Source organism: Ambystoma mexicanum, chromosome 10, assembly GCF_040938575.1.
Source record: "Ambystoma mexicanum isolate Mex_15411 chromosome 10, UKY_AmexF1_1, whole genome shotgun sequence".
Classification (NCBI taxonomy): domain Eukaryota; kingdom Metazoa; phylum Chordata; class Amphibia; order Caudata; family Ambystomatidae; genus Ambystoma; species Ambystoma mexicanum.
This window is the reverse complement of record NC_090932.1, coordinates 1,284,416,653-1,285,570,085: the sequence shown is the minus strand read 5'-3', so window position 1 is coordinate 1,285,570,085 and position 1,153,433 is coordinate 1,284,416,653. Positions and strand designations below refer to the sequence as shown.

At 45.6% G+C, this 1,153,433-nt stretch overlaps 1 protein-coding gene across 1 annotated transcript; it reads right to left on the bottom strand.

Moving 5' to 3' along the window:
• Positions 1-192,519: 192,519 nt before the first annotated feature.
• CABP7 (calcium binding protein 7) lies at positions 192,520-1,128,479 on the bottom strand. The gene is made up of 5 exons (XM_069619281.1): positions 1,126,847-1,128,479; positions 510,264-510,407; positions 226,178-226,290; positions 201,767-201,920; positions 192,520-193,066 (listed from the first exon to the last, which is right to left on the bottom strand). The coding sequence occupies exons 1-5, from the start codon at positions 1,126,953-1,126,955 to the stop codon at positions 192,939-192,941; spliced, it is 648 nt and encodes a 215-aa protein (XP_069475382.1). The 5' UTR covers positions 1,126,956-1,128,479; the 3' UTR covers positions 192,520-192,938.
• Positions 1,128,480-1,153,433: the final 24,954 nt, after the last annotated feature.

Below are 1,153,433 nucleotides of genomic sequence, written 5' to 3'. Positions count from 1 at the left end.
CCTGTGTACTGTTTTAAGGAGGGAAAACCCCTTTTTAATCAGACAGCCTTGTTAAATGATCAGGTAACAGCAAGATCTGTTCAACTATCACCTCAAGTAACCGCCTGATTGCAGGGCCATTTTTAGGATCTTTCAGAAAAACACATATATTAGTACTACACCCAACAAGAGCAGGATAAGCTTGAAGTATGTATAAAAAGACAATGAGAAGTAGTCTATGGGCATTTGCATCTGATAGGACCATGGGGTTGGCCAAAGAGAAACTCAGTGAGGAATGAATCTGGAAACTGCTCACGTTTCCAGTCGTCAAACTCAAACTCCATATTTGGCATATTTATTGCATCAACACTTTCTAAAGTCCAATTAAAAGATTCTTGTGACTCGCGAAATTTGTTTTGCACTCCTGCTATAATATCTATAAAGAGTGTCCGAGGTGAGCCATAGTCCAAATACACACTTGCATTTATTTAATCAGCAATCTTATCATCCTTCTTCCTCATCATCGATCAAGTCTGCATGTGCTGAACGTCCTCTTCTTGTCTTGCTTCCGAATCAACGGGTGGTGGCGACTCGCTCTCACTAGCGTAAGTATTTACATCACCTATGTGGATCCATGCACGTCTCTCTTGGACTTTTACTGCTGAGGGAGTAACGTTCTCAACAATATAGAGACCACTAAAATGGGGCACGTGCCACTTCCTTGTAAAGTTAGGCACTAGAACTGAATCTCACAAAAGCAATTTAGGTACAGCAAATAGTTCTTGAAGTCTGGTTGCAGAATGGTCTTCATCTGTGTCCTGAGACCGACCCCCCTTGCACTTGAGTTGATTTGAAATGACAGAAATACTAGCGATCATACATGTCAAATAAGCATGTAACTCATTTCCTAACATTTCTGCAGTCTTCTGGGCATCACTTCTGCTCCTTGATGGAGAATACAAAGGCGTTCTCATCTGCCTCCCTGTTACTAACTTGTGGGGTGTGAGGTGATGGTCCGACCCATGCTGATTCCTTAATGCATACAATGCAAGGGGCAGGCAATACAGCCATCCCTTCTTCAACGTTAATTTTAATTTTGCAATTCTCTCTTTAAGGAGACAGTTGAGTCTCTCACATATATTGTTAGCTTGCAGGTGATAAGCAGAAGAAACCTTGTGTTTTATACTAAGCAATAAGGTAATCTGTTCAAATACTTCATTAACAAAACGCGGCCCATTGTCAGATCTCACATACTCACCATCTGGGAAAGGCTTTTTCAAACTAAAAACTTCACCGTGCAAGTGGCATCAAGGTGTGTACAAGGGACACAACACCACTATTATATACCTGTATCCACTACATACGTGCAGCATATCAACATAGTCAATATGTAAATGCTGAAAAGGACCGTTCAGTCGAGGACTCCCTCCTCTGATCATTTGTAGTGTATGCTCAGCGGTAAATTTTTGACATATGAGGCAATTTACTACATAAAGTGCAATGTGTTGTAACAGGTTTGGTACGAATCAGTCCTCCGCAATAGCTGCTGCGAGGCTTTCCCGTTACATGTGCAGGGTAATGCAGCTGCTCAAGCACTACCCTTAACAAGGCTACAGCCATCAATGACTTTCCAGTGCTGTCCTGTCTCCATACTGCTTCAGAGGGGGCTAAGTAACACCCCCTTCATTTCCACAATTCCTGCTCCTCCTGGGGTGCACTGCCTTGAACCTCCATCAACTGTGTTCTTGATAATGATTAAACCCTTCATTTACAATCATAATTGTGACTACTTTCTCTAGATATTTCATGTTTTGATGCTCCAGAAATAATTCCGGAGCATCAAAACTTGAAATATCTAGTGAATATGCAACCCTTCTGGCTTCTTTGTCTGCGGCTTCGTTCCCGTGAGAGATAAAGTCAGTTTGCTTAGTATGTGCTGTGCATTTAACTATTGCAATGGCTACTGGGAGTTGTAGTGCCTTTATAAGCTTGTCTAATAATGCTGCGTGTTGCACTGAAGTGCCGTCTGCTCTGTGGTAGCCCCTCCTTTTCCAATGTGCTAACCAACAAGGCACAACCTGTACCCATTGTAACTAAGTCTCTTTACAAGTAACAGCGCCACAATGCCCCTGTGCTGTCTGCGCGCTATACAAATGTAATGAATAAATAAAATAAATAAATGGTAGACATCACATATGCAGAGTCACTGTGCACCGTCACTTCCTTCACTGCATTTTTCTCTAGCGCGACAATAAGCGCCACCAATTCTGCTGCTTGTGCTGAAAAGTGAGATGGTAGTCTTGCACTTGCTATAACCTCAAATTCACCATTGGCTCTGTGTCTTACCACAGTTGAATCAGAATGCCTTTCCCCATCAGTTTGATACATTTTTGAAGACCCATCAATAAAGAGTACCTCTCACCCCGCTAGCGCATTTTCCTTTACTCGTGGGATGTCATCATAGAATTCCTCATAGTTAGCACAATCAAGCACATGCTCACCCTCTGCCACAGACTCAGCTACAAACGTGGCAGGGTTCACTATTTTACACCTGACTATTTTGATTGCTGGATTCAATATAACTACCTCATATGCGGAAGCCCTCTGAGATGTCAATGTATCCTTAGGTTTCTCCAAAATGGAAAACAAAGCATGCTCAACAAACAATGTCATAGAACACCCCATCACAATACTATTAGACTTCTCTATTGCGAATGCGGCTGCTGCCAGCGATTGTTTGCAAGGAAAGTGCTCTCTCATAACTGGATCTAAAATCTCACTGTAATACGCCAGGGGTTTGTACCCCAATGTAGTCCTCTGTGTAAGCACTGCTGTCAAGACTGTCCCATTCATATGTGAAAACAAAAATAATTCCTTGTCATAGTTGGGAATTCCTAAAACTGGACCTGTACAAATTGCTTTCTTCAATTCTTCAAACCCTTCCCTCAGTCCATTCTTTTCTTTCCTTATTCACTTGTGCTTTCTTCAGAGCCTGCAAAAGGGGTCTTGTGTATGAACTATAATCAAATACCCACGCTTTAACATAGTTGCATAATCCCAAAAACTGCTCTATTTGTTTTATCGTGTGCAGTTTTCCTGTTTTCATCGTCGCCTCTGCTCTTTCAGGTGTGACTGTCTTACCTTCATGTGAGTGAACCAGGGGAACGGGTCCTTTAAGATGAGGTAACAGTATCTGAGATGGAAGGGGGTGCAGATCTTACTCATACATCAATAATCAGACTGACTCAGGGAATACAACGGACATCAACCGACGGCGCACAGAATTATCTCACAGTATTTCATAAAAAATAATTCCTCTATACTAGATAATCATTATTAGTGACATCATACTATGTGGCAAATAAGAAAACCTACTAGGGGTTGTGGTTGGTCAACAGGGAACATCTACATATACTATCTATGGGATACACCTTATTATTGAAGTTGGGCTATGGGCCTAAAGGTACGCTTCTAGTTCCAGTTTCCTCACTGGTGGTTGTGACCTAGGCCTGCTGCTGCACACAGGACTCTGTATTAGAGATGAGTGCGCTTGAAAGGGTCCTTGTTAAGCAGAAAGTCTTGCTGTTATAGATATCCTTCCTGGTTATATCTCTGTGGTTTAAATGTCCTTCTTTAATGTCATAGAGTGTCTTAAATATAACTTTCCGTATTGTCTTAGAGCGCAATAAATGTATCTCTCAATATTGTGCCAGTGCAAGAGTTTTCGGGAGCAATGCTGCGTTGTTTATTGACTTTTCTTATTCCTTTTCAGGTGCGGTGTAACAGAATTTTCAAGATGTTGCTGTGTCCTGACTTGCCGATGCCCCGGGTGTCCTTTGAAGGCCCTTGGACGCGTGGAGCGAGTGCTGCAGGAGAGCAGCTTAAAAAAGGGGCTGCAGTTATGTTTGCAGTAATATGCTGGCATCTACGTGATAATGCTCACTGTGTCTCTTGTCTCCTTTCCAGGTGCTGACACACCGTGCGATGAAAAGAACTCCACCCGGGCCGCGGTAAGTATGAAATTATTGCAGAAGCTCCAGAGGACTGCAGGATCCAAAAACAGGTAAGCAGATGATCCGGCAGCACATGGTTCTCCTGGAGGGATAAGCGTAACACTGCCTGCTCAGCAGCCGAAGAGAACGCAAAGCACCGGGTGTGGCCCAGGGCAGGGTTATATAGCCCTGGGCTACACCCAGCACCACTAGACCACTAGACCACCAAGGATTCTTAGGACACAGATATTTGGGGGCCATCTTGGTTTCTTTATGGCATCCTGCTCTGGGGGCCATCTTGGTGGAGGCGGTTGTATCAGAAAACGGCTGCCTTCGCCATCCAGTAACCCATAGTGTCCAGGCCCAGCCCACAGTATGTGCCTGTGTTCTGTTAGGAATTGTGACAATGACTGAGAATAAAAGGGAGTGTGGCATGGCCTTATCTTTTGGTCTCGGTGTAGCTCGCCCACAGTCTATTTTCATCTGACCATGTGACTGGAGACCAAGGTTTTGAAATCTTCGTTGCATTTAATACTATTAAATGAAGAAATCTTGGCACCCTTAGTGACTTTTATTCCAGCTCAAACAGGAACTCAGCTCACTTCTCAAGTTATTATATCTTCTTGAGTACATGGCAAGCCTCTCGGCGGCCCCAACAATCTTCTGAAGATTGGGCCCAGGCAAGCCTTTGTCCAATCTTCCTTCACCGTCAGCTATTCTATTCTGCTGCGCCACACCTCCATTTACGGGTTCCAAGTTTGCTAAAGTGCATCGTGGAACATCCAGATTCTATACATTCCTATATATATGCATCACCGCAATATATTCACTATGTAGCCAGCCTTATGATTACTTCTTCTACTTGCGCTACTGTGTCTGTGCAATTGTAAAATGGTTTTGCATTTTCTTCAGTGCTTCTCCGCACGTGTAATCTTCATTTTGCTCCTGAAATGTTGTTCATTTTACTATTTCATCATCAGATTCTATAAGGTCTATATTCTTTCTTTATTAGCATCTGTTTTAGGTGAGTCACGTCTTCTTCATGTGATGTCACCAGTCCTCTTTTTTTCATTCATTTTCACACTTCTTTCAGAATTTCCTTCAGAAGATCGGCATTTCTTCATGGATACATATAGGGTTTTCTCAATGGATACCTTGTTTCAAGCACTTTTCATGATATAGGCACCATTATTGGCTTTGCGCATGTTGCAATTTCCAGTTGCCAACATATAGGCAGAATAGGGGCGGAACTTCCAATAGAGGTACTTGGCTCCTACACTCCCTCCTATGGGCGATTCCTCGTCCACACTTCCATCAGTCTTCACATCCAGACATCCTCTTCTGAAGATGTGCTTTGTTGGAGTCCATATCTTTATTACTCCCTTCAGTCATCCTGCTGATTTCACTTGTTTATAAAAACTCCAGGTCATTAGACTGCACTGTCCATTTGGGCTACAGCAGTGGTGGAAATGGAAAAAATCTGGTGGGGGATCCCACAAGGCCTGGGGCGGGGGCGGAGTTTTGGGGTGGGAAGTGTCCGAGGAGGCGCGATTTAGAGGGGGAAGAGCTGGCAGGTGACCTCCAATCAAAGGTAAGGTCCAAAATAAGTTTAAAGCAGCGCAATGTCTTCAATCAGTGGTCAAGGTGAAGTAGTGGAACTATGTTCCCTACTGGCCTGCACCGCTCCCCACAAACCCCACCAAGATCCCCCTTAAAGGGGCAAGTCCAGGGCAGCCACAGAGACTGCCTGGAGAAGTGAAGTGAAGCCTCTGCCACCACAAAGACCAGCCTTCACAGACGGCAGGTGGACAGAGACCTCAGAGGAGCCATTGTGTGGAAGACCTGGGAGGCCATGTGCCGTTCTGAAAGTAAGGGCCTTTGAACCATGTCTCAAACATGTAACCGTAATGGCAAACTGCTGACAAATTACTAATTTGGCCAACATGAGCCCCTAAATGTTAATTGAAAAGCTATTAAATCGCTTTTTGACATCAAGATGCTAATGTACACAAACATTGTGAAAAGGAAACAAGGTGATAAGATTGTTACTGGATATAGCAAGACCAGCCAATAAAGTGTGTAGTAGATGTGCCCCATGGCCAATTATATAAAAAGCCTGGGGAGATATTGTGCACACAAAATGTAATTTGTGCATTAATGAGGAAGTTCAGTAACTAATTGATTGGTATACAGAACTATACAAAATAGACAATTAAATGGAATCTTTTAGAGTATCAGTTTACAGTAGACAGAACCAAGTGGGATTCCTTCTTTAGCACTAATGGATCACAAATGATATATGGATTGCCCCCATGTTCAGTAGTGATATCTATGATACACAATAGTAATGAGTTATTCATTACTGTGTTACACTTGCATTACATAGACTTTCATTCATGAATTGTCAATGCACTTCCTATACAATTATACCACAAAAGGGTATTTCATACATATCCATTTTCATTAAGAACATACATAATTGTTTTTTTTTTTAAAAAAGGCTATTTGTTTGCACTTTCCAGTTAAACCAGGAAACGGTGCTCACTATCTTTAACACAAAGCTGTTAACTAATGCAGCCATTATAAGCAGTATTCATCCACATCCATCTGACGTGTATTTATTTTCAACAATGCTTTAATTGTCATCATTTTTTATAGCGGGAGTGAATCTCTTCCGGTGTGGTGCAGGTCACTTAAGCCAGCGTTAGTTATTTTAGATTGCCCTGTGCGAGCACACTGCACACAGAGCAGATTACCTTTGCTTTGTGCATAGTGCTCGCATAGGGCAGAGAACGTGTAAACATTGCTTTTAATGCAACATTCAGGGTAGTTTTAAGATATTGAAGTTTACCTTAGTGCCATGAGAGTACTGAGGTAAACTTGAATATCTTATACTATCTTTCAAATACCCCGAATGTTGCATTAAAAGCAATGTTTACATGGTCTCTGCCATGTGCGAGCACTGTGCCCAAAGCAAAGGTAATCTGCTCTGTGTGCTTGCAGAGGGCAGATTGGATCTGCCGGGCCCACGAACGTGGGACTGAGCTGCCCGGAGCTCCAGCCGCCACCTTCGAGGGCCGGGCATTGTAGTATGCAATGCGTGCTTGGATGAGGTCGGCGACGACGTGGAACTTCGGCTCCTCAAGATGGTGCATGGTAAGTGCAGGCCAGGCAGGCCCAGCCATCCTTAAGAAGGCCTGTCCTGGTGTCCTGCTGTTGTGTACAGGTAGGGGGGCGGAGCCAGAAGAGCGCTCTTGGCGGCAATGAGCTGCTCCGCCCCCTACACCATGCCATTGAGGGTGTTTTTTTTTTTCGAGCTGTTTTAAAAAAAATAAAACATTTCAACCCAGCTACAGAGCATGGGTTTGGTGTTTGGGGCACCCGACTCTGGCCGGATCCTGAGATCCGGCTTCACATCTGGTGCCAGATCTCGGATCCGGCGAGAGCCGGCCCCATGACCAGCACTGGGCTGCAGTAGATCCATCTTCCCACATACATCATGTGATTTCTCACATACAGGAATTTCATTCCCTCAGGTGCATGAATACTGGTCTTGACATAGTCTCTAATTTCTTCATCTGTCAGCTCTTTGGGTGTGAACCCAGACTCAACATCAATCCTGATGTTCATTCCTGTCGCTTTCTTTGCAGTCTTTTTGCACTATGAAATTATTATTCTGACCACACAGAATCCAAACATGATCATTACTAACAGGGTTCCAAGAAACTTGAAGATATTCGCCATCGATTGTGGAACCCATGAGAAGATTGACGCAAACCAGCTGTCATCAGCAATGTCTTCCACTTCATCTTCCATCTTGACGTGCAAGTTTGTCAACATCGTTATGGCCTCTGTCAAGGTGCCATTCTCATCATCACGAGAAGGTATGAATGTGCAACATGATTCTCCAATTTTGGCATAAACACCTCCATCCATAACTGTAATAATGTTCAAGACATATCTATTCTGGAATGCCATCAGTTTTATGGGTCTCAGCTCTTCCTTGATAGCATTGAATCCCTTTATGGTAGTGTTGATTAGCTGTAAAAGCTCCAATCTTGTTATCTGTAACTAATTGGCATTTGCCATTGTTTGATTCCCAGGCATAAAGATAACTGTAAAAATGGAGGCAGTTTTGCTGAACAGTCTGTGCTCATATGGAATAGCACCAAAAGCTTCTATAGATTTAGCTGAGAAGTAATTCTCCCTCTTTATTCGATCGAGGAGCCCAACAGATCTCTTCTTTCTCATGTGAGCATCTGCCTTTGGAAACTAACCAATTTTCAGGTCACTCTTCGGAATCACTAGTGCTGGAATGTGAACAATCAGTATAGAACATAGTCCTCCCAGTCTCCTGGCAGCTTCATGTATGCTCTGGATCTGCAGGCCCAGTAGTGGTCCATTATCACTACTGTCCCAGCATTCATTCTTGGTACATCGAAGATTCGCCCACACTGTTGATTTACTCCAACTTTTTTAGTGCCATGGATTCTGAAGCACAGTTCTGCACTAGCCAGAGGCACTATCTGCAACAGGCCTCTTTTATCTTCAACCCATGTCGGCAGTTTTGAAACCCTTGGCCATAGAGGTTTACATTCCTTTTCCACACAATATAGAACTGGTTTATGATGTCCAGTTACTGCCACAGCTCTGCATACAACTAGGCCTTTTTCCCAGCCACCTGGAGAAAGCACTGTTCCCCAGATCTGCATCTGACCTCTTTTCTTGCATCTTTGTATTTCCTCGTCAGTCTTTCTTTGGCAATTTAGTTTTTTTAATTTATTTCCTATCAGATTCCTGCTCCCTTCATGCCAGGCTGTTTGTATTTTATCACATGATCTCTGGTGTGTGGTCTCTCTCTTGTCTTTAAATCTTGCACATAATCGTCCCCTTTTGGAGCTGTCCATTCAGTTGCCCATACAATAGATGCTGTTCGACCCTGAAATTGACCTCTTGTATGGCAGAGTGCAAGGTGAGTCAGGCAATGAGCCGTTCGGATATCTATCTCTATAGCTATGAATACTTTCCCATAGCACAAGGTAGCAGAGCACAAACATAACAATAATCCTCAGAGGTTCTCTTTCCTACCTCCTTCATGTTTTGATACCACATATTGTTCCCCAAATGTGCTGTACTGTCTAGATAATCATTTAACTCATAATCATCTTCCCTCACACTTCTCTTGGGTCTCGTTCTTTCAAAAAAGAATACATGCAAAATGCCCATGCAGTACATCACACATCATCCTTCCTACAGGAGGAATCATAGGAACACTTATCAGAGAAATGGGTGACTTCACATGTGTCACTGGTGTAGGAACAATCACATATGGCCTTGGCCTCCTTACAACCTCTAACTGCATAGGTCACTGGAGTGGAGAGAATCAAAGGAATTTCCGCCTTTCTCGAACCAGCAAAGTAAGCAGCATGAATTAATAAAAACAGGAAAATAATGATAGATGCGGTGCACACCTAAATTATGCACCAATACATAAAACCCCACCATTGGTGTCTTTCTACACGTCTTTGAGTCTGCTCACTTTCTGGAACTGCAATATGCTCAATAGACCACATTATGCCTGTGTATTAGTTTTAAGGAAGGAAAAAACATTTTTAATCAGGCAGATTTGTCAAGTGCTCCGGTAGCTGCAAAATTTGCTCAATGATTGCTGAGTGCAATCTCCTTATAACTGGACAATTTTTAGGATCGTGCAAGAAAACAGGAATGTCAGTACTTCTCCCCACAAGTGCAGGATATGCCCGAAGAATAAAAATAAAAACAATAAGCAAGAGCTGGTGAATGTCGACATGAGATAGAACCATTTGGGTGTCCAAAGAGAAACTCAGTGAAAAATGAATCAGACAACTGTTCTCTTTTCCAATAGTCAACAAGGAAATCAAGAGCATGCATTTATCATTTATATTATCACTTTCTAAAGTCCAATTTCAATGAGTTCCTGTTGCTCAAGAACAGTTACTTTCTCACTCCTGCTAAAATATCTATTGAGAGTGTCCGGGGAAGCCACAGTCACAATGCACACTTGCATTTATTTAAACAATAATCTGTGTGTTCTTCTTCCTCGTCATCGATCGAGTCTGCACATGCTGAACTGCTTCTTCTTGACTTGCTTCCAAATTGGTCTCACCAGCATATGGCCTGACGTCACTGAGGTGAATCCATGCGCATCGTTCTTGGGCTTTTATTGCAGATGGAGTAACATTCTCCACGATAAAAGGACCACTAAATCGGGGCTCATGCCAATTCCTAGTGAAGTTGCAAATTAACAGAGGATCACCAATAAAAAGTTTTGGTACTGATAAAGGTTTTTTATGTCTGTTTTCTTAATGCTCTTCATCTGTGTCCTGAGACCGACACCCCTTTACCTGAGGTGATCTGAAATGACAGAGATATTAGCGGTCATACATGTTAAATACACATGTAGCTCATTTGCTAACAATTCTGCAGTTGTCTGGGCATCACTTCTACTCCTTGTTGGAAGTGACAGGGGTGTTCTCATTTGCCTTCCTGTAACTAGCTCATGGGGTGTGAGGTGATGGTCCGGCCCGGGCTGGTTCCTTAATGCACCTAATGCAAGGGACAGACAGTACAGCCACCCTTTCTTTAATGACAATTTCAGTTGAGCAATTAAGTCTCTCACATATCTCATTCACTTGTGGGTGATAAGCAGAAGAAAATGTATGTTTAATACAAGCAATAGACTGATTTGTTCAAATACTTCATTTTCAAAATGGGGCCCATTGTCGGATCTTAGCACCTCACATACTCCCCATCTAGGAAATAGTTCTCGAACAAAAAACTTTGCAGTGCAAGTGGCATCAGGGTGTGTACATGGACCTGCTTCAATACATCTCGAAAAGGGACACACCACCACTATAATATACCTGTATCACTACATACTTGCAGCATGTCAACATAATCAATATGTAAATGCTGAATAGGACCATTCGATCGAGGAATCATTCCTCTAATCATTCACAATGTGTGTCCAGCAGTAAATCTTTGACATACAATGCAATTTACTACATAAAAAGCAACGTGTTCTAACAGGTTTGGTACAAATGAATCCCCCTCATTAGCTGCTGAAAGGCTTTCCTAGTTACATGCGCAGGGTAGTGTAGCTGTTCTAACGCTACCCACAATAAGGCTACAGGAATCACCGGTTTACCAGTGCTGTCCTGCTGCCACAATGCTTCAGAGGGGGATAAAGAACACCCCCTCTCTGTCCATAGCACCTTTTCTTCCTGCGCAGCACTGCCTTGAACTTCCATCAATTGCTTTCTAGACAAATAATTAAATCCTTAATTTACAATCATAATCATGACAATTATTTTCCTTTACATTAGGATTATCAAAACTACAAATATCAGGTGAATATGCAACCATTTTGGCCTCTTCATCCGCGGCTTTGTTCCCACGTGAGATAAAGTCAGTTCTCTTAGTATGTTCTGCGCGATTAACTATTGCAATGACTACTGGGAGTTGTAGTGCCTTAATAAGCCTGTCCAATAATGCAGCATGTTGAACTGGCTTGTCATCCGCTCGGTGGTAGACCCTCCTTTTCCAACATGCTAATCCTGAATGCACGGTTGACGTCACATAGGCAGAGTCACTGTACACCATCACTTGCTGTCCTGCATGTTTCTTGAGCGCGACAAAAAGCATGACCAATTCCGCAGCCTGTGCCAAAAAGTGAGGCGGTAGTCTTGCACTTGCTACTACTTCAAATTGCCCACTAGCTCTGTGCATTACCAAAGCTGTACCTGAATGCCTTTCTCCTTCAGTTTGATACATTTTTTGATTACCCATCAATAAAGAGAGCCTCCCCCTGCTAGAGCCTTCTACTTTACCCTTGGGATCTCATCATAGACCTCATTGTAATTCAAGCAATCATCCCCTGCCACAAGTTCAGCTATAAATGTGGCAGGGTTTACTGTTTTACACATGACTATTTTGATTGCTGGATTTAATGTAACTACCTCATATGTAGAAGCCCTCTGAGATGCCAGTGAAACCCTGAGGTTTCTCTAAAACAGCAAACAAAGCATGCTCAACAAATAAAGTCATGGAACACCCCATCTCTATACTTGTAGACTTCTCAATGGCGAACGCGACTGCTGCCAGCGATTGTTCGCAAGGAAAGTGTCCTCTCATAATGGGGTCTAGAACCCCATTATAATATGGCAAAGGTTTATAACCAAATGTGGTTCTCTGTGTAAGCACTGCTGTCATAACTGTTCCATTGGTGTGTGAAAACAGGTAGAATGCCTCAGAATAATTGGGAATACCTAAAACTGGAGCTGTACAGATTGCTTTCTTCAACTCCTCAAACCTTTCCTCCATTTCCTCAGTCCATTCTGTTTTCTCATTATTTACTTTGGCTTTCTTTAAAGCCTGCAAAAGAGGTCTCGTGTATGTTCTATAATCAAATACCCATGCTCTAACATAGTTACACAATGCCAAAAACTGCATTCGCTTTATTGTATGCAGTTTTGGTGTTTTCATGATCGCCTTAGCCCTTTCATGTGTAACTTTCTTTCCCTCATGCGAGATTAACTGACCTATATACAACACCTCTTCCTGGCAATATTGTAATTTCTCCTTGTCTACCTTGTATCCTTTGTCTGCTAGGATAGTAATTAGCTGAATCGCATCTTGTGTACACTTATCCTCTGTCATGGTACAAACTAAAATATCATCTATGTACTGCAGCACAATGCTTGGCAAATCAATATTGCTTAGGTATTGCATATTGCTTAGGTCCATTTGCAGGACCCTATTAAAGATTGATGGAGACTCACAATACCCTTGAGGTATCCGAATGCTTTTCAGCTTAGTCTGGCAGAACGTGAGTGAATGACGCAAATCTTGAAAATCCTATGCAACGGGTTTGAGAAAAACACATTTTTCAAGTCAATCACTGTGAAATATCTAGGAATACTACATAAAATCATTGCAGAATTTGGAACTAGACGAAACTCTGCCTCTACAATCTGGTTAATTGGTCTCATGTCCTGAATTAAATGCCATAACCCCCACCTTCAATTTTTTCACAGGGTACACAGCAGTATTACACAGTGGCTCTGACATCACCAAGATGCCCTGTTCCATCATAGCTGATATAGTCTTAAAAATACCCTCATCTGCCTCTCGAAACATTGGGTACTGTCTTGCTCGAGGTAAAATTGCTCCTGGTTTCAGCTCAATCTTAACTTCGCCCACCCTCCTCAATAGGCCTACGTTATAAGGGCCTGTAGTCCATAAAGAGGTTGGCACTTTTTCCATGTCTTCATCGAAAAATGCAGGGCGCTGCCACGCTATCACCATTCGCTGTGGGATTTCTCTTCTCTCTATTCTGATCCAATATGTAATACTCATCTCGAATATTAATTCATCGTCTGGTGGATTGTCTTTAAACATATATTCATCTGTGACGTAAGTCAATCTATACCCTTCCCCAATGGCAATTACCATTCTCCATGACCTGCCCTTGTCATCAAATCCTTGAAGCATGGCCAATTCCCCTCACACTATGGCTGCATGTAGCTGTAAGGGAAAAATCTGTCCCCCCTCTTCGACCATGGGTATCTGGGCCCTGAGCAAAAATTCATAAGGTATCCTCATAATCTTACCAACTAAGCTGGGTAGCCATGCTAACAAAATGCACACCCTGTAAAGGAAAACTTCTGGTTCTAATGGCATTCCTCGTAGAGCTATCTGCCCTGTAAACGCCATGATAAATTCACCCATGTTTAAATAATGCATCCCTGGCATGGAACACAATATGCCTACATCAGTTAAAGAAATTGTCATAAATTAGCTTCATTATTAAGTCTCGCCCCAGAATTTTAATTGGTATCTGCCTTGAATACATAAAGGTACAGACATATCACAGTCTCCCATAGAGACTGGTAGTTCATCAGTAAAAGGAACTCTATTTGTAGCTCCAGAGAAGCCTTGCGTATTCATGGCATTGCCCGATAATGGAAACTTTCCCTCCCGTACACATGAGCGAGTTGCCCCAGTGTCTACTAAAAAAGAAAATAATTTGCCTATTACGGTAACTTCAATCCTTGGTTCCTCTTGAGGATTTGGTGTCACCGAGAGTACTGAACACATCAAGTCACCCTGTGAGCTGGCCTACTTATTCCTGTGCCTGTAAAAGGACTTCCTGCCACACTAGTGACACCCCCTACTTTAGGCATCTACAACTGTCCTTTGTTTGCACTCTGCTGTATCTGCATGGGTGCGTGCTGGAATTGCGGATTCAATGGTGCTTGCTCTGGTTCAAACCCTGTTGTGTTTGCGGCACTTGTGCTTGATATGCTGTCGGATCTTTGCAAACCCATTCCTATTTCGTGAGCTATATGCTGGAGGATAAGCGGTGCTCCCTTTTGAGAATTGCCCATTCTGTACATATCCTTGGCTCCCACATTTTTGCACGATGTGCCTGTCATACCACATGTCCAACATATAGGAGGGAATCTTCTCAATTGCCCTCCTTGCATACTTTGATTGTCATTCTGCACATTCTGAAACCTGCCTTGATTATTTTGAAAGCCACCTCTTCCTCTGAAATCTGTACCTCTGCCTCTCAGCACAAACCCATACCTTCCTTGATCTGATTGGTGTTGATTACTCGCCTGTGACATACCCATTGCTTGCTGCGTTCCCAGCCCTTCTCTGCTTGTTAGTACTGCACCTTCTATGGCATACTTTCATAATTTCTTCTGGACTAACCTAGCTTCCTCAAGTTTCCTAGCATCCTCTTTCCTCTTATTTTTCTCTTGCAGCAGTCGGCAATGATGTGCAATAATCAACTGTATTTCTGCACAAGGCTTCGCTTCCATTCCCACTAGTTTGTTGAGCTGGCTCTGTACCTGCTCTGGCAACCCCTGACACAAAATGTGGTAAAATACTGGCACTGATTTCCCCCAAGGCTCTCGAGTTTCCCAGATCCACCGTTCCTGAACATTTTGAATGTAAGCAAGCAGATCCTTGTCATCTTTCATTTTATGTGCCATAATTGCACCCATATCTGATGTATCAGGATACTGTACACTAAGCACTTTCCAGACAGCCGCCCTGCAATTATTGAATGGTGCTCTATCATGAGCTGTGTTCCGTGCCATAACACTCGAATCACTTGCTCTTGTCCAAATGTCATCAGCTTTTTCCCCGAGAATGGCTGCTAGTAGACCCTTCATGTCCGCTATGGCTAACGTATTTCCTCAAGTCATTTTTTCTAGCTCATAAATCCATTTTCCCACACCAGCCGTTAAACTAGGGAGTTTACATCTCAAATTATCCTTGTCCATTTGGGGCCAAGGGATATACTGTGGTCTGGCCCCTCCTTTCTCCAATAAGGGGAATTGTGTAAACCCAAATCCGCAATCCGCTCCCATCATTTGCCTACTCAAAGTGGGGACAATGGTTCCCGATTGCCTTCTACCTGGCAATGACCTCAACCTGTTCACATATGGTGGTGATTCCCCCCTCTCATAGTGCGATCATCCTTTAGGTCGCTCTGGGTATGCCATGGGGTCGGGCGTACTATCTTTAGGTTGGTCTAAATCCAACCATCTCACTTCCTTGTCCATCTGCAGACATCCTTCTGGACTGCATGCACTTTCTCCCTCTTCCTCACGGAAGGTTTCTCTGTCTTCATCTGGCATTTCTAGTCCCCAATTAGTGTGGCTTTTGTCGACAATGATCTATGCCTAAGACTAAACAGGCTTCTTTGCCTCGTGACTGGATCAACCTTCTTTTTTCTTGCCTCTCGATTCACTTTTAGTCCTCATCTCCTGATAAGCTTTATCGATCCTATCTCCCATGCTTCCTATCTCGAAATTCTCATCTCGGTTTACCCTAGATGGTCCTGGCATTACTTCTTGCGACGGGAGGGACTCCTCTATATCGCCCCATGATATTACTGGACTCGGTTCCATCAGCTCTTTCTGAATGCGATCAATGTCGCGTGCCCACTGTCTTCTTTTTCGTTCCATTTCTTCATCTAATTCCCTTTGCTTCTTCGATTTCCATCTAACTCTGTCCTTCTCCTGTATTTTCTCTTTCCTTCTTTCGTTTGCTCTACGCACTTCTTCATCTCTTTGTCTTTGCATTCTTTTGTCTCATAATTTTTGTTCTTCTTCCTCTTCTCTCTTCTTTTCTTGCCTGTCTTGTTCTTCAATTACTCTCTGTCTGTTGTCATACTTTCTCTGCTCTTCTGCCCTTTCTTCCTTTCTGAGTTGCTCCTCCTGATACATCTGCTCTTGCATTTGTCTACTCTTCCTTTTATGCTCCTCCTCTTTCAATCGTTTCTCTTGTTTACAGTTTTTTCGATCTTGTTCGTCTTGATCTTCCCCTTGCCTTACTTCCTCAATGCTTTTCCCATCAAGCTTGAGCAATATCTGTCCACCCATCCATTTGTTCTGTATGAGCGGGACCTCATCAGCTTTATTCCTTTCTCCTTTCTATCTCTTAATCTCTCGTTCTATATCTACGGATACATTCGGTCATTCACTCTTCTCCTCTTTATCTTGAAGGACCTTAAAGGTCTCCTCCTTTCCCTTGCCCTTTCTCTTTCTGGACATTCTTCACTGCTATAAGCAGGTGGTTCAGATATCAGATTACTATAACCTATTGTCGCTTTTAATTCCTTTAACAGATACAATCCTTCATCATTTGTACTATCACCATTTACTTCAGGCAGGGTAGGAGGAGCAGAAAGCTCAACACCTTCCTCCCTGCACTGATTAAGCATCCAATCTTCAGGAGGCAAATCTTCGCGTTCCACCTTGTACATTTTCCAAAGCTTCCATTAATACAGATTTATCAGTCGCATCTCGCCTAGCTAGATCACTAAGGCGAGATTGCCAAATTTGAGTTAGTTCAGCTTCTTTGTTTGTTCTTTCATTTAAGCTCTGCAGGGCCGAGGTCATATTAACATGATTCTCTTTTATTTGAGTGTTGCTGATGGTTACCTCTTGAACAGAATCTTTAATTGCCTCATAGAGCTTAAGAAAAATGGCTAATGTTATAGTTAGCAAGGACATAACCACTTTTTCAATATGGTTCAAGTCTTTTTCTCTTTCAGTTTTACAGGCCTCAGTTATTATCCTTAGAATTTGTTTATTCCATATGTCTCCTGTAGGCCTGTTTTCCTCTTCCAAGTTTAAACGGCTGGCTAGATTGCTTCCCGTGTGATCCTTCCTTACTTCTGCATTTTCCATACCTTCATTCACCCTAACCACTGGCAAAGTTTTATTTCTCCCGTCCCAAAGTGGCAAATGAGTTCCTTTCAGGGCTGTCATATTTTCCCGATGGCCAAAAGGAGGTATGGCGGTATTCTCAAGCTGTTCTTTATCCAAGGCAGCCATTTTTTCATTGATCAAGCAGAAACTCCTTCTTTTTTCTCTTCCTATTTTATCCGTCAGTGTAGTGATGTCTTGCATAATTTTATCTGCCAGGCATAGATTACTCAAGCTTGCCGGTGCAGTGTCTGCTGCATTGTTGTTATTCAATCTTTCTAACGGCCTCTGCCCTCCCAGGCGGGAATTAATGGATCCTGTGTCGTAGTCATCTGTAAGAACTCCTTTATTTACTTCATTTGGGGGATTTGCAGATCGATTCCCCTTCTCCTTTGTGGGGCTAGCTGCTATGGTGTATTTCCTCAACGTGGGACTAATCCTTTCTTCCCTATATGGTTGAAAAATGTCTATAGGGTCTTGCACTATCATTGATGGCCTTCTGAGGTCAGTATTTTTATTCTGATTGATCGAGTCCTGCAAAGCGTCTTCGATATGTCCCAAATCCAGCACGTCCCATTTGTCAACTTGATCCCATGATGTTTTTACAGTTTGCTGGCTATTTACAATACTAGTCACGCCAGAGCTAAATTGTGCCGCTGATGGCCTTGTAGGGTTTTCTAGACTCATGTCCACAGTTTCTTGAATTATTGATTCACTGAGGTCCACCCCTATCCCATCTTTAGGAACTGTTCCGAGGGCCTCATCCTCTGTTTGTAGCATCTTCTGATTACCTACCATGTCTTCAAGTGGATTAGTTGACAATAGGTTTGACTTTGTTGTCTCCTTTTCCTGTGTGGAGATAGAGTCCTTACCTGCTGGCACTTCATCAGGTGGAGCTACTTTCTCCTCGCAAATATCCTCAATTGCTATTTCAGCTACTTCATTGGATTCTAAAATGCTTTGTCCAGCTACTTTCCTCTCACAAATCCCCTCAGATACCGCCTCTACCTGGCCTGGAAATGTTGATGGGGAAAACATTTTTATGATTTCTCTTTCCGTGGGGATGGTACATGCCATGGGTAGTTCTGGAGAATTACGTGCCAACCACAGCTTATCACCTTTTTCCGCCAACTGTGAGAGTGATTTTTCCATATTTGATTGATTGTCTCCCACTGATAAGCTTTTCCTTTTATCAGTACCAAATGGAAGTCGGCTTTGTTTTAGCATCGTAGTTCTCAGGGTTTGCTCCGGGCTCCCATTTACTTCTGGGAGTGAAGCGAATCTCTCTCTTACCTGCAGGCGTGTTCTTAATCCTGTTCCTTGCGTACCCTTTGAGACCGGGATTGACTTCATTGTCTCGAAGGGGTCTTCGTTATCTCTCGCCTCAGTAGCTTCCCGCAGCTGGTAGCCAGGCAGTACCTGTACCGCCACCGCAAGCAGCCAAACAGCCTAACAGCTCCTTCAATCCACAACAAACAATGCCCTTTGCGCGCCGGGCTTAGTGCCGCAAGGGTGTCCGGGGGCAGGTCTTATTGCACTTCCTGATGTCGTCACAGAGGGCGGGCAGGGGGCGGAGCCAACTAGCGCAACAGCGCTCGAGCCTGCACGGCCCTCTCCTCGCAGGCAGGCACCTCAAATCCTCCAACGGCTGTCAGAGGGCAGGTGAGGGGGTGAAGAGGGGTCGCAGCCACAGCCTAACAGCTCCTTCAATCCACAACAAACGATGCCCTTTTCGCGCCGGGCTTAGCGCCGCAAGGGTGTCCGGGGGCAGGTCTTATTGCACTTCCTGATGTCGTCACAGAGGGCGGGCAGGGGGCGGAGCCAACTAGCGCAACAGCGCTCGAGCCTGCACGGCCCTCTCCTCGCAGGCAGGCACCTCAAATCCTCCAACGGCTGTCAGAGGGCAGGTGAGGGGGGTGAAGAGGGGTCGCAGCCACAGCCTAACAGCTCCTTCAATCCACAACAAACGATGCCCTTTGCGCGCCGGGCTTAGTGCCGCAAGGGTGTCCGGGGGCAGGTCTTATTGCACTTCCTGATGTCGTCACAGAGGGTGGGCAGGGGGCGGAGCCAACTAGCGCAACAGCGCTCGAGCCTGCACGGCCCTCTCCTCGCAGGCAGGCACCTCAAATCCTCCAACGGCTATCAGAGGGCAGGTGAGGGGGGTGAAGAGGGGTCGCAGCCACAGCCTAACAGCTCCTTCAATCCACAACAAACGATGCCCTTTGTGCGCCGGGCTTAGCGCCGCAAGGGTGTCTGGGGGCAGGTCTTATTGCACTTCCTGATGTCGTCACAGAGGGCGGGCAGGGGGCGGAGCCAACTAGCGCAACAGCGCTCGAGCCTGCACAGCCCTCTCCTCGCAGGCAGGCACCTCAAATCCTCCAACGGCTGTCAGAGGGCAGGTGAGGGGGGTGAAGAGGGGTCGCAGCCACAGCCTAACAGCTCCTTCAATCCACAACAAATGATGCCCTTTGCGCCCCGAGCTTAGCGCCGCAAGGGTGTCCGGGGGCAGGTCTTATTGCACTTCCTGATGTCGTCACAGAGGGCGGGCAGGGGGCGGAGCCAACTAGCGCAACAGCGCTCGAGCCTGCACGGCCCTTTCCTCGCAGGCAGGCACCTCAAATCCTCCAACGGCTGTCAGAGGGCAGGTGAGGGGGTAAAGCGGGGTCGCAGCCACAGCCTAATAGCTCCTTCAATCCACAACAAACAATGCCCTTTGCGTGCCGGGCTTAGCGCCGCAAGGGTGTCCGGGGGCAGGTCTTATTGCACTTCCTGATGTCGTCACAGAGGGCGGGCAGGGGGCGGAGCCAACTAGAGCAACAGCGCTCGAGCCTGCACGGCCCTCTCCTCGCAGGCAGGCACCTCAAATCCTCCAACGGCTGTCAGAGGGCAGGTGAGGGGGGTGAAGAGGGGTCGCAGCCACAGCCTAAAAGCTCCTTCAATCCACAACAAACGATGCCCTTTGCGCACCGGGCTTAGCGCCGCAAGGGTGTCCGGGGGCAGGTCTTATTGCACTTCCTGATGTCGTCACAGAGGGCGGGCAGCGGGCGGAGCCAACTAGCGCAACAGCGCTCGAGCCTGCACGGCCCTCTCCTCGCAGGCAGGCACCTCAAATCCTCCAAAGGCTGTCAGAGGGCAGGTGAGGGGGGTGAAGAGGGGTCGCAGCCACAGCCTAACAGCTCCTTCAATCCACAACAAACGATGCCCTTTGCGCGCCGGGCTTAGCGCCGCAAGGGTGTCCGGGGGCAGGTCTTATTGCACTTCCTGATGTCGTCACAGAGGGCGGGCAGGGGGCGGAGCCAACTAGTGCAACAGCGCTCCAGCCTGCATGGCCCTCTCCTCGCAGGCAGGCACCTCAAATCCTCCAACGGCTGTCAGAGGGCAGGTGAGGGGGGTGAAGAGGGGTCGCAGCCACAGCCTAACAGCTCCTTCAATCCACAACAAACGATGCCCTTTGCGCGCCGGGCTTAGCGCCGCAAGGGTGTCCGGGGGCAGGTCTTATTGCACTTCCTGATGTCGTCACAGAGGGCGGGCAGGGGGCGGAGCCAACTAGCGCAACAGCGCTCGAGCCTGCACGGCCCTCTCCTCGCAGGCAGGCACCTCAAATCCTCCAACGGCTGTCAGAGGGCAGGTGAGGGGGGTGAAGAGGGGTCGCAGCCACAGCCTAACAGCTCCTTCAATCCACAACAAATGATGCCCTTTGCGCGCCGGGCTTAGCGCCGCAAGGGTGTCCGGGGGCAGGTTTTATTGCACTTCCTGATGTCGTCACAGAGGGCGGGCAGGGGGCGGAGCCAACTAGCGCAACAGCGCTCGAGCCTGCACGGCCCTCTCCTCGCAGGCAGGCACCTCAAATCCTCCAACGGCTGTAAGAGGGCAGGTGAGGGGGGTGAAGAGGGGTGCAGCCACAGCCTAACAGCTCCTTTAATCCACAACAAGCGATGCCCTTTACTGTTTAAGCTTGGGTGCATGTTTTGGCAGTTGCTTTGTAAAGATGCATTAGTAGAGTAACATCTGTTAAGGGACTTCAATTCAGCACTCCAACTAAGTCAATTCCTGGTCTGGGATGCCCAAGGGAAGCCCTTATTTATATATTTTTATGACAAGTTATAATCTGGATGATAAACCCTTGTATAATGCCCCTCTCTTTGAATCCCCCTGACCTCACTGAGCCAAGAAGTAGGTCTGTTTTGCAAATTAAAGATTTATTGGAAAAATTAAACAATATATATATATATCACACGTGTATAATAAATTATTATTTGATATCACACTAAAGAATATGACAGTGATCAACAATGGATAATATTACAATTGTACGCTTATTTAATTACTTAGGAGTTGGTATAGAGAGGATAAGGTAGCTGAGAATGCTTTTATGGATTTAAGGAAATGCAATGGTGGAAAAGAATGCAGCACAGAAATAAACTGATATGGTTTCAACAAGAGATAATATAATCACTTTTCCCCTTTGTGGCAATTCACTCCCCCCTATGCAATATAAAGAGCTGGAAGAAAAGCACACAGTTTTCAGGAATACAATCATAATACAATACGAATTTCAGTTCGCCCCTAGCAAGCTTAGAACACAGGGATGATTTTAAAACACAGGCAAAATACTTAAATGTGATTTGCAAAGAAGTGAAAATATGCTAAAAATGATTTTAATTCCCTATAGGCGATTCAGGGTAGGTGGCAGCTACTTTGAATTAGTTCAGGTCAACACTATCAGTGATTCATGAGGGATTATTAGGTTGAAAACGGATTTCAGCAATGCAAAGCAAAAGACAGCGATTTTTGACAGGTGGTGAAATGAGCTAATTGCAATTCGCGGCACTTTTTCCGAGTGCGTCGAGCGTGATTACGGAAAAAGTATAAGGAATAGAAAGTCGTTGGAAAGCCTATGTTCTTAGCTTTAAAAGGAAAGTTAAATCTCACTTCTAGCACATACAGTTCAAGAGATACGGACGATTTTAGAAGAAGGTAGTTTCTCGAAATTAAAGTAAACTTCAGAATGACAAAATGACACTTTTACAGGTTTAATCAGAGAATTGACACACGATTTCTATGATGCAGTTCTGGACAGGTTAAAATGGTTTGAATCAGATTATTTTAGACTAAGAGATTGGTTCTGGCACAGTTTTCAGGATACTCACTCCTAGTCTTGGAAGGAATGGGCCTCCGTCACAGATCTGGTCAACAGGTTTAGCTGCGGTTCTCTCGCCACGGACGGTCTCTGGTACCAGTTCTGCTCACAGCGATCTGGGTCAGCTCTGCTCTGCTGGTCTGGATCTCTGGTTCTGGCAAAAGTTCTTGGCACTGCACAGCGGTCTGGTCTGGATACAGCACTGCTTTCTGGGTTCTGGCATAGGGTTCTAGCCAGAATCAAACAGCACAGCCTGGCTGTTGAAGAGTCAGGTTGCAAAAGATTTTGAGGCCTGCTGAAAAAGGATTCAGCTGGTGGTTCAGGCCCCTGTGCTACAAGTTCTGGAGTCTGGATTCTAAGTTCTGGATGGTACTTCTTGATATTGTCTGGTCCGGCAGAGTGCTTCGCAAGAATTCAGGCGAAGTGGAAAAATGAGTGTCCCTACCTGGGTCCCAGTAGCTCCTTTTATGTCTTTAGAAAATGGGTGTGTGCGTGGGCATAACTAAGCCTGCCCCTCACAACTTATCATTGGCCAAGCTCTCCTCTCTCCCTTGATTGGGGGAAGGAAATGGAGTGTCATCGTGATGAGGTAAGTTTATGGGTCAGAGGATCCTCCCCTGGTCAATTTGCACACAAATCTATTTTTGATCCAAATACATATTTGTCTATGTACAATTCTTCTAATATTATATGTCCAGTTAACCTATTTTCTGTAGCACCAAATCATCCCATCCCTGTCTTTGTAAGATGTCGTGTCCACTTCTGACAGAATTCTGCCCTTTTCATCAAGAACACAACCTCTAAACTTTTCCAGAATTTACACAAACATGCGCAAGGAATATGGCCATCAGATGATAAAGTGTCAGATTTTTAACATACAGACATTTGGAGTAATACCTTATTTTCCGCTACTACCCCCCAGAACGTACCACAGAGTCCTAACACCTCTTAAAATGTGCACAGAAAAATCACAAGAATAAATTATATTATTATATAATTTTGACAATTTCGTACTATGAATTATCCATCTTTTTAAAATTATGCTCTCTCCCAGATGGGTGTGGTTTAGGTTCCAAAGCACATGGGGGGATTTCTGTCTGTCCCCATCTCCAGCTCAGGTGGCTCCCAGAAGCACTGCTCCTCCCATTTTCTTCCAAGAGGAAACCATTTACGACTCCCCCTAATTTAACATTTGCCTGAGCCAAGCAAAGCTCATTGTTCTGTTTCTGCAGCCCCAGGTACCCCACCCCTAATTCAATCAGAGAGGTGTGATCTCCTTTTGGTGGTACAGCAGAAGGGAGGCCAGGCCTGGGAATGCAGTTGCTGGGCAAGTTTCCACTCCTGTCGGGGGTAGTTGTCAGGCAGAATTCAATCTCTTTAAGCTAGGCTTCAGCTAATTGTCACTTTTGTTCCCAGTTTTTCTTCATTCAAATCAAACTTACAATTTTTCCACATGCAGCTAGAACGCTGATTCTAAGTTCAAAACTATGACATTTAAATAGTTGCAACGTATGTGACACTCAAAAGTAGGTCACTCATTTATTTTAAACATTTCGATTTTAGTGGTTTTAAATCCAATTTCACTTAAGCTGCTGACATCCACGGCTCAGCCAGTTTTGTTATAAACATTGCTTTAGGCTCTTCATCTTTCCAGATTTTGTATGCACACAAGACTACATTCTGTCAAATGTCTGCTGGTGTTCAGTGAGATTTTTGAACGTCTTGCAATGTTTAAAATAGGCATTTTTAGCTTGCATTTCAGAGAAACAAATGTGATTTCAAAGCGCTTTTTGAGCTAACAGGCACTGCTGTTTTTCCTTTGGCACCACGTTTCACTCATGGCGCTTATGGCCCATCATGCTCGCACTGGTGGGTGGCAGGTTAGGCGACCATTTTGGTGTCACCATCTTGGATTTTCTAAGCCCACAGCGCCAAATGTTGTAGCATAATAATTCAAACGTGGGTCAAGACACCGGACACATCCCCCATTGTGACTAGTCTTAATTGACTGTCGATACTTACTGTTACTTTACACAAAATACGTTTTCAGAAAAATAACAAAAATGAGCGCGCACCAACAGCCACCGATCAAAGCCTCTAGTTTACAATGTTACTCCAATCTACTTATTTCGGTCGGCGTGGGCAATGACTAAAACAAATAGATAATAGCTTTTCCATCTCTACTCAACACAACCTATCTATCCTTGTCGCACTTCAACACTTCACTTTCTCTAATACATAAAATACATAAACAGACAAACTAGTTGACCTTTCAACACATACTTCCTCAGCGCTCTTTGCTGCTATTACTTGCCCCTAACTACTCCAATAGGAGTTTGAATCGTCTCCTCTCACAGATCTATCTGTGCGCAGCCTAGTTTACCCACTTGGGTTTTGAGACGACTCCATCTAGACGCTCCTTGAGCGTAGGACACTGGACTTATCTAGACACTCCTCATCATAAATTTACTCAACCAACCCCCCATCACTCTTTAATATTACCACAATCCCCTGTTCACACTTCATTTGCCATTCTCCTCAATACCCTCACCATTCGTCTTTTGTCTCTTGAAACTCGGGATCGCCTCTTCCTCCAACCGGCCACTTTCGCCTTCGCTTCACAGAGCGCCTGTGGAAACCAGGAGGGATTTTGTGAAAGAGGGGCCCGTCCCACCTGTATCTTCTTTACTTGCAAGTTTTCTATATCGGCCGCTCACCACAGGAAACCTCACGTTCTTTCAGCTAAATGGCAGAGGACGTCCGATGTTCCGCAATCTCAGAGAGCTTACTGGTCGATGGACCTTGATAACCATCATCTCTCTGCTACCAAGTGAACCCAGGGAACGGGCCCTTTAAGATGAGGTAACAGTATCTGAGATGGATGGGGATGAAGATCATACTCATACATCAATAATCAGACTGACACAGGAAGCTGGCAAATTCAAAGCTTTTTTAATAACAAGTCTTTAAAACAGGGAGTACAACGGACATCAACGGATGCTGCACAGAATTATCTCACAGTATTTAATTAAAAACGATTCCTTTATACTAAATATTCATCATAGGTTTCGTCATACTACATGGCAAACAAGAAAACCTACTTGGGGTTGTGATTGGTCAACAGGGGACATCTACATATACTTTCTATGGGATACAGGGACGTGATTGGGTCTCTAAGATCAGCTGGACAGTTAAGCCGATCCCAAGTGCTAGTCATCTTCCGTGTCAAACTAATACACAACATACAACTGGCTTCTCAAACTATAGGGCTCCTTAATACGTGGCCCTCAATAATTGATTGGCACACTTGTACCCTTCTGGAATATTCCACTTGCTAGCAGCATGCAAGCTGGTACCCCAGGTGCCGGGGGTTTGGCCTAGTCATGACTCCCCACCCAATTAGCCCAACATCCATCATCACTCCTGCGGTCTGCCATTCAATTAGCTCCTTTGAACTCGGCCTTGCAGAGGCTCACTATGCCTGAGAATAAAAGGGATTGTGGCATGGCCATATCTTCTGGTCTCGATGTAGCTCGCCCAAAGTCTATTTTCATCTGACCATGTGACTGCAGACCACGGTTTTGAGCTCTTCATTGTATTTAATACTATTAAATGAAGAAATGTTGGCACCCTTAGTGACCTTCGTTCCACCTGAAACAGGAACTCAGCTTGCTTCTCATGTTATTGTCTCTTCTGGAGTACATGACAAGGCCCAACTCTTGTCACTGGGCCAGGCAAGCCTTTCTCAAATTTTTCTTCACCGTCAGCTATTCTACTCTGCTGTGCCACACTTCCATTCACGGGTATCAGGTATTAATATCGTCACATATATGGTCGCCGTAAATAATATCGCCGGGAAAATGTTGTGGTGATATTATTTGGGTGACCATATACGTGGCGATAGGGGCAAATAAATAAATAAATAAATAAATAAATAAATAAATAATAATTTGGGAGTTGCGGGGGTGTCCCCCGCATGGCCCATGCAATAATGTTGCCACAAAAAACGGGAAGAAAAGGTGTAACACACAAAAGCTATATCATTAAGAAAAATATTTTTATTATAGAAAAAAGATATCATTCTCATTAAAACTGTGTTAAATAATACACAGATTAAGGAACAACCCTAAAACCAAGTTATCAAAAAAACAGGACGATTACATACACAACATCAATGTAAAAATAAAAAAAACAACCATACCACATTAACTAAAAAAACAACATTTACCATACAAATATCAGTGAAAAATGCATTTGTTGCAATCTATTGAATTTTTGAATTTTTCAAATGAATTTTTCACTGATATTTGTATGGTAAATGTTGTTTTATGTCTTTTTTCTATAATAAAAATATTTTTCTTAATGATATAGCTTTTGTCTGTTACACCTTTCCTTCCCATTAAAATGTGAATTTGAATTTTTTTCTTCTATACTATAAAATATTGTCTTGGGGTCCCCAGACAGTGAAAACAGTAGGTTTATGTAACGGACCTTGCTGTGGGGATTGTTTTTGTTTTGATTTGACCTCATTTGTACTGTTTGCCACAAAAAACGACCATTTTTCGGCGATATTTTTGTATGGCGATATTTTTGTGGCAACATTATTACATGGAACCCATTCACGGTGTCCAAGTTTGCTAAAGTATATCATGGAACATCTAGATTCTATACATTCCTATATACATATACATTGGTGCATCGCCGCAATCTATTCACTACATAGTGTATGGGAGTGAGGGGTCCCCAGGCTCCCTCGCGCCGTACACTCCTCAGTACAAGGCTTGGACCACGTGCCTCCGGTAGTGGGATTGCCCCTTGCCCTTATGTAAAGTTAACCACAATTGACTGCTACATAGATGGGACTACTGAGCAGGACACGGGGCATCCATCTTTTGTGCCCCCTTTCGACTCCATCTTGGGTAAACAGGCCTCACTGTGATAGTACAGCAATGCTCAGCTCCCCTTCCACCGCAGCAGCCAAGAACAGAGACACACACACACAACGCGCGCAGGCAGTTGGCTGGCCCCCACCCTTGCACTCCCCCTGCGAAGGAAAGCTCTGCGCTCCCATTCTCATGCTGAAGCCGGAGAAAGTTGCAACAACCAATATGATACAGTTTTCTTCCTCTGAGATCACTGCTAGCATGAGAACCAGCATGTGAACCAGGATGAGCTAAGCACTTTCTGCTCGTTCGTCCCCATAAACGTGCAAGCCACACACCCCCATTTAGAGCAATTTATTGCCATCCTGACCCTAAGCTCCCTGTAAGGTATTTCTTTCAAGTGCCAGACCCTCGCCTGTGCTGCGAAATCCACCCAACGCACCCACTACTAACCTTAAGTATCTTACCATAATATATGTTTTTACTTATACTAATAGGTCTAAAGACTTAGGAGATATGTGAAACACAGCTTGATTCTTTTTATATGCACAATAAAGGTCAAGGCCTCCAATTAAAACCACGAATGACCCAATTGTACTGACAATAATTATTATGTGTGACTTGTGTAGAAATATGAAAAGTAACATAAAATGTTTACATAATTTGTTATTTAGTGTTTTACGAATGCAACATATTAGCTTAGGTAGTGAGCACAGTGACCGGACCCTGACCTGCGTGGAGCACAAGATATTTGACGTCCGTCATCTCATCAGCCACTCAACCAACCAGAAGGAAGAGATGCCACCAACACCTACAGCACCACACCGCCTGGCCAATCGGGTCCATTTAGCATTTTTTGTTAGAGTTACTTTACTTGATATATATACAAATATGATGTAAATGTTTGGGAGGGGTTTTTTGGGTTATTTCCTAGCTGGAGAAATAAACCATCCTTTGAACTCTTGCAGCCGGGTCTCGGTGCCTCTTTCCCTGACAGGGGTAGTGTTGGTTATTTTATTTTCTCTCACACGTAGTAAGCCGGGGAAATGCACCTACATTTTTGGTGACCCCCGCAACGTGATTTAGAGAGGTGCCTCGAGGCCTGCACTGCCCGGCACCGAGATCCAGGGCGCCCCCAGCAAAACCATCGCCTCTGCGGTTGACCAGACTGTGCACACCAAGAAGAAAGGGTCAAGGGTTCCCGGTTGACGAATACCCGATCGAAAAGGCTGCTCGCCAAGGCAGGCCACGGCTTGGTTGGGGGACGGACCTGAGCGAGGTCTGGCCATGAGCGGCGACCCTCGGAGTACCTGACTGAACACGTGGAGTCCCGGTTGCAAAGACCCCAAAGGAAGGTACGGGGAAATAAGGGAAGAAGGGAATTAGCAAACAAAAGGAAGGTAGTGAAGAATAGGGTATGTGTGAGTGACGGTGAGGCTTTTCTGATCTATCCTTTATATGGCCTTTAGGTGTTGTAAGAAGTGAGAAGAAGAAAAGTGGTATCCTAGCCCGTACGGGGTAGAAGGCGGCGCCGCGTAGCATTTGTCCCGACCAAGTGCAGAATAGAGATAAAGAGAAAACAGTAGGGGTCTCGTATATTGAGTAGACTCGGAGTAGTTTTAGAATATTCTTTTTCCGTGGAGGTAAGAAATCTTGAGACATAATAAAGGTGAAAGGGGTGGGGAGTGAATGAGTAATAGTACGTAGAATAGGGAAGAAGAAAAGCCAGGGAGAGTAACGGGAATAGGGAAAGAACAAACGCGCGCAGGCAGTGCATGTGTATGTTGCATGATTATATGTTTGTCGGTCTGCTTTGTGTATATGTCTTGTTGAACACGCTGAAGTATTTCAGTACAAGTAAATTGTTGATTAATAAATAATAGGCAAAGAAATAAATTGTGCGAGGTGAACAGGTAACACCTCTCAGAAAGAACAGCTAATGTGACATACCATAATTGCGAGCATTGATAAAGAACGCATTTTCACATATTGTAACTGACATATCAAGTGAGAGGTGGGAGAGGACTCAAGGGTACCAGAACACACAAGAAAGGAAAAGAAGCATTGCCATGGGGGGAGTAATGCCACTGGCACATATTTGCAGCACCTTCCACTATATAGCGACAGGATACAGAAGTATCACGATCAGTGGATCACTGAGATAAAAGGAGATGGGGTTATACCAATTTAGCCAGAAGGAGGGTCATTCGACAAAAGTGTGTTGGACCTAGTATCAACACATTTGCTAGCACGATACAAAGGGAAACAGTTACAGAACCGGAGAGAAGTATTAGATTTATGGCGAATGTTCGAGGAAGTTACCCCCACGGCAGAGGTAGGTACAAGCCGAATGTTAGAAAAGCAGAAAATACCTGAAGAAGTAAGCGGGACACCAAAAGGGGAGTGCTCAACAACTACAACTGAGAATGAAGTAACAAAAATCTATCCCTTAATGACCAGGCCAGAAGTAGGGTTTAGTGAGCCCCTGTATATACCACCCACCCCCACTGCTCAGTGCGGGGCAACAGCCCCTGAACCTCCACCATATGACAAAGGAGGCCTGTACGGCCCCACGAGTGCACCTCCTGTGGACATAGCACGTTTAACAGGCGATTTAAATCGCCAGCTAGCACACGCACAAATGGAAATAACACGGTTAAGAGCTCTATGTGACAAAGGGCAAATGCTGCCAGGGGGAGGGAAGGTACCCCCACTGTCACTGGCAGATCTCACACCCCCGATAGGGGCAGTAAGCAATGCAACCCCAGCAGTCTCCCCTGCTGAACAGCTAATATTCTTCTCTGAAACTGCACTGATTCTGCAACTGGACCACTCTTAACGGCCTCGGTCCTGGGCCCAGCCACTCTCCACTTGCACTGATGCCCTGGAACCCCTCTGCACTGCGGGACTGTCTCTGTATCCCTACAGCCCCCCCCCCTTTCCCAGCACTTGTTCTGCACTTACCTTGCACTTGCCACCAGCTGGCCCTATTTATTTATTACTTTACGCCACTTACCTTGTACTGCACTCCCCCCCCTCCCCTTCCCCTTGCACTTTTCCCCCTCCCCCACCCCTGCACTTGCGCGATCTGAATGACACCTGGCCTAGTAGGATCGTTGTCTGTCTCCCCTTGTTCCTCCCCTCCCCGCCTCGTCGCGCCTTGAAACACCTGTGTATAGGCGCGTTACAAATGCCATATCATATCATATCATATCAGGGCAATCCATAGCATCACAAGGGCCGTCGTCACAGCAAAGCCAAGAACAAGAGTGGCAGTCAGGACAGTTCCTGTTCCAATTGAATAACAAGCCAGTGAGAATTATATGCCCAAACACACCGGAGAGTCAACAAAGTGGAGATCTGGGTGAAAGACAAGGAAGTGAACCCAAGGAAGACTGGGAGGATAATAACGAGCTAGAGTCAGAAATAGAAGAAGTATGGGATGATTTAGATGAATACGAAGAGGCAGCTGCCGCAGAGGGTTCCCCACTGCCAAACTGCCGTTACCCAGACACACTATCACCACCATTATGGCAAGGTAGATTAAGACAACGAACAGGGAGGACAGGGAATATACTGGTAAGTAAAACGAAAAAAGGGAGAACGAGCAAAACAGGAAAGAAACAGAAACTACAAATGCCGCTGATACATAAAGGAGCAGGTAGGCCAAACTATATTCCGTGGGCCCAAATGGACAAAAACAACCTGTTAAAACTCCTCCCCCCACTGACGGGAGGAGCAGGTAAGTGGATACATGTATTTGAGAAGAACTCGGCAGGCGTGCCGTTAGCTATAGGTGATGTGAAAAGCTTATTAGTATCAGCAATCGGGGACCAAGCAGACACAATCTGGGAAAGGGCAGAGTTCCCGGGAGTAACAATGAGCTGTGATCGCCACGATGGATCACCATTCAACAATGTTTGAGCACAAGTGTGGGATGCATTGCGGCGTGTATTTCCAGACGTTCCAGACTTACATGCAGTGATGCAGTGCACGATGGAGGAGAGCGAGGCTCCTGCGCAATTCATTTTGCGAGTGCAAGACTTATGGAGAAGTGAAACTGGTACGGCATGGAATCAATCAACAGCCTTATTTTATTTTATCATTAAAAAGGGGTTGCCGAAAGAGGTGCAGAAGGCCTTGGACAAAATAGCTGGGATCGAAGCCAAAGGGCGGCCTGAAATTCAGAGCATAATTATACACCATTGGAGGAGGATCAAAGAGAAAGAAAAGGAGGTCACACAAAAGAGGCTGGCCGATGAAGCAAAATTAGTGCAGACAAAATTAGTGAAGGTCGCTGCCATTACTGCCAGTGTAACCGCAGGCAGAGGAAACGAAGGAGAGGAAAACGCGGGAGGAAGACCCATTGGGATAGCAGTGCAGTGGGTTGGAGAGGACCAAGGACAGTGGAACGGAGAGGAACAGCCATGCCAAGGATCACAGTGGCAGAACAGGCCGGCCCAAGGAAGAGGTGGGTACCGCGGGCAGAGGGGAGGATACGGAGGAATGGGAAACAGAGGGTATGGTGGGCAAGGACCAAGAGGAGGACAACAGGGGTCATGTTGGAATTGTGGAAGGTGGGGACATTATTCACGAGATTGTAGAATGCGACCATCAGGTTATTTTCAGGGGCAGCAGCAGCCCATGAACAATGAACAGGGGTGGGGCTGCTCACGCCCAGGTAGTCCTTGTGGAACTCCAATGGGGAGGGGGGGGCAACAAGATCAGTACTGCTATGACCCCCAAATGCAACAAAGACAGGCAGCCCCACAACAGCAGCAACAGCAGCAGCCACAACAGCAAAACGCACCACAGCCCATGGCAAGACAAAACTCAGTAGGGGACATAAATAATAACCCTTTTGCAGCGGCCGCAAATGGTGCCCCTGCACCATTCTGTGACATAACGGTCGTAGGTGACAACGTTTTTTCAGTGCCAGGTCAGCAAAGATACCAAGACTAGGACAGCCCACAGGGAGTACTTGCGTGTCCAGTCCTATCCACCACACAAAGTGCAAATGAGGAACCACTAGTGGCAGCAGAGATAGGAAACAAGCAGTTTATCTTTATGGTAGACTCTGGAGCAGAAAAATCATGTCTCACAGAAGGGCGGTTTCAGCTCTCGGGAAGAAATTTGGAGACGCAGGGGTTCTCTGGGGCTATTTTAAAAGTTCCTTACACAAAAGATCTTGATGTAACAGTAGGGGGAAAAACAGTGCGCGCACCATTATTGCATTACGAAGACGCGCAAATCAGTTTGATGGGACGAGACTTGCTCAGTAAGTTAAACATGACCATAGCCTTTACTGAAAGAGGGATAGTGTGCTCAACGCCAGGGGTATGCCCCGTACGAGCACTCCTGATAATAAGCATCATTACAAAGGAAGTTGCAGTAAGAGGGATCCCCATTGACATGGACATGTTCGTCTATGGAATACAGGTATTAGCCCGAGTAGTGCCTGAAATAACACAAAAAGAGTGGAGAATGCCATTAGACTTCATATTCCGCCCAATCACACCAACAGATGTAGTGCCAGGCACAATTATATCTATAGACATTGAGGCAGTTCAAGTTTCCAACAAACGCATTGTGGTCATAGGCCTGGACGCGCAGGGACGCGAGTGGAGAAGTGTGCTATGCATAGAGCCGAACATAATGCTAAAAGATATAATTGATGAAGAATTGTTTACCGATTACGAGGGGGATGGAGAAATAATAATGGAAATAAGCATACCATGTGACATTATGATCCAATACAGAGAAATACACAACCCACTCATGGCTAACATAAAGGCCCCACTGACAATGTTTGAGGAAGACATGGCCAGGGTTGCACCTGAAATTTGGACTACAGGGCCACACGATGTGAGATTGTTGCATGAGGTGACTCCTATAAAGATAAAACTGAAACCAGGTGCCCTCCCACCCAGAATGAAACAATACCCAATATCCAAAGAAGCAGAGGAAGGTATTAGAGAAACAGTGAATGCACTCCTAAACCAGGGTATCTTAGTGCCATACAACACAGCGATTTTTCCGATTAAAAAAGCGAAAGGAGGGGCGTGGAGAATGGTCCAGGACCTCCACCCACTCAATGGCGTCATCCAAAAAGAGTTCCCATTAGTGCCTAACCCGGCATCAATATTGTGCAGTATAGCAAAAGAGGCAACTTGCTTCACTGTCATTGATTTGAAAAATGCCTTTTTCTCTGTGCCACTTGCACCAGAATCACAGTACTTCACAGCCTTTACATTAGGAAACAGCAGATATGAACACCGCAGACTCCCACAGGTGTATTGCGAGAGCCCAAGCATTTTTAACAGAGTACTACGAGAAGACATCGGCAACATAGATGTAGGGAGCACCATTACACAGTACGTAGACGATTTACTCGTCTGTAGCAAAACAGAAGAAGAGTGTAGAGAAGACTCGATAACACTGCTTAACGTATTGGCTGCCAACGGATACAAGGTGGACAAAGAAAAGTTACAATACTGCCTTGCAGACGTTGTATATCTTGGCCAGCAAATATCTAAAGATGGAAAAAGAATACTACCAGACACAGCAGCGGCCATTCGACACATTATCATACCAAAAACATTGAAGGACATGCAGAAATTTCTTGGCATATGTAACTATTGCCATGGATCCTCGATTATGCAACATACACACGGCCAATGCTACAAGCACTGAAGGAAGCACAGAAGAACAGGGCCCCAATAAAATGGACACAAGAGACAATTGCCCAATTCTCTCGATTAAAAGACCTTATTGCAGACGCCGCATTCCTTGCAAATCCAGATTATGAAAGGGAATTTTTCCTGTTTTCACACAGCAATGGAACATTGATGACAGCAGTATTGACACAAAAGACATCGCTAGGCCACAAACCATTAGCGTACTACAGTGGAATATTACACCCAGTAATGCAGGGACATTTCGCTTGCGAACAGGCCCTCGCTGCAGCGGCCTTCGCCATTGAGAAAAGTGCCACGATCGTAATGCGATGTTCAGTGACGCTATATGCGGAACACTCATTATTTGCTATCGTAGAAAGATCAAAATCTACTCTCACAACACATAGAGCCTATGAAATAATAATATCAAGTCCAAATGTGCACGTGGTCAGATGCAAGACAGTGAACCCAGCCACATTCATTGCAGAGCCATGCACAACTGAAGATTTACAGGAACACGATTGTAGCACGTACGAGGGAGAGGGCGATGACATTCCCAAAGCAAGAGAAAATGCCCTTACAGAAAGAGAAATCTATTTCATAGACGGGACAGCATCCATAAACTCAGAGACAGGAGAGAAACATGTGGGGATGGCAGTAGTGCGCATGGAAGAAGACACATACGAAGTGATTGTTCAAAAGCGCCTCCCCTCACATTACTCTGCACAAGCAGCCGAACTGACTGCACTAATCAGCGCGTTACATACAGCCAAAGATTGTGCCGTAACAATATATTCAGACTCAGTTTACGTCACCACCACAGTTCACTCAGGGCTATCACGCTGGCGAAGGAGAGGGTTCAGAAGAGCAGACGGGTCCCCTGTACAACATGCCACGTTACTAAATGAACTAATAGAAGCTTTAGCAGAGCCATCGGTAGTGGCAGTGGTTAAATGCCAAGCCCATACCAATAACACAGACGCTGTCTCATTGGGGAACATGGCAACCGACACAGCAGCGAAGGAAGCCTCGTACTTCAATAAGACACCAACATCAGAGTACGTTGTAAAAACAGCCACAGCAGAACAACCAGCAGAAGTATACAGTAACATGCCCATAGCACAATTGATAGAACTCCAGAGAAGGGCTGCACCGGAAGAGCAGGAGTTGTGGGGCAAACGAGGATGTAAACAATCAGCCACCGATCTCATTTGGAGACAGGAAACGACAGGCAAGGTAGTGATGCCTGTAGAATTATTAGAAGTAGCGTTCCAACAACTGCATTTCCCAGCTCATGTTGCAAAACAACACATCGCCTCAGACATTCAGGAGGATTGGTTTGTTCCCAATCTGCACGAATACTTGTCTAAATTTGTGATTGAATGTACTACATGCCAAACTTACAATTCAGGAATGACATTACGAACTCTGCGTGGCACTTTGCCACGCCCTACAGGTCCATTCAGAGAACTACATATCGACTACGCCGATATGGGAGAAAGATGTAATGGAGCAAGATACTTGATTGTGGTGGTATGCCCTTTTTCACGGAGGGTGGAAGCGGGCTCCTGCCCCCATCCTGATGCAAAATGTGCTGCCAAGTTCCTTGTGCGAGAAGTATTCTCGCGGTGGGGAATCTGTGACGTGATTCGTTCAGACAACGGCACGAACTTTGTGAATGATCTTTTCAAAGAAGTAACCTCCCTTCTGGGGGTGAAACATAAACTATGTTCGATTTATCATCCAATGGCCAATGGAGTTGTGGAGAGGACCAACGGGCTGCTCAAAAGCAATTTATCAAAATTATGCAGCACGTTGAAAAGAAATTGGGTATATTGCCTGCACCTAGCACTGTTCCAACTCAGAAATCAACCATGCAAGGATCACCATTTGAGCCCGCACGAAATCGTGACGGGGAGAAGAATGCACACGCCGCTCTCTCCTGTTAGGAGGGTGTCTGATGCACACAGGGCTGCCACAGTGCTGGGGGAAGAGTTTAAGGAATACCTAGCACAGCTAACGCGTGCAGTACGCAGCATAGCAAAACAAATTGCTCCGCCATTCACTGAATATGTAGCAACAGGCACCTCCATGCCGGCAGCAGATAGCCCGGAGGGGCCTTTAATGCCAGGGGAACACATCTATGTTAGAAGTTTTGTAAGAAGGTGGAATTCACCAAGATTTCATGGTCCATACACAGTGGTGTACAGCACCCCAACTGCAGTTAAAGTGAAGGGACTGAAATACTGGGTGCACCTATCAGACGTGAGAAGGGCACACAGTGTCGCACTACCCCAAAATGAAACAGACTGTGTGGATGGCATCGCTAACATGGTCTGAAACGATGCAAACTGCAACTAAGACAGGGAAAGAATAGTGAAAAAGCAAAATGTTTTTTATATATTCTGTCTTTCTCTCTCTCTCTTTTTTCTTTTTTCTTTTTAAATCTCATATGAATCGTGTTATTTTTTCTATTTTTCTTCATTGTTTTTATGATAAATGGAAAGAAATTGTTAAATGCCTAATTGAGCAAAAAGATGAAAAAGAATGAACAATTGCAAATATATTTCTTTTCATGATGACTTAACGAATTTGTCTCGCCCACATAGGTTCAACATGAGCCAATGCGATAAAACGGCTGAGCAGGCTGAAATGTTAGATAGAAATAGGGAGGCCACTAGGGCCAGTAGATTGAGCAATGTAGAATGCATTATAAAATATGCTGCCATATTATTTGCAATAATGATGTTTTATTTTATTTGGTATAACGTTGTTTTATTTGTGGCAAATGAAATGAACAAAGGGGGGAGCGGGGCTAATATGACAAAACCAGGGTCTAAACTAATATGGACTGGAGTAACAACCATTTTGAAGGACACTTATAATGTTGAATCGAATAGTATAAATACAACGTCACCCTATGAACAATTGCATGTAAACAAAACTGCTATTCCATTGTTGAGTAATACTATGGCCAAGGAAATAGAGCTTGGATGGAATGTAAATGACGATTACTATTGGTTGACTAACTCCAGAAATACAAGCATGCACACACACACGGCACCAGAAACCACTACTGAATACACACATGTCACCATGAACAACATTGATGATGCATGGTCCAGAATATTCCCGCTGCAATATCAACGAGTTGGTACCCAATTAAAAAACAAAAGAAGGAGGAGAAAAAGGGGGGCGGGAAAAAACAGATATGATATTTATCACAATCTGGGGTTAGATGAAATAGAGGACCCCCGACACCCTGACCAATCAAATTAATGGTATGCAGACATGAGCGCCGCAGCAATGCAAGCAAGTAATGAAAGTTGCTACGTGTGCTCACTTATTCCTCATGCAACTGGAACCCCAAAAATGTTAGTTCCCCAGAAAGTACCCTTGTCTGAGGCCCAATGTTTGATTCATCTGATGCTGTGTAGAATAAAAAAGACATTTCAGGCACACACAGTCGCCATGGAAAAATTGGAAAACGAACAAACATGCACCAGCAGACGACAAGGAGTAATCTGCCTCCAAGAGCCATTTTTCATCATAAAAGGGACAAGGAATGCAGACGACAAGTGGCATGATGAAACGATTAAATGCAAAGCTGAGGGGCTTCGAGGGCTGCCAGACGAAACATACGAGTGGGCAAAAGACACGTGTATCCCCATCTGGTCACAGCATATCACCAAGCTGACATGGGTCACACCCCTGGAGAGACCCATAAAGATTCAAAGGGAAATACCGCACGAACTTTGCTTCCATGGAGAAGGGAAGGTGAATATGGGAACCGCACAGCAGTGCAATAAGACTTTAATAATACCAGATATGAAAAAAAGGCACTGCTGCATTAATGGACATATACTGGATCTGTGGAAAATGAGCTTACCTACATCTCCCAGCATCCTGGAGGGGCACTTGTGCCCTAGCCACACTTCACTCAGCACTAATGGTAATACCAGAGAGCCACGTACAGTTTACAGCAAGGCCTTCGGCTGACAGTTCGACAGCAGGCCAATCGGCTGACATATCGGCAGCAGGGCAATCGGCTGAAACATCGACAGTGCCCGATGAGACAATCACAGAGCCCCAAGCATACGAACTATTGTCACAAGAAACATTGAGAACCAAGTTGTCACGCAGCAAAAGATCCAATTATATTTTGTCCAAATCGTCAGAACTCCTTGCTGAAATCCTGCAGCAGTACAAGCTTTTCTCATCTGCAGAGACATTTTTTGCATCATTTCTAGCACCAGGCGTTCAAGCAAGGACAAACGCGAAATGGCTGCAGATAACACGCTGGGAGCTCATCCAGCTGGCTAACGACACTGAAGAAGGATTCAACATCATAAAAATAGAGCTCCGTGCACTGCGCCTGATGACGATGCAAAACAGATATGTCTTAGATCTTATCACGGCGATGGACGGCGGTGTTTGCAAAAAAATTGGGGGGGCGTGTTGCACGTTCGTAACAACTTCAGATGCTGATAACGGGACATTGTCACACGTGATAACAGCAGTGCATAATTTAGGAGAAAGAATGAGAACAGAAGGTGGAGCAGACAACAACACGTGGTTCGACAATCTGTTCAGCTGGATACCATCATGGGTGAACATAACAGCGAAGATACTCATTCCCATTATTGTCTTTCTTCTCCTAATATTCTGTGTGTGCCAACTGGGACTAAGATGCTGTGAAAATAATATGCCTAGTTCAGCGATGATGATGGTAACAGTGGGCCGACAGACAACGGTGGCTACCATGATAGATGCCCAAGTACAAACTGGAGAATACACCACACCGCAGTATAGAATGACTGCCATCTATAGGCAGTATGGGGACGTGGTCGATAGTCTACATCACACTAGCATTAAAGAACCAAAGAACTTGCTGTGGTATAACGAGGTTTGGATAGATTTAGATGGGGATGGTGGGATATACTTAATGGTCACCCCAGAAGAATACGCAAGAAGAAGTAACAGCTTAAGAAGTGTGTGCAAAGCATGGATGCCAATAAAGGGTACACCCGCTTGGGATGAGGCTGTGGCTGAAGCTGAGCGCTACCGAAGGGAGAACGGAAAGAACGAGATAAGTAGTTTGTTACTTTAGATGTAACAAAAGGGGGGAATGTATGGGCGTGAGGGGTCCCCAGGCCCCCTCGCGCTGTACACTCCTCAGTACAAGGCTTGGACCACGTGCCTCTGGTAGTGGGATTGCCCCTTGCCCTTATGTAAAGTTAACCACGGTTGACTGCTACATAGATGGGACTACTGAGCAGGATACGGGGCATCCATCTTTTGTGCCCGCTTTTGACTCCATGTTGGGTAAACAGGCCTCACTGCGATAGTACAGCAATGCTCAGCTCCCCTTACACCGCAGCAGCCAAGAACAGAGACACACACACACAAGGCGCGCAGGCAGCTGGCTGGCCCCCACCCTTGCACTCCCCCTGCGAAGGAAAGCTCTGCACTCCCATTCTCACGCTGAAGCCGGAGAAAGTTGCAACAACCAATATGATACAGTTTTCTTCCTCTGAGATCACTGCTAGCATGAGAACCAGCATGTGAACCAGGATGAGCTAAGCACTTTCTGCTCGTTCGTCCCCATAAACGTGCAAGCCACCCACCCCCATTTAGAGCAATTTATTGCCATCCTGACCCTGCGCTCCCTGTAAGATATTTCTTTCAAGTGCCAGACCCTCGCCTGTGCTGCGAAACCCACCCAACGCACCCACTACTAACCTTAAGCATCTTACCATAATATATGTTTTTACTTATACTAATAGGTCTAAAGACTTATGAGATATGGGAAACACAGCTTGATTCTTTTTACATGCACAATAAAGGTCAAGGCCTCCAATTAAAACCACGAATGACCCAATTGTACTGACAATAATTATTATGTGTGACCTGTGTAGAAATATGAAAAGTAACATAAAATGTTTACATAATTTGTTATTTAGTGTTTTATGAATGCAACATATTAGCTTAGGTAGTGACCACAGTGACCGGACCCTGACCTGCGTGGAGCACAAGATATTTGACGTCCGTCATCTCGTCAGCCACTCAACCAACCAGAAGGAAGAGATGCCACTCACACCTACAGCACCACACCGCCTGGCCAATCGGGTCCATTTAGCATTTTTTGTTAGAGTTACTTTAATTGATATATATAAAAGTATGATGTAAATGTTTGGGAGGGTTTTTTTGGGTTATTTCCTAGCTGGAGAAATAAACCATCCTTTGAACTCTTGCAGCCGGGTCTCGGTGCCTCCTTCCCCGACAGGGGTAGTGTTGGTTATTTTATTTTCTCACACACGTAGTAAGCCGGGGAAAGTCACCTACAGTAGCCAGCCTTATGAATACTTTGTCTACTTGCGTTACAGCATCTGTACAATTGTAAAATGGTTTTGCATTTTCTTCAATGCTTCTCCGCACGTGTAATCTTCATTTTGCTTCCAAAATGTTGCTCATTTCGCTATTTCATCATCCGATTCTATCAGGTCTATATTCTTTATTTATTAGAGTCTCTTCTGGGTGCGTCATGTCTTCTTCATGCGATGTCGCCAGTCCTCTTTTTTATACATTTTTACACTTCCAAAATTTCCTTCAGAGGATCGCCATTTCTTCGTGGATACATATAGGGTTTTCACAATGGATACTTTGTTTCAAGGACTCTTCGCAATATAGGCACCATTATTGGCTTTGCACATGTCGCAATTTCCAGTTGCCAACATATAGGCAGAATAGGGGTGGAAATCCCGGCAGCGGTGCTTGGCTCCTCCTCTACTTCAGAAAAACTGACATAAGTACAACGCCTCTTCTTGACAATATTGCAACTTCTCCTTGTCGCCTTTATATCCCTTGTCTGCTAGAACAGTCATTAACTGAATCGAATCTTGCCTGCACTCATCTTCTGTCATGCTACAAACCAAAATGCCATCTACGTACTGCAGCACAACACTTTCAAATGAATATGTCCATCTACAGGACCCTGTTAAAGATCGATGGAGACTCACAGTTACCCTGGGGCAAACAAATGTTCTTCAGCTTAGTTTGGCAAAATGTCAATGATGTAAGGTCTTGGGAGTCCTTATGAAACAGGATTGAGAAAAACACATTTTTCAAGTCAATCACTGTGAAATATCGTGCCTGTGCTGGGATACTACATAGTATCGTTGCCGGATTCGGAAATAAAGGAATCTCTGCCTCCACAATCTGGTTAATTGATCTCATATCTTGAATAAATCTCCATGAACATCCCTTTGATTTTTTAATCGGATACACTGCAGTATTACAAAGTGGCTGTGACGTCACTAAAATACCTTGTTGCATCAGTGCTGATGTAATCTTAAAAATACCCTCATCTGCCTCTCGAGACATTGGGTACTGTCTTGCTCGAGGTAAAATTGCTCCTGGCTTCAGCTTAATCTTAACCTCCCCTATCCTCTTCAATAGGCCCATGCCATAGGGGCCTGTAGTCCATAAAGAGTTTGGCCCTTTTTCCAAATCTTCATCACAAAATGCTGGGCGCTTCCGCACTATAACCATTCGCTGTGGGATTTCTATTTTCTCTATTCTGATCCAATATGTAATACTCATCTCGAATATTACTTCATCATCTGATGGATCATCTCTAAACATATCCTCGTCAGTGACGTCAGTCAATCTATACCTTTCTCTATGGCCTGCCCTCATCTGTTCCTTCGAGCATGACCTATTCCCCTCGCACTATGGCTGCATTTAAATCTAGGGGAATAATCTGTCCACCCTCTTCATCCATAGGTATCTGTGGCCTGAACAAAAACTCATCAGGTATTCTCATACTCTTTCCCACTAGGATGGGTAGCCAAGTCAGCAAAATGCATGCCCCATAAAGAAAAACCTCTGGCTCAAATGGCATTCCTCGCAGACCATTTACCATGTAAACACCAATATAAATTCATCCATATTCATATAATGTATCGCTGGAATAGAACACACTATGCCTTCACCGGTAAAATAAATCGTCATATTAAGCTTTGTCTTTAAATCTTGTCCTAGAATGTTAACTGGTGTCTGTCTTCAATATAATAATGGAACAGACATGGAGACTGGTAATTCATCAGTAAAAGGAACTCTACCTGTAGCTCCAGATTAACATTGCACATTCATTCCATTTCCTGACATTGGATATTTTCCCTCTCGTATACATGAACGAGTAGTCCAAGTATCTACTAAAAAAGAAAAAGATTTGCCTCCTATCGTCACATCAACCCTTGGTTCATTTTGGGGATTTGGTGTCACCGATAGTACTGAACACATCAAGTTGCCCTGTGAGCTGCCTTATTGTGGTACATACTCTACTTGTAGCTCCAGATTAACCTTGCGCATTCATTGCATTTCCTGACATTGGATATTTTCCCTCTCGTATACATGAAAGAGTAGTCCAAGTATCTACTAAAAAAGAAAAAGATTTGCCTCATATCGTCACATCAACCCTTGATTCATTTTGGGGATCTGGTGTCACCGATAGTACTGAACACATCAAGTTGCCCTGTGAGCTGTCCTATTGTGGTACATAATTATCTGTGTACTTGTGAAAGGACTTCCTCCTACCACAGTGACACCCCCTAATCTAGGTAACTGTCCTGTGTTTGTATTCTGCTGTATCTGCATGGGTGCGTGCTGTGACTGCACTTGCAGAGGATTCAATGGTGCTTGCTTTGGTTGCAATGCCTGCTGCATTTGCGGCGCTTGTGCTTGATACACTTTCTGATCTTGGCCAAACCCATCCCTAGCCTGTGAGCTATATGCTGGAGGATAAGCTGTCCCCCCACTTCAGAATTTCCCATTCTGTACATAACCTTGGCTTCCACATGTGCGCGCAATGTGCCCTGTCATTCCACATGTCCAAAATATAGGAGGAGCCCTTTTGACTAGCCCTCCTTGGTTGAATCCTCCTTGCACATTCTGATTATCATTCTGCATATTCTGCAAATTGCCTTGATTGTTCCGAAAACCACCCCTTCCTCTGTAGCCCAGTCCTCTGCCTCGTGGCATAAACCTATTCCCTCCTTAATCCATTTGGCATTAATTATTCACCTGCGATGCACCCACTGCTTGCTGCATTCCCAATCCTTCTCTGCTTGTCAACATCGCCCCTTTTTTGGCATACTTGGACAATTTCTTCTGAACTACTAACTTGGCTTACTCAAGTTTTCTAGCATCCTCCTTCTTCTTTTTCTCTTGTTACAGCCGGCAGTGATACACTATAGTCATCTGTATTTCTGCCCATGGCTTTGCTTTCCTTCCCACTAATTTCTTGAGCTGTCTCTGTACCTGTTCTGGCAATCCCTGAAATAAAATGTGGTAGAATACTGCCACTGATTTTCCCCACGTTTCCCACATTTCAAGAGTCCACTGTTCCTGATCTTTGTCATCTTTCATCTTATGTGCCATAATTGCACCCATAGCTGTCACAACCCTCAGCCCTGATCCCCACTGGCAAGCCCATTGGCCAGGTGGAATCAGGGCTCGGATCACTAATAAGGCCTGGCATCCACTTCTCAGGCCCACTTGGGGCCAGTCCTGGCACCTTTGGCGCCAGGCTCATCAGTAAGGAAAGACATCTGATTGAGGAACTACTTTATTTAGGCTTTCAGCCAACATGGAGGCATCCACAAAGCTTGATTCCTAGAACCAAGCTATGCGGTCTAGTGTTTTGGGTGTGGTGGCCTAGGGACTACTTTACAGTGGCTATTTAAACCACACCCGAACAAGACAACACGCTTCGCATTACTTTGCTTCTAGCAACGTGACGCTCACCGTGTCCAGCTTTCTCACGAGCCTGGTGAATTCCGGACCTGCAGAAAAACCAAGAACATCGTTAGCAGCAGAATCTTACCTGCATTCATCATCCTTCACTGCTCGCAGCCCCTGAGCAGCTCTGTTGGTGGAGTTCACCGCCAGGATCGAAGGACCTGAGAAAAGGAGGAAGACATCATTAAAGGAGGTAGTGGAGACATTACAACCACAAAGCGCTTAAAGACTTACCTGGTTGGTTGCTTTTTGGCCAGCATAGCTCCGGAACTCCATCTGCGCTGGGAACTCACCGCGACCTATGAAAAGAGAAAAGCACAGGTCAATGAGGACAAGACATCGCTGCACTGCGCAAAGCGCCTCCTTACCGCAACATCATCTCCCGGTGAGAACCAGCATATCCAGTTCTCCAAGCGGACACTCCGCGTTCCTAGGGAGATAAAAAAAGAGACATTTAGAACAGAGAAAAGGCATGCAAGAATTACAATGCCATCAATCGCAATAAGACCTACCTGAAAGACACTACAAGGGCAGCAGTCAGTGAAGTAACTGGACCGCCCGCACCCACAAAAGACAACGCGCCCCTGCCCAGAGAGCAGGACGGAGAGCCCACTGATTCCGACAACCAGGTGAGAAGAGTACCTGGAGGAGCTGGAAATACAAGGGAGGTGGGGGAAAACTTACATTGGTCGCACAGTCCTCATATAGTCTTCATTTCCAGGCGGAATCCATTCGACACCGAGACCACACCAGGGAATCATTGGGAAGAGCACCAACGACCAACTGGCTGGGTGGCGTCCCCGCGGATACCAGGTGAGCGTAACAATATCTGACGTATCAGGATGCTGTACCCGGCGTGCCCTCCAGACATCTGCTCTACAATTGTTAAATGGCGCTCCATTGTGCACTGTGTTCTGTGCCGTGACACTTGAGTATCCTGATCTCATCTAAATGTCATTAGCCCTTTCCCCAAGAAGGGCTGCTAGGAGAACCTTAATGTCCCCTATTGCCAGAGTATTTCCCCTTGTCATCTTTTCTAGCTCATAAATCTCTTTCCCTGCACCAGCCGTTAAACTGGGAAGTTTGTATCTTAAGTTATCCTTATCCATTTGTGGCCAGGGAATATACTGCAGTCTGGCCCTTCCTTTCTCCAATAAAGGGAATTGCGTGAACCCAAATTGGCTCCCATCGTCTGCCTATCCATAGTGGGGACAATGGTTCGTGATTGACTTCTGCCTGGCAATGGCCTCATCCTGCTCGCATATGGTGGTGACTCTCCCTTCTCACTATGCTATCCTCCTTTAGGTCGCTCTGGATATGCCATAGGATCTGGCGTCCTATCATTAGGCTGCTCTAGGTCAGACCATCTTACTTCCTTGTCTGTCTGCAGACATCCCTCAGTGTTAGGCAGAATCATATGCAGTACCCTTTGGGAACACCACACACAATTAAGACTACAAGTGACAGTACAAATTCACCTTTGGTACAAGCCTGTACTACACAGTAAAGTGGTAGTGATGACTCAGCAACCAGACTTATCTCAAGAGAAAAGTGAGCAGTATCAAAAGTTACACAAAGAACAGCAATTTACTATGGTTCAAGAAAACACTGACTCAAGGTTTCTGAGTAAAAGAAAATATATTTATTTACATATCATTTATAAAACAATTCACTAAAGTAAAGCAGTAGAAAAATCACACTCTTAATACACTACACCACAGTCAAAAGATTATGGACAAGTTAAGCTCAAAATGAGGTGAGAGCAAAATGGCACTCCAGCTATTTAAAAGGGATGGAAGGACAAGGTTAGACAAAAATTAAGCAGCACCAACAAGTAAGTAAGCAGGGCAATCTAGAAAAGGCAACTACGGTGAGGAAATCAAATCAAGAGGCCGGAGCCAAAGTTAATGGACCAGAGCATTTGCAGAGGATCACACAGTTCAGAGTAGTTCGTGGTTAAGTCTTTGCCAAGAGTTCGGAACGAAGTTGGTCCGAAGAAAAGTTACTTTAAAGAATAGAGAAGGACAAGCCCTCATATTGGCAAAAGATTTCAAAAACTTTCACAGCGGTTGGACGGAACAAACAACCGGGTTAGCACAGTACCTTTAGAGCAGAAGAATGCTGTAGCTGAGGCAGACGTTCCTGCCATATCCTGCAGGCTCATGCTTCCTGAAGTGACTGTCTGACTGACAAGAATGAGGGAGACTGGAGGGTCCTGCACTGCTCAGGGAAGAAACCAGCAGCGGAGCAAAACGACGAATAAAAAGGTACCTTCCTTAAAACCCAAGAGGGTCTGACTCTCCTGGCTATCCGGTTCACTGTAGCTGTGCACAGCAAATTCGACCAGAGGAGGGAGGCCTGGCTTGCAGTTTGGTGAACTGGTTGGTCCCACCAGCTCAAGGGGAGTAGATTCCTTGCAGATCTTCCCTGTCGTCGAAGTTTGAAGATTCAGACTCGCAGCAGAGCTTCACCGGGAGGTTCAGTCATGGTAAAGGTCGTCTTCTGTCAGCTTCTCTTCGGTTCTCTCGATTCAGTGGCGACTCTGCCTTTCAAGCCCCAGAGACCTGATTTTTATGCATTTTCCCCCATTCACACAGCCTGGCTGTCAATCACACAGCAGGGTGGCTGTCCCGGCGGGACAGTCACCACAGCCAATCATACAGAGTGCGACATGGGTCTCCAAAGAGACCCTGTGCAGGGAGTCTCAAACCCCTCCTTCACATCCTGTCCCCCTCAGACATTCAGGTGCCTAAGGAGGGCTTCTGTGCAAAAGCCCGCCAAAGTACAGCGAACAAAGGAACTAAACCTGGTTTGGCGCGCAGAGTAAAACACGAGAAAGACCTTTACGAAAAGAAATGGTGATTAAACCCAGCCGGAACCAAAATAAAATAAAAGGGGTAAGTGGGTTTAAGTTTGAGGCTACTAACTTAGCCTAAAACAATACCAAGGCTATTTTCATAGGGAAAAAATGATAGATACCACTGCCACCAGCCAAATCTTAACAAAAGGGGAACTAAATAATGTTCCATGAGAGCAGACAAAAAGGGATAACTATTAACCCTTTCCAGTACTCTATGTAAGATAGTTTGTACTGGGTCTGTGAATTTGAAAAGACTAAATAAAGTTAATAGTAACTTTACATGTTCTGGGAGACAGTTGTCAGTCCCGGAAAATGGAATCTGAGTTGGGAAGTCTAAAAAGACAACCCTGTGTCACTGCACTAAAGGTGCTGTGTGACACACAGTAAAAAGATGATGCCTATGGAGTAGGTGAGGCTCCACAGTCTATGAACACATTACAATGTACAACACACAGGCAAAAACATATGTAAGAGTGGGAAAAAAGTCTCACACTCTTACCAGGTGAAAAAAATTAATCCTAGAAATCCAGCAAAGCTGCCGAGGGACTCAGTAGGTAAGGGAAATAAGCCATTCTGGAGAATTCTCCCTAACACTTGGGACCGCATACATTTCCTCCCTCGTCCCCATGGAAAGTTTCTCTCTTTTCGTCTGACATATCTAGTCCCCAACTGGGGCTCTGGTCCCCATCACCCTTATTTAAAGTCAGCCTGTCTAAGGACAAGGCTCTGTGTGCGAGACTAAACGGGTCTCTTTCCTCGCTCCGTGATTGGTTGACCAGTAATTGCTCTCCCTTCCCTCGGCTTCCCAATTTGCTGCTTTCTCTTAAGTCTTGATAGGCTTTATCGATTCTCTACCTGATGCTCTCTATGTCAAAATTCTCCTCTAGGGTTACCCTAGATGGTCCTGATGTTTTTCCTTGTGATGGGAGGAACTCCTCTATATTGCCCCATGATATTACTGGACTCGGTTCGATCAACTCTTTCTGAATGCAATCAATATTGTGTTCTCTTTGTCTTGTTTTCGCTCCATTTCTTCGTCTAATACTCTTCGCTTTCTCGCTTCCCAACTAACCCTTTCCTCTTCTTGTCTTTTCTCTTCCCTTCTTTCATTCGCTCTATGCTCTTCTTCTTTTTCATTCTTTTAGCCCTTAATGTATGTGCTTCCTCCTCTTCTCACTTTTGTTCTTGCCTATCTTGTTCTTCGATTGATCTCTGTCTGTTCTCATACTTCCTTTGCTCCTCTGCCCTTTTTCCCTTTCTTTGCTGTTCTTCCTGATACATCTGTTCTTATTTTTGTCTATTCTTTCTCTTATGCTCATCTTCATTCAATCTTTTCTCTCGTTCCCTGCCTTTTCTATCCTGTTCGTCGTGAACTTCCTCAATATTTTTCCCATCGAGCTTGAGCAATATCTGTCCACCCATCCATTCATTTCGCAAGAGCTTTACCTTGTCAGCTTTATCTTTTTCTCCTTTTCATCTCTTAATTTCTCGTTCTATGTCTGTTGATATATTTGGTCATTCACTTTTCTCTGCCTTGTTTTGTAAGATCTTAAAGATCTCCTCCTTTCTATTAGTCTCTTCTGAACTTTCGTCACTGCTATGGGCAGGTGGTTCATATATCGGATTACTATATCCTGTTGCCACTTTTAGTTCCTTTAACTGATACAATCCTACATCTTCTGTACTATCGCCATTTACTTCGGGTGAGGTAAGGGGAGCAGAAGGCTCAACACCTTCCTCCCTACACTGATTAAGCATTGGATCCTCCCACTCCACCTGGTACATTTTCCAGAGCTCTAAAATAGCTAACCTCTTTTCTGATTTCTTCCCTGTGTATGCAGCGTGCAAGTATGTGGTCATGTGTTGCAAAACCACCTGACAGCGATTTCCCTTTAGGCCATGACATGAAAATGTTGTCTGCTGTGCCCTTTACCCACTCCGCACTATACTGTCTGAGTTTAGGCGCATGTTTAGGCAGCATCTTGCACAGATGCATCTGTGGAGTAACATCCCTCATTGTGACAAGTCTCAATTGACTGTCAATACTTACCTTTAGTTACACAGATACGTTTCAGAAAAATAACAAATATGAGCGAGCTCCAACCCTCGCCGCTCAAAGCCTCTTCTTCTCAATTATCTCGATCTATCTGTTCAGTCGGCGCCGACAATGACCTAAAGTAGATAACAACTTTTGATCTCTTCTTTAACCTCACAGTTTGCTCTCGTTGCTCTTCTACACCTTTTTTCAATTACAAAATACACAGACTAGTCGACTTTTCAAATATTCACCATGGTACTCCTTTTCTCCTAGCCCCTAAAATACCCTGATTGAAGTTTGAGTCATTCCCTATCATAAACCTGTTTATGTGCCACCTATTTACCCCCTTGGGGTTTTGAAATGATTCCTTCTAGACCTGCCTTGAGGTAGGAAACTGGGCTCTACAAAACGCTCCTCGTTGAAGACGCGCTGCTGAAAGAGTACATCGACAAGTCGTTAAAATCAAGTTTCATCCGTCACTCTCGTTCACCCACAGCATCAAACATATTTTTTGTACCGAAGAAAGAGGGGGATTTAAGGCCATGTATCGACTACTGTGAACTTAACGCAGTTACGGTTCATATTCAGTACCCGTTACCTCTCATCTCCGTACTTCTTGATCAACTTGGTTCTTCCAAAAGTTTTACCAAACTAGATTTGACGGGGGCCTATAATCTTGTTAGGATCCACCAGGGAGATGAGTGTAAAACTGCCTTCAAGACGCGGTATGGCTTGTATGAATATTGCGTAATGCCCTTTGACCTTTGTAACGCACCTGCCACTTTCCAACATTTCATCAATGATGTCTTTAGTGAAATGCTGGACACCTTTGTGGTGATATATCTTGACGATATCCTTGTCTATTCACCTTCTTTTGAGCAACATATCCAACATGTATCTTCAGTACTGCAACGTTTGTGGGACAACCAGTTGTACGCAAAACTGGAGAAGTGTGTATTCCATGTATCTAGTGTCAAGTTCTTGGGTTATGTTATTACCGACAAGGGTATTCACATGAGCAGCTCCAAAGTAAAAGCCATTTTGGATTGGCTGATTCCGGAGAATTTGAAGGCTTTACAATTGTTTTTGGGTTTCTCAAACTTTTACAGAAGCTTTATACATTCCTTTTCCACCATTCTTGCCCCACTAACGGCCTTGACTAGTTGTAAGAAACCCTATGCCTGTAATGACGCTGCTCAAGAAGCATTCAATACTCTAAAAAAGGCCTTCACAACTGCTCCGGTTCTCCAGCATCCTGATTCCAGTTTACCGTTTGTGGTAGAGGCAGATGCCTCTGATGTAGCGGTAGGAGCCATTCTGTCTCAAGAATGCCGTGACTCAGGGGCTCTTCACCCAGTTGCATTTCACTCTCGCAAGCTCACTCCATACGAGAGGAACTATTCCGTCACGGAAAAGGAACTGCTTGCAGTTAGGGATGCTTTCCTTGTTTGGCTGCATCATCTGTTGGGTAACCTTGCACCAGTTCAGGTATATACGGATCACAGAAATCTTGTAGCGTTGCGATCCGTAAAGTGCAGCATGGCTAGGCATGCACGTTGGCACACTTTTTTTTCCGCATACCATTTTGTGATCAATTATCGCCCTGGTCTGCAACATTCCAAGGCAGATGCTCTGTCTCATGTCCATGACTCTAAGCCCATGGATATTGCAGACTGCACCTTTGTACTTCCCCATCAAGTTGCATGTGGTTGTGTGTTACAATTTTCCTTGAAAACAGCACTACAGAATTGGGTACAATTGGAACCCCCAGAAGTCACTGAGTACAACATGGATGTGGTCCACGGTCTGCCCTTTGTTTAAGGTCTCCTGTACATCCCTAACAGTCAGGCCGGTACCACAGCCCTCCAATGGTGCCATGATTCCAAAGTAGCGGCACACCCAGGCCAACGAAAAACCTTGGATCTACTCAAGCAGTGGTGCTGCTGGCCATCCATGAACAGGGATGTAAAACTTTATCTTGCTTCTTGTGCGGTATGTGCCCAGGGTAAGGGGACACATGCTAAACCAATGGGTCTTCTTCGACCACTGCCTATCCCTGAATTGCCATGGTCAATGATATCTATGGACTTCATTGTTGAACTCCCTTCCATTCGAGGTTATGATACTCTGTGGGTGGTAGTTGACTACTTCACTAAGATGGCTCGTTTCATACCTTGCAGGGGTCTGCCTACAGCTCCTGCATTAGCCAAACTGCTCCTTCAGAACATCTTTAGGTTCTTTGGTTTACCTAGTGTAATTGTGTCTAATAGGGGGACGCAATTTACTTTCCCGGTTCTGGAGGGTTGTGACAACCGCGTTGGGAATTGATGACAGGTTTTCCTCTGCTTACCACCCCCAGACGGATGGCCAAACAGAATGCCTTAACGCAACATTGGAACAGTATCTACGTTGTCTTATGTTACAGTATCAAGAGGATTGGTTGTCGGTCCTAAGTATGGCCGAATTTGCCTGCAACAATTCCCTCCACGTCTCCACAAAAGCCTCACCGTTTCACGCCCTTTATGGTTTTCATCCACGCTCACTTCCTGTCTTGTTATCTACCCCGGATTCTACTCCTGCTGCAGCTGCATGTGTCCATGACATGGCGTTGCTTCGCGATAGGGTCAAACAACATTTATTACACGCCCAATCCTTGGCCAAGGCAGCAGCTGATCAGCACCGCTGACCTGCACCTAGTTACAAAGTGGGTTCTCGGGTTTGGTTATCTATGAAACATCTCAGAATACCAGGCAGGAGAGCCCTGTTGCCCAGTTTATAGTACCATATTCAGTCACAGAGGTCATTAATCCAGTATTGGTGCGATTGCAACTACCGGATCGCTGGAATGTCCATCCAGTGTTTCATGTCTCTTTACTAAAGCCCTTGCTTGCCTCCACGCGCCTTCCACTCCGGTCAACTCCTGTGAAGGTGCAGGGGTCAAATGAATACAAGGTTAGGAAGGTTCTCGACACTAAGGTCCGCCGAGGTGTCTGCCTCTACCTTATAGATTGGAAGGGTTATTGCCCTGAGGACAGGACTTGGGAACCTGTTACTAATGTTCATGTCCCTCATTTGATTTCTCAATTCTGGCCTGCAAGGAGAGAGGGGTCCTCTTTGGGGAAGGGAACTGTTGATAAGCGAGGCAACAGTTGTATTGGCAAGGGTGCTAGTAACATCTTACCTGCTGTAGGAGCACCGCGCTGTCGGGATTCGTCCCTCATGGCTTCCCCCAGGGTCCTCCGGCAATGGCGTTTGCCAGCTTCATCCCAGCATTGCGCTACAGCATGTCTCCTAATGCGGACTCAATGGCAGTTGCCATGGAGACGCTGGCGGCCTGTCAATACGCTTGTTCACATGACGCGGTATCAGTGTCACGTGAGTTTGGCTTCATAAGCCGCTCCAACTTGTTAAACGCTGCTTCTGATTAAGCTCTTGACCTCGTTTCCTTCTTTTTGCAGTCTTTGTTTCCCTGACCTTTGCCTGTCTCCTGGATTGATTGTCTTGTCCCTTTGGTTATGTCTTTCTCTCCATGCTGAATTTTGACCTTCTGCTTTGTTCTATGGACTGATTCTGCCTACTCCTTGGTACTTCACTTGCCAGCATACTGACCTGACATCGGCTCCTGCTTTACGGATTTCTTTGCCTTCCCCCTGGTACTACGCTGCCCGTCTGGATACTGAACACAGACTGTTTCAACAGATTCCTGATTTGCTCCTGTTTTCGCGTTTCCCTCTTGGATAGGGTGCTCTACGTCTGGTTCCACTTCCTCCTGCTTAGTGGTGATTTTCCAGGTATTGAGTTCTGGATGGCTTGGACCTTGCTTAGGCGTCTGCGTGCGGTCGGGTCCGGTGGCTACTTTGGGACTAGAGACTGGCCACCTCAGTCATTAGGCATCCTCGTGCTGGCAGAATAGGGACTCCTGATACCTGGACATTTACCACACCTGATCCACGTTCATTAACCCGCACTGCTATATTTGGTAAGCCTCTGGTAACTTTGGGTGAATTCTGTATTTTTATTTTATTTTATTTTTTTTCCTACCTTTTCCTTCCCTTGCTTCTCTGCTCTCTTGCAGGGGACACCATCCTTCCTCCGTATACAGCTCCCCTTTCACACAAACCTTTCAGTCTGCATGATCATACAGGTCAGTTTCAGTTTCCTCTGGGGAAGTGTTCAGATTATTTTGTTCATTACGCCTGAATATTTTGCGTTTCTCCTTTTCAGGAAGACGCTTGCTAGTACTTGTGCTTTTGGGGTCCTCCATACGAAGTCGCATTTCCACAAAGGTGTCATCTGGTGTCTCTCTTCTAGTGAATTGCTCTCAGTGGCTGTACATTTTTTATTAGTCACAGAGACATTGCCTTGAAGAATTCTTCGGCTACCCTACGAGTCCAAGAGCTGACGGATTCTAACATGGTGGAACATCCGCGAGAGGTCTGTCCAAAATAGTCTTTACTGTAGCCTTAATCAGTTTCTGAAGGTCCAGAGAAAAAAGCAATAACAAGCCCAGCCTGGCAGGTGCAATCGCATGTGCAGGAGGATGTGATGAGCGTGCCCAGGAAATGAGCACATCAAGGGAAGGATTACCACCTGACTACCATTGCTCCTTCTTTTCAGTTCTCGAGTTCTGTACCAATAAGGAGAGTGTCTCCTTTGTCTGCCTCCTGTGTTTCCAATTCCATTGACAGCTGCAGGCTCCAAAGAGTTTTCAGGCGTGGGGCAATCACTCATTCACCGTTGATAGAAAGGAAAGACAGCCTACCTCCATCATTCTCCCTCTCCGTTGGCCTGTGGTTCATTAAAACAAGCCTGCACCACTTGTAGCCCTGCTGTCACCACTCTTTTCAACTGAGCGCCACTTTGGTTGCCGCCGCTGCTTCCACAAAATGTCTGCTGTCTTTGACGTTCATGCTGCTGAAAGTGGAGAAGGACTTCCTGGATACTGAATCAGTTGTCTGTCTCTGGCAAAGTGAGGGTCTTCTGTGAACCCGTGGAGCAGACTTCACCATTCCGGGAGTGGACCTTGCCAGTTCCTCTCAAAGGGCACAGCGTGGTAAAGGGATCCGAGGCAGAGCTCATGATGGAACCTGGAAGGGGAATTCAATTGCTGTGCTGCGTGGGTGTGGCGTTTCAAAGTTAGCACACCCTATATAATGAACTTTATTTGGCGACTTCCCCCAATAGACAAGGGATGGTGGTGCACAACTCCAAGACATGTGCCAGACAGAATTAAAACAGCAAGTATCGAGGGATTCGGGGGTGCTTATAGCCCCTCCGCAACGGCCAGTACATATATTAAATACAAAAAGGTGTTTTTGCAGCTCTCATGTTGAGGACTGGAACGAGGAAGAGGGGAGAAATGGTACTAACGGTCCTCTGCAATCAAACTGCTAGTATAACTTGAACATTTCAATAAATGTTGTTTGCTGTTTTATTTTTTTATATAGGCCTTTGCACCAAAGTGCTTTACCAAAAATAATGAATTGCTACAAAAACTGATCTGATGAGAAAAATACAAAAACAGAACATAAATTAAAAGAAAAGAAAGAAGAGAGAGAACACCATAATAGCAAGAAAATGATTTGAAGCATAAACACAGAGCATAATGAAAGACAAGCAATAACATAAATATTGCAGTAAAAAAAAAAATCAGACCAGCCCAACCGATAAAGTTAGATTAACAAAAACATGGATGGGTGGCCAAGCCTAAAAATAGAAACGTTCAGAATGCTAAAATGATCTAGTTCTAGATAGAGGTCAATTTCTTTCAGGGATCGCCGAACCAGGCCTTGAGCGTGCCCGTGCTCTCCCTGAAAACATTTTGAAGTCTGAAGAGGTGATGGAGGACAAAGGTTGCATACTGGACTCTGGAGGCCACCCGTAGCGTTAACACTGGGCGCCAAACTTTCGGGGAAGCAGGACGGCTCCATAGCCCACTCAGGACGATGGCAGATGAAGAACACATCAAAGGATGGAAGAGACGGCAAAGGACGAGGCTGGAAAAAGTCCTGACCCGGATCAAATCTGATCTGTGGAGTCCCACCTTAGGCGGGCGCTCCAAGACCAGGCTAAGTGGCGAAATGCACCCTCGGTCCAACTGCGGGAGTAACATGTCCAAGTAAGTAGAGTGTACAGCAGCGAGAGCCTGGGGCGCCTGAATTCCAACACCTCTGCCCAGGGGAGTTGCTAGGTCTGGAAAAGTCCCAGGGCAAAGCTGATGTCGGAATTGTTGGGACTGAGGGCTAGCAAGTCTTTTGGCTGTAGCTCCTGAGATTCTATGCGGGGCTACAACCAATATATCCCCCTTAGCCCCCCCCCTAGCAACGCCCATGCCTCTGCCACACCGCACCCCCATACAAGCGCTAAAATTCCAAATGTCATTCTGGAGTTTCTCATCGAGTCCTGGTGTCTTGATTTGCATTCTGGGATTTGTAGTCATAGATTAATAAGAGGAAAGAAAGATTACAATTCCCAGAGTGCTAGGAAAGAAAAACAGCACTCCCTCAGCATTTTCTGAATTCAACAGGGCATGTTAAAATGTATTCAAACATAACGTGTACTTGGGTGCATTTGACTAACAAGGAGAGCTTTAACATAAACCTCAGTACATAAGCAATTATAGTGGCACGCGCAGTCCCAATGAAAGATGACTAATATTCGTACAAAGTCGCAATGGGAAATATAATGATCTGATTGTATATGGAGGTAATGGGAGAGCACTGACAGGACAGCATTAGGGTGTACATAGAAAATGATTGACAGTATGCATTATTTACCTCTAGTACAGGACTAGCATAAGCAGTTTACACATCAGTGGGAAAGAGAGGAGTAAGTCCACGTGAGGGCATGGGGTATATTTAACTAACTAACAGTTAGGGTGCCCCATTCAGTGTGAGAGGTGTAGATTTAAGAGCAGTTTTGCACAGTACATTTTGCCAAGTATGTCACAAAAACCATGGTTTTAGGGTAACCTCAGACGATTGTTTCAGGAATTATCTTCTCAAACAATGGGCCTCATTACAACTCAGGCGGTAAGGGGTTTACGGCAGCGTTAACAGCGCCGACCCTTACCGCCTGATTACGAGGTCCCCTAGCGCCATGGTGCTTTTAACACCTGCTTTTAGCAGGTGTTAAAATCCATGGCGCTAAGGGACCATGGAGTTAATTACGCCACCGTAATTTACGGTGGCGTAATTAACGCCTTCCCCACTCCCATTATGCCCTATGGGGCAAAAATGGGAATGGGGAAGGGTAAATGGGGATTGGGGACTTACCGCCCCGCCTAGGTCGGAATGGGGCGGTAAGTCCGCCAACCACCATGGCGTAAACGTAGTTTACGCCATGGTGGTAAAGTCACGGCCCAGGCGGTAACTTACCGCCTGGGTCGTAATGAGGCCCAATATGATTTGACCAGGATAACACAATGGGCCTCATTACACGGATGGCGGTAAGGATTTACCGGTACCGGTATTTTACCGGTAAATCCTTACCGCCTTACTACGAGGTCCCTTTGCGGGTTGGGGAATTTAACGCCTGCTTTTTGCAGGCGTTAAAAACCAACCCGCAAAGGGACCCAGGGAGCTAATTACGGTACCGCAATTTGCGGTGCCGTAATTAGCGCCTTCCTCATTCCCATTATGCCCTATGGGGCAAAAATGGGAATGGGGAAGGGCAATGGTGGAAGGGGGAATTACCGCCCCGCCAACCTTGGAATGGGGCGGTAATTCCGCTTTCCGCCAAGGCGGTGCCGGTATTTTACCGGCATGAGCCATGGCGCTAGTAGCGCCATGGTTCTCCACCATCCGTGTAATGAGGCCCAATGTGTTCAAGTAATTCAAGTAGAATTTGAACTCCTCTGGTTCTACAGCAGACAGCTTAGCCACTAGACTTAATCGGGATTTTTATGGTTTAAGCCACTTAGTAGGAATAAACAAACATCATACAATTAAAAAACAGTACAACAAAATAACTCATCTATTTTTGGTGGGTGTATTGTGAACAGAGGGGTTGCTGCCAGAGAAAGGCAACCCCCGCCCCCCCAGAAAATCAAACATCGACCATGGCACCTCTGCACTTATACCCTGGGCGGTCACTTCACCTCTATGTAGAGACTTACTTTCTTTGGCCTGTGGGGTCACATGAGTTTTAAGAAAGCAATTTGTATGGGTCCTCTGTGCAGACTTTGCATACTTTGATGTAGAGGCGTAGGAGACAGTACAATTCTGGTGGGGAAAAGGCACAGCCTAGGGACATTACTACTGAAACAAGCCACTCCAAAAAAAAACTAAAGAAGCGTCAGGTCGAGTGTCACATTCCTAGAGCGCCTATAAACATGTTTATTGTAAACATCTGCAAAATATGGCAGTTTTGTAAACACAGTTGAACTCTAATTTAAAGTTTGTTCACCAACTGAAAAATCTGATAACTTTTTTTAATGCATTTTGAGTGGCTTGTAGGGGCCCAGTGCATGGGCGACGTTCATGGCCCAGGCACATTGGCCAATGACCATCACTGCAAGACATAGTCTGTGACCACTTTAGGTAGCTTCCAGGGGTCAAGGGGCAAAGTGACCACTGGCCTTGCCCATTGGGCACTCTGACTGGCTTGACGATGGCAGGGGCATGAGAGTAAGCCATTCCAGTGGCCAGTACAGAAGCACTGTGGGCTGGGAAGATGAACAGGACAATCCCCAATTACATAGGCCATGACCTACTAGTGGACCTGGAACTTGATTTCTTGGCCATTAACCGAGCCATGGTTTACCAACTGTGACACAGCCTTTGTTGACACTCTTCTTCCTGATGGCTTCAAGATCCAGGTTTTCAATATGTCCAGAAAATTGGCAGGCGTGTCGCTCTGATCTTCCCATTCCCCATCCATACCACCCTGATCAGTACTACTCCAACCATCTACTTTGATTACAAATGTCTTGTTGACCCCAAAACTTGGATCACCTTTGTCACAAAATACAGCTGGGATGGCATGCCACCTGCGAGACTGTGAAAGTCTTATCCTTTCTTATTTTTACTTATAGAATGATGCAGGTAATTCCGTTTTTGAAAAGGAGATGTGCTAATCAGAACCCATCCCCCCTTTCATCATGCTCCATGTTGTAGTGCACTCATGTGCCTTTGATGAGATCATTTGTATTTGTATTTAATTTATTTGTGTAGCGTGCCTGGCCCAAAGGCATCTGGGTGCATATCTCTTGATTCCCGCATCACCCGCCCTGCAGTGGCAGCAGGGAATGTTCAAAGGTCACATGTGCATTCCTGACAAATGCTGGAATAAAAACTTACATTAGGCAGAAGTGGCTTTTCAATCATCTGCACCTCTTAATCAAACTGTACTAATTGTGTATTCTAGTCACCCTAGTGGCAGGTTAAACTTTACAAAATAATCCATGCCAATTTATTGCATGGTGGCTAACCTAGGTTTGCAACATTATACGGACACATCATCTGATATCATATCAGTGTCAGTATGGTGAGCAGTGCTTCGCTCTGACAGGGTGTATTAGCTGCCTGGATGTCTGAACAGCAGTCACGTGGGGCACTGCCCATTAAACTGCTTCTTTGATGCCAATCTTCCACACAGGGCACTGGAACCCTCCCCGGGAAGGCCCCAAAGTAATGGGTGCTTCAAAGGATGTCCTGACAAAACAAAGCCAGACTCACACCGGGTGATAATCAATTGAGTTCTTTTGAAGTCAGCAGACATGGGAAGGGGCAGAGTTAGAGCAGCAAGAGGAGAAAGAAAAGCTAAAAAAGGGGTTCCATCATCTTGGTTTCTGTTGTTGCTCTCAGCAGCCTACTGTCCGATCCCACATCCTGCTGACAAAACACTCTGGGTGGTATGTGAGTAGTCAAAGCACACTTGCTACAGCAACCTGGATTAGACCCCTGACAACAGGCTTTCTTTGGACCAATCCCCAGTAACATTTAGCCTTTATAATGAGTGGAAGCCCTCTTGTTGGTTGATTCATGATTGGATTTCAAAACAAGACGGATTAACTGGGAATTCTGTTGAGGATACAATCTATTCCAAAGTCCTTTGCCATAGAGGCGAAGAAAGAAGGCTCCATAGAAGAGTAAAGTTCTTCTCTCTAGCCATCCCAAGGCAGAGGCACATTTAGGGTGAAACTGCTGTGTTGACAAGGCCTACTGAAACATGAGCATGGGTACCCTGGACCCTGACAGTAAATGTGACATAAAATCTATACGTGTCCTCCATAAAATGTCCTGGCTGGGAATGCCAAGGAATGGACTCACCTTGCCAATAAAGACCCCGAACTTGGACTCAAAGCAACCCAGAATTCAAGGAACAGCCCTGGACCCTAGTTTCCACCCCCCAGACTTCACCTGCCTGTCCCAAGCATCTTCCAGCCACTTGCTATTGCTTTTTGAACCACACCATGTGTTGGACCTAGTCAACCATATCACCAACCTGATGCCAAAGCATCACATCTGAAAGCACCTATAAGCCTGGCTTGATGCTGTTGAGCCATAAAGGCAAGAAACCAAAGGTATTTGAAGAGGCCCTTTCCCCCTGGTCTGCCTTAAAGGGCCTGAGTGATTTTTAAGCCTCCCGCCCCTCTTTTCCTTTAACAAGACATATCCTTGAACATTGGCATTTGCTTCGTAAATCATTTGCCTATACCCCTGCCTTCATTCAGAGTGCCCCTTTAATTTCAACATCTGAAATATCTGTGTTTCCTGTAGAGGGCTGGGTCATTAATGTTTTTAATTAGCTGAGTGCCATGTCAGTTATTATTAAAGTTCACCTTTATTTATACAATCCTGGTTGGACATTCTTTTATTTTGGTACCAACATACCATTGTTGTTTGTGTTGCAACTGTATCAGCTCACACCGCTCATGAAGATATAGCCTGCCCTCAGCTTATGTTACTAAAAGAGGCAAGAGAAGTATACCTGTTGGGCTGTGCCTTTTTCACATTCATGAATGGAAACACTGCATGTTTAGTAGTAGTTTGGGGCTGTGTAGGCAGTTTAGCCGCTACTCATCACTGTACTCCTGCAGATCAGTAGTCATTTAAACACAACCATCCTCTAGGTAATCCTACTCTTCTCCTTAATGACTTACTAATGGCTTATTAAAGAATTACTTAATGGCTGACGTTATCAGCAATCTGCAGTCCACCTTAAATAGATCTTTTTCCTAGGTTACTTTAATACTGGTTTGTCCCTGAAACAAACATTCTGCCACCTTCTTCAACCTTCATGACACTATGGGGGTCATTATGACCCTGGAGGTAGCCATGCCGCTATTTGCGGCTTGGCTGCCCCCATTCCGGGTACCGGGTCCGGGTTCCTGGAATGGGGAAATACAGGGCCATTATGAACTTGGAGGGCCCGTTATTTCCCCATTCCAGGAACCCATCACCATTCCCATTGAGCCCCTACAGGGCTCAATGGGAATGGGGAGCATGTTAACAACGGGCCCGTTAATGACGGGCCCGTTGTTAGCATGCTGGTCTGCTTACGGGACCCGCTAAGGATGCCTGGTAAAACCTAGGGAGACAAGGGACAATATATGGTTACGGACAATAATCATTGGGGAAAATTATCACAAAGGATACGGACAATAATCATAGCAATAAACCTACCTTCAAGATGGATTGGTCGCAGCCGGTCTGGACCTCCACACTCAGGACCAGCGACGCAACTAGGTCCATCCACAGCGCCCCTGCTGAAGGAAAGCAGGACGGAGAGCCCATCTTAACATCAATACAGGTGAGCTTGCATGGGCAAACTCTTGCGCACTACCTTTTGGCACAAAAGGGTCAAGGGGAATCACAGCACCACCACGTTATTCTCATCGCCTCTCATCTTCTCTCAGGAACAGTACCAGCACCCTGGGCCCTCGATAACGCTGCAGTTGGGGGAGAGAAGCGATCCAAGGGAGTCAACTCCTGGGAGGGCTCCAACCATGCCCCAACGTCCCCTCAGAGACCAGGTGAGCATAAAACATGGCTGTGTAAAACATGCTGTCTTTTGTAAATGACTATCTAGGAAAGGAATAGAAAAGAAAGGTTTGTGAGACAATTGTGGTGTGGGTAAGAAGTGCGTGAATGAGTGGAGGGACATTTTAAGAAATTGGGAGGAAAGAATTGGCTGGGGTTTTGATTTGATTTTTGTGATGCAATTTCAGCTGTTAAGCTTTGGTAGAAATAGATTGTGTGTCCAGATTAATTTAAGTATGGCGACTCTGCTCGATCACTTGTGTCAGGTGTGTTCCAGGGCATAAAGTAAACATTTGAAAGTACAACAGGGAATGGGTATGAGAAACTAAGGGGAATTTTTTTAAATCATGGTCAGAGGAAGGGACATTTGATAAAGGGATGTTAGAAAATATGCATACCTTTTAAGCTACACAGTATGAGGGTTCTAAATTAGAAAAGTGATGTAATATTTTAGCGTTATGGAATATATATGATGAGAAAAAGAGAACCCACATGGATATGGAAATTAGGTCACACATGATAGGCAGAGAGGGTCCCTCTGCGTCACCGCCATATGGGTGCTATCCCGTGGCACCCATCGAAGGATACTCCAATCCAGAATATGAGCCACCAGCAACTACTCCAGTGGCTGTGAATAAACAAAGGCAAGAGCCAACGCCTTCAGAAAGGGGCTATGGAAGATTGAGAATGGGGGAAGAGAGGTTACAACTAAAAGGAAAGGAGAGGATTATGCCCCAAAGTGGGATGCTTCCAGATAAGTCTGATTGGAGAGAATGGCGAGGGGACATGCTGCCGACCGAAAGGTTAGTCGAAAGACTAAGAGCGGAAGATGATAGAAGGTCAACGTTCTTGAGGGGTAGGACCAATGGAAGAGGACTGGTAGAGTCTTCGATGGCCAGAATGGAAGATAGGTTGAGAATGGTACTTGAAAAGCAGAGGCAAAGAGATTGGGACAAAACAGAGTCAACAAGAGAAGAGGAAGTATTGGGACTGCAACAGTAAGGCAGGGAAGAAGGGAATAGACAGGAAGAAGAGGTTGTATTGGAATTATTGAGGTACAGACAAGTACTTTTAATACTTGCTAAATCTTCCATCAAAGATGTTCAGGTAGACCTTGATGAGAATAGTGCTGCTTTAGGACTAAGATTTGAACAAGAAGGAAGAGAGATGGATGCAGCAATAGAGGAGGAAGATGAGGATTGCGAAGAAGTGACTGGAGATTGAGCTCAGGGGCACAGCAGCCCTGGCATTCCCTGCAGCAATGGTTACATAATCACACCATGAGGTCTTAGGACAAAACGTCGTCCCTGCATGGCAGTTGTATGCAAAAGTGGAAGAACGGGAAAAATAAGAGCAATTCAATTTCTGTTGTTTCAGAAAAGACAAGAACACACTTATTATGTCCCCTGATCACACATGGAACGGAATAATTTCATGAAGGAACTGCCCATGCTCACTGCAGGATCAGGGAAGTGGATTAATGCTTTGGAAAAACATTCTGGGGTCATGTTAGCTATTGGGGACATAAAACATTTATTTTCAGCTCTAATTGGGAAGCAATCAGAAGATCTGTGGAGGAAAGCAGGGTACCCCAAAGTTAAACTAGAATCAAATGAATATGATGGATGAGCTTTTAATATTGTAGGGTGGGTGTGTGGAAGGCACTACGGGTGATGTACCCCGATACGCCAGACATTAAGTACATTTTAGTTAAAACAATGAAATTGGATGATGATCCTACTATACATAGTCTGAAAATTCAGGAAATGCAGAGCGCAGAAACAGGAGAAGCATGGGATAAGAACATAGGGATTCTTTAATCACATGTTGAAAAGGGGGTTTCCTAAAGAGGTTCGAGCATACAAGGTTGCCTTAGGGGTACTGTGAATCTCTAAGCATTTTTAATGGGGTGGTTCAAATGGATTCGAGAAATGTACACGTGTCCTGTACAGTAATTCAGTAGGTGGATGACCTATTGGTTTGCAGCACTTCAGAGAAGCAGCTTCGAGGAGATTCAATAACACTCCTCACCCTGCTTGCAGAAAAAGGATATAAGGCGGACAAAGAGAAATTGTAGTACTGGCAGACAATATCATCAGCAGGAAGGAAAATATTGTCTGAGAGAGCAGTAGCTATTCATAACACCCCCAGCCAGTTAAAGTGAAACAAATGAAGCAGTTCCTAGGACTCGTAACTACTGTAGATCATGAAAGAGTGTGAGGGTACGCCAAGAATAAATATCCAGGTTGTCAGAGTGTTTGGAGAAATGAAGAGATAGTGCTCAATCATATGAGCCTTTTGTTAGCTCTCTATAGCTTGATAAAGTGAAGTGCCCATACATAAACCATGCATGACAGATTTAGCATTGCAGGTCTGTGACTAAGTGGAATCAGTACTAAAACTATATTGTAGGCCCATGTTAGGGGTGTGTTTCCTTCAGGAAGGAACCCAAGAAGAGGGATGGGCTTGTATTTGCAGTGCCATGAAATTGTATGTCTTGGAGGATGGTGCCACAGCGAAGTAGTCAATGAGATTGTGGATTACTAGATTTCCTTGCAAAGGGCTAAACCATTTGTATTTTGGGTGATGACTTTGTAAGGGAACATGAGGGAAATGTGGGAGTGTGTTAACTCTTCTGGCAATGTATGTATACTGTATCTGTTTTGTGGTTTAGGGAGACTCGGGTTAGTTCAATCTCAAAAGAGTTGTCTTGCCCTCCCCAGCAGCCGCTGTGAAATACATTTGGTTTAATGACAATGCTCATTCTCTTCTGGACAGGTGGGCTATATTAGAGTGCACAGATCCGATGTCAGCCCTGACAATGGTTCCACCAAAGCCATCCTTGCTGTCTTATTAACAGACACCAGGGCCTTGATTCCATTGTCCCAGTCATACAAAAGTAGATCAAGCCACCCTCTAAATCCAACCCTTGGCCTGACTTGGAACTTGCCACTCTAAAAATAAAAGTTCATGATATGAGTTGGTGCAAGAACAAAGAACAACAAAACAAAAAAGCCTTCCTATAATTTCAGAGATTATAATGACCTGTCGTTTTGTGAACGAAAAAAACTTTCCTTCATGGCTGCATTGCTGTGGCCTCAAAACCAACTTCTGAATTTATTACAATTTAGGTTGAGCTCATTTCCCCCATTGACTGATCCTCCACACTAGTCACCTCTGAGGCACTTTGCAGACTCTTTCCTCTGTGTTTTATTCTTATCTTGATATATAGTGCCACCCTGCCGTCCTGATTATATGTTATATGTGAATTCATAATGTGAAGGACCAAAGTGCTTAATAAGGAAAGGCACTACACTGTAGATATTACACACATGTGGAACATAAAGATTAATACCTTGTTATCTGCTGTATTCGTAATGTACTACACACTATATCACTTTATTATATCCAGGACCACCATAGTGTCTAGAGGTGTGCATTCATCCATTCACGACACTGGGTTTAGAACAGAGGTCTTGCAAATCAAGTCTCTAGAGGATAGCTCAGGGGTAACGCGCTTGCCTTGGAAGCAAGTCGACGCAGCTCAACAGGGGTTGGATCCCCGGGTCCGCACTTAGAAACCTCTGGGTATTAAACACAATATAAATAACCAATTTCAATTACAACAATTCTGCCCCAACTGTATTGCTTACACTTACATAGAGATTGCCTTTAAATTCCAAAAGAGCACAAGAGTAAACAAAAGCAGCAGTTTTGAATCACACCTATCGTCAACTGAAAAACAGTTTATATTTAGGTTCATAGGCAGTGCACATGATTAAATCACACAATTATGCAAAATGTAGCAGAAAGGACCACTTTCATTAAGCTAAACAAAATATGGTTTCCCTTATAGCAGAGCATGTTACATAAACAAATGTGTTGAAAGATGGATAACTAAAGGTGGCGCAATTTTCTAAACAAAGGTCATTGTTTAAAAGAAACAATTTAGGGCCTGATTCATGGAACGTTTTGCTATGGGATTGCGCCATTATAAAACACTTACATGTTTAGTCTGTTTTCGTTAAAATGGACGGTAACTCAAAATACCTAATTTTGCCTCCCACCTGCACCTCCCGAAGAGCTGAAATATAAACAAAATCAACAGTAGGTCGGGGATTCTGAATACGGAAAATAAAAACTCGTACACTCGCCACACAGCCAGACAAACCTAACGTCTCATAGAGACACACAAATGCAGGGTTGCTGCCAGTTTTCACAAGCAAGGAGACAAGGAGAATGAAGCAGAAATTCATGATCTAGGGTCCGGCACACAAGCATTCCGACAAACACAACGGGAAGGTTAGAGTTGTTTCACTAGTGTGCATTAAAGCTGAACCAGGGCAAGCCACACAAGTACTGAATATTGCACATTTTAAAAACCATGCAGAAATGTATACACATGACAGTAAACTGCAGTGAGATGTGATTTTATAGCATACTTGCAATAAAAAGCGGTAATCAGCTGAACTATGCATTTGATCAGGCAATAGCATTTAATAAGTCATCAAGTTTATTCCGCCATCATGCTTCACGTGTTTGATAAAATGTTATTTCAAGAATGCATAAGAATTTGCAAAGAATTTGATTTGTTTTGAAGGTGCACAATCCTCAAAACAATGGACTTGTCTTAGCTATTCATAAATGGATGCAAGCAAATTACCTAAAAAGTTAGAGACCTGGCACCTAGCCATTTGATCCCTGGCCTTCTCAGCTGGGCACATGTCCTCAGCCATCCACGACAGTCACAAACCTACCTGGAAGTTCTTCTGGATGCAGAATTAACAGTGGAATCACCGGTCAACTCAGGTGCAAAAATGACTGTCTTTCTCTTCAAAACCTTGAGAAGAATCTTTCCTTTTTTTGGGTGCCTCTAAAAGAGTTTAAGCTGCTGTCTCATCTTCCCTGTTCTTCCTGAACAATGCAAAAGTGTGTAAGGCAAGTGCCAAGTTCAACAATAAAAATCAACCCAAAGAGCCACAAAATAATGCACGAGTTGTGAGAAAAACGAAAGGTTTATTACAACACGACCTAGTCCGGGGAATTATCAAAAAGACATTCAACATGGTGACAGAAAGTGGCTGAATTTATAGTAAATAACAGAGGAGAAATGGCAACTAATGTTACAAGTTATTCACACTTTCCCGGCCTCTGAATGGGCATCGTCATTCGCTCTATAGTTGAATCTATACAATACTTGGCCGTATTGGGTTATAAACACATTATTAATATTTCTGCGATTGTTCATTTTTACTTACTCAATATTACCTGCTGTACTAGTTCTGATATGCTTTAAAGCTTTCATTTGCCTACTCAACTTTTGGCTGCTGTTTCTTGCTCAGGTCGCAATGTCTGCTGAGATTCAGTGCTGTGGTGCTGTGCTTGTATCCTTGCATAAGTCTGTTAAGTGTTCCCAGGCACAGTGATTCCAGAACCACATATGTTGTCTGGCGTAGGCTCTGTTGCCAGGTTGTAGCTGAAGAGGCTCTTCTGTCACCATGTTTTGTTGGTGGGTTGGGGCCCCATGGTGCACTTTGATGTTTAACTGAGAAGATATAAGATTAACACAGGTTGACATATTCTTGGTATATACATAAAATTCTTCCCCCAACAAATCTGCACTTCTGTGTGTGGCAGACACTGTTCATGTGGGTGCAGTCAGGGTATGCATCCTCCTTACTGTCACCACTTCATGGCTTTACAGATGGTGGTCCTTGCTTGCCTGGTTGCGCAGAGCTTGGCTAACTTAAGTTTCTACAAACAATGTAGTCATTCGACCACCCCATTTGCTTGTGGGTGGTACGCTGTGCAAAGTCTATGCCCAATACCTAATAAACTGGTGATTTCATTAATAAAATGTGTTAAAAAATGGGGGGGCAGTATCCGACCTTAGTACTTCACAAATGCCCCATTTGGGGAACACTTCTCTTATGCAGAATCTTGCTGCAGATTTGGCATCTGCATTCAGACAGTGTCCTGCCTCAAACCAACGGGAATATGGGCACACTACTACTAGTACATACCTGTATGTGCTGTACCTGTTCACTATGTTAATATAGTCAACATGGAGCTCTTTGAAGGGCCCTGTGGGGCGGGACAATGTTGCCTTTAGTGTCTTGAGTGTGTGTCCAGGATAAAACTTGTTGCATGTGGTACAGTTTGCTGCAAATTTGTCGACTTGTTCCGCTAAATTAGGCACAAGCCAGTCCTCACTAATGTCAGCCGCAATGTGCTGCTTAGGTGCATGCGTAAGAATGTGAAGTTGTTCCAAGACAATGTTTAATAGCTCTATTGTCATCACTACTTTACCTGTGCTTTTCTGTCTGCAAAAGATATCAGTGGGTGATAGGGCACATCCCCTTTTTATCCATAATGCCTTTTCTACTGGTGGGCCTCTTTCCTGAAACTCAATGATGCACCGGTTTGATAATGCACTGTAGTCCCCTGCAGTCACTCTTATTGTATGGCTGTGACAAGCATTTGACTTTTCTCTGGAAAAGAAAGAGCATTTAAGCTGCCTGTTTGGTGGCTTCATCTGCATCAGTGTTGCCGTGCAAAATCACGCCTTTCCCCTTGGAGTGTGCTGCGCACTTCACAATAGCTACATGAAGGGGGCCTTTCAATGCATCTATTAGTACAGCTAATAAGATTGCATGTTGGACTGGTGACCCATCTGCTCTTTTGTTATCTCTTCTCTTCCATCTTGGTAATCCTGAATGTACTGTAGAGGTACTGTAGGTTGAGTCTGTATAAGTGGTGACATCATCTCTTGATCTATACTCGATTGCCCATCTACATAGAGCACTTCTCCGGTGTCAAGGGGGTCCTCACTCACCCTGCAGGCTCCCCTTCATATATTGCACAGTCATGAACCTTATCTTGCGGCCCCACTGGTTTCACAATGAATGTTGCTGGGTTGATTGTGTGGCCTCTCACTAAGGTGATGGCTGAGTTAGTCAGGATTACCTTATAACCACTTGCTCTCTGGGTGGTGAGTGTTGATATTTGTCTCTCTAAGATGGAAAAGAGTGTGTGCTCAATGTATAAAGTGAGTGGGCATCCCATAACTATGGATGCAGATTATTGTATAGCAAATGCTACTGCAGCCACTGCTTGCTTGCAATTTGAGGTGGGCCTGCATTACTGAGTCTAAAAGACCACTGTAGTATGCCAATGGCTTGTGTCTCTGTGATGATCGCTGTGTGAGTACTGTTGTCATGACCTGTCCATTTGAGGGTGAGCGTAGGAAAATCTGTTTATTGTATTCTGTGGTTGCTAGTACTGGTGCACTGATGATAGCTATTTTGAGATCCTCAAAGCATTCTGCCATCTCTTCTGTCCATTCCAGTGTACCTTAGATCTTCTGTGCTTCCTTGAGTCCCTGTATTAGTGGTCTGACATGTGTTGAATAATCAAATACCCATGTTCTGCAATAATCACACAGGCCTAGGAATTGCTGCATCTCTCTGACTGCTTTAGGGTGCGATGTGTTTCTCACTGCTGTGACTCTGTCTGGGCTTATCCTTTTTCCTGCTGAGGATATGATCTGTCCACAATATACCACCTCCTTTTGACAGTACTGCAATTTGTTTTGGTCCACCTTGCACCCATTGTCTGGAAGGATTGTCAGGAGCTGTATTGTGTCTTTTCTACACTGTTCCTCTGTGGTGCTACAAACGAATAGGTCATATACGTATTTTAGCACTGCACTGGCCATGTGGATGTTTCCTATGTCCACATGAAGGACCCTTTTGAAAACACTAGGGGATTCACAGTACCCTTGGGGAAAACGGGAATGCTGGAATCTCTTTCCGAGATATGAAAACACAGTCAAGTATTGAGAGTCTGGATGTAGTCGCATTGTGAAGAATGCATTCGTAGGGTCAGTTACAGAAAAGTAGACTGCATCAGCGGTTATGTTACACAATATTGATGCAGGGTTTGGCACTAGTGGATATTCTAGTTCCACTATGTCGTTGAGAGGGTGGGAATCCTGAATTAATCTCCAAGATAACCCTTTTGGTTTTTTTCAGGGGATATATGGCTGTGTTGCATTGTGAGTCTGAGGGCACTATAATGCCTTTGTCAAGTAGTGTTTTGATTGTGTCGCAAATTCCTTCATCTGCTTCCAAATAATGGGTGTTGTTTTACTCTAGGGAGTGTGGTCCCTGGTTTGAGTTTGATTTTTACTTCCCCTATGCAGGTTAGTCGCCCTACATCATGTGGATTGCTAATCTAGAGTCAACTAGGCACGTGTGGTAGGTTCTCTCCTAGCTGTGAGGGTGCTGCTGTGGCTGTCAGTATTGTCTGTGGTACTTCTTTGTGCTGCACTAGCATGTGGCAAGGTATGCTGATTTCAAATATGACGGTGTAGGGTCTATGCACTGTGCTGTTTTCCACTCCATCCCTTCCTCATCTGTGCCTCTTATTATGAGTGTGTCTTTTCTCATGATCACTGCCTCAATGTGTAATGTAAAAACTGTTCCTGGGGCTGCATAGCATGGTGCTGCTGGTCTGAATAGAAAGTTTTCTTGTAGGCAAAATATTGCACCTTGTACACCTGGTAATTAGCCAATCAAAATGTAACTGCATATGTAAATAGAGTCACATGCAATGGTAATGCTCAAATTGTGTTGGTGCTGCAAAGTGCTTTTATTACCATGGCTATTCTGTCGTAATGCCTGCCTGGTGTGGAACACACAATTCCTTTGTCAGTGAATTAAATGGTCATGCTTAACTTCTGAAGGAGATCCATGCTCAGTAAGTTCACTGGTGTCTCTGTGCTGTAAAGTAATGGTGTGTCTATCTCTTAAGTCCCTACATTGCGGGGTAGTTCTTCTGTAAAATGAACCTTTACAATAGCCCCAGAGAATCCCTGTGTGTACATACTGTGATTGGTCAAGGGAAACTGCCCTTCCCTTATGCATGATGGGGTGACTACGGTGCATACCATAAAGGTGAACATTCTGTCTCCTATCCTCACTCCCACTTTGGGTTCCTTTTCTGCGTCTGGAGTGATTGAGAGAACTGAGCATGTCCGGGCTCGCTGTGGGCTGTCCTATTGTGTATATGTGTTGGACCCTGGAAGTGGGAAAGCATTGCTTCCTAGAACACTATCTCCAGAATTGTGTGTCACTGTTCCTCATGGAAGAACATTTTGCTCCCATGGTACTGTAGTTGCTTGTGCTGGAGCTTGTTGTGGGACATTCAGCATGAGATTTGTGGTTGGGTACTCTATGGGCTGTGTCTGTGTGGGTATGATAATTTGTACTGGGCATAAGTTCTGGGGTTGTCCAGATACTGGGACATGTATCGGGTCTGAGCCTGTGGCTTGTCTTGGAACATAAATCCCTGTGTTAGCCCTCATGCATAGTATGGAGCTGAGGTGCTCCTGGGTGGTATTGCATGGGGGTTTGATGTGACAATCCTTAGAAATGTGTCCCATCTTTCCACATGCCCAAAATGCCCCTCCAAATCGTGGTTGTAAACCCACAAATCCTCCCCATCTGCCTTATTGTTAATTTCCTCTTGTCCCTTGGTCCCTCCACTGTCTCATTGATTGCTATCTGGATTATTTGTCCACTCTTGTGAAGATCCTGACTGCTGTTGGGCATTTGTGGAGTTGGTTACTGCTTCTCCCTGCATGCAAACATTTGCCAATTTCTTTTGCAGTAGCTTTGCTTCTGCACACTGCACCTTTTCTTCCACTGCACTTTCATCCATGTGCTTGCTTTTATAAAAATGTACTATGTGTGCCTGTGTCTCGCCTCATCTTTTTGCTTCCATACTTAGTATTTTGTGTAGTTCTACTTGCACCTCTGTGCTAAGACCTTTTCATAATACATGGTAGAAGAACGGTATGTTATTTTCCCATGTCTCACCTGTCTCTTCTGGCTACATCTCTTGGATGGACTGGATATAAAATGGAGGGTCCTCATTCTGTTTCATTGTGTGTGCCAAAATGGCACCCACATCAGATCTATCAGGGTATGTCCTTCTCAATGCATCTCACACACTGGCTCAACAGTTATTGAACAGAGCTCCATCATGTGCATCACTCTTTAACCCGACCCAGGAGTACCCTGCTCTTTCCGAAATAGTGTTTGTCTGATCTTCCATTATGTTGGCTGATATAATTTTCATGTTCCATACTGCCAGAGTAGCCCCTGCTGTGTGTTTTTCTAATGCGTTGATCCACTTGCCCACACCTGCAGTAAGAGGCGGTAGGGTATTTATCAATTATTCTTGTCCATATGGGGCCATGTTATTATTGTTATCTGCCTACTACCATTTGTGTAAGTGGGAAATGCCTCCCCCTTTTTGGGCTATGATGTGTTCTAGCCTTATTCTCCCCTATAACCACTGTCATTGTTCTAGGCCGAGGTCTTAATCTTCTCTCCCATGCAGTCCTCTCTTCATGATCCTCTTCAGATTCCCAAATCTCCTAACTCTCTCCCTGCTCGTCTTCAATTTCAGACACCTCAGATTCGTGTTCTACATCCTTTTGCTCTGGCTCTTCAGTTTCTATCTTCACACCTTATATCACTGCCTTACACAATTTCAACAATATGATATGATATAAGTCATTTATAACATGCAAGATCACAGTATGTCTCTGCGCACAAACAAAATTTCTAAAACCATGCCCGTTCCCAAATAGATCTCCACCCCAATCTTTTCCTCACACTCAGATCTTACCAACATTTGCCTCTGATCATTTGTTACCACTTATGTATATATATTGTACAATGCAGTTTAAAGTCACACTTGTAAACACAATGTTTTATGTTCCCTGCCTCTCATCCCTTACTGTGGATGAAGGGTACAGTCCTTGCTAGTGCGGGAATTCCCACTCTTATTTCTAAAGCAGTGCTGCCCTCCCTCCGTTATCGAGGGATGTGTACACTTACCAAGTTTACAATGAATGTGATGTCACTGCTTCTCGCTACAGGAGCCCTCTTCAGTTTCTACAAAAAATTAAAACAAGGCAAAACAGACCACGTGGCTCATACCGTCACTCACTCCTCTTCCGCATTCATATTCACTCTCCCATTGTAGTTCTCGGATCAGGTGCACTGGCTCGCTACTGTCTTCTGAAGTCTTCCAGGACTGCCTTTCCACACAATGGCCTGCATTCAAGGGGGCTTGCCAGTGCCTGAAGCGATTAGGCAAGCCATATGGGTAACCTTGCCGCTTGCTGCCTCCTGTGGTCTGCGCAGTCTTCTGTTATCTGCAGGCGGACATCGCTAGCCCCGGAGTGTGGCTGAGGAACTAACAGCTGTCCAGAAGAGACTTCACTTCCCGTATGGGCCAACAAAATATGTAAGGCAAGTCCCAAGTTCAATAATAAAAATCAACCCAAAGAGCCAAACAATAAAGCACTAGTTCTGACATGCTTGAAAGTTTTCATTTGCCTACTCAACTTTTGGCTGCTGTTTCTTGCTCAGGTCGCAATGTCTGCTGAGATTCAGTGCTGTGGTGCTCTGCTTGTATCCTTGCATAAGTCTGTTAAGTGTTCCCAGGCACAGTGATTCCAGAACCACATATGTTGTCTGGCGTAGGCTCTGTTGCCAGGTTGTAGCTGAAGAGGCTCTTCTGTCACAGTGTTTTGTTGGTGGGTTGGGGCCCCATGGTGCACTTTGATGTTTAACTGAGAAGATATAAGCTTAACACAGGTTGACATATTCTTGGTATATACATAAAATTCTTCCCCCAACAAATCTGCACTTCTGTGTGTGGCAGACACTGTTCATGTGGGTGCAGTCAGGGTATGCATCCTCCTTACTGTCACCACTTCATGGCTTTACAGGTGGTGGTCCTTGCTTGCCTGGTTGCGCAGAGCTTGGCTAACTTAAGTTTCTACAAACAATGTAGTCATTCGACCACCCCATTTGCTTCTGGCTGGTACGCTGTGCAAAGTCTATGTCCAATACCTAATAAACTGGTGATTTCATTAAAAAATGTGTTAAAAAAATGGGGGGCAGTATCCGACCTTAGTACTTCACAAATGCCCCATTTGGGGAACACTTCCCTTACGCAGAATCTTGCTGCAGATTTGGCATCTGCATTCAGACAGTGTCCTGCCTCAAACCAACGGGCATATGGGCACACTACTACTAGTACATACCTGTATGTGCTGTACCTGTTCACTATGTTAATATAGTCAACATGGAGCTCTTGGAAGGACCCTGCGGGGCGGGACAATGTTGCCTTTAGTGTCTTGAGCGTGTGTCCAGGATAAAACTTGTTGCATGTGGTACAGTTTGCTGCAAATTTGTCGACTTGTTCCGCTAAATTAGGCACAAGCCAGTCCTCACTAATGTCAGCCGCAATGTGCTGCTTAGGTGCATGCCTAAGAATGTGAAGTTGTTCCAAGACAATGTTTAATAGCTCTATTGTCATCACTACTTTACCTGTGCTTTTCTGTCTGCAAATGATATCAGTGGGTGATAGGGCACATCCCCTTTTTATCCATAATGCCTTTTCTACTGGTGGGCCTCTTTCCTGAAACTCAATGATGCACCCGTTTGATAATGCACTGTAGACCCCTGCAGTCCCTCTTATTGTATGGCTGTGACAAGCATTTGACTTTTCTCTGGAAAAGAAAGAGCATATAAGCTGCCTGTTTGGTGGCTTCATCTGCATCAGTGTTGCCGTGCAAAATCACGCCTTTCCCCTTGGAGTGTGCTGCGCACTTCACAATAGCTACATGAAGGGGGTCTTTCAATGCGTCTATTAGTACAGCTAATAAGATTGCATGTTGGACTGGTGACCCATCTGCTCTTTTGTTATCTCTTCTCTTCCATCTTGGTAATCCTGAATGTACTGTAGAAGTACTGTAGGTTGAGTCTGTATAAGGGGTGACATCATCTCTTGATCTATACTTGATTGCCCATTTACATAGAGCACTTCTTCGGTGTCAAGGGGGTCCTCACTCACCCTGCGGAATTCTCCAGGCTCCCCTTCATATATTGCACAGTCATAAACCTTATCTTGCGGCCCCACTGGTTTCACAATGAATGTTGCTGGGTTGATTGTGTGGCCTCTCACTAAGGTGAAGGCTGAGTTAGTCAGGATTACCTTATAACCACTTGCTCTCTGGGTGGTGAGTGTTGATATTTGTCTCTCTAAGATGGAAAAGAGTGTGTGCTCAATGTATAACGTGAGTGGGCATCCCATAACTATGGATGCAGATTATTGTATAGCAAATGTTGCTGCAGCCACTGCTTGCTTGCAATTTGAAGTGGGCCTGCATTCCTGAGTCTAAAAGACCACTGTAGTATGCCAATGGCTTGTGTCTCTGCGATGATCGCTGTGTGAGTACTGTTGTCATGACCTGTCCATTTGAGTGTGAGCGTAGGAAAATCTGTTTATTGTAGTCTGTGGTTGCTAGTACTGGTGCACTGATGATAGCTATTTTGAGATCCTCAAAGCATTCTGCCATCTCTTCTGTCCATTCCAGTGTACCTTAGATCTTCTGTGCTTCCTTGAGTCCCTGTATTAGTGGTCTGATATGTGTCGAATAATCAAATACCCATGTTCTGCAATAATCACACAGGCCTAGGAATTGCTGCATCTCTCTGATTGCTTTAGGGTGCGGTGTGTGTCTCACTGCTGTGACTCTGTCTGGGCTTATCCTTTTTCCTGCTGAGGATATGATCTGTCCACAATATACCACCTCCTTTTGACAGTACTGCAATTTGTTTTGGTCCACCTTGTACCCTTTGTCTGTAAGGATTGTCAGGAGCTGTATTGTGTCTTTTCTACACTGTTCCTCTGTGGTGCTACAAACAAATAGGTCATATACGTATTCTAGCACTGCACTGGCCATGTGGATGTTTCCTATGTCCACATGAAGGACCCTTTTGAAAACACTAGGGGATTCACAGTACCCTTGGGGAAAACGGGAATGCTGGAATCTCTTTCAGAGATATGAAAACACAGTCAAGTATTGAGAGTCTGGATGTAATCGCATTGTGAAGAATGCATTCGTAGGGTCAGTTACAGAAAAGTAGACTGCATCAGCGGTTATGTTACACAATATTGATGCAGGGTTTGGCACTAGTGGATATTCTAGTTCCACTATGTCGTTGAGAGGGCGGGAATCCTGAATTAATCTCCAAGATAACCCTTTTGGTTTTTTTCAGGGGATATATGGCTGTGTTGCATTGTGAGTCTGAGGGCACTATAATGCCTTTGTCAAGTAGTGTTTTGATTGTGTCGCAAATTCCTTCATCTGCTTCCAAATAATGGGTGTTGTTTTACTCTAGGGAGTGTGGTCCCTGGTTTGAGTTTGATTTTTACTTCCACTCTGCAGGTTAGTCGCCCTACATCATGTGGATTGCTAATCTAGAGTCAACTAGGCACGTGTGGTAGGTTCTCTCTTAGCTGTGAGGGTGCTGCTGTGGCTGTCAGTATTGTCTGTGGTACTTCTTTGTGCTGCACTAGCATATGGCAAGGTATGCTGATTTCAAATATGACGGTGTAGGGTCTATTCACTGTGCTGTTTTCCACTCCATCCCTTCCTCATCTGTGCCTCTTATTATGAGTGTGTCTTTTCTCATGATCACTGCCTCAATGTGTAATGTAAAAACTGTTCCTGGGGCTGCATAGCATGGTGCTGCTGGTCTGAATAGAAAGTTTTCTTGTAGGCAAAATATTGCATCTTGTACACCTGGTAATTAGCCAATCAAAATGTAACTGCATATGTAAATAGAGTCACATGCAATGGTAATGCTCAAATTGTGTTGGTGCTGCAAAGTGCTTGTATTACCATGGCTATTCTGTCGTAATGCCTGCCTGGTGTGGAACACACAATTCCTTTGTCACTGAATTAAATGGTCATGCTTAACTTCTGAAGGAGATCCATGCTCAGTAAGTTCACTGGTGTCTCTGTGCTGTAAAGTAATGGTGTGTCTATCTCTTGAGTCCCTACATTGCGGGGTAGTTCTTCTGTAAAATGAACCTTTACAATAGCCCCAGAGAATCCCTGTGTGTACATACTGTGATTGGTCAAGGGAAACTATCCTTCCCTTATGCATGATGGGGTGACTCCGGTGCATACCATAAAGGTGAACAATCTGTCTCCTATCCTCACTCCCACTTTGGGTTCCTTTTCTGCGTCTGGAGTGATTGAGAGAACTGAGCATGTCCGGGCTCGCTGTGGGCTGTCCTATTGTGTATATGTGTTGGACCCTTGAAGTGGGAAAGCATTGCTTCCTAGCACACTATCTCCAGAATTGTGTGTCACTGTTCCTAATGGAAGAACATTTTGCTCCCATGGTACTGTAGTTGCTTGTGCTGGAGCTTGTTGTGGGACATTCAGCATGAGATTTGGGGTTGGGTACTCTATGGGCTGTGTCTGTGTGGGTATGATAATGTGTACTGGGCTTAAGTTCTGGGGTTGTCCAGATACTGGGACATGTATCGGGCCTGAGCCTGTGGCTTGACTTGGGACATAAATCCCTGTGTTAGCCCTCATGCATGGTATGGAGCTGAGGTGTTCCTGGGTGGTATTGCATGGGGGTTTGATCTGACAATCCTTAGAAATGTGTCCCATCTTTCCACATGCCCAAAATGCCCCTCCAAATCGTGGTTGTAAACCCACAAATCCTCCCCATCTGCCTTATTGTTAATTTCCTCTTGTCCCTTGGTCCCTCCACTGTCTCATTGATTGCTATCTGGATTATTTGTCCACTCTTGTGAAGATCCTGACTGCTGTTGGGCATTTGTGGAGTTGGTTACTGCTTCTCCCTGCATGCAAACATTTGCCAATTTCTTTTGCAGTAGCTTTGCTTCTGCACACTGCACCTTTCTTCCACTGCACTTTCATCCATGTGCTTGCTTTTTAAAAATGTACTATGTGTGCCTGTGTCTCGCCTCATCTTTTTGCTTCCATACTTAGTATTTTGTCTAGTTCTACTTGCACCTCTGTGCTAAGACCTTTTCATAATACATGGTAGAAGAACGGTATGTTATTTTCCCATGTCTCACCTGTCTCTTCTGGCTACATCTCTTGGATGGACTGGATATAAAATGGAGGGTCCTCATTCTGTTTCATTGTGTGTGCCAAAATGGCACCCACATCAGATCTATCAGGGTATGTCCTTCTCAATGCATCTCACACACTGGCTCAACAGTTATTGAACAGAGCTCCATCATGTGCATCACTCTTTAACCCGACCCAGGAGTACCCTGCTCTTTCCGAAATAGTGTTTGTCTGATCTTCCATTATGTTGGCTGATATAATTTTCATGTTCCATACTGCCAGAGTAGCCCCTGCTGTGTGTTTTTCTAATGCGTTGATCCACTTGCCCACACCTGCAGTAAGAGGTGGTAGGGTATTTATCAATTATTCTTGTCCATATGGGGCCATGTTATTATTGTTATCTGCCTACTACCATTTGTGTAAGTGGGAAATGCCTCCCCCTTTTTGGGCTATGATGTGTTCTAGCCTTATTCTTCCCTATAACCACTGTCATTGTTCTAGGCCGAGGTCTTAATCTTCTCTCCCATGCAGTCCTCTCTTCCTGATCCTCTTCAGTTTCCCAAATCTCCTAACTCTCTCCCTGCTCGTCTTCAATTTCAGACACCTCAGATTCGTGTTCTACATTCTTTTGCTCTGGCTCTTCAGTTTCTATCTTCACACCTTATATCACTGCCTTACACAATTTCAACAATATGATATGATACAAGTCATTTATAACATGCAAGATCACAGTATGTCTCTGCGCACAAACAAAATTTCTAAAACCATGCCTGTTCCCAAATAGATCTCCACCCCAATCTTTTCCTCACACTCAAATCTTACCAACATTTGCCTCTGATCATTTGTTACCACTTATGTATATATATTGTACAATGCAGTTTAAAGTCACACTTGTAAACACAATGTTTTATGTTCTCTGCCTCTCATCCCTTACTGTGGATGAAGGGTACAGTCCTTGCTAGTGCGGGAATTCCCACTCTTATTTCTAAAGCAGCGCTGCCCTCCCTCCGTTATCGAGGGATGTGTACACTTACCAAGTTTACAATGAATGTGATGTCACTGCTTTTCGCTACAGGAGCCCTCTTCAGTTTCTACAAAAAATTAAAACAAGGCAAAACAGACCACGTGGCTCATACCGTCACTCACTCCACTTCCGCATTCATATTCACTCTCCCATTGTAGTTCTCGGATCAGGTGCACTGGCTCGCTATTGTCTTCCGAAGTCTTCCAGGACTGCCTTTCCACACAATGGCCTGCATTCAAGGGGGCTTGCCAGTGCCTGAAGCGATTAGGCAAGCCATATGGGTAACCTTGCCGCTTGCTGCCTCCTTGTGGTCTGCACAGTCTTCTGTTGTCTGCAGGCGGACATCGCTAGCCCCGGAGTGTGGCTGAGGAACTAACAGCTGTCCAGAAGAGACTTGACTTCCCGTATGGGCCAACAAAATATGTAAGGCAAGTCCCAAGTTCAATAATAAAAATCAACCCAAAGAGCCAAACAATAAAGCACGAGATATGAGAAAAACAAAACGTTTATTACAACACAGCCTAGGACAGGGAATTATTAAAAAGATGTTGAATATGGTGACAGAAAATGGCTGAAATTATAGCAAATAACAGAGAAATTACAACAAATGTTACCAGTTGTTCACACTTTCCTGGCCTCTGATTGGGCATCGTCTTTCACACTATAAGTGAATATAAACAATACATGACCCTATTTGCTTATTCTATCCTTGTGACCAAACCAAGACCGAAGCAAGACATCAGTTTATTAATTAATTAGCATTGATATCATCTCCTTTCCCATGGTGCTGATTGGATGCTACTCTTTTCATTTTGTATCCTCTAGACTTGGTAGTTGATTGGCTGTTCCAGCAGGGGTATGTATGGAGTGAGCGACTGAGTATATTTCAACCAATCTCTGGATAAGATGTGACAGTGTGACAACAAAATTATAACTTCTACATCATCTTCCCAAAGAACTCATCGGTTGGCACTGTTTTACCGTTCTCATCATTGTGAACTACCCCTAGTGCTTATCCTCCTTCATTAGCTTCCAGTCTTCGCTCGCTTTATTTTTAAAGTTCATTGATTTATTTACAGGGCTTTTTAGAACAAAGGCCTAGCTTTTCTTAATTCCACGGTTAAGGGACATCTGCCAGCTACATCCTTGAGATTGGCTAACTCTTTGATAAGAGTGACTGCAGCTTGCGAGAAAAAGAAGTAGGGTGGCATTATACTTGCTGGCTCATCTAGAACAATGTCCTCTCCTCCACCAAATCTGAAGAAAACCACCTTTGGCTGTGGAAAAAACTGAAAAGATTGCTTCATCAGCACACCTGAGATCTTGGTAAAAGCTCCTGCCTCACTGATGGGACTTATTGTGCCTTGAGTGCTCCTTTACGTTTTTACCACATGCAGTTCGAATAGTATCTGTTGCTTGAACCTGACTGGCCACAGGTAATAATTAGTGCACCTATCTATTTTGCCTTGTTCCTTTGCACTCGGAATGTTTCTAAAGCCTGTGAATGAACAAGCCTTCCTACCCCCTCCCTTTTCTTCAGATATGAGCTCACAGTTGGCGCCTAATAAAGCTTCAAAAAATAAAGAGATGATTAAATAAGTATCACGGGTACTGCTTCGGCTAAGTTAGTGTCAAAATAGTTATCATCAATGAATGTTTTCAAGAATGGGGTTTATCCTGCCTAGCTGATCCACAGATGCCAATGGGCCTCATTAGGACCCAGGCGGTAAGGGGTTTACGGCGGCGTAAACAGCGCCGACCCTTACCGCCTGATTCCGAGGTCCCTTAGCGCCATGGCGGATTTAACACCTGCTTTTAGCAGGTGTTAAAATCCATGGCGCTAAGGGACTATGTTGTTAATTACGCCACCGTAATTTACGGTGGCGTAATTAACGCCTTCCCCACTCCCATTATGCCCTATGGGGCAAAAATGGGAATGGGGAAGGGTAAATGGGGATTGGGGACTTACCGCCCCGCCAACCTCGGAATGGGGCGGTAAGTCCGCCAACCACCATGGCGTAAACATAGTTTACGCCATGGTGGTAAAGGTATGACCCAGGCGGTAGCTTACCGCCTGGGTCGTAATGAGGCCCAATGTCTGCCATGTTGAACCTCTGCTCCCCAACGTAATGCTCTCTGACAGCTGCAATGTGTGAATGAAGAGTTACTGCAGACCATCTTCTGGCCCCGACGCAAGAGTGGTTCCAGGGAGGTAAAAGAAGAAAGGGACGGTTGGGGATCAGTGTGGTACCACTGGAACTTGTAGTGGGGAGTGGAACGCTAACCAAAAACCTTGGGATAGGTAATGTGCTGGGGATGGAGTCAGGAGGAGGGCTGCGGTGCAGAAGCAGAGGGGACGGTCGATGGTGGCTGAATGAAAGTAGGGGTGACACCTCCATTTGAACATGGGGAAAAGGGCATGGTGGGCGGGGGGTGAGGTCGGTGTGACAGAGAAACTGGAGCATGTGGGTAAACTCAACGGCTGATGGGGTGGTGAAAGAGAGAGATCGGAGATACTGATCTGGTGAAAGCACCCAGTGAAGGGAAGCTCGGCAGGCGCGAACATCGGCGAGCAGCATGCAGGGAAACATAAATCCCCAGGAATTAATACTTGAAGCGGATCGCCTGATCCCCTGTGAGATCTATATATTGTGCTATGCAGGGCGGTGGACAGCAAATCCAGCATATCCCTTCATAACAACACTACACTTCATTGTATCCCGATGATATATTTTTAAAATCAGAATTTAAGGGACCACATCTGGAGGCTCCTGACTTGGGATTCTCTCTTCTGCAATCATGAGAGTGTATAATACATCGCTTGCAAACATTTGCAGTGTATAACCCACTCAGCCATGTGCCTTTGAACATTACCCCTTACATTTTGTGCATGTCTGTTTGCATACTGCATCTGCAGTTTCCACGCTCAGGTCTTAATCCTACTGTGTTCTCGGACTGTTTCTGATTTATGTCCTGTCGTCTTAAATTTGCTCATACGTCCTGTACGTTTATACTGTCTTTGGACAGAACCACCATTAATAGATCCGGGGTGGGATGTGGGGGCCCTGGAAAGACATTACAACTTTTCTGGAGCCAGTCTTGAATTCTGTAATATGGAATTGTGTTGTGACTATTTTTAAAAGTAGCTCATTAGTCAAGAATCTACAGCCTGGAAATTGGTCACAACATCTCTGGATTTCCACAATCACCCATTTTATCTGAACGGCTCTGTTTAATATAATGGCTGTCCACTGACTTTCCATAAGCCAAATGCAAGGGAGAATGGATGGGAGTGTTTTGAATATCTGACGTCATTTTGTCCAGACCATCATCCCTCTTTTCTTCATGCTCTGATGTGTAATGCATCATCCAGTCACAAGGCCACATTTTAAAAGCCAACATGGTAAAAACACAGCTAGATACATTCCCATAAACCACCCTAGCGAGGGGGTACTAGGGTACCTAGTGGGCACTAGGGCATAGGGTCCATATAGGGTCCATGTAGTTGCTTCTCACCCGATCCATGGTGGCCATCTGTTTTCTTTTTCTTTTTCAGTTTCGAAACACACAATTGACAATAGAGACTATTAGTTCCTGAACTAACGGGCCAGGTACTAATAGCAATAAGCCCCTCGTTGGGGGCGGGCATTACCACTTCAAGTAATGCCCCAGGGCCTGTGTTAAGGTCCTCTCTTTGCTTGGACCTATAACTATGGGCCCTGGGCATTACCTGAAGTGGTAATGCCCCCCTCAACCCCCCGCATCTCCGGGTTTATTGCTTAACTAGTGATGGGCATGTTGTACCTTCGCGGCCCGATAGCTAATCACCCATTTTATCCCAGCCTGTTTTAATCTGCTCTACAGTTTGAGCATCAGAGATAATTCAGGCTGCTAAAGAATTCCTCAGACAGGAGGAATGCAAGAGGTGCAGCCGTTCAGGCAACACCTCTTCTTTCAAATTGTGCCACTGCCAGCAAGAGATGGAGGGAATTTGATCAAGCGTTCCACTCATCCCTTTAATTAATCCGGAGTATTTAGCATGTTTATGCGATATATATATGTTACCGTTTTCATCATAGCCTAATCCAGGGGTCTACAATATGCCGCTCTCCAGATGTTTTGGACTTTGACTCCCATGATCCCTAACCATTGACTATGCTGGTTAGGGATGATGGGAGTTGTAGTACAAAACATCTGAAGAGCCAAAGGTTGCAGACCCCTGCCCTAATCCAAAGGAAGGTAACCTAGTTTGTGTACTTTGTAGCTATAATTCAACCCCTCTGTGTCTCATTTAGGTGGCATGAATAAGAGTGACGATTTCTGAGTTGTCTCATGGTAACTTTAAGCAACCGTGCAGACCAAACCCTGACATTTCTGCAGTTATTGGGGGCAAGCTGGTGTTTTGTTTTTGGACATACAGAAGAATGCCATATGTGCAAAATGACAGAATAGGCTAACAGTGTTGGAAGTGTAGGGCTGGGTGTAAGTGTCAAGCTCATAGAATGGCAGCACAGTATTTTAGAGCTTATTTACCTAAGAATGCCCACTTTACAAATAGGTGAGGTTATATTATGTTTTCATTGTGCAAATGTGTGTGCCTTGGTCCAGTAATTGCGAGGTTGCACCCGCCCCATTCCGGAGCAATTGGTCGAAAGTCCCCTCTGTTTACTTTAGAGCCTTATGTGTTGAGGTTCATTCGGAGGTCCCTGGCGCGCTCCATTTTGTGTATGGTGGGGGGTACTGCTTGGCTGCCAATGCATTGGGGCTTACTATAAGTTGGCTGGTGCAGTAATAACATGCCGGTATTCACATATACCGGCACGTTACCACACCAGCCAACTACAAGTTTGCTGGTGGGGCACCTGAATTACCTCCACCCAGAAGCTGGGGGTAAGTCAGATGCCTTATCGGAAAAAATTGCTGATATTACTGCCACATGTATTATGGGGTACAATGGGACTCCATGGAATGGGGATTTACAACCGTTGCTGGCACTCGTAATCTGGCGGTAACACCGCCAGACCAAGTGCTGGTAACGGTAATACAGTTTTCTAGTATCCTGGCAGATTTACCGCCAGGATACCGGCAAACTTGTAATAAGGCCCATTGCATGTACCTAATGCAACCAACATGTCATCCAGTTGCTGTCATGACAGTCTGGGGTGCACTCCGCTTCGAGTATGTGCCCAGCACCACCCACGTCTCCTCCCTCACAGGCTTCTATTCTTGTCACCCATCTGCCAGGCATTGACAGCTAGGGCTGTCGGGAGTGGGGCAAAAGCCTTTTCGGGCCCACCCTGATCACTGACAATCTCCAGATGCTGGATCCACTCCACAGCTATGGTGGCTATGTTGCCTACCTTAGAAGCCAGTACCTACCATCTTATCTTCTGGTACCCTAGTGGGGTTGCAGCTTCTGAGGTTAGCATCTATTAGGATCCTGAGTTCTCAGTTGGAACAACATGAAGAACTCAAAGATTGCTGAATGGTTTTTGGGATTGCTTACTCTTATGGGATCCGTGATGTATAGAAGTAAATTTAGCATGCAATGGTTTCGATTTAACTTTTTTCTGATCGCCAAGAGCGAGCTGTGGTTCCTGCTGCCTGTTTAGCGGCTCCACAACACCTTACCGAAAACCACGTAAAAAGTTTGTAAACTTGCACATACTTACACAATACTGGGTCTCCTCTCTTGCTACATTACTCATTTATTTTATTTTTATTCATTTTATTTTATTGTTTAAGTTGTGGAACTAGCTCAAGAGCAGCCGAGTGCTGTACAGGGTTTGGGTAGCCAGCGTTTGGGCTCGTATCTTTTAACAGTAGCACAGTACCGTAAGTTGTTGTCTGTGCATCTATTGGGACTAGTCCTTAGTCAGGTGTTGAAAAAGCATGCTTTGAGAGAATTGCAAAACTGGAGAATTGTGGGGTCATTCCAAGTTGATACCAGGATCCAATTCCAGAGCGTGTGTGCGTGAAAAGAGAACGATTGTGCGTCCTCTTTTTGCAGACGAGTTGTCCTTCGTGCTGGTTGGTCGATTTGCTGCACGAGGATCGCAGAAATTGTCATCTACCTAAACTAATGACAGAAGCTCACATACGATGAAAAATGCTGCTTTGTCATAGACCCTACATCCTACGGACCTATAAGGAGCATTGATTACTGGCACACCTCCTGTGATTTACACAAACAACAATGTGTGTGGAGAGGTTTTTCCTTTGGTATCAAAGTGAGGGAAGTGAGCAATGTGATGAAGGAGACCCAATGAAACTATTGCCTCAGAGTCACCGCTCTTGCAAACTTCCTCATTAATTGTGGATGCACCTGATGTAAGAAATACCAGTAAACTTGTAACTTTGCAAGGAATAAGCACATGCAAGATTGGAATTGCTGCTCACCTGTGTTTAGCAGAAAACAAACGTAAGCAAAGATCACTGCCTGCAGGATCATGGACCACTCCAAGGGTTTGCTCCCAATACCCTCTTGCAAGCACCCGATAATAAGACAAAAGCATAGACAAGCCAGCCCAAGTGGTTGCCCTGCAAAGGTCCATCAATTAGACCCCAAGACCTCTGCCCAAGAGGCCATAACCCTGCTTTTGGAGTGATCCTGTGTGACAGGGCAAAGAGAAGCATTTGAACTATGTCCCCTATAAGAGCAGAAGTAGATCCTCCATAACATGAAGAGCGACTCGAACCATCTTTTCAGAGGAGACCGGAGAAGGGCAGAAGGAAGTCACAAGCACCTTGTTCCTGATGAAATGAAGAACACACCTTTTAGAAGAAATATGGACGAGACTGAAGAACTAGTGAGCCTATAACTGCCTGAAATAAGGGTGATTACACACCAGCGACCCGAGGTCCACTAACCTGCAAACAATCGAAATTGCCACAAGGGAAAGAGTTTTATAAGACTCATTACGACCTTGGCGCTAAGCGAAAAACAATGGCGGTAAATGATTACCGCCATCGTTTTCCGCTAAATCCGATTATGACCCTTGACCGTTAACTACGATGCCATTAGCGGCATCGTAGTCAACGCTGCCGCTATCTGTGCCAAGGACACGCGCACGCGACCTCCCACACCGTACTTAGCGCCATGGCGGAAAGGTACGCGAATGCCGACCCAAGCGGACATGCACCTAACGCCATCACCCAGCCCGTTAAGTACCTTACCGCCATGACGCTAAGTACGCCATCGTGAACCAACCGTAAATGGCCATGTAAAGTGAATCCAGCTGCAACAGGTGCACAGAAACAGCACAGGTGGAGGCAATACAGACTCAGGAAGTACAAAAAGAGCACACCCCACCCCTTCCCACACCCAGTCACACTCCACAATGATACCAATACGACTTGCAATGTTGGGGCTGGAGGACCTGATAGCAATGCAAGTGCTACTACAACAACAACAACAACAACAACAAGCAGCACAGAGGAGACGCAGGAGGAGAAGGAGGGCAAGGCAGGGCCAGCAAGCCCCACCAGCACAGCCAGTGCCACCACGCAGGCAGCCCCCAATCCCACGCATCAGAGCCAGTCCATTCAACCTCACTGCTGAGCAGATCCACACCCTGTACCGTTTGGACGGGGACACCATCAACGCCATCGTAGACATGACACACAACGACATCGTCAGCATGATAGAAAGTCCAACCGCCATCCCACCCCTACTGAAGGTAGTGACTGTACTCCACTTCCTGGCCACAGGCACCTACCAGCACACAGTGGGGCACTTGCATGGCATTTCACAACCATTATTCTCACGTACACTTATCCAAGTGCTCAATGCCCTCCTCAAGTACACAGACGACCACATCTCATTACCACGGACTGGCCCGGAGATTGCAAACACCAAAGTGGGTTTCCATGCACTAGCCGGCATACCTGGTTGCATTGGTGCCATCGACTGCACCCATGTGGAATTGGTGGTTCCATGTGCCATGGAGGTACCGTACCGCAACCGGAAACAATTCCACTCAATCAACGTGCAAATGGTCTGTGACTCCAACAAGATCATCACACATTGTTGTGCCCGATTCCCCGGATCAACCCATGATTCAATGGTCCTGAGGAACTCCACAATACCACGCTACATGGAGCGACATGCAGGCCCAAGATCCTGGCTACTCGGTGAGTGTAATGTCATGACCATGGAAATGTGAAGTGGGTAGGTGAACGACGTACCAATGCATACTCCACCTGGCTGAAAGGGGGGGGGGATGATGCATACTCCACCTGGCTGTGAGTAGCAGAGAGAACGGAGACAGATGATACCCTACAGCAACCCAAACTCCACCCAACACCAGTAAAGCCAATACCCAATGTATGCAGCCCTACCATGTGAATGAGGTTGTGTCCCAACCATGACACAACCATCTGCAAGTGCATTCTACCAATTCAGACCACATTGTCAACAATTAAATGCACCTACATGCACGTCACCAAACACCATCAACCAAACGGCCTGTCCCCCATAACTGCCCACGAAGGAGGCACATGACGGACAGAAACATCAACACACCATTACACAGACAGCAGGGCCCCCAAAATGTCCCTATCAACATCAGCATTGCTCACTGGGGTCATGATGAGGCCCACAGCAATGTTGCAATGATGTGCGCATTGACATCACAGGACACGTGCCAGGCCAACAAAACAAACGGCATGAACGGACACAGTGGATGGGCACTCACAATGCACTCCACCCCTCTGCATACATTGGGTGATGGCATGCAAAACAGGCCATGAGAGCCATGAGCATATACTGGTTGCCTTGTGTGAATCAATTAGTGCATTTAGAAGTGGTCCAAAGTAACAGTTGGATGCAAGCCATGGTGGCACATCATGTTCTTGATCAGACGTCATGACTGACACATACATTCTCGCCTACATACAGGTGATGCAGGCTATCCCCTGAAGAGGTGGCTCCTCACACCAGTCCGGAACCCGCAGAACCAGCACGAGGAGGACTTCAACCGTGCACATACATGTACCCGTGTGGTCATTGAGCAGACATTTGGCCTATTGAAGGCACGGTTCCGATGCCTCAGCAGGTCTGGTGGGGCACTCCTGTACCGCCATGAGAAGGTGGCAAAGATCGTCATGGCATGTGTCATGCTACACAATATGTGCGTCAGATGAAATGTGCCCCTGCCCCCTGACGCAGAACTGCAACCATCTGACGATGAGGATGAGGAGGGTGCAGATGGGGCCGCACCTCATGGAGGAGGCGATGCACAGGAGGGGCGTGTAATGCGTCAAAATATCATCGACCAATGCTTCTAGCACACACGGCTGGTGTGTATCACATGGAGACGGCACTTGGGGCACTGTCTGTCTCTGGGACATGCACACTGTGGACTGTACACCAATAAAGCACACATATGCAATGAAAATGTCCACACATTTCATTTCGGAAAACGGAAAAAGTGTATTTTAATCATAAATTGTCGTGACACACACCCTCCCCCCTGCACACCCCAACACACCCCCTCCCCCTTCCCCCTGCACACCCCAACAGAACCCCTCCCCCCTGCACACCCCAACACACCCCCTCCCCCCCCCACCCCTCCCCCCTGCACACCCCAACACACCCCCTGTGAGTGTCTACAGGTGCCTGTAACAGTGGGCACAGGCTATTACAAGCCCCCTCTCCTGGCCCCTGGGGCACCCCTGCCTGTGGAGCGCAGGTTCTGTCCTGAACGTCAGACGGGGCTGCTCTGGACGGAACTGGCAGCGGAGGATGTCCCTGCCTGCTCCCGTGCATGCATGTCCTGTAGGGTGTGGGAGAGCTCTGTGAGCACACAGCGCACCCCGGCAAGTTCGCCACAAATGTCCCTTGACATGGACAGCATTGCATCCCTCAGGGTGTCAGTGCTGCGCGCAATTTCGGCCCTTAGGGTCTCCGTAGCCTGTTTGATGGCTGCCCTGGCCCCCACACATTCCACATCATGCTCGGTGAGTAGTGTGGACAGCTGTTGCTGCCGTTGAATGATATCCTCAAGGGACTGTTGCCCCTGCTGGGCCATGCCCATTGCCGGTGGTGTGATGGAGGGGCTGCTCCCCTCCTGTGGACTTAGTGCTGGGCATGGGGTAGATGGCCACTCCTCTTCCTCTGTGTGCCCCTGTGTGGGATCCTCATGGGGGCTGGCATGGGACAAACAGGGGGAATGTGGAAGGTCAGTGGGGCGTCTGACGTCGTGCTCCTCAATGTCGGAGTCTGAGCATGCTGCAATGGCAGCTGATTCTCCAATGGTGCTGCTGGCCGCAGAACCGGTGCCTTCTGTGGCAGGCAATGTTGGAACAGGTGGTGCTGCTGCTGCTGGCCTGCTGCCTACTGGGGTGCTTGCCGTTGGGCCGTCCTGTTTGCTGGCAGTGGATTGTGCTTGCTGTGGGGTCTGGCTCACTGCAGCTGAGGTTGAGGGTGCGTGAATGGATGTCTTGGCCTTCTTGGCTCTTTTTGTCGCAGGGTTGTCCTCGTCCTCGGGGTGTGATTCTGAGCCTGTGGTGGAGCAAAGGAGGGAGAGCGTTATTGATGGGTCTGCGGACATTGGAATGACAATGATTGGCTTGATTTTGGTCAGTAGATGAGGCATATTTGTGGCAGGGGCACGCAGGTTGTCTCCTTTTTGTGTGGAATGAGCATGGAGGTATGTGGGTGCCGGCAGATAGGGTGTGCATGCTACATGTATACAGGGTGGTGCTCGCATGTGGCTGTGGGCAGTGTCCAGCTAATGTGTTGTATTTACACTCTAGGGCAACATTGTGCTACACATGAATGGACTTCAGTGACTATTGCATGTCTTGATTTTTTGAGGCACCTACCTTCATCGCCTGATGTCGGTACTCCTCTTTCCATCCCTCCGACGCCTTCAATGCCTTCCATGCCAATCGTGCTGGCACATATTTCCTCCCACGGTTGGAGTTTCAGTGGGGATTCAGAACCTCCACCGGTAGCCAGGGCAAGGTTGCGGTTGGCAGAGATGATGCTTCTTACACGTAGCCTAAGGTCATCCCACCGCTTCCTGTACTGCTGCAGCGTGCGGGGTACGGTCCCCACCGCGCTGACGCGCTCTGTCACCAGGGCCCATATGGCCTTCTTTTTGGCTATCGCCGGCCTATTCATTTGCGGCAAAAAAACAACGGCTGCATTGTCTTGTAGGGTCTCCGCGAGCATGCTCAGTTCCTCCCGGGAGAATCTGTCCTGGCGCTGGCGGTCGCATGCCTTCTTGACAACTTTGGGCATTTTTGGGTGTTTAAGTGGGTGGGTGATGGGTTGGGACAGGTGTCAGGGTTGGATCTGGTGTTGTTGGGAAGGATGGCGATGGATTGTGTTTTTAAAGATGGCCGCCGTGCTGTTTCCTGTTCCGTCGCGATGACGCTATTTCCGGTTCCGCTTTTTACGGTGACCGCTAATTGCGGCCACCGCTGATTACGGTGGCCGCTAATTACGGTGGCCTCTGAGATGGGTGGCGGTAGTGCACCTTGCGCGGCCTACGATGCCGGTAGGGGCCCTTTCCGCCATGGCGTTATTTACATTAGCACCATGGCGTAATGCTCGTGCGCGATGGGTCGGAATGTGGCGCTCTTTCCGCCATCGGTCCACGGCGTAAACGTTCATTACGCCATGGCGGTAATGTCAGCTACTTACCGCCAGGGTCGTAATGAGGCCCAACAAATCTATTTCAGCCTCCTGAAAGGACTTGAAGGCAAAAACATGCAAAGCCTTTAGAACCACAGGGGGACCCCAGGTGGAAGATGAAACGTACCAGGGATTCCTACAAAATGACACCCTTCAAATGTCTGTGGTCTAGAGAATCCAGTATTTCCAGCATGCTATCTGGGAAAGGAAAGGTCATAAATGGTGGCCATGGGACCCTCGTGGTAGCCCATGCAACACCCTTTCGAAAACCCTCCAGAAGGAATTGAAGGATTAACGCAACATCACACTGTAAGGAGAGAAGGGCCTTCCCCCAAACACTATGAAATTGAACCTAACAGTAAGTCTTTATTTGCAATTTGGGTGCTCCCCATATTGAAGTCTGGGGATTAATGGCACTAACCTGTTTGGTGTCCAGGTGAGAGGCACGCCAAAGAAACTTGAGTGTACACATGCAGCATGTTTGAAGGGAAATAAGCATAGTGCACTCTAGCAATGGTACAATGAAGGTCTATTGAAGATGAAATTGTGATAAAATGCCTGCACTGGCAATTACTACATATGACTCAAGGGGGCAGGTAAGTAATCCATGTCGATTTCCCCCAAAAATTTATAGTGACAAAACTCTCAAAAGAAATTCACCACAAGCGAATATATAATAAATTCATGTATTAATAACAGCAGGGCATAAATACATTAGAAGTGTTCACAATACATTAGATACATGGTCCCTTTGAGCTTATTTACAAAAGAAAACAGACTTCAGAAGTTAATTGGTGATAAGTAATTAATGGGGCCCTTTTCTACATCAAGTACATTTTGATAGGTGGACACGTCCCCTGCTTCCGGCTTGAGTGCAGCCTTCCTTTTGATAGGTTTTTAATATAAATGTTATATACATTTTATATAAAAAAGATATCCCATATTTGTTATATGGATTTGATATAAAAATGTACATTTGACATCAAGTGGGTATAATTTATATCAGTTTGATATAAAGTGAATATACATTTGATATACAAAAATGATGTAAACATTGGCACAGCAAGTTGTGGTGCTGCTTGGTTGACTAGGTTGGGTGAAATTAGCTCTGAAGACAGGGACTGTGAATTTAGGGGTTTGCACAGTGACACATTGACGCTGGAGTGGGTTTGGCCTTCAACATTATAGGAAGAGCATATAAACTTTATAGAGAGTATTGATGATGTCATGATTTGAAAATTTGAATGACACAGGCTAGAGAGAATAGATGGATATAGATTTGAGATAAAATGATCGAGCTATAAATAGGTTTGGGATGGTTCTAGTATTTTAATGTGAATACAATTGAATACAAATGTGTGTGTTAAATGTTAACAAAATATTGTTGTTCATAATATATGTTTTTTTTTTTTATGTTAAGCGGTTATGGGGCGAACATCCCTGGGCATGAAGCTGTTAGAAATATATTATGACAAAGTGTGTTAAGAGCTTGTAGCACCAAATACGAAAATAAACATTTCAACATTTGGAACAACATCAGAGTTCTAATTTTGTGTTTTAACTTACACAGTGTGATTAAAAATATAGAAATGGCTTTTATAGCCCCTAGTGAATTGTTGATTTCTTATAAGTGAAGTGTAGTTTATGGTGGTAATATAAAAGACTCAAAACTATTGGCTTTGTCAATGCTTGATTTCTTTTTAAATGAAGAATCTTGAACCAAGTTGATAGTGTCACCACTCCCCATTAAACTTTGACTTTATCATAACTATACAAAAACACCAACTATTGACCTTTTGGCAATGCTTGTTTCACTCTAAATGAAGACAATGTACAAGCCTGAAACTTGAAATATTACTATTGGTTGCTGGCAAGGCTTGCTCCAATCTAAATTAAGACCATGCCCACGCCTGGATATTTTACCTAAAAACCATTGTCTGTTGGCAATACGCATTTGTCTTTTTTAAATGAAGAGTAAAACTTTCACTTAAAACGATTGGCTCTGGACAATATGTGTTTCTCAGAGCCTATACAAAAACACCAAATACTGACTTTGTCAATGCTGTTCAAAAGACCTGCTGGCTTCACAGAGCTTCTGAGACTCATGACACTGAAGCAGAGAGAAATAAAGAAGCTGATGGTTATGCAGCCAGTACTGCAGCGGGTGGGATTATTTACGTGGTTCACAGCTGATGTAGGGTCCCAGGACAGTGGGTCTTGCGTCAGCTTGGGATTGCCAAGGATTTGCTGAATCACAGCCAGCCTGTTAGCTGTGTTTTCTTCTGAGCGCAGCAGAACATACACAACAGGTCTGCCATGTGGGTTTGTTGCCCAGCTAGGCAGAAAAACTCTGTAGAGGAGGTCCCAGACATGGCCTGCACCCCTTTCCCTCAATTCGAGGTACCAGGAGCATACTCGCCAAGGTATGTGACGTATGAGGAGCAAATGAACCAACAAAGAGCTGCACTGGGACTCTTCCCAGTATACATCAGAAGATCCATACCTGTTGAAGCGCCCATAATCAGACAACCCTGGGCAGCACGGTACCCTATCAGACAGCCATACCAGCCGCTGATACGAAACGAAGAGTACCTACAGACGGTCCATGAAGAGACCCAAAGAGCCCTAATGGAAGGCCAGTGGAAATGACTCAAGGGCCTGAACAGACTCGTGAATGAACAAAAGCAGCTGTCGAAGATAGCACGCCAGTGGGAGTAACTTCGAAAATAAATGTAATGGACACAGAGAAGAGATGATGTTAAAACGTGAGGAAAAGTTGCTATGAGACAAGATGGAAGCAACCGACCTGTTAAACGTGTGTAAATAGGCTTGGAACGCAAGAAGCTAAAGATATCAATACTGCTTGCAATGCTTAGTAGAAGATAGAGCGGCAAGCGCCAACCATATATCTACCTCAGTAAGGCACATTATACAAGTGTGACTCCATTTTGTAAAAGCAGAAATGTACCCAGGCTGCCAGAGGCCTGACGGGCCAAGTTTCGTAACCCAGCCAAAGGCCAGAGAAGGAGCAGAATCGAAACTCAACAAAGAGCGGCTCATGCCTAGGAAATCGAGGTCAACCACAGAAAGGGAGGAGAGCGTCAGCTAACAAGACTCAAACTTCAGAGCATACCAGCCTGCCCCATGAAGGTCAAGATAAGGGGGGCCCATGCAGGTGGCGAGGCTGAAACAGAATTAAATGCACTTAAAGCTGGAAACTGAAGCAGATTCATGGTGAACTAACACGTGACCAGCCAGACGCGAAGAAGTACCGCTGCCTGATGTCATCCAGGACCCGAGGATGCCATAACTTTTCCTGATAAGAGACTACAGTTTCGAGGCCATACCCAGCCAACTAATTGACACATAGCCCTAAGATACTGATTGATGGAAGGGAGGCAGGGTGAAACTTGGGACACCAGGCACATGGGTGTCCATTCTGCATGCCGCTAATTAAAATGGGGATTTATGTCTAGGGGTGTAACCTGCCCAATCACAATGGACCAAGTTATCTGGAGGCCTATATATAGTAGAACCAATAAGACGATGTACTTGTAGTGACATCAATCATGTGTGGTGTAGTGGGATGGGTGTGGACATCCACCCAATAAGAGTTATCCAATCTGCATGCCCTATTATCATATACAGATATAGCACCTATACTTAAGTTACCTTTCCTAACCAGTTATATTGCATGTCGAGTTTTGTAGAGTTAGACGTCAATGATGCCGAATATTGCCTATGAGACTTGCGGTTCAACTGAAGTTCGAGGAAGTCGGAGCGAGACAGGTGATCGCAATGCTGCTGATTTCCATTTGTTTCTCTGTTTGATGTACTTGTCATTAAACTGACTTCCCTTTGCCAACTTACTGAGTCCACAATATTGAGTTGTGTTGGAGTAAGTGAATCCTGCACCCCCAGTCCTCACATGGTGTAGCTATCTTGTCTTACAAGTTCTAGAGGGTGAGCGCTGACCTATGGGCCCTTCAGTGAATTCCTCTCCTCCTGAACAACTCCCAGTAGACCTGTCCTGTGTGCACATGATAGCCTATCTATTAGTAACAGAAGCTCATGAACGAGTGAGGATTGTCAAATAGATTTGGAACAGCTCATTTTATTTTGCAAGGTAAGCACAAAGATATTTTTGTGCTCCTGGATAAGGATTTTGTACAAGGAGGGGTCCTCACTTTTGCAAAAATACATCAAGCTATGAGGTATTGATAAGAAAACAGCATGCAAGGGAGTTTAGGGCTTTAGTGTTTAAAAACAGACTTTGGACGCCAGCTGAAATATCGATTTGGAGTTTTGGGAGAACCCCCGGCCTGCTGCTTCCCTGTGGTGTGGATATTTGATTGGAACTGCCAGCAGCTTTGCCTCGAAGCCTGTTATCTGAGAGTTAACTCGGGGCTCTGGGATAGAGGAGCCCCCACCTGCAAGGCATTTGATTGGAAACCGGAACGGGTCTCTTTAATGCAGATTATTTCCAGAAAGAAAATGGTAGCTGTTTATTTTTATTTTCAAATTAATTGTGTGCATTTAATGAAAAAACTGCAGTTTAAAAAATATGTGTAGAATTCTGTGATAATGTATTTAGGCCTTTTGTGAGGCAGGCCGATTAAATATGTTTTTAGGGTTGGACTCTGTATCAACATGGTTCAAGATTCCCATGCTAAAATGTCTGTGCAGTTTATTAAGAAACAGGCATTGGCAAAGTCGATAGCTCTGTGATTTGTATAGGTTATGCAACTGTACCTTTTGATGCAAAGGGTTGATTAAAGTGAGCACACCTTTACAGGGTGCTGCTACATCTCTATTTATACTCTTATATCTGGGAATCATCAGGCTTAAAATGTTATAATTCCGTGGAGTTGATACCAAAATGTGTCTAAAGAAGTAATTTGTTGGTAAAGGCCTCTCCCACAACACAAGTATATTCACAGACAGTGCCCGTCAAGAATACATAATGATTTTTATAATCACAAAGTGTGCTGTACAAAGTATCAATATGTTTACTAAATAAATCACAGGTCATACACTTAAATTATGAATGTATCCATGCCTCACCGCCATAAAGTCTACAACTCCCCTATACACCAGAAACTGCATAAAATCACATTCTTTCCACCAACAATGAATTGCATGTTGCACATTTCAACCATCTCATTTGCTCTATCTCACAAGTGTCAGCACCAGAAATGTTATTTCACAAATGAAAAGGACCCTTAGCACAAGGCATCATTTTTCTTGTCGCCCTATAGTCAGTGCTAAAAGAGTTGTATACTATAACACTCTAGGTTAGTGTTAATTTCATTTTTTGCACAACACGCACCCTAACTTTATAACATTTGTAACCATGACCATAACCACCTGTCCTCATTTGAACAGCCCCAGGTTTTTGATCTAAGATTAAGATGCTATGATATATTTTAGTGTGTTTGCTATCTATGGCTGTAAAGATTTAGAATACAAATTCCTGGTTCTCAATGTGAGCATGCCGAATACCCATAGCTCATACATCCTGAGAGAATTATACATATACACTGTAAATGTATAATTACTATGCATTAATTCATTTAACCCTAAGCTGTCTGCCCAAAATGTGTTACCGTGCCACAATGTCACCATGAGAAACATTTAAATATAAAGGCCATGGCATGTTTCCCTCTAGTTACAAGTATAGGAGGCTGTGTATGCATGCACAATTATCTCTCAGCAACAGTTTACAAAGAAAAAGCACCCAGTTTTACGTGAACATACTTGCAAATGTTTAGAGTTTCCAACTTAGTTTGCAGCCTAGTGAGATGAACAAGGCCTTAAAATGCCCAGAAAGTTTGCCTTTCAAAAGTTAAAGTGCAGAAGGAAAATGCCATATGTTGGTTGCACTGCATACATTTTGTGAGGTTGCTGGCACTGTGAAAATGAAAGAACTGTGAGAAACCTGAGGGTATTCTCACTCCTGCTCCCCTTGCCACCGCTGAACAGGTGGCCAGTGAAAGGCCATCACTCTTGGATCCTGACCCTGGGGGTGGAGAAGCAAGGGAGGATCACCTGGGTGGAGGGTCCTTGAGGATCAGGAGTGGGGTGCCCTCAGGCTAGACATGGTATCCCCCCTTTCCTATTGAAAAGCAACATAACCATCCCCCCAACTTTTAGGGGCTTTGAAAGGCTAGCTTTGTTCATTTTCCCTCATATAACACATGGCAGTACGGAGACGAGGAAGAGGGGACTGAGAGTAATGAACACCACACACTCTCACCACTCTAGTAGTGGGACAAAGAAGAGGAAACTGAGAGCAATGAACACTACACTCTTTCACCGCTCTGTGAGGGTCAGGCATGTAAATGTTATTGTGGTCAGGCAGGGTTAATTAAACATCCACACATGCAACCTGTCACAGGGCTGCAAGTGTATTAAAGGAGACCAGCCCAGCAGGGAAGAGAGAGACAGGGAGAGCATTAAGGAGACCTGTGTGTGGGGGAGCAGCAGGAGACACTTATGAGAAGGCATCCGTGGTGGGACCAGAGACAGAGCCAGGATGCCAGAAATTATCCTGGAGGACTTGTGGGACCTGACACGATAGGGCTGTGTATTTTCGCCAGGTCTGGGCATCTGCATTTACAAGTGCCAGCAGCAGGAGCTGCTGAGGAGATTCCCGGTGCAGAGAGGATGCGCCCACATCCAGGAAGAAGCCTTGGAGCCGGCATGCAGAGAGAAGCACATGGCAGGTGAGCGGGACTCGCGCTGTTGGGTTATCCAACTACAGGAGTCAACAGGAAGCAGCGGGAACCGCAGCAAGATGTACAAAGACCAGTGAGTGTCGGGAGGGCATGTAAGCACTGGGGCACTCCTGTGGGATCGCAAGAGGGAGCCATACAGTGAACTTTGATGAGTGATTGCAGTGTGGCCAAGAGGTGTGTGATATGTGGTGGCAGAGCCACAAGGGTTACAAAGTGAAGCCAACGGAGTGTAAGACTACACATAAAGCCAAGAGGCTGACAAAAGGAACTAAGTGAAGGTGACTTTGGTGCATAGGAACAAGTGCCAAGGAACCTTTGTGGACTGAGCAGTCCAGGGATGTGGCCTGTGATGGGTGGACCGTACGGTCTAACAACTGCGCCTAGCCCAGTGAGACCTGAATGGTGGAAAGATGGACACTGTGAAGCAGCTCAATGAGACCACTGCAGATGAACCACACTTGTTGTCTTGAAAACAGAGTCTCAAGACCTCTTTTGTTTTGAACTGTGTTACTTGAAACCTGGGGAAAAGAACCCCAAGGAATGATTTTGAACTGCAACATCTTTAACTGGAAAAAGGTATTCGTGAGACTTTTTCATTGAACGTTCTTGTGCTTGGGGAAGTGGGAGCTGAAAGAAAGCTGTGAGCTGGAGGGATCTCAAAACTTTAAGTTGAACACAATTTCTTTTGACTTTGATATCCCTACACATTGGGCCTCATTACGACCCAGGCGCTAATGGGTTAACGGCGCCGTAAAAGGCTGCAGCGCCGTTAACCTATTAGCGCCTAATTACGCGGTCCCTTTGCGGGATCCAACCTTAACGGCTGGTGTAGACCAGCCGTTAAAGTAGGGACCCGCAAAGGGACCTTGGTGCTAATTGCGGCACCGTACTTAGCGCCTTCCCCATTCCCATTGAGGCCTATGGGGCAAAAATGGGAATGGGGGAGGGCCATGGAGGAAGGGGGAATTACCGCCCCGCCAACCTTGTAATGGGGTGGTAATTCCCCCTTTCTCCATGACGGAGTCGGTAACTTACCGGCATGGACCATGGTGCTAATAGCACCATGGTCTTCCGCCAGGGTCGTAATGAGGCCCATTGTTTAGCTGAAGTTGTGAGGGCAAGCATAGGTTTTGGTGCAGACAGACTTTTAAGTTAACTCAGACTTTCCTTAGTTTCATTCAGGTAGGGAAATCCCATTTTAGTATAGGGCAAGTTAGGCCTTTAACCATCCTGACATTTAAGTTAATATATATCTTTTGTATGAACTTTAAGTCTGTTGTCTGTGTCTTACTTTGTGATGCCTTCACAGGACATGAACCCTTTAACATATTTATACTGTGTAATCACGGGTGGCTTGTAGAAACTTACTGGGTACAACGCCTCTAAACTAGCACATTAGCTCTTGGGCTTAACTTTTCTGTCACTGGCATATATCTATGTTTAGTACTAGCTCCTCTAATTGAATGCTATCAAGCATACATTGTTTTTTACAGTGAAGTCTAGATATGGTCATTTATTTTTGCCATTGTTTTATATAGCCATCATGCTATCTGAATGTCACTCTTGGTTACTTTAGTGAAATACGTTTCAAAACAATCCAACAAGTTTTGCTGTTGTGTTAATAGCGAGCAAGTCCCTATCAAGCGTTAGAATCTTGTGCAGTCATTGACAGCAGGTAACCAGAGTTTGACCTGGAAACACAAACATACGTAAACATCATAAACATGTTTTCAAGCAGCTTAGCAGTAGCTAGATATAGCTATCCCACCCATGAACCTGCAAGGCAATGCTTCACACTTAAAAACTGTCATGACCATGGTCACATCCTGTAGCGCTGGCTGGGGGACAAATACCAAATGAATACAAATACAAATACTGCTACCTACAGCATTCCATGATTGAGCCTTGATAGCGATGGTGCCCCAAGTGTATACCCCCTTATGACAACAAAACAGTGAATTCCATCGCAGATCAACGGTCATACATCCATAATCTGGTGCATTCCCAAGATGCTGATTACCAAAGGCCATTGAGAAATCAAAAAAGCCAAATCTCCATAGTTGAACTGCCCCATCTGTTCACCCATGTTAAAGTGCCACAATAGGCCATTCTGAAACTGTGGCAGACCCCCCATCATCCTTGGGTCTTTCTGGCGCCGGAAGCAGATGTGGCATGTTGCGTCAGATTAATCAATTGCCATTAATCTAACAGCTGCCAGTTGTCGGCTGACACCTTCAGCATCCAGAGAGTCTGCCCGCTGTGCCATTCATCTGTTGGATGTCACTAAAATACAAGAAAATATATAGATTCAAAATAAAGCATCTTTTACAGAACAAGCATCAGAGCCTAACAAAATTCACCAACAATATCCCAACTGTTGCAACACTTGGCATATTACAATGTCAGTGTCAACACCTTAACTCCGCTGTAACAACCAAGTATGGGGCCCCTAAAAAATTGAAATTTTGCTCAGTTTATGTAAAAGAATCTTGACTACACCATTTCAGCAAATGTGTGATCTCTGACACATACTCAAACCTTGCCGAGCTCAACTGAGCAAACTATAAATTCACATTGTCAGCATTGTCAATATTCTATAAAACACAGCAAAAGATACAACTGTAATTTAAATAGCTAGTGCCCAATTTTTGTACTTCAATATTTTACTACAATTACAATTAAACAATCTGTCATGCTGGCAGTTTATACAAAATAAATAGCAGCACCAGTGTTTCAACCACCTGTGTGATCTTTGACAAAAACAAGCATTTGTCAAATACTGACTTCATATTGTCAGTATTGTCAATATTGTAGGAAAGACAGCGCTGAAGTTATAACTGTATTTTCAAAAAGCTATTACACGCTATCACACTGTTTCAGAAAATAACCCCCTGGGAAAAAATACTTTATTGCCATCTACGACATGTGAATTGTGCCACTTTGCACACACATACCAAATCATATAAGTTGTGCTGCATAGTCAAAAATACAAAATGAGTCCAGTAGATCAAATTACATCTTTTTGCCTAGTGCCTCCTTAAAATAATCAAAACAATTCCCATCAATACATGACATGTACATTCCCCACAATCATTTGGCTGGATCCACACTTTATAAATATTCTTAATAAATTATGAAAAAATATGTGGTGCATCAAGAATAGAATTCCTAATGTTTTTTTTTAAAAAGGCCTGTATATGTTACCTGTTAATATGTAAATGGCTCTTGCTTAAAAATACATTTGCTATAACATGAATAAGAACCCCAGATATAAGGGTATTAACAGAGATGTAGTAGCCCCCTATAAATGTTTGCTTGCTTTAATCAACCCTTACCATCAAATATTACCTTTACTGTGCCTATACAAACGCCAGAGCTATCGACTTTGTCAATGCCTGTTTCTTAATAAACTGCACAGACATTTTAACATGGGAATATTGAGCCATGTTAATACAGGGTCCAGCCCTAAAATCATATTTAATCGGTCTGCCTCAAAAAAGGCCTAACAATGCACACAGTTTTTTTTTTAATTTGAAAATAAAAATAAACATCTTACCTTTTCTTTCTGGAAATAATCAACAGAAAAGAGACCAGGTCTGGTTTCCAATCAAACGCCTTCCAGGTGAGGGCTCCTCTGTCCCAGAGCCACCTGTTAACTCTCAGATAACAGGCTTCCATGAAAAGCTGCTGGCAGTTTCAATCAATTATCCACACCACAGGTAAGCAGCAGTCTTGGGGGTTCTCCCAAAACTCCAAATTGATATTTTAGCTGGCATCCAAAGTCTGCTTTTAAACACTAGAGGTCTACACGTGCTTGCATGCTGTTTTCTTATCAATACCGCTCATCTTGATGTATTTTTGCAAAGGTTTGGACCCCTCCCTGTGGGTAATCCTTATCCAGGAGCACAAAAATATATTTGTGCTTACTTTACAAAATAAAATGATTTGTTCAAAATCAATTTTACAATCATCACACCTTCATAAACTTCTGTTACTAATAGATAGACTATCATGTGCACACAGGACAGGTCTACTGTGTGTTTTCTGCTGAGCTGTTTAAAAACACATATGGCAGGCCTGTTGTGTATTTTCTGCTGCACTCTGCAGAAAACACAGCTAACAGTCTGGATGTGAGTCAGCAAATTCTTGGCAATCCCCAGCTGATGCAAGACCCACTGTCCCAGGACTCTACGTCAGCTGTTAGCTTTATAGATAAACCCATCCCATTGCAGTGCTGGTTTCATATTTATTAGTTCCTTTATTTCTCTCTGCTACAGCGTCATGAGTCTCAACTGTTCGGTGGACCCAGCAAGTCTTTTCAACAGTATTGACAAAGTCAGCATTTGGTGTTTTTGTAAAGGCTCTGAGAAACACACATTGCCCAGAGCCAATAGTTTTATGTCAAAGTTTTACTCTTCAATTAAAAAAGGAAAACACATATTGCCAACAGCCAATCGTTTTATATATTTTTATTTTTTTATTTTTTTATTTTGTGTTTATCAAATTTCTTTGATTTTACAAAAAGCTGCTCGGTCTGTGCAGGAAAGATCTTTGCCTTTTGTGTTGGGAGTGAGTTACTCTGCGAGTAAAAACGTTTGATTTACAGATGCTTGGAGGTTATCTTCTTTGAGGCATTTTGCCAAGGATAAGTCTATGATCTTTGCTGCTGCAATCGTCCAAGATGTTTTGTTACCACTTATGAGTCGGTTTCACCAGACTTCTTCTTCTCGTAAAACAGAGGGCTTTAGTAGCGGGAGTAAAAAGGCTTGCCTTAGGTCAATTGTTTTTGTGCAGGATATTAAAAGATGGCGTATTGTTTCGGTTTGTGTGGGATCTTTGCACAGTCTGCAAGTACTCACGTTGGACAGACCTCTCAATGCTCTAATTTCGTTTGTTGGTAAGAGGTTTAGTTGTGCCCTTAAAAACAGATGTCTTGTTGTTTTGTCAGGAAATCTTCTCACGATTAGTGGGTGATCGTTTAGTTTTTTTGTGTGTTGCGGCAAATGGGCGAGAAGTTTATTTGTTGTTGCTTTTTTTTGCGTGAGTATCCAGTATTGTAGATCCATTTTCTTTTTGATTTTGTTGGGGGTGAGGAAAAGTTCTTCTTTGGTGAAACCGAGTTCTATCAGAGTATTTTCCTTTTTTTTCGCCCAGGCGGATAACGATTTGCAGTTTCATCTTTGGATTTCTTGATTGATTAGTTTGTACTGACTTGGAGCGTCTGGCATGATTATTTTCCTGTATAGCAACATTTCATTTGCATCCACTGTCGCTTTCAATGAAGTTAGTCCTAGTTCTCTTCGGATTGCCGCTATCGCTGTTGATTTTGAGAATTGCATTACTTCTCGCCAAAAGTAGCCCTCCAACTTGTCCCAGATAGTTTTTGGGATTGTCAGGAAGGCTTCCCCACCATATGTCAGCGCTGGAACCACTTTGCCCTTGAAAAGCTTTATGATTGGTAGCAAAGAGAAGCACCAAATTTCCTGTCCATTGCTCGACCCTGAGCTGTTAGTTTTCTGGTCTTTTTCCAAAGATTGTGTTGCATTCTTACTTCGTTGCCTGAGCTGTCAATTAGTACTCCAAGATATTTGAACTCTTTTACCACTTCAATTTTTGTGTTCTCGATTGACCAGTGGAATGTTTTTTTTCTAACAGTTGATTTCTCGAGGATCCGAATTTTTGTTTTCTCCTTGTTTATTTCGAGGTTGTTTTCTGAAATATAGTTTGCTAAGTTGTTTAGTTGGCGTTGCAGCCCAACAGGGGTTTGATCAAGGAGTATAATATCATCTGCTTAGAGAAGCCTTGGAGTTAGGATATCACCCAGTTTTGGTGCGAAGGTTCTGAGATCTTTACCGGAGTCTTTGTAATCCCCAGTGAAAGCCGTAAAAAGTGCTGGAGCCAACGGGCATCCTTGCTTTACGCCTCTGCTGATTGTGATTTCTTTTGATAGAGTTCCAGCGTGGTTTAGTTTTACCCTCATTGATGTGTCTTGATGCAGTGCCTTTATAGGCTCTAGTAATTGGGGTGGGCATTTCCATTGTTCCAGTTTGGCCCATAGCCTGCTTCGGTCGATTTTGTCAAAGGCCTGGGTTAAGTCCACAAAGGCTATGAAGACCTTACGTTGCTGTGCTTGAGTTTTGTTCTTTATGATATTGAGTATCATGATGTTTACTTGTGTGCCAGTGTTCTACGTAAAGCCTGATTGGAGGGGATCCCAGCTGGGTGAGGTTGAAGCCCACCTTTGGAAGCCTTTTAGCAACAGTGAGCCAAAGATTTTCCCGATGGTATCTAATAGTGCTATTGGGCGGTAGTTAGTGGGATCAGTTCTGTCGCCCTTTTTGAAGATCGGGACTACCGTGGCCTTTGTCCATGAGCGGGGTATCAATTTTGTGGTTGTTACCGTTTCGAAAACAAGGCTTATAAACTCGGCCCATTTTTTTGGGTTGTTTTTTAAGTCTACATTTGTTATTCCATCTGGTCCGGGCGCACGACTAGGCTTTAGTTTGCGGATTGCATCTTCTATATCTTCAATGTCGGAGATGTCTTCCCAATTTGAATTGTCGTTAGCGGTGTTTAGGGTTTGTAGTCCGTTGGGGATTTGGAATAGAGTGGAAAAGTGGGTCGTCCATCTTTCTTCACTCACTGTGTTGGCTAGTTTGTTGGCCTGGTTGCTGTCTATCTTTTTTATGAGTGACCAGAAATCTCTGGAGTTTCTTCCCATTACCTTTTTGAGCATTTCTTCTGAGTCTTGTTGGTATAGTAGAATGCAGTAAGATTTTAATCAAGCTTTATATTTTGCTGATTCTTCTCTTAGTTTTTTTTCCATAAGTATCGATCTTGATTTTGCTGCAAGGCGTTTTAGTTTCCTTAGCGCACGGCGCTTGAGTACCAATAGTTTATCGTACTTATGATGTCTTTGGGGGTTGTCTTTTTTCTGACCCGTTGTGGAGTTTGTCTGGTATTGAATTAACAGGGGTTGGTAGTCTGGTTCAGTTTTACACCAATTAGGCTCTTTGGCAAGTTTCTTTTTGTAGTTTTGTGCCAGATCTTTTATCCTTTCAGCGTTCAGTCTTAGGCGATTGCCTTGGGTTGTTACTTCCACTTCTTCCGACATTACGTGTTTGACTGGGCGTTGTGTGGTCCATGATATTAGAAGGATGTTATGATCGCTTTCCTCTGTGCGTAGGACCTCAAATGAGGTTAAGAGTTCTAACATACCTTCTGAAGCGAATATATAGTCGATTGTTCCCGCTTGAGATGCTCTTTCCCAAGTTGGAATTAGGGGTTTTGTTGTTGACAGCAATGCCGTGTTGTGGAGGTTTCTGGAGCCATTCATTTTAGCCATTTTTTGCCTCTTCAGTCTCCTCTTGTCTCGCTGTTGGGTGCTGTTGGGTAAGAGCTTTTATGGGGACATTTAGTGTTCAGGTCTCCGCAGATAATTAATTCGGTGGTTTCGGAGTTTATTTGGGTCTCGTCTATTTCTGTTTGAATTATACGAAGAAAATCATCATCTGAGATTTTGTCTGGGTTCCAGTACGTTGTTATTATTACGATCGGGGTTTCCCAGCTTTTGTTCGTGATCGTGTTTTGTCGGGTCCACTTCACCTTAATTGATAGATGGTTCTGTGAGGAAGATAGCTCTTTGTCTATTTCCAGACCGCTTCCTGTTCAAACTGCGATCAGGAGGCCTCCAGATGGACGGCCCGTTTTTCCTCTTACGGCTTTTGAGGTTGTCAGTTCGTAGCCGTCTAAAGCTGGCGAGGTTGTAAGCCAAGTTTCTTGTAGTGCTAGAATGTTGAAGTCTCCTAGATTAGTTTTTCCTGTTTTCATCAGGTGTTTGAATCCTCAGGTGTTCCACGATGCCATTTTCAAAGTTGTTGGAGTTGAGAGCAGGTTTGTTGTTTTTCCTAGGGGTGAATCTTTCTTTGCTCTCGTTGGTCGTTGCTATTTAGTAGGCCTGTTTGGGGTTGTTTTAGGAAACCAGGACCATAGCTGTTTTATTGGTCCAAGGGAGAGTCAGGTTGTCCTTTTCTTTTCTTTGTCTTTAAGGTTGATTCTTGGTTTTGGGAGCTTTTCTGCTGTCATTTCGTTGCCAGCGTCGTTGTTTATCTTTCTGGGTTCTCTCTGTTTCAGTTGATGGGGTATTTCTTTCTCGCCTTCTCGACTGGTTTTCAGCGTTAGATGACAGGTTTTTTGCGGGGGGTTTCCGGTGGTGTTATCACCTTTTCTGTTAGCTCCGAGGCGGTGCGACTGGAAGTTGTCCGGGCTGGACTGGATCTGCTGGTTGGGGGTTTGGTTGTCGGTCCAGTATTCTGTCAGGAGATAGCCTATTTGTCGTAGATCTGTGTCGGTTTCTTTAGGCTGGGTGATTCTTGCATTCTTTTTTATGTGTATATATGCTTTTGCTTTGCAGGCTTTGTGGTATGGTTCTACTAGAGGGATGTCTTCTGGTTTCAGGTGTCTAAGGGACTTGATGTTTCTGAAAATTTTCATTATCGTTCCTCTATTTAGAGTTACTGCTTCAGAGTTGTGATCTGTTTGTTCCATTTTGAGGATTATTGTCTGGCGGTTTTCATCATTCTTTTTCTTTAATGCGCGGGAGGTCCATTCTTTTTTGTGCTTATTCCAAGGGGCCTTTTTTCCTGATCGGGATCGGCTTATTGGTCTGCGTCGAGGGGTTCTTTCCTTTGACCTCCTGGTTTTATTTCTTTCAATGTTGGGGGTGTCTTTGTTGTGACGTTGCATCTTTCATCCAAGAATAGGGCTTGACTTTTTTGGGATACTGGCAGGGTTGGCTTTGGTTGGGAGGAGAGGTTCGGTCCTTTTGGATATCTTAAGTTCACTCTGGGGGTGTTGCGATGTGGTATTGCGCTTTTTCGTCTTCTTTTTGTTTGTTGCTTTGATTTTGGTGGGGTCGAGTCGATGCTGATTGTTGAGACCTCTTCAGCATCTTGATCTGGCGTTAAGTGTATGGACAGGTTCATTAAGTTTGTATCCACCAAGAAGTCTTCCTTTGTTCTTGGCGATTTTTGAATAGATTGTTGTCCCAGTTGATGAGTGGGGGGTGATTTTGGTTGCTGGTTAGTAAAAGTAGTTTGTTTTGGAAGAAGTATTTTTTCTGGTCTGCCACGATCGATAGTTGAATCTTTGGCCATTGTGCCATTTTCTGCCAGTGTATTTTTTTCTGAGAATTGGGTCGGTAGATCTGTTGTTGTGTTGAGTTGGTTGGGTGACTGATTCTTCTTGCGTGTTTCTTTTCCTTTGGTTCCCAGGATTTTCTTTATTTTGGGCTCTTCTGGTAGTCTGCTTCGGAAACTGAAGATCTGGGCGCATAGTGGTTGTTCTGTTTGCGCTTCTGCAGTCGAGTACTGTTTTTTTTCTCCCTTTTCAGCTCTCGAAGTATGGTATTTAGTTTTTATTTCTTGTTCCTTGGCCGTGATGAAGCCTTCTAGAAAGATTAGTTTCGTATGCATGAGAGCAATTAGGGTTGTGTTGTCTTTTAGCGTGTCATTCAGGGTCTCGTAAAGTTTGCCGAAAGGAGCTAGAGCTATGGTTATCGCTGACATTATGGTCATCATGTCTGGTTTCCTTGACAGGGTTTCTGTTGTTTGAGGGAGGCTTGTTCTGCCGGGTCTAGCCGGTGATGTTTGGGGTTGTTCAGATCTTGATCTTTCTTGTGTCTGATTGTGTGGCAGGTAACTTCCTCTTTGGTCCCTTGTTAGGGTGCTTGTTCTCTTGGGTCTGGGCGTTAGCAAAATTTCCCAGTCTGCTCCGACTGCTGGAGCTGGTGGGTCTTGTCTTTGATCAATGATTTTATTTGTTGCTGTTTTGGGAGTTTGGGATTCCGGCGGCTTGGTTTGGGATCCAATGTTTGTTTCTGCTTCTGAGTGGGTTCCATTGGCTTGGGAGGGTGCATCTTTGTCCAGCTGTGACTTGGTTTCCTTTTGAGGCAGAGGGTCGATAGAGTGCTGTGGGTGTTCGTCTATGATTGCCGCTTTTGGTGGTGGTTTGTCCATGAGTTTGCCAATTGGCGTTGTCGGGTCCTGTGTTATGCTGTTGAAGTTTTGACTAGGCTGGTCACCCTGTTTGGCGATGTCTAACATTTTTTCCTCTAAGTCTGGGGTCTTGGATGTCGTTTTTCGAGCTTTAGTTGTCGGCACTGGGTCAGTTAGGGCCTCCATTATCTCGTCGTCGGTTAATTCGTTGAGAATATCGTGTTTACGTTTCCCCTGTCTGGAGAAAAAGTCTTTCAGGGAATTGCAGAAGGTGGTTTTTAGTAGTGCTTCATTTGTGGGGTCCTGTTTCCCTTTTATCGTTTTTTGCTGATTACGGTTTTTGTTTGTTTTTCTTTTTGTCTGGCAGTCATTAGCCTGCTTGGTTTTCTGTGTTTTTTGAGCAGGCTGTGTCAGACATTTTTTTTTCTTGTTAGTTTCTGTGCCGGGTGCTGAGTCTGTTTCAGGTGTGACTTTTTTGCCTGGAGCAAACTCTTCCCAAACACTGTTTGGTTGAGTTCCGTCAATCGCCTCTAGGGGCGCTCTTCCAGAATGCGGGGGTGTTGGAGCGAGGGGCTGGGGAGGTGTGCTGTGATTCTCCTAGCCCTCAGCTCCTGCTGCTTCCTCCGCGGTCTCCGACACGTGAACCATAGCTGCGACAGTGCTGCGAGCCGGTCTCTCCGCGGGAGCTGGAGCTGCCGGCGACCTGGTCGAAAGCCTCGGCATTCGTCCTTCGCAGGTGGTGCTGGGAGCCGGTGAGGTTTCCCGGTTTCCTGCGGCGCTTGTGTTATTGTTGTGAGCGGGCTCATCCGCGGTTGCTCCCCCCGCTGGGGCGAAGCCCCTCGCAGCCTGTCCTCCGAGCTGCTGCAATGGGCTGCTCTCGGCGGGGGGGAGTTGGCGCGAGGTCGGGTCTTCGTTCGGCTCCGCATTTCATTCTTTTGTGATTTGCAGCTGAGAGGCCGAATTATGGTGCGTTGTCACGCCGGCTTCGGTCGCAGGCAACGACTGAATGCTTTGAAAGTCTTTAGCCAATGACATGGCTTTTTTTGGTGCTGCAGGGTTAAAGATGCAGTTTGAGCGTCCGCTGGGAGTCCCGCTTGGGGTGGTTGAGAGTAGGGGGGGGTTTAGGGCCAGGATTTGCTTGAACTGGTAAGCGTGCTTTAGGTGCTTGTTTTGTGGCTGGTTGGTTTGTTGATTGTGAGGTTTGAAGTATTGGTGGAGCCGGGCCCGTACTCCTCAGATATCTTTTTTCCGGTTCTTCGACCTCTGTTGTTGGTCTCCCCTGCGAAGATTGCGCGGGTTACGCGGGTTCTGGGTTCATTTCTTTTGCAGCCTGACAGCCTTTCAGTCCTGACAAGGACTGCAAAGACTGCTCAACTCTGCTCGAACTCCGCGACCGCTCCGCGGTGCTGGGTAAGCTTTTGTAGGTCCTCCCACAAAATGGTGTTTGTAGAATGGAGCACAGAGAGAGAGGCAGCCTGGGTGTCTACTGCAAAGACTGCTCAACTCTGCTCGAACTCCGCGACCGCTCCGCGGTGCTGGGTAAGTTTTTGTAGGTCCTCCCACAAAATGGTGTTTGTAGAATGGAGCACAGAGAGAGAGGCAGCCTGGGTGTCTCCTGCAAAGACTGCTCAACTCTGCTCGAACTCCGCGACCGCTCCGCGGTGCTGGGTAAGTTTTTGTAGGTCCTCCCACAAAATGGTGGCTGTAGAATGGAGCACAGAGAGAGAGGCAGCCTGGGTGTCTCCTGCAAAGACTGCTCAACTCTGCTCGAACTCCGACAGCCAATCGTTTTTAGGTAAAAGTTCCAGGCTTGTGAATTGTCTTCTTTAGAGTGAACTAAGCATTGTCCAAAAGCCAGTAGTTAGTGTTTTTGTATAGGTATGATAAAGTCAAATGTGAATGCTGAGTGGTGACGCTATAGGACCTTGGTTCAAGACTCTTCATTTAAAAGAGAAAACACGCATTAACAAAGCCAATAGTTTTGAATCTTTTAAAGTAGCACTATAAATAATTTTACTAATAAATAAACAATTTGCTACGGGCTACAAAAGCAATTCCTATATTTTTCATCACAATGTGTAAGTTAAAACACAAAAGTAGAACTCTGTTCTTGTTCCAGATGTTGACTTTTTTATTTTTGTAGATGATGCTACAAGCTCTAAACACCTTTTGTCATAATACATTTCCGACAGCTTCATGCCCGGGCATTTTTGCTCAACATAAAAACACAACCAGCAACAATTTTATATTAACATTTAAAACATACATTTGCATTCAATTTTATTCACATTAAAATATTAGATCATCCCAGACCTATTATTAGCTCGATCATTTTATATCCAATCTATATCCATCTATACTCTCTAGCCCATGCCATTCAAAATATAAAATCATAACGTCACCTACACTCTCTATAAAGTTTATATCTGCTACCTATAACATTAAAGGCCAAACCCACTCCGGCGTCATCACCGCGTCACTCTGCAAAACACTATGTTCACAGTCACTTTCTTCAGCGCTCACTTCGCCCTCCATAGTCGACCAAGCATCACCACAACCCACTGCTCCAATGTTTACATTATTTTTATATCAAATTTATCTTCACCTTGTATCAAACTTATATATATTACCCACTTCATATTAAATATACGTTTTTATGTCAAACATTTTGCTATCTTTCTTTTATATAAAATGTATATAAAGTTCATATTAAAAACCATTAACTACTGTGATAGGCTTTTTATAGAACCAAAAGCCCAGAGTGGTAACCTAGGCAGACTGATTCATATGAAAATTGACTGAGAACTGGGGCAATACTGGACAAGATAGATTAGACCTATGGACCCCATCCAAGTTCGACCACAAGGAAAGCACCCTCGCCAGAAACTGTGAGGCATTGCAGATAAAATAACATGTTTGAAACAACCCTCTAGACTCCTGGTGGAAGAGGGCCTTGAGCGAGTACTTCCACAATAGCAAGGCATTGAAACCTTCTCAGCACAGCCACTTTACCTCACATCTGAATGGCCTTTCAAATATGCACTATTAAATGCGGCTGCAGCTAACACCCTCTGCCCGAGAACTCAGGGCCCGGGTATTTGCCGGGAACACAAATCTTTGGTGTGCAAGGTAACAATGTTAATACACTTTTGAGGCAACTGTCCTATAAACTGGCAACCCTAGGAAATGTATAACTTGTCTTCCCTGTGAGGCACTAATTTAGGGACTGTACCAATTTTCCGTCACTCCACAACTAAGCATCAGGACGCCTTTAAAAGTGGTTAAGTAGAAACTAGAGACCAGAGTGCTAACATCTACCATTAGCTTCTCATCACTCAGGGCACCTGTGAGGCACTCAGAAAACTGTGCTAAGGTAGCACTAAAGGGAACACAATCATTCATCCTGGAGCACCCGTGAGGTGCTCTTATGTGGTGTTAAATAGATCTTAAGGAAAAATCGACAATAATGGGGAGCCCTTCCAAAGCCTATTTTAATATGACCCCAAAAAGTGACTTGAACGTAGCATATGAGGCAGTAATGGGCAACCTGCCAAGACACCTTAGGTTTAGGTACTAACAATCAGGGATGTGCAGCAAAACAACTAGACTCCCATCTTGATAGTATCAATCCAGCCATGATTGCAATGAGGTTGTGGTCTCCAAAGACTCACATGCTCATGGCAGAGCCGACCATTTAGGTGCACCAGGTTGGCTGTGGCACACCAGGCTATTACTGTTTGCTTACATGTATTGTCAGCCAAAGCACTAATAAATGAAGTGCTTTGGGTGACAGTACATTTAAGGCAAACACCACCCAGTCAGTACATAGTACTGTGCATAGTAATTGGCTTAAATATACTGTCACCCAAAGCACTGCATTTATTAGTAATTTGGGTGATATTACATTTAAACAAACAGTAATATCCGCCGTGGATGGGTCTCTGCACCGGTATGTTACTGTTAACAGTGCTATCCCAGTGCAGACAGCTCCCTGCACCCTGTTGGCAGTTGCCAACAGGGCGATCCTGAATGGGAGGTGCGCCGAAGGTGCCGTACCAAAACGGCCAGCACCAGATTGGCTGCGCGAAAACATGACGTACTGTCCTTATGGCTATAGAATACCCTGTAGGTGTTTCCAGGGCTGCAAATTGGCGATGCAAGCTTGTCATTACCTCCTTCACAGTAACACACAGTGGTGGCCACTGTGCTGACAAAACCTCTGAGACCTGACGAGGGGTGTTCTGCCTCTGAAAGTAGTCTTGCTGTTCATGTGTTCTCTTTAAGGGTTGGGGCTCTCTTTCTCTTGAAACTGTTGCAAAGCCCCTTCCACTACCATTGTAATGAGTTTAACGGTCTTGTAAAATTAGTCTATGCGGTAACTGTTGCCCCATCTGCTGCAGCTCCTTGAATTGTCGCTGTCACATCCATAGAGTCTTAAAGTCGACCTTCTCTTTGTGCAGTGGATAGCAATAGATGATGCCGTCTCCCTTTCCACCATCGGCCATGAACATTTCCCTGAGTAGTTCATGATAAAATGGCAGATTTTAAAGTCTTTCCTTCAATCTCAGGTAGATCATCAACATTAAGTGGGCAGTCTTTGCTCCTCGCAGCACTTGTCCAGGGACAGCTCTCATTTGCTTTTCAGTTTCTTCCCCTTCCTGCTGATAGAAAAATGCATACTGCAGATATTCTAAGTGCAAATCTCTCTTGAGAAAATATATCCCTCCAATGCCAATGCTCCCTAGCTAGTGGCTAGAATTGTTTAACCTTTCAACTGAGGATTTCCTAAATTTAAGACTGAGTTTGGGATGTCTCCCTCACTTAGATTTCTCCCTACTCTTAACCTAACACTTGCATCCTCAAGAGATCTCAACCACTGAGATCCCTCCAGGTTGTATCCCTGAATTGGCCCCTGGCATCGACAGTTATTATTTGGACTGCTGCTGTGTTGAGGGGAAATCCTGAACTCGTTTGTGACAAGGATTATTTACTGCAGTGTCTTTAGAAACATGATCATAATTCAGTGCAATGTATCTGACTAGTGGTTTCCATGAGCTTTGCCCCATGGATCAACAATAATTTCCCTCTGGCACTCTCTGTAGCCAGGGAACCGCCTCTAACCTGGGTCTTGGCTTCAGTAATCATGCCACGGAAGGGCACTGGACCTATGATCATTTCAAAATGGGCCCCTCAAAATTCCAAAAACTGTAACAGCTGAAGTTGAAGGTTTCTAGACAATGATCTGGAACACCAGTATGTGCAGAGATAGACAGAACCTATCGGTATCCATCTTGGACTTTGAAGCTGCATGAATTAGCCAATCATTGAGGCATGGAGGTAAGTTGATGACTTCTTGATTAAGTCATACCACCACTGTGACATGCAATTTGGTTTAGATCCGGGCTCCTGGTTTGCATCTGAATGCTAACACTTTGAACTGGAAATGTAGTCCCAGAGCTGTAAATTGTACTTCATATGGTGTGCTTGACACCTGTGTAAATCGAGGGAGGCACTACACTCTGAATTGGAGAATCACATGTTAGTGATTCCATCCTGAAATGAATAGTCGGAATACATTGCTTCAGTCTTTTGAAATCTACTACTCAGCAATAACCTTCTGTGCTACACAAGGAAGATAAATCAAATCAATAACACCATTTTCCACTTTCTTCTGTAGCAATGTAAACAACCACCCTCTTTACTAGTGGATCCTCAACACCGGGAGGGTTTGAGGGATACGACTGTCCCCCACTTTACCAAACTGCACTTTCCTAACTGCAGATGAACATTTCTTTCTTTTCCCTCCTTTCCCCCTACACTTGGCAGCCCTCCATGGCTCCCTTCCCTCACTCTTGTGTTAGGCAAAATTGACTCCTCTCTCTCATTCTCTCCTCACATCATGGACCTTGCCAAGAAGACTCACTTTCAGCTTCACCTCCTCAGAGGCATTCTTCCTTTCCTCCCCTTCCCCCAGAAACGTAATGTCTCCAGAGCTCTGGTCTTCTCCAGGTTGCACTACTGGATCTTCCTCAACTAACAGAACTCCTCCCTTTGCCCCATTCAACTAATCCAGAATAGGTGCAAGACGTATCCTTGGCCTCAAGCCCAGGGACCGCATCTCTCCAGCCCTAAATTCACTCCACTGGCTCCAGGTTGCTACAAGGATCAAGTTCAAAACCCTCTGCATCATCCACAAGGCTTTCTGGGGCCTGGGGCCTTGCTACATCCAACTCTCCCACCCTAAATATCTCCCTACTAGAGCCCTTCAGTCTTCTAGCTCCAACTCTCTACAGATCAGGCGCTTCTCCAAGCAGAGAAAGAGGGGTAGATATCTCTCCTCCGCTGGTGCCTTCTTCTGGAATAGCCTTTGTGCCCTTCTCAGACTTTAGCCAGATCTTCTTAAGTTCTGCTAGCTTCTCAAGACTCTCCTTTTCTCTTCCTCCTTCCCTCTTCCCCTGCTCTGCTAATTGCCCCCCCTCTGCCTCTTGACTGGCTGCCTGGTTGCTTCAGATTCCTACAGGGCACCACGCTCTCCTCTACCAGTCTACCCCTACACTTGATCTCCTCTGACAACCTGCACTTGAGCTTCTGGGCTCCCTCTCGCTGCGCTAACCTGGCTGGCCTGCACCCCCTTAGCCCATCCAGCCTATCCCTTGCACTTAATACGTGGACCTTTCTGTCCCTTCACTCACTTCTCCCTGAGCTCTGCCCACCTCGCCACCCCGGGCACTCACTTAACCCTTTGGCACTTCATCCCCCCCACCTCTCCATTGCACTCTATTACTTCACTTGCACAATCCGAATGCCACAAGGCCTAGTAGGACCATTTTTGTTTTGTCATCCCTGTTCCCCCCAGACCTCAGCCTTGTTACGCCTTGAAACACATTGTTTATAGGTACACTATAAAACCCAATAAATAAATAAACAAGTTTTCCCTGTCCAGACTAGATCATCAATATTCCCCCAAATCCCACTATTTTCCGCAATCCATAGTCCCTTCCCCTTCTTCACCAGGCCCTTAAAATCAATCTGCTTTTTTCCCCATAATCCTTTAGTTTTAACAAATTGCAATTGTCAGGAATATGTTCCCTGGAAATTCGAATCATTAACATTACATCGGTATAATGTCCACCTACCAATCTGAGTTCCCCCAATTCCTGAGTCTGGAGGATGAGAGGAACATTCAGTGATATATCTGCTTTCACCATAGTGCAAGCTCAATTATTGGGAATCATTCTTCTCGCAAGATCTCCGAAAGCCTTAAGGTGGTATCCCACTGTCAAGTCCTGGATAACGCCTGCATCATAGTCATAGTTATTGATATTTTGGTCCAGACTGGGACTGGAGATGACACAGTCTGTAGAAGGTTGAAGAAATCAGAGGAAAACTCTGCAGCCTGAACCCCCCCAAAGTGTCTCTTCACTACCCTTTTCAACGCTCTTCGATCTTACGGTCTTCCAGAAATAGTGTAAATCTTGCCCTGTATAGAAGAAAAGACTATGGGCCTCTTTACAACTATGTTGGTCCGTATAAAATGGTGCCGGTAAGCTTACCAGCACTGTTGTTTCTGGACTGGCATATTACAACTCTGCTGGCAGGTGCTGGACTCTTTGGAAATGGGGACTTACCATTTGCTAGCGCCTGACTTCCCAGACCGCCAGGGTTGTGATCCCCGCTGTTATTGGGAAGACAGGCACTGGAAATCATTACGGGTCCGGCGGCAACCTGCCGGTAGCACTGACACGGTTACCGCAGACCCCTAATGAGGCCCTATATCATCGAGCGCTTTTTTGAAGATACCGCTTTGTTTTGTGCCAAACAGCTTGCCCCAAAGGAAAGGCATTCTACAGTCGTGCAGAAGCGACATTTCTCTGACTGATAATATCACCTCCTTCATGACTTGTTCGCAGCTGTTGGCTTTGGCCTGGCTCTTGGGATGGAAATGAACCCCTTTCGGCGCTTTAAGGTGAGGGGAATACCTTCTGAAATCGTGTAGTGCAAAAGGGGGAAGAGAACTTTGCTATGAACCTAGGCACAGAAATAGTATAGCGCGAAGGCTAGAGATATAAACATAGTGTGTGTGCATGGAAAGGAATGCCATTTTTTAGTTATGGTAGATGTACTGTTCTGCATGGCCACACAGCATAACTTTAGCTCCATGGAACATCTCACCTAGGGACAGATAATTCTGACGAGATGAGCCCGCACAGACAGTTCTCACGGAAGGTTCCTCCTGTCCCTCCATTGCTGCAATTACTTTGCATCGCTGGGAGGAATGCGCCCTGCAAGGCCGTGAGACAGCATCAGGCTCCTCACAGTGCCCATTCATCACAGCCAAGCAGCCAGCAGGCCCCTAGACCCCACCCAGCCTACCCAGAGCCATGGCCCACACCACTGACCTAATCTCCACACCCCTGAATTCGGAGATAGTGAACAACCCCAGCCCAAATCGGAAACCTACTGGCCATAAAAGATATGAGCGGCTGTTTCACCTCATCACAAAAATACATCCTTTGTAATGCAAGGTACAGGGAAGGATCAACAAAGCACAGAATGTGTGGGTCAGTGTGACTGTATTTCTTCCTCCCTTCCACCTGGCACCAGTTCCCGAGCCTCCCAGGTGCATGCCATATTGATGTAGTAGTAAGCTTAGTGTGGTAGAGCAGCTTGTGATAAATGTAACTTATGAGAGACCTGACCTTCACTCCGCAGAGAGATTAGCCTAGTTAAACCATGTGGTAACTGACAGACAGCGGAGAAGGAAACCAATTGTAGCCTGGCATCTGCTATGGAGCAGACCCATGTATATAGTACCACCAAGTAATGTTGCCAGTTCTTACTGTATATCTGTGACACGTCTGCCCATTTTAAACCATTGATTGTATTAACTGGAGTCAGAAGGTTTCTCGAGCAGAAGAGTCCTTTGCTGATATTTTGAACTCTGTACAATTAATCCTTGTTATTCTTGCAAACTATTTCTTGGCCTATTTCCCTAGAGGGTTACATTCATTCTGTAGTGAGCATGAACAGGGACTTGCCTTCATTTGGTGACCCTGGCAACGTGATTCCATCACCCCCGTACCTGCAGAGGTATCCAGGCGCCCTCTCCGGAAGTGTTGTGCCCTTGTGCAGTGACCAGCTCCAAAACGCATACCCCGAGTGGCCTTGTGGGATCCATCTTTGCAGAATTCTGCCTGCTCATTGGAGCAGGTTGAGGCCCCAAGGAGAGGTGCAGGCCAGTTGCAGAACCTTGTGAACAGAGGTCTTCAGGAGAACACGCGCACGTGAGTATGGCCTGCAAGGGATAACAAAGTAGGGGTGAATGTACGGAGCAGTGTGCATAGTGTGAACATGTGGTGACTGAAACGAAGACTGTGGGGTGTGCTGATTTTTTGGTTCTTTATTATTATTGATGTTTTAAGGAGTTAAGGAAAAGAAAAACAGAATAGCGGGTGTCCCCCCTGAGTGAGGGCGGAAGGTGGCACCACGTACACTGGGCCTCATTATGAGTTTGGAGGTAGCCATGCCATTTTTACCACCATGGCCACCCACAAACTTGTGTCCGGGTCCCGAAAAATGGGAATTACCGGGCCATCCCGACATTTGCGGGTCCGGTAATTCCCATTTGCGGGACCCAGACCCAGTACATCCCCATTCCCATTTGAGCCCCCATAGGAATGGGGAGGATTGTAACAACGTTCCCGTTGATAACGGGACTATTGGTACCATCGTGGTCTACTTGTGGGTGCCAGTCGGCACGCCTGGTAGACCACACGTGCAGTCCGGCACCCGCAAGCAGAGCCCGTAATGAGGCAGGGAGGCAACAATGGCGCTGGTAGCACTACCGGTGCCATTGTTTCCTTACCGCCAGGATCGTAATGAGGCCCACTGTCTCGACCAGTGTGGGAAAAATATAAGTATACATATAGGAGATCCGTATAATTAGAGAGCTCAGGAATAGTAGTGGTTGTTGTATTATCTTGTTATTTTAGTTAATTTTGTTGGTGTATATTAAAGTGTGCGGAGGAGGCCCAGGAGAGGCGTGTATGTGATGTGTGTGTGTGGACAAATCAGGAAAGCGTGAGGTGCATGTGTGAAAAGCTCAAATGGGGGATAAGGGATGGGGAAATTGAACTGATGATTTTTTGGGTGGGTTTACTCATGATAAGTAAGTTGCATTTTTGATAAAAATTGAACTCCATATCCTTTCAACAAAGTATTGTATAACTGTGGTGCAGGAGAATAGGCGTAGCACCACCACCAGACACAAGGGAGACACGACTTTGCAGGTAGAAACACCCCTAGACCACATATGCAAGGCCATGCCCCTGTATGTACTGTGATAAGATTAAGAAGTATCACAACCAGTAAGTGACTGAAACTAAAGGGGGGGAAATGCCCCAGTCCTGGCCAGATCAGGGCTCTTTTGACAGAAGCACACTGGAATATATGTCCACCCTTCCTAACAGAAAAATATAAAGGGAGACCATTGCAGAATAGAAGGGAAGTATTGAACCTCTGGAAAATGTTTGAGGAGAGAGAGGATCCTAAAGGGAAATAGGTGACATGCAATAGTAGTAAAGAGACAGGCACTGGGGAAAATGGGAAGAATACGGAGGGGAAAAGAGGAATATATCTGCTAGCAGCTCCTCCAGTCGAAGGGTTTATTAATCCAACATATGTATCGGCAGGCAAGATGGCAGCCGCACCAGCCACGGCCCCACCTCCCCCTTATGCCTTGCCTTCAGAGGTTACCGCCCACACCGGGGTAAGCATGAGAGACTTAGAAGTAGCACTGGCATCAAAGCAGATGGAAGTAGCCAGGCTAAGGTGTTAGGGATTTTGTCAGAGGGCTATCACATAATCTAGTGGTATTTTCTTATGGTAGTATAGTGGTATAGCGTTATTCTGATGATACCCTCTATGATGTGACAAGACTTCCCTCTATCACCTGTATTCTATTTGGGTTTAACTCTAAATACAGATTTCTGGGCTTAACACACTTGAAATGTTGACAGTGCTAACTCTCTCTCCAGCAACTTATTTTACGAGGCTGGACTACTATCTTTGACAGATCAGCTCAACTGTAAGCATGCTCATCCAAAAACCACACTCACACTCTCTGTCTAACTACTGCCTACAAAGCATCACTTTAATGAACGCCTTTCCCCTGTTGCTGTTATTAGCAGTTTCAACACAGTGAATCAAATGTAACAAAAATATTTCAGAAACAACATGTTTTTTCAAAGTGTGTTTATCCTGGTGGATAACTGATCACTGGTACACAGCAATCATTACATGGCAATATTCGGTAGTGTGAATGTGAAAAAACAGTTACAGAAAAAAAAGAGTTTCAGAAATAAACACCATTCAACGATAATGAATTGTAACCAGTTCCCCCTGAACTTTTACCGTGAGACTTGGGATAAGCTACACTAAACCAACTCTGGTGCATTTTATAAATATATTTGCATGTAACATTGAGAAAATGCACATTGAAACTTCTGGCTAAGGAAAAATGTATTCATTCATTCCCTCACATTTTACTGGCATGCTCACCTAGTACAAAGAAGATTCTCCCTCTGTGTCAGCTTGGCAGCAAATGCAGTTGAGCTCCAGCCCCCATGGAAGATGCAAATTCTATGCCAGAATAACCGCTCCCCTGTCTATTGCCTGGAAAGAACCTGTGCTCCTCTCCACTGTCTGGATGTCTCCCGTTCTTCTTTGAACAGCATCTGCCCACACTCCTTCTTTCTCCTGAATTGATATGCTATCCCTGTTAATCTCACTAAAAACCTGCTTCTAACACGATGTGCATCATCACCCGATCTGGGTTCTCTGGAAGCATGGCTGTATGAAAAGAATTGTAACAATAATTTCCTCTGTTACAATGGCACTTTCTCCAGAGTGCATATCTTTCTCGCAGTTTGTGCAATAAAAACACAGCCAGCAAACTTGTGCTTGCACGTTTTAACTCCACTGCAAAAAGCACCTTACTTTTGACATGTCATCTGAAGCATTTTGCACTGCATTGATAAAGGTAAATTATCAATTTATGGGAAAGTGTTTGTTGGTTAGTTTTGGTTAATATGTAAAAGTGCAAACTGGGCAGATGACATGTTCACCCTGTGGATCATTTTAAAACATGCTTACTACAAGAAAGTGCATTTCTGTTTTTAATGTAGGCCAACTATTTGATGTCTGTATTCTGTTTACTGCCTCCTCTGCATATAATGTCATGGCTCACTTACTGCCCCTCATATACAGTATCCCTACCTCTAGCACATCTCTCCTATGCTCTCCTATATCTCCCTCCTTTTCTACTGCTGGGATCTCCTGGGACATCATTGCAGGAGAAACAACACAATCTTTCAAAAGTAAAAAAATAATACAATATGTGTACTCCCAATTGAAGTGTCCATATTTGAAATAAACACCCACCATATACATTAATCCACAGGCGTCATTAATTATGTACATACTCCAGCTTCATGGAACAAGCAACCTTTTATGAAGTCTGTCTGTTTCCTGACAAAGGTTAGAATTCTCATCGCTAATCTTATTAATCACGGCTTGCATTTCATTTATTTGCATTTGGCACTTATTAAACTCTCTGTCCTTCTTGTCATTTTCTTCAAAAAGTTTGCCCATTTCCTGCTCTATAGCATGAAATGTGTTTTCTCTCTCCAGGTTATTCTTTTGCATCATTTGCATCTCCAAAATTGTATCATCCGTGTCTTGCCTGATTGCGTCTATGACCCCTTTTAATTGCATCAGTTCCTGTTCACTCTCCTCAAACTCTTTTTTTCTGAGACAGCTGTTTTTCCATTTCACTGCATTTAGACAGCATCCTTGTGTTAGATGACTCTAATTCCAATGTTAAACACTTTACTTGCTCACTTGCCTCCTCCAAACTAGTCTGTAATTTACTAATTACTTCAGAATCATTCTCCTGCAGTCATAAAGACCGATTTAAAAGAAACCAAAGCTTCACACATAACCTTAGCATGGCATCTTTTTCTGCCTTTTCTCAGAAGCCCTCAAAAGTCTTAATATGCAGACCTATACGATGCTGCCCTCTTTAAAGAAGTCATGCAATTACTCTTTTTGCCCCTCCCCACTTATGTGATCTTGCCATAAAATGACATTTTCTGATGACCACACCCCATGGGCAAATAGCTGCGCCACCAGATAATTTACCAGCTCAGAAAAATGTGCTTTAATTTGGGACATAATGACACTGCGTGCAGCACCACACTACCACCTCACAGCATTAGTTCCCTTTTTATGTGCACCAAATGGCTGTGCTGAATACGCTTGGCATGCCCAGTAACTGCTTTAAAATTCCTCCCACAGGCCAACACACCAAATTATGTTAGGGATTTTGTCAGAGGGCTATTACATAATCTTGTGGTATTTTCTTATGGTAGTATAGTGGTGTAGCATTATTCTGATGATACCTCTATGATGTGACAAGACTTCCCTCTATCACCTGTATTCTGTTTGGGTTCAACTCCAAATACAGATTTCAGGGCCTAACCCACTTGAAATGTTGACAGTGCTAACTGTCTCTCCAGCAACGTATTTATGAGGCTGGACTACTGTCTTTGACAGATCTGCTCAGCTGTAAGCATGCTCAGTCGAAAACCGCACTCACACTCTCTGTCTAACTACTGCCTACAAAGCATCACTTTAATGAAAGCCTTTCCCCTATTGCCGTTATAAGCTGTTTAAACATAGTGACTCAAATGTCACAAAAATGTTTCAGACACAAAATGTTTTTTCAAAGTGTGTTTATCTTGGTGGATAATTTACCACTGGTACGCAGCAATCATTACATGACTGTTACGCTCACCTGGCTCCCACAGGGGCGTCGGTTGGACCCGGACAGCTGCGGTCTCCACCCACATGATGCGTAGTGCAGCGATGACTGACTGGATCTGCCCTCCTAATCTTGTCTGCTTAACCCATATAAATATTCTCCTGCAAGTGGAGAGATGGATTTAGCCACTTGTGGATTCAAGTGATGGCACCCCCACAGTCCTCCCCAACTAATCACCTCCGAAATGCCCTCACAGCAATCTCACCTTATATTCTTGAAAGATGAGCTCTCCATCCTGCGTGGATTTGCAGAGGCGCGTCGATTCCAGATACTTCACTGGTTTGAAGGCTCGGGAGAGTTCCGGAGAGTATTGACTCTGAGGTTCCTGGTGAGGACCAGTAAGTATTAAGTTCATAGAGTTCAATATGTCTGATGTTCACTCTTGTTCCCCACTTCCTTTCTTGTCTTGCAGCTGGCTCGTGAAAAGATGCTCTTGTGGCAGCTGTTGGCGCTCAGGTAAGAGTCTGTATTACCTGGCGCTGTCCGGCAAATGTTGCACGTGAAAAACGTGTTGTTTTGTCTCTCTTTACAGATGCGGCACGTGAAAATATGGAGAGTCACAAAAGGATGCCTCCGGTGGTAAATCAGGTAAGTCTATGGTGGTAAGAATTATATTTGTTGGTTCCCTCGGCTCGCCTTTTGGTTTTCTTTTGTCTCCTAGGTGCCGAAGTTCGGCGAAGAAATGATGGAGGCAGCACCGACCCGAAGGATGCTGTGTAGACTGGTGAGTATGGCGCGGCGCTGCAGCTGGAGGTGCGGCGTGTGCAGAAATGATGTTCTTTACAGGTCCGGAGACGAGATGGATCCAGAATCAGGTGTGGAATAGAAATAAGTTCATTTTCTAACCTTGTCCCTTTCTTTCCTCTTTGTTTAAGGAGCTCCGGATTCAAGGCAGGCGTGGCAGAAGACTGGATGCAGGCTGCAGGCACGGTGAGCGTTACGCTGCTGGATGCAGAATAACGCAAAGCGTGTGTTGCTGGTCGGGCGTGTTTAAATAGCCTCAAAAGTAGTCCCAGGTAAGAAGTCCCTAGAACCACACCCGTGTAAAAAATAGTCCCTGTAGAAAAATAGTCCCTTTCAGGCTTCATGTTGGATTGGAGTCATTTGCAGCATGGTCTGCCTGAGGTAAGTAATGACCATGAGCCTGGCGCCTTAGGCGCCAGGGCTGATTTCTACTATGAGCCTGGCGCCTAAGGCGCCAGGACTGAACCCAGATAGCCCCTATTTTTTACCTCAAATTCAGGTTCTCCATCTATCAAGATGGGGTCAGGTGGTTTGGTTAAACTTGTTCCTGGTTGAACTGGTTTTAAAAGTGAAACATGAAAGACAGGATGAATGCGCATATTAGAGGGTAATTCCAATTTGACGGCTACTGGGTTGATAATGGCCTTAATAGTGTAAGGTCCCAAATATCTAGGGTTAAAAGTCCGAGTTCCCTGCAGAGGTATGTGTTTTGTAGCCAGCCAAACTTGATCCCCAATCTGGTATTGTGGAGTTTCACTTCTATGTTGATCAGCATTTTTCTTATATTTCTCTTTTGCTTGTTTCAAATGTTCTGTTGCCTCTTTAAAGGCTTGTGTAATAGTAGAATGCAAATGACTAACTGCAGGCATTTCTAAATGCTGAGGCAAATCTAGTTCTGAGGTTCGAGGGTGATGTCCAAATATGGTACAAAAGGGGCTTTGTCCGGTTCCTGAATGTACAGAGTTATTGTATGCATACTCGGAAATCCATAAAATATCTTTCCAATTACTTTCGGTCTGGTGTAGCATGCAATGTAGGTACTGTTCAAGGGTCTGGTTGGTCCTCTCCGTCTGACCATCGGTCTGGGGATGGTGACTGGTTGATAACCTCACGTTGATTTGCGCCAGTTGACAACATTTCTTCCAAAAATGTGAAATTAATTGACTACCTCGGTCAGAGACCAATACGGTAGGAAATCCGTGTATTCGAACAATGTTTTTGAGGAACTCCTTGGCCAGAATTGAAGCAGAAGGTAATCCCTTTAGAGGAATAAAGTGGGCCAACTTGGAAAAAAGATCCACAATAACTAGAATGGTGTTAAATCCATTACATGGAGGTAGATCTGTAATAAAGTCTAACGATAAGGTGTGCCATGGTGTAGGTGGAATATCCAAAGGTTGTAAGAGGCCAGCTGGTTTTTTCTTCTGACTTTTGTTTTGGGCGCAAATGCCGCAAGACATTACAAATTACTTTATGTCTTTTTGCCAGGTGGGCTACCAGAATTGTCTCTTAATTTTAGCTTCAGTTTTTGTGATACCTGGGTGTCCTTCCATCAGGGTGTCATGGTCATTGGAGATGACTAGTTCTTGTAGTTCCTTGAGTGGTAGAAATAGTCGCCCTTGATAATAAGGTAGGTCATTGATGACTGAGTAGTCCGAGCCTTTCTTCACCCAGTCCTGCAGGGCTGTTGGATCGAAGAGTTGTTGGATCTTTACTTGAATATCCTCTAGTGTCTGTAGAGTGGTTATGCCAAGAATTCTTTGTTCTGAAATTATAGGCACCGGTTCCGGGTTCGCATATGCTTCTCCCATCCCTATTCGGGATAAGGCATCTGCCTTGCCATTTTTACAACCTGGTCGATAAGTGATCACAAAATCGAACTTAGCAAAGAACAATGCCCATCGAAGTTGACGTGACGATTGGGCCTTGGCTGTTTTTAAATACTGCAAGTTCGGGTGATCGGTGACTACCGTAATGGTATGCTTGGCACTGAGAAGATAATGCCGCCAAGCCTTGAAGGCGGATTTGATGGCTAATAATTCTTTATGCGTAACCGCATAGTTTAACTCGGGTACCGAGAACTTTCTGGACCAAAATGCTACTGGGTGAAGTTGACCAGTTTCAGGATCCTTCTGGGACAGGACAGCTCCCATGGCTAAACTGGATGCATCAGTTTCAACTATGTATGGAAGTTCGGGCGTGGATTCTTTAAGACAGGTGAAGACGTGAATTTCGCTTTCAGCTCTTGGAAGGCCTTTTCAGCTTCTTCGGTCCACAAGAAGCATTTGTTTTTCGCAAAAGTGCTGTGATAGGGTTTACAACATGTGAGAAATCCGGAATGAATCTGCGGTAGAAATTAGCAAATCCGAGCATGCTTTGTACCCCTTTAACTGAACTGGGTGATGGCCACTTGAGGATTGCATCCACCTTTCGAGAGTCCATTCGGACTCCTTTTGGAGTCAGGATAAATCCAAGGAATTCAACTTCCGTAGCATGAAAAAGACATTTTTCCAATTTTGTATATAACTTGTGCTGGCATAGTTTCTCAAGGACTGCATGAACGTGCTTCACATGGTCTGATTCTGAAGAGGAGTACACTAGAATATCGTCTATGTATACAACAACACAGACGTCAATGAGTTCACGAAGGACATCGTTCATAAAATACTGGAAGGCTGCTGGTGCATTGCACAACCCGAAGGGCATCACCTGGTATTCGAATAACCCGTACTTAGTGTGAAAAGCAGTCTTCCATTTGTCGCCTTTCTTTACACGTACCAGATGATATGCCCCTCGGAGATCTAATTTAGTGTAGATGCAATCGTCCTTTACTTGGTCTAGTAATTCAGGGATCAGAGGCAATGGGTATCGGTTCTTAACCGTGATCTGATTTAATGCGCGGTAGTCTATGCACGTTCTGAGGTCACCTTCCTTTTTAGGCACGAAGAACAAAGCTGAAGATGCAGGGGACTTGATGGTCGAATGAAGCCATTAGCAAGGTAATGGTCCAAGTATTGTCGTAGGTGAAGGTTTTCGGGTTCCGTAAGGGCTTAGATCCTACTACATGGAGGTTGTGCACCGGGTATGAGATCGATTTGACAATCGTATGATCTGTGAGGTGGTAGGGTGTTTGCCTTTTCCTTTTGGAAAACATCCTGGAATTCTTGATATTCCTGAGGTAACTGCATGACTGGAGTAGCGACTGTGGTCAGGCCTTGGTTCAAGGGTTTTTTCGGGTAACAAGTATGTGCACAATCCGGGAAGGTTATTCTCTTCTCTCGCCAATCAATACAAGGATTATGTGTTTCCAACCAAGGTATTCCCAGTATTATTTGGAACTGCGGGGCTTTGATTAAATCAAACACAATAGTCTCTCGATGCCCATCCTGACCCAATAGTGTAATCTCAGTGGTGGAATGAGTTACAGGCCCAGAGGCAATGTCAGTTCCATCGACTGTGGTGATGACATCCGAAGTGGTCTTTTTGCAGAGAGATAGATTCATCCTAGAAGCCAACTCGTGGTCCACATAGTTTCCTATGGCCCGCTATCAATGTATGCCCTCACTGTGTGCATACATGATGGCTGCCTTGGATCTATAAGGACCATTGGTATGATGAAGTGCAAGGTCTGAGTATCCTTCTTCAAGCTCGGCAAGCGGACCTCTACGCTTGTCGGGGGTGGTCGTTTCCCGAATCAGGCTCTGTTTGATTTTTATCAGCAACTACGACTACTCTTTTAGATGTTTTTATAGGGCAATCCCGTAGACAATGTCCTGAGGCCCCAGAGTACAGACACAATTTCATCTGCTGTCTTCTTTCTCTTTCCTTTTGAGTTAAGGGTCCCTTGACCCCCCGATCTGCATCGGTTCTGATACATCTGTCCCTTTGAGGGTAACATTGGGTTTAACCAATACCCGATTCTCGAACTTAGCTCGATCAGCATTTCTATTCTGAAGTCGGTGGTCTAACTGGACCACTAAGTCTATATATTCTGCACAATATTCTATATATTCTGCACAATCCTGAGGTGGGTTCACAACTTTGGCCAAAACGTCTTTGAGTTCACCCTGAAGTCCACGATGAAATAATGTAATTCGTTGGCCATCCGGTTTCCACCACTAACTTATTGAAAGTGGTGATATAGGTTAGTAGATCCTGGTTACCTTGTCGTAATGATAAAAGTTTGTTATCCAGGGCCTGTCCCTGTGAATGTCTGGCAAATAGTCTGTCCATGCTCAATTGAAAACCTTGAAAATCCCGAAGAAGAGGGTCATCCTGGTTAACTAATGGAATTGACCAATCCGCTGCACTGCCACTAAGATATGATAGTACAAAGGCTACTTTGGTTTGGTCGTTCGGAAAAGCTCCAGGTCTGCATAAAAAGTGCAAGCGGCATTGGTTCATAAACACTTTTTTGGGTCCCCAGCAAAACATTCCGGTGGAGCTAAAGGAATGCTCCCTGGTAGAACCACTTGCACAGGATTGCTCGATGAAACAGGAGTTGGATTCCCCCCGAATCCAGGTAATGGTGTTTGCCCAGCTTGGTTTTGCAGTAATTGTCTAGCAAGATCATCAGTGCGCTCCTTTGACACAATCAGTTCTCTCCTGAGGGCATTAGTCTCTTGGCACGCGGAGTGCACTTCTGCCCTAAATTCCCCTAACAATAGGGCTAGTTGGTCGGTTTCTGAGGTTTCCATAACGCCCGGGTGGGGATTTGTAGATGGGCTTCGCGTTCTGTTATGCTCACCTGGCTCCACAGGGGCGTCGGTCGGACCCGGACAGCTGCGGTCTCCACCCACGTGATGCGTAGTGCAGCGATGACTGACTGGATCTGCCCTCCTAATCTTGCCTGCTTAACCCGTAGAAATATGCTCCTGCAAGTGGAGAGATGGATTTAGCCACTTGTGGATTCAAGTGATTGCACCCCCACAGTCCTCCCCAACTAATCACCTCCGAAATGCCCTCACAGCAATCTCACCTTATATTCTTGAAAGATGAGCTCTCCATCCTGCGTGGATTTGCAGGTGCGCGTCGATTCCAGTTACTTCACTGGTTTGAAGGCTCGGGAGAGTTCCGGAGAGTATTGACTCTGAGGTTCCTGGTGAGGACCAGTAAGTATTAAGTTCATAGAGTTCAATATGTCCGATGTTCACTCTTGTTCCCCCCTTCCTTTCTTGTCTTGCAGCTGGCTCATGAAAAGATGCTCTTTTGGCAGCTGGTGGCGCTCAGGTAAGAGTCTGTATTACCCGGCGCTGTCCGGTAAATGTTGCACGTGGAAAACGTATTGTTTTGTCTCTCTTTACAGATGCGGCACGTGAAAATATGGAGAGTCACAAAAGGATGCCTCCGGTGGTAAATCAGGTAAGTCTATGGTGGTAAGAATGATATTTGTTGGTTCCCTCGGCTCACCTTGTGGTTTTCTTTTGTCTCCTAGGTGCCGAAGTTCGGCGAAGAAATGATGGAGGCAGCACCGACCCAAAGGATGCTGTGAAGACTGGTGAGTATGGCGCGGCGCTGCAGCTGGAAGTGCGGCACGTGCACAAATGATGTTCTTTACAGGTCCGGAGACAAGATGGATCCAGAATCAGGTGTGGAATAGAAATAAGTTTGTTTTCTAACCTTGTCCCTTTCTTACCTCTTTGTTTTAGGAGCTCCGGATTCGAGGCGGGCGTGGCAGAAGACTGGATGCAGGCTTTTGAGGTTTTATTAAATGTCTAGATGCCTGCTCTTGGGGCTGATGGGCTTGGTCCGGATGCCTGGGGGTAGGCATCATGACAATGACAATATTTGGTAGTGCAAATGTAAAAAAGCTGTTACAGAAGAAAAAAAGTTTCAGAAATAAACACCATTCAGTGGTAATGAATTGGAACCAGTTTCCCCCGACCGTGGACCGTGAGACTTGGGATAAGCCACACTAACTCATCTCTGGTGCCTTTTATAAATATATTTGCATGTAACATTGAGCAAATGCACATTGAAACTTCTGGCTGACTAAGGAAAAATGCATTAATTAATTCCCTCACATTTTACTGGCATGCTCACCTAGTACACGGTAGATTCTCCCTCAGTGTCAGCTTGGCAGCAAACAAAGTCGACCTCCAGCCCCAAGGGAAGATGCAAATTCTATGCTAGAATAACTGCTCCACCGTCTATTGCCTGAAAAGAACCTTTGCTCCTCTCCACTGCCCGTCTGCCTGGATGTTTCCTGTTCTTCTCTAAACAGCATCTGCCCACACCCCTTCTGTCTCCTGAATTTAAATGCTATTCCTGTCAATCTCACTTAAAACCTGCCTCTAACATGATGTGCATCATCACCCAATTGGGTGTCTCCAGAAGCATAGCTTCATGAAAAGATGTGAAACAATCATTTCCTCTGGTACAATGGCACTTTCACCATAGTGTATAACTTTCGCGCAGTTTGTGCAATGAAAACACAGCCAGCAAACTTGTGCCTGCATGTTTTTACTCCACTACAAAAAGAACCTTACTTTTGACATGTCACCGGAAGCATTTTGCACTGCTTTGTTAAAGGTAAATGATCAATTAATGGGAAAGTGTTAGTTGGTTAGTTTTGGTTAATATGTACATAGTGCAAACTGGACAAAGGACATATTCACCCATACGTGGATCATTTTAAAGCATGCTTACTACAAGAAAGTGCATATCTGGTTGTAATGTAGGCCAACTATTTTATGTCTGTATTCTGTTTAATGCCTCCTCTGCATATAATGTCATGGCTCACTTACTGCCCCTCATATACAGTATCCCTACCTCTACAACATCTCTACTACAAAGGGCAGCATGCAATGAGACCAAGGCAGATACAGCAGTGCCACCTGGGAGGACACCGGCACTGCCAGCAGGGGATGAGTGAAATTCGGGGGACTTCTTATTCAGAATAGAGAGCGCACCCATAAGAACCGTCCATGTACAGTGTGACGGGGAGACAGACAGAATGGGATATGAGAATGTAGGGTTCAGAAGAGAGGATGAGGAATATTGGAGTGATTTTGATGAGACCATCGAGGATAGGGAGGGAGACGCAGAACAAGCACCTCAGCCTACCCCAAGGTTAGAAAGTATGTGCGATGGAAGACTGAGGGAGAGGTTTGGCAGGATAGTTTTGCAAGGAAAAAGGGAAGTGTGACTACAGGAAGGAAAGGCAAGATGAAAATGCAAATGCCACTGATACACAAGGCAGCGGGAAGGCCTCACTATGTCCCCTGGGCAGAGATGGACAAGAATAACCTCCTTAAGTCTCTCAAACCACTCACAGTGGGTGCAGGGAAGTGGATCTATGCCTTTGAGAAGAACAGAGCAGGGTGGCAGCAGTTGGGAACCAAGCTGAAAATGTGTGGGTGAACGCAGGATACCAGGGTGTACCAGGGCGTAACACTGAGTAACGACGCCCATGATGGAGCGCCATTCAACAAGATTAAAGCCAGAGTATGGGATGCATTGCAGCGAATATTCCCAGATACCCCAGATTTACAATCGATCATGCAATGTACAATGGGGGGTGATGATGATGCAGCTCATTACATTCTTAGGGTCCAAAAGATGTGGGGAGCAGAAACGGGCAAAGCTTGGGTCCAATAAACATCACTGTTCGATTTTATAGTAAAAAAGGGACTACTCAAAGAAGTGCAGAAAGAGCTTGACAAAATAGCAGGGGTAGAAGCCAAAGGATGGCCCGAAATTAAAAGTATTATAGTTCACCATTGTGTAAGAATAAAAGAGCGTGAGAAGGAAAGATTCAGAGGAGACAGGCTGAGGAATCGAAACTGCTCCAAAATAAATTAGTGAAAGTAGCTGTGGTGGCAACAGGGGCCGCGCCGGCACCGGCAGAAGAGTAGGGGTACACCCCTAACGCAGCAAGTGTGAGAATAGCAGCAGTGTGGGCTGAAGGAAGATAAGAACATTAGGGTGGCAATCCACAATTTTCAGGGCCCCAGTGGCAAGGTGGACAACAGCGAGGATGAGGTGGATTCCAGGTGTTGGGGGGGATTTGGGGTGCTAGGGCCAAGAGGAGGTGGTCCAGGATAGTGTTGGACATGCAGGAGATGGGGCATTTTTTAAGGGAGTGCCGGAGTAGGTGGGATGGGCTTACAACTATAATCAGCAGTACTATGGTCCACACCAAGGAAATCCCCAAGGCCTACCTCCTAAAATGACTGATACCCTATGAGATTCACCAGGCGTAGACACAACTACCCCCACAGATCCCCAGCCCCTGGCACCCACAGCCCCAACAGCAGACAGTGCAACAGTACCAACCCCGCCCTAACCCTCAGCAAACGGACTATAGGAACGCTTTCATAACTGCACCTAATGGCACGGTGGCCCCCCTTTCAAGGCGCTAAAGTGATGGGGGAAACCCTTTTTCATTCCCTGCGACAGACACATACCCTGACTAGGACAGCCCACAGAGAGCACTTGCATGTCCAGTCCTGTCAATGATCTATCCTGAAAAACAACTCCCACTAACACTGTGCTGCCACTATAATTTGTGACAAATCATGAAATTTCATTGCTAAAAACAGATGTCAAAGTGCAATTCAAACTTGGTGTAAAGCAACTGGAATCAGTACATCCTTTAGTGAACACAGAAGAGCACAGGGATTTCTCTGAACCTGTTGCCCCAATGCAATCCAAGCTTGCACTCCCTAGAAAGAATAACAAGAAATGTCACACCTTCAAATTGGTAACATTAAAACCTGCTCCTAGAAGATCTGAAAGAACATGGAGGAGAAATCCAAACCTTGATAATACTACAAAATGTAGAATTGATTGCAACAAGTACACAAGTGCGGTAATGGATACTAAGCACACCTACTATTCCTTTCAAATAAATTCAGCTTCAAACTCTACCAAAAACATTCTGAATTCTCTATACAAACCCACTTGTGTTATTGTCTCACACAAGCCTTCAGAAAATTGGTGCAACACCATCCAATCTTACTTTAAGAATAAAATCACTAATATCCAATCCAAATTGACAAAGCCATTAGTAGCTTCAATTGATGCTGCTCTACCAGTCACACATTCTCTTCCACCAGCAACGTGACACAAACAATGTTTTTTCTTGCCTATTAGAGCCTAGCTTCAGCTTTATAAAAGTCTCTTGTCATGAGACAATTTTTAATTTTAACTAGACTAAAACCAACTAGTTTTCATAGATGATGCATGAACCTCGGCCCTCATAAAAGAGAGTGCAAACATTCTGAGTCTAGTCTTGACAACATTTATACATTCTTAGTTTCTGTGAGAAACCAGAAGGAGTGTCACCCACTAGTCCCCAGGTATTTGTCATTCAGGTGGCCAGGACACGGCCATCGCTTTTGGATCCAGTTCTCGGGGGTGGACCAGTGTGGGAGGATCACCTGGGTGAGGGGTCTTTGGGGAGTGGGAGTGGAACACTGGATGGTGAGATGAGGTATCCTCTTCCCTGTAACACCTTTGCCCCATCCTACCAGGTAGAATATTTAGGAACTCTACCCTCACCCCTTTTACAACACAAACACTTTCACATGGACAGCCCACTATAAGAGAAAACAGAATAACACCCAAGCAGTATACCTGATATGTCCAAATACAATGGTCAGGCGAGGTCAGGAAATTACTAACCCTCACACACACCTGACTTCTATTAAGCTTCCCCACATGGATGAAAGGCAGAGCAGGAGAGCACACTCTGAGCAAGGCAAAGCACATGATGAAACCATAGTTTTGAGATAGCAGCTGAACAAGAGAAAAAAGACGGCAAAACAGAAGGGGATCACCAGTAGGGAAGTTCCCTTGCCCTTTTCGACAAGGAACCGTTACTTTCCAGAAACCTTCAAGAATAGAAAGCGTAAGACCAGGAAACTAGGCTGAAGAATCCTGTATTGTGTGTCAGAGATACCTGGAGCCCTCCCGCGTCAATAATCAAGGCAGAAAGAAGCAGCAGCCTCTGTGCTACCATCCTTGGCTCCAAGAGCTAAGGAGATTCAGTGAAATCAACACAGCCAGTGAGTTGGGGAAACTGATGCAAGACCGGTCTGTGTTGAAGCCAAAGTTGCAAGCAGCAACACTGTATGGTGAGCGCTGGAACAAATATTGTTAAAACGTGTTTTATAAGAGATGCAAGTAAAATTGAACTGCTGATTGATTAAACTTTAGAAACAAGATACATTACCTTTGACAGAGGTGTCCGGCACTGCATGGGTGCTCAACTGAAGGTCTCTGTGAGGTATCGAGCTAAAAAGTGGTCAAAATGAAAATGAGAAAAGGTTATATCTAGAAGAGAACGAATGCTTGTGAATCAAAGTGGTTCTGTGATGGGTCAAGCAACATCCTGCGCGCAGTCGAAGGTCTTCGATTTTGATGAAGTAGATAAAGTTTGGAAAAGTAGATCAATTTGGTCTGAGTCTAGAGGAGGGAGACAAATTGAAGGTTTTGTGTTAAATTGGGTCTGTGCCCGGCGGATGGGGACCCGGGGTGAACAATAAATCACCCGAGAAGTTTTATATGTTAAATGTGAAATCCGAAGAGAAAGGAAGTTTAATGTTTGTCATGTTGCATCAGGCCCTCTGAAATTAGAGACTTTGAATGGCAAAGAGACTTTGGCACAGAAGACCCTGATGTTGAGGTTTTGAACTGCATCCTCATGCTAGAAAAGCCAGAGAGTGTGCTAAGCTTGAGTTTGCCGTCTTGTCCCGTGCTGAAAACGTGGGGGAGCGAAGCAAACGGCTTGAATATCCTGACATATCATTTTTTATTTCTTCAACACTTTTCTTTTGCAAAACATTTGTTTCCCACACTATTTGTATTTAGAAGTAAGAATTAGCAATAGGTTTATTGGTATATGCCCTTTTATTTTGACAGACTCGAATAGGACTGCGTTATTATTATTTGATGCTCGTAGCTTGCTCCCATCTTTAGATTTAGGATTAGATAGACGTTTTTCAAACCCAATTGAAGTTCAATAAACACCCTTGAACTGTGACCACTTGTGTCTGTCCTACTGTTTGATACTATGCCTTCCTTACATTTCTCAAAGCAGTAGTTTCCTGTGCCTTAATGAAATCATGAGCTGTGCCTCTAATGAAGAAACACAATCCTGATCCTAAAGCTTGCTCTCACTATTGTCTAATTACAAATTTGCCTTCCCCATTAAAGGTCTTAGACAAGGAGTCTACCATCAAATTAAGAAACTTGGTAGAACAACACAACCTGTTCAGTGATTGCAAATCGAGATTTAGACCAGCTAGAAGCACTGAATCAGCACTCATGGATATTAAAGACTACCTCTTAACATAATTGACAATAGGGAGTTGAGTTTGTGTATGCTGTTGGACTTGTCTGCAGCTTATGACATCTTGGAGCACAATATCTTAATATGTCACATCAAAGACGTAGCATACATATCTGAGAATTCTGCAAAGTGGCTTACTTCATTTAAAACACACAGATCTTCCAGAGTCAAAATAGAACCCCTTCAGTACCAAGATAAAATTGTTGAGTGGGGTGTTCCTCAAGGATCATGTCTAATTCCACTAATATTTAAGATATACTTAAAACCACTTCATGATCTCTTAATTGAATTTAATATTACCTTCAGAAAGTTTGCTGACAATTCCCACCTTGTCTTCAGACTTGGAAAGAATCAGCCATCTAGCAATGCAAGAATCTAGGGGATCTTCAATATCATAGAAAGATGGATCTACAATCATTGTTTAGGGCTTACCCACAAACACAACATAACCTGTACTTGTGGCCCAAGCAAACAAATAGCTGCTGCTCTAACTGGGCATTCAAACATCCTGTGAGGTTTCCTTATATCTATATATCAAAAAGATAAAACATTGGGCGTCACATTTGACTTTTTCTATGGTTCCCCATATTAATTATGTGGTTAGTTCCTTCACCTACCACTTAATGCTGTTGAGACAGCTACGCACATTGCTATCAAAACACCCATGTGCTGTGCTTGCAAGAGCAGTAATGGGATCTAAGCTAGATAACTGCAATGGTCTGTATGCAGGGTCTCCAAAGTATGCCAATCTCTTCAGGTGCTACAGAACACTGCTGCTGGCATAATCACCAATTCCCTCCGATATTTACTTATAACCACCAACTGGAGAAAGTAACATTGGCTTCCAAACAATGGCAGGATTACACTCAAACTCTTTAATGTAGTATACAAAGTATACTATCAAAATTGTCCATGGTATTTAAAGAGCTGTATACAGAGGTATAGCCCCATTTGCTCACTTAGATCAGGTACATCATTATTATTATAAATCATCCGGCAGAAACCTGGCTTGTCTCGTATATGCCAGGAAGTACTAGAATTCGGTGTCTCTTGATGTTCTTGGCATGGCAGATCTGTCAGTATTTCGGAAAAAGATGAAATCCTCCTGTTTTTGTTCTTGGTCCTAGGACTCTTGATAAGCTGGATAGAGTGCCTAGATGCCTATGGACTGTAGCACCTCAAACGTTAATAAAATACAAAATATAAAAATATAGGAGAGGGATTTTTTCCACGGGCCAGCTTTGCTATCAATGATAGTTTTTGCAGTGCCCGAGGTGGTCCCAATTACAGTAGTGAATTTGCATGTGGAGAAAGTTGCTTATCCTCTTAAGTCAGAATTCCTCTGGAATTAAATGGTTTCTTTCAACATTGTCAGAGCATCTGCCTATATTGATTACATTTTTCTACAGATCGCTGTAAGGAAAATTACCAGCCAATTAATATTTATCAACATCATTTAATATGAGTAGAGGCACAAGGCAAGGATCCTGGTCATTTCTATGATTGTTTCTATTATTTAATGACCTGCTTGCTCAGCAATTTGAAGACATACACCTTAAGGCCTTCGACAACCAAATGATTGATTGCATTTTTCACATGAATGTCGAAATGTCTGGTAAACCTTCTAAGACATGATAATGCTATGTTTATTTGGGGAAATATATTAAATCTTCCTGTGATAATAGTAATGGCTTGTAGAAACAGAATTTTGTTATATCTGTTGTAAATAGTTGCACAATGGTCACATGATGAGGGCATAGAAATAACAATGTGAAATAGTTGCTCAGCAGAATTCTGAAGAAAAATTTGGCAGATGGTGGAAACTCGAGCAGTGGCTGGTTTGGCGTCCCCTCTTTAGTCATTACGCCTTTGTACTCAGAAAAGCAGAGTTAATGCAGAGCTGCTGTGAGAAGATAAAATAGGAAGGCCATCTAGCTTGCAGCAATTTTGTGCTTGCTACAAAGAATCTAAACTTTACAACTTTCAAATGTGCTTCAAAGGTTCTAAGATTTTGACAACATTTGGGAAGTGTACGGGAACATACAGTCTAATTGAGGATCTGGCCACTGTAACTTCTTTGGTTACTAAGGGATTCAGCCTAATTTTAAAGAACTTATTTCTATGTTGACTATTTGGGAAATTACTAAGGTACCTTGGGACTTCTCCGAGTGCTCTGGTCTCCTGCCTAAGATGATAAAACAGTTTGTAACTATTAGCTTCTTTCAAAGTAATAATCCAATTGTGTCTCGAGAGCTTCAACTTTAGCCACCCTACTCCATTCAAATTTTGAATATCTCCACGATTTTCAATGTGGGATCTAAAATACATTTTCCATAGAGGGCTAACTTTTTCCAGACAACCAGTACTTTTAATGATTTGAGACCTAGTTATTTTCCCAACACCTGTAATGGTGTAGATCTCGGAACTTAAAATATCCCTTCCAGGAGAGGCCAGAATGTTTCCGGGACTCTTAATAATGATTCTGCACCATAGGACAATATTGGCGTATACTTTTGGCTTATAGAAGTCTAAAACCAGCATTATTGAAAATCCTCCAAATTTCCTATTTATGGCAGTTGCTAGGCACGTTAACATCCTGGCCTTACTTCGTAGCGATTTCAGCATGGGAGTTTCACTCCTAGTGTTATTTATCAGAATGCCTTGGCATTGAAAATATCTTACTTGTTCCACTCCCCCCTTCTCTAGTTATCAGACAAAATTAGATGACTTTCTCTTTTTTGATTTTTCCATCACCAAAATCTTAGATTTTTCCATATTTATTATCAACTTGCTTTCATCCACGTACACTTCCATCATGTCTAATTGCAGTTGCAAACCTATTGTTGCTTGATCAATTAAAACAAGATTATCAGCTTATAGGAGACGGCTTAGTGGAGACCCACTTATATGTGGGGGAAACATTCTTGCTTTATTTATTATAGTTTCCGCATCTGGTAAGAAAAGGTTGAAAAGGACAGGCGCAAGTGGACACCCTTGTTTATATCCCTGGAAGGTTTTTATTTCCCTTGACAGCAACCCACCTTTATTTAATCTTATTCTTAGCCTAGTGTCTGAGTGGAGGGCTATCAAGGGTGCTAGAAGGGACTCTGGGCATTTCCAATGTAAGACCTTTCTCCACAATCGCGGTCTCCTTGCTTGATCAAAGGCATGAACAAGGTCGACAAAAGCCAAATAGATCTTAGATTTATCTTGCAAGGCTCTATCTTTCAGAATACCCAGCAACATGTTATTCATACTAGTTCCTATGTCCTTCACAAAGCCAGTTTGATAAATGTCATTTATACCCTGTTTTGTTGACCATTCATTTAACTCTGTCAGTAACAAGGAGCCAAATATTTTGCCAATCACATCCAAGAGAGCAATGGGGTGATCATTTTTAGGGTCATCCCTATGAGCTCTCTTGAATATCGGCACTATATTGGCTTTTTTCCAAGAACCTGGAATTACTCCTGTGTCAATTATTCTTATATATATGTAACCTGTAGAAAATTGTCCCAAGCTTCTGGATCTTGCTTTATTGTGGTGTTCGTTACACCATCAGGTCCTATTGCTCGTGGACCACTTAGTCGGGATATTTTCTGCATAGTATCTTCTATACTATGTGCGATATTCCATTTTGGGCCCTCTTCTTCTCGCGGATTAGCTATTACATTACTCTCATCTGCATATAGGCTTCCAAAGTGATTCACCCATTGAGTTTCACTGACATTATTTACCTGAATCAAAGGGTGGTACTTGTCAGTGCATCTAATTAAATCCCATAGATCTCTAGTGTTTTCCCTGCAAATTACTTTCGACATATTATCAGTCACGTACGTACATCATTTTCTTGTGCCATTTCAACCAGCTCTTATAGAGTTTCCATGCCCTAGTGGCAACTTCCATTGCTTCCGGACACACAGGGTCTTAGCTCTCTTTATTATTTATCTCATTTCCCTCCATTTCTCCACCAACTCTTCATCATAACTGTGTGGGTGACATCTCCCGTTTGTCTTGTTCTCCTTAGTGTTATCTATATAGCATGGTAACAAGAGAGTATAATCAGAGATCTTAAGACTTCCCTCCCTATAGTTTGATGCCATTTTTTCTACATATCGACTTTTTAGACATTCTGAGTCTGGTTCCGCTATTTGAAACCTCTATCGTTGCATTCATTTTGTCGTTGAAGTCTCATTTCTCATAGCCCAGCTAGTTCTCAACAAATTGTGATTGCTAGAGACAATGTTTATCACTCTAAACTCTGAATTAAGAGCAAACAAGGCTTTTGAAACGAAAACATAGTCAATTAAGTCCGTTTGGCACTCTCAAGACCATGTTGGCTGACTCGGTATGTCTCCAGCGACTTTCCCATTTAACATGTGCATATTTCAAACTTTCATAATGGAAAACCTCTACGGTCTGTACGGAAATGAGTGACAGGAACACATTCTGAATGTAAAATAAAGAAGATCAGTTTCACTTCTCATATCCTGGTGAATCTATTTAGTTTTTTTGAAGGATTGAACAATGGTTTTTACATAAACACCTTATGGGAGTAAGGGCAGTCCAACCAGTGAATTATACGGTGGTCTCCTTTGAGTACCTAGGTAAGTCTATAAATATAAGGAAGTTAAGTCAGATCCCATGAAGGATTTCAAAATAAGGTGTTCAAGTATTATGGTTATGTTATAATAATGCTTACCTTCAATATAGACACAAAGGTATGACTGAAGATATAGTATATGTCTCAAATGTTCTGTAGATTTAGAGAGAAAGGGTAAGTTAAGCTTTTGTTAGGAGTCCCAAATGGTCTCAAAGTTGTGGTCTCACATAAATTACAGTAAGGTCTTCCCTCTCAATAAAGTTGTGACTGTGTGGTTATAGGATCCCCAACAGAGGTTCAGATAAAGAATGCCATAAAGGTGTGTTAAGGAAATGGCTGCTTCTTATTGCTTATTTCACACAGCGCATAGCGTGGTGATGTCACGTCATAGTATGACGTTATAGCGTGATGACATCAGACTCATGTAATGTATTGGCATGGGCAGTCAAAATAAAGATATAGTAACAATCAAGAATCTCTCATGGCTATGATACATCATGTCAATGACTCCATATATGAGAAATTCTATTGATATTATGTGTCAATTATTTAAAAAATCAATGAGGCACTCTGAAAGTGTCACAATGAGGACATGCTGAAAGCAAAAAGCTCAGTACTAAACAACGAGCACCCACTGAAAGATAATGATTATGGAATTATCATTGCGCTGCTTTTTTGAGCTTCTTAACTACCAGAAGCTGCCTTGCTACTTTGAATGCACGAGTTTGCCTACTGTTGCCTGCTTATGTGAAGATCTTTCAGCATTTCAAAGATGGACGCCATTGTTTCTTTGCTGTAAAGGCAGTCTGGCTGAGCTACCTTTCCCTGTACTGCACTGTACTGCGGCAGTCTCCACCCCTTCTCTTGCCTCTCAGGCTCTCTGCAATGCACTTGCCTCGCACTTTATCTCAAAAACCCAGGACATCCTATCCACCCTCTCCTCCCTTCCCCGTCCTATTCCCTCCTCAGTCTGTGCTTGCAGACCCCACTTTAATTCCCCCACCGTCCTTCTCTTCCTTTCCTATTTTCTCCCCTGACAAGGTCGCTAGACAGGTCTGATCTATGAAAGCCTCATCAAAATAGGTTCATCCCTGTTCCTCTAAAACCATCAAGGACCACATTGACACCCCCGCTCCGGGCCTTGCTGATTTATACAACCACTGCTTTGCCTCAGGATCCTTCCCCTCCACTCTGAAGCACTCCCTTGTGCATCCTCTTCTCAAGAAACCTACAGCTGATCCTTCCTGTTCGGCTAACTATCGCCCAATTTCCATTACCCCCTTTCTGGACAAACTACTGGAAAAGCTGGCCATCTCTCAGCTTAACCTTTATTCAGATTCTGTTGGCTGTCTCCATGACCACGAGTCTGGCTTCAGAGCGGGCATAAGCACGGAAACTGCTCTCCTGGACCTCCGTGAAGATCTGCTCTCCAACCTGGACTCTAAAATTCCCTCTGTCCTCATCCTTCTTGATCTCTCTTCTGCCTTCGACACGGTCAACCACACCATCCTGCTCAACTGTCTCCCTGATAACCTGGGTATCACTGATCAGGCTCTGGCCTGGTTGACCTCTTTCCTCTCTGATCGACCCTTTGAGGTCCAACTGGGGTCCTTCCTATCATCTATCTTCCTCTCTACCTGTGGGGTTCCCCAGGGGTCTAACATCTCGCCCTCAACCAATACCTGGCAACTCTCGCCCACTGCATTGCCATTTTCTGCTTAAATTTCCAGTGCTACGCTGATGACACTCAACTCATTTTCCGGCTGCCCTCGGCCGCCTCCTCTCCCTTTCTCATCTCTGACTGCTTAACTGCCATTCAAGATTGGTGTGCCGCCAATGATCTTTGTCTGAATGTCAGCAAGACTGAGATCCTCCTCATCGGCACACCATCCCCATCCTTTTCCCTCACTCTCTGGCTGGCCTCCCTTGTCCCTCCTTCTACCCCTACCTGCGAGGCTAAGAACCTCGGTGTCATCTTTGACTCCACACTTTCCTTCCCTGCCCATATCTCTGAGGTCTCTAAAAAGTCAAACTTCCTACTGCACCTCCTCAGAGGTACTCTGCCTTCCCTCTCCCAAGTTCTGGTTCTCTCTAGGTTGGACTATTATAACAGCCTCTTTCTAAATCTATCTGCCTCTACTCTCCGCACTCTGCAACTTATCTAGAACAGGACTGCAAGACTTGGCCTCAAGCCCTGGGATCGTATCTCTCGAGCTCTGAAATCTCTCCATTGGCTCCCAGTGAATGCAAGGATTAAATTCAAAACCCTCTGCATTGTCCACAAGGCTTTCTGTGTCCTGGGTCCAAAATACCTTCAGCTATCCCTCTGCAAATACCTCCCCTCTCGAGCTCTTTCTCCTCTACTTCTAACTCCCTCCGGGTCAATCGTTTTTCAAAGAAACGAGCTGGGGGTAGATCTCTATCTTCGGCTTGGGCCTCCCTCTGGAACAGCTGTCCTGCCACTCTAAAACTTGAGGAGAACCATCTCCGGTTCCGGAAGCACCTCAAGACCTTCCTCTTTGATTCTGCCTTCGCTCCCACTCTCCCCTGCTGATCTGCTCTCTCTTGGCACTGTGAACCTGGCCATCCTCTGTTCCCTGGGACCAGGTACCTGCTCACCCTGCAACCCTCCTGACCACCCCTTGCACTGGGGACTGTATCTGTACCCATTCATCCCCCCCCATTTTTTTTCTGCACTTATCAGACGTACCCAATCTGCTGCCTTAATCACAGCACTTGCCACTTGCTGGCTGCACTACTACTGTTTATTGCCTCCATTTTCTATTTATTTGTATGTATTATTTATCTGCTCTCCTCTGCTCCGCACTTTCCACTCTCCCCCTTCCATTCACTTTTTCCCTTTTCCCTTTCCCATGCACTTGCACGTTCCCAATGTCACTGGGCCTAGTAAGATCGCTGTTGTGTTGTGTTCTCCCCTGTTCCCATCCCTTGCATTGTCGCACTCTGAAACACTTGTGTACGAGTGCGATACAAATAAAATATCATGTCATATCATATCACTCCCATTGGCTACTGAGTGCCTTCTTCTATCCAACTGGGGACCTGCAAGCTTTATTTGTATTTTGCTAACTTGCTCTGCACTTTGCTTGTAATTGTTGCTTCTCTGTAACCTATTGGCCCAGTGACTTCACCAGTCTCTTTGTTCCACTCGTACCTGCCTTCCCCCACCCACCCCTGCTTCTCCCTCCTTTTCTCGCTACTGCTCCCATGGCGCTCTCTGTTTCTCCTATCTTTTCCAACTGCTTCTGCATTGACTATCCTTCCCTTCTCACTAAGTCTGGTAGGAAGAAGTTCAAAAAGGATATCTTGGCCTCCAACCCTGGTCTCCCTATCTCTGACACCTATTCCAGTGGTTCCTCCAGACAGACACTCACCAGCATCCCCTTTGTCGTTCCTTCGCCAGATCTATGGACTCCTCATATGATCTCTGTGCTCTGTCCTGTCACCTCCTCTCCCATTAATGGTGGCACCCACTGGGAAGTTCTCATGGCTCCCATCGACTCCTCTAAAGCCATCATTAATGTTGACCTTAATGGCACCGTCATGGTCCTAGGCCCTCAGGAACAATCTCCTCCTCTTTGATAGGTTCTTCCCTCTCCTCATCAATTTCCTTTCATCTCCTGCTTTCCTCTCCTCTCCCCTCTTGGCTACCTTGCCCTCTCTTTCCTCCGACTGTGCCCCACCTCAGGCTCCTTCTCCTCCACATGGCATCCCTCTGATTTGTACCCCTTCCTGGAAGGTCTTTAAGGCTGGCAACCTTCTTCATCTTGCCACTCTCAACTTTCGCTCTGCTCTCAAACACTCCTCTGACATCGGCTACCTCCTGGAAGAACTTGACCTCAATGTCCTTGGCCTTACTGAGACATAGTTCATGGCCAGCTCTATCATGTGCTTTGATACTCTCCTCTCTGATGGCTACAAGATCCTCTCAGAACCCAGATCTACCCGGTCCAGAGGGAGTGTAGCCCTGATCTTTCCTGTGTGGATTCCTGCCTCTATCATTCCCACGCAGACATACTCTTTTGAATGCCTTGTCTGCAGGCTTTCTCTCTCTCTTAGCCACTCTCTTACCGTGACTACTATCTACCGGCCTCCTGGTCAGATCACCTAATTTACCTCGGAGTGGTGGACCTCTCCTCCTCTCTCAAGGCCTCAACCTCTCAACTCCTCCTTCCTGGTGAGCTCAATATCCATCTAGACACTCCTTGTTCCTCCTCTGTACTCTGCTGTGACCTCTGTGACTCCCTCTCCCTTTCCTCCTCCCCTCTGGCTCAACTCACTCTGCAGGACACACACTTGATGTCTTGATCTCCTCTGACCTCCCCTCTCCAACCCTCTGGCCAGTCCTCTCTCCTGGAGCGATCATTCCCTCCTCTTGTCTCATCTCTCCCTCTCTTCCCTCCCGCCAAGCCTACCCCAACACTGCCACCTACCTTCTCGGACATCCAGCCCATGAAGCGTGTGTCACTGGAGGCTTTCGCTGCCACCTCCCCCACCACCTCTGGCTGACACAGATCCTGACACAGCCCTGTCTATGCTCTACTCTTCTGTTTTTGATACTCTTGATGCTCTTGCCCCTGTCATGAGGATCCGTTTGAAGCCCAAAGCCAAGTGCAATTCTTGGTATGACTCTGACCTTTCTACACTCAAACGTAAGTGTAGGGCGGCTGAGAGGAAATGGAGGGCTTCTTGTTCATCCTCTGACAAACTGGCCTGTTGCCTACTCCAAAAGCAATACCGACTCTCTGTCCACACCAAGAAGAGAGTCCATATCCAAGCCTGTGTCTCTGCTGCATCCAACAACTCTGCCAAACTCTTTAAAATCTGCAAGGAGCTGGCCAACCCTGCTGCAGTCTCTACCCTTCCTGTCACCTCCTAGGCCCTTTGCACGGTCCTTGTGTTTCACTTCATCTAAAAAACCCAGGACATCCTGTCCACCCTCTCCATCCTCTTCTCAAGAAACCCTCAGCTGATCCTTCTTGCCCGGCCAACTATTGCCCAATTTCCATTGCTCCTTTTCTTGGCAAACTTCTGGAAAAGCTGTCCATCTTGCAGCTTAACCTTCACTCTGGTTCTGTTGGCTGTCTCCACGACCATCAGTCTGGCTTTAGAGCTGCCAGAAGCACGGAAACTGCTCTCCTAAACATCCGTGAAGATCTGCTCTCCAACATTGACTCTAAGGTTCCTTCAGTCCTCATCCTACTCAATCTCTCTTCTGCCCTCGACACGGTCAACCATACCATCCTGCTCAACCATCTCTGTGACAACCTGAGTATCAACAATCAGGCTCTGGCCTGGCTGACCTCTTCCATCACTGATCAACCCTCCCAGGTCCAACTTGGGTCCTTCCTTTCTTCTATCTCCCATTCTACCTGCGGTGTTCCCCAGGGGTCCAACCTCTCACCCTGGCTCTTTAACCAATACCTGACAACTCTGGCCCACAGCATTGCCATTTCCTGCTCAGATTTTCAGTGCTATGCTAATGACACTCAACTGGTTTTCAGGCTTTCCTCAGCCACCTCTTCTCCTTCTCTCATCTCCGCCTGCCTTTCTTCCATTCAGGACTGGTGTACCGCCAACGATTTCTGCCTGAACGCCAGCAAGACAGAGATCCTCCTCATCGGCACACCTTCACCCTCCTTTTCTGTCACTCTCTGGCCGGCCTCCGTTGGCCCTCCTCCTACCCCAACCTGCAAGGCTAAGAACCTCTGGCTAATCTTTGACTCCACGCTTACCTTCTCTGCCCTGTTGTCTCTAAACAATCAAACTTTCTACTACACCTCCTCAGAAGTATTCTGCCTTTCCTCTCCTTCACCCAGAAGCTCACTGTCTCTCGAGCCTTGGTTCTCTCTAGGTTAGATTATTGCAACAGCCTCTTTCTAAATCTACCTGCTTCTACTCTCTGCACTTTGCAACTTATCCAGATCAGGACGGCGGGACTTGTTCTTGGCCTCGAGCCCTGGGATTGTATCGCTCCAGCCCTGAAATCTATTCACTGGCACCCAGTGGCTGCAAGGATTAAATTCAAGACCCTTTGCATCGTCCACAAGGCTTTCTGGGGTCTGGGTCCAAAATACCTTCAGCTGTCCCTCTGTAAATACCTTCCCTCCTGAGCTCTTTGTTCCTCCACATCTAACTCCCTCCCAGTCAGTCGTTTTACAAAGAAACAAGCTGGGGGTAGATCTATGTCTTTGGCTGGGGCCTCCCCCTGGAACCGCCCCCCTTGCTACTCTGAAACATGAGGAGAACCATCTCTAGTTCCGGAAGCACCTCAAGACCTTTCTCTTTGCTTCTGCCTTCGCTCCTCCTCTCCCCTGCTGACCTGTTCTGTCTCGGCATCTTGCACCTGACTTTCAGGCCCAGGGTGGGTAGCTCACCCTGCTACCCACCCGCACTGCCTCTGGCAATCCCCTGCACTGGGGTCTGTATCTGTAACCCTAGAGCGCCCTCCCCTTTTTTCTGCACTTATCCAACACACCCTGTCTATTGCCTTAACCTTAGCGCTTGCTGCCTGCTCTGCCACTGTTTTCTGCTTTTATTATTTATTTATTTTTATTCCTTTTGCTCAGCACTTTCCACTTCTCCTCACACCCCATGCACTTTCACCTTTTTCCCTCTCCCATGCACTTGAGCGGTCTCAATATCACTGGGCCTAGTAAGATTGTTGTTTTTTTCTTTCTCCCCTGTTCCCCTCCCTTGCCTCGTTGCACTCTGAAACACTTGTGCACGAGTGCGATACAAATAAAATATCAATATCATATTCACCAGAGCTTGCTTGGTGGTGGGAGAAAATAAAGACTTCAGCCACTATGTGGAGATCAATTTCCACATTTAATGGACATACAGACTTGACATGGTATGGTATACACTCTTTAGTTACTTACATAGTACAATTCAAATGTGCAGCTGTAAGGCGGGTATTTAAAAATATATATGTTGGTTAATGGATGACAAATGTTATCCCTGCTCTAATGTTGCATCGAAAAATGAAAACACAAGTATTTCATGTGCATGTACAGTGAACAATAAACATGTTTATTTGATGATGTGACATTGGTAGGTTTTCCTTGTTCAGTTCCCCAAATGCATAGGAGGATGGATTTTGTGTCACTGATCCAATAATTGGGACTTGCATGGAATTTGCTGACTTGGGGCTATGTGTGCTTTATGCCAAAACATCTGGCGTGCCAAAGGTTGCAGACTCCTGATTTAAATCTTTCGATGGCGTGCTATACATAAAAATGCATTCTATGAATAACTTTAAATACATTGTTTTTTTTAAAGAAACTGAATGTTGCAATTTCCAGTGCTATTGAAATGCTCCCATTCCTCTTTCAGAATCCCCCCCCCCTTATTGGTTACTAGCTAAAAAATCTGAGCAGCTGAAGAAGGAGGAGAAGAAGTATGTAACAGCTGGCTCCCCTCTCTTTCGTGTGCTGGCCGAGTGCTCTTTCCTACCTATGCCAGATGTATGGGAGGCTAGGAAGAGCTGGCCAACCAGAGGAACCAATGGGAGAATACAACCGGCCACTCAGCTTGGCATCCTACACCTTTCCCATCAGTAGCCAATCTCGGGCTCCCTCTTGACAGTATCCCATAGGAATGGATAGTCCTTTGTCCACCTGCGTAGCAAACATGGGCACCATTACACGGTGGCTCTTGCTTCCAACTAAAGAAGCCTTCCTTGTGGTGGGACAAGGCAGATGGGCGGAATGCCAGCATCCGGATCAATGTTGTCCAGCAATGGAGAAGGCAGATAGGCAGAATGGCAGCATTCCGATCCATTTTGTCCAGCAAGGATTGCACAGAAACCCCAAAGGGACTATTAACATTTAATCAACATGGTTAATTGAGCTCTGTGGATGGATAGACATTGCAGCAATATTATAGAGTGATTGCTGCAGTTTTTAAATAGATGTGCAAATCTGGCATGCAAAGGTGGGTCGCACACACAAGCAAGCATGGACCCTCTCTTGTGAAGGCTTTCCAAGCAGGGACGAGAATCTCCGATGCAGACCCAGGGACACAGCAGTGCAGAAACGAAGGTCAGATTCTGTAAAACCAACAGGAATATACATTGAATGCGACCACAGCTGCAGGTTCAGCGACAGATTAATCAGGACTGCTTTTGCCATTTCCTCCATAGGCTGTATCTCTGCCTGTAGCCCTCTGTAGCCCAGGTAGCTATGTCCTTGCAAGTGGGCCTTCTGTCTTTCTAATGGTGACCACATTGTTCTAGCCAGTGCTTAATTTATGAAAAAATAAGTGCCAGGGCCCACCATTTTTCTGAGGAAGCGGTCAGCGCTGTCGCCCATGTGCCCCTGTCTATCAGTCAATAGTAGGAAGGATTGGCTTCTTTTTGCTTGGAACGCGTCCTCGATGTACAGCGCTCCCAACTAAGTTGGGGCTTTATTAATCCCAGGCATAAGTGACGTTTAAAGAGGAAACGGCCTATGAAAGTAAGCGTGTGGCCTAACAAATGTAGCCAATAATCACATTTTAGTATGATACATGTTTAAATAGAGCATTCCTTTCCATGTACTAAATCAATCTGGGCATGAATACTTTTGCCTTGGCACAAGCAGAATTATGCTAGCTTCCCTCAACTAGCACAAACATCAGAATATACTGAGGTGATATACCCTGAGGTGGCGGTCCCACAAAGTGGGTAACAGCCTGCCGGCCCGAGCAAAGCATGCTATGTGGGTGCTAATGGTTTAAAAAAAAATGTTTAGAAAAGGAATGTATTTTCTTTCCGTGCACCGGATGGCTCGTGGCATCCCGTTGATGGAGAGAAGATACTGTACCAACATGGCTGCCATGGAAAACGAAGGTGGGGCTCCATATGGAGCCCCTCTTCCATTTCCACGACAGCCAGAGCAGGGATGGGAGCAGCAGCAGCTGCAGAGGTGAGTCCCCGCCGCTACCAACAGGTAAATTAAATTGGGGGCAGGTTTTAGTTTTAAAAAGTGGGGTCAGGTGAGGGGAAGATGGTGGGTCAGGGAGCCGGCCATCAGGCGACATAGAAAGTGGGCTTTCACTGGTAGTGTCAGCCCGCATTCCGAGCCACCTGATTGGCTGCCCCCCTCCACCTCCCCCCGCTCAGGGTGCTAATGTTAAATATAGATGTAAAGACTGCATTTTGATGAACCTTCCATGCCCTAGTGCCCGTTGTATTCCTACCTATGAAAGAAATAGAGTTGAGTGTATGAAATGTCAAAGATCACAAGGTTAAACTACAATAAATCCTACCTGCACTGTGAAGCATTTGCACCACAATTTGTGCATGTTTATAAAACCTCAAAATAAATTCTTCCTGATGTAGATTATTTTTATGTTCATGACGCAGAGGAGCTCAGGATAAACTGGTTTCCCCTAATAAGAAGATTGCACAGCCTTCAAAATGGAGGCCCACAAATAGCTGAAGAGAAAAAAAAATAAAAGGAAACATATTTCTCGTGCAATATGCTAAGTAATGTAACAGAGTACCTACCATTTAGGGAAGCATTAGGTTGTGAGCCAAGGGGCGGGTGTCAGTGTGATATTTGGGAAACAAATTAAGCTTGTGATCGGCCACTAGCCTAGTGTTTAGTACTGCCTGCGTCAGAGCTGGACTGGCATATAGGGAACTCTGGAGATTTCCCGATAGGCCTCAGCACCCTGGGACTTTTTTGCATGGTAACCTATTCTATTTCCAAATGTTCTCATAAGAAAAGGGATGGGCTGAAAATGTGGTACTGCTCAGCCTGACCTTCAAAATAAGTGCCAGGGCTCTGCACTGGCAAACTAGGCACTGATTACGCACTGATTCGAGCCTACTACTGTATCCTCTTTGTTGTACATCACTCCTATGTTTCTCATCTAGGTGTGCACTCCATAAAGCCCAACAAACACACATCCATGAATAGTTACTATTAGCCAGCAGAGTGAGAGAAGTAGTCTTACACTTAGCACGGTCATGTAAGCCCCCCTGAGCCCAATCCTGGGGCGATGTAAAAACAATTCAATTGGAAATACAATTTTTTTTAAAATGTAACAAGATAATTCCCCTACTGGGGGTATATTCTTGTATTCTTGTACACAAATACATATATATTTGAAACTTCGAAAGAGATATTTTGTAATCCATATTTCTATGCATCTAGTCATTTATGCACATCAAAAGATGCATTGTTACCGTAAAGTTATTTTCCAGATCAGGTAAGTAGTGTTAGTGTTCCCTCCTGTAGCCCTGTTATGCTGCTACTACTGATCCAAACACATCCATGGAGCTGTGTGAGTGGGTGCAGAGGGCAGGGTCCGGTGTGAGTTTATTTCTCTCTCTCTTGCTGCCTCTCTCTCCTACCCCTACCCAAATACATTTGTTCCACTACTGCAGTGAGAAGCCTACCCTCTAAAATGGAGTGCCAACCACTGGCAAAGGCTGCAGTGGGGCAATGGCAGTGGGGCTTTGGCCTCCAGCCTGGCCAGTTAACTGACAAGTGGGACAGGTCCGGCAGTGGGACTGCACTTCTACTCCCATCCAGGGCCAGTAGAAATGTGCAGGGAGCCTTTGCTTAGTCTTCCTGGTCTCAAGATGACCAGCTAAGTGTACCTCATGCGCCAACTGCAACAGGAAGGGTCTGTAAACCCTGGGTACAACCAACCTCTTGAGGGCACCAGGTTCAGGCTTAGTGGGCTCCCTACAAAGGAGCTCACCATCCCAATAAATCTTAAATGGCCTAGGCACTTTACCTTGTGCCTGGGCCTGTTTTCTTGGTCCCTTGAGACATTGGCACTATCTTCGACCCTTGCAGAAGTTTCCCTAGAGGGCCCCCCTTCAGCCAGCAGGCATTGAAGATCAGGGTGATCCTGTGGGTTGAGTACCTCTCCTCGGGTTACCACTGGCCCCAGCCCATCCAGAGCCTGAATCCCAGTGGATGCTGCTGAAACAGCAGGAAGAGAAGGATCCCCTTTCACAGAGGTAGTCCTCTTGCTCTTCCTTCTTGCCTTGGGTCTCCCCTTTGGCTTGGGTACCTGACTAGCAGTCAGACCAGGTGTGACCTGAGACCTAGTGACCGCAGCAGCAGTCAGTGATAGTCCATCAGAGATCAACCCAAACTCTACTAGATCATTCCCCAACAAGATGTGGGAAGGTACATTGTCCTGAACCAGGACAGGAAGCTTTGCTGTCTTGTCCGCAATCTTGATGGTGACTAGGGCTACAGGAAATAATTTGGGTGGCCCACCAGCTAACATGGTAGTTCTCAGAGGAGCACCTACGTAGTGCTCTGTCATGAGCAGGGCCCTGTCCAACACTGTCATACTTGCCTCAGTGTCTCTCAAACCAGCTGAAGGCTGGACATTCAGGAGGACACTTCTCAAAAATCTGCGACTGGGATAGTAGCCAGTACTTCTCTATACTGATCCCAGGCCCCAGGGGATACTAGGGAAATCTCTGAAGGAGCACCAAATGTGATTCCTGTAGAGGAGGGGAGGACAGTGGTGTAGAGGAGCAGCAGAATGCCACTTCAGGAAGTCCCACACCATTCTTCCTATATGTTGGAAGCCAGAAATCACGACATACACAACACCAGCGATCATGCCTATCCCACAAAGAGTCTTTAAGGAAAAGGTATCCATTGAGAAAACCCTATCTGACGTATCCCCGTAGAGATGACAATCTCTTGGAGGAGATCCCAAAGGAATATGAGGATGAGAGAAGGAGAAATTGGTGACATGACAAGAAGCAAGCGTGGCGCACTGAGAAGAGTGGCTGAAGAAGAGAATGTATAGACCTTATAGAATTTGATGACGAAGTAGAGGAATTGATTATTTTTCATGTGCAAAGTGAAGATTACACGTGTGAAAAGGACTGTAGAAAATTAAAGCCATTTTATAACTGTACAGATGCAGCAACGCAAGTAGAATAAGTAATCTTAAAGGCTGGCTATATGTAGTGAATAGACTGCAGGCGGTGCTGCCATTATATAGAAGCTGGACATTCAATGTCACAATTTTAGTGAGCTCAGACCTACAGAGAAAGAAGGATCGGAAAGCTGCGTCGCAGCAACATGAAGCTAAGAGCATGCAAAGGCCTGGAAGAGCTGTCTGGTCTAGTGTTCAAAGCTGGAGCGGCCAAGAACCGATTATCTACCCAAAAAGAACAGAAACTGTGAGAAGTTGAATAGTCTCATGTTACGATGCAAAGGAAGAACACCATGGGCCTCATTATGACCCAGGCGTTAAGGGGTTAACGGCGCCGTAAAAGGTTGCGGCGCCTTTAACCCCTTAACGCCTTACTACGAGGTCCATATGCGCCTCCCGACCTTAACGGCTGGTCTATGGGGCAAAAATGGGAATGGGGAAGGTCCAATGGTAAATGGGGAATTACCGCCCCATTAACCTTGGAATGGGGTGGTAATTCCCCATTTCACCATGGCAGATTCGGTAAGTTACCGGCGTTAACCATGGCGCTAATAGCGCCATTGGTTAACGCCAGGGTCGTAATGCGGCCCCATGAGTGCCAAGGTTTTTGATTAAAGACAATGAAATGCTCCAAAACTATCAAGGACCACATCGACTCCCTGGCTCCTGCCCTGGCTGACTTTTGCAACCACTCCTTCGCCTCTGGAGTCTTCCCTTCCCCCCTCAAGCACTCCCTTGTGCACCCTCTTCTCAAGAAACCCTCTTCCGACCCCTCCTGCCCGGCTAACTATCGCCCTATCACCATCACTCCCTTCCTGGGCAAGCTCCTGGAGAAACTGGCCATCTCCCAGCTAAACCTCCATGCTGAATCTGTTGGTAGTCTTCATGACCATCACTCTGGCTTCAGAGCTGCCAGAAGCATGGAAACTGCTCTTCTGAACATCCGTGAAGACCTGCTCCTGAACCTCGATTCCAACACTCCGTGTGTTCTCATTCTGCTCGATCTCTCCTCTGCCTTTGACACTGTCAACCATGCCATCCTGCTCAACCGTCTCCGGGAAAACCTGGGTATCACTGGTCAGGCTCTGGCGTGGCTGACCTCTTTCCTTTCAAATCGACCCTCCCAGGTCCAACTGGGGTCCTTCCTCTCCGACATCTTTTTCTCCACCTGTGGTGTTCCCCAGGGATCTAATCTCTCTCCCTGGCTGTTCAACCAGTATCTGGCACTCCTTGTCCACCGCATCGCCGCTCTCTGCCCTAATTTCCAGTGCGATGCGGACGATACCCAGCTCATTTTCAGGCTACCCTCAGCCTCTCCCTCTCCTTCCCTCATCTCTGACTGTCTGTCTGCTATCCAAGAATGGTGTACCGCCAATGACCTCTGCCTTAATGCCAGTAAGACTGAGATTCTACTCATCGGTACTCCCACTCCCTCCTTCCCTGCAGCTCTCTGGCCTGCCTCCCTTGGCCCCCTCCCTGCTCCTACCTGCAAGGCAAAAAACCTTGGGGTCATCTTCGACTCCACACTCTCCTTCTCTCCTCATATTTCTGACGTCGCCAAGAGGTCACACTACCAGCTGCACCTCCTCAGAGGTATTCTTCCCTTCCTCTCCTTCCCCCAGAAGCTCACTGTCTCCCGAGCCCTGGTTCTCTCGAAGCTGGATTACTGTAACAGCCTCTATCTTAATCTGCCTGCCTCCACTCTCCGCCCTCTGCAACTCATCCAGAACAGAACTGCGAGACTTGTCCTTGGCCTCAAGCCCAGGGACCGTATCTCTCCAGGACTGAAATCTCTACACTAGCTCCCAGTTGCTGCGAGGATAAAGTTCAAAACCCTCTGCATTGTCCACCAGGCCTTCTGGGGCCTGGGTCCTAAATACCTTCAACTCTCTCTTCCCAAATATCTTCCTCCCCGAGCCCTTCGCTCATCCGCCTCCAACTCCCTCATGGTCAGCCGCTTCTTGAAGCAACAAGCTGGGGGTAGATCTCTCTCCGCGGCAGGGGCCTCCCTCTGGAACAGCCTTCCTGCCTCCCTGAAACTTGAGGAGAACCACCTCCGGTTCCGGAAGCACCTCAAAACCTTCCTCTTTGCTTCTGCTTTCTCTCTCCCTCTCCCCTGCTGAACAGCTAATTAATTCTTCACTAAACTGCACTGATCCTGCAACTGGACCACTCTAAACTGCCTTCGGTCCTGGGCCCAGTCACTGATCCCCTGGAACCCCTCTGCACTACGGGACTGTCTCTGTATCCCTACAGCCCCCCCCCTTCCCCAGCACTTGTTCTGCACTTACCTTGCACTTGCCACTAGCTGGCCCTTTTTTATTTATTACTTTATGCCACTTACCTTTACTGCACTCCCCCCCCTCCCCTTCCCCTTGCACTTTTCCCCCTCCCCCACCCCTGCACTTGCGCGATCTGAATGACACCTGGCCTAGTAGGATCGTTTGTTTTGTCTCCCCTTGTTCCTCCCCTCCCTGCCTCGTCGCGCCTTGAAACACCTGTGTATAGGCGCGTTACAAATACCATATCATATCATATCATATCAAAACAGGCCAAAATACGGTCTCCTGTCACGTGAGCCAAGGATGAAAATAGAAGGTGAACATGCAGAGCTAGACTTGACGTAAGCACATGCTCACACTCCCATATATTCCCAGGAGCAAGGATACTTTGCAAGGCCAAGTTCAAAGACAATCCCCATGGCAGACGGCATGTGCGATGAGAGACGTTGGGCTAATTGGGTGGGGAGACACGGTTAAGTCCACCCACTGGCACCTGGGGTGCTAGCTTACATGCTGTTAGTGAGTCAAATGTTCCAGAAGGTCACAAGCATGGCAACCAATTGTAGGAGGCCATATAACAAAGGGCCTTATAGTTTGGTAGACAATGATATACCGTGTATCTAATAACTGATGAAGATGACTTGCACTAGGGGTGGGCATACGTTGTCCATCTGACTGTAGAGACCCAATCACAACACGATCCCTTATAGAAAGTATACTTAGATGTTCGCCTTAAGCCTATTACAACCCCCCGTAGGTTTTTCCTATCTGCCACGTAGTATGACATCACACCTGACATGTTTTCTGCATATAAGGATGTTTTTTATGTTAAATGTTTGAGAGAACTTGAGTGAACGTCCGTTGTAACTCCCTGTTTTAGACAATTGATAATAAAACAGTCAGATGAGACTTTCCCAACTTCCTGAGTCGGTCTGATTATTTGGTGTAAGAGTTATTCTGCATCACATCCATGCATGACATGTTACTGATTAAGGATCCCTGGGTTCAGTGGCCTCCACCTCAGGTATGAAGGGAGGGTAGGTCAGGCTGACAGTTTGGACTCCGAGTGCCTTACCTTTACACTTGGGGACACCCTTCTTGTGGCCTCACAGTCTCAACAAGTGCCAGGAATGTGAGGTACGGTACTGGGTCCACTGGGGCCCTGCTTTACAGCAGGAGAACTGCTACTTTTGTTCCCACCCCCATAAGACTTATCCCCACTAGATGTTTGGTTCTTAGGAGAGGGAAGTTTAGCTTTATTCGACTGTGATTGCTTTTGGGACTCCTCAGACTTCCTAGAGGTCCCTTTGTCTTTGTCCTTGTCCTTTCCACTGGATTCCTCAGGGGACACCCTGTGGGAGACCACTTGCCAGCTTAAAGGGATCCAAAATGTTCTGGTCAGCAACATACTGACGCAGCTCTGGTGAACACGCTTCCTCAAAATGCTCAAAAAACTAAAGGTGGGACAATTCAACCTAAGTTTTCACCTTGTATCCATCAGTCCACCCCATCATGTTCATATGTGCAGCACTCACCCAGTGAACCCAAGACACATTCTCTCTCTTTTTATAATACCTGACCCTTTTAAGAAATTGGTGGGTGTCTTGCCAAACTTGGCAATCAAAGCAGCTTTCATGCTCTTATACTGACCCCTTTCTTCCACACTCAGTTTCAGAATACAGTCAGAATCGGCCCGAGGCACTCTACTTAACACTTAGCCCAATCTCATTTATGAACATCATGGATTCCACAAGCCATTTCAAATGCTTCTGTCCATTGGAGGATATCAGAACCCTCCACATACACACCAACCAAATCTTTCAAAAACTTGGTTGCATGGTTTTGCTGAAGTCTCCACTCTAGCTTTCTCTAGCTGGATTCTCTGACATTCAGTGTCCTTGGTTTTAAGTTCAAGGTCCCTATCTTTGAGTATCACTTGTTGTGCCAATTCCTCTTTCTTCAATTCAGCTTCAGTTTCCAACTTTTGATATTCAAATCCTTAAAAAATCAGGTTCCAGGGTATTCCCTGAACAAACAATGCTGGGTTTTGGAATAGACGGAACAGGAGAGGTGGCAATCCCAGAAACAGATTCAGTAATAAACCCAGGGGTAGGGTCCTCAGTGGTTTCACCCCCCCAACCCCCTTCACCAAGAGCATCACAATCAGCCTGGTAGCCCACCAGCGCAGCTATCAGCTCACCCCTAGACTTATCTTCAAAGTTTAACTCCCTGGCTTCACAAGCACTCTGCAGAGCCTCTAGTTTCATCTGGGTCAATTTACCATTTGCAATATATTCCTTTGCTTGTAATGTAGTTATTCTCATACACAACTAACAACCTCAAATTAACAAAGTGTGAACATTTTGTAGGTGGCAAGTTACACACTGATTCTTAAAACCATTAGCATCCCACTGCTGCCACCAGTGTAAAGGCTGGAGGGGGGTACCTCTATATGTCACATTAGAAGCACAGAGCACCCAAGCCAAGATTCTCTATATGGTAGAATGTATGAGCAAACAAGGTTTAAGCTCTCAGGAGGTGATGCGGGTTGGTTCTTAAGTACAGTGTAGTCCCTAGGGCCCCCATAAATGAATGTCCACACACTATGTTATGTGCTAACACAGTTCTTTATATATAAACAAGGTTCAAGATATATACATCAATTAATAACACACTTTGTACTGTGACAATTCTAATATGGCAAATATATACAATGTCTATGTGGTACCACACTTAGCTATTGACTCCTTTAAAATACATCCACTGCTGACAGTTATAATGACATACAAATCATACAGCAATACATATCAGCATAGAGCATAGGAAGGACGACAAGTTGGGTTAAACAATGGCAGAATGCTGACCCCCTGCTACCTAAATGCAGTTCTGTGTGAGGATCCCCCCACCTGGGCAACCTGTAATAAAGAGTATTAACAAACACAGTCCATTAATGTTTAAATAGTCTTGTTTCCTGGTTAAAATGTTCAACTACCCCAATGTACCTGATTTCAAAGAGTTTCTTCGACAGTTCGTCGACGGATACCTTGAGAGCAGCAGCCAACAGGGTGTTGAGATTCCTCAAAGAAATGTGAACACTGGCGTTGAGACTGCAGCTTCGATCTTCGCGGTGCTAGTCGACGATCGTTCAAGGACGTCCTTGGAAGATGAGGCCTGCGGTTCACCACAATGTAAAGTTTTTGGTGCTGCAAAGAAGACTCAGTGAAGAAAGTAGACCTGTTAGTGGGCGTCAGATACCGACGTCAGCGATCGGTACTCGACCACGGCTGGATTTCGGATCTTCACTTGTTGTCGTCTTTGTGGACTTCGGGTGGCAGGAAACCCACTGACAGATTCTCCTGGGTCATCGATGACCTCAACTTTCTCCAGCGGGACAAAGCGATCGACGGTCATGTCAAGGGAGTCCTTCATTCAAAATGTTCTTAGGCAAAAGGTGGAGCGTTGCGGCTCCAGTCGTTGAGCAGCACAGCGTCACGCTGCCCCCGCTTCTGGGCAACACGACTCGACGGGCTTCCAGCGGTCATGGAAATCCTCTGAACCCCAGTCGATGACAATGGACTTCGATGGCCTCAATGTCCGGGTGCTTTACTTCGAGATTCTCGGTAAACCCTTTCTCCGGTCAACAGCCTTCGGGACTGGCTTCCAGGGTACCTTGATGAAGATCAGCTTCTGCACGATGTTCCCTCGTAGCTCGGGGAGAGATCTCCTAGCCAGGTCCTCTCTAGGATCAGTCCTCAATAGACTCAACAGCTTTTAGATTGGGTCAAAGGAAAGCAGCAGCAATTCTTCTTTTTCCAGCTGGGCTTCAAGGATAAGCAGCTTCAAGTTTCAACTTCAGCTTCTGAACAAATTGGGAAGTGAGAGGTCCCCAGATATACACATCTGACCCTCAGTCACTCTGCTGAGCCAAGCTCAATCAGTCGAGTCAGGCAGCCATACAGGCTTACAGGCATTCAGGCTATTCACTTCCACCCATAACAAGGAATGTGGATTGGGGCAAGCAGCCAGCTTTTCAGCAAAACCAACTGCATTGCTGTCAATTTCAGGCAGAGCTGTCTCATTCATTGTGTCACACACACAGAAACCAGACACCCATGACATGGAATGCATATTGGTCACACACTCCATTCACCCAGGTCCCACCCAAAGGGTGTACCCACAACATACAGCCACTGGGAAGGCTCCAGCCAGTCTGGACTTCCCCACAATACCATATATGGTTCTTCCACCCAACAGCCAGTCAGGGGAAGGGACAGAGGCAGGGCTTCCCAGGACTTTGGGAATTGAAAGCAAGAGGCCACAGGGGCCATCTTGCCTCCTATCAGGAATCCACTGATTCCTATGGCAGGCCTGGGAATCCCAAAATGGAGGATACTGAGAGCACCTGTAAAATTCAGCATGAGGCTGCCACCAGCCCATACCCTGCTCTGTGGGCCACACACAGGTGCCCAAAAACATACACCAGGGATACAGTTTTGTACCCCCACCCATGGGTGCCATAAGGGTATCCCAAGGGTATCTGTTCACCATGAACAAAAAGAGGAAGAGCTGCACTGCCAGGAGTCCCAACTGGACTCCTGTGCAGAAAGAAAGACACAACACACATGATATGGGAGTACATGACAAGGACATGGAGGCCCTGTCCCTCCAATGCATTTCCAGCATCACAGAGGTTTTTCCCACTAACGGCTAAAACAGGCAAAAACACTATATATGTTTTACACCATGCCAACCATTTCCTATGGGGTATTGAATCTAAAAGGTTTCTGGGGTCTAAACACCTCTGTAGGCATTGTCATCACATTTCCAAAAACAAACATAGACACAGGCGCCAATACCACTGTCGCTTGTGTCTAGGAGAAGAATGTCCAACGCTCAAGGAAAAAGCTGAAAAATGCCTTCTGTGTCACGCGTTTGTAAGGTCTTAAGCATGTCTAGACACACACACATTCAAAAAGCAGCATTGGGGGCGGATGTGTGCAAGCCGCGCATTGATTGTCCAGTGTGCCAAAAATGTCTTCCCGAGAGTCACAACTGTGTCATGATGATTTGCAGCATGTGCAAATTTTCCATTGTCAACAAGGCTGAACACCTGTGCTACATGAAAGCCGACAGACTGCAAAATAAAACTACATTATATTTGACACAGAGGCCTACCAAGAAAATATAACACTCCAACCGAAATATACCTATTCCAGACATCTAACAGGGGATAGTTATTGGGAATTTACAGAGGACACCTCTGTGGCTACCCTTAAAAGCACCTTTGTAATGTGCAAATTCACAGGGTATACCTTTCTAGCCCATAATTCCAAAGATATGATTCATACTTTGTGTGGAAACAGTTAGTTCAGGAAACAATTTAAATAAAACGTATCACCCAAGGTGCTAATCTAATGGCCATCTTTGTGGTGCCTCCAAAAATATGCTTTATTGATTCCTTGAAATGTTTGCCCATGAAACTCAGCAAGCTTCCAAAAGCTTTTAGCTTTCCCCGTTCAAAGGGTTTCTTTACCCATATTTTTAACACACTCGCTAACCAAAAGTACCTAGGCCAATTCCCACCCCCGGATCAATATGGGGTTCAATACATGATGCCTAGCGAGAAACACCTGTTTATGGCCTGGAACAAGGCAAATAAACACAGTGGCCCTCATTACGACCCTGGCGGAAAGGGTTTTACGCCAGCGTAATGCATGGCGTACCTTTCCGCCTTACTAGGAGTTCCCGTAGCGCCATGGTGGTTTTTTCGCCTGGTTTTTCCGGGCGGAAAAATCCATGGCGCTATGGGATCTGTTGTTAATTACGCCACCGTAATTTACGGTGGCGTAATTAATGCCTTCCCCACTCCCATTATACCCTATGGGGCAAAAATGGGAATGGGGAAGGGTAAATGGGGATTGGGGACTTACCGCCCCGCCAAGGTCGGAATGGGGCGGTAAGTCCGCCAACCCCCATGGCGGAGATGGCAGCTCTGCGCCATGGACCATGGTGCAAATTGCACCATGGTCCTCCGCCAGGGTCGTAATGAGGGCCAGTGTATTTGACTTTCGCCGAGAGTTAAGGGCCTACTGTCAAGAAGATGTGAACATTTAAAGACAAGCTTGTAATTTGTTTAGGGACGGCATCATTCAAATGACTCATCGTGAAACACAGTGATGTCATTTAGGGGTCGCCAGAGGTCACACTTGCGACCCCTGGGGTCTCCCTTGCTACCCCTAAAAACAAATGTAAAAAGAAAATACACTTATTTTTAACAAATTGAAGCTCCTGGACTGTGGCCAATGCCATGTGGCTATTTGAGCTATTTGTCTTTCTGGAATTCCATACAATAATTGCTAGACTCATTAAAGGTTCGTTTCAGGCACACTTCAGGAGTGAGTCACTGATTTAGTCTGTTCTCAAACACCTGAAATTCACAATGCAGAAAAAATCCTCCAAAAAGCATTTAGAGTAGAATAAGCATCCATTTCGGACTATGTATTTTCCTTTTTGCAAGTTGCAGTTATATCATGTTTTTTTCTGCCGATACATATGGTGATCCATTCTTGCATGAAATGTATATCATGTTACAGTAATATTGTAACCATATTTTTCATAGTGTACTTAGAAACAATGCAATGTGATGCCACTTCCTGTTTTGTCAAGGGGTAAACGGTTGTGTTCCATCGCTTCCTGTAATGTAACTACAGGGTGGTGTCAAATGACATCACTTCCTGTGATGTCATAAGAGGTCAAGGATCATGTGATGTCACTTCCGCTACCCCTGGTATTTTTGTGAAATGACATCCCTGGTGAAACACATATAAAGGGTGGAATACATGTGGCATACATAGAAACCTTTCAAAATATCATGCTGGCTAGTTGTACGCAGATCTACAGGCAACTATACCTAAATCCCAAAACAATCGCACTGTTGCCCCATGATTCGTATCACAGGCGGCAAAAACATTATTCCACACTGGCTATTCAGTGGCTCTTATAAACAGAGAACATCTCTATACAGCACGATCTAACTTGCGCTGATGAAAAACACTACAGACAGTATTGGTTGGACGTTTATGCGGTCATTCAAGGAGTGGAAACAGCCTATCAATTTAACGGCTGCTTTTATCATAGCTGTCTCGATTGCTACCCCGCCGGGGTTTTTAACACTTTAACGGGCACTACTTGCGAACAGCTGTATAGGCTCACCCTGTTGAAACAAACTTTTATAGCCAATGATGGGCGTTCGCGTCATCAGTATCTGGGAACACGGATGGCGCGCGCTTGTACAAAACAATCCTGTTGTGTGCAGTTTTCTTCAAGAAATGAATCTACCAAAACCATTAAACCCCTGCGATTCGCTATACGGTGGCTGCACAAATGCTTTGAAGCTACATCACAGTCTCAGAAGGTGAGCAAATACACCATCTAAATTTTACCCATCTATACCATCTATAAATAATGACAAACCCTACCCTATGGGACACCCTAAGATCATTTGTAACAATTTTGGCGACATCAACCAATATTTTGGTCTAATCAGATGTGCTATCTATCCACCTCAACATACCTGTGTAACGCTATAGATGCAACGGTAAACTAATGTTTCTGCTTTGCCGTACATGCATCAAGACAAAGCAGGCCTGTTGTAAACACACGGATGAGGAGCGAGGCTTGACCAGGACTTGGTGTACGAACGAGATATATGCGGATCGGAATCAGGGATATCGCATGGGGCTCATACATGAAATACGGTATTTTAAAACAGTCACCCTTGAGCTCTTCTGTGAATATGTTTGCATGTTCCTACAGCAGAAATAAGAAGCCTCTGGCTTTCCTGCTGAGTGTATGGACGATGCCGCTAAACAGGCCTACATTGATGATTATTATAAACATCATGGCATACACTTGCGTATGGAACACATTGAGACAACCCTGCTTGTCGGCTGTTGGCACAATTATGTCTTAATTCATTGTGGGGTAAGTTTGCACAAAGAGTTAATTTGCCAAATACAACCATCATTACAGACCCCGATGTGCTTCATGCCTATCTATTTGATATTTCTTGTGACGTGAGCAGCTGCGTGTTCATATACAATGAAACTGCTTGTCTGTGTTGGCGCTATGCGGTAGAATACCCAACAACTTCAGACAACACAAATATATTCATAGCATCGTTCACAACCACTCACGCCCACTTAAAACTGTTTGCTGTAATGGAGCAATCACAAGCATGTGTTCTGTATCACAATACCGATAGCATTATTTTTGTCAGCCGCCCCAGGGATGTCAACCCGGACACTGGCATTTATCTGGGAAATCTGACTTCTGAGCTAGATCCTGAAGAATACATTGTGAAGTTCATATCTGCGGGACCCATAACATACGCCTATCGCAAATCCCTAGGAAACGTCAACATGAAAGTAAAAGGTATAACGTTAAATGTTAACAACACGGCCCAGATACATTTAGACAGTTTAAAAGATCTGGTGCAATCCTTTGTACAGGGAGATGCGTGTAACACCCCACAGTCTATCGTCCTTACACATCCGTGTATAGTGTGCAAAAAAAAACAGTGGGAAATTAACACTGTCACTCTACAAAAGATGCACAGGGTTGTTTTTGATAAAAGAACACTGGCACCAGACGGGTTGACCCGCCCCTATGGCGATTAAATATTTTAACAAGCACTTCTACCACGCCCTCTCTTTTTCACAGCGCTTCTCTAGTTGTAATTGTGCTGCAGCTCTTCAAGTTGTGTGTCTGAGTTTTTGACTATTTGCATCTGCATGTTTATTTTTTCTACTACATTAAAAAGTGTTTACACACATATTTTTCCTTTCTGTATTAAGTTTATCTTTTTTATAAATAAAATATTTTTCCAATTCACAAAGGAGTGTCTGGGATTTTGGATATTAGCAGCGGCATGTTTATTTTCTTTCGATCACTGTAAACATTTTTACACGTGTATTTTTCTTTTCTGTATTAAGTATATATTTTTTATAAATAAAATATTTTTACCATTCGGAAATCGGTCTTGTTCTTTATTACGTTGTCCTTTTTACCATATGTATAATAACACACATCACTTGTTAATAAGATACCATCAGCTTTTTTGTGCTTGGGGACATCAACTTTTAGAGAGTCTGGTGTTAAGTTCGGTATAGAATTCTGTTGTTTTCAAATGTTGACTTTTTTATTTTCCCAGGCTTTGTCATAAATCTCTTGACATAATTATGTCATCATATATTTCTATCAATTGTATACAGGGCATGTTTGCTCTCCGTACCTGTTCAACATAAAAACACACAACCAGGTTTTATAAAACACCATATTTGTATTCATATCTAAACAATCTTCTCGGATACAGAATTCGATGTATCATCAATGACTTCGTAAACAGCCTGTTTCTCACTGTGTCGATAAGCAGCTTTACATAATAGAGAGACGTTTGACAGAAATTCATAAAGTTTGCTGTCAAACAACCAATGTCCTTTAATACATCGAAAACCTTGTTGCAGGTTGGCCACATTTAATCGCAATGAGGATCCGACCCGTGCCCCTAAATCACTGTGACCTCCTTTGTGTGCTTTTGCCAGTAGTTGTCCATTATTTTATTTATTTTATTTTTATTAATTTTTTTTTTACTTTTTACATTTGTAAAGCACACTGCAGCCCGCGGGTATTGAGGCGTTGTAAGCGGTGCGTAGGAATGCTTGATTAAGGGTTACAAAAAAGCCACCCCCGAAGTGTTCTTAGACATAGATAGTGTTACATATACAGAGGTCCTAGGTAGCGGACAAAAAACAGGCACATTTATTTGAAGAGACTGGTCTTGATGGCCTTGCGAAAGGCAGTGTGAGAGTCCATTAGGCTGTTGTGCGGTGGAAGGGAATTCCAGAGGGTGGCTGCCATGGTGGGGAAGCTGGTGCCACCAGCACACACTCTGCGGGTTTTTGGCACAGTGATCAGGTTGGAGTAGGCCATTCTGGAGGGCCTGGATGCACAGGGTTTAGAGAATCTCGGGACGAGATATTTAGGGGCCTGATCGTGGAGACATTTGTGCGTGAGGGCAAGAGTTTTAAAAGAGATTCTTTCCTTGACCGGTAGCCAGTGCACCTGACGCCTAAGGTCAGAGACGTGGCCCCTGCGCGATAGTCCAGTTGCGGCCCTAAGGGCATTGTTTTGGACTAGTTGAAGTTTAGCTAGGTTTTTACCTGACATCCCTATTAGAAGGGCATTGCAATAATCCAATCTTGAGCCAATTATTACCCTGGCGATAGTGAGGCAATTCTGTTGGGAGAGGTATGGTCTGACTGTGTTGAGAAGTTTGGAGTAATAGGCTGAGGAGGATGCAATGGCATTGACCTGCCTATTCATGTTCAAGTTCGGGTCCAAGTAGACACCCAGGGTCTTGACCGTTTGGGAGACAGGGATCGGAATGTTATGTATGGTGAAGGAATTGCATTGCTTGTCCAACTTGCCCAAAGTGGACGGGGAGCCAATCAGTAAAAGCTTGGTTTTCTCGCTGTTGAGGCATAACCAGTTTTCTGCCATCCAAGATTGGATCGTAGAGTAGATGAAATTGAGCTTGTTCAGGTCGGACATGTAATCCCCCGAGAGGGGGATAAGCACCTGAGTGTCATCAGCATAGTTTGTGTATGAGATGCCCAAGGCATCAAGGATCTTGAACAGCGGCCTCGTGAAGAGGTTGTAGAGGGTTGGGGCGATGCACGCACTCTATGGGACGCCACATTGGATGATGCTCGGGTCAGCGCAGGAAGAGTCGGAGAAGACCTTCATTGCTCTATCCGGCAGGAAAGAAGTTATCCAATTGCAGGCAGTGGTGGAGAAGTTGGCTGCGGTGGCAAGATGGTGGCAGAGGGACTTGTGATCCACTAGATCGAAAGCAGCTGATAAGTCCAGAAGTAGAGCAGGGTGATTGCTGTTGACGCATATGTTTGTGAAGCATAAAAGATTGTTACATTTCCTTACGTATAACATTGTTGGTGCTTCCAGATAACACAGCAGCCTTGGACATATAGTAGCCAGCCGCTCTTTAAGTAGATCCAGCAATAAGTGCTGTACACATCCAATGGCTGGTTTCACATTAAATTGATAACTTTTCAGAAGATGTTCATTTTTTATTTCCTGCAAATAAGCGCAAATAGATATGAAGCCATCTACAGTCTCAGGCCTCATAGGTCAGTTTACCGGGTTCCATGCACATTGCTCTACCATACTGTCCTTGGTATACTTTATCTCCCCATTTGTAAACTGTTTTCTCAATAATGCTTCTAACACACATCAGGCAGCCCCGTCTAAATTGCTTCATTTTCAAATGGTGGTTATTTGCCGTTTGTGTCACCCATAATGTTTTAAATACACATTGCTCTGTCCCATACCCATCCCTTAGCTGTGTTAGCCCCGGTGTTAAGCGCATCATTTCTACAAGGCATTTAGAGCTCAGCATGTGACATATTATACGTAGTGAATTATCTGTGTAAGCTTTTTCCAAACATTCATGAGCATCCTATGAGCATCGATGTTGTGCCCTGAGCACCATCTGTGAAAGTGTTGTTTTAAACATGTTTTCACAACAAAGGCCGTAAAACCTTTAAAAGCGATGATATCGATCCAGGTCATAGTCGCTATAACTGTATCATTTTGTACGCTATCAGTTTCCATTAGCGAAACACAGGGTTTACACAAGACATTTTCAAAAGCCCCTGAGTTTTCAATTTGGTTTGAACAGCAAATGCAGCAAATATTGATGGGCCCTGCTACATCCTGGTTGTCCTCAAGGCTGGAAACAAAACAAATATGCACAGTTTTAACTTCGGCTACTTCTTACGCCCTAAAAAATACACACGATCATTTAAAAACATACTTACCGGATAGCACTTCGTCCGATACCCTGGGCACTTGGCCCCCTGTTTTTTCTGATTGGGCAGTTGGGCATAATTTGTCTCTTGCGTTGTTGCCGTGACAGCCTGCAAAACCATAGATTCATATCGACTGTCTTCAGCGCCCGCCTTCAACGCTGTTGGTTGTGCCATAATCCCGTCATCTACATTCCAGGCCGCCATCACCAGATTAGCCATTGTTATGGGCACATGCTACTTAATGTTTTGTATGCAATCTCCAACAGCCTCCCCCACAGCTGTAACAGTAAGTGCCGGCTTGCTGTCAACATAAACTGTAGTCATGTTTCACACAGCTCCCCGGTCTCAGCGAGTCCAGATCAATCTCCAGAACATCATTATCCATATAACAATATGGGATATTACTATCCTCAGAACTCCCAGGACTTCCTGGAGGTGTTTTCCCCTCATCGTAGCTATTGCTGATCATAGTCGCCATTATCTGAATAGCCCTTGGCTAACTCAAAAAGCGCTGTGCTTTCCACCCTGTTGCAAAAACATATATATCTGGGTTCTAAAGCACCCCCCGTGCCACCCTAGCCTTCAGCTGCCCCTTTCAATATAAAGTTTATATAAAATGTATTCAGGGCTTATCAAATGTATTACAGCTTTATATAAAAAATAATATAAAGTTTATATAAAATCTGTTATAAAATGATGACGTCACCCCGCTTTATATTACAGCTCTAATAAATCCATATAAAGTTTGTATAAAATTATTCAAAGGCTTATCAAATATGCTCCAAGTTTATATAAAATCTATGTACAATGATGACGTCATCCCCATCTGCCTAGCTTTATATTACAGATCTATAAAAATGATATAAATTTTATATAAAATTATTCAAAGACCTATCAAAATAATGTTGATATCATTTTTTAAATTTTGATATGCAAATTCTGATATAATTTTGATATCAATTTTTTTTATTTTGATATAAAAAAATCAGATATAATTGCGATACAAAAAATGTTGCTATAAAACATTGAGATATAATTTTGATATAAAAAAAAATCCAGTGTCAAAAATGTTTTATGTAAATAATAAATTATTTCAATTTTTGGGATTATTTGTATATACATTTTTTTATATCAAACTTTTTGATATAAAAACAAATTTTTTGACAGCTCATTTTTAGTTTTTTGTTTTGTTTTTATAAATAGAAATAATATAACGATTATATAAAATTATTTGAAGGCTTATCAAAGGCCAGCTTTATATAACATCATGACGTCATATCATACGGCCACAACCCACTCTTGCGTCATCGAAGCATCACCAACACCTCACACTCACCAGCTAACTCCTCATAACTCACTATGCCCTCAACCAAGCAACAACACACACGTGCTCTCCCATATTAAAAACATTTTAATATAAACTTCATATCAAACTGATATAAATGATACCCTTTTCTTATGAAAACATAAAAACACACTTCCTATAAAAATATACATTTGATATCATTTTGATATCTCTTTGATATCAAACATTTTCTATATTAAAATTCATATCAAAAGCCTATCAAAGGGGGTTGGGAATAAAGAAACAAAGGGGGCATTTCCAACTATCAAAATGTACTTGAAGAGGAAAGGGGACCCCATCTGCTACTTATGGATAAAAGATATTCGAGAAATACAGAGATATAGGTAAAGACAGCGGCTGGACGCAGAGGAAACCCCTCTGACTAGATGTAAGGCTTAGAAGCAGTGCCTAGAAGTCAGAATAAGAGCAGTGGTGAGGAGAAACACATAAAGCAGCAGCTAGATACAGAGCAAGCAACACACAAGGTATCTATGAACCGCAGCGATAAAGCATGCTTTGTCGCTACAATACCCTGTAATGTCTTTATGGGGAGGAATGCACTGACGTGGCATTCAGTCATCCATCCACTCATGCCAAATGAATATTTTTGTATTCACTTGTCTATTCACGCATTGACGACCTGTTCGCCTTTATTTCGACGCCCCCAATGTTTCTAAACTTCCTCCATGCCTAGATGCCAAGCAGGAACATTTCAGGAAAGCAAAGTGGTAGATGTGGTAGGATGGCAAACACCTACAGAGGCTGTTTGGGTCTACATTCTAATGCGGCTGTGCTAGTTGCTGTGTGGGAATGGAATGTGGCTGGTAATGGGGCAGCAGCTCAATAATTTCTGCCCCCCTTGGAGTTAAGAGTCCAACAGTTTGAAAAGATTAAAGTTTGGAAGTACAAAATACACTTCATTCGTTACAGCTAATTAATTATAAGGAAGCAGTCAGGCGGGTGCTTTGGGAACATTGGGGGAGTATCAACTCGTTTAAATATTTAAAGACCACTTTATTAATCTAGTGCTGAAGAAGACATAGTTTCTGGGACGGAAAGTTCCACCATTATAATATTAAAAAAGACATGAATTACACGTTTGTCTCGAGAGGATAGCTCAGGGGCAATGCACTCGCCTTGGAAGCAAGATGACGTTCGATCCCCGGCTCCGCACTTAGAAACCTCTGGGTATTAAGAGCGTTATAAATAACCTATCACATCACTGCATGGTGTGCATGGGGAGGGCTAGGGGTCTCAAGAGAGCAGAAGACGGGAAGACACTTTAAGCATAACATAAACACTTGAGGTAATCCAACAAAATAAATGCGTTCAACTTCCATTTTCGAACTTTAAGGCACAGCAATGTAAAGATTACAGAGAGGTACATTTTCGAAATTTCATTTGACAACTTGTGTGATCAACTTTACATTTTCAAAGCAAAGAGCTGTAATTGGCGTCGAGGAAGCATGGACTTTGTGGCCTAGGGCAGTCTGCTTTATCTGTATTCCAGGTTTGCGCCAGGGGTGCTTGTCCACGCACACATTTCACTTTTCTCAAGCAGTTTCCTCTTCGTGCATTTTTCATTAACGTTTACATCTTTTTATGAACACTTGCTTGTGGTACTTCTTTTGTTTAAAGCAGTAGCTCTGTGTTGAAGTTATAGACTGTTTATCTCAGATGATGCTGTTGAAGGCGGATGGGCACAACGTTTTCTTCGCCTGTTCTGTGGGAAAAAGGGCATACCTCTCTCAAAATGGCCCTGCATGAGGACTGAAAAATATGTGTTTCGCTCACAAATTATTTGCAAACTCGCTATAATTCTACTTGCAACATTGTTGACAAGTCACAAACAAATGCGCATGAAACAGGAATTGTGGGTGAGGTGAACTTTGCTGGAGTCATGTGAATTTCCACTGAATTCTGGCAAATGTTTTTGCTGAGTGTTTTCAGAGGAACTGGCTGGCTCACCCCTAGTGATGGGTAGTGGAAGGCCACGAGTGCAAAGTGGGTGAGAATGACCTACCCCTGAGAAGCAGGGCGACAGCCAAGATTCCTGGTGAATGAGAGGTGCCGGTGTGATGTAAAGTGGTCTTGTATAGTGCACCTCTGCCATTTTAAGGCGACACATCAAGGGACAGGCAGCTACGAGGACTGCCACACAAGCTAACAGAAACAAGGCTGTAAAGGAGCCTGGGCCATTGCGCAGGGAAAAAGAACCATGCACAGATCTAGTACTGAGTGCGTGTGGAGAAATCCTGAAGGTGTTTCACCTGTGTCTTTACATGGCATTGCACAATTTTGGTAATGAGGAGTCACAGAGCACAGTGTAGTCCAAGCAAACACAGGTGGGATCTAGGTGGACAGAGGCCCCACTTTCCTGTTCAGATTCCAGAAGTAGCAATGTTTACTCAATGCCTCCTCAGGCTGCAGCTTCTCAATTTCTTCTTCATCATCATCATGATCATCAAAGAAGCCACTGTATCTCCATCCGCATTCCATCTCCCTGAAAAATCAAACTGGAGGAAAAGGAAGGGATCAAGGACACAGACAGGATCAACTACTCCTACATGCATGTTTTGACCTCAGGCAGCCAGACGTGAGGCAGACATCAACCTGATACAGGTAGGTCAAACAACACACACCGATCCACTCCAACTAGTCCAAATACTACACACAAATCTGAGACAATCATTCCTAATGGGAAACACAAACCTGATACAAGCAAGGCCACATAACATACACACACCCGACACAAGCAGTTCAACTAGAACAAACAGACAGAGAGAGCCATTCGGAATACAACACACAAAACTGACACAGTCAGTAGAAATCGAACGAACAGACGTGGGATTACCGGTCTACTAAACACAAACCTGCTACAGCCATAGAAAGCAAAGCCCTGAGGCAGCCCATTTTATTAGAACACAAATACCTGATCCAGTCTGAATACTGCACACAGACCTGAGGCAACCAGTCATAACAAAACACATAGGGCCTCATTACGACCCTGGCGCTCCCGTAATGAAGGGTGCCGGTACAGGTCTGGCACCATTCATTACAGGATGCCCTATTACGAGGTCCCCTTGCGGGACCCGCTCAGAACGTCTGGTCAGACCAGATGTCCTTAGCGTGTCCCGCAAGGGGACCAGGGAGCTAATAACAGGCATGTTATTAATGGGCCCGTTATTAGCTCCCTCCCCAATCCCATTGAGCCCTATGGGGGCTCAAATGGGAATGGGGATGGGTTTTTTCAGTGAGAAATTACTGGGTCCACCAATGTTGGAATGGCCCGGTAATTCCTCATTGAAGGAACCCAGAGCTGGAACCAGGGGCCTCATTACGACCCTGGCAGTACGCCTCATTATGAGGTCCCTTCGCGGGACCCGGTAAGCATGCCTGGTTTGACCAGGCGTGCTTACCGGGTCCCGCGAGGGGAAGAGGGAGCAAACAATGGGCCAACTCGTAATGGCCCGTTGTTTGCTCCCTCTCCCATTTGCATTCAGCCCTATGGGGGCTGAAATGGGAATGGGGAAGGACCGGGTCCGGGTCCTTGGAGGGAGGAATTACCGCTCCTTCCGAACTCGGAATGGCCCGGTAATTGCTAATTCTATGGACCCGGACCCGGACGCGAATTCGGCAGCAGCCATGCCGCCAATAGTGGCATGGCTACCGCCGAGGTCGTAATGAGGGCCCAGGTATGGAGGTAGCCATGCCCTTATTACGGGCATGGCTGCCTCCATACTCGTAATAAGACCCATAGTCCTGAGACAATCAGCCAGACTCTTTTCTCAGAACAGGTTATCATGCCAAGTTCTTTCTGGAGAGGAGCGCCTGCTACCTTCTTTGAAATGTTTGCAAGGAACTTGGGGTTGGTCACCCTGAGTTACCTGGGGGCAACCAGACGTGGACTCCCTGCTCACTGTGCTCATAGAGACAAAGCTTCACCTCACTGATGAGGCCCAACAAGGCTGAAACACGTGTATGGGGTTGCTTTTGGTACTCTTGTTCAGAGAGGAATTGCCATAGCATTTCGGTGCTGGTCTGCCCATGTGGGTGGGACAAAGGCTGATATGCAAATGGATATTTCCGATCTGTGAAAGGTACAGTGAGCAAAAAGCGTGTGCTGCAAACTCTCATCGCAGAACAGGTTATCATGCCAGGTTCTTTCTGGAGAGGAGCGCCTGCTACCTTCTTTTAAACACAAACCTGCTACAGCCATAGAAAGCAAAGCCCTGAGGCAGCCCATTTTATTAGAACACAAATACCTGATCCAGTCTGAATACTGCACACAGACCTGAGGCAACCAGTCATAACAAAACACATAGGGCCTCATTACGACCCTGGCACTCCCGTAATGAAGGGTGCCGATACAGGACCGGCACCCTTCATTACAGGATGCCCTATTACGAGGTCCCCTTGCGGGACCCGCTCAGAACGTCTGTTCAGACCAGACGTCCTTAGCGGGTCCCTCAAGGGGACCAGGAGCTAATAACAAGCCTGTTATTAACGGGCCGTTATTAGCTCCCTCCCCAATCCCATTGAGCCCTATGGGGGCTCAAATGAGAATGGGGATGGGTTTTTTCAGTGAGGAATTACCGGGTCCGCCAAAGTTGGAATGGCCCGGTAATTCCTCATTGAAGGAACCCAGCGCTGGAACCAGGTAAGGGCATGGCTGCCTCCATACTCGTAATGAGACCCATACTCCTGAGACAATCAGCCAGACTCTTTTGTTCTTCAATCACAGCCGTACTTCCCTAGTAGTCCACTCTGCTAACAAGCATGCAGTCAACATACATGCCATATTGAAATCCAATGAGATTGACCTTCTGTCAATCTCTGAAGCCTTGGTTTAGTGGTAATTGTATGATACTGGTTGACACCCTACTTTTGAAAGGGTGCAAAATGCAAGTCTCCAAAAGGGAAAGCAAAATGGGGGCTTCTGGGGGAGTCATCCTGATCCCCCCATTCCTCCCAAATACTGTGATATTCACAATCCCCAACCCTTCGATTGCATTCCTGGCCTTAAATGCTTACTTGACCCTATTATAGGCATACTATTGTTACAATTTATCAGCCCTTTTGCAACTCCAATGGTCCTATGGTCAAACTTTATTGCCAACCTTCAAACAACATCAGATATGTTGCTGGTCTTGGGTGACTTTATGATCTTTATGGTTTGTCCATCTAGCAGAGAACCCCTTACCTTTCTCAATGCTTGTTATGTGGCGGCCTTAAAGACCAGGACCTAGCTACTCCAGGGCCACACCTTGAATGCTATTCTGTCTATCTGATCTTTATCTCCATTCAGCATCCTAACGATCCCTCTTCCATGGTCTGATCATCTGTTAGTCAAGACTTGAGAGAGCAGCCAAACCACACCATGTTGCACACCTAGATCATGGCTCTATCCTTTCACGACAAACGAAGAGTGGGCCACCTTTGTAGTTTGCGGATACCTTCAATAGCTCTTTGGACATTGGAACTACTGAATCCATCCTTGCTAGCATCTTCCTTGACCTTAGAAAAACTTTGGACACCTTCAAAACCATTGACCAAGAGCAACATAAACCTGTCCTGAGACCAACGTATGGTATGACTCATAAATTCCATCCACAAAAGAAAGAGCATGGCCTTGGAACATAGTTGCTGAAAAACGAAGGACCTTGATGACAAGAAAGTCTGCTTTCGTTACCAGGAAGGTTACTGTAATCCCTTTTTCATAAACACATAGCTCAGCCGTACAACTGTTGTGCGGAATTATTCCAAATATACAAGTTCAGAGTGTCTTCAGTATATTTTTCCAGGCCGATTGCCTCAAAAGCTCTGGGAGACTAAGTTCATATTTCTTCACTTAGAAAATCAATGCAATCACTCGATCTTCAGTTCGATGAAATCTTCTTCTCCGTCTATCCCAGATTCTCAGATGGATGCATCCTTCCCTGCCTTCACTCACATCATGGAATAAGACCTAGCCTTGTTGGTCAGTAAGATAGCCTTTTCTGAGCAGATTGATCACTGTCCTTCCCAAACTATCAAGGACAACATTATACCCCTCCCCTTAACGCCTCTGGGCAGCTGTTCTCCAGAATCAGGCATCTTCCCCATTCCCTGAAGAAATCCTGCATCACCCTGTTTCTCAAGAAAGCTAATATTATCAATAACTTGGTTATTTCTATAGTGCTGTTACGCTCACCTGGTTCCCACGGGGGCGTCGACCGGAACTGGACCGCTGTTGTTCCCACCAGCGTGACGTGTAGCGCCGAGATGACTGACTGGACTGGCCCGCTCAGCCTAGTTTGTCTGGCTCGCAAGAATATTCTTCTGCAAAGGAGAACAGGAATTAACCACCCGTGGAATTGAGTGTCAACCCACCTTCCCCACTCCCGTTGTCTTCCCACAGATCACTCTTGATGTCCCCTCCTTAGTCTCACCTGATGGAAGGATGAGCTCTCCATCCTGCGTCGACCGCAGGGGCGCGTTGATGACCAGTTACTTCACTGGCGTAGAGGAATTGGTGAGTTCCAGTATTGACTCTAAAGTCCAATTGTTCATAAGAGTTCAAATGTCTGATCTTCACTCTGTCCGATTCCTTGCAGGTTGCCGATTAATCCACTCGAAGATTTCCAAATGGCAATTGGTAAGATTCAGGTAAGTCTATTGTGGTTTTCCCCTTAGGGGCCGGGGTACGGCGATGAAGCAGAGTTGACTGCGCCGACCCGAGATGAGGTGAGTACCTCCCGTGGTAAATCAGGTAAGTCCTTGGGGGTAGCTTGTATAGCCTTAGAGAGTCCCCTTGCTCACCTTGCTGTCTTTGTCTCCTTAGGTGTCAGAGGGCGGCCGCGAGATGGAGAGAGCAAGATGGAATGCTGAAGTACCGCCAAGCAGGTGAGTTCAGCGCGGCGCCGTAGGAATGCGAAGCGATGCTTCAAAGACTTATGTCTTTCAGTTCAGTGGCGAAATGGATCAGGATTCAGGTAAGGATTAAAGTTAAAACTCCTGTTCTAACCTTTATCCTTCTTTTCTTCTTGTTTCAGGGGTCCAAGGACTGAAGCGGGCGTGGCTGAAGACTGGAGCTGCTGAAAACACGGTGAGCGTTACGCTGCAGCAAGCAGAATAACGCGAAGCACGTGTGGCTGTCCTGGCGTGGTTTAAATAGCCTTGGAAGAAGATCCAGGTAAGTATTCTTCCACAGCCCCACCCAAGTAACAAAATAGTTCCTTCAGTAAAATAGTCCCTCCTAAGCCTCATTTGGCTTGAGACTTCATGCAGCATGGTCTGCCTCAGGTGAGTATGCAGCATGGTCTGCTTCAGGTAAGTTATCAATAATGAGCCTGGCGCCCATGGCGCCAGGACTGACTTTATCTTTATGAGCCTGGCGCCATAGGCGCCAGGACTGCACCCAAACAGCCCCTAACTGGGGCTTTTGGGCATGCTCCAAGTGGCATGATGCCTGCTTCCGGGGCGGCTGGGCCTGGTCTGGTCTTCCGGGGGCAGGCATCATCACAAGTGCTTCATCCAGCTTACCTCATGCCTCTAAGCACTCTACTCATTTTTGTCACTATTAGTAATTTATGGTACTCTGTTGGTCTGACAGGGGTATTGAACCCATGACGTATGACATCATCCAATTCCCAAGGTGAGCACATTGAGCTTGAGCTATCTACCCAGCTTATGATGACCCTGTAGTTCAAGAAAACCATTGCTAATACATAATTTATTGGCTATTTATTTTATTCAAACTTTTATGCAGCACTGGCCCTACCCAGGGGATCTTGGAGCACCTTACAAAGTTCAAAAGGAAGGAGGTGAAAAAGAAGTCACAGTGTTTTCCAGACTGGATAGGAAGATTAGGATAGGCAACGGATAGCAGAGGGAGGGAAGGTCTGGCTGGGTAGGTGTGGAAAAGGAGGTATGCATTGAGGCTTTTGCAAAAGAGAATGATGGAAGGACGGCACAGATGTGGGGTGGAGGATGTTCCAGGGGTTGGGTGCCCATTGGACGAAGGCTTGTTTTTGTGAGCAGACTAGCTTGCCTAGTGATATTTGTGTGGATGATGATTTTCAGTTTGTTCTGAAGAGAAGATTGGGGGTTTGAGGTGCCTGACCTTGCATATGAAGTCCTTTGAAGGAAATTCTTTGGAAACTAGCCAATGGAGCTGGGAAAGAGCAGGGGTGACGTATGCGTGTTTGGTAAGTATAGAGTGAGTCATGTTGCTGCCTTCTGTATGGCTTGCAGGGGAGTAATAGTATAATAAAGCTTGTATTAAACTAGTGCCTTTACTGTTGTATGGAAGTTGGCAGGGCGAAGGATGTGTCCTATCTTGTGGAGGAAGTGCAACTGAAGGTTTCATATTTTGGTAACAACGGCTATGTGGTGTGTGAAGAATAGTTTGGGCATGATGGTTAAGCCTGGGGACTTGTTAGTGTGGGAGGGATATGTGTGGGTTGTCTGTGGTGAATTCTTTGGTGCAGGGGGTGAGGTCGGGTTTGTGCCTAGTGGGGCAGATGAGGCAGTATTTTGTTTTGGATGGGTTGAGTTTGAGGAAGTGGGTGGCCATCCGGGTGGTGATGGTAGAGAGACATTTTTTGACAGTGTGGATTTGCGAGTGGGAGGCAATGTAGAAATATATTTGCATGTTGTCGATTTATTTGTGCAAGTGGACAATGTGGTTGCTAAGAGTCTGTCCAAACGATTCAACATGTAGGTTGAAGAGGAGGGTAGATAGGAAGGATCCTTGCAGGATCCTGTATTTGACTAGGGTCAGACTTGATCGAAAATCGAAAGGGGGGCAAAGAACCAAAGTTTGTCTTGTCAGTGGAGCATAGTGCCTGAGAGTTTCATCCTGTGGGAGTGGATGTCTAGGAGGATGGCGTGGTTGATCGTGCCAAAAGCTGCAGGGTGGGCAAGCAGGACTTCAAGGGATGTGTGTCTTTTGTCAGTGATATTGTGCAGGTCATCTGGGATGTGAAATGTGGTGGTCTTGGTGCTGTGTCTTGGGCAGAAACTTTGTCTCAAGGGGCTTAGGAGCCTGGTTCCATTGATGTGTTCTTGGAGTTGGCTTCTGACAAAGTGTTCCATGATCCTGGAGAGGTATGGCATGATTGTGATGGGCAGTGGTTCTCAGGGTGTGTGGGTTCGTGGGATGGATTCTTGTGGAGAGGAGTGTTTTGACTTGTTTTGAGTGTGAAGGTGATTGCTCCGTGTTAGATGAAGGAGTACATTATGTGGACCCAGTTTGGAGCCAGGGTGGCAATGCACTTGCATGCAGCAGGAGATGGGCATGCATAATTCAGGAAGTGTGCTGGTTCAGTTTTATTTGTGAAGGTAATGAGGGTGTCTTGCTCAATGGGGTGCAATGCGAAGCATGTGTTGGAGGATTTGAGAGTGGGCAGTGGAAGAGTGACTATCGAATGGAGTGATTTTCTGATGTTTATTTTGGAGTTGAAGTAGTCCATGAGGGAGTTGCATACTGAGGTGGATGGAGGTGCAGTGGGTGGATTTTAGATTGACTGGATGATGTGAAAAAGATTATATGTGTGAATCCGGGTGGATTGGAGCACTTGGAGGTGGTGGGAAGAATTGGTGCTGTCTATGGTCATTTTAAATTTGGAGCAGCAGTCTTTGAGGGGAGTCCTGCTGGAGGATAAAGGGTTCTTTTGCTTGGCTCTAGGCATCTGGTTTCTTGGAAAAACATTGTGAAGGTGGCAAAGCAAACGTGTTGGTTCAGTGAAAAACACATCCACTTACACAATCACCAGTCCAGGCTCAGGCCAGCCAGAGAGGCAGAACCAGCCTTTTCTGAGGTATCTGGATGTCAATTCCCCGACCATTCCCATCCTCATGGCTTAATCCGCGACTTTTTACACTGTCAACCATGCCACACTCCTTAGCCACCTTCAGACCTCCGTTGGTATATCTGAGCCTGCCTCAGGTTGCTTCCTACTTCGCTGATAGGGAGATCCAAGTCAGGCAAGGACCATTTATCTCAAACCCATCTACCTTTTTCTGCAGAGTCCCCTAAAGCCCCATTCTTTCAGTGTGGCAATTTAACCCATATCTCATGGTGCCACACATCACCAGCTTTCAGACCTATGAGGATGATACAAAAGTCACATTTCAAACCTAGTAGATCTTCAGATTACCGTCACCACATTCTTGCCTGTTTAGTTAAAATCCAAGAATGGATGATTGACAAAGAACTCTGTTTAACACAATGATGACAGAAATCATCTACCTTAGTCACTCCATTATCCATCCCTCCCACTTGCCAAATCTCTCTCTCTTGGGTTCCCTCTGATCTGCATGCACTCAGCAAAAATATTGAGGATTGTGTTTAACAACCTGCTGAATATATCTAAAAGAATCAAAGTAACCTCTGCCATCATCCTCTTGTGCTTGGATTACTGTAATCTGCTTGACTTTCCTAAAAAAAACTCATCCAAAATCTTTAAACTACCCAAAACAAAGCATCCCAGCTAATCCTTGACCTTACGTCTTGGGACCACATTACACCTGCTTTTCGAGCCTTACAAATGCTCCCCAACAGTGTTTGCATCCGCTGCATCACCCACAGACCCTTTATGAACAATGGCCAGGTCCACCTATGAGAGAAGGTCAAAATACGCCTCCCATCCAGACTTCTGAGATCAGCTGGGTCGCGATCTACCATGCTGCCTGCTCTCAAGAAAGAAAAATGGGATGCCAGATGTCTGGATGCGGTTGGAGCCTGCCTCTGGAACCTACTACCAGGTCCCATCCGAGAAGCAGAGGACCATCTGCATTTCTGCAAGAGAAATAAAACCTTCCTCTTCAGGAAATTGTTTGGCTTGGACTCCTAGACTAAGATAGTTAATTAACTGTCCCTGGCCACCTGCCACAACTCCCTGTCCTTACCATTCGCTTTGCACTTACCTCATTACTCTTTACACTACACTGTATTTTGTTCACCGTGCCATTACATTGGGCCTCATTAGGACCCAGGCGGATTTCGCGGTGCTAAATGCACCGCGAAGCATGGCGGAAAGCCGCCGATAGCGCCATGGGGGTTGGCGGATTTACCGCCCCATTCCGACCTTGGCGGGGCGGTAAATCCCCAATCCCCATTCTGCCCTTCCCCATTCCCATTTTTGCCCCATAGGGTATAATGGGAGTGGGGAAGGAGTTAATTACGCCACCGTAAAATACGGTGGCGTAATTAACAACGAGGTCCCGTAGCGCCATGGTTTTCTCCGCCTGGTAAAACCAGGCGGAAAAGGCCGCCATGGCGCTACGGGAACTCGTAGTATGGCGGAGAGGTACGCCATGCACTACGCTGGCGTAAAACCCTCTCCGCCAGGGTCCTAATGAGGCCCATTGTGCTCTTCTCCTGACCCTTTCCCCTACACTTAACTGATCCACATGTTTCCAAAACCTGTGAAGAATAGATCCTATTTGCCATCCCTTTTCCCCTGGAGCTGCTACGAAGCAACTGCGCTCGTGGTCAGCGCATTATACAAACCAAATCCAAATAATTAAATAAATACATTAATACTCCAGATGTAATAGTTCACAAACTCCTGGGAGACCCAGTACAAATAATTCACACTAACCTGAGAGAGCCAATTGTAACAGAACACGCAGACCTGAGACATCCAGTCCAAATACTGCACAGCCATCATAACAGAACACACAGACTTGAGACACTCAGTCCGAATAGAACTCGGAGAGAGACCTGAGACACACAAACCTGAGACATTCAAGCTTAAACACAGAGACCTGAGACCACTTTTAATGGCACATACAGAGCTGTGGCAACCTCCAGGCAAAAGAGTACACTAAGATCTAGGACATCCAGTACAAACAGTACAAACACACCTTGTTAGGTGAACCATTAAAACATTCCCAACTGCTCTGTGACCACCAGTCCATGCAGCGCGCAGAGATCTTGACCACCTTGTCTGAAACAGCACACAGACCAGTGGCAACCAGTCCAAATAGCTCAGATATATCAGGAAAGACAAGTGTATATATGTGGCTCTTGAAGCAGAAGATTTAACTCAGATGTTCCCATTACATTAACAAATAGCCCCCTAGCCCCAATGTCTCCTGCTCTTGACTCTAATACACTTATATCCTAAGACTAGAACTTCTGCCCCATTTAGCCATTAACTGATAACTTCGAATTCACCTTCATCATTGCGAAAAGGTTATCTGGTTTATTCCTACACCCACTCATTTTATGTTTGTAGTAATATGAATAACCTGCAAGCATGAGTATTTCTGTACCTTAGCAAAAGCATCAAATACACTATGTAACGCTGACGACTCAACCTCCGCAGCACTAGTTGTCCAGAGATGAATATCGGTTTCTAAACTATCAATCAGCCTCACACCTCAAGTATACAGAAGGGATCCAAACAGATTGGAAACACAAGCAAATTATAAACCTCCTTGTACAATTTTGGTGAAGTGGATGGAATGGCAGGCTTATTTCCAGAACGTTGTGGATCGTTGTTTAGTTGCAACACAGTGAGAATACAATTATTACCCAATTATAAAAGGGACTGTCCAGTAAAGCTTTTATACAAATATCTACTTTATTATTATCACAACAGACAGTCCTAGCAGACTATGAAATAAATCCCACCCTGTAAAGGAATTCAGAGGACAGACAGTTTCAAAGTAGGAAAAGGGATGCACTCTGGATACTGACAGGAGGGTAGTCAGTATAGTAATTAATCGTAATAGTCAAGGATACTCGGTTTCAACACAAAGGGAGCAATGGGCCGCAAAATGTCACTAGTGGCCTTTCGGAGTAGGACTAAGGGGACCGAACCACAATGTACCTTGTGCTGTAAATTTTCTCTGTGCTTGACAGGGTCGAGTCTGTTTCAGGGCACCTTGCAGCTTCTGGGACAGAGTTCAAAATGGGAGACAGCTGTGGGTATCAGGCGGCAGGCAGTTCAGGGTGCAAGGCTGTGTCAATGGTTGCAGGTTGCCCTACATGGTGGTCCGGGTCAGGAATCACTGTCTCAGAGCTGGTTGGCAGACCTGAAGCACTGGTCAAGGCGTCTCAGATGGCTTTAGCGATTGCGGCATAAGAACAGTCAGCGGTGCAATCGGTTGCAGCTCGAGGGGATTGACGAGCTTGAAAATGTCCTTTAAGGCGATAGATGCTTTCCGATGCACTACTCCTAGCTCCTTCACTGGGCTTGTGTCATCCTTCAAGGTGGATAGCCCAAAACCGTGCAGACTGTTGCAGGCAGCTGCCTTCTCCTGACACTCTCTGGCCCTTTCCACCTAGGACGCCTGTTGTAGAGCATAGCAGGACATGCTGTGCGCTGGCTGGGTTCCAGTTCTGGAGCTGCTGGAGGGTCCTCTGGATTCAGTATCTCCCTCTGTTCCCTTGGAGATGTTTAGGCGAGGGATCTTGCTTCCCTCTTGGAGGGTCTGACCTTCCTTCACTGGTGGAAAGCGTAAGGCAGACTGTACCTTCAGCCAGGGTCCAATGCTGAGTTCTTCTTCTTACTCCTTGTGAAGTCTTCATATGATTTCCCAAATGAGAAGCACATCCCTCTTTTAAAGCCAAATGGACCAGAGGGATTGGTGGTGGGCTAAGCCTACCCTAATGAACTAATACTGGGTCACCATGAACAATCTCCTTTATGCATGAGGTCATAACCAGAGTGCTTTGCAATAGAACAGGTAAAGGGGTGAAAACATGTATTACTAAGTCCCACCCTTTTTCCTGTATGTTTTGGATCAAAGGGTTTCTCTGGTCAATGGAGCTCTCTGTGGTTACTGATTAAAGCAGTAGGTCTCCCTTGAAGCTGTGGTGAAACCAGACTTTCTGTCTCCGTCAATCTATATACTCATACCTTCTGAATGGGGTCCCGTTGCAGGCATCACTACTCTAATGCATACAGTCCGAGACATTACATTTCACTGTGCATTGGTACTAAGGGCGGAAGCTGGCTTCAGGTTGACACAGTGCATATCACAGGTTGTTGAGGCTTCCTGTCTCCTCTGTTAATCTATGCAGCCAGGCCCTATTATTATTATACATATTTTAATTATGTGAATTACTGCCACCATCTGTAGGGCTCACAAAAGGACAGGGTGGATCCATGGAGCCTTTGTTAGTTAATTAGGTTGGCTATTGCAGGGGGAAGGTTTTTGCCCTCCACCTTCTGAGATGCATTGTGTACTGTCAGATCCCAACTAAATATGACAGGGGGGACTGTGCCTGTAGTCTGTGCCCACCCAGAGTACATGGGTCTAAGTGTATGTCGTGCATTGAGCATAGTCAAATGTGTGCAGATTAGCCCCACACATTTTCCAGATGTTGATCTACCATCATTCAATTTCATATAACATTTCTAAAAAGCCTGGGTGAGTGCACATCCACCGTGCTGATGGCTGAATTCCTCACAGTAACCCAAGCGTCAGCTCAGATCTCTGATACTGAATATAACTAAGGAGACTACTTTGGTGTATAGCCTCATCCCATGCTTCCTATTTTTTGCATATATATCACACCTTTGTATTGTTCTCGAAGTCCTGCTTTGTTTTTCCAAGGTGCTTTGAAGTGGACCGCTGTGTGTTAGTGCATTATAAAACTAAAAAATACAAAACTATATATATGTATATGCAAACAGGTTTATATAACACAGACATGGGCCAACAAGTACAAACAACACACAAAGATCTGGGACAAGAAGTCCAAACAACATAATGTGGCAATGGAGATGAGAGTTGCACCCGTACTGGCTACACCCACAACAGTCCCACCCGTTCCCATACCATCTGCTCCAAATAATGAACGTAAGTACAAGGTCAGAAAGGTTCAGCAAGCCATCAGCAAACCACTACGTGTCACATAGTTACCATTAAGGGAAGAGTAGACTGTGCAACACAAGTTGGGTGCCAAGTAGTGCCAAACATGTCGTATAGAGATGGACAGGTACAGAGAGTTGTCACACGTAGACACGAAAACACTCACAGCAGACACGAAATACACACACTTCAAGACAAAGAATTCCTACATGCAGTCATGATGAACACTAACATGCAAGACACAAAGAAAACAGCATGGCAGAGAATGAATGAAGTACCACCATTATTCAGACCAAATTCAACTAGGCCTCCATTCTGAAATGTTGCACTGACAATTGCTTAAAACAAGTTCCAGGCCTCCCGATGCTCACACGTGCCCCAGACACCAAGGCCAGTGCGCCGAGGGGAGTTCTGCTTAAGCAAGCTTAAACCACACCAGATAACTTTTCCCAGGGCAAACAGTATGCAATTATTGGGTCAATTAGTTTCAATTGGTAGCAGTGAGAAATACACATATCTGTGAATGCCAGGTGCAAGTGGCTACATTGCAAAGTGATCCTATAATGAATGAATATACAGCATCACAAATGGTTGCCAAAGAAAAATACACACTTGTTATGATAGTATAAAATTCAATAAATAAATGGAATGGCGCTCCGACCAGTGCTCCTCTACCACGTGATTCACACAATGGTCCTTTATTCGAGGCCAAAATATATAGTGCACCTGCCACTTCCTTAGCAAATCCAGACACAGAGATGACAGCCAAGGCCCCGAAAAAAGGCAGACAGATAAGACCTTAGGCATGGGAACAGAGGAGAGTAACTTCTTTAAAACTGGATTATAGCGGTTCGCCCATCTAGCCCTATCCGCCATGTAACTTGGCATTGTGTAAAGTTCCGAGGTCAGATGAGCAAATGTCTGACCAATGAGATTAAGTTGTTCTTATCGACTAGTGTAGCAGAATGCGAACCAGTGGCACATTATATTCAAAATATATTATCTGTAGAGGGTTTGCCATAGGAGGGGTTTGGAGTTGTTGAAGGACCAATCATAAAGGCCTCACTTATAGATTATTATACATCATATACTCTACTAACAAATCATTTATGAAAATAGAAGGTTGTTGTGATTGTATTAACCAGGAGGTTAATAATCATGATTTTTTTCTGGTGAAAGTTTGTTGTTCTCTGCACCATTTTGAAGACTGTTTTTGTACACTCTTCCAGCTGACATTTATTTTGTCATAAAGCTGCGTTTTCCCGTGCACTTGAAGTTACTCTGTTATTGAGTATTTGTCTATTATTGGTACTTTTGGGCCTATCTTAACAAAACACAGAGCTGACCAGTCCAAATGGCACACACAAACTTGCAACAACAAATCTGCAACAACAAATCGTAGTGCAACACACATATCCGAGACGGCCAGTTTAACTCACACACCAAGAACAGCAGCAGTCAAACCTGAGAGAACACACAAACTGAATAGAGTACAACAGTGAAACAGGCACATAACGCTCCCCGCCCACAGGATTACCAAATGCCAACACCAAACACAAAGGCCTACTGTATCACAGCCAGTCTATATAGCAGCAAAAAGTCTGGATAGCACTCAGATTTCTGATACAAAGGTGCCAGCTGAACAGTGAATATAACAGACTTAAAGAGCAGAGGTAACCAGTCCATGTGCCATGCCTAGGACTGGGTTGAGCAGCCCTAATGACACATACAGAGCTGCATGGTCAGTCAAGTTAAAACTCAGTTTTTATTTCATTGAAAAAAGGTATGAACAGGTGAATGGTACACATGTGACTTAAACTGGCCCAGTACTGCAGTGTGCCCTCTCAGTATCTGAGGGCAACTAACCTAGTGTATTAGAATGTTGCTGACCTGCAGCACAGGGTTAGATTGTTGCTGGTTCTGCCATAGCTCTGAGGCCCTATGAGGTCAGACTGGCACTATCCTGCAGAAGGGGTTCAGATCGTCACCGACATGTGACACAGGGACCTAGCTTATTGATATCATGCAGCACTTGTGTTACAGACTGTTATGTCCCTGCAGAAAGGGTTTGTTGATCTGTTACTTGGGGGTCATAGATTTTCCGTTTCATGCAAACCTGGTGTCTGCTGTTGAGTCACATGCAGTCACTGCTCAGCAGCTCCAAGGGCAGTGTCCTTGTTGCACAGCCCTTGGGTTATTGACTGCAAAGCCCTGCAGCCCTACTGTTCTGTTCAGTTTTGTGGTCCAAAGTTCCTAGTGTCCCAGCCTCGTAACCCCTACTGCAAGTGCCTGTCACCTGTGGCTCTGCAAAGTTTTTGAACTCCCATGAACCTTCACCATTGACTATTCTGGGTAGGGCTGATTGGAGTTGTAGATCAAAACATCTGGCGGGCCAAAGGTTGCAGACCCATGCACTATAGTAAGGGACTTAATATTCTGTACCCTAGCCATCTCCTCAACTCTTGCAGTCTGGTGCTACTGCCTGCCACTGCCACCCGGACCTTTACCACAGACTGTTACTACCTTACAGCATAGAGCTATTTACCAGGTTAAGTACTGCACTACCTGCCTGCAGTGCCAGACTGTGATTGTAGAGCACTGCATTGCTGCCTGTGGCGTCTTAACACCAGGGCTACGGACTCTCACCTGTGTGTGCTCTGTTGGACACAGACTGCCTGGTTGGCTAAGCGTTTCTGAAGCTTGGGGCCACAGACTGACAGAATCCTGTGGTTTTAGCGCTGAACAATTGTTGTTTGAACTCAAGACTCAGTGATACACAAAATGTGGACGTCATGCTGTTGTCACACAATGATATTGACCCGTTTGGGATGATCATTGCTCCAGGACCCGGTGTGAGTTGTCAGGTAATTCATAATCTCTTACGATCATTATATAGGTTAATCAGGACCAAGTACCAGGCACCTCTTTTTTGTTAGTGAACAATGACCAGCCATCAGTATGGGCACACAGTCCATGGGTGTCTGAGTGGGTAAATGGGTTGCAGTGATGGGATATCCATTCACAAAGTCAATCAAATGTGGGAGAGGTTAGATGGGTTGCAGTACTGAAATGGACATTCCCTTTGCCAGTGTGCGAATGCTGAGATGATCTCACAGTGGGTGTACATGGGTTGCAGGCTGGGATGGCCACTCACTGTGTGAGAGTTTATACAGGGTACCCAGTTGGAATGTTCATTCGTTGTGTGTGTGTGGCTGCATGGTTTGCAGTACTGGGATGGTCACACACTGAGTGTGTGAGATTGTACATGGGGTGCAGTTTTGGGATGGCCACTCACAGTTTTTAGTTTATGGAAATGTGGATAGTTTACACTGTTATGAATAGCCAAGAGCTGTTTGAGTTCATGAGATTGTGTATACCCTTCTGTATTGGGGTGGTCACCCACTGTGGGAGTGCATGAGGTGGAGCACGGGTTGCAGTTGTGATGTGGTTAATCCCTGTGTGAGTGCATAAGATGCTGAACTGGTTGCACTGCTGGTTGTTAAGTCACAGTGTGAATGCTGTATGCGATGCTGCATGAGTTGCAGTCTTGGGGTGGTTATCCCCATGCAAGTGTATGCGATGCTGCATGAGTTGCAGTCTTGGGGTGGTTATCCCCATGCAAGTGTATGAGATGCTGCATGAGTTGCAGTCTTGGGGTGGTTATCCCCATGCAAGTGTATGAGATGCTGCATGAGTTGTAAACCACCCCCATGCAAGTGTATGCGATGCTGCATGAGTTGCAGTCTTGGGGTGGTTATCCCCATGCAAGTGTATGCGATGCTGCATGAGTTGCAGTCTTGGGCTGGTTATCCCCATGCAAGTGTATGCGATGCTGCATGAGTTGCAGTCTTGGGCTGGTTATCCCCATGCAAGTGTATGCGATGCTGCATGAGTTGCAGTCTTGGGGTGGTTATCCCCATGCAAGTGTATGCGATGCTGCATGAGTTGCAGTCTTGGGCTGGTTATCCCCATGCAAGTGTATGAGATGGTGCATGGGTTGCAGTGCTGGGAAGGTCAATCCAAATGAGGACGCTTGAGTGGGTGCATGGGTTATGACCTGGGTTGGCTTGGCCGATTCATGTGTGAGTGCATGAAACGGTGAATGGATTGCACTTCTGTGTTGGTTGATCCCTATAGGAGCATGTGAGAGGGTGCACGGGATGCACTGCTAGGATGGTCAGTTACATGAGAGGTTAAATAGGTTGCAGTCCTGGGATGGCTGATCCCTGTGCGAGGTTTTGAGACGATGCATTTGCTTTACTGTTAGGATTGTTAGTAACTATGTGCCTTAGAGGCATTGCAAGGATTTTCTAAATCTGTGTGAGTATTTGGGAGTGTGTAAGGGTTGCAGTTCTGGCATGGCTGATCCCTGTGTGAATGCATGAGACGCTGCATGGTTTGTAGTGTAGTGTTTGGTGATCCCTGAATGAGTAAATGCGATGGTGCGTGGGTTGCAGTCCTTGGTTAGTTAATCCAAGTGTGAGTGTATGAGATTGGTTGGGATTGGTGCATGGGGTGCTGTCCTAGGATGGTCACTTTCTGGATGAGTGTATGAGAGCATTTGCAGTGTGCAATGGTAGGACGGGAAATCACTGAACAGGTGCATGGCATAATGAACGGGTTGGTGTACTCGGATGTTCAATCCCTGTATGACTGCAGGAGTGAGCGCATGGGTTGTAGTCTTAGATTTGTCGATCCTAGTGTGAGTGCTAGAGATGTCTCACAGTTTGCATTGCTGTGCTATTCAATCCCTATTAAGGTAGATTAGATGGTGTGTGGGCTTCAGTCGTGGTATGTTCGATACCTCTGTGGGTCCATGAGGTGCATGGGTTGCTGTCCTGGCATGGTCGATGCCCTGTTAGTGTGTGTGAGATGATGCATTTGCTGTACTGTTAGCATGGCCAGTCACTGTATGCCTGTGTCGCATTGCAAAGATGTTCAATTACTGTGTGATTGTTCAAGAGAGTGTTTGGGCTACAGTCCTGGGATGGCCAATCCGTGTGTGAAGGCATGAGATGGTGCATGGTTTAGAGTGCTGTCATTGGCAATTCATGTGGTACTATACGAGATGATCCTTCTGATATAGTCCTGGGTTAATCAATTCCCATGTGAGTGTAGGAGATGGTGCATGTGTTGCTCTTCTGGGACGGTCGATTTCTGTATATGTGTTCAGGGTGTGCAATCCCTGGGTGTGCAATCTCTGGATGAGCGTATGAGATTATGCACAGGTTTCTGTCCTGGGGTTCGTCAGTTCCTGCAGGAGTGTATTATAGTGTTCATGGGGTTCACTGCTAGGCTGGTTAATCCCTGTATGAGTGCATGAGAGTGTGCATGGATTGCAGTTCTGTGTTAGACGATCCCAGTGTGTGTGCCTGAGAGGGCGCATGAATTGCAGTTTTGGGATGATCGATCCCTGTGTGAGTGTATAAGGTGGCTCATGGTTCACAGTCATGGGTTGGCCGATCCCTGTGTGAGTGCAATTGGGTGTGAATGGATTGCATTCCTGGGTTGGTTGATCCTTGCGTGAGCACATGTGAGGGTGCATGGATTGCAGTATTTAATCTCTGTGAGTATGTATAAGATGGCACATGGATTGCAGTCCCGGTTTAGTTGATCCCTTTTGTGAGTGCATGTGGTGGTGCATGGATTGAAGCCCTGGGTTGGTTGACCCTTGCGTGAGCACATGTGATGGTGTATGGATTGCAGTCTTTGATCTCTGTGAGTATGTATAAAATGGCACATGGATTGCAGTCCCGGTTTAGTTGATCCCTTTTGTGAGAGCCATTTCGGCGTGCATGGATTGCATTCCTGGGTTGGTAGATCCTTGCGTGAGCGCATGTGATGGTGTATGGATTGCAGTCTTTGATCTCTGTGAGTATGTATAAAATGGCACATGGATTGCAGTCCTGGTTTAGTTGATCCCTTTTGTGAGTGCAATTGGGTGTGCATGGATTGCATTCCTGGGTTGGTTGATCCTTGCATGAGCGCATTTGATGGTGCATGGATTGCAGTCTTTTATCTCTGTGAGTATGTATAAGATGGATCATGGATTGCAGTCCTGGTCTAGTTGATCCCTTTTGTGAGTGCATGTGGTGGTGCATGGATTGCATTCCTGGGTTGGTTGATCCTTGCATGAGCGCATGTGATGGTGCTTGGATTGCAGTCTTTGATCTCTGTGAGTATGTATAAGATGGCACATGGATTGCAGTCCTGATTTAGTTGATCCCTTTTGTGAGTGCATGTGGTGGTGCATGGATTGCAGCCCTGGGTTGGTCCAACATTTTGTGACTGCATGAGATGATGCAAGGGTTGACATCCTGGGATGATCAATCACAGAGTAAGTGTGCAGGAGTGTTCATGGGTTAAAGCAGATTCAACCATTTGAACAGCAGAGAAAATCTGTTGTCGAAGTCATACCTATCGTAACCCTCCTTGTATCTGTATTACTGTTCCCCGCTGTGATTTTTTTATGAATACACCATTTGCTAGCGGTTTTATTACTCTCCATCCTTCTCCAGTGTCATACTTCTTGTTTGTTTGTTGGCGCAGTACTCTTGTGCCATATGTATACTTGGACCGCTCTTAATGGAGCGCGTTGCTTAAACCATTCGTCATGTTGGTAGCGCTTTAGCACCAAGGGTGTCCTCCCTTGCCCCAGATGCAGCAAAGCTTCTAAAATTCCTCCAAGACGGGGCTCCGTCGGGTCCCAATTTCCAGGCAAGATTGGAGCTGGTAGTTGTAGTCCGAAGTGAGCTCCCTTCACTTCTCTGCTTCTCCCTGATGGGCTCCTGGTGTGTGTGCCCTTTGGTGCATGACTTTTGCTGCCAACGAGCAATGGAGCTCAGAGGAAGGGGTCCCCTTAACACACCTTACAGGAGAAGAACGACAATGCATGTGCTAATGTGAGACTTCGCCTGTCCCTGCAGTCAATGGAAGACCATTTGCATTGGAATTGGTTCACAGTCTTCTAATAGTGCTTTATTCAGGTAGGTTATTTTCTTTGTAAGCATATTTTCATTATAACGTGTTGATTTCTTCCCACCTGCAGTTCTAGGTTTGCCTTTGAGTACAACAAAGCTATTTCCGTTTTCATTACTTTGCCAAAAAATGGCCTCCTGAAATCTTTTAACCAGCATTATATTACATTTGCCAGCAATGGACATATCCTGAACCCCTCCAGCTCATGCTGCCCCCGTCAATCTCCTCTGCCCCTCTCACTCTGTCTGAATCCAGAAATGCTTTAGGAGAAGAGGTGCAATATGGGACCATGGGAGCAAACCTGGGATCCGCACAATGCCAAAATTGTGCAATATTGGAGCGTTGGCTTATCTCTCTGATAGTTTAATTGCCAACATGTCTGAAAGCACTCACCACTGGCCATTATAAGGGCAACAAGACCAACCCAGGATCTATATATGAAACAGACCACAGCTGCTGCCCGCTTTGGGGCAGATCTTTGGGGTACACTGATGCTAAGGCTTTTGCCACAGTAGAAAACACATTTTTAGAGAGTCTTCTTTTGCTATCAGAGGGTATGCCAAATGCCTTATTGCATTTAGAAATCAATGTGTGTCCCATAGATCATATTGCGGCAACAAAACCAATTGTATACTGACTACTACGCTTATGGCAGACTCCGGATCTCGAAGGCCTTCAGGAATGACTTTACACATGTGGTGAGTTTAGTTTTATGAACTTTCCATGGGTTGTTCATGTCAAAAAAGGCCTGCTTGATTTGAATGAGCATGACTTGTGGCTACGCCCTATGCAGATGAATAAAGTCACATCTACTAGAATCAAGAGTAAACTACATATAGATCACTATAGGGAGAACATGGTGGAAGCATGTAGCAACCTGAAGCTGGCCCCTAGTTACCGAAGGTTTCAATTTGATTTGGGCTTTAACATATCTTGATTTTATCAACCCTCTATTTGCCCACGCCCTGCTTACTAACTTCCGACTGGGCACTGAAACTGACAAACTTCACAATGTCATGCGGGGAAGGGACCACAGGCTTATGCCCCCTTTGTAGCATCTGTGGGGAGACAGTTAAACACATTTTGTTCTTCTGACCCAAGACACCGGGTTTTTGAGAGCTCTCTATCTTAAACCTCTTTTAAGATCAGCAGGAATATGTAGTATTTCTGATGCCTTGGATCAATGCAAAGGATCAGAAGATGTGGATATAGGATATAGAGAGGCCAAATGTGTTCATTGTGCTTGGGTATTGAGGCACAAAGTGTAAAACAGGATTTAATTGTTTAAAGGCATTGATGTTAAATACTCTGGGGAGCAATATGGTCTTATAATAGAAAGTTTAGTTGTGGGGGCTCCCTCCTTCTACCTGCTGCTTATTGAGACCATAATGTTTCTTAAAATGTAAATGTGAACTTGTGCTTTAATTAATTGATCTTAACCTTTATCTGTTTTTACAATCGTATGAATATGTATTATGAACTACAAGGTTTTAGGATGTCATTTTTCTGAAATTGGGCCTCATTACGAGGTTGGCGGTAACCCTGTAACACAGAATCCGGCCCCTGACTTCCTGGTGCCACTGGGACATTACAGTGCTGGTGGCGTGGGATGTCAGGCGCCAGATTTTGTAACTCCCCATAGGACTCTATGCGAGTGGGGAGACGGAAGCACCGGCACCGTTCAGAATGGTGCCGGTGCTTGCGTGAAAAGTCTGTCTACCGAGGCTGCTGTGACAGCCACGGCAGGCAAACACGTAGTGTGGTGGTCCGAAAACAAGGGTGGCTGTAATATTACCAGCATCCTTGTTTCCGGACCGCCACACTGTAATGGGGCCCATTGTCTTTTTTTTGTTGTTGTTTTTACTTTTATGGCTCTGTGTCGATTAAAAGATAAATTGATTGATTGATGAAGTGCTTTATGAAAGCTAAAAGAAACTTGACCCGTTCTGGTCCTCACTTACTTGTAGGCTTACTTATCCAAGGCAAGATCTGTGATCAGAAGTTTGGGAAGACTGAGCGCACAAAGGCAAGTGATCACAACCCCAAGTAGACTACACGGCTCTTAACACTCACGTCATGAAGCTTATAATGCTGAATATTTACTGAAAAGTGGAGATTTCTCGCTTTTTAGGCCACCCCCCCTTTCAAGACACTTTAGGGACTGTGACATCTATCATCCCGCTAAAGGCACGCTCTACGTCTCTGTATCAAAGTTGTCTTGTGCAACCCAGCCTTCTTCCTAAACCTCCCATGTCCCAGTAACACCCTTTGCCCACTTTGAGACCATCAGATATGATATATCACAGCTCCCTCCCTTGTCTGCTGACCTTTAAGACTTGACCGCTCACCAGACACAGCTGCTTGGCATCTAAAAGGCTTGAGAGCAGCGCCTCGAGGAGGTTAAATCCCCTCAGCAGGGCAAAGGAATTCTTTTCACTCACTCACTCACTCACTCACTCACTCTGAACTTGGCAGAATGTACTCTGACCTATCCACTTCAATGCCACTCTTTCATCTTTTCCCCATCACTCCTCCTTACTCCCGCTGCCTATGGAGTCTAGACCATCTCTTGTTCTGCTGCATTACCCTTCGTGCATGCGTTAGAGCGCGTTTGACTAATAACAGTCTCGTGGCACTCCTGAGATGTATTCCTTGAAGTTTCCAATCCAATGTGCCACCCTCAAGACGTTCATCCTCTCTACCAGGGGTGTTGCTAGGTCTGGAAAAGATCAGGGGCTGAGCTAATGTTGAGACTGGCGGGATTTGGGGCTAGCTAGCATTTTGATTGTAGCACCTGAGCTTCTGTCCGGGGCTACAACCAAAAGACCTGGGGCTATACCCCACCCCCATACCACCCTAGAAATGCCTCTGCTCGCTACACGTCTTTGGCTTGGCTCAGCAGAAGTCTAGGCAGATCGCATCGACCTTTGTGCTTTATACTAATTTCTGCCTATCTGGTGAAGGAACTGTACAATATTTATTTGGGTCAGCGTTTCTTTTTTTTTGTGCAATGCTGCTTTGGATCCTGTTGCCCGCTAACATTAAGGTATTGTAATTTTCTTTACGTTATAAGGACTTTCCATCACGCTTCCAACAGCTATGTCAGGGGGATAGGCCTGAAGTCACCCCCTTTATCCATGTGCCCTCTTTTATTTAACAGACCAACATCCAATCAGGAGCTGGGTCAGAGATTTGCCCTTCTCTCTCCAAGCTAAGCTGGAAATCCATCGGATTCTTTAGCAGCAGCTCTGGCAGGTTCAACCTTGATGTTCAGTAGGCATAGTGCCTTCTTTGGGCTTTGAATTGGCACGGTTTGAAGCCATGTGCTGAAATTACCGATGTTGTTTGCTAGTGGTGCCAGCGCCCCAAATGGCTTCCCAAAGCAATACTGAGTTGAGTTGAATAAGAAACAGTGTCGAAGACAGCATCTTAACTCTATTTTTTCCTTTATTTGTCCTAAGTACAACTCTGAGAGAGGAAAGACTGCATCCTTGTCTCCCAGCATCAAGGGAAGGAACTTCCCTGGGAATGGGCAGCTGTATTGTATTAGATGTTTAAAACATTGCAAAGCTCCCTTTGCAGGCTCTGCTGTGGATGACTCTTAGCAACCATTATTTGTTCCCTGACTTTCAGATCTCTTTTTATTTCCTGGTTTCACTCTAACTCTCTTCCCCCAGAACTCAATGAAGTGTCCTCTATTAGTGCCAGGGATGCTCAGTCCATTTAGGGTTCTTGGTTTCAGGCTAGTCTGCTGTGTCAGCCACTTACAGATCTGACCTATGGACACACTACCAGCTGCCGAAGTCTCCAAGCGTTTCATGCCCTTCTCTCTCCAGTACTGCTTGAATTCTCGACAGATGTCTTTCTTGTGCAGTCTCCCACCACAGACCTGTGGCAGCAGTGCTGTAAAGGAAGCCACGGAGGTGCCAAACTGGCTTACCTGCCCACTTCCTGGGCCAAGTAGCCCAACTGGTACACAACTGTTGCAAATATTGAACACGCAGATTGCTCCAGCAATTGAGATATTTCCTGTTCTTTTACATATTTGTATGAATTTTCCTTGAACTTAATCCTTCTACTCTGCATTATCGTATGTTATGTTTTCTTTATACTTTGCCAATCCGCCAATGTCGTAGCTGAGTTTGCGGAAGGCAAGAGAAGGGTAACGATAAAAAAGGATGTCTTCACTCAGACCTCATGCTTCGAACTGTTCTTGACACCTTATTCAACAGTTAGCAAATATCCATTCTGCATGTGGCCTTGGCCACATGGATGCTCGCCCTGCACCTCCAAGCTCTGAGAAAGTATTTTTCTGTATTCCTGCAGCTCTGAGCCACTCTATTCGCACTTTATTGGAGAATGCATGACTTTCACTTGAGTGCCATGATGTTGGCACACCCTCAAGGCTCACCCTTGCCAATGGAGCACAGTAGTCTTCTGAAGCATAGGAGTCCTGCAATGGCATGCACTGGCCATACTCTCTTTTTTCCTCGAAACATACTGTTGGATGGTCACTAGACCTCATTTATGCCTATACCACGACTCTGTGCCTGAAATGCTAGAGCCTCTCAATATAATAAAATGGCGTCTGTTATGATCTGATTAATAGGCACTCTTGTCGGCAGCAAAGTTGCATAAACAGCCAGGATACTCCCGCCATCATCGAGAAGGTGAAGTGGTAGTTCTGAGATGGCCACTTTGTGAGCTTGTGGGCGTGTTCATTGGTTGCACTGCTGGTTTGTGTGACAGTGCACATGAGTTCGGTTTGCAATTCTATCATGAAAGATGTGTATGAATGTCTGCAAGTGGTCATGCGTTGCAATGCTGGGATGGTCTCTTCCCATGAGTCTGTGAGTGGGTGTAGTGTTGCAATGCTCGGGTGGCTAATTTCTGTGCGCATGGGAGTGTACATGTGTTTCACTGCTAGGATGGTCAGCCACTGTGTGTATGCATGAGTGTGTGTATGGTTTGCAGTTTTAGCATGGAAACCTTTTATGAATGAGTTTTAGTGTTCATGGGTTGCAGTGCTGGGATGGTTCCTTCGCACGAGTCTGTGGGTTGCAGTGCCCTGTTGGCCGGAAATGCACATGTTTTTCCCTGCTAGGATGGCCACCCACTTTGTGAAGGTTTGTAAGTTTGTATGGGTGGCATCATCATTCATCATGAGCTATCAGAAGCTGCATTGGCTGCATTGGTAGGATGCCCACTTGACATGCGTGCAGGAGAGTGTACCTGGATCGCTGTGCTTGGCTGATCACCCATTGTGATAGAGCATGCATGTCCAGCAGTGCTTAGGTGGCCACTTTCTATGAGTGCGTGAGAATACACATGGGTTGCAGTGCTGGGATAGTTCCTTCCCATGAGTCTGTGGGTTCAGAGCCGGCCCTGGGGGGGGGGGGGGGGGGGCGAGCCGGGCGACTGCCCGGGGTACCACGCCCCCCAGGACACCATTATCCCCGACACGCCAACTCGGGGGAGTCTTTCAAAGGCTCCTCCGAGCTGGAGTTGTGGGAGAAGGCGTGGCAGGCTGCCTTTTACTGTAAAATGTGCCCGTGGCGGCGGATGCATTTAAATGCACCCCTCCGCCGCGGGCAGTTTTTATAAGAAAAGGCACCATTAGCCCCCCACGATGCCAGCTTGGGGGAGTCTTTCAAGGGGTCCCCAGAGCTGGCATAGTGGCAGGCACCTCATTGCAATTTAATGCACCCGCTGCGGCGGGCTCATTCAATGACAATGGGGTGCTACGCGAGGCGAGGAGGTTAAAAAAAAAATAAGTTGCCCATACTGGCCCGCCCCCTTCCGCCCCCTGTTAACCAGGGGTGCATGGTGGGCAAGGGGGAGCGCTATTTCGTCCAGGGCACTGCTGCCCTTAAGGCTGGCCCTGTGTGGGTTACAGCCCGGTTGCCCGGGAGTGCACATGTGTTTTCCTGCTAGGATGGCCACCCACTGTGTGAAGGTTTTGAAGTTTGTATGGGTGGCATTGCTGGCATCATCATTCATCATGAGTTATCAGAAGCTGCATTGACTGCATTGGAAGAATGCCCACTTGACACGCGTGCAGGAGAGTGTACCTGGATCACAGTGCTTGGCTGATCACCTATTGTGTGAGAGCATGCAGGTCCAGCAGTGCTTAGATGGCCACGTTCCATGAGTGCGTGAGAATACACATAGGTTACAGTGCTGGGATGGTCACTTACCATGAGTGTATGCAGCGGGCACGGGCTCCACTGTTGCAAGGGTCACTTAACTATGTCTGTATGAGACTACTCATGGCTTGCAGTTCTGCGATAGTCACATACCATGAGTGAATGCGGCTATGCATGGCTTGTTGCTTTGGGGTGGTCATTTACTGTGAGTGCATGAGGCTAGGCATGGCTTCCAGTGCTGGGATGGTCATTTGCCGTGAGTGCATGAGGCTAGGCATGGCTTGCAGTGCTGGGATGGTCATTTGCTGTGAGTGCATGAGGCTACGCATGGCTTGCAGTGCTGGGATGGTCATTTACCGTGAGTGCATGAGGCTACGCATGGCTTCCAGTGCTGGGATGGTCATTTACGGTGAGTGCATGAGTCTACGCATGGCTTGCAGTGCTGGGATGGGTTTCAGGCAGCGCTGGGGACCCTGAGGGAGGATGCAATTGAGGAGATGGAAATAGGTCGCGTGTATTCAAGTCCAGCCCTTTATGCGAGATCCATGCAGTAGGAAATCCTCACAAGTGTCTATTGCTTACTGATGAATAGTTTATCATAAATATAGATATATATCGCATTTAATATTATTATTACTATTATTAACGTTATATAACATTAGAAAAGCAGACAATATTGCACCCCAATAAAGGGATAAGGGGGTTCTCCATGCACGTTCATGCACCTGTCTCCATTCGGAGGCATGCGAGTCCCGGCTAGTCCCCTCCATCCGCTGCAGGAGTTGGGGTGGTCCTGCACACCCCATCCATTCTACAGAAGTCCTGCCACCTCTCCGCCAGGCCATCGTGGCAGCTTCCGTGCAATCCGCGTGAGGCAGAATTGGGGGCGGGGCGGAAGTGAATTTGGAGATCTGTGGGGGATCACAGGAGGCTGGCAATTTTGGAAGAAAAGTTTGATGTTCAGTTTGCCCCAGCTTCCTGCTGGAGAGTCTGTGCTTGTCTCCATCCGCTGCGCGCCTCTGCTACTTCATGCCACTACGCAGGACCTGGTTGGCGGCTATTAGCATGACGCTGATGATGAAGGCGATGGCGAATGCACAGATGAGGCTCTTCCGGACGCAGGTCTGTCGTATTTGCTGGTTTGGAGAGGCTAAGCGAGGAAAGAAGCAAGTGGGAGGGGGAAAGTGGTGTTGGGGGTAAGAGGGAGGAATAGGATGAGGAAGTGTTGGGTATAGACGGGACAAGAGCACAGTGCACATGCCAGAAAAAGGAGAAGGCAACAGAGGAAGAGTAGAAAGGAACCAACAGGGTTAAAATATTGTGAAAGCATAAGGTAGGATAAAGGAGAGTCAGAGAGACATAGATGAAGGAGAGAAAGAGAAAAGATAGACACCAATCAGAAGGGGCAAGGCAACAGAGATGATTATGCAGACATGTGGATAAAAACAGAGCAAGGAAGACGATGAAGGAAGGTGGTAATAAAAGGTGGGTGTGAAGCAGGGGCAGGTGGGAAGGAGACGACAATGTCCAGGAGGAAAGGTAGAATAGCCAGGAAGAAGGGAAAGAGGGTCAAGTGAAGAGGATGAGAAGACAGGAAGAAGGGGGGGATGTTGAGGTGGTGAAGCAGAGAAGAAGTAGGAATAATGGCGAGGAGAAAGTGAAAAGGATAACAAAAGAACAGAGATCCTGGTTAGCTGGAACACCACAACTGTTTTTATTGACATGCAATGGCCCTAGTTACGGCTTACTGCCCGATCCCTTAGAAGCCCCCAGCCGCCCTCCAGATCACTTACAATATACCAGAGAGCTGCCCTCTTCCCTCATGGCTAATGATATCTTTGAGCATAAGGCACCGTTCCACAGTGACAACAATGAATGCATACACACTTAATGCCTGGAAGTCCCAAACACCTAAGCAGATATGCCACTTGGTGATTAAGGTCTGATTGCTATTGGGGTGTTAGAAGCTAAGCAAACCACCTCCACTTCCTGTATTGAGGCCCTATGGTACCCCCAAGTCCAGTTCTGAAAATCGTGTGTGTGTGTGACCATTAGACATCTAATGGCACCCACAGCCAAGTTATGGGGGAAAGAAACTACGCCCACAAAGGAAGCGTACAATGAATGGACATTCCCAGCCAATGCAAATGCATTTATGCTCAGGAAAATCCATTTACAACCACTAACTTTGTAGACCAATGGTTGACAACCTGCGTGCCCTCCAGATTTTTAGGACTACGACTTCCATGATCTCTCCACTCTGACTTTGCTTGTTTAGACTGATAGGAGTTGTAGTCTAAAACATCTGGAGAACCAAAGGTTGTAGACCCCTGTTGTAGACCCATAAATGAGGAGGTATTCCCCTGCAAGAAATGGCAACAAATGACTAACTGCCTTTAAAATCAACGCAGAATAGCAGAAATCCCTCCCCTTCTTAGGTCAATGACAATCGGGGATGCCTCAAAAAACACCTTCAGATGGAGGTACATGTCTGCCATGCCAACAAAATGTCTAATGTGACTCAATGAAAATGACTAATAGTGGATCGATAACCAGACCTATGTTCAGTAAATTGAAAACTATTGGACCTCATTGATCAATGCTGGTTTGACATGATGTCCCAAATTAGTGATAGTTTTCTTTTTTAAATTGTGGAATAGACCTTTCTTTCATCGAGAGCAAGGGTAATTATATCAATACTCACAAAAATATTTGCTCTAAACTTACTTCCTCAATGTGAATAAAGCGTCACCCTAATTCATACTTACCAAAACATACACATTTATTCTGAAAAAGAAAAATAATGATTCATGTTTTGTTTTTTATGATAAATGTTCATGTTTTGTTCAATATGTATTGGGGTGACGATATATTCCCAGTGAGGAAAAAACTTTAGAGCAATCCTTTTTGTAAATATCAGATTAATGATAGAGCCCACCCATTGGCGCTGAAAGACCAATGGCAATCTGAGATCGAATGAAGAAGTAATGAAGTGAAAAACATATTTGTATTAAATGAGCGATAGCAACTTAATGATTAAGGCAGTGTAACGATACCCCGAAAACACAAGGGCCCTCATTACGACCCTGGCGGAAATCATGGCGCAAAATGCACCATGGAGCACGGCGGAAAGCTGCCGATAGCGCCATGGGGGTTGGCGGATTTACCGCCCCATTCCGACCTTGGCGGGGCGGTAAATCCCCATTCCCCATTTTACCCTTCCCCATTCCCATTTTTGCTTCATAGGGTATAATGGGAGTGGGGAAGGCGTTAATTACGCCACCGTAAAATACGGTGGCGTAATTAACAACAAGGTCCCGTAGCGCCATGGATTTCTCCGCCCGGAAAAACCAGGCGGAAAACGCTCCATGGCGCTACGGGAACTCGTAGTAGGGCGGACGGGTCCGCCGCGAATACCGCTGGCGTAAACCCACTCCGCCAGGGTCGTAATGAGGCCCAAGGTCACCAGATTTCCATTGCATTCCAAAGTCTATTTTATATGGAAATGTGCATGTCTGCAATCAATTATAATCGATGGCCCTTGACCGTCAATACTGTATTCCGGTAACACCCCTGCATATGCAGGAGCTGAAAAGGGGGTCTTCACTGTCTGCACTCTACACCAATTCTGTAATTAAGACTGTTGGCGTCAACTGGGAGTGAAAACCAAGACACTGTTAGAAAGTCACTAGTTTTTATATATATCATTTTAGTCAGGCGTCTGTCAATTGTGATATATCACAATACCATCTAGTAAAGAAAACCTGTTATATTTTCACAGGTTGTGAACCCAAAACAAGAATTAGGAACAAAAATGGGTGTCAACAAATAGCCGCCACTGTACACAAAATGTGATTCCAAAATGTAAGCAGCACAAGGAACAGTTGTGTTTTAGCACAATACCATCTCGCAATGAAAACCTGTTATAACTTTACAGGTTGTAAGCCAAAAAAAGAATTTGGAACAATAAAAGGGTGTCAACAAAAAGACGCCAACACGTGTTTCAACCCAAACCGGGCCGTCCTCAGGGCGTTTGAAATCTCAAATTACTGAGTGTTAGAGCAAAAGGCACGTGACTCTAAGATAGGGATGGCAATGCATCATTGCATTTATCATACACAGAAAAGATATGTCATATCTGTCTGTTTGTATAGTATAACTTGTCACGGACGGTTCAAAGGATTCTCTATGAAAAATATTTGTGAATGCCGTCTATTAATGAGGAATGTGCAGGTTTCCCACAGTCAACGTATATGCCGCCTAAATGCGTGAAAACGGTGAAGAAAAGCCGTGTGGCCGATCGCGTTCAGCTTCTTTGACCCATCCGTGACAAGTTATACTATACAAACAGACAGTGAAGACCCCCTTTTCAGCTTTTGATATTTTTCCAAGGGGTTTTGAGAAATTACCCCTGTGGCCTACCACTGCTGTTGCATGCCACGCAACACATTAACCAACTCTCTTATTTGGCAGAACTTTGTGAGTTATGCGCACAACCATCGTAGGATAATTTCTCATACTCACCCTGCATATGCAGTGCTCAGTGGCTGGACCTTTTTAAAGTTTTAATAGAATAGGGATCTGTTTGGATCTGTGAGGATGCCCTCTTTGATTCCCCAGAAATGCTGAATTTTGATATAGTTGCTTGTACTTTGATAGATTCCAATAGGAAGCTTGAGCCTCACGAGATTGTAGCAAAACAAAAGAGGTGATGGCTGCAAGGTTTAGAATTAATCTTAACCTCTGGCATTGCTCATCGTTCTTTGCCTGCCAAGTCATTACAAAAGGGGAAAGACCATGCGAAAATCAGCCTTGGCCTCACCCCAAAAGGAGCAGTCCAGCCTGAACTGTTTGGTCACATCACTTATGCACGAGACCACAAGCATCCCCAGACATGTTTTGGCCTTGTTGGGCCTCATCAGTGAGGAGAAGCTTGGGTCTCTAGGCCCAGAGCAAGCACTGGACCCACGTCTGGGCTTACCCGTCCCATTTGGGGTGACTATAGCAAAACAAAAGAGGTGATGGCTGGAAGGTTTAGAATTAATCTTCACCTCTGGCATTGCTTTGGGCAACCCTCCAGATCATCGTTCTTCGCCTGCCAAGCCATTACAAAGGGTAAAGACCATATGCAAACCAGGTTTGTTCCCACCTTAAAAGGGGCAGTCCAGCCCAAACTGTTTGGTCACTTCCCTTCTGCATGAATAAGTATGGTCCTAACACTCAGCCAAAGTAGATTCCTTCATATTGCGAATAAGAGAGTTGACTTGTGTGTACGGAAGCTGAAATACCCATTGATGTACCAGGCCTGACAGCTTGTCTGGAGGAGCTTTTCATCGGAGGGGACGTGGGGTGGTTCCAAAGAGGTCATTTGGGGATTTTATGATTGGTAGAACTGGAGTAGGTGCTGTGGTAAACAGGATGGCAAGGCTTGTCTCTCTTTGCGGAAGAATGACCTGAAAGTCCTTCCTCATGCTGTAACTTTGCCTTATCAGCTGTAGTCTCATGGATGGCTGGCCTGCATTTGCGGGTCCGCAGGAAGACCTTTGGCGCTGAAAAGGACTGTCGCTGTGCTTTCCGCAAACCTGAATACTGCGGCTGGGGCAGACTCCATACTAAAATATCCCTGGTCAAAGGGTATAATAAAGGACTGGTCTGGGAACTGCATGTCTTGCTGTTACAGCCAGGATATAGCGGAAGGTATAAACTACAGTGAGAACCACCTTGAAGACTCTGATCTAGTGGGCTGAAGCCAGTATCAACAAAGGGATACAGAAAGAGCTGTGAACATTTGCACAGCACTTTACCCACTTACAAGTGCTAGGCGTTGACCACAACAGAATCCATCCCAACAGCTGAAGGGATCGAGTGAATGACCAATGCCCCTGTACCTGTCCACTAAAGGCGCGCATTCACCGTGCACTGAAGTGGATTGGACCTTCTGTGATATTTTTCATCATGAAAGGAAGTGCTTGGTCGTTTTTCACATGTTTTGACCTTTTTCTGTGTGTTTCTGTAGGTGGTACGCTCTCTACAGACTGCCTGCTCAGCAATATTTTGCTTGACTTTGAGTTGATACTGGTGACCTCATGTTTACATATGGCTGCGCAGAGCCAAGATGGCGACGTCTTCCCTGAGTAAGAGAGTTCTGGTCCTCACGAAATATAGACAGCAGGTTCAGGCGAAGCTTGCAACTGAGGGGTCAATGCCAAACACCTCAGAGTCACCTTTTGCTAGAGTAGGGGGACTTAGCTGCTAAATGGGAGTCCAGCTTCTGGACTGCTGGTTTGCTGCCTGTACTGATACAATGAAGTCAGCAGGAGATTCTCAGGAGGATTCTTCCTGTCCGCTCTCTGTGAGGGCACCCATTAAGTCCTATTTTTCTGCAAGATTGTGATAGAGTGGATGTGGTGAGTTGGTCCAAAGCCACTGTTTGAGCCAAGTCTGAGGGTACAGACCCTAAGATTGGGAGACCAGTTCTCCATATTAAGGGTGTTAGGGCACAGATCTGTGCCTTAACTGAGCAACCAGTACCAGTTGTCTCAGAGATGCTATTTCCAACAGGGGAGCTGTCTGAGATGACACATGAGGGCCTAGCTCCAGAATGAGGGTGCATGACTGAATTGCGGTCAGGTGAGTAATTTTGCTAGACAGATCTCTGCCAGATGCAAACTGGATGTGTCACCCTTGAAGATTTAAGTTCACAGGTAGGGATCCCAGGCCAGCGTGACAACCCTGTGTTGGATGGGGTGTGCAGGGAACAGTGGTACCTAGACCACGTGGTTAGGGGTGTCCACCCAAAGGCCACCTGGAGGCCTTTGTTGCCACAAGTGGCCTCTTATGGTGCCAACCTGGGTGCAAGAGGGAGAGAGAAGAGAGATCTCAGTGTGTTGTCAGTCTCACAAGTTGGATGTAAACATGTGTTTTTGGCTGACTGCTTTTCTATGCCTGGTGCTGGATACTCTCAATGTTCCTTTCAAGAGGGCACCAAGAGGACCATAACAGTACCAGGTGGTGATAATGTGTGCATGCAGCGTTAACATACCTCAAATGAAAGATGCCTAGTGCAGAATGGTGGCATTGGGTTGACATTTCACAATCCTTACCAATCATGGAAGTAGAGAATGTTTGCGTAATACCAATGTATATCTAACAAGACTTGGCCAAAACGGAATATTGATAGTATTCTGACATATGCCATGTGGGTGCCCTACATGGCCGTCACACTGCTCAGTTGAGTTAAGGTATTTATCTAGTGTGGGCGCCCTACATGACCGTCACACTGCTCAGTTGAGTTGAGGTATTTATTGAGTTAAGGTATTTATCTAGTGTGGGCGCACTACATGAACGTCACACTGCTCAGTTGAGTTAAGGTATTTATCTAGTGTGGGCGCACTACATGAACGTCACACTGCTCAGTTGAGTTAAGGTATTTAGCTAGTGTGGGCGGCCTACATGGCCATCACACTGCTCAGTTGAGTTAAGGTATTTATCTAGTGTGGGCTCCCTACATGGCCGCCACACTGCTCAGTTGAATTAAGGTATTTATCTAGTGTGGGCGCACTACATGGCCATCACACTGCTCAGTTGAGTTAAGGTATTTATCTAGTGTGGGCTCCCTACATGGCCGCCACACTGCTCAGTTGAATTAAGGTATTTATCTAGTGTGGGCGCACTACATGGCCGTCACACTGCTCAGTTGAGTTAAGGTATTTATCTAGTGTGGGCGCACTACATGGCCGTCACACTGCTCAGTTGAGTTGAGGTATTTATCTAGTGTGGGCGCCCTACATGACCGTCACACTGCTCAGTTGAGTTGAGGTATTTATCTAGTGTGGGCGCCCTACATGACCGTCACACTGCTCAGTTGAGTTGAGGTATTTATCTAGTGTGGGCACCCTACATGGCCGTCACACTGCTCAGTTGAGTTAAGGTATTTATCTATTGTGGGCACCCTACATGGCCGTCACACTGCTCAATTGAGTTAAGGTATTTATCTAGTGTGGGCTCCCTACATGGCCGTCACACTGCTCAGTTGAGTTAAGGTATTTATCTAGTGTGGGCGCACTACATGGCCGTCACACTGCTCAGTTGAGTTAAGGTATTTATCTAGTGTGGGCGCACTACATGAACGTCACACTGCTCAGTTGAGTTAAGGTATTTATCTAGTGTGGGCGCACTACATGAACGTCACACTGCTCAGTTGAGTTAAGGTATTTATCTAGTGTGGGCGCCCTACATGGCCATCACACTGCTCAGTTGAGTTAAGGTATTTATCTAGTGTGGGCTCCCTACATGGCCGCCACACTGCTCAGTTGAATTAAGGTATTTATCTAGTGTGGGCGCACTACAAGGCCATCACACTGCTCAGTTGAGTTAAGGTATTTATCTAGTGTGGGCTCCCTACATGGCCGCCACACTGCTCAGTTGAATTAAGGTATTTATCTAGTGTGGGCGACCTACATGGCCGTCACACTGCTCAGTTGAGTTAAGGTATTTATCTAGTGTGGGCGCACTACATGAACGTCACACTGCTCAGTTGAGTTAAGGTATTTATCTAGTGTGGGCGCACTACATGAACGTCACACTGCTCAGTTGAGTTAAGATATTTATCTAGTGCGGGCGCCCTACATGGCCGTCACACTGCTCAGTTGAGTTAAGGTATTTATCTAGTGCGGGCGCACTACATGACCGTCACACTGCTCAGTTGAGTTAAGGTATTTATCTAGTGCGGGCGCCCTACATGACCGTCACACTGCTCAGTTGAGTTAAGGTATTTATCTAGTGACACTGCTCAGTTGAGTTAAGGTATTTATCTAGTGTGGGCGCCCTACATGACCGTCACACTGCTCAGTTGAGTTAAGGTATTTATCTAGTGACACTGCTCAGTTGAGTTAAGGTATTTATCTAGTGTGGGTGCCCTACATGGCCGTCACACTGCTCAGTTGAGTTAAGGTATTTATCTAGGTCTGTTGTATTACGGTGAATCCTGCTCAGATGATGAAGGTTTTTTGAAGATTATTGTAGCACCAATAGTTGGACGAGATCATCTACCCTTATTGCTTGTAAACCTACAGGAGATGAGCATGGGCATGGTTTATGAATGTATGTTATGTATTTGGGCATCTCCTTACTGCTTTTGTCATCTGGAGAACGTTTCAGAGCTGCAAGTAGCTATTCAAAGCTCTTTGGGTCTGCTGTCAGGACGTGGCCAAAATATCTGAACCTCCCGTGGCTTATTCATGGAGGTGTCTCTCAGTGCTGGGATGAAACTAACCATCAAATCACCCATTTTTCCTGTCTGCCAACTGGATATATGCCTTTTGGGTGGGTGTCTTTCCCCTCATAACCATTTAGTTACTAGTCATTATTCTAGTGATTTCATTATAGGGTGTAATGTATTGTCTACATGCACAGGATACATATGGGGGGTTGTGTGAAGAGGTGGGTTATTTATTTCCCACAAGCCTAAGGGAATGATAATGCTTGTATTGGGATGTCAGCGTTTTTTCTTTATCCTTTTTTAATTATTATTATTGTATTTACTGAGCACAGACCTAGCTCCGAGAAGCAACAAAACATTTTACATAGGTATACAACAATGCAGATTCATAACAGAGCGCTTTTTAGAGGTAGGAACAGTTAAACAGCATGGTGGTAGGATACAGAGGGGCACAGAGAAAGAAGGGGTACAGTTGAACCGGGTGGTGGGGACTGCTATCCTCTAGTTCACAATGGTGACTTAACCCATGCAGATATAAATTAGAGAGAAGCATCAGGGACATTCTTGAAGAGCCCTGTTGTAGGATTGGGGAGATTGAGGGGTGCAGGTCTTTTTTGGGGTAGTACTTACTTTCCATATCCACGGGGCATGACTCCGGGTTCTCAAGGTTGCTCTTCTCCTCCGTCTGGATGATATTTTCGATGTCCCTCATGGACAGATGTTCACAGAAAGTATCATAGAGCAAGCGCTTCAGTTCATCCACTGTCAGCTTCTGCATGTCACACTGAGGAGGAGAACAGCCGTTACACGCCTGTCACATGCGTGTCACGCTGAAGAGGAGAACAGCCCGTTACATGTCTATCCCATGCCTATGCAACACCTTACATGCTGCAATCACACACCCGCCACATGGGGAGGACTGACACCCCTGACTTTAGAACACAGCGGTCATGGGTACGACTGACGATAGCCATGCCCATCTCGTGACAGGACATGACATACACATGTATACGATACTTAGAACATTAGCCCAAACCATGCAACAATGCAGTCACACACCTGTGAAATTTAGAGCATCCTATCCTGTTCATCCACACATGTGATGCCGACAACAGACACGCCCACATATCTGTGACACCTAAATAGTCCTATCCCCTTTCTGTAACAGTCCGCACGTGCACGCAAATACTCACACCTAGACCACTGATGCTTAGAACAGCCTGTCCTATTCCATAATTGTTTATGCACAAGAGCTCGGGAGGATAGCCCAGAGGCAACATGCTCGCCTTGAAAGCAAGACGACACAGAGCAACACAGGTTCAATCCCTGGATCCTCACTTAGAAACCACTGGGTATTAAGCGTATTATAAATAACCTATCACATCACCTGCAAACCAAGACCAGCCTAACCAAAACTCTAGTACTATAGTCACATACCTGTGACCTAACAGTAATAGAAACTAATGAACAATTGAACCGAGAGAATCTTGAGATTTTAAAAGAAGTGATCTTATGCAATTATATGCAATCACAATATACAAAACTACAGATGATAGTAAGTAATAGTATATGCCTTTCAGCATCAACTTCTACTACGAGGGCAACATTATGATTCAAGCTGCCAATTGCTCCAGATTCAACACAATCAAAGGCATCAGGCAGAACTGATCCAAAAGATAAGCCAAGTCCTCTTTATCCCCGGTCCGACTCTACAAGGCATTGGCAAGGCCCCACTGCCCCTCAGGGGGCCAACAAGCCCTTTAGGGCCTGCATCACAGAAGCGTTTTATAATGGCGCACTTCCCTATGAAAAGGTCTCTGTGAATCAGGCCCTTAATGGTCAACAGTCACCTCATTTTGCTCCAGCTCACTTGTCTCAGCTACTCCCCAATGAGTATATTGAGGCATTTGAAATTGCACACTCCAACAAAGATACACCGCTTCCCAATAAGGCCAAATACTAATGGCTCCATTCCAGCTGTGAATTTCGTCACTTGTCTCTCTAAAGTGCTATATTCTCCTCACCTTAAGGATGACATGTCATACTCAAGAAAGCCAACAGCCAGACGATGAACCCCAACGTCTAATTGCTAGCTCAGCTCTCTCCTATGTAGTCCCAATCAGATATTTCTATCCTCTATGGAGCACTGCTAAGCACTTGCACTGATGTTAAAAAGACCAACCTTATCTAGGACATCCTCATCACATACTCCCAGATAATGGCAAGTTCTATTACCTATTTAACCCCATTTTCACAGATCTCCTCCCACCAAGCTACTCTATCTTTTGTAAAAACAGAACCTCTTCAACCAGTGCTGTTGCAAGAAAGGAGTGCCCAGGATCGAAATAGAACTCTTGTGAATATATCATGGCCACATCCACTGCTAGTTCTGCCAGCATGCCCGTGATCGAGCCAATCCACCGCCCGCCATAAGCACCATGCAGACTGTCCACAAGAGCTGAACGATATAGCCTCGCACATAAATTCAATGTCTAGATGCCTGTGTCTCTTAATAGAGGAATTTACACATTTGGCCCAATCACACATCTAATTTGCACGCAGAAGGTCTACTAAGAGACATGGATGTTATAATAATTCACGTATCGTGTGCAACAATCAACACTTGAAGTCGGGAGTAGTCCTGACCTCTTGTTTGCCCAGAACATTTCTAACCTCATTCCTCTTTCACGGTTGGGCTACTCCTTAATCTTCCTGGGAATGTCTATTGCGTTCTCTCTCCCTTCCATTGTGAATACATAATGCAAAGCACCATTGTGGTCTATGGACCTTGTTAGGGTCACTTGAACCATTTCCATGCAAGCATTCCCGCTCACCAACATTCCACTTTACAGTTCTCCAGATGGGATCCGCAAAGTCCTTGAAAGTTAAGTGACACTCACACACTCTAAAACTCATGCCCCCCCTAACAAGCCATGAAAAACACAGCCACTGCATGATGGAATGATGAAGCAGGACTCTGGAAAATCGGAGGATGGAAAGAAAGTCTGGTCCACAACACAGAGTACATGCGGCTCATGCATCAGACTAACATGCACTACTTCCACAACAGGATTGCAAATACAAAAAAAGTTCTGTTCGACCTCTTCATCTTAAGAGCAGCGTTTACTACAGTGAGATACAGAATTGTTCTGGGAGAATTAAAAAAATAGGATGTGAATAAAATAAAACAGGGATCTGAAGTGGATAACCTCCTCAAGCATCATCTCTAATATTGTTTAATATTTTAATGGCCCCTCTTAGCCAGATCTTTACCAATTGTGAAATTGGCCGCTCCAAAATACATCAAGATGCTAGGGGTAGTGTACAGGGGGACAACTTCCTCCTACACATCTAAGGATGGACGACTGCCTACCGTTCCTGCTTAAGAGCACCCAAAGCAGAGATTCGGCTAATGGGTGCAGTGACCCTTTGCCCACTTTGATTCCCATGATGGCACAATCACCTAAGGATCTGTGCAGCGACTTGGCCGTTACCTTTGATACAGACTAGTCCTCCTTGCACCAGTAAACATAGTCACAAATCCAGAAGCTCCTATGCAGAATACTTCCTCGTCTTCGGGTGGCCAAAGAACGGCATTCTTCATCAAAGTGGCCATGTCCTAACTACACTACTGCAACACAATCTAAGCTGGCAGCTAAAGCACTTCATTGTCTACAGAAGACCAAGAATCATGCTAACCGCCTAAACTTTGGCCTAAAGAAATATGACCACATTTTTCAGGCTATGAAAACATTGCACTGTCTTCCAACAAAACAACATACCGACTTCAAGATTTCGTGCTGGGCCCACAAAGCTATACATCACAAAAATACTAACCCTCAACCAGCCAACCAAACACTTACGGTCGACTTCTCAAATTTCCCAATCAATTGAAGTGTACACCTTAGGAGGTAGAAATATCCAACACCAAAGCAAGTGCTTCTCTTTGGAACACCGTCCCTCTGGGTCTTGGACTTGGACCAGATCATGTGACGTACCCGTGATTCTGGGGTGTGATACTTAACATCCTTTCCAAGCCTATAACACTGCAACTCACGCCGTAACATCGAGGAGTGCCTTTTCAAGTGTGTAACTACCACACGTGTGCTCCAAAGAAAGATTTGGCTGTGTTACATCATTACAATCACAAAGCTATGAAATAAAGAAAACCAGACCTGAAACACTACCACCACACCAATGTCATTCTAGGCACAGCCTAGTTCAACCTAGAGCCTGGCATTGAGATGATCGCCTTTCTCCTGCAATTGAGGACATCTTTGAAGGTTCTGCTATTTGCACCCTAGCTCAGTGTGTGCCCATCTACAGCGCGGTAACTTCTTAACAGCACCTCCAGGCCACCATGCCATGTTTTGATGTGATATAAAACAACTAGGCCTTTTCCATTACACCCACATATTTGGTACATAGAGCCACCATGATCACAAGATACAAGCTAAGCATACCAGCCTACCCAAAACCATTAGACTCGACCCATGTAGCTATGGTGCTGTGACCAGCTCAGCAGTGATTCCAGCACCACAAACATACAGTTATGGCACAAAGAATAACTTAGGGAGCAAAGTCTGCAATCCTCCAAATACACCACCGAACTCTGTTTCTGAGGATAGCAGAGGCACTCCCCCCGCCGTGCTCCGTCTATAACACGATCACGTGCCACTTATACTAGAACATCCGCAAATGTACATCTCCAACCGCAAATGTGTGATACTGACAACAACACAGCAAACCTGTAACACTAAAACCACACACCACTGCTGCTAAGAATCACCTATTCAAAACTGCAGTGTAGTCATGCCCCCATGATACAGAGAACAGGCACCCCATCTTGCAACAGTGCTCTCAGACACTTGCCATTCTAGAGCTGTGCAGTTAATTGTCAGTGACAGAGAGAAAATGACATCCGTACCTATTACAATAACACAATGCAATAAAACTTTAGCATGACGAGTAACATGTATTGACGAAACATACTAAGATCATGCACAATGCAGAGGTCACAACTATGGTATTTGTAGTTTGCAGGCTGTTTGCGGGCAGTGCTGCTTTATGTGGTATCTCTCATCTAGCAATGGGTAAATGCCTCTGTGTGATGTGTAAGAACTGCGTTTTCACCTGTCTGTTATGTTTGTGGTTGTTCCTCAAGGGAGGTGGGGGGAGAGGCCAAATGTCTTTTTCCGCTTTGCTTGTTTTACCTGTGAAATGTGAGCAAGTATGAATCTAGAAAGATTGCGAGTGTGTGTAGCAATCCCTCATCACACTGATGACAACTTCTAATATAGAGGTGGAGAAAGTAGTTTGTTAGGGAGTGGGGACCTCAAACTTTTCATTTGAGATGACTCTGTTTCCAGCCAGCAGTCTGCTCTCGCTGTCTCTTTCTGCCAGTGCTTAACTATGGTGTGCGTTTCTGACTACACCATCCATGGACGTATATGCCACTACTCTGTCACATGTCCTGCTGTCGCTGGTATAATTATGTTAATGTTAAAGGATATTTATACTGCGCACTATCACCACCGGAGTGGTCCCCTGGCACTCTGGCAGATCTGAAAAAAGGGGGTCGCTTTGGGTACGTTGCTAGGACAAAGTTTGGAGAAAGAGCAAGGGAGCTTTGATGTGTTGTTGGTAGTTTCAGTTTGGTTAACAGCGTTCGCTGAGCTTTTTGGTGCGATATCTGGTCGGTATCCGTGTGCTGTTGTGTAAGGCTATGTGTGGTTTGTCTATTGTTGCAGTGTAGTGAAGTGCGTGCGGGTTGCTGTGGTTTTAGAGGTATGGTTGTGTTTAGTTAGAGTTTGAGAGGTGTATGCAGAGAGGTGAGGATTAGTAGGGTTGGTTATTAGCATTGTTGTCTGAAAAGACGCACACTCGTTTTGTGTATCTTTCAAGGTTTAGATACTATCACAATCGGGGAAACTTCTGGCAAGAATGGTTGTTATAAGGAATGAAAAACGGAATGTAAAAAGGAATGAGTGAGGAATTACCTCACGCTTACAAGATAGCCATCTTCAAGTTTTAGATAAATGTCTTCCTTACAGTGATCTTGTTTCAGCATAACACAAGACTGTCCCTCACCTCTTTGTACATATTTTACGCTAGTTAGTTACTACAATTTTATCTCTGTTGTTACTAAGGCCAGCCATCCCATCCCAGTCTGTGCGTGATGCAAACTGGTCCCCATGGAACTATCTAGTTGTGACCCATGTCCATTCCAATAGCTCTATCTGGGTGCAATGCAGTTCAGTTCAGTCGTTACCACCATGTCCAGATTTGATGCAAGGTAGTCACCATACATGTGTCTCAGTTGATTTTGGTTGTGTGAGTTGGGTTAGTCGTTTCGGATGTAAGTCCATCTCCAGAGATTCTGCCTGGGTTTCGTGTATTTTAGTCTAGTGCATTCTATCTTCTACTTACTAGCTTAGGTGCAGGCTTCTTAGTGTAGCACTAGTGGTCTCGTTTTGGGTAGCGGGTTTGCTTATATGGTGGAGTTGGTTTTGAAGATGGCTATCTTGTAAGCGTGAGGTAATTCCTCACTCACTCCTTTTTACATTCTGTTTTACAATCCTTATAACAACCGTCCTTGCCAGAAGTTTCCCAGATTGTGATAGTCTGGTGACCCAGTGGTGTAGTAGCAGTGTGGCAGTGTGTGGCAGATCCCCTGTGAAGGGGCAGAAATGAGTTCACGTGTGGCTCCTCAGTGGATGTTTGGGTTGCTTTTCTCTATGAGACACCAGAATGTTTCAATGCCTTTTTCACACTATGCCCTAGAGAAAATCTCCAAATTCTGCCTCACACCCATTTGGCAATTGTTAGGAAATCATTTCAAAGAATTTGACAAAGAACTATCACCCATCATCCAGTAGTATTAAACAGGTATAAGCGTGTCAACCTATTGGAAATCACCATTAATACATTGTGAATAATACATGGTCAACCAGTCAGTATGCAAATTAAACTGATGATAACACAATATTCTTAGGAGCACACCATTATTCCCCTCCAATCAAAGGGTTGTTCCTTACTCTCGGTTTCTGAAATTATCCAGAATTCCTGGAAAGATTCTGGACTGCATTTAGCGAAGGTTGCTTGAGCACGGCTACCCATAGAGTATGGAAGTAGAAGCCAGGAAGGGAGCATGGTCTGTACACCCCTGGCACAACTGTGAATATAAAGCTTCAAGAGATGCTTGCAGTTACACTATTTGACACTGTTGCCAAATGTGCCAGAAAAGACATTTGAAAAAAGGTATTTAATTGAAACAGATCCTATCTTGCAAAAAATACTTCAAAGAACTGATCGTCCTTGCATATAAAAGGGGCAAACATTTGTGGGATCTATTGCTTCTTGGAAATCCTTTGAGACATATAATGAGACATATATAGCAACACTGACGTTCTTGAGGACACAGAAGAACAGCAACGATTGATGCCAGGGATGAAGGATGTGTACTCACATGATTGTTGGACATCTATTTGGAGGTCACGTCATGCTAAACGCATGATTGGTGACATATCTTCTATGATGCATGTGCATCTCTATGCATTTGCGTTTGTGTGTAAACATCGTGTTCTTCTTTTTCAGGGTCTAGAGGAGGAGCCAAGTACCCAACTGCCCCGTCTACATTACCTGAAAGTATGAACCAAAGTATGTGACATATACTGAATAAGTAAACCAGCAAAGAGAAGAGTGTGGACTCTGTGCAGTACCCATAAGAATACCTATACCTAAGAGAATATGGGAGGTAAAGTATCCATTGAGGAAACCATACCTACATCCAAGACAATATGATGGCCATTTGAACGAGATTTCTGAAGAATCAAAGAAACTAAATGACAAGGATCAATGGTGACATCATATAAAGTTGAATCGACATCCATATACAAGATAACCAGACCAGAGAGGCAGACGATTTATAAAGAACAAAGAAGTACCAAGGATGAGTGATATCTTGGGATCGAGATGACAAGACTTATGCCACAGACCTGATGAAGATACTTAGCTTAAACGTGTACAGATGCAATGAAAAACAAGCAGCAAAGCAATCATGAAGCTAGCCACATGTTTTTAAATAGATTAGACTGCGGCAAACGCCAACATATACATATGTACCTCTATAGATACATATGGACAAGTAAAGGATGAATGTTTCCCCTACGTATATAAGGAGTACTGAACAAAACAGAAGGCCTCATTTCAGTGTTGCAGTGTTGCAGTTAAGAAAAGCAATTGAATTAAGCAGAGTAAGAGCTCAGCTAAGGAGTTGACTGAGCCAAGAAAGCCTCTTATCAAAACTGGAATTAGCCGATATTGGATACAATTAACATGAAAGAACAGAAGCTCCTGTTCAGAAAGGTCAAGCAAAAACAAAGACGTCAGAGGACTATTGAAAATAAAATAAAATACACGAAAAAGCTTAATTTCATGGTGTCCAGTCATGTGATAGAGGGAAGTTAATCGAGTGAGATGATCACACCAAAGCACAGAAGCCGGCTAGTGCCCATACTCCTTAAAAATTCTCAGAGAACAGTACAAACTCAAGGCCAACTTCAAAGTACTAACTGACACTGGACCATTGAGGTGATGATGGATGATATTTTAATTGGTGGGAAGCTGGTGCAAAGACGAGCTCACCCGCACCTGGTTGTTCAGTCTGCGTGCTGCTAACATTGGTAGGAAAAGTAATGACAGGGGTTAGAAGCCAACCAATTGTAGGGGGCCACGCACTTGGGGGTCCTATAGTGTATGTAGCCAATGGGACGTCGTACATTTAGTGACGTTCACAGTGGCCATTTTGAAGGGCGGCTTAGTTGCCCCACCTGATTTTAACTATCCAATTACCTCTTTCCATTACTTCATACAGATATAGAACCTACGTTTAGTTATTCACTTGGAACCAATCCCACCTCCCGATAGGTTTTTGTAGTTTGCCACGTAGGATGACGTTGGTAGTGACACAGGTCAGCACGTCAGTGATGACCAATTTTGGGTACAAAAGTCCAGCTTTTTTATGAAGTAGTTAGAGTCAGAGTGTCGAGTGATTGCTGATGTTCGTTGTACTCCCTGTTTTAGATACTTGACATTAAAACAGACAAACATTTGCCAAACTATTTGTGTCGTCTTGATTATTGATGTATAAATAAAATATTCATCCCCATCTATCTCCAGGGTACCGCTACTCATTTTATAGGGCTGGGGAGCCTCCAGTTAAAGGGAACAAGCAAAACAGATGTAACTAACATAGGATAAGTGAATATAGAAAAAATAAAAAGGGAGGGGCAGCATTAAAAAAAAGAAAATACACAGATGGAACCATTTGACTGCAAATGTATTACTTGTATTACAGAATATGCAATGCATCGTGTTGCTGGGCCTACATGTGCAAAACATCCCATAAGCTCAACGTGTGCATGTAAGGTGGTAGGAACACCATGCTACAGCATCACTTTAAAGTGCTTAGCCACTCACAATGTCTACTTAGATTCCAAGGTAGTGAACAAACTGCCTTTCCTCCCCTTGCCCCAGAAGCACATTGTTTCCCAAGCACTGGTTCTCTCTAGGTTGGACTATTGTAACAGCCTCTTTCTAAATCTACCTGCCTCTACTCTCCGCCCTCTGCAACTAATCCAGAACAGGACTGCAAGGCTTGTCCTTGGCCTCAAGCCCTGCAATCGTATCTTTCCAGCTCTGAAATCTCTCCATTGGCTCCCAGTGGATGCAAGGATGAAATTCAAAACCCTCTGCATTGTCCACAAGGCTTTCTGGTGCCTGGGTACAAAATACCTTCAGATATCCGTCCGCAAATACGTCCCCTCTCGAGCTCTTCGCTCCTCTACCTCTAACTCCCTCAGGGTCAGTAGTTTCTAAAAGAAACAAGTTGGGGGTAGATCTCTGTCTTTGGCTGGGGTCTCCCTCTGGAACAGCCTCCCTGCCACTCTAAAACTTGAGGAGAACCATCTCCAATACTGGGAGCATCTCAAGACCTTCTTCTTTGCTTCTGCCTTGGCCCCCCCTCTCCTCTGATGATCTGTTCTCTCTCGGCACCGTGCACCTGGCCACTCTCTGTTCTCCGGGCCCAGGTACCTGCTCACCCTGCCACCCCCCTGCACTGCCTCCGGGCCACCCCTTGCACTGAGGTCTGTATCTGTGCCCATACAGCTCCCCCCTTTTCTTCCTTCCTGCACTTATCTGACATACCCTGTCTGCTGCCTTAAACCCAGCACTTGCCACTTGCTGGCTCTACTACCATTGTGTGTTGCCTTTATTATTTATTTATTATTATTGATCTGTTTCTCCTTTGTTCTGCACTTTCCACTTCTCCCCCATGTACTTTTCCCCTCCCCCTCTCCCATGCACTTGCGCGTTCTCAATGTCACTGGGCCTAGTAAGATCGCTGTTTTGTTCTCCCATGTTCCTCTCCCTTGCCTTTTCACACTCTGAAACACTTGTGTACGAGCGCGATATAAAATATCAATATCAATATCAAAAGGCTGGCAATGGAGGAGACAGGGAGTGGTCTCTCAAACTATTGACCATCAACCTGGTTGACCTTAAAGATTAAACTGAGATCTTGGGCAGGTTATAACCTTTCGTGAAATTAACCCACTATGTCCACCTGTTTGCTTTTTACCTCTGGTTCTTTTCCCCCTCCTTTTTGCTGACTCTACTGACTGCAGATTCTAAGACAGGCATTGGGGCAAGTCCACAGATGGTATGATTTTGCTGGACCAGTAAAAAGTAGGCTGTGTCCGTGGATTTGCATGAGAGAGGGAGAGGAGGATGGCACTGTTGGCCGCAATGTCAAACCTCTACGGTACGTTGGCTCACGGCATGACACAAGGCAGAGAGGTGGGACGATTCATTGCTTACGTGGTTCTTCTAACTGTCCCTGCATGCATGACGCGACTCCCCGTTTCCTCTCTGAGACATGAGGAACAGTGGCGTGTCCAGACTCTTTTGAATGGGGTGGCCCAAGTGGGGCAATGACTTATGCAGGGGTGGCATGAAGTACGAGCGCACACACAGATAATGATCATAGTTTAGGATAATGGGGTGGCACCTAGGGTTCCAATCAGATTCCAGGGGTAGCACGTGCCGCCCCAGGCCACGACTCTGATGAGACAAAAATAATAATAATAATAATAATAATAATAATACTAATTCATTTCTTATATAGTGCTACACACCCATTGATCTCAGAGCGCTAACACAGATTATTCTATGTTCGGAAAAATGAAAGGCTAAATTGACCCTGCCGGGCTGGACACAGATATCAGGGGCGAGCGCTCAACTCACTGTGCTATGTGACTGGCTTTCAGAGCTGCTGATCCTTAACTGAAATGCTGCTGTTAAATGTCAGTGACTTGGATGAGAGCAGCCTATCATACATTATGATGCACTAGTCATGCGTGGTAGACGGAAGGCTTTTTGAGGTTCATGATGCTTTAGTTTTGAGGGCTGCACTAGACTCCTAACGTCTAGGAGAACAGTGTGTGACAATCTATGGTGCTGCCACCACAACTGTAACCCTGCGGGGCTGCAGTCTATGACACTGCAGCCATAGAACATTGAGAAGAAACCCTGTGAAGAGTTATGAATTTGCAGTCACATACCTGTGACACTGATGAAACAGCCCTTCACAAGTCATGCCAAGGTGGACACCTACATAGGTAACACGTTGTCCTCTGACGTGAGAGCCTCCTGCACTCTGCAAACTTGAATACGGCAGTACGGGAACCTTAGCCCTTCATGCTTCGGAGAGTGATAAATCAAATACCATTAACAATGGGGTAATAATACCACCTGTTATCATAGTGTTTAGAAGCTGGAGGAGTCTGGCATGAAGCGTAATGTAAGAAGACAATATTAATATGAATGTTATGGTGCAGCGGTGAAAGCTTTGGCGGTCTATAATCACTCGCCAAACACCCTATTATATTTTATGATGCTGCAATCACAGGTCAGTAGCACTAGGGAAATACCCTGTCGCATTCTGTGATGTTGTCATCAGATTCCAGCGTGATTCATTTCAAGACCACCCGCATCACCTATAAAGGAGTCACAACCATAACACTACTGTACACTTGCCAAAAAACCCAAAACCACCATCTCCGTTGGCCAACACACCACCACAAGCCACGACATTTCCAGATTGGAAACACAGAACTGCAAGAAGGGAAACACCTAGTAAACATGCCTATGCATCCTGTCCTTGGTCCAAGTAACCAACGGAGATTAGACCTTTCCCCTACATCCTACACTTCAAGAAGGACATGAAGACCCTAGTGGGGTCAAAGAACATCTCACCCACCCTTACCACTTTGTAGTAATGATGCTGCAATGACACGCCAGTAGCACTGGGAGCGCATCTTATTGTGGTCTATGGTGCTTCCGTCACACCTGCTGCACATAGGAATGGTTATCATGATCTGAAATTCTTCTGCCGGCGGAGGGAGACTGGGCCGCCCCAAGAAAAAGTGTTTCTTTTCAGACGGAAGAAATATACTTATTTCTAATGAAGTGCCTTAGTGCTTTACACCATAAATGTATATTGTGTTAAGAACCTTGAGAAATTGAGGTGCATAGGAAGGAAGTTACAGATTCATAGCATTTGGCAGTTTCAGTAAAGTGGTGTTGAAGATGGGTTTCAGTCTCGCCTTTGTCCTTATGCATCCCGGATTATGTCCCAACCCCTTCTTAGACATCCTGGATGTTGCCTTCCAGTAGAGGGAGCCCCTAAGATCAGACCCTTAGTTAGAGTTAATGAGCCCCGAGTATTGCCGCCCATGGTAAACCCAGTAAATTACACCAGGGATAAGCATTGGTTTGAAGCCCTAACCACATACCATTCCTTTTGGTTGAAGTCATGCGAGGCAGCTTCCAGCACCTGTCCATTTAGAATCTTCCCCATCTCTCATCTGTCACAGGAGGGTCATGCTAACAACTAGTACACTCTAATTCTGGTGGTACATGCAGTTTTTCTTTTCACATTGTAAATTCAGGACTACTAGAGCCAGCATGAAATGAAATGACCAGGGCTGGCTAAACTGCTCATATCTGACCACGGACGACTTGAGATGTGAGTGCACTCAGTTCGTTGCGACCCACATCCCTAAATTAGCAACTCTCAATTGTCAATTTAATGTGATCTATCAAGTTCTGCTACTTCCGGGATAGGAGGCTCCGCAGTGGTGTCCAGAAGTGTGTTACAATTGCTAACTTTCTGACACAAACCACACTTGAAACATTTTCAGCCCAGCAACACTCATGCCTGGCGAGAGCTTTCCAAGAAAATTCTCATAGACAGCATTCTTGTTTTCTGGTCTGAGGACGGTGTGCCAAACATTATTGCAGCATGGCATGATTTTCTCGAGTCGGTCTGAAATATCAAGCCCTTTGTGAGCGTGATTAACCACAGACACTGATGCATGTGTAACCGTGGTGTGATGAACGTTGAATGTCTACATGCCCAACAACCAAAAAACTACAGATGTGTGCTCGTCAGCTTTGTTTGTGTTCACAAGTCAAAGATTACAATGTTTCTGTCAACTAAACAAAGAGCCTATTCCACTCTATGCAAGTATAGTGTTTAGGGTTAAATTATACACAAAGGCAGATATCAGCTTCCAGAAACCACCAATGGATTAGACGCCAATCACACAAATATTATCCTTGTAATGGTCAATTCAGAAACAACACATAAGTCAAGGGTTTCTTTTTTTAAAGTTGAATTTGATTGCATTTTTCAAATAACCAACCACACATCAATTCTTTATGATAGTGCACATGGTAATAATCCTAGACTTGTTTGGACTAAGTGAAACCACCCCTGCGCTCCGCTCCCCCTTCCTATTGAGGAGGGGGATTGAAATGTGGCCCTCGTTACACTTATCCCACTATCAGCCCAAAGACAGAGAACCACGAGATGTACATCGCTTCCAGGCCCTTCATCCCCATCATATCACAGGTGGGAGAAGCGCTACTCACTCAGACAACCGTTCAGACCATACCCGGATGACAGTATTGAAGAGATGCAGCTGTCATCAATTGAACAAGTCGACTGACTGCAATCTCAAAGAGTCCTGATGACGTTACAACTGACATCATGACATAGATACATTAGACATGAAGCACAGACATCCTTGCACGTAGTTACGAAGACATTTAGGGGCTGATTCATGGAATTTTTGTGCCAAAAAACAGGGATTTGTGCGCCATTCTGCCCGCAAATCCCCATTTGTCAAACAAGGATTTGCGGGCAGAATGGCGCAAAAATCCCCGTTATTCGATGCAAATAATTCCATGAATCAGCCCCTTAGCCTTATTGCTGATAGACACGAAGAATATGCTTATAATTCACATAGCTAGAGTACTGACACACGTATATTCTTTTGCTACACGGAAACCGCAAGACTCATTAGAATGCATATGAACTCCTTGCTGACACGTAACCGCAGCTAACATGTACAGCCATGCGACTAAAGATGGAAGCAATGGGAAAAGCAGGACGAATTCAAGAACACAGAGAAAGGCTGACAGGTTGATCCTGCTGAAGCACGCAGACCAGGCTTCCAGCACGGACACAGAAAACAGCCTCGCCAAGGCAACAGAGAGAAAGGTTTCAAGGTAACAGAAGAGATAGGACACCTGCAAGGGGCCCACACCGAATACTCCCATAATTGCAAGCAAGAGAAGTCCATTTTCTGGTCCCTACACATGTTATCTGAACCTGCTAAGACAGATCCTATTCATTTGAGCCAGACTGAGAAGCCTGTTCCCATCGAACCGAAGGCAGGAAGATACAAACGTAACACAGATGGTTCAAAGCCGAATGTTCTGTCTCAAGGCTTATGAGATCGGAGATGGTAACTTATTGGGAACATGCAGCACATTCGGGGTCGTTCCCACTACCTTGAATAGTTGCATTTGGCCTGGTAACAGTCTAAAGCTCCAAGACTGAGAAGACCCTATCTGCCCAATCCCTAATCACCTTCCACATAAGCTTACACTGTGTTGGATAGGCCATTCACCTTAAGCTAACTTGCAACTTTGTATTCATTGTACATAGAGGTGGTCTCAGGAGGAGCCACCCGATATGGCTTACTCGATTAGAGCACTAAACCATTATGGAATATATTGCTAGGATTGTACATGCCCTGTCCATCCATTGATCCACCATTGGGGACTCTGATCGTTTCCACATCCTCGGTATATATAGTTTGGCTGCGATCAGCAGTGATGACAGTACTTTAAAGTCTTTGCTTGTACATCACCCTTCAATCTGGCTCTGCAAGCCCAATATGCGCACTTCAGGGTAATTCTTCACATCTAGCCCCAGAATTACTTTTAGCCCGATCTGATTTCCAGCCATCATCCCTTTATTATAGGCACCACCATAGAATGTGCAATAGGGACCGACTTGCCCACATCTCTTAAAACAAGCCTTAGATGTCCTGGAATTGCAAGCATGTAATCAGGCTGGTGTCTTGTGCCATCTCATCAGAACCTTGGCCTGGGTTACCGCTACCTGCGTACTCAAAGAGAGTTGCTTCCGTATAGATCTCTTCCAATTTTCTAGCGATAGATGTTCACCCAATTTCCTGTCCCAGCCTTCACAATAGGATCTCCGTTGGAGTGTGGTGAGGTCGCTAATTGCAGTGTGCAGCTTAGAGATAAGACCTTTCGAGTCCAGTTCCAGTTGGAAATGAGTTTCCAAAGTCGTTAATTGTCCAGTTGCTGCAGCTGTATTCGCTGGGTGAAAGACCCAGTGGCTAGCCTGCAAGTAATTAAATCTATCACCTTCCTCAAGTTCAAAGACCTGTTTACACTCTTCGAATGAGCTCATCTTGGAGTTGGAAAACATGTCTCCCATCTTATGTACCCCCTTGGACATCCAACCAGTGAAACCCATATTTTTATTCCCCGGTGTGAAGTCTGCATTGTTTATGAATGGTGTGAAAGTGGAGGAGAATGTTGCGAAGGTGTACAGTTTTGTTAGTCCATCCCATATTTCCAGAGAAGCCTAGGTTTCAGGATTAATATAAAGGCTTTGGGCCCTCATGTGACATTGTAGTCATAGCTGTGTCCATAAATGGTGCCCGCCACCGCTTGCTCCAGCCCCACCCATGTTTTGTTTGAATCTTCTTGGACCCAGTTGATAAGTGGTTGTGTCTGAGTGGCTCTATAGTAGTTCCAGAGATTGTGAAATGCTAATTTGCTCGCTCCCTTGAGGCATATGGAGTGCGCCGATTAAACCTCAGCACCCACCAGCCCCCGAAAGGTTTATTAGCATTGATTCCCATTTTTCTATGACAGTTTTGGGATTGGGAATAAATACAGTCTGAAAAGAAATAGAGAAGTTTGAGTAGTATGTTTATTTTAATTGTGGCCATTTTACCAAACCGTGAGAGATGTAGTTGGTTCCATCTGTGTCAGTCTTTCGTAATCTCCTGAATAAGGGGCACAGGGGTAGTTAGAAACGATCAGGTCAGCTAGTCTAGGTGAATTTTTACTCCCAGATATTTTATTGGTTTGGTGGCCCAGCTATTTGGGTATTTTCATTCCAGCTCTTCTCTGAGTCGTGACGGAACATTAAGGCCAAGCATCTCAGATTTGTTTTCGTAGACCTTAATGCCTGATAGTTGTCCAAAGAATGCTAGCTCTCTTTCGATGCTGGGCAAGGATGTTTAGAGATCCGGCACTGATAATATTATATCGTCTGCAAAAAGGTTTATTTTATGGTACAAACCCCCAAAGGCAATGCCCGAGATATCAGTGTTATTACGTATGCGGGAGGCTAATGGCTCCACCGTAAGAGCAAAGAGCAGTGGGGCATCCCTGCCTAGTTCCCCTCTGCAATTGGATTGGATCCGTAAGGATTCCATTCACTGTTATTCATAATGTTGGCACCAGGTAGTTTGTCAGGGTCATGTGTTTCATTTTGGCCCCAAAATTGAATTAATTTGTCAAGGACAGTTTCTAGGAAAGGCCAACTCACCCTGTCAAAGGCCTTTTCTGCATCCATGGACCGTAATCAAGAATTAGCTGGATTCCTGCTTGATTTGTCCACAGGAAGCTGAATCCGTCGTACATGATCTATCATTCCACGTCTCCAAATACCCCTGACTGCTCCGAGTCCACCAACCGAGGCACCGATTTCTCCATTCTGTGTGTTAAAATGTTCGTGAAGATGCACTTGGTCTATAGCACATGCATAGTCTGTGATCTTTCCCAGGTTTACGAAAAAAGGATCACTCAGGCCTCACTAATTGAGAGTGGGAGATTACCCACTTCCCTGTTTGCATTGAAGACCCCTGCTAACAGTTTTGGCAGTAAATGGTCCAGTGCTTTATAAAAGTAACCTGTTTGGCCATCTGGGCCTGATTCCAATGCCCGATATGGATCTAGGAACCAGGGAGGAGTATTAATGCTCGCGGAGTGCAGCAAGCAGTGTGCGAGCATGGAAGGACAGAACCAAAGGCCCGGGAAAGAGAGGAAGGAGCGGACCGTCAGGCGGGAGCGCCAGGAGCAAGATAAGCACACCAGGAAGGAATTTGGGACCGATAACTATCGGAGGAGTAGCACGGAAGAAGAAGGGAAGTTAGGAACGCACTTTCTGGGTACTCGGAAGGTTAGCATTGAGACGCGCAGAGCTCCGGGGGCGTGCCTGTTTTCTAGGAAGCAACACGTCTTGCATAAACACTAGACAGAAGTGTTTTTCTGGTGTTAGCGATGTTGGTAGGATAGCAGGTACGACATAGCGGTGCATGATGGACCACGAAGTCCAAAAGGGGCGGAAACGGCGAATCATGACAGCATGCCCCTCTTAAACCTCGATCCAGTGGGTTTGCCTGGATGGGTTAGATGGAATCTACGTACCAAAAGGGGGGCATTCATGTTGGACACCGGTTCCCATGTTCGTTCGCTGGGGGGATAACCTTTCCATTCCACAAAATACTGTAGTTGACCTCTTCTATATCTGGAATCGCATATCCTGGAGACCTCGAATTCAATCTGATCATTGACGACCACAGGAGTAGGTCGATGAGCTGATCTGGTGGATTGGGAATAGGGTTTAAGCAAGGAAGTGTGAAAAACAGGATGTATCTTCTTCCAGGTTGCGGGTAACTGAAGTCGATATGTCACGGGGTTATTGATTTCCTTGATGGAAAAAGGCCCATAGAATCGAGGGGCCAATTTGTTGGGATGCAAGTGTTGAGGCAAGAGTTTAGAGGAAAGCCAGACCTTGTCGCCAATGGCATACACTGGACCGGGTCTCCTCCTGGTATCAGCATGTCTTTTAACATCCATTCTTGCCTTTTCCAAATGATTTTTAACATCCTTATGTACAGTGACCAGATGTCCAATCCAGGAATCAACTGAAGGAACCGGGGTGGAATGAGGTAGGAGTGTTGGCAGGACAGATGAATGGAATCCTTTATTGCAAAAGAAAGGGCTTGTCTTGATAGCAGAGTGGTCAGAGTTGTTGTATGCAAACTCAGCAACTGGAATTAAGACTGACCAATCATCCCTGACCTTGGCTGCAAAGCATCGTAAATATTGTTCTAGGGTCTGATTTACTCGATGGTTATCCCATTGGATTGAGGATGGTAGCCTGAAGATAATGCACGTTGAATACCTAACATCTGAAACAGGTACTTCCAAAACCGGGATATGTACTGAGGCCCACAGTCTGAAATGATCTTGGAAGGGAGACCATGCAGTCTAAAGATGTGGTTCAAAAATATCCCTGCCATTTCTTGTGCTGAAGGTAGCTTGTACAAGGGAGTGAAGTGGGCCTTATGGGAGAATAGATTGATGGTAACCATAATGGTAGGGAAACCCTTGGAGGGAGGTAATTCCACGATAAAAATAGTGGCAAATATTTCCCAAGGATGGTCTGGCAATGTGGGTTGATGGAGAAGACCAGCAGGTTTTCTATTGTTGCACTTGTTCTGACTGCAGACAGCGCAGGCTTGGATATTTGCTTTCACCCCATCGATCAATCTAGGCCACCAAAAATGTCTCTGGATGAGATGGAGAGTGGCTGTAATGCCTAGATGCTATGAAATGGAAGATGTCATGACAGAGGTTTATAATCTTGGTTCTCAGGGTCTGAGTAGGTATCACCAATCTCTTGTCCTTAAAAAGGTAACCATCTTTAGCAACTAGGGACCATTGGTTGGTCTTGGTATAATCCTTCCAGAGATCAGAAAGGGGTGTCTCAGCACGGACATTGTCCAACAAGGAGCTGGCCTGGGCCACGAAAATAGTGTCGGGGAAATATTTTAGGAAAGGCACGTGCCTCAACTGGTTCGTAATCAGGGCATCTGGTTAAGGCATCAGCGATTATATTGGTAGTTCCGGGTACATGATGAATGCGAAACTGATACTGGGCAAAAAAGAAAGCCCATCGAGCCTGATGACTGTTCCTACACTCCAGGGATTGCAGGACCTGTAAGTTCCTGTGATCAGTTCACACTTGAACCAGGAATTTGGCACCCAGAAGCAGATGATGCCACTCAGTAAAGGCCTGCCGGATGGCGAACAATTCCTTCTCCAAGACTGAATAATCGGTCTCACTGGGATTCAAAGTTCGAGATAGGTAAGCAATGGGATGTTCCTCTTTGGCCTAGGATTCTTGTTTTGACACTGCCCCAATAGCTTAATCTGAAGGTTCGGTTTCCACCAGGAAGGGTTTATTAATCTCAGGTTGAGCCAGGACGGGACCTTGAGTAAACCTTTGCTTTAGTTCCTGAAAGGCAGTCTCTTGAGCAACAGACCAGTTGAAAGGAATGTCTTTCTTTAACAACGCAACTTAAGGTTGTAGAATGGCAGAAAATATCGGAATGAATTTCTTATAAAAGTTTGCAAGGCCCAGGAAAGATTGAATCTGTTTTACTGTTGGAGGGGCCGGCCATGAAAGGATAGAGTCGACCTTGTCGGGGTCCATTTCTATTCCTTTGGAACTTAAAACAAATCCCAGGTAATAGACTGTTGGGGCATGAAAGATAAATTTTTTCTGGTTTGGACCGCAATTTATTCTCTCGCAGGCGTTTAGAACCAAGGTCACGTGTTCTTGATGTACTTTGGGGTCATTGGAATATATCAATATGTCATCCAGGTAAACAATTACAAAGAGGAAAAGCATATCTGAAAAGACTCTGTCCATGAAGCGCTGAAAAACCGCAGGAGTGTTGGCAAGGCCAAATGGCATAACCAGGTATTCAAAGTGACCAAAGGGCATCCTGAAGGCGGTCTTCCATTCATTGCCTTCCTTTATACAGATGAGATGGTAAGCGCCCCGTAAGTCAAGTTTGGTAACAATTACAGCACCACGTACTGCTTCCAATATGTCTGAAATGAGTGGTAAAGGATAGCGGTCCTTGAGAGTGCATTGGTTAAGGCCTCGATAGTCCAGGCATGGTCGGAGTTCCTGAGTGTCCTTTTTGGGCACAAAGAACAAAGAGGCCCCAGCAGGAGACTTAGAAGGACGGAGGCTTCCATTGGCAAGATTGGTGTCCAGGTATTCACGTAGTGCTCTTTTTCCGGCTCAGAAAGAATAAACATCCTTCCAAATGGTATAACTGCGGAGGCTTCATTATCGATGGCACAATCTTCTGGTCGATGGGGCGGTAGTGATTGAACAATGGCTGTCGAAAAAACATCTGAGCATTGTTGGTAAATCTCCGGATCTTGGGTAATGTTGGAAACACATATAGAAGGTTGTTCAGGTATCCGGGATTCCACGGATATGGTGTGTAAAACATTCTGGGATAAACAATGAGACAGACAGAAGTCGGAACCTAGAAATAAGGATCCGTCCTCCCAATTAATATATGGGTTGTGTTTCTTTTGAAGCCAGAGCATGCCCCGAACCATTGGGTAATGAGCTGCCTTTATGATATCAAAACTAAGCATCTCCTGATGGTTATTTACTGAGAGTAACAGTTCTGTTGTTTGCTGGGTTATGGGTCAAGAAGACAGTGGTTTCCCATTTATCCCTTCGACTGCCTGGATTGTTTCTTTGGATTCTCGAGCAATGTTGTGCTTTAAGGCCCATTTGTGGTCCAAGAATATTCCCATAGCACCACAATCAACTAGGGCCAGGATGGAATGCATCTTCTTATTGGCGTAAGACAAGAATGCTTGTAGAACCACCAAGGTGTTTTGATGAAGACAGTTCAAGGAAGGAGAAGAAGCAGAGCAAGTACCTTTCTCCCGAAGCTGGGCTCCATTGAAGATCAGGAGCTGGCGTTTCCCGAATGCCTAGGTGGAGCTATCGGACAATTTCATACAAGATGTTTATCAGAAGCACAATACATACAGAGTCCAGTGTTGATCCTACGAATACTTTCTTGAGGAGAGATTGGACCCCGCAAGGAGCCTAGTTGCATGTTATGATCAGACAGTGTCATTGGTTCTATTTTGGCTGACATGACCTGATTGATTTATTTGGAAGAGGCAAAATGGGAAGGGGAACCGTGAAAATGGGAGTTGCATGTAAAGCCTATAATAGTCGGATGCAGGGTATGCCAAGTATCCACCAAATAAGGGTCAGCCAGCCCTGTCTTCAGTTTACGTGAAGCCATCCCCACCCAAGAGTATGTGCTCCTTGCTGACCTATCTTTTCCTCTTGCCATGACTAAATTCATGTCTCCTATCAGTATCAAATCACCTTCAGCCCATGTTCCCAAAGTGCGAAGCAGGTTTAACATAAATGTGTCTTGAGATGTGTAAGGGGCATCGAAGGAGACGATCGCCATTTTCTTACCAGGTATCTCTCCTTTAAGAATAATGTACCTCCCGCAGTATCCCTTTTGCTAACAGCCTTGGTCAGTGCCTCATCTCTCCTGATCAGAAGTGCTATCACCGCCCTTGTGGCGGTTGCTGAAGAGAAGAACTGCGAGGGGAAACCTTAATTGCGTACCATTGATCCATGGTCAATAAATGTGTCTTTTGCACAGCCATTATGTGTATGTTTTATCGCTTGAGTTCTTTAAACAGTTGGCAGCGCTTCTTCAGGGTATTTAGACCTCGGGCATTCAGGGTCCCTAGTGTCAATATGATTTTAAATCTGGTCTAACTGTTCGAAGAAGTATTCTCTGCAAGCCCCCTCCTGTCTCCAGAGAATGGTGCTTTCCACCTGTGAAGAAGTGTGAGGAAATGTCTAACGTGTTCTGCCCTTTTTTACTTAGTTTTGGTCGCCCAGTGTGTTTACTATCCGGCCGTCCTGTGAGTCCTAAGTTTCCCTTACTGTGCCTTCCACGTGGCCTTATACCTTGGTCTGGAAGTGTTCCCACTCCTGACCACCTAGTGTTGAAAACTGTCGGGTGGTCTCCCTCTCTGTCATAACTGTGACTCGATACGGCTACCCCAACCTAAACAATCAACATTCTAACACAACCCTTCAACTCCCACAAACAGTATATAAAGTCCAATGCTGTTTCACTCATCTTAGTCTCATGGGTACAATGCTGGTAAGAGTGTCCCATTCAATGTCCTGGTTTTAACTTCTGTTCTTGTCAGCAGTCGTTTCTGTTCTTTCCTAAGGGGACCGTGTGCCATGGCTCTCTTCCCGGACTCTTCCGCTTGTAGTTGTTTCACCCGCCAGGTTGCCATTCTCAACTGGAATATTCAGTAGCTTGCTCCCAGCCTCGAGCGTACAGAGAGCGTGTAGCTTGCTCTCCATTTGAAACTACAGACCAAACGGATATGTCCATTTATATTTGGTCTTTCTTTTTCTCGGCTCTTCCACTACTGGTCTCATCGTTCGATGTCTCTCAACCCACGTCTCTTTAGTAGGGTGGGTTGAGAGACATCTTGGTGTATTTGGACCGTTGAGTTGTGAAGAAGGTTTGTCTTAATGCATAACTGTATCTTGATCCAGGCAACTTTGGAAATGGTAACACAAAGTCCTCTGGGAGCCAGCCAACGTGTATGTAGGTCATGAAGTGAGGAACAAGAGCATTAGCTCTCATCCTATTATGAGCCGTGGGCTTGAGACGTGACCTGAAAAAGGCGTCCGTGTCCGGTGTTCACACTGACAAATTCATCTCGCCGGCATTAGCTGCGCAGAGCCATGGTGATAACCACTCTGCGGATCAAGATCACATCAAGACATGCCACTTCTAGAGGTGAGAAGCTCTTGAGAGGGTGAAGTCGATTTCACTTCTTACGAAGCAATTACAGACCTTTTCAGGTAGTACTCGAGGCATAGTATCAAAAGTGGACGGAATATTGGGGCGATGTCGCCGAAATAAATATTTGCTCTAAAGGGGACTAGCCACCATTCTAGAGGGAAAGAGCAAACTAATTACATTACAAGCTGCGTTAGCTACATTATCAAAAGGCATTTAACTTTTAATTTACAGGCATGTCGAGTGTATTTCTAGAACAGCACAGACAGGTATTGTTACTAAGTATATTTATATGGGCTGCTTCTGTGCTTTGTGATATGGGGTGCTTGAATGTGATATGTAAAGGAGAGACACAAGTAAGGAACAATACTCAGAGGGAGGGAGCTTTGAGATTTTCAGTCATTTCACTTTTGGAGAAATGCCGAGATCAGCCCATGAGTCCGAAAGATGTCTAGGACAGGATAGACATACATACCACCCACTAGCTAGTGCCTAAGAACTAACTATATACGGTTCATTAACCTCCCACAGCACAGCCAGTCATGCTGAGGAAACACAGAGACAGTCTGAACTTCCCTGCTGGGCAGTCCATCTCTGGAAAGAGAAACAGAGGCCAGCAGGCCACTAGCCCGAGTTCAGTTCTGACATTTAAGTCTCAGTTCAGCCACAATGGACCCAGGAAGAAATGGCCCTTGGCCAGACACCTTTCAATGTGAGATGCCTTGGAGGAGGATGGGCGTGCCTCATCCAGAAAGTTACCCAAAGCGGTGGACAACAGGCAAAGAATCAGGACTCCTAAACAGAATGGAGCAGGCAACAGCACAGACACTAACTATCCTGTAAGGCTGTGAATTATTATTTCTAGCTTGGTTATACAAGGAGCAAAAGTGTTCAACGCCGTGATAGGTGGGGGGCACTATGACTCTCAGCCTAGGATTTGAAAAAGTTTTAAAAAAGCATTAGGTGCCCACCAGAGTTCCGACATTATTCTTGGATAACCCATCATGTGGACTTATATCTATAAAATAGGCAGCATGGAATTTACCGTAGGATAATGAGAATTATAGTGCACCTCATGAGTCTCAGGATATGGGACTGCGGTTTATGCGCAAGTGACCCCCAATGCACGCATGCAATTTATGTTTCAGGATTGTGTCTTTTGGATGCAAATTGTGAAAGTAGCTGAATCCTGCTCACCAGCCATGACTGTCACTCATCCTTGCGGACGTATGTTGGCAATATAACCGTACATCAGTGTAATTGATCCTCTGACTAGACAAGTGATGATAGAGTCGAAAGGTATGTTACATTGGATAATGGTTAGAATACTCCACCTGGGAAGCCACAGACATGCAATCAGATGCATACTTCCTGAGGTGGACAAGGATGGCGGGAGGTAAATATGGGCAATTCTATCACTCAAGGATCATAGTTGGGATTATATTTGCCTCAAACACAGCGATGCAACCTTAACATGATGTGTATTTGTTTCAATCACTGCACACATTTTAAGTGATCTGCATGCGAATATGTATTAATTGATAGGCTGCTGCTGACGCCACAGTCATTTAATAGGAATCAGCTTGTTAATTGCCCAGTTACATGGGGTTCTTCCATTTCTTTCAACTATTTACACTATTAGAAATGGTTACGCCACCAGATATAACATTGCATTGCACACGCCACACAACAACACAAAGTCCTTAAAATGCCATGTTGTGACATACTTATAAACAGCATCATGCACTACCACATGCACAGTAAACCGGTAGCAACCGGTGCTTTGCCTTTCGCCTCTTTCACCACTCTGCACACCCCACTTGATAGGTTGACAGCTGTTCCTTGTCAGAGAACAAACAGGTGGCATGGACGAAACAGTGACCTATGGTACCTTCCAAAACACTGTGTCAAAGTCTGTTCCGTGGAATTTATCTGGCACCCCGGAAGTTGTGATCTTGGGACCCAGCAACGTCACAAACTCTTCAAAGTCTACCTGCCCATCTCCTTCAAAGAAAGCAACATCAAAGTGTTAGACAGGGCAGGAAAAGGAAGACTCATTAACAGACTTAAAGCAGGAGTTTAATGCCAGTGGGAAACATAAAGATATTAGAGGAACTGATTGATTCCAGCTAGAGGAGTGAAATGATTGAACATGAAAATCGTAGGTGGAATGAGAATATAGTGAATGTTGGATTGATCTAGAAAAGGAAATTACATAAGTGGCTGAACCCTTGAACGGAAGTGATACTATTAGAAAGATAACATGTAAAGGAAGTGACACAATAGGCCCTTAGACGAATAGCCAAGGAAAGGAAGTGACATCACTGGTATTAACTGAGAAAACAAAGTCCAACAAATGAAGTGGCATTTTCAACATAAACAGGTAAATACATGGATAAATAATCTTGGAAAGGAAATGGCTAAATAGGTATGCAAAGAAAAATAAGTTAACATCAGCATTATAAACAAACAGGGTAAGCAATACAGTCTCTGAGATGGTGGTGTGCAGTGCATTACAAAAATCCGAAAGGGATATATTATCAAAACAAGGAAAGGAATTGACACCAGAGGCATACACAGGAAAAGGTTTCCCATCAAAATAACGAATAGAGAAAGGAAAACCATTGGAGACTATTAGTAAAAGGAAGTGACGTTTAGAGGGATATATTGGGGGAGGGATATACAGGGGGAGAACTTCAGTTAACTTTCTGGAAGATGAAGTCATGCAATTCCATGACTTGACATTTGGAAGTCATTCAATTTTTGGAAGTCAATGTACATCCATGCTTAACATGTTGGGAGGAATTGACTTATGTAACGACCTATGGCAATACATAGCTAGGTTAGGCAACAAGCAGAATTCTCCTGACTTCTGGTGTTCGGTTCTGGGTGGAACACAGTGAACAAAATAGCATTTTCGTTTGTAAAACTTCAAATATACAGGCAGTGGAGTGAGGAACTCTGGGGAAAGACTAGAAATACCACAAGCATGTTTAAGGATACCTCTGTGGTGCCCCAACTGGAGGTAGGTCATATTTTAAATAGATGGCATTCTACAGAAATCAATGACTTCCAGACTTTTGAATGGATTTAGGAGCATCCAAAAATGATTTATCTGAAGCATTGGATATGGGATGTCATTACATGAATATACAAGGACAGGTGGCACCGTCGGTGGATAACCAGTGAATGGGGAAGATATCATTGGGCCGGACGGGCAAAAGAAGGGACATCAGAAGTATGAACCAGGCCAGGGAGTGACATATGAGGGACAAACACAAATGAAATTGACATCAGATAGCTACATTTTGGGGATATCAAAACGACCTACGGTACTTATACATTTGTGTCACACACATATGCCTTTCATAGACCATGCGAAGTCAAAGGTCTAATAATATTAAGGAATGTGTTGTTTTCCATCGCAGGTGAAGAAAGAAAGAGGCATACGTGGTGGGGGGTACCTCACTTGGAAGGAGTAACTTCCCAGTGTGCCTGGGTGGCACAGTTGCTAATGTCACACCTCAGCAACTGAAGATCACTCATTAGGTTAATAGGTCAAAACGTAAATAGAAGTATAACTGTATTTTTGTTTGTATTTGTTAGAGACATGGTGTACAACAGGGCAGATAGGCAGAATTAGTAATCCCATTAAAAGGTGATTTTCAATAGCATCTATAAACATGTAAGAGATGATACACAAGCCTGCTGATGGATTGATAGGGTCTTGTAGCATAATGAGGGCAGAAGGGACTGAGAGTTATGCAAATATAATGTGAGACCTATAACAGAAATGGTGTTTACCATGTGTATGCATAGTTACAGTTGAGGAAGTCAATCCTGGCCGAGGGATGAAAACGCAGCAGGTGTGTGGGGCTGTTTCAAGAGTTGATGCCTCTTGAGGGTTATTTTAAAGCCTGCCACTGTAGGGATGCTCTTAATCTTTGAGGGAAGGGAGCTCCAGAGGTGGGGGGAGGATGGTCAGAAGCGAGAAGGAGCGAAACCTGGAGCCAGGCAGATGGGGGACAGAAGGTATGTTTGAAATGTGTTTGAGATCTGAGGCTGGGAGTGGGGGTTTAGTGGGAGCTAGGGGAGGCCAGGTAGACTGGGCAAGCCTGTGGATAGATTACAAAAGCAGAATAAGAAATCTGAAAAGTGAGCAGCTGTGCTTGGAGATCCATCTGGCATGGAGGAGGATGGGACAGGATCGAGCAGATGCAAAGCTAAAAACTGTGTTGAGAGTTTCACAGGAATAGCATTTGAGTCCCAGGAGGAGGTGGCTGCAGAATAGGATAGCATGCTCAGGTTTAAACTGGAGATCAGACCTTTAGTAACATGGAAAGTGAAATAGGCATGGAGTTTCCTGATGTACAGAAGGTGGGACATGGCTGCTCTTGTGTTAGAGGAAATTAATTGATGAAGTTTAAGATTGCTGCCAAAGAGAACTCATAGATTATGTCCCCTGGTGGGTGGGATTGCGAGGAATTCGACCATCCGCACGGTCGGTGTGCGCTCACCTGGGCTTTTTTGACATTTTAAATTAAATTGAATGATGGTAGATCAACCTCCAAAAAATGTGTGCGTCTAATCTGCACACATCTTGCTATGCTCACTGCATGAAATACACATAGACCTGTGTTCTCTGGGTGAACACAGCCTAGAGGCGCACTCCTCCCAGTCATATTTAGTTGGTATCTGACAGGTGGAGTACATGATGCATCTCATCTCAGAAAGGGGGGGCAACACCTTCCTCCTGCCATGGCCAGCCTAATCAACTATCAAAGGCTCCATGGATCTGCCCTGTCTGTTTGTTTACCCTCTGGAGATAGTGGCAACCATTAACATAGTTAACATACTAACAGACTATACTTCAAACAGGCCCACATGGGGCTTGGCTGCAGAGGTTAGCAAAGGAGACAGAAAACACCAAACAGTGTTCATATGCACTGTGCCAACCTGAAGCCAGCTCCCGCCTTTCAGTATCAAGGGCATTGACCTGTCATGTGTGGGACTGTGTATTTACAGTAGTCATCCACGCATGGGGACTCCCTTCAGAAGGTACGAGTATGTGGTTTGGCGGCAACGAAAAGTCTGGTCTTGCCACAACTTCAAGGGAGACCTGCTGCTTTAATCAGGAACCACAGATAGCTCAATTAAGCAGAGGGACCCTTTGATGTACAACAGACAGGAAGATGGGTGGGCCTTAGTATTACATGTTTTCATCCCTTTACCTTTTCTGTTGGAAAGCACTCTGATTATGACCTCAGGCATACAGGAGATTGTTGGTGGGCACCCAGGATTGGTTAATTAAGGTAGGTTTAGCCTACACCAACCACTGTCACCCATTTGGCTTTTAAAGAGGACTGAACCCCTTTTTTTTGGGCAGATAATCTGAAGACTTCACAAGGAGTAATAAGGAGTAACACGAATAACTCATTTGGACCCTGGCTGAAAGTACAGTTTATTTATAAATCGAACAATGATCAAGACTTGTAATACCAGACAGAGCTAAACCACACACTAATTGCAGTCGTACTCTTCTCAATTAAAAAAATATAACATCTTTTTATTCAATTATTTAAAAAACCTTTACAGGGTGGTTTGTATTTTGTGGTGTGCTAGAACTGTCTGTTGAATAATAGTAAAGTAGATACATTTAAACAACCTTGACTGGACAGTCCCTTTTATCATTCGATAATAATGGTATATTCGCAGTTTTGCAACTAACCAACGATCCATGACCTTGCAGAGATAAGCCTGTCGTTCCGTCCACGTTACCAAAAGTGGACAAGGAGGTTTATAATTTGTCTGTGTTTGAAGGCACACCCCTGTACACTCAAGCCAGAATAAATACAGCTCGCTATGGGAAAAGGCCAAGAGATTTCTTGCAAGGATAAGTTTTTATTCACACAGAAATAGGTAAACCAGCAAAGAACTCTGCTGTGTGAGAAAGTTCTGCTGAAAAATGGTAAAAACAGAAGGTATAAGGCAACACAGCATCAATACTAAGTCATACATACAGTAGAAACCTGCGTGGCTGGTTGGTGAGACACTATACAGGGGCCTGCTCCATATGGGATGCCAGACAGCAATTGGTCCCATCCCTGTCCATCCATCTTCCATCACGTGGGGTCAGCTGGGCTCATCTCTCCAGGGACTGAAGGTCACATTCTTCATTATTTACTATTGAAAGAAAATGCTGCTGTATCATTTTGGCGTGCACCTGGGAAACTCGGAGACTGGCACAGGGGAAGGCTCAAGATCATGCTGACTCACACATTCATCACTCAGTTCATATCGCACTCTCCATGCCCAAGGTTTCCACCCTCACTTTGGACTATAATTTATTAAACCCTGTACCTCGTATTACAAAGAGTGTCATTATGAAATAAGGTGAAATGGTTGTATTCTTTCAGATCTTTTATGGCCACTGGGTTTATGGTTGGTGGTCCGAGGCCACCTACTATCACCATATTCAGGGGTTTTTGACTGGGCAGTTGTGGGTGCCATAACTCCTCAGGGGTTGGGTGGGGGTTGGAGGTCTGTTTTTGGCCTGGCTGTGATGAATGTGCACAATGAGGCACTTGGTGCTGTCTAGCAGCCTTGCAGGGCACATTCCTTTTTGGGATAACAAGTATTCACAACAGTTAAGGATCAAAGAGGAGTATCTATGGGAATTAGCAGTGCAGGTCTTCCTACAATCAGCACTTGGGCCTGTTCAGGTTTCTTTGTCGGGCCTGTCCCAGCAAACAATAGCCCCTCCATGATGGCGGGAGATGCAAGTAGGTTTGTTGACCACAGACCTAGTTGTAGTCCATCACTGCCACTGTGCCCCTTTTCAAGTCTGGAATCAACAATGTCCTGTTGCATTGCTCATTGGAGCCGACAAAGACAGTTCCTTCGCTGTGGCAGCACAACTGGTAGTTATCCTCTCAGTGTACTTTCACTGGCTTCTCCATTGCCGCAATCCATGTCAGTTTTGTGACATGCTCTGTCCATATTTGTGCACATGTCTTTTCCACGAACACCATTACTTTCTCTTTGTATCCCATGAAGCCTCCAGCTAGGCAGCTGAATGTAGTTTCTTTCCACTTGCTGTTTACGTACTTCACCCTGTCGATAACTAAATATGGTTGTTGTAAGCAGTTGACGTTGTTTTCAGGTTGTTATTGCATTGCAGGTCATCTGGATCAACAAGCTCTATTTGCACGCTGTGTGCCTGGAAGATGCATTTTATACTACATAGACAAGATGAATCAGGCATTGTGCCTCTATAATTGGAACTTCCTATGGTACTAAAACCTTGGGTGCCCTCGATGCTTGCAGTATCATAACAGCTAGTATTTGTTGTTTGCCTTCCTTACACACTCATATCAGCATACTAGCTATTCGCATGGAGGGGATGTCTGATATCTTCAATAGCATCCAGGCCTAGGCCATGGTATGCCTCCTATTTGGGCATACACGCTTGCCTTTTCATTCTGTCATGGCGTGATACATATCTCCTTGTTGATACACTACTGCTAACATTGTTGCTATTACTAATATTTGTGTTACAAAAATATTTTTAATTGTGGGGAATAATATTTATATCAGTTTGCTCATGCACACACACGTTCGGTCAGGTATATTTGCTTGTGTATTGACAATATTCACACTGTTATTACTTATTTGGGAAGTATTATACATATGCACAATGTGTTGCTGATTTTGTTTGACAGTGCAGATGCGTTTAGCAGTGCCCTTCCATTCATTTCCTCCCTAACACCCTCTTTTAGATGGCTTGCCGAGATAAAAGATGTACCCCAATAAATTCCTAACAGAAACATTTATATGATAAATAGAATGGCAGTGAAGTCTAGACCACAAGTGTAAGAATATAACCATCTAGAATGAATAGTAGATCTATCTTTTGTCTGAATATACAATGAATTATTTGACTTTGAGCACTCCATGTCATACATTCCTGTAGGGGGATTGGGGGAGAAAGAGAGGGAGAGAGAGAGAGAGAACTTGAGAGAGAGAGAGAGAGAGAGAGAGAGAGAGAGAGAGAGAGAGAGAGAGAAAAATAGAGAGAGACAGAGCGAGAAAGTGCTTATGCTGTTAGCAGCAATGCATGTTTATTCTGTGTGACATGCAGTTACATTATTACTTTTGAGGCAGATATTGTGAGGCAAATTTATAGTTTATTTTTTAGGATACTGGTGAGGAATCTGGGGTGTCCTACGAACATCTGAGAGGTGAATCCAATATCGGAGCCCTTTCACTTTTACTGTGAGAGAGGTGGTAAACAACACTTGAAATCTATGGTTGTTCCATTGGCGCACAAAGCTCTTGACATATATCAGGTCACCTGGCACAGTGGTTGGGTGGGTGTGGTGTCTGTGGTAGGCTGCTCTGCAGTGCCCTGTGCCATCTCTGGGCATGGTGGCACACTTTGTCCGGAGACATTTTTGATCACACATGTTAAGTGTGTTACTTACCCTTTGAAGTCCTCACCCAGAACCACTCAGTTGTATGGGAATCTGATGCTCTCCTGTTTGGGGAAATGGGTGTGTGCATGCGCCTTCCAGTTACTATTTCATGTGGTGAAAGGTAATGGTCTTTACTCAGCTGAGTGCACAAACTGAACAAGGCAGGGGGCAAACAATGCACCCAGTTTTTCTTTAAGGTGGTGCAGAGCTTGGAGAGCTTACTTTTGAGAAGGCTGTTGATCCATTCTACAACGCCGTTTGCTTGGGGGTGGTAAATTGAGCACATCCGGTGTTCAATGCCAAGAAGTGCTGTGATCTCTTTGAAGAGCTCATTGAAAAAGTGGGTGCTGTTGACAGATTTTAATGTATCGCACACACCCATCGGGGAAAACCTTGCACACTAAATATTTGGCAGCACATTTAGCATCTTGATGTGCACAAGGACCAGCCTCAACCCATTGATATGATATGATAGGTTGTTTATAACTTAATACCCAGAGGTTTCTAAGCACAGACCCGGGGATCGAACCTGTGTTGCTCCTTGTCGTCTTGTTTCCAAGGTGAGCACGTTGCCCCCTGAGCTATCCGCCCGAGACTCATTGTGAGAAAGGGCACACTACAACTATTAGGTATTGTGAACCATTGCATTTTTTTTTCCCATTGCTGCATAATCCATGTGTAACTCACTGAACGGCCCAATGGGTCAAGGCATGGTGGCTAGTATTGTCCGGAGCATCATGCCAGCGCTGAATGTTTGACAGGTGGTGCAGTGTATAATCATATTTGTGAGGTGTTCCTGAAGGTTTGGTATAAACCAATCTTCCTGTATGTCTGCTGCAATATGCTGTTTGGAGCTGTGGGATGGGTGGTCTGACTGGTAGAATGCTATTGTTAGGAGCTCTACAGGCATCACTGCCTTGCCAGTGCATTCTTGTCTCCAGAGTAGGACCCTTGGGGACCATTTATACCCTCTCTTAGACCATAGTTCTTTTCCCTCATTTGGTGCTTTTCCCTGTAGCTCAATTAGTTGTATGATAGGCAGTGCTGTGTATGACGTTGGCAGTGGATCATGTGATGATGTAGCCATGACGTATTCTGAAATGACTGGGACAGGAAGATAGGCCACCATTTTGGATGCAGCATCCACCACAGCATTTCCTAAGGCTATTTTGTCAGTGTTACCAGTGTGTGCAGAGCACTTGACGACCGCTACTACAGAAGGTTGTGACAGTGTCGGAATTAGTGTGTCTAAAAGTGTGACGTGTTGTACTGGGGAACCGTTTGCTCTGCAGAACCCTCTCCTTTTCCATCGTGACAAACCCGGCATGCACTGTTGTAGTGACGTATGCCGAGTCTGAATAAATGGTCATGTGGCATCCTTGTGATGCGCGCTGAATAGTTTATGGGTAGCCTCTTCATTTCTAATGTATCATAGTCCCCTCCTTCGAGGCACTGTATGTCTTTGCCCTGTGTCCTGGTCAATTGTGGTTGACCTGTCATCAAAGAGTACTTCCCCCTCCTCTAGTGGACAGTCTTTTGCTTTGGGGATGTCATCCTCTTCGCCTTCATATGTGGCACAGTTGTGTTCTTGCAAGTCCTCGTCAGTACACACTTCTGCTAGGAACGTGGCAGGATTTACTGTTTTGCATCGTACTGCATGAATAATTGGGTTTGAGGTGATAATCTCGAATGTGTAATACAGCCAGACTGCTGTGTAGAGAGCCAGTATGTGCTGTGGTAAAACCGGCAGTTGAAAGCATATCTCTGCACTGCGTAGCTGCTTGGGCTGGAATGGTGATGTCAGGGTGTTGGTATGGGAGTTGGCGATCCAATGGAATGCTTTACACAGAGTTTGTTGGTGGATGCTGGAGATTTGCGGGCTGTGAGCAGCTTAGCAAGGTGTAGTTTAAAAGTCAAAGTAAAGGACCTTAGAACGTAGGTGTAACGTGGCCAGGAAGCAGCAACGTGGCCACGCAAAGACAGTCTGCGTGGCAGCAGAGTCACGTAATTTGCAGCCCATAAAGGAAGAGGTCGCCGGAAGATGAATTTGCCCATGTTTTCGCTTTAATGAGAGTCACTGCATTTTCGGTGCGCAGAGTGGAGGAAATAAGTACGGGTGAGGTGTGCTTCACGTGGTGTGTTGGTGCAGGGGTCTGTGCTGTAAGGTCGTGCTCTAACAGATGGCTCCGCAGACTAGGAGATTTAGAAAACTTTCCAACTGAGTTTTTGGACTGTATGGCTAGGTACATAAGGAAGGTGATTCCCGGTTCTGGATTGACATTCAAGTTGGACAGTTGGGCAGTTCTGGTCTGTGTGTGTGGGACCAGATCCAAAGTGAAGGGATGGTGAAAGAAGATTCACTCGTTCTGGAGCTGCGACACAGGAAATTTTTTTTTGCTGCCTCACGGAATATTTATTTTTGCAATGTAGGGTAAGGAGGCACTAGGCTACTGTGTTTTGTGTGGGAAAGGTTCAGATTTAATGTGATGTTTTCTAACATAATGTTAGGGTGTTGGAGTGGCATGTATGGGTAGTTATGGTGTGTGGTACGGTATGGATTCAAGTTTAATATTTTTGAGGATTTGCAGCTTGGGGTCGCGGGAAGCGACATGGGAGGTCATTACGACCCAGGCGTTAAGGGTTAACGCCGTCGTTAACCCTTAACGCCTGATTCCAATTTGAACGGCTGCTTTTAGCAGGCGTTAAAATCCATGGCGCTAAACAGCCTTGGTGCTAATTACGGCACCGTAATTTACGGTGCCGTAATTAGCGCCTTCCCCACTCCCATTATGCCCTATGGGGCAAAAATGGGAATGGGGAAGGGTAAATGGGAAATGGGGATTTACCGCCCCACTCACCTTGGAATGGGGCGGTAAATCCGCCATCCACCATGGTGTAAACATAGTTTACACCATGGTGGTAAAGTTGGTGTACTTACCGCCTGGGTCGTAATGACCTCCATGGACTCTTAGAAAATGAGTAATGTTTGATATGGTGAAAAGTTGGTGTGGCTGGCATGATTATATATGCATCTACACTTTTTTAAACTATTTTAAGGCTTTTCAGCATTTAGATTGTCTCATGCCAACATGGATTTTAGGATTAGATTTGGATAAGGGCTCACAACATCTATGGGTGTACAGACTAGATATAACCTCTTTGACGATTTTCAGCGTTTAGGTCACTAAGCTGCGACATGGACTTTTAGGATTGGACTTGGGGTGGGTTCATGACATCTAATGTCTTAGAGACTAGATTCAACATTTTGAAGATTTGCAGTGTTCAGGTTGCTTATCTGCGACATGGACATTTAGGGTTGGGTTGGATTGGATTTGCGCTTGACATCTGTTATGGTTAAATTGGTATAACTTTTGGTAAGTGGGTAGAGTATTGCAACATGAACTGTGTTCTGCGTGATTGTGACACATGGTGTATGATTTGGAACCCCTGCATGAGTGTGGGGGAGAGGTCATTGGGGTAGAGACTTTAATTTTGTGTCACGGGTGTGGATATGACCACCTGTTTATTGTGGGGGTAGCACCTCCTATGTGTTTGATGAGCTTCGGTGAAGCTTATACTAAAATTTGTAAGTGTGGTTTCGCTGATGGTGTGAGAGTACCAAGTCAGTATGGGCAGCCTTCTTAGGTTGACTTGCCAGATTTATTATATGCTTCTAAGGTATCTTTACAGACAGTTAATCAGGTTACTTTTAAGTTATATAAAGGACATTAAACACTGGTGGCCCATCACCCAGACAGAGGGCTAACCAACTGACCAGGCTAGAACTTTCCCTCACACATTCCACCACTCAGGCGTCAACACTCCACATGACATCACAACATTCCTACTTACCCAGGCAGTTTGGGCTTGAGATGATAATCCCGAATGCTGATGCTCTCTGGGTGTTCAGGGTGGACTTAGATTTTTCCAAGATTGCAGATACTGAATGCTCCACATACAAGGTCACTGAGTACCCCATTACAATTGTGGAGCTTTTATCAATGGCAAAGGCAGTGGCAGCGAGAGCTTGTTCGCATGCGAATTGCCCTTGCATAACTGAGTCCAGTGTATCGCTGTAATAGGGCAATGGATTGTGGCCCATAGTGCTCTTTTGTGGTAGCACAGCAGTCATAAGTGTGTAGTTTTAATGTGAGAATATATACAATTCTTGTGTCCAATCTGGGGTGGCGAGAACTGGGGATGTGGCAATTACTTCCTTTGAATCATTAACATTTTGTGCCATGTCTGCTGTCCATTGTATATATGCTCCAAAGTCCAGAATCCATGCCCTGCAGTAATTACACAACTCCAGGAATTTCTGCATGTCTTTCACTGTAACGGGTTTGGGCATGGCACGCACAGTTGCTGATCTTTCTAGTATTATTCTTTTGCCTTCTGCTGAGATCAGCTGTCCTAAGTAAAGCACCTCAAGCTGGCAGTATTGGAGATTCACCTTGTCAACCTTGTAGCCCTTGCGGACAAAGAGTTGTAGCAGGGTGATGGAATATTTACGACAGTTTTGCTCACTGTCACTGCAAACTAGTAAGTCGTCCACGTACAGGATGGCCGTGCTGGTTACATGGATTTGCCTAAGTTTTCATGTAATATCTTGTTGAATATGCTTGGGCTATTGCAGTACCCTTGGTGCAAAAGAGTGTGCTTGTAGCGCTTTCCGCCATGTGTGAATGCTGTAAGGTACTGTGAGTTAGGGTGCAAGCGTATTGAAAAGAAGGCATTCTTTAAATCAACCACTGTAAAGTGCGTTGCCTGTTTGGGGATACTGCACAAAATGGTGGCAGGGTTCGGAACTAGAGGAAATTCTTTCTGTACTACATCATTAAGTGGTACGGAGATCCCAGATCTTTCTCCAATTGCCCCACATCGCTTTTTTGACAGGGTAGATGACAGTGATGACAGTAGATTTGAAAAAGGCTCAGAGCGAGCCAAAACATGTTATCACTTATGGGCTTTAACTTACCATTTAATGTGTGACAATACAACACAATTAAATGACCGTATAACTGGTGGCGCTGAGTCCTGGAATTTTTTCCTATTCTACTAATTCATCCACAACTCATAAAAAAATTGAAACATTCAATTGGTTCAATATTTATGTAGTTAACAGAAAAGGTCATTCTATCCCTTAAACCATCAAACTGCCAAGGCGACCGCTGCCCTGCGCAAATCATCAAGGATGCAGCCAGAGATTTAGCACCCTTCATCTCAAAACTCATCAACGCTTCCGTCAACACAAGTACTGTACCTACAAACCTCAAAGAATCTTGGGTACTGCCCCTACTCAAAAAACAGACACTCGACCCAGCAATCCCCATGACTACAGTCCCATTTCTCCTAAAAATCATTGACAGAGTAGCCTACCTCCAAATCCAAAACTATTTGGAGTCACACCAACTATTAGGCTCACGGCAATCTGGCTTCAGACCACTGCACGGTACTGAAACGTCCCTTATCGACCTCAAGACACAAATCGACGAGTTGAAGGATAAAGGTAGTACAGCTATGCTCCTCCTCCTTGACCTATCAGCGGCCTTTGACCTGGTGGATCATGCAGTATTATGCAATCACTTAGCATCTGCCGCCCATTACTCAAGTGAAGCTATAGCATGGGTACAATCCTTCCTAGCTAACTGTACGATGAGAGTGTTCTCCCCCGTAGCTGCAGCGGACCCAATCCAGATCACTTGTGGTGTCCCACAAGGCTCATGTGTCTCCCCGACAATGTATAATATCTTTACTAAGCCTCTCTTCGACAAACTTGACAGGTTAGGGGTAACCTATACTAATTATGCGGACAATACGCAGATTCTCATACCACTTTCAGGCAACTTTGTCGAAGACACAGCCCTAGTAAACAAAATGTACCTCCTCATTCAGGAGTGGATGGCCTCCCACGGCCTCTGTCTAAATGACGATAAAACTGAGATACTGATCTTGGGTTCCGACTCCAACCTAAAAAAACTGAATCCCAACTCTCGCAATTTCAACATAGATGGTAACACAATCAAGGTGGCTACTGAGGTTAAAACTCTAGGCTTTTACCTCGATTCCACTCTATCTCTTAAAAAACAAGTCAACACCCTGGCATCCTCCACAGCGTACACCTGTAAATTAATCAGGATCTCTAGACCCTACCTCTCTAAAAGTAACTGCATCATGCTAGCCAACGCATTAGTAATGTCCAAATTGGACTATTGCAATGCCCTCTATGCCGGAGCCAATAAAACCATTATAAATAAAATGCAAATCCTTCAAAATAACGCTCTTAGAGCAGCCCTTGACATACCCCGCAGAGCACATATCTCCAACATCAGGAAAGACCACCACTGGCTTAAAATCAGTGACAGAGTCCTGCTCAAGACACTATCGCTCACCCACAAAGGGCTCAACAACACAGCCCCCCCCTACATCTCGGCCAGACTGACCAGAAAATCATCTAGCCACCACACCAGGGCCACTAACCACTTCTTGCTCGAAAATCCCAGATTTAGACGCTCCAAAGCGGGCGGTGCGAGCTTCCCTGTCAGAGCTGCCCAGGCCTGGAACGCATTGCCCATTACGCTCAGAGCTAACTTACCCTATTCTAACTTCAGAAGTAAGGTAAGAAACTGGCTCTGGTCCAACGACAAATAATTTTCATGGTACCTAACGGCAATGATACTTCTGCAACCCAGTCTAAGACGATCCTGCTCTCACCCTTTGTACCTTTGTACACATTCTCAATACTGTAACATGTTAGTTTCTCATTCCAACCTCCTGTATTGACATGTATGTATTGATTTGCTATGTCTTTTATACTCTGAATGCAACCTAAGCTTAAGTAACCTTGTACTTGCTGCACCCGGCTACCCCTGGGTTTTGTGCGCATTATCAAATAATAAACATAAACATAAACACTAGTTATCACAACATAATCTTGTTAATTCATCCACATACAATTGTGTGTGATCACAATAGTTATAATAAATGTGATCTATTAGCAGGGTGGATCCAGTCAACAGAGTAAAGCTGATCACATCCCCAGATGTTCTTCTCGACCGGTTTCAACATTTTAAAGAAATCGCAACAACGTCTTCATCAGATCAGGAGAAACCAATAGATACAATACATGGACTGACCAAATAGGTCATATGCTCTCAAGGCATCACTTCAATTGTGATCAAGATCAAAATTCTGGATCTCAAACAACAGGAAGAATTGTTCGTAAATGAGAAGGGCACTGAAGGCATTCCAGGAAAAGGCTGAATAATAGTAGACATATCGCCCCAAATTTTCAAATTATTTTTGCCGCATTAGTTGGCATTCCGGTTGTGGCTGACGCCATCCACTGTTGTCTGGCTCAACGGGTATGCCTCAAACCACTATGTCATGTGTCATGGCATGTATTATGAGCACATTCCTGGTGTGGCACAGACAATGTCATTATTGGTAAATTAGATCGTCATGTTCAACTTTCTAAGCAGATACCTGCCGAGCAGATTGACAGGAGAGCTCTCAGAGTACAGTAGGGGAGCGCAGACTATCCCTCATCCCACCTTTACATCCCAATCTTTTGTATATGCCACCGTAGAAATTGCCTTAGAGAATCCCTGCATGTTAAGAGTTTTGCCAGATAACGGGCAGTCACCTTCATTGATGCATGATTTCTCAGCGCCCAAATTCACCATAAAGATGAATTGCTTGTTTACTATCTCTGCTCCCACCAAGGGTTCCTCTCCTGGGTTGAGGGTCATTGACAGGACCGGACACGCAAGTGCTTTCTGTGGGCTGTCCTAATCAGAGTAGGTGTTTGTCCCTGGGAATGAGAAGGGATTTCCCCCATCACTGTAGCACCTTGCAACAGGGCCACTGTGCCACTGGGTGCACCGATAAAAGGGGTTTGTTTTTCCTGCCTGCCGGAAGTTGATGTGAGGTGGGTATTGTTGCATCATCTGCTGGGGGTATCACTATGGGGGAAGGGCTGGGTTCTGCAGGGGAAACTGGGGGTAAGCTTGGTGTATCTCATAGGATATGAGGTCATTCTGGGAGTCAGCCCTTGGGGGCCCCATGGGGTGGTGCGCTGTAGTTCTGATGGCTGCAACTGTATCCGATTCCTTGCCTGCTCCCGCACTCCCTTGAAAAATGTCCTCACCTCTCACAGCTCCAACATTGCCCCATTCCTCCTCCTTGGGGTATCATTCCTCCGAACCCCACTCCCATATATCTTCTGACCCCACCTCTTCTTCGCTGTTGTCCTCCTTGCTACTGTGGGCCAGGGTACTGTGTTTCCACCCCACTGGAATTGTTCTCCTTCAGCCCACACCGTGGCTATTGTGGCATTTGTGAAATTATGGGTGTATCCTGCAACTTCTGTCTGTGCTGGCATCGATACTGACGCCTCCACAGCTACTTTAGCTAATTTGTTTTGTACCAGTTTCGCTTCCTCTGCCTGTTGCCTCTGACTTGTTTCTTTCTCACGTTATTTTATTCTTCTACAATGGTGCACTATTGTGCTTTGAATTTTAGGTCACTTCTTTGCCTCGACCCCGCCAATTTTGTCTGGTGATTTTTACACTTCTTTGGCTCGCCTTGTTTGCCATTAAAATAAAAAAATGGCATTGACTGGTCCTATGTGTTACTCATTTCTGCCCTCCACCTCTCTTGGACCATAAGAATGAATTGCGTGGCATCCTCATCATCACCCATGGTGCACTGCATAATAGATTGCAAATTGTGTGTGTCCGGGAAAGCTGGCTGCAGCGCATCCCACACTTTCACCCTAATTTTATTGAAGGATGCTCCATCATGTGCATCGTTGCTCAGGGTTACTCCTAGGTACCCCGACTTAAACCAGACATCGGCAGCCTGATCTCTGATAGTGGCCACCAATAAGATTTTGATGTCTCCTATTGCTAGGGGTACCCCGCCATTTGTTTTTTGAATGCATACATCCATTTCCCTGCAACCGCCGTAAGGGCTGGAAGCGCCTTTATCGAGTTGTTTTTGTCCATCTGTGCCCATGACATAGTGCGGTCTCCCAGTACCCTTTTGTTTTAGGGGCGTTTGCATTTTTAGTTTACTTCTCTCGCCCTTTTTCACATTTCCCTTTTTACTTGCTACTGCCATCCGGCCGAACCTGTCTCTCAACCTGCTGTCCCATAAGCTCTCAAGTCTAGGGGTAGGTTGAGGTGCTTGCTCTGCCTCCTCATCCTCATCGTCCTCGACCTCATTGAACGTGTTCCACCCATCTTCCTCCCCCATACGGGAACCAACATCCCAAAACCCAAGCTATCCATATTGCTGTCAGGTTTTATGTGTACGGTTTGTATGGGCGCGTTGTCTATCCTAAATAAGAAGTCTCCTGTTTTCTGCTCATCCGCCCCTGCTGTGCTGGTGTGTCTGCCTTAGTCATGTCATGTGCAGCCCGCAGTCTGGCAAACTCAGAACGAATTTATACCAGTGCAATCTCTAGGTCTCTTGGGTTAATGTCTACATGTGCTGTAACATAGGGAGGGGAGGCATGTGGGGTGGCAGGGCTGTCGCTGGGTTTGACACATAAGTTGGATTTGTGTATCCCACAGCAGAATGAGCTGCTAGGGGATTTATTCTCTTGTGTCCTGCTGACGTCTTCCCATCTTCACTTAGGCTGGCACCTTTGCTCTCGCTGCATGCCCCTCCTTCTCCCTCGTGCTCCTCTGTATCCTCAAACATCTTCCAGAGGTTCAATATTTCCCTTCTGTTCCGTAATGTTATCCCTTTATATTTTGCTGTCAAAAAGATGGACATGCGTTCTAGAATACTTCTGTCATAGGAGCCTGGTCTGGCCACGAGTGGAGTATCCCCCATCCCCTCGTCTCAGTCTCCCACTGGTTGTGGTACTTTTTGATTCAGTCACAGTAGAATAGCAGGGCCTTGCACATGTATTCTATGGACATTTCCCCCCCCCCTGTAGCCACGTTGGTTGTACCCTTGCTGTTGCTACGGCTGTGCTAATATGCTACACAGTTTTATATATTTGTCAAAAATACATTAATTTTACTTTCAGTCTCCTTACACACAAAAACCACACTCTTCCCACACACCACAAATCACACAATGCCCCACCTGGGTATCCTCCCTACACAATAAAATACCCAAATAAAACAAACTAAAATAACAAGCTAAAGTAACCACCACTACTGTGTCCCGAGTCCTCTAATTATACGGGGGTCCTATTTATTTCCTCTTTTCTTCTTCATTAAACAATAAGAGTGGTGCCACCTTCTCCCCTCACTCAGGGAGGCACCCTACACTTCCATTTTCATTTCCTTATTACTCTCCTCAAAAAGTTATTAAAAAAAACAAAACAAGCCACATACATGCCACATTCCGAATTTGAATCTCTGCATGTTCACACTGTTCACACTTTCCCATGCACTTGTCCCCTACTTGTTATCCCTTGCAAGGCTATAGTCACGCGTGTGCGCTTACCCAAACTCCTCCATCACGGGGTTCGAATAATCCAGGCCTGCACTTCTCCTTGGAGCCACACCCTGCTCTAAAGAGCAGACAGGATCCTGCAAAGACGGCTCCTGCACGGCCACTGAGAAGTATGCGTTTTTGGGGCTGGTCGATGTAGGTGGGGTGAAGCCCTTCTGGAGAGGCTGCCTGGATACCTCTGCAGGTATGGGGGTGCTGGGATCATATCAGGGTCACCAAATGAAAACAACCCCTGTACGCTCACGCCAGAAAAAATACAACCCCCTAGGGAAAAAAGGGCAAGAGATTTCTTGCAAGCATAAAATGTTTCTAATCACACAAAAATAGGTTAGCCAGCAAAGAACTCTGCTGTGTGAGAGCATTCTGATGAAAAATAGTACAAGAAGGTTATAAGGCAACACATCATCATTACTACATCAGACATACAGTAGAAACATGTGTGGCTGGTTGGTGAGGCCCTAGACATGGGCCTGCTTCCATCATGTGGGGTCATCTGGGCTCATCTCTCCAGGGACTGAGGGTCACGTTCTTCATTAGTTACTATTGCAAGACAATGCTACTCTATCATTATGGCGTGCACCTGAGAAACTTAGGGACTGGCACAGGGGGAGGTTTAAGATCATGCTGACCCACACATTCTTCACTCAGTTCATATCTCACTCTCCTTACCCAAGGTTTCCACCCTCACTTTGGACTATAATTTATTCCTCCTTGTTCCTCGTATTAGAAAGAGTGTCATTATGAAATAAGGTGAAATGTTTGTGTTCTTTCAAATCCTTTATGGCCACTGGGTTTCAGGTTAGTGGTCTGAGATCATCTACTATAGCTGAATTCAGGGGTCTTGGACTGGGGCAATTGTGGGTGCATAACTCCTGGTGGGCTGGGTGGGAGTTTGGGGTCTGTTTTTGGCCTGGCTGTGATGAATGTGCACAGTGAGGCGCCTGGTGCTGTCTTGCGGTCTTGCAGGGCGCATTCCTTTTGGGATAGCAAGTATTCTCAACAGTTAAGGAACAAAGAGGAGTTTCTATAAGAATTAGGGTTCCATGTAATTTCATCACGGGATGTTTTTTCGCAGGGGGTTTTATCACAGATTTTGTTAACAAATGGACCTGATCGAATTTAATTTATTTTCATTTTTGGGGGGTTCCCCTCAAGCTCCTATCACCTTTAATTATTTTGCTATTCTTGAACACCCACACCGCATATATGTATTTTTCTAACCCCCCTAAATAGTCGCAGAGTTTTTTTCGTTAAAAAATCTGTAGTAAAAACTCCAGTGAAAAAACATCCCGTGATGAAAGGCTGTCGTACTGGGAATTAGCAGTGCAGGTCTTTCTACCGTCAGCGCTTGGGCCTGTTCAGGTTTCTTTGTCGGGCCTGTGTTTACTGCTCAGTCATGCAGTGACAAATGGATCAACCATAACTACAAAAATGGTGCCTCGTTATATGTGCACACTCAATCTATGCATATACATGTGATATTGTGTTCGTGCAGGGTTTCTTAGCATGACTCCCTCCCCCCTGGTATATCGCAAGTGTATCTATGGGACCCGCCTCACTCTAAAGCACCTAGGGTGTGGGAGAGGTTAACTTCCTTCCCAACATGTTCCCAATCTGTATGGATCCCTTCTGGTGTACTAGAGGTGTGGGGCTGATTGATGGTTTAGAAACTGATATTCATCCCTGGGCCACTGGTGCCCCGGAAGTTGATTTGTCACAAAGATGACGCAGTCAGGGGGTATGGTAAAGGAAAAATGGGAGAGGAGAATATTGGTGTTTTGGGAGAGAAAAGGGATCACTTCTGAGTTACGAATCAGGCAACTCAACGCTATCCAGTAACACATTTCAGAGACACAGCTAGTGGTACCCGGGGAAAAATACATGGTGAAGGAGGATATTATCAGAAGAAAGCTCAAATTAGACGTCAAAGGATCATATGAATAGTGTGAAGAGGATGGGCAGTGTATTGATCCTTGGGGAACTTCGATTCGGAAGTGGGAAGAGGTGCCAGTTTTCCAAAAACAGAGACCAAGTGGCTAGTTAAATAGTAGGAAATCCAATTGAGGACTCTGTGGTGGAAGCCAAGATGACAGAGAGTGAGCAGGAGAGAGGAATGAGAAGGGATGAGGTGCGCTAGTGATGGGCAGTGCAGAGGAAGTTGGCAAAATGAGTGAGTGGCAACATAAGATGTTTAGACCCATATGAGTGTGTAAATACATATTCTAATGAATTAATAATTGAATACATTCATTATTACATTCATTCATCCGCCCAGAGCACTTTCCATGGAGTTTATGCCCCAGAGTCCAATTTGGACAAGTTCTTTGAGGATGTTAGCCAACAGGTAGTTGGCAATGTGTTTGATTACCAACTATTGCAAAATGTTAAAGTAATAAGGAAGTAGAAAGGCCGGGTGAAAGATTGCTGGCTTGTAGCCACCATAATGCATGCTGAGGAGATACCAGAAGAGAAGCTATTGGTATAAGAGGGACGAACGAGGCATGTACTTCAAATGACTGTGGTGTAGAGCGGTTGGCTGATCTCAGAATGGGTTGGCTGATCAAACAATGGATGCCAGTTGAGCTGGGTTGGTGGGTGAAGGAATAGTAGAATGGGAAGAGATGGTAGGGTGAGGTTGGTGGAGGAGGGAAGGAGGGGAAGAAAGGAGCGTGGTGATCGTGTTAAATGTGTCAGAGATTTTAATAATCGGTCAAGTGGGACACGAAGAGAAAGCAGGTGTGATGAAGTGATTTCTGTGATGACCATTGAGGGCAATTTGGGTATTTTAGGGGCAGGTGAATCCATCAGCAACATGATCTAACTTTTGGAGATGTTGTATCAGGGATTCCCTAGAACGCCCCCATTCTCCCCTCAGCCATGACTCCACATGTCTATACAGTAAGAACCCCTAAAATAGCTTGAAAGCCATGTATTGTATGAGAAAGAAGGGCACTATTTTGAGGGGAAAAGTGTTGGTGAGTAGAAAGTCTGGAATACAAGCTTCAGAGAAGGTTTGGCAAGGTGAGTGCTTGTAGGGAGGCAGCTGCTAACCCTGGGATTAATCCACGAATCTGCTCACAGAGCAGAACTTTGCACCTACCAGAGTCTGATGGAAAGTAGGGTGAAAAGAGTGAAACTACCAGAACACACAAGCACAGAGGAAATTAGGCCTGAGCAAGCAAAGGCAGTCACTGAAAAGTTTGGCAGAAGGGAGGTGGGTCCTCCAGGCATCCATAAATGCTCGCCCCACACTCCAAGATGGTGGATAGGCAATTTGATCACTCAGGCTGTGAGGGGAAGGCAGGAACTGTCCAAACGGCTGACATTATCCACCTATAAAGTTCTCTGCAAGCTATTACTTAGTCACGTCTTAATTACTATTTCTCTTTCTGTCAGTTTTTGTAAATATGCTCCTCCCACGGCTCTCTGTCTTGCATTTAGATGTGAGGCTCATGTTAACGCTCATTTCTTTGTTCATTATCCTCCCGTACTTGATTGCATTAGCTTCCGATTTCCTCTAGATTTGAGTTTCTTTTTCTTTGCATTATCTTTGAAAGAGTTCACGTTGGTTATCTTTGTAATATGGTTTCCTGTCCATATGCTGCTTAACTTTGTTTCTTGTTTTTGCATCTTCTTGTTCTGGCTTTCTTCAACTTCGGGCTCCTAAATTATGGATATGCGTTCTTGTACAAATCTAATTCAGTTTAAAAAAATCTTAACTTTTATCTTTTGCAGATTACATTTCCTCATGATTTTGATTCCTATTCTAACATCCCTGAGTTATGTTATGGTTAATGACTGCCATTTATCTTTGTTTTTGTACCATTTAATTGTGTGCAGTGCATTGGTTACGGCATTATTTAATTAAACCAATCTATACATCATTTCAACTCAACACCACATGACGGCTACTGACCGAAAATGCACCAACGCTCAGTGACCGGTTTCTCTGAACTGAAGCTGCCAACAGCACATTAGAGCTTTCTTGCTCTTCTCCCGCTCAATCTGACTAACAAAAACTGCCACCCTCCTTGCATTGCAGATCCGCCAGAGTGCCAAGAGACCACGCAACAGTGCATGGTACAATAACCTTTAAGATAACATAACAAAAACTGGGTCTGGAAGATAGCTCAGGGGCAACACATTTTGTCTTGGAAGCAAGACAACGCAGAGAATCATAAGTGCGAACCCCAGTCGGCGCTTAGAGACTGGTCTCCGGTATTAAACGAGTTGTTAAAATTAATTAATTGATTACGATTTAGGTTTTTAATGAGAGTGGACCTGGTTTCGGGAACCAATCGAGTGCTTTACGAATTATGGGTTAAGTACACATTGAGGGAAGCAGAAATACACGGGTGGGGAGTTAACAACAGGGGATGGGGACAGTGGGCAATTTGGGAGCAAGGGATCTGGGAGGAAACAGGGGAGAGCAGATCGGCCCAGTCTGAAGTAGGTGGGGAGTTTTTATGGACCTAGGTTTCTAAATAATTAATAAATAGGGAACATACAACACTTGGGTATACATGGGGAAATAGGATGCAAACTTGGGGAATATGAGGAACTATTTAGTATATACCAATCAGACGGCTAAGGACTGATGGGGAACCAGAGCAACCATCAGCACTCTTAATTGAACAATTCTTGCCAAAATCCCAAATATACAATGTGGGAGCTGGAACAGCATTTCAGAGTGTTCTTGATGCAGTGATGGGAGGAGCAGATGAAGCAGAGGAAGAAATCAGGGGGTGACGAAGTAATAGGTTGTGTTGTAGGACTCATAGGAGATAGTACAGAAAGCAGCTGGTGGCCCTCGCCCAGAATATGGAACGAGCTAGAGGTTACAGAAGAAGTGAAGAGAGAATGGTCTCCTGTGGCTCTATCCTAGATGCTGGTGGGAGCTGCAATGCCACCAGAGCTAAAAGGAAAAGTTGCAACCTTAAGAACTTGAGAAGAGCCTCTGGCTCAAGCCTGGAAGGATGAACCATGGCTTGAGGGTTTTATTACTGCCACCTGAAAGGCACAGTAAGGAGGGGAGAACATTTTACAAAGGAGGCCCCCAGGATAAGAAGGGAAAGACATAATTGAGAAGAGATTAAAGAGACCCCTCGAGCGAGTATGGCATTCTGAATTGTCTTGCACCAGTAGGAGTATGTTAACCTGCTATGGAGCCGCAGAGCATGACTCATCTTCTGGATCATCATCTTAAGCCAAATACAAAAGTGTGATGGGGCATTAAAACCTGTTGAGACTTTAAGTGCATTAGAAGATGCTTCCCCGGTGTGGTGCTGGCAAGTGTGTGCATTAAAATATGAACTGGACATTGAACTATGGTCTGTGAGGACCTTTTACCTTAGGCCCTTTTCACCTGTATTAGTAACTTCTCCATCTTCACGCAATAATACTGGAATGTCCTAATCTTTTATATTTTTGCTACAGTGCCACTAGAACCAATGGGCAGGTCCAATATTATGACCCTCCCTGCCAATCCCTGTCTTCACCCCTTAAAATCAATGACAGGTATAGGCCGGTACCTCTCCCCGCTTCGAGACGTATGGAAGGGAGGGAGATTGCAGGTCCGATGGCTTAGGTGCTTAGATAAGGTTACCACTGTCCATCACAATAAGGCAAACACTTTATCAACAATGCAGGGCCAGTCCTGAGTGAGTCTCCAAACATTTCAGACGTATACCCTTCCTTAACCAATCCCTGGAAAGAGACTCGGGAGATCCCTGTTGATTATCCTGACTCAGACAGAGGTGGGGAAATCATAATCGTGAACTGAGAAGACGAAGCATTAGCCGTGACGTACCAGAATCTTAAGCCCTAATGAACAACAGAGTTTTAATCCACCATGGATTTCCCAAATCAATTAGTTGACAATGAGGTGAGTGTGCAGGAGTGTCTCTGTGTAGTGCATGGGGAGCTGAACACTGTCATGAGAACCCCAATAAGGGCCCCCCAGATCTCTCACATTATCCTACAATGCTATTATTATGTGGACGACCTCTATACATGTTTTGCATGGTGGGCAAACACATGACGCCACACATTACACCATTTTTAAGGGGCAACCTACCGGCTGCCAACCAGGTATAGAATCCAGATGGCACCACACTATATGGAGTTATGAAGAAAGGGATGGTAGAGGGTTTGGGTTCTGACTCCAAATGCTTTGGCCAACATCTTAAGGGATGTCAGTTGTTTTCCACAGAGGCACCTGCCAACTAAAAAGAAGTTTGGCAAACTTAAGAACCTGAAAAGAGCCTATGACTCAATTCTATGATGGCTACCCGATGGATGGGGGGAGGGGTTTATAATTGTGCAGCCTCAAACGGACCAATGGGGGGATTCTATGCAATGAGACCCCTAGGGCAAGAGAGGAAAACTGTATGGTCTTTCACTAGTAGGAGTTCAAGTAGAGTGCTCGAGTGAGAAGGGGGCGGGGGGCTGCATGGTTTAGTCCAAGAAGGATTTGAAGGAGGCACCAAAGGCAAGCGGCAGAATCTGAATGGTCTTGCCCCAGTAGGAGTGGGTCACTCAGCTATAGGGGCCTGGAGGATGGATCACCTTCTGGATCCTGTCCACAGCCAGTAAAGAAGTTTGCTGGAGCACTCCTTGAGACCGAGAGTGCATTACAGGACGAGTTCCTAGGTGGAGACGCTCAAGAAACCATGTTGATTAGAAGAGGAAGTGGACATTTGGCTCAGGATAGTGGTTTGTATGTATGGCATCTATAGGTGTGAAAAGAGCATTGTACGCTGGGGATGCTGTACTTATGGGACACATTCAGGGGCATTTGAATTGCACCTACATACCAATATTATATTGATAGAATGTTCCATTTTTATGTTCTAGTTAGCCTACCCCTAGAACCATTACGAATGTTTCCCCTGGCCCTACTACAGAAATCATTCGGGGTAGAGAAAGGCCACTGAACAAGAGGTCCGAACCAGGAGCAGCGGCCAAGAGAACGAGAAGGAGAACCAACAGGAAAAGGGGATTGCCCGGTGGTTCTAGTCTACCCTTTAGACCATTATTTGCTATACAACTACCACCCCAAGTAGCCTGCCTTTTGTTTAGGGAACACCAGTTTGCTTGTCTAATGAACAATATTTGTGGTTCACTTGAGTATAACGTGAGTGTGTCGCTTACTAGCACCTGTGCCTGGAGTATTCGGGCTGGGGTTAGCATAGACGGGAGGATCATGGACAGCTTGCTAGGAAGAGCGAAAAGGGAAGAGGTTTTCATACTGATCATTGGATCTGGTAAATGGTTGTTTCAAGTAAGTAAGCCCTTTGCAGGAGTACAGTAGCAGAATGTGTGCACGGTATAAACAGGTCCCACTTTTTATTATCTCTACATGTCATTAAAAGGTATATGATATGATATGATATTTTATTTGTATCGCGCTCGTACACAAGTGTTTCAGAGCGCGACAAGGCAAGGGAGGGGAACAGGGGAGAACAACACCAACGATCTTAATAGGCCCAGTGACATTGAGAACGCGCAAGTGCTTGGGAAAGGGAAAGGGGAAAAAGTGCATGGAAGGGGGAGAGTGGAAAGTGCAGAGCAGAGGAGAACAGATAAATAATAATAAAGAAAAAATAGATAGAAAATGGAGTCAATAAACTATGGTACTGCAGCCAGAAATTGGCAAGTGCTGTGTTTACGGCAACAGACTGGGTAAGTCTTATAAGCAAAGAAAGAGAAAAAAATAAAAAGAAATGGGGGGCTGGGGCACTATATGGGTATGGGTACAGATACAGTGGCCAGTAATGATTACTTGGTAAATTAATGGTCTCATTGACCTCAGAATGATGAAACAGCAGGTCCGCTCTACCAAAATGTGACTCTGGGACTTGGGGGTGGGAGATATCTCTCTCTCTCTCTCTCTCTCACACACACACACAGGTGCAGCTGCAGAAGGCCCTCAACCCAGCGCGCTATGGTGCAATCATGGTCATGCATGTTAAGCAACATGCTGTGTGTGTGTATCTCAACTCACACTAACACATCGTCAAATGGTATGAAGCAGTGTGTTGTTTTCAGATGCTTCTCAACTTGTTAAAAGCGTAATCGTGGTAAATCAGTGTAGCTCACTGATGTTGATATGTATACGCAGTTAATTCCGTGCGTTGCAGTGTGGAAAGCATCAGACTGCTTTCTAATGCATGCACTTTTTTGGATGGCACTTTCAGAGGGAAACATACCTTTTAACTGTCAAATGAATCAGCATAATTAACCATGTGAGTTGGCGTGTTTCACGTCAGCGGGTTGCACGCATAGCACTAGTGTGGCCTCTGAAAGACAACAATGCAGATCGCATGGCACGCTGATGTAAAACTAAAGATGGGGTGGGGGAGATGGGGCCCACTGCCTAAATTACAAACTCTAGAACTAGGACATTTACGCTAAAACCCCAGCTTACCCAATGGACCAAAGTATGTGAGTCTGGGCAAAACGTTTTACTTAACTGTGCCTTAGCTTCCAGCGCTGCTATGCCCTTGAAGTGGTTACTTCAGTGTGCACTGCATAAAGAGAGAAAGGTCTAACAGACTGCAGTGTTGCATTGTATATAATATTTACAATTTATGAGGTGTGTTCTACGGGCTGAATATTTCTCTTAGGTCACGAGTGGCTACATCAATTGTGAGCCATGGTTCTCTTCTCATAGATTTAGTGAAATAAATGGTTCACCAATGTCTGTTTGTAAGGTGATGGATGGTGAGGTGGGGAGGGGCTGGAATGCAAAAAACATGTTTTGTTTAGGAGTCATAAATGATCTGATTATGACTATGCCCCTGCTTAGAACAGCAAATACAAAAATGAAATTGCAAAAAGGGGAACCTGCAAACAGTACATCAACGGATACAGCTGCTGTACATAAAACATGGTATCAGGGAGGTGTGGCTATGACACAATAATATTCAGGCAGTAAAAGCCACCCTCCTGAAGAAGCTGTATATCATGCAGCGAAACACCTGTTGAGGAATCCAAGATATGTTATTAAGAGGAACTTGCAATGCGTTAACATTTGAGGAATGCATGTTATATACTTTTATTGTGAAGTAAAGTTTTGGATAAGGGTGTCCTTTCAAGCAGACATTACATTAAAAACATTTACACAGATGACTGAAACCTTAAACTGAAATAGAATCGTATAGCTATTTATTTGTGGTTGTGTTAAACACACTCTTCAACAATTAGTTGTAATATTACAGGCCACAGCAGAAGGGCTGTTAATATAGCATGTAGCAAAAATCACGTCAGAAAAATGTGTTAATATCAGCGCATACAATGCCCTTGGAACCTGTGAGCTCTAATTAGAGGGGACTGATCATATTGTCATGCCTTTTTCCAGTGGAATTAATAATGGCATCACTGACACCTAAACCCTCTGTGCACAGCTATGCATTTTGAAACCCTATCCTGGATTTATCAAAGAATGTGGCCGTGTCACCTCAGGACATTTCTCTGATGGAAAGCGGTGTGGAATCGGCTACAGCAAGGCTGCGTTCATTAATAGCTGGAATACGTTGACGTTACGTTTCTTGAAAGGAAAGAACTGCACGTTAGCGCCCAGCAAGACTCCATCAGTCAATTAGATCTATCAGAAAGCAGGCTCTATAGTCTGATAAAAGCCTATGTTTCGAGCTCACTGATGTCTCCTCTGTTCCCTGCACGTGCTTATCTGCCACCACAATCGCTCATGACCCCTCCCTCCTTGCTCCCCGGCTGCCCCTCCGCTCCCCGCTTCTCTCCACTAAAGAAACAGAAAGAGAGCTCTATCTTTTTTTTTTAAAGAGCTGTCTTTAATACATTGTCTGTTAGTGTTATTGATAATAACAGCAACAAAACAACAACCATTACTAGTGATATGGTTTACAGAAGACCCTCTGCTTATTAACATCATCATATTAGAGTGCACCACTTAAAAAATGCACACATTTACTTTTACCAAGCCCTGCAGTCTAACATCAAAGAAACCTGCCTGCCGTATATCAATAATTACCACAACTCATCAGTTTTAAGCATATTGGCATTGTGAGCTAAATAGCTAAACAATAATGTACATACATCATCCAACTGCACACAATTAACAGATGTTTCAAGGTGTCTATAGAAGAAGAATCACTACACACATGACACATACGCAAACAGCATGACATGTTCAAATGAGCATGTGACATGTCATTTGTCAACGGCAGACTACACCTCAAACACATATAAATTCTGTTTTAAAGGTGGGCTCCTGGTCTGGGTAAAGGCAGATCAGGATGCAAGAGCAGAAGTAATGCATACTAATAACACAAACATGCAATGGTTGGGCATCGAGTTGATGATAGGCCTAACATTGCTTGTCTTCAATGTGAAATGTTCACCCTCGCCAATGTCCATCCTCGAGGCCAGCTATTGTTTGTCTAGAAAAATTGATGAAAAGTATTAAGAACAAGCATTTAATTTGTGGGTGGTGTGTCAATATTATTGTTGGGGATTTTAATGCCCAAACTGAACCATCTCGTTTACTCAAAGAAGTCCATGAAGATGAGGGTGAATCATAGAGTATCCAGGAGTTTCCCACTAATCCAATGAAGCAATGACATAGGCACACTGTAGTTCTAGAGCGTGTGACTGCTGAATCAGGCATGAAAGCGTGCAAGGCCTGAATGCAAGGTGGTGATCTGGCTACTTTCGCGTATAAATGGGGAAATACGTCTCGTCAGCTGTGGACATATTGAACTGGGCATTGATCTGGCAGATCCGTGTGATTCAACATGCTGAAAGGCACCATGATCCATTGGTCTTAACCTTGAAAGTTGATAACTGTAAGTCAGCTGAAGGTTGTAGTGATTTTGTCAGCCCCAAAATATGTGGTAGCACTAATTTACAAATATATAAAGAGAGACAAAGCTATAGTGTAGATGCCAGAAATACAGAACACCAAGGATAGGTGTGCTCTGACAAAGGGACCAATCACAGTTAAAAAATAGGTATACAGTTTTAATAGTAAATAACAAGGGTAAAAACAACCAATTAAATATTGTGGTCCACAGTACAAAACTCAAGATATACAATAAAAGACGAACTAGAACAGGGGTTACGTGACAAGCTGGATAGCTAGTTAAAAACACTGTATAAACATGAACACAAATGGGTACATATAAGAAAAATAGTGTAGTACCCTACTTCAATTAGGATCAATGTGTCAAAAATGTGTAACTCTGGTTATCATACAGAGTGATATCTCGACATGTTTCTGTTCCTTAAGGTAAGTATGCAACATTCATCAGGAGGTACAGTTGTGACAACGTAACACAGTTACAATTGGAGGGCAACAATTAACAGTGAAAATTTCATAGCATCTCAATTGATGCCTGTGGGTGCTCTCTACTGAAAGATAGTAGGAGTTAGAAGACCACTGGGTCAATCCTTTTACAGTAGCTGCTGAGGTCTAAGGAGGTCGAGAGTCGCAGTCAGAGTCTCACTCTGTCTCCTTAAAACACACGCTGCTGTCAGTCAGTCACTGGAGCACACGTCGCTACCTGGTTTCTCCTTCGTTCTCGAAACACTGAAGGCTGAGGCTGCTTAGCACTAATTTACAAACTCTCAAATAGAGGGAGGATGAATTGGAGCTCAAAATACCTAGAATTTACAATGCAATATCATTCATGCTGTAAGATTATTTATTGGAGGGGAATTTGACAAATCTAGCAGGTTCAGAGTTTTATGGATTGTTGGTGAAAGCATGAGAACTATTTGTGACCTGCCTCTGCACTTTCATAAGGAAACAATGAAGTGGCTCTGTAGCTTGGTATGATGGAGACTGCAGAAGTAGTCAATCAGATCTACCTAAAGCATTACGTTATAAAGGTTAATTTGACAATTTTGCTATTGGACAACTCAGAAACGTTTACAAGGATATTATTAAATTCATGATATGGTAAACTGCCCTTTAGCATTGGGAAGAGCTTCGGGGATCATTACAAACATCGTAACCAGGCTGTCTTTTGGAAAATTGTTACTCAGTACTCCACAAACGCTTCAAATGAGCACCACACACACATTCAGGATGATAGGTGGTACTAGCACTTTAAAGGACTTTATAATGACGTCATTGTTAAGTTATATGACAATTGAATTACTGCCCAACCAATTATGTGCTACTGCTAATTTAGTTTTGTTTGTAGCTGAGTTAGAGGTTTCACTGTCTCAGAAAAAAACTGGGAAAGCTCCAGGTCCCGGATATCTTCCAATAGACCTTTCAAAAAGGATCCTGCTCAGTGGGTGCCAGTCTTGGTCAAAATGTTAAGTTCTGCGATTGTTCACATTTTTTAAAAAAGATGATCCCAATGAGCCATCAAACTACTTTACTAATTCTCTGTTAGATAGCCTTGGAGAGATATATGCTAAGGTCTTAGAGGCACGATTAACTAATTGGGCAGCAGAAAGCAACATATTGAGCTATCTACTGTCTGGATTCCGTAAGAAGAAATTGCCGGAATCTATCCAGACATTTAGGCTGGTCTTGATTATGTTTAAATACGTGGAACAGAGGGCTATGCCCCTCTATCTCATTTTCCTCAACCTTAAGGCAGCATTTGATAATGTCAATAGAGAACTGCTCTGGGGGACTTTGGTATCCCTAGGTGTCAATGACTGTTACTTACACGCCATGAGGTCTCGTTATAGAAAAAAGTGATAGGGACAGGGAGGCGAAAGAACAGGATTTATCCACGAACTAAGGGTGTACATCAAGGATGTGTTATAGGCCCAATACTGTTTTCTTTATTTATTAATAATATTGTAAACCATGTACTCTCTCATGCCACCGATGCTCTAACACTATAGCGTGAGAGATTAAATATACACCTGTTCGCAGATGATGCTGTCCTTTTATCTACTACACCTTTAGGTCTTAAACACGTTTTTAATGAATTTACCAATCTGTATACTGTGAAAAAACGTGTACTCATTGCATTTAAGACAACGAGTATGATGTGCAGCAAGAGGAAATGACCTAATGTTTATCTGGAATTGAATGGTGTTGCAATCGAAAATGTTGATTATTTTGACTATTTGGATGTCTTCATTTAAAAAAAAAAAAAAAGGAATAACTGGATCTCACAAATTTCCATGAGTGAGTTGATAATGAAGTAGGGTAGCCCAAACCACAGGGGTTTATACAGCTCAGACACAAAACGCTGTGTCATATGGTGCTGGAGCCTACTGATGTAACCAGATCAACCAGCTATTGGTGGTTGAAAACACATTTTATAAAAGCATGTCACACCTACCCCGGGGTTTACCAGTTATAGTAGTGAAATGGAGCTTGGGCGGAAAGGAATCGAATATGAAGCCCAACTCAAATTGGTTTAATTGTGGATTCAACTATGGGCTAACTCTGAGCAGAGCGATTTTAAAGGTGCAATGATCGATGAATGGGCAGTGGTGTAAAAATATAGCCGTGACTCACAAATGTCAAATGCACTTTGAATAAGATCTCAAAGGGCTACTTATGGAATAACCTAGATCTATTTTCTAGACGATCTATGAACCTGGTCAAAATACCTATTGGAACTGGGCCTTGATGGACGCTCTTACAAGGCAAAAGGTAACCGACTAACAGCCAAATGTTTTGGTGTAGAGCTGTTTCGGGGCTCTATCTTAATGTTTTCTCTTAGTGTCGTGTGTGTTTTGTGTCCCATGCCCTAATCCCAGCATGGTTTTCGGCATTTAATAAAACAATATAAAATAAAATAAATTCAAGTTATTTCAATTTGCTCGACTCTGTGTTGGCAAGGAATCTTTACACAAATTGGAGGTTGGGCATTTTACCCTTGAATGCATTTGCCCACTCTTGGGGACACCAAATCGTACAGCGTCATGCCCTATGTGAAGTCATTACAATAAGGATGAGTTCCATTTTCTCTTTTTGGTCCTCATTTGATGGACCTTAGTTGTAAATAGTTGATCCCTTCATTTAGATGCTACAAGATCGCTACCCTATTGGAAGCCTTTTAAATCAATGCTTGGTGTAGAAGAAGGACATGTTTAAAATAATGATTAAACTTTTGTTTTCTTTCATAAGCAATTGTTTACACAAATTTGCTAACAGGTGATTTTCATTAATGATTGCCCAGCGGCAGTTTATCAGAAATATTGACATATGTATTAAAGAGCTTTATGTCGAAAAATAATGTGAGAAAATGGTGGTTGTCTGTTCTTTTGATTAATTTTTGATGAATTTGTATCTGTGGAAATATGAAAACTATATTCCTCTATTGTTTGTGTAATTTATGGTGTGTTGCGAAATAAAGCTTATGAAGATATTGTTATGACATATAGATTTGAGTTGCCTGTGTATTTCGAAATTTCAAGATATACATTTGCACCATTCACCATAAGATCGTATATTTCACCAAGATATTAAGTTTACGTATGCCTGCATAATTATTTCCTCATTCCGTAGTAGTAGTATTTTTCTGACCATTTCCTTTTTTTGAATAAAGGACCATTCGAGTCAGCCTCTTTGAAACCATTCAAATGGATCGAATTCACAGAAGCTCCCAGAACATTGCTAGAACACATGGATCTGAATTTGTGGACACTCTAAGAACTACCTTTATGTTATATACTCCTCTGTATATTTACTCTTGGCATTCAATACATGCTGCTTCATCACAATGCAAGCATGAAGAGAGATTTTAAACCAAGTTCTGTTCTAAGTTTGTGGCAGACCAAAAAGGGGCCTCATAGTCACAATCCAGTTTCATTTTTATTCTAGCAATACTTGGCTGCATTTTACTAAATGCGACTTCCTCAATTAGTTTCACTGTCATGTTACTACAAATGTCAAAACCAAGCTAGGTCAATTCAACCATTTCCTGTTTACTTTTTTATTCAGGTGCAAAGCAACTTTCGCATTTTTTCCTGACTGATGGGCAAATTGTTTAATTCTCCTAAATAGAGTCCAAGTTAAACTGCAGACCAATTGGGGATTTCTGCAGTATGGATAAATCATTTGCATAAGCAAGCTACATGATGGGTAGCAGACCTAATATGGGGGGAAATTGCTAACCTTGTCTTAAGTATGTAGCATATCTGACATGTATAGATTAAAAACACAGGGAGCCAAAATACATCCATTCCATGTCGAGATACACACATCATATGTATGTCCTTTCATGAAGCCCCTTTTGTATCTATCCTAATTTGGACTACCATATCAGCAACACCATTAATAACAACAATAATGATAATAGTAAAAATAATAATAATACAATAATAATACATACATTCATCAATATTAAATAACAAAAAAAACAGCAGAGAACCCCAACAAGGCAAATGGAAAGTACTTAAAGAAAGTGACAGAAGGAAAAACGAGTGAAGAATTACATTCAAAGCAAAAGTCACTCTTTTTGTTTATTTTCTGAGGAACTATTTGTATTCTGAGCATGTTGTGCTCTGAGCTTAGTGGCTTTGAAAAGTGAAGGTCCTTCCTCACCATGAGCACCGATGCACAGTCGTATTAGCGACAATCGACAGTAGTAGACCATAGCGACTGGTATGACCCATATGTTGGGCCGTGCAGCCTCTATGAGGAGGAAACCTGTAAGGGACAGTCCTTGCCTTAACAACTGGTTTACTCAAGACTTGGAAGATCTTAAAAAGAATAGGAAGACAGGCCGAACGTGCCTGGCAGAAAACTAAAGTAGATGCAACTAAAGCTATATGGAAAACTCACCAAAAAAACTACAAGTCAGCAATCATTGAAACTGAGAAAAATGACTTTAACGATCAGATAAATAATGTTGAGGACAATACTAAAAAACTTTTTGACATTTTGAAAATGCTGGAAAAGCCTAAAGTTCTAGCACCACCCTTTCTCCCCTATGCTATGGATTTTATCAGGACACAACAAGCATTTGCCGATAAGATTTTGACTGCTCGGCGGAACATTAAGTAATATCTGCTTATTTGCTCACAGACAATTAAGAACGACTTGTCTGTCGACTTGCCAAACAATTCTTAGGTACCAAGAGAAATGCTGAGTCACCAAGATTTGACATTCCATCCCGTCACGGTGAGCGAAAAGGAAAAAGTACTGGGCAAACTGCACCACACTTCCTGTTTCGGAGATATCCTTCCATCTTAATTGACCCTAAAGAATAAAATAATATTTGCCCTTTTTTTGGCACGGTTTGTTATTTGATCTTTAGCACAAAATTGTGGTCATGATGTTATGAAGGAGGTGATAGTAACCCCTTTGATAAAGAAAGTGGGTCTTAATTCTAGAGAGACAGCCAATCACAGGCCTATTGCTAACTCACATTTTGTATTAAATGTGGTGGATAAAATAGCCACCACACAGTTGCAAGAATGCTTGGACTCTGCTTCTGTTCTGCACACAGAACAATATTGCTTCCATTGAAATCATGGCACTGAGAGTGCCTTGTTAGATCTACAGACCAACATGCTAGACATCTTGGACGGGGGTAAATCTGGGCTGCTGTCACTCTGCGACTAGCTCTCTAACATGGGAGCGCAGTTTCCAAACTATGCTGACGACACATAGCTGTTGTTTAAATTGGACGATACCTGTGAGATGGATGCTGAAGTCACATCTATACAACTATTAAGCATTGGATGTCTACATATTGGATGTGTCTTAACAGCTCTAAAGACAAGTTCCTGATTATTGGATCTCCTCAATCCAGGACTTAACTTGATCTTAGATATGCAAGTTTTGTTATAGAGGACTGTACCATTCCAGTCCTTATATAAAGTGAAGGCACTTGGTGTCTTTCTGGAATCTTCTCTGGGTGCAGATTCACATGTTAACTACATCATAAAAAATTCCCAATATCATTGAAGACTCCGCAGATGGATTAAACTATTTGTTTCAGAGAAAAACGGCGTAACCTTAGCTCGTGCTACAATACTATCTAGAACTGATTACTGTAATGCTCTTTTAGGGGGCGCTAACAAGTGCTGCATCCATAAGCTGCAGGTAGTACAGAATGACTCTATACGCATTACAAAAGGTCTATTGCGCAAAGCTCACATCTCAAAAACCAGGAAAGAGCTACATTGGTTGCCTGTGGCCGACAGAGTGCAGTTTAAGATACTCACCCTGGCACACAAATGTGTATACGGTAAGGCTCCCGCATACCTCAGGGATAGATTGATTAGAAAAGAGCCTAAAAGAGTCTTAAGGTCTCGCAATACTAGCTTCCTTTCTTGTCCTAGAGCAAGACAGGTTATTGGAAATGGACAATCTTTTCCGGTGCTGGCAACTTCTGCTTGGAATTCCTTTCCACTTAATCTAAGCCAGGAAAGCAATCTGCTTTCTTTTCGGAAGCTTCTGAAAACCTTTCTGTTCAAATATTTTTATTTCTCTCGACGAGCTGTTACTTCTGTCTGTGAAAACAAGGAAATAATATGAGGCAGGGTAACCAAAAAGGAAACACACCAAACACAGGTTACAAAGGAACATACAAAGCACTTTATTTTATACTGAATCCAGTTACAAAAGAACAGAACAAAATTCAGATAGCTATCGACCCTCAGTACAACACAGCGAACTCCGGCGTGGTTCGGTGTGCTCAGTGAGTGCAAATATTCATTGAAACAGTCAGGCTTTTATACATTTCAAGCCTGCTGTTCAGCCCTCCTTTGGGTTAACCATTCCATAAATAAGTTACTGCTCTAGGGTCCCTTGCCAGGTCAAATCTAGTTCATCTTATGTTTATACATTAACAAGAAGAAATGGTAATAATGTATGCTCTAGGCCTAACATTACAATGCGGGACTTAATTTATACAATATAGTTAAGCAGGTGTTCTCATTCAATTATAGATCCGTTTCGGTGATACAGGTAATCCATTGCAAACAGGTCAGCAGAAGGACAAGGTCTCAGCTCATGACCCTAACAAGTGGCCTGCAGGCAAGTTATACATTAGCTGTACAGAGGTCATGACAATCAAGTTCTGTTCTGAATAACATAGGCTACCATTTTAGCTCACATGGTGACTTTATAGAGCAAGAAAACCTAAAATGGCGGCTTGACCCAAAATTACATTTTACATGGTTTCTAAGGTCAGGACCTTGCAATGCGAGTTTATTCACATGTAGTTTATAAGCAGCTTGTTAGCAGCTTGGCGTAGGCCAATATACATATATTCATAGCAATAGGAGGCACAATATAATTTCTAGTTTGACAAACCCTCTTTTTGGCCTATGCCAAGTGCTAAACTACTTCTGATCTCCCTGCAAATAACTCCATGTGTCATCGTCCATACACCCTGAATAGCTGTCAGAAATATCTATCGCCATTAGCTCTTTTCCTAAGATCTCTTTCAGTACATACTCCTTAGAGGTTTTATCCGGGGCATACACTTTATGTCCTATTGTACCTATCGCCTGAGCGCAACATCCCCCTAGCATTGAACATATACTTGGTAGACATTGGATACAACAACAAAGAAATAACAGAATTCCCAAAATAATCAGCAAGACTGAAAGCACTTTCCAACCCCAAGACCGCAAGAAGTCCCAGAACCAAGCGCTAAGATCCCAATTTCCCTCGGGAACATGCACTTCTGAACTAAGAATGTGCAGATTCTGTATTGCCTTAAAAATAGTTGGGGAGGAATCCGGTACGAAAACACAGCAAGCGGACCCCACTAGTTTACATACTCCACCACGTTCAGCCAAAATGACATCTAATGCCATCCGGTTCTGAAGCGCTACCAATCTGATCGCTTTCTGCTCTAAAGTCATATTATAGAGTATATCTGTGGTCAGGATGATGGTTCTCTCCAGTACTCTTGCTAGTTTCCTGATATCCTCGGAATTCGCTATCTGCCCAAAGAATGGAAGGAATGATTTTGCTACATCTCCTAAACCCTGTGCTGGAGTGTCGCCATTCTCGTCCCGCCGTGGACGAGCCTTCGAAACCTCTACAGTACTTGCTATAAACACCCCAGGTAACAGGATTCCTAGATAACAAGTTCCCTGCCAATCCCTGGGCAACCATGGAAATGCTACCTTACCGCTAACAAAATAGATAGGTTCGCCTACATACAAAGGTCTGTCTTCCCCAGTCAAATTTGCAACGTTGGCACAACCTTTAAAATCTCCCATTGACCGGGTGCCATTCCTCTGTATGCAGAAAGAAACTGAATCGGGGCTATGGTTAACAGTATAAGAAGGAGGCACGGCATCCTTATTGCCTATCGGAGCCATTTTAAAGGAAATCAAAGATTGGAAAGGACGAGACAGTCTATCAGAAGGCCTAATAGAAGCAATATTGAGCTTACTCCTATTTGCGAAAAACGAGCATCCCAGGGGAGTCAGAACACGTTTCTCAAAACTATTCAAATTAGTGCCATCAAAATTCCCCGAGATGCTATCGTTCCATCGGCCAAAGAACAGTGCTCTAAGTGAAGCATAACAAGCAGTTGTCAAAGGTAAAGGGTGAATATACCAACCTAGCCCCTTATCCCCATGTTGCGGTAAATGCGAGCAGATCCAACAATTGGTTCTGTTAAAGATTGCATTCATAATTAGAAGTAGAGTGTTATTTTGATAATTCCGTCTATGCAAAAGATCTCTAGGTGACAAGGTATGTAGTTGCACAGAAGGAGTGGGAACAACAGTTATATTTTCAACAGGTAGGAAATCATTCAAAGGGTACATTCTCTCCAAATACCAAAACCCACAACCAACAGTTACTAAAAGTCCCGTGATTATCACCAGTAGACAACAAAACGTTTTCGGGGCCCCCATACATATCTGCTCATTGGGCCTCATTACGACCCAGGCGGTAAGTTACCGCCTGGGCCGTGACTTTACCACCATGGCGTAAACTACGTTTACGCCATGGTGGTTGGCGGACTTACCGCCCCATTCCGACCTAGGCGGGGCGGTAAGTCCCCAATCCCCATTTACCCTTCCCCATTCCCATTTTTGCCCCATAGGGCATAATGGGAGTGGGGAAGGCGTTAATTACGCCACCGTAAATTACGGTGGCGTAATTAACTCCATGGTCCCTTAGCGCCATGGATTTTAACACCTGCTAAAAGCAGGTGTTAAAAGCACCATGGCGCTAGGGGACCTCGTAATCAGGCGGTAAGGGTCGGCGCTGTTAACGCTGCCGTAAACCCCTTACCGCCTGAGTTGTAATGAGGCCCATTGTCTCTCCTAGTCACATTTTTGTCCAAAAGTTCAGTACGAATGGTAGCAGATGCGGGCATTGTCGTCTTCAATCGAGAAACACCAATTGTTTGTTTGCTGGCGACTCCGGTCACGCGTCTTCTTAATATCTTTTCCCACAACCCTTAGCCAGCAGAACCCTTTATGCAATTGGGCCAAAAAAAGGCAAGCCCTCAAATTCTTTCAATTGTACAGCAAGAGCCGTATTGCAAACCTATCTCCTTTGGCGGAGATTATACTTCACAGTTTCCGGTGCAAAAGAATCAGCAGACAGGATGTCGTCACTTCCCACAGGAGGTGGCGAGTGAACGGAAGTTGGATCAGAAGATGGATGATCCACAAACAATGCAGTGGGAGAGCAAGGAGGCAAGAGGGCCGTTTTGTCGGACCTTACAACTTCCAGAACGGCCTCCGATACTCTCTCTCCACCGTCTGCCGTTTCGGGTACGTTGGTTTCAATGTCGGAAAGGGGTTCTGCGTCTTCTGTATCGTATGGCACTGGGTGTGGGATCCGTTTGGTGTGGCTGCCGTGGATCCAGTGGCGACGTCCTCCTACCCGCACTGCAGTCTGAGTGACCAGGAGCACCTGGTAGGGGCCCCTCCAACGTGGTGCGAGACAAGACGCTCTATCGAAGGATTTAACAAGGATCCAATCCCCTGGTCGTAGACTGTAACCGGGGCCCTCGTACCTCACCGGCAATGCCTCTCGCACCTGGTGATAAATTGAAAACAGGTTTTTAGTCAATTGGTTACAATAGTCGGAGAGAAGTACATTTTCTACATCACGCAATGCGCAGCTTTTAGGCAAACCCCAAATATTAGCAGGTCTCCCCATTACCACCTCAAAGGGAGAGAGCCCAGTCTTAGTTTGAGGGGTTGTCCGCATTGAAAGTAACACGATCGGTAAGGCGTCCGGCCATTTTAGTTTGGTGCCGGCACACGTCTTAGCGAGCTTGTTTTTTATGATACCATTGTGTCTTTCCACTAATCCGGCGCTCTGAGCATGTCTGGCCGAATGGAATCGTTTGTCAATTTGCAATGCCGTACATATCTGTAGAATTACAGCAGCGATAAAATGCGGACCATTATCTGACCAGATAACTCTCGGCAAACCGAACCGTGGGAAGAATTCCTTTAACATGGTCTTTGCAGTGGTCATGGCTGTAGCGTCTTTAACAGGGAAAGCCTCGACCCACTTACTAAAGGCGCAAATGACCACAAGGACATATTTTAGATTGTTACATCGCTCCATTTCAATAAAGTCAAAGTGAATCACTTCAAACAGGACAGAAGGAGGCCCAAAGCTACCTCTTGGAGTTGCTGTCCCCTTTCCCACATTGTGTTGTAGGCAAAACATGCAATTTTGGACATAATGCTGGGCAATTTTTGAAATCTTATCATTTACCCAGACTTTCTCAAACATTCTCGTGATCTGTTGAGCGCACACATGTGTGGGACCGTGTGCCATGGTAACCATCATTACTATATAGGCATTAGGAAGCAACCATTTCCCTTCAACCATGTCCACCCAACACCCATCATCATCAAGTTTCCCCAAGCCCTCAGCCCACCTCTTGGATTCTTCTAATGTGGCATCGGCTTGGATATCCCATACAGACCCGACACCCTCATCCATTGCATAGGCATCTACAGTCTCCCTTGAAACATACATCTCCCTGAAGAGATCAGAGGCAGTTTGTCTAGCTATTTGATCAGCGAAAGCATTCCCTTTCCCTACATCATCTATAATCTTGCGATGTGCTGCGCACTTAATGATTGCTAACTGACTAGGGAGTGCAAGCGCTGAAAGCAATTGTACTATCAGGGAGCCATGTTGGATCTTGGTGCCATGCAAAGTTAAAAACCCTCTCTCTGACCAAAGTCTCCCAAAGTTGTGAGCCACCCCAAAGGCATACTGGCTATCAGTATATATGTTTACTGTTAGCCCTTCGGAAAGCTCACAAGCTCGAGTCAATGCTATAATCTCTGCGGCCTGCGCAGAGTTATGCGTAATTCTCTTGGTCTCCACAACCGTACTCAATGTAGTGACTGCATAAGCAGCTGTGGATGTACCATCCAGTAGTTTGAAGCAGGAGCCATCACAAAACAGCTCCTCTTGTGGGTTATCCAAAGGAGTGTCCCTCAAATCAACTCTGCCTTTTGTATCTTGTTCAGTAGTATACAGGCAGTCATGTGACTCTTCGTCACCGCAAACAGTATTTTGCGGGAAAGGTAGGAGTTCAGCTGGATTAAGAATGCAGCACCTCCTAATTTGAATGTGGGGAGCAAACAAGATTAATTCATATCTTGTCAGTCGTGCGGAAGTGAGGTGTTGCGTTTGGGTTTTGTTCAATAGAATATCTACAGAGTGAGGCACCATCTGGGTTAAATCATGGCCTAGGACCATTCCCTCACTCTGTTTTACAGACGCAGCAGCAGCAGCGACAGCGCGCAAACATCTTGGCAAAGCGCATGCAACAGGATCAAGGGCGGAAGAGTAGTAACCGCATGGCCTATTCTTCCCTCCATGTTCCTGCGTTAATACAGCCAAAGCACATCCATCACATTCATGCACAAACAACACAAAGGCCTTCTCATAGTTCGGTGTGCCCAAAACTGGCGCCAAACATAATGCAGTCTTGAGCAACTCGAATGAATGTTGATGCTCCGTATTCCATGGCAATGGCGAAGAAATACCCTTCTTCGTCAAGGCCAACATCGGTTTTATCACTAGTGAGAAGTTTGGGATCCATAACCTACAGTAAGAAGCCATACCTATCAAGGCTCTAACTTCCTTTTGTGTATTTGGGACAGACATGCCAGAAATGTGTTTTATTCTTTCAGGTGTCAATCTTCTTCCCTCCTTTGACAGGAGATAGCCTAAATAGGTGACCTCCTGGCAACAATATTGAAACTTTTTAGGCGAAGCTTTGTGACCATGCTTAGCTCGATGGATGAGCAACAACACAGTGCCCTCTTTACAAGACCTCTCAGAGTCAGCGGCTAAAAGCAAATCATCAACATATTGAAGCAACGTACAAGTAGGGGGCAATACAAGGGTATCAAGCTGCTCTTTCAGCGCGCTACTATAAATACTAGGACTCTCAGTATAACCTTGAGGTGCACGAGTAAATGTGAATGAGCGTCCCCCTAAGGTGAATGCGAAAAAGTATCTACTATCCTCATGTATAGGAATACTGAAGAAAGCATTCTTTAGGTCCACAACACTGAAGTGAGTAGCCGTAGCTGGAATCATGGTTAATATTGTCGTCACATCAGGCACAGTTGGAAATTGCGGCGCGACGACTTTATTAATGGCACGTAAAACAATTATAAAACGAAATGGAATTGCATTATCACCTTTTTTGTACACAGGTAAAATCGGACTATTGCACAAACTTCCTGCAATCTCCTCAATCACCCCACGATGCACAAAATCGGAAACAATGCTCTTCAAAGCTCGCTCGCCTTCAACTGAGATCTTATACTGTGGAATACGGGGCAGCTTAATTCCATGTTTCAAAACTATTTTAACAGGCTCAATCTGCAAAACACCGACATCATTGTCATCAACTGCCCACAAACACTCTGGTACATTACTGAATTCTGGCGGCAAAGATCTAGTCAAGAATTGCGAAACAGAACATTGCTGTGGTGAATTCGTCAAACGCACTCCATCAGAAGAACAATGAATTACCGCATTTAATTCCTTCAACAGATTCAACCCCAGCAAATTCTCTCCACAATTCGAAGTCAAGAGAAATGGACAGTGGTCCGTAAAGGGACCCAAAGAAATAGGTACCGGTGAAGAAACCGGACAAACAACTGGTGTGCCAGAAAACCCTACAGAAACATTGGTTTGCCCTGACAGTGGAATGTTTGGAACCCGAGAATGATCAATGAAGCACTTCTGTGCTCCAGTGTCTATCAAAAATTGATGTTTCCTACTTCCCACTACCATTTCAACGTAGGGACCTTTCTGATTAACGGGAATAGGTGTAGGTTCCAAACCCTGCTTCGGGCAATCCTAACGAAACAAAATATCATCAAAAGGAAGCTCTTCAGATAGATATGCAGCAGAAGGATGATCAAATATGTTTCTAGTATCCACACTCAAAGTCTGATTATCCTGTGAAAAAGGTTGTTGGGGATCCTGCGAAAACTGGCCTCTACCAGGGCCCCCTACACCCGGGCGACCTCTGGATCGTCTACCCATATTTCCAAATGTGTTATTCAACCTCTGTCGAAGGATGGGGCATTGTGCACGCCAATGACCCTCCTGGCGACAATAGGCACACTGGTTAACATTCACAGGACCCAAGGGCACATTCCCTTGTGGAACATACTGACTTCTAATCTGCGAACTACCCCCTCTGGGGCCTTTAACAATTTGCAGTAACAATACTTTAGTCTTCAAATCACCTTTTCTCTTCTCGACTCTATCTTTTTCATTATTGACACGGTTCTCGTAGCACTGAGCCATGTGCAGTACTTCTGATTGGGATTACGCCTGCCAAGCGCTCTCAGAAGACATAATTTGTGACTGGATGTCAGGCAGCAATCCACGTACAAATTTGTCCAAAAATAATCTTTTCCCAGACTCTGTGCCTAAGTCTTGTCCACTGAAATCCGAGAATACCTGTTCGAACCGATTAAAGAACTCGGTAGCACCCTTGGACACAGGCCGTAAGCTTGTCCCAAATAATTCTCTTTTCGGGGATTATAGTTTTCAGTTTTGCAATGATTCTGTCAGGCAAAGTTAGTATCACCTGAGGTGGTCTCTCACCAGCTGGCCTTTCCCCATCAAGCCTAACTATTTTAGCCCATGTATCTCCCAACCCTGGTTCATCGTCTATAGTTCTAACTTGTTTCCACAAATCTACAGGCAGGAGTACAGGGAATAGCAAATCAATGTCACCTAGGGTAAACACTGAGGACTGGAAAACGGACTCTATCTCTTTATAGAACCCTGTCGGATTTTTCCTAATGTCAGGAATAATTTGTCTAATAGTATTCACTTCCTGTCGTGAAAACGGGACGTGAACAAACTGCGATACATAATGTGCAGGAATGTCCACAGCAGGTGTACCTGCTGCAGCATTAGCAGGAATCTCAACCTTTGGGACAAATGTCGGAGGAACCTCTCTCATAGGCAACTGAGATGTAGGCAACTCCGAACGTTTACTAAGCAACAGAGCTAAGTCGAGCGCTAAAGCAGTTGAAGAAGTGTCAAGTGAAAAAGCTCTCTTATAAATGCTCAATAACTCTGTGGGACAACTAACCTTTCTCTTTAAACATTCATCCTGCAGGTAGTCTACCATTACCTGTATCACTTTCCTCTGCATTTCTAGCGTATATTGACTGTATGTGTCATATACCTCAACTGGAGATATCGATATGTCTGAAATCCATCTAATCGCATCTTTTGTACAAATTCGCGCCTCCTCAGATGTCGATTTACGACACGGAAGAAATCGTTTCTGTACATACATACTTTCTTCTTCGTCATCCTCATTCCGTAACCTTTCCAACTCCTTTCTATACTCAAATATCCTCTCAACATGCTCATGTACCTTCTTCACAGTGTCTCTTGAAAACGCTAAAGTATTCAGGTCCCTCAACCCTTTTGGGAGGTCTGCATTATTTAATTTACCCCACATTACACATAAATGAATCCCTAAACCTTCAATGAAAACATTTTTCTCAGGAAAAATTATCCATATTAGAAAGTGTGGCAAGAACATTAGCTCGATCATCTCTCTCCATACAATGCTTAGCCCATGCAAACAAATCCTGTTTCTTTTCTGTAGGAACAGTATTACGAGTAACAATCCTCGACCACGCACCCTGATCAACTACAAGCGGTACAGAACTACTTGGGAGTGAGGGTGCAGGCAAATTCAATGGAGGTACTATTACTGGTGCAATGGGAAGAGGCAGAGAAGCAGGTGGAGGAACAACAACCGGAGGAATAGAAGCAACAGGTTGAGCAGGAAGAGCAGGAATAACAGCAGGAAGAGGTACAGCAGGAGGAAGAGGAACATACGGAGGTGGTGCAGAGGCACCAGGCCGTCGTTCATTTAACAATTTGTCGATAAACTCATCAGAAACATGAAGATCTTTAGAAGGATAGATTTTCTGAATACTGAGTGAGAAAGCCCTGTCCATATTCCTAACCGACTCAGACTGTTTGTCCTGATCATATAACAACGCCTTTTCAGCATTTGTTTTATTACGGCGCACATGTTTTTCCCTACTTTTAAGCTGCTGCAACGCTTCTCTTTTCCAATTTTGCAAAACATCAAATGCTGCAGGTCTGGCCTTCTTTTTTAACAAGACTGACTCTAAATATTCAATACGAGGGATCTCAAAACTACCATTGACTGGCCACTGAAGTACGGAGGCATGTCTGGTTTGTCTGTGCCAAATTTTATTAAATACTACACTTCCAATGCCATGCTTACAGTACATAGTACATGCCGGTGACCCCTCCTGCGGTGCCGGACAGCTAAATTCCAAAGATTGTCTATCGCTGCGGAATAATGCCCTAAAGCAGCTAGACAATTTCCCAGGCATTTCTCAAATACTCTGTGTTACCTGGTCAATAATTGTGTCTGCAGATACAATGCGCCAAATTCAAATTGTCAGGGTTGAATTAAGAGTCGGGTAACGACTCACCTGACCAAACCTAAGGAGAACCGATCGGTTTACAAAAGCACTTACCTAACGAATTTTACCTTGTGTATGGTGATTTCGGCAAATCTGCCCGTCTCAAAAAATTGACCCTCGTCAAGATGCCATCTCAGACCACACGGCTATCGTCCAGGGAACGCATCGTGCAGTGCTGTTGAGGTGTCGCGTCTCGTTCAGTCAGGCCCGTTATGTCACACCGTCCGATCCCGGTCCGATATCGTGCGTCAACCTTCAATAATCCGGCATCAATCTTGAGGGTCCCTATTCCGGGCGCCAACTGTGAAAACAAGGAAATAATATGAGGCAGGGTAACCAAAAAGGAAACACACCAAACACAGGTTACAAAGGAACATACAAAGCACTTTATTTTATACTGAATCCAGTTACAAAAGAACAGAACAAAATTCAGATAGCTATCGACCCTCAGTACAACACAGCGAACTCCGTCGTGGTTCGGTGTGCTCAGTGAGTGCAAATATTCATTGAAACGGTCAGGCTTTTATACATTTCAAGCCTGCTGTTCAGCCCTCCTTTGGGTTAACCATTCCATAAATAAGTTACTGCTCTAGGGTCCCTTGCCAGGTCAAATCTAGTTCATCTTAGGTTTATACATTACCAAGAAGAAATGGTAATAATGTATGCTCTAGGCCTAACATTACAATGCAGGACTTAATTTATACAATATAGTTAAGCAGGTGTTCTCATTCAATTATAGATCAGTTTCGGTGATACAGGTAATCCATTGCACACAGGTCAGCAGAAGGACAAGGTCTCAGCTCATGACCCTAACAAGTGGCCTGCAGGCAAGTTATACATTAGCTGTACAGAGGTCATGACAATCAAGTTCTGTTTTGAATAACATAGGCTACCATTTTAGCTCACATGGTGACTTTATAGAGCAAGAAAACCTAAAATGGCGGCTTGACCCAAAATGACAGTTTACATGGTTTCTAAGGTCAGGACCTTGCAATGCGAGTTTATTCACATGTAGTTTAATAGCAGCTTGTTAGCAGCTTGGCGTAGGCCAATATACATATATTCATAGCAATAGGAGGCACGATATCATTTCTAGTTTGACATGTCCTGATTTTGATGGTTTTGTATTCAGTGTTTGTGTGAGCCCTGATCCTTATGGGCTGTGGCGTGTAACAAATAAATATATAAATACATGAATAAATAAATAAATATGCTGCAGCACTCTGCTCTGTAAAGGCCCTCCCTTCACTGGAGGCAGTTAAATTGATCTGGCAGCCTTTGCCAGCCAGCATGATCCACCCATGATGTTTTTGTCACCACATTAGAACCTTGGTGGAGAGGCTTTGCAAATGAGATTGCTCAGAAGACTGGTTGTTACTGATGATACACTACTGCGTTCCAAGCAACTTTAAGGCTTCCCTCACCCACATCTCCCATGGCCACCAATACCTTTCTTAAATTTGAAGTACAAACCTTCCAAAATATTCCTTTTGATTTTTTTCCTTCACCACTTCCAGCTGTGCCTCCTCTGCCACAGCATGGTTGCCAAGGGGAATTCTTTCTTTTCAGCTCCCTTTACATTTCCTGGGGAAGGGAGGATAGCTCAGGGGCAACACTTTTGGCTTGGAAGCAAGACAATGCAGCGCAACACAGGTTTGAATCCTGATGCCGCGCTTAGAAACTGCTGGTTGTTATTAAGCACATTATAAAATAACAGTTATATTTATAATCTGTGGCCATGTTTGACAAGCTTCCTCTCCATTTATGAAAACACATTTTTAAGCAAGTGCCTTTTCATAATTACAAGTGATCTGTTGGTCATGGCTCTGTCACTGCGCATTCCAATAACAATGACACCCTTGGATGCAGTCTGTACCAAATGCCAATGGCAGTGTAGCTCTCATTGAAGGCCCTTAAACTGCTCAGCATTCTTAACTCAGGCAGTGGATCATTACTATGTGGTACAGCCGGCAGCCGAGGGGTATTGTTGCCAAATTGTTTTATGAAGACAATGAACTCTGCACTTGTCAAACGGGGAGAAAGACCAAGGGATCTAGAGACAAATAGAACATTCTGAATACTTTGCCTATTTGAGGTCATCTCATTGGTTTCCTTCAACAGATTTGTGGGACTTTTGATGACCCAGCTATTTTGCCTCAAAATTTACCGTAAACGTTTTCGTGTTGTGAGGGGCTGAAATAGAATACTCAGTTTAGGCAATGCGATCAATTTTCCCAATAGCGGTAAAAGGAAACTTGCAGGTATTTACTTTACTTGCTATAGCAGTTGACTTGCTATGAACTGTGATTTTAGTTAAATATCAGGTAATTTGTAAATCTCAATAACTGATCTGATGCTTTGTTCAGAAACTGTTTTTCCCCATACTTTTTATTGGCATTTGAAAGATAATATCAACATTGCCCCCTCTTATCACCCCACCCCTCCCCCCTTCCTGCCCTTTCCCCTACACCCTCCCCCCTATCCCCAACACTAACATGGCAAAACCAGCGTTCATGTGAATTCTCCTCAGAACATGATAACTCTCTTAACCCTTTCCATTAAGCCATCCTCCCCCCTGAGCTTTCTACAGTCTTTAAACCCGGTCTTCTCATGTCCTCCCTTTGTCCACTTCATCGCCTCCGAATTTCCCAGGGCTTCCCCGAAATATACTGGTCGGGTCCTTACGGGCACTGAGTGGAGCCATCTCCCTGGCTTCGTACCATTGTTTACCCCAATCGAACAGTTGCAGTCTATTAGGGCTCTAAGCAGTTCTTGAGTCGCTTTGCAGAAATTGCAAAACTATATCCCAGTCCATCAAGAATTTTTGGTGTTCCACCTGGATTGTATAGGTTACCCATTCTAGAGCCACAAAGTTCCATATCTTGCCCACCCTTTTATGTTCCATTGGGGCGTCTTCCTGCTTCGATTTGCGTGCCACTAGCAACTAGCACTATTTTAAGTATTGTCCTTGACGCCTCTTTCTTTCTTATTTGGCGCGCCAGGAGTCCATCAGCCTTATTCGCCTTCACGTAGTGCCTTTGTTGGAGGTGTAAAAGAGCTGGTTCCACCTCTCTTTTCTGCAGCATGTCTAATTGACCCCTTACTAGTGGGTATTCCCTCTGCAGCTTCCTCCCTGCATTATCTGCCAGAATTGAATCTGAGAGAATTTAATCTGAATTGAATCTGAGAGAATTCCTCTATTTCGTCCGTTAGCTCGTCACTTATGACTTTGTCTCTCAGCAAATGGCTGGGAAATCTCCATTTCCACAACCCCAACTCCCTTTTCCCCCTTTGCAGAACTACCATTATAGGTGCATGATCAGATACCACTATTGCCCCCAGTTCCACCCCGACACATGCCCCAATAACGTGCTTGAGACTCAGGTGCAGTTTATGCATGAGAACGTTTTATGGACATGGAGTAGAATGTGTATCCTTTATCATCTCCTTTAAGTTCTGCTGTCCACCAACCCCATCTGGACCATGCGCTCCCAAAGCTCACTAGAGGGGGCCCCCTTGGTTATAGAAAATACGTGCACTCCTATCAGCCAGCGGGTCCTATGCAAGGTTGATGTCTCCCACTAATATTAGTTCCCCGTAGCAAATTTCTCTATTTTTTCCAGTGCTCCCCATATTTATGCCTCCTGCCCCATGTTAGGTACGTAGAGTGTCACAATGGTATATGTGGCCTGTTCCCAGTGAAAAGTAATCACCAAGTATCTACCTGTTCCATCATTCTCAGTAGCTTCAATACTAATACTCAGAAGGGCTTTGATTGCAATTAGCACCCCACCCGCCTTCCCCTTGGCATTAGACTGGAATAAATGTTTATATCCTTTGAGTTTTAGGTTGTGTTTATCCTGCTTCTGAATATGCTTTTTTTGTGGGCAACAAACTCTGGGCTCCTCGTCCCGAAAGACTGCTCCACCTTTTCACTTTTGACTGGGGAATTAAGCCCTCTAATGTTTAGTGTAGTGATATGGAGTGTCACCCCACTCCTCAAGTTGGGACTGTTTGTACATTTTAACTGTGGCCTGGTTTCCCCTCTTGGTGCCCCCACCTACCCCCTGCCCTCCACCCTTCTTTCCATCCTTGTCTCCTCCCTCTAACTTCCCCCCTCGTACTCCTGTCTCCCACCCCCTCCATCCCCTGTCTCCCCCCCATTTTGGATGGGCTCAACCAGCCTCTAGCCCCCCCGCCCCCAGCTTCGCATCCTGGGAGTTGAGCCCTTTCAAAAACACAGCTAACTTGTGCAGGTCTCCCACAACCCATTGACTACCCAAGATGGCATTGCCTACCCCTCCCCCATGGCACTGCTATGTCTCGCCCTCTCCTAGGCAATCAGTACCTAGTCAGCTTTCCTCCTCTCAGCCATCTCAGTCTGGTGGGCTTTCCTCCGTAGGCTTTTTTTTTCCTCAGAAGCCCCCTCCCTGTAAGGATGTCTGACTGGGCCACTTGTGACCCATTTCTTAAAACCCCTTGGTGGGACCTTTGACCATTCCCACCATTTCCGCTACGGTGCTTCAATCGGTAGTCTCTTTTCTTGTTGGGTGGGTTTTTTTTCTTCTATTTTCAGTATTCGCATGCTCTCCTCACAGGTCATTATCCGGTGTTGTCTCTTTTCCCACTCGAAAAGGAGACCAAATGGGATGGTGCAACTCTGCCTTGGCCAGTGCCCGCACCACTGGATCCATCATTCACTGTTTGGTCGAGGTGGTCTGGGCCAAGTCTTGGAATATCAGGATCCCTTATCCATTGTAGGTAATCTTTCTGGCTTTCCTAGCGGCTGGTAGTATCTGTTCTTTCTGGTCGAAGTGATGTAAGGCTGCTATCACATCCTTGGGCCTGGCCCCTGTCTCTCCTCTTCTTGGACCCACTCTCTGTCCCCCTCACGTCTGCAAACACCTGTTGTGCAGCCTCCCACAGATGCTTGTCGGCTACTGTTTCCGCCAGGCCCTTTATTCTGATGTTTGTCCTTCATTACCTTTTCTCAAGATCTTCGCTTTGGATTTCAAGATTTTGAGTGACCATTGCCAGTCATTTCACCAGCTCATCTATCTTGCGGGTATCCTCAGCAATTTCTTGTAACACGTTTTCTGCTGCGTCCGTCTATTCTTCCAAGCACGCTATGTCCCCCTTCACTTCTTGTAATGACTGTGAGAGCTCCATGCGAATCAGGCTCAGTTGCGATCAGATTGTTTATGAGATCTTGTCCCCAAAGTCCTGAAAGTACTGGCAGAGTATATCTTGGGTGACCACCTGCTCTTTCTCGAAGCCCCCAGCTGCTTCATGTTCTCTCTCAAGGGCAGGATCATGCTTGGCGTCTGTGGCCATTTCTCCCTCTCTTCGCCACAGTCTTTCTAAATTGCCCTCTTTAGTTTTCTTAGTGGTCTTGGAGGCTGTATGTATGTCCTTACTCTTGTTCTTGGACATTGATGCTGCCGTAGCCTGTGAGTGAGGGTCAGAACCCCCCTCCTCATGAGTGGTGTTGTCGCCCAAATGGGCGGCCCCCAGATATTTGCTGTGGGGCCTCTGCGCTTTGCCCACTCCTGGGCCCTTCTCCTCAAATCCATGGTTGACCACCAGTTAGCATGCTGTCCTCCTTTTGTGCATCAGTGGGCCTACAGGGGTCTGCCTCAGTCTGACCCCTCACCTAATGCCCTCCCGTGGCCCCCGGGTGCCCCAGCCAAGCCTCACAGGGGACTGCTGTGTATCCCACTGGAGCACTGCAAGAGCTCTGTGCGAATCAGGCTCAGTTGCGATCGGATTGATTCTGAGATCTTGCTCCCAAAGTCCTGAAAGTACTGGCGTAGTATATTCTCGAGGCCCCCAGCTGCTTCATGTTCTCTCTCAAGGGCCGGATCATGCTCGGCATCTGTGGCTATTTCTCCCTTTCTTCGCCACAGTCTTTCTAAATTGCCCTTTTTGGTCTTCGTAGTGGTCTTGGAGGCTGTGTGTATGTCCTTACTCTTGTTCTTGGACATTGATGCTGCCGTAGCCTGTCAGTGAGGGTCAGAGCCCTCGCTCCTCTTGAGTTGTGTTGTCGCCCAACCGGATGGCCCCCAGGTGTCTGCCATGGGGCCTCTGCGCTGCGCCCACTCATGGGCCCTTCTCCTCAAATCCATGGTTGACTACCAGTTAGCGTGCTGCCCTCCACTTGTGCATCATTGGGCCTGCAAGGGTCTACGCCAGTCTGACCCCCACCCATTGCCCCCCAAGTCCATCCCCACTTCTTGAAGGCCCTCTGTGTGCCAGCCCCCTCATGTGGCACTCGCGGAGTGCGGCAGGAGAAGCCAGGGACAAGATTCCCCTGCACTCCTGGTTGCCCAGTCTTTCCTGTGGGTGAGTCTTTAAGTTATTGTTGGGTCTGCTCCGAATTGTCCCAAGGGGAATACATCCAAGCCAGCCCCCTGTTCACAGCCCTCGCATGCCTCCTCTACCTTCCAGTTGGGCTTCCTGCCTTAATTGATGTTGGTGCCACTGCCTGCCTCCTCTCACTGCTTTTGATTGTCTGCTACTGGTGCGCGTCGCGATGACTCGCTTCTTCTCTCTTTCGTGATGTTCTGAGTGGTCTCAAACAGCCTCCTTCCCCCAGACTTCCAGTAAGCTGGTAGGGCCCTCCTTGGCCGTCCGTGCAACCTGCGGATTCACCCGGCTGCTCCTGTGCTGCGGAGCACGCCCGTGGCGGCCTCCCCGTTGCACTGTCCCTCACTGGAGCAGGTTTCCACTCAACCATTCCAGCTCCCAGCGGTCCACCTCGGCACCCTCTTTGCCAATCCAAGCTCGCCTCCAGCCCAACTCTGGCCCCATGTGGTTCCTGCCCTCAGGCTCATAGTCCTCCTGTGCTGGGGAGCGTGTGCGTGGCAGAATCCCTGTTGCGCTGTTCCTCACTATAGCAGACCTCCGCACACTCTTTCCTGCTCACAGCGGTCTGCCTAAGCACCTCCTCTACCATTCTGGGATTACCTCCAGCACTTCTCCGGCCCCCGATGGCTCCTGCCCTCAAGTTCTGGTCCACTTTTAGAGTGAATGCACGGGTGTATCCGCACCCCGCTCGCATCGTGCAGGTCCGGTAGAGTTCCCGTTCAATCTGTTCACTTTCCCCGCCAGGGAAAGGATTCTTTATTGCAAAGCTTTATTTTGTGACACCGGAGGGATGAGAGAGTTCACTTTTAGAGCTCCGATTTTACGCTGCTCTCCTCCTGGTGGCAATCTTGCAAGTCAAAATGTGTTGATTTTTAACATAATTGGTGAACTGTTTGGTAAATAAAAAAGTATATTTAACAATGCTATTTAATGTATAGGTATAAAGGTTTAATGTAAAAAAATAATGTTTAGAGCTTAGAAGTTTAATTGTAGAAAAAAGATTTAGTGTAACTGATGATGAGAACAGAATAGTGTTTTATTTTTTTATGAAGCAAATATTGCTTTAATTAAAAAATCACAATCCACATTTCATGACAAGATATTTGTATTGCTTTATCTTATATGCAGTTTCCTGTAAAAAATTAATTATACTAGTTACTGTGCATTGTTGCTGATAAATCGTTAGTAATAAATAATGCAGATTATTGTGTCAAGATCCCGCCTTACCTTACTGTCAGAGGCGGATCTCTTGGGATGATAGTGACGTCCAGCCCCTGGGCAGCCACCGTGAACTAGACAATGGAACTGGCTGTTGGCCCTGCCCATGGGAGCAGAGCCATAAATGCGGGAAAAAACCCTTTTCAGGGAAAACAACCCGCTGGTCTTCTGAAGCACAGACCCTCAATTCCAGCAAAGACACAATGGATCAATAAGGCAGCCGAAGCAGGTTCCAGATGGCTCAAGCAAAGAGGAGCAGGACTGAGGGTAGAAAGGAACTAGTCACAGGAAATGAGGAGGGCAGAAGCAAGGCATTGACATGGAACAAGAGCAGCGCAAGCAGACAAGAACAGGAAGGAAACAGGCAAAACACAACCGAGCAGTTGCAATGCGCCGAGCCGCAAAGCTGCAAGCGTATAAGAGCGCTACATCCTCACAGTTGTCCGAGTGTGTGACAACATCATGCTCTGATACGTGCGAGCCACACAAACTCCTCCATGTTGGAATGGGGAGAGAAACCACCATTGTTGCCATAGCGACTGGGAAAACAAACCCAGGCCTTGGCGATTAATTCTGACATAGTGTTAGAGCACACACCAGAAATTGAATTGTTTCTCAATACTTTAATAACTGGCATTTTTATTAATTAACTGTACTCATTTTTGTCAACCTCAGAAAGATGAAAGGCGTGTCATCTCTCTCAGAACTTCTACTTGTAGACTTGTGACAGGTTCTGAGACTTTTCATCTATCTTAATAGCAATCCTGATTTACTGTCTGAACAGCAGCCATTCATCCTTCCAGCAACCCCTAATACTTTACAATATTATTTCATTGGTTACTGTCAAAATGTCTTAGCATAAACATTCATAAATGCTAACGAGATGTTGTATTCATCTCAATGTACACGACACCTGCTAAAGCATGTGTTAAAGCCTTTTGGGTATCCATGCATTTTTCTATTGTTTGATAATATTCTAAAGTGAGTGTTCTCATCCCTACTGAGCAGAAATATGGGATGTGTTGCTTTTTAGGTAGATTTTATAGAATTGTTTCCTGGCTTATGAAGGATCGAGGAGTGATCAACTGCCCTGTTGCATGACTTGGGGTTCAGTGCATTAGTTAAAAGTCCTCATGCCTACACTGGTTCATGAACAGTAGCAAGTCCCCCAGTGTGGTCTCTGCACACTCCCACGTGGTTGAGCATATTGAACACTCTCGGGTTTAGAAATTCTCCAGAACCTTTACATAGTTCAATGCACAACTCAAGAGTCCCATTCCTGAGAGACGGGATCTCTGTTTCAACATGCGATGCCGTAATCTTGTATTATAAACACATACCTCCTCTTCTTAAAGTGTTTGTCCTTCTCCTATGTCTCTTGTGCCCAGCTAATCCACGGCTAACCCTCTGCCACTCAGCACCATCAGTTATGAATATGCCTGAATTACCAGTGGTCAGACCAATCAGCCGTCCTGCTGTAGCCAGCACCCAGAGGGGCCATGGAAAGGACCATCTGGGCAGCTATCAAACATTGTGCGCAGGATCCACACAACACTTGGCAGAGTGTCTCATGGGGCATGTAGGGGAGATGATGATGGTAATGAAGATGTTATTGATATCATCATCACCACAGCATGGGCCTATGCATAGCAGAGATGTTAGAGAACCTGATGGTGAACTGTGCGTTCTGATTGTTTGACTACACAAACATCACAAATTGCTTCTTTGCCAAAAATGCCTTTGCGGCAAATTATTATGTAGATAATTGGATAGATGAATTAAAGGAACAGGGAAGTGAAATAACAGAAGAAAGGGGTACGAGGGCTACGCATAGAGTGAAGGCTATACTTATGGATAGGGATAGAGGGGAGAAGAGAGAAATAGAATTAAGTGGCTCGAGGGTTGGGGAAAGCAGGATGGAAAAATCAGGATGGGTAAAGTGGAGCAGTAGAAGGAGCAAGATGGGGGTTCCCACTCATTATGAAAAAGAAGGCTAAGGCAATTGTCATTAGAAGAATCAGCAGCAAGTGATTCTTTTTACATAATTCAGTTAAAAATAAAGATGAGTTGTCAAAAAAAAACATGTGATCTGGTGAAATTACTCTTAACTAGTAATGAAATAATGATGCAAAACACAAGTACAAACATGCGTAAAAATACATCAAAACATTCATCAAGCCCAGGAACTGGATCCAATTGGACTAAGGACAAATAACCCTGCCAGAGGGGTGAAGGGCTTCACTGCATCACTTCATCACTTGCTCTTTTTATTAGCTTTGCCATCCCTCATGCTTTTGCACTCTCATCTTTCCTATCCTACTCTTCTTAGAATCAAAGCTAAATGCGCCAATAAATAATTGAAATTAGAATTGATTTGCCAAGCTTGGTCTGGATCTGCAGATATAAAGGCACACTATGAGATGTGTGCATGATCTTTCTGTGGACCTCAGGGTACTTCCTAAGGCTTCTGTGCGCTCCGGATCCTAACCTTGCCTGCCTGGGTTTTAGCCTATCATCTTCACTCCCAAATTCATCTAGAACGCTGTATTTTACATGTTCTGGGGTAAGTGACCTCAAGGTGAACATTCCAAATCTTGCTTTGTTGTGGCAGGTTGGGTCAACGCCATGGCTGTTATGAGAGGAAAGAGCAGCCTGGGTGAAATTGCTAATTGGGTCTTCTGAGCTAGGATTGGGAGAGTTGGCTGACAGGAACTGGCAGGCTGGCAAGTGTGGGTAGCGCAAATTCTTGAGTCTACCCCACTGGTAAGAAGAAAAGAACAGCTGTTACTCTTCAGGAAAGCCCTCACTTGAGTAATTCCCTTGCATAAACGTGGTCACATTCATTCACCCACACACCCGCACGCACACCCGCACAACGTTCATCCTCAATCCTGGACGTCAGTGAATTCAGAAACAGACATTGAATTCAGATTAATTTTATTGGGTGAAGGGGTGGGAGTCCCTATTTCTTATGATGCTGGTTGGTTACTGGCAGCAAAGGCAAGTTTCCCCAGGGGGAGACTCGTGGGCAGTCCTCACATAAGTCATAAACACTACAGTCTTGATGCACTGATTACATATGATATGTGTGCTACGTTATATTTCTCGATATTAGTAAAGCGCTGCACTGCCATGAAAGTGGCTTTGCAGTGCTGTGTACCGATGGATATTACATTCCCTTACAGACATTCATATTGATTTTCTTATAAGCACCTTATCAGAATCGTATAAGACTTTACAAAAATCCGACTTATAACACTTTACAAGCACTGAAACAGAAAATGGGTGTTATGTAAGTTCTAAAAGATTTGCTAGCATTGTTCCCAAAATCCCATTAGTTTTCACAGGGTCTTACTGGAACCTTATAAGGCCTATTTGTATGGATCTGTGTTTCTAGTCGGCTGTAGCCTGGCTTAGCAAACATTGCACACACGATAAAGAGGAAATCCAGTCTTCTTGCAATAAGCCACATGCAGAAGCTATGCATGAAGATGTAATGTGCAACGTGAGGCCACATCTGGGGCTGGTCTTGGTTGCCAGATGCCCAGTTCCATTTAGAGCTCGCGCGCCTCGTCTATTTCTCTGGGTCAGGTGTCACCAGACGTTCTTCCTTGGTGTAATTAGAGCGCCACATTTCACAATGACCTTGATTTGTTTTGCTTGGAAAAGCTTTCCATCTACCTTTCATTTAAGAAATGATCCACTCGCCCTTGGCTCTTAGTCCAGTCTTTCATCAGTTTAAATCTACGTGTATTTATATAGCAGGCCATGCCCCCAAGCATGTGCCACTTCACAAAGATGGCAAGGATACAATGAATCGCCATTAGCACAGGACAAGAACTTGGGACCAGACAAAGGGCATTGAAAAAGAAATAACATTAAACTGATCCAGCCATTCCACCACTAAGAATGACCCTGCAGACGCCCTCTACCGCTGTGAGATTTCACGCTAAACAAAAGGTTGAAATTAGAAACAATATTTGAACATTTTACTCAAATGTAAATGCGTTTTTTTGGGCCCAAATAGAACTTCGGAGCCCCGACTTCATACATTTTGCACTGGTATTAATTTCCCGGTTACAAATATGTACTGAATCAATGCATTTTTTGCACTGTGACAAGTTGTGTCTTTTGAGAATGCCATGCAAAATTGCAGTGAGCTCGTGCAAATCTCAATGAAGAAGGCCAAATGAAAATGCATTTTGCAACAAAAAGTAAAACATTGAAACCATCTGATTAAACCCAAATATGTACTCTTGGTTGCAATCTCTAGATGCCATTACTTTCAATACCTGCTGACAGCACTCCAGGGAGCATGTGCTGGTCAATTCCTAGAGAGGGTCTCCCACCATTGGGTGACCCTGCATACTGAGATAGTCTCTCACCGTAGGGTGACCCTGCATACTGAGATAGTCTCCCGCCATTGGGTGACCCTGCACACTGAGATAGTCTCCCACTATTGGGTGACCCTACACACTGAGATAGTCTCCTGCCAAAGGGTGACCCTGCACACTGAGATAGTCTCCCGCCATTGGGAGACCCTGCACACTGAGCTAGTATCCTGTCATAGGGTGACCCTGCACACTGAGCTAGTATCCTGTCATAGGGTGACCCTGCACACTGAGATAGTCTCCTGCCAAAGGGTGACCCTGCACACTGAGATAGTCTCCCGCCATTGGGAGACCCTGCACACTGAGCTAGTATCCTGCCATAGGGTGACCCTGCACACTGAGCTAGTCTCCTGCCATAGGGTGACCCTGCACACTGAGATAGTCTCCTGCCAAAGGGTGACCCTGCACACTGAGATAGTCTCCCGCCATTGGGAGACCCTGCACACTGAGATAGTCTCCTGCCATAGAGTGACCCTGCACACTGAGATAGTCTCCCACCATAGAGTGACCCTGCATACTGAGATAGTCTCCCGCCATTGGGTGACCCTGCACACTGAGATAGTCTCCTGCCAAAGGGTGACCCTGCACACTGAGATAGTCTCCCACCATAGGGTGACCCTGCAAACTGAGCTAGTCTCCTGCCATAGGGTGACCCTGCACACTGAGATAGTCTCCCGCTATTGGGAGACCCTGAACACTGAGATAGTCTCCTGCCATAGGGTGACCCTGCACACTGAGATAGTCTCCCGCTATTGGGAGACCCTGAACACTGAGATAGTCTCCTGCCATAGGGTGACCCTGCACACTGAAATAGTCTCCTGCCATAGGGTGACCCTGCACACTGAAATACTCTCCTGCCAAAGGGTGACCCTGCACACTGAGATAGTCTCCTGCCATTGGGTGACCCTGCACACTGAGATAGTCTCCTGCCAAAAGGTGACCCTGCACACTGGGATAGTCTCCTGCCATAGGGTGACCCTGCACACTGAGATAGTCTCCTGCCAAAGGGTGACCCTGCACATTGAGATAGTCTCCCGCCATTGGGAGACCCTGCACACTGAGATAGTCTCCTGCCATAGGGTGACCCTGCACACTGAGATAGTCTCCCGCCATTGGGTGACCCTGCACACTGAGATACTCTCCTGCCAAAGGGTGACCCTGCACACTGAGATAGTCTCCCGCCATAGGGTGACCCTGCACACTGAGATAGTCTCCTGCCAAAGGGTGACCCTGCACACTGAGATAGTCTCCCGCCATTGGGTGACCCTGCACACTGAGATAGTCTCCCGCCAAAGGGTGACCCTGCACACTGAGATAGTCTCCTGCCATAGGGTGACCCTGCACACTGAGATAGTCTCCCGACAAAGGGTGACCCTGCACACTGAGATAGTCTCCCGCCATTGGGAGACCCTGCACACTAAGATAGTCTCCTGCCATAGGGTGACCCTGCACACTGAAATACTCTCCTGCCAAAGGGTGACCCTGCACACTGAGATAGTCTCCTGCCATTGGGTGACCATGCACATTGAGATAGTCTCCTGCCAAAGGGTGACCCTGCACACTGAGATAGTCTCCTGCCAAAGGGTGACCCTGCACACTCAGATAGTATCCCACCATTGGGTGACCCTGCACACTGTGATTGTCTCCCGCCATAAGGTGACCCTGCACACTGAGATAGTATCCCGCCATAGGGTGCCCCTGCACACTGAGATAGTCTCCCACCATTGGGCGACCCTGCACACTGAGATAGTCTCCTGCCATAGAGTGACCCTGCACACAGAGATAGTCTCCCACCATAAGGTGACCCTGCACACTGAGAAAGTCTCCTGCCATAAGGTGACCCTGCACACAGAGATAGTCTCCCACCATAAGGTGACCCTGCACACTGAGATAGTTTCCTGCCATAGAGTGACCCTGCACACTGAGATAGTCTCCCGCCATAGGGTGACCCTGCACACAGATAGTGTCCCTGCATTGGGTGACCCTGCACACTGAGATAGTCTCCTGCCATAGAGCGACCCTGCACACTGAGATAGTCTCCCGCCATAGGGTGACCCTGCACACAGATAGCATCGCTGCATTGGGTGACCCTGCACACTGAGATAGTCTCCTGTCATAGCGTGACCCTGCACACAGATATTGGGCCTCATTACGAGGTTGGCAATATGGGTTTACTGGCACCGGTAATGGTGCCGGTGCTGGTAAACTCATTCCGCCCTATTACGAGGTTCCCTTGCGGGACCCACTCAGAACATCTGGCCAGACAAGACGTCCCTTGCGGGTCCCGCAAGGGGACCAGGGAGCCAATAATGGGCCCGTTATTAACAGGCCCATTATTAGCTCCATCCCCATTGAGCCCTAATGGGAATGGGGATCGTTTTTTTGAATGAGGAATTACCGGGTCCTCCAAGGTTGGAATGACCCGGTAATTCCTCATTCAAGGAACCCGGACCTGGACACGATTTTGGAGGCAGCCATGGCGCTAATAGCACCATGGCTGCCTCCAAACTCGTAAGGAGGCCCATAGTCTCCTGCCATAGGGTGACCCTGCACACTGAGCTAGTCTCCTGCCATAGGGTGACCCTGCACACTGAGATAGTCTCCCGCCATAGGGTGACCCTGCACAATGAGATAGTCTCATGCCATAGAGTGACCTTGCACACTGAGATAGTCTCATGCCATAGGGTGAGCCTGCACACTGAGATAGTATCCCACCATTGGGTGACCCTGCACACTGTGATAGTCTCCCACCATAGGGCGACCCTGCACACTGAGATAGTCTCATGCCATAGGGTGAGCCTGCACACTGAGATAGTATCCCAACATTGGGTGACCATGCACACTGTGATAGCCTCCTGCCATAGGGCGACCCTGCACACTGAGCTAGTATCCCACCATTGGGTGACCGTGCACACAGAGATAGTCTCCTGCCATAGGGTGACCCTGCACACTGAGATAGTCTCCCACCATATGATAACCCTGTACACTCAGATAGTCTCCCACCATTGGGTGACCCTGCACACTGTGATAGTCTCCCACCATTGGGTGACCCTGCACACTGAGATAGGCTCCTGCCATAGGGTGACCCTGCACACTGAGATACTCTCCTGCCAAAGGGTCAACCTGCACACTGAGATAGTCTCCTGCCATTGGGTGACCCTGCACACTGAGATAGTCTCCTGTCAAATGGTGACCCTGAACACTGAGATAGTATCCCACCATTGGGTGACCCTACACACTGAGATAGTCTCCTGCCAAAGGGTGACCCTGCACACTGAGATAGTCTCCTGCCAAAGGGTGACCCCGCACACTGAGATACTCTCCTGCCAAAGGGTGACCCTGCACACTGAGATAGTCTCCTGCCATTGGGTGACCCTGCACACTGAGATAGCCTCCTGCCAAAGGGTGACCCTGCACACTCAGATAGTCTCCTGCCAAAGGGTGACCCTGCACACTCAGATAGTATCCCACCATTGGGTGACCCTGCAAACTGTGATTGTCTCCCGCCATAAGGTGACCCTGCACACTGAGATAGTATCTCGCCATAGGGTGCCCCTGCACACTGAGATAGTCTCCTGCCATAGAGTGACCCTGCACACTGAGATAGTCTCCTGCCATAGGGTGACCCTGCACACTGAGATAGTCTCCTGCCAAAGGGTGACCCTGCACACTGAGATAATCTCCCGCCATTGGGAGACCCTGCACACTGAGATAGTCTCCTGCCATAGGGTGACCCTGCACACTGAGATACTCTCCTGCCAAAGGGTGACCCTGCACACTGAGATAGTCTCCTGCCATTGGGTGACCCTGCACACTGAGATAGTCTCCTGCCAAAGGGTGACCCTGCACACTGAGATAGTATCCCACCATTGGGTGACCCTACACACTGAGATAGTCTCCTGCCAAAGGGTGACCCTGCACACTGAGATAGTCTCCTGCCAAAGGGTGACCCTGCACACTGAGATACTCTCCTGCCAAAGGGTGACCCTGCACACTGAGATAGTCTCCTGCCATTGGGTGACCCTGCACACTGAGATAGTCTCCTGCCAAAGGGTGACCCTGCACACTCAGATAGTCTCCTGCCAAAGGGTGACCCTGCACACTGAGATAGTCTCCCACCATTGGGCGACCCTGCACACTGAGATAGTCTCCTGCCATAGAGTGACCCACCACACAGAGATAGTCTCCCACCATAAGGTGACCCTGCACACTGAGATAGTCTCCTGCCATAAGGTGACCCTGCACACAGAGATAGTCTCCCACCATAAGGTGACCCTGCACACTGAGATAGTTTCCTGCCATAGAGTGACCCTGCACACTGAGATAGTCTCCTGCCATAGGGTGACCCTGCACACTGAGATAGTTTCCTCCCATAGAGTGACCCTGCACACTGAGATAGTCTCCCACCATAAGGTGACCCTGCACACTGAGAAAGTCTCCTGCCATAAGGTGACCCTGCACACAGAGATAGTCTCCCACCATAAGGTGACCCTGCACACTGTGATAGCCTCCTGCCATAGGGCGACCCTGCACACTGAGCTAGTATCCCACCATTGGGTGACCGTGCACACAGAGATAGTCTCCTGCCATAGGGTGACCCTGCACACTGAGATAGTCTCCCACCATATGATAACCCTGTACACTCAGATAGTCTCCCACCATTGGGTGACCCTGCACACTGTGATAGTCTCCCACCATTGGGTGACCATGCACACTGAGATAGGCTCCTGCCATAGGGTGACCCTGCACACTGAGATACTCTCCTGCCAAAGGGTGACCCTGCACACAGAGATAGTCTCCCACCATAAGGTGACCCTGCACACTGAGATAGTTTCCTGCCATAGAGTGACCCTGCACACTGAGATAGTCTCCTGCCATAGGGTGACCCTGCACACTGAGATAGTTTCCTGCCATAGAGTGACCCTGCACACTGAGATAGTCTCCCGCCATAGGGTGACCCTGCACACTGAGATACTCTCCAGCCATAGGGTGACCCTGCATACAGATATTGTCCCTCAATTGGGTGACCCTGCACACTGAGATAGTCTCCCGCCATAAGGTGACCCTGCATACAGATATTGTCCCGGCATTGGGTGACCCTGCACACTGAGATAGTCTCCTGTCATAGCGTGACCCTGCACACAGATATTGGGCCTCATTACGAGGTTGGCAATATGGGTTTACTGGCACCGGTAATGGTGCCGGTGCTGGTAAACTCATTCCGCCCTATTACGAGGTTCCCTTGCGGGACCCACTCAGAACGTCTGGTCAGACAAGACGTCCCTTGCGGGTCCCGCAAGTGGACCAGGGAGCCAATAATGGGCCCGTTATTAACAGGCCCATTATTAGCTCCATCCCCATTGAGCCCCAATGGGAATGGGGATCGTTTTTTTGAATGAGGAATTACCGGGTACTCCAAGGTTGGAATGACCCGGTAATTCCTCATTCAAGGAACCCGGATCTGGACACGATTTTGGAGGCAGCCATGGCGCTAATAGCACCATAGCTACCTCCAAACTGGTAAGGAGGCCCATAGTCTCCTGCCATAGGGTGACCCTGCACACTGAGATAGTCTCCCACCATAGGGTGACCCCGCACACTGAGCTAGTCTCCTGCAATAGGGTGACCCTGCACACTGAGATAGTCTCCCGCCATAGGGTGACCCTGCACAGTGAGATAGTCTCATGCCATAGAGTGACCATGCACACTGAGATAATCTCCTGCCAAAGGGTGACCCTGAACACTGTATGAGAATGACAGAATGCGGAGAACACAGCATAAAAGGGTATTAATGGAAATCACTACCTCTTTGCCACCACTTTCCTGCACTGCAGTACTACATGTTTTGGAGTTGAAATGAAGGATAGCTGGAGGCGAATCCTTCACTTCACCTGCAAAAATCCACAGATTTACTGCGACAGAATTACTGCTCGTGGCAAATCCCAAAAATCCTCATAGTAGCGCAAGGACTTCACAAATGGGGATGAACACTGCCTAGCTACCACTTGTAATCCAGTGGTAACTCCACAGGGCTGAATGGAGATAATGGTAAATGATTTTGTGGTAATTCTACTGAGTTACTGCGGAAATACTGCCAAACTCGGAATGAGGACCAATGTTCTTTTATGGTTTAAATGTTAGTCTATAAAAGCAAAGATTTATCCAATTTGGTGAACTATATATTTATTGTTTTTTTTCAGATAGACAGGAAGATATTCTGAGATTTAAAAAAAAGCACATGACTCATTGGGAAGTATAGATGGAAAAAATACTAATGGCAGCTGAATTATGTTAGGTGTTTATTTACAGGGAAAGCACACCTCTGGTACTGCACTGCACTCTGGGGATAAGGGCTGGCAGGCACACCACCTGTTCCATAGGTCTGGTTTTAGTCTTGCTGGACATTTTTGCTGGGAGATCTGGCAACTTCTCAATCTATCTGCTAAGGTATGCAGGCAAACACCATGAGTCAACACAGGGATGTGCTAAGTGTGCAAGCATACAACTGAGTTATGCACTTGATATGCAGTCAAGCACAATGAGTCAATCTACCTATGTGCTAGGTATGCAGGCAGACACCATGAGTCAATCTAGGAATGTGCTAAGCATGCAAGCATACAAATGAGCTATGCACCTGATATGCAGTCAAGCACAATGAGTCAATCTAGCTATGTGCTAGGTATGCAGACAAACAGAATGAGCCAATCTAGGGATGTGCTAAGTATGCAGGCAATCACCATGAGTCAATCTAGAGATGTGCAAGCATACAACTGAGCTATGCACTTGATATGCAGCCAAGCACAATGCGTCAATCTAGTTATGTGCTAGGTACGCAGACAAACACAATGAGCCAATCTAGGGATGTGCTAAGTATGCAAGCATACACATGAGTTATGTACCTGCTATGCAGCCAAGCACAATGAGTCAATGAAGCTATGTGCTATGTATGCAGACAATCACAATGAGCCAATCTAAGGATGTGCTAGGTATGCAGGCAAACACCATGAGTCAATCTAGGGATGTGCTAAGTATGCAAATATACAACTGAGCTATGCACCTGATATGCAGTCAAGCACAATGAGTCAATCTAGCTATGTCCTAGGTATGCAGGCAAACACCATGAGTCAATCTAGGGATATGCTAGGTATGCAAGCATACAACTGAGTTATACACCTGATATGCAGCCAAGCACAATTAGTCAATCTAGCTATGTGCTAGGTATGCAGACAAACACAATGAGCTAATCTGAATTGTGCTAGGCATGGATGTAACAATATGATGAGCTAAACAATTGTTTTGCAGTTAAACACAATATGTCAAACTAGTTGTACTACTTTCACCCTCATCTTTCATGTAGCCTGATTAACACATCATGTATGAATGTTTGTTTATTGTTTAGCCTCTCTATGAAAAGTTGATTCTAGAAGTGTGCCCAATAGCCTCTCTGTGAAAAGTTGAATCTAGTAGTGTGCCCAATAGCCTCTCTGTGAAAAGTTGAATCTAGAAGTGTGCCCAATAGCCTCTCTGTGAAACGTTGAATCTAGAAGTGTGCCCAATAGCCTCTCTGTGAAAAGTTTAATCTTATAGTGTGCCCAATAGCCTCTCTGTGGAAAGTTGAATCTAGAAGTGTGGCCAATAGCCTCCCTGTAAAAAGTTGAATTTAGAAGCACATTTAGAAGTTGAATTTAGAAGTGCGCCCAATAGCCTCTCTGTGAAAAGTTGAATTAGAAGTGTGCCCAATAGCCTCTGTGTGAATTAAGAAGTAGGCCCTATAGTCTCTCTGTGAAAACTTGAATTTAGAAATGTACCCAATAACCTCTCTGCAAATTTTAGAACGGTGCCCAATTGCCTCTCTGTGAGTTTAGAAGTGTGCCCAATAGCCTCCCTGTCAACTCAGAAGTGTGCCCATTGGCTTCTATGTGGAAACTGAACTTTGAAGTGCGCTCTGTGAAAGCTGAATTTAGATGTACGCATAATAGCATACCGGTGAAAGTTGAACTTAGAAGTTGAATTTAGAATTGCACCCTTAGCATCTCTGTGAAAGTTAAACTTAGAAGCGCATTTAGAAGCTGAATTTTACAAGTGCGCCCAATAGCCTCTCTGTGATTCTAGAAATGTGCATTTAGAAGCTGAATTTAGAAGTGTGCCCAATAGCCTCTCTGTGTTCCCAGAAGTGTGCCCAGCAGCCTCGCTGAATCTAGAATTGCGCCCAGTAGCCACTCTGTGAATCTTGAAGTGTGCCCAATAGCCTCTCTGTGAAAAGCTGAATTTAGAAATGTTCCCAATAGCATTTTAGTGAATTTATAAAGCGGAACTTATAAAGTCCAAGAAACTGTAAGTTGCACCTGAGACTACACTTAACAGCTCGTACAAGGCATGAGTGCACCGACTCCTTCAGGGTCCGTCAGAAATGACCACCATAATCGGCCCCCACTCCCCGTTCTACCTCCCCTCCCGTCTCCCCCTTCCCAAATCATCCCACCCTTCTTTGCACTCCCTACCTTTCGCCTCTCCAAACACCAAGCCAGAGGGGCACGATGGCGAGCCAACCACCCTAAGTAGACTCCCCCCTGAACATCACCACCGATCAGACCACATTACCCATGCCCGCTCCCCTCACTATCATAGCGAGCACACCCCGCCCTGCAAGCATCCCCCCGCCTTGCCCACAAACCCCCACCGCCTCCGCTCCCGAACACACCATTTCCCCTCCCTAAAAACTGCATGCCGAGCCTTAGCAAGAACCGAAGCCGCATCCCTCTCCCCCTCCAGCCCCCCTACTCTCTCCCACACTCCAATCACAATAAAGAAACTAAAGAGGAATCGTACCTGGTCCCCTTCAATCTCTCAGCACTCCTTACCTCCCCTGTCTCGACCCGCAACCTCTGTACCCCAGTCACCTCATTCCCACATAGCTTCACCCTGCCTGAAACACCTCTCCCTCAACTTCTCTTCAACTACAACCGAAAGTCCTAACCACCCACTCCCTACCTTCAAATCCCCCGAGCCAATCCCAAGCTTCCCAACTCACACAGTCACCCTTTCCCGCCCAAAACCCGCCAACTCCGCTGCTCGCCCACTATTCCCATCGATCGTCTCCCACCCTACCCCTCTTCCTCCCCAGCTTCCTCTCCCTCAGCCACCACCACCTTCCGATCCTGCTCTGAGACCAACCTCGCCTCCCGATGTGAACTGCATCCTATTTAATGCCCGTTCCGTATCAAAAAACAGATACTGCATCTTTGACCTCCTCTCCTCGCACAAACCAGATCTGGTTTTCATCACCGAAACTTAGTTCTCGGACGACTTTGCCCCAATCGCCAGTGAAGCCTTCCCCCACGAATACTCCCTCATCCCACTGAACCGTCCTTCTAGAGGAGGAGGAATAGCATTCGTCTTCAAGTCTCTCTTCCACGGCTCAATCATCGACAGCCAACCTTCCATTCCATCCTGCAAATCTCTCCTCGTTAGACTATCCCTCTCCCCGTCGCTCTCACACAGCTTCCTAATAATCTACAGACCCCCTGGCTACGATAGACATTTCACAAATAACCTCTGCGACTCTATTGCCACCTTTCAACTAAACCACCCCAACCTCACCCTTCTTGGAGACTTCAACATATGGCTCGACATCCCCACCATCCCTATGACACACTCTCTGGTCGACGGTTTGGACGCAATTAACCTTCAACCCCACACAAACGGCCCGACTCACTACAAAGGACACACTCTTGATGCCATCTTTAGCTCCAACAACCTGATTCATTTAAAACCCCCCACACCTATCCTCTGGTCCGATCACTTCATTCTCTCGTTCACCATTCACTCACCCGACCGCCTTCCCGTGCTCGAATCTGAACCTCCGAATCTACGCAAATGCTGGAAAAAACTAATAATCGTCTCAGACCTAGCCGACGCACTCCTCCAGTCTCCACCACCTACCTGCCTACCAAACAAAGAACTAACCCCCGACGCCTTTGACTCATGGCTCAATGCATCTCTGACGCGGCTCACACCCCCTTGCAAACCATCAACCCGCTGCAGCCTCTTCCCCAGATGGTTCACTCCTGAGTTGAAGATCACTAAACAACTATATAAATACCTAGAACACAAATGGCAGAAAGACAAAACCCAGGTGAATAGGGCAACCTTGACCCGACACCTTTATCAGTACAAGGCCGAAATCCGGAAAGCAAAAAAAGCCCACTACAACTCCCGAATCCAAAACTGCAAAAACCCAAGCAAAGAACTCCACAAAATCATCTCCGAATTCACCCATCCGGCTTGCAACACGACAATCCCGACGCCCTCACAATCACTGTGCAACTCACTCTCCCTCCCCTTCTTCACCACGGCTCTCGAAAGAACAAATACTCTAGCCACCAACATAGCTCTCTTACATCCTCCAAGCAATTCTCCCCCCATACCGGCCACCCTACCAGATGCAACCATTACGCAATAAACGTTTGAATCCTTTAGTCCAATATCACCAGAGCAATTTCACAAACTTCTATCTGCCCGCAAACCATCTGGCTCGCCACTGGACCCTTGCCCCGCCACAACCCTCAAAGACATTTTCACTTCCACCTGCGCAGGTGAACACGCAACATCCATCATAAATACCTCCCTTTCCTCTGGTATCTTTCCCGATGCATTCAAAACGGCTTATGTCAAACCTCTAATTAAAAAACCTTCGCTCGTCCCTCTCGAGCCCAAAAACTACCGCCCCATCTCAAACACCAGATTCCTTGCCAAACTCATTGACCGAACTGCCTACTCCCAACTAAATGCCTTTGTCAAAGCCAACAATCTCCTAGACCCCGCTCAATCAGGTTTCAGAGCACGGAACTGAAACCACCCTAACCTCAATTTGGGATGACCTTAAAATAACTTCAGACTCTTCTTGACCTATCCACCGCCTTCATAATCAATCACTCAATCCTCCTAGACCGCCTCCACTCCCTGGGAATTCGTGGAACCACTCTTAAATGGATAGCTTCATTCCTCAAGGATCGGTACCAAAATAATGATACTCTCCAACTATACCTCCCAAGCCCGACCAGTCAACACGGGAGTCCCACAAGGAGCGTGCCTATCCGCCCTCCTGTTCAATCTCTACTTGATCACCCTCCCACCAGTAATTTGTTTGCACAACATCCTGTGCTACAACTACGCCGACAACACTCAACTAATTTTCAAACTCCTGAACTCAAGACCCAACTGCAGACCTGACCTGGCCTCCTGCCTCCTTGACATAGAACTCTGGATGACCCAAAGCCACCCCCTGTTAAACCCCTCCAAAACGGAAATAATGGTATGTGGCAACCTGGAACTTCTCCCACCACCACTACCTTGGCCATCGCCATGGGCAAGTCTCCGACCTCCTCCAACTCAGTCAAAAATCTTGGATGCACCCTTGACTCTGATCTAACACTCTCGCGCCAAGTCAACAACGTCTCAAAGTCCTGCCACTACCACCTTAAAACCCTTAGGCGCATCTTTCCATATTTCTCCTTTCCCAACAGACTCTCTGCGGTCCAATCAATCGTTATATCAAGACTGGACTACGCAAACCCCCTATACCTCGGAGTCCACGCGTATCAACTGAATAAACTCCAAAGGGCACAAAACGCAGCAGCCAAATTACTTCTTGCGCTTGGACCAAGAGACCACATCTCCCCAGCCCATAAGACGCTGCACTGGCTTCCAGTAGCCTGCAGGGTGACTTTCAAAACCTTGTGCATCTCCCATCGAGCACTGCATAAAACCGGACCTCAATATCTTCAAGACAAGCTAAAACCCTACAACCCCCCACGCACCCTAAGATCAAGCTCAGCTGGCCTCCTAGTCATTCCGAAGATAAACTCAATTAGGTTATGCGGAACATCATTCTCAGCCTTGGCCCCCACGCTATGGAACTCACTCCCACCCCACATCCGCCAGACTGAGGATTTAATGGCTTTCCGCAAACTGCTGAAAACCTGGTTCTTCCCCTAAAACCAACCCGTACCAAACTAAGCCAAACAGACCAACAGCAACTCAATGACACCAATCCGTCAAACCACCTGATGCGAGAAACAGACAGCTAACGACCCCCAATGTAATCTAGAAGGGCAAAAAGAATTAAATTAATAAAGTAGATCAAAGCAGTAAAATGGTTAATAAGAGTAAATCATACGGGAACAGGAAAGATATTTAAACTCCCGAAATGGATAGAATGCATGCGGAGTGAACAAAGTGAACGGCATAGATGAATTACTTAGAACAGATAACTATATAGTTTGAATGAATGTGGGGATCGAATGAATATGTAGACCGGATGAGTGTATGGAATGGATGAACATGTTGAGTGGATGACTGTGCAGAGCGGCTGGATGTGTAGAATGGACAAGCATGTAGAGCGGATGAGTGCGTAATACAGGGAAGTGAGTAGAACGCAGAAGTGTGTAAAACAGATGAATGTCCAGAACGGATGAGCGTATACGGGATAAGTGGGTAGAAAAGAAAAGTATGTGAACCTGATGAGTATGTAAAGCACATCAATATGGACAACACACGAATATGGAAGTGTGAAGAGTGTGTAGACCTAGCGAATGTACAAAGCGGATGAGCGTATAGAGCGGAGGAGTGTATAGAGCGGGGGAGTGTATAGAGCGGAGGTGTGTATAGAGCAGAGGAGTGTATAGAGCGCAGGAGGATTGAACAGATGAGAGAATGAGTGGATAGGGTGGATGAATCGATAGAGCGGATAAGCAAATAGAATGGATGAGAGGATAGACCGGACAAGTGGATAGAACGGTTGAGAGAATGAGTGGATAAGGCAGATGAGTGGATAGGGCAGATGAGTGAATAGAGTGGATGAGTGGATAAAGCGGAGGAGTGTTAGAACGTATGAGTGGATAAATGTACAGACTGGATGAGAGGATAAAGCGGATGAGTAGATAGAGCGTATGAGTGGATAAGTGTACAGAGTGAATGAGTGTATAGAACGGATGATGGTATAGAACAGATGAGTGTAGAGATGAACGTATAAAACAGAATATCGCTGTTGAATGTGTGAAAGGCACGAGTCCTTAAAGCAGATGACTACGAGGAGCAAATGAGTGCGAGGAGCAAATGAGCATGGGGATCAGATAAGTGCATAGAAGGGATGAATGCGTAGAGGGATGAGTGCGTAATGGGGATGAGTGCATAAAGGGGGTTGAAACACGTAGAGGGATGAGTGCGTAGAGAGGAAGAATGCGTAGAGGTTGAGTGCGTAGAAGGGATGAGTGCGTAGAAGGGATGAGCGCATAGAAGGGGTGAGTGCGTAGAAGAGGTGAGTGCGTAGAAGGGGTGAGTGTGCAGAAAGAGATGAGTGCGTATAGAGTGTGAGGGCGTAGAGGGAGTGAGTACGTAGAGAGGGTGTGTACGTAGAGGGGTGAGTGTGTCGTGGGGATGAGTGCGTCGTGGGGGTGAGTGCGTCATGGGGGTGAGTGCGTCATGGGGTAGAGTGCGTCGAGGGGTTGAGTGCATCGAGGGGGTGAGTGCGTAGAGGGGGTGAGTGCGTAGAGGGGGTGAGTGCGTAGAGGGGGTGAGTGCGGAGAGGGGGTGAGTGCATAGAGGGGGTGGGTGCGGAGAGGGGGCGAATGGATAGAGTGGATGAAGTGAATGAGTGGATAGAGCGGATGAGTGGATAATGCGGATGAGTGGATAGCGTGGATAGAGTGGATGAGAGGATAGAACGGACAAGTGGATAGAACGGATGAGAGAATGTGTGAATAGGGCAGATGAATGGATAGGGCGGATGAGTGAATAGGGTGGATGAGAGATAGAACGGATGAGAGAATGAGTGGATAGGGTGGATGAGTGGATAGGGCAGATGAGTGAATAGAGTGGATGAGTGGATAAAGCGGATGAGTGTTAGAACGTATGAGTGGATAAGTGTACAGAGTGGTTGAATGGATAAAGTGGATGAGTAGATAGAGCGTATGAATGGATAAGTGTACAGAGCGAATGAGTATACCGAACGGATGAAGGTATCGAACAGATGAGTGTAGAGATGAATATATAGGGCAGGATACTGATGTTGAATGCGTGAAAGACACAAGCGCTTAAAACAGATGAGTACGGGGAGCAGATGAGTGCGGGGAGCAAGTGAGTGCGGGGATCAGATAACTGCGTAGAAGGGATGAATGCGTAGAGGGATGAGTGCATAGTGGGATTGAATTGTGTAGAGGGGTTGAGCGCGTAGAGAGGAAGAATGCATAGAGAGGATGAGTGTGTAGAAGGGATGAGTGCGTAGAAGGGGTGAGTGCGTAGAGAGGGGTGAGAGCGTAGAGAGGGGTGAGTGCGTAGAGAGGGGTGAGTGCGTAGAGAGGGATGAGTGCGTAGAGGGGGTGAGCACGTAGAGGGGTTGAGCAGGCAGAGGGGGTGAGTGGGTAGAGGAGGTGAGTGGGTAGAGGGGTGAGTGGGTAGATGGGTGAGTGGGTACATGCTTGAGGCAGACAAGAGTGCACGCGTGGGGCAGACAAGAGTGGATAGGAGGGCATGGAACATACTGAAGCACATAGAATTGCGTAACGTATAAAGTATGGTTTGGAACGCAGAGAACGCTTAAAGAGCATTTGCCCACAATGACTGGAGTATGCATGGCGAACTGGAGCGCACGGAGCAAATTCGAACGCACACGGCAAGCCAGAATGCTTGAATGCGTGACCGAAATATATGGAGACTGGGATGCATGGAGTGGATAGGAGTGCATGAAACGGACTGGAGCACGCGACGTATATAGTATGATTTGGAATGCAGAGAATATCAGAAAGGGTATATAAACCATCTTATCCCACCACCACGCTTACTCTCTCCTTACATCACCACTCAACTAGAACACAGTGATACTGTGGCACCATTCGGTATAACTGTTCTCATACCAACACTCGCCGCTCACTCCACATCATTCTAATTAATCACTGCTGGTAACACACCCCCCAGCCAGGCGTTCTCCTCACGCCTAACACAGCCACTTCCGGTCTGGATAAATCCTGCCAGAACGAACACATACTCCTGACCTCTCAACCATCACACCTACCGCTAGAATTCAGCTATTACACAGATACCGCACAAGCTGCACACATACCCGGTGCCCACACGCACCCTTTTGACACTCTCTTTACTCTCTATACTGATATGAACTTCGGTTCCCAAGGGCGTTCAACCTACCAGTGCCTTCAGACCATACCAATGGTATATAAGGCGCTATATAAATGCAAAATAACAATAACAATTTAACCCACATACCTAGTCTGTCACAGCTAGTCTTATGCCATCCGATTGACCTACAAGCTTATTACATAGAGACAGTATCCCATCAGTCAGACAGTTTTTATAATCATATAGCCGCACATATAGCCGCACACGCTGCAGCTTTCCAGGAACATATTAGACAGCCTGACACCTGTTCATCATCCTAATCCCCTGGATTGACAGGCAATCCTCTGTCATACATTTGGAGCGACTATTACTGTGCCACATCAAAGAGTGTTAACAGGAGGAACCACTCTTTCTCTCAATACAGTACAATGTTCCTGCTTCACAACCGCAGAGTGTTTCTCACCATCCTCAACCTCCAAGAGAACTCTCCACTCTAACAACTGACCCAAAACTCTAGGCCTGAATTAAACTGGATGGTAAGTATCATCCCACTCTTCCCAACCCTGCCTTGTTCTAGCCTCGCCACATCAACCTACAGTTTGCTAATAACCGGCAACAAAATGCCTAGAAACTGCAAAGACAGCAGAATGAGAAAGGAGAAAGAAAGAATTGGAAGCAGCCTTCGCCACTCCTTCAGATTGTTCAACCAGAGAATCTAATAGAATCCCACTTCCTCACCTCAGGACACCACTAACAGTCTGTATCTTCAGATACCTCCTAAAACATCATTCTGAACAAAGCTAGTATGACCGAACATTGGTACGAGAAACAGGACCCACTATTTATCCAGCGTTTACCCGGACAGACATCCAATCATACAAACAATGCCCACTACACCAATCAACAGACATGCTACACCATCCACCAAATCCCCACATGGAAGACTGAGAATTGGATCAGGCACCAAAAAGAGCCTACTCAACATTTTCAAATTTGAAATACTTAAAATGGAACACTAGGAAACTAAAAGCAACAACAACCCAATGACATGCATTCAACTAAATGATGACCTTAGATGCCTCCGGATCAATGCACGTTCTGTCTACAAACACTCCTCTGACATTTTTTATCTTCTCCTCGAAGTCCAAATAGACCTACTCTTAATCACATAAACTCAGCTTTCTGATGGCCAAGTCTTAGCTATCGATGGAAGTACTCCATCAGGCTACAGGATATGTACAGATTTCAACAATAGGAGAGGAGGAGGGAAAGCACTGGTTCTCAGAGACTCCTTCATAGTCACAACTTCCTCCATCAACAACATCCTGAACTGTGAGTCGCTCACTCTGATCTGTTCCAGCTTTCCCACTGCTTCGCTAAACCTCCTCTTAGTAAACAGACCTCCTTCCTACAGCCCTCTCTTTGCAGAAAAACTCATTGATGCTGATCCCAATTTGTCTGTACATGGCCAACTCCTAACTATGCTCTATGATTTCAACATCTGGCTTGAGAAAGAAGGTTCTTCTCAAATAGCCGGTCACACCGTGGGTGGATGTCATGTTCTGCAATGAAAATATAATCACTGCTCTCCAGTACACCTTCCCTATAGAGAACGCCTATTCATATCTTTCACAATACACACAGAGACACCACCCCTCGTAGAACCATCGCAAGAGCTGTTGACAATGACCAGACCCTAGAAAGGAATACAAATCAGCACTATACTAGACTCCCACAGACGAAATAACAACCGCACTGGGTGTGAAGCTCCACAATACTGACAACTGGATTATTTCCACCTTAGCATCACCCTAAGAAAAATTTCAAAAACACTCAACATAAGAATAAAGCTAAATGGTTCACTACAAAACAAAAAATCAGGTGAAAAACAAACTACAAGCTAGCAAGCTTGGCTATCATCAACAATCATGCTTTTACATGACAAAAGTCATCAAAGTGAAGAAAGCACACTATTCTAAATGCATTGAATTGGCACAGCACAGCCGAAGGGAAATGTATGAGATCGTCCAAGAATTCAAAATTCCGACAGCTTGCAGCACAATTCTTGCTCCAACTCAAGGACTCTGATCAGATTGCTGCACATTTCATCAGAAAGATCCTCCAAATCCAAGAACACTTTGCTAATAAAGGACATTCACACTCATAGGTCGCCAACGATCCCCCAATGTCTCCTTCCTCTACCTCCTCTCCAATCTCTCAATTCTCTTTTGGCCTTTTCCTTGCAAAGCACCTAACTGCTACAGTTGACTCATGCAACACAACTGGGTCTCCAGAGAATATGTGCCCCCATCGTAATTGTTACAAATCCATCATGGCCTATTCAAAACCAACACACATTTTGCTATCTTTCCTCAAAGACTATCAGCACTGGAAGTGTCAAGCTCAATTGAAATCTGTGTACATCAGACCTCAAATCAAATAACTCACTGCTAGTACAATGACCCAGCCAGTTACTGCACAATCTGAAACTTTGCTTTAATCAGGAAACTACCTGAAACATTCCTATACGCACAACCTTGAGACTTCATCTGGAAAAAATCTCCTGGATGAGGCACAGCATGGATCCAGTTCATCCAGGAGTACAGAATCCACTCAGCTCTGCTTCTTTCAATCTGGGACACACTTCAAAACAACACAGATGTAAACTCTGAGAGCACTCTGATCCTGCTAGACATCTCAGCTGCTTTTGACACTATTAGTCACAAGATACTCTTAAAAAGATTGGTAGACATTGGAATTAAAGAAAGAGCTGTGCACTGGATCCCCTCCTTCTTCACCGGTAGAACCAAGACCACCACTATGGGCCCCTTCAAATCCAAGCCTCACTCACTAACCTTCAGAGCACTCCAAGGATCCACTTTCTAACCTCGTCTATACAATATCAACATGACAACCCTACTAGAGACCTCATTAGCATGATCTTGAAACCACAGTGGACAACACCCTCACACCTGAAACCACAGATCAGAGCCATTGCCCGAAGCTGCTTTTTCCAAGTCCACACTGTATGATGCATTTGATTGTACTTAACATTCCTGCACAGGACCGTGGCTGTGATTATACTAGTACTATCCAGACTAAACTAACTATGCTAGTAGTCACTATCGCTGACTCAAACCCACCTAATGACAAACTACAAAGAGTCTAAAATGCAGAGTCGAAATTACACCTAAAAATGAAGAGATTCGAAAATATCATGCCAACACAAAGTATTCGCCAGTAGTGCCCATCAAGAAAAGGATTAATTTCACAGATTTGTACATCTCCCATCACTCCTACCAGTGAAGGGCATGCCTCTCCTTCCAAAAAAAGTTCCAGCACTACACTCTTTCCAGAATACCAAGGCCAGCAATACTGTTCTAGTGCTAGTCCCTTACTTCAATATGAAATGACAAGGGGATACTCATTCACCTTTCTGGCACGGCACACATGTGCACTCTACCTATTTGTTTATTCACATTTGTAGAGCGTGCAACAGCTCAGGGGCATCGTGGCGCTTGCTACATAATGATTCTTAGTTGAAGGAGTAATACATTTGCATTTTAGGTACAAAGAGTATACACAGTGCAATCATTTGCATTTTTGGTACAGACAGGACGTATATACAGAGCATTAAGGACTAGTTGAAGAGAGAGGTTTAAGTTGTTTTTCGGAAGGCTAAATATCTCCGCCTGGAAGAGAACCAGCTAAAGTTCAGGAAACAGCTCAACACTTGGCCCTTCAATCAACCAAATGGAATGTTAACAGCCACCAAAGCAAAAGCTGTGCAAGAGTTACCCTCCCGACTGTGGCAGCGCATTGGGTAAAATGTGAAAAGTCCAGCAGGTCGCGCAAGCACGCCATATTATGAGACCAACCTCCTTTTAACACCCATTAGTGAAGAGCACATCACACACTGTCCAGCTCCTCAATGCTTAATATTTATAGGTGCTACAAATATGTCTCAGTGAAATGTTCCTTTTCAACTTAAAATATGAATCCTCTTGTAATCTTCATTACTATACAACAAGCAAAGCAAAGCCCTCGAGAGTACCTTTCATGGGATACCTTGTTCATTTGTGGATCCCCTGCTGCATGCCATCAGACGACACCAGAGTCTCTCAAAGAAATCTACAACCAAGACCCAAGAAGCAACGATACCCTGCTACCCCCACCAATCCTCCCAGCACCTCACTTAGTCCTCATTAGCAAAATCTTGCAACCTCACACTTCACTCTCTCTCTTCGGAATCACCCACCAGGTCTAGTATACTAAATAGACTCCGACTCTACCCATCTTCTATTAATAACAACTTTCAATCCATACTTTGCAAGCTGAGGGCTGCCCATAAGGCCGACTTTCACCAGTCTACACCCATGACAAAGAACACAGAGTTTTCATATCGGTACACAGGTAACAGATACTTCTGCCCTCATCCATCAACGTCACAGGTTTTCTGCATCTTCCTTCCCGCTAATCCACTAACACCCCAACCATTTTGTTTACAAAGCCATGTGCAGCAAGGACACAATTACTGGCAGAAGGGCGCTATATAGCCCAACCATTTTGTTTACAAAACCATGTGCAGCAAGGACACAATTACTGGCAGAAGGGCGCTATATAAGTCCACTTACCTTACCCTCACATCACCATTCCCAGTAATCCGATGTTTTAGGTCCGTCGCACTGTAGGATGTAAAGCAGCAGTGCCATTGCTAGTAATCCACATATAGAGCCCTTACGTTTACCCATTCAATGCCTAAGTCATTCAGACCTCGTTTAATTTTTTGCATTATGGAACTTATAATTTTGCTTTTCCAGTTTAAATTCATGACAACTCCCAAAATTCAAGAAAACAAACAGCACTGAATAACCTACTTTGCATGGAATCAGGAAACCTTAGAGGTCTTCGCAAACTGTAGCCATTAGGCCATGCAGAATTTTCAAGTGTGAGCCAGACATTCAGTCCTGTTTTTCTAGGAATTCTGGGACTTGTAGTCCTATATTTATTATGGAAAAAGACAAAACTATAATTCCCATACTTTGTCATGAATGGCACGGGGAAACCTGAGAGCTCTGACGCATGTAAAACGCCAAGGCCATTTCCAGTAAACCACATGCTATCCTTGCACAGCATGTAAAGCACCACCATCAGTCACAGTAATCCACATGTGGTAGCGCTCTCATCATATAAAGCAACATCATCATTCACAGTAATCCATATGCTACAGCCCCCACAGCATGTAAAGTACCATCATCACTCACAGTACACATGCTGCAGACCCCACAGCATGTAAATCACCATCATCAGTCACAGTAATCCATGTGTGGTAGCCCCTGCATTGTGTAAAGCACCATCATCAGTCACAGTAATCCGCATGTGGTAGCCCCTGCATTGTGTAAAGCACCATCAACAGTCACAGTAATCTACACGCTGAAGCCCCACATCAGGTAATGCCTCCCAACCCTTCACACTAATCCACATGTTGTTGCCACACAGAATGTAAAGCATTATAAACATTCACATTAACCCATATGAGGCTCCCCCGACAAGTAAAGCACTGTAATCATTCACAGGAATCCACACGCGCAGGTGCCCACAGCATGTAAAGCACCATCATCATTCACAAGAATACACATGATGGGCCCCCCACAGAATGTAAAGCACCATCATATTGCAAGGTAATCCACATGTTGTACCGGCATAGCATGTAAAGCATCCTACCCATTCACAGGGATCCACATGCTGCAGCCCCCACAGCATGCAAAACACCATCATCATTCACAGGAATCGATGTGCTGAAGGCCCCACAGCACGGAAAACACCATCATGTTGCACAATAATCCACATGTTGTAGCCGCCCACACCACATGTAAAGCACCATCAGCAATCAAAGGAATCCACATGCTGCAGCCCCACAACATGTAAAGCATCATCATCAGTCACAGTAACCCACATGCCGCAGCCCCCACAGCATGTATAGCATCATCATCAGTCACAGTAACCCATGTGCTGCACCCCCCACAGCACGTATAGCCATGCTGTAGCCCCCAAAGCATGTAAAGCACCATCATCATTCACAGGAATCAACGTGCTGAAGCGCCCACAGCATGTAAAGAATCATACCCATTCACATTCATCTACATGCTGTAGCCCCCCACAGCATGTAAATCATCATCAGTCACAGTAACCCACATGCTGTAGCCGCCCACAACATGTAAAGCGTCATACCCATTCACATTACTCCACATGCTGTAGCTGCCCACAGCCTGTAAAGCATCATCATCACTCACTGGACTCCCCATGCTGTAGCCCCCACAGCATGTAAAGCACCAATATCATTCACAGGAATCCACGTGCTGAAGCGCCCACAGCATGTAAAGAATCATACCCATTCACATTAATCCACATGCTGTAGCCCCCCCACAGCATGTAAAGCATCATCATCATTCACAGGGATCCACATGCTGCAGCCCCCACAGCATGTAAAGCACCATCGTCATTCACAGGAATCCACGTGCTGAAGTGCCCACAGCTTGCGAAACACCATCATCATACACAGTAATCCACATGTTGTAGCCCCCCACACTACATGTAAAGCACCATCAGCATTCACACAAGTCCACATGCTGCAGCCCCACAGCATGTATAGCATCATCATCAGTCACAGTAACCCACATGCTGCAGCCTCCACAGCATGTATAGCATCATCATCATTCACAGGAATCCCCATGCTGTAACCCCCACAGCATGTAAAAAAACATCATCATTCACAGGAATCCACGTGCTAAAGAGCGCACAGCATGTAAAGAATCATACCCATTCACATTACTCCACATGCTGTAGCCCCCCACAGCATGTAAAGCATCATCATCAGTCACACTAACCCACATGCTGTAGCCGCCCACAACATGTAAAGCATCATACCCATTCACATTACTCCACATGCTGTAGCCGCCCACAGCATGTAAAGCATCATCATCATTCACAGGAATCCCCATGCTGTAGCCCCCACAGCATGTAAAGCACCATCATCATTCACAGGAATCCACGTGCTGAAGCACCCACAGCATGTAAAGAATCATACCCATTCACATTAATCCACATGCTGTAGTCCCCCCCAACAGCATGTAAAGCATCATCATCATTCACAGGGATCCACATGGTGCAGCCCCCACAGCATGTAAAGCACCATCATCATTCACAGGAATCCACGTGCTGAAGCGCCCACGGCATGTAAAGAATCATACCCATTCACATTAATTCACATGCTGTAGCCCCCCCCACAGCATGTAAAGCATCATCATCATTCACAGGGATCCACATGCTGCAGCCCCCACAGCATGTAAAGCATCATCATCAGTCACAGTAACCCACACGCTGAAGCCCCCACAGCATGTAATGCATCATCATCATTCACAGTAATCCACATGCTACAGCCCCTACAGCATGTAAAGCACCATCATTATTCACAGGAATCCATGTGCTGAAGCACCCACAGCATGTAAACGAATCATACCCATTCACATTAAACCACATGCTGTAGCCCCCCGACAGCATGTAAAGCATCATCATCATTCACAGGGATACACATGCTGCAGCCCTCACAGCATGTAAAGCATCATCATCATTCACAGGAATCCACGTGCTGAAGCCGCCACATCATGTAAAGAATCATACCCATTCACATTAATCCACATGCTGTAGCCCCCCCACAGCATGTAAAGCATCATCATCATTCACAGGGATACACATGCTGCAGCCCCCACAGCATATAAAGCATCATCATCATTCACAGGGATCCACATGGTGCAGCCCCCACAGCATGTAAAGAATCATACCCATTCACATTAATCCACATGCTGTAGCCCCCCCACAGCATGTAAAGTACCATCATCAGTCACAGTTACCCACATGCTTCAGACCTCACAGCATGTAAAGCACCATCATCAGTCACAGTACACATGCTGCAGACCCCACAGCATGTAAAGCACCATCATCAGTCACAGTAATCCACATGTGGTAGCCCCTGCATTGTGTAAAGCACCATCAACAGTCACAGTAATCCACACGCTGAAGTCCCACATCATGTAATGCCTCCCAACCCTTCACACTAATCCACATGCTGTAGCCACACAGAATGTAAAGCATTATAAACATTCACATTAACCCATATGAGGCTCCCACAACAAGTAAAGCACTGTAATCATTCACAGGAATCCACATGCGCAGGTGCCCACAGCATGTAAAGCACCATCATCATTCACAAGAATACACATGATGGGCCCCCCACAGAATGTAAAGCACCATCATATTGCAAGGTAATCCACATGTTGTACCGGCATAGCATTTAAAGCATCCTACCCATTCACAGGGATCCACATGCTGCAGCCCCCACAGCATGCAAAACACCATCATAATTCACAGGAATCGATGTGCTGAAGGCCCCACAGCATGCAAAACACCATCATCATGCACAATAATCCACATGTTGTAGCCGCCCACACCACATGTAAAGCACCATCAGCAATCAAAGGAATCCACATGCTGCAGCCTCCACAGCATGTAAAGCATCATCATCAGTCACAGTAACCCACATGCTGCAGCCCCCACAGCAGGTATAGCATCATCATCAGTCACAGTAACCCACATGCTGCACCCCCCACAGCACGTATAGCATGATCATCATTCACAGGAATACCCATGCTGTAGCCCCTAAAGCATGTAAAGCCCCATCATCATTCACAGGAATCAATGTGCTGAAGCGCCCATAGCATGTAAAGAATCATACCCATTCACATTAATCTACATGCTGTAGCCCCCCACAGCATTTAAATCATCATCATCAGTCACAGTAACCCACATGCTGTAGCCGCCCACAACATGTAAAGCGTCATACCCATTCACATTACTCCACATGCTGTAGCTGCCCACAGCCTGTAAAGCATCATCATCATTCACTGGACTCCCCATGATGTAGCCCCCAGAGCATGCAAAGCACCAATATCATTCACAGGAATTCACGTGCTGAAGCCCCACAGCATGTAAAGAATCATACCCATTCACATTAATCCACATGCTGTAGCCCCCCCACAGCATGCAAAGCATCATCATCATTCACAGGGATCCACATGCTGCAGCCCCCACAGCATGTAAAGCACCATCGTCATTCACAGGAATCCACGTGCTGAAGTGCCCACAGCATGCGAAACACCATCATCATACACAGTAATCCACATGTTGTAGCCCCCCACACTACATGTAAAGCACCATCAGCATTCACACAAATCCACATGCTGCAGCCCCACAGCATGTATAGCATCATCATCATTCACAGGAATCGATGTGCTGAAGGCCCCACAGCATGCAAAACACCATCATCATGCACAATAATCCACATGTTGTAGCCGCCTACACCACATGTAAAGCACCATCAGCAATCAAAGGAATCCACAGGCTGCAGCCCCCACAGCATGTAAAGATTCATCATCAGTCACAGTAACCCACATGCTGCAGCCCCCACAGCAGGTATAGCATCATCATCAGTCACAGTAACCCACATGCTGCACCCCCCACAGCACGTATAGCATGATCATCATTCACAGGAATACCCATGCTGTAGCCCCCAAAGCATGTAAAGCACCATCGTCATTCACAGGAATCCACGTGCTGAAGTGCCCACAGCATGCGAAACACCATCATCATACACAGTAATCCACATGTTGTAGCCCCCCACACTACATGTAAAGCACCATCAGCATTCACACAAATCCACATGCTGCAGCCCCACAGCATGTATAGCATCATCATCAGTCACAGTAGCCCACATGCTGCAGACTCCACAGCATGTATAGCATCATCATCATTCACAGGAATCCCCATGCTGTAACCCCCACAGCATGTAAAACACCATCATCATTCACAGGAATCCACGTGCTGAAGAGCCCACAGCATGTAAAGAATCATACCCATTCACATTACTCCACATGCTGTAGCCCCCCACAGCATGTAAAGCATCATTATCAATCACAGTAACCCACATGATGTAACCACCCACAACATGTAAAGCATCATACCCATTCACATTACTCCACATGCTGTAGCCCCCCACAGCATGTAAAGCATCATTATCAGTCACAGTAACCCACATGCTGTAGCCACCCACAACATGTAAAGCATCATACCCATTCACATTACTCCACATGCTGTAGCCGCCCACAGCATGTAAAGCATCATCATCATTCACAGGAATCCCCATGCTGTAGCCCCCACAGCATGTAAAGCACCGTCATCATTCACAGGAATCCACGTGCTGAAGCACCCACAGCATGTAAAGAATCATACCCATTCACATTAATCCACATTCTGTAATCCCCCCCAACAGCATCTAAAGCATCATCATCATTCACAGGGATCCACATGCTGCAGCCCCCACAGCATTTAAAGCACCATCATCATTCACAGGAATCCATGTGCTGAAGCGCCCACAGCATGTAAAGAATCATACCCATTCACATTAATTCACATGCTGTAGCCCCCGCCACAGCATGTAAAGCATCATCATCATTCACAGGGATCCACATGCTGCAGCCCCACAGCATGTAAAGCATCATCATCAGTCACAGTAACCCACACGCTGAAGCCCCCACAGCATGTAATGCATCATCATCATTCACAGTAATCCACATGCTACAGCCCCTACAGCATGTAAAGCACCATCATCATTCACAGGAATCCATGTGCTGAAGCGCCCACAGCATGTAAAGAATCATACCCATTCACATTAAACCACATGCTGTAGCCCCCTGACAGCATGTAAAGCATCATCATCATTCACAGGGATACACATGCTGCAGCCCCCACAGCATATAAAGCATCATCATCATTCACAGGAATCCACGTGCTGAAGCCCCCACATCATGTAAAGAATCATACCCATTCACATTAATCCACATGCTGTAGCCCCCCCACAGCATGTAAAGCATCATCATCGTTCACAGGGATACACATGCTGCAGCCCCCACAGCATGTAAAGCATCATCATCATTCACAGGGATCCACATGGTGCAGCCCCCACAGCATGCGAAACACCATCATCATTCACTGTAATCCAAATAGCAACCAGCCGTAAAAATGTTGTTGCTAATAATCAGATTGTACCTTCACCTTTTCTCCCTTCTGCAGCAGCCGGATACCATCCCTTCTGCACCCCTCTCCCTTTAGCTCCAGATAATGGGCTGGCTGCCTCACCCCTGCAGCCAAATTCCCTAATGCATCCTCTGCTTACAGATTTTTGTCCCGGATGCACACGTCAGCCGCCCCCAGCATCCCTCCTGCCACACCCTTATGCCTCCCTCCTTCTGCCTAGCTTCCGAGCTCCACTCTGTCTTGCTGTAACCGATCTTCCCCTAGGTTGCACTCCTGTCCCTCAACAGCCTCCATTCAATCCATCGTTCATGCCTTCGCCTCCCCTCCGTCCACCTTCTGTCCACTCCTGCCATCTCTTAGTCAGCCAATGCGCCCTTTAGTAGCCCGATTCTTCCTCTGGTCCTCTTATTGGACATATCTCCCCTGCATCCCATGTCCCTCTTTTATAGCATGTGACCTCTCACGATCACTCCCTGTTAATTTGTCACTGTTTCCTGCTTCCCTTCATTAGCCAGAAGTTGACAAATAAGTTTGCAAAGTCTATTGGGGGAGGGGGGTAGAGGGTGGATCCATTACCAACCGTAAATGCACTGAAGAGCCAAAATCAGCCCTAACCCATATCAGCCTACATGGGGAAAAACCCTGGTTTCCCATAAACCCAGTCCACCACTGACTAGAGTGCATCCAAAAACTCACACCTAGTGTAGAGGAAGTCCCAAGTACAGCCTGCCCTCCAACCGTCCATTTCGAAGTACCAGGAACGGTCACGCTGAAATATGTGACGTATGATGAGCAAATAAACCAGCAGAGAGCAACAGTCGGGCTCTGTCCAGTACCCAGCAGAAGGACAATGCCTATTGAAGTACCAGTACCTAGGAAGCCATGGACAATAAGGTACCCATTGAGAAAACCATATCAACAAATGAAACAAAATGAAGATCGTCTGAGTACAGTCCTGGAAGAGGCCAAAAAGGTCTTAATGGAAGACGAATGGTGACGGCACATGAACCCGTACTGACTCACATATAGAAGAAATGATGACCAGAGAATGACATAAAGAGACCAAACGCCATGAACAAGGAACATTGTGAACATAAAGTGAAAGGATGATGTCAAATATAAGAAGCTTAAGATGTAAGCATGGTGAAGATATTCAACCAGTTTACGCATGTACATATGCTTGGAACCGCAAGAAAACTAAGAAAATCTTGCGGCTTGCTATGCTTAGTAGAAAGATAGTGCGGTAAGCACCACTATACATTATCTACCTCAAAAGAAGCACATTATATAAGTATATTGCCAAATTGCACAAGAAGCAGAACTAACCAAAGGATACTAAAGGCCACACAAGGAGAGCTTTGTATTTAGCAAAATCAAGAATAAGCGGCAGAAATGAAACTCAGCAGAGGCAAATCGTACCAAGAAAGCCAAGGGCGTATCAATAGAATAGACAAACAGGCAGTGATCCCGAGCACCCAGAGAGGAAACATGCGAACAGTAAGTGAAAAAGAGTTAGCGCTTTGGCAAGAAGTGTATGCCTTAGAAAAAGTAAGGGAAAGGTAACGGAGGGAGGCGGGAAAGCAAAATGTAGTCAAGAAGTAGAGTAGGATGTATATATATTTATATATATATATATATGTGAGGAAGGAAATAGTGACTTAAAGGGTGATTAAAAGTAGTAAAAGAGGATAACGGGGAGGACATCGGAGAAGAGAGGGGATACCGGTGAGGACACCCGAGAAGAGAGAGGATTCGCCTAATTCCTACGATTTAATATAGCGGCTAGAAGAAACTTGCATCCTGAGTCCTGAATAGAAGAGGAACAAATAGGTCACCACAGCGGTTGAAGACGCCTTTGAAAGGGATGAGTTTAAACTCCATGTCGGGGTAATATTAGAGGCAGAGGTCTGTGTAACCAGCTGGAGTTTGTCTATTCTGTGAATGTCTGTCTTACGTGTTATTTGTTGTGACATCATCGGACGAAATTTTTCCTTTGAGAAACTAGCATAAAAATTACACGATTGGATATTTGAAACATTGTAGAATACAACCTGATGTTTATTGAGTAAAATAAAAGATATCAAAGTATGTGGAAAAACGGGATTGGAGCTTGCGACGATTGGTGCTCGCTCATATTGTTGGAATTGTTTAATTAACAAAAGACATTAACAAGTGTTGTATAAAGAGAAATTAAACAGATTTAAGCATGGAAGACATGACTCCATTAGTACACCTGTGCAAACAGTTGCCGAAACATGCACCTAAGCTGAAAAAGTACAGTGCAGAATGGGTAAAAGGAACCGTGAACAAAATGTTTATACCATGGCCCCAGGGTGGATCGTTATCTAAAACGGTCCTACAGCACATGACGACATATTTGCACGCCACATACCCGGGCAAACATGTATACAAATGCCTAGCTGGTCTAGAGTTGTGGAAAATGTACCAACAGGATAAGGAGGAGGAACCGTCAGTAGATTGGACACTTAATGTATGCACAGAGAGGGTGAGATGCCCACAGTGCCACCCGCCCCATCTGAAACGAAAATTGAAGGCAATAAGGACGAAGTGTTATACCCGCTAAGAGAACTTAAAGCAGCTACAGGGTATAGCAACCCGGCATATGAGTCACCTACGCAAAGTAGTGATGAAAATCTAGACAAGGATAAAGATTAAGATATCACCTCCAAACTCCTGAGGGACAAGGAGAGACGCGAGGACGAGAGAAACGACCAGGCACAAGCAAGTACATCTCTCAACACAGAGAGAGAGGGTAAAAGATGGAAGGGAAGTGAGGATAGTACTGATGAGATAGCATTCACACAGAACGAATGGATGGGAGGTCAGATTTTATTGAAACTCGATGGTAAAGGCAAAGATGATATGAAGCAAAAAGAGAAGCTAGATGACTTACAGAGGAAAGAGAAGGAAAAAGAAAAAGGATTAAGAGATGAAAGAATATGGAAAAAAGATAGGCAGAGACGAGAGCAATTATATCGCGAAGAGCAAGAAAGGCAACGCGATCGTAAACAGAGAGCAGCAAATGATCAGGACAGAAAAGAGCAGAGAAGGATAGAGGAAGAACAAAGGACACGGGAGAAAAGAATAAAGAGGCGAAGGGATGAGGAAATCCGAAGGGCAAATGAACATAGAGATGCAAAGAAAGAGGAAGAAGATAGGGTCAGAGAAGAAGCGAGGAAGCGCAGAGAATTCGATGACAATGTACAACGTAAGCGAAGGCAAAGAGCACACAATATTGAATATCTGGAAAGGGAGGTTAAAAAACCTGAGCCAGTAGTAGATTGGGAAGATACAGAAGAATTCTTTCCTGAGTACGATTCAGTACCAGGCATGTCTAGGGCAAATATTGAAGATGACTTCGACACCAGAAGCACCGGAGAGACGATCGATAGAATATATTATGAAATGGTGCTAGAACAAATACCCCAACGGGAGGGGGAAGATGAGCGCCTGGAAAGCACTCAGCATTACGAGACTGAGGATGTCTCCCGAAGTAGTGGAAATAGAGAACTGTTCCTAGATAGGTTGGAAATAAGTAGGAACAAAGAGGATACAAGAAGTTGCACGAGTTGGGCACAAACAATGTCCGACGCCGAAAGAGAGGAGCATGAGGAAAAGGAGGAAGAGAGAAGATGCGAAAAGCGATTCTCAGCAGGAAAAGGGAAAAGATGGTCAGATTCTAGTGGGTCCGCACCGAGGGCATCAAAATCAGCTCCACAGACCGACCGATGTGAAGGAATATCTCACCGTCAGAGGGGGTTGTCTCCACCACCCTATGTGAGCCAGCTAAGGACACTGCCAGATAGGTGGCGATGCAGGAACATTACTCCTGCAATAGATAGAAGAACAATGAGAGAAGAGAGCGAGTGCTATGCGTCCCAATTTCCGTTGCTCGACAAAGGTGGAACCAGACCACAGTATATTCCATGGCCACACATGGATCGGGAAAACCTGAAAAATAAGCTTCTAATGTTGACATCAGGAGCCGGAAAATGGATTCACGAGCTAGAAAAAATGACCGGAGGGAACACGTTAGCTATAGGGGATATCAGAGGTCTCTTAATCGCCATACTTGGTGATAGAGCAGAGGAGGTGTGTACAGGAGCAGGTTACCCTGGGTGACCACAGTTAATACAGCGCATGACGGAGCTCCATTTAACAATTGCAGAGCCGCGGTTTGGAAAGCATTATGATTGCTGTATCCAGATACTTCCAACATGGGAGCTATCATGACTCGGAAAATGAAGGAGTCGGAAGACCCTTTGATTTACATCCAGAATTTCCAAGACACGTGGGTACTCGAGACTCGGAATCTTGAGGAGAAATCTATACCTGTGTTCTACCATATATTATGCCAAGGGCTGCCAGATCCAGTACAGAAGCAGCTCAAGAAATTGGTAGGTATCGAGGCCAAACCATGGTCTGAGATAAAGTTGACCATAGGACACTCTTAAAGGCTACTGCAAGAAAAGAATCGCAAAAAAGAAGCTGCACGAAAGGGTGAAGAGGCAAAATTAGTGCAGAAGAAATTGTCAAAATATGCCCTTGAAGGGGCAATAATAACTAGCACAGACGGGTTCTACCCCGGGGGAAGAGGATTTAGAGGAAGAGGATGGCAGAATAATCAGGTAGGTTTTCAGAATAATCAAGGAGGCTTTCAAAACATGCAAAATAGCAATCAAGATATGTGAAATGGACAAATAATTAGACCGCCGCCAATTTGTTGGTTGTGTGGGATGTCAGGGCATCTAGCACGCACATGCAGAAGTCAAGGCATGATGCAAAATGACCCAGGAACAAGAACAGGTATGGTGAATTCACCTGTGTCTTTACAGCAGGGAGGAAATGGAGCTGCCCAGAATCACACGGTGCAACAACAAACGTCAGGAGCACAGCAAAGCTCGCAACCTCAGAATTTGATGAGTTTTCCACAAGGACAGTCTCAGCAGTCGCCAATGCAACTGTCACAGACAGTAAGTGCAGGACAGGCTGCAAACCCTGGAATGAGGAGTAACTTTGGTGATGAGGGAAGTCCATTCGCACAAGGTGGGACAAAATTATATATGGACTAGGACATCTCACTGGGAACCCTGATGTGTTCTATCCTATCAGTGATGCCAGACCATCACCAGGAACCAAGGGTGAATGTCGTTATAGGGGATAAAGAATATTTCTTCTTAGGTGACACGGGTGCAGTACGTTTGTGTATATGTGAAGGCAAAATTTCCTTGTCTGGCGATGCTATAAATGCTCAGAGTTTCACAGGAACTACAAGCCGTGTTCCTTTTACAGATGCACTTTCTGTTTCTATAGGAGAATGTGATATGAATGTACCGCTATTATATTCACGACAAACCCCAGTAAACATTTTGGGTAGAGATCTAATGACAAAGTTAAATATGTCAATCTCTTTCAGGGAGGAGGGCATAGTATGCTCAACTCCAGGAATGCACTATGTGAACGTGTGTGAAATGATTAGAGCATACACAGGACACACAGCTATGAGGTCTGTACCATTAGAGCCGAAATATTCACGTATGGAATATGTGTGCTGATGGCAGGGCTGCCATGCCTTGCTGAGAAAACCATGAGAACCCCAGATGAATTTCTGTTTAGGCCAAGAATACTTATGCACGAGGAAAAGGGACAAGTATTTCCCTTGGTGATACACACAGCTGTGATACGAGGGAAAATGGCTTTGATTGATGGTTGTGATGATGAAAGCCAACAATGCTGCACAATAATTGCCATTGAAGAAGGGCACATATTGACTTATGTCACTGATGACGATCTGTTTGACGAGCAAGCAGATAGGGAGAAACAGCAGTTGAGGTAAACCTCACGTTTTGGGTGCAAATGATCAAAAGAGAAGTGCCTCAGAGAATGATGTTGGCACAGAACCATCCTAAATATTTCGAGGACGACATGGCCCAGGTGCCTGTCTCAGTGTGGACCAAAGGCCCCTATGACGTAGGCTTATTGAAAGGAGTCGGAGAAGTGAAAATTAAACTGAAGCCAGGAGCAATTCTTCCAAAAGCACAACAATATCCCATATCCAGGGAGGCAGATGAAGGTATTTTTAAGACAATTTCGGTTATGATGGAATAGGGCATCTTAGTGACGTCAGATTTGTCATGCAATACTGCAGTTTACCCTATCAAAAAATCAAAGGGAGTGTCTTGGAGGCTAATTCAAGATCTGAGGCCGATAAATTATATTGTGGATGCCAAGTTCCCTTTAGTCCCTAAACCGGATACAATTCGATGTAACATACCTGTTGAGGCAAAATATTTCACAGTGATTGATTTGAAAAATGCCCTTTTCTCAATCCCATTACACCGGGACTCGCAAGATCTGACGTCATTTATGTTCCGACAAATGCGTCTGAAAAGCATGAGACTACCCCAGGGGTACTGTGAGTGTCCTTCTATTTTTAACAGAGTCCTGCAGATGGACCTAAGCAATATTGCATTAGAAAGTGTTTTCTTACAATATGTGAATGACATCCTAATTTGCAGCACTACAGAGGAGAGATGCAGACACGATTCTGTTCAGCTATTTACTATATTGGCTGAAAAAGGATATATGGTTGACAAAGAGAAGTTACAATATTGTCAAAAAGAAGTTCTATACATAGGTCAGTTGATCTCGCAGGAGGGGAAAAGGGTTACCCCAGAAACGGCTGAAGCCATACTGAACATGGCTAAGCCACACACGATACAACAGATGCAGAGCTTTTTAGGCCTTTGCAATTATGTCAGGGAATGGGTCTTCGACTACAGCTCATATACCAAGCCTTTGTTACAGGCCCTAAAGAAGGCACAGGTGACGAAAGAAAGGATTGAATGGTCTGAGACCATGGAGGAAGGATTTGCTGAACTCAAGAGAGCCATTTGCACGGCACCAGTTTTAGGGATTCTCAATTATGCCGAGGAATTTTACTTGTTTTCACACACGAATGGCAGCGTTATGAAGGCAGTGCTCACACAAAGAACCACATTGGAGTTAAAGCCGCTGGCATATTATAGTGGAAATTTGGACCCAGTGATGAAAGGCCATTTCCCGTGCAACCAAAGTTTAGCTGCTGCAGCGTTCGCCATCGAGAAGGCTACAACCATTGTAATGGGATGCTCAATGACATTGTATGTCGAGCATGCGATGTTTGCTATTCTAGAGAAACTGAAGGGCACATTGACATCACAGAGAGCTTCTGCGTATGAAGTGATCATGTCAAATCCATCGATTAAAATAATCCATTGCTAGTCATTGAAGGAGAGCCAATACATGACTGTGCCAATTATGAAGAATTCTATGATGAAATTCCCAGAGTAAAACAAAATGCACTGGCAGAAGGAGAAATTGTATTCTTCACAGTTCCTCGAGAATCGATCAAAATGATGGACAATGATATACAGGCGCCGCTGTGATGAAACACGCAGCAAATGGAGAATTTCGAGTGCTTCTTAGTGCACGATTACCATCTCATTATTCTGCACAGGCTGCAGAAATTTTAGGGTTGATACCCGCGATTTAGAATCACGCAGACCAGGAAGTAACAGTGTACAGTGCCTCCGCCTATGTGACATAAACAGTGCACGCAGCCCTATTGGATAGGCTGATTAAAGCACTACAGCTCCCGGTGGGCATAGCAGTCGTGAAATGCGCCCCCCACACGAAGGGAACAGATCATGGATGTGGAAGTCACAAATGTAAATGAAAACATTATTGTCACATGGATTGAACCTGAAAGCTACAATAATATGGGACAAACCCAGTTAATGGAACTCCAAGGAGAGGCACCACAGGAGGAGAAAAACCTTTGGAAGCGGTGAAGGTGTTCTTTAAACCCCTCTGAAAGCTTTTGCCAACAAGAAAGCACTGGTAAACCAGTAATGCCTATAGCCCTGTTAAAAATAGCACTGGAGCAGTTACACTATCCAGCACATATGACAAAAGAGAATCTAGCAGCAACACTCGCTGAAGACTGGTTCATACTGAACTTAACCAAGCATGTTGCATTTTTTATGGTGAACTGTAGAATTTGCCAACAGTTCACAGCTGGGCACACATTAAAATTATTATTATTATTATTATTATTATTATTATTATTATTATTATTATTATTATTATTTTAAACTACAATTTTAACATAAAGAAAACACTTTTGTTTCAAAATTCCATTCCTTCATTACATGTACAGTAATTGACATACAGTTTGCACTTCTGAAACATCCAAGAGGACAGAATAGATGATTAGGTCCTTTTCTCAACGTTTCATCAATCTGTTGTCTAGAAGACGGTCAAACCAGACTTACTTCTGAGATACGGGACAAAGGAAGAATAGAAGACAACTTGGTGAGCCCACAAGATATCTACTTTGTGGTACTCAAATTAGAGAGGGAACTTCAGAAGCGCGTTCAAATAGTTTACAATGGCACAAACGTGTATGATGTTGTTGCCAGAGGAAATCAGACACCACCAAGCCAACATGTCCCCATCTAGGTGTCCAAATTGTCCCAGATGTAAAGAGCATAAATCACAAGTTGCCTGGCAGTCCAGAATTAAATGTTTCAAAGATTCAACTGAATGGAAGCAGAAGCGGCATTGGTTGTTTTTTGTAAGAGGATTTTTCCTTTGCCATAGAATGTCCTTCGATTTCAGGATGTTAAGTCAAAATCTAAGGAATTGCTCACGATAGTGTCAAGAATAGCATCGTGTCAAGTAAGATGGCTGAGAGTTTAATTTTTTTTGTTCATTGCCTAGCCAGTTGGATGAGGCCAGTTTTTCACATTTTTCTAGGCTGACAATCCATGGCCAGGCTTCAAATTTTCTTTTAGCATGTTGTGGCCGGGAGAACAAGTCGAAATTACTAATTGCTGCAGCATCGATTCATTCTTGTACTCTTGATTGCCATGGATCCAGCAGGCAGCAGTGTTTTGGATCATGACTGTTTGAGAATATGTGACAGGCTGGTGTTCTACTATCCACACTCATCTTTCACATGAGCGAGATGGATTTCCAGATCATGTGACTAAACAGAGAGTTCAGTGATCGTTCATGTCGTATAGATATGAGTGCAGCACATTGCGGTAGGTTAAGGGCGCGTCTCCAAAAGTTGCCTTCAAGTTGGTTCCAAATTTGCTCATTAATGTTCCAGCTTGCTTCTGTGCAGAACATTAATATTGGCACTACCTTTTGTAGGTAGAACATTAGAATTGGTGCTAGAGAAAATTTACCAAAGCTTTTATTTAGTTTTGCCACTTGAAGAGCTAATCTTGAGGACTTCAGTTTTAGATCTTTGACCCATTGGTCCTTGCAGATTGAGTTGTTAAACTGAATTCCCAGATAGCGAATGGAGTTGACTGAGGACAGTGGCTGGCCACCAACAGCCCACTTAAAAGCTCTGTCTTTTCTACTAGTCGCAGATCCAATTGACACAATTTTCATTTTGTCTGTGTTTATTAAGAGTTTGTTAGTAGATAAATAGTCGTAAAGACAGAGAAGAAGGCGTTGTAGGCCGATCTGAGTTCTGTCCATCAAAACCAGATCATCTGCATAGGCAATATATCTTACAGGGATCTGGTTTATTTTCGTCGGAAAACAATGAGCCAGGCCAAGATGAGTGGGAAGATCCGCCAAAAACAGTTTAAATAGATCAGCTGCAAGGGGGCATCCTTGCTTGACTCCCCTCATTGTTGGAATATTGGCTGATAAATCTCCGATCTTGTTGAGACGTACTCGAATCGAAGTGTTCGAGTGAAGAGCCATTATGGGATTGAGGATATTGGCAGGGCAGTTCCATTTATGCAAATTTGACCAGAGCAGGTCACGATTTATACCGTCAAAGGCTTGCTTCATATCGATGAAGGCTAGATGAATTTTATAACTCATTTTCAGGGCATCGAATTTCAAAGTTGTTAGTATTGAAAGGTTTACGTCTACTCCTACCCCCTTTGAGAAGCCAGTTTGACGTGCATCAAGAATACCTGCTTGTTGAGCCCAATTTACCAGCTTCAGTCTTCGGTTGGAACCAAAGATTTTACCAATTGAGTCCAAGAGGGCGATAATTTTCGGGGATATCCCAGCTGCTCTTCTTATGTATCGGAACCACAATTGCAGTTAGCCATGACTCTGGTAGTTTGTTACAGTTTGCAATTTTCTTGAAAAGACACTCAATGAAGGGAGCCCACAGCAATATGTTTTTTGACAACGTGATTGCTCGAGTGATATCAGCCTGTGACATTTCTATTGTACACTGTAGAAAGGTGTTTGCACCAAATATCACCTGAGATGGTATTCTGGGTTGAATTTAGGCTGTTTACATAGCCCATGTTCAAGATTTGCCAGATATCGCGTGTGTTTTTCGTTATCATGAACTTCATAATTAATTCTGCACGGTCTTGCTCAACAATAATTCTGTGAGACATTGCCCAATTTCTGTAGATCGCTCTTCTTGCCTTTACTTCTTCAGACAATTTGGGACTTGAGATGTTTTTTTATTTTTTTATTTGTCGCAAGTCTCTTCTTAGCTCTTTCTTTTTGTCATGCATCACCTTACTAAACAAGTGTTTATGACATTTATGTTGTTGTGTTGGGTCATTGTTACCTGTTATGTAAGTCGATAGAAAAGGGGTGCAATCCACGCTATTTGCCGAACTCAGAAGCCTTTCAGTTAGACAGCCGATCTGATTCACGCTTAACCGAAGGCGGTTACCGCCAGTGTTCGCCTCCACTGGTAAGGTGTATAAAGGAGCAGAGGCTGAGGCAGCCAAGTTTTAGCAGCATATGGTCGATATTAGACATTTTTTGAGAGTGGAGAGTGATGACCTTCGACTCGAAGTTCCTTGAGACCCAGAAGTAGTCAATAATGCTGTGCGATGGCTCTCAGTGCCAAGTTGATTGCACAGGGATGTCGCCTCTAACTGCGCCATTCAGCATCACACAGTCGCGCATTTTCATTACATTTTGACCATCTTTGCTATTTCTCACCAAGATCTTCATAGGCAATTTGACTGTAACTTTGTTTTTTTGGGTCATAGTTGAACCATGAGAAATTTAGATCTCCGCAACATATGATTGTCAGGTTATTATGCCTCAAAATTGCGTCATCCATTAGAGAGCATATAGCATCAACAAAGACCTTTTCATTGATTTTAGCAGGATTCCAGTAACAATTGATAATCAGAAGAGATGATTTTGCTGCAGAGTTGAGGCTCATTGAGTGCATGATTGAACCTTGAACAAATGGATTTGGGTTTTAGCAGACCGGAGTAGACCAATTTTGAGACAGACGAACCATGGTCAATAGGCCTGCACTTGGACGACCTTGTGCATTTTTTATTGCCTGGTTAACTAGAATGGTGTAACTGTCTCTCAAGGGCGCTTCAAGAAGCCATGTCTCTTGCAGGCATATTGCAAACACATCTTCAAGTGGTACATTGAAGCCATGGTATAAGTGGTGAAACCCACAAGTGTTCCAGGAAAGAATGGAAGTGGGTGCATCATGAGGTCTCAATCATGGCTATTTCTGTGTGTGTTGTCTCAAGCGGTTTGCTTGTTTGCCATTTGAGTGACTTGAGTGATCATGTACAGCAGCAGAACTCAAAATACTTCGTAGTTGTTTCACATTTGCTGCCTTTTTTGCAGCTGAATTGTTGGCAGGACTTACAAAGTTGTTATTCCGGTTATCTGTCTCAGGTTCAACAGAAATGTCGAAACCAAACATCATTAAATCGTCAGCTGCTTTAAGTATTGTATTATGGACTCCAGCTGACTCAATGTGAAGCAAGACTGCGTCAGAGCTTTGTTCGTTTACATATTCAACGATTTTAATGTCGTCAGAGTTGATCAGGCGCAACGGCGGTATGTGTTTGAACAGCCTCAACACGTTTACGCGATTGAGATTCAACTCATTATGGTCTCTGTGAATATTTTGTAGTCTTATTTTGCAGCTGTAGTTGACAGCCCTGTTTGATTTAATTTCTTGTGACCTTGGTATGAAGCGGTTTAGCTGCTTACATTGATTTAATGTCAGTTTCGGGTTTAGGCTTGGACCAGCCACGGTGGGTTTTGCAGACTCCCTGTCTGCACTGGCCAGACTTGACATTTGGACCTCTTGCTGCTTCCTGGGTTGTGCTGCTCGAGAAGTGGGGCCGTAAGGAAGGCCGGGTTACTTCGCCGGGAGTTTGAGACTTTTCCTCATCCCCAGAAGTTGAATACGTGGATAAATCACATAAGTCAGGTGAGGCTGATTTCACTGAGGTAACAGATAGCCGGTCGTCCGAACTTATGCGTCGCGGTTTTGTTCCAGGTTTCAAAGGTAACAATTGACAGTTTTTTTTGAGATGTTGAGAGTTTCTGCCAACTTCAACGTTAGGCTTGAACAGGCCCAAACGAGGTGGTGTGGTGAGATCCTTATGAAGCTTTCAGTAGATGAATGGGTTGATGGCTTCAATTTCTTTGCTGTCATAGTAGGCTTTGCCATCCCTCACTGGGGCCAGTGGCTTGGCAGTCAAAGCAGCTACTTTCGTTTTTGGAAGGGTTCCCACTGCTCCTGTTTTGGCTGGGCCTGTGAAGATGCCAAATGAGGAAAATGGATTTACTGGTAATTCAATTTGTGATACAGCTTGTAGTGTTGGCCCCTCATCATTTGTAGGGGCATCAACAGCCGCAGCAGGCAGAATATTTTCTGAGGAGGCTTGCAAATGGGCAGCATCAGATGAAGATTGTGAAGGGGCCTCTGCAGATTCTTGGGCGCTTGAGGTTACATTGGATGGATCTGCTACGCGATTGTTTTGCGCAAGATTTAAGTCGGAGATCTGTACTCTTGAGTTCGTAGCAGGAGGCTTGGATATTGGGCTTGATGATGTGGCAGAGGTCGACTAAGGCACCTTAAGAATTTTTGGGCTGCGGGCTGAATTGGACATATGCGCCAGCTCTTTTAACACATCCAAGAGACCTTTTGTTAGGTGCTCGTGTCTCTCCCTTGATCACAAATAGTTTTGTTCATTGCAGGTGGATGGTGAAGGTGGAGGTGGCTGAGAGTGAGAGTTTGAATGAGATAACTTCACTGGATGGGAAGGATTGGCTGCTGGTGGTTCTTCTCTGTATGTTGTTTTTGACAATGCTTGCCCAAATCGTTCAGAGATGTAAAGAATGCTTTCTAGTTGTCATCTCTTCTCGTTCAGCCATGATCATAGATCCCTTGAGCTCTAGAACCATCAAAGAAGGTGGATCAGTATAAGCATAGACTTGTGCAGTATTCTTTTTTTCGCCAGTACTGCATCTCCCATATTGATCAGAAGATGTTTTCTATCTATGCTGATCTGCATTCACTTTCATCCTCCCCTTTTAGTCAGCATCTCTTTCATATATTATTTCAGCATTCAGGAAACCAGCCCTACTCCCTTCAGTCAAGGGATTCATGTTTGCATGGCCCTGCCAAACGTTAGATCCAAGGTGCACTGCTTGGATGTGCCATGTGCTGCGTTGCTGTAGTCGCACAGCAGTTAACACAAGCTCTGTGAGAGTGACCCACCGGCGAGGTGACATCTGAGGCACATTCATGAGACTGCAAATGAAATGCTCTGTTAAACCTTATGCTCGAGACCCCAGAGGTGTGAGCATACAGTGCCTGAAACTAAGATAATCTGCAAATAATGGGAAATGATAGATCTGTCTTGACATATGGGTTTCAACAATAGCTCAAAAGCGGCACAACTTTATTGGCAGTGTCAGGTTGGAGAATTGAATCTGGTGTAAGGATTTAGCAACGTATTATGGTCTCGATTCGCTAACATTCACAGTCTCAGAGATAAACCAGCAGTATTTTATTTATTTATTTATTCATTTATTTATGTAGTTCAGAAATGGAACTATTTCCATAAAAGATAGAAGCAACCATTACATGGCTAAACAAGCAGTGTGGGTTGTTGGCATGCACTCACAGTCTTAGGGATGAAGTGGAATTCGTTTTGGTACACATTCAGGTACAGTACAGTACAGATATGTTCACCCTCTGGCTGGGGTGACCTTTGGTCTTCACTTCAGGGCATGAGAACAGCACACTCCTACCAGCAAGTCGTTATTTCCCCTTTGGCTTCCATACCAGCCGGAATACCCCCACCCCCTCACGCCCCCATCCCTTGCCAGAGCATTACCATGCGCTTATTAACAAGCAGTTCATCCTGCTTGCTAGGGCTGTTGTCAGGCTGAAGTTATCACCTGCCAGACTGGGATCTCCCCCCTGAACATGGGCCTTTCGAAGGGTCCAGCTTCTGTGTACTCTTCGCTCTCTCTCCTGCCAGGGTTGGAAATGTGTCTGCATATTTCACTTTTCCTCTGGCCTCCACCAGGACCTGGGATATAGCTCTCAGAAGGCTAGTGCTTTTCTTCCTTGTGATTTGGTTCTTCTAGCAGCTGCATCGCAACCCTCAGCAGCGTTAATGGGTTCTCTTGCTCTGGCTACACCTTCTCCCTCCTGGACCATTGTCCTGACTGTGCTGTCCCCTGTTCCCCCATACAGGGATATTATATGTGGCTTTATTAGCATGACTAATAATCCCATGACTTGCTTTACCTCTGACTTTAACCTATGATTGGCCCCGGCCCACGCTGCCTCTCTGTCTATCATGCGTTCTGAGGTACACAGGTTGTGAGCCTTACGTATCCTGCCTTTGTGATTGGTTTCGTCCTTCCACCTCTGGCGCTGTCTGAGGATTTATGACCTCTGGCTGCCATTTTGAAGATGAGCGATCTCTTAGTCGCACAGTGCTGCCAAGATCTGCATCTGTCTCCAGCGTTAGGGGTGAGTGTGCCTAAACCAGGCCTTGGGGAGAAGGATGTCTGGGGCTCCCGCAATCTCCCTGGGTTTGGAGCTTGAGTGTAAGTTATGCCACCCCTTTCTCTCCTACTCTGATTCAGGTGCAGCTGGAGGGGGTGTAAACAAAGCAGATTAGAGCAAGGGCATCTTGTGCATGTGCAGTGATGGGAACAGCAGGTATCTTTCTCACGGTTTATAGTCATAATGTAGAAAAAAAAATTTCGACTTACAAAAATGTAGAAAAAAATGTAGAAAACAATAATGTCAAAAACCTATACATATAATGAAAAGAGTCCATTTTTAGAAAAAAAAATGTCGAAAAAAATGTCAATTAACACTATCAATAAATAAATAAACAAGAAGAGTATAATTTACTAGGGGGGGTTCCCCCCCAAACCCCCTCACCCAACACCCCCCGGCCAACCCCCCCGACCCCTCCACCACCCTCTCACCCTTCATACTCAACACATTTTAATTATATATATATTTATTTATTTTGAAAAATTCGAAAAAATGTAGAAAAAATTAGACATTATTGTTTTTCGACATTATTGTTTTCTAAAATAAAATTTCGACATTTTGACTTTCTACATTATTGCTTTCTACATTATGACTGACCACCCTTTCTCACATGTAGTTCATCCAGAGCAGTGGGATGACTGACTCACGCTTTTATTTCTGGGAACCCTGGGGTCTGTCAAGCACACAAGGTTGGACACTGAGGAGGGACTCTGGGTGGCCCCCTGTATACTGCCCCCGAGAAGCTCATCATTATGCTTAGGGTCCCTCCAACCTCCATTCCTAACTCCTGTAATGTGCCTTCATCACAGAGCCAGTATGCAGCAAGAGATTGGTTTCCCCATAGGAGAACACAAAAAGAAGGACTCTGAAACAAGTTCTTTTTCGCTGAAAAGAGAGGGTACCCCAAAACCTGAGGCTTCAAAAAGTTAGTAACACATCTGGGGCTTTTTGATTAAAAACCTTAATAGGGCATAGACAGAATTCCGGATTGATGCAGGCAGCCACTCTGGCAGCAGAGGGCGGGGGTGATTTGAGGCCATCTTGGCAGGTTTGACAAAATAAGAGCATTGAAAGATCTTTCATAATTCACATTTCTTTTAGCATGAAATACTCAGATAAGCTGTCCTTGAGTTTGTTTTACATGTTAGTCCTCTGCTCATGTAATTCAGATATAATGGAACATAGATAAGAAATCTCCATACAGAGCATCAACATTCCCTTTTTCCTCTTCAAAACGTCCAGAGTCATGTACCGCAATTTGCGGTACTGTAATTAGCGCCTTCCCCATTCCCATTGAGCCCTATGGGGCAAAAATGGGAATGGGGAAGGGCAATAGTGGAAGGGGGAATTACCGCCCCGCCAACCTTGGAATGGGGCGGTAATTCCCCTTTCCGCCAAGGCGGTGCCGGTATTTTACCGGCATGATCCAATGCGCTAATAGCGCCATGGTTCTCCGCCATCCGTGTAATGAGGCCCTTAGTCTCTTATCAACAAGAGACATGTGGCCCCAGATCACTACATTCAATAGTGTTGAAATAAAGCAGCATTTGAAGAGGCATGGGCCGTATGAGTAATGTTGCTGCAATTGCTAATTTGGGAAAAACCTGATTACCGTTACTGCCAATAGATAATGGGCAAAATCCACCCAGTTGAAAATAGAATATCAGAATGGTAGTGCTAATCACCATTTTTGGAGTCCATAGGCACCATGGGGATTTTGGAGGAAATACCACGGGCAGTAATTCTGCCATGTGACTCCAGTGTTCAGTCATTCTACTCCTGCCACGTTTTTATTGCACTGACATACTCCTGATGAACACAATGAGCCGATGGCATGGCCCGGACAGCCAGGTGCTGCCGCTGTTTCTTTCACAGCGGTGTCAGGTATAGAGCTGTTGCGTGATTCACAAATGATCCTCCTCAGACCTGATGTTTAGGAACGTTTTTTGTAAAAGGCCAGCTGAATGCGGCACCTTAAATTTTCAAACTAATGAAAGACTTAAAATGCAGAATCCTTTGCCCTGAATGACATTCCTCAGCTTTAATAAACACAAGGGATACTAAAATGGGACCTGAACACTGTGCTTGATATGCATTGCATGTTTATCGTGTGAACAGGGTGAACGGGTGCGATGCAGTGTCTCACAAGCTAATTTATCAGTTCAGTGCCATTCACTCGGTTTAATAATTCCTTTCTATTTATTACTAAACTGGTGAAAATGTTCAAAACGGACATCACTTGCAACATAGGTGGCACTGCAGGCCTGCTCTCCAATCTTAGTTGCAAAGTGCCTACATGCCTTTTTGCGCGCTATACAAATGTCAAAATAAATAAATAAAAGTCTTGCAAGACTTTGTCCTCTGTTGTCGCTCTATTTCTTTTGCTTGTGGTAGTCTGGGATGCACGTCCCTGTCCAGATGGCACTGGCACAACCTCTTCAAAAAAATCTGTCCTGTTCCGAAGGGAGACAAAACTGCTCCAGGCCCCTGTTGCAACCTGCATTCTGTGTACCCCATCTGCACAAACACGGAAAGGTCCCCGAGCAGGAGGTCACAGCACCGGTATCCCACTTCCATCACAAGTGTCCTGCTTCAGAAGGAAAATGGCCACCTTGTTGAGGGAGTTCCTGCCCCATTTCTTTATTTCAAACATGCATCACACTATGAACGGATCCTGTCCTTACAATGCCTGCTGGTAGACTGTACTGCTTCTTTTCCGCAACTTCTTACATAATATCCCAAGATCTAAATTCTCAATGCGTGATTAAATCCCCGGTTCCCTCCAGACATGACACATTCTAGGATATGACATGACAGAGACCAGAACTAATATGATTCCACAAAGAATGCTACAATCCCCTAAAAGTATGGTAGGGGTCTACAACATGTGGCTCTCCAGATAATCTGCACACGGGCTCCCAGGATGCCTCACTGGTGAATATGCTGGCTAAGGCCAATGGTAGCTGCGCGCCAACGGTTGTAGATCCTTCACCTAGGGTAGGCCAGAGGACCACCAACCACTACCGGACCAACATAGTAACCTGGCTATTGTAGGCTCAATTATGTAACCTACATGATCTAATCATCTAATAATCAAAAAGGGTACAGAAAGATCATATGATGTCCATTATCTAACTAGCCCTTTTCATCCGAGATTGATTCCTTGAAGAAATGATTTACTGATAGATCGTTTCTGAAAAAAAAATACAATTTTGTTCAGGTGCCTAATATACACAATTCTCTGTTCTGATTGTATTTTTCTTGTTTGTCATATACTGGAACAGCAACATAACTTCAGTCAAAATCAAATGCCTCTCGTAAGTGCCAAGTACAAACACTTGTTGACAGAAATTGACAAATGTAAAATTATATACGATGTTTTATATGTCAAAACTAAATTGAATGAAAAATTCACGAGGATTGTTATGGTTATTAGGAAATGATCACATGAAAAATATGCTGTTAGTGAAAAACACAAAAGAAGCAATTTTATGAATTGCTCAATTCTTTTGTTGCCAGCGGGGACAATATAACTCTGAAAAACGCATTCAGCAACGCAGTAAAAATCTCAACTACAGATCGAGAGAGAGCACACCAAGGCAGAGAGGAGACAATCTTATGAACACCCAAGGCATCAAGACTAAGATTAGACAGAAGTGAAATGATTGTCATTTTATTTATTTATTTTATTTGACATTTGTAAAGTGCGCCGAACCCGAGGTTATCTGGCGCTAGTTTTAGTACAGACATGAAACAATAATTACAATAATTACAGTTTTGGCAGCATGGCATCCCTAAGTGCAGTGCAGTACAGCTGAGAATTCGTAGACACAGTAACGGGGGATATGGTTCGGGTAGTATGCCTAGGTAGTGTGCGAGTTGGTTTATAGGTCTTGCGCGAGATGCCACATTTTCAATATTTTGTGAAAGGATATTTATTTATTTATTTATTACATTTGTTGTACACCCAGACGCTGAGGTATCATGGCGTAGTTACAGACAATGGGTAATGAAATCTTCAATTAAAAATGGACAATAGTAAATAATATAAGTTAAATTACATACAATTTATATACAAGTGAAGGTGGAGATCAGATAGTGGTAAGTAGGGGATAGGTATAGGTTAGTATTGGTTGAATAACCAAGTTTTCAAAGTTTTTTTGAATTGGTATGAAGGGTCTATTTTAAGGGATAGAGGGAAGGCAGTCAATTGTTTGGCAGCTACAACAGGTAGGCTTCGACCTTCTGCCTTTTTCCAGTTGAATTTTGGGATGGTAAGAAGGTGCAAATTGGTTGAGCGGGTGGGTCGGTTGGACTGATGTTTGGTAAATTTGTTAGCCAGCTATTTGGGGGCGGAGTTGGTTAAACACTTGTGGGTGATGGAGAAGGTTTTAAACATGATGCGATGATGCACTGGTACCAGCTGGCCTTTCATCTGGCCAGGGAGATGTGTTCTTTTTTAGGGATATTTAGTGACGCTCATAGTGCATTATTTTGGATGATTTGTAATTTTCTGACGTTGCAAGTTGCCGAGCCTGCAAAGAGGGCGTTTCAATAGTCCACTCTGGATACGATAAGAGTTCTTGCCAGCATGACACAACTTTCAGGGGTAAGGAAGGGTCTGGAATGTTGATGAGTTTGGCAGTGCAGGCTGCCGATGAGGCTGTTGTATTTACTTGTCTGGTTAGATATAAGAATGAATCCATATAAACCCCTAAGGTTTTTACATCCTGCAGGACAGGGATGGAATTCCTGTCGATCATGAAGGATTGTAGTTGTCGTCCAGTTTGTTTATTCAGGTTTGTGACCCTACTAGTAGCAGCTCTGTTGTTACATCATTAAGGCAAAGTTTGTGTTTCGCCATCCATTCTTGGATGATTTGATATATTTTGTTGAGGGCATTGGTATCCGTACTGTAGTTGCCAGAAATAGGGAGGAGGATCTGCGTGTCATCCACTTAGTTGGCATGTTTGTCCATAAAGTCAGAGTGGTTTTGTGAAGATGTTGTAGAGTGTTGGTGAGACACGTGAGCCTTGAGGCAGCCCACACAGGACTGGGGCCTGGGGTGGTGGCAGCTGGTTTAGTGAAGACCCTCATTGTGCGGTTGGAGATGAAGGACACGGTCGAGGCTGTAGCGTTAGTGGAGAGGTGGGCTGATGAGGAGAGGCCTTGGCATAGCATTTTGTCATTCACTAACGTGGATTCTTTTTTGAATTCAATCCAGATTGCCTCACCATGTTTGGCGCCAAGAAGCTATACCTAGTGTTGTCTGCCCAGCCACATTCTATAATTCTCCTGATTCCTTTATCTATTCCTTTATCAATTAAGCTATCTTTGAACAACTCTAAGGCTAGTGAAAACTTCAGCACTTGGGAATGCTGTAAGTGAAAAGAAGGCTGCACCGGAGAGAGAACCCAAAGTGTAATCAGAATGCCTGATGGGCACCTCTTCTGTGTGAAATATAGGCAGCACGAAACCCAGGTTTAATGGTAGATTAAATGATGTTACTTTATGAGACTCAGTACTGATGGATAAGATATTTAAAAGCATTGACCAACATTTTTCCCAAGATTTACACGTCTTTAGAAAGAATATGTGGATTCCCAAACCTCCTGAGAGGAGCAAATATGAGTTTGACATTTTCCCTTTGCAAGTCAGAAGCCATGTGACTAGACCTGGCAGTGAAACTGACATCTAGACTTTGGCTCAGATGGATTGGGGATGCCAACGGTAAATTGAAGAACCTTCTATTTCATGAAACAGAGCAATTGCTTCTTTTTTTAAACCAAGTTTATTTTTGGGTCGAAGGCATACAGGTATTTTTAACACAACATTAGCCATCAATAATTATTTAGGTTCTACATTTTTCTTGTGTTCATGTCTTACAGTTCGTAGGAGTTCGCGTTGCCTTTAAGGATTTTCAGTTTCCATTTCCCCCCCTCGCCTGCTCATCCCATCCCTCCATCCTCCTTCCCCCTATAACTCTCTCCCCCAACTTTAATCACTTTAATCACTATTTTACACTTTAGAGTTCAGTCAATTTAGAATCTTTTCCTGATGTTAGTATCTCAACGTCTTTATGTCTGGAAGAATTCAGATGACATGCGTGTTCCAGAGTAGGCAGGGCTTGAAGAAGTGAGCTTCTCTGTCCTGCACATGTTCATGGAATGGGTTCCAGGTAGTTAAGAATCTTAGATATTGTCCAGTACTGATAGCACATGTCTTCTCCATAGCCATTACTTCCCAGATCTTGATTCACCACCATGCTGAGATTGGGCCCTCTGTTTTTCCAGTTTTGTGCAAGGGTCATTCTTGCTGCTGATAATAGGTGAGTAATGAGCTTGGCTGTTGTTGCTGACATTGCATATTTACCTTCTATAGGGACCCCTAAGAGAATTGTTTTCGGAGACCTCGGCAGGTCCACCCCTGAAATGTCCTTTATGTGGCTTAGTATTTCCTTCCAATAGGCGATGGCTTTGAGGCATGTCCACCACATATGGAATAGGTCTCCCTTCTCACTGCAGTTCCTCTAGCAGTTTGGTGAGTATGACTTTGTGATTTTATTAATGCGGTTCTGGGACATATACCATCTGAGGGATAGTTTGTAAGCGGATACCTTTATCGTGGTGCATCTGGAAGTGACGTGTGCGTTTGCCCATATTTGGTTCCATTCCTCCTCCGTTAGTGGCTCTTGCATATCTCTTTCCCAGTTCATTTTGTATTTGAGATTGTCGGTCGGGTGGTTGTTGGAGAGCAGTCTGTAGAGTCTGGTGACCCCCTTCGCCATGTTGACTTCCTGCAGCGACACTTCTAGGCCTGATGGCATTCTCGTGCCCGCTCTCTTCACCGTTGGGTGGGTTATCCAGTGCCTTATTTGTGCATATATATAGCGCTCATTTTCTCCTATATTGAATTTCTGCTGGCAGTCTGTTAAGAGTAATGGAGAGCCGTCTTTGTACATGTCTTTCAGGTATATAGTCTCAGCTGCTGACCAACCCGCCTAATACTCTCGTTGAAGACCCGGTGTGAAATTTGGGTTGTGCATCAGCGGCGTGTATGGGCTCATTCCGCTCGGAATGAGTTTCTTCTTCCGGGCTTTATCCCAGCTTTGCAGTGACCATTTCGTCATTTCTAACAGCGCACCTCTATTCTTTCGGTTTTCTTTCCTCAGGCTCAATAGGCTTATTAGGGGGGCCTAATGAGGCTGTTTGTTCGATTCTACACCATCATTTATGGTTCTCTGGTTTTGCCCACCTCAACATTGGTGCTAGTTGTGCTGCCAAAATGTATCTGTCCATTTCTGGGACTCCCAGGCCGCCCAGGAGGGGGGAGAGCATTAGGATTTGTTTCTGGATCCTGGGTTTCTTGCTGTGCCATATAAATTTGAACATCGCGTTTTGCAACTCTCGGTCCTTGGCTGGCGGTATGGGCACTGGTAGTGAACTTATTACATAAAGGAGACAAGGGAGAATGGTCATTTTGACAGCTGTGATGCGGGCAAACCATGACAGCTCCTGAGATTCCCATCTGAGCATGTCTTCCTGTAGCTGTTTCCACAGCGGGATTATGTTTGCCTGATATAGATTGTGTGGTTCTCTGGTAAGGTGGATCCCTAAGTATTCCAGATTTCCCTCCACCCAGCCCATCGGTAATGTCCTGTCCAATGTCTCAGTCTCTTCTCTCCTTGCTGTTATGTTCATGGCTTTTGATTTGGAGAAGTTTATGGAGAACCCCGAGACCTGCCTGAATTCCTCCAGTTGAGCCATCGCTCTGGGCATTGTATTTTCTGGGTCTCCCATGAAGAGCATAATGTTGTCCACGTACAACGCTATTTTGTAGGTTTCCCGACCAATCGTAACTCCTCTGATGCTAGCATCCTGTCAGAACTGCATTGCACATGGCTCCATCACCATCGCGAAAATCAGAGGGGAGAGAGGACAGCCCTGTCGCGTGCCCCTTCTGATCTTCACAAACTGTACTCTGTCCATTGATCCTGAAACTTGTCGAATGGTGTTGGTAATTGGCAAGCACCATCTTGGTAAATTCTGGGCCACAGACGAAGCGCTCCAAGATCTGTTCCAGATAGCACCAGTCCATTCTGTCAAAGGCCTGTGTGGCATCCAGAGCTGCCACTGCAAATGACTGTCGTGTTCGTCGACGTGCATCTATGATGTCTATTGCCCTTCTGACATTATCTTGTGTGTGACGGTCAGTGATGAACCCCGCTTCGTCGTCGTGTATTATGCTCAGCAGGATTTTCATTAGGTGAGTTGCTATAATCTTTGTATAGATTTTTGCGTCGGTGTTCAGCAACGCTATGGGACGATAGCTCGCACAGTTGTGGGGATCTTTACCTGGCTTCAGGGGCAATATCGTTATAGACCTCCCCATATCAGGCGTGACCGTCCCCTCTTCTCTGATTGTAATGAATAATTTTGTCAACGGGCCAAGCAATTGTGTGCGGAATGTCTTGTAATAACCGTTGCCAAGACCGTCTGGGCCTGGAGTCTTGTTTACTGGTAGTGCTGAGATGGCATCGCTGATCTCTTGTGCCGTAATTGGATTCCCAAGATTAGTTCTGTTTTTCTCGGCGATCTGAGACAGCGGGAGAGTATTGATGTAGGTGAGTTGGCGTTCTGGATCAAGGATCTTGCTGTTTAAGAGTTCCTCATGAAATCGCTTCAGTATTTCTTTTTTGTCAAGCTCTGCTGTGTGGGGTTTTCCATAGACGTCGTTTAGTTGTACTATGTAGTTCCGGGTTTTTTGCTTTCTCAATTTCGCTGCCAAAAAACGATTTGCCTGGCCCCCATGGATATAATAGGATTGTATTGTTTGTAGCAGTGACTGGGCGATCCGGTCCGCCGTGTGATTCTCCATTTGAGCTCTGATTTTCCAAAGCACTTTTAGGGATTTCCTCGAACCGTGGGCTTTGTGTTGGGCTTCTGCAGCTTTCACCTCCTTTTCTAGTTGGTTTGTCACCAATGTTCTTTCACGGTAGTATGCTGCTGCTTGTGACATGAATTCTCCCCTGATTACTGTCTTTCCAGTGTCCCATATTACCCCCAGACCGTTTCCCTGTTGTCGTTTTCTTTGAAGTAGTTGTTGATGGTGGTCTCCATATGGGCCCTTAGCGCTATGTCCTTCGGGAGGATTTAGTTTAGTATCCAGGGTGCTTTTGCTCTGCTCCCTTCCAACCCCCAATCAACACACACCAACACTGGCACGTGGTCTGAGTGATATTCCACTCCTATTTCTACTTCAGTTATTTGCGAGACTTGTGTTGTGGATCCTAGGATCATGTCTATCCTGGAGTATCCGAGGTGGATGGCTGAGTAGTGGGTGTACTCTCTCCTGTCTCCGTGGAAGAATCACCAAGTTTCAATGGGCCTCATTACGAGAATGGAGGTAATGAAAAAAGGAAGGCGGAATGGTAATAGCGGCATCGTTAACGGGTCTGGGGCATTCCGGCCCGACAACCCGCCAATACCAGCACCGCCCGTACCGTGCCCCCTCATACTGGCATGTGTGCGTACACGCGCCCCTTTGGGGAGCAAATACCGGCATGCCAGTAATAGGAGGACATCACAACCCATGCGGACATGCAAATACCAACATCCTGAATGCGGTAATCAGGGGCTGCACGATGCCGGCCATACATGCATCGCGGACCACCCGCAAACAGCAATCAGCAATCAAGCCAACTGCCACAGGTGCACACAATCACCACAGGTGGACTCAATGGAGTCTGGACCCGTATAAAAGGAGTACACCCACACAGCACACCCCCTCCTACACCAAAATGCAACCACTAGCTGTTGCAATCATGGCACTGGAGGACATGCCTATACTGCTACAACTACAGCAACAACAGCAACTACAACAACAACTACAGCAGCAACAACAGGCATCACAGAGGAGACGCAGGAAGAGAAGGAGAGTGAGACAGGCACAGCAATTACCACCAGTGCAGCCAGTAGTCCCTCGTAGGCAGCCACCAATCCCTCGCATCAGACCGAGTCCATTCAATCTAAACCCATACCAGATCCACACCCTGTACCGGTTGGACTGCGACACCATCACCACCATAGTGGACATGATAGGCAACGACATTGCCAGCCTCATAGAAATATGCACTGCCATCCCCCCGCTACTAAAGGTGGTGTTTGTGCTCCACTTCCTGGCCACAGGCACCTACCAGCACACAGTGGGCCAGCTGCATGGCATTTCACAACCATTATTTTCACGCATGCTGACCCAAGTGCTGGATGCCCTCCTGAAGCACGCTAGCACACACATATCCCTACCACGGACTGCCCAGGAGATAGACAACACCAAAGGAGGCTTCCATGCACTGGCAGGCATGCCCAATTGTGTTGGTGCCCTGAACTGCAACAATGTAGAATTGGTAGTCCCCCATGCCGTAGAGGCGGTGTACTGCAATCGCAAGCAATACCACTCCATCAATGTGCATATGGTATGTGACTCCAGCAAGATCATCACACATTGCTGCGCCCGATTTCCCGGATCAACACATGATTCCATGGTGCTGCATAACTCCACGCTACCCTGTCACATGGAGCGACATGCTGGACCATGTGCCTGGCTGCTTGGTGAGTTGCCTGAGTGGGCCATGGCAGTGCAATGGGGTAGGGATGTGTTGCGATGCATACCCCACCTGGGTGGAAATGGGGGGGGTGCATAACCCACCTGGGTGGGAATGGGGGGATTCATACCCCACCTGGGTGGGAATGGGGGGATGCATACCCCACCTGGGTGGGAATGGGGGCAGGTGCATACCCCACCTGGGTGGGAATGGACGGTGCTTGTAGAATGCACGCAGAGCTAATGACACCTGACCTGAACTTCCCAACCCCAACATGACACATCATTGGCACACATCTGACCATTAACGCATATCAATGACCACATGGGAGACGCATGACCTGACCACCATGTGTATGTCAAGCAGTACATGAATAAACAGGATCGCTACTGTGCCAATATGGCTAGTGTGGCCATGCACAGTGTAGAATATGCAGCATAATTGGGAGGCTAAACATTGTTGTACAACCACAGTACATCCGCCTCATCTCACCCTGCATCATCTATTGAACACCATCCAGACTACCACACCTAATAGGAGTATAGTATGCATCTAGATAACATCTGTGCATACGTACAGGGACATGTGCATGTCCACACCACATAGCTGCAGCCATGACTGTGCTTCCTGAAGGTGGCAGCTCAGAGTGACACATACCTATTTGTATTTGCTTGCGGGTGATGGAGGATATCCCTTGAGGCCGTGGCTACTTCCCCCTGTGTGGAACCCGCAGAACAGCCCTGAAGAGGAGTACAATCGGGTTCACACCCGAACCCGTGTCGTGATTAAGCAGACCTTTGGCCTGTTGAAGCCGCGATTCCGCTGCCTAAGCAGGTCTGGTGGAGCACTCCTTTATAGGCCTGAGAAGGTGGCAAAGATCACCATGGCCTGTGTCATTCTGCACAACATGTGCAACCGGAGAAATGTACCACTGCCACCTGACATTGACATGCATGCACCGGGTGAGGATGATGAGGATAGAGACGAGGTGAAGCAGCACCCCGGCCAGTACGTGATGCACAGGATGGCCATGCAGTACGCCAATCACTGATTCACGAATACTTCTGAACCACAGGGACTATGATAGACATGTGTCAGTGACACACTGGGTCCATGTGGACATGCTCACAGGGAATGTTGGGAGTTGTGCACTGAACACCGTCATACATTAAATGGATATACACGAAATGAACAGTGTCCAGGCATTGAATGTTTTTTCTCACAACGGGTGTATTGGTTCAAACAGCTAATATGTGACAACCTCCACCCCCAACCCCCCAGTGAACTCCCAAACCCCCCAGTGAACTCCAAAACCCCCCCAGTGAACTCCCAAACTCACCCAGTGAACTCCCAACCCCCCAGTTAACTCCACCCCCCCCAAATGCTCCCATTCACCCCCAACAACATGTGTCTGTCACACTCACCTGCTTACTCTGCGGGAGCGAGGGGTCCCTCTGTGACTATTGGTTTCTTCCCTCCTCTACTGGAACAGGGCAACCTGTCAATGCAACACACACAGGGTCAGTGTTCTGCTATATACCCTGAGACCCCCCGCTTAACCTCGGGTATCTGTGTGCTATGGGTTGATTTTGGGCTCACCTGTGTAATTAGTTTATTGCGCTCTCCATCCTGCGGATCGCAGGGGCACCGAGTTGTTGATCTGTGCTGTCTGCGAAGAGTCTTAAGTCCAGTTACTCCACTGGTTACAACGATATTGATAGTTCTGTGAAGGATCAACTGCCGAGCTGGACTTGAGATGAGGTTCTTTACCAAGTCAGTTCTGTTGTGCCGGGACCCAATTGCTCCACTGGGTTGGCTAGGAAATCCTGCGGGAGTCCAGACACTCCACTGGGAGAGTAGTTAAGTTCTATGGCCACCCAGTTACTCCAGTGAGCTTGTGAAATGTACAAAGTCACTCGTAGTCTGCCCTTAAGATCTGAAGACTAGACTCTGCTATTGAAGCAGGTTGAACAGTTTGATGCAAGACGCTGTCCTTAAAATGCTTAACTCACTGTTTTCTCTTTTCTCTTTGCAGGATGTCGCCGGGATACCGACAGGTTCTGCATCTGAAGCGGATTGAAGAGTTCAAGAGAGGCGGCGCTCCCAAGAAGAGTCAAGGAGCTGCGGTATGCCTAGAAGAGTTCGAGAGAAGTGGCGCTGCCAGGAGGAGTTCCGAGACCTCGGAAGCCGGAGTTCGTGGATTGCTGAGGTAACGTGTCCTCTTCTTTTTTCAGGAAGTTCTGAGGATAAGAAGAAGCCGCACAAAGCCGGAGCAAGAGGAAGACGAGGTGAGTGTGTGTACAGATTCCACATGAAGCACAGGATAGCGTCTGCGCGTGGTTTATATAATCTACTGCTCCCAGAGACTAGAATGCTTATATCAGATCTTCTTTCTATGGCATACCAACATGTTGGAAGGGTCGGAAGTAAATGAACTTGAGCTAAGTCCTGTGACCAGTGCGAGTGGAGTGAAAGGTGTGCCCAGCCCCCAGTGCTGCTGCCTTTGATGTACTTCGCCAGACCCTCACCCAAATAGCCCCTGACTGCACAGGTCAGACTCCCTTATGACCCCAGGGCTTAGTAGCTGAAAGTCCTAGACTAGCACCCATGACAGTTCTCCCCCTCAAGGCCCTCCTCAAAGATGTTGTCTCAGATCCAGGTTTGGAGGGGTTGTCCCGGTGGTACTTGCGTAATAACTGAGGAGCATGGATGTTCTCACGGGGCTCCCAGGACCTATCTTGTGCCCCATACCCCTTCCAGTCCACCAAATAGTATAACTTTTTCTCAACTACTTTAGAGTCTAAGATTCGTTCAACTTCATACTCCGGTTTGTCATCAACGAGTATCGGGGCAGGTGAAGTTTGCAACTGGGTTCCTGGACGCACAGGTTTCAGCAGAGAGACGTGAAAGACCGGGTGTATCCGTACATGGGACGGCAGATCTAGTTTCATGGCTACAGGAGATATTGCTGCCTTGATTGTAAAGGGTCCTAAAAACTTAGGGTGGAATTTTCTTGGCCCACTTAGTGTGATGTATCTGGTATCTAGCCAAATGGAGGCGCCCGCCTGGTAGTTGGGAGGTTTGCTGCAATGACGGTCAGCGTGCCTCTTCTGGTTTTCTTTGGCTGCCTTTAGATGGGTGCTTGCCTTTTCCATTGCCTGGGTGATTCGGTCGTGAAGGTTCTTTGCCGCTGGCATCTCAATAGTTTCAGGGGGGTCATACACTGAAGTCTGTGTGTCAAACTAGAAATTATATTATGCCTCCTATTGCTATGAATATATGTATATTGGCCTACGCCAAGCTGCTAACAAGCTGCTTATAAACTACATGTGAATAAACTCGCATTGCAAGGTCCTGACCTTAGAAACCATGTAAACTGTCATTTTGGGTCAAGCCGCCATTTTAGGTTTTCTTGCTCTATAAAGTCACCATGTGAGCTAAAATGGTAGCCTATGTTATTCAGAACAGAACTCGATTGTCATGACCTCTGTACAGCTAATGTATAACTTGCCTGCAGGCCACTTGTTAGGGTCATGAGCTTAGACCTTGTCCTTCTGCTGACCTGTGTGCAATGGATTACCTGTATCACCGAAACTTATCTATAATTGAATGAGAGCACCTGCTTAACTATATTATATAAATTAAGTCCCGCATTGTAATGTTAGGCCTAGATCATACACTAATATACATATAGATGAGCAGATGAACTAGATTTGACCTGGCAAGGGACCCTAGAGCAGTAACTTATTTATGGAATGGTTAACCCAAAGGAGGGCTGAACAGCAGGCTTGAAATGTATAAAAACCTGACTGTTTCAATGAATATTGGCACTCACTGAGCACACCGAACCACGCCGGAGTTCGCTGTGTTGTACTGAGGGTCGATAGCTATCTGAATTTTCTTCTGTTCTTTTGTAACTGGATTCAGTATAAAATAAAGTACTTTGTATGTTCCTTTGTAACCTGTGTTTGGTGTGTTTCCTTTTTGGTTACCCTGCCTCATATTATTTCCTTGTTTCCACACGTGGATTCCACCCATCTAGAACATAAAAAGGACTCAGTTGGGTGGAGGAATGTTCCGAATTGTTGTAGGCGTATTCTGTGATCCATAAAAGGTCTACCCAAGCTTGATCTGTTTGGTGCAAGAGACAGTGGAAATATTGATCAAGAGTTTGATTTGTGCGCTCTGTCTGTCCGTCGGTTTGGGGGTGGTGGCTGGTTAACAAGCAGATTTCCACTCCGGCTAAGGCACAGCATCTCCTCCAAAATTGGGCCATGAAATGACTGCCCTTGTCTGATATCACCACAGACGGGAACCCATGCACTTTGACTACCTGTTCCAGGAATACTTGTGCTAACTTGGGGGCTGAAGGAACCCCTTTTAATGCCACAAAATGAACCATTTTGGAAAACAAGTCAACAACCACCAAAATAGTATTGAAGCCAGAAGTGGGGGGTAGGTCTGTGATGAAGTCCATGGATATGGTGTGCCACGGTGCGGGTGGAATAGCGAGAGGCTGTAGTAATCCTGCAGGTTTCTGCCTTGTTGCCTTATACTGCGCACAAACCCCAGGGGTATTGACAAAGGCGGCAATGTCGTCTGCCATGTTGGCCATCAGTAGGATCTCTTGACCTTCTCCATGGTTTTAGTTATTCCTGGATGACCCTGAATAGCAGAACTATGGTAATTACTGATCACCTGGTCTCTTAAAGTCTGTGTTGGTAAAAAGAGGCGGTCTTTATAGTACGGCAGGCCGTCCTGAATGGAATACCATATTCCCTTCTTCTCCCATTCTTGTAATTCTATAGTTGACACATTGTCCTTGACTGCCTCTTTCAGCTCTTCTAGGGGCAAACCGACAACTTCACATAGCCCCAGGATCTTAAGGCCAGGAATGATGTCCACTGGATCTGGGTTAGAGTTGCCGTTTTTTACCCCTGGCTGGTTGGTAATCACAAAATCATATTCCGCTGGAAATAGAGCCCAACGAAGCTGTCAAAAAGAGTGGGCCTTAGTGGAGCGCAGGTATTGTAAATTTCAATGATCAGTTACAATCATGACTGGATGTCTAGCACCTAATAAATAGTGTCTCCACTCCTTAAGTGCATCCTTAATTGCTAGGAGTTCCTTGTCTGTCAGAGTTCCTTGTTAGTTCTGCGGGGGTAAATTTCTTTGACCAAAAGGCGACTGGGTGTAAGCGGCCGGTTTCTGGATGGCGTTGTGAAAGGACTGCCCCCATTGCAACACTGGAGGCATCGGTTTCGAAAATTTTCCGTGAGTTCAGCCTGTGAGTGTTGTACAATGGGGACCAAGGTGAATTTGTTTTTCAGAGCTATGAACGCTTCTTCGGCCTGTGGTGTCCACTCAAACTTTCAGTGCTTCCGAAGCAAGGAGGTGATTGGATAGACCACCTGTGAAAATCCGGGTATAAACCACTTGTAGAAATTCGCAAAACCGAGAAAGCTTTGCACTCCTTTGAGCGATGTGGGGGATGGCCATGTAAGGATTGCTTCCACTTTTCGGTTCCATTCGTATGCTTTGTGGTGTTAAAACAAAGCCCAGGAATTCCACTTCAGTAACATGGAATGAACATTTATCCAGCTTGGCGTAGAGATGGTTTTGCCGTAACTTGTGGAGGACCGCACGTACGTGGGTTATATGTTCTTGCAGTGTGGCTGAGTAGATGAGAATATCGTCAATGTACACAACAGCGCACACGCCCAGCAGCTCGCACAGAACATCATTCATGAAATGTTGGAATGCCGCCGGTGCATTGCATAGTCCGAACGGCATTACCTGGTACTCATAGAGGCCGTACCTTGTTCGAAAAAAGCGGTTTTCCCCTCGTCGCCTTCTTTAACGCGTACCAAGTGGGAGGCCCCTCGGAGATCCAGTTTTGTGAAAACCTGTGCTTGTCTGACCTGGTCCAGTAACACCGGAATTAAAGGCAGTGGGTATCTGTTTTTAATCATTACCTGGTTTAGGTCGTGATAATCTATGCATGTTCTCAGGTCCCCCTCCTTCTTGGGCACAAAGAAGAGGGGAGAGGCTGCCGGTGACTTTGAAGGTCGTATGAAACCATTTGCCAAATACTGGTCTAGATAGGTTTTAAGGTAGGTGTTTTCCTTTTCCGTTAAGGAGTAAATCCGACTACATGGGATTTGTGCCCCTGGCACCAGGTCGATTTGACAGTCATATGGACTGTGCGGGTGTAACGTGTTGGCCTGTTCCTTAGCAAATACATCTTGGAAATCATAGTACTCGGAGGGTAATACTCCCACCATTCCTAATACTGAAACACCCCTTGGGACAGTTAGTGGTGAACGACCTCCAGTGATCCCCTCTTCATAACAGTGTCGGCATTCGTCTGGAAAGAGCAGGGTTCGAGCACACCAATCAATGTGAGGGTTATGGGTTTCCAGCCAGGGTATGCCTAGAATCAACTGGAATTGTGGAGCTGTGATCAGGTCAAATGAGATCTGTTCTCTGTGGCCGTTTTGACAACGTAGAATGATTGCTGCTGTACGAGTGACCGGTCCTGACAGTAATTGCGTCCCATCCACCGCCATAATGTTCTCTGCCATGTTCTTTGATTGATTGATTGCTATTTTATTTCTATCGTGCTCGTACACAAGTGTTTCAGAGCGCGACAAGGCAAAGGAGGGGAACAGGGGAGAACAAAACAGCGATCTTACTAGGCCCAGTGACTTTGAGAACGCGCAAGTGCATGGGAGAGGGGTCAGGGGAAAAGTGCATGACAGGGGGGAGAGGTGGGAAGTGCGAAGCAGAGGAGAAACAGATAAATAACAATAAATAAATAATAAAGGCAACAAACAGTGGTAATGCAATAAATAAATAATAAAGGCAAAATCCGATCCTCTTTGCCAGTTCAAGATCCATGTAATTCCCTATAGCGCCGCTGTCCACAAACGCTTCAAGAGCGTGCATCTTAGAGGGATGGGATTGGTTGACCAAAACTACTGGGAGCACGAAATGAGAGGCCTGACGTCCTGGTTTAATGCTCGAGAAACCGGCCTCTAGGTTTGCAAGGCGTTGGAGTTTTCCGTGTCTTCCTTCTCGCCATCAACGACTCCTACCGTCTTCCGAGGCGGCTTAGCCAGACAATTCCGAAGAAAATGGCCTGATTGACCGCAGTACAAGCATAACTGCTCTTGGCGGCTTCGGTCTCTTTCCATTTTAGTGAGAGGCCCACGAAGGACTCCCAGTTGCATGGGTTCAGGGCGGTCAGTTGGTGGAGTGGGAACTGCGGTTTCTTTGGGGTGCACGAAGAAGGGCCGGTTTTCTGACCGTGAACGATCAGTCTTACGCTCTTGTAATCTGTGGTCCAACTGAATGGCTAGGTCGATGTATTCTGCGCAGCCTGCTGGAGGATTCACTACCTGCACAAGTACATCTTTCAGTTCTCCCCGCAAACCTCTGTAGAATAAGGTGACTCGCTTTTCCTCGGGCCAGTTTGTGTCAGCCACCAGACAGTTGAAGGCTGGTACATAGGCCAGAAGGTCTTGACTACCTTGCCGAAGGGATAACAATTCATAGTCCAGAGCTTGCCCCTGTGCCTGTTGGGCAAACAGTTTCTCTGAAAGCCTGGAAAGTCCCGTAGTAGTGGGTCATCTCTGTTCACCAACCGCACAGACCAGTCTGCTGCATGACCCCCCAAATACGACAACACGAAAGCTACCTTTGACTGATCGCTTGGAAAAACCCCAGGTCGGCAGAGGAAGTGCAAACGGCACTGATTCAGAAAAACCCCGAACTTATTAGGATCCCCAGTGAACCTTTCAGGGGGTGCCATAGGAATGTTCCCAGGAACCACAACTTGCACTGGGGCACCTACTGGTGCCAAGGGAGGAGCCAGAACACCACCAGGCAATGGAACCTGTCCAGCCTGAGATTGCAACACTTGGCAGGCAAGCTCCTCGGTTCTATCTCTGTTCACTACCAATTCACGTCGCAAGGCACTAGTTTCAGCTCGAGCAGCATGGACCACTGCACGTAATTCACCTAGGAGATGTGCTAAACGATCCACCTGTGAGGTCTCCATCGCTCGGGCAGAGATAGTTTCTTGTGGCTTCGTGTTCTGTCACACTCACCTGCTTACTCTGCGGGAGCGAGGGGTCCCTCTGTGACTATTGGTTTCTTCCCTCCTCTACTGGAACAAGGCAACCTGTCAATGCAACACACACAGGGTCAGTGTTCTGCTATCTACCCTGAGACCACCCCCTTAACCTCGGGTATCTGTGTGCTATGGGTCCATTTTGGGCTCACCAGTGTAATTAGTTTATTGCGCTCTACATCCTGTGGATCGCAGGGGCGCTGAGTTGTTGATCTGTGCTGACTGCGAAGAGCCTTAAATCCAGTTACTCCACTGGTTACAACAATATTGATAGTTCCGTGAAGGATCAACTGCCGAGCTGGACTTGAGATGAGGTTCTTTACCAAGTCAGTTCTGTTGTGCCGGGACCCAATTGCTCCACTGGGTTGGCTAGGAATCCTGCGGGAGTCCAGACACTCCACTGGGAGCGTAGGTAAGTTCTAGGGCCACCCAGTTACTCCACTGGGCTTGTGAAATGTAAAAAGTCACTTGTAGTCTGCCCTTACGATCAGAAGACTAGACTCTGCAACTGAAGCGGGTTGAAGAGTTCAATACAAGACGCTGTCCTTAAAATGGTTTACTCACTGTTTTCTCTTTTCTCTTTGCAGGATGTCGCCGGGACGCTGACAGGTTCTGCAACTGAAGCGGATTGAAGAGTTTGAGAGAGGCGATGCTCCCAAGAAGAGTCCAGGAGCAGCGGTACGCCTAGAAGAGTTCGAGAGAAGGGGCGCTGCCAAGAGGAGTTCCGAGACCGCAGAAGCCAGAGTTCGTGGATTGCTGAGGAAACGTGTCTTCTTCTTTTTTCAAGAAGTTCTGGGGATACGAAGAAGCCGCACAAAGCCAGAGCAAGAGGAAGACGAGGTGAGCATGTGTACAGATTCCACACGAAGCACAGGATAGCATCTGGGTGTGGTTTACATAATCTACCACGCCCTGAGACTAGAATGCTTATATCAGATCTTCTTTCTATGGCATAACGCCATGTTGGAGTGTCGAACGGGAAATCATATCATTGTTACACTCACCTGCCATCCACAGGGACGCCACCCACTTGGGTTACTCGCTGGTATGCTTCTCAGCTTTGTCTTGATGTGGTCTGCGGTGAAGGTTCTGCCTTGTGGTAGAATTAGGCGTGCTCTCCGTCCTGCCTTCTTTGCGGGGGCACGTTGTCTTTCATGGGCGAGTGCGGTCCAGTTACTTCACTGACGCCAGCCCGTTTGATATTGTTCAGGTAGGTCTTATTGCTGTTCTTTAGTTTTGTTGCTATCCTGCATGCCTTTCTTTGTTTAAAATGTCTCTTTTTTTCTCCCTTAGGTATGCAGAGCTTCAGCGCGGCGAACTGGCTTGGTTGAGCCCCGCTGGTAAATGATGGTGCATTAAGAGCGCTATGACGCGGTAAGTAAGCGCTATGCGCAGCGCTGCGAAATCTTGCCTTTGCTAACCTGTGTTTTCCTTCCTTGCAGGTCGCGGTGTTCTTCAGCGCGAGTGGAATGTCTGGAGTGGTGCCAGCCGAGAGGCGACTAGCCAGGTAAGCCTTTTGAGCAGTTTGTAATTTGTAAATGTCTTTACTGCTTTCTTTAATGTTGCCTCTATCTTCCTCTTTCAGGTCGTTCTGTCCGGGAGGCGTGCAGATTCGAGGAAGCTGTTCTCAGTAGCTGCGAGTGTTTAAAGATGAAGACTGCAGGTAAAATGCTGCTGCTAATGATGTTCCTTTTGTCTCCTTCCAGGTTCTGCTTCTCCGAGGTTCGAGGGAATAGCTGGACACGGTGAGTGTCACGTTGCAAGCTGCAAAGTAACGCGATGCGTATTGTCTTGCTTGGGTGTGGTTTAAATAACCCCAACACAATAGTCCAGGTAAAGTATTACCTAGGCTACTACACCCATAACACTAGACCGCATAGCTTGGTCCCTAGGAACCAAGCTATGTGGATGCCTCCATGTTGGCTGACAATACAATAAAGTATTTCCCAAGCACATTGTTTTTCATGGTGTATGAGCCTGGCGCCATTGGAGCCAGGATTGGCACCCTGAGGGCTTTTGAAGAGGATGCCAGGCTCTAGAGGCCCGAGTCTTGACTCCACCTGGCCAATGGGTTTGCCAGAGGAGGTTTTGGGCGAGGGTCGTGACAGCACTCCCCCCTAAGGCCTCTCCCACGGTGTTCCTTCTGTCTGGCCCAGGTTTAGTTGGGAAGTTCCGATGGTATTTCCTTATTAGACGTGGTGCGTGGATATTCTCTCTGGGCTCCCAGGATCTATCTTGTGGTCCAAATCCTTTCCAATCAACAAGATAATATAGCTTGGTCCTAGAGTATTTAGAGTCCAAGATATCTTTGACTTCGAATTCTGGTTCTCCCTCAACAAGTATGAGCTTAGGTGGTGTCCCAATCCGTGTGCCGGGTTGCATTGGTTTCAGGAGGGACACATGGAATACCGGGTGGATGTGTAGATTAGGTGGTAAATCTAGTTTCACAGCTGCTGGGTTGATAATTGCCGTAATGGTATAGGGTGCTAGGAATCTGGGATGAAAGGTCTGGGTTCCCTTGATGGGTATGAATTTAGCGGCTAACCAAACTTTGTCTCCTACTTGATAATCAGGGGCCTTTTTCCGGTGTTGGTCGGCAAATCTCTTTTGTTTTTCTTTGGCATGAATAAGGTGTTCCTTTGCCCTTTTGAAAGCCTGAGTAATGGTTGTGTGTAGAGTCTTTACCACTGGCATTTCCAAGCTGGCTGGAAGGTCTAGTTCAGAGGTACGTGGATGTCTGCCATAAAGGGTATAGAAGAGCATTTGTCCCGTGCTTGAATGCAAAGAATTGTTATATGCATATTCAGCTATCCATAGTAGGTCTTTCCAATTCCTTTGTTCGTGGTGCAGCATGCACTGTAAATATTACTCGAGTGTCTGATTGGTTCTCTCGGTTTGGCCGCCCATTTAGGGATGGTGACTGGTAGATAGCCGAACGTCGATCTGCGCCATTGCACAGCATTTTTTCCAGAAGTTTGAAACAAACTGGCTGCCTCGATCAGAGACCAGAACCGAAGGGAAGCCATGTAGCTTAACCACGCCCTCCAGGAACACTTTTGCTAAAGTGGCTGCGTCTGGGAGGCCTTTGAGAGGAATAAAATGGGCCATCTTCGAGAATAAGTCCACAACTACAAGGATGGTGTTGAACCCTTGGCTTGGAGGTAGATCAGTGATGAAGTCAAGGGAAAGAGTGTGCCATGGAACTGGTGGAATTTCCAATGGTTGTAGGAGACCAGATTTTTTTTTTTCTGTGATTTATTTTGTGCGCAGACACCGCAGGACTGAATATACTGAATGATGTCCTTACGCCAGGTAGGCCACCAAAAGTTCTCTTTCACCTTAGCTAGGGTTTTGGCGATCCCAGGATTCCCTTCGATCCGTGAATCGTGACAGTTTGAAATAATATGCTGTTGTAATTCCTTCTTGGGTACATATAGGCGATCCCTAAAAAAGGGTAGATGGTCCTTGATGGTATGTTGTTCTCCTTGAGTTTGCCATGCGAGGTAGGCATCAGGATTCATTGTCCGTTGGATTTCTTTTCGTAGTTCTGCTTGTGTTAAGGCTGTCGTGATACCCAAGAGTTTGTCTTCAGGTATAATAGGTACTGGGTCTGGAGTTGTATATACTATTTCATCTATGCCCATGCGAGATAAGGCATCCGCCTTTACGTTTCTGACTCCTGGTCGAAATGTGATTACATAATCATATTTGGCGACGAAAAGGGCCCCCCGTAATTGGCGCGAGGACTGGGCCTTGGCTGTTTTGAGATATTGCAAGTTTTGGTGGTCTGTGATGACTGTAATGGTGTGTCTGGCCCCCAGAAGGTAGTGCCTCCAGGCTTTAAAGGCAGATTTGATAGCCAGGAGTTCCTTGTCTGTGATGGCATAATTAATCTCTGGAGGTGAGAACTTTTTCGACCAGAAGGCCACAGGATGTAGCTGGCCGGTTTCCGGGTCTCTCTGTGAAAGGACAGCCCCCATTGCGAGACTGGATGCATCAGTTTCAACGACATAAGGGAGGTCTGGACGAGGATGTCGCAGGATTGGAGCAGAGGTAAACCTTTGTTTAAGTCCTGAAAGGCTTCTTCTGCTTCTTCGGTCCAAGCAAACTTTTTATTGTTTTTTCATAATAGCACTGTGATTGGGTGCACAACCTGAGAGAAGTCTGGGATGAACCGGCGGTAGAAGTTCGCAAAGCCCAGCATGCTTTGTACCCCTTTGAGAGATGTCGGTGAAGGCCATTTCAGAATGGCATCTACCTTGTGCACGTTCATTCTGATGCCTCCTGGAGTAAGGATAAAACCAAGAAATTCTACTTCGGTGACGTGAAAAAAGCATTTTTCAAGCTTTGCAAACAAGCAATGTTGACGGAGCTTGGTGAGGACTGAACGAACGTGCCCGACATGATCTTGTTCCGAGGCTGAGTATACTAAGATATCGTCTATGTACACTAAGGCGCACATCAATTAACTCCCTTAAGACATCATTCATGAAATATTGGAATGCCGCAGGAGCGTTGCATAACCCGAAGGGCATGACTTGATATTCAAACAAGCCGTACTTAGTACAGAAGGCAGTTTTCCATTCATCTCCTTTTCTGACTCGGACCAGGTGGTACGCTCCTCGAAGGTCCAATTTGGGATAAATCTGGGCATCTTTAACTTGGTCTAGCATCTCAGGGATAAGTGGCAAGGGGTAGCGGTTCTTCACGGTGATCTGGTTCAATGCACGGTAGTCAATACAGGTTCTCAAGTAACCTTCCTTTTTCGGTACGAAGAACAAAGGATTGGCTGCGGGTGTCTTCGAAGGACAGATAAATCCGTTTGCAAGGTACTGGTCTAAATAGGATTTCGAATTAAGGTTTTCTGGTTCTGTGAGAGCGTAGATCCTGCCGCAAGGGATTTGTGCACCAGGAACAAGGTCGATCTGACAGTCATAGGGCCTGTGCGGCGGCAATGTATTGGCTTGGTCCTTTCGGAAAACATCCTGGAAATCATGGTATTCACTTGGCAAGGTATTAGTTGCTCCCAGGGTTGATACTGTCGCTCCTGGAGTCATGGGGATAAAGACGTCGGGTTTCTCCTCATGGTAATAGCAGGCAGGGGAGCAGTCACCGGGGAAGGTTAATTTTCGTGCCCGCCAGTCTATCAAAGGGTTGTGAGCAACCAACCATGGCATCCCTAGTATTAGCCTGAACTGAGGTGCCTTGATGAGATCGAATGAAATAGACTCCCGATGTCCGTCCTGGCACAGCATGGTTACCCTGGTTGTGCAATGGGTTTCTGGTCCGGAAGCGATTTCTGTCCCATCCACGGTGGTTACCTTGTCCATAGTTGGCTTAGAACACAAAGGAAGCCTCATCTCTACTGCCAGTTCTTGATCAATATAATTTCCAGCTGCTCCGCTATCGATGTATGCTTCAACAGCATGCATTCTTGACGACTGTTGGTGGTTAATTAAGATCACTGGTATTGCAAAGTGCGAGGTCAGCAACTCTTTCTTCTCACTCGACAAACTGACCTCTATGTTTGTCGAGCTTGGTAGTTTTCCGATTCCTTAGCTTCATCCTTCTCTGTGGCCCAGACTGTTCTTCTTGGGGGTTTTACTGAACAGTCCTTCAGGAAATGTCCTGGTTTCCCACAATACAAACAAAGCTGTTGTTGTCTTCTTTTGTCCCACTCTTGTTTTGTTAATGGATGCCGTAGCCCTCCAATCTGCATAGGTTCTACAGCATTTTCAGGTACACGGGTGTGTTTTCCCTTGGTCGAACATACACGGTCCGAGGGTCCGTCTTAGACCGGTCTGCCTTTCGGTCCTGCAACCGGTGGTCTAGCTGCACAACCAGATTTATGAATTCTGCACAGTCTCTGGGTAGATCAACCACCTGGGCTAAGACGTCCTTTAATTCGCCTCGTAAGTCTCGATGGAATAACGTGGTTCTTTTGTTTTCTGGACACCTAGCTTCGGCAACCAGTCTGTTGAAGGTAGCTATGTATGTTAACAAGTCCTGATTCCCCTGTCGGAGGGACAATAGTTCATTGTCTACTGCTTGTTCCTGGGTATGGCGAGCAAAACGTTTTTCCATTTCTCTCTAGAACCCCCCAAAGTCATGTAATAGAGGATCGTCATGGGTTACCAATGGCACCGACCACTCAGGTATGATAAGACAAAAGCTACCCGAGCTTGGTCGTTTGGAAATGCTCCAGGCCTACAAAGAAAATGAAGGTGGCACTGATTGATGAATGCCACAAACTTCCGTGGGTCGCCTGAGAACCTTTCTGGTGGTGCCAGGGGCACTGTTCCAGGTAACGTGATCTGTACCAGAGTGGGTGGTATGGTGGGGTTTTGCATCGTTGGATTGCTTCCAGGTAGAGGCGTCTGTCCTGCCTGTGATTCCAAGTATTGCCTGCTAATCTCTTCAGTGCGTTCTTTGGTCACTATTACGTCTCTCCGGAGGGCATTTGTCTCTTGTCAGGCAGAATGAACCTCAGCACAAAGCTCTCCTAGTAATTGGGCCAATTAATCCGTGACCATATATTAAGCACAATGTTGTGTAAAGACTAAACGTGAACACTTGTTGAACTACATTGTATTAAAATATGTACTAAGGCTTATGTTAGATCCGAGAATATGCTGTTGCTATTGTGATGTGTTGAACATGTAAATTGAAGGTGATCCATATGCATATAGTTGGGCAAGTCAGAGGTGAACTCGGCACGAACCCTAAATTGGGATTTATTAACATATATAGGGGCTGAACATCTTGTTACAAAACTGTATAAAAGGTATGAATATTCTGATGTACAGTCCCACTCACAAAACACACCGAACAGGGCTGGTATTCGCTGTGTTGTACTGAGGGCCTGATAGCTATCTGTTACTTTGTCCTTTGAAAACTGTTCAGTTGTAGAATAAAGATCTGTGTATCTTTGTAAACCCGTGTTGGTATATTTCCTTTTGGGGTACTCAGCCTCGATATCTTCTTTTTGCTTTCACAGATGGCGCCCGAATAGGGACCCTCAAGATTGATGCCAGTTCGTTGAAGGTTGATGCGGCTATCGGACTGGGATTGGACAGTGTAAAGCAACATCTCAGCAGCGCTGCACGGCCCGATCCCTGGACGTGAGCACGCAGTCCGAGTCGGCATCTTGACGAGGGTCAACATATCGAGGCGAGCAGATTTGCCGAAATCACCAAACACGAGGTAAACTTTGTTAGAAAACTTTGAAATCCGATCAGACCTCCTTAGGATTTCATCAGGTGAGTCGTGACCCGATTCTTAAGTATCCTAATAATTTGCTTTGGCGTATTGCACTCGCGAGTACAATTATTGACCAGGTAACACCAGTATTCTGACATGCCTGGGAAATTGTCTTCCTGCTTCAGGGCGTTATTCCGCAGTGACAGACAATCTGTGGAACTTAGCCGTCCGGCGCCACAGGAGGGGTCTCCGGCGTTTACTATGTACTTTAAGCACTGCATTGGTAGTATAGTGTTTAATGATATTTGGCACAGACAAACTAGACATGCTTCCGAACTTCAGTGGCCAATCAATGGTAGTTTTGAGATTCCTCGTATTGAATACTTAGAATCCATTTTATTGAAGAAAACGGCTAGACTTGCAGCATTTGACGTAAAACAGAATTGGAAGAAAGAAGCTTTAAAGCAGCTCAAGAGTAGGGAAAAACATGCGCGCCGTCATAAGACGAACGCTGAAAAAGCGTTGTTATATGACCAAAATAAACAGTCTGAATCAGCTAGGAATATGGATAGGGCTTTCTCACTTGGTATCCAGAAGATCTATCCCTCTAAAGACTTTCATGTTTCTGACAAACTTATTGATAAATTGTTAAATGAACGAAGGCCTGGTGCCACTGTGCCACCTCTGTATGTTCCTCTTCCTGCTGTTATTCCTCCTCCTGCTCCTCCTATAGCTCCTCTTCCTCCAGTTGTTGGTCCTCCTTTTGTCTCTGCTCCTCCACCTGCTCCTCCACCTTTACCTGTTGCACCAGTGATAGCACCTCTGCTGAACTTGCCTACTCCCCCTCTTCCAAGCGATTCTACACCGCTTGTAGTAGATCAGGGAGCGGGATCGAGGGTCGTCACTCGCAATACTGTGTCTCCTCAGAAAAAACATGAGTTAATTGCGTGGGCTAAGCATTGCATGGACAAGGGTGATCAAGATAATGTTTTTGCCACACTTTCTAATACAGACAGTTTTCCTGAGAAAAACGTTTTTATTGAAGGATTAGGGATTCATTTGTGTGTAATGTGGGACAGCAGGTTAACTAGTATGGACCTCCCACATGGATTGAGGGATCTGAATACTTTAGCGTTTTCTAGAGACACTGCGGAGAAAGTGCAAGAGCATGTTGAGAGGGTACTTGAGTATAGAAAGGAGTTGGAAAGGTTACAGAATGAAGATGAAGATTTAGTTTGGGTACTATGTTCGTGCAAAAACGGTTCCTTCCTTGTCATAAATCGATAACTGAGGTAACATGGATTTGCACAAAAGACGCGATTAGATGGATCTCAGACACATCGATAACTCCCGTTGAAGTATATGACACGTATAGTCAGTATACGCCAGAAATGCAGAGGAAAGTGATACAGGTAATGGTAGAATACCTACAGGATGAATGTGTAAAAAGAAAGATTTGTTGTCCCGCAGAGTTATTGGGTGTCTATAAGAGAGCTGTTTCGTTTGACACTTCTTCAGCTGCTTTAGCGCTCGATTTGGCTCTGTTACTTAGTAAGCTTTTGGAGTTGCCTACTTCTCAGTTGCCTATGAGAGAGGTTCCTCTGACACTTGTCCCAAAAGTTGAGGTTTCAGCAGACATCGGAATGGGTGTGCAGGCATATGAAATTCCTGCACACTATGTATCACAGTTTGTTCACGTCCCATTCTCGAGACAGGAAGTGAACACCATTATACAATCTATTACCAACATTAGGAAGAATCCGACAGGGTTCTACAAAGAAATAGAGTCTGTTTTGCAATCCTCAGTATTCACTTTAAGTGATATTGATCTGTTATTTCCTGTACTCCTGCCTGTAGATTTTTGGAAATAGATTAGAACTATAGACGATGTAGCAGGGCTAGGAGACACATCAACTAACATAATTAGACTTGATGGAGAAAGGCCAGCTGACGAAAGGCCGCCTCAGGTGATACTAACTTTACCTGATAGAATAGTTGCGAAACTGAAAACTATGATTCCTGAAAAGAGAATTATTTAGGACAAGCTTACTGCCTGTGTTCAAGGGAAGTCTGAGGGTGCTACCCAGTTCTTTAATCGGTTCAAACGGGTATTTTCAGATTTCAGTGGACAAGACTTAGGCACAGAGTCTGGGAAGAGATTGTTTGTAGACAAATTTGTGCGTGGATTGCTGCCTGACATCCAGTGGCAAATTATGTCTTCTGAGAGCGCTTGGCAAGCAAAGTATCAATCGGAAGTACTGCACATGGCTCAGTACTATGAGAATCGTGTCAATAATGAAAAAGAAAGTGTCGAGAAGAGAAAAGGAGATTTAAAGACAAAAGTATTATTGCAGCAAAGTGTTAGAGGCCCTAGAGCGGGTAATTCACAATTTAGAGGTCAGTATGTTCCACAAGGAAATGCGCCCTTGGGTCCTGTAAACATTAACCAGTGTGCCTATTGTAGGCAAGAGGGTCATTGGCGTGCACAATGCCCGATCCTCCGACAGAGGTCAAATAACACGTTTGGGAATATGGGTAGACGATCCAGAGGGACCTGGTAGAGGTCAGTTTTCACAGGATTCACAGCAACCTTTTTAACAGGACAATCAGGCATCAAGTGTGGATACTAGAAACATGTTTGACCATCCTTCTGCCGCTTACCTCTCTGAAGAACTTCCTTTCAACGACATTATGTTTCGCTAGGATTGCCCGAAGCAGGGTTTGGAACCAACGCCTATTCCCGTTAATCAGAAAGGTCCCTACGTTGAAATGATAGTGGTAAATAGGAAGCATCTATTCTTGATAGATACAGGGGCACAGAAGTGTTCCATTGATCATTCGCGGTTTCCAAACATTCTACTGTCAGGGCAAACTAATGTTTCTGTAGGGTTTTCTGGCACACCAGTTGTCTGTCCGGTTTCTTTGCCAGTACCTATTTCTTTGGGTCCGTTTACAGACCATTGTCCATTCCTTTTGACTTCGAATTGTGGAGAGAATTTGTTGGGGTTGAATCTGTTGAAGGAATTAAATGCAGTAATTTATTGTTCTTCTGATGGAGTGCGTTTGACGATTTCACCCCAGCAACTTTCTGTCTCTCAATTCTTGACCAGACCTTTGCCGCTGGAATTTAGTGATGTTACAGAGTGTTTGTGGGCAGTTGACGACAATGATGTCGGTGTTTTGCAAATTGAGCCTGTTAAAATTGTCTTGAAACAAGGGGTAAAGCTGCCATGTACTCCACAGTATAAGATTTCGGTTGATGGTGAGCAAGCTTTGAAATGCATCGTCTCCGATTTTGTGCATCGAGGGGTGATTGAGGAGATTGCAGGTAGTTTGTGCAATAATCCGATTTTGCCCGTGTACAAAAAAGGCGATAATGCAATTCTTTTTTATTTTATAATTGATCTGCGTGCCATCAACAAGATTGTCGCTCCACATTTTCCAATTGTGCCTAATGTGACGACGATATTAACTATGATCCTGGCTTCAGCTACTCATTTTAGTGTCATGGATCTAAAGAATGCCTTCTTTAGTATCCCTATACATAAGGACAGTAGATACTTGTTCGCGTTCACCTTAGGGGGACGCTCGTTTACTTTTACCCGTGCTCCGCAAGGTTACATGGAAAGTCCTAGCATGTATAGTAGGGCTTTGAAAGAGCAGCTCGATACCCTTGAGTTGCCCTCTACTCAATATGTTGATGACTTGCTTTTAGCTGCTGACTCAGAGAGCGCTTGCAAGGAGGGCACTGTGTTGTTGCTTATTCACCTGGCTAAACATGGACATAAAGCTTCGCTTAAAAAATGTCAATATTGTTGTCAGGAGGTCGCCTATTCAGGCTACCTCCTGTCAGAGGAGAGAAGAAGGTTGACACCTGAACGGATAAAACTCATTTCTAGCATGTCTGTCCCAAATACACAGAAGGAAGTTAGAGCCTTGATAGGTATGGCTTCTTACTATAGGCAGTGGATCCCCAACTTTTCACTAGTGATTAAGCCGATGTTGGCTCTGACGAAGAAGGGCATTTCTTCGCCATTGCTGTGGAACATGGAGCACCAGCGTGCATTTGATTTGCTCAAGACTGCATTGCGCTCGGCACCGGTTTTGGGCACACCAAATTATGAAAAGGCCTTTGTGTTGTATGTACATGAATGTGATGGATGTGCTTTGGCTGTATTAACGCAGGAACATGGAGGCAAGAATAGGCCGTGCAGCTATTTTTCTTCCGCCCTTGATCCTGTAGCATGCGATTTGCCAAGATGTTGGTGAGCCGCCGCTGCTGCTGCTGCGTCTGTAAAACAGAGCGAGGGAATGGTCCTAGGCCATCCTTTAACCTAATGGTACCTCACTCTGTGGATGTTATATTGAACAGAACTCAAACGCAACACCTCACTTCCGCACAGTTAACGAGATATTAATTGATCTTGTTTGAACCACACATACAAATTAAGAGGTGTTGTGTTCTTAATCCGGCTGAACTCTTACCTTTTCCGTAAGGTACGGCTTGCAGTGACGAAGAGTCACATGATTGCCTTTAAACTACTGAACAAGAGACAAAGGGTAGAATTGATATGAAAGATACTCCTTTGAACAATCCACAAGGGGAGCTGTTTTGCGATGGCTCCTGCTTTAAACTCCCAGATGGTACATCCACAGCTGCTTACGCAATCTCTACATTGAGCACGGTCGTGGAAACCAAGAGAATCATGCATAACTCCACGCAGGCAGCAGAGATTATAGCATTGACCCTAGCCTGTGAACTTTCCGAAGGGCTTACCGTGAATATATACACTGACAGTCAGTATGCCTTTGGGGTGGTTCACAACTTTGGGAGACTTTGGTCAGAAAGAGGGTTCTTGACTTCACATGGCACAAAAATCCAGCATGGCTCCTTGATAGTACAGCTACTCTCAGCGCTCGCACTCCCTACTCAGCTAGCTATCGTAAAATGTGCAGCGCATCAGAGGATTGTAGATGATGTAGGAAAAGGGAACGCTTTTGCTGATCAAATATCTAAACAGACTGCCACTGATCTCTCTTCAGACATGTATATTTTAAGGGATGCCACAAATGCCTGTACTATGGATGAGGGTATTGATTCCGTAAGGGATATCCAAGCCGATGCCACGCTAGAATAGTCTAAAAAATGGGCTGAGGGCTTGGGGAAACTTGATGATGATGGCTGTTGGGTGGACAGAGTTGAAGGGAAGTGGGTACTTCCCGACGCGTACATTATGATGATGGTTGTCATGGCTCATGGTCCCACACACATATCTACTCGTAAATTCACTAAAATGTTGGAAAAAGTATGGGTAAATGATAAAATCTCTAAAGTAGCTGAACGTTTTGTTCAGGAATGTATGATTTGTTTGCAGCATAAAGTGGGAAAGGGCACATCAACTACTAGGGGTAGTTTTGGTCCACTTTCTGTTCCCTTTGAGCTCATCCATTTTGATTTTATTGAGATGGAACGGTGCAATAATTTAAAGTATGTGTTAGTCGTCATCTGTGCTTTTAGCAAATGGGTTGAGGCTTTTCCTGTTAAAGACGCTACAGCCATGACTACTGCAAAGACTATGTTAAAAGAGTACTTCCCGAGATTCGGGCTACCAAGAGTCATCTGGTCGGACAATGGTCCACATTCTAACGCTGCTGTTATTCTGCAGATATGTGCGGGATTGCAGATCGATAAACGGTTCCATTCAGCCAGACACGCTCAGAGTGCTGGATTAGGAGAAAGACACAACGGCATCATCAAAAACAAGCTTGCTAAGACGTGTGCCGGCTCCAAACTAAAATTGCCGGACACCTTACCAATCGTGTTGTTATCGATGCAAACAACCCCTCAAACTAAGACTGGGCTCTCTCCCTTTCAGGTGGTTATGGGAAGGCCTGCTAATATTTGGAATGTTCCGAAGTGTCGTTCTTTGCAAAATGTTGAAAATTTACTTCTTTCAGATTACTGTAGCCAGTTGACTAAAAATTTGTATTTGATTCATCACCAGGTGCGAGAGGCTTTCCCTGTACGATACGAGGATCCCAGTCACAGCATGCGCCCTGGGGATTGGATCCTCGTAAAAGCCTTCGAGCAATCTTCTTGCCTCGCACCTCATTGGCGGGGCCCCTTCCAAGTCCTACTGGTCACACAGACGGCGGTGCGGGTGGCAGGCCGGAAAAATTGGATCCATGCGACGCACACCCAGTGCCACACGATACAGAAGAAACAGAACCCCTCACCAATGCTGCAACCAACGATCCTGAAGCAGTAAACGGCATCGAAAGTGTGTCGTGGATTCTCCCTGATCCTGTGAGGTCTGGGGAAACAGCCATTTCACCCCACACTCTCTAACCATTTTGTTTCCGGAAGCGATCCCCAATTGTGCCTCTGACATTGCTTCCGCTCATTCACCGCTTCCAGTGGGAAGTGACAACACGTTGTTCACGGATCAATCAGTACCACGGATCACAAGGTACAATCTGCGCCCAAGGAAATAGACTTACGGCACGGTTCGGCTGTTCTCTCAGAGAAGAAAAAGTCATCAAGGGCTTGCCTTTTTGGCCCCATCAATTATTTATAAAGGGATTCTGTTGGCTAGGGTTTTGGAAGGACTAAGAAGACACTCGGCCTGGAGGTCGCCAGCTAAAAACATTGGTGCGTCCGTTTGAAGACTCCAATGCCTGCAACCGCTCCCGCTCATATGGAAAAGGGAAAAGACTGTGTGACCAGCTACGGAAATGAACATTTAACTGTTTGGGCTCCGAAAACATATTCCTATCTTGTGATAATGTTAATTGGTTTTATAATAGTTATTGTTTTAGGCTTCTGGTATCTAGAAGAAGTACATCCGCTTGATAATTTGTTGCCGACTGAAAATGTAGCTACTGTTTCTACTCCTTTCGTGCATCTGCACACTCTATCTCCTAGAGACTCTCAGCACAGACAGAGATATCATAATAATACACTATTACTCATCATGAATGCTACACATGCCATCTTTAACAAATCTATTTGTTGGGTCTGTTCACATTTACCGCAACACAGGGATAAGGGGCTAGGTTGGTATATCCACCCTTTGGTGGCTTCTCTTAGAGCACTATTCTTTGGTGGTTGGAATGATAGCATCTCAGGGAACTTCGATGGGACTAATTTGAACCAGTTTGAGAAACATGTTCTGGCTCCCTTGGGATGCTCGCTCTTTGCAAATAGGAGTAAGCTCAATGTTGCTTCTATTAGGCTTTCCGATAGACTATCCTGTCGTTTTCAATCCTTGATCTCTTTCAAGATGGCTCCTATAGGCAATAAGGACGCCACACCTCCTTCCTACACTGTTAACCATAGCCCCGATTCAGTTTCTTTCTGCATACAGAGGAATGGTACTCAGTCAATTGGTGATTTTAAAGGTTGCGCCAACATTGCAAATTTGACTGGTGAGGACAGACCTTTGTATGTAGGCGAACCTGTCTACTTTGTTTGTGTTAATGTAGCATTTCCATGGTTACCCAGGGATTGGCAGGGAACTTGTTACTTAGGAATCCTGATACCCTGAGTATTCATAGCCGGTACCGTAGAGATTTCAAAGGCTTGTCCACGGCGGGACGTGAATGCCGACACTCCAGCACAAGTTCTAGGTGACGTAGCAAAATCCTTTGTGCCATTTTGGGGGCAAATAATGAACTCTGAGGATATCAGGAGACTAGCGAGAGTACTGGAGAGAACCATCAACCGGACCACTGACATACTCTATAATATGACTCTAGAACAGAAAGCAATAAGGCTAGTAGCACTTCAGAACTGGATGGCATTAGATGACATCCTGGCTGAACGTGGATGGGTATGTAAATTGGTGGGGTCCGCTTGCTGTGTTTGCGTGCCAGATTCCTCCCCAACTATATTCAAGGCAATACATAATCTGCATGTCCTAAGTTCAGAAGTGCATGTTCCTGAGGGAAACTGGGATCTTAGTGCTTAGTTTTGGGACTTCTTGCAATCTTGGGGTTGGAAGCTACTTTCGGTCTTGCTGATCATTTTAGGAGTTGTGTTGTTTCTTTGTTGTTGTATACAATGTCTTCCTGGTATATGTTCGATGCTAGGGGGATGTTGCGCACATGGGATGGGTACATTAGGACGCAAGGTATATGCCCCAGACAAGAACTCCAATGAATATGTGTTGAAAGAAATCTTAGTAACTGATCTTATGGCAATTGATATCTCCGATAGCGATTCAGGGTGTATGGACGTTAAGACGTGGAGTTATTTGTGAAGTGACCAGAAGTAGTTTAGCGCTTGGCTTAGGCCAAAAGGATGGTTTGACGAACGGGAAATCATATCATGCCTCCTTTATTGTATATATTGGCCTAAACCCAGTCGCTCTGCGAAGAAATCCGCGCTTCAAGGTTCTGACCTTAGATCGATTTAGCTGCCATTTTAGGTTCATCCGCCATTTTGATTCTCACTCCAAAGTCACCCTGTGTTCTAAAATGGTGGACAGTGTTCTTCTTTTAGCAACATGGCCGTCTTGCCCTCTCTATGCAAGTAAATGATTAAACTGCCCGTAGGCCAAATGTTAAGGTCATGTACTGAGACCTTGTCCTTCGTTGACCTGTGGATAAAGGATTACCTGTGCCAACGATACTAATCCGTGAACATATATTAAGCACAATGTTGTGTAAATACTAAAAGTGAACACTTGTTGAACTACATTGTATGAAAATATGTACTAAGGCTTATGTTAGATCCGAGAATATACTGTTGCTATTGTGATGTGTTGAACATGTAAACTGAAGGTGATCCATATGCATATAGTTGGGCGAGTCAGAGGTGAACTCGGCACAAACCCTAGATTGGTAATTATTAACATATAGAGGGGCTGAACATCTTGTTACAAAATTGTATAAAAGGTATGAATATTCTGATGTACAGTCCCACTCACTACACACACCGAACAGGTCTGGTATTCGCTGTGTTGTACTGAGGGCCTGATAGCTATCTGTTACTTTGTCCTTTGAAAATTGTTCAGTTGTAGAATAAAGATCTGTGTATCTTTGTAAACCCGTGTTGGTGTATTTCCTTTTGGTGTACTCAGCCTCGATATCTTCTTTTTGCTTTCAAAGGAGGGGTCGGAAGTAAATGAACTTGAGCTAAGACATGTGGCCAGTGCGAGTGGAGTGAGAGGTGTGCCCAGCCCCCAGTGCTGCTGCCTTTGATGTACTTCACCAGACGCTCACCCAAATAGCCCCTGACGGCACAGGCCGGACTCCGTTATGACCCCGGGGCTTAGTAGCTGAAAGTCCTAGACTAGCACCCATGACAGTGTCCCACTCCCATTGTCCGCCCACACTACTTGCGAGACTTTTTGCTGTCTGGGGGCAGCATTTTGGTGTGCCTTGCACTCCTTCTGGTAGGACGCACAGGGCTGGTGGGGACTGAGGAAGCAGGTGTTGTGGCTGATGAGGAGTCGGTGGCAATTTCCACGCCTGCTGCAAGTCGTGGCTGCTGCATCTTTCTGAGTTTCTCTGGCTCCTCCGAGACGGAGGAGCCTGGAGGAGCCTGAGGAACTTAGAAAGAAAAACCGCAGCGTTTTCAAACACAATAACGTTGTATTTATGTTTGCGGTCGCTTCAAAAGCTACCGCATACATAAATACAACATTTTTAAAGCTGCGGTTTTATTTCAAAGTTTTCCGGGCTCCTCCAGCACGGAAAACTTAGAAAAAAAACCACAGCTAGTGTTTATTTTTATTTAAAAAATAGCACTTACCGAGATGCAGCTGCATCTTTTCTGCCTATAGTCTCCGGTCCCCGTCCTCCGCCTACAGCACCAATGAAGGAAAAGCTACCCAGTGGTAGCTTTTGTTTACTACACCTGGCTGGCATTAGTGCTGCAAAAGCCAAAGCGAGCACAGCGACGGGCATCCATTTTACAAAATGGATGCCCCCATGTGCTTTCTTTGAGCTTGATTTGCTCAAAATTTTACATAGGGACTTGGAAAAAAAAATTGCCAATCGATTACTTTTAATATTTACTATCTATTTTTGAAATACAATTTTTTGGGTGAACCATCCCTTTAAGACTAAACAATTTTTTTTTAGTAAGTCATAGAACGGTTTTCGAATTAAAGCATACAAACTTAAAATGTTTTATGACAGAAATCTGGTCAAGCATTAGCTTAGCAGGACAATACCTGCAGAAGAAGTTGAAACAGCTAAGACAATCTCAGATTAATCATATGAATAAGTACGTAAAAAGAGCTCCTCACCCTATAGAGTGGGATAAATTACTTTGCATCATCCTTCCTAAAATTCACATTCACAAATCCTACAATTTTAGTGACAAGCTCCTATTTCTGAAGAAATGGCTAAAGTCATTATTTCCTTTAGCAACAAAACCACTGTCCGGAATAGATTTAATCTTTGATCCTAGGAGAAGTTTACATAAATACTGTGTCAAATTTTCAATACTCGAATAGCAATTTTGGGTAGTAAAGTCAGCAGCAGAAGAACTGACCGGGTCCTCATCCAAATGCCAAGTAATACTAAAGACAAGTTGGATTTAAAAATGCACTCTGGATAAAAGGTGCCAATATTGCACTAGGATTTTAACAAACACCTAGGAATCTGTCATACCTTATTTGATTAGACCTGATCAGTGTGGCTTCGTTCGGCAAAGATAAACTTTCCATAATGTAAGGAGAGCTGTGAATGAAATCCACATATTTAACTAAAATATAACCTATTTGCAGCCTTGTCTCTTAGTGGTGAAAAGTGTTTCACTACTTCAATTGGTATTTCCAGACAGACACTATAGAAACATTCAAATTTGGCCTCAGCATAAGAGAAAGAATTCAATCAAATTGTGCCAGGCCCACAGCTAGTATCAAAGTCAACCACACTTTCTAAGAGTCCACCTGCCTCACCAGAATTGACTGACGTCTGCTTTTGTCTTCAATCATTGTACACCCTCACAAAGAAGCCTTCCACCAATTGAATTAGACAAGATTAAAATAATGAACTCACCTTTTTGACCGAAAGTAAAATGATTGAAATGTCTTTTGCTGCATTTCTTAACGCATTTTTGTTCTACAATTGTTTAAATGGTGGGTTTGGGGGCAGTAGGCGAGGGAGGGTTGCATTAAAATAATTCAGTGAAAAAAGAATTCAACCTTTTTACTTTTGGTCCAAAAAATGCATTGTTCTAACATAGAAGGGACAATATTCAGGGTTTCTCAGCTAATGGTAAAGAAAATATAAAACAACACTTTTGAAATGTCTAGGAGATAATTTAAGTAAAACGAAACAAGCACTGCTTAAATCGAATGTCCATCCATTTCTGTTGAGCATCTTATGCAGATGGCAAACATTGGAAATATAACAGATTGGCGGTATAATAAGCAAAAGGAGAAATATAGCCCCTAGGATCCCCCATGCATTTCCAGTACTACCAGTAGTAATCCTCATTATTCAGAAACGAGATTTAGCAAAGATTTTTAATTTTATATGAGAAGGGCGAGGCCATACTTTGCAGGTAATATATTAATTCAAAACCCTTCACATATGAAGCCGTATCCGACATAGGGCTTTATGAGGTGAGGAAGGATAGCCCAGGGGCAACGCGTTTGTCTTGGAAGCAAGACTTCACAGTGCCACAGAGATTCGAATCCCAACCCTGCGCTTAGAAACCAAAGCGCTGGTATTAAGCGTGTTATAAATGAACAATTAAATTAAATGTACTGGAAGCTCATTCGAGGGTTGCTAGCCTATAAACCCTGTTTGTAAGTAGAACAAAGCAACATACAGTGCCCCTTAAGCAACATTCCCTAGTCCTCAATAGCAGGGAGTTTTATATATTGCAAAGCTCTAAATCCAGACCTTGAAACTTGTATAAAGCTTGACCATAAATGGTGTACATTACTGATGAACAAGATCTTAGTGGTTAGCATTGCTTGTTTTCTCAACATATGTAGACCCCTTCTAAGATTTTGTCTAGCAAGTGAACATGATATTAGTCTCAATTGACAGTTCATGAAATGGTTTATTGTATATTAAGGCAATATAGTAGAACATGAATAACAACCAACATTTCTCTGTATGTAGATTCTTGGCTGTAGGAATTGCAACGGGCATCATACGCCACAGTTTACTCCTCTTATCCCGGTATAATATACTTACTAATACAATCTGGATTTGCTTTGTATTTGTGGATAGATTTGTTTGAGTGGTCTAGAAATAATGTGGTATGCGTGTGTTATTCATCTGTTTGCCAACCGATAAGAAGACATGATAAAGAGTATTTGTAAAAATAAAATTGTGTCCAACTGATGAAGCAGAACATGGAATGGGATATCAGATTTGCAGATCTGGTAAAAGTGGAACTCCAAATGCAGACACAAGGAGAGGCAGGAAGAGGCTAGGTGGGATTACATGTTTTGGGGGACCCTAGGGTCAGGAATAAATGAGGTTTTCTCTGTGCCATTAAAGACATGTTTACCTCCCAAAAAACATCATGACCAGCTGATGGCGGCAGAAGCAAGCAGGTCAACAGTGTGGGAGAGGGCAGTGTCAGAGGGACAGCTGCATGCCCTGCACCTCACATATACACCTCTCATGTTTCCACACATAGTGTATAGTCTTCTTCCACAACCCTGTGTTGGGCGTGACCAATGATAGGTCATGGCAAGAGCCAGCTTTCCAACTCTTGGAGTGGTGGCTCCAGGGGCATAGGCAGAATCCCCATTGCAGCGCCCCTCACAGGTTCATCAATTTCCCTGCACCCCAACTTTTCTTCATTTTTCCATCACCCTTAAATAACAAACGCCTTGAAAAACGGTCAACATTCGCACTAACAGCATAAATAAGGAGAAACATGGGAATCACAGTGCAGACAGGCATGTTTTCAAAAATCCGAGGGGTAGCGTAAGTGACATCATAACTTTTCAACCCAAATCATGTCATAGGATGAGATGCCTCTTGACCTTTGATTCTTTTGACATCACAGTATGTCAAATCACTGGTGACAAAAGAAAGTAAGTTTACGAGTATTAAAATAAGAAAGTTACTAAGGAAGACAAAAGGCTATTTTAATTTACATCCATATATTCTCTTAATGGTGACTGGACATGCCAGGAGTATAGCCGTGATACGCCAGAGGCAGGATTGGCAGAGCCGTTATTAGCATGGGGACTGGCCTTCATTTTCCAGTAGAGTCTTATAATGATATGATATGATACGGCATTCATAATACACCTACACAAGTGTTTCACTGTTGCACAGTAACGGCCTTCTTATGCCATTGAATGCCTCGTGTCAGGTATAATGAACATAGGGAAATTCGGGTGTATGTGTTTTAAACAAGGTCACTTTTCTCGTTTGCACATTACTCGTACATTATGCCCTGGGATCGTTTTGGTCGAAAACACATTTTTTGAATGGGTGCTTCCTCCACCAATCCCCATCTAACACCCCCATCCACTCCCATCACCTCATTGTTTACATTTTGGCATCTACCTCCAAGTTCCCTGAATGAAACCCCAGTTTGCCTTGCATTCAAGCTGCCAGTCGTGTGTCAGACCACATACTTGCACCAAGAAACTACATATGTATTAGATATTAGAAGTATAAAATATATATAAATTTAATTATTCATAGCTTTGTCGGTCTTGTACCATTTGAGCATGCAATTCCAGGCTTTGTGAGACCTGTACAGACACTAGACCCATAGAAACTGGCTACTGGTGAAATAACCTCGCCTAAATATGAGAGTGGACCATGGACCATCTAGATAAAGGTTGCATGGCTTCCAAGAGACTTTCATTTGGGGAGTCTGGACTTGATTTGACACTTATTTTTAGCTTAGTAAAGGAATGGACCATGTCCCTGCTGTGTACTGATCCCGGGCGAGCAAGACCAGCTACATTGGCACCCAAGGAGAGGCCAAGGGCGACAGCTGGCTACCCCCGGCCATACATCTGCCCCCGCACTGCATCAATTCCCAAATCCCAAGCTGGGTGCTCAGAAGAGGGGAAGATCATGAAATGCGTCGGAGAGAGATGGGGCTGCAAGGGTGCTGGTGCCCAGATATGGGGGTTTCAAAACCAAGACCTCCCCATTTCATTCTGCTTCCTATCGCTGCCTCAGCACATTCCGGACTACTCTTCGTAGGTTTTGCCGTATGCAGTTAATGGGCCTCATTACGAGGTTGGAGGTAGCCATGGCGCTATTAGCGCCAGGGCTGCCTCCAAAAGCCTACCGACTACACCCTGGTGAATGGAGCAATTACCGGTCCATTCCAAGGTTGGCGGGACTGGTAATTCCCCATTCTCCAGGGCCCTTGCCCATTCCCATTTGAGCCCCAATAGGGCTCAATGGGAATGCGCTAATAATGGTACCGCAATTTGCGGTACCGTTATTAGCTCCATAGTCCCTTTGCAGGACCCGTCCTTAACGCCTGGAAAAACCAGGCGTTAAGGCAGGACCCGCAAAGGGAACTTGTAGTAGGGCGCCCTTACTGGTGCCAGTAATCCCTTACCGCCCGCCTCGTATTGAGGCCCAATGTCTGTAGGGCTGCATCAAAGATACCACCTGATAGAAGAGAGAGGCCGCATTTCTACTGGGTCCGAACACGTTATTATCCCTGCATTTAACCAACCAGGTACAGCAATTTCAGGAGTAAGCTAGAAGTCATGTCAACATCCAAAGACACTGTGGTTGCCATCTCTGAAGCCCCTTTGCACTCGTGTGACCCAGGAAGAGGAATTGGCCCACAGTTACATTTCGCTTTCCATTATTCTTTGCTGTAAACTATCTAAGTAGTATATGCAGGGGCATTTTTCAGCAGCATTTCTAGTAAGAAGGACTTATAACAGGTATTGGGTCACTAACATTGGACAGAACTGCAAGCTGCTCAGTGAATTAATTCTACAAAGTGCCCCCACATTGTCCCAGGTAATTGGCCTACTCTTCAGGCATTGCCTTATTGACCAATAGATGAGCCCGAGCCTGGGTGGGAGGTACCGTAAAGGGAACACACACCAGTGCTAAGGAGAAGGGTACACGAGACAAGGTTCACACAACAGAATAAATAGTGAGGGATGGCATTGGGGGAAACTATGTATTAATTCAAATGGAACTGTAAAATAACTTAAAAAGCAAGAACGAGAATGTGCCATGTTATTTTCCATCTAACGTCACTGATTTCCTGGAATCGTAGGCACTACAAATAGTTAATAAAGTGACTTAAGACTTCACTGCCAGGCAGACTCCTTGCCTTCCTCTGGAGAAGACCCTGGGAAATACCTGGTAATGGTGTCATTAGCAAATCCCTGCTGTGGGGGGCCTGGAGGAATATTCCTCGCTCTTTCTGGAAAAACAGGCAACATATGGAGACACCGCCCCTACATGCTCGGGGTGCGGGGAGGCGGTGGAGGCGTGGGGGAGAGTGCTTCAGACCCGAACCATTTCTGTTCCTTTACATCAGTGATTTCATGGTTCATTTTCTAACTTTTGTAATCTGACACCGTCATCTTGAATGTCTGTTTGTTTTCCACACTGACTTAGCACTCAATATCCCCAAGCGTGTCTCTTAGCGCTATGGCCCAAATCGATCTACCAGAAGAAGAGATTTTCTTAGTCTGCCTTAAGCATGGGACCAGCCCGATGCCCTGAACAGAGAGCTGGCGCATTTACTGACTGATTGCATTTCCAGAGGTGGTGCTACATTCTATTTACAGGTTCTCTTCCCTGCCCACACCTGAGATTCTAATTTCATGTTGTTTTCTTTTCTTTGCAAAAGGTCATCGAGGTCAAGAGAATGAGGAATAAGGATTTGATGAAATGGATTCCGCTCCGAAGATGTACAAGGATGAGCAATGGTAAAATGGCCCCCTCAGCCCTCACACTTCTACCAACCCAAACACAAAGTAATCATAAAGGTAAAACAGGGACAGCTGCGAGGTATACCTCCTTCACCTTTTGTGGTAACGTGCGCCGAGGGAAGGTTATGCTCTTAAGAGGGGTGTGAAGATGAACCAGTTGTGACCCAGACAACAGTATGACAGTCCAAAATAAAGGGACTGTCCAATCAAGGTTCTATACAAATATGTATACTGACTGTCGCCCACCTTGCTAAACATATACATCAGACCCCTGCTTGACTTGTTGGATGCCCTGTGTGTACAGGATACGAATTATGCTGATGACACCCAGGTCGTCCTTGAGCTAAGCGGGAAATAGGAACAGGATTTGGCTGCCATAAATAACATCTATGACGCATTGCAAGCATGGAGGGCAAACAACTCCCTTGCCTTGAACTGTGACAAGACCAAGCTCTTGATTGTGGCCTCCCGAATTAATTTAAACAGACTGGTCCCAGCTCACACAAATTTCTGCATTGTGGGTAACATCATCAATATGTCTAAGAAAGTTAAAAACACTAGGGGTTGTTCTTGATGATGAGTTGACCAGGAGACTGCATGTTTCCTCCTGTGGTCTCATCCCCAAGCCACTTAATGACATCTACCCATTCCTCACTATCAAGAACTGCGTACTTCTGCCCTCTGCGCTAATAATCTCCAGACTGCACTATTGCAACAGTCTTCTAGCTGGAACAACACGCTCAAACATTCAAGCACTCCAGATTGTACACAATAGCGCAGTCCGGACTATTCATGGCATGTGTAAATGCGCTCATGTGTCCGATGCACTTTGGATGTTACACTGGCTGCCTGTACAATATAGGATCACACACAAGATCCTGACATTGTCATTCAAATGTTGTACCAATGCTTTGGGGGGACTTCATTTGACATCCAGGCTCCTCTTCATTGGCACTCCGTCCCCGGGCTTTTAGGCCTGACTGGGAATCTGGCATTATTTAAGAAGAAGATTAAAATGTATCTGTTCAACCTCAATCCAGGTTAAATTCTGAACTCCCTGTTTTCCTGCGCAATTCCCCTGCCTGACACATTTTATTTTTTGTCTTGTTTCTGTCTGTTGTTCATGTGCGCTCCGAGGCCTATTGGCACGTGGCGCGCAATAATTCGTAAAATAAAGAAATAAACACACCATCTGCAAATAGAACAAATAGAAAATACTCTTCAAAAACCAACTCCAAAGGAAGAACAGAGAAGATTCAACATACTGGAGACAGTAGCACTCTCAGTGCTATTCTAGGGGTGGTGGGTAAAACACTAGCCATGAAAAGTATATATCTTGTATCAAAATAGGAGCAATCGTGACTTATCTATTCTCTACGGTCCAAGAGGACCGAGGTGGCAGTTCAGAGTCAACAGTACTTGGATTCAGTTCTTGGTGGGTTAATGGATTCAGAGCCGGTGTTGAATGTAGATGCAAGCGGATCAAGCTCAGTTTGGGCACATTGGATCATGTGGGCCCAAGCAGCAAGCGGGGGTTGTCCAGGGATGAAGCCTTGTGCTCTGTGCAGTAGAAGGGTGGCTCTCAAAGATGCAGGTCGGGGAAGTCACAGGAATGCTTCGCAGAAGGCCAGGCCGAGTCAGGCGTTAGCCACCGGGAGGGGTTGATAAGTGACACTCCAGCGAGTCAAATCAGTGGTCGAAGTTTTGTCAAAATGGTGATCTTGGGTACGTTGATGTGCAGATCGATGAGGTGGTAGTTCAAGAGCTAGCTGGATCAAGCCATGGTTGTGAGTCAGCGTGTGACTCGTCAGTGATTCTGTTTGGGTCCCGTCATTGAGCAGTCGCTTCAGGCCTACCAGGTGATCAGCTTTGGCTAGAACACAAAGCAGGGTCAAGCTGGTTCAAAGTGCAAACAAGTTTGAAGTAGGGGAGTAGTGCAATATCCAGTGCCAGTGACTTCCCTCTAGTTCCAGGTGTGATGGACACAGAGTGACTGGTTCAGTGGTGTAGAACAGGGAGCTTCGGCTGGTCTGGCCCTCCGGTTGCTGTGAGGCCTCCTCAGGGGGACTCAAAGACAGGCTGGTTCCATTTGAGGTCTGCTCTCCCAGCTCTAGGAGAATCCAGTGCAGAGTGGTAGGTCCTGGTCTACAGCAGAGGTGACTCCAGGTGTGCCCTGCGAGTGGAAAGGGATCAGATCTTCCTTCTGTCTTGGATGATTCCTTCTTCACCTCCGACTGAGGGCTCTGGAAAGAACAATTTCCCAAAAAGAGGTCCAATGAGTTCTTCAGAGTGAATCTACTGCCTTAAAGGACCCAAACTAATCTGAAAAAAGGGTGGGAGACGACTTCTTTTAAAGGCAAAGGTCCTCAGGTGATTGGACTAAAGTTGGCCTACCTTAGTGGTCCAAACCCTGCTCATGAATGCAGCGGACTTTGCCCTTCTAATGTCACATCCAAAGTGCTTTTGGAAGTGGATGGGACAGAAAAGGGAGAGAGGCAAAGAAAAACGAAATGGTGGGAGTCTCCTTCCATTAACCATAACCCTCCTGCCTATCGTAAACCCCCCCCGCTTCCTTATTCACTGAGAACAAAGACCTTTAGGACTCAGCACCCTGGTTTGAGGCTTCTCCTTTTTAATGGGTGTGCGGCTCCGATGCCTGGGCTAACGACAGCTGCATGCTGAGTGGCTGTCTAGGGCAGAGGGTGTTACCTGCCCTCACAAAGAGATCCAAGGGGAGGCCTTCCCTCCAGGTTCCTGTGCTGCCATTTGACTGGCTACACCCGGCTGACCAATGTTGTTTGCAGGTCAGAGTCCCGATGGTGATACAGATGTAATGTTAAAGAAACAATCCAAGTGTATGTTCTAATTATGCAGTGGTCAAAGTGGGAGGGAGTGGTTGGGAGTGGTGCTCCTCTACTATTTTTTGTTAAGTTTTATTGTTCCTATACTTTTATTTAAAAAAGAAATAGTTCCGGAATGGTTTTGTTTTAAAATAGTAGAAGTGTAGTAAGAAGTTGAATCTTGCACTTTTAGTTTATTGCACTGAACGGTATCTTCAGCAGCAGGCACAAATGTTTAGGTTTTTTTATTGTGTGTGTGATGGGGCGTGGTGATGGGATTTGTTGGTGGCGGGGGCAGGCCAGTAGGGAACCTAGTTTTGCTACTTCTTTTCATACACTTCGACCACTGTAATTATGAAGAGTGAAAGCAAAGTAAAAATACAGGGGAAGAGGAAAAAGAACAGGTGCAAGGAGACAAGCAAGATTCTGAGCTCGGCATACTCATGGCCATATTGGTGCAGCTAGATGCCAACTTCTCTTAAAAAAAAAAGAAGAGAGTTTTTGGCACAGTTCAGGAATTGGATTGATGCGAGGAAGGGACAGAAGGTAAAGAAAGTTCCTTCAGGATAGTGAACAGTTCCCACTGAGTGTTATTAGCCATTTCAATACGAGAGGAGCTAAATGAGTGGTTGGCCTCCAGGAGAATTATTTTCTAAAAAAGGGAGTTGGAGCAAATATACCGATCTAGACTCAACATCTTATGATGGCTTCCAGGCCCCTTCTCCACAGTTAGTGGCAATCTTAACAAGTAGCATGTTAGATTAAACTACTTAGAGTGCCAGCGCTTGGGAGCACAAAGAATATTTATGACACTAAAGAATCATGGATAAAGGAAGGAGAGGCAAGTGATAAAGGAACCGGCACTGATCTGGCACTGGCAAAAGGAGCGGCAAGGGATGCCAGGAGAGATTCTTCAAAAACCAGAGGCATCAAGTGTTTCCAAGGTCAAGCAGTCAGAGGAGAGAGGTAGAGGTCAAGGGTATAAACAGAAAATGGTCCCAGAGACCAATAGGAGATGGAGGAGCTGTTTCAGTAAGATTGGTGGTGCTAAGCATCAGCTTTAAAGCATGACCAGCATGTTGTCATGTTGTCTCATTCTGTGTATCCTCCAATAAGGCCTGAACAGTGTCACTGCTAGGGGAGATGCACTGCGTCCCCATATACTATATTCATTGTCCGGCTGGAACCAGGACCAACGCTTAGAGGTTGAATAATTAGAAATGCATAAAATCGGTACATGGCCACTGGTTGGTAGGACCCAGAGATTTTGTTTTGAAACTATTCTTCATGTGTGAAGGGTGGCTGAGGACCGCCTCTGTTGGAGTATATCTGAGGGATTGGGTAGGGTTGACTTTTTTTTGCTTTGTTTGAGGAAAAACAGAAATTGCTGTTGTACAATAATGCTCTGCAACTCAAGACAAAGATGCTTACCTTGCACCGATGTCCTGCAAATCCTTCCGCACTGACTGTGCTTTCAGCAGGAAGCAAGCGTTATTATGTGCAATCAGTGCCGACTGGATTATGACACCAGCCTTAATTCAATAAAATGTACAATCCAAAAAGAAAAGCAAATCCAAACCCGGTAAAGGAATGTCTACTACAGCCGTAGAAAAATAGCCAGTATAATGTCTTCGATAAGTTTTTGCTTGCAGGTGATCTGCAAAGATAGCCGGGCTGGGACCCAATGTGCTTTACAAGATGTTCTCAGTTATCGCTCACACTCTCAACAATAAGATATACTGACATTTTTTGGGGCGGTTGCTATGTTTCATGTCACCTTAGCCATAGGGGCAAGGTGACATGACAGGTTCATTTTGCTGGGGTTCAGTATCACCACTCGTAGTGCGTAGAGTGTCTTGATGGTGTTGGAGACTCTGGTGGAGCTGCAGCAACGAGAGTCTGTTTACCATCTTTTCTGAAGTGTAGGCGGAGTTAACTGCAAATCATTGCACCCGGACACGGAGCGTTGCGGAGTGCGTAGAGTGTGTTGATGGTGTTGGAGTCTCTGCAGGAGCTGCAGCAACGACAGTCTGTTTACCATCTTTTCTGAAGTGGAGGCGGAGTTCACTGCAAATCATGGCACCCGGACGCGGAGCGTCACGGAGTGCGTAGAGTGTGTTGGTGGTGTTCGTGGTGCGAGGCAAGGTGAGGCGCAACGGAGATAAGAGCACTGTAGACACTTTGGAATCCCTTGCTACGCCATCGTTGGACGATCCCCTCTTGCTACACCCTTGTTTGTCAAATAATGACTTCACTCGGCAATAGAATTGGTGCTCGTGGGACTGAGGGACCAGCGTCTCCGTCGCCCCCTGCATCTTTCTATCCGCAAACATGTTTGCATCATAGACGATGCAAATCTGCGATTGAACAACGTCTTTTGCAGGACAATCAGGAAATTGTACTCTCCCAAGAACCACCATGCCCCCAATCTCTCCCTGCTGAGCGGACTCAGTGTTTGTTATCCACAATCAGCGATTTGCGTTTTAGTGAACCAATAAAGTCTAACCTCCCAAAAACTGTAATTTTACATCACAACCAACCATCTCAAACCTCCTTACCTATGGCCGGGGTGGATGGTCCTGTTGGTCCCGCTGATCGAGGGAAGGTGGTTCAGGAGTCACTATTGGGCAGAGCTGAGGGGTGATGTCTCGGCGTGGGGGCTGTGTGCCCGGGCGTGGAGGCGGCCGTGGTATTGCCTGAGCCGGAGTCGATGAATGCCCCTGCAGAGTTTTGTTTGGAGGAGGAGGAGGAGCAAGACTGTCAGGGTCCCACCTGCGTTACGCAGGCGGAGGTGTGTGGTTCGGCTAGCGGGGGACTGTTTGGGTGTGGCGGTGAGGTGACTGCGCCACCTAGTATCCCTTGGATCCCACGAGATTTGGATTTGGAGGGTCCGGTCAAACCCACTGTTGCCCTCGTTCGAGGACAGGATTTCACGGGGAGCCTTGAAGGGCATTCTGAGAACTCCATACAATGAGGGAGTGGCCATGAGGTGGGATCCATTGCATTTATGAGAAGCTCGGAGATGGACTTCTTACAGCCCGGAGTCTTCAAATTAGTGGAGTCTAGTCTGTGCCTTAACCATGTGTTGGCTCCACAAAGTGGCTTTGTGTGTGACAGTACTAACAATTCAATTAAAGAGAATGGGAAAGGAGCACTGCAAATGAAGGGAAGGATGTCCCTTTTAATCCATCTGATAATCATATGGATCTGGGTGATAATGTTATAGAACAAGATTCATTAATAATTGCATGTGACTCCCCCGAGCATAATGATCACTTTTGTCCCCTAAAGGAGGTATCAACAAACGGATTGCTTGATGAACCTCTGCCTGAGGTGAACAAACGGTCCTCTTTGGCTGTTGCTGATCAACTAATTGTGGACCTGGCGACTTTAAAATAAGAGACTGCAGTTTGAAAGAATGGCTAGAATCTTCTATCAGTGATAATAACAGTGAATATAATTTATAAAAGAAGGGGGGGTAAATATTTTGAGAAACACTGTACCCTCCAATTGAAAGAAAGAGCGAAAGGCCAAATATCTGGCACACTAAAGAGGAGGCGAGTTGAAGTGAGCCCTCAAAATTATATATTGAGCTCACAGAAAAGATTACCTGATGAGCGCCCGAATTTAGAGAAGGGGGAAAAAGCGATTTTTTCTTCTAATATACAATCTCGACTTGATGATGACAAAATGGAGTCATCCTCTGATGAGAACTCTTGTGACTCGTCTTTTTGTGGAAAGACCATTCCCAAAAATTAGGAGAGGCACAAATCAAAGAACAATGAAGACCAGTTACTTTAATGATTCAACAAATGTATCAATAGAGAACCTCTGCTCTGAGCTGGTGCCAAGAATTTCACTTGCGGTGACAATAGCTACAGCACCGTTTTCTAAAATGTATGAGCAATTTAATGAGAGCTACAGAGATCAGAATACTCTGTTAGCAATGCTAAACACAGAAATGGCTAATATTTATTTGGAAATGCTAGAAATGAAGTTCCAATCACACAAGGACTTTCATTAGAAACGTCCAATGCTCTACTGAAAGAACATTTACGAAATTCGGTCGAGGACAAAAGACTACTTGCTAAGGTTGCTCAAGAAGCACTATTGATCTTGAAACATACCAATTCTAATTGTAGAAAATCCAGTCATGTTAGTGAATGCAGGACGAGTGCATCAGAATCTTATCATTGCCAAAATGTGTCTCAAAAAACTCCAGCTGATACAGTAGGTAACTGTAGGTTACAGGCTGTAGTCCCAAATGAAGTTTTATTGGAGTTGTTTGGTCCCTCTAGTGTGGATCCATCAACACAAAATGTAATTACTGAAAAGGAGCAAACTATAGACCAGCATTTGGCACTGCTTGATAAGCATGTTTTAACAACTGTTAACCCAAATTCGTGTGCCATATCTATCCATTGTATAGGAGTAAGACCACCACTTGTAGACGTAGTAACACATTTACAAACAACTGAAACGTTATCTACAAAAGATGTAGAATCAACTGGTGCTACTGCCATGCTGCCTACTAATAGCAAAAATGTAAGCGCTGAAGATCAACATATGTCAAAAGAGTTGATTCCAAAACAAGTTGGAAGTTATCCGATTTTCGAAATGAAAACACAGAAACCATCTGAAAGTCTGTTGTGCCCCAAACTAAAGCAAGGGAAGTGCAAGAAGATAACCAAGAATATGACAAGTCATAAGAGAATTACTGGAAATGGTTTGAGAAAGTTCGTTAGAAACTTAAAATCTTCAAGTCTGACAGCCATGACAGTGTTACCGACAAAAGGGGTCGAGGCTGCTACCGAAGAGGTGCAAGCAACAATAGAGGTAACTGAAAATGAAAGTCCTTCTACCTATGCCTCCAGTAACATTGTGGAACCTACAATGGATCTAATGAATCTATCAACTTATGAAATAAGTGATGAAGAAATGAGTGGAAGTGAGGAGAGCTTTGAAGGAAATAAAGAAGGTCGGAAAGGGTCCAAGGAAACAAATGGTGAGCAACCAGATGACATCGTAAACTCAAAACAATCAACAAATATACAAAAGGGATGTAAAGCAAGAACAGTCGAATTAATGGCCTCACCGAGTAATGGAGGTACAGATCCTATACATTTTGGAAAAAATGATTCATCCAGTTTTCTAACATTGGAAGAAAGAAGGCAAATAATGCATGGAAAATTACGAAAAGGGGTTGCTGCCTCCCGGGAGAACGAGAAAATAATCAGGATGGGTCTAAGAGAAGAAACAATCTCCTCTAGAGTGACACAACAATTACTATCAAATCAGACTATTAAGTCAACTGAATGGAAAAAGACAATGAAGGATGATGGAAAAAATGAGAGAATTGAGTCTTGTAAACTGTCTCAGCAAACAAAAAACGAACATGACAGTAAGAAAAAGGGGAAATCAAACTATTACATTGCTCTAGAAACGAGTAATAGCTTAAATGATGGACTAATACTGAATAGGAACAATATAATTAGTCTGTTCCAACATATTCCGGAGCTGAGATCAATAGTATCGAGTGACATTAAAACAGTTGAATTTGTCAATGAAATTAAGACAGATCGAGTAATTCTACAAATACACTCGAACTATAAAAAGGATCAAACCTTGGAAGGAGAGATTGCCTTAATACGTCTGGGATTAAAAATAGCTGAAATAATTCCTGAGCTCTGTAACAAGGCCAAATCATCAACCGAGGAAAGATCAGAACAACTTATGATGCAAATAATAGAAAACGGGGCTCAAAACATGACAGAAAAGGGAAAGGAAAACGTATCTCCCATAGCCGAGAAAAAAACTGCAATTTAGCGCTCAGAGGAAAGCGATAGGAACGTTAGAGAAATCATGTCAAACATGAGGCAAATTAAGATAACAGTGCCAATTGAAGAAATCAAAAACTTACGAGCTGATTCTACTGACCATAAAGATCTGAATTCTCACTCAGACAATTGGGGCTGGATAGCAAGTGCCCTAATCTCTAATAAATCGAGTTAATGCCTAAAGCGGTCAAAAAAAGGATATGCTGGAAGTTGGGTCCTGGAATACAAGGGGATTCCTCCATTTATTCCAAGAGCATCATTGGAAGTTATGGAAGTGGACATATTGTGCCTACAAGAAACATGGCTTTCGAACCTTCCAATGGTCGATGAGCATGAAATAGCAATGAATCAAGCGATCAGACATCAAAAAGGTAGACCGATGTCTGGCTTGTTAACTTTGGTTCACAGAAGATGCGGATTTCGAATAACTGAGTCCCATAATAAATCACCCTATATTCAGGTATCTATACTTGATCGAGTGGAAAAGGAAATTGATCTTGATCAAAGGCTACATTTAATTAACATATACTGGCAACCAAAAGGAACTGGGACTTGGACCTTTGCAGATATGTTATGTGAAGAAATTGATAATATAATGTCAGTAATAGAAAGGCCTAATATCATTGTGTGTGGAGATTGGAACATTGACCTGGTTGCATTACATGATTTAGCTACAGGGCCGCAAAAGGTACTACAATGTCCTACAAAAGTAAAACTAGCAACCCACATACAAGAGGAGTTGAATAGTCGAGAATTTCAGAGACTGAATGGACTTGCACCAGGCGACATACCATCGAATCCAACTTGGAAAGGAACAATCAAAGATCAGTGCTGGATTATATTTTTGTCTAAAGTCGATTATTCAAAAATATAAAGTATTTAAAGGTCCACGAAATGCAAAATAGTGATCATGACTTAGTAAAGATTGGGATTAGAAATCAGCAGTCCCACAAAGATCAAGGTACATTTGCTCATAGGCTTGAAATAGTCCCTGGTCGGAATCGTTTGAGACTAAATACCACCAAAATAATGGAATTGACAAAATGTGTTGAAAGTAAGAGTGATATAAACTATTTACCATTCTTGGAACAATATAGAGAAGTATAAACACATAATGGAAAATCTAAATTTAAACAACGTCATATTTTGGATTGAGAAATTATGACAAAAAACGCGAACTACGACAGAAGATACGTTTTCTGAAAGGTAAGGAAACTAAGAATAACAGAAATGAATTGCTGAAAATTAAGAGGTCCTATAATAACTGGATAAAAAGTCATAGAAGATTAATGCTTCAAAAGGATCCTGAGATAAAGCAACAATGTTTGTCGAAGAAAACAACTAGAGAATTTTGGTCTTTAATAAATAACATTGAAGCCCAACAAGAGGCACTAATAAGTAACATGGTAAGCGAAGCCAATTGGATCCAACACTACACAGAACTGTTCAAGAGTCAGGATCGAACAAAAAAAGTAACTTTTGACGAGGATATACCATGGAATCTAATCATTGACAAATCTGACATCCTAGATAACATCAAAAGACTAAGTTCTTCACGGGCGTGTGGACCTGATGGTCTAACAAACTACATGTTAATACAAAACCTGGATGAGTGGGCTGCTTTTTGCGAATCTGTCTTTAACATCGTTATTAAATAAAAACAAATACCAACATCTTGGAAGAGTGCCATAATCATTCCAATTTTCATAAAGGGGATCCGATCGGATCCGAAGAATTATAGACCTATTGCACTCTTAGATGTTGTGGGTAAGATCTTTGCAACACAGCTACAACAATAGCGTGGATTAAAAACTCAGGAGCATTCGACATAAGACAATCAGGATTCATCAAAGGTGTCGGCTGCAACCTGAACTTATTCATGATTAACTTATTGAAAATGGAAGCAATAAGAACAAATGAAACCATCTTTGTAGCGTTTGTAGATCTTGCACATGCTTTTAACGCAGTGGATCACAATCGGCTATGGGAAAAGCTAAAAAATAAAAATTGTCCAGAGGGCCTTATCCGTGCAATAAAACAATTGTACATGGATACGAACATAAGAATTCGTCTGGATAGAAAGGGCTCACTTTCAAGTGCAATAAATACTGAACGAGGTGTGAAACAGGGCTTCCCATTGGGTGCAGTCCTGTTCAACTTCTTTATTGCCGATGTGGGAACATCTTTTGATGTAATAGGTCGTTCTCACCAAAAATTAACAACATTAAAATTGAGTGGATGCTGTATGCAGACGACATTGTTCTTATAGATTTAACAGAGATTTGTTTGCAACGGAAATTAATGGCTTTGCATTCATATATTAACGAGAATGATATGGTAATTAACAGTACAAAAACGGCGGAGATTATAGAATTAAAGAATTTACATGGACAAAACAGAGTCCGGAAAGTGAACTTCCAATGGAAGATCGGATCCAACACCCTAAGAAAAGCAAGCCAAATAAGATATCTCGGAGCCATAATAAGTGCAAATATTAATGATGGACCAATAGCGAGAGTAATAAAGGCGAAAAGTAAACAACTGATGGCGCAAGGTTTACTCATTAATAACATTTTTTGCAAATTTAGCTTAAAACCGGTCTTTGATTTTTATAAGCTTAAAGTGGTTCCATCTCTAATATATGGTGCTGGACTGCCTTTGGATGTACTTATAAGGTGTGGGAAACCTGCAAACATCTTTTTTGGACAAAAATCCAGCACCTGGGATTGGAGTTCCAAAAGCTTGCATTAGGTACGAGCTGGGATTTACATTGATTACAGCTAAAATCATATGGAACTCTTTATCGTTATATGGTAAAATAATGGATCCAAACTCCGTACCGCAATTCCAAATACTTAAAATGCATTTTGGAACAAAAGATCAATCAACGCAAAACCTGTCGGTAACAAATTGCAAAATGATTCTTGAAACGCTTAATATACCTTAAGAAACATTGTGGTGCAATCCCAATAAGGTAAGATAAAGCTATGGCAAAGGGATTGGCTCGAAACAGTTCAGCAGAGGTCACTACTTAAATGTATGGAACTTGTACCTATGTGACTTTATCTCGATTTTCAGTAGATTGTTCTAATTTTAGAGTCCATCTCCCCGATGGTTTGCACGGCTTTTTGGGCGTTTGGTGAGAGATTGTCTTAGAACTAGAGGACTTTATTGCATGATGTTTATTTCCTTTAGGACTGTCCTCTCGTAGATGATTCCGAGATGAAGTTTGTGAATGGTATCGGGGGGTCTCATGAGAATCTGAGAACTGTTTAGAGTCTGTCGAGGGTCAAGTACGCCTTTGCAGGCCGGGTTTGTTGGTGTTGTAGCTTATCCTATCACTCTGAGACGGAGCAGGATCTCTATTTTTTTTTGTTGAGACTGCCTTTGTCCTGGTTAAAGTTGACAGTTCGATCTTCTTTTGACGTTCTTCTAAAGTCATGAATGGTGACTGATGATGTCTGTTTTCAGGGCTTGTGGTCTTCGAAGGGGTCTTTGTATGCAACGCTGCAGCAGTGGGGTTGTCTGACGATGGATTCCATTGGCCTGGTGGCATAGGGGAGGTTGCTTCGTCATGATGTTTTGAGAGGTTCATCAGGTCTGTAATGGGCTCAGACTCCTCTGTGGGTTTTGTTGAGATCTTAAGATCTTGGTTCGCAAGTGAGTGAAGGCAATTCAGAAGGTCAGAGTCTTGTTGTGAAAGGTGAGTTTGGGGGATAAGGTGAGTTTGGGATTCAGGAACTGATTTGTCTACTTGAGCCGTCGTTTTTATAGAAGATGCTTTTGTGTTGGGTGCTTCCAAGGTCAGCAGAGGGGTGGCATGTATTGATTTCGCAGCAAAAATTGAATAAGGTTGATCTGGTTGGGCTGCTGATATTTTATTTGGATTTTCTTCCTCGTCGATCACCAAAACAATATTGGAGGCCGATCCGTTTGTGGTTTGAGACGATGTTGGTGGCGCTTTTTTGTGAGCCAGTTTTGTTTTAGCACAAGGGATAGGGATCTGTGGGGTACAGGACGTCAAGTCAATCGGAGGTGCATGTGCGTTCGTAGAGCAGTTTAGAAGAGTTCTTTTCTCCAGGCGGGTCAATGTAGTTTCTATTGCTTGAAGGCGCGCATCTATGGCCATCACGGTTGGGGGTGATGGGTTTCTTGTTTCGTTTTGAGCAGTAATGTGGCCTTCTAGGAAGATGAGTTTGGTGTGAATCATCGCCTGTAAGACGGTGTGGTCCTTTAGAGTATCATACAGCGATTCATATAGTTTGGTGAAAGGGACCAGGGCAATGGATAATGCCGACATATATGAAAGTAAGTCTGGCTTTTTTGATGATGATTCTTCACTGGATTGTTAGTTAGGAATTGGAATCGTCTTTTTATTAGCACTGAGCGAAGTGTTTCCTGGTTTGTCTTGTGAAACAGATGAGAGTAGTGGTGACGGAGAAGGAAAGGATTCGGCCCCCAATTGTTGTTTTCTTTGGTCAGATGCCTGGGCAACAGCGTCATCAGCAGAATGAACGGAAATCGCTGTGGGAGCCAGGAGATCCCTTAGATGTAGTACAGGGCTAGACGTTTGGGGTACCGCCGGATCTAGGCCAAAAACAAATTCAGTAGGTATAAGGTGCGTGGATGTTTGCCCAAATGTGAATTTGTTTTCCAGGTTTTTTTCGGACTGTAATCTTTTTCCTGGAATAGGTCGTTTGAAATTGAGAGGATCTGGTCTAGGAATTAGACAGTCCTCGGTTCTTCTTAGTTTGCTTGATGGCTGTAGATCGAGAACAGCATCGAGGAGTTCAGCATCAGTAAGCTCTGTCAATGAGCTAGTGGGGTTGTTAGCTTGGTGTTTTTTTTCGAAGAATTTCACCAAGGTTTCCATGGGAGAGAGAACCGGTTTCAAGGTCTTATCTTTGGCTGATTTATTTTTGCTTAAAGATTGCTTTAATTTTGTGTCTTTGCTTTGTGATTTGCGTAGGTTTGTTGGATTTTGTTTGCCAATTTTGAGTTTTAAAGTTTTCTTTCTTTTCTCGGAGGTTCGAACAGGGGATGACCTGGGGCGTTTCTTTGCGTTTGCTGTTTGTACTTCCATCGATGCAGTAGGATGTAGCGAGCTCTGGGGGCGGGGCTCGGACGTCTCAAGGGAGCCACACGCGCCCGGGTCTGATGACGCCTCTCGGGGCGTGCCGCACTCGTCAGTCGCGTGCGGCTCTGACTGCCGCTCCACAGAGACCGCCTTTTCCTTCGCCTGAGACGGGCTCTGCGTGACGGCTCCAGCCGCCTCAGCGTGTACCTGGGCAGAGACGCTATGGGAGGCCGAGGTAGGTGTTTCGTCTGGGGGGGCCGAGTGCTCCACTTGCGGGCCGGTCATCTGATACTCTCGCTCCTCGTCTGGGTCCCACGCTGTCTGAGTGGTGGGGGCGGCAGGAGCACACCCTCGTCCTTGCTGTGCCTCAACAATCACATCGCCATCGGTCGGAGATCCGAGCACAGCCCCGCGAGCATAGGAACTCGCCCTCCCGACTGCAAACACATCTCCCCCTCCGGGGACAGATGGTAAGCGAGCAGGCGGGGGCGAGGTGTGCTGAATGGTGTGCTTTTCGATCGGCATATTTTTAAGAGGCAGCGGTAGGAGCGGGTCAATTAGGGAAGGGAAAATTGCTTTTTTGAGCAGATGTTTGCAAAATGTCATTTGATGTAAGGAGAGGATCTTCTCTCAGTTGGCGTGTTGGAAGTTTGAGGGTTTTTTTCCCGACTTTTTTCCCACAAGTTTTTAAGGATTTAGCTGTGTTTGCCAGCGTCTTCGTAGTGTCAGGAAGTTCAGCCAGCAGAAATGTATCTGAATGTTGGCGGGGACGCCAGCTTCGTAGCCGTCCATTTTCCTCTTCCTGTGGAGCCACGGGAGAGGCAGTCATACCAGTCACGACAGCCATGAGTGCTAGACTGCCACTCTCCGCCACTCCGCGTCCGCTCCGCGGTATGGAAGGGTAGTTGTAGTAGATCAGCAGGCTCCTCCTTCAGAAAGGAATGGACAGGGTGAACAGACTCAGCAGGTAGGGATGACTGCTAGACTGCCACTCTCCGCCACTCCGCGTCCGCTCCGCGGCATGGAAGGGTAGTTATAGTAGATCAGCAGGCTCCTCCTTCAGAAAGGAATGGACAGGGTGAACAGACTCAGCAGGTAGGGATGACTGCTAGACTGCCACTCTCCGCCACTCCGCGTCCGCTCTGCGGTATGGAAGGGTAGTTGTAGTAGATCAGCAGGCTCCTCCTTCAGAAAGGAATGGACAGGGTGAACAGACTCAGCAGGTAGGGATGACTGCTAGACTGCCACTCTCCGCCACTACCTATAGAAGCTAAAGAATACAACAAGCTTGCAAGTTACTTAGTAAAGTTCCCGGACAGAATCTTTCTTGATGTCTTTTTAAGGTCAGGTTGAACCAATTTGAGAGTAAGGAAATATTAAGACAAAGGAACAAAATATCATCAAATGCCTTAACTTGTATGCTTTGCAAAAATGCTTTAGAAACCTTGAAACATCTTGTGGCCTTTTGCCCTGCTCTACGAGAAAAAAGATCTTTAACCTTTGGAGAAGAAATTGGAAAACGAACAACCTGGGACTGTGAAGATTGGTGGTCAGAATTATTTGAAGGATCTAATAACAAACTGACATATGCCTTGATCTATTTTTTAGATCATGTGAGAAATGCTCTACAAATTGTTGACCAATGAACTTAAATTGTGATGAACTAATGCTGATTAGCCCTATACTTAGTGATTAACTTACATGATTACTTGAATATTTAACTTGATGTATTAAACGTAAATTGTTACTTAAGGAAAAGTAGTGAATTTCTAGGAGAATTTGAGGAACTGTGGTGAGACGAAGATTCTTGGATTTCAATTTTCATACCGTTTTTCTTTCTGTTTTCTGGTCTGGCTATTTCTTTCTCCTTTTTTAAAAGTTTCTAATAAACTGTATACAAAAAAGTATCACCACTCACCCAGGCACAGATTCACTGAAGTTATATGTCAACAATATTGGTTGCTCTTCCTCTATGTCTTGGTCAGTGTCATGAGCTGCTACACTCGGGGCATCAAAGAACTTGAAAAAATTGTTTCTATCAAAGGGACATGGCATATACTAGGAACATCTCACATCTTTTGACAAAAATGTTGTGTACATGGGATCATACCAAAATAAAGAATGCCAACATTTTGGAAGGCCAAAATACCAAATTTCAAGAGCCCCATTTTACCATAGTTATATGTAGGGGCGGGGATGGGTTAGGTTAATAAAATGGTAGAGGGGATGAGGCTGCGGGGGTCTACGCCCACATATGTATGCCGTAAAATGGGTTTAAAAACAATCCGAAACTTAATTTGGTCTCCATTGTTTCCACGCCGGTAATTACTTTGAAGTGATTAACTTTGAAGTAATTACTTCGAAATACTTCGAATACTGCATGTAGTTGTGGGTTAAGACCTCCAAGATGATTCCTTGCTTGTGGCACACAGCTGGCACATCTGTAGGCAGAAACGTGTACTGGGTCATTTTCTATAGGGTGGTGCATTAAATGGAGGCATAGAAGGTGAGGCATAATGCTTTTAAACCTCCATTTGACGCTGTGCCCACTTTTCGTGCATTTCCAGGCTATAGGAGAGGCACACACTGGCGTTTGCACATTTGGTTTACTTTCCTCCTTTGTCTTGGAAGGGCACCTGGTTTTATCCCCTTGTGAGATTTTCATGAAGGTGTAAAACCATTGGAGTCCAATGGAATACGCCTTAATTACACCTGCTAAAAAGCAGGTTGATTCTATAGGAATCCATTACAAAATTCTGCCTGCAAAGAGTAATTTGAAGGTGATGTTTGAATTTTTACACAACGGTACATAAACGTGAAGAGTATACACGATTTGGCCTTGTTTTACTCTTCACAATTACACTCTGCTTTGTAAATGTTGAAATTGAATGCAGGCAGTGGTCGAAAGGAGCGGGAGCGGTCGGAAGCGGTGCTCCTCTACTTTTTTAAATTACCTTTTACAGCTCCTATACTTTTATTTTAAAAAGAAACCGTTCCGGAATGGCGGTCTTTATAGTACGGCAGGCCGTCCTGAATGGAATACCATATTCCCTTCTTCTCCCATTCTTGTAATTCTATAGTTGACACATTGTCCTTGACTGCCTCTTTCAGCTCTTCTAGGGGCAAACCGACAACTTCACATAGCCCCAGGATCTTAAGGCCAGGAATGATGTCCACTGGATCTGGGTTAGAGTTGCCGTTTTTTACCCCTGGCTGGTTGGTAATCACAAAATCATATTCCGCTGGAAATAGAGCCCAACGAAGCTGTCAAAAAGAGTGGGCCTTAGTGGAGCGCAGGTATTGTAAATTTCAATGATCAGTTACAATCATGACTGGATGTCTAGCACCTAATAAATAGTGTCTCCACTCCTTAAGTGCATCCTTAATTGCTAGGAGTTCCTTGTCTGTCAGAGTTCCTTGTTAGTTCTGCGGGGGTAAATTTCTTTGACCAAAAGGCGACTGGGTGTAAGCGGCCGGTTTCTGGATGGCGTTGTGAAAGGACTGCCCCCATTGCAACACTGGAGGCATCGGTTTCGAAAATTTTCCGTGAGTTCAGCCTGTGAGTGTTGTACAATGGGGACCAAGGTGAATTTGTTTTTCAGAGCTATGAACGCTTCTTCGGCCTGTGGTGTCCACTCAAACTTTCAGTGCTTCCGAAGCAAGGAGGTGATTGGATAGACCACCTGTGAAAATCCGGGTATAAACCACTTGTAGAAATTCGCAAAACCGAGAAAGCTTTGCACTCCTTTGAGCGATGTGGGGGATGGCCATGTAAGGATTGCTTCCACTTTTCGGTTCCATTCGTATGCTTTGTGGTGTTAAAACAAAGCCCAGGAATTCCACTTCAGTAACATGGAATGAACATTTATCCAGCTTGGCGTAGAGATGGTTTTGCCGTAACTTGTGGAGGACCGCACGTACGTGGGTTATATGTTCTTGCAGTGTGGCTGAGTAGATGAGAATATCGTCAATGTACACAACAGCGCACACGCCCAGCAGCTCGCACAGAACATCATTCATGAAATGTTGGAATGCCGCCGGTGCATTGCATAGTCCGAACGGCATTACCTGGTACTCATAGAGGCCGTACCTTGTTCGAAAAAAGCGGTTTTCCCCTCGTCGCCTTCTTTAACGCGTACCAAGTGGGAGGCCCCTCGGAGATCCAGTTTTGTGAAAACCTGTGCTTGTCTGACCTGGTCCAGTAACACCGGAATTAAAGGCAGTGGGTATCTGTTTTTAATCATTACCTGGTTTAGGTCGTGATAATCTATGCATGTTCTCAGGTCCCCCTCCTTCTTGGGCACAAAGAAGAGGGGAGAGGCTGCCGGTGACTTTGAAGGTCGTATGAAACCATTTGCCAAATACTGGTCTAGATAGGTTTTAAGGTAGGTGTTTTCCTTTTCCGTTAAGGAGTAAATCCGACTACATGGGATTTGTGCCCCTGGCACCAGGTCGATTTGACAGTCATATGGACTGTGCGGGTGTAACGTGTTGGCCTGTTCCTTAGCAAATACATCTTGGAAATCATAGTACTCGGAGGGTAATACTCCCACCATTCCTAATACTGAAACACCCCTTGGGACAGTTAGTGGTGAACGACCTCCAGTGATCCCCTCTTCATAACAGTGTCGGCATTCGTCTGGAAAGAGCAGGGTTCGAGCACACCAATCAATGTGAGGGTTATGGGTTTCCAGCCAGGGTATGCCTAGAATCAACTGGAATTGTGGAGCTGTGATCAGGTCAAATGAGATCTGTTCTCTGTGGCCGTTTTGACAACGTAGAATGATTGCTGCTGTACGAGTGACCGGTCCTGACAGTAATTGCGTCCCATCCACCGCCATAATGTTCTCTGCCATGTTCTTTGATTGATTGATTGCTATTTTATTTCTATCGTGCTCGTACACAAGTGTTTCAGAGCGCGACAAGGCAAAGGAGGGGAACAGGGGAGAACAAAACAGCGATCTTACTAGGCCCAGTGACTTTGAGAACGCGCAAGTGCATGGGAGAGGGGTCAGGGGAAAAGTGCATGACAGGGGGGAGAGGTGGGAAGTGCGAAGCAGAGGAGAAACAGATAAATAACAATAAATAAATAATAAAGGCAACAAACAGTGGTAATGCAATAAATAAATAATAAAGGCAAAATCCGATCCTCTTTGCCAGTTCAAGATCCATGTAATTCCCTATAGCGCCGCTGTCCACAAACGCTTCAAGAGCGTGCATCTTAGAGGGATGGGATTGGTTGACCAAAACTACTGGGAGCACGAAATGAGAGGCCTGACGTCCTGGTTTAATGCTCGAGAAACCGGCCTCTAGGTTTGCAAGGCGTTGGAGTTTTCCGTGTCTTCCTTCTCGCCATCAACGACTCCTACCGTCTTCCGAGGCGGCTTAGCCAGACAATTCCGAAGAAAATGGCCTGATTGACCGCAGTACAAGCATAACTGCTCTTGGCGGCTTCGGTCTCTTTCCATTTTAGTGAGAGGCCCACGAAGGACTCCCAGTTGCATGGGTTCAGGGCGGTCAGTTGGTGGAGTGGGAACTGCGGTTTCTTTGGGGTGCACGAAGAAGGGCCGGTTTTCTGACCGTGAACGATCAGTCTTACGCTCTTGTAATCTGTGGTCCAACTGAATGGCTAGGTCGATGTATTCTGCGCAGCCTGCTGGAGGATTCACTACCTGCACAAGTACATCTTTCAGTTCTCCCCGCAAACCTCTGTAGAATAAGGTGACTCGCTTTTCCTCGGGCCAGTTTGTGTCAGCCACCAGACAGTTGAAGGCTGGTACATAGGCCAGAAGGTCTTGACTACCTTGCCGAAGGGATAACAATTCATAGTCCAGAGCTTGCCCCTGTGCCTGTTGGGCAAACAGTTTCTCTGAAAGCCTGGAAAGTCCCGTAGTAGTGGGTCATCTCTGTTCACCAACCGCACAGACCAGTCTGCTGCATGACCCCCCAAATACGACAACACGAAAGCTACCTTTGACTGATCGCTTGGAAAAACCCCAGGTCGGCAGAGGAAGTGCAAACGGCACTGATTCAGAAAAACCCCGAACTTATTAGGATCCCCAGTGAACCTTTCAGGGGGTGCCATAGGAATGTTCCCAGGAACCACAACTTGCACTGGGGCACCTACTGGTGCCAAGGGAGGAGCCAGAACACCACCAGGCAATGGAACCTGTCCAGCCTGAGATTGCAACACTTGGCAGGCAAGCTCCTCGGTTCTATCTCTGTTCACTACCAATTCACGTCGCAAGGCACTAGTTTCAGCTCGAGCAGCATGGACCACTGCACGTAATTCACCTAGGAGATGTGCTAAACGATCCACCTGTGAGGTCTCCATCGCTCGGGCAGAGATAGTTTCTTGTGGCTTCGTGTTCTGTCACACTCACCTGCTTACTCTGCGGGAGCGAGGGGTCCCTCTGTGACTATTGGTTTCTTCCCTCCTCTACTGGAACAAGGCAACCTGTCAATGCAACACACACAGGGTCAGTGTTCTGCTATCTACCCTGAGACCACCCCCTTAACCTCGGGTATCTGTGTGCTATGGGTCCATTTTGGGCTCACCAGTGTAATTAGTTTATTGCGCTCTACATCCTGTGGATCGCAGGGGCGCTGAGTTGTTGATCTGTGCTGACTGCGAAGAGCCTTAAATCCAGTTACTCCACTGGTTACAACAATATTGATAGTTCCGTGAAGGATCAACTGCCGAGCTGGACTTGAGATGAGGTTCTTTACCAAGTCAGTTCTGTTGTGCCGGGACCCAATTGCTCCACTGGGTTGGCTAGGAATCCTGCGGGAGTCCAGACACTCCACTGGGAGCGTAGGTAAGTTCTAGGGCCACCCAGTTACTCCACTGGGCTTGTGAAATGTAAAAAGTCACTTGTAGTCTGCCCTTACGATCAGAAGACTAGACTCTGCAACTGAAGCGGGTTGAAGAGTTCAATACAAGACGCTGTCCTTAAAATGGTTTACTCACTGTTTTCTCTTTTCTCTTTGCAGGATGTCGCCGGGACGCTGACAGGTTCTGCAACTGAAGCGGATTGAAGAGTTTGAGAGAGGCGATGCTCCCAAGAAGAGTCCAGGAGCAGCGGTACGCCTAGAAGAGTTCGAGAGAAGGGGCGCTGCCAAGAGGAGTTCCGAGACCGCAGAAGCCAGAGTTCGTGGATTGCTGAGGAAACGTGTCTTCTTCTTTTTTCAAGAAGTTCTGGGGATACGAAGAAGCCGCACAAAGCCAGAGCAAGAGGAAGACGAGGTGAGCATGTGTACAGATTCCACACGAAGCACAGGATAGCATCTGGGTGTGGTTTACATAATCTACCACGCCCTGAGACTAGAATGCTTATATCAGATCTTCTTTCTATGGCATAACGCCATGTTGGAGTGTCGAACGGGAAATCATATCATTGTTACACTCACCTGCCATCCACAGGGACGCCACCCACTTGGGTTACTCGCTGGTATGCTTCTCAGCTTTGTCTTGATGTGGTCTGCGGTGAAGGTTCTGCCTTGTGGTAGAATTAGGCGTGCTCTCCGTCCTGCCTTCTTTGCGGGGGCACGTTGTCTTTCATGGGCGAGTGCGGTCCAGTTACTTCACTGACGCCAGCCCGTTTGATATTGTTCAGGTAGGTCTTATTGCTGTTCTTTAGTTTTGTTGCTATCCTGCATGCCTTTCTTTGTTTAAAATGTCTCTTTTTTTCTCCCTTAGGTATGCAGAGCTTCAGCGCGGCGAACTGGCTTGGTTGAGCCCCGCTGGTAAATGATGGTGCATTAAGAGCGCTATGACGCGGTAAGTAAGCGCTATGCGCAGCGCTGCGAAATCTTGCCTTTGCTAACCTGTGTTTTCCTTCCTTGCAGGTCGCGGTGTTCTTCAGCGCGAGTGGAATGTCTGGAGTGGTGCCAGCCGAGAGGCGACTAGCCAGGTAAGCCTTTTGAGCAGTTTGTAATTTGTAAATGTCTTTACTGCTTTCTTTAATGTTGCCTCTATCTTCCTCTTTCAGGTCGTTCTGTCCGGGAGGCGTGCAGATTCGAGGAAGCTGTTCTCAGTAGCTGCGAGTGTTTAAAGATGAAGACTGCAGGTAAAATGCTGCTGCTAATGATGTTCCTTTTGTCTCCTTCCAGGTTCTGCTTCTCCGAGGTTCGAGGGAATAGCTGGACACGGTGAGTGTCACGTTGCAAGCTGCAAAGTAACGCGATGCGTATTGTCTTGCTTGGGTGTGGTTTAAATAACCCCAACACAATAGTCCAGGTAAAGTATTACCTAGGCTACTACACCCATAACACTAGACCGCATAGCTTGGTCCCTAGGAACCAAGCTATGTGGATGCCTCCATGTTGGCTGACAATACAATAAAGTATTTCCCAAGCACATTGTTTTTCATGGTGTATGAGCCTGGCGCCATTGGAGCCAGGATTGGCACCCTGAGGGCTTTTGAAGAGGATGCCAGGCTCTAGAGGCCCGAGTCTTGACTCCACCTGGCCAATGGGTTTGCCAGAGGAGGTTTTGGGCGAGGGTCGTGACAGCACTCCCCCCTAAGGCCTCTCCCACGGTGTTCCTTCTGTCTGGCCCAGGTTTAGTTGGGAAGTTCCGATGGTATTTCCTTATTAGACGTGGTGCGTGGATATTCTCTCTGGGCTCCCAGGATCTATCTTGTGGTCCAAATCCTTTCCAATCAACAAGATAATATAGCTTGGTCCTAGAGTATTTAGAGTCCAAGATATCTTTGACTTCGAATTCTGGTTCTCCCTCAACAAGTATGAGCTTAGGTGGTGTCCCAATCCGTGTGCCGGGTTGCATTGGTTTCAGGAGGGACACATGGAATACCGGGTGGATGTGTAGATTAGGTGGTAAATCTAGTTTCACAGCTGCTGGGTTGATAATTGCCGTAATGGTATAGGGTGCTAGGAATCTGGGATGAAAGGTCTGGGTTCCCTTGATGGGTATGAATTTAGCGGCTAACCAAACTTTGTCTCCTACTTGATAATCAGGGGCCTTTTTCCGGTGTTGGTCGGCAAATCTCTTTTGTTTTTCTTTGGCATGAATAAGGTGTTCCTTTGCCCTTTTGAAAGCCTGAGTAATGGTTGTGTGTAGAGTCTTTACCACTGGCATTTCCAAGCTGGCTGGAAGGTCTAGTTCAGAGGTACGTGGATGTCTGCCATAAAGGGTATAGAAGAGCATTTGTCCCGTGCTTGAATGCAAAGAATTGTTATATGCATATTCAGCTATCCATAGTAGGTCTTTCCAATTCCTTTGTTCGTGGTGCAGCATGCACTGTAAATATTACTCGAGTGTCTGATTGGTTCTCTCGGTTTGGCCGCCCATTTAGGGATGGTGACTGGTAGATAGCCGAACGTCGATCTGCGCCATTGCACAGCATTTTTTCCAGAAGTTTGAAACAAACTGGCTGCCTCGATCAGAGACCAGAACCGAAGGGAAGCCATGTAGCTTAACCACGCCCTCCAGGAACACTTTTGCTAAAGTGGCTGCGTCTGGGAGGCCTTTGAGAGGAATAAAATGGGCCATCTTCGAGAATAAGTCCACAACTACAAGGATGGTGTTGAACCCTTGGCTTGGAGGTAGATCAGTGATGAAGTCAAGGGAAAGAGTGTGCCATGGAACTGGTGGAATTTCCAATGGTTGTAGGAGACCAGATTTTTTTTTTTCTGTGATTTATTTTGTGCGCAGACACCGCAGGACTGAATATACTGAATGATGTCCTTACGCCAGGTAGGCCACCAAAAGTTCTCTTTCACCTTAGCTAGGGTTTTGGCGATCCCAGGATTCCCTTCGATCCGTGAATCGTGACAGTTTGAAATAATATGCTGTTGTAATTCCTTCTTGGGTACATATAGGCGATCCCTAAAAAAGGGTAGATGGTCCTTGATGGTATGTTGTTCTCCTTGAGTTTGCCATGCGAGGTAGGCATCAGGATTCATTGTCCGTTGGATTTCTTTTCGTAGTTCTGCTTGTGTTAAGGCTGTCGTGATACCCAAGAGTTTGTCTTCAGGTATAATAGGTACTGGGTCTGGAGTTGTATATACTATTTCATCTATGCCCATGCGAGATAAGGCATCCGCCTTTACGTTTCTGACTCCTGGTCGAAATGTGATTACATAATCATATTTGGCGACGAAAAGGGCCCCCCGTAATTGGCGCGAGGACTGGGCCTTGGCTGTTTTGAGATATTGCAAGTTTTGGTGGTCTGTGATGACTGTAATGGTGTGTCTGGCCCCCAGAAGGTAGTGCCTCCAGGCTTTAAAGGCAGATTTGATAGCCAGGAGTTCCTTGTCTGTGATGGCATAATTAATCTCTGGAGGTGAGAACTTTTTCGACCAGAAGGCCACAGGATGTAGCTGGCCGGTTTCCGGGTCTCTCTGTGAAAGGACAGCCCCCATTGCGAGACTGGATGCATCAGTTTCAACGACATAAGGGAGGTCTGGACGAGGATGTCGCAGGATTGGAGCAGAGGTAAACCTTTGTTTAAGTCCTGAAAGGCTTCTTCTGCTTCTTCGGTCCAAGCAAACTTTTTATTGTTTTTTCATAATAGCACTGTGATTGGGTGCACAACCTGAGAGAAGTCTGGGATGAACCGGCGGTAGAAGTTCGCAAAGCCCAGCATGCTTTGTACCCCTTTGAGAGATGTCGGTGAAGGCCATTTCAGAATGGCATCTACCTTGTGCACGTTCATTCTGATGCCTCCTGGAGTAAGGATAAAACCAAGAAATTCTACTTCGGTGACGTGAAAAAAGCATTTTTCAAGCTTTGCAAACAAGCAATGTTGACGGAGCTTGGTGAGGACTGAACGAACGTGCCCGACATGATCTTGTTCCGAGGCTGAGTATACTAAGATATCGTCTATGTACACTAAGGCGCACATCAATTAACTCCCTTAAGACATCATTCATGAAATATTGGAATGCCGCAGGAGCGTTGCATAACCCGAAGGGCATGACTTGATATTCAAACAAGCCGTACTTAGTACAGAAGGCAGTTTTCCATTCATCTCCTTTTCTGACTCGGACCAGGTGGTACGCTCCTCGAAGGTCCAATTTGGGATAAATCTGGGCATCTTTAACTTGGTCTAGCATCTCAGGGATAAGTGGCAAGGGGTAGCGGTTCTTCACGGTGATCTGGTTCAATGCACGGTAGTCAATACAGGTTCTCAAGTAACCTTCCTTTTTCGGTACGAAGAACAAAGGATTGGCTGCGGGTGTCTTCGAAGGACAGATAAATCCGTTTGCAAGGTACTGGTCTAAATAGGATTTCGAATTAAGGTTTTCTGGTTCTGTGAGAGCGTAGATCCTGCCGCAAGGGATTTGTGCACCAGGAACAAGGTCGATCTGACAGTCATAGGGCCTGTGCGGCGGCAATGTATTGGCTTGGTCCTTTCGGAAAACATCCTGGAAATCATGGTATTCACTTGGCAAGGTATTAGTTGCTCCCAGGGTTGATACTGTCGCTCCTGGAGTCATGGGGATAAAGACGTCGGGTTTCTCCTCATGGTAATAGCAGGCAGGGGAGCAGTCACCGGGGAAGGTTAATTTTCGTGCCCGCCAGTCTATCAAAGGGTTGTGAGCAACCAACCATGGCATCCCTAGTATTAGCCTGAACTGAGGTGCCTTGATGAGATCGAATGAAATAGACTCCCGATGTCCGTCCTGGCACAGCATGGTTACCCTGGTTGTGCAATGGGTTTCTGGTCCGGAAGCGATTTCTGTCCCATCCACGGTGGTTACCTTGTCCATAGTTGGCTTAGAACACAAAGGAAGCCTCATCTCTACTGCCAGTTCTTGATCAATATAATTTCCAGCTGCTCCGCTATCGATGTATGCTTCAACAGCATGCATTCTTGACGACTGTTGGTGGTTAATTAAGATCACTGGTATTGCAAAGTGCGAGGTCAGCAACTCTTTCTTCTCACTCGACAAACTGACCTCTATGTTTGTCGAGCTTGGTAGTTTTCCGATTCCTTAGCTTCATCCTTCTCTGTGGCCCAGACTGTTCTTCTTGGGGGTTTTACTGAACAGTCCTTCAGGAAATGTCCTGGTTTCCCACAATACAAACAAAGCTGTTGTTGTCTTCTTTTGTCCCACTCTTGTTTTGTTAATGGATGCCGTAGCCCTCCAATCTGCATAGGTTCTACAGCATTTTCAGGTACACGGGTGTGTTTTCCCTTGGTCGAACATACACGGTCCGAGGGTCCGTCTTAGACCGGTCTGCCTTTCGGTCCTGCAACCGGTGGTCTAGCTGCACAACCAGATTTATGAATTCTGCACAGTCTCTGGGTAGATCAACCACCTGGGCTAAGACGTCCTTTAATTCGCCTCGTAAGTCTCGATGGAATAACGTGGTTCTTTTGTTTTCTGGACACCTAGCTTCGGCAACCAGTCTGTTGAAGGTAGCTATGTATGTTAACAAGTCCTGATTCCCCTGTCGGAGGGACAATAGTTCATTGTCTACTGCTTGTTCCTGGGTATGGCGAGCAAAACGTTTTTCCATTTCTCTCTAGAACCCCCCAAAGTCATGTAATAGAGGATCGTCATGGGTTACCAATGGCACCGACCACTCAGGTATGATAAGACAAAAGCTACCCGAGCTTGGTCGTTTGGAAATGCTCCAGGCCTACAAAGAAAATGAAGGTGGCACTGATTGATGAATGCCACAAACTTCCGTGGGTCGCCTGAGAACCTTTCTGGTGGTGCCAGGGGCACTGTTCCAGGTAACGTGATCTGTACCAGAGTGGGTGGTATGGTGGGGTTTTGCATCGTTGGATTGCTTCCAGGTAGAGGCGTCTGTCCTGCCTGTGATTCCAAGTATTGCCTGCTAATCTCTTCAGTGCGTTCTTTGGTCACTATTACGTCTCTCCGGAGGGCATTTGTCTCTTGTCAGGCAGAATGAACCTCAGCACAAAGCTCTCCTAGTAATTGGGCCAATTAATCCGTGACCATATATTAAGCACAATGTTGTGTAAAGACTAAACGTGAACACTTGTTGAACTACATTGTATTAAAATATGTACTAAGGCTTATGTTAGATCCGAGAATATGCTGTTGCTATTGTGATGTGTTGAACATGTAAATTGAAGGTGATCCATATGCATATAGTTGGGCAAGTCAGAGGTGAACTCGGCACGAACCCTAAATTGGGATTTATTAACATATATAGGGGCTGAACATCTTGTTACAAAACTGTATAAAAGGTATGAATATTCTGATGTACAGTCCCACTCACAAAACACACCGAACAGGGCTGGTATTCGCTGTGTTGTACTGAGGGCCTGATAGCTATCTGTTACTTTGTCCTTTGAAAACTGTTCAGTTGTAGAATAAAGATCTGTGTATCTTTGTAAACCCGTGTTGGTATATTTCCTTTTGGGGTACTCAGCCTCGATATCTTCTTTTTGCTTTCACAGATGGCGCCCGAATAGGGACCCTCAAGATTGATGCCAGTTCGTTGAAGGTTGATGCGGCTATCGGACTGGGATTGGACAGTGTAAAGCAACATCTCAGCAGCGCTGCACGGCCCGATCCCTGGACGTGAGCACGCAGTCCGAGTCGGCATCTTGACGAGGGTCAACATATCGAGGCGAGCAGATTTGCCGAAATCACCAAACACGAGGTAAACTTTGTTAGAAAACTTTGAAATCCGATCAGACCTCCTTAGGATTTCATCAGGTGAGTCGTGACCCGATTCTTAAGTATCCTAATAATTTGCTTTGGCGTATTGCACTCGCGAGTACAATTATTGACCAGGTAACACCAGTATTCTGACATGCCTGGGAAATTGTCTTCCTGCTTCAGGGCGTTATTCCGCAGTGACAGACAATCTGTGGAACTTAGCCGTCCGGCGCCACAGGAGGGGTCTCCGGCGTTTACTATGTACTTTAAGCACTGCATTGGTAGTATAGTGTTTAATGATATTTGGCACAGACAAACTAGACATGCTTCCGAACTTCAGTGGCCAATCAATGGTAGTTTTGAGATTCCTCGTATTGAATACTTAGAATCCATTTTATTGAAGAAAACGGCTAGACTTGCAGCATTTGACGTAAAACAGAATTGGAAGAAAGAAGCTTTAAAGCAGCTCAAGAGTAGGGAAAAACATGCGCGCCGTCATAAGACGAACGCTGAAAAAGCGTTGTTATATGACCAAAATAAACAGTCTGAATCAGCTAGGAATATGGATAGGGCTTTCTCACTTGGTATCCAGAAGATCTATCCCTCTAAAGACTTTCATGTTTCTGACAAACTTATTGATAAATTGTTAAATGAACGAAGGCCTGGTGCCACTGTGCCACCTCTGTATGTTCCTCTTCCTGCTGTTATTCCTCCTCCTGCTCCTCCTATAGCTCCTCTTCCTCCAGTTGTTGGTCCTCCTTTTGTCTCTGCTCCTCCACCTGCTCCTCCACCTTTACCTGTTGCACCAGTGATAGCACCTCTGCTGAACTTGCCTACTCCCCCTCTTCCAAGCGATTCTACACCGCTTGTAGTAGATCAGGGAGCGGGATCGAGGGTCGTCACTCGCAATACTGTGTCTCCTCAGAAAAAACATGAGTTAATTGCGTGGGCTAAGCATTGCATGGACAAGGGTGATCAAGATAATGTTTTTGCCACACTTTCTAATACAGACAGTTTTCCTGAGAAAAACGTTTTTATTGAAGGATTAGGGATTCATTTGTGTGTAATGTGGGACAGCAGGTTAACTAGTATGGACCTCCCACATGGATTGAGGGATCTGAATACTTTAGCGTTTTCTAGAGACACTGCGGAGAAAGTGCAAGAGCATGTTGAGAGGGTACTTGAGTATAGAAAGGAGTTGGAAAGGTTACAGAATGAAGATGAAGATTTAGTTTGGGTACTATGTTCGTGCAAAAACGGTTCCTTCCTTGTCATAAATCGATAACTGAGGTAACATGGATTTGCACAAAAGACGCGATTAGATGGATCTCAGACACATCGATAACTCCCGTTGAAGTATATGACACGTATAGTCAGTATACGCCAGAAATGCAGAGGAAAGTGATACAGGTAATGGTAGAATACCTACAGGATGAATGTGTAAAAAGAAAGATTTGTTGTCCCGCAGAGTTATTGGGTGTCTATAAGAGAGCTGTTTCGTTTGACACTTCTTCAGCTGCTTTAGCGCTCGATTTGGCTCTGTTACTTAGTAAGCTTTTGGAGTTGCCTACTTCTCAGTTGCCTATGAGAGAGGTTCCTCTGACACTTGTCCCAAAAGTTGAGGTTTCAGCAGACATCGGAATGGGTGTGCAGGCATATGAAATTCCTGCACACTATGTATCACAGTTTGTTCACGTCCCATTCTCGAGACAGGAAGTGAACACCATTATACAATCTATTACCAACATTAGGAAGAATCCGACAGGGTTCTACAAAGAAATAGAGTCTGTTTTGCAATCCTCAGTATTCACTTTAAGTGATATTGATCTGTTATTTCCTGTACTCCTGCCTGTAGATTTTTGGAAATAGATTAGAACTATAGACGATGTAGCAGGGCTAGGAGACACATCAACTAACATAATTAGACTTGATGGAGAAAGGCCAGCTGACGAAAGGCCGCCTCAGGTGATACTAACTTTACCTGATAGAATAGTTGCGAAACTGAAAACTATGATTCCTGAAAAGAGAATTATTTAGGACAAGCTTACTGCCTGTGTTCAAGGGAAGTCTGAGGGTGCTACCCAGTTCTTTAATCGGTTCAAACGGGTATTTTCAGATTTCAGTGGACAAGACTTAGGCACAGAGTCTGGGAAGAGATTGTTTGTAGACAAATTTGTGCGTGGATTGCTGCCTGACATCCAGTGGCAAATTATGTCTTCTGAGAGCGCTTGGCAAGCAAAGTATCAATCGGAAGTACTGCACATGGCTCAGTACTATGAGAATCGTGTCAATAATGAAAAAGAAAGTGTCGAGAAGAGAAAAGGAGATTTAAAGACAAAAGTATTATTGCAGCAAAGTGTTAGAGGCCCTAGAGCGGGTAATTCACAATTTAGAGGTCAGTATGTTCCACAAGGAAATGCGCCCTTGGGTCCTGTAAACATTAACCAGTGTGCCTATTGTAGGCAAGAGGGTCATTGGCGTGCACAATGCCCGATCCTCCGACAGAGGTCAAATAACACGTTTGGGAATATGGGTAGACGATCCAGAGGGACCTGGTAGAGGTCAGTTTTCACAGGATTCACAGCAACCTTTTTAACAGGACAATCAGGCATCAAGTGTGGATACTAGAAACATGTTTGACCATCCTTCTGCCGCTTACCTCTCTGAAGAACTTCCTTTCAACGACATTATGTTTCGCTAGGATTGCCCGAAGCAGGGTTTGGAACCAACGCCTATTCCCGTTAATCAGAAAGGTCCCTACGTTGAAATGATAGTGGTAAATAGGAAGCATCTATTCTTGATAGATACAGGGGCACAGAAGTGTTCCATTGATCATTCGCGGTTTCCAAACATTCTACTGTCAGGGCAAACTAATGTTTCTGTAGGGTTTTCTGGCACACCAGTTGTCTGTCCGGTTTCTTTGCCAGTACCTATTTCTTTGGGTCCGTTTACAGACCATTGTCCATTCCTTTTGACTTCGAATTGTGGAGAGAATTTGTTGGGGTTGAATCTGTTGAAGGAATTAAATGCAGTAATTTATTGTTCTTCTGATGGAGTGCGTTTGACGATTTCACCCCAGCAACTTTCTGTCTCTCAATTCTTGACCAGACCTTTGCCGCTGGAATTTAGTGATGTTACAGAGTGTTTGTGGGCAGTTGACGACAATGATGTCGGTGTTTTGCAAATTGAGCCTGTTAAAATTGTCTTGAAACAAGGGGTAAAGCTGCCATGTACTCCACAGTATAAGATTTCGGTTGATGGTGAGCAAGCTTTGAAATGCATCGTCTCCGATTTTGTGCATCGAGGGGTGATTGAGGAGATTGCAGGTAGTTTGTGCAATAATCCGATTTTGCCCGTGTACAAAAAAGGCGATAATGCAATTCTTTTTTATTTTATAATTGATCTGCGTGCCATCAACAAGATTGTCGCTCCACATTTTCCAATTGTGCCTAATGTGACGACGATATTAACTATGATCCTGGCTTCAGCTACTCATTTTAGTGTCATGGATCTAAAGAATGCCTTCTTTAGTATCCCTATACATAAGGACAGTAGATACTTGTTCGCGTTCACCTTAGGGGGACGCTCGTTTACTTTTACCCGTGCTCCGCAAGGTTACATGGAAAGTCCTAGCATGTATAGTAGGGCTTTGAAAGAGCAGCTCGATACCCTTGAGTTGCCCTCTACTCAATATGTTGATGACTTGCTTTTAGCTGCTGACTCAGAGAGCGCTTGCAAGGAGGGCACTGTGTTGTTGCTTATTCACCTGGCTAAACATGGACATAAAGCTTCGCTTAAAAAATGTCAATATTGTTGTCAGGAGGTCGCCTATTCAGGCTACCTCCTGTCAGAGGAGAGAAGAAGGTTGACACCTGAACGGATAAAACTCATTTCTAGCATGTCTGTCCCAAATACACAGAAGGAAGTTAGAGCCTTGATAGGTATGGCTTCTTACTATAGGCAGTGGATCCCCAACTTTTCACTAGTGATTAAGCCGATGTTGGCTCTGACGAAGAAGGGCATTTCTTCGCCATTGCTGTGGAACATGGAGCACCAGCGTGCATTTGATTTGCTCAAGACTGCATTGCGCTCGGCACCGGTTTTGGGCACACCAAATTATGAAAAGGCCTTTGTGTTGTATGTACATGAATGTGATGGATGTGCTTTGGCTGTATTAACGCAGGAACATGGAGGCAAGAATAGGCCGTGCAGCTATTTTTCTTCCGCCCTTGATCCTGTAGCATGCGATTTGCCAAGATGTTGGTGAGCCGCCGCTGCTGCTGCTGCGTCTGTAAAACAGAGCGAGGGAATGGTCCTAGGCCATCCTTTAACCTAATGGTACCTCACTCTGTGGATGTTATATTGAACAGAACTCAAACGCAACACCTCACTTCCGCACAGTTAACGAGATATTAATTGATCTTGTTTGAACCACACATACAAATTAAGAGGTGTTGTGTTCTTAATCCGGCTGAACTCTTACCTTTTCCGTAAGGTACGGCTTGCAGTGACGAAGAGTCACATGATTGCCTTTAAACTACTGAACAAGAGACAAAGGGTAGAATTGATATGAAAGATACTCCTTTGAACAATCCACAAGGGGAGCTGTTTTGCGATGGCTCCTGCTTTAAACTCCCAGATGGTACATCCACAGCTGCTTACGCAATCTCTACATTGAGCACGGTCGTGGAAACCAAGAGAATCATGCATAACTCCACGCAGGCAGCAGAGATTATAGCATTGACCCTAGCCTGTGAACTTTCCGAAGGGCTTACCGTGAATATATACACTGACAGTCAGTATGCCTTTGGGGTGGTTCACAACTTTGGGAGACTTTGGTCAGAAAGAGGGTTCTTGACTTCACATGGCACAAAAATCCAGCATGGCTCCTTGATAGTACAGCTACTCTCAGCGCTCGCACTCCCTACTCAGCTAGCTATCGTAAAATGTGCAGCGCATCAGAGGATTGTAGATGATGTAGGAAAAGGGAACGCTTTTGCTGATCAAATATCTAAACAGACTGCCACTGATCTCTCTTCAGACATGTATATTTTAAGGGATGCCACAAATGCCTGTACTATGGATGAGGGTATTGATTCCGTAAGGGATATCCAAGCCGATGCCACGCTAGAATAGTCTAAAAAATGGGCTGAGGGCTTGGGGAAACTTGATGATGATGGCTGTTGGGTGGACAGAGTTGAAGGGAAGTGGGTACTTCCCGACGCGTACATTATGATGATGGTTGTCATGGCTCATGGTCCCACACACATATCTACTCGTAAATTCACTAAAATGTTGGAAAAAGTATGGGTAAATGATAAAATCTCTAAAGTAGCTGAACGTTTTGTTCAGGAATGTATGATTTGTTTGCAGCATAAAGTGGGAAAGGGCACATCAACTACTAGGGGTAGTTTTGGTCCACTTTCTGTTCCCTTTGAGCTCATCCATTTTGATTTTATTGAGATGGAACGGTGCAATAATTTAAAGTATGTGTTAGTCGTCATCTGTGCTTTTAGCAAATGGGTTGAGGCTTTTCCTGTTAAAGACGCTACAGCCATGACTACTGCAAAGACTATGTTAAAAGAGTACTTCCCGAGATTCGGGCTACCAAGAGTCATCTGGTCGGACAATGGTCCACATTCTAACGCTGCTGTTATTCTGCAGATATGTGCGGGATTGCAGATCGATAAACGGTTCCATTCAGCCAGACACGCTCAGAGTGCTGGATTAGGAGAAAGACACAACGGCATCATCAAAAACAAGCTTGCTAAGACGTGTGCCGGCTCCAAACTAAAATTGCCGGACACCTTACCAATCGTGTTGTTATCGATGCAAACAACCCCTCAAACTAAGACTGGGCTCTCTCCCTTTCAGGTGGTTATGGGAAGGCCTGCTAATATTTGGAATGTTCCGAAGTGTCGTTCTTTGCAAAATGTTGAAAATTTACTTCTTTCAGATTACTGTAGCCAGTTGACTAAAAATTTGTATTTGATTCATCACCAGGTGCGAGAGGCTTTCCCTGTACGATACGAGGATCCCAGTCACAGCATGCGCCCTGGGGATTGGATCCTCGTAAAAGCCTTCGAGCAATCTTCTTGCCTCGCACCTCATTGGCGGGGCCCCTTCCAAGTCCTACTGGTCACACAGACGGCGGTGCGGGTGGCAGGCCGGAAAAATTGGATCCATGCGACGCACACCCAGTGCCACACGATACAGAAGAAACAGAACCCCTCACCAATGCTGCAACCAACGATCCTGAAGCAGTAAACGGCATCGAAAGTGTGTCGTGGATTCTCCCTGATCCTGTGAGGTCTGGGGAAACAGCCATTTCACCCCACACTCTCTAACCATTTTGTTTCCGGAAGCGATCCCCAATTGTGCCTCTGACATTGCTTCCGCTCATTCACCGCTTCCAGTGGGAAGTGACAACACGTTGTTCACGGATCAATCAGTACCACGGATCACAAGGTACAATCTGCGCCCAAGGAAATAGACTTACGGCACGGTTCGGCTGTTCTCTCAGAGAAGAAAAAGTCATCAAGGGCTTGCCTTTTTGGCCCCATCAATTATTTATAAAGGGATTCTGTTGGCTAGGGTTTTGGAAGGACTAAGAAGACACTCGGCCTGGAGGTCGCCAGCTAAAAACATTGGTGCGTCCGTTTGAAGACTCCAATGCCTGCAACCGCTCCCGCTCATATGGAAAAGGGAAAAGACTGTGTGACCAGCTACGGAAATGAACATTTAACTGTTTGGGCTCCGAAAACATATTCCTATCTTGTGATAATGTTAATTGGTTTTATAATAGTTATTGTTTTAGGCTTCTGGTATCTAGAAGAAGTACATCCGCTTGATAATTTGTTGCCGACTGAAAATGTAGCTACTGTTTCTACTCCTTTCGTGCATCTGCACACTCTATCTCCTAGAGACTCTCAGCACAGACAGAGATATCATAATAATACACTATTACTCATCATGAATGCTACACATGCCATCTTTAACAAATCTATTTGTTGGGTCTGTTCACATTTACCGCAACACAGGGATAAGGGGCTAGGTTGGTATATCCACCCTTTGGTGGCTTCTCTTAGAGCACTATTCTTTGGTGGTTGGAATGATAGCATCTCAGGGAACTTCGATGGGACTAATTTGAACCAGTTTGAGAAACATGTTCTGGCTCCCTTGGGATGCTCGCTCTTTGCAAATAGGAGTAAGCTCAATGTTGCTTCTATTAGGCTTTCCGATAGACTATCCTGTCGTTTTCAATCCTTGATCTCTTTCAAGATGGCTCCTATAGGCAATAAGGACGCCACACCTCCTTCCTACACTGTTAACCATAGCCCCGATTCAGTTTCTTTCTGCATACAGAGGAATGGTACTCAGTCAATTGGTGATTTTAAAGGTTGCGCCAACATTGCAAATTTGACTGGTGAGGACAGACCTTTGTATGTAGGCGAACCTGTCTACTTTGTTTGTGTTAATGTAGCATTTCCATGGTTACCCAGGGATTGGCAGGGAACTTGTTACTTAGGAATCCTGATACCCTGAGTATTCATAGCCGGTACCGTAGAGATTTCAAAGGCTTGTCCACGGCGGGACGTGAATGCCGACACTCCAGCACAAGTTCTAGGTGACGTAGCAAAATCCTTTGTGCCATTTTGGGGGCAAATAATGAACTCTGAGGATATCAGGAGACTAGCGAGAGTACTGGAGAGAACCATCAACCGGACCACTGACATACTCTATAATATGACTCTAGAACAGAAAGCAATAAGGCTAGTAGCACTTCAGAACTGGATGGCATTAGATGACATCCTGGCTGAACGTGGATGGGTATGTAAATTGGTGGGGTCCGCTTGCTGTGTTTGCGTGCCAGATTCCTCCCCAACTATATTCAAGGCAATACATAATCTGCATGTCCTAAGTTCAGAAGTGCATGTTCCTGAGGGAAACTGGGATCTTAGTGCTTAGTTTTGGGACTTCTTGCAATCTTGGGGTTGGAAGCTACTTTCGGTCTTGCTGATCATTTTAGGAGTTGTGTTGTTTCTTTGTTGTTGTATACAATGTCTTCCTGGTATATGTTCGATGCTAGGGGGATGTTGCGCACATGGGATGGGTACATTAGGACGCAAGGTATATGCCCCAGACAAGAACTCCAATGAATATGTGTTGAAAGAAATCTTAGTAACTGATCTTATGGCAATTGATATCTCCGATAGCGATTCAGGGTGTATGGACGTTAAGACGTGGAGTTATTTGTGAAGTGACCAGAAGTAGTTTAGCGCTTGGCTTAGGCCAAAAGGATGGTTTGACGAACGGGAAATCATATCATGCCTCCTTTATTGTATATATTGGCCTAAACCCAGTCGCTCTGCGAAGAAATCCGCGCTTCAAGGTTCTGACCTTAGATCGATTTAGCTGCCATTTTAGGTTCATCCGCCATTTTGATTCTCACTCCAAAGTCACCCTGTGTTCTAAAATGGTGGACAGTGTTCTTCTTTTAGCAACATGGCCGTCTTGCCCTCTCTATGCAAGTAAATGATTAAACTGCCCGTAGGCCAAATGTTAAGGTCATGTACTGAGACCTTGTCCTTCGTTGACCTGTGGATAAAGGATTACCTGTGCCAACGATACTAATCCGTGAACATATATTAAGCACAATGTTGTGTAAATACTAAAAGTGAACACTTGTTGAACTACATTGTATGAAAATATGTACTAAGGCTTATGTTAGATCCGAGAATATACTGTTGCTATTGTGATGTGTTGAACATGTAAACTGAAGGTGATCCATATGCATATAGTTGGGCGAGTCAGAGGTGAACTCGGCACAAACCCTAGATTGGTAATTATTAACATATAGAGGGGCTGAACATCTTGTTACAAAATTGTATAAAAGGTATGAATATTCTGATGTACAGTCCCACTCACTACACACACCGAACAGGTCTGGTATTCGCTGTGTTGTACTGAGGGCCTGATAGCTATCTGTTACTTTGTCCTTTGAAAATTGTTCAGTTGTAGAATAAAGATCTGTGTATCTTTGTAAACCCGTGTTGGTGTATTTCCTTTTGGTGTACTCAGCCTCGATATCTTCTTTTTGCTTTCAAAGGAGGGGTCGGAAGTAAATGAACTTGAGCTAAGACATGTGGCCAGTGCGAGTGGAGTGAGAGGTGTGCCCAGCCCCCAGTGCTGCTGCCTTTGATGTACTTCACCAGACGCTCACCCAAATAGCCCCTGACGGCACAGGCCGGACTCCGTTATGACCCCGGGGCTTAGTAGCTGAAAGTCCTAGACTAGCACCCATGACAGTGTCCCACTCCCATTGTCCGCCCACACTACTTGCGAGACTTTTTGCTGTCTGGGGGCAGCATTTTGGTGTGCCTTGCACTCCTTCTGGTAGGACGCACAGGGCTGGTGGGGACTGAGGAAGCAGGTGTTGTGGCTGATGAGGAGTCGGTGGCAATTTCCACGCCTGCTGCAAGTCGTGGCTGCTGCATCTTTCTGAGTTTCTCTGGCTCCTCCGAGACGGAGGAGCCTGGAGGAGCCTGAGGAACTTAGAAAGAAAAACCGCAGCGTTTTCAAACACAATAACGTTGTATTTATGTTTGCGGTCGCTTCAAAAGCTACCGCATACATAAATACAACATTTTTAAAGCTGCGGTTTTATTTCAAAGTTTTCCGGGCTCCTCCAGCACGGAAAACTTAGAAAAAAAACCACAGCTAGTGTTTATTTTTATTTAAAAAATAGCACTTACCGAGATGCAGCTGCATCTTTTCTGCCTATAGTCTCCGGTCCCCGTCCTCCGCCTACAGCACCAATGAAGGAAAAGCTACCCAGTGGTAGCTTTTGTTTACTACACCTGGCTGGCATTAGTGCTGCAAAAGCCAAAGCGAGCACAGCGACGGGCATCCATTTTACAAAATGGATGCCCCCATGTGCTTTCTTTGAGCTTGATTTGCTCAAAATTTTACATAGGGACTTGGAAAAAAAAATTGCCAATCGATTACTTTTAATATTTACTATCTATTTTTGAAATACAATTTTTTGGGTGAACCATCCCTTTAAGACTAAACAATTTTTTTTTAGTAAGTCATAGAACGGTTTTCGAATTAAAGCATACAAACTTAAAATGTTTTATGACAGAAATCTGGTCAAGCATTAGCTTAGCAGGACAATACCTGCAGAAGAAGTTGAAACAGCTAAGACAATCTCAGATTAATCATATGAATAAGTACGTAAAAAGAGCTCCTCACCCTATAGAGTGGGATAAATTACTTTGCATCATCCTTCCTAAAATTCACATTCACAAATCCTACAATTTTAGTGACAAGCTCCTATTTCTGAAGAAATGGCTAAAGTCATTATTTCCTTTAGCAACAAAACCACTGTCCGGAATAGATTTAATCTTTGATCCTAGGAGAAGTTTACATAAATACTGTGTCAAATTTTCAATACTCGAATAGCAATTTTGGGTAGTAAAGTCAGCAGCAGAAGAACTGACCGGGTCCTCATCCAAATGCCAAGTAATACTAAAGACAAGTTGGATTTAAAAATGCACTCTGGATAAAAGGTGCCAATATTGCACTAGGATTTTAACAAACACCTAGGAATCTGTCATACCTTATTTGATTAGACCTGATCAGTGTGGCTTCGTTCGGCAAAGATAAACTTTCCATAATGTAAGGAGAGCTGTGAATGAAATCCACATATTTAACTAAAATATAACCTATTTGCAGCCTTGTCTCTTAGTGGTGAAAAGTGTTTCACTACTTCAATTGGTATTTCCAGACAGACACTATAGAAACATTCAAATTTGGCCTCAGCATAAGAGAAAGAATTCAATCAAATTGTGCCAGGCCCACAGCTAGTATCAAAGTCAACCACACTTTCTAAGAGTCCACCTGCCTCACCAGAATTGACTGACGTCTGCTTTTGTCTTCAATCATTGTACACCCTCACAAAGAAGCCTTCCACCAATTGAATTAGACAAGATTAAAATAATGAACTCACCTTTTTGACCGAAAGTAAAATGATTGAAATGTCTTTTGCTGCATTTCTTAACGCATTTTTGTTCTACAATTGTTTAAATGGTGGGTTTGGGGGCAGTAGGCGAGGGAGGGTTGCATTAAAATAATTCAGTGAAAAAAGAATTCAACCTTTTTACTTTTGGTCCAAAAAATGCATTGTTCTAACATAGAAGGGACAATATTCAGGGTTTCTCAGCTAATGGTAAAGAAAATATAAAACAACACTTTTGAAATGTCTAGGAGATAATTTAAGTAAAACGAAACAAGCACTGCTTAAATCGAATGTCCATCCATTTCTGTTGAGCATCTTATGCAGATGGCAAACATTGGAAATATAACAGATTGGCGGTATAATAAGCAAAAGGAGAAATATAGCCCCTAGGATCCCCCATGCATTTCCAGTACTACCAGTAGTAATCCTCATTATTCAGAAACGAGATTTAGCAAAGATTTTTAATTTTATATGAGAAGGGCGAGGCCATACTTTGCAGGTAATATATTAATTCAAAACCCTTCACATATGAAGCCGTATCCGACATAGGGCTTTATGAGGTGAGGAAGGATAGCCCAGGGGCAACGCGTTTGTCTTGGAAGCAAGACTTCACAGTGCCACAGAGATTCGAATCCCAACCCTGCGCTTAGAAACCAAAGCGCTGGTATTAAGCGTGTTATAAATGAACAATTAAATTAAATGTACTGGAAGCTCATTCGAGGGTTGCTAGCCTATAAACCCTGTTTGTAAGTAGAACAAAGCAACATACAGTGCCCCTTAAGCAACATTCCCTAGTCCTCAATAGCAGGGAGTTTTATATATTGCAAAGCTCTAAATCCAGACCTTGAAACTTGTATAAAGCTTGACCATAAATGGTGTACATTACTGATGAACAAGATCTTAGTGGTTAGCATTGCTTGTTTTCTCAACATATGTAGACCCCTTCTAAGATTTTGTCTAGCAAGTGAACATGATATTAGTCTCAATTGACAGTTCATGAAATGGTTTATTGTATATTAAGGCAATATAGTAGAACATGAATAACAACCAACATTTCTCTGTATGTAGATTCTTGGCTGTAGGAATTGCAACGGGCATCATACGCCACAGTTTACTCCTCTTATCCCGGTATAATATACTTACTAATACAATCTGGATTTGCTTTGTATTTGTGGATAGATTTGTTTGAGTGGTCTAGAAATAATGTGGTATGCGTGTGTTATTCATCTGTTTGCCAACCGATAAGAAGACATGATAAAGAGTATTTGTAAAAATAAAATTGTGTCCAACTGATGAAGCAGAACATGGAATGGGATATCAGATTTGCAGATCTGGTAAAAGTGGAACTCCAAATGCAGACACAAGGAGAGGCAGGAAGAGGCTAGGTGGGATTACATGTTTTGGGGGACCCTAGGGTCAGGAATAAATGAGGTTTTCTCTGTGCCATTAAAGACATGTTTACCTCCCAAAAAACATCATGACCAGCTGATGGCGGCAGAAGCAAGCAGGTCAACAGTGTGGGAGAGGGCAGTGTCAGAGGGACAGCTGCATGCCCTGCACCTCACATATACACCTCTCATGTTTCCACACATAGTGTATAGTCTTCTTCCACAACCCTGTGTTGGGCGTGACCAATGATAGGTCATGGCAAGAGCCAGCTTTCCAACTCTTGGAGTGGTGGCTCCAGGGGCATAGGCAGAATCCCCATTGCAGCGCCCCTCACAGGTTCATCAATTTCCCTGCACCCCAACTTTTCTTCATTTTTCCATCACCCTTAAATAACAAACGCCTTGAAAAACGGTCAACATTCGCACTAACAGCATAAATAAGGAGAAACATGGGAATCACAGTGCAGACAGGCATGTTTTCAAAAATCCGAGGGGTAGCGTAAGTGACATCATAACTTTTCAACCCAAATCATGTCATAGGATGAGATGCCTCTTGACCTTTGATTCTTTTGACATCACAGTATGTCAAATCACTGGTGACAAAAGAAAGTAAGTTTACGAGTATTAAAATAAGAAAGTTACTAAGGAAGACAAAAGGCTATTTTAATTTACATCCATATATTCTCTTAATGGTGACTGGACATGCCAGGAGTATAGCCGTGATACGCCAGAGGCAGGATTGGCAGAGCCGTTATTAGCATGGGGACTGGCCTTCATTTTCCAGTAGAGTCTTATAATGATATGATATGATACGGCATTCATAATACACCTACACAAGTGTTTCACTGTTGCACAGTAACGGCCTTCTTATGCCATTGAATGCCTCGTGTCAGGTATAATGAACATAGGGAAATTCGGGTGTATGTGTTTTAAACAAGGTCACTTTTCTCGTTTGCACATTACTCGTACATTATGCCCTGGGATCGTTTTGGTCGAAAACACATTTTTTGAATGGGTGCTTCCTCCACCAATCCCCATCTAACACCCCCATCCACTCCCATCACCTCATTGTTTACATTTTGGCATCTACCTCCAAGTTCCCTGAATGAAACCCCAGTTTGCCTTGCATTCAAGCTGCCAGTCGTGTGTCAGACCACATACTTGCACCAAGAAACTACATATGTATTAGATATTAGAAGTATAAAATATATATAAATTTAATTATTCATAGCTTTGTCGGTCTTGTACCATTTGAGCATGCAATTCCAGGCTTTGTGAGACCTGTACAGACACTAGACCCATAGAAACTGGCTACTGGTGAAATAACCTCGCCTAAATATGAGAGTGGACCATGGACCATCTAGATAAAGGTTGCATGGCTTCCAAGAGACTTTCATTTGGGGAGTCTGGACTTGATTTGACACTTATTTTTAGCTTAGTAAAGGAATGGACCATGTCCCTGCTGTGTACTGATCCCGGGCGAGCAAGACCAGCTACATTGGCACCCAAGGAGAGGCCAAGGGCGACAGCTGGCTACCCCCGGCCATACATCTGCCCCCGCACTGCATCAATTCCCAAATCCCAAGCTGGGTGCTCAGAAGAGGGGAAGATCATGAAATGCGTCGGAGAGAGATGGGGCTGCAAGGGTGCTGGTGCCCAGATATGGGGGTTTCAAAACCAAGACCTCCCCATTTCATTCTGCTTCCTATCGCTGCCTCAGCACATTCCGGACTACTCTTCGTAGGTTTTGCCGTATGCAGTTAATGGGCCTCATTACGAGGTTGGAGGTAGCCATGGCGCTATTAGCGCCAGGGCTGCCTCCAAAAGCCTACCGACTACACCCTGGTGAATGGAGCAATTACCGGTCCATTCCAAGGTTGGCGGGACTGGTAATTCCCCATTCTCCAGGGCCCTTGCCCATTCCCATTTGAGCCCCAATAGGGCTCAATGGGAATGCGCTAATAATGGTACCGCAATTTGCGGTACCGTTATTAGCTCCATAGTCCCTTTGCAGGACCCGTCCTTAACGCCTGGAAAAACCAGGCGTTAAGGCAGGACCCGCAAAGGGAACTTGTAGTAGGGCGCCCTTACTGGTGCCAGTAATCCCTTACCGCCCGCCTCGTATTGAGGCCCAATGTCTGTAGGGCTGCATCAAAGATACCACCTGATAGAAGAGAGAGGCCGCATTTCTACTGGGTCCGAACACGTTATTATCCCTGCATTTAACCAACCAGGTACAGCAATTTCAGGAGTAAGCTAGAAGTCATGTCAACATCCAAAGACACTGTGGTTGCCATCTCTGAAGCCCCTTTGCACTCGTGTGACCCAGGAAGAGGAATTGGCCCACAGTTACATTTCGCTTTCCATTATTCTTTGCTGTAAACTATCTAAGTAGTATATGCAGGGGCATTTTTCAGCAGCATTTCTAGTAAGAAGGACTTATAACAGGTATTGGGTCACTAACATTGGACAGAACTGCAAGCTGCTCAGTGAATTAATTCTACAAAGTGCCCCCACATTGTCCCAGGTAATTGGCCTACTCTTCAGGCATTGCCTTATTGACCAATAGATGAGCCCGAGCCTGGGTGGGAGGTACCGTAAAGGGAACACACACCAGTGCTAAGGAGAAGGGTACACGAGACAAGGTTCACACAACAGAATAAATAGTGAGGGATGGCATTGGGGGAAACTATGTATTAATTCAAATGGAACTGTAAAATAACTTAAAAAGCAAGAACGAGAATGTGCCATGTTATTTTCCATCTAACGTCACTGATTTCCTGGAATCGTAGGCACTACAAATAGTTAATAAAGTGACTTAAGACTTCACTGCCAGGCAGACTCCTTGCCTTCCTCTGGAGAAGACCCTGGGAAATACCTGGTAATGGTGTCATTAGCAAATCCCTGCTGTGGGGGGCCTGGAGGAATATTCCTCGCTCTTTCTGGAAAAACAGGCAACATATGGAGACACCGCCCCTACATGCTCGGGGTGCGGGGAGGCGGTGGAGGCGTGGGGGAGAGTGCTTCAGACCCGAACCATTTCTGTTCCTTTACATCAGTGATTTCATGGTTCATTTTCTAACTTTTGTAATCTGACACCGTCATCTTGAATGTCTGTTTGTTTTCCACACTGACTTAGCACTCAATATCCCCAAGCGTGTCTCTTAGCGCTATGGCCCAAATCGATCTACCAGAAGAAGAGATTTTCTTAGTCTGCCTTAAGCATGGGACCAGCCCGATGCCCTGAACAGAGAGCTGGCGCATTTACTGACTGATTGCATTTCCAGAGGTGGTGCTACATTCTATTTACAGGTTCTCTTCCCTGCCCACACCTGAGATTCTAATTTCATGTTGTTTTCTTTTCTTTGCAAAAGGTCATCGAGGTCAAGAGAATGAGGAATAAGGATTTGATGAAATGGATTCCGCTCCGAAGATGTACAAGGATGAGCAATGGTAAAATGGCCCCCTCAGCCCTCACACTTCTACCAACCCAAACACAAAGTAATCATAAAGGTAAAACAGGGACAGCTGCGAGGTATACCTCCTTCACCTTTTGTGGTAACGTGCGCCGAGGGAAGGTTATGCTCTTAAGAGGGGTGTGAAGATGAACCAGTTGTGACCCAGACAACAGTATGACAGTCCAAAATAAAGGGACTGTCCAATCAAGGTTCTATACAAATATGTATACTGACTGTCGCCCACCTTGCTAAACATATACATCAGACCCCTGCTTGACTTGTTGGATGCCCTGTGTGTACAGGATACGAATTATGCTGATGACACCCAGGTCGTCCTTGAGCTAAGCGGGAAATAGGAACAGGATTTGGCTGCCATAAATAACATCTATGACGCATTGCAAGCATGGAGGGCAAACAACTCCCTTGCCTTGAACTGTGACAAGACCAAGCTCTTGATTGTGGCCTCCCGAATTAATTTAAACAGACTGGTCCCAGCTCACACAAATTTCTGCATTGTGGGTAACATCATCAATATGTCTAAGAAAGTTAAAAACACTAGGGGTTGTTCTTGATGATGAGTTGACCAGGAGACTGCATGTTTCCTCCTGTGGTCTCATCCCCAAGCCACTTAATGACATCTACCCATTCCTCACTATCAAGAACTGCGTACTTCTGCCCTCTGCGCTAATAATCTCCAGACTGCACTATTGCAACAGTCTTCTAGCTGGAACAACACGCTCAAACATTCAAGCACTCCAGATTGTACACAATAGCGCAGTCCGGACTATTCATGGCATGTGTAAATGCGCTCATGTGTCCGATGCACTTTGGATGTTACACTGGCTGCCTGTACAATATAGGATCACACACAAGATCCTGACATTGTCATTCAAATGTTGTACCAATGCTTTGGGGGGACTTCATTTGACATCCAGGCTCCTCTTCATTGGCACTCCGTCCCCGGGCTTTTAGGCCTGACTGGGAATCTGGCATTATTTAAGAAGAAGATTAAAATGTATCTGTTCAACCTCAATCCAGGTTAAATTCTGAACTCCCTGTTTTCCTGCGCAATTCCCCTGCCTGACACATTTTATTTTTTGTCTTGTTTCTGTCTGTTGTTCATGTGCGCTCCGAGGCCTATTGGCACGTGGCGCGCAATAATTCGTAAAATAAAGAAATAAACACACCATCTGCAAATAGAACAAATAGAAAATACTCTTCAAAAACCAACTCCAAAGGAAGAACAGAGAAGATTCAACATACTGGAGACAGTAGCACTCTCAGTGCTATTCTAGGGGTGGTGGGTAAAACACTAGCCATGAAAAGTATATATCTTGTATCAAAATAGGAGCAATCGTGACTTATCTATTCTCTACGGTCCAAGAGGACCGAGGTGGCAGTTCAGAGTCAACAGTACTTGGATTCAGTTCTTGGTGGGTTAATGGATTCAGAGCCGGTGTTGAATGTAGATGCAAGCGGATCAAGCTCAGTTTGGGCACATTGGATCATGTGGGCCCAAGCAGCAAGCGGGGGTTGTCCAGGGATGAAGCCTTGTGCTCTGTGCAGTAGAAGGGTGGCTCTCAAAGATGCAGGTCGGGGAAGTCACAGGAATGCTTCGCAGAAGGCCAGGCCGAGTCAGGCGTTAGCCACCGGGAGGGGTTGATAAGTGACACTCCAGCGAGTCAAATCAGTGGTCGAAGTTTTGTCAAAATGGTGATCTTGGGTACGTTGATGTGCAGATCGATGAGGTGGTAGTTCAAGAGCTAGCTGGATCAAGCCATGGTTGTGAGTCAGCGTGTGACTCGTCAGTGATTCTGTTTGGGTCCCGTCATTGAGCAGTCGCTTCAGGCCTACCAGGTGATCAGCTTTGGCTAGAACACAAAGCAGGGTCAAGCTGGTTCAAAGTGCAAACAAGTTTGAAGTAGGGGAGTAGTGCAATATCCAGTGCCAGTGACTTCCCTCTAGTTCCAGGTGTGATGGACACAGAGTGACTGGTTCAGTGGTGTAGAACAGGGAGCTTCGGCTGGTCTGGCCCTCCGGTTGCTGTGAGGCCTCCTCAGGGGGACTCAAAGACAGGCTGGTTCCATTTGAGGTCTGCTCTCCCAGCTCTAGGAGAATCCAGTGCAGAGTGGTAGGTCCTGGTCTACAGCAGAGGTGACTCCAGGTGTGCCCTGCGAGTGGAAAGGGATCAGATCTTCCTTCTGTCTTGGATGATTCCTTCTTCACCTCCGACTGAGGGCTCTGGAAAGAACAATTTCCCAAAAAGAGGTCCAATGAGTTCTTCAGAGTGAATCTACTGCCTTAAAGGACCCAAACTAATCTGAAAAAAGGGTGGGAGACGACTTCTTTTAAAGGCAAAGGTCCTCAGGTGATTGGACTAAAGTTGGCCTACCTTAGTGGTCCAAACCCTGCTCATGAATGCAGCGGACTTTGCCCTTCTAATGTCACATCCAAAGTGCTTTTGGAAGTGGATGGGACAGAAAAGGGAGAGAGGCAAAGAAAAACGAAATGGTGGGAGTCTCCTTCCATTAACCATAACCCTCCTGCCTATCGTAAACCCCCCCCGCTTCCTTATTCACTGAGAACAAAGACCTTTAGGACTCAGCACCCTGGTTTGAGGCTTCTCCTTTTTAATGGGTGTGCGGCTCCGATGCCTGGGCTAACGACAGCTGCATGCTGAGTGGCTGTCTAGGGCAGAGGGTGTTACCTGCCCTCACAAAGAGATCCAAGGGGAGGCCTTCCCTCCAGGTTCCTGTGCTGCCATTTGACTGGCTACACCCGGCTGACCAATGTTGTTTGCAGGTCAGAGTCCCGATGGTGATACAGATGTAATGTTAAAGAAACAATCCAAGTGTATGTTCTAATTATGCAGTGGTCAAAGTGGGAGGGAGTGGTTGGGAGTGGTGCTCCTCTACTATTTTTTGTTAAGTTTTATTGTTCCTATACTTTTATTTAAAAAAGAAATAGTTCCGGAATGGTTTTGTTTTAAAATAGTAGAAGTGTAGTAAGAAGTTGAATCTTGCACTTTTAGTTTATTGCACTGAACGGTATCTTCAGCAGCAGGCACAAATGTTTAGGTTTTTTTATTGTGTGTGTGATGGGGCGTGGTGATGGGATTTGTTGGTGGCGGGGGCAGGCCAGTAGGGAACCTAGTTTTGCTACTTCTTTTCATACACTTCGACCACTGTAATTATGAAGAGTGAAAGCAAAGTAAAAATACAGGGGAAGAGGAAAAAGAACAGGTGCAAGGAGACAAGCAAGATTCTGAGCTCGGCATACTCATGGCCATATTGGTGCAGCTAGATGCCAACTTCTCTTAAAAAAAAAAGAAGAGAGTTTTTGGCACAGTTCAGGAATTGGATTGATGCGAGGAAGGGACAGAAGGTAAAGAAAGTTCCTTCAGGATAGTGAACAGTTCCCACTGAGTGTTATTAGCCATTTCAATACGAGAGGAGCTAAATGAGTGGTTGGCCTCCAGGAGAATTATTTTCTAAAAAAGGGAGTTGGAGCAAATATACCGATCTAGACTCAACATCTTATGATGGCTTCCAGGCCCCTTCTCCACAGTTAGTGGCAATCTTAACAAGTAGCATGTTAGATTAAACTACTTAGAGTGCCAGCGCTTGGGAGCACAAAGAATATTTATGACACTAAAGAATCATGGATAAAGGAAGGAGAGGCAAGTGATAAAGGAACCGGCACTGATCTGGCACTGGCAAAAGGAGCGGCAAGGGATGCCAGGAGAGATTCTTCAAAAACCAGAGGCATCAAGTGTTTCCAAGGTCAAGCAGTCAGAGGAGAGAGGTAGAGGTCAAGGGTATAAACAGAAAATGGTCCCAGAGACCAATAGGAGATGGAGGAGCTGTTTCAGTAAGATTGGTGGTGCTAAGCATCAGCTTTAAAGCATGACCAGCATGTTGTCATGTTGTCTCATTCTGTGTATCCTCCAATAAGGCCTGAACAGTGTCACTGCTAGGGGAGATGCACTGCGTCCCCATATACTATATTCATTGTCCGGCTGGAACCAGGACCAACGCTTAGAGGTTGAATAATTAGAAATGCATAAAATCGGTACATGGCCACTGGTTGGTAGGACCCAGAGATTTTGTTTTGAAACTATTCTTCATGTGTGAAGGGTGGCTGAGGACCGCCTCTGTTGGAGTATATCTGAGGGATTGGGTAGGGTTGACTTTTTTTTGCTTTGTTTGAGGAAAAACAGAAATTGCTGTTGTACAATAATGCTCTGCAACTCAAGACAAAGATGCTTACCTTGCACCGATGTCCTGCAAATCCTTCCGCACTGACTGTGCTTTCAGCAGGAAGCAAGCGTTATTATGTGCAATCAGTGCCGACTGGATTATGACACCAGCCTTAATTCAATAAAATGTACAATCCAAAAAGAAAAGCAAATCCAAACCCGGTAAAGGAATGTCTACTACAGCCGTAGAAAAATAGCCAGTATAATGTCTTCGATAAGTTTTTGCTTGCAGGTGATCTGCAAAGATAGCCGGGCTGGGACCCAATGTGCTTTACAAGATGTTCTCAGTTATCGCTCACACTCTCAACAATAAGATATACTGACATTTTTTGGGGCGGTTGCTATGTTTCATGTCACCTTAGCCATAGGGGCAAGGTGACATGACAGGTTCATTTTGCTGGGGTTCAGTATCACCACTCGTAGTGCGTAGAGTGTCTTGATGGTGTTGGAGACTCTGGTGGAGCTGCAGCAACGAGAGTCTGTTTACCATCTTTTCTGAAGTGTAGGCGGAGTTAACTGCAAATCATTGCACCCGGACACGGAGCGTTGCGGAGTGCGTAGAGTGTGTTGATGGTGTTGGAGTCTCTGCAGGAGCTGCAGCAACGACAGTCTGTTTACCATCTTTTCTGAAGTGGAGGCGGAGTTCACTGCAAATCATGGCACCCGGACGCGGAGCGTCACGGAGTGCGTAGAGTGTGTTGGTGGTGTTCGTGGTGCGAGGCAAGGTGAGGCGCAACGGAGATAAGAGCACTGTAGACACTTTGGAATCCCTTGCTACGCCATCGTTGGACGATCCCCTCTTGCTACACCCTTGTTTGTCAAATAATGACTTCACTCGGCAATAGAATTGGTGCTCGTGGGACTGAGGGACCAGCGTCTCCGTCGCCCCCTGCATCTTTCTATCCGCAAACATGTTTGCATCATAGACGATGCAAATCTGCGATTGAACAACGTCTTTTGCAGGACAATCAGGAAATTGTACTCTCCCAAGAACCACCATGCCCCCAATCTCTCCCTGCTGAGCGGACTCAGTGTTTGTTATCCACAATCAGCGATTTGCGTTTTAGTGAACCAATAAAGTCTAACCTCCCAAAAACTGTAATTTTACATCACAACCAACCATCTCAAACCTCCTTACCTATGGCCGGGGTGGATGGTCCTGTTGGTCCCGCTGATCGAGGGAAGGTGGTTCAGGAGTCACTATTGGGCAGAGCTGAGGGGTGATGTCTCGGCGTGGGGGCTGTGTGCCCGGGCGTGGAGGCGGCCGTGGTATTGCCTGAGCCGGAGTCGATGAATGCCCCTGCAGAGTTTTGTTTGGAGGAGGAGGAGGAGCAAGACTGTCAGGGTCCCACCTGCGTTACGCAGGCGGAGGTGTGTGGTTCGGCTAGCGGGGGACTGTTTGGGTGTGGCGGTGAGGTGACTGCGCCACCTAGTATCCCTTGGATCCCACGAGATTTGGATTTGGAGGGTCCGGTCAAACCCACTGTTGCCCTCGTTCGAGGACAGGATTTCACGGGGAGCCTTGAAGGGCATTCTGAGAACTCCATACAATGAGGGAGTGGCCATGAGGTGGGATCCATTGCATTTATGAGAAGCTCGGAGATGGACTTCTTACAGCCCGGAGTCTTCAAATTAGTGGAGTCTAGTCTGTGCCTTAACCATGTGTTGGCTCCACAAAGTGGCTTTGTGTGTGACAGTACTAACAATTCAATTAAAGAGAATGGGAAAGGAGCACTGCAAATGAAGGGAAGGATGTCCCTTTTAATCCATCTGATAATCATATGGATCTGGGTGATAATGTTATAGAACAAGATTCATTAATAATTGCATGTGACTCCCCCGAGCATAATGATCACTTTTGTCCCCTAAAGGAGGTATCAACAAACGGATTGCTTGATGAACCTCTGCCTGAGGTGAACAAACGGTCCTCTTTGGCTGTTGCTGATCAACTAATTGTGGACCTGGCGACTTTAAAATAAGAGACTGCAGTTTGAAAGAATGGCTAGAATCTTCTATCAGTGATAATAACAGTGAATATAATTTATAAAAGAAGGGGGGGTAAATATTTTGAGAAACACTGTACCCTCCAATTGAAAGAAAGAGCGAAAGGCCAAATATCTGGCACACTAAAGAGGAGGCGAGTTGAAGTGAGCCCTCAAAATTATATATTGAGCTCACAGAAAAGATTACCTGATGAGCGCCCGAATTTAGAGAAGGGGGAAAAAGCGATTTTTTCTTCTAATATACAATCTCGACTTGATGATGACAAAATGGAGTCATCCTCTGATGAGAACTCTTGTGACTCGTCTTTTTGTGGAAAGACCATTCCCAAAAATTAGGAGAGGCACAAATCAAAGAACAATGAAGACCAGTTACTTTAATGATTCAACAAATGTATCAATAGAGAACCTCTGCTCTGAGCTGGTGCCAAGAATTTCACTTGCGGTGACAATAGCTACAGCACCGTTTTCTAAAATGTATGAGCAATTTAATGAGAGCTACAGAGATCAGAATACTCTGTTAGCAATGCTAAACACAGAAATGGCTAATATTTATTTGGAAATGCTAGAAATGAAGTTCCAATCACACAAGGACTTTCATTAGAAACGTCCAATGCTCTACTGAAAGAACATTTACGAAATTCGGTCGAGGACAAAAGACTACTTGCTAAGGTTGCTCAAGAAGCACTATTGATCTTGAAACATACCAATTCTAATTGTAGAAAATCCAGTCATGTTAGTGAATGCAGGACGAGTGCATCAGAATCTTATCATTGCCAAAATGTGTCTCAAAAAACTCCAGCTGATACAGTAGGTAACTGTAGGTTACAGGCTGTAGTCCCAAATGAAGTTTTATTGGAGTTGTTTGGTCCCTCTAGTGTGGATCCATCAACACAAAATGTAATTACTGAAAAGGAGCAAACTATAGACCAGCATTTGGCACTGCTTGATAAGCATGTTTTAACAACTGTTAACCCAAATTCGTGTGCCATATCTATCCATTGTATAGGAGTAAGACCACCACTTGTAGACGTAGTAACACATTTACAAACAACTGAAACGTTATCTACAAAAGATGTAGAATCAACTGGTGCTACTGCCATGCTGCCTACTAATAGCAAAAATGTAAGCGCTGAAGATCAACATATGTCAAAAGAGTTGATTCCAAAACAAGTTGGAAGTTATCCGATTTTCGAAATGAAAACACAGAAACCATCTGAAAGTCTGTTGTGCCCCAAACTAAAGCAAGGGAAGTGCAAGAAGATAACCAAGAATATGACAAGTCATAAGAGAATTACTGGAAATGGTTTGAGAAAGTTCGTTAGAAACTTAAAATCTTCAAGTCTGACAGCCATGACAGTGTTACCGACAAAAGGGGTCGAGGCTGCTACCGAAGAGGTGCAAGCAACAATAGAGGTAACTGAAAATGAAAGTCCTTCTACCTATGCCTCCAGTAACATTGTGGAACCTACAATGGATCTAATGAATCTATCAACTTATGAAATAAGTGATGAAGAAATGAGTGGAAGTGAGGAGAGCTTTGAAGGAAATAAAGAAGGTCGGAAAGGGTCCAAGGAAACAAATGGTGAGCAACCAGATGACATCGTAAACTCAAAACAATCAACAAATATACAAAAGGGATGTAAAGCAAGAACAGTCGAATTAATGGCCTCACCGAGTAATGGAGGTACAGATCCTATACATTTTGGAAAAAATGATTCATCCAGTTTTCTAACATTGGAAGAAAGAAGGCAAATAATGCATGGAAAATTACGAAAAGGGGTTGCTGCCTCCCGGGAGAACGAGAAAATAATCAGGATGGGTCTAAGAGAAGAAACAATCTCCTCTAGAGTGACACAACAATTACTATCAAATCAGACTATTAAGTCAACTGAATGGAAAAAGACAATGAAGGATGATGGAAAAAATGAGAGAATTGAGTCTTGTAAACTGTCTCAGCAAACAAAAAACGAACATGACAGTAAGAAAAAGGGGAAATCAAACTATTACATTGCTCTAGAAACGAGTAATAGCTTAAATGATGGACTAATACTGAATAGGAACAATATAATTAGTCTGTTCCAACATATTCCGGAGCTGAGATCAATAGTATCGAGTGACATTAAAACAGTTGAATTTGTCAATGAAATTAAGACAGATCGAGTAATTCTACAAATACACTCGAACTATAAAAAGGATCAAACCTTGGAAGGAGAGATTGCCTTAATACGTCTGGGATTAAAAATAGCTGAAATAATTCCTGAGCTCTGTAACAAGGCCAAATCATCAACCGAGGAAAGATCAGAACAACTTATGATGCAAATAATAGAAAACGGGGCTCAAAACATGACAGAAAAGGGAAAGGAAAACGTATCTCCCATAGCCGAGAAAAAAACTGCAATTTAGCGCTCAGAGGAAAGCGATAGGAACGTTAGAGAAATCATGTCAAACATGAGGCAAATTAAGATAACAGTGCCAATTGAAGAAATCAAAAACTTACGAGCTGATTCTACTGACCATAAAGATCTGAATTCTCACTCAGACAATTGGGGCTGGATAGCAAGTGCCCTAATCTCTAATAAATCGAGTTAATGCCTAAAGCGGTCAAAAAAAGGATATGCTGGAAGTTGGGTCCTGGAATACAAGGGGATTCCTCCATTTATTCCAAGAGCATCATTGGAAGTTATGGAAGTGGACATATTGTGCCTACAAGAAACATGGCTTTCGAACCTTCCAATGGTCGATGAGCATGAAATAGCAATGAATCAAGCGATCAGACATCAAAAAGGTAGACCGATGTCTGGCTTGTTAACTTTGGTTCACAGAAGATGCGGATTTCGAATAACTGAGTCCCATAATAAATCACCCTATATTCAGGTATCTATACTTGATCGAGTGGAAAAGGAAATTGATCTTGATCAAAGGCTACATTTAATTAACATATACTGGCAACCAAAAGGAACTGGGACTTGGACCTTTGCAGATATGTTATGTGAAGAAATTGATAATATAATGTCAGTAATAGAAAGGCCTAATATCATTGTGTGTGGAGATTGGAACATTGACCTGGTTGCATTACATGATTTAGCTACAGGGCCGCAAAAGGTACTACAATGTCCTACAAAAGTAAAACTAGCAACCCACATACAAGAGGAGTTGAATAGTCGAGAATTTCAGAGACTGAATGGACTTGCACCAGGCGACATACCATCGAATCCAACTTGGAAAGGAACAATCAAAGATCAGTGCTGGATTATATTTTTGTCTAAAGTCGATTATTCAAAAATATAAAGTATTTAAAGGTCCACGAAATGCAAAATAGTGATCATGACTTAGTAAAGATTGGGATTAGAAATCAGCAGTCCCACAAAGATCAAGGTACATTTGCTCATAGGCTTGAAATAGTCCCTGGTCGGAATCGTTTGAGACTAAATACCACCAAAATAATGGAATTGACAAAATGTGTTGAAAGTAAGAGTGATATAAACTATTTACCATTCTTGGAACAATATAGAGAAGTATAAACACATAATGGAAAATCTAAATTTAAACAACGTCATATTTTGGATTGAGAAATTATGACAAAAAACGCGAACTACGACAGAAGATACGTTTTCTGAAAGGTAAGGAAACTAAGAATAACAGAAATGAATTGCTGAAAATTAAGAGGTCCTATAATAACTGGATAAAAAGTCATAGAAGATTAATGCTTCAAAAGGATCCTGAGATAAAGCAACAATGTTTGTCGAAGAAAACAACTAGAGAATTTTGGTCTTTAATAAATAACATTGAAGCCCAACAAGAGGCACTAATAAGTAACATGGTAAGCGAAGCCAATTGGATCCAACACTACACAGAACTGTTCAAGAGTCAGGATCGAACAAAAAAAGTAACTTTTGACGAGGATATACCATGGAATCTAATCATTGACAAATCTGACATCCTAGATAACATCAAAAGACTAAGTTCTTCACGGGCGTGTGGACCTGATGGTCTAACAAACTACATGTTAATACAAAACCTGGATGAGTGGGCTGCTTTTTGCGAATCTGTCTTTAACATCGTTATTAAATAAAAACAAATACCAACATCTTGGAAGAGTGCCATAATCATTCCAATTTTCATAAAGGGGATCCGATCGGATCCGAAGAATTATAGACCTATTGCACTCTTAGATGTTGTGGGTAAGATCTTTGCAACACAGCTACAACAATAGCGTGGATTAAAAACTCAGGAGCATTCGACATAAGACAATCAGGATTCATCAAAGGTGTCGGCTGCAACCTGAACTTATTCATGATTAACTTATTGAAAATGGAAGCAATAAGAACAAATGAAACCATCTTTGTAGCGTTTGTAGATCTTGCACATGCTTTTAACGCAGTGGATCACAATCGGCTATGGGAAAAGCTAAAAAATAAAAATTGTCCAGAGGGCCTTATCCGTGCAATAAAACAATTGTACATGGATACGAACATAAGAATTCGTCTGGATAGAAAGGGCTCACTTTCAAGTGCAATAAATACTGAACGAGGTGTGAAACAGGGCTTCCCATTGGGTGCAGTCCTGTTCAACTTCTTTATTGCCGATGTGGGAACATCTTTTGATGTAATAGGTCGTTCTCACCAAAAATTAACAACATTAAAATTGAGTGGATGCTGTATGCAGACGACATTGTTCTTATAGATTTAACAGAGATTTGTTTGCAACGGAAATTAATGGCTTTGCATTCATATATTAACGAGAATGATATGGTAATTAACAGTACAAAAACGGCGGAGATTATAGAATTAAAGAATTTACATGGACAAAACAGAGTCCGGAAAGTGAACTTCCAATGGAAGATCGGATCCAACACCCTAAGAAAAGCAAGCCAAATAAGATATCTCGGAGCCATAATAAGTGCAAATATTAATGATGGACCAATAGCGAGAGTAATAAAGGCGAAAAGTAAACAACTGATGGCGCAAGGTTTACTCATTAATAACATTTTTTGCAAATTTAGCTTAAAACCGGTCTTTGATTTTTATAAGCTTAAAGTGGTTCCATCTCTAATATATGGTGCTGGACTGCCTTTGGATGTACTTATAAGGTGTGGGAAACCTGCAAACATCTTTTTTGGACAAAAATCCAGCACCTGGGATTGGAGTTCCAAAAGCTTGCATTAGGTACGAGCTGGGATTTACATTGATTACAGCTAAAATCATATGGAACTCTTTATCGTTATATGGTAAAATAATGGATCCAAACTCCGTACCGCAATTCCAAATACTTAAAATGCATTTTGGAACAAAAGATCAATCAACGCAAAACCTGTCGGTAACAAATTGCAAAATGATTCTTGAAACGCTTAATATACCTTAAGAAACATTGTGGTGCAATCCCAATAAGGTAAGATAAAGCTATGGCAAAGGGATTGGCTCGAAACAGTTCAGCAGAGGTCACTACTTAAATGTATGGAACTTGTACCTATGTGACTTTATCTCGATTTTCAGTAGATTGTTCTAATTTTAGAGTCCATCTCCCCGATGGTTTGCACGGCTTTTTGGGCGTTTGGTGAGAGATTGTCTTAGAACTAGAGGACTTTATTGCATGATGTTTATTTCCTTTAGGACTGTCCTCTCGTAGATGATTCCGAGATGAAGTTTGTGAATGGTATCGGGGGGTCTCATGAGAATCTGAGAACTGTTTAGAGTCTGTCGAGGGTCAAGTACGCCTTTGCAGGCCGGGTTTGTTGGTGTTGTAGCTTATCCTATCACTCTGAGACGGAGCAGGATCTCTATTTTTTTTTGTTGAGACTGCCTTTGTCCTGGTTAAAGTTGACAGTTCGATCTTCTTTTGACGTTCTTCTAAAGTCATGAATGGTGACTGATGATGTCTGTTTTCAGGGCTTGTGGTCTTCGAAGGGGTCTTTGTATGCAACGCTGCAGCAGTGGGGTTGTCTGACGATGGATTCCATTGGCCTGGTGGCATAGGGGAGGTTGCTTCGTCATGATGTTTTGAGAGGTTCATCAGGTCTGTAATGGGCTCAGACTCCTCTGTGGGTTTTGTTGAGATCTTAAGATCTTGGTTCGCAAGTGAGTGAAGGCAATTCAGAAGGTCAGAGTCTTGTTGTGAAAGGTGAGTTTGGGGGATAAGGTGAGTTTGGGATTCAGGAACTGATTTGTCTACTTGAGCCGTCGTTTTTATAGAAGATGCTTTTGTGTTGGGTGCTTCCAAGGTCAGCAGAGGGGTGGCATGTATTGATTTCGCAGCAAAAATTGAATAAGGTTGATCTGGTTGGGCTGCTGATATTTTATTTGGATTTTCTTCCTCGTCGATCACCAAAACAATATTGGAGGCCGATCCGTTTGTGGTTTGAGACGATGTTGGTGGCGCTTTTTTGTGAGCCAGTTTTGTTTTAGCACAAGGGATAGGGATCTGTGGGGTACAGGACGTCAAGTCAATCGGAGGTGCATGTGCGTTCGTAGAGCAGTTTAGAAGAGTTCTTTTCTCCAGGCGGGTCAATGTAGTTTCTATTGCTTGAAGGCGCGCATCTATGGCCATCACGGTTGGGGGTGATGGGTTTCTTGTTTCGTTTTGAGCAGTAATGTGGCCTTCTAGGAAGATGAGTTTGGTGTGAATCATCGCCTGTAAGACGGTGTGGTCCTTTAGAGTATCATACAGCGATTCATATAGTTTGGTGAAAGGGACCAGGGCAATGGATAATGCCGACATATATGAAAGTAAGTCTGGCTTTTTTGATGATGATTCTTCACTGGATTGTTAGTTAGGAATTGGAATCGTCTTTTTATTAGCACTGAGCGAAGTGTTTCCTGGTTTGTCTTGTGAAACAGATGAGAGTAGTGGTGACGGAGAAGGAAAGGATTCGGCCCCCAATTGTTGTTTTCTTTGGTCAGATGCCTGGGCAACAGCGTCATCAGCAGAATGAACGGAAATCGCTGTGGGAGCCAGGAGATCCCTTAGATGTAGTACAGGGCTAGACGTTTGGGGTACCGCCGGATCTAGGCCAAAAACAAATTCAGTAGGTATAAGGTGCGTGGATGTTTGCCCAAATGTGAATTTGTTTTCCAGGTTTTTTTCGGACTGTAATCTTTTTCCTGGAATAGGTCGTTTGAAATTGAGAGGATCTGGTCTAGGAATTAGACAGTCCTCGGTTCTTCTTAGTTTGCTTGATGGCTGTAGATCGAGAACAGCATCGAGGAGTTCAGCATCAGTAAGCTCTGTCAATGAGCTAGTGGGGTTGTTAGCTTGGTGTTTTTTTTCGAAGAATTTCACCAAGGTTTCCATGGGAGAGAGAACCGGTTTCAAGGTCTTATCTTTGGCTGATTTATTTTTGCTTAAAGATTGCTTTAATTTTGTGTCTTTGCTTTGTGATTTGCGTAGGTTTGTTGGATTTTGTTTGCCAATTTTGAGTTTTAAAGTTTTCTTTCTTTTCTCGGAGGTTCGAACAGGGGATGACCTGGGGCGTTTCTTTGCGTTTGCTGTTTGTACTTCCATCGATGCAGTAGGATGTAGCGAGCTCTGGGGGCGGGGCTCGGACGTCTCAAGGGAGCCACACGCGCCCGGGTCTGATGACGCCTCTCGGGGCGTGCCGCACTCGTCAGTCGCGTGCGGCTCTGACTGCCGCTCCACAGAGACCGCCTTTTCCTTCGCCTGAGACGGGCTCTGCGTGACGGCTCCAGCCGCCTCAGCGTGTACCTGGGCAGAGACGCTATGGGAGGCCGAGGTAGGTGTTTCGTCTGGGGGGGCCGAGTGCTCCACTTGCGGGCCGGTCATCTGATACTCTCGCTCCTCGTCTGGGTCCCACGCTGTCTGAGTGGTGGGGGCGGCAGGAGCACACCCTCGTCCTTGCTGTGCCTCAACAATCACATCGCCATCGGTCGGAGATCCGAGCACAGCCCCGCGAGCATAGGAACTCGCCCTCCCGACTGCAAACACATCTCCCCCTCCGGGGACAGATGGTAAGCGAGCAGGCGGGGGCGAGGTGTGCTGAATGGTGTGCTTTTCGATCGGCATATTTTTAAGAGGCAGCGGTAGGAGCGGGTCAATTAGGGAAGGGAAAATTGCTTTTTTGAGCAGATGTTTGCAAAATGTCATTTGATGTAAGGAGAGGATCTTCTCTCAGTTGGCGTGTTGGAAGTTTGAGGGTTTTTTTCCCGACTTTTTTCCCACAAGTTTTTAAGGATTTAGCTGTGTTTGCCAGCGTCTTCGTAGTGTCAGGAAGTTCAGCCAGCAGAAATGTATCTGAATGTTGGCGGGGACGCCAGCTTCGTAGCCGTCCATTTTCCTCTTCCTGTGGAGCCACGGGAGAGGCAGTCATACCAGTCACGACAGCCATGAGTGCTAGACTGCCACTCTCCGCCACTCCGCGTCCGCTCCGCGGTATGGAAGGGTAGTTGTAGTAGATCAGCAGGCTCCTCCTTCAGAAAGGAATGGACAGGGTGAACAGACTCAGCAGGTAGGGATGACTGCTAGACTGCCACTCTCCGCCACTCCGCGTCCGCTCCGCGGCATGGAAGGGTAGTTATAGTAGATCAGCAGGCTCCTCCTTCAGAAAGGAATGGACAGGGTGAACAGACTCAGCAGGTAGGGATGACTGCTAGACTGCCACTCTCCGCCACTCCGCGTCCGCTCTGCGGTATGGAAGGGTAGTTGTAGTAGATCAGCAGGCTCCTCCTTCAGAAAGGAATGGACAGGGTGAACAGACTCAGCAGGTAGGGATGACTGCTAGACTGCCACTCTCCGCCACTACCTATAGAAGCTAAAGAATACAACAAGCTTGCAAGTTACTTAGTAAAGTTCCCGGACAGAATCTTTCTTGATGTCTTTTTAAGGTCAGGTTGAACCAATTTGAGAGTAAGGAAATATTAAGACAAAGGAACAAAATATCATCAAATGCCTTAACTTGTATGCTTTGCAAAAATGCTTTAGAAACCTTGAAACATCTTGTGGCCTTTTGCCCTGCTCTACGAGAAAAAAGATCTTTAACCTTTGGAGAAGAAATTGGAAAACGAACAACCTGGGACTGTGAAGATTGGTGGTCAGAATTATTTGAAGGATCTAATAACAAACTGACATATGCCTTGATCTATTTTTTAGATCATGTGAGAAATGCTCTACAAATTGTTGACCAATGAACTTAAATTGTGATGAACTAATGCTGATTAGCCCTATACTTAGTGATTAACTTACATGATTACTTGAATATTTAACTTGATGTATTAAACGTAAATTGTTACTTAAGGAAAAGTAGTGAATTTCTAGGAGAATTTGAGGAACTGTGGTGAGACGAAGATTCTTGGATTTCAATTTTCATACCGTTTTTCTTTCTGTTTTCTGGTCTGGCTATTTCTTTCTCCTTTTTTAAAAGTTTCTAATAAACTGTATACAAAAAAGTATCACCACTCACCCAGGCACAGATTCACTGAAGTTATATGTCAACAATATTGGTTGCTCTTCCTCTATGTCTTGGTCAGTGTCATGAGCTGCTACACTCGGGGCATCAAAGAACTTGAAAAAATTGTTTCTATCAAAGGGACATGGCATATACTAGGAACATCTCACATCTTTTGACAAAAATGTTGTGTACATGGGATCATACCAAAATAAAGAATGCCAACATTTTGGAAGGCCAAAATACCAAATTTCAAGAGCCCCATTTTACCATAGTTATATGTAGGGGCGGGGATGGGTTAGGTTAATAAAATGGTAGAGGGGATGAGGCTGCGGGGGTCTACGCCCACATATGTATGCCGTAAAATGGGTTTAAAAACAATCCGAAACTTAATTTGGTCTCCATTGTTTCCACGCCGGTAATTACTTTGAAGTGATTAACTTTGAAGTAATTACTTCGAAATACTTCGAATACTGCATGTAGTTGTGGGTTAAGACCTCCAAGATGATTCCTTGCTTGTGGCACACAGCTGGCACATCTGTAGGCAGAAACGTGTACTGGGTCATTTTCTATAGGGTGGTGCATTAAATGGAGGCATAGAAGGTGAGGCATAATGCTTTTAAACCTCCATTTGACGCTGTGCCCACTTTTCGTGCATTTCCAGGCTATAGGAGAGGCACACACTGGCGTTTGCACATTTGGTTTACTTTCCTCCTTTGTCTTGGAAGGGCACCTGGTTTTATCCCCTTGTGAGATTTTCATGAAGGTGTAAAACCATTGGAGTCCAATGGAATACGCCTTAATTACACCTGCTAAAAAGCAGGTTGATTCTATAGGAATCCATTACAAAATTCTGCCTGCAAAGAGTAATTTGAAGGTGATGTTTGAATTTTTACACAACGGTACATAAACGTGAAGAGTATACACGATTTGGCCTTGTTTTACTCTTCACAATTACACTCTGCTTTGTAAATGTTGAAATTGAATGCAGGCAGTGGTCGAAAGGAGCGGGAGCGGTCGGAAGCGGTGCTCCTCTACTTTTTTAAATTACCTTTTACAGCTCCTATACTTTTATTTTAAAAAGAAACCGTTCCGGAATGGTTTCGTTTTAAAATAAAAGTATAGGAAGAAGTTGAAACTTGCCCTTTCAGTGCACTGCACTGAACGTTCCCTTAAAGCAGGTGCAAGTGTTTGGTGGTGTGTATTGTGTGTAGGAGGGGACATGATGATGAGGTTTGTGGGGAGTGGGTGCAGACCAGCAGGGAACATAGTTCCATTAGTTCTTTTCGTACACTTCGACCACTGAATGCCGGGGACCCAAAATAATGTAAGTACTAAAGTTGGCAGTACCCTGCATGTTAGTGTCAGCATTGGGTGACTATAAAAAATGAACTGCACAGTGGACTAGTGCTGGGTAAAATATTGGGGGTCATTACGAGTTTGGAGGTAGCCATGGTGCTATTAGCGCCATGGCTGCCTCCAAACTCGTGTCTGGATCCGGGTTCCTTTGAATGGGGACTTACCGGGTCATTCCAACCTTGGGAGACCCGGTATTTCCCCATTCAGGGAAGCCATCCCCATTCCCATTCGAGCCACCATAGGGCTCAATGGGAATGGGGAGGGAGCTAATAACGAGCCTGTTAATAACGGGCCCGTTATTAGCTCTGGGCCCGTTATTAGCTCCCTGGTCCCTTAGCGGCTCCCGTTAAGGACGGCTGATTTTACCAGCCGGCCTTAGTGGGACCCTCCAAGGGACCTCGTAATGCGGCGGTAAGGGGTTAACGGCACTGGCATCCTTATCAGCGCTGTTAACCCCTTACCGCCACACTCGCAATGACCCCCATTGATTTTGAAAAGTGTCTCCTGCAAGAAGTTGGAATTGGCTGCAGTGCAAGGGGTAATGGTAGGTACAGTCCTCTATGCGCTCCTTCACCTTCTTGTGTGACATCTTTTCTATATTCAGATGTTAGTCCTGGGCTTCACAGAAGAATGTTTTGAGGGGTAGGGGTGTCACTGAAATTTCTTTCGGGAAGAGAAGCAGGGCTTAGAAATTCCTCCTTGCTGCAGATCGAAGCTCAGTCTCTCTCAGTGAAATGGAGATGGGTGGTTTTATGAACTTCACTGGGTGGCATCTTTTTGATGTCATCAATCGGTCATGCCATGCTCCATAGAGTGAATGTATTAATCTAATGACACTTTCTGATGACGTAAGAACAGTCCGAACTTGTCCTCAATAAAACACCAACAAACTTACCAACGCTCCCCTGTGGCCCGCCCTTTAGTGAACTGAAATAAGCGAGATGTGCAGGCTGGGTAAAACGTGCAAAAAAACATCCCATTCTGCTTTAGATGTGATGAAGAACCTATGCCACTGACCGCTGGTTCCCACCCGTTTCCATAATTCAGTTTAAATGAACGTGTGTCGTGTCATACATACCCAGGGTCCCTCTCATACGGGGTGTGGGCAAACCGTAGCTGGGGTCCAAATGTGGGTTGTGGGCTCATGGAAAAGCAAGCACCCTGGGGTCACAGCAGTAATGTACTGGGCTTACTTTAAAAAATGTAACCCAAAACATTCCAAAATAATTCATGAATCTCATTCTATGGGAGGAGTTTAAGGCATCACTCTCTCCAAAATCCGAAGATAGCCTGAAGGGTTAGAGCACCTGTTGCTGCACGAGGTTGGAAACAGAGGATACACAGCCTCAAGGCAAGACACTCCCTGTAGACATGTGGAATTGTGAAGTATCTGATTAGAGGCCTCCCAGATGTCTGGCATTGCACCTTTGAGACTGTCTGCCTGCGATAAGCACTTGACTGGGACTGCTCTTACACGCTGCAGGAAATCCCCTCAGCAAAATCCCAATAGCACAGAGCTGACAGTTCAATGATGGAACTGAAAGATAAAATCCTCCAACGTTATGGGATTCCATAAAAAAAGCGGAAGAAACGTTCATGGGAAATGCATTTTTGATGTTCCGAAGTTTAGAGCACTGCAGAATAAATCCGCCTGCCATAAGTACCAGGGCATCTGGGAGTTGTACACGGTCCATAAAAACTGTAAATACAATCCCTTGGTTAGCCATTGCCATCAGGAAGCCATTGGCCAGCGTGGAACCTCATCATATGCATAAAGAAAGAGGATGAAACATTTGATCAGGGTCACCTTCACTGAGCCTCCTCATATGAGGGCTAATGTATGAGGTATACATTTGAACAAGAAGTTCAACCAATGAGGTTAAAACTCATTTTACAAGCACCAGACTGAAAAAAATGAGAAATAAACGCAAGCAGCATCATTTTAAATGAGGCAGAATGGTAAACCCGACCATAAAAGCAAGGCGTAATGCTTTTACGCCTTGATTTACCTTTCCGCCCAATTTCCCTGTAGTGACAAGACAGAGGAGGAGCGCCTGCATCCCTCCACCCTCTTGGCGGTACCTTTCGTGTCACTCCTGCGTGATATTTCCAAGCAGGCGTGAAATGAATGGATTCCTTGTTTTGCACCTGGTAAAAAACAAGGTGGATTCCATAGGAATGTATTAGTAAACGCCCCCTGCATGTGTGCACTCTGCTTTGACTTTCTTGCAAGAAAGATGAGAAAATAAAAGACTGAAAGTGAGTTTGCGTCGCTTTTACTCTTTCCTTCTCCCCTCTGCCTTGTAAATGTTTAAACTTACAGTCAGGTGACCCAACTGCATGCAAGTGCAACTGCTGGTGTTAACCATTTGCTTCGAGCTTTTACCCTACCATTTGCATTTAAAAGGACACCTTTAACAATGGGCGGCGTGGCAAATGGGGGCTTAAAAGCAAAGAGTAATGCTTTTACTCCTCCATTTGCCCACTGCTGCCCATTTTAAAGCACTGTCAAGGCAGAGAAGGGGCTTGAAGCGAAGTGGAGATCTTTGCTGTGCTAACCTCCTCCGCTTTGAGAGTGGACTTCATTGTTAAGCCTGCATAACATTAACATGCAGACATAAACCAAAAGGATTCCTGTGGAGTCTACTTCTAAAGAGCAGGCAGATTCCATAGGAATCCATTAGCAATTGCTGCCTGCCCAGCATCATTTGGGTAATTTAATAATCAGTTTCCCCGTCTAAAAGTTTAAAATGGCACGCAGTACAGATTTACCATATAATGACCGCCAGAGAAAGACAATACAGCCAATTTAGCATTTCTGCTATGCATTCCTCCTCGGACTTCAAACGCCTCATTGTTTTCCACCTCATAAGATTTTCATGCAGGCGTTAAACAAATGGATTCCAATGCATTCTGCCAGCCCTTAACACCTGTATTCCACAGGAATATATTTTAAGTGCTGTCTACAAATTGCAATTTGCAGCTGGCTGTCACATTTTTTTTACAAAACGGAGAGTATAATGAAAGTGCAAAGGAGATTTTACCATCTTTTTTCTCTTTCTTTTTTGTCCACAAAATATTATCAAACTGGAAAATTGCATGCAGGGAACCAAGCAAAAGACAAGTACTAACATTGGCACTTCCCTACATGTAATGTGCGCTTATTAAATAATTAACCTGTGTAAGTGCATGCAAAGTGAAATTTGCAGGTGGCAGTTAAATTGCTTTACAAAACATAGAGTAAAATGAAAGAGTATAGGTGACTTTGCCTGATTTTCCTCTTTCATTTTTCAATCCATTTGGTAAAAGTTGGAAATTGCATGCAAGTAATCGAACAGAAGGTAAATACTAAGATTGGTGCTTGCCTCCATGCAATTTACAATTTTTTATAAAATTACTCCGTAATTGGCCAGGTTTGGGGTGAGTGGGGGTTTTGAATTAAAGGGAGTAGTTTCCCTGGTCATGGTTTGGAGAGTGTAGGTGCGTGGGTTTGGAAGCAATGAGTGCACTGGTTTCGAGAAGGTTGGTGCACATTGTTGCAGAGAGTAGGTGCCCTTTTTAATATAGTAAAGAAGGAACAGTGTCGTTACCAGCTCTGGGGCATGATTCAGTTCACACAGTGTTTGAGGAATTCGACCATCCACACGGCGGGTGTGCCCTCGCCTGGGCTTTTTACATTTTTTATTAAATGATATTGATTGATGGTAGATCAACTTCTGGAAAATGTGTGGGGCTAATCCGCACACATTTATCTATGCTCACCGCACAAGATATGCATAGTCCTGTGTACTCTGGGTGGACACAGCCTACAGGCACAGTGCCCCCTGTCATATTTAGTTGGGATATGACAGGAGGAGTACACAATGCATCTCCAGAAGGGGGTGGACCAAATCACCCCCCTGCTATGGCCAGCCTGATTAACTAACAACGGGTCCATGGATCTGCACTGTTCATTCGGTGGGCCCTGCAGTTGGTGGCAGTGATTTTCATACCATTCAGGTGGTAATTCAAACAGGCCCACATGGGGCCTGGCTGCAGAAGTTAACAAAGGAGATGGGGAAACCCCAACAACCTTTCACATGCAACCGTGTTAACCTGAAGCCAGCTCCCACACTCAGTAAAGAATGACAGTGAACTGTCATGTCTGGGACTGCGTGTTTACAGTAGTTCACTCTGCATCGGGATGCCATTCATAAGGTACTAGAATTTGGTTTGCAGGAGCCAGAGAGTCAGTTCTTGCCACAGCTTCAAGGGAGACCTGCTTCTTTCATCAGGAACCACAGAGAACTCCATTAACCAGAGAGACCCTTTGATCCAAAACAGAAAGGAAGATGGGTGGGACTTAGTATAACATGTTTTCACCCCTTTACCTTTTCTGCTGCCAAGCACTCTGGTTATGACCTCACCTGTACAGGAGATTGTTGGTGGGGACCCAGGATTGGTTCAGTAAGGTAGGCTTAACCTACACCAATCCTTGTGTTCCATTTGGCTTTAAAAGAGGGCCAAGCCCTTCTTTTGGCAGATCATCTGAAGGCTTCACCAGAAACATAAGGAAGAACTCATCATTGGACCCTGCCTGAAGGTACAGTCGGCCTTACATCTTCCGCCAATGAAGGAAGGCCAGGACCTTCAAAGAGGGAAGTATGATCCTTCCCTTAAACATCTGCCAGGGAACAGAGGGAGATACTGAATCCAGTGGGCCTCCAGCAGCTCCAGAACTGGTACCCAGCCAGCACACATAGTGCCCTGCTAGGCTCTGCAGCAAGCTTCCTACCTGGGAAGTGGCAGAGAGTCGGAACCCGAAACCAAGGACAGGGCAGCTGCCTGCAACACACTCCTCAGCTTTGGGCTGTCTACCTTAAAAGACAACACAAGCCCAGTGAAGAAGCTGGGAGGAGTGCCACAATGAGCACCTATTGACGTCCTCCTTAAAGGACATTTTCGAGCCAGTCGAGTTTCTCGAGTTGCAATTGACTGCAACACTGACCTTTGTTACACCGCAGTCGTTTAAAAACATCCAAGGCATCTGGACCAGTGCTTCAGAACTGCCGACCAGCACAGAATCAACGATTCCTGACCCCGAGCCACCAGGTAGGCCAGCCTGCAGCTGTTCGTCAAGCTTTGCTTGCCGAACCATTCAGCTATCTGATACCCGCAGCTGACTCCCATCTTGAACTCTGTCACAGAAGCCTCCAAAGTGCCTGAAGCTGACTCGACCCTGTCGAGCACCAAGAACATCCACAGCACAAGGTACACTGTGGTTCTGTCCCCCTGGTTCTTCCCAGAAGGTCCCTAGAGTCATATGTAAGACCCATTGCTCCCTTTGTGCAAAGTCAAGAAACCTTAACAAACTGTTGTGGTTATTAACCACACAGACTAACCCCCTGTCAGTATCCAGAGTGCATCCCTTTTCCTTCTTTGAAACTGTCTGTCCTCTGCATTCCTTTACAGGGTGGGTTGTATTTCATAGTGTTGTTAGATTGTCTGTTGTGATTAATAAAGTAGATATCTTTAATACAACCTTGACTGGACAGCCCCTTTTATCATTGGGTAATAATTGTATTTTTGCTGTGTTGCAACTAACCAACGATCCACGACCTTTCAGAGATAAGCCTGCCGTTCTGTCCACGTTATCAAAATTGGACAAGGAGGTTTATAATTTGCTTGAGTTTCCAATCTGTTTGCATCCCTTCTGGTGTACTAGAGGTGTGGGGCTAATTGGTGGTGTAGACACCAATCTTTATCCCTGAACCACTGGTGCCTTGAAAATTGATTTCTCACACAGTGTGTGCACTACTTATTATTATTTTTTAAATATATTTGCATTACTCACTATAAACCCAAGATCCTTCTTCCCCCAAATCAACATATTTGTTACCTCTAAACAATTGAGATTAGTATCTACACATCAGGCCACCTACTCTCACAAAACAGGGAGCCTAGATCATCCAACTCAAGTCAACTATTCTTTCTAAAAGATCCCACCACCTCCTACAAACCAAGGGACCATTTGCCTTGAAATCAAGGTGATTTGGTCCCAGCGATGCTTGCACCTTGTGACCAAGATGGCCACTCCCTTTTGAGCTCCACGAACTTGCGACAAAAGGAAGAGGCCGCCTACTAATAGTACCCAGTGTGCTGGCATGTTCACTATGTGTTTCTACGCCTCAAGAAACAGAGCGGCTGCAGTCCACATTTTGACCCGATCCAGTGTCTTGCTGCCAACTTATTTGCAGAGCTGTTGGAATGTGGGAACATGCGTGGGCGTGCCACGCTATGGCACTGGCAGTGTGCAGACCTCTGAGGGTGCTGTGAGGCCCCAGCGAACAGTCCATCAAGGATGAGTGTGCTGGGGCTGTGCACGTTTCTGGCATGGCTCTGGCTTGTGGAGAATAACAGCAGCCTTGCCATGTGTTGGTGCTGGGCTGGGGGACATGTGAGGTGTGTGCCAGAGCGTGGAGGAGTGGGCAGGTTGGCTGCACTGTGGAACCTGGAACTGCTGGGGGTGTTCTGTGTGCCTGCCTTATGAGGCTTCCCAGGGGTGCACACCCAGCTGAGAGCTTGCCGCTAGAGCAGATGGACTCCATTACCTGATGGCGATGAAGTGGATGGATGATAAATCACTCTGGGAGCGTGCTCCTTTCATCTGCAGTGCCCCAATCAAGCCAATGTTGCACTGAGGCCTGATAACTTGGTTCTATTGTCCCTACAGAGCTACAGATTTTGTGCTTCCCTGTGCAGGATCATGGAGTGGGAGCTGAGAGCTGGGGTGCATGGGGTACTTTATCCTCTGTCGCTGCCAAAGTTTCCAAGACCTGCCTGGCTCATTTGTTGACAGGGTGGGAGGTGAGGATATTTGCTGTTGCACTGCAATCTTAAGTTGGTGGTGGGTTAGTGAATCTCCATATTGCCTCTGTGGTGTAAGGAATGAGGCGATTGGTACTACCATCCCAAGGGTGGTGGCTTTGTGCTCTCTGTCCAGTCACTTTGGTGTGACACGTGCCCCTTCCTGGTGTGGAAGTGCAGCTGTTGGATGCCCAAGGGAAATAAAAAGGAGTGTCGCCTGCAGTGTACGGAGAAGTTGGGTTTGGCACTGTGTAAGGGTACCATTGCGGCATACAGCCCTGTTGTGTCGGAGGAGGTGGCACTGTCAGCGGGTGTCCCGAGCATATCTGCAGAGTCTACTACCTCAACCCGGGAGCTGAGTATATTGCTCGCGGAGATGAAGAGCAGTTTTGCCTCCATCAACACCAAGCTGGATGGCATGGAATACAAGATGGATCGTATGCAAGAGTGCATAGAGAAGGAGAGCGGCCATATTCGGGAGACTGAACACAAAGCTTGAGGATACAAGCACTGAGGTGAACAAAGCAATCTGCATTTTGCAGCAAGAGGTGAAAAATATCTGTGAGAAGAACAAGGATTTGGAGACATGATCTTGCCGAAACAATATCAGGGTGGTGGGGATCCTGGAAGTATTCTAACGCAGAATATGGAAACATTCATGAAAACATTTATTAAAGAAGTCGTAGGGGACCTCTGGCTTTTCTACCCGTTCTTGATTGAGAGGGACCACCGTGTGTTGCTGCAGAAGCCCAGGCCTGGGCAGGTCGCGCTCCAGTTATTGCACAGCTTTTTAGCTATTATGACTGGGACACTATCCTGCACAGAGCACATGAACTAGGTGACTTGCAGTATAAAGAGGCCAGGCTATAATTTGATCTGGATTTTACACCAGCGGGCTAGAGGGCCGTGAGTCTTTTTTGGTAGCTAAACATTTACTTAGGGAGCAGGGATTGCAGTACTCTATTTTCTATCCTTCTATGTAGAGAGTCATCCACGAGCAACAGGACTCATTTCTTTTCAGACCCGGCTGAACTATACACCTTTTTGGCGACTTTACCAAAGAGCTGATTCAGTGGTCATGGGGGGTGGGATGCACTGCTGAACTTCTGTGCTCCTGTGCTACCTATCCATTGACAGAACGGACACAGTAGTTGGGTTTCTGTGTGTAAAGGGCTCTGGTTTCCTTGTTAATATAGATCACCATAGGATTATCTAAATGTTTATGTTACAGTGTGGGTCAGTTGCTTCAGAACCTAATAGATAATGGCCTCCTACTCAAGAGGGTCGCTCTTGTAGGCTGGGCCGATGAAGCCGTTGAGTCCCACGTTGCCGGGTAGATGCCCATGTTGCTGGTGTGGGATGTTTTGTGGCAGCGGTTCATGGGGGTTTCACTGCAGGTTGGAGGGTTGTGGATGGCCATGGCTGGGTTAGGGTTGGCTGTGGGGATGGGGGAAGGTCATGGATGGGGGAAGGTCATGGTTGGGGGCGTTTGTTCAAAAGGGTTCGCATTGCTCAGTGCTCTATGGGGCGTATTTGATTTTATTCTCAAGTCCTAATGTGTTGGTAACAGTCAGTGTGTGTTGCAAGGATGGCAACTGGGACGTTGATGCAGAAGCTGTGCACCCTCCTTAGTTGGAATGTGTGCAATCTTCATAACTATGCTAACATGTGCAAGATCCTGCCTTATGGGGAGCGACATAGGGCTAAGATCCTTATGCTTCGAGAGACTCATTTTGTGGGGAAGATGAACAGGGTTTTTGCTACATTTTTGGGTGATTCTCGATTTTATACCTCCTATTCTTCTTTTTCACATGGAATCTCGACCATTATTCACAAGCCATTGGGTTTCGACCACTGCATTCGGAGTGTGATCCAGGAGGGAGGTATGTGATTGTTTCAGGGAAGCATTCCTGATGGTTAGTTACGTTTGTTAATGTGTATGGGCAAAATATTGATGATCCTGGGTTCTACGACTCGCTCTGGTTCAACTGTCTGGCAATTTCACTCAGCTGATTGTGGCAGGTGATTTTAACGATACTGCAACCAGAGTTGGATAGGCCAACTCCTGGTATGAGGCCATTGTCATAGGCTGTCAGGATGATAGATGGGACTGGAAGATTTTAGTTACTAGATCTTGGAGGATGTTACACCCTGATGATAGGGATTTTTCCTTTTATTCTTCAGTTCACAACATGAGGTCGCATGTTGACTGCATTATGGTTGGACAGGATTGGGTTCATAATATAGTAGTTGCACGATGCTACCAAAGACGTTGTTGGACCACTCTTCGATTTGATGGAAGTTCATAATGACAGAGTTGGTAAGCAGTAGGCCGCACTGCCGTTTTAAGGGTCAGGCTCTGCTGGATGTGGTGTACCGGAGTGAGGTTCATGATGTTACTACAACATTTTTTGCTACTAATGAGGGGCCAGTGACTTCCGTTGGGATCCTTTGGGAGACTTATAAGGTGGTTTTGCAGGGGTGCTGTATCTCTTTGGAAAGTGGGGTTCTTGGGGCTATCCAGAGGAGTTTGGCGAGTCTCTTGAGACTGAGTTGAAAGTGTTACAGTCTGGAAGAACCGATTAGCCATCCAGCAATGGCCTGGCTGTGATAAGGGAAGCACTTGATCACTTTATAGAGGAGGCAGAGAGTTGCGTTTCCTGACTCAGCACTTAGCACAGCGATATGGTGAGTAAGGTCAGCCCGGCCCGGCAGGCACCTTGCTAGACTGGTGAGGGAGAGGCCAAACAGATTTTCTGTATTTTCTGGTATTCAGGAGGATGGATGGATGGAACATTCGTTTCGGCGACAAAAGTAATCCTTGAGGAATTCAGAGTGTTCTATGACAAAATGTATGTGGCTCTGTGGTGGACAGATCGAGAAACTATGCAGACTTTTGTTGGGGAAGCTAAGCTAGGGGGGTCTTCATGAGTCAGTTAAGGAGCTGTTGGGGGCCCCCATTACTGTCGCTGCGGTCCTGAAGGCAATTAAAGATGTTCCATCTTCTAAGGCCCCAGGATCAGATGCATTTACTTCAGTAGTTCCATGACGTTGTCTGAATCTAGACTGAAGTTCACATTGAAGGCCATTTGATTACAAATTGTAGGTGTGGTGTGACAACCATTTCCAGTCTCCTTGTGATACATAGTTGACCATTCCATCAGTGGTTGGTTTCTTTAGACTTGGTGTAGCAATAGCATGTTTCCATGCTTGGGGGGAGTACATGAGGAGGGAGAGGCATTTGCGAGGCTGAGGTTATGGGGACAGTGAAGGAAGTTCACAATGAATGATCCTCACGGTGCACCTACAAGTATTTGCCATTTTGATCGAAGCACATAATAACTATACCCACGTGCCTGATCCGGCTGAAAATGTTTATCACAATCATACATGACATGGAACAAATAGTCAATGGCACGCCACTACCAAATGAGGGACCCCAAGAGAACAGCGGGGCCATTTCCTAACCTATGCACGACATGATGTTATAAGTGACGCAGCCGAAAAACCCAGCTTAACCTTTCTAACCGATAAGCTTTCAAGAGCACTAAAACCTTACTAATATCGCAATGTCACAAAAATGTCACATGCACCAGGACATAAATACGTGCAGACAACGATTATGTATCAATATTAATTTACACCATGCCTTTGTTTAAGCTACAATTTTCTAGAGAGTTTGAAAATCAATAAAGAGATCTTTAAATGATTTCGCGAATTATTGATCTGAACACAAGGCTTATCCCTGAAAACTCCCTGTCAGGCTATTGAGTTGTGTCAATAGCCTGCCAATTAACCACAAATAAAGTTCCTTAACGTAGTCACTTGGACGCACAAACGCCACACAAAAATAAGTTACTGAATAAAATAGTCTCATAGCTCACTTTCATACTGCATTCATGGCCCTGAAAAATGTAGGCGGGCATCGTAACATTCGAAACTAAAATAAGCAGACAACCCAGCGCTGGCTTCTGCTACTCGTGGAGTGGCTCCTACATGTTTACAACAGTGGGGACTACTGAGCGGAAGAGGGAAGGCTGCTTCAACAACAGAATCGGCCTCGATAAATGTAAGACCAGACGTGTGACACACTCGCCTGGTAAACAACGACTGGCAAACATATGGCATACATTCACAGAATCCCTGGGGACCTGCTCAGGGACATGGCTAATGCATTCGTGCCTTTGACATTAGCAGACGACTATGCAATTACAACTGCCAATAGGGCAGCTGAGTGTGGTGGAGGGCGAGACGTGATTTTTAAAGAGAGTTCATCCTGGATTTAGTGCCCTGGGATGCAATATATCCTATTTTAACCTTTAACTTATTACATCAAAGTGGTTTAGTGCAACTTTAAAATTGCTTTACTACTGACCCGGGGACCTTCTTCTACTGGGTCTGTTCTTCAGTTCCGTGATGAAGTTTTCCCGTGCCATCCTAGCGTCTGCCCATGGATTCTAGAGTGGCACTGGAGAGCCCCCGTTGAGCAGAGCTGAGCACGGCGATGTGAGCCCTGTGTTCCCCAGGGAGCGAAGGGGGTCTCTGTACAAATTAACCTCCTCACCCGCTAAGTCTACTGCCTCCGTGTGCCTCTATTCTCAACATACTGTGCGATATGCCGACCATCTGTGGTTAGAATGGCATCTTATCGCTCTGATTAACATTTTTAATTAATGGTGGCTAATATGTCCACACCAGATGCGCAGTTGTTATGATCTAACTCTGAAGCCTTCGCTTTCCTGCAACGTATCATTTGTTCAATTCAGAATAAAAGGCACATCGGCGACTGAGATTCTGTTCTTGGATCTGTGACGGCAAAGGGAAAGCAATTCTCCAGACTGGTCTGATCGCAGGTATATTGGCCTCTCCTGGCTTTGAAAGTGACCTCATAAAGGAAACATCTGTCACAGTATCGCAGTGGAGCGGCTCTCAATAGACCGTGACTTCTGTGATGCTCAAGGTAATAAAGAAAGCTTCCGTTCCTGGAATGACATCCCTCCTTTCATCCATGGAAAATCCTTATAGTATACATTATTGCACATTTCTAGGCCTGTAGCGAGAGTAGGAACTTCAGACGTGTACATGAATTAGCATAGCCAATCGATCTGGCTTGCTTTAGTGTGTTGTGTACATCTTAATGTATTACTGAAGAGTGGATGGATGCCTGCTTAGGGTTTTGGGTCTGTCTATTTGGGCTTTTGTGTGTTTGTTTTGAATATGATGATTATACAGGACAGTTTTTTTCTTAAAGAGGATTTTTTTTAATGTTAAAAGCTCAGATCTAGCTCGAGAGCCGCATGATATGACAGGTTATTTATAACTTGCCCAATACACAGAAGGTTTCTAAGCACAGACCCGGGGATCGAACCTGTGTTGCTCCATGTCGTCTTGCTTCCAATGCGAGCACGTTGCCACTGAGCTATCTTCCCAAGACTTGTACAGGTTGTGAGTAGCCTTGGGGTGGCATCCTTTCACAGTAGCGCAGTACTGTGAGCTGCGGTCTATGCATCTACTGGGATTAGTCTTTGGTCAGGTGTTGTTTAAAAAGGCAACATTTTGAGAGATTTGCAAAACTGCAGAACTATGGAGGCATAATGAGTCAATATCGGGATTCAGTTCCCGAGGGTGGGTGTGTGACAAGAGAAGGATTGTTTGCTGGTTCTTCTCTTTGTGGACGAGCTGTGATTCGAGGTAGTTTGTCTATTTTCTGCATAAGGAGCGAGTGCCACCAGATATGTGGAGCTTAGCTGCCAGGTACACTGGCGTGTGACTCGTGACTGCTTTGTAAATCATACATACAGTCTTGAGCAGTATCATGGCTTGGAGAGGAAGCCAATGTAGTTTGTGTAGCATAGGAGGGATTCGGTCAAATTTCTCCATACTGATAAGATGTACTGCACCATGGTGGACTGCTTTTAGGGGAGCCAACTGAGAGGCTGTGAGCCATAACAGGAGGGCATTTCCCCCATTAATGTGCGAGACCACAGATGCCTGCTCTGTAGTCCGAAGGTCCGGTGGAGGGATGAAGGAATTGAATTTGCCAAGGGTGGAGATTCAGATATAGGCTGCTCTGCCCTTCTTGGCTATGACTTTCTGGAAGGACAGGCTGCTGGCACTGGTGAAGCCTCAGGACTTTGTTGAATCAAATGGTATTGAAATACTTCTAGGCGAATTTCATTGAGCCATTGTTGGACAAGTTGATATTTAGTGGGGAGCTAGGCCAATGAGGAAGGATTCAGTCTTGGATGGGTTAAGTTTGAGGTAGGCAGTTGACATCCATGACTGGATGATTACTAGGTAATCGCAGAGATGGCTGGTGTCCTCTGGACCTTTTACTCTCATGCACAACTGAGTATCACCCACGCATTGATAGATGGCTATGTCGGGATCTCTGAGGAGTGTTCCCAGAGGCTCCATATAAAGAGAATGGAGGCCACTGCAGGAGAATGGGAGTCGGTTAGAACACACCATGTTCATCTGGATGGTCTGGTGTCTGCCCGAGGGGTAGGAGGTGAATCAATTTAGGACAGTACCACAGGTTTGTTAAGAACAGTCTAGGGGAGCAGCTTTCTCAAATGACTTTGCACTGGAACTTCTTCCTATCACACATACTCTGTGAATGTGACACTAATCGCCTGCACATGCTCAGCACCATGAAACACGCATCACTGAATATATCTTTGTGCAATGGCTTTGTTGAGAAACCTACGGTGAAGCCATTGGGCAAACGAAAACTTTTCAGAAAGAGGATTGCTAACAACAGTTGACACAAACAGCTTACATCGGTGGCTTTGCAATGGCCTCACTTTGTAGCATGAATACTCCGAAAAAGGCACAGCAATCAACTACTCAGAGGCAACACAATGGAGCACAGAGTCATAGCAGAGACATTAGGCTGCAGCCACAGCACAGAGAACAAATGGGACAACAAAGCAAGTCCCTGTTAGTGTTGCTGAATGTGGGTGGGGATACAAAAAAAGATTGGCAGGCACTCTTTGCAATATTTTTTTGCACTGAAACTAGTTTGTGCACAGCAAGTTTGTCCTCTACTACTCCACTCCTGACAGTACCAGGAACGTCTCAGCTGCTCCTAGTGATGTGGCTGATGACTCGTGTCTCCAATGCCATTTGTGTTTTAAGGTGATGCCTCTCAACTTGCACAAATAATGAGTGTCCCATTATCAGAATGTGTTTGATGGAAGAGATGCTACGATCATTTACCGATAATGATCATTACACCTAGTCCTACTCTTCCTCATCACTTTACACAGCTCTCACCCAGTGCAACGCCTCATGGCTTTAAGATTGACTGTGAACCCTTAGTCAAAACACACATTGCCAAAAAGACATTTGTATGGCGCCTATACACAATGTTTCAAGGCACCACAAGACAAGAATGGGGTGTGGGGGGAGAACAACAATAAGTGGTCCTACTAGGTCTTGTGACATTCGGACCATGCAAGTGCAGTGACAATAAGTGCAGGGGGAGGGGGCAGGACCGGGAGCATGGGCTGGGATAAGGGAAAGGGGGAGGGGGAGGAGAGAAGTGCAGGAAAGATGGGGCTCCACGAGCAGTGCAATTGCTAAAGGGAGCCCAAGAGGGCAAGTGCTAGGGGATCCTGGGGTAGGTGTCAAACAGTGCGAGGACACGGGACCAGATTTAGGCTAGTCGGGGAGGGTGCATAGGGGCAAGTGCTGGTAATTGGTGCTGGAGAAGACTGGACAAGGGTGGCCTAGCCACTATAGGGCACATTAGGGACCAGCACCAGTCGCAGCGGCAGGGGGAAATTAGCAAGGGAGGGGGAAAGGGACGGATGAGGAGAGAAAGAAGGTCTTGAGAAGTTTCCAGAATTTAAGGACATCTGGCTTAAGTCTGAGGGTGGCAGGAAGGCCGTTCCAGTGGGAGGCTCCTGCCAAAGAAATATATCTACCACCCCATTCTCTACATGCAGAAACGTCTGATCTGCAGAGAGTTGGAGCTAGAGGAGTAGCAGGGAGATATTTTGTGACAGAAAGTTGGATGTAGCAGGGTCCAAGGCCCAAAAAAGCCTTGTGGATGATGCAGAGGGTCTTGAATTTGACCCTTGCAGCCACTGGGAGCCAGTGGAGAGATTTAGAGCTGGAGAGATGTCTTCCCTGGGCTTGAGGCCAAGGATACGTCTTGCAGCCCTGTTCTGGATTAGTTGAAGAAGGCACAGGGAGGAAAGCGGCAGATTGAGGAAGAGGCTGTTACAGTAGTCAAGCCTAGAACCAGAGCGGAGAGGTTGAGTTTCTGGGGACAGGTGAGGAAAGGTAGAATGCCTCTGAGGAGGTGGAGCTGAAAGTTGTCTTCTTGGCAAGGTCTGTGATGTGTGGAGAGAAGGAAAGAGAGGCGTTGAAGATGACCCCAAGATGTTTTGCCTCAAAAAAGGGTGAGGGGAGGGGTCCCAAGGAGGGCGGCCAGGGAGTCAGAGGAAAACAGGGATCAGGCTTCCCAATGAGAAGGATCTCAGTCTTACTGGCATTAAGGCAGAGATCATTAGCACAACACTATGCCTGTATGGCAGTCAGGCAGTCAGGAGGAGGGAGGGGGAAGAGAAGGTAGAGGAGGGAAGCTTAAAGAAGAGCTGAGTGACATCAGCATAACACTGGAAGTGAGGAGAGAAGGTGGCGATCAGGTGGGTCAGAGGGACAAGATAGATATTGACCACAGTGATAGGATAGAGCCCTGAAGGACACCACAGGTAGAGAGTGAAGCGGCAGAGAGGAAGGGCCCAATTGCACTTGGGAAGGTTAATTTGAAAGGAAAGAGGTCAGCCAGGACAATGCCTGGTCTGTGATGGCAAGGGTATCAGAGAGACGATTTATGCAGATGCCATGGTTGACCATGTCAAAGGCAGCGGAAAGGTTGAGAAAGATCAGAATGGAGGGAGAGTTGGCATCAAGATTTGAGAGCCGGTCTTTACGGATGTTCAGGAGAGAAATTTCTGTGCCTCTGGATGCTCTGAATCCAGACTGGTGGTCGTGGAGACAGCCAGCAGATTTGGTGTGGTGAGTCAGTTGGGGGATGACCAACTTCTGCAGGAGTTTTCCCAGGAAAGGGGTTATGGAGATAGGGCGATAGTTAGCCGGGCAGGAAGGCTCAGCAGATGTCTTTTTTTTAGGAGAGGGTGCACAAGAGAGTGCTTGAGTGGTTGCAGGAAACACCCTGTGGCAAAGGAATGTTTATGGAAGTCAGCCAAGGCAGGGTTGAAGGAGGAGATGTTGTCCATAGTACCAGTTTGAGCTCCTCTATTAAGTAAGTCAAGCATTCAATCCCTGCCCTGATGTATATTCAAGCCTTGAAGGTGGCAATGCCTCACTTGTAACAGTCACAGGTGCCACCTTGGCCCCTCTGTAAGCCATTCAGCATGATGCCACATGATTTATCAACAGATTAAGAACATTTGACCACACCACTCTCATGTTCAAGGAACTGCACTGGCTAACCCTCCAAGCATGCACCATGCTCAAGAATCCTGCTTCACCTACATACTCCGTACTCTTCACAGAACATTTTACTGATCGTGGGTTGCTCCACTGAACCCTAATTCTCCCCTCCAATGCTTCCCCTATAAGTCTCATCTCCTCTTCTTGCTCTGCACCCTTACATGTAACTCCGGGGGAACATCCCCTACTGTACAGCACACAATTGCTTCCCAGCTAGCTTTGTGTTTTATAAATCCCATACGTACCATACATAGTTTTGAAGGCCTTCCTACAGAACCTGTTTCCTCAAACCATATTTTATACCCACCACCATCAGAGGTATAAAACCCCCTACCACATAGAGAATTCGTAAGTTATATCAAAGGACCCGGGATGATCTGCCCACAAGGGTGAGAGAGGTGTGTGTAAATAATGTGACGAAGAAGAGTAGGATTAGGAGTAATGAAGATTACCAGTAAGCAATCCGACGAATACCTCTATGCCCTTCTTCATTGTCCCAGTCCTTACCTGTGAAGAATGCCAAATGTAACAGACTGGACAGCGACAGAATGCCAGACTGCTCAGAGGTTACTGTGAAACCATTTCAAGCTACCTTCAAGCCACCATGAGGAAATAATGGAAACCATGGGGGTTGTACCTCATGGACCTCAAGTACCCACTGAAGTGGATCAGAAACGGAGTGCATAAGCGACCGAAGGAAGTCCAGGCCACAATCCACCAGCACCCCCGTGGAGACACGACCTTAACGCAGCCCAGTAGGCTGCCAATCCTAAGTGTAACAGGACAGGATATCCAGTCGAGTCTCCAGTAATCTAATTTATGGGGGTGCAGGGGGGGCCAGAGATAAAAGTAGGGGGGCCATTTATGAAAGGACAATGTGTATACTTTTCCCAAATTGACACGGGCAAAGTAGAGCAAAGTGGCAAAGAGGAGGTAGAAATTGTGCATTTATACAGCAAGCAATACTTCTGATGCCAGGCCATCTAATGTAAGCAGAATGCCATGAATCATATGTCAGTAGTAATCATACTAGTTTTAATGTCGACCCAAAAGAACATGCAGTGCACAGCATTGGGTTGGGAAGTGCCAGAATATAAAACAACAGAATTAGTTGAAAGGTGTTAGCACCAAATGCCACGTTACTTCAAAGAAGTGTTGGTCAAATGCTGCAGGGTGCTATCAATTTACAGTAACCTGTGTTGCTCAGTTACGGGAAGTTGCTCATAAAAGTGCCAACCTGCCTGAGGTAATGTTTAAATGCGCCATGGTTCTCCTAAATATGTCAGTTTTCAGCGCAATGTGCCAGCCTACCAGTTAAGCATAATACTTCATCACAGTCAACATTATGCCAGTTCAAACAGTGACATGCCAGCCTTGTCCAAACCAACCCCCGTATGACATGTTCTGATGTAAATGCAGCCAAATATCCACCAATAATATCTTCACATGCCTGCACAGGCACTATATGTAATGTTTACCCGTGCAGTGGTCACAATAAAGTGCAAAGTGCAACTTCAAAAGGCCCACTAATTGATTGAGTCATCATGTGTAAATTAGAGCCCCAGGAGTCGAAACTCAAATGATGCAACGCACGGTGGAAGTCACAATACGTAAGGTATAGCCTCCCACACTATGTCCTGATGCGGCCGCCATATTGTAACTGCACATTCGGCATTCATACACAGATCACCGGAAAGCTGGGTTTTTTGACTGCTTAGTATTCCCAAGCAAGAGTAACATCTCAAATGTGCTACCTTGCTGGATTGTTTTATTTCAATAGAGAGTTTGGGAATTGGAATACAAAACCAGTGCTGGAAATTGACAGAATGTACTGGGGGAACTCACCCCCACCCTTCACGCATGGAGGAGGTAGTAGGTGAGGGGACAATTTCTAGGGGTGTGGGCAGGACTGAAGGTTGTAGCTAAGTGTTGAATAATGTGGGTGCTCTGAATATAGGATGCTGGCTGCTTTGCATAAAATCGAAGTGTATTTTAGGAACACACGAATGGCCACCAATTGTTCAAACATGCTTGTAATAGTAATCCAAACGAGCATTCCTTCTGAACATGCAATGAATACTTGGAATGCTGCCCATTTCATCTGCCAGAATAGTCAGTCACCATGACAGTAAAATGTGTGCAAAGCATGAGACAAATATACAGCTTTGGTGGCAGGTGGGTGAGTGGGGTGAAGGGCAGGTGGATGTTCGGTGTTCGTGGGAAAGTGTCGGTGAAGATGGATGCAGGGAGTTCAGAATGGAGGAGGGGGGAGGAGGTGATGCTGAATCGGTTAAGGATAGGGCATGTGGGGCTGAATGACTGTCTATTTCGTATAGGGAAGCGTGAATCAAGGGACTGTGCGGTGTGTGGGGTGCCTGAAACGGTGGGACATTTTTTGATTAGGTGTGAAAGACATGTTGCAGAGAGAGAATTGATGAGGGTTCGGTTGACTGCGTTGGGTGTGGCTGAGCTGAGCGGGAGGGTTTTGCTGGGAGGTGATGGGGAGAGAGGCAAGAGGAGGCGTAGTGTGATGTTGGATTTTGTGAAGCAGACGGGGAGGTGGGAGGAGTTGTGAGTTTAAATGGAGCTAAATAATAATTAGCGGGTACGGTGCACATCATCCTATAGGATGGTGAATCGCCTGCGTGGGTCTGCCCACGCCTCCGATAATTAAGAAGAAGAAGGACCGTGCTTTTGGTTGAGTTTGGGCTGTCCTGCGAACTTTCTCAGGCTGTTTGTGAATGTTGCACATCATACCGGCATTAAGAGTCGAGATTCCCTGCAGATTTCAAACGCACAGCAGACTTCTAATTCACAGCATTAAGGAGATTTGTGGAACAAGAAAAACCACTTCAACCTTTTGGGCTTTAAGTATACACAGAAAAGTGCTCTGGCAAGACGATTTTCGCAGGATCGCATCTCTGTCTTGTTTCAGCCGACTTCCTCTCCTGTATAAAACCCATTCCCAACTTGGTTTTTATATACCAAGCATCGCTGGTCAATGGGCCGGCTCTTGCCTGGTCCGAGATCCGGCATCACACTTCTCCCCGGATCTTGGATGCAGCCTGCCTCAGCCCTGACAAGGCTTTACCGTGCTCCCAGCATTGCTGAGGAACAGGGAGTGCTCCTATCCCCAGCCGTCATTCGAGTGGTTGCAGGCTTTATTTGCCCAACCTATTGTTTTTCTTCTGGCCTGAAAGGGACACCACAGGAATCAATGGGTCATGACTATCACTGGGGTGGGGTGCCATCGCGGTTAAAAGCAGGGGTTCTACATCATGCTAGGAACACCATTGTTTTTCAAATGTGGAGCTTACACTTTCAAATCAAAATAAAAAGTCATTTTCCAAAAATGCTGCTTAAACTTGACTTCACTAGTTTTCTTTTTGTCGGACTACCACACAGGTACCCTGCAATTTCTATGCCCCTTCCTTTGATGGTATATGCCACAAATAAATCCTTCTGTTGAGCCCACATTTGATTTTCACTGTAGGGGCATACATACCCCAGCTGTGCCCTGAATATAAGCAGCAGCCAGCCCAGCCCACCTCCTGGCCAAACACATTTTATAGCACGTGCTTTTATAAGGACTTGCAAAACGTCATACGATTAGCAACTAGTTTTCAACATATAACATCTCAACAAAAGTCTCTAAAACTGCTCAGCTACCCTGGTAGCCTTCCACTGTAGAGCTTATATATGGATCCTTTGATGTACTAAATTCACTGCCTGACCAACTGTATATTGGGTGAACCACTGCCATAGGAAGTTATTTACAATGGAATTGAGATATAATATAGTGCGGAGTTTGGAAAGAAGCAGCATGAAAGAAATTGCTCAATTTTCAAACTGTTATTCCTTTGAGCGGCGTGTAACTGCCAACTCACCCCTTCGGAACTCTGCCCCCACTCTGGCCCTTGGGGGAATCCCCCTTTACATTGTTTACATTTCCACCACTGAAATCCTAAACAGTCAATTGAATAAAAACAACACCAAAGCAGCACCTGCCAGATAGCAGCGTGGGTTGGTGAATGGCTTGGCTGGATTGGCGTTGTTTTATTTCAATAGACTGCTTGGGAATTGGGATATAAAACCCATTTCCAAATTGGGAATGGGTTTTATGTCCCAAGCAGTCTTTTCAAATAAAACCACACTAATCCAGCACCGTCAAGAAAAACTCTGACTGGGTCGTCAGCCATTTAGGTCCAGCTTTGCCCCAGAATGAAATGCATTCCATGTCTCGCAGCACCAGAACGTCCTCGTCCCCCGTCCTGACACCACGAGGACGTTCGGCTCCTCAAGCGTGATTAGAATCCCCAAACAAGACGAGGAGACAAACTGAGCGGTGGATGAGAATTACAGCCAAACACAACCCCTTGACCTTGACAGAGTCAAGAGCAACCCTCTGTCCTGTGGGGAGTCGTGGGAAAGGACAGAATCAGTATATTTGATTGCCACATAGGGTAATGGTGACCAGGCAAGGGGAACAGATGGGAAAGCATCCAGTAGACGAGAGGGTCCCGATAAGGATTGCATTCCTGTGGGGGAATCAAGGACCTCTCGATAGAGGTCCGCATTAGGTTAGGTAGGATATCTACTGGACCACTTGTTGAAAAGACTATAACCAAACCTCTCCCATTCATCACCGCATCACCCCCCAGGGTCACTGGAAGCCCTGCTGTCGCCATGGATCATGGGGAGGAGCGGCGCAGGAGAAAGTGAATAGGGAAGGAGAGATACTAGTCAGGGAATCTGAACCCCATGTGCCATGGGGCAGGACCTTCAAATGGGGATGCTAATAGAAAATATGGATGCCATGGCAACGAGTAAAGAGTGCTCTACCAGGATTACAAATGACACTGGCAGACAGACTTGCTCCTGCAGCTGGAGAAAGCCTGGGTGACCTGTCCCCGGGATCCAGGCCAATGCGACCTAGATGTAGGGTGGCGTAGGCAAAAAAGTCCTACCTTGAGTGGTGTTACTGTCCCATAACACATAATGTTGCCGGCATTGTTGTTTCAAATGCACTTTGAGTCTTGTTTTGCCATGTTGGGGACACCTGCAGGGTTCCTGCCATGATAAGGGACTCTTGTAATGTTGGAGTATTATTTAGAGTGCAGGCCAACCCTTCAGTGTCCACAGACAATTGACTGCACAAAGGAACCTTTGGAAGAATGCAGCGTGACAGTTGGAGAGTCAGAAAGGTGGGAGAAAGAGCAGTGGTTCGGCATTCAGCCCTGTGGGCTGGAGCCTCGGGGAACACCCATGGGCTCGAGAGGTGCAGATATTGAGTGGATGAGCTTTGGGTGGTGATGGAGAGGTGAATGTCCAGGAATGAGGAATCCCCACGGTGTGGCTATGGTTGGGGTGAGGATGTGAAAGCCCCGGGCCGCTGTGGAGTGGCAGCGTCCAGGTGAAGATGGTGTGTAGAGCACGGGAGGAGCAGGCGCAGAGCATGGTGGCACACTGGCCACCTGTGGAGGCGGGGAGCAGGTGTTGAAACAGAGTCACTGCAGTGTGTTGTGGCCTCTGTCTGGGCCTGGTGACCCACAGGTGGATTTAGGAGACTGGGTGCATTGAGTTTCAGATGCGCTTCAGCTGTGGCAGTGGCCACAGACCTAGGACAGTGCTAGGTGACACCAGCAGAGCAGGTCGTCCAAGTCCCAACCATGGAGGTGATGCAGAGACCTCACAGGGGCATAATGTCGGCCTGCCGTCTCTCTGATAGTGGCATATAGGAGAATGCGAATGCCGTGAAGCAGAGATTATGCCGCTGCGCGGTGCTTCGGGACCAGCCTGGTGGGGCTTGCCTGATGCTGGAAAAAAAGTTTGATAGGCAAATGCAGCATGTGCTCAAGGAAACGGATTAAGGCTGAGGCAGAACCGTTCACTTGAGTGCCACCAGGGCACCTGTCTAGGAAAAGAGGTGGGACCTCTCAGGGGAGTGCCGGCATCCAGCTGAAGTATTAGTGCCGGAGGATGGTGATGTGCAGTTCACACCAGCATGGGCTCAGAAGCCATCAAGACAACAAGGGGCACATGAGATGTGCATTTTATTTACTAATATTCTGGTAGTGGAAGTCTGCAGCTGTCAGACGGCTGTGTAATAATCACTGAATAAGGCCCTGTGGTAGAGCAGTGTAATAGTTAACTTTTGAGGGGGTTCCGTGGCGTTACTCTGCGCTCTCCAGGACTCCCTATCGTCTGAGAAGGAATAATGAAAGCACCAATGAGGTACTTTTGAACCTCATGGATGGTGGGGAGGTCTTTGGCCCATGAAAAGGAAGGGAGATGGCATTGAGTGTTCACTTCAGCTCAGTCTCAAGTTACCCTCTTTGGACCTTAAATTCAAGAACTGCTGAGGGCTCTACATCAGGGAGGTAACCTCTGCTTCCCTAGGCAATGAGAGTGCACTATGTCACCTCTTTGCATGAGAGCTAAGCCTGTCCAGGTCAGTTCAGGTCGGGTCAGGTGCAAGTCAGGGGATTGCGTGGTTTATTCTGACGCCTTAGGCTGATTTCGAGGTCTTCCTGTCAGTGGGGATATTCCCAGTCATACCCCTAACTTCAGTTCCAACCTCATGCGCTCTTCAAACGCTCTCCAGGATGTTTGGGAAAGGACTGTACGCTTTCCTTCATTTCTGATCTTGAACTTAATTCAACCATATAATGTACACAGAATTCACAAAAATCAACTCAACCTCCAACAAAATCTCACAAACATAAATTATTCACAATACACTGTTCTACAAAAGAGCTGCCAGATGATGTGCAAAAACTGCTCATAAATGTGCATCGGTGTGAAATGGTGTTAGTAACCAAAGGGCCTTTTGTGCAAGTAACATATTTCTATAAACAGCAAGTTATTCTTTACAATTCTTGATTTGTATCCATTTGGGCATGGCAAAACTACCAACAAAGTTTGTTTTGCAGAAATAATTAATGTTTCTGATCTAATTGGATGAAATGCATCTTCAATGGGATTTTATAGTCATTTTTTGTGTGTTCAAACATTACTGATTGGATGTATTTTCTACACTCTACTTCCGCTCTTTGAGGATGTTATAGAATAAGGATCTTTCGACAGAAGGTGTTTCGGCCATTCAGAAAAGATTGGCCCATCCTTTAGGGATCTTCCTATTTAGTGTACACTGGAGCCTTCATCAGGACATACAATTGATTTACCCCAAAATATTCCTTTCCATTCTGTAATACAACAAACATAACAAAAACCATTGAGTGAGGGTCCTTTGTGTATTACACACTTAACAAAAAGCTTGCCTAGACCACAAGGTGCTACTGACCTTAATCTTGTTATGCACTTGGGGAAAGCATTGACGTTTTCCTTATTTGCATGTGTTATTGTGCCAAGGCTGGCTTTGAGCTACATACACAATCTAAGCGCCTGACCAAAGATATGATAATACCTATTGTTGGGATGTTTAAAGTTGAAATAGCGACCCATTCTGGAAATGATAACCATGTATTGTGTGATCATTAGCTGAGGCCTGTAGCCCATCTCCTCTTGACGTCATGACTGTAGTGCAGGTTGAATACATTATCCCGTCTTCCGCAGCTGTTGTATGAATGAGGAGGTTTTGTTGTGGTCCCTCACTAGTATTGTGGGAAAGAGGATACCACCACCAGACAAGAGTTAAAATACCCTAGGCTACACTTACAACTCCATTGTCTGTTTAGAAAGTCAGAGTTCCTGGTGATGTCTGATACACACCGAGGAAGTTACCTCTGCACCAAAGAGAGCAGAGGGCCCTTGAAACCAGGGTCCTACTACCAGAATTCCACTGTGGATTGAGATCACCAAATTACTATTTTCCAGTTGCCAACAGATGTTGCCATACTTCTACATGTTTCTGTGTGAGCCAGATGCCTTGGTAGGGTAGGCATGAGGGCGTGTAGTGATCATTCCTCCCAGAGAGAGTGCCTACCTCCCAGTCAACGTGCAAGCACCCGATACCCTCTCAGGAGGATATATGTGATGTCCCGTGGATAAGTCATATGGAGAACATGAATAAGGCAATGCTCTCTAGAGGAGGAATTCTACCCCCAGAGCCATTCCAGAATTAAACATTCCAGGGAGTAGGTGTAGCCCAGCAAGAAGGACGGTGAGCAGGAGTGTTGATTCTAGGCCAAGATTGTCACTTGATCTCAAGAATAAAAGTCTCCCGTTGTTGGGCCTGGCAAAACCAGAATCCAGTATAGATGGAATATGATGCCTTTTGTAGCTCTCTGACACACCCCCCACCCCGACCCCCACCTCCAACAGGGGTTTGGGTACTGCCAGCCCAGTAGGGCTGTGAACCCATGTAAAGTTTTGCACACAATTCTAAAGGCTGATCTGTTCAATGTGATGGACACGGTGGGGAGGGGGTGAAGGGGTAAAATGAGTTGTGTTTACAATTCTATACAGTGAATGGTCTCTCCCAACTGCAGTGAGTTCTTAGTGCTACCACGTGAAAGCCAGATCCTCCATCCTTCTCACTTGATCAATTACACCATCTGTCCACCCCGGTCCAGGAGTGTGAATTTTGACCTTGCCTGATGGATCTCACAGTGGAACTCTGGGCCATATGCTCAGGTGGCTCCATAAACAAGTAAGGAACATCCTGACGCTCCTGCTGTGGGGTTTGTACTGGAAGACTGAGGCCATGGACACTCTGTCCTTTAATTGGTGTCTCTTCACCTGCAGACTCAGGGACTGAACTTCTCCACCCAATGTTGTTTTCCAATGTCCCTTTCAGTGATCTCACTGTTCCTAAGGAACCCTAGGATGGGCCTGGGGTTGATTAATGTAGGTCTAGATTCCTCAAATCTAATCCTTCCTGGCAGGGAAAGCTGATTTGTGGTCACACCTTCTCTTCTGTTTCGCAGTGGCAGGGGAACAGGAGGGGGATAACATCGCAGCCTGGATTGCTCGTCAACGTGTGAGGAGGATTTAGCACTTGCTATCCTCTTCTTTCACATCCAGGTATTCTGTCTGGCAGTGCTGATAGAACTCCTGCCAGGACTAGAACACTGTGCATCTACAGAAACGTGCTCCTGGAGTTAGCACTCCTCAGGGTGCCCTCACAAATGCTCATTGTGGTTGTGCTGTTCATTTATGGGGAGGAAGGTCTGTGGAGGCATGAGCGTTTGCCACCACACCCTTACCTGCATGTGGTGCAACCTTTTTGATAATACTTCTCTTCAGAGCTGGCTCCAATTGCCCCAGTCACCCAGCCTCCCATGCATAGAACCTCCTTGCCGCACTCACCAACCCACCAAGTGCTTCCTGTGCCTTGAGCATTCCAGTGGGAGCAGGCGATGAATGGAGCATGCAAACATCAATCTGTCAATGGGCGTTGCGCTCTGACTGCAACTCTGCGGTCTACCTGTGACTTCATGAAGGAGGCTGAGAAGCGTCTGCATAGCACCTCTTGCCAAGCACCTCTCTTGTATTCAAAGAACAGAGCACGGGTCCAAACATCCAACTGATCATGAAGGACGGGAAGAATGGTCCGACATGTCTCCCTTACTACCACCCCACAGCAAACTCACTATTTGTCCCATGTTCTTGGATGCCTGAGTGAAAGCCTGCATGTTACTCACCATCAGGCAGCACTGCCACATTGTGGTATGTTCTGGGCATGCTGCAGCACCGCTGTTGAAGCTCAATCCCTGCGCTGCGTTCCTGATGCAGACTTAGCAAGAGCAATTTGTGGTCACCCATCTGCTCTTCAAGCTGAATTACCAGAGTTCCCTCTCATACTCAGCTACGCCCAAATGTGAAGTCCTGCTACTATGTCCAAGTCTGGCACGGACCATGTGGGGCTTAACGCTAACTAGGAAGGTCTTATGTAGGGAAAAAGAAAGCCTGCCATGTAGGCCCCCAAAGGATTCATTGTCCAGAAGGACAGCAAGTAAGAAATGGAGGATTCTGGGTCGGATAAGGGTAGGGGTAGGATAAGATGGTGCATGATGGGTAGGAGAAGAGGGTTTTAAAAAATAGTAAAAAAGGCTTTTTGCCAGCTGGTTCTTATGGAAAGCGGACTATCTGCGGTAGCATTTTACCTTTATAAGGGGAACATCCTCCCCTTATTTGGTCCATCTTCAAGACATTTCCAAAGGTTTACTGTCAAAATGACTTCACACGCGGTCTTTGCAAGAGATCTCTGCATGGAAATAAACACATTTCCAGTCTATTCCTTACGATGCAGTACCTGCAAGTGATTAGTATCCTATTCTCAAGGTGGCATGGACAGGAGATTAGTAGCTCAGTCCTGCAGCATGCGTTATAGGGCACAGGCCTGGGAAGTCCCTGCAGAAAGCCTGCTCTCTGTACTGTTCATAGCATCTTCATTTCCCCATGTTTACTGTGGAGATGATTTTGGAGCAGTTCAGGTGATTTGAGACCCATTCTCAGAGCATATGTGATAAAACGAGACGCCGGTGCAAAGGCATTGGTGTAAACTGCCTGTCTGGACAGGATGCCATTGAGTGAAGGCGGGGTAGCCTAAATTCGTTTGACTTTTAGCAATACAATGATCAGGTTTCCTGTTTCTATGAGGGATGAGGGATTTCATTTCTGAAATAAGGGCCTGCTAATCAGACCCCCATGGATAATGCTCCATACCAAAAGCATAGTGCATCCATGTAGCTTTGCTGAAATCATGTCCTGACATCCCCAGTGCCTGTTCAAGGGTTACGTGGACATTCCTGCTGTTGCAAAAGGCAGAGGTGCATTATTAACTATATGCATCATTTGCATCTCAATACCAGCCATGTCTGGTTTTGAAATGGTGGCTACTGGCAGCACACAAGCATTTGGATGTCATATTAGTATCAAGCTTGATGAGGGTACTCGTTCATGAAATGGCTAGTGTGTATTAGATGCCTTGCCTGGGTGTACCCACAAAAACCATGTGGGACCCTGCCCAGGAAGCTTTCCTTTTGATCTCCCTGTGGAATGTCTTCACCTTCCCGCAGGAGAGGTCCCCAGGGAATCAGTGCTTCAAAGCCAGTCCTGGCAAGACAATGGCCTTCACACACCAGGGTGCAATTCACTGGAGTTCTTTTGAAGTAGGGAGCCAGAGCATGGAAGTGGCATTGGAGTAGCGCAGAGAAGAGATTTAGTCCAAGGAGAGGTTCCACAACTTTAGATTCTGCAATGGCTCCCTAAACTTCCTGCTCCCTTCCCATTCCCTGCAAACAAAGTACTCTGGGGTATGACATCAAAGGACACGTGTTATGGCATCCTGGATTGGACCTCTGACAACTGGCTTTCTTTGGACAGATCTGCTGTAGCCTTTTACCTCTATAAGTGGGGAAATCCTCCCCGTGGGTGATTCTTCTTTGGACTTTAAGGCAAAAAAGGTTCACCTGGATCTCTTAACTGCCTCAATACTGGTTTGGGCACCTTCAATGCCATCTAAGCTTCTGGAAAGGAGTTGCTGGAGTCATATTTGACCTCGACGCTTAATGGTATCTCCATCTTCGAGATTTACTCGATGCCAAGTCTTCATCTCCGCCATCTCTGCATATGAGGGTTTCCAACTCGCCACTGCCTCCTGGTCACCAGCTTATTCAAGCCCCAAGCCATTGCTGCTGCAGTGCCTCGATGCTGCGCTGAGTCAGCTGAGCCCTCTCGCCACAGAAGGCCAGTCTCTGCTTCTGCGCACCTGTGACCACCACGTCTTACACTGTCAAAAATCCAACATTGCCTACTGTCCCCAGTGTCTTTGACCCACAAGCCGTTACTGTTTCTGAAAAGCGCATCATCCTTGGAACCCTTTGCCACTGCTCCTCTACTTATTCCTAGATCGACCCACAAGGTGCCCATGCTCAGTGTTCAACACCAAAAAGAACATAAGGTATCTGAACTGACCCTCCCCACATGGTCCACATTAAAGAACCTTTGTGACTTTTAGGCTCTCTTCTCCACCTTTTGAAAGATATCTTCATGAATGCGACATTTTCCTGCTGAAACCTTTGCTTGAGCACCACTGTCTTTGAACCCACGGTGCCCTTTATTTTAAAGTCTGCTTTATCAGTGATTTCTCTTAGAGGGGTGGGCCAGTAGTGTTTGTATTATTTGTGGGCATTTTTCTTAGTTTATTTAAAAACCCTGTTTTTATAGAGCCTTGCTAGGACATTCATTTATTTTGGTATCAGAGTACTATACGTGTTTGTGTTACATCTGTGCCAGCTCCCAACTCTCCTGAAAGCATAACCTGCCCTCGGCCCATGTTACTGAAAGAGGCAAAGGAAGTACCCCTGTCGGCCTGCGCCTGTTTCCCTTTTATGATTGGGATCACTAATTGCTTAGTAGTAGGGTGGGGCTGACTAGGTGCTTTAGTTCATGCGCATCCCTGTGTTCCTGCAGAGCAGTAGTCATTTCGTCACATCATCTCTTGTACATTACTTTACAGCTGGCCTTTGCAAGATATCACAGGACAGAACAATATTTGCTTGTCTGGGCTCCATGGTGATGTCTCCAAACATGTGCAAGTGATTGATAATGCATTCTCAAAGTGTGTGTATGTGTCTGTGAATGAACCTGCATGTGTTTGTGTGTGTTCCTGTGTGCAGATTAATGTTTCAATCTCAGAGTATGAACCAGAGAGAGTGTGAGAATGAGAGAGAAAGAGAAAGAAAGAGAGAAGGAGTGAGAGGGAGAGTGAGAGAGAATGAGACAGAAAGAGAAAAAAAGAGAGAAGGAGAGAGAGAGAGAGAGAGAGTGAGAGAGATAGATACTGGTGCAAAGTCACCATTATGTTATTTCTCTGAACTGTTCTTAACAGTTGCACTTGCATCCATGCAAAGTTTCTGAAATGCGACCTGGAACATCTTTGCAAGAGATCAGAAATACATGTGTTAGCAAATGTGCTATCCTTCTATCTTGGAGCATGTTCAATTGCCTGGTTCTGCAAGGGAAGGGACCTAGCAACTGTCCAATGCATAATTTTGAAGTCATGCACGCTTTGCCCAACAGCTGACTGACAGCATAGTCTTTCTAAGAAATCTTTGCAGTAGCACTGAGAGAGAACCATCTCCGTTTCCGGAAGCACCTCAAGACCTTCCTATTTTCTTCTGCCTTCGCTCACCTGCTGATCTGTTCTCTCTTGGGACCGTACACCTGGTCACCCCCTGTCCTTCGGGCCCAGGTACCTGCTCATCCTGCCACCCTCCCGCACTGCCTCCGGGCCACCCCTTGCACTGTGGTCTGTATCTGTACCCATAGAGCCCCCCCTTCCTCTTCCTTCACTTATCAGAGCTACCCTGTCTGCTGCCTTAAACCTAGCACTTGCAAATTGCTGGTTGCATTACTACTGTTTGTTGCCTTTATTATTTATTTATTGTTATTTATCTGTTTTCTCCTCTGCTTCGCACTTTCCACTTCTCCCCCCTTCCATGCACTTTTCCCCTCCCCTCCTCTCCCATGCACTTGCGCGTTCTCAATGTCACTGGGCCTAGTAAAATCGCTGTTTTGTTCTCCCCTATTTCCCTCACTTGCGTTGTCGCACTCTGAAACACTTGTGTACGAGCGCGATAGAAATAAAATATCAATCAATCAATTTCTAGCGAAATGGCAAAAGGAACATGATTGTTGTCAGTCTACACATTCTTGAAATGTTGGGTCATAAAGAAGGAAGGGAAATGGAGGAAAATCTCCTGGATCATTATGAAAATAAAAATGCATTCTAAAAAACATCAAACATGTGTCCCCATATCTGATGAAGTGGCAAAACCTCAAGTAGGAGATCAGGATCCTTGCCATGCACTAAAAGAAATGCTGCCAGTGGTAAACTATAGCTCTGCGTGTATCACTGCTCCACTGCAGGGTCATTTTGGCAAATGATTGCAATTTTGCTAAACTGCCAGCGGCATGGAATTACAATCAGTGGTAAAAATTCCCAACAGCGATGAAAATGCGGCCATCGTAGCTCATATTTTGCTGCCTTTCCAGTAACTAAATAACCACATCCAGGGGTAAAAATGATTGGCAGTAAAAATTGCCATTTCCTGAGATATTTAAATTTCAGGAGCAAGCATGAGACACCTGCAGACCAACTACTCCTCTATAATATCCTGATTGCGTACTGTCAACATTACGCAATTAGGTTGTACCTGATTGCGAATCCAATGCCTTTTCGGCATCTAAAAGGGCAGCCCTAGCCTGCAGCTTGAGGTCAATTTGGGCCGTAGTTGCAAATAATCGCCTCAGGTTTAAGGCTGTAGATCGCCCCGGAAGAAACGCTGCCTGGTCTGGATAAATTAGTGGAATCACTTGCACCATCTGTCGAGCAGCTGGAATTTTGGCAAATAGTTTGGTGTCCAGATTTATCTGCAATATAGGCCTATATGAGCAACAGGATGGTGGGCCCTTGTCTGGTTTTGGAATCAGAGTAATAAACATCTCGCTCATAGTAGGTGGAAGGACGCCTCTCAAGAGCGATTCCTGCCAGACCCAGAAGAGATGTGGGACCAACTTGGGGACATACTCCTTAAAAAGTTCTGCCATCAAACAACAGTTCCTGGCATCTAAGAGGAGGGAGGCACATCTATTGCTTTAAGAATTTCAGTTGTAGTTATAGGCAAGTTTACAGATTCAGGGCGTTTTGACTAAGTTTGCGCATAGGCTTATCAATCAGATATTCAGATATTCCAGTCTCTCTTGCAGGTGGCATAGTGGTGTATAATTGCTCGTAAAACTTTTGGAAGGTTTTAACAATATTTTTAGGGTCCTTGAAGAGGACACTCTCATCATCCCAGATTGTAGATATATCAGTAGGTTCCCGTTGATTTTGTATCATGTGTGCTAGGAGGTGACCCGGCCGGCCCTCCTCATCGTATCTACAGGCCTTGACAGTGGCAGAAATATACCTAACCTCCTGGACTGCAAGTGACCGGAATTGATCTAATGTTATAGCATTAAAGGTAATTGCGCTATGAGATCGTTCTAAGTCCACCTCAGGGGACTGAATGTTGGTCTCTAGAGTATTCATGCTCCGCCAAATGGATTTTTAAACCTAACTCTACGACCCAATGCAAACCCAAAGAATATACACCTTAATGGCTTCCCCTACTGTGGATCCTGAGTGAAACAAGCCAACATTAGTCTCCGAGAACGTTACCATTGCCCTATTGGCATCACTCCTGAATGCCACCTTTGAAAGAGCGTGTCCTCTTCTTTTTTAAAAGTCCGGAGTGGTCTGACGTGGTCCTGGACAAAAGGCGATAATCCTTGACCTATGTAGCATCTTTATTGAAGTGAACACAAGGCCAATCCTAGATTGCATATCATGCACTGAGGAGTATAAACAGATACTCTCTGGGTTTCGGGTGGAGTGTTCTCCATAGGTCCACAAGACACAGGCCCTCCAGTCCCCTGTGAATCACCTGTGCAGACAGTGTAAGTATCCAGGGGGACGCATTGGACTTATCCAAGGATACATCGAGAATAGTGTTGAAGTGCTCGGCCCAAATAACGCGACTGTCAATGTATCTGAAGCATCTCTCTAGCAAGAGGTTATAGAATTATGGGCTGTCAATGTTCAGTGCATATGTGTTAACAATCGTGAGGTTGGTACGGGGGAAAGCAGCCAAGATTATCAAAAAAACGACCATTGGGGTCTGTCTCGTGTTTGTGTACCTTAAGACCTCATGTTTGAGACCTGCCTTCTATTGGTTCAGAATCTGGGGGAGCCCAGCATTGGGCAAATTCCATGAGGCTCTCGTGCAGGTGATGAAGTTGGAAGGGGGGGAGGTCTCTTCCGTGGTTTGTTCACGTAAATCCTTTTCTTGTGCCTAAGTATATACACCGACCCTGGCTAAGGAAACATACGTTGATAGCGCTTTAGGCATAGGAGTGCCACACTTGATATTGTGTACTGCTATCCTTGTTTATTGCAAGAAGTTCTAACTTATTTATCGTGTATTTCTCTTCTGTAAACTAATTGAGGACTTTTAAATGCTAGCTAAGTAAATATGGAATTAGGGTGCTTAATCGCGGATTTTTAAGGAACTAGAAATATAATAAATTTGTACATTTATATTAAGGTCAAAGTTTATGTCAAATGGGTGGATGAGTTTTAATTGTAGTAGATTTTCTTGTCCAATGGAGTCATGATTTTCTGTGCAATTTAATGTTGATGTATTTTGCCTGAAGACTTTACAGTTGAATAAAGGATTACCAATGAATATTTGTAGCCCCTTTGGGTACCCTTACGGACACCCAAAGGTGAGGTCTGCCATCAATTTGTCCCTTAGTCAACCTCGGTCCATACACTGATCCAGACAGTTGCATCGCTCTGGTGGTAGCATTATAATTGAATACAATGGCTGCACGAGCATTGCCATTTTGGCTTTCAGGAAGCCTTTAGTTACCCGAAGGTTCACAAAATGGAATCCTTAGTGTTATGAACCCATTATCCAGGCTTTTGTTGGTCTTGAGTGTGATTAGGAGCGGGAATTGACCATGTAGGGTAAGTCTTCTATTGAGATCAGACCGGAGGTAGTGACTGCAAGGGATGTATGTCTGGTATTCCTATGGAATCTACATCCACTGAGTTTGAATCTGCTGGATCCTTTATTTGATGATTCTTCTTTGTAGTGGGTACAATTTCCCCAGAGTTGAGGTCTGCAGTGGAGTGGCATGCTGCACTTCCTTCATAGGAAGGACTGTGACCCTTGACTTTGTTCACTATTGGTGAATCTTTGCTCTCAAGTCACTCAGTCGATGTTCCTTTGTCTGCATATCTTCTGTGGGTCACTCCAACCTCCTCTGTATTCACGGCCTTTTTGCTCTAGGGTCAGGGGCTTTGTTTGCTGACCATGTCTATCTGGCTCACAAACTCACCCTTCTCTGCTGCTGCTCCAAGGGCTACATTTTGCAGGCTCATCACAGGAACAACTCTTCATTTCTTCCTTGGCATCTCCTATTGTGGGTCTTCTTACCCACCTGTGGGGGTATGTTCTTTGCTTCTGTGGCTGCACGGCTCCTGTGTTGAGCTAGCCCACCCAGGATTGAACTAAACCTTCCCTATGTGTGACATCACTACTCCTCTCTGCAATTTCCCGTCCTGGAGAGTGGGGAGTGAAATTCTGATTGGACTTCCTCTGGTAGGACTTCATCTTTCTGGAGGTGGTGTTTGGGTTCAAAAAGTATATAGGGCACAACCTATGCAGACAACCTACATACCTACATATGTTACACTTGGCCCATTGATTCCTATGGGTCAATAGATTTAACATTGTTACTTGAGAGTAATTTTGTTTCTTAAGTCTGTGAGCCTCACTAAAAGTAAAATGTTACGCTGTGGACTTCAGTAAACATTCTATGCCATGGTCCTGTGAGTCTACTTTCTGTATTTTTACCATATTCTGAAAATATATTTTACTGTGCTACTTACCTGTATATCGTGTGGTAATTGTCTCTGCACAACTTTTTAATAAAGGTTATAGTTTTACAGATGAGAAAAAAAAAACAAATAGATAATAGTTGCTCCTGGAACAGTGCATGTGGTTAGTTACAAACATTCTTCATTCCATTGGTGACATGTCTCAACTTAAGGCCCTTTGGAACGTGCATATGTAATGGATGGGATTACACCAGAATAATTCTGGGTCCAAATAACTGGACAAACTCAAGAAGATGGCAAGATACTGTTTTATTAGCAATTATCTAAAACAGGGAGGTTACAACGAACATCAACGGACGTACGCCCAGTCTCTCAATGATTTCTACAAAAAATAAAATTCTTATACTTCATTATGTGTCAGAGTGACATCATACTACGTGGCAATAGTGAAAAACCTATCAAGGGTTGGTATTGGTTAAGGGACACATCTATATATATAATCATAATGGCGCTAGGATTGTTATTGGCTGTCCTTTATGAAGTGGACAACTTATGCATACCTCTTCAAACATGTAATTTAAGAAAACATTGTTACATCATTTTTCATTAGTCTTCTAAACTATAAGGTTCTTTGTTATACCGACTAATACAATTGGTTGGCATGCTTGTGCCATGTCTGGAACATTCGGTTCATTTAGCAGCATGTTAGCCCAGGTGCAGGGAGATAGGACATGAAGCTACGTCACCACACAATTAGCCCAGCATCTTTCATTACCCATGACTTCTGCCATGAAATTGTATTTGTACTTGGCCTTGCAGAGTTTTCTCCTCTTGGGAATGCATGGGTGTGAGGGCACTTGCTATCGTGTCTGGAAATCCAAGGTCGAGCTCTATTTCCATCTCTGGCTCACATGACAAGAGACCATGATCTGGTCCATTGTGCAGCTTTTAAATGCTCTAAATGAATTAAAACTTGGCATCCTTTGTGTTCTTTGTTGCACCTTAACGTGAGAAGATTCATCCTGCGCACACTCGTTCTCCTTCAGAGTAGATATCTGACCTCGATTTCTAGGATCTTGACTTCAGGCCAGACACTATCCTGCTTATTGTGCTAAGACACAGCTTTTCTTTCCCCCTTCATGGTTTCTGGCTTATTTATGTCATGATACCAATGTCCAGTTTCTGTACAATGGCGGTTTCGCCTGCATTCTATTCACTACTTATAGCTAGACTATACGATGACATGATCTACCATGCGTTTCAACGCCTGTACATTTATTGATCTTCTGTTTTCTGCAGTACTTTGTTAACATATAATCTTCTTCTTTTGCACACTGATAGGTCACTCAATTCGTTACTTCTTCATTTGTCCTCTAGGATCCGTACATTGTCTTCTGTCAGTATCTCTGGCCGTCATGCACACTTTCTTATGATGTCATCAGTTCATTGTGTTTGCTCTTTCTCATATTCCTTCAGGGAGTTCCTCCTGTAGGTTGTCATCACTTCAAGGCAGTGGTCGAAGTGGGTGAGAGCAGTTGGAAGCGGTGCATCTCTACTTTAAAAAAAAAAAAAAACGTTCCTATACTTTTATCTTAAAAAGTATAGGGCCTTGGTGCCCAAGGAGTATGAGACTCTTGGGCCTAGTGTGAAATCTTTTTTTCTTTTTCTTTTCTGTATCTTTCTGGGGAAAGAAGGTACCTCAATGACTTATTGGGACTCTGGATAACAAGAGAGAGAGGAAGTGATGGAAAGGACAATGTCATTTGAAGGAACTGTTTCAGACAGACCGGGGGTAGGGAGGGAGTGGGAGAAAATCATTCTGCATTGAAATTTTTGAAAATGCTAATAAAAAGTTTGCATGGAAAAAAGGAACCGTTCCAGAATGGTTTCGTTTTCAAATAAAAGTGTAAGAAGAAGTTGAAACTTGCACTTCAGTCCACTGAACATTCCCTTAAACAGCAGGTTTGTTTGTTTGGGGGTTTGGATTCTGCATGGGAGGGACATGGCAATAGAGTTTGTGGGAAGCGGGGGCAGGCTAGCAGGGAATATAGTTCCGCTACTTCTTTGTATACACTTCGACCACTGCTTCGAGGGTACATTTAATAGGGTTATCTCAACGGATATCTCCTTCCAAATACTCGCTGTGGTATTGGCACGATAGCTGGTGTCAGGCAAAGCACTGTCTCATGTCTCCAAAACAAAGGAGGTAGGGTGGCAGGATCACCTGTGGATGTATACATCTGCTCCTCTACATTTCCATAATGGACTAGAGGACGCAGACCCGCCAATACCCTTGCCCATTATGAAGGAGCTGAGCCAGCCCACAGTAAACACAGAGCGCTCCCCCAGCTGCTTTCTGATTCATGTGTTAGCTTAACATGGTTTCCCTTCAACAGTTTTTTTCCCCCTGCACACATGTTTTCCTTCCCCAGCCTTGCATGACCCATTGGGGATGCAGTCTGAAAAACTGAACCCTGTAATGTGCATGGGGTGCTTGCGCATCACCCCGCACGTTCAGACTGTCTGGAGGGTGATATGGTAGCGCTACTGGCATATATTGTGGGCAAAGGTCTCATAAAAATGCATTTAGAAATGCTCCTGTGCACGGTTGGTGACTGGCATCTATTGTTTGTTTTCACGAGTTACTCCACAAAACCAATTGCAAACTGGCTTTTTACTTTTTCACTTAAATGTGCACCATTTTAACCCATTATTCAAAAAATCTTCTTAGACGGAGAATCCCCATGAAACCCCCCCTTGGTGGGTTCTGTCGCCCTCGCTATGCATGTTCACTCTGGCATATTTTTGGGAAATATTTAAGCCCATCCAATTAAAAAAATTCAGTACCCTCCCCAGCTCCGTTCCAAGGTTAAAGTGAAGAACATCTTGACTGCCTTGCAGAACAGGCGCACACTGCACTGACGGTGTAGCTGTAGAATTGGCGAGGTTTGCTGAGAGATGCCGAATCTCCGCACAAGTGTATAGGGCAGGGCTTGAATTGTGCAAGCGCCAGAATCAGTGTGAACAGTCAGAGATGATGAGGTTAACTGGGGTGGGAATTAAGCAAGGTTATCTTCACAGAAAAGGCTCATCCTGTTAGATCATCCAACTGTGGTAAATAATTAAGGTATACAATGATGACATGGATGGTTATTCTATTGATGAGAAATGGTGCATAATTAAGGTAAACAATTATGAAATGGATGGATATTCTATTGATGGGAACTGGTGCATAATTAGGGTTAACAATTATGAACTTGATAGTTATTCTATTGCTGACAGATGGTGCATAATTAGGGTAAACCATTATGAAAAGGATAGTTATTTTATTGCTGACAGATGGTGCATAATTAGGGTAAACCATTATGAAATTGATAGTTATTCTATTGCTGTAAAATGGTGCGTAATTAGGGTAAACCATTATGAAATTGATATTCTCTTGCAGAGAGATGGTGCATATTTTGGATAAACATTTATGAAATAGTTATTCTATTGCTGATAAGAGTTGCATAATTAGAATACACAATTATGAAATATCTAATTCATTGCTTGAAGATGCTGCAATAAAAGTCACAAATGTAATGTAATGTTTCTGTATCTTATATAACGCAACTTCTGCCATTTTGGCGGCCTCTTGGACCTATGATCTAAAAGAGAGGAGGTGGGGAGGTTAGAAAAGAGGAGGGGCTATTTGCAAGTCCTGAGGTGCAGATTCTGCAGTACCCGCTGTATGTGCCAATAGGATTCTAGGGGAATTGGACATATGTTTTTATTTTTTGCCCGCGGTATAATGCTCTATTGTTTACTAACCGTGGTTATTCCCACCAGCCTGGGTAGGTGGGGAAATAAAACATGGAGAGATAATAGAAAAGATAGGAGTGGCCAGGCTGTTAGCGCTTTATGAGTGGTCAAGCTGCTGTGTGGGTCATAGATGGTTGATGTACATAGCTTCTGAGTCTGTCGTAGCTAGCTAATGTACATAGCTGCTGGGGCGTCATAGCTGGGTGGGTCATAGTTGGTTAATGTAGAGTGCTGTTGGGTGTGTCATGGCTCGTTATTAATGAATCACACTTCAGGGACGCCTGGCTATTCCCTGATCTTCCCAGACATTTAGACATGTCAAACAACACACTGATCACTTTGGTTGTGGATCGACCTAGGACCATTGACTTCTCCCTAGGCAAAAAACCTTTTATTTTACAACTTTATGTATCACAAATTCATTAAAAACATTCATACAAAACGATATACCTGGTGGTCAACAAGATTCTGACGTGCACAAGATTAGAGGGGTTTGCATGATTGTTGGAGCACAGGAATCCGCATGGGGAGAAGAAAATAGTTATCTCTGTCCTGATGAAGGCCGTTTAAGCCAGGGCTTATTTCAGCAGCTCACTAGGGCGAAAACACATCTGTGTCGACAGGTTTTTGAAAATAACTGTGTAACACACAGACACTGTTCATTAAGTCGAGTGGGAAGGCCGAAGATTTAAATAACCCCAAGTGTAATAGGAGGTGTTGCACTTTGGTGATGAATAACGACTATAAAAAAACACACACACCAAAAATTGCATGTAATGTTTCTGTACTTTACTCCTGTGTTTATGTGAGCACCCAAAATATTGTACTGGATTTCGTTTTGTATGAATGTTTTTAATGAATTTGTGATACACGAAGTTGTAAAATAAAAGGATTTTTGCCTTGAGAGAAGCCAATGGTCCCAGGTCGATCCAAAACCACCCTGATCAGTGCGTTGTTTGACATACCTGGTGTGGGATGTATTTACCCATGCATCCGAGCCCTACCTCAAAACTGTGCAGTACTGACATGGAAAACATCATGATGGCCAGAGCTTCCCAGAAAATGCCCAGGGAAGTGCATGAAGAATAGGCTGCCACTCATTTTTGCCGATGTTGTGGGCACAGAAGGACACTGCCTAAAACCACCATTGGACTACCCACACAGTAGTCTGAAACCATTGGGAATGGCAATGCTGATTGCCAAAAGCAAACCCATAACTGTTGGGAATTAATTTTCTTAAATCCCAAAAAGGGGTGCAGTACCAGTACTCACCACTATCCAAAAGCCGGCATTTTAAAACCACCAGATTTTACTTTTTTGTAGAAAACTGAATAAATGAACCCAAAACATGCCAAAGAAAGACTTACTGAGAGGTGGATCCAATGTAAAGTTATATTCTGAAGTGACTTGAAGGTTTATAACAAGACTGGCTGAGCTGTGGATTTCAGCAGTTTAAGTAAATTTGGACTGAAAGACATTAAAAATCTCAATGTTTAAGAGAAATGAGTGACCTACTTTTGAGTGTCACATAGGTTGCAATTGTTTAAATGTCATAGTTTTAAACTTAGAATCAGCATTCTAGCTGCATATGTGAAATTGTTAGTTTATTTGAATGCAGAAACTGGGGAACAGAAATGACATGTAGCTAAAAACTGGCTTAAAGAGATTCCAATTTGCCTGGCAACTACCCCCATCAGGAGTGAAACATGAGTCACAGCTGTGTTCCCAGGCCTAGCTGCCCTTTTGCTGCTCACACCAAAAGGGATATGACACTTCCCTGATTGAATTACCTGGGCTCTGCAGGAAATTGAACAAAGCCCTGTCTTGACTCAGGCAAATGTTTTATGGCGGGAGTCGTAAATGGAGATTTCTCCTGGAAGCACAGGGGAGGGGCACTGCCTGTGAGAGCAAGCTGGCTTGGCAGAACTGGAAAAACCAGAAATTCAACCTTGTGCTGGAGGAAAACCACACCCCTTTGGGGCCAGAACATAACTCTAAAAAGATGAATAACTCATAGAGCGGACTTGTGAAAATTATTTAAATGATACCATAATTCTTGTGATTTTTCTGCCCACATTTTAAGAGGTTTTTAGAACCGGTGGCATGTTCAGGGGGGTTTTAGCGGAAAAGAGGATATTACTCAAAATGTGTGCATGTGAAAACTCTGACACTTCATCAACTAATGTCCATACTCCTTGCGCACATGTGTGTAAATTTGGGGTAATGTCCGGTATTGCAAACCAGTTAAAAAGTGCAAAATATTGCCATTTCTGAATGCAAGCTCCCAGGAAGAGCAGAGTTTGAACAGGGTATACCTCCTGTAATGCATGATGGGTGCATATGATTTTAAAACAATATGTACCTCTGCAAATATGTATTTGGGTCAAATCTAGATTTGTGTGTAAGTTGACAGGAGGAGTGGACTTTCTGCAGGCTGTAAAATGACATCACTCTGACACAACTTAGCTCCCCCAATCAGGGGAGAAATGAAAGCTTGGCCAATGATAAGTGGAGAGGGGTAGGGTCTAGTGATGCTGCTCACACACACCCATTTTCAAAACACATAAAAGCAGAGAGACAGGACAGATAGGGACCTTCAAATCCATTTGCAGCTGGAAGCTCTGCCGGGAAAATCCATACTTTACCTCCATCAACTTCAGAGACCCAGACCAGACCAGCAGAGTAGAGCTGACCTGTTTGCAGAACCAGAGAGAGCTGAACCGGAGTGCAGTCCAAAACCTGACCAGATCCGTAGGAAGGCATATTTCTAAATATATTGTGAGTATATAGCAGAACTGTGCAGAACCAATCTCCTAGTTAAAATAATATAATTCTATCTATTTTAATCTAAGTAGAACTGCCTCCTAACTGTCACCTGTCATTTGTAAAGCTGTCACTTGTCATTTGCTAGTTGCAAGCTGCACTTGTCTTTTTGAACTTTAAAATTTCAATCTGAAAAACGACCTTTATTCAATCGCTCATATCTCCGCGACCGTTTGTGCTAGAGACTTGCAGTAACTTTCATCTGGAAGCTGAGATCCTAGGCTTTCATAGGACCCCAAAACGATATTGATAGCCCCTGTAGTTCTTCTGTAATAGCGCCCGGCGCATTCGTAAATTTTGCCGCGATTTGGAAATTTTTTCACGTGTAAAAATCTGCTGCTGCTTGCCTTTCAGTTGCCAAAAATTCGTTTAACCTGCTAGTTACACCCTAGATCCTTGCTAAAGTGAGCCTGGACTAATATTAACTTGATTTCACTCACCCTGAACCTCCTAGAGGGAATTAAAAGCATTTTAACATATTTTCACTCCATTGCCAGCACATATCAAAGCATTTGGGCCTGTGTTTTCAACGTCTGTAGTCTAAGTTGCTGGGTGAACTGAATCACATTTGATTGCATTTCTGAGAACTGTGTGCCTTCCTTCCATTTCCTTGCATAGCATAAAAGGGGGGGGGGTGAATTGTCCAAGAAAGTGATTACATTGTCGTTTGCTGAAATCCTATCAAGTTATTTTCTGTACTGCATTTCATTCCACATTGCATCTATTTGAAATCATAAAAGTATTGTTGCTATCTTATCCATTTCATGTCAACTCCTTAGTGATTATCAAGAAGTGTGCTAGTGCCAGATTCTCCGTTGTTAATCTTTATCATACCAGATTAAGTGTGATATCCAATTATTAATTTATTATAAAGTGTGATATAATATATATTGTTTAAGTTATCAAATAAACCTTTAAACTTGCAAAACAGAACTACTTCTTGGCTCAGTGGGGTCAGGAGGATTCCAAGAGAGGGGTGTTATATAGGGGTAGTCATCCAGAACGCATGAACTGGACATAAAGTTATATCAATAAGGGTTTTCATTCAGTATTATAGACTAGGCGTTGACTTAGCTGTAGTGTTGAATTGAATCCTCTTACAAATTGGGGGCTCGTAGCCGGGATTCTAGGTTAGAATACCACTTGTGCAGCTTAATACAGTGTGCTAACTGACGGGATACATACATCCAGTCGGATCACCACGCTGCCTTACGCTGTGAAGCATTCCTCAAAAGGGACACTCCAAGAAAAGTTCTGTTCTGCAAAAATAAAATACAAACTTCTGTAAGTCAGGACAGAGACCAATCTCTAGAATGACGACCTTAGTAGACATGAAAATAGCCAGAGAGCACCTCTTACATAAACTATTTGTGAGAGGTGAATGGACTGAACAGGGCCAGGATGCCTGGTTGCAGGCCATCACGCGACAGGTCACTGAAACAGGGTCAGACCTATGGAGAGATCAGGGTCCCCTACATGTGGCCCTGAGTGAACTATACATGGCTCCTAAAGCTAAGGATGAACAAGACAAGATGGTTAGGATAGCGGCATACCTGTACCTATATATGGGAGACATGCAGGAGAAATGTACGGAAAGCCAAGATCTGGCGAACAAGCGACAGATGGCGTTAGAGAAGGCCCGATCTGATCTGGCCTCTTCTGAGCAGAGGCTGCAGAGGAGCCAGGAGTCAGAAAATGATAGTAGGCAATATATCATTAAAATAAAAGAGGATATGGGCATCCTACAACAGGAAAAGACAGACCAGGATACCCGATTTCTGGCCCTGCAGAAGGAGCACCAAGACAGTTTGGACTCCTTACTGCAGAACCAGAAAAAGTTGGAGCAACAGATCAATTTCAACAGGGCATGCGCGGAGCAGGTAGTCACCCTGCAAAGCCAGCTAGATAGAGAGAAAGAGGAGAGCAATAAACTGATTCTGAAAGACCTGGATACCCAGGCAGAGTTTGATGAGGAGCGCCAAAAAGCTGGTGCCTTTCAACGACAGAGGGACGACCTGGCAGCACAGATGCAGGCTCTCAGTCAGGAAAGAGACACTTTAGGCCAGGAAGTCTGCCACTTAAAAAAGGAAATTGAAGAAAATCACCTGGCCATCCAGGGGCTGGGTGACCTCCAAAAAGAAAACCAGAACTTGGTAGAGCACACCAGAAGGGTGGAAGATGCTCTGGCAAGAAAGGAGCAGGCCAGTAGGGATGGGACTCAGGAGGTAAACCTCCTGCAGCAAAGACTGGCCCAGTTCTCCAGGACCAACCAGGAAGCACAGAGGGAAAATGAGGCCCTCTGTCAACACAATGATAGGCTCCAACAACAGGTAGCGATGCAGGAGAGACTGATAGAGTCTAGTAAGGCCTTGACTGAGGAACTGAAAGCACAAATGCAGACTCTTGCATTGCAACAGGGAGCAGGGGCGGATAGAGATGAGGTTCGCTGGGAAAGGGAAGCTCCGGAGCATAACCTCAGGAGCCCTAGTACCAGAGGCCCTCATACCTCTCAGTCCCTGGACTCTGCCACCCCCATGTTCCCTGGCGCACATGAGCACCGGGCCACAGGGATGGCAGACTACTATCCAGACAAAAGTATGGGGCTCATAGGCCAGTACCACCCAGGTATGGAGGGGCGGGCATCCGGGTATGGGCACCCAAGTACAGTACAGTTCAGTGGGGAACCCCAGGAGAGTAGGCCCCTTAAGGGCATCCTGAAAAACTCTGCCCAGTTAGGTCAGTTGGGGGGGTACCCATCAAATCCTGGCAGCAAGGAGGGATCTGAAGACTCCTCTGAGCGGTACAGGAAACAGGAGACCAGGTCCCCACATTCTGCCAGCCATTCCCAGGCTCGCAGAATCCGGGAAAACCTGGAAGATCTGACGGGAACCTCTGGGAGCAGTGCCTCTGAGTCAGAGGATGAATGGACAAGGGTTACCCGAACCAAAAAGGCAAATAAGGCAAAAAGGGCCTTGCTTAAGGACCCCTTAAAGCAGATTAAGGCGATCAGGAGCGTCATCACGCCTTACCATAAGAACGCTAAGTATTCTGTTTGGGAGCACTTAGAGTTGTTTGAGCAAATGATGGAGACTTTCCATTTGAAGGACAGCCAAAGCTGTATTCAATATGTAAGGTGGACCTTCTCCCCGGAATACTCCAGTTTCTTTGCGGGGCTGGAGGACCAAAATCATTTAAGATGGTCCACCTATAAGGCGGCCATCTTGAAACATTTTTCCATTCATAGAAATCCTCAAGAGGCTCGCAAGGCAGCCTACAATTTGCAATGTGGGGAGGATCAGGCCCCACAAGAATTTGTGCAAGAACTGAAACGTGCTTTTGCGCAGACCACCAGAAGGGTGCGCACAGACAGTAGAGAATTCATTAATACATTTCTTCATGCCTTGCCCAAATACATAATGACCCAGCTCGTGAGGGATTTTCACGAGAAAAGATCTTTAGACTGGGTCATTGAACAGGCTACCCGGATCTATGAGGTGCAGAAACCGGTGGAAAACAAAAACCAGCCCAAAAACCCCAAAACTAACAGCACCCCTGCTGCTGCCAAGGTGGCAGAGGTAAAGGTCACCCCCGTTTTAGAGTTGGAGATGGGGGGGCCTAAAAACCTACCTGCACCTAATAATGCTAGGCCCAGAAGGTCCTCGGGCCAGGCACAGACAGGGAGCCAGGGAGGCAGCCCCACAAATGGGGTCCCTCGCTCTCCTGATTATGTAAGTCCCCGTTACAAGGGAAATCGACCCATCCTGGGTTATGTGTGGACTCCTCCAGCCCAAGGGGGGGGATCCAGCCAAGCACCTAACCCAGGGAACTTCCCTCCCAACTTCCCACAGGAGGGCAGAAATTCTCCAAATCCTGGGCAGAACTTTTTCCCCAGGTATCCACCCAATTTCCAACCCCAAAATCATCCATCCTTCTTTCCCCAATTCCCTGAGCCCAGACAACCTAATCCGGGAGAGGGGAGGCCAAGGGTGGAGGGGTACCCAAATCTTCCCAATCCGGGGTATTACCAGAGAAGGGACAGCTACCCTTCCCGGGATCAGCCCAGGGGAGAAAACAGGGCCCCGTATCAGCCTGAGCGGGTTTCCCAGTTAGAGCGCCAGGTTCAAAACATGGCGCGGGATCTGGGTCACATACTGAGGGCTCAGCAGAACCCTCAGATCGGCATGCCGGCGCAGAACGCACCCAACTCTGGACCTGGTGCTCCAGAACAATGACGGGGGCAGCACCCCGATAACTCACCGGTTCCCAGGGAGGAGGCACAAGGGGAAGGGGGGTGTAAAGCCTTGGAGGAAGCTTCCTTCCTCACTTGTAAACAGCCCCTGGAAACCCAGGAACCGGAAACAAAATCTCCTGCCCCTGAAAGTCTGCCTTCTAAGGAGCAGAGGGGTGGTAGGAGAAACAAAAGACCCAAACAGACACAGTTTGAGGAGGAGGTACAGATCTTCCAATTTGAGGGAGAGGGATCCTCAGAGGATCCTGGGAAAAGGATCTTCTCCTTCAGAGAGGGGGGAACTCCTCCCAAAGAAAAATGGGTCCCTAGGGATGCAAATCCAGACTGGGGAGATGTGGAGACTGAGCTACCGCCGCCCACCATCTCATCCCAGAACCAACAGCAAGAAAATCCCCTGGTTCAAACCCATCCTGGTGACTGCCTCCAAAAAGGGGGGGGCGGCCCAGAACCGGAGCCAGGGGAACCCACAATGGCTCTGATCTTCAGTTGCCAACTTTTTCTTTCAGATTCCCAAGGCTCTCCACAGAATTCTGCCCAAATCTCTTCGGTAGCGATGTCCAAAACCAGAAAATTAGCCCACCAGTTGTCCAAAAATGTGCATTATCTGTGCCCCCTTGAGGAGAAGGAGGGAAGATACTATGCCCCGGTACAAGTACAGGGGCAGGGTACGATTTCAGCGCTGGTGGACACGGGATCTCAAGCCACCCTTGTGTCCAGAAGGGCCTTTGATGAACTGAATGCAGGAAGGGGAGAGAATTACCAAATTCCTCTCACCTCTCTTCCTGGACAACTGCAGAACTTTGACGGGAAGGAAATTCCCGTTGAGGGGACTGCAGACTTGGACATTAAGATCGGGCGACACAAGTTGAAACACCCGGTCATAGTAGTGTCTCCAGAGGGCACCCCTTGTTTACTAGGGAATGACCTCCTGAGAAGGTTGTCACCCCTAATAGATTGTGTAAACAAGGTCCTCTGGACCCAGACTAGCCGACCCATAAAATTAAAACAGAGTGTCAACCATGTTAGTTTAAACGGCACCTGCCACATGGTTGAACAAAAACCTGACCAAGTAGAATTTCACTTCCAGAATAGCCAAATTCCAGACGTGACAGTAATAGCAGTAGGACAAGAGACTGGTGGTGGAGGGTCCTCTCTATTTCTGAAAATCAACCTTCCTTCCAGTCTAAAGTGGTACTCCACGCTGGAAGGAAACACTCTGAAATTCTATACTAATCCACAATCAGAAACTCCCACTCCTATAGTCCAGAAAGATTTGAAATCAGCTCAGAGCCCGGCTGATATTCAGCAAATTGGAGAGCAGTTGTTCATACCTGTTCAGTTAAATGATGGGAAGGACTCTGTTCTCGCTCGAGTGTGTGTGAACAACGGTAAGAGCTTCATCAGCGAAGCCATGTTCCGCCAACTCCCAAAAGATCCAGCCATTCCCACCTTCAAACTGATAGACAAATGGGAAATGGACCTGGAAGCACCTAATTCCAAACATCTCCTGCCAAGCAGGTGTATGCTCAAAATCTCCATTGGCAACAAGAGCATAGTCCACAATTGTTGGGTCGTGCGAGACGTCACGGCCGCCTTTTACTTAGGCAGTGACATTCTCAATCGCTTTGCCATTAGTTTGGACCTAATAAACTTCAAAGCTTGGTCCCGATTAGCGGATAATCCCATGGGCTTTGATGATCCAGAAAAAGCATTTAGGTCAGCTCAATTGCTACCTTATGCAGTTGAAATTCAGATCAAAGAGGAAGTCACCATCCCAGAAAGGACCCGACAATTCTCCCTGGAAGTGAAAGTTAAAAGAGGACAACATTTGAAAAACCCTGATGCTTACATACATCTAAACGCTTCTCTCCAACAGCAAGGGTTGGGGGTAAACCCAACTCCATTAGTCAACATAGAACATGACACCATTCTAATAGAGGTGGATAACAGCGACTTAAAGAGTATTACTCTAGCCGCAGGCACCATTATTGGAATGGCGGTTGATGACCGACATTTTTCCATAGATTTCATAAATGAACTGTTAGGGCCAATCCCCAAGGACTGTTTTGACAGTGACAGTGATGACAATGCAACACCAGACAGGATTTTTACCCGGCATGGGGGGAACTTCCTGGTGTACACTTCTTGCCCTTATGGTAAGGAAGATGTGACTTGTGACTTCAGGAGGGATGAGGTGATTTTCCAGGTCCATGAGGGCTGCCTTTCCCACCTGAAGCCTCCAGTCCAAATCAGCACTCTGACCAGGGACTTCTCCACCCAGCTGGAGGAGGCCGCTGAGATAGCCAAACCAGAAGTCTTTCCAGGCTTCAGGCAGATGGTGGAAGAGAGTCAACCTAGCTGATGCCTGTGTGACTCTGGAACAAAAGCAAAAGTTGAAACAAGTTTTCTTGGATTTCCAAGATCTCTTTGCGGTAGACTCATATGACTGTGGCCGCACCGACATCCACACAACAACAATCGCCACGGACCCTGGCATGACTCCAGTGTTTGTGAAGCAATATCGTTTGCCTCTCGCATCCATGGAGTCCCTTACTGAAATAATTAAGAACCTTGAGTCCCGGGGAATAATCCGTCCAGTCCACAGCACCTTCAATAATCCGGTGCTGGGAATATTGAAGCCAAACGGCCAGTGGAGACTCTGCGCCGACCTCAGGGAGATCAACAAACGGGTCCATACTTCCCGATGGCCTCTGCCCTACATTGACCAAGGGCTGGCCCAGATCCAGGGGTCACAGGTATTCACTGCAATAGACCTGACCAATGGATACTGGACCGTGCCTGTCAGTAGGGAGGACCAATACAAGCTGGCTTTTACCTTTGGGGGCCAGCAGTACACATGGACCCGGACTCCCTTCGGATACCTCAACTCCGGCAATGAATTCAACATTTTCCTACATAAGGCCATGCCCGACCTGGGTGTGAGGGGTAACCTGGCTTATGTAGATGATGTCCTCATCAAAAGCTCAACTGTGGAGGAACACATAGCGGAGATCCGTTATGTTCTGACACAGTTGAGGGCCGCCGGAGCAAAACTTTCCTTTCAGAAAGCACAGTGGTGTAGAACCCGTGTTAATTTCTTGGGACATGAGATTACTCCTCAGGGCCTCTGTCCCCAGGAAAAGAAAGTGGAAGCACTTCAGAAACTGAAAGACCCCACAACTCTGCGGGAACTAAGGAGCCTCCTTGGACTGACTAATTACAGCAGAAAGTTCATTGAGGGCTACGCAGAGATCACCAGACCCCTGATTCATCTCCTGAAGGGGGGGGTTAAGTGGGAATGGGGTCCAGAACAAGCCGAGGCAGTAAGACAACTCAAAAGAAGCCTCTCACAAGCGCCCTGCCTAGCTTACCCTGTCAGAAACAAGGAGTTCTTCCTGGAGACGGGGTTCTCTAATACGTGCTTGACGGCAGTATTATACCAAAAGCATGACAAGGTCAATAAAGTAATCTCCTATGCGAGCAAAACTTTATCCTCTGTGGAGGAAAAATTCAACGATTGTGAGAAGGCACTCCTGGCGACGGTGTGGGCATTGAAGAATTACCGCCCGTTTATCCAGGGGGAACACATCATAGTGGAGACTCCACACCAGCCTCTGCAATATCTCCAAAGTGACAGAATCCGGGCCGGAAATGTGAGTAATTCCCGAATTACTTCCTGGATTCTGTCAATGCAAGGCTTTCCTGTGGAGGTCAGATATGGCCAAAACAAGAAGAGTCCCCTCGCGCAAGGTCTGGCTGACTTGCATGATTGTGCCAGAGAAAACTGTCTCGAGGACGAAAGTCTAAAAATCAAGGACAACATGGAGGCATACCTTAATTCCCCACACAAAGTCTTTGAAGAAGACAAGTGTGAGGGAATGCCCACTGTCTATGTGGATGGATGCTCTTACCATGTTGACAACAACGGGGAGAAAGAACTGGTGGCCGGCGTAGGGAATGCATGGGTGAATGAGTCCCCAGAACCCTCCGCTGGATACAAAATTGGTCCCCGAAGTAGTCAGGTGGCAGAATTGATGGCTGTGCATCAAGCCATCCTCACTGCTGTCCAGCATCAACTCCGCGAACTGGTCATAATCACAGATTCGGATTATGTACGGAACGGGTTTGTGGAGCACCTGGTTAATTGGAAAACCAGAGGCATGTTATGTGCTAATAACAAACCCTTGAAACATGGGAAGTTGATCCAAAACATTGACGATCTGGTCACCTCGAATGAGATGACCATCTATTGGAAAAAGATCAAGGGTCATTCCAAAGTAGAGGGACCAGACAAAACTGGAAACGACTTAGCTGATCAGCTGGCCAAAATCGGGGCCATCCAAGGGGATCTAATTGAGATTGAGTCCCTGTTGGGGGAAATCCAGGTCACTGCTATCACTAGGTCCCAGACAAATGCTCACAACGACCTTCCAATTGCACAATGGAGTAAGGAGACCCCTGATGCTGATTTGATTACTGCTCAGAAGGGGGATCCAATAATTGGTAAATTTTACCAGCACCTTGAGGACCCTGAGAACTTTCCCCTGACGGATACCGATTACATTGGGAAAGAGGACCTAAGAGTGTTGATGAAATGTCCAAAAATGTTCCGAATCCAAGACGGTTTGCTGGTAAGGCAATCCAAAGCTAGCCACGATCAGTGGGTGGTTCCTACCTCATTCCGAAGCCTGATGTTAAGTCACGCCCATGATGCGGCCACCCCGGTCATAGGGGGTTTCACACAACACTGGAAATCTTAAGAGAGGTTGCATACTGGCCACACATGGGGCAGGACCTCGACCAATACTTGAAGGGGTGTCTTGTGTGTGCACAATTTCAGCCATCATCCCTCACGCACCGTGCGCCTCTCCAAAAGAAGGGGATGACACTGGCATGGTCAGATTTACAAATCAACTTTGTAGGCCCTGTGATTCGCTCGGCTAGGGGGAATAAGTACATGTTGACTGTGACATGCTTGTTTACCAAGTGGGTGGAATGTCTCCCAGCCCCAAATTGCAAGGCAGAAACGGCAGCTGCCCTGATGATTAACCACATCTTTTCCCGTTTTGGTCTACCTCAAAGGATTGAGTCCGACAGAGGTAGCCACTTCACCAGCGAAGTAATGACAAAGATGTGGGAGATACTGGGGGTCAAAAGGAAGTTGCATATTGCTTACAGACCAGCTTCTTCTGGGGCAGTAGAGAGATATAACCGGACAATTGTGAGCATCTTAAAAAAGTTTGTGGCAGATTCTGGGCCAAGTTGGGATATCCGATTACCTCTGGTCCTAATGGCCATCAGATCTACCCCTTCATCTGCAACCAAAATGTCACCATTTGAGTTGATGACTGGGCGCAAGATGGTGCTTCTGCAGCATTTGCTCTACAGGACCCAAGAGCAGACACTGATAAATGCCTCCACTACTCATGAGTATGTGGAGAATTTAAGGAAACACCTTCAACATGCTTTTGCTTATGCTCAGTGGAATCTAGAAAGATCAGCTGATAGCATGAAGACCCATTATGACCTGAAAACTTCCAGGAAGGAATATCAGGTGGGAGACCGGGTCTATTTATACAACTTCCAAAGGAACCAGGCCAAGCAGCGCAAATTTTTGCCTACATGGAAAGGACCCTTTGAGATCATCGACAAGATCTCCCCTGTGGCCTACAAAATCCACATCCCCAAAGGTCCTTTGGCAGCGGGGGAAGACAAGTGGGTCCACATAAACCAGTTGAAATGTTGCCATCCCAGGCACACTCTGCAACAACTGGAGGAATCCTCTGGAATCCTAGCGGGTACTGTCTCAGACTAATTCAGTCCAACCATAAAACATACCACATCTAGTCTCTAAAATATTGTGATTTGCATGAAACTGTCTCTTAGTTATACTGTTTTTTTTTTCAAAAAAAGAATGTAATGTTTCGTTATGATGAAATGCATATGCTGCCCCACTATCTCAACAGTGGTGGAAAGACGTCTATGAGTAGGTATTGCCGCTTTTGCTTTATCATCCTAGGAGAGATGAAACCATGGAGAATGACCAAGGAGGATGACCCAGGGACGGGGAACGAAGATCCAATGGGCCCAGTGTACAGCCCAATATTCCCATCAGGACCGGCGAGGAGAACCGATCGATCCGACCGGATGGAGAAAAAGATGCTGAACTGTGCCATCTATTGGAAGAAGATGAGAACTACATCCCAGATCTTGCGGTTCCCACCAGTGAAGGATCAGATGGCCACCGCAAGAAGGGGGGCTTGTGGGATGTATTTACCCATGCATCCGAGCCCTACCTCAAAACTGTGCAGTACTGACATGGAAAACATCATGATGGCCAGAGCTTCCCAGAAAATGCCCAGGGAAGTGCATGAAGAATAGGCTGCCACTCATTTTTGCCGATGTTGTGGGCACAGAAGGACACTGCCTAAAACCACCATTGGACTACCCACACAGTAGTCTGAAACCATTGGGAATGGCAATGCTGATTGCCAAAAGCAAACCCATAACTGTTGGGAATTAATTTTCTTAAATCCCAAAAAGGGGTGCAGTACCAGTACTCACCACTATCCAAAAGCCGGCGTTTTAAAACCACCAGATTTTACTTTTTTGTAGAAAACTGAATAAATGAACCCAAAACATGCCAAAGAAAGACTTACTGAGAGGTGGATCCAATGTAAAGTTATATTCTGAAGTGACTTGAAGGTTTATAACAAGACTGGCTGAGCTGTGGATTTCAGCAGTTTAAGTAAATTTGGACTGAAAGACATTAAAAATCTCAATGTTTAAGAGAAATGAGTGACCTACTTTTGAGTGTCACATAGGTTGCAATTGTTTAAATGTCATAGTTTTAAACTTAGAATCAGCATTCTAGCTGCATATGTGAAATTGTTAGTTTATTTGAATGCAGAAACTGGGGAACAGAAATGACATGTAGCTAAAAACTGGCTTAAAGAGATTCCAATTTGCCTGGCAACTACCCCCATCAGGAGTGAAACTTGAGTCACAGCTGTGTTCCCAGGCCTAGCTGCCCTTTTGCTGCTCACACCAAAAGGGATATGACACTTCCCTGATTGAATTACCTGGGCTCTGCAGGAAATTGAACAAAGCCCTGTCTTGACTCAGGCAAATGTTTTATGGCGGGAGTCGTAAATGGAGATTTCTCCTGGAAGCACAGGGGAGGGGCACTGACTGTGAGAGCAAGCTGGCTTGGCAGAACTGGAAAAACCAGAAATTCAACCTTGTGCTGGAGGAAAACCACACCCCTTTGGGGCCAGAACATAACTCTAAAAAGATGAATAACTCATAGAGCGGACTTGTGAAAATTATTTAAATGATACCATAATTCTTGTGATTTTTCTGCCCACATTTTAAGAGGTTTTTAGAACCGGTGGCATGTTCAGGGGGGTTTTTGCGGAAAAGAGGATATTACTCAAAATGTGTGCATGTGAAAACTCTGACACTTCATCAACTAATGTCCATACTCCTTGCGCACATGTGTGTAAATTTGGGGTAGTGTCCGGTATTGCAAACCAGTTAAAAAGTGCAAAATATTGCCATTTCTGAATGCAAGCTCCCAGGAAGAGCAGAGTTTGAACAGGGTATACCTCCTGTAATGCATGATGGGTGCATATGATTTTAAAACAATATGTACCTCTGCAAATATGTATTTGGTTCAAATCTAGATTTGTGTGTAAGTTGACAGGAGGAGTGGACTTTCTGCAGGCTGTAAAATGACATCACTCTGACACAACTTAGCTCCCCCAATCAGGGGAGAAATGAAAGCTTGGCCAATGATAAGTGGAGAGGGGTAGGGTCTAGTGATGCTGCTCACACACACCCATTTTCAAAACACATAAAAGCAGAGAGACGGGACAGATAGGGACCTTCAAATCCATTTGCAGCTGGAAGCTCTGCCGGGAAAATCCATACTTTACCTCCATCAACTTCAGAGACCCAGACCAGACCAGCAGAGTAGAGCTGACCTGTTAGCAGAACCAGAGAGAGCTGAACCGGAGTGCAGTCCAAAACCTGACCAGATCCGTGGGAAGGCATATTTCTAAATATATTGTGAGTATATAGCAGAACTGTGCAGAACCAATCTCCTAGTTAAAATAATATAATTCTATCTATTTTAATCTAAGTAGAACTGCCTCCTAACTGTCACCTGTCATTTGTAAAGCTGTCACTTGTCATTTGCTAGTTGCAAGCTGCACTTGTCTTTTTGAACTTTAAAATTTCAATCTGAAAAACGACCTTTATTCAATCGCTCATATCTCCGCGACCGTTTGTGCTAGAGACTTGCAGTAACTTTCATCTGGAAGCTGAGATCCTAGGCTTTCATAGGACCCCAAAACGATATTGATAGCCCCTGTAGTTCTTCTGTAATAGCGCCCGGTGCATTCGCAAATTTTGCCGCGATTTGCAAATTTCTTCACGTGTAAAAATCTGCTGCTGCTTGCCTTTCAGTTGCCAAAAATTCGTTTAACCTGCTAGTTACACCCTAGATCCTTGCTAAAGTGAGCCTGGACTAATATTAACTTGATTTCACTCACCCTGAACCTCCTAGAGGGAATTAAAAGCATTTTAACATATTTTCACTCCATTGCCAGCACATATCAAAGCATTTGGGCCTGTGTTTTCAACGTCTGTAGTCTAAGTTGCTGGGTGAACTGAATCACATTTGATTGCATTTCTGAGAACTGTGTGCCTTCCTTCCATTTCCTTGCATAGCATAAAAGGGGGGGGGGGTGAATTGTCCAAGAAAGTGATTACATTGTCGTTTGCTGAAATCCTATCAAGTTATTTTCTGTACTGCATTTCATTCCACATTGCATCCATTTGAAATCATAAAAGTATTGTTGCTATCTTATCCATTTCATGTCAACTCCTTAGTGATTATCAAGAAGTGTGCTAGTGCCAGATTCTCCGTTGTTAATCTTTATCATACCAGATTAAGTGTGATATCCAATTATTAATTTATTATAAAGCGTGATATAATATATATTGTTTAAGTTATCAAATAAACCTTTAAACTTGCAAAACAGAACTACTTCTTGGCTCAGTGGGGTCAGGAGGATTCCAAGAGAGGGGTGTTATATAGGGGTAGTCATCCAGAACGCATGAACTGGACATAAAGTTATATCAATAAGGGTTTTCATTCAGTATTATAGACTAGGCGTTGACTTAGCTGTAGTGTTGAATTGAATCCTCTTACAAATTGGGGGCTCGTAGCCGGGATTCTGGGTTAGAATACCACTTGTGCAGCTTAATACAGTGTGCTAACTGACGGGATACATACATCCAGTCGGATCACCACGCTGCCTTACGCTGTGAAGCATTCCTCAAAAGGGACACTCCAAGAAAAGTTCTGTTCTGCAAAAATAAAATACAAACTTCTGTAAGTCAGGACAGAGACCAATCTCTAGAATGACGACCTTAGTAGACATGAAAATAGCCAGAGAGCACCTCTTACATAAACTATTTGTGAGAGGTGAATGGACTGAACAGGGCCAGGATGCCTGGTTGCAGGCCATCACGCGACAGGTCACTGAAACAGGGTCAGACCTATGGAGAGATCAGGGTCCCCTACATGTGGCCCTGAGTGAACTATACATGGCTCCTAAAGCTAAGGATGAACAAGACAAGATGGTTAGGATAGCGGCATACCTGTACCTATATATGGGAGACATGCAGGAGAAATGTACGGAAAGCCAAGATCTGGCGAACAAGCGACAGATGGCGTTAGAGAAGGCCCGATCTGATCTGGCCTCTTCTGAGCAGAGGCTGCAGAGGAGCCAGGAGTCAGAAAATGATAGTAGGCAATATATCATTAAAATAAAAGAGGATATGGGCATCCTACAACAGGAAAAGACAGACCAGGATACCAGATTTCTGGCCCTGCAGAAGGAGCACCAAGACAGTTTGGACTCCTTACTGCAGAACCAGAAAAAGTTGGAGCAACAGATCAATTTCAACAGGGCATGCGCGGAGCAGGTAGTCACCCTGCAAAGCCAGCTAGATAGAGAGAAAGAGGAGAGCAATAAACTGATTCTGAAAGACCTGGATACCCAGGCAGAGTTTGATGAGGAGCGCCAAAAAGCTGGTGCCTTTCAACGACAGAGGGACGACCTGGCAGCACAGATGCAGGCTCTCAGTCAGGAAAGAGACACTTTAGGCCAGGAAGTCTGCCACTTAAAAAAGGAAATTGAAGAAAATCACCTGGCCCTCCAGGGGCTGGGTGACCTCCAAAAAGAAAACCAGAACTTGGTAGAGCACACCAGAAGGGTGGAAGATGCTCTGGCAAGAAAGGAGCAGGCCAGTAGGGATGGGACTCAGGAGGTAAACCTCCTGCAGCAAAGACTGGCCCAGTTCTCCAGGACCAACCAGGAAGCACAGAGGGAAAATGAGGCCCTCTGTCAACACAATGATAGGCTCCAACAACAGGTAGCGATGCAGGAGAGACTGATAGAGTCTAGTAAGGCCTTGACTGAGGAACTGAAAGCACAAATGCAGACTCTTGCATTGCAACAGGGAGCAGGGGCGGATAGAGATGAGGTTCGCTGGGAAAGGGAAGCTCCGGAGCATAACCTCAGGAGCCCTAGTACCAGAGGCCCTCATACCTCTCAGTCCCTGGACTCTGCCACCCCCATGTTCCCTGGCGCACATGAGCCCCGGGCCACAGGGATGGCAGACTACTATCCAGACAAAAGTATGGGGCTCATAGGCCAGTACCACCCAGGTATGGAGGGGCGGGCATCCGGGTATGGGCACCCAAGTACAGTACAGTTCAGTGGGGAACCCCAGGAGAGTAGGCCCCTTAAGGGCATCCTGAAAACCTCTGCCCAGTTAGGTCAGTTGGGGGGGTACCCATCAAATCCTGGCAGCAAGGAGGGATCTGAAGACTCCTCTGAGCGGTACAGGAAACAGGAGACCAGGTCCCCACATTCTGCCAGCCATTCCCAGGCTCGCAGAATCCGGGAAAACCTGGAAGATCTGACGGGAACCTCTGGGAGCAGTGCCTCTGAGTCAGAGGATGAATGGACAAGGGTTACCCGAACCAAAAAGGCCAATAAGGCAAAAAGGGCCTTGCTTAAGGACCCCTTAAAGCAGATTAAGGCGATCAGGAGCGTCATCACGCCTTACCATAAGAACGCTAAGTATTCTGTTTGGGAGCACTTAGAGTTGTTTGAGCAAATGATGGAGACTTTCCATTTGAAGGACAGCCAAAGCTGTATTCAATATGTAAGGTGGACCTTCTCCCCGGAATACTCCAGTTTCTTTGCGGGGCTGGAGGACCAAAATCATTTAAGATGGTCCACCTATAAGGCGGCCATCTTGAAACATTTTTCCATTCATAGAAATCCTCAAGAGGCTCGCAAGGCAGCCTACAATTTGCAATGTGGGGAGGATCAGGCCCCACAAGAATTTGTGCAAGAACTGAAACGTGCTTTTGCGCAGACCACCAGAAGGGTGCGCACAGACAGTAGAGAATTCATTAATACATTTTTTCATGCCTTGCCCAAATACATAATGACCCAGCTTGTGAGGGATTTTCACGAGAAAAGATCTTTAGACTGGGTCATTGAACAGGCTACCCGGATCTATGAGGTGCAGAAACCGGTGGAAAACAAAAACCAGCCCAAAAACCCCAAAACTAACAGCACCCCTGCTGCTGCCAAGGTGGCAGAGGTAAAGGTCACCCCCGTTTTAGAGTTGGAGATGGGGGGGCCTAAAAACCTACCTGCACCTAATAATGCTAGGCCCAGAAGGTCCTCGGGCCAGGCACAGACAGGGAGCCAGGGAGGCAGCCCCACAAATGGGGTCCCTCGCTCTCCTGATTATGTAAGTCCCCGTTACAAGGGAAATCGACCCATCCTGGGTTATGTGTGGACTCCTCCAGCCCAAGGGGGGGGATCCAGCCAAGCACCTAACCCAGGGAACTTCCCTCCCAACTTCCCACAGGAGGGCAGAAATTCTCCAAATCCTGGGCAGAACTTTTTCCCCAGGTATCCACCCAATTTCCAACCCCAAAATCATCCATCCTTCTTTCCCCAATTCCCTGAGCCCAGACAACCTAATCCGGGAGAGGGGAGGCCAAGGGTGGAGGGGTACCCAAATCTTCCCAATCCGGGGTATTACCAGAGAAGGGACAGCTACCCTTCCCGGGATCAGCCCAGGGGAGAAAACAGGGCCCCGTATCAGCCTGAGCGGGTTTCCCAGTTAGAGCGCCAGGTTCAAAACATGGCGCGGGATCTGGGTCACATACTGAGGGCTCAGCAGAACCCTCAGATCGGCATGCCGGCGCAGAACGCACCCAACTCTGGACCTGGTGCTCCAGAACAATGACGGGGGCAGCACCCCGATAACTCACCGGTTCCCAGGGAGGAGGCACAAGGGGAAGGGGGGTGTAAAGCCTTGGAGGAAGCTTCCTTCCTCACTTGTAAACAGCCCCTGGAAACCCAGGAACCGGAAACAAAATCTCCTGCCCCTGAAAGTCTGCCTCCTAAGGAGCAGAGGGGTGGTAGGAGAAACAAAAGACCCAAACAGACACAGTTTGAGGAGGAGGTACAGATCTTCCAATTTGAGGGAGAGGGATCCTCAGAGGATCCTGGGAAAAGGATCTTCTCCTTCAGAGAGGGGGGAACTCCTCCCAAAGAAAAATGGGTCCCTAGGGATGCAAATCCAGACTGGGGAGATGTGGAGACTGAGCTACCGCCGCCCACCATCTCATCCCAGAACCAACAGCAAGAAAATCCCCTGGTTCAAACCCATCCTGGTGACTGCCTCCAAAAAGGGGGGGGCGGCCCAGAACCAGAGCCAGGGGAACCCACAATGGCTCTGATCTTCAGTTGCCAACTTTTTCTTTCAGATTCCCAAGGCTCTCCACAGAATTCTGCCCAAATCTCTTCGCTAGCGATGTCCAAAAACAGAAAATTAGCCCACCAGTTGTCCAAAAATGTGCATTATCTGTGCCCCCTTGAGGAGAAGGAGGGAAGATACTATGCCCCGGTACAAGTACAGGGGCAGGGTACGATTTCAGCGCTGGTGGACACGGGATCTCAAGCCACCCTTCTGTCCAGAAGGGCCTTTGATGAACTGAATGCAGGAAGGGGAGAGAATTACCAAATTCCTCTCACCTCTCTTCCTGGACAACTGCAGAACTTTGACGGGAAGGAAATTCCCGTTGAGGGGACTGCAGACTTGGACATTAAGATCGGGCGACACAAGTTGAAACACCCGGTCATAGTAGTGTCTCCAGAGGGCACCCCTTGTTTACTAGGGAATGACCTCCTGAGAAGGTTGTCACCCCTAATAGATTGTGTAAACAAGGTCCTCTGGACCCAGACTAGCCGACCCATAAAATTAAAACAGAGTGTCAACCATGTTAGTTTAAACGGCACCTGCCACATGGTTGAACAAAAACCTGACCAAGTAGAATTTCACTTCCAGAATAGCCAAATTCCAGACGTGACAGTAATAGCAGTAGGACAAGAGACTGGTGGTGGAGGGTCCTCTCTATTTCTGAAAATCAACCTTCCTTCCAGTCTAAAGTGGTACTCCACGCTGGAAGGAAACACTCTGAAATTCTATACTAATCCACAATCAGAAACTCCCACTCCTATAGTCCAGAAAGATGTGAAATCAGCTCAGAGCCCGGATGATATTCAGCAAATTGGAGAGCAGTTGTTCATACCTGTTCAGTTAAATGATGGGAAGGACTCTGTTCTCGCTCGAGTGTGTGTGAACAACGGTAAGAGCTTCATCAGCGAAGCCATGTTCCGCCAACTCCCAAAAGATCCAGCCATTCCCACCTTCAAACTGATAGACAAATGGGAAATGGACCTGGAAGCACCTAATTCCAAACATCTCCTGCCAAGCAGGTGTATGCTCAAAATCTCCATTGGCAACAAGAGCATAGTCCACAATTGTTGGGTCGTGCGAGACGTCACGGCCGCCTTTTACTTAGGCAGTGACATTCTCAATCGCTTTGCCATTAGTTTGGACCTAATAAACTTCAAAGCTTGGTCCCGATTAGCGGATAATCCCATGGGCTTTGATGATCCAGAAAAAGCATTTAGGTCAGCTCAATTGCTACCTTATGCAGTTGAAATTCAGATCAAAGAGGAAGTCACCATCCCAGAAAGGACCCGACAATTCTCCCTGGAAGTGAAAGTTAAAAGAGGACAACATTTGAAAAACCCTGATGCTTACATACATCTAAACGCTTCTCTCCAACAGCAAGGGTTGGGGGTAAACCCAACTCCATTAGTCAACATAGAACATGACACCATTCTAATAGAGGTGGATAACAGCGACTTAAAGAGTATTACTCTAGCCGCAGGCACCATTATTGGAATGGCGGTTGATGACCGACATTTTTCCATAGATTTCATAAATGAACTGTTAGGGCCAATCCCCAAGGACTGTTTTGACAGTGACAGTGATGACAATGCAACACCAGACAGGATTTTTACCCGGCATGGGGGGAACTTCCTGGTGTACACTTCTTGCCCTTATGGTAAGGAAGATGTGACTTGTGACTTCAGGAGGGATGAGGTGATTTTCCAGGTCCATGAGGGCTGCCTTTCCCACCTGAAGCCTCCAGTCCAAATCAGCACTCTGACCAGGGACTTCTCCACCCAGCTGGAGGAGGCCGCTGAGATAGCCAAACCAGAAGTCTTTCCAGGCTTCAGGCAGATGGTGGAAGAGAGAGTCAACCTAGCTGATGCCTGTGTGACTCTGGAACAAAAGCAAAAGTTGAAACAAGTTTTCTTGGATTTCCAAGATCTCTTTGCGGTAGACTCATATGACTGTGGCCGCACCGACATCCACACAACAACAATCGCCACGGACCCTGGCATGACTCCAGTGTTTGTGAAGCAATATCGTTTGCCTCTCGCATCCATGGAGTCCCTTACTGAAATAATTAAGAACCTTGAGTCCCGGGGAATAATCCGTCCAGTCCACAGCACCTTCAATAATCCGGTGCTGGGAATATTGAAGCCAAACGGCCAGTGGAGACTCTGCGCCGACCTCAGGGAGCTCAACAAACGGGTCCATACTTCCCGATGGCCTCTGCCCTACATTGACCAAGGGCTGGCCCAGATCCAGGGGTCACAGGTATTCACTGCAATAGACCTGACCAATGGATACTGGACCGTGCCTGTCAGTAGGGAGGACCAATACAAGCTGGCTTTTACCTTTGGGGGCCAGCAGTGCACATGGACTTGGACTCCCTTCGGATATCTTAACTCCGGCAATGAATTCAACATTTTCCTACATAAGGCCATGCCCGACCTGGGTGCGAGGGGTAACCTGGCTTATGTAGATGATGTCCTCATCAAAAGCTCAACTGTGGAGGAACACATAGCGGAGATCCGTTATGTTCTGACACAGTTGAGGGCCGCCGGAGCAAAACTTTCCTTTCAGAAAGCACAGTGGTGTAGAACCCGTGTTAATTTCTTGGGACATGAGATTACTCCTCAGGGCCTCTGTCCCCAGGAAAAGAAAGTGGAAGCACTTCAGAAACTGAAAGACCCCACAACTCTGCGGGAACTAAGGAGCCTCCTTGGACTGACTAATTACAGCAGAAAGTTCATTGAGGGCTACGCAGAGATCACCAGACCCCTGATTCATCTCCTGAAGGGGGGGGTTAAGTGGGAATGGGGTCCAGAACAAGCCGAGGCAGTAAGACAACTCAAAAGAAGCCTCTCACAAGCGCCCTGCCTAGCTTACCCTGTCAGAAACAAGGAGTTCTTCCTGGAGACGGGGTTCTCTAATACGTGCTTGACGGCAGTATTATACCAAAAGCATGACAAGGTCAATAAAGTAATCTCCTATGCGAGCAAAACTTTATCCTCTGTGGAGGAAAAATTCAACGATTGTGAGAAGGCACTCCTGGCGACGGTGTGGGCATTGAAGAATTACCGCCCGTTTATCCAGGGGGAACACATCATAGTGGAGACTCCACACCAGCCTCTGCAATATCTCCAAAGTGACAGAATCCGGGCCGGAAATGTGAGTAATTCCCGAATTACTTCCTGGATTCTGTCAATGCAAGGCTTTCCTGTGGAGGTCAGATATGGCCAAAACAAGAAGAGTCCCCTCGCGCAAGGTCTGGCTGACTTGCATGATTGTGCCAGAGAAAACTGTCTCGAGGACGAAAGTCTAAAAATCAAGGACAACATGGAGGCATACCTTAATTCCCCACACAAAGTCTTTGAAGAAGACAAGTGTGAGGGAATGCCCACTGTCTATGTGGATGGATGCTCTTACCATGTTGACAACAACGGGGAGAAAGAACTGGTGGCCGGCGTAGGGAATGCATGGGTGAATGAGTCCCCAGAACCCTCCGCTGGATACAAAATTGGTCCCCGAAGTAGTCAGGTGGCAGAATTGATGGCTGTGCATCAAGCCATCCTCACTGCTGTCCAGCATCAACTCCGCGAACTGGTCATAATCACAGATTCGGATTATGTATGGAACGGGTTTGTGGAGCACCTGGTTAATTGGAAAACCAGAGGCATGTTATGTGCTAATAACAAACCCTTGAAACATGGGAAGTTGATCCAAAACATTGACGATCTGGTCACCTCGAATGAGATGACCATCTATTGGAAAAAGATCAAGGGTCATTCCAAAGTAGAGGGACCAGACAAAACTGGAAACGACTTAGCTGATCAGCTGGCCAAAACCGGGGCCATCCAAGGGGATCTAATTGAGATTGAGTCCCTGTTGGGGGAAATCCAGGTCACTGCTATCACTAGGTCCCAGACAAATGCTCACAACGACCTTCCAATTGCACAATGGAGTAAGGAGACCCCTGATGCTGATTTGATTACTGCTCAGAAGGGGGATCCAATAATTGGTAAATTTTACCAGCACCTTGAGGACCCTGAGAACTTTCCCCTGACGGATACCGATTACATTGGGAAAGAGGACCTAAGAGTGTTGATGAAATGTCCAAAAATGTTCCGAATCCAAGACGGTTTGCTGGTAAGGCAATCCAAAGCTGGCCACGATCAGTGGGTGGTTCCTACCTCATTCCGAAGCCTGATGTTAAGTCACGCCCATGATGCGGCCACCGCCGGTCATAGGGGGTTTCACACAACACTGGAAATCTTAAGAGAGGTTGCATACTGGCCACACATGGGGCAGGACCTCGACCAATACTTGAAGGGGTGTCTTGTGTGTGCACAATTTCAGCCATCATCCCTCACGCACCGTGCGCCTCTCCAAAAGAGGGGGATGACACTGCCATGGTCAGATTTACAAATCAACTTTGTAGGCCCTGTGATTCGCTCGGCTAGGGGGAATAAGTACATGTTGACTGTGACATGCTTGTTTACCAAGTGGGTGGAATGTCTCCCAGCCCCAAATTGCAAGGCAGAAACGGCAGCTGCCCTGATGATTAACCACATCTTTTCCCGTTTTGGTCTACCTCAAAGGATTGAGTCCGACAGAGGTAGCCACTTCACCAGTGAAGTAATGACAAAGATGTGGGAGATACTGGGGTTCAAAAGGAAGTTGCATATTGCTTACAGACCAGCTTCTTCTGGGGCAGTAGAGAGATATAACCGGACAATTGTGAGCATCTTAAAAAAGTTTGTGGCAGATTCTGGGCCAAGTTGGGATATCCGATTACCTCTGGTCCTAATGGCCATCAGATCTACCCCTTCATCTGCAACCAAAATGTCACCATTTGAGTTGATGACTGGGCGCAAGATGGTGCTTCCGCAGCATTTGCTCTACAGGACCCAAGAGCAGACATTGATAAATGCCTCCACTACTCATGAGTATGTGGAGAATTTAAGGAAACACCTTCAACATGCTTTTGCTTATGCTCAGTGGAATCTAGAAAGATCAGCTGATAGCATGAAGACCCATTATGACCTGAAAACTTCCAGGAAGGAATATCAGGTGGGAGACCGGGTCTATTTATACAACTTCCAAAGGAACCAGGCCAAGCAGCGCAAATTTTTGCCTACATGGAAAGGACCCTTTGAGATCATCGACAAGATCTCCCCTGTGGCCTACAAAATCCACATCCCCAAAGGTCCTTTGGCAGCGGGGGAAGACAAGTGGGTCCACATAAACCAGTTGAAATGTTGCCATCCCAGGCACACTCTGCAACAACTGGAGGAATCCTCTGGAATCCTAGCGGGTACTGTCTCAGACTAATTCAGTCCAACCATAAAACATACCACATCTAGTCTCTAAAATATTGTGATTTGCATGAAACTGTCTCTTAGTTATACTGTTTTTTTTTTCAAAAAAAGAATGTAATGTTTCGTTATGATGAAATGCATATGCTGCCCCACTATCTCTACCAGGAGAGTAGGCCCCTTAAGGGCATCCTGAAAACCTCTGCCCAGTTAGGTCAGTTGGGGGGGTACCCATCAAATCCTGGCAGCAAGGAGGGATCTGAAGACTCCTCTGAGCGGTACAGGATACAGGAGACCAGGTCCCCACATTCTGCCAGCCATTCCCAGGCTCGCAGAATCCGGGAAAACCTGGAAGATCTGACGGGAACCTCTGGGAGCAGTGCCTCTGAGTCAGAGGATGAATGGACAAGGGTTACCCGAACCAAAAAGGCCAATAAGGCAAAAAGGGCCTTGCTTAAGGACCCCTTAAAGCAGATTAAGGCGATCAGGAGCGTCATCACGCCTTACCATAAGAACGCTAAGTATTCTGTTTGGGAGCACTTAGAGTTGTTTGAGCAAATGATGGAGACTTTCCATTTGAAGGACAGCCAAAGCTGTATTCAATATGTAAGGTGGACCTTCTCCCCGGAATACTCCAGTTTCTTTGCGGGGCTGGAGGACCAAAATCATTTAAGATGGTCCACCTATAAGGCGGCCATCTTGAAACATTTTTCCATTCATAGAAATCCTCAAGAGGCTCGCAAGGCAGCCTACAATTTGCAATGTGGGGAGGATCAGGCCCCACAAGAATTTGTGCAAGAACTGAAACGTGCTTTTGCGCAGACCACCAGAAGGGTGCGCACAGACAGTAGAGAATTCATTAATACATTTTTTCATGCCTTGCCCAAATACATAATGACCCAGCTCGTGAGGAATTTTCACGAGAAAAGATCTTTAGACTGGGTCATTGAACAGGCTACCCGGATCTATGAGGTGCAGAAACCGGTGGAAAACAAAAACCAGCCCAAAAACCCCAAAACTAACAGCACCCCTGCTGCTGCCAAGGTGGCAGAGGTAAAGGTCACCCCCGTTTTAGAGTTGGAGATGGGGGGGCCTAAAAACCTACCTAATAATGCTAGGCCCAGAAGGTCCTCGGGCCAGGCACAGACAGGGAGCCAGGGAGGCAGCCCCACAAATGGGGTCCCTCGCTCTCCTGATTATGTAAGTCCCCGTTACAAGGGAAATCGACCCATCCTGGGTTATGTGTGGACTCCTCCAGCCCAAGGGGGGGGATCCAGCCAAGCACCTAACCCAGGGAACTTCCCTCCCAACTTCCCACAGGAGGGCAGAAATTCTCCAAATCCTGGGCAGAACTTTTTCCCCAGGTATCCACCCAATTTCCAACCCCAAAATCATCCATCCTTCTTTCCCCAATTCCCTGAGCCCAGACAACCTAATCCGGGAGAGGGGAGGCCAAGGGTGGAGGGGTACCCAAATCTTCCCAATCCGGGGTATTACCAGAGAAGGGACAGCTACCCTTCCCGGGATCAGCCCAGGGGAGAAAACAGGGCCCCGTATCAGCCTGAGCGGGTTTCCCAGTTAGAGCGCCAGGTTCAAAACATGGCGCGGGATCTGGGTCACATACTGAGGGCTCAGCAGAACCCTCAGATCGGCATGCCGGCGCAGAACGCACCCAATTCTGGACCTGGTGCTCCAGAACAATGACGGGGGCAGCACCCCGATAACTCACCGGTTCCCAGGGAGGAGGCACAAGGGGAAGGGGGGTGTAAAGCCTTGGAGGAAGCTTCCTTCCTCACTTGTAAACAGCCCCTGGAAACCCAGGAACCGGAAACAAAATCTCCTGCCCCTGAAAGTCTGCCTCCTAAGGAGCAGAGGGGTGGTAGGAGAAACAAAAGACCCAAACAGACACAGTTTGAGGAGGAGGTACAGATCTTCCAATTTGAGGGAGAGGGATCCTCAGAGGATCCTGGGAAAAGGATCTTCTCCTTCAGAGAGTGGGGAACTCCTCCCAAAGAAAAATGGGTCCCTAGGGATGCAAATCCAGACTGGGGAGATGTGGAGACTGAGCTACCGCCGCCCACCATCTCATCCCAGAACCAACAGCAAGAAAATCCCCTGGTTCAAACCCATCCTGGTGACTGCCTCCAAAAAGGGGGGGGCGGCCCAGAACCGGAGCCAGGGGAACCCACAATGGCTCTGATCTTCAGTTGCCAACTTTTTCTTTCAGATTCCCAAGGCTCTCCACAGAATTCTGCCCAAATCTCTTCGCTAGCGATGTCCAAAACCAGAAAATTAGCCCACCAGTTGTCCAAAAATGTGTATTATCTGTGCCCCCTTGAGGAGAAGGAGGGAAGATACTATGCCCCGGTACAAGTACAGGGGCAGGGTACGATTTCAGCGCTGGTGGACACGGGATCTCAAGCCACCCTTCTGTCCAGAAGGGCCTTTGATGAACTGAATGCAGGAAGGGGAGAGAATTACCAAATTCCTCTCACCTCTCTTCCTGGACAACTGCAGAACTTTGACGGGAAGGAAATTCCCGTTGAGGGGACTGCAGACTTGGACATTAAGATCGGGCGACACAAGTTGAAACACCCGGTCATAGTAGTGTCTCCAGAGGGCACCCCTTGTTTACTAGGGAATGACCTCCTGAGAAGGTTGTCACCCCTAATAGATTGTGTAAACAAGGTCCTCTGGACCCAGACTAGCCGACCCATAAAATTAAAACAGAGTGTCAACCATGTTAGTTTAAACGGCACCTGCCACATGGTTGAACAAAAACCTGACCAAGTAGAATTTCACTTCCAGAATAGCCAAATTCCAGACGTGACAGTAATAGCAGTAGGACAAGAGACTGGTGGTGGAGGGTCCTCTCTATTTCTGAAAATCAACCTTCCTTCCAGTCTAAAGTGGTACTCCACGCTGGAAGGAAACACTCTGAAATTCTATACTAATCCACAATCAGAAACTCCCACTCCTATAGTCCAGAAAGATGTGAAATCAGCTCAGAGCCCGGATGATATTCAGCAAATTGGAGAGCAGTTGTTCATACCTGTTCAGTTAAATGATGGGAAGGACTCTGTTCTCGCTCGAGTGTGTGTGAACAACGGTAAGAGCTTCATCAGCGAAGCCATGTTCCGCCAACTCCCAAAAGATCCAGCCATTCCCACCTTCAAACTGATAGACAAATGGGAAATGGACCTGGAAGCACCTAATTCCAAACATCTCCTGCCAAGCAGGTGTATGCTCAAAATCTCCATTGGCAACAAGAGCATAGTCCACAATTGTTGGGTCGTGCGAGACGTCACGGCCGCCTTTTACTTAGGCAGTGACATTCTCAATCGCTTTGCCATTAGTTTGGACCTAATAAACTTCAAAGCTTGGTCCCGATTAGCGGATAATCCCATGGGCTTTGATGATCCAGAAAAAGCATTTAGGTCAGCTCAATTGCTACCTTATGCAGTTGAAATTCAGATCAAAGAGGAAGTCACCATCCCAGAAAGGACCCGACAATTCTCCCTGGAAGTGAAAGTTAAAAGAGGACAACATTTGAAAAACCCTGATGCTTACATACATCTAAACGCTTCTCTCCAACAGCAAGGGTTGGGGGTAAACCCAACTCCATTAGTCAACATAGAACATGACACCATTCTAATAGAGGTGGATAACAGCGACTTAAAGAGTATTACTCTAGCCGCAGGCACCATTATTGGAATGGCGGTTGATGACCGACATTTTTCCATAGATTTCATAAATGAACTGTTAGGGCCAATCCCCAAGGACTGTTTTGACAGTGACAGTGATGACAATGCAACACCAGACAGGATTTTTACCCGGCATGGGGGGAACTTCCTGGTGTACACTTCTTGCCCTTATGGTAAGGAAGATGTGACTTGTGACTTCAGGAGGGATGAGGTGATTTTCCAGGTCCATGAGGGCTGCCTTTCCCACCTGAAGCCTCCAGTCCAAATCAGCACTCTGACCAGGGACTTCTCCACCCAGCTGGAGGAGGCCGCTGAGATAGCCAAACCAGAAGTCTTTCCAGGCTTCAGGCAGATGGTGGAAGAGAGAGTCAACCTAGCTGATGCCTGTGTGACTCTGGAACAAAAGCAAAAGTTGAAACAAGTTTTCTTGGATTTCCAAGATCTCTTTGCGGTAGACTCATATGACTGTGGCCGCACCGACATCCACACAACAACAATCGCCACGGACCCTGGCATGACTCCAGTGTTTGTGAAGCAATATCGTTTGCCTCTCGCATCCATGGAGTCCCTTACTGAAATAATTAAGAACCTTGAGTCCCGGGGAATAATCCGTCCAGTCCACAGCACCTTCAATAATCCGGTGCTGGGAATATTGAAGCCAAACGGCCAGTGGAGACTCTGCGCCGACCTCAGGGAGCTCAACAAACGGGTCCATACTTCCCGATGGCCTCTGCCCTACATTGACCAAGGGCTGGCCCAGATCCAGGGGTCACAGGTATTCACTGCAATAGACCTGACCAATGGATACTGGACCGTGCCTGTCAGTAGGGAGGACCAATACAAGCTGGCTTTTACCTTTGGGGGCCAGCAGTACACATGGACCCGGACTCCCTTCGGATACCTCAACTCCGGCAATGAATTCAACATTTTCCTACATAAGGCCATGCCCGACCTGGGTGCGAGGGGTAACCTGGCTTATGTAGATGATGTCCTCATCAAAAGCTCAACTGTGGAGGAACACATAGCGGAGATCCGTTATGTTCTGACACAGTTGAGGGCCGCCGGAGCAAAACTTTCCTTTCAGAAAGCACAGTGGTGTAGAACCCGTGTTAATTTCTTGGGACATGAGATTACTCCTCAGGGCCTCTGTCCCCAGGAAAAGAAAGTGGAAGCACTTCAGAAACTGAAAGACCCCACAACTCTGCGGGAACTAAGGAGCCTCCTTGGACTGACTAATTACAGCAGAAAGTTCATTGAGGGCTACGCAGAGATCACCAGACCCCTGATTCATCTCCTGAAGGGGGGGGTTAAGTGGGAATGGGGTCCAGAACAAGCCGAGGCAGTAAGACAACTCAAAAGAAGCCTCTCACAAGCGCCCTGCCTAGCTTACCCTGTCAGAAACAAGGAGTTCTTCCTGGAGACGGGGTTCTCTAATACGTGCTTGACGGCAGTATTATACCAAAAGCATGACAAGGTCAATAAAGTAATCTCCTATGCGAGCAAAACTTTATCCTCTGTGGAGGAAAAATTCAACGATTGTGAGAAGGCACTCCTGGCGACGGTGTGGGCATTGAAGAATTACCGCCCGTTTATCCAGGGGGAACACATCATAGTGGAGACTCCACACCAGCCTCTGCAATATCTCCAAAGTGACAGAATCCGGGCCGGAAATGTGAGTAATTCCCGAATTACTTCCTGGATTCTGTCAATGCAAGGCTTTCCTGTGGAGGTCAGATATGGCCAAAACAAGAAGAGTCCCCTCGCGCAAGGTCTGGCTGACTTGCATGATTGTGCCAGAGAAAACTGTCTCGAGGACGAAAGTCTAAAAATCAAGGACAACATGGAGGCATACCTTAATTCCCCACACAAAGTCTTTGAAGAAGACAAGTGTGAGGGAATGCCCACTGTCTATGTGGATGGATGCTCTTACCATGTTGACAACAACGGGGAGAAAGAACTGGTGGCCGGCGTAGGGAATGCATGGGTGAATGAGTCCCCAGAACCCTCCGCTGGATACAAAATTGGTCCCCGAAGTAGTCAGGTGGCAGAATTGACGGCTGTGCATCAAGCCATCCTCACTGCTGTCCAGCATCAACTCCGCGAACTGGTCATAATCACAGATTCGGATTATGTACGGAACGGGTTTGTGGAGCACCTGGTTAATTGGAAAACCAGAGGCATGTTATGTGCTAATAACAAACCCTTGAAACATGGGAAGTTGATCCAAAACATTGACGATCTGGTCACCTCGAATGAGATGACCATCTATTGGAAAAAGATCAAGGGTCATTCCAAAGTAGAGGGACCAGACAAAACTGGAAACGACTTAGCTGATCAGCTGGCCAAAACCGGGGCCATCCAAGGGGATCTAATTGAGATTGAGTCCCTGTTGGGGGAAATCCAGGTCACTGCTATCACTAGGTCCCAGACAAATGCTCACAACGACCTTCCAATTGCACAATGGAGTAAGGAGACCCCTGATGCTGATTTGATTACTGCTCAGAAGGGGGATCCAATAATTGGTAAATTTTACCAGCACCTTGAGGACCCTGAGAACTTTCCCCTGACGGATACCGATTACATTGGGAAAGAGGACCTAAGAGTGTTGATGAAATGTCCAAAAATGTTCCGAATCCAAGACGGTTTGCTGGTAAGGCAATCCAAAGCTGGCCACGATCAGTGGGTGGTTCCTACCTCATTCCGAAGCCTGATGTTAAGTCACGCCCATGATGCGGCCACCGCCGGTCATAGGGGGTTTCACACAACACTGGAAATCTTAAGAGAGGTTGCATACTGGCCACACATGGGGCAGGACCTCGACCAATACTTGAAGGGGTGTCTTGTGTGTGCACAATTTCAGCCATCATCCCTCACGCACCGTGAGCCTCTCCAAAAGAGGGGGATGACACTGCCATGGTCAGATTTACAAATCAACTTTGTAGGCCCTGTGATTCGCTCGGCTAGGGGGAATAAGTACATGTTGACTGTGACATGCTTGTTTACCAAGTGGGTGGAATGACTCCCAGCCCCAAATTGCAAGGCAGAAACGGCAGCTGCCCTGATGATTAACCACATCTTTTCCCGTTTTGGTCTACCTCAAAGGATTGAGTCCGACAGAGGTAGCCACTTCACCAGTGAAGTAATGACAAAGATGTGGGAGATACTGGGGGTCAAAAGGAAGTTGCATATTGCTTACAGACCAGCTTCTTCTGGGGCAGTAGAGAGATATAACCGGACAATTGTGAGCATCTTAAAAAAGTTTGTGGCAGATTCTGGGCCAAGTTGGGATATCCGATTACCTCTGGTCCTAATGGCCATCAGATCTACCCCTTCATCTGCAACCAAAATCTCACCATTTGAGTTGATGACTGGGCGCAAGATGGTGCTTCCGCAGCATTTGCTCTACAGGACCCAAGAGCAGACACTGATAAATGCCTCCACTACTCATGAGTATGTGGAGAATTTAAGGAAACACCTTCAACATGCTTTTGCTTATGCTCAGTGGAATCTAGAAAGATCAGCTGATAGCATGAAGACCCATTATGACCTGAAAACTTCCAGGAAGGAATATCAGGTGGGAGACCGGGTCTATTTATACAACTTCCAAAGGAACCAGGCCAAGCAGCGCAAATTTTTGCCTACATGGAAAGGACCCTTTGAGATCATCGACAAGATCTCCCCTGTGGCCTACAAAATCCACATCCCCAAAGGTCCTTTGGCAGCGGGGGAAGACAAGTGGGTCCACATAAACCAGTTGAAATGTTGCCATCCCAGGCCACTCTGCAACAACTGGAGGAATCCTCTGGAATCCTAGCGGGTACTGTCTCAGACTAATTCAGTCCAACCATAAAACATACCACATCTAGTCTCTAAAATATTGTGATTTGCATGAAACTGTCTCTTAGTTATACTGTTTTTTTTTTCAAAAAAAGAATGTAATGTTTCGTTATGATGAAATGCATATGCTGCCCCACTATCTCAACAGTGGTGGAAAGACGTCTATGAGTAGGTATTGCCGCTTTTGCTTTATCATCCTAGGAGAGATGAAACCATGGAGAATGACCAAGGAGGATGACCCAGGGACGGGGAACGAAGATCCAATGGGCCCAGTGTACCGCCCAATATTCCCATCAGGACCGGCGAGGAGAACCGATCGATCCGACCGGATGGAGAAAAAGATGCTGAACTGTGCCATCTATTGGAAGAAGATGAGAACTACATCCCAGATCTTGCGGTTCCCACCAGTGAAGGATCAGATGGCCACCGCAAGAAGGGGGGCTTGTGGGATGTATTTACCCATGCATCCGAGCCCTACCTCAAAACTGTGCAGTACTGACATGGAAAACATCATGATGGCCAGAGCTTCCCAGAAAATGCCCAGGGAAGTGCATGAAGAATAGGCTGCCACTCATTTTTGCCGATGTTGTGGGCACAGAAGGACACTGCCTAAAACCACCATTGGACTACCCACACAGTAGTCTGAAACCATTGGGAATGGCAATGCTGATTGCCAAAAGCAAACCCATAACTGTTGGGAATTAATTTTCTTAAATCCCAAAAAGGGGTGCAGTACCAGTACTCACCACTATCCAAAAGCCGGCGTTTTAAAACCACCAGATTTTACTTTTTTGTAGAAAACTGAATAAATGAACCCAAAACATGCCAAAGAAAGACTTACTGAGAGGTGGATCCAATGTAAAGTTATATTCTGAAGTGACTTGAAGGTTTATAACAAGACTGGCTGAGCTGTGGATTTCAGCAGTTTAAGTAAATTTAGACTGAAAGACATTAAAAATCTCAATGTTTAAGAGAAATGAGTGACCTACTTTTGAGTGTCACATAGGTTGCAATTGTTTAAATGTCATAGTTTTAAACTTAGAATCAGCATTCTAGCTGCATATGTGAAATTGTTAGTTTATTTGAATGCAGAAACTGGGGAACAGAAATGACATGTAGCTAAAAACTGGCTTAAAGAGATTCCAATTTGCCTGGCAACTACCCCCATCAGGAGTGAAACTTGAGTCACAGCTGTGTTCCCAGGCCTAGCTGCCCTTTTGCTGCTCACACCAAAAGGGATATGACACTTCCCTGATTGAATTACCTGGGCTCTGCAGGAAATTGAACAAAGCCCTGTCTTGACTCAGGCAAATGTTTTATGGCGGGAGTCGTAAATGGAGATTTCTCCTGGAAGCACAGGGGAGGGGCACTGACTGTGAGAGCAAGCTGGCTTGGCAGAACTGGAAAAACCAGAAATTCAACCTTGTGCTGGAGGAAAACCACACCCCTTTGGGGCCAGAACATAACTCTAAAAAGATGAATAACTCATAGAGCGGACTTGTGAAAATTATTTAAATGATACCATAATTCTTGTGATTTTTCTGCCCACATTTTAAGAGGTTTTTAGAACCGGTGGCATGTTCAGGGGGGTTTTAGCGGAAAAGAGGATATTACTCAAAATGTGTGCATGTGAAAACTCTGACACTTCATCAACTAATGTCCATACTCCTTGCGCACATGTGTGTAAATTTGGGGTAATGTCCGGTATTGCAAACCAGTTAAAAAGTGCAAAATATTGCCATTTCTGAATGCAAGCTCCCAGGAAGAGCAGAGTTTGAACAGGGTATGCCTCCTGTAATGCATGATGGGTGCATATGATTTTAAAACAATATGTACCTCTGCAAATATGTATTTGGTTCAAATCTAGATTTGTGTGTAAGTTGACAGGAGGAGTGGACTTTCTGCAGGCTGTAAAATGACATCACTCTGACACAACTTAGCTCCCCCAATCAGGGGAGAAATGAAAGCTTGGCCAATGATAAGTGGAGAGGGGTAGGGTCTAGTGATGCTGCTCACACACACCCATTTTCAAAACACATAAAAGCAGAGAGACAGGACAGATAGGGACCTTCAAATCCATTTGCAGCTGGAAGCTCTGCCGGGAAAATCCATACTTTACCTCCATCAACTTCAGAGACCCAGACCAGACCAGCAGAGTAGAGATGACCTGTTAGCAGAACCAGAGAGAGCTGAACCGGAGTGCAGTCCAAAACCTGACCAGATCCGTGGGAAGGCATATTTCTAAATATATTGTGAGTATATAGCAGAACTGTGCAGAACCAATCTCCTAGTTAAAATAATATAATTCTATCTATTTTAATCTAAGTAGAACTGCCTCCTAACTGTCACCTGTCATTTGTAAAGTTGTCACTTGTCATTTGCTAGTTGCAAGCTGCACTTGTCTTTTTGAACTTTAAAATGTCAATCTGAAAAACGACCTTTATTCAATTGCTCATATCTCCGCGACCGTTTGTGCTAGAGACTTGCAGTAACTTTCATCTGGAAGCTGAGATCCTAGGCTTTCATAGGACCCCAAAACGATATTGATAGCCCCTGTAGTTCTTCTGTAATAGCGCCCGGCGCATTCGCAAATTTTGCCGCGATTTGCAAATTTCTTCACGTGTAAAAATCTGCTGCTGCTTGCCTTTCAGTTGCCAAAAATTCGTTTAACCTGCTAGTTACACCCTAGATCCTTGCTAAAGTGAGCCTGGACTAATATTAACTTGATTTCACTCACCCTGAACCTCCTAGAGGGAATTAAAAGCATTTTAACATATTTTCACTCCATTGCCAGCACATATCAAAGCATTTGGGCCTGTGTTTTCAACGTCTGTAGTCTAAGTTGCTGGGTGAACTGAATCACATTTGATTGCATTTCTGAGAACTGTGTGCCTTCCTTCCATTTCCTTGCATAGCATAAAAGGGGGGGGGTGAATTGTCCAAGAAAGTGATTATATTGTCGTTTGCTGAAATCCTATCAAGTTATTTTCTGTACTGCATTTCATTCCACATTGCATCCATTTGAAATCATAAAAGTATTGTTGCTATCTTATCCATTTCATGTCAACTCCTTAGTGATTATCAAGAAGTGTGCTAGTGCCAGATTCTCCGTTGTTAATCTTTATCATACCAGATTAAGTGTGATATCCAATTATTAATTTATTATAAAGCGTGATATAATATATATTGTTTAAGTTATCAAATAAACCTTTAAGCTTGCAAAACAGAACTACTTCTTGGCTCAGTGGGGTCAGGGGGATTCCAAGGGAGGGGTGTTATAAAGGGGTAGTCATCCAGAACGCATGAACTGGACATAAAGATATATCAATAAGGGTTTTCATTCAGTATTCTAGACTAGGCGTTGACTTGGCTATAGTGCTGAATTGAATCCTCTTACACTGGTTAATGTACAGAGCTGCTGCGGGTCACAGCTGGTTGATGTACAGAGTGTAAGGTGGAAGAGTGAGCGTAAAGTGAACTGTGGCACAGTTGTACCAGGATCTACTTATTCGGGAAACGGTTTGAGGAATATGAAGGTTGGGAAGGGAAGCGTTAAATGTATAGGGAGTTCTGCGAAAACCAAACTCTCTCTGGGTTATCTGGGTGAGACATTGCAGGAACGGCATTGACAATAGTATAATGTGTTGGCTGATAACGTCTGCACACAAACTGTTGATGAGATGGGCAGCTTCTTCTAAGGAAGCGCTCCACTTTCACAGCAGCATGCAGGTGAGAGTAGCGTTGACCTTACTCCCTAAAGATGTGCTCCTGGGGAATATGGCATTGGATCACCAGAACATGAGCCATTTTGGACGTGGATCCCACATAATGAGTCATTGCTGTAAACCTCATGGTAGGCGAATGATTACTGGCCGGTGTGTTGCACACAGCAAATGTCTTTGGCAACAGGAGGGCTTTTTGGAAAGATGAGGGACTTCTCCAGGGTATTCTCAGGGGCATGGGGAAGCCTAGCTAGTGTGAAAGAGTATGTGCAAAATATAGGAGACACCTTAACATGACACACGTACACACACATTCAAGCAAGAGGAACACAAAGTGATAACACTACTTGAGAGCGGGAAGACATGGGCAACAAACAACCTCTGTAGTACAACAAATCACAACCACAGCTAAATGCAGACACCAACAGGGAAGGCAGTCACAAAATCACAATTACAAACAGAGGAACCAACAACAACATCTCAAAAGGAAAGAAAAAAACTATATTAAGCGAAAAGTACACCACATGGGCAGGATTCACAGGTTGACAGTAGAGATAAAGTGCAGTAGGTAGAAAAAGTAGAACTGTTTACCAGTGAATATACTCACTCTACACTACAGAAAGCAATGGGGAGTGCTCACAGATGAACAACAGAAATATAAATCGAGGTGATTCGAATTATATCAATGAAAAGAAACGAAAGAAGGCACTAGTACTACTTAAGAGTACCAATTCTAAAATGCACAGCTCATTTAGACCAGGATGCTAAAGCTGTTATGCGTCATGCCTGGTCATTGGAGAAAGTAGGTCAAACGAGGATGCTGGGGTCATAAGGACCATCCTTGTGCTTGTTTGTTTGTTTGTTTGTTTGTTTATTTTATTTAGTATAGCGCTCCAGACCAAGGGGTAAATGGGAGTTTACGGACAAGTTACAAAGTTACAGTATACAAGCAGTTATACAATTGTGGCGGGAATATGCCATATATGGTATGTACAGGCAGGTAGAAGAAGCATTTCAGATTATGTACAATATATACAACAAGAACTAAGCTTATTCTATCTAAGGGTTTCCTTCTCCAGTAGCCAGCTAATGACTAATTTTCTGAACAATTGGAAGGATTTGACCAGTTCAATATTCAGTGGCAAGGTGTTCCAAAGTTGAGGGGCGAGGACAGTGAAGCTCGAGCCTCCCGCTCTTTTGGCGGTGAATCTGGGCACGATGAGGCTGAGGGTATTAGATGATCTGGTGACTCTTGTGTTGGGTTTAAGAGTGAGTTTGTTAGTCAAGTATTGGGGGGCTAGGTGGTTTAAGGCTTTGTAGGTGAGGCAAAGGGTTTTTAGGTCAATTTTCTGCTGAATGGATAACCATTTGCAAGATATTCTTGTATGGGAAATGTGCTCCCTCTTGGGAATATTTAGTGCTGCTCTCAGCGCATTATTTTGGAGGATCTGAAGTTTCTTGATTATAGCTTGGTTGGCACCAAGGTAGAGGCTATTACAGTAGTCAAGTTTAGATTGTATAAGGGCTCTCGCCAGAATGAGGCAACTGTTTGTAGATAGGAACGGTCTACAGGCCCTGATTAATTTTCCCGTGTAGGCTGTGGCTGAGGCAGTCATATTAACTTGTTTGGCGAGGTTGGTATTGGCGTCCAGGTAGAAGCCTAAAGTTTTCACGTTCTTCACAACTGGGACGATGTTACCATCTATGGTGAAGTTCGAATAATCAGGGCTGAGTTTCTGTAGATTATTGGGGGACCCGACTAGGAGGAGCTCAGTCTTCTCATCATCCAGACAGAGGCCGTGTGAGGCCATCCATGCCTGAATGATGGTGAAGATTCTGTTAATCCTAGTGGCGTCAGAGTTGTAGTTACCAGAGATGGTGAGGAGTATCTGGGTGTCATCTGCGTAATTGGTGTAGGTGACACCCAGGTGGTCCAGTTTGTCAAAGAGGGGCTTCGTAAAGATGTTATAGAGGGTAGGGGAGACGCAGGAACCTTGTGGGACACCACAGGTGATGGGGATGGGGTCAGCTGCAGCCACAGAAGAAAAGACTCTCATGGTTCTGTTGGCTAGGAAGGATTGAATCCACATGACAGCAGGGGGGGAGAAGTGGGAAGCAGAAGAGAGGTGGTTGCAAAGTATTTTGTGGTCAACCAAGTCGAAGGCTGCTGAAAGCTCTAGGCGGAGTAGGATAGCTGCTTTGTTTTTGTCCTTGATGTCATGAATCTGGCTTTTAAGGTCAACAAGGGCAGTTTCCGTTCCATGTTGAGGGCGAAAGCCAGATTGACGCAGGCCTAGCAGTTGATTAGACTCCAAGTAATCCTGGATTTTCAGATAGGCAACTCTGTCGAGGATTTTTAGCAGGAAGGGGACCGTGGTAATAGGCCTGTAATTGGTGGGAATGGCTGGGTCAAGAGACAAGTTCAAGGGTCAAGGTCAGCAGGCAATTAAGGTCTGTGCGGTGCTCAGCTGTGTGAGTGTAACAAATCAACTTCCGGGGCACCAGTGGTCCAGGGATGAATATCGGTTTCTAAACCATCAAGCCCTACACCTCCACTGCACCAGAAGGGATCTGAACAGATTGGCAACACAAGCAAATAATAAACCTCCTTGTCCAATTTTGGTAACATGGATGGAACGGCAGGCTTATCTCTGCAAGGTTGTGGATCATTGGTTAGTTGCAACACAGCAAAAATACAATTATTACCCAATGATAAAAGGGACTGTCCAGTCAAAGTTGTATAAACATATCTACTTTATTATCATCCAACAGACAGTTCTAGTCTACTACAAAATACAACCCATCTTGTAAAGGAATGCAGAGGACAGACAGTTTCAAGAGGGAAAAGGGATGCACTCTGGATACTCACAGGAGGGCAGTCGGAAAAGTAATTAATCACAATAGTTCAAGGATGCTTGGGTTCAGTACAAAGGGAACAATGGGTTATAAAATGTCACTAAGGGCAACCAGAGAAGGACAAGGGGGACAGAACCACAATGTACCTTGTGCTTGTAGAAGTTCTTGGTGCTCGACAGGGTCGAGTCAGTTTCAGTGTACTTTGCAGCACCTGCAACAGAGTTTAAGACGGGAGATAGCTACGGGTATTAGACGCCAAGCAGTTCGGCGAGTGAGGCTATACGGATGGCTGCAGGCTGGCCTATGCAGCAGCTCTGTTTCTGGAATCGTCTCAGTGCTAGTTGCTGAGTCTGAAGCACTGGTTGAGGTGTCTAGGATGATGTTAGCTTCGAGGGGCTCGACTGGCTCAAAAATGCCCTTTAAGGTGGAAGCTGGTTGATGCCTGTAAATGCACTCCTCCTAGCTTCTTCACTGAGCTTGTGTCGTCCTTTAAGGCGGACGGCCCAAAGTTGAGGAGAGTTTTGCAGGCAACGGCCTTGTCCTTGGTTTGGTTCAGAGACTCTCCGGCACTTCCCACCTAGGAAGAATGCTTGCGCAGCCTAGCAGGGCACTCTGTGTACTGGCTTGGTACCGGTTCTGGAGCTGCTGGAGGGTCCTTTTGATTCAGTATCTCCCTCTGTTCCCTGGGAAATGTTTGGGGGAGAGATCTTGCTTCCCTCTTTGAAATCCTGGTCTTCCTTCACTGGTGGAAGCTCTAAGGCAGATTGTACCATCAGCTAGGGTCGAAATGAATTCTTCCTATTACTCCTTGCAAGGTCTTCAGATGATCTGCCCAGAAGTGGAGCTCAGCCCTCTTTAAAGCCAAATGGGCCACAACGATTAGTGTAGGCTAATCCTACCTTAATGGACAAATCCTGGGTCTCCACCAACAATCTCCTGTATGCATGAGGTCATAACCAGAGTGCTTTGCAACAGAAAAGGTAAAGGGGTAAAAGCAGGTTATACTAAGTCCCACCCATCCTCCTGTCTGTTGTGGATCAAAAGGTCTCTCTGGTTAATGGAGCTCTCTGTGGTTCCTTATTAAAGCGGCAGGTCTCTATTGAAGCTGCAGCGAGAACAAACTTTCTGTCTCCATCAATCCACATACCCGTACCTTCTGAATGGGATCCCCCTGTGGGGGTTTCCGACTGTTAACACATAGTCCCAGACATGACAGGTCACTGCCCTTGATACTGAGAGGTGGGAGTTGGCTTCATGTTGACACGGTGGATATCAAAGGTTGTTGGGGATTTCCTGTCTTTTGTTTAGCCTCTGCAGCCAGGCCCCATGTGGGCCTGTTTGAAGTATACTCTATTAAAGTGTGAATTATGTTAGTTGCTGCCACCATCTGCAGTGCTTACACAAAAGGACAGGGCGGATCCCTGGAGCCCTTGATAGTTAATTAAGCTGGCCATGGCAGGTTGAAGGATTTGGTCCTCCCCCTTTCTGAGATGCATGGTGTGCTCCACCTTTCAGATCCCAACTAAATAGGACAGGGAGGACTGCACCTGTAGGCTGTGTACACCCAGCATACACGGGTCTATGTGCATGTCGTGCAGTGAGCATAGGAAAATGTGTGCAGATTAACCCCACACATTTTCCACAGTTCGATCTATCATCATTCAATTTCATATAAAATTCCCAAATTGCCAGGTGAGCGCACACCCACCGTGTGGATGGTCAAATTCCTCACAGTGGTTACTCAGGCCTCTGAACCAACATGGCAGCCCAGGGTGCAACATTGCACTGTAGGTACAGTCAATGAATGGTGTCTGAAGCTGCATTTGAAGTTAGGCATCTTAGACTGTTAAGTACTCAAGTCCTCTTATTACGTGTCAGTGTTACAGATTTGTTTCTGTTCTAGATACCCAATATTATTTTTATTAGCCATCCAATTTCCAGCAACTTTGTTTGAGCATCCTACCTCACTCTATCCATCAGCTGTGAACATGGATGCCTTGTGTCAAATACCCCGTTAGTGTATCAGAACCTGGGCACATCTGCCCCTGATAAACCACTAGTCACTCTGTAGTTATCAGGCCCTCTCGAATGATCAGTCCCTGTCAGTCCATAAGCCCTGTGGGTCCATATTCCCATGTGCCCATAAGTTCCTGACCATTCCCTTTGCCATCCCATCTCAATCAGTGCCTGCGTAGGCGCCATCTCTTAAACCTCCATGTTCCAAGCTCAAGTCCACATCTATTTCCCCATTAGAATCCGGCTCAGCAGCCTTTTGAATTATTTATTTAGACTGTTTCTATGAGTCCCACTGGCTCTATCAACCTCTCCATGTTCATCAATCCTCAGGGTCAATTGACTTAAGGGCTCCCCATGCACAATGAGTAAGTGGGTGCATACAGGGTGAGTGTAGACACCTTTAAGGGATGGATAGGTTTTTAACTGATTTGTTTTTTCTTGGTTTATTTGTACAGGTAATTTAATCCCCTGATGAAGGTTTACATAATCTGAAACACGTTGGGCTCATTTACTTCGGATCTATTACTCATGGATTGGAATTTTCCACAACAATCTATCCGAATTTTTGAATTACTTTTGAGACATTTAATGTATATGAATCAATGTCTGCATTGGGTGTGCTTCCTCCCGGCAAGATCCAAGGTTCAGTCTTTCATATAGTTTTGTTTCTGTACGTGCTGCCAGAGCACCGCAGTGGAGGGCAGCACCTTGGCATATGTCACACCTCACATGTGATTATGTGTGCATCTTGTGTAGTGCAGAGGTCCCATTTAGATTTGAGAATATTATGCGTCATGAATGAATTACTGAAAAACCCAATGAGATTAACTGGCTCTTTCCTTGACCACGAATTATGAACTCCCAATGACTTTGTTAATCTCTCCAGCCACCATTTTGCGCCCTTCAAAGAACTGTATCTCCTGCACTGGTCCTGCTTGACCGTGATGCCACCTTTGTGATGAACTGTTTCACAACCCCAGGGGACCTTATGCAATGACAGTGCGTCTCTTTTAGCAGTGCCATGAGCCAGAGTTCCCTGACATAACCACCACTTCTATTGTGCAGGTCCGGGACGCCAGACATCTCTTGCGATTGTCATTCTGTCTCTTTTCTTCTAACTCCTTTTGAAGACTCATTTCTAAGTCCACAGCGAACCCCTCACAATTTGGCCTATGAATATTTGCAGGTCACGGATTCAAACGTTCGGTAACCCTAAAATATGTGTGGGTCATTCTTAGAGGGATAAACAAGCTACTACCACCCACTAAAGTACTGCGATGCCTGCCCTCATCCCCAGTGGCGTCACTAGAAATCAGTATTATGGGGGCAAACCGGGGAGCAAAGCGGGGTGGTGGCACACCAAATGAGGGTCAATGGGCAAATTGGTTTAAATATACCAATATTTTATCAATCTGGTTACAAGATGTGTCATTAAGCATGTTCAGAGTAGGTTTAATGCAATAAACGTATTGCATCAAGTTAATATGCATCCTAAAAAGGTAACTCATGTTCAACAGTTGCAAAAATGCCCTTGCAGTCAGCAAGAGACTGCATTCTTTTACTTCAAGCAGACATCACTCCCAGCACAGCTTGAAGTAATGTGTAGGTCGAGGTGGTAAATAGCAGAAGAGATATCAATTCCGACTCACCTTTAAATAATAGCTAATCAATAATAGCCCATTTAACAGAAGAGAGGAACTCTCATACCTCAGTTTCAAATGATAGTCAAAGAAAATCTGTTTAATAGATGAAATATCAAATAAAGGCGCCAAGTACAGGGGGAAAGGAGGCAACTGCTCCCTGGGTTGTTTTGCAATGGTTGCAGGAATCTCAATTTGCCCCAGTAGAATTGTTCAGTTTTCAGTTTCTGGCAATACACCATAGATGTGGCTGGTGATTTTTTTAATTGGATGGGCATAAAAATGTCCCCCAAATATGCCAGTTTGACGGTGCGTAGAAAGGCAGTTCGAACCAATTAAGAGGTGTGGGGGGGGGGCTTCCCACTCAGAGAATATTTTTTCAATAATGGCTTCAAGTGATACAAAAATTGGTATTATGGCAAAAAGTTTGAAATTGGTTTTATACTGTAAAGCATGAAAAAATCCAATAGATGGCACCAACAGTGCAAAGGAGCATTTCACCAACACATTTTCAGGTTGCTTTTGCTCACAATATTGCCAGTATAAAACATGTTCACACTGGCTACGCCCATACATTTCCATGCTGGCTGCACCAATATGCGCCACTATTCCCATTTAAGCTCACATTCATGTTTGCTTTACGCATAATGCCAGTAATGATGCTATAATAAATCATGTCCACGCTTGTTCTTCCAAAATAAGGTAATATCCTCACGTAAGAAACATACTCCAGTTGGCTTTACCATTAAAAATGCCCTGCCACAGTATGAACATATGTCACAACTGGCTGCATTAAAATGCCATTCTAGCTGTATAATAAACTGTATCATGCTTGCTTTATCAAAGATGCCCAATACAAAATATAATGCCACAGAAAGAAATGGCCAGTTTTGCTACTACATAATAAGACTTACCATGCATGCTTTTTCAAAGAGGCCCAATACAAAAAGGCATGCCATAGTAAAACATGGCTAGACTGGCTGCATTCAAATGCCAGTCTAGCTACATAATAACACTTATCATGCTTTCTTTATCATAGATGCCCAGTAAAAAAGGCCATGCCTGCCGTCTGGTTCCCAAAGCACCTTGCACATACACAATGTTATTATGTGCACATGTAAGGTGCTGGGGGATAAAGGAGTAGCCATGGTATTTTGTGCTAGACATCTATTATCGATGGACAGTAAAAGTAAAAAAAATACCATGTCTGTCCCCCTGATCCTCCCCAGCGGCTCGCACGGGTAGTTGATTTTGGCTGATGCACATCCCCCCTCCTGCCAAAATAAGCACCACGTCCCAGTACAAACACACATGCACACACAACCTTCACATGCAGCATGCAGTCGCTCATTCACATGCACACCCATCATCATAGACTCACTCATTACACACAACACAAGCATACAAACATGCATACACACACACACATACACATCTTTAAATTAACATACTTTCTGCCCTGTTCCTGATGTGCCCTCCCAGCGCTCTACCTTCCACGTATCATGAACAGGAAGCAAAAAACGCTTCCTGGTTTATGCATATGCGTGAAAAAGCAAGAGCGCTGATGACAAAGTGGCCTGCTGTGTTTGTATGTGCGAGGATGCACAATAGCGCTTACCATCACACACACAAGCGGTTCCTCCGCTAGCATCCCCAATGGCTCATGCTATGTGGGGGAAGCAAAATGCCCCTGGCTTTGCATGGCTCATTGGATATGCAAGTCTGGGGTACAGAACTGTCAACCAGAAACCGCGTTTTCCTTTAACAGTTCAAGCCAGTCAAGGAGCGCTCCCTCAGAAGCAAAAAAGCAGCTGAGGGAGTGCTCAGTGTTTACACTGGGCTGGCTCCATGGTTCCTCCATGATGTGCAAGAGTGTCCGTGGGTCGGTGCCCCTCGCCCATTATGGAGAAGTTGCCACTGGTACAGCGTATTTGAACCTATGCACAGGGTCAATGGCTGGAGATTAAATGCTGCTGACTTTGAAGTCATGTACATGAACTGCACCGTATTTATTTATGTATTTTTTTATAACACTCTCAATACCCCAGTTTGGTTACTAAACGCGGATCCGGAATTCAAACCTCTGTTGCTCTGCGTAGTCTTGATTCCAAGACCAGCACGTTGCCCCTATGCTATGCTCCGGTAGAAGGCTACCAGGGTAGCCCAACAGGTTGAGTGACGGTTGCTAAAATGTTATATATTTAAAACTGGCTGTAAATCTTATGACTTTTTTTGCAATTCCTTAAAAAAATAAAAAAAGTACTATAAAATGGGTGTGGCCAGAGGATGGGTTGGGGTGGTAGTTTGCATATATTCAGGGTGAGGGTGGGGGCTTTTCTGCCCTCATAGTGAAAATCAAAAGCTGGCACCCATGAACCCACAGTTTAATGTCCTAATAACTGCTTTCAGCACAATAGAAGCATTTATGTGTGATTAAGCAGGTTGACAAGCATAGAATATTTTTTGAAATATATCCTGTGATAAGACACTAAGAAAGGGACACACAAATCACAGGTTATTTGTGTAGTAGTCTTACAAAAAACACATTTTAAAGAAAAGTAGTGGATGCAAGTTTTAAAGAGCATGTTTCAGTTAGGATAGCTTAGTGGCAACGTACTCGCCTTGGAAGCAATACTACACGAAGCAACACCGGTTCAATCCCCAGTCCACGCTTGAAACCTCTGGGTATTAAAGCTTGTTAGAAATATGCAACTAAGACAACAAAAACAAACAAATCTGTAACGGTGCCTTGATCCCCCCAGGCTGTGTGAGTCTTTTTTTCAGACAAGTTTAATATGCACATTTGGAAAACAATAGTGTGCCCAGGGTGTAGGTAACCTGCTTTAACATTGATGGCCCCCACCCCAGTGATATTCATGGCCCATTGATTCCCGTGGTGTCTCTTTCAGGCCAGAAGAAAGAACTCAGGCTAGGCAAATAGGACCTGAAAACGTGTGAATGACGGCTGAGCAAAGGCGGCTCCTGGAAAGAGTTTTTTGCCGGGGGAGGGGGTGGCAGGCCACCTGTTAGGGGGGGCAAAGCAGCCAATAGGGAGAGCAATAACCCCCTGTCCCCCGTCTATACTCACCCCACTGTTCCCCATGCCCCCCACTTCACCCAAGAAGTGTAACTTTTTTCTACTTCCAGTGCAATGTTCCCCATGCCCCCCACTTCACCCAAGAAGTGTAACTTTTTTCTACTTCCAGTGCAATGTTCCCCATGCCCCCCACTTCACCCAAGAAGTGTAACTTTTTTCTACTTCCAGTGCAATGTTCCCCATGCCCCCCACTTCACCCAAGAAGTGTAACTTTTTTCTACTTCCAGTGCAATGTTTCCAGAAATAGAAACATGTTTTAACGAGGTATGCCTGGCTCCTGTAGGGCAGGACAATGGGGCATGTTTCTAGGGCCCTGTGATGAATGGCATCTGCCTGAACTCCCCAACAAGGGCCTAATTAATAATGCTAAGTCACCCATCGCTACTTATTTATATATTCTTTTCCTTGCCTGAATCCCATACGTTTTCTTACCGTTGCAGGCCGTTTAGAGGTAATTCAGTTAGCAGTACAAGTATTGCACACATTTCAGATTTAGAGTTGGAGTATTCTCCCAACACCATAGTATATTGCAAAACAGCACATAGATTTGCCATATTCCATGCAGTGAGGTAAGGCACGGTAAGCCACCAACTTATCGATCCTGAGTCCAACTCTACCAGACTTCTTGTAATCTCTGCTCCACCTCTTTCACTATCCTTTTGCAATCTTGCTCTCCCTGTGCATCCTCTTGCTTCCACTCTCTCCTTTTGCTCTACTTGCATTGAATTATTTTCCCTGGACATCCTAGAAACAGTGCACACCGATTGGTTCAACACCAAACTGAAAGCCTACCTCCTTGTCTCCAAGTTACCCTCTTAACCTACCTCTCTTCTGCCTTCAAGCTAAAATGATTCCCTTGCCACTTACCTGCCTCTGTCCCTCACTTTCTCTGCCTCAACTCTAGCACCTCATCCATCATGGTCACATCCCCAATCAGAGCTAGCTATACCGCCTACCTGCACTTAAACATGTCTAATGTTGACTGTCCTTAATTTATGTATGTCCACCCATGTATTGTCCCCGGTAACTGTTCCATTTACTCCCCTCCACAACTTGCTCAGAATGTCACTCAAACTTACCCCATTATAAGAAGCTCACTGAATCCCATTAAATCTAATATCTATTGTACGCTCTTTTGTGTTCAAAAGAGCATTGCTCTCCCCTGTATATAAATATAAATAAATACATTTGGGTTCGATGATCATTAAAAGTTTGGCCAGGTACTATAAAATCCATCTATAACTAGGGTGCATTAAATAAATGCACCCACTCATTTGCTCTCAACTTTACCGTCTGATATCTTAGCGTCTTTGACTGGTGAAATTGTGGAGGAGTTGGGGTATCAAGAGTCAGAAGATGTGAGTACATACAGGTGTGAGCGAAGGGCTCTTACCATCCATATCCAATCGCTGTATGATGACTTCCAGTTCAACCTCATTTGGCATGTACCCCAGGGATCTCATGGCTGTTCCCAGCTCCTGCTTGGAGATGAAACCGTTCCCGTCTCGATCGAACACCTTGAACGCCTCACGGATCTCTATGGGCAAAAGAACGTGCAACTGTTTAGACGTTGAGGTTGTACACAAGGAGATACCATTTCCAGAAGGTGACCACAAATACACCAAAGGTGCCCGTCTCTTGAACAACCTGACATAACCCATGAGGTGGTGGACCATCTGCTAGAAGATGCTCAAGAGTCTCCTCCAGGAGCACCTTCTGCCAGATTCCCTTCATGATTTACTGAGTAGGACATTGACAAACAGATGGCTCTTCCAGCTGTGTGACCCAGCAAGTATCTAATCACCAAAGAAATAGTGTATACATGTGAACTCCACTAGATCCAACAAGCAAGTTCATGATGACAATCTCTACATTCTACTCTATCCCACATCGCGACCATGTCATGACAATACACCATGCAGCCTGACGCAGACAAATATTATAAACATATGTTAAATACTGAAGATGCAGAAAGTTGAGTCTGAAAGAAAAATCAGGTATAGCCTTCTCCCCATGACAGAAACCTACACTAAAGCCGGCATGTGTAATTAAACTACACTTACCATTGCCTCCCACCATAGGTCAGCCCTCCCCCTACATCTATCAATCCATTTTAATTGCCAGGTACTGATGTAATTTGCAAAGGTTATAAAGGCTTTCCAAACATTTTTAGAATTCCTGGATTATTCTAGGGTAGTATGTAACTTAAGAAGTTGCTAGCCTCACAGACTGCGCTTGATCTTGCATTTGTCACACTCTTGTGGCATTAGATAGGTGAATTTGTTCAATTTGTGAAATATATTCATTGATTAGAAACACACCTGGTAAGTGTTGATAAGTAGGGTTCCAAGTTTTAATATCAATAGATAAACAAATCACTTAAAACACGTTACATCAATCTGGCAATGTCAATTGTTCATTGCTAAGTGCACCCTAGTATTCCAGAGTACTTTACGTATTAGAACATATTCATATTATGCCAAAAATATATTGAACCTATTATACCAAAAAACACATTACGCCAACACGTGTTTCAACCTTCCTAGGTCGTCTTCAGGGCGTCTAAATTACAAACAATTAATCCAACGGATAACTTAAATAGATAAATCCTAATGTGAAAGTCTTTTCGGGTGCTGAGGCCGTGTATTTTCCGCTGACATCATTAACAAAGACTTATTGGTGATGAAACGTTACTATTTTAGCAGCAGTCAGATTTCCTGAAAAATGTGAGCAAAGTTTTGAAGCGAGAAATAGTTTACGTTCGCCTGCTGGTTCAGCAACCAGGGCACCATGGCAACGACACGAACCCATCGATGATTCATTCACTGCCCGAAGGCGTCAGACATCAGTCAGTATATTGCAGCCAAGCCGAACGCGGCAAGAAAACGTATAGCAGGCGAACGTAAACTATTTCTCGCTTCAAAACTTTGCTCACATTTTTCAGGAAATCTGACTGCTGCTAAAATAGTAACGTTTCATCACCAATAAGTCTTTGTTAATGATGTCAGCGGAAAATACACGGCCTCAGCACCCGAAAAGACTTTCACATTAGGATTTATCTATTTAAGTTATCCGTTGGATTAATTGTTTGTAATTTAGACGCCCTGAAGACGACCTAGGAAGGTTGAAACACGTGTTGGCGTAATGTGTTTTTTGGTATAATAGGTTCAATATATTTTTGGCATAATATGTTCTAATACGTAAAGTACTCTGGAATACTAGGGTGCACTTAGCAATGAACAATTGACATTGCCAGATTGATGTAACGTGTTTTAAGTGATTTGTTTATCTATTGATATTAAAACTTGGAACCCTACTTATCAACACTTACCAGGTGTGTTTCTAATCAATGAATATATTTCACAAATTGAACAAATTCACCTATCTAATGCCACAAGAGTGTGACAAATGCAAGATCAAGCGCAGTCTGTGAGGCTAGCAACTTCTTAAGTTACATGTTTATCAAGGTGACAGTGGAAAATCACCAGTCTAACCACACGGCTGCAGCTGTTTCCACTTTTGACTTATCTTAGTGAGATTTGTGAATATCTCAAGGTTGCGCATCCACACATTTTCTTGGGCCACCTTTTCCACACTACTCAATTATTCTAGGGTAGTGTTTGTTTTATTTTCAGAAAACCTATCGGAACATTACTTAATTCCCATTGAATTTGTTCCATGCATTATCGCACCAGAACGTCCAAGCGTACCGTGTATTCATAGATAAACACGTGTGACAGATTCTGGGAACAAGAAACCACAGCCTTCACCAAACTAGACATAGAACGAATCTAAAGGGGTTTTGTGTTGCTTGATTTACTTTCACGGTGTCCTTCCTACCAGTGATGTGTACTGGGGTACAATAAAATACCGTATTGCCGGATATACATTTAATACCATCACACATTATAAAAAGAATACTTACATTTGAACTTTTTAGAAAACTATAAGAACGCAGTACCTGACGTAAGATTTGTTGATCTAGCTCTCCTTCTCTGCACTCTTTCTCGCACTCTCTCCAACTTTCTCTGTCTCACTCTATGTCTCTTTCTCTGTCTGTGGCTGAGAGTCACATTGTCAGGTGCGCGGTTGATATAGCCAACTCTGTCATCACTCATAGCATTGCAACCAGAGAACCCCCGCCCTCCCACCCCCATCCCCACACAGATAGTTGAGCAGAAGGGGGTGCTGTGTTTTTAATGGTTCAAAGTTGAATGAGAGCAGTCGTGTCAGAGGCATCCCCCAAGGTGAGGTACAGCCTAATATTTGGAGGAATACGTTGTCATCGTGTGAGCCCTGCAGGAATGTAGCCATCACACTGAGGCCGCATTGACTCTAAGAGGGCGGTGACAGGGACTCATGAGGGCTCTGTGGAGGTGCTGGGGTTTTGACAAGACCGTATAATGGACCAGGTCCACAAATGCATTTGTTATGTGCTATGTTTTGTTAATTATTAGTGTTTGTAGATAAAATAATAAATGCATGGGCTCAGCGGCACTACCAACCATCCAGTGGCCAGCAAGCAAAATAACACATTGCTTTGGTTCTCAGAAGAAGCACACATTTTTCTTTAATCTGGGTGTGACCCTTTATAAGGAGGGAGGACAATCTTGTGGACAAAATGGTGCGTATTCTCTGCAAAAGAAGCAATTAAAATAAGAAATGATTTAATTGCGCTAACACTTGAAACTGTCTCTTTTTAAAAACATACAGTGCTCATTTCTACTGAACACTTCCAGCATATATTGCAGTTGTAATACGAATGTTACTTGTCTTTTTGAGTAAGCCACATTATCAAAATCTAGAATAACCAGATACATTGTTTTATGATTCCAAGATGGAAAGTATAGTACACTCATATTGTAATCCTTCAAAATACTTCAATGAGAAAGGGGAGGAAACAACAGCACCCATGAAGGTCTGTGCGGCTTTGTATGCAATCAAAGAGCATTTGGGAACACAGTCTGGTCTTTATAAATGAGAAATGTGTCTGCAATAAAATGGATGCATGCTTAAAACACTAATGTGTATAATGCGCATGGGGCTCAGTGTTCATTCATTTCTTCACATTCCTCACCCTAATATTAACGGGTTTGTAACCATGAAAGAAAGATACTCATTCCGACAGACATAGGCTTCACATAGGACGATAAAATGGCTGCAACATCCGTCACTCCATGGGAGTTTTAGAAACTAGTACTATCGAGCTGGAATGTTAGAAAAGGAGAGGTTGAGATCGGAAGCATGTCTCAGGTTAAGTATTGAAAAGGGTCTTCTCCAGACTCTCAGGTTAGTTTCCATATAAGTTACTCTTAATAATTTGGTTATAAGCTTACAGGTCAAGTCAACAAGTAGGGGTAGGACCTGCTAGTCTCCACCGCCCAGGCTACATCATTCTGACGTCACTGGGTGGAGCAGCTGAGTCAGAACATTCACACACATTCCACATTCGCATACACTCCACTGATAACATAACCACACACACACATACACACACACACACACACACACACACAATCACAGATAGTACATACCTCTCTTGCTTTACTGAACCTCCCCCCCCCACACACACACATCTCTTCCACTCTACACTAATGGACATCACACTCCACACACATCTGGCACACCTGTGGTGCCTCCAAACATTTGCCACAGCATCCATAACATCTGGTACACTATGGCGCCTGCTTTTCATTTTATTATACAGTCCGCAAACTCTGGCACACATAATTATGATGTCCAATGAAGAATAACAACAATTCATCCATAACATCTGGCACACATGCCCAATAACTACTAACAAGCTCTCCCATGCATTGGGCATGCAGTCGTGCGGCTATAATAATTGCAATGTGCTATGCAGTTCAGAGCATCTGGTACATTATTGCTGTGTGCACAACTTACAATAACACTCCATACACTACATTCTGCACACAACCATGTGGAGCCCAATTACAGTAGCATTCCACCCAATGCATCCGGATCCGGTGCACACCGGTGGTGCTCGGTTAGCTATATCAATGCATCCAGGACTTAGCCGACAAACCAACACGTGGTGCAGCCATAAACAAAATCTATAAGTCCATAGCTCAACTGGCACACACCCTCTTGGTGCCACCATATACAATCTAAACATATATACATACCTTCCATGGCATACGTCCCCCACAACGGTGGTATCTCAATACAACACACATAACCAAACCTACATGCACACCTTGAACGTAATGCCACACAGCACCGTTCCAAACACTACATGTCTACTTATAAATACACATATGATCACACAACCTAAACCATAGCAACATACCCATAACTTTTACTTGGCACACTCTGTACATCATGGCATTTGTATACAATATTGTTAAAATCCACACATTTCCTATCACCGTCCAATGTGCCTAACAAAACACACATGTAAACAATGGATTGAGTGCCCTAAAAGTCCTTGTCGAGAGACGTGAATCCCTCTACAACTCGGAACTGCATCGTATAACACTTTATGTTAGAGAACTCAAAACCTGCACGCCCTAAATGTCATCATTCATGTAAGAAATATCCAGCACATGACATCATTCAAAACTACACAAAAAAATGTTTTCCAATACGAATCCCGAACATACCGGTCACCCTCACCGCAGCCCATAAGTGACCAACTGGAAAGGTCCCTGAAGAACATTGTGGCCGAATAAGTACTTTATCTCGAGTATTAAGCATAGCTTTGCCAACCATACAGGGGTGTTGCTAGGTCTGGAAAAGATCCGGGGCGGCGCTAATGTCAGGACTGTCGGGACTCGGGGCTAGCTAGCCTTTTGGTTGTAGCCCCTGAGCTTCTATCTGGGGCTACAACCAATACAGCTATGTACAACGTCATCTAATGCACACCTGCAATGAAGATCCAACGTCATCATTGTTTACTATTCGCCTAAGTGGACAGTTCTCCGGCATTGTCCTATGACCTGCTGAGCTCTCTTATCACCTCCTCCTCTCCTTTACGGCTAAGTGGACGGTTCTCCAGCATAGTCCTATGACCTGATGAGCTCTCTCATCATTCTCATCCTTCCCTTTACTGCGTGCGAGCGATGGGCTGGAAATCACTAGCGCTAATCACCACGTGCCTGCAAAGGCATTCTGGTTCAGTCAGCACATCACAAATTCCATCTGGTGATTAGTGCCATTCCAGCCTGTGACAAATCAACTTGCAGGGCACCAGTGGTCCAGGGATGAATATCAGTTTCTAAACCATCAATCAACTCCACATCTCTAGTACACCAGAAGGGATCCTAGCAGATTGGAATACAAGTGAATTATAAAACCTCCTTGTCCAATTTTGGTAACGTGGACGGAACGGCAGGCTTATCTCTGCAATGCCGTGGATCGTTGGTTAGTTGCAACACAGCGAAAATACAATTATTACCCAATGATAAAAGGGACTGTCCAGTCAAGGTTGTATACAAATATCTACTTTATTATTTCTATAACAGACAGTTCGAGCACACTACAATTACAATCCACACTGTAAAGGAACGCAGAGGACAGACAGTTTCACAAAGGAAAGGGATGCACTCTGGATACTGACAGGAGGGTAGTTGGTAAAGCCATCAGCCTTACTGTTCAATATTATTTGGTTTGAACACTAAAGGGGCAAGTGATTATAACTGTCTCTAGGGGCCTTCAGAGAAGGACCAGTTGGGCAGAACCATAATGTATCTGGTGCTGAAGAAGTTGTTGGTGCTCAACAGCGTCGAGGTGGTTCCAGGGTGTTTTGCAGCCCTTGAGACAGAGTTAGTGGTGGGAGACAGCTGCTGGCACCAGGCAGCAGGCAGTTCGGCAAGCGAGGCTGGGCGCATGTCTGCAGGCCGTCCGGCACGGTGGCTCAGGGCCAGGAATCGTTCTGTCTGTGCTCGTTGGCACATCTGGAATGCTGATCGAGGCATCTCGGATGGCTCTGGTGACTGCAGCGTCACAACAGTCAGCGGTGCAGCCGAATGCGGTTTGAGGACTCGACTGTCTCAAAATTTTCCTTAAAAAGATGGACGCTGGATGATGTTTGTGTAGCACTCCTCCTAGCTTCTTCTCAGGGCTTTTTTTCAAGACAGATGGCCCAAAACTCAGGATGGTGTAAGAAGGCAACACCTTTATCCTTTGTCCACAGACTCTCTGGCACTTCCCACTTGAAGCTTGCTGTCAAAACCTAGCAGGGTACACTCTTTGCTGGCTGGGTACTGGTTCTGGAGCTGCTGGACAGGTCCTCTGAGTCCGGTATCTCCCTCTGTTCCCTGGGAGATGTTTAGGGGAGGGATCTTGTTTCCCTCTTGGAACTCCTGGCCTTCCTTCACTGGCGGAAGATGTAAATTAGACTGTACCTTCAGCTCTGGTGCAAATGAGTCCTTCTTCTTATTCTTGCGAAGTCTTCTGCTGATCAGCCTTCTTTTTAAGCCAAATGGGACCCAGTGATTGGTACAGGCTAAACCCACCTTAATGAACCAATCCTGTGTCCCCATCAACAATCTTCTGTTATGCATGAGGCCAGGACCAGAGTGCTCTGCAACAGAACAGACAAAGGGGTGACAACATATACCTATGTCCCACCCATCTCCCTGCCTGTTGTAGATCAAAGGCTCTCTTTGGTTATCTGAGCCCTATGTGACTCTTGATTAAAGTGCAGGGTTCCCTTGAAGTGTGTGCTGGGTGCAGACTTCCTGTCTCCCCCAAACCTCATACTTCTCCCCAGTGAAAGGGGTCAGCTCTTCAGGGGTTTGCCTATGGTAAATAGTGGACCCAGACATGCATTTCACTGCCTTTCATACAGAGGAGTGGGAACTAGCTTCAAGTTGATACATTACATATCAAAGGGGTGTTAATCCCGCCTTCCTGTTGTCTGTCTGGCAACCAAACACCTCCTCTAGGTTTGCTTCAATTTTTCTCTCATTAGTATGCCCTGCCACCAACCGGAGAACAAAAGGAATGCAGATCCCTGGAGCCTTTCATATTTAAATTAGGCTGCTCATGGGTGGAGGAAGGTGTGCCTTCCCCCTTCTTGGAATGTTTTGATGTACCCGGGGCTATCATATTCCAGCTGAATATGACAGGGGAAGATGGCTCCTGTAGGCTGTGTCTTCCCGGAGTAAATGTGATTATGCGTTTGGTGTGGGAAGCAGATGAATAGGGTGCTGAATGGCCGCACTCATTTCTCGGAGGTTGGTGTCCCATCATTCATTTTCATTTATCAAAAAATCAAAAAGCCCAGGCAAGCACACTCTCCCCGTGTGGATGGTCCAATTCTGCACACAGCTGCATTCCAAACTCAGTAGCCCACCTGCGTCAATTGCCATTTTTCACTTGCAGGCATCTCCGGGTAAAACAATTCTACCATCCATGGGGTATCTTTGACATTGCCAGCCTTGCTGGGTGAACAGTCCCTTCTCACATACTCTTTTCCAGTCCTAACTGCAGCAGCCCTAGACCCATGCCCTTCACTCTACTGTAGGCTTCCCTGGGTGCCCATTTACTGCTGCCTGTCCAAACTGAACCGTCCTTATGCCTACCTTGCACATGGACGTATGCCTGGTTGGTAGGACTTCCTTTGGGGGGATGGTGGGTCCTTGGATGGCTGCTCCCCAACACTCAAGCTCTCTTACATTTCTCAACTTGTCTCCTTAGGCATGTTTGAGTGCCTTTGCTTGAGCCAACTCGTTGATAGTGTTGCAAAGTGACTTCTCCAGGGAGCTGGAGACACACGTCGGTCCTGCTCCTGTGTATTGAAATGACCTGCAAATAAAGAAACAACTCAATAAAAGTAACTTATATGAAAACTTACCTGAGACTCTGGAGAAGTCCCTTTACAACAGTATGGTTGGTTGTTTACAGGCCCCGATGCATAGACAGCCTTAATGAATAATTGATAGTATTAGTAGACTTTATGGAAATGAGTTATTTTTAGAATTTATTTATTTTATTTCTATAGCACCAAAAACCTGCAGGCATCAGGGCACTGACATGAACACAAGGTAGACAGACAAAGGGCCTCATTCTGAGATTGGTGATAGTCATGGTACTATTTGCGCCATCACTGCCACCAATAATGGTTCCGGCACCGGTTTAGTTCAATGGGAACTTACCGGTCTAGTCCGACCCTGGCGGGACCGGTAAGTCCCCATTGAACATGCCATTCCCCATTCCCATTTGAGCCCCCATAGGGCTCAATGGGAATGGAGAGGGCGCTAATAACGGGCTTGCAACGTGCAAGCCTGTTATTAGCGCCCTGGTCCCTTAGCGGGACCCGTAAGGGACGTGTGGTCTGACCACACATTCCTTACGGTCCCCACCAAGGGACCTCGGTGTAGGGCGGTAGGGGATTACTGGCACCGGTCTCCTTACCGATGTCGGGTATCCCTTACCGCCCTACTCGGAATGAGGCCCAAAGTAACAAGAAAATGGGCAATCTAGAGTGCCCTACAACAAAAGATTTGAAGCCATAATGGGCAGAAGTTTAGTTGAAAAGGTGTGTCTTCAGTGAGTTTCTGAAATGACTCAAGTTGTGAATACCTCTGACGGACGGTGGAAGGGAATTCCACAAAGAAGGAGCCAATGCCCGGAAAGATCTACCTAGACCTCTGTCTCTTTTGGTTCTGAATTCCTCCAATAAATTGAGGGAGGAAGATTGCAACTCTGTGGCTGGCTTGTAGGGCATAATCATGGTTCTGAGGTAGTCTGGGGCTTTTCCATAAAGGGAGCGATGAATTAGTATGCCCATTTTGAACTTAATACGTTGTTGTACTGGTAGCCAGTGCAGCTCTCTCCTGGTGTTAGTAATATGAGCTCTTCTTAGAATGGTCATTGCAATGCGGACTGTGCCATTCTGAATGGTCTGGCATATCCAATATTAGACTTTGAGGCTCCACACAACAAAATGTTGCAGTAGTCTAATCTTGATAAAATCATGGCATGGGCAATAGTCACAGAATTATTTTTGTTGATTAAAGGCCATATGGTTCGAAGCAGCCTCAGGTGGTAATTAGATGTCTTGCGAATAGTTTGTACCTGCGCGTCTGAAATCAGGGAGGCCTCCAAGACAACCCCTAGGGTCTTCACTTTAGATTGAGTTATGATCTTGTTGCCTTGCAGCGTGAAGTACGCATAGGCGGGGTCTAAGGTGGCACGCACCTGGGGTGAGCCAAAAATCAGTAGCTCAGTTTTATTGCCATTCAAGCAAAGCCGATTCGTGGACATCCATTTCTCAATGGCATCATAGATGTTCTTTACTGTTAGTGAGTCCTGGATGTAATCACCACTTACCTCGATGACCAACAGCATGTCATCGGCATAGTTGGTAAAGAAGACCCCGAGCCCTTCTAACAGCGTGCGGAGGCCGCACATGTAAAGATTGAAATGCTTTTTATTCCAGTTTACCTACTTAAGTGTTAACACCAGCAGTACCATGCTGTGCTTGCTTGTAACCCAGCAGATTTAAAACCCCTTTTTAACCAGAGCTGCAGCCCCATTGCCATACAGTACAGTTGGCCACCATGGGTCTTTTTGCTATTATCATTTAGACCTATCACCAAGGTCTGTGTAAACCTGTTCACGCCCTAAGTGCAATGTGCAATAACTAGCACACATATATTTAATAGAATTAAAACGCATGTTAAAAAGGAATGGCCACAATGGAAAAAGTAGAGGGGGTTCTTTCTTAAAACAATGATCCCTTTCGATTTCTATCATGGGAGGGGCGTGGCATAAAAGGAGCAATACTGCGGCAGGCCGTGGAATGAGATACTTCATTTAGGAGCCATTGCGCAAACAGAAACAAGCACTGGGGGGGGAGACACAAGAGGCCACATTAAACTACGCTTCGTCAATGGCCAAGACATCCAGTAAGGTGCTGATAGATGACATTTCATGTACTATGTTATCGCATCTGAACTCCTTCCATTCGTTACGACGTCCTTCCATCGCGGGGTGAAATGACACTGGGTTTTTGTCTGTGGATATTTCAAAGAGAAAACCCATCTAATTTTTGGAAAGCCCCCCAAATTTTTTTTTTTAATCTAGGAGTTTTCTCGTTGAAATATCAGCAGAGAAAAACCCACCAAATTGCATCCTACGAGGAAGTGACATAGAACCTTCCATTCTTGTTTTATGTTTCTCAATCAATTGGATTCCATGACCATTAGCAGCCAGGGCGACACTTATCCCTTTAAATACAAAAATGAAAAAATAAAAGTGCAACAAAAAAACAGTATGCAACAAATCATCAACCATGCATCAGGCCCTACATTGCAAACCTTTTCTGCAAAAGGGGAGGACAAAAGGCAGCGTACACTCTTGTACACCATCTTTTGCACGCTGCCGTGCAAATGACGATGGCAGCGGGGATCTGTTTATGTTGAAGTGCAAAAGTAACAGGCAAACACTGCCAAATTACAAGGAACTCAAAAATGAGCCTCACAGTGGGTTATTTTCAGTGTAAACACAAATATAGGAGAGGACCAAGTCCATTTGCACTGAAGTTCAAAATGTCCTTTTGTGCAATTTTCAACTTTCCCACTATGTTGTGGAAAAGTGAAGAGTAAAACAGAGGCGAAATTGGCTTTACTCTTCACTTTTCCATTTTACTGGTGGACAATTGTAAATGCCTCCATAATTAACGTTTGTGGTAGGCAAGTAGAATGGATTTCTATGGAATCCACCTGCTTTTACCAGATGGTAATTTTAGGCAGATTTCTTAGAAATCCAGAACATTACCACCAGCCTAAAAATCCACCTTGGCCGTAAGGCAACTGCATTTATCTGATGGACCAGGAAATGGAGGTGGACATGGTATGTCCACCCGCTCTCCATCTCCGCTTGAGAAATGCACTGAAATGAGGCGGATTGGATAAAGTGTTGGTTAACAGTTTTACTGACACTTTTTCCGATCCCCGTCACAAGGAAAATGCCCCCCACAGGGCTCACCACCAATTGATTCATTGTTTCCACCCTGCTGTTTCCCAGAAGTTGATAAACCACTGCACAATTTCCCCTTATGCGAATATCTGTACGTAGGTTATACATCTCCTATGCCTGTGGAGACCCCCCATGACTCACAGCCCACAAGTTTCCTGGATCTGCAACAGTATTTTAGGACACCAAAAGTGTACTGGTCCCGCGCCCACTCTCAGCTTGGAAAAGTGCTGCCATATCAAGCATGCAGCACTAGGCAACTGACCAGGTGCCTGGCTTTGTTGATCCACACCAAGTTCTGTTCCTGGGTGTGGGTGGCTGGCTTGATTCTATGTGATTTGCTCAAAAAGAATCAATCGAATTCGATTTTCTCGAGAAAACAAACACAATTGGTAGATTTTGCTGCAGATATATGTGGGGGAAGAATCCCTGAAGCCCCTCACATAATGCCCCCACCTTAGTTACTACCCTAAAACTATCCCCATATATATTTGGGACAAAATTAATTTTAAAAATGTTTGATTAAATTGAATTTGATGAATTCTCCCACGGCAAAACCTCCCTATCCTAGCTTAGTTACTAGGGCATCTGGACCAACACAATGACAGCCCCTAGCAACCGGTCAGGAGATAGTACTCTTAATTTGTTTAGTTTATTATTTGTAGAGCTCACCAAACCCTGAGGTATCTGAGAACTACTGATAGGCATTTTGCAACTGTGGATATTTGTTTTTAAAACTTTAGTTTGAATTAGAACTATTTGTACAGGAACAATGATATCAGAAAGATAACAAGTCCAATTTTGACCATGAGCATTTTTGTACTCGGGCCTGGAAACACCTTAGCGCAAATGCAAATCCTGGCAATTACAGCACACTGTCTTCTTTCGGTGAGAAGGCAAGTGTCATTTCTGTGACGCTGTGATCCGTGCTTCTGTACCGAGAGAGGAAAAGCAATCTGGCTTCCATGGGGCTCCCCTGCTGACAGTCCCAGATTCGAATATCTTCCTGCAGATGAAGTGGCTGAAGATTTAGTCTCCTCCCTGCTGGCCGCATTCCAGCTACAATAGCTGGAGCAAAAGACATCCTTTGGTCGAGAGGGGCTCATCAATTCCTCAGCCAGCTCGGGCACACGGAGACGCTGTAGTATTGGGGTGAATGATCTGACGTGGACTTGTTATGCCTGGACTGTGCTGCAATGAAGCAACTCATGTTTGTGTGGATGTGATTGCCTAGGATGGATTCCTTAATTTGAGAGGATTTATATAATTATTAAGTGCCGCCTAGTCGTCCCAGTTGGCTTTTTTCAAGTGTATTCAGTTTTGCTGCATTTTCTTTTTTTGCTTCTCGGCACTAGTGATATCTTTCAAGACCGGTTGGGCGTATCTTATATCCGGTTGATCTTTTTTTATTGTTTCACATTCCGGCTTGTTGGATTTTGGAGTTGTTTTTCTTGGTTAGAGGTGCATGCATGAATTGCCATTGGTTGGCTTTTGATTGTGGTTTTGATTGTGGTTTATTTGTCACCCAATGTAACTTTCTTGTGTCAGTCTGAATGCTTTGAGATGCAATTACACAGCGTGACCTAATCAGAGCACTCCTCAGCACGCATGCGTGGGCCTTTCCAAGCACAACTCAAATCTCTCACATTTGGATGCCTTCAACCATCTCCAACTTCTTGAACTTTTTTCAAGGTTCCAGTGCATGGAGTTTGACCTTACAGCTATACAAGGTACACACTTTGAGGTTCAGTGTCATTTTAGTGGATGTGCTCAGGGAGGCAGGGGCTGGGCTTAGTGCTAAGGGCTGGTATAGGGAAGGGAATTATTGGTTCAAATTAGATTAGATCTTCTTTATATGAGGGAATTATTAGAAAGAACTGCTTTTTAAAAGGAAGTTTACAATAAAAAGGTGATACTAGAATTATTTTTCGTGAGGCAGCAAAACGACTGAGTGCAAAGTGCTCTAATTTTGCAGTAGAGAGCGCAACACTACCCTATAGAGTCACAGGTGATTTTTGTGGGGCGAAAGACATAATCACCAGAGTGACACATGATTTTTGTGGAAGTCAACATAAAATCACAGAAAGTGAAACGAGATTCGTGCGGGATAAAGCAAAATCATAGAGCAACTGATTGAAGGAGCCACACGCCAGTGTGTTGAGCGACAGTTCTGAATGACACCAACGCGTTTCGCGCAGCAGCGCATCTTCAATGTGACAGCTCATGTGTTTGATAGAAGAACATTAGGCGCGACAACCAGTCACACAATCCTCTGCAGGACAAAAAAAGATAGACGATAGACACAAGTGAAAAGAGCAGATGGAATTGCTATAAACGGAAGAAGAAAGAATAATTGGTGAAACTGAAAGACAAAAGGGTTCACTTGATGGATTTATTGATTTGTTATTCAATATGTGCCTATACACAAGGGTTCCAAGGTGCATCAAGGGAAGCGAAACAAAGGAAGGACAACACAAGGATCTTACTAGGCCTTGTGTCATTGAGATTGTGCAGGTGTGCAGCGGGAAGTGCAGGTGGGAGGGTACAAGGAGAAGTGCGCTCAGAGCAGCAGGGCTCTGAGTTAAGTGCAAGGAAGGCTGGGACTACAGGGGGAAATCCCAGTAGGGTAGTGCAAGGCTAGCCAGGCAACAGCGCAAGTTGGGTCATATGGCAAGTGCAGGGGGACTGGTCAGTAGGGTGGGGACTGGTGTCCTGTAAGACTCAGAGGACAACGAGCAGCCAGTCAGCAGATGGAGCAGGAGCAACGGAAGGTTAGCAGGGTACAGGGAGCAAAAAAGAAGAGGGGAAAAGGGATGTCTTGAGAAGCTTCTGGAACTTAAGGAGATCTCGCTCAAGGCAGAGAGAGGCATGGAGGCCATTCCAGAGGGAGGCACCTTCAGATGAAAGAGTTCTACCCCCCCATTCTCTGCTTGGAGAAGCGACTCACCCACAGAGAGTTCGAAGTAGATGAGCCAAAGGCTCTAGGAGGAAGGTAGGAAGGTACTTAGGAAGTGAGAGTTAAAGGTATCAAGGCCCATGCCACCAGAAACCCTTGTGGATGATGCAGAGGGTCTTAAACGTGATCCTTGTAGCCACTGGGAGCCAGTGGAGGGATTTCAGGGCTGGAGAGATGCAGTCCCTGGGCTTGAGGCCAAGGGTAAGTCTTGTCGTCTTGTTCTGGATGAGTTGAAGAGGGCGAAGAGTAGAGATGGGCAGATTGAGAAAGAGGCTGTTGCAGTAGTCCAGCCTCGAGAGAACCAGGGCTCTGAAGACAGTGAGCTCCTTGGGGAAGGTGAGGAAAGGGAGAATACCTCTGAGGACGTACAGCTGGAAGTGGGCCATCTTGGCACGGTCCGCGATGTGTGGAAAGAAGGAGAGAGTGGAGGCAAAGATGACCACAAGGTTTTTTGCCTCACAAGATGGTGAGGGCAGAGGGCCCAAGGGGGGCGGCCTGGCCAGAGTGAGAGAGGAAAAGCAGAAGCAGGGGTCCCAATGAGAAGGAAATCAGTCTTACTGGTGTTAAGGCAGAGAATGTAACTGGTGCACCATGCCTGAATAGCAGATAGACAATCAGGGATGAGCAAAAAGGAGGAGGAGGCCGAGGGTAGCCTGAAACAGAGCTGTGTGTCATCCGCATAAGACTGAAAGTTTGAGGAAAACGTAGAGATCAGGAGGGCCAAATAGGCCAGATAGACATTGAAGAGCCAGGGAGAGAGGACAGAGTCCTGGGGAACACCATATGTGGAGAGAGAGGTGGTGGAGAGAAAGGACCAGAGCTGCACCTGGGAAGGTCGGTCCAGGAGGAAGAAGGTTAGCCACACCAGAGCCTGATCTGTGATGCCACGTCTCTGACAGAGATGAGTAATTAGGATGTTGTGGTTGACCGTGTCAAATTCAGAGGAAAGGTCAAGGAGAATGAGGACAGAGAGCTAGAGTCAAGATTAGAGAGCAGATCTTCACAGATGTTTAGGAGTGCAGTTTCTGTGCCTTTGGCTGCTCTGAAGCCAGACTGATGGACATGGAGCCAATCAACAGTTTCATTGTGGAGGGTTAGCTAAAGCCAACTTCTCTAGGAGTTTGCCCTGGAAAAGAGTGATACAGATCGGGTGTTAGTTTGCCGGAATCGAGGGGTCGCGGAAGGCTTTTTTAGTAGGGGGCACAGAAGGGAGTACTTGAGAAGAGAGGGAAAAGATCCAGTCGTGAAGGAGTGATTACAGAAATGGTTCTGGAGGAGCAAGGAGTCATGTGTTTGGATGAGACTTTCATAGACCGAACTTGCCTGAAATCATCTTCAGGTGTTAAAGGAGAGAGGGAGGAGAGAAAGAGAGGAGGAAGGCGGCCAATGAAGGCCTGCGAGAGGTGGAGGGAGAGAGAAGAGAAGAGGAGGAGAGTGCAGACTGGATGTCCTGAGTTTTAGTAGTGAAATGTGAAGCCAGTGCCATGCAGAAGGCCTGGGTAGGTGTAGAAGAGGTAGCTACAGCAGTAGGGTTGGCCAGCTAACTTGCAGGTTTTGATAACTTCAGACGTGTTGTTAGAGGCTGTGAATCTGTGAGTCACGACACATGATTAAAAAAAAATAGAAGCCTTCGGCTTGTACCAAAACTAAAGTTCAAACATTAAGGTTATTTCTGCTCAGCTTGTAGTCTTGCCAATTTCCCTTATTGCTAGAAACATATCATGGAGATAAGGCCAAGAAAACAGACATGTTCAGTGTACAAAGGTATTCTCTGGAAGAGGTGTCCCTGTAGTGGTCGGGGAAGAAGTGTGGGAGAGAATATGAGGGAAGCGAAGAAGACAGGGAGGGAGAAGAAAATATAGATGGGATTATTGCTTTAGGGGACTGCATCCCTGGTGATGGTCAAACACAGTATGCAAGGTTGTTTTGTAGTTCTTTGTCTTTGTTGAGCCTCTTCTCACAGAACATAGAGAGAGGATCCTAGTTCTTCTGTTTGTCTGCCCTTACGTTCACTGTTACTGCCACGAGAGGTAGGTTTGAATCCTTCAATGTCAAAGAATTTCATGAGGTTTGGTTCACAAAAGTGAAGGTCATAAAAATAATTTGCAACAGGTGAGTAGATGCTCTGATGGGAGCAGAGGAAAACATGTGGAGTCTGTAACCTACCTTAATGTGCCCACATAGGTTATGATGTGAGTGGCCCGGTCTCTGTAGCATGTGGTGGGTGGGGGGGGGAGGGAGAAAATTGAAACATAAGAAGGATGCTGAAATAGAAACAAGGGCTAGGTTGGGCACCTCATGTTAAAAGCATGTAAGCAAGGTCAGAGATCATCGTGGTGTCCCCCAAGAGATGACACTTGCAGGAATACAGATCTTGGGAAAGTGAGTTTCGCAGTCTGGGTGGCAACGTGGACGAGCCCGTAATGGACATGAAAGAAGTGAAAAAAGGAAGATAAGGGATTGGCCAGGAGCAGGGAGGACACGAAAACTGGTGTATCCGGGCTGGGGAATAGGCCTCGGACAGCAGGAGTGGCATGCGTGGCAGGAGTGGCGTGGTTGAACAGCAGAGCAGCCTCAAATGAAAGAGCCGTGAGAACATTACCGGCGGTAGGATGGCAATGGATGCATCCTGTATACATATTGCTACCAAGCGTTATGCTATTCTCGAGTTCTTTGGTTCTCCACACATACATATATTTACAGGGGCGCAGGGGAAGTTGTACACAGTGAATGTGGACAGTTAATGAATGTATTGTTGATAAATGTACAAGGATTTGTTTTTGTCTTGCAAGTCTTGAGTTTTGTTTATGCCATGTTGGAAATGAATGCATTCAGTGCACTTGTAGAAAGCCTGTGTGTGGTACTGGTAGCCACGTGTTTTGTCCTGTTATCTGTCTCTTGATTTTACTTGGACGTAATTTATTCCCTAGGTGCCTGATAAATGTATACGTGGCCCTTGAAACACGTAGATCGTGGGTGCAGATCCATGTCCATAGTTATAAGATGCCAACTGCCTTTAAAAATGGAAAAGAACTTCTCACTTTGTCAGGAGTAGGTGGTAATGAATCTTTTTTATTTTATGACTAGCAAAAAGTACCCATACTCTGTACGCGTTCGGTAGACAGACATGATAGCACTCTCATTAATTGTTGAAAATCAACGATCCTGTAGGTCGCTTATAGCTTACTGTGCGTTCTTTGCACTCTGAAGTAAACCGCACTGAGAATGGGTGCGTGTGGCTGGCTGACATATCCCGGAGCAGATGTCGATGGGAGGTGAGAGTTGGCGTGCTGCAGCATACCAGAACCTTCTGTGTGCTCTCCCCACCTGTTGCCTCACACTGGTGTGGTGGTGTGCATTGCACTGCAAATATCTCAGAAGCTGTGCCTCCAAGGGCCTTGAAATGTGGTTTTGGGACCTCGGGTTTTGTTCCTCACGTTGAGACACTTAAAATGAGGTTTGTCCGGTCCTTCTACAACCGCATTGATGTTTCGCAAATTTCAAGCAGCCATCTCATGTGTGAAGGGGATAAAATCTGGGGAAAGAGGTGGGGTGTCCAGATATCATGTAGCCAGTAATGTACGGAGGGTCCTAACAGGTAAGTATGATAAATGTTACATAGATTGGTGGAACGTTGTGGAATGGTATAAGGAACCAACTAACAGATGTTCTGGTTTATTCAGACCTTGTTCTAAGCCTCCTCTATTGACACCCCTAAAATCCTCTTTTGTAGAACCTGGTAACCATCTCTCTGGATTGTGTCTGGAAATCTGTCTCCAGGATACAAATGCATCTAGTTCTCAAAAATTCCAGAGGGAATGTTTTTATGAGACTTCTGGAGTATGTGCTGTAGGCCCTTAGAATGAAATCGGTCACAGCAGGTATGCAAAATAGTCTGGGTCAAAAATCAAGAAAAGTGAGACAACTCTTGCTTTTCTCTGTGGGGAACACAAGATTCCAAGTTTTGTTTTTGTGATGAGTTATAAAACGAGCCATCATGGATGGTTCATGGATCATGGATGGTTCATGGATACCCACAGGACTATACCATTAATACATTCTGGGGAGTCCTTTGGTGGTTATCCTCTTTGAAATGACCACGAGGTCCATCCTTACAAGCAGTAGCCTGGTGGAGGCTTTTTTTTAGGAATATGTTGATATCGGTTGAGGATTCCTTTTATAGTGATTTGAATCGCATGGCAAACAATGTATTGAACAATGCAGTGAAAAGATTTGCCAATACCTGTCATAATCTCTTGGGTGAGATGGAATTAACTAGTGTCCACCTGAACCGAACATCAAATAGGGTAAAACAAACGATTTTTGACAGGGATTGGATCATCACTTGTGAAAACATTCATAAGTATTCATTGGGCCTCATTACAAGCATGGTGGTCCGGGAACTACGGTACCGGTAAGCATGCCGGTACCATAGTTTCCGAACCACCATACTACAGGCTCTGCTCGCCGGAACCGTTTCACCTGCCAGGTTTTTCCTGGCGGGTGTAACGGCACCCACGAGCAGAGCACGTCGGATGCACCGGCACAACTCTGTATGTGCCGGTGCATCCGACCTCCCCATCCCCATTCAGCCCTATGGGGTAGAATGGGGATCGGGAGGCCCTTGTTTCCGGCACCCGCAAATGGGCAATTACAGGGTCCGCCAAGCTCGACATGACCCGGTTCTTGCCCATTTGCGGGTGCCGGAAAAAATGCAACACCGGCGGCAGCCGTACCCTTAATAAGGGCACGGCTACCACCAGAGTTGTAATGAGGCCCATTGTCTGCACCGTTACGAGATGAACACAAAAAGCGGGGTGTTTTTGGCCACGTACCTGAAAAAGTCTCCAAGTAAAATTTGGACCATTACATTTATGCGATTTAGGGTGAATGTACGCCTTCCTGGCTAGGGAGATTTTAACCATTTGAAAGATTGTACCTATTAAGTTATTCTTTTGTTGATATTGTAATAATGTAAATGAAGTAAAAACGTTGAAACATGTAATGTTAGGGTGCTCAATATTACTCAATTTACGTCTGCTCCACTTTTAAGCATTTATTCATAGCACAGACTTTATTGAAGTGCAATGTTTATGGCAGTGATTGCTGAGTGCAACGTGTATGTCATTGCCAATAGCGGTGGGGAGATTCCTGACCCAGCTAAGACCTGTATTGCTTAACAGCTCCTCTCTGGGGCTCAAGAGGGGGCGGGGGGGATTGGTGCTGTAATTATTATGCTGCGAGGGGGATGGAGTCATTACAATTTGATATTTTAACGGATGAATTGATGGGTTTTATGAATTTGATTTTATTGGATGTCTTTCTAGTTTGTTAAAGGTTCATGTAAAATAACCAAACACAAATAAATAAATAAAAAATAACAGTCGTTTGCTACCGCATCCTCTATATCCCTTTCAACTTGTGATATGTGCTGCATTATGCTGTATGAACCAATAACACAACATGACCTGCAAGCAGCACCCCCGTACCCCCCTAGTGTTCACTATGGACTATACTGGTTCGGGATGATGGAAGTTGCAGTCAAACGTTTCAGAGATCCAAAGGCTGCAGATCCCTGTTGTAAGTATAGGTTTCAAACACTTCTTTTCATAATCACCATTTTACTGGTGCTTGTCGAGCGGTGAGAGGAAAATTCCACCTGCAGTGACATTTCCTGCACGGTCCCCTCTGCTGAACTATTTAGGTGCTACAAAACTGTGCTTAACAGCATACAGGATTGCTATTAAGTTACTCAAAAGGAGCTGCACAGCTTGTGAAATATCACCAGGAGCACTTACTTGCGCACACTTGCACTCTATTTTCTATGTTAATTGAAGGATTCGCTGTGTCCGACTGATTTTGGCATATGCAAGACACGCCCTTCACAAATGTCGCGTCATCGTTCTTATCCAAACTCACACTGTTTTCCACAGCTTGTAGCATGTGCAACAGTACTTCTGGCTGCAAACGTGCACTGTACTTGTTTTCTCATAAAGCTTCCCCAGTGCTACACTAGATCAAGGGTTTACAACCTCTGGTTATCCAGAGGTTTTGTACTACAATTCCCATAATAGCTGTCTAGTGACTATGCTGGTTAGGGATGATGGGACTTGTAGTCCAACACATCTGTTGAGCCAAAAGTTGTAGACCCCTGCACTAGATTCTGCTCCTTGAGAAACATCCAGAAGTCCATTTTCGATTGTAGCATTAAAATGTCTTTCCTAACAATACCCAAAATATTACTTATGGAAATTTTTGCATGCTGGGAACTCAATTCCTCAGTATAGTATCACATATTCCTCCCCGGCCATGATGAATTCTAGGTCACAGTTTTCATTCAGCATCTACTTAAGCAATAATCCCTGAGCTCGGGGAGGGGTGGGGGGGAGGGTCATTACTTCTTGTGTTAATGCCCTGGGGCCCGTATGCTAATGTCCCCGCTCCAAGCCTCTCCATTGGCTTGTAGGACAAACTCACGCCCCCGCCAGGTACTAATTCTTAATGATGGCTCGTATAGCAATTCTTAACAGAAGATTTAATGTATGTGTTTTTCTTACTCCACCATCAATTACCACAAATCAACTCCTCCTTAAGCACACACATTGAGGAGCGGAGCCGGGATAATATGGAGGTTCAAATTCCTTGCAATCGTGCCACTGAAAGTGCTGGAACACTCTACGAAGTAATGAAAGGAAAGGTGAAGAGATACAAATGAATGTGTCATTCATTTCGTTGACCCCTCCCGCATCACGATACTACAGAAATGGCAGGTATACATCACTGGTGGTCTCTGACTCTTCCCCGCCACTGTATCGCAGATGGGCGAGATGGTATTCACTAAGACAACCCTACTGACCTTATCTGACAGGGATCGAAGAACCACTAAACCTGCACGCTATCGAGGACATGAATGAGCTGTGATCAAAATGACATCACTACTGAGCAGTGAAACACATAGGTGCATTAAACACGAAACACAAACTCATCCATTACAAAGATACCTGAACAATAGGTCATCTTGCACTTAGGCATGACGAATGTTTGCATCCACTAGGTTAGAAGACACTTATTCTTTTCTATGACGAAACGCTAGACACACAAGAATGCACATAATGCTTGCTTATGCAGAATGCGGCTAATACAAGTGCCCATGTAAACCAAAATGGATGGCGGGGCCACGTGTGGGTGAATGGGGGACAGCGGCGAAGCTTCGAGTTTGCAGGGGGACCTAGCTCACTGAGTTAGCAGAAAAACCCAAGGCGAACCCAGTGTTGCATTGCCGAAGGACATGATGCGCAGATGACGTGTTTTTACCTGTTGCAATTTAGCAGGTGGTCTCAGGCAGTGCTAGCAGATAGTGCGTGCCTGGCGGATGATTTCACTAACACCTACATAAACTATACATTGTTGATTCCCTTTACTAACCACTACCTACATTAGGTGTTTGCAATATGCCACGTCACTGATGATGTTTTGGCCTTTTTAAGAGGTTGTCAAGCCTGGAGCTGTTGAGAGCTGGGAAGATTTGCCTAATGTTCGCGCTGTCCCTGTTTTACGGTCATTTTTAAATAAAACAGGAGTTTGACACATTTTTGGTTTCTCTTGTTTTTTGGGGGCGTGGGATTTCCCCTGGCCTGACCTCTTGTTTATCCACAGGGGTCTTTCTGCCCCTCCAATCCATGTGGTAGCAGAGGATGGTTCGCCAATGCCCTCTCTGATTTACTGCTTTTTCCCACCGCAGGCCTGATGGACTGCGTTATTCCCCATGAGGACGGATTCCTAATTATGCAGGAGTCGAGAAGGTCTCCAGGAGCCCCATTCGTAAAATTCATGTCCTGAAGCCCTGAAGCCCTGAGATAAGTCCACAACATTGATTCCCTGAGAGCTTCCCTTACTTCTTCCAAACATTGCCATTGCCACCATGTTAGGTTATACTGGAAGAGGGAGGGTAAAGGTTGTGTTACACTCCTCAGCACCTCACTACCAATCTCAAAACCAACAAATAGGTTTCTCCGGGACAACATTAGGAGTGCATATGTGTTCATTGTTTCTTGTTACCATGTTAGGTTAGCACATGACGGATGGAAGACACTTGAGACTTGATGAACCAACAAGTGTTTATTCAGCAGAGCAAGAGTAAATATATAGTGCATGTTATGTGATGTTATTGCATTTTGTAAAGCTCTCCTATACAGAACACATGGATTTCCTGGAGCTGAGTTAAGAAAACAGAGTTTATGAAAAAGCAGAGAGAAAACATCCAGGTTTTCACTGCTTTAGGAAAATACCGGAATTTCAATGTTGATCTGATAGAGAAGGGAAGTGAACTGCAGGGGACTAGAGCCAAAGCAGAAAAGGAGCAACCCCCATTCCTTCTTCTCTTGAAGGGAGGAGTTTTTAGATAAGACCAAAGAGCTCTAGAGATGCAGAATGATTAATACAGAAGGAACACTGGGTCCGCTGCCATGGACACACAAGTGGACTATACTCGATAACTTTAAATAAATGCAATACTTAATGGTGAACCAATGCAACAAAAAAGAACAGGCGAGATATAAGTGCTGTGCTTAATGTTAGCACACAGACAACCTGCCGCATTTTGCACTAATCAGAGCTGTCTAATCCTGCACTCAGGGAGTCCTAGATGGATTGCATTACTGATGCCAGGTCTAGATTGGTCAACAACAGTGATCAGGAAAAGTCGACAGGTGTAGGTCAGAAAGAGAAAAATATGCTTGAGTACTCAAAGGTGATAGGTGTAGGAAGAGGATAATTTTTCATATGGGGAATGAGAGACAATTTCTTGGCCAGCTTGACAACCGGATTCTTCATAGTGGAGCAGGGCTGAAGGAATGGGAACAGAGAGGAGGCCCAGAAATGTGCCCCTAGACCTTCAGCTCCTTGCCGACCAACATAACTGTGGCCCTATCACCATTGAGCTGCAGACCATTAGAGCTCTTCTAGTTGGCAACCACGTTCATAGTCAGTTGCAAATTGTTAGCAATGTCATCCAGCCTTCCATCCAATCAAATGGCTTTGTGTAGTTGGATTTCGTTTGCTTACACAGAAGATACAGTGTCACACATAACGATTAAAGATTAAAGGGGGAGGGGAGAGCCCTGGACAATGGTGCAGAGCAGAGATTGAAAACTGCCTGGTTTGGTCTGATACCTTAGCACTCTATAAAACAATGTCACAAGAAGGGCTGCCATGCATGGCCTCTTATCTCTGTGTCATTGTGACTGAAGTATCTTATCAAAGCTTCCACTAACCTCTACAGCTGAGCATCTGAAGTTTCTCATCATGGAATCCACTACATCACCTCACTCTGGTGCACTCTAGCATGTGACGGGTCTTAGCAAGGACATGCACCTCTTACCTCTGTAACCTCACAGCTAAAGGGTTTTAGCATTAGCAAGAACTGCACTGCATGGCCTCTTACCTTTGTGACCTAGCAAATCAAGGGTTTTAGCAAGGACTACACTACATGGCCTCTTACCTTTGTGCACTAGCAACTAAAGGGTCTCAGCAAGGACTGCACTACAAGCCTATTACCTTTGTGCTCTAGCAACTAAAGGGTCTTAGCAAGGATGGCGCTGCATGGCCTCTTACCTTTGCAGCTTTGCAACGGAAGTGTCTTAGCAAGGACTGCACTGCATGGCCTCTTACCTTTGCAGCCTTACAACTGAAGTGTTTCAGCAAATGACTGCACTGCATGGCCTAGTACTTTTGCGGCCTAGCAACTGAAGTGTATTTCAAGGACTGCACTACATGGCCTATTACCTTTGCGATCTAGCAACTAAAGGGTCTTAGCAAGGATGGCACTGCATGGCCGCTTACCTTTGCAGTTTGCAACTAAAGGGTTTTAGCAAGGACTGCACTGCATGGCCTATTACCTTTGCGCCCTAAAAACTGAAGGGTCTTAACAAGAACAGCACTGCATGGCCTCTTACCTTTGTGGGCTAGCAACTAAAGGGTCTTAGCAAGGATGGCACTGCATGGCCTACTACCTCTGCAGTCCTTGCAACTGAAGTGTTTTAGCAAGGACTGTAGTGCATGGCCTCTTACATTTACGATCTAGCAACTGAAGTGTTTTAGCAAAGGACTGCACCGCATGGCCTATTACCTTTGCAGCCTTGCAACTGAAGTATATTTCAAGCACTGCAATACATGACCTATTACCTTTGCGATCTAGCAACTAAAGGGTCTTAGCAAGGATGGCACTGTATGGCCTCTTACCTTTGCAGCCTTGCAACTGAAGTGTCTTAGCAAAGGACTGCACCGCATGGCCTATTACCTTTGCAGCCTTGCAACTGAAGTGTATTTCAAGGACTGCACTACATGGCCTATTACCTTTGCGATCTAGCAACTAAAGGGTCTTAGCAAGGATTGCACTGCATGGCCGCTGACCTTTATAGCCTTGCAACTGAAGGGTCTTAGCAAGGACTGCACTGCATGGCCTATTACCTTTGCGGCCTTTCAACTGAAGTGTCTTAGCAAGGACTGCACTATATGGCCTATAACCTTTGTGATCTAGCAACTAAAGGATCTTAGCAAGGACGGCACTGCATGGTTTCTTACCTGTGGGCCCTAGACGCTGAAGTGTCTTAGTCTGCAAACCCGTGTTCATGACATCACTCTGCTGCACCATGCCAACTGATGGGTCTTAGCAAGGACCCCGCTGCATGATACCAAACCATTGCACCCTAGCAACTGAAGCGTCATAATGAAGAGTTCACCACATGGCCTCTACCTTCTTCACCCAGGCATCTGAAGTATCAGTTCTTTTTGAAAATGTTACCAATGACAGATACAAAACAAAATAAGTTGACAGCAACCAATTAAAGAGCAGAACAATCGTATAACAACTACGTGGTGAAGAGAAATTAAAACAAAGGTATAAATAGAATGACTAAAGACTAGAAAATATGTCTTGCCTGTCAACTAAAACGTAACTAGATAAATATCGTAAGTTGATGGAAGAGAGTACAAACATTCAAAGAAAGACAAATTGAAATAATCATGTCATTTTGAATCCATGCATCAACCAGCCTGGGTGCCTTCGTGGTATTATGATGATCATTTAAATAAATGTGAACTGCATAGAGTATTCTACTATTCTAATTAATTCCGTGGATTCTTTTATGAAAGGGCAAAAAAAAGATTTCAATCCAAAATGAATGCCCTTTGCTGTATTAAAAGTGAAAACACAGCACTCAAAAGTGGCAAAAAGGAACATGAACACCAATTTAAATAGTGCGTCAATTTTTTATTGGAAAATCTATTCTTGAAAATGAGCAATTTAGATTAAGACTGAAAAATGACAATAGTGGTCAAATACCTGTTTTTCTAAATCTCGTAGAAAATGAAATATTTATGAATTAAAAACGTATGAAAAATAATTAAAAATTGCAAAAGAGGATTTGAAAGTACCTTTATTTAAAAACAAAACAAAGAACAAAGAAATCATCTATGTCAGTGGTAAGGTGAGTGTCAGGCACTGAAGCAACTTTGCCTCCAATTCTTTTTCCCACAGATGTGTTGACAGCTGCTGGGGGAAGCAGGTCAGGAGTTTCAAGGTGGGTACAAGAAAGGAAGAGGATAACAAAGAGTAAGGATGGGCCGTGGAAGGGGTAGGTTACGGGACCGTTGACAGAACATTTTATTACGCTAACTACAACCTCCTCACAAGACAAGGGTCATTTCCTATTCAGGATAGGAACCTTTCTTGTACTGAAATGTGCCCAGCCATTTGGTCTCACCACAACATGCACTATTTGATCTCCTTGCTGAACCACAGCCTGCTTCCCAAATTCTGACTACCTGAGCTCATCTTTTCACAGGCAACATTGCTGAAGACCTCTAAACTCCAGTACCCCTTTCATAATCTCCAATTGCCCTTTAATATCAGCATATTATGTGATGACTCCTTCAATCATTTCCAAACTCTAGTGGACGAAGCCACCAATCAACGAGGCCCTGAACCACCATTCTAGACAGGAACAACCGTGCTCTCTGTGGCTCAACACAGAGCTTCTGAGGCCCAAGCAGAAATGCTGACACTTGGAAAATATAGGGCAGAAGGCAGCAACGCCTGCTCTGTTGCACTATAATAAAAGGCATTTTAGACTCCAAAAACATTTCTTACATGCAGGGATTTCACAGGCCAGTAATAAATGTAGAGATTTGTATCAGGCTACTCACATTATTGTGTCACAGTCCTGCACTCAAAGGGATGTGACACTGTCCCAAGATTGCTGTCAAGCATTTAATTCCTTCTTCATTAAGGAGATAAAGGTGAGCCAAGAGGAGCAGCCTTTGGCGCTATTTTCTGTCCTCGCGGAGCTCGCTGCCAGGCCCCTCTTCTATTCTTTGAACAGTGTCTCCACTGAAGGCACTCTAAATCTTTTAAACTGCTAGACTCCCACATGTAGCTTTGGATATGCAATGGACGCTTTAGTGGCACATGAACATTCCTTTGCTTGACCTCTGTGAATCACTACATTTTTTAACATATCTTTACCCAAATGAACCATTCCTCGTCTTTAAAACATGTGCTAATCTCTTCCCTGCTGAAGAAACCTTCCCTGGACGCACCTGTCCTTTATGCCTTTTGACGACTGTGGGCCTTCCATGTCATCATTAGCTAACTGGAGACTAACCTTGAACATTCTGTCATCCAGGATATATTTCAATCATGCTTATTGTCATGTATGTTACCAACACGTTGCATTTCCATCCATAATACATGCATGCATAACAACTGTGGCATCTATATGTATATAGTAATGTAGGTTACCTACACACTTCACTTCCATCTATAATACATGCATGTATATCAACTGTGGTATGTATGTGTACATAGTTGATGAGGGTTTGTACATAGTTATTTAGAGCTCAGTGCAGTAGTGGCATTCCAGTATGGAATGAGAATCTAATGGCAAGAAAAAGAATGTTAGCTTTTAAAACTATTGAACTGTTTGCCCTGCTGAAGAGGTTGGGGCTACAGTAAGGAGAACAACAATAAATCATGGTTGCACAGACTCACCGTCTTTGTGTGGTCTGTCAACTTTATACTTCTACATCAGCAACTTCACTGAATCGGCCTCGCCACATGCAACAATGATCACATTCCCATCCTGACTCTTGGGAAGAAACTAGTGGTGTTGGACTTGCCGGCGTATTTGATAACGTTGACCTGTTGCAGAATCAACTTAGGTAAGTGGCGGGACAGGAGAGGGTCCCTCTTCAATGGCTCTGCACCTTTCTTTATAACTGTCAGTAAAGTGTTCAACTTAGACATGTTTGCTCCTCCAACCAGGCAATAAGGAGTGGAGTCCAAAGAGCTCTCTCTTGCACCCCTCTTGTTTGAATTTCAATATCATTCCTCAGTGGACAACATACAAAGTTACGTGTGCGTTAACAACCAGCATGAAGAGTTTACTTCTAAATGATCACGTCTTGAGATAGGTGGATGAGAGATAGTGAATTAAAGCTTAATCCCTCCAAAATGAAGGTCCTCATGTTTGGACTATAACACCTCCACTACATACCAGCGTGTCTTCCTGCACATCCAAAAATGTTTGGTCAAGCTGAACCCATTGCAGAGAAAGTGAAAAACCTGGGAGTGCTTTGGGAGCCTACGCTAATGTTGGATGACCAAATTATTAGAGTAAGAAAAGGACCATGTTTGAAGCCTCAAACACTGTGTCACACTCTACCGTACCCCTCTGACGGCATCACCACTCTCTGTTGGGAGGCTTGGTCAATTCCGGCCTGGTCTTTGCAAATGCTATTTACAACGGTCTTCGGCCTCCAGCAGTTTGGGCCATCTTTGACCTGAGGAAGACGAGTTCCATCACTCAGCTTTGATGCTCTTTTCACTGGCTGCCTGTCCAGAGTTACCTTATTTTGAAGATCTAGTTTCATATAATTTCATAACTTGGCACCAGCCCATCTGGTGGCCAAACGGTGTAATTATCTCCCCAGTAGATCGCTCTGCTGCTCTGACCAATGGCTGCTCACAATTCCTGCGTTCAAGTTTAAGGCCAAAGAAGAAAGAAGTGTCTTAATACAGACTGGCAGCCTTCGGCTTGGCATGCCCTTCCCCTGCAAATCTGTAACATTTGCAATCTGATAACCTGCAGACATGCCGTCATGATGTTCCTATTCAATTAGTTCCATTTTCTCCATTCCTCATCAGACATTGGTGTCAGGATGGTGCCTAGAAGCAATGGCATCTGCGCTACTGTGCCTTACAAGTATCATAACCAAATCAAACCCTTAGAGTGGAAGCATGAGGGGGAGGGGAAGACACCATGGTAGACGACTGAGTAGAAGGGCAGCAGAAGGATTCCACCCACCCTACTCACAGTAAAGCTTGTTAATGATGGCTTTGCCTGAAACCAGTAAAGCAATGGACGAAGCCACGAATGTACAAGAAAGAACACAAGGACAGTCAAAAGAAGGGTTCAGTTGTGCCATGTTAATTTAGTTTTAGCAAATGAAACAAACATGAATTAGGCTTATAACTTTGTGTGTTGTTCTGTGTTTTTCAATGCTCGCCCGTAGATTCGTCATTATGGAATAAATAGCAATCTGGCGAGAAACATTTTTTCTTAATACATTTGCAACTATTTCTAACATGGACTTTCACACATACTAACAGACAGGCAGTGCTGTTAAAGAAGCTATTCAGTGTTAAGACAGTTTATGACTTTTCATATGAGTCAATTCTCAATATGTCTCCACTGAAGCAAGGCGCTGATACCACTGGCACACACCCTCTCTCTTCACCAAAGCTATTAATCCATAATTAACAGTTTCACATTAGTTTTATGGAGGCATTATGATGCTAGTATTGAGGGATGCCTACAATATTTTAGGTCGAATCTCCGTTAGGGAATGCTAACTAAAGGAACTAATGGCGCAAGGAAGACATGTCTCCGAACGAGTATAATTAAAAAGGTTTCAGTGCGAGCATAAGTTCTGTTTCATATCTCGCAGTATTATAAATGAGATGAAGGGCTTTGAGGATTTATGCAGATCCATTAATCCAGTACAAGAGATATGCAACAACATTTCCCCTATTTTCCAAGATATTAGACTTGCGTTAGCAAATTGATCACTATGTACTGATCCGAATGGGGCATCCCCTGATGGGAGGACAATAGTCCCCCCCCCTACGGCTGAACGGGTTTGCACCTCTGGCGCAAACTCTGATTATTGGAGAAAGCTAAAGTATCTGCCATGCACCTTTTTAGGGCATCTGCCCAACTAGAGTTGCCCTCTCCTTGTAAATCGGCTCAGAGATTTTCTTGGAAACGGGGTTGGTTTTCACCAACCTAAGGACAGTCTCGGTCCATCCTCGTCTGAAGAAACCATCGCTGGATCCTTCTGATCCAGTCATCTTCAGGCTCCTCTCACGACTCCCATTTCTAGGAAAACCAGTGGTTGCACAACTTCAGCCCTGCATTGAATCTGCCAGCATTCTAGTCAATCACCAGTTGGATTTTCCTCAGAGAATGGGAGCGAGGTAGTCGTGGTTGTTAATCCGGATGACTTTCGGAAGTCGTCTGGTGGTGGCGGGGCTGGTGACATAGCTTCGCTTGATGGTTCCACTTCATTTTATGCTGTTGACTAGACCATCCTTCCGGGTCTCCTATAATGGGTTGACATCTGGGGGATAGTTACCTAATGACTACCCTCTGTCCTCACAGGTGAGCAATAAAAGTATTAGTTAAGGACATATGGCATTGAGTGTGAGGTTTCTCAGGGCTCTGCTTTGTGGCCTCTTTTATTTAAGTAAAGTTTTCAGCCCTTTTCAAAATTACTCCTTCCCCATGGCATGCTGTTCTGTATATATGTTGAAGACACACAATTGCATTTTCACTTCAAAGGTGATACAGACTCAATCAAAAACATGTTTCTAAATTTGTCACAGCTTTTTATAGGTGGATGTATGCCCAAACATTGATAGTGTATCATAATACCGAGATCTGTGGCCCTCCAACTAATGTGTATAATAATCATGTCTGGCGACACACTATCGGAGCAGCACCTTCAGCCGCCAACCGGTTTTGAAAACTAGGTGTGTCAACGGCTAATGAGTTAATTCTGTCAGCAGACATCAGCATGAAAATCTTGTTTGGCTCAGATAAGGCTCTTGAAAATACTTCTCTTTTACACCTCCGATGACTGTTGCTTGGAACATCTTAGACTCCCTCTATCTTCCATTAAAACACCCAAATTAAATAATCTGTTTTTGGATAAGTCATGCAGTGATGTTCGACTGGTATTTGCCCTCTGAATATGTTGGCAGTCTGTGGTGTCAAGGTGCTATTTCTGAGGGTGCGGGTCTGCACATTATAAAATATAACACGCTGAGCAGTAATATTGCATCAGGACATCACATCACAGAGAAATAATATCACTCCAGGGCCATTGCAGAACTGAGAGATAACATAATTTCAGTGACATCACACCACTTAGCTTAATATCACTCCAGGGTATTGCAGAATTGAGATATAACATTACCTCAATGATAGTACAACACTGAAAAATAACATTGTAGAACTGAGTGGTAATATCCTCTGTGTAATGGTACAGGCTTGAGTAGGAACATCTCAGGGCCTTTATGAGAGATAACATCATCTCCGTGTCAGTCCCCGGGGCCATTGTAGGACTGAGAGTTTATAATACCTTAATGGCAGACCAATACTGAGAAATAACACCACACTGCCATTATGGTATTAAGAGACATCAGTTCAGTCATAATACAGAATTTAGGAATAACATTGCCCCAGTACCATTGTAGAATTGAACGGTAATATCCTCTGTGTAAGGGTGCAGCCTTGAGTAGGAACATCTCTGGGCCTTTATGAGAGACAACATCATCTCTGTGTCAGTCCCCGAGACCATTGTAGGACTGAGAGTTAAAGGAATAGTTTGTTCAGAAATATTATTGGCCAAAAAGATGGCCAATAATAAAACAAATATGTAAAATATATATTTTTTAAGTGTCTATGTAAAGTTTCAAGCAAATGAAGCTCAAACTTTAAAATTGCAAGCACTAGGGGGCATCCATTTTGTGAAATGGATGCCGCCTGTGCTTGCGTTTGTGGCACTAATGAAGCAAAAGCTAGCCAGCTGTAGTAAACAAAACTACCACTGGGTGGCTTTTGCTTCATTGGTCCCAGACGCGGAGGACGCGAAACAGAGACTACAGGCAGGAAAGCTGCAGCTGCATCTCGGTAAGTGCTATTTTTTACAAAAAATAAGCACTAGCTGTGTTTTTTTTTCTAGGTTTTCCGGGCTGGAGGAGCCCGGAAAACTTAGAAATGAAACCGCAGCTTTTTAAACGTTGTATTGATGTTTGCGGTAGCTTCAGCTTGGAGCCCCATGGGCTCCAAACTGAAGCTACCGCAAACATAAATACAACGTTGTTGTTTCAAAAACGCTTCAGTTTTTATTTCTAAGTTTCTCAGGCTCCTCCGAGCGGGAGCACCGGAGACCCAAAGTGAAAGCCAAGGCAGGCACAAACACAACACGGTTGTGTTTCCATTCTGCGGTGTTTCTGCTTACAGCAGCTTTCACTTTGGAGCTCCCGAGAGCTCCAAAGTGAAAGCCGCTGCAGGCAGAAACACAACGCGGGTATTTAGAAATGCCACAGTGTTTCTGCTTACAGCAGCTTTCACTCTAAGGCTCTCAGGCTCCCCGGGGGGAGCCCGAGAGCTCCAAAGTGAAAGCCGCTGCAGGCAGAAACTCAACGCAGGCGTTTAGAAATGCTGCAGTGTTTCTGCTTACAACAGCTTTCATTCTGGGGCTCTCTGGGGGGAGCCCGAGAGCCCCAAAGTGAAAGCCGCTGCAGGCAGAAACACAACGCGGGTCTTTAGAAATGCTGCAGTGCTTCTCACTGTGGCAGCTTTCGCGTGGAGTCTCCTGGACTCCCCCAACCACGGCAATCACAAATACAACAACGTTATATTTTTAATTGGTGCACCTCGGCTTTTTGCCTTCATTTTACGTTTTCTGTGCTTCCCTGGGCTTGGGGAGCACAGAAAATGTAAAATGAAAGTGAAGGCAGCCTCCTCAGCTCTGTTCAGGCTGCAGTAAGCAAAAGCTCCCAGTAGGGGGCTTTTGCTGCTTGTTTAGTGCCGCATATGCAGAGCCCAGGAGGCTGTCTGCAATCACAAAATGGATGCCCTCTAGTGATTGCAATTTTAAAGTTTGAGCTTCATTTGCTCGAAACCTTACATAGACACTTAAAAAATATATATATTTTACATATTTATTTTATTATTGCCCATCTTTTTGGTCAATAATATTTTCTGACCCAACCATTCCTTTAACAATACCTTAATGGCAGAACAATACTGAGGAATAACATCACCCCACTGCCATTACAGTATTAAGAGACAACATCAGTTCAGACATAATTCAGAATTTAGAGATAACATTACCCCAGGGCCATTTCAGAAGTGAGAGATAAAATTACCTCAATGACAGTGCAGCACTGTGTACGAACAATGCCACAGGGCCATTGCATAACTGAGGATGTTAGGGAGATTTTCCTTAGGCCTTGGGGGTCAGGGTCTTTAGCTGTATCTTCCTGGTTTAGGTGCTGTAAGGATTCTCGAAAGCTCACCAGACTCTTCAATTAGAATTCATGACAGCACAGCACAGGCCTAACTCTCCGGAGGTGGAGTGTGGCGGTACACAGGTACTGTACACACTTTTCATTAATACGGCTGAAGGAAATGTCTGCCCACCAAATTTTTATAAAAATATAATCTTTATATAAGAAAAGGCAAAGAGAAAAAGCAGTACACTCACAGGTAAATAACTGTGTAGAACTGAAGTTGCCACAATGTATCAGGTAAGTAACAAAGTTTTAAGCAAGAGTTCTTTAGAGTCAATAGAGTGTCCCACCTAGAAATAAAAAAGCAGTACCGGGTATGTAAAGGCTTTGCAGATCTATGTCTAGTTGTTGCATGAATAAAACTGACTCTACAGATGGCAGCGGTTAAGTAGGACCTCCTCAAGTTTAGTTATTTATTTATGTGTTTGCTTATAAAGCGCCGAAAGCCCGCAGGCTTCAGGGCGATGAACATAAAACATACAAGTAACAAGCAAGACAAAGAACACACGCCGAGAAACTGAGCACAATAGAGACCAAAAACAAACAAATTAAAAGTAACAATACCAACTAATCAAATAAGGTATGAAAGCTACAGAGTAAAACACATAATCAGCATCAGAGCATCAGTGAATAAAGAAAAAGTTATAAAAGGACCACAACATTGGCAAATCAATTCAGTACAATTCTGAGGTTAGTGAAAGAGGATATTTGCTGCGAAATTAGAATTCTGTTCAGATATAAAGGTAAACTACTTGACCCGCATCCCACAATGATACAGTCAGTATTATCAGTAAGGCACCAATTGTCAATCTGAGTTCTACGGAGAACCCTTAGATCTTGAGTTCTCTCACAGTTAGGGCATAATTCTATTCTTTAAGGCCTCCCTTGATTCAAATTGGCTTGGCTTATCAACGTTGGTGATGATGAAATTTCAGGGATACAAGGCAAAACTCCTTAGACAAGGGTCCACAATGTTAGCCATTTTAGATTTTCTTTGTCGAATATCCTTATGAAATGGCGGGGCTGCCAAAGAAACTAACTTCGTGGGCTGTGTAATAGCCTCTCGTAGTAGATTACCCCCCTGCTACCGGGAGCAGGAGTAACGACCTTCGCCTGAAAAGACAGACCTGCATAAGGGGACTGCTTTGATGAAGATTATTCTTGAAGAGGGGAGTTTGTCAGGAATTTTCCAATCTCTTAGGTTCTATTTGATTGGGTTTCTTCAGGTTTGGCAGAGGTGGGGTGAACGTGTTGGAATCTACAGACACCACCCATCTCTGAAAATCCCCAATATTAGAACAAGCCCCAAGGTCCCGCGCAAAAACTGATCCTGGAGAAGTCAGCAAGACTCTGGTATCCTGGGGTCAGCCATCCCCCTAAAAGTATTTACTACTGAATTTTGTCCTGACTGGTCCCCTTTTGGTTTCGGCTGACTTAACATGGACTGGGCACCCATCAATATGTGGCCTTCAAAATTATCCAATTCCTTATTCTTGACCTAACACCCATTAAGCCCTCCTTGACCGTCTTGGAAGTTAGCTACCATTGGCTGCAAGGGCATAGGAGTTGGTGGCAGAAAGCCAGCAACTTTGTCATCAGAATTAAAGTCATTCTGAAGATCTTTTCTGATAAGCAGAAGTTTGGAGCAGAGGAGCTGTTCTTGCTGGAGCTTCAATCTTCTTTTGGCACTGAGAGGTAGAACATCTGATAAGTGGTTGCTCTTCCTATGAGGTGCCAAAAGTGATGATTGTAGCGGGGATTCCTCCCTACTCGTGGCGATGGATAGGGTCCTAAAAGGACTTGACTCTTGGGAAGAGGCGATTCCCATTTCAGATGTCAGGTCCCTGCCCTTATTCCTGCCTGACACTGAAAGCAGTATTGTAGCTGGCATGGCGCTGGAAGAGGGTTGTAGGAGCTACTAACTACTATGCGCAGAGACAAAGCCACAATTAGACACCTAAAAGGAGCAAAAACCGGCAAGTGTGACCCAATGCCAAATAGAGCACCATGCAAATGGCTGGAAAGGTGCTCAGGAATGCTCGGATGTGCTTGTTCCAAGCCAGATGGCAATCCGCAAGCCGTAGATCACTGTGTGCGGGCAGATTACAGCAAGAGACTATGGAACTTGGGGCCTGGGGGGTTAACGGGCTATGAGCTGAGGCTAGGTCTAGAAGCAGCGAGGGATTAAGGATCCCAAAATCGAAAGTGTTATGAACGCAGCTGCGGTCCTCGCAGCCATGGCTCTCCACTTTCTGCTCTTCCGCCGTAGCAATCAGAGGAAAAAACCCTACACACGCAGAGTCACGTCAAGCCACACCGCCTGACACGGCCGCCTCCAACATGATCCGAGTACATGTGTGAGTCTCTGTGTGTTTGGTTTTATACCTGCTTCTTCCTTTGACTTGTCCTTTGGGAGGTGTTCCCCACCCGCACAGCCTGTCCCACTACGTGGCCCCACCACCACACTTCCCTCACCCCCACTAATAACCTTTACAGGATGCCAGGCCTATCCGATCACAGTCTCCATACCTGGTCCTTCAAAACCTGATGCACTACGTGTTGCGCTTTCTGATACTGTCTTTTGTGTGTTGGCTTTTGAGGGCTGCAGTCTGGAGACCGCAAACAGGCTAATCTATTTAGGCTGGGAATTTCAAGGGGATACTAAAAGAGAACAGTAGTGTGGCTAGGGGCTGTCTTTAGTGGGAAAGAGTTACTTTGTGTGAAAAGGCCCCTAAGGATCAGCTCTTGGAATTCCATTGGAGTGTAGCCCTCAGGAGTCCTTGAAGAAGGAAAAGCCTAGGAAAACAAATGTATGTCCATATAAATGTCCAATAAAATAAAAATAAAACAAAATATGAAGAATAGATTGGTCAGTAGCACCAGCGAGTCAGGAGAGCAATACCCTGGCACCAAACGTAACTCTGCAGCAAGTGATTGTCCATCTCCAGATGTGGTTGCGTTGCACATTGTTCAGCGACCAGCGTGAGGTCCAGCAATGAGTCACTGGTGCAGAGGGACCCCAAGATCCATGGTGAGAGTAATTAGGATTGGTCCACTGATTACCAGCTGAAGGGTTAGTGTCAAAGGAGCAGAAAAGTGAGTCAGTTACGGTTGCCAGCGATGCAGGATTTCCACATTATCCTCTGGCACATGTTTCAGATTCTGAGGATGGGGTTGGCTTGGAGAGGCCCAAAAGAAGGAAGAATATTGAAGAAAGGAGAGGGGTGCCTTCCATGGATGAATATCCATGAAGTTGAATTAGGTGGTGTAGATGCGGAAATCGAGGCTGCACAAGACACTGCAATTCCTTGTTGGGGAGATGGAACCAGTGCACTTGCCTGATGTCTTGGGATAAATATTCTCTGGTCAGTTTAGCACATAGAGTCTTTGGAGCCATGCCAATGAAGGGGCCCCCCGCTTTTGGATTTTGCAATGCATGCACGGTCAGGAACTTCAGGGAGATAATGCCTTCAAGCAGAAGCCATGATCCAGCTGTCCCCACCACATTAGAAAAAATGGATGCTGATGTGGATTCCTTCTGACAGTCCTGGAGAGGTAGGGTTTTGCTGCCAGATTCTTCAGGGTGTCACAGGATGCTGGTGCAGAGCGTAGGTCCTCTCTTGAGAAGCAGGCCTTCCAGAGCCCTGGTTCTAAGTTCCAGCTGTAGAAAAGGCGAGTGGGCAAGGGGTCCTCTTTTATCCCCCTCTGGGTACAGTGAGTGAACACAGAACACAATTAGACATGAAGCATCGATCACATAGAGGGGTGGTTTGACAATGGCCAGCCATCCCTCCAAGTACACTCACGCATAAAAGAAGGGCTCTCACACAACGGTATGAGTCCATGATATGTCAGACAGGCACCCGCAATTGCAAGTTAGAATTGGTTTCAGGCTGACTACTGCACCCAGTTCCAGGGGACACACACATCGAGGGGGCAAAGATGGCCACCTCATTTTACATACACATAGAGGGACCAGGGATAGTTATGCAACGCCTCAGGTCTTCAGGGCAAACAAAGCCAAACACAATTTTGCAGAATGGAGAAGGTGGTGGTATAATGCAATTCACCATGCAGAGCCATTTTACGCAGCTGAAAAGCCAGCGCCAGCCTAGACGCATCACTAACTGACAGAGAGCGCAATCTCTGTGGGAGAAACAGGGGGGTGCCTTTGGAGTGACCCTTGCCTTAAGAGTTATAACACAGAGTCATAACACAGAGACACACTCTCAGTCAGGCTTTGGATTAAGTCTGGCTCTGAGGAAACTGAAGCCAAAACCCAGTAAAGCTAAAAAAAAAGTCCAGCAGCTATCTCATGTGATAAAAGGAGGGGTTTCTATCTAACAGAGAGATAAGATCACTTCAATGACATCACAGACCTATGGATTAACAGCAGCCCAGGGCCGTTGCAGAACTGAGAGATATTACCTCAATGAAAATACATCACTCATCGGGAACATCACTCCAGTGCCATTGCAGAGATGAGATATAACATCATTTCAGTGACATCACGGCACTTGGGCATACCATAACCCCAGGATATTGCAGAACTGAGCGATAACATCACCTTAACGACAGTACAGCACTAGGGAAGAACATCACCCCAGTATAATTGCAGTGCTGAGAAGTAGCATTACCTCAATGACAGTAGAGCCCTGAGGAAGAACATCACACCAGGATATTGCAGAACAGAGATAACATCATCTCAACAACAGTATAGCACTGATGAATAACATCAGCCTAGGGCCAATGCAGAACTGCGAGATAACATCACATCAAGGACAGTACAGCACTGACGTATACCATCAGCCTAGGGCCAACGCAGAACTGCGAGATGAACTCACATCAAGGACAGTACAGCACTGATGTATAACATCAGCCTAGGGCCAATGCAGAACTGCGAGATGACCTCACATCAAGGACAGTACAGCACTGACGTATAACATCAGCCTAGGGCCAATGCAGAACTGCGAGATGACCTCACATCAAGGACAGTACAGCACTGAGGAATAACATCAATCCTGGGACATTGCAGAACTGAGCGATAACAACACTTAAATGACAGTACAGCACTGAGGAATAACACCGAACTAGGGCTAATGTAGAACCGCAAGATAACCTCACATCAATGACAGTACAGCACTGAGGAATAACATCAGTCCTGGGACATTTCAGAACTGAGCGATAACAACACTTAAATGACAGTACAGCACTGAGGAATAACACCGAACTAGGGCTAATGTAGAACCGCAAGATAACCTCACATCAATGACAGTACAGCACTGAGGAATAACATCAGTCCAGGGACAATGCAGAACTGCAGGATAACCTCACATCAATGACAGTAAGTGCAGCACTGAGGAATGACATGTAACTAGGGCTTATGCAGAACTCAGAGATAACATCACTTTAGTTATATCACAGCACTCGGGTATATCATCACCCTATGCCATTGCAGAACTGAGAGGTAACGTCACTTTAACAGCAGTAAATTGCTTAGAAATAACATCACCTGAAGGCCTTTGCAGAAATGAGAGATAACATCTATTCAGTGACAGCACAACACTTAGGAATACAATCACCCCATTGTATTGCAGAATTGAGAGATAAAATCATCCCCATTGACAGTACAGCATTTAGGATTAAACTGATTCATAATATAATTCAGAGGATCCAGAGCATTGAGATCATAACTCTGAGGAACATCACCTCAGTCACGATTCAACAGAGAGACAAAATACCCCCTCAGTGACATTACAGCACAATGAGGTGTCATTACCGTTTGGACATGACTGTAACTCAGACTAGCATTATAGCCATGTTTGATGGTAAAGCGTGAACGTTACGGTGTGTGGCCGATAGCGCGCTCTTAGTCTGACATGATTGTGGCAGGCAGTGTTGGTCGGGTGTACGGTGTCTCTCAGAATGCAGGATTGAGCTGCCTTGACGTAGATGAACAGTCCTTTTCAGAACGCGGGAACATTGTGCACTGCTGTCATGAAAGCAGACTGGCCGGAACACCTGCGGTGAATGGCAGGTGAAGGCTGGCGCAGGAATGTTGAAAGGATCTGAAGTAGCCTTAATGTGGTCGCTACTGATCCACTGTGCTCAATTAGGGCTGCTCCTATTAGCGACAGTCTAGGACTGCTGCCCTTTTAACAGCTACAGGCTCTGCTAAAACTAAAAACATGTGCTTTATGCATTGATATATTTTAATTAAGACAGTGAAAGGATATGTTATGTAATGTTGTTTTGATTTATACCACGCATCATGGTCTCCAGGTGCTCTGGCGGATCTGAAAAGGAAGGGGATTGGGAGGGCTTAGTTAGTGGTATTGAGATGAAAAAGCGTAAGAGAGCTTTGATGTGCTGTTGGTAGCTCCAGTTCGGAAAGAAACGGTCACTGGGCCTCATTACGACTCAGGCGGTAAGGGTTTTACGGCGGCGTAAACAGCGCCGACCCTTACCGCCTGAGTACGAGGTCCCTTAGCGCCATGGCGGACTTAACACCTGCTTTTAGCAGGTGTTAAAATCCATGGCGCTAAGGGACCATGGAGTTAATTACGCCACCGTAATTTACGATGGCGTAATTAACGCCTTCCCCACTCCCATTATGCCCTATGGGGCAAAACTGGGAATGGGGAAGGGTAAATGGGGATTGGGGACTTACCGCCCCGCCAAACTCGGAATGGGGCGGTAAGTCCGCCAACCACCATGGCGTAAACATAGTTTACGCCATGGTGGTAAAGTCACGGCCCAGGCGGTAACTTACCGCCTGGGTCGTAATGAGGCCCACTGTGTGCTGGTTTGTTTTTAGTTGGTTGGCGTTATATGGTGTTTGATAAATTAATGTATGTGGGTGATTTATATGTGATTGTTTAGTGTCCTGTTGAATGTTGTGGAGTGTCTGTATTTTGTGGTGGATTTTTTTTTTTTACCTGCAGCAGAGGTATGTGTCTGATTTCTTCAGTGTTTGAGGATGAGCATGCAGAGTATTAGAGAGTTTTTAGTGGGGTTAGTGGGCAGCCGTCAGAGTCCTTTTATGGAGGTTAGGTTGATCTGCCGAGTTAATATTCTTCTATGGTGATTTGCGGAAGGATTTCTTTGGGTAACTGTTTTGGGCATCACGTTTTCAGTGTTTCTATTGTGCTGTGTAGGCAGTTTTCCTTTGATGAAGTATCCTATTTAGTTTGGCGAGTTAAAAAGACATGTTTTTAACAATTTTCTGAACTTTAGGTGATCTTCAGTTGTCCGTGCTTCATTTGGAAGTGAGTTCCAAAGTCTTTGCGAAATGCAGGAGAATGCTGATCACCTGAATGTATGGTTTGAGTATTGTTTTGGTTCTACACACATGTCGTTGCTGACTTAATGTTTGGTTTGGTTTGTAGATGGAGATTTTTCCCTGTATGAATTCTGTCCCTTTGTAGTCGATTGCTCTGTGTGTTATGCAGAATTATTTTTATAGAAAATTCATTTTTTGACCGGTAGCCACTGTAGTGTTGTCAGTGCTGGCATGATGTGTTCTCTCTTAGAGAGTCTGAGGAGTAGTTTTGCTGCTGTGTTCTGTATTCATTGTAGTTTTTTCATAAGATATTCTGGCATTCCAAGATAGATGCTGTTGGCATAGTCTATTCTTGATATTACAAGAGTAATGACAGCAAGTGTTCTTTATGGGAAGGTGACGAAGGGAAGTATCCTCTTGATTGCGTTGAGGTGGAAGAAGCAAGTCTTAGTTCGTTGTCCATTAATATTCCAAGATTTTTGACCACTTTGGATGGTTCTGGAAGGTTTTCCAATTCTTTAGGTCATGGAATGCGGTGTTAGTTCTACTGGTCACTGGGCGCGATCATGATTTCTGTTTTGTCCGGGTTGAGTTTAAGACTGTTGGCACACATCCAGCTCTGTTGATTTTGCTCACTAGTCTGTTGTAGTTTGCTGTAATGATTGGTGGGACGTGGTTTAGTCTATTAGATGGTTCTGGTATTGGCTGGTTAGGGGAACTGTTGTTGATTTTAGGCCTACTCTTGATGACTTGCTGGATGTTTGTGATTTTTAAGTGTCTGCAAGGTCATCGCACAGTCTCTGTGAAGGGTTGGTATATTGTTGCATGCTGTTTGGTTTCTTAGTTTGTTGATGATGTTGAACATCTCTTTCTGGGCGCGGCTTGAGTTTGTGATCCTTTTGTGTTAGTATGTTTTTTTTTTTGCTTTGAGTATTTCAGCTTTGTATAGTAGAATCCTACTTTGGTATGTGATTTGTTTCTGTTGGTTGTAGTTTTTCCTCCATTCTTGTTTCAGTTTCCTGTTAGTATTTTTCAGTGCTCGGAGGTGGGGTGTGAACCTTCTTGACATTGTTTTCTTTAATGAGGGGTTGAATGGTTTTACTAGTGAAATGCCATCTAGTGCTTTTGTGATTCATTTTTGGATCATCTTGGTTCTTTCGTCTCTGCTGGAGTTTAAAAAGGTGATTGACAGTTTTGTGGCTTCCAATATAGTGTTTAGGTACTCAAAGTTTATGGATTTCCAGTTTTCTTTCTGAATTGGAGGATTTTTTAGGAGATTAGCTAGTGTCTGCATTGGCTAGTGGATTACAAAGGGTATTATGAAATGGACGTTCAAGAGGATTTTCATTGTACGTGCAGTTGTGATCGGGGTTTTGTATCAGAAGATTGCAACTAGGGTGTGGCCTGCTGTGTGTGTGTCGTTCCTTTCACCAGTTGTTGTTGATGCATCATTGCTAGCTAATTTGTTAGAGTTTTGGGTAAATCAATGTTTTCTTCTTGGAACCAGTTGTTGAAATCTCCCAGTATGATCAATGGCGAGGTTGGAATATGGCATCCACAAATGTTTCTGTGAAAGTAGGGTTTTAGGTTGGTGGTTTGTTGACCAGTAGGAACAATAGGTTGGTTTGGTGATCGTAGACTAAGTGCAGGAGGAGTGATTCGCAGTTTGGGATGTTTAGTAGTTGTGCTCTTGTTATCTTTAGCTGGTCCTTGTATGCAATGGCAAGACCTCCTCCTCTATTTTTTTCAGTTGGCTTGTTTAAGTTTGAAGTTGTTGGGTGGGGAGTTGTGTGCTGTTACCTTGAAGGTCTGAGTTAAGCCAGGTTTCAGTGAGGAATAGCATGTCTGTCCCTCCGTCGCTTAGAAGTTCGTATATTTCTGCTGTGTGTTTTGACATTGATCTGGAGTTGACTAGGTTGCAGTGTATCATTTTATTTTCTGCGGTTTGTTTGACCTTTGGTGGTGTTGTTGGCAGTTTGAGTTGTTATTGATTCATTTGTCCATCAAATTGTGCATTCAGTTCTATTGTTTCTATTTGTTCGTTGAGTAGGTCAGAAAGGTTGTATCTTGGGATGATGTTTTCTTCCAGGTCCTGTGTCCGAACAAATTGACGATTGTTTGGGTCAGGCCCATTTTTGGTGACGAATGGTGTGTTGAAGTTGTTTCTTTTGGCTGTGCTTCTGTGGGTTTCACGTCTGTCTGGTGGGTTTCTGGCTATCTTCCTTATGTGCTTATGGTTCTTAAGGTTGGATGGTTGTCTGAGTGGGTGGTCAGTTGACTGGCAGAGCAACAAGTAGAGTGATTTTGGTCTTGTTCCGGCAAAGGGTCTCTTTTGTGATGGATGGCTATGTGTGTTATTTCTTGGAAAAGGTTGGTTCCCGGGTGTGGTGTTTTGAGATGGTTGGGGTTGTTCCAATTGGTTTATTCTGTTTTGGCTTTTTCTTGTGTGTTGGTCTTTCCTGGCACGGTGCATTTTGTGGTGTGGGCTTGTTGCTTGCGATTTTATTTCTTGTTTGTTTCTGTGATTTCCTGTTGGGTTGCCTGTTTATCCTCTCAGTTTTTCTCTCTGCTTGGGCTGTTTGAGCTATTCAAGCATGGGGCACGGGTGTCACGTGATTTGGTTTGTAGGACGATTTTTTGGGACTGTTACACTGTTCTAGCTGTCCAGCATAGCTGGACTTGTTTCATGTGTCAAGCTTTCTTATGGATAAGCCTTTCCAAGCGTCTAGCCTGGTTCTGAGACCGTCTTTTTCCCTAAACTAAACTTGGGCTAAACTTTATCCCCTGTCCTTTTCAGAAACCTTGTCCTCAAGCCGAGCCAAAGCAAAGAGTGGGGACGACCCAGGGCCAGGGGCAATCCCAGGAGCGCAAGCTATCCCAGAGATGTGAGCTATCCCAGGGGCGAGAGCTATCCCAGTGGCGTGAGCTCTCCCAAGGTCTGAGCTGTCCCAAAGCCTTAGATGTTTCAGGTCAGAGCTATCTAAGGGGTAGGGCTGTTCCTCGGGAAGAGCTTTTCCTGGGGTGGAGCTATTCCAGGGCAGAACTATTCCCTGGCTGGATTGTTAGCCAGAACTGGATCTCTGAGTGGTAAGTCCTTACTGTGTTAGGGTTCCTGGACCTGCCCCCATGTACTGATGGTGTCTTGTATCGGTGGGGGGTTCAAATTCGCAAACAAATCAACCTAGGAAGCACTGAGTGTGGAGAAAATGCATTGTGATGCAACACAACAATAGGGAGATTCAAAAATGCAAACAAACCCAACCCAAGAAGCACTGTGGGAAGAAAATGCAATGTGGTGGAACACAAAACTAGTGAAAATGGCATATGCAAAGCCAACCCAGGAAGCACTTTGGGAAACAAAAACACAATGTGGTGGAACAAAACAATAGTGAGATTGAGAAATGCAAGCAAACCCAACCTAAGAAGCACTACAGAGAGAAAATGCAATGTGGTGGAACACAACAACAGTGAGATTCAAAAATGGAAATGAACACAACACAGGAAGCACAGTGGGAAGAAAACACAATGTGATGGAACACAACACTAGTGAGATTGAAATGCAAACCCAAACCAGGAAGCACCTTGGGAAGAAAATGCAATGTGGTGGAACAGGTATCTGCTGATCAACTAGATTTCAAACAGATTCAGAGTGAGCAAGGACTCCCTTTAGAATGGGAACAAATGGGCATTGTGAAGAAAATACAGCTGTTGAACAGGACAAGATGAGCCTAACAGCGGACACCACATTTAGGGGAGGGGTACATTCTGAGAAGATGGATGTGAAAGCGAGAAGGTTGGGTGAAGACAATGGAGTTAGGATAACAGTTAAAGAGAGATGGAGGCAGATACAAAGAGGCAGTGTTCCGGGGGAGCATAGATAGAAGAGGTAGGAGATAGAGAAGGGTGAGAAGGACTGGAGGGCTGGGGAAAGGAGAAGAGCAAGAATGGTGAGATTTAGGGACGGTAACAGAGAGTAAGGGGAGGTGGGAGGGAAAGAGGAGAAGATAGTCAAGGGAGAGAAGGACTGCAGGAGGAAGGAAGGGGGAGGAGGAGACGAGAGAGAAAAATGAGAATTAGGGGTGGGGAAACTGAAGGAGGAGTTAAGAGGTGTTAAAGGCAATAAGGAGGATGGGTTGGGGAGAAGGTACATTTTAAGGTAGAACCAGACTGATATGCATATGAATATTTATTTTCTTTGAAAGGTACAGTGAGCTAAAACATGGTTGTAGAACCTCCCGAGTGGGCATCTTCCCCCAGTACAGGTTATTGGCTGTATTCCTTATCGGTAGAGGGGATTCCAGACCTTTTTGGGAATTTTGAGAAGAGACATGAGTAATGTCGGAGGGTGGCAGTTTTTCAAACTGAGGGAATGGAGTTCCAGTGGAGTGGAGCAAGGATGGAGAAGAAATGGAAATAAGACAAACCCTAAATAGACAGAGATACCCTCGGGTGTCCATAATAAGGCCAGGTGTTATCTCTGGTGTTCGGCAGCATGAACAAATGTGTCAACTGGAACATGTGTCATCTTTTAAAATTCTGTAGGATTGGGTATTGAATTAATAAAGTGCATAAACATAGTATCTGTGCAATGCAAGGATCTGTATCCTAAGTTTTTGTGAATGGAAAATTGCTGTGGTGCAATTCAGGAAATACAAGGTGAATTGCACCTAGTGAGACACAGGACGAGAGTGCTTTTTCTTCCAAATGTCATGAGTAATGGATATAGAAACCATATCAGTACTGTGTATTATGATCGCTACACTACTCTTCATGAAAAGTAGGAGGAGGAGTTCATAAATGTGCCCTTTAGTTTGCCGTAGGATGCAGTTATTCTGGATGGAATTGTAGACAGTGACCTTGGGGGAGCATTGATGGTCTTCCCTAGGATTATTATGATGCTGAATGGTGGATCACTTAGAATGGTGAAAGGTACTGGATTTTCAGCTTATACGAGAGTTTTGCCAAAGCACGTGCATTTGCACCAAAGTGCCTTTTCTGGAGGTAATCAGTGGGAAAGTTGATGTCTTGAAACCGATCTCCAAAAATGTTCACTCTTTAAAATCGTGCCAACGTTTTGCAATTCATGTTAAAGTAAATCTGAGCAGCCATAGTTTGGCACAAAATATGTCAGAAAATAGCTTTGTAGCAAAACTGTGGCTGCTTTGCATCACTTCAATAATGGCAATGCAAGGCATGGGAATAGGCATTTGAGCTAGACGCAGAGATGTAAAAACAGGGTGCAGGAGAAAAATAACACAAGACGAACTGTGTGGCGGTGGATGTGGTAGAAAAAGGTGTGGGAGGAGGCGCAGTATAAAGGGGGTGGGAGTCTTTTGGGGGTCCTTCCCCTGAAAATAGACTGTAAAAAGGGATTGACTGAACAAAATAGGGCGTCATAAGATTGACATTTCTAATGTCTTAAACTTCACTCACTTGCTAAAGGGGGTGTTCCCCCTTTCCTCTCCCCCATACTCCCTACCTGACCCCATCACTCTCTCCAGAGGTGCGGTTTGTTATATATATATACGTATAGATATAGAGAGAAAGGGGGTGTTCCCCATGTCCTCTCCCCCCTACTCTCTACCTGACCCCATCACTCTTTCCAGAGGTGCTGTTTGTTATATATATACGTATAGATATAGAGAGAAAGGGAGTGTTGATCCAAAAGAAAACAACAATTTGATACCTTAATTAGGCACACAAAGTCCATTATTATGCTTATTTGCATGTTTTTGAGGGATATCACCACTTACCGAGGCAGGGATGGAATGAAACTTTTGAAAAACATTACAGCATTACAGCTTAAATAGCCCCTCCTGGAAAGACACTGTTACCTGTGCCTGTCTGTGTAACTGATTTATAGTTTCACTCAGAGAGGCATGCATTAGATGTTGAACTTCCCCACACATTGCACTCTTCAACATCTAAATGGTACTGTATTAAGTAGGGCAGAGATCAGTGTAACTGAAGAGAAGGGAAAGATAAAAGAAACAGCACACCCTGTGTGAGTCTTCTCAGGAAGGGAAGAGGGGGATGGGTTAGCATCAGTCATGGTAGGTGTAGTTCAGTTGAAACTCTGTATTTCAGGCCGGTCCCTACAAAAGATCAGTGGTGGCACAACCATCCACATTTCAGGCTTGCACCTGTAGAAGGCCAAAAGAGTGGAGTCACAACCAGTTATGTGCTAGGTTTTTGACTTGTGGAGCTCAGTGTGGTAAGGTTGTGTCACACACCATATTGGGTTTGACTTGAGACAGGGTCCCTGACAAGTCTCTGGGAAGTTTTTGTTCTGGAGCATTTCTAGGGCAGATGGGGCTGGGTTGGCGAGAGTCTGGAAACAATGCATTTCATTAGAGAGACTGGTGTGGCTTGTGCAGTGTCAGTTGGATGCCTTTGAATGGCTTTGGAAAAAATGATGACAAGTTTCAGGTTTGAATGTTGTGATCCCTCCATCTCTACGGGTGGAAATATTGAGAGTCTGTTAGTTGGGATAGTGACTCATGAAACTGCAATGTCCCCCCCCCCTGGACTTTTCCTCTGCCCCCCCTCCCCTGCACTTGCACAATCTCAATGTCACCGGGCCTAGTGGGATCGTTGTCTCTGTCTTCCCTCTGTTTCCCCTCCCTTGCCTCATTGCGCCTTGAAACACTTGTGTATAGGTGGGTTATAAATGCCATATCATATCATATATCATATTCAAGCCCCCTGTCAGTGTATTGAAAATGTGCATGCATTTAAATTCCTAGGTCTTCCTTGCTTTTTCAGTCTTGAAATTATCCCAAAATACAGCAATTCTTGATATCATCAAGGGTATGGTTACCTTCTGAAAAATGCTCCCCAATCTGGCTCTCCTTTGCATTGCTTGATGCTCTGACAATGGAGATTCATACTTATATGTAGCAGTTGACCATTTTCCCCTACACCCCACTCCTGGCATTTCATGCACATAATTAGGTAAAGAAAATTGCTGGATGTACATTTAAAATGCCCCATAACTTTGTAGTCCGGCCCTGTGCGGGGTATCTTGATTGTGTCTGAAATGCTGATATGTGGCAGGTTATATATCTTCTCTTTCTGCAAGGCACGGTTCCATAAGCTGTGCTATTTGTGTGTAGTTTGCTACTTACCATCATTCCCTTGAGATTGGCTGGTTATCTGAAAGCAAGGGTGGGCATCTAAGGGAAATCTTCTTTAGATGTTCTTCTTTTTGCAGAATGGGTTGGAGTTCCTTAGCAATCGTGGGGAGGGCTTCCAACTCTGCATTGTATGTGACTTCCATTGGGACAAGGGATTGTGCCTCTTTCACTCTGTATTCTAAGAGGTTGCTCTGGGGGATCTGCATTGTCCTGTGAATCTGGATGTCTACAATTATGTGGTTGTATCCATGGTTTATGAAGTCTGATGTCAAAGATTGTATGTTTTTATCCCAGTGCATTGTTTCTGAGCGTGTTTGATTGTATTTTAATGCTTGGCTGAATATTATAGCATGTTTGTGTGGTCAGGGAGGAAGCTGTCACTCTTCAAATAGCTGGCCTGGTCGGTTGTTTTGCAATTATGTTGTCTGTAGCTGGTCATCTTTTATTGATGTGGTGGTGTTGCGGAAATGTACTTTTTAAGAATAATGGTTGCGTGGAATTTATTACATCGTCTGTGGAGGTTTACGAGGCCCTGCTAACCAGCAGACCAAATCAGGAGGATATCATTGATGTAGTGCAAGTACCTAAAAGGTCCTCAGTCACAGGTGCCAAGGAAATCTGTCTCGAATTGTGCCATGAATAAATGTACATACTGTGGTGCCATTTGGGTACCCATAGCCGTCCCCATTGTTTGGAGATAAGTATCAGCAATAAATGTGAAATATTTGTGGGTCAAGATGAATTCTATTCACTTGCCTATAGTGCCAGCAAGTGGGTTGTGATCGCCAGGAGCATTGTTACACGTCTCAGTGCCATTGATGTGGGGAATGTTTGTGTTGAGTGAATCCACATCCATGGTTGCCAGTAGTGTGCCATTTGGAAGGGGCGTTGCCAGTAGTGTGCCATTTGGAAGGGGCCCTATATAGCCATTGATGTAGTGCAAGTACCTAAAAGGTCCTCAGTCACAGGTGCCAAGGAAATCTGTCTCGAATTGTGCCATGAATAAATGTACATACTGTGGTGCCATTTGGGTACCCATAGCCGTCCCCATTGTTTGGAGATAAGTATAAGCAATAACTGTGAAATAGTTTTGGGTCAAAATGAATTCTATTCACTTGCCTATAGTGCCAGCAAGTGGGTTGTGATTGCCAGGAGCAGTGTTACACGTCTCAGTGCCATTGATGTGGGGAATGTTTGTGTTGAGTGAATCCACATCCATGGTTGCCAGTAGTGTGCCATTTGGAAGGGGCGTTGCCAGTAGTGTGCCATTTGGAAGGGGCCCTATATAGCCATTGATGTAGTGCAAGTACCTAAAAGGTCCTCAGTCACAGGTGCCAAGGAAATCTGTCTCGAATTGTGCCATGAATAAATGTACATACTGTGGTGCCATTTGGGTACCCATAGCCGTCCCCATTGTTTGGAGATAAGTATAAGCAATAACTGTGAAATAGTTTTGGGTCAAAATGAATTCTATTCACTTGCCTATAGTGCCAGCAAGTGGGTTGTGATTGCCAGGAGCATTGTTACACGTCTCAGTGCCATTGATGTGGGGAATGTTTGTGTTCAGTGAATCCACATCCATGGTTGCCAGTAGTGTGCCATTCAGGGATGATTGGGCACCCAGGGTGGTTTTCTGTGCATATTTTCAGAGCATGTTGAAAGTACCAGGTATTGGGTTATCTAGTAGTAGGCTTGAATGTGTTCCTGGAAATCATTCAGAGGTTTCTTGATGATCCTGCTGAGTTCTCAATTATATTGGAGTTATCTTTTATATTGTTTTGCTGGGTCTACATGCATCTTTTTCTAAGATCATGTGTCAGAATGTTGCCTATGTGCCTCCTACACATAGTAATAGGTGTTAATTTTGACAACTGCTCCTCCTTTGTCTGTTGGTTTCATTGTAATACTAATGTTGCTGTTCAGAGATATTACAGGCCACCTTTCTGGAGACATAAAGGTATAGGAGTGTTTAATGCATTTGTCCAGTAAAGCGGGTGTCGCTCTATGCCTGAAGCTTTCAATGTATCAATCCAGTTTTTGGTTTCACCCAATAAATATTTCTATATATTTATTTTCTTGTTTTGTTTTGTCCCTGGCATGTCCCACTTTGTTTCACACCCTCACAAACTGACCACTTGTGCTAAAGTACACTCGCCTGGCATGAAAATGCCTTTGCCATCTGTAAATGTGTTATTGTGAGCAAATTGTGATCGCAATGGACATCCCTGTTCTTCTAATAAATACAAATACACAGATACAAATAGGATTGACTGTTATGTTGTAATGTGTACATCCTTCCATGCACAGGGTTTGAGGCTGGTTAGCTTTAAGATATACCCCACTCCTGGGGGCCTTGTAAAGAGTGGGCTGAGATAATGAGGTTTGCACACTCACTGAGTGCTCAGAACATGTCCTTGATGCAGATACTTTGTTATAAAAGTATATTGCTGTAGTAAGTATTCTTTAATAGTAAGAATGTGGGTTGGTAGAGAGAAAGCATCCACTCTGGTCCCCGCTCCATGCCTTACTGCCAGCTTTGCACGCTTCTCTGACATGCATGCTTGCCCACCATGACCCTGCAATTCCACGTCACTCAAGGTACAAAATAGATGTTCCACCGTGTATGTTGCACCCTTTCACATGCCTCCTTCTCTTTCAACAGCACCAGTGCATGTGTCTATCAATCACATTTTAAAGTCCTTGAATCTGATTGCCAGTTTTTTATTGTGAGCTGATCTATTGGAATAGAGTGTTGAAATGCGTGGTTCTTTTCTCTGTGTTCCAAGTGACCAGTCTTTGTGAGCTTCTTGTTCCTGGTGCTGTGCCATGGCAGTGCTGTCCATCTCAATGCTAATTGTTGCTGAAACTGCTTGTCCTTCTATGTCCTGCTCTTTGTCATTGCTCATGTGTGCGCCTTCATCTATATTTTCTTTAAAGGTCTTTTTGTCCCTATATGCTCCCTCTGTGCTTTATTAGCTTCCTCTTCACTCCTGCCGTACATCAGAACTTTCTCCATCAGCAAGTTTTAATTGGAGGCGTTAAAATGTTTCCAGTGAATATGTGGGAGAACCCAAGCCGTGGATGCCTGAACCATGCCAAGATGCCTGAACCAACCAAGAGGTGTTCAGGGGAATATACTCTAAGAAAATGTTTAAAATAATCATTCAAATGCTCTATTTTACAGCACAATGTCTAGGAATAATTGGGTAGAAAGCCACACAGTTTGCAAACTGTTTGTATGGTAACTCATAAAAACATCCAACAGATTCAAGTTACCAATAGGGCAGAGGTGCGTTTTCAACTCCTTTTTATAATTCCTTTGCCCACCACCTATTCCGGTATTTAAAACATTTTTTTCACATTGGCTGTGCCATACATGCCCTTGCAGGCTGCACCAATATGTGCGAGAACTACCATTTAAGACATATTTCTGTTGGTTTTGCCAGTAAAATATAACATGCCATGCCACAGTAAGAATGGTACAACATCCTTTCATCAAGGGACGTTTTTTCGCAGGTTATTTTACAGAAAATGTTTTATTGAAAAATAAACCATAACATTTTTTGGGTGGTTAGAAAATTGTATACATGGAATGTGGGTGTTTGGGAACAGATAAAAAAATGAACGGGAATGGGGGGTTTTGGGAGTGAACCCCCCAAAAATAATTTTTAAATAATGTGATGGTTTTTTTCGTTAACAAATTTGCTGTAAAAAACCCTGAGAAAAAACATACCGTGATGAAATTACATGGAACTGTAAGAATATATGACCAGACTGGCTGCACCAATGTAGGCCCGTCTAGCCACCTAATAACTCTTTCACCTTTGTTGCCCAGTACAAAATGCAATGCCAAAGTCAGAAAATATAACCAGACTAAATGCGCCAATGTGGGCCAGTCTAGCCACACAAAAACATTTATCATGTTTATTTTACCCTTGATGCCCAGTAAAAGCAACCATGCCACAGTAGAAAAATATAACCAGACTGTCTGCATGAATGTAGGGAAGTCTAGCCATGTAATAATATTTGTCATGTTCGCGTTACCCTTGATGCCAGTGAGAAATGTCATGCCACAGTAAGAAAATATATCTAGGTTGGCTGCAACAATGTAGGCCAGCCTAGCCATGTAATAACACATATCATGTTTGCTTTACCCTTAATGCCGGAGCTACACCACAGGCCCACAATGTGCAGAGAGCCAATGGGGCACCTCCTTCCCACATCCAAGCCTTCAGTGGACTATGCAAGGCTGTGGAAGCAAAATATCTCTGGCCTTACATAACCATTTGGTCATAGGCATTGTGTTACTTAGAACTGTCACAGGGAAGCCACGTTTCCCTTTAAGAATTAAAGCCAACACAGGAGCACTTCCTCAGCTACTTGTTGCAGCTAAGATAGTGCTCATTATTTTCACAGGGCTGGCTTGTATCATCCATAGTGGGTGGTGGGTCAGAGCCCCATCGTACATTAAAGACGAGCTGTGCAACTTCTATCCAGGATCCACACAATGCTATCAATTGTGAGTACATAGTTGTTAACCCTCTTTACTACTTGTTTGGGAGAGCTTGACCTGGGCAGGCTCTGGTGCTCTTTGTGGTTCAGCCAAATCTTTACAGTCTCCTTCTTCACCCATCGGGTAATTGTACTGCATTGCGTCATTCGTATTGGGATTTCTGTGCCATTTCTTTCTATTTGACTCACCACACCATGTCTTCTATGGAGACTGATGGGCCATCTATGATGTCCAGCAGCCTTACAGGTATCAGGCTCAAACATGCATGTCTTCCCCATGTCACATGAAATGGAGAAGCCCTTGTGACTGGGTTAGGAGTGAGTCTGTAGGCTTCTACATCTTTAATTACCACGTTGAAAGGATCTTTGTAAGAAGCAGCCATAACTTAAAGGCTTCCTTTGATAAATGTGTTTTTTCGCTGAACTTGGCCAGCCTGTGGGTGATAAGGAGCCACTTTATATTGGGATATGTTGTTCTCTTCCAGGAACACTTATTTCAATTGACATTAATTGCACTCCATTATCTGTGACTATTTTCTTGGGTAAGCCTTGTTTCCTATATATGTCTCTAAGCATTGAAATTACAGTGTAGGTGTTGATATAAGGGACTAAGTGGAGCTCTATCACGTGCAGAGATAATCAACCAATAGCATTCCATATTTCCACTCTTTTACCATGTATTCAAGGGGCCAGTGACATCAGTCTTACTTTTACCACGGGGTAGATTGCAATTGGATGTTTGGAAGGGGGCCTTGCTGAACCTTCAAGCTTGTTATAGCTATTGTGATACTCATTCTCGACTTCTGCGGCCACAAATATGCTTCTCAGGCATGATGTTTTGTAAGCGGGGTATCAGTGGCGATTGGTGAAGTTTTTAATTGGCGGGCGTAAATGTTTCCCTGGAAAATGCATAAGTGACGCAGCATAGCGTGGGAAACTGAAGCAACAAGCATGACTCAAGGGTGTTCTCCCGCCGAGAACATTTTTTTAAAAATCGATTAAATGGTGCATTTACATCATAGTTTCTGAGAAAAATTTCAGGAGGACTTTGGCCACAATATACACCAGTATAAAAAAACATTTCAAGCTGGCTGTGCCCATACATGTCAATGCAGGCTGCACCAATATGTGGCAGTATTGTCATAGCCTCACACTTTAGAATGAAGCTACGAATACGACAAATTCGGTCTAGATAGTCACATAACCATTTCACACTGAAACACCAGACTTGCCTCAACACATCTGCAATTAGAATACAGCCACAACCTATGACAAATTTCTGTCTAGCTGGGTACATATCGAGTCTCCTGCACTAGCGTTCCATTGTGACCTCCCTCATCACCCATCCACATGCCTGAGCTCTTGGGTTGCTTAATGGAGCGTCCCTAAGTCCTAATCTGGCAAAATGCACATACACATCTTAAGCCCCCTCTGAGAACTTTCCCATACCTGTACTTCGGTCCCTGAGGGCATTCCTACCACAACATGCTTTGAGGCCATACAAATGGGAAAATGCAATGAAATATAAGAGCATGATTCTGTTGGCTTTGCCAGTACAAAATGCCATGCCACTGTTCGGGAATATATCTATACTAGCTGCACCAATGTAGGCCTGTCTAGCCTGGTAATAACGCTCATGTTTAGTTTACCATTGATGCCCAGTTTAAAATGCCATTCCACAAGTACAAAACGTAACTAGACTGCCTGCAGCAATGTAGGCTTGTGTAGCCATGTCACAACACATGTTTGCTTTAACCATGATGTCCAGAAAAAAGTGCCATGCCAATGCCACAGTGAGAAATCATAACCAGACTGCAGCAATGCAGTCAAGTCATGCCACATGACAACACTTATCATGTCGCGCTCTGAAACACTTGTGTACAAGCGCGATACAAATAAAATATCATATCATATCATTTGCTTTAACCTTGATGCTCAGTAAATAATGTTTTGTCAGTAGCATAAAACGTAACCATACTGGTTGCAGTAATGCAGCCCCGCCTAGGATGTAACAACACTTATGTTTGCCAAACCTGATACATTCAAGCCAGCAGAGGAGCGCTCTTTCACCTGTTTGTTGCAGCTAAAGGAGTGCTTAGTGCTTGGACTGGGCTGGCATGGCAGCTCGTCGAAAATGGGGCATTATGGACGAGCCGCCCTTAAATTCTTATCCCTTCACTACAGTGCATGCCATGTAGGTCAAGCACTTGCAGAACACTTTGCACGCATAGGAACAGGAGCCCTGTTCACACCCCTGACCAGAAATGTCATTCCCCAGTAATTAAAACACGGAATAGGTGGCGGGGAGAGAAGATGGTCGAGCAGAACCTGACAATTACGCTGCAAATTACACTCCCGGAAAATCGAAACAGCAAAGTTTTGGCTTGCTATTGATCCCCTTCACTATCAGCAACGCTGTATGATCTCTTATGCAGAGATACAATTACACAAACTTTATTATGCCCCATCCCCCAGTGATAAAAGTTGCAACATACCTTTGTGTGTTCTCTCTGGGATGCTGGCATTACAACTTGCCAGGTCTTAGGGTCTTGCTCAAAAAGCACAACATCCCATTATTCGCATCCCTCAAAATCCATTTGCCATCCTCCATACTGTGTGCTCATCACTTATGTATCTGTGTAGCCACTTGTTAACAACATCATGGCGCCCTCTCCTGATTCCGTTGTTTCCTGTGCTCTCTTTCCGTGCCACTTATTTCAATGCGATATTTCGAAAGCAGCATATCCAAGGATTTCGCTAATAGCTGCTGCCAGAAGAATCTTGGAAATGCCGAACAGACCGTCTTATACTCAGCTCAGTGTGAGGCGATGACATCATGACGCCTGGCAGACGTATTGTCACCCCGTCAGTGAATCTATCACCGTCTGGTGCGGAGAGGTCTGGACGCTGGCCAGTTTGGGGCCTCTGTGGCAGCCTGTAGCGCACCGGGTGGTGCATTTTACATATTGTTGATTGGTAATGAACATGAATTTTAATAATAAAATGTATTTGATATAATTTGTGTTTTCATATGATTTAGAGGTTGGTTTAATTTGTCCAATACACTAGGGGGTTCCGCAATCAGAATGGAGGGTTGTAGCATCTCCCTCCTTTGGTTATTAACAGCGAGAGCAAGATTCTCCACCTGTGACAAGGCACTGCTGACCAGATTTTGGTGTAGGGAACAGAGCTCACCTGAGAACAAGTCCTCAGGTGATTGGACTAAAGCTAGCCTGCTTAAGCGGTCAATTTCCTGCTTGTGAATGGAGAAGTTACTCTCCTGATGTCACAGGCAAAGTGCTTTGCTCCAGAGGAAGTGGAGGGGACAGGAAAGAGAGAGAGAGGGACAGTGGGAACAAAAATGGTTGAAACCTCCGTCCATTGACCGGAGCACTCATGCCTATCAGGCTAATAGGGATGCAGGACCCTGGTGGGAGGCTACTCCATTTGAATGGGTATGCTCCTTTGGTGCCCAGGCTCATGACTGTTACCTGCTGTGCAGCTGTTTTGGGTGGAGGGTGTAACCTGCCCTCACCAAGAGAAGAAATAGGAGGCCCAGCCCTACAGGTTCCTGTCCTGCCATTTGGTGGGCTACACCCGGCTGACCAGAATGCACATCACCTTCCACAGCAGAGCTGGCTCAAAGGAGCTGAAACATGTGCAATATCAATTGAGATGTGACGGTCATTATCATAAGTAGTACCATGCACTATGCCTAAACGCAGGCATATGCAATGAATCTGATGATGTCATCTCTCCTTTCCCTGAGCTAGCTTCTCCTCACGTGGCCAGGGGACAGCAGCCGCTACATGATTCTGATCCTGGGGGCAGCTACATGAGGGAGGACCACATGGGGGATCGAGACTATTTGTTGATGGTATGGCATCATCAAATGAAGGCACATATCCCCCATTCCCTTTTAGGAATGGTCCCTCCCTTCCACATGCCTTGATGGCATATTGATAAACTCCCTTGTATATTGAAAAACACTGGTGTATGAGGGCGATATAAATAAAATATCAATTCAATTCAATTCAATTCCCTCAAACACTTGCTAAGCCTATATCCAGTATTCCTCAATAACACAGGGAAAACAGCATTACAGAAACTGGGATGAGGAAGAGGCAGGGAGTAGTAATGATTATTCCTAAAGAGAACCAACACCAACCTCCTCAATATCACATGGAAAGCAACATGACAGAAACTGAGACGAGGAAGAGTCGCGGAGTAGTAATGATTACTCCTAAATAAATAAATATCAGTGGTCTAGTTGTTGGGACAATCCAATTGGTCTGGCACGGGTCAAAACCCTGCTGGCAAAGGAAGCATGGAGTTCTCCAGTGCCAGGCAGAGCGAGGTACTGGCGGCGGTGCAGAAGTCCGAACGACAGAAAGGAGCAAGAAGGAAACCTGGTGTGCAGATAACCAAAGGCAGCTCTGCAGAGGCTGTGGCAGGACGCGAGGAAATAAGTTGTGCTTTACGAGGGCCGAGGGAACTGGAACTGCAACCGTAAACCGAATGCCTGTCGGAGGTGCTTGCATTGGCCACGAGAGATGCAGGAGGCAGAGAACCACCCAACATGGAATTGGGAGAGCCACAGAAGCGCCGGAAGCAAATCGGTGAGCCCAGGGAAAAGGTTGGGACACTGAAGCACCGTCTGGCAAGAGACCAAAGGCCCCAGACAGCGGAATTGGGGTCTGGGACCCACAATACGAACTTGGGGAGAACCAAAAGAGATAAACCAAAGGGATACTGTGTGTTAAGATCTGGCAAGTCAATTGTGTCGAATAAGCTTCAGGAACGTCGTGGCAGGAGAGTACAACAGGCCAAGTCAAGTGTGTAGAACAAGCTGCATGAAAGTCCTAGTAGGAGGAGAGTACAAGAGGAAAAGTCAAGTGTATACAAAAAACTGTTCAAGAGAATCCCAAAGAAGACCCATGCCTTTGGGGATTGTGAATTGCATTTGAATGAGGAAGAAAACCTGGCGGTGGAGGATACCAGGTGTCCTGTGTGCCTGAGACCCACACCCAAACTGCAGTACAGTTAAAAGAGAATTCAAAGGAAGACCCATTTCCATGGGACTTTAAGTTATCTTGAATGTGGAGAGAAACCGAGGGGAAGGGAGCATTTACCTGGGAGTGGATTACAACTAGAGGAAAGGAAGAGTCTCTTGAACTACAAGGAACTTGGATTATTCTTTTGTTTTCAGCTTTGCATTTCCTGCAGAGAAATCTGGGGAAGAGAGCCATACACTGGAGCTGTGAACATTGACCATTTAGAACTTTTGTGTTGGAGTTTGAACTTTTGTTTTGGTTTTGAACATGTGTGCACTTCAAGAAGCAAAAACAATTCATTTTGCACCTTAGAGTTAGTTTTAGAATGTGAGGGTGAGGATACGATTTTGGACACAACACATACATTTAATTTGACATCTTGACACTGAACAGACCCTTAGTTTTGGTTGAGGTAGGGAAATACCTCCTAGATTAGGGACAGTGAAGCATTTTCTAACCTACTTTTCCTTTTAATAAAATTCTATAACCAAAACCATTATTATTATTATTATTATTATTATTATTATTATTATTAAAATTGGTTATTTATAATGTGCTTAATACCCAGAGGTTTCTAAGCACGGACCCGGGGATCAAACCTGTGTTGCTCCGTGTTGTCTTGCTTCCAAGGCTATCGCGTTGCTCCTGAGATATCCTCCAGAGGACTATATGTCCTCTGTGCCTGCGTCTCATTCCTGGATCTTCACAAGTAGCTTTATTTTAGAGATTATCCATTGCTGCAGCCAGCCTGGTTACGTTTTATGCTTCTAGCATGATTGAAAATGCCATGCCAGAGTCAGAAAATGTAACCAGGCTGGCTGCAGCAATGTAAGTCTGTCTAGCCACATAATAGCACTTATGTTTGCTTTAACCATGATGCCACGTAAAAAACCCATGCCTTAGGCAGAAATTGTAACAAGCCTGGCTGCTGCAATGTAGTCCAGTCTAGCCACATAACAATATGTGTTGTTATGGGGCTAGACCGGACTGCATTGCTACAGACAATCTGGTTACATTTTATGCTTCTGGCAAGGCATTATCACTCACTGGGTATGAAAGTTAAAGCAAACATCATAAGTATTCTTATATAGCTAGTCTGGCCCATGTTGCTGAAGCTTGTCTGGTTATAAATTCTTACTGTGGCACTAGCATTGCATTTTTACTAGGGACCATGATTAAAGCAAACATAATTGTTGTTATGTGGCTAGACTGACCTACATTGCTGCAGCCTTTCTGGCTATATTTTTTTCCTATGGAATGGCATGTTTTACTGGGCAGCGAGGGTAAACTAAACATGATGAGTGTTATTCCGAGGGTAGACTACCTACATTGGTGCAGCTAGTCTGGATATATTTTTTAACTAAGGCACGGCATGTTTTACTGGCAAGGCCAAGAGGAGCATGTTCTTATATGGTTATTCTGCATGTATTTATGCAGACTGCATGCACATGTTTGAGCACAGCCAGCATGAAAATGTTTTATATACTGGCATATATTGTGGGCAAAATGTGAGTTCGAAAATGCTCTGTGCGATGTTGGTGACTTGCATCTATTAGATTTTCTCATGTGTTACCCAACAAAACAAAATGTGAACTGTGGGCTTTTGACCCAGTTTTTCAGAGAAAGTATGCTATACAATGCACCATTTTAACCCATTTTTTTAAAAAGGGAACCACTCAGAACTCCCTTTGATTGGTTTGGGTTTGTGCTCGTCATGCTTGGTTGCATATGTATTTTTGTGGAAAAGATTTACACCCCTCGAATTAAAAAATGCACCAGTCGTCACTGGAAACATTTAAGTTTTTGAGCGGTTTGGCTTAAATGCTGTAGTTGACCCTTTTTAAGCAACACTATCGCCCTCCCTTTTGCATGGTTGAATGATTTATGTCTGGGTCTTTTTTGGGACCATCTATTAACTGCAAAATAAAGTTCCAGTGCAACACTACCCAATGCAAAGTGCAATTTTAGCTGTTGGTCGTCAAGGCCATCGCAGTTGGCAACTTTAGAGGTTAAGTGTTAGATTTTAACTGGCCAGCCTTAAAGGTATGCTATGTTGTGTGTAGAACATCATTACAGTTGTAAGATAAAATGTGTAGGAGTGTAATTTCGAGATATATAATCAGGTTAGGTTGACTTGTGAGAATAGTTCGATGGTACATTACGCGTACTGTAGGACCTGGGTTGCAAGTGTAGACAGTACTGGAATTGGTCTGGATTTCCTCAGATTCAGAATTCAGGAAAAATTGCTTCTCCAGATTCTCAAAATCAGGGAACCCAAAAGCCCACACCCGAGCAGTAGTAGCCCACTGCACACATAGAGTTATGCTGTTCACAGTGCTCAACCTCTTACTGTAGCTTCCAAGGTCAGATGACCTCTGCTCCGGTATGTCTTTGTTTTCTTTCTCCATTTAAGCATGATTGACGTTAGATGGTGGCAGTCACAGCAGTGTGCGGGAATAGGGTGGGTATGGTCTGTGGCATTTCCCTTAAAAGGTTTGAATATTAACTGATTAGAAAATGGATTGGTGCATAACAATGAATGCTCTAACGAACAATTCCTACAAGCAGATGAACACGGAATTTTATTTCAGAGAGTTTCTTTAAATCTTGATACTGCAGTTGCAAAACAGACATTTTTAGGCTCCCATTACTTAGCATGATGGTAAACGTAGGTTTGCATTCAGAATGGCAGGCTAGAGCTATAATTCTACTATTTACTCTACTTTGTTACTATTACATTGTGTGCTGGCATACAATTCTCCAAATCTGCCTTCGAAACACAACCAATTATCACAACACTTTAGGGGATAAAGTGTCCCTTTTGCATAACCATGGTCCACCTAACAGGCCGGGCATGCACCCAGGGTATCACAAAACATTCTTCCTCTGCTACAGCTCTCCCTCCTTGTGTTTTAGTATCTACTTTCCCACTTTCCCTCCCTCTTATCTTTCCCTCGCTCATTTTCTTTCTTCCAGCAGGCTATGGTCTGCATGCCCCAGGTGGGGGCACAATGCGCCACTCCATGGACAAGCCTGGGCGCTCCGATAGTAATACAGTGGTGATTTGGTTCAGTATATATGCATATTAACAAGACATACAATACAGATTTATAAAGTGTCAAGATGGATTAGCAGGCAATTTGTGCATTTTTCAAATAATCTCTAGAATATAGAGCATGATTTTAGTCATGTGTTCTTTACACGCCTCTCAATTCCATCCAATGATTCCACATGCATCAGCTTTACTGCTGTTCGCCTAAATGCCTCCTGCTCCCATCTAGGTGCAATCCTCTTGTATCTTTTTGCCATTTCCAGGAGCCAGCCTCAAAGTTTTGAGGGTCTGGAGTACAGTTCGAGCAGATCGTGAGTGGGACCATGAATACCCAATGCTCCCCTGTTAGGAAACCACGGCCTGCTGTGTTGACAACTGTCACTTCTAGCAGAGTCTGGGATAACTGCAGGACGACATGTACATTAGGTGTCAGGATGCCTTCCCCATGTGGAACACGATCGCTGGCTCAACGTTTCTTTTTGACTGCCAGGACTCGTATCCTGGAACGCTGCAGGTTGCCACAGCGACTAAGCCGTTGTCAGCAACGTTTCCCTCACGTACGGCACGTGACAACAGGCACTTAAGGGATCCCGGAACTATTCCGTGCTGCTCCTAATTGCGAGTTGCTACATTTCGTTCTGTCTTGATTCAGCGCTATCGGATTATTGGATTTGCTTTTGCCTGACCTACTTTGGTTTAGTTATTGTCTGTTTGGTTATCGTTCTCTGGCCTGTCTTCTGGATTCCTCTTTGCTTGTCGTTTGTGATTTTGGATTTGCCCGCACGTTGCCAGACCTTGCTCCTCCTTCTACTTCGAGAATTGTTTCATTCCTATTGTTACGCTGCGAACCCTGAAAGCGTTACATCTCACAACGTCTACGCATCAGCAGCATCAGACCGGTGAATCCAGAGAAAGTAAGCATTTCATCTTTTCACCCACACAACACCAGCATCAGTACAGTTCCTCCGGAGAAGACAGGTATTCCTAAAACAGCTGCCCTCATACCCCGCTGTGCTGTCGCCTACGTTTACATACTTGGCAGTTTACATGGGAGTGCGATCCATCCCTACCCAGAAAGCTTATCTCCTTTCCAGCTTCTGATCTACCATTCCTCACCTTGTCTAGGCATCCTCGTGCCATCGTGTCTGGTGGTCCTGTGAGGACTAGAGACTGACCACCTTAGGGCTAGGCATCCTCGTGCCATCAGTCTTTGTGGCTTTGTGGGAACTAGAGACTGGCCATGATTAGTGTACTTTTTGGATTTTTCCCTACTCTGCTGCTTTGGTGGAAAAGAAGCATTTTTTCTCTTGACTTACATCACCCGGACAGTGGTAAGTGTTTTTCCACTTCTTTGCCTAGACATCTAACTGGTATACACTTCTTCTTATTCTTTGTCTGGGGTTTGACTCTTCGAATCTTCGAATCTTGTGTTATAGGAAACGACCTGGGTTCCTGTGTTTTCTTGATTTTGTTCGAAGGTTCTGCATCTCAAGCATCTCAAGCACAGGTTAGTGCTTCAGTCCTTGATAGATATTGAGGGTTTCATGTTCTTTTTTGGCCTTTGGTGGTAACTGTACCTCTTATCCTATAGGAACTGGGTTCTGTTTGTGGCTACAGACCTTTTGTGATCCTCCTCGGGATATCCTGTCTCCACTACGTCCCCTGCTTCCATCTTCTGGTCAATACCTCTCCCCGTGTGTCATACAGTTGTCTTCACACAGGAGAACTATTGCCTTGAGGAATTCCTCGCCTTCATCAATATTATAACGTCCTTTGTCCCATTGCATCCATCTTCCACCCCACTATTGAGGATATATATTTATATATAGTTTCTCAAAGAGACGCTAATGAGCAGGAGAGGGGAGCAATGTAAAAGTCTTTGGCCACATGGGAAGAGTTAGGCACCGGTGGGAATATATTGATATGGGCAGGGTTCTGTCTTCTGCCACTGAGGTTTGTTGCTGAGGTAAATAGTCACATTTATAAGTAGAGCATCATTGAATGCTCTATAGTTTCCAGGGGTCAGCAAAATGCAATGGCTGGCATTTGCTGCACCAAGTCAACCCTGCTGTACAGGACAGACCTCAGACATTCTTAGGATTTTCTGGGGTTAATAATGACAACAAGGCGGTGGGTGCATGGATGCGACACCGTTGAGCTAATCGGGTTCCCAGCCCCCCCATCCCCACCTGCCAAAATGAGAGTTGGGGAAGGGGAGTGGCATAGTCTACTACCGCCTGGTCCCCTGGTGGTCGTTTTTGCTTAAAGGGTGATGATACCTGGGCTTTAAATACACAAATTACCGAAGCAATTAGATGTGTATGTTATCTTTAAATCCAATCACTTGGTTATTCTCCAATCACTTGGTTATAAAATCGATCTCCTCCAAAAGAAAATTCAGGACCACTGCAAAGCCCTACTGCCGCATACGGGGACTAAGCTAACCAACTCAACTCCCACCTCAACCAAAACCACCAAACCTGTCTTCTCCTTCAGGGAAATCACTGAATTAGACGTTATGAACCCAATCAAAAACCTCAAACCCTCCCCATGTAAAGGGGACATATGCCCACCTAAGCTCATCAAGGACTGTGCAGACCACTTTGCACCGCTCTTTACGGCATTCATTAATGCTTCCTTCAGAATAGGCATTATCTCGGCCAGCCTCAAAGAAGCTTGGGTCCGCCCCCTCCTAAAAAAGCCGACTCTCGACCCTCTACAACCAAATAACTACAGACCGATAACCACTGTTACTTTCCTCCTTAAGTTATTGGACAAAGCCGCACATAGCCAGAGCCAACACTTCCTGGAAACCCACTGTAACTTAGGGACTAGGCAATCTGGTTTTGGGAAAGGACACGACACAGAAACAGCCCTGGTGGATCTAAAGAACCAGATCACCCAAATCATGGACAAAGGCAAGCCAGCCCTTCTGCTACTCTTAGATCTCTCGGCCACCTTCTATCTGGTTGACCACAAGACTCTATCATCTCACCTTACACATTCAGCTAACTTCTCCAAAGAAGCAGCTTTCTGGGTCACCTCTTTCCTCAAAGGAAGAGCAATGAAAGTTTTCTCGGACATAACAAACGCTACTCCCACCACCATCCATTGCAGAGTCCCACAGAGATCTTGCACAGCACCCACGTTATACAACTTTTCCACAAAGCCTCTCTTCGACAAGCTTGACTCACTTGGTATCGGGTATACGAATTACGCTGATGATACACAGGTACTCCCACCTCTCTCCGGCTCATCCCACAAAGACGCTGAGGCGATTCATACAACTTATTCCACCATCCAGGCCTCGATGGCGGTCAATGGCCTCTGCCTCAATGGTGATAAGACAGAATAATGATATTAGGATAAAAGAATACCCTAGTCAAACTTCATAAATTGTCCACCAACTTTACCATTGACAACTCCATTATCCCCGTGTCCACAGCCGTCAAGGCACTGCGGGTCTACTTAGACTCCACTCTATCCCAGACTAGACAGGTTAGCGCTATCACATCCTCATCAGCTCATACAACCAAACTCATAAACGCCATGAAACCATACTTATACAAACCTACTTGTCTATCAATAGTTACAGCAACCAGGCCACCAGGGGGCGCAGGCAACATGGCTGCCTGAGCTGAGAGCTCCGTACCCAGCCCCGGGTAATTGCTGGCAGCAAAGAAGTGTGGGGGCCCCATCCTCCTCGAGACCCCCCCATGAGATTGTGGGAACCCTCGGCCCCCAGCTGGGTCCAACTCCGACCCTCGACCGTTAAGGCTTCGCCGAGTTCGGCCGCCCGAGGGATTCGCCGGCCCCTCCCCCCACACCCTGGAGTGGAGCTCGGCCGTAGGCCACACCAGCCACGCCAGACCCGGAGAAGGAGGGACCAGACGTGACACGGAGAGTGCGGAGGCTGAGGCGGAGATTGGACGCGGGACCTGGGGCCGAGCGAGGACACAACCTGAAGCCCGGACCCACAGTGCAGCGCGTCGGCCCGGCGCGAGAGGTGAGATCGCCCCCGGCACACCCACGGACCCAGAGGGGCGACGCAGGAACGCGCCCCCCCGGCTTCAACCTCCTTACCTGAGGACGCCCGGGGCTCGACGTGGGACAGCGACCCCAGACACCCCCACGAACCCCGGAGGCCGACGCGGGTGCGAAGCCCCCCCCCTTTTCTAGCCTTGACCCCCCCTCTTGGGGGACGAACGGGGCCCGAAGCGGGTCCGTGGCGGCCCTAGCCCCTACTGCACCAGTGAATCCCGGGAGGCCGACGCGGGAGCGCGCCCCCCCCAATCTTGACTCTCCCCCTCTGGGTCAAGCGGGGCTTGAGGTGGGACTGCAGCGGCCCCAGCCCCCAATACACCAACGGATCGGGGGGCCGACGTGGGAGCGCGCCCTCCCCCCACCCCCCTCTCTCTCGCCCCGGCTTTGGCTCCCCCCCTCCCCCGATGACAAAGAGAGCGCAGAAAAGGGAAGTGAACCCAGAGTGACTGTCAAGGTGGGACCCCGAGAGGTGAGACCTACGACAAAGAGAGGCCGATACACAGAGGAATACAAGGGACCACGGACTATTGGCGAGAGGTCAATCGGACCATTCCCCTCACGACCACCCCACCAGAACACGACGCCGCGAGCACACTGTGGGAGGAGAGGGCACCGGAGGCACACCAGAGGACCCCATCGACACCGGACCCCCACTTTCTCGACTGGGCCACGTTCCACACACGAAAGCTTCGGCCTGGCTGCGCCCATCGCTCGGGATCGTCATCGGGGGGGCATTCGTCCACCAGGTGCCTGCCCGTCCCGCCTCCGGGGTTGTCAACTACACACTGCATCCTCCCACGATCAAAATTGTGGGTTGGATACAACTACAGCCCACCGGAGTGCTCTTCCCATGAGCTGGAGGGAGAACCTCGCCAAATACCAATTTGTGGCTTCTGAGGGCGAAATGGTGGCAGGGGGCACCTCTACCCCTCCCCCCGACCTGGGGGCTATACAAAATAATATCCAGATAATCCTAGAGGAGATACGCGGGATGAGAACGGACATGGGGGCCAAATTGGCGGACCTTACCACCAAAGTCACCACCCTCGAGGACCGGATGGAGGGGGGTCGAAAATAACCAGCTCTGCACGGCACTTCTCGAGACACAAATGGAGGTCAGATTCCAGGATATGCAACGGCGGGAGGAGGAACTTCGGTTCAAAGTGGACGACATGGAAAATAGAGAAAGGAGGAGCAACCTACGCATTTTTGGGCTGGTGGAATCCGAGGGCGAGACCACACAAGGTCTGGAGGGCAAAGTACTGGACATCATAAGGATTGCCCTGGGTGAGAGTGCTGGAGGCGAGATCAAATTTGATAGGGTCCACCGGGCGGGCGGAGGGGGCAGGGGCCCGCGCTCGGTGCTGGCTCGATTGCATCACTACAAAGACAAAGCCAAGATCCTAGAGAAGGCGAAGAACCTAGGCAACATCCAATACAGGGACTCTAGGGTGTCCATATTTCAGGACCTCTCAGCCCTCACCCTACTAATGAGGAAGAAATGTGGCACCCTCACAAGATGGCTACAGGGGAAGGGGGTCAGATACCGCTGGGGCCACCCCTTTTATCTATCGTTTGAATGGCAGGGAGAGAAGTACCATCTGGTCTCGGAGGAGGACATCCAGAGGGCCACAGATGACCTACTTGGCGACATGCCCGCTCCCTCTGGAGGCAGAGTGGGTGGCACCCAAGATCTCCCTAGGGGCCCGGTCGGTCCGGGAAAGCTCAGCGGCAAGTCTAAGGTCAAGGGTACTCGCAAATTCCAGAAAACAAGACACCCATCAACGGCCTCCGAGGACCGCCCGAACTCATGACTATACCACTCTCTCGGGGGTTGAGGATCCCTACTGATGCTCCTGTATTCTAAGCTTTGGCAGAGCTGGAAATTGGGCCCTGGCCTCATGAGGCCAAGGCCGGGCGCCACGTTGGCGCGAGTTTTAACCCGCCAGGTTGAAGGGCGGGAAGCAGTTTGATGCAATGTTAATGGTTTGGTTGTGGTTTTCCCGGTGTGGGGCTGAGTTTGAACCTTGGGGTGGGTGTGGGGGCCGGGGGGTTCTTTGGCTCCTGTGCTGACCACCCCCACCGAGGTAATGGTTGGGGTCGATATATACGGAAAAACAAGAGATGGGGATCCCTAACATAAGAAATACCCGGGGCTGGGGTAAGAGTCCTTGGTGGTTCATTGACCAACCCCGACACCAGTTGGGGGGCGTGGACGGACGCCTTACAATGAAAGGGAAAAGGGAATGGGGGAGGGCGTGGGAGGGGAGGACTGGGTGGGGGAGGGTGGGTGTGGAACACAGGGGAAGGGAGGGGGGAATAGCCGAATCAAACTAGGGCTCACAATGCGGAAACAGACTACAGGGCAACACTGCGACACAGGACAAACAGAGGGGGCCTCCCCATATGACAATGGTTGAGGGCAAGATAGGCACACTTAATGTCAAGGGCCTTAACTCCCAGAACAAGAGATCCCTGACGAGTAACATGTTTCGCAAACAACAACTAATGGTACTCTTCCTCCAAGAACCTCACTATAGACAGGGCAAGGAATCACCCATAAGGGGAAGGGACATTGGATCCAATTACTGGGCATCCCACAGAAGCTCAAAGAAGAAGGGGGTAGGGATCCTCCTGAATAAAACGTTCCATCGCTCCAATATTGAAACCAAGAGGGGCTTTGGGGGGCGGTTCCTGGCAATCAAGGGCACTCATGAGGGCGAACGCATCACTCTGGCCACCCTCTATGCACCCAACTCTGGCCAGATTAGGTTCCTAACCCAAATTATGGGGGTAATCGATGAATGGGCGGAAGGGGCCATGATCCTTGGGGGCGACTTCAATCTTGTAATGGACCCCAAACTAGACTGGTGGACGGCCCGAGGGGTTGAACCCAAGGCGACATCTAAAGACAATGGCCCTCATTACGACCCTGGCGGAAAGGGGAAAACGATGGCGGAAATGCAATACCGCCATCGAATAGCGCTCGGTGCGACTATGACCTGTCACCGCAAAGTACGAAGCCATTAGCGACACCGTAGTGAACGCCAACGCTAACTGCACTAAGCACGCGCGCGCGCGCCATGCCAAACCGCAAACACCACCATGGTGCAACGGTACGCCAATTCCGACCCTAGCGGACATGTACCTAACGCCATCAGGCATGGCGGAATGGACCATTCCGCCATGGCGAGAAGTACGGCATCGCGAATCAACCGTAAACGGCCCCACTGAGTGCCTGTACACCGCTCCCTGCCCACAAAGTACAACTCCCTGTAGGTGCAATGAAGTCACAATGCAACCATTGAAATGTACAAAGCACCCATGCATGCCAACGAACAAAAGAAACACAACAGGGGCCAATGGGAGCTGCAGGGCACAGATGGCACGAATACAGAAGCCATCCCAATGGACATGACCACAGTCCCCCCCCCCGAAACGCACGCAAACACAGGCACCTGTGACCAGCAACATTCCGAAAATAACAACATTCCACCAGTCCACCTGGCTGACCGCCATCTGTCACACAAAACCCAATCCCCCGCCCCTGAGCATGACAACATCCAAACTGTCATATAGGCAGCCCCCATCCCTGACCTCACGGGCTCAGTAGGCAAACGCGCCCAGCACAGTACCACGCAACTAAACCCCGAAGCAGGAACCCAATGCAGATCTCCTCACAATACATCGCCCCACATATAGGCACATGCCACATCACTTGCAAAGAAAAACGCTACACGGCCCAAATCAGAATAGAAATTTAATGCACAACAAAATCACCAAGCCCATACAGCCATCAGGCCATGAACTCCAAAACACATTTCACCATTGTGGGCTGCATCCGCAAGAAAAGACCAGCCACTACTTGTGTGACGCCCTGTCCCATCATGGTACACAGAGCCACAATCACGTACGAAAAGGCAAAAAGGAAGCGCACACAACCGCAGGGCCGTCCCAATGGGGAGGCACTAGTCCAGCTGAAAGGCCGAAATGTTGCTCCGAGCCACCAGTACTGTGTAAGGGCATGTGGGCCACTGGCGATCGTCCCATAAGATCGTAATGCTGCTCCACCGATTAACACGAAGCAGCAGGTGTCGGGAGTAAAATCCATCTGCAGGAGTGGCATACAGATGGCAGTGGCAAAAGGGGAGGAGATACCTGTCAACCAAAAGAAAAGAACAAGAACAGAATGGCCATCAGAACTACATTCGAACAACTCACTTCAATGAGCACACGAAATCCACAGCCATATGCATGCCAGCCCACTCCAAAGGATCATCAACACCCCAAAGCCACTTGCGACTCATAACCATCTATACCTAGGTGTAAACACCATCACGAACGAGTGTACCTGTGCATGCGTCTGCCAAAACAGAATCCATCAGATGGGAATGTTAACGTGCATGGACACAAGTGTCTGAGGGCGCGTCGAGACAGGGAGGGCTCAACAAGGCCAGATAGACGATGGTCCCACTATGGCAGCCCTGCATCACATAGCGTAGGGGAGGCGGATAGATCCCAAGAAGCCCTGTACATGGCAAACTCTGCACCAAATCACCTGCCCATGCATCCATTCATCATTCCCTCATCCCGGGATCAAAACGCCTGAATTATTACTCACATGACATTAGAAACGTCCATTGAGTCTGTGCGTAATGCAGCCTGCTACATCCACAGTGCCCCAGCCCGTAAATCCAGTGTTGTGAAGTAACATGTATTTGGGAATGGCCGGCCTCATCGCCCACGTAGCTATTGCGCATCCCAAACTATTCATATCAATCATTGCTCCCTCGCCATGGGCCCTGTCTCAAGGACATAGAACAATAGAACGTTACATTTGCAGTCAGACCTGTGGGCATCTCCTCGCCGCTAGCTGGAAACCGAAAGCGCCGCCCTTCGAATTCCTCATTTGCAACATCACGTCGAAAAGGCATCTGTGGCCGTTTGAAATCACTAATTATTCCATCGAGTGCGGCTGTGTGTGAAAATGGCAACTGCCTTCAGCCACAAATGGGACGCCCCGCCCGTCGTTGCAACTCGGTACAGTGATGCATGAGGGCCCACCGTTACTCGAGTACTACGTTCCACTGACCCTTCACAAGTCCGTTCGCGACTGCACAGATAGTATGGGAAACAATGGGACCACAGCAGAATGAACATATCAACCAATCTTACACGCCCATCGGGTACAAATACATGATTGCAATAGCAAGATACCATTACCCGAATTGCAGCGTAGTGCGCGGGACGTGCTCGGCCAAAGGGGAGAGCCGTTTGCACAGGTGGAATCAATCACCACAGGTGGAGGCCATACAGCCTGAAAACACATAAATTGCACAGCCAGTCTCCTCCCACAACCACAGCGAAATGCTACCGGCAGGACTCGCGATGTTGGCCCTGGGGGACCTGATAGCACTGCAAGTGCTCCGACTCCAAGAAGAAGACGAACAACAACTACAACCAGCCGCACGGAGGAGACGCAGGAGGAGGAGGAGGCCAAGGCAGGGCCAGCAAGGCCCAGCAGCACAGCCACTACCACCACGCAGGCAGCCCGCAATCCCACGCCTCCGAGCACATCCGTTCAACCTCACTGATGAGCAGATCCACACCCTCTACCGTCTGGACCGGGACACCATAGCCGCAATGACACAGGGACAGCCTGTGTCATGTCCATAGCGGACATGACACAGGCTGACCTAGTCAGCATGATAGATAGCCCAACCGCAATCCCACCCCTACTGAAGGTGATGTCTGTACTCCACTTCCTGGCCACAGGCACCTACCAGCACACAGTCGGACAGTTGCATGGCATATCACAGCCACTGTTTTCACGGACACTATTCCAAGTGCTCGATGCCCTCCTGCAGCACGCAGACGACTACATCTCCCTACCACGCTCGGAGCAGGAAATTACGAACACAAAAGTGGGATTCCATGCACTTGCCGGCATACCGGGTTGCATTGGTGCCATCGACTGCACCCATGTTGAATTGGTCGTCCCACATGCCATGGAGGCCCAGTACCGCAACCGAAAACAATTTCATTCCCTGAATGTACAAATGGTGTGTGACTCCAACAGGATCATTACGCATTGTTGTGCCCGATTCCCTGGATCAACCCATGATTCCATGGTCTTGAGGAACTCTACCATACCACGCTACATGGAGCGACACGCAGGGTACAGATCCTGGCTACTCGGTGAGTCTCATTGCATGCATGATGATGTGGGGTATGTGATTTGGCAATGTACTGGCAGGAAGGGGGGGGGGTGTGCGTACGTATCAATGGCATTCCACATCCTACGTTTATCGTCCACATACAGGTGATGCTGGATATCCACTGAAGAGATGGCTCCTCACACCAGTCCGGAACCCACGGGACCTGCATGAGGAGGACTACAACCATGCCCACTCACGTACCTGTGTAGTCATAGAACAGGCATTCGGCCTACTGAAGACTCGTTTCCGCTGCCTCAGCAGGTCTGGCGGGGCACTCCTGTACCGCCATGAGAAGGTTGCAAAGATGGTCATGGCATGTGTCATGCTCCACAACATGTGCGTACGTAGAAATGTGCCCATGCCCCCTGACGCTGAACTGCAAGCACCGGATGATGGTCATGATGAGGGTGGGGATGTGGCAGCACCTCAAGGAGTCTGCGAGGCACCGGAGGGCCGTGACATCCGTCAGCATCTCATTGATGTATGCTTCTAGTACTCACGCCTGGGGGCTGATACATGGACACGGGACTCGTGGCACTGCGTGTGTCTGGGACATGCACAATATGGACTGTACGCCTATGATGGCCTAGTACACAAAGATCAATGTCCACACATCTCATTGGGTGATCGTGCACTTTTTATGGCATATGTGATATCATGTTGAACACCCTATCGACCCGCCACCCAAGTGAGCCCAACACACCCCCTCCACCCTCCTACCTCCCACCCGAACCCCAGTGTCCAAAGATGCTCATTGTCAGTGGCCTGTCGCTATTGCAAGCCCCCTCTGCGGGTATCAGGGGCACCCCTGCCTGTGGAGCGCAGGTTCCTCCCTGATCTACGTTGGGGGCTGCCCTGGACGGAACTTGCAACGGATGATGTGTCTGCCTGCTCACGTCCATGCATGTCCCTAAGGGTTTGCGAGAGCTCAGTGAGCACACGGCGCACTGCGGCAAGTTCGGCACATACGTCTTTGGACGTCGCATGCAGTTGCCCCCTCAGGCTCTCGGTGCTTCTCTCCATTTGGACTCTCAGGCTCTCGGTGCTACTCTCCATTTGGACTCTCAGGCTCTCGGTGCTACTCTCAATTTGTGCCCTTAGCGTCTCTGTACATCTCTCCATTTCTGCCCTAAGTGTCTCTGTTGATGTTTCTATGTCTGCCTTGGTGCCCCCACATTCATCGGCATGGTCCTTGAGGAGTGTGGCCATTTGCTGCTGTTGGACGATTAACTTGTCGAGGGACTGTTGCCTCTGCTGGGCCATGCCCATTTGCGGGGGTGTCACAGAGGGGCTGTTGTCCTCATGTTGCCTTGCCACAGGGCTTGGGGGGGATGGCCAGTCGTCGTCTTGTGGCTGCCCCTGCGTGGTATCCTCATGTTGTTCGGGATGGGACAGACAGGGGGATTGGGACAGGTCATGGATGGATCTGACCTCGACATCCCCGTCTTCTGTGTCCGAGCATGCTGCCATCAATGGGGTGTCACCTATGGTGCTGCTGCCACCAGAGGCAGTGCCTTCTGTGGCATCCATTGGGGGGACCTGTGGTGGTGGTGTTGTGGCCATGCTGGCTGCTGGGGTGCCTGTTGATGTTCCCTCCTCTGTGCTACCACCTGATTTGTGCTGCTGCCGTGTCTTGATGCGTGCAGCTGAGGTGGAGGGTCTCTGGCCGTTGGTCTTGGACCTCTTTGCAGGTGTGCTGGTAGGGGTGTCCTGTGGCTCGTCGTTTGGATCGGACCCTGTGGTGGAGTAAAGGAGGGCGAGGGTTATTGATGGGTCTGTGGGAATTGGAATGGCATTGTATCACATGCTTTGGGGTGGTACCTGAGGGTGATTTGGGTCGGGGCCTTGGAGGTGCTTTGATTTGTGTGTGGAGTGAGGGTGCAGTTGTTTGGCAGCCTGCAGTTTGGGTGTGCCTGCTGCACGTGTAGTGCGTGTATTAGGGGTTTTTAATTATTTATGTATTTATTGTGGGTTTTAACGTGCGCTATCAGGCCGATGTGTGTGGACCTTATCCTGGACATGTGTTTCTGTTGCACTATGTGGACGCATGGTGCTTCACATGGATGGACTGTGTGGCTTGTTATATCTGGCCCACCTACCTGAATCTTCGGATGTCTGCACTCCTTTCTCCATCCCTCCGACTCCCTCAATGCTCTCCATTCCGATGGTGGAGGCACAGATTTCTTCCCAGGGGGTCAACTTGATGGGTGATTCAGGACCTCCCCCGGTGGCTGTGGCAATGTTGCGGTTGGCAGAGAGTATGCTGCGGACGCGTATCCGCAGGTCGTCCCATCGCTTGCGGCATTGCTGTGGGGTGCGGGGTGCGGTCCCCACCGCACTTACCCGCTGTGCCACCAGAGCCCATATGGCCTTCTTGTTTGCAAGTGCCGTCCTGGTCATTTGCGTGGAGAAGACCACGGCAGCATTCTCCTGGAGGGTCTCTGTTAGCACGGTGAGTTCCTCACGGGAGAAGTGGACCTGCCGCTTGCGGTCGCACGCTTTCTTCGCTGCTTTTCCCATTTTTCTTGGTTTCGCTAGGGTGGTTGACGGGGTGGGGTGTGTCTCAGGGTAGTGTTTTTAGTGGTTGTGTGGTTTTAGTGTATTTATAGGTGTACGCCGGGATGTTTCCCGTTCCGGGCCCGTGTTTTAACTTCCGTTTCCGTATATTTCCGGCCACCGTACTTTCCGGTAGGCGCACACTGCGGTGACCGCTAGGAGGGGTGGCGGTATTGCACCTGGGGCCCCGTACGGCGGCGGTGTGGGCCGTTTTGGGGTCTTTTCCGCCATCGCGGACTTAGCACTTCCGCCATGCCGTGGTGCTCGTGCCCGATGGGTCGGAATGGGCCGCACTTTGCTCCTTCGTGCAATGGCGGAAACGCTATTTACGCTGTGGCGCTCCGGTCAGTCGATTTCCGCAAGGGTCGTAATGAGGGCCATTCCAGACTCTCCTGAGGGAACACTATTGGGAGGATGTTTGGCGGGCGACACACCCAGAACCGGGAGGCTATACATTTTTCTCCCCTCCACACTATACATACACCAGAATTGACCTGCTCCTGACCTCTAAGGAGGGAGGCGGGGTGGCCACGGATCCACGAGTCGAGGCAATAACCTGGTCCAATCACGAGCTCCTAGTGGCGAGCTGGTTTCTCCCCGTCTCCCCTCGATCAACCCACTGGAGGTGCAATGATGTGCTTCTCAGAGACCCAGTCTTTAGGGACTTCCTGAGAGGCGAAATGGCGGCATACTTCGAAACAAATGATAATGGGGAAACAGACATGCCGACGGTGTGGGAGGCAGCAAAGGTCATCTTTCGCGGCCTCCTCATAGCGGAGGGAGCCAGACGTAAACGGGAAAGAGGGCTCATCGAAGCCAGAATACGGGCGGACCTTGGAATCTTGCGGGGTAGGCTCAACCAGGGGGGACGGACAGGGAATCCATCTTAATGGAAATGAGCGAGAAACGACAGGCCCTACACACGGTTCTCATAGGAGAGGTGGTTAAGAAGCTGAGATACACACGACAGAGGTAGTACGAGAGGGGAGACAGGGTGGGAACGCTGCTGGCTCGCAGAGCCAGGGGATGTCGACTGGAGAGAAGGGTTGGCCCCATCAGAGGCCGGGAGGGCTCCATGCTTAATAACAAGGCAGAGGTTGTGGGCTCCTTCGCAGATTACTATAAGGAACTGTATACAAAACAGGGGGGAACATCAACAGAGGAGATGCGGGCATACTTGGAGGAATACCCCCCGCCCCGCTTGACGGAGGCGGAACTACAGGAACTAGAGTCAGACATAACTGTTGACGAGGTTGAGGCGGCCATCAAGAGGCTGAGGGTGGGCAAGGCCCCGGGGGGAGATGGCTACACAGCCGATTTTTACAAGCAGTTCTCACCTTCGCTGGTGGAGCCCCTAGCCAAGCTCTTTAACCAAATCCAAAATGAGGATGCTCCCACCCTCCTTCCTCCAGGCCCTCATCACGGTTATCCCGAAGCCGGGAAGGGACCTGAGGGAATGTGGCTCCTACAGACCCATCTCCCTCTTAAATCTTGACGCCAAGATATTCACTAGAATTCTGGCATCTCGCCTAGAAAAGAGCCTTCCACGTTTGGTTCACCCTGACCAGGCGGGTTTCATACTTAATAGACAAGCCTCGGACAGAATGCGTAAAACTCTCATGTGCTGTACTCAAGGGAGATCCGGAACGAGGGAGCTCTGCTCCTGTCCCTAGACGCAGAGAAGGCCTTCGATAGGGTGAGCTGGGAATTCATGGGAGAGGTCTTGTCTGCGGTGGGGATGGGCCGGAGGTGGTTGGGCTGGATGGCGGCACTGTACTCCTCCCCAACAGCCAGGGTGGTGGCCAATGGGACGAAGTCAGAGTCTTTCCCCCTGGGGCGAGGTACAAGACAAGGATGCCCACTATCCCCCCTGATATACGCCCTAGTTATGGAACCCTGGGCAGTTTCGGTACGCAACAATGAAACCATCACAGGGGTCCGGTTGGGCGACTCCCATTGCAAGATTAGTCTGTTCGCAGATGACGTCCTCCTGTACGTTACCAAGCCATCGCAGACGATCCCTCATGTACTACAGGCCCTGACGCGCTATGGTAACCTCTCTGAGTACAAGGTCAACTTAGACAAGTCTGTGGCTTTCGTGGGGGGTCAGTTGCCAGAATCGGAGGTACAATATGTAGAAAGTCTCCCCTTCCAACTGCAGAGGGAGGGGTTCCGGTACCTGGGAATCCAAATCCCATTCACTCTGGGCGACCTCTTCGCGCCCAATTTTACCCCACTATGGACAGCTGTCAAGAGAGATATTGAGAGGTGGGCGGCGGCAGGGTTTTCATGGATGGCACGGCTCAACCTCATTAAGATGGTAATACTCCCTAAGTTCCTATTTCTCTTCCAGATGCTCCCCACCCAAGTGCCGAAGCCCTTTTTCGACTCAATGAAGCGGGTATTGCTTGGATTCCTCTGGGCGGGAAAGAAACACAGAATCTCCTACGATGTCGTGACAAGACCGAAGGAGGATGGAGGGGTGGGGTTTCCCGATTTCGATGCATACTACAGGGCATCCCAGCTAAGGATTCTGGTTGACCATTTTAATCCTGGGACGGAGAAGCAGTGGGTGGCCATAGACTTCTCGCCCCAGTCACGATCGACGAGCAGTTATGGGTCCCAAGAACACGCATTCCCAGGAGGGTACACGAACACCCAGTGTTCGGGGTTCTCTGGTCGATCTGGAAGGAGGGGAGCTACTTCAGGTGGCTCACGACCTGGCCCTCCCCGCTGAGTTGCATCTGGGCGCCGCCATTCCTGGCCAAAATAGCAGAACCAGCAGCATACCAGAGTTGGTACGAGGCGGGCCTAGTTAGGGCCGGCCATCTATGGGTGGGGGGATCCTTCATGCCCCTTCCTGACCTCGAGGAGGCTCTGGGTCTGGGTAGGCTGTCGCCATTCCGCTACCTTCAGCTTAAGGGAGTTCTTTCGGAACCCTCATGGGGGAACACTCTTAGGAGGGACCTTACAGATTTTGAGAAAATGATCATCTCCACCCGGGGCTCCAAAGGGGTGATAGCTCGGTTGTACAGACTCCTCTTGATTTCAATACCAAGGGACCCCCCCCAGCACGAACGCAATGGGAAAGAGACCTTGGCGTGGCAATAGATGATAGGAGATGGACCAAGATGTGTATCCGAGCCCATCGCTCAACTACGTCCCTCCAATACAGACACCAGGCATTAAAGGTCCTACATAGGTGGCACTATCCCCCCAGAGAATATCCAGAATGCTCCCAGGCTATGACCCACACTGCTGGAAATGTCGAAACACCACTGGAGACTACATACATATGTGGTGGTCATGCCCCAGGGTACAGATGTATTGGGGTGAGGTCCTATCCTGGATCAGGGGAGTTGATGGGATAGACAGACCCCTTTGCCCCTGGTTACTCCTCTTTGGGATTGAGGTTGGGGACGACCAGGAGGACACTCAGGGCCACATGCTCCAGGTCATGCTCGTGGCGGCCAGGTGTTGCCTGGCCCAAAAATGGAAAAACCCAAACATGCCACAGGAAAAGGAATGGGTCACCAAGGTCCGAGCGATTTATGACATGGAGTTCCTTACGCACGTTCTTGATGAATCTAAAACCAACATCGGAGAACTCTGGCTTCCATTTTTTGAAAGATACGAGCGCAGTGCATAAGGGGCCCAGTCCTCACGGTGGACCCGGTTCTGTCCTTTAGACATTGTGAAACTGTAAAGTCGGGGACTCCAAAGGCACCCATTAACTGGGACATGCTTTCTCCCCCCCACAAGGGGGTCCTAATAGGTTGAGCCCAAGGACAAGTGTGCAAAATGTGCCCATCACCTGTGCTCTGGGACTGTGCATTGTGTTCCGAAGTGTTCAATCAAGATTCTACTTTGATTAAACGGCTAGGGTGGTGGGGGGGGATAAAAGGGTTATTGGTGGGTACGCTTTCTATAAATGTAATTTTGTTTTTTGGTGCAATGTCTGCAATAATAACCTACAAAATGTCAATAAAAACATATTTTCAAAAAAAAAATAGCTAGAGCAACCATTGGGGCCAAACTAGACTATTGCAATGCCTTAATGGCAGGCACATCCGCAAAAAAATGTAAACAGGCTACAAGTCACGCAGAACAATTCTCTTTGTGCCGCCTTAAGCATCTCAAAAAGGGAGCATATCTCCCAGGCCAGACAATCAGCTCAATGGCTCCCGGTCAAATAGCGTATCACTTTCAAAATCCTCACCCTCACACATAAATGCCTCACTCTTTCTGCAACCTCATACCTATCTGAGACTATCACCAAATCCTCCTCAACACGTCCCACCAGGACACAATACACGAACCAACTCCACATCCCACGAATCAATAGAGCCAAAGCTGGTGGCCTAGGTTTCCCATACATTGCTGCCAAATACTGGAACGCGCTACTCACAGACATCAGAGCGGAAAACTCAGTCCCTGTCTTTCGAACAAAACGTAAAACTTCACTCTTTGCCCTGTAAAATATAACTATCGTGAACTGTCACTGTACATTCTCTGTACAATACTAGTTGTCTGTAATTTTATGTATGTTCATTTATATGTAACTAAGCTATGTCTGTAACACAAGCGCCACGATGCCCTCGGGCTGTTGCACGCTTTACAAATCCGAATAAATAAATAAATAAATATTCTCCCTGGTATATTGCACTTACTTGGGCCCCACCGCCAGGCAACCCTTGGGATTGAATGCAGGGGGCAGAGCCTCCAGGTTTGCCCCACCCTGTTTCTGAAGTTGCCCCCCTCAGAAATGTAGGTTTTCGTTGAGCCCCTGGCTGGGTGCTTAGTTTTCCTCCAACGGTGCTGTTGCAAACTTTCATTACTAAATCATGGACAGCTTTGTGCACATTTTTGGAGAACTTATTATTTTGGGTGATACATTTTCTAATGTGTACCAGAGAACGAAGTGGGCGGGAACTAACGGGTTCGATGTTCCCTTTTTTTCAGGGAAACACGCCACATTTCCTTTACGTTAAGTTAAATGTACCAACGTTCCCGGACGGGCACTTTTTATTTTTTTTGGAATACATATTTTTTTATACACCTCCCCTAATAGAGATTTGAATCAGGGGCCTGCCGGTATCATTCCAGTGTCATACTTCACTGTGTTATCCAGGGTTGGACTGACCCCTTCGGTCTTTCGGCCCGTGGCCGAACGATTTTGGGGGTCCCTGGGGCCGGTTTTCCGGCAGGCACCTCTGGGCCGTTTTTTTTTCTTCATTTTTTTCTTCAATTATGTGATATTTATATTGTGTTGTCGCACCACGCACGCTGTGCGGAGCAGCAGCAGGCGAAGCTCGCTTTGCGAGTACTGTGTGACTCACGTGGGTCGCGGCTGCCCCCGGCCGGGAATTCAGAGTGGAGGGGGGGGCTGGGCCAGGGGGGGGGCTGGGCCACCTCTGGGCTGGTCTGCAGCAGGGCACGGCAGAGGGAGCCAGGAGGGAGGCGCCGCGCACCGGCGCGCGACACTGTCTGCAGACTGCAGACTGCGGTCTGCACACAATCTTCATGCAAGGTAACACTATGTTACCTTGCTTTGATGATTGCATCTGCATCATGCATGCATCATAATTTATGATGCATGCAGATGCAGATGCATGTGCATTAAATAATTCATCACGCGGACGTGGGGCCGTGGCCCACCAGCCCGCCACTGCAGGGGTCTGGTGCCTTGTGCTTGGCTGGCTCGCGGCGGCCAGACTGTTACTTTGATCTGGGAGGGAGGCAGGCTGAAGCAATTGACACTAAAGCAATTGTAACACCTGCCTCCCTCCGAGTCCTCCTGACCCTGGGGGGAATGTGGGGGGGGCACTGCAGGCAGCTTGCCTGCAGCCGGGCCGAGGGCCTGAGGCTGAGCTGGGGCCGCGGCACTTCAGTGACATTCACACTAGTCGACTAGTTGCTTTACTGTTTGCAACTACTTGTGCCTGGGGGCTGGGGCGCCGCCCAGGCCAGGGCCGCCGGGCCTGCGCCGGAACAACAACACAATGAAAATTCGGCTGGGCGGGCAGTGCCGCCAAAGGGCTTTAATTGCCTGCCCTTGGGCCACTGACCACCTGATTTATTTGGGCATGCACGCCGAGTCGCCGACTCACTCTGGCAGAGAGAGTGAGACCAGACGACTACTGAGACCGTGAGACGAGAGAGGCAGAGAGGCAGAGAGCCACCCACCACCACCAGGCACTGCGGCAGGCACCAGGCTGAGCTCTGCCTCTGAGGCCCAGAAGCACACCGTCACCACTGTGGAGTCTGGACCTCAGACAACTTGGAGGCTGCGGCCCGCCGCTGCCAGCCCAGTGCTCAGTGCCCAGGCCAGCCACAGAGCAGAGCAGAGGACCACCGCAGAGGAGGACCACCAGGCAGCAGGCAAGTGACTTTTTTTACGTTCCGGATAATTTTAATGGGATTTTCGAGATGGAGCAGAGGGGCCATAGTGTAACCACTAACCGCCCCACCGCCACCTCCTGTCAACATGTTCACTCCATGACCATTAGCAAAAAAAAAATCATACTAGCTCATCATATTTGACCACATTGCAACTTCAGGTAGAGGTTTTGGGTTATGGGGGGCGGGGGGGGAGGTTGCAGAACACAGATATTGGTTTTGTGGGGTGGGGTAACAGGATACCAGGTATCGTTTATGTTGTGGAGAGTTGGGAGCCAGGATGAAAGGTGTTGGTTTTGTATTGAAACTGAGGCGGCACAGTTATGGGTTTTGTGTTGTTGGGTAGGAGGGGGTGGTGGTGCCAGTAGGACACCCAGTGTAGGTCTTGTGAAGTGGATTTCTGGGAGGCCCAAAAGACAAGTATTGGTTTTGTGTTGTGGGAGTGAGTACGGATGTCCCTGGCAGGGCTTGTGCTTTTCTCTGGCTCTGCTCGTAATTTAGCATTCCCAGTTCTAGGTTGACAAAATGCTCCTCTCTTTAAGGGCGTTTACCCAGTGCTTTAAGTAGGCCGGGACTGAGCTTTGGCAGGCTGCTAAAACCTCAATCGAGCAGGGCTCTGCCGGCACACACACTACCCCTAACAGCCCCCACAACCACTGTTTTTTGCCGCAGGGTTCAAACCCACGCACTGCCGTTGACTAGCCTGTATCACGTTGCACTGCGCTACGACATAGGTGGTGGATTTCGTGTTTCATTCTTAAATTCTATGACACATAATTGTGCTGCACCAAGCACTGTATGTCGGTTTTAAAACTAACAATAGCGCAAGATAACATGTATAATTCCACTCCTGTGCTGCCTGCGACTGCGTGCCTTCTCCTGCGTTAATGAAGGGAATTAGTCGAGGGTATTAACATTACTCTGGCGTTTACTTTACCGCACACACCTGTTGTGTAATAGGCAAGTTTCCTTAATTGCCACTTTTTACACATGTTTTGGAAAGTACCAAAGAAGCTTAACGCAAGTAAATAAGCGAAAGAAACGGCGTAATCTGAAATGTTGGCATGTCTTGGGGTGGGGTATTTATAAGGATTTGAAGAAAGAGTTAGAGGGGGTGGACCCCTGACCCGCCTCTCAGGTGTGAGCAGGAGTTGGGCCAATCAGCTGAGAGGGAACCCACGGCGCAGTTTCTAAAAGCGCCGCTCGCAGCTCGGCGGAGCGAACTTGCTCTGACGCTCCACGGCGCAGTTGCCGCTACTCGAGGACATGGCTCTGTACTTGGTTCATGCCGCTCCTGCGCCTCGGAGCTGTGGACGGACCCTGTCACAGAACTGTATGCAAAGTAATGTTGTTTTATGAGTTGTGTTGTAATGTAACAGACATATGAACCCTCCATACATAGCATTTTCTGACCTCTCCCTAAACCTCATTCCGGTTTCCCTACCCCCCTCCCCTCCTATCCAACCATCGTCACCCTAACCCTCCTTCCCTGCTGGGGTTGCGGAGCCCTGTTTAAGCATTGACTTGCAGCAGGTCCCAAAACCGCAGTGGGGGTGGTTGGTTCATGCCACTCTTGCGCCTCGGAGCTGTGGACGGACCCTGTCACAGAACTGTATGCAAAGTAATGTTATTTTATGAGTTGTGTTGTAAAGTAACGGACACATGAGCCCTCAATATGTAGCATTTTCTGTAAAAGCCATGAATTGATGCGATTCACGGATGATGGTTTGAGGGCCACTTTTTTGGAGGCGAGGGGTGGGCCACTTTTTTGAGGCGAGGGGTGGGCCACTTTTTTTTTGTTGTCCGGGCCTATTTCTTGTCCCAGTCCGACCCTGGTGACGCACTGGGTACGGATGATGAGCAGGTAAGGTCTGGTGAGGCATTATTCTAGATCTTGGCTGCTTCTCAATGTAAAACATAGCTTGTATGTACAATGTCTTTGTTGATGTGGTGAATATTAATAGTCTCTTTATTTCTTCACTTTTAGGCGAAACGCCGACAAGCTGTCACTCAGAGCAGAGCGAAGAAGCTGGAACTTGTATGGAAGCAAGTCCAAGTCAAACCGGATACGGGAACTGGGAGGTACGTGGTATTTCAGTCTGTTACTATTGTCGTTTTCTGATTTCAGGTTCCCAGGAGCTGTGATTACTGTGGACTGCAGACAAAGGACCAGAGACACAGTGTTACCAGAATGGGACGTACAAGTCTACCAAGGTCAAGGTAAAAATTAATACCAAACACGAAGCAGTAGGCCGCTGGGGCAAGTAGTTATTCAATTCCGTGTGAGAATGCTGCAAACTCGCGTACGTGCCAATCGCACGTGCAAAAGAAACAGGAGCAGTAAGAGTAACACTGCTCTGTGAGGAAGCAGAGGAAACGCTCAGGACAGGGTGTGGTGCAGGGCATGGTTTTATAGCCGTGGACCGCGTCCTGTCAGCAACAGACCACTAACAATGTCAGATCCATGCATCTATCTGGTGCTATCTTGAGTTCCACATGGGGCTCCTCTTTGGCAGCCATGTTGGGATGGGTTGCCACCTTCTTCCATATACGCCTCTGCCAACCAGCCATCCCACAAACCCATCGTCTCCCTACACTGTCATGGGGGGAGATCCTCCTGGCCTGACCCATCTGTTTTATACCGCACTGGAATCATGACGAAAACACCAGCAGCAACCAAACGCATAAAGAAACAGTGCTGCAAAAAGGAAGCAGGTAAACATTTACAAAACACCAACTACTATACAACGCCACCCATCCTACCAACATGTATATGCCAGCAATCGTAAACCATTACATTTCCTCCTATTTCAACAGCACACCTTAGAAATTGCTGTAACCACTGCAAACGTTACTGTAAATCATTGTGCACCATAGCAGCAAAGACATTTGGAAGGGTTATTTTAAATCCAGCATGGATCTTTTTTCCACACAGACCCAGTGATTATGCAAAGAAACACAGGAACTGCGCACATTGCACAGTACACTGGTTCAAAGCATAGTACTAATGAAGTACTAGTTTTAAGGGTCCACAAAGTAAATAAATGTGTGCAATGTTGTGGACTGCAAAGTAACAAAATACCTGCTCTAACATGTTCTGTTCTCTTTCCCCACAGACAATGCAGCAACGAGTACTACAACATTTCACATTCCATACGCAAAAAACAACAAAGGCCCTCCCCAATCCAAACAGTAAGTATGAAAGCATTGCTATCATACTTCTCTACAATGTCCACAGTGCAATGCACGCACTTATTTCTGCAATGCACATAGCAATGCCACAATTTGCAATGTACACCTATAAAACACCATGCAGCTTGTGCCTGCACCCTACACGCTTCACTACACCCAGTACAGTGTACGGGCTCCAGCCATGCACTTAATATTGTAGACCCGCCCCACAACTAACTACAGTCCCAAACATGTTCATGCTGCAAGACACCAAGCTGCGTACGATGGCCCAGCCCCCCACTTACACTGATCCAGCGCACACACAGTCTGCCATCGTCCACCATAGCCTCATAACACACTGCACATATATATGTTCCTTAGTGATTGTCAATGCACATTTTATGTATTTTGCCATCTGTGCATTCAGTGCAGCATGTGTACGGCACCGTCATTTCTCCTTATACGTCCTTCACATTAATAACACTACCAACATTCAGAAATGATTGGTACAATCAAAACTCTTTGGCGCCTGGATCGTTTTTTTTCCAGCATCATCTCCGGAAAGTGAAACCTAACATACCTCTCATTCAACAGGACAAATGCTCATTGTAAAACAGCCTTGAGTGGGAAGAATGATTAGCGTCAAGGGCAGACATTGTATGGAATAGTAGAAAAAAAGGAAAGATAACACAGTGCAGTTGCTTTGCCCATGTGCCCCAGAGGTAGTCTGCAACGATTCAATACGGCGTACACTGAAATTTGTTGTGCACCCAATACAAGCATGGAATTTGACGAAGTTATGTAAATACAACTTTACATCACATGTGTATTAGGATTAAAATGTGTTAGGCTGCTGTTCTGTATGCATAATTCTGAATTTACTTTACCGCACACTTTCTCTGTTTGCATTGTACGGAGGTTTGTGATGGTAGTATTCACTCGCCGTTACAGTGCCATGTTCCACTATTCCCTGTACATTGCAACTGTGATTGCGCTTCGTTTTCTTCCCCAGCCCATCTAAATCCACACATAAAGGACAAGATGAAAAGGGAACGCAATTCGGGCTGTAAAGCAGCACCCCTTATGCTCACTCGTGCAATGCTACATTCCCTGTTTTGCCTTTACTATGCCTTTCTCACAATTACCAGTTCTACCCACCCTCATTGTATTGAAAGTAGTAACGGCCCATGGTGCACGCAGCAGTCAACCGGCACACAAACTTGGACAGATCACATTTCAATGTTGCAAGTTTTAGCAAAACAGCTCCTGCATTCTCCTGCAATCCAAGGGGACCCACATGAGTTATTTTTATTACTTTTTCCCTTTCGACACACACAGCGACATTGTGGTGTGGGTCTTACAACACTTGCTAGCACCATCATTTTTTATGAAAAGGAAACACATGCAAGGAGCATCTGGTAGGAATGTTTCAAAGACATTTCACTTGTGTGGAGCTTTACAAGGACAGTATCACCATCACAACAGAGAGCAAGGCAGTTGATTAATATATGATGCTACTCAGTAACACACAGTACATGGTCCATGAGACAGCCACCTATAATGAAATCCTTCCCGAAAACTCTTGTCCTGTACGCTGCTACTAATAACGCCTACTTACATCTATTCTTGTTCCTGTTTCTTCTTAGATACCTGGTACCTTACTGCGCATGCCACTCCTTCCACATTCCAACAGATGGGTGGTGGACCAAGCATATCAAGATTACCAGCCTAGTGCATCACGGTTATAAAATGAGGGTGGTTTCAATTTCAACAATAGAAGTGCCTACGGCCTCCACCCACGCACCCAAGAGCCTAGTCCATGGGCACACCCACTACAAGGCAATAGAGCCATGCATGGGAGCATGTGGCTTCATAGCTTTCCTGACTACAGGTACATATGAGTATAGTAACTAACCCATACAAGGCAACATTCTCAAACCTACTTCCAACCAGGGCCAGACTGTTACCTCCAAGGGCCCTAGCCAGATTCCCAACTCTCCCTTTTCACCCCACCCAGATCTTGAATCATGATATGTTATGTTATGGGAATGTGTAAAGCGCACAAACACCTGAAGGCAACTTGGTGCTAAATGGCAGTCATGCCTCTCAGACATTGACTGCTGGATCACAAACAACCACCTCCTCCTCAACCCTGAAAAAACAGAAATCCTAATATGTGGCAAAACAGCTCTTTCCCCCACCTATTCCTTGGCCGCCTCCCTTAGGACCCGTGCCCATTGCATCCCCCTCAGTCAAAAACATAGGGTGCACCTTTAGCTCGGACATGACCCTCTCCCGCCAAATAAATGTGGTCTCCAGATCATGCACCTTCCACCTCTGCATTCTCAAGTCGTTTTTTCCATATCTCTCCTACCCACATAGTCTCCGCATTCATGGCTATCATCCTCTTGCACCTAGACTACTCTAATTCACTCTATCTTTGCGCACCTGTATCTCAACTCAGAAAGCTCCGATGGATCAAAAACTGTGCAGCAAGACTTTTCCTCGTACTATTCCCCCAGAAAACACATCTACCCTGCACTCAGGGTATTTCACTGGCTGCCCATCAGCCGACGGGCCTCCTTCAAAGTCATGTGCATTACTCACTGTGCCATACATAAGAAAGGCCTTGATTTCCTTCAAAACAAACTCACATGCTACCACCTCAAGCGAATCCTCAGATCAGGTTCTGCACACCTCCAGGTAGTCCCCCATTTTCTAGTGCTCCAGGCTAGGAGAAGCCTGCTTCTCCGTCCTTGCACCCACCTTATGGAACTCCCTCCCCCTCGCTCTCCGTCTCGTAGAGGATCACCTGGCTTTTAGGATAGCCCTCAAATTATGTTCCCTCCTGCATCCTGAACCCTCCCGCCCCTCCTCTATGCCCCCTCCACACACAATAGCTCATCCCAGCAGTCAAACACCCCAGACACACCCCCTCACACCTCTCTGTCTTTCAGCTACCTTGCCTCGTCTTTCATTTATCTTCTGAGCTTTGCCGCCTGAAACCCCCCTTATACCGTGTCAATCCATATTGAGGACTCGAGAAGGAATCCAATAAATTACACATGATATGAATCCTAAGAGCGGGCCAGGTATTGAACTCAAAAGGGCCCTGAGAGTGGGCAATGCATCACAATTAAACACACCTTAGGTCAAGCAATTGGATCAATTTGGAGGAGGATAATTAGTTACTTTTGAATCTTCAACTTTAGTTGACACTGCTTGTAACTCTAAAGAATATGAGGGTAGGCATTGCCGCCACAACTAGACATGTAAGGTGTAGGTAAGGTGCAACTGTTTTCACACTTTAAGGACCTGGGAAGGCGATGTTGCACTCAAAGATCCACTCAGAAGGCGAGTATTTAACTACTTATTAATTTATTGCACTAAGGTGGTATGCAAGACTAAGCACTGCTCTTTCTACATAGATGGAATACAGGGGTTAGACATTGTTGTTTGTATAGCTAACCCATTTTCTCCTCTCGCAGGCCGCACCTTTGTAACTTAGCCGAAGTCGCAGCCTCACTCCTACACGCCTCTGCGTTCACATATATCACACAATTGCACAACACCTCTGCCATAAGAATGAAGCTACCTTTCATGACAGAACATTCGAACTGTAGCCACTCACATAATCTTCTATCCATTTAGACACAACCCCTTCTCCTTAGTTCTTAGTATAGCTCCTCTCCCGCCTATCCACATGCCATTCAGACGTAGGTGTCTTTCAGGATCTTGGCCACTCTCTCTTACCTTTAATGGCCAAAATGCACAGACGCATAATAGCCACTCCCAATTTTCCCATATCTTGGACTTTGGTCCCTAAAACGGCTTTCAACCAACAGTGCGTTGGGACCATAATTATGATGACAGAAAGGCGCTATACAAATGACAAAATGAATGAATGAATAAATGAATGAATGAATGAATTAATTAATGAATGTTAAAACATTGTACGCCTTTCACCAGAGGTTGGTCCATCACAGTTTTAAAACGGGAGGCCACCGGATGCTGCTGTCGGGATTCTGTGACATCATAGATTTTCTTTGTGCCTGCCTTAGCGGTAGAGGCTATCTTATGCGAATTCTCACATATGGAAGTTCTGCTTCTGTGCTTCTTTCAGCTGATTCTATCTTTCACAAGATGCCCCATATTGTGTCTTAGAGGCCTGTTTTCAATGGCATTAAGTTGCTGGCGTACATTGTCAGCGGCTGCTCATACCTGCAGTTTAGTGCATTAGCTGTTGGTCACTTCCTGCTAATTCTCTAATTCTGCCCCCATTCCTATACTCCCTGAACAACGGCTCCACAAAACCCCTCTGGAGACGATCTTCAGCAGATTGTTGACCCGCTCTTGAAAAATCAGAGACCTGTTCAACCTACAAATTGAACTAATCCTCTGATTAGGTCTTCTGGTGTCCTGACATGCCTTGCCTAACTCTCATTGGTCAACGGTTTTTTAAATACCAAATGTAGTCCCCAACCATAAAAAACGTACATCTTTCTGCTCCTGAAATAAAACATCTGCAGACCTTAGCAGTCTATCCAACTATTTCTCTATTGCAAGCACAAGTAAGCGAGCGAGCGTGAAGCTACCCCTCCCTCTTGTGCGTAGACCTTAAGCCACCTGTGAAGTGAGTGCAGATATAGAAAAAATGCTGCAGTAAACCTCAACTCTCATTTTCCTTTAAAAAATGTTAATTTTATTTCTAATCAAAAACACATATTGAATACGCAGTAGAAGAATAAACAGAATTCGAAAACAAACGTCAAACTAAATATAACACAATATAAAGTTAGACAAAGGATCATACATTTTCACATACATCTAACATTTAACATGAAATATTATTTAGCGAGCAAAGCACTTGGAAGTCAGTACTACTTGCTTGTTAAAGTGCAACGCGTACAATGTGGGGTTAGTACTAGAAAGTGCTTAGTATGCAATCGACATTGTTGAAGAATTTCTTCATTTTTGTTCTAAGAGGGTATGAAAGCACTACCACAGCTATTCCTTAGGTACAATACATTCTTTTTTGTTAGTGTACATGACTAAAGCCTGTGCCTCTACTAAAGAACGGTGCATAATTACATCGGATTTCATTTAATTGTTGCATTTCACAGTGGTTTATGTGTTCATACATTGTCCAGCGGCTAAGCTCTAATGCTTTTCCTTTCTGCTTTAGTTGGTTCACAAAAGGATGTTTTTTTCTTAGGATGTTCTGTCATCTCAGGGTGTTTCGGCCCTTTGGCCAAGATTTGCTCATCCATGGCGATATTCTTTTTAAATGTTATGGTGAGCCTTCATCAGGACATACAGTAATTTCATAAAAACGATAGTGAAATCGCTTGACTAACCCTTAGTCTTTAATTCGAATTCTGAATCTTGTTTGACACATGGGGAAGATGAAAGGTTTCTTTTCAATAATGTTTCTTTTAAAGTTTCACGGGTTTCCTCATGATGTTTTTTCGATCCACCTATAATTTTTATTTATTTATTTGGATTTATATAGCGCACATCTGCCCTGGGGCATCGTGGCGCTGAACGTAGTCTTACTTGTTACAGGCATACATAGTGTATATATAGATACATGCAGATGATATAAGCAGTTTTAATACAGTAGTGATTGTTTACATACAGTTGTGGTAGAGCAGTTGGATAAGTGGGGCGGGGGAGGAGGGGTTAGTTAAACAGCGTGGTTTTAAGTAATCTGCGGAAGGCATGGTATGAGTTTTCGTTCCTTAGAGCGGTGGGGAGTGCGTTCCAGTTTTTGGGTGCTAAGTGTTGAAAGCTGGACCCTCCGGCTTTGCTTCTTTTGAAGGTGGGTACATAGGTCTGGTTGGTCATGTGAGACCTGGTGGGTCTAGTGGATGTATTGAGGGTGATTCTTTCAGAGAGATAGGGCGGGGCCTTGGCGGAGAGGCATTTGTGTGTGATGGCCATGGATTTGAATAGTATGCGTTCTTTTACTGGAAGCCAGTGGGCTTCTTTTCTGGCTTGGGAGATGTGCTCCCTTTTAGGGATGCTTAGGGCTGCTCTTAGCGCGTTGTTTTGTGTGACTTGCATTTTGTTTAGGTTTTTTGCCGACGTGCCCAAGAAGAGGGCATTGCAGTAGTCCAGTTTGGTGCCTACTGTGGCTCTGGCTACGGCCAAGCAGTTTTTTGTGGATAGGAAGGGTTTAACGGCGTTAATTATCTTGGTGGTAAGTGCAGCAGAGGAAGCTATGGCATTTACTTGTCGTGTCATAGAGAGAGTGGAGTCAAGGTATACTCCTAGCGTTTTTACTGCGGTGGAGACTGTGATGGTGGAGTTGTCTATGTTAAAGGATTTGTACCGCAGTGGGAGTTTGTTTAGTGTTTCTTTGGTGCCAACTAGTAGGATCTCTGTTTTGTCTCCGTTCAGGCAGAGGCCGTTGGCTGCCATCCAGGTTTGAATGGCTGTATAGATTTTGGTTAATGTTACTGCATCTTGTTCATAAACCCCAGTAAGTGGGAGCAGGACCTGAGTGTCGTCAGCATAGTTGGTGTAGGCTATGTGACGACGGTCCAAATCATTGAACAGAGGGAGGGTGAAGATGTTGTATAAGGTGGGGGCAGTGCAGGACCCTTGTGGGACGCCGCAATGGATAGTGGTGGGGGTAGCGCTCGCGGAGTCAGAGAAGACTTTCATAAGTCGATCCTCGAGGAATGATTTGACCCAGGAGATGGCTTCAGGCGAAAAGTGTGCTTCATTTTTGAGTTGCGTGCCTAGAATGTTGTGATTGACCAGGTCAAAGGCGGAAGATAGGTCTAACAGGAGCAGGAGTGCTGGTTTGCCTTTGTCCATGATGTCATTTAGTTGGATTTTAAGATCTAATAGGGCCGATTCGGTCCCATGTCCCGGGCGGAAACCCGATTGTCTTTTTCCTAGGATGCGATTTACTTCCAGGTGTTGCTGTATTTGTGTGTAGGCAACTTTGTCGAGGATCTTAAGCAGGAAGGGGACGGTTGTGATAGGTCTATAGTTGTTAGCGTTTTCGGGATCTAGAGTAGGTTTTTTGAGAAGAGGGCGCACCCAGGCTTCTTTTAGGCTGGTTGGGACAGAGTTGGAGTTGAAGGATGCATTGATGAAGGTTTTAAGGAATGGCGCCAATGTTTCTACGCAGTCTTTGACTAGTTTGGCGGAGCAGGCGTCGCCTTTGCAGTTGGAGGGTTTGATTCTGTTAACGATATCTACTACCTCTTTTTCTGAGACTTCTCTAAATTTGAAGGGTGTAATGAGATTAGTCTTTTTGTTCTCAGTCACTGTTTCAGTAGGGGAGGCTGATAGAATGTGCTGAGTGAGATTTTTGTGATGGTCTAGGATTTTTGCTTGGAGGAGTTCAATTTTATTCAAGAGGGCGGATTGTATGGTGTTACACCAGGCTTGGTCCTTGATAATCTCTTGAGGCTTAGTGGCAGGTGTGGAAAGTTCCTTGAAGATGGAGAAGAGCTCTTTGGATTCTGAGGTGGCGTTGGAGATTCTTTCATTGTAGGACGTGGATTTGGCTGCTATGATACTTTTTTTGTATTGGGTGGCCAGTGATTTGTAGGAGGCTAGTGAGGATGCGTTTGGTGCATTTTGCCATAAGTTTAGGGCTTTGCGTTTTTTGGTTCGTAGTTCTTTTAGTTCTGCTGAGAACCAGGTATTAGCGTGTTTGGTGTTTTTGGATTTTTTCTTTTGTAGGGGGGCGATGATATCTATGGCAGTGCTGATGGTGGTTTTGTAGATATCCGCCAGTGCAGCTGGGTCTAGTGTGGCAGGGAGGTTAGTGAGGGGGTCAAGGTAGGGGGAGATATTTTCTTTTGTGAGGTTCTTGGCACTCCTGGCTAAGGCTGGAGGTACTGGCTTGAGTTTTTTTAGCGAGTTGTTAGGTGTAGGGATGAGGAAGTGAATGAGAAAGTGGTCGGACCATGGGGTGGGTGTGATGGAGCTGATGTCAATGCCACAATTGTGGTCAGCTATCCAGTCAAGAGTACGTCCTTTGTTGTGGGTAGGCTGGAGTACTTTTTGTTCAAAGCCCATTTCTTGGAGAGCTTGTGTAAGTGTAGTGGAGGGTCTATCTTTCTGGTCGTGGAGTCCCAGGTTGAGGTCTCCTAAAAGGATAGTTTTGGTAGTAGTTTTAAGGTTTTCCCCTAGTAGATGTGAGAGGTTGTCCTGAAAGTCCAGTATTGGGCCTGGCGGGCGATATACTAGATTAAAGGTGATGGTTGTATTAGGAGAAAGTGCGATTTTGGCCGATAGAGAGTCTACGTTCTCCCCTAGTTTGGAGGAAAGTTGTCTTATTTCTAGGTGATCTTTGACTATAAGGGCCACTCCTCCACCTGTGGACAGTGTTCTGTCCTGTCTAAGGATGGAGTATCCTGATGGGATAGCTAGGGAGATGGCGGGGCCAGCAGCGTTGTGTAGCCAGGTTTCGGTGATGGCAAGTATGTCAAGGTCGAGGTTGGTTAAAAGGTCATGAATTTCTGTAGCGTGCGCAGGGAGGGATCTGGCATTAATTAATGCACATTGTAGGTCTGGGCGTGGTAGTGGGGTAGGGCTGGAGTTCTGCCCTTTGGCTGCCTTCTTGGTGGTGGTCGGTTTGTGGTGTTCCGAAGTTGGCTTGTTTTCAAATTTAGCTAGTGGGGTTTGCAGTGAGGATCTGGAGCGGAGGCCTAGTAATAGATTCCTAGCGTTGGTAGCTCTGGGGTGAGTTAGGGGTGTGCTGTGTTTGTGATCTGTGGGTTTGGTGAAGAAGGAAGGAAGGAAGGGTGTAGGGGGGATGAGTGCGGAGGGTGGGGGTGTGTTGTTGGTCATGATGGATGGGCACAGGGCAACACAGTGGCTAGGTATAGGCAACACAGTGGCTAGGTATAGGCAACACAGTGGCTAGGTATAGGCAACACAGTGGCTAGGTATAGACAACACAGTGGCTAGGTATAGGCAACACAGTGGCTAGGTATAGGCAACACAGTGGGTGGGTATAGGTAGAGGTGGCTAGGTGTGGGCAACAGGGCTACATGGGGCTAAGTTGCCACGAAGTGATGTACAGAATTAAGTAAGCCGGAATATTAATGCAGATACTTTTCACATTGAGTGAGGAACATCATAAAGGTGAGCGTGTCGAGCGCGTGATCATGTAGCAGATGCAGTAGTTCGATCAGACGTATATGCACGTTGGTGGTCAAATGTGGTATGGCTGCAGGAGTACAGGTTGTACAGGCGGTGGAGAAGCGCTATTGTTACAAGCAGTAGTGTACCTGGTTAGTGGTCGATCGGTGGGGCTCCATATCTGCCGGTAGCAATGCAGGGTTTCTGGCCGACGGCCGGAGAGGCAAGGACAGGCTGGGACAGGAGCGAGAGCCTTTGTGCATGCCTTAGTGCAATGCCGGCTACGCCTCCCGGCTTGGATTGGCTATGGAAGTAATGCTGGTCAGCCAGTCAGGAAGGGCGGCAGCCTGACGATGCCGAATTCAGGAAGTGGGTCGGCTGCAGGTGTTGGCGGCGGCCATCTTGGAATGGCGACGTCGGTGCTGCGAGAACGAGGTTCGAATTAGGGGGACACGGCAGCGCTGAGCAGCAGGCGTTGTGGCACATGCAGTTCTGACCTTGCGGTGAGAGGCACAGCCAGATCAAAGTGAAGCTTTGCTTTTAAAGATGATGTCGAGGTGCTGGCAAAGGAGGACTTTATCGCATATATCACATTCTAGTCGTGACATTGCTAATCTCCGTGTAAAGGGCAATTCTACAAACAGCACAAGAGATCTGGATGCATTCAGACATAGTCAGATAATCCATGTACACATGTAGTGAGAGCAGGCGCTGGCTCCTGCCGCAGGTCAGTCCGTGCCCTGCGCTCCTCTTACAATGGGAGGGTGGGTGTGATCTGCAGCTCCCGGTGCTGCCTCCTGTCTGCAGCTCTGTCCACCCGTGCAGCAGATAGAGCTCTTCCTTGCTAGATCCCTGGCGCTGCTCCCGAGACTTGTCCAATACCCCGCCCTGGGGCTCAGCAGGCAGCGACAAGGGAAGGAGCAGCCACACTGGCCCAACCCCTGCCTGGTTCCCTCAAGGCGCGCGCACATACACACAGCGAGAGCTGCTGCTGCTGCTGCTGCTACGCTGGGCTCGCGATGTGTGGTGTGAGTGACCTTCTTCCTGTGGTAAGCCTGTAAGCGCCTGGCGTTTTGTTCCTTTTCTTCTTAACTGGATCAGCTATTCATATAACTAGGTTGACTGCTCGTGTTTATTTTCCAGGCAGTTTTCTCATGGGCAAGTGTCTTCCTAGCAGGGCCCTACATGCGATTTTAGGGTATAATTCTAAGAAAAAAATGGCAAAAAAGAAAAATCATTGGAGGAACAGACCTTGGCAATGCCACTTGCATCATGTGACATGCCACCTCATAGGTTTGGAGGAGAACTGGGCGCCTCTACCATGCAGCCAGCGCAGAGGCGATGTTTCTCAACGCTGCACTTTTTGCCATGCTTTCCACTTGACACATGACGCAAATGGCAATTAGAGGAAAGGATATCAGCAATGCACATTGCCTCACATAACAAGCCTCATCATGAAGTTGGAGGAGAAAGTAGTGATGTTGCGCTGCCCTCCCATGCAACCTCACCAAAACCAGGGTGTTGCTAAGTTGCTCGATTTGGCTTTTGACAGAAGAAAGAGTAGTGTGACTGCATTCTTCTACGGTGCAACTTGACCAGCTTCCCTTGACAGCCTAGAAAGCAACTCTGGACCGCTCGGGGTGCCCAAAAAGGGAGGGCAGCATAACTCCTCTCTCCTCAGACCTTGTAAGTTAACTCCCCACTCCCTGTGCTAGGGACAGGAGGCGATTGGAAACAAATGGACCTGTTGAATTTGCCATCCTATATGCCCCAGACACAGACCACCTAGAAACAGACCCAAACACAGAACCTGGGTACTTCTGAAATGCACCATAAACACAGCAGCAAAGGTATTTTGCATGTTCCCTCGCTCCCCATTAATTTTACACCTCCTCTCTCTTTCAGATCCTCTCCAGAGACCATGCAAACAGTAGTGGTGCATGGTGCAAATCCCAGTAACATAACACATTTTGTTTATAGATGCATATGCCCTTTTTGCTGATTCATACGTTATTCATAAAATACAGTGAGCATGATATATCTTTCGCATCCGGGGAAGGGCGTTCAGCCAATCTGGTGGCTGGAACCGCAGGCAAGAATACACAGTGTAACACCAGCTGTTTCCAGCCAATTGAGGCCCTTCCCTGGCTGGTGCTTTATTGATTGTGGGAAGGCAACAAGGAATTTCTCCCTGTTGCCTCTCCACGTCCCCACCCTGCCCCTTACCCCGCAAAAAATAAAATACCCCTTCCCTCGACCCCCCCCCCTACCCAGTTACTTGATGGACCGGAGCTTTGTGCTCTGGTCCCAATGCACCTCCCTCCAGCGGTCACCATCATAGAAATAGAAAAGGAATTACATCCCTTTTCCTATGGTGGCGGGGATCTTTTTTTTTTTTCAGGGGAATGGGCTCACGCAATGCACGCGGGGCCCAACTCCTGAAAAGAAAATTAAGCTATTCCCATCCTGGGTGAATCCTTTGCTCGGGCCTACCTTGTATTGGGCTGGTGGGCTGTTATCGGCCATGTCTGCCCCCGACATGCGTGTGAATGCCATATTATTCACATATTGCACTTATTTAAAGCGACTTGCATATAAAGTAACAGGTTAATTTAGTAATACAAGTGCTTTATTAATTTGTATTAGCTCACTCACACATCTGTGTCTGCACGTGTTTCAACCTTAATAACTATATAATCAGATTCTCTTCAGGTGCCAGGACCCTCCACATTATGGCATTGCAATAACATGAAACGCATTGAGAAATCCCCTTTGTGTGATCCACCACAACTTCTCCTTCCGATCAAATTTGAAGGACAAACAATTTGTGCACTTCTAGCTTTCCCAACTATAGAACCTGCCCATTCATGGTTGCTTGGGGCTTACAGGAGTAAGTACAGGGGCTTTGCACGTTGTGTTTTCTTGGGCATGGTTTCTACAGGCCTTGGTTCACCATGACACAGTGGAAGACTCAAAAAGACCACTGCTAAGCCACAGAAAGGCTTTGGGGGTCATTCTTAGTTGGGTGGTAAGGGAAAAATGATGCCGGTAAAGGACTACCGGCATCGTTTCCGTTTACGGCCCATTCTGACTCACCAGACCGTTATTTACAGTGTCGTAAAGTACGATGCCGTAAATAGCGGTTTAGTGACGCGCGCCCGACACGCCATGCCGTAATTAGCGGCATGGCGTAAACCGGAGCTGATCCCAAGTAAAGCGGACATGGAAAAAACGGCCTCCACAAGACCGCAAAGTACCTTACCGCCATGGAGTAAATACCGGCATCGCCGAGAAGGTGTTAAGGACCCTGAGCAGTGTTTCCAAGAGGAACAGGTGCACTCAATCAGCACAGGTGGAGGCAATGGAATCTGGCACAGCACAAAAGGAGCACACCCACACACCACACTCCCTCCCACACCAAGGTGATACCAATTGTAGCAGCATTCCTGGAGATGGAGGCCCTGCTTGCAAGGCAGCAACTACAACAACAGCAACTACAACAACCACAACCTCCACCACAGAGGATACACAGGAGGAGAAGGAGGCTGAGACAGGCCCAGCATGCCCTACCGGTGCAGCCACCATTACCACGCTGGCAGCCCCCAATCCCCCGCATCAGAGCCACCCCCTTCAACCTCACACCAGAGCAGATCCACACCCTGTACCCAGGGTTGGACTGACCCCTTCGGTCTTTCGGCCCGTGGCCGAACGATTTTGGGGGTCCCTGGGGCCGGTTTTCCGGCAGGCACCTCTGGGCCGTTTTTTTTTCTTCATTTTTTTCTTCAATTATGTGATATTTATATTGTGTTGTCGCACCACGCACGCTGTGCGGAGCAGCAGCAGGCGAAGCTCGCTTTGCGAGTACTGTGTGACTCACGTGGGTCGCGGCTGCCCCCGGCCGGGAATTCAGAGTGGAGGGGGGGGCTGGGCCAGGGGGGGGGCTGGGCCACCTCTGGGCTGGTCTGCAGCAGGGCACGGCAGAGGGAGCCAGGAGGGAGGCGCCGCGCACCGGCGCGCGACACTGTCTGCAGACTGCAGACTGCGGTCTGCACACAATCTTCATGCAAGGTAACACTATGTTACCTTGCTTTGATGATTGCATCTGCATCATGCATGCATCATAATTTATGATGCATGCAGATGCAGATGCATGTGCATTAAATAATTCATTACGCGGACGTGGGGCCGTGGCCCACCAGCCCGCCACTGCAGGGGTCTGGTGCCTTGTGCTTGGCTGGCTCGCGGCGGCCAGACTGTTACTTTGATCTGGGAGGGAGGCAGGCTGAAGCAATTGACACTAAAGCAATTGTAACACCTGCCTCCCTCCGAGTCCTCCTGACCCTGGGGGGAATGTGGGGGGGGCACTGCAGGCAGCCTGCCTGCAGCCGGGCCGAGGGCCTGAGGCTGAGCTGGGGCCGCGGCACTTCAGTGACATTCACACTAGTCGACTAGTTGCTTTACTGTTTGCAACTACTTGTGCCTGGGGGCTGGGGCGCCGCCCAGGCCAGGGCCGCCGGGCCTGCGCCGGAACAACAACACAATGAAAATTCGGCTGGGCGGGCAGTGCCGCCAAAGGGCTTTAATTGCCTGCCCTTGGGCCACTGACCACCTGATTTATTTGGGCATGCACGCCGAGTCGCCGACTCACTCTGGCAGAGAGAGTGAGACCAGACGACTACTGAGACCGTGAGACGAGAGAGGCAGAGAGGCAGAGAGCCACCCACCACCACCAGGCACTGCGGCAGGCACCAGGCTGAGCTCTGCCTCTGAGGCCCAGAAGCACACCGTCACCACTGTGGAGTCTGGACCTCAGACAACTTGGAGGCTGCGGCCCGCCGCTGCCAGCCCAGTGCTCAGTGCCCAGGCCAGCCACAGAGCAGAGCAGAGGACCACCGCAGAGGAGGACCACCAGGCAGCAGGCAAGTGACTTTTTTTACGTTCCGGATAATTTTAATGGGATTTTCGAGATGGAGCAGAGGGGCCATAGTGTAACCACTAACCGCCCCACCGCCACCTCCTGTCAACATGTTCACTCCATGACCATTAGCAAAAAAAAAATCATACTAGCTCATCATATTTGACCACATTGCAACTTCAGGTAGAGGTTTTGGGTTATGGGGGGCGGGGGGGAGGTTGCAGAACACAGATATTGGTTTTGTGGGGTGGGGTAACAGGATACCAGGTATCGTTTATGTTGTGGAGAGTTGGGAGCCAGGATGAAAGGTGTTGGTTTTGTATTGAAACTGAGGCGGCACAGTTATGGGTTTTGTGTTGTTGGGTAGGAGGGGGTGGTGGTGCCAGTAGGACACCCAGTGTAGGTCTTGTGAAGTGGATTTCTGGGAGGCCCAAAAGACAAGTATTGGTTTTGTGTTGTGGGAGTGAGTACGGATGTCCCTGGCAGGGCTTGTGCTTTTCTCTGGCTCTGCTCGTAATTTAGCATTCCCAGTTCTAGGTTGACAAAATGCTCCTCTCTTTAAGGGCGTTTACCCAGTGCTTTAAGTAGGCCGGGACTGAGCTTTGGCAGGCTGCTAAAACCTCAATCGAGCAGGGCTCTGCCGGCACACACACTACCCCTAACAGCCCCCACAACCACTGTTTTTTGCCGCAGGGTTCAAACCCACGCACTGCCGTTGACTAGCCTGTATCACGTTGCACTGCGCTACGACATAGGTGGTGGATTTCGTGTTTCATTCTTAAATTCTATGACACATAATTGTGCTGCACCAAGCACTGTATGTCGGTTTTAAAACTAACAATAGCGCAAGATAACATGTATAATTCCACTCCTGTGCTGCCTGCGACTGCGTGCCTTCTCCTGCGTTAATGAAGGGAATTAGTCGAGGGTATTAACATTACTCTGGCGTTTACTTTACCGCACACACCTGTTGTGTAATAGGCAAGTTTCCTTAATTGCCACTTTTTACACATGTTTTGGAAAGTACCAAAGAAGCTTAACGCAAGTAAATAAGCGAAAGAAACGGCGTAATCTGAAATGTTGGCATGTCTTGGGGTGGGGTATTTATAAGGATTTGAAGAAAGAGTTAGAGGGGGTGGACCCCTGACCCGCCTCTCAGGTGTGAGCAGGAGTTGGGCCAATCAGCTGAGAGGGAACCCACGGCGCAGTTTCTAAAAGCGCCGCTCGCAGCTCGGCGGAGCGAACTTGCTCTGACGCTCCACGGCGCAGTTGCCGCTACTCGAGGACATGGCTCTGTACTTGGTTCATGCCACTCCTGCGCCTCGGAGCTGTGGACGGACCCTGTCACAGAACTGTATGCAAAGTAATGTTGTTTTATGAGTTGTGTTGTAATGTAACAGACATATGAACCCTCCATACATAGCATTTTCTGACCTCTCCCTAAACCTCATTCCGGTTTCCCTACCCCCCTCCCCTCCTATCCAACCATCGTCACCCTAACCCTCCTTCCCTGCTGGGGTTGCGGAGCCCTGTATAAGCATTGACTTGCAGCAGGTCCCAAAACCGCAGTGGGGGTGGTTGGTTCATGCCACTCTTGCGCCTCGGAGCTGTGGACGGACCCTGTCACAGAACTGTATGCAAAGTAATGTTATTTTATGAGTTGTGTTGTAAAGTAACGGACACATGAGCCCTCAATATGTAGCATTTTCTGTAAAAGCCATGAATTGATGCGATTCACGGATGATGGTTTGAGGGCCACTTTTTTGGAGGCGAGGGGTGGGCCACCTTTTTGAGGCGAGGGGTGGGCCACTTTTTTTTTGTTGTCCGGGCCTATTTCTTGTCCCAGTCCGACCCTGGTGTTATCTCGCAGAGGCTGGATTGAGCTAGTTTATATTAATAGACTGCTTGGAAAACCCCAGGGCAGCTGGAAAGCCCTGCTCGGCAGTGATCTTCCTTTGTCTTCTGCAATTACGCATGAACTGCTGCAGGCACAGGGGTCTGTGCGGACAGTGGAAGGGGTGGGTGTGGCTATAGTCCCAGGCATGCCCCTTAAGAGATGTGAATGGTGGGTAATTGGAAAGGGCAGAGTGCACACACCTGCATGATGGGAGACAATGACACTAATGGGGGTCATTTAAGTACATTTAATTTCACTGTGTTTGGTTAATCTTGATAGAACTGCATAGCTTTGTAGAGTGGAAGAAAGGCAGGACCCAGGTATAAGGTTTGAGTTGGGGGCGGTGAGGGTGAGTATAGGGGTTGCATGGAGCGAGGACAGTAGGGCGGCAAAGGGAGCGGGGCAGATGGAAACATAGTTCCACTACTTTTAATTTACACTTCAACCACTGATGTATTCACACGTCGTTGGATTAGTGACATGGTTATCGAGGTCTGGACTGAAAATTGTAGAAGCATGCTGCAGCAGGGCGCTTTATTTCAATTTCCATTCAAAAGTAATCAAGATGGAACGGGTTGCTAAGGGATGCTGGGACCGATACAGGCCAGAAATCAGAAGACTCTTTACAAAACTACTACTTGCATCCCATGATTCCCCATAGCCCCGCCCCTCTCGTCATCACCACCTGAGACACACTATTGATGATCAACAGTAAGTTACAACTATCCGTTCTAGTATACACGAACAGAAGGGTAGATCAGTTGAAAGGGCAAGTAGAAAGAGACACCACCAGATGTACACTAAGCTGTAAAGAAAAGGCAGAGTTTTAGAATTGATTAACAGACTAACTGCTAGGAGGTCGTAGAGCATAAGAAAACTAACCTTGCTAGGCTAAGCACTGGGTCTTCAACTATCTACTGGGCGACGCAAGTAGCTTCCCAAATTTCTCCCCCTAAAGAATACAATAATTGGGACAAGGTAAATGACCCAAAAGAAACTAAGGACAAAAGAGGATAGGATTTGAGGCTATGGGCCTCATTACACGGTAGGCGGTAACCATGGCGCTATTAGCGCCATGGTTGCCGCCGGTACCGTACCGGGTCCGACTTGGTGGATGGCGGAATTACCGCCCTACTCCAAGGTGAGCGGGGCCGGTAATTCCCCATTCACCAAGGCTCTTCCCCATTCCCATTTTTGCCCCCAGAGGGCATAATGGGAATGGGGAAGGAGCTAATTACAGTACCGCTAATTGCGGTACCGTAATTAGCTCCGAGGTCCCTTTGCGGGTTCGTTTTTTAACGCCTGCTAAAAGCAGGCGTTAAAGTACCAACCCGCAAAGGGACCTCGTAGTAAGGCGGCAAGGGTTAACGGTCACCGGTACCATTACCGGTGACCGTTAACCCTTACCGCCTACCGTGTAATGAGGCCCTAAGTCTCTTACCTAAAGGGTTTATGTGGATGGCAATGGGTGAAGATGAAATCCTGAAGAATATCCAAGTATCCAAGAAAGCGGGCAAACAGAGGCGGAAAAGGGGGGTGTTAGAGTGGGTTAGTAAGGACCTGCGAACACGGGCGGCAAGAGGACACACTAACGATGGGATGGTGAACTTATTAACAAAAGCAAGGCATCCAAAAGTCTGTGAACTTTTAGTTCTTCACGTAGGAAAAAGAGTTGTGTTCGGGATCCCTCCAATACCAGCAAAAGACAGTTTGTAGGTAGGTGGGCAAGCAAAAGGGGGGGCAGAACCCCAACAATTGGAGGGATAAACAGTACAAGTAATTTACCATGCGAGCAGCAAAAGGATCCAAATCAGAAGGCAAAAGAAGTCTGGAAATGGAAGGCTCTGGTCAAAATCATGCAGGCTGCAAAAGTACCAAATCAGTAGACAAAGGCAATCCAAGAAAACCTTAGAAAAAAGGATCGATGAACAGGAGCGGCAGAATAACAAATGGCACTAACTTCAATTCAGAAGAACCTGTGGCTGATAGAGGTTTATGGAGCTGGAGTAGGGGGGCAGTGCGTGTCGGAGGAAAAGCAGCTGGTCATTTGATCACTGGGAGCTGCAGTCAGCCCAATGGTGAAACGCACAGCTGCGGCATGAAGTCTGTATGTCTTACAAGTATTCAGTCACCACGGCAACCTCCAATGCCATGAAAAAGGAGAACCCCCTAAATGAAAATAACAGGCTGAGCACCCCCACCGGGGAAAACACTGTACATGATCCCGGTCGCACTTCAGCAGGATAGTGACACTCGCAGAAGGCTGGAGGAAGATGAGCAGAGAGCTTGGTAATGACAGTATTTAGGTAGGAATCATTGCAGATAGTTAAGTCCCAAGCCCCAGAAAGCCTTGTGGACAATGCAGAGGGTCTTGAACTTGATCCTTGCAGCCATGGGGAGCCAGTGTAGGGATTTGAGCACCATAGAGATGCGGTCTTTAGGCTTGAGGCCAAGGATAAGTTTTGCAGTTCTTTTCTGGATGAGCTGCAGGGGGCGCGAGGTACAGGCAGGGAGGTTGAGGAAGAGGCTGTTACAGTAGTACAGCCTTGAGAAAACCAGGGCTATGGAGACAGTGAGCCACTGGGTGAAGGTGAGAAAAGGAAGAGTACCTCTGAGGAGGTGCAGCTGGTAATTGGACTTTTTAGAAATGTCTGAAATGTGAGTGCAGAAGGAGAGAGTGGTGTCGAAGATGACCCCAAGTTTTTTGCCTCACAGGTGAGTGCGGGCGCAGGGCCAAGGTAGGCCAGTCATAGTGAGAGTGGGAGCAGGCGTCCCTATGCAAACGATCTGAGTCTTACTGGCATTGAGGCAGAGGTTGTTTGCAGCACACCATGGCTGAATTGCGGACAGTCAGATATGAGCGAGGTAGAGGAGGTGGCTAAGGGTAGCCAAGAAGGAGAGTTGCATGTCATCCACATAGCACTGGAATTTAGAGGTGAAAGAGGCAGTCACACATGCCAAGACAGCCATGTATACATTGAAGAACCAGGGGGATAGGTTTGAACCCTGGGGGACATCACAGGTTGAAAGCGTGATAGTAGAAAGAAAGGATACAGGTTCCACCTGGGATGGGCGGTCAGAGAGGAAAGAGGTCAAACACGCCAGAACCTGACCTGTGATTTCCAGATTGTCACAGAGACGTGCAATAGGGATGTTGTGGTTTACTGATGATTAGTTGATTCTAATCAATAGGTGCATGCTGCTCATTATGGAAGCTAACCAGCCTGTGTTGGCAGGGGTTTGTTGGAATCTGACCAATATGCACATATTGAGTTTAATTGAATCAGACCACTATGTGCATACTAGGTATAACAGATTCTTGCCAATATGTGTGTACTGGCTATAATGAAATTATACTTACATTCCGTGTATTAGGTGGAACATAATCCAACCAATAGTGCATTCTGGCAATAATGAAATCTAGCCTTTAAGTGGTATTCATAGACTGTGAAGACATATACTGTCACACCGCTGCCATAGTACAGCTCGACAGAAATCAATTGAGATAGTCCTCATTGACAGCAGAGCATGGACATGGCAGAGGTGTACAGTTAAATCCCCATAAACTTAACTTAGAACTGGGCGTAGTCAAGGCTGTGTATGCTGTACTAACTGTGAATAATGGCATTTAATTTGCCTGTGATTACTGGTGTAATGGATTCTGGCCATAATGTGCTAAATGGACATATAGCGACATGTTTGGGATGAGCTGCCTGCAATTAGTCCATAATGAGCTAACCAGATATACACTAACTGACATAATCGAAACTGGAATCAGTGTGCTGATTGGCCCTTATGCAAACTGGCACAAACGTGGGAATAGCAGATTATTTGTGTACGTATTTGTATTCTTATTGTATTTACAGAGAAATCAATTATTATTTTTGTCATGCCATGTTAACATGTATTATACTGCCCCAACACACCACTTAGGATATTCTAAATGGTTATAATGTGCAATTGTGACAAAGTAGTAACTGGGCCTAACCGAATCTGCCCATGATGTACTAACAGGGCATGATGAAAATGACAATAATGTTCTTACTGGCTTACGACATTTGTCAATGATTTGTTACATGGATCCTCGCCACCTGCTTTTGCCCCAGCTATCTGTGCACTACACCACTTTTCATAAGATTCCATAAACATTTCTCAGGAGAGAACCCTTGAACTGCCTGTAAAGTCATAATTACATCCTGCTTTTCTAGCCACGTGATCTGTAAAACGCATCATTTACAACTACATTTCTCATGGGAGAAACTCAAGGCCCCTTCTAAAGCCGTCTCCTAATCTTAAAAATTCTCGTAAATGTTACTGTGCAAATGTGCATTAAAATGAACCACTTGACAATGGATTTTCAAAATAGTTTCTTAAAAGCTAACTAGCGAACCACCCAGAAAAGTGGTCTTCAAATACCATGACTCTTTGACTGTGTTACTAGCTCAATCGGCACTAAAATGCACACTTTGCCACTAAATGTCCCAGACATTTATAGGGTAGAAGCCTACCAAACGCACATCTGAAGCTGCCTCTGGATCATATCAACTTCTCACCTTGGTTACTGCCCAAATGAGCATTAAAATGATTCACTGGCCACCAGATTTTCCAGAACGTTCTTGGGAGAGAACACACAGTCCCTTTAAAGCGAGCTTTACATCACAAGACGTTTTGAGGAATGCTCCTTGGGCTTTGAGATGCATCACAGGGCCAGTCCCCCATCGTTGTGACTCTTCCTGAGTGCGCATTGGGCGTGCGGGAGGATTGCTAGGCCTCGCTCAGCGGCTTGCTTTTTCCACACAGCTCCAGAACTACACGTGTCCCGTGGGTCCCAGCAAAAGATATTTTCCAGCAACAGGGCGAAACCCTCCCACATCACCAAGCCAGCCGACACCCAAGCGTGAGGACCAGAGTAGAAGCCTCTGGAGAAAGTCAATCTTTCCCTCTTCATGTGCTGGAGGGTGGGCTTCAAATTATTTTATTTGATTAGCGGCTCGAAGTGCTGTTGGTATTTTGAGACACTGCAACAGTACACATCCTGGAATAAAGGCTCCAGCAGAAGGAATGGTTAACGAAAGGAATGCGTGTGCACCAAAAAAATCTTACAATGAGAAATATCACCTCATAAAGCCTTTGCCTGGGAATCTGTGTACATTCGGGAAGGCACCCAGACGCGCTGCAGATCTCCCAGCTCAAGGCCCTGTTGATACCCCCAAATGCATGAGGTTCGCTTTGCAGTTTGGCATGGGTACTGATCTTGCCAGTACAATACGTAAACACGTACTGCAAGTACATAGTATGACGCTCTGATGTCTCTGAAGATGCTGGAAAAATAGAAAGCGTGCATGGACATGAAGTGAAGACTTAACTGGCAGTGCCAACTGCAGGGCATGTATGTCCAGTGGCCTTGCAACATAGCTGTGCCCATGCGTGCTGCTGCCAGTGGTTGCTCGTGCAGGCTTCTTGTAAAAAAAAAAAAGATGGATGCTACAAAAGCCAAATTAAACTGCAGTACTGCCCAACCTGGAGGGTATCCTCATTTCTGTTTCCAGTGACAGGTCTCGGCGTGTGGAGATGCCCTGCCCATCCTGTCTGAGTACTGGCATTGGAATGGCACCTTTAGTGCCTCCTTTTGCTTCAGGTGACAATGCAAACAAATGCCCTGGCTGCAGTACAATTACATGCAACGCTGACATGGCACGTGCTGTCCCTAAGCAGGCATTCCATGTAATTTCATGTTGGTACAGTCTAGATACTGTATTGTAAATAATGCATATGTCAACGCAACTGTAAATAAGTCAAATGTGAAGTAAAATGTACTGTAAATAAGAAAATTGATCTGTAATTAAGAAATATGCTCTGTAACCAGCGCCACGATGCCTCTGGGCTGCTGTGCGCTCAACAAATGTGAACAAATAAATAAATAGATGCAACCCAGCAGATGCACCCTTCAGCCATGCTTGCTCTCCATAGTAACATGCCTGTACCTGAGCACCACTTGCTGCAATTCATCCCAGTGACTGCAATCACTGAGTCTGCTATCACCGAGAGTGAAAGAGTGTGCTGTTTCAAACTTGAAATCTTAGTTAGCTCGCCTTCTTTGGTGGTAGGGCAGCCGATTTGGAAATAGGGGCATATCATGATGAGCTGGTATCGTTAAAATGCATGGGGCTCGTGGCCAGCAGTTCCCAAGCCCTAATGCTTTTCAGGGGCACCAGCCAATCAGGTACATCTGCCTACATTTCACCCTGCCTATTTTTGGCACTGAACTGGTCGACCAAACACCATAGCATTAAACAGACTTTTAAACTCTTCCTTTTCTGAAAATAGAGCATGTGCCGCTCTACAGTCAGATCAATCGGCTCCCTGGTACAAAAAAGAAAGCTCGTATTAGAAAGGGTGTTCGCTGTTTGGGACAGGGAGGAGATCAACAAGAGAAACGACTACAGAAAAATGCAATACAATACGAGTAAACATGGCAGTAAAATCAATGACCTGCCCGAATGCCTTGCCCTGTCCCTTTTCTGTGCAATGGGAAAGTTCATGGACACTGCAGGAGTGCGCACGTGGACCAGCATCAGCTGGCAGATAAGCACATTGAGCGCAGACCCAGCTTTAAGAAGCAACAGAGCGCTTTACAGATGTATACAACAATACAGATACACAACAGAGCGCTTTATAGAGGTAGGCAACCGTACAGATGCATAAAAGAGCGCTTTTCAAATGAGACAACAGAACAGATATACAGTGCTGGGTAGGATACAAAGGGGCACAGATGCCTTTAGTAAGTCAGGTGGTGTGGCGGAGGGCAACGTGATGGCCCAGGTGTTGAGGAGGAGAGACTCCTTGAAGAGGTGGGTCTTGAGTTCTTTTCTGAATTGTAGGAGCGTGTGGGGGGGCTCTGATCCAGATTGGAGGAGGTTCCATAGTCTTGGGGAATAGGCAGGAAAGGCTTGTTTTCTGGTCCTTTACTTTTTGCAGCGGTGGATTTCAAGTCTGCATGTGCTCTGGCTTCCGGTGGTCCGCTGTCTGCCAGAGATGTTGTAGTTCTCTGCGATGTAGTTGGCTGAAAACTTGAAGGTGATTTGTGAGTGCAGTGGGAACCAGTGAAGGTCTGTGAGGGCCTGGGCGATGTGGTTATATCTGCGAAGACACTTGATGAGGTGTGCAGCCACATGCGTGAGGAATTCGACCATTCGCACTGCGGGTGTGCACTCGCCTGGGCTTATTTGATATTTCTTTATGAAATTGAAAGATGGGAGATCAACCTCAGAAAATGGGGGTAATCTGCACACATTTTCCTATGCTCACTGCACAACAAACATCTGTGTACTCAAGAATCACGTGTACTCTGGGTGGACACAGCCTACAGGCTCAGTCCTCTTGTCATGTTCAGTTGGAATGTGACAGCCGGGAGTACATAGAAGCAGCAAGAGGAGGAGGGCAACACCTTCTACCCTGCCATGGCCAGCCTAATTAAACTTTGTACTTTTCCGCCTGCTGATGGCAGCGCATACTGATGAGAGGTAATTGAAGCAGGCCTGCGGGAGGCCTGGTCGCAGGACTGACAAAGGACATAATGCTCAACATCCTTTTAATATGCATCTGTGCCAACTTAAAGTTAGTTCGTGCCCCTTAGTATGAAGGGCAGTGAATGTCATGTCTGAGACAACTGTTTACAGTGCTCATCCCCAGAGGGGGACCCCATTCAGGAACGTACGAGAATGTGATTTGATGGAGACAGGAAGTTTTTTCTCGCCATACCTTCAAGGGAGACCTGCGCTTTGATCAGGGATCACAGAGAGCACAATTAACCAGAGAGACCCTTTCTTCCACAACAGACAGGAACATGGGTGGGAGTTAGTAGTACATGTTTTCACCCCTTTACCTTTTTCTGGTGCAAAGCACTCTGGTTATAACCTCACGCATAACAGAAGATTGTTGGTGGGGACCCAGGATTATTTCATTAAGGTAGGCTTGGCATGCACCAATCACCGGGGCCCCTTTGGCTTTAAAAGAGGGATGATTCTCTCTCTTAGCAGATCATCTGAAGACTTTGCAAGAAGTAACAAGAAGGACTAATTTGGACACTGGCTGAATGTAGAGTCTGCCTTACAGCTTCCACCATTGAAGGAAGATGAGGATTTCCAAGAAGGAAGCAAGATCCCACCCCTAAATATTTCCCAGGGAACAGAGGGAGATACTGAATTCCAGAGGACCCTCTACCAGCTCCAGAATTGGTAACCAGCCAGCACACAGCATGTCCTGCTAGGCTCTGCAAGCAAGCTTCCTAGGTGGGAAGTGCCAGAGAGGCCATGAACCGAGAGAAGGACAAGCCCGTTGCCTGCAACACTCTCCTCAGCTTGGAGCCGTCCGCCTTAAAGGATGACACAAGCCCAGCGAAGAAGCTAGGAGGAGGCCCCTAGTGACATTTTACATCCCATTGCACCCTTTGTGCTGAGACCAAGTATCCTTGAACATTGTGTTTAAATACTTTACCAACTACCCTCCTGTCAGTGGGCCTCATTATGAGGTGGGCGGTAAGGGGTTAACAGCGCCGGTAAAGGGGCTGGAGCCGTTAACCCCTTACCGCCCTATTACGAGGTCTGCTCACGGGACCCGCTAAGGACGCCTGCTTTTACTAGGCGTCCTTAGCGGGTCCCGTGAGCAGCCCAGCATGATAACAACGGGCCCGTCATTAACGGGCCCGTTGTTAGCATGCTCCCCATTCCCATTGAGCCCTATAGGGCTCAATGGGAATGGGGATGGTCGGGTTTGGGTTCCCTGAATGGGGAAATACCAGACCCTCCAAGGTCATAATGGCCCGATATTTCCCCATTAAGGGAACCCAGATCCGGCACCCGGAATGGGGGTAGCCATGCCGCAAATAGCGGCATGGCTACCTCCATTCTTGTAATGAGGCCCAGTATCCAGAGTGCACCCTGTTTCCCTCTTGAAATTGTCTGTCCTCTGCATTCCTTTACAGGGTGTGTTGTATTTTGTAATGTGCTAGAACAGTCTGTCGTGATAATAATAACGTAGATATGTTCATACAGGACAGTCTCTTTTATCATTGGGTAATAATTATTTTTCATTGTGTTGCGACTAACCAATGATCCATGACCTTGCAGAGATAAACCTGCTGTTCCGTCCATGTTACCAAAATCGGACAAGGAGGTTCATAATGTACTTGTGTTTGCAATCTGTTAGGATCCCTTTTAGTGTACTCAAGGTGTGGGGCTGATTGATGGTTTAGAAACTGATATTCATCCCTGGACCACTGGTGCCCCTGAAGTTGATTCGTCACAGCGTGTAAGACACTTCACAGGGGCACAAGGGAGGATGACGGGAGGCCTTTGAGAAGGGAATTGCCCCCATCCAGGTAGGATAGGACCAGTACTTGACCAGTGGATCTAAAGTTGTCTGGACGGAGGAAGTATTTGACTTTCCACTGGAGAAAGAGCTGATACAAAGCTGCTGAGTTTTCTTAGCTATATGTGTCTTGAAGGAGAGGTGTTGGTCGATGGGCAGCACAAGGGACTTGGTGCAGGAGGTGATCTCAGGTGTGAAGCCCGCAAGGTTTATGGTTGATAGCCAGGTCTGGGTGTTCAGTGTGGTTGGTGAGTAGTAGGAATTCAGTCTTTGAGGGGTTGAGCTTCAAGTATGCACTTGGCATCCAAGATAGGATCAGTGAGTGGCAGATTTTGAGCCTATCGATATCCTTGATAGAGTCAATCTTGAGGTATTACTGTGTGCCATTGACGGTTCTACGTGATTTCATCGCCGCACTTTTCGTCGCAGGGTAACCCCCCCAACCCCCCTTTTTTTATTTTCTTCTTTTTACATCCCGAACACCCAAACCCATTTTTTTAAAATTTACCCCCCCAAAAAATTAGATGTTTTTATTTCGAAAACAAAATCGTGGCAAAAAACCCTGCGATGAAAAGTGCGGCGATGAAATGACGGTATACCGTCATTGACATATTGGTGGATGTAGATGTTGTGTTTGGCTAGAAGGGCTCCCAGTTGCTTAATGTATAGATTGAAGATCACTGGGGAGAGGATGGAACGTTGAGGGGCTCCACAGGTGATGGGTAGCATTGGAAATCTAGAGGAGTCCATCTGAACAAACTGCTGGCATTTGGTGAGGTAGGACTCGAACCAGCGTAAGACAAGGTCACTGATCCCCATGTGCCAATGTAGGGTGTCCGTGAGCGCCTGGTGGTCTACTGTGTCGAAAGCGGGTGAGAGGTTGAGTAGAACCAGGAGGCAGGGTTGGCCGTTGACAAGGATGTTTAGGGCATCATCGACCACCTGCATGGTTGCCATTTCTGTGCTGCATCTGGGTCTTAAACTGAATTGATAGGTTTGGAGGAGAATATTGGTGTCGATGTGTTGCTGCAGTTGCGCGGCTACCGCTTTCTCAATGATCTTACCTAGGAAGGGAAGATGGGTGATGGAGCGATAGTTACCTAGGTTGTCAGGATCCAGAGTGGGTTTCTTTACCAGAGGGATGATTTGTCCTGTCTTTTGGGTCGATGGGAAGGCACCTAGAGTTGGGGAGCTGTTGATGAACCCCAGGTAGGGAAGGAGAGCTTCTGCGGTGAAGGTCTTGAGGATGGATGCTGGGAGATCATGGCTTACTTTCCGTTTTCCATGATTCCGGTAAGTGGTTTGGCATGACTCAAAGGTATCATTAAGGCAAACATAGAAATCACACTAGAAGACTGAGACCTGTGTGAGGTGGAATCTAAAAGGTTTGCGAAGGTGGGCGTAGAAGTGATGCAGTTCAGAGCAGGGGACCTTATATGAATTGATGCAAAGAGGAGGATTTCTAATGTGGGGATAAAAGAGACCGATATGTTATTGACTAATGGTGGTGCTGTATGTGAGAAGACCCTCAGATCCTTTCTCATCTCATGAAAAAGAATCAGACTGTAAATCCCACCAACTTGTTGAAGTTACTCAAATGGAGTGATAGGAGAAATGGTAGTGCTATGCATGCTCGACCCCAAAGCAAAGCGGTTGGATCCTTTAGATGTGAATCTGATTGGGAATCTGCTACGGAATCTCTTGGGATAGCAGATTCTAAACCTGGGGTTGACATGCCTTAGGAATTCACGAGGCATCTCTACATCTCTTACAGATCCATGGCTCAATGTTGGGCCTTGAATGTGGTGGCAAAATTAAGAGATCACTCCACTGAGGACAAAGCGAGAGGAAGCATTTGGGCTTCTGGGGACTGCTCCATTTTGATGCCTGCAGTTGCTCAGGCAAGAAGGCTGTACAAGGTGGAGTTGACGTGGAATCTTGGCAGATCTATTCTTTCACATGGCTTAAACTGATCGCACAGCGGAGAGAGAAGGGATCTTTAAGAAGCAGTGAATCGAGTGGCTGGTAAGGGAATGCAGAAGCCACACCCCTTCCAACCAATCAAGGGTGTCTTTCTGTTAGATATAATGATTTATGAATAATCAATGACAAAAGGGATGAACTGGTGGGAAAACCTGAACTGCGTGTTGCTATGCCGTAAGCCCAAATGCACTCCTCATGGAACCTAAGTTCACATGTTCATTTGTTGCCACACAAGTAGACTTTAGCCCCTAGGGGCTTGAATTAGTAAAAGTAAATTCATAAATTCCTTTTCTGAATTAAGGTAGTTATTCCATACAGTTTTCAGCAGAACATTAAATGAGAAATGTGTATTTCAATAGACCGAGTATACAAATCGATATTTAAATCAATATTTAGAAAAGTGGTTAATTTTAATTTACCAACGTTTAGACAACTTTAAACTTACAACAAAATTGTCTAATCAAACAACACAAAATACCGCAAAATGAGCATAACAGTGAATTTACAATTGTTTTAGTGTTTGCAACAATCATTAGAGACAACTGTCTCATAGAGTGATCAGCTCCCTCCATGGAAGCCCTTTGTGTGTTTTACAAATGACCAACGCGTTTCGGATCATAGATCCATCTTCAGGGTAGGGGCTTCACTGTTCCTATACACAGTGAGCTTTTATAATGGATAATCTCCTTGATTCTTTTCCTGTGAGAAATTCAAATGGACATATATTTTAGTCATAGTAATTATTTAGGCTAAGTTGAATAGCTGAGAAAGAAGGCAAAGAGAGGCAAATGCCACTAACCTCTCCCGGGGGACTGTTGGATTCCAAATTTTGACCTAGCAAAAATAAGCAAGAAAGTAACTCAGGTAAGTACCTTCTACCCCAAGTGCAAGCCGCTCACAATTGAGTAGCATGATATAAATGAGACCCATACACTCACCCAGTCTTCTAATGGTGATCACTGGAGACTGGGAAGCGGCAGAGCACGGTTGGCAAAACCCTAAAGAGAGTAAAGAAACTAAGTATATAATTCATAGTGACCCCTAATGGGGATAACTCCAATTTAGGTTGATTCACTCATTTCTACGTTGTGTGGTTTTCATAAGCCGTGAGGTAAAAGGCTTGAATCCAGTTATAAACTGTTAATCGGCTGGTAACCCACAAAGTGGTATCATCTTGTTGTTGTACGTGTATCTCCCCAAGGTGTAGCGAGCACCAACAGTAACAACATGGGCCAGTTCTGAGTGCCCACACCAAGATGGCCACCTCCTGACCGGCCCGTGCTCATGCGTGGGGTTGCCGGGACAACATAGAATGCCAATCTCAGTCGCGCTGCGCTCTCTGCAGCGTTCGGTGCGAACTAAGAATCTCTGGTATTAGGTGAGTGTGCTGATTATGACTGGTAGTGAGTCACTTAGCGGGTTTTATGCAAGTTACTGGTGGTGCTGTCTACACCTTGGGGAGATACACATACAACAACGAGATGATACCACTTTGCGGGTTACCGGCCGATTAACAGTTTATGACTGGATTGGAGCCTTTTACCTCACGGCTTATGAAAACCACACAATGTAGAAATGAGTGAATCAACCTAAATTGGAGTTATCCCCATTAGGGGTCACTATGAATGATATACTTAGTTTCTTTACTCTCTTTAGGGTTTTGCCGACCGTGCTCTGCCGCTTCCCAGTCTCCAGTGATCACCATTAGAAGACTGGGTGAGTATATGGGTCTCATTTATATCATGCTACTCAATTGTGAGCGGCTTGCACTTGGGGTAGAAGGTACTTACCTGAGTTACTTTCTTGCTTATTTTTGCTAGGTCAAAATTTGGAATCCAACAGTCCCCTGGGAGAGGTTAGTGGCATTTGCCTCTCTTTGCCTTCTTTTTCAGCTATTCAACTTAGCCTAATTAATTACTAGGACTAAAATATATGTCCATTTGAATTTCTCACAGGAAAAGAATCAAGGAGATTATCCATTATAATAGCTCACTGTGTATAGGAACAGTGAAGCCCCTACCCTGAAGATGAATCTATGATCCGAAACGCGTTGGTCATTTGTAAAACACACAAAGGGCTTCCCTGGAGGGAGCTGATCACTCTATGAGACAGTTGTCTCTAATGATTGTTGTACACACTAAAACAATTATAGCCGGTCAAGTGGCACAGCGAGTAGAGCACTCGCTTTGACACCCGTGCAGAGCCTGTTAACGCAGGTTCGAATCCCGGCAGGGCCAAACTCAGCCTTTCATCCTTCCGAGGTCGATAAATGAGCACCACACACCGTGGGTAATAATAAGCAGCGCTCGGATACCTGAGGGTTTGTAGCGCTATATAAAAAAAAAAGCCTAAAAGCCTAATTGTATATTCACTGTTATGCTCATTTTGCGTTATTTTGTGTTGTTTGATTAGACAATTTTGTTGTAAGTTTAAAGTTTTCTAAACGTTGGTAAATTAAAATGAACCACTTTTCTAAATATTGATTTAATATCTATTTCTATACTTGGTCTATTGAAATACACATTTCTCATTTAACGTTCTGCTGAAAACTGCATGGAATAACTACCTTAATTCAGAAAAGGAATTTATGAATTTACTTGTACTAATTCAAGCCCCTAGGGGCTAAAGTCTACTTGTGTGGCAACAAATGAACATTTGAACTTAGATTCCATGGGGAGTGCATTTGGGCTTACTGCATAGCAATACGCAGTTCAGGTTTTATACAATTTTTTGTCCCAAGTGGCCTTGTGAAGTCAGCTTGCCTGTACCTGAAATAGTAATTACATATTTTTTGAACTCTGCAAACAGATATCCTGTAGCTTGATTACTCTAAAATAATACAAATCACTCCAGTTAGAAACCGCTGTGCACCCCTACACCCACAATTTGGTTTTATGAACTGTGGAAAGCATATACTGTGGCAATTATCCCCGAGACAGCAGGCCAATACTGCCAAAGAAGGTGAGTGGGTTTGGGAGGGCGGGGAGGGTATAGTTTGGAGGGGAGGCGGGTGGAATAAGGAAAATACATACCTGAATCCCTGGCGGGGGATGATGGCAGCCTCCAGCTGTGTGGAGGCTCAGATCGGGGATTGCCCCGTTTGGAGCCTCCTCATTGGCTGAGGGGCTGCCACCCCCCCGCCGGGAAGAAACGCAGGCACGTACATGCATCCACAGGATTACACTGTGGTATGGTTCAGAAACAAGCCAATCCACATTCAGTGTAATCCCGTGGATTGCAATGCCGGGTACTAATTTGGGGTACAGCGCTGTGCCATTGGTTTATTTTATTTCGGAATTTCATGGCACAACATGTGACGTTTCGACAGCCTCAGATGGCTTGGGAGGACGAGGTAAAGAAGGCTACTGAGGGTGGGTAGGAAAGATGCCCGTTATATGTGCCAGCCATTTGGAGCAGCGACTCGGGGCTCATTCTGCCTGCCTGTGCCCCCTCCCGGTGTTTGTGGGATGGGAAAGAGGCCTGTCAGATGGGAGGAACTGCAGAGGCTCAACACCTGATCAGCAGGCGTTGGCCCCACTCTTCTGACTGGCTACAAGCTGCAATAGGAGTGGATGAGAACGCAGCCAGGCTTCCTTGGAGGGTTCTCTAATTGATGGGGATGTCACCACTCCATGCAAACTAGAGGCGAGTCTTCAAGCAGTTGTCGCATCGTGACGCAGTCCGTGTTCGCGTGCACTTTGCACTCGTCCACAGGTTTTTATACATTCAAGGTGAGGGTAGGTGGAGCGAGCGTGCCTCCAAAACTCAAAGTGCAAACAGATAGTGAGCTTAGTCGCCCCTGCAGACTGCTGCTCACTTTGCTGCTGGCTTTGGCTACGTACACAAGTTTGTATGCGATCCCGGTGAGGTTGGGTGAAGCGGAAGTGCCTCCAAACCTCAAACAAATTGCAAACACGCCGTGAGCCGAACAACCACTGCAGATTGCTGCATACTTTAGTGCTTACTGTGAATCACGCTGCAGCCCATCTAAACAGACAAATATGGCAGGACCTTGCCATTACCCCAAATACAGGAGCAGCACACGGAGATAGACAAACATTTTAGCCCAGTTGCAGAGCCATGGGGGGTCGACGACCCCCCTGGTTCCCTCCTGGTGCCCAGTGCGCCCCCAGCCTCCCCCTGATGCCCTATTATCTAACCCCCCCCCCACCAAAAGCTGCCTCTGCAGCTCTGCTACTGCTTTAGCCTTGGACACCCGTTCCCGCAGAACGAAAAGTAGCAAACCGTACTCTGCCTCCATTCATGTGTGCTGTAAATCCTGATTAGTCGATCTCAGAAGTGAGGATGGAATATCCTAGAGTGGTATCATGGAGTGCAGCTGTGGCGGGATTGGAGGCCGGGTGCAGACCTATTGCTGCAAACATGCCATCTCGTGCCATAGAGTGGAGTGCCTTGAAATATGTATATATTTCTCCTCGGGATGATAGCTCAGGGGCAACACACTCACCCTGGAAGCAAGACAAAAGGGAGCAACACAGGTCTGTGTTTAGAAACCTCTGGGTATTAAGCATGTTATAAATACCCTGGGGTTGCTTAACAAATGTTCCCTGATTTCTCTCGCAAACTAATAGTCTTTATCTCAAGCAGGCACCTTGTCGAATATAAAAGTAAAGGGACATGTTTGGCAAAAAATGAAAGATAACTTAATTGAATTTAATGCCTAGAAAGTCCCTTGTCTGCAACAGGCACTTATCTCCTAGCTATTTTTATTATATTCAGGAGACCACACTTAAAACATGTATTTTGAATGCCTACGTTATGGTGTACCAGCCAATTGTGTTTTATTGCACTGCACTGGCTGGGGAAAGTAGTAAACATTATGCGTTGTTTAAATTCCTCATTACAATAGAAAAAATAGGTGAAGCATTTTTATTGCAAAGTATTATTATTATTAATGTTTAGGTGTTCCTTCCTTTATTTCTGTTCTGATAACTCCTGCTAAAAGCTGCCAAGGGATTTCATAATGCCCAGTTATATTATCGATGTCACTGTCTTGTTATGTTAGGTTTTATTGGTTGCTTGTGGAGTGTGGACCCCTCCCCGCACACACTTTACGAGTGCTTAGGGCGATCAAGAAAGGAGGGAAAGAAGGGTGAAGTGATTACGAGAGGGAGGAGGCTGTGCATATCTATGTAGATATCTATTTAGTAAGGTCAAAAAAGGACCTGTAGGCTGTATCTCTATTTAGTGATTTATATCATACATTTGATTGATAATACTGTACAATTTGCGCCAATCTGCCACTTCAGGGTACCAAACGTGTCTGATGGTGTATGCATGTATAGGATAGCTGTTGGTAATAGAGGCTCTATTAGGGACTTATCTGAGGGCCTCTATGAGTTATATATGAGGGCCTATATGAGACACACACACACATACATCCATAGGAAGAGCACTTTTTGGGCGGCTTATAACTCCGCTCCCCCTGGACGAATCCTCACCAAACTTTGTAAAAATCGTATATGGCCCACTCGGAATTCTTCTGCAAAGTTTGGTGAGGTTTGGTCTAGGGGGGGCAAAGTTATAGGTGGGGTCCCAAAATTTCTTTTTTCCCATAGACATAATGGGAAAAAAATTTTGCTCACGCCTACAGCCCAAACCGCTGGACGGATTGTCACCAAATTTGCGGCAGGAGTGGCGGCTTGGTCCCGAAAGCGTGCTTTTGTTAATTTGGTGTAAATCCATCCAGTAGTTTTTTTTTTTAAATGACCAAAACATAAAGCAACAAAATTAGTTATATCTATGTCCGCTTCGCGGACACACTTCCCTGTTCACTCCGCGGACAGGACACCGATTGGCTAATTGACTTGCGTCATGTCCGCGGACACCCAACGTGTTCACTGATTGGTTGGCGTGAAGCGTGAGGTGCGTCAGATTTTTGGAAACGCCTGCCACCTTGGGACATCGGCCGGTGTCATAAATGACATTTGTGATGTCATCTTTGATGTCCTGGGTGTTAGTTTTAGCAGTGCACGGTGGTAGCGCGAGTTATGGTTGCTTAGCTTACCATAACTAGTGAATTTCAGGGTTTTTTCGGTTTTACTTGGAACCATAACGTCCGTTTATCAAAGTTTTTTCTTTGAATTTCATAGGTTTTTATTAGTCCAACTTAACCATAATGTCCCTTTAACAAAGTTTTTTCAGTGATATATATTTGTTGACCCTTCGGGGCTTGTGATTTAACTATCTTGTGGCAGATTTGAGCCCCCAGCCCCTTGGGCCACCATAGCTTCCCCAATCCAATCCAGTGGATGCGCGGTGAGTAAAGATAGTATTTAGGCCACCCCGGGCCTTCTCCGTTTTGTAGGTGCCCCCCCAGGCCCCTTGCAGCCCTGGCTGCCATCCTCTCCCTCCCCACACCCCCTTCGTGGTAGCATCCCCTCCCGCCTCCCGACCCACCTTCCCCCGCTCTGATTGGCCCTCCGGACCATCTGTGTGCAGGGCCTAGCTGCCGCTGCCTGAGCACCGGCATCCACTCTCCAGTGGATGCGCGGTGAGTAAAGATAGTATTTAGGCAACCCCGGGACTTCTCCATTTTGTAGGTGAACTCCCCAGGCCCCTTGCAGCCCCGGCTGCCGTCCTCTCCCTCCCCACAACCCCTTCCTGGTAGCATCGCCTCCCACCTCCCGACCCGCCTTTCCCCGCCCCCGCTCTGATTGGCCCTTTCGAACCTCATCACCGGTCTTCCCAGGGCAGCCCTCTGCCCGTGCAGCCCTTTGGCTAAGAGCCCTAAGGCCAAGGGCAGCACCAAGAGAGGCGGCTCCAGGAAGTGTCAGCAGGTGTTGCAGGGGGAAGCCAGTGGCCAGCCTTCAACCATCACCCACAAGGACCAGTAAGGTAGGAGTGGCCTTAGGCCAGGAGCAGAGCAACCACCCTACACTAGAATCCATGCAACTTCAAAACCCACTTTAAGCAAGGTGACTGCACCACACTGCATCTCTCACCCTCTTCCACAAACTTAGTCAAAATCCAAACTTAGCCTCAAAACTGCACTGTGTGATATTAGAATGCATTGTATGATATTTAGATTGCATTACTAGGCCTCTCTCCCACTCTGCGGGTCTCTCAAATCTAGCTGGGTTTCTGTCTCCAGTTGCACTGCGTGATACTAGACTGCATTGTATGATATTTAGATTGAGTTGCTAGGCCTCTCTCCCACTGTGCAGGTCTCTCGAATCTAGCTGAGGTTCTGTCTCCAGTTGCACTGTATGATATTAGACGGCATGATATGATGTTTAGATTGCACCGCTAGGCCTCTCTCCCACTATACAGGTCTCTCAAGTCTAGCTGGGGTTCTGTCTCCAGTTGCACTGTGTGATATTAGACTGCATTGTATGATATTTAGATTGCATTGCTAGGCCTCTCTCCCACTGTGCGGGTCTCTCAAATCTAGCTGGGGTTCTGTCTCCAGTTACACTGTATGATATTAGACTCCATGATATGATATTTAGATTGCACTGCTGGGCCCCTCTCCCACTGTATAGGTCTCTCAGGTCTAGCTAGGGTTCAGTCTCCAATCGCTCTGTGTGATATTAGACTAAATTGATAGGCCTCCACACTACACTGTATGATATCGAGATTGCACTACTAGGACTCCCTCCCACTACAAAGCTCCCTCAAGTTTAGCAGGGCCTCTGTGTCCAATGTTTACACTGCGTGTTATTCAGATTGCATTGATAGACCTCTCTCCCACTATACAAGTCTCCCAAATTTAACAGGGCCTCTGTGTCCAAATTGCACTGCGTGATAATTTCATTGCATTGGCAGGCCTCTCTCCCACTATTTAGGTCTTTCGGATCTAGTGGGGCCTCTGTGCCCAAATTGCTTTTTTGTGTTGTTTGGATTGCATTGATAGGCCTCTCTCCCACTATACAGGTGTCTCAAATTTAGCTGACCAATTCACCCACTAGTGAGACAAAACCCACCAGTGTATTACTGTGGAGTGTCAATCTGATTAGGAGCTCGCGTATCACAAGGCACAAGTTCAAACTGCTCCCCTCCAAGCCTATCTTCAACTAGTAGATACCCTTCCCAAACCCACATAGCTAGCTCACCGCATTGAACCGCGCTCAGGGAGACGGACACTAAAGAGAGCCACCGATAACACCCAACTAAACAACCCTTAACCACCTCCCCTTCCCCTCTAAGGACAGGGACTGAACGAGTCGGCAACTTCAGCCAGAATACTAACCCAAACTAGTAGCGGACAGCCTCAAACACCCTCTGCTACACCACAAGATAACCAGATCAAAGCAGGACCAACTGGACATCACCAAACAAAGACTAAACAACTCTCAACTTTATAATGCCACGCAAACGACCCATTCCAAGGAAAAGATGAAGAGAAGAAAGAACAATCACTCCAGAACAGCAACTAAGAACGACAACTGTAGAATACACCCCAACAGACAGGAACACAAATCGAACAAACGCTGAGAGAAGAGACAAATCCCTCTACCTAACTCCATACCTCACTGACAACTGGAAACCACAGCAATCCAACCCAACGTTAGAAGCAGCTACATCAAACAACCCAACACAAACAAGTAGAAGAAGGAGGAACAACGCAAAAAACAACAAACACACGACCTATGCGAAAACACCCTACGTCACCAAAGCAAGAAGAAGCACCAATCAACAACCACAACTCCCAGAAGACGAACCCGACGAAAACAAAAAAAACCCAAGACAAAACCTAGAACAACTCTTTGAAGATGCTGACACCCTGAAACCTACAGCCCAACAAGAGATCGACCAGGAAGAAAAACTCAACACCAATCAGAAGACGACCTCAACAAGAAAGTCCAAACCAAACAACACATCCAAACTTCACTGCAATCTAATAAACGCAAGATCCATGTCAAAACACTCAACAGAGATCTTCGACCTACTCGACGACAATGGCATTGGCATCTTGTTCATCACAGAAACATGGCTGGACGACAACTACAAAATCGCACTCCAAAATTGCCCTCCAACAAACTTCAAATGCCTGCAAATAAACAGAAAAAAAACAAAAAAGGAGGAGGCATCACAATATTATTCAAAGAACAACTGAAAATAAAAACGGACAAACCTCTCAACATCCTCAACTGTGAAACAATGGTAATACACCTAAGAGCGAGCCCAAAAACCAACATCACATTCATCCTGGTGTACAGACCCCCGACATATGATGCAACATTCATCGACAACTTCATAGAAGCCATCACCAACTTAGCCATCAACCACGAACACTCAATCATCCTGGGGGACTTCAACATCTGCTTTGAAGGCAATCAAACCAACTCCCAAAACACACTGATTGAACAACTCACCACCATGAAACTACGACAACTAGTCAAAGGGGCAACTCACTCGGCAGGACACACCCTCGATGCTATTTTCGCCAACGAAAAACTCATCACCACGGCACCACCAATACAAATACTGTGGAGCGACCATCTCATCATCCCGTTCACAATCACTCTGCCTACTCAAGTCTGCATCCAACCCCTGAAACTCACAACTACCACAAAAAGAAACTGGAAAAACGTCAAAGAAAGCAACCTATTCGAACAACTGGAATTAACCAAACCCTCAACTACAGAACTAGAGCTAGCTGACCTAGACGGGAAAGCAGAGATTCTGCACAAATGGATCGCAGATACAATAGACAAGATTGCCACAGAAAAACCGTTCATCCCATCAAAAAAAAGAGCAATGTCAAAATGGTTCACCCCACTATTAAACGCCATGAAAAAGGAAAACAAAAAAATGGAACTGGAATGGAGGAAAGAAAACAACCCCCCAAAAGAAAGACTGTTCCAGAAACAAATCCGTGCATACAAGAAGGAAATTCAAAAGGCGAAGAGAAGACATTACGATGACAGAATCACCAATGCCACCAACACACAAAAAGAAATGTTCAGCATCATTAAAGAAATGAGAAACCCTCCTGGCTGCGATAACACCCCTAACCCCTCGGAAATACTATGCAGCGACCTGGCAGACCACTTCAACAAAAAAAAAATCAATGATATCCGACAAACCATACAAAAGAGACCAACCAACCACAACATACCACCTAACCAACCTAACATGGAACCACAGCACAACCTCAAAAGCTTTCCTGAAATATCAGCAGAGGCATTCACAATGCTGGTTAAACAAAGCAAGAAAGCTGGATCACCCATCGACCCATGTCCCCCAGACATCTACAAGTCAATCCTCGCGCAAGGAACGCAAGCAAAACACTACAGAAACCTTCTAAATCTATCACTAGCAACAGGGACTGTACCTAGGATCTTCAAATCAGCATACATCAAGCCACTCCTGAAAAACACAAGTGGCGACGTAGAAGACCTCTCCAACTACAGGCCAATCTCCAACATCCCCTAACCAGCAAAACCTCTAGAAACGCACGTATATAAAATAACCCAAGAACACGTAGAAAAACACCACCTGCTCAAGTCGGTTTCAGACCAGCAAGAGGAACGGAAACAGCGCTATTATCCATCTGGGATGACCTCAAAACTAACGCAGACTCGAACACTGCCTCAGCCCTTATTCTACTCGACCTCTCTGCAGCATTTGACACAGTTAACCATGACACCCTGACCAAAAGACTAGAAGACATAGGCATAACAGCACAGCACTACTCTGGACCAAATAATTTCTAGCAGACAGAACAGAAACCGTATGGATTAAACCATTCAAATCCACTCCACGAGTTAACGACTGTGGAATGCCACAAGGATCCTCACTATCTCCACTATATTTAAACATTTACCAGACTCCGGTCATCAAAATCTTCAAAAAATACAACATTAGATGTTACAACTACGCAGATGATACTCAAATCATCTACAAAATCGAAGATACCAATGCTGATCATTCAACCCTAATCGATTGTCTAAAAGAAATCTTCAACTGGATGAATGTCAACAACCTGAAAATCAACCCAGGAAAGACAGAAATCATGATCGTATCCAAAGACCAAGAGAACGAAACCACCATCCCATGGCCTACGGAAATGGGAAACGCACCAACACCATCGAAGGTAGTAAAAAATCTGGGAGTCCTAATGGACAACACCCTAATCTTAGAACCGCAAATAAATACAACAGTGAAGAAATGTTTCTTCCTCCTCCACACGGCAAGAAGAATTCTACCTTTCCTCTCCTTCACGCACAAAACACTCACTTATCGTCGCCCTAATCATGTCAAGAATCGACTATGCCACACAGCCTCTACCTCGGAATACCAGAATGCCTCCTGAAGAAACTGCAACGGATCAAAAATGCAGCAGCAAGACTACTCCTCAAACTATCCAGAAGAGACCACATCACTCCTGCCCTAAAAACACTACACTGGCTCCCAGTAAAACATTGCATCACCTTCAAAACAATGTGCATAATACACAGGTCAATCAGCGGACAAGGAGCAGAATTCCTACAAAAGAAAATAACAATCTACAAACCAACGAGACCCCTCTGATCAAGCAATGAAGTCCGCCTGGAACTCAAACCATACCTTAAGAAAAAACTTGGAGGCACCTCCTTCTACGACCTAGCCGCAAAAACCTGGAACAACATCCCAAAAGAAATAAGAAACACCGAAGATCACCTAAAATTTAGGAAATCACTAAAAACATGCCTGTTCAACACCTCAGACTGAAACTGAAAAAAAAGAGAAAAAGGATGACTAAACTGAAAAGGACACAGATAGCCCCAGAAATGACAAGGAAGCTTCCACGGCACCTGGATGGGTAACACCAAATAGACTGTAACACAGGCGACATGCACAGAGACCGAGTCAACTACCCCAGCCAATCCCACCTAACATCTCCACCGGCCCCTTAGTTACCACCAAGATACCACAATGTTGTGGAATTGTCGAGATATTGACAATTCACCACACTGCCTGACCTCTGGACATCGACAGGCGCACTGGCCACAGGAGTACGAATGGAGGACAGTGGGGGGATATGAGCGAGCTGGATATAGATGGGGGCCAGAGAAGTAAGGAACCCCGAAATGTCAGATGGACCCAGATCAGGACAGAGCCGAAAAGGGGAGACTACGCAAGCCTAGCGCTTCAATTCAGGATAGAGATGCCAATTAACCAACTCCACTAACAATTTCCCCTCTGCATACACCTCTCAAATTCCAAACCAAACACAACCAAACCTACAGCACAACAAACCGCACAAACTTCACTACATTGCAACACCAAAACGAAAAGGCACATAGACTCGCATAACACTACACAACGACTACCGGCCGCAAACACCCCAGGCCCAGCCAACGGACCCACCGGGCTGAGGCCGCCAACAGCACATCACTGCTCTCTTGCACTTTTCCTGCTTCCTCCCACTAACCCAACCTCCCCTCCTTTTTCAGAGCTGTCAGGGCGCCCGGGGACCACCCCGGTGGTGATAGTGAGCAGTACAAATGTCCTTTAACATTAACATTAACAATCCCTCCCACCTCCCTCTTCCTCATTCCTCCCTCCTCCTGCCTCCCTTCCCGCCCTCCTGCTCTGATTTATCAGATCTCTGGTCATTACTGACCCTTCTAGGGCAGCCCTCTGCCCGGCAGCCCCTGCGGCTATGGGCTCCCATGCAAAGGGCGGCTCCCACAGCAGTGGCTCCAGCTAGTGTCTGCAGGTGTCAGCAGGGGAAGCCAGCGGCCAGCCATCACCAGCAGCGACTATGTCAGGTAGGAGTTAGATTTAGAACCTCACTCTAGCCTGCAAACCTGACCATATAGCAGACTCTCAAACTTAGGTGTGTTTTTGTCCTGCTTTTTAAAATTGCACTGTGAAAGTATTGCCATTCTGTGGATTGCCTCCTAGCAAAAGCACTCGTCTAGCAAACCTTTCTACCACTATTTAAGTGCTTGTTGCCTTGTCCAGCTGTCTACTTGTCTCGTCTCTCTGTCTCATCTGCTTGCACCCTGCCCTGTGTCCTTCCCTAGGGTTCTCCCCTACCCCTTCCCACTCCCTTCCTCTCCTCTCCATACCTACTCTATGGTGCTCTCTGTCTCTCCTATCTTTTCTAACTGCTTCTCTATCGACTATCCTGCTCTCCTCACTAAATCTGGTAGGAAGAAGTTTAAAAAGGACATCCTGGTCTCCAACCCAGTCATCCCTATCACCGACACCTATATCAGTGCCTCCTCCAGGCAAACTTTCACTGACATCTTCTTTGTCGTTCCCTTGCCAGATTTATGGACTCTACATATGGTCTCTGTGCTCTCTCCCTTCTCCTCCTCTCCCATTAATGGTGGCACCCGGTGGGAGGCCTTCCTGGCCTCCTTCCATTCCTCTAAGGTCATCATTAATATTTATTTGAATGGGACCGTCTTGGTCCAAAGCCCTCAAGGCAACCTTCTCCTCTTTGATAGACGCTTCCTGCACCTCATCAATTTTCTTTCTTCTCCAGTTGTACCCTCTCTCCCATCCACGGCTTCCTTGCCTACCCCTGCTGTCTCCTCTTGGCTCCCTTACCCCCTCCTCCTTCCTCTTCTGCCCCTCCGACTGCTTCTACACCTCCGCAGGGCGTACCTCTGATTTGTACCCCTCCCCGGAAGTCTTTCAAGGACGGCAACCTTCTCCATATTGCCACTCTAAACTCTTGCTTAGCTGTCAAAGACTCCTCTGACATCTGCTGCCTCCTGGAGGAATTTGACCTCGATGTCCTCGGTCTCACCGAGACATGGTTCACGGCCAGCTCTGTCACAAGCTTTGACACTTTCCTCCCTGATGGCTACAAAATCCTCTCCATGCCCAGATCCAACCGTTCTGGAGGGGGTGTAGCCCTGATCTTCCCCAAGTGGATTTCTGCCTCTGTCATTCCTACGCAGGCCTACTCCTCTTTCGAATGCATCGACTGTAGGCTCTCTCTCTCCTGGCCATTCCCTTACTGTGGCCACCATCTATCGGCCACCTGGTCAGATCCCACCCTTCCTCTCTGAGTGGGTGGACCTCCCCTCTTCCCTCCTGGTCTCAACCACTCAACTCCTCCTTCTTGGTGACCTCAACATCCACTTGGATGCTTCCTGTCCTTCCACTGGACTCTTTCATGACCTTTGCAACTCTCTCTCACTCTTTATTCTTCCCTCTGGCCCGATTCACTCTGCAGGGCACACCCTCGATGTTCTGATCTCTTCAGACCTTCCCCTTTCGTCCCCTCTCACCACTCCTCTCTCCTGGAGTGACCACTTTCTCCATTTCTACCATCTCACCCTCTCTACCCCTCAAGCCATGTCAACCCCACCACTGCCACCTATCTTCTCGGTTAACTGACCCATGAAGCATGTGTCAGTTGAGGCTTTCGCCGCCACCTTCCTAAACCCCCCCCACCCACCTTGGCTGACTCAAACCCTGACATAACCCTTTCCATGCTCCACTCTGCTATATCTGATACTCTTGATGTTCTTGCCCCTGTCATGAGGATCCGCTTGAAGCCCAAAGCCAAGTGTAACTCTGCTCCAGCCATGTCACCCTTAAATGCAAGTGCAGGGTGGCAGAGAGGAAATGGCTTTCTTCGGGTCATCCTCTGACAAACTGGCCTGCTGCCTGCTCCAAAGGCAATATCGGCTCTCTGTCTGCACCAAGAAGAGAGCCCTCATCCAAGCCTGCATCTCCGTGGCATCTAACAACTCGGCCAAACTCTTTAAAATCTGCAAGGAACTGGCCAATCCTGCTGCAGTCTCTATCTCTCCTGTCCCCTCCCAGGCCCTCTTAATGGCCCTGGTTTCTCATTTCATCTCTAAATGTCAGGACATCCTGCCCTCTCACTCTTCCTCTCCTCCTCCTCCATCTACTTCTTACTCTTCCTCCGGCCCCTCTTCGGCCACCTCGTCTCCTGGCTTCTCTGCCTTTCCCCTGTTCTCCTCAGACGAGGTTTCTAGACAAGTCTGATCTATGAAAGTCTCATCAAAACAGGTTCACCCCTGTTCCTCCAAAACCATCAAGGACCACATTGACACCCTGGCTCCTGCTCTAGCTGAATTCTGCAACCACTCCTTCACCCCTGGAGTCTTCCCCTCCCCCTGGCCATCTCCCAGATTAATCTTCACTCTGAATCTGTTGGTTGTCTACATGACCATCAGTCTGGCTTCAGAGCTGCCAGAAATATGGAAACTGCTCTCCTTAACATCCGTGAAGACGAAGACCTGCTCTCCAACCTCGATTCCAACACCCCCTGTGTCTTCATCTTACTTGATCTCTCTTCTGCCTTTGACATGGTCAACCATGCCATCCTGCTCAACCATCTCCTTGATAACCTGGGTATCACTGATCAGGCCCTGGCTTGGCTGACCTCCTTCCTCTCCGATTGACCCTCCGAGGTCCAACTGGGGTCCTTCCTCTCCTCTATCTCTATCTCTACCTGTGGTGTTCCCCAGCGGTATAACCTCTCTCCCTGGCTGTTCAACCAATACCTGGCACTTCCTGCCCACCGCATTGCCGCTCTCTGCCCCAACTTTCAGTGCTATGTGGATGACACTCAGCTCATTTTCAGGCTCCCTTCCGCCACCTCTTCTCCTTCTCTCATCTCTGACTGTCTGTCCGCCATTCAGTAGTGGTGTGCCGCCAATGATCTCTGCCTTAATGCCACTAAGTCCGAGATTATCCTCACCGGCACACCGGCTCCCTCCTTTCCTGTCACTCTCTGGCCGGCCTCTCTTGGCCCTCTTCCCGCTCCTACATGCAAGGAGGACTCATCTTCGACTCCACACTTTCCTTCTATCCTCACATCTCTGACATCTCTAAGAAGTCACACTACCAGCTGCACCTCGTCAGAAGTATTCTTACTTTCCTCTCCTTCCCCCAGAAGCTCACTGTCTCCAGAGTTCTGGTTCTCTCTAGGATGGACTACTGCAACAGCCTCTTTCTAAATCTGCCTGCCTCCACTCTTCGCCATCTGCAACTCATCCAAAACAGGACTGCAAGACTTGTCCTTGGCCTCAAGCCCAGAGATCGTATCTCTCTAGGACTGAAATCTCTGCACTGGCTCCCAGTGGTAGTGAGGATTAAGTTCAAAACCCTCTGCATTGTCCACAAGGCCTTCTGGGGCATGGGACCTCAATACCTTCAACTCTCTCTTCCTAAATATCTTCCTGCTCAAGCTCTTCGCTCATCTACCTCCAACTCCCTCCGGGTTAGTCGCTTCTCTAAGCAGCGAGTTGGTGGTAGATCTCTTTCTTCTGCTGGGGCCTCCCTCTGAAACAGCTTCCCTGCCTCTCTGAAACTTGAGGAGAACCATCTCTGGTTCCAGAAGCACCTCAAGACCTTCCTCTTTGCTTCTGCTTTCTCTCCTCCTCTCCCCAGCTGATCTCCTGGCTGAATCTGAAATTGCACTGGTTACCTAGCTACCCTCTGATCTCTGGCCAAAGTCCCCTCCCCGCCAGTTGCACACCTGCACTGCCCCCCCTGGCAACCCTTGCACTAGGGGAGGGGGTCTGTTTCTGTATCCCTACAGCCCCCTACCAGCACTTGACACCTGATGTCTGCACTCACCCTTGCATTTGCCACCAGCTGGCCATACTTTTATTTATTGTCTTTATTTATTTTACTGTTATCCTATGTACTGCACTGCCCCCTCCCCTTTCCCCCTGCACTTTTCCCTTTCCCCCCTCCCCTTGCACGACCACAATGTCACCTGGCCTAGTAGGATTGTTGTCTCTGTCTTCCATCTGTTTCCCCTCCCTTGCCTCGTCGCGCCTTGAAACACTTGTGTATAGGCACGTTATGAATGCCATATCATATCATATATAAATATGTATTAACTGAAAACACTTTGTTAAAGGGATGTTATGATTAAGTTGCACTAAAAGAAACCTATGAAAGTCAGCAAAAAAAACGTTTTTAAATGAAAGTTATGGTTACAAGTAAAACTAAAAAAAACAGAAATTCACCAGTAATGGTAAGCTAAGCAACCATAACTCGAACCACCACCATACACTGCTAAGACTAACACCCAGGACATCAACGATGACATCACAAATGCCATTGATGACATCACCGATGACATCACTTATCTGGGCCACTTGTTTTTGTTCACTGACAGAATATGAAAATTAACAAGATGCTATATGGGATACATTACTCACCGTAATCGTATTTCTGATGCTTGTATCTGCTTAGATTCACATGCTGTGCATAGGCCGACATCTAGTGGAAGATGCAGAGTATTACAGTTTGTTTTTCGAAACTCGAAAATGGGCGTTGACACAGGGCGTGCCAGTAATACTATCCCTAGTGTGACGTCCACTGTACCCATGATCCCTCACGCGTCTAGGACCCTCAGATTGTTTTATATATATATATAGACATTAGCCTTGTTGTATGTTCTTAAAGTAATTTCCTAGGTTTTGGCCTCAGCTCATGGTGCACATACACAGGGCAATAAGCAGGCCTCAAATTCATTTGTACACATGAAGATGAACTTTAATGTTATTGACATTATCTGGTGATGTTGATTCTTTCATAGGTTTTTATTAGTGCAACTTAACCATAACATCCCTTTAACAAAGTTATTTCAATTACTTTCAAAGATTATTACCAGTGCACCCTAATGTGCTACAACTTCCTAATATCATACTTACCCCGATATATTAGCATTTTTAGTCAATCTAGAAGGTTTCATGTAACAACTGTGCCATTCCCCAACTTCCAGCAAAATGTTTAACACTTCTATCAACTTTCTACAACTTCTTAGCACCGTTTCCTGTTCGTCAACATTCGCAGACATCTGAAGTCATCATGGACTTTGCGGACAGTGCCACGTGACCACGTGCACGGCATGATGACGTGTTCAAGGATGGACCGCACTTCGCAAACTAGCCCGTGCTTCGCAACAGTTAAAAACAGCATTTTCAGCTGATCTAGGAAGTTTCAAGTTGAAAACGTACCCTTGCACAGCTCCTAGACCTATTCTTACTGATTTTCCATTTCCAATCCGGGAGAGAGCAAATGCTTGGAACAATATTAGCACAACTGCTTTTTAACTTAAAACATGACATCATCCATGGCCATACCTCCTCCCTAGGAGCCACCACCCCCACCAGCTGGAGGACCTCCACAACGGAAAAAGCGCAATGATGCAGAAAACAATCAAGAGGACCAGGAAGATGAGATAGAGGAAATACCTACCTCCAGTACCCAGAGGGAATCATGGGTGTGGTGGTTCTTTACCGCCATTGGGGGTGTACCGAAAGCTAAGGCTACAAAGGTTAAATGCACTGAGTGCAACATTATACTCAGTCGCAGACAACATGGGCAGTACTTCTACGGAACCACCTCGATGCGACGCCACACTTAATCCAACCAGTGGAATGCTCTGAGAAAGGCTAGTCCTGTTTCAGGAAGCAGAAGGCTGTCTTCTTCTACCTCATCTAACTCAACCAATACTGCCACCACACAGAATACTTCACCACAGAATACTCCACTGGGGCAGAGGTTCCCACCATCTACCTTGCAAGCTATAAAAGAGGCTTTTGATCCATATCTTTCAAAGACAACAGTACACTGTGTATACTGCAACAGACCACTCTGCAGGGGGAGCAATTTCGAAGTGCTTTCAAAGCTGCAATAAAGGAGCATGAGAAACACTGTCCCTTACCTTAGATTTAAGGTGCACACAACATCGTTCCCTGTCCACCTCCCCCGTAACTTTCACTGGTGCCCCTTCCCTCATTTCAGTCCCTCACCTTACTTCCTGGCCTCTCCTGTAAAAAAACCCAAACAAAAATAATTACAAAATCAAAAAACCCCAAAGAAACGTTCCTTTAGGAACCACCTTTCACAGGTAAAAAAATAGAACTAAAACAAATAATCTTATAGAGTCCATCTACTTTACATTTCTGGTGAAATTAGACTCAATAAGATTATCCAACATTTCCATTGGCATTTTATATTATGATAATGGAAATAATGGACAATTGTATACTAGAAAAAAACATAAAATAACAAAAACAATTTTCTGTCTGAAATACTTTTCTCTAGCATACAAAAAGGGCCATAATCCATGCACCTTTATAACTATTTGCGGTCTCTGAAGTCCCCTTTCCAGACCATGAATCATTAGAAGACCTGGATGGCACGTGCACACCATCACACAGGACAGCCGTCTACCCTTTTACTTTTATATTTGTAACACTCCCTCATTGCCTGAACAGTCACACATCCATCCACCAATCACTTCCAAGATCTCTACATATAAGCTTATCAACATATAAAATTTCCACACACCAACTGCCACTTAACAATGTTCTACAAATCTTTTGCATCTGCATTTCCCTTACAGATAAATTGTACACAGTGCTCCTATAAATGAACATATGCATTATGCTGTGAGAGAGGTGCATTCATTGAATGGGCAGTATGGATGGGCAAGTGCTCATGGGAGCCCAGGAGGGAAGTGCCAACGGATGCCAAGGTGGGAGGCCACTGGCTAACTGCTGGGATGGCGGAGTCCCAAGAGTCTTAACCGTAACGTTCCTTTAACAACGTTTTTCTGTCAATGTAATAGGTTTTTATAAGTGAAAATGTTTCATGATGTTACATCACTGTATATAAGTTATTAATAATTCCTCTTTTAACAAATATGAAAGACCTATAAACCTCCTTTAACAAACGTATTTTTTTGCAACACATACATATGTGTGTTGTTATCAGCAGTGCATGTTGGGGATGAAAATCATCATTGAATTGCCTACGGCGTGAGGCTCGACCATAACCCCAGACCCACCAAACCACCCCCGCTACCCACTGCATCTACCCTGCATCCTAGTTCAGTATTCGCTATACCCTCATAATGTGACCAATGACCAGTGCTCATGGCTTGCAGCCATGGCCATTTTCCACAATACATGGGGTATGGACTTCTGCCATGACGTATTCCCCAAAAGGCAAATCAGAGTAGACATTTTTCCTTGCAGAGGGCCAGGCACAGTGCCCAGGCAGCAAAGTTATATTACTATTTTAACTTACTTTTTCACACTTTCAAAAAAGTAAAACACAAGACAGATTTCCAAAAGAATGCGTTCAGGTCCTTGCTGATGCTCCTCATGCAAGTTTGCTGCAATCACATCCAGCACTTCGGGCTGCAGCCGCAAGCAGAATTTCTTTCCCCATTTAAACCTAGGGCTTCGGCCATGCCGCATGCCCCAATAAGTAAATCAGAGTAGGCAATTGTCCTTGCCGAGGGCCAGGCCCACTGTCCATGCACCAAAGTTATATCACTATTTTTTTTTACTTACATTTGGACACTTTGGAAAAATAAAACACAGTACAGAATTGCAAAAGCTTGCTTTCAAGTCCTTGCTGATGCCCCTTGCGCAGGTTTGTTGTGATCCAGTACAGCACTTCAGGCTGTAGACGCAAGCGGAATATGTTTTTCCATTCAAACCTAAGGCCTAGAACAATATTGCAAATGTTCATGCAGTTTCAATGAATGGCGCCTAAGTTATAAGCCATCCAGAAACTGCTTTTCACTGACCCTGTAGTGCAGAAATATGCATAGATGCCCTCAAATGTTTGTCAAGTTCGCGAACATCCCAGCAATGCCCCCAGACATCTGAGATGTTTGACGACTTCGTAGAAGAAAAAACACCAGATGATTTTTGGCTTTTTAAGGCCATATCCTATCCCACCCACATCACCACTCAAATCCCCAGAGATTTTTCCATTAGCCTGACAAGTGTAATGTGTGTTTTTTAATATGTTTTTACTGCAATGTCCTTGGACTACGTCGGCTGTCTCCGAATCCAACATGGCAACCGTTTCAAAATTTCTGATGCGCCTCACATTTTTCACCATCAAATCAGCAGGCGTGCACGATGTCGGCGGACATAATACCAGGCCCTGATTGGTCCATTGGGTTGTCCGTGGTTCGACTAGGGACGTGAGCCTGTGGACCGAACCCAAATATCACACATTTTTGTTACCTACTTTTCGGCCATTTTTAAATAAACCACTCATTGGATTGACACCAAATTTCCAAAAGCATGCTTTTGGAACCAACGGGCCGCTGAGGCCGTAAATTTGGTGAAAATCTGTTCACCGATTTGGGCTGTAGGCGTGAGCAAAAACATTTTCCATTGCATCTATAAGGATTTCCACACATTTTGCACATTTTGGGACCTCCCCGACAACTTTGCCCCCCAAGGACAAAACCCCACCAAACTTTGCAAAATCATTCTGAGGTGGCCAAATACTCTTTTTGCAAAGGTTTGTGAGGATTTGTCGAAAGTGCCAAAGTTATAAGCTGCCCAAAAAGTGCTCTTTCTATGAGTTGAGCAACTTAACCATAACTACAGGACCGCTACTGCAGTCTGTTAGTGTTAAAAAATACCAATGTGCATGGTTAAAAGCCATGCCTGGTAGCGCATCACTGTTTTAAAATATACAGTGGGCAACGTTAAAAGCTGTAGTCAGTGGCCGTAGCTAAATGCCATAGCTAGTGGCCATTAATATGTCAGAATATACAGTAGGCGCAGCCAAAGGCCGTGACCAATGGCTAGTATTGTGTTGAAATCCATGGCTAGCGGCTGCTTAGTGTATGTAATATACAGTGGGCACGGTTGAAGGCCATAGCTAGTGGCGGTTAGTGTTGTGTAATACACAGTGGGCATGGCCGAAGGACATCGCTTATTGCATTTTATTATTTTAAAATCTACAATAGACATGGCCAAAAGATGTACAAACTGATCAAGGTCAAAGGCCATGGCTAGCGGCCCATTTATATGTTAGAATATATAGTGGGCAAAGCCAAAGATTGTGTCCACTGGCCAGTATTGTGCTAATGTCCATGGCTAGTGCCTGTTCAGTGTATATAATATACAGTGGACACTGTTGAAAGCTGCATCCAATGTTAAAGGCCACAATCTATGTTTGTTAGCTTGTTAGTGTTTTCAAATATTTAGTGCACATGGGTGAAAGTTGTGACCACTGTCTATAACACAAGGCCATGACTAGTAGCCATTCATGTGTTAAAATATATTTGGCCATGCACACTGACCATGGCTGAAGGCCATAGTTAATGCCAGTTAGGGTTTTAATGTAATTAGTGATGTCATCAGTGATGTCATCATTGTGGTCATAGTATGCGCAACAGTGGTGCAAAGTTAAGGTGGCTTTAGTTGACTTTTCAGGGTTTTGTCCCTGCAACTAAAGCTTTTTCCTTGAATTTCAAAGGTTTTCTTACAATGTATTGCTCACATTAACGTCCCTGCAACTAAAGTTTTTTCCTTGAATTTCAAGGGTTTTGTTATTCGATAGATTTTAGAATGCTTCCAGACCACTAGCATGGTCTTCGAATTGCAGGCTTTGAGAACTCACAACGTTTTTAGGCAATGCGCAGTGAAATCAAATTATTTGCCATGGAGCACACACTTTGGTTCAGCAGCGTTCTCCAAGTGGTACACCCCAATTCGGTGCCATCATTTTGGCGAGTGCCGATTTGGCACAGGTATTCCGCTGCAGAGCTCATTTCAGCATGCCCTTTTAAGCACAAAGCCATTCCTGCGCCGTCATTTGGCTCGAGGGATGTTTGGGCAAGGCTGACATTGCAGCCACGTCTAAATGCCCTCATGCTAAATAAGATCACAGGACTGCACTGCAACAAACCTCACCACCTCCCACTTGCATTGCTTTTCTTTAAATTAAATGAGTTAATTAAAAGAAATTACAGTCTTGAACCTTGGTCTGCCAAAGTTCAAGGCCCAGCATTTAATCACTAGGCCACAATGGCTTTGTTCTTCCTGTGGCATACATTTTATACTTAGCCTACAATTTAATATGTTCAATGATAAATGTCTAGGTATGAAACTTGTGATAATCCAATCAATAACATCATTGTAGCACAATGGTTAAGTACTGTGTCTCAAACTCCTTAAGGCCAGGGTTGTCTGATAGCAGTGTTCAGCATAAATGTGATTATTTTAATTACATGTTTTCTGTTTTATAGAAATGTGGATGCCATGTGCTATGAGATATTTAAAACTAAGGAAACACACGGCATTCAGGACTGTGGACTGTCTGCTATCCATGCAGTAACCGGGACCGCCCCTGCTTGGTTTCAAAGCGAGGAAGGATGCAGCCCCCCTTAGGCCATGTTTCTCTAAGTGTTCTTCTAAGGGGGGGATTACATATTTCAGGCAACATGGCCTTAGTGGGATGACCCCTCCTCACTTTGAAACTAAGCATGGTTTGTCCCAGCTACTGCATCGATGGGAACCTCACTGTTGCTGTAAAATACCTATTTTTTATTTTTTATTTTTGACTGGGAGACTACAAATACCAGAATGCAATTCAGCAAAACGCAAACAATGGTCTCAGAGTGCAAAATCTTCAAAGACTGACAGTAGCACGGTTTAAAAAAAGTAAATAAATCAGATGCCCATTCGGTCGCCCATCCATGCAGTAACTGGGACTGACCCTGCTTAGCTTCGAAACTGTGCTGACCCTGCTTAGCTTCAAAGCAAGAAAAGGGCCGGCCCATTCCTCTAAGTGGTCTTGTAAGGTCGGCACATTTTTAGGCAACGTGACCCAAGGAGGCTGGCCCCTGCCTCACTTTGAAGCAAAGTCTGAGTCTGTAATGGTTACTGCATGAATGGGAGACCTGGATGGCAATTGAGTAACTGGCCAGGGATATTTCACCCCCAAAGTCAATATAGTTATAAAAATATCTTTAAAAACTGTAACTGTGGGTACGAAACTACACATGCTGGAAATTATTTGTAGCCCTAGTGTCCTTTGTAACCTCGGATATAGCCACAGATATCAACAAAACAGCCCAAAAACAAAATGCTTGCCTGCCCCACCAGGCTATCACCAAGTATTCCCTTCATCTGTGCCACCTCCCCTGCCTTCTCCCTTTCACCCCAGCACACACACTGCTTCTTTGACACAGTCTGCTTTCAGATATCGGCTACAGAAAGCTTTGTGTTGGAAACTCAGTCCCTGGACCCCCTCCAACTCACAAATTTCACTCAGTGCTTTCTAGCCATCCACCCACCTCTACCCTGTTGGCGTGTGTATGTTTTTTTACCTGCAAATAGCTTTTTACTGTGTTTCATTTTCCTATAACCTCGGCTATATCCGCGAATATCTCTCGCTTCGAGAGAAAAACAAGATGGTTGTTGTTTCATTTCTAAAAATCATGATCGTTCAATGCACCATGGGAGATATAACTATAATATTTGGGGAAGGGAACACCCCCCTTCTCCATCAAATTTTAAAATAACTACGGCATGGAATAACTCCAAAACATGCATGGATCGCAAGTCAATGCTTCGTGCCCAAGTTGTTTTGGACCTGGTCCAAATCCGTTCAGCAGTTTAGCTGTGTGCTTTGGCAAAAATGTACCTTTTTTTGTGTATGGGGAAAATAAATGGGAAGTAGCCCGTCCTTTTGGAGAAAAAAAAATGTGGGACGCTTAATAACTTTTTTATTTTTAAATTAATCTTTACGGAACTTTGCAGTCTGGGGGGCGGAGAGGCCTGTAGACTTTTAATCACTTTCGGAATTTCGGCCAAATCCGTTACTCGAATCAGAAGTTATTAACATTGGAATTTGGTTCTGACCACCACCCTATAATTTATATATGATCAGGTGATGCTAGCATCCATAGGAAATGCAACAATTCTATGGCTAATAACCTTTGAGTCATAGGATGGATCAGCGTGACATTTGAGATTCGGGGCCCAGGCCCCTCCCCATTGCTTGACGGCTGGGGACTTTTTTTACTAAGAAAGCACACCACAAATCACTGATCGGCAGGCGCAGCACCCTTCTGGAGAAAGACTGACAGTGGTCTCTTGCCTAAACTTAATAAACATGGATTTCATAGGTGAATCCCTATCTGAGAAGACCCTTGGCAGCATCACACATTCCCCTGTTTCTGGTGTCAGACAGGGGTAGCATCTCAGAGACAACCAAAAGGAAGCATTTGAATCTGTTGTTTTTATTCCAAGGCCCTACTTTCCCTTAACCACAAGGAGGATTGTCTCTGTTTCCCTGATATCAGACACCGTGAATGTACGAGTGGTCCTGCTTCTTGTGTCTTAAGTCAATACTAGGAATGTTGCTGCCCCATATGAAGTGACATTATGCTCCGCCCAGCCCTTACCAGAAACTACAGCAACATTAACTTCCTTTAGGGCCATACTATGGCCAATATCATGGGACCTGCTGCTGGCTCCAAAGTGACTTGCTTATTTTGTTTTGCCCTTGAGCCCTCCCTAGTTTTGTCTAAGAGAACATCTGTATCTGTACAAGGAGTCCTCCTTGAAATTTAGGTCAAGAAAGTTGTATTTCTATAGGATTATAAGAAGCAGGTGGGTGCATGGCCTTCAGCTTCCAGCGGAGACAGAGGACCCGATTTGCTTCATTCTGCAAAAGAGAGTTTATAGATTAAATCATCAGGATAATCATAGCTCCAGATCATCTTACCAGAGGCTAAATCATTGTATATCTTGTTAAATTCCTGCCACACTCCATACCTGAAATGCCAAGAAATATTCAAGGGTGAGTTGCCGTGATTTTTACAGAGGCCACCGAGTCTGCTGTTACATACTTGCCTCTACCTGAACTGCCAATACAGGCCAGTGTTTGGTAGACTGATCCCTTCCCTAAAAATAAACATCTGCACAAGAGCATTGGTTGACTCTCCAGCACTCCCCAGCAGTCGCGTGTCCAGGTGCTGCTCTTCGGCCCATCCCTCACAGCAACCATTAATGGTGCAATTCAGAGTTTAGCAGAGTTCATGTAGATGGGTCCAGGGGCATAGTGACATGCCATGCAGTGCTTGAGCAAATGTTCATCTTCACGGGTTTCATAAAGGTTAATTGTCAACGAAATAACAATAAACTGAACAGTTGTGCAAAATATGATTTTACATCTTAAACAAGGAAGGAAGACAGCAGGTGGCAGGAATACAGGTGGAAATAATATCCAGAGATTGCAGTGTTACTGTATAGGAGACAATATTGAGGACCTGACCCCCGTAAGCACACATTAGAAGGAACATATTGTTGGTTTTCTGGGACAGACACACTTTAGTCATGTTGACCAAGAAGCAAGAGAGGCACCATTTTGATCACTGGAAGTACAGAATTGCCTTAATTTGCCAGGTACGCAGCCAGCACTGGTTTGCTGGGCAGGAATGAGCTGTGTATTGGGTAGATTTATGAGTTAGGCCTCAGCCAGTTCACTTGGGCTACAGACCCTTGCCTAACTCAGTGTGCCAGGTTTTAAATACATTCTGCATAGGTAGTGTACAAACTCAAAATTAAAAGAGAAGTCACAGTAATTGAGTCCTTCTTTTATAACGAGTTAAATTCCTGACATACAGTAGAAGACAAAGTTACAAATTAAATTTTATTTAGGTTTTTCTTGCCATTCATCACCTTGATAATCATTAGAATAACTGCGGAAGGAAAATTAATAATATGACATCATTGATGGTGAGAATTGACCCGAAACCTGGGGCTGCGCACTTCCCAGGTTGGGATCCAACCTGTGGTTCTCACAACTCTCTGACTGTGATATGCGCCAGAAAACCTTTGTGCTTGAGAACCACGCTCCCAATATCAATGTGAAAATAGGGTGTGCATGTGCCGTCGCATTGGTCCACTCTGCATGGCAAGAAGACTCCTATTGGCAAAACAATAGACAACACATTCTCACATGTCTATATCAGCTTTGTATCTTTTGGGTCTGCATCTGTTACCCTACAGTATCCCTACAGTCCAACTAGCAGAACTTTAGACACCTGCTGTCTGCACTTACCCTTGCACTTGCCACCAACTGGAAGCACTTCTTTTATTGTTTGATCTCCTGTACTACACTGCCCTCTCCCCTTTGCTCTCACACCTTTCCCCACCCCTATCCCCTGCACTTGTGGGATCTGAATGTCAGCTGGCCTAGTAAGATCGGTGTCTCTGTCCTCCCTCTGTTCCCCCTCCCCTGCCTCCTCGCGCCTTGAAACACTTGCGTATAGGCGCGTTATAAATGCCATATCGTATCATATCATAACAGGATATTTTGGGGTAAAAATAGTGGTGAGATATGTTGCTGAAATGGCCATTCTGGGTGACAGAAACAGTGAGATGTCTCTAGTACAACACACTTGAAGAAATGCGTGTTTGTAGTAGCAAATAACAAAAGTGAGAACACACAAAACAGACACAAAAATGCAGCATCTGAACAAAGGCAGGGTCTGATACCATGACAAACCAGAAATAGGTAATAACAGCGCCTCATTCAACTGAACTCACCCGCTACATAAGGCAAGGTCCTCAACTTTACACATACAGTTGTATTGACAATAGACGGAATGCATACAGTTCTGCCTCCAGAATTTGCCCGTGCATTATTTGTCTGAATCCCTAGAGGATTCTCATGATAAGTAGCCGATCTTCAAGTGAAGGCTTTTTCTTCTTTTCCAAAGCTACACGGCATGTTTTTTTTTTGTCCGGTCTCCAAGTAAGGAATGGAATAACCATTGTCTCTGAGGAAAGCAGAATCTCAGATTAGCTGGCATCAGGAATAAAACACCCCAAAAAATGGACAACGCCCGGATAGCGCCACATGTTACAATTTCTAGCCTTTCCCAACCCCCCGTCCAATAACTGGCATCACTAGAAAAAAAGCAAATACCATATGCCCAAAGATCCAACCAAAGACGCACAATCCTTAGAATTTGAGAAATTGCATAATCCAAGGCGATGCAAATGAAAGAATATTCCATGAGTTTAGTTAATCCCTTCTGGGTGCTGGGGCATTAGCCTAAATATGAGAAATCTTTTGCACACCCACCCAAGTCCTCACTCCCCAGACCTGCACAAGAGATCAAAGAGCCCTTCAAGAACGTGGATTTCTGCTCCCTCTCCCACTCCTTCTAACAACTGACTCCCAACCGCTCCCCCACACACTGCCCCTTTCTGCGCACTTTATTTTCAGGCCTGCGACTCTGAGAACGGTGACCTTCTGGTCAGCATTGAATTTAATGTTCCTCTACCTTGTCTTTCCTCTACCCTCTGTTCCCTCCCTATAATACTGAAGAGGCTCTCTTTGCTCAACCAAGCACCACATACCATTTTTAAAAACCTACATTCAAATTCACTTTATTCTCCTCAATTAATGTACACCAGCGTCTCTTGTCACACCTCAGTTCTTCAGACCCTTTAGTGCTTTTTTCACCATACCTTGAGCTATACTGGAGTAAGCACCTTTTCAATTATTGCTGCTGATAGACTGTCCAATCGCATCACTTTGGCAAGACCAAGTGTAAGCATACTACTGGGCAGAGGCGTAGCCAGGATTGTCTAACAAGTGGGGCCTGCACACAATGTAGTTGGGTCCAACGCAGTGACATTAACATCTGTAATTGCCCACAAAGTGCTGCTGAGTGGGAATTGTGGGATTTTGGGTCGGCCCTGCCAGCTTAGGCACAACCCAGCCTAAGCCTCTGAACCTGGGCAACAATGGAAACATAATTTAAGGCGCTTTCTTGTTGTCGCAGAATGAATCTCTTCATTAGAAGATCCACCAAGGCAATATTCTCTTCCACTCAAACTTGACCTTCATTAGCACCCTGCAGGGGGGGGCGCCAGCCAATCATGAGACTCAGAACGTGGGCTCTACTGCATGGTACAAGCCCACGTTCAAAGCTGCCTGGGCAACTGGCGCCCCATTCCCTTTCCCCCTCCAACTTCATCTCTTAGCACTGGCGTAGTTTCCTACGCGTGTGCAAAGAGTGTTGAAACTTACCTTAGAAGCATGGCCTGATGTCGTGCAGTCCTGTTTGTCAGAAAGTCCGTTTTCAATGTTGATTATGTCCAATGTCATCAACATAGAAAACGGACGTCCTGACAAACAGGACTGCATGGCATCGGGCCGCACTTCTAAGGTAAGTTTCTTTTTTATTTTAAATATAGACCATTAGCACCTGTGTAGACAACTACACGGGGGCTAATGGTGAAAGGCCGCTCGTGGCAGGCCCACCATAGTGGCCGCCACTTGGGGCATATTGCCTCATTAGCACCCTGGTGGGGGGTGTTGTCCAATCAGGATGATCGGAACACAGGCTGTATTCTCTAGTAAAAGCCTGCGTTCTAAGTAGCCTGGGTGGCCAGCGTCCCTTCTTTTTCCTAACCCGCTTCCCCTTCACCGCTTAGCACTCGTGTAATGTCCTACACGGGTGTTAATGGTGTTTTTTTTTTTTTTAGATGAAATAGAAAAGAAACATACCTTTCTTATGCAGTCCGGCATTGTGCAGTGCAGATGTCAGCTGAGGTCATTTTCCTGTTGATGACGTCACAGTCAGCAACATGGAAAAAAGACTTGTTGAGAGCAGCACTGCAAGGCGCTGGGCCACGCAAAAAAGGCATGTTTATTTTCTTTTAAAAAAAGAGGAAAATACACCATCAGCGCCCGTGTAGGGCACTACACGGGTGTTAATAGTAATATGGCCCTCAGCGGTAACTCCCTTTCAGTAACGGCACCTCCACCCTCGCTAAGGGACCCTCGCTGCGATCGGGTCCTTAATTTGGGCAGTGGACACCTGTTACCTACAGGGTTGGCCCGCCACCTCGGACATATCGGCTCATTATACCAGCCGTTATCTGGCACAGAGTTGTCTGTAATGAAGCCTCCCAATGAAGGCAGCATGGCACTGCCAAGGTATGGAGACAGCCCTTCAAGTAGCCCGAGCATAACTCCCCAGCAGGGCAACCATTCTGTCGCCTGCCATTTCTCCTTAGTAAGCAATGTGTTTAAAGAGAAGGGCGTTACCACCCTACTTCTTATCCAAACCATTCAGGCTTGAACCCTGCTTGACACTCAATCCAGGAGAGTCCCGAATGGAGATGGCGGGTTGATATTTCTTGAGGTCGGGTAATCCAAACCAGCCCTTGATTGACACTTGTCCATATGACATAATAAGAAATCTAGGGCGTATTACCTTCCCTCTAAAATAAATCATATAACACCTTCCTAATGTGTTTCACACTCTGAGCAGGTTATAGCAGGGCTGGAAAAATGTAGGTAACACACACATTTTAATTCCATTAATTTGACCACAGAGTGGAACCCTCACAGAAACAACAGTCCTCTGCCCATTTTTTAAAGCTGAACTGTAACCAGCTGCGTGACATCACCAGTTATCTGATTACCCTGTATCTGAAATTATCCTTTACTAGTTTCCAATCACCAAAGTGTTGACTAAAATAATTCTTGGACTTTTGGAACACCACTCGTTTATTCCAGTTAATCGTTTCACTAGAAATGTTCCCATATTCACTTATGAGTTCACTGAGTGGTTCGCAGGTGGACTCTCGATCTGACACAATAACCACCATGTCTTCCACATACATAAAGCCCTGGAACTCTCTTCCACAATAGTCAATATGTGGGAATTACCCCTTTGCACCACAGGATAGTTTAATTGCATCCCATTTCACTGTAAATATTTTACCCCAAATATGTAGATGGGGGCAGGTTTAATTATTTAGAAAGATGTGGGGTGGAGGAAGAATGCGGGGGTCACTCCCCTGTGGTAAAATACTGTAAAAAATATTACAGTGAAATGTGATTGAATGAAATCCCTGTGATGAAATGACATATTTATTTTATTTAGATTTATTTATTTATTTTATTTTTATTGGATATTTGCCTATACAAAAAATGGTGCTCAAGGCAACTACAAGACAAAAAAAAGGGAGGGGGCACAAGGGAGAAATATAACAATAACGGTCTTACTAGACCGTGTAACATTCGGATTGTGCAAGTGCAGTAATAAGAAGTGCGTGGGAGGCATCGGGGGCGTGCCAGTCTGTGCGAAATGCAAAGTGCTAGGGTGGGAAGGGAAGTGCAGTGTAAAGAGGACAGCGTGCAATTGAAAATGGTGGGGAGAGAAGAGGAAGAGGACCACAGGACTGAAAAGACAATCACATTTTAATCCTCCTACTCCAATTGTAGTAACGTGGATGGAACGGCAGGCATTTCTCTGCAAGGTCATGAATAGTTGATTAATTGCAACACAGCGGAAATATAATTGTTACCCAATGATAAAAGGGACTGTCCAGTCATGGTTGCATAAAAATATCTATTTGATCATTATTCAACAGACAGTTCTAGCACAATCCAAAATACAACCCAACCTGTAAAGAAATACAGCGGACCGACAGTTTCAAGAAGGAAAAGAGATGCACTCTGGATACTGACAGGAGGGTAGTCGATAAAGTAATCAATCTCAATAGTTCAAGGATACTTGGTTTCAGCACAAGGAGAGCAATGCATCATAAAATGTCAATAAGGGCCTTTGGAGAAGGACCAGGGGGACAGAACCACAATGTACCCTGTGGTTGTAGAAGTTCTTGGTGCACGACGGGGTCAAGTCAGTTTTCAGGGTGTTTTGCAGTTCCTGCAACAGAGTTCAGCTGTGGGTATCAGGCGGCAGGCATTTCGGCATTCAAGGCTGGATGGATGACTGCAAACTGGCCTTCATCGTGCCTCTGGGTCAGGAAGCATCTCAGTGCTGGTGGGAGGGTCTGAAGCACTGGTCGAGGCCTCTCGAACAAAGTTAGCAACAGCAGCATGACAACAGCAAGCAGTGCAGTTGGTTGCAGCTCAAGGGGTTCGAATGGCTCAAAAATGTCCTTTAAGGCGGATGCTGGTTGATGCTTGTCGATGCACGCTTCCTAGCTTCTTCACTGGGCTCATGATCTCCTTTAAGGCGGATGGGCCAAAGCTGAGGAGAGTGTTGCAGGCAACTGCCTTGTCCTTGGTTTGGTTCAGAGACTCTCTGGCACTTCTCACCTAGGAAGCTTGCTGCAGAGCCTAGCCGGGCACACTATGTGCTGGCTGGGTACCGGTTCTGGAGCTGCTGGAGGGTCCTCTGGATTCAGAATCACCCTCTGTTCACTGGGAGATGTTTAGGAGAGGCATCTTGCTACCCTCTTCGGAAATCCTGACCTTCCTTCACTGGTGGAAGCTTTAAGGCAGACTGTGCATTCAGCCAGGGTACAAATGAGTTCTTCTTGTTACTCCTTGAAAATTCTTCAGATGATCTGCCAAAAGAGGGGCTAAACCATCTCTAAAAGCCAAATGGGCCCCTATTATTGGTGTAGGCTAACCCTACCTTAATGAACCAATCCTGTGTCCCCACCAACAATCTCCTGTATGCGTGAGGTCATAACCAGAGTGCTTTGCAACAGAAAAGGTAAAGGGGTGAAAACATGTAATACTAAGTCCCACCAATCTTCCTGTCTGTTGTGGATTAAAGGGTCTCTCTGGTTAATTGAGCTCTCTGTGGTTCTTGATTAAAGCAGCAGGTCTCCCTTTAAGCTGTGGCGAAATCAGACGTTCTGTCTCCTTCAACCCACATACTCGTACCTTCTGAATGGGGTGCCCCTGTGGGGGTTGCCTACTGTAAACACATAGTCCCAGACATGACAGGTCACTGCCCTTGATACTGAAAGGTGGGAGCTGGCTTCAGGTTGACACAGTGCAGATGAAAGGCTGTTGAGGTTTTCCTGTCTTTTGTTAGTCCTGCAACCAGGCATCCTGTGCGCTTGTTTGAATTAACTCTGATTAGTATGCAAAGCTGCCACCAGCAGCTAACAAAAGACGGGGCAGATCCATGGAGCCTTTGTTAATTAGTTAGGCTGGCCATGGAAGGAGGAAGCTTTTGCCTTCCCCATCTGAGATGCCTTGATGTACACTTGGCTTTCATATTCCAACTAAATATGAGAGGCGGGATGGCACCTGTAGGCTGTGTCGACCCAGAGTACACAGGTCTATGTGTATGTCGTGTGGTGAGCATAGGAAAAAAATGCGTGCTGATTAGCCACACACATTTTCTGGAGGATGATCTACCATCATTAAATGTTATTTGAAATTTCAAAAAAGCCCAGGTGAGCACACAGCCACTCTGCGGATGGTCGAATTCCTCACAATAAGAAAGATGGAGAGTTGGAATCTAGATTTAGAGCAAGTCATCCCAGGTGTTAAGTAGAGCAGTTTGCGTGTCTCTGGCTTCTCTGAAGCCAGACCAGTGGTTGTAGAGACAACCAACAGATTCAGTATGTTGGATCAGTTGGGAGATGACCAGCTTCTCCCGGAGTTTGCCCAGGAAGGAGGTAATGGAGATAGGGCAGTAGTTAGCCAGGCAGAGGGGTCAGCAGAGGGCTTTTTGAGGAGAGGACACACAAGGGAGTGCTTGAGGGGTACCGGGAAGGAGCGAGTGGAAAAGTAGTGATTACAGAAATTGGCCAAGGCTGGCGCAAGGAAGGCAATGTTGTCCTTGATAGTTCTGGAGGAGCAGGGGAGCACCTGTTTGGAGCAGACCGTCATAGAGAGGACTTGTCTAGAGACCTCATCCGGTGCTATGGGTGAGAAAGAGGAGAGTAGGAGGGATGGGCCAGGGGGGCTAAAGTAGGCCAGAGAGCTGTGGAGTGAAGAGAGAGGGGCATAGACGAGAGTGAGGGCAGGATGTCCTAGGTTTTGGTTAAGAAGTGGGTGGCCAGTGAAGTACAGAGGGTTAGGGATGGCAGGGTAGAAGAGGCGACTGCAGTAGGATTGGTGATTTCCTTGCAGATATAAAGAAAGTTCCTGTGTGTTGTTAATTGCACAAGAGATGCAGGCTTGGATATGGGCCCTCTTCTTCAATTGGATGGGGAGTCTGTATTGCCTTTGGAACAGATGGCAAGCCAGTCTGTCAGAGGATGTGCTTTATGCCTGCCACCTCCGGTCAGCAACTCTGCACTTGCGTTTCAGAGACGCTAGGTCGGAGTCATACCAGGTGTTGTGCTTGGTGGCAGGCTTCATGGGGATCCTCATAACAGGGGCAAGGATGTCCATGGTGTTGGTCATAGAGAGGTGAAGATTAGCAAGGGCAGAGTCGGTGTGGGAGTCCATGGCAGGGATGAGAGGGGGAATGCAAGTGGCGGCAAAGACAGCAATTGACACTCGCTTCATCGGTCGACTGATGGGGCAGGAGACTGGTAGTGCAGGCAAAGGCTTAGCCGGAGGACATAAGAGATTCAGGCATGATCATACTAGGAGAGAGGTGTAGTGAGAGGATTGGAGATTGGGGTACCTGCTGAGATAAGAGCATCCAAGGTATGTCCAGTTGAGTGCGCCCGACCGGAGGGATGAATGGTAAGGGAAATTACGTCACAGAAGCTGCAGAAGAGTGAATATTGAAGTCTCTGAGGAGGAGAAGCTTGGAAGTAGAGGCAAGAAGAGAAGAGGTGAGGTCAGACCACTTTGAGAGGAAGAGGGAGACCAGTGCAGGAGTCCTGTAGATGGTGGCGAGAGTCAAAAAGAGGGTTATTATATGATATGGCATTTATAACGCATATATACACAAGTGTTTCAAGGTGCGATGCAGCAAGGGGGGGGGGCAGAGGGAGTTAGAGACAATGATCTTACTAGGCCAGGTGTCATTCAGATCATGCAAGTGCAGGGGAGAGAGGAAGGGGAAAAGGTGCGGGGTCAGAAGGGGGTGGGGACAGTGCAGTACATGGGATAAATAGAATAAATATACAATAAGAGAAGTACGGCCAGCTGGTGGCAAGTGCAAGGGTACATCAGGTGTCATGTGCTGGTGGGGGACTGTAGGAATACAGAAAACAGTCCCCAAGTGTGCGGGTTGCCAGGGAGGCAGTGCAGGAGTGCAACTGGCGAGGTGGGGGACATGGGCCCGAGGTCAGAGGGTGGCCAGGTAACCAGTGCAGTTTCAGCCAGGAGTTCAGCAAGGGAATCGAGGAGAGAAAGCCGAAGCAAAGAGGAAGGTTTTGAGGTGCTTACAGAACCGGAGATGGTTCTCCTCAAGTTTCAAGGAGGCATGGAGGCTGTTCCAGAGGGAGGCCCCAGCCGAAGAAAGAGATCTACCACCAACTCATTGCTTAGAGAAGCGACTGACCCTGAGGGAGTTGGAGGCGGATGAGCAAAGAGCTTGAGAAGGAAGATATTTAGAAAGAGAGAGTTGAAGGTATTGAGGCCCCAAGCCCCAGAAGGCCTTGTGGACAATGCAGAGGGTTTTGAACTTAATCCTCGCAGCCACTGGGAGCCAGTGAGAGATTTCAGTCCTGGAAAGATACAATCCCTGCGCTTGAGGCCAAGGACAAGTCTTGCAGTCCTGTTCTGGATGAGTTGCAGAGGGCAGAGAGTAAAACAGGCAGATTTAGAAAGAGGCTGTTGCAATAGTCCAGCCTAGAAAGAACCAGAGCTCTGGAGACAGTGAGCTTCTTGGGGAAGGAGAGGAAAGGAAGAATACCTCTGTGGAGGTGCAGCTGGTAGTGTGACTTCTTAGAGATGTCAGAAATGTGAGGCGAGAAGGAGAGAGTGGAGTCAGAGATGACCCAGAGGTTTTTGCCTCGGGGTGGGAGCAGGAAGATTGCCATGAGAGGCCGGCCAGAGAGTGACAGCAAAGGAGGGAGCAGGTGTGCCGACGTGGAGAATCTCAGTCTTACTGCCATTAAGGCATAGATCATTGGCGGAACACCACTCCTGGATAGCACAGAGACAGTCAGAGTTGAGAGAAGGAGAAGAGGTGGTTGACGGTAGCCTGAAAATGAGCTGAGTGTCATCCGCATGGCACTGAAAGTTGGGGCAAAGAGCGGCAATGCTCTGGAGAGACACCAAGCCTGCAGACGAGGGATTCTAAGAAAGAGTAGGTCTGAGTGGGAATGATAGTAGCTGGAACCCATTCAGGGAACATCAAGGCCACTCCACCCACAGACCTGTTAGGCCTAGACTTAGAGAGGAACTTGTGGCCCTCAGGGAGGAGAGTGTCAATAGCCGTGACAAAACTGGCAGTGAACCACGTTTCAGTGAGAGCGAGAATATCAAGGTCAAAGTATTCACGAAGGAGACAGATATCAGGGGCTTGTTTGACAGCAGAGCGAGAGTTGAGGGTAGCTAGGTAAAGCTGGTTGCCACCTTTGAAGGTCTTACAAGGAGGGCTACAGGGATGTGGTAAACTCACCGGTGGTGGAGAAGGGACAAGAGGGGTGTCAGACAGAGGAGTGGTGGGAGAACGGAGGAAGTTGAAGAGACGGAAGATGCCTATCAAGAAGGAGGAGGTTGGGCTGAGAGCCCTGCGCCATGACAGTGCCATTCTGATAGATATTAATGATGCACCTAGAGGATGAGAAGCATGCCAAGAGTACTTCCCATCTGGTGCCACCACTAACGGGGGCCAAAGAGAAAGGGAAGAGGACAGAGACTATGTGAGGAGTCCATAGGTCCGGAATGGGAACGACAGAGAGAATGTCTGTGACAGTCTGCCTGGAAGAAGCATTGACGTAGGTGTCAGTGATGGGCAGGCCTGGATTGGAGATCAGGAGATCTTTTTTTAAACTTTTTCCTTCCAAGCTTCGAGAGAGAGGTAGGATAGGTGATAGAGTAGCAGTTAGAATAGATAGGGGAGATGGCGAGCATGATGGGGGAGAGGGCAGAGGGATGGAAGGGGGACAGAGAAGAGAAAGAGAAACTGCACAATTCACAATAAACTACCCAGGCGGCCTAGCAGCAAGACAGGCTCAGACGAATCAGGTGCACAACGTCACACTGGTCGCCGACGGTGTATTGCACTGCTCCAGCAGCAAAGGTGGAATGAAGGAAGGTGACTCAGGTGAGAGGAACCCTTCTCCTTAATACGAGGAAACGTGCCAGGCGGCTTAGGTGCAAGACAGGTGCAGATGAACAAGGTCTTCCAAGCAGCAGTCCTTGACTCACAGGAACACCTTGCTCACCATTAGGTAGCAAGACAGAACATTCACACTGTATCCTCACAGCGAAGTCCGTAGCTCATCAACCAACCCCCCTGGGATAAACTACAGTTCCAGCATGCATTGGCGGTGCAAATATTTCAACCTAAATGGGTGCACTATCCAACTCAGCAGCAGGTCAGCTCCATAGTGGAATCACCAACTCAATTGACAAACCACAGCAGCCCCATCCAGGATAATGGCTTGTGTAGCTAGTCTACCTGCTAGGCCGCACACGTAGTTGTCACATTATCTGCCATTGGCACACAGGAGAAGATAATATTCCTCTTCACCAGGTTGCCACCACCACCCTTCAGCTTCTCCTGGTGAACCTTCACTGCTGCTGCATCGCCATAACCATAGTCCAGCACCACAACCCAGCTGGTGCCACAAAACCCAGGAACCAACAGGTAATTCAGAGGCATCTGCCCCCCATTCCGAAGAGAACCCAACCTCCAATGCCCACCAGCTCACCTGTCGCTATGCCCCACCAGTCCAGGCACATTTAGCCTGCAGCACTTCCCAATGTTGAATCAAGCTTGCACACCACAATCTTTACGTGACCACCCTTTCCCCACATAGATACCATTAACATATAATGTGAACAGAGGCCACCCCTGCAAGTTTATTTTTCCAAGTAATATATTCCTAAGATCCGCCATTTGTCGGGACATTTTTCTAGCCTCCATATACACGTTTCTTAACCTTTCTCTTAAACTTTTTCCAAAACAGCAGCTGGACAATGTAAATACGAGCTAATTCCCATCATCCAACCGTTTGGGTGTGCCCTCTGCCTTCACACAAATCACCACAGTTGATAGTGTACTGTTTGTTTAACCAAATCAAATTCACCAATGCCCTGCAATCACTGTTGCTATACCTACACCCGTGATAACCCCCCTCTGAGACTACTGAATCACGTTCCCTAATGCTTGCCCAAGGCTCAACGAAAGCACCTGTGCTAAAATATTCAAGTCAGCGGTAAGGAGCCAAACTGACTGATAATTCTCATGGAGAGTGGTCTTACCCTGTCTTCATAACCAGCATGATAAAATACCCCAGTCAATGTTTCAGAAAATGTCTTCCTTGCAATGTACACCTTCCAATATACACATTATACAAGCCACCCACCACCAGAGACCGACTATGGAGGAAATGCTTGTAAAATTCCTCTGGCAAACCACCCGACCTGGATGATTTGCATGTTTGTATCGGCAAGATCACTATATTTACCACATCTACTGTTCAATGCCTGTACAGAACACTTTTCATAATCCATCAACTGTCCATCTGCAACTCATCGGAAAACAATTCACCAGGCTACCAGGAAAAGAGTTGCAATCTTCTCTATAAAACTCTGTAAGAAGATGCAACTGTCTTATTTATACTGCCTTGTTCCTCTATTTGGTCATGAAACTCCTCTGTGACCTGCAATAGCCTTTTTATGTATGGTAGTGGATATTTTATTCCTTTTAATACATGGCCACATACTGTCATTTCCTTTAATACCTTGTCTCTTGAATGACATAATGTAAGAGATCTTACATTTGCTGATCCACTTAATCAATATAGAATATGTTTGGATTTAAAAAAGCGAACATGCATCTTCTAATGTGCTGAAGACATATAGTTCACGGAGTTTAACAAAATGTTGTGTCGAAAAAAGGTTTTCTTTTTGTGTTTTAATATAAGTAATGAAATGCAGAGTCTTGCTCATGTGTGTTTAAACTACGGCAGTGCACAAATTAAACAGTCAACCATAAAAATGTGATTGTCAATTAATGGCTGTAAAGAAAACTCAGAAAACTATTCTGCAAGGAATTTCAAAAACCTTTACGGCTTTAAGTAAGTTCTGCAGTGAAATCTGGAATGTTCTCTGCTAGCTCAAGCAGTAGGCTTTGTGATGTCACAAATGGAAAGTAATACATTCATACCAAGAGTTGTGATTTCACAAATAGCCTGTAATAAGAACCTTTTTTCCAGACTTGTATACAGAATTTGCAAGCTGCCATGTATTACATTCTTTTTTTTTTTTTTTTTTTTAAAGTTTTGGAAACTTTATTTACAAAACTATAAAATCACATACATTACAATACACTCCATAAGACATTTAAAGTACTTGAAACCATCAAAACACATTTTATTTAAAAACAACTAATTACATTGAAGCATAAAACCACACATAGCCCCCAGCCTAATTCACCACATCCCCAGTCACCTCCCCCCAGCCCCTATTTACATAAGTGCAACACCAAGTCTAGTATAGCTGAAGAAATTTACCCCAAATTTTCTCAAATAAAACCAATTTCCCTTCCCTTCTGTAAAGTGTCCTCTCCATAGCTGCCAAGTCATGCATTTCAGTCAACCACGTCTCAATATTCAGAGTCAATACCGACTTCCAGTTCCGCAAAACAATTTTCTTACCGATCATTGCCCCTCGGAACAACCACTTCTTCTGATTCTGAGTAAGATCCTCCAGAGACTCATCACCCCCCAATATCACCATTTTGAAATCCAAAGCAGGTACATTCAGAATCACTACCCTGGAATGATTTTCCATGACGTCTGGTCACCCTATCCTACTCTCCTGTTGCCTCTGGGATCTATGTGGTAGCAACTGCCCCAATTTGTTACCAGGCTCCCAGAGCGATTGTCCGTTGTGAAACTGTGTGCCCCACCTATTCATTCAGCCAAAGGTGAGAGCTAGCCATGGCATGCATCTTTGTGCATCAGTCTATCGTTCTCCTGGTAAGAAGCTGTATACCTTTGCCGGGGTCTTTTAGAGCTTTCTGCAGTTTCTCCAGCTTCTCACTAAGATTGTCCTTTTAAGCAACGTAGCTCCTCACTTCTCCTCTCAGATCAGCTTTTAAAGCATCCCAAACTACTACTAAACCTGCAAATATCTCATTTTACTTGAACCAATCTTTTCCTTGATCTATAGATGAGTTCCCAATCCAGAAAATAGGTGTTAGACACAAGTGTCTACTAGTACATACATGTAGCCGCCCCCACAGAAATCTCCACTGCCACAATGAAAAGTGCCATGTTTATAATTTCCAGTGTTTTAGCTGTCGCAGCCCTGGCCTCCAGTGCACCAACATTTTCAAAATAAAGAAGTGACATCCTTCTCCTTGACAGGACCCCAACAGAGAGAGTAATGTCTTGCTGGTACACCTCGCAGATGAACTTGCTGGTGTCAATCTACCTACATGTTTAGCTTTAAAGCGCCCTCTCCTCTGTCAAACTGCTGTAGATTGATTCAGAAACATGATTTGGATGAGAATTAGGGTCACGTACACGCTCCAATAGATACATCCTTCTCTGCACAACCACCAACACACACCTCCCTTCCTAATTTCTTACAGCTTTAGCCATTGCTCAGGGACTGTTTCCTGCAGCAGAGCAGCAGCCCCCGAGATTTGCAAGCAAAGCAGCTTGGAATTTGAGCTGTGTACCTTTTATTAAGAAACTGGGACTTGCCTTGCATTCTGTAAGAAACGCTATTCATAACCCACAGATTAATCACTCATCTATATGCCACTTCTATCGTAAACTGGCACCATAACGCACATGAAATCGTGAAGGCTTTGCTTACTGTTGCTCCTGTTCTACAGCGTGTCTGTTTCAGGCGCTATATGACCTTATACAACAACAAAACACACACACAATCCATAAAATGTGTCTCCTGAAGGAGCACAAGGTTGTCTTTGATTTGGCTCCCATGCAAAGTGTAACCCCTTAAAGTTAACAGTACTTATTAGCTTACTCTATGGAGAGAAAGGACCATAACAAGGCTTTGTTGAGCCGCAGACCCTGTTTCAAGAACAAATGTCACACAGAAAAAGAAAAAAGCCTTGATTAAGGTGAGTAGTACACTATTGTACTACACATTCCTCCCCTCCCCATTCTCCGTCACAACCCAGTGAGAAACCCATGAAGTATAACCAGCAGAAAAGTCACCCACCATTATAAAATATTACTTTCTGTGTGCCTCCCTCCAATTTGCCAGTGTCCAAACCACAATGAACCCGTTTTAATTTAAGGGAGCCTAGGTAACATATAGAGATGAGAGGGTAAGAAAGGACATACGAACTAGGCCAATATACAAACTCGAAGGCAAACCCCTTTTTCCAACAGCAAATAAAAAGGCGCAGTTCAATGACGCAAGCAGTCGAGACTGGACAATACAGACCATTCCTTTACCTTCTCCTCACCCTCTTCAAATGAAACACAATATCATGTCTCAGTACAAACCATCAGAATCATTGTCCCACTCAGGAACAGTTCACCGTAAATAATCGCTAAGTCACCTGCGCGCCCCAGCAGGACAGCTGGGGAAGTCATCCCACATGAAGGCCATCGGATCCGTGGCATGAATGCGACTCTGAGGCAATGAAATACGAATCACTATAATGCGACATTTTATGGCCAATCAGCGGGATGAGGCCAGAGAGAGTACCGTAGAATACAGCAATTTACCACAGTCATCTGCGTACATGGCGAGCATTGACCCCTCACAGCGAGTCCCCCAGCAGTGGAACTGGAGGGCTTCATCATATCAAAAGCAGGGGACACCTGACCCAGCTCCTACTAACCAGAAGATAAGTTCCAGCTCACAGGGCCCTCAGGTGGCAAGTCTTTCATTAAGAGCACTGGGTCCAAATCCAATGGCAGGCAACGGGCATACTTCCATTGTGCCCCGCATCTCCTCTCACATAGGACATAATAGCTGCGAGTGTTTGATCCCATGGTGCTATGTCATCCATCTTAGAAATCCTTTCAGAGGGGTCTCCACCTGTAGGCCTATTTTCCAGTAGCGTGTTCTTCTGTGTCATGCTACCAGACATGTCCAGGGAAGAAGCCTAACACAGAAGACAAAAAGGAAATAAAAACCCAGCTTCGATCTTGCCTTGATGTTTGGTACCGTTCAGTCAGCAGGGCCGGCAGCAGGAGCTCAGCCGGAGCAGTTACGGTGGGAATCTTCAAGCTACCTGTTGTAATGCACATCTGTGTGTGAATGCAGGATGGTGATGTCGCATGGAACCTGGAGTGTTGGTGTGACTGGGTTCTATGGGTTCCTACAGCGACAATTGGAGTTGCTGTGCTTGCTGGGGTGGATGTCCCAGTATTTCTATCATCTCACTTACCTGTGCTCACAGTCAGGAATAAACGTACCTGTAACGTACCTCCTAACTTCAGAATGGTGCGTGAGCCTGAGAACCCCATTACTTCACTACTCAGCCCAGCTTCCCATTGCTCTGCTGTATGCCATTAGCATACAGGTTCAGCTATCTGAGGCAGGCTGGGTCCACTTTGGGGAGCCCCGCAGTCCATCAAATTTCCCATCGAAGCTGAGAATGGGTTTTCCTGTTCTTACGAAAGCCTCTAGGAATGGGACTGGCGTCGGCAAAGAGGTCCTTTAGGTCCTTTATGGCATTCAGGGAGCCCTGCTTTGACTTTGGGCCCCTTCTGGTTGAGACCAGTCTGTCCCCTGTCTTATCTTCTTGACTAGGTTCCATTGTTTTAATAGAGAGTATTCCTTCCCTGTTTGTTGCAAAGGTTCAGCTTGATAACGGTTAGCCCACGACGGCATGTTTTCGGTTCTATGTTGTTTCCCCGCAAGACAATTTGATTGAATCCCGGTTCACCAAGAATGAACACGGCGCTGCAGGGAAACGTTATTGCCCTTGTGCGCCCCCTCTCCACCATCTTCCTATGTGGGTGACACCCCCACAAACCACATAACCTCCCCTGTCCTTCTCCCTCCACTACTTACACCACGTTCTACGGGGACACCCCCGGCCCGCTCTCTGTCCTGTTTTCCTCCTGCCCACCCTCCTTCCCCCAATTACGCTCACATATGCATACATACATATATACATACATACATACATACAAGAACACACACACACAAATAATCCCAGTCCGCCTCCTTACCTTCCGCGTCCGTCTTTTTCACTTCCACCTTTCGGGACGGTTTGCTAGCTGTGAGCAAACCGGTTGTGTTGCATTACGCAGTGCGTGGTTGCCGGTGAGTTTGCAGCAAACAAATCGCCCAGAACAATTTTTTCCTTGTCCTGCACCCAACCTCTTCGGCTACAACCAAACATATTTAAGAGCTGTCCTTGCACCCTGAACCCCATATGTGCTCCATAGGTGCTCATTCCTGTTAGTCCCTGCTTCACAAATCAGTGGACTCAGTCTCTTCTACCGGTGGTACCACGATCTTCCCTGCACCCACCACATTGCCCTCAACTTTATGCAGACTGGCCAAGAGGCTGCGGTCTCTGCCACTCAGGCCTCACCGGTCCCCGGTCTAGTCATTCGGTGCAGCATCTCTTTCATCCTAGGGTATTGATCCCGCCTATGTGCGCTCACCGGTGCTCCATAAGTGAGCTCTGCTCATCGCTCTACTCAACCTTGCCTCAGCCTCCTTTTGCAGTGTCTCCTAGCAGACTTCGCAGCGGAGTTACACATCATGTGATTGAGTTTGGCATCTACAATTGGGAGTTTTATGGGAAAATATCACGAACACAATGTAGCCTGGTGGCAAAGACATCAGCAGGAAGCAGTTTCCAAAATGCACTCATTTATACAAGGAATGTAAAGTGTGAAAACTGCCAGTGATAAGAATGCCACAAAGAGCTATTATTAAATGCACACGTGCACAGCTGTAACCCTCAAGCTGACCAAGACCCCTACTAAAACTAAGTAATCACCAGCCCCCCGCAATCGCCCTATCCCTATGCCTAACCCTCCTCCTAACTCGTAACACAACCCTTATTCTCACCACAACCCTTAGCAGTTCCCTAACCCCAGCTCTTCAGTGCTCAAAGGAATTTGTCTGCATTTGGGGTGATACTAAACACCCATAAATAAAGAGAAACGCACAGTGACTCCCACTTCAAACCCATCACCAGCCTTTGGCATCCTCCATAGCCCCTTCCGCTAACTCTAACCTAAACCCTCGCTCTAATACTAACCCTTACTTTACCCTAATCCCATCTCTAACATGTTTCCCGACCCTTCATCTTTACTAACCTCTGTCTGACCCCAAACCCAACATCTCCAGCCCTCCCCTTCCTCTCTAACATTATCCTTTTCACCAGCTCTAACCCAAACCCTGGCTCTTATTTTAACCCTTGACTCATCCTAACACCTATCGCTTATTCTAACCGTGACCCATACTCTACCCTAACCCCTACCCATGAACAACCTTTGCCAACCTCCCTGGCCCTAACTCCTACCAATATTCGAACCCTAATCTTTTCGCTAACCCTCACTCCTAGGATTACCCTTACCCCTATCCTGATCCTTCTACTCACCCTAAAACTAAACCAGGCAACCCTAAACCAGGCAATCACCAGCCCTCCTACACTTGCCCTATCAGCACTGCTACTTTTCAGCTGTATTTTTACTACATTTTTCTTGATGCCTTTTCCACTGCCAATTTATTTTCGCCACGATGTTTTCGCAGACTACGTTTTAGTTGGTAACATTTGGCTATTTAGGGGAGGAAGGCAAGTGGTGAAGAAGCCAAGCTGGCCTTCCCTTCTGTGGCACAGGCTACACACACACATATGACTCGGTGCGGTACTGCATTGTTTCCTTCCTTTGCCACTACTACCGTCAAGTGAACCAAGTTTTGAGGTACCCTCCAGCATTTGTCACATGGCCACTGAAATAAAGATATTTGTCCTGTTGTGACCCTCAAAATGTCCCACTCAGCCCAGTGTACCTCAATGCAACTTTCAAGAGACAGCATCATTTTGGTGTACGGGGAGCCCCCTTGATGCTTTGCAAGGGGGAGGCCTATAATATAGTCATGCTGGGCTGTGCGGGGGAATATGCATTTGGGTCATGCACTGTGTGTTCATTGCTTGAACGTTCCCTACCATCTCGCCAAGCATTGTAACGCCAGCGGACTCTCCATAAAACATGCCCAGTCTTCACAGTTATACATGTGGGTGAGTGGGGAGTCTGCACAGAACGGCTGCCTTAGCCAATGGATATCAAGCCTTCATCCAATGTATCACATCCCTTTCAGAAAGACTGGCTCCATCGCGTGACGGTTCTATCTAGGAATGAGAACGTGTGTCAAAATGAAAGGTTATGATTAATAAGGAGATGTTTGGTCGGTGTTTAAGAACATCTAGGTTGTGCCTAACTTTTATGACAATTATTTAAAACATGACAATTCTGACAATTTGGTTGGCAAGTCTGTTCTTTCTCTGAACCATTTCCCATTCTCTTCCTACCCCTCTTATTCTTTACACACACTCTTTCTTTTATCTCCTTCATTTTCTTATCCTCTATACTATCTTTCACTTCAATCTCCTCCTGTTTTTCTCTCTAAGTAACCTTAACTCCCCACCTTTTCCCCCTTCCTTTCCTGCCTCTTCTCGTCGTTTCTTTTGCTTCTGTTCATTCTTTTTCCAGACTTTTCCTTTTCTCTCACCCATTCTGCTCCCTTAATTCCTTCCTTTGTCCCGCCATTCACTTCAGACGTCCCCTTCGCTTCCATTTCTTATTTTATTTTCCTTAACTCTATTCCACAAGCTTCCTCACACGCCTTACTCCCCCGCCACATTTGTCTTCTGTGTCATTGTTTCTGCATCCGTGTATGCCTTTGTCTCTCCTGCTTCCCTCTGTCTTCCTTTTCTTTTCTGTCTTCTCTTACCGTCACTTCCTATTCTTGTCTCTGTTCCCACTTTGCTTGGCTTCCTTTTTTCTCTGTCTGTCCCCTATTGATACTTCCTTTCCTTCTTTTTCCCTGCCTCTTCTCCACCTTTTCCCTCTCTCCATTTTCGCCACTCCTCACAACTTCTCTCCTCCGTTTTCCACCCTCACTCGGCTGTTATTTTAAATTTCTCAGTCAAGCTCTCCATTTCCAATTCCCACTTCCCTCCTGGCTGCCCTTAATTTCCTTTTCTTCCGAACCTGAACCCAATTCTTAATTAAATCTGCTCTTGTCATTTCAGAACCTCCTCTCCCTTCTCATTTTCTAAAGCCCCCATCCACTCTCTCATCCCAATCCCTCCCCCGTTTTGCCCATTTCTTTCTCGCATTTCTAGTTCAGAGAATTCCTGCTTGTTAATAGCAAATATTGCAGAAAATGATAAAGTAGGGATGCTGGACTCCCTGCCTCCTCCCTCCAACAGTCCCTTTCCTCAGTTGTAATTAGTTCGGATCTTCCAGCCAAGTCCGGTTAATCCATCACTGCTCGGGCTGTTCCGTGCAGGTTCCGCTCATCCCCACCTGTTGAAGCAGACTTGGAACATCCCCTGTGGTGAAGCTCACTATAAAACCATTAGTTTCAATAAAAAAAAAAATCGCTTGGATTGCGAGTTTCCTTGATTGCTTCCCCGAATTGGAGGCACGGAGCCGGCGCGGCTCCACGAAGCTGTACGGCTTGGCCAGATGGGAACAAACAGGGTCCTTTCCAAAAGGCATGGAGGAGAGAGAGTCGGATATCAGGCCTAGGAAGGAAGCACCGCCTGGTCCTTCAGAACCCTGGAAAGCGCAAGCTAATGGATGGGCTGGAATAGAAGGTGGCCCAGAAGAGAGGGTCATGAAGAGAGGGTGCACTTCCCACCCTTAGCTCCACATCCTTAGCTATCGTACCGTAGGCACAGCAAGTAGGTGTAGTTGTTGGCTGAAAATAGGTTTCTAAGAGAGTCACCCTGCAAAGTGAGTCACGTTTGTATGCTTGACCTTAAACAATATTGACAGGAGGGAGCCAATATGCTCTTCTGGTAGATATAGGCTTTGTTATCGACATAGCCTAGAATATTCCTGGCCTTTACCAAACTGTTCAGCCCTGTATATTCCAAGTCATCAGCTTAATTGGGAGACCTCCCACACACAACCCATCACCCACCATATACATGTGTGTCCATCCCTGTTCTCAGGACACCTTTCAAAGCCAACCGTGCAGCTGCCTCCTGCATGACTGTCTAACTTTTAAACATTTGAACTTTCCCCCCTTTCCCCTTAGGCGCCTCACCCGTACCATCCATCCTAACATGAAAGTATAGACCATGCTAATCCTCCATCAAAACAATATGAAGCACAATGTGAACAGTAACTGTCCTTTGGAGTTGTAACCCTTCCCAGCAAAGCATCCGCAGATGCTAAGCAGAGCAAACCAGTACAAAACGACAATAATTGTAACCAATATGGGTGACTAAATACCAATCATTAGACAATGCCATCACTATTCCTGACATTCGGTCTTTCCTTCCCTCCTCCGAACTGCTGCCTGCCGGGGCAGGTATGGATCGTTTGATATATGTCGCAGCCTCCTCCAGGGGTTCAAACAAATGTGCTGTCCCTCCATGCAGTATGCGCAGCCCGGCTGGGAACATCACAGTATATTGTACCTGTTTGTCCCATAGAAGAGGCTTAACCTGGTCAAATGTTCTCCTGACCGCCTGGACCACGGCCGAAAGGTCTGGATAGATATGCACTCTGGCAGACTATGTTGAAGTGTGCCTCTTTCTCTCACCAGCTTCAGGACCAAGCCGCGATCAAAATAATTTAGGAGTCGGGCAATAATCATGTCTGGCGGTGCCCCAGACTTTGGAAGTGCGGCCAGAGAACGATGCACCCTTTCAACCAAGAATTGCTCTGAGAATTCCGCATCACTGAACAGTGATCTGAGTATGCCTTCCACAGACGGCTCCATGGGGCTGTGTGCCACCTTCTCCGGGACCCCCACTATGCTGAAATTGTTCCGTCAAGAGCAGGATTCTAAATCATCACACTTGGAACACACCACCACCAGCTAATTCCTAATGGCCTTAAGCTCATGGCCATGCTCCCCTATGGTATCTTCCAATCCACCAGCTCGTGTTTCCACGTCTGTGATCCCGCCATTCTTTTTATCTAGTTTCATCCAGAGGGAGCTAATGTTGGCAACAATGTCATCAAGCTTAGAGTTTTCTGAGGTGAACCCTGCCTGCATCATTGTCATGTAGGGATCCATGTTTGGGGCACTCTGGAATCCTCTTCATTTTCACATGTTGGCGCCGCCATCCCCAGAGTGTCCCTGTGTGGGCTACTTGTAAAGGAGTACATTAGGCCCTTTTTGCTTTTGCTGCCTCCCCGAGTCATGTCTGCTTGGGACCCAACAGGTTTTCCCAATGATATATGTGTGAATGTCGTACACGACAGCTGAAGTATACCAGTGCCGCGCAGTAACCCTTAATCAGGGGTGGTACTGCTCACTCTATCCACACAGATCACACGAGCAGCAAGTAAATCTTTAGGATATGCTCCCCCCCCTCCCAGCTGGGAAGCACTAAACTCACCCCACAGGGGTCTGAGATCAACACAGGATGTCATCCACCTCATGCCCCAGTTACAGTGTGGGTAAATATCAACATTGCATCAAGGAGCACTGCTCATCCACCAGCGCTCACCTCTTCGCACATGTTCCTATCTGGCTGTGCTGCTCCCCTCTGCAAGGCCTGTATCGTAAGCCCTGATAAGCGTACCAGATTATGGGATAGCGGCCCTGCGCGCCCCATTCAGTACTGGCAGCGGCCACGGCTCCCCACAGCAGGCCCGACCGATCCCCAATCAGCACTGTAACAGTGATGGAGGCCTCCCTCACTACGAGGCTGCACTTATCAAGAGCCGCACCGAGCACCCTCTGCGGCACGAGGCTCCAGGCATGCCGCCCTCACAGGATATCTCCATTAGGTCTAGCACAAGCCCCAGCAGTCCCAGGCAACATTTTCTCTGGAACGCGCCACCTGCGTCTGAGAGCCGAACACATTCCAAAGTCTCTGGGGGTTGTAGTTCCCACTGGCCTGCCGTCAGAGCCCAGGATCTTCAGGGTCTGCCCACGTCACCCGCCTCGGCCGGCGAAGATCAGCCAGTAGTTCACTGCAGCCCTCAGCGTTCTGATTATGTCATTTATGTGCTCTGCCAAGCGTAAAGAAAGTATTTTCTTCTGGCCAGGATTCATTCGGAGATGCAGGTTTAAGGAGCCATCATTGCTGATGCTCAACAGTGCCCCCTTTCTGTCTGTGTTTCTGATTTTGTCGTGTCAGTCATGGTGTGTGCAAACCTGTTGAAAGCCGGTAGATCAGAGGTAGATCCAGTTGTATGTCCATCTCGACTGAGTCTACTGCACGCTATGCCCCTCTATGTTTGAGCCATGGATCCCTTCATGTGATTGGTGGTTGCACAGTCATCAACATGTCAGGTTTGTGCTTCTGGAAGGTCTTTAGGGAGGGCGCACAATCTGTCATGTGTTAGACCTTTGACTTGTGAACAGTGGTTTGACAAGCCTAGTTCTGAAAATATTGGGATTACGTTTATCCATAGCAGACGAGGAAATGCCAGACTATGGCATGGAGCAGGAGCCCTCATAGGCCTACAGGCTGACTGTGGGCTGGGGATTTTTGTAAATGGCTGATATAGCTGTTTTTGATGTGAGTCTGACATCAAACTATTGCTTCAAGATACTGGTGGGCTGGTGCCGTTCAGATGCCAGTAAACAGACTTAGAGAGAGCAATAGAAAGTGTCAGTTCTAGATGTTGAGAAGTTTAAATCTCTATGGGTTGAACGAGTGAGAGCTTGCTAGTTCTAATAGTCACTCGTGAAGCTGCAATGTCAGTTCAAGCCGCCTGTCAGTGTATTAAAAATCTGCATGGACTGATGTTCACATGGTTTCCTTGCTATTTCTGTTCTGAAACTACCCTTGAGTGAGCAATTTTAAGGTAATCAATTGTTTGATTTGATTCCCAAAAATGCACACCCACTGGGCTGTCCTTTGTGCATCGCCTGGTGGTTTGCCAGTGCAGATTTGTGCCCTTATGTAGTGGTTGGCCAGTTTCCCAAACACGTTTGACACCACTGAGACATTGCATACACACACTCCAGTACACATTGCTGTTGGATGCACATGTAAAACTCCATATAATTCTGTAATCCTGCCCCATGTGGGGTATCTTGGTTTTATCCATACTGTAGACATGTGGTCAGGTTAGACACATTTTGTTTTTGCATGCTAGGGTTCCATTTTCTGTGCTTTAAAAACATTAGTTAAAGTCACATTAAAGACATGTTTTAATACAACAAAACCCTTGAAATTCGGCAATTGTTGGAAGCTAAGCCACCTTAACTCTGAGCCACCACCCCTCCCATTGTGCTGCCGATTAGAACACTAATGACAACGCTCCACTAGGATTATTTACACTCAATCCAGGCACAGGTCTCCCTTAGAAAAGACAAGGAAGATGGACATGGCACTGATTGGCTGAGCAAGAGATGATATATATGCGTTTGTGTTTAAGGGAAATAGTATGTGCTCTTGGGATTGACGGGATATTTTCCTGAGTGAGTTGTGAAATGCTTGGCTACCTCACGCTTGAGAAAGGTCCTTCAGATGTATCCAAAAACACTGTCAAATGCTTGGGTACTCATGTCGGCGATCCTTGGCTGCTCCTAGCCAGATCCATCAGATGGAGGTTTCTGGGGGAGGGAAGATGTAACAAAGCTGCAGTCCCAGGAGTCCTGAGGATTCAGCAATGTCAGGGAGCAACTTCATGTAGGTGTTCATTAAGAAAGAGCAGCAGCTTGCTGTTGGGGTTGGAGTGTGCAAGATGGGATAAGCAGCAGGCCAGTCTGGTCTGAGGAAGGTGCAGATCTCCTGGTATAGGTTAGCAGAAGGACACCCACAATGGCACTCAAGTAAGAATACACCCCTTGGAGTATAGCGCTTTCCCTTTTGTAGCGTTTGCTTCCATTTTTTGCGGTGTTTAGCCGCTGCAGGTCTCAGATTCTGGCAGATTCTTCCGATGGCTGCACTCACTGCTTTTATTTTGGGATCCACAGAGGGAATGGCCAAGACAAGTATCCTTCAGGACAGAGGGGTTTTGAAGTTTTAAACAAGCCTGGTCCTGCAAAGTCATGGGAATCAGGCATCATGCTTAATTTCACTCTGGTAGGAAGGAAGTTAGGCTGTCACATTCACTAAGCCAGAGCTTTGCATTGAATAGAGGTCATGGAAGGTTGCAGGTCTCTGCAGGGTCCTTCTGAAGGCTGGTCTATCGGTGAGTGGCTTCTTCTTCATTCAAGGACTTATCGCAAGGCTCTACCAGTGACTGGAGCAGACCCTTCAAATTGACACGAAATGGAGATTAGGGGAACTAATGGCGCCTTCGGAGAGTTGTCATCTAAGCAGTAAAGGCCGCAACAGACGAGCTTCACGATTCCTCAAATACATTCCCACTCAAATGTTTACTTGGGCTTGAATTTAGAAGAAAACCGGCCACACCGCCATAGATCTGGCTCTTTGGCCTGCCATCTCCAAAGTCAGCATATTTATTTTATATATAATTTTATTTTATTTGTAAAGCGCACCAAACCCTTAGGCATCATGGCGCTAGTTGCAAGCAAGCGGGTCATCATACAAACAAAAAGAAGACAAGAACAGCAGGATCAGGTGACTGGAGGTGTGAATGTCTTAGGGAAGCGGAAGACATGGATGTATCTCTTCATAGGAACAATGCCTGGATGTAGGACTGTGACACATTAACTTCTGGGGCACCAGTGGTTCAGGTGTGAATATCCAGTTCTAAACCATCAATCAGCCCCACACCTCTAATACACCAGAAGGGATCCAAACAGATTGGAATAACAAGCAAATTATAAAGCTCCTTGTCCAATTTTGATAACGTGGACCGAACGGCAGGCTTATCTCTGAAAGTTCTTGGATTGCTGGTTAGTTGCAAAACAGTGAAAATACAGTTATTTCCCAATGATAAAAGGGACTGTCCAGTCAAGTTTGCCAGTCAAGGTTGTTTCAAAAATCTACTTTGTTAATATCACAACAGACAGTCCAACAGCATTAAGATATACAATCCACCCTATAAGGGAATGCGGAGGACAGACAGTTTCAAAGAACAAAAAGGGATGCACTCTGGATACTGACAGAAGGGTAGTCAGTATGGTTAATAACCACAACAGTTTAAGTTTACTTGGCTTCAGCATAAAGAGAACTATGGGTCTAAATATGTCTCTAGGGGCTTTTTGGGAAGCACCAGGGGGGCAGAACCGCAATGTACTGTGTGCTGTAGGTGTTCTTGGTTCTCAACATGGTTGAGTAGTCTTCAGGGTACTTTGCAGGCTTCTGTGACAGAGTTTGAGAAGGCAGTGAGCTGCGGGTATCAGGCGGCAAGACGGTTCGGCGAGAGAAGCGGGATGAATGGCTGAAGGCTGACCTACATGGCGGCTCAGGGTCAGGAATCCTGATCAGCGGTTCTGAAGCAATGCTTGGGACATCTCGGATATCTTTACGTGATGGCGGCTTGACAACTGTCAATGTGGCCGTCGGTTGTGGATCGAGGAACTCGAGTGGCTCGGAACTGTCCTTTAAGGTGGACGTTGGTAGATGCTTATCAAAGCAATTCTTCCAGCTTCTTCAATGGGCGTGTGTCGTCCTTTAAGGCCCACAGCTGTGGAGTGTGTTGTAGGCAGCTGCCTTGTCCTTGGTCTTAGGTTCAGGGACCTTCTGGCACTCCCTGTCCAGGGAGCTTGCTGTAGAGCTTAGCAAGGGACGCTGTGTGCTGGCTGGGTACCTGTTCTGGAGCGACTGGAGGGTCTTCTGGGTTCTGTATCTCCCTCTGTTCCCTGGGAGATGTTTAGGGGAGGGATCTTGCTTCCCTCTTTGGAAATCCTGGCCTCCCCCTTCCTGGAGATCACATAGTGCAATCCTGGCTGTCACATTCCAACTAAATATGACGGGGCGGACTGTGCCTATAGACTGTGTCCACCCAGAGTCCACTGGTCTATGCGTTTGTCATGGTGTGACCATAGGAAAATGTGTGTGGATTAGCCCCTCACATTTTCCTGAGGTTGGTCTACCATCATCCCATGTAATAAAAAATGTCAAAATCCCAGGCGAGCGCACTCCCACCATGCATATGGTCTTTTCCTCACAAGGACTACAATGGGTATTACATGGGGGCACTTGCAGGGCTCACCCAAGGGTGTGCAGCAAATCCACATCACTTTAAATTGGGAAGATTTCACCAACCAGTGTAGCTCTGTCCGCCAACTACTGTAATTGGTTATTTATAACACGCTTAATACCCAGAGGTTTCTAAGCACGGACCCGGGGATTGCACCGTGCTGTCTTGCTTCCAAGGTGAGTACGTTGCCCCGGAGCTATCCTCCCGAAACTAAGCAAAGCTTCAGACATAGAGAAGGCAAGACACTACTGGACCATTCAGAATTCTCATCATAGCTGAGACCTGCACTTAGCAATCATTATTGAAAAATTGTTCAGGCTAGACAGTTTTAGACTTTTATCACATAAAAGTCTGTCCTCCGGGCCCAGGTACCAGCTCACCCTGCCAGCCTCACGCACTGCCTCATGGCCACCCCTTGCACTGGGGTCTGTATCTGTACCCATGCAGTCCACCCCCACCATTTTTTCTTCCTGCACTTATCAGACCTCCTCAGCCTGCTGCCTTAAACCCAGCACCTGCCACTCGCTAGCTGCCCTACCATTGTTTCTTGCCTTTTTATTTATTAATTTATTATTTTTTATCTGTTTTTCTCCTCTCTCCGCACTCTCATTTTCTCCCCCCTTCCATGCACTTCTCCCCCTACCCCTCTCCCATGCACTTGCACTTTCTCAATGTCTCTGGGCCTAGTAAGATCGTTGTTTTTGTTCTCCCCTGCTCCCATTCCCTTGCCTTGTCGCGCTCTGAAACACTTGTGTATGAGCGTGATAGAAATAATCAATCAATCAATAAATCACATAGGGGCTCCACTTTGCCTTTTGGTTGCCATGGGCTTCCTCCTCCTCACATAATATGTTTTGCTTTATAAATCAAAAACATGAATCCATGCATACGATATTGCTTTCTATTGCTGTAGGGTGACCCTGGGATACCCCTGGGGGTATCATTACCCCCCTCCCATCCCCACCTTGTGCTATCAGTGACCTGGGCTGCCTCTCCCATGCTATGGCCTTGTCATTGGTTGCCATGTCATTGCTCTCGCTTGCTTCTTACCCTTCCTTTCATTGCCATAGTCTACCTTGTCAATGGGTTTTCCTTTACATGGGTTGCCACTGAGTGTCTCCCCCTTTCCCAAATTCAGATGTATAAACCGGTTGTCTGAACATGATGGCAGCCTGCATTTCACAAGTTAAAATCTCAGGGCAGTGCCAAATTAGCCTTTTTCACCTTTCCAGGTTGATAAGCCACGTACCCTTAAAAGTGGGTGATAAAACACCTGTTACTACAGCGCATAGAAGCGGAAGGAATCCAGCATGAAGTGCTATATAAGACTACACATTATTACTGGTTTGTGCTGCATTCAATCTTTATCGCACTATCATTGCCATGGGCTGCACTAGTCTCACTGCCAGTTTCTTCCTGCTGACACCATCATTCAATTGGGTTGGTCACTGACCCTTGCCCTATTGTCATCCTGGGTTTCTGCCTTCTGACCCTATCATTCTGCTGGTCTATGTCCTACATGCCCTATCATTCCCATGGGATACTTCATACCCGCCTCATCATTCCATTGGAATCCTACACACCTTGCTCTACCATTGCCTTGGCATGTTTCTTGGTCAACCTATCATTATAATATAATCATTGCATGACTGCTTCATCCTCGCACTTGCCCCACCCCCTGAATTCCGCCATGCGCCATCCTTTCTCTAGCCTGCTTGTGCCATGCCCTTGCATTGTCCTAAACCGACTCCTTATCTGAATCTGACCTTTGCACTAGAGTGTTTCTTCCTATCCCTGTCATCCTTCTGGCCTGCTCATAGTGTTCCTAACCGTGTCGTTTCGCAGGATGACCCTCTCAGACAATCATTGGCTTGGGCTGCCTTCCCCTCGCCATATCAATGGCCTAGGATACCTTCCCATCCCCCTACCCTATCTCTAGGCTGACTCTAATCTACCCCACCCCATAGCTACCCAGCGCTGTCTCATACTCATGCTGTCATTGTCCTGGGATGTGCCTCGGCCTCCTCATCCAAGCATTGCCTTCACGTGGCCTCCCCATGTCATTGTTTATTCAGGGCTGGTGGCAGCCCCATCACTCTATCATTTCCCTGGATTTCTCTTAGTCTTCCTCGTCTTGACCCCACTCTGGACTGCCACCTCCTTACCCTTTCATTGCACGATACTGTCTCCTCCACTGCCTGCCCTGTGACTACCCTACTACCTGCTCCCTGCCAGGACCCTAGATCTAGCATTGCTTCCCCATCCATGCCTCTCTGACTCCCTTTCGTTGTCCCGGCTGTCTCATTTTTGGATTGTCAATGCCTTAGATTTCCTTTAGTGTTGCTCACCTTATCATTGCCCTAGGCTGCCAAATCATTGCCTTATCATTGGCCAGCTTGCCTCTTCCTTCAACGATCAGAGGAATAACATACATGGAGGGGCATAAGGTGTTGCAGGGCTCCTGAAATTCCCTTCATCCAAGGACATACTCAGGCATGTCGACAACAAGGACAGGGGCAGAATAATGGAGGCCTCTGCACTGTGCAGAGCCTGCATCAAGCTGCAATATGGCCCTCTGATTGCCCTGAACTGCCTTCTTCTCACCCACTGTCCTGGCATATTTTCTCTCACTATCGTTTTCCGAGGGTGCTTCCTCCCCACCCTGCCATTGCTCTGCGTTGCCTCATCCTTGGCCTATCATTGTCCTAGACTAGCTCCTCCTCAGCTTATCATAGACCTGTGTTGCTTCCTCCTTGGCCTATCCTTGCCCTAGGCTGCCTCTCCCTGCCCAGGTATTGACCCTCTTGCCACCTCATCACCCCATCATGCCCTTGATTTGACCCATTCTTTCCCTATCATTGCCCTAAGCCTGCTCCTCCTCAGCTTGCCATTGCCCTGCATTGCCTCCTCCTTGGCCCATCATTGCCCTAGGCTGCCTCTCCTTGCCCAAGTATTGACCCTCTTGCCAGCTCATCATCCCATCATGCCCTTGGTTTGCCTCATTCTTTCCCTATCATTGCCCTAGGCTGCCTCATCTTGCTATTGCCCTGCGTTGATTGCCCTAGGCTGCCTCTCCCTGCCCAAGTATTGACCCTCTTGCCATCTGATCACCCCATCATGCCCTTGGTTTGCCTCATTCCTTCCCTATCAATGCCCTAAGCCTGCTCCTCCTCAGCTTGCTATTGCCCTGCGTTGATTGCCCTAGGCTGCCACTCCTTGCCCAAGTATGGACCCTCTTGCCAGCTCATCACCCCATCATGCCCTTGGTTTGACTCATTCCTTCCCTAACATTGCCCTATGCTGCCTCCTCCTGAGATTGCCATTGCCCTGCGTTGTCTCCTCCTTGGCCTAGCATTGCTCTAGGCTGCCTCTCCTTGCCCATGTATTGGTCCTGTTGCCGCCTCATCACCCCATCATGCCCTCGTGTTGCCTCATTCCTTCCCTATCATTGCACTAGGCTGCCTCCTCCTGAGATTGCCATTGCCCTGCGTTATCTCCTCCGCGCCCTATCATTGCCCTAGGCTGCCTCTCCTTGCCCAGATATTGGCCCTGTTGCCGCCTCATCACCCCATCATGCCCTTGTGTTGCCTCATTCCTTACCTGTCATTGCCCTAGTTTACCTCCTCCGCACCCTTTCATTACAAGTGCCACCACCTCCTCGACCAATTATTGCCCAGTGCTTCTTTCTCTTGTGGCAGAATGCATCCTTCTCTGGCAGCCACTCTCGGCACTCAGTTGCCAGCTTGCCTCCGTTTGGCAGAGGGGTTCCGCCGTCCTGCTCCATCTGTGAATGGAACGGGTTGGGAGGGAGCAGCGTGTTGTGCAAGTGTCTGCCCAGTTTTAGTGCATCTCATTATGTGCTTATTTACTTGCGCGTGCACGGCCTGACTCCCGGCCAGCTCTAATTAAAAGGGACACAGTATTTAATGCAAGAAAGAATTAAGTCATTCCGTCACACCTCTAAAAATAATGCCCCTATTGCCAAATAAAACCGCATTATAAGATAACGAGGGCTGCGTTTATTGAAAGAACGCGGCTGCACCTGGGTGCGTTTTTCTTCTGCAGAATGGTAGTAATGTCTTTTTTTCTATGTTGTAGGAAAAGGTAGAAGCTAATCGTATTTTGCATGTAATTACCACATTTGTGAAAGAACACAATTGCATTTTCACGCTCTAAATGTTAGCCTGCGGTGTTGGTACAACTCTAGGTTTGGTCAGTTGAATAGTCAGAGTGTTTGCCAATTTTAAGGCGATTAGACCATTAGGTTGCCATTTTTTATTTTTTATTTTGGTCAATAACATTTTTTATTGTGGTCAACAACAGCCCCACTGAGGCCTCATTTGCTTTAGCGCAGTTTAGATGACGCCAAGGGACTCCACCGGGAACGGGTAATGGTACATTTGCAATGTTCACAGGAATTTGCATTGAACACATTTTCACTGGCGCTAAAACAAGTGTGCATGCACAAACACAAACACTGTGCACTAATGCGCACAAGGCATTTGCGATGGCCTGACTGTGTAATATCCCTGCGCAAGTACTGCAATTTCGCGTCCAGTTCTTCACTGTGAGATTTGATTTCCAATTCGTCTGACACATCATGAAAAGTCCATGATGGTTCTGTGACCTTATGCTCTTCAGGTGCTTTGGACTATAACTCCCAAGATCCCTCACCATTGAATATGCTGACTAGAGGCGGTGGGAGTTGTAGTCTAAAACATCTGGAGCCCGAAAGGTTGCAGCACCCTTTTCTACCAGAATACATGGTGCAGCGTATCAATGAAAATGATTATTGGTATACTAGGGGGCTCTGCAAGGAGGGAAGGGTGGGCAGAAGATCTCCGAGAAATTGTGTGTGTTAATTTGATTGCACTGCCTTTGAAGAATGAGTTGGTTAGCTCAATGGGTTAGATAGTTATTATTTGGGTGTGGTATTGACCGTACCACTTCCTTAGTAAGAAAATGATGATTTTACCAGGAGGCAAAGATCTGGGCTGTGTATCGTAGGGTGAGACCGAAAGAATAAATTATGTCTAAGACATGCCCGTCCCTAAGTGTAAGCGTAGGAACCCCGCGGCAAAGGCATGTTTATCTATTGCCATTGCAAGAGTTTTGATGGTCGTCCTGCCACAGATGGATCAGGATTTTCATTGGATGGGACTTGGATAGAGGTTACAAACTCTGACCATTCCTAATTGAAAATGACTGAAAGGATCGATGATTAACACGACTGAAAGGGCGTGAAGCTCTTTATGTAACATTAGGAGGCGACTTTCATAAAACTATCAGTGTTTTTACTCAAAACAGCAGCTGAAACTGTTAGAATTCTGTTCAGTTCATTATGAACAATATTCATTTCATCAAAAAGTGAGATGACACGTGTTTCGCTCGACGGTGCTTTTTCAAGGCTCATTAGCGTTACTCAATTGCATGGGAAGTGGCTTGATTTGCCTCTCGCGCTTTATGCAGGTCATTAGTTCAAGTTTACCTTTAATTAGGTCTGCTTTGGCGTTATGAGCATCCATCAATCAGGAGAAGTCCAGGGCATTCCATTCTATAATTAGTCGGAGCCCGTGATCAAAAGTGTCAGGGTGACCATCGGCCATCTGTGCTCTTACACCTAGGGTGTGAGCTCGGAGGATGAGAGCTGTAGAGTTTAGTTATAGAGAAAGCTGTTTTTTTTACCTTGACAGTCTGGGCCGGACTCCCAAACCTTTGCGCAGGCACAAAGGGGTTGTACGCATGCGCAATTGCGTCAGAACTAGGGCAAATGTTGCCCAGAGTCATTTGCACTGCCATTATTGCACATGCACATGCATAAATGCCGTGGGCAAAATGCATTTGTGCTTGAGCAAACATTTTGTGATCCGGGACTTGGAAGCCATTTGCGATTTGAATGTTGTGCATGGAACAGCTAAGTTCAAGGTGACCTCCAGGCACTTGGAAAGGTGTGATGCCCCTTCCCAGAGCTCCATAAGCTCTTCGGAGTCTTGAGGGTTTTCCATCTTTGCAAAAAAGGCAGGCTTCTTCACATGTAAGTGCTCTAAGTAACATATAATAAGAAAAGGGTCGCCATTTCCTTGCGAACAATGTTCCCCTCCAAACAGAGCGGCTGTGTTAAGAGCTATTATGCAGGAAAGGGGTTCCCAGAACCCAAAGCTAACAAGGTCATATAATTTGGTTAGGCAGGGAAGGCAAAGTTGGATGATGGTTTCAAGCCACTAGACCAGTGTTCTCTGGCACATCCCGGCTTTACTTCACCAAGTACCTGATTGGACAGCCCATCACCGGTGCTATCTCCTTTCAATGTTTTTGGGACACAGTTCATTCAAAGCAAGACTGTATTAGTCCTTCAGCAATAGGCTTTAGTGATCACCTCACCAGAGATCTTTTTGTTTGCGTGCTGTGCAGCTGTGAATTTTTTTAATCATTCAAGTAATTAAGCAATTCAAGTAATTAAGTTTCCAGGTTTAGAGCCACATGCCTCGATGAGGTTTCGGAAGTGGCCGCAGAAATGTTGGAAAATATGAGGCAGGGAGTACATTTTATGGCGAGCTTCCTGCAGACTATGCTAGAGACATAAGGATAATAAGGTGGGGTACCTGCTAACGGGTTTGGCTAAATAGTCCTCGAGACAGATGGCTAATATTTCGGTGTGGCCTTCTGCGTATTACACTGTTTTATATATGGTTGTTCCTGGTTAGTTTACAGCACTACACCTGATGCCAGCTCTGGATTATCACAGTGGTAGAGCGGCCATTTTGAAATGTGACGCCTCTAGTTTACATCACTACACCTGATGCCAGCTCTGGATTATCACAGTGGTAGAGCGGCCATTTTGAAATGTGACGCCTCTAGTTTACATCACTACACCTGATGCCAGCTCTGGATTATCACAGTGGTAGAGCAGCCATTTTGAAATGTGACGCCTCTAGAGCTATCAGCCTGAAATGGCGCCGTCTATGTCTCAGCTCTATGAGCCTTGCACAAACACTGACTTGACATGTGTTACGGTATGTATGTGGATTCATATCATGCACAGCAGCCATTTGCATGGTCACCAGTTGTCTCGTGCGTCTGAAAGCGAAAATGGGGAAGGCTTGGTTAGGGGAAAAGAGGTACAAGACTTCTAATGGTGCGTGTAGCTCCAGGAGTAACCTGCGTTAGTGTGGAGGTGATGTTTAGGAAGAGGCTATTCTCTAGCCATTTGTTTTGGCATGGTTGCTCAGCATGTGGTGATGAGAATGGTTGAGTGAGAGGTTGTCAGTTTCTTATGGTTACCCGGATGAAAAACATCACAGAGTACAATACAATAATTCATGGTGCATTCCTGGAATGCATACATTTGAGCACAACAGCGCAATGAATTGAGATGATGAAGAAGATATTATTCGGCACGCCTGATGCCAAACAGTATGAACAGCCATGCAAGGCCTTCTGTTAGGAACATCTGGATGTGAACATCAGAGCACAAAATAGGGCAGTGTGCGTACAAAGAGATATCTAGGTGTGAAGGAACACAATAGCATGCAATGTGAAATTATTCCACGTGATTCCACGTGATATGTAGGTGTGATACACATTGGAGACTCGATAGAGCAATGTAACGATACTACAAGGGTTACAGAGATGTGATGCACAGTTGTGCGCACGGGGATAGCTAGTTGGGGAACAATAATAAGATTGTAGGGATGATGCAAATTGGTTTTAATGGGATACCTTGATGGAAGGCAACGAAATAGTGCAAACAATGCAGTGCTGTACATAACTACAATGTGGAAAAGTAAAAGATACTATATAGGAGAACGTTACATTTGGGGTATAGGGGCCCTGCGTAGGGTAGCACAAGCTTGAGACAGGAGACAGATTGTAGCAGAAGACAGGCGCAGGAGGTGTTATGGGGCTAGGGTGCCAGGCGAACAGGCCTACAGGAGTCACCCTTAGCTACTTCCCCTTTGCCATCTGCCCTTGGAATATGGGCCCTACCTGGTCTCGGCCCTGCTTGGTGCTCTGTAGGCACCAGGAGAGCTGGGCCAAATGCTGTTCGAGACCACGTGATGCCAATAGCAGACAATAAAAGACGGGAGAGGAGGAAAAGAGAGGCAGTGGGTGTGCGAGTGAGGGGAGAAGGGAACATTCAGCGTGAATGATGCTTTGACGAAATGGACCACGGGAGAAGCAAAAGGAGGGGAGAGGGGACAGATGATGGACCCTAGCTGGCCTGGGACCCATTCTGCAAGTATACATGCGTGTTGCTTGCATTCACCAGGAGATCATTTGTCCCTGGCTGGGTTGGGCCAAAGACTGTTCCGGGTCACGTGACCTGGATAGAAGTCATTTCAAAGAGGGAAGGGTGGGCACAGTGAGGCAGCAGCGAGTGAACATTCATCAAGGGCAATGCTCTGAAAAAAAGGGTGGAGTTGGAAACAAAAGGAGGGCAGAGGGAACAAAGTGAGGGCCTGGCCTGGTCTGGGGCCTGCTCTGCCTCAGCTCTTACAAGGCTTCAGTAGTACTTGTCTGAAATATGATGGACTTTTAGCCCATCCCTTCTGCCCTTATATATGACTGAGTTATATGAGTCCTATATGCCTTTAAGATAAACCGATGACCTGCACTTAATGTCCACAAAAGCCTCAACATAATGTCCTTATAATGCATGTACGCCTGCAACATAGCTACACAAACCTGTAAATAATGTATTTTGAGCACCTTTTTCAGAATGTTAAGGGAGTCCCAGCCTGGCAGGATCGACGAATTCTGGGCACTACTTGATGATAGTTGGTCAGAATTCGCCTTTCCCCCAAAATTGGCTGCCAATTGGTCCTCCTGTGTCTCGGCACATCGGCTGCTCACTCTGTGCCTTGCCTGTGCCTCTCCACCTGGCCCCTGTGCCTGCACCTGTTGGTATCATCTCAGCATAGCAGGTCAGTCCGCTCTGCATCAGCTTCCTTACGACTGAGCTGCAGGCCATCTCCCCACACCTTTGTCTCTCTGCTCCTCGACCACCCCCTTGCATGTCTTCCCCTTTCACAGGCACTCAATGCTACCGCCTGCTCTTTGCTACATCTTTTCTATTGGTGTGTTCCGATGCCATCTGGCACTCCCTCTTCTTGTTGTGACTTTCCTTGTGCTGTTCCAGTTGCTGCAGTAGCACGGCACCAAGGAGAAGCCACACCTTCCCTCTGACTCATACGTTTAGGATGTTTGAGAGTGGCTCCCACCAAGCTAGATTTAAAAAGCGTCAGCACCCTCAGGGACAGGAATGTCGGCCATTGGTTGACCTTCCATCCTCCTTAACAGCCTTTGCTTCACTCAAAGCCTTCATGCTGGGCATTCTGGTCACCTAATGGATGGTATTCCCACTTTTCTGGGCACTAATGCTTCATTACACTCTAGTTGTAACATCACCGTTGTGGGCTACATTGACCCACTCAGCAGAATCCCCATCCATGATCATGCTGCAGCAGTTGCAGCAGGCTGCGCTGGCTATTTGGATCACTACCGCATCAAAACTGCATTTTGAAGCTGCAAAATGATGGCTGCACCATCTAGTCAAACACCCATTGGGCGAGTTGGAACAGGGATCACACCGAGAAAGGTGCCAGTGTGTGTTCTTGTGTGCACCAAAGGAAGCAAATTGCAAAACAGCACTGCTCTGCTGCTTGCTAAAAAGTTCCCATTGAAAAGGGAATATTTTACATGAAAAAGGTTTCTGCACTGACGCTATGTTCATCTGCTCATCAACACAGTACTTTTATCAGTGAAACCCTGCCATGCCCATCCATATTCAAATTGTGCTACAGCAGAAGAGATAAGTATACCTGAATGACAGGCTGTTGTTCAGAACTGGGAAATCAAAAGAAGTTTTACTTTCAGCTGTGTGCGAAAACGCTTGACTTTTGGGCTACAAAATGTCACAAATTAATGCTTCAAAGAGGCCCTGGCTCTCTGGGCCCATGTCAATTTCAGTATATCTGTGTTTCAAACAAATTGCTGTATAAAGGAAACTGACTATGGCTGCAGAACAACGTGGGAAATTCAGATGGAACCTTTTGAAAGGAACATGCCAGCAGGCTTCACCACTTGTTTAAATCTACTTTTGCAAATAAGAAAAATACCTGTTTTAAAAGTGAAGGTTGGATAAGGCCCTGTCCTGGCTTAGCAATGTAAAGGCATTTGTGCTGGGAAACACATATGAGATGTTTTATTCAACAGGCTTGCTTCTGATGCAAAACAAAATAAAATAAAATCAAGAAATAATGGCATTGGCTACACTCGGGAAATCTGCCCAAACAGGTTTTCTGCTGGGGGGTTGCCAACAAACAGGAGAGGCCTTCCCCCAAAAAGAAGCCACACTAGATTCTAGGACACCTACATGTTAACTGCCACCTTTGAAAACTTTGAATGGAGCAAGACAAAGGAAAGTCACACGGCCGTCAGACATTTGTCTGGGCTTCAGCTTGAGTCAATAGATCTGGGACACCAATGAGTGAAGTGAGGGAAGTGACCATAAACATGCAATCAAACTGGGAAACCCCCATGGCCACCCTGGGCTGAAACTGACAGTTGATGGTAGCAGAAGAAGAAAATGGTCCCAGTTGAAGGACAAAGGCTGACCATCTGTCTCAAAATACTATTGGAGGAATAAACTTTTAAGACTGTTAATTCTGTAACTGGACAGCGCAGAAATGTAAACGTTGTACAGTTTAAATGTGATTTTTGTGGCTTCTAAACAAGATATCACGGCCGTCCATAGCATGTATGGGACACAAATGCCAGGAGAATGTGAATAAAGTACATATGGTGGAACGTTAAAAATGAATAGAAATATGCCCTATGATAATATGCACACACACGTAAAAGTGTGGGATTTTGGGTGAAGCGGTTCTCACTAAAATTGCGAAAACTATTAGAAGGGCAAAACAATGGCATACAAACTTGAGAATTGGACTGCCATGCTCTGCGTAAAATATGTAATCTGCCTATGTAATTTGTTAAGATGCCACAACTATAAAAATGTGCCATTTATGTCAAAACTGGATTTTAGCTAAAGTAACTGTGGGATGATCTTATGCATTGTAAAGCCACATAATAAAGCTGATGTTATGTCTCTAAAAGTCCAACCAGTTGACAGGAAGGCAGTAACAATCACCCCTGTCAAATCCATTTGTTAGAGGCGTGCCTAGCTTAAACTTGCCCCACCATATCATTCTATAATGTCACCATGCCTTATAAATATGAGAGCCTGACAGAACTCTGGGCACACTCTCTCCTGAATTTCCAGTGCCTGCCTATCCTGATATTCTACATTCATCTTGCCCGATTCCAGATCCCACTGCAAGGCCAAAGCATAGCTGACCCTATTCCAACAAGGCCTTGATCCAGAAATCCCACTAAAAATCCCAATAACCAGTGGGAAAAGCTGTGGTACCCATTTTGGGTAACATCCTGTGACCAGGCCGGCTTTTTGTGTCCACTGCCTGCATGCCCGCTGTACCTTTTCCATCCAGAGACCAGACTTGCCTAGCTGTTTGCTGTAAGGGACGCCCGCCGTGTGGTGACCAGAACCCAGTTGACTGTCCTAAAATCCCAAACTCAAACCCCATCCCATAGCCATATAGCCTACCTGATCTTGACCCTTTGTCTTTGTTCCACTCTCTAAACAACCCTCTCCTTGCCTTTGTAATTTGTCCAACTGTCGGAATTCTCTGTGCATCTTGTCTGTGATTTTCTAGTGTTAGTGTCATTCTTTCATTCACCCTATCTTGTAACTCCTTAGCAAGATTTTGAATAATTTAATTAATTTCCACATAAAGAAACTCACGGCATGGAGCAGGTTAATACGGCCAACTTAACCTATTTCATGGGCAGCGCTATCTTCTTGATAAACTAGTATAAGTAAACTTTGTCTTTTTGTTTCCAAACCAATTTTATTTTCTCTGTCATGGCTTCATTTCACCAAAACCGAACCTCATTTTATCTTGCAAATCTCATCCAGTTCCTCAGCTATAGCCATCCTTTCACTTCTGTGCTGTACCTGTGATGTGAATCTATCCCCCAGCCCAAAAACCGCATTCCAATTTCGAGTATTTCACCCTTTTTTCTTAAAAACTGTTTGTGCCATTTAAAACTGCATCTGTGTAAAATGCAACTTTCCAACGTGTGATTCCGGCTGCATTGTGTTCTTTCTTTCAACTTGCATTTGAACTGTATGCCTTTGTTGATACATTGCCTTGTGATTGCCAGTGTTTATACCTTCCTGCTGTTGTGAGAAATCAAATTTGCCTCATAGATTTAACGGCACATTAATTATTTATTTGTCAATTTCCGAGTGTCATTTTATGCCATTGCAAAGGGCTTTGCCTATTATTTTGTGAGGGAAGGTTGGATTTTGATTCTGTCACATATCCCAGACTACCTGCTGTTTCTCTCTATCCATTCCAAATTCGATTCATTGGGGTTTGGGAGAGCATTGCAGGGGGAAATCTTAACTCAGGTGATATCTACCCATATTTCAAAATTGTTCCTATTCATTTGTGCTTTGTATCTGTTCTGGCAGAAGGTTAACCAAGTGTATTTTAGTGATTTTCATTGTAATTTTCACCCCATTATTGATTGCTGCCCAATATTAAAGTGTGTGTGATTTCTTTTACTTTGAACCAAAAAAATTGCTTTGAAATGCTGGATATAAAATCTGCTTACAATATTTGTTTTCAACACATTACAAACTATGTGTTGGTGTTTTCTTTCCCAACCATAATAGATTCTACAGTTATTCTACATATGAAAAAGGTGTAGGTATCATGCATCGCCCTGCGCACAAGACCGCGTATGAAGGGAATGAGGATGTGACTGCATGTTCTAAGGAATACAATACCCCCAGAACACATACAACTACTATTTATTCCAAGGCAATTCAGGTTTCCGTATGCTTATGAAGGAACTCCGTCAGTTATGGCGGTTTTTGAAAACATTGCTATTCTAGGTTATAGTGTGCTTTGCCTGCTGTACATGCCCTAGCACCAAGGTGCCCTTTGGGTGAATGTGTGTGGTATATGTTTTATAACATATGTGTGAAACCAGAAGGTTTTTCACATACTAGTCCCCATGGATCTCTCTCTCAGGTGGCCAGGGCATGGTGTAAGAAGATTCAATTCAACACTACAGCTAAGTCAATGCCTAATCTGGGATACTTAATGGAAACCCTATTGATATATCTTTATGTCCAGTTCATGAGTTCTGGATGACTACCCCTATATAACACCCCTCTCTTAGAATCCCCCTGACCCCACTGAGCCAAGAAGTAGTTCTGTTTTTCAAGTTTAAAAGGTGTATTTGAGAAATATAACGGTATATCTATCACACTCTTATAATAAATTAATATTTAATATCACACTTAAGAATATGAGCAGTAATCAACAATGAATAATGTTCTACTAGTAAACTGATTTAGTTACGCAGGAGTAGTATAGAGGATGAGGTAGCACACTTGTGAATAGGAACAGAAGAATAAAGGGGTAGAGAATGCTTTATACGGTTCAAGGAAATGCAAGGTGGAATAAATGCAGTACAGAAATAACTTGATATGACTTCAACAAAACAAGCAATCACTTTTCTTTGACAATTCACCCCCCCTTTATGCAACGTAAGGAGATGAAGAGGAGAGCACACAGTTCTTAGAAATGCAATCAAATATAATTCAGTTCAATTCCCCCCACCCCCCAGCAACTTAGAGAGATCAGGTATGAGTTTTAAAACACCGGCCCAAGTGCTTTGAATGTGGTGGCAAGGAAGTGAAAAATATGCCTAAAATTGTTTTAATTCCCTTTAGGAAGTTCAGGGTGAGTGAGAGATACTTGGGATGAGTTCAGGCTCACTTTAGCAATGATTCAGAGATGGTGATTAAGAGGCCAACAAATTTTTAGCAAGGAAAGAAATGACTGCTGATGGTTACACGTGGCTTGATTTTTAACCAAATCGCAAATTGCGGTAAAATTCGCGAGTGCGTGAATCGTGATCGTGATCGTAGCCCAAACGGTTCCAGAGATATGAACGATTTTGTAAAGGTCGTTTTTCGGATTTAAAGTAAACTCAAATTGACAAGTGACAGCTATGCAGCTGCAGAATTGACAAGTGACAGTGGTGCAGCTTTACAAAATAACAAGTGACAACTTCTAGGAGGCAGTTCTGGTTAGATTAAAATAGTTTGGATTAGATTATTTTAAACTAAGATCTTATTTCTGTCACAATCTGACCTAAGTACTCACAATATATTTTGGAAGGACTGGACATCGTCACGGATCTGATCAATCAGGCTAGCGGCACTTCACAGCGATCTGGTCTCTGGGTCTGCGGTTCTGCACGGTCTGGTCTGGCACTGGTCTGGTCTGTCCGGATACAGCGGTCTCTGCACGGCTCCTGGATCTCTGCACTGGTCCTGGCAAAAGTTCTTGGCAAGGGATTCAAGCAGCTCGCCCGGCTGTGAGTAGCTTGCAATGATTTGAGGCCTGCTGCAGAGAACTCAGCTTGTGGTTTTAGGCCTCTGATTTAGGTTCTAAAGTATAATTTCTAGGTTCTGGAGTATGTAGCTGGAGTCAGTCTGGAACTGGTATCTTCTGGATGTTGTGTGGTCCGTCAAAACGCTCCGCAGCAACTGGATTTGAATGTCCTCTCTAGCTTCCAGTGGCTCTTTTTATGTCTTTTGAAAGTGGGTGTGTGCGCAGCATCACTAAGCCAGCCCCTCTCTCAACTGATCATTGGTCAAGCTTTTCTCTCTTCCTTGATAGGGGAAAGGAAATGTGAGTCATGGTGATGCTGTTTTATGGCCTGCAGAAAGGACACTCCCCTGTCAAATTGCACATAAATCTATATTTGACCCAAATACATATTGCACAGATACACAGTTGTTTAAAATTACATGCACCCATCACATATCACATGAGGTATACTCTGTTCAAACTCTGCTCTTCCTGGGGGCTTGCATTCAGAAATGGCAACATTTTGCGCTTTTTAGTAGCTTTCCCCATATCAGATTTTTCTCCAAATTTATACAATTGTGTGCAAGGCATGTGGGCATTTAGATAAGGAAGTGTCAGATTTTTAACCTGCATACATTTAGAGTAACAACCTCTTTTCCACTCGTAAACCCCCAGATCATACCACCGGGTCCTAAAACCTCTTAAAATGTGGGCAGAAAAATCACAAGAATTATGGTATCATTTAGATAATTTTGACAAGTCCGCACCATGAGTTATACATCTTTCTTAAAATCATATTCTGGCCAACAGGGGTGTGTCTTCCCAGGTCACATGGTTGAGAAACCAGTTTGCCCACTTTCTTTAAGCTCAGCCTGTTCTCAGAGGGGGCTGCCCCTCCCCGTTTCTGCCAAGAGGAAGCCACTTTACGACCTCCCCTATAAACCATCTGCCTGAGTCAAGGAAGGGCTTTGTTCAAAAGGAAGCCATTTACGACCACCCCAATAAACCATCTGCCTGGGCCCTTTGTTTAGTTTCTTGCAATCCCCTGGTAATTCAATCAGAGAGTGTGTGACCTCCTTTTGGCAGGAGCAACAGAATGCAGCCAGGCCTGGGAACCTGTCAGGCAGAATTGGAATCTCTTTAAGCCAGTTTTTAGCTACATGTCATTTTTTGTTCCCCAGTTTAAGTCAATACAATTTTTACATATGCAGCTAGAATGCTGATTCTAAGTTCAAAACGATGACATTTTAACAGTTACAAACTATGTGACACTCAAAAGTAGGTCACTCAGTTAATTTAAACATTTCGATTTTGGTTGTTTTAATCCAGTTTCAGTTAGGCTGCTGACATGCATAGCTCAGCCAGTTTTGTTATGAACATTGTTTTGGGCTCTTCATCTTCCCAGATTTTGTATGTACACATACTTCATTCTGCCAGATGTCCGCTGGTCTTCAGTGAGATTTTTGGATGTGTTGCAATGTTTGAAAATAGGCATTTTGAGCTGGCATTCAGAGAAACCAAAGGTAATTTTAAAGCATTTTTGAGCTAACAGGCGCTGCTGTTTTACCTTTGGCACCCATTCCACTCATGGCACCCTGGCCCATCATGCTCGCACTGGTGGGTGGCAAGTTAGGCAGCCATTTTGGTGTACGCACAAACTGCGTGGTTCTCCTGGATTCTGGCGCACATGTGGGCTTTTTGGCCATCTTGGATTTTCTAAGCCCACAGCACCAAATGTTGCAGCATGATAGCTCAAACGTGGGTCAGGACACCCAACAATGGCCATTGCCTTTGGATCCAGACCCTGGGGGTGGATCAGTGCAGGAGGATCACCTGGACGAGGGGTCATCAGGGAGTTTGAGAGGACACCGGATAGTAAGATGCAGTGTCCCTTTCTTCCCTGTAACCACTTTACTCCATACTACTTGAGGGGATATTTAGAAACTTAACCCCCACCTACCCCTTTCCCTGCACAAACACTTTTACACAGACAGCCCGCTCTGGGAGAAAACAGACTCACACCCGAGCCGTGTACCTGACAATTCCCAATACTATGGTCATGTGAGGTCAGGCAATTAGCGACAATCACTTGTCCATTACACTTCCCCACATTGATAAAATGCAAAGCACGAGAGCACACTCTGCGCAAGGCAAAACACACAAAGGTACAACATTTTGAGTCACTAGTTGAACCAAAGGAAAAAGACGGCCAGCCACAAAAGGTTTGTGAGAGGGGCAACACCCTTGACCTTTTTGTCAGGAAGCCGTTACTTTCAAGAAACCTTCAAGGCAGAAAACGTAACACCAGGAAACCAGGCTGAAGAATCCTGCATTGTGTCTTCTGAGATACCGAGGGTTCTTCTACGTAACTGACCAAGGCGGGGAGGAGCAGCAGACGCCGTGGTATCATCCCTGGCTCCAGGAACAAAGAAGTGACAGAGAACAACACAGCCAGTGAGTTGGGGAGACCGGTCTGTGTTGAAGTCAAGGTTGAAATCGGCAACATTGTGAAACTAGCACTGGAACAAACATTGATAAACACGTGTGATGAAAGACGCAAGTGAAGCTAAATTGCGGGTAAATGTTTGAATATTAGAAGCAAAGATACGATACCATTGACAGAGTGGTCCGGCACTGTGAATGTGCTCAGCCGAAGGTCTCTGTACAGTATCCTGGCAAAAGAAACAAACATAGAAGATTGATGTGAAGTGTACATTTTGTGAAGTCAATCAGAGTGTTCCTGTGACGGTTTAAGCAAAAACCCATTGCACATTCGAAAGTCTTCAACTCTGATATCAAAAGGGTCTGAGCCCAGATGAGGGGGATCCATGGTTCGAGCCTGAATGAGGGAGACCAAATTGTGGACATTGTAGAAAATGGGTCTAAGTCTGGACGAGGGGGATCCATGATCCAAGCCCGAATGAGAGAGATCAAATTGTGAACATTATAGAAAAGGGGTCTGAACCCAGAAGAGGGGGACCCGTGGTCTGAGCCCAAAGGTGGGAGACCATTCTTGAACTTGTGAAAGTGAAAACGCTGACAAGGAAAGGAACTTTTGTGTTTTGTTTGTTACATCAGGCCCTCTACAATAAGAGACTGTCATTGCGAGAAAGACTTTGGCGGAAGGCATGGATGCCTATGTGTTGAACTGTTACCTCGTGGCCAAGAATGCAGAATGTGTGCAATGTGTGGGGGAGGGAAGCAAACTGCTCACCTATCCTGACATATCATTTCTTGTACACTTTTCTTTTGCATACATTGTTATTGCACACCATTTTGTATTTAGAAGCAAGGATTGACAGTAGGTTTATTACTATAGGCCCTTTTATTTTTACATGCTGCACTAAGACTGCAGTATTATTATTTGATGGTCGTAGCTTGCTCCCATCTTTAGATTTAGGTTTAGCTAGGCATTCTACCAACCCATTGAAGTACAATAAACACCCTTGAACTGTGATCACTTGTGTCTGTCTTCACTGTTTGATACCATGCCTTCTTTAGACGTAATATAACTTTGTCCTCATTCCTCTTTTTGGTCAATGAACTACAGGTGGCTTGCCATGCCTTTATAATGCAGGGTGCGGGGCACTTTTGTTGTATAGTATGAATGGGTGCTGATGCGAGCGAGAGACATGGGTGTAAGATGCAAAGTAGAATGCTGAGAGCGTGACCTGAGTGAATGATCCATGAGTTGCATTGGTGCCTTGCGGTTGGATGTCATGGTGGGACCAGTGGGTGTTCTCCTCATTAGCAGCCTGGGAGGGAGTGCTGACCAATCAGCATGCTCAGAATGCGGGCTGCCTTCTAAGGTGCAAGCCCACGTTCCGAGCATGATGGTTAGCCAGCACTCCCTCGGCTTCCCTTCCCCGCTCACCATTCACCCTCAGCTTAGCATCTGTGTAGTTTCTTACACGGGTGTTAATGGTGTTTGTTTTTTTAAATAAAAAAAGGAAACATACCTTTACAGCGTGACTGGCACCATGCAGTGCTGGTGTCCTCAAGGTCCCGTTTCAATGTTGATGACGCCACCAACCGAGCTGTGCATGGGGGCAGCCAGGCAGCCCCACACCCCTCAACCGACTCACACCATCACCACTAGCAAGCACGTGAATTGAAATTCACCAAGATGCAGCACAGATCTGTAATACAGTTTCAAGAGACGCTCAGAATGATTTCCAAAGCGTTTTCAGTGGATTGTGCCATTGTAAAACGCTTTTGTAAATCAGTGCCACAGTATCTTTCAAAGTTCAAGCTGCAGAGCCCCTCTGCGTGCCTGTGAGTTCAAGGGGTCTGCCTCCGTCCCTTCTGTGGGCCGGTCTGTCAGTGGGCCCAATGGTCTGTCCACAGACCCAGAGGACTCAATGGTGTATGTCCTCTCTGGCACTGTCAAGAGGTTGAAGGTCCATTGGTTAGCACTCTATGTAACTTCTACCTTAAGGAGCCAGGCCTGTCCGGGAGTCCATTGGTCTGCCCTTTGTGGGTTTGCTGCCAGGAAAAGGATCCCTTGATTTTCCCTCCATGAACTAGTCCAGAGCCTGTCTGTCTGGGACCTTTTTGGACTGCCCTCCTCCTGCATCAGCCGAGCCAAGCAGAATGAAGGAGATCCTGGTGATCTGACCCCTCTCTGGAACCTTCGCCGAAGGAAACTTGAATATCCCTGGATCTGCCCTCTGTAGAATTGCCACATTGCTGGTGAGTGAGCCCTGCCAGCAAGCACATGCTGTTGCCTACTGTTCTACTGATGTGTGAGAGCGCTGGCAGCAAGATCCTCATATCTGCTGGCCATGGGCCTGGATGTCTGTGGGCCCCCTCCTCTGCCCACATACCCTGAGATCCTGCTGGTCCGAGCGTTGTAGAATAGAAAGTCCTCTACTGATGTGTTGATTTAGGGAATGGCTTCTGCATCTGTGTCTTCCTCTACCTGCCCCATAAGCATTGATAACTCAGGGGAAGGAACAAGAAAACTCCCACATGCCCCATCCTGTAGCATCCAGCATCATATTTGGGGACACGTTGCTTGATCCTAATAGTGTTCTTTGCTAGAGGAAAGCAGCTATATTAAAGAAAAAGGTGCTGGCATCTTTTGAAAACGGCTGCGCCCCTCTGCGTCGGGCACGCATCATGGAGGGCTCCTTGGTAGTGAACTCGAGAACCGCGACATGGGGTCTCTGACGCGTCACTTCCACAACAATGAGGAATGTCTACAAAGGTAGCCAGTCTGCGTGAGGATTCAGGAGCATGCACCAGTTCACAGTAAAGTGGCAAAGCCTGAGTGGTGCCCTTCGCATCGTGTTAGTGGAAGGGGCATCACATTCATGCCTTCAGCCTTACGCTTGGAAGAAGGACTTGTGTATTCTGTGGATGGAACAGTGGCTGACGACAGTGGGGGTGTCCACGAGTGGCAGGCACAGACGGTCTTTGGCCATGATGTGCAAAGATCCTTTGGTCTAGGACAGTGGTATGCAATCTTATTTATGCTGAGCCACCACCCACATCCAACCCCCCTTGACTAAAAATATTATTGGCAGGAACCCCCAACCATTCTCCCGCTTTTATAGAGCCTTGCACCACGCTGGACATCCTGTGGACGCCCTAGGGGGCCCAGATCCACAGTTTGAAGACCACTGTTCTAGGATGGGGGTTTGATCTTCAGGATATGGCAAAAGGATGCGTGTTCTGTGTGAGCATGTTCCCTTCCATCCAGACCATACCTCAGGTATAGTGTTTACCTTGCAAGCGAAGACATGGAAGTGGTGCCGCAATTGTGCACATATGGTTGTATGAGGATCAGCCTGGATTGTAATATGGCATTAGCATCCCATTTCAAGGACTGGAACTGGGGGGAGGGTAACGGCCCAACAGGCTGAGTTGTAGACATGAGCGAAGCTATGGGCCTAAAAAAAGGACACTGAGACGTTACCCCATTCCAGCCCTTGGAACCGGGTGCTAATTCCATTAGCACCCTGGGTTACCAAAGCGGTAACCTGGGGTGCTAATAAAAAAGTAATTTCATTCATTAAACGGGACGCCACGCATGTCACGTTCAATGAATGAAAATCCTTTGCTAAGATGGCCGCCATGGTTGTGGAAGGCGGGGTTCCATTAGGAGCCCCTCTTCCATCACCATGGTGGCTTGGAACAGAGAGTGGCAGGGCTTGATAATGGGCAATCATATGCTGTTTCTAAGGATGAGAAGCAAATACGTACAGAAATGTAAAGTTCTTTGCTTCTTCCAAAAGAGTCATAATTGGTCACCCACGACAGACATTTCACACAAAGTGCATTGGTTCTGCAGCTTATCTTTCAATATTATTAGGCCTGGTAGGAGGGGCATTTTTCAGGATAAAACAATTTTGCGTATGTTCAGTGTTCAAGAAACTTGGCAGCCCATAATGTATTAGTTTACTGCGCACCATATGTGAAATTATTTTTCCCAATGTGCCACAAGGATCCTCACTATCACCACTGTACTTCAACATCTACCAGACTCCAGTCATCAGAATCTTCAAAAAATACAACATTACATGCTACAACTATGCAGATGTTACTCAAATCATCTACAAAATCAAAGACACCGAAGCCGATCATTCAACCCTAATCGACTGTCTAAAAGAAGTCTTCAACTAGATGAATGCCAACAACCTGAAAATCAACCCAGGAAAGACAGAACTCATGATCATATCCAAAGACCAAGAGAACAAAACCGACATCCCGTGGCCAACGGATATGGGAACCACAACTATTCCATCTAAGGTAGGAAAAAATCTTGGAGTCCTGATGGACAACACCCTAACCTTAGAACCACAAATAAATGCAACAGTCAAGACATGTTTTTCCCTCCTCCACACGGCAAGAAGAATCCTACCATTCCTCTCCTTCGCGCACAAAACACTCACTATCATCGCCCTCATCATGTCAAGAATTGACTATGCAAACAGCCTCTACCTCGGAATACCAGAATACCTCCTGAAGAAACTACAACGGATCCAAAATGCAGCAGCCAGACTACTCCTCAAACTATCCAGAAGAGACCACAATACTCCTGCCCTAAAACACTACATTGGCTCCCAGTAAAACATTGCATCACCTTCAAAACAATGTGCATAACGCACAGGGCAATAAGTGGACAAGGAACAGAATTCCTACAAAAGAAAATAACAATCTACAAGCCAACGAGACTCCTCAGATCAAGCAACGAAATCCGCCTGGAACTAAAACCATGCCTTAAGAGAAAAATTGGAGGCACCTCCTTGTACCACTTAGCTGCAAAAACCTGAAACAACATCCCAAAAGAAATAAGAAACATCAAAGATCACCTAAAATTCAGGAAACTACTAAAAACCTGGGTCCTCAACACCAGAGACTCAAACTGAAAACCGAAACAACAGAAAGGAAAAAGGAATTCTAAACTGTAGAGGACACTGACAGATCCCAGAACAGACAGGGAAGCTCCCACGGCACCTGGATGGTGACACCGGGTAGAGTGGAACACAGGCGACACTCAGGAAGACGGAATCAATAACCCCAGCCAATCCCACCCAACATCCTCACTCGCCCCTTAGTTGCTACCAGGTACCACAGTGGTGGAATTGTCGGGATATTTGCAATCACTGCACTAGCTGAGTTGTGGACATTGGCAGGTGCACTGGTCATATGAGTAGGAAGGGAGGACAGGTGGGGTTGTGAGGGAAGCTGGTGGAGGTGGGGCCAGATGTGAAAGGGACCTTGAATGCCAGACAGGCCCAGATCAGGACAGAGGCGCAGGCATGCTCCCTCACCCCATCTGGGGAGATTACGCAAGCCCAATGCCTCAATTCAGGATAGACATGCCAACTAACCAATTCTACTAACAATTTCCCCCCTCTGCATGCACCTCTAAAACTCCAAACCAAACACAAGCACAAACCTACAGCACAACAAACCGCACAAACTTCACTACACTGCAACAACAAAATATAAACACACATAGATTCGCACAACAGTACATGACGACTATCGGCCGAAAACACCCCAGGCCCAGCCAACGGACCCAGCGGGCTGATGCCGCCAACAGCACATCACTGCTCTCTTGGACTTTTCCAGCTTCCTCCCACTAACTCACCCCCCCCTTCCTCTTTCAGAGCCGCCAGAGCATCAGGGGACCACTCCGGTGGTGATAGTGCACGGTACAAATCTCCTTTAACATTAACATTAACAATGCTTACCATAGAAAATGTGTAAAAAGTATTGCTACTATTTTTCTGCCATGCGAGTGCCTTGGCTCAGCAACCCACAACTCACATTGTGCGCTAATGGGTTGCATACATGCAGCATAAAATGTATCCAAATTCAACCACTTAATGTGTGTGTGTTGTGTCATACAATGGACAGTGCAATACGTAGCGTTTCAAAAAGTGTGCGGGGAATGCAAAGCTGCCTCTATGATTTGATATGATATGATATGGGATTTATAACGCCCTTATACACAAGTGTTTCAAGGCGTGACGAGGCAAGGGAGAGGGAACAGAGGGAAGACAGACAACAATCCTACTAGGCCAGCTGTCATTCAGATCGCACAAGTGCATGGGAAAGGGGGAAAGGGGAAAGTGCAGGGGGGGCAGTGCAGTACATGGGATGAAAGAATAAATAACAATAAGTAAAAGTATGGCTAGCAGGTGGCAAGTGCAAGGGTAAGTGCAGACATCAGGTGTAAGTGCTGGTAGTGGGACTGTAGGGATGCAGAAAACAGTCCCCAAGTGTGGGGCTTGTCAGGGCAGTGCAGGTGTGCGACTGGTGAGGGAGGGGACCTGGGCCCGAGATCAGAGAGTGGCCAGGTAACCAGTGTGGTTTCAGTTTCAGCCAGGAAGTCGTCAGGGAGAGGAGGAGAAAAAGCAGAAGCAAAGAGAAAGGTTTTGAGGTGTTTCCGGAATCAGAGATGATTCACCTCAAGTTTCAGGGAGGCAGGGAGGCTGTTCCAGAGGAAGGCCCCAGCCGAAGAAAGAAATCCACCACCAACTCGTTGCTTGGAGAAGCGACAGACCCTGAGGGAGTTGGAGGCAGATGAGCGAAGAGCTCGAGAAGGAAGATATTTGGCAAGAGAAAGTTGAAGGTATTGAGGCCCCAGGCCCCAGAAGGCCTTGTGGACAATGCAGAGGGTTTTGAACTTAATCCTTGCAGCCACAGGGAGCCAGTGCAGAGATTTCAGTCCTGGAGAGATACGATCCCTGGGTTTCAGGCCAAGGACAAGTCTTGCAGTTTTGTTCTGGATGAGTTGCAGAGGGTGGAGAGTAGAAGCAGGCAGATTTATAAAGAGGCTGTTGCAATAGTCCAGCCTAGAGAGAAGCAGTACTCTGGAGACAATGAGCTTCTGGGGTAAGGAGAGGAAAGTAAGAATACCTCTGAGGAGGTGCAGCTGGTAGTGTGACTTCTTAGCGACGTCAGAGATGTGAAGAGAGAAGGAGAGTGTGGAGTCGAAGATGACCTTGTGGTTTTTAGCCTCACAGGTGGGAGCAGGAAGAGGCTCAAGAGTGGCCAGCCAGAGAGTGACAGGAAAGGAGGGAGTGTGTGTGCTGATGAGGAGAATCTCGGTCTTACTGACAGACAGAGATGAGAGAGGAAGAAGAGGTGGCTAAGGGTAGCCTGAAAATGAGCTGAGTGTCATCTGTATAGCACTGGAAGTTGGGGCAGAGCGCAGCAATGCGGTGGGCAAGAAGGGCCAGGTATTGGTTGAACAGCCAGGGAGAGAGGTTAGACCCCTGGGGAACACCACATGTAGAGATAGAGATAGAGAAGAGGAAGGACCCAAGTTGAACCTGGGAGGGTTGATCAGAGAGGAAAGAAGTCAGCCATACCAGGGCCTGACCGGTGATCCCCAGGTTATCACGGAGATGGTTGAGCAGGATGGCATGGTTGACCGTGTCAAAGGCAGAAGAGAGATCAGGACACAGGGGTTGTTGGACTCAAGGTTGGAGAGCAGGTCTTCACGGATGTTCAGGAGAGCCGTTTCTGTACTTCTGGCAGCTCTGAAGTCAGACTGATGATCATGGAGACAACCAACAGATTCAGTGTGAAGATTGAGCTGGAAGATGGATAGCTTTTCCAAGAGTTTGCCCAGGAAAGGAGTGATGGAGATTGGGCGATAGTAAGCTGGTCAGAACGGGTCTGCAGAGGGTTTCTTAAGAAGAGGGTGGACAAGGGAATGCTTCAATGGAGAAGGAAAGACCCCAGTGGTGAAGGAGTGGTTGAAGAAAGTCAGTCAGGGCAGGAGCCAGGGAGTCACTGTGGTCCTTGATGGTTTTGGAGGAACAGGGATGAACCGGTTTGAGGAGACTTTCATGTGATTACATTCAGTGAGGTGCATCCCAGAGTGCACTCAGCATGTGCATTCATATTTTAATTCCTTGAGAGTGAGGATTGTGTTACCTGCACTTGCCTCTTGGCAGGTGTCTACTTTGAGGGGGGGTGGCTCTGAGTTTGATTAGTTTTACTTGGGTGCATAGAAGAGGATTACGGTACACACATGCACTTTTTTACACTAGTACAGGGGGGGGGTCGATATTATGGGGGCGTCAACCGTTTGGAGGTTCATTCGCCCCTGCACATTTCCCTATGTTTACAGGGGTGAGTGAGTGGGAATGTTGGGGTTGAATTTGGGATGTCGCTGTGCCTTCCCCATCTTGTTTGGAAGGCAGGGGTGTTGTGTCCTTCCAGTGGCTGTGTGTGGGAGGGGGTGAGGTTTTGTAGTTTGCCTGTGGCTGTGTTTGTGGAGGAAGAAGACGTATTCTATGAATGGGTCATGTTGCGAGCGAGTGACACGAGGGCATGATGCAGAGTGTAATGCCGAGAGGGTGGCCTAGGTCAATGCTCCATGAATCTCAGATGATGGATGTGAATTGGATATATGATATGATTGGTTATTTATAACGCGCTTAATACCCAAAGGTTTTGTCACAGGATCCGAGGATCGAACCTGTGTTGCTCTGTGTCGTCTTGCTTCCAAGGCAAGCACATTACACCTAATCTATCCTCCTGAGCCCGAGAGGTGTTGACATGTCCGGTGGGTGTTCTCCTCAATGTCATGTATAACCCCAACCACTCAGGTAGGAAGAATAAAACAATTTGAACTTATACCTGAGAGTCCTGCTTGATTCCTTATGCCATGCATACCACATTGTGTATCACGTATATAATTCCTTCAAGCCTGCAATGGGCTGTATGTGTGAGATAGGTTTTATTTAGCGCAAACCTAGCTTTTAAGCGACAGAGCACTGTATACCACAAGGAGAGGGAGATATACAGCACAACGATATGGGCACAATTACCAGGCTAGTCTATTGAGGTACACTTGGAAGGCCATGGAGAGAAGGGATAATGAGGGTTACAGGCAGAGGTTGCCGGTTAAGAAGGGAAAGGAGGACTGACCCAGTCTTGATGAATGTGCTGTTGGATCCGCAGCTATGATGCCTGCTGAAGCACTATTCCCTCATGCAATCTGACCTTTCTGACTGCTCTGTTGAGTCCCTGGGTCTGCCTTAATGATTCTTCTGCTGCTATGAGAGAGGGTGCCAAGTGTCTTCCCTCTTCACAGCTCTCCCCAGAAGACCCCACAGAGGCAAGCCATTAGCAGCTCCTGCCTCTATTTTCTCACTTGTTTCAATGCTAATCCCCCAAGAAGATCCAAAAGGTGCCAAGTCATTAATAACACCTCCCACGCGTTCCTGCCAGTTTCTATGTCGGTGTTTACCTGCTTCAGAAGGCAACTAGGAATACCAGTTTTCTGTCTTTCTCTCCAGGTTTCGACACTTCTGATTATAGTCATCAGCTGTAATTTTCAATATGTTTAAGTAGGATATTACCAGGAGAAAATATCCATACAACAAACACGTACTTACTTTATTGGAGGGTCCACTGCACAATAGAATAGGTGCACAGTTGTTATGCTAAAATATTAGCTAGCAGCCTGACAGGACGGTATCACTACATACTATCCCCACCAAAAATATCGCTGTATATATGGTCGTCTGTAACAGCCATAGGCGATATTTTTGAGGGGGCGTAATATTTGGGGTTTTTGAGAGCAGGGGTTGCAGGGGTGTCCACCGCTCCTTTAAAACTAATGCCGGGGTTGCAGAGGTGTCCCCCACAGGTTCCATGCCTTAATATCGCCACAGAAATATGACGATATTTTTGTATGCCGATATTTTTGCGTGGATATTAACACATGGAACCGACAGGACTGGATGGGAGGGCATAACACTGAAGTAAGAAGGTCTTTACAAGGCGGGCTAGAGGAGCAGAGGTGTAAATATAGAGATTTTAGGATGACCCGAGGAAACACTGTTGGAGTACCACACTGGGACAGGAAAGAGAACAGACCCTCAGACTTCCTGAATGGGACCCAATCAGATAAGCATAGACATCAACAATTGTTCTATTATGCAAGAAATACAACTGAAAACAATTGAATAAAACAGCTGGGATTGTCATTCCAGTCATGCCTAAAACATGAAGATAGACTTTCCCAGATCATGGGCAGACCGCAACAGCATTAGAACAGATCTCACAATTGGATTTTAATGCAGTAAATACAGCAGAATACAATTGAAAATAAAGACTTGCCCACTTTAGTCCTTCTAGTCGAGGCACAGAATAAAGTTTCATACATCATAAAAAGTCAAAAATGTAGCAGGATGTTACAAGCATCTTGAAACATTGCATTTATTGCATAGTATGACAAAATACAATACAGCAGAGCAGAACAGGATTGTAAAGTTTCACGTACTGTGAGGAAACTGAGGGCGTTCTCACTCTTTTTCCTCCTGGATCCTCATATCAGGTGGCCAGGGAAAGGCCATCGCTTTTGGATCCTGACCATTGGGGTGGAAATGCGAGGGAGGCTCACCTGGGTGAAGGGAACTTTGGCAGTGGGGAGATGACATCCTTAGGTGAGACATGATATCCCCCACACCCTTTTCAGAATGAACCCTCTATCCCTCAAGCCTTTGTAGGCTACTGTCAGCCCTTTCCCTTTTCTCCCCTCCAAACTATCCACCAGAAACACCACCTCAACACTAGGTAGAGGAAGAGACCAACCAGGAAGACACATCATCATTTGGTTGAGACAAACATCTATCAGCCTAATATTATTAATATAGACACACATCCGTCAGGTACCAAGACGAGGAGGAGATAACACAGAGTTATACACACTTCCTTTATTAATTCAACCATCCCCAAACACCTCTCTGGTACTGACATGAAGAAGAGGGCTATGGAGGTAAACAGGAAGAACAGCCAGGCACACATACCTATTGGGGTTCACCATAGTCAGGCAATTGGACTAAATAACCCACACCTGAAGTCACATAACATGCCTAATGGATATAAAAATGCTTGTTGTACACAGAAAAGGGGAATGGGCTGGAGAGAAGGGAGCTGGAGACACCGGAGCTCGGAGCCGTGTCAAGCAGGAGAGAGAGACAGGGGACCAGATGTCGGCCACGAGAGGGTCTGGAAGTCCTGCTACCCACCTAGGCGGGTGCACGCAGCAGGAACTGTGGTACGTCCAAGAATCCCAGCCACCGTTGGAAATCAGGAGAGCGAGTGCTGCCCTCTGTAGCTGCCGCAAAGGAAACCCAAAGCTCGGAAAGCCCGAGAGCAGAAGGAGGAGCATTCGGAATCCCTTCGCTAAGGACAACCAACAGAAGGGAGCTGCCATCGAAACAAGGGAAACACTCATACCAGGACGCTCTGGAAACTTGAAACAAGTACATTTGAATACCGAACGACCTGAAAGTTATTGTAAGTACTTTTGAATGCCGAAACAAGTATTTTTGAATACTGAATGAACTGAAAGACATTATATGCTTTTCTGAATGCTGCACAGAGTAAACACAAGTTTTGAGCACTTGTGAATGGAATGAGAGAAAGGTGGTACAAGAAGCAGATACCACAGATGTATTGTCTGAGACGCAAATGCAGGAAAAGCCAAGTGAATATCAAGAAGGGTATAAGGTGAGAAATCAAGTATTGACCAAAGCGAAAAGAGTTCAAGGAACTGCAGGTTAAGAGGAAACCTGTATTGGCAAGAGCCAGAGGAATACAGAAAAGTGTTATAAAAGTGATTGGTGGCCAAGCAAGAAGTATATATGAAGAAGCTGGTGTTTTGCAACAACTTTGTATGTGATTTTGAAGTCAAGAAATCAAACTGTCTATGTGAACTGGTGAAAAATATTGATATCAAAGAGCTGGGAAGTGTCCCAGGGAAGTGTGTTGTTTTTGAAAAGCTAGAAGATTTGAACTCTTGGGGAAGGGAACCCTGAGATCTTGTGAAATGTTTTGAACTTGGGGAAGGGGAAGCCGATTACAAGCCAAGAGCTGGACGAAGCTCAGAACTTTATTGTGAACACAATTCATTGTAATGCTGACATCCCTACACATTGTATACAGTTAGTTGTGAGGCCAAGTATAGGTTTTGGACACAGACAGACATTTGATTTGGACTTCCTGACACAGTCTATCCTTAGTTTTATTTAGGTAGGGAAATCCCACCTTAGCAAAGGGCAAGTTAGGCCTTACTCTGACCAAAAGGCATCCTCTGGTCCTACCCATTACAACCTTTGGACTGGGAAAGTCTCTTTTCTATGATGGCCAAGTTCCTTTCCCTTTCCGTCAATCACCTGATAATGTAGGCGACAGGCAGATCTACCCCTTGAGAGTTTAGCTGCACTAAAACTGCTCCAATCCCAAAATCACAGGCGTCTGTATGGATAATTTACTCCTGACCATAGTCTGGCACTTTCAGAACTGGGGCCCTGCCCAATCCATCCTTAAAATCTTAAAGGAGGTTTGACAGGCGGGGGTCCATGTTACCTTCTTCGGCATTTTCTTGGAAGTTACATCATTCAGGGGCATGGCAATGGTCCCATACCCTTGATGAGTGAAGGGTAGTACCGGGTGGGACCTAGAAAGGCTCTCACCTCTGTCTTTGTGGTGGGGATGTCTCAATCCTTCACAGCTTGTACCTTCACTTTGAGAGGTTGTTTATTATCTGCACTGACCAGGTGGCCTAGGTTTGTCCCTGTGCGCTGCGCTATCTGGCATTATGTGGCCTTGATAGTCAGACCTGCATTCTGCAGCGTCTGAAGCCCTTGTTTCAGGTGGGATAAGTAATCCTCCCAGGTGTGGCTGAATACAACAATGCCGTCTAAATAGGCAATGCTGACATTTTCCAGACCAGCCAAAACCTGGTTAACCATCCTCTGAAAAGTGGCAGGGGCATTCTCCAATCCGAATGACATCACAGTAAACTGATAATGTCCTTCCGGGGTTGTAAAATGCAGACCTCTCCCTTGCACCAGCTGTCAAGCTGACCTACCAGTACCCTGCCGTGGGGTCAATGGTATTCATGAACTTGGCAGCTCAAAGCTTGTAAATGAGCTCATCTGCCCAAGAAATGGGGTGGGCATCTGTGTTTGTGAAATAATTGAGCCCACTGTAGTCCACACAAAAGCGAAGTTTAGTCTTCCCACCACTGGTCTTTTTAGGGACCAGTACCACTGGGCTAGCCCAGGGGCTGTGGGCTGGCTCTATCACTCCTAGGGACAGCATCTTGGAAACTTCCTCCTTGACGGTGACCCTTACCTTATCAGACATCCAGTGAATCCTACTCTTCACCGTCTTACTGTCTCCAGTATCCATATCATGGGCGACCTGGAATCTGTGAAAACAGACCTGCAAACTGTCCCTATAACTGGCGACAGTCTGTTAGTTGCTGTTCTGACAGGTCCGTTGCAAGGTTGACACCCTAGTTATTTATTTTATTTTTTATTTATGCATATTTAGGCATCAATTATTTATGCATATTTAGGCCTCAGTGTGCATTCATACAGAAAAGGAACCACATAACAGAATACGAGACAACGGGGTGCTATTTGGTCCACCTGGAAAACTGTAACTGCTATATAAAGGTAGCTGTCTTCAGGGCTTTCCTAAAAGCTAAATATTTACTCTATAATCTGATTGCCATCGGCAGTCCGTTCCATGCTTGGGCGGCTTTTACTGGGAATGATCTACCTAGCCCATTTGAACGTTTGAACGTTTGAACGTTGGGCAAACCATCTGACCCTTAGATTCAGATCTCAACGAACAGCCAGGTATGCAGTGAGATAGGTGTTCCTTCAGGTAGGCAGGGGACTGACCATGGAGACATCAGTGGACTATGGTCATAGCCTTGAACGTAATCTATTCCTTGATTGTCAGCCAGTGCAGGGCACTTCTATCTGAGGTAATATGCTCCCTTCTGGTTTTGTTCCTAACAGTTCTGATTGCACTGTTCTGAATAATCTGATATCTTGCAATGCAGCCTTTGCTTGCTCCTAACATTAGTGCATTTCCATAGTCCAACCTAGAGAGAATAGTTGCCCTGTCTATCGTAGCACTGCACTTTTCATTCAGAAATGGTCAGATATGATTGAGCAGACGTAGATACTGTTGGCAACTTCTGTTCATATTCAACTGACCTTCAACTGAACCATCTGTGGCTTCAGTGTGCAGGAGGTCTGGGAGGGGATCGGTCTCCTCCTCAGTTTCTCCATCAGTCATTAATGCCATGACCAAGTAATCCCGATTATAATGGGGTTTTAGCCGGTTGATGTGAGAGACCCTGCACATCTATTTAGGTCCTTTCACCTCAATGAAATAATTCACCTCAATGACTTTTTCCAGCACACAGTAAGTCCCAGTTCACTTGTCCTGAAGGGCACTGGGTTTGACAGGCTCCATAATCCACACCCACTGGCATGGTGAATAGACTGTCCCTATGGCCTTCTGGTCGTGCAGGGTTTCATCAGCTCCTGACTGACCTTTAGGTATTTGTCGACTGCTCCATGTACCTTGCCATTGTAGACCGAAGGCCAAATACATAGTCCACCACATCTCGCGTAGGGGATGAGGGGGTCGCCCTCCCATCCCTCTTTCACCAGACTGAGGAGACCTCATACAGGGTGTCCAAACAGAAGCTCAAAGGTGCTAAAACCTATGCCGTTCTGTGGTACCTCCCTGTAGGCGAACAGAAGCCACTGCAGGAGAATATCGCAATTTCTCCTCAGGTGCTATTCCAAGCCACCAGTCAAGACTTTCAGGTTGAACCATTCAACAAGCCTGTTTGGTTGTGGATGGAAGGATCTGGAGAACCAGTAGGTGACTCCACACTCTTCCCACATATCCTTCATTTACACTGATATGACGTTTGATCCCCTGCTGGAAATTACTTCCTTGGGGAATCAAACACGGGAGAATATCCCAATCAGAGCCTTTGCAACCACAGGGGCTTTGATGCTCCTCAGAGTGACAGCCTCAGGGTTCGTTGTGGCATGGTCCACCACCACCTAGATGTATCTGTTCCCTGATCTGGGTTGAGGATCCAAAGGACCCACAATATCCATGCCTATTAGTGGAATTAAGGGGGCCTTTGTGGTATCACCTGACTTGCCAGAAGCTAGACACCTCGGGCAGGACCGGACAAATCCCTTAACCTTTACGTCAAAGTTGAGCCAGTAGAAGTGCAGAGAAAACTGGTCCAATATTTTAGTCACTCCCAAGTGACCCGCTACAGGAATGTGGTGAGCCAAATCCAAAAGGAACACCTTCTGGAAGCACTCCAGGCCCTAAAGCTTTGAGAGTCTTCAATCTGACGGCCTCTTGGGCCCTCAATCTTGTAGCTGCGACAACTATCTTGGGATCAGGAAGATCATTACCCAACAGACATGGGACAGGGATGGGGTATTTCACTGCTACACAGCGCTGGGTCATTTCACCTCGCCAACTGAACTCTACTGTCCCCAAGGGGCACTAACTCCATCAAATCCACTGATGCTACAATCAGGCCCATCAATGTACTGGCCTGGCTGTACCCACTGCCGGGTGACAGCAGTGAGGTTAGCCATGGTGTCTCGGACCGCAGCAGTTCTGTGGCCATTGATATAAACATGTTCTAGATAGAGTTGAGTATTATTGGGAACTGGGATCTCTTCTGGAGACCATGTACCTTTCCCACTCATTGTAACCAATCCATATTCGGCCATTTCTTGGCATAGTAGGAAGTCCTCCTCTAGGAGGCCCACACTAATGATGGCCTCTTCCACAAGTCCAACATTCACTATGGCTTGCTTGGGTAAGCACTTGCAAGCAGGAACCTCTTTCCTCCTTACACACAAAACAACCTTTGGGTAGTGAGAACATAGGTGTCCCAGTGTTAGGTTCAGCTGAACTACATTTTTCAGATTTCCCTTGAGTGTTTTGGGGACCTGACTGTAAAGAGGAGTCAGTTGGACCTTTGTCCTTCCCATTCGTGTTAATTATTTTGTCTGAAGATTTCTCTTCTGGTTTAGGTGTGCTCACCTGAGCCTTTTTCTGCACTTGAGTACTTACAAACCTGTCGGCAGCCTTTGCAAGCTCCATAGGGTCTCCAATAGTCTTGTCCACAAGATGCTGGTGTAGTTCAACCTCACAATTCTTCAATACATGTTCACAGGCAATCAAATTGTACATCCCTTCAAATGTGTCAACCTTGTTACCAGACACCAACTCGCACAGATATTTCAACAAGTGTGTGAACGCTTCAAATGCCTGGCCACCTTTCTTTTCAAGCTCTCTGATGCTCTTGAGGTACTGTTCTGGGGTTTTACAGAACTTCCTGAGGAGGGCCAACTTCATGCTCTCATAAACGGGCCTTTCCTCTGGAATTAACTGAAGAATTGCATCAGTCCCTGGTGTCGGTAAGCGACTCATCAGGGCTGCACCCCGCAGTACCTCATCCACCTCCTGTACCTGAAAAGCAAGCTGGAGCCCTTCACAGCAGTCAAAAATATCCTTCCCCACCTCGTAAGCCTGCACTAAGCCTTTGGGCATGTGGCAATGGGGTTTATCCCAGGTACACTAGCTTGAGCCACTACCACTGCTTTCTCTAGAGGTGGATCTGTTGGCCTCCTTCTCGTTGATTGTGAAACTGTGAAGCTCTATGGCGGCTCTGTCTCGCTCCATTGTGACCTTGTCCTGCTGTTTTTGTTCCTCCAGCGGTAGTCTCCTCTCCTTCAATAGGGGCTTTCTAGCTGCTACATCGTTAACAGCCAGGCCAAATACTGGGCCACTTAGAGACTGTGCCGAGGCCTGGGACCTGTGGTATGCCACACTAGCCCCTGACTTCATGACACTCTAGAGTGTCATCCGGCAGAATGGTAGGCAAGAAACACTTCTCATGCTGTTTTCCTCATAATCTTCCAATACCCCTCCCGTAAGGTCTTCTTCATTCAGGTACACAGGGTCTAATCCGTCCCCTGGGTCTTCTCCCCAACCGCCCTCGCTTCCATCCAAGCTTGAAGGCTGGTCAGCAACTCAGGTTTATTAGGCTTACTGCTGTGGGGAAGTCCCCTCTCTTGACATAGTCATGCAGGACATCCTTGTCATGATTTTCACAGTCTCTATCTCAAGATCCATGATTATTTAAAAATACCTAGCAGTGTCTAAATGTTGCCTACAAGAGTAGTTTTATTGTTGGGTGACTAAGCTTTGTGCAAGACTCCAAATCTATCCGACCGCCTGCAACCAATTTGTGAGCTTAATTTTTTCAAAACTCTCACCATAATCCACACTGCATCTGGATACCTTTCTAGAAAATGTTCCAGATCACAATCAGCTAGACCTACCCGGTCTACACACTGCCACCTCTACATAATGCCACCTCCTCCCTATACCGAGATTCAGATTGCACAGAGCTGGGGGCTGCAGCTTCCCGGTGGTGGCAGCTAAGCATTGGAATGCCCTACCTCTAGCACTAATAGCGGAGCCATCGTTCTGGACTTTCTGTAAATGCCTCAAAACCTGGCTTTTCCCCCCAAGACAGTTAACTTGATTCAATCTACTGCCCTTAAGTACGACTGAAAGAATGTAACCAAGTTCCCGTTTACCATACTTTTTGCATGTACTGCTAGGTTTTGCCTTTCTGTAACCACTGTAACTGGAACCTGGATGCCTTCGGGCTTGGTGCGTTCTACAAATGCCAAAGTAAAATAAATGAATAAATAAAATAAATGTGATGACTCACTTCCGGGGCACCAGTGGTCCAGGGATGAATATTGGTTTCTAAACAATCAATAAGCCCCACACCTCTAGTACACCAAATGGGATCCAAATAGATTGGAAACACAAGCAAATTATAAACTTCCTTGTCCAATTTTGGTAACGTGGACGGAACGGCAGGCTTATCTCTGAAAGGTTGTGGATTGTTGGTTAGTTGCAACACAGCAAAAATACCATTATTACCCAATGATACAAGGGACTGTCCAGTCAAGGTTTTATAAAGATACCCACTTTATTATTATCACAAAAGACAGTTCTAGCACACTACAAAATACAACCCACCCTGTAAAGGAATGCAGGGGACAGACAGTTTCAAAGAAGGAAAGGGGATGCATTCTGGATATTGACAGGAGGGTGGTCGGTATAGTAAATAATCTCAGCAGTTCGAGGATACTTGGTTTCAACAAAAAAGGAGCAATGGGTCATAAAATGTCACGTACCTTGTACTTCTAGAAGTTCTTGTTGCTCGAAAGTGTAGAGTCGGTTTCAGAGCGCTTTGCAGATTCTGCAACAGAGTTCAAGACAGGAGACAGCTGCGGGTATCATGCGGCAGGCAGTTAGGTGAGCGATGCTGGACGGATGGCTGCAGGCTAGCCTACACAGCGGCGTGGGTCAGGAATCGTCTCATTGCTAGCTGGCAGTTCTGAAGCACTGGTACGGCGTCTCGGACTGCTTTAACAACTGGGGTGTGACAACAGTCAGCAGTGCAGTCGGTTGCAGCTGGAGGGGCTCGACTGGCTTGAACATTTTATTTAAGGCGGTTGTCGGTAGATGCTTGTCGATGCACTCCTCCTAGCTTCTTCACTGGGCTTGTGTCGTCCTTTAAGGCGGACGGCCTAAAACTTCCCAAAGATCCCTTCTTGTGTATTATAGGTGTGGGGTTGATTGATGGTTTCGAAACCGATATTCATCCCTGGATCACTGGTGCCCAGGAAGTTGATTCATCACAGTGTCAAAGAGAGAATATGCACACCAGGGAGATGTGCCTTACCGAGTCTCCATTCATGCCGTGGAGTCATTCTTCGTGGGTGCAGCTCCAGCAGTCTTGAATGCCCCTCTAGTCTTGCACTGAACCCCACTTAGTTGGGACCATTGCCGTTTCTATTTTCAGCTCCTTGGCAGATCTAATTTTTCCATCTGACTCTGGAAATAACTGTATGAATTTTGTTATATGTCACTTCTGTGCAGTGTTCTGTTTTTCAATAAAGGTTACAGCTTTTGTTTCAATTCAATCCATTTGTTTCCGGAACTTTTCCTGTACATTGTATCCATGCAACACCATCAGTACCTGGCACATCCCTCAAAGTGGAGTTTAATGCATAAAATGGGACTATTCGTCTAATTAAAAGCTGAATTTAGATACACAAAATAAAGATATACATGGCTGCCTAGTCCTCTTATTGCCTGTTGCCTGGGGTAATACGAGCAGTGCCGAATAGTCCAACTTAATTTGAGGACATATGGAGGGCTTAGGGCACATAACTGCCAGTATTGACCCTGCGGGAACAGCAATAATGATAGTTGCTCCCGGAAATGAGGCCTGGTGCTAGGCTTCACCTCCATTTTTCAATTAAAAAGCCTGAAAGTGGCCGTGGAGCAACTGGTAGCAGCCTTGGCAAAAATACTCCCGCCTTTGTGTTACAGGCAGCCACAATGTTTGGAAGAGTAGTGAAGGCCTGGGGAAGGAGGCAGAAGAGGCGAGGCTAAGGATGCTGGTAAGTGCTGAGAATTGTGGGCAGGAGTGGTGTGGGAACCACAAGGGGCCCTGCAAATGATCTCAGCAAGCCGAACCCTTTTCCTATGAGAACATTTTGAAATAAAATAGGTTACCACACAGAAGAGGTCCCGGGTGCAGAGGCCTACCAGCAGGGGCGGTGCCAGGCATGGGCTTGGGAGGGCTAAACCGCCCGCCCCCACTTTGATGCATCAGTCAGCACTCTGCTGTTACAGCCAGCCTGGGCTCAGACTGCTAGAACCTGTCACATTTCTCAGCTCAGAGAACGGTGTATTTACTTAAGCAAATACACCACTCTCCAAAGTGAGAAAACAGTCATTGAAGTGAAGGTAGAGGCAGAGGACAAAAGCCTGCCAAGTACACCCCTCCTCCCCCCACCCCTATGTTGCAACTAAAGACTTAACTGCTGGCTCAGATTTTACATGTCCCATGCTTTCAATAATTACCATTTACAAAGAAAAAGTGTATTTGTGTGCATGCAGGGATTGTATGTATGCATGCATGTATGAATGTGTGCATGCATGCATGCAAGGTGGGTGTATGTTTGTATGCTAGGAGGTGTCTGCAAGTGCAAACCTATACATGAATGCAGTGTGAATAGTGTACATGGGTGTGACTGCACGTGTTAATGAGCGCACAGCCTAAATGTTATGGGTGCTCCAGTGAATGACAGATCAGCTGTGTGGGTGCGTGACTGCGTGGTGAATGTGTCTGAATGTGTCTATACCTCTCGGTGCATCTGTGTGTATGCACGCTGGGGCATTGGAGCATGAACATTTTTTGACAAGAGCATGGCATGTTTTACTGCTGTTTTTGGGCAAAGGAAAGCCAATTTCAGTGTTTTTATATGATGGTGGGTTTGGAGTGGGGCATGAGGGGCAATACTAAAGTGGACTGGCCTGGTTGGGCCTTACTGTGGCATGGAATGTTGTACTTGCATTAAGGGCAAAGCCAACATGAGTGTTCTTACATGGGCAGGGCACGTTTCCTTATTTTGACTTGAATGTTTATTTTCCTGGTGTTAAGGTCAAAGGCAACATACATATTCTTACATGTTAATGTTTATGTGAAAGGACATTTCTACTGCGCACTATCACCACTGGAGTGGTCCCCTGCCGCCATGGCAGTTTTGAAAAAGTAAGAGGGTAGGGGAGGGTTGGTAGAGTGTAGCAGAATAAAGTTAGAGCGAGATTTGTGATGCCCTGTTGGCAGTTTCAAAATCCGTTAACACTGTTTGCTGAGTATTGGTGCGGTTTACGGATTGGTAGGATCCCATATGTGCTGTTGTGCTAGACTATGTATGGTTTGTTTTGTTGTTGCAGTGTAGTGAAGTGCATGAGGTTTGCTGTGCAAGAAAGTGGTTGTGTTTGTTTAGGGTATGAAGTGGTGTAAGCAGAGAGTTCAGGTTTTTAGCAGGTGGGTTAGTGAGGTTATCTCGTTGTTTCGGACATCTGTGTTAGGTGTCAAGGCCCTTGCTGTCTGCTGGAGCGTTCCTTGGTGGTTCAATTGGCTGGTTCTGCGCAAGGCAGTGGCATGCCTCTGTGACTGTCTAGTGGTCTGTGGGCGGGAATGTGGTAAGGGCCTCCGCCTCCCCAGGTTGAGATCATTAAGGTTGTGGATTGCTTTTTGGTTGACAGTGGGGTCTGCATGCCATCACCTTCCTGATCTCCTTGAGCACGATCCCCGCCCTCCGAGTCCTAAGCGCTCCCTGTCCTGTTGGGTGCTAGTTAATGATTAATGCTCCTTCATCTCCAGCTACAGTCCCTGTCCTTTGGGCTTTGCCTAGCGGAGGGGTTTGGCTTGGGAGAAGGGTGAATCCTGGACCTCCTCCCTCCCCGTCTACTTCTTGCCATGTGCGTTTGTTTGTGGCACATTCTATTTCCATTGGTGTGTGTTAGTTGATTCCATCTGGTTCTGAGGTGAAAAGCCAGGTTTTGAGTAGTTCCTGAATTCTCGGTGGTCCTTTGTAGTATGTATTTTTTTCGGAAGGATGTTCTAAGTTTTTGCTGCCAGGTGGCAGAATGAGGATCCCCCAAGTTTTTCTCTTCTGTATGGTTTGGTTCCAGATGAATGTTGTTGCTTGATCTGAGTGTTCTTGTCGGTTGGAAGATGGTTATTTTCTTTTGTAAGAACTCTGGTCCTTCGCCGAGGATTGCTTTGTGCGTTATGCACACCATTTTGAATGTGGTTTTTTGTTTGATTGGCAGCCAGTGTAGCATTTCTGGCGCTGGGGTCTTTTGACATTGTGTAAGGTCGTCCAACAATTCATCACTTCCCAAAATCACCATATTAAAATCCAAGGCAGGCAACCCCTCAATCACCCCATCACACACTCGACCAACCTCACTCCAAAACAACCTCACCAACCCACAATCCCACAGCATGTGCTCCAACGTACCGGATTCATGTACACACCTCCAACAATCCGAACGTCCCAACATCCCCCTTCTCCACATTTTTTCCGGTGACCAATAAATCCGATTGAGAATCTTAATCTGCCTTGACCTCTCAGTGAGACCCAAAGAGCACAGTCTAACATTCATACACATTTGTTGCCACAAGTCCTCTGAGATTTCCAAACCTATCCTCATACTCCACTCCCCTCGAAGTATATCATTACCTCCACCCCACATGTTGAGGCTGGCTCTGCCCCTGCCTACCAGGAAATCTCCAGAGTTCCCTACAGGCCCCTCTCTACAGGCCAGTGCAGCCCTGATTGTGGGAGAGTAGCTGGAGCGAGCTGGAGAGAGAGGGAAAGAGTCTACCGAGCGGCACGTGGCAGGCATCCTGAGAGCTGTTAGGCTCAATGGCTGCCTAAGCGAGTATTGCCCGGATGGCTTGGACCCCGTTTGGCCCTCGGGCTCCTCATGGTGGCAGCCACTGGGTGCACACGTAGCTCTTCCGTTTAGCAGGCACAGTATAGCACTGACCTCCTGGGCTAGGAGGGCTTGGCCTGGGACACCGTGATGATACACATTAGCAATCCGTAGGTTCAGGGTTACCCCGTTTTGGGACTGGCACCAATTTAACATCATAGAAATGGCCGAATACAAAAACACATGTCTCCCGCTAAAGACACATACATCCGCGTGCCTTAGCATTGATATCGTAAACACACTGCCACACATACCCACACCTGCGGCAACCTCTGCATGACTCACACGGGCTGGGGAAGCCACACTCCGGCGACACATTCAAATGCAGCTTTCCGTGGTAACTACAGGGCGCTGTGGCCCCCTGCCCTTGCTCCGTGGGGGCTCATTCGGGCATCGCCATGCTGCAGCATTCAATGCGAAGGGCGAGCTGGGCCGCAGGGAAGACGTCCAAGAGCAGGGAACCGTACCGCTCATATCCCTCATCGGGTTTCCACTTGCATTAATGGCGTCCGTATATCGGAAGTCTCCAAGTGTGCACCTCGTTATAACGACAGGTGTGGCATGCACCGTTTTACATTTGCGTCCACACTGCCATTGAAATAACCCAATGTGTATACATTTCTCCATGTATTGGCATTGTGCTTATGCTTCTCTTTACACGCAATACGAGGACACGCTTTTATATTTGAGTTCACACTGCAGTAAATCCAAGTTTATTTAAGATTGTTTGCATCTGTGTTCGGTTCCCATGCCCTCTTTTTTAAAAGATTTGTGGTTGCCCTGGAAACCCACACATTGCACCTCTCTATGGTAATACATTGCGAGTTCCCTTCCCCCCTCCACAGCCTCTCACCACAGTCATTTGGACCAGTCAGTTATGACATATGGATTGATGCCCCCCCCCCCTCTGCCCCCGCCTGTTTCTGTCACACTTGTGTCCCCTGCTGTCTACTGCATTCCCATGTTACACAGTCAGCCCTTGACTCTGTTCTCTTTGACATTCGGGCTTGGCAGTCCCAGGATTGAGCTTCTAAGGTTTGTCGTGGGATGGCAAAATATAACCTTTGCAAACAAGCCTCCATGTCTCAAGGAACACCCCGAACACGTGTCGTGTCCAGCATCCAGACACACACCTTTTAAAAGTACTTTCTACTGAGTACTAATGAATTGCCCTCACAGCAATTTTGCCTCCAGTTTTAAACCTCCTAGAACTACCCTTTAGTTCCACTTCTCTTCTGAACCAGCTTTGTTGAGTGTTCTATGAAAATTTCCCACTGGCCACTTTTGATGAGACCTAGTCCTTGTGCTGAGTGATACCCCCCCCCCCCTCCTGCTTTCCCCGGGAGCATGGTATCTCCGAGGGCTTGTGTTCGTGTCTCGTGGCAGTGACCACGTGACTTGAATCAATAAAAAGAATGAGCGGCTCGCCTCCCACTCATTAGACCTGGAAGTAACTGACTTCGGTGTACCGTGTCTTATTGCCAGAGCCATACTGTTGCTGCGTAGCAGGCGGAGGGCCTGCCCTGCACAGCCTTCCACCAGGACAGTGCCCCTGCCGGGCAACGCTGTCCACAATGGCTGTCATCCCTTGTTGTAGAGTCCCTGCTGGGCAACCCTACCTGCATGCTTAGCAGAGCGCCTGTTGGGCAACTCTGTTGTTGAGCGCCGGTGCCCTTGCGGGGCAACACAGACGATGTCTGGAGTGTTTGCCTGGGTGCCCCCAGGCCAATGGATGGGCCTTTGTGCTCATGGGCTGGCAGGATGCCCCCTGCCAAGATACGTCTGCTGGGTGCACCACAGTCCAGGACATAACATTGACGACGAGGAGTGAGGGCCCCCGTGCCCCATACTGTGTGGTTGCGCCTGCCACCAGGGAAAGGAGGAGCCCCCCAGACTGCGGTGGCTGTCTGTCGCTGGTTTACTGGGCCCTGGGTGGGGTCTCTGTGGTGCTCCGGTCCCCCCATGTGGAGGTGAGGGGGACAGTAGTGTGGAGGTGTGCAGTGTCGGCTGCACAACAGTTGAGGTGGTCTGGGTCCCCGTACCATTTGTGGTGAGGGCTGCCGGATGGCTCCCCAAAGATACAAATGCAGCGTCGGCCGCATATGAGGAGGCGGCGTGAGCCGCCAAGAAAAAGAAGAGGAATGAAGTGCATGGTGCAGTGCAATCACATTGAAAGTTATGGGCCCCTTTTCACATCCCAGACCGCCTGGCGGTGAATATGCGATGGGCTCCGCAATCGGAGCATGCAGCAAGGAAAAGATACAAGCTAAGCGGCATGAGCTGCGTTATGGAGAGTTGCGCTGCAGCGCTTCCGCCATGTAGAGGAAGGAAATTAATGGCCCTCGAAACATCCTGGGCCGGCCAGGCGAGTCCTATGGGTCCGGTTTTGGAGCTCTGGGGACCCCTGCAGCTCCTGCTCAACTCCCCTCAAAGCCGTCCCCACCTACACCCTTCTCTTTTGCAGGGTACACCCCTGCAGCCCAGATCTAGCGCTAGGCACCGCTCAGGCTCTGCCGAGTCACACCGCACTCCTCTCTTAGAAAATCCCACCTCCCCCACACCTGCCCCCACTCGTTCACTGTCAGTGCTCCGACGGTCCTCTCCCTCCTCTTACTACCTATCGCCATCTTTGCGACACAGGCGCATGCACAAAACCAACAGGCTGCAAGTTGAACACACCGGCCTGTCGGGAAAAGGGCTGCGTGGAAAATGGACCATTCGATGATGAGTCTATATGCAGCCAATACATCACAATCATCGCACGCTCCACTTCCTCTCCTAGAATCTTTCCCTAGCATCTAATGTTGGTTTTCCACAATCCCACTATTCCTGCGCCCCTTTTCCTTTCCTCCACAGACCGTGGTCTGGATACAGCAGCTGGTACGCCAGGTGCCACTTTGCTCTGAGACCAGTAGGGTGTATTTTGGCGCAGTACAAAAGCTTATTTACTTGTATATTCCCTTTGAAAACAGATCAAAGGAGGAAAGAAAAGATGTTTTTTTAAGAGACTCTTGTCAGAACAAAATAGAAACTGATTGTGACAATTTTAAGTATCAGAATATGCATGCGAGTGAGATGAGGGAACATTGACATTTGGGGTTGGTCAAGTCCCAACTAACTTACAGCCTGATTCTCAATGCTCCAAAGGTGGTTTCTATTAGAGCTAAATGTCTTTGCCTGGATAGTCACTGACTCTGCGTATTGCATGTGTTGTAGCACTCATTGTACCGCATGTATGTGCGTACGTGCTCACTTACAGGTAACACCCGATGTGGTAATGTGGGGCTTGCAATCAGCCAAATTATGAAGATTTAACCCAGGAAAGATGCTCCAGATCAGACCAGCTGCAATCCAAGAATTTGCATTGGGAGTGGGGTTTTACAATCCCACAACGCATGCAGAGGAACACGGTGCACTACAGCATATGTCTGCAACATGGGTGCACTGGCCCAAAGAACAGGGATCTACCATGCAGATATGGTATTTCCCAATTTTTTCTCTGGGTCACTGAATCTCTAGAATAAATGTGATAACCATCAGATGTGCAATGCCACCAGTAGCCATGACGGCCATTTCCCACCTTCTGGGTGGAGGGCACCCATTGATGTTCCTTAGTACAGTAGAGATTCTATGGAGGCCCTGGTTTCTACATGCCTTGGCACACCATGACACTGTGGAAGGCTCAGAAGCCTGACCACGGCTAAGCCATAGAAAGGCCTGCTGTTCTTAAGCACTTTGCTCACAATCCTAGGGTTTTGGTAATCATGACATAAATAAATAAAGCAAAACATGAGTGTTTTTTTTTTTTACTTGCTTTTCAGGGAGCTGTTGCAAAAATGGGCAAAATCAGATTTCTGTCATACAACCCCTTCCAAATGTTGTTAGGGTCTTTGGCAATTGAGTAGAAGGGCTTTCCCGCTTATGTTTACTTGGGCATGACTTCAACATGCCCCAGCTCACCATGCAGTGAGTACATTCCAGACATAGCCCCTGGCACAGCAAACACCTCTTCTTCAGCTATCTATCCTTTTGGCGCTGCGCCCCATAGAATACAGTTGAGACCCACGATACATTTGGTCCAATTGTACACATAGCCCCTCCACCTATTCCTTCTCATGCCTTCCTGAGCACCTTAGTCGCCCTAATCCCAGCAATCTACCCGACTTTGCTCCTCCCTAGCATTACTGAACGTTCTATCATACTCCTCCTTTGCCTCTCTGACAGGCAAAAGCACTTCAATGCCATGCACTATGGCAGTAGACGCTATACATATGTTAATGTTAAAGGATATTTATACCGCACACTATCACCACCGGAGTGGTCTCCTGGCGCTCTGGCGGCTCGGAAAAAGGGACGGGGGGGGTGAGTTAGTGGGAATAAGCTGGAAAAGTGCAAGAGAGCAGTGATGTGCCATTGGCAACCTCAACCCAGTTAACTCCGTTGGCTGGGCTTGGGGTGTTTTCGGTCAGTAGTTGTCGTGTGCTGTTGTGCGAGTCTATGTGTGGTTTGTTTTGTTGTTGCAGTGTAGTGAAGTTTGTGCAGATTGTTGTGTTATAGGCTTGTGGTTGTGTTTGGTTAGAGTTTGAGAGGTGCATGCAGAGGGGTGAAATTGTTAGTGGATTGGTTAGTTGGCATTGCTGCCTGGAAGCAAGGCGCTAAACTTCCATATTCTCACCAGGTGCGGCGCGCAAGTATCTCTGCATCTCCATCCAGATCTGGGACCGGCCGACACTCAAAGTCCCACACATGACGCCCACTCACATTCATAACCTTGTCCAAGTTTGGCCCCAGCTACCTCCGTCAAACCTGTCTGTATGCGGGGAAAGCAGGATTTGCGAGTCCATCAAAATCTGGCCCAGATAGCATTCCAAAACCAGTCAGTAGGCACATTGGTCAGCCAATGCTGCGCCATCCATATGCAAGATAACATAATTTATAGAACGAATCTTTTAATTTTAATTAGAGCATGTCATGAAATGTGTATGTGATCTAGTCCTTGTGAAGTGCTTCCCTGGTGGGTTCATGAACTCTGTGGTTGGCAGTGCATCAAAAATAGACATTCTTTATGTCAGCCACGTTTTGCATGTGTTGGAGTGGCAAATGGAGGCCTGAAAGTGAGGTGTAATGATTTTTCACCATCATTTAACGCTCTGCCCCATTTTGGTGCACTGACGAGACGGAGGAGGTGCATGGAGTGGAAATAAGATCTCCACCGTGCTCACCTCCTCCATCTCATGAGTGCACCTCGTTGTATGCCTACATAAGATTTTCATGCATGCATGCAAAGAATGGGTTCCTATGGAGTCCGCCTTGCATTAGCACCTGCTAATGAGCAGGGAGATTCAATAGACGTCCATTAGTAAAGGCCGCCTGAAACCCGTATTTGGATACAGCGTTTAACTTTCCATGACAGAGTGAAGAAATAAGAGTCAGAGCGAATTTGCCTCGCTTTGACTCTTTCCTTGTCCCCTTCACCTCTTGGCCATTTAAAATTGCATGTAGGGGAACCGTACAGCACGTAAGTGTTAACGCTGGTGGTCCCGTGCATGCCATTTATGAATTATGTAAAATAAGGCTGTTTGAAGACAAAACAAATACTGCCCTTTAATGTCCGCTGCGAACATTGTTTGCAGTCCTTTTTTCTTTCGTGAAGCAGAAGACATTTCTAGGGTCTGGTTCCTCGAATAGGACTTTTTGGATTCCAAGTCTGCTTGCTCCTCCAGCTCCAATAAACCATGGCAGCAGGCTAGACACATCTTCTGGTCAGAAGATCCCGGTGCACACAACTTCTTCTCTGCTGCACCAAGAAGCGTCTTTGTAGGACTACCCGTGAGACCCAGCAACGCCGAGATCTGGCGAGATCTGGACACGAGAGGTGAGGAAGCGGCATCCGCATCGACTAGGCAAGAGAGCTACGGAGCAGCACCCGGTGCTCCTCCTGCATGGGAAGCTAGAGACTATCTACAGCCATAAAAACCATGAGAAAGCACAGAGACTTTAACATTACATTGCAGTGAATACAACTGAACTTTGCTACTGCCTTCATTTAGAATGCCACTGGTACTTATCAATAACACCAAGGTTACAACTTTACGGAGAGTGTGACCCTTTATTATACAAAAGTCTTTCTACTATCTCTATCCTCCAGGCCACCCAGGGATGGGCTTACCACCAGGCTCGGACTGGGCCACATAATTGTCTCGGGCACCATTGAAAAATTGGCCTACAGCTGCAAATGGCTATTCATTCTTTCTGTTACACTGTTTGACTAGTACCCAAGGAGGAGTTTTTTCATAAAATGTGATGCAAATTATGCATTTTAAAGAATATTTATTCAGCAACACTGGTCAATACATTTAGCTGCATAGTGAAATAACTCATCAAACTGGCCTACAGTGGCCAAAAAAGTGGCCCACTTTGACCAACAAAACTAGCCCACACCAGCATTTTGAGTTTTTGTGTCGCCCATGTGCCTATTGCCACATAGGCCAGTCCGAGCCTGCTTACCACTACCCCTCATATCAGGTGTCTCATCTCTCAGGGGTCTCGGAGCAGTGGCGAGTTGCAAGGCCATGAAGATGTTTGAACCTACAAAAGACAGTAGCCTTTAGCCATTTGCCCAGAGATGCATGGTGTAGTATACGGTTGCCTTTTAGTCTGTAAGGCAGCTCAGTGAGTCAAGCAACTGTTGATATGTGCACATTGTAGGTCACAGGTTTCAACTGGACAGGTCTGGCAGAGTCTTTCATACGTTCAAGGTTGATAACTAGAGTAACACAAAACTAGGTAATAGCAACACCTGTCATAAAGTGCTATAAAATAATGGTAAAAGTGGTGGCAACAAGAACTATATATATATATATATATATTTCAAAAACAAACAGCTTCGGGCGGAAACTCTTCAAGCGAGCAGCACTCCACGAACAAAAAAGTGTTCCAATGATCCAAATAAACACGAAAATCCAACAGCAAACACTGCATCATAGGTTGTGTAAAATATAACAGCCTTTATTTTACATATGCAGCAGATAAAAAGTGATCTCCCAGTGCTAATTTTGCTTAGCCAGACGGCAGCCTGACGCGTTTCACCACTAACCACCACCACCACTAACATACATCTAACATACATCTAACATACTAACATACATACATCTAATACACTAACATACATCTAATAAAAACAGCAGTTTGGGTAAAACTACGATGTTATTCTCCAAGATGCCACATTGAGGAACAACTTTTTTGTATCACCGTCCCATTCGACCCTACCCTCCATAACAGATGTCATCCGTCTGGTAAAGAAAGAATAGTGCTTACCTTGTGTGTACGCGGCGGTCAGGTTAATGGACAATCCACAAATCCAACCTCATGGCAACAACAGACGCTATATTGGATCAATTCCCTAATAGAATGTCCATCACACTACAAACTATAACCGAGGCATGGACGTGAGCTAAACAATATTTAAAGTGAGTGTTGTGAAGCAGTGGTGGACCGTGTCCACCTCCGGCGTTGCCTGGCCCAGACAAAGTGGATTGAGGGACTTAGCACACCATGACCTGATAAAACTTAGCAATGGATATGGCCATAGGCTGTGCTCATTGGTTTGCTTGCAAGTTCCTGGTTCAGGGCTCAAGGTCTGCCACCACTTAAAGGTGGCCCTACCTCAGCCAAAGTGCGCATGTCAAACCCACAATTCCTCGGTTCCTGGCCACAGGCCATGGCCAGTGGGACCATCCGGTGGGCTTGAGACTGTGTAGACTGCTTGAGTTTCCACCTACACCCACACAAAGGACACACAACCAAACTTTGAATTGAACTTCAACAACAAAGAAGACCCACTAAAAAACGCACGGTCTGTTTATATTTCATATAAAGGACAACACAAAAAATAAAAACATTTCACAAAGACCAGATTCTCAGAGAAACCACTGTCTGAAGAGACATCATTAGCATGCAGGACAAAAGGGCGACTTATGATTGCTTAACTACGGTGGTGGCAGAGTTAAGATGGCATTAGAACCCCACTGGCTCATTGTGGGGGTTTTGTAGTTTTGCGCTGCACCCTTAACATCTCTTTAACAAAGTGTTTTTACTTTTTTTTTAAAACATACAGATGCACCATACACATGGACGTATGCAGTTGCAATATTGAACCCACTGTTATATCAGCATGGAACGTTCTAGAAAATGAAGACACATTTGAAACATTACATTCAATGGCAGGCTGTGCTCCACCTGCATCATGCCACAGTTATCAGGCAGGATGAGAAGGCGAGATCCTCACTTGCAGGAGAACAGGCACAGAAAGGAGGCGATAAAGCAAAAACAGAAACGCGGGCTGCAAATGTGAACTGGGAATGACACGCACTTGACTTTAAACAGGAAAAAGGAAGTCGTGTAATGAAGCAAAGGGGGACATTTCGAAATGTGCAGAGTGCAAAATGAAAATGTAAAAGTAAGGTTTAATGCTTGTATGCATTTATTTAGCGTTGCCATTTCAACGCATAAGTGGGGCACAAAGCAGAGTTTGCATCTAGGCTTTGCTTTCCTCTCTTCCTGGCTTGGAAGAGCACTACATTTTACACTTGCATACGATTTCATGCAGGTGTAAAACCAATGGACTCCTATGGAATCTGCTTCACATTTGCACCTGGTAATGAGCAGGTGTATTTCTTAGGAATCCATTAGTAAACTCTGTCTGTCAATCGTAATTTGTAGGCTGTGTTTACATTTTTGCAAAACTGAGTGTAAATTGATGACTAAAGGAGATTATTCCTTGTTTTACTCGTCGTTATTACACTCCGCCTTGCACATGTATAAAATTGCATCCTGTGGATCCAACAGCATGTAAGTGCTAGCATTGACGGTATCTTGTATACAATTTCAACTTTTACGAAAATTACCACCAAAGATTACAAGAGAAATAACTTGAACATGACATAGAGGAGACCCCACAGAAGAGGGCATAAAAGTAGCAAGCAACAAGTCTGGGCCAGAAAAGAACACAGTCTGTCACCATTGGGAGCAGGTCTTCCCAAGAGAACGGAGATGTTGTGTCAATAGTGTGTTCCCTATACAAGAATATGGAACCCAAGGGCTGGGTCACATTGGCCATATAGCAAGAGCTCACCGCCAAATCCCACTAGTCCCCAAATGAGAGAAATCGACCAAAGGATACAGACGTCATGGAGACACCACACAAGGAATAATCAGTGCTACTTAAGAGCACTGAGGTTAGGGCAGGTGATGGGACGATGAGACAAGCCTGTGCCAAACTGGAGACAAGCTCACAAGTATCATCTACAGGTGTGGTTCTCCCAATGCACTCGAATGGAGACCATATTAGCAGGCACCACCAGTATAGAAAATATAGAGCAACCAACACCATCTGGATCTGCTTTTTTGGACCGAATTCGCAGGTTCAAGAAGGGGAAGGGCAGAGCCAATATAAAGCAAGTAAGATTTCAAGACCCAGTGGGTTCCAATATTTCTACTCAGGGCACAAATTCAGGGGCAAGAGAGGTGGGCAATACCACAAGAGGCAACGACTCAGAACCAAATGGAAGAATGACCAGATCTTGGCAACAGAGACAAAGAATCAGGGGAGGTAAAGAACTTGGTATACAATCTTTCATCATATGATTTGCCCACAGTTGAGACATCTTTTTTGAATAGGGGTTTTCCTTTGCACCATCAACTGGCAATGACGTCACTGAAATTCAGATTGACTTATTTAAATTCACTAGGAAATTGAAATTAAAGAAATTCTTTGCCACACAAGTAGTACAATACATTGCTCCAGCACCTAATATACCAACCTCATACACTTGAAGTGTCAGCACTCCAGCAGGGCTTCACCGGGCAAACCAACGGTCCAGGAGTTGCAGCAGGCATCCTCTTCAAGTTCTTCTTCAGTTCCTTCATCCAGTGGTCGACTTGCCTTCCAAGCCAAAAGACTCGCCTTTTATTCAGTTCTCTCCCATTCATTCCAGCTTAGCCGTGAGTCACCCAGCAGGGTGGCTGTTCTTGCCGGACAGTCAGCTGGCCAATCACCACAGAATGCATTTGGGTCTCCTAGGAGACTAAGCACAGGGAGTTCTGGGCACCTCCCTCACTTCCTGCCTACCCCAGACACTCTGGAGCCAGAGGCAGGTTTCACTTGTGAATCCCGCCAAAGGCAAAATTAACAAAGAGACCAAACCTGGTTTGGCACGCAGAGTAAATCTCAAGAAGGACCTTTCCAGAAAGAAATGGCAAAAAAAGAAGACCAGTGGCCATTTTGACAAAGATGGATCCCGTGGGTGCTTTACTGTAGCTGCGAACACAAACTGTGGTAAATACGCAGCATGGTAGTTGAAACCAATGCCACCAGCCACTCAGTGAGAAAAGGGTAACATAAAAAATGTTACATGTGAAGCTAGACCAAGGGGATATTATGTAACCCCTCCAGCACTCTATTGTAAGATAGTGTGTGCTCGGTCTAGAAAGTTACAATGGTAAGTAAAGTCAATTTCACTTTACTGCTCTGGGAAACAGTAGTTTATCCCAGAGAAGGTAGTTAAACCTTTGGGAAATATGGAAGACTTCCCTGTGTCACTGCACTGAAGGTGTTGGGTGACACAATGTAAAAGATGATCCCTATGGAGTTTGTCCGACTCCACAACCAAAAGAAACACAGTGTACAAAATCACATTAAAATACATGAGAGAGTGGGAAAAAAGGGCCACACTCTCTCCTGGTTAAAAAAATCAAGTCCTCAAAATCCACCAAAGTTGCTGGGGGTCTCTAAGGTGGAGGAAATTAGCACATTTCTGAGCATTCTCCCTAACAGGGATAATGCTATTGAAATATTCAATAAAGCTGTTATTTGTGATGTACACTACATGAAAGATAATACACAGTCCAAGCCACGTATTTTTGAATCTAATTTAGCATCACAGGAATGATTGGCTCTGAGAACCCTCACGTCAAACGACTCCCTGATTATTAAGGAGGCTGTTTAGGGGGGAAATATCATGGTGCTCAATAAGAGAGACTATATCTAATGGCCCATAATCATCTTATGCTGCCTGGGTGTTTCAAGGAACTCCAGAGTAGCCCTACTAAAGAAATTGAATCAAGGGCAATTTCCCTCATTAATAAATGGCACAGAAAGGGTCTCTTGTACGACGAAGAAAAGAGATTTCTGATTTTTGAGCATCCCCCATGCATACTATTTATTTTTGCCAAAATTACATACGAAGTTTGAAAGAATACCAGAAGGCAAGCAAATACTTAGTGGCATGGGGTGGTTGACTCAACCATTTTCTCGTTATCTCGTTACATTAGCCAAATACTATTAAAAGAGGCTGTTCTCACTCCAACATATTTACGTGACACAATAAATATACTTGATTAATTAGACAACTTAGAATGGCAAGCAGGAAATATTCTAGTGACATTAGACATCAAGTCATTATATACATTGTGCTTTACCACCTTGAAGCGTCTCTCGTGCTAAATGGAATTACCAATAAAGATCTCAGACCAAATAACTAGACAGACTCAGAAAATATAGCAAAGCACTACTTTATTCTCAATTCAATAAAGAAGGGCAAACTGACAAACAACAGACTAATGATCGCACACTCAAACACAAACTTGATTATACAGAGGTTATAAACCCTAATATGCATCATCTATGATGTCATGCTACATGGCAAACTGTAAAACCTATTGACATGAAGCATTGGTTAGGGGAACATATGTACCTATGGCATGCATATGTGATAGTACTTCATTGGCTGCCCCTTGTCTGTAGGGCACGCCTTGCACTACCTCTAAATACATATATAATATTGATTATAGAAGAGAAAATGGCAGCGGATTGGTCTATGCAACATTGTATAACACGTTGCCCCATAGACCTTCTGATTGGTTGGCATGCTCACCGAAACTTGGACTTTCGTCTCGCTAGCAGCACATAAGCAAAATTAAACCCAGGTGCTTGAGTCACGTCAGATTATTCCCCACTTTACCAATTAGTCATTCATTGCTCATTGGTCCAACCATAAGCCAAAGTTTCCCATCTGTAGTTGACCTTGTAGTCTTCTCTCTGTTCTGGGACATCCAAGGGAGTGTAAGCACATCATGAACTTCAACTGAGGCTTAATGAAAAGCCCTTGTTTTTGACTTCTGAATCACGTGTGAGGAGACCACAAATTTGTCAATTCTGAACTCCTATTTACTGTAATTTGATTTACTTATACTGGGTGTTCTTGCACCTCTTGGCCTCTAGAGGCTTGCTCACTCTGTCTTGTAGGAGTCATATCCATTGTTTGTTTGTCCAATACTTGGCTCTTGCAAATGTTTTCTTCTTTAATCTAAGAGAAATATGTCTTAGCTATATGGCTCATCTGTCTGCCTCCCTTTGTGCCTTGCAATTATTCCTTGAAATGGCATCCTTGATCCCAGGCCAACACAGACTCCTCTTTATTTTGCGCACAAAGCTATTCTCCAATGTTTCCTGACTCTAGATCCCTGATCTGTTTCTGAGGCAGCTGGATTGAATCTTTACACAAGCTGATGTCCATTTTCCTATCATGCCCGTCCTTGCCACGTTACATTTTCCTCTATAGCAAGCTTCTATATGGCTCATCTTTCTTGCATCACTTCGTCTTTGCACTTATTGGTCACCAAGTTACTTCATCTTGTTTGTATATATGATTATCATTTCTCACATGTTTCTCTTGTCACCTTTGTTACATCGTTATCTTTGAGTATTTTCAGATTGCTTCAGGGTGTCCTCGTATATCTTCTTTATGACATCACTCTGGCCTCATCGCATTTCATTCAGCATTACATGATGTCCAAAGGTGAGTGCTGACATGCTTCCACTCTTTCATTGCGAGGGTACATTAGGTATGGTTGCCTGAGTGCATATAGTATCTCATACATTCGATGCAGTATAGGCAGAACACATGAGGTCACACATATAACCCTTCTCCTGCTGTTCCAGTATGATGGTGGTGAGGGGGCGGGAGCTACAAAAAATGCACCCACCTGCTCCTCTACAACATTAGGTTAGCATGATTTAGCTTTAGCAAGCATAGATTATATCTTCAGAGATCAATTGGCATCTTTTCACACTCAAGTTGAAATTGTCAAAGAATTTCTACAGTTCTCACTGGATAACAATGTTTTTTTATTTAATGGACAATATTAGAAACAAACAGCGGGAATAACAATGGGAGCTAGATTTGCATCAGTACCTGCTAATCTTTTCATGCATCAGTTTGAAGACCCATATGCGCTCATAGATCATCAGTTTCTACTTCATGTACAACTGTGGCAGAGGTATCTAGATGATGTACTTTTGATTTGGAAAGGTACTGAAAATGTATTATTGGAATTTGTCAAGTATTTGAACGCAAACTGTGTGGACTTGACATTTACTCATGTGTCATGCAGAACTCAAATGGATTTTTTAGATCTTAAGTTAACCATTACACACTATGGGCCTCATTACACGGATGGCGGTAACCATGGCGCTACTAGCGCAATTAGCAGTACCGTTATTTGCTCTGAAGTCCCTCAGCTGGTCCTGTCCTTAACTTGTGGTCTGACCACATGTTGAGTACGGGACCCACTGAGGGACCTCGTAGTAGGGCGGTAAGAGATTACCGCACCAGTGCCCTTACCGGTGCCGGTAATCCCTTACCGCCATCCGTGTAATGAGACCCTATGTCTACAGCAGAGCAACCACAATGAAAATATATACATTATAAAGAATGTTTATATATGAAAGATGATAAAATGGCAGAATGTGGTGTTTGAATTTATTAAGTAACAAATAACATCCTAGATATTTTATTCTGAATCATCAAAGTATTACAAATCTGGAATCACCCAAGGCAAACACTTTTCCTAAGTATTGACCTAGGAATAGTGTATGAATAAATAGCATTCCTAATATTTTATTGGTACATTGATACCAATGTGAGGGGTTTTGAAAAATATACACTGTTATACACATACAGAACAATGTAAAACCTGTACGATTGTCACTAGGAGCATAGTTTGTAGCATGGTATTAAACCGTTTGTATGTTACGTTAATATCATTCTTGACAAATATTTGACTTCACAGACAACGCATCTGTTTTAAATGCCAGTTGTAGGAATATTAAATATTATTAATGTAGACATCCTGCATACATTCAATTTCCAATTGAAGTGGATTGTAACAATATATATAATCTTGGACCAAACACAGATTGCCAGATTGTAAAAGGTGTACTCTGTAGACCCTCCACTAAAAATCACTATGATAGGTATTTGGGTGAAATACATGGGTAGAAGACAACATATCTATTTTTTTTTTAGATATCACTGCACAAGGTGTTCACAGACTTATGGGTCTAATACGCAGCAGATATAGAATGTTTTCCCTTTAATGTAACACAAGGAATAGAAAAGTATTATAGGTAAGACAATTTATGTCTATCTGAAAAATTCCGTTATTATTACACAGATATTATTTTTAATTTGACCCTCTCTATTTTCACTTATTCTTTCCCCCTCTCCAACATTTAGACTCGGACAATGATTCGTTGTGAATAAACAAAGATTGTAAAAAATAGTTTCTTGTACACAGTGGAACTTAGAATATTATATATATTTGAAATGTGTGTAAATATGACAATACTGATAAATGTATTGCTGGGAAGCCAATGGATTATATATCTGTCACATACATGCAGTTAATAATTCTGGATGAAAATTGAAAGGTCTTTATGCCTTGACAAAACAATTTTGGATGAGAATTGAAATGAGTTCTTAATGCCTTGAAAAACCCATGGGCCTGATTCATGGAAGTGTTTTATAATGGCGCAATCCTGTAGGAAAACGTTCCATGAATCAGGCCCCATGACTGGGAGAAACATAAGCACGTGCATCAATTGGATAATCTTGGCACCTTTGTAAATATGCAAGATATATGCACTTTGCTAATAAATTCACAAGGTACAAGGGTATCTTTGGATTAGTCGTTTATTTAAAAGCAAAATTAAGTACACACTACCTACCTATGCTTTAACTGTTCGTCTGAAGAGACTGTCTAGTGAATAATAGTCCATGTTAGGTTTTTGCAGCTTTAGTGTTTCGTCTAACAAAACTGAAATAAAGTGATTTTGATAATAAAACAGTTGGTAGGCGCATTGCTTAATATTCACTTTTGCAGTTTAAATATATTCAAATATCTCTGCGCACTCGGGGAATACAAATTGACAATAAAAAAGGAAAAACAGAATACATGACAAGCAAACTCACTTAGATTGATGCTGCAATCACCTGCACGTCTCTCTGGGAAATTCCGGAAAACGGAAAATAAATTATGAACCCGATATCGCTATTAAGGAAGTCATATATGAACAGACAACTTTAGAAATGTTTTCAAAGGCACCTCCACCGAAAATCTTAGCGAGAGCCAGAAAAATGTGCTCATATGACTACGTCTCCTTCAAGGAATCATTGAACACCTGCACAGTCTTTCTGATTACCACACAACAGTGTAGGAATAAAACAAAAGCATTTCCAGACCAAAGCGAAAGAAGTCTTGCAGAACACAAAACACTGCCCTTCATCACCCTCATCATATCCAGGATAGACTACGCCAACAGCCTATACCTCAGAATGCCTGCTTATTTACTGAATAAACTGTAAAATATACAGAACCTAGCTGCCAGATCTCTCCTCAAACTTTCCTGAAGGGACCACATAATTTCAGTGCTAAAGATGCAACATTGGCTGCCCGCCAAAAAACAAATTACATTCAAAATGATACATACAAAGAGAAATCCACGGCCAGGGAGCTGAATTCATACAAAAGAAAATCATCATTTACCAGCTGACCAGAACACTCAGATCCAGCAACGACATCTGCCTGGAACCTAAACGGTGCACGAAAAAAAAACTTGGTGGATCAGCTATTTTAAGATAAAATACTTAACTAAATCGTGACAAGTAGCTCATGCCAAATAAATAAAGGACTGACAAAACTATTTGTGGCTATCCTATGTTAGCATCCTGAGCATGCACATCCGAAAATCAGCCTCACCGTGGAGACTTTGGTTAACAATCAAAGCAGGCGTTCTGACCAAGCCATGAGCTGCCCACACCCACCTGCTACTCAGCACTGTCGGGCCTGAGCTCCCATTGCCCTCAGCCACGGGCACCAATGAGCTGCTTTTACCCATCATACACTACAGGACTGATCCATACCCTCATGGCACCTGTCTCCGTATGCCAGCTGCCATGGAATCAGCATAGGGACCAAAGGCAGCTCCGTTTACTATTTCTCTGGCGGCAAGTCTGGTTTATAGTTTTTTATTTAAATAAAGGAATTTGGCTCATGTGGTTCCCGTGAAGCCGTTTTCCATTTAAAAGAAACCTGTTAGTCTTTTGATTGTATCCATAGGTTGCTAATATTACTTACGCTCCCTCCCTTGGGCCGTATATGGGGGAAAGAGCCCAGGGCTCTCGTTAAGAAAGACATAATTTGCTCATGCCTATTAATATGGGTCATGAGCCATTACCAATTGGTAAGGTCCTCGAAATGGGGTATTACTGTTTAAATCTGTCCAACTCCTAGACATGTTGTTTTATGGGCTTATGACCGCCCCAGCTATGAAGAAAGGGACACATTACACCAAACACTGGGTTCTGTGTAAACAGGATCCTTTAGCAGTCCTTTCTGCAGCTTTAACAACCAAAATCCAAAACATTCTGAATTGTTAATAAGATTCAGAGTGTATTTTTAGCAAAACGCTGCACCATACACCATATGATCACCTTGAAGACTGTAGCTTGTTATATAACCTAGCATCCAGTACTTACGCTTACATTACTGCATGCTAGAACTTGGGGAGTATGGGGTGGCTGAGACATATGATATAATTCAATCCGTGTACATCTCAACGAGTGCAAGATTAAGATTAATAGCAAGAAAAATGAGTCTCTCAGGAAGGGTGCAACTTTGAACAACCCTGCTTAATCATATCATTGGCCTGCTTAGATTAGTTGAGAATTCCAGGACACAAGTCTCACACTGAATGGCTCAGAAATAAAAATTCCTGTTGTGTGGAGATAATGTGACCATTTGCCACCCACCAAAGAAGGTCTCCAGCACAATCTTAACTTGCTCGAGTATTATTGCAAGACATGGGCCCTGGAAGCACACTCAATATTGAACAAAATTATGGTAATCCTGAATTAGGCAAAGAACAAAGAACAATAGCAACAAACTCAAACTACTTCTAATGGTTATGTTATGTTAAAGGATTTTTATACCACACCCTATCACCGCCTGCCTAGTCCCCTGGTCCTCTGGCAGATCTGTAAAGCAAGAGGGTGAGGTGCGGGGGGTTTGTTAGTAGGACTGAGCGGGAAAAAAGAGCAAGAGAGCTCTGATGTGTTGTTGGCAGCTTCAGTTCGGTTTGCACCATTCACTGAGCATAGGTGTGAATTCATTCGGTAGCCATCATGTGCTGTTGTGTGAGGCTATTTGTGTTTTGTTTCATTGTTCCGGTGTACGGAAGTGTGTGCAGTTTGTTGTGCTCTAGAGGTATAGCTGTGTTTAGTTTAGAGTTGAAGAGGTGTATGCAGAGGAATGAGTTTTTTAGTGGTGTTGATTAGTGGTGATACTTTAAGTGTACACCCTCAGTTTTGGCCTCCTGTGGCACAAGTCCCTGTTAATGTCATAGATTGCGGTGTGCTATGATTTCCATGCTTCTTTTCGGTGCAGAGGTGTGGGTCGTTAACAGGACTGTATAGTAGTGATACCTTCTCCACCCCTGTGTTCAGACTAATCAATGGCTACATTATTTTACCCCTTGCACATCCCAGTTTGCAGCACCCATTGCCTCCATGGGCCCCTTGAGGAGGGGGCACCTTTTCCCTGTGCCCTTGAACTCCCTGGGTCCCATGGTCTATCTGTTTGGTCATCACTCTTTCCCCTTTAATTCTAAAGCCCCCTGTCAGTGGTTCAATTAGGTAGGTCCTATCTCTCTTTTTTATTTGCAGTAGGGCCCTTTCTGGGAATGGGTGCCCCTGGGTCTCCCTCCCATTCAGAGTCCTCTCTATTTCCCTGCACTTTGCTGTGGTCTGGCCTAGTGTCCGGTCATCCCATTTGTGTTAATTCCATGGTGCGTGGGTGTTGTTCATTCCTTTTCGTCCCATTCTGAGTTGAAGAGCCAATTTTTTAAAAAGGTTTTCTGAATTTTAGGTAGTCTTTCATGGTTCATATATCTTTGGGGAGGGAGTTCCAAAGATTAATGGGTAGGCAAGAGAAGGCTGTTCCACAAAGTTTTTTTTTTCTGGATTTCTCTTTGTGTTATGCACATAATTTTGAATGTAATTTGTGTGTGGCTGGCAGCCAATGTTGCATCTTTAGCATTGAAGGGATGTGGTCCATTCAAGAAAGTTTGAGGAGATATCTGGCAGCTGTGTTCTGTATATGTTGCAGTTTATTCAGTAAATAAGCAGGCATTCTTAGGTATAGGCTGTTGGCGTAGTCTATACTGGATACGATGAGGGCGATGAGGGCGAGTGTTTTGTGTGTGAAGGAGAGGAATGGTAGAATCTTTTTGATTGTGTGTAGGTGGAAGAAGCAGTTCTTGATTATCTCGTTTACTTGCGGGTCGAAGGGTAGCTCATTGTCCATTAGGATTCCAAGGTTTTTGACAATTTTGGAACAATTTTGGTGTGGGTGCTGTTCCTAGTTCTGTGGGCCACGGTATGTACTGGCTGCTTTTTAGGTTTGTGCATATAATCATGATTTCCGTCTTGCCAGGCTTGATTTTGAGGCTGTTAGTGTTCATCCATTCATAGAGTTCTATGAGACAGTGTATTAGCGTTGTGTTCTCATCTTGTGGATCTTCCATTTTTTTGATGATGTGGGTGTCATCTGCCTAGTTGGGGGTCGGGGATACTTGTGTTACTCCACAGGTGGTGTCTTGCAGTGTAGATTTGAATGGTTTTATCAGTACTGTTTCTGTTCTTTCAGACAAGAAAGATTTAATCCAGAGCAGCGGTGTGTCAGTGATCCCTATTTCTTCCAGCCTCTTGATGAGGATGTTGTGGCTGACTGTGTCAAATGCTACAGAGAGGTCGAGAAGTATCAGTGCTGAGTTTGAGTTGGAGTCTGCGTTGGTCTTTAGGTCGTCCCAAAAAAGATAGAAGTCCCATTTCTGTCCCTTTCAAGGGTCTGAAGCCAACTTAGCGTGGTCCAATAGTTGGTGGTTTTCTACGTGTTTCAGTGTTTGTTCATAAACATAGGTCTGTAATAGTTTTGCTGGATAAGGAATGTTTGATATCGGTCTGTAGTTCGAGAGGTCCTCCAAATCACCTGCTGTGTCCTTGAGGAGTGGTTTGATGTAGGCAGATTTGAACGACTGTGGTACTCTCCCGTTGGGAGTTATAGGTTTAAGTCCATTGGGGAGCCTGCTTTGTTGCTTTGTTTCACCAGCTTCAGCAATTTCTCCCTTGTCATTTGGGCAAAGGTTTGCAGCTTGTTCTGCAGTTGCAGGTAGGTAGGGGATGGTGCATGGTCTGATTGAATGGTCTTCTTGGTAGGATCTGATGTATGTCAGTGATTTTATTTTTAAAGTGGTCTGCAAGATCATCGCATAGTTTTTGTGAATGTACCGTTGTGTTATTGCATCAAGGGGGAATTCTCATCTCATTTACAGTGTTTAATAGTTCCTTCTGGGTATTGGTGGCTTTTTTGATTCAGTCGTCAGAGAATATTTTTTTGGCTTTGAGAGTTTCCTTTTTGTATGCATGGATTTGTTTTTGATAATTATTTTGGCTTGGTCATAGTTTTTCCTTCATTTTAGTTCAAGTTTCCAGTCAGTTTTTTTCATTGTATTGGGGTGTAAACCATCTTGCAGTGGTTTCTTCTGTGATGTGATGAGGGGTTTTTCCGGGGTGACGCTGACTATCGTTTGAGCTATCCATTTCTGGATTAGGTCTGCTTTTTCATTGAGGTCTGTACCGTCCAGGGTTACGGTCAATGGTTTCGAGGATTCCAGTTATTCTTTTAAGTTACTGCTTTTGATGGTATTCCAGTTTCCTTTCCAGATTGGGGGAACGTTTGGGGCTGTTTGAGTGATTTAGATGGTAGTTGGATCACAAATGATATGATGAAAAGGTTGCTCCAAAGTATTTGTATTGGTGGCACAGTTGAGATCAGTTTTTTGTTGGCGATTGCGTCAAGAGTGTGTCCTGCTGTGTGTGTCACTCCTTTAACCATATGGCATAGCTTCATTGTTTCGAGCTGTTTGATTAGTGATTTTTGTGAGTGTGCGTTCTCTTCTTCAAACCATATGTTGATGTCCCAGAGGATTATCAGGTGATCATGTTTGTTGGTCAGGTTAGTGATGGCTTCTAAGAAGGTGTCTAAAAGGTGGCGTCGTAGGTTTATAGATTAGTATGAATGTGAGGTTTTCTTTTTAGTCCACTGTCAGGTGAATGACAGTGGACTAAATGCTAGATGCTCTTTCAATGCTAGATGCTCTTTCTGGAGCATCTAGCATTGTTGGTGATCATAAATTGCTCTGGTGGGTGGTCCATCGGGAGGTATTGTGTTAGGTATATGGATTGTTGTTTTGTTTTAGAGTTTATTCTATTTTCTGTCTTGCTTATCGGTGTGTGTTCTGTTGCCATGTCTTTGTTTGTTGGCGTGGTAGCATGTCGTGGTTCCATTTGATTTATTCTATCTCCCAGTTTTCTCTCGCCTCGTCCCGTTCTTTGTCGTGGTATATTCTGATCCTTTGAGATCTTCTAGTTTAAGGAATCTGTTTTGTTGTGTTTGGGTCACTGGGGCTCTTGCCCACTAGCAGCACTTTTTTGAGTTTTGTTGGGGTTGCTGAAGTCCTTTGGTTTCTTTGTGGTTTTAGCACTCTATGGTTAGGGTCGGTGATCACTTTCAAGGGGGGTCTTACAGTCTGATAATTACCATATTGGGTTGTGGGGATCCTAAAGGGCGGAAGTGCGGGTGGTTCCTGAGTTTGTACCTTAGGTGGCCTTTTCCTTTTGGTCTGTCTATGTGAAGTCTACATTCCTCAGGTTATTAGACCACTGGCAATTTGTGGCTGCCTTTCTACTTTCTGCTTGCTACCCCTGTACTCCTAGATTCTAAGCAAAGTCAGGTTGTGGAGCACCTAAAGTTGGGGCACCTTACTTTGTGGATACCTAGTTCTGGAGTTGTTTCACTCAGAGCACAGCTGTAATGCTAGAGAGGTGCTAGAGCTGAACACAGCAGAAGCGATGTAGCACCCAGAGCTGGAAACATGGTGCTGAATGGAGGGAAGAACGCCTAAATTGCAGACACACCGCAAATGCAAAAGACCTAGATTTTAGATTCCTGGATAGAGAGAAAACGCCTAAATTGCAGACACAACAGCAAGTGCAGAGTACCTAGATTCATGATTGATAGACTAAAATGCCTAAATTACAGACACAACAGCAAATGCAAAACACCTAATGCAGAGGTTGAGCATGTCATTTATTTAGGGCTCGGAATAAACGTATCTTGAAGTTTTAATCTGTCAAAAAAGCACCTTTAGTAAAACTTACATGCAACAGTACTCTCCTGGGTCAAACTCAAAACACAAGGAATAGCGATAGCCTATTTGCAACAGTTCTAGCACTGTGTGGGTTTCCCTATGAAGTTCACAAGCTTTGCAGTACTTTCCGGCCCCCCACAGGCTATTGGTGGGATTCAACAACCTCTGGTTCACCTTAGTGCCTGTACACATTGCTGTGTCTCCTCCATGAACTGTAGGTACATTTTAGACAAGGTCAATTGGGTTTGTCTTCCCCAGTTTCCACAGGTGAGTTTAAGAAAGCTCTGTCCCCTCACTCTACTAGTGTCCTGGCCTCCCTCTTCACCACCTCTCGATTTCTATTCTGGTCCTGCTCAACCTCAATGCCACATTCTCGTGCCTCCCCTTACCATGTGTTTGATCCGTTCAGATTAGGCTCTCACCTATTCCCCTGCCTTGAGCAAGTATACCATCTCATACCTTTGACATGTTGCTATCTATTTGCTAGCGTCCTGGCCCTTTTTTTCAACTTCATTCTGATGTCTCAAATCACACTCTACTGATGTTTCCAACCAACCTCCCCCTGCGGTTTCCAATCCACCTCCCACTCATATATCCAAACATCCTCCTCCTGATATCTCCAGCCAACCTCCTCCTGGCTTATCTCTTCTTCTTGTCTCCAACCTCCTACTCTCTCCATTCAAACTCTTCTCTCACTCTCCATCTCACTCTAAACTCCTGCTGCGAGCTACTCCTCCAAACGCCTTCCCTCCTTGACTGATACTCTGATCTTATATAGCCCTCTTGCCTCTCCGATGGGGTTGGGATTCCTGGGAGTGTCTGCAACTGTGAAGTGAACGAATGAAGGGGATGTGATTGGCTGCACCTAATTAATTAATGTGTTAACTTTATAACTTTGGGTCTGGAGCAAGCCATTAAAAGGCCGGGATTCCATCTTGCATTTTCCATCCTAATCGTTCTGGTGCTACTGCACCGGGCCATATATTCCCTCTCTTCACCAGCGACTCAGAGCCCCTGTCCACCCTAATTCGGAGAGTAAACTAAAGGTGAGCAAAGGGAAAGCACTTATTTAATGTTGCGCCGGTTCCCTGTGTGAGCTCTCTCTGCTTGTCCTGCAGGGAAAGAAATGTGGCCTCTTATTCCGTGCGATCATTAGAGGAAAGCGTGGTGTGGTTCTGATGTTTAAGGGGGTTTACTGCGCGAGTTCTGAAACAAAATGTGATATGCCGCTGATGTCTGAGTGGATTTGCTGAGTGCTTAAGTATATGTGATGTGCCTCTCTGTTGAAGTGATGTCATGCAGCTAGTTCCTTTCAAGAATAAATAGTTTGCCTCTGATCTTTGAGAGGTTGTTTGCTGCTTAACCACTCATCTGCTCCATGTTTCAGATTCACCGGTGTAGGAGCGGTCTCCCTTAAAAGTACCCATCACATTTGAGAGATGCAAAATTAAATTCGGGGTGAACGAGCGAGAGAGATTCCGCTACTCTCAAATCCGACATTGGCTATCTCATAAAGAGACTAGAGAGAAATGCTCCAGAGAACTAACAGCATTGGAATTATACCTCACAACCCCAACTATCAAAGGCAGAACCTTGACTCTTTACCGACTCCTAGATAGGGCCGACCCATCCACAAAAGAAAGGTACATGCTTGAATGGGAAAAGGACCTGGGCAGGGAAATCGATATCGAAAACTGGGGGAAAATCTGGACTAGGCTGCACAAAAGTTCGCAATGCATCACAAACAGGGAGGGGGGCTACAAACCTTGCTACAGGTAATATATAACCCCTGATCAAATCAAGAAGGCCAACCCGAACATCTCTGGTTCATGCTGGCGCGGGTGTGCGACGCCAGACTCCCTATTTCACATGGTCTGGTCCTGCCCGAAAGCCGAGCGATACTGGAGAGAAATAATTAAACACATCAAAGACATCTCCGGCCTATCCATTCCCTGGGACCCTGGAATTATCTTACTGGGCGATACTGGCGAGGGCGCTCTCCCACTCTCGGGCTACATCCCCCGGCTGTGCTCTCACCTCCTCCTAGCGGCGAAAATCACTATGGCCAGGGTTTGGAAAGACAAAGATGGGCCCTCAGTGGCACTCTGGTGGGCGAAATGCTGGGACATAGCGGTCGCAGAAAAAATCACCGCAATCCGTTCCAGCTCTCTGAACAGAGCCTTAAATATATGGGACCCATTCATGGACTATGCTGCCAGATATCCGGCCCTCACCAGAAGGCCCCCATTAACCAGATGGCTGCAAATGACCCCACTACACTAATCAACAATTAGGGCCCATCACAACCCGGCCCGCCGAACTCCCCCCTTGGCTATCCTGAACATTTCGGCCCTCGAATGTGATCACTCACCACACCTAACAAGAGACATTGGCATGCTCCTTGATCAAGATTGTTGTTCTGTTGTTTTGACTCATGATATAATGATGTAATGCTTACCTATGAAAACCCAATAAAATGTTGTTATGAAAAAAAAAAAGTACAGTGTGCTTTAATGGCCCATGTGACTCTCCTCTGCCTTAGTGCGAGGGTTAAATGTGGGTGATCTGGGGATTCTCCACATACCACCTTCATCCACTAGCTTGGGGGGCACCTGTCCTCTTGGCCACTCAGAGTTAGGCACGGGACACTACCTTATAGATATGCTGTTGTACTGTAGCGGTGCTCTACAGAGTCCCAACACAGGAAGCAACAGGCAGAAAGAGAGGTCAGCCAGGAATTCAGAATAGGTACAGAAGAACCATTACAGAATGTACAGGGAGGCAGAACTAAAATGGCACAAACAGCTACAATGTTTAAGATTTTGTGCCGGTCACTTGGACACAACTTTGTTCTTTAAGAATACTCAACTCTGGGAACAAAAATCACATCATAAGCAAGCACTCACCAAGCACTCACCAAGCACAGGCTGAGAAAATACAGATTGTAAATAGAGACTGTTCAACACAGATGAAACCAGAAGCTCGGGGAGGATTGTGTCTGTAAAGGTATGACTCTGGAGATGTGTCGACTTAGAAACATTTTCTCTTTCACTGTCCTGCATACAAATACATTTGTGAACCGTATTCCTCTACATTCACGCAAGAAAGTGTAAGCATTCATAATTAAAACGGGAGAGGAAAACCCCTGCACCATTCCCAAGAGAACAGCCAGAATGCTATGGCAAACATCAGAGCCAGACACGTTTCCAACCATTACCCAATATGGATGACATTTTCTACTAATCGAGGGTGTTGTTTAGGAAGCAAATGGGAAAGACATCCATTCATTTTGAATGAGCTGTTTAGCTACATGCAATTACTATCTTTCTTATAGACACTTTTGTAAGTGTGGATTATATTCATGTTGTTTGGGAAAGCTTTAAGGCACTCCTGAGAGGCCACATTATATCTACCGTACACATTACTTAAACAAAACCATGCAAACTCCATTTAGATCTCAGGGACGTCATTTGGGGGTCACCAGAGGTCGCAAGTGCGACCTCTGTGGTCCCCCTTGCGACCTCTAATAAAAAAATTTAAAAAAGATTTTCTTTTTTTTTTGGTAATGCAAGCTCCTGGGCTGTGGCCAGCACCATGTGGCTCTTTAATTCTGGAGTGGCTAGCTGCTTGTTCAGGCCCCTTAAAAAAAGAAGAAAAATAAGAACAGGAGTGCCACAAGTCTAACACTTTCAGCACTGACCCTAAATAAGAAAGAATAGGAATGCCAAAAATGTGTCTTTCTGGAATTCTATACAATAATTGCTGGACTCATTAAAGGTTTCTTTTAGGCACACTTCAGGGGGTGAGTCACTAATTTAGTCTGTTCTTAAGTGCCTTAACTCAGCCTTTCATCCTTCTGAGGTCGATAAATGGGTACCAACACAGGTTGGGTGATATTGGGTGTGTATTTCTTCTATGTAAAGCGCTTAAGCGTAAGTGCTATATAATGACACATCATTATCATTTGGTCATGGGCGTCTGCTTGCATTCACAGTAATTTGGTAATTAGGCCTATACACACTGATCTTAACGATACATATGGCGATCCATTCTCTTATGAAATGTACATCACATTATAATGATATCGTAACCATATTTTTCATAGTGTACAATGCTATGTGATGCCACTTCCTCTTTTGTCAACGGGTGAAAAGTCATGTTCCATTGCTTCCCGCAAAATCACTTTGGGGTGGGGTCAAATGACATCAATTCCTTTGATGTCATCAGGGGTCAAGGGTCATGTGATGTCACTTCTGGTACCCCTGGCATTTTGGTGAAATGACGTCCCTGTTAAATCTACGCACACTTGTGCAGAGGGTAATGTGAAACGGGTCATTCTTAAATGAGATAGAGTCATGAAATACTAAATGAAAAGGCATTACACCCACAAAGCCAGATGTGTCCTGTCCAGTTACACACATTGTTAAACGGAAATCATATTAGTGCCTCCTTCTGATTTATATTGGCCCAAGCCTAGTCGCTCTTTGGGGAAAACCACGTTGCAAAGTTCCGATTTTGGATCGACTTCGCGGCCATTTTAGAGTCATCTGCCATTTTGATTTCTGTTCATACAATTCTTTGTTCTAAAATGGTGGACTGTGTTTTCAACTTGCAAACAAGCCTCCTGACCTTTGAGTTCTGTTAATGTTTAGGCTGTCTGAGAGCCGACTGTTTAGAGACCTTGCGCTCCGTATGAACTGTTGTCCTAGCATTGTCTGCGCACATAAGAGTCATCCCAGTGTAAACGTTGGGACAATGAAATGCAAACGCCAAACGTGGACACAGCCTGAATTACATTGTGTTGGGATATGGACTAAGGCTTACGGCGAGACCCAAGAATATACACTGCCATTGTAACTTTTTGGAAATACAAACTCATGTAATCCTACTGCATATTAATGTATAAGCTGTATGTGAACTAGGCACGAACTCTAGACCGCAGATTATTAACATGAAGAGGGGCTGGACAATATTATTCAGAAATGTATAAAAGCACAAATGTTTCTAATGTCCAGGACTCTCTCTCCTCTCTTTGACAGGCTGATACACATTGCGGGGTGTTGAGAGCCAGATAGCTATCTGTGTTTCTTTGTAAACTGCGCAGAATAAAAGATCTGTGAATCTTTATAGCCCGTGTTTGGTGTATTTCCTTTTGTGACACTCAGCCTCGATATTTCCTTGTTTTTACAGATGGCGCCCGAATATGGACCCTCAAAATTGATGCCATTGATGAAGAGTTGACGCGGCTATTGGACCGGGATCGTACGGTGAGAAAGGGGGCCCCTTCTTGGATGAGACGCAACACCTCAACGGTACTGCACAACCCGATCCCCAGACGGTGAACACACGATCCGAGACAGCATCTTGACGAGGGTCCATATATCGAGGCGGGCAGTTTTGACGAAATCACCAACCACAAGGGTCCTTTATTGTCCTTAGTAATCCGATCGGACTTCCTTTAGTCCTTTGATCAGGTGAGATGTCCGATCGGACCTCCTTTAGTCCTTTGAGTTGTGACCCAATTCCTAAGTATCCTGATATTTGATTTGGCGCATTGTCCTCGCGAGTACAATTATCCACCAGGTAACACCAGTAATCTGATATGCCTGAGAAATTGTCTGCCTGTTTCCGGGCATTATTCCGCAGAGACAGACAATCTTTGGAATTTGGCCGTCCGGCACCACAGGAGGGGTCGCCGTCATGTACTATGTGATGTAAGTACGGCATTGGTAGTATAGTGTTTAACGATATTTGGCACAGACAAACTAGAAATGCTTCTGAACTTCAGTGGCCAATCAATGATAGCTTTGAGATTTCTCGTATAGAATATTTAGAATCTATATTAATAAAGAAAACAGCTAGACCTGCAGCATTTGATGTATTACAAAATTGGAAAAAATAAGCTATGCAGCAACTTAAAAGTAGAGAGAAACATGCACGCCGACATATGTCGAACGCAGAGAAAACGTTATTATACGATCAACAAAAACAGTCAGAGTCAGTTAGAAGTATGGATAGGGCTTTTCAACTTGGCATTCAGAAAATATACCCGTCCAAAGATTTTCATGCATCAGATGAACTGATTGACAAGCTTTTAAATGAACGAAGGCCTGGTGCCACTGCGCCACCTCCTTATGTACCCATTCCTGTTGCTTTACCTCTTCCTGCTGTTGTTCCTCCTCTGTAGTAATTCCTGCACCTCTTATTACTCCTCTTGTTACTCCTCCGCCACCTGTTATTGCTCCATTTCCTATTGTAGCTTCTCAACCTTTACCTCCACCTTTGTCTGCTGCCATGAGTTCAGTAGATTTGTATTTGACACCAGTGACAGTCCCTTCATTACCTACTGTACAAGATTTGTCTAATCTTTCTCTTCCAAGTGGCTCTGCTCCACTTGTAGTTGAGAAGGGAACTGAATCAAAGATTGTAACTCGCAATACAGGTTCTAAAGAAAGAAAGCAAGATCTGAATGCATGGGCTAGACAGTGCATGGAGAAGGGTGAACAATCTGATGTCTTTGCTACACTCTCTAATCTGGATAGTTTCTGGAGAAAACTGTTTTTATCGAAGGGTTGGGAATCCATTTATCCATAATGTGGAACAGACTGAATGATATAGATATCCCACAAGGGTTAAGGGATCTGAATATTTTAGCATATTCAAGAGATACTGCGGAGAAAGTATAAGAGCACGTTGAGAGGGTATTTGAGTTTAGAAGGGAGTTGAAGAAATAGATGGTGATAGTTTGGGCGCTATTTTTGTACAGAAACGGTTCCTTCCTCTAAGTAAATCGATGAGTGAAGAAACGCGAATTTGCACAAAAGATGCACGTAGATGGATTTCAGACATGTTGATATCTCCTGTAGAAGTATATGACATGTATAGTCAGTATACGCCAGAAATGCAGAGGAAAGTGATACAGGTTATGGTAGAGTACCTACAGGATGAATGCATACAGAGAAAGATTTGTTGTCCCGCAGAATTATTGAATGTCTATAAGAGAGCTTTTTCATCTGACACTCCTTCAGCTGCTTTAGCGCTCGATTTAGCTATGTTGCTCAGTAAGAGTTCAGAGTTGCCTACTACTCAGTTGCCTATGAGAGAGGTTCCTCCAACATTTGTCCTTAAAGTCGAGGTTCCGGCTTATGCCGCAACAGGCGTTGCCGCCTATGATATTGATGCACATTATGTATCACAGTTTGTTCACGTCCCGTTCTCAAGACAGGTGGTGAATACTATTAGACAAACTATCCCAGATATTAGAAAGAATCCGACAGGGTTTTATAAAGAGATAGAATCTGTCTTGCAGTCGTCAGTATTTACTTTGGGTGATATAGATTTGTTATTTCCTGTGCTCCTACCTGCTGATTTGTGGAAACGGATTAGGACAGTGGACGATGTACCAGGGTTAGGGGACACATGGGATAATTTGGCTAGGCAAGATAGAGCTAGGCCAGCTGATGAGAGACCACCACAGGTGATACTGAATTTGCCTGATAGAATAGTGACAAAACCGAAAGCCTTAATTCCTGAGAGAAGGATTGTTTGGGACAAATTTACTCCTTGTATCCAAGGGAAATCTGAGGGTGCTACCAAATTCCTTAATCGGTTTGAACAAGTGTTTTCAGATTTCAGTGGACAAGATTTAAGCACGGAGTCTGGAAAATGATTATTTGTAGACAAATTTGTGCATGGATTGTTATCTGACATCCAGTCGCAGATTATGACTTCTGAGAGTGCTTGGCAAGCTAAGTCTGAGTCTAAAGTGTTGCATATGGCTCAGTATTATGAAAACCGAGTCAATAATGAGAAGGAAAGGATTGAGAAAAGGAAGGGAGACTTAAAAACCAAGGTGTTGTTGCAACAGATTGTTAGAGGACCTAGAGGGGGTAGTACACAGTTTCGGGGACAGTATGTTCCACAAGGTAATGTGCCGTTGGGTCCTGTACATGCGAACCAATGTGTTTATTGCAGATAAGAGGGTCATTGGCGAGCACAATGCCCGATCCTCCAGCAGAGGTCGAATAACACATTTGGTATCATGGGTAGACGATCCAGAGGCCGCCCTGGGGCCGGGGGTCCTGGTACAAGCCATTTTTCTCAGAATTCTCAGTCTTTTTTGCTAGACAATCAGCCACTGAGTATGGATAATAGAAACATTTTTGATCATCCTTCTACTGCATATCTCTCTGAAGACATTCCCTTTGAAGATATATTTTTTCACTAGGATTAGCCGAAGCAGGGTTTGGAACCTACGCCTATTCCCGTTAATCAGAAAGGTCCTTACGTTGAGATGATGGTGGGAAATAGGAAACATCTATTCTTGATAGATACAGGAGCACAGAAGTGTTCCATTGACCATTCACGGGTTCCAGACATTCCACTGTCAGGGCAAACTAATGTTTTTGTAGGGTTTTCTGGTATACCAGTGGTTAGTCCGGTTTCTCTGCCAGTACCGATTTCACTGGGTCCATTCACGGATCACTTTGCGTTTCTTTTGACATCAAACTGTGGTGAGAATTTGTTGGGGTTGAATCTGTTGAAGGAATTAAATGTGGTAATTCATTGTGTGTTTGGCGATTTCACCACAGCAACTTTCTACCTCACAGTTTTTGACTAGACCTTTGCCGCCGGAATTTAGTGACCTTGTGGAGTGTGTATGGGCAATTGAAGATAATGATGTCGGTGTTTTGCAGATTGAGCCTGTTAAAATCATTTTGAAACCTGGAGTAAAGTTGCCACGTATTCCTCAATATAAGATTTCGACTGATGGTGAGCAAGCTTTGAAGTGTACAGTTTCCGATTTTGTACACCGTGGGGTAATTGAAGAAATTGCAGGTAGTTTGTGCAATAGTCTGATTTTACCCGTGTATAAGAAAGGAGATAATAGAATTCCTTTTCGTTTCATTATCGATTTACGTGCTATCAATAAGATCGTCGCTCCACAATTTCCTATTGTGCCTGATGTGACAACGATATTAACGATGATTCCAGCTTCTGATACTCATTTTAGTGTGGTAGATCTTGAGAATGCCTTCCTTAGCATTCCTATACACAAGGATAGCAGATACCTGTTCGCGTTCACCCTAGGGGGACGCTCGTTTACATTCACCCGTGCGCCACAAGGGTACACGGAAAGTCCAAGCATTTACAGTAGAGCTTTGAAAGAACAACTCAACACACTTGAGTTGCCTGCTACTTGTACATTGCTTCAATATGTTGACGATCTTCTTTTAGCTGCAGATTCAGAAAGTTTTTGTAAAGAAGGCACTGTGTTAGTGCTTATTCACCTAGCAAAACATGGACATAAAGCTTCACTGAAAAAGTTTCAATATTGTCAACAGGAGGTCGCCTATTTAGGCTATCTCCTGTCAAAGGAGGGAAGAAGATTGACGCCTGAACAGATTAAAATCATTTCTAACATTTCTGTCCCAAATACACAGAAGGAAGTCAGAGCCTCGATAGGAATAGCTTCTTACTTTAGGCAGTGGATCCCAAACTTCTCACTAGTGATCAAACCAATGTTGGCTTTGACAAAGAAGGGCATTTCTTGGCCATTGCCATGGAACTTGGAACGCCAGAAAGCTTTTGATTTGCTCAAGACCGCACTGTGTTCAGCACCGGTTTTGGGCACACCAAAATATGAAAAGGCCTTCGAGTTGTATGTTTATGAACATGATGGATGTGCTTTGGCTGTGTTAACGCAGGAACATGGGGGGAAGAATAGGCTGTGCGGTTACTTTTCCTCCACCCTTGATCATTTTGCATGCGCTTTGCCGAGATGTCTGAGAGCTGTCACTGCTGCTGCAGAATCTGTAAAACGGAGCGAGGGTATGGTCCTAGGCCATGCTTTAACCTTGTTGGTACCTCACTCTGTTGACGTTCTATTAAATAGAACGCAAACACAACATCTCACCTCCGCACGATTAACAAGATATTAATTAATCTTCTTTGCAAAGAAGATTAATTAATTAAGAGGTGTTGTGTACTGAATCCGGCTGAATGGAACCCCATCAGCAAGATATTGCTTGCAGTGAAGAAATGTCACATGACTGCCTTTATACCACAGAACAAGAAACTAAAGGCAGGATTGATTTGAAAGATACACCTCTAAATGATCCACAAGGAGAGTTGTTTTGTGATGGCTCTTGTTTTGAACTTCCGGATGGTACATCCACTGCTGCTTATGCCATCACCACACTAAGCACGGTCGTGGAAACCAGAAGAATTTCGCATAACTCCGTGCAGGCCACAGAGATTATTGCATTGACTCGAGCTTGTGAACTTTCCGAAGGGCTTAGAGTAAACATATATACTGATAGTGGGCCTCATTACACGGTAGGTGGTAAGGGTTTACCGGTACCGGTAAGGGCACCGGTACTGGTAAACCCTTACCACCTTACTACGAGGTCCCTTTGCGGGTCCCGACCTTAACGGCTGGTGTGGACCAGCCATTAAAGTTGGAACCCGCAAAAGGACCTTGGTGCTAATTACGGTACCGCAATTTGCGGTACCGTAATTAGCTCCTTTCCCATTCCCATTGAGCCCTATGGGGCAAAAATGGGAATGGGAAGGGCCATGGAGAAAGGGGGAATTAACGCCCCGCCAACCTTGTAATGGGGTGGTAATTCCCCTTTTCTCCATGGTGGTACCGGTATGGTACCAGGCGGCAACAATGGTGCTAATAGCACCATGGTTTACCGCATTCCGTGTAATGAGGCCCAGTCAGTATGCTTTTGGGGTAGTTCACAACTTCGGTAGACTTTGGGCAGAACAAGATTTTCTGACCTCACATCGAACGAAGATCCAATATGGCACCTTGATAGTCCAGCTACTCTCAGCGCTTGCACTTCCCACTCAGTAAGCAATTATGAAGTACGCGGCACATCAGAAAATCATAAATGACGTAGGAAAAGGGAACACTTTCGCTGACCAGATAGCCAAACAAACTGCTACTGATCTCTATTCAGATATGTACACTACAAGGGAAGCCACAAATGCCTGTGCCATAGATGAAGGAATTGATTCTATAAAGAATATCCAAGCCAATACCACTCTAGAGGAAACTAAACAATGGGCTGAGGGCTCGGGGAGGTTGGATGATGATGGGTGTTGGGTGGATAACTTGGAAGGAAAATGATGCTGCCAGATGCATACATCACTATAATGGTTTCAATGGCTCATAGTCCCACCCACATATGTGCTAGGAAAATTTGCAAAATGTTAGAAGCTGTCTGGGTAAATGTTAACATTCCGAAAACTGCAGAGCGTTTTTGTCCAGAGTTGCATGGTCTGTCTACAGCACAATATGGGGAAGGGTACATCGACAAAAAGGGGTAGTTTTGGTCCACCTTCTGTCCCTTTTGAGGTCGTTCACTTTGACTTTATTGAAATGGAGCGTTGTAATAATCTAAAATACGTTTTGGTTGTTATTTGTGCTTTTAGTAAATAGGTTGAAGCTTTTCCTGTAAAAGATGCCACAGCAATGACGACAGCAAAAACCATGCTCAAGGGATATGTTCCTAGGTTTGGTTTGCCGAGGGTCATCTGGTCTGATAATGGTCCACATTTTATCGCTGCTGTGATCCTACAAATATGCGCGGGATTACAGATCGATAAACGGTTCCATTCGACAGACATGCTCAGAGTGCTGGATTGGTAGAACGGCACAACGGAATTATAAAGAATAAACTCGCTAAAACGTGTGCTGGCACCGATTTGAAATGGCCGGATGCCTTACCGATAGTGTTACTCTCCATGCGCACAACACCGCAGACTAGGACTGGGCTCTCCCCGTACGAGGTGGTAATGGGCAGGCCGGCTAACATTTGTAATCTTCCTAAACCTAGGGCTTTGAGGGATATAGAGCACCTACTTCTTTCAGAATACTGTGACCGGTTAACTCAAAATTTGTATTTGATTCATCAACAGGTACAAGAAGCCGTCCCAGCATCCGACCTGTTGACTGGGTGTTGACCAAAGCATTCGAGAGAGCCTCCTGTCTTGCACCGAGGTGGAGAGGGCCCTACCAGGTCCTCCTGGCCACACAGACTGCCGTACGAGTAGAAGGGAAGCGTCACTGGATCCACGCATCGCATGTCAAGAGGATACCTTTCCCTTTGCCACATGACAAAGAAAATAAGGAGAAACTTACTTGCCCTGTTCCCAGCGATCTTCTAGCATTGAGCAGCACCGAGAGTGCTTCGGAGACACTCCCTGAGCCTGCGGGGCCTAGGGAAACTGCTGTTTCATCTCAACACTCTTCTGCAGATCCTTTTGCACCTTTGCCTGGTTCTGCTGTAAATTCATCACTTCCATCAGGAAGCAACGACGCACTGTTCGTAGATCACATGGTACCAGGAGTCACAAGGTACAATCTGCGTCCACTGAGCTAGACTTACTGCACGGTTCGGCTGTGCCGACAGGAAAATAATTACAGAGCTTGTCCGTTACCACTTTCTGCGCTGAAGGAAAGTAGGTGGCTGGGGAAAGGGAAAGACTAAGAAAACACGTGATCAGGAGATCACCAGCAAATGGACTACGTAGATTTTCACAGGAACTTATCAGTGGAGACCTTCCAGGAACAATGCCTATTATCGACCCTACTCGTGCGGTACAGACAATCCCGTGTGTGGCCAACAAAGACAATGGACGATCAAATACATGGTCTTTCAAGACGTGTTGTCTTCTTGTAATTGTGTTAACCAGTTTCATAGTATTAGCTGCCTTAGGATTTTGGTATATGGAAGCAGTACGCCCACTTGAAACATTCTTGCCTACTGAGAATGTTCCTACTATGTCTACACCTTTCGTGCACCTGCACACTCTATCTCCTAGAGACTCTCAACATAGACAAAGCTATCATAATAATACACTACTACTTATAATGAACGCAACTCATGCCATTTTGAACAGGACTAACTGCTGGATTTGCTCTCATTTATCGCAACATGGGAAAAACGGGTTAGGCTGGTATATTCATCCTTTGCCTTTAACTACTGCATGTTATGCTTCTCTATGGGCACTATTCTTTGGCCGATGGAATGATAGCATCTCAGGGAATTTTGATGGGACAAATTTGAACGAATTTGAAAGGCGAGTTTTAACGCCTCTGGAATGCTCACTCTTTGCAAACAGGAGCAAGCTTAATGTTGCTTCTATTAGGCCTTCTGATAAACTGTCTTAACCTTTTCAATCTTTAATTTATTTTAAGATGGCTCCTATAGGCAATAGGGATGCTACACCAACTTCTTACACTGTTAACCATAGCCCCAACTCAGTTTCTTTCTGCATACAAAGGAATGGTACTCAGTCAATGGGCGATTTCGAGGGTTGCACCAATGTTGCAAACTTGACCAGTGAGTACAGACCTTTGTATGTAGGCAAACCTGTCTACTTCGTTTGCGGTAATGAAGCTTATCCATGGCTGCCTAGGGATTGGCAGGGAACTTGTTATTTGGGAATTCTGGTACCTGGGGTATATGTAGCTAGTACCACTGAAATCTCTAGGGCTTGTCCAAGGCGGGTCGAGAGCGGTGATACTCCTCCACAAATTCTGAGCAATGTAGCAAAATCTTTTGTACCAATTTGGGGGCAGATTGTGAATTCTGAGGACATTAGGAGACTAGCAAGAGTACTGGAGAAAACCATCAACCGGACCACGGACATACTCTATAACATGACTCTAGAGCAAAAGGCAATCAGATTAGTGGTACTACAAAACCGGATGGTATTATACGTCATCTTGGCTGAGTGTGGCGGAGTATGCAAATTAGTGGGGTCTGCTTGCTGTGTTTTCGTACCAGATTCCTCCCCGACCATCTTTAAGGCAATGCAAAATCTGCATTTCCTGAGTTCTGAAGTACATGTTCCCGAGGGGAATTGGGACCTTAGTACTTGGTTTTGGGACTTATTACCATCTTGGGGATGGAAGCTTCTCTCAGTTCTATTGAAAATTCTGGGTATTCTGTTATTTTGTTGTTGCTATATACAATGTCTTCCTGCCATATGTTCAATGTTAGGGGGATGTTGTGCACAGACTATGGGAATGTTAGGACCAAAAGTACACGCACCGGGAAAAATGACAAACGAATGAGTGATGAAGGAAATTTCCGCCGCAGATCTTATGGCGATTGATATATCTGAAGAATGTGATTCATTATGTATGGACATTGAAACGTGGAGTTACTCGTGAAGTGACTAAATTTTAGTTTAGCACTTGGCTTAGGCCAAAAGGAGGGTTTGTTAAACGGAAATCATATTAGTGCCTGCTTTTGATTTATATTGGCCTAAGCCTAGTCGCTCTATGGGGAAAGCGTTGCAAAGTTCCGATTTTGGATCGACTTCGCCGCCATTTTAGAGTCATCCGCCATTTTGATTTCTGTTCATACAATTCTCTGTTCTAAAATGGTGGACTGTGTTTTCAACTTGCAACTAAGCCTCCCGACCTTTGAGTTCTGTTAATGTTTAGGCTGTCTGAGAGCCGACTGTTTAGAGACCTTGCGCTCCATATGAACTGTTGTCCTAGCATTGTCTGCGCACATAAGAGTCATCCCAGTGTAAACGTTGGGACAATGAAATGCAAACAAGGTAAGCCACTTTGTGAGCATGCGTAGTTAATGAGCTACCATCACCGAAGAGAGTTTGGAAAGGAATTGCTCCTTCCAAACCACTGCAATTCTTTACTAATCTGCATAAAAGGTGCATATTACAAAACTTTTTCCAATAGATTAAAGAAAATATATATTTTATATGTGATTATAAAGAGAACTCATCAATCAGTTCAAGACCTCAAGATGTGCCACAGTAGCTAGCAAAAATACTCCTGTGCAGGGAGAAATGTGTGCTTCATGTCACTGGAAAAACACTCATGTGTATTACAAAAACAAAATATTGCTTTTCATAACTGATGTGGCTATCAAAAGTCAGACCGGATACAATATTTGCAGATGGAATAAAGGCAACTAAAAGGAATGTGTCAGAAAACATGCTAATAGGAGTTAGTATGCCACTTTAATGAAGTAATTCAAGGGCCACATGAGAACATGCCTCTCATAATTTGTGTAAAGATGATAATTGCATCAGAATAACTGCACCAGAGAAAATGATGATCAAATTCCCTAGCTTATACTATCCACTTATGTTGTCCTGTAGTTACTCAAAACCAGCCTTACAGTTTATAGATACATACACCATCCATTTTAATCCTTAAAAACAGAAAAATGTACCCAATAAAAAGGGGAAACAATGAACACATAGGAACCAACCCCAGGCTTCTACCCACAAAGCTCCACTGATATTTTTTCGAATCAATGATCAGCAGAGCAGTGGCATAGGCAGGAACGCTAATTATATGTCTGACCAATTTCAAGACGAATTCTAAGGGCAATGAACATCTTTTAATAAGCATAAAGTATTCCTGTTGGCAAAGCTAATTACTTTTTGACTTCCTGAAAAATCATTTCACTCTAAGTAGGAAGCAAAAACGTATCAGAGCCTTGCTTGTAACTCTGATTTAGGAAGTAAAATGACTGGGCATGTACAGCCTATAGTTTTGCCCACACTTCCTCACCACAACCTAGACATAATTCAACAAGAGACTTACTGAGGTTTCTTATAGAGCCCTGTTGAAGTATATATGAATGCCTTTTATGTTAATAGCATCAATGCTCAGAGGTGCAACAGCTTGAGAGCCTTCTCTGTAACTAGGGGTCCCTCTGTAATTTATTGTTATCAGTTAAACAAGAAGTAGGGGGATGCTACAGTCAGTAAACAGAGAACACACGTTTAAGTTGAAATGCCCTCAGCAGCTGAGCATGGAAAGAAACAGAAAGTGTAGTTCTCTAGACTGTTACTAAAGTTTCCTTTCCTTCAGCAAACAAACACATTTTTCTACACTGCACTGTACTGTACAAAACTACTGACTTGGTTTTTGAAAGTTACTGATTTGTTCATCACCGCCAAGGAGTGCTCGCCTGTGCCCTTTCACCCGTACCCTTCCCCAGCTCCTCTGCTAGCGTCCAATACTAGTTGACAGGACACTGTAAAACATGAGCGATTGTAGCAGTGAAACACTTACTGGGATATTTGCATACCCATAATACTTTGCACGCAAAACATATTTAGTGCCTCACCATGATATTATATGAATTTTAAGAAAATGGCATGCATCAACAGCTACACAATTATTTTACAGAGCATACAAGATTGTTTACAACTTATTCCACCCTTATATTGTTGGGTAGGTTTATATAACTGATAAGTGAAATTGTTTTTGTATAACATGGAGTTACAATATAATTTGTTAAGGTCTATGCCCAATGCAACTCTGCACACTTAAAAAGAATGCAGATTGTGCGAAATGCATTCTACTGTCTGAATATCCATTGCCCTAATAGTATATACGAGTAATAGCTGGCATAGCCCGTACCCATTATCCCTTGCAGGCCAAGTAAGTGATATTGCAATGTTGCTCTCCACTTATAGGGTAATGTTAGCAATGCTAAAGTAGGAGACGCTGAGCATGACATTGGTCTACTCAAAATTCTTAGAGATCAAATTAATATTTGAGGGAGGCAACGGTGGCCAATTTGCAGCAAGAGATCTACAAGCAACCAAGGGAGGAGACAGTGGGGGGCAGATCAGATCACAGAGTCTCAGGTACGATGTGGAGTGGAGGGTGTGTGGACCTATGTGTTACGGAGGAGCCATTCCTTGAAGAGTAAGGTCTTGAGCTCATTCCTAAACTGTAGCATCAATGGGGTAAGTCTGATGTTGAGGATAGGAGGTTCCAGAGTGTTGGATCATAGTCGAAGAAGGCTGTCCTTGTTTTTTCCTTCCTGCACCGTCAGAGTTCAAGCCGTCACATTTCGTTACGCCTGGTGGATTGCAGGCCTCTGGAGATGCTGAGTTTCTCAGTGAGGTAGCTTGGGGACTTCAGGGTGACAGCCTTGCAGATGATGCAACAGGATTTGAAAATGGTACAGGCTTGCAGCGGGAGCCAGGGCAGTTAGAGGAGGTTCAGGGTTGAATTTCCATAATCCTTTCATTTTCATGAGTGGTGCTGCAGCATGCAGGACACATCTCAGGGGTGCCAGGGTAGTTGCTGGAAGGCCTTCCAAACAGGAACCTTTTATAAGGCACGATGAATAACAGAAGTTCTGGTACTTGATAGCTATTCCAATTACAACAATCATAAAATAAGTGGATGTTTTTTACATGTCTGGAAACCTTTCGCAGAGCCAAGAGAGGAAGAGTCAAGGTTATCTAGTAATATCTAAATATGTTTTGGGGTAGAGGTTAAAGTAAGCGCATGGTAGGCTAAAGCATAGTATTTATGGGTATGGAGGGCACAGTAGTTGGTTATTGTGTGCAAGCATATCTTACATTTTTCTGTTCATGGAACCACTTTTTCATATTAGTTTTCACCTCTTGTGGCTGAATTCCGTTTTTAGGTTTTTAAGGTCATGCTTGCATAGTAGGGTAATGTAAGTGAGCTACACCAGAATATCAAACTAGTTTGTTATTTTAGGAGAAAGCAAATGTCAGGCAATTGCTGTGGCTTGTGCCTTATTAAATCTTTTTGCATGGGTGAGAATTGCCTGTGTGTGCTGCTAAAGATCTTCTGAGAGGCACCCAGCAGGAAGCTGGGCATGCGCCCATGCACACAGCTTAGAGGGAACATTGAAGAATATGGGCCTCATTACGACCCAGGCGTTAAGGGTTAACGCCATCGTTAACCCTTAACGCCTATTCTGATTTTAACGGCTGCTCTTAGCAGCCGTTAAAATCCATGGCGCTAACCTGCCATGATGCTAATTACGCCACCGTAATTTACGGTGGCGTAATTAGCGCCTTCCCCACTCCCATTATGCCCTATGGGGCAAAAATGGGAATGGGGAAGGGAAAATGGGAAATGGGGATTTACCGCCCCACTCACCTTGGAATGGGGCGGTAAATCCGCCATCCACCATGGTGTAAACATAGTTTACACCATGGTGGTAAAGTTGGCGCAATTAGCACCTGGGTCGTAATGACCCCCTATGGCTTACGGCGAGACCCAAGAATATACACCGCCATTGTAACTTTTTGGAAATACAAACTCATGTGAATCCTACTGCATATTAATGTATAAGCTGTATGTGAACTAGGCACAAACTCTAGACCGCAGATTATTAACATGAAGAGGGGCTGGACAATATTATTCATAAATGTATAAAAGCACGAATGTTTCTAATGTCCAGTACTCCATCTCTCCTCTCTTTGACGGGCTGGTACTCATTGCGGGGTGTTGAGAGCCAGATAGCTATCTGTGTTTCTTTGTAAACTGCGCAGAATAAAAGATCTGTGAATCTTTATGGCCCGTGTTCGGTGTATTTCCTTTTGTGGTACTCAGCCTCGATATTTCCTTGTTTCTACAACATAGATACTGTAATGCTGCTGAATGCAGATCATAGTTTTAGCCCTCAGGCTGAGAAAAGAGATACACGTGAAATCTTCCATGGCATGAGAAAACTAAATGATGTAAAGACTTTTTAAAACTCTGAGGTAAACAAAATAGTCACCGACTTTTTCGTCATATTTTACAAACTGCTGCCAGTCCCACAATATACCTTGAGCACCATTTTAAAGGAAATCAACCTCTAGAAAAGAATTAAAGGCCATTGGACAGCAAAGAAATTCGATCTTCATCATTAAGTGGTGTATTTAAAATGTGTGCAATGGGTACCTCCCTGGGAGCACATGGCTTTCTAAATGAGTTTTATCTGACCTCCATACAGAATGCAACCTGATTTTAAGTCGATCTTACAATACGTGTGGTCTTTTATAAACCCTTAGTGAAGGTTTCCCATATCATAATGCTAAATAGGGAACATTGGGACCACTGGATTGTGCAATCTACAGCCCTATTTCCCACTTAACACTGACAGTAACATAGTAAAAACGAACGTTTATTGGCCAATAGGGTAAGCAAGGTGGCCACATATCTCATCTGTAAATATGAGCTTAGTCTAGGAAAGGGGGCATGCATGGTTGAGCTCAGGATGATTGTGGAATATTACTTATACGAGATGGAATAGGACTTTGAAAATCTCATTGCAAACAACGTGGTTGACCTGATTCAATTGGATACATCTCGTATGTTCTGAGCAGGCTACTCCTGGAAGATAATTCTCTCAACGCATTGTTATATGGCTCAAGAGCCCAGGTTTGTACACTTGGGTGAATCTCAGAACTTGGAAGAGGAACTAAGCAAGGTCGTTCTCTCTTTTTCTTAAGACTCTCTTTCCCATTATGCAGTCTTTTAAACAAGGGACAGTTCAATTCCCTCTGGACTTTAAGATTATCATTCCCATTATGCAGCACATTAAACAAATAGCCATGACGTTTGTACTGGACTTTAAGACTCCCTTCCCAGCAAGTAATACGCTTCACGAATGACAGATCAATTTGCGCTGATCTGGTTAGACCATCTTTCACTGTCTGCAGACATTTATGCAAATAGTCATTTAGTTCTGTCTGGATTTCTAAGGCTCACTTTCCCTGGATACTGTACTTTGAACAAGGGAGAGTTCAGTTCACTTTGGGATTGAAGACTTCTATCCTGGTATGCAGAGCTTTAAAGAAAAGACAGTTCAGTTTGGTCTGGGCTTTCAATATTCTTTTCCAAGCAGGCAGTACATTAGACAAATGAGAGCTCAATGTACTCTGCGCTGGTACTATATCTTTCCCAGCATGCAACACTTAGGACAAGTGACAGTTCAGTTCAATCCAGGACTTTTTAAGGATCTCGTTCCCAGCATACAGCATTTCAAATAAATAGCAGTTCACTGAGGGTTTCAAGACTCGCATTACAATCATATGGCCTTTGAAACACAGCTTTCATATGCCCCACTGGTCTTCGGTTAAACAAGGTGTAGTGCGTGTGTGAAAAATGAGCTAAAACAACATGGCACTGATGCGCGGCCATGGACATTCACTTCCATTACCGCAATGAAAGCCTACGTTTTAGTGGGCTCAGTAAATAGATGTACATTTCTGCAGCGGAGGCAAGGTCACATAATGATGTCAGCTGAACTAACTGTGGAGAATAGTTGTTGTATTGTCCGGCGCAGGACGAGCCAGAAAGGGAGTCATTGCATTCTGCAGGTCCAGTGATAAGGTATACTGTGAAAGGAGGCGAGGAAGAGAAGCTTGGTTTTTCCACTTTTAACTGGAATGTTCCATTCTTGGCTCCTCATGATTATGGTCTGCTCTTTGGCCGAGGGCAGTCTGGTAACCTAGAGGGGTGGGGACTCCCTCCATAAAGAGGAGAGGTATTCCTCTTGGGAAAAGCAGATAGAACTGGAGCCCCAGCTGATGCAATCCCGCTGAGAGGGTGGACGCTCCACTCCAGACCCCATTAGTACGAGTGATCTCTCTGCCTGCATGCTCTGGGACTAAGCAGTGTTGAGGTGGCCAAGATGAAGGTGTCTTCTGCAACCATTCTAACAGTGATGCTCTTTTTCTATTTTTTTTGTATAATTGACTACATGTAATGTGTGTGTGTGTGTGTGTTTATGTGGGTGTGTTTGTGTGCGCGTGTGTAAAGAGTGAATAAAGGGCCTATAATGAGCCATTTTGTTTTCATATGACCTCTGGTTTATGTGTGATTTTTTGCTTATCTGAGTTCAATAACTTGCTTTGTTGGGGTGTAGGGGGACGTAACTTTGAGGTTCCCATACATGGGCCAGTAAAAGCAAGACATTTTGGCACTGTGAGCTGGGTCTTTGTGCTGATATTGATGCCAAAGAGCCCTGCTAATTTGAGAATTTTATAGTTTTGGACTCAGAGAGGCAATAAGTTGAGTGGTGGTAGGTATGTATTGTGAGGTATTGATAATAGGGACGTCAAACATTCATTTGATACCATGAGTTCCCTGTTTAGGAAAAAAGGAAGTTCTGCAGGCGGAGACTGTCCTGAGGTGACTATTCCAGGGTGGGCCGAGGGTCTGTAAGACAAAGTCCCACGGACCTGGGCATGTGGCTCAGGTCTAAGTGAGACCTGGGACACAAGTATAGGAGAGGCGTGTCCGGCTGAAGTGGTGGACTGTCTGCAACAGGTGCCTGTGGAAAAAGGGAAAGAGTGTTCAGCTTTAGGTAGAAGAGGCTGGTTTCTGTTGCATGCTTTTCGAAAGGTGCACCAAATGAACGTGGATTTACAGGCGAGTGTTCTGAGATTGGAAAAGGAACTGGCCGCCAAAAAGCAGATTGCGTTAATGCAGCAGCTTCAAATTAAGCTGTATCATGATAAGGCAGTCAAATATCAAGCGGTAGAAGAGAGAGCTGCTCTGAGGGTTACTTGTTACAAATATCGAAAGAGAAGCGGGAGAGTGAATTCTCGTGAGGTGGCAACTGTGAAGGTGTCCCCAGGGGTTGATTGGGACCCCGACCAGTGGGATGGAGATGTATTTGACAGCACTAGTACAGAGAGTGGGTCAGAGCCTGAGGTTTCGCCCAGGCTGGAATCTGGTCGGAAGGAGGTAATAGCTAAAGCCATGATATGCAGACGAGCGGGTCCTAATCTGAATAATCATAGAGGGGGTATGGTGGATTTGACAACGTTCGAAAGTTATTCTCAGCAAGAGGATGAGGAAATGATCAGTGGATTGAAACAAAGGGCTGGTGAATCTCTGTTTACCTGGATGGGCAGGTTATTTGATGGAGGGGCGGCGGGTCTCCGTTTAGATGCCACGGACACCGACCAGGTTTCTGCCATTGATGCAGGAGACACATGTGCAAGAAATATTACGAGTAGGTCCCCCTTGCGAACGATGGGGGAGAGGTGCAAATGTCTTTATTACAATGACGGCCCAAGGGTGTAACCGTAAGTATCCTCTGGCCTTAGTTTGGCCTACCGAGGATAAAATGTGGTACACATTGAGAGAGACCATACAAAGAGTGAGGGAACATGCTATCAAAGAGGCAATTCATTTAGATAATCCACAACATACGGCATCGTAGCATTATCCGTTTCAGCTAGGAATACCATCATTCGAACTGCCCCGCCAGCGTATAATAATGTCATAAAGACTATTTTGCTGGGAATGACTGGTTAGAGGACTGATTATTATTTATTTATTTATTTATTATTATTATTTGATTGTTTGTAATGTGTCGGCAGCCCGCAGGCATCAGGGCGCAGAGAGACAAGTTAGAGTTAAGCAGAACGATGGGTGGAAACTAGGGTGGCACCTTATTTGAAGATATGAGTCTTCAGATTTTTCCTAAAGATTAACAGACTTGGCTCTGCTCTCAGGGTACCTGGGAGGTTGTTCCACTGCTGAGCTGCTCGAACCGGAAAAGATTTCCCAGCACCCGCAGTTGGGGTATCTGTAGCTAGCCAGATGTTTGAGATCTTAGGGCCCTATTATAGATGTATAGTGTGAATTTGGCTCTAAGGTAGGCTGGAGCTGCTCCGTACAGACATCTGTGCACTAGAGTCATGGACTTAAAGAGGATTCTCTCCTCAATTCTAAGCCAGTGGAGGGATCTTCTAGCCTCCGTCACATGGCTTTTTCTATCGATCCCTTTTACGACCCAGACTACATTGTTCTCCATCATCTGGCATTTACTGATGCATTTTTTGGAAGCTCCCAGCAGCAGTGAATTACCATAGTCTCAACGTGCCAGTATGATTGCCCTGGCTATTGTGGCCGCATTATTTTCTGTCAGAAAAGGGCGTATAGCTCTCAAAAGCCTAATATAATATGCATTGTTTTTATGAAGATAGTTTGCCTGGGATTCTGATCCCAAGGAGGCCTCCAGCATCATCCCAAGTGTTTTGACATGGGAGACCACCTTAATACATGAGTCTTTAATGGTAAACTCTTCAAATTCTTTGCCGAGTTTAGCCCTTGCTTGACCAGAGCCTACAATCATAAGCTCAGTTTTTTTACTGTTCATGCACATCCAATTATCTTCCATCCATTTGTCTATCAGATTGTAGATGGTTGTAATATTTTCCTTATCTAGTTGGTATTCTCCCTCAAGCTCGAACACTAGCTGTGTATCATCGGCATAGTTAGTAAAATGAACGCCGATGGATTCTAAAAGTACACATAGATATTTCATAAAAAGGTTAAAGAGTAGAGGGGAATTACTAGTACCCTGTGGTACACCTGCACTTATAGGGGTAGATGTTGAGAACCTCTCTTCCCAATGTATTCTGGCTACACGGTCTGTGAGGAAGGATTCTAACCATGCCAAGGCTGCCCACGAACATCCCTCTGTTTTCTCCAGAACTTGTTTCTCCAGACTGATGAGGTGGTGGATGCCATCAGACAATTGGCAGACCTAGGAGAATGAGAAAAAGCGGAGGAACAATCTTGTGAGCGAGAAAGGGAGGGGTGAAGTGAAATACGCACTCTCGGGAAGAGGTTTGACAGCCGAGATATTTGCGTGTTCAGAAAGGATATGTTTTTAGATTTGCTAAAAGATGGAGTGCCGCGGGAAGACATTGATGGGATTGCGATGCAGGAAATGTATCAAATGTATAAAAAGCGAGGACTAGATGGAAAAGAGCGTTATAAACAAGTGAAGCGACAGGAGGAGCATAAACCCAAGAGCGGTGAGGTTCCTTCTGCATCCCCTCCGCAGGAGGGGGACGATGAGTCCCTGGGTATGTGCCCACCACACCAGCCGACTTATGCAGATTTGAGGAAAATGGTAAGTGCAATGGTGGAGATGGAGTCTAAACACATGCACTCAAAGTACGAGTAGGATAGTGGACAAACTCCGGTAACAACTGCCCACATTAAGGTAGATAGACAACCTCATATAAAGGTGAAAGTATTTTGGCAGTCAGGGAATATACGGAGGGACGTGCCTTAATTGATACAGAGGCCTCATTGATACATGGGAATCCTTCAAAGTTTAAGGGAAAACATTTTACGATTACAGGTTTGGGAGGAAAAGAGACCCCTGCCATTCAAACAAAAATTGATATGAACATCGGAAGTTTGAAAAGGGACACCTATGAGGTGCTGGTGGTTCCTATGCCTGAATATATTATTGGATTTGACATTTTAGAGGGAATAACCCTCGGATTGCAAGGAAAACTTTACCAGTTTGGGGTGAGTGCTTTCATTTGTACTCCCGTGATGGTAGGATAATTGAAAATGCCCCGGTGCAGGTTAAAATCTAGTATCCATGAAACAATATCCAATTCCTGGGGGGGCAGAAGAAAATTTCAGACACCATCAAAGGGTATGTAGAAGCTGGTGTATAACGCCCCTTAACCACGGCTTGGAACAACCCGATCTGGCATGTCAAAAAGCTGGACGGATGTTACTGTATGACTGTTGATTATCGCAAGTTGAATAAATATACTCCTCCATTAATACCTGCAGTCCCTGATGCAGTGACTTTCATTGAAAATGTATAAAAGTTTGAGGGAACCTGGTATGAGCTGTTAGATTTGGCTTATGCTTTCTTCACCGTACCGATTGCTGATGAATGTCAATAGCAGTTTGCATTTTCCTGGAATGGGAGGCAGTATACGTTTCAACTCCTGCCAATGGGATACATGCATAGCCTGACAATCTGTCACTGATGGCCGAACATTTGGATAAAATTCTGTGCAAACTGGATGTGCAAATTGTATATTACATTGACAACATTTTGATACAAGGAAAGGATGAGCATAGTGTGCAAGTGCAAGGTCCAGCAGAGACCATGATTTTTCTGGGAATTCAGTGGCATAATGGGCATTAGGAAATGGTACCAAAGCTAAGCAAAAGATTCTTGAGTTTCCCACTCCGAGAATTAAGAAACAAGCCCAGCAGTTTATCAGATTGTTTGGATTCTGGAGACAACATATACCACATTTGGGGCAGATTTTGTTGCCCCTTTACAAAGTGACACACACGGTTGAGGAGCAAGATAGATTGTTCCAATTAGCCAAATACACCATCCAAAAAAGTGCTTGATTTATGGCTGTTGAAGGATGGGGAGGTGGAACTAAATGTATCCAAACAGGATACCTATGAGAACTGGAGCTTGTGGGAAAAATAGGACAGGAAGCGGGTGCCCTGTGGGTTTTGAAGTCGAAGTTGTCTGATGCTGGTGACCTATATACTCCTTTTGAGAAACAATCATTAGCATGTTATTGGGCACTCGTGGATAAAACAATCACTAGCATGTTATTGGCCACTCGAGGATACGGAACAAATGATGATAGGTCATTATTTATTTATTTTATTTATTTATTTACATTTATATAGCGCACAAACAGCCCAGGGGCATTGAGGCGCTGTTACTTGCAATGACTTAGTTACATGGTACAGGTAAGAAAGCGGTTGTTGACACATTGTAAATGTTGCAGGATGACATACTGTTGTTACAGATATTGCTTTTGATCATATGATACAATATACATGGGGTAATCGTGCTAGTATGTCTAGCCTTATGTGAACAGGGTAGTCTTCAGCGTTTTGCGGAAGGTGGTGAGGGAGGCCTCTCCACGGATAGTGTGTGGTAGGGCATTCCAGTGCGAGGGCGCAAGGTAAGGGAAGCTGGATCCGCCCGCTTTTACTTTTTTTACTAGAGGCACTGAGAGCATGTTGGTGTAGGGTGATCTGGTTGGCCTGGTGGTGGAGACAGGGTGTATCCTTTGTGAGAGGTATGCAGGCGCAGTGAGGTGGATGCACTTGTGGGTCAATGTCAGGGCTTTGAATAATATCCTTTCTTTTATTGGGAGCCAGTGGGCTAGTTTTCTGGCCTCAGAGATGTGTTCTCTTTTTGCAATACCTTGGGCTGCCCGGAGCGCGTTGTTCTGTATTACTTGTAGTCTCTCTAGGTTTTTTTTAGAGGTTCCTAGAAAGAGTACATTACAGTAGTCTAGCCTAGAGCCGGTGATTGCTCTGGCTATGTTAGTGCAGTTCTCTTTGGAGAGAAAGGGTCTGACTGCATTGATAAGTTTGGCATGAAATGCCGCTGCAGAGGCAATTGCATTGATTTGTCTGTCCATGGATAGGCTAGAATCCAGATAAACTCCCAGGGTTTTGACAGAGTCGGAGACTGGACTTTTAATGGAATCAATGGTGAAGTGACTGAATTGGGCATCTAGATTCTTTAGGGTGTCGGGAGAGCCTACCAGGAGGAGTTCCGTCTTGTCAGAGTTGAGGCATAGACCGTTGTCTGCCATCCAGGCTTGGATGGTATTGTAAAGGTTGTTGAGGGCCAGGGAGTCAGTGTTGTAGTTACCTGTGAGAGTGATGAGGATTTGTGTGTCGTCGGCGTAGTTGGTGTATGAGATGCCCATGGCGTCGAGGATGAGGAAGAGGGGGTGTGTAAAAATGTTGTATAGCGTGGGGGAGAGGCAGGAGCCTTGGGGCACCCCACAGAGTATAATGGTTGGTGATGCGGCGGCTAAGTCAGAGAATACTTGCATGGTTCTGTCTTGTAAGAAGGAGGTGATCCACGCTGTGGCTTCAGGGGAGAATTTGGCCGTGGTGGAGAGGTGGTGGCATAGGACGCCATGATCCACAAGGTCGAAGGCCGCTGAGAGGTCTAGGAGTAGGAGAAGTGCAGGTTTGCCCAAGTCTCTCGCATCGTCCATCTGGTTTTTCAAGTCAAGTAGGGCTGTTTCTGTTCCGTGTCTGGGGCGGAAGCCAGATTGGCGGAGACCAAGGAGTTTGTTCTCTTCAATGAAGTGTTGAACCTGCAGGTAGGCTGCTTTGTCCAGTATTTTGAGGAGGAAAGGGACAGTGGTGATGGGTCTGTAGTTATTGGGGGAGGTGGGATCGAGCGTTGGCTTCTTTAGAAGAGGGCGGACCCAGGCTTCCTTGAGGGAGGCAGGGACTATCCCTGTGGTAAAGGAGGCATTTACAAAGGCTGTTAGGAAGGGAGCTAGCGGTTCCGCGCAGTCTTTGATAATGGAGGCTGGGCAAGCATCACCTTTGCAGTTAGAGGGTTTAATGTTCCTCATTATGTTGATGACATCTTTTTCCTGAATGGGTTTGAAGGAGAAGGGTAAGTGGGGATCAGGGGCAGGCGGTGGGACTGGGATGTGCTTGTTCGGTAGGGCTTGTTTAGTGGCTAGTATTTTGTTTTTGAGGAGGCTAATTTTGGATTGCATGGCCTTCTGTATTTCGTCACACCAGTCCTTGTCTTTGGTGAAATTCTGGGGGGCGGGAGTGGGTGTTTCGAGTTCTCTGAAAATGGCGAATATTTCTTTAGTACTGGATTGGGCTTCCGAGATTCTGGATTCAAAGGATTTGGCTTTGGCTTGGGTGATTGCCTTTTTGTATTTCGTGGAAAGGGCTTTGAAGATCATCTTATCTTTTTTGGAGTGGGACTTTTGCCACTGTGTGAGTGTGGCTTTTTTCTCGTTGCGGAGTGAGAGGAGGTCCGGCGTGAACCAAGAATTGGAATGTGCAGTGGGTTTGGATTTTCGAGGTTTGAGTGGGGCAATGGTGTTGATGGCTGCTTTGATGGCAGTATCATAGGTTGATGCGAGTGTTTCAGGGTCTGAAGAGAAAGGTGGTCTGAAGGCTGGGCCTTGGAGGAAGGGCAATAATCTCTCCTTAGTGAGTTGGCGGGAGCTTCTGGCGAGGCAGGGAGGGAGTGGTTGGGGTGAAGGGGTAGCTGGGGAACTAGCGGTGAGGATGCTGAAGGTGATAATGTGGTGGTCAGACCATGTGGTAGGAGTGTTTCCAGTGATGATGAGTGGACAGTTGTGCTGTGCTATCCAGTCCAACGTTCTGCCTTGGGTGTGAGTTGGGCTAAGTATGGTGTTCTTGTACCCTAGGGCAGAGTCGAGGGATTTTGCTGCTACGTCCTTACTATCCCAGAGCCCTAGGTTGACATCCCCCAGGAGAATGGCTTTAGACTGTTTTTTGAGGTTGTCCGAGAGGAGGTGGATGAAAGAGGCTTGAAAGTCTCCTGTTGGGCCTGGTGGGTGGTATACGGTGTGCACAGTAATTGTGCAGTGGGGGGAGAGGGTTATTTTGACTTGGAGATAGTCGCTGTTGTTGTTCAGGGATTTCTCTACCTTTCTGACAGAGAGGTAGTCTCTGGTGATAATTGCTACTTCTCCACCTTTGGAGAGGCGGTCTTGTCTAGTGATGGAATAGCCAGGAGGTAGGGCGAGTGAGAGCGCAGGGCCAGAGGCCTCATGTAGCCAAGTTTCTGAGATCATAAGTAGATCTAGGTCTTGGGAGGTTAGGAGGTCGTGGATGTTTAGGGCATGGGCATTGATGGATCTAGCGTTAATCATGGCGCATTTCAGGTGGGGTTCAGTAGTGGTTGTGGGGGAGCTCGTGATGAGAGATGGTGGTATGGAGGGGCTAGGTGCATCGAGCGTGTTGTGGGCGGTGCCCATCACAGGTTTTACACTGAGCGGTTCATATTCAGAGGTGGTGGACACAAGTGGCATAGCATTTGGCACAATGGAATTCAAAATGTTGGTAGAGGATTTGCACAACATAGATTTTACACTAGGGGGCTCATTTTTATGGGTGGTGGACACAAGTGGCATAGCATTTGGCACAATAGAATTCAAAATGGTGGTAGAAGATTTGCATAACACAGATTTTACACTGGGGGGCTCATTTTCAGGGGTGGTGGACACAAGTGGCATAGCATTTGGCACAATAGAATTCAAAATGGTGGTAGAAGATTTGCACAACACAGATTTCACACTAGGGGTGGTGGTGGGCGCAGGATTAATTGTATTTGTAATGTGGGTATGACAATTGGGATGCGGGTAAAGTACTTTGTTGGTTGCTGTAATTGTAATATCGTTAGAGGATACAGCCTTCAAGGTTGTGCACTGGAATCTGGCCTTATCAGCACATATAGAAATTTGTGCAGTACGCGAGCATAGCCGTGTATTACGGGTGCTCGTGGGGGTGGGGTGCGAGCTGAAGGCTGCTTCCTGAGTACGGGTGCGCAACCTGAGAAGTCTTAAGGCGAGACATGGTTCAGAGAGAAGCTTGCTAGAGTGGTGCTTCTTACCTTGTAGGTGCTGCAAGGGCATTGGGCAGACGGCAGACGAGCAGCGAAGAGCTGCAAAGAGCACCGGAGGCCTTTCCTTACGGCCTTCCCTGCTCGGCTTCGCCTCTCGGCCCTCTCCCCCTCCATTTAAAGCATAAAATCCCACAAATTGGCTACTCTTCCTGTTTCCAGAAGTGGTTATCACTTTGAATTGATCCGACTGGTAATACCGGTCATGCAGTGAGCAAGTTGAACATGTCTGGTTTACTGATGGTTCTGCTAAATATGTGGGAACTGAGCAACACTGGAAAGCGGTCACATATAATCCTAAATCGAAAAAAGTGATAACCACTTCTGGAAACAGGAAGAGTAGCCAATTTGTGGGATTTTATGCTTTGTATCAGGTTTTAAAGCAAGAGACGCCTGGCTGTTGTTACATCTATATGGACTCATGGTCCGTTGCAAATGGGTTGGTTGTGTGGTTGCCTACCTGGAAAATGAATGGATGGAAAATTAATGCAAAGTATGGGGAAAAGAACTGTGGCAAGACATTGCTGAAATACCAGTAACTGTGTATCATGTAGACGCACATTGTGCAACAGATTCACTAGAACGGTGGTTCAATTCTATTGTAGACGAACATGCCAAGATTTCGGTCATGGACACCAGGGCTCAGGACGATGATTTGGAGGGGAATGCTAAGTGGGCCCACCAGAAGAGTGGGCATCATAGAGAAAAAGCTACTATCAGGTGGGCCAAAGACAGGGGAATTTGCCTCTCATTAGAGATTGTGAAAACAGTGATTTTACAATGTCCCGTTTATCAACATCAGAAACAAAGATCTATTCCATATGTAATTCAAGCACATTGAAATGGGGTAACTTGCCCGGACAGATTTGGCAGATCGATTATATCAGTCCCCTGCCCATTAGCCAAGGTTGTCCATATGCGTGTACCATTGTGGACATGTATTCCAGTTATTTAATGGTGTTGCCATGTAAAAAAGCCACCCAATTGAACACCATCAAATTGTTAGATGAAGCGGCTGTGTATTACGGAATACCCTTACAGATTCAAAGCGATAATGGGTCACACTTTAAGGGAAAGCTGGTTTTGGACTATTGTCAGGAAAAAGGCATTGAATGGACCTTCCATGTACCATATCACCCTGAGGCTTCGGGGTTCATTGAGAGAATAAATGGATTGTTGAAAGAACAGTTGCGAAAAGCTGGTGAGGGCACCATGAAAGGGTGGTGAGAACGTGTGTTGGATGTGGTTCACATTCTCAATAACCGTCCCATTGCGATTGGTGCAACTCCATTGTTACGCATGTTAACGCCAGACCTACAATGTAAACCTAACAAACCTCTGGAAACCCTTTTATATTGGGAAATGTCTCCTGGGTCATTGGCTCCTTATCGAGCCACCCCTGAATCTGCTGGGTTGATATGCATGTGAGGGAGGAGATCTGACTTGAGCCCAGAGGGATTACTGTGATTGAGACAGGGATTAGGGTGCAAATTCCACCTGACCATATGGGATTATTAGCCCCTCGATCTGGACTGGCCCTGAGAGGTATTTAGATGCTGGGAGCGATTGTGGATGCAGACTATCATGGAGAAATCAAGGTAATCCATCTGAATAGCAGACAAAATATGTTGCCTATCCATAAGGGAGATAGGGTGGCACAGCTGATATTGGTATCTGTGAAATTGTCCATGGTGAAAAAAGGGGAGCCGCCCACGGTAGTGACAACACATGGGGACAGGGATTTTGGCTCATCAGATACAATGGTTCTGGGTGCTAAGGTGCGGGTGGAGAAGCCCAACAGTCCACCTGTCCCGGCAGATGTGATAGCATTGGGAGAGGATCAGGTGGTTCTTGTGATGGAACCTGTGAAAAAGAAATGGACTCATATTCCCGCTGACAAATGTCATTTGCGCGAGTGATGTACTCCACTGATATCTTATTTTTGAATTCCGATTTTTTAGATACTGAGCTTGCTGGTTGTCTGTATGGATTGAGTTGGAGTGCATTCAGTAGTGTCCGGGCACATGCTGGAAGAGGTGGCAAATGTCTACATTCCACAGAATGGCTAGGGCCTCCCTCTGGAACAGCCTCCCTGCCACTCTAAAACTTGAGGAGAACCATCTCTGGTTCCGGAAGCACCTCAAGACCTTCCTCTTTGCTTCTGCCTTTGCCTCCCTCTCCCCTGCTAATCTGTTCTCTCCTGGCACCATTCACCTGGCCACCCTCTGTCCTCTGGGCCCAGGTTCCTGCTTACCCTGCCACCCTCCTGCACTGCCTCCGGGCCACCCTTTGCACTAGGGTCTGTATCTGTACCCATACATCTACTCCCCCTTTTTTCTTCCTGCACTTATCTGACCTACCCTGTCTGCTGCCTTAAACTCAGCACTTGCCACTTGCTGGCTGCACCACCACTTTTGTTGCTTTTTTATTATTTATTTATTTATTTATTTATTTATTATTATTTATTCTGTTATCCTTTTACTCCGCACTTTCCACATCTCCACCTTCCTTGCACCTTTCCCCTCCCATCCCCCATACAGTTGCGCGTTCTCAATGTCACTGGGCCTAGTAAAATCGTTGTTTTGTACTCCCCCCTTCCCCCCTTGCCTTGTCGCTCTCTGAAAGACTTGTGTATGAGCGTGATAGAAATAAAATATCAATATAAAAATCAATACAGATGAGCCAGGAATCTGGATGAGGACTGACACGTCTGCTACCACCCTTGCACCGGAGGACGCGTATCGCTGTGCTTTAAGGAAACAATGAGGGTTTAAGCGTGCTGCCTCGCCCCCTTCTGCGATTTCTATGTCCTTTGTGCAGCAGGGCTATTCAGCCATTCTCGGGCAACCTGAGAATATATGGGCTTACCTGGTCCGACCAGTGTTAAACATTTCACATTTCTGTTTGGCAGATGTACACGATTCCGCAAATCTGATTTCTACCTGTCTTGTGGCTATACCAACGTCTTCCCCGGTATTGTGTCACCTATTCGGGGTATTGCATGAAGATTCTCTGTTCGAGGATTCCAACGTACAGAGTTATTTTCCCATGTATGAGTATTGTACGTTTTGTGCAGACTCAGACCGCAATTTGGAGGAACATTACTCGCATCATCACTCTTGATGTTGCCCCTGTCTCTGTTTATTATCATATGACTAGTGATCTGAACTATATCGGTAAATGCCAACAGTTGGATTTAAACACAAATGAGGGAAGAACTGGTTTTGAGCAACACCTATGTGCGTGACCTATAAGTGTTTGTGTTGATGTATCAAATGATATGTTTTGTAATTATACTGTTTTAACTGCTAGTCACCTGAATCACGTAAAGATTCCTACGGGTTGCTTGTTTTCCTGTGGCAATTATACCTATTCATATATCCCTGCTAATATTTTGGGTGGCACCTGTGCTCTAACATGTCTTGGTTTAATGATGTTTGCTATGCAGCCTACTTTTCGGCGATCTACGGTAGCCATTCATTATACTGCCCTGTCACCTGATTGTAATTCTGAAGTGCATTTATTGTCTGAAGCTGAAGTTTTGGCTTTGGCCATTTCGTTGATAGGGTTTTGGGGTCTGCCAGCTGGGGGATATAAAACCATGATTAAACTAGCTTTCTTGGTAGAGAAAGGGCTTAACGAGACTTTGCAAGCTTTAGCAGACTTATTGTTAGATAATAGAAGTTTTAGAAAGGCTATTTTGCAAAATATGGCTGCTATTGATTATATGTTTTTGAAGGATAATTTAGGTTGTGATGCTTTGGAAGGGATGTGTTGTTTTAATTTGGAGAGTCATTCTCGTTCAATTGAAAAATATATTGATGGGTTGAAAGATCTTATTGTCCAAGTCACCCAAGATCTGGACGGGAACTGGTGGGGTCAGTTGCTTGCATGGATTCCTGAGGCATTGCGTTCCATTTTTATTTGGATTTTGGGGGTTTAGATTCTTTTAATTTGTTGTTGTTGTTTTGTTTCGTGTATTCTGAATTTGTGGAGGATGTTTTGGAAATTTTGGGAACCATCGTTTCTCCCATTGGGTTATGGTAGTTGATTGTCCAAGGGGTGTAGTGTAGTCCGTGTGCGAAAAATGAGCTAAGGCAACATGGCACCGATGCACAGCCACTTTGGACATTCACTTCCATTACCGCAATGAAAGCCTACATTTTTATTGGCTCAGTAAGTAGATGTACATTTCTGCAGCAGAGTCAAGGTCACATAATGATGTCAGCTGAAATAACTGTGGAGAATAGGTGTTGTATTGTCTGCCGAAGGACAAGCCGGAAAGTGAGTCGAATAATTCTCCAGGTTCAGTCTTAATGGGTATTGAGAAAGGAAGCAAGGAACAGAAGCTTGGTTTTTCCACTTCTAACTGGAATATTCCACTCTTGGCGCCTCATGCATTTTGTCTGCTCTTCGGCCGAGGGCAGCCTGGTAACCTAGGGGCTGGGGACTCCCCCCATAAAGAGAGGAGGTATTCCTCTTAGGAAAGACTGATAGAACTGGACACCCGGTGATGCAGTCTCGCTGAGAGGGAGGAAGCTCCGCTCCAGACCCCGTAAGTATGAGTGATCTCTCTGCCTACCTGCTCTGGGACTAAGCAGTGTTGAGGTGGCCGAGAAGAAGGTGTCTTCTCAGCCATTCTAACTGTGATTCTCTTTCTCTATAATTGACAATATGGTGTGTGTGTGTGTGTGTGTGTGTGTGCGTGCGTGCGTGCGTGCGTGCGTGCGTGCGTGTGTGTGTGTGTGTGTGTGTAAAGAGTCCAATAACTTGCTTTGTTGGGTTGTATGAGGACGTAATTCTGAGGTTCCCAACAGGTTTCTTGTATCCAGGTTGCTCGACTGCTGTGTAGTATGATGTACTTGCCCTAGTTCTTATGCTTCACATGTCAGTATTATTCAGGCCATTCTTAACTCAGCAGCACTTGACTTTTTTCATCTCTGGAAGTCTGAGCCTCTGAATCTGTGTCCCACAGGCCTCTCTTTCTGGATTTATCCTCATCAATGGTGCAATGCTCTGCACATTCCTTTTTCTTGCGAGTGATGTTGATGGCCTTGTTCTCCTCCACTGGCCAGCCTCCTCTCAACAGATAGGCAGATAATCCACCTCCATCTCAATGTTGTCGTTTTGAAATGGCCTCTGTACAGCATCCAGTATCAGCGGTCTACTGCCACTGAAAAAAACAATGGTATGATTTTTGAGTTTTTTTGGTCACAAGAAAAAATATGCTATAGTCTTAGAGCCTCATTTTGATTGACGTGGAAAATGGTGTGGATGCGGTAAAGTCACAGTGATCGAGGGGTCCATGTCTAGATTGGCCTTAGTGATTTAGGGTAAAATATCAAGTTTTAAGAAATGTACAAACGTGTGGGAGACCCGGTACTCAGAATTAACATGGTTTAAATAACATTTTCTATGGGATGTATCCCACTCAGGAGGGTCTAATACATGGGTGTCCAACTCCAGGCCTCAAGGGTCGCTAACTTAATGGGTTTTCAGGATATCCTTTATTAATATTCATGAGAAACATGTGCATACATTCGAATCATTGTATGCAAATTTATCTCATGAATATCAATGAGGGGTATTCTGAAAGTTCAACGTGTTTCCAACCTTCGAGGCCTGGGGTTGGACAACCTTGGTCTAAAACTATGCTTAATCTCACTGTACTCTTCACAGATGAGAAATACTATTTGCATATCAGTCTGGTTCCACCCACAAGGACAGTCCAGCAAAGAAATGCCAGCCTCTTCTCCTCTGAACAGAAGTATCATCTGCAACACCAGACATGTGTTTCAGCCTTGTTGGGCCTAATGAGTGAAGTGAAGCTGAGCCTCTGTAAGGCACAGTCAGAAAAAGGATTCATGTCTGGATTGCCCTTCAAGTCTTTTTCTTGCACAAATAAAATGGCACTGATGGGAAGCACAGATGCTGTTTGCTTTGTACTGCACGTCTGTTGCTTCACATTTGGATATGCACTCACATGCTCTGGGTTACCAGGGGCACCAATATCATCATCATTAAAAGTGTGTCATTGATTCTTTCATCTTCCGTTTACCAACACCTTGAGGGGTCCAGAGTGGATCACTGGCATCATGTTCATTGCCTGAAAGGTGTGATGGCAAGTAATGGCTACTCTTGGCCTTTTCCTTCCTTTCATCGTCAATTGCACCCACTTCTGAGAGAAATTCATTCTTCTGAATTAATATCCTTGTCTGCAATCAGAGATGGACTTTCTTGCTTTTTTCCAGTGTTTTGTCCAACACCTGTGACCCTACCACAGCACCGAAGATTGTCTGAAGCACTACAACACCAGTCACCTTGTTTCCCTCTATGATTTAAATCGGGTGAGGCCTTTGGCTGAAAGTCATCAGATCTTCTTTGTTCACTACCAGTTTTTGTACTGGTGGATTCACCAAATACACCAGATAGTGAGTTATCTGGCGAATTGGTCAACACTGTTGGTATTCTTGCATATGGGCACTTTCTTCTTTGCTCTGACTTGCTTGTTAGGAGGCTTTTCCCATATTGTGAAGCCTATCACAAAATTGAATCTCTTGATTAATTCATTAGTGTACATGCATGAAAGAGAAAAAAGTGTACATATGTTGTGAGAAACCAGAAGAAGGTTCTCACCCGCTAGTTCCCGGGGATCCCTCTTTCATGTGGCCAGGGCACAGCCATCGCCTTTCGATACAGACCCTGGGGGTGGACCAGTGGGGGAGGATCACCTGCGTGAGCGATCTTCGGGAGTGGGATACTGGATGGCGAGACGTGGTATCCCTACCCCTGTAATACCTTTAATCCCTCCAAACAGGTAGGATACGTGGGAAGGTTACCACCCCTTTCAGTTCTTCAACACTTTCACATGGACAGCCCGCTCTGGGAGAAAACAGAGGCACACCCGAGCAGTGTACCTGACATGTACCACTACTATGGTCAGGCGAAGTCAGGCAATTACTGACAATCACTCACACCTGACTTTCATTAAACTTCCCCACACAGATAAAAGACGGAGCACAAAAGCACACTCGGAGCAAGGCAAGCACATGAAGGAGCAGCAGTTTCGAGTCAGCAGCCGAATGAGAGGAGAAAGATGGGAAACCAAGAAGGATTTGCAAGGATGGAAATACCCTTGACCTTTTCTGCAAGAAACTGTTACTTTCCAGAAACCTTCGAAGCAGAAAGCTTAAGACCAGGAAACCTGACTGAAGACTCCTGTAATGTGTTTCAGAGATACCAAAGGCCCACCCGCATAACCAACGAAGGTGGGGAGGAGCCGCCGGGATATTGTGCTTGGCTCCAAGAATGAAGAAGCATTAGAGAGATCAACACAGCCGGTGAGTTGGGGAGACCGATGCAAGACCGGTCTGCGTTGAAGTCAAGGTTGCAAGCAGCAACATTGTACACCAAGCGCTGGAATGAACATTGTTAAACGTGTGTGATCAAAGATGCGATTAAAGCTAAACTGCTGATGAATGTTTCAACTTGAGAAGGAAAGATAAAAAAAATGTTAACAGAGTGGTCTGGCACTGTGAGTGTGCTTAATCGAAGGTCTCTGTAAGGTGTCCTGCCAAGAGAAACGAAAGCCAAAAGACTGATGAAAATATTGTATGAAGTGAATCAAAGTGGTCCTGCATCTGTTTAGCAAAACCCATTGCACATTTGAAAGTCTTTGATTTCAATATCAAGAGGATCCGAGCCTGAATGAGGGAGACCAAGAATAAACATTGTGGTACAAAGGGATCCAAGCCTAAAGGAGGAAGACACATGATAAATACTGAAAGCAGGAACTTGTGCATGTGAAGATCCTAATAGAAATCAAACTTTGATATTTGTTTGTTACGACAGGCCCTCTGCAGTAAGAGACCGCTATTGGAAAAGAGACTTTGGCAGAACGCCATGATGTCTATGCTTTGAACTGTGTACTCGTGGCAGAGAAGCCAGAGTGTGTGTGAAGCTTGAACCTGCCGCCTTGCCGGTGCTGAAAACATGGGGAAGGGAAGCCAACTGCTCAACCATCCTGACATATTATTTCTTGAACACTTTTCTTTGTTGCACACATTATTGTCCCACACCCTTTTGTATTCAGAAGTAAGGATTGGCAATAGGTGTATTAGTATAGGCGCTTTTATTTTGACACTCGACTAGGACTCCATTATAATTATTTATTGGTCGTAACTTGCTAACATCCTTAGATTTAGGCTAGATAGGCGTTCAACCAACCCATTGAAGTTCAATAAAAACCCTTGAATGGCGATCACGTGTGTCTGTCTTCAATGTTTGATACCCTGCCTTCTTTACAATGCATACACTTTTTGCATAGCAGGAGTTTGTTATGAAAAAAAAAAACATTGCTCAGTAACATGTATATTCTAATAACATTTGTTTCTCAAAGTATTACACATGCTTGAGAATCTGACTGACATGCCATGCTGGACCTGCCTGGAGGAAAGGTTGCGTGAAAGACAAATTGCCCGATTGCACCAATTTTGTGAAAGTGTGTGCACTAGTTTACATTTTCCAAGAATTGGTGTGGTATCAGGACTTAATTTGTCTTCCTTACTTTTGATGTAGCACTCATTGGATAATCGTGAGTTGTTTTCCTCTGGAATTCTCCCTTATGATTATTTACTGCACCTACTCCAGTATCCATCAATATTAATTGAAGTAGCTTATGACAAATACCATTGTGGCAAAAAAATGAATATTGTGGAGAAATTATATAATGTTAAAGCTGAATAAACTATTGTAATTAATGAAAAATACGATAGTGACAGAAAATGATTATTGAACATGAATGATAATAATTATGGCAAATAAAAAAAGTAATAATTACAAAAAGGTATAATTCACGAAAAATACCAAAGTGACAAAACAATATGGATTAAAAATAATGAAAATCAAGGTGAATATACTAAAGTGACAACAAATGTGATATTAATCATAAATAATAAAAGTCAATGGGAATGAACACAACTGTAATAATTCATGAAAGATATCATAGTGGCAAAAAATAACATATACCAGAAATAAAATCAATCCATGTGAATCAAATATTTAAAAACAGGAATAATTGAACAATAAAATGGTAACACAAATTAACAAATTAAAAAGTTATTTTTTAATAAATCACGAACGAAAATTAATGATTAATTAATAATGAACATAATAACGACTTGTGTTTTACCTTAGTAATACAATTTCATTAGCAATCAAATTACAAACAAACTATTTAAATGTGTAAAACATTACATGTATTTTACATACAGATTTACATATTTTTCGAAATGTGCAAAACTAAAATAAAAAGCAAATGGTTTAAATAGTTTTACATAGTTTACAAATAATAAAAATATGCAAACATGTATCTTTCATTGTTCTACACCATCCAATAATTTAAAAATAATGTTGTAATGGTATTCCCCTCATGGCCTCCCATATCCCCCACACTGAAATGAAAGGCCCTGGCAGTGGCTAACCTGCCAGCACACTGAACCAAGAAAGGGCTGCAGAAACAAAAGAGCGTCCAGTTCCAGCAGCTCCAGAGCACCCCATGCCCACCCTACACCGGTCTGCCAATGCCACTCTACCACTGCCTCCTCTGATGTGCTGTACATTCTAAATCCACAAACAAATCATAAATTGCAAAGACAAGATCAAATGAATTCAATACTGTTGTGGCACTGGCCTCCCCCACCGCCACCATCCATCCACCCATCCGAAACAGTTGAAACAAGTAAAAGAAAGTTCAACAATAATTAACACATTATTTGTAAGACATGTTATTAGTAATTACCTGTGTTTCAGGTTGAACATGATAAGTGGAAGTTGTTTGCTGTCTAGGGGATGGGGTGCTTGTCTGTATCATGCTTTTTGGCAAGGAAGTAATTGGTTTACAAGACATCATTTCAGCAAGCAGGGTTTTGCAAGACATTCCTCACACCCATTTTCTTCGTTTGGTGGATAATGGCAGCTAAATGTGTTGTTTGGTTACAGCTGTTTGCAGATGCGAGAACATGTAGCACCTCCACAGCACGTTTTATCCTTTCGTGTGGGCATTTAATGTTGCTGGTGGAAAACTTCTCAAGTTTGTGAAGTTTGCAATGTTTTGCGGGAAACTTCACAAGGTTTATGAAGGAAAAGTCCTGTAACTTCTCAAAGCCCTACTTGAGATGTGCTCAAACCACTCTGTGTGGTATAGACACCTAATTGAATTCGATATGCTTCGACTTAACAGTTTAACTCTCTGCCTCAAAGGACTGGCAAAAAAATGGGCCTAAACGTAAGTGCTGAGGAACACAAATGCAATGACGCGAGGCAACTATGTGAGGAACTGGGATACACGAACCTTGACACCTTTGTAATTATGGGTCAATTTTCTAAAAAGTAGTGACAACTGAAAAGGTATAAACATACCTTGAGAATCAATTTTATGGTGATTTTGTGCAAACAGTAGAGCACTGCAGATTCTGACATATTTTCTGTGAAAAGCTTAACTGAATGTGCAATACTGAGCTAATGTGTGGAAAACTCATGAGTGCATTCAATTATGATGTGGATGCATACAAACAGGGAAAAAAACAATGCAACCGTAACAATGTGTCAGTACAGCATGTTATCAGCAGATAACTAATGGTTTACAATTAACTTTCTGCAGAAAAGAATGATCTTTTTCCCACAATACACAAGCAGGCTATATATCTAGCTGGGTAGCGCTGGGGATCTATCTGGCTTACGACACGTGTGGACAACTGCAATCAATATTTTGATAAATTGTCGGGAGGGTATATGATATATTGTGGTGAACTGAATACAATGGGAAGAACCACAACATTAAACGCACATGATCACAAGAGACAGACATGGATGAATTGCAAGATCATTCAGATGTGGGGAAATTGATTTTTCAAAATGGTAATGGTAGTGGAACACAGCCACGCAGAATGCTGATTAGCACTCCAGATTTCCATAGCATGTGGCCATGTGCATGTATGCAGCCCCGTGAGACGCATTTTCATAAGCGGGAGGATAGCTCAGCGGCAACTGAAAGCAACACAGGTTCAGTCCCCGGGTCCGCCCTTAGAAACCTCTTGGTATTAAGCAGGTTATAAATACACAACAAAGTCATACTTCTGTAACAGCGTCTCGATGCCCGCGGGCTTTGTGAGCGCTTTAAAAATGCAAATAAAATAAACAAAATAAAAAATGTTTATCATCTTCTCTGGATTTCACTATAAAATAAAAAAAACAGAAAAATTCGAAAATGAAAAAAGAAATAAACTCAAAACAGAAAGATGGTTTTCAGGAAGACGCCCCCATATTCTAGGAACTTTAATAACAGGTTTTATTAATGCCCCTTTTTGAATGATTCTTCATGTATTGGGCCTTGAAGGGGTGAAAGGCTAATGCAGCATTGCGGTGGGATTCAAACGTGCGAAGTACAAGCTTGCTTCATGTCAGAGACCAACGCTTTACTCGTGGAGCTATCCATTTTTGGCAGCTGGGCAGGCTGGCAGCAGGCTTAGCAAAAGATACACAGCAGATGCAGGTTGATCATGATTAATCAGAGGTAAAGGTGAAATGTTTTGGTGGTGTGGGGTCCTACTTGGCAGGCGCTCTCCCAGGACTTAATTTATTTCACTACGATCCCCTGATTTGTAATTCAGTTCCAGGCACTGATTCCACTCACTGCCACAATAAGGTCTCAGGTCTCCTCCTGAGGGCTGCTCTTTGGAACCTTTCACCAGGACCTGTTTTAGAAATGGGCCTTCCGGGCATCTGCCCAGCCTGCCGAGACTGACGGATGCCCCTGGGGCTGCTCATACTTGCTAGCGCTCTCATTCATTTGTTGATGTACATTAGCCTGCGTAGCATCTAGATGGAATTGTGAATACTAGCATGCCCACACTTAGATAGAATTGTGAACATTAGCCTGCGTCGCGTCTAGATGGATTTGTGAATGTTAGCATCTCCACACTTAGAAAGAATTGCAAATATTACCATGTCCACACTTAGATGGAATTGTGAACATTAGCCTGTGTCGCGTTTAGATGGAATTGTGAATGTTATCATGTCCACACTTAGATAGAACTAGCATGTCCACACTTAGATAGAATTGTGAATACTAGCATGCCCACACTTAGATAGAATTGTGAACATTAGCCTGCGTCGCGTCTAGATGGAATTGTGAATGTTAGCATGTCCACACTTAGATAGAACTAGCATGTCCACACTTAGATAGAATTGTGAAGATTAGCCTGCGTCACATCTAGATAGGACTTTGATTCAAGGATAGCATGCCCTCGCCTAGATGAAACCTGATTGTTAACATGTGCCACACTTGGAGCGTCTAGATGGAATTGTGAATGTTAGCATGTCCACACTTAGATAGAACTAGCATGTCCACACTTAGATAGAATTGTGAATACTAGCATGCCCACACTTAGATAGAATTGTGAACATTAGCCTGCGTCGCGTCTAGATGGAATTGTGAATGTTAGCATGTCCACACTTAGATAGAACTAGCATGTCCACACTTAGATAGAATTGTGAAGATTAGCCTGCGTCGCATCTGGATAGGACTTTGATTCAAGGATAGCATGCCCGCGCCTAGATGAAACCTGATTGTTAACATGTGCCACACTTGGAGCTGTGAACACCGGCCTGCGCCGCGTCTAGATAGGATTGTGAAGGCCGACAAGTGCCACACTTAGACAAAACTGTGAATGTTAGCATGCTAAAAGTCAGGTAACCCACTAACAAATATAACCTCAAACTCTGCATACTTATCTCACCCAAAAACTCACACAACCATCTCTCGCACCACAAGCCGCACGCACTTCACAACACTGCAACAACACATAAGCCGGAGCAACAGCAAACGCTGACTGACACCGATCCAATACCTGCACCAAAGCTCAGCACCCGGTGTATACCGAGTTGAAGCTGCCAACAGAACACCACTCCTCTCACTATTCTACTCCCACTTCACCTACTAGCCCGTCCCACCTTATCGTTTGCAGATCCGCCAGAGCGCCTGGGGACCAATTCCATTGGTGACGGTGCGCGGTACAAATACCTTTAACATTTAACATGTGTTTAGCGCCTCACGGCCCATATGCAGGTGCCTCCCGTTGGGGCCCTCCTGTTGGGTATTCTCATCTTGGTGATCATTAGCCTGGGGCACAGTTACATGTACGAAGCTACAAAAGCCAAAAAGGATCTGTAAATATTGTTGCCTTTTTCTGTTGGGCCTCGGTGGCAAGGCACAAGAAGGTCCTTTTTAGACTTCGTTTTTACAAAGAGCAACCCTATACCTGTCAGGTCTCCTTTTTTGTTTTTCTAATGTAGCTGTTCATCATCTCTACTCATGCTTGTTTTGCCTAACATGTCTGTATGATGACTTCTTGTATTTTGTCATGTTCACCGATGAACCATTTTAAAAGCATAAACATGTCAAGCAAATAGTAGACTGGGCATTTGCTGAGTGGAGAGTATCTCTGGAGATGGGTTTCCAAAAAGATTTTAAAAAATAGATGAAATCTATTTTGCATCTGGTCCCAGGGTTAAATATTCAAATGTGTGGCAATGATTTCTACCAAATGCGTAATACATATTTGTGGGGAAGCTGTATAGGTTTGTTTGATATGACAATTGACATTGTTTTAAAATTGTTTTTGACAACTCAGTTATGTCACATCGTAGGACACGAGTGCATTATATGGAACCAGAAGTGCTCGATTTCGCAACAAAATGTTCTGATCCTGGGCATATCACCTCGTCACTCTGTGCCTCAGTCCACTTCAGTTTTAAAAGTGGGACTACATGGAAAAGTCACCACCTGCCTTCAAGTGAAAAGAAATGTGGCGGAAGATACTAATTCCAGCAAAAGGGGGCTTCGGAGGGCTAGCTCAGGTGGCTTCTACTGAGTCCAGTAGGCGACGTACTTCATTTGACAACCAGGTAACCTATAAACAGGCAGAAAATAGATATGCACACATTTAATGCACCATTGCAAAATATGTATTTACCGTAAATAACAGTTGCAGTTTCAATAACCACAGGGCATAAATATGGTCTTGTATGCTCCTTCCATTCAGCTTTACAATCCATTTAGTAAAAGACGTCACATTTGACCTGTGTGTGTCTTATGAACATCTTTGTACGTCTGCTCCCGTTTTAATAAATGTTTCCTGCTTGAGGTGATTAAATGAAGGTGAGTATTGCAGGTATTTTGAATGAAATGATGCATTGGTTGGCAAACACAAACAACGGTGTGTCACGCTGCACATGGAGCGTGTGTGGAGAATTGTTTCACCCAGAGCGTTGGGCAGGGTGACCCTGTCATTCTATGGAACTGCTAGTTAGCCCGTCTTTAAGTGCTTCGTTTTTGCAGTTAGTGGAAAAGTCGCACAGGTAGTATATCAAACCATTCCCCCAGCAACCAAAGGACCAACGCCCGCCATGTGGAGGCCACCTTACTGATAACTCTACTAACTCCCGGTGGACTAACCATTGTCCAATCAGACCTTCGACGTTTGACCAAAACTCCCACTTGTACAATGTCCTTCTGGGCACAGGACAATAGGTGCCACCCAACCAAACGCATAGAAAACAGTAACATGCCGCCAGGATTCTGCACAGAGCCTGTGTGCGTGTGGGTGCCTGCTGGGAGCAGCTCTACGCTGCTATCCCTCTGAGGGAGTGGACTCTCTCCGGCTCTCGGTACCGTTCTCATCCTCTATGCCTCATAGTTTCTTTCTCTCTAGTGTTTCCCAAAAAGAGTGCATTTCACACACTCCTTTTTTCCTCTACACAATGCATGTTCCTCACACTCTTTCCTCCCATCGCTCTCTCCTGCCTCCCTCCCTGCTGCAGATACACGACCAGGGTGGAATTTCCTGACCATGCTTTTCACAAAAAACGGACACAGCAGTTGGTACAGAAGGTTCTACCCTGGTGGGAGGCTGAGGAGTGAATGGGGATTCAGCCTGCACTCTCCCCTCTCGCTTTATAAAGTGTTTGTGAGGCTCACTGGCAGGCCGTGTGCTGACTCTTCCTGTGGGTGACTTCCTTTTCAGGCGGTGTCGTTAACGCGCATGCTCAAAGAGGGATCTCAATACATACCAAACATGGCCACCACATCCATGGACCAAATTCACCCACCACAAACATAGGCGTCCCTAGAGGTGTGTAAAGGGGGGAATTTCCCCCTCCCCCTTTACTTCCCCCCGTATACCCCCTGTCTGGCAAATAATTATTTGCAGGAGTTATAAAGATGCTCTTTCGCCCACATGTTATTCGCGCGTTTGCAGGCTCTATTTGCTCACCGTGTGTTCTTGCTTCTGGCCTGAAAGGGACACCACAGGAATCAACGGGCCATGAATATCACTGGAGTGGGCACCATCACTGATAAAATCAGGATACCTACATGCTGGGGAAACTATTGTTTTCCAAATGTGTAGCTTACACTTTCACAGAAAAAAACAAAAAAGACATTTCCAAACTGAACATGCTTCCCAATCTTCCATCCACTAGTTTTCTTTAAACTGTGTTTAGTGTTTTTGTTTGACAATCACACAAATACCCTGCGATTTCTCTTCCCCTTCCTTTCTGTTTTATCACAGGATATATTGCTAAAGATGTTATTTGTTTGTCAGACTGCTTCATCACAAATAAATGCTTCTATTGTGCTGACAGTAGTTATTAGGAAACCAAACTGTGGGCTCATGGGTGCCAACTTTTGATTTTCACTACAGGGGCGGAAATTCCCCCACCCTGAATATAAGCAAGTGACCAGCCCAACACATCCCCAGGTTGAACACATTTTATAGCACTTACATTTTATGAGGAATTTCAAAATGTCATTAGATTAACAGCCATTTTTAACGGGAGCATAGCTTAGCGGCAACGTGCTCACTGTGGAAGCAAAACGATGCAGAGCAACACAGGTTCGATCCTCGGTCCGTGCTTAGAAACCTCTGGGTACTAAGCACGTTTTAAATAACATATATCATATCATATATAACATCTCAGCAGCAGTGACTCAACCATCTGATCTGAGGGAGTGCTCCTGGGCTGTCTTGAACCGTCAAAGGGAAAAGCGGTTTCCGTTTGACAGTTCTGTTCCCCAGACGCATATGTCCAATGGGCCATGTAACGCTGTGGGGTTTTGCTTCTGCAGCCTTGCATGGCCCATTGGGGATTCTGGCTAGGGAACTGCATGCATGTGCAAGGGGGCCCGAAACTAAGAATGGATAAGCAGGGGATAAAAGCAGCTTCTGGGTATCCAGCATTAACCAGCGACCAGGAGCTAATACTAGAGAACAAGGAGCTAGCCCATAGCATTCTGCAAATGTTACTTCCACATTAGGTGCAGACATATAACTGTGTCCATTATTTCTGACACTATGGGCCTGATTCATGGAACTATAAGTCTGGTGCAAAGTGATGTTGCACTGCCAACAAACCCCCTGATTCACAAAGCAGAGCAAAGTGTATTTTTGCAGTGCAAAGTGACTTGCACTGCAAAAATACACTTGGCACTCAGTGCTGGGAGTGTTGTCCGATTGAAGTCTCTTTCTGAGCGCATAGGGCATTTTTGCAACTGTTGAAAATGAGTTAACTTTTTAGGATGTATATAAAACTGTATTGTGTTAAACCTCTCAACATACTTAATGTCCCATTTTTGTTAACCTGTGTGATAACATGTAGGTATATTTGAACTAGTTTGGCCTGATGACCCATAGCTGATGAACCCCCTTGTTGTATTTTTGCCCCCACAATACTGATTTCTAGTGACGCCACTGACACGCACTGCAAAAGACACAATGCACACCTGTGCGCGCTGCATTTCCCGCCTGTTCTTTTGCACAGGCCGGGGAATGAGGCGCACGGGCCCCTCTGCCCATAGAGCCTGATGCGTTTGAAGGTGAGAGATTAAGGAAAGGTCATCGCCCTTGCTCCCCAGGTGACTGACGTGCTATAGAATGTCGTGGGTGCGCGACAGACTGTCACATCACATCTGAGCCTCTTCCCTGGGCTCCTGTCTGGTGAACAGTCGCCGGCCTCAGCCAATCGATCCCAGATTGATTGATCACAAAGGTCGCTTGCTCTGCCTTGGCTGCCTTCTCTCTTGTTAGAACATTCGCTTACTTTTGATGCTTACAGCCCTCTCTCCCCACGGCATGGAGCGCGAAATTATGGGGCAGGTGTCGGCTTCTAGGGCAGAGCTTGAGGTGGTGGTTGGGACAGTCCTTCTAGGGCAATAGGGCAACACTTGAAAGAATGGCCCAACAGGGCAGCGTGGGACAGATTTGGAGATGAATGTGGTGGTAATTTGATGACCTGGTGCACTGCGCCAATGGCAGTTTCGACCAAAGCTATAAGCAGAATGGTGTTTCAAATGGACCATTTCCACATATTTTCCAAAAATGTGTACCCAAGTACAACAAAACACAGAATGAGGGCTACTCGGTGCACAGTGCTAACACTATGGGACAAATATCACAGCAAAAGAGCCCCTATGTTAAGACTGAATTACTAACCGGATCTAAAAATCTTTAGACACCTTTACTGATCACTAGTCCACCAAATAATAATGACTTTAAAATCATGTAATATCACTCAGCATACAGTCTAACTTGACCTATTTGTTGCAAGTTCCCCAGGTTAAATGTTATGTACATGCAGACACGTAATTGTCTGGAATGTAAAACGCACAGACACAATATATATATATATATATATATATATATATATATACCAAATATGCACAGGATTTTGACAACATTTACAATGTGTGTGGCTGGGAAGTGAAAAAATAATTATGCAAAGGGGATTAAAGATTGTTCAACCATGACAAACAACGGGTGGCATGGGCCACACGATCTCAAGCGATCAGTGCTCAGGGAGATTGGTACAGTATTTCAAATGTACACATCAAATGTCACAAAATCTCCACAGGGCAGGGGTGTTGCTAGGTCTGGGAAAGAGTCGGGGCTAGCTTAAGTCGGGCTGTCGGGACTCGGGGCTAGGTAGCCTTTTGGTTGTAGCTCCTGAGCTTCTATCTGGGCCTACAACCAAAATACCCTGGGCTATAGCCCTCCCCCTGTGGCCCCCAGCCAACAGACCCTAGCAACGCCAACGCCACAGGGTGCAGACTAATTGTTCTGTGTTTCTAGATCAGGCATCACACAGATGTCTCAAAGTATTATCCTTAAAACACACATCATTGGCACCTGCGTTTCGCCGACTTCAATGAGTACAAAATGCTGTCCCACATCATAATTCCCACATAGGCCTTCATCGGGAAATATAGAAACATTCCAGGGTCAATGACTGTGTCCCCACTTGGCTGATGTAATGCATTTTTCTCAACTTAATTCTGGAGATCACATAGTTACAACATCATCATCAATTGTAGTAGGTCTTCCTCATGGGAAACCCATTCATACATATTGGTCCAGATTAAACCCAGCAGTAAGACATGCTTTACTGGCCAGTGTTGCCACTACTGCAGGCAATAGAATAGCTCAGCTGGTGAGAGCAGAGAGGGTGGCCACAGACAGTCCGGTAGATCGGAAGGGAACTATTTGGCAACCAATGCAGTTTCCTGAGGAAGGGAGAGCGGAGAGCATCCCTGCGAGCACTGTGATAATGCATGCTGCTTCTATCTGTAGTGCCTGAATGTGGTGGACTATATCTGCATTGTATCGGGAGGATAGCTCGGGGGCAATGCGCTCACCTTGGAAGCAAGACAATGCGGTGCAACACAGGTTCGATTCCAGGGTCCGCACTTAGAAACCTCTGGTTATTAAGCGTGTTATAAATGACCCATCATAATCATGTTAAAATAATCCACCTGTCACTTTCTTAGCTAGATAACTACAAGTGATGAGGATTTTGTACCTGTGTGATCAACTCTGGAATTATTCTGAAAATAATGTATTACTTCAACTAAGGAGGCTTTAGGCCTGCCACGGTTTGCGAGATGGAATTTCAGCTAAAGCGTGCTAAGCCTCAAGAAGAACTGAATGTTCTGTAGGTTACTTCCTATGGGGTTCTTTTTGTAGCATTTCCCCTAAATGTTTTTCACTGAGTGCACCTTTCCCCAAATTTCCTATACTTTATATTAGGAAAGTATTTCAGGCAAGGTGTTTTAACCCAGGGTTTTTAGTTTGGGCTATTATGTGTTGCTTGCGACTCCTATAACCTGAAACTATTGCATTGGAGTACAGCTAGGGAGGAATGGCATATGAGGAGGCACACTCAGCCTGCAAATGTTGTTTGGTTATGTGCCCACCCATTGACTGCCCATGGCCATGCCAATCCCTATGGTCATTCCCACCGAGTCCTCCCGGCCCCAAACACCTCCTCATGGAACTCTTTGAGTTCACTTTATTCAAGCCTTACCATTAAACTTTGCCTTCAAGTGCCTGCCAGTGTTTTTCCAAACTCTTCTGAGAGTTCATGACTTGTTTGAAGGTTGTAAACCTGCTACTGGTGTAATACAAATGCCTCACCAGGTCTGCCTTCAGCCACTCGATTTATAAGCACTCTGCGTGTCCTTCACTAAAGTCCTGTTAAAAACAAGCATTGCGAAAGCCAACAGTTTCTACTTGTGTATAAGCATTAGGCATTTTCCGGGCACTGCTATTAAATGTCCATCATTTTACACCTGCCACCATCAATGGGAAGATAATACGTCTGTGGCTGGGCCTCTATAGTGCCTTTCCCATGCCTAAACAAAAGCCCAAACTATTGGCATTGCCAGTGTTTGTTTTCCTTGAGTTTAATTTGTGTATAGTGACTCTGATATCCCTAACCTCTCACTTCTCTGATCCAACTCCAACTGTACCTCTTACTGTCTAAACACTTCCAGCTGACCCTTTACCCCATCAGCCTACCCCTGACTCCCCCTGCCCATTACATATAACCCCTCACATTTTACTCCTAGCACTTAACTCTAACACCCAAAATCCCATCTCCGTCCTAATCTGTCTTTATTCTGGTGCTTAAGGAAGAAAAGCATTAAATGAACATATCTTCATAGTAAATGGTATGCCAACAAAAGCACACCGTGAATGTGCTACACGGGGAAATGACAGGGGAATCGAGGATAACCCCATGAAGCTGCCTCGCCCACGTGGCTGCCCGTGTCATGAAATGGCGCCCACATCTATCTAGCCCATGGACTGCTCCACAAGCAGCAGTAGATTGCTTTTCTACTCGAAATGAGGATATTCAACAATCAGCATCTAATGCCCCAGGTGATTAAAGAGGCCTGTCACCATGCACTGGAATATTGGCCATTGATGCCACAGGAGATGTGCACAGTGGCACAGGATATTGCCCGTCAATGGGGTGAGCTCTTGGCGGTACACTATATTTTATGCAGTGGAGGGAGTGGCAACGTCACAAAAGGTTCTATTCCACAGAAGATTTGAGACAAACAACATTCCAAATGCTCAGGAAGTCTCACCTGTTATGATATGATATGATATTTTATTTATAACACGCTCGTACACAATTGTTTCAGAGTAACGGCCTTAGAGAAGGGCAGAATCCCTCCTTACCCAACTGATGCCTCCACTGTGCTAGGGCTGCTGGTGAACAATCTCGTTAATGCTTATTTTATCATCAGTCTTCGGGAAATTGGTATGTCCACAGTTGAACTAGAGGGGTGGGTAGGCTAGCTCTGCAGGTTAAGTGCTGGCTTTGGTGCGCAGCTGCTTGCCATTTGCAGAATCCCAGACGGCGCGGCTGTGCCCCGCATCCGTCCAAAGTCGTTAGATGGAGCGCCACTGAATGCATCAACAACCCTTTTAAGACTTGGGTGCTCTGAATTAATGCTTTTTTATTCAGCAATAATTCATCACGTACGTGGGTGTTGGAGCAAATGATGAGCTACTGTCTTTGCTGTGTAATTGTAATTGGTCATTTGTAACGCGCTTAATACCTAGAGGTTTCTAAGCGTGGACCCAGGGGTCGAACCTGTGCTACTCCGCATCGTCTTTCTTCCAAGGCGAGTCTGTTGCCCCTGATCTATCCTCCCGAGCCCTGGGCAGGGCTGAGCTATTAATGCACAGGGGTGTTGGAGCAACTGTTGAGCTGCTGCCTCAGATGAGGAAGGGCTGAGCTATTAATGCATGAGGGTGTTGGAACAACCGGTGTGCTGCTGCCGCCTCCGTGGCAGAGCTGAACGATTAGTGCACAGGGGTGTTGGAGCAACTGATGTGCTGTTGACTCGGCTGTGGCAGGGCTGAGCTATTACTTACAGGGATGTTGGAGCAAATTATGAGCTGCTGACTCGGCTGTGGCAGAGCTGAGCTATTAATGACAGGAGGGGTTTGGAGCAAATGATGAGCTGCTGACTCGGCTGTGGCAGCGCTGACCTATTAATGCACGGGGGGTGTTGGAACAACTAAAGAGCTGCTGTCTCGGCTGCGCCAGGACTGAGCTATCAATGTACACAGGGGTTGGAGCAACTGATGTGATGCTGACTGCTGTGGTAGTGCTGAGCTATTCATGCACAGGGGGTGTTGGAGCAACTGATGAGTGTGGAGTCACCTACCGGTTCTCTACATCCTTCCATCCACAAACCAATGGGCTTGTTGAGCCATTCAACAAGACCCTAAAAGGCATGATAGGTGGCTTGGATGAGCACCTGAGGAGAAAATTGGATCTTCTCCTGCCATGCCGTCTGTTTGCCTACAGGGAGGTGACACAGAGTGGAGTAGGGTTTAGCCCCTTTGAGCTTCTGTTTGGACACCTTGTAGAAGGTCCCCTCCGTCTAGTGAAAGAGGGATGGGGAAGCAAACCCTCATACCCTACACAACATGTGGTGGACTATGTACTCGGCCTTCAGTCTAGAATGACAAAGTACATGGAACAGTCAACAAAGAAACTAAAGACCAGTCACAAGCTGATGAAGCACTGGTACGACCAGAAGGCCACAGTGACAGTCTATTCTCCAGGCCAGTGGGTGTGGATTATGGAGCCTGTCAAACCCAGTGTCCTGCAGGACAAATTGACTGGGCCTTACTGTTTGGAGAAAAAAGGTCAGTGAGGTGAATTATGTCATTGACTTCAAAGGACCTAAACAGTTGTGCAGCGTCTTTCACGTCAACTGGCTAAAACCCCAATATAGCCAGGATTACTTGGTCATGGTATTAGTGACTGACGGAGAGACTGAGGAGGAGACCGATCACCTTCCAGACCTCTTGCACACTGAAGCCACAGATGGGTCAGTTGAAGATGTCAACCTTGCAACAGACCTGTCAGAACGGCAACTGACAGACTGTCGCCGTTTACTGGGGCAGTTTGACGGTCTGTTTTCTCCGTCTCCAGGTCACGCAGATTGGTGGACCCATGATGAGGATACTGGAGACAGTAAGATGATGAAGAGTAGGATTCACCGGATGTCTGCTAAGGTCAGGGACACCATCAAGGAGGACATTTCCAAGATGTTGTCCCTTGCAGTGATAGAGCTATCCCACAGCCCTGGTACTGGTCCCTAGAAAGACCAGCGATGGGAAGACTGAAGTTTGCTTTTGTGTGGACTACAGGAGGCTCAATTCTGTCATGAAGACAGATGCTCACCCCATGTCCCGGGCAGATGAGCTCATTGACAAGCTTGACGCTGCCAAGTGCATGAGTACCTTTGACCTCATGGCAGATTATTGGCAGGTCGGCTTGACAGATGGAGCGAGAGAGAGGTCAGCATTCTCCTCCCTGGAAGACATTATCAGTTCACAGTGACGCCCTTCAGATTGAAGAATGCCCCTGCCACTTTTCAGCTGATGGTTAAACAGGTTTCGTTGGGTCTGGAAAACTTCAGTGTCGCCTATTTAGATGACATTGCTACCTCAGCCACCCCTGGGAGGATCACTTATCCCACCTGAAATAAGTGCTTCAGGCACTGCAGAATGCAGGTCTGACTAGCAAGGTCACGAAGTGCCAGATAGCTCAGAGCACAGTGACTTACCTAGGCTTGGTCGTTGGAGGTAAGAAACAACCACTCAAAGCAAAGGTACAGGCTGTGAAGGATTGGGACATCCCCACCAGACAGACGCAGGTGAGAGCCTTTTTAGATCTCACCTGATACTACTGGTCATTAATCAGAGGGTATGGAACCATTGCCATGCCCCTGAATGATGTCACCTCCCAGAAAAGGCAGAAGAAGGTTACTTGTACCCCCCCTGTCAAACCTCCTTCAGGATTTAATGGATGTATTGTGCAGGGCCCCAGTTCTCAAAGTGCCAGACTATGGTCAGGAGTTCATTATCCAGACAGACACCTGTGATTTTGGAATTGGAGCAGTATTAGTGCAGCTGAACTCTGAAAGGGTAGAGCAACCTGTCACCTACATTAGCAGGCGGTTGACAAAAAGGGAAAGGAACTGGGCTGTCATAGAAAAAGAGTTGTACACGGTTGTGTGGGCCATAAAGATTCTGAAACCCTACATCTTTGAGTCTCACTTTATGATCCAGACAGACCACAGGACTCTGCGATGGTTGAAGGCCATGCAATGGGAGAACCCTATGCTTTTGTGTTGGCCATATGCCTACAGGGATTAGAAAGGAACGTCCAGCACAAGCCAGGCTCCCAGCATGGAAATGCAGATGGCCTCAGCCGGTGCTTTCACCTTGATGATGAACCAGACCCTCAGCAGGGTGGTGGTTTACATGTTGAGGCTGGGGGGCATGTGAGGAAATCAACCATCCGCACGGGGAGTGTGGGCTTTTCTGAAATTTTATAAGAAATAGAATGATGGGAGATCAACCTCAGAACATGTGTGAGGCTAATCTGCACACATTTTCCTATGCTTGTCACACAACAGACACATAGTCAAGTGTACCCTGACTTTAAAAGGAGTAAGAACAAGGACTAATTTGAACCCTGGCTGAAGGTACAATCTGCCTTACAGGTTCCACCAGTGAAGGAAGGTCAGGATTTCCAAGAGGGAAGCAAGATCCTTCCCCTAAACATCTCCCAGGGAACAGAGGGAGATTCTGGACTCAGATGACCTGTCCAGCAGCTCCCGAACTGGTACCCAGCCAGCACACAGCCTGCCCTGCTAGGTTCTGTGAGCAAGCTTCCTAGGTGGGAAGTGCCAAAGAGTCTTTGAACCAAATGCAAACAAAGGACAAGGCCATTGCCTACAAACACTCTCCTCTGCTTTGGGTTGTCCACCTTAAAGGACTACAAGAGCCCTGCAAAAAAGGTAAGAGGAGTGCCATAACAAGCATCAACCAGCGTCCATCTTTTAAGGACATTTTCGAGGCAGTCGAGACCTCGAACCGTGACCAGATGCACCACTAGTTGTTGTCATGCTGCAGTCACTAAAGCCATCCGAGGCGCCTCGACCAGCGTTCCAGATTCACCAACCAGCACAGAGAAAGTGATTCTTGACCCCCATCTGCCCTGCAGCCGTCCGTCCAGCCTTGTTTGCCGAACTGCCTGCTGCCTGATACCCGCAGCTGTCTCCCATCTTGAACTCTGTCTCATGAGCTGCAAAGCGTCCTAGAACCGACTTGACAATGTCGAGCATCAAGATCACCTCAAGCAACAGGTACAGTGTGGTTCTGTCCCCCTGGTCCTTCTCTGAAGGCCCCTTAGTAACATTTACAACCGCTTGCTACCTCGGTGCCGAAACCAAATAACCATCAACAGTTAAGATTGCTCGCTTTACCGGCTATCCTCCTGTCAGTATCCAGAGTGCATTTCTTTCCTTCATGAAACTGTCTGTCCTCTGTGTTGCTTTAAAGGGTGGGCTGTATTGTGTAGTGTGCTAGAACTGTCTGTCGTAATAATAATAAAGTAGATATTTTTATACAACCTTGACTGGACAGTCCCTTTTATTATTGGGTAATTGTATTTTCGCGGTGTTGCAACTAACCAACAATACACGACCTTCCAGAGATAAGCCTGCCGTTCTATCCACGTTACCAAAATTGGACATGGAGGTTTATAATTTACTTGTATTTCCAATGTGTTGAGATCCCTTCTGATGTACAAGAGGTGTGGAGCTGATTGAAGGTTTAGAAACCGATATTCTTCCTTGGTCCACTGGTGTCCGGAAGTTGATTCACCACAGAGGTACATCAATTCTTTGAACATTGCGACAAGCATGGGAATATTTTTACTTAAGCTCTATGTGCTTGGATCTGCAACAGGCACATTAGCACTCTGCGCTATCCTACATGAAATGGAATCGTTTACATATTTTGATTTGCAGGTGTATTTTGATAGAAAGCATGGCTCCTTCCGATAAGCCACTCCTTAAGTACAAAGTCCCCACCACTTTTAATGGGTCCTTAGCTACTTACACTTCAAAGGCCATCTCGAAATATATCATTGCTCCTGGACGTTATTGACTTGTTTTTTTCAACCCAGTTAAAGCACTGGTTTTAACCTTGCGTATCCCACACTCTCGTAAGCAGTTTCTAGCCCCTTTATTATCTTGACTTTTGCATGTTCCTCCCAACTGTTACTGCACACTCTTTTATCCTTGGATACCTTGACTTTTGATTGTTCTTCTCATCTGTTACCAAACTCTCTTTTATCCTTGTATACCCTTTTTCTCTCTTTTATAGTTGCCGCTCTTTACTTTTCAACCTCCCACTCTTGTTCCTTAACAGTTCATGTTCCCTGCTTTTCATTGGTTTAGCCCTTTCTCTCCGGTGCAGGTCCATCACCCCTTTTTTTCCCCCGTCAATCCCTCTATTTCCTCTGGCGTTCCAGCACAGATTTCGCTTGCCTATCACATTCTCCTCCAGAGATACTGATCCTGGCCTTTCCCCTGTATATTGCTCTCTCCTCAACAATTATTGCACACAGTTTAAGCTTTGTCTACCCCCCTGCCTTAGCAGTTCATATCACCTTGCTTTACCTTGGCACTGCTATTCCTGCTCCTTGCTTTCCCCTTGTCTATCCTTTTCTCTCCTGAGCAGTTCCCGTTCCCTGCTTTTCCTATACCCCTTCTGTGCCCGAGTAGTTCCTGCTCTCTGCCTTTCTTTTATTCTCCTCTTCCCCTCAGCACTTCCTTGCTTATTTCTCATTTCTATCTTCTCTATCTTAAGAAGTCCCGCTCTTAATGATTGTCTCTACCCCTCTTAGCACTTCATGCTTCCTGATGCACCCCTGGTCTTCCTTTCTCTCTTCAGCACTCCCTGCATTCTCTCTATCAACTTTTTCTCTTCTCTGCAATTTCTGCACCCCACTTTTCCTCTGTCTTCATTCCTCTCTAGAAGTTCTGGCTGTTTTTCTCTTTTTCCTCCCCTTCTCTTCTCATTACATATCATGTAAGTATTAGCAATATTATTGCATGCCCCATATCCAGTGGACATGCGTTGAACCACCTCTAAATACATATAATACATAATATAGCAGAATAATGGCAGCGGATTGATCTCTGCAACATTGTATAGCATGTTGCTACATAGACCCTCTGATTGGTTGGCATGTTTTCCCAACCTTGGACGTTCAGATCTTTAGCAGCACGTAAGCAAAATAGACCCCACGTGCCGAGAGTAACGTCAGACTACTCCCCACTTTCCCAATGAGTCCATCATCTCTCATCGGTCCAGCCATAAACCAAAGCTTCTCCTTTGTAATTGACCTTTCAGGCTGTTCTTTATTCTGGGACTTTTAAGGGAGCGTAGGCACACCATTATCTTTGTCTGGAGCTTAATGAATAGCCCCTGTTTTTGACTTCTGAATCACATGTGAGGAGACCACAAATGTGTCCATTTCGACCTTCTGTTTACTGCTATTTGATTCACTTGTGCTGGGTGTCATTTCTCCCTTTGGCCTTTACACACTTGCTCAATCCACCTTGCATAGGCTTTTCGCATCTTTAATTGTTTAATACTTGGCACTTGCAGATGATTTCCTTTTGACTTACTCTAAGAGAAATATGTCTTACGTACATGGCTTATCCTTTTGACTCCCCTTGGGCCTTGCAATTATTCCTTGAAGTAGCATTCTTGATCCCAGGCCAATAGACTCCTCTTTATTCATCACAAAAAGCATTTTTCAAGCGTCTCCTGACTCTGCAGCCCTGGTCAGTCTCTGAGGTAGCTTGATTGGTTTCAATATGAGTCTGGTGTCCATCTTTTCATCGTGGCTGCCCTAACCATGTTATGTTTTCTTCTGCAGCAAGCCTCTATATGTCTCGCCTACCTTGTGTTTCTGAGTATATACACTTAGTCAGCAGGTTACTTTATCTTCTTTGCATATATGATTTCTTCATACTCCATTACATGTTTCTCTTGTTACTTCAGTTACATCTTTATTCTTTATGTATATTTGCATATCATTTCAGTACATCTCAGTATCCTTCCTTCATGATCTCACTCTGCCCTCATCAGACTTCACTTATAGCTCTATGATGTGCAATGGTGTGTGCCCACATCCTTGCACCCTTTCAGTGTGAGGGTACATTCGATACTGTTGTCTGATTGCATATCGACTCTCATACACTCAACGTGGTATTGGGTTGATACCTGGTGTCCCACATAGGGCTCTTTTCCTGCTATTCAAGTATGACGGAAGTGAGGGGCTGGGAGCTAGGCATGACGTGTCCACCTGCTCCTCTACACCGGCTCCTCATTTTTCTCTATCTCCCTTTCTCTCCCTATCATTTCCTGATGCCTGATTTTCCTCTAGTTCCCTGTCACCCTGCATGAATTCCTGTTCCCTGCTTTTCCTCTACATTTCTTTCTCTCCTCTGCACTCTCTGCTTTTTCTCTGTCAACCTATCAACTCTTTAACCCTTTCCCTAAGCAGTACGTTCCCCCACTTTCCCTGAATCCTCATTTTTGCTCCTTGTTTTTCTCTAGCTCCCTTTCTCGCTCTAGTAGTCCCTGCTCCCTGATATTCACCCTTGAATATAGTTCTACATCTCTCAGGATTTCTTCCTCTATCCACAATTCTCTCCTCAATTTCCTCCTCCATCCTTTCTCTCCTCAGCACATCCTTCTCCCCAATGTTTCTCTACCTCTAGTCTCTCCTCAGAACTTCCTGTGCCCACTTTTGATGCAATAGGGAGTGACCATCTGTGTATGACCCTTATTACTTAAGTGGCCCTAAATCGTCTCTCAGTACTGGTATAAGTATCCTTCAAACCAAACACTGATGGATGTGATGGGTAAAAATCATATGGGGCCTAAACTCATGTGTTTACTGAGGTTCAGTAGTGCAAAGAACAGCAGCACATCCACTCCTCTGCTGTTATCCTCAGGCACTGAAGATCGAGACTGAAAATGCAGATCCTATAATCTCCCACTATTGGTCTTTAAAAGCATTAATCTTAAGCTCCATATTGGATAACAGAAGACAAGAAGAATGCTGTCTGAACAAGTTCTAATATTAGGATGCCAACTTAGTTAGCCATGAATTGTGATAAGGGAGCACCTCATTCCCATGAACCCAAGATGCTGCATCATAGACCATCTTGGTTGTAGCAGAAGCAGCTGTCACAGGAAGGGGTCAAAGGACAACTTGAAGCCAAGGCCTGATGGATCTTTAGTAAACATCAGAAATGCCAAGGGATTATCTAGAACGAATGCAACATAGAGGGAAATGCCATGCATTGATCAGGCGATCAGGCCTTCTGGAGAATCACAGTCTATCAGTCTTTTCCTGCTCTCCTTTAGTTTTTACACACTGGTGATCAAAACGACACACAGTCTTTTGGGGGTTAAATTCCTAAGCACTTATTTATTGGCACTAGTGGTTGATTGGCTTTCATAGAAGGTGTCTGGATTCCGATCTTCTCCGGATGTGGAATTGGCACCAGCTACGCTGTTTCACCGGGCCATGTAGTCATGGGCAAAGCATCTGACTCCATTGCATCTTTACCACTATTGGAGTGGGCCTTGGGTTTATCTGTTTTTACCCCAGCTGATTCTAATCTTTGTGAATGCTGTCTCTTTGTTTCACTCGCTTGATGTCTGCCACAGCTCTGTTGCGGTTCCCCTTCTTGTCTCTCCTTGGAGGCAACGCATTTGTGTTCTTGAACTGAGCTACTTTCCTCCGGCTCCCACGAAACACTGTGTGGGGAAGCACGGTGAATGCAGATGGTCAAGTCTTAAATTAACATTGTCTGGCTCATGAGGACTTGGGGCAGTTTCTCACAGGCAGATGCAGGCCCGAAGCCCCCTTGTTGTTTAAAAGCATTATCCTCCTTTTTAAAGTCATTCCTTTTCTGTGGTAACCTGCCACCTTGTATTATTGCTATTTGCACTCTGGGGCCTACCCCTGGCATGCTAAGAGCAGGCTGGGGCCAGAGGAGGCGCAGGGGGCCGGGGAGGACGGCTTTCAGCTTGCCCAGAATGCAGGCATGGATCATGAGATTCAGCCCGTGTTTCGAGCAACCTGATTGGCTGTCACACCCACCCTGGTTGCTAACTGAAGAACTCCAGCATTATCAACTGAAATTCCCCCAAGACCCACTGGGCATAGCTTTGAGCCAGCTTTGGCAGCAAGGAACGCTGTGCTCAAGCAATCCTGGTACCTTCTGCTGAAAACATTTGGCATTTTAGTGGCAATGTTCCTGAAATGGGCTAGGGAGCTGTTTTGCTGGGCTACAGTAGACAAATATGGTTGCTAACAGCCTGAAAAGAACGGCCTAGTTTAATTACTGTCCATACCCTTTGTGTTAGCATTGAGGATTTTTTGCCTCCAAAATAGCTGTTTTTTTTCGAGCTGCATGTACAATGAAGTGCATTCTGCACAGACTTCTCTTTCTTCCGTGCCCTTTGGAGTCCCTCTCTTCATTTGATGGCTGCCGGCCTTTCAGTATATCAATTAGAGCCCTCGGGTGCCATCTGCTTGGAATGTTACGCACTTAGCTGCTCCACTGCGTCAAGTGCCTTTATAATGGCAGCGTCCTCAGTCTCCAATAGTGACTCAGTGTTAGAGTCACTAGCCAGCACAGCTTCAAGAGCCACTCCAAACCTTCCCCTGGAATGGTTTTTACAAATCTGAAATGAGATGGCAAGGGTTGTGCTCGTACTGATCAAAATACCAGTCCATTGAATTTTTGGGAAGACCAGCATGCTTCCATACCAAGCTGTCACCTCTACCATAAAATAAATGTTTGGGTAAAGAGGGGTGGTACACAATGCCAAGAGTAATGGCGGAAGATCCAACACATTCACCAACAGAGATATGTCAGGAAGATTCCAAATCCAGTCCCGCAACAAGAGGCTTTCACGATACCCGCTGACTATGTAAATACCCCCCCATTAAGACTCACTGTATACACATGCATGTGGTGACGCTACCCTGACAGCATGTAGTGGGGGTTAGCTCTTTAGGACTGCGCTTGGAGGTCTTTGGTTTGGACGAAGACTTGGGGTGCCCTGACAATGAGTATATGGTGTGGCTAGGTCTCCCCCATGTGTTCCCAGTCAAAGATTCGAGGAGGTGTGTAAGGAAATCTGAGCGCTTCCTCACCCCAAACCATATTAAAAAGGCAATACACTGTTGATGCAGTCTGAATGATATCACTCAGTGCATGCTCTTACAAATATGCTCATAACGCATATCATATCTGCATGCTCATATATGCTCATACAAATATTCGAAATCTGTCCGGATCTAGGACCCTCTCACGTCAGCAGATCTATAAAATGTGATATTGGTCGGCGTGAATGAGAAGATGCTGGCTTCTGGAAAAAAACACTTGTCAAACCCATCTACACATACAGAAAATATCAAGGTACTACCTCAGCGAGAGTGGTTCAGTCACTTGTGCGTTATCGATATACAAGTGGTAGGACATAAACTGTGGTATATATTTAAAGCACATTGGGCCTCATTCCGAGTACGGCGCTAACCAATGGCGCTATTAACGCCTTGGTTGACGCCGTACCCGGACCGGCAGCGCCTTGGTGGTTGGCGGAATTACCGCCCCATTCCAAGGTTGGCGGGGCGGTAATTCCCCAATCCCCATTTACCCTTCCCCATTCCCATTCTTGCCCCATAGGGCATAATGGGAGTGGGGAAGGCGTCAATTACGCCACCGTAAATTACGGTGGCGTAATTAACATCAAGGTCCCTTAGCGCCATGGTATTTAACGCCTGCTAAAAGCAGGTGTTAAAAGCACCATGGCGCTAAGGGAACTCGGAGTATGGCGGTAAGGGATTACCGCCACCGCTCTCGTTAGCGGTGGCCGCTATCCCTTACCGCCATACTCGGAATGAGGCCCAGTGAATATAGTGAATAGCTGTTAATGGAGAAAAATGACCTGGTGGTTTCTCACCTTAACAGTGGAAACACCTTATTCAATGGTCTACCCACCTGAGGAAGCGCTCAGATTTCCTTACACACCTCCTCGAGTCCTCAGCACATTTGACCACATTACGCCTCCATTCATTGATCTACATTGGTTGCCCCTGCAAGCATGACACATTTTCAAGAACAGCTGCATCATTTACTACTCATTACTTTGTATGCTCCCTCCAACCCAGCCGGCAGGGTCGCCAACTCTGGTGGCCAAGGCTCCACAAGAAGCCAGGACCTGGCCAGATTAGAGTTGCACAACTATCAAAAATAAAATAAAAACAGGAAACAGGCATTCTTGAACTAGGCCCCCAGGCTGTGGAACCTTAAACCTATCAACATTAGGCTCACTCCCACCATCATGCAATTCATAAAGGAGCTCAAGACCCTCCGGTTCAAGTAGCATGATGTTCATTTACCATTGAAAGCCCGATCCCACCAGCCGGTAGAGCCCACCTTGCCCCTGTCTACTGCTCCTTTTGCTTAATTGTTTATAGCCTATCCCTCCTGAAACTTGTGCCCTATTGCCTATATTCCCATTAACCCACTGATGTACAGCCCTCGGCTGCTTCTCAAAGCTAGATGTCCACTCAGTGAATACCCCAAATAAATAAATAGTGTATTTATATTACAAAGCTGGCAGTGGAAATGCTTAAGTTGGACTCCCCATAGGAAGAGTACTTCTTTGCCAAAACAGCAAAAAATAATACAGCAAAATGAACATCTAAATCAGAATTTTATTTTGAAAATTCAATTAAGTTCTGGCCAGGGGAGCTAGAGTTATAGTTGTATTTCCCATTCAAACTCTCATAGATCATTTTACTCTTATCTACAACAAAAGCAGCCGGCAGCTTTATGCTAAACGTGCACAGTAATCTGCCATTTCGGCCCAATTACATGATTTGCTTTGTTTGGTGAAAGTATGCCTAGCGTTTAATTAAAAAAGACAAAATCTGAATCAAGGAATGTGATTGGCTGAAGATCTTAATTTTTTTTTTTGCCTGGCAGCCATCTTTTATTTGGATCATATGCTGCAAAAATGTTTGAAATTGACCTTTATCAGCTATGCCGCCATCCCATATGGACATGTCCTTAACTTGCGGAAGGGTACTCCACTGAAGAGTGAAATATGTATTTTCAGGAAATTAAAAGTGACATTCTCTGTATGGTTGATAAGAGGTAGGTTAAGAGGGTAACTCGGAGGCAAGGAGGTAAGCTTTTAGTTTGGTTTTGGACAAATCCATGTGGACTGTTTCTCGGATGTCCAGGGGAAGAGAATTGTATGCAATTGTAGCAAGAAGAGAGAAAGAGTGGAAGCAAAAGGAAGCACAGGGAGTGGAAGGTGCCACAAGGGTAGTCAGGGAGGCAGAGTGGAGATTGCGAGAAGGCTTGTAGAGTTGGATAGAGTAGTACAGATATGGATTATGCCTTACCGTGGATTGATTTGTGTACCAGGAAAAGAAACTTAAATATGGCCCTGTTTGCATCATCAGTCATCCAGTCTGGTGATGGTATGAGGAAGTAGGTGTGAGGTCGGGGAGTTCAAAGATAGTGTGGTAGCAAAGTTAACTATCCTGATGAGTAGACAGAAAGCATAGTTGGGCAGAACAAAGAGGATGCTGGCACAGTAGTCCAGTTTAGAGAAGACAAGAGTGGTTCAGAGACACTTAGCAGTGTTGAAAGGAAGGAGGTGCCTGATTTTCCTATTATTTAGGAGTTTGAGATGAGACAACATTGCAGTTTTGGGGATGGAAGTAGAGAAGGTGTGAAAAGGGTCATAGACCATGCCGAGATTTCCAGATGAAGAAGAGTAGGGCAGAGTGTCAGGTAGGAACTGGATAGGCAGAGGAAGAGATTAGAGAGAGTATTTGACAGGAAAGAAGAGCACATCTGTTTTGGTAGAGTTTAACATCAAAGAGTGCAAGGCCACCCAATATTTATTGGCAGAGAGACAGTTTGACATTTTGATAGGGAGATCAGAGGAGAATTCAAGAAAAGCGACGAAGATTTGGGTGTCGTCCACAAAGACTTGGTATGAGCACCCAAAAGTAGAGATTGGTGCCCCAAGAGCAGAGGTGTAGAGTGTAAAGAGGAGGGCACCCAAGGCAGAGACTTGTGGAGCTCCAACAGTATTAGGAGTGAGTTGAAAGGTGTGGTTTCTCCAGGAGACAGAGAATTGGAGATGTTCCAGGTAAATTCAATGCAGTCAAGGGCTCAATCCCAAATCCCAAGAAGAAAGAGAGTATGAAGGAGATCACAGAGATCGACAGTTTCAAAGACAGCAGATATGCCAAGGAGAATTGGGATAGACGATAAGTTGGAGTGCTTATGTTGGAGTGCTTATCAGAGACGGGACAATGAAGTTGGATACATTCAAGAGAGCAGTTTCTGTGGGATGACAGGAGCGGAAACCTGCTTGTAGTGGATCTCGAAGGTTGTAGATATCTATGAAATTGGTAAAAAGGTTGAACACCATCCGTTCAAGCACTTTAGAATAGTGCAGAAGGAGAGACGAAGGGCAATTGTTAGCTGGTAGATTCTGGTCATGCCCTTGTTTTTTTAAGAGTGGGGTGACTATGGGTGGTTTGAAAATAGAGGGAAAGCAAGCTGAGTCGAAGGACAGGTTGTAGAGTTCAGCGAGGTGAGAGGCCACTAAAGGGGCAATAGGCTTGACTAGCGAGGAGCAAGAGAGTCGAATGGGGCACAAGATGGCTTAGCATTCACCAGTAGAGATAGGACTTCTTCATTATTAGTGTGACTAAAGTGGGTGATAGAGACAGAGGATGATGGTAGAGTTGGAAGAATGTACAATTTAAGTGGGGGAGTGAGAGGAAATACAGAAAAGAGTCTCTATTTTTGGATCAAACTGAAAATAAAAAACCTAATTGTTATCAAAATGTATTGGGCAAAATAATTCTAGTTTAGTCTCTTTCTGTACAGTACTTGCTATCTTAGTCTTTTAATTTTTAACACTTCAATTAACATATATTAATGCTATCCAAATAACAGTATACAGTTTATCACGATTCTAAGTAGGTGTGTCTGAAGCAGCTCTTGGAATTGATAGCTTTGACAGGCTTTAAAATGAACTCATTTACTAGCAACAAGTGGTTAACTCAAAGAGCTATTTCCATCCCTTTCTACATTCTGCAAACACTGATGAAACACACATGTCGAAATTACACACAAAAATAAAGCTCTGTACACAACAGTAATTCTTCAAATGCCATTGGAAGAGCTATTGTGGAAAATGTTCAGTTTGCCTCATGGGCCTGCAGGAATGAGAACTGATGATAGTCCACTGAACCAGAAGCTCCAATTTTGAAAGGATGAGTGAGATATCACACACTAAAATATAAGTGTAACATTATTAACACTTGACACACTCCTTCCCTGGTCTCTGGAGACTTAGGTGAAGTTATCAATGCAATTGCAAAGACATCCCATTTGCAAACACTGAAGCCTTCCTTACCCTTTACTCTTGGATCCGTGTAGTTAAGCCTTGGATCTCCAGGCCTAAATGTATGGTAAATTCACTCTCGTATAACATGGAACACATTTAAATAGCTCACTTTCATCGCGGGACACAGTAAATTAAATCGCACTAAAAATCGGATAGCTAAATCCAAAAACACATTGTCAATGCCAACGGATTTGACCTTTGTATAGGCATAATATAGGTATTTGCAAGGCAGTGCTATAATGGTACTACCCATTCATATGATGGAAACAGCTGGAAAACAGTATACAAACCTGGGCATATGATGTCAGTACCTCACAAATACATATAAACAAGCCAAAAGTGCTGGCTTTTCAAATGCTTATTTTCATCAAGCTTACAGTGCAAGAACCAGATGAGAGGACACACATTTTGCTTATGAATCAAGTGGCTGAAGGCACACTTGGGGGACGCTGTTGTGCGCATCAAGCATGGCTGCCTGAAAGGCGAGCTCAGGCTCGAACGAAAATCCTGGTTAAATATATCCTGCCAACGCCGCTCTACACAATGAACAAACGAAGATTCCTGTGCCGGTAGGTCTCCTGCGCAAACCCTGAAAAAGCCGGGCGAGTTTGTGGCTGGATCGGTGTGCTGCCCTACTCGAAAGGCTTCACAGGACCTCTGCTGTGGGCCGAGGCGTGATAGGGAAGACCTGGCCGCAGTGGGGGAGGGGCACCGCAGTGAACGCTGTATCGCAGAGCCCCTGGAAGAAGCAGGGGTGACCGGCACCGCCAGTCTGGTGCATGGAAACACTGCTGGAGGAGGACACGAGGAACCGAGGCGGATCAAGTTATATGGGGCGAAAGTGGGAATTGGACTGAGCCGCCGACTGAACTGTGCATGGCTCTGGCTGGCGCATAACACGGGAGGCTGCGTCTGCTGCCGGAAAACCAGGCCCTGCTCCCCCACTGAGGCACTCCGATGGAGACACCCAGGAACGGTGCGGAGACACGCGGACGGGCGTACTCCAGCTCCGCACAACAAGTAAGTGGGGCGAGGTGTGGGAGAGACCCCCCCGCCACTGTAAAAAAATCCAAGCAGAAATTGTACCCGACGGGGTGTGAGACATGGAGGAATCCCCTTACGGTGCGCCTTGGGCAAGGGCTAAGACAACGTACGGACACTCAAAAGGCCCAGGGTGTGCAATACACGACACGTGGTGATTGAGCATCGGGAGAGCCCTGAGTGACTATTGTGGACCCGTGCTGGCACTGAGAGGGGGATGCCGAGGGCTGTACTTCCGGCATATGGTGAGACAACGCTGCTTGGTCCATGACAACCCCTGCGGTGGCGAGGCATGGCCGCTGATACCCTAAGAACACTCAGTATCATAGGGACTGGACTAAAACCCCATTTACCCCCGGAGTGATACAGAGTGGCGCCCAGCTAAGAACCTCAGTGAAATACCCATCCTGATCAGACGGTGGGGGTCCGCCTGGCGGCGATCTCCACTCCGATAGCAGGAACAAAAGCAAGAGTGCAGACACCCGGTGCAAGCAGGGGATGTGAAGGATATAGAGCTTCCACACTATCTGCTCCCTTCCCGCGGAACAATACGAGGCTGATCTTAAACATGTGGGAGAACACAGTCCACTCTAAGGCCATATACTAATCTCCATGGGCCGCACCGAGAGGAAGGGCACAGGAGGGAAAAAGACCGGCCCAATGGACTACTTCGCCAGCTCCCAACCATGCAGGGTGGCTGACGGGATGCAACAGACACCCGACAGGCAGGGAGAAGACCCCTTGGAGCGCCTGGCAACACTGGTCCAGAATGGTTTTATGGCAGTTAATGTCAAATTGGATGATATAGTGGCAACGATCGGATCCCTGAAAGCTAGAGTGGAGAAGGAGAGCTTGCGTATTACTGAAGCAGAGAATAGAATTAGCACAAACGAAGACACAATCTCGCAACATGGCCGCAACATAGCCCAACTCCAAACAGAACTACGCAAAACTCAAAGTAAGTGTGAAGATTTAGAATCGAGATCTCGAAGGAATAACATCCAGATTGTTGGAGTTGCGGAAACCTTTGGTAAGGGCGACATGGAGCGACAAGTGGAACACCTTCTGAAGGATATCCTGGGAGCAGAATCTTTCTGTGAACATTTCCTTGTGGAGAGGGCCCACCGCACTCTGGCTCCACCGCCGAAACCGGGGGCACCACCTCACACCATAATAGCACGCATCCTTAACAACAGAGACAGGGATGCTGTACTCAGACTCCAGAGTGAAACGCACTTTGCATTTCGAGCATAACAGAATTCATATATACCCAGATTTCTCCGCTGGTGTACAGGTGCAGCAACGATCCTACGAACCAGTGAAAAAACAACTGCGGATACGCAATGTACCCTATGCCCTTGTCTTCCCTGCGAAGATCAGAATCCAACATGGTGGCAGAGCCCACTTTTTTGAAAATCCCACGGAAGCCATGTCATATGTGGAGGCTTCTATCCCGTTGCCTCCCAGAGACAGGGAAAATGATCAAAACGCCAGACTCCAACCGGGAGCGGAGAGACGAGACGCAGCAGACTGACCAGAGTACACATCTAATCCCCATCACAGGAAGACAGGAACACTTGCAGAGAACGGCCTGGACACAGGTTTATAGTAGCTTTGAGCCGTGAGCCCCTGAAAGGAAGCCGGATGGCTGCAGCAGGCGACCCTCAGGAAAGCTCCAACAGTTTTTTGGGAATGCCCATGGGCAAGGTTCCGAAAGCTATCGGGCAGCATCATCATGTTGGGGGAGATGATGCGGGTGGGGGGTCAATTTGCTATATGAGACTTCACTATGTTGAGTTGTATGGGGTTCAAGTTCGGGGGATGTGGTTTTGAAACCCAGTTGAAAGGGTTCTGCAAGTTAAAATTGGTGGTCACGTCGCTGTACATAACATGCTTCCTAAGAAAAACTGGAACAAGAAACACGGTATTGACACACAGTCATGGCACACACCAGAGCGATGAATCAGGGGCTAAAGCTGAAACTTCTTACATGGAACGTCCGAGGGTTGAACAATCAAACCAAGTCAAGCAAGGTGGGAGCCTATGTCACTAGGCATCATCCTCAAGTGATCATGCTGCAAGAAACTCATACACTCCGAAAGGTAAACATAGACTTCTTGAAGAACTGGGGACAACATAGATACTACACGGACTACTCCACACAGGCAAGGGGTGTTCTCACTCTTATTCATCCCTCTGTAGGCTTTCGATTTGGTAAGAGCAAAGTGGACACTCAGGGTCGCTATGTCATAGTATGGGGTAGCGTTGCGGGGAGGGAGATGGTGTTAGTAAATACCTATGGTCCGAATTTAGATGACCCTGAGTTCTACATGGATGTGGTACATGAAATAGGATACACAGGGTGAAAACAGATCCTGTGGGGCGGGGACTTCAACACAATCCTGGATATCACACTAGACCGTTCCACTACCAAACACCGAGCTCCCTCCAAGACTGCAGCAATGCTACAAAAAATCCTATCACAGTTGACAATGGTGATGCCTGGAGGTCGCTAAACCCACATAAGAGGCAATACACATTTTACTCATCGGTGCACGATACTGATTCCATAATAGATAACTGGTTGGCCTCCACAACCCTCATGCACCAGATCGATAACTGTGAGATACTTCCCCGTATCCTATCAGACCACTCCCCTGTCACAATGGAAATTACACTGGGAAACATAAAACCCCCGACTAGGAGATGGTGGCTGCCACCAGACATTCTTAAGGACCCAGCAGTAGCCGACACACTGCATATAGAGGTGGAGCACTTCTTCAACACCAACAGGGGTTCAGTGGATAGGAATTCCACCCTTTGGGAAACCTTCAAGGTATGGGTGAGAGGAATACTGATCTCTAAGTCCACGGGTATGTTGAAGGCAGTCAGGGTAGAGCTGGCGGAGATGGAGAAATGCCTGGGAAACCTGGAAGCACGATACACAGATACACATGACAACGAAACCCTCTCAGACATCAACTGTGGCCTATTGGAATTCAATAAACTAGTAACTAGGGAACTGCTCTATATGTCAACCCTGCATAGCGTGCGCAGATATGGAGAGGGGAATAGGGCAGGTTGTACCTTAGCTAACCTACTAAAAGCCAAGAGACAGCACACACCGATCTCCAGCATACTAACAGGGGATGGTACAGTGGCCACTAGCGAAGAGGGGATAAACAGGGAATTTACCCGGTTTTATTCAGATCTTTACTCTAATCAGAATTCGAAATCAGCCGAGGACGTAAAAAAGTACCTCGACAATATCACTCTCCCGACGCTGCCCATAGAATACAAACTCGCGCTTGACCAACCCCTGACCACTGATGAGGTCGCAGAGGCGATCAAGTCATTAGCTAGCGGCAAAGCACTGGGCTCGGACTCTGCTTAGGAGCAGAGTTGTATAAGGAACTAAATGAGGAACTGACCCCGGTGCTGCTGTCGGTGTGGGAGGAAGCTATAGAACTGGGGACCCTGCCACCATCAATGAGAGAGGCCATAATAACAGTGGTATTGAAACCTAGGTGACCACCTAACGAGATGTCCTCCTATCGACCTTTGTGCCAAAATCTTTGCTAAAATCCTGGCCACGAGACTCCTACCACATATGCCCACATTAGTACATCCAGATCAGTGTGGCTTCATCCCCACCAGATCGACGGCCCTAAACCTCAGGAGACTGTTTCGAATCATGGCCCAGATAAAACCTGAAGCCCAGGCGGTAGCTATATCGCTCAACGCTGAAAAAGCGTTTGATTCAGTGTCATGGTTGTACTTGCTTGAGAAATTTGGAATTGGCCCATACTTTCTGAGATGCGTCAGTCTGTTGTACTCTGACCCCAGGGCCAGAGTGCTGACTAACCGCACGCTGTACGACTGGTTTGGTTTGGGTAGGGGCACGCGACAGGGATGCCCATTTTCCCCCATACTATTCGCCCTCACAATGGTACCAGTCGCAGCAGCCATCAGGGAACATCAGGGACAGAGGGGCATAACGATGGCCGGCCTAACCCAATCAATATCTCTATACGCGGATGACACATTGCTGTATATCCGGGAACCAGAAATACATCTAGGTCCGGCGATCGAAACCATACATGAGTTTGCCGAATACTCAGGCTATAAGACCAACAGATCTAAATCTGAGATCTTTCCCTTGACCCCCGCCACGCGTTGCCCGAACAACACACATGGCCTGCAATGGTCCCCCACTAAAATAATATATCTGTGAATTATCGTGTCCGGGGAAAAAGCCTCCCTTTACGCTGACAATCATGAACACCTATTGAGTAGTATATCCACCAAACTTCGCCTGTGGACAAAACTCCCTATCTCACTTATTGGCTGAGTAGCCATACTGAAAATGGTAATTCTACCGAAACTACTATATATATTTACTAACATACCAATATGGCCGGGTTTTCAGTTTTTCGCAGCCCTCTGATCTTTAGCTGTAGAGTTTGTGTGGGGTGGGGGAGCGGCCAGAATGAAGTGGGAAAAAATGGTGAAGCCATACAACAAAGGCGCATAGCAGCCCCGGACTTTGAGCTATACTACCTGGTGGCGCAGGCCCAGTTTGTTAGATTCTGGTATGATGAACTGAACACCTCACCTCACATTTGTATTGAGAAACATGCAGCACGCCAAACCGACCTACGCTCCATAATCTTTAAAGTTAAGCATAAAGATAACTGCCCATTCGACCCAGTCAGCACAACAGTGCATGCATGGTCTAGACTCTATCGTAGGCTCCAATTAGAGACTCCTTATTACTCGGAAGCACCCTTCTGGAACTTCCCCGGCATAGCACCATCTTATGTCCGGAAAACTTGGGACCCAGAGGGGGAATTCAAAATTAAAGATATCTACCCCAATGGCAAATTCATAACAATAGAGGAATTTAAGGTTGGGATGGGGTGGGAACAGTTGAAAATACTACAATATCATAGGAGGCCAGATGGCCTCTATTCCCCGACGAGCCTCCCCCACACCCATGCCTCGTGGCTTTGTCCATCCAGGTGGGAGTTAGTGTCTCTGGGCTCTGCGCAGTTGTGCAGGCAAACATGCCAACGATAAACAAGATTAAAGCCTCCTGGGAAGCTGACCTGGAAACCACCATATCGGACAAGGCGTGGGAAAGATATTGTGATTCAACCAAAAGGGTATCGATCAATGCAGGCCTTCGCCTGATCCAATTTAAGGTATTAAATAAGTAACACTACACACCTGAGAAGATAGCTAAATTTACACGAGACGGACCTGACAGCTGCCAGAAAGGCGGGAGCGACCATGCCGGCTCATTCCACATGTACTGGAGCTGCCCACCCATACACAGGGTCTGGGGAGAATTAGCGCCCATTCTAGTAGACATTACACAAATCCCAGCAGACCTAACACCCCAAATATATCTATTTGGGGACATTGGGAAGATTTCAGAAGTGACCAGACGACTATTTAATGTTGCGTGTATAGTGGCTAAAAAATGTATATTACAGAAATGGAAGAGTACACACGCACCACACATCAATCACTTTCTCAAAGAATTGTCGTATGTCAATGAATGTGAGGAACAGTATGTAATATCACTTCTGAGGTCAAGCAAACCTAAAGACATTTGGGATCCGTTCAGAGTATATTTGTGCAAATTGGGGTCGGCTGGTAGCAGCCCGACTGGGCCTGGAAACGAACCGGCTATGTAGACTTTACATGTTTTACTGTGTTTAGTTACTTGATAACTAAATTACTGAAATGTATGGAATGTTGTGTTAATGAAGCGACGTGTACCACCTTCAATAAATAAAGTTTAAAAAAAAAAGTGGCTGAAGGCACACTTGTTTATGGCATTTTATTACACCTACCACTCATTTACAGCTGCAATTAAGTAATGAGCTCTCAGAAGGCTTTTTTTTTAGAAATAACATTGGCAGGCCTTATTATGCACACATGGTGTTATGTTACTGTGTGATAGAGCTAGCTCAAAGAGATCCCTAGAGGGTGTGTTTTGGATGGGAGGGGCAGACAGTGGACGGGAACGGTCATAAGGATTAAAATGGCCGTGGGTGTTCAATGTAATGGAACACATCCAAACAAAACCCACAAGCTGTGAGTTCTTCCTCACATCCCTTCTCCCACCTATGCGTGCGCCTATTCAATTGTGTCAGTTTATAGCTTGTGTTAAAGCACCACCTTTTAGCCAAAACTAAAAAAAGGAACAGAGTTCATATAAGCCCCTGCAGGCCTCTGTTTGGTGGCATATTAAAAGCGCAGTTTCTGTGTAAATCTAATCGGTAGGTGCAGTTAAGTTTACTGCAGTGAAGAAATAAAATAAACAAATCCCACAGAGGTAAATTCAATAAAAATGCGAGTTTCATAACGTGCAAACATAAAAATAACATAAGTGGGATCCACTAGAAACTGGCAGTGCATGCAATAAACCTATCCCGTATACAATGGGAACATGCGCTATTTTAATGATGGAGCACGTGACAGTGTAAAACAATGAACAGGCTGCCCAAAATAATCTGAAACAAATGAGGAGCTCCAAACGTGAGGGACGGGGGCTGGGACTAGCAGTGTCCATCCATCCAGACTACTCGGGTTCGCCTGGCGCGTCAGATCCCCTGAGAACGAGGTCAAAGTTACTTCTAGCAGGAGAAGAAACAGGGATTCGCCAAAAACGAGGACGTCGTGATATGTCTGTGTGTTTCCTTGCCTGTAATCCATGTCCCCTGCTTTCTAGAGGCTTTCTTCGAAGTTCACTCCAACTTGATAAGTGCCAGCAGGTTAAAGAGGAAGGAACTCTGTTCAGTGCTAGCAGGAGTGGACTGGGAACTACAAGAGCCCCTGGAAATAATGTTCAAAGTGGCCCCATATTACCCATTATCAGCAAGCCCAACCTTTTTCTTATGGGAACTTTTGGAACTACCACACAAAAGAGGCCCAGGACGCACATGCCTCCCAGGAAATCTCCAGAGTTCTCTACCCTTGGGTAGCTACTGACACTACTTTTACCTAACTACTTACTTTACAAAATAGACCCTCTATTCCAGTGTCTAGGGTATACATTGGGACCACAAACCCCTAACTGAAGTCAGGAGATGCAAAGGTGATACCTTTATTCTCACAGAGAGGCTTCAATCAGCCAGCACACAAGAAATGATGTCTCTGGAGCTTCAAGCTTCTTGATAGGTGACTTCTGTCTCTCATCAACTCCCTCCCTTCTCCCGCCACTTCTCCTTCTGCCTCCCCTCTTGCCCCTTCTCCACCACCGACGAGCGTACCACATCCCTGTAACACCCTCCGCGGAAGACCTTCAAAGGTGGCAACCAGCTGCCCTTAGCTACCCTCAACTCTCACTCTGCTGTTAAACACTCTTCTGATATCTCTCTCCTTCTTTAAGACTTTGACCGTGGCATTCTCACTCTCACTGAGACATGGTTCACTGCCAGCTCTGTCACTGCTTTTGACACTCTGTTCCATGAGGGCTACAAGATCCTCTCGAATCCAAGGTCTAACCAATCTGGATGCAGAGTTACCTTGATCTTCCCTGATTGGATCCCTGCTACTATCATACCCCCTCAGACCTACTCTTCCTTTGAATGCCTTGTCTGTATGCTTGGTGTCTCTCCTAACCTCTCGCTGACTCTTGCCACCATCTAAAGGACCCCTGATCCGACCTCCCTCTTCCTCTCTGAGTGGCTTGACCCTTACCTCTTCTCTTCTTGACTCCACCTCCAAGCGTCTCCTCCTCAGAGACTTCAATATCCACCTTGAGTCTCATTTGTCAGCCACTCGACTCTGCTGCAGTCTCTGTGATGCTCTTTCCCACACCATTCATTCCTCTGGGCCGACACACTCTGCTGGACATACCTTATATGCTCTCATCTCTTCAGACATTCCCATCTCCAACCCTCTCACTACACACTACACCTCTCTCCTGTCTTCTCACCTGGCACTCTTAGGTCCCCCGGCTAAGCCTCTGCCTGCACTGCCTGTCTCCTTCTCTGTCATTTGACCAATGAAGCGAGTGTCAGCTGCTGGCTTTGCCAACACCTTCATTCCCCCTCCCATGCCTTCCACTGACTCCCACACTGACTCTGCCCGTTGCTAATCTTCACCTCTCTATCACCAACACCCTGGACATCTTTGCCCCTGTCATGAGGATCCAATTGAAGCCTGCCTCCAAGAGCAACACCTGGTATGACTCCAATTTATCCTCCCTGAAACGCAAGGCTTTAGGCACATCCTCTGAAAGACTGGCCTGATGACTTCTCCAAAGGCAATACAGACTCTCCGTCCGATTGAAGAAGAGGATCCATATCCAAGCCCGCATCTCAGGGGCCACACTGGTGAACTGTCATCACTGACCCTCTATACTTCACTAGCCGCCCAGCTCTTAACCAAAACTCAGGACATTCTGTCCTCACTCTCCTCTACTTTCTCGCTTATAGCACCGGATTAGGTCTCTAGACAAGTCTGCTCCATGAAAGTCTCCTCCAAACAAGTGCTTCCCTGCTCCACCACAACTATCAAGCACAACATTGTCTCTCTTGCGCCATCCCTTGCTGATTTTTGTAATCACTCCTTTGCCACCGGCACCTTCTTGCTACATCTCAAGGCATCTCTTGTGCACCTTCTCCTCAAAAAGCCCTCTACTGACCCCTCTTGCCCTGCTAACTACCACTCTATCTCCATTACCCCTTCCTGGGAAAACTCCTGGAGAAGCTGGCCATCTCCCAACTTATCCAACACACTGAATGTGTTGTTTGTCTGCGCAACCACCAGCCTGGCTTCAGAGCAGCCAGAGGCATGGAAACTGCTACACTGAACACCTAGGAAGACTTGCTCTCAAATCTTGATTCCAACTCTCCTTCATTTCTTATCCTTCGGGATCTCTCCTCTGCCTTCGACATGGTCAACCATGCCACCCTGACTAATCGTCTCGATGACACCCTTGGCATCACAGGCCTTGCACTGAACTGGATGACCACCTTCTGCTCCAACCATCCTTCCCAGGTTCAACTGGATCCTTTACTTTCCCCTATCACTATCTCCACCTGAGGTGTCCCTCAAGGCTCTATCCTCATGCTGTGGCTTTTCAACATCTAGATTGCTCATTTGGCCCACCTGATACCCTCCTTCTCTCCCCACCTCCAGTGTTATGCAGATGACACCAAGTTCCCTTCAACCCTACATCTTCTGCCTCCTCTTCCTCCTCTGTCATGCCTGACTGTCTGAGTGATATTCAGTCTTGGTGTTTTCCCAATGATCTCTGCCTTAATGCCAGTAAGACTGAGATCCTTCCCATTGGGACCCCAGCTCCCACCATCCTTCTCACCCTCTGGTCAGCGCTTTTGGGTCCCCTCCTCTCACCCTCCTGTGAGCCAAAAAACAATAGTGTCGTCCTTGAGTCCTCTCTCTCCTTCTCTCCTCACATCGGGGACCTTGCTAGAAGGCCCCCTACCAACTGCACCTCCTCAGGGACATTCTCCCCATCCTCACCTTCATGCAGAAACTCAATATCTCGAGAGCTCTGGTCCTCTCTAGGCTTCACTACAGCAACAGCTTCTTCCTCAATCTTCCTTTATTCTCCCATCGCCCCCAACTATTCCAGAATAGCACTGCAAGACTTATACTTGGCCTCAAGCCCGTGGGCTGCATGTCTCCAGCCCTTATGTCTCTCCACTGGCTCCCGGTTGCTGCTAGGATCAAATTCAAGACCCCCTGCATCATCCACAAGTCTTTATGGGGCCAGTGACCCTGTTACCTCCAGCTCTCTCTCCCTAAATACCTCCCTGCAAGAGCTCTTCAGTCTGCTAGCTCCAACTCTCTGCTGATCAGACGCCTCTCTAAGCCGAGAGTAGGGGGTAGATGTCTCTCCTCCACAAGTGTCTCCCTCTGCAATGGTCTCCCTGTCCCTGTCAGGCCTGTGCAGGATCTCCTTAAGTTCCGGAAGCTCATCAAGACCCTCTTTTTCTCCTCTTCCTTCCCTCTCCCACTCCCCTGCTAACTCCTCCCTCTGCCACATTTACTGGCTGCCTGGTTCCCTCAGAGTTCTACAAGGCTCTAGGGCCCCCGCCCAATCCACCCCCGTCCCTCACACTTAGCATGCAGACCCAAACTAACGCAATCCCTGGCATTTGACTTCCGGGCCTTCCCTGAGCACTTGCTCCTGCTCCTCTTTACCCTCCTTTCCCATCCCATCTTAGCACTTTACTTATTGCGCAAACTGCCCACCCCCCCTTCTCCCTCACACTTTTTGTTCTGCACTTGCATGATCCGAATATCACAAGGCCTAGCTGGACAGTTTTTGTATTTTCCTACCTCGTTCCCCTTCCCTCTTTTTTGAAACCATTTGTTGTATAGGTTCCTTAGAAATATCCAATAAAAAATGAATAAGTATACAGCCAAAATGTCTCCAGTACCTTCTACTAGTAGCATTGCTCCATGGCCAACGCTTGGCACCCCTTGTCCCCATGGTGTTTTCTCTGCCATCGGTAATTGTATGGATGGTAGGGGGAGCACCGAATGCTATATATATGATATATGATGGGTTATTGATAACCCGCTTAATACCCAGAGGTTTCAAAGTGCAGACCGGGGGATCGAACCTGTGGTGCTTTGTGTCATCTTGCTGCCAAGGAGAGCACGTTGCCCCTGAGCTATCCTCCCGAGACATGCTGCTGTAATAATACATGCTAGCGCTCATTCTCATGCTTAGGCACCTCAGTGCAACTGTTGAGCTAACTCCTCCATCACAAGGATAGGCTTGCTCTCCTGGAAGACTCCGTGCTCGCCTTCCCAGGTCGGATGAGCCATTCCTTGAGCTCGTTGTTGCAAGGCTATGTCTCCATTGGAAGGCCCATCTCAGGCCTCCGCCAGTGGCTCACTGTCTCGTTGCCGCCACTCCATGGTCATTCCTTTTGCATAGGAACCTCAGGAGGCTCTAACAACCCAGGCCCTCCTCTTATGCAAGTCATTTTCTCAGTCAAATTCAATTAGTCCACGTATTCCATCCCCACACGGATCCTGGCTGGCACAGACCTGCCAGGAGCAGGCACTCTTTGTGCCATTGTGAGGGGTGCTCTCAGGGACTTCCCTCAGCCTCCAGTCCAAGCAGATCTCAAAAGACAGAAACTAGAGCAGGGGTCACCAAGTCTGCGACACAGGTCTTCAGTATAATCAGCGTGGAAATAATTCCCATTTATATTCACGGTTTTCGCATTTGTTTCGTGTGGCTATCCTGAAAGCATGGAATGGATTTAGCTCTTGAAAGATTGGGATTGCAGACTCCCAAGCGGATCTGGCTCAGGTTAGCACAAATAGGAACTAACACAATCCTGCCAGTGTCACTGTGTAGGCACACTGACTATTGGCATTTGGCCAGAAAAAATAAATCTTCAAAGAAAGACGTGAAAAAAGATATTATTGTAGAATAATAAATAATATTGATTGTTATAGTTCCGAATTGAAACAATCCTGATTCAAACTGCAAGTGAGGTAAGATGTCGTTACATCGTCAGTCTTATTTCCACAGAGTTATTTGCAGAAGATTTTCGGCCGATAAAATTAATTGAAAAATATGACTGGGCAGTAAGGGGACATAAGGGGCAGGGGCATGTGGGGAATAGGGACTAGATAATAGGGAAGGTGGGGTTTGGGGGAAACACTCTCAAAAACAATTCGTTTTTTTGACTGAAAATATGCAGCAAAAAACCCAGTTGAAAAAAACCCCTGGTGATCTAAGAACTTAGAACCACAAGTAAGAAGGCGAGGACAGGGGGGGGTGGGGGGCCATAGTGGGAGAGTGCACTTGAACTATCAGGAGCACATTTTTCTCCTGATACTTACCCTCATTCCTTTTTCATTGCAGATCAAGGGCAAAGCTCTTGCCTGTTCCCTTTCTTCCTCTGAAATTAATAGTGACATCACCTGCGGTCTGTCAAAAAAAAAAAACACAATCGGCGGCCAAACACGACTTGGAACTTCCTGATCTTTTCTTGCCATGGCATCCGTTGGGTCCCCGAGACATGGCTCACGGCCACATCCAACCCATTCATTGCAGATCCTATTGCCCCAAGTCAGTCAGTGAGCAGAGCACAGGTTATAGGAGCAGGAGTTGTGATTATCTATATGAGAATGTTTAAGATCGATACACTTTTTTTTAACCAGTCTCCCTGCATGGGTGGGACTGTATGCTTATCTCGTGATCCAGTTCCCCTGAAAAGTACTTCTGGGGTTTGCTCTTCTATGGAACGCTAGACGGGAACTCGCATCACTCCTCATCCCTTTGGCTGCTGTCACCATTCCCTCTGTGCAAATCTCCTCTGTTGCCACACTAGGAGATCTCAGCGTTTGTTTACACACACCTACCGATCCACACACATCTGTTTTTCATGAAGCCATGTCGGCCATTGTTTTTTGCTCACATATCTCAGACCTACTGATATCAAAGGCCAGAGACGGGATGCTCTATACTATACCATTAAATAGTTTAGTGTACGTCCACCACAGTCTTATCATTTGGTCAGATCATTTCATTATTATCTTAGCCAGTTAGTACAGCCCCAAGAACCATTTTAATTATTTATAAAATCATATTGGAAAATAACTCTGATCTCTCTGTTGCTTCGGAAGTATTGCAAATCTGCTCTTTGCAAAATACTTCTTTAAGCACTGGGCCAGAGGTTTTTATAGCTTCTCTGTGGTTTCCGGCCCTTTTGGATTAGGTTGCACCAAAATTCTCACCAAGGTGACCGTCTCATACTTTTAATTTCTTTTTATTTGGCATATTATAGTAAAAACATACTTTTCCCACCAATCATTTCACACTAAAACCAGTGAATATACAACAATAGTTAACAATAAGACATATACCCAAATTCAGTTAAACATAGAATTCAACATGCTATGAAATTCCTGTTGATACGGTATCATGAAGTCGTACCAGTGCTATTTTCCATAAATTCCATAAGGCTCTAAGATCATTGAAGCGGCAGTGCCCAACAAACAACTGCCCCAGAAGGAAGTCGTATCTATAGTATTTTTTTTATCATAAATCAACTTACTAAGTAGGTCAAAGCGGTACTTCTTAATTTGTGGGCGTTGAAGGAGAATATATCTGAGAGGTTTTAAAGTATTGGCTTCCAAACAATTTCAACAAATGTTCTCCCCACACAACATTTCCATTCGAGCACCCGTCACTGATAGCACAGGTAATTGATAAACTCTGACCAGCAGAAAGAATCTTTGCATAGCAGAACTAGGACATTTGGACAGATAAGGATGAGGTCTGCCCAAGATATATTACTGTGTTATCATTTCTTGTGTTGAGACATATTTCGCAGAGGTTTCTATATTAATACAGTAGTCCCAATGATTTGCGAAATTGCCTAATAAACAAACATATACCCAGGGTCAGAGCTAGAGTACATTCTAATTTCATCAAGAAATTGTTGCATGCTAAGCCAGGGCAATATTTATTACTCCCTACATCTAATTCTTCTCTCAAAAGTTAGCATATGGGAACATCCTGTTGATTAATTTTAAGCCACAGGTTCAATTCCCTAATCCCTACCATAGTAGATAGGGACATTAGTCCTAGTACTAGTCTAATGACACTTAATGGAACAGCATTCAATAGGCCTAAAATGCATCTTAGTAGGGAATCTTCTATATAATCAAGCCATTTAGTATCCAGTGACTCCCAATATTCGAGGCTGTATAATATAGATGCAACCATGCTTTGCTTATAAACCAAGAGAAGCCCAGACATACCAAAACCTGGATGAATACATATGTAGTGAATTATTGTCCTAAATTTTCTTTGGACTCTTTATTGAATAGAGGCCTTCAGTTCTCTTTCTGACTTCTTATCAGAACAAATATACATACAAATTGACACTCTCAATTATGATATCCTCTAACTTAATATCTTTTTGGACCACAAACTTTCTTGTGCTGAAGGTCATAATTCTAGTTTACCAATCAAGGTATGGTCGATAAGTATAATATTGTCCATGTAAGATAATAGCGGTATATGTGTAGAGCCCCATTTAGGGTCAAAATTCCTACATTTACTTAAAACTATGGGCAGGTCAGCCATTTATAGATTAAAAAGCAGGGGTACCAAAACAAACTCCTGCTTTAATCCTCTGTTGATACAGAAACATTTAGTATACTGACCGGTCCCCTCTACTTGGATACGAACAGCTGTCTCGAATACAATTGGGAAATCATATTAAGGAGGCATTTGCCAATACCCCAGCCCAGAAATGTTGTCCACGGTTTTACTCGGTTCACGTTATCGAAGGCTTTGCTATACCCTACATATATAACATAGAGAGGGGGACTTAGACCACTCTTAGCTCTATTACTCAAGGTCCGTAAAATCAACAAGTTATGCAAAGTTGAGCAATTACTCCGAAAGCACATTTGGGTGATGTGCAAAATGCTTTGCTCCCTAGCCGACTGACCAAGTCCCTTCAAAAGAGTAGTAGTAGAGACCCTGCTGGACACATCTAAAATAGCCAATAAATGGCAGGGCTACCTCTAGATCCTGCTTTAAACACCGGTATCAGGAGTGAGCTGGGAATTATTTTAGCCTCCACGATATGACTGAAGTAATCCATGGAGATACGGGCCCAGGTTTTAGGGTCATCTCTAAACATTAACCTTGTTTGACCATCCGGGCCAGGGTCTCCAGAATTTTTAAGGGCCCATATTAATATTTCACTATCCTCTTAATTGTAATTACTTAGGTCAAATGTCTTTTTTTGGGCTCTCCCAATCAGTGTTTTCAGACATAAAATAACTTTCCAATATATATGATTCCCATTTATCAGCTGACCATCTCATACAGCATCTTGGGATGACCTCAAAATAAATTAATATATTTATGAGGCTTGTGGATCTGCTTAGAATCACATGCTTTGCATTGTCTGACATCTAGTGGTTGGTGTGGAGTATTACAAGATAAACGGTTTGATTTCGAAAAGGCACATCAACTGGCTGGGACTGTAATAAAATCCTTACCATGACCTGTGCTGTAGCCATGATCCCTCACGCGTCAGAGTCTGCAGATTGTTATTTTTCCCCCCCGACCTGAGGTTTCGTGGAGTACATTGTCAAGTGTGAATGTGAAGAATCATATAGTTTGTCTACGGTACCTCCTCTACCAATGTTGCTAAAAGCATCAGAAAGATGATTAAAGGATTGTAATATTTGTCTTCTGAGGTTTGTGTATCTTCTTAAAATCACATGCTTTGTATAGACTAGCAAGTAGTACCAGGAGCAGGTGGTGGGTTTGTAGACGGAACCAAGACAAACAAATGTTTTGACACTGTTTGTCTCATCTGAGAGTAATTCTTGGCTTTCGTATCAACACAATAATGTTGTGTGAATGTGTGTACAGAACTCCATGTGGCTGTTTTGCTGATAGCTTCTAGTGGGACATTAGTAATGAATGCTAGTGAAACCCCTGTGGCACGCATGGAGCCCACTCTTTTTAGCGTCTTCTTTTTCATAGTGTGTAACAGTGTTGGATGTACTTTACAATCCATTTTGAAATAGCACATCACCTTTTGAGACAGTGTCCCCATCTCTTCCAGCTGCTAACAAAACAAATAATTGTTATGTTTTCCTGAGTGGTTTTGTTTTGTTTAGGTAGTTCATGACTACCCTTTGGACATCCAGTGTGTGGAGAGCCCCTGCACCTGTGTTTTGTGGGTTTTGAAAGAAAGCAGGAAGTTCAATTGACTGGTTCACATGAAATTTGAAATGAATGTAGGTAATCCCTCATGCATCAAGATCTTCTGATTGTTTGTTTTTTTCGCCATCAGGTTGGTCACACTTGCAGAGTTCTGGACATGCTTTCCTTGTTATCGACCACACTTTGAGTTCATATATACATGTACATATATATATATATATATATATATATATATATATATATATATATATATATATATATATATATATATATATATATGTAAATATATAACAAATACCTTTTGTTTACAATCTGTCTGCCGATAGCTCCCGTCATGTCACGACAAGCCCAGATTCACTGTCACATTGGATGTCTAGTGGCTTCTCAGATTGGCACTTGATGACCACAGCTACAGGCCTCTGCCTTCACAGTAGGGAGATATCTTAGCTCGGGATAATGCCTTTTTACATTTCCCCATTCATATTTATTATCTCACTGTCCTCTACCATCGGGCATGGGGAATACCTCCTTTAAGTTCTGCCCCATGTGTAACAAGAAGTTTGCTTGGAGAGACAACCATAAAATGGACAAATGCAATTCGGGTAAGCAGTTTAAACCTAAAACATTAAAAGATTGGTGGTCAAAACACTGGGTGGGTTTTGCGGAGCATGTTGAGGCATCCTCGGACTACCCCGCAAGAGTAGGAGAGTCAAGAGAGTCTGAGCCAGAACAGGACAGCCCTGGTTCTGTTATCGAAAGCAGAAGATATAGCTGATCAGTAATCTCGAGGCTCCCGTAAACAGATCCCCAGCTCTGAACGGCAAGTGCTAAACTGTGTTATGGAGTCTACACCTGGCATCAAAGCTAAACATACTTAACCTCCCCCACAAACCCACTCCAGTACCTGATTAAACATAAACACACTTTAGTATATAAAAACACCTCTCCCTCCGGTACTTCTTCAAAGGTTTAGTCAAAAGCCCCAAATCCTCAGTGGAGAAAAATCAATCCCGGTTGGTCGAACAAAGTGCACCCGTTCCTAATGTTTTGCACTCCACCCTGAGCTCTAAACCTACGTCTATGCCGACTGCCTCAGCACTGAAGCGCTGAAGGATTCTGTGCCTACACAAAAAACACACGCCGAAAACAACAATTTCAATGAATGTTCCGAAATAAAAACACACACACATAGAATCCACTTCCCCTTTGTCAGTGTCTCAAAAAGAAGACACAATCTTTAGAACAGAACAAAACAGCTGTACAAATCCTTTTCCACCTCAAGAATAGTTAATATAACCCCTTACTAATATCAATTAAAAGGCAGCTAGCCCCCTCTCTATCTACTCCAGTAACAACCAAATCAGTTAACCCCAGGATGGAGAAAGGGTTTAAGCCGGCCCCTGCAGACCCCCATTTTATTAGGGATTACTTAAAACCAGACTCCCTGGTTGTCACCACAACACGGAAAAGGGCAGGCACCCCTTGATCCACATGGGAAGCCCCTTCTGACAAAGAGAGTAAAAACTCTTTGCTTTAGGTGTAAAGGAGGCCTTTTCTGCTGCATAGCAGACGCACATTGTAAACAACAGAGCCTGGATGGCTAGCTTTAACAGGGCTCACTGGGACCACGCAGAGGAACTGACTGCTAACATCCTCAAGCCCTTTAGAACTGAAATTCTTAAAGCTTTGTCAGAGGTGAAACAAACTGCTATTTTGGTACTTTAAAAATACACTAGATGCAGCAGATACTGCTGGAAGAATAACTGCACAGGGCATTGTACTAAAAAGAAATGCATGGCTGAGGAACTCAGGCTTTCGAGCTGAGACTCAAGCCACACTTTTAAACATGTCATTTGAGGATGAAGTATTATTCAGCAAAGCAGTGGACCAAGCTCTAGAAACAGCAGAGAAGGACACTTAAAATACTCAATCAAATATACAACCGTCCTTTCCAGCCGAGGGAAACACAGGCAGGCTGGCCAAGGTGGGCAAGATTTTTTCAAAATCACAGGGTCGGACGGCCTATACCTCTGGTGCAGATTCCTCCTCTTCCTGGTTCGGGAACCAGGGCAAATCATCAGCCACGCACTTCTCATTTGCAAGGCATTTTAGAATGGGATGTGATAGAGGGAGAGGTTAAATCCCTAGATGATCTGCCACCTCCACAAAACAATGACTCCATATTCCAGGTGCCCTACCATTTCACCCCAGCCAGGGGTTGGATAGCATCATTCACCCATGAATGGGAGGTGATCACCAGAGGGTGCTATCTTAATGGGTCATGCATCACATTTATAGAGCAACCACACAATCACCCACCAAAGAGAATACTGCGGAAACATCTTCAGATTCTTCAAGAAGAAATTCAGATACTACTACCGAAGGGAGCCAGAGAACCTGTTCCACCAGCAGAGGTAAACACAGGTATTTATTCTGTGTACTTCTTTGTGTCCAAGAAAGACAAAAGAAAGCTCCCAGTCTTAGATCTAAGGCCAGTAAACACGTACGTAAAGCCACAAAAGTTCAGGATGACAACACTACAGGAAGTCATCCCACTATTCAAGAAGGGAGACCACATGGCAACATTAGACATGCACTTGCTGGGTCTGTGGCTCAGTGGAATAATGCATCCACTACAGAGGCCTGTGTTTGACCTCATGGTCACAAGTTCGAATCCTGGCAGGTCCACTCATCCTTTCATCCTTCTGAGGTCTATAAAATGAGTACCATTGTGTTGGGAAAAAATAAACATCTGTTATTTGTGCCAAGATGCGCCTTTGGGGATAAACGTGCACTTTACAAATACACTATGTTATTAAAGATGCCTACTTTCATATTTAAATGCTTCCTGCACATCACAAGTATCCCAGATTCAAAGTGGGTCAAGTGCACTATCAATTGAAAGTGCTCCCATTCGGGATTTCTTCCGCCCCACACATATTCACAATGATACTAGCAATAGTGGCAGCGCATCTACGCAGAGACAGCATCACAGTGTACCCTTATCTGGATGACTGGCTAATAACAGGTGACAATCAAAAGAGTTGTCAACAGAACACGCAAAAGACTATAGATCCTCTGCCCAAAGAAATCCAGCTTAATTTTGACTCAGCAAAACAATTTGTAGGGATGGTTATTCAGACAAAAAACACTTCAGTGTTTCCCTCCAACAAGAAGGTCCAAAACCTTGTTCGCCAAATTCCTTGTTAATTAAACAGCTGGTGGACACCTAACAGTCAGAAAGGCTGGGCACCTTCTAGGCATGATGGTGTCATGTATCTTCATCATGCAAGACTTCATATGCGTACAATACAAGAGTGGTTAGCAAAAAAACAATGGTCACAAAGATGGAAACTGGGATGATCTAGTGGTAGTTTCGCAAACCTTGGTGTCAGCCCTTAAATGGTGGTTGAAGGAAAACGTGTTACAGGGGAAACAGTTTTTCAACCCACCGCCAGACATCACAATCACAAAATATGCATCACATCCAGGTTGGGAGGCTCATTGTCTCCATGACATGGCAAGAGGCATGTGGTCACCCATACTCACCAAAAAACATATAACACCTCTAGAGTTGCTTGCCTTTCTCAAAGCCCGTTAAGGTTTTCAACAGCTTCTAATTGGGAAGAATGTGCTAATCAATACAGACAATACAACAGCCATCTTTTACATCCACAAATAGGGCGGGACTCACTCCCTCACTCTATCCATCCTAGCTCAAAGGATCTGGAACTGGCGTCGAAAGAGAGGCTACATCTCTTATCCCACCATGTTCCAGGGGAACACAACTGCCTAGCAGGCACATTAACCAGAAGCACAGGTCAACCCTCAGAATACGAGTGGGAGTTACATCCAGACATTCTACACAACATGTCTACATGTTGGGGGCAACCAGACATAGATGTATTTGCCACAAGGAAAAAATGACACATGCCCAAATTATGCCTCCAGTTCCCACTGAAGGGGTTCAAGCGGAACGCTCTGTGGATCAGTTGTTCAGGCATAATTGCTTATGTTTTTCCTCGGACCCCACTGTTGAACAGGGTTATCCACAAGATGCACCAGGAGTGAGGCACGATGATCCTAATAGCTCCCATGTGGCCTCATAAGACGTGGTCTTCACAACTACTTTAAGTGTCCATCTGTCCTGCAATGAATGAAACTGCCATGCACCTTCAATATGCTGTCACAGAATCAGGGGTTAAACCATCATCCTCAATCCCAGACAACCAACTTAGCTGCTTAGCTTCTGAAGTCATAGAGTTTGGCCACTTCACTTTGCCTGACAGATGAATGCTGATTTTAAAAGAAGCCTGTAAATCCAACACTAGACACTGCTACATTAATAAGTGTAAAATGTTTGTGGTTTGGTGTACAAGTCAAATATTGACCCTATTGATGGTTCTCCATCACATGTGGAGCACTATATTTATTACATTTGTTAGACTCAGGTCTTGTGTTCAATTCATTGAAGGTACATCCTGCAGCACTGTCTGCTTATACCACCTCCCAAAGCAAAATCTCCTGGTGGGGTGCACCATTCATCAAAGCCTTCATGGACGGAGGTAGACATCTTTTCCCAGTGGCAAACCCACCATCGGAAGGGAATTCGAATGTTGTCTTTAGCAAGCTCATGGGCCATCCCTTTGAGCCAATGCATAACGCAAGCCTAAACTATCTCACTCATAAAGTCGCCTTTCTCATAGGTATTACCTTTATTCAAAGAGTGAGTGAACTTCAGTCATTGTCTGTGGCAGAACCCTTTGTCACAGTATGCTAGAACAAAGAATTTCTAAGAAGACATCCGCTTCACCTAAATTCATTTACATTTCATTTGAACCAGCCAATTGAACTTTCTGTTTTCCTTCAAAACCTACAAAACGCAGGTGAAAGGGTTCTTCACATGCTGGATGACCGAAGGGCAGTCATGCACTACTTAAATAAAACAAAACTATTCAGGAAAATAAAACAAATATTTGTTTCAATAGCAGCCTAAAGAGACAGGGGCCTGTCTGAAAAGCTGCTACTTCTAAACGGATTGTAAAGTGCATCCAACTCTATTACACTGCTAATGTCCCACTAGAAGCTATCAGCAAAACAGCCACATCGAGTTCTGTACACATGATCACACAACATTATTGTTCAGACGCAAGCCAGGAATGACTCACAGGTGGGACAAGCAGCGTTAAAACATGCGTTTCTAAACAGATTCACAAGCCTCAGAAGGAAAATATAGTATACCTGTAATCATCTTTCTGATGCTTGTATCTGTTTGGATTGACATACGCCCGCCCAGCCTCCCCACGTTTGAAGTAGAGGTACAATAGACAAACTATTTCATTCTTCACGTTCACACTTCACAATGTACTCCATGAAACCTCAGGTCAGGGAAAAAAAGAACAATCTAAAGACCTCAACGTGTGAGGGATAATGGGTGCAGCAAATGTCATGGTAGGGATGGTATTACAGTCACGCCCAGTTGACATCCCTTTCTGAAATCGCAAAATCGCTCTTGTAATACCCTGTACCAACCACTAGATGTCGGCCTATGAAAAGCATGTTAATCTAAGCAGTTACATGCATCAGAAAGACGATTTCAGTTATGTCATATACAACGCTGAGGAAGATCAACAAAATAATTATCGTCACCTGAAAGCATAGAAAAAAGCTATCTTAATTGCTAAGAAAAGAAAAGATACTGGGACATTAAAATCGAGCCTGCTGCCAATCAGCCACACACTCATTTTCACTTAGTCAACTCTTTGACTATTCCTGTTATTTGTTTTCTTCATTTGTTGTCCACTCAAGTACTATGTGATAAACTGAGTTCCTTCTTCCAGGAAAATATAGCCATTATTAGACGGAATGTGGATGTAATTTGTAAGCACCCACTATGCCTCCCAATCTGGCTACACCTTGTGAGCCTGAGAAACATGATTTCTTTGTTCCCAGTAAAGACCGCAGGGGTGCTAGCTTTGAATGGTAACATAATAGCTGGCCAACTCTGAAGCAGACCCCGTACCCGGCTGTCTTTTGTCAAGGAACCTCAAGATCTTTGCTGAATGCATTACCTTCCTTCACAGCTTGTGTTTCACTTTTCACTGCATGGCTCCTGCTGTTAAAACAGGGGTTGTATCCCCCCTTTTGAAGAAACCGGGTCTGATGGCTGCAGTTCTGGCTAACTTCCAGCTTATCAGCAACTTCTCATCATTTCTGAAATCTTGGAAAAGTTAGTTGTCTAACAGCCTCAACATTTCCTTGAGACTGAAGCTTTCCTGTCCCCTCCCCACTCCGCTATCCGGCCAGATCATGGGACCAAAACTGCTTTACTTTGTTTTTGGGATGCTGCACAAGCTACCATAGATAATGGCAATGGAAGTCTGCTTCTCAAGTTGGACCTATCTGCCGCGAGAGACATGGTTAACCATTCCATCTTAATTGACATGTAGTCCTCTGTGACCTTCATGTCTAGCAACTCCAGGAGCTGATCCCATTCCTTCCTAGAAGGAGGAACTCAGTAAGTGGACCTTTCACTTTGGCCACTACTGCTGTTGCCTGTGGATGACCTCAGGGGTTTCCGCTCCTCCCTGTTCTCTCCGATGTGTTTGGTCCCGCTTTTCCTTATCCTTAAGACCTGGCATGACAGCATTCAATCATATGCTGACGATACGCCAGTCTACATAGATGTTGCAGGTGTCGATGGTGACTTCTCAGCCCTTCAAGCATGTCTATTTGTTATTAAAGACTGAGTATACACACATCCCTTGCAACTGAAAGGGACAAACAACAAGATTATCTTTTTTGCGGCAATAAATGGGAAACCACAGCAGAACATTGCTAGCCATCCTCTCCTAGACCTTTCTTTCCCTTGGAGCAAGGAAGGTAAACATGTGGGGTTCTGCTTTGATGAAGCTCTGACCCTTGATTCCCAAATCAACTCAGTTGTGAGTAATTGTTTCTGTGAGCTTAGACAATTGAAAGGGATTATTCTGTTTCTTTCTTCTAAACATAAAGCTCTGGTGATGGGGTTTGGGTGGGGCACTAGCTCAAGAGTAGATTATTGTAATGTTCCATATGGTGACCCACTACTAAGCCTTCCTGCTAACCTGCAGCTGACTCAAAATGCAGCAGTTCCATTGGTTTGTGTACACCGTAAATTTGAACACATATCTGCAGTTATGGTAAAGCTCCTTCTATTTTATGATTGCATATTACCTATAAATACATTCGCAATATGGGTGCTTCAATATGTCCCTGCATGCGCCCTTCAAAGTTCAAGTCTGCTGCTGCTCAGGCGCGGCAGAAGATGTGTGGGGGCTCATTTCAACATGATGGCTGGGGGCTGCCTGCTTCGATCGAAAACAGTCCGAGGCACCCCTGGTTTCCATACATTACAATGGAGACAAATATAAGGTTAAAAGCCGCCGAATATCACCAGATGGCCAACCAACAGGGATCTTAAACACTAAATGACCACCGGAGAGCTATAAAGCCTTCTTTGTCAGCAAGGGGCTGATATGGAGGAACCAGTGTTAGAAGGCAATGAGGTGATAACACTTCTGTATATCCCGTGGGAAGTAAGGGCTGGACGGGCGCGAGGAAACACAGCCTGTACTGCGAGTGCCGCAAAGCGCACATTTTGAGCCACAGAACGAAAATAGAGAAAGGAATATATTGTCGTGTTACAAGACTGGTGACTGGCAACATGGGGGCAGTTCCTGGGTGGGGGGGCCCTGCGGCTCGAGGCCCGTTTCATTTCAAAGAGTTGAAAGGCCCCAATGCCGTCCTGCTGCAGCTCTTCTCTCTGACCTTTAAATTGGTTTCTAAAGGAGGATGCCTTGAGAATAGAGCCGCAGAAACGTAGAATGCTTTAGCCTCCATACTTTTTCACTGTAGTCGTCTTATTTTAGCTGACGGCTCAAAAACGTTTTGTTTTTTGATCAATAGCGCTCCGAGAGCTGTCGAGGTAATGACTGGGCCCGATCTATCAATCAGTCATTGAAAGCCTTGTTGTCAATGAACACAGTACACTGTGTGACCTTTACCCAAAGGTTTACCTTTGACCTAAGTGTAAAGCAAAATGTGTCACCTTTTTCTTCTTCCGGGATCAGTTGTTTGTTTGTTTATTCATTTCTAATGCGCACCAGACCCGTGGGTATCAGGGCGCATGAATTACAGGACATGCAAGGCTTAGGTTAGGAGGTAAAGAGTAGATCAGGTAAAAGGTAGATCAGTAAATGATCTCAGCGTGCCAACCTACACCCCTTTACACAGAGCTCCAGAGTCCTGATGAAGATGCTCTGCGGTGTGCTGGAAAATCCAAGAAAACAACAGGAGCGCAGCTGGACTGACAAAGTACATGAATGTCCCTGATGTGAAGTTCCAGTCGACGAGCTGAAAACATATCCCAACTTGATTCTGCTGTTCTTAAATGTGTGCAGGTAACGCATCCCGACAGCCCATTCGTGCCTGTGTAGTTTGGGCTCTGCGCAGCATCACCCCCTACACACACTCCTGCCCCCTAGAACCCACTAGGAAACACAGCCCGCTCACATTAAACACACATTGCGCGCCTGTCTGGAAATTCGTGGATCTTTTGAGAACTGAGGAACCCCAGGCTGGGAGGGGGGGGGGCTGTAGCCTGCTACGAGGAACATGTTTGAGGAACCTCCTGGCATGGACTGAGCTTCCCTGTGACTGCCTGAGATGTTTCTAAAAGCCAAGGATATTATCCCCCAGATCCCATGAGGTTGGTCTATACAGCAACACATCTCCTCTCCTGGTTAGCAGGGTAACCCCTACCACAGTGGTGTGTGCCAGATCGTGTTCTATGGCTCTTGAGCATAGCTTTCAAGTTAGGTCAGTACCTAGTAATTGGCCGGATACATATGGAATTTGACGTTGCAGTGTTGCTCGATTGAGCATTTTACTTCCCTCGCCCCTTTCCCCCTTTCTTTTACTGCCAGTCTGCTTCTCTTCACTGTCCTGCTGCAGCACCACCGCCTTAAGCCAAAGGATGCAGCACACAGCTACATGGGGCGCTTTAAGGGATCCTTTTAGCTTTCTTACTCCTAATCTCGGGATCTATTAGGCTTTGCCGCTTTATTTAGCTCAATGGCAAATTTGCCGATCTTTTCCCTCTGCTGTTTTTATCTCAATGTTTTACCTCAGAAAGCAGGGGGGCGGTGGGGGAGACCCAACACAAGTCCCCTTCCCCCCACCTCTTTTATATACCTTATCCATACGTAACATACATGGTAAAAACAAAAAGAGGTAAATGATTCAGCGAAAAATACATTTGGGATAGTTGCCATTCGGCAAAAGTGAGGAATAAACCTCATCTCATCCACATCCTGTGAAGAGCCTTCTGCAGGGTTTCAGAAACATTCTGAAAACAGAGTTACCGCGGCACCATGTGAGCGTGAACCTTTTCTGCCTGCGGCTGTAAGTGCCCTGTGAGAGGGCTTCCCAGTGACACTGCGGTAGACTACAGTGGGAAACAACCAGAGATTCTACCCCGGTCCTGATCATCTGACAAATACAGCTTTGTGCCTGAAGGGCATTATCCTATAAGTCAAAGGCACTGGGCACAGCCCTGCAGCAAGTTAGAGTGAGGTTTGAGAAGCCTCTCAGCCTACCCATCCACATACTAAGGAAGGTGAAATGAGCACCTGTGGGTTTACACATGAAGGCAATATTTTCTATGCATCAAAAGCTTCTTGCATCCCCGAACCTACCATTCCCAATCCTTGCTGCACACCCTGCACATTGAACCTATGAGAGAGACATGGAGAAAGAGTTTGGCAAAGTGAGAAAGTTAAAATGGAAGCTGTCTGCAGAGGCCAGTGGTAGGATTGTAGGGTCAAGGCCATGGGGTGCCATGACTTGCCTGTCCACTCATTTCCTTGACTTTTAACACTTTAATAAGCAATGCAATGCCTTGCTAGTGTGCCTCCTTTATTGTTTGCTTGCCTGAATAACCTGCTAACCATTGTACTTTCCATCTCATGCTGCACGCGCCGGCAAGCCCTTTACACACTGTAGGTGAACACCGGCTAATGCCCCACACTGCATGCAGTAACACCATAACTCTATACTTGTCCCAGCTTTTCTCACACAGCGCTAGAGTTACCCCTGACCCATCCTCACTGAACTGGCAGACTTCATGGCAGCGAATTGAGCAGGATACACACACATGTGGCTCTCTTCTGGATACAACTATCTCGTGTGCCTTCACCACAACTCGCCTAGAGCCATAGCGGCACTCGAAATCCTGCAGGACAGACCCTATCTCCTTACAGCTGTTGAGCCACCTCACAGCATTCCCTGATAAACACACAACTTCCTTCAGCTCACACCTCCTCAATCTTCACTGGACACCCGACATGCAACTCTCCTTCACCAAACCTACTCTCACCCACACCCAGAACTCAAGCTCCCTAAACAAACAAACACTACCAACACATTCCATCACGTACCCACTATTGCTATTGATGCCATTTGAGCAACAATCTTACATCCCACTTCTAATCTCTCCACTAAGTCTCAATACCCCAAGCCCTCCTAACACCTTACAATTCCTCCCTTTCCATCGGCATTCATTGTCTTCCCAGAACACCCCTGTCCACTACCCTATCGCCTCCCTCCCCCTTAAATATAATCCATCGCACATCGGGTACACACTGCCTCCACCTCAGACCCTAACACATACTCCTCCTTGCAACACTTGAGAACCTCCCTTTCATCAACACTGAAATCATTGCCCGCCCCTACTCCACTCACTCCCACATCTCTAAAGGTCACTCCACATAACACCATTCACAACTTCTACTCAGAGCCTGAAACCTTTTCAAACAGCATATCCCACCTCCCATCCACAGAGGAACTCCTCAACACACCCCATACAGCTTCTCCAGAATCCTCACGTGCCTCTCGTAATGTTACTTCTCAGACAAGTCCAGACTCCTTTCACGCAACCCCGGCTTCTAGCTCAGCTGTGGGAACTGCTTCTACCCTCTAGTTCCCCCGAATTTGACCCCGTCATCCAGAACCACATTGACCAACACCCATCTCCAATAGGCCTTCAGTCCAGACCTGGGCCACCCTATCATAAACCACATCCCCTTCACTCCAGCTAGCATTATCCTCCCAACTGCTCCATGGGCACCGCAAAAGACACCCTCGGCTTGCATCACAGGGCACCTTGCGAGCAGTTCTTGCCTCCCTCCAGGCCTCTTACCCACCTACTCTTATTCACAGACCCCCAGGAAATATACATCTTGCTTGACGGATAATACCTATGAACCCGAACCCCCTACATCCTCCAAAACAAAATAAAACCACACACATCTGCACCCTCTCCCCTTTCCCTACACTCCCAAACCCAATGGAATCCCTGCTAAACAGCCTTCACTCCAAGAGGAGAATGTCCTCTTGCTCCTCACACCCAGAGCACCAGCTCCAAAACAGAGACTGACCACCTCCAACCCTCCCAATAACACCACAGATTCCCCCTCTTCAGATCAACAGTCTTCTGGCAACCTGCACACTAAATCACGCCTTCCCTCGCATACACCTTCAACTCTCCAAGCCACATTGCCAATCGACCTCCCAACCTCTCCAACCACCATAGCCTTCCCCACACAACCTCCAACTCCTCTTCCACCATCACCTTGTTCCCTTACCGCTTCAAGTCAAACCATACCCTCTGCTGACAACCCTCCATCACATGAAGCTACCACCCAGCACCTATCCCCCAGCCGCAAACAATTAAAAATACTCCTCAAATGCAGTCTCATCAATGCCAGATCTGTCTAAAAAACTCATCATAATATACATGATCTAATCTTAACAGAATGTCCTGACATCCTGTTCATCATGGGAAGCCTGGTTCTCCCAAGATTTCATCTTGATTGCAAATGAATCCATCCCACAAGGCTACAAACTAATGGTCTAAAACTTGGCCAGCAGTGCAGGTGGCATTGCCACCCTGCACAAAATCTCTCTCTCTGCTTTGCACATTGACAACCCACCCCCAAACCCAGACTGTGAATCCATGTTGGTCAAATTCCTCTCCCACATCTACACACAGCTTCTTGCTTATATAACAACCTGCGGGATACAATAGAAGCTTTGCAGAATACTGAAGCGGCTTTGTCGCTGCCAGCACGGTCTCCCACCCCACCTAACACTATTAGGGGACATCAACAATATGCCCCTTAACCCAATGACCCGATCACTACTGTGCAGCCTATAAACTGTGCAGTTAACATAGGTAATCTCAGCCCCAATCCACTATGCTGGTCACACCTTTGATGCAATCTTCGGATCCCCTGACTACCTCAGCAGATTGCCACCACGCCCGCTCGAATAGTCAGACCATTCCGCCATCTTTATCCTATCCTCAGGAGACTCCATTCCCCTCCCTTGGCAGTCCCTGGACCACCAACCAAATCCTGCATCTGAAAGAAATCAACATGACTCCTTGCCTGGCAGAGATACTGCTTATCTGACAGACCACACTTTCACTTGCTGAGGCTCATGTCACCATCTCTAACTTCGATAACTAGCTTTCCAACACACTCAACTCGCTCTCGCCCATCAGATCCTTCTCAAACAGAAAATACCATTCACCCAGATGGTTCACTCCAGCCCTCACAAAACTGAAAACCTTGAACCATATCCTGTAGCGTAGATGGCATTCAGACTTACCTTCACACAACAGACCTGCCTATGCCTCCCAGCCCAAACTGTATAGTGTAGAAGACAACAAAGTCAAAAAAAAAATCATATTACTGGAAAAGCATCTACAAAGCCCCACACCCAACCAGGGAAATCTTTAAGCTCATTGCTGAATTCAATGCCCCTGCATGCTCCACTAACTCACCCTTCCACGCACTATGCCTTTGTGACTCTCTCTCAGATAACTTCCACAACAAATCCCTTGATAGAGACACCTTTATATCTCTAAAATCTCACCCCCCTCTCACACCATCTCGTCCCCAGTAACAGAACCACCATCTAACCTCCCTTTTTTCACCTCCTTCTCACCTCTATCCCCCTCAGAATTCCTCAAACAATGATGAAATAGCTGTCGAACAGACCCTCCACCCTGCTAAAAGAAATCTTGTTGTACACCTGTGCTGGCAATCTCGCACGATCCATCATCAACTCTTCACTTAATTCCGGTATCTTCCCAGCAGAATTTAAGACCTCCTTCATCAAGCCCCTCCTTAAAAGCCCTCCTTCGACCCTCTTATTACGACCAACTACAGACCCATCTCAAGTAACCGCTATCAAGCCAAAATAGCTGACCGAGCAGCTTACTCACCACTATGCCTCTTCTCAGAATCTAACACGATCCTAGATGCTGCTCAATCATGCTTCCAACCTTTACTGGGAACAAAATCCTGCTTTGTTTATATTTGGGATGGTCTAAAAAGACACAACAACTCATGTTGATGCGCCACACTAATCCTGCTCAACCTCTCTGCGGTGTTCAAGACCATAGTCCACTCCATCCTCACTGAGGGACTACACACTCTAGGCATCAGGGTTCTCGCTCTGAAGTGGATGTCTTCCTTCTTCTCAAACAGATCACAAATTATACACTTGCCTGCATTCTCCCCACCCTTCCCAGTCCTCAACAGGGTGCCATTATCTGCCCCTTTCTTCCCTCTCCTCTTTAACCTCTGCCTGGGCCTGCTGCCTGCCCTCATTCGGGCTCATGGTTTATCCTACCACAACTATACCCATGACACTGTACTCATCTTCAAAATTCCAAATAGCCCTTCCTCTATCTCTCCCAATCTCACAACCTGCCTCTACGATGGTGGCCAATCACCTTCTACTCAACCCGGGCAAAATTGAGATCATGTTTGGGGGAAAACTGTTCTCTTCCCTCATCCCATACCCTGACATCCCTCTCTGGGCCCATACACCCCCACCTCCAACATAGTAAAACATCTCAATTGCATTATGGGCTCAGACCTGACTGTCACATAACATGAACTCAGTGGTAAAAAGTGTTTCCTCCACATCCATATCCTTTGTCACATTTTTTCTTTCCTGGCCTTTTCACACAGAGTTGCCACCATTTTAACAATCATACTTTCGTGCCTAGACTTTGCTAATGCACTGTACTTAGGAGCTCCCGCCTCGCAACTGAGAAAACTCCAAGTGCACAATACTGCTGCAACCTCATTGTAGCTTTAGGTCCTAGGGAACACACCTCCCTCGCATTCCAAGTCTCCACTGGTTTCTGATCAGTCGGCATGCTTCCTTCAAGGCAATGCGTATCACTCATCGAGCCTTCTACAATAAAGGACCTGAACACCTGCAGACAATATTTACTCGCTTCAGGCCAAACAGAAACCTAAGATCTGGCTGCGCACTTCTACCTGTGATTCCTGTGGCCAGATCAACTACTATTAGGGGGCATCTCCTTCTCAGTACAAGCACCCACAATATGGAACGCTCTCCCTGTAAACATCTGCCACATAGAGGTCTACCTCGCCTTCAGGAATGCACTCAAAAATTGGCTCTTCCCACTTGCCCGGCACAACAAACAACCCTCTTCTCTGTCTAAATCCACCCTCCAAATCTCAGCCCCACAGACCCCTGATCATACAACCCTTCTGTCAGCCTTTCAACTTATTCATTTCAGACCTGGACACTTGACAAGAGCCAGCAAATGAACAGGAATAAACCAGGCACTCCCATTCTAGACCCTCCCAGAGCCCTTCTGTTACCTGAATTTAAAATAAGCTAGGCCTAACACCTCACTGAACCCTCTCGTGATGGTATTTTATGAAAGGAGGCTCTCCTAAACATTAGCTTCTCTATACCCACTCTCCATGGACCCTCCAGATACTGAAACTTTCAGCGACTTGTCACTCCCTAGTACACAACCACAGGTAATCAGCCTTTCCCTCGTGTTCCCCTACCTCTCCAAAGCAAAATGGACTAGGCAGTCAGAACTCCTCCATGCAGAGAAATTGACACTCAGGGGATTCATGTGGGTGGATGATCAAGGGGAGTCAGTGAGTGGTTTCTCTCTAGAGGACCGGGTTTTCCTGGAGACGGGCCATGGCACATATGACAAGCTCAATATTTGTTTTCAATAGGTAACTATGCATTATCACCACCACACTGGAATCCAACAGTATTTTTACAACAAAAAAAAGAGATTTTAAAGACAAGAGGACTTACGCTGGTGGTATCTGTATCTCGTTTTACAATTGTGCATGTCATGTGTCTGTCAACTGCATGTTAGAAATTGATACATGTGCCCTACATCTAACACACAGCCATGCAGCAGAGCTTTCAACTGTAGATAGGTGTCCTAGGGAATGAGTGCATCACCTGCCTTGCCCTCTCTCGCACTGCAACCCATAGAATACAGCGGAGTCCTGAATACTGTCCAACTGCTCATAGTCATTGAAACAGCATTCGTACTTAAATACCAACAAAGCAAACTGACAAATTCTGCTAATTAGATACAAATTGTAACTGGGATCAACTGGAATTTCCCCATAGCATTTCATTAGATGGCTAAAAGTTTCCCAGAACTGGTTCCAGTAGAAACCATTTAAATTATTAAGGGTACTGCACAGTAAGTATAGACACAGATGAACAGAGAAGTCCAAAGAGGACACCATAGGGGACTTTGTTCAAATGATCGCAAGACTGGTAACGAGGTGCCACATTGGCATATAAACGTCTCTGAAGCAGAGGGGACTGTTAGATTGGATCCGTGTGACTCTGTGGTGAAGGCTTTAATAAATGAAGAGAAAACCATGTGTAGACTTAATGCACCTTATTTTGTCATGGTGTTTAGTCTTTATGCACTTTAGTGATCTTTTGCACTTTGAATTGCTTCCAGACTTGACAGTTTCAATTCTCTACGAATTGTTTTCAATATAGTTTGTCTGCATCTAAATAAATGTAATGCATTTTATCATTGACTGCAATCCTTTATTCCAGTATGTTGCTATTATTCAGTGAGCTACAGCCTCTTTCCACGTGATCCCCTTCACTTGGCGAGAGCTCTGCCCCTCGGCCATTTGCTTTGTGGCATTGACCACACATTAGATATACACTATGGGTTATGGGTCAAAGATTTGAATGCAAAGGATCGAATGACAAAAGGGTCGCATCAAAAGGACCTAAAACAAAAGGGTCGATTTTTTTTTTTTTTTTTAACATTTTATTGTTTTGGGCGGTCGCCCCCAAACACCCTTTTTTGTGGTAAAAACTACTTTTTTTTTTCAAAAACGGAAACCCAAAAATATATATATTTTAAAAAAAAATCGACCCTTTTGTTTTAGGTCAAATTGACTCGATCCTATGGCATTCGATCCTTTTGGATTTGAATCTTTGACCGGACACCCTACGAATGCCCTGGCACTTTATTTTGTGTGCCTCTTTTTTCTATTATGAACACCTGGTATGAAATATGAGCAGAAATGTCAGATCAATATGTTTTTATCTGTTTGATATTAATAAAATTGCATAATTGATTATATGTTTGGTGTTATGCTCTGATCTTGCTTTCCTCGCAGCTATTCGTTTGAAATCTGTTAAACATTATTATATTTCTATGCATGTGGAGTTCCGCGAGACATAACATCCCCTTGTACCTTGATATTGCAGTTTCCCAATGTCTGCGACGAAGGGGACACCCATCTTTTTGTTTTAGTGCTTCACACGTGGCACCACTTCCCGCACCATACATTCTTTATTAACACTCTTAATACGCATATGAATCTAACAAACAATTCCTGTAACAGCGCCTCGATGCCCACGGGCTGTGTGAGCGCTTTAAAAATGCAAAATAAATTAAAAATGTACATAAAACATTCAATGTTCATACTGGTATCCATTGATGTTACCGAAACGATAACAACGAATGAAATAATACCGAAAAAAATACCGAAAACTAAATATAGAGGGGGTGGTTGACGGAGGGTTTGGGATGGGTTAGAAGCCTGGGCAAATGGTGGATTTGGGGGAACCCCCCAATTATTATTATTTTTTTATTTGATATTTTTTCCCGGTAATATTTCATTCGTTAACATTCTTTTCGGTAAGAACACATGGAACCATGCATGTATATTTGCTGTGTATTGTCTTTCACCAGACGATAACAAAGCCCTTCAAGTGAGACATGGGCCTCCTCCTCCCAGTCCTGCGAGAATGCCTACTCCAGTCACTTCCTCCTGTCTCTTGAGTGACCGTGTGCAGGGTTGCCAGGTCTACTACAGAGGTTGTCTCTGTTACACTGTTCATTTGAGGTGCATCCATCACAACAGACCATGTATCGTCAACTTCTCAGGTACTGTGCTGTTCATCCTCTGACAGCCCTCCATCTTCTTGGTTGTTGGGGTCTAGTAATCTCCCCAACTAACTTTCATTTCTTGTGACTGATTGAGATCCTCGTTGCTCTGTAAGCATGGAGCCGTTCATCACCGTTTCCTTCCAGGGAGAGACGGGGTATGGTGTACTGAACGAGTCGACTTCAGGATGTGTGTGATAAGACTAAATGCCTTGATCATCCTGCATAAGAATGCTTCTGCCAGAGACACTCGTGTTATGGTGATCAGATGTCCCAATTTTGCCAGGACTGTCCGGGATTGAGACCTTTGTCCCCCTGTCCCAAGAGAACAAAAACCTTCCTGGTTTGACGAAAGGCAGCGTGAGTGACAGTCCCGGTCTTCTAAATCACCAGCAATTATCAATTAAATGAACATTATTAGATCTTCCGAATTTTGGCATCTTAGGCTGGGCTCGAACCCTCAACCTTCGAGGTACCAGCCATGCATTAGATGCTTGCGCCCCAGAGACAGATTGAGAGGTAACTACTTAACAAGGCATCTAATGTCAAACAGAGCAAAAGCACCTTTGTTATTTATGTGCTTTTTTTAAAAGTGTGTTATTTTTGAGATGCTCAACTTTTCACATTAAATACCAATAACAATCAAGTTCATTGTACAAAAATAACATTAAAATACATAATTCAATCAGTATTACTTCAAATATATCATCCTTGTTATTTACGTGCTTTTATGAACACTCAAACCCATACAATCTGTATGTAGATACTGTGGGAATATGGGGCAGGAAGGTTGGGGTGAGTGGGCAAGTCCTTCTTTTATGTTGCTGGCTGTTCGGTTTTTTGTCTTGATTATCTGGTCAACCTATAACTCACTGGGAATAATGTGGAGTCATTCCATTCGATATGGTAAGTTTTTTATAACGTTCTTAATACCCAGAGGTTTTTAAGCACGGAACCAGGGATCGAACCTGTGTTGCTCTGTGTCATCCTTCTCCCAAAGCGAGCACGTTGCCCCTGAGCTATCTTCACAAGACAGGAATGTATGCCAGCAGGAAATGGGTGAGAGGTTCTATGAGTGGTTCCCTTTGGGACGCGATTCTCAAAGTCTTTTTCAGTGTTTGCATGAAACATTCATCTTCTCCGTATGTTGTAGGCCTACTGCCCTAAGGAGCTCTGCAACTGTAGTGATTGAACTGGTGGGCTGATGTGGGAAACCAATGTATTTGGTAGAATATATGCAGTAAAGATCTTGTCGCGCACTAGTATGACTGCTTCAGCCGCTATGGACTGTATGAACTCTACTACCGATCACAAAGTGCTGGTCATTCAGGACAGTCCCAAAGTCTATGCAGATGGCCTCTCAGCAGGCTCCCATCCAATGATACTGACAGCTCACCTCTAAATCCCCACAGAGCACGCACTGATTATGTTGCTTTAGTGGTGGTTTGAGTATTTTGCATTAACAGGTCTTTCCAATGGATGAAATGAAGCCTATCCTGTCGCTTGAAAAAAGGAATCTACTCTGGTGACCTTATCTGTTTCTTTGATGGGCATGGAGATCAGAGAATCTGCTTTCAGAATCAGGTTAATAACAGCTTAAGATCAGTGATGATTGCTATTGGGCAGCTACAAATGTACATGTGGAAATGTTTGAAAAACCCAGAGGAAGGGAAATGCCTCTCTTTCTATCTGGGAGTAGCATTGCTTTGTTTGAGTCAGTGCCCGGATGGCATATGCGATGGGGAGGTCTGTATGGTCTGTCTAGAATGTCACTGCCCCTAAACCACGGGTACTGGAATCCACTGTCATTTCAGTGTCCTGCATTGGGTCAAGGAAGGAGACAGTGGGGTTTGCCTTCAGCGCCATCTTAACTGTATTGATTCCTGACTGTTCTTTCTCACTCCAAACCCAAGAGCACTCTTTCGTTGTCAGCCACCAAAAGGGTTACGTCAATGTGGCTAAAAATGGGAAAACCTGCAACACAGGTTTACCATGTTGAGAAAGCTTCTGATTTTTGACTGTGTGGGCTGAGCTTCAGTGTATTTGATGTCCATCACCTTCTTTGGATCTGTCAATATCCCTGAAGCCTGGAAGACATATCTGTACGTTTTGGTTTGTGAGCGTAGAAACTCACATTTTCCCTTGTTCAAAGTGAGTCAATTTTTTCAGTCTCTGGAACACTGCCAAATGTCTTACCAGATATGGTTATGTTTAGGACTGCAGGCAGCCCTGACAGCAGTCCCCAAATTGTGTGATGGAAAATGTCCACAGTTGGCGATATTCTGAAGCTATGGTGCTTGTATCGGAATAGTCTAATGGTGGAGGAGAATGTTGTTATCTCGACAATTCATGCATTGGCACCTGGTGGTACCCAGCTTTCAAGTCAACTGTCGGAAACACTCTTGCTCCCTGTAAATCTGCTATTACATCATTTGCAATTGATGTGGGGTGTCTTTCTCTTTTTAGTACTATGTTAGGTAAACTCATGTTTACACAAATTTGGACAGTGTCTGGTTGCTTGGACTTAGCCACCACAACTATGGGAGACAACCATGGGGCTGGGACTTTAACTTTCTCTTTGTTGCCTTCACTCTGTAGTTTGTCCATCTCTAGTTTCACTTGCTTCTAGAGGAGAAATGGAATGTGTCTGTGGTGCAGCACATCTGGTTCGATGGGCTGGTCAATATGTGATCACACTTGCATGTCTTTGCCTTATGTAATGCTGCACAATTTTGAAACAACAGCTGGATTTCTTGTTCGGAGGCAACAAATGTGAAGGGCACCAAATCAAGGGCTTCAGCAATGTTTCAACTAGGTAAGGTGTCTCTGGCTTTGAGTGAAGATTTTGCAGTAACCTTGTTTTGATCGTTTGGAATGACAACAGTGAATAAGCCTTGTAGCAGTAGTTGTGTTGATCAACTACATGTGTAGATTTTCACTTTTGGCTTCATTAGTTGTGGCTTTGGTCAGAGAATGTCAAACTAGAGTGAGGCCATCACGTTGACGGAGGCCCTGTATCATGTAGAACTGATATTGCCATTGGATTGATGCTCACTGGACACATGGCCATGCAGAAAGTGGAAATATACAATACCTCTTCAGTGCCTTCATCTTCATCAGGGTCCTGGTGTGGTACATCATAATTTCCCACAATATGTGCCAGTTTAAAACATTTTCACACTTGCTGTGCCCATACATTTCCATGCTAACTGCACCATTATACCCTATTATTTCCATATAAGAACATACTCATGTGTGCTTTGTGCATAATGGCAGTAATGATACTATAGGAAAACATGTCTATGTTTGTTCAGCCAATATATGGCAGTATCCCCACGTAAGAACATCCTCCATAAGGCTTTACCATTAAAAATGCATGCCAAGTATGGAAACATGTCCAAACTGGCTGTACTAAAATGCCAGTCAAGCTACTTAATAACACCTATCATGCTTGCCCTATCAAAGATGCCCAATACAAAATGTTATACCACAATAAGAAATTATGAGACTGGCTGGATGGAAATGACGGTCTAGCTACATAATTACATGAACGCTTGTTTTTACCAAAGATGCCTAATACAAAATGTCATGCCACAGTAAGAAATTGCTAGATTGGTTGCATAGAAAATGGCAGTCTTGCTTCATAATAACACTTATCATGCTTGCTTTACCAAAGATGTCCAATACAAAATGTCATACCACAATTAGAAATTGCTAGACAAACTATATTGGAATTCCAGTCTAGCTACATAATAACAATTACGTTTGTTCTACCAAAGATGACTAATACAAAATGTCATGCCAAAGTAAGAATAAGCCACTGAACCTGCTTGCTTTATCAAAAATGGCCAATACAAAATGTCACGCCACAATAAGAATAATAACACTGATCCTGCTTGCTTTATCAAAGATGCCCAATGCAAAATGCCATGCCACACTAGACTGGTTGCATAAGGAATGCCAGTCTTGCTTCGTAATAACACTTGTCATGTTTTTTTTCTTTTTTTACCAAAGATGCCCAATACAATATGTCATACCACAATAAGACATGGCTAGACTGGCGGCATTGAAATGCCAGTCTAGCTACATATTGACAAGTACCGTGCTTGCTTTATCAAAGCTGCCCAATACAAAATGTTATGCCACAGAAAGAATAAGGTCACTGATCATTTTCAAAATGCCTTTGTTGTACAGACCTCCTACCCACACTCGGCAAAATCATTTTGGACCAGCAAAAACACACACAGACCAACACAACATACACAGATCAAGCACTCGCTGTCTCATTCACAGTCACAAGCACCCATCATGCACTCACTCATAACACAAGCATAGAAGCATACATACACATATTTAAATAATAAATAAATGAACATACAAACACACACATTTACACAACATACACACAGCAAGCACTGTTTGTCTCATTCACACGAGCACAAATCATGCACTCACTCATAACACAAGTAAATAATAAATAAACATACAAACATACATTTAGACAACATAAACTCTGCAAGCACTCTGTCTCATTCACACAAGCACCCATCATGCACTCACTCATAACACAAGCATACATGCATCAATACACATATTTAAATCATACATAAATGAACATACAAACACACACATTTGCACAACATGGACACAGCAACCACGCGCTCGTGCACACCAGCATCCATCATCATACAATCATTCACTCACCTAACAACACATGCATGCATGCATCCATACACATAATTTAAATTCAAATAACAGAACATAAAAAACATACGATCTGCTGCAGGTTCCTCACCAGCGCTCAGGCCCCTGCTAGCATGAACAGGAATCAGGAAGCTTCCTGGTTTCTGATCATACATAGAGGGTCCTGAGCATGGGTGATTAGATGCCCCACTCCAGTCTGCTCTGTCTTTATATGTGAGGAGGAGCAGGAGCGCCCCCTTGCACATACAGACATGCAGTTCTCCAGCCAGCATTTCCACTGAGCCATGCGAGACTGGGGAAGCAAAGGCCCCAGCCTTGCATGGCTCATTGAGCTTGCACGGCTAGGGAACTTTAACGGTCAAAGGGAAACACTCCCTCCCTTTGACGTTTAAGAGCACTCCCTCAGCTGAAACAAAACAGCTAAGGGAGAGCTTGTATTTCATTATTTAATATACATATAACCACATGGTTTTGTATATACAATATAAAAACTATACAAGACATGTATACAGCACAACAACAAATAAGTGCTCGTATTTCACTGGACTAGCTCCTCCATAATGGGTGAGAGGGGGCCAAGACCCGGTGGGTTGACGCACACTCGCCCATTATAGACGAGCCTCCGCTGGTCAGTAGTATAGGAAAGATGTGCTTTTTGTACTCCTTGCCATGCCATGAAACAACATTTTTATTTTTTTATGTATTTATTGCATTTAAATTGTAAATTTGTTCCGAATCGGTATATTAAACAAGTTAAAATCAGAAATCAAGAAAAAGAATTCAGTTCAGCTCACTGAGCCAGAAATGGACTGCCCTAAGAATGGCAAAAGGCAAAGGGACCTTTAAAAGACATGTGGCCTATGTAACTAAAGGAGTGTTGTAAAAGACGCAATTGAGTTTTCGGTACTGCCATAAAATGTATCTTAATATATTTTTTTAACTGTTTTTAATATGATATTATTAATCCAAAATCAAACGATCCACTGAAAAAAATTAAGATGATAAAAATCAAATCAAATTCAAATAGGTCAAGGCAGGGTCCAATCCCTCAGTTCTTTTGAAGGAAATCCATGATCATAATGTATTAATTACTTGTATTCAATCATTCTACTGGCAAGATTTCAATACAATAATAAGTGGCAAAAATGAACCAATATCATATGTATATTATAATCACCCAAGAAATGCTCCAAATGTATGAAACCTATGATGGGAGACTAAACATGGGGTGAAAGTGACATCGGCTATACAACATCAGTATTGACACTCATCTTTTCATTGAAATGTTTAGCGTGCAGGAAGAGCTGGTCAGGGAAGACAAGTCGGGGTGCCCCCGAGAGAGCCCGGATAATGAGCATGCTTTGGACACTGCCAGGGCTGAGCCCTGGCTATACTCTGCCTACTTAAAGCCCTGCTACAGTCCCCGTAGAGAGAACTCTCAGAGTGAGGGTTGCCAAACATCCAGGCCAGACTATATGAGAGAGGAAGGAAGGTCCAACGTTGAGCAATTCAAACCCATAATTGATCAAGAAACACATCGAGGAGAGCATTTCAAGCCTCATTGTGAGAGTGGTAGTGCAGAACAGATTTACCGCCACTTTCCCATGCCGTCACATTATTTGTTTTGAGGTAACATGGAGAAAACTTTACATCCATTTTACCCCCTAAAAATTGAGAATTTACAGCAGGCGTAATTACTGCCCACACAAAATGCTCCAAACCCCGAGTGGAGTTCTGGGGACTCCACGAATGGGGATTAACCTGCTCTACCTGTTACTCAGATTTTCACAGATTAACTTCCTAATAGAGTGGTGGTAAGGGCAATAGAATTTGCTAACAGAGTTTAGCAGATTTACCATTGGTAAATCTGCCAAACCTGTAATGAGGCCCCTTGTGGAGCAAGAGAGCACCATTATGAGGAAGACAAAGCTCTGTGGTTCATAGAGAGAGAGAGAGAGAGAGAGAGAGAGAGAGAGAGAGAGAGAGAGAGAGAGAGAGAGAGAGAGAGAGAGAGAGAGAGAGAGAGAGACGAACTCTCTTACCCAAGGGGACTAAGATATGGAAGATGTTAGAAGACTGTGTTAGAGAGGCTACAAAGAATATGTAGGGCATGAAAAACTAAAATAAGAAGGAAGCAAGAAAGCAAAGGTAGCTACAAAACTACACAGACATCGATAGGGGGGCACTGGCCTCCCCTATGGAATACAGTAACCCCCTATCTGCCCCCCTTGCAATGCCAAATATTCCGCCCAAAAATGCTCTTGCAGGCAGCGTCAGCAGGACGCCTTCATGATGTCATGACCGACTTGCTGCCCGCACAGCAACCGCCCGGAAGAGAAACAATGCAACAATGCATGGGTCCAACGGAAGCGTGCACTACTTTCAATTTCACCCAAGTAACCTGTGCTGAACTACTATCAACCCTAGGTACCATGCGCCTGTCTACGGGCCCTGACAATGTGATCCCCCTGAAAATTATTTTAGACAACATGGGCATTTTTTCTCTGTTTCTTGCAAGATTCATTAATGCGTCGTTTTGCACAGTCCCTGATTGTATCAAAATTGTTTCTATCACGCCCCTCCAGAAAAAAACAGGACTAGATCCCAACGATGCAGCAAACCCGAGGCCCATCACCAACTGCAATTTCTTTTTGAAGGTTTTAGACAAAGAAGCCACTCGTCAGATTCAGACTTTCATTGAATCTATCAATATCCTACATCCGAGACAATCCGGCTTCTGCCTGCTCGTAGCACAGTGACGGCTCTTATTGACCTCCAGACCCACATGCTAAGCCCTATGGACCAGGGTAAGTCTGGCCTTCTGGTCCTATTGGACCTCTTGACCGCGTTTGTCTTACTGGACCATAAGCGACTTTTAAATACCTCAAGGAATAACTGCCATTGTTCTGAAATGACATGCAAGTGGGTCCACTCCTTTCTGCAATGGGGCAATCAAGAGTCTGATGGGAGGACACCTCCTCAGACCCCATCTGTCCACCTGCAGGGTGCCGCAAGGGGCTTGTATGTCCTCGATATCGTTCAACTTGTACATCATATGCAGTCTCCTGGAGGAATCTGGTGTATTTTGGACAAACTATGCAGATGGCATGCAACTGGTCCTGGAGGTCACAGGGGACTATGCTACTGATAATCAGAACCTTCATAATATCTATAACCTAGTGAATTCCTGGATGGTGGATAACTGCATGTGCCTCAATAGGGCAAAACAAAGCTACTCATCTTAGGCTCCCCACAATCAAGAGCTAAACTCAATGCCTGTTATCGGTCCTTCCCCATCCAGCACTGCAACATCCCAGTGAAAATAAAAATCAAAACACTCGGCATGCAAACTGACTGTGCTTTGAGTGCAGAATCCCATGTGAGCCTGGTCACTAAAAACTGTATATCACCTAAAATTGCTCAGGAACATTCGCCTGTACATCACCGAGGATAACTCAGCCACAATTGCCTGGGCAACTATTCTATCTAGAAAAGATTTCTGCAGTGCATTATTGGTAGGCGCTGATATAAGAAGCATCCAAAGACTGCAAATTATCATGAAGGACACTGTCCAGATTGTTAAAAAGGTCCTGAGAAAGAGCCACATTTCTACGTACTGACAGGGACTACACTGGCTACCTGTTGTGGCTAGGTGTAAATTCAAAGTGTCCACCTTATTACACAAGTGCCTCTATGGGAAATCCCCAAGTTACTGGAAATGAATTACCTCTTGGTATGAGCCCTTACTATCTCTCATATTGACGAACACCAAGCTCATCGTTTGTCACACTTTCAAAAGATCAAAAGGACTTGGCACGTCCTTTGCAAACTGTTCTGCCAAACTCTGGAACAGTCTCCCTGTAACACTTTGCTCAGATGCGAACATCAGAACCTTAAAATAATCCTAAACCCTTCATTCTGCTTGCTCAATCCTGCCTCCCATGTCCCATGTCCTGTGAAGTTTTGGTTGTCTTACGTGTATATGTGCACCCTGATATCTTCGGGCTGTGGCACGTTATAATAAATAAATAAATATTGGGGCAACACGGGAACTAAAGGGTACAACATCGATGTTCCTATTACCGCCAAGTATCAGTTCTGTGCTTTAGTACCTTGAAGTGTCTTGTGGTAGATCAAATTACCAATAAGGATCTGAGACCAAATAACTTGACAGACCCAGAAAATAAGGCAAATAACTACTTTATTCTCAATATAATAAAGCTGGGCAAACTGGCAAACAACAGACTGATCTCGCACAATCACACACAAACTTGATTATACAGAGTTTATATAACCCAATATGTGGCATCTATGACCTCATCCTATGTGGCAAACTGCAAAACCTATTGAAAGGAAGGATTGGTTAAGGGAACTATGTACCTATGGTATGCAAAGGGGTTAATACTTCATTGGCTGCCCCTTTTCTGTAAGGCATGACTTGAACTACCTCTAAAAACATATAGGGCCTCATTACACGGTGGGCGGTGAGCCATGGCGCTATTAGCACCATGGCTCATGCCGGTAAAATACCGGCACCGCCTTGGTGGAAAGGGGATTTCTGCCCCATAGGGCTCTATGGGAATGGGGAAGGCGCTAATTACGGCACCGCAATTTTGCGGTGCCGTAATTAGCTCTGAGGTCCCTTAGCGGGTTGGATTTTAACGCCTGCAAAAAGCAGGCGTTAAATCCCCCAACCCGCAAAGGGACCTTGTAGTAAGGCGGTAAGGATTTACCGGTACCAGTATTTTACCGGTACCGGTAAATCCTTACCGCCATCCGTGTAATGAGGCCCATAACACTGATTATAGCAGAGAAAATGGCAGGGGATTGATCTATGCAACATTGTATAGTATGTTGCCCCATAGACCTCTGATTGGTTGGCATTCTCACCCAACCTTGTACTTTCAGCTCGTTAGCAAAAAACGAAACCCAGGTGCTTGAGTCACGTCAGATTACTCCCCAATTTCCCAATTAATCCATAATCTCTCATCAGTCCGGCCATCAGCCAAGTTTTCCATATGTAGTTTACCTTGTAGTCTTCTCTCTGTTCTGGGACATTTGAGGGAGTGTAAGCACATCCCTATCTTCACCCGAAGATTAATGAATAGCCCTTGTTTTCGACTTCTGAATCACCTGTGAAGAGACTGCAAATTTGTCAATTTCAACCTCCTTTTTACTGCTATTTGATTTAGTTATACTTGGTGTTCTTGCTCCTCTTGGCATCTAGAGACTTGCTCACTCCATCTTGTATAGACCTTATCCACTGTTAACTGTCCAATGTTTTCTTCTTCTTTAATCTCAGAAATATGTCTTACGTACGTACATAGCACATCTATCTGCCTCCCCTTGTGCCTTGCAATTATCTCTTAAAAAAGCACCCTTGATCCCAGGCCAACATAGACTCCTCTTTATTTTGCACACATAGCTATTTCTCCAACGTCTCCTGACTCTACATCCTTGCTCTGTCTCTGACGTAGCTGGACTGAGTCTTAACATGTGCCAACGCCCATCTTCCTATTATGGCTGAACTAGCCACATTATATTTTCCTCTGCAGCAAGCTTCTATGATATGATATGATAAGTCATTTATAATGGCCTGTGCATAAGTGTTTCTAGGTGCTACAAGACAAGGGGGGGGGGGGCACAGGGGAGGACAAGACAAATGATCTTACTAGACCTTGTGTCATTCAGATTGTGGAAATATGATAGCGCATAAAGTGCAGGGGAAGGAAGAGGGGGACGTGCCAGGGAGAGGGAAAGGGGAAGTGCAATCAGGGCAGCATTGCTCTGAGGGAGTACAACCAGGGCAACACGGCTCTGTGTAAGTGCAAGGAGGCAGGAGGCTGTAGAGGTTACAGTTACAGCCCCTAAGTGCATGATAGGCCCAGAGGCAATGCAGGGGAACCTGATCATGGAGGAGCCTGTACCCAGTGAGACTTTGGAGGTAGCCAAGCAATCAGTCGGCGCAGCAGACAGGTAGGTTAGCAGGGGAGAGAGAGAGAGAGAAAGCAGTGGAGAAAGGGAAGGTCTTGAGCAGCTTCCAGAACTTAAACTGGTCCGGCTCAAGTTTGAGAAAGGCAGGGAGGCCATTCCATAGGGAGGCACCTGCAGAGGAGAGCGATCTATCCCCCACTCTCTGCATGCAGAAGTGTCTGACCCTCACTGAGTTGGAGGTAGCTGAGTGAAGGGTTCGAGAAGGAAGGTATTTTGGAAGAGAGAGGTGTATGTAGTGCAGGCCACGGCCCCAGAAAGCCTTGTGGACAATGCAGAGGGTCTTGAACTTGATCCTTGAATCCACCGGGAGCCAGTGGAGAGATTTCAGGGCTGGAGAGATGCTGTGCCTGGGCTTGAGGCCAAGCATAAGTCTCACAGTCCTATTCTGGATTAGTTGAAGAGGGCAGAGAGTAGCAGAAGGCAGATTCAGAAAGAGGCTGTTGCAGTAGTCCAGACTAGAGAGAACCAGGGCTCTGGAGACAGTGAACCTCTGGGGGAAAGTAAGAAAAGGAAGATTACCTCTGAGGTGCAGCTGGTAGTGGGCCTTCTAATCTGTGATGTGAGCAGAGAAGGAGAGAGTAGAATCGAAGATGACACCAAGGGCTTTTGCTTCACAGGAGGGAGAAGGAGGAGGACCCAAGGAGGGCAGCCAGAGTGAGAAAGGGAAAGTGTGAGCAGGGTTCCCAATTAGAAGGATCTCTGTCTTACTGGCATTAAGGTACAAAGTGTTGGAGGTGCACCAATCCTGAATAGCAGATAGACAGTCAGGAATGAGCGAGAGAGGCGAGGAGGCTGAGGGCAGTCTGAAAGAGAGCTGAGTGTCAACCAGCATTACACAGACAGTTAGAGGAGAAGGTAGAGATCCGGTGGGCCAAAGGGGCCAAGTACACATTGAAGAGCCACGGTGAGAGGATATAGCCGTGGGCAATACCACAAGTGGAAAAAAGAGGTGGTGGAGAGAAAGGACCCAAGTTGGACCTGGGGGGGTCGGTCAAGAAGCAAGGAGGTCAACCACTCCAGGGCCTGATCAGTGATGCCCTGGTTTTCGCGGAGTCGATTGATCAGGATGGCATGATTGACCGTGTCAAAAGCAGAGGAAAGGTCAAGGAGGAGGAGGGCAGAAGGAAGGCTAGAATCAAGATTAGAGAGCAGATGTTCATGGAGGTTCATTAGTGCTGTTTCCGTGTCTGTGGCTGCTCTGAAGCCAGACTGATGGTCATGGAGACAACCAACAGATTTAGTGTGGAGAGTAAGCTGGGAGATGCCAGATTTCCCAGGAGTTTGCTCAGGAAAGGAGTGATAGTGATCGGCAATAGTAGGGTCGGCAGAAGGCTTTTTAAGAAGGAGGAGCAGATAGGGGTGCTTGTGGAGAGAGGGGAAGGAACCAGTGGCGAAAGAGTGATTGCAGAAATCGGACAAGGCTGCAGAGAGGGTGTCAATGTGGTCCTTGATGGTTCTGGAGGAACAGAGAAGCACCTGTTGGGATGTTACCTTCATAGATCAGACCTGTCTAGAAACATAGTCTGGTGTTGTCAGAGAGAAAGAGGAGAAAAGAGGAGGAGAGGGAGATGCAGCCAGAGTGGGACAGAGAGAGGGAGAGGAAGAAGAGAGCGAGGACAGGATGTACTGGTTTTTAGTTGTGAAGTGAGAAGCCAGAGCTGTACGGAGGGGCTGGGACGGAAAAAGAGAGGTAGAGACTGTAGAAGGATTAACCAGCTCCTTGCAGATTTTAAAGAGTTTGGCTATGTTGTTATAGGCCGCAGAGATGCAGACTTGGATTTGGTCTCTCTTTTTGGACAGGACAGAGAGTCTGTGTTGCCTTTGGAGCAAGTGGCAGGCCAGTTTGTCAGACGATGCGCCCAAAGCCCTCCACTCAGCCTTCCTGCACTTGCGTTTCAGGAAGGCAAGGTCGGAGTCATACCAAGAGTTGCACTTGGTGGTAGGCTTCAGATATTTCAGAGAGATTCTCAAGATAGGGGCAAGGATGTCCAGAGCATTGGAGATAGAAAGATGCAGGTCAGGGAGGGTCGTGTCAGCCACAGGAGTAGGAGGAGCAGAGAAAGTAGAGGCAAAGGCATTCACTGACACACGCTTCATGGCCCGAATGACAGAGAAGGTAGGTGACAGTGCTGGGGTGTGCTTTGCCTGAGGGACAGAGAGTTTCAGGTCAGAGGAAAGCAGAAAGTGGTCAGTCCAAGAGAGGAGTGGTGAAAGGGTAAGAGAGGGGGATGTCCGAGGAGATGAGAACATCCTCTCTTCCAGTACAAGTGTACATTTGGTATGGTTGCCTGAGTGCATATCGTCTCTTATACACTTGAGGATGTATAGGAACAACACATGGGCCCCCCACATAGAGCTCTTCTTCTGCTGTTCCAATATGACGGTGGTGAGGGGGCGGGAGCTAGGGAAAACGCATCCACCTTCTCCTTTACAGTTCAAACGGCAAGTTTATTTATTTATCCTTTAAACGTATCCCCTACAGGGGATTCGAACAGGAGGCCTGCGGATGCGGATGCCAAGCTAGTGTGCTATCTTGCAGGTGTTGGATTTGTGTTGTTTTATTTTATTAGACTGCTTGGGAATTGGGATATAAAACCCATTCCCAATTTGGAAATGGGTTTTATATCTTAATTCCCAAACAGCCTATTGAAATAAAACAACTGCAATCCAAGCACCCTATTGAAATAAACAAACACCAATCCAGGATTCCCAGGCATGGGTAGCAACTCACTATGCTATCTTGTAGGTGTCCGATTGGTGTTTTATTTCAATAGACTGCTTGGGAATTGGGATATAAAACCCAAGTTGGGAATGGGTTTTATAAAGGGGAGAAATTCGGCTGGAACAAGACAGAGTTGCGCTCCGGCAGAAACTGTCTTGCCATTCCATCTAGACCCACCCCCACAACCAAAGCAATTGTGCATGCTGATCCTATTGATCTCTGAGTTGAATTCAATGTCATTGATCACAAAGCGCAACGCGACTGCCTGGCAACATCTGCTGTTTTGAGGACTGTCTCAATGTAGTGTTTTATATCTCCAGCGTAGTTGTAGCTATCAAGTCAATCTAGCACACATTCCATTTGGAATTAATAAGATATCTGGGTGCGTGGGTCATTACCTAAGTGCTCACTTCAGACATGGGGCCAGCAGCATATTTGAATGTTTGAGCACTTAGAATCAGGAGCATGAATTTCTGTGTAAGAGCACAAGTTAATATTTTTCCTGGCAGACAACCTCAAGGATCATCACACCTGCCAATCATCTTAAATGTCTGTTTGGGCTGCTGGCCTGCATCCTCAAAGTCCTGGAGAGTGGCTTCCACACCTAGGCAGGCAACTCTGGGATCCACCTCAGACTTGGAGCAAGGAGACCTTGCTCTGGAAGAAACGGTCTTGCTGTACTATGTAGACCCAATGCCCAAATCCCTACCAACGCCCAAGTTGAGGACATGTTCTGTTCCACCTTAACGCTGTGAGTTTGAAGTCTGCTGTGCATTTGAAACCTGCAGAGAATCTGAACTCTCAATGCCGGCGTGATATGCAACATTCCCAAACAGCCTCTGAAAGTCATCCTTTGCCCACTAGGACAGTTCAAACTCAAGCAATGAAACAGACCAGTTGTGTGTACGTCTCATGCTTTGAACATATTCTTCTGTCATGGTGACCATTCTGATAGATGAAATGAGCACCATACCAAGTATTCATTGGTTGCATGTTCAGAAGGAATGCTCATTTGGATTACTATTACAGGCATATTTGATACATTTGCGGCCATTCTTATGCTCCCAAAATGCACTTTGTTTTTATGGAAAACAACCAGCATCCTATATTCAGGGAGCTCACATTATTCAGTATCTAGCTATGGCCCTCAGTCCTGACCACGCCACTGGAAATCAGCCCCTCACCTACTACTCCCTCCCCAGCGTGCGTAGGATGGAGGGGGGTAAATTCCCCCAGTAAATTGTGTCCATTTCCAGCACTGGTTTTAAATCTCAATTCCCAAGCAGTCTAGAGAAATAAAACAATACCAATCCAGCACCTGCAAGATAGCACAGTGAAATGTTAAACTGGCTTAGGAAGCAGTAAAAAAACCCAGCTCTGCAGTGATCTGTGTATGAATGCAGACATGCCAACCCTCCCAATTTAGGCAGCAGACTCCCAATTTTTTAATAAAAAATGTTGCTGATTTTACTTTCTCCCATCTAAAATAATGTGTGTTGCAGCTTGTGGAATGTTGAATGAAGAGGGAATGGAACTAGAATGGGTAGGCAAGGAAAGGGAGTGAAGGGCAGGTAGTTAAGATGGAACAATAAAGGAGTATAGATGTATAACCGGCCTCAGAGAATTATTCAAGGAATCCAGATTATATGAAGAAGGTACACAACAATTGGCGACGAGGAGAGCACTGACCCACACATGTAAGAAGAAGAAGTTAAGGTGTCCAAAGGATAAGGGCTGATAAAGGAATCAAAACCTGCAAGATAAACTGAGAGAAAATACCCTGTAAGGGGGCTAATTGAAAGGGAAAGGAAGGAGAATTATTTGGACATTGTGATGTGATACTAAAGGGAAAATATTGGCAGCCTAATAACGATGCTGAAAGAGCCAGTCTGAAGTGTAAGTTTTGGAAAAACAGCGGGTGGAGATTACCCGAGAAAGGCACCAAAGTAAAGATTGCAAAGAGACATACAGAATGCAGGAAAAACAGTCTGAGGAGATGACTGAATAAAAGTGCGGAAGTCGACAGGCCGAGCAAGGAAAGGGAGTGAAGGGCAGGCAGTTAAAATGGAACAATAAAGGAGTATAGATGTATAACCGGCCTCAGAGAATTATTCAAGGAATCCAGATTATATGAAGAAGGTGCACAGCAATGTGTACCTGTCATGATGCCTGCCCCCGGAAGACCAGACCAGGCCCAGCAGCCCCGGAAGCAGGCATCATGACACTTGGAGCATGCCCAAAAGCCCCAGTTAGGGGCTGTTTGGGTGCAGTCCTGGCACCTATGGCGCCAGGCTCATATAGATAAAGTCAGTCATGGCGCCATGGGCGCCAGGCCCATTATTGATAATTTACCTGAAGCAGACCATGCTGCATACTCACCTGAGGCAGACCATGCTGCATGAAGACCCAAGCCAAATGAGGCTTAGGAGGGACTATTTTACTGAAGGGACTATTTTGTTACTTGGGTGGGGCTGTGGAAGAATACTTACCTGGATCTTCTTCCAAGGCTATTTAAACCACGCCCGGACAGCCACACGTGCTTCGCGTTATTCTGCTTGCTGCAGCGTAACGCTCACCTTGTTTTCAGCAGCTCCAGTCTTCAGCCACACCCGCTTCAGTCCTGGGACTCCTGAAACAAGAAGAAAAGAAGGATAAAGGTTAGAACAGGAGTTTTAACTTTAATCCTTACCTGAATCCTGATCCATTTCGCCACGGAGCTGAAAGACAGAAGTCTTTGAAGCATCGCTTCGCATTCCTACGGCGCCGCGCTGAACTCACCTGCTTGGCGGTACTTCAGCATTCCATCACGCTCTCTTCATCTCGCGGCCGCCCTCCCACACCTAAGGAGACAAAGACAGCAAGGTGAGCAAGGGGACTCTCTAAGGCTATACAAGCTACCCCCAAGGATTTACCTGATTTACCACGGGGGGTTCTCACCTCATCTTGGGTCGGCGCAGTCAACTCTGCTTCATCGCCGTACCCCGGCCTATAAGGGGAAAACCACAATAGACTTACCTGAATCTTACCAATTGCCATTTGGAAATCTTCGAGTGGATTAATCGGCAACCTGCAAGGAATCGGACAGAGCGAAGATCAGACATTTGAACTCTTATGAACAATTGGACTTTAGAGTCAATACTGGAACTCACCAATTCCTCTACGCCAGTGAAGTAACTGGTCATCAACGCGCCCCTGCGGTCGACGCAGGATGGAGAGCTCATCCTTCCAAACCATCAGAAGAATATTCCTGCGAGCCAGACAAACTAGGCTGAGCGGGCCAGTCCAGTCAGTCATCTCGGTGCTACACGTCACGCTGGTGGAAACAACAGCGGCCCAGTTCAGGTCGACGCCCCCGTGGGAACCAGGTGAGCGTAACAGAACGCGAAGCCTACCCACAAATACCCACCTGGGCGTCATGGAGACCTCGGAAACTGATCAGTTGGCCCAATTATTAGGGGAATTAAGGGCCGAAGTGCATTCCGCCCGCCAAGAAACCAATGCCCTCAGGAGGGAACTGATGATGTCAAAAGAATGAACTGATGAGTTGGCCAGACAACTATTACAGAGCCAGGCTGGACAAACACCTCTACCAGGACTTGGGGCAAGTCCAGCTCCTGTACCATCGAGTAACCCGGTGCAGATAAATTTACCTGGAGCCGTTCCTTTGGCTCCGCCTGAACGCTTTGCCGGAGAACCAAAAGGGTTTGCAACATTCATGAATCAATGCTGCTTGCACTTTTTATGTAGACCTGGAGCTTTCCCAAACGATCAGGCCAAGGTAGCCTTTGTACTGTCATATCTCAGCGGCAGTGCGGCGGATTGGTCCATTCCACTAGTTAACCAGGATGACCCGATTCTTCGAGATTTCCAGGGTTTTCGGACAAGCATGGAAAGACTATTCGCCCGACACTCCCGAGGACAGGCTTTGGACAACGAACTTTTATCCCTACGTCAAGGTAACCAGGATCTTTTATCTTACATTGCAACTTTCAATAGATTAGTAGTGGAAACCGAATGGCCTGAAGCCAAGCGAATCACATTATTCCATCGAGGACTTCGGAGAGAACTCAAAGATGTTTTGGCCCAAATCGTGAACCCGCCTCAAGACTGTGCTGAGTATATAGATCTAGTGGTCCAGCTCGATCACAGACTTCAAACCAGGAAGGCTGACCAAACCAAGTTTGAGAACAGGGTGTTGGTTAAAACCCACGTAAGCTCCAAGGGAGTAGATGTCTCAGAACCTATTCAAATCGGGGGGGGTTAAAGGACCCTTAACCCAGAAGGAAAGAGATAGAAGACGGCAACTGCAATTATGTTTATATTGCGGAACTACTGGTCATTTTCTTCAGAACTGTCCTGAATATAAGAAATATATAAGAAACTTATAGGAGCAGCAGACGAAAACCATGTGAAATCTGACCTGGGAAACGACCATGCCCGGCAAGCGTAGAGGTCCGCTTGCCGAGCTTAAAGAAGGACACTCTGACCTCGCATTTCACCATACCCATGGTCCTTGTAGATCCAGAGCAGCCATCACGCATGCACGCGGTAAAGGCGTACGTAGACAGTGGAGCCATAGGAAATTACTTGGACTGGGAATTGGCTACCAGGATGACTCTATTTCTCACCCGCAAGACCACGGCCGATGTTGTCACCACTGTAGATGGAACGGAAGTTGCCTCTGGACCCGTAACTCATTCCACTGCAGAGATGACATTGCTGAGTCAAGATGGGCATCGAGAGGCTATGGTGTTTGACTTAATCAAGGCCCCACAGTTTCAGCTGATACTGGGGATACCTTGGTTGGAAAAACATAATCCCTGTATTGATTGGCGAGAGAAGAGACTAACCTTCCCAGAATGTGCTCACACCTGCTACCCAAGAAAAACTCAAAACTCAGTCCTGGCCCCAGTAATTCCAGTAGCCATACAATTACCTGTTGAATACCAAGACTTTCAGGATGTCTTCCAAAAGGAACAGGCAAACACCTTACCACCTCACAGATCGTATGATTGTCAAATAGATCTTGTACCTGGAGCACAACCACCTTGCAGCAGAATCTATGCCCTTACGGAACCCGAAAATCTCCATTTGCGCAGTACCTAGACCAGTACCTTGCTAATGGCTTCATTCGCCCGTCCAAGTCCCCTGCATCTTCAGCTTTGCTCTTCGTACCGAAAAAGGAAGGCGACCTTAGAACATGTATAGACTACCGCGCACTGAATCAGATAACCATCAAGAATCGATACCCACTGCCTTTGATCCCAGAACTACTAGACTAGGTGGAGGACGCTTGTATATACACGAAACTAGACCTTCGTGGGGCATATCATCTGGTACGTGTCAAAGAGGTTGACAAATGGAAGACTGCTTTTCGCACCAAGTACGGACTATTTGAGTACCAGGTGATGCCCTTCGGACTATGCAATGCACCAGCAGCCTTCCAGTTCTTCATGAACGATGTCCTCCGAGAGCTTATTGACGTTTGTGTGGTCGTTTACATCGACGACATCTTAGTATACTCTTTATCAGAATCTGAGCATGTAAAACACGTCTGAGCAGTCCTAGAGAAGTTCCGCCAGCATAAATTATATGCTAAACTGGAAAAGTGCATCTTCCACACTACGGAAGTGGAATTCCTTGGATTTATTCTGACCCCGAGAGGAATCCGGATGGATACACGAAAAGTGGATGCCATTCTTAATTGGCCTTTGCCAAGTTCAATCAAAGGAGTTCAAAGCATGCTTGGCTTTGCCAATTTCTACCGCAGGTTTATCCCAGACTTCTCGCACATTGTACATCCCATTACGACGCTATTGCGAAAAAACAAACGCTTTGTGTGGACAGAGGAAGCCGAGAACGCCTTCCAAGAGTTAAAAGCTAAATTCACATCTGCTCCCATATTAAGACACCCGCGCCCGAGCTTCCCTACATAGTGGAAACAGATGCATCCAGTTCAGCCATGGGAGCAGTCCCTTCCCAAAAGGATCCCGAAACTAACCAGCTTCACCCAGTGGCGTTTTGGTCAAGAAAATTTTCAGCCCCCGAATTAAACTATGCCATAACCGACAAGGAGCTGCTGGCCATCAAGTCCGCCTTCAAGGCTTGGTGGCACTATCTACTGGGGGCCAGACATACCATCACGGTCATCACCGATCACCGCAAGTTACAAAACCTAAATACAGCCAAAGCCCAATCTTCGCGCCAACTCCGTTGGGCATTGTTCTTCGCCGAGTTTGATTTTGTAATAACCTATCAACCAGGTTGTAAGAATGGTAAAGCAGACGCCTTGTCCCAGATTGGAATGGGAGAAGCAGAAATAACTTTAGAACCCGTACCCATAATTCCGGAAGAGAGAATCCTTGGCCTGACATCCATACAGACACTGGAGGACATTCAAAACAAGATCCACCAACTCTTTGATTCCGTTGCCCTACAGGACTGGGCAAAGAAAGGTCCAGAGTACTATGTCATTGATGATTTACCTTATTACCAAGGCCGGCTATTTTTACCGCAAAAAGAACTACAGGAACTTGTCATTTCCCATTACCATGACACCTTATTAGAAGGGCATCCGGGTATTGCAAAAACCGAAGCAAAAATTAGGAAGCAATTTTGGTGGCCCACCTGGCGAAAGGATGTCAAGTCATTTGTCATGTCTTGTGGCATGTGCGCACAAAATAAAGGGCAAAAGAAAAAACCTGCTGGATTATTGCAACCATTAGACATACCACCTACCCCTTGGCATACCTTGTCATTAGACTTTATCACGGATTTACCCCGTACCAAGGTTACAATACCATTCTAGTTATTGTAGATCTTTTTTCTAAAATGGCCCACTTCATTCCTTTAAAAGGGATACCTTCAGCTTCAATCCTGGCCAAGGAATTCCTTGAAAATGTTCTCCGCCTTCATGGCTTTCCTTCAGTGTTAATTTCAGATCGGGGCAGTCAATTCATTTCACATTTTTGAAGGAAATGCTGCCAACTGGCACAAATTGATGTTAGGCTTTCGACCAGTCACCACCCTCAGAGCGACGGTCAAACGGAGAGGACCAACCAGACTCTTGAACAGTACCTCCGTTGTATGCTACATCAGTCTGAGGGGAATTGGAAAGACATTCTGTGGATCGCAGAGTATGCGTACAATAATTTCGTACACTCAGGAACTGGACAAAGTCCTTTTTTTACCATTTATGGGCACCATCCACGAACCTCGGATTTGGACTCACCCCAGCATTTAGAGATGCCCGCAGTGGACCATCTCCATGCTGTTATTACACAAGCCTTTAAAGAAGCAACCATCCATTTGCAAAAGGCTAAGGAAAAATACAAAAAGGATGCGGATCAGCACAGAAGTGAAGCTCCTCAATACCAAATAGGGGACCAAGTATGGTTAGCCACTAAGCATTTACCACTCAAGGGGACTCAGACCTTTAATCCCAGGTATTTGGGACCTTTTTCTGTCAAGGCAATTATTAACCCAGTGGCCGTCAAGTTGGACCTACCTGCTCATATGCGAATCCATCCCGTCTTCCATGTGTCTCTTTTGAAGCCAGTGCAACCAGGAACTAGGCTAACCACTCCACCTGAACCTATCCTCATAGACGGGGAGCCCGAGTTCGAAGTCAAGAATATTTTGGACTCAAAAAGAGTGAGATCAAAACTCTTTTACCTAATTGACTGGAAAGGTTACGGTCCGCAGGAAATGTCTTGGGAACCTAGTGACCACGTGCATGCACCTCGTTTAGTGAAGAGGTTCCATCGGGAATTTCCAGACAAACCACGGCCAAGGGGGAGAACGACTTTAGGAGGGGCCTTGAGGGGGAGTGCTGTCATGATGCCTGCCCCCGGAAGACCAGACCAGGCCCAGCAGCCCCGGAAGCAGGCATCATGCCACTTGGAGCATGCCCAAAAGCCCCAGTTAGGGGCTGTTTGGGTGCAGTCCTGGCACCTATGGCGCCAGGCTCATAAAGATAAAGTCAGTCCTGGCGCCATAGGTGCAGGCTCATTATTGATAACTTACCTGAAGCAGACCATGCTGCATACTCACCTGAGGCAGACCATGCTGCACGAAGACTCAAGCCAAATGAGGCTTAGGAGGGACTATTTTACTGAAGGGACTATTTTGTTACTTGGGTGGGGCTGTGGAAGAATACTTACCTGGATCTTCTTCCAAGGCTATTTAAACCACGCCCGGACAGCCACACGTGCTTCGCGTTATTCTGCTTGCTGCAGCGTAACGCTCACGGTGTTTTCAGCAGCTCCAGTCTTCAGCCACGCCCGCTTCAGTCCTGGGACTCCTGAAACAAGAAGAAAAGAGGGATAAAGGTTAGAACAGGAGTTTTAACTTTAATCCTTACCTGAATCCTGATCCATTTCGCCACGAAGCTGAAAGACAGAAGTCTTTGAAGCATCGCTTCGCATTCCTACGGCGCTGCGCTGACCTCACCTGCTTGGCGGTACTTCAGCATTCCATCACGCTCTCTCCATCTCGCGGCCGCCCTCCGATACCTAAGGAGACAAAGACAGCAAGGTGAGCAAGGGGACTCTCTAAGGCTATACAAGCTACCCCCAAGGACTTACCTGATTTACCACGGGGGGTTCTCACCTCATCTCGGGTCGGCGCAGTCAACTCTGCTTCATCGCCGTACCCCGGCCCCTAAGGGGAAAACCACAATAGACTTACCTGAATCTTACCAATTGCCATTTGGAAATCTTCGAGTGGATTAATCGGCAACCTGCAAGGAATCGGACAGAGTGAAGATCAGACATTTGAACTCTTATGAACAATTGGACTTTAGAGTCAATACTGGAACTCACCAATTCCTCTACGCCAGTGAAGTAACTGGTCATCAACGCGCCCCTGCGGTCGACGTAGGATGGAGAGCTCATCCTTCCAAACCATCAGAAGAATATTCCTGCGAGCCAGACAAACTAGGCTGAGCGGGCCAGTCCAGTCAGTCATCTCGGCGCTACACGTCACGCTGGTGGAAACAACAGCGGCCCAGTTCCGGTCGACGCCCCCGTGGGAACCAGGTGAGCGTAACAGTACCCTAATGCAATCCAAATGGGGGAATTCACTTCTCCCACTTTCTGTAGCAGAATATCCCTCCCAGGTGCTGCAAAATGTTGGCATGTATGTGAATGGCTGTAGGCACAGTGGTCTTTGCAGGTAATAGGTGGGGTGTGTGTGGCGATAACCATGGGCATGTCCTTTATGAGGTGTGAATAGTGGTTGATTGAAGGAGGGGGCTGCATAAAGCTGCATGCTGTGGGCGACAATGACTCATTAATGGTGGTCATTTAAATGCACTTTTGTTCATGGTGTTTTGTCAGTCATGATAGTGCAATGGACTAGAGGAAAGGAACGACCCAGGTATGGAGTTTGAATTGGGGGAGCGTGACGGTGAGTAGGGGGGCACAGAAAAACTGGTGTAGCAGAGGGAACATCGTTCCCACTACTGGACTACGCCTTTGGGGGTGGGACCAAGCCTGATTTGCATATGGTCTTTCCCCTTTCAGTAGTGGCTGGGCAGGTGAAGAACGATGATCTGGAGGGTTGCCCAGAGCAACACCAGAGGTTTAAGATTAATTCCAGACCTTCCAGCCATCACTGCTTTGTTTTTGAATTGACAGCACCCTGTGGCATTCGATCAACGCTACGCTGTACTTTGATATAACATGGTCTTTGGTGCTAACACCTTTCAACTCATTCTGTTTTTTAATATTCTGTCACTTCCGAAACCATTGCTGTGCACTCCATGTTACCTGACTGAATATTAAAACTGGTGTAATTTCTACTGACCTATGATTCATGGCATTCTGCTTACAGTCGATGCTCTGGCGTCAGAAGTATTTGTAATATGTTCCCATCAGAATTGCTTGCTGTATAAATTCACAATATTTACCTCCCCATGGCCACTTTGGACCACTTTGCCCGAGTCAATTTGGGAAAAGTACACACATTGCCCTTTCATAGACGGCTCCCGCACATTTGTCTGTGGCCCCCTCTGTGCCCCCCTAAATTTGATTCCTGGAGACACCACTGATAGCCAGTGACACCGCTAGGTGCTTTACTTTTTGAACAGTGAAAACTGCTGTTTCTCTCTCTGGTCATTCTGCCATTCCCTGAGCTATGCTTACCAATGGATACAGTAGGATAAGGAGACTGGCTGATCATACTCGCGTTTGCCGCGTGGTGCAGCCAAGGTTCTCCAAACATTTTTTTTAGTTGAACTAGCTAAGCTTTTAAAGGAGGCTTACTTTACGAGCCATGACATCAGTGAACAACATATTATTACCTCAATTTAGGCATGAGCAACTGGAGACCATGCAAATGGCTTCGGTGTGTGGTATAAATCCCAATGACATAACATGCCGGTGGAAGGCAGGAGGAATTAATCAACGGCTTACTATTCAGGTAGACATATTGGTAAAGATGGATGACCCAAATGTGCTTCTCAGCCACTCAGTCCACACATCTCAACACAGATTTCTAAATGGATTTCAGTCCATTTTACAAGTTGCTATGGTTAAGGCATGAGTGGTCATGTTCAGGGATTGGACTGCTCCTGGGCACTAATACGCTTGCAACACAGCACGTGATGGACAGATGGTGGATGCTGTGGTTAAGGCATGAGTGGTCATGTTCAGGGATTGGACTGCTCCTGGGCACTGATACGCTTGCAACACAGCACGTGATGGACAGATGGTGGATGCTGTGGTTAAGGCATGAGTGGTCATGTTCAGGGATTGGACTGCTCCTGGGCACTAATACGCTTGCAACACAGCACGTGATGGACAGATGGTGGATGCTGTGGTTAAGGCATGAGTGGTCATGTTCAGGGATTGGACTGCTCCTGGGCACTGATACGCTTGCAACACAGCACGTGATGGACAGATGGTGGATGCTGTGGTTAAGGCATGAGTGGTCATGTTCAGGGATTGGACTGCTCCTAGGCACTGATACGCTTGCAACACAGCACGTGATGGACATAGGATTTTGATGCAGTTTTAGAGATTAAAAACCTAAATACTGGTGGGCTAGAGGGTTGTGTGTTAGAACGTTAGTCTACACTTTGAGCAGGGGTGTGTAACCTGTGGCTCTCCAGATGTCTTGGACTGCAACTCCTTTGTTCACTCACTATTTACAATGCTGGCTCGGCCGTATGGGAGTTGTAGTCCAAAACCTCTGGAGAGGGAATGGTTGCTGACACCTGACTTAGAGCATAGCCATACACTAAGAACCATTAAAATGACATCACCCTAAGTTAATACTCTATTGGGACGTGATGCTGAGGCATGATTGCGACAAACATCAAAAGTATTATTAACAGTTCACGTCACAGATCTATGTTTACTGACTGTTTACAAACGGGAGTTGCGTGAATTCTGAAGTGCAACAAGTATGAAAGCCTCAGCATACTCCAGGGTGCAAGCAGACAAATTGCCTGAAACGATTATTCATGTAATGCAGTAATTGTTAATGGTGGCTCAGAGCGGAATAACTACATATTATTATCGTTAAGAGGACACTTACTTCCACATAAAAACAAAACAGTGATGCTTCCCTCTAAAATGAATGAAATATGCGCAGACATTCTGACTTTTTTCTAGAAAGGACCACAACTTCAATCACTTAGATGAGATGTAGGGGGATGAACAAGAAGGTACATAAAGCTGTAGCTCTTTAGGGGATGGAGAAATGCTGGGGGAAGGAAACGTAGCGAGAAGGAGAGGCAAGTGATTGGGCAGGGTAGAGGGGAAACAATCAGGACTACGCTAATAATAATAGCAAATAAGGAGACATTTTGTAGGCCCGGGTGACCTAGAAATTTAAACCGAAAAGGGTTTCCCCTTCATTTACCTCACTAGGACTCGGTTTGTGTTTAAAGGGGAAGTTTGCTCAGAAATTATATTGGCCCAATCGATCGGGCATGTATTTTTGAGCATACATCGATTGATCGTAAAGAAAAATCCAATGCATCTTAACTTAGTTTTTCTCACATTTACACAAATGCGAAACTGATGGGCAGGGTACCGCCATCTTGTGCTAAACTTAGCTGTTGATCCATCGCCCTAAGTTCTAGTGCCCTCAGAGCAGTAATTCAGATCACCCGCCCCTCAAGCTGACATCACTAGATGCTAATGCCACTTTTCACAATGAAAATGCACGTCTCATGCCAACGTCCTCTGTGCTCAATCTATTGACATGTCTCCATGGAACTGTCAAGACGCCTCTTTCCTCAATATGTATAAATAACCCTTTTCTGATCAGACAACATCTGAGTTTATTTTTCTTTCGTGTCAGTCTATTTCATTTCAAGCCTTCCTGACTTATTTTTGCTCTTTTCAGCTATCTACCAAGTACAACATACTGAGAACAGGTACTTACACTACCTAAAATGAAATAAATCTGTAATCGCTTTTTAAAAAAAAAAAAATATTATGCTTCTATGTATAAATTGGTATAATGCTGATGTATCAAATACATTTATAAATGACAGTTGGGCATTCTGTACTGTTTTAAATACACTGCAGTTAACTACCAGTACAGACATGTTTAGGCTACTGTTAACTGTAAGGATAAACATGTTATGGCAGGTGCAGTTTTCAAGCATGTGTTTGTTTATCTTGTTGCTACCCATGTAGCCAGTATCAGAACAACATGTTATTGGGTTACCTGGGAAGCATGGAATCCCCAAGTGTTCCAAGACACTGTATATATAAGGCCTTGAGAGTGTTCAGTTGGAGAGATGCAGTCTGGACAGAAGGGCCTCTTAATGCTAATAAATACTTATGACTTCAAACTTACCTGCAATCTTGTGGATCCTTCATTACTTCAATTATGTACAAATGTCTTTACTAAACCGTATTAAAGTTCTATATTTACATGGCTTCTTTTTTTAAATGCCTCAATGCGAAATTTCAGGTCTGTGCCTATTATTCTTGTATTTGCACTATGGGGTTTTGTAACATGGCTGTTTCTTCTCTTATTTTCCTTTTACATAGCATTTTAAAGTAAAACCTCATTGTGTTACTTTATACAAACCAAAACTTGTTTAACTTTCTCGCTGTTGATTTTATATTTCAGGATTCAGGAATTATGGCAACAATTCAGGCCTATCTGTGCAAGCCCAAATATTTAGAAGAAGAAATGGTTGAAAGAGAAAGAAGCCGAAATGATGGGAAAAAAGATGAAAGTCATGGCGACCAATCACCGGAACATGATCCCAGTCGCATTGAAGACATTGCCACCTGGTATTCCTGCCATCGTTGTGAAGTTATGCCACCTTTGGTGGAGGACTGCTGTTGGGTTACTCAGCTGCATGATGACTTCAGGGCAGCCAGCCTTACAATATCTGTGTTGCGAATGATGATGGTACTTACGCACAATATTTTGAGCAACAATTTGCCCTTGTAATCCAAGTAATGAGTGCATTTCCTCTTTATATTTTTGACAACCAAGACTGCTAATATTTTATGTTGTTCTCCTCCATCATTATAAGTTCGATGGATCACTGACAAAAGAGTTTTTCTGGTATTTTTGAAAAAATGTCTCGTTCTAATCTCAAGCCAAAGTATTCAATATTATATATAGTGACCAAACAATTACATTTCTTTCACTTTAATGTTAAAAATAATACCACCCTATGTTCTAAACTGTTTTTGCTGGAATGGGCATTCACATTTCTAATTCTTCCGTACTTGAAAACAAAAGTACTGTCAGTACTTTGCTTGAAAAGGTTCTTTTTTAGGCATAACAATGCCTTATATTACAGAAGACAGTGGAAACAAAATAAATGCAATTATTGGATTAATTCAAGTAAACTATTTGTGGATCTCTTACACAGATGGTACAGGCTTGTGGCTTATCAAGCGTTTACATGGTGGATTCATGGAAGACTGGGATTCTGCATTTGACGAGTAATACCTGGCTGTGTGGTTTGAGCCATTCATGAGAAATTCCCCAGTGACTCCGGACAATACAAGGGATTTACAAAGACAGTACCTCAAACACAGCAGTACAGTCTGTAGTTTGTCAATGACATCTACCTTACTAAACCAAATACAAACATTGAGGTAATATGAAAAGTTATTAAAACTAAATTGTAAGTCACCAACATGTGCAAACATCTAATATTTAAATGTATGGTATACCAAGATGATCATGAAAGATCAGTGTCCTTTAACAAGGTTCCTGGCATATTACACTCACCTCATCCACACCCATTCCCCTCTAGGCATTTCGCGCCTGTAACCGAGTGCTTGCAAGGAGGCTGGGCCGGTGGGAATGAACAAGGTGCCGAATACCATGTACACCTCAAAGGGTTCAGTCACATGGGGACCATTGGCCACATGGCCACCTCAGACCCAGTGTGTCCTGACTCCCCTTTGAAGACCCTGTCCCTGCAATCAACATATGTATGTGTCCTTTAACTATGTTCCGGGCCTATTATGCTCCCCTCATCCCCCTCCATCCCCCCTCTGGTATCAATGGCAATTTGCAACTGTGACCGTGTGCTCGCAAGGGTGCTGGGTGGCTGGGAACAAACACATCAAACATTCACACAGGAGCTGGGTGGGTGGGAACGAACACATCAAACATTCACATACACACCGATTTTTCTAAGCGTTTATAAACACCTCGAAAGTTAGAAAGAAGAAATCTTTGCATTCTACAACAGATATATCGTCAACTATCCACTTTTTACCATAATTGCTGAATCAGCTCATTTATTATTCCAGGTAACGGTTAGTCAGCTATTGGTTTATCGAGTGTCATCGTTTTCAGCTCAATACTTTTCGACTGTTTTTTTCTAAATGTACATCATGTTTTGATTTTAATTGATCTCAAAGACTTCACAATTATCAAAGAGTCAATGTTTTTTTTTATCTCTGGAATTACTACCTCACATGAAAGTGTATTGTTTGGAAATGCAATGCTTCTTAATCCATGTTTTAAAAGCATGTTTTCTTTAGGTTGCTCAAAGGTTGTTCAATGTACCAGTAATACATTTCTTCTTGTGGCAGACAAATGATTTTCGCTAATTTGATCGCTTTGATGGCTAGACCATGTTACAGGGCCTTAAAATGTACTTTTAAAGTTATGTAATGGTTGAATTTCTCACTGTGATACTTTATTAATTGTAATCTTTATTTATACTTTTTTAACAGAGCTTCTGGACAATCAATACCCTCATGTACCGTTTATGGTTGCCCTAATATCAGCCATGTCAAAACTCCTGACACATTGATGTATGTTTTCCCAAAGGATATGACGTTAATAAGAACATGGTTGTTGAACTTTGGATTTCCAGTGTCTGAGATTGTCTCGGGAGGATAGCTCAGGGGCAACATACTCACCTTGGAAGCAAGACGACACGGAGCAACACAGGTTCGATCCCCGGGTCTGTGCTTTGACACCTCTGGGTATTAAGCGCGTTATAAATAACCTATCATATCATATTATATGAAATAGTCTACATTTTAATACTGATGTCAGTTTTCTATTCAACACTGTTATGAATATATACATTTAAAAAAGGAAAGAGATTCAACTTCGAAATCTATTCCGGAATCATCATCAACCTCACTCCCATTTCAAGTAATTTCTTTTATACTTTTCATTCAGATCTCCTCTGACCCCTTTCTGTCTTCCCTTCTTGTCTCTCCACTGTTCTCTCTGTCATATGCAAGCTTGGTCATGCCACTCTTTCTTTCCCCTTATTTCTGAGCTGGTACCCAGTGTCTTTCTCTCTCCCTTCACAAAAAGATAATTTATTTCTCTCTTCACAAACAAACTCTATCCCTTTCTCTCTCTAAATGTCAGACTCCATTTGTTTTCCTCTCGCTTTTCTTCTTTCCAGAAGGTACCCCTAGAGTCTCTCTCCCATCTGATACCCTTCTAACTTTATACTCTTGTAATCTCTTTCTCTCTCATGCTCTTCCAAAGCTTGCTGATGCTCCATGTTCCCTTCTACTTCCCTAATGGTAGTCCTTGTTCCGCCTCACCAACCTAGTAACCTTTTTGCTCCCTTTCCAATCAACTTTTTTCTCTCTCTTTAAAGACTCCTAGTTCACTGCTTCCCTTGCTTCCCAGGTGGAACTCCTTGTTTCTCCCACCAAGCTGGTACCCTTCTCCTTAAATGACTCCCACACTTCTCATACATCTCACTAGGGCTTCCGCCCTGTGGCACTTCACTGATCCGCTCCTTTATTCTTAGGGACCCTCTTTGGTCTAACTCCCCCAGGGTCTGGTGTGCCCACTAGCCACCAGCCATCTCTCACCTGGTCCGTCCTCCAGTTACCAAGTCTCCTTACTTGGGATCTCCCAGTATCTGCTTTTCTCCCAGCTATCCCCAGGACTGACTTTATCTACTAGTAAAGCCTTGTGATCTCTTTGGCGTAACCTTCCTTCTGGTTCTCACAGATACTGAGAATCCTTGACTGGATTGGTTGTTTAATAATGGAATGTGGTTCCTCCCTTAGGTTGGGCTTCAGGGGAGCAGCTTCCACCTTTGTGCTGTGCATTGTGCATTTCCCCGATTGGGACGTGTGCTTCTAGTCATTAAATCTATCAGGGGGCTGCCCTATATGAGCTATATAAGAATCAGCCACCATTTTGAATTACCCATTGGTTAGGGCTGCATGTGTGCTTTCATCGACTGCTCCTGGGTTCTCTCCTGATCTAGCCAGATCCGTTGTGTGTGTCTCTGTGCATACAACACATACTTCTATGGTAAGATCAGGGCTTTAAGTGGGCCGGGGCCTGCCGGGGCTGGGCCCCGGCAGGCTCCCAAATTTCGTTTTGAGGCGGGGCCCTGCCGGAGCCCACTAATCTCCCCTGGCAGCCCCGGCCACAACACGAAAAGGCATTTTTTTCTACAGCCTGAAGCTCTCGCTCGTGAGCAAGAGCTTCAGGCTTCAGAAAAAAATGTCTTTTAGCCATAATGGTGGCGCCGCACCTGCGAGGCATCCCTTTAATCAAGTGATGCACTTGGGCCGGCGCCACCATTATGGAGAAAACGTGAAGCCGCTGGAATCAGAGGCCTTGCTTTCTAAATACTGAAGCTCCCGCAGATTCGCGAGAGTTTCAGTCTTTAGGAAAAAGGCTTCTGCTTCCAGTGGCCTCACCCTTTCAGCCTTAATGGTGACGCTGCCCCTCCCCAGCTGGCGAGGAGCAGCACCACCATTAAGGCTGATTAGGCGAGCGCTGTCCCTTGCCAGGCAAGCCTATACAAAATAAATGCAGAGATCAGCACTCTCTCCCCTACAGGGGAGAAGGTGCTAATCTCTACAAAAGGCTGTCTGGCAGGGGTGTCAGTAGCCCATTGAGCTGGGGCTCGTCAAGGGGGCGTGGCCTAACGGGCCATGAAGACCCCCGTTGTTAGGCCACGCCCCCTCGATGAGCCCCGGCTCGATTTGTAGTGCCACTTAAGGCACTGGGTAAGATTGTGGAAATTAGTTACATTTTTTTTCTTCTACTGTGTGTGTTTGGGACAGGGAAATGGAACCATTGTATCTAGTGTGATGCTAGCCAGAATGGGCGCACATTGCTTGATACAATTTAACCGTTTGTGCTTGTGTTCTTTTCTCCGGCAGAGGGAGAAATTGATACAGATGTATTTCAGCAAATTGCCAAGGAATTCATTTAGTTTTTCCTCGGTAAAGCTGCTGGGAAACAACTTAACAAACCCATTGTGTGGGTAGCTTTTATGCCTTCCCTTCAAATGAATGTGGACCTTTCTCTTCTCCATTCTAAGAGACTGTGTCTGACCACCGGGAGCTTGTATCCCTCCTACACCTAGAGGCCCCTGTTTAGAATATATTTCTGGCCACTAGGAACCTGGGGCTCTCCACTGGGGACTTCTAGTGGTGTACTGTTATGGGTTCCCACCCTCGGAAGGGATGACTCATCTAAGCAATCACAAAGATAATACTAACAAGTCAATACTTAGGCACCAACTCCGACAGTGTTTTTACTTCACATATACATTTAAACAGTAGAATGTTGACCACTGTCCCTGTATCAATGTTCCAAGTGAACCTTTCCATCACTGCATATAATATGTATGTGTTAATGTTGGCATGCATCAATGCCTAGTAGTTGTCCAGTCCCGGACACTCACTGCGTATGTCTTAACCTTGCCATTCTTTGCAATGGACTGACATATTTTTATCTTTGTTGATTTATATTTGAGTTCCTGTGTTCTAGAAACACATGTGTGGGTTATGCATCTTAATAAAGGTCATTTGTAGAATAATAAGAAACGCATTAAATGCCTTCCATATCTCTTAGGAGATGAAGCATGAATTCATTGATCACTGGGCACAGGGCTACAAAACGAATAAGTCTAAGCCTCTAATCCTCATTTAATATCGTAGAGAATGATTCCCAAAAAAGGGTTTGAAACAGGGTCGGATTGGCCCCTCGGCCTCTCGGCCCGTGGCTGCGCCGAAATCGTCCCTGGGGAGTGGGGGCCGGTTTCTGCACATGCCTGGGACGATTTTGGAAAAAAAAAAATAATAATTGAAAACAAATAATTACATTTTTGAAGAAAAAAAAACCACCTGCAACGGCATCATTCTTCAAAGCAAGGTAACACATGTTACCTTGCTTTGATGATTGATGTGCATGCATGATGTGTGCATCATAAATTATGATGCATGCATCATTCACATGCTGCTGCAGCATGCAAAGTTGAGGGACCGGGGCCGCCGCCGGGCCGGCGGCTGTCACTGTGCCGCCACTCCAGGGGGCACAGTGCCCCCTGGAGTGACTGTGCTGTTGTATTAGTGATAAATATGTATTAGTGATATTATTGATAGACAACCAATTTTAGAGTAGAATAAGCCTCCATTTCGGACTATGGGCCTCATTATGACCCAGGCGCTAAGTGTTTAACGGCGCCGTAAAAGGCTGAGGCGCAGTTAAACACCTAGCTCCTAATTACGAGGTCCCTTTGCGGGACCCGACCTTAACGGCTGGTTTTACCAGTCGTTAAAGTAGGGACCAGCAAAGGGACCTTGGTGCTAATTACGGTACCGCAATTTGCGGTACCGTAATTAGCGCCTTCCCCATTCCCATTGAGCCCTATGGGGCAAAAATGGGAATGGGGAAGGGCCATGGCGGCATGGGGAATTACTGCCCCACCAACCTCGGAATGGGGTGGTAATTCCCCATTCTGCCATGGCGGACTCCGGCATAGACCATGGTGCTAATAGCACCATGGTTTAGCGCCAGAGTCCTAATGAGGCCCTCTGTATTTTGCCTTTCGCAAGTTGCAGAAATAGCATTTTTGTTTTTCTGCCGTTGTCTCTGTTACGATCATCACAAGACATTCCATCTCAGTGACATCTGTCACTTGTCAAAAACCTTGTGCCTAAAAGCTTCTGTACAGTGTGGAAATATTTGACCATAGCACCTCAAGCGGCCATTAACTTCATTGTGCCACAATAAATGCTTTGTTGTAATGTATCTTTTTTTCCCATCTCCCTGCCCTGCTGTTAAGGATGTTTGTTTGCATGTATAAGGTAACGAGTGTTCAGAGTATGGGATGTCCTGTGAGTGCGCTGCTTTACCTATTTTGCCATGTAGATGCATGCAGGCTTGACATGCAGCCAACTTTGCACCAGACCTGTAGATGAACTTAACTGGTCTGTTGTTGACAGTTACCAGTTTAATGGTATCCACTAAAAAATAATTGCAAATTTTACCATAGCCAATACGATAGCTCAGTGGGTCAAGTGCTCGCTGCTGCGATGTGTGTGTGATCGGCAAGTTCGAAACCCAGCCAGGCCATCTCAGCCTTTCATCCTTCTTAGGTCGATAAATGAGTACCAACACAGGTTGGGTGATATTGTATGCATATTTGTTCTATAAAAAAGAGCTTAAGCTTAAGTGCTATATAATAACATATTATCATTTGGCCTTGGACGTCTGCTTGCATTCACAGTAATTTGACAATATGGATCTATACACACAGATATTAATGATACATATGGTGATCCATTCTTGTATGAAATGTATATCACATTCGTGAAATCATAACCATATTTTTCGTAGTGTACTTAGGAACAATGCTATTTGATGCCACTTCCTGTTTTGTCAAGGGGTGAAAGGTCGTATTTCATTGTTTCCCAGGATGTTACTTTGGTGTGGGGTCAAATGACATCACTTTCGGTTATCAATCACAGGAAGACAATTAGACATTTCAGAGAAGACAACCACACATGAGTGAGAACAGTGACAACTATAATACTTGAAAGAGGATAAAGTAATTTTGTGAGCAGAGGCGATAACACATTCGGAGGATTTCACTGGCATAGTTGAAGTTGGCCAGTAGCTAGCGGCTTTCAACGCCAACGGAATAGGTTTCCGTAGCACATTTTCCAAATATCCATGATTAGGTGTAGTCCAAAAGTAGCATGGGTGACGTTCAACAATTCAATTTGTTCATTGGTGCTGGCACATACAAGCATAACATAATCACAGTGTAGTACTACAGAGATGAGCCTTACATGCAATAACAGAGATGTATAACAATAGCAAGAGCGAATTATCCCTAAGAGTTTTACATAAAAATGAATAATAATAAAAAGGCATACAAAATAATCACATTTCTGAAATATGTTTCACTAGACACATTCGAAATATAAAAGAGAAAAACTCAAGAAAATCAACAGAATACATATCCAAATTTGCACCAGATAGCTTCAGCGAGCCAGGATCTTCACGTGGGCTGAAAAGGCTTTGGCTAAGGAATCTGTGGCTCTCCAGATGTTTTGGACTACAGCTCCCATGACCCCATACCACTGAATACGCTGGCTTACGCTGATGGCAGTTGTAGTCCACAGAATCTGGAGAGCCAAGGTTGTAGACTCCTGCCTTAGAGAACGGTTTTACTTTTCTGGGTGATGATGCGCTCTGCTTTAGATCTTGGAATTATGATTCATGAAATGCGCTTCAGATTTAAAGATGGTGAAATACATGCATCTCAGCTGCTGAACAAATGCATTTCTCGCAAATGTGCAATTTGGAAATGCTCAGTTCTTGGTACTAAGTGGTAGGTTCCTAGAACCTAAAAATGTAATTGATCTCCTGGCAACAGATGACAGAATTCTAATACAACACTTGCTCACTGCCAACCTTAATGCTGCCAAAATACAAATCAAATTGAGTTTTTTTACATAGGCTTTTCTAAACCACAGCTCTTAGCGTTGTGGTGTTCTTCTTCTGGTTTCACAAAAAGAGCCTGTGAAGGTCCTTGTCAATTCCCCTGCCTCGCCCGTATTGAAGGACTGGACACTTGGCTGGACGGGCCTGTCACATGACTTCCAGGCACTTGGCCACAAACAGAAAGGGAGTCTCAGGCCTTGTCAAGAGGCTTCTACCTGCAAGTCACGGAATCAAACATTTGGTGCAGCATAAGGCACAGCAATAAAGGCAAGTCTTCTTAGCAGGTAAAAAGGGAGTCTGACAAGATCTTCATGAGGAATAAGCACATAGCTTGGTATTATGTAATGGAATGAAATGGTGTAATTGGTGCAGTATTATGCATAGTTAATAGATCAATAGTGAATGTCCCTAATATCAGTGTCCATAGACGTCTTGCTTTAGAGTGAATACCAGCAAATCTCTCAGGAGTTGCCTCCAACTGGTGGCGTCTGTGATCTCATGTAACAAACAGCTCCTGCCATGACAAAAAAATCAATTGCTCCATTGCAGTACTTCCTGTAGATGAGATCAGAGGAAGATGCAGGCGTGGACTGGCCTATAGGGAACTCTGGAGATTTCCCGGTGGGCCTCTGCACCCTGGGCCTCTTTTGTGTGGTATGCTTGCTGAAAATGTCTTATATGGGGCCACACATTATTTCCAGGGCCTCTTTTGGTCCCCAGTGATTATTTCCAGGGCCTCTTTTGGTCCCCAGTAATTATTTCCAGGGCCTCTTTTAGTTCCCAGTCCACCCCTAGGAAGATGACACAGAAGGGCAGGGCCTCTGGGGGCAAATGCTAGCATACTGCATGAGGTGACGCAAAGTAGTAGCAGTAGTAAATTGTATTCCACCTTTATCCCATTAGTATGGCCTCAACGTGCTTGCGGTGGCAATGCTCTCAGGGGACTGAACTCCAAGGTGTGGGAAATTGTGTGAAGGCTAGAATGCATTTCACCATTTGGCCAGGATGAGGAGTTATCAGATAATGTCCAGGGGCCGAGAGTTACATGCCTGAGTGAGGCGAGGGCCTTAACGCAGGGCTGGGGCATTACCCGAAGCAGTAATGCCCTCCCTGTCAGGGGCTTATTGCTATTAGTACTCCGACCCATGAGACCGGAGTACTAATAGCAACTTTTTTTAGTCGCGAGCCAAAAAAAGCCAAAAAAAGAAAAAAAATGTCTGCCATGGAATGAGAAACGAAGTCTGTTGTTCCTTTCCATGGTGGCCATTTAATTTTTGTTTTTAAAAATTAGATAAAGAAGATGGCAGCATGGAACGGGAGAGTGTAGTCCCTTCTGACTTAGATACAAAAGAGGGCAGATAGACCGCAGCACCGATTTATGTCGAATACCTTGCATACAGTTACAATAGAAATATGTATTTAGCCATATAGACTGACGGGTGGTGGGGTGTGGAGGGGGTGCATTATTGAGGTGAAATGACCCACCCTCAATTTAATTGGCGAAGGGTCATTATCCCAACAGATAATTACCCCTTTTGCTGTCTATACGGTTATTATCATGAATTGGTAGTAGCAACATACGTTTTAGAGTTATGGTGCACTAAAACAAATTAGTACATTAGTGGGTAAAGTACATACAAAAAATGGGTTAATATCTTAAATAGGTCTTTATTTTGTAATAGTTAAATAACAATGTTTCATTATAAGCATTTTAATTGTACTCTTATTGAGTTGTGGCAATTTTAGCATGAACATGTATTAGGTGTAATGTTAAAATGGATGCTTTCTCTATTGGGAAAAGGAAAGCATTATTCCATCTTTAGCTTTCACTTTGATGCATTACATTGGGTGCTGTCTGCCAAATTGAAGGTTCATTGAAGAAAGATCGCCCAGAGAACTAGTCTTTTTTTGGGAGAAATCTTGCTGGTAAACTGCATTGCTGTTTCTGGAATGCCGATGAAAGCTCTCTGTTTCCTGGTTTGCTTCTGATGTCTGGAATGCAGTCAATACCAGTAATTGCTGGCTACATTCTTAGCATTCGAATTGGCTCAGAGGTCCATAATCACATCAATTTGCTAATAATTATGAGGATTAATTTCAATATCTGTTCATACTGGACCTAGGATTGGTCAATTTTCTTACTGCAGTCAGACCCACACTAATGGGGTCGTATTTAGAGAACACATACTTTTTTCTTTTTTTCGTCTTTATAACAGACACCTTTGTTAGCTTACACTCATGAAGGTTATGTTTTGTATGCATGTATGTTTACTATGCTACCCTATTTCGTTTTGTTCTGTTCAATTTCGGAATGTTTGATATCATTTGTTATTAACATTTTAAAGCTGGATGTATCGCCTTAAACGCTTTACATTCAGGAATGTAAAAAATGGTGTAAACACTGAGATAAAATATGGAATAAATTCTAGTTTATAGCCAATGAAACAAGGCTAGTTTGACTTGGCGATTGTTATAGACTGCTTAATTTCTTTACTGTGACCTCCCTCCATTACACCCACCTCAGACCAAAGGATAGGGCATTTAGCAACTGATGACTATGCCAATATATCCTTCTATGAATAAGAATATCACACAACACTAAGGGGGTAATTCATGGAATAAATGTGCGCCTAAATTAGTGGCGCAAGCTGGCGCAAGCGCGAAAAAGCCGCCGCATGCGTGCGAATCGCACGCGTGCGATTCATGGAAGGCCCGGCGCGTGTTTTTCCCGGGATGTGCGCCAAATCCACGCATGGCGCACACGGGCGCACACGTCACTTCCATATCCCGAACGCTGCGAAAGCACACAACGTTACCGCACACATCAAAAAGCGGGCAGAACACGGGGCGGAACTCGCGGAATGGGGAACAACGTGTGAAAATAAGGGCGTAACTGGAGAAGTACTGCTGGGAAGTACACGGAATGCCCACACGCACGCGAACTACACATATTCATGGAATCGAATAGGGGAAACCCGCGCACGGCAAAAGACACGCACAGGCCTAAACACGTCCGCCACACAAAGGCAGGCGGTAGCGTCCCCGCACATCATAAAAGTGCGTACGAACAACAAACACGTATATACAGCTACGATGAATGTCCCATTTCTCACAGCACTGATCATGGGACACCGCAGGAGGAGGTGAACAGCCAGGCCCCGCATTTCTTTGCCCAGTACCAGCCTTATTGGGATGCCTGATGACCAGGTCTATGGCAGGTATAGGTTTCCACCTCATACCATCCTAGATTTGGTCCTGGAGTGGGAGGATGACCTCACATCACCCACCTTGTGCTCCCAAGCTCTGAGCCCCCTGGAAAGGGTGCTCAATGTACTGCATTTCTTGGCCACTGGGTCATTTCAGCAGACCACTCCCATAGTGGGGGGGGGGTCTCACAGCCCACACAGTCACGCTGCGTACACCAGGTGTTGGCAATCATGACTGGGTGACCTTCAGTCTGAAGGCACATATACATGCACAGAACACCCGCAGAAAGGCAGGCCATGGGCCAGGACTTCCACAGGGTGCCACAGTTCTCCACATTGCTCGGTGCCCTAGATTGCACCCATGTTGCCCTAAGTCCACCTAGGGCCATGGAGAATATCCACCGCAACCGCAAGCACTGGCATTCCAGCAATGTGCAGGTTGTATACGATGCACAGGGGATCATCACCTCTACCTATGCTAACTATCCTCGGTCCACCCATGACAGTGTCATATAGAGAATGTGCGCCCTGAGCCGGGACCTGGAAGCTGTAAAGAATGGCGACACATGGCTCATTGCTGAGTACAAATGCCTGTACACATGAATGCATGTCACACACAGACAGACACACAAACCAAACTAATGACAACCATTATCACCTCCCCAGGGGACAGTGCCTACCCTCTGAGCACCCACATGATGACGTCTGACAGTGCCACTCATGTGCAATTGCTTTGTGTCTAGGGGACTATTGTTCAGTACCCCGATGCTTGTGTTCAATGTCTCCCTTTACACAGCAGCGAGTGAAGAAGAGGGCGGAGATTGCGCTGTGGAAGAAAGCGGCAGGGATGCCTCCACCGGCCGGCGACAAAAGGCCCAGTCACCCTCCCAGGAAATTCCATCATCCGGGAGCAAGGAGACTGGTTTCGCGTCTGCCACTACGGCTGCAGTGGAAGGGACAGATGAGCCCCATAGGGGCTTGCAATGGCGGAAGACGGTGCGGAGCCATCCAGGTTGGTGGTGTGCATAGAAGAGGAGGAGGACGCTATAGAGCCGCACATTGGGCCTGGTGGGGGTTGTACCACTGGTGCAAGTGGTGCAGTCTAGGGGCAGGGGCAGGAGGCAGCACAGGTCGCCGCGGAGGTGCCTGTGCATGTCTCTAACCCAGACACTGCGACTGCATCACCATGCACCAGCAGGGATGCCCCGTCCCAGGCCCAACCACAGGCAGGGGGGAGGTGCACGTCATCTGGAATTCCTCTACCTGCAGACATGGGGACCTGTGACCGGTTTGAGTCCGTCCTGATTGGTGTCGCGTTGCGCACACGTGACATTCGTGATGACGTGCGTGCTTCCTGGGGGGACCACACACGTCATCACAAAGAGCTGTGTGGCAACATGGCCCAGTTGGGAGCGACTGTGGTCGGGGGTTTCCTCCATGTGTGGGCCAGTGTTGCGGCCCTATCCTCCTATGTGCACACTATGCACCAGTCGTTCTCAGTGCTGTCTTCCGGCCCAGATGCCACCAGGGCCCCCTGTGGATCTGCCCCAACCAACGCAGCCAGCCTCGTGGAGATCCCATCCCTGCCACAGTCGAGAGTCGGAGGTCCAGCAGGGGTGGCCACCCCACCAACTGGTCCCCAGCAGATGGAGGATGCGCCGGCATCATCGGGCAGGGCACGTGCATGACGGCGCCGGTGGATTCCATTAGGCCGGAGGCCGTCGTGGTGGCAGAGGCAGTTGCGTCGGAGGCAGCAGCAGGTTCAGCGTGGGAGGCATCATGGCTCAAGGCCATCAACACCCCGGGGGCAGGCATCGGCCGAGGGGCAGGAGGACCCCGGACTGGGAGTGTCTTCCATGTGGCAGCAGTTGGGCCGGCAAATAGTTGCGGAGAGGCGGCGGGCGGAGAGGGCATGGCTCACTATGGTCAGGGCGGAGAACTCCATGCGAACGGCATTGAGGTGGGCTGAGTGCCTCGAGGCAACTCGCAGGGAGTTCGATGATGCCCTGGCCCGGAACATCAATAAGTGAGCCGTTGGACTTGTCCGCCGCCTTTGTACATAGTTCTTTAGGGTTAGGTTTCCTTTGTTTTTTCTTTTTTTTTGGAGTTCATGGACTTTGCTCCACTTTATGTATATAGTTTATTATTCATAGGACTTATTTTGTAGGTTTCCTTTTGTGTTGGGATCTTGGACCCTTTGGACTTGGATTGTATATAGTTGAAGACTTGTACATACTTTCTTTTATTACAATTCCCATGGATCAATGGTTTTCTTTTTTTTGATTATTTAATTCATATTGACATTGGCGATGGACCACTTTTCTTTTTTCCTGCCTGGGATCTTTGTTATTTATTGGATTTTCTTTTTTTTTTGGTAATAGCTTTCATTGTTTATTAATTTGCAAGTTTTATTTTCATTATTTTATTTCATTATGTTTTCAATATATTTCTTTTAACTTCATGATTGGTGTTGTGTGCTGTCCTTGGTTTTGTGCATGTCTCAATGTACATTGCCTCAGTCATGTGTTGCCACTGGTTGGCTCTGTTGTGCATTTATGCATGGGCATGGTGGTTCTGTTAAAACTGTCATGGCATGGGTAATTTGGGAGTGGGTGCAGTGGATGGTTGCGGGCTTGTACTGGGGGGCAAGGGGGATTTGGGTTGGCATTAGGGCCATGGGTCTGTTTTGTTAGGACATGTTGTTTGGTGTGCCATGAGTCGGCGCCTGCTGGCAGGTGCTTGTCAAAGGAGGGGTGGGGGGACATGAGTCGGGGCCTGTTGGCAGGTGCCCGTCAATGGGGGGTTGGGGGAACATGAGTCGTGGCCTGCTGGCAGGTGCCCGTCAGTGAGGGGGTGGGGGGACATGAGTCGGGGCCTTCTGGCAGGTGCCCGTCAATAGGGGGCTGGGGGGACATGAGTCGGGCCTGCTGGCAGGTGCCTGTCAATGGGGGTGGAGGGGGACATGTGTCGATGCTCCCGAGTGCATGGTGCCATGTGGCCTGCCTGCGGGGCATGCCCAGGGGTGATGGGCTGCCTGCGGGGAATGGGATAGGGTGATGGGCTGTCTGCGGGCCATGGTCTGGGATGATGGAAGCCCATCACCCATGGGCATGCCCCACAGGCAGCCCATCTCCGCAGTCCATGGCCCGCAGGCAGCCCATTACCCCTGGGCATGCCCTGCAGGCAGGCACACCACAGGGTGGATTTTTTCCACGCATTTTACCTGACGCAGCGGGGTATGCGTGTTCCGAGGGATGCGTGTGTACTTTCACATGCGATTTCACTGGTGTATGTGTATTTCGGGGGTGCGCGTGTACTTTCACACGCGATTTCGCTGGCATGAGCGGGGTACGTGTATTCTGGGGGTGCGCGTGGACTTTCACATGCGATTTACTGGCATACGCGGAGGTGCGCGTGGACTTTCACACGCGATTTCGCTAGCGCCAGCAGGGTGCGCATATTCCGGGGGTGAGCTGGGACTTTCACACGCGATTTCACTGGCGCGAGCGGGGTACGTGTATTCCAGGGTTGCGCATGGACTTTCAAACGCGATTTTGCTGGCGCGAGTGGGTTACGTGTATTCCAGGGGTGCGCGTGGACTTTCACATGCGATTTCGCTGGCGCGAACAGGGTACGTGTATTCCGGGGGAGCGCGTGGACTTTCACATGCGATTTTGCTGGCGTACGTGTATTCCGGGGGTGCACGTGGACTTTCACACATGATTTCGCTGGCGCGAGCGGGGTACATGTATTTCAGAGGTGCGCAGGGAGTTTTACACGCGTTTTCGCTAGTGCAAGCGGGGTATGCGTATTCCGGGGGTGCGCGTGGACTTCAACACGCGATTTCGCTGGCGCGAGTGGGGTATGTGTATTCCGGGGGTGCACGGGGAGTTTTACATGCGTTTTCGCTAGCGCAAGCGGGGTAGGCATATTCCGGGGCTGCGCATGGACTTACATGTGCGATTTTGCTGGCGCGAGCGGGGTACATGTATTCCGGGGGTGCGCATGGACTTTCACATGCGATTTCGCTGGCGCGAGCGGGGTACGTGTATTCCGGGGTTGCGCATGGAGTTCACACGCGATTTCACTGGCACGAGTGGGGTACGTGTATTCCGGGGGTTCGCAGGGAGTTTTACATGCGTTTTCGGTAGTGCGAGCAGGGTACGCGTATTCCGGTGGTGCGCGTGGACTTTCACACGCGAATTCGCTGGCGTGAGCGGGGTACGTGTATTCCAGGGGTGCACAAGGAGTTTTACATGCTTTTTTGCTAGCACGAGCGGGGTACGCGTATTCCGGGGGTGCGCATGGACTTTCACATGCTATTTCGTTGGGGCGAGTGGGGTACATGTATTCCGGGGGTGTGCGGGGAGTTTTACATGCGTTTTTGCTAGCGCGAGCGGCGTATGCATATTCTGGGGGTGCGCGTGGACTTTCACATGCGATTTCGCTGGCACGAGCAGGGTACGTGTATACCGGGGGTGTGCAGGGAGTTTTACATGTGTTTTCACTTGCACGAGTGGCGTACGCGTATTCCGGGGGTGCGCAGGGAGTTTTACATGCGTTTTCGCTAGTGCGAGCAGGGTACGTGTATTCCAGGGGTGCACGAGGAGTTTTACATGCTTTTTTGCTAGCACGAGCGGGGTACGCGTATTCCGGGGGTGCGCATGGACTTTCACACGCTATTTCGTCGGGGCGAGTGGGGTACATGTATTCCGGGGTGTGCGGGGAGTTTTACATGTGTTTTCGCTAGCGTGAGCGGCGTATGCATATTCTGGGGGTGCGCGTGGACTTTCACATGCGATTTCACTGGCACGAGCAGGGTACGTGTATACCGGGGGTGTGCAGGGAGTTTTACACGTGTTTTCACTTGCGCGAGTGCCGTACCCGTATTCCGTGGGTGCACGTGGACTTTCACACGTGAGTTCGCTGGCGCGAGCGGGGTACGTGTATTCCGGGGGTGCGCGTGGACTTTCACATGCGATTTTGCTGGTGCAAGCGTGGTATGTGTATTCCGGGGGTGCGCGGGGAGTTTTACGCATGTTTTCGCTAGCGCAAGGGGGTACGCGTACTCTGGGGGTGCGCGTGGACTTTCACACGCGATTTCACTGGTGCAAGCGGGGTACATGTATTCTGGGGGTGCGCGGGGAGTTTTACACGTGTTTTCACTAGCACGAGCGGGGTACGCTGGCGCAGATTAGCACACGTTCCCTCTATGCACCAGCCATGTGCGCCACTCGTGCGCTGATTTCTATGAATTACACCCTAAGAGTATGATCAAACCAATTCTGGTGGTTACCATTCTTGTGTTATACTCTCTGTTTATGCTGGAGCCAGAGGAAGACGGTGCGGAGCCATCCAGGTTGGTGGTGTGCATAGAAGAGGAGGAGGACGCTATAGAGCCGCACATTGGGCCTGGTGGGGGTTGTACCACTGGTGCAAGTGGTGCAGTCTAGGGGCAGGGGCAGGAGGCAGCACAGGTCGCCACGGAGGTGCCTGTGCATGTCTCTAACCCAGACACTGCGACTGCATCACCATGCACCAGCAGGGATGCCCCGTCCCAGGCCCAACCACAGGCAGGGGGGAGGTGCACGTCATCTGGAATTCCTCTACCTGCAGACATGGGGACCTGTGACCGGTTTGAGTCCGTCCTGATTGGTGTCGCGTTGCGCACACGTGACATTCGTGATGACGTGCGTGCTTCCTGGGGGGACCACACACGTCATCACAAAGAGCTGTGTGGCAACATGGCCCAGTTGGGAGGGACTGTGGTCGGGGGTTTCCTCCATGTGTGGGCCAGTGTTGCGGCCCTATCCTCCTCTGTGCACACTATGCACCAGTCGTTCTCAGTGCTGTCTTCCGGCCCAGATGCCACCAGGGCCCCCTGTGGATCTGCCCCAACCAACGCAGCCAGCCTCGTGGAGATCCCATCCCTGCCACAGTCGAGAGTCGGAGGTCCAGCAGGGGTGGCCACCCCACCAACTGGTCCCCAGCAGATGGAGGATGCGCCAGCATCATCGGGCAGGGCACGTGCATGACGGCGCCGGTGGATTCCATTAGGCCGCAGGCCGTCGTGGTGGCAGAGGCAGTTGCGTCGGAGGCAGCAGCAGGTTCAGCGTGGGAGGCATCATGGCTCAAGGCCATCAACACCCCGGGGGCAGGCATCGGCCGAGGGGCAGGAGGACCCCGGACTGGGAGTGTCTTCCATGTGGCAGCAGTTGGGCCGACAAATAGATGCGGAGAGGCGGCGGGCGGAGAGGGCATGGCTTACTATGGTCAGGGCGGAGAACTCCATGCGAACGGCATTGAGGTGGGCTGAGTGCCTCGAGGCAACTCGCAGGGAGTTCGATGATGCCCTGGCCCGGAACATCAATAAGTGAGCCGTTGGACTTGTCCGCCGCCTTTGTACATAGTTCTTTAGGGTTAGGTTTCCTTTGTTTTTTCTTTTTTTTTGGAGTTCATGGACTTTGCTCCACTTTATGTATATAGTTTATTATTCATAGGACTTTTTTTGTAGGTTTCCTTTTGTTTTGGGATCTTGGACCCTTTGGACTTGGATTGTATATAGTTGAAGACTTGTACATACTTTCTTTTATTACAATTCCCATGGATCAATGGTTTTCTTTTTTTTGATTATTTAATTCATATTGACATTGGCGATGGACCACTTTTCTTTTTTCCTGCCTGGGATCTTTGTTATTTATTGGATTTTCTTTTTTTTTGGTAATAGCTTTCATTGTTTATTAATTTGCAAGTTTTATTTTCATTATGTTATTTCATTATGTTTTCAATATATTTCTTTTAACTTCATGATTGGTGTTGTGTGCTGTCCTTGGTTTTGTGCATGTCTCAATGTACATTGCCTCAGTCATGTGTTGCCACTGGTTGGCTCTGTTGTGCATTTATGCATGGGCATGGTGGTTCTGTTAAAACTGTCATGGCATGGGTAATTTGGGAGTGGGTGCAGTGGATGGTTGCGGGCTTGTACTGGGGGGCAAGGGGGATTTGGGTTGGCATTAGGGCCATGGGTCTGTTTTGTTAGGACATGTTGTTTGGTGGGCCATGAGTCGGCGCCTGCTGGCAGGTGCTTGTCAAAGGAGGGGTGGGGGGACATGAGTCGGGGCCTGTTGGCAGGTGCCCGTCAATGGGGGGTTGGGGGAACATGAGTTGTGGCCTGCTGGCAGGTGCCCGTCAGTGAGGGGGTGGGGGGACATGAGTCGGGGCCTTCTGGCAGGTGCCCGTCAATAGGGGGCTGGGGGGACATGAGTCGGGCCTGCTGGCAGGTGCCTGTCAATGGGGGTGGAGGGGGACATGTGTCGATGCTCCCGAGTGCATGGTGCCATGTGGCCTGCCTGCGGGGCATGCCCAGGGGTGATGGGCTGCCTGCGGGGAATGGGATAGGGTGATGGGCTGTCTGCGGGCCATGGTCTGGGATGATGGAAGCCCATCACCCATGGGCATGCCCCACAGGCAGCCCATCTCCGCAGTCCATGGCCCGCAGGCAGCTCATTACCCCTGGGCATGCCCTGCAGGCAGGCCACACCACAGGGTGGATTTTTTCCACGCATTTTACCTGACGCAGCGGGGTATGCGTGTTCCGAGGGATGCGTGTGTACTTTCACATGCGATTTCACTGGTGTATGTGTATTTCGGGGGTGCGCGTGTACTTTCACACGCGATTTCGCTGGCATGAGCGGGGTACGTGTATTCTGGGGGTGCGCGTGGACTTTCACATGCGATTTACTGGCATATGTGTATTCCGGAGGTGCGCGTGGACTTTCACACGCGATTTCGCTAGCGCCAGCAGGGTGCGCATATTCCGGGGGTGAGCTGGGACTTTCACACGCGATTTCACTGGCGCGAGCGGGGTACGTGTATTCCAGGGTTGCGCATGGACTTTCAAACGCGATTTTGCTGGCGCGAGTGGGTTACGTGTATTCCAGGGGTGCGCGTGGACTTTCACATGCGATTTCGCTGGCGCGAACAGGGTACGTGTATTCCGGGGGAGCGCGTGGACTTTCACATGCGATTTTGCTGGCATACGTGTATTCCGGGGGTGCACGTGGACTTTCACACATGATTTCGCTGGCGCGAGCGGGGTACATGTATTTCAGAGGTGCGCAGGGAGTTTTACACGCGTTTTCGCTAGTGCAAGCGGGGTATGCGTATTCCGGGGGTGCGCGTGGACTTCAACACGCGATTTCGCTGGCGCGAGTGGGGTATGTGTATTCCGGGGGTGCACGGGGAGTTTTACATGCGTTTTCGCTAGCGCAAGCGGGGTAGGCGTATTCCGGGGCTGCGCATGGACTTACATGTGCGATTTTGCTGGCGCGAGCGGGGTACATGTATTCCGGGGTTGCGCATGGACTTTCACATGCGATTTCGCTGGCGCGAGCGGGGTACGTGTATTCCGGGGTTGCGCATGGAGTTCACACGCGATTTCGCTGGCACGAGTGGGGTACGTGTATTCCGGGGGTTCGCAGGGAGTTTTACATGCGTTTTCGGTAGTGCGAGCAGGGTACGCGTATTCCGGTGGTGCGGGTGGACTTTCACACGCGAATTCGCTGGCGTGAGCGGGGTACGTGTATTTCAGGGGTGCACAAGGAGTTTTACATGCTTTTTTGCTAGCACGAGCGGGGTACGCGTATTCCAGGGGTGCGCATGGACTTTCACATGCTATTTCGTTGGGGCGAGTGGGGTACATGTATTCCGGGGGTGTGCGGGGAGTTTTACATGCGTTTTTGCTAGCGCGAGGGGCGTATGCATATTCTGGGGGTGCGCGTGGACTTTCACATGCGATTTCGCTGGCACGAGCAGGGTACGTGTATACCGGGGGTGTGCAGGGAGTTTTACATGTGTTTTCACTTGCACGAGTGGCGTACGCGTATTCCGGGGGTGCGCAGGGAGTTTTACATGCGTTTTCGCTAGTGCGAGCAGGGTACGTGTATTCCAGGGGTGCACGAGGAGTTTTACATGCTTTTTTGCTAGCACGAGTGGGGTACGCGTATTCCGGGGGTGCGCATGGACTTTCACACACTATTTCGTCGGGGCGAGTGGGGTACATGTATTCCGGGGTGTGCGGGGAGTTTTACATGCGTTTTCGCTAGCGTGAGCGGCGTATGCATATTCTGGGGGTGCGCGTGGACTTTCACATGCGATTTCACTGGCACGAGCAGGGTACGTGTATACCGGGGGTGTGCAGGGAGTTTTACACGTGTTTTCACTTGCGCGAGTGCCGTACCCGTATTCCGTGGGTGCACGTGGACTTTCACACGTGAGTTCGCTGGCGCGAGCGGGGTACGTGTATTCCGGGGGTGCGCGTGGACTTTCACATGCGATTTTGCTGGTGCAAGCGTGGTATGTGTATTCCGGGGGTGCGCGGGGAGTTTTACGCATGTTTTCGCTAGCGCAAGGGGGTACGCGTACTCTGGGGGTGCGCGTGGACTTTCACACGCGATTTCACTGGTGCAAGCGGGGTACATGTATTCTGGGGGTGCGCGGGGAGTTTTACACGTGTTTTCACTAGCACGAGCGGGGTACGCTGGCGCAGATTAGCACATGTTCCCTCTATGCACCAGCCATGTGCGCCACTCGTGCGCTGATTTCTATGAATTACACCCTAAGAGTATGATCAAACCAATTCTGGTGGTTACCATTCTTGTGTTATACTCTCTGTTTATGCTGGAGCCAGTTTTAACCTTTTGTGTGAGGAAGAAGTAAAATGCACATATCTTTGACAACACCAACGCCCCTCCAATGCCGACGCACAGAGAAAGACATTACATCAAGGAAAAACGCAAAGATAATTTGATAACCAACACAGGCTATAAAGGCAGATTGACACTGCCAGAAAGAAAGTACAGAGTCAGAAACTATCAAAGGACAGGGACAGAATCTGTCATTGGACAGGTACAAGAAACCTGCATATGTCAGGGACCAGGAACTACCAGAGGACAGTGAGTGGTAGCGATACTATGCTACGCAGACAGAACTGTTTTGCTACAGGAACCCAAATCTGTCATAGGACAGGGACAGAAACTTGCCAAAGGACTGGCCCTGAAGCTGCCATAGGTTAAGGAGATGATACTCTCATGGGCCAGAAGCCATTGTCTGTCATAGACCACCAACCCGAAGCTGCAAAAAGACACGAACCAGAAGCTTCTATTGCATAGGACAGGGAGCAGAAGTTGGCATAAGACATGAACCAAAAGCTGTTGCAACATAAATAGCAAACAGTGACACAGAGGGGCAACCAGAATGGAAGTCTGAAGATGCCACAGGACGGGGACTAGCTACTGATACAAAATGGAGACCCGAAGCCGGCATAAGGCAAAGACAAGAGGCAGCTTCAGGACCTACCAGGAAATGTCATAGGACAGTGACTAGAAATTGCCATACGTCAAGGAAGAACCAAACGTTGTGTTAGGTCATTCTTCTTAGGGTACCATACTAAGTACTTAAGGATTAAAACTAACATCTCCTCCTACAGAGGTAACCCCATAGTGTGGGTGTAGACAGGAAATCTGTATAGAGGTTTGATGTGATACACACCTTAAGGCAAAGGTAAAGGTGCTTGCATACTTTGCATTACACAGAATAACACAGAATAAAAAATATCCCCCCACCAGGTTGTTAAAACTGCCCTCTGTACGTTTGCTACTGCCAGGGAGCCTATTCAACCACCCCATACCAGAGATATTATCCCTGAAGAAAGTTCATGATCTACACAGGAATAAAACACGTTCTTCTGTTTTGTATGCACACAGATGAAACCAAAAGAAGATGAACTTTGTCATACATAGGGCCGGCTGGGATACCGCCCAACTTTATTAGCGTTAGCGCCCACCCGTCCATGGAATTACTGTGGGATCACGGGTTGGGCGCTAACTGTCAGTCCCCATTCCCCACTGGGTCCATTGGAACCAATGGAGAATTTTCGGTGCAATTACCTCGCAGTAATACCACTGGCAGTAATGGCGCCTTAAAATGTGCATTTTTCCTGCGTGTTTACCCCCATCTCCGAGCTGGGGGTAAACATGCTAGACTTGAGATTGGGCAGACCTTTAAATGTGGCGGTAACACAGTTACTGCCGCATTTAAGGGCTACTGCACAACTCGTGATCAGGCCCATAGAGTCTACAGAGCATGAGCTGTCACTCATTTGATATGACATTGTTTTTGATTGATATGACACAGTTGCTAGATAATTTGTTGGTAGTGAACAGAGAGGATGAGAAAAAGACACATCTATATATGCTTATTGACATGAAAAGAGCATTGTGCAGAATGTTTTATGCAAGAGATATGTTGAAAGATATGTTTTTGTGGGAAATAGAATGTTATTTTATAAGGCTTTTATTCTGCAGGAAATTACCATCCTAGCAGTCTTGAAGCACCTGGCTTGTCTGCAAAGAGATGTGTGTTGTGCCCTTGCCCAGCATATTGAGACCGTAGTCTTTGGAGGGGGTAAAAGGAAATAAAAGGACAACATAGGAGGATGTAAAGATGCAGAAGAATGATGTGCAATAGGTAGGGGTGCAGCGAGGGGAAGATATTCAATGTATTTGTGTGGATGCATGGAATCATTTGAGTGGACCAGATGTCAATTATGAAGAAGGTATAGTCTGAATACTTTGATTTAGTTCAAAAGCAAATATCTATGTGTGGCAGTTTCAATGTTTTTATTTATATCATTTTCGTACAGTGTTTGGATGTGTGAAGGGCTTAAGAAGTGCTTGAAGCACGTAGTTTGAATTGGTAGAGGACTTTAACCTGGTTTATTGTCAATTTACAACCGCTAGCCAGATCGTGAAAAATACATTCCCGTAAGGAGTGCCAGGCTGGACAATGAGTGGCCCACTAAAGAGTTCATCATGAGGAAGTCAGAATGCAGTGGGAGGGCATGAGGATGGGGCTGGGGTTTGTGGGTCTGTGAATAGCATTCTAAGAGATGCTGCAAACCTAGTGCTGAGATCAGGGGTCCTCCTCAGTTTTGAAAGTAAAAAGGCTTTGCTTGGTGGCTTTGCTCATTATTAGGGTAATAATTTTGAACCTTGTTACAGTTTAAGCTGCTGGGTTGCATAATTAGATTTAAAACTAAAAGGAATTGCATGGTGTAATTTATTTCAAATAGCAAGCTTGGAAATCTACTTAGGAGGTAGCAAATGTTAATAGAGCATGCTGAACAGTTGGGCAGAATGGTGATGCACTGCTGCTGAATATATACTGGAATCATGATGGTGTCCAAGGGAAGACCTTGGTCGATGAGGTGGAGGGATTAATCTACATGTGAAACGAAGAGCATGGAGGCATGAATGTGATCATAGCAGGTGATCTAAACTGCTATTGTGATGGTGATTTAGAGGAAGGGGTTCTGTGAAACAAACATAGTAACACGCTAAAACCTGATTCCACCCATTGGATGAATACCATGAGGAACAGGAGTTTTATATGTTTAAATGGGTTATTTGGGAATGCCAAGGAATTAGAGGTTACGTGGAAATCATGTTGATGGTCTTCAACAATCGATTATATTTTTGTGACCCAATCATTAGCCGTTCTATGTAAGAACTTCTAAATTCACAATAATACAGGAAGTGATCATATGATTTTAGGTTCTTCTTTTCTGATACCTCTTCTGAAATAAGGGCATCTTTTGCTAATAATTTCTGTATTATTAATGCAAGTAATCGCCTAACTTCAAATGTTTGTTCTATTTTGCAACTTAATAAATAGCGTAGAATATAATTGGCATGAATTAACCCCTATAGATAAGGTGACTGAATCTGTGACTACCTCTAATTTTGTACCCCTCCTTACGTCAATGATTAGTAATATGAGAATGGGTAATACAAACAAGGGTTTTCAGATGATAACAGCAGGATATTCAAATTTAATGGAGGGATCTAGGAAGCAAAAAGGGACCTGAGATGTAAACTGCGAAGTTTGAAAAACCATGCCTTACCAGTCCTTGAATAAGAAGGTGAGTGGAGATATTGAGCTTTGTAATAACCAGGCAGATAAACCATGGGAAGTAATTGTGGACATTGAAGACATTTATTCTTTAATCTTGGCAACAAAATCCTCCTGAGTCACAGGTCCCAATGGGATCCCGAATGTTGTCTTAAAAGCGAAACCAGACGTGTGGGCTGATATTCTTGTGCTGCTGTTTAATGATATTTTGAAGCAAAAGGAGATTTCGGATTCTTGGAAGATGGAAATAATCGTACCAATCTACAAAAACGGTAATAGGTTATTGACATCCAACTATCGCCCTATAGCTCTTTTAGATACTTGCAGCACAATCTTTGCCTCCCTTTCATTGAGACAGTTAAACATTTGGACGAAGGAGTCGGGCCATATTGACATTAATCAGTTTGGGTTTAAGAAGGGATTAGGTACCTCAGGAAACTGCTATATAGTGTCCATTTCACAAAAGGTGATAAGGCAGGAAAAAAGATCTGTCTACATTTTTTTGCGGATCTGTCTTTCACCTTTGAAAATGTCCATTGGGCTATCTTATGGGAAAATTTGCAAGGCTGTGGAATTTCAGTAGACCTAGTAGAGATACTCACAACCTTACACAGGAGTTCTAAAATAGGGATACGGTTGGATACTTCGAGGCCCCTGTCTAGACCCATTAATACTGGTAGGGTTGTATGCCATGGCTCTGTTTTGGCCCCAGTCCTTTTTAAGTTGTACTTAGAAGATCTAGGGGCTCATAGTCAGGGGGCCAATGCCTTTCCTCCAAGACTGGCTACATTGGGTATAATGCATCTGCGTTTCTTAGTGTATGCAGATGATTTGGTCATTTTTGACCAGACCCCAGTCAACCTACACTGTTTACTAGACACCCTGACCAAATGTATGGATGCCCATGACTTATCAATGAATGCAACAAAAACAAAAATAATGGTATGTCGGAATGGTGACAAAAAGATGCCCTACACTTGGGAAATCAAAGGCACCAAGTCGGATGTGGTTAAAAAGTACATGTACTTGGGGTTCTCAATTTACAATGGGCCAAGCTGGGCCAAGCTCCGAATTGTATATGGAGAATTTAAAAGAACGAAGAAATTACTTTGCAGTACAGATGAAAAGGATCAATTCAAAACATGGGAGGTTCTCTTGGTTGCCAATGATTAAATATTGTAGGATGAAAGTAATTCCGGCATTGCTATACGACAACAATCTCTTTTGCAAGATTCAAGAGAAATAATGGGAATCAATAGAAGGTAGATTGTGAAGAAGGTTTCTGGCTCGTCCAAACTGTGTTCCTATCTCGGTAATTAGATGGGAAATCAGCCTTCTTTCAATTAAAGCAAGGATGAAATGGAAGTACCTAGCAATCCTCTACAAGATCATTTGATCTATAGCAACCTTATTGTGCTTTTGAAAGTTGAGGGTGTAGTCAAGCTGTCTAATTGGTTTGAACGATGAAAAGCAATTTTGCAACAATGTGATCGCTCTGTTATATCCCTGGAATGTATGTCACATTTAGTGACACAGGCAGAGTCCATTGGTGACGGACAAGGGAGGCAGTTGCTAATTTTAGTCATTTTCATGGGATTTTATCGAGGGAAATAAACTTTTATCAAGCAGAGCCAAATATCATCAAATTCCTTAATGCAAAATGGATTAGTACATTTTTAAAGTTTAGGATTCATCTGATGCATACCAGGCAAGTGTTGGGTGCTCGACAGGGCCTACAAAAATCAATGAGAGGGTGTAGGCTCTGTGGAGATGCTGGCCAGTAAGAGATGTTACAACACCTGCTTACGGGATGTCCAGCCACACTCAGGGAAAGATATAAACACCTTGATACATTTTTATATCACTATCGCTGCTATGATTGTGAACATTTCTGAAATCAGGATTATGCCAGGGACTGATATCTCATTATCATTGTCTGTTTTATGGTGTATTGATAACCTTTTCTTGGCAATTTCTATTAAATGAATAGATTCCCTCTTGGACAACCTCCAGGCTTGTTTGGAGGGTGGGAAAACTGGGGCATTGAATACATTTCAGGATAGACATCTACAGTTTTTTGGGAGATTGGCTGGACACCGTGCTGGGAGTATGGTGAAGGAGTTCTGCTTAAATCTCTTAAAAAGTGTCTAGAGAAATGGGACTAGGTTACCAGCCACGAAATGGTGGCACGTATGAGATCTTTGGGATCTTTCTCTAGGATGTTTTTTGAGAACAAACAGCCTCAAATGTATTTGAAGCTTCCGCCCTCACCTGCTCCATACAGAATATTCCTGAATATAAGATTTAATCGTTTGATATTCTTGAGATTAAGGGTGCCTGGACTGGCATCCCGGTGGAGAAGAAAACGTGTAGACCATGGGTGCACAACATACGGCCCGCGGGCCAGTTGCGGCCTGCCATGCTCTTTTGTCCGGCCCGCGAGGCACAAAGACTTTCCTAATGGAGGGCAGCCCGCGGCCGCCCTCCATTAGGAAAGTCTTTGTTGTCTTCCGGGCCGGACAAAACACTGGCCCTCATTGGCTCAGCACACACACGCACCACGTCGCTCCTACGAGCCACGTAATGCGTGTGTGCTGCACCAATGGAGGGCCAGCACTACGGCTGGTGTGGTCCATAAGGCTTGATGCCGGAAGGCATTTCAGCCTTGGACCACGCCAGCCGTAGTACGATTCCAGCGTTCCAGCTTACCTGCCGCTTACATGCCTGCCTTCCAGCACGTCTCCGGTAAGTGGTCTGTTTGTGTTTGTGTGTCGGGTCTGTTTTGCTTTATGTTTGTGTGTGTATGTTGCGAGGGGGGGTCGGATGTGTGTCGGATGTGTGTCGGATGTTTGGATTTTAATGTTTTTTGTGTGTATGTTGAGATGCGGGGGTGGGGGGGTGTCGGATGTGTGTCGGATGTTTGGATTTGAATGTATTTTGTGTGTATGTTGAGATGCGGGGGTGGGGAGGTGTCGGATGTGTGTCGGATGTTTGGATTTTAATGTATTTTGTGTGTATGTTGAGATGTGGGGGTGGGGGGTGTCGGATGTGTGTCGGATGTTTGGATTTTAATGTTTGTTGTGTGTATGTTGAGATGCAGGGGTGGGGGGGTGTTGGATGTGTGTCGGATGTTTGGATTTGAATGTATTTTGTGTGTATGTTGAGATGCGGGGTGGGGGGGTGTCGGATGTGTGTCGGATGTGTATGAATGTTTGGATTGTAATATTTTTTGTGTGTATGTTGAGATGCGGGGGTGGGGGGTGTCAGATGTGTATGAATGTTTGGATTTGAATGTTTTTTGTGTGTATGTTGAGATGCGGGGGTGGGGGAGTTGTCGGATGTGTATGAATGTTTTGATTTGAATGTTTTTTGTGTGCTGAGTTGGGGGGTGGGGGGGTTCGGGTCTGTATGGGTGCATGTTTGTGGGTGTGCTGAATTGGGGGTGGGGGGTTCGGGTCTGTGTGTGTGCTGATTTGGGGTGGGGGGTTGGGTCTGTATGGGTGCATGTTTGTGTGTGTGCAGAGTTGGGGGGTGGGGGTTTGGGTCTGTATGTTTGCATGTTTGAGAGTGTGCTGAGTTGGGGGGTGAGGGTTCGGGTCTGGTTGGGTGCTTGTGTGTGTGCTGATTTGTGGGGTGGGGGTTTGGAGTTGGGGGGGTGAGGGGTTCGGGTCTGTATGGGTGCATGTTTGTGTGTGTGCTGAGTTGGGGGTGGGGGTTTGGGTCTGTATGTTTGCATGTTTGAGAGTGTGCTGAGTTGGGGGGTGGGGGTTCGGGTCTGGTTGGGTGCTTGTGTGTGTGTGTGCTGATTTGGGGGGTGGGGGGTTCGGGTCTGTATGGGTGCATGTTTGTGTGTGTGCTGAGTTGGGGGGTGGGGGTTCGGGTCTGGTTGGGTGCTTGTGTGTGTGTGTGTGCTGATTTGGGGGGGTGGGGGTTTGGAGTTGGGGGTGGGGGTTCGGGTCTGTATGGGTGCATGTTTGTGTGTGTGCTGAGTTGGGGGTGGGGGTTCGGGTCGGCATGGGTGCATGCTTGAGAGTGTGCGTGCTGAGTTGGGGGTGGGGGCTTGGGTCTGTATGTTTGCATGTTTGAGAGTGTTCTGAGTTGGGGGGTGGGGGTTCGGGTCTGGTTGGGTGCTTGTGTGTGTGCTGATTTGGGGGTGAGGGTTTGGAATTGGGGGGTGGGGGGTTTGGGTATGTATGGGTGCATGTTTGTGTGTGTGCTGAGTTGGGGGGTGGGGGTTCGGGTCTGTATGGGTGCTGGTTTGTGTGTATGCTGATTTGGGGGTGGGGGTTTGGAGTTGGGGAGGTGGGGGGTTCGGGTCTGTGTGGGTGCTTGTTTGAGAATGTGCTGATTTGGGGGGAGGGGGGTTCGGGTCTGTATGGGTGCATGTTTGTGTGTGTGTGTGCTGAGTCGGGGGGCTGGGGGGTTCGGGTCTGTATGGGTGCATGCTTGAGTGTGTGTGCTGAGTTGGGGGGTGGGGGGCTTGGAGTTCGGGGGTGGTGGGGTGTTCGGGTCTGTATGGGTACTTGTTTGAGAGTGTGCTGATTTGGGGCGTGGGGGTCCGGGTCTGTATGGGTGCTGGTTTGTGTGTGTGCTGATTTGGGGGGTGGGGGTTTGGAGTTGGGGAGGTGGGGGGTTCGGGTCTGTATGGGTGCTTGTTTGAGAGTGTGCTAATTTGGGGGGGTGGGGGGTTCGGGTCTGTATGGGTGCATGTTTGTCTGTGTGCTGAGTCGGGGGTGGTGGGTTCGGGTCTGTATGGGTGCATGCTTGAGTGTGTGTGCTGAGTTGGGGGGTGGGGGGCTTGGAGTTCAGGGGTGGTGGGGGGTTCGGGTCTGTATGGGTGCTTGTTTGAGAGTGTGCTGATTTGGGGGGTGGGGGTTCGGGTCTGTATGGGTGCTGGTTTGTGTGTGTGCTGATTTGGGGGGTGGAGGGTTTGTTGTTGGGGAGGTGGGGGGTTCGGGTCTGTATGGGTGCTTGTTTGAGAGTGTGCTGATTTGGTGGGGTGAGGGGTTCGGGTCTGTATGGGTGCATGTTTGTGTGTGTGCTGAGACGGGGGGTGGGGGGTTCGGGTCTGTATGGGTGCATGTTTGTGTGTGTGCTGAGTTGGGGGGTGAGGTGGGCCATGGTGAATGACATCAGAGACAACGGGCAGCCTTGCCTGGTGCCCTGTAGGATCACACAGGCAAGTGAAATGTGTTTGCCAGTGCGAACCCTGGCCACTGGCCTGATGTATAGCAACTGCACCCAGTGTGTAAATCCCGGGCCAAACCCAAATCGGCATCACCATGTAGCTCTGTTTCCATTTAGTGATGCTCTTTGGTATTCGCTGCAGTCCCCTAAAGATCATACTCCTAGGTCCAGAATTGTCCCTGGACATGGTATGATAGTAAAAAATGTTTGCCCCCCACCCCCACTTACTATCCCCTCTCCCTCTCCAGCACTATCTGAAATGTCGTCAGGCCTAGTACGATAAAAGCTTGTTTTGTTCCTCTCCCTCCTTTCTCCTCCCCTCTCCCTCACCTTGTGTAATTCTCCGGCTCTACCAGAAATAAACTATCATAGCATATCATTAGAGATGTTGGGCCAGAGTGTCAAGGGTCAGCAGTGGGTGTAGTTATTTGTACATTCCTAAAGCTTTCAAAATCGGCTGCAGCCTTTTCTAGTATGGTCCTGGATGATGTCTGCTCCTGTAATTTTGCAACTAAACCTCGATCAAGCGTTTGAGACCCATTGAGTGTGGGTAATTGTTACCTTTCTACAACCCCATCAAGCATTGTTCAGGGGGATAGAAGCACAAGCAGAAACTATTTCTCTGGCGCAATATGGTGGAGCTCCTGCCAGTTTTGCCCTGCCCAGGAATAAACTGAGATCAGTTTCTTTGTATGTTCACTAAAGTAATTGGTCATCCTGTGATAATTCCTTTCAAAAGCTCATAATTTGGCAACAGCTTGTGCTTTGAAATGTAATTTTTTTTTTTTAAAGTATGTCCTCAATTTCCACCTTAATCTCAAACATAGCAGGTTGATATGCTATGCAGCCCGCTATTCCTCAAAGTATCCATCAATAAGTGTATGAAAAGGTATGCTGGCAAGGCTATGTTCTTTATCTGATCTTGTTCTTTTGTCGCTTCTAGGATTCTCCAAAAAGTATATAATTTGTATATACTCTAGACTTGGACCGTCGTAGTGGGAGCATAACAGTGGATTTCGTATCTTTATCCAAAGATGTCCCTGCCAATGTTTAGTGCAGTAAAAAAAAGAAAGATTGACCAGGAGCACCGTCAATTTAAGGATGAGTGGACTGAGAAGTTTTTTTTCATCGAGTCCAAACCTGATGTGTACTCGTGTCTCATTTGTCTCGAAAGCATAGCAGTCCCCAAGGAATATAATATCCGCCGCCATTGTGAATCAAAACATTCACAATATAAGGAGTTGCAGGGGGAAGCGAGAATTAAGAAAGCTGGGGAGCTAAAAACACAGCTGGCTAAGCAACAGGGTGTTTATGCCCAGAAAAAAAAGAATCTGAATGTGCCACCTTTGCAAGTTATAAGGTTGCACAGCTTATTGCAAGGTCAGCACGTCCTTTCACAGATGAGGATTTCGTTAAAGACTGCCTGATGGAGATTTGCGAGGCAGTGTGCAAAGAAAAAAAAGATGCTTTTACAAATGTTCCCCTTTCACGTATGAGTATCCAGCGGCGTATTGTAGATATGTCTGACAATTGTTACAGCCAACTGAAAATGCAGTGTAAGGATGTCAAGTTCTTTTCAGCTGCCCTTGATGAGAGCACAGATGCAAGTGACACAGCCCAACTCTTAATTTTCATTCGGGGGGTCGATAATCAATGCAAAGTATTTCAGGAACTGGCTTCCCTGGTATCTTTGCATGGCAGGACAACTGGTGCTGACATTTTTAATGCCTTTCAAAAAGTCATTGATGATTTAAATTTGCCATGGGATGCGTTGGTAGGCGTGACGACTGATGGGGCGCCAGCCATGGTTGAGGAGCAAAATGGGTTTATTGGCTGCTTGAAAAGGCACTTAGGCGAGAACGCTGTCCATTTAAAAAATTATCACTGCATAATCCACCAGGAGGCATTATGTGCAAAACATTTGAAATTCACTCAAGTGATGGACTTTGTTGTGAAAACGGTTAATTTTGTCCGTGCACGCTCTTTAAATCACCGATTGTTTCAGGCGTTTCTAGAAGAGGTAAAGGCGGATTATGGTGATGTCCTATATCACACCGATGTTCGATGGCTTAGTCGTGGCAATGTGCTGAAGCGATTCTTTGCTTTACGCCACGAAATAAAAGCATTCCTTGATGAAAAGGGAATGGACACTTCTGTCATGCTAGATATTGATTGGGTAGCCGACTTTGCTTTTCTGACTGACCTGACAGGCCATTTCAATGATTTAAATGTACAGTTGTAAGGAAGCCAAAATCTCATATCGGATCTGTTTGAGGCAGTTTGCGCCTTTGAAATAAAGTTAAGGCTTCTGACAGCCCAACTGGAGAAAGGGATGCTGGCACACTACCCCGCATGTGCAGAGGTTTTCCCCTATGACAAGTATGGAGGGTGGTATCGGCATGTGAAGGTCCTGAAGGAACTGCAAAATGTTTTTGAGAATCGTTTCTCACAATTCAAATCCCAGCGAGCCTCTTTTAAACTTTTTGCAGACCCTTTCTCAGCTGATGTTGACAGTGTGCAACCTGAACTGCAACTGGAACTGATTGAACTTCAGTGCTGTAGTGCCCTCAAAAATAAGCACAGAGAGATGCCTTTATTAGTCTTCTATCAGTCTCTGGACACTGCGCAATTCCCCAATCTGTCACGGGAAGCATTAAAGATGGTTTCTATGTTTGGCAGTACTTACATTTGTGAGCACGTTTTTTCACAAATGAAACTACATAAATCCAGCCTAAGGACAAGACTAACTGACCAACATCTCCATGCTATCCTGAGAGTAGGAACAACCTCACTGGAGCCCGAGATCCAGAAACTGACAGCTGAGAAACGCTGCAATGTTTCTCACTGATCAACTATGTCTGGTTCACTGTTTCATCCTGTATGATTTGGGGAAATGTATAGTACAACATGTAAGTTTTAAATACAAATAAAACGGTACACCTCCAAAAAGATGTTTTTTCCAACTGCCATAGTGTTTGGTTGGGGGTAAGGGGGCCGTGGGGCATAATGTTTGGTTGGATGTGAGGGGGCCATGGGGCATAGTGTTTGGTTGGGGGTGAGGGACATGGGGCATAATGTTTGGTTGGGGGTGAGGGGGCCATGGGGCATAGTGTTTGCTTGGGGGTGAGGGGGCCATGGGGCATAGTGTTTGCTTGGGGGTGAGGGGGCCATGGGGCATAGTGTTTGGTTGGGGGAAAGGGGGCCCTGGGGCATAACATTTGGTTGGGGGTGAGGGACATGGGGCATAATGTTTGGTTGGGGGTGAGGGGGCCATGGGGCATAGTGTTTGGTTGGGGGTAAGGGGGCCCTGGGGCATAGTGTTTGCTTGGGGGTGAGGGAGATGGGGCATAGTGTTTGGTTGGGGGTAAGGGGGCCATGGGGCATAGTGTTTGGTTGGGGGTGAGGGTGCCATGGGGCATAGTGTTTGGTTGGGGGTAAGGGGGCCCTGGGGCATAGTGTTTGCTTGGGGGTGAGGGAGATGGGGCATAGTGTTTGCTTGGGGGTAAGGGGGCCATGGGGCATAGTGTTTGGTTGGGGGTGAGGGTGCCATGGGGCATAGTGTTTGGTTGGGTGTGAGGGGGCCATGGGGCATAGTGTTTGGTTGGGGGTAAGGGGGCCCTGGGGCATAGTGTTTGCTTGGGGGTGAGGGGGCCATGGGGCATAGTGTTTGCTTGGGGGTGAGGGGGCCATGGGGCATAGTGTTTGGTTGGGGGTGAGGGGCATGGGGCATAATGTTTGGTTGGGGGTGAGGGGGCCATGGGGTATAATGTTTGGTTGGGGGTGAGGGGGCCAAGGGGCATAGTGTTTGGTTGGGGATGAGGGGAGCATGGGGCATAGTGTTTAGTTGGGGGTGAGGGACATGGGGCATAATGTTTGGTTGGGGGTGAGGGAGCCATGGGGCATAATGTTTGGTTGGGGATGAGGGGGCCATGGGGCATAATGTTTGGTTGGGGGTGAGGGGGCCAAGGGGCATAGTGTTTGGTTGGGGGTGAGGGGGCCATGGGGCATAATGTTTGGTTGGGGGTGAGGGACATGGGGCATAGTCGTGAGGCGAAGCCGGGTCCGCGCATTTAAGGGCAGCGCTTAAGGGCTCCTTCCTGTCTTTTCCCTGTGACCTCCACCGAGAAGGATGTCCCCCCCTGTCCACCGTGGGACCCGGAATTGCTGCCACCACATCTCCTGCAGCATCGGACGAGGCCATGCCAAGATGGCCGCCGAGCTTCCTTCTTTGTCTGCACCATCCTCGGTGCTTGGAGGCACGTCCTTGTTTCCTGCCTGCTGATTGGCCCCTGCCCTCATGAAATGCAGAGACCCGGCCTAGCCGTGAGGCGAAGCCGGGTCCGCGCATTTAAGGGCAGCGCTTAAGGGCTCCTTCCTGTCTTTTCCCTGTCCTTTTCATGGACTTTACCTATGGACCTGCCTGCAGCCTACCCTCCTGGTCACCCAGCGTTCAGTACAACACCTTAATGCAGGGTCACGGCGCAAAGGTAAGGTGTGCACGCACCTCTGCTTGCTCCCCCTCGTTCCATGTCTACATTCCCTTCCTGATTCTACCACTTACCCAGCACCCTGGTGAACTTGACTTTGCAGCTTTCTCTTGCTGCACCAACGTGACAATTTCAATGCCCTCCACCTCCAGTTGACTCTTGCTTCAGTCTCTGCATTTAAGGGCAAACCCAAACCCTCTGTGCCACAACAAACATTCTCGATCTTGGCACTTGTATTTTTGGCACGCCTCCTTCTTTCTGGAACTGATCATCTACAGTCTCTAATTCCACCTCAGTAGAATCTTGTAAATCAACACTGTTAATACCGCTTGTAGTTGTCTATGCACTATTTTCCATACCGCACACCTGCCCTCCATGGCTTTGGGGGATTTACCCGTACTTCATTCATGTTTCACTCTTCCTCTAATCAAACGCACTGTAAATGTTTATTCCATTATCTATGCAAGTTTCCTGTGTTTGCATTCACTGCTTTAACTTACCTTGATTCCTACTTCTGTATAATTGTGCCATGTACACCTGTTCTGACCCATCTACTGCTCCCCCCCTCTTTCACCTTTTGCCTCATTCCCTCTCCCCTCTGGTCATCTCCCTCCCTTTCTCATCTCCATCCTCTGGTCATCTCCCTATCTTTCTCATCTCCATCCTTTAATGTTAATTGTATGTCCACGTCATGCCCCTGCCTCCAAACCTTCGTGACCTTCCACCCCCTGCTCTGCGCTGACCCTATTCATGCTCTTGAGGTGCCCACCCTGTTCTATGCGCTGGGTACCACAAACCCACCCTCTTCTACTTCCCACCCTTCTTCCTACTCTCACTTCCTGCATCTCCCCATCCTCTGAGGACCTAGACTCTCCCTCGAGGTCTTCCCCTCCTAGCACTTACTCCTATCACCTGTTCCTTGACCGATGATAGTAGCTTGTCTGTCTCCCCTCCTCCCCCTTTGTTCTCCTCTCCCCCTCCCCTGCTTTATTTTTTCCCTGATGAATTTGCTCAGCAGTTGTTCTGTTCCTCCTCACCCCTCTATCCCTCGCCCCCCCCTTCCCAACCCTCCTCTTGTATTCCACCTGCACTGCGTAAATTGTCGTCAGACATAGTAATGTTACTGCTTGCTTTGTTTTCCTTCCCCCTTACCTCCCACCTTACTTGTTATTTTGCACTTGCACTATCAGAAATGTCGTCAGGCCTATTACGATAGTTTTTTTTCACATTCTGTATTGTTTCAAGGACCTTTTACTGAATGTACTGTATTTTCCTTTGCTCCCTCCCTCCTTGAAGCGCTTTGAAACACTTCTGTGTATAGGCGCTATATAAATAAACAATCATATCATATCATATCATATCATAGTGTCTGGTTGGGGGTGAGGGTGCCATGGGGCATAATGTTTGGTTGGATGTGAGGTCGCCATGGGGCATAATGTTTGGTTGGATGTGAGGGGGCCATGGGGCATAGTGTTTGGTTGGGGGTGAGGGACATGGGGCATAGTGTTGCACTCCAAGAGTGAACCCAATAATAAAGCTAAAACAGGCACAGTTAGGAGATGTTCATCTTTGGCTTTTTGAGGAAACCTGACTCAATGAAGGCCATACTCCTCTTGGGCAACCCAAATAGCAAACTGTAGCAGTCCAAAATAACGGCATGTCCAATCTAGGGTCAATAAAATATATATAAGGTAACTAAACATGCAAGATACAATAACTAAATAGAAATAAATTATAGCAATGGAAAATGTGTAGTGCAAAATGTAAGTTTGAAATGCAAATAAAAATCGTTACCCCTCAAAAACATTCTTTTTCCATGTGTTTAGTACAAATTGGGGGTTTAAAAAGCCTCCTGCCACGCCCCGCCTACTGCCCCGCCCACATTTACTTTTCGGCCCACTAAAGCCCTCACGTAAGGTGCTTTCGGCCCTCTGTCAAAATCAGTTGCGCACCCCTGGTGTAGACTATGCCTTGATAGCCAAACCATAAAATCAGCTAGACATGTACTAACAAGTTTTCCAATAATGAGACCTGTGTATGAAAGGTGTTTTACCAAGTTGGTGGTTAATTTGGAGTACATTACCAACAAAACCTTTTGGTTGAGATGTTTGGTTATAGTAAAGACCTTACTATCGCCATTACGCAGGCTTGGAAGAGTGTAAACAAATATTTGCTTAAATTCGAAGAAGAAGTCACATTGTTAGTAGATCTTGGATCTTCTGTCTGATGTAATGATGTTTGATGTCGATTTTCCTCCTGAATTTCTTTCTCTTGGTTTGCTATCATCAGTCTGTAGTTTTATTTGTATAAGGAACTCTGTTTTTTATTAATTGAAATTTTACGTGATACTCTATGTATACATATGAATTTAAGAAATGTTTTTCTGTCCTTCCTTTTTTTTCTTTATTTGTGATTGATTGTATTTTATGATGCTTTCTGGATGCCTTTTTTATTATATGCATATGTTTATATTTGTGGATTTGTGTTAAAGTATTATAACTATATACACAATAAAAAAATGAATACTAGGTTGGAATAATATTCTACGCTTAGAATTCTATGATATTAATTTAATTGATGACTGGTGAGTTTTTCTTTTGATGTTGATGCTGTTTTAATATGCTCTTAATTTATTGTGTAATTGAAAATATGCGTAAAGTTTTATTGTAAGTCATTTCTCTGCATGTAATTAAAACAAATATATCGACACATGAAAGCCCACCATATCATGATATTCTATAGTCAAAGTGTAAGTAAGGTTAGTGAGTGGTAATTATATATTTTGGTAGGTTGTAAATCAAAAGATAAAACACTAAGTGAAATAAATGAACTTTAATTGAGTATGTTGCTGAAGGGATAAGGTATATATATATATGTACAGATATGTATATATGTATATATATATTATTACACAGCCACGTTAGTGGCCGTGTAGTTATGGTTAAATTGCTAATTCCACAGGTAGAACACTTTTTGGGCGGCTTATAACTTTGCTCTCCCTTGACGAATCCTCACCAAACTTTGCATAATAAGTATATGGCCCACTTTGAATTGTTTTGCAAAGTTTGGCGAGGTTTGGTAAAGGGGGAGCAAAGTTATAGGGGGGTCCCAAAATGTATTTTTTTCCCATAGACTGAATGGGGAAAGATCTTTGCTCACGCCTACAGCCCAAACTGCTGGACGGATTTTCACCATATTTCCGGCAGGAGCAGCGGCTTGGTCCCGAAAGCATCCTTTTGAAAATTTGACTAAAATCCGTCCAGTAGTTTTTTTAAAAATGACAAAAAAGTAGGTCACAAAAAATGAGTGATATCCGATTGGTTAATCAGCTTGCGTCATGTCCGCGGACATGCAACGTGTTCGCTGATTGGATGGTGAAGAGCATGAAGTGCGTCAGATTTTTGGAAATGCCCGCCATCTTGGATTCGCGGACATCCGCCGGTGTCCAATAACATTGCAGTAGAAATATATTAAAAAAAACAACATTGCACTTGTCAAACCTATCAAATAATCTCTGGGGAGGTGAGGGGTAATGAGGATGGAATGGGATATGGCTGCAAGAAGCAAAAAAACAGGTGTTTTTTGCAGCGAAAGTCCGCAAACAGTTTGGATGTTCGCGAACAGTCCTGAAAGGTTTGCTGACAGGGTTGGTGAACTGCAATTCTTGAATGGATTATAACTTTGGCGCCACTTCATAGAACTGCTTGAAAATGTGCATGTATATTTCTGACCTGATTCCAAATGAGTTTACAAAGTTTGGTGGGATTTTGTCAAGATGGGGCAAAATTAGAGGGGGTGCCAAAATAATGTAAAGGCTTATAAATGAGGTGCCATTTGACGAATCTACACTTCATTTGGCAAACTGATAATAGATAAAGATATACATGTTTTTGTGAAGTTTGGTGGGATTCTGTCAAGAGGGAGCAAAATTAGAGGGGGTTTTCCAAAATAGTGTAAAGGCTTATAAATGTGGTGCTATTTGACAAATCTACACAAAGGTTTGCAAAAACATTATAGATCTAGATATAAATGTTTTCGTAAAGTCTGAATGGATTTTTGCAAGTGGGGGCTAGGTTATATGACGCGTGTATGTGCATACATTTAACACTTTGAAAAAATAAAACATGGGTGAATTTCCAGCAAACTTGCGTAAGGAGCATTGGCAAGGACCTAGAAGCATGGTTTTGGAAATGTGCCAATGTTTTATTATTATTGTCATAATATAGCTACAAAAAATAGCGGTATACCTTTAGTGACTGAGGGGTAGCCTGTGGCAATGGGCAGTGGCCAGATTGTCTGGGTAATGGAATAATGGAATGGGACAATCTGGCTACTGGCCATGACCACAAGGGACAAAATATTGGATTAAAGTGGCCATGTCCACCTGGGACTGGCTTTGTGGTAAAGTTATTCAAAATTAGGATAGATTTGAAAGGGAAGAAAAATGTGCTTGTGGTAATATGGTCATATGGTTCTCTTTTTGCCATCTGCATGCTGCCATGGAAAGCGAAGAGGGGCCCTGTATGGAACCCCCGCCTTCCCTTTCCATGGTGGCCATCTTGGCAAAGGATTTTCCTTCGTAGTGTAGGAAGAAAAATCCTCTTTTTTAGTACCCCAAGTTCCGCTTTGGGAACCTAGGCTGCTAATGGCCTTCATCCCCCATTTCAAGGGATGGAATGGGGGGATAATGGTCCAGAGATCTCGTTATCCACCTTTGCTTCGCTTGGCTGATAACCTGGGCTGCTGGACCGGTATCCACCGTTCCAGTCCCTGGAACGGAGGATGAACACCAGAATATTCCCATTAGCATAACACAAAATGCAAATGGAAATGTTGGAAAATCTTATTGAGTCTATGGGCCTCATTACGACCCAGGCGGTAAGTTACTACGCCATGGTGGTTGGCGGACTTACCGCCCCATTCCGAGGTTGGCGGGGCGGTAAGTCCCCAATCCCCATTTACCCTTCCCCATTCCCGTTTTTGCCCCATAGGGCATAATGGGAGTGGCAAAGGCGTTAATTACGCCACCGTAAATTACGGTGGCGTAATTAACATCAAGGTCCCTTAACGCCATGGATTTTAACACCTGCTAAAAGCAGGTGTTAAAACCTCCATGGCGCTAAGGGACCTCCGAATCAGGCGGTAAGGGTCGGCGCTGTTTACGCCGCCGTAAACCCCTTACCGCCTGAGTCGTAATGAGGCCCTATGTACTTTACTGAGAAATATAAAGAAGATGGAGTCTACACGTTTTTTTTTTTAGTCTTGTTTTTTTAACTGTGAAAGGTGGTTCCTAAAGGAAGATTTATTTTGTTTTTGGATGCATTTATTTTTTGGCAGGAGAGCTTAGAATGAATGGTGGGGAAGGAAATGAGGGAAGAGGCATCAAACACTAATATGGAGTGGCAGGTGGACAGGGGAAAATGTTGCGCGTGTGTTATTTCTAAGGTAGGGGGCAGTGTTTCTCATGCTCCTTGATTACAGCAATGGTGGCGTCTCTTGGGGAGGAGGGATGGCAATAGCTGATTCTATTTTAAGATAAATAGCAGTTTTACTAAAAGTATGTACTGTGTACTAGATTGTTAATGGATGAGTAGGAACAGGTGTTGGAGCTGTGCAAGGGAAATTTGGAAGTTGAAAGTTCCTTGATCAGTAGAAAATGCAGTTCCGAACTGTCTGCGAAGCACAGATCTTATCGTGAAGTGCGTACGGGTTCTCGTACACGTGATCATGCCGTGCGCCAACATATGGTCATGTGGCACTCTCCGGAAGGTCTGCAATGAAGTCAGATGTTCGTAGACATTATGGTTAAGTTGCACTAATAAAAACCTATGAAATTAAATGAAAAAACTTTGTTAAAGGGACGTTATGGTTAAGTTGCGCTACTAAAAACCTATGAAATTCAGTGAAAAATCTTTGTTAAAGGGACATTAGGGTTCCAAGTAAAACCGGAAAACCCCTGAAATTCGCCAGTTATGTAAGCTAAGCAACCATAACTCACGCCACCGCAGTGCACTGCTAAGACTAACACACAGAATATCAAAGATGACATCACAAATTTCATTGATGACATCACTGATGACATCACATGTCTGGCTCACTCTTTTTCCCTTTACTGATATATCTAGGCCAGTAACAGTCATGAACTAAAAATTCACTATACTATAGTATAAAGTACTATATTTGTAGACTTATACTTCAAATATGTTCTTACAGTAATTCACTTAGGGTCCACTCAAAGCATATGAAACATATACAAAGGGGAAAACACAGACTTGGAAGACAGCAATGCTTTCTATGAATGAAGATGATTAGTAAGGTTATCAACAGTGTCTTATAGGTCTGTTGTTTTTTTATTACTGTACTTTCCCTGGATATGCTCATATTTGTACACATTGCACTTACACTACTTTCCTTAGGGTCTAGTCACAATATGTGATAGTTATACATAGGGAAGTAGTAGCTTTGAAGCAGAGCAACCATTTCTGTGCATGAAGATAATCAGTTAGGTTATGAAGATTGTCAGGTAATACTGCTGTTTTTTTGTTTACTTCACTTTCCCTGTATATGCTCTATTTGTATGTGTTGTTGTCTGTTTGTGTTTTGTGTGCAGTAAAGCAATAATGTAGTAAGTGGGTTTCATTAGGAACGTATTAAATGTTTCACAGTATGCAAGACTCTAATAAGAAAGCATTTATAATTTTAGTATTTAACATGGCAAGGTTATTAATATTGCATCTCCATCATGTCTGCTGCACACTATGCCTATGTTACTACATGTGTACCTTAGTATATTGGAAAAAAACTTCATAATACAATGCTATTTGGATGAATACATTACTTAATGCACTACGTACCTCATGATATTTATTCCAATGATCCTTGACACTTTTTTATTAACATTACAATAAGAATCCCTTGTACAGACTTTTCATGAAAGGTAAATGCACATGTGATGTCATCAATGACATTTGTGATGTCATCTTTGATGTCCTGGGTGTTAGTCTTAGCAGTGCACAGTGGTGGCGCGGGTTAGGGTTGCTTAGCTTACCATAACTGGTGAATTTCTTGGGTTTTTCGGTTTTACTTGGAACCATAACGTCCCTTTAACAAAGTTTGTTCACTGAATTTCATAGGTTTTTAGTAGCGCAACTTAACCATAACGGTCCTTTAACAAAGTTTTTTCATTGAATATATATAAATATATTACACGGTCACGCTAGTGGCCGTGTAGTTATGGTTAAGTTGCTGTTTCCATAGGAAGAGCACTTTTTGGGCAGCTTATAACTCCACTCCCCCTGGACGAATCCTCACCAAACTTTGCAAAAAAAATTATATTGCCCACTAAGAATTTATTTGCAAAGTTCGGTGATGTTTGGTCCAGGGGGGGAAAAGTTATAGGGGGGTTCCAAAACGTCTTTTTTTCCCATAGACTGAATGGGGGAAAAATTTTGAGCACGGCTACAGGTCAAACCGATGGACGGATTTTCATGAAATTTGCGGCAGGTATAGGGGCTTGGTCCAGAAAGCATGCTTTTGTAAATTTGGTGACAATCCGTCCATTATTTTTCTTTAAAACGACCAATAAGTATGTCTCAAAAAATGTGTGATATCTGTCCGCTCTGCGGTCACACTTCCCTGTTCGCTCCGCGGACAAGATAATGATTGGCTAATGGGCTTGCGTCATGATCGCGGACACGCTACATCTCTGCCGATTGGATGCTGCGAGACGTGTTCTGCATCAGATTGTTTGGCTGTGCCCGACATCTTGGATCTGCCGAAAGCGGAGCAACAACCAGCATACACATGCTATATTTATAAAACTCTTTTGCTGTGTAACAGAGCGTTGGGACAGGTTCGGACAGTAGGACATGGGTGATCAATGCATTTGTTCTGCTGGTCGGTCTTCACAATGTATTTTCTATGGTCACACGCACAGAAAATGAGGGGTATAATAACGGTAGCATTTCAGTCTATGCAGTGCACAGGGAACTTGTAACTGTTGTAAGGACACGCGTAGTGGTAGTGAACATTGAAATTGACAACACGCCATAATTGCAATACTTTTTCCTATGGGTATTATATTCATTAGTATGCTGCCATGGGTGTGACATGCTACAGTGGTTGTGGCCAGGGCCTTGAGTCTTGGATGCATGGCCGTCGGCCGAAGGCCAAAGGCCTTACTTCCAAGACTGTAGTCCCTGGCCACAACCACCGCAGCATGTCACACCCATGGATACACCCGTAGTATTGCGTATCAATTGCTAAGTTGTGGTGAGTGTGTGCACCCAACAACAAAGTTATAAGCACTGGACGTGCAAGCCACTGCACACCCATCCCATGTAATATCTATGGACATACAGCTAGGAGTGAAGCCTCTGGCCAGAAGCAGTGAAGGATACCACACTTATAGAAAAAACCCCACTACCACACATCACTGAGGTGGTTGTGGGGAGACCCTGCACTCTTGGGTGCATGACCGAAGGCCATGCACCCAAAAACAAAGTTACAACCTCTTCATGATGTATTTTCTATGGCCATCTTGTATGCACAGAAAATGAGGGGTCCAATAAGGGCAGTATTTCAGTCCATGTAGTGCACAGGGAACTTGTAACTGTTGTAAGGACATGCGTGGTGTTAGGGAACATTGAAATTGCCAACATGCCGTGATTGCATTACTTTTTCCTATGGGTATTGTATTCATTAGTACGCCGCCATGGGTGTCACATGCTACGGTGGTTGTGGCCAGGGCCCAGAGTCTTGGATGCATGGCCGTCGGCTGAAGGCCGAAGGCCGAACTTCCAAAACTCTAGGCCCTAGCCACAAACACTGCAGCATGTCACACCCATGGATACACCCATAGTAATGCGTATCAATTGCCTGGTTGCGGGGAGTGTGTGCAGTCTTGGGTGCATGGCCACAGGCCATGCAACCAACAACAAAGCTATAACTTCTTCACTTACAAACCCACATGGGTTTTATCTAGTGCGGTGGTTTTGGCCAAGATGTGTACTTTTGGGTGCATGGTTGCAGGCTGTATGCCATACACCCAAGCATGCACCCAAAAGGAAACTTGTAAGCACTGGAGTTATAAACCGCTTCACAACAATATATTGAAATGTATGGACATACACCTAAGATTTTAGGCCCTGCCCACAAACAGTGCAGCATCTCAGAGCTACAGAGACACCCGTAGTATTCAATATCAGTCAGGTGGCTGTGGGGAGGGTCTGCTGTCATGAGTGCATGGCCGCAGGCCATGCACCAAACGGAACAGTTATATGTAGTGTACTTACAAGGCACAATGTGTGTGATATGGTGTGGTAGAGCATCACTCAGGCGGCTGTGGGGAGGGGCTGCAATCATGGGTGCATGGCCAAAGGCCATGCCCCCAAAAGCACATTTGTATGTAGTGTAGTTATATGCCGCAATGGATGTCATATGATGTGGTAGTAGTGGCCAGGATGCAGAGTATTTGAACGAAGTAATAAGCACTGCAATTGTAAGCAACTGTGCATTTTATATACTGTACACCCATACATTGATAATTCTATGGCCTCAAATTCATGTCTGTAGCCTGTGGCTGCAAACTACTGCACCATATCACAGCTATTGGTACACTTGTACTATGCAACATCATTAAGATGGTTGTGGGGAGGGCGTAGTATTTTGGGAGCCTGGCCAAAGGCCAGGCTCCCAAAATTAACTTTGTACATAGTGAAATGAAAGGCACAATGGTTCCGATATGCTGTGGTGTTTCTGGCCAGGAACCAGAGTCTTGACTGCATGCCCAAAGGCCATGCACCCAAGACTGAAGTCATAAGCAGTGGAGTTATAAGTGAATATAGGTGTGGTGTAATGCGCTAGTTGTGTGCACGCCCTAATGTCTTGGCTGCATGGCTGCAGACGATGGTCCCAAAAGTAAATTTATAAGTAGCTAATTTACAAGGACCATGGTTTTGATATGCAGCAATGGTTGTGGCTAGGAACTATACTCTTTGTACCTTGGTCGTAAGAAATAGGTCGTAGGTTACACACCGAAGATGCAAGGGCCAGCCTACAGCCACTACAGCATATTACTATCATAGATTAGACGTGTAGATTTGCATGTGTAGAAAATGACTGCCAATATACTTAATCCTTAATTTGTTAAGAATCCACATATATTTTTTAAATGCCTTTCATACTTGGCAGAAGTATCCCTTTTTAAATTTCTGTGATAAAAGAAAAAGGTATGTTAGTGTTTGCATTTTATGAAAACTTACCACATTGCATAATAGCCAGTTTACCTTTTTTTTTTTACTCTCATATTTAGTTTAAAAACCTGTGTACTGTGCATTGTGCTCAGTTTCTGTGTTTGCTTTTCTAATCCTTGGGTCTGGGGAAAAAAATCCTTGTTGGATTAAATTAAACCTTCATTTGCTATGGTACTAACTACTTCCTTGTTTCCTTTGAGTGTTTCCTTCATCTTTCTGATTAATGTTATGTTTGTTGCCTTCCTGCCAATTTTTAACAACAGTTAGATAGATACCTGTAGGCGTATTCTAACTGTGCATTTGTTTCTACAGATCTGTGATATTCATTTATTTGTGTCGTTGTTATATCCTGTTTCCTTCATTTTTCTGATTAATGTTATGTTTGTTGCCTTCCTGCCGATTTTTAACAACAGTTAGATACTTGTAGGCATATTTGACTGTGCATTTGTTCCTACAAATATGTGATATGTATTTATGTGTGTCGTTGTTACATCCTCTTGGGCAGTTAGATACCTGTTGGCGTATTCTTACTGTTGGTAGTCTTTCACATGATTATTTGGCATTCTTGAAGTACACATTATTTATTACATTTTGGCTTTAAGAAGATTAAATATGCATTTGTAAGATTAGCTGGCAATCTCTGCTTTAGAGTAATGGTGTTATCATTACATTCGAACCATCCACATTTCTTTTTAATGTATGCTGTGTAGTGACCTGCATTGGTTGTAGCTCCTGCATGGTAGATTATACCTATTGTTGTAAAGGTTTTCTTTCCAAGTGACACTTTACCGTGTGTGAATCCAGTCAGTTTGCAGTTGTTCTTGGTACCATCTGCATTATAACGTAGCAGCATAACTATTATGTAGTTACTATGTGATTGTATCAGTAAGGTGGAGTGCTTGTCTGAAATGCAAATAGTACATAATCTGCCATGGTTTGCATTCTGTAAAAGTTGCTGAAATGGAATGCTTTCACAATTTGGTATGGAAACATACACACATCGCTCATTTGGGATTTCTTCCTGTATCACATTGCTACAGAGAGTACATGTATGTTTCCACATGTACGAAATCTGGAAGATTTCATTTACAGGTTATACTTTTGTTTTCCAATACTAATAGCAAGTACATTAGAAATTCTTGTTGATCTTCTTGTGGGTTCACAGTGAATCTCACCATTCCAGCAGAGTCATCCAATATTTGCCGTATTCCATGAACACTGTATGTGTTGTCAGGATTGCTTGTTGCATTTCTATGAAGCACTAACATTTGCAAACACAATTGGTCTGTACTGTGCAAGTAAATATTGTGAACAATTGGTGGGAATTGAAATAGAATATTCATTGCTTCATTTGCATAGCAATTTACCCCACTTTCATTTGCAAATTTGAATGGACCAGCTAGTTCTGTATCTGAGTGAATTTTTCGGAATTTCTGTTCCTTCTTTGACGGCGTCCCTGGTTTACATTCCCTAATAGGTTCTTCTTTGTGGTAATTGCTGAAACTTTAGCTTCTTTTCTTTTCTTTGAGGAATTTGCTGTTGGATTCTGTTGCATTTCTGTTTCATTTAGTTTTCTTTTACCACGTTTTACTTTATCTGGAATAGGATATTTTTTCAGATGAGGGTTTGCACAGTGAAAGCAGTCTATTGTATTCTAGAATGCAAGGAATATCAGCTTTGACTTTACTTGCATCAAAGTTCATTAGCAGTAGACCGTCAAGTGTACGTAAGCGTGATAATGCTACGTAGCTCATGCCTTCCTTAAAGACTGTGTTTCCTATATCTATTAATGCTTTGTCTAGGGTAAGACCTTGGGATTTATGAATGGTAATTGAATATGCAAGAGTTAGAGAACATTGCTCTCTACGTACATACATGTCTTTGAAGAGAAGGAATCTAGCAATTGAGCGCCCTATCCTTTTCACTTCTGAAACATTAACAAAGCAAATATTGACAAACTGAATGTTGCTGTCACGTGGGTATGATTGAAAGCCAACAACTGTACCTAGTGCTCCATTAACTAGCCCTTGCTCGACGTCAAGGTTACGTTTAAGCATTACTCTACAATTTTAGGCTAATTTTTATATTTTTTCCAACCCAGCTGTGTTGGAGATTGAATTTTCTAAACTATTTAGTCCTGTTGTGGCTTGCTCACACATGGGTACTGTCATACCATGTACGTCTTGTTTGTCTGTGGCGCTAATTTCCATTATTGGTTTCATTTCTTTATTCAACATTGTTTCATTGAATTTGAAACAGCTTGCAAGAGTTGGCATTAAGACCATACAATTGACATTTTTGTTCCATAACATCAGTTGCACATGCATTATCGCCATAAAGTGCATGAATGTGCCGGTTTTTCAATCTAACTTGTGCTTCTTGCGATAGTACACCAACTCTAATACTTTTTAAGATGTTGGCATAAGTGAGATCTGCAGATTGCCGCATGTTCTCAGTTAATTCTCTGCATTGGAAATGTTGCCAAAGGTTGACATTACCTATGCTACCAACAGTTTTCCGGCAGAGTTTTTGGCCTAAGGTTTTAAAAATAGGTTCACCTTTCACTGGTGTCAATTGTAGAAGATCTACAAAAACGATAATGTGTTTCCCTACAAAGAGTTCTTCATTGTTACTTTTAAGTACTTCTTGCAATCTGAGGTGAACCAAAGCCAACATTAGGTTGGAGACCATGTTCACTTCATCTATTAGTAGCATTTTCATTTGTTTTAATACTCTGCGTAATTCCATTGCAGCTTCTGCAGAAAGTTTGTAGTAGTCTAATTTATTTTGATGCTCTACTGGAAGCAATAGTAATTGGTGTAAAGTGACACCGCCTATGTTGTTGGCAGCTAAACCTGTGGGGGCCGTTACAACAGCTGACAGTTTGTTGTTTGTCAAATGTTGAAGGAATTTGCTGATGATTTTGATTAAGAATGTTTTCCCTGATCCAGCTTCACCACTCACGTACAGCAGTATAGGTTTGTAATTTTGGCAGGTACATTCTTTATTTTCGTGTTGTACACCATGTACAATTTGTTTTGTAACGTCTTCAAAAATGGTGCGCTGATCTTTGTTAAGTTTTGCTTGTTGTACATTTAAGTCTTCTGTATCTTCTTGATACTGATACATGGTGTTTTCTACTTCTGCCATAGCTACTTCAGCCTCATTTGCTATTACTGGTTGTCTTAGTGGTTCCTGACTTCCTGTTACAGAAGGTTGACTACTGTCGGAAGAGTCCTTGCCTAGTTGGGCCTGAAGTTCTTCTTCCTGTCGCTGCTCATTGTGTAACATTGTTTTGTACTGCGTAAAGTTTAAATCGGTGATAGCGCTTTCATTTGCTTTGAAAGCATCATCATAGCAGTCATAGTTTCCTAGTATGTATTCCTCTTTTCTCCATGGTTTGAAAAGTTATAACAGAGACATGAAATATAGTTCTTTCTGTTGAGGAGTTTTTAATGACAATTTTATATGATTAATTAAGCTTTGTTTGGTAAGTTTCACTAAGCTCCCTTCATAATCATTCAATCTATATCTACATTTGCTTTGATCAGGTTTTACATTATTTTTGGTATGCAAAGTTTTGAGCTATGTGGTATAGACACATGCTTTCCAATGTGCTACTCCTGTTCGGATAGTATGTGTCCAGTAAATTGTTTTTTAGAATGTCTTGGCTGTTGGAGTCATTTCTGGCAATTGTTTCTATGTCCTCATATGATTCCAGCACTCTTTTTCTAGATTTTGCAGGACCAAGACTTAGCCATACTATGTTGTCTGATTTTCCATACAAAGCAGTACCGGTTAAACGATCTGCTGCTTCATAGGCGCCACATTCTCTATGAGAGAGCATTTTTATGCCTAGGCTGTACAATTTCTGTGATAATGTTTTGTTTGATGCTAGGTCATCCCAGAGTTCTTGAAGCTCTGTTTTTTCTGTGTTTGTTAAGTAGGCTGTAACATATCGTGCAACATCAGTTGAATTGTCTGCAATGTACTGCACATCTATGTTTGCATTCCATAAGAGGGCAATGATTGCATTGTATTCATTGATATATTTTGATTCTTCCCTTCTTTTTATGTAATACGTGTTCTTAGGTGATTTACCTTTAACACTATGTGGAACTGAAGACATGAAGTTGTTTACTTCACCTGTTTCTTTAACTGGTCTAGGGAAACCAAAGCAGCATTTGGTGTAGTATTTACCTTTGTTTTTGTATTTGCAGCGATAATATTTGCCACATTTGTGTCTTTGAAATTGTAAAATCTGCCCATGCAGCTCACTATTTGTCGGTTGTGAAGGGATTTCACAAGTGACATATTTTTGGATAAACTGAAAAACAGTGCTATCACTGTCATGACCAAATTTCGGTGCACCTTTGATCCATAAAAGCATGTGAATATGTGGTGCTCCTCTCGCTTGATATTCTTTTCTCCAAAAGAAGTGTTGCACTTCTCCAAGGGGAGGAAAAGTTTTATTGCAAATAAAGTGTAGCATGGCAATGAAACGATGATGGAAATATCTTGACACATTAACTGGATTTAGAGAGCAAAGTTCTCCAGGTGTTAATATATCTATGTTGTTTTTGTTGCTGTTTGCTATGCGTAGGAACTCATGTAAATCTTCCCATGCATATACTGCACAACTTAGCGTAACAAACCAAGTCGGTGGTCCAAGGTTTTTGATCATACAACACACATCTCTGTGCCGTTGGAACCAGTATTCCTTTGTACCACGCATGTTTGCAAACAAATTTGTTATACTTGATTGTAAAACCTCATCTTCTTCCTGTACCTTTTGTATTAACTGCGTAGTTGACATATTTTGAAAGTGGGTTCCAGATTTCAAATTGTGTGCAACTCCGTAACATAGTGTTGCTGATTCACTTTCATACAGTAGGTGGAATATGTATTCCACATTTTGTCTAAATCTGGGATCTTGCGAATACATTCGTAAAGAGCGGTATTCTGATGCCCCAATCTGAGTGGGTCTATCATCGTATCTTCCACCTTTGCCAGTAGGAAATAGCAGTGGAAAAGCACGTGCTTCTATACTTTTTTCCCATATACTCATTGGTGACCCTTTGGTTTGTCGCATTTGTTAAGTTTCTAGTGCATCATCTATGCTTTCATTGGAATGCAATGGATGAATTGTGTAATGGTCCAAAAGAGTGGATAATGTAGCAGGATTCAGAAGTTCAAATTGTCCACTTTCTGATGGCTCTTGAATTATTTCAGTTGTTTACCTTAAGCTTTCATCAATATTTATTTCCTTGTAGTACTCGTTATTGTCTTTTAGATATTACAATGCTTGTCTAACTTTATGTAAGCCCACCAGTTGTTGCCAAGTTTTTTTGTCCTTTGTTGGCACACCAATTACCAAGACTATTAAAGAATGCTCTATTGAACGTTGTACTCCTAGAGTGTGTACATTTTCCGTTAGATCTAATGGCAAATAAACTACTTTGCCACAAATGCCTTTCACCAATTCAGAGGAAGTTCATTTGCTGTTTTTGGATGAAGGCGTATAATTGCTTGAAATGGGTGAACTGTTTGAATTATTATGCTCTCATACAAATTGAGTTGTTGCAGGATTTTTGGTAGTTGGAACAATTCCAAATTATTTGTAATAGCACGTGAAGGAGTGTGGTTGTTGTCTAATTTTGTACTACAGTAACTGCAACATATTAGGCGTTCAGTTAGTTCATATTTGTTTTCTGCTAAAAGGTAGAGAGCTAATTCAAACCATTTAGAATCTTCATTGTCTTCTATTTTGTATGCTATGTCTACATTTTTTGTGTTCCTTTTGGAAAAGGTTCTGCAGCAACACACACACACACACATGGTTTGGTACTTCAGCCGATGACCTTTTAAATTTTACTATTTCTTTTCTGTATGTGTGTAATAGAAGGTTGCTATGTGCAGAATTGTTGCTACTATGTTCCAAAACTATTGCATTTTGTAAGTGGCTTTCACTTCCAAAATACTTTCTCTGAATACGGTCAATTTCTTCTTGTAAGTATTTGGGTGCACCATGCAGAAGAGTGTTATTTAAATTGCCTAATTCTGAAGCTGGACTTTTTGCATAGTATATTTTAAACACTAGATTTATTACGTTTGAATGATGTATTGATATCCTTTTGATATCATGGAAGGTGCTTTTGCAAATAGGCCCAGATATGCAGGCTAATGAATGTCGTTGTAGTCCTGTGTATTTGCGCACTGGACAAATATCCATATTTTGCAGCACTTTCATTTTAGTTTTGTCTTTACCTTTTACATACTGATTGAGGAACTGACGTAAAGATTTGAAAGCTTTGTTTGGAATGGCACACATTGATGTGCACGGCCATTTGTATACTCGACGGTGTGGTTCTGTTGAATCGAGAGGTAATTCTGAGATTTCAGAGGATACTTTTGTAAGCAGTGTTTCTTGTTCCATGATGGTAGTGTTGATTTTCTCATACCCTTGTCCACTGCTATGGATGGCAATTGTGTTTGTTTGATTTTGTTTGTATGCTTCTTCATTAAAATATGGCTCTGTGGTTGTTGTGTGACTCCATTCACCACTACAAACATGTAAGAAATTATTTTTGTTCACATTCCGTTTATTGCTGAGTTTTTTTGTAGTTTGGTACTTAGTTTTGTTAGTGCTTTCATTCTATTTAACACTAATATAAACAACTTCCTTTTGAGAAGGATTGCACTGTCCACGAGAGCTTGTAGGATTAACTTTCTACGGTAGGTTTTAAGGGGTGAGGATGATTTCGGTCCTCTTCTTAGTAGATTCTGAAGCACTCTGTGACAAAACATTTTTGATAAAATACTTTTTTTACTATGGGTTCTTATTACACTATCAAGATTAGTAGGAGCATTGTTAGCTGTACTGGTAGCCAATTTTTTGCCAACATTTTTGTGTTTTGTGACACATTTTGATGGAGGAGGTAAAGTTTCGGTAGTTGAAGCTTCCTTTGTTTTGCTAACCGACTGCATTAGCTGGTTTGTTCCAACATTCTCTACAAAATCTACAACAGATGGATGCTTAGATTGGGCACTTTTATTTTTATTTGCTCTACTTCTGCATTCCTTTCTACAGAGTTGCTTTTTGGTAGGCATTCTTTGGTGTCTGTTGAAAAAAAGAAGGCATACTTTGGTCTGTAGTACAATGTATGTGTGCTGTGTGCATGCGTGCATGAGTCTGATGTGGAAGCTCTTTGTAATGGTGTGTGAATATGCATTGAACTCTTGCAATGATTTGGTAAGGCTATTTTACTGTTTGTTTAGTACTACAATGTGCTTCAGATGAGAATACAAAATGGGCTAGTGGTGACGAGAAGCATTATTAATAAACGAAATGCCATAAACTTGCGACAGCAGCTTCTTTTCTAAATCTAACCTTCTAAGGCTTACGTATGTTATTTGAGTTCCAAACACACAGGGATTTGTGAGCCATTCTGCCTGTTATTCTTTGTTCAATAAATGGATATTTGTAGGTAGAATGGTTCAGAAATCAATGTTTGCTTTGGTGCCCAAATTAAAAAAAGAACCCACGCAGCCTCTTTGAGGAGTAGTTACAATATAAAGGTAGTACTGTACTTACTTTTTTTTTGCAAAATGACCAGGTTTCTTTGGATATGTCGTCTGCAGTGTAGATGCTGTTGATTCTCAGGAGAGTAGTCTTCCCTGCGATTCAAAAAAGCAAAATTAATTACTTTGTGTGTTTACAGCAGTGCTGATACTGCACACATTAATTGTACATCTTTCGTCAGAGCATTCTCCTTTCATATTTGAACCCAGTCCATGTGTGCATTTCACTTCACTCTGTGCAGCCTTTGCATGGTATTTGCAATATGTTACTTGCAAGTCCTTCAAAATTGCTTACATTTTTAAGGTTATGAAAATGCCTTGTTTTTTACAAGGTGTACTACCTATAGGAGAGAGGTTTGTAAGCGATAGGGCATAGAAGTAGATGGGAAAAAATGTTCTACTTGCAATTTAAAAGCACAATGACGAAAAATCGGGAGACCCTCAGAGGGAGATGTCACCACAGCAATCGGGAGCGCTTACTTTTGTCATACGATTATATTGCAAGTAGCATTACTGTAGGCCGTACACAGTACACAACCCCGACATTTACTAATACAAAATTGAGTTTTGCCCTAAATAGGCATGCTCGCAACGTATGTATAGGTTATGCGGAAGACAGTAAGAAGTCGTGCGGTTTGTCAATGATAAATCAGACATCTTGCACTTAAAAGGGGGAGCGTTGGTATGCATTGCCTATGCACATTTAGCGGCATTAATTTGTTTAAATTAAATCATAAGGGTTGCACATGTTCTCTGATTAAAATATACATACCTGTACTCGATACTCATGCATGTGCACATGCATGGAGCTGTACGTAGAAATTCGCAACACTTGCACAGTAGCTTCTGAAGTAGGTGCTTTGCAATGATATCCGACTTCCATTCAGAATTATCGACAGTAATTTTGAAGTGCGCAATGTTGATGACGGAGTTAGATTTAGCGATGTTCAATGTATTTGGTGGATGGCTGTGTGACTGCTTAGTTGTGTCCAATGAGGGACTCGATTTGCTACCGCTGTGGAAAGGGTGAAAGGACTGGGTAAGAGTTACGTGCCACACGTAGGCAACGCTTGTCTGCGGGCAGGGCGTGTCACATACGGGTTTCTACAGCAAATCCTGCATGGAAAGGGGGCTGAAGGCATCAGCCAATCAGATGTTCACATTACTCTTTTGTGTCGAAAGATGGTGCGTACACTGAAGATGGCAGAGGTGAAGAGGGTCAGGGTTTTGGTGCTGGGAGACATTTTTGTCCATGGCTTACAACATTATGCCGAGAGTAGGCATGTGGCACACCATTTCGATGTGAGAGGAGTGGAGGTAGTGTGGAACGCTGAGACTGATGCCAATGTTGCGGCATTTCTGCAAGTTTGCAGAGACATACGTACGATGACCTCTCCTCATGTGGTAATTTTGCACTACGGTGCTTGCCATTTGGGCTACGTGACTGCACGTACTTTGTTGGCAGATTTGGGACAGTTAGTTCAAGCGCTCATGAACATTTTACCAACTGCGAAAGTCATTTTTTCTGGTTTACTCACTAGAGTAAAATGGGACAACAATTCTTTTTTCTGTCCAGATGAAAGTATTGGGAGGTGTATCATTAATCGCGGCATGCATGCTTTTATGTTAGATGCGGGTATGTTTTTCTGCAGCCACGAAAACATTGTTCCAAGTAATGCAGATTATTTTGAAGCAGATGGTGTTGGGATATGTGATGTTCTTTTGGAACGTAAGGCTTGCTTTAGAGAAGGTTCTGTAATGGTTGTAGGAGTAAAGTAAGGCCAATAAAATACAAAGAAAATAACAAAATAACAGATGTCTGTAAGGTATCTGCCCAAAAAACAAAAAAAACCAGCTCTTTTCAGAGCCCACCTTAAAGGGGAAAAAGGGGAATAATACTTTAATGTACCGTCATCACTCTCTGATCTTATACATGTCCGCGGACATGGCGGTAGTTTGCAGCCAGCGCATATCACCAACGGGGATTCTGGGGTGGAGACACATGCAAATGAAAATGGGCGGAGCTAGGGATTAGTCAATAAAGTTCAGTGGGTGTGTTCTGAACAGCGAGATTTATTAAGACCGTCTTCTCCCTGACAGGAGACCACACAGCCATGGCTTTGCATGCTCGCAAACAGATTATCTGGATTTTGGGAGACTCATGGATACATTGGTTGAAGGTGCATGCAGAAAGCTGCAGTTTATCTGCAGATCTCGGATTTCCTCATGTGGAAGTGCACTGGCATGGTGTGCGTGACATGAGGTGGCTGGACTTGGTACCTCTCTGTGTTACTTTACTGACAGAGCGTCCTCCAGATATACTTATCATTCATTGCGGAGGAACCAGTTTAGGCCATGTCTCTGGAATTTCTTTGCAATTTGCAATGAAGGAAGGACTTTCGAAACTCATGGACATGTTTCCAAATTGTCAAATACTTTTTTTCCGTATTGCACAAAGACAAATATGGCTGCGTTCTTCTGCTTTTGGTCCACAAATGGAGAAAGCGAGATGCAATGTGGCATGTCCTCATTCCACAATGAAAACATTTTGTTTCACAGCTCTTTCATTTTCCACAGATATGGAGTCCATCTCACATATGCTGGCAATCAGATTTTTCTTCGCAATGTACAAAATGCATTGCGACCTCGTTTGGATTCACAGTAACCTATGTGACAATCCATTTTCTCCAATCCACAGTTTTTGACCCACACTACACACCACCGAAAGGCTCTTTTCAGAGCCACCACTTACTCCCAGCGTCCACTTCATTGTGTTTGCTCCGCTTGCACCCTCCTTTTTTTTTCCATACGCCTGTCCACAAACTTTTCCACAACTCTGCGGGGGTCTACAACGGTCACTTCATAGTTCTATTGTTAAACTGAGAAAGGCGGCTCTGAAAAGAGCCTTTTCTGTAATTTTTGTTGTTTTCACGTTTATTGCTTCTCAGCACACAACACACTAGGCCAAAGGAGGGTAAGGAAGGGACAGCAGCCACGGGAATAAGAAAGGGCAAGTGGACAGAGAAAGATATAGGGTCAGCTTCACTTAGGTATGGAGCAGATTTTCTGTTGCTCCGTGACCGTAGCCTCAAAAGCACTTCGAAAAATCTCCCCCCTGCAGAGTACTACGTCACAATACATACACACTATTGTCACCTTTGAAAGGTAAGGATAAACAGCATTGCGAATGGCTTGTGAGGCAGCTGGAGGGAGGCGCTCCCCCACAGGAGTGTCTCTTGTGGTGGGAGGATCGGACACAGAGGATGGTGTGGAGGAACTCAATCGACTACGCTCTTCACATGGCACCACCTTGCGAATGTTCGCAGTGTGGAACGAAGTGAGGTGTCGCTTCATGGCTGTCGTACCAAAGCTGTACGCACCAAATCTCCCATGACTCAGCACCACCTGGCACTCGTTACATCTCACCAGGTTCGCACGTGCTTTTGGTACATTCCCATAAACGGAAAACAACCGCCACACCCACGACTCCCGTCGAGTGCTCGTAGTGCGGAGTTCCTCCACCTCATTCTCTGCCTCCTCTTCTTCCTCTCTCTCTACATCCTCACCCGTATATCTCTCTGCAGGCCCTTGGGGAGGTGGTGGTGGTGGCGGGTTTGGGGGTGGTACAGAGGCTAATGAACCAATAGCAGCCATGGAAGCCATACCGATTACTTTCCTTTTGGTCACTACAGTAGTAAAGGCAGTACACCTCAATGTGCTATAGCTAGAAGGAGAATGAAGATGCGCTCGGGGGGTGGCCATTTATAGGGGTGGAGGGGTGTGCCTCGTGACCGTTTTCATCACAGAAAAACAGCACTAAACTTTTACACAACAAGTCCTCAGGCAAACTATTGTCTGGGTTAGGTGAATTGATATTTTTACACTCTACAATATTTTGCCTTGTGTCTACAAGTTCTTTTGTACTGCTGCGGAAGCACACAAACTGCGCAAATTAGTCCACACGCTCAGCGTGGGTGCGGTCACATGATGACGTCCTGAACACATCTGCGACAGAAATGGGAGTCCGCTGGACAGCAAATGCAGAGTTACAAACTTGTGCATGCCCGCAAGTGTCCTACGGACAGTGTTCGGGTTCTCAAACTAATTTAAAGTACGATACAAGTGAGACGGACAGTTAGGGACAGGCGCGATGTTTGCTATACTTATGGTTGTACTGCGCATGTGCATACATGATATGCTCACTGTACGGACAGGTCCAGTGTCCTTAGGACAACTCCATTTTGTTTGACTACGAACTTGCCGGCCACCACGCTTGTTCTACGGATGCCACCATTTTGGCTGCAGACGATATGGACAGGTATACTGTCCTTAACACACTCCCATTTTGCTCATTTACAGCCATCCCGGACACCTGGTGTGTTCTACGAACATGTCTGATCTCGTTTGTAAGCGGCACAGCGAGGTATCATGTCCTTAGGTTGCCCCTTTCTGTTTATGTACGCACAACTTGAACAGATGTTGCGGTCAAACATCAACTCCATCTTACTTGACATTAGCAAGGGTAGGTGTACTGCCTTTTCAACACCCACATTCCATTCCTTATGGATAGGTCGAACAGGCGCGCTGTTCTCAAACATTTTAAGTCTTTAAAAAAAAAAAAAATCCCTGAAACTCTATAACTACAACTATTATACAAAAACATTCCAAACACACACACACACACACACACTTCAATCCAAAGAAATAGCGGGGAAGCAGATACTCACACAAATATAGGGGAATTAGGATTCAACACGGGCTGGTTATGAGGAGAAGATTTGTGAGGGGAATAAGGGATGGATGTTTTGTCAAAATGTCTATTTTTTTCTTGAAGGTTTGGGGATGGTTCACTGGGGAATGGAGAAGCGGGGCAGGTACAGGTGGGACAATGGTAATATACTTTTCCTCTCACACAGTCCTCCAAAAACTCCCTAAAACTTTTAAAATTGTCATTCAGTACATCCATTTTCTGCTCAATCCTTTTCATTCTGTCTTCTTCTGTCTCGTTTGTTGGCCTTTCTTCTTTTCTTTCCTGGTCTGTACCAAAAAATATACATATGTTAAATGCCTATAAAATACTGATAATTTTTTTGCATATGCAGAGCAGTGTGTACCATTATTGTCGCTGTCTTCAGACATTTACCCATGTGGCAAATTCTCCTCCAGCCACTCCAAAGTACTAGCCATTTCTGTGTCAAAACAACAGAAAGAAATTATTATTTCTGCACCACATACCAAAAAAATGACTTTCACTCACTATTTAGTGATTACGATGGAGGCATCCTTTTTTTTTATGGTACCATCCATTTAATTCTACATGGTTATTAAATGTGTCCTTTTCATTTCACACCTTTAGCTTTCCATATTTACTTATTACTACTTATAATGTCTTTATGTCCTTCTACGTTGCAAATTTTTTGTGTAAGACAATAGTACATTTTCATATACCCCCTGCATCTTTGGGTAATGTTGATCCCGTCCGCCCCCGTCCGCAAACAGGCGCTCAGTCCGTCCCTTTCTAACATCAATAGGGAGGGGGTTCTGTATGTTCTATGTTAAATGTATATCAGGTACGTACATTAGACTACTTATCTCCCACAATCACGTGATGATAGTGTATATTCAGTACAACAACTTCATTGACACAATGTTATGATTAAGTTGCCCTACCAAAAACCTGTGTACTGCTAACACTAACACCCAGAACATGAAGGATGGCATCACAAATGTCATTGATGACATCACTGACGACATCACATGTTTAGCCATATATATATATGTACATTCAGTAAAAAAACTTTGTTAAACGGATGTTATACTTCACAGTGAAACCAAAAAACATTGCACATTCCCCAATTAAGGTAAACTAACCAACCATAACTCGCACCATCTACGTGCATTGCTACGACTAACACCCAGGACATCAAAGATGACATCACATATGTCATTGATGACCTCATTGTAATCATGCTAGTAGAGGAACAGGGCACACGGGTAAAGGCTCAAAGCGTAGTCCAGTTTGGATAGGACAACTGAGACAATCGGTGTGCATATTTTTTGGGAATGCTAGATAAAGGAATATTCTTTTTAAGCATTTTAAGTGTGTAAAGGATTGTCTGGATAGAATTGAGATTTTTATATGAAAAAGGGAGTTTGGCAGTAGAATTTCTCTTCTGCCAATTGACAGCGGTACTCAAGCTAACGTAAATTCTCAGACCTCTAGGAACATTAGTTCATCCTCTTTATTAGTTCCATGGTGAAACAGTGCGGACAAAAACACAACAACGCATTTCACCCTGCCGGGCTTCGTCAGATTGTACCCATGACATTTGCAAGGACCTGTTTTTATCCTGTTTGTGGTCAGTCATTATTTTCATTAACCTTGCTGAAGCCCGCCTATCTTTAATGTGTAACACACAGCATGCTATAATGGAAAAATGTTCCTCTATTCACACATATCTAGTTTACGATGTAATCTAACAGTACATCTGTGAACTTAAGTTAATATGGTTCGCTATTTCATATATTTAAATAAACACCTTTAATTCACCTAATTACTACAGATTGCATGTAGGGCTTGTCCATATTAACTAACACATGCTAATTTAGTTGTTGTGCTTTATATTCTATTGTACATATTATTTGCTCATATGTACATCTAACTTAACATCATGCTGGGCTAATGGCCTCATTATTTCTGCAAAATATGAACTTCATTGGTGGGGTTAAGTCTCATTACTTAATATTTTGATATTTTGTATATGTGTCATTATACAGCAAAAAAGCTGTGCAATTTACAGTGTAAGGGCGTACTCCTATCTAATCCTCATTATCCACTTAAAGACATGCTTCAGTGTTACATATCCATTTTGATCTGCATGTTCCTTTGCTGTAGCTGTACTGCGTGTTTAAAGTGCATAGAGTCTGTGCAAGAATTGTTAATACTGTCTTTAAAGTGCTTCCTGCCTTGTGCACAAAAGTCATAGTCCATTCCTTAAGCATTGTAAACATTAATGTAAAGTTCTCAACAAAATGTCTGGAACAAAATGCCAATCTGCTCTTCAGCATCCTCATTAATCTAAGTGGACATATGTGATAAAGTGCATATTGCTTAATTTAATACACGTCAGCTACAGAGTCTAAATAAGATGCCCGAAGCTAAGTATCATTTCTCTGTTCATCGTCCACCTTGGTCAAGACATCTATGATAAAGTGCATAATGCTTGCTATATATCAACTGCGGAGTCCATATCATATAATATATGGTTGGATATTATTATGTACCTAGAACATATGATATTCGGAATCAGTGCAATTAGACTGCATAGCATCCTCAGTACCTTTGGTCTGACTCTTGATTCTATCAATGTTCAAATTGTGCAAATTCACATTAAATAAATAGATGTTTAATTCATTCATGGCTGTACTTGGGTCAGTATTACCTTAGAGGGTCAAACTAAAATGGACAAAGTGTCAATGCTTGTAGAGTGCTATCGTAAAATGTAAATATACAAAGATTAAAAACAACCTGTTCACTACTACATCCATAAATCCTCTTGTGAAAATTGCCTTCATTTTTCATTGACATTATCTGGATTCCACTTTTGTATACATGTAGCATAAGGCTACTCTCCCACAAACGTGTACAGTTCTTCATCCTTGTTATGATGGTAAGGAGGCGTGTTATCATAATCAACTATATATCTGGAAGCACCTTGTCTAAGTCTTTTTTCACAGTTCCATCCCCTGGGATTATTGGTTGTTGTGCCAATGACAAAACATTTGAAGGAAGACATATCCTTGTGATGCTTTTCCTCAAAATGTTTTGCTGTTGGATATGTCTTATCACCATTCTTTACACTTCTTATGTGTTGTAGTATTCTTTTATCGACCTCCAACTTGGTGCTGCCAATACACCATAATTTACAATCACACATAATTACATATTTAACATATTTAATCATGCATGTAATCAGTTTCTTGACTTAGATTTTTTGCCCAGTGCGAGGATGGTTATAGCTCTGGACATTAGTTCCAAATTGGCATGGGTTTCTCTGATAACCACCCTGTTTTCTCTGGGGTCAACCGATTGGTAAAGACTAGGTGACAATTTGGACTGTACAGCTAAAGTTTTCCTAAATGTGACACTTGCATTTGCTTGTATATGTTGGCGAATGTCCTTGTCTCTAGTAAAAAGATGCCAATGTTTTCCCAGGATCTTTCTTACATCCTTGCCTCCTTCATTGTAAGTGGTGATGAGTCTGATGTTGTTAGTAGACTCATTATACTTCTGACTTTTCTTCTAGCACGTAATACATATATATGGGTTGGGCATTTTTAGGATTAACTGTAATTAGAAGCATACTTGTGAAAATTCAAATTGAGGGACCTCATGAATATTGCTAGGGGAAACAAATACAGGTTGAATTGAACAGGTGAAAGTGAAGAGCCTTTGAGAACACCAAATGCCACCCCATGTTTCTGATATGTGAGGTTTCATGTATACCTGTTAGGTGTTGTTAATTTAGGGAGAACATGAGCCATTCCAATTACTTTTTTATTATTCTCAGGTCAAAAGTCAAGATTTGAGTATTTGACCAAGTCAAAAGAAGATGATAGGTCTAGGAGGGGCAAGGATGCTGTGTCACCTTGAGAGTAGTTTCATTTAAGATCATCTCAGATGGATTGTAATACAGATTCTGGGGTATTCTTTGGTTGTGCTAGGTCTAAAATGTTTTCTTTCCTCTGTGAAATGTCTAGGTTGGTAGTATGCTGTATATCTATGAGTTTTGCAGGCAATCTGCAATCCTGTAGTGCAGATCTGTGGGATTGTTTTATCAATGGTTTGCAATAAGCTTCTTTAAATTAGGAATAGAATATAGCCTTGTAGATAGGGTCGTTATCGCTGGATAATAACCCACCAACAGGTTATGGCCCAAGGCGAAGCCAAGGGAAATAAGTTGGGGAAGGGTCTGTACCCCAAGCGATAATGACCCCCCCCTGAAATCCACAAGGTTATTAGCAAATGGTGGTCGTAGCCAACATTTTTTGGAGCTTTCGTGGTGAAGTAAAAAACGATACTTTGAGAGTGAGTAAAATAAACAAACAAACTGAGTTAGTAAATTAAATGCGATACACTTCATAAGTCAACAGGTTTAACATTTCAACATCAGCATGCAATAGGTGTCATGTAAGTAAACAGCTTCTCTATAAGAAAGTGAAAGCGTTTTACAATGTTTTCGCTTCCCTTTTGTTGTATAATGAACATGTTGCAGCCAAAAAAGAGATCGTCCAGGGGAGGAAGTGTCTTGTTAAAACAAAATTGTGACTGGAAATTGGACTGTTTCCCTGTCAGTAGTTATTGACTGCACTCTACAAATTCTTATTGCCCGAGAGGAGGTCAATAACAATGTCCATGTGCTTGAATAGGCTATAGAATGACGACGAGGGTAGCATAGGCATTGCTTTGGATTGGCCCATCAAGAAATGCGTGCCATGGTGTAGCAAAGATTATATTTGAGTCTGCAATAATATTGGTGTATATATGTTCGTCTTTGTTCAACGTTGCGTTGCATTTGATGTGCACTGCAGCTTGAGTAATTGCGTTCCATATAAGCAAATACAGAAAATATATGCATATGTACAATTTTGATCAATATTTTGTCCATGTTTTCACCCTTCTACCTTCTGTCCACCTTTGTACCTGGCTACCGCTAAAGGTGAATACATACAATACAATACCATCTCTGCAAGTACATTGTGCAATAATCACACTGCATTAACAGCCACGGGGACTTCCATAAAGGAGGTACTTAGTGCACATTTAAAAACACTTACCATTTAGGATTAAACTAATTTCCAACTTTATGACCATCTGCGCTAAGAACCCTTCAACTATTTGCAAATGGTGTCTTGTGGAGCCTGCTGCATTAATGTTTTAGCCTGTCCTTCTCTGGTTGCCCTCGCTCCCCCTTGGAGTACAGCGCTAGGGGGCAAGTGTGCTTCTTCCACTTTCCACCTTCCAGGAATCAGTCACCTTCCTGTAGACGCCCGTTCCTGATGGCCTCCCCCGCTGCTCTCCTTCACCTGGGGATGGCCGTCTAGGCTAGGCGGGGGGGGGGGGGGGGGGGGTGCTCCCCAGAAAAGGACTTTGGCTCCAGCTCCCCAGCAGGCCCGTTCTGGGAGTCAGCTACTCTCCTATCCCTCTTGACCCCCCAAGACGTGTCATTGCAGTTCAGCGTTGCATATAAATTCACAATGCCTTTGGTTTTTGCTCCACTCTTGTGCTTCTCTGTTTGCCTGGTATCTTCTATCCTATTAACACCAAGCCCTCTATAGCGCCTAAGAAGCCTATGTGTGTGCATATGAGCGCTATTTTAAAAAAAAGTACGATTCGAGAGGAAATCTTACCTAGATGATTAAAGGTCTCACTACAGTCATGAACACTAAAACTGGGATCAAAATAAGTGGGAGCTACTTTAGTTTAGAGGAGTCCGTAAGGTTAACACAAACTAGAACACGCTGCTCCAAGATAACTGTATGCATGTGACCTTTCACCTTCGATTGGCAATTGCTATTCAGGTTTGCCAGTCACAGGCATCTTAATCATCTTTCTAATTGCGTGTATTTAAACTATGTAAAGCTATACAACGTAATTAAAAAGTCATCAAGTGTGCTTTTTGGAATTTCCCAGTCCTGGAAGCCAGGTGCTGCTCACAGGCAGCAGTCACCAGTGCCTTCAGTCTGCCTTTACTGTGTATCTTTTTAAGATCTGGATTAGAAAGTGTTCTTTTCATTTTAACATGACTTCGTTTCGAGTTATCTGGAGTGCACTCCCCAACATAAAGGGGCTCATTTTAGAAGGCACTGAGCACTGAAGCAATGCTTAAAACCAAGGCATAATGGGGCTCATTTTGGAGGCGCTATAGACAGGCGTAACAAGCTCTGGGGGATTTTCATTGTTTTTGAAGGCAGAGGGTAGGGGCAGAACGAGAGTTACGTTTCTGTCTCCCATTTGCCCTGCACCTCCAAAAACAACTTGGTTTTACGCCAGCATGAGACTTTCATGCTGGCGTAAAACCAATGATATCCTATGGAATTCGCCTGCTTTTTGAACCAGCAAAAAGCAGACAGATTCCATAGGAAATGGCGGGGATTTACTCTATTTTCACTACGGAGTGCATAACAGAATTGTAAATAGGCTGCCGCCATCTCTTTGGACTTCTCATTTGCACTGAAAATTGCCAGGAGGGGACCAGTTTGCATGTAAGTGCAAACGTAAACTGACCCTTCCAGGCAATATAAGATTTAGAGAAAATGCGGTCCAATGTGGTTTACCTCTTTCTTTACCGCTCCGGGAGACTTTCTTTATATTTGATGGAGTAGCGGCACAAAGCGGAAATAACATTTGCTCCCTGCTTTGCTGCTCTGACACCAAAGAGCGAATGGTTTAACGCCAGCGTGCTTTTTCATACTGGTGTTTACTGAACGGATTCCTATGAAACCTGCTTGCATTTAGCACCTGTTAAAATCAGGGGCATTCCAGGCCAATCTACTGCTAATGTCGTCTGTGAAGTGCCATTTACAGGGCCCATTTACATTTTTGTTAGAACCAGGCGCATAATTGCAAAGAGTGAAGGCGATGTGTCCCTTTTGTAAAAGTTGAAAGTTGCATGCAGGTGGAGCCGACATCATGTAAATGTCACCTTTGGTGGTCATCTACATATAATTAGATTTTTTTTCTCACAAAATGACCCTGAATATGATAATAAAGGTGTCACTATACCTGAAAGAAAAACAGTGCCATTGCTTGAATCTCATGTTGACGCTTGATTTGCTGCACGCCATACACACACGCCACTGGCTGCTTGTTCACCATACATAGCGCCTGCCGACAGGCTGAGCATCATCACAGGGACGGCATTTGCATGTTTTCCTTATCGAGTCTTTATTTCCAGCCCTGCTGAAGGTTGCTAAGTGTCGGTGTTCTGAGGAGTCCCACTGTAATCACTCATACAGTTTACCCGTTTTTCTCAAATTGAGTCAGGACACAATTGCACACACGTGTGAACAGGTAACACTGCTGATTTGCGTTGCACTAGCAGTGACCGGATGCTGGGGTAGAGCGGTAAACATTGCTTGCGTCTGCAGTACTAGCAGCACACGGTTATAAAGTACCTCACACGGTTAGAATCCTATAGCACTGTAAACACTGCTGGGTGTCTTTTGGCCCGATTCATGGAATATTTGCCAGGTTCAAAGTGCATTTGCACTGCTGAAAAGTGACTTTGCACTGTCGACACAAACCCTGATTCATTTAACTGTGCAGGTCTCCCTTCTGCGTCACCAACTGCAGGTAGTTGTCCCGATCTCGATAATTTAGCAAACGGGCAATGATGGGGCAGGAGGGGCCCCCAGCACCGGGTGAGAGGCCGGTATGCAGTGCGCCCTCTCGACCACAAACAGCGAGGAGAGTTCTGCATCGCCGAAGACTGCCCTACACAGGGATTCAACAAACTCCTCCCTCTGGTGCTCTCGGATCCCAACCAGCCAAATGTTGTTTCTGCGGGCCGCCCCTCCAAATTCTCGTTTTCAGTGCTAGCTACCTTAAGCTTCCCTCCAAGGCTGAGACCCTGGCCGTGTGAGACATTGCACCCTCTTCAAGTCCGGACACTCTTTGCTCCACCTCATCAAGACAGTCCTCATGCCGGTTCCCATGCATATCTAATCTGTGTTGGAGCGTGTCCACCTTGGATTAGAGTGCGCATAGCTTCGCGTCCAGCCTACCAAACTCCGCCTTGAGGTTCAAGATAATAGCTTCGAGGTCCACCTCCGGCTCTCGGAACGCTGCCTCAAGGGCTGTCTCCCCCAGCTCCATGGGCCATCACACGGGGTGTTCTGGATGAGGAGCTGCCTTCAAAGTTGAGCTTTTTCTGGAGTTGTCGCCCTTCTCCATTATGGGTTGTACTATACCCATAGCAACCTGGGCAGGAAATTGTGGCTGGTGGATACCCCTGACAATACAGTTCACAATATGATCACCCAGGCCACCTCGGGGGCTGCGGTCGCAGCTTTCGGCCATCCTCTACTGTTGGCAAGGCACCTCAGTGCTCCCCACTTCAGCCAAGCGCCTCCAGTTCTTAGAGAGGGGGTGACCCAGTTGTCTCCTCTCCCAGTCAACCTCTCCGGATCGGGCGATCGATATGTCTTCAACCTTACCAGGGGCTCTCCTCTTCAACCGAGCTGCCCTCTATGACTCTATGTCAGTCCTGTGCAGTCCGAACGGATGTAGGCCGGGAATAGCTGTCTTGGCCCCGTTCTGGCCCGTTCACCTCACAGTTTCGTGGGGGGAGCACTCTCCAGCGGACCTTTGCCTTACAATTGGGGAAGCCGTGAGTGGGCCCGAGCCAGTCACAGCAGTGGGGTCCACACAGTCATGTGGCCTGGGGGGCGCCCTATGCTCCACCATGAGCTACAGCTCCACGAGCGCTGCAATAAGCAGGCTCCAGACTGCCTCCGTCAGTTGATCTACATGTTCTGGTCACCGAGGCTCTGATCCAAATCTGTGTCATGGTGGTAGAGGGCAGGCTCTGGACTGCCTCCGCCCGCTGCTCTCTGATCCCCTCCGACCTTGCCTGGCTCGGCTCTATGCAGGGGAGAACCGCAGCTAGTCCTCACCACAGGGGAAGGTCAGCCGATGGGCCCTGGGCCACCTCCTGCTGCTGCCTTACCGGTCTGCCACTCTCCACAGCGTCAGTAGCCCTCAGTGTATTATTGTTGGGTGCTGGGCACCAACCTGCCAATGCCTCCCGTCACCAGCGCATCGCTCCTCCAGCCACCACCAGTCTGCCGGAGGAGAGAGAAAGCACCCCCTCTCATCATCGGGCCGGCCCCTGGACAGGGTGGTCATCCACACCTCTGCTCAGCACTCCTTTGTCGTCCAACCGGCTGAGGCGACTGCCTCCTCCACCTTATGGCAGCTGCAGCATCGGCCTGGTTCACTCGGCCGCGGCCTGCCTCCACAGCCTTCAGGTGCCGGCCCAGGTCGTCCCTGACCGTCAGTCTGCACCGGTTCTTCTGCTCCACCGTCTCTCCTGGCCCAACCAATGTGCTCCGTGCAATAATGGCACACTACGGGCACACGTTTAGAAGTTCATGGCCAGGCCAGATATATATATTTCAGGATTGATGGGAGCCAACGAGCAGAGCTCACAGGGAGTCTGCCATTCCTGGTCGGCTCACTATTGCCACCATGGAAATTGATAAGTTGTAATTTGCTAAACGTTTCTTATGAACCCAAAATGCAATAAATACAAAATACAAAATAAAAAAAAAAGAAATGGCTCATTTATTGACAAGGCCTTATGTGTATCAGCGTCTATGCCTGGGTTTCACCCAAAATTATTGTTTCCCCAGCTGAGGAAAGCCCCTGTTTGAACTCTCTGGGAAAGCATGTCATCATCTCCTAAAACAGGAAATCTCCCCAGTGTGTTAGCTGGGAATCACTGCTTCAAAGGCAAGCGCTGTCAGCACAATGAACAGCTCACAACAGGGTGGTAATTAACAGAGAATATGTGATTCAGTGCAAACAGAGGAGAGGGTGGGGTTCCAGTAGTCAGGAGAGTAGCACCAGTCTAGAGAAGGATCACCACCTGGGATTCTCCCAAGCCTCCCACACTTTCTGAGTGCCCTCTTCACTTCATGAAGATAAAGCAATCTGGGTATGACACCACACTCGGAAACAGCAGCAGGGTTGGACCACTTACAGAAGGCTAGAAAGGAACCAATACACTGCAGCAGACATCAAGAAGGGAGGAAGACCATTCTCCCGCTCCTTGGTGGGGGAACATTTGGAGTGATCTGCTGGTTGGACAGGGCCTACTGCAAGCTGGGACCACTGTTGCCCAGGAACCTGCCCACTGGACGTGACAGCCTCTGCGAATGATCTCTTGAAACCTTCCTTGCTCAGAAGTGCAAGAAAAATAAACACCTTGCCCTGGAGACCATGCATACTCCCTCCATGAACCACCACTTAAATCGATTTAGAGCCAGCTCTTCCACATTGAGATGCTTTTCGAGAAGCTGCAAGAAATTGCCTGCCTGCCCACTAGCCAATTTTGAGCCAAATGTAACTGGAGAACTGCATTGCAATGTTAGACCTCATCCAGCCGAGTTGGACGATTTCTGACACTGACTCAACCATCTCTTGCCTGCTGTTCACCCGATTCGAGCCGATAACCACTATAGGAAAGCACCCCATCACTGGACCATCTTGAGCCGACTTGACTGTCTTGTTGCCCACGATCTGTTGGAAACAACGGACAGAAATGTCCCGACACCCACTTGACCCATTTAAAGTGCCTAGCAGCCTGGCTCTCCTCTACTTCACTCTCGACCTGCAGCGTCCCTCAGAGCTCTATCCACTTGCCGTGGCTTTTCAACATATAACTTTCCCCACTTGCCCACTTGATTTCCACCTTCTCTCCTCATTTCCAGTGTTATGCTGACGTCACACAGGTCTCCTTCAAGCCACCCTCCTCTTCCTCCTCTCTCATTCCGGACTGTCTGACCGCTGTTCAGGCATGGTGTGCGGCTAATGATCTCTGCTTTAACGCCAGTAAGACTGAGATCCTTCTCATTGGGACCCTTACTCCCTCCTCCCCGTCCCTTACTCTGGCTGCCCTCTTTGGGCCCCATCACCTCACCCTCATATGAGGCTAAAAACGTGGGTGTCCTCTTCAACTCCTCTCTCCTTCTGTCCTCATAACGCTGACCTTGCCAAGAAGGCCCATTATCAGCTTCACCTCCACAGAGGCATTCTCCCTTTCCTCACCTTCCCCCAGAAACCCAATGGGGGTCATTACGAGGTTGCCGGTCCGGAAACAACGGTACCGGTAAAATTGCTGGTACCGTAATAGCCAATTGCAGAGCACCGGCAGGCGAAGCCGGCCTGACGAAGGCAATCCAACAAAGGCTCCACCTGACTGAGCTTGGACGTGCTCGAGTGCTCTACAATACTGATGCTTCATATCTGCATTAATTAAAGTGAGGCTCCCAGCCCCCGTGCCTGTTACTGTGCAGATTACTATACGTGCCCCTTTCCCTCATCACGTAAGTTACTGCGTGCTCCGCGCCTCTTTCCAGATACCAGCCCCCTCACCATCAACTGATTGATGCTTGCATACGTATAATCCCCCTAGAGACTCGAGCCCTGGGATACCGTCGCTCCACTTGTCCACTTCAGCCGAAACCAAGACCAGGTCCCAGCCGCTGCTCCTCTTCCTCCACGACGATAGAAGCCCCCAAATTCTACCGCTCACCTCATGTGGCCCGCAGCTGATCAATCGAACACTTCGAACGCATAACTTGCCTGTAACTTAACGAGCGTATCGTGATGCAACTTGCTTTGCCCTAACCGCATCCCCACAATGTCTGCGCAAGTATGCCTTAATGTCTGCCTGCCCAATTGGCCTTTGCAATTGCCTGTGCCCGCATTACCTTTTGCCTGATTAACTGTGTGTGACCTTGTTTCTACATGAGGCCAACGCCTCCCAAAGTCTCCTCGCCCTAATTTCGCGTGTAAAAAGTGTTCTAATTTCGATCCATGATGACTGCATCTACATTGAATGTTTATCTAACTTCACATCATTTCGAGGCCTGCGCATTCTATGTTTGCTTGCCCACTAGCCTTGAATGACCTATGCCTGCACTGCTCTACTGTTTTAATTGCTCACTTGTATAGCTAGACGGTGGCTAGTGCCAATATATGTTTGCCTGCCCTAACTGGCCCTGCCTCTGCCTATGCCCTGAACTGACTGCATGTCCCATCTCTTGCCTAGAAACTGCTTTTAGCACAAGGCTAGTACTTTCAATGATCTAAATGATCTGTTTGTCCTAACCTGATCTGTGGTGGCTCGTGCCTGTAAGGATTGCTCGTTTACATACTGTTTGATTGTGTATGTTGGTTGCCCTACCTATTGATCTGCTGCATAAACTGATTGTGAATCTTCTTTGAGCATGAGGCCAGCGCCCCTCTATATTTGCTGCCCCAACTGACCTGCAACTGCCTTACGCTAGGTACTGATTGCATGTTCCACCTCCTATCTGGAAACTATGCTCAAAGTCAAGGTCAACACCTTCAAGGACACTGAATGATCTGCCTGTCCTAACCTGATCTCCGGTGGCCTACTACCATACCGATTGCTTACCTATCCATTGCTTGATAGTGTTAAAATTCCAAGAATTCCTAGAAAATTCTGCCACCACTATCTAGCATGCTTCCACTAGCCTCTAGCCAGACTGCCCACATCATAGCCCTATGTTACTACACTCACCCACCCCAACACATACCCCTAACCCTCATAATATTACAACTACCAGATCACTCTTAGACATGAATGACTCCCAACCCCCATTACCAAGTAATCCCTGCCCAACTATAGCTAAGATCTTATGTCTTAGAGCTAGATTATCCAAAATCTATGAACCTCCCATTAGTTCTATTCCCACTACAACAGGACTAAGGACTATGCCAACCCGGCCTATCCATACCAACCTAATCTAAAACATAGTTCGTAATTTTGACCCTAGGCCTTTAAATAATCTAGTCAAGCATAGCAAACCTAAAACAACACAAGCCCATCATTCTACTACCACAACTACCCTAAGTCCTAAGATCAAGGGAGCCCTAATCAACTCCAGATCTCTAGTAGTACACGCTACAGAATTTGCTGACCTGATTTTAAGAGAGGATGTTGACTTCCTTGCCATCACAGAGACATGGCTACGCCCGGCAGCAGGCCCTATACTTATGATAGCAGTCCCCGATGGCTACTCCATATTGAGACAAGACAGAGTAAAATCCAGAGGAGGCGGTATTGCTATTATTCACAAAAGCAGCCTCTCCATGAGATTAGCCACTCCTATCGATTTCCTCTCATGTGAATTACTATCTGTCAAAGTTCCACTCATCAATGCCCAAACTCTTAATATCCACCTGAAATACCGCCCCCCAGGCCCGCCTGGAACATTCGAGGATGACATCAACACCATTTTGTCCAGCAACCTCAAAAGTTCCTCACAAGAACTTATTCTTGGGGATCTCAGCATGGGCTTTAATGACCCTTCAGACCAGCTCGCCCTCACCACAAGCAACACCCTTGTAGAAATAGGCTTCACCCAAAGAAGCAACGCACCTACCCATGACAAAGGAAGAATACTTGACTGGGTGGCCGATTATAACTGTCAAGCCAATATCCTCTCTATCTCACCTTTAGCCTGGACTGACCACCACCTTGTGTCATTCATGCTTTCTACCAATAGACCCCCACTTCCCCCAGCCCTCAGGGCTCCACCTACACTAACCAGAAATGAAAAGAGTATCCCGACCTTACTCTCCACCCTTAACACGCTCCCTGATAACTCGGATCCAGAGACCTTGGTCGAAGAATATCATAAAATCATGTCCACCTCCTTGGACTTGATTTCCTCTATTAGACTATGTAAGCCCAACACTCATCTGAATAAATGGTTTACACTGTTCCTCAAAAACCTAAGACAGCAAAAAAGAAACTGTGAGGCCGCCTGGAAAAAACTACCTTCAGCAGCCAACAAACTCAAACTCGCTAAACTCTCAGCCCTTTATAAAAGAGAAATTTGTTTAGCAAAATGAATTTCCTTTGACACACGCATATCCCAAGCCAAATCTAATACGAAGGAGCTATTCACTATCCTCAAAGAAATAGAGACCCCCATAGCATGACCTGACACTTGCATTAAAGATAACAAATGGTGCTCAGAGATCCAAAATCTCCACCTTACAAAACAAAATTGCCAGCAAAAGAGCCTCCTTAAATAACTGACCCCCATCTAAAATAACTGAGAGTATTACAACTAATTATTCCACCTGATTTAACTTCACCAAAGTTTCAACCCTTGAAGTGGAAAGAATAATTTTGTCACTGAAACCGTCTAACTGTCAGGGCGATCTGTGTCCTGCGCAGCTTATCAAGGATGCTGCTCGAGACCTCTCTACCTTCATTACGAAGCTTATTAACGCGTCCTTTTCCACCGGTACCATCCCCACCAATCTTAAACAATCCTGGGTACTTCCACTTTAAAATAGAAACACTCTTGAACCATCCACACCGACCAATTACAGGCCAATCACGACTGTACCTTTTCTCCTAAGAATCTTGGATAAGGTTGCCTATGTACAAATCCAGAAACACCTGGAAGTACACCATCTATTAGGAGCTAGACAATCAGGCTTCCGTCCACAACATGGAACAGAGACAGCACTCATCAACCTCAAGTCCCAAATTGATGAGCTTAGAGATAACGGCAAAGCCACCTACTCCTCCCCCTAGACCTCTCGGCCACATTTGACTTGGTCGACCACACTATTCTTTACAACCACCTTACCACAGCTGCTCACTTCTCTGAGGAAGAAATTACCTGGATCAGATCCTTCCTAAATGTCAGAACAATGAGGGTCTTCTCTCCCACAGCAGCTGCAGACCCCATATCAATCACATGTGGCGTGCCATAGGGTTCCTGTGTCTCGCCCACATTGTACAACATTTTTACCAAGCCCCTTTTCGATGATCTGGATCATCTCGGTATGACCTACACTAATTACGCAGAGGATACCCAGATCCTCCTCCCGCTTTCTGGGGATTATGAAATGGATTTGGCCTTGGTGAATAGAGTGTATATCATCATCCAGGCATGGATGGCCACACATGGACTATGCCTTAATTATGACAAAACCGAACTCATCATCTTGGGCACCACCTCTAGCCTAAAAAAACTAGGTCCCAATTACTCTTCATTTATATTTGATGGTAACAGCATCAAAGTAGGACATGAGGTAAAAACGCTTGGCTTTTACCTAGACTCAAAGCTCTCATTTACCAAACAGGTTAATTCCCTAGCATCCTCCACGGTCTATACGTGCAAATTGATCCGCACAGCTAAGCCATTTCTCTCTGACACTAGTTGCACGACCCTGGCTAGAGCCCTCATCTTGTCTCACCTGGACTACTGCAATGCCCTCTATTTCGGGTCCACCAAAGCCATCACTAGAAAAATCCAAACCTTAAAAAAGAATGCCCTTAGAGCGGCATTAGGTATCTCTAGAAGAGACCACATCTCTGAGAGTAGCAGACAGAATAACTGGCTGCCAACTAACGACAAAATTCTCTTACGCATAAATCTCTCAACAACGCTGCACCTATCTACCTGGTTGACAGATTCCATAGACAGACTTCCCTTAGGCTCTCCAGAACAGCCTACAAAGATTGCCTCTCTATTCCCAATTTCCATCATTCCACAATAGGTGGCAACAGCTTCCCGGTGAAAGCAGCCAAATTATGGAACTCCCTACCTCCCACTCTGAGAACTGACCTTCCCTACCAAAACTTCAGGACCAACGCCATCCTGTGGCTGAAAGCGAATGACCACTAAATGCAATAAGCAGCTAGGTCCCACTGTGAGGACCACCACCCCTCCACCCTATTGCACTTCCATACACATTCACCCACTATCACCCACACATGTTTATACTACCGATATCAGCAAGTTGCCTGCATCATTTATATTCTTGCTCTTGTTCTATCTGTCTGTAATAGGAATTACCTGTACATATTTTGTATTTAATACCTGTATGTAAATAACTACGCTGTTGTAACCAAGCTTCGCATATACATGTAACCGCTGCGCCCTGTTACCCTAGGGTATGTTCGCGTATTATAAATAATAAAACAAACAAACAAACAAACAAGCATCTGACCTCCCCATACCCATTGAGTCCAATGGGACTCAATGGGAATGGGGAGCAATATTTTCCAGTGCCTGGCCATGAGGAATTACTGGGACCGCTGGGGCTGTAATGCCCCGGTTAGTCCCCATTGCCGGGCGCCGGAGAAAAAATGACTCCAGCGGCAGACGTGCCGTTTTTTACCGGCACGGCTACCGCCGAATTCATAATGAGGCCCAATGTCTCCAGAGCTCTGGTTCTCTCAAGGCTTGATTATTGCAACCGACTCTTCTTTAATCTACCTTTCTCCTCACTCTGCCCTCTTCAACAATTCCAGAATAGGACTGCAAAACTTATCCTTGGCCTCAAGCCTAGAGACCGCATCTCTCCAGTCCTAAAATCTTTCCACTGGCTCCCTCTGGATGCAGGGATCACGTTCAAGACCCTCTACATCATACATGAGGCTTTCTGGGGCCTGGGACTTCGCTACATTCAACCCTCTCTCCCTAAATACTTCTGTGCTAGAGTCCTTCGGTCCTCTAGCTCCAACTCTCTGCAGATCAGAGGTTTCTCCAAGCAGAGAGTGGGTGTAGATATTGCTCTTCGGCAGGAACCTCCCTTTGGAACGGCCTATCCGCCCCTCTCTGTCTCGAGACAGATCTCCATAAACTCTGGAAGCTCCTGAAGACCTTCCTTTTCTCCTCCTCCTCCCGCCCCCCGCTAGTCTCCTACTGCTGCTACGGCTGGATGCCTGTGTCCCTTATGAGTCTCGCTGGGGTCAGGCAATCCTTCGTCCTGCCTCCCGTCCCACCCCTTCCTACTAGCCCTTGCCCTTGGGCTCCCTTCCCTGATTAGCCTTCCCGAGGCTGCCCCCCTATCTCCCTACCCCTTGCTTCCCCTGGCACTAGCCCACCTGGGCACCCCTTAGCACTTGCCCAGCCCCTGGACTTCCTCCCTCCAGCACTTTTCCCCTTCTCCCTCCCCCTATCCCACCCCTTTCCCTGACCTGCCCCCTCCCCCAACACTTCTTGATACTGCACTTGTACGATCCGAATATCACAAGGCCTAGCAGGACCGTTACTGTTTTCTCCAATGCCCCCCTCCCCCCCTCTTTTGTCTTGTGGCACCTGGAAACACTTTCTGCTGTATAGGCCCAATACAAATGTTCAATAAATTAATAAAAAATAAAATAGAAGTGATTTAAAGTGGAATTGATGTACAGTGTTGAATTTGGAAAAGAAGCAGCATGAAAGAAATTGCACCAGTTTTAAACTATTATTTTGAACATTTCCTCTGAGCAGAGTCCAACTGCTGGCTCCGCCTCCTCGGAACTCTGCCACCTCCTCCAAACTCCACCCCCACCCCGGCCCTTGTGGGATCCCCCTTCAAATGTTTTCCATGTCCACCGCTGTAGCCAGCTCTTGGCCCACATCGTTCTCTAAGGAGGTGGAGTTATATCTGCCAGGCTGTGCCTGTTTCTCCTTTATGATCGAGCTCACTGCTGATTTAGTAGCAGTCTGGGGGTGACTGGGAGTTGTATTCACTGCTCATCCTTGGAATCCTGCATAGTAGACATTTCGTCAGATACTCTCTATTGCATAGTGCTGTACCCATTACACAGTCCACTGCTTGATGCTGTGTCGATCATATGGAGCTGTGCCCGTCGCACGGTGATGTGCCCGTTTGCCCAGTGCTTTCTATAGCACAGAGCGAGGCCCACTGGTTGGTGATCTATACATTGTTCTTTGCATTGCCAATCACAAGGGGCCATACCCATTGCGCAGTGCTTTCCATTACATGGTGCTTTGCCAGCCAATAGCACAGTGCCTTGACAAGCAGTTTGTGCCTCAACCCTTGCACAATGCTTTGCTCATCATTTGGACCTCTGGCCATGGCACGGTGTGATGTGTCTTTCATCACAGGGTGCAGGGCGCGCGACGTCACTATGTCCTGTGCCACGGGTGATATTGTCTGCAGTGCCAGGTGATTTGTCAATCGCAGACTGCCTGCTGTGTCCACCGCACGATGCTCTCCTTCACTGGGTGCTGTGGAGGAGGTTTGTTGATGGCTGCGCACCGTGACTGGTCTGCCCGTCCGAGGTCACCTTGCTGCCCTGGCTGCCCGCAGCAGCACGAGAAGGGACTATCGATCCCCTCTTGGTTCCCTGTCATATCCCACTTCTCTGAAGCCGGCTCGACCGACAAATCTTACATTTTTAATTGTCCTTCTCTGAACCCCTCCACCCACGGAGCCGCCGTGCTCGTCAGCTTTGAATAATCACACATGGAATGCGACAAAAGGCTGCTCCCCGGGGCGCGCGCCGAGCAGAGGCGGCAGCGAATCTGCGCCTGTGCGTGAGTGGCGCGTGCGTGGGGGCAGCCGCCGGTGAATCATAATCTGCCCGAAGCGGAAGGGCCAAAGAATTGCAGCATTTCATTTCATACTTGAACACACTGCAGCATCTGAGCGGCGCTGCATGGCTGTTGCGACTGAGCATGCTTCTTCAGGGAGCATTGTATCTGGCTGGCCTTGCGAGATTGCCAGTGACACGGCTGCGTCAATGTTACCAGGGCCGGCTCTAGGATTTGTGAGGCCAAGTGTGGCAAATTAGGCGCGTGCCCCTAATGATCACTACGTATGTAGGCAGCAGCAAAACAAATGCACATATATATCACCTATTGTCAAGTTTCAATAATGTAAATGCTGCTGCTAGTAACTTCTGTTCGTTTTCCCCAGTCGGGATTACGCGATTGGTGGGTGAATGCCTACCTGGGTTGCCCACATTCAGGGGTGTTGCTAGGTCTGGAAAAGATCCGGGGCGGCGCTAATTCCGGGACATGTCGGGACTGGGGGCTAGCTAGCCTTTTTGGTTGTAACCCCTGAGCTTATATCTGGGGCTAAAACCAAAAGGCCCGGGGCTATAGCCCCCTCAGTCACCCCCCTAGCAACACCTCTGCCCATATTGCCAACAGCATGTTATCCTGAAGGGTTGGGAGGGGGACAGGCCTGAACTGTTGGTTGGAGCCGATGATCACCCCAACGTGTGCTGGGGCTATTTGGGGTGCTGTCGCAGTCTATTTATATTGTATTATATTCTGGTGAATCTTCAATGTTACAAGCAGTTAACTTTTCTTCACATCTGAAACCACACACTTAAGGACTGCTGTGAGAATGAGCTGCCTCCTGTACCCCCGACCCTTCCAATCACTCCCCTGCATGCAAGTACTAACCCCACATCAGGATTTCCATTGCCTAAAAATGTATGCATATGAATGCAGGTGCTAATAACAATGCGTGCTTTAAGTTAGTAATTACAGGGCCTTTGTTAACAGAGAAGCCCAGGTGCGGTTTAACGTCTGTGGCCTGTTCTGTCCGGCCAGGAGACTGTGGATCAGCCAGGCAGAGTCAACATAGCCTAATATTTTGGGGGCAGCGGGTGGATAGAGCCCGAGCTGCTAAATGGTGTTGTGCCACTGCATTTTTGTTACAGTTTGAGTCTCGCTGTGCCCTGCCTGCCCACTCTATCCCCCATTGCCCCTCATGCTTGCCCTTAAGTGTAGCTTTAGAGGGGACGGCCCAAGGATTTTTGGGGATATGCTCACCTGCAAACATCTGAGCTAAAATCAGTTTGTTTTGAGAAATGTTTTCCACACAGAAGACCTGAACAAGTCTGAAGAGCTTGGATGTCCAGTTGGCCTCAAATGCGGATCAAATCAACAAGTGATTGATTAGGGCTTTCCCAACAGTGCTTTTGTATAGTGCTGACAGCAAATTGGCATCATGTAGGAACTTTATTACACACGCATCTCCACGTATAAGATCAAGCAGACATTTAGGGATAGAAGAAAAGAGTTTTCTTCCAAACTGTGCTAGATTGGAACAAGTTCTTATTGAGACGAACATGACATTCTAGAGGAGAGAAACAACACGTGAAAATATGTTGCCACCTTTGAAGAAGAGGTGGCTTTTGGGAACATCAGTGAAATTGATCATTCATGCAGGGGAAATGACCTGGTAAGAGAGACAGGTTTGGCTCTTCTTAGAAAAATGAAAAGGGATCTGGTATGTGTCTGGGAAATGTGGCCCCAAGCATGTGTAGTTTGGACTAAGTTGTTGCCACGGAGAGTTTGAAGGGGAGCGAGAAGTGAGGGAGCAATAGAGCGGGAAAGGAGGGAATAAACCGAGAGTCGAAAAATGTTGTGCCTCGACGGCAGTAAAGGTTTTGGAACACAAAGAAATAGTTTATAAAGGCTTTGTGAACTTCAGAGAGGATGGTGTCCATTTGTTAGTTATTATCTGGCGGATTTGACCTTGCAGGTGGAAGAGATAGTAAGGAGTTGGAAGTAGAAAGAAATGGTAGGGGCGGGGCAGAAAGAACACCTCGGTGGAGGGTTTTTCTGTTGCCGGGGGCATGGCCCCCTTTAGATGTTGGGGGAGGGAAGCACAATGGGGGAATAGCGTGGGAAATGGATGGGGGTGGTGCTATTTGCACAAACGGGCTACCCCGGGGGAACAGGTATTGAACCTGGAGGGGCATGGCCCTGGGGAGAAAGCGGGACGCCTTGAGAAGTGGTAAGGAGACGGTAGGGACCAAGGGATAGTTAGGGAGGAAGTGGAACTATTTAATTATGTATTTGTTGGGGAAAATGAAAGTGTTGAATTATTAATTGGTTGTTAAAATATTTTGTTCGTCTCTAAGGCCATGGGAGCCAGGTAAACGGTTATTTGTAAGCTTTGGCCTGTCACATTAAAGCAACCTTTTCCACTATAAGCGAGTCTTTGTGTTTTTATTCACTAAGCCAAAAAGTGGGGAAAATAGATTCCCATTTACTCTTTTGCTGGTATGCAGCTGCAGAGTTTTGAACTCTATGCAGTCTTGTGTTCAAATCCATTGGCTTGCTTCGGTATAGCGCCTGCAGTAATTTAGTCATCGGTTGATAATGGTAACGAGATGTCTGTCATATGGGCTGTGATGAATGAAGAGGTTTGTTTCTGTATTACTGAGAACCGAAGTTTGAAAGAGTTTACTACACAGTGGCCCTCATTCCGAGTAGGGCGGTAAGGGATACTGGGCACCGGTAAGGAGACCGGTTCCGGTAATCCCTTACTGCCCTACTACGAGGTCCCTTAGCGGGTCCCTTCCTTAACGCCTGGCCTGACCAGGTGTTAATGACGGGACCCGTTTAGGGACCTGGGTGCAAATAACGGGCTTGGCATACACCGGCCCGTTATTTGCGCCCTCCCCATTCCCATTGAGCCCTTTGGGGGCTCAAATGGGAATGGGGAATGGTTTGGTAAATGGGGACTTACTGGTCCCTCCAAGGTCGGAATGGACCGGTAAGTCCCCATTGAACCAAACCAGAGTCAGTACCGGTATGGGAGGCAGTCATGACGCAAATAACGCCATGACTACCACCATACTTGGAATGAGGGCCAGTGTTGACAAGTGTGAGCAAGTCTAGGTTTCTTGCTTTCTCAGATTTACTGCTGGTATTTCAAAAAGGATGGGTGCAGAAAGGACGAGAGGAGATCAAAAGTGTAGGATTAAAAAAGTTCTGTTTCAAACCATTCAGTTTTAGAAAAATACATTACATTCCCTATTTTGTAGACATTTGGTGTTCTTAAAGCATTTAGTGCTTTTGGGAGTTTAAGGTGAAACTGGGCTTAATTTACACCAGAAAGCAGATTCATGAATTTAATTTCTGCACTCTTATTAAAAAAAACTCAGAAAGGGACATGTGCTGGAGGGGGTCCCATATTTTAGGCAGCTAACTGGTGCTTTGCATGTGCTTTCAAAATAAAAATGCCCCTTTGCACTTCTTGACATGTTAAGGACTCTTTGTCCAAAACAATGGTCTCTTAGATAGGCCATCAGTTGTAAATCGCACCCGCTTTAAATGCTCTGCTTTAAGAAAGAAAGTGATCAGTGATGCTTGCAAGGCCAGCAGTGCCTATGGGGCGGTCGGGAGGGGGGTATTTGACCCTCGAGAGTCACAGCAGGAGGATGAGATGTGACACGTTGCCTCACAGGACAAACACAAAGGGAGCTCAGCATCGAGGTAGAACAGCCGCAGTTGAAGAAGATATTCCACAACAGCAGGAAGCTTCCCCATCATCATACATGCTGAAGCGTGTGCCGCCCCGCCTGTGCTCAGAGTGCAATGCAGCAAGCTTAGTTACTTTGAGCGCACGGCCCACGCTGCAGCCTTCAAAAAGAGGGCGTCAACGGCACCCTCTGCACGGGGTCCCATAAGCACGGCGGGGCCAAGTGCAGCCGCACATGCTGCACACACCTAGCGCCGGCCCTGAATATTACCCTGTCACTATCTATTGTACTGGGGTAGGGCTTTAACCTGTAGAGTCCACAGCTGTTTATGTCACGTCTTGTTATCTTCGCTCCAAATTCCGTATGCTGGAAAGTCACCAGCGAGCAGGCAGAACACAAAGTGTTAAATCACGTATGCTCTCGGTGCACTGAGTTAAAACAAATGATTCCACAAACGTGCCTGTAGGTATGTTAAAGTAGGTCTCTCTGCCAGTTGGACCATTGTTGTCCCTGGGTCCTACAGGCAAGGCCCAGCAATATTGCATTGACCCTAGTAGAGTTGGGGCAGGCGGGCTTCAGTTGTCTGTGTCCATGACGACGGACATCCTTTTCCATGGCCAGCACTTGTCAGCAGGAAATCTGTGCTCCTGCTAAACTGCTGATTGGGAGCACTGGGGCTGAAGTCGATTTGTATGTTCAAGCGGGTGAGAGTGAATTTCAGATACCCCACGCTCTCGATCCGAGGTCTCAGAGCAGTGGCGTCACTAGAAAGCAGTATTAGAGAGGTTCAAAGGGGGGCACAAATACAACAATGTGTGGGAGGGTGGTGACACAACAAATAAGGGTCAACAGGTCAAACTGGTTTAAGTATACCCATATTTTACCAAGCTGGTTAAAAAAGTGTGACATTGAGCAGGTTCAGAGTACGTTTAATGCAAATCAGTTAATATGCATCCTAAAAAGTTAACTCATGTTCACCAGTTGCAAAAATGCAGTCAAACTCAGCAAGAGGCTGCATTCCTTGAACTCAAGCAGACATCACTCCCGGCACAGCGACAAATAATGTGTAGTTAGGTGTAGTATTTAGCAGCAGAGAGATCCCTTTGAGCTCAGCTTTAAATAATAGCCAATCAAAAAGAGTCAGTTTAACAGAAAAGATATCACTCATACCTCGCTTTCAAAAGATAGTCAAGCACAGTCTGTTTAACAGATGAAATATAACATGAAGGTGTTGAGTATAGGGGGAAAGAAGGCAACTGCTCCCTTGGTTCTTTAGCCGTGGTTGCAGGAATCTCACTTTCCCCATAGAATTGTTTACATTTTTCAGTTTCTGGCTGTAGATCCCAGTGGTGGCTGGTGATTTATTTTATTCGAGGCACGTTAATATGTCCCCCAAATATGCCAGTGTGATGGAACGGAGCGAGGGAGCCCAAACCAGTCAAAAGGTGTTGGGTGCTTTTCCCTCCCTTGCCAAGAACATTTTTAAATTAATGGCTTAAAATTGTGTGTTTTTCAGCACAGCTCTTTTGAAAAATTGGGTGAAATGCCAAACAGTTTGCAATTGGTTTTGTAGGGTAACTCATGAATAAATCCAATAGATGCAAGTCACCAAGAGTGTACAGAAGCATTTCGCCAACACATTTTCATTATGCCCTTGCCCAAAAAATATGCCAGTAAAAAAAATGTTCACGCTGGCAGCGCCCATACATTTCCATGCTGGCTGCACCAATATATGACAGTAATCCCACATAAGCACATATTCATGTTTGCTTTGCACCTAATGCCAGTAATGATACTATAAGAAAACATGTCCACGACTCTTCTGACAAAATATGGCAATATCCCCACACTAGAACATACTCCAATTGGCTTTACCATTAAAAATGCCATGTCACAGTATGAAAACATGTCAAACATGTCAAAACTGGCTGCCTCAAAATGCCAGTCTAGCCCCGTAATAACACTTATCATGCTTGCTTTATCATAGACGCCCAGTAAAAATGATGTGCCTGCCCTCTGGATCACTTAGCGCCTCGCACCGAGACACCGTGATTATGTGTGCATGCAAGGTGCTGGGGGCACCAGGGGCAAGCATGGCATTTTTTGCTAGGTGTCTATCACAGATATCCAGTCAAAAAAAACCATGCCTGTCCCCCAGCCCCAGCGCCTCACATGTGGAGCTGATTTTTGTGCAACAACCCCCCTCGCACCAAAATCATCTCCACGGCCCAGTATAAACACATGCGCCTAGACATTCACACAACCTTCACATGCAGCATGCACTCATTAATACACACACACCAATTATCATACACTCATTACACACAACACAAGTATACACATATACATACACATATTTAAATTAAAGTATATTCTGCCCCAGTCCTGATGTTTCCTCCCAGTGCTCCAGCTCTGGCGTAGCACGAATAGGATCGAGGAAGCAAATAATGCTTCCAGGTTCGTGCACATGCGCGCAAGAAATGTAGCGCTGATTATGAAGTGCCACCCTCCCTTTCTATCTGCGAGGAGGCGCAGGAGCGCCACTCTCACACGTACAAACAAGCAGTTCCTCAGCCAATGGGCCATGCAAAGTTGGGGAAGCAAAATGCCCCCGGCTTTGCATGGCTCATTGGCTTTGAGAGGCTGAGGAACAAAACTGTCAAACAGAAACCGTGTTTCCCTTTGAGAGTCAAATAGCTGATTAATGCTCCCTCAGCTACAGCTCCTCTGCTGCTCCTTAATGGGTGAGGGTGCCCATGGGTCGGCACCCCCTTGCCCATTATGGAGAAGCCGCTACTGGTATAGGTTCAGTGTGGCTGGAGATTAAAAACTGCTGACTTTGAAGTCAGGAACATGAACTGCACTGTTGGTAATGCAGTGATTTTGACCACATTAAGGGATCCATAGACATGCCATACAGTCGAAGGCTACCAGGGTAGCTCAGAAGGTTGAGTAATTGTTTCTAAGATGCTATATATTTAAAATTGACTGCAAACCTTTTAACTTTTTGCAATTCCTTATAAAAAAACAAGTGCTATAAAATGTGTTCAGCCAGGGGTTGGGTTTACCTGGAAGCTTGCTTATATTCAGGGTGTGGGGGGGAGGGGAATGCCTGCCCCCATAGTGAAAATCAAAAGTTGGCACCCATGATCCCAAAGTTTAATTTCCTAATAATTGTTGTCAGTGCAATAGAAGCATTTATTTGTGATTAAGCAGTTTGACAAGCATATAACAGCTTTAGAAATATATCCTGTGATAAAACACAAAGGAAGGGACACAAAAATCACAGGGTATTTGTGTGTCAGTCTGACGAAAAAATAAACACATTTCAAAGAAAAATAGTGAATGTAAGTTTAACAAGCATGTTTCAGTTTGGAAATGTCTTTTGTTTTCTTCTAGACAAGTGAAAACTGCACATTTGGAGAACAACAGTCTGCCCATCATTTTGGTAGTCTGCTTTCAATTGTGCTGGCCCCCACCCCAGTGATATTCATGGCCCAGTGATTCCTGTGGTGTCCTTTTCAGGCCAGAAGAAAGAACAGAGGCTTGGCAAATAAGACTGCAAACACGCATATGACGGCTGGATGAGGGAGCATATTTAGGGGTACTGAAAAGAGTTCTTTGCCGAGGGGGGGCACCAATTAGGGGGACAAAGCAGCCAACAGGGGGTGAGGGGTGATTGCCCCCTTCAATCTCTCTAGGGACGCCTATGTCTCAGAGTTTAGACTGACTCCTCAAGCCATCCTAACAAACAGTGAAGGCTATCAAGTGTCATAGTGCACCATGGGTAGAAGGGCTGAGATGAGCAGGACGAACTGCAGAGGAAATTAGCAGGAAGAACAGCATATTTCATCTGGGTCATTCACGGATGTGCCCAGGAACATGCCCCATACACGCGAGGCCATGTGGGTCACCCTGATGCATGCATCCAGGCAGTGCTTTAAGTGGGATGAGGAATCGAGGCACAGTACTACCAAGGGGGTATGGCCTAAGTATGGGAAGGGGAGGGGCTGGAAATTGCTTCAGGGGTGGGTATTTTGAGACAGGCAGGAACATTAATATCATTTAAAGTGTTTTTGAAGCAGCCATAAGACATCAGGAAGCAACTCCCTAAACACACACACACTCAAAACAGAAGGTACACCTGGAAATCTAATCTGTTAACTAGACCATACACCCCTATTTTGACCTACCATTTGCATGATGCCCTCTATTAACAGTAAACAGTAACTGCAGCCCAGGGGGAGAAGGCTAGCCAAAGACTGGATGATGTAAATTCACTCCCATAAGCGCCCAGTCTGAGGCTTAAAGGATTCCTGCCTCACACCAATAAAAGCATTACCTTAAAGGCCCTAGCAGGACTCAGGAACATACAGGAAGGCCTGACTGGGATTCTGCTCCCAAGGAATCCATGGTCGAAATCCCGCCCTCACTTAAATGTGCCAATTATTTCCTGGTATCTTTCCTATATAGCGAATCTGGCCGTTCGTGGTCATTCAGGGCCTAGGAGAGTAATTAGAGGGGCTTCGCACGCTGCATTTTATTGGGCATGGTTTTCCACAAGCCATGGTTTACCATGACATTGTGGAAAGCTCAAAGTCTGGCCACAATCACTTTACACACAAGCCTAGAGTTTTGGTAACCATGCCATAAATGAGGAAACCCCCCACCGCCCAAGAAAGTGAGGGATCTTTAAGATATCTTTTACAAACTGGCAAATTAAGATTACCGACATACAACTCCTCCCAAATGTTGGGGGCCTAGGGAAGTAAGCATATGGGAAATAAGGGCTTTTCTGCATGTGTTTTCTTGGACATGGCTTTGACATGCCCAGGCTCACCATGTAGTGAGTAATTTCCAGACATACCCCCCTCGAACAGAGAACACCTCCTCTCCAGCTATCTCTCCTCTTGGCCCTATGCCCCATAGAATGCAGTTCAATCGCAAAATACATTCAGTCCATTTGTACACATAGCTCCTCTACCTTTTTCCTGCTCATGCCGTCCTGCGCATCTTAGCTATTCCTCACCCTCATCCAAATTATCTACCCGTCTTTGCTTCTCCCTACCACTACTGAATAATCTACCATACTCTTCCTTTGCCTCTCTTACAAGCAAAGCCAGTCAAAAGGCATAAACTGTGGCAAGAAGCACTATACAAATGCAAGATTACATAACATTTGATTTGCTGCGCCCGACTCCCCTTGTATTAATCAGAGGTGCTGAGACCAGCAGGCAACTCTTCCAAGCAACAGAGCTGCATGGTGAATGGGCTCCCTGAATTGGTTGGCACCTCTGATTAAGAAAGAAAGGGAGAGGCGGCCACGCTGCTATCATGCCTTTTGGTGCACTCACCACTCCTTTTGTTTCTTAATCAGAGGAAGCAACACCCATAGGCAGCCATTTAACCAAGCAGAAGAGACCATCTGTGTTGGGTGAAAGGGTACCTGTGGGGATCAACGCCTCTAGGGCTAGTGAGAGGAACCCTGCTGAACCGCGGCTTGGGAGACCCAGCTAGCCCTGATCCACTTACATCAGGGTTAATCATGTGCCAGAGGAAGGCAGAGAGTTTTAGCACACCCTGGAGGAGTTGAAACCTTTTGAGGAGCCGTAATATGTTCTATGGTCGCTACAGGGTTTCTGGGTCACAAAATCATGGGTTGCCAAATAGGGTCAACCGGAGGGCCTTCTGGGGCCCGATTAGGTGGTGAGAGTGTAACCTTTCCCCTTCAACTACGTACTGTCAGTATCATTTGCGCAGGTAACAGTGATAAATTGGAACAGGCGTCATCTCTAAACTCTCAGAGCTACATGCTTTGCTGTATAAAATGGCAATGAGCTCAGACTGATGCTGTATCACTTTGTAGCAGGAGGTGTTTGAACACAGCTTGGCCTTGACATATTGTGAGTAAACACACACACAGAATGTCTCACAGCTATACCTACGGTCCCACAGGAGCTGGGCATACAATTGCGACCTAACAACCTACATTGCCCTCAGCCTCTTTCTCTACCTCACTCATACCTGACTGTCTGCAATTCAGTCGTGGTGCACTGCAAATGAGCTCTGCTTCAATGCCAGTAAGACAGAAATTGTCCTTATCAGGACCCCTGCTCCCGCCTTCCCTCTTTCTCTCTGGCCCACATCCCTTGGCCATGCGCCTCCACCTACCAATGAGGCAAACAGCTGGGGGTCCTCTTTGACTCCACTCTAACCTTCTCCTCTCACATCACGGACATCTCTAAAAAGTCCCACTACCAACTGCACCTTCTGAGATATATTCTAGCTTTTCTCACCTTTCCCCAGAGACTCACCGTCTCCAGAGCCTTGGTTCTCTCTAGGCTGGACTACTGCAACTGCCTCGTTCTCAACCTGTTCTCTTCTACCCTCCGTCCTCTTCAACTCATCCATAACAGAACCGCAAGACTTATCCTTGGTCTCAAGCCCATGGATCGCATCTCTCCGGCACTGAAATCCCTTCACTGGCTCCCCATGGCTGCAAGGATTAAGTTCAAGACCCTTTGCATTGTCCACAAGGCTTTTTGGGGCCTGGTCCCATTCTATCTGCAACACTATCTTCCTAAATACTCACCTTCCCGAGCCCTCAGCTCGTCTTCCTCCAACTCTCTGCGGGTGAGCCGCTTCTCCAAGCAGAGACTTGGGGGGAGATCTTTATCCACAGCAGGTGCCTCCCTCTGGAACAGCCTCCCTGCCTCTCTCCATCTTCAGCTGGATCTCCTTAAGTTCTGGAAACTCCTCAAGACTTTCCTCTTTGTCTCCTCCTTCTTTCTCCCCTCCCCTGGTAACCATCTCTTTCTGCTCTCTCCCTCTCTCTCCCCTACTTCTGCTCAGTTTTGCTGACTGGTTACCTGGTGTACCTTCAGAGCCTCACAGGTCTTAGAGCTTCCTCGACAGTCTCCTGCACTTGCCCCCAGCCTTGCACTTGCCGCAGCATTACTGCACTTTGGTTACGACCCATGAGAGTGGTATCTCGCTGCACTTAACCCAGGTTCTGTTGGGACTGGTCACACTAGGTCCCTGTTGCCCCCACCCCCACACACTTCCTGTTTCTGTTCACCTGCATAATCTGAATGTACCATGCCTAGTAAGACCGATTGTCTTGTGTTACCTGTGGCTTTCCCTCGCATGCATGGTGCGCTTTGAAACACTGGTGTATAAGCGCATAATAAATAAACCTTCAGTCATTCAATCAATCAATATGCTCATGAGGAGCTGGGACCTTTAGGAGCCAACACTCACCAGGTGAGCAATGTTTGGGTTACTGAGCCAGGCCTTTTTCATATCCAGTCCGGGCATTTGTCTAAATGACAAGCGGAAACCAGAGCTGCCTCGTGGGACCCCTGCTTTTTAACCTTTATGCAATCAACATACTTAAGGTGATAATGGAGACATCTCCATATATCCAGGGGCAGAGCCAGCCTCATCATTTTGGGAGAGCAGAATGAGAGTTTTGAAAGTTGATCGTGAGTTGGGCAATGAATCCATTAGGCTTTCAAACCCCCTACCTTCCTATGAAGCCAGGAGGCTCAATATCTAGTGCTGCTGTATTTGACGATTTAGATGCCTCTTTCACCCCAATTCAGATGCTTTTCAGGTCACAGAGAGATGCTAATCATTGGGGGCTTGGTGCCTCCAAAAGCTTATCCCAATGGTTAAGCCTTTGGTTCATCAGGCGTTTACCTCTGTCTCTCTACTTTGCTGGTGCTTCCTCCACGTTATTGTCTGTGTACATTTAAACACTCCGCTATCCAATGTGAGACGTTTGAGATGCCTCTTGCCTTGCAGCCCTTTTCCATGGATTAGTTACTAATTGTAATGGTGTACCCCAATGGTGCGTCAGACACTCCAATACTATCAAAGATCAATTGTATTAAATGCGCCAAATGGATATTTTATTTAACACAGTGCCCATTGACAAAATTGCCCATATGTTAACACGTGTTTAGGCCTCACTTAGGCCTTTTTCAAAACTGGGCTATACATATCAACCAAATAACAAAAGGTTAAAAAGTAAAGTCAACATGATAGCAACCCATATCAAATACACACAATATTAATTGTCAATAAAAACGAGTCATATTTTTAGAGAATACAATTATAAATCCAGTTGAACCACAACAGAAGGTATTGTTAGAGAAAAACCAAAAGAAATGCAAATAATAAAAATCTGATATCAAAACATGTAAAAACACAACAGTGAGACTGTCACACAGATAAGAAATGGTTGGCAATGGGAGGATTGTTATTGTTTTTAAAAGGAATGTCACCTCTTGACCCGTAGACTTCAAGAAAGAGTATACTCAGCAACATGCCTTGACAAAACCCAAAAAAAGGTACAGAGAATGGAAAGAAGTCACGCAAAAACCAAGAGAAGACAACAATGAACTACAGACAACCAAATTTATTACGAAATATTGTAAGGATTATAACATGATCACAAAAATCTTAAGAAAACACTGGTATCTCTTACACTTGGATAAAGATCTTACGAGATATTTGGATGATACACCGAAAATAATCTTCACGAGGGTCACCCACTCTTAAGAACAAACTAAGCCCTTCCTTTCTATCATGCACTGACAATAGTCCAGCTGTTAGCTGGCTGCAGCCTTTACGAAAGGGCTTTTCCAAGTGGGGAAATGCACAATATGCAAGTATGCACACACAAGTACACAAGAATGTACTGATCTTAGGGGAAACAGAGTGAAAATCACAGGAAATATTAATTTGCAGATCTAAGTTTATAAATTATGCAATACAATGTGTTTGTTAACGAATATAGAATGTAAGTACAATCCGTGAACTGAGAACTGAGAATCAGGTTTCGTGAGCAAATAGCAACGATTGGTAGTCAGGATCCTAAATTCCCTCTGGCCTTACACTAGCAGACATGACACCAAATGGATGACAGAAAAGACTTGCGATTTATTAGTCTGAAATAAATCTCTCTAGGGAAATGGGGAGGAGACAAAGAACTTAAGCTTTGAGAAATGGAATCGAAATTAATATGCAAAATGCGATTAACCAAATTAGGATTGAACACTGATCATGAGATGGGATATTTCCTGTGAAGACCACTCAAATACTCTAATTGGGCGCAATGGATATCAAATACTGTGAATACCTTTTCGAGGGACAGAATGGGGACTAGAGGTGCCGGGTGAATTTTGGATTACTATTGTACCATCTATAACTATGAAATTTGTTAAAGATAAGAGCAAATACTAGATGACATCAGGCTAACTCATATCGGCTTTTCTTTATACAAGGTAGCATTGTAAGATTGTTTATAATATGAAGATATACCAACAGTGTCTTAATTTTCACTAAACACTGACATACCCTATTGACCAAACAGGGGGTGAGTGCATAATGATTGCAGAATTTGTATTACCTATTTTCTACTCTTTAACACATTATATCCATACTAAATCAGGAGCTATGTGGTCCATTTTAGAGGCCTTTATATACCAAAACAGGTATGATTTAAGTCTATATAGTTGTTATGGGTATTTGTGTTCAGAACTCTATGTTGTATATCTAATTAGTGACAATCTTAGCGTTTTGACCAAATATGAATAATTTATAAGAACTATATAGCATCACATATAAAAGGATCTAAATGGAAATGCTTCCCGATACGTGCAGTACAATCTAAAGCCATCCAAGACAGCCGCCAGACGGTGGGACGTCACGCACAAAACGTGTGACGTCATCCATTGTTTATCAAATAAAATACAATTTCAAAATGGCGCCCACAGCGAATAAATGCATGCGGAACGCTATTCTTAGCAGGAGATCATTCCTTAAAACAAAGGTCAGTGGGGTGTATGTTTCTAATATTAGTTATTTTATATTGAATATACAAAAAACCATTGCCTTTGGAGAATTGTCAGGCTACTGATGTATATCACATGATAAGGGTGGTAGCTATACTGGACAGAAGGGTTTTTATTCTGACAAAGGACATCATGAATAGTAATTGGATAATAGTTAGTTGTAACTGTTAAAAGTACAATGCGATATATAACCATCAAAACAAAGAGAAGAGGAACGTTACAGCTCTAGTAAATATGTAAACCTGAAAGTGCTAGATACGTGTTATCCTCCTCTTAATTTGGACATGACAGACCGTGTTGTTGTTGTTGTTAATTTATTTATATGGCACACCAAACCCTGAGGTATCACATTGCAAATATAAACAATGAATAATGAATATAAAGTCTATGGGCAAGGAGTTCCACAGTTAAGCTGCAAGCGCAGGAAAACTATATCCGCCTGCTTTCTGTAGCTTATGTCTAGGAACTTTGAGGTAATGAGAGTGTACTACTGTTCTGGTAGGTTGTTCCGATATGTTTCTGGAGAATTGGTCTGCTAGATATTTGGGGGCTGAATTAGACAGGCATTTGTGGGCGAGGGTTAATGATCTGAAATTAATTCTGTCCTTGACTGAGAGCCATTTAGTGTTGCGTCTCACAGCAGAGATATGCTGCGTTCTTGGAATGTTTAATGCAGTTCTTATTGCATTATTTTGCAGCATTTGTAACTTTTTCACATTATGTTTCCTTGACACTAAGTATAAGGCGTTGCAATAGTCTAATTTGGATAAGATTAGTATTCTAGCCAGTGTGTTACAACTTTCTGCAGAGAGGAATGGTTTGCAAGCATTGATTAATTTACAGTTGTAGGCCGTGGCAGAAGCTGTAGCATTAACTTGTTTATTCAGGTTTAAGACAGAGTCAAGGTAAAAGCCCAAGGTTTTGAACTCCTTGGATACTTTAATATTAATGCCATCTATATTGAAAGATTTGAATTGGGTACTTAGGTTATTCAGTCATCATTAAGACAGAGGCCGTGAGTGGCCATTCATGCCTGGATGATAACGTAGATTTTATTGAGCAGGGTAGAGTCTATGTCATGATTGCCAGTGATGGGGATGAGAATCTGCATGTCATCTGCATAGTTGGTGTAGGTGACACCCAGATTGTCTAGGTTATTGAATAGTGGCTTAGTAAAAATATTGTACATTGTAGGCGAGACACACAACCCCTGCAGTACTCTGCAAGTGATTGGGGCAGACTCTGCTGATGGCGTTGGTGCAAAGACCCTCATGGTTCGATAATCCAAGAAGGACTGAATCCAAGCAGTAGCTTCCGTAGAAAAGTGGGCATCTGAAGTCAGGTGATCCCACAGAACTCTGTGATTGACTAAATCAAATTTGATTTTTTAAATCTATTTAAGCATATTCTGTGCCGTGTTTAGGTCTGAAACCTGAATGTCGCAGACCAAGGAGATTGTTAGTTTAAAGGTAGGCCTGTATCTGTAGGTAGACCGCCCTATCTAGAATTTTCAAGAGGAATGGAACAGTAGTTATGGGTCTGTAATTGGTTGGGATGTTAGGGTCAAGGTTTGTTTTTTTTAAGAGGGGGAGAATGCAAGAATATTTAAAGTTGGACGGGATGGAGCAAGTATCAAAGGAGGAGTTTATTAAAGTAGCAATAATGGTGCTAGTTCCTGGGCTGCCTCTTCAATTATTGGAGCGGGCATATGTCCCCCTGGCAGCTGGATGGTTTGAGAGTGGCTATTATGTCCACTACTTCGTGGATGGATATCGGGATGAATTTGAAGCGGTTGCATGGTTTTGTGGGAATCGTCTGTGACTCCTGCAATGGTAGGTCCCCGGAGAGATTTAGTTTTTTGGTTTTTATTTTCTCTTGTAAAAGTGAAATATTTTTCAAGAGCGTGGTTTGAATATTTGTGCACCAAGATTTTTCCTTGGAGTGTCGAAAGAGAAAGTATATCGTGCCTCCTATTGTAATAAATATATTAATATTGGCCTACACCAAGCTGCTCGAAAGTCGCTTGCGAAAGAAATCCGTGTGGCAAGGTCCTGACCTTAAATCCATGTACGCCGCCATTTTAGGTCAAACCGCCATTTTAGGATTCGTTGTGTAAAAGTCACCCTGTGAGCTAAAATGGTGGACGACGTCATTCCAGAATACAACTTGGCCGTCTTGACCTCTGTACATAGCTAATGTGTAACTTGCCTGCAGGCCACTTGTTGAGGTCGTGAACTGAGACCTTGTCCTTCATTGACCTATGTGAAGAAGGATTACTCGGGCAATGAAACTAATCCACGAGCATATGTTGAGACAATGTATTCAAATACTGACCGAAGAACATCTGTTTAACTACATTGTATTTATTGTTTAAGAAGGCCTGCATGGAAAAACCTTAGAATACACAGTTATTGCATAGGCTTGTTGATACATGTATTAAAGGCAAACCAGTTATATGCGGTTGTTTGAGACTTGGCACGAACCCTAGATCGGTGATGTGTTAAAAGGAATATTAACCCGAAGTGGGGCTGGACATCGCGCCCACCAAATGTATAAAAAGCGAATGCATTCTAATGTACAACGTCTCTCACTGAACACACTGAACCACGCTGCAGTTCGTTGTGTTGTACTGAGGGCCGATAGCTATCTGATTTTGCTCTGTTTTTGTAACTGGATTCAGTATAAAATAAAGTACTTTGTATGTTACTTTGTAACCCGTGTTCGGTGTATTTCCTTTTGGGGTACTCAGCCTCGATATTTTGATTCTGTTTTCACAGGAGCAGGTTTCTGTTGGTGGTGCAGGGTACTCTAGCTCTCTTAAGATGATGAAAAGTTCTCCGGTACTTGAGTTAGCTTTATAAATCCTGTCATTATAAGTCTCCCTTTTGGTTTGATGGATCTCAGATTTGTATCTGTTAGAACTTTTAGCTAGTTGTTCCTTGTTAAGTGCTGTAGGGTTATTTTTCCATAAAGATTCTGCACTTCTTTTTTCACTGTGTAAGGATTTAAGATCAGGGGTGAACCAGGAGTTTAGGTGTGCTTGGGGCTTACTTTTACGCATTTTTAACAGAGCTATTTTATCAATAGCTTTTTTAATTGTGTAGTTGTATAATTCTACTAATACTACGGGGTCTGGGCCAGTAACAGTGAGATTGGTAAAAGGTTGAAGTAAAGGTAGTGAATTCTCCACTGTTATATTTCGCATGTTTCTAGTAAGCGCCAGGGGAGCCAGTGAGATCGTGGGATTAAGTTGCACACTGTTTTGTAAGGTGAAGGAAATCAGGTGGTGGTCAGACCATGCACATGGTTCATTTGATATAATTTTAGTGTTGCATTTAAGGTCAACTAGCCAGTCTAAGGTTCTTCCTTAGATATGTGTTGGCGTGTTGCTACGGTTGGTGAAGCCTAATTCAGTAATGGTATGAGCAAGAGCTCAGGCATTGTCATCGTTCATGCCATGGAGGCTTAGATTGAAGTCTCCTAGTAGCATGATTTGTGAGCCTATGTATATGTCTATCTGCACATTGTACCAAATGCAACATTAGTAGAATACAAGGGACCATTGTAATCCAGATTCATAATGATGGATTTTGTGTATAAATATTGTTTAAGGATCAAGGGAACCATCTATTTTCTATGAAGCTATCTCGCTATGACATCATCTACGAGCATTAAGAAAATAAGGTGAGCGTGCACATGGGTTCAAAATCACAACCTTAGGAAACACTAAAGACCAAGAATATATGCATGAACCCTGAGTGCCCTGATTTGCGGACATTCGCTTTTTTAAGGATGTAATGGGCACTGATCAATACAAATAATGAAATGTTGGATAATCAACAATAATGCTAACACGCATGATTAATAACAGTTGGGAGTTGGGTAACTGGCCACTATTAATCACAGAAATAGGCAATGCCTATTGCCATTAGAATAGCTAGATGGGTATTCATGGGCTACCCGACCCTCACACTGAATGTCACAAGAGGCAATGGAAGTTCAACGCGCTATATAATCTTGAACGTTAATGTGCACTGATTTTGATTTTCTTATATCTCTCTCTCCCTAACAGTCCTCCCCTTGCCAACCTATCTTATCTGTGTGACATTCTCAGTGCTGTGTTTTTCCATGTGTTGCTTTATTATTTGTATTATTGGTATTTCTTTTGGTTTTTCTTTAACAACATAATATTCTGTTGTGGTTCAATTGGAATTATATTTGTATTCTTTATGACATATGTGACATTTTTTGATTTACAATTAATATTGTGTTTATTTGATATGTGTTGATATGGTGTTCACTTTACTTTTTAACCTTATGTAATTTGGTTGATCGGTATAGCCCAGTTTTGAAAAAGGCTTACGTGAGGCCAAAACATGTGGCAACATATGGGCAATGATGTCAATGGACATTGTGTTAAATTAAATGTGCATTTGCAACTGAGCTTTGGAATTTGGTGCATTTAATCCAATTGATGTTTGAGACTATTGAGTGTCTGGTGCACCATTGGGGTACACCATTACATTTAATAACTATTGTAAGGTCTGGGTATACCTTAAGGCACCCACATGGTGCGACAGGCTCCGTGAATAACCTAGGAGTCTGGTGGCGCAGAGTGACAAGTTATACCCGCCCAAAACAAGTTTGTCATGGAGCCCCTGACTGGGTGTCACAGCAGAGTGTTGCCATCTGCATATCTCCCCAAAACCCAGGATGTGTAAGTGTCCCTATTGTTGTTGGCAGATTACTCCACCCTCTTCGGTCCAACACTAAATACTTTTCAGGAGCAGCTTAATACTATGAAGAGGAACTGATCCTTAAATAAACTGTAAACCAATGCCACCACATCAAGTATAATGGCATGTGGGCCAAAACCAAACACAATCCTCACCAGACCCCTCCAGCTGGGGGACTATTCATTGAAAAAAGTGAGTTCTGTCATATGTTTGGAGGTCAGAATAAGGAGCACATTTAACTGGAGAATACACCTGGAAGAAGCGAGAGGCAAACCAGTAGTGGCAGCAAAGGCCTACTTCAGTTTTCTAGCAATACAGCAACAACATAAATGCCAACCTAAACCTAATCTGATGTTCATTAAGTAGGAGGGATGCAACAAAGCCATTTTCTGCCCAAGGCGTGAATGGGCATCTTGCAGGTGAACTATCTGTCGTGTTTTAGAGATGCCTCTTATCCCCAGTTCCTCCATTTTTAGTTTTGCCCCTGTAAACGCGGTCTTCAAACTTTTTTGGCAAGGGCCCCCACTGAGCAAAATGTGGGCAGGCTGGGCCCCCCAAAAATGCCAGATGGACAGTAAGTTGAAATGGCCATGAACTATCGCACGCTGTCACTGCAACCTACTTCCAGTATAGTGCTTGGATTCCCATCCGTCGCTGGGCACCCTCATCCCACTCCCAGCCCAGTCCCTGGGCTGGGCTCTCCCCACCCCACCACAGACCCTGGGCTCTTCCCACCATGCTGCAACCAATGTCCCTGGGCTCTCCGCACCCTGCTTCCACCACTATGCCATGGCTCCCCCCATCCTGCTCACACCACAGTCCCTGGGCTTGCCCCCACCCTACTCCCAGCATAGTCCCAGGGTCAGAGGCAGCTGGTGAATCTTTTTAGTGGAGGGGCATAAACATTTATCCCAGATATGCCAGACCAAATCAAGGGAGGTTCGGAGTGATTTAACCCCTGGGACATTTTTTAAATAATGTTTTAAAATTTTGCATTTTAAAGCATACTTTAAAAAAACATTGGGTAAAAAGCCAAAGAGTTTGCAATTGGCGCTGGGGGGGGCAGAGGGCGGGCATTGTATTTTTTTTAATGAACATCTATACTAGATGTCCAGTAAAAAGATACACATAAATTAAAAAAAAAATGAACATAAACGTACCTTCTGCCCTGGTTCCGAAGTTTCCTCCCCAGCACTCCAGCTCCTCTATCATGAACAGGAATCCGAAGTTTCCTCCCCAGCACTCCAGCTCCTCTATCATGAACAGGAATCCGAAACCAAGAGCTTCCTGGTTACTGCATGCAGGGGCTTGAGTGTGGGTGCTGAAACGCCCTGCTCCAGTCGACTCTGTATGTTCGAGGATGCGCTGGAGCTCCTCCTCACACCTACAGACATCCAGCTCCCCAGCCAGCATGTCCAACGAGCTATGTAAGGCAGGCGAAGTAATGCGCCCCCAGCCTTGCATTGCTCATTGAGCATGTGCAGCCAGAAAACTGAACTTCCAGCACTCCGTCAGCTGGAAAAAGCAGTTGAGGGAGCACTCAGTGTTTCACTGGGCTGGCTCCTCGGCTCCTCCATAATGGGTGAAGGGGCCACTGGGTCAATGCCCCCTCACCCATTATGGACAAGCCACACCTGCCCAGGGCTCCCCCGCCCTGCTTTTTCTTTCGCCCTTTAAAAAAAAGCATTTTTTTTTAAAGGATGTTTTATTTTTTAATGCCTCTCTCCTATAAGCTGAAACTAATGCATCAGTGTACAGCTAGGGAGAGATGGCATATGAGGAGGGACGCAATGCTTGTTGGTGTTTAGTTATTAACCCACCCATTGACTGCCAATGGCCATGCTGATCCCTATGGCCATTCCCACACACTTCGTGCCTCTCCCAGCCCAAAACACATTCTCCTGGGATCTCTTTGAACTACCTTTATCAAGCCTTAAAATCAAACTGTGCACTAGAAGTGCTTGCCAGGGTTTTTTCAGTCTTCTGAAAGCTTATGGTTTAATTAGTGCTGTAAACACACTGCTGCTGTAATAAAAAATCTCTTAACCAGGCCTGTCTTCAACCACTTGATTTGTGAGCATTATGTGGTCTTGTTAAAAGCAAGTTTTGTCAGAGCCAATAGTTTCCAAGGAATGGGCACAATTTTTGAGCTACCGTTAATGGCCGTTTAGTACAATTATAGCAATGGTTGGGAAATACTTTTTCCATGTCTGCGTAAAAAAAAAAAAAAATGTTGCTATTGTCAATGCTTGTCTTATTTTTGGCTGACTGGTTTCAGAGGCACCAATTACCATGTTGTCATGTGTAAGGTGCAGTGATGAGGAGATCGACTGGACTAAGTACTGCACTTCATGCGTTCCATGTGGTGTGCACACTTCTGCATGCAAAGGAGTTGGCCACACAACGGAATGAAGTGCATGCTCCCCGAGAGGAGGTTAGGGGAGGGGGGCGCATGCTGTGTTCTTACATCCATGTAGAGTGAAGGTGCTGCTGTGAAGCAATTTTTAGTTTGGGCTATTGTGTGCCGTTTGTGACACCTATAAACCAAAACTATTGCATTAGATTACAGAAAGAGAAGAGCAGCATATGAGGAAGGGCACAGGCTGTAGGCGTTGGATGGTTAATTGCCCACCCATTGACTGCCCATTGCCATTGCCATGCTAATCCCTAGGGCCATTCCCACGCAGTCCCTGTCACCCCAACTCTTTGAACTCACTTCAATCAAGCCTCACTATCAAACTTCGCACTTGCAGTGCCTGCCAGTGTTTTTTCAAAGCAGTCTTCTGAGCGTTAATGACTTAACTGGTGTTGTAGACCTGCAACTGGTCTAATAAAAATGCCTTACCATGTCTGCCTTCGGCCACTCGATTTTAATCACTCTCTGTGTTATTCACTGAAGTACTGTTAAAAAACAAGTACTAGTAAAGCCAACAGTTTTGGCTTGTCTATAAGTATTAGGCATTTCTCAGGCACTGCTATGAGATGCCCAGGTACTTGCGCCATTGTGCACCTGCTACCATCACTGGCCAGTTAATAGCACTACGGCTCTGCCTGGCAAGTGCATTTCCCTTGCCTACACAAAAGCCCAAACTATTGGCATTGGCAATGCTTGTTCCACTTCTCTCTCAGTACTACTTCTAGCCGCCGGTGTCACTCTAGCTCTGGGATGCGAGAACTGCGGCGTAAAGCACTCTACAAGCAACCGATTAACATAACGATTCCATAAGGGACGCCGTAGCACGTGTTAACATCCAAAAAGCTCACCGAGGTGGTTGCAAGGTGACCCGTTTTGAGCTGTACAAGACAGTTTAGCAAGCAAATGGGTTAGATGACATTGAGTGCTGAGCGAAGCAACCTGCGCGCGATCAACAAGGCGGGGATGACCAGCTCCGTAACCAAGTGCCAAAGCGTCAGGCCCCAGTCCATAATCATTCACTTATTGCAATGTGACGTGACGAGCGCCCTCCTGGGGGCCTTCAGCTGCCAAATGAGCCTGCGCTACAATCAATAAATCAGGAGGTGTGCGTCGCCCTTCACACCGCGCGAGCGCTGAGCAGCGTGGCGGATAATGCGATTTCTGCAATTCCAGAGCCCTGCGCGCCCCGCTCCTGGGGAAAGTGCAGCTCGCGCGCTAGCTGCAGTGACTCCACGGGGCGCGGGCCGCGCGTGCGGCACGGCTGCCACTGCACGGGAGCTTAGGCGACACAGGCTGTGCAAGGCGAGGGCTCCACTGACACAGGCACAAGGCCCTGCATAGCACAGAGATGGAATGGCCATATAACGGAATACCGACTGGCACATGCACAAGTTGCACAAAGCACACCTAGCCGGGTTCAGTCTTCATCGTGGGAAGGGCGAGGGATTATGTTCTGCGAGTGCAGGAGGCCAGAGTGGCATAGCCCAGGCTCAGAGCGCATGGGAACTTGAATGCGTTACTACCAAGCAACCCTCAACCATAATAGCCCTGACTTTGAGGCAATATTTTCCCTGCGATAGTAGCGCGCTGGTTATCTGCGCCTTTTATCCTTTCTGTATCATTTTAATAGTACAATAAGTAACAAAAGCGCCGGTTCCATTACACTCCGCACGGCTGGACCTTGCGGGATCTGGGAGCAAGGTAGCTCCCGCCTATGCACTACAAGAGACCCGTCTAGCCTGCCTCCATTACACTGCAAGTCTAGCTTGCCTCCATTACACTGCCAGTCTAGTCTGCCTCTATTACACTGCAAGTCTAGCCTGCCTCTATTACACTGCCCTTCTAGCCTGCCTCTATTACACTGCAAGTCTAGCTTGCCTCCATTACACTGCAAGTCTAGCCTGCCTCTATTACACTGCAAGTCTAGCTTGCCTCCATTACACTGCCAGTCTAGTCTGCCTCTATTACACTGCCCGTCTAGCCTGCCTCTATTACACTGCAAGTCTAGCTTGCCTCTATTACACTGCACGTCTAGCCTGCCTCCATTACACTGCAAGTCTAGCCTGCCTCCATTACACTGCAAGCCTAGCCTGCCTCCATTACACTGCAAGTCTAGCTTGCCTCCATTACACTGCCAGTCTAGTCTGCCTCTATTACACTGCAAGTCTAGCCTGCCTCTATTACACTGCCCTTCTAGCCTGCCTCTATTACACTGCAAGTCTAGCTTGCCTCCATTACACTGCAAGTCTAGCCTGCCTCTATTACACTGCAAGTCTAGCTTGCCTCCATTACACTGCCAGTCTAGTCTGCCTCTATTACACTGCCCGTCTAGCCTGCCTCTATTACGCTGCAAGTCTAGCTTGCCCCTATTACACTGCAAGTCTAGCTTGCCTCTATTACACTGCCCGTCTAGCCTGCCTTTATTACACTGCGAGTCTAGCCTGCCTCTATTACACTGCAAGTCTAGCTTCCCTCTATTATACTGCACGTCTAGCTTGCCTCCATTACACTGCACGTCTAGCCTGCCTCCATTACACTGCAAGTCTCGCCTGCCTCTATTACACTGCAAGTCTAGCCTGCCTCTATTACACTGCAAGTCTAGCTTGCCTCTATTACACTGCAAGCCTAGCCTGCCTCTATTACACTGCAAGTCTAGCTTGCCTCTATTACACTGCCCTTCTAGCTTGCCTCTATTACACTGCCCTTCTAGCCGGCCTCAATTACACTGCAAGTCTAGCTTGCCTCTATTACACTGCAAGTCTAGCCTGCCTCTATTACACTGCAAGTCTAGCTTGCCTCTATTACACTGCACGTCTAGCCTGCCTCCATTACACTGCAAGTCTAGCCTGCCTCCATTACACTGCAAGCCTAGCCTGCCTCTATTACACTGCAAGCCTAGCTTGCCTCTATTACACTGCAAGTCTAGCCTGAATCTATTACACTGCAACTCTATTAAACTGCCCGTCTAGCTTGCCTCTATTACACTGCAAGTCTAGCCTGCCTCTATTACACTGCAAGTCTATTACACTGCTCTTCTAGCCTGCCTCTATTACGCTGCAAGTCTAGTCTGCCTCTATTACACTGCCCTTCTAGCCTGCCTCTATTACGCTGCAAGTCTAGCCTGCCTCTATTACACTGCCCGTCTAGCCTGTTTCTTTTACACTGCAAGTCTATCTTGCCTCCGTTACACTGCCCGTCTAGCCTGCCACTGCCCGTCTAGCCTGCCTCCATTACACTGCAAGTCTAGCTTGCCTCTATTACACTGCAAGTCTAGTTTGCCTCTTTTACACTGCAAGGCTAGCTTGCCTCTGTTACACTGCCTGTCTAGCCTGCCTCAGTTACACTGCCTGTCTAGCTTGCCTCCGTTACACTGCAAGTCGAGCTTGCCTTCGTTACACTGCAAGTCTAGCTTGCCTCTTTACACTGCAAATCTAGCTTGCCTCCGTTACACTGCCCGTCTAGCCTGCCTCCGTTACACTGCCCGTCTAGCCTACCTCTTTTACACTGCAAGTCTATCTTGCCTCCGTTACACTGCCCGTCTAGCCTGCCTCCATTACACTGGAAGTCTAGCTTCCCTCTATTACACTGCCCGTCTAGCCTGCCTCTATTACACTGCAAGTCTAGCTTGCCTCTATTACACTGCCCTTCTAGCCTGCCTCTATTACACTGCAAGTCTAGCTTGCCTCTATTACGCTGCTCGTCTAGCCTGCCTCTATTACACTGCAAGTCTAGCTTGCCTCTATTACGCTGCTCGTCTAGCCTGCCTCTATTACACTGCCCGTCTAGCTTGCCTCCATTACACTGCAAGTCTAGCTTGCCTCTATTACACTGCAAGTCTTTTTTTGTTCAAAGCTTTTATTGAAACACAGGGCCTCATTACGAGTCTGGTCAAAATGCAAGAAATATTGCCGGTAATACCAGCAACAGCATTTTTACCGGATCGGGGAAACCCAAGTTTGCTGGTGAGGGCTCTGATCTACTGACAGAAATGCCAGAATCACGGTCACTGGTAATACCGGTGCTGGTTATTCCGGCAATTCCGTCCTGAATGGGAATTTACCTGCGTCTCTGCTGCCAGTGATATCCCGGTAATACCGGGATATCGACCGGCGGGAACGGTAAGGAAGTTTTGCCGGTAACCCACCAGTAATTTCGGCGGGATACCGGAAGAACTGTAATGAGGGTTATAGTATTGTAAAAGTGCAAAGGGATTAGGAAGGATACAACAATACATGACAGAAAATAGTCAATAAAAGCTTACATGAAACATACTTTAGCCACCTATACACCTGTCGGAAAACATACGAAGAAAACACGTGTGAAGTCCACCAAAGAAACTTCTCAATTATCCAAACTTTGCTCTTGTGCAGAAAAATTGAGCAAATTAATTTAGCACCGGTTTTGCAATTTAGATAATACACAATGGGACAGATCTTGCACAAATCTTTTTTTATCTAGAAATGTTTTCATGAGTGGAAAACTGAAGTAGAGGGAATGCTGTACTGCGTTTGCCGGGTAACATAAAAAGAAACATAGTGAACAGATTTCTTTTGATTTTGTGCATCACATATAGTAAACGCAACAGAATGATTTTTTGTTGTTTGCAGAAGCAACATTTTTAACCCCTTAAGTGCCAGGCTATTATTGAAGTCTATGTAAAAAGGACGAGTATACTCGTCTTTAAGATAGTACTGATTCGGAGAAAAGCTGTTTGCCCTCTTCTGTATTACCTAAGCAGCAAAACTTGTGCTAAATTCTCTTTTTGCCCTGGTGCAAGTGTCGGAAAATCCAGCCCCTGGTATCTCAGAGCTGTGCTGTAGTTAAATAAATAAATGTAGCATTTATATAGCCCTCGGGCATCTGAGCACTGCTTATTATTACCCACGGTGTGTGGTGCTCATTTATCGACATGGGAAGGATGAAAGGCAGAGTTTGGCCCTGGGGGGATTCAAACCTGCCTCAGCAGGCTCTGCACTGATGTCAAAGCGAGCGCTCTACTCGCTGTGCTATTGGACCGGTGAAAGAGAGTCTTGTGAAGTAGTAGTGGGGTAGTGTGAGCTGATGCTCAGTTTGTAGTGTGATAGAGCTTGCTTGTATTAGGGAAATTGTTTATTAGGACTGATCGCCTCTACCCAAGGCTACCATATACCAAGTAACCTAAACTCTTTCAAAGCGTGTTTTTTCCCCACTGACAAATATTAACCTAAATTCTTTCAAAACATGTTTTTTTCCACTGAGAAATATATAAACCAATGGACTAAAAAAAAAAAAGAGTTAAGCTTATTACTTAAATAAAATGCAACTTCTAGAAATGCTGGTGTTATGGTACAGACCCTCGGTCTACAGGTTCAAAAAGGTAAATTCTCTAATCCTTAGCAATCCCCCTGTCAAGATGCAAACCCTGCATCCAACGGAATATATACCTATTACAAAGTCTATAAGACTACAACATGATATCTAAAGTCACACTACTAGTTCACAAGGTTCACTGCATATGTAGCATTGATGTAAGCTACGTAATATTTAAAGGGGGTTCTGTGATGTAGGTGTGTAGTGTGTGTTAATCCGCATCTCTGACCTGAGTCCTGGAACCACCTTCACCCTGGAAGCAGAGGAGCAGCTGCCTACATCCGACAGTGCCAATCCTTATGCTGTAGTTTCCTGCTGAAATGATTCCACTGGGCCACAGTGTCGTCTGACACTGAACTGGTGACCAAGAATTCTGACTGCAAACAGCCAGTCTCTCAGGAGATGACCTGGGCACTGAGAACTGCAATTACAATAGTGCCAGACCTCAAGAAACCAGATAATTCCAGAAAGTATGACCAACAGGATCCACAGCTTAATTTAAGCGCCACCTTGTAGGCACAACTACTGCATTGGTATGCAGTTAGAGTGAGATGCCATGCGAGGAGGGACACAAAGCTTGAGGGCGATGTTTGGTTATTTTCCACCAATTGGTGCCCCATGACCATGCTAATCCACATGGTCATTCCACCCACTGCCTGTCTCTCCCCACCCAAAACACATCCTCCTGGTATCTCTTTGAGCTGGCTCTATCAAGCAGCAACATCAAACTTGAACCTGCCAATGGTTTTGATAAGCAGTCTACTGAGAGTTAATGGCTTTAACTGAAGCTGTACATGGCTATTGGTGTAATACACATTTCCTAACCTAGCGTGCCTTCAGTCACCTGATTTATACCTCTTCCATGCACTGAAGTCCTGTCAAAAACAAGCAGTGTCAAAACCAACCATTTTGGCTTGAGTTCTTACATAGGCATTTGCCAGGCAGTGACACCATATGTGAAGGTAATCACCTAATTTTCCAGCTGTTGCACTCTAATGCCCAGGTAGCTCCTTAAAATCAGTGCCCAGCAAATGCCTATCACATACCTAAACAAAAGTCCAAACTGTTGGTTTGGTCAATGCTTGTTTTTGTTCTTCCTATAAACTCCTATGGAAATCGTTTTTTTATTCTGAATATCATTGCAGTAGCATTAGTTGCATGGTCATTGATAATTTATTATCATTGCTAGTAAATGTGCTAGACTCCTTCGCTCACAGCCTCCTAAAAGCAAGACTCAGGTGAGTGCTCACCTACATCTAGCAGAGGTGAAGCAAGCAAGCTGAATTATCCTGTTTCTGTACTTAGACCGGGTGGCACTTCCTAGCAAAGCTGGGTTCCCCTACCTGCCCTGGGCCTGTAAAAATAACCCCGCCAAATGGTGGTCAGCAAAAGGCTTTTGGAACCAGGCCCAAGGCAGCATGTTTGTCATATGTCCAGGGGGGATAGCTCAGCAGCAACGTGCTCAACTTGGAAACAAGACAACACAAAGCAACACAGGTTTGATCCCCGGGTCCGCGCTTAGAAACCTCCGTGTATTAAGTGCGTTATAAATACGCAACTAAGAGACATATTCCTGTAACAGCACTTTACAAATATAAATAAATAAAAATATGAAATCAAGCCCCACTGTCACCCCCAACATAGCAGTACAAAGAAAGCGCCGAGATGGATGTTATAGCAACATTAGGCGAAACTGCCCTGCCAGCCATGATGGTTGAGGAACACGATTGGCTGTGAGGCTTGCAGCATGGGAGCTCTGAAACAAAGAGGAGCACTCAAAAACAACGGCCCTCCTCCTTGAGTCTCTGCATGGCTCTTAGGGGTTGAGGGGGCTCAGGGTCAGGAGTCAGATAAAGAAAAGTCTCCACCCTGCCCCCACGAGTGTCAGCCACGGCTGACCTACCCTTTCACCATGACGCATCCACAGCTGCTGAGGATACTGTTCACGACAAGCACCTCAAGACAGCTCGCGATAAAGCATGACTCGCAGAGCAGAAGCCCCACAGCGGCACACGTACGTACTTGACTCGGATGTCCTTACTTGGATTACGCGCGTTGAGTAGGCATGCATTATGCAAACGATGTATGGCAGTGACCAATCAGCTGCCTCTTGAGCGATTTGCCCTTCAGTGGAATTGATGCGGTGATGAAACTGAATGGGTCTGAGAGAGAAATTATTGTACGAGTGTTTGAACGAATCTCTGGTGAATGAAAGTACCAAATATCTGAATTAATTTAATCGCACTAACAAAGTAGACACATGCCTCTTGGCTCTTGTCGCAGACAGTGTACCCTCAACAAGGAAGGGGCAGAGACAGTCGATGGAGTTAGACCCCCTTAAGCAGCAGCCCAGAAAGGGCCCCTTACAGAAGGCCTATCCTTGAGAAGTGGCCCCAAGCTTGTAGGCAAGTCTAGTGCTTTCAAGGGTGGATACAAGGTGGGTAATGCCCACAGGGCTAGGTTAAAACCCTCACTTCGGTCGGGCTTCTATCGCCCTAGGGGCATTAGCCTACCGGTAATGCCCCCCTACTAGGGTTCTATTGCTTAATCACTAGTGCAAGATCTAGCTGCTTGGTGCTTGACAGTCGGGCTTTCGCCCATTTCGTAGTGCAGAAATTGCTCTTCTTGACTTAAGGGAGGACTTACTTTGGAATCGGGATAACTATTAGTGGTCGCTGGAAATAATGTCTGACTTGTCTGCGGCATTTGACACACTGGGTAACCCGGCTCTCTGGATCACCAGGTTCTCCTTCAGAGATGGCCTTCTGTTGCCAGAGTCTCAGACTCTGCCCTCTGGTGGCTCGCCTCTTTCATTATGGGCAACAGATTCCCTGTTGGGTGCCTGTTCAGTTTGGAAAGTTTGTCCATGAGTTCTGCCACTACATTATCCTCTTACTTTCGAGGACTCTCGGTGTGCACATAATATTAATAAATTTAGTTGTGCAATTACATAGATAGGTTCTAATAAAATAAATTCATTCTGGGTGGACCTTCTAGACTTTGATAATGATCATGCGAATTGGTATCTGGCACATGCACCCTTCTAAATGCCAGCTCTTGGCTGCCCAACAGCATCTACCATCTGTTCTGTTCTAGCGCACACCATTACCATTTGTGTGGTCTCCAGGCGCTGTGAGCCAAGAAACCCATAGAGTTCTGCTCATCCCATTTCTGGAGAGTGCTCAGACGCTTCCACGAGTTACACAAAAGCCTTGGACTGAAGCACACAGAGTGGAGAATGTCAGGCTGCGATCTACTAGCCAGGCACACACGTCTAGTCCCTGGCCTTGACGCCTTGTTCTCAGCATGAGCACAGCACACCATTTCTTGTTGCCCAGGAGTGAGCTGTGACATGCCAGTGGTCAATGGCGAGTGCACGTTTTGTGTCCATTGCATTCTTTCACTTCTTTGCACCCCTCTTTTGGGATATGCTCTGTTACACACTTTGTCTGTCTCTCCTGATGTTGATGGTGCACCCACCTTTGGAATAGAGCGGCTGTCTTAGCAGCCCGCCTTATGCGATCTGATTGCCACCCTGAATTTTCAGTTTCCAGTTCACGGCACCTCAGGGGATGTTGTGGGCTGTAGTGTTATGCTATGTTATTGGTTATTTCTCAAACACAGTATCGCACTGAGAAAGGTCTCCTGGTCCTAAGGGTAAGGAAACTCTGGTAGCATCAAGCAAGGCCATCACTATTCCTACTCTGCAACCTTATAACCCCCAAGACCCGATGGGGTTACAGAAACCATTCTCCAAATGGGAATGTCAGGGTTGTTTGCTTGGCCACACTCTGCCCTTTGAACTTGCCAGTAAGGTTATCTGTGGCAGACAGATCTGTGGCAGACAGATCTTCTGGTATCAACCCGTGAGGCCATACATCCTAAACCCTAGGAAGTGTGAAGCACCCTTGTGCTTTGCTACTATTTCCCCCCTCCATGTTTACATGTTTCTAGACCTTTACCCTACACACCCTGACCCTGAGGGACAGGACAGGGTAGCAAATCTGATATGCCCCCGAGAAGAAGCCCCTGGATTCCATGAGATTGGGCACCCAAAGGATCCCTCTCTTTAGATTATATGTTTGTTATGTTCCTGGTTTATTTATTTTATTGCTTGTTTATAACGTGCCTAATACCGTACCTGAGTTCAGTTTCTAAGCGTGAATCCGGGATTCGAACCCCTGTTGCACTGCTTGGTCTTGCTTCAAAGACCTGCCCGTTGCCCCTGTGCTATCCTCCGTTTATACCCATTGCTTGGTGTTGGGGGGGGGGCAGAGTTGAGGAGGCATCTGGGGAGGGGTTACCTGCCGCTTCTCTAAAATCCATATAGCACCAACAACCTGACCTCAGCTCACGCCGCAGATGGGGCACTAGATACTAAGATGGCCAGTCTCTTTACAGAAATGCGACCTGACTATGCCACTTGGGTGGCAGGGCTCTCAAATTCAAATGCACCTAGTAATGGGATTGGATCTGTGGCCACCTTTGCCGTCCCACGTCATCGATGTTAAGTATGGGCACCTCTGAGAAGGTACTTTGAACGTGAACTGGATACTCACTAGTTCCTCAGAAGAGACATTTGCCAGAGTGAGTGTCTTTTTCTGGAAGTCTTTCACTCATTGCAAACAGTGAACAGTTGGAACATAACCATCCCTTTCATTACCCCTTATGACACCCTATGTGCCTCTATCCTTACCCCTCACAGCCCCCTTCCCTCTCCCTCCGACACCTCTTCCGAACCATTAGGTAGAATCATATCAGGACCCCTCGATCTAGCTCTGGCCCCTTGCTACATTGCACCTCCAAACGACTCTCGAGATACATTCCTCACTCCGCCGAGCTTCTGAGCATCTTCCGCCGAATCCCTTCAAAACTGCTTCCGGGTGGAAAGGGGGAGGGGAGAACACCACAACAAGGAGCAGAAGCCACAACATTATACACACATGAAGCTCTTATGTGTTTCTATTTGATTGTTCTCCATCTTCGCTCATCTAGTCTTGGCCTTCCTTCTATCTTGCAGCGGCCTCTTCTGCAGACTCATTCCCTCCTCCCGGACACCCCTGATGTCTTGTACGGAAGTTAGATGAGGACCTTTCTCCCGTTACATGTCTACTAAGGAGACTGGGCAGAATCCCCAAGAGTAGGTGGCCTTTCTGCCTCCCAGAAGAAGTCTTCAGATCCCATCACTCTTTTGAAGAAGAATCTTAGGGGTTCAAGGAGTCCATCTTGAAGGCCATTATCGTAAAGCTGGGAGGGTGACCATTTCAATGAGGGCCACCCTCCCCCAATTGAATAGTTCCAGTTTCACCCAATTTTTTCACATCTCCCTCAAATCACACCACTTCTGGGTCTGTCAGGAGGCCACGAAAACCCTCTTTCACTCGTGCCACTTGTTTAAGGGGATAATGAAGTGCTTCCCAAGATCTTTTAAAGAGCAGTCCCCGGCGTTTACCTCCCTCTGCACATCGATGGGCCGCTGTGTGGAGCTTTGCCAAACTGTATCCTCTATTCTTACACACTATCCATTTGAATGAATTATAAAACAAGAGCAGCATTAGAGGTACACAACATAGAAAACTCAAAGGAAGAGTGGGAATTTCATATAATAGATGCATGGATGGAGATATTTATGTAAAACAAGTATGAAAAACGGTTAATTAAACAAGGCGATTTGATAAGGGCATATATACAAATGTTGCAACACTGCATAAAAATGGTAAGGGCATCCCAAAGGGGGCAAGGGTGAGAGCAGATCAATGAACCTCCTTTATTCATTCCCCAATACATCCATTAGACAATGTCAGACTCTTCTGCCGGGGGTATCATATACCCCAACTGCGGAGAAGTGTCCTCATTGATCTCCCCTATCTCCCTTTTACCCCCAAATTACAGTGCATATTTTAATGGGAGACAGGCTGCTGTGACCAGAGTGTTTAATGGACAAGTTACATAATCAATTTACCTTCACCGGTCTTTACCCAGAAATTCCACCATCCCTTCTATTTCTAGACAGCCCTCTGGACATCTTTGTTATATACCCCACTTTGGACATTATTGATCCCCCCTAAACCTCCTTACCCAGCACATGCCACACCCCATCTTTTGCGTTGGACCCTTACGCCCTATAGCACTTAATTCTATCTGAACCCGCAGGAGTGCACGTGATGTTCTTATAGGATTGTTCCTTTAGTACTGAGAAGTAGGGCAGAAAAATATGGAGATTAACTAGTTAAATCTTTGCTCCTGGGAGTCCCCAAATGGCTCTGGGCATGTTGAGTGTCTGTTGGGGTAGAGCAGTGGGGCATGTATGTCCTCCTTTGTTTTTATGAGGCCTCCAGAGGTTGAGGTGTAATTGCCCTAAGCATCAGGCCAGACCTAATAATTGTCCAACTGCTTTTGTGAATTCCCAGAACTGGCAGCACTTTATTTCAGAATAATACACACTCTTTAATGTTTCTCCCTGGAGCATTTGTTGGCCTTTCGCGCGGTGAACGTTTTCCTCTTTTTCAAGGGAACAAACACGTAGTTTGCTTTCTTTTGATTGGATCCGGGCACACTAAACTTTGAAGCAGCTCAACTTTGAACTCAAAGGCCCAAGACAACAAAAGAAGGAGAACAATACCTGGCGACGCTTTGAGCCTGGTGGCGGATGACGTCATTGACGGAGGCGGAGGGATCCTAAATGACAGCAGCACATCAGGACAGCATCTGGACTTATGCTGCTTGCAATGAGACTCTGAGAGCCTGCTGATAAACTGTAATGGACCAAAGCAACAGTGCACCAGTGTTTCTGATATTTGTCGGTGCTTTTAGGACCTCACAGGACACTTCCTACCGGGTGTCATTTGAGGGTGGATAGGCGTAGACATCCCTACCCTTGTTTTCTGTTTCCATCCCCACGCGCTGGGCAAATCTGATTTCCCCATCTGACTATGGGTCTTTTCAAACGAATCCTGCCTTCGGATTCAGCTAGTTTTTAGAAGTTGGATGTTTGTGCATGTTATCGATCACTGCTTCTTGCATTTCTGCAGCCCTTCGTTTTCAGTAAATACACCCGACCCACATCATCACTTCCCACCATGGCTTTGCTCCTCTGTTGTAATCATGGAGTCCGTGGTTGTGGGAAGTGCCTTCTACCACACGCCTGGTGTTACTGACATGACAGCACTGCCCAGCCCCTGATTCAATTTAAGTCAATTAGCAGCCATATGATGCGCATAGGATCAAGAACAGGAGAGCGCGCAAAGAGGATTTGGAAGAGGGAACCAGGGCTACCTTCAGGACAAAGACAGAGATAGATGGAGAGTGTTGGCCGTATAGGCCCGAGGACAGAGGAAGGACGCACAGCAGCGTTCTGAAACAACGTCTTATTTATTCATCAACCTGCAGGAAACTGAAACTGCCTCCTCCCCGCTCCCTCCTTCTACGTCACAAACCATGTGACAACTTCCCCAAGGCCCCGTCTCTGTCCTAAAGAGACAGGGGCTCTGGGACAACACCCCCGGACAAATGTCCTTGCTTGCACTCAGCATTCTTCAACTAGTCTGGGTGGTTTCTTGATGGTCCTTGGTGGTCGCCTCTATGCCTCTTGGGTAGGGCCACCATCGGGACTGTCGGGCGGTTCCCTCCGAAGTCAAGCAAGAGGGCTCTGGGGGAGTCCACAAATCGTCTCTGGCATCATGATATTCAGGATCTGGTTCAGGCGGTGGAGGCCTCTCCTCTTCTCCCGTGCTGGCGTGCTTGAAGCATGAGTTGTTTCTGGTTATCTCCCTGTCAGCGTTTGCCGTGGTGACCATTGTCCCCTTTATGGCAATGACTTGCAGGGTATCTTGGGCAAACTGTGAGTCTGTTTTCTTGAACATGGTTAGACCCAGACTTCTTCTCCTATCTGAAATTCTTTCGATTGAGCTCCTCTCCTTTCGTCCGTCTCTATCCGTGCCCTTTCTTTCCGGTGGCGTCTTTACTTATGATGTTTGGTTCTGCTCTAAGCTGGTTTGCTGGGTTCCTGACGATTCTGGTGGGAACTTGATATTTCATCATTAATTCCGCAGGAGTCTTATTTGTGGCCTGAAGGGGTGTGTTGCAGCTGTTCAAATCTATGGAAAATGCGGGAGTTTCTAATAAGCAATGTTTGAACCATTTCTCAATTCTTCTTCTTGATTCATTGTCCATAAAAACTTGAAAAAAGAGTGGGAAGAGTCTTGAAAGTGCAAGGAGATGGTACAAGCACTGGTGAAAAGAGCATTCCAGCCACCAGAGGAATGTGGCAGGATACTTGTTTTATTTCGTCCTTACTAGCAAGAACATCATTTTGTAATAATGCCACTTTCTGATGGCCATTAGTAGGTAGTAATGCCCCACTGCCCAACTTAACAGGTAAAAGGAACATGAGGGCCGTAATGAGGTCCAAGGGCATTACCACCTGGTAATGGCCTGACGAGGAAGTATTATTTCTATTGGGATATTCCACCTGAGGATAGAATGTTCTGTATACAAAGGTGAACTATTGTAATGTTGGGAGAGAAGACTTATACCAGCCATTCCTGCCCTCTGCCAGTGCACTGTGTGAAATGGGACAGCTAAATTTCCAAAGGTTTACCATGGGTGACGTCGGCCAAGTTCTGTACTTTGCAGTAGCGGCCCACTATCCTGAGGTATTGATCCGAGTGAAGCAATGGCATTACTTGGGGCAGCAAGCCATTACAACATGGCAGAGCCCACCACAAAGCCATTATCACCATTAGCACTTACGAGTTGCTGGTAAAATGGTCTTTCTGGGAAAAAAAGGAAAAGCCAGCATCCGAAAACGCAGATGCATTCATGTTACAATCTGCTGAGTGTGGTTGCAGCAGAGGTGAAGAGACAGGGGGCATGATTAAGGGTATGGTGTGTGGCGTAAGGAGTAAGGAGGCTGAGGCTAGGCAGGAGTAAGGAACCGGGACACTACTGGTGAAGTGGAAGACTGTGTGGCATAGGTACAGGAGGCAGCAAGGTGAGTCAGTGGGCAGAACATGGCGGAGACAGGGAAATTGTGGCGGGGAAGCTGCAGTAATAGAACTCAGTATCTTTTGGCCTTGGCACACCGGATAATACCCAGACTATCTGGATCTGGGATGTTAGTGACAGCTGTGAGAAATTCGACCATCTGCACAGGGATTGTGTGCCCGCCTGGGCTTTTTTGAAATTTTGTAATGAAATGGAATGTTGGGAGATCAACCTCCAGAAAATGTGTGGGGAAAATCCGCACACACTTTCCTATGCTCACCACACAACAAACACATATTCAAGTGTACTCATACTGATGAGAGTTAATTGAAGCAAGCCTGCGAAGAGGCCTAGTCACAGAACTAACAAAGGGCAGAAAACCCAACACCTTTTTGATATGCATCTGTGTCAGCTGAAGTCAGCTCCCACCCCTTAGTATGAAGGGCAGTGAATGCCATGTCTAGGACAACTGTTTACAGTAGGCAATCCCTGTAGGGGGACCCCCTCTCAGAGGGAAGAAGTATGTGATTTGACGGGGACAGAAAGTCTGTTTGCGCCACAAACTTCAAGGGAGAACTGCGCTTTGAACAGGAACCACAGAGAGATCAATTAATCAGAGAGGCACTTTGATCCACAACAGACGGGAAGATGGGTGGGACTTAATACATGTTTTCACTCCTTTACATTTCCTGTTGCAAAGCACTCTGGTTATGACCTTACGCATAACAGAAGGTTGTTGGTGGGGTCCCGGGATTGGTTCATTAAGGTGCGCTTAGCCTGCAACAATCATTGGGGACCCTATGGCTTTAAAAGAGGGTTGAGCCCCTTTTTGGCAGATCATCTGATGTCTTTTAAAGCAGTAAGAAGAAGGATTCATTTATCCCCTGGCTGAAGGTACACTCTGCCTTGCAGCTTCTGCCAGTGAAGGAAAGCCAGGATTTCCAAGAGGGAAGCAAGATCCCTCCCCTGAACATCTATCTCCCAGGGAACAGAGGCAGATACCCAACTCAGAGGACCCATCCAGCATCTCCAGAACCAGTACCCAGCCTGCACACAGCGTGTCCCTTTAGGTTCTGATGGCAAGGTTCCTAGGTGGGAAGTTCCAGAGAGTCTCTGCACAAAGGACAAGACTGTTGCCTGAAAACACTCTCCTCAGCTTTGGGTCATCCGCCTTAAAGGGCGTCACGAGCCCAGTGAAGAAACTAGGAGGAGTGCCATGACAAGCACCAACCAGCGTCCATCTCTTAAGAATATTTTAGAGGCAGTCGAGCCCTCGAACCACGACCGGCTCCGCCATTGGCTGTTATCACGCCGTAGTCGCTCACGTACCAAGTCATCTCGACCAGTGCTTCAAACCTGCCAACCTGCACCGAGACAATTCCTGACCTTGAGCTGTGTGTAGGCCAACCTGCAGCCATCCGTCCAGCCTCGTTCGCTGAACTGCCTGCCGCCTGATACCCACATCTGTCTTGCATCATGAACTGTGTTGGAGAAGCTGCAAAGCCCCCTCAAACCAACTCGATGCTGTTGAGCACCAAGAACGTTTACAAGCACAAGGTACGTTGTGGTTCTGTCTCCCTGCTCCTTCTCAGAAGGCCCCTAGTGACATTTTATGACCCTTTGCTCCCTTTGTGCTAAATCCAGGTATCCTTGGACTATTGAAATTAATTACTTTGCCAACTAACCTCCTGTCAGTATCCAGAGTGCATCCCTTTTGCTTCTTGTAACTGTCTGTCCTCTGCATTCCTTTACAAGATGGGTTATATTTTGTATTGTGCTAGAACTGTCTGCTGAACAATAATAAAGTAGATATTTATATGCAACCTTGACTGGACAGTCCCATTTATCATTGGGTAATAATCACATTTTGCTGTGCTGCAACTAACCAACGATCCACGACCTTGCAGAGATAAGCCTGACGTTCTGTCCACGTTACCAAAATTGGACAAGGAGGTTTATACGTGACTTTTGTTTCCAATCTGTTCAGATCCCTTCTGGTGTACTAGGGGTGTGGGGTTGATAGATGCTTTAGAAACCGATATTCATACCTGGACCACTGGTGCCCTGGACGTTGATTTGTCAGAACAACCTCCCAGAATGCTAATGAACAGTATAAAGCATGCTTTTACGCAATACAGGTTCGAGACAAAAGTGGACAGGCTGGAACGGCCCGGGATCCAAACTACAGAAGTGACCTGACCATTCCAACTATCTGGATTGGCTACAAATCACAATGTTTCCATCCAAATCAAAGTAGCTAGATTAATGTGCCTCATCAGAGTGCCTGTAATGTTTCATACCCTCTGATTGGTGGTGTTGGCGCCAATGCATTGCCTGATAGGGGAATGGCCCTCATATTGATCTTTCCTCATTCTGACCCTGCCAGGGTCAAGATATATGTGGCCTGAATGTAAATAAACCTTAGCATCATTGTGAGGCTGTTGGACAGTATTATGGCCCAAACATTAGCACAAGACAAAAACACATCCAAGCTCCCGTGGAGTCTTAAAATTGGAATTATTTTGCGAGTTTACCGATGATTCACTGGTACGGGGTGCAAACAACTGGCCAGTCATTATGCTCGGTTTAAATGCACGTTCAGAGAAGAGGGCCAAGCATCTCGCTCAACCAGGCTATAGCCTCGCCCACACCGCGCCACTGCAGAATCGATACTCCCATGCCACCGTCCATCAATTAGAGGCGATAACGAGTCCGTCACACTCTGCTAATGAAGGGAGCATATTTATCAACCCTCGCAGGTCGATACTGCAATATTTACACAAATAAGCCGGCAGCAGTATCAGAGATTCCATTAGGGGTCAGATGGCCACTTATCCGGTCCCCTCTGTGGTGATCAAATGGTAGAAGACATTTCGACGGAAGTGGCTTGTTCGTGGGGATGGCACAAATGCATTGTGTTCGATATAAAGCAAATTAAGTTATAATTTCCCACAAATCATTATTCATAATCCTTACTAAACTGCATTGTGTCTCCCTCGTCACAGTACTCAATATTTTGGTCTCCCGACATGGCAAGAATCTTTTTCCAAGCAACTTTCCGCCACAGCATGTATGTCTCAGCTCAACCACCGTTTTCCCGTAAGAGTCTGGGTCTGTGGGCAAAACATCCTCTAGCACACAGTCTTATGACCGCTGATGCGACATCCGCTGCAAAGGGGTATGAATACTGTGACGAGGGAGAGGAGGCATGATATAACGAGGATTACCATACCTCATCAGGCCAATACCTCAGTGCCTCGCTCCCTCATTGCCGTAAAAAGTCACCATCAATACCAGCACATGCCAGAAGGAACACAGGGAAACAGACGTGTTATTATCAAGTATCTCACAAGCAGCGCATGCCGTCTGTGCCACGTGCGGAGCGCGCAAACCTAAAGAACAATCTCTCAGAAGGTCAATATGAACCAAATCATGGGAAATGAATGTGTGAGGCACAGCCCATGTTGCCACCCTGACATATATCCACTAAGGGACCAGCTAGAGCGTCCTGTCAGGATGCTGCCACCGAAGATCCACCATGAATGATGTGAGGAGGGTAGCCCACACCAGCCTCTAGGCCTTAATGATGGTATACAGTACCCAGATTCAGACAGGCAATCATAGCTGCCATCCATTCAACATATAGTAGGCCCCACCTTTTAACATCGAGGAGGTGTAGGGAATGGTGAAACACACCCTTTAATAGTTTAGATGTTCATCACTGACCCACTTACCCAATGTAGAGAAAGTACAACTGCAAACATTTACACTAACCTTGAAACCACAGGCTTTCGTGGCTATTTAATTAAGGAAATAATGTTTGCCAATGTTTTTTTTTAATGAGATTTCCCTGTCAGTGAGGGCACTTGAGCTCGTGATGCAATGTCCTTCTTATCATTCAATAAAACAATGTATGTTTGAGTTTTCACTACACACAACCCAGTGAAGCATATACCCAATAAAATGTCATAAACCACAACTTCTTTTGTTAAAGCAATCACATTATCTCAAAACTAGAATTAAGAAATGAAAACCAAGTAGTCTGTGTTTAGCCTTTTGTCAAAAGTTAAAGGACTGTTTTGCAAAGTGAAGGCAAGCACAGGCGAGGCTTTATTCTGACCTCAAAATGCTGTGCCTTTTTATCTGTACCTTTTCCCATCTTCCTCGTTCTTTTCACCCATATGTGCATGTCATCAGCACTGAGGTGTGTAGATACTGCAAGTGTATCTCAATTGACAAGAAATGTCCTCTCTACAGACAATCAAATCTTACTTAACTGGGCGTTTTGGGGAGATTGCACCTCGATAGAAAAGTAAAATCTCCCTCCCCTCTGACCTTTTCTTTGGCTTAACTCTTTTTTCTCGTTTACTTTCTCTCTCTCGTCTCTCTTTCTGTATCCATCTGTTTCCTCTCTTATCCCCTCTCTCCCTGCTGTTTCTTTTCCACAGCATTCTTTCATCCCTCTACTTTTCACTTTCTTCCCCTCTCTTTTCTCTATCCCCTTTTTCCCACCCTTCTCGCCTTTATGCTTTCTCCCATCCCTTCCTCGCTGCATATATCTTTCGGATGGATTTACCGCTTGTTAACGTCTCTCTTTCGCTTTTTCTTTCTGTTTTCCTCACCCTTTCTTTCTCTGATTTTGTAGTTTTCTCTCATCTCTTATTCCTTAATCTCTACATTGCCGTCTGTCTCTTATTCCTTAATCTCTACATAGCCCTCTGTTTTTGCAATCACTATTCTTTACCCTACCATCCTCACTTGCCTCTTTTTCTCACTCTCCTTCCCCTCTTGCCCTCTCCCCTTTCATCACTTCTTTTACTTTCTTTCTTCCTTCTTTCCCATCTATTTCTCTTACGTTTTCTCGTTCTCTACCCGTTCTCTCCTTCTCTCTTTCTTCCTACACCCTCTCTCGCAATTCAGTTCAGTTTTGGGACATTATCAAGTGTTCTGTGTTCGCCACGGTATCCCTCTTTCCTTTGTGACATAAACTTACTTTGCCATACATTCCCATTGCTAAATATTTACTTTGTCATACATTTACTTTGCTGTACATTCACGTCACCAGACATTTACTTGGCCATACATTCTTGTCGCCAGACATTCATTTTGCCATACATTCACTTCACCAGTTACTTTGCCGTGCATTTCCTTTGTCATACCTTCACTTCGACAAACATTTACTTTGCCATACATTCAAATCGCCAGACATTTATTTTGCCAGACATTTACTTTGCCATAAATTTACTTTGTCATACCTTCATTTCGCCAAACATTTACTTTGCCATACATTCACATCGCCATTTATTTTACCAGACATTTACTTTTCTATACATTTACTTTGCCATACATTTACGTCGCCATTTACTTTGCCATAGATTCTAGTTGCCAGACATTTACTTTGCCATACATTCACGTCGCCATTTACTTTGCCATAGATTCTAGTTGCCAGACATTTACTTTGCCATACATTCACGTCGCCATTTACTTTGCCATAGATTCTAGTTGCCAGACATTTACTTTGCCATACATTCAAATCGCCAGACATTTATTTTGCCAGACATTTACTTTGCCATAAATTTACTTTGTCATACCTTCATTTCGCCAAACATTTACTTTGCCATACATTCACATCGCCATTTATTTTACCAGACATTTACTTTTCTATACATTTACTTTGCCATACATTTACGTCGCCATTTACTTTGCCATAGATTCTAGTTGCCAGACATTTACTTTGCCATACATTCACGTCGCCATTTACTTTGCCATAGATTCTAGTTGCCAGACATTTACTTTGCCATACATTCATGTCGCCAGAGATTTACTTTGCCTTACATTCACGTCGCCAGACATTTACTTTGCCATAGATTCTAGTCGCCAGACATTTACTTTGCCATTCATTTACTTTGCCATACATTCACGTCGCCAGACATTTACTTTGCCATTCATTTACTTTGCCATACATTCACGTCGCCAGACATTTACTTTGCCATACATTCACGTCGCCAGACATTTACTTTGCTATACATTTACTTTGCCATACATTCACATCGCCATTTATTTTACCAGACATTTACTTTGCCATTCATTTACTTTGCTATACATTTACTTTGCCATACATTCACGTCACCATTTACTTTGTCATACATTCACGTCGCCAGACCTTCACTTTGCCATGCCGTTATTTGTTTGACTCTCCCCATCGTGAAGATGATAATGGATGTGGTTGGGAATAGCGTACGGCTAGGTTTGGGGTTAAGGCGTAGCAGGGGGCAGCACATGGAGTAGAAACGATGAATGCTGACCAAGTGAAGACATACATCTGTTTGCAAGTAATGTCCAAGCAGTGCATGTCCAGCGGTGCTACGCCTGACTCCCAGACTGAGAAGCACTCTTCTCCTTCCTCTGCCCCTTCTGGATTTCCTCTCAGAAAAGTGCTGGACTTTAGCTTATCTTAAAGCTGCCCGGGGGTATTCCTCTCGCATGGACGGGCAGTGGCGTGGGTCACATATGTTGAGCAGTCCATCAGGAAGTAGGTTCCCGTATCAGCAGGAGCAAGGACACGTTCTTGTCGCATCCGGTCTTGCTCATCTTCCCTGGTTTGCCCTCTTCCGATGACCTCTGGTCTTGTGTTTGGCCCCCTGGTGTCTGTGTTCGGGGTCCCTTAATGCTTGAGTTGGTTGCCAGCTACCGTGTCATTTCTGTCTAGTAGCCTCACACTTATTTATTTATTTGAATTTATAAAGCGCGCAGCGGCCCGGAGGCACCGTGGCGCTGTCACAGAAGATTCAATTGTATACAGTTACATGGAAAAGTGGTACTGGGTGTTTGTATCTTAGAGTCCCAGTGTTCTGTGCATCTGTCTTTGGCCTCTTAGGAAAGGCTACTCCTGTGGTGTGTGTGTGTGTGTGTGTGTGTCGGTGGACATCTAAACGGTGTGTGCAGATCTCCCACAGCTGTTCTAAGGTCATCCTCCTTTTATGGCGCCTGTAGCGCTTTGAGTTGAAAGGGTTACTTGTCTTTTCTCCTGTGGTGTCGCTGGGATTTTGAGTTCTGGTTTTCTAGAGCCAGCAGTAGTTGCTAGGGGCTGGACTGTGGGCCTTCAGTACCTGTGCATGGAGTAGCGGGAGCAGATTATCTGCTAGCCTAACGTTGGGGGTACACAGGGCCACACACCTCATTGGCATTTGGAGGTTTTCCGCTTAATGATCAAATAGTCAAATCCAGAAAAAGGGGGTGGCGCATGGATGGGAGCGCGGTCTAGCATGGAACGCGTTCATGGCTTCCACTCGGAGGCAATTTGTGGCACCAAGGGGTGGAGAATGTTACTCCCACGTGCATGTGACCTTGCAATGCTCGCCAGGTTTATCTTAGACTGGTATGGGCTGGCACTTATTCTTGTTTAATTATGGAAAATCATGACTTTGGTCTTTGATGTGTCCATTTTAGGCACCACTGGTTACAGTAGAAAGGCGCAGGGTTTAGCCACTGTTGCAGGCCCTGATCGTTCAGCGATAGTGGGCCAAGCTCATCCTAAGAGGCGACTGGTGTTTGGGAGAGGGAATTCAAGGTTCTGTGTGTTAATACACTTGGCCAATACAGCTGGACCATGGCAGATACCCCCCCACCCCATTCCACCCGTTGTCCTTGCATGATGGAGCAGCCCCCCCCTAAACCCCATCCCACCCATGGTCCCTGCTTGATGGAGCAACCCCACCAACCCCCATCCCACCAATTGTCCCTGCTTGATGGAGCAGCCCCCAACCCCCATCCCACCCATTGTCCCTGCTTGATGGGGCAGCCCCCCACCCCCATCCCACCCATTGTCCCTGTTTGATGGGGCAGCCTCCCAACCCCCATCCCACCCATTGTCCCTGCTTGATGGAGCAGCCCCCAACCCCCATCCCACCCGTTGTCCTTGCATGATGAAGCAGCCCCCCCCCCCTAAACCCCATCCCACCCATGGTCCCTGCTTGATGGAGCAGCCCCCTCAACCTCTATCCCACCCATTGTCCCTGCTTGATGGAGCAGCCTCCCAACCCCCATCCCACCCATTGTCCCTGCTTGATGGAGCATCCCCCCACCCCCATCCCACCCATTGTCCCTGCTTGATGGAGCAGCCTCCCAACCCCCATCCCACCCATTGTCCCTGCTTGATGGAGCATCCCCCCACCCCCATCCCACCCATTGTCCCTGCTTGATGGAGCAGCCTCCCAACCCCCATCCCACCCATTGTCCCTGCTTGATGGAGCATCCCCCCACCCCCATCCCACCCATTGTCCCTGCTTGATGGAGCAGCCTCCCAACCCCCATCCCACCCATTGGCCCTGCTTGATGGAGCATCCCCCCACCCCCATCCCACCCATTGTCCCTGCTTGATGGAGCAGCCTCCCAACCCCCATCCCACCCATTGTCCCTGCTTGATGGAGCATCCCCCCACCCCCATCCCACCCATGGTCCCTGCTTGATGGAGCAGCCCCCCAACCCCCATCCCACCCATTGTCCCTGCTTGATGGAGCAGCCTCCCAACCCCCATCCCACCCATGGTCCCTGCTTGATGGAGCATCCCCCCACCCCCATCCCACCCATTGTCCCTGCTTGATGGAGCAGCCCCCCAACCCCCATCCCACCCATTGTCCCTGCTTGATTGGGCAGCCCCCCCACCCCCATCCCACCCATTGTCCCTGCTTGATGGAGCAGCCCCCTCAACCCCCATCCCACCCATTGTCCCTGCTTGATGGAGCAGCCCTTCCCCCGCAACCCCCATCCCACCCATTGTCCCTGCTTGATGGGGCAGCCCCCCACCCCCATCCCACCCATTGTCCCTGCTTGATGGAGCAGCCCCCCAACCCCCATCCCACCCATTGTCCCTGCTTGATGGGGCAGCCCTCCCACCCCCATCCCACCCATTGTCCCTGCTTGATGGAGCAGCCCACTCAACCCCCATCCCACCCATTGTCCCTGCTTGATGGAGCAACCCTTCCCCCCCAACCCCCATCCTACCCATTGTCCCTGCATGATCCAGGCGGCCCTTGCCTGGCTCAGTTCCACGCTGCCATCTGCCCCAGAGTTCATTCCTTTGACTATACTGTGTTCCATTCCCCTATGCTATGTCACTCTCAGGTTTTGGAAGATGGCAAAAGCTGCAGACTTCTTTCAAATGTGCATACGAGGTGGACAGGATTCTTTCTTGATCGATGTGTGGCGTATGCCTGGTTGTTTGCCTGTAGGTGGCAAGCCATCCTGTTTGGCTCCTGGGAATCCTTTCTTTTTGTCTGGTGGCATGTCTGGATTGTTTTGCTTGTCATGGTGCAGAATAGTTTCTCAGGCTGCTGCGTAGTCACACGTCTCTGGAGTGCTTATTTGTGGGGGCGATGAGCTCGAGTGATCACGTTTTGGGGATTTTTCCGGAGCTGAGTGTTAAGAGTGCATTGTTTCAGCGTTGCCTACTGTCTTGTGGCGGCGCGGGTGGGGCTTTGCTTGATGTTATGTGGCTTAATTCTTCAAGGAGCTCTGCCATTGCAACTGCTGATGCAGGAACCTGGGGTCCCTGCCCGGGTGGGGTTCAGTTGCTTGTTGTATAGAGCTCAGACAAGTACAGATATCTGGCTGTCTCTGGGTTATCTCTCTTTCTCTCTCTCCCATGGAATCTATGTCTCTCCCTATATTAATCTCCCCTTCTATACTCTTAACGTCCCTCTATCCCTACTACGACCGTCTCTCTCTCTTATTCCCTCTCTTTCTCTTGTAACCGATCACTCTCCCCTATTCTCTCTATCTCACTATCCCCGCTCAGAGATGGACTCTATCCCTTTATTCTTTGTAGCATCTGTCCTCGTCCCCTCCCCCTCTCCCTACCCCTCGTTCGCGCCCTTGCTTCGCTGCTTCTCCCGCACTATCTCTTTCCATGGCTCTCTCTTTCGACAAAACCTTCTCTCACTCTCTGCCTTTCTGTTTCTGCGTCTTTGTGTCTCTCTTCTTCTTTCTCCTCACTCTCCACCCCTCTCGTTCTCACTCTCTCTCTATCACTGTCAGTATGTACCTGGGGAGCAGACTGCAGTGAGAGAGAAGCAGTGTCTGGCAGTATGTGCCTGAGGAGCAGACGGCAGTGAGACAAGCAGTGTCTGGCAGTATGTGCCTGAGGTGCAGTCTGCAGTGAGAGAGAAGCAGTGTCTGGCAGTATGTGCCTGAGGAGCAGACTGCAGTGAGAAAAGCAGTGTCTGGCAGTATGCACCTTAGAAGCAGACTGCAGTGAAAGAGAAGCAGAGTCTGACAGTATGTACCTGAGGAGCAGTCTGCAGTGAGAGCGAAGCCGTGTCTGACAGTATGTACCCGAGGAGCAGCCTGCACTGAAAGAGAAGCAGTGTTTTACAGTATGACCCTGAGAAGCAGTCTGCAGTGAGAGAAGCAGCGTCTGCCATCATGTACCTAAGGAGCAGACTGCAGTGAGAGAGAAGCAGTGTCTGGCAGTATGTGCCTGAGGAGCAGACTGCAGTGAGAGAAAAGCAGTGTCTGACAGTATGTACCTGAGGAGCAGACTGCAGTGAGAGAGAAGCCGTGTCTGACAGTATGTACCCGAGGAGCTGCCTGCACTGAAAGAAAAGCAGTGTTTTACAGTATGACCCTGAGAAGCAGTCTGCAGTGCGAGTGAAGCAGTGTCTGACAGTTTATGTACCCGAGGAACAGTCTGCAGTGAGAGAGAAGCAGTGTCTGCCAGCATGTACCTGAGGAGCAGACTAGAGTGAGAGAGAAGCAGTGTCTGACAGTATGTACCTGAGGAGCAGACTGCAGTTAGAGAAACAGTGTCTGGCAGTAAGTACCTGAGAAGCAGACTGCAGTGAGAGAAGCAGTGTCTGACCGTATGCACCTGAGAAGCAGACTGCAGTGAGAGAAGCAGTGTCTGATTGTATGTACCTGAGTAGCAGACTGCAGTGAGAGAAGCAGTGTCTGACCGTATGTACTCGAGGAGCAGTCTGCAGTGACAGCGAAGCAGTGTCTGACAGTATGTACCTGAGAAGCATACTGCAGTGAGAGAGAAGCAGTGCCTGACCGTATGTACCTGACGAGCAAACTGTAGTGAGAGAGAAGCAGTGTCTGGCAGTACGTACCTGAGAAGCAGACTGCAGTGAGAGAAGCAGTGTCTGACAATTATGTACCTGAGGAGCAGTCTGCAGTGAGAGAGAAGCAGTGTCTGACAGTATGTACCTGAGGAGCAGTCTGCAGTGAGAGATAAGCAGTGTCTGACAGTATGCACAGTATGCGCCTGAGGATCAGTCTGCACTGAGAGAGAAGCAGTGTCTGAAAGTATGTACCTGTGGAGCAGACTGCAGTGAGAGAAGCAGTGTCTGCCAGCATGTACCTGAGGAGCAGACTGCAGTTAGAGAGAAGCAGTGCCTGACCGTATGTATCTGAGGAGCAGACTGCAGTTAGAGAGAAGCAGTGCCTGACCGTATGTACCTGAGGAGCAGTCTGCAGTGAGAGAGAAGCAGTGTCTGACAGTATGTACCTGAGGAGCAGACTGCAGTGAGAGAGAAGCAGTGTCTGGCAGTATGTGCCTGAGGAGTAGACTGCAGTGAGAAAAGCAGTGTCTGGCAGTATGTGCCTGAGGAGCAGACTGCAGTGAGAAAAGCAGTGTCTGGCAGTATGTGTCTGAGGAGCAGTCTGCAGTGAGAGCGAAGCCGTGTCTGACAGTGTGTACCCGAGGAGCAGCCCGCACTGAAAGAAAAGCAGTGTTTTACAGTATGACCCTGAGAAGCAGTCTGCAGTGAGAGTGAAGCAGTGTCTGACAGTTTATGTACCTGAGGAACAGTCTGCAGTGAGAGAGAAGCAGTGTCTGCCAGCATGTACCTGAGGAGCAGATTACAGTGAGAGAGAAGCAGTGTCTGACAGTATGTACCTGAGGAGCAGACTGCAGTTAGAGAAACAGTGTCTGGCAGTAAGTACCTGAGAAGCAGACTGCAGTGAGAGAAGCAGTGTCTGACCGTATGCACCTGAGAAGCAGAGTGCAGTGAGAGAAGCAGTGTCTGATTGTATGTACCTGAGAAGCAGACTGCAGTGAGAGAAGCAGTGTCTGACTGTATGTACCCGAGGAGCAGTCTGCAGTGACATTGAAGCAGTATCTGACAGTATGTACCTGAGAAGCATACTGCAGTGAGAGAGAAGCAGTGCCTGACCGTATGTACCTGACGAGCAAACTGCAGTGAGAGAGAAGCAGTGTCTGGCAGTATGTACCTGAGAAGCAGACTGCAGTGAGAGAAGCAGTGTCTAACCGTATGTACCTGAGGAACAGTCGGCAGTGAGAGAGAAGCCGTGTCTGACAGTATGTACCTGAGGAGCAGTCTGCAGTGAGAGAGAAGCAATGTCTGACAGTATGTACCTGAGGAGCAGTCTGCAGTGAGAGAGAAGGAGTGTCTGACAGTATGCACAGTATGCGCCTGAGGAGCAGTCTGCACTGAGAGAGTAGCAGTGTCTGACAGTATGTACCCGAGGAGCAGTCTGCAGTGAGAGAGAAGCAGTGTCTGATATTATGTACCTGAGGAGCAGACTGCAGTGAGAGAAGCAGTGTCTGACTGTATGTACCCGAGGAGCAGTCTGCAGTGACATTGAAGCAGTGTCTGACAGTATGTACCCAAGGAGCAGTCTGCAGTGAGAGAGAAGCAGTGTCTGATAGTATGTACCTGAGGAGCAGAATGCAGTGAGAGAGAAGCAGTGTCTGACAGTATGTATCTGTGGAGCAGACTGCAGTGAGAGAAGCAGTTTCTGACGGTATGCACCTGAGGAACAGTCTGCAGTGAGAGAGAAAAAGTGTCTGCCAGCATGTACCTGAGGAGCAGACTGCAGTTAGAGAGAAGCAGTGCCTGACCGTATGTACCTGAGGAACAGTCTGCAGTGAGAGAGAAGCAGTGTCTGACAGTATGTACCGGAAGAGCAGACTGCAGTGAGAGAAGCAGTGTCTGACAGTATGTACCTGAGGAGCAGACTGCAGTGAGAGAAGCAGTGTCTGGCAGTATGTACTTGAGGAGCAGACTGCAGTGAGAGAGAAGCAGTGTCTGCCAGTCTGCACAGTATGCGCCTGAGGAACAGTCTGCACTGAGAGAGAAGCAGTGTCTGACAGTATGTACCCGAGGAGCAGTCTGCAGTGAGAGAGAAGCAGTGTCTGATAGTATGCACCTGAGGATCAGAAGGCAGTGCTAGAGAAGCAGTGTCTTACAGTATGTACCTGTGGAGCAGACTGCAGTGAGAGAAGCAGTGTCTGACAGTATGCACCTGAGGAAAAGTCTGCAGTTAGAGAGAAGCAGTGCCTGACCGTATGTACCTGAGGAGCAGTCTGCAGTGAGAGAGAAGCAGTTTCTGACAGTATGTACCTGGGGAGCAGACTACAGTGAGGGAAGCAGTGTCTGAGAGTATGTACCTGAAGAGCAGACTGCAGTGAGAGAAGCAGTGTCTGGCAGTATGTACCTGAGAAGCAGACTGCAGTGAGAGAAGCAGTGTCTGACCATATGTACCTGAGGAACAGTCGGCAGTGAGAGAGAAGCAGTGTCTGACAGTATGTACCTGAGGAGCAGTCTGCAGTGAGAGAGAAGCAGTGTCTGACAGTATGTACTTGAGGAGCAGTCTGCAGTGAGAGATAAGCAGTGTCTGACAGTATGCACAGTATGCGCCTGAGGAGCAGTCTGCACTGAGAGAGAAGCAGTGTCTGACAGTATGTACCCGAGGAGCAGTCTGCAGTGAGAGAGAAGCAGTGTCTGATAGTATGTACCTGAGGAGCAGAATGCAGGGAGAGAGAAGCAGTGTCTGACAGTATGTACCTGTGGAGCAGGCTGCAGTGAGAGAAGCAGTGTCTGACAGTATGCACCTGAGGAACAGTCTGCAGTGAGAGACAAGCAGTGTCTGCCAGCATGTACCTGAGGAGCAGACTGCAGTTAGAGAGAAGCAGTGCCTGACCGTATGTACCTGAGGAGCAGACTGCAGTTAGAGAGAAGCAGTGCCTGACCGTATGTAGCTGAGGAGCAGTCTGCAGTGAGAGAGAAGCAGTGTCTGATAGTATGTACCTGAAGAGCAGACTGCAGTGAGAGAAGCAGTGTCTGACAGTATGTACCTGAGGAGCAGAATGCATTGAGAGAGAAGCACTGTCTGACAGTATGTACCTGTGGAGCAGACTGCAGTGAGATAAGCAGTGTCTGAGAGTATGTACCTGAGGAGTAGACTGCAGTGAGAGAGGCAGTGTCTGGCAGTATGTACCTGAGCAGCAGACTGCAGTGAGAGAAGCAGTGTCTGGCAGTATGTACTTGAGGAGCAGACTGCAGTGAGAGAGAAGCAGTGTCTGACAGTATGCACAGTATGCGCCCGAGGAGCAGTCTGCACTGAGAGAGAAGGAGTGTCTGACAGCATGTACCCGAGGAGCAGTCTGCAGTGAAAGAGAAGCAGTGTCTGATAGTATGTACCTGAGGAGCAGAATGCATTGAGAGAGAAGCACTGTCTGACAGTATGTACCTGTGGAGCAGACTGCAGTGAGATAAGCAGTGTCTGAGAATATGTACCTGAGGAGTAGACTGCAGTGAGAGAGGCAGTGTCTGACAGGATGTACCTGAAGAGCAGACTGCAGTGAGAGAAGCAGTGTCTGGCAGTATGTACCTGAGCAGCAGACTGCAGTGAGAGAAGCAGTGTCTGGCAGTATGTACTTGAGGAGCAGACTGCAGTGAAAGAGAAGCAGTGTCTGGCAGTATGTACTTCAGGAGCAGACTGAAGTGAGAGAGAAGCAGTGTCTGGCAGTATGCACCTGAGAAGCAGACTGCAGTGAGAGAGAAGCAGTGTCTGGCAGTATGTGCCTGAGGAGCAGACTGCAGTGAGAAAAGCAGTGTCTGGCAGTATGTGCCTGAGGAGCAGCCTGCACTGAAGGAAAAGCAGTGTTTTACAGTATGACCCTGAGAAGCAGTCTGCAGTGAGAGTGAAGCAGTGTCTGACAGTTTATGTACCTGAGGAACAGTCTGCAGTGAGAGAGAAGCAGTGTCTGCCAGCATGTACCTGAGGAGCAGACTGCAGTGAGAGAGAAGCAGTGTCTGACAGTATGTACCTGAGGAGCAGACTGCAGTTAGAGAAACAGTGTCTGGCAGTAAGTACCTGAGAAGCAGACTGCAGTGAGAGAAGCAGTGTCTGAACGTATGCACCTGAGAAGCAGAGTGCCGTGAGAGAAGCAGTGTCTGATTGTATATACCTGAGAAGCAGACTGCAGTGAGAGAAGCAGTGTCTGACCATATGTACCCGAGGAGCAGTCTGCAGTGACAGCGAAGCAGTGTCTGACAGTATGTACCTGTGGAGCAGACTGCAGTGAGAGAAGCAGTTTCTGACAGTATGCACCTGAGGAACAGTCTGCAGTGAGAGAGAAGCTGTGTCTGCCAGCATGTACCGGAGGAGCAGACTGCAGTTAGAAAGAAGCAGTTCCTGACCGTATGTACCTGAGGAGGAGACTGCAGTTAGAGAGAAGCAGTGCCTGACCGTATGTACCTGAGGAGCAGTCTGCAGTGAGAGAGAAGCAGTGTCTGACAGTATGTACCGGAAGAGCAGACTGCAATGAGAGAAGCATTGTCTGACAGTATGTACCTGAGGAGCAGACTGCAGTGAGAGAAGCAGTGTCTGGCAGTATGTACTTGAGGAGCAGACTGCAGTGAGAGAGAAGCAGTGTCTGACAGGCTGCACAGTATGCGCCTGAGGAACAGTCTGCACTGAGAGAGAAGCAGTGTCTGACAGTATGTACCCGAGGAGCAGTCTGCAGTGAGAGAGAAGCAGTGTCTGATAGTATGTACCTGAGGAGCAGAATGCAGTGAGAGAGAAGCAGTGTCTGACAGTATTTACCTGTGGAGCAGACTGCAGTGAGAGAAGCAGTGTCTGACAGTATGCACCTGAGGAAAAGTCTGCAGTGAGTGAGAAGCAGTGTCTGCCAGCATGTACCTGAGGAGCAGACTGCAGTTAGAGAGAAGCAGCGCCTGACCGTATGTACCTGAGGAGCAGTCTGCAGTGAGAGAGAAGCATAGTCTGACAGTATGTACCTGAGGAGCAGACTGCAGTGAGAGAAGCAGTGTCTGAGAGTATGTACCCGAAGAGCAGACTGCAGTGAGAGAAGCAGTGTCTGGCAGTATGTACCTGAGAAGCAGACTGCAGTGAAAGAAGCAGTGTCTGACCGTATGTACCTGAGGAACAGTAGGCAGTGAGAGAGAAGCAGTGTCTGACAGTATGCGCCTGAGGAGCAGTCTGCAGTGAGAGAGAAGCAGTGTCTGACAGTATGCACAGTATGCGCCTGAGGAGCAGTCTGCACTGAGAGAGAAGCTGTGTCTGACAGTATGTACCTGAGGAGCAGTCTGCAGTGAGAGAGAAGCAGTGTCTGATAGTATGTACCTGAGGCGCAGAATGCAGTGAGAGAGAAGCAGTGTCTGACAGTATGTACCTGTTGAGCAGACTGCAGTGAGAGAAGCAGTGTCTGACAGTATGCACCTGAGGAACAGTCTGCAGTGAGAGACAAGCAGTGTCTGCCAGCATGTACCTGAGGAGCAGACTGCAGTTAGAGAGAAGCAGTGCCTGACCGTATGTACCTGAGGAGCAGACTGCAGTTAGAGAGAAGCAGTGCCTGACCGTATGTACCTGAGGAGCAGACTGCAGTTAGAGAGAAGCAGTGCCTGACCGTATGTACCTGAGGAGCAGACTGCAGTTAGAGAGAAGCAGTGCCTGACCGTATGTACCCGAGGAGCAGTCTGCAGTGAGAGAGAAGCAGAGTCTGACAGTATGTACCTGAAGAGCAGACTGCAGTGAGAGAAGCAGTGTCTGACAGTATGTACCTGAGGAGCAGACTGCAGTGAGAGAAGCAGTGTCTGGCAGTATGTACTTGAGGAGCAGACTGCAGTGAGAGAGAAGCAGTGTCTGACAGTATTTGTATTTGTATTTGTATTTATTTTATTTGTATAGCGCAGACCAGGACCGGAGGCTACAGGGCGCAAATCTTAAGGCAATGGTTACATAAGTTACATACAGTGATGATATATCAAACAATAAATATGGCATATAAATAGACATAGGTAGGTAGTACAACGATACATGGAGGTCAAGAAATACTTCCTTACATATGTTATTACAACACGTTTTAGAATGAAGCTTAGGCCTTGGAGGAGGCGAGCCAACATTTGGCTCTATGTTTGAAAAGGTTGAAGGAGGGGAGGTTTCTGATAGTCAAAGGGACAGAATTCCACAGTTTGGCTGCCAGGACTGGGAAGCTAGAACCACCAGCTGTTTGGAGCTTGTATCTAGGTATCAGTAGGCTCTGATTCAGGGTAGATCTAAGTGAGCGAGCTGGAGTGTACAGCGTGAATCGTGAGGAGAGATAAGTGGGGGCCAGATTGTTCATGCATTTGTAGGTAAGGGCAAGCAATTTTAGTGAGATCCTTTGGGTGACTGACAACCTATGAAGGTTCTTCCTGGTATCCGAAATGTGTGCAGATCTGGGGATATTGAGGGCTGCCTGATAGCGTTATTTTGTATGATTTGGAGCTTGTCTAGGTTACACTGATTAGTGCCCTGGTACAATGCATTGCAATAGTCAAGTTTAGACATGACCAGGGTCCTAGCCAGGGTAGTGCAGTTGTGCGAGGAGAGGAAAGGGCGACATGCTGTGATCAACTTGCAGGTATAGGCGGCGGCCGCCGCAACTGCATTGGTTTGTCTGTGAAGGGAGAGGGTGGAGTCGAGGTAGATTCCAAGTGTTTATGTGTCTTTGGAGACTTTTGTTATATTTCCATCGATGTTAAAGGAACTGAACATAGGGTTCAGCTTGTTTAGTCTTTGCTGAGTACCTAGGATGAGGAGCTCTGTCTTGTCATCATTGAGACAGAGCTCATGTTGGGCCATCCAAGTTTGAATGACATGGTAAACATCATTCAAGGCTTTTGAGTCTAATGTGTAATCGCCCGTGATGGGGATGAGTATCTGGGTGCCATCAGCATAATTTGTGTAGGTAACACCCAGATAGTCAAGCACAACAAATAAGGGTTTAGTGAATACATTGTAAAGGGTAGGGGATACACACGATCCTTGGGGGACTCCGCACGGGACTGGTGCAGGGTCAGCCGCAGAGGTGGGCGAGAATATCCTCATCTGTCTGTTATCCAGGAAGGATTGAATCCAGTTTGTGGCCATGTCGGAGAAGTGAGCTGCAGTTTTCAGGTGGTGACAGAGGATTTGGTGATTAACCAGATCAAAGGCAGCAGATAAGTCTAATAGTAGTAGCAGGGCTAGTTTACCTTTGTCTTTGAGATCCTCAATTTGGGTCTTGAGATCGAGGAGGGCTGTCTCCGTACCGTGCTTCGGTCTGAAGCCGGATTGTCTCGTGCCTAGTGGGTTGTTTGATTCCAGATAGTTCTGTATCTGAAGATAAGCTGCTCTATCTAAGATCTTTAGCAGAAAAGGGACCGTTGTGATGGGTCTGTAATTGGTTGGAACCTCCGGGTCTAAGGTGGGTTTTTTTAAGAGAGGGATAACCCAAGCATCCTTTAGGTTGTTGGGGACCACTCCCGATTGAAAGGAGGCGTTGATGAAAGAGGTTATAAAAGGAGCGAGGTCATGAGCCGACTCCTTAATGATCGGGGCTGGACAGGTGTCCCCTTGGCAATTTGAGGGTTTTAAATTGCAGATGATTTTTTCAACCTCCAGAACGGTGAGTGGTGTGAAGCTGAACGGCACCGGGGAGTCGAGGGTTGTTATTTTAGGTGGCCTGGTATTGCTAAATATAGGGGTGTGGAGGGTATTTTGTTTGGCGTTGATTTTGGATTGTAAGGTGGATATTTTGTTGAGAAGGGTATTTTGTATATTGTTGCACCAGGTGCTGTCCTTGGTGCACGTGTCCGGGGCAAGTGAGGGAGATTCTAGCTCTTTAAGGATTTTGAATAATTCCCTAGTGTTCGATTCTGCCTGGGATATTCGTGTGTTGTATGTCTCCTTTTTGGCTTGTAATATGGCCTCCTTGTAATTAAGAGAGGTGATTAGAAGGGAGGCTTTATTAGCAGCAGTGGGATGGCTTTTCCAAAGGGCTTCAGCTTTGCGCTTTTCTTTGCGCAGCGCATTGAGCTGCGGGGTGAACCAGGTGTTCAGGTGGGACTGTTGTTTGGCTTTACGGATTTTTAGTGGAGCTAGGCTCTCAATGGCAGTGGTCATTAGGCTGTTATAAGTGTCTACTAGGACAGTGGGGTCCTCATCCTTCTGCTGTGCAGCAAGAGTGTTCAAGCAAGGGAGGATCAGAGGAAGCAATTTCTCCCTGGTGATATCTTTTTTATTTCTGGTAGGTATAGCAGGGGCTATGGTAGGTATGGGCTGGGGGTTGGTGGCTGGCAGGAGGAAGGTAATAACATGGTGGTCCGACCAGGCGCATGCATCATTAGAGGTGACATTGGTGTTACAGTTAAGGTCGGCTAGCCAGTCGAGCGTTCTTCCTTTGATGTGTGTGGGATCACAAATACGCTGCTGGAAGCCTAGGTTGGAGAGGGTGGTGTCTACTTCAGTAGCCATGTGGTCCTTGGGATCTGAGAGACCTAGGTTAAGGTCTCCTAGTAGCAGTATCTGAGAGTTGGGCTTGGTGTTAGTCGACAAGGTGGATGCAACCTCATCTGTGAATGAACCCAATGGGCCTGGAGGTCTGTATATAAGGTGGATTGTTGCTGTATTGGTAGGAGAGAGTGATAGTTTCACTGAGAGAGATTCTGCAGAACTAAGTTGTATGAGGGGAACAGCTCTCATAACGATTTTGTTGCTGTGAATAAAAGCGACTCCACCTCCTTTCGACAAGTTGGAATGGCGGTCATTTCTGATGATGGTATAACCCTTGGGTAGGGATAGAGCGAGGAGTGGACCAGAGGCGTCATGTAACCAGGTTTCGGTAATAGCTAGGAAGTCAAGGTTCTGGACCGTGATGAGGTCAGCGATGTCAAGGGCGTGCGCCGTGAGGGACCTGGCATTGATAAGGGCTCCTTTGAGTGCTGCGATGGGTAAGGTGGATGGTGGAAGGCTAGGCGTTGCGGTAGGGATGGGAAGTGGAAGGGCAGTGCGATTGTGCAAAATACAAGGTGGTCTAGGCAGTCTAGTTCTAAGTCTGCTATTCCTTTGTTGTAAAGTACATGGGATGTTTGGGGTGGGTTTGGTAGCAAAGTGCTTGAGCCAGAGGGCTGGGTCATTGAGGTAGGGGTTCGATAGAGGCTCAGGATGGTAGAGCATGATTGATGGGCGAATAAGTAAGGTCTTAGTTTTACTTGTGCGGTGGCTGGCGGCAGTGCAGGCTGATAGTCCTAGGAGGACTATGAATACAAGGTCAATGCTGGCACAGGTTCTTAGCTGCATGTCACAGCTTATATTTCTCAGGGTACAGAGGATATAACTATATGGGTTCAGTACAAAGGGTATAGAGGAGCCAGCAGCAGTGTAACTCAGGTCAATAGGCACAGTACAAGGACATCTGGATGTGAAATGGCACAATTAGGCAGCTAACAACAGTGCAAATCAGGTGAGTAGGCACAGTACAGGGATATCTAGGTTCAAGATGGCGCAATTAGGCAGCCAGCAGCAGTGCAAATCAGGTCAATAGGCGCAATATAGGGACATCTAGATTCAAAATGGTGCAATTAAACAGCCAGCAGCAGTGCAAATCAGGTCAATAGGCGCAGTATAGGGACATCTAGATTCAAAATGGCGCAATTAAGCAGCCAGCAGCAGTGCAAAACAGGTCAATAAGCACAGTACAAGGACATCTCGATGCGAAATGGCACCATTAGGCAGCTAACAACAGTGCAAATCAGGTAAGTAGGCACAGTACAGGGACATCTAGGTTCAAGATGGCACAATTAGGCAGCCAGCAACAGTGCACCACAGTTTACTAGGCACAGTATAAAGGCATCTAGATACAAAATGGCATTAGACAGGCATTACAGGATATACTTGTAAATAAGGGGGATGTAAAGAAAGGTCTAAAGGAGAGGTGCACGTAAGGGATGCACAGGGTTCAGCCGTGGGTGTAAAGGAAGTGGACCATAATAGTTATGTAGCTGTGGGTAGGTGACAAGTGTGTCCAACGAGGTGATTTGGGAGGTGAAGTGCTAGGTATCCGAACGGCACGTTATAGGCATGGGCAGCACACACATGTGCAGCCGTGCGGGGTGGCAACGTTGGCTTACCTGGAGCAGAAAGGGCAGAGTTCCTGGCCCCTGGCTCCTGTGGCTCCAAACAGGCACCCAACAGTATGCAGAGTATGCACCTGAGGAGCAGTCTGCACTGAGAGAGAAGCAGTGTCTGACAGCATGTACCCAAGGAGCAGTCTGCGTGAGAGAGAAGCAGTGTCTGATAGTATGTATCTGAGGAGCAGAATGCATTGAGAGAGAAGCAGTGTCTGACAGTATGTACCTGTGGAGCAGACTACAGTGAGAGAAGCAGTGTCTGACAGTATGCACCTGAGGAACAGTCTGCAGTGAGAGAGAAGCAGTGTCTGCCAGCATGTACCTGAGGAGCAGACTGCAGTTAGAGAGAAGCAGTGCCTGACCGTATGCACCTGAGGAGCAGTCTGCAGTGAGAGAGAAGCAGTGTCTGACAGTATGTACCTGAGGAGCAGACTGCAGTGAGAGAAGCAGTGTCTGAGAGTATGTACCTGAGGAGTAGACTGCAGTGAGAGAGGCAGTGTCTGACAGGATGTACCTGAAGAGCAGTCTGCAGTGAGAGAGAAGCAGTGTCTGGCAGTATGCACTTGAGGAGCAGATTGCAGTGAGAGAGAAGCAGTGTCTGGCAGTGTGCACCTGAGAAGCAGACTGCAGTGAGAGAGAAGCGGTGTCTGGCAGTTTGTGCCTGAGGAGCAGACTGCAGTGAGAAAAGTAGTGTCTTGCAGTATGTGCCTGAGGAGCAGACTGCAGTGAGAAAAACAGTGTCTGGCAGTATGTGCCTGAGGAGCAGTCTGCAGTGAGAGCGAAGCTGTGTCTGACAGTATGTACCCGAGGAGCAGCCTGCACTGAAAGAAAAGCAGTGTTTTACAGTATGACCCTGAGAAGCAGTCTGCAGTGAGAGTGAACCAGTGTCTGACAGTTTATGTACCTGAGGAACAGTCTGCAGTGAGAGAGAAGCAGTGTCTGCCAGCATGTACCTGAGGAGCAGACTGCAGTTAGAGAAACAGTGTCTGGCAGTAAGTACCTGAGAAGCAGACTGCAGTGAGAGAGAAGCAGTGTCTGGCAGCATGTACCTGAGAAGCAGACTGCAGTGAGAGAAGCAGTGTCTGACCGTGTGTACCTGAGGAACAGTCGGCAGTGAGAGAGAAGCAGTGTGTGACAGTATATACCTGAGGAGCAGTCTGCAGTGAGAGAGATGCAATGTCTGACAGTATGTACCTGAGGAGCAGTCTGCAGTGAGAGAGAAGCAGTGTCTGACAGTATGCACAGTATGCGCCTGAGGAGCAGTCTGCACTGAGAGAGAAGCAGTATCTGACAGTATGTACCCGAGGAGCAGTCTGCAGTGAGAGAGAAACAGTGTCTGATAGTCTGTACCTGAGGAGCAGAATGCAGTGAGAGAGAAGCAGTGTCTGACAGTGTGTACCAGTGGAGCAGACTGCAGTGAGAGAAGCAGTTTCTGACAGTATGCACCTGTGGAACAGTCTGCAGTGAGAGAGAAGCAGTGTCTGCCAGCATGTACCTGAGGAGCAGACTGCAGTTAGAGAGAAGCAGTGCCTGACCGTATGTACCTGAGGAGCAGACTGCAGTTAGAGAGAAGCAGTGCCTGACCGTATGTACTTGAGGAGCAGTCTGCAGTGAAAGAGAAACCGTGTCTGACAGTATGTACCGGAAGAGCAGGCTGCAGTGAGAGAAACAGTGTCTGAAAGTATGTACCTGAGTAGCAGACTGCAGTGAGAGAAGCAGTATCTGGCAGTATGTACTTGAGGAGCAGACTGCAGTGAGAGAGAAGCAGTGCCTGACAGTCTGCACAGTATGCACCTGAGCAACAGTCTGCACTGAGCGAGAAGCAGTCTCTGACAGTATGTACCCGAGGAGCAGTCTGCAGTGAGAGAGAAGCAGTGTCTGATAGTATGTACCTGAGGAGCAGAATGCAGTGAGAGAGAAGCAGTGTCTGACAGTATGTACCTGTGGAGCAGACTGCAGTGAGAGAAGCAGTGTCTGACAGTATGCACATGAGGAAAAGTCTGCAGTGAGAGAGAAGCAGTGTCTGCCAGCATGTACCTGAGGAGCAGACTGCAGTTAGAGAGAAGCAGTGCTTGACCGTATGTTCCTGAGGAGCAGTCTGCAGCGAGAGAGAAGCCGTGTCTGACAGTATGTACATGAGGAGCAGACTGCAGTGAGAGAAGCAGTGTCTGACAGTATGTAACTGAAGAGCAGACTGCAGTGAGAGAAGCAGTGTCTGGCAGTATGTACCTGAGAAGCAGACTGCAGTGAGAGAAGCAGTGTCTGACCGTATGTACCTGAGGAACAGTCGGCAGTGAGAGAGAAGCAGTGTCTGACAGTATGTACCTGAGGAGCAGACTGCAGTGAGAGAGAAGCAGTGTCTGACAATATGTACCTGAGGAGCAGTCCGCAGTGATAGATAAGCAGTGTCTGACAGTATGCACAGTATGAGCCTGAGGAGCAGTCTGCACTGAGAGAGAAGCAGTGTCTGACAGTATGTACCCGAGGAGCAGTCTGCAGTGAGAGAGAAGCAGTGTCTGACAGTATGTACCTATGGAGCAGACTGCAGTGAGAGAAGCAGTGTCTGACAGTATGCACCTGAGGAACAGTCTGCAGTGAGAGAGAAGCAGTGTCTGCCAGCATGTACCTGAGGAGCAGACTGCAGTTAGAGAGAAGCAGTGCCTGACCGTATGTACCTGAGGAGCAGACTGCAGTTAGAGAGAAGCAGTGCCTGACCGTATGTACCTGAGGAGCAGACTACAGTGAGAGAAGCAGTGTCTGACAGTATGTACTTGAGGAGAAGACTGCAGTGAGAGAAGCAGTGTCTGGCAGTATGTACTTGAGGAGCAGAGTGCAGTGAGAGAGAAGCAGTGTCTGACAGTATACACAATATGCGTCTGAGGAGCAGTCTGCACTGAGAGAGAAGCAGTGTCTAACAGCATGTACCCGAGGAGCAGTCTGCAGTGAGAGAGAAGCAGTGTCTGATAGTATGTACCTGAGGAGCAGAATGCATTGAGAGAGAAGCAGTGTCTGACAGTATGTACCTGTGGAGCAGACTGCAGTGAGAGAAGCAGTGTCTGACAGTATGCACCTGGGGAACAGTCTGCAGTGAGAGAGAAGAAGTGTCTGCCAGCATGTACCTGAGGAGCAGACCGCAGTTAGAAGCAGTGCCTGACCGTATGTACATGAGGAGAAGTCTGCAGTGAGAGAGAAGCAGTGTCTGACAGTATGTACCTGAGGAGCAGACTTCAGTGAGAGAAGCAGTGTCTGAGAGTATGTACCTGAGGAGTAGACTGCAGTGAGAGAGGCAGTGTCTGACAGGATGTACCTGAAGAGCAGACTGCAGTGAGAGAAGCAGTGTCTGGGAGTATGTACCTGAGGAGCAGATTGCAGTGAGAGAAGCAGTGTCTGGCAGTATGTACTTGAGGAGCAGACTGCAGTGAAAGAGAAGCAGTGTCTGGCAGTATGTACTTGAAGAGCAGACTGCAGTGAGAGAGAAGCAGTGTCTGGCAGTATGCACCTGAGAAGCAGACTGCAGTGAGAGAGAAGCAGTGTCTGACAGTATGTACCTGAGGAGCAGTCTGCAGTGAGAGAGAAGCAGTGTCTGGCAGTATGTACCTGTGGAGCAGACTGCAGTGAGAGAAGCAGTGTCTGACAGTATGTACCTGAGGAGCAGACTGCAGTGAGAGAAGCAGTGCCTGGCAGTATGTACTTGAGGAGCAGACTGCAGTGAGAGAGAAGCAGTGTCTGGCAGTATGTACCTGAGAAGCAGACTGCAGTGAGAGAGAAGCAGTGTCTGACATTATGCACCTGAGGAGCAGCCTGCAGTGAGAGAGAAGCAGTGTCTGACAGTATGCAGCTAAGGTGCCGTCTGCAGTGAGGCGTATTCTGCATGCCTCAGCCTGTGTGAGGCTGGAGTGAGTCACACCGTATGGATAATTATGATTAAATCCAACTTAGCCTTTGAACTATTTACCTTTGTGAGTTAGCAAAGGTCAGCACATGACTCTGACACATTCATTTATGAAATCCACTTATTGGACAGAACATGCCAGGAAACCATGAGCCGTCACTAGTTTCTAATCAAACTTAATTAGAGCTCTACGTGGTGGAGAGTCTGGCTCAAGAGAGAGAAAAATGTACAAAAAGGAGCGCGACGGCGAGCAATACATTGATGGATTAAGAAAGCGGAGGTGTAAGAGGGCGAGAGTGCATTAAAAAAAAGAGAGCGAACTTTAGGAGGTGAGGGAGATAGAGGACGAGAGAACCAGGAAAAGAGTGGGAGAGAAAGAGTGGGGATTGGAAGAGGTGGAGGAAGAGAAAGGAAGGAAGGAAGGAAGGAAGGAAGGAAGGAAGGAAGGAAGGAAGGAAGGAAGGAAGGAAGGAAGGAAGGAAGGAAGGAAGGAAGGAAGGAAGGAAGGAAGGAAGGAAGGAAGGAAGGAAGGAAGGAAGGAAGGAAGGAAGGAAGGAAGGAAGGAAGGAAGGAAGGAAGGAAGGAAGGAAGGAAGGAAGGAAGGAAGGAAGGAAGGAAGGAAGGAAGGAAGGAAGGAAGGAAGGAAGGAAGGAAGGAAGGAAGGAAGGAAGGAAGGAAGGAAGGAAGGAAGGAAGGAAGGAAGGAAGGAAGGAAGGAGGGAGGGAGGGAGGGAGGGAGGGAGGGAGGGAGGGAGGGAGGGAGGGAGGGAGGGAGGGAGGGAGGGAGGGAGGGAGGGAGGGAGGGAGGGAGGGAGGGAGGGAAGGAAGGAGTTAGATGGGGGAGATGGGGAAGGGAAAAAGACGGCAGAGAGAAGGAAAGGGAGAAAGACACAGCAATACAGGAAGGAGCGAGACCGAGAGAGTGAGAGACAAGAATAGAGACAGGATGGGGAACGCGCATGAGAGGGGTTTTTGTGCATGTCAGACAGAAAGAGTGAAGGAGAGAGAGTGCGAGAAAACAGGGAGAAGGGAGAGAGGAAGGAAGACGGAGAAGGAAATCGAAAGAAAAGAAAAGAAGTACAGGAAGAGGAAGAAAGAGAAGGACACTGCTTCTCTCTCACTGCAGACTGCTCCTCGGGTACATACTGTCAGACACTGCTTTTCTCACTGCAGTCTGCTCCTCTGGTACATACTGTCAGACACTGCTTCTCTCATTGCAGTCTGCTCCTCGGGTACAGACTGTCAGACACTGCTTCTCTCTCAGTGCAGACTGCTCCTCAGGCGCATACTGTGCATACTGTTAGACACTGCTTCTCTCTCACTGCAGTCTGCTCCTCAAGTACATACTGCCAGACACTGCTTCTCTCACTGCAGTCTGCTCCTCAGGTACATACTGTCAGACACTGCTTCTCTCACTGCAGTCTGCTCTTCAGGTACATACTGTCAGACACTGCTTCTGTCTCACTGCAGACTGCTCATCGGGTACATACTGTCAGCCACTGCTTTTCTCACTGCAGTCTGCTCCTCTAGTACATACTGTCAGACACTGCTTCTCTCACTGCACTCTGCTCCTCAGGTACATACTGTCAGACACTGCTTCTTTTTCACTGCAGTCTGCTTCTAAGGTGTATACTGCCAGACACTGTTTCTCCAGCTGCAGTCTGCTCCTCAGGTACAGACTGCCAGACATTGCTTCTCTCTCACTGCAGTCTGCTCCTCGGGTACATACTGTCAGACACTGCTTTTCTCACTGCAGTCTGCTCCTCTGGTACATACTGTCAGACACTGCTTCTCTCACTGCACTCTGTTCCTTAGGTACATATTGCCAGACACTGCTTCTCTCACTGCAGTCTGCTCCTCAGGTGCATACTGCCAGACACTGCTTCTAGGCGTATAAGTGCTTGTATTTCAAGGAAATTCCAACTAAAAATCCTATGGAGTTAGAAGGACCAACACGGAAAAGCTTTGTCAAGTGTTACTTTTGTTGTTACTCACTTTTTAGAACATGTGGTTTTCAGGTAATCACTAGATTACAACACTAGACAACACACTATTTACATTATAAGAGGACAATGCAGATTTTAATTGGAAATATATACACATTGGCTTATTTGATGGCGGCTGCATGCTTGCTTTGGTGATAGTGTGCAGTGACACACCAGACACATTAACAGGTGACCATCTGGGAATGGTGCTGATTAAAGATATAATTGGTCGTCATGAGTAAGGACCACTAATGTGTGTTTTCTTTTGCCTTTTTTCCCTTACTTCACCCAACACCTGGTTCGGCACCTTGGTTCGTATACCTTATATTTACCATATTTATGTTTGACCATTGTATCTATGCCATGTGGCTACCTGGTCAAACTCGTGCTACGAAACACTGATTCTTTTATATTTTCATGTATTTAAAATCCTTTTCAGTATCCATGATGTTGAAATGCAATAATATGATTGTATGTTTGTGTACATCTTGAAATGTATTCTTCATGAACAAATCTTTTTGATATGTTCTTTAGCATTGTAGCCCTGAAGACCACCTACTTGTAAAGGTCGAAACACGTGTTGGCAAACACTTGACATATTAGTAAATAGAACATGTGTATACACTCGATTTGGTTGCTTTTATGATTAGTTTTTGAAGGGGCTGGCGAAGTGGTCTAGTGGATTGTTTTGATTTATATTTGTAGTGACATTGGGTTTATGTCACAACCATCAGGCCAATGCAGCTTGTAACTCACATGTAGACCTTTGGATAAGGGAGAACAAGCAACTCTAATCACGTAAATGCAGGGAGAAGCTCTGAGAGGGTCTTACACACGCCATTTCTCCTGAGCAAGACCCTCTCCTCACTGCAGTCTGTTCCTGACCTACGCGGTGTCACCAACTGCACCCTTCTCATTTCAGTCATCTCACTGCATCCTTCTCACTGCATCCTTCTCACTGCAGTCTCCGCACAGCATCCTTCGCACTGTAGTCTTCTCACTGCATCCTTCTCACTGCAGTCTTCTCACTGCATCCTTCTCTCCTCATCCTTCTCACTGCATCCTTCTCAATGCATCCTTCTCACTGCATCCTTCTCACAGCAGTCTTCTCAATGCATCCTTTTCACTGCATCCTTCTCAATGCATCCTCTCACAGCAGTCTTCTCAATGCATCCTTCTCACTGCATCCTTCTCAATGCATCCTTCTCACTGCACCCTTCTCACTGCATCCTTCTCACTGCAGTCTTCTCACTGCATCCTTCTCTCCGCATCCTTCTCACTGCATCCTTCTCAATGCATCCTTCTCACCGCATCCTTCTCAATGCATCCTTCTCACTGCAGTCTTCTCACTGCATTCTTCTCACTGCACCCATCTCACTGCATCCTCCTCATAGCATCCTTCTCAATGCATCCTTCTCACTGCATCTTTCTCACTGCATCCTTCTCTCCGCATCCTTCTCACTGCATCCTTTCAATGTATCCTTCTTAATGCATCCTTCTCACTGCATCCTTCTCAATGCAGTGTTCTCAATGCATCCTTCTCACCGCATCCTTCTCAATGCATCCTTCTCACTGAACCCTTCTCACTGCACCCTTCTCACCGCAGTCTTCTCACCACATCCTTCTCACTGCATTCTTCTCACTGCAGTCTTCTCACTGCATCCTTCTCTCAGCATCCTTCTCACTGCATCCTTCTCAATGCATCCTTCTCACTGCATCCTTCTCACTGCACCCTTCTTAATGCATCCTTCTCACCGCATCCTTCTCAATTCATCCTTCTCACTGCAGTCTTCTCACTGCATCCTTCTCACTGCATCCATCTCACTGCATCCTTCTCACTGCATCCTTCTCAATGCATCCTTCTCACTGCATCTTTCTCAATGCATCCTCTCACCGCACCATTCTCACTGCACCCTTTTCACTGCATCCTTCTCACTGCATCCTTCTCACCGCATCCTTCTCATTGGACCCTTCTCACTGCAGTCTTCTCAATGCATTCTTCTCACCGTATCCTCCCCACCGTCTCCTTCTCACTGTAGCCTTCTCACTGCATCCTTCTCACTGCAATCTTCTCACTGCAGTCTTTTCACAGCATCCTTCTCACTGCACCCTTCTCACTGCATCCTTCTCACTGCAGTCTTCTCACTGCATCCTTCTCATTGCAGTCTTCTCACCGCACCCTTCTCATTGCATCCTTCTCACTGCACCCTTCTCACCGCATCCTTCCCAATGCATCCGTCTCACCACATACTTCTCAATGCACCCTTCTCACTGCATCCTTCTCTCCGCATCCTTCTCACTGCAGTCTTCTCACTGCATCCTTCTCTCAGCATCCTTCTCACTGCATCCTTCTCAATGCATCCTTCTCACTGCATCCTTCTCACTGCACCCTTCTCAATGCATCCTTCTCACCGCATCCTTCTCAATTCATCCTTCTCACTGCAGTCTTCTCACTGCATCCTTCTCACTGCATCCATCTCACTGCATCCTTCTCACTGCATCCTTCTCAATGCATCCTTCTCACTGCATCTTTCTCAATGCACCCTTCTCACTGCATCCTTCTCAATGCATCCTCTCACCGCACCCTTCTCACTGCACCCTTTTCACTGCATCCTTCTCACTGCATCCTTCTCACCGCATCCTTCTCATTGGACCCTTCTCACTGCAGTCTTCTCAATGCATTCTTCTCACCGTATCCTCCCCACCGTCTCCTTCTCACTGTAGCCTTCTCACTGCATCCTTCTCACTGCAATCTTCTCACTGCAGTCTTCTCACAGCATCCTTCTCACTGCACCCTTCTCACTGCATCCTTCTCACTGCAGTCTTCTCACTGCATCCTTCTCATTGCAGTCTTCTCACCGCACCCTTCTCATTGCATCCTTCTCACTGCACACTTCTCACCGCATCCTTCCCAATGCATCCGTCTCACCACATACTTCTCACTGCACCCTTCTCACTGCATCCTTCTCTCCGCATCCTTCTCACTGCATCCTTCTCACTGCATCCATCTCACTGCATCCTTCTCACTGCATCCTTCTCAATGCATCCTTCTCACTGCATCTTTCTCAATGCACCCTTCTCACTGCATCCTTCTCAATGCATCCTCTCACCGCACCCTTCTCACTGCACCCTTTTCACTGCATCCTTCTCACTGCATCCTTCTCACCGCATCCTTCTCATTGGACCCTTCTCACTGCAGTCTTCTCAATGCATTCTTCTCACCGTATCCTCCCCACCGTCTCCTTCTCACTGTAGCCTTCTCACTGCATCCTTCTCACTGCAATCTTCTCACTGCAGTCTTCTCACAGCATCCTTCTCACTGCACCCTTCTCACTGCATCCTTCTCACTGCAGTCTTCTCACTGCATCCTTCTCATTGCAGTCTTCTCACCGCACCCTTCTCATTGCATCCTTCTCACTGCACCCTTCTCACCGCATCCTTCCCAATGCATCCGTCTCACCACATACTTCTCACTGCACCCTTCTCACTGCATCCTTCTCTCCGCATCCTTCTCACTGCATCCTTCTCACTGCAGTCTTCTCACTGCATCCTTCTCTCAGCATCCTTCTCACTGCACCCTTCTCAATGCATCCTTCTCACCGCATCCTTCTCAATTCATCCTTCTCACTGCAGTCTTCTCACTGCATCCTTCTCACTGCATCCATCTCACTGCATCCTTCTCACTGCATCCTTCTCAATGCATCCTTCTCACTGCATCTTTCTCAATGCACCCTTCTCACTGCATCCTTCTCAATGCATCCTCTCACCGCACCCTTCTCACTGCATCCTTTTCACCTCATCCTTCTCACTGCATCCTTCTCACCGCATCCTTCTCATTGGACCCTTCTCACTGCAGTCTTCTCAATGCATTCTTCTCACCATATCCTCCCCACCGTCTCCTTCTCACTGTAGCCTTCTCACTGCATCCTTCTCACTGCATCCTTCTCACTGCACCCTTCTCAATGCATCCTTCTCACCGCATCCTTTTCAATTTATCCTTCTCACTGAAGTCTTCTCTCTGCACCCTTTTCACTGCATCCTTCTCACCGCATCCTTCTCACCACATCCTTCTCACTGCTTCCTTCTCATTGGACCCTTCTCATTGCAGTCTTCTCAATGCAGTCTTCTCACTGCATCCTTCTCATTGCAGTCTTCTCACCGCATCCTTCTCACTGCATCCTTCTCAATTCATCCTTATCACTGCAGTCTTCTCAAAGCATCCTTCTCACTGCACCCTTCTCACTGCATCCTTCTCACTGCAGTCTTCTCAGTGCATCCTTCTCACTGCAGTCTTCTCACTGCACCCTTCTCACCGTATCCTCCCCACCGTCTTCTTCTCACTGTAGCCTTCTCACTGCATCCTTCTCACTGCAGTCTTCTCACTGCAGTCTTCTCACAGCATCCTTCTCACTGCACCCTTCTCACTGCATCCTTCTCACTGCAGTCTTCTCACTGCATCCTTCTCATTGCAGTCTTCTCACCGCACCCTTCTCATTGCATCCTTCTCACTGCACCCTTCTCACCGCATCCTTCCCAATGCATCCGTCTCACCACATACTTCTCACTGCACCCTTCTCACTGCATCCTTCTCTCCGCATCCTTCTCACTGCATCCTTCTCACTGCAGTCTTCTCACTGCATCCTTCTCTCAGCATCCTTCTCACTGCATCCTTCTCACCACATCCTTCTCACTGCTTCCTTCTCATTGGACCCTTCTCATTGCAGTCTTCTCAATGCAGTCTTCTCACTGCATCCTTCTCATTGCAGTCTTCTCACCGCATCCTTCTCACTGCATCCTTCTCAATTCATCCTTATCACTGCAGTCTTCTCAAAGCATCCTTCTCACTGCACCCTTCTCACTGCATCCTTCTCACTGCAGTCTTCTCAGTGCATCCTTCTCACTGCAGTCTTCTCACTGCACCCTTCTCACCGTATCCTCCCCACCGTCTTCTTCTCACTGTAGCCTTCTCACTGCATCCTTCTCACTGCAGTCTTCTCACTGCAGTCTTCTCACAGCATCCTTCTCACTGCACCCTTCTCACTGCATCCTTCTCACTGCAGTCTTCTCACTGCATCCTTCTCATTGCAGTCTTCTCACCGCACCCTTCTCATTGCATCCTTCTCACTGCACCCTTCTCACCGCATCCTTCCCAATGCATCCGTCTCACCACATACTTCTCACTGCACCCTTCTCACTGCATCCTTCTCTCCGCATCCTTCTCACTGCATCCTTCTCACTGCAGTCTTCTCACTGCATCCTTCTCTCAGCATCCTTCTCACTGCACCCTTCTCAATGCATCCTTCTCACCGCATCCTTCTCAATTCATCCTTCTCACTGCAGTCTTCTCACTGCATCCTTCTCACTGCATCCATCTCACTGCATCCTTCTCACTGCATCCTTCTCAATGCATCCTTCTCACTGCATCTTTCTCAATGCACCCTTCTCACTGCATCCTTCTCAATGCATCCTCTCACCGCACCCTTCTCACAGCACCCTTTTCACTGCATCCTTCTCACTGCATCCTTCTCACCGCATCCTTCTCATTGGACCCTTCTCACTGCAGTCTTCTCAATGCATTCTTCTCACCATATCCTCCCCACCGTCTCCTTTTCACTGTAGCCTTCTCACTGCATCCTTCTCACTGCATCCTTCTCACTGCACCCTTCTCAATGCATCCTTCTCACCGCATCCTTTTCAATTTATCCTTCTCACTGAAGTCTTCTCTCTGCACCCTTTTCACTGCATCCTTCTCACCGCATCCTTCTCACCACATCCTTCTCACTGCTTCCTTCTCATTGGACCCTTCTCATTGCAGTCTTCTCAATGCAGTCTTCTCACTGCATCCTTCTCATTGCAGTCTTCTCACCGCATCCTTCTCACTGCATCCTTCTCAATTCATCCTTATCACTGCAGTCTTCTCAAAGCATCCTTCTCACTGCACCCTTCTCACTGCATCCTTCTCACTGCAGTCTTCTCAGTGCATCCTTCTCACTGCAGTCTTCTCACTGCATCCTTCTCACTGCATCCATCTCACTGCATCCTTCTCACTGCATCCTTCTCAATGCATCCTTCTCACTGCATCTTTCTCAATGCACCCTTCTCACTGCATCCTTCTCAATGCATCCTCTCACCGCACCCTTCTCACTGCATCCTTTTCACTGCATCCTTCTCACTGCATCCTTCTCACCGCATCCTTCTCATTGGACCCTTCTCACTGCAGTCTTCTCAATGCATTCTTCTCACCATATCCTCCCCACCGTCTCCTTCTCACTGTAGCCTTCTCACTGCATCCTTCTCACTGCATCCTTCTCACTGCACCCTTCTCAATGCATCCTTCTCACCGCATCCTTTTCAATTTATCCTTCTCACTGAAGTCTTCTCTCTGCACCCTTTTCACTGCATCCTTCTCACCGCATCCTTCTCACCACATCCTTCTCACTGCTTCCTTCTCATTGGACCCTTCTCATTGCAGTCTTCTCAATGCAGTCTTCTCACTGCATCCTTCTCATTGCAGTCTTCTCACCGCATCCTTCTCACTGCATCCTTCTCAATTCATCCTTATCACTGCAGTCTTCTCAAAGCATCCTTCTCACTGCACCCTTCTCACTGCATCCTTCTCACTGCAGTCTTCTCAGTGCATCCTTCTCACTGCAGTCTTCTCACTGCACCCTTCTCACCGTATCCTCCCCACCGTCTTCTTCTCACTGTAGCCTTCTCACTGCATCCTTCTCACTGCAGTCTTCTCACTGCAGTCTTCTCACAGCATCCTTCCCAATGCATCTGTCTCACCACATACTTCTCACTGCACCCTTCTCACTGCATCCTTCTCTCCGCATCCTTCTCACTGCATCCTTCTCACTGCAGTCTTCTCACTGCAGTCTTCTCACTGCATCCTTCTCATTGCAGTCTTCTCACCGCATCCTTCTCACTGCATCCTTCTCAATTCATCCTTATCACTGCAGTCTTCTCAAAGCATCCTTCTCACTGCACCCTTCTCACTGCATCCTTCTCACTGCAGTCTTCTCAGTGCATCCTTCTCACTGCAGTCTTCTCACTGCACCCTTCTCACCGTATCCTCCCCACCGTCTTCTTCTCACTGTAGCCTTCTCACTGCATCCTTCTCACTGCAGTCTTCTCACTGCAGTCTTCTCACAGCATCCTTCCCAATGCATCTGTCTCACCACATACTTCTCACTGCACCCTTCTCACTGCATCCTTCTCACTGCATCCTTCTCACTGCAGTCTTCTCACTGCACCCTTCTCACCGCATCCTTCCCAATGCATCTGTCTCACCACATACTTCTCACTGCACCCTTCTCACTGCATCCTTCTCTCCGCATCCTTCTCACTGCATCCTTCTCACTGCAGTCTTCTCACTGCATCCTTCTCTCAGCATCCTTCTCACTGCACCCTTCTCAATGCATCCTTCTCACCGCATCCTTCTCAATTCATCCTTCTCACTGCAGTCTTCTCACTGCATCCTTCTCACTGCATCCATCTCACTGCATCCTTCTCACTGCATCCTTCTCAATGCATCCTTCTCACTGCATCTTTCTCAATGCACCCTTCTCACTGCATCCTTCTCAATGCATCCTCTCACCGCACCCTTCTCACAGCACCCTTTTCACTGCATCCTTCTCACTGCATCCTTCTCACCGCATCCTTCTCATTGGACCCTTCTCACTGCAGTCTTCTCAATGCATTCTTCTCACCATATCCTCCCCACCGTCTCCTTTTCACTGTAGCCTTCTCACTGCATCCTTCTCACTGCATCCTTCTCACTGCACCCTTCTCAATGCATCCTTCTCACCGCATCCTTTTCAATTTATCCTTCTCACTGAAGTCTTCTCTCTGCACCCTTTTCACTGCATCCTTCTCACCGCATCCTTCTCACCACATCCTTCTCACTGCTTCCTTCTCATTGGACCCTTCTCATTGCAGTCTTCTCAATGCAGTCTTCTCACTGCATCCTTCTCATTGCAGTCTTCTCACCGCATCCTTCTCACTGCATCCTTCTCAATTCATCCTTATCACTGCAGTCTTCTCAAAGCATCCTTCTCACTGCACCCTTCTCACTGCATCCTTCTCACTGCAGTCTTCTCAGTGCATCCTTCTCACTGCAGTCTTCTCACTGCACCCTTCTCATTGCAGTCTTCTCAATGCATCCTTTTCACCGCATCCTTCTCAATGCATCCTTCTCACTGCACCCTTCTCACTGCACCCTTCTCATGGCAGTCTTCTCACCACATCCTTCTCACTGCATCCTTCTCAATGCATCCTTCTCACTGCACCCTTCTCACTGCACCCTTCTCACCGCAGTCTTCTCACCACATCCTTCTCACTGCATCCTTCTCTCAGCATCCTTCTCACTGCATCCTTCTCAATGCATCCTTCTCACTGCATCCTTCTCACTGCACCCTTCTCAATGCATCCTTCTCACCGCATCCTTCTCAATTCACCCTTCTCACTGCAGTCTTCTCACCGCATCCTTCTCATTGGACCCTTCTCACTGCAGTCTTCTCAATGCATTCTTCTCACCGTATCCTCCGCACCGTCTCCTTCTCACTGTAGCCTACTCACTGCATCCTTCTCACTGCAATCTTCTCACTGCAGTCTTCTCACAGCATCCTTCTCACTGCACCCTTCTCACTGCATCCTTCTCACTGCAGTCTTCTCACTGCATCCTTCTCATTGCAGTCTTCTCACCGCACCCTTCTCATTGCATCCTTCTCACTGCACCCTTCTCACCGCATCCTTCCCAATGCATCCGTCTCACCACATACTTCTCACTGCACCCTTCTCACTGCATCCTTCTCTCCGCATCCTTCTCAATGCATCCTTCTCACCGCATCCTTTTCAATTTATCCTTCTCACTGAAGTCTTCTCTCTGCACCCTTTTCACTGCATCCTTCTCACCGCATCCTTCTCACCACATCCTTCTCACTGCTTCCTTCTCATTGGACCCTTCTCATTGCAGTCTTCTCAATGCAGTCTTCTCACTGCATCCTTCTCAATGCATCCTCTCACCGCACCCTTCTCACTGCACCCTTTTCACTGCATCCTTCTCACTGCATACTTCTCACCGCATCCTTCTCATTGGACCCTTCTCACTGCATCCTTCTCACTGCACCCTTCTCAATGCATCCTTCTCACTGCATCCTTCTCAATGCATCCTTCTCACCGCATCCTTCTCAATTTATCCTTCTCACTGAAGTCTTCTCACTGCACCCTTTTCACTGCATCCTTCTCACCGCATCCTTCTCACCACATCCTTCTCACTGCATCCTTCTCAATTCATCCTTATCACTGCAGTCTTCTCAAAGCATCCTTCTCACTGCACCCTTCTCACTGCATCCTTCTCACTGCAGTCTTCTCAGTGCATCCTTCTCACTGCAGTCTTCTCACTGCACCCTTCTCATTGCATCCTTCTCACTGCATCCTTCTCACTGCAGTCTTCTCACTGCATCCTTCTCTCCGGTTTCCTCTTACTGCATCCTTCTCACTGCAGTCTTCTCACAGCATCCTTCTCACTGCACCCTTCTCACTGCATCCTTCTCACTGCATTCTTCTCACTGCATCCTTCCAATGCATCCTTCTTAATGCATCCTTCTCACTGCATCCTTCTCACTGCACCCTTCTCAATGCATCCTTCTCACTGCATCCTTCTCAATTCATCCTTCTCACTGCAGTCTTCTCACTGCATCCTTCTCACTGCATCCATCTCACTGCATCCTTCTCACTGCATCCTTCTCAATGCATCCTTCTCACTGCATCTTTCTCAATGCACCCTTCTCACTGCATCCTTCTCAATGCATCCTCTCACCGCACCCTTCTCACTGCACCATTTTCACTGCATCCTTCTCACTGCATCCTTCTCACCGCATCCTTCTCATTGGACCCTTCTCACTGCAGTCTTCTCAATGCATTCTTCTCACCGTATCCTCCCCACCATCTCCTTCTCACTGTAGCCTTCTCACTGCATCCTTCTCACTGCATCCTTCTCACTGCACCCTTCTCAATGCATCCTTCTCACCGCATCCTTCTCAATTTATCCTTCTCACTGAAGTCTTCTCACTGCACCCTTTTCACTGCATCCTTCTCACCGCATCCTTCTCACCACATCCTTCTCACTGCTTCCTTCTCATTGGACCCTTCTCATTGCAGTCTTCTCAATGCAGTCTTCTCACTGCATCCTTCTCATTGCAGTCTTCTCACCGCATCCTTCTCACTGCATCCTTCTCAATTCATCCTTATCACTGCAGTCTTCTCAAAGCATCCTTCTCACTGCACCCTTCTCACTGCATCCTTCTCACTGCAGTCTTCTCAGTGCATCCTTCTCACTGCAGTCTTCTCACTGCACCCTTCTCATTGCATCCTTCTCACTGCATCCTTCTCACTGCAGTCTTCTCACTGCATCCTTCTCTCCGCATTCCTCTCACTGCATCCTTCTCACTGCAGTCTTCTCACAGCATACTTCTCACTGCACCCTTCTCACTGCATCCTTCTCACTGCATTCTTCTCACTGCATCCTTCTCACTGCAGTCTTCTCACTGCATCCTTCTCTCCGCATTCCTCTCACTGCATCCTTCTCACTGCAGTCTTCTCACAGCATCCTTCTCACTGCACCCTTCTCACTGCATCCTTCTCACTGCATTCTTCTCACTGCATCCTTTCAATGCATCCTTCTTAATGCATCCTTCTCACTGCATCCTTCTCACTGCACCCTTCTCAATGCATCCTTCTCACTGCATCCTTCTCAATTCATCCTTCTCACTGCAGTCTTCTCACTGCATCCTTCTCACTGCATCCATCTCACTGCATCCTTCTCACTGCATCCTTCTCAATGCATCCTTCTCACTGCATCTTTCTCAATGCACCCTTCTCACTGCATCTTTCTCAATGCATCCTCTCACCGCACCCTTCTCACTGCACCCTTTTTACTGCATCCTTCTCACTGCATCCTTCTCACCGCATCCTTCTCATTGGACCCTTCTCACTGCAGTCTTCTTAATGCATTCTTCTCACCGTATCCTCCCCACCATCTCCTTCTCACTGTAGCCTTCTCACTGCATCCTTCTCACTGCATCCTTCTCACTGCACCCTTCTCAATGCATCCTTCTCACCGCATCCTTCTCAATTTATCCTTCTCACTGAAGTCTTCTCACTGCACCCTTTTCACTGCATCCTTCTCACCGCATCCTTCTCACCACATCCTTCTCACTGCTTCCTTCTCATTGGACCCTTCTCATTGCAGTCTTCTCAATGCAGTCTTCTCACTGCATCCTTCTCATTGCAGTCTTCTCACCGCATCCTTCTCACTGCATCCTTCTCAATTCATCCTTATCACTGCAGTCTTCTCAAAGCATCCTTCTCACTGCACCCTTCTCACTGCATCCTTCTCACTGCAGTCTTCTCAGTGCATCCTTCTCACTGCAGTCTTCTCACTGCACCCTTCTCATTGCATCCTTCTCACTGCATACTTCTCACTGCAGTCTTCTCACTGCATCCTTCTCTCCGCATTCCTCTCACTGCATCCTTCTCACTGCAGTCTTCTCACAGCATCCTTCTCACTGCACCCTTCTCACTGCATCCTTCTCACTGCATTCTTCTCACTGCATCCTTTCAATGCATCCTTCTTAATGCATCCTTCTCACTGCATCCTTCTCACTGCAGTCTTCTCAATGCATCCTTTTCACCGCATCCTTCTCAATGCATCCTTCTCTCTGCACCCTTCTCACTGCACCCTTCTCACCGCAGTCTTCTCACCACATCCTTCTCACTGCATCCTTCTCACTGCAGTCTTCTCACTGCATCCTTCTCACTGCAGTCTTCTCACTGCACCCTTCTCTCAGCATCCTTCTCACTGCATCATTCTCAATGCATCCTTCTCACTGCCTCCTTCTCACTGCACCCTTCTCAATGCATCCTTCTCACTGCATCCTTCTCAATTCATCCTTATCACTGCAGTCTTCTCCCTGCATCCTTCTCACTGCACCCATCTCAATGCATCCTTCTCACTGCATCTTTCTCAATGCACCCTTCTCACTGCATCCTTCTCAATGCATTCTCTCACCGCACCCTTCTCACTGCACCCTTTTCACTGCATCCTTCTCACTGCATCCTTCTCACCGCATCCTTCTCATTGGACCCTTCTCACTGCCGTCTTCTCAATGCATTCTACTCACTGTATCCTTCCCACCGTATCCTTCTCACTGTAGTCTTCTCACTGCATCCTTGTCACTGCAGTCTTCTCACTGCAGTCTTCTCACAGCATCCTTCTCACTGCACCCTTCTCACTGCATCCTTCTCACTGCAGTCTTCTCACTGCATCCTTCTCATTGCAGCCTTCTCACCGCACCCTTCTCATTGCATCCTTCTCACTCCACCCTTCTCACCGCATCCTTCCCAATGCATCCGTCTCACCACATCCTTCTCACTGCATCCTTCTTACTGCAGTCTTCTCACTGCATCCTTCTCTCCGCATCCTTCTCACTGCAGTCTTCTCAATGCATCCTTCTCACTGCATCCTTCTCAATGCATCCTTCTCACTGCACCCTTCTCACTGCACCCTTTTCACTGCAGTCTTCTCACCGTATCCTTCTCACCGCATCCTTCTCAATGCATCCTTCTCACTGCATCCTTCTCACCGCATCCTTCTGACCGCATCCTTCTCAATGCATCCTTCTCACTGCATCCTTCTCAATGCATCCTTCTCACCGCATCCTTCTCACCACATCCGTCTCACTGCAGTCTTTTCACAAACACACTGCCTCACTCTTTTACTTCAGGCTACTCCAAAAGTACACACTCTGACTGCCACACCCTGTACCCGCATGGCACAAGTCCTAGAAGAAAGAAGGGAAACTGGCTGAAATGGGATTTGACGTCACTCGAGCGTAAGGTCAATTATGCAAAACATGACAGTGGTGCATCTATCACTCAAAGTGTCCTTCTGTGATAGGCAGCATAGGATACCCAAACCACCAAACCAATGATTGCGACTTAATACATGAAATTAAATGAGCCAGGGGTTTAGTAGAGCTAGTTCAAAGAATCATATTAAATTAGAAGGCGTTAACTGTACTTGGAATTTGCATTGTTCTGTGTTGCTCCACCTTGAATGGCTGTCCCCGCCCACTGGCGTGGGCTACTAGGCACGTGTCTTGGCTGGGATCCAACAGACCTGGGCTTGAGTCTCCAAGTACCCATAGAGCCAAACACACACCGATGGACACATTCAATTAAAGAGAGAACGCAACCTTTCCACTCCTGGCCCTATGCAGGCAGAGCATGGACGAGCGTGTGAAGCCTGCTCCTGTGCCCTTAATCTGCCCGCTCTGCTCCCTCGGCACACTCTACATATGTACATATGTATCAGCTCAGACTCCTCACAGAGGATGTGCCACATACACACACTTCTCAACCTAACTCCCCAGAGGTGATCCCATTGAAGTAAATGGGAACAAATGCTTTTTTTTTTTCACTGTTGGTAACAATGGCCCTGGGTGGGTGAGTACGCTTGAGTCTACGGAAGGCAAGCAGTGCCCACGGTGTGTGACTCCCTCCAAATGCAGTTGAGTTGAAAGTCCAACGCATGTCTGTCTCATCAAAGCCTACTCCAGAGTGTTGTCACTTCCACATACTGGGACTGTCTCCGGCCATCTTCCTTCTGAAGTACAAACTGCCACATACTGCGCGTGGCTCAATGCAGCTTGCTCCTCGGGTAGAGAAGGTTACCAGACCTTTAACTGGGCCAAAGCTAGCCCAGGCTTAGCCCAGGCATATTCCAAAATATTCCCTATGATGCCAGGTACCAAAACCCCAAAGCAGCTTTTAAGCCTTTCTGCTAGTTACGTATGCCACATCTTTTACAGGTTCCTTAGAGGCTTTTAATTCTTGAAGCACAGCAGAAAGGTATTTGGTCGTGCCACAAAATGTTGGTTTGTGGCTCATTAGAGCCCCCTAAATTTCGTAACCAACTTGGATCCTGGACTGTTGCATTTATCTTGATGCCACATAATCAAAGCGCCACAGTGGGGATCATTCATGACGATAGTGTTATTTTTTAAATATATTAAATCAACGTCAAAGATAACAGGGCACATCTTGTTGTAACTCGTACTTTCTTCTAAGTAATGCCTCTTCCTCTCTGACGATCCTACCTTTCCTCATGCTATAGCTCTGCTCCCTTAACCCATTTTCTCTCGCAACACCTTCCCCTCACTTATCTCCTTACATCTATGCCACAGCTCCTCAATGAGTCTCCAGGGCCCTTTGATAGTTCGCTTGGGTCACCCTTCTAGGTCAGTCTCTTCTCTCCTTTCTGCTGGTGCTGAGACATATCTCTTGCTCTCTCCTCCTTCTTCCTCTAGCATTCTTGCTTCCTGTCCAGAATCTCCATCTGGCATGAAGTGCTTAAAGAAAGATGCATTCCTAGTAACTGCCATCTGGGCATTGGTGGCCGTCACCATGGTCCCTTTCACATAGGTCACTCTGAGGGGTGTGCAGTCATATCTTGCCTCTGCCTTCCTCTGTTTCTGTTGCTTCACTAGCACCTCTTCTCCTTCCTCAAATTCTTTGACCCTCGCTTTCCGGGTCTGGTCTGTTCTTTCCCCGGTTGCCTCTTTTGCCTTTGCGTCTCTGTCTCTAACCTCGTTATCTAGAAGGTCTCGGTCTTCAGGTTGTATCTGGAATCCTTGGGTCCCTTAGGGTAGGCGTGTCTTGGCCTAGTACACTCTCATTAGGTCTCCGGGTGGTACTCCTGTCACCGAATGTGGTGTGTTCTTGTAGTGGCATAGAATGCGGCATATGGCCTGCTGGCTCGGCATGCCTTCAATGGCTGCCATCTGGATGGTCCTCTTTATCGACAACATAAACCGCTCTGCCATTCCGTTGGCTTGTAGACATAGTGGTGTTATCCTCTAGTGGGCGAATCACATGTGTTTCACGAACCTATAGAATTCCTGGCCACTGAGCGGCGGCCCATTGTCCGTTTTGACTATGACGGGAATTCCCCACTCGCTGAACACTTTATCTATGACCCCAACAAGCTGGGAGAACAATGTGGACAGTGTCTGCTTTACAATGGGTAATCTGAATAACTCATCTACTATTACCAAGAGGTAGTCCCCTGGCTCGAGTGGCCCGTAGAAATCCATTTCAACCCCTTGCCACTCCTTCTCTGGGATCCACGTTGGTTGCATAGGAAGTGGCGGGTCACTTCTCATTGCAACTCCTTGCCACACCTTCTCAGAGATACACGTTGGTTGCACAGGAAGTGGCAGGTCACTTCTCTTTCCATACTGACATGGTAGGCAACTGATGACTAAGTATTCCGCCATTGAGTCCATGAATGGGAGCTATGCTGACTTTCTGAGTAATTTCTATGTTGCCTCTACTCCCCGATGTCCTTTGTGTTCTAACTTCACCAACTGTCCCAGAGGGAGGATGGGATGACAATGCGGCAACCTCTCAACAGTATCCCCTTTTCTGACACTGCCAGTTATGTGCTGATCTTTGCCATGTGTTCCAGCTCCTGCCTGTTTACTCCTGCTTGATGATGTGACAGTCTTTGGCCCATCTGGTGGACGGGTCGGCTTCTGTCACTCTGGCCAAGTTCTCAGTGGTGATGGCGGGGCAGTAGGGCCTGCTCCATGACACAGCATAAGTATTCCGCATCACCCTCCCTTGGTTGCAGATACTGTGCCATCGGGTGCCTTGACATGTCGTCGGCAGGGTTGCTTCCACTGGTCTGTGCGTAGTGACATAATCATATTCTTGGAGGCGCATGCCACATCTTTCTATTCTGGATGGCATTTTTTCTCCGGGATTGCCAAATAATGAAAGGAGGGTCTGGTGGTCTGTCACAAGGGTAAATCTCTTTCCAATCACAAAGTGGTGGAAGTATTCGCTGGCCCACACTGCTGCCCGGCTCTCTTTCTCCACCTGTGAGTATGTGCCCTCCGTCTGGGACAGGGACCTGCTCATGTATGCCATCACACAGCTTGCGGGGGCATCTGGCCTCTCACGTTGCGCCAGGATGGCCCCTAAGCCAACCAGGCTGGCGGCGACCACCAGTTCTGTGTGCCATTGTGGATTGAAGTATGCCAGGTGCGTTGCATTTGCCAGCTCCTATTTGATGGTGTCAAACACCTTCTGGCAGTCTCGCGACCATCTGAACGGCTCATCTTTCCTTAATAATCATCTCAATGGTTCAGTGGTGAAGGCATACCTCTGCAGGTATCGGGCACAGTACGTGGTCATCCCCAGGAAGGATCTGACATTGCCCACGTGGGTGGGTTCCTGAACTTCGTTGATGGCGCGCACCTTTTCCGGGTCGGGCTGCATCCCTTTCCCATGAAAATATGGCCGTAGAACCTCAATTTGTCCTTGCTAATATTGCATTTTTCATAGTTTAGGGTGAGCCCTGCATCTTTCAGGATGTTACATACATCAATGAGCACCTAGTCGTGTTCCTCCTGGGTGGTGACGTACATTAGGATGTCGTTGGACTAGTTAAAAGCCAGCTTGACTGATGGTCTCCTGGAAGATCTCTGGAGCAGAGGAGATTCCAAAGTTCAGCCGCTTGTACTGAAAGAGACCGTTATGGGTGGCCAACATAGCTGTTCCTCTTGAGTCAGGGTGTAGGTCCAGCTGATGGTACCCCTGATTTAGGTCTAATTTGGAGAACTTTGTTGCACAGTTCAAATTGACAATCATGTCCTCTATCTTTGGGCCTGGGTGCCTCTCGCTCTCAATTGCGGTATTCCCCACTCTCATGTGAACACAGAGCCGAAGTCTGTTTCCATCTTTGGGCACCACTACTAGGGGTGAGATCCATGACGTGGGCCCTGTTGCATATTCTATAATTTCATTGTCCAAAAGTTACTGCAACTCTAGTGACGCAGCTTCCTGCAGGTGAAAGCCTACTCTTCTCGGGTGTTGCAGGGTAAGCTTAACTTGGTCATGTGCAGGCAGATCACTGTGTATTTCAATTTTCCCAGGTCTTTGAAAAGTTCGGGAACTGCGTCCCTGATCATCTCCTTGTCAACTCGGGATCCCTTCAGGTGGCATATGGATTTGCTGTCTTTTTCCATTGCCCTCACCATTCTCCTTGGCTGTTGTGGGTAAAATTGCTGTTGTCTCCAAGGCATGGTTGGCAGGCTTGGTCTGTATGGTTGTCTCCAGTTGTTTGGCGCAGCTTTAGGCTGATGGGTTGGCAGCAATGCTCTCCCGTGACAGCAGACCGCTTGAAAGTGGCCTTCTGTACTGCACCTGGAGCATTGTTGGCTCATTGCTGGCCATGCGCCCACTTGAGGGAAAATCTGTCTGCATTAGTAGCACAGTCTCTGTGGGCATGGCCCTGATCTCATCTGCAGGTAGTCTTCTCTTTGTGGTCCTCTGAGTGAGGTTTGGTGGTCCAGTGCACCCCTTCCTGTGTCTCTGATGCAGCTGAGGGCTACTACTGCGTCGTCTCTCTCTGTTTTCTTTTTTGCCGTCTCTATGGTGGATGTTTGGATCTCCACCCTCTCATGTACTCTTTCCATCTCAATCACTTCATCATTCGTCAGGGGCTTTTTCAGGAGCTGTTTACAGAGCAATGGCGATGTGCACCCTTCAATAACATGGAGCTGGATCGCCTCATGGGGTAGGCGGGCAGGCGCACGTGGACAGGGAGTTCCCTGAGTCCGTAACAGCACTGCTGCTGTCTGGTGAAGGACATGTGAACTGCGTGAGTGGGGCCTGGGTTTCACCGCAGGTGGGTCCTGCAGTACCCACACTCCTGGTGCAAGGAAGCTGGCTCTCCCACTCAGCAACAGATAGGCAGGGAGCCTGGAAAGACACCTGCATGTCGGCGGGTGGGTCTATGTACTGCACACGGAAGGCCAGCTGCTCTGCACACCGGCTTGGATAATGAGCTTTTCATCCTCATCGCCAGTTGTTATACTTTCAATATATTAACGCATGGCAAAGATGACAGAACATATCTTGTTGTAACTCGTACTTTATTCTAACTAACACTTCTTCCTCCCTGATGCTCCTCCCTTTCGTCCTGCTCCAGCTCTGCTCCCTTAATCTTTTGGGTTCCGTCCACTTTCCCTCACAATCGATAGCACAGGGTCTGACTTTCTCCAGCTTGCGTCATCATTCGATTCCTTCAGAGTGAGTGCTCGCTAACCCTGCAGCCAGTGGCAGCAATTCCACCCCCCCCAACCCCTTGTGCAATGTCATGTACAGTGCCGATGTTTGCCACGGCTGTAAACGGAGGCTAAGCATTTCTCATCTTTGCTGTCCCACATGCGAATATGTCTGGCAAAGGCGAGCCCTGGCCAGGGATTGAAGATTTGACTCCTGGGAGAAACTAACAGGGTTTATGCCTTTGCCTCAACTGACTGACTACCGCCTGACAAGCTCCCTGCGGCACCACGACGGGCCGGGGGCTGCCCTGATGGTCAAACATGTTAGGGTGAGGTTTGATGCATTTCAGAGCCTGTCAACCAACATAACAAGGAAGCTGAAATGGGGACCCTGCAGTCCTCAAATTGTAACACGCTCTTTCTATGAACCAAAAGTTCCTGCCTCCCATAACTCTTAGCTTGTAGTTTACGGTAATGAGTGGAGTTTCTAGACTGTCCCCTTTCCCTTATCAGATGCTTGTTTTGTTGCACTTGGGGTACAATGTATCTGTTTGTGGGACCTGCCTGCAAGAAGCAAATGGTAGGAGTGCAGGGTTGCAGGTTGTAATGCCTTGCACGGCGTACTCCACGCTTCCTACTAACCAACTCCCCTCTAAGATCTCCTACCACCTTACACTCCACAGCCAAATCCCCACAAAAAGCCACCTAAGGCCTAGCTGTTAGCGCACCAAAAATGATCGATCCATCACTAAGCTCTCCTCTTTAGTCCTTCCACATGCTTGAGCCCTATCACACTCTCTCATATCAGCAGCTTGCCAGACCGAAAGCACTGTACTATATCAAATCTTGAACCCTTCCCTATGGAGAACATACTCCAAACCTATGGAAAACAGATCGGCACACATGAAGCAGGTACTTCTCACCTGCATTCCTCAACTCGACAGTTTGCGCATCTGCCTCTCCCACTAATGGCGCTAATTCCCTCTTTCTTACAGAGCCACACACAGTAAAGCCACCAACAGTGGCAGAATGGCCTTAAGCAATCCCACTTACAATACGTTACATTGGTGTGTGTTGCCTGTCTTCACAGACGCTAACCAAGAACAAGTAACACAATCTTCCACCTTTCAAGACCCATGCCGTAACTTTCCCTTTTGAAGCCCTGCCATTGAAACTGTAATTTACCTATCGGCCTGTGTTCCATTAGCAATGTCCTGCCTCAAGCGGTGAGCTTTTTATCTAGAAGGTGCAACCAAGAAGCGAAGAGAAAAAAACAAAAGCACTCAGAAGGTTGCATTCGGGATCAAATGCATCCCTAACCTTCTTGATTTGGGGCGTCCCAATCTTTGTTGGGAAGAGGTTGGTGGTTAAACTAAAAGGTGATTCCTTCTAGAAGCCATGCTTGGCCTTAATTTGTAATTCCTTAACCTAGAGGCGACGGAGAGGGACACTAGTTGGGACATTTGACATATTCACAGATGTTGCCCTTTCCTTTCCTCCGTGGCCTTTATAAGGCTGTTTTCTCAGCCATACATGTTGTTTCTTCTCTGGAAGTGTGTCATGCAGGAACCCACCTCTGCTACAATGCTGATATTGTGACTGTGGACTGCCAGAGGAGTGGACCATCCTGCCTTTTTACTTGGGCCATCCTGCCGCTTTGCTTAGACTCTGCAGGGAATTAAGGGAATCCCTTGGGTCCATCTCCACAGATTGCCTGAAGGACTTCCTACAGAATGAAGACGCCACTAAAAGCTACCTGGGTAATCCCACTGTAGCCAGAGAGATACCGTTGCTGCGCAGATTCCCTTTCCCAATGGGTGAATGATTGGTGTGATGGAAGGGAAAGGTTTTTGCTCGTCCAAGTCATGGCACTAAAGGAGCGGACACATGTCTTCTAACCTCAGGAGCTGGAAAGACCGGAGCTACCAACTCCTCAAAAAAGACAGTTGATCCCATATCACCAGTTAGTGCTGGACGATTCTATTTCTGGTTAACCCAGCGAAAAGAAGGTTTATGTATGAAAGATACTACTCAGTGCGACATTATGGTCACAGTAACTGGAGACCAAACACGCATACCCAGGATTTTCGTCATTCTGCAGCAATGGAATCAGAAGGCCTGAAGTTGCAATACTTTTAGTGAGGGCTTTTTATTCTCACTCAGAAGTTAGGTGTGGACATTACCTTTGTCTAGGGTTCTTCACCAGAGGTGCCATCTTCATTGATCCACCAGAGGTACTGTCTTGGCCGACCTGCACCTCACAGCTGATGCCATTTCAACATTGTGAGGAATTCGAACATCTGCATGGTGGGTGTGCGCATACCTGAGCTTTTTTGAAATTTTACATGAAATTGAATGATGGTAGATCAACCTCAGGAAAATGTGTGGGGCTAATCTGAACACATTCTCCTATACACCCCGCACAACATACACATAGATCTGTGTACTCTGGGTGGACGCAGCCTACAGGCATAGCCCCCTTATTGTATTTAGTTGGGATATGACAGCCAGGAGTACAGCATGTCATCTCAGAAGGGAGAGGGCCAAACCTTCACCCTGCCATGGCCAGCCTAATTAACTAACAAAGGCTCCATGCTTCCACCCTGTCCTTTTGTTTAGCTCTGTAGCTGGTGGCAACATACTAATCAGAGTTTAATTCAAACAGGTTTGTGGCAGAGGCTAACAAAGGAGACAGGAAACCCCAACATACTTTCATATGCACTGTGCAAACCTGAAGCCAGCTCCCACCCTTTGTATTGATTGGCAGTGAAATGTCATTTCTACGACTGTGTGTATTACAGTAGTCATCCCCACAGGGAGACCTCATTCAGAAGTTACGAGTATGTGGATTAAGGCGCCAGAACGTCTGGTCTCACCGCAGCTTCAAGGGAGACCTGCCACTTTAATCAGGAACCACGGAGAGCTCCATTGACCAGAGAGACCCTTTGATCAACAACAGTATTACATGTTTTCACCCCGTTAAATTTTCTGTTGGAAAGCACTCTGGTTATGACCTCATGCATACAGGAGATTGTTGGTGGGGGCCCAGGATTGGTTCATTAAAATAGCCTTAGAGTACACCAATCATTGTGGACCATTTCATTTTAAAAGGGTGCTGATTCCCTCTTTTGATCAGAATATCTGAATACTACACAAGGAGTAACAAGAAGAACTCAGTATTGGACTCCTGCTGAACGTACTCTCTGCCTTGCATCTTGCGCCAGTGAAGGAAGGCCAGGACCTCCAGGAGGGAAGCAAGAGCCTTCCCCTAAACATCTCCCAGCGAACAGAGGGAGATACCAAATCCAGAGGACCCTCAGGCAGCTCCAGAACCCATTCCCAGCCAACACAAAGCATTCCCTGCTAGGCTCTGCAGCAAGCTTCCTAGGTGGGAAGTGCCCGAATGTCTCTGAACCAAACCAAGGACAAGGCAGCTGGCTGCAAATCTCTCTTCTGCTTTGGTTTGTACGCCTTAACGGACGAAACAAGCCTAATGAAGAAGCTAGAGATAGTGCACCAACAAGCATCTACTGATGTCTGCCTTAAAAGACATTTTTGAGCCAGTCAAGCCCCTTGAGCTGCAACTGACTGCACTGCTGACTGTTGTTACACGCAGTCGTTGAAGCCGTCTGAGAAGCAGCGACCAGTGCTTCAGAACCGCCGACCAGCATTGAGATGATTCCTTACGCCGAGCCGCCATGTAGGCCATCCTGCAGCCATCTGTCCTGCTTCGCTTGCCGAACTGCCTGCTGCTTAATACCTGCAGCTGTCTCTCGTCTTGAACTCTGTTGCAGAAGCTGCAATGCGCCTTAAAACCGACTCAACCCTGGTACATTGTGGTTTTGACCCCTTGGTCCTTCTTCAAAGACCCCTAGTAACATTTTTCAACCCATTGCTCCCTTTGTGTTGAAACCAAGTATCCTTGAACTATTGTGATGAATTACTATTCATTATCCTGAGTGCATCCCTTTTCCGTTTTTGAAACTCTCTGACCTCTGCATTCCTTTATTGGGTGGGTTGTATTTTGTAGTGTGCTAGAACTATCTGTTGTGATAATAATAAAGTAGATATTCTTATATAACCTTAACTGGACAGTCCCTTTTGTCATTGGGTAATAGTTGTATTTTTCGCTGTGTTGCAACTAACCAACGTTCCACGACCTTTCAGGGATAAGCCTGCCGCTCCATCCACGTTCCCAAAATTGGACAAAGGGGTTTATAATTTGCTTGTGTTTCCAATCTATTCTAATCCCTTCTGGTGTACTGGAAGTGTGGAGCTCATTGATGGTTTAGAACCCAATATTTTTCCCTGGACCACGGGTGCCCCGGAAGTTGATTTGTTACAAACATGTACAGCTGTTTTTCACTCCGTCCCCAAGGACACTCTTTGTAATTGGTTGTTTATAACGTGCTTAATACCCAGAGGTTTCTAAGCGCGGACCGGGGGATGGAACCTGTGTTGCTCCGCATCGTCTTGCTTCTAGGACGAGAGCGTTTCCCCTGAGCTATCCTTCCAAGTCATTGGCCAATCTGGACACTGGTTTACGATCTTCCAGTCCGTAGGCTCTTCATCACATTCTGAAAGCTTGAAACTGGCATCACTGCTAGACTAGTGCTGTGGGGTCCCACCAAGCTGCCTACATAGAATCGCAGATACGTCATTACTCAACACAAGCTTGGTGCCCCAGTTATCCTGACAGTGGGCAGTCGGTGTCTTGCGAAAGAGGCTTAGGCGCGAAAAAACATCCACCATGAAAATACTGATCCAGAAGTAACCCAAGTCGGTCTCAAAGGCTGTCCTGGTGTTACATTGCCATGCTTATTTTGTGCTATGGTTACAGAACATGGCTTCTGTTTGGGCGTCATTCATGAGTGTGTGCAGGTAATCTTAGCACACTTAGTTCCGTGTATACGGATCCATTTGGCTATTAAAGTACATACCTTTGGCTAGACATGGATCTAATTACCTGTGATGCTGATTGCATTGCCCTATGGTGGTGCTGCAACACCCACCCTCCCATGGCTGGGCTGGAGTGTTCCACCACATGTACCACCTAAGGAAGCTGCGGAGTCCTGCTTAGCCTTTTTCAGACACAGGACTCTGCCTTGAATGGTGTAGTGTTGTAGCAAATCTTCCTACAACTGCGGGTCGCCCCAACGGGTACACAGTGCCTAGAGAAAAAGATTGGCATCAGTACTACCTGGGTGGCTTTCCCCGAAGGGGACAGGAGAGTTACTATGAGTCCCGGTTTAGTTCTCATTTAGCCTAATTACATTCGTTGGGTCTACGATGTTACCCTCCATATTTAGAGATGAACTTTGGCAAAGACGCAGCAGTGGTGTGACCACGTGCCGCAATGTTCCGTTCTTGACATCCTGTTCTTGGGGCACGTGATGTCGCATGCCGCGATTGTCTCGCTGAGGCTGGGTCCTGGGTGCACTTTTTCATTTGCTGTGTCTGTTTCTCTAAAGCCTGACCCTAAGGTGCACTGCACAGTGCCGCTGTGACCTTTTCCCCTAAAGCTGATGAACTGTTTCCCAGAAGCCAGATTCCAAAGCGTATTGTCACATGCAGTTCCGGTTTCCCTGAATACATCCAGTCATCACTCAATCCCTCCCTGCCTTTCTTCCCTCCCTCCCATTCTTCTTTCCCTCCCTCTCTCTCCCTCCGTCCCCCCTTCCTCTCCCTCCCCTACTCCCTCCCTCCACCCCTCTGTCCCTCCCTTCCGTCCTGCACTCCCTACTCCCCAACCCCTCCTTCCTCTCCATCAACCTTTCCTTTCTTCTCGTTTTCTTTCCTTACTTGCTTTTTTAATGTCCACCTTCTTGGTCTAATTTCTCTCCCTGCTACTTCCCTCTCTGCATTCCTTCGCTTCTTCATTGTCTTCCTCAATCCTTTCATTTTCATGTGCCTTCGCCCCTTCTTCCCTCCTTTTCTCCCTACCCCTCGCCCCCTTCCCGTTGGTTCATTCGCCCCCCGGATCTCTGCCTCCCCTCGCGCCCTTCCTCCCAGCCATTGACTTTGCCTTATGATCAATAGATTTGCAGGGAAGGTGGGAGGCAGCTGAGCAGAGAGGGTCCCCCTCCTCCGATGCCTCACGTTAGCCAGAACACATTGAAATCTTCGCTGAGACATGGGCGGAATTTCAATGGAGCCACACTGAGCCCAAGCAGATGACTTCAGGGGAAGAGGGGAACAGCGCGGACTGCGGATGTTCGCGCCCCCCCCCCCCCTATCCCCACCCCCTGCATAGCACCTGCAGCGCTCGGGCCCGCATCCACCCTCCCCCGCAGACCACGAGCCGGTCCTGGACAGAACCCCTGCTGCCGCACGGGGGTAATGGGTGTATGTTGGCAAGACTCCCTGCTTGGCACACGGCTCATGCTTTCCAGTGCCCGGACCTTGTGTTGGGCAGAGTCCCTGCTTTTCCAGAGCCACAGAGGGCAAAAGGTGCAGTACACAAAGCCCGTGCTGTCACCCGGGGGCAGTGATTGGTCCTAGCCTGGACACATGATTGTTAAGTGGCCAGGACTAAGTCCCGTGCAAAGCTTCTGGATCCTCCCATGGTCACACATCAAGTCTGACCTACCTCCCAAGGTCAAAGTCTTGTCTAGACGTCGTTATATTCCAAAGTTGGGGCCTGGTTTTAGAGACTGTGCTGCCCCCCACGATCAGAGATGAGTCCTGGGGAGACGCCATTTGACCCTCTTATAGCTAGGCAAGGGTGGTGGCCAGATTCTGTGCTACCACTCAGAGTCAGTGGCAAATAGTAAGCAGAGTCCTTCCTGACTAGGAGTATCCGGACCAGACCCTCAGGAAAAAGCCACTGCCGCATACATCAGGTCATGACCCGCTGCTATTTATGGATTTTCAGTGTTTCAAAAATAAAATACTTGAAAAGTTTAGGTTTTCGGGGTACTAACCATACTAGGATAGGGTTCTGCAACCTTTGCTTCTCTATATGTTTTGGGGTACAACTCCCACAATCTTTCACCATTGGCTATGCTGAATTGACCTTCGGGAGAATTTACCTAATTTAAAAGGTCAATTAGGACATATATGCGGGGGGAAACCCCACAACTCTCAACCAATCCAAAAAACCCTGGCAGCCCCCCCACCCAATCCCCTTATATTATTTTTAATCCAAAACCAACCCAATACATATATAAAATAACTAAAATAATATAAAGGTCAATTGGCAGAAGGTCAATTTGACCACTATAATTAAGTCAATTAGGACAAAAGGTCAATTGTAAAAGGTCATTTTGGGTAATACCCCTATGCTGGCAATATGCTTTTTGGAGTTGTACTCCAAATGGCGTGCCAAAGGCTGAAGACCCAAATAGGACAACAGTTCCAACACACTCCTTTTGATTATGCAGTCCATAGAAATTCTGGCTAAATACATGTCCTCATCTTAATCATTTTGGGCTATTTGCTGAAGTTCTGAAGTGCAGGGGACATGTATTTAATGTGTACTTTCTAGGTCTGAAATAGAGCCCTGGCTTCCCGCGTATGATATTTCCACAGTGATAGGAAGTGTCTCTGCTCTGCCTCTGAAGGGCACAGTTAAGCATCATTAGCAGAGATTCAGGGTTCCGATTCTCCCTCTTAGAGACTCTATGGTGTGAATTGCCTGCACCACCCTTGCCATGTTACTAGGTGGTGCTTGCGCCACCTATAAACCCAAACGTTTGCATTACAGTAAAGCTAGAGAGAAATGGCATTTAAAGAGGGACACAATGCTTGTAGGTGTTGTTGGGTTATTTGCCCACCTGTTGTCTGCCCAGGGCCATGCTAATCCCCATGGCCATTTCCACCCAGTTCCTGCCCCACCCCACTCAAAACACTGCCTCATGGGAACTCTTTGAGCTCGCTTTATTCAAGCCTTACCATCAAACTTTGCACTGAAGTGCCTGCCAGTGTTTTTCCAAAGCAGTTTTCTGAGAGTTAATGACTTAATTGGAACTATAAACACAGTACAGGTGCAATAAAATTGTTTTAACCATGTTGCTTTCAGCCACTTGATTTATAAGCGCTATTATTTTTTTATTTGGTATTGTTATACAGTTATAAAATAACTTTTAACATGGTTGTTAAAAAAAGGATAAACAACAAAAAATAAATTACATCATACATGTTCATCTTCAACAGTTATTATTATTTCAATCAGTTAACGCTAATCTTAAAATGTTTCTTTTTTTTTTCAATATGGCAACCAGGTGAAAATCAAACAGTATTAACATTTAATCAAATCCAATTAATAAAACCTGCATTAACCTCGATGTCAAAGTGCACTAATTAAAAGACAACATATGAACATTTCATTAACAATAGCACAAAACATATTCCAACATTAACATACCAATTCAAAAGCAAAGAAATTCATTAAATGCATTAAAACCTGTTAATCCTAAAGTGCTGCATCCCAATCTGGGTGCTCTAGTTTCAATGCGTTCAGAAAACATGTTACAGATAATACTAGAGGTGCTTGTTGCTGCCAGGCAATGGCTCCAAACCATTTCCTCCTCACCAGAGCATAACAAGTCTCCACATTTTCTAAAGTAAGTCAATCTCTTTTCTTTATAAGCGCTATGAATGTCACTGAAGTCCTGTTAAAAACAAGCATTAGCAAAGCCAACAGTCGGGGCCTGTCTATAAGTATTAGGCACTTGCCAGGCACTGCTATTTTATGCCCAGGTACTCACACAATTTTGCAGCTGCTACCATCCATGGCAAGTTATACCACTACGGCAGTGCCTGGCAAAAGCTTTTCCCATGCCTACACAAAAGCCCAAACTGTTGGCATTGCCAATGCTTGTTTAGGTTTCCTTGCTGACTGATCAGGTTTGAGCCTCACTTTCCATTTAAATCCCAGAGGCCTGAAAAGATAGCAATTCAGATGTGCGTAACAGAAGTCTTAGGCTTCTCTGGGTAGGGATGTGCAAAATACCCTCTTTTTCCTCTGCTGCAAAGTCATGTGAGAGTTGGGCTGGTCAAGGAGGGTTCCCTTTATTACAAGGGATTCATGTTGCGCCCACCATATTGGTGATGGGGGTTGGCAGTAAAACTGGGATAGTGCTGCAGATCCATATAAATCACATAGAAAGATACAATATTTAAACTGCAAATGCAACACAAACACACATCCATACAATGGGATGCTTTTTTGCATGGTTAGTTGTTACACAGGCATACGAAAAGTAGCAGGAACATTATTGACGGGAAAGAGAATTAGTTACCTAGTAATAAGGTCATATGAACAGGACAAAGTTCAGAGTCCTTGCAAGGGAACTGATGTTATCTAGCCCTTTGTATTAAAATCTTTAGAGGGGATGGTGGTAGTAAATATAAGGCCCGAGGCCAGGGTCTGATGGTCAAGTATTTTTCTAGGTCATCAGAGGTTGTATGTGGCCACATAAAATAGATTAAGGCACCAGGAATCGGTGGAATGGGGATGGCTATCTATAGTTCAACCAAAACCCAGTTTAAGCAGACCTCTCTCGATTTGCCAAAATATGTCAGCAGGACCATGTGCAATCCTACTTAAAGTTAAAGGTTTTAGGCCGTTTATTTCTAGCAATGAATTATGTTTTCAATACCCATGTTTAACCATGTACTGACGTCAGGGGCTACTACAATGAATCCCAAGGAGAGGTGTGTTTTCAATATGATCTGAAGATAATAATGAAGATAAGCCCGACCAATGAAAATGGAAGAAATGGGGAAAGATGGGATTTCTGTTAAGAGGTTTTGTCCAATCATATTTGGAGGTGGAGGGTAATAAATGTATCTGGGAGTGTTTTAAATTGTTGCAAAACTATATAAACTGCCAACTGATGTTGTATTATTGGGACTTGGGTTAGTTTGGTCCTGCAACACCATCTAACCACTCCCCAGAGCTTTGGTACAATAACCTTGCTGTATGTACAACCGTGTACTTGCTTCCTAAGTGGTGGGCATGTTTTGGGTTAAGGTGATTAAAGGTCCACCCCCACATGAGGACTGCTGGGTTAGTGACAAATTACACAGGTGATGGCCACTTGCTTTCCTACAAATGATGGCTGGGCTTGCTCCAGAAACTATCCTTTAATAGGCTGGTCGCCATCTTGGCACTCTCAAGGTGGTCCATCGCTCTTCTTTGATCAAGTTCTCACTATACTACACTACACTCTGGCTTCTTTGCTGTGGGTAAATAATTAAGCATCAAGACCAGATCCAGTGGGCCGACTCGGGTGTTATCGGGCCATGGCCTGAGTTAAGGGTCCCTGCCCGATAGCACTTGATCGGGCAAGCAGGAGAGGATATTGATGCTATTAAAACCTCGGGTTGCCAATCAGGTAACCCAGGGTGCGGAGAGGCTTGTATTTTCATTCAATGAACGGGACGCTTATGCCGTATAATTCATTGAATAAAAATACTTCAGTGAGATGGCCATCATGGATCTGGAGGAGGGGCTCCATGTGGTGCCCCTCTTCCACAACGAACCAGGCGCGGAAGCAGCAGCAGCAGCGGCGGCATCTGCCACTACCGCAATCAGCTAAGTGGGGAGGGGGTAAGGAGAAAAAGAGAAGGGATGGTGGGGGAAGATGGCGGGTGGGGGAATCAGCCATCAGGCACCTTGGAACTAGGGCTTACATCGGCAGATTCAGCTCACGTTTCTTGCCTCCTGGTTGGCTGCTTCCCCGTGCCAGGTGCTAATGACTTGTGGCCTTCGGCTAAGGTTCCAAAACAGAATGGCAGTGTCTGGCCAGATTGTCGCTTTTTCCTCATGCAAGACAGCGAATTTGCACCTTCTCTGTGCCAATGATTTCATCTTTCTTAGCTTTCATGGGAGATGTTCCAAGGGAAGGCGGATGGGATGGGCTGGAATTCATCCCTGTCCTTCCATTTCTTTGACACTTTTCTTGGGATTGGCCTTTCTCTCTTACGGAGGAGCTCTTAAGAAAGATTTCTTGTGAAGGACATCTTAGCCAGTTGATCACTATTGTTAGGCTTTCTGGAAGTTTGTGACCATTTTAATGACCGGCTACACATCTGGCTGATGCAGCTGTCTAACTGTTTTCTCTAAGTTCGATGACAGAGAATTGATCACATTTCTCGATCACGTGTGCTGTTCCCTTGCATCAGTAAGGGTTCTCTTTCCCAACCATTTCTCTAGTGCTGCCCAGATCATGAAAATCAGCAGGTACATGATCTCCAAGGATAATAATTCTATCTTTCTCAGACACTCTAGGATTAAGATAGTGTCTTTGAGTGTGCCATAGTTGGTTTAGGCCGGAGTTCGCTATGTCCGCATTGGACAATGTACTGAAGCCAGGAGGTCTTCTGCAAGGAGCCACTTCAGCTTTTAACCTCAAAATTATCATCACAAAGCTTCTGGATCCTCCCAAGTTCCAAACCTGTGTAGCAGGGCTGCGCGTTGGGAAGGTTTTGGATTCTGCATTTATCCTTGAACAGCCAGTTGTCCAATTACTCACTTGGCCATTGCAAAACTAGAATTGTGGAGAACTTGAGTCATTTTGTACTGCTTTGCAAACATTATTCAGACCTTTGCAAGGAATTTTTAAATCAATATTTTAAAGATTATAATAATAGGTTTTATCGAGATGCATTCTTTTTAATATTGAGTTGTAACAATACTGCCTTTTTGTAACTTTGTTTCAAGAGCTCTTCTACGGCGGGCCATTGCCCTGCATAGCATGCAATCTTAACTTCTTTTTTAAATTGTGTGGCGTTTGTGTATGAATTTATTAACTGGAGAAATCCGAACCCAATAAAGACTGTACTTACTTACTCACTTGTACAAGATCGTTTTGGGGGTTGAAGGTCACTTACCACCAATGGCCAGTCCCAACCTGCGAGGGGTTGCTTCATCCATCTTGCCCCCAGGAATTTGCTCTGCCAAAACATGTTCTTTGAGATCTGTCATTGAAGCACTGAGGTGGAGCTTTCTTCCTCACTCTTCCATAAGCTTCCTTTACACAGTGCTGCTGAATGAGCCTGGGGTAACTGTGACAGCTGGTAGGGGATTCGGCTTTGTTGGCGGCTGCTTCCAGGCTGTGGTGACCCTCCTGACATGGACACAGACATTCAGTTCCGAAATATAACTCTGTCTCCCAAATCATCATCAGAGGACGTTCTCCACTGGCCAGCGACTGGTTTGCCTTCTGAGGGAGTAGAACTGTCACTATCATAAGGAAGGGTGTTGGAGATAGCTTTAGAAGGTTAGGGTATATTGTGGGGGCCACCTCCCGCTTCCTCATCACTCTCTACACCTCTATCCTCTCCACACATGCACCCCAGTTCTCTCCAGACCTCTACCTCCTCTTACACCTTTAGCTCTTTCCACACCGTCACCTCCTCCTACACCATCAGCTATCTATTAATCTGCGCCTCTCCACATCTTGTTGCTCCTTTACTTTAAGCGTCCACAATCACTATCACTGTCTCCAGGCTTTCACAGCGCCTAAATCCCTAGCCCCTGGACCAGGCTTCTATCTATGGGCTGCACATGTGATTGGTAATCGTTCTACACTTAGTATTAGCCACAGAGTAGAAGCTCAAGTGTATTCAATGATGTCCTTGCCTTGTGTTTCGCACCACGGACCAAACCTTCAGCAGGTCAGTGCAAGTTGAAGCACAAACATAGAGTCCACAGAAGACTGTCAATTTGGCCGGTCGCTGCTCTAGGTTTTGCTCACATGCTGCAGCATCTTCAAGAATTACATCACTTTGAGAACTCAAGTTGGTAATCCTTGCTCTCTCAATATCAATAGCTAACATATTTGAGTCTGCATGGAGATAGCCTTTTCCTCACACGTGGGATGATTGAAAGCACCTCTAGGAGGGGTAGACTTCATATGAAGGGCTGCTGCCCAGTCCGAGGAGTTGTAGGGTGGCCAGGGATAGTCCCCATACCATTCCTGGACCCCTCATCACATAGTGGGTGGTAAGCCCAGCCCCCTAAATCATCCCCATTGGCGACAAGTAGGGGACCTTTCTACAGGGGGCAATGGTGCCCTTATGTTCTGTGGAGATTTTGGCTATGTCTTTAGTGGTGGGCACGGCTCCTTGCTACTTAAGGTGGGGGTTTGCTCCTATCGTGAAGGTGAGTAGATGTAAAGTGTCCTAGGGGAGGACGTAAATGCCCAGCCCCTCTGGGTTATTTCACCTCCTGCGTCTAAGGGGGCTGCCCTTGTTTCCAAAGCAGAAGAGATCCTCTTGTCCTAAGAGGTGACGCACATTTCCTATGTGGAGGAGAGAGTCCCTTGCCCAAATGGGATTCAGCTGCCCCGTGCCATGAGAGACGAGACATCCTTAAGGATTTAAATGGCTGTTTAAGGAGACCCATGTTAACCAGGGTTGGTGGCTATATCCCATATCTTAGAGGGCTTGAACTGGACCTGCTGTCTGTGAGAAGACTGTTGCCATGCCCTCTGGCGGGCTGTCCCATTCTCTGCAATGGACAACCCCCTATATTTGCAGCGAGGTTCTTACCAGTGAGCGTGGGTGATGCGTTTTAAGTCAAGCATGAAGTGGTGCAATCTGGGGTGATATCTGGCAGTAGAGCCCAGGTGGGGTGGCGTGTGAAAGATCGCATGAAATGGCCTGGCAGAGAAAACCGCAACACGTCAGCACACAAGGCTCTTCACAATCTTGCCCTCCAGACAGGTCAGGAAGATGGAGTCCAAAGTTCAGAAAATAAGCACTGACGAGGGCAGGAGGAGCAGGGCGACCTCAATGCAGAGTGGGCAGTGGAGGGTGATGTGCGGTAGCTGAGCAGCTGCCATGCAGCAAGTCTGTGTTCGCAGTGGGTGCTCGGCCCCCTGCTGCCCCTCCTCCTCGGTGGGATTTGGGGATGCTGTTACAGCTTCCAGCACAGCAGGCAATGCAATAACTGGAGGCTGTAGGCAGCAGTCAGGGCACGAACAACCATGCAGGGCGCCTTCACCTGCCTCCTTTTCTCCAATTGCGGCTGCAGAGCCTTCTCCTTGCACCAGTGCTCAAAGGGTCGGTGACCGAGGACTGCATCAGGGCCCCAAATAAGATTTTGAAATGGGGGTATTTTACACTTGACTTTCTGATGTTGGTAGCAGAATTATTTGGTAGGGAGCAAACACGTAGTTACCATTTCCAATATTCCAGGCAGTAAAAATATATTTTAACGGTAAAACAGATATCTATGTTTGGCTAGCCGGGCTTCTTTGCACCTAGTAATTCATACACATTAAAGCATGTATTTTCGCCTTAAGGTTTGACTTCAGATCAGGCAACAATAATAGCACAGTTCTTTCCAGTGGGGCTGCTCTGCTGATACCAATGATCTTAACATGTGCGTGGAGCTGTGTGCGTGGAGCTGTGTGCGTGGAATCAGGGGACCTGCTTCTATGTGTCCATTCTTTGCTATTTTTGATTGCGACCAGTTTTACTGAATTTTCTTTTTGTTTAGACCATTTGACTGTTTTTCAGCAGTCAGTGTGGTGTTGCTAGTTGGGATCCTGGAGAGGATACCAGCTGCTGCGTCTTCTGGCAGATGCTGAGTGACTGGCAGGTATTTGCCAGGGCATAGGAAAAGGTCGCATTCGCTCACACCCCTTTACCACCCCTGCTCTGCTGCCATGTTATAAACATTTCTAAACTCTATGGCTCTTACGCGGAACTTATTTTGAGGGTGCAACCAGCACTGTAAACATGCTCAACCAAAAAAATTGCAACTTTCCCACTCTGGTGCCTCACATTGTTACCTCTGTGCAATTAATATCAACAGAGCGTTCATAAGTGACCACTATTTTAATAACAGAGGACCCTCATTGCAATTTTGAAAGTTTATGAGTGTCCACTTGCAGTACCGTGAAGTGGCCTATCTGCAGCAGCCTGTGATGGTTAGAGATTCAATAGGCCAATCAACTGCCTAGAATCAATATCAACATCACCCCATGTGTGCCTGTTTAAATATATATATAAATATATATATTCACTGAAAAAGTCTTAGCTAAGGTGCAGTTAATTCATGCAGATTTAACGCAACAAAACCCTCGAAATTCAGTAGATGTGGGACGTCATGACCAGCTAAACACGGTGCGCTCCTGTTGATATGGCATTTTCTTTGTCATTGTTAATCCCTTCTCGTATAATACCTATTTTCTCATGGACTTTGCCACAGGAATGTTATCTTATGTTATGTTAGTTGAGTTTATAACGCGCCAAAGCCCGCAAGCATCCAGGCGCCGAAAGACAGAAGTAGAGCGGAAGCAGAACTGGAGTTATTCTAGTTAAACAGGATTGTCTTCAAATGTTTACGGAAGGCAAGATGATCCTCTATCTTGCGTATCTGTGGTGGAAGAGAGTTCCAGGCTTGGGCACTCTGGACATGGAAGGCCCGCCCTAAACCACAGGATCTTTTTATCTGTGGCAGAACAAACAGAGAGCCTTCCGAAGATATTAAACTTCTCTTTGGTTGATAATGCTAATCTTCTCCTTCAAATATAGGGGAGCATTTCCAAAAATACACTTGTGGCATGTGGTGAGCAATTTAAATTGGGTACAGGCTGCCACTGGGAGCCAGTGAAGTTTTCTTCTTGCAACACTTGTGGGTTCAGAACTTTTCATCTAGAAGATGATTCTCACGGTTGCATTTTGTGTCTTCTGCAGCTGTTGAATATCAGCCTTATTGGCTCCTCCCAAAAACGCATTGCAGTAGTCCAGTGTGCTGAGTTAAGCTGGATGTGACTTCCCACATCTGCTGAATTTCAAGGGTTTTGTTGCATTAAATCTCTGCAACTTAACTGCACCTTAACTAAGGGTTTTCAGTGAATTTCAAGGGTTTTGCTATACTATCGTTTTCTTACAGGCCACAAGCCATGGCCTACGGCCATTGGCAGTAGCCTCAGCCGTTGGCCATGTCCACTGTACATGTTCCCCCAATATGTTTCTTTTGGACCCACTAGGTGTACATGTCTTTTGGGGCCACTAGCCAGGGCCTTCAGGTCTGGCCGGTGATCACGGCCTTCGGGCGTGCCCACTGTGTATTTTAAAAGACTACCAGGCCACTGGCCATGGCTTTCGTCAAGGTCTGTGGCCACGGCCTTTGGCCAAGTCCTCTGTATATGTTCCCCCAATATGTTTCTTTTGGACTCACTAGGTGGCCCCAGCATTCCGCCATGACCACTATACATGTCTTTCGGGGTCACTAGACAGGTCCTTTTGCAATGGCCAGTGAGCATGGCCTTCGGCAGTGTCCACTGTATATTTTAAAACATTACCTTTCTTACTCACTAGCCACAGCCTTTGCCCATAACCATTTGCTCCGGCCTTCGGCTGTGGCCCCTTTATATATTACTCCAATAGTTTTCTTTCAGTCCCACTAGCCAGGCCCTTCATCTGTGGCTACTCTACATATTGCTCCAATAGGTTTTCTAAATGGTCCCACTAGCCATGGCCTTCAGCCGTGGCCACACCACTAGGTTTATTTTGGCCACATGTCCACTTTCCATATTGCACCCCTTGACTTGTTGCCCCAGGAGCTTTTGGTAGGACTCACTAGCCACAGCCTTCTTCCGTGTCCACTTTCCATATTGCACCATTCAGTAACATAATACCCATGTCCTTCGGCCACAAGCATTACCCCCCAATTCACTGTAGCTGCAAAATTCCACTTTTTGTTTGGATTAACCTCATTTTTTAACTCTCTCCTTTTAAAATTTGCATTACCACGGTTATATTAGAAATGTACTACAAATAACCTTGGTTATCCAGCTACGCCTGCAAATAACCACAGTTATTTTCATGTGGTATACTTTCATTCTTGATCCCGTTTTCTACCATAACCCCGGTTATCCCCAGTAAAACACTGGTTATGTGAAAACATTAGAGCTCTGAACTTGGTCCCCAGTCCCCTCACCACCACCCCCAACTTCCCATTATGTATATGAAATATCAGCCAAATCCGTTATTCAAGTGACAAGTTATTAGCAATTCAATTTCCTACTTTCCTGTGGAACATGATACTCAACTATAGTGCAGCGACTGCAGCACTATACTATTACACAGCCACGGTAATGGCTGTGTAGTTATGGTTAAGTTGCTAATCCCACAGGAAGAGCAATTTTTGGGCAGTTTATAACTTTGCTCCCCCTGGATGAATCCACATCAAACTTTGCACAAGAAGTATATGGCCCACTCTGAATTCGTTTGCAAAGTTTGGTGAGGTTTGGTCCAGGGGGGAAAAAGTTATAGGGGGGTCTCAAAAAATAGTTTTTTCCCATAGAGTCAATGGGGAAAAAACTTTGTGCACGCCTACAGCCCAAACCGCTGGACGGATTTTCACCATATTTGTGGCGGAGCAGCGGCTTGGTCCCGAAAGCGTGCTTTTGTAGATTTGGTGAAAATCCGTCCAGTAGTTTTTTTTTAAACAATCAAAAACTAGGTCTCAAAAAATTATTGATATCTATGTCTGCTCAGCAGACACACTTCCCTGTTCGCTTCGCAGAACAGGACACCGATTGGTTAATTGGCTTGCATCATGTCCACGGACATGTGACGCGTTCGCTGATTGGATGGTGAAGAGCGTGAAGTGCATCAGATTGTTCCGATGTGCCCGCCATCTTGGATCTGTGTTTTGGTGACGCTTACATGGTTGACATCAAGGATAACGAAAATAACATCCGTTCTTTTCCACCATCGATAGGGGAAGCTAAAGTCACCCGGCTCCTCTATGCCGATGATATACTTCTCATGGACCAAACTGCTATAGGCCTCCAGCACCAATTAAACAGTTTGGCAACATACCTTGAGGAAAATGACCTGGACTTCAATCTGAGCAAAACAAAGGTCCTCATTATGGAAAAGAATAACACTAAATCTAATGCGAAATTCCAGTGGGTCATGAACTCGGAAAAGTTGGAAGTGGTCAAAAACCTCACTTACCTGGGGGTCAAAATCTCACAAAGTTTCATTGAAGCAACCATGCAAGAACACCTTTTTGCAAAAACTAAAATCCTCACTGCCCAAGCAGGAATCCTAGACAGAACATTTTGAAAGTACTGCAGACTGCAGAGAAAAGGAGGCAGGTGAGGAACACACTACTTTTCTTGGGAAACATCCTACGAAAACCAAGACCAAAAATAATTCAAATTCTCCACCATGAACTAACCACTGGCAAAAGCAGCACTCTCAAAATCTGGGTCAAAAAACATCTCGACCTGCTAGCAAAAATCAGAAGTTCAGAATGGGAGCTCGAGTTCATTACCGATAAAGTTAAGGAAAAAATGAAGATCTGGGATTGGATCATGACCCTAGATAGAGCCAATGAATGTAAATCATATATGGATCTTTTTTGGGACTCGCATAAAGTCAACGTAACCAGAAAATATCTAAAGAAATTCCCTGATAAAGGGTTGCGAACAACATTGTTGAGGGCACGACTAAATCTTATGAAAACAAATGAAATACTGTACCGTCGAAACCAAACAAAAGACAACAGCTGTCGATTCTGTGGAAATTCTACATCTACCGAAACAGTGCGTTATCTCATTACTCTCTGCAGAGGGACTACACACCTCAGACTTACTCATCATCAATCTTTCAGACATCAACTATCAACATTAACTGAAGAAGCTTGGTGGTATTGGTCCATGAGTGGTGAGAATGTATCCCTGACTATAGCTACAGCTAAATTCCTTTGGGACCTCGATCTGGAATCAAAATACACCACATAAACAGGGAAGCAAGAAATACAACTTTTTCTTGTATCCAAACAATGAAGAGCCCAATTTTGTAAAAATTGTCTAGTTACAATAAAAAAAAAAAACTATGAAATTTAGTATAACAACTTTGTTAAATGGACGTTATGGTTCCAAGTAAAACTGAAACCCCCTGAAATTCACCAGTTATGGTAAGCTAAGCAACCATAACTCGCGCCACCACCTTGCACTGCTAAGACTAACACCAAGGACATAAAAGATGACATCACAAATGTCATTGATGACATCACTGATGAAATCACATGTGCATTTAGTTTTCATGCAGAGCCTCCACAAGGGATTGTCATTATAATATTGGCAGAAAAGTATCAGAGATCATTGAAGAACTATCAGATGCCAAATAGCTCATTAAGCAATGCATTGCAAAAAAATTCCATTGCATTACTGAGTTCTTTCAGTACATGAACGAACCCATGAAGAAACGTAGGCATTGTCTGCAGCATGCACTATAGAGGTGCAATATTCGAAATCTTCCCATGTTGGATACTAAATTGATAAATGCTTCCATTACAGATTTTTGCATACTGTGAAACATAAGTATCTACGAATATTTCCCTTGCATAATTGTACTATTACACACAAAACATAAAGAGACCACAATGCATACACAGGGAACGTAAAGTAAGAAAAGAAAACTGCAGTATTACCAGAAAGTGTTCATAACCGAACTAATTAACTTCATGCACAGAAAAGATTCTCATGTTTCAGGATTCCTTCTTCTCCTATGTATATGTATCATATGATGTAACTGTACCCTAAGGAAAGTATTGTAAGAACATATGAGAAGGGTAAGGCCTACAAATATAGCACTTTTTACTTTTTTAATTCCTGACTGACAGTGAAGAAAGCCACCTGGCCTAGATATGTCATTGAACAAAAAACAAGGGCCCAGACATGTGATGTCATCAGTGATGTCATTAATGACATTTGTGATGTCATCTTTGATGTCCTGGGTGTTAGTCTTAGCAGTGCACGGTGGTGGCGCGAGTTATGGTTGCTTAGCTTACCATAACTGGCGAATTTCAGGGGTTTTCGGTTTTACTTGGAACCATAACGTCCCTTTAACAACGTTTTTTTACTGAATTTCATAGGTTTTTAGTAGCGCAACCTAACCATAACGTTCCATTTAATTTTCTTACTTGTATGCATTGTGATATCTTTATGTTTTTTTGTGCAGTAGTGCAATTATGTACTTATAAAGGCAATGCTAACTACTTCGTACATGTTGCACAGTACCCGAAACTCCAAAACAAAAGCATTCATGATTTCACCATGTAACATGGGAAGATTTTGCAAAGAAGTCTGTACTACAATGGTGTGTATAGCAAAGTATTGCTCAATGAACGACTTATCTCGGGACAGTTCTTTCAATGATCTTTGATAGTTTTCTGCCACCATTACAATAACAATCTCATGTGGCGGCTTTCCATGATACCTAAAGGCACATGTGATGTCATCAGTGATGTCATCAATGAGATTTGTGAAAGCATCTTTGTTGTCATGGGTGTTAGTCTTTGCAGTGCACACTGGTGGCACAAGTTATGGTTGCTTACCTTACCATAACTGGCACATTTCTGGGGTTTTTCGGTTTTACCTGTAACAATAACGTCCCTGTAACAATGTTTTTCCATTGCATTTCATAGGTTTTTGGTACTGCAACTAAACCATAACGTCCCTTTAAAAAGGTTTTTTCATTGAATTTCATAGGTTTTTATTAGTGCAATGTAAACATAACTTCCCTTTAACAAAGTTTTTTTACTGAATTTAATAGATATTGACCACAAAGCCATTGGGTTGAATAGATGTACCATACAGCATAGGAAATTGATGTCTCCATGCCAAGGAGCACAATAACCACAAAATGTACATCTTAGCGCACATAGGGGCTATCATTCCAACTGCTGGAAACAGCATTCGTTGTCTTGCATACTGCCACCATTCACCAAAGTGAATAAACATATATAAATAGCACCGATCGCAAGGAGAATGAAGTAAGGTAAGTGTGCAAACTCTGTACTTGTGAAACAAACAGACCAAAGGCTTACAGTATGCACCATAATAGAAAGAACCAGTACACAAAGTCACGTGTTCATCCAGCAATATTACCACACTGCCGCTACACATGAAAACGAAGAAACAAATAGCAGAATAAGGAATGCAAAGTATTCAGAGCAAAACCTAACTCCAATGTGGTAACTACACTGAAGTGTCTCCTATGAATGCCTACTTTCGGCAGTGTACCACAATAGCAAACCATGATATATATTTTTTGTTGTTGCAAGAATGCCAAGCACCCTATAATGGCTGGAAAAGAACATCCCTCTTCCTTAAATAAGTAAGGATACTAACTGCATGGGCAAGCAGCACAGTGTAAAAAGAGATGTAGGTAACATGTATTGCTTTATGTACACTTCACACATATGTTTGTGTGTAAGAGGACATACTTTACATTGAAGGATGGAATGCATCAATAGCGGCACCTCTTCCACAACAGCATGTAGCCACATGAAATCTATGAGGCACTGTAAAAAGTAATGAGCACAGCCAGTACGTCAAAATGGAACAATTGCTAAACAATTACTAGTACCCCTACCCTGTCCAAATACGGCCACTGTTTCTTACAAATTAAACGTGTACATGTAAACTGTTTGTGAGTGTGTGCATATTTGTTGCTTTGGTGTTGTCAATGCATTGTGACTGTGTAGCGCACAGTGCTGCCGCAGAAGCCTGCAGGTAAGCAAAATGGAGGTTTCCTACTGAGAGTACATGTGGCCGGCGTATGTTCAATCACAATGGAAGTGTCCATATGACTACAGAACTGGCCTCATGTCCGCATATTCTCATTCCCTTTTTAATTAGTCGTGGCACCGGACATCTGTCAGTTGCACAGCTATGCGTATTCGTATGTCATCCTCTGTCTCCTGGTAATGCTGCCCCTGTCACCACGCCTACCAAATCATGCCACACACTACCTCATTTCAAATTGTGCTGCCGCCTACGGATTTCGTGGTCCAAAGCTACCAATTTATGACTGCGTCACGGCTGGCTGCCTGGTGCCCATTGGGAGCAAGGAGCAGGATGCTCCAGTGTACAGTGGGCGTGTAAAATGGCCCTTTGCCTTGATTGATGAGCTGCTTGTCGTTCCATTACATGTAAAACTCACACACAGTCTCTGCACTTAGCAATGTGAGGGTACATAGCAAGTTCTTCACTACCGTTTGCACAAGTGCATAAAATATTGCACTGCACATATGATAATTAGCAGTGAATCAGGAAAATATGTACGCTGTTGTTGCTTGCTAAATCCCAGACAGTTACATGTAAGCACAGCTGAGTAAACAACAAAATCTTGGTATCTCAAACATTAACAGTGGCGGGTACAAAAGTATTGTGGCCGCGTGGCGCTGCCTGAACAACTGTCTTGTTGCGCTTCCTAATGAAACTGCGTGTCCCCTGATGAAAAGCATTCCTATGTGGCAAAATGTATTCATCTCCATAAATGATACAGATACCACTAATATCGTACCATCAAGTGAGGGAACATTTGCCTGGATGCACAGATTGCTATATTAGAAGACGTACAAATAGCAGTTTTGTGGTGGCGTAATATATGGTATAGAATATGCTGCATATCAATAAGTACGAGAACAAATTACCGGTGGTGAGACATTCACACATATGGCAGTGCCACTGCACAAGCTGTGTAGGAGTAGTGCATGAGACGTTGGATACATACATTCGTTGTTCTATTCTACTATTGATTACAACCTGTACAGTGGCCCTTTGTTCACAGGCAAGACGAAAGGAACACAGTGCATATTGGGAACTAGTTGCAGTCGACGGCTTTCATTCGCAATGCGTGTCCAAGTCCCTGGCCACCCTCTGCAGTAGCTATTCCAATTACCTGCTAACAACATCATATACAGTACTGTTATATTCTGTTGGTGACTAATTTACAAACGTTACGCTTCCAACACATTCTTGCTCACACCACACCCAGAAGCCTTATTGCACAATGTCGTAGCTTCCACAGACCCATTTCCATGTGCGCCATTCTGCAAATGGCCCAGATTTGCACGTGGAATCCCGGAAGTAACTGGGTTTATGTGTACTTTTTGTGCTGTGTGCAGACGTGGCGGAATACATTTCAACCAGGACAGCAGATTTTATATGTAGTGGTGGCTCTAAAAAGAGGCAGTGGCGGTTTGTTTGTGTAGATGCTTTTACGGGAAAACTCTTTCTGTGGTTTCTATAGAGATTTTTATATTTGTGCACTCCGCCCATTCTTACAACAACCTCCTCACCGCATCCTGTACATGCAACTACAAAACACCATTACCAATATTGCAAAAAGAAATGCCATTGTCATGGAATAAGTCTGAATTTTTTGAAGCAATGTGTTGTAAAATGATGTAGCAGAAGCTCTTGTGTTACAAGCTTAACTCATTATTACTGCAGCAAAAGCAGCAGTGCAAAACAGACAAGTTCAGTATTTAGTCCAAAGGTAGCTGGCCTTCAATAGTGCAGGGTGATGCAATGAAATGCAGACACTAGAGTCGTTTTCCAGTTCATTTGAGAGGAGGGCCGGAAGCTCAACCTGCTCGATGTCCTCTGCCGGCTTAGTCTGAGTCGGTGACAGCTTTGTGCTCTTTCTTCCCGGCTATTCGGGGTTCGCCCGATGTCTGGCAAGACTTCAGGGTCTCGCAAGATCCCAACAGAATGATGTAAATCTTGCAGAAAAACATTGCAGCATCCATTGCTGATACATCTTCCACCCTCTAGCAGGGAACAAACTGCATTAGAACTGCTGCATAGTCTTGTTAGTGGTATGGATAATACAAAGGATTTTCGCTTTTTATACAGATTTTTCTTTTCCTGTACTCCGCGCATTCTTAAAGTAAGGTTTTCAATGCATCTTGTAAATGCTGCAACAAAATACCATTGCCAATGTTCGACAAAAACATGCCATTGTCATGGAAGAAAACCGCATTTCTACACCCAATGATGTCATTGTTGCAGAAGAACATTCCAGCTTTGCTAAAAAAGTAGCAATTTTTCCATTGATGGTACACCTTTCACACTATGGGTGGGAAGAAACTCCATTCCAACAGGCCCACATTCTTCTTGGCAGTATAGATGAGAATCGAATTTTTGCAGTGGGAAAGAAACGCCTCACTGCTGTCAACAATCTCTTCAGTTGATGCACCACCTATGAAGAAGAGGCGCGACCCACATGCTGACCTCGTTAGTATAGCACAACAACATGAAAAGGCCCGAATGTGACCACTTCTTTGCAAAGGTCAATGGCAATGCCAAAATTGCAGACGTCGACAGGGCACCACAATGCCTCCACTCCTTTCAACTCTTTTTTCCTAGTCTTTTTCCTGGGCATACCAGTGAAAATCTACCACCAAGCCATCACCCAGTAACAGCACTCTGCGTCTCTCCATTTCTACCAGTCTGAGTGCATGAAGTACAGTAACAATTTGTTACCGCCCCGTCCTGTGAGGCAGAACCTACGAAGCTAATTGGATAATCCCGACAGGCACATTCCCATTGCCCAGCATGCTTACAAGGGCACAATGTGGCACGTGCGTTTTCCGAGCTGGTGCAATGGCTGCGCCCCAGTGAAGCTGGAGGAGTCCTACACCCTATTGGTGCTCTTTCCTGTCATGTACACCCTGAACACCTGATTGGCCAAATGCCATAGTCCCATTTTCATTGGCCAGCATGGTGAGAAGGGGTATCAGGTAATAAAATTGCAGCAAAAATGTCACCGGTAAGAAAAATCACGGCAAAAATGCTGTGGTTGACCCGGTAAAGGTGTACCCCATTATACCATTTAAGAGGAGCGGGGTTTGCGGGGGTGTCCCGCGCTCCTCTTAAATGGTATAATGGTTCTGGGGGTTGCGGGGGTGTCCCTGCATCCTTTACATGATTGTGGCGGCAAAACCACAGCATTTTTGCCGCAATATTTTGTATTCACTGCCATTTTTGCCACGATTTTAAGACATGGAACCGTGAGAAGGGCAGAATGTGGCACGTGCCTTTCCCCAAGAAGCACGATGGCTGTGCCCGAATAAAACAGGAGGAGTCCTTCTTCCCTTTGCACTATCTTCTCTGTGGCAATACCTCATTGGTTTATGCGTTAATAGGCACAAAGCCGTCCACCAATCGCATCGAAGCGGCCATCATCCAACACTGTCACTCCTGTACAACACTTCAAATGTACCGTTACACATTTACAGTACAAGTGTCATGCCATTCCAAAGCACATCCACTACAAAGTTCCGTAAATCTATGTATGCTTTCTTCATCTGCATATATCCACATGGCCACCCCGGATGTGGCACGAGTAATCCTAAAAGTACCGCACAATCCACAACCTTTTTGTGATAGTGAGGGGTGTGGGGTGGTGGCAGGGTAAGTAATATGAACCTCACAATGGGATCTTCCGTCGTAGATGTATAAAGGTTTTTTTTTTTTTTTAACAGATGTGCGAACAACATTTTTTGTTTTTCCTCTTTATATGCGTTTTTGTTTGCCTCTGCTCACTTTTTTTTTACCAGATTCTGATCAATGTTTCTTGCACAGTGTAAAAGAAAACCACATTGCTAATGGCGCTCAAATAAATGCCATTTTTACGGAACCACTGCATATTGTGCAACCTCATCACCTCATAATGGGTGGAGAACATGCCAGCAGTCTGCATAAAATCACACATAATTATTTTTATAACATGCCTTCCGACCTCTGGCTGGGGACAAATTACACCATCATGGGTCCATACTCCTCTTGGTGTTATGCATGAGAAAACGACCTTAGCAGTAGGAAAAATCTGCATCGCTAGATTCAGCAACCTCTTCAGGTGGCGGATTAAACGTGTACATGACATTTAACCCAAATGTAGACTTCCATAGTGCACAATGACAAAGTCAAGGTTCATGACGGAAGCCAGAACCATTCCGCCAAAACTGCAGTCACCCTGACAGCCCCAGAAAGTGTCCACTCCTTCCAACCCGAAATTACCAGCAACGCCTCTTTGCACACAACACCTGTGCAGATGGCGCACAAAGGTGTCACCGACGATAAGCACTGTGTGTCTCTCCATCTCCACCAACCTCACGAGACAGCATTGGGACGATTTGATCCTGCCCCTTCCTGGCAACAACACCCTAAACACCTAATTGCCTATTTCCCACAATTCAATCTCCATTTCCACCATGCTCATAATGGCAGAATGTGACACGTGCGCTTTCCCATCTACAGTTAGGGCCACAGCCCAGTAACGCACACACAATACTTCTTCCCTTTGCACAAGCATTTTTGCTCCACTCCCCCATTGGGTGCTGGCAAATGTTCAAACATGCATGCAGCAATCACATACAAAATATCTGCATAGCATACTATCATTTCTAAACACCACTCCATATTTACTGTTACACACTCTCAGTACACGTCCCGTTTCATTCCAAAGCACCTCTGCTAAAGAATGCATAATTGTAGCATCCACAATTATCCAGAGGCGCACCCACCACACCTTTGGCCATGCACACAACAGTGCAGCCCTTTTCAGACCCACGACAACACTATGGATCCATGCATACCACCATTTTGCCACCTAACATAATGCACAAACGTAACATACGTAGCACCACTTTTACCCAATTCCCCCCACACCAAATAACACTCATTCATGGAAAAGTGTCCCAATTAGCAGAATCCACAAACATACCACAGCCCGCTCCACCCCTACCCACTGTCATTCACAAAGTATTGTGTCACTGGCAACCTATTCACAACAGCTGCACAACATTGGGCCTACTTCAATAAATGTGCACACATCACAGTAACTATGCAGATGTAAGCTGCACTTCAACCGTACCCTCTTCTATACTTAAATTACATAAACACTGCACCCTGTGGCCACACTACACAACTTCGCACTGCACCATCTCCTACCATACATGAACCCAATAGTCCAATCCTTCAACACACCCACTGCAAAGAAATCTACACAAAGCACAGTAACCAAGCACATGTAAGTGGCACTTCAACCATACCCTCTTCCATACTCACATTACATACAAACATCACCCTGTGGCCACACTACACAAGTTCTCACTGCACCATCTCCTGCCGTACACCAAATAGTGTACCATGTTGCAACTATCACCAAGCACCTAAAGACCTTCCTCTTTTCTTCTGCCTTCGCTCCCCCTCTCCCCTGCTGATCTGTTCTCTCTTGGCACCGTGCACCTGGCCACCCTCTGTCTTTTGGGCCCAGGAACCTGCTCATCCTGCCACCCTCCCGCACTGCCTCCGGGCCACCCCTTGCACTGGGGTCTGTATCTATACAGCCCCCTGTGACGATGTGACAGCATATGAGCCTTCTTACTTGTGTCTGCCGGTGGTTCTGTACAGCGGGGAGTACTATTAAAGCCCGAATACAGAACCAGGAAGTGATCCCTGTATGGACTTTCCTCTAATCAAGGCTGTGTTTTGGTATCCTAGGAAACGGGAGACGAGGAGGAGCAGGAGATCGACACCAACGGTTGCAGCTGGGCCTACTGAGGGAGAAGACGGCGAAACGAGAGAACCTCAAATCCTGGGGGTTTTTTCCGGTCGAGACGTGAAGAGAAGTAAAGGAGAGGGAGCGTTTTAAACAAGGCGATCGTTGTCGCCAGTCCCGGTTATTGAGTTGGTCGCACTGTTGCACACAACGAAGTTAGTTTTCAAGAGGGGACCGTTGTCCCGATGACGGGTTCGCTGTGAGTATCCGGGCCCGCCTGCTTAGAAAGATGGAGCAGTGAAAACAGAGAGAGGGGTGATACTGAGGGAGAGGCGAAGGACTGGATGTCGACTCACGCATGGGAACCAAACCCAGTGAGAGAGGGGAATTAAAGATGCGGCCGCCTCACCAGCGGTGCTGAGCAAAGTCGGAGGCTGTTGCACTCATCAGCGACGCCGATCTAAAGGGAGAGTGAAGTAAAGGAGGAGATAAATAACAACAAGCACAACAGGCTACGGCGAAAAGGATCTTGTTGCCAAGAGGTGGAAAGAGACTGGCTAAAAGGCAAATGAAGTAAAAGCAGGGGTTGGGAAAAGGACAAGGAAAAGAGAGAGAGAGAGAGAGAGAAAAGGAGAGAAAGAGGAAAATTCAGGAAGATCAGAGGGAATCGGTAGGAGAAGGGCAAACCCCTTTAAAGACTGTTTGAGAGGAAAGGGACAGGTCGGAGGAAGCGAAGAACTCCTGAAAGTCATAGTGTACGGCAAATAATTAAATAAAGGAAATCCCTACCTGAAAGTGATCCAACAAACCTTCACTTAAGATCCCTGAGAAGAACGAAGAAACGTATCCTTTATCAGTATTAGGAAGAAAGAGTTTTGTTAATAAAAGATTTGGGTTCTCGTTGAAACTCATACAACTACGCATTCGACTCAGAGTCTTATTGTTGTCAAAATTAATCAAACTATCACACCCCCCCTTTTTCTTCCTGCACTTATCAGACCTACCCTGTCTGCTGCCTTAAACCTAGCACTTGCAAATTGCTGGCTGCATTACCACTGTTTGTTGCCTTTATTATTTATTTATTGTTAGTTATCTGTTTCTCCTCTGCTTCGCACTTTCCACCTCTTCCCCCCTTCCATGCACTTTTCCCCTCCCCCCTCTCCCATGCACTTGCGCGTTCTCAATGTCACTGGGCCTAGTAAGATCGCTGTTTTGTTCTCCCCTGTTCCCCTCCCTTGCCTTATCATGCTCTGAAACACTTGTGTACGAGCGCGATAGAAATACAATATCAATCAATCAATCAATCACTACCATGGAACACACAATACACCCTTTGGAACTCACTTATGCTGCTGTAGCAGGTGTACAAGGTGCTCCACAACCATTCTCCAAACATCACCACCCTGTGCCCATTGCACTGTCAAACCTGCAAGGCTGCAGTGGCCGTGCTCCTTGCACACATTCCCCGCACCGTAACTCTACCAATCATGTCGGCATTTCACCACTTACCACTCTGCAGATACTACGCACCGACTGGCACCAGCACGCCTACCCAACGTCCACACCCTAATGCATATGCACAGCATTAAATGCAACAGTCACCATAATGTACTCACATTACACTGTCTCCGGCACCCCTACGTCCTTTCATTCACATACTATTGGCTTACCCACTTCCACTCAGAAAGTATTGTGTCACTGCCAACCTAACCACAAACTACTCACAACATTGCCCATACTGCAATCTGCACATAGCACACTATCCAAGCACATATAAGCTGCCCTTCAACCATACCCTCTACCATACTGGCAGGATGCAGAGTCAACAATACATTAGTGCCATCGTTCTGTTCAATGCCTAGGCTCTTGAGTGCATGGCCTGGGGCCTACGGCCTTCGGCCAAGCACCCAATAGTCTAGGCCTTGCACACACCCACCACAATGTAACGCCACCATACATGTCACCAACTAACACAATCCACATACACAACACTCCCGCCAGCAACATTTACCCTATTGTAAAAATAAAACACTGTCTCCTGCACCCCTGCGCACTGTTATTCATATACTACGGACGTACCAACTTCCATTCACTAAGTATTGTGTCACTGCCAACCTACCCACATACTGTTTGCAACAGTAAACCTACTCCAAACAATCTCCACACACCACACTATGTACACACCCCCCTCTACCAGATACAGAGTCTGACATGCATTGCTACGGTGGGTGAGCTCAAGCCCTAGGCTCTTCAGTGCATGGCTGATGGCCTACGCCCTTCGGCCATGTACCCAATAGTCTAATCCTTCAAGAGACCCACCAATACATAATGCTCCCATGCTTGCCACCATGTGCCCAACTACTGCTATCCATCCACATAGCACAGGCACCTGCGCTCCCACCCAGCCTATGCCATGTGCAATTCACTCCCCTTCTGAAATTCACCTGCCACCCCTCTCCACAGAAAGTGGTCACCGCAAACAGGTCGCGGCACAAGCTATCGAGCCGTTATGACAGCTGTCTACAATCACCACACAAAGTAGTCGGCTGTTGACGTACCCGCAAATTGAAGCAATACACACTAATACTGCAGCCACTCCTCCATCTTCTTCCCCCTAATTACATATGTCACATTAACCCCTTCTCACTCCCCCACCCTTTGCCTCTCTTCTTGCGGCTAACACATGGCATACGGTATATTTTGCAGACCCTTCCACCGGTGCACTGTCCTCCGATACACCATGGCAGTGTTTCCCAAAAACGTTGATGCGCAGCACGCTTCCCTCCAGCCAACCACCGGCCACGTCCAACGTTCGCCGGCATCATGGCGTGCTGCAGGCCAATGAGACTTCGGTCCGCGGAGCGAACAGGGAAATGGGTCACGGAGCAGACCCAGATATCACTAAATTTTTGGGACATACATTTCATTTCTTTGCAACAAAAGTACTAGTCCAATTTCCACCAAACACACAAAAGCACGCTTTCAAACACAAGCCCCCACTCCTGCCGCTAATTTGGTGAAAATCCGCCCAGCCGTTCGGTCAGTACCCGTGCGCAAAGCTTTTCCCCATTGTCTATGGGAAAAAAAATTAGAAGCCCTCCAATAACTTTGCCCCCCCCTGCATGAAACCTCACCCAACTTGGCGAAAGAACACTGAGCCGGCCATATACTTTTTTTTGCAAAGTTTGGTGAGGATTCCTCCAGGGGAGCGAAGTTATAAGCCGCCGAAAAAGTGCTCTTCCTATGAGTTTAGCAACTTAACCGTAACTACAAGGACGCTACCGCGGGCCGTGTAATATATATATGTACATATATATTTATAAATAAAGGATGGGTTAAAGCAACTCTACAAAACAAAAACGTAACTCTTGGCAGAAAACATGCAACGCAAAGAGTACTTACCCCAGATGACCCCACTGTTAATACATTACCTTGCCATCCAATGGAAAGCCAAAAGAAAACGTAAGTGGCCATTAACTAGAGGCTTTTTATCCCTCCCGGGCATAAGTGCTTTCCTTTGACACAACCCCCACTAAAAAGAAGAAAAGGAATCCCCCAGATTCTGCAACTATTGCTCAGGAGCAGTGGTATTTGTTGCTCCGGCATATTTTAGATGGTGAGGCTTGGGCTGGGTTCTCACCCTCCTGTGCCATAGCAAGGCGCTGTGGATTGTGCAAGTGTGAGCAGATGCACTCCCTTAGTTAGACAGTGCCAGAGAGCGTGTGCAGGGAAGCGCGGGGGCTGTGCAGTGATTTTCAGCCTCTCGGCATAATTCACATGCAGACAGCTCACGTCGATTTTGCCTTCCTTAAGGCCATGCTTTCCACTGTATTTATTAGTCTCCCTGCCAGACCGTTTATCCTTTAATTAACATACATACAATGGCCTGACATTCTCTCCTACCAGTCCTTATCTGCCATCAATGCATATGTTTCTTCCAGACATTGCATTATTCATCCTGCAGCACTGCTGCCCCCCCCCCCGCCCCCACACGTTCAGCCCGTTCCCCAGGCCCCCACCCCTCCCCCAACTAGCAGAGAAAGCATGGGCATTAGCAGTGCACAATTAATTTCTCAGACCCACAGAGCAGATGCAGGGCCCAGACGGCATCAGTGAAAGCTTTCTCTCTCATTGTCTGATGCACACTTCATTGTATACAAAGAACAGCGGGCACAGTAAAGCCCTCTCACTAATAGAGCACGTGTAATACAGGCAGCAGTGGTGCATGCCCCTCACTCACATGAGCTGGAGGGAACAGCAGTGCACACTTGTCTGTATATTTCTCATGAGTTCTCTCTCTCCGCTTCTCTGTCGCCCCCTTTCTCTCCTCTCTCTCTGTCTCTCTCTCGCTCACACAGACAAAGTGCTGGAAAAGGGCATGTATTGGGTGACTCTCTCCATCCAACCTTTGTGCGTGGGGGAGGGGGTAGTAGGTGAAGGGTGGATTGTCAGTTATGTGGGTGGGTGTGAGGGTCGGGCTAGGTGTTGAATAAGGTGGATGCCCTGAGTCGAGGATGCTGGTTGCTTTGCATAAAAACAAAGTGTATTTTGGGAACATAAGAATGGCCACCATTTTAAGAACCATATCTGTAATAGTAATTCATATGTGTATTCCTTCTGAGCATGAAAATTCATCTGGCAGAATAGTCACCATGATAGTAAAATATGTGCAATGTATGAGCCATATATAGCTTTGCGCCGTTTTATTGCTTGCGTTTGGGTTGTACTGGTGAGCAAAGGATGACTTTCAGATGCACTTTGTGAATGTTGCATATTGAAAGTCACACACCGTTGAGATTCGTGGCAAACTTCAAATACACAGCATTCAGGAGAAATACACAACATAGGCAGTAGCAGTGCCATCTTCCATCACATACGCAGAATAGGTAGAGGATGGGCAACAAAAGGGCATTTCTCTTGCACATGCAGAACATCTGAAAGAGCCTAATCAGATGTCAAAGTGGGCGGGGACTATGGGGTAGTAGGTTCTCTTACTTTTCTGTGTCAGCCATCCACGATCCCTTACTCCATGTGAAAGGGAGTACTGGAGGGCAGCCACCTTTGTTTTTTGTTTAACTTTCCCCCATGCCCTGTGTTTGAACCCGAGCCCTGTCTGTGGTGACGTGGTCATGACGTAACTCTGTTGGGGGAATAAATGGGGCCATCCCACGCATGCGCAGGAGCATGGGCGGAATACCAGTATGTGTGTGTCCATCTGTGGGGGGCGCCGAGGGCTACCGTAATGCATGGCCGGTTGGCCATAAAACTATGGCGACAAGGAGGTCGCTTTCTCGAATCCACGTGCTGCATCAGCTGAACTGACGGAGGTATCTGGAAATGTCCGTTTTGCTCGACAGCTGTGACGGCACACGAGGAGAAGGTGAGAGAGGCCCTGTAACAGCCGCGTCTGTGAGCATAATGGCTGTGGAACACTTTGATGGAGTACCAGGCCCGCCACTCCTAGCATGGGCGAAAGTGAGATTCTTCACCTTTGGTGGCAAATATCCACTGCCTATGAAAGGAGTTTTTGTCTCGAGATTGGGCCATAGATCAAATACCATCAAGGTGAGATTTTTCATGTCTCCAAGGGCACTCTATTAAGTTGTGCTGTGGCCGAGGTACTGAAGATTGTTAGTTTCACGTATGGAATCTACGTGGAGGACATTCATGAGCTACTGCACAAGTTTGAAGAGGTGTTTGTGGACGTGGGTAAGCTGATAGGCGATTGAGTAAAACTGCATATTGATAAGTCCATCCGCCCGGTAGCCCTTAAGCACAGGAGGGTCCCATTTCATCGTTGGGACTAGGTGGAAAAGGAGCTAGAACGCCTAGTGGAGATGGACATCATCGAGACAGTAGAGGGGCAACTCCGTGGGTGTCACTTATAGTAGAGGCAAGGAAGCCAAAACAGCCAGAGTCCATTCGGATTTGTGTAGACTGCGTCTACCTAACAAGGCCATCTAGCGGGAAAGGCACCTCATGCCCACCCTGAATGACATAATTGTGGAATTATGTAGAGGAGCAGTACATGCCTCTGTAGGAAGTCCAGACCCCCCTACCTCCTATATGTTGGATGTCTGAGATTGTGCCGTGTGACAAACCAGCAGTTATATCAACACTGCAGCATATTTTTGAAAGAAGAAACCCATTGAGACAACTTTATCGAATGTATACCCAAAGAGATGCCAATAAGAGGGAGGAACTCCCTGAAGGAATATGAAAAAGAGCACGTTAGTGATGTAACAATAGACATGTGTGACATCCCGAGATGTTGGCTGAAGAGAATGCATGGATTCTACAGAAACTAATGATGAAGTTAAAAATCAAGTAAACTTTCATATGCAAGAAGAAGATTGCACGTGTATGAAGTGCTGCAGAGAATCAACTGTTCAATAATTGTACAGATGCTGAAACACAAAGTAGATTAAGTCATCATAGAAACTGGCTATGTGAAGTGAATAGAATGCAGGCGAATCCGCCATTGTATAGAAGCTGCACATCGGTGTCATGAATTTAGTACCCAGGACCCATGAAGAGAAAAGGCGAGAATTGTGTTGCAGCAAGAATAAGCTGAAATCATGGAGCTGCATGGCGAGGCTGTCTGGATTCAAAACTGAAGCAGCCAACCACGGTCGGTTATCTATTCTTGAAAGAAGTGACCATGCGAAGGATGAATCATCCCTTGTCAAGGTGCAAAGAAAGAACACTGAGGGTGCCAAGTTTTATTTGTTTAAGACATTTAAAAACCTGCAAAATGGTGAAAATCATGGTCTCCTGTCACATGAGCCAAGGATGAACATAGAGTTGAACTTGGAGTCCTAGAACAGCGATGGTGAGTGCCAGCACTCCCATGTATTGCCAGAGACAAGGATACTTTGCAATGCCAAGTTCAAAGACAATCTTCATGGCAGAAGGCATGGGCGATGAGAGATCTTGGGCTAATTGGGTGGGGAGGTAGAGTCAGGCCCACCTCCTTGCACCTGGGTTTGGGCTTCTGTGCTGCTAAGTGAACCAAATGTTCCAGAAATGGCATAAGCGTGCCAACCAATAGTAGATGTCCATATAACAAAGGACCTTATAGTTTGAAGACCAATTGAAAATGGTGTACTTAATGATCGTGAAAATGACATGTTTTAGAGGTAGGCATATATTGTCCACCTGAAAGTGGTCAGCCAATTCGCAATCCTAGGTCCTGTGTAATGTATACTTAGATGTTCCCCTTAAGCCTATCACAATCCCTCGTAGGTTTTCTATTATTTGCCACATAGTATGACGTCTCCTCTGATGTATTTTTTAGTATATAAATGTGTTTTTATGATAAATCGGAGAAAGATTGAGTGAATGTCCATTGATGTCCGTTGTAACTCCCAGTTTTAGATAATTGTTAATAATACAGCATCCCTGCCATCTTCCTGGGTTGGTTCGATTATTTGGAGTCACAGTTATTCTGTAATCCCATCCATTGCATGCATGTTACTAAAGGGCCGTTAGCTCAATTAAAAGGGGCAAGGTTTTTCTCCAAACTGGACCCGAGGGCGTGCTATCATCAGGTTGTGCTGTACCCCGAGTCGCGATACATTACAACATTTACAACTCACAAGGGCTAATATAGATACAAGCGGCTCAGTTATGGTGTATCGTCGGCTGCAGAGGTCTTCCAAAATATCATACGTGGGGTGCTGGCCGACCTGGCCGAAGTGATCATCAGTGATGAAATTTTGGTGTTCGCTGGGTCTGAGACTGATCACATAGTGGCTGGAGAGGACACTGGAGAGGATCCGGTCGCTGGGGCTAACTCTCCACAAGGAAAAATGTGAGTATTTCAAGCAGAAAATTTAGTTCCTCGGCTTGGTATTGCAGCAAAGTGTTGTATTGCCAGATGCCAGGAAAGTAAAGGACATCAAGGAGGCAGTACCACCGGAGTTGGTCACGGAGGTGAGAAGTTTCCTTGGTATGGTGACATGCTGTGGTCGGTTTATCCCGAATCTAGCGACGCTGATGGAGCCACTGTGAAATCTGACAAAGAAAGAGTGTGCATGGCAGTGTGGTCCACTGGAACAAAATGCATTTGAGGGGATTAAGTCGACCCTGACGGCCGAGAGCACAATGGCATTTTTCAACCCTGCTGTGGAATCAGAGATCGTGGGGGATGCAAGCCCGTTTGGACTTGGAGCGGTGCTGACCTAGCAGAACTCGAAGGGTGATGTCCAGCCAGTGGCGTTTGCAAGCAGAGCCTTGACAGACACAGAACAGCAATAATCCCAGATTGAGCGGGAAGCACTGGCGGTGAACGCACTTCAGGCTCTATGTATTGGGGAGACCTGTGATGGTAGTGACTGACCTTAAGCCGTTGTTCCCAATCATGGCGATGTCATTATCAAAGCCCCCCACTCGCATCAAACGGTGGATGCTAGCTTTGCTGGAACACAATGTCTGTCTGGTGTACCAGCCCGAGTCAAACAACGCTGCTGTCCAGACATCCTGGGAAGTCTGCAGCATAGTGTGGGAATGGAGAGATGGAAGTCGAGGAATTTGTCATACCGGTGGTGGAGGCCAACATTCCAAATTCCATGTCTGTGCAGGTGCTGGTGGATTGCTCCGCCGGAGACAAATGTTTTTGCCTACTCCGGGAAGCTCTCAACAAAGGAGAATGGAAGCGGGCACTGATGGGGTTGGACCAGTGCACATAAGAAGCAAAGACCTTGCTGGAACTGCTGTGGAAAGTGAGGAATGAGCTCTCCTTCATAGACTAGGGGCTGCTGCTGAGTGGCCAGAAGATGGTCATGCCGTTTGCGCTGCTTGCCAAGGTTGCTGCTTGCCACCAAACACTCTGTCACCACTTGAAATCTGCAGCACACTTTTCAGACGTAGCCACGGCCTGGATTAGTTCCTTCCTGGCGAACAGAACCATGAGGGTCTTTTCTGCAACGGTTTCTGCTGAACCCTCACCAGTACCTTGTGGAGTCCCGCAAGGTTCTTGCGTGTCCCCGACACTTTACAATATATTCACAAAACCACTCTTTGATATCCTTGATGCTCTGGGTGTCATGTATACTAATTACGCGGATGACACCCAGATACTCATTCCTATCACGGGTGATTACGTAACTGACAGTACCACCCTTAATGAAATCTACTCTGTAATACAAGCATGGATGGCACACCATGGACTGTGTCTCAATGATGAAAAAACGGAGTTAATCATCCTGGGTACTCATGCCAAACTTAAAAATCTCAATCCCTCATTCAAAGCCTTTACCATAGATGGTAACCTCATCCCTGTGTCAAATAACACTAAAACTCTTGGTACCTACATCGATGCCACCTTATCCTTCTACAAACAAACCAATGCAGTAGCTTCCTCAGCCGCATACACCTGCTAGCTGATCACGGCATGTAGGCCGTTCATCTCCACACCCAATTGCATTACTCTTGCCAGAGCACTAGTCCTATCCAAATTAGACTACTGCAACACCCTTTACTTGGGCACTAGTCACAAAAACATCAACAAATTGCAAGTAGTCCAAAACAATGCCATCAGGGCTGCCCTCAACATCCCCAAAAAAGCACACATATCCGAGACCAGACGTAAACTATGCTGGCTCCCTGTCGAGCACAGAATAGCTCTTAAATCATTGGCCCTCATACACAAAGCCAGGGCTAACATTGCCCCAGCATACCTTACAAACCAATTTACACCCCACACCTCCTCAAGACCACTCAGGGTAGCACAAACTAATACCATGACCATACCGCGATTCAAACTTCATAACTCAGGCGGAGCTAGCTTCCCTGTTCAGGCTTCCAAATTATGGAACACTTTCCCTGCGCCCTTGCGTGCAGAATCTTCATTCAACCTGTTCAAACATAACACGAGGTGTTGGCTCCACAATTTGGACTCCTTGACAGCCTATCCTCCGGATCCTAGCACGCTAGACTGATGCCGGCACACCATTTAATTTAATGTATATTTCTACGCACTTGCAATACTATGTTTGTACCTTCTGTAATTGTAACGTAACTACTGTTGACTGCTTTTTATTGTAACTGTAACCAGATCTAATTTATGCGCCCATATGCCCCCGGGCCTGGCTGCGCTTTACAAATAAATAAATGACAAATGAAATATCACTGGCACATCAAAGGGTCAGCCAAAACCAAGTCCCGGTTGAGGATGAAGGTGTGGTTCCCCAATCTGGAACTGCTGATGCATGAGTTTGGGAGGAATTGTGTGTGGTGTCAGTCTGCAGCCTTGTGCGGAGAGAATCCCAAATCGAGTCGATGCCAAAGGGGACCGAGCCATGGGAAGTGGTGCACATGGACTTTGGCTCGATAGGGAGAGATGTGCACTTCCTAGTGGCCATTGACGAATGGAGCAGCTATCCAGAGGTGGAGTTCATTGAGTCAACATCATTTGAAAACATAAGACCGGTGGTGGAGAAGTTGTTTGCGTCACATGGGTTCCCGGAGGAGGTGTGCTCCAACAATGGTCCGGCCTTTCAAGGGGATAGTTTTGCAAGTTTCCTGCAGGAGTGTGGAGTCAAGAGCAGGAAGATATTTTGTTGTGGCCAAGAGCGAATAGAGAGGCGGAACACTTCATGTGGACGCTGAACAAAGTGTTCCAGATTGCCAATGGCCAGAGGCAATTTTTGCGTCACGCTCTATATCAATTCATGAGGGAGAATAGAGCCACCCCACACTGCTCCACAGAAGTTGCCCCTGCAGAAGTTATGTTTTGAAGGTGCCTGTTTGTTTTCTTGTCATGCAGTGAGGACAGAGCGCCCTGGGTGATTGGTGATGAGCCAGTGGCAGAAGATCGAAGGAGGTGAAACGAGAGGGAGAACATAAGGAGGAAACTGCAACCACCAGACATATCATTGGGTGATGAGGTGCTGGTCAAGATCCGGCATCTGGAAGACACAATCTCACTGCCCTATGACCCAGAGCCGCTGGACGTCATAGGAATGAAAGAGTCCATGGTGACTGCATCTGATGGGAGGAAGGCAGTGAACACGGAACTCCAGTTTCTTTAAGAGACTTAGTGGCAGCAATCGCATCAATCTAAGCCTGTGTAGAGTGAGACTGACCCATACCCTGATCAAGCCTGGAGCCCATCAGAACTGTCAGATCCAGGCCCAGGGGGCACAGGTAGGACATATCCCCAACAGTGATCATCCCGGTGTCCCAGTGTCGTCTGTCACGTCTGATGGACTATATGGTGGATGATTAACATGTTATCAAGATTGCACCGAAATAAGTCAGAGACTGGCGGAGCGTGTTGTGTTTTGAAGTTTAACGATTTTCTATTAGATGTTCACAGTAATAACAAGTTTGGTGTGCCTGTAATATTCATTGTTATGAAAAAGGAGGGATGTGGTCACATGGCAATGCTTTGCCCGCGACAGAGTGACATAACTCCGTCGTGGCAAATCAAGGGGGAAGTCCTGCGCATGAGCAGTAGTTCGCAGGCAGAGCCCGGACGGAATGCCCCTGTGTGTGTGTTCATCTGTGTGGGTCCCGGGGGCTACCGTAATGTGACCATATAACACTGTCTACAGCAATCCATCGTCACATTACACTGCGCTATCTAACAAGTGCTGCATTTGCTCTCTTTATTTGAATAGACTGTTTGGGACATACGTAACACCCGTCGGGGGGGCGGGGAGTGGGGGCAGAGGGAACATCATTCCACTACTTTTTGTTTTACACTTCGTCCCCTGAGCAGCATACAGCCGTTGCTTGACTATATTGTACAGAACCACAGACAGCAGCAATGTAAGCTTATTTCATACAGAATGTTCACAACATTGACTGCAGCACGCTCTTCTGATGCACACACAAACACGGATTAAGCATAGCACAGGAAGTGGCAGTGAACCACTATATTGTATGGCAGCAGCAGTACAAGATTCCCGCATGCAGACAGGATATTGCCAGCATGGACTGCATCAGAACAAGCTTCTTGCACACACGCACGCACACACGGGATAGCACAGGAAGTGGCAGTGAAGGCTTCAGGTGCGAACATTAATATTGAGTAGGTACACCTCTAACAGCAACACATAGAGCAGGGTGCGTACTAGGTAACAGCTGTATACATGCACAGAATATGTATTGCACAGGCAGTGATAGAAAAGCGTCACAAAAACCCCACCCCCATTCACATGTATACAATAAATAAAGCCCTGACAGTTGAAACACGCCATAACTGAAGATTGGTTACAGCATTAAAAATGGCAGCACAAGCGTTCATGCCAAAAGCATGCACAACAGCCACTGTATGCTTCCTTCAGATACAAAAGGCAGGCACAGCTTTGACGGTGGTGATGCTAATGTCACAGTCAACAGAAGAGCACACAGGCAGTAGCAGCCAGCAGACATACACACTGCCCTCACTCACATACCAAGCAGCTACTTTATTAAATATAATAATTATAAAATGCATAACGCTATCCCTAACCCAATGGGGCGATGTGGCACCGTACAGTCACCCAAACAATTAGTCAAGTACTGGTATAATTTTGCAGAAAGTCTCAGAAAAGAGAAACGAATAAAACATTTTAAAGAAAATGAATGAATGAAATTAGTTCACATGAAAAAATTAACAACCCACTTTCATACCCACTCCAGTAAAATAATAAACACAAGAAATCATTTAAAAAATCCTACAGAAGAAGAAAGAATTGTAGGAAATGCACTTTTAGAGCATTCATGGAAATTAGTACCCGGCGAGAGACAATCAGATTACCATACCCGACGCTTAGCTTCCTTCACATCATCAGCGTGGGGTTGGGGGGGTGGCAGCCCTTCAGCCAATGAGGAGGGTCGCAACAGGGTAATCCCCGCTCTGAGCCATTGCAGGGATAGAGGCTGTCATCCTTCCCCGCCAGGGATTCAGGTAAGTGTTTTTGACCCCCCACTCCACCAAACAATCCTCTTGCCGCCCTCTCAACCCCACTCACCTTCTTTTTGTTCTGTTTTTTAGAGCAAACACGCAGGGAACACTTCTGTCGAAGTGCGTCCGCTCCCGATGGCTGCCATGGAAACGGAAAACAGACTCTGTTTTCCCTGCCCCGGCGGGCATTTTTTTACATTGTTATGTTTCTCTTCCGAAAGGCTGCAGCGTTCCGGAACAGAAAAAGAATGCTATTAGTACCCCGGTCTTGCAGGCCGGGGTACTAATAGCAATAAGCCCCTCGCTGTGGGGGCATAACTGACTCAGTAATGCCCCCGCGGCTCGGGGCTTATTGCTTAAATAGAAGGTTCAGGAAAAGTTTTGATTTCGATCAGCATCATATTACGTTGGGGTAGCTGCAGAGAAAAAAGCTCTCACCTGGCATCAGTCTCAAGATGGGAATAGCCAATCAGTGAAAGTTTTTGTTCTGAGTCACTCTTGATCACCTGATGATTTGGCACTTCCGGGATCAGGTAGCTCCAGGGCAAATACATCGAAGGGAAAACATGCCATTTAAACATACATTGAGAAGTGTGGAGAAAGTCTGTGAGGAACACCTCATAAGTAGATTCTAGTGATTTGTTTCACTGGAGGGGCTTAAATATTGAGATATATTGATAGTGGATGACCCAGCTTACTAAGGAAGCTGGAACAAACCAATGGGGATTTAGGAGTTCTCACCCCTCTCCTCAAGAATATTGTTTAAAATAATGGGTTAAAATGGTGCATTATATAGCTTCCTTTTGTGGACAAATTGAGCAAACAGCTACCACATTTACAGCTGGGTGATAAAATCAAATAGATTGCCAAGTCACCACTGGTATGTATGAGCATGTATTTTCATGATGCTATGCTCCAGCACCTTGAATCATCTCATGCGCTAGATGGAATTACCAATAATGATATCAGACACAAATAACCAGACAGACTCAAAGAACATGTAAAAGTACTACTTTATTATCAGCTTAGTATAAAGTAATTCAATCTGGCAAACAACAAACTGTAGTCCACGGACTCACACTTAAAGTTTGATACGCAAGGGCTTTATACCTCAAAATGCATCAGCCATGACATCATCATATGTGGCCAACTGTAAAACCTATTGAAGGGGGGGATTGTTTAAGGGAACATATATACCTATATATCACATAAGCATTGGTAATATTACTGGATGCCCCATATCTGGTAGGCATGCCTTGAACCACCTCTAAATACGTAGAATACAGATTATAGCAGAATAACAAAAGCGGGTCGGCCTGTGCAACACAGAACCTCTGATTTGTTGACATTCTCTCCAAACTTTGGACTCTGGGCTCGTTAGCAGCACACAAGCAAAATGAAACTCAGCTGCAGAGAGCACCGTCAGACTACTACTCACTTTCCCAATTAGTCGGTCATCTCTCATTGGTCAGGCCACAAGCTAAGGCGTTTTCTTTATAGTTGACCTTGCAGCCTGTTTTCTTTTCTGATACTTTTAAGGGAGTGTAGGTACACCATTATCTTCGTCTAGAGCTCAATGAATAGCCCTTGTTTTCAACTTCTGAATCACGTGTGAGGAGACCACTTTTTTCCATTTAGACCTTTTATTTACTGCTATTTATTTAATTAAGCTGGGTGTCATTACTCTTCTTGGCCTCTGGAGACTTTCTCACTCCAACTTGCATATGCTGTTCACATGTTTGATTGTCCAAGACTTGGCACTTGCAGATGTTTTCTTCTTTGCTTAATCTAAGAGAAATATGTTTTACGTGCATGGCTTATCCTTTTGACTCCCTTTGTGCCTTGCAATTATTCCTTGTTGTGGCATCCTTGATCCCAGGCAATAGACTCCTCTTTTTCCTCACACAAAGCTGTTTTCCAGGATCTCCTGCCTATGCAGCCCTGGTCTGTCTCTGAGGTGGCTTGATTGGTTTCAACACGAGTCAGGCATCCATCTTTGACTCAGAGCAGCTTTAGTCACGTTATATTTCTTTCTGCAGCAAGTCTCTATATGTCTAATCTACCTTGCATTTCTGTGTATATACAGTCCCTTGATCTCTACTCACTAATTTCTTTGATGCATATTATTTCTTCATACTTGATTACATATTTCTCTTATTACTCTAGTTAGTTCTTAATTCTTTAAATATTTGGGTATCATTCCAGTACATATTTGTGTCTTTATTTCATGATGTCACTCTGTCCTTGTCCAATTTCACTTATAGCTCTTCGACGTCCGATGGTGTGTGCAGACATCCTTCCACTCTTTCAGTGCGAGGGCACTTTCGATATGGTTGTCTGAGTGCATATCGTATCTCATACACTCAATGCCTTATTGGGATAATAGCTGGTGTCCCACATAGGGATCTTCTCCTGCTTTTCCAATTTGACAGAGGTGATGGGGCGGGGCTAGGGATGACGTATCCACCTGCTCCTCTACAATGCCCCTGCACATGCATGCGCCAGTTTTGCCACAGTAAAATAATGTTGCCTCAGTATTTTAGAACTGTAAGTTAACATTTACATGCTTATTGTGCCAATATATGCCCGTGTTTTACTGAAAAAAGACATGTTCATGCTGACTGTGCCAATATATGCCAGTAGTTTTATTTATTTATTTATTTGTATTTGTTTAAAGTGCACATCAGCCCATGGGCACCGTGGCGTTGTTACATATATGCATATCTGGTTACAAAGAAAGCTTATTAGTTGCATTGGTAATTATGTTTACAGTACATCTTATAATTGCAATGTATAATTGTGTTTACAGAACATCTTAGGGTTACAAAGTATATAGCAGTTAATATATGATTGCAGTAGGATTAGTTTCTAACAGTGTGTTTATTAGTAGTTGGGGGTTGGTCTTGAGTAGTGGAGTACACGTGGTTAAGTGAATAGTGTGGTCTTGAGGGATTTGCAGAAAGCTAGTAAGGATGGTTCAGCTCTTAGTGTGTTGGGTAGGGTGTTCCATAGTCTCGGTGCTATGTGAGGGAAGCCAATGCTGCCTGCGTTGGCTCTTTTTATGGAAGGTATGCAGAGTTTGTTGCCAAGATGGCTTCTTATTGGGCGGACAGAGCTGTGTTTGACAATCGTTTCTGATAGATATGAGGGGGCGGAGAGATTGATACATTTATGTGCAAGGTGAGGATTTTGAAATTGATCCTTTCTTTGACAGGGAGCCAGTGGGCTTCGTGTCTAGCCTGAGATATGTGGCCATTCTTGGGTATGTTATTCTGTGTTATTTGGAGCATATTAATGTTTTTGGTAGATGTGCCTGCCAGGAGGGCATTGCAGTAGTCGAGTCTGGCTCCTATTGTGGCTCTGGCAATGGATAGACAGTTTTGAGTGGTAAGAAAGGGTTTTATAGCAGTTATGAGTTTAATGGTGTGGACGGAGGCGGAGGTAATGGCGCTGGCCTGTCTAGTCATTGACAGTGTGGCGTCTAAGTAGACACCCAAGGTCTTTACATTAGTTGAGACTGGTATTTTTGTGTGATCGATGTTGAAGTGGGAGTATTCAATGCTAAGTTTGGAGAGGATTTCCTTGGGAGCTAGGATGATGATCTCTGTTTTGTCCCCGTTAAGGCATAGGCCGTTGAATGCCATCCATGTTTGGATGGTGGCATATATTTGATGGAGGGCTTCTGAGTCATGATTATAATTGCCTGTCAGGGTGAGTAGGGCTTGAGTGTCGTTGGCATAATTGGTATATGCTATGCCGAACCCATCCAATAGGTCAAAGAGAGGTTTGGATGAACCGGTTGTAGAGTGTTGGTGCAGTACAAGAGCCCTGAGGGACTCCACATTTGATGGTGGTGGGGGCTGCGTGTGCTTGGTCAGAGTAGACTTTAATGGCCCTTCCTTCTAGGAACGAGGTGATCCATGAGGTTGCTTTGCTTGAAAAATGGGCGGCGTTGGACAGGTGTGAGGTGAGAATGTCATGGTCAACGAGATCAAATGCGGCGGATAGGTCTAAGAGTAGCAGGAGGGCAGGATTACCTGTGTCCATGATTTTGGTGATTTGACTTTTTAGATCTAGGAGGGCGGTTTCAGTGCCATGTCCTTTGCGGAAGCCTGATTGTCTGCAACCTAGGATAGCATTTGATTCCAGATATTGTTGGATTTGGATGTGGAGGGCTTTATCCAGGATTTTGAGGAGGAATGGAACAGTGGTGATTGGGCGGTAGTTGTTTGGGCAAGCAGTGTCTAGAGTGGGTTTTTTTATGAGAGGGCGAACACAGGCTTCTTTTAGATTTTGTGATCCGATTCCCGTAGAGACGGATGCATTAATAAATGCAGTGATAATGGGGGTGAGCGAATCTGAACATTCTTTGATGATGATGGGGGGACAGATGTCCCCTTTACAGGTTGAGGGTTTGATGTGTTTAAGGATGTTAGTCACTTCTGTCTCAGTAACGTCTCTGAAAGTGAAGAGGGGCGTTTGCGAGAGGTGGTTAGGTGTGGTGGGCGGGTGAGGAGCGTCCTGATTGTGAAGGGCTTTGCACTGATTAGTTATTTTTTCCTGGAGCATTTTAACTATATTGATGAGGGCTTCCTGGATGCTGGCGCACCAGGCTGTGTCTTTGGTAATTTCGTCCTGGTGAGTGCCAGAGGAGGTGAGATCTTTGAAGATGGTGAAGATTTCCCTTGATTTGGAGTTGGCTTTGGAGATTCTTTGGTTGAACGATTCTGATTTGGCCAGGATTATGGCTTTTTATACGTGGCAGCGATCTCTTTGAATTCTTGTAGGGAGGGTTGATTGGGTGATGATAGCCACTTGGTAAGTGCTTGACGCTTTTTGGTGCGTAGGACAGAGAGTTCTTCAGTGAACCAGGAATTGGAGTGCAGAGATTTTTTTTCTTTTTTTCTTTTTTGTTTTCTAGGGGTGCTTTGGATTCAATAGCCTGAGTGAGTATGCTGGCATATGTGTTGGCTAGGATAATGGGGTCATTGATGAATGGGTGCTTGAGTTCAGGGGTATCGAGAAACGGAGGTATGTTGATTTTGTTTAGCTTTATAGAGCTTCTAACTTTGGCACATGGGGCATAAGAGAGAGTCCTATGTGTAGGTGTGGTGGGAATTACAAATTGGATGAGGTTGTGGTCAGTCCAAGGAAGGGCTGAGATGTCAGTTATGGACGATATGCAATTGTGGTCTGCGATCCAATCAATGGTTCGGCCTTTGTAGTGAGTGGGCAGTGATTTATTTTTCTAACCCAATGTGGGAGAGTTCTTTGAGGGATGCGGCTGCTTTGTCTTTAGGGTCATGCAGACCAAGTTTAGGTCGCCGATTAGGATTGATTTGTTAGAACTTTTTAAGTTACGGCCTACTATTTGGAGGAGGTGCTTTTGGAAATCCTGTGGAAGGCTTGGGGGTCTGTATGTGATTATGATGTTTATGGTGCAGTTGGGTGAGATGGAGTGTTTGGCAATGAGGAGGTCAGTGTTGTTTTCAGATTGTTGGCTGCAGTGTCTGATGGAGAGGGTGTCTTTAAATATAAGGGCTACCCCTCCTCCTTTGGAGGTTTTGCGGTCTTGTTTTAGGATAGTGTATCCTTGTGGAAGGGCAAGTGCGAGCGAGGGACCTGAAGCTTCATGTAGCCAGGTTTCGGTAATTGCTAGTATGTCTAATTTAAGGATAGTGATGAGGTTGTTGATCTCCAGTGCGTGTGCTGGAAGGGACCGTGCATTGATGAGTGCCACCCTAAGAATGCTCTCATGTTGGTTTATAATGCTCGTATTGCTATTGTAAGGAGACTTGTTCATCAGTGGCAGCTGTGAATTTTGCAGGAGTAACCCAGTGCAGGGAGTAATGCCGAACCAGCCAAGGGGTATTGGAGGTGTTCTCACCCAGAGAAAAGTTGGAAAATATTGGGTTAAAATGGCACATTTTTCAGCACAGTGTCAATTAGGTTAAAAGCTGCAGTTTGAAATCAGGTTCATATGGTAGCATATGAAAAAATCCTAAATTTAAAAGTCACCAAAAGTGCTCAGGAGCATTTTCATGATGCCAGGCCACACAATATAGACCAGTACATAAAGCAATTTTACAGTGACTGTGTCCATACATGTCCATGCAAGCTGCACCAATATATGGCATATACAAACTTACTCCTGTTGACTTTTCCAGTAAAAAATGGCATGCCACTGTAGGAAAAACAGGGCCATACTGGCTGCAGCAAAGAAGGCCAGTCTAGACACGTAACACCACTTATCATGTTTGCCATACCCTTGATGCCTAGTAAAAAATGCCAAAACACTGTTAGAAAACATGGCCAGACAGGCTGCACCAACAATGTTGTTTTAAAGATTGGTGTTAGTGGGTTGGCACCCAGATGGGCCCCAATGAATTTACCAAAATCCATATACATAAGAGACCACATATATACTTTCTGATTAGCATCAGTAATTGGCATGCCAGCAGCTGTTAGGCCAGACGGTACTTAGCACAATAGCATGCACATTAGGAAATGTGCACATGCATGTAGATCTCCTATTCAAGGCATAAACGAGCTAAGGAAATCCCTTCATATCAGCTCGTTGTCTTTTGTAACATCTAACCTTATTAAGGAAGCATTATAGTTTGAGGGAACGCATGGCCTAGAATTACAAACAGTCTGCTGAAACTCAATCCATTTATATCAGCAATAGGGCTTTTTAAAAAAGGCACCCTAGCTGGAGAGTGGAAACTTGATTTTGGTTGCTAAATCTGCTATATAGGTTGTAGCAGTCTACAGCATTCCTGACAACCTCAGTCAGTTCCTCTCTAAAGGATGTAATGATACCATGTTTAAAAACAAAGTTATGCTGAATTTCTCATTCCTCTTTTTTGGAATAAAAATGGAAATCCATTTGAGGGTAAACACATAGGCTTCAATTGTTAACTGATAACTTCATTAACATGGTGACAGAGTGTCTTTGGTGTGGTGGGAGCTCAGAAGGGTTTTTGCACATGGTCTGCTTGGAATGCCCAGGGATTACGATTTACTGGGTGGAGGTAATGACTAGAATAAATGCTCTAATGTGTGGGTCTTATGAACGCATGCCACCATTTTGTCTATGGGAACTGGTGCCTCGGCCGTAAAGGGATAGACCAGAAAAAGGATAGTACAGTTTTTGCTGATCCTAGCCAAATGAAGGATTGCAATTTCATGTAAGTGTCAGAAGAGCCATGCAATAAAACAGTGGATAGGAGATATACAGCAGTAGAACGTGGCAGAGGTGGACATTTTACGGAAAAAGAACGAGTCGGAGAAGGAGGAAGGAGAGGGGATGGATTGAGGTGAAATGTTAAATGAACTGACACATTCACCAGATTTGAAACCACACTGAGGGGATGAAGGCATGTAATGGGTGGCAGTTAAGAGGATGGATGGAAGGTGGAGGGGGGAAGAGACATGGGGATTGACACTGAGGATTGAAGGTGATGGGGCTGAACGGGTGGAGGAATTTAGGAGAGGCTGTGGAAAGAGGGGGGGATTTAAAGCCGGCAAATACTTTGGGAATGTGTGGATCTCGGTCTTTGATCCTTGGGAATATACCAGGATAAAAATGTCACCTGACTGTATGTACTAAGAAAGTTGTGACCGATCTGTTTGTCCATACGACAATGTAATACAAAATAAAAACAGATGGAATAAAAAACATAGTGACAGTGCAACTGTCCCTTTTTAAACAATGCTTAAGTAATGATATATCTGTATAGATACAATGATTCATGAATGGGTTACCTAAACAGTGCAAGACCTAATTTGCTGAAACTACCCTGTAGAGGATCAGGTGGACATGTCATTCCTAGCTCCCGCCTCCCTAAGCTCCATCATATTGGAATAGCAGGAGAAGAGCCCTATGTGGGACAACAGGTATTATCCCAATACCGCCTTGAGGGTATGAGAGATTTTATGCACTCAGACAACCATATCGAATGTACCCTCACACTGAAAGGGTGCCTGCACACACCATCAGACATCGAAGAGCTATCAGTGAAATTGGACAAGGGCAGAGTGAGGTCATGAAAGAAAGACACAAAGACGCACTGAAACGATATGCAAATACTTAAAGAGTAAAGATGTAACTGGAGTAAAAAGATAAATATGTAATCAAGTATGAAGAAATCATATGCACCAAAGAAATAAGTGAGGAGAGAGGAAGTGAATGTATATATGCAGAAATGCAAGGCAGTTAAGACATGTAGAAGCTTGCTGTAGAAGAAACATGACGTAACGTGTTTAAGACAGCCATGAGAAAAAGATGGACGTCGGACTTGTGTTGAAACCAATCGAGCTACCTCAGAAACAGGCAAGGGCCGCATAGTCAGGAGATGCTGGAAAAACAGTTTCGTGTGAGGAACAAAGAGGAGTCTAATGGCCTGGGATCAAGGATGCTACATTAAGGAATAATTGCCCACCACAAAGGGAGTGAAGAGGATAAGCCATGAACCTAAGACATATTCCTCTTAGATTAAACAAAGAAGAAAACATTTGCAAGTGCCAAGTATTGGACAATTAAAGATGCGAAAAGCATCTGCAAGGTAGAGTGAGCAAGTCTCCAGAGGCCGAGGGTAGTAATGACACCCAGCTTAATTGAATCAAATAGCAGTGAATGAAAGGTTGAAATTGACAAAATCGTAGTCTCCTCAAGCATGATTCAGAAGTAAAAAACAAGCGATATTCATTAACCTCCAGACAAAAATAATGGTGTACCTCCACTCCATTAAATGTCCCAGAACAGAGAACAGGCTGCAAGGTCACCTTTTAAGAAGAAGCCTTGGCTTGTGGCCTGACCAATGAGAGATGATGGACTAAATGGACAAGTGGGTGGTAGTCTGACATTGCTCTCTGTACCCAAGTTTCATTTTGCTTACATGCTGCTAACAAACCGAAATTCCAAGGTTGGGATAGAATGCCAACCAATCAGAAGGTCTATGTAGCAACAGGCTTTACAGTGTTGTGCAGGCCAACCTGCTGCTGTTGTTCTGCTATAATGTGTATTACACGTACATAGAGTTGGTTCAAGACATGCCTAACGGATAAGGGGCATTTAGTAATATTACTAATACTTAAATGATGAATAGGTACATATGCTTCCATAACTAATCCCTCCCTTCAATAGGTTAAACAGTTTGCCACCTAGGATGATGTCATAAATAACATATATATCGATGTATAAAGCCTTTGTGTAGTCAAAGTTGAAGTGTGAGTGTGTGGACTAGAGGTTGTTGTTCGCCAGATTGCCCTACTTTATTATGAATTGATAATAAAGTAGTACATTGCCATATTCTTTGAGTCTGTCCGGTTATTTGGGTCTGAGATCATTATTGATAATTCCATCTAGCACATGAGATGCTTCAAGGTGCTGGAGCATAACCCGTCTGCCCCACTCTGGCTTTCCACTTTTTCTGACAATTAAAGAGGCATTTGTGCAGACTTCTACATTGGAAGATGCTCCCAAAACACATGGGCGCAGTTATATCCAGGAAATCTGTTTCCCTTTGTGAGAGAACTGACATGTCTACCAGGTGGAGAGACTGGATTCCCTAGTGGGTAATGCTGGTATAGGCGAATACTTGAAAGTCCAGGGAATCCAAGGAGCCAGAAACCTAAAGAAAGAGTAGTTTGGCCATCTTGGTTCATACTGTACATCTCTTCCTTCATAATGCTACTTTACATCCTGCAAATCAAGGACTGTGGGTATGACACAGCAGGTGAGGTAAATCTATAAAAGTATCTCATCTTTGGCCTTTAACAAGAGGCTTGAAAAAATACTAATCCCCTGTTAGGATTTGACTATATATGCAGGTGATACCCCATTTGAAGAACCATCTTTAAGAATTATTTCTAGGACAGAGAATCGTGGCACAACTGTTGTTGGAGCTACAGCTGTTCAAAGCCTCTTGCATAGGGAGAAGACAAGATTTCCAAGAGGACATACAGCTCTCCCCAAAATCACTTCTGGGTTACAAAATAAGTGACTTCTGGAAGAAAAGCTTGCCTAATACTGAAGGCTGCTGATCCCCAGACAGCACCTGCCCAGGACTGTGGCAAAGAACTTTCATGCACCTCTGAAGTTCTTCTCTAAACTGGGAATAGGAGGGCAAGGTGCTATATTCTTCGTCCAAAGAGGACATATTTGGCATTGCTTGTGGCAGAAACCAGCATTTTCTGATTAATGCTACTTAGAGACGATCAAGCCAGCATTGAACTACCATTGAGCTGCTGATGCAAACCAACTTCCCTCTCACCTACCCGAGCTACACTTCAGCACGTCAATCCACCCAGCCAATCCAATTCAATCGAGTTGTGAAGTTAATGTGACTCACCACTTATTCTGTACGTTGGAGACTGACTCGCTGTATTGAACAATTAAGAACCAATTGCCTGCTTTTTCAACTTCGAGTCACCCGCCAAGTGATAACCCACTACAGCTAGGACTGCTGCTGCCTGAAGCAGGACACCGTCAAGCACGTTGAGCTGCCCGTGAATAGTGCTATACAGAGGGATGCTCAAATCCAGTCAAGCCACTCGCCTCTTCGAACCATGATTCATACCATTGAAAAAACCAAGAAGAGCTTCTGAACACTGTCAAACTGCTACAAAAAACTAAGCTAGTGTTTGAATGGACTAGATGCCCCCAACAAGGCTCCTCTGGGTTCTGATCCCTGAGTGTTTGAGACAGTTAGGGCTCCATTCCTCACTTTAAAAACATGATTCTAAGTAACCATTGTTTCATTTATCTGTTTTTCTGCATGTATGCTTGTTTTTCCTCCCTCTTGTTATATATATTAGTCACCAGCATGTATATCTAAGTCTTCATTTATCTGTATATTTAATATTCAAGGGTCGGATTGTGTAATCTTTATGACGAATCCTCTATGTTTAAGAACCTATATTTTATAAGTACCCTGTGTGGACACTTATTTTATTTTGGTATCTCTTTGCTGTTGTTGTTTGGATGCTTCCATACTGGTTCTCACAGGTTCTAGGTCAAATGTTCGAATGCAAAGGATCGAATGACCAAAGGGTTGAATCAAAAGGACTGAAAACCAAGGGGTCAAATTCTTTTTTTTTTTTTTTTGGGGGGTCCCCCCCAAACTCCTGTTTTTGGTGCAAAAACCACCTTTTTTTTACTATACGAAAACCCCCAAAAATGGGGGGTCTCCCCCCAAACTCCTGTTTTTGGTGCAAAAACCACCTTTTTTTTACTATACGAAAACCCCCAAAAATATATATATATTTTTTTTAATTCGACCCTTGGTTTTTGGTCCTATTACCTCGACCCTTTAGTCATTCGATCCTTTTGGTTCGAACCTTTGACCGGACACCGTTCACACATCCCCAGAGAGCATAGCTTGCAATCGGCCAATGTTACCTTATGAGGCAAAGGAGGTTTATTTGGGAGCCATTTTCACCTTTATGCCAGGATTACTTCCGAGCTAGGAGAAGTGCAGGGTGGAACATAAGGTACTATAGCTGGGTAGTAGACAATCCGTCATACCCAAATGTATGCCTTAGCGCACTGCTCAGCTAGTAGTTCTGACCAATGCTATGGGACTGGAGATTCACAGGTCGCTAATTCCTCCAGGAAGTTATTCTGCTTGCTCAATACTTTGAAGGCCTTATAATGGGCCAAGTCTCAAACTCATGCCGCGGCCTCACGCCTCGGCTCCCCGGTGCAGCAAACTGCGGCAACATTTCCTTAATGAAATATAACAAATGAGATCCCAAATCAAGGCTCCATCAGCAGACCTTGTATTGCAGTCCGAGCTAAATATGTTACCTAAATGGGAACCTTAGAGTTCCCCGCCCAGGCACCACAGTCAACCACACTTTTCGACTTTGCACTGATTCCATTGGCACAGGTGAAATCCATCATTTTTCACCTGCATCCAGCTACTTGCCCATGTGATCCGTGCCCTTCAAAGGTAGTCTAAGAATGCCTGGATAATTGATCTCCCATCTTCTCCTCATTCATAAATACTTATTTTAATGAAGCCCATGTCCCTGATACTGAGCCAGTGTGGGTGGCACCCTTAATTAAAATAAACTTCATTAGACATATCACACTCTACAAACTATCGTCCATTCATGAATGTGCTGATCTTGTTAAACATTCTGAATGAAATAATATAAATGAAGGTTGAGGGGCACATTGAAAGCAATCAGAGCCTCAGTGATTATCAATCCAGTTTCCAAATGAGTTGAGGCACCAAGCTTGCTCTCCTCGACGCAAGAATCCCTTCTTCATACTTTAGATTAAGGGAAGGCTGGATTTCTAATGTTGCTTTTTCTATCTGCCACCTTTGACGCTCTTGACGATGTCATCCTGATTCAACATCTTGGTGGGGTGGCAAGAGTGTCAGATAAGACCGTCTGCTGGATCTCATCCTTCTGGGCAATAGGACCTCTAGAGTTAAAGAAGGCCCTTTTGAGGCAGAGCCTGCAAACTGTTGGATCGGAGAGGGTGGGGCTTCATTTTCGCATCTTTTGTTCAATATTCTACTTAAAGCATTTTCACGATCTTCTTCTGGTGCTAGTGGATAGCTTCCAGAATTATGCAGATGACACACAGATTGTCTTTAAGCTTGAAGAGGATCTCAGAGCTAATCAGTAGTACATATAGGATACTTTTAATAAAGTGGACTGGACGAGTAGATGATGGACGACTGGCTTTGTCTAAAACAAGATAAAATAGAGATTCTCATGTTTGCTTCCTCGCATGTGTTGCCAAAACTCATCAAGACTCATATTGGACAATACTCGAATGTAGCCATCTCAATTCTGAACATCCCACCCCAATCCAAGGTGCCATCTTTGGGCATGTTCCTGGCTTCCTCTTTGACCATGGATACCCCCATTTTTAAGGGTCTCTAGTTCTAAAGACGTCTATTTTAGGTTGCTGAAACAGATAAGACCTTCCACGTCAGAACATCACTCTGCAGCGATTGCTTGCTCCATTATCAGAGCTAAACAGATTACAATTCTTTATATCCTCGAGCCTCCCAGCAAACGCTATTCAACTCAGCGACTAGAATTGTGACCAGCACTCCAAGACATGATCCCATCATGCCGGCTCTCAGGTGTCTGCATTGCCTCCATGTGATGGCAAGGGTTATATACATATACATTGGTACCGTACATTTCACTGAATCCAATTTCACTTAATCAGGAATCTTCAAATGTTATTTTTCTTTGAATTGTTTAATTAAGTGGGTACATTTTAAAACATAGATGGGGTGGGGTAAGAGCTCTCTATGGTCAGCAGGCTACTCAGTACCTTTTTGATCACCTTCAGTGGCACACCTCCAGTAACCCCCAATGGGCCAGAACACATTTTACCCTAGCGATCCCTCAGTTATGTTATGGTTGCATGTGTAGAGGTATCCTGGCGCTAGAAGAAAAGCAAGCATAAAGAGGAGTGAATAACCAGAAAAAGGCTCAGTGAGGGAAATTTCCTAAAGTGAAAGAAATCCTCAGTTAGTCTAAGGGAAAGAGGAAGGGTGTTCCAGAGGCAGGGGGCAACCACAGAGAAAACTCGGCCAACCACACTGGCCTTCCTAAAAACGGGGAACCACCAGCAAGCCAAGGCTTGCCCAGCGAAGAGCCCAAGGGCCCTATTCTCATGTAGGTGTTAATGTACCAAAAGGGACGTTAAAAGGCTTAACAACCTTTTTGGTACTTAAGACCTATTCTGAAGGTGGCGCATTCTTTCGAAGTCGGAAGGAATGGGCCACTTTCGGAATACATGTGTCAGTTGCTAGGATGGGTTGGAAACCAACCTAGCAACCGCCACATTCGTAAACTGGCTTTTTGGAAGCCCATTCTTGTGGCACTCTTCCAGTTTAATATGTGCGCTAAACTAGCGCACATTTACGGTACCCTTTTGGTGCCACAAGAAGCCTTGTTTGGTGTAAATGGAAGTGTCCATACACCGTGTTGTATATGGACACTTTCATGTACACCAAAGCAAGCAGCTTCAACGTTGCATCCTGCAATGTTGAAGCTGCTCTCTTTGGTGTAAATGAAAGTGTTCATATACACTGCACTGGTGTATAGGAACACTTTTATTTAAACTAATGCGAGCAGCTTCAACGTTACATCCTACAACGTTGAAGCTGCTGGCTTTGGTGTAAATGAAAGTGTTCATATACACTGCACGGGTGTACATTAACACTTTCCTATACTCCAAAGTAAGCAGCTTCAACATCCTGCAATGTTGAAGCTGCTCACTTTGGTGTATAGGAACTGTGTTCTCGGCAGCATTTTTGTAAAATAACGGATATATTGTTATTTTACAAAAATGCTGCCGAGATTGGATTGCGCCCGTAACCCCTTGAAACAGGCGCAATCCACATAAAGCACTGTCGTGCTCTGCGAGGACGCCCAGGCCCACTTGAGAATAGCAGTGGAGCCTGGGCGTCCTCTTTTGGCGCAGTGAATCGTGCTGTTTAGCACCTTCACTGCGCCAAGATGAGAATATGGGCCCTAGTGGGGACATAGGCCGAAATCTTCTCCTGGAGCAAAGCTGCTCCCTACCTATGCAGCGTGCAGTGTGTACTTAATGCAACTCTCAACGGACAGCCACTGAAGCTGGATCAGAATATGCGAGGCATGGGAGAAGCCTGGGTGGGGTAGAGAGAGAAACGTTCTACGAAGCTATGGGCACATCTAAAGTTAAAGACCCTCCTTTTTTGACTTGTCTGTCTCACCCCCTCCCTATTTAGCTGGAGGTTTATATCATTTGCCTTCTTGCCACCAACAGGTGTTTCTATCAGCTGGATAGCACATTGATGCCTCTCAATCTTTTGGAGAGGGCTTTATAAACCTAAAACGGAAATAGAAATCCACCAATATTCTTTAAAATGCACAGTTTGATTCTAAATGTTCCAAAGGAGCACGCTGAGATGCAACCGGAACAGGCTTTTTCATGAGCTCTGATTTTAGAATGTGGAACAGATTTTCCAGCCCAGGCTTCTTTTGTGTTCCACCCTTGGTCTCAGCATTAGTGCAGGTTTTACTCAAGTAAAGTGTCAGGCAAGGGCGACTTCATTCATAGAAAAAGGGTACGGGCTGCAGGTCCAAACGAACACAACACCTGTGTAGCAGAGGGCACGGCCTGCACCAGCGTCTTCTTCACCTCACACAGCAAGCACAGGCAGCAGCAGAGGGCACTCGGGACCCGCCAGCAGCTGGGTGATAGTGTGCCAGACATACTGAATACCAAACGCGTAATTACGCTCGGGTAAGTTTAGGCTTCAATGTTCATGCATACAACAGGTACAGCAAGTCACGGCGCAGCAGTGCAAGTGACCAACAGTAGATAGAGCTGGCGCAGCAATTAATATGGTATTGCTAGTGCATGTATTTGCCAGAAACACATTCCGACCAATGAGATTAAAAGATGCTCTCCAAATGTACTAATAGTGACATATTCCCCCACTGCACAGTGCTAGTTACATTTTCTGGCACTGCGCAGGTACTGTAGATGCACTCGCAGTAAATATGACCCCGCTGCACAGGTACGGCATGGGCAAAGGCACTCAAACTCCCACCAGTGCACAGGTACAGCGTGGTCAGTGCCAGTTGAGTAGTTTGCCAGTGCACAGGAAACACAAGGACAATGACCATTACATATTCTGCCACTGCACAAGTACAACGTGGACAAGGACAATGAAAGATACCTACACACACTACGAACAGGTTTATTGTGTTCTGTGGCAGTGCCAACTGTCTCCCCCACCCGCCGCCACGGGTCCTGCGACAGGTGTGGGTTTGGCCTGGGACATCAACACTATCCACTTCCTCAGGCCAACATGCACCACTTTGCAGGATAACTAGCTAAGAGAGCAGTGAGGAAAGTCGATCATTGGTTGTTTTGGCCTTTTGTGTAGCACAACATTGATAAGTGAGCCACTCCTATGCATTTGTGCAGGGTGACCAGACAAAGAATAGGAAAGACGTACAGATCAAAAATGTTGGGCTGTGAGCGTCTTTCTGAACTGTGGCAGTCTACACATGTGCTGAGGGACAGGAGGGGAGTATTCCACATGGAGGGGTCCATTACTGAAAAGCCTCTCTTTTCTTGACAGTACAAACAAGTTTCCAGATAGTGGCCCCGCGCGGTTGGAAGAACGTGCTCCTCGGTTAGCAGTGTATGCTTAGATTTTGTTTCAAACAGGCTGACCAGCTATTGCCAAGTTGGCACCCGGGCATAGGAAGAGTAATTTAAGCAGGGCATGGTCGTTCCCAGCCATCGTCATGGGGAAAAAGTCAAGCCTCGGGTTAAAGGGCTGGAGAGAACACGTGACTCTTCATTCTTGTTTAGGGAGGAGAAGAGTCTCAACACCCCTAGAGCTTCACCCACAAGGCCGATTAGTAGCACCTTTCCTCCTGTCTGGCTCACCTTTGAATTGGTTTCTAGCCTTGGCGGAAATGTAGCGGCTGACCCCCCGTGTGGCCCATATGTATTGCCAGGTATCAAGCTCAGCTACAAGCCCAGATGTGGCGCTTTTAAGCAGCTGGAGATGCACTATTGATTTCTGGGGGCAGATTGATGTACATGGAATTACATTAACTAGGCACCAATCGATTAGCGTGAAGACACTAATTGCCTGTCCTCGTTGTGGATGAGCGCGATGATCTTTGTCAAGAATGCCATCTGTAATTGCACAACTTCACCAAGTGGTCAATTGCTTGCCATGTGTAGATTCATCATGTAGGATTTTATCCAGGTCCCTGGATGGGTCACTAGGGTCCAGTGGGGTTCCCTAAGTGAGGACGAAGACAAGTGGATGTGATTTGGGGCAAGGAACTTGAGTTCAGTGTTAGGGCTGTTCCTTCTCAGAGGCCAGAGTAAGCCTCAGCTGTGGTCTTCTAGACTTTTCATTTTGTAGGCGTGATTACATACTTTCACAGTGCTGGACTTATTTTTCTGCTTCTACTTGTTGTGAGAGTTGCATGTGTTTATTTTGATGATGGGGTTCATCTATGCACCCCTTATCCCAAGAGTATAAAAAGTCTCTTCATATCTTCATATATACATCATTTCCATATATTATTTTATATATATATATATATATATATATATATATATATATATATATATATATATATATATATATATATAATAGGAGGGTGGCGATAGCTAAGGTGAGTTGGAGACACATAGGAACCCCTCAAAATTCTATTGTTAATAACCTTGATTAACGGATTTGACCGACATTTCGAAAGTGATTGCAAAGTGTTGAGAAGTCTGCAGCCCCCCCAGACTGCAAAGTTTCGTAAAGATTAGTTAAAAAATAAAAAAGTTATTAAGCGTCAAAATAAAATGCATGGTTTGGGGTTATTCTGTGCAGCGTTATTTAAATATTCGACGGAGGAAGAGGTCCTCCCAAACCCCCCAAATAGAGATATCTCCCATGGTGCATTGCAGGATCATGGTTTTCAGAAATGAAATGACTGCAATCTTCTTTTTCTCTCGATGCGAGAGATATTTGTGGCTATAACTGAGGTTATGGGAAAATGAAACACAGTAGAAAGCTATAGGCATTTAGGAGTTGGAGGGGGTGCAGAGACCGAGTTTGCACCACATAGCTGATGTGGACCCATTGTCTAAGGTAATGCAGAATCACTGTAAAGCTCTGCAAATCACCAAGTTTGTGTATGTGAAGCTTGGCTTCCCCGATAACCGTCTTTTTATGTATACCTTTACCCTTTGGACTGCAGGCTCACACTGTTTTATTAAGAAACTGAGCCAGAAAGCCATAGAGGTACCCACAACTGACCCCAGAGTGCCACCAGGATTCTCAGTCTCCAGTTAGTTAGAACCTTATGTTTGCCTAGCATGTTCAGGAGAAGAAATTCAACACCCCTATTAATTGCGTGGAATTCAGGAGTGAGATATTTGTATTTTAAACATATTTTTGCTATGTTTAAGAACAGTTGCAGCATTTGTATTCTGATGCTTTTTACTAGCTATTCTATATATACAAAATGCTTAGGTTTCTGTGCTCAGCTGATGCAATTAATCAGTGTTAGGTTGCTCTCTGCGGTTCAAAAGGCAAAGTGCACTTCTGTTTGCCTATCCACTTCAATAACAGCTAACATTTTAACAAACAGAATGAGCACAGTTCTACGCGGTGAGCTGCATCTTCCACTGTCGCAAACATTCCGAATAATTTGAAGTTAATTTTTTCCATCTCCACTTCTCATCATACAGGACATGGCAGTTCCAGTGTCAACAAACAGTTAATTACGGGCTCGACATTGCAGTCTTTAAAGAGCAAAATGTTGTATGACAAATCCTTCCTCACGAGCTAAAACTGAAGGTAGGTGCTGTAATTATGCTACTACACAATATTATGCCATCACAGGGATTGTGCAATGGAACAAGATAGACACATCATAGATCCTGGTGTAATCGATGGAACTCAGATACTGTTCTTATACCGCTCATACTTCTCATTCCATCTGATACAAATATGCCTTTCTAATTCACAAGGAGACAGTTAACTATACGTTTAGCCTTTTCAATGACCATTAATAAGTCATAGGGATCCACCCCCTTCCCAGAAGTGATCAGTGGTAATTTCAATATTTAAGAAGGGGGACAGAAGTAACCCTATGAATTATCGACTGATATTGACCTTTAAGATATGCTAGAACGATGTATATCACTTTGGGAACAATCAGTAGTTTTATAAAAATATTATTGTATTTGTTTATGGGAGGAAAATGTTGTCTTCTTATATTGGTACTCCGGATCGTTTTTCCTGATTTACTGAGCTGTTGAGTTTCAAGCTATACAAGGCGGTATAGTCCAGAGAATATTTGGAGGATAATTAATTTGCCACCTGGCTACTTGCTGTCATTACACCATCTCAACCCTCTACAGGACATTCTCTCATCTCCCTATGCTTATGCTGCTCTGGGCCTCCCTTCTCACACTGGCTGCCATCGTATCTGCTCCTCTCCATGCCTTGTGGCCCGGTCTACTTCCTCCTACAGATAGTTTCACAGCTAACGATCGTCACAGTACTGTAGGACGCTAGGACTGTCTCCCTCACCCTCTACCACCAGCTCCATTCTCCCATTTACTTCCACGGAGAGCAACACGAGGATCCTCCTCTTCCCACCTAACCCCCCAAGTTGGCAAGTCCGCAAAATCCCTCAGCTTTATGGTGGATAGCAACATCTCCTTTCAGCAGCACAACAAGAAGCCCAGACCTTGTGGTACCAGTTCATGCTGCTCCGCAAGATTATGCTCTTCCTCTCTCACAAGAACTTCTGGAACATGGTACTAGTTCTCATGACTGCAAACATTAATTGTGGTAAAACAATCCTCACTGGACTCTCAGGGGTGCACCTGGCTCCGCTAAAAGCAGTTCATATGTCGCAGCCCGCCTTATTACCAGTTGTAATAATAATTGACTTCATCAACCCCATCCTGTGTAACCTTCATTTGCTCCCTATCACTGCCAGTATCCTTTTCATAACTGCCTGTATCACCTACAAGACACCCATGCTCCAGACACTTGTTTACTGTGCAAACAAACTGAACACCTTGGGCAGTACATGCTTCTCTAAGAGCCAGACAATTCGCAATGCTGGAAACAAAATTTGCAGACAGAGAAAAGGAAAGGAAACGGTCCTTCATATTGTAAAACCATCCCAGTGGCAAAGAGGTGGCAAGTGCATACAATACATACGTACATACCTACAATACCCACCCTTTTCCTTCCAGCCATGACACACTGTTGCCTAGAGGTTTTGTTCTCTGGGACCTCTACGTGTACACGATCGTGCCTTAGATACGCCCTGTTTCTTCACTCTCATGTATTTGCAACCGGGGGCATTGCCTGGTTGCTTATCGATATATAGTCCTCACACTGACTTATATTGTCCTTGAGCCACTTGACTTACAGGCAGAGGAGGACTGGAAACATTTGGCCTGTGTGCCAAGTTTACTTTTTTGGCCCAAAGTGCAATGGCCCAAGCCCACAGTGCAGCGGCCACAACCTATAGAACAGGTCAACTCAATAAAACCTCTTCCCCGCCAACACATTCTCAAGTATATATAGCAGACATTATTGACATTATTGACATTACTTCCCTTTTATGCAACATATTTTTCAGATATGTTTGTGGCTTCTTAGAGACCCATACAAATGGAAATTCTTCCACTTATTTAAAAAAGTCAAATGATTTCAGCAGGATAACTTAATTGGAGAAATGGGAAAGCTTGAATTTGGACCCTGTTTTCATTGCGTTGCAGTTTGTAATTTGACAGCAGGCTACATCTCCTCCCATCCCAACCCATGTTTAGCTCTGGATTAATGTAAAGAGGGGGTTAAGATAGAGAACTGATTGTTGGAGCAGAGCCATTGCTGAACCAGGTAGGTCTGGGTTTGCTCTCTGAACTAAACACGATCTGGCATACCTGGCTTCCTGCCTTACCAGCCACCAACACAAAACCCATACCAGAACCATGTGTACCCACCCCCAGAACATAAGACCCTCACATGTCATCCTGCCTCCTCACCAGTATGCTTAACATACATTGTTTAAAATTATAAATATGTATGGAGTAACACTAGAGTATAAATCCATGAGTGAGGCTTTCTCTACAGATAGGTAAGGGAAATGAGGCACAGGGATGAAAAGTGATTTGATCAGGGTCACCTAATGTATGAAGTGTGGAAGGTGGGGGTTTGAGCCCTGTATTCCTGGTTCCACAGCTTCCAATTGAGAAAGCAGGGGACATCATCTTCTCCTATTCCATCTTCAATATTACAAATAAAATAATGCTTTCTACAAAGTTGTTATTCAAGGTCTAAACTAGTATATTTTTCAACAAATCTGTTTTTCGAAGCACCAATGTATCTACAAGGGGGAACCTATCAATTGTCTATTTCCTAAGGCAAATGCATCTGAGAAACAGACTCAGATTACAATTATAATGAAAACCTAATATAATTATAATCTTAGTCTCTACAATTGTATACTTTCAAAACACCATGTCACATGATAAAGCAACCTGAAAAAATATAAGACATGTAGCAATTGAAACATATGTTCCTGAAGCAAGAATGCATCACTTAGTCAGAAAAAAGAAAGAGGGTCAAGCCACTCCCACAATCGGGTGCAGTGGCAAGCATGTCATACATAGATCTCAGGAAAAGTCAACATGCTGACCTACCGTTCCAGATGTGTACCTCTGTCTCATTTACCCTATTTTTCTTACCCATCACCCTCCAGTGTCCTTCCATTGCACCACATTCTTAATGCCCCCTGTTTTTTACAATTAATTGCCACTAACGCCCTTTAATTGCCAATCACATCAAGCCCATTCCTTGCCCCTCATCATCTTCCATTGCCCTGGCTTTCAGTTAGGCAGCAGACCACGTTGATTTGCTAGTCAGCCTCTGCCAGACATGACAAGAATCCATGGTCGGGGTCTTGCTGGTAATTGTGGCTATGGGGTGTGCACTTGGTCCATGCAGTGCAAAATATGGCCTAGGGATGTGGCTTTTTTTGTGGTACCAAGATGCACTTTTTTGGAAAGTCGGCTGCATATTTCAACTCACAGAAGCAGAGAGAACAGCAAGTATAAGGTGGTGTGTGTGTGTGTGTGTGTGTTTCAGTTTCTGTGACTGGGGTAATATGTTTCAGTGTTTTGTGACAGTGCAAAGTATAGGTGAAAGCATATATCTGTGTTCATGCGTCTTTGTATCTATATATCTGAATCTGGTGTTGATTTGCATGTGTGTCTTTTGTGGGTCACATAAGAGAAGAGTCTTCTGGACAAGACAATGGCAAATGATCACAGATTTAGGAGGTCAATCAGAGTTGGCTGTTAACAGTAAAATCGTCAGTATTTGACAAATACCATTGAATTTACTGTCCACCCAATTCAGGGTTTGTTCAAATACCACTGGTCTTATTCCATGGGAATACAGGCGGTAGTATTTTAAGCAGACGTTTTGCAGAAAATCCATCTATTTTTACCTTCACCTTGATGGTGGAGGCCCCAGATGACCTTTTTTGATAGAAAAGTCCAGCTTTACAAAACCTTTTTGGAACTAAGTGATTAGATGTGTAAATGCATCGCATCACTTGCGCCAAATAAATAGCTGCCCAATCCACAAAGGACATCTCAATGAGTGCCTTTTATATGCTCCCATTCAGATACGATTTTAACCTTGTTTGCACATTTGTGCAAATGAGGGGCGTTTCTGCCATTTAAATGCACATCCCTAATTCACAAAAAGGGATGCACTGTACAATGAGCAGAAAACTAAGGTCTTTTAGCCTGACAGACTGCCTCTTTCTTTCAACCTGTCAATCTTACACCCTCCAGTCAATAAAAAATGTGCTGCAGAAATGTTGAATTAAGTACATTTTTGTGCTGAAAAATTTGCTTTTTTGTGTTGGAAATATTCAATTTCATGAAGCAATTTCCTGGAGGTTCTGTACAATGCAAGGGCCTGAATGTACACTTTTGTGCATATAGAAAATCAACAGTAGGGATATGAGCCACTACTGTACAGAGTCCATTTCTCCCTTCACATTGATGCTGAAAATGGCTGAAAAAAGTTAGAAAAGCCTTTTTACATTACATCCTTTGGAGGTGATATTTCTGAGGCGGCACAGGAGGTATTCCAGAAATACCATGTCATCTGGTGCTAAAGTTTGAGTAGGGTGGATTTTCAGTAATTCCACCGGTGGAGCTGGTAACTTTCTTCAGCTGTATTAAAAAATCTGCCCAACTCTGCATGACCCCCTTAGTTTGCTGTCTTCTAATAATTAATACCTGAATATTACATCTTTCTATGTGTGTTTTTCAACTCTGTCCAAAAGTAGGTACCACAAACCGTCCAACAGCCATTTCTAAAACCACAATATAAGTAACATCCATGGTTGCCATTGAGGGTGCTATTAAACTATTTTTGTATGAACACACTTGTGATCAAATTATTCACCAGTACACAGGGGAAACATTTGTTCAGGATCAAACCGATGACACACTCTAATAAGATATGGATGCTTAATTCCTTGGCAAGTAGGCATCATGATAAGCTGATGTGGAATGTAACAGACCAATGGTGTATGGGGAGCAGTGGTGCCAACATTACCATCAAGGGTCACAGAATCTGTTATATAAATGTGTATATGTCCACTAGGGGGTATGGACATGCCTCTGTAGTCAGGACTTCTCCCTCTCTCACTAACTGTGCAGGCCCATGTGTGGGGGTCAATTAGGCACATCTACAAGACTGCCTAAATCAAGATGAGTGCCTCGCCCTATTCACACAGAATCTGAGCAGGCTTTGCAGCACTCAGTTCCTTTGTGCCAGGCTATATTCTGAATGTTTTTGTCTTTTTCAATTCTTCCTTTTACATTTTGTAGCTCTAGCCCATGGGGCAACATCCCAGACAGCCTGGGGCCAATTGCCCCTTTGCCACCCTTGCCAGTCCGCCCCTGCTAACAGGTCATTACAAGTGAGTGTAGAACCTAGTTGGAGCTATACAGAATTAATAAAACGATAGACCATATTTGTTTAGTGAGTGAGCACATACCTGTTAGGCTGAAATCTCCACCAGCCCATCAACCTGCTGCAGAGTGCAACCTGAGCATTTGGTATTGATACTGTATAGTGAACTATGTAAGATAATAAAGCAAAAGAAGGGTTTCAGACAGCTACAGTGAAGAGAGTGAGCATTAGAACAGCAAAAGGTTTCTGCTGCAACCTTAGAATGGCCCCAGCAGATAGTGATCTACTGCGTTAAAAAGTGCAGACAGATCGAAGAGCAGTGGAATGTTAGAAAGACTCTTAACAGTGAAGGATCCTACATGCTTAGTAAAGGAGTATCCAAACTATGCCGGTCATTTCAAGTTTGGCGTTGTGTTAAATAAATGTCAGTATTATGTTACCACCATTTTTCTGGTGGGGGGGATTACTACCATTTTTACTAAATTCACAGTTTGACCTTAAAGTGGAGACTTTGCCTCCAACAACCTGGTGGTGGTAAGTCCTTCAATTTATGGAAAGAAAATGTTTTGGAAATACCATAGTCGCAATTACTTTCTGCAGTAATTCTGCCAAAATCCCAATGGAATTCTATGGACTACAACAATAGAGATTAACACTGCCATACTACAGTTTGGAATTGGGCAGTAAATCAACCAGTCCGACATTGATTCCTTACTCACTGGAGTATCAAGGATACTGTTTCGAGTGGAGATGTTTGCTTGAGGTGTGCTCCATTGAGTAAGGAATCAATGTCCTTGGAATGTGTGCAGACTGAACAGGTTTTATTGGGTCTGCTGCGAATCCCATGTCCACCAAGAATGTAATATGTCTCTGGTTGATTAAGATATGAAATACATGGAGATGTGCCATTAGTGGCTGGATATTGAAGAGTACATCAGACTGTCAATGACATCAATATTGATTATTGCCGATAAGCAGTTACCATCAATTACTTGTCAGGTGATGATCAGAGTAGGGTGTTTAATTTTCAAGATTATAGGAAGAATATCCTTATGACAATCCATTAAAAAGGATTAATATAATTATATGAATAGGATTATTGAATCACATGCAACATATTACTTCATGCTCCTGAGGAACGTCTGTCATTTATCGGCAGTAGGGACAGAAACATGTCGAGCCATTTATATGGAATTGTGTATATGTACACATCTGTGTGCATCCAAGTGTGATGAAGTACTAATTGTGGCAACCTTGCACAAGAATTGGGGCATGATGGGTTTTAAGAAAAGTAGGTTTTTACAGTGTATGTGTTTACATGTATTTATATCTGTGTATTAATACATTGCATATATATATATATATATATATATATATATATATATATATATATATGTTAGAAAAAATACACGAGGGAGGAGAGTTGTAACACTGCAAAAAGCTCCCCAAACAGCGTGTTAAACACAGTCCCTTGCACACAAGACCATACCAACATCTAGTGAAAAAATAGTCTTTATTTAATTAAAAAAGACAGGTAACCAACAAAACATGCAAATTAGCATAATCAGGGTGGACACAAAGTTAGTGGCCTCTCCCCATGGCATACAGGTCTAATAAACACTCACCCCCTTAGGGTGGAAGTTCGCCACGCGTTCCACTTGTCTCACCAAGCTTCCTCAGGCTGATGAACATCCACATTTGTGAACAACACCATTTTAAGTGAAAAACGGGAACAAACACGGGGCGAGCTCCCCTTCCTCCTGTTATTCCAAGTCATGTGATTACCTCAAGTCTAGATCCCAATGGTGTAAATAATACCGCCGTTTTGGACTAATTAGTTTGCCCAGTGGGCTGTGCATGAAGTAATTTCATCTGGCAATCAAGTAAATAAATGACTTTTCTATGAGGCACGGAGGTTTGCCCAAAACACAAAAAGCCGCGCTTGTGATTCCCAACTAAAATAATATATATATATACCTGACGATGCCCGTTCCGGGCGAAAAACATTGTTTGTTTGTCATGTCCTTGATGTCTGCTCGGATGGGAAATAAAGAATAAAGAATAAATGTAACCACCGAAGGGCTAAGAGAATTTCCCTTTTCATCAAAATTACAAAGGAGTGAGTGCCGCTGCCTCTCCTTCGGCTATTTTTTTATATTTATGTATTGAAACACAAATATTCACCTTCCCAGTACCGTTTGTGTAGTCCTAAACAGTAAACTCATGAATGAACATAACAATACTAAAGCACTACTCAGTCTATAAGGTGCAAACAGCTTTAATTTTATTATCTTATAAAATCAGCATAAAAACTTCTATTAAAAACCAACATGGATTTACAGAACAGTTAATGCAGTCCTTCTGTGTATAAATACACCACACGTTCCATCCCTGCCTCAGGGCCTTCCTCAGAGGAAATTACAAACTGTTGTTATTGGCTGTTTTAACCTTATCATGTGACTTGTTTCAATCTGGCCCAGCAAGTGGTGTAAAAGCTGGCAGCCATTTTGTCGTATATTGTTGAACTCTAACAAAATGTTAGATTCATGCCATTGTTATATTTCACTTCAAAGTGAAGGGGTACTCTTCAATATATATGTCACTCTATTACGTGTGTTTTTATTCATATATCTAATATCAGCCTTAATGCCCAGTTGCTAATTGTTGTTGTTTAACTTGACCACTGCAGTCTAATTCTGCGTGGCACACCCAGGAGAGCAGAAAAGGAAGCCCCAAAAAGCTGCGGCAAACCTAGCACAGTTTAAATGCATATGCCCTTCTGGTCTTCAATGTATTAATTACACATGTTGTTTAACTACTGTCGCCAGTGATGACACCACAGTGGGACAAATTGGTACATAAAGTGTCATTTACTAATGCTAAAATGCTTTCATTTCATAGATAGAGCCCCAGTGGGCTTAAGGGTAACAGAATCAAAGTGCCTAGTGCTCAGTATAGCTAAAGGATTGCTATGTTGTATTTAGGGAAGATGCAATTGTCATAGAAATTCTGAATCATTACATCTTTCCCAATATCCATTCAAAACCAAAATAAATCCATCTTTTCTATTTAAAGTTTAAAATTTCCAATATTATAAACATTAATAATAAGAATTCACATATATAATTTAAACAAAATAAAGAATTCTTGTACCAAACATATTGAGGATAACAGTCTCAATCATTTGTTTTACATGATATATATAGGATGTGACCACTCAGTCTACTGATATATTTCCAATTCCTCATCTCAATTATGTCCAAATAGTGTTTTCGTGTATTTGATAATTAGTTTGGACTGTAACTTTTGTAGTCTACTCTCTCTATTTCCTTTCCTAATCAGTTCAGGAACATGTGCTAATGCATAAAATCTGATGAGTGCGGTATCTCTATTCTGTTTGTCTGCAAAATGCACCGCCAAGGGATAATTCGCAACCTTATGTAAATTTGCTCAATAACGTTGTAAGATCCAAGCTTTCAGTTGGCAAACGGTTGATCCTATGTACAATTTGGCACATGTACATTTGATGGCATATATTATATATTTTATTAAACTATCTTATGAGTAATATACCATCGTTTTTGAAGCTGTTTACCATATTCAACCACTGTTTTACATTCATTACATTTATCAAAACCTTTTTAGATGATGATCTTTGTAACCAATTCCCTTGTTGATTAATTGGTTTCAACATATTAGGTGATATCAAGTCTTTCAAAGATTTAGTTATATATATATATATATATATATATATATATATATATATATATATATATATATATATATATATATATTTGTGCAACACATCTGAGAACAGCGAATGTCCATTTGTTCTGCACCAATTTATCAATGTATTGTAGAGGGCATACATTGTGGGTTCAGTTATGAGATATGCTGCCTTCCTTTGAATATATTATGTGTTGCAGTACCCAGGCAATAGGCAGGTTGGCCAGGACTAGGTCTGGGCTGCACTATTTGTATGAACAATATCCTAAAAGGCAAGGCCAGTGAAAAGATCAAAATCAAAAATGAACAATTATAGAGTGCGAAATAATGAGTTCCTTAAAGAAAAGAACACATAAATAAGGGGTTAAAAACAATGTGCTGTTTGAAATAAGGAAAGAACCAATAAAGAGTTGAAGATATTGAAATTGATGGGACTCAAGTGGCAAAGTGTAGGAGGAGGGGAATCGCTAGCCTACTTTTTTCAATGTTTGCTTATGCTTTTTACCCCGAGAACTCAGTACACCAACTGGAAATGGTTTTTATTTTCTTTCCATTATTTTTACACTAAAATACTGTTTTCTTTTTTATTCATCAGATTCTGTGTTCCAACACAAAATATGCCTAACAACTAAGTCATCCAAACATGGCAATTTAACACCACTCTGAATAAGCATCAGAACACCAACCAACTTACATACCACAGCCAGGTCAATGCAGCCTAGTACCACGGGCACACAAAGCTCACCATCAGACACAAAAAACTTCTATGCTTTCAATGAACAACTAGAAGCTGACTTGCACACAGAGCTCCGATACTTTCAGTCTGCACCATCAACACAACAGAAAAGTTATCTTACATGTCCCCTTTCTTTTCACAAACAAATCCCACCAAACTGCACATAATGCACCTTGCAGGGCCAGAATTTAGACAGCAGAGCTATCCCCTAAACTGCATATACTGCACCTGCCATGGTCAATCTTTAGATAACAGAGCTATCCCCTAAAGCAGTCAAATTATACATTACTTGGTCAGGCTTTAGATTACGCAGTTATTATTTTGTGATCGCTATATTAATGGCCTTAATTAGTGTGTGATATATTTCACATGGAGCAGGCAGGATTTGGGAAGTTGAAGTGGTGTATATGTTCTTAGATTTTTGTTTCTTTAACCTGTCTCTGCATTCTCTAAAGCAGTTTTAGGTTATATTGTGACAGGTTATTTTTAAATGAATGTGTGATCACAAGTTCTTTTTTTCGGGGGAAAGTTGATATTTTCACTATGCGTGTATGAAACAATGTACAGCTTAAAGGGAAGTCTCATTATTATTGAATACATTGAAACCCTGCCAGAAAAGCCCAGGGATCTTGAACTAAAACATCAACCGAGGGACAACTTAAATAGAAGAAAGACATTAGAAAGGCATAGGAGACCTGACAAGGCTTAAAGAAGATAAGCATGTTCACAGCTCGTGCAGACCCCACTATGAGGATAGCTAGAAGATTTGCGCAAGTTAAACATCAAACAGCAATAGAAAAATAGACCTTGTTTTTCTGAAAACCCAAAAATTGCGGACTCAAAAATCCACACTGTGTGTGCACAAATGGGAAAACTGCAATGCAAAGCATCCTCTTAGAAGTTAAACTCTAAAGCAGTGTTTCTCAGAAATTGATAACTTCACATCAAAGGGAAATGAAAGAATGGACAAACTTATGAAGGATCTGGAAACAAAGGTATTGCTACAGAGGAAAATTACTTTTCACATAAGTTAAAGAGAAGAGAAGCTAAGTAATCTGCTCATTATGTAAAAGTAGTTGCCTGTTAGTGACTGATCTTTGTCGAACGCACCTCTCTTAGAAACTCTCCAGGGAAAATAGTCACCAAACATCAAGGTATCCTCAACTCTCTTATAGATGTCTATGCTTATTTTTATTTAAACCCTTGCCATGCCAGCCAAGAAGAAATTCATTAATTTCTCAGAAAACATTAAACTCAATGAGTACCAATACAAAATACTAAAACCCTCCACGCCATTTGAGAATACAAAATACTTCAGTCATCATCGCTCTCAAATCGGGGATAGCTCCTAGCCAAGAAGGTTTTACCTATAATTTTTACAAATCTTTCCCTTAATTACCAGCCTATAATATGTTAAATGATTTTAACACTTTGCCAAAGGTAGTGAAAGCGCTGCACACCAGAAGTCACAATTGTAATAATTCCAAAACCGGACAAAGATCCACAACCTTCATCTAGTAATTTCAATGCTATACCTGGATTCCAAAATTTACACCAGGTTGCTTGCAATTAGGCTGAATAAAATAAACCCTCATATCACCCACCCCACACAATCTGGTGTATTCAAAGTCAGACTAACCACCTCTACGAGACTTTCTACACAAATAACCATTATTGTAGCAATGGAGGCATCAGCATCAGTAGCATTAGATGTCAAAATAGCGTTGGATAAGGTTTCATGGCCCTTTTTAATAACTGTACTGGCAAAATTCAATGTAAGAGATTTCTTTATATCCGCAGTCAAGGCCTTATACTCCCACCCCCAAAGCTTCAATCAGAGCCAACAGTAACTATTCATCGAAAGTCTGCTTAGAACAGGGCACACGTCAAAGCTACTCACTAAACCCCCTCTTTTGTTTTTTGCCATAGAACCACTCCTTCCCGGTATAAGAATAGTTTGGTTAGAGGCATTCAAATAAGTAACTCCTTCGACAAATTTGCACCATATGAAGGTGATATCATGCTTTTTTATCTTACATCGATTGCACCATCCCAATTTTCCCAGAGACAATCAAGGAATATCCATGTGTCTAAGGGTACACATTAACCACAACGAAATCAGAAGTCAAGGCATTAAACATAAACATCAATTGTTCAAAAGAAATAAATTATAAACAAAACCAGATTCAAATGGTAGACAGGACAAATTCAATCTCTCTGCATACCTTTTGAAGCTGATATTATTGAATTAGTAGAGGCCAATGCAAACGCAATTACAAATAAAATAAAATCTGTCACCCAGAAATGGTCACAAAATACTTATCTTAGTGGGGAAGAGCCAACACATCTAAAATGGCCATTAAGCCTACCATAAATTACACACTGAATATGGTCCCTGTTAAAATGCCTGATTCCTTTCACAACATGATTGACAATTAGACTAACACATTTTTATGGGCAAACAAAAATAACAAGAATTGCTCTTTGGAAATGAAAGATTCCGAGACCAAGCAGAGGAATCAGCATGGGGGACATTTTAAAATACTGTAATGCTTTTCTTGCAGCACATGATCTCAAATGGTTCACAAAAACAGTACATTTACGTAATCATGGCCTCTGGCTGACCGAGCTGAACAAGAAAACATTTGTCTCGATAGGATAGCTCAGGGGTAACGTGCTCGCCTTGGAAGCAAGACGACACGGAGCAACATGTGTTCGATCCCCGTGTCCACGTTTAGAAGCCTATGTGTATTAAGTGTTCTTAAATAAGCTATCATATCATATCTACCCCTCTTCTTTTCTTGGTCTTGCCTCTGACTTTAACTGTAAATCCCATAAAAAACAATCCAATCCCATACAACATGTTTCATACCTCATTAAGAAGAAACAATACAATTAAGATACATAATGAAAAAGAGGATAAATACCAGCAGGGACCTTTATGATGACAGAGACCGCTGTTTCTTCACAAAACTCAAATCTAAGTTTAACTTACCTGATATAGAATTCTACACTTCCTAAAAGCTTCTGGATCACAATCAACAATCAGCTACTCGGATCCTGGCTTTTTGCCTTGGATAGAAGGTATTTCCATAGGTGGTCACACCGCCTCAAAAATGTATTTGGTACTCAATAAAAATAACAATACTTTTACCAAACTATTATGCACTAAATGGGAAGCAGAACTCCTCAGTATAGCCAACAAGAAAATACATGATTTACAATGGCAACACATTATAGATTCCCCATATTCTCCATTAAAAACAAAAATTGAAGTGATTTTTTGTTGAAGTAATTTACCACAGAGTAATTTACTTTGGCAAAACAATATAAAACCATACCAAGACAATATACATTACTCTGTTCTATTTTAAACAATAAACATGTTTGAATTACAAATAAATAAAAACAATTGGAAGTGGTGCAGAGTGAACTACAGAAAGTTGTATGAAATAAAAACCTATTACATTGCCATCACATGCAGGTTTCGTAAAGAGCCAAAGCTTTATGAAGGGAAACAAGTGAAGAAAACGAAGTTACTACTGACACTTCTCGCGGGGTGGGGAGTGGAGCAGCGGGACATTCTAGAGAAAGAATGGAGATGGACACAGGCCCTCCCCATGGGTCAAAACATGTTCATGACCCACTCCAAGAGTGTAGGTGCATCCATAAGTACAACCTGGAAATGAACCAAAATCACCCCGCATACCCACTCCTTGAACTAAGAGGATTTTTCTTCATGACTAAACTAAGCCTTCGATATTGTGTAAATCTAAAGGAAAGTGAAGTATATGTATTCGCTGGAAGAAATTGGCTGTTATCTGATTTGGCAAGCCCCCCGCCTATGTTTCTTCGCATAAATCACCTAAGACTTAAAAGCAACCATCTTCCACAAGACACTGGGGAGGCGCCCCAGCGCACATTAAGAGGGCTTCCCCATCTTCCGCAAGACACTGGGGAGGCGCCCCAGTGCACATTAAGAGGGCTTCTCCATCTTCCACAAGACACTGGGGAGGCGCCCCAGCGCACATTAAGAGGGCTTCTCCATCTTCCACAAGACACTGGGGATTAAGAGGGCTTTTCCATCTTCCACAAGACACTGGGGAGGCGCCCCAGCGCACATTAAGAGGGCTTCTCCATCTTCCGCAAGACACTCGGGAGGCGCCCCAGCGCACATTAAGAGGGCTTCTCCATCTTCCACAAGACACTGGGGATTAAGAGGGCTTTTCCATCTTCCACAAGACACTGGGGAGGCGCCCCAGCACACATTAAGAGGACTTCTCCATCTTCTGCAAGACACTGGGGAGGCGCCCCAGCACACATTAAGAGGACTTCTCCATCTTCTGCAAGACACTGGGGAGGCGCCCCAGAGCACATTAAGAGGGCTTCTCCATCTTCCACAAGACACTGGGGAGGCGCCCCAGCACACATTAAGAGGGCTTCTCCATCTTCCACAAGACACTGGGGAGGCGCCACAGCGCACATTAAGAGGGCTTCTCCATCTTCCACAAGACACTGGGGAGGCGCCCCAACGCACATTAAGAGTGCTTCTCCATCTTCCACAAGACACTGGGGATTAAGAGGGCTTTTCCATCTTCCACAAGACACTGGGGAGGCGCCCCAGCGCACATTAAGAGGGCTTCTCCATCTTCCGCAAGACACTGGGGAGGCGCCCCAGCGCACATTAAGAGGGCTTCTCCATCTTCCACAAGACACTGGGGATTAAGAGGGCTTTTCCATCTTCCACAAGACACTGGGGAGGCGCCCCAGCACACATTAAGAGGACTTCTCCATCTTCTGCAAGACACTGGGGAGGCGCCCCAGAGCACATTAAGAGGGCTTCTCCATCTTCCACAAGACACTGGGGAGGCGCCCCAGCACACATTAAGAGGGCTTCTCCATCTTCCACAAGAGACTGGGGAGGCGCCCCAGCACACATTAAGAGGGCTTCTCCATCTTCCACAAGAGACTGGGGAGGCGCCCCAGCGCACATTAAGAGGGCTTCTCCATCTTCCACAAGACACTGGGGAGGCGCCCCAACGCACATTAAGAGTGCTTCTCCATCTTCCACAAGACACTGGGGATTAAGAGGACTTTTCCATCTTCCACAAAACACTGGGGATTAAGAGGGCTTCTCCATCTTCCACAAGACACTGGGGAGGCGCCCCAGCGCACATTAAGAGGGCTTCTCCATCTTCCACAAGACACTGGGGAGGCGCCCCAATGCACATTAAGAGTGCTTCTCCATCTTCCACAAGACACTGGGGATTAAGAGGGCTTCTCCATCTTCCACAAGACACTGGGGATTAAGAGGGCTTCTCCATCTTCCACAAGACACTGGGAAGGCGCCCCAGCGCACATTAAGAGGGCTTCTCCATCTTGCACAAGACACTGGGGAGGCGCCCCAGCGCACATTAAGAGGGCTTCTCCATCTTCCACAAGACACTGGGGAGGCACCCCAGCACACATTAAGAGGGCTTCTCCATCTTCCACAAGACACTGGGGAGGCGCCCCAGCGCACTTTAAGAGGGCTTCTCCATCTTCCACAAGGCACTGGGGAGGCGCCACAGTGCACATTAAGAGGGCTTCTCCATTTTCCAAGATGGCCGCCGGACTGTGAGGACGCACTCCTCGAGTCCTCCGTGCAGGCGAGGTAAAAAAGGTGTACACAGTGGCTTTTGAAAGCCTCCAACCAGGCAGAAAGGGAAGCACAGCAGGATGTAACCACGCGTCCGGATACCAGACGCCTGTGCAAGGGGTCCGGCACAGGTGACGGAGCCCGACACATTCAGGCACGTACCCAGCGGTGAGAGCGGGCTTGCCCGCTGGAGGCCTCGGAAGGAAGCCGGAAGACCCAAGGCAGCGGAGACGGGTTGCCCCACAAGCTCGGTCGCCGACAGCCGGCGGAGATACCCTCACCCCCAGGCGACGAAACCCTAAGCCCCCGTCAGGGGCCATTCCGGAGGCAGAGGAAGGCAATCGGGGGTGAGGATCCCCCTCCCCCGGCCCAGCAACGCGCCTCTGCGGTGCGGTGGAGCACGCGCGGAACCCGCTGGAGACCTCGGAAGGAGGTGGGAAGAGCCGAGGCGGCAGCAGCCAGCAGTCGCGGACGGCCGGCACAGACTCCCCCACCCCCAAGCAACGAAGCCCTGAGCCACAGAGAAAGGTGATCGGTGGTGGGAGTTCCTTTCCCCCCACCTGACAAGGCACCTCGGCGGTGCGGAGGAGCCCGCGAGGTGCCGGCGGCTCCCGGGGAAGGAGATCCAGAGGAGCCAACAGCAGGGTAAGTGCTCAGGGAAAGAGTCAGCGGTGCGGATGGTGGGGGGGGGCAGCGGGCACTGAGGGCAAGCCCCCCCCCACGGGAGAACAAGGAACAGACACCGGGCGCATCTAACAATCCGTACACTAGCGGATTCCCATCTTCCTTCAGATGAGGGCCCTCCCCAGGGTATCGTCACCCCTGGAGCGGCTGAAACTCGCACGCTCCCCCCGAGGAGCGGCGCGACATAGGAGGTTGGATCTGGTCCAGCGAGGGCGGCATACCACGAGGTGCTGGGCGGTGGGTGACCCCCATCTATATGTTTTTACACGTTGTGTATGGGCCAGAAGAGGTGCTGCGGGCAGAGCATGTGTTGAAAGGATCCCCCTGAGACTGCACTACGCTAGCAGCCCAGTCGCCGGTTACTGGCGCCCTGAGGGACTCGGAAGATTCTGCCCCCAGTGGGGCTGGAGGAATTAGGCGACCATAACGAGCGGTGATCCAAACCGATGACCTGCCATCCCGCAATGGCCACCTACAAAGGAGGAAGGCAACGACTACAATAACGAAAACACGCACTGCCTCGTGCAATCTAACCGCCAACAGTAGCGGTCTGCCTCAGATGCCAGGTACTAAATCCAAAACGGGCTCATCAAGAGCACGGACCCGGGCCAGGCCCCAGGAGGGACAGATAGAGAAGTGTTGGCGACAAAGGGGCCGTACGCAGGCGGACTCGCCCTCTCCTCCACCAGCGCCACTCACTGAAACACAAGCCCACCCAACTAGCAATATGGCAACCGACAAAGATGAACTTTTAAATTGTCTGAAAGGCATGGAGGCCAGAATGACAAAAGCCTTCCATACCCAAATGGAACAACTTAGGGAGGACTTGAAATCGTCCCTCCAGGAGGTCAACAAGGAAATGGCGGAGATGGGCGAAAGAGTGGACATAGTGGAAAGAGGCCTCTGGAACATCACAAGGAGACTAACAAAAATAGCTTGCTTCTAGACCAGCTGGCAACTGCAACAAATAATTTGGAGCTCCAGGCAGAGGATCTAGAAAATTGCTCGAGAAGATCCAATATCAGAGTTAAGGGCCTGGCCGAAACAGTAGTGGACAAGGACCTAAGAGACACAATGCAACTCTGCTTTAGCAATCTACTAGCCGATACACAACCTGAAACCATCAGCTTTGACAGGATTCATCGAGTGGGTCCAACACGCAACGAACCAGGGTCGCGACCCAGAGATGTCCTAATAGCGATGACATCGTATGGTCTGAAGGAAGAGGTGCTACACGCGGCAAGGACAGATGGGGACCTTCCGATCAACGGATCCCGCATACAGCTATACCAAGACCTCGCCTGGATCACTCTTCATAAAAGGCGGCTAATGCAACCAGTTACGAAAGCCCTCCGAACACATCAAATCAGATACAGATGGTTGCACACGTTTGGCCTGTCATTCACATGGGAAGGCAAACAGAGGAATATTGGGAACTGCACAGAAGGTCTAGCTCTCCTACACCTGGAGGACGAACAGCAGGAGGCACCCGAACGCCCCCAGCCAAATGCATCTGGCCAGCCAGGCAAACCATGGGAATGGTCGACGGGGAGAAGGCAAAGACGGGGGAGAATGGGAAGGTCCGGCAGCACCAGACAGGCTCAGGTTGGCGAACCAAAAGGCCCATCAGACCCGAAGGCGGCCCAGCACACGGGCGTAAAGTGAAGCGCCACCTAAAAGTGAGAAGGCCGCAAAATTGCTCCGAAGCGCCTGCACAGAGGTAGGAGGTCATTAATCTTGGAAGCAGGGTCAGAGTACAATACTCCTGGCCATTGTGAACTGGGGGGAATCTAGAGGCCTTACATCCGTTGGTTCAGCGGAGGAGCCCATTAGGGGCCCAGGCCTCATACTCTCCCAGGATGGGGGGCAGGGGGGGAGGGGTGGGGAAGCATTTGAAGTACAGGAAAGCAAGGAACCAAAAAACTATGAGCAAAGATGAGCCACCTCCACAACTGGGTTTAACGCAAAGAAAACAAACAGAAGTAAATTCTGTAGCAGAATACTGGGTCCATATGCTGAATCCCATCTCCTAGGGAGCAATGGAAGAAATGAACATAATCTCGCTTAATGTCCATGGTCTAAACTCCCCTGCTAAAAGACGATCGATTCTAGGCAGGCTGGAAGCCATGCAAACAAAAATAGCGATCCTACAGGAGACACACGTGCTCCAGCAAGAAGAGAGAAGGATGCATAGTAGAACATTCCCTCTTCAGTTTTTCGCCCCAAGTCTGTCTAAAACGAAAGGGGTGGCAATCTTATGTAGCAGGGACTTGGGATTCCACAAACAACATGTCATGAAGGATCGGGAAGGCAGATACCTTGGGGTGAAAGGTACCATCAATGGCCAAATGTACACGATTATTGCAGTATATGTCCCCAACGAAAAACAGGACCAGTATATTCCCAAACTACTTCAGAAGGTCGGTGGATGGTGTGAGGGCAGAGTGATAATAGGAGGTGACTTTAACTGTGTTATGGACCCAAAATTAGATAAAACACTCCCCCCGACGGCTGCAGACCAGCGAAATAGACAAGCCCTGGGTAAACTCTTTAGGGACTTGGAGGTGATAGAGACATGGCGGTTCTTCCACCCAGAATGCAGGGAATACACACACTACTCGGCGGTACACAGGGGATACTCTAGAATTGACATGATCCTCGTGTCTTCCACCCTGATCCCCTATGTCAAGAAAATAGAAATCGGGGCCCAATATCTCTCAGATCATGCCCCAGTGGTTACCTGTATAGAACTGCAGAAAATAATGGATAGGCCCCGCCCACAACGGAGGCTGAATGAAACAATCCTGAGGGACTTAGCGCTTAGGGCACATATGGAGGAAGTCATAAGAAATTATTTCCTGGAAAATGACAATGGAGAGGTGGATTGGCGGGTAGTATGGGACGCGGGGAAGGCAGTTATTAGAGGTGAATTCATAGCTCAAGCAACGCAATACTATAGAGAGAAAGCCCTTATAATGCAGAAATTAGAAGAAGAGGTAAGAAATGCTGAAAAGCTCCATAAGACCTGTCAGATGCCCAGAGCCTGGCGAGACCTCAAAAAGGCTAGATCCAAACTAGAAAACCATATGGCTGACAAAACAGCGAAAATACTACTAACTACTAAACAGTCATATTACATACACGGGGGGAAAGCAAGCAAATTCTTGGCAGCCAAATTACGCAAACAGAAAGCGCACAACCACATTACCCGGTTAAGAAACAGTAGTGGGGAATTGCAAACGGGAGATAATGAGAAACTAGAAACAATGGTCCACTTCCACAAAAACCTGGTGTCTAGTGGGAACCTAAACGCAGCAGAACAAGTGTCCTATTTGTCGGCCATAAAACTGCCACAGATTTCCGAACAGCAAAAAGAACAATTAGAAGCCCCTTTCACAACACAAGAAGTGGGTGACGCAATAGCAGCACTATCCAGGGGAAAGGCACCCGGCCCAGATGGTTTGGGGAACGGGTTCTACAAAGTGTTTCGGACCCAGCTGACAACCCCCCTCACTCACCTTTTCAACCTAATTAGGGATAAGAGAGCTGTCTCAAAGGATATGGGACACTCGGTCACAATTCTTCCCCTAAAGCCGGGGAAAGACCCGGTGGAATGCTCCAGCTACCGCCCCATTGCCCTCCTCAATACTGACGCAAAACTGTATGCAAACATACTCGCTAATCGGTTGGCAACAGTATTGCCCGAGATAATACATGCAGACCAGGCGGGCTTCTTACGGGGAAGACACACTCAGGATAATGTCAGGCGGGTAATTGATATCATAGACTGGGGCACCAGGAGCGCCCAGAAATTCGCTATCGCTGCACTTGATGCCACACGGGCATTTGACAGCATAGACTGGGAATAGATAAGTCTGGTACTAGAAGGTTTCGGCTGTGGGCCGACATTTACTAAAATGGTTCTGGCTAATTACCAGTCCCCATCCACACACCTAATCGTAAATGGATACACATCAGAAAGACTCAATATCCGGAGAGGTACTCTGCAGGGGTGCCCCCTCTCCCCCCTTATATTCGCCATGGCAATGCAGCCATTTGCCCACAGGATTAGGGAGAACCCGGGTATTAGTGGGGTGCGAACAGGGGAGACCCAACATAAGATAGCCCTATATGCAGACGATGTTATGCTTTACATGGCAGATCCAAAGCACACGTTACCCAACATAATTAAAGAACTGCAGAGATTCAAAAAAACATCAGGGTTCACAATAAATTACGCCAAATCCAAAGCACTGAATGTAACCGAGGCAAGAGGGAACATAACACACCTAGAGGAACGCTACCCCCTACAGTGGGAAAAACAGTCCCTAGAATACCTAGGAATCCGCATCACTAGATCCACAAAAAACCTGCTCAAAGCGAACATCACCCCTCTTTGGAAGCGCCTGCAAGGAGACTTGCAGAGATGGGACCTCCAGGAATGAGCTTGGTTTGCTAGGATAGCGGCGATAAAAATGACCTTGCTACCCAGACTGCTGTACGTGGTAAGCTCCATCCCGGTGATGATCCCCCCGACAATGATTCAGCAACTTCAAAAAGCCGTGTTCAAATTTATCTGGGGGAATAAGAAGCCAAGATTCCAAAAAAAGATCATGATGCGCCCAACACTTCTGGGGGGGGCTAGGAGTGCCGGATATAGGGAGATATGTCTTAGCGGCCCAATTGGCGCCAGCACTGAAATGGGCAGGTAGTGACCCCCTGCCAGGGTGGGGGGAAATAGAACAGTCCGCGACTGACACCCCACTACGTGTGCTCCCATTCCTTAAGCCAAAAGCACGAGAGAGGGGAGGTATCCTACTGGAAGTGACAAAAACTACACTTCACACCTGGGATACGGCGATCCATAGCAGGGGGATCAAACTAGGTCTCGGTCCAATGTCCCCTATTATACACAATCCAGATTTCTCGCCTGGGCTCCAACAGAGGTTCTGGGATGGCTGGCAGAGAGCAGACGCAATGTCCTTACGAGACTTGTACCAAGATGATGCTCCACTTTCCTTTGATCTATGCAAACAAAGATTTGGCATCACTGAACAGCACAGATTTAAATATATACAAGTGCGCCACTGGATCTCGCACCCTGAAGTAAAAAGGGCCGGACTACGCCCCCCAGTAGGTCTAGAACTCACGATACGGGAGGGGGCACAGGGAAAAGGGATCACCCGATTGTACAAGTTACTAGATAAATCGCAAGCAGATGAAACCCTCCAATACATGAAGGACTGGGAGCGGGACATGGGGGAGGAGATTACTCAGGAAGAATGGAGTCAAATGTGGAGGAGGGCTCACAAACTATCCAAATCCACTGCAATCAAAGAATCAGCATATAAGTTATGCTATCGATGGTATCTGCCCCCAAGCAGAATCCATAAAATGAACCCCACGTACCCCTCAGACTGTTAGAGCCAGTGTGGTGAAAGAGGTGACCTATTCCATATGTGGTGGTCATGCCCAAAGATAAAGGTGTATTGGAAAGAAATACTGAGTCTAATCAAAGACATAACAGGTGCAGACCTACCACAATCCCCCCAAGGTCATTCTGTTGGGGGCAGTGGCAGAAGGGACATACGCAGCTTCAGGGAACAGAGCGGCCCTTATCACCCACCTACTGGCTGCAGCAAGGATGACAGTCGCCCAACGATGGAAAACAGTGGAAGGCCCTACAGCCCCATGGTGGTGGATGAAAGTGTGGGGAGTTATGGCGATGGAGAACATTTGCGCCACAAAGTCAGGGACATACCTGAAATTCCTAGCCATATGGGATCCACTTCAGGACTATGTGGGGGAGAGGGAGGCCCAATTCTTTAAACCCAGGACTTTAACAAACATTCACATCAAATAATGACAGCAGAAGACATTGGGGAGGGAGGAGCTCAGGAAACTGCCTTGCTTTGGTTATAACCTTGGTTCAGTTTGGTTCAGATTACTCTAAGGGTGGAGGGTGGGACAGGGCGGGCGAGGGCGGGGGTACTTGGGGGGGGGAAGTTGGTAGACAATAATAGTCTCAAGGCTAAAGTTAGAGTAGGTCAAATGATATGTTTACACAGATGATAATGGTTGTAATACTGCGGTAATCGGAGGCTAATTGTTGTCTTACGTTTAAAAATGAATGAAAATAAAGTTGGTTAAAAATAAAAGAGGGCTTCTCCATCTTCCACAAGACACTGAGGAGGCGCCCCAGCGCACATTAAGAGGGCTTCTCCATCTTCCACAAGACACTGGGGAGACGCCCCAGCACACATTAAGAGGGCTTCTCCATCTTCCACAAGACACTGGGGAGACGCCCCAGCGCAAATTAAGAAGGTTTCTCCATCTTCCACAAGAGGCTCTTTCATTCCCAAAGATTAGCTCTCTCAAGAGAAGAACACATTTAATTTCCTCCTGTCTCGATCTCATCCCTACCAACTTTTTCCTATTAATGCGGGACCCTCTCAACCTTTACACTTGGCACTCAATCCCTCAGTCACTTTGCTGCATGAACTGTGCACCCATGTAAAGTCGCCAAGAGCACTAACATGTTTTGTACATGCTTTTAAATATGTTCTTACCGTAAAGTTTTAATCCTTTTTTTTACATGCTTTGAATGAAAGATTCTAGTAAGACCGAAAGGGTCAATAAAACTCATTCTTTCATTAATTTGGTCACTGATGAGACCCGATAAGCGCAGTCAGTTCTGGCTTTAAGGCGCCTCAATGGAGTTTTTAATATTCTGCACAGTATCTTTCTTATTTTCTAAAATGATATGTTAGTAACACAACTTTGGGAAAGACATGTCTAAGACATCTCACAAAACCGGATTGTCAATCAAGTGGGTGTCAGTTCAATATTTTTAGCTAAAGATACTTACACATTCTTGTACAAATATGGACCATCTGAGTCAAGGTCCTTTTATTATTTATTTAATAATCATGTTAATGTTTTAAAATGTTGTCTGAATTTTAATGTGGTTTCTTACAAGGCGCCTATGGGCAATACAACTTACAAGGGAAAGGGGAGCAAGATTGCAATATGAAATGCAAGCAGCACAAGCCCAGCTTAAGGTAGTATAAGGTAGCACACCATCTGGGCTCGTCAAAGCACAAACTGATACACAAATGGACACCTTCATGCTTGACAGAAGCCTCGTGAAGTGATGAGTTGATCACTTAAGGAAGGGCTCTGCAGTGATGTGGTGGTCCCAAGGGTGAATGCTGGAAGAACAAGCTTTCTACATATTTGGGAATGAAAACTGTTTGCATATTCTCATTGACCTATTAGCCTGCCGTCAATGTTTCCTTTTGGTTGAAATCAGGGACTAATAAAGTGAAAATATATTAAAAGGAAAAGGTTAATTGTAAAGACATTGGTTGAAATAATTAAGAAATGTCTAACAGCATGCAATCTAAACTGAGCCCAAAAGAAAACGCTTTAATCATTTCATAAGTGACACCCTTGCTCTATCCACGGCGCCAATTACTCAGCGCCAAATGGGCGCAGCAATCGGTGGCACAGAGCTGCATTACTGGAGCCTTCGCCAGCCAGGGCCACACATCTTCAAACTTGATCAAGAGCGGCTGCTGATATGTAGAGTGATTCCCCAGATGGCTGGGATCTCTGTGAAGGGCAACATGGCCCCTTGTGCGGCGACATGCAGTGCTGCACTGAGCACCAATGTAGACACCGGCAACCGCGGGAAGTTAACTGCTATTTGGTGGCATCGTGAATATGAGACTATTACAAGCACTGGCCTTGCAGAGCCATCAGATAGGGGAATGCACCAGGGATTTTGCATTGGCAGCAAACATACGAATAATGTCCATCTAAACCCATTATTATTCCACATAAACAGGCATTGTAGAATCCTTGCTGAATTGCACAATTCAACGGGTCCATGACTCCAATCTCACTTACTGCCTGAACGCTGCATGACAAACATGACGACATGACCATAGTGTCACATGTAACCAGATTTCTTAAGCATTGGTTTGACCTGGGGGATATTTGGTGGACTCAGGGCCCCTGAAACCAGATTCAACTGATTTGAAATCAATATCGGCGATGTTATTAGAATTCTTTGCATAGTGTTTGATGCCAAAATATTCCATTTCAAAGCATTGTAATAAGAGGTCTTATTATCATCCAGAGTAATGCTACTCAATTTAATGACCTTGGAAGTATTATGGACTGATTATTCCTTACTTCGGAGATTCAAACCTGGGGAAGTAGGTCGCACACAGATCTCTGAAGTAAGTACTTACCTCACTGAGCTATCAGATTTGGGGTAGCTTGCCTATAGTGCCAAATAAATCGCACACAGAGACATCAGAGATATGCTCCATCCGAGTTTAATGTGTGTATAAACGCGCCACTTCAGATGGACATTTGAGCAGGCATGGCTTTCCATAGACGCACTCTAGAATGCAGCTACAGCTAGGACAAATTCAGTCTAGCTGGTCACATAGCCTCCCACATTGAAACACAACTTGCCTCAACACCTCTGCCATTTGGTTACAGTGACAACCTACGACAAATTTGGTCTAGCTGTGTACACATTGAGTCTCCTGCACTAGCACTCTGTCATGACCACCCTCGGCACCCGCCCTCGTGCCTGACCTGTTGGGCTGCTTAATGGAGCCTTGCCAGCTCTCCAAAATCCTAACCTCGGCCAAATGCACACACACATCTTAAGTCTCCTCTTAGAACTTTTCCTGCACCTGGACTTCGGATCCTGAGGGCGTTCCTACCGCAAAGCGCTTTGAGGCCATACAAATGGGAAAAGGTGCTATTTAAATGATGACTACAACACAATTCCACAAGATTTATGATTGCAATCATTATACAAGATACTGATGCAACATTGAGTAGTGTTAAAACTGGTGCATCAAATTCACAGTGTCATTTAATCTGTGACTGAAAGTTGCTGGATTTTGTAGAATGTATTGAATGGCTTTAAAAATGATGTTGCTGATTACAAAGATAAAAATGGTGGGGCTGAACCCTACTAGTATGGACTATCTGCTATAGCTCCAATGCCTGATTTAATGGAGCTTTTTTCCACTATTAGTACATCATTCCATTATAGACCTCATATAGTGAGTGGTCAAAGTAGGTGGGAACAGTTGGCAGCGGTGCTCCCCTGCTTTTTTTAATTAAGTTTTGCTGTTCCTACACTTTTATTTTAAAAAATAAACCAATGGTTTCGTTTCCAAATAAAAGTGTAGGAAGCAGTTGAAACGTGTAGTTCAGTGCACTGCACTGAACGTTCCCTTAAACAGCAGGAGCATTTGTTTGGGGGTTTGCATTGTGTGTAGGAGGGGGCGTGGCGACAGGTTTTGTGGGGAGCAGGGTAGGCCAGCAGGGAACATATTTCCACTACTTCTTTTCATGCACTTCAACCACTCGAAAGGCAATCTATAATCTCTGGAATAGACCTCACTCCACATATTCTGACTTCAGCAGCAGCAGGAAACACAGAAGCAATTATCTTCATACAGGTAAAGGCAGACAGGAGCATGTGCAGTTCAAGTCCCCACATTGACATACCACAATGAAAGAAAAAAGAAAAAAAATGTGCAATTTATTGTATATTGAAAATAAATAAAAACACTTTCCTTTTTAGTCGCACAGCTCCATGTGCTAATAGCCGTAGAAACCTTGGGAGTGGTCATTATTGCTTTGGATAATGACCCTTCGCCAAATGATAACACCCGGCTTCACCTCAAGAAATACATTGGGGGTTGATCATTATCCAAAGATAACGACCCCCCAACTCGGTTTATAAGGCTTAATTAAATGGAGACTCAAAAACAGATGCCGAAGAGAATGTAACGGCTTGCTCATGAAATGACACTCGATAAACAACACATCAGTCTCTCAGACACATCAAGCAATCAGGAGACATTGTAGGAAGTGAAAGCTAAGCATGCAGGGATGAGGGATTGTATTAATATAAAGACACAATCAATTAAAGCCAAGAACAGTTTGCATATTCATGAATTCGGAGATGAGAGCAGTAAAGTTCCCACTGCAGAAGCAAGAATAAAATCCTCTCCAATCATTGTGACACACAGCAAGCAAAGTGACATTGTGGAAGTCTTTTGTGGCCAGTATGCATACCTGATTATGGAAGGGACATACCAACAACCTCACTCCTCACAGCCCCTCTTTCTGTTCACAGTCCCTCTTCCTTGTCACTTTCCCTCCTACTTGCCCCAGTTCCTCTCCCTCTTCCCTGTTGCTGTCTGTAGTATTCTGACTTTCAGAATGGTCTTCTTGGACTTGCTGGTGTGGGGAGGGATGTACTTGGACATTTTGGATTGTGATGATGTGGGTAATCTTTATTTGGTGGTAATTTGGCAAATGTCGGATTTGTTTGTGTTAAGTTTTGTGCCTGTTATTTGTCGGGGACTAAGGTGCAGTGGTATTCTGCATATGTTGTGTTTGTTTGCAGTGTGTGCTGCGTAGGTTCCGTGGGTGCAGTGAGGTGCTGTAGTTCAGATTTTGGGTGCACTGTGCTTCTGCAGGGTCATGTGTGGTCACAGTGAAGTGTTGTGTCTAATGTCACAGTGAGGTGCTGTATCAGGTTGTATCCAGCTGGCATGGTTGGTCGCGGGGGCCATGTGCAGCAGTGTTTTGTTTTGCTTGGTGTTCTGGTTTTCGTTGAGCATGGGTTATGTGCCAGAGTACTTTTGGGGGCATGAGTTGGTGTGTGCCATGTGTGTGTTTGATTCCTGTACTCAAGGAATTTTCTAATTCCTGCCTAATTTTCTAAGTGTATGGACGGCGGCCTCATTCTGCAGGTGAGGTTGTTGACCGTGTTGGTGGTGGTTGGTGAAGGTGTGTTGGAACGTGAGTCTAGGTGACATAATATACTAATTATTATTTTGCGTTGGTTGGTGGTTTACATTCTGGTTAGAGTGAGTTTTGTGGTGTATACATCTGGTTGTGTAGTCAGGTGTATCTGGTTTCAAGGCATTAGTTTGCTATGGGGTTTATCGTGGCCAGCCTTGGTGTCGGTGCAGTCCCCAGTTAAGTTGTTAATGGGTGGTCAGATTGTCGTGTTTATGTCCAACAGGTGTGTAGCGTAGCTGCTCAAGGAAGAGCATGGTTGGTGCCTGGGCGTGGCAGGCCAGGACACTGGGGTGATAGCCCATAGTATAAGCAGTTCAGTTGTGTCTGTTGGTCTAGTGTGTAGGTTATTTCTTTGTTTGGGGGAGAGCACGTCTGTGCCGGGTGTGGCAGCGTTGAACTCTAGGGTGGCAGCCCAGAGTACAAGGAGTTTTGTGGGTTTTTCTCATTTTTGTCATCCAGTCGGTTAGTGTGACAGTGGTGCTCCTTTAGTCATTTTGGTGTGCTTCATGTCTGCCACTGTTGTGCGTTTGTGGTGTATTAAGGAGCGTTGTAGGTTGGTGCTTATAGTGGGATTAGTTGCTTATGGACTGCAGTTTTGTTTTTCCAGGTGTTGGGAACGTTGCTGTGTTTATGTGTAGTTTTGGGGATCTTGTATAGGGTTCAGGGTTATCGTTCAATGGCCATACATGATTTCTTGGAGATTTGTCAGGTCCTTGTGGGTGACAATGCATTTTGATAGTTTGGATTTAGTGACGTTCTTAGGTTGGTGACGAGTTTCTCGTTTGCAGTTTTCAATATGTACGTAGGGAGAGATGTAGTATTCTGCCTGTAAGAATGTTGGTGTGCAGTTGATGCATCTTTGGATGTGAGAGCGAAACCTGGGAGAGTGTTCAACTGAGTGGCAGTTTAAGCTGAGCTGGCTGTGGTGTGGACGCCAGTGATCATACCTGTGTACTTTGCTATCTTGTACCTGGCAATAAAGGCACTTACCTCACTGCTTGGTCCTGGCATAATACTTGGCAGAGGAGAAGGACCCTAGTACATCACCCTTCTTCCTGGTCAAAGTCCCTTTCTCTTCCTTTTTACAGTCCCTTTTCTTCGTCCCTGTCGCTCTTCTTCTTCCCAGTCCCCCATCTTCATCACAGTCTTTCTACCTCTTCCTTGACATGGTCAGTTTTCCTCTTCCTAGTCCCAGTCCCTCTTCTCCTTAATCCTCGTTGTTGGTTGTCAAGGTGGGTCTCAGTGAATGGCAAAGGCCATGATGTGGGCAAAATTGAATAGTCATGGTGACAGGCCATTACCACTGCCCCCACAGAACCCCAACGCGGGAAACACATGGTGCATAGCTTTGATAGCAGTGCATATGACATCAGTTATATAACATTACAGGTGGTAGGAGGTCTCATAACAAAACCCTCAGAATTCAGCAGAAAAAAAACTGTCCTTGAGTGCAGGGGCAGACTGGGAATTAAAAATGGCCCTGGAAATAATTTTCAAAGTGGCCTCATATTCCACATGTTTGAGCAAACCCAACCCTTTTCCTATGAGAAAATGCAGAAATAAAATAGGTTACTACATAAACGAGGCCCAGGTTGCAATGGCCTACTGGGAAATCTCCAGAGTTCCCAATGGGCAATTCCATCCCAGATTAAGTGACATTTGAAGTGAATTATTCAGTGCACCAGAAACCTTGAAATTCAGTGAAAACCCTTTAGTTGAAGTGAGGTTATTACAATGGTTTGAGGAATCAAAACCCTTGAAATGTAGCGAGTGCTGTAAACTACACCACCTTAACTTTGACCCATTCCTTTGTACAGCCCATGGTCACACTGATTACATCAGACATGACATTACTGTTACATCATCAATGCCAGCATTTCTAGAAGTACCGGGGAACGCTTACACACAGTGTCACATAGTGAAAAAAACATTTATTTTGAAATGGCCCAAGCTGCAAAGCATAACCATTAGCAGGCAGGACAACAGACACACATTGCTGCTACTATACATCTCAAAATTAAGAACCCACTTAGAGGAATGGTTTGGGGTGGTTGCAGCATGCTTAATTTTGACTGGAATGCTGGATAAAACCTGTAATTATGAACTAAGATGTTTCCATCTTTATCCAAAGTTGGATTTCATGAGTTATAAAATGTTACCTTTCCACCTGATGCAAGCACCATCATATTATGGCAAGCCAATGACTGGAGATGCAGACTTGCCTTTTGGGGAGCTCTGCCACCGCCTACCTCGAAATGAGGGGCGAATTGCGTCAATTGCTACAATTCAACCAAAAACATATCTTGCTTACTGCCCTACGTGGGTGGTGAACGGGGGCCCCTCCAACTCCACGATCAAAGGTTTTTGTCATGTGATCAGAGGAGGCTCCTTATTTCTGTGTATTTGAACAAGCTTGAACACCATAGGAAATGCACTTCCTTTCAGCTCTATTTGTGTCTCCACTGACAAGAAACGAGTCAAGATTTGTTCTCCATTTACCTCATCAGAATTCTATGTACCAAGGCAGGGGAGTCAGCTCACTAGTAGCACCCTGGAATTGTGGGAGCATACCTTGCTTGGCCTGTATGTAGCCTGCTTCGTTTGCTGCTTGTGACATTCTTCCAGAACTGTCTTCCTGGGGCTTTGAAGAACTAGGAGACAGAGGAAGACTGCGTGTCAAATCAAGTGGCCTCTCACCAGCAGGGACTTCTTGTAGATGGGAGATGTGCTTTCAGTTCCTTGTGTCGTCTAGAGCAGGTGGGGAAATGAGATTCTAAGTGTGGGATACTTTACACTAGGGATCAGCAGCCTACAGTAGAAGTGGAATGCAAATATCTAGGTTTGATTGATTGATTGATATTTTATTTCTATCACGCTCGTACACACGTGTTTCAGAGCGCGCCAAGGCAAGGGAGGGGAACAGGAGAGAACAAAACAGCGATCTTACTAGGCCCAGTGACATTGAGAACGCGCAAGTACATGGAAGAGGGGGGAGGGGAAAAGTGCTTGGAAGGGGGGAGAGGTGGAAAGTGCGAAGCAGAGGAGAAACAGATACATAACAATAAATAAATAATAAAGGCAACAAACAGTGGTAATGCAGCCAGCAATTTGCAAGTGCTAGGTTTAAGGCAGCAGACAGGGTAGGTCTGATAAGTGCAGGAAGAAAAAGGGGGGGCTGTATGGGTACAGATACAGACCCCAGTGCAAGGGGTGGCCCAGAGGCAGTGCAGGAGGGTGGCAGGATGAGCAGGTACCTGGGCCCAAAAGACAGAGGGTGGCCAGGTGCACGGTGCCAAGAGAGAACAGATCAGCAGGGGAGAGGGGGAGCGAAGGCAGAAGAAAAGAGGAAGGTCTTAAGGTGCTTCCGGAACCGGAGATGGTTCTCCTCAAGTTTTATGGTGGCAGGGAGGACTGCAGAAGCCAGGGACAAATCTACAGGAGTGGTTTGAAAATTAAAGGGCCTCATTCTGAGTTTGGGAGAGCAGTAAAAATGCGACGCTAACAGGATTACCATCACTTTCCCTGCACCATCAAATTTAGAGTTTCTGAATGAAACTTTGACATTCCATCTGGTTTTGTTTGGAGGAAATTTCCTCCACGCAAAACCATTACTATGTGTGGTAATTACCAGCCCCTATTGAATCCTATGGCACTCAAAAATGGAGGAATAACAGAAAGGCTTGCATGATTCAGAATCATGGGGACCCCTCCTGTTACTGCATGCTTAACCATGCAATAACGGTAATTGAGTTTGTCAATATTTGCAAAGGAAATACTGCCAAACTCTGAATGAGGCCCTAAGTGTTTTGACGTTTTCTACGTACCAATGGACTTCTGGGTTCAGCTCTGTGGTAGTCCATCGTTTGAGTAAAGTTTCTACAGGGCCTTGACCTTCACCATCTTGAATTCAGAAGTTCATTTTTGTTCACCATTGAAAGACAGCAATAGCGACTTCACCACGCATCATCTGAAGTGAAAACTGAGTGTAACCTGCCTTTGGCATTTGCTCGCTATGTCGTGCGGTCCGCTCAGTGATCTGTATTAGGGATTTAACAGGATATTTGCAGCATCAGAATGTCAGCTTTCATATCCCCGACTATGGGCCTCATTACAACTCCAGCGGTAGCCATGCCAGTAAAAACAGCAGGCTGCTGCCGGAGTTGCGAATTTTTCTGGCACCTGGCTTCCCAGAATTACCGGCTTATTTCGACACCGGCATTCCGGGAAGTCAGGCGCCGGAAAAATGGTATTCCCTGTTCCCATTTGAGTCCCAAAGGACTCAATGGCAATGGGGAAGACGGTAGCAGCGGTACCCTTCATAATGGTGCCGGTGCTACCGTCAAAGTTTACGAGCGGTGCCTTTCCGCCCGCCATGTCAGACGTGTCGGGCGGGAGGGCATCCGGCCCGCAAACTCGTACTCTGCAGGTCTGGTAACAACAGTGCCTGTTAGCCTACCGGCACCGTTGTTACCGGACCGGCAGGGTTGTAATGGCCCCCTATGTGTGTGTTTTTATGAATTTATTGTTCTAACCATAGACATAGCAATCCCACAAATTATAAGAATTAGCCTCAGATTTGAAGAGATCGCCAATTCAAAAAGGGATTATGGGGGAAAAAAACAAAGCTGGATGGATGATGAGTCTCCCAGGCAGCAATCACACCCCAAAAAAAACAAGAAAAGCCGTCTGGATATACAACTACCAACTGATACCAATGTCAACCACAGAACCTATCACTTTATAGAGAGTCACACACAGTTGAAGATAATAGGGAAAGTCCAAATCATGTTCTGATGATCAAACATAGGATTATTGAATATATGAATATATCAGCAAAAGAAATTTGGCCGGCTCGTGCACTCTGCATACTTTTAACAGTAGCCGCCGGCCTTACTGTTGTGTTCCCTGCTTCATTTGTGAAAGATTGTTTTAATTTGTTAACCCTTGTTATCTCAACTGCTTGTTCTGGGGGGAGGTTGTATCATGGATTCCTCACCCTTTTTATGAATACAATATTTTCTAAGGCTACAGATGGCCATATCAAGACCTCTGGTTCCAGATGTACTCTTCTGAGGAAATCTTCAGTAGTTCACTCCCCCTCGCCCTCCTGTGTATGCACGATTTCAATTCTTGGGCCTCTCCTTATGTGGCTTGTGGCTTAATCTCACCTGTTTACTCTCTTGGACCGCTCCTTCTATGGCATCTGGTGTATTCCCACCTGTTTAGAATCGTGGGCCTCTCCTATGTACTCGTATACATTAAAGGCGAGAAACAGCAATTAAAGATCATGGAGAGTAGATAACCTGTTGTGTCTATTCATACCTCCATTCCTGGAAAAATGGACTAGACCAGGTATGTAAATCATGAAAAATGTATATGAATTTATTTGTATTTAATATTCATGCAAAATCATAAAAAACGCTATAGTCTCTAAAATGAGTGACTTCAAATGTGCACATAACACATAGGGCACCACATAAATCCAACATGCACACTGCAACAAAACACCATACCAGGGAATGTTGCAGGCAACAGTGGTCATAAGACTCCATGGCATGCGCTTGGCATTCTTACCGGCTCTGGTAATAGCGGTGCTGGTGATAGGGGAAATTCTCTGCCGGTAGGGGCCTGAACTCCTGGCAGCTCAGGCTTGCCGAGGCTGCCCCTATCGGCAGACTCGGAGTGAGCCGGTCCAGAAAACATGCCAGACCCGGTAGTACTAGCATTATGCCTGGTATTTTTTCCAGACTGGCTTCCTCCTAATGAGGGCCTTAGTGTCAGACAAACAACCCCAAAATATAATAGTCAATGCTGATTTTTTTCCAACTAATTATTGTTCAGGCTTGTTTTATGAGAAAAAGAATTCTGCAATACCCTAATGATAGGATAGGTACTGCACAGCATTCGACAATCCCAAGCCTGCCTATAGAATGTTATTCCAGACATACTTCTACCCTCTAAAATAGCATCCTTACATGTGACTTGTATCTCTTAATACAGAGCAAGACAGCATAGAAAATATTGTTCAATTTGTGTCCCATGCTTAGGGCTAGACATTGAGCTATAGGAGAATGTCTCTAACCAAAGTGACATCCTTAATTGCTACAGAGAATGCAATAGCTAACTAACTTCTTCTGGGCGCATTTCTTCAAATTACAGATTGCTTGACCCAAAGACCATAACATTGAAGAGATATGTTTCTCGAATTCTTTACGATTTAGTAAATCATTTTATAACAACACACACCCGGCCGGATGAAGACTGACCTATTTAGCAACAGGAGAATTACTCCACAAACCAGTGCCCGTAGTAGGCCAAAATATCGGGGACAGAGTCAGTCGTACGGCAGGATCGCATGCCTTGTGACAGACTGTGCCCCCAACATACTGCTCTTTCAGAGGCACTGATCCATCTGGAAATGTCCCAATTTCATGTCTACCTCTTCATGCGACAATCTTCTACGAATGGAAAACAAAGGTACTGATGACCCCTTCTTCCAGAAACTGAGATAAAACGCACATTTCTAACTATGTGGCATCATTACAGAGACTGACACTTAGAGATCTTAGTGCAGATGAAACACTAATCTAAACATGAGAATCCATACTATGCATAAGTGTGAGATAATATACATATAATTATTAGAATGTGATATGTTATGTTATATTAGTAGTGTTTTATATAATGCTGCAAATAAATGCCTGAAGGTGTCAAGGTGCTGTAGAACCAGGATACGCATCAATCGTTCAGGTTACACTTTGTTAAACAGCAAGGCTATGAAGTGTTTCCGGAAGTAGGGAAGATTTGTCTCTGTTCGAAGATAAACTGGAAGGTTGTTCCACAGTCTGGTGGCCAGCCAGGAAAGCAAAAGTGCTGCCCCGTGTCTTTCTTTCCGATATCTGGGGATAGTCAGCTTTCAATCTAAATTGGATCTTAGGCTATGTGTGGGATTATCTAGTCTGAATGTAGATGCAAAGGGATTGAGTTTAAAGGGTTGGAGCCTTTTAAACACCAGACACAAACTCTTAAATATGATCTGGTTATGTATGGGGAGCCAATGCAGCGAGCACAAGGCTGGAGTGATATGGTTGTATTTTTTTGTTCTTGTTAAAATTCTGCCCATGGTGTTTTGAACTCTCTGTAGGCATGTAAACGGGTATTTGGGGGCTCCCCAATAATATAGAAACGCACACCAATTGGTTTTAATCAACCTAAATTACCTAGCTACGGAGATTGTGCAGAGCACCACTCACCCACCCAAGGACAATGTAAGGATCTGCTGAATAGCACCCAAACCACTCTCCAAAGACAATATCCAGAGTAGGTTTCTACAGCTACTTCAAGGCCTGGGCAAACTAAAAGGGGCCGTCATTAAGCTGCACATAGACCATTCTTTTTGACCAGTCCCTCAACACCCACGCAGGGTAGGGTGTCACCTGCAGCCAGCACATTTGCAGGAACTCAGCCAACTCCTGCAAAATGACATCATTGAGAAGGCAGTGGGCCCGTCGCCATGGATTCCCCCTCTGGTGATAGTCCAAAAAGAAGACTGTAGCATAAGACTGTGCATCAACATGAGGTTGGCCAAACTGCCATCCAACGGAAGCAGCATGCAGGCCCCAATATCGAGGACATGATCGTCCAATTTAATAAAGCCACCACTTTCTCCAAACTTGACCTCAACCAGGGGTATCATCAGTTGGAGCTGCACCCCAACTCAGAGTCATCACCACCACATTCTCCACCCACAAGGAACATTTCCGATATAGGTGCCTCACTTTCGGCATCTCATCCGCTGCTGAGATTTTCCAGGAGGCTATCTAACAAGTGATCTGCCCTGTCAAATCTGCTTTCAACTACATCAATGACATTCTATTCTACAGCACGTCGCAGGAGGAACATGACAAGACTCTACTGGAGGTATGTGCGGTGCTCCAAGCTGCTGGGTTCACGCTAAACCTCGACAAGGGCAACATCATCAAAAGGAAGCTGAGGTTCTTAGGATGCCTATTTACGGATGTCGGCATGGCCCCTGAGCCAGACAAAGTCAGCACCATTACCAGTCTGCCACCTCCCTCACAGGTAGCGGATTTCCACTCATTCCTCGGCATGGCATGGAAGGATGTTGTATTCAAATGGATGACAGAGTGCCAGGGGGCATTCAAGGATGTGAAGGTGGCGATAGCTGAAGCCAGGAGACTGGCATACTTTGACCCTTCATGGCATACATACATCACTGTTGATGCGAGCCTGGTGGGGCTGAGGGCCATACTCGCTCAGTCAGAAGAAGAACTGGGGCAACCCAAACACATTGTGGCCTACGCTAGCAGGTCCCTCTCGCCGACAGAAAGAGCATACTCACAGGTGGAGAAAGAGAGCCTTGCAGCTGTCTGGGCTTGTGATCATTTCCATGGTTTCATCACTGGAAAATGGTTCACGTTGGTTATCTACCACCAACCTCCACTGTCGCTTTTTGGAAATCCCGGAACAAAAATGCTCCTGCGCATTGAAAGATGGGGAACCCATTTACAGGAGTACGATTATAACATCGTGAACAGGTTGGGAGGGGACCAAAACCCTGCAGACTACATTTCCAGACTATATCACGTGAGCAACAAGTAGACACAAGGAAAGCGGATGCTTAGTACATTAGATATGCTATGGCAAATGCAATGCCTGCGGCATGCACGCTGGATGAAGTGGCACAGGAGTCACTGAAAGATCTGTCAAATTCAATGGCCATACAACTGACCAACTGCAACAAATGCAGAGACTACCAGAGGAGAGGAAATTCCAGTTTCACCTAGGGGCAAGCAAAGCAGAGATAGGCAAGCCGTCCAAGGTACATGCAAAATTGGCAGTGATGGACCAAACGATCCTATTGAGAGGATGCAAACTAGTCGTACCCCCGACACTCAGGAGAGCAGTCATTCAAACAACACATGAGGGCCACAGAGGCACAGAAAACACAAAGCAAAGACTGCATCACCATGCATGGTTCCTGGACTTGCACACCATGGTCACTGACATGATACATCACTACCTCTACAGCACACGGAGATCCCTGAGTGACCTTGGTACAGGCTGGCAATTGACTTTTATGGGCCGATGGAAACAGAAGAATACTTACTACTATTAGTAGACACTTTTTCCAGGTTTCCAATCATCAAGAAAATGACAACAACATCGTTCCCCCAAGTGGCAGCCCTCATGTACGGGGTACTCAGTGAATGGAGAATCCCCCACACTATCATATCTGACTATGGACCCCCATTTAATGGGCACGACTTTGCAAGATTTGCTAAACACATGGGGTTCATCCATCAGAGGGTTAAGCCTCTATGGCCCCAGATGGATGGGATGGCTAAGAGGTTCATGTCCCCCATAAATAAGATCATCCAGAGAGCACACGTGGAGGGTGCATCGAGTCACCAGGCACTCTGCAGGAAGCTAAGGGATTATCGAAACACGCCCCACGACACGATTCCACAGGCAAAACGCTGGCAGAGATCATGATGGCCTACCAAGTCAATAGCAGTATAGTCACTCTGCCAGCTGATCGAGGAGACAGTGATAGAGAAATAAAGGAGAAAGACACTGCCAAGAAATACCAGGCGAGAGAGGAAACCGATCGCTGGGAAGGTGCACAACCGAAGGAATTCAAGCCAGGAGAAGAAGTACTCATGAAGAAGAAAGTTATGTGAAAAACAGATTTCCGGTATGCTCCTACCCCCTTTAGGGTCGTACGGGTGAAAGGATCTATGGTCACTGCTGAAAGCAGGGATCGACAACTCACCAGAAATGAGTGATACTTTAGACACCTACTCAGACCTGAGATGGGTGAAATGGACCCTCCCGTGAGGGAAATGGAAGAAAGGAACCTGACAGATGACACAGCCACATCCGAGGATGAAGGAACGGAGCTACAGTTACAAGAGCAGGATACCTGAGACAATGAGGCACCGCCCGAGGCGAGGAGTCGGCAACAGAGGGCCGTTAGGAAGCCACAGTGCTTGGTGGAAGAGTGCTGACGCGACCCACAGACATTTGTGAGGGGGTGATGTTATGTGGTGGCAGTGCACTGCCCCTTTACTGGGACAGAGCTCCACACCACCGGACCAGATGGGGAGGGACACGCAGGAGGAGGAGGGGGCTGAGAGGAGAGGCGCCGGTTCGGCGAAGGAAGAGGAAGAGAGAAGTTGCACTGAATATCAGTGCTTGTTGAAATGAGCTACTGGTGTGCTTCGTTCCTTGATGAGTCCGTAACCCCGCGTGAGGGAAGGTAACAGGGCCCTGCAGGAGGAGGTGTGGGACTCTGCTGGAGTGTGTGTGGGAATATAGTGCAGGCTTTGCAAGGCTCGCCTCTCTGCTAGAAGCTGTGTGAGGCTCTGTTACAGGCTGTGTGTGGCTATGTGATGTTCGGCTGGAGGCTTTGTGAGAATCTTTTGGAGGCTGTGCGAGGATATGCTGGAGTCTGTGTGCGACTCTACTAGATACTGTGAGAGGCTCTGTTCCCTCTGAGGCCTTCATGGGGGGGTCTTGCGAAGCTCGGCCAGTTGCACTGCAAGCTGGATCACGTCTGCCTATGTGTTTATTAAATCTGCCTAACAAAGATATCGATGACATCATGGCTTACTGGTCTTCCAAATAAAGAGCTCCAGAAAAGTATATTACAAACCAATTTATTATAGAGTGGATTTTTCCAGTCTTACTGCAAAAAGCAATGTTATGAGGAAAAGCTGAAATGTTGCATCGCCGTTCCAGTTACAGGGATTGGAACTCCTGGGAGGAGTACCCCCACAATCTGCTGTACCTTGGTGTCCATCAAAGGGGATGAAAACTTGGTCATTTATAAGAGTGAAGGCAATGAGATATAATGGCGCCAATCCACCAGGAAGAACTGGGCAACTATGTTCCAATTACTTTGGTCTTGAGCACAGGCAACCCCACATAGTTGAAGCCTTTCAGAGACTTTGAGTCGCCATTTGAGCTGAACAGCTGGTACATGTACTTCCATGTGCCACCCTGCAAAGATACTGGTGGCTACTGTAGAGTAGCAGACGAGTGGGCGGCCACACGGGTTATGCCACTCGTCTGCTACTGTACAGTAGCAGACGAGTGGGCGGCCACACGGGTTATGCCACTCGCTATCAGTTAATGAACTAAGAGACAATTCCAGGCATAGAACAGAGTTCCCCTACACCCACTGAAGACAACATGGCTTTCACCTAGGAGGAGCTTTCATTCTTGTCCTATCCATGATGCCCAGAAGGTTTGTTTATTGGAATTGGGGAAACCAGTCTCCTGGTGCCATCGCCAGGGCTATCGAGTCCTGAGCCATCCGTGTCTGCAAACGTTGAGTGGGTCTTGCTGTCTAAGCCAACTTGACTAGAGCGCTGTGAGCAGAGCCAGCAACTGCATGCCTAGGCCCTCAAGACAAAGAGGAACGCGAGATTCAATTGGGCGAATCGTGACGTCTCTTTGGGAACCAGCAGAGGAGCTCTCTGGAGCTAAGAGTCAAGGTACTGTGGCTGAAACACCTGGATTAACACTAGGCCAGACGCTGTCTTCTGATGACATTTCAGGGTGTTTCAGAGTGCTGCAAGCTCGTCCCATGGTAGCATTTGGCTGACACGTGTTAAAATAAATCTGCTGAACTTGCTGTGCATTTGTTTCCAGCACTTTGAAACCTATGGAAATCCAATTGCAAGCTGCAAGTTGGGTTTGGATTTGGTGAGCATTCAGACTGGAAGGCTTCTTCCTAGCCCACCCAGCCTACGTGAAGAGCCTGTCTCGTTGAGACCCGCTGGTGGCCACAGTCTTTAGATGATTGTCATTGCTTTGAGTTGTTGGTTGTTTTTAATAAAACAGTTAGTTGAAACAGTCGCATGCCTTTTATTTATTCTTTATTAATTTCTAATGCATATTTATTTATCCTGATTTCTCCCCCTATCTGAGCTTTTTAATATAAATGGGTTACTATAGGTTTGCTAGTCCCTATGTTGTGGCCTCATAAGTTGTAACTCTTAATTGCAATGTGTTGTGTTCATGTGATGACTGTTCCCCCACCCCCCTCTCCCCGCCCTCTAGTGAAGTCAGGCCTTGTGTATGTCCTTTGCTACCTAAAGGAGAGTCCAAGTACTTCCAGAAGGCGTTTGCCCTTCCTCTGGGTGTAAAAGCCTGCAAGGGGTGTGTGGGGCTTGGCTAATTGTGCACTGAGCTGCTAGACGCTCACCCTCACATTGAGCATTTCCCTGGGAAGAGACACAACAGCAGCAACAGCATGCGGCATTTCCCCCAGACATTCAAGAGACACTGCAAGCGTCCTGTAAGCATCGGTTGCGGAACTGGACGTTACATTCAAACACACACAAACACCACACAGAAACACAGGCAGAACAGACTACAGCACAGGCGGATGTGCTGCAGGGCTCTCTCCCAGAGCGCTATTAGCAGCGGATACTTTCCTCAAGAACAGAGCGGGGACAGTAGAGACATCAGCAGTGCAAGCTTCCCAAACACGCACATTAGATACAGCACAGGCAGCAGCTGTGCAGCTTCCCTCCAACAACAGGTACAGCAGAAGCAGCAGCAGTATAATGCATAAGTAGCGCCAGTATAATTGTACATAAAACACAAAAAGGGGAGGGTCGGGACAGCAGTAGCACCAGCTCCACTCGCACATAACGCAGGGGCAGCACAGACGGCAGCAAAGCAAGCACCATCACTCATATAATGGGCACAGCATAAGAAGCAAGCTAGCAAGCTTCCATCAAACAAGGAGCTGGAAAAGCACAGGCAATGGCATGCCACGTGCCCCCGACACACAGAAAACAGAGCAGGCGTGGGAAAGCCAGCATCAATGCACGCTTCCCTCACACATAGAGCAGGGGAAGCACAGGCAGCAGCGGTGCAAGCTTCCCTTATGCACAGAATGAATACAGCGTAGGCGACAGCAGTGCAAGCTTCCCTTATGCACAGAATAGATACAGTGTAGGCAGCAGCAGTGCAAGCTTCCCTTATGCACAGAATAGATACAGCGTAGGCAGCAGCCGCAGTGCAAGCTTCCCTCCCACATAAAGAAGGTTCCGCACAGGTAGCAGCAATGCAAGCGTCCCTTATGCACAGGATAGATACAGTGTAGGTGGCAGCAGTGTGAGCTTCCCTCCCACATAAAGAAGGGTCCGCACAGGTAGCAGAAGTATAAGCTTACCTTATGCACAGAATAGATAAAGGGTAGGCAGCAGCAGTGCAAGCTCAACTCATACACAGGAGTGGTATAGCAGAGGCAGCAGCAGTGTGAGCTTCTTTGACACATAGAGCAGTGACAGCAAAGGTAGCAGCAGGTCAAGTTTCCCTCCTGCAAAAATACATTCTAACGATGAATATGTCAGAAAGCAGGAGAACCTCCAATGACAAGGCCTTCCAAAATTCTTGTATTGGTTGTGTTCACAGATGAGTATTCTTTACATTTCAAAAATAAAGGAGTCCCACCATGTTATAAAAGAAGCCAGGCTCTGTATTATAACAACATCTTTGTTCATTTCGGGCAGGTGTCGTTTTTCAAGGATCGGAAACAATGATTAAAGAAATATCAACTTATGATGTTCTAATGCAAATCTATGCTATTAGAAAACATTAGAAAACACCATAAGGTGTCCTGTACCTGCCCGACTACACAGTTAACGATGTGTTCTGTAACAACACAAAAGCACAACCAAAAAGAACATTATTTAATATGATATATACTAGAAACATGACCATACGTTAACACAGACCTCTACTATTGTGATACTTGAGATTCACATCCTCAGCCTAACTTGGTCCCATCTCTTTCATAGTGTATTAACCACTGAAAACAAAATAAAACCCTAAGAATCCATGCGTAAAACTGAATTGACCTGAAAATATTACTGCATGGGAATAGTGAGGTGTATACATAAGGAACAGTAAAGGTATGTCAATTTCCTGGAGCGTAGTCATTAAGTGGTTGAAAACAACCCCATTCCAAACAGCAGTTCAGGGAAATGCAGCTCAGTTCGCCATAACTTTGAGCGTGTAGAATGGTCTCTTTGAAGACACCTAATGGTTGCAAAATACTACTGGTATACAACACTATGGGTCGTCCTGGTAGATTAGTCAGGCCCTTATGTATTTTTGGTAAAGGTACATATACATTCCTATCATCCAATTGGCCTTTACATTCCTTATCTTAATAATTGGTATACGGATCACTAATGCTCCTCCCCACTGTAAGACAATGAATGATTAGAGAAAATAAGAGAAAGACTATAACTACCTTGCTAGATGATGCAATTGCCAATTAATGCATCAAATACAAGACCAAGCCATTCCTAACAACATTAAATGACTACCAATCTGTACATTTTACCAAAAATGCACGAGAGTATGATTAATCCAGTAGGGCTGACCCATAGTGTTGGCCACCAATAGTATTTTGCAACCATTAGGTGTCTACATAGACACATTTCTACAACCAAGAACACAGAAGACAAACCCATACATCAAGGGCACGACACACCTTTTGACTATTCTTCAAGGATTGGAGCCAAAATGTTAAAACATTCTATTCACAATAGATGTCAAGAATGTATACACCTCAATACCTCACAGTTTATGCCAAGAAGCAGTAGAATGGCTTATTTTACAAAAAGAGGAACAGGTGCCTCAAAGATCTTTCTAATGGCCTTACTAGACTTCATAGCACAGAGCTCGTATTTCAGTTATAACAAACAATTTAACTTACAAATATCTGGCACTTCAATGGGAGCGAACATGGCACCTTCATACTCCAATACTTTTATATATAAATTTGAGAAAGAACATGTTCTTAATCGTTCAATGTGGCACAAGTATATAAAATATTTGGGGAGATGTATACACAACATATTTTGTATTTGACAAGGTACAAGAGATAACTTAGATCTATTTTTAGCATACATCAATGAGATTGACCCACGCATACAATTTACAGCAGAAATTGAAATGAAGAAAGTCATTTATCTCGGCATAGTTATCGAATTGAAAGAGAAAGGATTACCTACCAATTTGTTTAAAAAACCAACAGATCACAATCATTTATTGCATCGTCCAAGCTTTCACGCACCTAACACAGGCAGAGGTTTCTCGTAGTCAGTTAGTGAGAGTCAAAAGAATTGTTTCAGATAATCATCAGTGTAATAAATAACTCGATGAGATGGGATTAAGATTTGAGGAATGAGGATACAGTTTAGAAGAGATCAGAGAAGCTAGACTTAAAATGCACCAACAAATGAAAGATATGTTATTAAATAAAACCAAAAAACCCCAATACTCCAGTTCTAGTGTATGTGTCAATGTTTTTGATGCAAAGTTACAAAATGAAGAGCAATATCAACAAACATTGGTCTATCTGATCCGAAGATGATAGAATAGGCCAACTATTTAGAATCAGACCAATATTTGCACATCCGAGAAGTAAAAACTTGATGGATCAGTTAACACAGAATGACAAAATGAGGCAAGTAGAAAATACCAAACAAACAGGGACATGCCCTTGACGTTAATGTGTCATTTGCAGTTATGTTATAAAAGGTAATCTGGTTTTCCATCCAAGTACAGGGAAAAGAATATGATAACAAGTGTTGGCACATGTGAAATATCAAACATTATATATATCATCAAATGTCCATGTGGGATTGGAACCTGTAGGTCAGTCAACAAGAAAGGCAAACATGTGTTGGAGTGTACATTAATCAAATCTACCCACCAAGAACATGAACCCTCAGGTTGTACAACATTTTTAGAAACTGGGGCGCAAAATGACACAGATGCGTTTTCAAATTCTGGAAGTGATTAAGAAAGGACCACATGGAACAGACATCAACAAACTTCTCAAACAGAGAGTATGCTTTTGGATTGCGACTCTTAACTGTCTCATCCCAGGAGGGATGAATGAAGAGGGTAATTGAAAATGTTTTATTGCTTGATTGTACATATTAACACATATCATTGGCTTAGTACAAAAAGTTGGATTGAAAGTACGTTCCTATGTTAATATTTGTGAAATTTAGACTTGGTGTCTTAAGCAGGACCTTGTTAGAAAGAATGCAATGGGGCGCAACTTGGTTACGCACGTAGAACCTCAATGAACACGTGTAGGACAGCCACACAGGCAGTATAAACTTTTATCAACCTTGAGATGCTAAGAGTTTGGCTAGATATTGTCAACTAAGTATAAATTACTTAGTTATACATTGCTAGTGTATACATGGCACAGAATTAAAAATCATGCAGCAGCAGAAACATTGACAGTAGACATGTTCATCGATCTTAAAATCCATGAGGTTTAGCCAGCCAATACAACTAACTGACTATAGGAGTGATTACATAAAAATCCTGCAAGACTCCTTCAGCAGTAAGTTCATCAAACCAGCTATACACTTTATTATTCATGAGGTTATGATCTCTAATAGTACTGCATCAGTATGGTACATACTGTATATAAGGGACAGAGTCTCCAGACACACGTCTATGTCATCACTACCTTCTAGTCATGTACATATATATGCTCACTGACACTTTCCAATTGGATTCCCCTAAAAAAACATAATGTATTCTTTTTTCCTATAGTAGACAAACATAGCCTCCAAAAAAAGAGAAGTCATATCATTTGTGTGACATATTTAGCATAAAATGGTCTAACCACTCAAATACCCTTCTTATTTATTTTGACCTTCAAGTCATTAGCGTGTACTTTGGGATACTTACAACTTGATTCACTCATATGTATGTATAGATACATGTTTTTATCTTTTATCATGGAAAACACACATAGCTTCTGTTTGAGATTGTCTTTATATCTTTTTCACAATTTTTTGCCACACACATTGTTTACATTAATGAAAGAACTGTATGGTAATTCATGCAGATTCCGTCAACTACGCCAACGTGATTGTGTCACCTCGCAGTGAAGTAATCACGTTGATGACCTCACAATTATGTACATTTTAGACACGCCAAATAAAATGGTGGCGTTACACGCTCAAATTTAGGCAAATTGAGCAGCATTTCCCTGAACTGCTGATTGGAATGGAGTTGGTTTCAACCACTTAATGACTACACTCCAGGTAATTGACAGCACCTTTTCTGTTCTTTGTGTATACTCCTCACTATTCCCGTGCACTAATATTTTCAGGTAAATTCAGTTTTACGGATGGATTCTTAGGGATGTATTTTGTTTTCAGTGGTTGATATACTATGAAAGAGATGGGACCAAGTTGGGATGAGGATGTGAATGTCAAATATCACAATTGTAGAGGTCTGTGTTAACGTATGGTTATGTTTTCGATATTTATCTTATTGAATAATGAGGCACATATTCAATAGTTAATGGTTTGCAACCATCACTTGTCATGTTCTTTTTTCTTTTTTGTTGTTACAGAGCACATCTTTAACGGTATAGTCAGGCAGGTACAGGATACGGTGACCAATCAAAGGTATTCGCTCATTTTCACAAAGGGGGAAACTTCCCCTTTGAGGATAGGGTGGTGAGCCCACTCTGCAATACTCTCCCTAGGGGTCTGGGCAAATGGGACTTCCGTTCCTGTGAGGAACTGCCTAGACCATCCAGCATAATGGCATAAATGGGATTTCCAGAAGTAAAGAACGTTGTAAGCTCCAGAGACCTCGGGGAAGACAAAGCGAAAATATCCCAATGTGCACAAAAAGGAGGATCTGTCTCTTTAAGGGGAGATGTACATTTACCTGAGACGAGGAGGCTGGACAGAGAAAGTAGGTTGAGTAGAGGAAAAGCATGACCAGAGAGAGGAGAGCGTAAACAGGGGAAGCCCCCTGGTGAGGTGACACCGGGAGGAGTCAAAGCCAGAGAGAACCACTGAGCCCACGACTTTCAAAGCAGTCCTGGGCAGCTGATGGAAATACAAGAAGCTGAGTGTTTCCAAGGAGAGAACACAGGAGAAGAAGGGAAGCCGTATCTCTGTGGTGGCGTGACCACAAGGTCTTTGTAGTAGGCAGTCCGCCCACCGAACAGCGCTGACTCTACCAAGCAACAGAGTCCATAAGAGAGCATGAAACCCGTAGTCTGACACAGTCGAGAAGAGGAAGAGAACAGAATGGGAGATACCGATGCCAAGGAGTAATATGAGCAGTGGAGTTGAGGAAGAGAACCTGAGCTAGGGGAGAGACCAAAAGCATTCCCTTTCAAACACAGAGGTAACGGGTAGAACTGGAGTCCTGGGAGGCCACTGGGACTATGTTATGTATAAAGAGAAACTTGTTTCAGTGAACTCGACAAGCTACTGAACATAAAGCCAGTAAAATGGAACTGTATGAATATAACCACGAGAATAACGAATAAGCCTGGGGGAGAAGGTATCAAGGAATGGATGCCAAGAGAAACTCATCCCAGTGAAAGTACCAAGTTCCTAAATATAAAACCCGTAAAGTTGAACTGTATTAAAGTTATCCCGGGAATACGGAATAAACCTGAAAGAGAAGGTGTTAAGAACTGGAAACAAACACCCTGGCAGAAGGATGGGAATCTAGAAGGGAAATAAAGTCAAGTGAAATAGGACAGAGAAAAAGTGATCAAACTGAGCCACGCCAGGAAAGGAGAAGGCACACGTTGCTACAAAGAATAGACAGCTTAAAAGGGCAAGAGCTACAAAGAACAGAAAGGCATATACACCTGGGAGAGACTATAAAAAAAGAGAATTACAAAGCCTTGTGGAATATCTATTACAAGAGGGGAGAGCAAACCTAAGTACAATATAAAGGAACTAGAGGGACTTGTCCAGAAGGTGACACGAGAATACCTGAAGACATCTTAGTAACAAGAACTATGAAACAGATAGAGAAATTGCCATAAGCGAACAACCAGAAGGAAGAGACATTTTCCTAGTTTAATTTAAGTTAGTCAAATAGTGGTAGAGTCAGTTAGAGTTACTTTTGGACAGAGGACATCTTCATTTCAGAATTCTGACGGCTGACGAGCACCTTGAGTAGAGGAATCCCTCTAGAGATAGGTAAAGTTTGGCCTTATTCTTATTATTTGAATAATCCACCCCTCAAAATGTCCTCCAAGTGCCCGCCTGCTTCTTCTGACCTGCCTCAACACCTTGTGGTGTGTTTTTTAATAACATAGATTTGCACTGGAATATCTTATGTTTGATATTTAATCTGTTTTTTTCATTGTTTCAGATCCGTGAAAAGGGACTCATGTCCGAAATGTATCGGATCTTGTTAAATAAAAAGCCTGATTTCTTTGATAACATGGTGGGAATACTTCATGTTGAAATGTAAAGAATACTCATCTGTGAACACACCAAATAGTCACAAGAATGTTGAAAGGCCTAGCCATTGGAGGTTCGCCTGGTTTCTCTCGGGTTCGTTGTTAGAATTTATTTTTGTATTATGACAAACCTGAGTGCATGGGGAGTTCCTGTGTGGACCAAATAGCCTGAAGATACCTTTAAACACAATAGTGTATGTTCAGTGGCAATGGAATTCTCAAGCGTGCCTCGTGCACAGAAAGGGTACAGCATAGGCATTAGCAGTGTGTTATGTTATGGTATCCATTTTGTACCCAGAGGTACAGCGCAACTAACACCAAAAGGCAAACTTTGGAAGTGTGAGCTTCCCTTTCATAAAGATGCACTGCAAGCTTCCCTCGTGCACAGAAGGGTTGCCGGGAACCGTCATCACACATAGAGCAGGGCCAGCACAGGAAGTAGCCTTGGAAGCTTCCTTTATGCACAGAACAGGTACAGCATAGACGGCAGCAGTGCAAGCTTCCCTCACACATAGAGCAGGGGCAGCATTGATAGCAGAAATGCAATCTTCCCTTATGCACAGAACAGACACAGGATAGGCAACTGCAGTGTGAGCTTCCCTCACACATAGAGAAGGGACAAAACAGGTTGCAGCACTGCAAGCATCCCTCGTGCACAGAAGGGGTACAGGATAGGCAGCTGCAGTGTGAGCTTCCCTTACACATAGGGCAGGAGCAGCATTGGTAGCAGCACTGCCAGCTTCCCTCACACACAGAACCGATACAGCACAGGCAGCAGCAAACCCTTGCACATAGAGTAGGGGCAGAGTAGGGGCAGTATTGGCAGCCGTGCATGATTTTCTCAGCCACCAGGACAGGTGCAGCAAAGGCAGTAACAACGCAGGTTGGGCTTGTCTGAGGATCAGCTAACTGAGAAGAACTAGTGTCCTTAAAAGTACACACTGTGCTCAGTGCTGCATTAAAGCCTTGGCAACAGCTTCCACCTTCCCACGCACCACACCATCGCCCTTTCGTAGCACACACGGGTTATCTGGGCTGTCCTGACACTGGCTGGTTGCAGAGAGGGTCTTGGGTCACACCTAATCACACAGAGGTGGATTAGTCTAGTAGTAACTGCATGGCACTCTATGTATTCACCTGCCTGCCAGTTTCCCTCTATGGCCCAGTGCGTATTTATTCTGCTTTAGGTCCATCTCTCTGCCTTCCAGAGTACATCTATCGCCCATCTTTTAAACCTGGTTATTCCCTCCAGCAGCTTGAAGAACTTTCCCCTTTTCACACTGACCTCTTGACACCTAGGCCTTGACACAGTCAGTGACTCCCCAGTATACTCTACAGAGCAAGGTGAAGTACAATGTTGGAGCTGACTGGATGACCTGCTCACATTCCTACTTCAACTACTGTCCTATTACTTCTGTCCCGTTCGTGCTAAAAATCCTAGACCGGCAGCATACCTGCAAATCCAAGAGTACTTGGAAGCCAATAATCTTCTAGATCTTAGACAATCCGGCTTCCGCCCTAAACACGGAACTGAGACAGCTCTTCTAGACTTAAAAACTCAAATTGAAGTTCTAAAGGACAACGGCAAACTGGCCCTGTTACTTCTACTCGACCTCTCCGCGGCATTTGATGTGGTCAATCACCAAATCTTATGCAAGCATCTGCACTCTGCCGCCCACTTCTCTCCGTCAGCTACGGCTTGCATGAAATCATTCTTGAGTAATAGATCTATGCGGGTCTTCTCTCAATCCGCAGCCGCAGATCCCTCCCCTATTCACTGCGGCGTCCCCCAGGGCTCTGGCGTGTCACCAACACTCTATAATGTTTTTACAAAACCTCTCTTTGATGTACTCGACTATCTGGGTGTCTCTTATACGAATTACGCTGAAGACACCCAGATTCTCATTCCCATCACTGGAGACTACGTGACTGACACCAAGGCCCTGAATAATGTCTACCTGGTCATCCAAGCTTGGATGGCACAACACCAACTATGCCTCAATGATGACAAGATTGAGCTCCTCATCTAGGGCACTACGCAACACCTTAATAAACTTTAACCGTCTTACCAATCATTTATCATCGATGGCAACACCATCCAAGTCTCGAAAGACACGAAAACCTTAGGCGTCTACCTTGATGCCACCTTATCCCTATTCCGACAAACAAATGCAGTCAGATCCTCCTCAGCATACACCTGCAAACTCATTGCAGCTTGCAGGCAATTTCTGACCACTCCTAACACGGTCATACTGGCCAGAACCCTCATCATGGCCAAAATCGACTATGGTAGCGCCCTCTACCTAGGAACTAGCCAAGAGAATCTGAACAAACCACCACATGTCGGAATCTAGATCCAATCTACACTGGCTACCGGTCAAACAGAGAATATCACTAAAAGGCTTAGGCCTTACCCACAAATGCCTAGCCAACCAAGCCCCCCTGTATCTCTGCAGCCGGCTATCCCGCCACGCGCCTACCCACCCTCAAAGAACTGCCCAGACCCACTGCTTAACTATCCCTAGGTTCAAACTACAAAAAGCAGGTGGATCAAGCTTCCCCATCCTAGCTTCCAAGCTCTGGAATGCTCTCCCCCTCACCATTAGATCAGAAGAATGTTTTAGTGCCTTCAAGGCCAAAACGAAAGCCTGGCTCTTTAATCAGCCTTGAAACTCGAACTTCTTATGTACCTGGGAGCCCTGCCCCAGTAAAGCACCAGATCTAATTTCTACTTTGTAAATGATGTATATTGCTGTATGCTCTGAATATTTAGCACTGTATTTATAGTTTGAATTTATGTATGCCCTTATGTAACCATGTATAAGTTGCGCCCTGATGCCTCCGGGCCGGACGGTGCGCGTTACAAATAAAACAAATATAAAATTCAAATACAAAAGGCAAAGCTCCAGCTGAGCCCCAAAGTACGTACTCACGCACCACTTCAGTGGACATCAGCCGGAGACACGGCCACCCACCCGCGCGCATTCACCACGAAAGACTAGACTAAAACACAAAGCACAACATCTCTGCCATTAGAATGCAGCTGCGACAAATCATTTGATCTAGCTGGACACATAACGAGTTTCTCGCACTCGTGCACTCTCCTGACCTCCTTTCAGCACCCTTCCACATGCTTGGCATTCATGGGTGGCATGCTGGGGCACGGCCAGCCCCCCCAACTCCCTATCTTGGCCAAATGCACACACACATTCTAATCTTTCAGAAAAGGTTCCCATACTTTGGACTTGGGCCCCCCGAGGGCGTTCCCTCACAATCGTGTTGAGGCCAGACTAATGGGATAAAGGTGCTATATAAATGACAAACTACTACTACTACGTAGCATTAATCTGCTTCCCTTTCTTCTTTCCAGTGTACGTCTATTCACCTGTCTGCCCAATTCTTCATCGCTCCGTGTATATCTGTTGCCAGGTGTGTCCATCTCTCTCTCTCTTCTAATGAACACCGACTTTCCTGTTTGTTCCTCTCTCCCAATGTGTATCGGTTCACTTTTGCGCCCATCCCTCTTGACCTGCCCATTTCTGAGTCACCCAGTGTAACCCTGTTTCCATGTGTGTCCATTTATTGACCTGTCTTGCTATCTCTTCATCAGCCTGTGAGAAAACTGGTCTGCTTTTTGTCCATCCCTGCCTCTGTTTTTCAGGTAACATCTATTGGCATGTGTGTTTACCTCGCCATGACCCTGTGCCTATCTGTTCCCCATGGGTATCCATCTCTTTGTCCTCCAGTGAACCTCTACTGACCTGTGTGTTCATCTCTCCTTCTATCACCCACTGTATATCGGTTCCCTTTTGTGCCCATGCTTCTTACTATCAGTGCACATCTACTGACCTGCCTGCCCATCCCTGCATAACCAAGTGCATATCTGCTCCCCTTTGTGTGCGTCCCTTCTCCTATCTGACCTGTGTGCCCATCGCTTCCCATTCGCTGGAGTGTAACCTACCCGCTATCTTCCAGTGCATATCTATTTACCTTTGTATCCACCTTCCCCACTATCTCCCAGTAAATGACTTGTCTTCAGTATGCCCATCTCTCTGCTATATCGTGCTTATCTAGCCATCTGTGTGCCCTTGTTTCCCCTCTGCCCTTCTACTCTTGTGGCTGCCCATCTCTATTTTGCTACCTACCCCTCCACCCTTACACAGAATCCCCGTTTTATTCTGTTTCTCTCTCCCCTTCTCCAGTGCCTTCATCGCTCCCTCTTGTCCTCAGTGCATTCCTTTTCATATGTCTGACGGTCTTTCTCTCGGTCTCTCTGTATATACCTACCCATCTTCGTCTCTCTCTCCATCTTCTCCCATGTTTACCTACTCTGCTGTACGGCCATCTCTCCCTCCATCTGCCAGTGTATGTGACTGCTATCTCACTCCATTTACAAGTGCATATCTGCCCTTATGTGTGTTAGTCTCTTCCTGTGTATATGCCTTTGTTTATGCCTCTTTTTAACCCCCACTGTATTAACATGGCTGTCTATCTCTCCCTCATTCTAAAGCTGTATATGTCTAGCCACCTATGCGCCCATCTCTCGTGCAAGCCGATGTATTTGCTCATCCCAGTATATATCGATACCACTATGACATCCTCTTGCTGAATCTCATAGTGTTTATTCATCCGTGTGTGCATATCTCCGTGTGTGTGTATGTGTAGTCATTTCTGTCCATTGCTACTTCTAACTCCTAGTGCATATCTACTCTTCAGTGGGGCTGCCCCAGTACATATCCCTCCCACTGTGTCATCATCTACCTGATCCCCTATTTTGTATCTATTCATCTGTAGGTGCCTTTCTGTGTGTGTTGTGTGGGTGAGTGTAGTAATTTCTGTCCATCTCTCCATTTAACTCCTAGTTTAAATATACTCTACTGTGGGGCCGCCCCAGTGCATATCTCTCTCTCACTGTGCGTGCGTGCGTGCGTGCGTGTGTGTGTGTGTGTGTGTGTCTCTAATCATGTATCCTTCTCTCCTCCTAAGTCCTAGTATATATCTACTCCTCTCTGCCCCCCTCACCCCCCCCCCGGTGTGTACCCCTCATTCTGTGTCATCATCTACCCAAATCCCAGTGTGTATCTATTCGCGCGTGTGTGCATAGCCCATGTGTATATGTATGTGTGTGTGTGTAGTCATGTGTGTCCACCTCTTTCTAACTCCTGGTGTATATCTACTATTCTGTGGGGCCTGCCCAGTGTGTATCCCTCCCGCTGTGTCATCTTCCTGAATCTCACCGTGTTTATCTATTCAGACGTATGAGCACACCCCGCCGCGCGTGTGTGTGCAGTCATTTGTGTTCAGCTCTCCTTCTGACTGTATGTCTACTCTTGCCTGTGTCTGTCTATCCTTCTGTTTCCTTGCGCATGCTTGTCTCTGTGTGCCTCCTCTCCCGCTATCACCCAAAGCATATCTATTCACCTGTGCATCTACCACTCCCCACCTTTGACCTGCCTATATCAAGCCACGTGCCCATCCTGTACTTCTAGGTCACAGCTAGGTCCAGCTCTGCCTGCCGCGTGGTAGCCACTGTGTTTACACACCACCATTCACGGAGCATGTCCACAGACATTTGGTGTCACCGCACTGAGAGTTCAGAAAGCGGGGTGTGAGTTCCTTTCTGAAGGAGAAGTAGTCGCGCCCCGCGCAGATGCCGGGGTGGGGAGGGGCGCCACTCTCGTGAAAACCCCGGAGGCTGGCAGCCAAGTATAGAACAGCGCACGTCGCAAGCGGGGAGCGGCCCTCGGCCTTGCCTGGCTCCCAGGACACCTATTATACAGTGTTATGCGCGTGTATAGGCTACTAAATAATCACAGGGCAACCGACCAATGCGGGAGATGGCGCGCGGCGTTGCATTATAGTATAGAGTAGCGCAGTACCAGAAACTCTCACGGGATAGCACAACAGACAGTTATTTCGGGACCCTATCACACAGCAGAGTATCACAGAGAGCTGCAGAGGCTCACGGGTTGCCCTAGAGTAGCACGCATGTTCACAGAATATCGCGGAGTGCCACGGAATACCAAGGCGTGCCACACATGAGCGCAGAATGTCACAGAATGCATCATACTACTGCGGCAGAGCGTCGCCGAGAACCCCAGAGCGCAGCAGAGCGGCGGCGACTCCGCTTGTTGACTTCCTTATCCCGACTTCCCACCTTTTTCCCATTACCTTCTCTTTTTTCTTGACATCTAAACATCCCCTTTCATTTATCAGTCCATGATATCAATTATTGTTCTCTTTTTCTTACCAGGTTCCCCCCCCCCCTCGTCCCCCCAGCTATGTTTTCTTTCTCTCTCCCTCTCTCTCTCTCTCTCTCTCTCTCTCTTTCTTTCTTGGGGGCTCTCTCTCCCACGCTGCCTCTTTCCATCGTTCTGCCTTTCCCTTCATTTCCTCATTCCCCCTTTCTCGTCTGTTTTCTTGCATATGCCCGTCTTTCCGTCTCTCCTGCTGCTGTCCCTTGCTCTTGCCTTCGCTCTTCGCTCTCTCTGGTCTGCCTCCTTCGCAGTCACTTGCTCTCTCACTGTCACCTGCCTGTATCCTTTGCTGTCACGTGTGGTCTCTCTCTCTCGCTGTCACTTGGCTGCCTCTCTTGCTGCCAATTGCATTCTCTTTCGCTTGCTTGTCTCGCTTGCTGTCACTTGCTCTCTCTGTTACTAGTCTGTCTCTCTTGCTGTTTTTCCTCTCTGTCTCTTTTTTCCCCTGTTTGCATTTCCCACCCTTCTCTGGTTCCTCTTCTTTTCCTTTTAGACGCGTGCCCCTTCTGCTGGTAGTTGCTCTCTCTCTCTCTCTCTCTTGCTGTCCCTTGCCTGCCTGTTTTGCTGTCAGTTGCAATTTCCCCCTTTCAGCCACGTGTTCTCTCTCGCCCTCTTTCCAGCTGTCACTTGTCTGCCTGTCTTGCTGTCACTTGCCTCTATCCCTTCCTATCTTCTCCTGCCTCTTCCTTGGCTTCTGTTCCCCCTGTCTTCATTTCCCGGCCTCCTTCTCTCTCCCTTCCCTGGTTCCTCTTCTTTTCCTTTTAGACACGTGTCTCTTCTACTGCCAGTTGCCCTCTCTCTCTTGCTGTCACTGGCACTCTCCCCCTTTCAGCCACGTGCTCTCTCTCTCTCCCTCTTTCCCCCTGACTGTCTCGCTGTCACTTACCTCTCTCCCTTTCAAGCACGTGCTCTCTCTCGCCCTCTCTCTCTCTCGCTGTCACTTATCGGCCTATCTTGCTGTCACTTGCCTCTCTCCCTTCCTATCTTCTCCTGCCTCTTCATTGGCTTCTGTTCGCCCTGTTTTCATTGCCTGGCCTCCTTCTCTCTCCCTTCCCTGGTTCCTCATCTTTTTCTTTTAGGCGCATGTCCCTTCTGCTGCCAGTTGCCCGCTCTCTCTTGCTCTCACTCGCCTGCCTGTCTTGCTGTCACTTGCCCCTCTCTCCCTTCCTATCTTCTCCTGCCTCTTCCTTGGCTTCTGTGCGCCCTGTTTTCATTTCCCGGCCTCCTTCTCTCTCCCTTCCCTGGTTCCTCTTCTTTTCCTTTTAGAGACGTGTCTCTTCTGCTGCCAGTTGCCCTCTCTCTCTTGCTGTCACTGGCACTCTCCCCCTTTCAGCCATGTGCTCTCTCTCGCCCTCTTTCCCCCTGCCTGTCTCGCTGTCACTTGCCTCTCTCCCTTTCAGCCACGTGCTCTCTCTCGCCCTCTCTCTCTCGCTGTCACTTGTCGATCTGTCTTGCTGTCACTTGCCCCTCTCTCCCTTCCTATCTTCCCCTGCCTCTTCCTTGGCTTCTGTGCGCCCTGTTTTCATTTCCCGGCCTCCTTCTCTCTCCCTTCCCTGGTTCCTCTTCTTTTGCTTTTAGACACGTGTCTCTTCTGCTGCCAGTTGCCCTCTCTCTCTTGCTGTCACTGGCACTCTCCCCCTTTCAGCCATGTGCTCTCTCTCGCCCTCTTTCCCCCTGCCTGTCTCGCTGTCACTTGCCTCTCTCCCTTTCAGCCACGTGCTCTCTCTCGCCTTCTCTCTCTCGCTGTCACTTGTCGATCTGTCTTGCTGTCACTTGCCTCTATCCCTTCCTATCTTCCCCTGCCTCTTCCTTGGCTTCTGTGCGCCCTGTTTTCATTTCCCGGCCCCCTTCTCTCTCCCTTCCCTGGTTCCTCTTCTTTTCCTTTTAGACACGTGTCTCTTCTGCTGCCAGTTGCCCTCTCTCTCTTGCTGTCACTGGCACTCTCCCCCTTTCAGCCACGTGCTCTCTCTTGCTCTCACTCGCCTGCCTGTCTCGCTGTCACTTGCCCCTCTCTCCCTTTCAGCCACGTGCTCTCTCTCGCCCTCTCTCTCTCTTGCTGTCACTTGCCTCTATCCCTTCCTATCTTCTCCTGCCTCTTCCTTGGCTTCTGTGCGCCCTGTTTTCATTGCCTGGCCTCCTTCTCTCCCTTCCCTGGTTCCTCTTGCACTCTACCCCATCCTTTTACCCCCTTGTTCGGTCTCGCGCTGCAGCTCCCTTTCTCCTGAGTGTGTGGAGACATGCGAGGGACTGAGTGCGAGCATGCCCGAGTGTACCCCCGCCCGCTTCTCTTTCCTGCTTCTCTTTATCCTTGCCCCTGCTGGCGCCCCCTCCTTCCTTCCTTCCTCGGTCTCTTGCAATCATTCTTTCTTGCGTTCCCTCTTCTCGCCTCTCCGTCTCGCGTGTGCTTCTTTCCCTATAGACACTCTCTCTCCATGGTTGCCTTGCATTCTTGGCGTGGCCCTCTCTATTCCCTCCTCTACTTCTTTTCTCCTGTCTCTCTCCCACCTTGTCACCTCGCTCTCTCCATCTTCCCTTCGCGTGCTCGCCCCTTTTCTTCTTTCTATTTCTCACTGCAGACGCCCTGGCAGTATATAAATAAATAAGTATTGCTTCTCCTGTCCCATTCCACCTGATTCCCTCTTTCCATCCTTCTCCCCCTCTGTCTCCGTTGATTTTCCCTCCACATTCTTCCCCTTCTCCATCCGCCCCTTCCTGCCCCCGGGGGACCGGGGTGTTGCCACTTACCCTCCAGTTCGTCCTCTGGGATGTCGACGGGCTGGTGGTCGGTGAACAGGTCGGGGATGGTGTAGATTCCGCGGTACATCAGCGCCGCGGTCACCGGGTGGAACGGCATCTCTGCGGCTGCGAGGGTCCCGGTCTAGGCGCTCTGCTCTCATATGACCCGCGGCGGGGGCAGGAAGCTGGACCAGGCCGCCGGGCTCAGGCCATGGGCTCCAAAGTTCAGCCGCCTGACCCCTGTTGCGCGTCTGGGTCTCTGGATACGGGGGACAGCCCTCCAGTCCTGGCCTCTTCCAAGAGCACCCTGTTTCGTGGGGATGGGCGCCTTATCTGAGCCCGAGGTGGGTCAACCCTTGGGGCCCTGCATCGAGGGGTGGTGCACTCTAGCTGAAGTCCAGCAGCTCTGCTCCTGATGACTAGTAGACGCTTGTTTTCTCCCCCAAACTGGGCATCCAATGTTGGCGAACCCGTGGGGACCAGCGCCTTGGGGATGCTTCTAGGAGCTGATTTCCAGCTGGTCTGCGCCTGCCCACTTTTTGAAGCTACCCCTCTTCAGGCAGTTTGGCTATAAAACCAGGCACCAAATGTTTGGGCACCATTTGGACCGGGGCCCCCTGCAGAACCTTTTACGAAGGTGATTTCCCACAGATCTATCTGCGCTGGTTGGTAACAGTTTACGCTCTTCCCGCAATTTGGTGATGAATCAGGGCTCCGGTAAAGCGCAGCTAAACTCCCGAGACGCGGCGTTAGAAACCTCACGCAACATGGTGTCGCGCGGACCCTTTACAGTGTTAAAAGCAAGTGCACGAGGATTACGGCCCCTGGTTACCGAGGCGGCGGGGCAGCTCAGCAACACCTTCAGGGCTTCGCCCCCTTAAACCCCCAAAACGGGAAACATTTGGAAAAGCTGGAGCCTGTGGGGTTACGCAATGTCACAGGCCAAGGTTCTTGGTCATAGCCCGAGTTCTCCGCGCCTTAGCTTCCTCACAGATCGACTAAATAGCCCAAGGGTGGACGCAATGTCTTGCGAGACGCTCCAGCCTCCCCAGGGCCACCGCTGCCTCGGCCCCTCGATGGCCCCTTCCGCCTCCCGTGTATCGCCACAGCCTGTCGTGAGTACCGCAGACTCCGGTGGGTCAGCCTACCGAGGGTCGCGTGACACTTGTGAAGGTGGCCTCAGCTCTTGAGGGTGTCAAAGGAGTCGCCTTAGAATATTGAGGGTCGCGCCAGGCATTGCGCCTTGAAGGACTCCACCCTGGAGGGGTTCATCTGCCGCGGTCTTTGGAGGGTCGCCGCAGTCTGCCGCTGGCCTCAGTCTCACTCCAGCATCAGGCGGCTGCACCCCCCTTCTCGCGCTCGGAAGGGCCCCCGGGAGGCAGGGTGGCAGCCCGAGCGCCCGGCACTTAAGTGCATCAGGTGAAGCCGGGCGAGGTCTGCTCTCTCCGCAGCAGGCGCTCCGAGGCGGCGCGCGCGTGTCTTTGGTGCCTCTTCTTGCCCGTAGTATGTGCAGCGGCGGCGTGCGCCCCCTCTCCCCCTTCTCCTCCCACTGCCGGGGAGAGCGACACCAGGGAGAGCGCGGAATAGAGAGAAACACGAGGGGGTGATGGACAAGGGCTGCATGCTATGGAGGTGTACACTGCGGAACACGCGCACACCTAGACGCACTGTCACGCACAGAGACGCAGAGACACATGCCCAGACCCACACGAAGCACACACACACGCACGCACGCACGCACACACGCACTCATACACGAAGGCTACAGAAAAAAAGCAGCCACGCACGCAGACCCACAGCATGCATGCACTCTCACACAAAGGCTATAGAAACAGGCACAACGACTCACGCATGCACAGAGGCGCAGTGATACGCAGAACTACACGCACAGACACCCTCTTAGAAAATGACAACAACACACACTGACACATATGCGTGCACCCACACGCATTGACAAACATAAACATACCCGCAGACACCCAAATACTCTCACTGAAACAAAGAGGCACAAAGACACACACACACACACTGTGAGGAATTCGACCATCTGTAGGGTGGGTGTGTGCGCACCTGGGCTTTTATGCAAATGATTTTGAATGATGGCAAATCAACTTCTTTAAAATGTGTGGGGCTAATCCGCACACATTTTCCTATGCTCACCACACAACACACACATTGACCAGTGCACTCTGGGTGGACACAGCCTACAGGCACAGTCCCCCCTGTCATATTTAGCTGTGATCTGACAGGTGGAGTACATGATGCATCTGAGAAGGGGGGTGGCCAAAACCTTCCTCCTTCAATGGCCAGCCTAATTAACTATCAAAGGCTCCACGGAGCCTCGTTGTCTGTGTGTTCACCCTCTGCAGATTGGGCAGCAATTACCATAATTAAGATAGTAATAGAGTCTATGTCAAACTGGCACACATGGTGCCTGGCTGCAGAGTTTAACAAAGGAGACAGAAAACCCCAACAACCTTTGAAAGGCACTGTGTCAACCTGAAGGCCAGCTCCCACCTCTCAGTATCAAGGGCATTGACCTGTCATGTCTGGGACTATGTATTTAAAGAAGTCATTCCCGCAGGTGGACCTCATTCTGAAGGTACACGTATGTCGTATAGAGGCGACCAAATGTCTGGTCTCGCCACAGCTTCAATGGAGACCTGACACTTTAATCAGGAACCACAGAGAGCTCAATTAACTAGAGAGATCTTTTGATCCACAACAGACAGGAAGATGGGTAGGACTTAGTTTCACCCCTTTACCTTTTCTGTATCAAATTACTCTGGTTATGACCTCACACATACTGGAGATCGTTGGTGAGGACCCAGGATTGGTTCATTAAGGTAGGCTTAGCCTACACCAATCACACGGGCCCATTTGGCTATAAAAGAGGGCTGAGCCCCTCACTTAGCAGATCATCCAATGACTTTGAAAGAAGAAACAAGAAAGACTCATTTGGACCCTGGCTGAAGGTACAGTCTGCCTTACAGCTTTCGCCACTGAAGGAAGGCCAGGATTTTCAAGAGGGAAGCAAGATCCCTCCACTAAACATCTCCCAGGGAACGGAGGGAGATACCGGACTAAGAGAACTCATCCAGCAGCTCCCGGACTGGTACCCAGCCAGCACACAGCGTGCCCTGCTAGGTTCTGCCAGCAAGCTTCCTAGGTGGGAAGTGCCAGAGAGTCTCTGAACAAAGGACAAGGCTGTGCCTGCAAACAGTCTCCTCAGCTTTGGCCCATCTACCTTAAATGATGACACCAGCCCTACGAAGAAGCTAGGAGGTGTGACACAAGCATCAATCAGCGTCCATCTTTTTTTTTTAAAACTTGTATTTATTAGTTTTACATAGATATTACATGAAAAAGATAACATTGAATCTTATAACATTCCCTTCCCCCTCCCTCCTCCCTCCCCACGGGTCGGATGGAGTCATTTTGTCCAGGGATCCTGTTATGCGTTGAATATGTCTGAGATTTTTATGTTATGGGGGCACCATTGTTCCATAAAGTCTGACTGGAGGTATTGCAGGGTCCCTTCCCATTCTTTTACAAATTTGTCTCCTGTTCCTTGAAGTTTGTGAGTAATTTTCTCCATTGTTATATGGGCCCATACTTTCTGTAGCCAGGTGTAGGTCAGTGGGGTATTTTTATTTTTCCAGTTCTGTGCAATGGTGGTCCAAGCTGCTATGAGTAGTCCCATGAAAGATCTCCATTGCGTTTTGCTGTATTGCCTTGCTGTATCGTCTCTGATTCCACAGAGCCACACCTCCTCCCCCATCAACCCCACATCCGGGAATATTTTGCCCATCTCGTTTTTCACTTCTTCCCAAAAGGGTCTAATGCCTTTACAGTCCTGCCATATGTGTCTCCATGTTCCCACTTCGTCACATCCTCTCCAGCAGTGGTTGGATGTGTTGGGGTACATTGAGTGGAGCCTCTCTGGAGTGTGCCGATCGGGTCATTCTGGGGATCTGTTTCCATAGGTCTTCCCATTGTTTATCCGTTGGTTCCACCCCCAATGTTCTGCCCCATTTTATTCTGTATGACCATTTAATGCTTTCCCCTTGTGAGTTTATGTATTTGTATAAAGTTGATACCCACTTTTGTTCCCCCATGTTGGATATGATGTATGTTTCGAACCCTGTAAGGTCCCTGGTTGCTGCCTCGGTGATTATCGGAGAGTTTAGCCAGTGCTTTAGCTGTTCATATCTATATCTATCGCTTTTAGGGATTCTCGTGCCTGCCAAGCACGACTCCAGGGGGATGATTTCCTTGTCCACAAACATCTCGCCTATTTTAGTAATGCCCGCCTTCTCCCAGGTGTCATATGTCCCTTGTTCCATCCCCGGTGGAAATAGTGGGTTTCTACAGATGGGTGTAAAGGGTCCAATCGCCGTGGTCATTATGCCTTTTTTTGTTTGGCTATCCCATGCTTCCAGCGTGGTTTTCATAATTTCGCTTAGCCTTAGATTTTCGTGCCTGTGCTGCCTCTGTTTACAGAGAAGTTCTACCAGTGGGGTCCTTGCTACTGCTCTGTCTTGTTTGGCCCATATCTGTTGCAGATCCTCCCCCACCCACTCCCTCAGAACTTTAAGCTGTGCTGCCTGGTAATATTTTCTAAAATGGGGGAGCGCCATTCCTCCTTCTCTGGTTGGGGCCGTGAGGACCATCCTGGCAATTCTCGGTGTTTTCCCTTTCCATATGAAGGACGATACCAGTTTTGTTAAGGTTTTGAAGAACGTGTCTGGGACCCCCACCGGGAGAGCCTGAAAATAATACAGTACCTTTGGGAGGATGGTCATCTTGATTGATTGTATTCTACCCCACCAGGATATCTGTAGTGGGTTCCATCTATTTAATTCTCTTCGGATGTTTGTAATTAGCAACGGCTAGTTTTCCCTTTAGAATTGTTCTATTTTTGGGGGTACATTTATTCCCAGATATTTAATACCTTTCTGTACTATCTTGAGGTCCAGTATTTTTGCCTCCCTTTCTATGTTCGTTCTATCCCCTGCCAGGATGAGGATCTCTGATTTTTTTCTATTTATTTTTAGGCCAGAGATGGTCCCATAGTTTTCTAGTTCTCTAACTGTAGCCGATAAAGTGGATTCAGGGTCCTCTATGGTTATTAGCATATCGTCCGCATACGCAATTACTTTGTGTTGCTGACCCGCCATTTCTATCCCTTTAATGTGTATTGACTCCCGAATTTTAATTAGGAGGGGTTCTAAGAAGAGAGCGTACAATAGTGGTGATAGGGGGCAACCCTGTTTCGTTCCTCTCGTTATCGTTACCTTGCCAGTAAGCTCGCCATTAATGGCTATTCTAATAGATGGGGAATTGTAGTTTGCTCTAATACTCGCGATATATTGTTCCCCAAACCCCATGGATTCCAGAACCCTAAACAGTATTGACCACTCCACTCTATCGAAAGCCTTCTCGGCGTCTACTGACAGTAGTATCGCTGGGGTGTGGGTTATCCCTATTTTTTCAACCAGGTGGGCTAGCCTCCTAGTGTTATCGTGGGTTTGCCTGCCGGGAATGAAGCCTGATTGATCCTCACTTATCAGTTTAGGGAGGAGCGGGGATAGCCTTGTTGCCAGGATTTATGTATATATTTTTGCATCTAGATTGATTAGGGAGATTGGTCTGTATGATGCGGGGTTAATTGGATCTTTGCCTGGTTTGTGAAACACCAGCACCTTCGCTTCATTCATTGTGGGGGTCACGTTACCGGTGTCCTTGAATGAGTTTAGGAGTTTTGTTAGGATCAGAGTCAATATGTCTGCATATTTTTTATAAAATGGGGCCGTGAACCCATCCGGGCCTGGAGCTTTGTTACTTGGGAGTCCTTTTATGGCTTTATTGACTTCCTCTTCACTGATAGGGGTCTCTAGTGACTGTTTGTCTTCTTCTGAGATTTTCGGGATCTTTAGGGCCTCTAAGTATGAAGTTTGGGCGTTTTTATCGGGGTGCTCTGTGGAGTAGAGCGTTTGATAATATTGCCTCAGTGTTTCCCCCATGTCGTGCGTAGAGGTTTGAATGACCCCTTTCGCATCGCATATGGCCTTAATCGTTGTTTCTTTTTGTTTCGCCCTCAATTGTCGCGCCAGGAGTCTGTCTGCTTTGTTCGCTCTTATATAATGTCTCTGTTTCACATAGAGTAGATTCCTTTCTGCGCCCTTCGTACGTAACATCTCTAGTTGGCCTTGTGTATGTTTCAGTGATTTTTTAAATATCTTTGTGGGTTGAATCGTCAATTTCTCTTGGATCTCCTCAATTGTTTTTTCCAGCTCTTTTTCCCACCGATCCCTTTGTTTGTCTCTCGTGATTTTCATCGCTATCATCTTCCCCCTCAAGACTGCTTTAAACGCATCCCAGACTGCGCTCATTGCGACCTCCCCTGTGTCATTTTGTATGAAGTATTCCTCTATCATTTCCCTTATGGCCTCCCCTGCAACTGGGTCATGGATCAGCTCCTGCGGTAGCCTCCATTTCCATAGCCTGCTCTTCCTCCCTGGGAGAGTCACGTCCAACCATAGAGGGGCATGGTCCGAGAGGGTTATAGAGCCCTTATCTAGCCCTTGTATCTTTCCCAGTAGTCCCACTGACACCCAGAGGATGTCGATCCTGGACATGGAGTTGTGAACATGCGAGAAATATGTGTACCCCCTCTGTTCACCTTTCAGTTCCCTCCAAACATCATTCAGAGCCATTTGGTGCATTTGCTGTTTCAGACGTTTTGATGGCGCCCCCTGTCCATGTGTGTTTCCTGTGCTCCTATCTAGCTTTGGGTTCCACGCCAAATTAAAATCCCCCCCCCAATATCACTTCCCCTCTAGCGAAATCTTCCAGTTTCGATAATGCGCTTCTGAGAAAGCCATCCTGTCCCTGATTGGGTGTATATATTGAGGCGAGTGTTATGCGACATCCTTCGATTTCTACATTGGCAAAGGCGTATCTCCCTTCCTTATCGGTTATAGTGTCTAGTGGTTTTATGTCCTTTCCTTCTTTTATCGCTATCAGGACTCCTGCTTTTTTCTCTGTTGTCGTTGCCTGTGCCCATATTTTGTATCCTTTTATCCGCGTTTTGTGCTTATCCTTAGTTTTGATATGGGTTTCCTGGAGGAGTAGTACATCCACCTTCCCCCTTTTGAATTGTTTCTCCAGTTTCGCTCTTTTTGTTGGGTGGTTCATGCCCCTAAAATTGTAGGTCATAAAGCGTATCATCCCCATTCTATTTTGTTTGTATGCCATTGCATCCGGTCCCCTTCTGTTCTCGATTCAACTCTTTGATTCTTCCGATCCCTTCCCCTCCCTTGAACTTCCCTTCCCCCCAACTTTGAACTTTAAACCAACCAAACTGTCCCCCTGTATGTGGCCTCCCCCTGCTCCATCTGCTCCATCTCTTCATCTTGTAATCCCATCGTGCTGAGGCCTTCTTCCAGCGTGGTCACTCTTTTCTGTTTTCCTTCCCATGTAAACAGTAACCCAAATGGGAAGGTCCATTTGTAGCGGATTTGTTTTTCTATTAGCACTTTCACCAGTGGGGCCATAGCTCTTCTTTTTTGGAGGGCTATTAGTGCCAAGTCCTGATACAGTTGGATGTCTTGCCCATTCATTTTAATATGTTCCAATTCCCTGGCTCTCCTGAGGATCTGTTCTTTCTGCGGGTAGGAGGATAGCGCCACCAGGACATCACGTGGTCTTTCCCCTGGGGCCCCCGCTCTTTTCGGTCCCACCCTGTGGATTCTGTCGACTCCGATATCCTCGATGTCTTGTGTTCCCAGCATGTCTCTGAACACCTCCTTCACTGCTTCCTTCAGATCTTTGTCTAGCACTGATTCCGCCATGTTCTTGATTCGGATGTTGGAGCGTCTAGAGCGGTTCTGTAAATCCTCACATTGTAGTTCCAAGTTGTGAGTGAGTGTCACCAGGTGTTCTTGCGTTTCGCTTGTTTGTCTCGTGTCTTCTTCAAGACTTTGCACAGTTTTTTCCACTATATCTGTTCTTTCTTCTAGGTTGTTTGTGTCAATTCTCATGTCTTGTACCGCTTGTTTCATTTCGTTCTTCATGGATGTAAATTGTTCCTGGACTGTGGACATTAACATTTCCTGCAGGTCCATGAACCAGGTTTGCATGTCCTCCCTGGTCAGTGGTTGCTGTTGTTGGGATAGTGGTTCTGCCTCCCCCGTGGAGTCTCCCTGGTTTCTCCCTCTCGGTTGTGGTGTCCCCTCTGTTGACCACATTTGTAGAATATCGGCCCCTTGTTTCGCAGTTTGGGGAGTCTGCTGGATGGGGTTCCCCTTTCCTTTTGCTCTAGACATGATAGGGCGCTCTGTCAGATAGTCTATGTGGCTCCTGCGCCCTCTTGTAGCCCTCCGATGGGGCCTCCTCGCTTTCTTGTCCTTCGAGATGTTCTTAACTGTTGGGGGTTCTGCGGTAATGTGTTTCTCCTTCCTGAGTTTCCCCCCTTTCCTCACCCCTGTCTTGTGGGCCTTGGATCCAGCCTGCGTGGGTGGGGGGGACTTGCGAGGTGACTCCTTGTGTCCCAGGGGAAATCTAGTTGGTGCCGGAGAGAGGTTCTTTTTTTTTTTTTTTTGTGAGTCCCCCCCCCGGGGTATGTGCGCACGGGCGGGCGCCTTATTTCTGGACCTCCTCCTGGGCCGGCTCACCTTTAACGCTACGTCCTCTTGTGCGCTCCGTGCAGGGCGGCCCCCGCGGCTCCTCTCCTGCGGTCCGCCCTGTTCGCGCTGTTTTCTCCCGGCGCCGCAGCTGCTCCGCTGCAGGCCGCTCTCCCCTCACCTCGGGGCGGTGTGGGGTGGCGTGAGGGCGGTTCTGTTCTTCGGGTTCCGCTGTGTCCCCGATCCTGCTCTCTCGCTGGCCGGTGCCTCCCAGTCGCCCGACGCCGCGCTGGACGGCCCCCTGCGACGCGGGAGAGACTCCTTCGGCCCCGATGGGGGAGGGGGCGGTCTGCCTTGCTCCTCGTGTTTTCGGCGGCGCACGCTTTCCCACAGCGCCTCCTTCCTCGCTGGGGGGGGAGGGATGTATGGGGGGCAGCTTGGTAATCGGGGGGGCCGAAGGAAGGTCTGTCACGGCTTCGGTCGTGCTATTTTCGGCGGCCCGGGCGGAGCGCGGTTTAGCTGCGACTCCTCACCCCGGCGGCCATCTTGCCTTTTTAACTTGCATCCAGCGTCCATCTTTTAAGCACATTTTCTAGACAGTCGAGCCCTTGAACCGTGACCGGCTGCACAACTGACTGTTGTCACGCTGCAGTCGCTAAAGCCATCTAACATGCCTCAACCAGCGTCCCAGATCCGCCAACCAGCGCAGAGACAATTATTCTTGACCAGGACAGGCTGCAGCCGTCCGTCTAACCTCGCTTGCCGAACCGCCTGCTGCCTGATACCTGCAGCTTTCTCCCATCTTGCACTCTATTGCAGGAGCTGCAAACCATCTTGGAACCAACTCGACGCTGTCGAGCATCAAGATCATCTCAAGCACCAGGTACATTGTGGTTCTGTCCCCCTGGTCCTTCTCCGAATGCCGCTAGTTAAGACTGATTGCTTTGCCATCTACCCTCCTGTCAGTATCCAGAGTGCATCCCTTTCCTTCGTGAAACTGTCATATGTGTTCCTTTACATGGTGGGTTGTATTATGTAGTGTGCAAGAACTGCCTGTTGTAATAATAATAAAATAGATTTTTTTATACAATCTTGACTGAACGGTCCCTTTTATCATTGGGTAATAATTGCATTTTTGCTGTGTTGCAACTAACCAACGATCTATGACTTTTTAGAGATAAGCCTGTGTTCCGTCCACGTTACCAAAATTGGACAAGGAAGTTTATAATTTACCCGTGTTTCCAATCTGTTTGGATCTTTCTGGTGTACTAGAGGTGTGGGTCGGATTGATGGTTTAGAAACCGATACTCATCCCTGGCCCAGTGGTGCCCCGGAAGTTGGTTTGGCACAGGAAGACTGAAGTCTGCTTTTGTATGGACTAAAAGGGGCTAAATTCTGTCACAAAGACAGATGCTCACCCCATTCCTAGGGCAGATGAGCTCATTGACAAGCTCAGCGTTGCCAAGTACAAGAGCACCTTTGACCTCACAGCCCAGTATTGGCAGGTTGGCTTGACAGATGGAGCTAGAAAGAGGTAAGCATTCTCAACCCTAGAAGCACATTATCAGTTCACTGTGTTGCCCTTTGGATTGAAGAATGCCCCTGCCTCTTTTCATTGAATTGTTAAGTAGGTTTTGTCTGGTCTGGAAAACCCCAGCGTCACATTTTTAGATGACATTGCTGTGTTCAATCACACCTGGGAGGATCACTTATCCCACCTGAAACAAGCACTTCAGGTGCTGCAACATGCAGGTCTGACTATCAAGGCCATGAAGTGCCAGATAGCGCAGGGCATAGTGACTTACCTAAGCCATCTGATCAGTGGAGGTAAGAAACAACCTCTCGAAGTGAAGGTATAGTTTGTGAAAGATTGGGACATCCCCACCACACAGATGCAGGTGAGAGCCTTTCTAAGTCTCACCACTACTACTGGTCGTTCATCAAGGGGTATGGGACCATTGTCATGCCCCTGAATGATGTAACTTCCAAGAAAACACAGAAGAAGGTAACATGGACCCCTGCCTGTCAAACCTCCTTTCAAGGTTTAAAGGATGGATTTTGCAGGGCCCCAGTTCTGAAAGTACCAGACTATGGTCAGTAGTTCCTTATCCAGACAGACGCCTGTGATTTTGGGATTGGAGCAGTGTTAGCGCAGCTGAACTCTGAAGGGGTAGATCAACCTGTTGCATACATTTGCAGGAGATTGACAAAAAGGGAAAGGAACTGGGCCATTGTTGAAAAAGAGGCTTACGCGGTTGTGCGGGACATAAAGAAGCTGAAACTCTACATCCTTGGGTCACTATTTATGATTAAGACATACCACTGGGCTCTTCAATGGTTAATGGCCATGCAAGGGGAGGACCCCAAGCTTTTGCCTTGGGCCATATCCCTACAGGGATTAGATATGGACGTCCAACACAAGCAAGGCTCCCAACATGGAAATGCAGATGGCCTTATTTGTTACTTTTGCCTCGAACCAGACCCTCAGTAGGGTGGTGGTGGTTCACATGTTGAGGCTGGGAGGCTTGTTAACCTCCGGAAAAGGTGTGGGGTTATTCTGCACACATTCTTCTATGCTCACCGCATGACATACACTAGACCTGTGTACTCTGGGTGCGCACAGCCTTCAAGCGCAGACCCCCTGTCATATTTAATTGGGATATGACAGCCAAGAGTACACCATGTCATCTCAGAAGGGGGAGGGCAAAACCTGCCTCCTGCCATGGCCAGCCCAATTAACTAGTAAAGGCTCCATGGATCGCTCTGTCCTTTTGTTTACCTCTGTTTTTGGTGGCAGTTTGGCATACTAATCAGAGTTTAATTCAAACAGTCCCATATGCACAGGTACAAGTATGTGGCTTGATGGAGACACAAAATCTGATCTCACTGCAGCATCAAGGGTGACCTACCGCTTTAATCAGGAACCACAGAGAGTTCCATTGACCAGAGAGACACTTTGATCCACAACAGATAGGAAGATGTTTGGGACTTAGTGTCAGAATGGTCAAGGCGATGTCTACCCTCCCGAACCTTCTCCTCACCTGAGGATTCTGAAGAGCTATATCTGTGTTCCAGAGTTCTTCTGGAGCGAATCTTCTTAAGATCCTAATGCTTCCCTTCCTTAGGCTTCTTTTCTTTCTTGTTGTGTAAATAAGGTCTGGCTCCCTCAGAGGCCACTTTGGCAGGATAGGGCACCTGTCCTTGGTGGACCCCGAGGAGCCAAACCCCAAACCAGGGAAAAAGCCAATGGCACAAAAAACCCTGGGTTCGCAGAAGATCTGTTCTAGGTAGGTGGATCACAGGTAGTACAGTCTAAAGCCTCACTGGTAGGTATATTGGGATAGCAGTGGCTTCTGGGAGATGTAATTTCCAGTCTGATAGCCTCGTGCAGTGAAAGAACAGGGAAGGCTCTCGGGAGATCTATGGAGTTGGACAGATGCGAAATTTGAAGAGGAGAGAGAGCGCCCAGTTTGGTCGGAACGGGCGGCGTACAGATGAGAAAGATAAAGAAAACTACGGAGGAAAGAGAGCAGCAGATCAGTATAGAGTAAAGCCAGATACAGATAAGAGGACTGTCTGCGTACCAAAGGAGGAATAACCAGAGTAGAACAGAAAGTAACAGAAATAGAGTTCGAAAGCAGGAAGAGGAGGCGTGGATGAAGCCACAAGAAAGGCCACAGTAAGTAGATAATAGAGAAGACTCACCGGTAGTGTCCGCGGCCCTTGCTCTGGGACCTGGAAATACAGAAAAAGGCTCCAAAAGTCCCAAAAAACAAAGATACAAACGATGGCTGGCTCACAGGAGGGGAAAAGAAACAAGAGCCGAACCACCGATGCGAGCGCCCACGAGTGCACAGAGAGTTACCAACACCCGAAAGGAACGCAAATACTGTAGGCAGTAACAAAGGCAAATGAAAGGGGAAAAAACTAAGAAGGTTGACTAGAAAACTCCAGAGGAGGAAAACAACTGTAAGAGGCACAGCAGCGTCGGAAAGGCAGTATGACAGATACAACACACTGTTCCGGGGGGCGTGGCCCCAATATATGGCCATGGCGGCCATGTTAGGGGAACACTAGAACGCTTAAACTAAATTGGAAGAGCGTTCTAATGCATCCACAACTGCCAGAGCTTCCAACGATGAGTTCTGACACTTAGTATTACATGTTTTCCCCCCTTTACCTTTTCTGTTGCAAAGCACTCTGGTTATGACCTCATGCATACAGGAGTTTGTTGATGGGGACCCAGGATTGGTCCATGAAGGTAGGCGTAGCCTACACCAATCATTGTGGCCCATTTGGCTTTAAGAGAGTGCTGAGCCCCTCTTTTGGCAGATCATCTGAAGACTTTGCAAGGAGTAGCAAGAAGAACTCAGCATTGGACCCTGGCTGAAGGATCTGTCTGTCATACATCTTCTGCCAGTGAAAGAAGGCCAGGATCTCCAAGAGGGAAGCAAGATCCTCCCCTAAACATCTTCCAGGAGGAGTGCATCGACAAGCAGATACCAACATCTGCCTTAAAGGACTTTTTCGAGCTACTTTTTCAAGCTACTCAAGCCCCTCGAGATGCAACTGACTGCACCGCTGACTGTTATGCCGTTGTCGCTAAAGCCGTCCCGGACTCCCGGATCAGTGCTTCAGAACTGCTGACCAGCACTGAGATAACGATTCCTGACCCCAAGCCACCTTTTAGGCCAGCCTGCAGCCGTCCATCCTGCCTTGCTCGCCAAACTGCCTGCTGCCTGATACCCGCAGCTGTCTCCCATATTGAACTCTGTCGCAGAAGCTGCAAAGCGCACTGAAACCGACTCTGCACTGTCGAGCACCAAGAACTTCTACAAGCACAAGGTGCATTGTGTTTCTGTCCCCCTGTTCCTTCTCTTAAGGCCTCTAGTGACATTTGACAACCCATTGCTATCCTTTGTGTTGAAACCAAGTATCCTTGAACTATTGCGGTTAATTACTATACCGATTACCCTCCTGTCAGTATCCAGAGTGCATCCCTTTTCCTTCTTTGAAACTGTCCTCTGCATTCCTTTACAGGATGGGTTGTATTTTGTAGTGTGCTAGAACTGTCTTTTGTGATAATAATAAAGTAGATATTTGTATACAATCGTGACTGAACAGTCCCCTTTATCATTGGGTAATAAATGTATTTTTGCTATATTGCAACTAACCAACGATCTGTGCCCTTTCAGAGATAAGCCTGCCGTTCCGTCCACGTGACCAAAATTGGACAAGGAGGTTTATAGTTTCCTTATGTTTAATTTGCGTAACAATCTGTTGAGATCCCTTCTGATGTACTAGAGGTGTGGGGCTGAATGATGGTTGAGAAACTGATATTGATCCCTGGACCACTGGTGCCCCGGAAGTTGATTCGTCACAAGGAGTGCCTTTGATATCACTGATAGTAGAATACCTCAGTGACACTTCATTTCTCAAATGTTTCGTATCCGTCCTCTTGGTTAGGACTGCCTTTGGTATCACTGATTGTTCAATACCTCAGTGACTCTTGGTGTTTTATGGGGCCATCAGGCAAGTGTTTTGTAGCCTTTCTGTTGGTAAGGACTGCCTGTGATGTCGCGGATCGTGGACTACCTCTGTGACCTTTGGTGTCTCCAGTGTTGTGTATCCTTTCCGTTGTTTAAGACACTGGTTGTGGAATACCTCAGAGACTCTTGATGTCCCAAGTGTCTGTTATCCTTGCTGTGGGTTAGGACTGCCTTTGATATCACTGATCGTGGAATACCTCAGTGACACTTGATGTGTCAAGTGTTTTGTATCGTTCCTGTTGGTTAGGACTGCCTTTGATATCACTGATTGTTGAATACCTCAGTGACTCTTGATGTCTCAAGTGGTTTGTATCCTTTCTGTGGGCAGGTGAAGACCTTACAGGTTCAGGGTCCCGTGGGATGTCTTTGTTACGGAAGTGGTAAGGGAGGTCCAGCTAGGCAGGAGGGCAACAGGTATGGTATAACATAGAGTTCATGGTCCCATAGTAGTGAAGGCGGCAGGTCAAAGACCAAACTGATTTCTTTGGCATGTACATCTCACACTAGTGGCGAGAGAAGAAGGGTTGACAAATCTATCTTCTAGAAAGACTTTACTGCCATGGTGCCGAGGGTGTCACAGAGTTGATTAAATTTCCACTGCTTTGTCAATACCACCACACGACCAATTCTACAGCATTGGACTGAACCAAGGGGATGCTGGTCCACTGCTTTTCAGCCTGCACCCCATGTAACCTGGGCTAAGAGGTTGGCCCCTTATAGTCTGTGACCAAACCCTTTTGTGTCAAGTGACACGAACCTGCACCAGGTCCTGGCTGGCTTTTGTGTAAAAGTAATCATTTGGGCCCCCAGTCAAGAGCAGGCTGTACTGCAAAATCTGCACATACCTGGATTAGGGTCTCTTGGTTGTATATTGCTCTTGGTAATGTAAGAGCAAAACAGGAAAGTCAAAGGTTTCCAAGTCTGGTCCCCGAGAGGCAACTCCACTTCTTGCTTTCAGGGCGGTGCTGATCACTTCATCTCTTCATTAAAGGGATGAGGGGGGTCGGCACCACCCCTTTTCTCCATCAGTAGTGGCGCCGACCCCTGCCAGGCGTCCCTTTAACTAAGAGATGCAGCATCACTCCTGGGTGATCGCTACATCTCTTAGTTAAAGGGATGCCTGGCAGGCCTGTGCCACCATTATGTAACATAGGCAGGCCCAGGCATTTTTTTTTCTAACACCTGAAGCGCTCACCCTAAAGTGAGAGCTTCAGGCTTTAAAAAAAAAGGCACTGGCTTTTGGAAGTTTACCCTTTGCAAATTATTTCATCAGCCCTACCAGAGAGCCTCAATTATAGCTGAATTGGCATTTTGTCTGAAGGCCGAAGCTCTCGTGCACGAGTGAGAGCTTTCGGCTTTAGAATAAAAAAGCCTTGAAAGTTGGCCTGGCGGAACGGCTGGGGCTACCTGGGTTCAGGGAGCTGCAGAAGCGGCCCATCTCAGAGAGATTTTTTTAGAGACTGCCGGAGATCCGTACCCCGGCTACCCCAGCCCACTTAAAGCCCTGCGTCATGGCATCACAATCATGAGTGCCTCCAGCCAGGGGTCTTTGACCTCCAAAGGTCCGCCGCTTAATGAGGGCGGTGCATATTAGCCCTCCGATTTGATCCTTTCTGAGCGCTGTTGACGTCAGGGCTGGGGGCTTCAAACTGTTGCCCTTCTGAGTTGCAGCCTTGTTCCTCAACCTTCAGAAGCAGCGACCTGGCAGCAGAGCCTCACATGCTATCCAATTGCCAGGAAAGGCTTTCATTGGCTGACTTTGGACACTCAATATTCAATAAAGGAGAGGTTTCTATGGTCCCAAGCCTACGTGATTGCAGAACTAAGCACATAACAGGATTATCAGTTAGAAAATCGAAGGTAGGCAGATAGATACGGAGGCAGGGCGATGCACAAGAATAAAGTGCTTTACTGTGTCCTCCACTCGAGGCCCCGAGCGTTACCAAGGGGCTTCAACATGTCAATATCCGCCCATCACACGCGACCGCAGTACTAAGCACACACCATGAATAATAGTAGAATATGGAAGGAAGGCAGACAGACATGGAGGTAAGTAGAAGTACAGGAACAAAGTGCTTTATCGTGTCCTCGACACAAGCCACTCAGCGTTACCACGAGCCTTCAACACATCAATATCCACCAGCCTATGGCAATGCAGAAATAAGCACACAAAATATAGCAGCGATTTTTGAATGGATGAGTTCTTTTAATTTGTTATTTTTTTTTTCAAATTCAATTTTATTGATTTTTAACATCATAGGTGAACAGCCGGGTGAATGCGTAGCTGAGCATACATAGTTACTTCACAAGATCCACCAATATAATATTCTAACAATAACATACACGTTCACCTTTAATGGACAAACAATAGAACCCCCTTCCCCCCTCCCTTTGTCCTTTCTCGTAAAAGTTCCAGGCCTCAGCGTTTGCTGTAGTGAGCTATAGTGGGCGGTGTGACGTTGAACGTTGTTGGTGTTATGAGTTACAGGCGAAGTTTGTGACAGGCATGGTTATTAGGCTGTATGGTATTCGGTGTTCAGTGTTCAGTTCCTGGTGGGGCACAGTGAGTGGTATTTTCATTGGCGCGGGGAGTCGTGCGCGACAGTACCTGTGATGTAATGTCCCGTAAAGTCACTGCAAGCTTTCTCGTGTTGCGCAGCCTTGCCATGGAGGGCCGCAGTTATTTTCTCCATTGTATATATGTTCATGGCAATTTTTAGCCAGTCCTTTTCATCTGGTAGGCGTGGGGACTTCCATTTGATGACTAGGGCTGCTCTTACTGCCAGTTGTAGGGGGGGGTAACAGTCCTTTCACGCGCACCAATTTGTCGTCTTCTTCTGCAAGGCCAAATAGGATCAGAAGAGGGGATGGTTCCCTTTCTATGCCATCCAATTGCTTTATCCATCCCAGGACCTCTTGCCAATAAATGCATACCTTGGGGCACTTCCACCACATGTGCCAGTAATCAGCGTCCATGCCGCATTGTCGCCAGCATTTCAGACTGGAGCTTTGCAACATTTTAGACAGTCTTTGTGGATCATACTGCCACCGGTGGAGTAATTTTACGGCATGCAATTTGTACTGGGTGGCAATTGACGTTTTGGCTGGCGTTTCGCAAATTCTGTCCCAGGCTTGTTGGTCGAATTCTCTGCTGAAATCTTTTTGCCATCGCTCTTTGATGCAGAGACTCAGAGTTTGGTCTTTAGCGATTAAGGTCTTGTACATGTAGGCTATTGAACCTTTAGTTGAGTTGGTCGTGTCCAAGATAGTTTCAAAGGGTGTAAGCTCTCTTTGTGTGGTGTCCTTCCATTCTCTCCTCGATATGAACCCTTTCAGTCGCAGGTACAAGGAATCAGGTGGATTTGGAGGGCTTCTTCTAGTTCCGAGATCGAAATGAATTTCCCATTTCTCCACAGTTGGCCAACTCTCTCTAGTCCGGCATCAAACCAGGCCTGGTACCTGGCATGTTCGGGGATTTCTTCTCGGATCCCGGGGGACCAGAGATGGCTTAGTGGGGAAGGCCACATCGTGATTCCAGTCATCCCTTTCCCTTTCTTCCAGATGATCCACATAGTGCCCAGTATTGGGTGATTGCGTAGGCGTTTCGTGAGCTTTGATCTGGGGACCCATAGCCACTCTGCGAGGGTTATATGGACCAGATTATCATTATCTAATTGGACCTATTGGAGGTCCTTTCTATCGCGCAGGTGTGGGATCAGGATTCTGAGTTGGGTTGCCTGGTAGTATCGCTCTATGTCCGGGAGGACCACTCCCCCCAGTTCCTTCGGAAGTATCAGGATATCGTATGGTTTCCGAGGTTTCTTTCCATCCCACAAGAATTCCAGTATGACCTTCTTGACCTGCCTGAAAAAGTGATCCGGTATCGAGATGGGCAGGACCTGGAAAGGATATAGGAAACGCGGGAGGCTCACCATCTTGATTGTGTTCAGACGCCCCATCCAGGAGATTGTGAGCGACTTCCATTTCGCGAGATCAGTTTTGAGAGCATTTAGGAGTTGTGGGAATTTTGCTTCGTAGAGCTGTGCTAGATCTCTTGTTAGGTTGATCCCTAGGTATCTCAGTGTAGGGCCCCCGATGATCAGGCCTAGGCATTCGAGCTCGATCTGCTGCTCTGGGGAGGGTTCGTGGAGTGGAAAGAGGATGGATTTGGTTTTATTTATTTTGAAACCAGAGAGTGTCCCATATTCCTCTATGAGGCGTATCGCCCTTGGGATTGATGACGGTGGGTTTAATACATGGAACTGGATGTCATCTGCATTCAAAGCTAGTTTATATTCTCTGCCATTGACTTGCATTCTTTCGACGGAGGTGTCTGCTCGGAGGGCTCAGGCGAGTGGTTCTAAGGAGAGTGCGAAAAGTATCGCCGAAAGGGGGCGGTCTTGTCTCGTTCCTCTACTAAGAGGAAACCAGCGAGAGAACTGGGCGTTCACTACTACAGAGGCTTTTGGGGCTGTATAGACAGCTTTGATCTCTCATCAAAGAGTGGGGCCCAGTCCTATTTGCTTTAACGTGGCCTCCAAGAAATGCCATTCAACTCTATCAAATGCCTTCTCAGCATCAATCGAAAACAGTGCTGGCATGTTCGGGGATGTTCTGGCCTCATGTATTAGGTGGAGTGTCTTGCTGGTGGAGTCTGTGGCTTGCCTGCCCAGGATGAAGCCTACTTGGTCATTGTGGATTATTGCGGGCATGTGCGACTCTAGACGTGCAGTGAGAACCCTTGTGTAGATCTTGGCGTTGATGTTCAGGAGCGATATTGGGCGGTAGGAGGCACATTGCTTGGGGCCCTTTCCTTCTTTGGGGATCCCTGTTATTAGCGCTTCAGAGAAGGATTCGGGTGCCACACCGGAGTGGAGGATGTTGTTAAAGAGGTCAACCATGAACGGGAGCAGGGCATTCTGGAAAGTCTTGTAAAACCCTGCCGTGTATCCATCATTCCCCGGAGCTTTCCCCGCTGGGAGTCTTTTGATTGCCTCCTCGATTTCTTCCCCCGTGATGGGAGAATCCATGGCTTGTGTAATTTCCATCGGGAGGGTCGGCATGCCTACTTTGGTTAAATAGTTTGTGATCGCCTCTGAGTGCGGTGCGGCATGCGAGGCGCATAAACTCTCGTAGAAATTGACGAAAGTTTCGGGAATATTGGGGGGACGATGGTTGTGGGGTGTGTCTGTATCGTGCACCATAGGCACCCATCGCTCGCGATGTTGGCTGTGGAGTCTTGCAGCGAGTAAGGCACCAGCTTTTTCCCCATGCTCATAGTGCTTTTGCTTCAGACATTGGAGTTTGTGCACCATGCTACTTGTTTCTAGTTGCCGTAGTTCTTCCCTCTTGGCGTTGGCCTGTTTGATCTTGTGTGGTCTGTCAGAGTCCACCGATTGGGCCGTGAGATCGAGTTGGGTAATTTCATTTCGAAGTCTATTTTCTATGAGTAGGCATTCTATTTTCTTCGCTGCTCCCACCCTGATAAGAATTCCCCTCCATGTGGCTTTGCCCGCTTCCCAGACTATGTTGATGGGGGTTTCACCTATATTGTTTTGCTCGAAGTATTGGATGATGTCCTGTTCAAGCTGCTCCCAAAAAAATGGGTTCTTGAAGAGCGTCTCATTGCATCACCATTTGGAGCTCCTCCGAGGGAGAGCCATCCGATCGAGGGTGACCGTTACCATGTCATGGTCTGACCACGTAACAGGTGATATGCTTGCTTTGGTGGTTGCTGCGGCGAGTTCCGAGGTTACGTATACATAATCAATTCTGGAGTACATGGCATGTGGTGTAGAGTAGAAGGTGAAGCCTGTCTGGTTCGGATTCATGTGTCTCCATGCATCCGTGAGACTGTAGGCGTCCATCATATCTGTAAACCGCGAGCGTCCAGCGCCTGGTGAAAAGGTTATGGACGGGTTGCCTGCTTGTCTGTCCATATCCGGGTCCATCCACGTGTTGAGATCGCCTCCTAGTATCACATCCCCCTCTGCCTCGTTCATGACCTTGGGGATTGTTTGTTGAAGGAACTGGGACTGTCCAGTGTTGGGTGCATATACGGATGCAAGTGTGATGATGGTGTCCTGTATCCTGCCAACCAACACAAGTGCTCTACCACTCACGTCTGACCAGCACCTCAAGAGCTCAAATCGGATTGTTTTGTTGACTAGAATACCAACAACAGCTTTCTTCAGCGGGCCGGAGCCCCAGTATTCTGTGCCTAGTTTGGTGTAGAGTACCTTCCTTTGTTCTCCTTTGCTGTGTCGGGTTTCTTGTAAGAAAAGTATGTATAGATTCACTCTCTTGAATGCTCGGGAAACTAGCGACCTTTTGGTGGGGGAATTAAGCCCCTTGACGTTGAGTGTGCCAATTTTAAAAGTGCCATGCCTGTCACCTATTTCGTCACGACCGTCGATCAATGGTAAGTCCTGTGGATTCGCTAATCACGTCACATCGGCCTTCGCCGAGAGTCGCCGCCGTGGAAGTATTCTGATAGCTGTCCCGAGCCGAATGGGACTTTGAAGTTTTGTGTATCCCACACCCCTCACCCATTTCAGCGTACTGAACATAATACCCGTTGTCCTCAGTTCTAGCTTTTCACACATTTTCCTAGCGAGGATCTGAGTCCCAGTTTGATGGCGTCCGAGTTGAACCAGGTGCATGCAGCCAGTCTACTGTCGGACCGCCCATGAGGGTCGTAACCACACAACCCCCATCACAACAATTATCATGTTAACATTTTGAGTCCCCTCCCCCGCACATCTTTGAAAAATCAACTTGAGTTACAACTTAACAAGCAACAACCACTGTTATTGTGAAATAGCAAATGTAATGATACATGCGGTTTCCAGATTCATTGGCCGCCAGCCGGTCATCTCTTATAGCTCTGATGGAAAGTTTGTTGTGGGCCGGACCTGGTGGCTGTAGTGTGCCGGTCTCCAGTGTGTTGAAGAGTCTCCGAACCATGATTCCTGAGTAGACCTAGCCAGGTCGAGAAATTTGTGTGTACCGCATCATTTGGCACTGTCCGGCGTATCATTAGGTCGTCTGTATTTTCTGGCTCCCCTGACTTTCTTCTTTTTCGGGCCTTGATGTCCCCATAGTGCTCTATCCTGTGCTGGTTCATCTTGTGGTCCTTCTTTGGGGTCAGTGCCAAGGAGATCCGCGATACAGTCTCGAATTTCCTCTTCAGAGCAGAGTGTTATCTTCCTGCTTCCATCTACAAACGCGAGGGAGAAGGGGTATCCCCACCTATATCTTGTGCCTTGGTCCTTGAGCCATTTAGTTAGAGGGCTGCAGAGGCGTCGCAGGGCCAGGGTGAGCGAAGATAGGTCCTGGAAGATGGTTATTTGGGCTCCCCCGAGGGTGAGGGCGCCACCTGACCTGGCTTTCGTGAGTATCCTTGTTCTATCTTGTCAGGGCCGACCTCAGGCTCCCTGAAGGGCCACCACATCTATGTATTCTTTCTATTGCGGGTTCGTCAATATTCTCATCTGCGGTTAGGATTCTGATGATCTCATGTATGGTATGCTTGAGGTCCTCGTCTGTTTCTCCTTCCCATTCCGGAATTCCGAAGAATCGCAGGTTGTTTCGCCTTTCCCTATTTTCTAAATCGTCTATCTTCAGACGGATGTCTTCCTCTTTTTTCTCTATATTGCGCATTTGGAGGTCCAGTTGGGCTTCTAGTGTGTCGATCGAGGCTTGTTTGTTCTCGATGCCCTCTAGTCTCTCCTCGATGTTATCCACCCTCTGGGTCATCTTGTCAATTTTGCCACCCAGATTGGCGCCCATATTTCTGATTTCACTCAGGAGGGTGGCTATGTCTCCCTTGGTGGCTGTCGCTCCCATCTCCGAGGGTTCCGCCGACATTTTGCAGTTAATTTCTGGATCAGGATGTGGCGGAATGTAGGCGTATCTGGCTAGCTTACTTTTGGTGCTCATACGATGTATGGGTGCGAGGAGGCACACGCCCCTAAAGCGGGGGCACTACCCTCAGCACTTAATGCAGTAGACCGGTCCTGGGGTGTGTTGTGGAGCAGTGTCCGGTGTGTCCTGGCGAGCAAAGGTGTTATGGTGGGAGGAGGCACACGCCCTGAGACCAGGGGCCCTACCCTCCAACTGTGTCACCCTCTGTTCACGTTGGCTCCAGCCTTCGGCTCTGATGCGGTGTCCGAGGTGTTCCAGCGGTATTGGGGGTCGACTTGTAGGCCCTGTTAGGATTGCATAGAAGGGGGCTCCGGGGCAGGAAGCCTAGGTCCTAGCAGAGGCTCAGGAAGAGCCTACAGAGGGCACATGCCCCACGAGTGGGGGCCCAACCCTCTGTGTTGGCTTCGGTGTGGGGTTGAGTTTAGGTCTGCCCTCGTGGATGGAGCAGCGCCAGTCGCACCAGGCGCGCTTCCAGGGGAGAGGGCACAAAGTTCGTGGGACGGGCTGTGCATCGCCGGATTGGAGGAGGGCACTCACCCTATGATCATCAGGCCTCGGTCCGTGTAGCGTCCGGGGCCTCCACCGCGTAGGCCACAGTGCGGAGAGGGCGGGCCCCTCTTCACACACCCAGGGACCCCCCACTCTGCGGGGCCCCGAGGACAGAGCGGAGGGGCAGCAGCCTTCGAGGGGAACCGCAGCGCGGTTCAATGGATCTGCGAGAGGTCGGTGGGCAGAGCCGATAATCCTGGGCCTCTGCAGGTCATGGGTCTCGATGAGGGTGTTGCGCAGAAGTCCTGGAGGGGGAGGCACGGGCCGGGGAGACTTTTCTCGGGACAGACCGCTCCGATTTCTTCCAGATTTTCGCCCAGTGTGTGGGGGTCCGGTTCCTACAGCCTGAACAGCAGATGTTGCGTGGGTGGAGGGGTCAAAAGTGGGGGCTCAAGCCACTTTTGAGGCCCGTGGGTCGGAGCTCACATGGAGGAGATCCACATCCGTGCGCCCCCTGGTGGCCGATCCTTTTCATTTTTTTTTAACCTTCAGTTTATTACTGTATGCATCCGTCATAACATGGTATAGCATGGCGCATGTTCGGTAAACAGGGCAGCGCAGCAGGGTAATGTACAGATTATAAATAATTGGATAATAAGAGTTAACAGCTAAATATGAGATATGAAAGCCGCAGATGCCCAGATCCGAAGGAAAGCATCCACCCCGTCCCTTCCAGCCAACCTTTCTAATATGAAATTCACATACTTTTCTTAACCCAGCACTAAGCACCAGAGTGCGTCTGAGCACTTAAAAGAACATACATGGGAAACAAAATAATTCATTATATTCATTGCCCCGCCCCCAATAAATGATTTTCATGAAAGCATAAAACCAACACAGCAAGGGCATAAGGTCAGCGTACAACCATTTAAAAAACTGTAGCCTGCAACTTAGTCTTCCGAGGCTTTGAAAAATCCAAGAAGACTGGACATTGTGGCAAGGAGAGCATTTCAGCAGGCAAGGATGGCTTCTGAGCAGGTCCCGTGAAACCCACGTACCTAGCGCAACACACATGGTAGCAGGCAGTCACAACTACAGATGGGCGCAGGTGGAAAAAGGAAGAGAAAGGGGGTACTTCACTGCCCATAGCCCTGAAGAAGGCCGAAGTAATTGTAGAAAAAGATGAGTTTCTATTTTTTTTTACAGAAGTTGGGCAAAGAGCTAAGAGAACTGAGTTTTAGAAGGAGATTATTCCAGAGGCAAAGGCCGAGAACAGAGAAGCGTCTATCGTCTCTGGCTGAGCAAGGAGATTGGAGAACGATTATTATATATTGATTAGTGGTTCGATGCAAACCTAAGGTCAAATGAGGCTAGATTCTGGATCATATATACTTAGGCGCCAGTCCATGGATGCGCTTAAAAACTAAGAAACGCGCTGAGAAATTGACAGCCAGTTCAGTGAGCGGTCTGGCAGAGGAAAGAGAAGTGGCCTTGACTAAATTGCAGACCAGCCGGACTGCTGCCCTTTGTATGATTTGGAGGCAACCCAGCAAGTAATTAGTCAGTCCTACATTGAGAGCATTGGCATTGTCTAGGGAGGATAGCTCAGGGGCAACGTGCTCGCTGACACAGAGCACCACAGGTTCGATCCATGGGTCTGTGCTTTAAAACCTCTGGGTATTAAGTGCATTATAAATAACCTATGATGTCTATTCAAGAGTTCACGAAGTCCAAAACGCCATGGAATGAGTGGTGGGTGGCATAAAAGGAAACTTGCGCTTTAAGATACAAAGGTAGAAAAAGGAGGATCTGGTGACCTTGATTAACAAATGTGAGTTCGGGGTTCCAGATTGCCCCTACATTTGATATCTTGCTGACATATTTAGTGGGAAGAGCGCTCAGAGTGGGGGGCAAAGGGCATCTCAATGGGTCTTTCAGGAGATGTGGTGGCTCCAGTAGCATCATCTCTGTTTTAGAAAGATGGAGTGGGAGATTACTGCTGCCCAGAAAGAGTTTAATCTCAAAGAGGCAAGTTTGTAGAAGAGAAAAGTTCTTCTTCAGAGGGCTGGTAATCCAGAAAATCTCCTTGGGCCCGCATGCCACCTGAAATGACCATTTTAATGGACAGATAATGTAGGGTCAGTCCATTTACCACTGTATGGGCCATACAGGAAACCTTAAACTGAATAGCGCCCCTAATGGGAGCCAGTGCAGTTGTTTGTGGATAGGCAAAATATGAATTGCCTGGCCCCGGTGACCATCCTGGCTGCAGCATGAAGAACGGCCTTCAAGAGAGTGAGTGTGGCCTGCCGGAGCCCAACCATGACCAAGATCCCCATATCAATGCAAGAAACAACCAAACCTTGAACAGAAAGATTAAAATGTACAGAAAAAACAAAACGTTTCATAGTCTTTAATGCAAACAAATGATAGTTGGCAGACTTAACCAGAGCTTTGACGTGTAGGACAAAGAAAAAAGAAGAACCACACGCAGAATCCAGTACAAAGACATAAAGACAGATGTGACGAGTCAACTTCCGGGGTACCAGTGGTTCAGGGGTGAATATCGGCTTCTAAACTATGGAGGAGCAGTTGAATGCCTCTGCAGAAAGTTCTGCCCCGATTCTGCCTATATGTTGGAAACCAGAAATTGCGACATGTGCAGTGATGGTGCTGATTACACGAAAAGCCTTGGAGACAAGGTATCCACTCAGAAAACCCTATATGATGTATCCCAAAGAGATGACGGTCTGCTGAGGGAAATCCCTGAAGAAGTGTGAAGATGTGAAAAGGAGAGGCTGATGACGTCACAAGAAATGAGCATAATGCACTGAGAAGGATGAACATAGAAGAGAATGCATAGACCTTATAGAATCTGATGGCGAAATAAAGAATCGAGAAGACTTTCATGTGCAGAATAAAGATTGCACGTATGAAGAAGCATGGCAGAAAATGCAAGCCGTTTTATAACTGTACAGATGCCGTAACGCAAGAAGGCTAAGTAATCGTAAAGGCTGGCTATACGTAGTGAATAGACAGCAGGTGGTGCCACCAATATATATATATAGAATCTGGACATTCAATGTTACAATTTTAGTAATTTAGCAAGCTCAACCTGTGGAGAAAGGAGGATTGATAGCTGTGTGTGTGTGGCAGCAAAGAAATAAGCAGAGGATCGATGATGGACCAAAGGAAGGATGCTTGGCCTGGTATAAAAGGCTAAGGCAGCCAAAACTGGTTATCAGCCCTTGAAGAACAGTGAATGTGAGACGCCGAGGCATCCCTTGTTAAGTTACAAAGAGAGAATACCATGAGTGCCAAGTTTCTTGATTCAAGACAATTGTATGCTATAAAATGGGCCGACTCACGGTCTCCTGTCACGTGAGTCCAGGATGGAAATAGAAGTGGGCATGGTCAAGACAACCTACCAGCACCTGGAGTACCAGCTTACGTGCTGTTAGAGAATCGAATATTCCAGAAGGGTACATGGGTGCCAACCAATTGTAGAGGGCCATATAACAAAGGGCCTCATAGTTTGAGAGCCAATGGTGTATTGTGTTTCTAATAACTGTTGAAGATGACTTGCACTAAGGTAGGGCATAAATTGCCCACCTGACTATAGAGACCCAATCACAACCCAATCCCTTATAGAAAGTATACTTAGATACGCTCCTTAGTCCTATCACAATTCCGCGTAGGTTTTCTTAGCTTGCCATGTAGTATGATATCACGTAAAATGAATTTTTGCTATAGAGCATAGTCCACAAAGTAAACTTTGGAAACTGAACGAATCCATCAAAAAAATATATATATATACAGGGATGCTGCAAGTTCGTCACAACCTAGGACTTCTGCTCTCAAACATTCTACAACTCAAAGTCGAAAATAAGATTATATTTTTTATGGGTTCACAAAAGAGACTCGGTGAGTCTGGATTTTCTCGAAGGCTGAACGCTCTGGGGAAAAAAGCCAGGCAGAAGTAAGTGCGATTGGTTCAAGGAAAAC

Excerpts from the sequence above, each read along its gene's own strand:
- CABP7 (XM_069619281.1), bottom strand. The coding sequence starts at position 1,126,955 with ATGCCGTTCCACCCGGTGACCGCGGCGCTGATGTACCGCGGAATCTAC. Across the intron at positions 201,921-226,177 it reads TTGACACAGTGTTTTGGAAG|TGTGACATGCAGAAGCTGAC; the intron begins GTACCATAGGTC and ends TCTCCTCCTCAG. Across the intron at positions 193,067-201,766 it reads ATGCCCCGTGGATATGGAAA|CCTCTCCAAACCAGCAAATA; the intron begins GTAAGTACTACC and ends TTCCTCGCTTAG.